We start from the raw sequence: 1,153,097 nt of genomic DNA, 5'->3' as shown, positions 1-1,153,097 counted from the left end.
CTGAAGCTAAAGTGGGCATAATTGATTTCCACAAACAGAGTTTATTTGTTGTAAGGATACCACAACCAGTCTGCTGTTCAAAAGATTGGCTGCTTTTGGATCTCCCAAGATCGGCTTCCAGCCTTGAGAAAAGGCATCCTTAGCAGATGCAGCTAAATTTTATCTAGTACTATAAACAATGTGAATTTGAAAATGCTTCCTGTTGCAAGCTTCCGGTATTTTTTATAGACCTTGTAGCAGAGCATATTTTCCCACAAACCATTATCATCACCCTACTGTGCTACAAAGGGGTCACTTGTGAAAAAACACTTTGGAACTGAGAATGGCTCTGCAAGAAGGCAGAAGCGTCAGCTCTCATACTGCATTATTAGTTTGGAGGCAAAGTATTTCCTTTTTGCTAAGAATATCAGAGGGTTGGGAATTTAGTGTCTTGTGGTTGAAAAGCTGAACTTGAGCACTGGGCTAAAGTGGTGTAATCTTATTTCTCCTTCCTCATTCATTTTTCTTTTTAAAGGACCTTTCAAATTTGGGTTTGGGGAGTTGAAGAGTTGCCAGCCTGCTTTCTGTAAAATTGTAGTGTCTATCCAGGAATACACAGACTCTGCTCTGCCAGTGCTAATCATCACCTGGAACTGAGAAGCTAATTCAGGAACAACCCTCTCCCCTGGGACGTTCTGCATACATAGCGGATGCTCTTGAGACTGAGCTACCACCCTTTCCCTAAAATAGCTATTGTTGATTTAGTAGTATTAATGTCAGCATATTCGCTGCAGGATGTGTGTGTGTGTGTTTCTGTGTCTTTTGCCCATGAGGCTCCAAAAGAAAGCCAGTAGCAATGGGTAAAATACCTTTATTAGGATCCACTGACATGTTCCTTGGAATTCTGAGGGTTGTTACACCTGCATGCATGCAAAAAACAAAAGAGTGAAGGCGGGTGAAGAGTTGGGGAAGTGAAACCACGAAACCTGCAAAAGGTGCTGAAGAAACGTATTCTTTATCCGCCCTCACATTTCTTAATGAGGCCTAATATGTTTCAAGAATAAGTCAGAAGCACCAGTCACTTCTTTTCCTGAATATGAAGTTTCTGTATAACCTTTAGTACAGCACACACTTCAGGGTTAATTAGATTAGATCACAATCAGATTAGATCATGCTAGGTGCAAAACGAGTTTCAGGTTGCGGCTGGAAAGACTTTAGAAACCAGTTTCCATGTGTGGATCACCCTTGGTTCTTCATGGCAAAGGACCCTGGCCCTGATCCAGACAAATTGTGGGCTCCCATTTGGATACTTAGTTCCTAGCTCACAAATTTGTGCACAGACTTTTGATTAGGATTATGTATGAGAAAACACTATTCTTCACTCCAGCTGTTCCTCTTTCTCCAGGGACAAACTTGGTTTTCTGTTCTGAGTCCTTTGTAGCTCACCAGTCTTGTTTTGCTGCTCTCATTTTTTATGTGCCTAGAGTTCGACTGTGCTTTTTGTGAAAATGTTTCCAGAGTGTGCTCACGTGCTCTAGAATGCACTGGACTTTCCTTCCATCTTACCTATAACTTCCCATCCAGATGTTCCCGTAGGATGTTGCACTGAGTGGCATTGATTTTATAATAAACACAACAAGATCAAGTGTGACACTGCATATTCTATTAAGCTTTCTTTAAGTTTTTAAAAAAGGAAATTGTTATGGTCAGTTTACTAACTGGCTTCAGAATCAAGGGGAGGAAAGGTTTACTGCGGAGTAAATGAGAGCACAAACCTTTAACGCCATCCTACTGTCACTTGTGAAAGAGCTCTTTGAAAGTGACAGTGGCCCTGCAAGAGGGCAGAATTGTCAGCTTTCATCCTGTGTTATGACTCTTCCTTTGCAGCTGCAGATTGCAGTTACAGTCACCTGGCATCTTGCTCTGTCAGGTGATTGACAGATGGGCAGTGCTGTGCACCTGTCAAAACGGCCAACAGAGCGTTGGCCACTTCTGGATCCGGCCCTCTGACCAGATCCAATTACCTGTCCCTGATCTAGAGAAAAGGACAAAAAGGACTGGGAAACAAGACTATACAAGTGTGTGTAAACACTAACTTATGTCTTTTGATCACTTTATGGCTTTATGCCACGAGTATTGCTGCAAGCAATTCTCTCCCCGCCCCCCTGCATTATAAAGCTAGTGTGAAAATAAGAGTCTGGGGAATTGCGTGACTTGCTGCAAGCTTCAGAAGCAAATGATTCACCATGAAAGTATAACTGAAACTGCTATAACAGCTGAGAGCAACTCCCACATAAAGGAACTTAGCAGCTGAGATTTTCCTGCTCACAATCAAGGCATTTAACAGGCAGAAAAATTTTTGCAAGAAGAAGGAACTGTGCATGCAGAGTTTAACCTCTGTGTTAGGGATTTTGCATATCATATTAACTGGTGTATAGATGTGTGATTTGCATGTCTACCACTGAAGTGTTCTGCACCCTACACTTCCTAAAGTAATGTCTTCTTTCAGAGTATCTGAGATTTAGAGATAGCAGGGGGGAAACCAAGCAGGCTTTCCCTAGCTAACAAAAGAATAATCCTGATGGTAAAGGAAGTCAAATGCCAGGACTGTCTACCTGAGAGCCTCTAAAGGATCAGTCTCTGTAATCCAGAACACAGGATGCAGCAACTGAGGAACAGAAAAGAATCCTAAAGTGAAAACCCATGATTCCTACAACTAAGCCTAGTCACACACTCCAGAGTCTTTGGCTGATGGGGTGCCGTGGGGTTCCATCTTGTACCCATATGTTTGACATTATCATAAAGCCCTTGGGAGAATCCATCTGCTAATTGGATTGATAGGTTTTTATTGGTGTTCTTTTGGCTTTATTTTCATGGGTTTTACTGCTCTGTTTCTTATTCGAAGTTATTAAGTCTTAGTGTTTTTTAGTCACCTTGAACGTTTTGGAAAGACAATTTCATCTGGTCTTAGGAAGGCAGTGGGATCCCTGAGAATTATGAAGAACCAGATGGCAGAAAGCAAACTATTGACTGGTAACCTGCCTGATTTAAGGTTGCATACATACCATACAGCTGTAGCACATTTGCCCCCTCCCCAAAGAATCCTGGGAACTGTAGTTTGTTAAGGATGCTGGGACTTATAGCTCTGTGAGTGGTAAATTACAGTTCCTAGGATTCATTATTGGTGGGATGTGCTTTAAATGTATGGTGTGTACATAGACAGGGAGTGCCAAGGTTGATGGAGCAGCACTCCATCTGCCCTAATGAACCAGCTCCCATAGGCTTCTAGTGTTGTTCTTCATTGAAATGAACGAACTAAGGCAACAGGGCATATGTCCTGTATTAAGAGAGTCTACTTGCACCATATGGAAGTTACCAGTTGTCACAGCTTTTCTAAATGGATGTTGAGTTGCCAAATGACTGTCAACCAACTTGCCAAGTCTTTTAAGCTGTAAAGAAGATTTTTTTTAATAAAAGAGTTTGCTTTTGTTCAAAACAGATATTTTTTTATTTAAGAAGTGAGATCCAACGCAGTTGTAATAACCTCTTCTCCTTTAATCTTGTTTGAAAATATTTACAAATAGAAGATTCTGTCTTGTGACATTCATCATTTCCACTCAGCGAAAATAAATTGCTCATCTCGCAGCAGGATGCCAAATGAACAACTTTACGGAACTGCATATTCATTCCATAGAATTTAGGGGAGAATATGAAGGATCTCCAGGTGATTTCTCACCCAGACACTGAGCAGACCCAGTCCTAATCTACAGTTCCTTCAGATCATATCCTGATGCCATAAACATGTATGTGTGCTGACACACCTCACAGACATTAAGAATGGCTGTGGAGCTTCAAAACTCCATGTCTATGCATTGAAAAGTTCTTGTTTATCAGGTAAACTGCTCCTGCTCAAAGGGAATTGTGTGTGTGCGTTTTAACAAAAATCCTGCTGCTATTAGATCAGCAGCTGGCTATACTTCTAATCTCCGTGCCCCCCTTCCTACAGCAGCTGCAGAATTCAGTGTCTGAAGGTGTTTTGTACTATGTTAGATGACAGGCACGGGGCAGGTCTCTGGCCTGCTGCCCTCACTTAGCCTCTGAGGAATCAGCTCTGTATGCCTTTTAACTTGAAAACGTGCCTAATTATTCCGTCCCAAAAGCCACAGATTAGTTACATTATTCTTTCTTAAAAACGGAAGAGCACAACTGTTTCTATATTACAGGAGTCTGGGTGTTCATTTTGTGCCTTTGTCCAGGTTGCACCTGGCACAGGTGCTCTGCCCAATAGCTCTGCCTAGTTACCTTCATCTCAGGTGCGCAGCCCAGCATTTAGCTGCAGCACCTGCCTCTTTCTCTTGTGGAGACTGGCTGTTCACTGAGTTCACCTGATCCCCTAGATTACGGCCATATGGATGATGCCTTGAGAAAAGGGAACACAAGCCTAATTGTGGTGGGGGGGGGAGGTGTGTTGGTGTGTGTGTGGTGGGGAGGATCACAGCTTAAGCACCTGCGTGTGAGAGAGTGACATTAAATATGGGGAGCCTAACGAAAACCTTAAGGAAACTAGAAACCCGTCTGGCGAGCCAGATACAGGGACTTTGGCAAATGGCTTTTCTGTAACCTATTAAGGAACTAAGGAAGTTAGAATAGGAGAGGAAGGGAGGAAGACCCCCCCCCATTAGATATTAAAGATTGCTTAAGGCCTTCCGGAAGTGCTGTGAAAATTCACACACTGGCTGGATTTCTCCAGGATGCAGGGCTAATCTCATTTCCTAGCTGGTTTCACATCTCATAGGTTGAAAACAGCAGTTTTCGTCCCTCCTTGTAGCATCAGGCAGGGCCGCTTTCAAGTCCACAGATCTCTTGCTCCAGCAGGCTCTGAATCCCATTTGTTTATTTCATCCACTTCATCTGCTGCTAGTTCTGACTGCAGGGACCCCTTCCAGACTGGTGGGAGTTTTTTGGCAGGTGTATTCTGCAACATATCATTGACACAATAATAGTGCACTAGTGGTGGATTTATACCAGTCCACACTTCCTTCCACTTTATTTGTTTAGTTTATTTTTATTTATTGCATTAACACCCAACCATTTTTCTCCAAGGCGTTCAAGGTGGCGTACATGGTTCTCCCCATCCCCATTTAATTCCCACAACTCTGTGAGGTAGGTAGGGCTGAGAGTGATTAACTGGCCCAATGAGAACCAGTGAGCTTCATGACCGAGTCATGGCCTCTAGTCCAACATTCTAACCACTGTACTACACTGGAATTGTTCTGTAAGCTTCCACAGTATAAACCACTTTGGGATTTGATGATTAAGCAGTATATAGGTAAAGGTAAAGGGACCCCTGACCATTTGGTCCTGTCGTGACCGACTCTGGGGTTGTGGCGCTCATCTCGCTTTACTGGCCGAGGGAGCCGGCGTACAGCTTCCGGGTCATGTGGCCAGCATGACTAAGCTGCTTCTGGTGAACCAGAGCAGCGCACGGAAACACCGTTTACCTTCCCGCCAGAGCGGTACCTATTTATCTACTTGCACTTTGACATGCTTTCGAACTGCTAGGTTGGCAGGAGCTGGGACCGAGCAATGGGAGCTCACTCCATCACGGGGATTCGAACCGCCAACCTTCTGATCAGCAAGTCCTAGGCTCTGTGGTTTAACACACAGCGCCACCCGCGTCCCTTTTAAGCAGTATATAAATCCTCTTAAATAAAAATATAGATGCATGTTTGCCTTCTGGAGGGACCCACTTGCACTATAACTCCCCTGCTCAGCACCTGAGGACCCCTGTCCTGCCACTCACCACCTGGCCCAGGGTGGGGCCTGACAGGCCTATAAGAACTGCTGCTGTGGCTACTACCCAGGACGACTCCCCTGATCAGCGCCTGAGGGCCCCAGTCCTGCCACTCACCACCTGGTCCAGGGCTCTATAAAGGGCTGCTGCCACTGCTGCCGCTGGGCAGAAAGGGCTCCATTTTTTGTTTTAAATTGCTGTTATTTTTTTACCTATGTCATTTTAAACTGTGATATTAAGGCTGTATTACAGTATTAGTTTTAGATTTTGATTTATGTGGAAATTGTTTCCCATTTGGTTGTGTATTTTTTCATGTGGTTTGTTTATTGTTTATGACTTCTGTAATTATGTAAAACTTGTTATGCTTTAAGCCGCCTTGAGCATTGTTTTTTTAACTGGGGAAAGGCGGCATACAAATAAAAATGATGATGATGGTGATGATGAAAGCAGGACACACACACACACACACAGAGAACATTTGTGGCATAGAATATTCAGCAGGTTGTTAAAGGATGTGCACTGATTGGAAACAAAGCAGTATGTCCATTTTGCAGTTGCTTATACTATCATAAGCACAAATCATCAAATGTGTGATAAAAAGGATGTCTGGAGGTGTCCCAGGTAATTAAAGCACAGTAGTAAATCTGACCTCTAAAAAATATAAATGTAGAGAAGAGATTTTCTCCAGCCAAGCAGAGAAAAATTGGTGCATATGTAAGATGTTATATAGCTAGCCCAAGTCTATAAAGATAATTTATAATTTCTTTGCTCGTATTATTTTTAAAAAATATTATTTTTTAAAAATGGTCTTTCAACCATTCTCTTCTTCTTTCCCTTCCCTTTAATGCCTCTTCCATGGATCCATTTCTTTTATGGATTTCATTTTAAAACTTTTTAACTGAATTGTTGCATTTGATGAATATCAGGGGCTCTGGAAACATGAATCTAATGCACCAGACTCTCAGCTTGTGCAGGTGTTGCATTCCAGAAATAAGCACATAAAGCCAAAATCGTGCATAGTCAAAACGCATTGGGTGCAATGGTGCATGAGATTACCAACGTCTCTCCCCCTCCCCCCCGGACTTCTGCCTCCTTTTTAATTCTGTTGCCAAGTGCATAAAGCTGAATGTGTACAAGTTAAATGTATAAATTGTGGCTCTACTGTGTATAACCAAACAATTCACTGGGAATCCTGGCAGCGGGAAGGAGCTTGCAACACTTTTGCCACTTGCAGCAAAAAAAGCAATTTTGGGAGGTGGAGTGGTTTTTCTTGGGACCATAGCACTGGGTAAAAGAAGAAGAAGAGTTTGGATTTGATTTCCCACTTTATCACTACCCAAAGGAGTCTCAAAGTGGCTAACATTCCCCTTTCCCTTCCTCCCCCACAACAAATACTCTGTGAGGTGAGTTGGGCTGAGAGACTTCCGAGAAGTGTGACTAGCCCAAGGTCACCCAGCAGCTGCATGTGGAGGAGCGGAGACATGAACCCAGTTCCCCAGATTATGAGTCTACCGCTCTTAACCACTACACCACTCTGGCTCTCCAGAATTAATCCTCTCCTTCTCACCCACTGCAGTTCAAATCTCTCCTTCCCCCAACACAGATACTTATTTTAACAAAAGAAAGCAAAACAAACCCAGATATGTTAGATGTGACCAGGCATTGTGTAGTTTGGAGCTAAACTCATAGTGCAGGTCTCTAGGTAGCTCATGTTAGTAAAGGTAAAGGAAAAGGTACCCCTGCCCGTACGGGCCAGTCGTGACTGACTCTAGGGTTGCGCGCTCATCTCGCTCAAGAGGCCGGGAGCCCGCGCCATCCGAAGACATTTCCGGATCACGTGGCCAGCGTGACAAAGCTGTAACTGGCGAGCCAGCACCAGTGCCGCACACGGAAACGCCGTTTACCTTCCTGCTATAATGCGGTACCTATTTATCTACTTGCATTTAGGGGTGCTTTTGAACTGCTAGGTGGGCAGGAGCTGGGACTGAATGACGGGAGCTCACCCCGCCGCGGGGATTCGAACCGCCGACCTTACAGTGGTGTAGCGTGGGTTTTCAGCACCCGGGGCAAGGCAAGTAATTTGCGCCCCCTAACCCATGGATTTGCGCCCCCTAACCCTAACCCCCAGATGTTGTGCCCGGTGCGGCTGGGCCCCCCTGCACCCCCCACGCTACGCCACTGCAACCTTACGATCAGCAAGTCCTAGGCACTGAGGTTTTACCCACAGCGCCACCCGCGTCCATGTTAGTAAGGTTACTTAAATAACACAGACAGAGTCCAGGAGGAGGGGGCAGTATTTTCTGTCTTGTCACTAGTGGCGCTGCCTCAGTCTGTGTTAGCTGGGGCTGATGGGAGTTGTAGTCTAAAACATCTACAGGGGACCAGATCAGAAAAAGCTGGTCTAAGTAACTGCAGTCAAGTAAATTCTTGGTCCTGGCAGGACTGTGTAACGAGCAGGATTTGAGCCAAGCATATTAATACTAGAATTAAAGCCTAATTCTGCTTCTACTCAAATCTCTAGCAGGCATTTCCTCTGTGTATGTGTGTATATATATGATTTTCCTCCTAACACTCAATTAGCCTTTCGGTTGTGGCTGTTTCCAAATGTGCTGACACCATACCATTGTTCCTAAGTCCAGCTGCTTGGGCATGGAGGGGGTTCTTTTCATTATTTAAAAACACATTAACTGCAGAATGGCCAGTCTTTTGAGAACCTTCACACACAAGAATGTTTGGATATTTGTCGCAAGGCAGCAATAGTGTGGAGGTATTTGCACTTTGGTCTTCATAAAAAGAAGTGCTTATGACAATTCCAAAACAAGCAGAGGGGAAACTGCTTGTAGATGTGTGCTTGCTGCTGTTGCTTTGTTCAGGGCATATTTGTTTGCCAAGAGCATTTTTATAACTACCAAGTCAATAAGAAAGGGATTTTATAAAGGACATCATACGGGGTGGAGGGAATACATTCTGTTAAGGTAAGCAAGAGTAGGATATCAAATAATTTCCTGTTTTAAGAACTTAAGCGGATGGGTTGTACCTCAGTTGCAGATCAACGACTTTGTGTGCAGAAGGTCCCAGATTCAGTCCCCAGGATTTCCAGGTAGAGCTGGGAATGTCTCCTGTCTGAAAACCTGGAGAGTCTCTGCCAATCACTGTGGACTGGGGCAAACAATGTGATGCCCCCCATAGGTTGTGAGATGCCAACTCACAGCATCCCTGACTACTGGCCATATTGGTTCAGGCTGGTAGGAGCTGGGAGTCCAACCACATCTGAAAAACACCATGTTGTCTAGCCCTGGAGTAGACAATTCCAAGGTAGATGGGCTAACAGACTGACTCTGGTTGCATACACATAAATTTAAAGTGCATTCAAAGTACACACACCCTAACCTATCATGGGAACCCTAGTTTACCCCTCAGGGAGTTGCAGTTCCTAGCACCCTTAACAAACTACATTTTCCAGAATTATTCAGGGTGTGTGTTTCGAATGTGCTTTAAATGTATGGCGCGCACCAGGGATGCCAGCAGGATTTCCTGGGTTTGCTTCACTGTATATGGATTGGCCACTTGCACCGCCCCCAATGTATTAGCGAAGGCCAGTTCCAGGTTTAAGGAGGCCCTTGGGCACAGGGTAGCATAGGATGGGAGAGTTGGAAGGGACCCAAGGGTCATCTAGTCCAACCTCATCCAATGCAGGAATCAGTAGGACCCTTGGCTCCTTCCTTCTCAAATCACACCCCTCCAAGACATTTTGCCATCTAAGGAAGAGCAGCAAATGGTGTCCTGTTCCCTCACCATCTCAAGGTCCAAAATACCCAATACAGGCACCTGAGGAAGAAAGTCCCACAAGCACCTCTCCCTTTCTTTATCAGTTAGAAACAAATAATCATTTGCTACCTTTTCATGACACCCAAAATGTGCTGCCCGAGGCAGGTGCTTCACTTCGCCTAATGGCAGAGCTGCCCTTGTTTGATCAACTCTCAGGGTTTCAGTTTTCGGTGGACTTTATGCAACCGGTTTCCAAATAAGCCGCCCACCTCTCCACCTCCACACCTGTCTTCAGCTTTAGACATCTCACTGATACTTTAAACCCTGAAACTTCTTGGATTCATAACAGCTTTGATATGACAGTATCTCTGCACAGTGGCATCAGGATGACAAGATGGTTAGTCATCCCGTACCCAGAGATCATCATCGATCTATTGTCCTGCGTTTCTCTGAGCCACATTCCATTACCTCCCTTTGCCTTGCATTTGCTAAAATACAGTACTGTCTCATTAGAATGCATTACTGTTTGCTGGATTGACAAAATGTGATGAGTCACCATTCCAGAAGCAGCAGCAGCAGCGAGCAAGTGCAAACAACACACTTGGCTCCATTCCTAGTTTTGAAAATGAAAGCAGGTTTTGCGGCCACAAGCAAAGGGTCAGCTTCTCCGGAACTCAGTTTCTGCTAGGGGCCGAAATGATGCAGCAGTTTGTGCACAAAGAGGGAAGTAATGAGTGGGAGAAATAAAAGAGACCCGAAGCCAAAGATTTGTTTTTGTTGTTGTTGTTATAATTTGGCTATTATTGGGGGTATATTGGAAAACTAATTTTTAAAAAAATATTTAAAAACCCAAAGATTTGGCTCGTAGGTTTGTTCGATTGAAAAGGTCAGATTCAGGCCCCATCTCCCTTTGATCTTGCGGCTGCAACCATGATTCATGGATCTCCAGCTCTTTGCTTGCCTCATCCGCTCCTGCTGTCAACAACACAGTCCTCCTTTATATGGGGATTGCGAAACAAAAACGAACTGACTGTTCTTTCCAGAAGCTGCAGAGTTTGACACACATTCTGTTGTTGGCAGTTTCCTCCTGAATGGCTAAATGTTTGAGAAATGTTTTTGTTTATAATGGGAAGCCCAAATAAACAAGCTGTGTCTAGGAGTTCTGGTGACACAAGCCCTTTTTTTGAATTGTTAGCTTCAGCTCAAACTTGATCTGGTGTGTTGTAATGGCTAGAGTGTGGGACTAAGGTTGGGGAAGTTCTGAGTTCAAATTCTGGCCCTGCCATGAAGCTTCCTGGGTGACCTTGAGCCAGTCACTCTCTGAACCTAACCTACCTTTCAGGGTTGTTGTAATAGTAATGGAGCGAACCCTGTGTGTTGTGTTCAACTCCTCGGAGGACCAGTGGGATAAATAACGTAAGAAATAATCTTACCACATATACTTTCCTTACTACCCCAAATTTCAAATTAAGATGTCGTATATGCGTATGTGTGTTCATTAATCTTGCTTTAAAAATACTAACATTTTCAAAGTTGTAGCTAGCAAAGCTCAGTTCTTAGGATAAGTGATACTTTGGCATCCAAAGAGATTAAGGTGGAGATGATCCAGTATTAAATACTAGTTTTTGCTCGCTATCCAGTCCATAGTAAGAAATAGGCATTGTCCCTCTTAAACATATGATGTAGTCATCTTAGGATAGATGTCCCTGTGTTAAATTGCATATTTAAATTGCTATAATGGTTACAACTTTCCTGCAAGAGACTTACAATTCCATAGAACATAATAATTTTCAACACTGTTTTCTTAATGTGTTTTATAACAAAGATTGCCATGATTCCTGGCAGCTGAACTGATGACTTAAGACTGCTTCAGGTTGATGCTGTGTGCTTCCTGCTGCTTTGCATAACTCAGTCAAATACTCTAGCAGGCAATCTGTCTTGTTCTGTTGAAGATTACATCTTAAAAACCAGTTCTAAGAGGTGTGGCAAGCTGTCGTTAAGGAGTCATTTGTCAAGAGCTCAGCTGTGATGGACTTAATCTAAGCACATGCTAAAGGCTTATAAACCACAGTCACATGGACATGCCCATAGCCAACACTTTCCCCAGTGTGCTTCTGCCCCTTACGTGGGAGGATCGGGAACATTACACAGAATGAGTAATAGTTAACACTGATCTTATGGTATCAGGTTACAAGGGATGTCACAACACCCAGACATTAAAAGTACAACATGCTTAAACTTTATACTTCAAGCATGGTGTTCTGTACTTTAAAGTGAGGATGACACCATATTCCTGTAGACTACTGGGTGACTACAAGTGATCATTCACCAATTTTAAATGCTCTGTGTATAATCCATTCATATGAACCCATGAAGCTGTGATTGGATTACTGGGCCTAATCTAGCCCATCTTCTCTGATAGCTGCATCCTAAGATTTCAGGCAACATTCCCAGCCCTGTTACCTAAAGGTGTGTGTATTTAAAATTAGAATCATAGAACCATAGAATTGCAGAGTTGGAAGAGACACAAGGGTCATCTATTCCAGCCCCCTATAATACAGGAATCTCAGCTAAAGCATCCATGAAATTGAAGATGTGGAAAATTGATTTGGGGCCTTTCTTCATGCAGATCATATGTTCTACGATGTAGATAGAACATATTTTGTTCACCTAGTTCACCTATTTTGCTGCCGGAAGGAGAGGAAAATCTTACAGCACTTTTGCACTGGATTGGGAATCCAGAGAAGCCACTTGGCAAGGTACTGTAGACCCTCCTTTTGCCAAGTGGACGTGGCTAGACACTGGATAAATGGCTGCTAGTCTTTCTTAAACATGGAAATGGCTGCATATACACTATGCATTTAAAGCACCCGCCCACCCCCAAGAATGCTGGAAACTGTAGTTTACTCCTCACAGAACCACAGTTTCCAGAACCATTAACAAACCAGAGTTCCCAGGATTCTTGGGGGGAGGGTGCGATTTAAATGTATGGTGTGTACACAGCCATTAAGGAAATGTAGGATAGCTGCAATGAATTAACACCATATGGGGTATCAGAACTTTATGCAGCCAAGGCTCTGGGCTGTTTTTTAAGTATGTACTACAAGAGATGAAGCGTATGTGGAAATCCTAGTTTGCAAACATGAATATCAAGTACCGTACATTAGAGGTGGGGGACTTTAGGGCCAGCTCAAATGTGGTTTCTACACCCTTTGGTCTGGTCCTTTTCCCAGGCCACACACTCTCATTGGCCATGCTTTGTTCCTTTCCCGGGTGTTTATGCCTGGCTGGAATGTGTCCTTGAGCTCCGATAACGTCTCTTGCTTCCCTGGATGGGAGAGTAAAGAAGGGTGTGTGTATAAGCAAGCCCAATGTACAAAGGTGAAATTTACATTTATTGCTCCACTCGCTTTTGCCTCTGACCTCACCCTTTTTCTCTGGTGGTGGTAATTCTACTACATTTAGAAAGTGGTAACATTTCAGGGAGCTTGAGTAAACCACTGCTCCAAATAAAATAAAATAAAAACATTTCCATTGCATTTCTGTTTGTATTCCAAATTTGGTTGATTGATTTACACAGTTTTGGTTGCTCCATTTCTTCTGGGAGAAGAACAGTTTCGCAGAAATTGGAAACACGCTGTTCCAATTTCTTATCACAGACATCCTTTTTGTGGTGCATTCATGACGATCATGATGCTATCAGGGTGATCACATGCAATCCCACTTTTTTTTTACTTCTTTTTATTCATTTTCTATAACCAAACCACAAAAAAGAAAAAGAAAAAGAAACAACACACACCAAAGAAAAAGGAAAACATCAACCAAAACAAAACACATGAACAAACCAGAAGACAAACATTAATTAACAACAAATAACGGTTGACTTCCCTCCATCTCGGTTTTGGGTTATGTAAATATTAAATCCATTCTGCAGTTTTTCATTTTATATCGTCTACACATCGCAAGAGTTATATTAAACCTACTGTGATTTTTATATCTCTAGAATTTGTTTCCATATATGTTATGAATGTGGTCCAATCGTCAATAAGCTTTGTACCTTTTTGCTGCGTCATTTTTGCCAAATCTATATATTCAAATAATTTAATTTGCCAATCTTTAACGGTTGGGATATTTGGGGTTTTCCAATTTTGTCCTAACAGAATCCTGGCAGCTACAGTTGCGTATTGGAACATTATATGATCTTCTTTCTTAATCTCGTCTCCGATCATTCCCAAAAGGAAGGCTTCAGGCTTTTTAAGGAAGGTGTATTTAAGTATTTTTTCCAGTTCATTGTATATGGATTCCCAATTTTTTTAAACTTCTTCACATTTCCACCACATGTGGTAGAAACTTCCCTCTTTAGATTTACACTTCCAACACCTTTTATCACCAGTCTTATACATTTTTTGCAATTTCACAGGGGTGATGTAACAACGGTACATCATCTTTTCCATATTTACTCTAAGGGTAGTACAGGCTGTAAATTTCATTCCTTTAGTCCACAACCTCATCCATTTGTCAAAATCCAAATTATATCCGATGTCTATTGCCCATTTTACCATAACCTCCTTGACCTCTTCGTCCTTGGTATCCCAATCTAATAGCTGATTATACATTTTAGATAGCAATCCCACTTTCAATACTCCTTGTGCCAGCAAGGATCATACTACTGAGGGGTGGAGGAAGGCTCTCTGGCACCCGGTGCGGGGTGTTGAGGAGCAGGGCAAACTGCCCACAGTGGCAGAGCAAACTGCCCGGTGGCGCATGTGCAGCGCTGCTACGTATGGTGCACACATGGCACCAGTACTGATGGCGTCACTTGAGCACTATACGGACGGTGGCGGGATCCTCCGCTCGTGGTACAGCGGTGGCGGGATCCTCCGCTTGCGGCTGCAGGAGCGCAATGGTTGATTTGCAATGACGGTGGCTGGGCGAGCCCCCCACGAGGTGCCTTCTTGTCACCCGCCTCAGAGATGGCACCCGGGGTGGACCGGCCCCCCGCCTCCTTCCTCCGCCACTAACACTATTTCATCTCCTACCAAAATATTTCAACTTCCTACCAAAATCTTTTTGTTTTTTATACTACAAATGTTCTGGTTTGGTTTTGCCCTGCTTTTGTTGTGCTAAGCTGGACAGCAATAATGTGGTAGCATTGGGGAAGCAAGAGTCTGTTGCAGAAAACAGCTGCAATAAAACACCAGAAACAGAATGTTGTGAACTGACCTGTCTTTTTGCAGCAGAAGTGCAGAGGTGTGGAATGCAGCAGAGGGCACAGAATATAACTACTGGAGCATTTGGACTTGTATTTCAGAGAGGGGAAAATCCTTACGACTCTGAGCATATGACTGAAAGCACATGGCAATGGCTCTGCAAATCTAGGTATGAAGAAAGGGTCGGTATAAGATTATCCTTCTTGTTTGCAGGCGGTTTAGCGTGCTCAGTCCTCGCACCATCAGCAAATCCATAGGAAATTAAGCTTATTTGTGTGTAGAATTTGGATACCAAATTCTTTTAAAAGCACACAGTATGCATAGCTTTGGCTCTGGTGTTCTTCTGCACATGCATAAAAAGGCAGGAAAGGGGTTAATAAGATATTGTTGTGTTCTGCCATTGGTGATTTACTGCTTTGCATCTCATTTCAGTCTCTGAGGCTAACCCGACATAACAAGTTGTGGAGGAGCTGAGAAAGAGTGGAGCAGCTGTGCATGATGTAGAAGAGCATGGCAATAGGATGTGACGAGGAAGAAAGCTCAGTTGTCCTTCAAATAGCTTCTTGCTTTGGAAACACATCGTTGAAATGCAGCCAGGAGGACAGCCTATGCACATTCTTCAGTCATGCCCCATCACAGACGAATCTAGACATTCTTGAGGAGGGGCCATGATGGGATACAGCAGGAGTGGGGCAAGTGAACGTTGTCCCACTCCCCTCCCTTATGTGATTATCACCATCCCTTGTTTTCTGAATTGGGCAACAGCACATAATGTGAACCATCTTATCATGATAGATATCATGGCCAATCCCAACTTTGGATCCTGCAGCCACCACATGGTTACAGTGGTACCTCTGGATGCGAATGGGATCCGTTCCAGAGTCCCGTTCACATCCTGAAGCAAACGTAACACGCGACTGTGCATCTGCGCGTGCGTGGGTCGTATTTCGCCACTTCCGCGCATGCACGTGATGTCATTTTGAGTGTCTGCGCATGTGCGAGCGGCAAAACCCGGAAGTAACGCGCTCCGTTACTTCCGGATCGCCGCAGAGCGCAATCCGAAAATATTCATCCCAAAGCTACTTCAACCCGAGGTATGACTGTATTATGTTTTTCTCCTACATTTGCTAAGGAGATCAAGGTAACAGTTCTCTGAGATAGGTTAGGCAGAGACAGAGAGAGAGATTAACTCAAAGTCACCCCAAGACCTCTCTCTCTATTTTTTATATGCCGTGTGTGCCTTCTTGTGTGAGATGACCATAATAATAATAATTTATTATTTGTACCCCACCCATCTGGCTGGGCTTCCCCAGCCACTCTGGGCGGCTTCCACAGAAACCAAAAATACACTAAAATCACACATTAAAAACTTCCCTGAACAGGGCTGCCTTAAGATGTCTTCTGAATGTCAGGTAGTTGTTTATCGCTTTGACATCTGATGGGAGGGCGTTCCACAGGGTGGGCGCCACTACCGAGAAGGCCCTCTGCCTGGTTCCCTGTAGCTTTGCTTCTCGCAATGAGGGAACCTCCAGAAGGCCCTCAGTGCTGGACCTCAGTGTCCGGGCAGAACGATGGGGGTGGAGACACTCCTTCAGGTATACTGGGCCGAGGCCGTTTAGGGCTTTAAAGGTCAACACCATCACTTTGAATTGTGCTCGGAAACGTACTGGGAGCCAATGTAGGTCTTTCAAGACCGGTGTTATATGGTCTCAGCGGCCGCCCCCAGTCACCAGTCTAGCTGCCGCATTCTGGATTAGTTGTAGTTTCCGGGTCACCTTCAAAGGTAGCCCCACGTAGAGTGCATTGCAGTAGTCCAAGTGGGAGATAACTAGAGCATGCACCACTCTGGCGAGACAGTCTGCGGGCAGGTAGGGTCTCAGCCTGTGTTCCAGGTAGAGCTGGTAGACAGCTGCCCTGGATACAGAATTGACCTGCGCCTCCATGGACAGCTGTGGGTCCAAAATGACTCCTAGGCTGCGTACCTGGTCCTTCAGGGGCACAGTTACCCCATTCAGGACCAGGGAGTCCTCCACACCAGCCTGCCCCCTGTCCCCCCAAAACAGTACTTCTGTCTTGTCAGGATTTAACCTAAATCCATTAGCCGCCATCCATCCTCCTACCGACCAGCTGTCATAAGGATTTGTTTTAGATGGTTAGATGCCACAGGAAATAACTAAGGTTTGATCCAGCCAAAATTAATCCGACTGTTTTCCATGTGTGAGAGGCAGAACTATCCAGGAGCGGTGAGACTATTGAAGGTGGACAAACCACCCAATCCATAAGAAGAGCCCTGCTGGGTCAGACCAGAGGCCCATCTAGTCCAGCATCCTGTTCTCACAAATCCTATGGGGAATGTGCCAGCAGGACCTGAGGTCAACAGCACTCTCCCCTCCTGTGGTTTCCAGCATCTACTGTAGTTTCCATCTCCTGTGGTTTCCAGCATGTACTGTATATAGAGATCCTGTAGCAGTGCCTTTCTTTAGAATACGGAAATTTTTGAATGCTGATGCCAATGTATCTTTTCAATTTAATTTTCATAGCTCTTTAAAGTATTAATTAGGAATGTGGCATTAAAATGTTTAAAGTGTAGCCACTTGGATTAATATGTGTGTGTGTGTATGCACATGTCACTCACATACATGCTGAGGGAATGATTTCATTCAGGGCTAGAATAATTGAATCTCACGCCTGAAAAATGTAATCTGCTTGAACCTCATCTGGTTTCCAGAAGCACACCACAACTATCAGTGGAGGTAGACCATAGCAATCAGTGGCCAAAGCCCTGTTAGCCTCATGCCAGCATATAAGGTACGTGGGAAGTGTTTTTGCTTTCTTGTTCCATCTCTTCCATTGGTTTTTATTATTTCCCCTTTTGTTAATCACAGTGGGAAGGGAAAGTACATATATGTACTCCTCCTCCTATCTCTGTGTGTGTGTGTGTGTTAGGGGAATATCTTTGGATCTAGTAGACAGAGGTTTCCACAGCTGCAAACCTTCTTTTCCATCCTTCTTGTTTGCCCCCATCTGTCTTGAGAGACAATGGAGTGTGCCTCCTGGGGTGAAGTCAAACTGCTGCATTATCAGCACCTCAGTGACCTCCATTGGGGGCGGGGCGGAATATGGAGTGTTTATGGAGGTCTTGGGCTGCCCAGACAACATGACCTCACTCTCAGCCTCACTGATGTGGTCCAAAGGAAAGCAGAGCAATACACTTGTCACCAGCTTGGCTGTAGGAGCTGCTGGAAGGAGGCATGCAAGCAGTGTTAGAAACTCAGATATGAAAGCTAGGAGCTAAATGGCACCTTAAACCTAGGTTATGGGTGCAACAATGAAATGTCTTGACGTGCTTTTTTATAACAAGAATACAGAGCTGAAAATGAATGAACTGCAATTAAAATATGAAGTTCATTTTTCACATGGTCTAGTCCTTCCCCTTCCCACCCCCCTAATATTCTTAAGAGGGCCTCTGCTCTAGTCTTCAGAGAGTAGCTGGAAGTGGGGAGGTAGAAAAAGGTCCTCATTTCCTTCCACTCTGCACTCTGAAATCTTAGGTGCAGCACTGCTCTCAGAACTCAGAACCTGCTTGCACTAATGTTCCCTGTCGCAAAATGCGCCTAGAACAATGGATGTTTCAAGCATTGCATACAAGTCACCATCCAACCAACTTGCGGGCTCCACTCTGGATTTGTGTAGGGTTTAGTCCTCAGCCTTTTCTTCTCCCAAGGCAGTGGAGGTTGACGATCAAAGTTTCCTACCTGGAAAGGTAGCCTATCGACCTTGACGATCAAAGGTAGATAGGCTACCTTTCCAGGTTGACAAGCCCCATCACCCCTGCTTCCCTCCACAGCACATGCAGAAACTGCCTTGTTGACCGTTGACCCACTATTCGTCTCATCTACTCAATCTGCTGGACCCAGCCTTCACAGGCAGGGGATGTCCCTAACTCATTGAGGGTTTGAGACCCATCAGCTACCCTTCTCCATCCAGAGAGAAGGGAATTGGCTCTGTTCTATGGGTCTGGGATGCCCTCCCAAGGACCACCTTAAACATAGGGGAAAGGTTATAGATCAATATTAGGGCATCTGCTTTGCATGCAAAAGGTCCTGGGCTCGATCCCTGGTAAGGCTGGGAGAGACTCTGCCTGAGAGCTGCTGCCAACCAGTGTAGACTAGTGATGGCCAAACTTGGCCCTCCAGCTGTTGTGGGACTACAATTCTCATCATCCCTGACCACTGGTCCTGTTAGCTAGGGATGATGGGAGTTGTAGTCCCAAAACAGCTGGAGGGCCAAGTTTGGCCAACACTGGTGTAGACAGTAGTGAGCCAGATGGACCAATGGTCTGACTCTGTATAAGGCAGCTGTCTATGTTCATATTCTGAACTCTTCCCCTATTAATATCAACAAGAGTTAGATGTGTGTAAACTTTGGCTGGATTGTGTCCCTCCTGTTTTCTTGCCACAAGCTTTTCCTGTTACTGTTTAATAAGCGTGCATCCATTACTCCACCCTCCATGGTGCTGCTTTTAATTTACTTTTGCTAAAAGCTTAGACAGTGCATAACTGTAATAAAACTAAGCTGAACGGAAGGCCTTTTATTGTGACATTTCATGCCAAGAGGAACTGCTTTAGATTAAAATATTTATGGATCTGGGAAATTTGGGCTGCGTTTCACTTTGTATCACCACATTTGTATGAATTTATTGAGGATGTAACCCGGCTGCTACTGATGCAGGGAAGGGTAAATGGAGGTCTTGAGGGGAGTCAAAGCATTTCAGGATGTTGTATGTTTGGGCTGCTGTCCTTCAGATGGTTTTTCACCTATACGGTCTGCTAGAAGCAATGGAACTTCTGCATGAGTAACAGCATGTAGGATTGTTGCCTTTGTTTAGACTGGCAAAAAGGGTCTCCAGGGCAACAGAATGCCATGTGCAACTAATAAGGCTGATGAGTTTTGGGATAAGTAGATACATATCCATAAAGCAGCTGAGTTTCGGAATGAAACTTTCAATTTTGAGCTTCATGTTTCAAATGTTGCATTTGATTAGTGAACCCGGAAAAGCTACCAAACCAGGCCTGTGGCTAAGTATTTTATGGTCAAGGTCCTAAGCCTATGGCCACGATCCAGCTGCAGTTAGATTACTGCTACATAGAGGGTTGGAAATTTAATTGGTCTGGTTTGTTTAATGGCATGATTGATTGACGTATGATGGTTGGGAAGTGATTGTCTATCATGGAAAGTTGAATTTTCTTATTTTATTTTTATTTGTGATATTTCACTTGCTAACTATGTTCATTATGAATTTTCCTTTTATTTTTGTGGCTAGTTTTTATGTCTAGTGTTTATTTTGGCATCTATTTAGTGGCTAATCGGGTTGTAGGATGTAGAATTTTTCTGGTGTTTTTTGTTTTGTTTTGTTTTTTGTTTTGTTTTGTTTTGTTATTTATTTAAGATGTATTAACCTATGTTGTAAAGCTGCTTAAGAGTTTTGTTTAAATATAAGCAGCATATAAATTACCTAGGTAAATAATAAATCAATTGGAACTCTTTTTTTGAACGGAGGTTTTTTTTAAAAGCAGTTGGTCCTGATTTCTACTGGTTGCAAGTGGCCGTTTTGACTTTGCTAGTTGGGATTCTCGAAACCATTTGCCTGCATTCTTGCAGTTAGCAATACAGAATGCTAAAAACCCATATATATGTTCAGGCATTTCATTTTGTAACTTGTTTGAAAAAAGCAGGTTGATAAACTTCTGTAATCCCGTGTTAAGATTGCAAATTCAGCTTCAGACCTCCATAGCATAGTTCTGGATCACCATTACGATACATGCAGCAATTCCAAGAATCCATCATTAACGCCACACATCTAACAGACCAAGTAATCCAGAGTCTAAAGGTCAGCACTGGTCATAGTAGTATCTAATGATTAGCCAGTCACCATTTCATACAATTCTTGCCCCCATCATCCAGAAAAAACCTAGTACTGTATAAGTGACATTGACTTGGATCCTAACCTGCCTCTTGAAGTTTTGTTTTATTTGTTAATATTTAAATCAGCAGCAGAAGCAATGTTATCAGATGATAGGGAGGAAGTGGTTATACCAACCAGTGGCATAGCGTGGGGGGGTGCAGGGGGGCCGGCCGCACCGGGCGCAACATCTGGGGGGGGGTGTGCTCGCACTCGCAGCTCTCTGCCCCTACCTGGCTCACTCACTCACTCTCAATGCAATGCTGGCTGTGCGAATCCGATCCGAGCCGCCGGGTCGCCGCCCACTGTGGAGGGGGTGGGTGCCAGGCGTGCGGTGCGGAGAGAGAGCGAGGGACTATCTGGGGGAGGGACAGTGCAGCGGCCGCCCAGCGCAGCACTGAGCGCCGGAGAGAACCACACCAGACCAGCCCAGGCAGCAGCAAGAAGAAGCTGGCAGCGGCGGCAGGTTAGGGGTTAGGGGGCGCAAATTACTTGCCTTGCCCCGGGTTAGGGGGCACAAATTACTTGCCTTGCCCCGGGTTAGGGGGCACAAATTACTTGCCTTGGCCTGGGTGCTGACAACCCACGCTACGCCACTGATACCAACCCCCCCACCCCAAGGCATACCTTCAAGGGGCCAGTTTAGTATCCTGCCTTGTTTGTCCATTATTTTTTTCCTGTGAGCTGGTTCAGATATTTTGCATTTGTAGGCTGCCCTATGACAAGAAGTTTTCTGGGAAGTTAACAACATAAAAAATAAGAGTTTACTAATTTAGTGGCTCCGATGAAAGAAATAAAATATGGCCAGTTCCTGATTTGTTGGGATGCGGGTGGCGCTGTGGGTTAAACCAGAGCCTAGGGCTTGCTGATCAGAAGGTCGGCGGTTCGAATCCCCACGACGGGGTGAGCTCCCGTTGCTCGGTCCCTGCTCCTGCCAACCTAGCAGTTCGAAAGCATGTCAAAGTGCAAGTAGATAAATAGGTACCGCTCCAGCGGGAAGGTAAACGGCGTTTCTGTGCGCTGCTCTGGTTCACCAGAAGCGGCTTAGTCATGCTGGCTGCATGACCTGGAAGCTGTACGCCAGGTCCCTCGGCCAAGCGAGATGAGCGCCGCAATCCCAGAGTCGGACACGACTGGACCTAATGGTCAGGGGTCCCTTTACCTTTACTTACTGTTACCCTACAAAGGAGGGTAGAATAAAAATGCTGAGGTCAAATGCAAGGTTTGGATATAAATCCCATCACAGCCTGAGCCTGTTTACTTGAGGAATCTTTTTACCCCGTGTATGCCTACTTTGATCTGTTGAAGTCACACTTTCACAAGTGCCAAGCAATATCCTGTTGTGAACACCCCAATTTCTGAGCAGTAAAACACTTCAGGTATGCCTGTGCCTATCCAGAGTTCAGTTTCCTTGGAATGAAAGCTAGTTGAGAGTGTGGTGTGTTTAGAATACAGTGGTACCTTGGTTCTCAAACTTAATCCGTTCCAGAAGTCTGTTCCAAAACCAAAGCGTTCCAAAACCAAGGCACGCTTTCCCATAGAAAGTAATACAAAATGGATTAATCCGTTCCAGACTTTTAAAAACAACTCCTAAAACAGCAATTTAACATTAATTTTACTATCTAGCGATACCATTGATCCATAAAATGAAAGCAATAATCAATGTAGTGTACTATAAAATAAATATGACAGTATTGTAGATGATAAGAAATAAAAATTACATTTCCCCCCTTACCTGAACTGATGATAGTCATTGTTTGGATGGGAGGCTTTTATCCATTTCAGCAGCCACACAATCAATCAATCAGTAGCTGAACTGGGTTCCACACAGTCACAAAAAACAAATTATCCTCAAAAAGGAAAAAGCCTCAAAAACAAAAACACAAATTAAATAGCAAAAGTGCCAAACTTAATCCGTTCCGGAAGTCCGTTTGACTTCCGAAATGTTCAAAAACCAAGGAGCAGCTTCTGATTGGTGCAGGTGCCCCAGAAACAATAGCTGACAGCCGCATTGGACGTTTGGCTTCTGAAAACCATTCAAAAACTGGGACACTTCTGGGTTTTCGGCCTTTGAGAACCAAGGTGTTTGAGAACCAAGGTACCACTATATATGGCACCACACAGAGCACCAAGGGGGGCACAAAACTGAGAAGATCCATACAGTAATTGAGAAGATCCATTTTGGGGTGCCAAATTTTGGCCTTGCAGGTCACCATATTACAAAAGATTGGGCAGTACACTTCTGAATTCCAGTTGCCGGAAACAGCAGAAAGGGAGAATGCTCGGATCCTGCCTGTGGTTTTTCTATAGGCATCTGGTTACCTACTATGGGAACAGGATGCTAGGCCAGATGGGTCACTGGTCTGATCCAAAAGGGCTATTCTTATGCTTGTACCATGGCTTTTGATTTTCATACCTTGACTTTGGATTTTTATGCATTTGTGAATATTGCACTTGCCACACATATTCTTTCTTCAATAACAGTAATCTGAATTATTTACAGATTTGGTGAACTGGCATGGCACTGGCCTGTTCGCAGGCAATAAATTCCTAGCCATAAATTCCCGAACAAGTGGACTTTGAAATGCATTTTAATACTTAAAAAAAAAATTGCTTCATCAGCTGAATTGAACACACCATCATCTTCACTGGGAATTTAAATATTGAAACAATAATTCGGGTAAACAAAAGGGCTGACTACAAACACACACATGGATAAGCTTTGACCTTGGGAAAAGAACAGAAACACAATGCCTGGGTTTCATTTTTGACTCTAATTCTACTGATTACTTACTTATTTATTTCTTACAGTTCTTGGTTACTTTTTTTACCCCCCCCCCACCAAAAAAAAGCTAGAAGAGACTTTAAAAACAATTAAACCTGACTATTAAGTCTTACTATCAGCATACAAATTGATTCATGCAAATTGATTGACTCATGCAAATTGAATTGACTCATGCAAAATTGTTGAGTGCAATATCTAGTGTTGACTATAGTATAGCCCAGGGATAGCCAATGTTGCACCCTCCAAATGTTATGAACTACAATTTTTGTTCTGACCATGCTGGCTAATTTAAGTTGTAATCCAAAATGTGGATGTCACCATATTGACTACCCCTGGTATAAAACTACAAATAGAACTCATGTTCTTCAGCTACAATGGGTTGTATTCAGTTAAATTTTACCCAGAGCAGACACACTGAAATTAATGGATCTACTCTGAGCAGTGCTAGCATTGAATACCACCAGCTGAACCAGAGATGGAGGGAGAGGTAGAGGGCATTATCAAAGACATGCCACTGTCTACACCAGAGCAAACAGCCCACCCACAGGAGCAAACAATTGCAAGCACCATCTTCTCAACTGGGATGAGACCTGTGTGAATGAAAGGTCCTGCCCCACACTTCAAAAGTAGAGCAGGATGGGTGTGTCAAGGAACAAAATGTTCGACACCTGCTTATAGATTTATGAAACTTGTATCCTGTGCTTTGGGCTAATGCTGAGACCATGTAATGATTTCTTGTTTCCTCAAACGGAGAGTCCAAATACTGTGTCTGAGGGTGGGAGCCTTTCATAGAAGCATAGGAATACTAAGTCAGACCACTGGTCCATTTAGATAAGTATTGTCTACACTGACTACACTGGGATGTGGGTGGCGCTATGGATAAACCACAGAGCCTAGGGCTTGCTGATCAGAAGGTCGGTGGTTCAAATCCCCGCGACAGGGTGAGCTCCCATTGCTCGGTCCCAGCTCCTGCCAACCTAGCAGTTCGAAAGCACGTCAAAGTGCAAATAGATAAATAGGTACCGCTCTGGAAGGAAGGTAAACAGTGTTTCCGTGCGTTGCTCTGGTTCGCCAGAAAGCGGCCTAGTCATGCTGGCCACATGACCCGGAGGCTGTACGCTGGCTCCCTCGGCCAATAAAGCGAGATGAGCACTGCAACCCCAGAGTCAGTCACAACTGGACCTAATTGTCAGGGGTCCCTTTACCTTTACTTTACGCTGACTGGCAGCAGCGATTTGGTATTATACACAGAGTTCTTGCTCAGCCCTACCTTGGGACCTTGTATATGCAATACAGAGGCTGTACCACTGAGCTATGGTTTTTCGCCTCAAAGGGGGAAAGAGCTGGTAATCTTGAGAAATACAAATTAGGTATGTCTCACTCCCTTAAAGAAGATTCAGGTATACACACATGCATAATTTCCCCATGTTCTTAACAAGACAATCTTGTACCTCTCTACTCAAAAGTAAATTTATTGAGTTCAAGGGGGTTTCTGGGTAAAGAATCCCACTTACCTGGGAGTAAGTCCCATTGAATTCAATGGGATTTCTGAGTAGGCATGGTTAGGATTGCACCCTCATCCAGACCATGTTCACCAGCACGTGCCAGAGAGAAATGAGTCTATGCAGAAAATATGTCTTGCAAAACATGGGCCTGATTACACATGGTGATGTATTTTCAGAGGGCTTAGGTAAGTGATCCAAACAACAAAACAAAAACCCACAACTGAGCAACCCATTTCCTCTTCAGATTGGATAATCTTATTGCCAGTCATCAAAGTATCTTTTTATTGTCAAGTTAAAAAAGTGATACAGGCTATGTGACGAGCACATGCTTTTGCCATGTGAACACATGCCTAGAAACCTACATTGGTGAATGTTTGCCCAAGTCATGGCAGAACAAACATAGTGCTAGTGCTGGTCTTCATTGGCATTGTTATAAAGCAATTGGGTAGCAAAAAGTCTTGCCTTATAGCCAGCAATCATAGCATCTGATCTACCTACTTCTACCCAACCCAGCATTAAAATATGCTTGGCTTCTGAGCAATTGTCTGTCCCTTGACACAGCCATTCCAGATGCCTAGGAGAATGCAAGAGTATGTATTTGTTATAATTATAGCCCACTCTTCTCCCAAGCAGTTCAGAGTGGTTTACAAATGGTTGCATAAGAAGAGCACCGTTGGATCCGACTAAAGGTCAATATGAACTAATGATAAAAGCCTGTTTCCCACAGTGGCCTAGGAGATGCTTCTAGAAAAGGCCACAAGAAGAGCGTCACAGCAACAGCCTTCTCTTGCTGCAGCTCCCCAGAAACTCTTTTGAAGTACAGACCCTCCCCATTCAGCTTGAGCAGCTGAACAATGCATAGCAGCTTTCCTTTTACAAAATAAACTCAAAGCATCTTACAATAAAAACAAACACATTAAATGCAATAAAACCGTTCAGGATTACTAAGATCAGTTTCATACATCTTTCAACCACTAACCTCTTCTTAATTTTAGGTATGGCTGAGAGCAGGATCTCTAGTGTTTCATAAGCAAGACTGGGAGGGAAGAGGTGGAGAACATTGCTGCTGGCAGAAGATAAAGAAGATGTAAGCCAAAGGGTGACTGTAGTTCAGGTGGCAAAATTTATTGTGCTGCTCTGGGTGACAGAATCATAGAGTTGGAAGGGACCCTGAGGATCATCTAGTCCAACCCCCCACAATGAGCATCGAACCTGCGACCTTGGTATTATCAGCACCATGCTCTAACCAACTGATCTATATATATATAGCTATATGATATTATTATTATTATTATTATTATTATTATTATTATTATTATTATTGATATATACCTCACCCATCTGGCTGGGCTTCCCCAGCCACTCTGGGTGACTTACAGCATATCTAAAAACATAATAAAAGCATCAAGTCCTGATACAGGGCTGCCTTCAGCTGTCTTCTAAAAGTTGTGTAATTCTTTATCTCCTTGACATCTGAAGGCAGGGCTTTCCACAGGGAGAGCGCTCTTCCTGGTTCCCTGTAACTTTGCTTCTTGCAGTGAGGAAACCAGCAGAAGACCCTTGGAGGAGACAGACAGTCCCAAACACACCCAAAGTAGCACAGAAGAATGGTAAAACAGTAGTGTGTGTGTGTGTGTGTGTGTGTGTGTGAGAGAGAGAGAGAGAGAGAGAGAGAGAGAGAGAGAGAGAAGCAGCAGCAACAACAACACACCCAGCAAAAGCATGTGTATTCATAAGAGTTTTAGCCAACTTTTGTAAGGCTGGTTAAAATCTAATCATCATGAATTGTCTGAGGGAGCCAAGGTGCTATCACCAAGAAGACCCTACCACCTACACTGTATACCAGGGGTGGGCAAACCACGGCCCGGGGGCCGGATGCGGCACACTGGGCTCATAAATCTGGCCTGTGGACCCTGCTGCCCGCTCAGTCAGTCCCCGTGCTAAACCGGTGCTGTGTCGTGACTTCTGCGATGCTAGTGCGGCTTCGAATTGGCTGCAGGAAGTTCCTGCAGCCAATCAGAAGCCATGGACACCTCTGGGCGACACCTCTTCCCGCTGAGGCAGCCGTGTACGGCCAAGAGCCGAGCGGGAGGAAGCAGTGGGAAGGCCGCCTCCACTCCCAAGGCCAATGGCATGGGCTCTGCGCCCTGCGGACCCCTGCGTGAGTGGGGGGGTCATTTTGGGAAAGGGGGGGTCTGGCCCTCCACAAGGTCTGAGGGACAGTCGACCGGCCCCCTCCTGAAAAAGTTTTCTGACCCCTGCTATATACTCACCAAGTAGGTGCAGGATTTGGAGCATCCAGAAGATTTCCTGTAAGCAAGTAAAAAGAAGAGGAGGGATGCAGAACCTCCCATCCCATCTCTCTTTGACATATTCCTTCACTCAAGTCGATGAATTTCTAGGAGGAAAAAGTTTGGAGATGAAAGAGTATAGGGAGTTGATTTGTGGTCAGAGGAGAGTTTCATTCGTTTTGCTATTACAACATACAGATCTGCAGCAAAAATTCATTCTAATTCTGAAATTCAGGGGTGAGTATAGATGGTTAGGTATCCAGAAACAGATAGCTCACAGACAAGGAATGGAATGAAGGTGGAATGGAATGAAGTGTCCTGGTGGAGGGCATGGCTGGCTGAATAAGACACCCAATTGGAGCAGTCCATGCTGCAACATTTTGTTGCAAGCCCCGCTTGTCAGGTCGAATTGTAATGCCTTCAGTTTTAGCCCTAAAAATACCCTCCAACATGATTAAGGACGAATAAGGTACACACCCAGTTTTGCACTCTTTGAAAGAAAAGGCATGCTCACACAAAGCTTCAAAAGAAAGTTCCAAAATTTTAGTATTTGCACATAACTTGCAAATAAAACTACGTGGCAATGTTGCTGGGGATTTAGAGGGCTTTTTTGGTGTCCCCACCCCACCTCCAGCATGCAATCTTTTATTGATTTTCATTTTCTGTATTTTTGGTATTCCAGGTCACTTTGTTCTGTGCTACTGACTGACTGTCAGGCTGCCTAACACCCTTCCAAACAGGTTTGGCCACTTTTCCAGCTTTACTTCCGACCTTTGCTCTGCTTCCAGGGCTTGAGTTCTCTGAATCTGAACATTTCTTTCCTCTTCCAGTGTTGTAATGTCGCTTTCTTTCCAAAAAGGCCAGAAGTTGAGTCATACATTGTACTGTACAAGAATAATTTCTTCTTTCCTTTGGAGGTGGGGGGAAATGAAGGCTTATCCAAGAAAGATAAAATAGCTCCTGTTGTTTTGCAAAATAAGCAGCATATTCCTCATATGTCCTAAAGAGAGTTCAGCCAAAAGCTTAGCCAACTGGGGTTAGCTCAATGTTTTCTTGCAGCTTTTCTGGGACAACTCTGTACAACTTAGTTTTGAGGGCGTTGGAGGGGCAGGGATAGATAGCCAGGATTGTTCTTCACACATGTGTGAAGTTCATGTATGACACACCTGGGCACCTAAATTCTATATCCAAAGGAGTGAGAATCAGGAGATTGCTGGCATTGGGGTAGATTTCACGTTGTTGTAACAAAATAAAAACAGGAATTTATATCTGCACATAATGCTTTCATAAGCTTTTGGGTGATATTTATAGATTTACAAATATTTTGTATTATTCGCATCTGTCTGTCTTGGGGGACAATGGAGGAGCGCACCTTTGGGGGACGAAATTGATTATTTATTGGTATTCATCATACAAATACTGTGTAGTAGTATTTATAGGGTCTTATATAGTGGAAAATATATATATTTTTTATTTTATAATATTTTTATTGGTTTTTACACATATCAAAGACAATACAATACAAAACAAAACACAAACAAGAAAGACATACAACAATAATTTGACTTCCCCATACCTTCCCTTCGCTACATCCTTATTTTACCATTTTTTCGAGCAACTCATCAGTCCATTTTTAATCAAGTCCCTTTTAAGTTTACTTAAAGTTTAAGATTTACAGCTGTAATTCTTTGTTTCCTGCCCCTTGACATCTTATCAGTCCACAATTTTACAATAATTTTTAAGATATATTTTGAATTTCCTCCAGTCCTCTTCCACTGTCTCTTTCCTCTGGTCACGGATTCTGCTGGTCATCTCTGCCAGTCCCATATATTCCGTCACCTTCGACTGCCATTCTTCCAGAGTAGGTAATTCTTGCATCTTCCAATACTTTGCCAAGAGGATTCTTGCTGCTGTGGTTGCATACATAAAAAATGTCTTATCCTTCTTTGGTACCAATTGGCCGACCATCCCCAAGAGAAAAGCCTCCGGTTTCTTTACAAATGTCCACTTAAGGACTTTCTTAATTTCATTATAGATCATTTCCCAGTAGGCCTTAATCTTTGGGCAGGTCCACCAAAGATGATAAAAAGTACCTTCAGCCTCATTACATTTCCAGCATTTGTTATTGGGCAAATGATAGATCTTTGCAAGTTTGACTGGGGTCATGTACCACCTATAGATCATTTTCATTATATTCTCTTTCAGGGCATTACATGCCGTAAATTTAACACCGGTGGTCCATAACTGTTCCCAGTCGTCAAACATAATATCATGACCAATATCCTGTGCCCATTTAATCATAGCTGATTTCACCGTTTCATCCTGTGTATTCCATTTCAGCAGCAAATTATACATTTTAGATAGATTCTTAGTATTGGGTTCTATAGTGGAAAATATATAGGGTTCTATCTAATCCTAATCCTATACAGAGTAAACACAATGAAATTAATGAACCTTAGCCATGTCTACAGTTGGTCTGTTCTGTGGAAGACTAGCAGTGGGTCCCACATTATGCATTTACATGTTTTTTTTAGAGAGCGTTTCCAGTACAGTGGTACCTCGGGTTAAGTACTTAATTCGTTCCGGAGGTCCGTTCTCAACCTGAAACTGTTCTTAACCTGAAGCACCACTTTAGCCAATGGGGCCTCCCGCTGCTGCCGCGCACAATTTCTGTTCTCATCCTGAAGGAAAGTTCTTAACCCGAGGTAATATTTCTGTGTTAGCAAAGTCTGCAAAGTCTGTATCCTGAAGCGTATGTAACCTGAAGCGTATGTAACCCGGGGTACCACTGTACATATTTCAGGCATATCTAAAATCCAATTGAATACATCACTGTATATTTAAATAGCAGCTGGAGGAGGAGAAGTGGGTAGAACAGCTGTGATTGGAGGGGAAGGGCCATAGCTCAGTGGTGGAGCATCTTCTTTGGATGCAGAAGGTCCCAGGTTCAACCATCGGCACTTCCAGGAGGGAGAATGTCCTGCCTACCCTGGAGACCTGCTGCCAATAAGTGTGCACAATACTGAGCTAGATGAGTCAGTAGTCTGACTTGGTAGAAGGTCGCTTCTTATGCCCTATCTGCTGTCCTTGGGACCCCCTGGGAACCTTAACAGACCTACTTGTAGCCTGGAGCTGGGTGTGTGCCAGGTGGAGGATTGAGGGAGAGGCTAAGGTGATGCCAGCAGTTTCCAGGAACCCTCCTCTTTTGGGGATAGTCTGTAAGTTTGTAAGAACCAGGGTCCATGGGCAAAGTCTTGGGTGAGAGCCAGGAGGCAGAGAAGGGACAGTGAAAGAAAGAGAAGGAACTGATACTGGTTTATATTTATCAGTAATTGGTTTTCATTCAGCATTTGTGCATGTAACTGTATTTTTGTAACATTTGTTAAGCCGCCTGTTGTTGCTTTAGTTTTCTGTACAGTGCTTATATATTACGTGGTAAGAAAGGGTCTAAATAACTTAATAATATGGAAATTATAAAAATATAGCATGGGGGGGGGATTTCATGGGTGATGACTACCCTGGGTCGTCCACATCATCTTGTTTTGCTGAAAGACTTTCTGAATAAGATCAGAACAACTACATCCAATACTAATACTTCTACCAGTAATTATCTACTATTACTACCACCAATATTACTTCAACTACTGCGATTCAGCATCCTCTGAGTTCCAGGAAACGCCAGGCAAGATATTTTAACAAGTTGTGCTGAAATGCAAATCATGGCAGGTTTATGAATCAGGTTGTGTTTTCTTTAGTAGGGTGTTGCTGAGTTGAAATAGAGAAAAATAAGGGCAGACCAGCAGCTGTTAAATATCAAAACCTATACGTTTTAGAGGACAAATAACCCACAAAGTTCAGCCTTAACAGCTTGTTATTATGTGGCTGATTATTCATCAGCTCGACAAATCATTTATTGATCTCCCTCCCCCACCCTGTTCTTTTACTCCTCTGATGTTATCAAGTTCTAAAGAATAATTACTGGCATAATCGTTACCCGAGTTGTTATGAGAATTGTAAGGCCTTTGAGTTAATGCATGGCATATGTCCGTGGCATTCAGCTAATTCACATATCTGTCTGCACTATTAATAGAGAAGGTTACATGCCGATTATCTAGGGTTCAGTCGGCCTGCTTAGGGTACAATAGCTGCAGTGTTCACGTACTTGATGAGCAACATTCCACACAGACATTATAAGCAGCTGGTCTACATAAGATCCGAGTTTTAATACTTAGGCATTGATCTTCTCAACCTGGGCTGTGATCTTGATTGGATCACCTCCATCTCCTGCACCGCCCAAGTCTATAAATAATGACTCACAGGTAGCATGACCAAATTCAGTGGGATTTACTCCTTGGTAAACATGCATAGCTAGGAATTGCATATATTTTAAAGTCTGGAACAATGGCACGATCTTCCCCACCCACCCTGCCCACCAAGGTAATGCATCATCTTTAAATGATGCTTAATATCCCCCACCCCACCACTGAATGAATAAATAATAAAATGTTTGTTGAGCCCTGGTTTTCCCCTGCTTGTTGAAAGCACAAACTATTAAGGTTTGTTCAAAATCCAGGAGATTATATACCAGGGAATAGGTATAGAAAGCCCTTGCTGTGTTCCTCCAGCACACTTCATGTAGTAAACAAATTATAGGCAGGACTGTGGATTGTGACTGCTGAAAATGAGGCATGCATCTGTTCCCATGGAGATATTCCCTCTCTGAGTCAATCAGTGATCATCACACAATATAGGCTGTCACTGCATTTCTCGAGGCAAAGCGCACACACATTGTTCTGATTTGTATATTTTTGGTAACATTTGCAAAGTTCAGACAAATTCCAGAAATAAAGCAAAAAAAATATATAGAGTCAGCTCAGGTTTGCTACACCCCCACGAAACAGTTCACAGATTTGCAAGTGTCCACTTTACCTATTTTCTGGAAAATAGAACCGCACCTTTGCAGCTTTCTGTGCAACTGGTTTTGCTCGGCAGAACTGGTACAACTGTGGAAAAACGGCAAGTCTTGAGAAATATCTATCAAGAGTTTGGAGCATGAGGCATCAGTCGTTAGCTGTTTATTATGCCCTTCCTCAAAGGAAATCAGAGCAGTTTAGCCTCACAATAACCCTTCAAGGTAGGTTAAGCTGAGAGAGACAGAGACAGAGAGAGACAGAGAGAGATTTGCCCATGGCAAAGAGAGTGTGATTTAATTACTGAAGGTCCAAGTATGTGCTATGCCAGAACAGGGATAGACATAATTCTGCATCATAAGAACCACATTTGCTTCTGGGGCCACATGTTGGGTAAGGGTAGGGAGATACGAGCCAAAACGTGGATGAAGCATCTAAGCTGACCGTTGATTTAATCATCCCCAAGGAGATCATTTGCTTCTTGCTTTTTGCATCTTGTCATTTACGAACTTCTGTGAAGTCACAAACTGTTCACCTTGACCTCTGGTATTAGGATAGCTTTTGTATTTTCCCCTATGTTGCTCAATTGTAGAGCATCTGTTTTTGAGGCACTCTAGTAGCTGGGGCAACCCAGTCAATGGGTTGCATATAAAAAAATAAATTTATTATTATTATTATTATTATTATTATTATTATTATTATTATTATTAAAGGTCCTGCATTGAATCCCCAGCATTTCCAGGTAAGGTTGGGAATGTTCGCTTCCTGAAAGCCTGAAGAGTGGCTGCCAGTCAGTGTAGACAATATTGGCCAATACTGGATGGACCAGTGGTCTGTCTTGATATAAGAAAGCTTCCTCTGTTCCTAGGTTCTCTTCCAATTCAGCCTCATTTCAATCTGAAGCATAGACTCTGCTGGGGGATCATTTTGTTCATATAAAATGGCAGGCAGAGCAATATCAGTATTTGGGAGGGAACGGGCTCAGCACTTTGAATAAAAGAGATGGCGCGAAGCTGAAAAGGACACTGACAGTATGGGTTGCGTGATTAAGTAACTACCTTCACTTAATGAAGTCACTCTAGTATAACCAGCAGCAGAGGAAAGCTGTAAAGTAAATAAAGCTAAACTCTCCAGGCTTGAAGCTGAAACCCGCCTGGCCTGTTTTACAACTTCTCACTAAATTGCATTTACATCACTACATGGGGGAGGCCGCTTCACTTCTCTGAACTGTTGGGCTAGAACAAAGAAATCTGATCTCTCCGAATCTTCCTGGAGCCAGCCCAGCAGAAGGAATAACCTTTGAAAGGGCTAAGGAGAGAGAGAGAGAGACTACAGGGAAGAACAAGGCAGCGTATAAAACTGGGCAGATGAGATGGTTCAATAACTAGATCTCGGCCTCGGTACATTGTGTGTCATTTAAAAAGAGCAAACCAGAAGTATCCCCGTGTGACTTTTTAAAGAATGGATGGTGCCTGAGTTGGTTTCCTCTCCCCATTCATTTTCTACTTTTGTTTCATGTCTTTTAGATCAGGATCTACTGGTACGTTTTGAAATAAATAGGTAACGGCATCTGACTCCCAAATGTTGAATATAAACTACTCAGACACACACCCCCCCCTGAAAAATAATGGTGTGGGGGTGGATGGGAAGGATAAACCAGGAGGAGATGTTCATGTAGGGAGTTTTGTTATGGTACTGATTGCAAATTCCTGGACTGGGCATGTGTACAAAAGTCCCCGGCCCCGTCATTCTTAGACGCTGGGCATGTGGGGGTTGTGTGCTTGGATTGTGTCATGTGAATGATTGTGGTGATACTACATGTGAGGCCTTTTTGTCAGGTGATGTTTATTCTTTTTCAAGATTGCATTTTGATGCTGTTTCCTTGGTGTGTTTTGATGTTTCGCCCATGATTTTCTTTAGTGGCATCAGTTATTTTACTGATATACCATTATTTTACTTTTGCACATTCTTTTAAGATACTATTGCTTAATTACATTACTTGAAATGTGGAAATAATAATTAACGGTAGTATAGCTTATTATTGACTGGAGGTGTGAACCACTTGGAGATTTCTGTTGAAATATAAAGTGAAACAACAACAACAACATCCACCCAAAATAAAAAAATCCTTAGTAGCACCTTAGAGACCAACTAAGTTTGTTATTGGTATGAGCTTTCATCCAGCCGAGCCACTATTTGCACCCGGCACTGTCGGTGGACCTCAGGACCCTAGTAGAATAAGGTTACCAGATTTTTTTTTCAATGAATCCGGGGACACTTTTCAACTTCAATGGATTTTGTATGGTGACTGATTTGTAAATCTGGGGACTGTGTCCCCGGGAAACAGGGACATCTGGTAACCTTATAGTAGAAGAAATAATGAAGTAGATCCCGCAAAGTGTGAAAGCTTCCCCCCCCCTTTCAGACAGTAACCCCGAGGTGTAGGGACTGTTTTGTTTTTACTAATCACATGTCAGTCATTCTGTGAGCCTTTTGTGGTTAACCATCAGGGTCAAAAGGCTTTAAATAAAAGTGATAATAAATAGGACTTCTCAATCTGTCAATTTTGCTATGAAACGTTGCAGGGAAAAGCTTATCAGCTGGGTCTCTCTTCTCCATTGGAGGAAAATGGAACTAATTAGCGCCCCCCCCCCCAAAAAAAACACAACACTTCAGTTTCCATATTCTAGAGGTGACCCATGAAAGCAGAAGCATATAATCTCATATTGTAACTATCGGCTTCCCCCACCCTTTCCCTAAGAGAAAGCGTTCTACAACAACAACAACAAAAGATATGGGAGAGAGAGGAGATGAGAAAAAAATGGCCTCTTTCGTTCAAAAATGATCAGTGAGGCTGATGCCAAGGCCTCTGTACAGCATCCCACACCAGCTTATTAAAAGGGAAGACTTCATGAGTAATTCTCTGTCAACCGTGTCTTTCATTCCCAGCCTAAATTCTCATAATCGGATAGTGACTTCATCAGCTTGAGGTGTGGTATACGGCTTCCATATGTTTCTTGCTCAGATGACAACCCCTTTAGGGATGCATTTGAGGAAAGGGGAACATTTGAGAGAAGGCAAGAACTGATATTCTATCTTGTACGGTGGAAATATTGATTAAATTGGAATAGCAAAATACTGAATATCTGTAATTCAGGAGACTTGGGAAGAGGGAGGTGTTATATTGGTCTGAATCCAGAGTTCCCTGGGAAGAGGGATTGGCAGTTAAACCCCTCTGGGAATTGTGGTTTTGTGAGGAGGGGACTGGAGGTCTCTTAACACCTCTCAGTATCCTTAACCAACAACAGCTCCCAGAATTATTTGGGGGAAGCCATGACTGTTTAAAATGGTATCAAAGTGCCTTAAATGTGTGCAGATTCTGAAGTTCAGGTGCTCACCATGACAACTCCAATTGCTATGCCTGCTCTAAGACTATCCAAAATGAAGTTTTGACTAGTGCTAACATAACAGTTTCAGCACCCATACCAGGTTTTCTCCTTGCTTTGCTTAAGGGTGCTGGGAATCAGTGGCGTAGCGTGGGGGTGCAGGGGGGGCCGGCCGCACCGGGCGCAACATCTGGGGGTTAGGGTTAGGGGGCACAAATCCATGGGTTAGGGGGTGCAAATCCACGGGTTAGGGGGCACAAATTACTTGCCTTGCCCTGGGTGCTGACAACCCATGCTACGCCACTGCTGGGAATTGTAGCTCTGTGAGGGGTAAGCTACAGCTCCCAGGGTTATTTAGGGAAGTTGTGTGCTATGTATGATATGAATAGTAAAAGGTAAAGGGACTCCTGACCATTAGGTCCAGTCATGACTGACTCTGGGGTTGCAGCGCTCATCTTGCTTTGTTGGCCGAGGGAGCCGGCGTACAGCTTCCGGGTCACGTGGCCAGCATGACTAAGTCGCTTCTGGTGAATCAGAGCAGCGCACAGAAACACCATTTACCTTCCCGCTGGAGCGGTACCTATTTATCTACTTGCACTTTGATGTGCTTTCGAACTGCTAGGTTGGCAGGAGCAGGGACCGAGCAACGGGAGCTCACCAAGTCACGGGGATTCAAACTGCCGACCTTCTGAGTGGCAAGTCCTAGGCTCTGTGGTTTAACTTGCAGCGCCACCCGTGTCCCCTTATGATATGAATACAAAGTCCAAAATGTCCTAGCAGAGTGGGGATTTGAACTGGAGTTTTCACCACCCACGACAAGCACTCTTGACTACAACACCAGATACTGCCTCTGTTGTATCACACTGGCAATGTTTATTAGGTTGCCCCTTTATATAAAATATTGTAAGTGCACAGGGTAAAAGAAGATGTGAAAAGGGGGGCGAGGTTGGCTCTTAAAAAATGTTTTTTTAAGGTTGACGCTTTAAAAAATATCATTTAATTTGTCCTGCTCCTGTGTCTTTAGCAGCAGCCAGACCCAAATAAATAAGTGGGTGCAGGAAGCATTTTGTGGGTGCTATTCTTGTGGAAGTAGGAAAATGCTACACAAAATCAATTTCTGTGTGCTAGATTGCTGTTAACAGCACAGGAGCAGGGTCAGTAAAAAAGGTGGCAAATCTAGCTGTTAATCAAAAGTTTAAAAGCAATAGCATGATTTGTCGAACAGAGGAAGGGCAATGCAACTTGAAAGTGAATTTGAAACTGGGTAGCTTTTCACTGATTTAAAAAGTGAAACGGGATCAGGTGTTATGCACATGATCACAAGTCAAACATTAACTAGAAGGGGTGAGGACATAGTGGGTGGGATAGGGTGAGTAACTCACCCCCCCATCTTAAAAAATAAAAATAAATAAAAAGGCCAATGCATTGCCTTGTGGGCCATGTGCATTCAAGCTGAGAGATAAAATCTGTGAGCAAAACAGTTATTGAAGTAGCACACAGACACAGAAATACTTTAGTGGCTGAAGTTTCTTTAGCAATTCTATGACATCCGTGTGCCATCAAAGGAGGAAGTGGGAAAGAGAAGAAAGACATTAGTCAACATTAAGAAAGAAACTACACTAAAAATCGCCCTGAACTTCAGTACAGGAAAAGAACAGAACAGAACAGAACAAGCAAGTCAGGCATTTATTCCCTAGGGTGAATGTACTGATATCACAGTTGGAAATTTTCATAAAGGACAGCAAGTCTGGGTGGTATAGTGATTAAACTAGGCACAAGTAAACATGCTGAGGAATGCACTGTTAATCTTTTAAATACTTGGACTAGTCACTATTGGCAAGTTGGGTTAAAAGTAACCCATGCAAAATGTTTTGGGTTATAGCCAATACTAGTCCTCCTGAGAGTAGGAAATATTGAACCTAAGTTAGTAATGTCCATTATCTCTGAGTGGGACTAGTATTGGTGGCAACCTTTTCATTTCCGAACTAGCTATATTTGGTACAATACTTTCTTTTGCCTCTGCTAGGTTAAAAGGAAGCATGCAAATCAGTTTCATTGGAGAAGAAGGCACTAATACATATACTGTACACAGAAATACATATACACAGAGGCCATAAGGTTCCTTGCTCCCGTAACCTGGTTAGATTACTGTAATGCACTGTGATGGGGCTGCCCTTGAAAACTATTCAGAAGTTGCAGCTGGTGCAGAAGACTATTCAGAAGTTGCAGCTGGTGTAGTGGGCTTAGCCTACTACATAATAACTGTTTTTATAATAATATAATAATTTATTATTTGTACTCTGCCCATCTGGCTGGGCTTCCCCAGCCACTCTGGGCGGCTTCCAACAAAGATTAAAAATAGGTATATTAAAATACATTTTAAAGAGTGTTGAACTCAGGTTCTGCTTAAGGAATTCCTTAAGCATCTGGTTGGCCAATGTGAGAACAGGAAGCTGGACCTGGTGCTCCTTTGACCCGATCCAACAAGATTCTTCTTACATTCTTAACACAATGTTCTTTGGTGTGAGTAATAGTGTGTAAGGCCCTGTATTATCGTGCCTGGGCTTTAAGTTCTTCTGCGATTCCATCCCTGGACAATGTCCATTGTTCAGCTACACAGGCAAAGGCCTTTCCGTGGTGCTAGCCTGCCTTTGGAGTGCTCTCCACCCACAATCAAAACTGGTGCTGACTCTGGTAAGTTTACGGCACCTACTACAAAACTTACCTCTTTGTCCAGGAGGTCTGTTGTAGGGAGGACTTGTGAGGAGGTGAGGTTAAAGGTAAAGGTAAAGGTACCCCTGCCCGTACGGGCCAGTCTTGACAGACTCTAGGGTTGTGCGCCCATCTCACTTAAGAGGCTGAGGGCCAGCGCTGTCCAGAGACACTTCCGGGTCACGTGGCCAGCGTGACAAAGCTGCATCTGGCGAGCCAGCGCAGCACACGGAAACGCCGTTTACCTTCCTTTGCTCTTCCCATGTCTTTTTCACACATGCACACCATCTTACTTGCTTTTTTAAATGTACATTTATAGTGAGATCTTGGACACTTCCAGATGCCCAGTTTGTTGAGTGAACGCTCTGAACACTCAGAACGAACACTCTGATTTGTTTGCGGGAGGTGTTGTCAAAGCAAGTGTTATCTTTCTAGAATCTAGCGTATCTTCCCATCACTTTCCTTATCTCACAAAGTCTGTGTCCTTTTTTGGGAAAGCAGGCTTGTTGCACAAGACCTCCTGATCAACCACAGCTGGAATTTAATTGAATCCTACATGAAAAGTGTAGGAAATTGGATAAATGGCGACTGCTTTTAAGCATCCCTAGTGTCTAAAAAGACTGCCTTGTTTAAGGAGACCCAAGAAAAAGAAAGCCAAGGGAAGAAGGGTTGGGATGCTTAACGTTCTTTAAGCTGGATTTCCGCTGAGTGCTCCTCCCCAAAAGTGAAACCCCGTTTTTTGGCATGTGCATTCCAGGCTGTCACATCTCAAAAGGGCCCCTTGTGTGGCATCTGTGTGTGCATCACTCAAGTACGGCTTTTGTCACTGCCAAGCTTGGGCATTGTTGCACAGCAGTATGCAAATCCTGCTTAAAAATAGCTTTCAGGAAGAACCGATCAGTATTTCAGGCTTTGTCTAAGCTGCATTAAGATTTCCATATGATGAGGACTGAAAAAATAAATAATTACACACACACACACACACACACACTTTAAAAATGCATCCCCTTTTCTCTTTTCATAGCAATCCCTGGAGAGTATTCCCTCTAGTGGGTTGTCAGGCTTATATAATGGCTGCATCCCATGTGTGTGGGGGGGGGTTCCTCCCCCCCCCAGCCTCTCTTGCAATGGCAGTATATTGCTAAGGAAGTCCCTCATTAGCTCTTTGATCATATTTATAGAGAAACATGATATGAATGCCTTTTTCTTTTGGGTTGAGAGCTGATCTTTTTCTCCTACAATGCAAGAAGCTGATTTGCTGAGGAGCAAATACAAATATTTTTCCTCACTCAGCTGCTGAAGTTTGCTCTGAGTAACATATTAGATCAAAGAAAATACAACAAGTAGAGATGTACACAAAATCTCGTTTGTATTTTTAAATATAACTTAGTGGGGTTATTGTTGTTGTTGTAAAATCATGAATTAGCAACAAAAAAGCAGGTTATAGATAATTTCATTAAATCATCAACTGCTTATGTAACAATTGCATGTTATTGTGTATACAGTAAGCATGGCCACCACTAGACTTGTTCATTGTAGCTATGATTTATCTGCTGTGGAAGTGGAGACAAAAGATAAACAAAGATGAAAAGGGAGAGAAGGCAAAACCCCTTGCTTGAGATTTCTAGCAATTTGAATTGTAGTTGTGCTATTTTTGTTTTACACCCTTTTCAAATGGCAGTTGGGAAAACGATAAAACAACAACACCGTGGTAGACATTTATTCTTGCTGACATCCTTTGGAAGGAAAAGCAAAACGCAGATGTATGTGTTTCTTCTTCTGCATTTATTTCAAGATGTTTTTATATTTACATTTATTTATTTTTTGGTTTTATTTCGATTTAAAAAATCAATACATATGCAAGTAATGCTCAGGCTGCTTCCATAAGGATAAGAATTGGATTTTGTGATGCATTCCCTCTCTATGTACATAGCCGGCTCCCTGACATCTTCCTTCCAAAAAAACAAAACAAATAAGAAATCCAGCCATTTCCGCATGACATTCTGCTTATATGTGCGTGTGTGTATATACACCCACACACCCCACATATAAAACCTTTTAATAAAATTCTCAGAGCAGTTTACAGTTGTTTGTTTGCAACATGAAACAGGGTGAGATCTGAAGTTAGTTATGTCCAGAGTTTGGCCCATGGAAATCAAAGGCCTTAAAATTACTTAAATCCATTTATTTCAATGGGTCTCCTTTTAGTATGATTAACCTTCGATCGCCTACAGTTTAGCTGCAAAATAATTATAATAAATCACCCAATATTAAGGTGGTAAAACTAAAGCAGGCTAAAAGAGTAACAAAGACCATTATGGTAATACAAGAGACTGCCCACCTATTTACTGTATCTGGTAAATTGTTGTAATCTGACATTAGTCTGTGTGGCTGAGTTGTTGTTTTTAAAGCTAACTAGCCTGGTTGCCTTGAAAGAGTTCTTGCCCTCTCAAACCTATTAAATAAGATGAGGGGAAGAGTAAATAGAATAGAGTGGAACTGAAATGTTTAGTATTGATTAGCAGTGACAGCATGAAAATGTGCTGAAAAGTGTAAACCAAAATTTAAAAAGGCAACTACGTAAATCAGGCACTTCTGTTTCACTTTTATTCTTCTTACATTCTATTTTACTTTCTGCATCTCAGCTGCCAGGTTCTAAGATTGCAACAATCTTTTCCAAGCTATTGATTCAATCAGAAATACTGACACAATCATGAAAAACATTCATTTTATTAGTGTCTCAAGTTTCACTGTACTTTTTATGGCTAGTTGCCTGGGGCGTTTTGGCCAAGTACCGAGAACTGAATAAATAAATATTTTTTTATTACTTGACCTCAAAAGCATCTTTTGATCAATCCAGTGTTTTATAAAGGTTTTGCTCCCACCCGCCCGTTTCCTAATCCATAATCATGGAAAATATCTAATTTCCATATAGAAGTGATATCTTGCTTGGGTCATACTCAGTGCTGAAGCTTCTACAGTCTTGGGTAACAGGAATCTGAGAAAAGACTCTATTAGCATATCAATGGAACTGCCTCTCCAGGAGCCAAGATGGGAAGACAGTATTTGCATCTCCATTTGTTAACAGTGCAAGCAAAGGCAGCTACTGCATCGCCAAAATTTGTGCTTCATCTTATGACCGCTATTATTATTTTTTGAAAGAAAAACAAAACACCAAGCTTTACAGATTCTGAAAGCAAAAAGGGGTTATTCAGTAACTCTTAAATGGACGAAGGAAACAAATTAACTGGTTCCTACAACTTATCCCCCCTTAATAATGACCACTGATTTGCTGTTGTCATTTAGATGACTATGGAGCTAAAAAGAAAAAAAAATGGGTGGCATCTTATCATTGCTAGAAATGTCAGTATTGATTTTGGGCAATCTTTGCTTCCAGTACTTTTTTAGACCAGCCAACAGCCCAAACTGTACATGGCTCAGAGTTAATTTGTTTCATTGCATTTTCTTATGGTGCATGGTACAAATTTTAAGCGGAGGTGTTTATTTTGCCCACTTTTTAAAAGGCTCTTAAGATTGTAAAGTTCCAATCTTTGTACTGCTCCCAAGAGAGAATGTCTTTGATCATGTTTTTAGCCTGCCGTTGTGGAACTGGTCTTTAATGATCCTGGAATTTCCCCCTCTCCTTTCCTATTAAATTTAAAATTAATGAATTAAATTACTGAATTAATTAATTGAATTTAATTAATGAATTAAATTCAAAAATTGAAAATATACAAATTATACTGAGCATAAACAAATCTTATCCAAAAAAACCCCTACACTAATATAACACAATTTAACACAAAGTCCTTTAACCTATGAATAGAAGATCTTAAATCACTATGAATTTTTGCTTGAAAAACCATATTGCATTTGTCAGAGGCGTCTAGTTTGTGATCAGTGTATCATTTTGCTGCCTCTTTTAATCTTACAAAATGTGTGAGTTTAGCCATTGAGACAAATCCCCACATTTTTTTTCTTACTACACTTTTATCAAAAAACAACAGCAGGCTTGTGGCACCTTAGAGACAAACATCTCAACAGTGTCATAAAGTTTTGTGGAGTCCAGCCCACTTTGGATGCATGGAGGACAAAATTGTAAGCTTGTAGTAGAATGGCAATAGATTCAAAAATTACAGCCAGTGAGAGTTTAAATAGACACACCTTTTGCAATAGCAGGTTAGTAATTACCGTAATTTGCTTAGCATTGCTAAATGATTGCATTAACACCTGCAGTGGTGCTATTCACATAGATAGAACAGATCCTGGCAATGATAAGCTATTTAAGGCTGCTGCTGCTGCTAGCTTGGCGACTTAGCCAAGTACAGTGGTACCTTGGTTTAAGAACAGCTGAGTTTATGAACAACTTGGATTAAGAATGCTGCAAACCTGGAAGTAGGCGTTTTGGTTTGTGAACTTTGTCTTGGAATAAGAACATGTTTCGCTTCCTGGTGAGTGTGTTCCATTTGTAAATCGAGTCCCCCGCTGCTATGGGAAAGCACTCCTTGGTTTAAGAATGCTTTGGTTTAAGAACAGACTTCTGGAATGGATTAAGTTCGTAAACCAAGGTACCACTGTAATATTGTCTTCCATGAACACCATCTTAATGGTGAGTTCTAACCCCATTTACCTAGGTACAAGCCCCACTGAATTGAATGCGATTAATTTCTGATTAGACATGGTAAAGATTGTGCTGTTAACACTTGTAGCGTGATAAGAATCTTTTATCTCAAATTAGCCCCTGCCCACATGATAGTATGGATCAGGCATAGGCAAATTCGGCCTTCCAGGTGTTTTGGGATTACAACTCCCATCATCCCTATCTAACAGGACCTGTGGTCAGGGATGATGGGAGTTGTAGTCCCAAAACATCTGGAGGGCCAAGTTTACCTATGCCTGGCATGGATCTTGATTAATTGCAATTGGGATGTTTCACATCGTATTCTTCTATTCAATAACCCTTGTATCGAGTGGGATCCACCTGAGGAGTCCTGTCAGTGGAAGAGGAAGGTTTTCCTCTTGCACAAAAGGACTTTCTTCCCTCTTCTTTCACTGCAAGTCCCACCAAAGCCTACGGGGGGGGGGAGGAGAGAGGAATTCATTCATCCCCCCCCAAAAAAATATACTTTGGCTCACCACGTGGTCTGAGGGACGGTGGACCAGCCCATGGCTGGAAAAGGTTGCTGACCCTGGCCTAAGCCAATACCTCACACCTGTAACCACTGAAGTTGTGGCCTTATTTATCCCAATAACCCAAAATATTGGTGACGGTGTGTTTCATTATCTAAGAAAGGGGGTAGGGCGTGGGGCCTTGCCATGCAACAGTCTCTTCCTGTTTGGGGCATTTCCAGCACGTGGGTACTTAGGTTCCATTTGCCTTATTTAATAACACTGGTGAGATGTACCATTGTGCCATAGCTTTATAGGTTTTCTTTTATGCTAATGTTTAGAGAAAATACACACCCTTCATGATGCTTTTTTATGTTTATGGCTGCTTATTTTGTATTATTTTTATGGTTGTTTTTAATTTTGTATTTTTATTTGTAAGCCCCATCTGATTATGATTTTAATTATATAAGGGTGTGGTGTAAATGTTGAAATGTGTACATATTTTACATTGCAAAAGCATTACTGTATTTGGAGCATATTGCTGCCCAAGTATGCATCATATGGTTAATGTTTTGTCTAGATTCCCTTCTGTTAGGTGATAGAGTTGTGCAAGTATTTTTGCCTGTCCCTCTTTCTCTTAGAATGGCAATGACACTTACCTGAGAGGTGAGTTCCTCCTGAAAAAACCCCTGCATAGATGTGCATTTTTTGTTAGGGAAATAAACATTGTTAATAATTATTTTTAATGTGGACAGTTTCTATTTAAACATCATATTTACCAAAGGTCAAAACATCATAAATTTTAAAAAATACATGCACCCCTGAAAATTTCCACGTTTTATAAGACAATTAACAACCAAACAGACCATCATCTTTAGCTTCAATATAAAATACAAGAAAAATTCCATGTTGTAAAATATAGTAAACCACTAAACATAATGTCCTCTAAACCTCAAGAAATAAGATATTACAAATGAAAATTAACAACAAAGTATGCTAAAATATGTCACTACGTTGCAAGTAAAATAATTAAACCACTTCAGAATAATGTGTGTGGAGTTGAGGATATTGTTTTGATGGAGGTGGTTTGGCAATCCTGTTTAAGGTTGGAAAGGAAGATGTGCCTCTTTAACTTTTTCAGAAAGCTTTCAAACTAATTTTTGACCTACTAGTGTAAGGTTGCCTTGACTCCTGATGCTGTTGCTTGCTGGCTTAGACAGCAGGGAGTTATAAAATTATTCGAAGTGTAGAGTGTACACAGCCAGTTGTTCTTTCCACAGTAAACAAATCTGAGGCTCAAAAGCTCGAAGGCAAGACTCAATAAGGTTAACCACATCTTGCTGTTAATTCCTGGCTGTGATTCAAAGAATGGCAAAAGCTGGGAGAGGCCCCAAGTGAGTGCAACGTGTCCCGTAGCAAAGAGCAAGAAAGGTGGTGCCAGTTCATTGGATGGGACGGTTCTTATCCAGGAATGCAGAAGGCAGCACACAAATACCGTGTGCAATTTTTATAGCCTCTCATCATTTGCCTTCTTGCAACGATAGACTTTTTAAAAACAGGCTAATGTCTTCGTGGAAGGGAGGAATAGACCCACCCATTTCCAAATCCCGAGTAATACCAATAAATACAAATGCCTTCCGGTTTGCTGAGGCTTTCTTTTCGTTAGCTATGAATCCCATAAGGGCACCCTTTATAAATCTAAATAGGTTATGAAAGTAGAGTGCCTAGAATCCTGGCAAGGTGCCATTTGGCTAATAAATACTACACATTGATTCAGCTGCATGTAAGATTGTGGGTTTTGTTTCAGCAAATCTTCGACAGAGCTGGTGTTTGGGTTTTTTGAGAGGTAAGGGGGAGAGATTAGCTTTTACAAACACAGGATAGTAATCAACTAAGTCATTCACAGGGTAAACCTATCAAAATTAATGGGCCTAACTTGTTATGTTCGTTAATTTCAACAAGTCTACTCTTAGTAAGACTTAGTTGGATTCCCACCCTCTTTCACTGTAAAATCCCTGGTTTCAGCTACAGATGACTCAGCTTCAGTGTCAGATATCAAGAATAAAGTTGAAGGATGTGCCATCTTAACAATACTTTGAAATATTTTGCATGAAATCCTTATCGTTTTAGGTAAAATTAAGTTTTGCTATGTATTGAGGGGGGGGGGCGGGAAGGGGTGCTTATTGCAAATATAAATTGCCAGTCCTGATTTATCAGACAAATGGAAATATAAATATGACCCATCTACGGCACATTGGACCTAACACTATGACATAATCACTAGGTGGTAACTGAGACTGTGTGCACATTACTGGGTTAAAATGCAGCTAAGATGTTTGGATCAAAACACAGCATTTCATAAGGAAATGACAGGGTAGATATGGATTGTGGCTAACATGTGTACACTACATTTACCGAACCAGCAGTGGGGAAATCATTGAATACAAAGTAAACGAGAGTGTGTACACAGTCTAGATTGGGATTTTCTGTTTTCATATAAAATCTTGGTATTAAGTTTGGAGAATTTAGGTTTTCTTTGTTTAAAAAAAAACACTTGCTTTTACAGCACCACCCTTTTAAAGCCACGGTTCTCTTTTTCATCTAAGCACTGAATCAGTTCCTTTCTTGCTTCCTCTCTAAAATGAGAGTATAATCAGCTTGCTTTAGATAAGGAGGCAACTAGTGGGCAAAACCAAGACACTAGCAAGTAGGACAGCAGATCAACCTACAGAGGAAAAGAGGAGCCAAACCCCTGAGCTTATGGGTTTTTTTGACTACACTGTAGTGAGTAACAATTTGCTTTGAACTGTGGGCAGACATCCTTGCACACAGTAATTGCACGTCCTGGAAAGAATTCATTACAGATACAGCAAGTTTTGCCGCTAACAACAGGTATGCTTTAAAGAAATAAGGCAGAAGGTTTACAGACCACAGAGATCAAAGGTAAAGATCTGCCTTGTGAATATGCATGTTTTGCATATTACTTAAGTCCATTAAAAGAAAAGTTTCTAGCAGGGTGTGGCTTCAGAGGAGAATAAAACAACCCAAATTAATCTTTAAGGTGAAACCAGGGCATTTTAGGCTATATTACTCACGCCTGCCAACATTTCAAAATCCTGTAATAGTAAATTTAAGCTGCTTCACTCTTCATAGTTTCCTGCCTACTGTCAGCACTCCGTAACCCAGCGGTCCACACCCTCATCCATGTGGAAAATTTAAGCCAAGAAATCTAGGTCAGGGATTTCAATACTTGCATTTGTTCAGATCCCACTCCTGCAGGCATACGTCATAAAACTAAAACACACATAATACACACCCTAACTAATATTGTATGCTATTTCCTAGGGAGGGTGTGATATATTTTAGAATTTGTAAATCTTGATCCAGGCTAACTTTCAACTGGCCTCTTGCAAAGTTTATCTCACAGCAGGATAAGCTCTTAAGAAGTGGCCAGCACTAAATGGCCGTGGTTCTTTTTGCTCTAGGGTACGTGCACATTGGTACGCGGGTGGCGCTGTGGGTTAAACCACAGAGCCTAGGGCTTCCCGATCAGAAGGTCAGCGGTTCGAGTCCCCGCGACGGGGTGAGCTCCCATTGTTTGGTCCCAGCTGCTGCCTACCTAGCAGTTCGAAAGCACATCAAAGTGCGGGAAGGTAAACGGTGTTTCCGTGTGCTGCTCTGGTTTTGCCAGAAGCAAAACCCGGATGACCTGGAAGCTGTATGCTGGCTCCCTCGGCCAATAAAGCGAGATGAGCGCCGCAACCCCAGAGCCATCCGCGACTGGACCTAATGGTCAGGGGTCCCTTTACCTTTACGTGCACATTACCATTTATTCCATAACCAGTGTGCTCCGATTTTTAGTTTTGGAAGTGCATACAGATGCCACAAGGTGCATCAAACCAATCCTTTCTTGAGAAATATTGCTGTTTGGTACATTTCCCCCCAAATCAACTTCAATCCAACTAGGGAACTTAAGCTAAATTCATTTTATACTTAAGCCATTAGTGCGCATTTGGGACAGCTGCTGCACATGTGCAGATGAGCATGCAAGCGCAGATGACAGCTTCATGAATAGGAGTTTGGGTGGGTGGGGGGGTCCATGGGGGGAACAAAATTGACCATGTGTGTTGGATGAAAGACATCCCCACCCCCTCTCTGATGTATGCAACTCAAAAAGCAGCAGGGGGGAAATGACCTCGATGCATTTTACGTCTCTAACGCATACAAGTGTGCTTAACATTGCTTTATAAATTTTAGAGAAGAGCTAGCTCTGAACTAAGCAAAAGAAAAATCTGTGAAGTGACTAGAACAGAAACAAATGAATATGGTGGAGGGTGGAGCTGGCAGGGCTGCATTTTTCCACCTCATTTGTTGAGGCTGCAAATATAACACACTTACTGGTGGGCCTGCCAGCCGATCACAAATACAGAAACATTGGAACTGCCTGGCTTGCTTTTGTGACTTTTTGAACAGCTTGAGATCTTGAAAGCAGCAAATTAATCATTTCACAGCATGGAGGGGAACATAATCACATGCTCCTGTTTTCATATCAAGCTGCACTTAAGGGCAAGGCGATCAAATAATTGGGCTTTTTGCAATAAGGAAAGCGCCGAGAAATGCACCAAGAAGTGTGGGATAATGCATGTGTTGACAGCGTCATCTAACCTCCCTGCAAATGGCTCAGAAGGAATGCTCATCAAATAGCCCACATCATTGAATCTCCCAGCTGACAAATCAGGATGAATGTTAAATAAACAGATCACCAGGGTGATCACCCCCTTAGGGTGGAATCGTACACCTATCTGGAAATCAAATGAAAAGCCTAAGAGAACCTCCAGATTGGCAGTATTTTGCAGAAGCAATTCAAGCGCACTCTAGGAAATTTAGACTTCTGCTATAAAAGTGAATTAAAATAAGATGTCAACCTAGCACAACAAATCTACTTTTTAAAAAAGAAATGGACTTTTTGCAGTTATGAAAGTGTTGAAAAAATGAGGGTGGGTTTGGGGCAGGAGATGCAAGGCTCTGATTTGAAGGTGCTGGTACTGTGTAGCGGTGTGTATTTGTCCACAGACAGCTTTCCGGGTCATGTGATCAGCATGACTAAACCGTTTCTGGTGCAACAGAACACCGTGACAGAAGCCAGAGCACACGGAAACACCATTTCCCTTCCCGCCGCAGCAGTGCCTATTTATCTACTTGCACTAGTGTGCTTTCGAACTGCTAGGTTGGCAGGAGCTGGGACAGAGCAATAGGAGCTCACCCCATTGCGCGGTTTTGAACTGCCGACCTGCCAGCCAGCAAGCCCAAGAGGCTCAGTGGTTTTGACCACAGCGCCACCCACCCTATAACTGGACTTAGGTAACTGTCCAGGAGGTCCTTTACCTTTTACCAGCACTGATTCTATGAAATATTTAGGTTGCAATTTTGTGCATGGATTAAACCCCACTGAACTCAATGGGACTTACCTCTGTGTAGAGCGGCACAGGCCGTGGCAGCATTGCTAGGAAACCATATGTCTGCATATCTGTCAACATACACAAACGAAAATAGGGCATGCGTTAAACATCTCAGTTGTCATCTCAAGGTTCAGCGCTGAAGCCCCATCTCTCCAAAGTTTTACACATTACTGAAAGGTCTGCTGCAGTTGCTGTAATTGTTTACTCTGGAATGGCTTGCCTGCAGTGTTTTAAAATCCAATAATGTGTTACTTGAGTTAAAGATAGGCTAGGGAAAAATAATGGGTGCAATTCAGCTAAGGAGCCCCACCAGTGGAACCCCAAGCAATGACTTCTGCTACCTCAGTATGGTGTAGTGATTAAGAGTGGTAGTCTCATAATCTGGAGAACTGGGTTCGCGTCTCCACTCATCCACATGCAGCCGCTGGGTGACTTCGGGCCAGTCACACTTCTTTGAAGTCTCTCAGCCCCACTCACCTCACAGTGTGTTTGTTGTGGGGGAGGAAGGGAAAGGAGAATGTTAGCCGCTTTGAGACTCCTTCGGGTAGTGATAAAGCGGGATATCAAATCCAAACTCTTCTTCTTCTCAATAGATCTTTCCTTCCTCTCCCAACCCCCGCACTCCCCAAATTGGTGGGGGTGGGGTAGAAGACCCCCCCAAAAAAAACAGCATGCAGTGGGAGGAGAGGGCAATCCATCAGTGAAGCAGTATTGCTTGTCTTGACAGCGCAACCTGCTTAGCGCTATGTTGAATTCCTCCTAATTGTCATACAATCCCATTGATCAGAAGTGCAAAACGAGCCTCACCAGCATGTGAAATGGGTGTGCTTTGCAGGGCTCTATCATGTTTTAGTGTCTGCATTTACCTGCTTGTGCCTACACCACCACCTTTCACAGATTTAACAAAGCAAGCCAAACCCTCTTTGCTCTGCCCTGGGGGGCTTGGATTGGACAGAGCTCAGTGGAGGCTGGGGCCAGCTAGTTCTGGTGGCATGGAAGGCACGGAGGTCAACTGTAGGTGGAGCCAGAGTCATTGGCAGCCAAAGCTGGCTATTCTGTAGTATTATCCCCATCTTCCTGGCAATTACTGAGGCTAAGGAGCAGGAAGAAGCTGACAGCCATCACCCCTTGATCTGGCTGTAAGAAGGCTGGCAGGTTGAGTGATGGCTGAGAACAGACTGGGGTTTGCCCCACTGGTAGACGTGTCCCTCCACCCAGCCCTGCTGGATCCACCCGTCACCTGTGGAGAAATCAGCATGATAGAGTGATGCTGTTGCCCCTTCTGACTGCCAAACAGGTGAGTGGGTCCCCCAAAAGAAAACACAACTCCTGAGACTTGTGGGGAGAAGATAGATTGTCACGATGGAAGGCATGGATCAGGAAACCTGTCATGTTGTTTTCCTTAGCGGTACAGATTTTGAGGTGATAAATATCTTATTTGGCCTAATGGGATACTCAGTATGTTTCTGGTAGGGCTAGTGGCCATAAATGGGCAATTCAGCAAATGAGAAGGCATTCCTCACAAAACATCTAGTATACATGAATTATTTGAAGAAACTGGATGAACTGGATGCTTATGCTAACAGCTATCAAAATTGCTCATGTGTGTTTTGCAGAAACGCCCAAGAAAGATTGTTACCTCCGTTCATTAACTCACTCTCTTTCTCTCCACCCCCCTGCCAGTTATTCAATATCATGTTGAGTAATGAAAAGGCTCAGAGGATGTAGCACATACTGCATAATCTTGCATTCAAGGGGGGAAAAGAAACCCGCATTTTCATTCTCCTACCCACTCACTTTCCCCCACCCCACCCCCAAAATGGATAGAATAAAATACTTTTTGCATTCTTCATGAAGCATAAATGTCTCCAATATAGCTTGATAAACTGCGATTTAAAACCGGTATCTGTTGATCAAAGAGATAAGCTGTCTCCAGTCTGTCTGGTAAATTTCTTAAGTCCTATACCTGCAATTATTTCTTTCTCTCATTCTTACCTAATGCATGCATATGAATTTATAGGAAAGTCAGGTTTTAGCATTTGTAGTACGATATGCATGTTTCATTTCGGTTTTTTTCTTCTGCTTTTTTCCTGCTTTGGTCTACAGCCTTGGGAGAGATGGCTGTTCTGCCATTTGATTGGATTTTCTTTCTTTTTTTATGTACAACAACAGGGGAAATCCAGAACAGAAAACGTGGTTGCTTTGACATTCAGGAAGTGCCTTAAAACCTGCAGCTTCATGCTTAAATGGAAGAAAGGAGTAGCTGGTAAACTAGGAAGGGACACCAGAAGCTGCCTCATACAGAATCAACCATTGGCCTATCTAGGGGACCACTAGATTGGTGGGGGTTTTTATTTTAGTTCTGCAAGTGTTTTTCCCAGTTGCAGTATGACTTTGATGCAATAATAGTGCATTTATACTGGGCCACCCACACTGCATTCCATTTTATTAATTGTTATGCAATGCTTCCACAATGTTACCACATTATTGCCATCTACAAGGGAATTATTGTGCTGTAGCATGACAAAAGTGGAACAAAAAAACCCAGCCCAACATTTATGATATGACACGGGATTTCAGCAGGAAGGTATGGGGCATGCAGTAACTGTAAATGAACTGGTGTACCTGCCTCAAACCTTTTGCAGGGGCAAATAGGACCACATACGTATATAGCCACCTTGATACAATCATGTGTACAAATCATAACGAATTCACTATAAAAGGGGCCCTAGGTCAGTGCTTCCACACCATGAATGAGGAATCTCTTTTCAGCCTAAGAATCATATTCCCTTCTGGTCAACGTTTTAATGTCAGTGGTGGACAGGGTGTGGCCTGAGAAAAGGGTGTGTGGCCTGAGGAGGGTTCCACAGGCCAGGCAGAGGGATGCATTTGGCCCTTGGCCCTGATCTTCTCTACCCTTGGTCTGCACCAACAGGCAGTTGAGTCTCCAGGATTTTAGACATGGGATATTCCCAGCCAACCTGGAAATGGCAGAGAATGAACCTGGAAGATGCTAGATATGGCCCTCACTTAAATTGGCTCATTTTATTGTAAATGGAATTGTTTGTTTTTAATGTTCACAGCCTAGGACCCTCGTACCTAGGGGACCGCCTCTCCCGGTATGCCCCACGGAGAGCCTCAAGGTCCATAAATAGCAACACCCTAGTGGTCCTGGGCCCTAAGGAAGTTAGATTAGCTTCAACCAGAGCCAGGGCCTTTTCAACACTGGCTCCGGCCTGGTGGAACGCTCTGCCTCATGAGACCAGGGCCCTGCAGGATCTGATTTCTTTCCGCAGGGCCTGTAAGACAGAGTTGTTCCGCCTGGCCTTTGGCTTGGAGCCAATTTGATTCCCTCCCCCTCTTTCTTTTTTCTTTTTCCTTTCTCCTCCTGTGATGAGGCTGCATTTTAATATTTTAATGTTTCAATATTTTAACGTTGTATTTTAATCTTGTTTTTAAGTTGTATTCATTCAACTTGTTTTTATTATTGCTTGTTAGCCGCCCTGAGCCCGGCCTTGGCTGGGAAGGGCGGGGTATAAATAAAAATTATTATTATTTATTATTATTAATGTTGGATATTGATAAAACTCTGGATTTGTTAGTCATGCAAACTGTTTTGGGAAAGCTAGGGTGCTGAAGAGCGGCTTAGGAATAGTAGTAAATGGAAGGAATTAAAGCTTTGTTCTCAGCCCTGAAGTGTTGCAGTACAAGAAATACCTGCTGCATTTTCTTAACACTAGTTTGCAGCACTGGAGAAACCAAGAGACATTTAGCCTGACTTCCTTTTTGCGTTTTTAGGTACACACACACAAATACACACACCCCAAACCTGAAAGAGTCTCTCTAGACGACGGCCCACTTCCTGAATGAAGAAGCAGAAATCTGCACTGCTGCAAGCTGATCTGGGGTTACAAAGAGCTGATAATAACCTGAGTTTAGTGAAGAGCATGCGGGATCTATGTGCTGCAGCCAGCCAGCCAGCCAGCTATGCCATCTGCCAAGATATACTATTCCATTATTCCCTTACTGCCTTAATGCTCACAAGGATTTGCCAAGAATTATAATATTGGCTTGAAACTAGTCAATCATTCTGCAATCGCTTGCAAACTTTTGCATGAAAATAGTTAAACTCAATGGCAGCTACTTCTTGCACAAACATGTATAGGATCAGGCTTAGCTGAAATGACCTAAGGGCTTGCTTCTTTGTCAGACCTGCAGAAATACAGTGGTACCTCGGGTTACATACGCTTCAAGTTACAGACACTTCAGGTTACAGACTCCACTAATAGTACCTCGGGTTAAGAACTTTGCTTCAGGATGAGAACAGAAATCATGCAGCAGCGGTGCTGTGGCAGCGGGAGGTCTCATTAGCTAAAGTGGTGCTTCAGGTTAAGAACAGTTTCAGGTTAAGAACGGACCTCCGGAACAAATTAAGTTCTTAATCCGAGGTACCACTCTACCAAAACTAATTCAGTAAGATTCCTTACTTTCTTTTAGAGAGGAATAGGTAGCATATTCTTATACATGCTGAATCTGAAAGCATTGTTCTCCGCTTACTACTTATAAATAAGCTCCACATCCACACACAGAATGATGTCATTTGTTTATCTCGATTTTCTTTCTTTATTATTATTTAAAAGATTACGGTTGCCATCGTTTTATTCAGTGCTGGACGGAGACAGATTGGAACAACCACACTACTCCCTCTGCATAAACTGCACAGAGATTATGAAGAGCTCAATGCTCATTTAAGCATCCGAAACCTCTTGCACACAAGTGAGGTACATTTGAAAGCCTTTCAGCCAGCAGCAGGTGACAGCAGCTTATTTTACCAAATGTTGTTAATGAAATTTGAAACTCCAGTTCTAAGGGGCTCATCACAGATAGTCTAAATAATCAGGTGGAAGCACAAACCATAGATTTTATCTAAGGAGAAAGATTATAACTGGATACTTCAGTTTTGCATTTGTGCTTACTCTCACTGCGTTGAGAAAGGTAGAGAGTTTACCCCTTTCCCTCTGGAAACAGCAGGGGTAGTCAACCATTTTATACCTAAAAGGTAAAGGACCCCAGACAGTTAAGTCCAGTCGCAGACGACTCTGGGGTTGCGGTGCTCATCTCTTTACAGGCCGAGGGAGCCGGTGTTTGTTTTTCCGGGTCATGTGGCCAGCATGACTAAGCTGCTTCTGGCACAACGGAACACCGAAACCAGAGCAGCGCACATTAACACCGTTTACCTTCCCACCGGAGCGGTACCTATTTATCTACTTGCAGTTTTTTGCATGCTTTCGAACTGCTAGGTTGGCAGGAACAGGGACCGAGCAACGGGAGCTAACCCCATTGCAGGGATTCGAACCACCGATCTTCTGTTCAGCAAGCCCAAGAGGCTCAGTGGTTTAGACCACAGCGCCATGCGCGTCCCTCTAATTTATACCTACCACCCACTAATACATCTTTCTTGATGGTAAAATTTCCTTACAGCACACCAGTGCTCGATGGAGGGAGGATTCAGCTTGTGTTGTAGAACCCCCTACCGCCCACCTAGAATCCTGAAATGTCCGCTAGTGGGCGGTAGGGACCAGGCTGACAACCCCTGGGATACAGCATCAGTTGGGGCACAGAATCCTATGTTCCCTGCTAGCACAGCTAGGTGATATGTTCTGGCCTTAATGGTCTTCCATGTCTTGCTCTCTTTTGATGGTACTTATGCAACAAGTTTTATATTCCACTTGATTGCAATAAAGCTTCAAAGCGCTTTACAATTTTTTAAAAAAATATATATTATAAGGTATTGTTTAAAACAGGTGTTTAAAAACAATAAAATCAACTGTAAGTTAAAAATAGCTTAAAGCACATTCTGCACGCCCAGGCAGGCTTGCCTAAACAAACATGTTTTACGCAGGCTCCAAAAGGAGTACAGCAATGGCGCCTCCCTGATGTTCCAAAGTGTAGGTGCTGCTGCCTTAAAATACTGATTTCTTAGACATATGGAACAAGTATTTTGTGGCCAGCTTTGCAGGTCAAAGCAGTCAAGTGGGCCTATACGGGTTAAGGTGATCCCATAGGTAAACTACAGACCCTCCAAGTGTCCCTATTTTCCAGGGACAGTCCTGGATTTACAGAAACCATCAGAGAAATGTTGGAAGATAAGTGCCTGAGCCAAAGAGATAAGTAACTACAGTGGTACCTTAGGTTAAGTACTTAACTTGTTCCGGAGGTCCGTGCTTAACCTGAAACTGTTCTTAAGCTGAAGCACCACTTTAGCTAATGGAGCCTCCCGCTGCTGCTTTGCCAGCGGAGCATGATTTCTGTTCTTATCCTGAAGCAAAGTTCTTAACCGGTGGTACTATTTCTGGGTTAGCGGAGTGTGTAACCTGAAGCGTATGTAACCTGAAGCGTATGTAACCCAAGGTACCACAGTATACAGCTTTTAGAAGATACCTGAAGGCAGCCCTGTATAGGGAAGTGTTTTTTTAATGTTTAATGTTTTATTATGTTTTTTATGTACATATGTTGGAAGGTGCTCAGAGTGTCTGTCCCTATTTAATCGGAGAAATGTTGGAGGGTATGAAACTGGCCCCAAACTGTTAAGGGCCTACAGTGGTACCTCAGGTTACATACGCTTCAGGTTACAGACTCCGCTAACCCAGAAATAGTACCTCAGTTTAAGAACTTTGCTTCAGGATGAGAACAGAAATCGTGCTCTGGCAGCGTGACGGCAGTAGGAGGCCCCATTAGCTAAAGTGGTGCTTCAGGTTAAGAACAGTTTCAGGTTAAGAACGCACCTCCGGAACGAATTAAGTACTTAACCCGAGGTACCACTGTACTTGCAAATTAGCATCCAGTGTAGATCTCTGAGCACAGGTGTTCTGACATGGTTTTACTCAGTGACCAGCAATGCTTCAAAATGGAGCAAGCCAGTCCTCTTGCATTGAGGCCACACCTGCCCATTCTTCTCTGTGTTGCTCTGGACATCTGGCCTAATTGCTCTGATGGAACACCACTGTCTGCTGTAACAATATCCAGCAGACACCCCTGCAATCAGGACGCAGCTGCAAAACACAAAGAGATATTTTGACGGGCTGGGGGTGAGAAAGCATCCATGTAATATTTCATCGCACTGAAGTTTTTACAAATTGCTGCTGATCTTTAAGGCACCTCAGATGCAAATCAAAAGTATGTTTGTAGACTTCGAGCTTAGCTGTTACACCAAGTGAACTCACTGGAATAATCCTCTTGAACACAACCACAGCTTCTTCCTTTGTGTGAAGTTACTCAAGTGTAATTATCTGCAGCTTAAGAGCTTCTTTCCCCCTTAATTAGACTATGCATTCAATGGCTAATTACATTCATGAAAAAACCCTCCTTATTTATTATTATTTTTTAAAAAACCAACACACTGGAACGCTCATATTTTAAAGGTCATCCAAATAAAAAAATGACACTACCTCTTTTTCCAGTATTTACTAGATCAATAAAAAACCTTTATCTACTTCCATCTATTGTAAGTTGCTTTGAGACTTTTTAAAAAGCGAAAAAAATGAGTAAGTAATAAATGTTTTAACTCTTTTGTAGTCGTTCCTATTTTAGTCATATGCAGCACTATCCTAAGCTTGTTTACTCGTGAGTAAGTGCCAGTAAAGTAGGCGTATGTATCACTGCAGTCTTAGAGCATGATGCAAATAAATTTAAGCACTAAGTCTTGTTGATTTAAATGAGAGAGCGTGCTATGCATGGGTTTAATACAAACATTAGAATAGACAGCAACCAAAAGTAAATTTTGTGCTGGATCTAGATGTGGCTTCTGCCAGTGGGGAGCAGAGTTCTGTTCAGGGGATGTTTCTTCCTTAACTGTTGCCACTTAAGGAATACTCCAGATCAGTGTGTGAGATGGTGTTGGGGTCTGCAGGGATTGGGGGTGGGGAATGGGAAAACCTCCTAGTCTTCCAACAGGGTTCTTCTGCTGGATCAAAAGCCTTATGGGGACATACGGAGCCCATCTGTCCACGGAAAGTGAAATCTGGATTCAGCCCTTTGTCTTGGTCATGGCCTTAGTGGATAATATTATTATCATTTTTACACTTGTTTATTTCGTTTATGTATTGCTTCCTATGATGCATCTCAAAGCGATTTCGCCATTCAATAACAACATATATAAAACAATTGCATACATAACTAGCAGTTCGTAATTCAGACCAGGTTTTACAGTGTGAAGTTATTTTTACCGGCTGGTGTTCATTGATGCTTTACTGCCATTTTATTGCTGTTACTGTAATATTATTTTTTAAATGAAAGTGTGGTTTATAAATATCTAAATAAATAAGAATCGTTAAAACAGTCACATATACATGTATTAGGAAGTCAGAATATATTATGCTGAAAGAAAATTACCTCTATTTAAAAAAAAAATGACAAAGAATAAAATGCCAGGCCTCCAGTGTACCAGCTTTATTTCATATATTTAATATGAGATAGCCTTTTGTGTTTGTGTGCTTGATCTGCATATCAATTTGCACTGAAAATACCTAGCATGTACAGTCCAAAAATGATAAATTGTGCTTTTCATAGTTTCATTAATCTACAAATGTTTTGACCTTTCATTAAAATGTCAGCTGTTGATTTACCTTTGCAAAAATTGGCCTAGTTATTAAGCATCCAACTACATGTTACATTGGCAACTATACTTTGCTGAAATACAGTCTGGAAAATATCGCACCATGCAATGCAACTCACAATATAAGGATTTTGGTATTATAATCATTTCAGTGTAGGCTGTTCCATAAAACTGGATTTAAAAGTACTTGTCTCTGGGCTTACCCGCTCTTACTTTTCTCCACAGAAAAGTGAAAAACCCACTCTTTTAAGCTGAATCAGAGCAAACGGAAATCCTTGGAAAAATGGTAAGTGAAGATAAGCCCATACCATATTTGTAATTGTCACACTGCTGCTGGAGAGGGCGTCAGGGTGCCAGCACACTCAAATCAAAGTAGGGTGAGGGAAGCGAACAAGGAGGGGAAATGGAGATGCAAGCAGGCAAGTGAGTGGCTCACCCTGGCAAATGAGTATGTGGCTGGGCAAACCAGGCTTGTGGGCAGCTAAGGTGAGCTGCAGAGGTCAAGGACTAGGGGGAGGAGGTGCCTTTGGCGAGGTATAAAGGAAAGGGACGTGGGTGGCGCTGTGGGTTAAACCACAGAGCCTAGGACTTGCCAATCAGAAGGTCGGCGGTTCGAACCCCCGCGACGGGGTGAGCTCCCGTTGCTCGGTCCCTGCTCCTGCCAACCTAGCAGTTCAAAAGCACGTCAAAGTGCAAGTAGATAAATAGGTACTGCTCCAGTGGGAAGGTAAACTGTGTTTCTGTGCGCTGCTCTGGTTTGCCATGCTGGCCACATGACCCGGAAGCTTTACGCCAGCTACCTCGGCCAGTAAAGCGAGATGAGCGCCACAACCCCAGAGTCGGTCACAACTGGACCTGATGGTCAAGGGTCCCTTTACCTTTTAAAGGAAAGGGGTGGGTGGCTTTGGCAAGAAAGATGGCTTTGGTGAGGAGTGAAAGAAGAGGGTTTCTTTGTTGAAGGGCATTGTGGGAGGGAAGGTGTGTTTGGTGAGTAATACTTTGTTGAATACTTCCCCATCTCTTTCCTGGTGCTGCCCATTCTGTCCCTCACACTCTGAGAAGCCCCACTCTGTGCCAACAGATGCCCATTCTGTGGTGTTTAACAGCTTAATACCTTTCATCCCCACTCTCCAACTCAACCAGGCTCTGCCCCTGAGAGGCAAGAATTGTTTCCCACAAACATCCACAGAAAGAGCTTCCCACACCCTTTTCAACAGCAGCAACAAAGCGCGTTGTTCCCTCACTTTTTATGAGGCATCCTGATAACATTGTCATCCAGTCATCAGCACCCAGAATTTTCCTTGTAGTTCTTCTGTTTTTCTTAGACTGCAGAAAGTTCCTTCCCCCTGCCAAGAAAAATAGTAGTGAAACCAGCACAGTTGTAAATGCTTTAGCGCTACACTTTCACCTTTTTAAAAGAGTGGGGTTTTGACACGGACAGTGACAAATTCAAATTGTGAGCCTTAAAACAATGTTACCACAGTCTTATGATGCGCACTCTCTCTGTGTCTCTCTGCCATGTGTGTGTGTTGCATCACTGCTAATTAAAAGAAATGGAGTCAGAAAATGGTACCCATCACAAGAATTATAACAAATGTGTTCTCGGCTTCAAATGGCTCCACCCACAGCAGCTATATCACACCCACTGGTGTGAATTGCACACAGCAGGATGTACACAAAGAAGTGTAAAAGCCTGTTGGAATGGAAAATCAGTTGCATTTCTCTTGTAACAACAATGCAAGAGTAACAACTGCATAGCACCATGGACCTGTTGAAAAGATGAACATTGATGAAAGATGCTTTGAGGCACATTGATGGGGCTGAAGATTAGCTGGGATCTTCTTAATTTCTTTCAGCCCCAGTTGGGATGTATGCTCTGACATATCCTAAGAAAGAGATGACAATTTCCCTCCACACACTCACCTTTTCAAAAAGAGATGCAATCTACCACTTTGAGTGGAAATAAGTGTGTAATGTGTTTGCATATAAATTTTCCCCCTTGTATGAGGATGATTCAGTAGTAATGCAGAGTCTGGTTGACTCATTGTCAGTGATAGCATTATGTAACCACAGAATTCAGAGCCGGGTGGAATCCTCCATACCTCAGTCCAGACCACAGTCTGGACAGAACACAGCAGCATCATTCATTCATTCATTCATTCATTCCTTTCCTCCAAGGAGCTCAAGTCAGTGTGGGCAGATGGGAGTTGTAGTCCAAACCTCTGGAGGAAACCAAGTTGGAGATGGCCTATAAATTGCTAAAAGATTCAAATGTTGCTTTTGCTGTACAAACAGACTAACATAACCAGTGCTTTTTTTTCTTCTGGAGGGACGCAGGGGTACGCATACCCCTAAACATTTTATGACGTTTGGTCTCATTGAGGGGCAGTATTTCAATATGAGTAGGAAAATGAGAGTACCACTAAACATTTTTTTTTGTAGAAAAAAGCACTAAACATAGCTATTCCTCTGAGAATAATCTGCATTTTTATAACTGGGAGGAGGAAGTGATCTGATTCCCATTTCCAAATCCTATCAGAGCCACAATGCACAACCTCATTACAAGGTTAATGTGTGCATTTTTGTCATAAGATGTAGGGGCTAGATATTTTAAAACATTAGTGTTAATTAGCAGTGCACTAATTGTTTTGCCATTCCCGGTGATTGCAGAGAAGCTTCATTCGTGCAGTAATTGCTGGCTACCATTTCTGATCTGATTTCAATCAAAGCATCACGCCACTGCATTTCCAGAGGTACCCCTGCTGTACGTAAGAGATCTGTGTTCTCCTGGACATAAACATGCATACAGTCATCTGTTTAAACTGGAAACCTGTAGCCAAAATGTGGCTAGTAGTTGTTCAAATCTATGTATGATATTTAAGCCGTTTGCTCTATGCTCTAATGCAGTTGTTCCCAACCTCCCATCGGTTCATCGTCCTCTGGAGTAGTACACAGGGACGACCTGAGACGTTTTGCTGTTTGAGGCAAATCCGAAAATGGTGCCACCTGATTCCTTCTTTGCCGCTGCTGCCCCCTTGCCACTGGGGAAACCCTGGTGTGCTGAAGGTGGGAGAGAAAACATGACACTGGAGAGGAGCAGGTGGTGGCAGCAGTGGTTGCTGGTGGCAGTGGACAACGAGCGCAAGAAATGGCGAGTGGCACATTCCTTGGGCCCCAGATCTGCTGCCCTTTCCAGCCTGCCGCCCAAGGCGACTGTCTTACCAAAGCCTCATGGCCAGGTTGGCCCTGGCAGTGTATATTAATAGGTAAAGGTAAAGGTAAAGGTAAAGGGACCCCTGACCATTAGGTCCAGTCATGGCCGACTCTGGGGTTGCGGCGCTCATCTTGCTTTACTGGCCGAGGGAGCCAGCGTACAGCTTCCGGGTCATGTGGCCAGCATGACTAAGCCACTTCTGGCGAACCAGAGCAGCGCACGGAAACGCCGTTCACCTTCCCGCCAGAGTGGTACCTATTTATCTACTTGCACTTTGATGTGCTTTCGAACTGCAAGGTTGGCCGGAGCAGGGAGCGAGCAACGGGAGCTCACCCCATTGCGGGGATTCGAACTGCCAACCTTCTGATCAGCAAGTCCTAAGCTCTGTGGTTTAACCCACAGCGCCACCCGCGTCCCTAATAGACGGTACCACTAGTAAATAAAAAATAAGGATGCAGCATTCTGCTGCCCTATAACATGACAAGTCACTAATAGGTGAAATATGAAAACCTTTGTATGGATGCTGAGGAATAAGCTTACCCTTGCCTGCTGTTGAATTTAACAAGATAGCATTTACCTTCCACCTTTTGAGCCTGAGGTAGAACAAATGTTCATGGAAAGCCTGTTAATTTCCTGCCATTTGGAAATCTATTAGAAACTCTCTAAAACTTCAGTGCGCTGGTTCTCCTTTGCATTTCCTCTTCTGTGCTGCACGCTGTATTTTCGAGAGAGGGACCACTGTACATTTCTGTTCCTGTCTCCAGCCAAACTATTAGACTGGGTAAATCAGAAACAAAGCAACCAACTTGCCACAATCCCCTTATAATGTATTGCACTACAGAGACTCTCACATGGGGGAACTGGAGCTAAACACAAGTAATTTAAATCTGTGGTGCTCTACTGAAGCCAACTGTTTAAGCATACCAGCCAGCCCTGCCTATGCCAACAAGTATAGAATTACCCCCCCCTCCACCTCCTGGGGGTGCGCATCTTTGGTATGGTCTGAATTTCCACCTGCTTCTGCAGGTACTTTCATGTGTTAGAAGGAAGCAGTTGCTGAGGAAATGCACATGCTTCTAGATGAGAGCTCAGTCTTGCAAATGGGTTCCTGGCAACAGATATTAAAAAAACAAGAGCAACAACACCTTACCAGATTTGTCCCTGAAAGGGTAAATTCTGGTGACTCAAAACTAGATATTTTTGGCAAGTTCCCCTGTGTTCTCTGTTGCCCTTCTCTCTACCGTAAGTGAAGCACCAACCATCTGTTACTTCGGGCATCTCTTTTTGTCCATGCTTTCCACGACCCATAAGACTAGACTAAAAGTAAAGGTAAAGGGACCCCTGACTATTAGGTCCAGTTGTGGCCGACTCTAGGGTTGCAGCGCTCATCTCGCTTTACTGGCCGAGGGAGCCGGCATACAGCTTCCGGGTCATGTGGCCAGCATGACTAAGCCGCTTCTGGCGAACCGCTTCTGGCAGAGCAGCGCATGGAAACACTGTTTACCTTCCCGCTGGAGTGGTACCTATTTATCTACTTGCACTTTGACGTGCTTTCGAACTGCTAGCTTGGCAGGAGCAGGGACCTAGCAGCAGGAGCTCACCCCGTCGCGGGGATTCGAACTGCCAAACTTCTGATCGGCAAGTCCTAGCCTCTGTGGTTTAACCCACAGCGCCACCTGTGTCCCTAAGACTAGACTACTATCCTTGAATTCATATTTTTATAACGCAAGTTTAACTGATGTTGTATCTATGGTTTTTTTAAAAACTGGTGTTTAGGACACTATTTTATTGTGTTTATGTTGCACTTTTGTATACCTATTAGAGTTTTGGTTTGTTTTTAAAAGCAGTTTACCAATGCTTTAAAATATTTAGATTAAATCAGAGTGGACGGATGCAGGCTGGAATTTTGATCCTGATACTATTTGCATGCATGAGCAGGCATCCATCAATAAACATGGTCTGGAAACATCCAATGAGTATGCTTAGAAGAGGCGAGATAGAGAGAGAAGCGGGGGGAGTTTCAGCTCTTGTGTATTGTTCAAAGGGCAGAATTGCAAATGGGGAGATGCACAGGATCTATACATTTAGACATATCCCTGGGGTGTGGGGGGCGTGTGCATCCCATCCTTTTTTGCATTGCACAGCTGATCCTGCTTTCTCCCTTCCCACTTTTTTGCTAATCCACCCAACATTCCTATTTAGTTAGCACAATATTTTGATCCTTGCAAACCATTAATTTCATTAACATTGATAGAGCTGTCCCTCTCTTGAAATACTATACATGGAGCAGATTGCAGTGGTGACTGCACATCACGTATCCAAGGACAATGTGGGAATGCACATAATCCATAAGAACGGACGGGAGCGTATGCAAGAAGTAAGGCTCTGTTTTATAACTTTTCTAACAAGTAGAACAGCGATTTGGGACGAAGCAAATTAGCTTTAAATCTTTCAAAGCAGAAGGCCAGACAGGCAGAGAACACCAGTTATTAACTGAACAGTAGTGAGCTGCAAGGAGGAAGAAGGAAACAGGAACTTTCCAATGATGGTTTTCAGAAGTGTAGGTTTGTGACTGATTCCCTCTCTCTCTCTCTCTCTCTCTCTGTGTGTGTGTGTGTGTGTGTGTGTGTTTTCAAATTCCTCTGTGCATGGCAGTTCCAACCCAAATCTAGACTTCCTGTAAACCAGCTTGGTAATATTCAAACCTCTTTTAAGGCCCTGGGGCCCTACCCACAAAGCACTACTATTTCTGCTAAACCGTGAGAGAGTAATCAGTAATTTATAGACTCACAGTCTGGGAAAGATACCAGGCTTTCTTGTAATTGTGGTCAATAGCGGTGATGCAATATTTTTAAAAAGTAGACCAGTAATTAACAAGCAATTGCCCTGATCTAGCAGGGGTGATAATTACAGGGAAATAAGCTCCCCCTGATCCACTGGATCAGGTCTTGAATATACTACAGGGAAAAACAGCTGCATCCAGACTTTGGGTTTGTAATTTGTTTCTGCTGTTATTGATGTAACCCATCCCGCGACCTTAGGAAGAAGGCTGGTATATGCATTATAATAGCAAATAAATAACCCAGAGACATGCACTTATCATTTCTGTACTACAGACAGTCTGGTGTACTGGTTAGAGCAGTAGGCTGAGCTGAGGAAACTCAAGTTCAAATCCCCCCTCTGTTGTGAACCTCACTGGGTGACCTTTCGGCCTATCCTTCATCACATAGATGTTCAGAGAATAAAATGGAGGCGTGGGAGACCTTTGTACCCTGCCTCACTGGAGAAAAAGATGGAATAGAAGTGTAACTAAATAGATGAATGCATTGCGAGAATGAGGACTTCTCTTTTCATGTTGCCGGTTGAGGTCAGCATTGAATCTTTACGCTCCATATTAGCACTGCTAAAGCTGATTCTCACATGCATCTAACCACTGGCAGTCAGCTGTGGTGAGATAAGTAAGCCACAATGCCATAGCTACAGAGAGGGTTGGTTCAGAGAGAGAGGAAGTATCGTAGGAAAAGCAGCCATTTGAGGAACTCTCTCTTTTTAGGGGAATGGCCCTTCGAGACAGGGATTGATGGGGTGGCGAAGTTTCCTGCTTTACAGAGGGCAGCCCTCTGTTTGAAGGCTGCCTGGTCCAAGTCTTGTTGAAAGGTAGAGAATCCTAAGAAAGAAAAGCGAGGAGCTTGAGCTTGCACATTTTCCTCATTATTCATTAGTCACTTTACTCATAAAAAATGACTTACAGACACAATAGAAATACTTAATGCACTCAAGGCAATAGAAACATAAGATGATTAGAGCCCCACTGAACTTGAAGCATGGGAAGCCCCAACAAAAATTTATAATTTGGCAGAATACTTGGACTATATGATATGTATTTATATAATTTGGAATACTTAATGTGATCTGATTGGATTGTTAAAATGGAAAACCTAATAAAAATTATTTAATAATAATAAAAAAGAAATACTTAATGCAATTACAATAAAATCTATCAAAAAACTGAAAACATACAGTAGTCAAAATATCAATAGTTGTAACCATGACAGCAGACTGAGTAGGCACACACAATATGTTCCCCACTGTGGCCACACTGCTAGGCCACAAACCCTGTCCTCGGGCCACACCCCTTACTGGTCCTGTGTTTGCCTGGCAGGAATGTGCCTTTAAATAGTAATACTACTTCTTGTTTTCCTGGAGACCTGTGTGGGTGAGTGTATAGAAACCTCTAACTTATGCATGGCCGGAATGAAGAAGAAGAAGAAGAAGAAGAAGAAGAAGAAGAAGAAGAAGAAGAAGAAGAAGAGGAGGAGGAGGAGTTTGGATTTGATATCCCGCTTTATCACTCCCCTTCAGGAGACTCAAAGCAGCTAACATTCTCCTTTCCCTTCCTCCCCCACAACAAACACTCTGTGAGGTGAGTGGAGCTGAGAGACTTCAAAGAAGTGTGACTGGCCCAAGGTCACCCAGCAGCTGCATGTGGAGGAGCGGAGATGTGAACCCAGTTCCCCAGATTACGAGTCTATTGCTGTTAACCACTACACCACACTGGCAAGAGCCTTTGCTTCACCCACTTTTGACTTGAGCCTTGCCCACTTTCCATTTGGCCCCACCCACCACTGGCATGCAGTTTGTAGGATATTGCCCATGAGGGAATGTGGACTTCATGCTGCAAAAGCTTCCCCATGTTTGCTCTGATCTTCCTGCCCACTCACCAAAATGCATTTACTTGCCTTACAGGACCAGAAAACCAAATGCCTCTACTGGTAAACAGAGTGGTGGTGGATGATTTGGAAAGCAGGAGCAAATTTATACCTCTGGGATTTGATTTGCAAGCAAAGAGGCTGGAATTGGGGTCATATAAACTGATGACACAGTGACTAAGAGAGGATATGAGGACTATCCAGAAGTATTTAGGCTATAAGCATCCAGGAGGGGGGGATGAGTAATGCAAATGGAGAGGAAACGAACCAAAGTATAAAGTGGGTCGATCTTGTGCTGTGTAAGTGTTTGGTAACAGAAGTGGAAGAAATCTGAGTCATGTAAGACTTGTTTTGCTGCAGGAGTAGAGGCATGCCAGCTGACCACTTGCTAACACTGCATGCATGCATGCACACACTTGGGAACGCTGTCTTTGAACTGTAGTTCACTGGTAGAGAATTTGCTTTGCATGCAGAAGGTCCCAGGCTCAATGGGCTGGAAGAGACCTCTGTCTGAAATCCTGGAAAGCCACTCTCAGTCGGTGGAGATGATGCTGAGCTAGATGAAGCAATGGTCCAATTCCTTATAAGGCAGCTTCCTTTTTGAGGAGGTGACCTTGGCTGCACCCTAACATATGTTATTGGAGGCAGGATAATGGTAAAATTCTTCTCTTCCACGTAGGTGGGCAGACGATTAGCTCAGCACTTCTCTGTATGTTTGTCTAGCAAGCTAAGTCACCAATGGCCTGCATCCATCCTCATTGCATGAGGCAAGTACATTTGGATACACCATCCCAGCAACCAAATTGGATCAACCACGCTCAAATGCCAGCTCACAAGTTCTACTTGCGTAACCTCTGCAAATGATGTAGCAAACCCTTCAACAGCTTATCAGGTAGTGACAGCGATACTTGCCGCAAATTTAGCAATGGTAAATAAAAACCACAGGTGTGGTACAAACAGCTAAAACTGGTGAACTTACCCGGGGTGACTCATGGCAAGAAACAGCCCATAAAATGTCATGTTGGAAGGATCGCCCGTGTCTGCCTCTATGCATTTAGGCGTGTGCTGGTAATGGAATGCTTTCAAGGTGATACTTCAACAATAGAGGAATACCTCCCGCGGCAGGGAGAAAGGCTCTGATTGTTCTTCTGGCTTTTGTTTCAAGACTCTTTTGATATCTATTGTCAACATTTCCACTCCTTTTCCTTTTCATCTTCTCCCATCTTTCATGACGCAAAGCATGTTGCACGCGTCCTCGGATCTATACACTAAACACACCGAGAAGGCTTCAGCTTGAAACAATGGCTGTAATTTTCTAGCATTATACAAGGCCTCAGCTGGCTGGCTTATTTCTTTATGGTTACATTTCTGAGTCACCTTTCTACCAGGCCTTCAAAACGATGTGCCTGGAATCAAAGCTAATTCTAAAACATCAATGACACATACAAAGGTAAAAATCAATAAAACTCTCTCTCTCTCTCTCTCTCTCTGTGTGTGTGTACATAGCACTAGCACAGCCTGTGAGATCTTCCTCTGCAGAGGGCGTTCCAGAGCCACACAGTATGACTTCTTCTGAGCCACCACCCTGTGAACTCCCGAGGGTGGCAGAACCACCCAGAGAGCCCCCTCTGCTGATCTTAGTACTCAGGAGGGTCTGTAGGAAAGGATGTGGCCTTTCAGGGGAGCTAAGCTGTTTAGGGTTTTAAACACTCATGTGATTTCCTTGAATCTCTGGAAGCAAACTGGCAATACCTGTGTCCTAACACTTCTACAGGTGGTGAGAGACACAGCAGGGCCCAGTTCATGGACTGAACGGTGCAGGTAGAAAGCTTTGTCCATGTAAAGCTTTACAGTAGTACCTCGGGTTAAGAACTTAATTCATTCTGGAGGTCCGTTCTTAACCTGACCCTGTTTTTAACCTGAAGCACCACTTTAGCTAATGGTGCCTCCTGCTGCCGCTGCGCCACCAGAGCACGATTTCTGTTCTCATCCTGAAGCAAAGTTCTTAACCCGAGGTAATATTTCTGGGTTAGTGGAGTCTGTAACCTGAAGTGGATGTAACCTGAAGCGTATGTAACCTGAGGTACCACTGTACATGTATGAAACAGCACCTTGGCTAGGTCCCACAGGATTAGAAGGAAGAAAGCTGGAAGGGAACAGCTAGAATTGGCATTTTGTGCTCTCTGTAAGTACCTGAACCGTGGGAATTCCACACTAACCAGAAACCCTATAGACTATTTTTAGCAAGAGAACTACATTACGTGAACATAACAGACACTGACCTTCATGTGCACATTTCCAAATATCTGTAAAAGTGTGTGGGTAGGGAGGTCCAGAGTTCTGCCTGGGAAAATGGTGGGTGAAAGGAGGTGCGCTGAACCCTTCCTTCATCTTCCATTTCCTCTCCCTCACCATCAGGCCGTCTCCATCCCCTCTCAACTAAGTCTCAGAGCCCAGGGTGAGAGAAAGGGGTGTGGGAACAATATGCAGAATAAAAAGTTTGTTTTTTCTGTGGATACAAGGGGACCTGAATGAAAATGTAACAGTGCAGGATGCTTCCCTTCCAGCTTGCAGAGATGTCATCTTTGGGGATGCTCCATTCTCTCCTCCCACTTCCCACAACATTCCATCTGCATTCCACAGTCCCTATCATTCTCAGTCCTTACTGGGTTGGGTTTTTGGGTTGTTGTTTTTTGCTGCACTTAAGGATTTTATGTCTAAAGCTTTGTTCTACTGCATTTCAGGCCCCTTTAGCCCCTTCAAACTCTACAGTTCTATGATTCTTTAAATCTTGGAATTCCATGCAGCTTGGTAACACCTCACTTGCATGTCGGTAGAGTGTCTCCACCCCCATCGTTCTGCCTGGACACTGAGGTCCAGTTCCGAGGGCCTTCTGGCAGTTCCCTCACTGTGAGAAGTGAAGCTACAGGGAAACAGACAGAGGGCCTTCTCGGTTGTGGTGCCTGCCCTGTGGAACACCCTCCCATCAGATCTCAAGGAAATAAGTAACTATCTAACTTTTTGAAGACATCTGAAGGCAGCCCTGTTTAGGGAAGGGTTTTTTATGTTTTGTCATATTATTATTATTATTATTATTATTATTATTATTATTATTATTATTATTATTAAGTTGGGAGCCACCCATAGTGGCTAGGGAAACCCAGCCAGATGGGCAGGGTATAAATAATGAATTATTGTTGTTGATACTACTACTACTACTACTACTACACAACAACAACAACAAATGGATCCACACTTGAGGAATTTGAGTTTACTATTAGTATATAGAGTTTGGATTTGATATCCCACTTTATCACTAGTCTCAAAGCGGCTAACATTCTCCTTTCCCTTCCTCCCCACAACAAACACTCTGTGAGGTGAGTGAGGCTGAGAGACTTCAGAGAAGTGTGACTGGCCCAAGGTCACCCAGCTGCTGCATGTGGAGGAGCGGAGACGCAAACCCAGTTCCTCAGATTACGAGACTACAGCTCTTAACCACTACACCACACTGGCTGTCCAGTATATAGTATATAGGTTGCCTCCTTTCTTTTCCAAAACTGAATACAATCAATGCAACTAAGTCAAAGCAGGCCAATGGAATGGTCTTCCATTATTCCTTCTTGTACAGCATGGCTGGCTGCTGCTTTGGAAGGAGCCCTGGAAAGGCCTGTTTGAAGAACTGCCAAGTTCAAGGCCACACCCGTTCTACATTTCAAGTGCCATTATGTCACTTTCACACTCATGGCTCCCCCCCCCCGCAAAAAATCCTGGGAAGTGTGGTTTGTAAAGGGTGCTGAGAGTTGTTAGGAGACCCCCTTCACGGAACTACAATTCCCAGCAACCTTAACAAACTACAGTTCCCAGGATTCTTTGCGGGGGGAGCCATGAGTGTCAAAAGTGGTATAAGAGTGCTTCAAATGTGTTGTGTGGATGAGGCACGTGTCTGTTTTTAAAGACAAAGAACCCTAAGAAACAAGAACAGGAAGGGCCTTGGAGTTGGCCTTCAACTGTTATCACCTGGGCCACCCCCACCCATCTCCCCCCTCCCCCCTTTTCTTCCTAATGTCTCAACAAATGAAACTGATTTGTAAAAATGTTATATGGAAAAAATACGAGAGACATTACTGATACTTCTGTAAATCAAGAAAATCTTTTTAAAAAACACAAAACTGTCATGACCTGGGCAGCAGACTGAGCAGGCAGCACACCTGGCCACAGTCTTTCCCACTATTGTATTTCTGTTTGAATTTTAGTAATGGCTTCTAATTCTGCACCTGTATATTAAAGGTAAAGGTAAAGGGACCCCTGACCATTAGGTCCAGTCGTGACCGACTCTGGGATTGCGGTGCTCATCTTGCTTTATTGGCCGAGGGAGCCGGCATACAGCTTGACTAAGCTGCTTCTGGTGAACCAGAGCAGTGCATGGAAACGCCATTTACCTTCCCGCTGGAGCGGTATCTGCACTTTGATGTACTTTCGAACTGCTAGGTTAGCAGGAGCAGGGACCGAGCAACAGGAGCTCACCCCATCGTGGGGATTTGAACTGCCGACCTTCTGATCGGCAAGTCACAGCTCCACCCGCATCCCACACCTGTATATTAGAAACTGCTAATTTTAGGCAAGTCTGATTTCTCTTTTTTTTGCTGATGCATTTCCTCATTTTTGTGTAACTTGCCACTGTACCAATGGGGGGGGGAGAGAGTTTATCAGCTGGAGGAAATTGCCCAGAAGAAATTTTTTTCCACTGGGCAACTTCCGTGAAAATAATACATAGTCATGTAACTACTTGCAACAAAACCTAAACTGATTTCCAGGAAAGGCATCATAGTGAAAATCTCTCTGTTGTAATTTTTCAAAAACGGTGTAGCAAAACCCATAAACAAGTAAAGGCTGGTATTTCCTGCCTCCACAGATAGGACTTCCTTTCCCCACTCCCTCTCGTCTCTTCCCCCTTTACTTTTATCGGGATCAAAGGATTTGGCAACATTACATTGTAACCCAAATAGTCTTTCCAAGGCCTTAGCAGTAACATTTAAGCAGCTGGAGATTCCTGTAGCTATGGAGGCTGCAGCTAATGTTTGTTCTTGGCTACAGTTCATGGTTAAGAAGGAGAGAACTTAACCACGATCCCCGCTTTGGACGACACACTAACCTTGGCTTAGCTAGTGAGCTAAAAGGACCAGGAAGGAGCAAAGTCGGTGAGAGCTCCTCTCCGAGAGGCAGCACATTTGCACCGTCCCACTAAGCCATAGTTTGGCCCACAATGAGGTGCAAACCATAGAGTGCTTTATTGTAGAGTGAGAAACCGACTGGGGGGAACAGACAACCTGGCAACTTTTCTTGCTAGAAAAACAAGGGACTATGTGTTTTTCCTTTCAGAAAACAAGCCCAGCTGCAGCCAACTTTGCTCTGACAGACAGATGTAAATACCAACTAATGAGATTGTGATTTGGTCATCCACCATGTTTTAGGTTAGCCTCCCCTTGTTCCTTGCTTTTCAGTTTAAAGCACCTTACGTATGGCACTTAAAGCCTGCCCATCTCTATATTCCATTAAATGTACATTCATCCTGTGATTTTTGTAAGATAATAAAAAATTTGCAAAGGCACTTTGGGGGTGGAGGCAGTAGGACTGGTTCTAAAATGGGGGGTGGGAGTGGCATGGGCTACTCTAACAAACTGCATCAGCCTGTTTCCTCCAAGTCAGCTAGTAGACTCCATATATTGGATTTTTGCAATGTGGACTGCTCAGCACTCCTTGGGATTACCAGCAAAGGGGGGTCCAAGCCAGTTGGTTCCACGGAGGTGGACTCACAGAAGCCAGCCAAGGATAGAGTGGCCACATAAAAGGTCAAGGGACCCCTGACCATTAGGTCCAGTTGTGGCCAACTCTGGGGTTGCGGTGCTCATCTCGCTTTACTGGCCGAGGGAGTCGGCGTACAGCTTCCAGGTCATGTGGCCAGCATGACTAAGCCGCTTCTGGCGAACCAGAGCAGTGCACGGAAACGCCGTTTACCTTCACGCTGGAGTGGTACCTATTTACCTACATGCACTTTTTGGCGTGCTTTTGAACTGCTAGGTTGGCAGGAGCAGGGACCAAGCAATGGGAGCAGGAGAGAATGGCAAGTGTGGCAGGAAGGTTCAAGGACAATCATAGAAACATTTAAATGTTTCGGTATAGTATAGTATCGTATCAGTATATTTATTTGCAGGATATGGATAGATTCAAGAGCACTGGCTATTCTTCTACAGTTTTCCACGACTTATTGTAGTGAATGGCGATTTTCTACTATGACAAATATGAAAGATCAGAAAAGAGAAAGGCTTCTTTGTGTTGATGAGGAGATGGGAGTTTGTTCTCAAATTAAACCTAATATAAACGAGGGGACCCAGCAAAAGCCAACTCACCTCTCATTGAGTTTGTATACATTTTTAAGGCTCGTTTATAATTATATTTTGGAAATGATTCATGTTCTTATGTAGCTGCATTGTTATATACTTTCTGGATGTCTCATGATCATATTATAAAGTAGTTATCTTCTATATTATAAATCAAACACTGATGAGAATTGTTTCTTTTTGTTTTCTAATATATTTCCAATGTATTTCTTATCAATAAAAAAATTTCAGTGTGATGCAAGCAAATGTTTATTCTGAAAGTATGGCCCAGAGAAAAAAGTTTGAGAACCTCTACTACAGGTGGTGAAACTAATCAGGTGACCTGTGTGCTGCTTATCTGCGGTCAGGGACTCACTGCTGATAGGGCTCCCTCAGCTCTCTCCTCTTATGGTTCTTTGCCTCTGCTGCAAATTGGCCAAAAAGAAAGAAGAAAAGGTTGTGTACTGGCTTTTGTAGCAAACGGACCAAAAAAAAGAAGTTGCATTGAGCTTGTTTCTGGAAGGGAAACTATCTGACGAAGACACAATGAGGGCATTTCCACAGCGTTCCTGCATGCCTTCTGGAAAAGAGAGAGAGAAAGAGCTATTATTGATCAAAGTCTCCAGAAATTAGAGCAAGGCCCCCTCTACTGGTCATGGAAGGTTAAAACTCTGGAAAGGAGTCTCTGTGTGTGGGGGGGGAAGCAGGAAGAAACTGGAGGGTGGAAGTGATGTGAAGCAATTGTTGAAGGATCTTTGTTAATGAAACCGGGCAAAACCTGGCAACTTATAATCGCAGTATTAGTGAGGACTATTGTTAGCAGGCCTTATGCAACACTCCTCTCTCTTTCTCTCTGTACATTTAAAGATGGTGAGACAGAAGTTTCTAGAAAAATGGAACTGAGATATCGTCCAAGTTGCTTTCTTTTCCTCTGCACAAAGCAGAACGTCTTTACAGTTTTGGCAGCTCACTCTGAAACCTATTTAAATGGAAACACTAAGCACCAGCTGGTTTACAATGCCCTTGTCAGCCACTCCTTGAGCCAAAACAATGAGAGAGAGAGGCGTGTACAATTGATGTATTATATTAATTGATGGCCGAGGGAGCCGGCATACAGCTTGACTAAGCTGCTTCTGGTGAACCAGAGCAGTGCATGGAAACGCCATTTACCTTCCCGCTGGAGCGGTATCTGCACTTTGATGTACTTTCGAACTGCTAGGTTAGCAGGAGCAGGGACCGAGCAACAGGAGCTCACCCCATCGTGGGGATTTGAACTGCCGACCTTCTGATCGGCAAGTCACAGCTCCACCCGCATCCCACACCTGTATATTAGAAACTGCTAATTTTAGGCAAGTCTGATTTCTCTTTTTTTTGCTGATGCATTTCCTCATTTTTGTGTAACTTGCCACTGTACCAATGGGGGGGGGAGAGAGTTTATCAGCTGGAGGAAATTGCCCAGAAGAAATTTTTTTCCACTGGGCAACTTCCGTGAAAATAATACATAGTCATGTAACTACTTGCAACAAAACCTAAACTGATTTCCAGGAAAGGCATCATAGTGAAAATCTCTCTGTTGTAATTTTTCAAAAACGGTGTAGCAAAACCCATAAACAAGTAAAGGCTGGTATTTCCTGCCTCCACAGATAGGACTTCCTTTCCCCACTCCCTCTCGTCTCTTCCCCCTTTACTTTTATCGGGATCAAAGGATTTGGCAACATTACATTGTAACCCAAATAGTCTTTCCAAGGCCTTAGCAGTAACATTTAAGCAGCTGGAGATTCCTGTAGCTATGGAGGCTGCAGCTAATGTTTGTTCTTGGCTACAGTTCATGGTTAAGAAGGAGAGAACTTAACCACGATCCCCGCTTTGGACGACACACTAACCTTGGCTTAGCTAGTGAGCTAAAAGGACCAGGAAGGAGCAAAGTCGGTGAGAGCTCCTCTCCGAGAGGCAGCACATTTGCACCGTCCCACTAAGCCATAGTTTGGCCCACAATGAGGTGCAAACCATAGAGTGCTTTATTGTAGAGTGAGAAACCGACTGGGGGGAACAGACAACCTGGCAACTTTTCTTGCTAGAAAAACAAGGGACTATGTGTTTTTCCTTTCAGAAAACAAGCCCAGCTGCAGCCAACTTTGCTCTGACAGACAGATGTAAATACCAACTAATGAGATTGTGATTTGGTCATCCACCATGTTTTAGGTTAGCCTCCCCTTGTTCCTTGCTTTTCAGTTTAAAGCACCTTACGTATGGCACTTAAAGCCTGCCCATCTCTATATTCCATTAAATGTACATTCATCCTGTGATTTTTGTAAGATAATAAAAAATTTGCAAAGGCACTTTGGGGGTGGAGGCAGTAGGACTGGTTCTAAAATGGGGGGTGGGAGTGGCATGGGCTACTCTAACAAACTGCATCAGCCTGTTTCCTCCAAGTCAGCTAGTAGACTCCATATATTGGATTTTTGCAATGTGGACTGCTCAGCACTCCTTGGGATTACCAGCAAAGGGGGGTCCAAGCCAGTTGGTTCCACGGAGGTGGACTCACAGAAGCCAGCCAAGGATAGAGTGGCCACATAAAAGGTCAAGGGACCCCTGACCATTAGGTCCAGTTGTGGCCAACTCTGGGGTTGCGGTGCTCATCTCGCTTTACTGGCCGAGGGAGTCGGCGTACAGCTTCCAGGTCATGTGGCCAGCATGACTAAGCCGCTTCTGGCGAACCAGAGCAGTGCACGGAAACGCCGTTTACCTTCACGCTGGAGTGGTACCTATTTACCTACATGCACTTTTTGGCGTGCTTTTGAACTGCTAGGTTGGCAGGAGCAGGGACCAAGCAATGGGAGCAGGAGAGAATGGCAAGTGTGGCAGGAAGGTTCAAGGACAATCATAGAAACATTTAAATGTTTCGGTATAGTATAGTATCGTATCAGTATATTTATTTGCAGGATATGGATAGATTCAAGAGCACTGGCTATTCTTCTACAGTTTTCCACGACTTATTGTAGTGAATGGCGATTTTCTACTATGACAAATATGAAAGATCAGAAAAGAGAAAGGCTTCTTTGTGTTGATGAGGAGATGGGAGTTTGTTCTCAAATTAAACCTAATATAAACGAGGGGACCCAGCAAAAGCCAACTCACCTCTCATTGAGTTTGTATACATTTTTAAGGCTCGTTTATAATTATATTTTGGAAATGATTCATGTTCTTATGTAGCTGCATTGTTATATACTTTCTGGATGTCTCATGATCATATTATAAAGTAGTTATCTTCTATATTATAAATCAAACACTGATGAGAATTGTTTCTTTTTGTTTTCTAATATATTTCCAATGTATTTCTTATCAATAAAAAAATTTCAGTGTGATGCAAGCAAATGTTTATTCTGAAAGTATGGCCCAGAGAAAAAAGTTTGAGAACCTCTACTACAGGTGGTGAAACTAATCAGGTGACCTGTGTGCTGCTTATCTGCGGTCAGGGACTCACTGCTGATAGGGCTCCCTCAGCTCTCTCCTCTTATGGTTCTTTGCCTCTGCTGCAAATTGGCCAAAAAGAAAGAAGAAAAGGTTGTGTACTGGCTTTTGTAGCAAACGGACCAAAAAAAAGAAGTTGCATTGAGCTTGTTTCTGGAAGGGAAACTATCTGACGAAGACACAATGAGGGCATTTCCACAGCGTTCCTGCATGCCTTCTGGAAAAGAGAGAGAGAAAGAGCTATTATTGATCAAAGTCTCCAGAAATTAGAGCAAGGCCCCCTCTACTGGTCATGGAAGGTTAAAACTCTGGAAAGGAGTCTCTGTGTGTGGGGGGGGAAGCAGGAAGAAACTGGAGGGTGGAAGTGATGTGAAGCAATTGTTGAAGGATCTTTGTTAATGAAACCGGGCAAAACCTGGCAACTTATAATCGCAGTATTAGTGAGGACTATTGTTAGCAGGCCTTATGCAACACTCCTCTCTCTTTCTCTCTGTACATTTAAAGATGGTGAGACAGAAGTTTCTAGAAAAATGGAACTGAGATATCGTCCAAGTTGCTTTCTTTTCCTCTGCACAAAGCAGAACGTCTTTACAGTTTTGGCAGCTCACTCTGAAACCTATTTAAATGGAAACACTAAGCACCAGCTGGTTTACAATGCCCTTGTCAGCCACTCCTTGAGCCAAAACAATGAGAGAGAGAGGCGTGTACAATTGATGTATTATAGTTTAAAGTTCATAGAGCAGGAGTAGGGTTTTTTTTTAATCAAAGGAAAGAGGAGAAAATGTGCTTTGTCGCAAGACATTGTGAGATAGTCATAGGCGGCCCATGCATATTTTATGGATGCTGGCTCTTATATTTCAGGATCCATGACTGTAATGAGGAGAAAAAGGCTATTATGGGGAGAGTTTTATAACACTTTGGTTGGGCTAATAACTGTTTCCCCCTAATGTGGAGTTAAGACATTTTTCTTATGAGCAACATGACTATCTTTCCTTTTGTGTTTATCTTTGTGTGTCATGAAGACATAATTGCATGTCTGGACAAAGTTTTCAAAAATCTGCATCTGCAGAAGAAAAAGGATCCCTGCAAGCAGCAGAAAACAACAGTGTATTCCCCAAAATTCCACCTATTTTATTTTATTTGTTTATAAGAGCATACAAAAGATTCATGTTGCTGCACAATAAAATCATTAAATACCATAAGCTTATCAAAAATCATGAAATTATCAAATCATAAAATACAGAACAAAAGACCAATATGGAATCTGGTCAATACTTGGTGAAACAAATACATTTTCAGCAAGTGGTGAAATATCGGGATTGTAGGTAGATTTCCATAGGAACAGTGCTCCAAATTTTGTTGTTGTTCTGTTTATTTTTACCCCACCTTTTCCCCTGTTGGGACTCCAAATTACTGGTGTCATTGTGCTAAAAGGAAGTAAATGAATATGACATAACTGGGATCGTCAGGAAGGCTTCTCCAGATGCTTGCAGTGCTTTTGGCTTTGGGACACAGGTGGTGCTGTGGTCTAAACCACCGAGTCTCTTGGGCTTGCCAACCGGAAGGTCAGCGGTTCGAATCCCTGTGACAGAATAAGCTCCCGTTGCTCTGTCCCAGCTTCTGCCAACCTAGCAGTTCGAAAGCACACTAGTGTAAGTAGATAAATAGGTGCCACTGCAGCATGAAGGTAAATGGCGTTTCCATGCACTCTGGCATTCGTCACGGTGTTCTGTTGCACCAGAAGTGGTTTAATCATGCTGGCCTCATAACCTGGAAAGCTGTCTGTGGACAAACTGCAGCTCCCTCGGATAAGCACCGCACTCCATAGTCATCTTTGACTGGACTTAACCATCAGGGGTCCTTTACCTTTATCTTTTTTAGTGCTTTGGCCAGTATGCAAGCAGCATGTGCATAAGGGACAAGATGAAAATAAGGATACTGTTGTATACTTGTGGCACACCTGTTCTCACACGAAGCATCACCCCCCCCCCATCCCATACATGCTGAGTATCACTCATTGCTTCAGTAAGTAAATAATGTTTAAATCTCATTGTTCCACATTTGTAGTCTGACTGGCTTATGTAAACAATACATTAAATATAATCATAAAAATATAATTAAACACAGTGGAGTGAAAATACAATTGAAACCTCTTATCCACCTACTATGTACTGAATTAATTTCCTTTGCAACAGCCTGCCCTGCTTTGATTTAAAGTCAAAAAGGGTGCTTGCTCTTCTGGGCAGAAATTTACTAGGGCAGTGTTTCCCAACCTTGTGCCTCCAGATGTTTTTGGCCTACAACTCCCATCATCCCTAGCTAGCAAGACCAGTGGTCAGGGATGATGGGAATTGTAGTTCAAAAACAGCTGGAGGCACAAGGTTGGGAAACACTGTACTAGGGAAATATAATTTATGTTACCAACAGTACCACACTGGAGAAAAGGATCTCAGCTGGCCAGTGCTTTTTGGGGTGTGTGTAAAAAAAGAGGTGCCAGTACTCATATATTAATAAGAGGGTAGGGGCACGACATGGTTGCTCTGGAAATAAAAAAAGAGGTGCTGGCACTCTGCGTTGGTGAGTACTGTTGGGGGGGGGGGACCTGCAGGTTGCAGTTGATGGGAAAATCCTCTTCCTTCCTGAAAAGAAACCATCTAGGATAGATGGACCAATTGTCTGATCCTGCAGGCGAACGGAATGGAGTATTCTTAAAGAAGGATTGGCTAGCTGGCTGGCTGAAAGACAGAGGAGGGAGCACTCTCTCAGTGTCTGATCTAATTGCCCTCATGTCCCACTTGCTCACTGGAAGGACAGATCATGAAGCCGAGGCTCCAATACTTTGGCCACCTCATGAGAAGAGAAGACTCCCTGGAAAAAACCCTGATGCTGGGAAAGATGGAGGGTGCAAGGAGAAGGGGACGACAGAGGACAAGATGGTTGGATAGTGTTCTCGAAGCTACTAACATGAGTTTGACCAAGCTGTGGGAGGCAGTGGAAGACAGGAGTGCCTGGCGTGCTCTTGTCCATGGGGTCACGAAGAGTCGGACATGACTAAACAACAACAACCCACTCGTGGACTTCTGCCATCTGGTGGCCACGGCAGGAAACAGGATTCCGGGTGGGCATTTTATGTTCGCCATAAACAACATCGCTGCATCTCTTTATTGTTGTTGTCATTAAGACAGAGCAAAGATGTGGTATCAGATAGCATCTACTTTGAGGGCTGAAGGCAGTGAGAAGGGGAAGTTACCCTATTTTTCGCTCTATAAGACGCACTAGACCACAAGACGCACCTAGTTATTGGAGGAGGAAAACAAGAAAAAAAATATTCTAAATCTCAGAAGCCAGAACAGCAAGAGGGATCACTGCGCAGGGAAAGCAGCAAACCCTCTTGCTGTTCTGGCTTCTGGGATAGCTGCACAGCCTGCATTCACTCCATAACACACACACACACACACATTTCCCCTTACTTTTTAGGAGGGAAAAAGTGAGTCTTACAGAGCAAAAAATACGGTACTTTAGGCCATGTTTTTTGCTCTATTTATGGTTAGTCATCAGTTCTGTTCAAGCAGGAGCCCAGAACTTTCTTGCCCGTATTCAAAAAAACATTTCTACTTTGTTACACTGGTTGTTAGTGGGATTAGAGGTTCGCTGGGGTTTTTACTTTTGTCTTCCTGCAAGTGTTTGAGCAAGACTGGTAGTATACATCATTTAGATCCATTTTAAGGTGGAGAGGTGGAAACCCAGTCAAATACCATACAGAAATATTGAGAGGGAGAACAGTTCGGAGTAAGCTACATGTAACTGGAACACCCACTTTCTTGTGAATCAAAATCTGGGTGAGCCAGAAATGTAATTTCTAGTGATAAATGCATCCTGAGTCATCTGGGAAAAGGTTTGTGTTAGAATTTTAACAGAAACAGAAAGTACAGAAGAGAACATTTATTCTTGTGTTCTTTTCTATTCATTTCCAACACAATTGAAGGCAAACACATGAGCTAATTAAGCTGAAGTATTGGGATTTATAGCAGTTAGCAAACCAATCCTGTGTCACGGTATATCTCTTTTAGGGATGGGGTAGACATTTGGTTCAGTCCGCACTGAAAGGCAGACCTTCCTAATTCTCATTTACCAAAACAAGGCACAAACCAATATGCAGCTATCCTTCAAGATTTGCACTTCACCAGATTTTACAATGCAGTTTTCCAGCCAAATTATGCGTACAAGATGCACATATTTGGGGAAAGTATGGATAAAAATGTATATGTGTTAGTGAAAATTACTTACAAGAATGCACTCTTTTGGGGAAAATCGCTTGCAAAATTCCACCTATTAGGCAAGATGGCATACAAACATGTGTATTTTAGGGGGAATTTGCACTAAAAGGGTGATGAATTTTCATGAAACCTTAAAAAAAGAAATTCCAAACTGATGTAGAGATGTGGACAACAGCATTTAAGATTGGAATAATGAGAAATGGAGAGAAACCAATTTGTCCATCCCTAAACTTTGCAACAGGGCCCAAGTATCACTGCAATGCTGGCAGGAGTGCCATCTAAGGAGGGCAGAGGAGCCAAGGGCCCCCCCAAATTTTCAAGGAGGGGCGATTTGCTGATGTGTCATGTAAACACAGTGCATATGACACATCGTGTAGCATGCACGAGTGACATGAGCACAGCGCCAGCCTGAATGTATCTTGTATGCCAATGAAACTTTCCATTCTTTTCTGTCTTGCGCAGCCCTTTTTCAGGTTGGCCTGCATCTCCACTCCTTTCCCTCTTTAAATTTGCTTTATGTCATGATAGCCAAAGCTCCTTTTGATTTTCTTCCTTCTGACTTCTCTCCCACCATTTCCTGGACAGTATTCTCTGCCTTGCATGAAAGATCTCCTCTCAAATTCTTTCCAATCTACTTTTCCTTTCTAATTATCTTGTTGTTGTTGTTTAGTCCTTTAGCCGTGTCCGACTCTTTGTGACCCCATGGACCAGAGCATGCCAGGCACCCCTGTCTTCCACTGCCTCCCGCTGTTTGGTCAAACTCATGTTGGTAGCTTCGAGAACACTGTCCAACCATCTTGTCCTCTGTCGTCTCCTTCTCCTTGTGCCCTCCATCTTTCCCAACATCAGGGTCTTTTCCAGGGAGTCTTCTCTTCTCATGAGGTGGCCAAAGTATTGGAGCCTCAGCTTCAGGATCTGTCCTTCCAGTGAGCACTCAGGGCTGATTTCCTTCAGAATGGATAGGTTTGATCTTCTTGCAGTCCATGGGACTCTCAAGAGTCTCCTCCAGCACCATAATTCAAAAGCATAATTCATCTTACTTTGGACAAAAGCCTCAACTTCCCTTTCGGCAAAGGCCCATTTAGTCCAGTATTCTTTTTTCCACAGTGGTCAACCAGTTGCCCATGGGTAGCCTGGAAGCAGGACATGAAAGCACCAGTGCTCTCCCTACTTGTGAGTCCCAACAACTGGTATTCACCCGGGAGGCATACAACTTCCCACAGTGGAGGCAGAGCATAACCATTCTAACTAGTAGCTGCTGAAAGCCCTGTCCTCCCTGAATTTGTCTAATCTTTTAAAGCAATGCAAACTGGCGGCCTTCTCTACCTCTTACGAGAGCCAATTCTGAATTGTTCATGCAGTCCCTTCCTCCTTCTTAGGACAGATGTTCACAGTCAGTCTCCTTGATTTAAAAGTTACTTTGCATCCATGTATCTGTGCTTAAGTTCACGAACTAACCTAATAAAACTGAAGATATCCCTCAGAAACATCACAGAGGTCACAGGGAGAGCCAGGAGCATTTTATTTCATTGTTATGGAAAACTGAATTCCCCCACTCCACTGGCCTGACTGATGTTCTGTGGTGTGACAAATTGTGTAGCACTATAAAGCGAGGCTCAGATTTCAGTTGCGCTCAAGCACATCTGGAGCTGAAGATGCACTAGGTGGAAAAAAACTGCCCTGCAATTGCTCCAGTGTGTGGAAGAGATGAAGGGTGAAAGGAAAGCACACATGTCTTCTTTCAAGTGCTGTAGAAATTGCTTGGGAGTCGTTTCCCAATTCACTTAATGCTTGTTAATTGCTGTTCAGATGATTCTTGCTTTAAAGGGAACCACATCAACTACAGTTAGTGCAGGAGAAGGAAGGACAGGATACGAGCGAAATGAAATGACCCAACACACTTGTCAACTCCCCCTGCAAAAAAACAAAACAAAAAACCCTCCAAAAAGCAGAGAACATGGTCATTTCTCTCCCCATGCGAGACATACTTTTGGTATTAAAATTATTTTGCTACCAATTGTATGCTACTGAGCTAGCTTTGAAGTTCTTGTAGTAGCTAATACTAGCCCTGGTCGTCTCACCTCAAATGAATATTGTAGAGTTGGGAAAAGTTCAGAAAAGGTAAGCCAAAATGATAAGGGGATAGAGTGATTCCCCCAAGAGGAAAGGTTATAGCAGGCACGTCAAACAGGTAGATCACTGGATATCTCTGGTAGATCACTGGCTCCCCCAAAAGAAGCTCAACAAGTTTGACTCACCTAAAAAAAGCTCACCTTTGACCTGAAACCCCCACCAAAAGGGTGTGGATCACTGCCAATCTTTAACTCTGTGAGTAGATCACAGTCTTTGGGGAGTTGGCCACCCCTGGGTTACAGAATTTGAGACTTAGTTTAGAAGAAAGGCAAGTAAGAGGCAACATGAGCAGATAGTCTACTCAGGCTTTCCTTTCTTCCTGCTTCTTCTGCAAGTTCAGTCAGTATGAGTTAGCATATACTGGTGTTAACTTCTTGGATCCATATTGGTCACATTTAAAACTTAGACTTGGAATGGCTTTATTTGCCATGAGTAATAAATATTAAGTTTTCTTTATCCTTTCAACTAGTGGTCTAAACCACGGAGCCTCTTGGGCTTGCCGATCAGAAGGTTGGTGGTTCGAATCCCTGCGATGGAGTGAGCTCCCGTTGCTCTGTCCCAGCTCCTGCCAACCTAGCAGTTCGAAAGCATGCCAGTGCAAGTAGATAAATAGGCACCTCTGTGGCAGGAAGGTAAACAGCATTTCCGTGCACTCTGGCTTCTGTCACATTGTGTCAGAAGTGGTTGAGTCCTGCTGGCCACATGACCCAGGAAGCTGTTTGTGGACAAATGCCAGCGCCTTCGGCCTGAAAGCAAGATGAGTGCCTTTGACTGAACTTAACCATACAGGGGTCCTTTACCTTTACTTTTTACCTTACCAGACAATATTTACCAAACATCAGTAACCAGCAGCGTAAAGTAGCCTTGCATATAGTACCGTAGGGGGGCCACTTACACATTGCCAAGAAAGGGCACACAGATTTGCTTAAAACTTGCATGTGCAGTGGCATGCAAAATTGGGTGAGTGTGTATAATGCATGCAAATGTGTGTCCTGGATCTAAGCAATGGTCGATCTAGTCCATTGCTCTGTTTTCCTCAACTAGCAGGCTCTAGGGTCCATGTAGATTGTGGCTAATGTGTGTATTAGCTGATACGGTGTTCCACCACCCTGTCCCATTCAGTTTAGTAGAAATGGGATATGCAAAAACTGACTTAGGTACAATGTATGTAAACAGTCTGTGTGGTGGTTAGTCTCCAAGAAAACATCCATTCGCTTTTAAAATACTACATTGGTACCTCGGGTTAAGTACTTTCTTTGTTCCGGAGGTCTGTTCTCAACCTGAAACTGTTCTTAACCTGAAGCACCACTTTAGCTAATGGGGCCTCCTGCTGTCGCCGCACTGCTGGAGCACGATTTCTGTTCTCATCCTGAAGCAAAGTTCTTAACCCGTGGTACTATTTCTGGTTTAGGGGAGTCTATAACCTGAAGTGTATGTAACCTGAAGCGCATGTAACCCGAGGTACCACTGTATTGTATAATCTTCTTCTTCCATCAACTCCATATCAGATTTAAAATAACTGTGACCATGAATGATGACTTTCAGTTGAAACACTACAAATGCAAATGAGTTCTCTTCAGGAATGTTTATTGAATCAGAAGAAAATCAAAATATACAACTATTTAGAATTCAGGTGCTAGTTTATATCATTAGTCTTATTCTTCCTTGCTTTTACAATAACACACATATCTGAATTTTCCATGAACACTATTAAACTTGCATCTCATATGATCTTTTGGAAGCAGGCAAAATTTTGTTCAGTCTTATAATCTGGTATAGTTTTCGTTTAAGGAATTAAGTTTAGTTACAGGCATAAACTAAAAAATGTTTCTGTAAAACTGAAGTGTTTTTCTTTAATGATAAGAAAAAAATTAATAACAAAAGTAAATACATCCTTTGAGTTAGTGATATAAAGGGCTCCATTGTGCTGCATTTTTGTTAATACTTTAATCACTTTCTTTTCAAAAGCTAATTTCCCCCCATTTTATTACATCAAGGAAGAAAATAGATGAGAATAAGTTAGAAGTCCTGTACATTTCAGCCTTTTCAATATTAATAACTTGAAAATCAATTTGAAGCACACTCTTAAAAGTTGAGTTATATGACCTTGACACTTATAACCACAAACTTTTTTTTAATTAAAAAAATATTGTCAATGTTCAATTTATCAAATGATGATTTTAAAAGCTTTATACTTATTCTTCCACCCTCCACATAATTTTGCCACAAAAACAGAATCCTTCTTATCACCTCCATCTAACTATAATTATTTTAAACAGGACCCTTATTACGCTGTGCAACCCAATGCAATGTCTACTGTTCAATAAATCTTAATTCTGAGTAATTGTATTTTGTTTAGAATTGCAGGCTTAGAATGTTTTCTTACTCTGTTAGAATAATCATTCCATCTTCCACATTACTCTATGCAGACATAACACTTAACTGTGTTTTACTTTTTTAACCATGGTTAAGCACCGCATCTGATTAATTAGGTGATCATTAAGAGTTGCCTGGAATAGGGTGGGAAACTATGGACTGAAGTGTGTTTGCAAACCATAGTTTGCATTATCTGTGGTTATGTACTGCATCTGTAATGACCAAACCACGGTTAAGACAACAAGTTCGCCCTATATACATTGGGCCATTGTTTCAGGCTTCATAAGCCACAGGTTAGGAAACCACATATTTATGAAGCTGAGAATGACTAACAGAGCTATTCTCTGGTTATAGAGCATAACTAGGAAAACTAGATCTTTTCGCTGCAAAGGATAGAACCAGGGTTAGCAACAAATGCTAACCATGCCCATTATATCTGCACCAGGTTACAGAGAGGTGTAAGAAGACTGCCTCCTCTTAAAAGGTTGTCTCTCTCACCTGACGATACATCTACAAAACTGATTTTGATTCCTAGAGTAGCCACAGGCAATCGAAAGGAACAACAGCACAGTGAGAGAACTCATACTTTGCAATATTGTAGGTGACAGATTCAATCTCACATATTGGGATGGGAAAGACCTGAGATCTTGGAGGGCTGTGACCATTTAGAGGCGGCAATGCTGAGCTATATGGACCAATGGTCTCACACAGTATAAGATAACTTCCCTATGTTCAGAGATAGGCAAGTGGGAAGATCTGAATCTTCAGGTTGTAGTTTTGCTGGCCAACACAAACTTTGTGCTTTGAACACCACCTCCCTGACCAACTTAGTCTGCACTATTCTCCACGCTTATGACAAGGAAGGATTCTACACCACTTGACTGCAACACTGCTGCGTGCTCACAGTTATTCTAATCAGTCCAGATTAAAACGGTATGATGTGCTGTAAAGATTGTTAACAAGTAGATATCTGCATAGGTACACATAGGTGCACATACAAGTAGACCTTATCTGCATAGGTACACATGCAGGGAGAGCTTGGAATCCAGGCTTGGGATAAGGCACGGTTAAGGCTGTGATCAGCCTGCAAACCAGGGAAACACAGTCTGCATATTGTGTAAAGAAAAAAAGCAATGGAGATACAAATTATCAATATGCTAACTGGGTGCACTAAATTTGGCAGCTCTAATTAGCTGCCCAACATGTTTACTGCAGCTGGGGGTAATAAGAGACTCTCATAATTTTGCTTTCCCCTTGCAGGGGGTGTGAAGTGGAGCAATCTGCTGGGCTCAGCCCTGGCCAAAGGCATGCACATTAAGATCTGGTCATCAGAGACGTATGTCTTGGTTTGGTGAGGCTGCCCAGAGACAGAGCATGGGGGGACGGGACCCTGCCATAAGATGGCATGTGGGAGCAGAAGTCTCCATTTCAGGTCGAAACCAAGCATTACTTTAATGCTCTAATTAGCAACCACATCTTGTTTCGAAAAACTCAAGACCAGGCACATGCTTGCCCCGCTTCCCCAATTTTTATAGGGACTGCAGCATGAAGGAAAGGGAACCTTAACAATTCTCTTCCCAGATGCAATCCTGACAAAAAATTGCCCTCCACTAACAGCAATTAGCTTTGACAGAGTGGAAGAAGATGCTCCTTTTGGTTAATTTTAACCAGCATCATAGCTGGGGAGGAGGGATAAACCTCCCCTCCCCACATGCCCCTGGTATTCAATTTTAAAATGCACACATACACAGATGTGGTTGATAATAGAGCTATTAAAGTAACATCTGGCTTTGCCCTAAGAATGGTGAGCTTTTATGCCGTGAGGATTTTTATGTTGGTGGCCATAGTCAATATCGCTCTCCCTACCCCTTGGACTGAGATGACTCTCTTGTCTTTTCCTTTCACATTAACCTTCCCAGCAGCTGAGCTGTCCTCAACTCCAAGAGTTTCTCCATTGCTTTTCTGTGACCTTTAAGTTAGACTATTTGAAGAAAACTTTCTGAAGAAATCCAGAATCTACACCAGTCTTTGCTTGAGCCTAGCACAGGTATTGTTTGGCAACAACGATATGAAGCAAGGGGGTGGAAGGGAAGAGAAATGAACCGAAGCAAGTCTCCTTTTTTGCACTGCATGGGTGGGGGAAAATGATGGCGGAGATCCAACGATCCATCATTTGGTTCGGCGTATTCATTACTTGGGTTTCACAAAAGGCACAATTGATACTGGATCTGTTTGTACTTCGGCATCGGACATCCGTTTGGGGCTCTGTTGACGGGGAAAAAAACAAAGAGAGATAGATGTAAAGATATTGATGAAGATGCTAAAAAGCTGATTATGCTGGAGCCTCACGTAGGCGTTTTCTACTTACATTCTTACTAAGCTTGTAGCCCATTTTATACAGACAGTGAAATAGGCTGTGTGTAAATTTTCACTTAAAAACAATTCTGCACAATGCTGAGTAAAACAAAAACAGTATCAAAAGAAAACCTGTAATATGTCCACAACTAGTAAGTTATGGGGAGGAGCCAGGACTTTGAAATAGTACCCAGACTTCTGGAAATCTTATTCAGCATCTCTTGAGTCAGAGACTGCTTGCATGCTTGCAACTTAAGGTTGGTAAGCAAAAGGACTAGAAACTTGGGTTTTTAAGAAAAGAAAGACAAGGTTATGCACCCAGTGATCCCATTTTGCACTTTCTCTGTGCTTGTGCAGAATCACAGAAAACATCCAGTCCTGGCTGTAGCATCTGAAAGCTCATGTCTTGGGAAAGTTTATTTTGCATTTAATGTCATTCATAAGATAACCTTCATGTGGTTTGAATTATTCATGCAGAAAGCCAGTATGTTGTGGGGCCTTATGTGATCTGGTGGGCAAGAAGAGCTTAGACCAGTGTAGATTTGCCAGTTCTAACATATTAAAAGTTTTGACCCTACGTACATATATTGTTAAAAATAAATAAATCACCATTAGCGTTCACACGTATAAGGAAGGCTCAAATAAATGATGTTATTAGCAGTTGCCCCAAGAAGTTCCAGGAGTCTCTGCTTATCCCTTTTACTCTCCTTAGAGCAAGCAGTAGGAAGAGATGAAGTAAAAGTGCTTTCAGTATATACACATATGTATTGCTATTGTTAATTTAGTGCCCTCTGCTAAATGATTAGCAATTGGAAAAAAAAACAAAGCACAAAGTGTCCTGCCCAAAGGCTCACAATCTAGAAGACATGACACATATATGAACAGGAGATGGGAAAGGGTCAGAAGTGGGATTGATCCAGCAGAAGAAAAGTTGTAAAACAGGCAGTCAGGTTCACAGTCCAAGATTCACAGGAAATGTATGATGGTGGCGGCTGTTGAATCAGCCTTTTTACCCAGTGTTTCTCTATTCAATACTGGACTAAGTGCCACCCCACTGCTGTTGCCACTGGACAAGGTTAGGAGACCACCAGGGGTGGTGACTGGGTTGGGGTGGAAGGAGTAGTAGGGAGAAATTTACCTTACTTGCATTTTAATGCAATTTTACTGCAAAAAACATCTAATTTGTATGTCTGCAAACAATGCATGAACCATAACACAATTATCCATCAAAATCCAGACTTTTCTGAATTTTGCAATTCAGTTCTCCAACCAAAAATTGTTTACAAAAATGTATAAAAAGGGGTGTGTGTACTAAAATGCAGAAACACCATGCAACAATGCATCATAGTAGGAAAATTGTTTGCAGAAATGTGTATATAATGCAAAATTGCAAACAAAAGTGTATAGATTAGGAGAAAACCCAGATTATTTTTTTTGCAGAGGACTTAAAAAAGAAAAAGTTAAAAACTGCTATGGAAACATGGAGAACTGAATATAACTTTAGAAAAATGAGAAACCAAAATTGAGAGATTTGTCCATGCCTAAGGAGAAGGCTCCTTGCCCAGCCCCCCTTTAAATTAAGCACCGGCCCTGCTCTTTACCAAACACATTACAACCCCAATTGACAAACTGTGGCATACAAGTGAACTCCTGGGAACAGAACATGCTTATCCACGAAAGCTTCCCAGAATGGTGGCTACACCAGGATTGCTAAAGAAAAATGAAAGGTAACGTACAAGGCCCTTAAAAAACCCTCCGAATGACTGTCTCTTCTCTATCCTCTTCACAGTGTTTTCCTTCGCAGCTTCCCCTCCGTTCTGAAGGGAGTCTGTCTCGGCTGTTTGTTGCTCTGTGGAGTCTGGCTGGTCTTTGGCTTCCTGTTTGTTTCCTTGCTGGTTCTCTGCTGAACTCTCTTGGCTCCTCTCAGCCACAGGTTCTCTGTTCTCAGCCTGGGTCAAGGGCCTGTCTTTGAAGTCCAGTGTCTAAAGCAGTTTCAAACAGCAGTTATTTTTTAAAAGAAAGAAAGAAAGAAATGCATTTGGCAGGAGGCCCCCCAGTTTATTTAAAATTAAAGCTACCTCGCCTCCAATGCACATGCAACCCAAATGGTGGAAAATCTATTTGCTGCAATCCTATGTACACTTAATGAGGAAATAAGAGCCAGGGTAGGGCTTACTTCTCCCTGCACATGCATAGGATCGGGCTGCACATCATAATACTAGTATGTTCAGCCTGCCCCCCCCCCACAAGTTGCCCTTTTTACAGCTGTGGGACTACTCTCGTGGAGGAAAATGCACAAGTGGCTTTCTGCAAAGCATTTCTTTTTACACATGTCTGTTGTTTTTATATTTCTCCATGCATAATAAAAAATTGAGGAAGGCATTTAAGTTAGGGCCATGTCTAGATGGATCTTATTCAGGCATCCCACAAACAGCATTTCCTAACATGTTTTTAGAGAGTGTTCAAAGCACGCCACAAATATAACCTTGGTAGTAGTTACAACAATCCTCTAAAGCAGCCCAGGGTGACTGCCACTCCCATATTATAGATGGAGTTCTGAGGCTAAGAGGTAGCAGTTTGCTGAAGGCTGCTTAGTGACTTCAAGGCTGCAGCAATATTTGAACCACATGGCAAGACACATGGGCTGTTTGAATCAATGCCGCTCACCCAATTGACTGGAACCAGCTGCAGATGAACGTGGGATTTGCATGGTGTACTGCTTAACACTGCAATAACCGCCACAGTTTCCTAAACCAGAAAGGTATCCCCCTTTTTGTGACAGAGCACTTTCTTTCTGAAAATGAACTACGAACCCCAAAATGTAGGATCCCCTCCAAACCTGTGTCAAAGTTTTGCAGTTGTTTTGCAGCGAAAACTCTGTGTTTTGCAGCGCCCCACAAAATGAGTAATTGATACATAAAACACAGGGTTCGTACTGGATATGAACTATGAACCCCCAAATTTGGAATCCCCTCCAAACCTGTGCCAAACCTTTGCAGTTGTTTTGCAGCAAAAACCCCACATTTCGCTGCACCCCACAAAATGAGTAATCAATACATCAAACACAGGGTTCGTACTTAACATTAACTACGAACCCTAAAATTTGGAATCCCTAATGGGACCACTTTATTTGCATGCAGAAGGCCCTAGTTAAATCCTTGGCATCTCCAGGTGAGGCTTGGAGAACCCCTTTCTCAAATCCTGCAGAGCCACTGTCAATCAGTGTAGTCAGTACTGAACTATATAGATTTCTGGCCTGACTTGGTATAATGCAGTTTCTCATGTTGGCAACTAGGCTGGTCAGATGCAAAGGAGATCAGGGCTCCTGCACCTTTCATAGTTATGCAGAGGAGGAAATGTCATCAGGTATAATTTGCATAATAATAGGATCTATAATCTGGAGCCTAGGAAGTTACCATCTAAACACAACCCTAGAGACACAATGTTTTCTCATGCATGCATGCAACAACAACATTACAACAAAGCAGTAACAGTGTTTTCTTCCCAAGCCATGAAGCATGAAACCAAAAGATGGGAGACAGAGACAGAGAAAGATTTGAAAGATCAAGATAACAGATAAATGACACTGGGCTACAGAAGAGAAAGATTGCATGGACAAATTTCCACAGTGTAAAATTACAACACTCCACCAGAAGATTGACAAGCCATGATTTGGTCAAGGTAGTCCAATGCCATAGAAAATTCTGCATGGAATTGCAAATGGAGAAAACATGACTTTTTACATTCATTCATTTTAAAAATATTATTATTATTGTTTCCAAAGTAACAACGATTACAAGACAGTTCACTATAGGAAAGTGAGAGAAATAAGAACAGGATATGGACAAAGTTCAAAAAGGTTCACAGCAAAATGCTTCAGTTTGTTTAAAAGAAAGAGGAAGTGAACGGCAATGTTAGATTACAAAGTGAAATGAAATCATATGCACCCCTTTCCCTGCCTTTAGCCATTATTGTGCATCTGGGATGTTATGCCCAAGCTATACATCTGGAAGCCACACACATGCTTTAAAGGTGGCTGAAAGTCACAGGTCATGATATTTTCAGGGTTTATAGGCAACCTGTGGGTTAACATAAAACGCTTAAGTTTTAATTATTTTTTTTTAAAAAAAACATTCTGAATTTAATTTGCTCGGGCAGCGTGCCTTGGTATATGAAACCTCTGAATCCATACCTCTGGCATAATAACATTTACAGAATGCAGAATCAGCTTCTGGAGTCTGCATGAAGAAAGTTCCCATGCTGTTTCTTTTCAAACATCCCTACTTTATTGTGTAGGCTGGTGCACAAGCAGTTCCTTGCTCAAGACTCAAACCACAATTAAGAGATGTAGGTGTGGGCTGCTTGATTGCAGAGACCCTCACTCATAGTTGCCAACTCCCTGGGACCCTGGGTGCCTGAGCACCCACAAAATTCCCCATGAAGGGGCCGGGCACCTACAGATTTGGGTGCCATGGTCATGCACACTGCATGGCACCCGTGGCCCCAGGCAACCATGGTCACAGGGCCATGCTGGCACTCCTGCCCTCACTGTAGCTCTTCCCTTCTTCTCCCTGTAGCTCTTCAATTTCTCCCAATACCTACAGTTCTTATCAGCCACACCATTAACCACTGTGACAACACAAGCCCAGTATTTGAAACAAAGGTTAGCTTAGGCGCATCATTGTCCACCATGGTTACAACAAACCATGACTAAAGGCTAGGGATGGCTGACTGAACCATGGCAAACAAGCAAACTATGAGCAGTAAGCCATAGAATAAACTTTGGCTTCAGTTCCTGGTTTGTCTGCTAGTTAAACAATGAGCCTGGGTTAGGATGTAACACTAAGCCAAACCATGGCTTGGCTCTCTGGAATGGGGCAGCAGCAGGACCAGCAAAGAAGCAAAGCAGTTCTCTCCAGGAACCCACATGCCTGCTCATTCACGCCATGATTTGGTTTAGTGTTCCATGCAGACTGGGCCATTATGTCTACACAAACTATTCATGGCTGGCTTGAACTAAAAGCTGAGGGACAGACATAAGGGAAAGGTGGATTGGGGAAGCACTAAAGGAAGTATATGACCCTCTAGCAATTGCTAAGGATGTACAGTTATGAGGAAAGAATTGGTTTCCCCCCCGTTTCCACCTGCAGTGAAACTGTTAAAAACACAGGAGCTCAGCATTTTTTAAAATGCAGCCCCACTGCAACCACCCTGTGATTTCTAATATCATCTCACTCCTTCTCTTCACAAGTTTCAGCTGACTGTGAAGAACAAACGGTGGTGTCAAGAAAAGGTTGCCCTTGAGCTAAGTGGAAAGAGCATGTTCAGGATATCATCTTATCTTTGAATCAGGCAGAATATCAGCATGTTTCAAAGCAGCAAATTTGGCACATTTTAATGTTGAAGGAAAGAATGCAGGGAAATAGAAGAAAGGAAATCTGTAAATAATGAACTGTATCACTCCCCTTCCTAACAGCTGATCCAGACCCAACAATCTGTCTCAGCCTGTAGGCAGCTCGCATTTCTTGAGAAAGGAAAACCAGATTAACGGGATCATAGTTTTCCCAATGAATTCTACTCACGTCTGCCCCAGAGATTTTAATTGACTCGAGACCTGAATCAATCAAACTCTTCAACCTTTGGTGGACTGCATTTCGGTAAAGATCAGGAAAGTGATAGCAGAGCATCCAAGGAGGGGACACCCCACCAGAGGACAAATGGGCCCTTGCACTGGCAGTGCTCCAGAGTGGTGCAGCAAAGAGTCTGCTTCTGCACGTTTTTTGCTGTGCGGTGACCTCTCCCCTCTTCTTTCAAGGCTCTATACTGTTGCCACCACCATGAAGTTAAATGGAGCTGATTGGGAACTGTTCCCTTAGCAACGGTGAAGTGTTGTAGGCACATTGCATATGTACAGTGTTATAACATAAGGCCTCAAGGCTTACTGAAAGGGACGGTCAGCTAAATGAATTGATAACAACCAGTGCAATGCCCAGCACCAAACATCGTAAAGAAAAGTAAGTGTCCCCTATTTACCCAGTGCAAACTGAGAAGGGATGTTTCTTTGTTACACTTATTGCCTACTTTTCTTGCAAAGAGCTCACAGTGGCTTATATATGGTTCATGGGCAGTCAGTCCCTCATCCAGAGAGCTTACACACCCCACACACTGGGTGCATCTTCCAATTTTATGTTGCCCCTGGAGGGGTTGCAATGGGCCAATGGGACCCCTGAGCCTCCAAAAGATAAGCTTCTGCTAGCTCACAGGCTTCAACAATAGGCTTGTGTTTTGTGGTTCACAATGGACAGCAATGAGTATCCACATTTCACAAATGAAAGCTATCAGTCTGCTGCCTGTACTGTCCACATCAGGTACTAAATCTCAAATCATTTGATCCAATATATGAAGGCTGCAGTACAGCCATTTCTACTTCGTTATGTATTAACGAAGGTTTTAACAGCACATAACTGGGAAAAAGAAGCTAAGGTACTTATAATCACTGGTTGCAGAGCTAACCTTTAATTAAATGCAATAAATTAATATACTAGTTGGAAGTTCACTTTTGCAATGGAACACGAGTTCCACTTGCAAGATAGGACCTTCCTCTTCTCTTCCTGTGATGCCCTCCACCCCAAATCTGCTCTGGAAAGTCCCCCAACCCTCTGGAACAGTTATTGAGGGTGATCAGGGACTGAAAGGAGAGGAGGGAGAAGTTCTGCATAAGTGAAAATCTGCTGTGTGAGCAGAACAGCAGTGTTGGATACAGCCCATTAACTTTTAAATGTATTATTTCACTACTGTAGAAGAAATAGCAAACTGAGTTAATATGAAGTGAATGGACTTGATACAGTATTAAGAACTTTACACAGATGCCAGACTGACATGCACTACACATAAAAATAAGAACATAGGGAGGGTTTTAAGACAAACTTGAGAACAAACATACAGATAAGATGGAATTCTCTTTATTTATCCTTGTGTTGAATTTTTGTAAAGATTTGATAGCTTAAAATGATGTTGGAGGTTCTTTAGAAATGTATAAAATGCATGAACGATTGGATATATGCTTGCAGTGCTTTTGATAAATCTGGTCATTTAAAAACCCAAACAATTTATTAATTTTAGTTTTGACTGCAATTATGGATACAGAGATTTGTTTCCAAAGGCGATGGTGACAGTTTTTAAACCCAACAGTCCCAAATTCAGCTGCAAAAAATGAAGGAAGTAAAGTAAGGAACACAATTGGTCAGAGGCTGAACAAAACATGCTCAATGAACAGATGAGTTTTGCTGTCATAAAAGAAGAAGCAGCAGCAAAGTAAGGCTCCGGAAGTAGATACCAGATGAACCCATCACCAAGAGAAGATCGAATCCATACACTTACTTGGGCATCAGGGGCTTGCCCATTTACCTCTTCTGGAGCAACTACTACTGCGTCACCTCTGACCGGCTAGAATAACAAAGGGTTAGATGCATTTCTTCTTGCCATGTTTCTGTAGTGCTGTGGTTACAGAGGACTTTAACAGACAATGCTAGCTAGATTCCTTAGCCCCTAATCTTGTTTTTACACTTGTGAACTTTTTTCAAATGAATCCAATCCAGATAATGCATACCTCCCTCTTTCCAATCTATGGAGCCCTTTAAACATGTCAATTTAGGGCAAATGTGGAGACTTCTCATTTCCTCGGGTGTTCTTTATAGGCTTGCTGTGATTTTGAAGGCAGGCAACAACTTTGGGCAGGTCCTGTTAGAGTTCACTGGTGGGTGCTGTTTGACTGAGTGTGTGGAGTGAAAAATCAACAAACATTTAGAAGAGGGAATGGCCTTAAGGTTCTCCAGAAAGTGGGGGTAAATGTGGATTAAATGGGAGGAAATTATACATTGGCATTTTGATGCTGGCAGTGTCAAGAAACTCGCATGTATGAAGAGTTTTGATTCCACAATACACACCTGCCTGGAACTTCTAAGTGCCCATTATCTGTTGTATGACTTATGGAGGTGGTGAGTTTACTCTGTAGGTCTGACTGTTTCTAATATGGTGCCTATTGCAGGAGGTGGAAGTAAGGAAGGGAGGTGAGATGGTGAGATCATGAGAGGAATTGCTCCACCATAGGCCACCAACAAATGTTGCGGTACTCTAACTACTCTGTTTGGCTTTTTCAAATACTTTACAAATTAACCCCTTCTAGGTCATACTTTATACCTCCTCCCATACAGATTCAAAAATACCCTTCTTACCAATTTAAATAATTTCCTCAGATCCTTAGTTTTGCTGGGCTTCTCATCTCCTTTGGACTTTACTTCTGCTGCTTCCTGACTTCTGCTTTCGACTTTAGCTGGGGCTTGGGGAGATGCTTCGATCCTCTCCGTGTTTATCACCTCGATGTCATCTGTTGGAGTCTGCAGGTTATTTGTAACAAATGTTAAGGAACAGTGGAATGCATATAGATAAATTAAGATGGCCTACTTTAGAAATTCAGAATCACTTACGAGAATAAGAGCCATCATCTTAGAAGGATGAACATTTATTTCAAACTTAAAGCGACCGATTTTATAGGAAACAGGTTGGATTTTTGCACCCTGGATGCCACTCCCACCTTCTGTGAAACACAACTAGATTTTAGAGTTTCCTTGGAGAAAATCCTTTCTGGTAACTTCCTGAATATATTTGGCTGCTTATAAAAGCTAACAAACTGCTTCAGTGATATAAACTACTTTGAGACCTGTTGATAGTCCACAAATGACTTAAACAAACAGACCATCAGAGCCCTTCCCAAAGAAAATTAGCATGCCAGGTGGAAAATTAGGTTAGAACCTACATTTCTACATGCATGGCATTTATTTTTATGTGAGAGAAACTTCAGACATGCCATCCCGCCTACCTGCAGCATGAAGTGGTATAGCATAGCAGGAGTACAAGTGATTTCATTGTATGTATGGATAAAGCTCAGATTCACATGCCCATGGTATCTGTAAATATCACTGCTCATTCCACTTTTGGCATGGCAATGGTGGAATTTCTGCAACACTGTGATTAACAAAGTGCCAAGGAGGTAGGCTATGAAATCCCTACTGCCTGTTTACTCACTGGTGCGGTAACCCATAACATTAGATGTTGGGGAGGAACTGAATGTTAGGCAGCAGAGAGTTGCTGCTGAAAGGTGGCAGTCTGTGATCCAGTTCTCCCATTTCTCCTTGGTAGCGTGAAGTGAAATTTCCCACGGTATTGACCAACATAATGTGCTACCCTGCTGCTGACCAGGGGGCAGTCAGTTATGTGGAGCAGAGTTGGGGAAACCCATAAAGCTGTGTTGTCAAGCATGTGGGCAAGATTAGCAAAATAGTCACAAGGAAAAAGGAGAAAACTGAACACAGAGCTGCTTTTCTTGCCAGCAGCCCATTGTTTGCATCACAATGTGCAGTTTCACGCTTAAATTCAAGAGTGAAGTAACCATTAGCTACTTAGCCTGTGGTGTTATTAACAGTAGTAATAGAAATTACATCAGTTGAGGACCCCTCCAGACATTTTGCGGGTGTTCATTAGTGGTGGATTTATATTGGACAGTCCACTTTATTAGTTGTTGGGAGACGCCGCTGCAATGTTGGAAAGGAGTCTGAAGGGGCACTCTTGTGCTATGGCACAGCAAATTATGACCAGTGAACATTTGTGGTATGGAATGTTACAGGGTTTCAGGAGGAAGTTGGGGAGATGCACTGTTTGGAAATGCATCAGTACGTTTGCCCCACTGAAAGCAGGATTGCAAATAATCGCCCCGATACCACCATCAGCACAAATAATCATGAATTCACATAAAATGGATGTCTGGAGAGGTCCTGAGTTTACTGACAAGACAGTTAGAACAAATAATAAATCAGGAATCAACAAAATACACAACCTTAAAAAGAACCAGCACCATTATTAGCGGCTGTGATATGGTCACCACGTCATCTTCAACTTTTATTTTACTCTTAGTATAAAATGTAATGCAGCATTGCTATATTGCAACAAAAGATGACCGAACAGAAAGACAGAATACCTTAAATCACAGCTATGAAATAAAATACAGCATGGACATTAAAATCCAATGGCACCGTTCAAAGAAACCCTTGTAAGCACTCCAGAACAACAAATATTGATGTGGAGCTTGTCAAACTGCATCCCCATTGATGTAAATTTTATTAGCATATGGCATTAGCTGTTGCACTGATGCAATTAAATTTGGTCTTCCAGCTCACCAGATGTAACCAGTTATCTAGCTGCAGGAGTTTGTTCTCTTCCCAAAGCAGAATGCATCCTCAATAAGGCAGAGCAGAAGCAATCTCCTGGGACTTTGTTTTTTTTAAAACAGTATAGTGTGGGATCATATTACAGCCAGTGCTGCTACAGCTGTAGCCCAAATGCGTTCTGTCTCTCATGCTATGTTGATGCAGTGGGTTTAGTTTCACTAGTGATAACAGTTGTATCCTGGGAGGAAATTCCAGGCACGTCTGGGTTCAAGGAAAATATCCAGTCACCCAGGAAGCCTAACTGACTGGCTATTTTATGGCTTACCAAAAACATAATGGTGTATTGATGGTACCCCTGCTACTGATTTGACTCTCATTTGCTGATGTTTCCATATACTGACAAGGGATACCTCAACTGATGTGTTAATAGAGGTATGTTTGAAGAGATTGGCTGTAATTAAATCTAGCACAAATAAAGTGACGTTTGATGTTTCAAGTTGCTATTATATTGCAGGTTGCTTTGAGCTTTTGCGAAATGGACAGGGCATGCATATAAGACAAATGAGTGGTTATTTCCTTTAGCTCTGCTGCTCAATGAGCAATTTTTGAATTCATTGACATGTGCAAGTAAATAAATTTTCCCATGGAAAACCTGCATTTAATCTGGTTTTGCTGTGGCATCATCAGTTCTAAGAAGCCTTTCAACACTGGGTCAACCCAGGACCTATTGTGAGGTATATGAAAAAACTCCTATAAATAAATCTAGCCAGAAAGGAAAATGGCTATTCAGAAAATCCACGCGTACCTTTTTTCGAAAGAATTTACTTAGGGATGTAGGAGTAGAAGAAGATCTCTCCTTTGTTATTATTATTTCTTTTGGAGTTTCGTTGGTGACAACCACTGTCACTGCGGCTGGTTGTGGCGCAGGAGGGTCAGGAGCCCTTGTGTTCTGCTTTGCGGCTGGGCTCTCCTGTGGTGGAGCGACGTTTGCTTCTGATGTCACGGTAGCAGTGATTACAGGCTGCTCAGCAATCTGGAAACATACACAAGAATTTGTAAATAGACAAAGGGCCATTTAAAAATTTGCAGAATGGGGCGGTGCTGGCCCACGCCAGACATTTACCTCAACACACATATAAAGCACACGGCTTCCCCCCAAAGAACCATGGGAACAATAGTTTCTTAACGGTGCTGGGAACTGTAGTTCGGTGAGGGAGAAACTGCAGTTCTCAGGATTCTTGAGCAGGGAGAGTAATGTGTGCTGAATGTGTTTTCACAAAGTAGGGGGAATAATAAGGATGGGGGGAAAGAGACAAGATAACATGACACAACTATACCTTATGAAAGAGCATCCATTCCTACATTTTTATGCATACCCTGTGCATGATGGCAGCCTTCCCCAATTTAGTGCCCTCTAAAAGCTATGGTTTTCCCAGTAGTGATGTATGGAAGTGAAAGCTGGACCATAAAGAAGGCTGATCGCCGAAGAATTGATGCTTAGGAATTATGGTGCTGGAGGAGGCTCTTGAAAGCCCCATGGACTACAAGAAGATCAAACATATCCATTCTTAAGGAAATCAGCCCTGAGTGCTCACTGGAGGGACAGATCACGAAGCTGAGGCTCCAATACTTTGGTCACCTCATGAGAAGAGAAGACTCCCTGGAAAGGTCCCTAATGTTGGGAAAGATGGAGGGCACAAGGAGAAGGGGACGACAGAGGACGAGATGGTTGGATAGTGTTTTTGAAGCTACCAGCATGAGTTTCACCAAACTGCGGGAGGCAGTGGAAGACAGAAGTGCCTGGCGTACTCTGGTCCATGGGGTCACAAAGAGTCAGACACGACTAAATGACTAAACAACAAAGATGTTTTGGATTACAATTCCCAGCATGGCAGCACTGGCTGATACTGCTGAGTACTGTAGTAAAAAGCATCTGGAGAGTACCAGTTGTGGAAGGCTGGGTTATAGCATGGGTGAAGAGGAAATGACTTTTATAAGAAATGACTTTTAAAGTCACATTTTGGGCACATGATGGCTCTCTATACCAGTGTTTCCCAACCTTGTGCCTCCAGCTGTTTTTGAACTACAAGTCCCATCATCCCTGACTAGCAAGACCAGTGGCAAGGGATGATGGGAATTGTAGTCCAAAAACAGCTGGAGGCACAAGGTTGGGAAACACTGCTCTATACATTTGGACACTTAAGATATGGTAACCAAATTCTACATGGTGGATCCTGAGATCAAAGAGCACGTTTTTGTCTATTTTGATACAACTGGATGCCATTTTGAATCAAGATGGTGGGCTGTGCACTGTTCTGCACTGATTTTAACCACTAGTTTCAAAATGGCACTGATTTTTATTTTTTTTAAGTTTGTACCTGAGCAATGCCAGGTACAAGACTGTTAGCTCTCTATTAAGCTGAAACTTGTAGAAATGTTCTTTGCAACTGGAAACTCATGAATGCTTTTCAACAGTGTTACTCACTTTGGTATTTGCTGCCTGCTGGGCATCTTTCTTTGCCTAAAAGAAGAGGAAATACACATACACAAGTCATTTGGGGCTTTGTCATTCCATACAACCCTGTACCTGTGATTATGAATAGGGATAGAGTCACACGATCAGTTTGCCTTATGGTAGATATGATGAAACCCTATAACCTGGAAAAGTGTTCAAAACTCCCATTGTTTTAGGCGCATTCTGCGACGGGATTTCATTAGCACGAGCACTTTCTGAGCTCTGGGTGCAGTACTGCTCCTAAAATTTCAGATTAAAACTGCAGAGTGGAAGGAAAGGAGGACCTTTTTCTACCTCCCCACTTCCAGCTAATCTCTGAAGACTGGAGAAGAGACCCTCTTAAGAATATTAGGGGGGTGGGCAGGGGAAGGACTAGACCATGTGAAAAATGAACATAATATTTTAACTGCAGTTCATTCATTTTCAGCTTTGTATTCTTGTTATTGAAAAAGGGTGCCTAGACATTTTGTTGTTGTTCAAAGTGACAGTCATTGCAACTATTCCTGTTCCACCATAAATTCCTAGTGAAAGTGACCATTTTTAAAAACATAGTATGCATTCAGAACTTCCATAGTAAATTTTTCATACAGTGGTACCTTGGGTTACATACGCTTCAGGTTACAGACTCGGTTAACCCAAAAATAATACCTCAGGTTAAGAACTTTGCTTCAGGATGGGAACAGAAATCATGCTCCGGTGGCACAGCAGCAGCAGGCCCCATTAGCTAAATGGTGCTTCAGGTTAAGAACAGTTTCAGGTTAAGAACAGACCTCCGGAACTAATTAAGTACTTAACCTGAGGTACCACTGTATACAATAATGAACTCCTCATGTAATCCCAATGCACCAATGAACTTGTATCCAGCTATTAGTATTTATGTTATTTCGGTTTTGTTTTTTTTAGAAAACATACTTTTGGCTGAAATTAGTATTAACATTAAGACCTGAAAAACAATGTTTCCCTGGTTCAGAAGGTGACCATGGTTTTGAGGAAGAATGTGCTGGCTTCAGAAGATATGAGGTACGGGGACAACAGGAAGCAAGACTGGCAGCTCCTGTTCACTGTGCCACTTTATAAATTTCATAGTGAAGTTTGCACATCTCCCTCTGTGACAAGATGCATGTCTTGCTGATGTGTGAGCATGCATCTATCAATGTATATATTTAATTAGCAAAACGTACTATGAAGCAGCCTTTCCCCAGCTTGATCCTCGTGTCTACTCAGACATACCCCTGAACTACCTGAGATTTATTTCTTTTTAAGCACAGTTAGGGCTGGAGCCTCAAAACTTTTCTCTTGACCCTAAATAGGATCTTGTAGTTACAACTTCTATAGCTCATCCCCCTTCAGGTGAATGTGTTGATCTTTCCTTTTCAAATACAGCAACTGATATGATACATTCGTTTCAGAGCAGCCTAAGTGCCTTTCCCACTACCATTCTATTCCAAATCAATGAACTTATTATGTAATCCCCTCTACTCCCAAAAATTCCATGTGGGTGTCTGAGTGGAATTTCTGAACTCAGAAATTAACTTCATTTTCCATCCACAGCTCAAGGGTCTTTGTCTATATGCATTCCTTGGGATAGAATGCTCCCATTCTTTTCCTCCAAACAAAAATATTGATACTTAATATTGAATAATAATACATTGACGTGGTTTTGGCTACGATTCTGTACTAATACAAATCCTACAATTCTTCAAAATTAGCCATGCATTCATTCTGGGTCTTTACAGCTACTGCTTTGCTCTACAAGTGTGAGGGAGTTTCAGGGAACCAGCTGTCTACAGTTATCTGAAGAGTTATCCTAAAGTAGCAAGATTGTAGCTTGAGGGTACTCATTGTCACTGGAAGCGCAAGTGGCCGCTATGGTGTGGAATGCTTCTTACGAGTGGAGCGCACATTCAAATTTCCCCCTTTCACTGATGGGAGTTATATCAAATTCTGTTATTCTATTTTTCAGTTTTACAGTGCTGGTCCAGTAGCTTTCTAGAGCTTCTTCAAGACTGCTAGAAAGAGACACCACAAATAGCACAACAACTGGGCCCCCTACCTGTTGCAGGACCGTTAATATAATGGCATGTGAAATTCTCTGAACGCTTTACATGCACGTCAGGTGTAATTTTAATAGTCTCTTTTTGACTTCATTGTTTGTCAGATCGAACCTCAGGTTAAAGGCAGCACGGGCATTGTTAGTGAGAGGGAGTTATTAACACAACATAGGAAATGGTCAATATGAATTGGTTAGAGGGTTTTCCTTCCTGAACCCTGAATTCACAGATGTTGCTTGAGGAGTAGATTTCCAGACTCTAAAACGCTCAAGACGCCTTCTTTCTCCCTCCCCACTAAGCCGGATTTTGCCCTTCAGGGAGTCTGATCCTTGCAGGTTTTCATTGTGCGTCAACAATGCGAAGACTCATCTGCTGCCATTCAGGGTTCCATTTTTGTTAGTCTTCAGTACCAACCTTATGCCTAAACAGTTTGCTAAATGTACTGTGTCCTAATCTGGGGCTGTCTGGCTTCTTTTTCTTGGTGCCTTTCACGTGGGAATCGGACGCCGTCTTCTCAGAAAGCTGCCCGCCAAGGCCTGTTTGAGATCCCTTTTGGGCGACATCATTCAAAGCTGAGTCTCCACTGCAGCCTGTGTTGTCCTTTCGCTCACAACATTTATTTACTTAGCAAGATATATATCCCATTTAATCAAAGAAATATCTCTATGGCAGAGGTTTGCAGGACAGCGTAAAATACTCATTTTAAAAAAGCCTTTAAAAAGGGCAGGTAACAACAGTATCAAAATATGGATAAAAATCAGCAGCTCTCTTTAACCCCCCCCCCCAAATGTACATAATACAATCACACATCCTGGTAAAAAGGTAAAGGGACCCCTGACCATTAAGTCTAGTCGTGACCGATTCTGGGGTTGCGGCACTCATCTTGCTTTATTGGCCGAGGGAGCTGGCGTACAGCTTCCGGGTCATGTGGCCAGCATGACTAAGCCGCTTCTGGAGAACCAGAGTAGTGCACGTTTACCTTCCTGCCAGAGCGGTACCTATTTATCTACTTGCACTTTGACGTGCTTTTGAACTACTAGGTTGACAGAAGCAGGGACCGAGCAACGGGAGCTCACCCTAACAAAAAAAGCTTTTTAGCAGTGTTGAGTACAACCTAGGCCAAATATTAACAGGCAGGGAGTTCAAGAAAACAGGTTCTGCACACTCAAAAATCAATTGCTTACAAGTGCAGAACAAATCTTTTGTGACACTTGTAAATGTGCCTATGCATGAGAAGAATTATATGCACTAGAATGTCATAAAATAGTACCCATATCTACACATCTCTCCAATGTAAAGGACTCTGCGTTTCACTTATTTAAGAATTATCTCACTGTCTCTCCCCCAAAACATTCTTGAGGCTGGGCTGTTGAGCCTCTAATACAGCTCCCTCCCTGGTCACCCCCCTTAGCAGCCCAGCTCTTGAGCACTTTTGCCTGACTGGAATGTGTCCTTGAACTGTGATAGTGTTTCTTGTTTGCCTGGGTGGAAAACAGAGAGAGATGAATTTCTGAAGAAATGGCTGGCTTTGGTGTGGCTGGAATGCAGCCCACTGAATAAGTTCAAGAGTTACATCTATTTGCCTCCTTTTTTTTTATTTCATTACATTGGGCCCCACATACAAGTGTCATGTGTTTCCCAGAAGGCTGCCCATGAAGAAATGTGGCCTTTAGGACATAAAAATGCCCCCTACCCTTGTGTTAAGGTAAATCATACAGCAGGGGGAAAAATCACTATTATAACGAGTACTGCTTAAGCACACCATTCTGTGCACTAGTCAAACCTTCAGCCTTCATGGAACCCTTTCAAATATTGATTCATCTGCTGAGAAACAGCTACATCTTTGGGGTGTCGCAGAACGTTTGGCAAAGGCATAAAAGGCACATGCTGAGCTTTGCAGCAGTCCTGAATGAAGGCAACTTAGAATACGTGTTTTGAATGATGTGTGCTGCACTCCTGAGCATAGCTATCAATGTTTCCCTTTTCTTGTGAGGAAACCTATTCGTAATAAGGGAATTTCCCTTAAAAAAAGGGAAACGTTGACAGCTATGCTCCTGAGCCACTGCTTCTCATCATGCAGGGCCAAGAAGGTGGCAGACACACAAAGATGCTTCCTTTTCCTACATAATGTCCCAAGTCCTCAGCCCCAAAACAAGTTGGGAGCTTGCCACAGGTATCATGATGCTCCTTGAGAAAGGCTGCTCAGAAGCAATATACTATAATTGGGAGTCTCCTGCTGCTTATGCAAACTGGTCCTTCTGCCAAGGATAGTCATATGCTGTAGGGAGCTTTCTGATTTTTCTTTAGTCTGTTTAACTTCCTGCTTAGGACTAATAGTCTAGAAGACAGATGTCTTGTGGGCCACTGTACTCTCCAGAAAATGATCTAGGGGCCAAGAACAGCCAGCTTCCTAATAAAGTTGGTGCCACCTAGTGGTAAAGACCTCCCAGTTATTAAGCATGTGCTCAGGCACAACATTATACATAAAAAGGTAAATTGATATATTGCAGAAATGCACCATTATATGCAGAATTTAGTTTTCTGCCGTCAACGAACGCTTTCAAAACCAATTGCACAAATGTGTCAAATTGCCAAAGAAATATTGAATATCAAAGTCTGGGTTCTTAATAGGCTGGGGCTCCAGCTTGGTAAGAGAAGTGCTGAAACAGGCGAACAACAAATCAGTTCTAAGGGCCATTTCATACATTGAACAGAAAAAAGCAATTCCCTAGGCACACCCCTCTGCAACAGGGGGTTGCAGCAGTTTTCTCACACATGCACCTATATGAAACAGGTACTCTCAAATATATATTTGCCAATTTACATTATTGGCATGCACCTAAACACCCTCTGCCCAGGTATAGTCCTTAAAAATGTAGCAACCCCACTCAGCTAGGAATCTGGTTGACCTTAGGCTAGTCACTGTATCTCAGTGTGAGCTACATGACAAGGTTGTTGTAGAGATAAAATAAGGCAGTGCTTTGGTATGCTAGCCAGAGTACCTTGAAATAAAGGTGGCATGAAAAGCAATAAGTCAGATAAATAAATTGCGGTAACCAATAACACAGGTCTTTAATATTGCCTGACTTCAAATCAAATGCAATTATTTGCAATGTAGGTTGGGTTGTGCATGCATGTGTGAACCAGTCCCAAAGTACACATTGCGCCAGTTTAGAAAAGTATCCCAAGAAAAGGGAGGAGGGGTCTATATTGAACTTATATTGCCAGCATCCAATCACTCACCTTGTCCTCAGTGTCACCTTTGGAATCTGCTTTGCTTGGAGATACCTTTCAATTCAAGAAAAGAAAACAATGCATGAAATGGAGTACTGTGTCCAGTTCTGGGCACCACAGTTCAAGAAGGACACTGACAAACTGGAACATGTCCAGAGGAGGGCAACCAAAATGGTCAAAGGCCTGGAAACGATGCCCTATGAGGAACGGCTAAGGGAGCTGGGCATGTTTAGCCTGGAGAAGAGGAGGTTAAGGGGTGATATGATAGCCATGTTCAAATATATAAAAGGATGTCACATAGAGGAGGGAGAAAGGTTGTTTTCTGCTGCTCCAGAGAAGGGGACACGGAGCAATGGATCCAAACTACAAGAAAGAAGATTCCACCTAAACATTCGGAAGAACTTCCTGACAGTAAGAGCTGTTCGACAGTGGAATTTGCTGCCAAGGAGTGTGGTGGAGTCTCCTTCTTTGGAGGTCTTTAAGCAGAGGCTTGACAGCCATATGTCAGGAGTGCTCTGATGGTGTTTCCTGCTTGGCAGGGGGTTGGACTCGATGGCCCTTGTGGTCTCTTCCAACTCTATGATTCTATGAAATGTGCAATATTCAAAACCAGACATGAACTGAACGAGAATTTAGCTGGAAGAGAAACATTAAGTGTGCAAATTTTAAACTGGGATAACTCAGCTCATGGGATTCCTAATCTCGGGGTCATGAGATTGAGCCCCATGCTAGGCGAAAGATTCCTGCATTGCTGGGGGTTGGACTGTGTGACCCTAGTGGTTCCTTCCAATTCTATGGAGGAGGATTGGGCAAAGGCCAATGGTGTTCGAATGCAGAGACAGACTTGTGTTAAGCACTGGAAGGAACAGCCTAATTGTAAAAGCAATTCAAAGCTAGAACAAGCTACCTAGGGAGATTATGAAGTATTCCTCAAAGGCAAATTAAATGGGCATCTGTCAGCATGAAGACAAGATTGTAGAGCATCCTCCCCCCATAGAAAGCTGAAAGGGGTAAGATGGAACCATAGTGTCAGGGAACTGCCGTCAGCTCAGAGGCGTGAGGTGGAAGGGCAATTGTGTTATAGGGAACCTCTGAAAGTCCTGCAAAGCAGTTCCTCCTCTGGTGAGGAGGAAAGCCCCACCTCCAGTGGAGAGGAGGTGGTGGGATCAGGGGATGCTAGGGAGAGCCTCAACTCCGACCCTGAGCAAACCGGAGAGGAGGGAAGTACCCCTTTGCCAGCGCCCACTCTGTGCAGTAGGTTTCGGCGCAGGGAGGGGAGGAGAAGGTTGGGGGGGTCACACGACTGTTATGCTGGGGGAGGTACAAGGACCGACCACTCCCAGATTCTGCTAACAACTGAGCCAGACATGAACTTGCGAGGCTCTTCACTGTAAATAGTTTGCACTAAGAATAAAGCCTGGAAAAGGCAGGTCGGAGTCTTGCCTGTTTGCTCTCGAGCAACCACACCAGCACCTGACATGTAGGATTGTAATGTTGGAAGGGACCCAAAGGGTTTTGTAGCTCAGCTCTCTGCAATGCGGGAATCCCAGTTACAGAATCCTAGCTGTAAATGATAGAGCCATCATGGCCACTCTTCTTTCCCGTTATGCTGTTCCAAGAATGCAAGAATATAAGTGCTCTGTTGGGTCAGGCCAAAGCCTGCCTGCCAGTCTGGCTCAGGGTTCCCTCGGCAGCCAATCTGATGGTTCTGCAAGCCTGCAAGCAGTGCAACAGAACTCTCCCCAGCAACTAGGATTTAGAGGCATGCTGCCCCTGTTACTAGAGGCAATGGATTGTCTAGTAGCCACTGATAGCCTTACTGTATTCCCCCTGAATTTGTCTAATCCGCTTTTAAAGCCATCCAAATGGGCAGTCGTCACTACATCTGATTCCATAGTCTTAACTATGTGTTGTGTTCTCTCTCGCCTGCTCTGATTCCCCCATCACCATTCAGCTTCGATGATTGGCCCCAAGTTCTAGTATTGTGAGAAAGGGAGAAAAACTTCTTTGTCCACTCTCGCCATACCTTGTGTAATGTTATGCTGTTATGTACTGAAGTTCTCACCCTGGGCTAGCAGGGGGATACTGTAGATAGTTGTGCAAATAAGGGATCGAAAGTGACATTCAATGATTGGATAGTTTTAGAAAGTTGTTACAGTAACCTTGTACTGGAGCTCTATATAAGGGTTCTGACTGAACCCTTCAGTTCAGTTCTGGCCTGGCCTGTGAATAAACAAGAGCTGTTTGAAGAATCGCTGTGTCGTCTGATATGTTCACCCACAACTTAACATATACACCTCTATCAGGTCCCCTCTTAATCACATTTTGCCTGCTAAAACTGCATAGCCCCAAATGTTGTACCCTTGCAGCTGCTCCAGCCCCTTGATCATTTGGGTTGTCCTTTTCTAGCTTGATGATCTTCGTTTAGTGCTGTAGTGGCCATAACTGTACACAATATTTCAAGTTTTCCATTGCCTCTAGCCATGTATATTTAGTTAGGCTTAAAAAAAAAAGATTGCAAAGCTTGTTTCACCAGCAGTTAAGCAATCACAGGCAATAGTGATTTCCTAGACCAAGTATGATAGCAATCCTTTGCTTGCTGACCTTGGAGTAAGCCCCACAGAACTCAATGGGACTTATGTCTAAATAAACATACTGCTGTGAGTCTTGAAGGGATGGGGTTAGGCTGTATGCCCAAGTCCCTTCTAATTTTTGGATCCGGCAAGGATTCAATTGTTGGAATAGCCAGGCCAGCTTCTTAGTGTGTTAAGAACCCTATCTGCTATCTGGCCACCCCATGGTGAACCAGCGCACTACTTTGAACACAATATTTTTGTGGCAAATCCAACTAAATTGACTAATACTTAAAAAGCAGACAAAGACAAAGTGCATGTTAGAAAACATTTCTTGGTAACATTTCCTGTCATATTGCAGAGATGTTTTATTAGATTTATTACACAACCCTATGAATTTTTATTCCTAAATGAGTCCCCTAGTCCTGAAACAAGTTCCATTGAGCTCAATGGACCTTTTCTCTGAATAAAGATGCCTGTGATTCCACTGTTAATGTAGCTTTCCTTCTCCTTCCACAACAGCAGAATAATTATCCAAGGCATCGTCCACACTTCCACTTTTCCTGTGCCTTGAAAGCACAGGTCCAAGTGGTTTTCCATTTGTCCCATGCTTTCTAGACACTGTTCAGACACTGCCTTTGCTCTACTGCTTTCCCCTGGAAAACCTGCTCTTTAGCACTAAATCGGAACAAATGGAAATCTGCAGAAAATCCAGTTGCCATTTGTTCTGATTCAGTGCTAAAGAGCAGGTTTTCAGTGCTAAAGAGAATGGATTTTCTCGGGGTAAACCAGTGGGGTAAAGGGAAGTGTAGATGAGCTTTTAGTTGTGCCTAGATGGAAATGCTTGTGTAGAAAATAACAAATGGTTTTAATCTGACCTTCACAGCTAATGAATAAAACATCCCCATGCACACTTAAGATATATTTTTTCTAGTTAAATGACATTTCAAAATTCAGGTAGAGCAGCTAAATGCAAAAGAGGGCAGGGCTCCTGCTTCTTGGGTAATTGTGTAGAAGTAGGAGTTTCAACAGGTGTAGCTTGCATAATAAGCTACACCCACAGAAATTCCCTCTCCTATAAATCTATTAAAAGTGCTGAATTACCATTATTTTTTGCATCTAGCTACACGACAAATAAATTGCTTTCTGCCTCGGTCAACAACACCTGATACTCATTCTACTGAATATATCAGTTTTGGTTTTTCTTGTTTTTCTAGTCTTAAGTTCAGTTCTTCGTGTTTCCACCCCAGTTTGCAGTTTTGTTTTTGTTTTGTGATCCCCCTCCCCTCCATTTGCACTTTTTGCATGCAATTGTGCCCAATATACCCATGTCTGCAAAGCATTTTTTGTATTTTCACTGCCATATGCATTTTTGTACACAATGCTTGGAGGAAGAACTGCCTTGCAAAATTCAGAGAAGTGCAACTGTCAAAGGACAGTTTGATTCATGTAGTGTTTCCCAATGTGCAAATGAAATAAATTTCCCTTTAAATGCACACTAAATTGAATCCCCTGCCCCACATACATTGTTTGCAATCATTTCACGTTGAACTAAATCTTTGCAGCTTTGACTGTGTTAGTTTGTGCTGCCCATGTGATGCAAAGCACCTCTTCCCTCCTAAATTTCTCTCTGTAACCGTGGGGCAGCAATTTTATCTTACAACAATTCATACATACACCAATTCCATTCTGATAAAGTGATAAAGTGATGGCAAAAATCTTACCAAGGTTTTAAAGAAACTCATGATGACAGAGTCAGAGTTGTTATAGTCTGTCCCAGCTGCTGCTGTCTTAACGTTCTCTGGCTTTACGTCTTCTTGAGCAAGATCCTCAGCAGCCAAGCAATTGACACCTGCTGAATCCGGCTGCAGAGAGTTTTGATTGCACTCATCTATTATGTCCTGTATAAAAAGGGAGCACAATTCGGTCAGTTCCTCGCTTGTTGAATGCCCAGTAGAAGATTGTAAAAGTAGCCTGTTTGCCACTTGCATCATGTTGCTCTCTGAGCCACAATCCTAATTCCATCCATATTTCTTCAGCCTACATATCCAGAACAATTGGGCATTTATGCAAGCCCCGTCTAATATATGCAGCATTTGCCGTTGGCCGGGGGAACATTGTTCCGAACCAGAGAGAATAGCAAATACAAGAAGCCAGGTTGCATATGGCACGCAATCTCCATTTCTGTTCAGTGCAGCTGAACACTGAATAGCAAGCAACACATGTCTGTGGCTTTGATCTCTGAATTCTTTACTGTCAGTTCACACCACATACAGTTTACTCGTGCTCAGTTTACTATCCTTTTCCAGGAAGGCAGACACACACACACACACTGTGCAAGTTCAGGTTTATTGGCTTATCTGTTTAAAACCAGCTAAAAAAAATCAATGTTGCTTACTTGAGGAGAGGGACACTCTGGAGTTTGAATCAGAGGACAAGGATTCTAAATCTCTGGTGAAGTCCATTAGCGGATGAGCTCAGGGGAATGTACCTTCAAGGTTGGAACACCATAGCTCAGTGGCAGAGTATCTGCCTTGCGTGAAGAAGGTCTCAGGTACCACCTTGGCATCTCCAGGTAAAGTCTCCTGACTGAAATTCTGGAGAGCTGCTGTCAGTTAGTGTAGACAATACTGCGATATTTATTTATTTAAAGTATTTTTTACTTTGTTTATTTAAATGAAATATAATTCTCTCTCTCTCCCCCCCCCCCTCTCTCTCTATATATATCAGATATACACAGTGGCAGAGCATTCCCAAATGCATTTCCTTACATTTCTATTTCTTCCACTATGGAACCCAAAGTGGTCCACATACACAGATCAGACCTACCTAGCTTCAGTAAGGTGGTGGTCTCACGTGCCTACAGGCCATAAGAACGTTCACAAAACACTCTCTTCAAAATCCTTGTTCTCATCCCGGCAGACATGCAGTGCAGTCTTAAATACGATTACTCAGGATTTCCATTGGACTTACTCCCCTTGAAGTGTGCTTTGGGTTACACTCTTAATAGCAAAATACTCTTTGTTTCTACCACAAAGTAGTTCCCTCTGTGATCAGTGGGGCTTATCCCAGGGTAAAAAGGAACACAAGGAGATTCCTGTGCCAAGCCATTAGTCTATCTAGCTTCTTATTGTCCATGTTGATTAGCAATGGCTCTCCACAGTTTCTGAAAGGAGACGTTCTCAGCCCTACATGGAGATATTGAGGATTGAACCTAGGACCCTCTGCATGCATAACAAAAACCTCACCACTGAGCTGTGGCCTTCCCCATGCATAGGATTGTACCCTAATGCTGTGATCCTAAGAACAGGTTCTTGGGATTAAGTCCCACTGAGCTAAATGGTGCTTACATCTGCTTAGACACAATGCATTGTAAATGAATAAAGCTCATTTTAGGATCCTTGTTATGGGAGGAACTCACTTCCTTAGAGTGGGTACAAAAACAGTCTCCCCTAATGCTCTCAGAAGAACAGAACTGAACAACCGAGAAAGCTGTTTTAGTATTTTCAGTATATAATTAATGGAATGTATAGACAATTTTGCAGAATTCATTATGCGAAAGGCTGGGCTGGATGAATCGCAAGCCGGAATTAAGATTGCCGGAAGAAATATCAACAACCTCAGATATGCAGATGACACAACCTTGATGGCTGAAAGTGAGGAGGAATTAAAGAACCTTTTATTGAGGGTGAAAGAGGAGAGCGCAAAATATGGTCTGAAGCTCAACATCAAAAAAACGAAGATCATGGCCACTGGTCCCATCACCTCCTGGCAAATAGAAGGGGAAGAAATGGAGGCAGTGAGAGATTTTACTTTCTTGGGCTCCATGATCACTGCAGATAGTGACAGCAGCCACGAAATCAAAAGACACCTGCTTTTTGGGAGAAAAGCAATGACAAACCTAGACAGCATCTTAAAAAGTAGAGAAGTTCACCTTGCCAACAAAGGTCCGTATAGTAAAAGCTATGGTTTTCCCAGTAGTGATGTATGGAAGTGAGAGCTGGACCATAAAGAAGGCTGATCGCCGAAGAATTGATGCTTTTGAATTATGGTGCTGGAGGAGACTCTTGAGAGTCCCATGGACTGCAAGAAAAACAAACCTCTCCATTCTTAAGGAAATCAGCCCTGAGTGCTCACTGGAAGGACAGATCCTGAAGCTGAGACTCCAATACTTTGGCCACCTCATGAGAAGAGAAGACTCCCTGGAAAAGACCCTGATGTTGGGAAAGATGGAGGGCACAAGGAGAAGGGGACGACAGAGGACGAGATGGTTGGATAGTGTTTTTGAAGCTACCAGCATGAGTTTGACCAAACTGCGGGAGGCAGTGGAAGACAGAAGTGCCTGTCATGCTCTGGTCCACGGGGTCACAAAGAATCTCACACGACTAAACGACTAAACAACAACAACATAGACAGTTTAATCATCCATTAAGTGCAACCTCTGCAGATATATGCTTGACCAAAGAAGTCCAAACAACCTGTGGCAAATCTGTTATTATTATTTTTAAATGAGGTTTCCTCTAGTATATAAGCATGGAGAAACTATATTACATTTTCTCAGGCCTAAAACATTTGTTTTCTGTAAGAACCTTCTTCTGTCTCTAACTGTAGGCTGGAGGGAGAGTGGCAATTTTGGCTGGGATCAACCCTGTTTTATTGCAGCTTGCTTTCAAAGGTGTGCAAAGAAATGTACAGCTGATTGGCATAATGCACAGAAGCCAAGACACAGTCCAAAGTTCAGTTTTGGCACCTGCTATACACCCACCCACTCCTCCTCCTTCCAACAATTCTGAATTGATTTCATACCTTCCAGCCATTCAGAGATGAGGAAAGAGGTTCTCTTGCCTGCTTGTAACATTGCTGAAATCTACCTTGTACTGAGTCAGACCATTCAGCCCAATAATGTCTACACAGACTGGCAGAGGCTCTCCAGGGATTCAGGCAGGGAGGCTTTTCCAGCCTACCTGGAAATGCTGGAGATTAAACCTTGGACCGTCTACTTGCAAGGCAGATGCTCTACTCTACCCATACTTGCAAACCCTTTAATATACTCCAGAAGCACTGCCAGACCCCTCCCACACCTGCTGTGGTGGGGACAGGGACTTAGACTTCTGCTCATATGCATCACCTTACCTCTGTGACTGAGGGGGTCCAGGGCTGTGCGACATCATTAAGGCATTTGCGCATGATGATGGTGTACACTGCAGCGTGCTGATGTTGCATGTGCATGCTACATGCTGGTGTGTGTGTGGATGCCCCACAGCATGAGCACATGGCTGGCAAACAAGTTTGGGGGCCCCCTGACCCTCTAACTGAAAAATAGGGGGGTTGGCTCCCATGGCTCCCCACACTTGGTGCTTGTGCTTCTGGTGGTCACAGTAAGAGAGGAATAATAGTAGTAGTAGTAGTAGTAGTAGTAGTAGTAGTAGTAGTAGTAGTAATTATTATTATTATTATTATTATTATTATTATTATTATTATTATTATTATTTATTATTTATACCCCACCCATCTTGCTGGGTTACCCCAGCCACTCTGGGCAGCTTCCAATAAAATATTAAAATACAATAGACCATCAAACATTAAAAGCTTCCCTAAACAGGGCTGCCTTCAGATGTCTTCTAAAAGTCTGGCAGTTGCTTTTCTCTTTGACATCTGCTGGGAGGGTGTTCCACAGGGCTGGTGCCACTACCGAGAAGGCTCTGCCTGGTTTCTCATAGCAAGGGAACTGCCCGAAGGCCCCCGGCCCTGGATCTCAGTGTCCGGGCAGAACGATGGGAATAGAGATGCTCCTTCAGGTATACTGGACCGAGGCCTTTTAGGGCTTTAAAGGCAGCACCAACACTTTGAATTGTGCCCAGAAATGTACTGGGAACCAATGTAGGTCTTTCAAGACCGGTGTTATGTGGCCTTGGCAGCTGCTCCAGTCTAGCTGCCACATTCTGGATTAGTTGTAGTTTTTGAGTCACCTTCAAAGGTAGCCCCACATAGAGTGCATTGCAGTAGTTCTAGCAAGAGATAACTTGAGCATGCACCACTCTGGCAAGAAAGTCTGTGGGCAGGTAGGGTCTCAGCCTGCATACCAGATGGAGCTGCCCTGGACACAGAATTGACCTGCGCCTCCATGGATAGCTGTGAGTCCAAAATGACTCCCAGTCTGTGCACCTGGTCCTTCAGGGGCACAGTTACCGCATTCAGGACCAGGGAGTCCTCCACACCTGCCTGCCTCCTGTCCCCCCAAAACAGTACTTCTGTCTTGTCAGGATTCAGCCTCAATCTGTTAGCCTCAATCCTCCAACTGCCTCCAGACACTCACACAGGACCTTCACCGCCTTCACTGGTTCTGATTTGAAAGAGAGTTAGAGCTGGTTATCATCCACATACTGATGAACACCCAGCCCAAACCCCCTGATGATCTCTCTCAGGATAGACAAGAGGAGTGGAGGATCAATGGAGCAAAAAAACAGCATGGATATAGGCTCGGTGCACTTAAAGGAGCAAGCAGCATCTCAAGACAAAGACCAGGCATCCATTCATAACCTTTTCTAACTGCAAACAGGACATCTGGAACCTGCCAAATGCACATGTTCACTTGTGGAAGAATGTATTTTGCTGGCATTGTTGCCAGCTCCATTATGTGGCGACGGCATTTCTTTTTCTCATTGTACCAACATGTTATGTAAAAATTCAATCTTTAAGCAATAAAGAGATTTTTTAAAGAAGAAGAAGAAGAAGAAGAAGAAGAAGAAGAAGAAGAAGAGTAGTAGTTTGGATTTGATATCCCGCCTTTCACTCCCCTTCAGAAGTCTGAAAGCGGCTAACATTCTCCTTTCCCTTCCTCCCCCACGACAAACACTCTGTGAGGTGAGTGGGGCTGAAAGACTTCAAAGAAGTGTGACCAGCCCAAGGTCACCCAGCAGCTGCATGTGGAGGAGCGGAGACGCGAACCCGGTTCCCCAGATTACGAGACTACCGCTCTTAACCACTACAGAAGACAAGGACCTGGTAGCCCTGGGAACATGTCTATGTTCTACCTATGTTCTACTGGCAGAAAGGTCATGACTCCTGTGCTTTTAATAGTTGTGTAGGAGAGGGAATTTAAGCAGGTGTAGCTACACCTGCTGAATTTTCCCCTTTCTACCCAACTATTAGAGGTGCACAGCCTTGTCCTCTTTTGCATATATGACCATCGTACTAGCCAGGTAAACATTAATTTGGAACCATCACGTGCCCTCAGAACGTGAGCTACTAGGCCGCTATCAAGGCTATAGTCAGATGTGAGGATTACTGGGTTGGTTCTCCTGGTTATAATGCTAGCGCTTCTAGTGTTCCTTTTAAACTGTGGTACCTGTTGCATTATGGAACTGTGGCCTTTTGATGGATATACCTCCATGTCGTGCTAAATTTTAAATGCTAGGATACCGCCCCAAATTTCACCTCAGAAAATTACAGTGCAACTTTCCTGTAATTTTCTGAGTTAATAATGAGGTTGCTAACTTGTTTTTCTTTGTCTCTGGAAACAATTAACATGCAAACAACATGCTAAACATCCACTAGATTCCAAGTTGTTTTTACATCATGTGAAAGATCACATGGAAACTATCAGGTAAGGAAACATCAGAGGGAATTAAGTGCTGTCTGAATGCAGCCCAACTCTTCTAAAGACGTGGGAGGTTTTATTCATTGATAGTTTGGCACTAAGAAACATCATAATGCCTTCAAAATCATGAGAACATTTAGATGGCCTTTTGAAATATGCATATTTTTTCGTTTGTTCCTAATCTTCTCCTTAGGGTACCCAGTAGTTAGATAAAACCAGCTTTGTATTTGTGTAATATTTGTGTAAGTTTCTTGTTAGTTCTTGTTGCAAATGATGGCATCCAACTGCTGCATCCCAAATATTTACACTTTATTTTATTTTTGTGTGCTTGGATGTTTGCCCCTATACAAGAGCAATTTCAGGCATTGCAGGGGGTACATAATAAAGCCAAATCTACTATGAATCTATTTAGTATTTGTAAAATAATAAAGAGGTAATATTGCTTTGGTACATTGCTGAGTTTGTTCTGCCCTCTCTCCTTCCCTCCCCTTCTTATAAAGAATTTATAGAGAATGGTTTACATATTATTAAGAGGGAAACATACATCTGAGTGGGTCAGCTGTGGGTTGGGGACAGAGATTCTTGATATGTGTGAAATTTTGCATGCATGGAATTGCAGTATAACAAAAGTTCTTCTTAGCTTCATGGAAAGTTCATGGAGAAAGGGCCCATTCTCCGGCTGGCATCCAATGTGTTAAATGAATCTGTTTTATTAGGCAAAAGCACAAGATAATGCCTGCTTAATCTCTCCCGCCTACCATTTTGCAAGCTGACCTCCAAAAGTTACACAGATCAGTTGGCTTGGAATGTCCTAATACGTTGTTTAGAAATGTCGTGTAATAAGAAACTTAATGCAGCGGTCAAGAGCAGCTGCCAAAAAGTAGTGCGAAGGCTTTCCAAGAAAAAATAATGTGCCGTATAGAATGTGCACATTTTTTACCATTCTTCGTCATCGTGACAATAACGATAAAGATATAAATGAGGCAAGCAAAGCCTGCAGTCATTGTGCCGCACTTGATGCGAATCAAAATGTGATATAAATGAATGTGTAGCAAGAGTCTACTAATAAAACTGTGGCTTTGCAAGAGAAATAATTGTTTGTACGGCAGCACCTTTATTGGAAAACAAACATTTTAGCGTCACTTTGACATTCTCCTTTTCCTTCCATGTAGGAAGAAATTTCCCTCCTTTATTTTGATTAATTAGATAAATAAACATTAAACTTCCAGGCCAGGGAGGGTAGAGGCAAGTACAGAGAGTTATTCTTACTATTAAATTTGTAGTCCACTCTTCCAAGGAGCTCAGGGGTTGTGCACATCTCTCTCTCTCTCTCTCCCCCCCCCCCCCGCTATTGCTTGTGTAGTTAAGTAGATCTAGCTCAGAGATCCTAGAGGTTGTAGTGAGAAGCAGGTTTTGCCATCTCTCAATGGGAGTCAATCAGAACTGAGCCAATTTCTCTTTCCGTATCCTTAACCCATCATCTGCATAGCCCTACATCTTAGGGTGTCTTCAGAAGTGCTCATGGTGAATCCGCTGCTGATTCATAGTCCTCCTACCAATTGGGAAGTAGGTAAGTAGAAGAGGAAGAGGGGGAAAAAACCCACACTGGCTCTCATAGGGATGAACATTTGTACGCACTCTTAGCCATGGAGACTATATAGGGACATTGACACACAGAGAATGTGGAACTCCTTATTAGACAGACAGACAAGAGCAAAGCATTAGCCTAGCAGCAAAGGCAGTGTCCTTGCTCCACTGACACCCTCCATTGTGATTTCAGTTGCCTTCCATGAATTGGAAGGCGCAAATATGGCAATGAGCAGTAGAGGTGACACACTCATACACACTGGTCCTTCCCTCGCATGTTTAGCACTAGGCTAACAATGCCTGAAGAGGGCTGGATATATAATATAAAGTATGCATACATCTCTAAAGACAGCCCCTAATTGGAGATGTATGTGGGGAAAGAGGCTGTCCCTGGAAGCCAGAAAGAATTCTGGAAGCCTAAAAGCTTGTTTGTACATCTCTCTGTGTGTGGTAACTTTGACACAACAGGGGCCTAAAAGAGTTATGAACAGAAAGGCTTAGATTTGTGTGCTGAGTGGGTTGGGCTTTTGGGGGTAAGCAGATGACAAATAAGACATCTGTTGGTTTCATAAGCATTTCTGATAAATAAAATTCCTGGCTGAACTGCTGGAGAAAGGCCACAGAGCTATGCAACAGAGTGGGATTCAGTCACATACTGGCAAATTCTGGTTGCGCAACAATGGTTGGTTGGGAGAGCTTGTGCAACAATCCCGCTTCTCCCAAAGACCAGAGTTTCTGCAGTAAGGAAAGTGATGGAGAAATGAACTAGAAAGTGTGGGATAACACTTGCTTCGATTCAGCGTCGTATAACCTCCCCAAAAGCAAATCAGAATGAATGCTCAGTAAACAACCAGCAATGTCTCATCCACCTGCAAACAAATCAGGATGAATGCTCAACAAACAGGTGATATGGGAACACGCTGAGAGAGAGAGAGAGAGAGAGAGAGAGAGAGAGAGAGAGAGAGAGAGGGCTATTCTGAGGATGGTCGTTTCACTATTTGTCCTGTCAGAGTTGCTGAGACGTTTTGATGCCTGTGGCAAAAGACAAGATGGCTACCTCTCCCAGTTACAAAAATCCAACCATATTGGCAGCTGAACCTTACTTTAGCACTGGCAACAGACCATCCTCCTTCACCACACCAGAGGGTTCATTTGGAGCAGGCTTGTCCAAAGTCCGTTTCTGGGGCCTAATCCGGCCCACCAGCCGATTTAATCCAGCCCCCATGGCAGTCTATGTCCTGGGCTAAAAGCTCAACAAGTTTGGTCGGCCCTCATGCATGTTCACTTCATCAAATCTGGCCCTCTTTGAAAATCTGATCTAGAGGGTGCATAACAGGCCACATAGCTCATACAGCGCCATCCTTCAAAACCTCACCACCAATCCACATCCTCCAGTATCTGCGCCCTGAGGCTGCCATGTCACTCTGCTTAATGGTCTGGCCCTGCAGTAATGTATCTATATCATCTATAAATGGTGTTTCTGTGCGCTGCTCTGGATTCGCCAGAAGCGGCTTAGTCATGCTGGCCACATGACCCAGAAAAACTGTCTGCGGACTATCGTCAACTCCCTCGGCCAGTAAAGTGAGATGAGTGTCGCAACCCCAGAGTGTTTCCCGCAAAAAAAGGGAAGGTTGATAGCTATGACAAGAGGGGGAGTCAGCACTACCCATTTAATTTTTTGTACATACAGAATATTCTGGTTATTATATAATGTGTATGTGTTAGCATCAGCTCTGCCATTTGGGGTGGGTATAATGAGAAGCTATATGAAAAGATTGTATTCTTGCCAAGCCCTTTTTTCTTCCCATGAAGAGCACGGCTCACTCAGTGAAACATTTCAGTCACATAATTTACCTTGGCTTGAATAGCGAACGCTTCATCGGTTCATGAATCCTGCCCTTGTTTTAATTATGCAGCTTCCTGAATGTAGTTTTGTGGCGCTTGAAAATAAGGCCATGGTTCAGCCAAACACAGAATGCCTGTGTAGTTCCTGGACTGGAATCTAAAATGGAGGCATCTCTCCCTCTCTCTCTTTCCCTCCCTCTCAGCAATGTTAGTTGTTGTTTGTTGGCATTGTGACATGCGGAAAAAGCTTTGAAGTGATTAAGCTCCCACAGAAGCTATCAGTCATGGCTTACTTAAAGAGTGAAGTGTGCCTGAAGCAAAATCTGGAAAATTATGATTAAATCAAATATTTAGACTTCCAGTATAAATATCTCATCTGTATACAGTAATCAGACGTTCAGCTTTCTGCCGTCTGTCAGAGGCCAAAGATACCAATTTTATCAAAAGTGTGTTGATTACCACTGAGCTTTTTATTTGAGCCTAATTCTGCCCACCTGAACACTTGTATAAATAAACCACTTCGGAATTAATGGGAAGTCAAATAAGAGCTGCAGATTGCATTTATTTCAGAAGATATGTCTGGAAAAGTAAAGATCTGCCTCATCAAGCTTATAGCTTGATGGCAAAATAAAAATCATTAGCATTTTATAATACTTGTAATTTCAAGTTCTACACACAGTTTTTTTGAGTAGAATCTCAACAAACAAACAACCCCTGCTTCCTATACCTTATCTCAATAACCGTATTCTGGCAGTAAGCTCCCTATGTTCCAACTGCTTCTAGTTACCAATAAATACTGCTGTTTTCTGGAATGCATCCATGGAAAATAATTGGGTGATATCTAGCTAAGTCAATGGGCCCATTCTGAACATGGCTCATGTTGGATATCATTCACTGTTGCTATCTTTTGCTCTTTTATATGCCTTCTTTAAAATTTTAGTGCTATAAGGACCAAAGTAAAACACAAACATTAATTGCATGAATGCAGTTAAAACCCATGGTTTGGTATATGTAAGTAGGAGCTATAGAAATGCCCAGGACATTTTGCTGCCTGAAGCACAGGGCAATATGGCATCCCTCTCATTCCAGGAAAAGAATTTGACTAGATTGGCAGCTGAATATTACTTCTATAGAAGTGACAGAAAAACTTCACTCACTGCACCAGAGGGCTTCAGGGTAGCTTTGAGGTTGCAGTTCTGAGCTCCAAAACATTGCCAACCCTTCCTGCTGCTCAACATCTGTTGCTTGAGCCACCTGCCTCACTTCAATCCACGAAACGTGACTTTAACAACTGGACCAATAAAAAACTTAACTGCGAACCCAAACCATGGGATGAACCACTACCAATGCTGTTAACTCCAATCAATAGGGGTAGTCACTCTGGTGATGTACAGATTTTTGTTGGACTACAACTCTCATCAGCTTCTGCCAGCATGGCCAATGATGATGAAAGTTGTAGTCCAACAACATCTGGAGGACTCCGTGTTGGCTCCTCTTGCTGTACACAGTGGTGAATTTTGTCTAGTGTGACCTGGTTAGGTCTTTGCAGTTTTCTTGCGCAATGAATTCCTACGTCCCATAGCATGGTGACAAAAGTATGATGTAGTTATATGTCAGTACACAGCCAAACTAGAGAACTGAGATATGCCAGAAAGACAAAGGAGAGTAATCAGTTAAATTTTCTGTTGGTTAAGGGCCAACATAGAGGGGATGTAACTTCCCTCTCTCTCCAAATTCATAGAATTGTAGAGTTGGTAGGGACCCTGAGGATCATCTATTCCAACCCCCTGGAATTGCAGATATGCTTGGGTGGTGTGAATTGCACCAGGGCCATATCTGGGGAAAACATTTTCCCAATCTCACTTGTTTCCCTGAAAGTGCTACTTGCCTTACCATGGAAAACACACAAGTACCATACTTATGTCCTATCACTGACATTAAACACAGAAGATCCAAGGTTCAATCCTGGCATCTCTGGTTAGGAAAAGACCTGGTGATAGAAAGACCTCTGAGATTCTAAATGACTGCTGTCAGCCAGAGTAGACAATACCAGGCTGGATGGATCAATGTTCTGAGTTGAGATAAGATGGCTCCCTATAAGAAAAATGTAATCAGATGAAGGTTAACCATAGCCAAAATCCAGTTTGGTTTGTGTGTGCTTTAAAAAACAAAACACAACACATCGGGATATCCTAGAACAGATTATTCACATCTTATTTAGTTGACCCTTCGATAGAAGGGCATGAGACTTTGGAGAGCTACTGTCGGACAGGGTGCTAAATGTAACCACAATAAATGAAGCCCTGTAACACTCAGTAATGGAATAAGCCGCATGGGATTCTCATTCCCCAGAAGTTTTTGGTTTTTTAAAGCCATCAGAATGTTTGGGGGTTATGTATGAAGTATCCAAAATATATGTTGTTAGGAATAAAAGCTATTGGGTCTTTACGCTCAAAATTCAACTGCAGGCGAACTCAAAACCGAACATAAAAATAAAAAGGTGGGGTACAAGAGAGTTTATTTTAAAAACTCCCCCCTGATTCACAGAATCCTATTAGTAGTAATTCCACCTTTTATTTTAAAGAGCAACCTGCACAATAAATAGAGTTTACTTCTTTACAAGCAGGTGATGGGGTTAGTACAAAATGCATGGCTGAATTTAAACTGTAGAAATGGTTGTAATCTCAAGAGTATTATCCAGAAATTGCTCTAGGAAAGTGAAAGAATTCTACTTTGGCTTCACCTTGCCTTCTCCGTGTATATAGTTTCATGGTGAAACGATATACATAAATTTGGCGGCACCTGCCTCACACTAAGGTCACCACAAGTTGACCAATGGCTGAATCTTGAACACCAAACCCAAAGAAGATAAGAACACAAAAACATAAGAAGCGCATTGGTAGAAATATCTACAATTTTCACAACTTTTCTTATGATAGAAATATTTCAGGTAGTTGAAATTGTCACCACACCTTAATTACCATTCAGTGAGACTGGGGCAGGGAGCAGGCAATGATGCTCAATGGGCCAAATTTGGCTTCTGGGCTCCTAGTCAGCAAATTGTGCTGCAAGGCTAACATTGCAGCTGCAGTGAATTATTATTTCTCTCCAACAGGTGGCTGTTCCGCCTCTGTCACTCAACAGGGATTTAGCTTCTTATCACATTGTACAGTGTGATGCTATCTTGTCCCATTAAAACACCTCCAGACATCAGACTTAATTAGAAAAAAATTATACCATCCTGTTTTGTTTACTTGCCTTCCCCTGCAAGACATTCTCTGGCGTGCTTTGTAATCCTGCAGTTCCTTCTGCTGTGATGATGACACCTAGATTCTCTTCCTTCACCTCCCCTTGGCTTTGGTCTTGTGCTTTGATCTTATCTTTCCCCCTTTCCACTTTGAAGAGTCTGTCGAAAAAGCTTAACTCTTTGGGCTTGGCCAAAGCGGCATCCTCCTCCTCTGCCTTCCCCGGTGCTGTGAGTTCAATTTCACTGAGAGATTCTTCCCTTAGGTTTTTATCTGAAGCTTCCTCTGTCGCAGCTGCAGCAGGAAGGTCCACATTCTCACTCAAGGCTTTGTTCGCTTGGGGTGCTTCTGAGCTGACATCAAGCTGAGCCGACCCAGCCGATGCATTTGCTGCTTTCTCTTCGGTACGTCCTGGTACAGGCCGTGAAAATGCAAAGACAAAACGAGATTTGGCAGCTGGTGGGGCTGCCTTGGCCTCCTTCCCAAGATTATTTCCACTGGCCTCGGAGCTGGAGCTGAGCTCCATTGTCTTCTGGGAAGAAACGGCCACATTATCCTGGACAACACTCACTCTTGCATCCACTACAAGTACAAACAAGAAAACAGCAATTATCCATCATGACAGGAAAGATGCACTATTAATCATAGCTGCCTGTGTATTTAATGGACTGATTGTAAACTGCAATGGCTAAACAAGCACAGTGTGTACGTGCCATTCTCATTACAAAGTGTGAGCTTTGGCCTATCCGCTTACACATGGAATATGGGTTCCTGAAGCTCACTGTATTGTCATTGTTGACTATTTATGGCCCACACTTTGATGACACTGGAATGCTCCCTTAAACTATAGGGCAAGGGTGAGGAACTCTTCCTGGCCAGCTGGCCAGATCCTTATCTCCCTACCTCTGGAGAGCTAAATTGGAAAGGTGAGTGTCCTAGAAACAACAGGTGATGCTGTGCTTTGAAGCCTCAACTGTTGGGACTTCAAAGTGCAACATGGAGGTTGTTTGAAAGCTCTTTTGCAAACAGCCCCATGCTGCACTTTGAATGTCCAAAACCCAGATGTTTAAAGAGCAACATGGGGCTGTTTGCAAAAGGGCTTTTAAATAGCCCAACACTGTATTTTGGCTTTGTATGTTTGCTCACAGTAGGGGGACAGGTAGATACAGCCAACTGAGCAGGATAGAACTCTCCGCTCACCAGCTGATGTGTTGAGGGTTCAAGCCTGCTAGATGCAGGGGTCTCCCTGATGATGGCATAGAATGACAGGGTTAGAAGGAACCTACTGTTAATCATTTGCAGCAATTTGGATTTGTCAAAGGCTTTGTCTCTGCATGCCCTGTGTGGTAACGGGCACAATTATTTTTTGTTTTTAAAGACAAAAGTTGCAAAAGTGTAGCTTCCCAGTTATCGTTCTTTGTTGAATCATTAGAAACTGAAACCACATAAGGAACTGCATGCTGGAGAATTCAAAAAGCAGAGCATGCTTTGAGTTGAGTGTAGCTAGTTCCTGAAAATGTGGGAATGGAAATCTTTAGAAAAATTGTCCTCAAAGGCAAAGGAAAATTGTGAGGTTTCAAGGTACAGTTTCTGAGAATTAACAATGTGGAAATGCAACAAAACCTGTTCTTTTATTGCAGAATGAATAATCTAATTGTTAACTCCCGTCAAAGCACAATAGCTGAAGGAATCTGTGTTCTTATTTGCTGTGACTATTCCAATGCTGCCTTTAAATCAGAGCCAGCCCTACCTTTGGCTATTCCCCTCCCTTGAATGGCAGAGCTGAGTGTGCCAACCAGCGTATCATTAACCCCCTAAAGTAGCCTACTGCTAACCTGCATTCCACTGTCTTTTGCTCTAGAGCTTGGAACTGCCACTTCAGCAGCAGCATTTGGGTGGTGCAGGTGTGGCTGTGTTGCTCTCCTGACTTCCCAACACTGTGCATCGTGGACACTTACAAGGAAGGAGGGTGGGTGGGTGGCAAGGCAGCAGGGAACTTGGCAGGTACAGGCCTGGTGGCAGAGCGAATCTGATGCTCCTGCTACCAGGCCTGCACTGTGCCGAACTCTCTGCTGCCTTGGCCCACCCACCCTCCCAGTTGGACCGTCAGGACAGCAACACAGCCACACCTGCCCTGCTCCACCAGCTGCTGCTGATGGAGCAGTTCATATTTGCTGGAGGCTCCATCCTTTCCTAGCACTTAGCCCTGGTCCTGATTTGAGGTGTTACATGTGCTTCACCCTCCTCCCAAGTAGCTCACATGCGTGTTCCTCAGACTTGGGTCTCCAGCTGTTTTTGGACTACAACTCCCATCATCCCTAGCTAGCAGGACCAGTGGTCAGGGATAATGGGAATTGTAGTTCTAAAACAACTAGAGGCCCAAATTTGGGAAATCCTGAGCTAGCTGGACTTTCTTTCTTTTCTGCCCTTGTAACCCTGGGGGTGGGTGATAAGGGAAGATCCAAGGGCCAGCCAAGAACCCAAGCAGTCCTGGGGCCAGATTGTTAAGGTCCTCAGGGCTGTTAGTGGTGCGGAGATCTGCTGAGGGAACGCACTCTTTCTCCTCCTTCTCTAAGGAGAGAGAGAGCATTGATTCCAGGACTGGGGAGGGCTGAACCATGACTTCCTACCACTCTGTTGTCCTTAATAGCACCTTGTGCTTGGTCTGGGGTCATCCCTGCAATCCTCAAGCTCCCTTGAGTCACTGTTGTCCTATCCCTGAACATCCTTAGAGAGGCTTTAATTTGAGAACTGTGGTTCTAGGGCAATGGATAAAAAAACCTGCCATAAGCTCTCATTAATCAGCATGTACAAGGCAGCAGGATCTAGCCTGAAAATGGCGTCCTTTCACTCACGCAAGTGAAATCAAGCACAAAGATAAAAGCCTGCCACGGTCGATTGACATACCTTTGATTTCAGAAACTACACAGAGGCAAGACAGACATGAAAATCATTTCTAAATGCGTTTCTTAAACAGCTGTAGAAAGACATGAGCCAAGTGTACAAGACAAAGCAGGAAAATGGAAAGATCCCACTGTGATGGTGCCTTTGCAGCTGTGAACTAGTAAAGCATTATAGGAATGGGGCTTATTTCTGGGTGTCTAGAACCATCAGCAAAATGGAAAAGAAAGTGATCGTGAGCAATATTTAACAGTCACCACTTTCCATTTCAAGCTCTGTTGCACGAACATGTCTGCACAGCTTGTGACCCACCAAGGTTGAATTTCATCAAGTAGTACTTATGTTTGATGCGTATTCTGCAGCTGGTCCAAATAATCCAGGATCGGCTAATAAACCCAGCTAATTAACTGCCCCACAAGAATCAGAGATATTGGCTTTCCTCCCCATTCACATCTGTGTAGCAGAATCTAGCTAGAAATGCATCTTCACTGAACACATACAGTTCCACCTCTAAGAGGCATCCGACTCACATCAGCCCCAGCCAGTATGATAAATGATGGGAGTTAACAACATCTGGAAGCTCCCAAGTTAGCCACCCCTGGTCTAGACATAGCTTTCAGCCTATTCATATGACCCAGCTTCTATTATAATAATGTGAACTGCCCTGAGAACCACGGATGAAGGGTGGTATACAAATTTAATTTTAAAAAATGACAAGCTGGGTATTTTAGTTGCAGAATCAGGCCATATAACAAAGCAGGTAACCTCCACTGGGTCTACAGATGAAGAGGGCAACTTTTCAGGCACCAGAGCTCCACCAGAACACAGGAATAGCCTGGACACATTGACTATCTGGGTTGCTTTTGTTATTTTAACAGATTGGTAAACTTACTGCCACCCATTGACTAAATATGCTGCTAAATACACAAGCCAGGGTGCTATGAAGTCTGGGAAAGTATCAACAAGATGAAAGATGCAGAGAAAGAATCAGAAATTGTAAGTTTGATGGTGCTCCATGATGTCTTTGTTTCTCTATAGTCTCCTTTGGCGTCACTGGGATACATTGTTCTTTAGCACTTTATGATGGGGCACTTTATTTGTGAATACTTCATCCTCTTGCTCATGAGGAGGATCTAGAAAGCTTCCCTGGAGCTTGGCCGCTTATTGGTCTTGATCTCCAAATGGTATAAATGTGTATGGAGTAATTGTGAGCTGTGACTGGTTACGTTTGCTCCATATAATTTCCCTTTGCATGGTGTGGGGAGTGGGAGTAAGAGTGAGACATCATCTTTCTTACCCACCAACTCACCCATCTAATGCCCCTGCCCTGCCCTGCAGAGAAGGCTTTCTGGGAGCCTCATCTAAAGACCTCAGAATAGAAGCTATCAATGTCTATTTATAGATACATGCTACACCTTAACTTTCTCAGCAGGGTTCTTGTTGTTTGACTCTTAACCAGACCAGCACCTGTTTTTAATTTGTAAGTAGCTTAACAGAGTAATGCAACATTTCTTGAAATTCAAGATCTAGCACATTTCAGATTATCTTGCAATGATTTATGGTTTTCTTAAATTATGCATGCCAGTACAGTAAACAAGTGCCTGTTTTTCAGAAAGACCAGGCTTGTTTTTTGGGAGAAAGGGCTTCACTTATTTGCCCTGGCAGAAAGGGCATCCATGGCATTTAGGCCAGCGTCTCAGAATAGGGCTTTGAATACACAGTTGAGCCTTCAGCCATGACTACATGTTAAGAGGCATATAAATGGCTTCATGCACCTTGAAGCAAAGGTGCAACTCCAAATATCACACCACTGCCTTTGAGAAAGGGAGTGCAGAACTCCACCCCCCCCCTTTTGTTTGTGGGCAAGGCTAGATACAAACCTGGATAAAGCGTGATTGCTATATTGCTGACATTTTTTTACTTTTAGCATATAGGGCAGGTGTGTAAAAATACTTCCTGTGCTATGATGGTAAATAACAGGAAGGCCTTGAGAGATGCACAGTTTTGAATGCCGTGTGGGACCCAACAACTTGGAAGCAACTATCCACATAAGCAAAGTGTCTTGTTGAGAATGGGGTTCAGCTAAAATTTGATGCATCAGAACGATGTGTGCTGGATGTGGCACCATAAGACAGACAGCAAACAGCTGCAAAAACATGCTGCCTAATGAAAGAAATGCTTCTGATTTAATACAGACATGGGGCAGAGGGAAGTATGTGCTTATCTTTTTAATCAAGATCTCCATTAAAACCAACGTTACCATCTTCAGAGAAGCTTTATGTGAACAGCTGCACTTGTTCAGGTTGTAACACAAAACAAGTTAAATGCCACCAAGCCTGCACACCTGTTGTCTGTATTCTGACAATTGCTTGACATCCCCTCCTGTTTTGTTTTTTGCTTTTCCTGTTTTATAGTCCCAGCAGAAAACAAAAACAGGAGGCTTATCAACCCCCAGGTGTTGGGCTGTTTCTGCTTGTTGTGCTACACAACTGGGGTCACCAAATGTTTTGGGCCCATGGGCACATTTGGATTTTTGAGTGAGTGCTGTGCACTCAGTAGGATTCAGTAAAATTAATCTGAGCTTTGAAAAGTACATAAAGTAAAATGGGAAGTGAGAAAGAAGAAGAAGAGTTTGGATTTGATATCCCGCTTTATCACTACCCTAGGGGGTCTCAAAGCGGCTAATGTTCTCCTTTCCCTTCTTCCCCCACAACAAACACTGTGCGAGGTGAGTGGGGCTGAGAGACTTCAAAGAAGTGTGAGTAGCCCAAGGTCACCCAGCAGCTGCATGTGGAGGAGCAGGGATGTGAACCCGGTTCCCCAGATTACGAGTCTATTGCTCTTAACCACTACACCACACTGGCTCCAGAAAGAACAGCACTCTTCTGATTTCCTTCTTCATATCTCTCCAAGGGGGGCAGTAGAGTATAGGCATTGTCATCAGAACTTAAGGAGAGCCCTGCAGGATCAGTTCAATAGCCCATCTAGTACAGCATCCTGTTCTCAAAGTGACCACCCAGATGTCTGCAAGAAACCCATGAGCAAGACTCAAACACAAGAACACTCTCTACCACCACTTCATGACCAGGGCATAGGGGCTCAGAGGTTTCAAACACACCAGGGGAAGACTTCAGGGGCACCATGTTGGTGACCTCTGTGTTACAAGTTGGGGGACACTCCCATTGTCCTTGAGTGTGCATACACACAAGACGGGCAGACATAAGCACGGGCAAATGTCAGTCCTCTTTTGCAGAGAGCATGGTCTGGCAGACAAGCCAACTTCTGAATGAGTCAGAGAAAGAAGTCAAATACCATTAATCACTCTGAGTTAACACCCACAACTTATATATGATATTGACATATCTGCTTTTTGTGCTGCACCTGAACCTCCACCTATGTACTGTACACAGAGAAGAGTCAAGTGACCAATAAATAAATCAAATATAAGCAGAGCTATGGAGAATAGGGTTCATTTGTAGATTGGTGCCATCAGAATATGGACAGCCATTTTGAAACAATCCCCTGGAGGTCTATTTGTGGGAATGTTATACAGAAATTAGTCCACACAAATTTGTCTGTTCATGAGATCCAGTAGTAATCTTGTAACCTGTTCACAGACACACCCAGCAAGCTCTGCAGTCCCCATTCCAATTGTTACATTGGAAGATTGTCCTAAAGCCCACAGCAAAAAACATCCAAACCCTTTATAGGCTAGGAATTTGGAATAATTCAAACTTTGCCTTGCTTTTCTATTACACAGTTTCAAAGGAAAACAAAACCAGCTAGGCCAGACCCTCCTTTCTGGTCTACTGGCAATGATCAACTTTCCCTCAAATCATGTCCAACTTTATGTTTTGCAACATGTCCCTCTCTCTTTTCCTGATGATTTTAGATTTTAGACTGAAGTTGCACTCATTTGGGGAAATGAGTGATTACAGACCCCAAGTGGAATCACTTGATCACATTAAGGACCAGCTGCATTAATATTCACTGCATGACACATATGCATCTCTCTGTTTTGGAAATAGATTCCCATACCTTGATCCTAAACACACACTTTCATAAATGCAGCAAACTAGCCATGCAGAAGCCACACAGCTCGTACTAAGCAGGCAGGTGTTTCCTCGGGGGTGTGATAAATGATGTGGTTTTGTCTTACATGGTGTTATCTCATGCATGTTTTATAAAAGCTTCCTGGCTTGTCATTGTTTCTGGCTCCCAGCCTTTGTCTATAATATACTATAGCATACAGTATGGAGTGTATACCAATATGATTAATGTCTGCTTAATTTGTATGATTTACATACGTCTCCTGTGAAAAGGAATGCCAGAGAGAAATGCCAAAGAGATTGTATCTTTTATTGGTCTGAACTGCAATCAGTATAGGAAGAGGCAAACTGATGAGTGACACAGAATAAAAAGTATTTTGTTTCTAGACAATGATCTAAGCAAAATAACTAAGAAACACCCATTGTCCCCATATGTGTCCAAGAACAAGGGTTGGATTATATGTAGCAATCACGTAGAGCTGTCCTGAACACTCTATCCATTGCAGCTAGCAAAGAGTTTGAACACCTAGATTAGCAGAGGTTGACCCACTAATGTGCATCACAAAGGCACATTTTCATATCAGATTACCGTATTTTTTGCTCTATAAGACTCACTTTTTCCCTCCTAAAAAGTAAGGGGAAATGTGTGTGCGTCTTATGGAGCGAATACAGGCTGCGTAGCTATCCCAGAAGCCAGAACAGCAAGAGGGATTGCTGCTTTCACTGTGCAGCGATCCCTCTTGCTGTTCTGGCTTCTGAGATTCAGAATATTTTTTTCTTGTTTTCCTCCTCCAAAAAGTAGGTGAGTCTTGTGGTCTGGTGCGTCTTAGAAAGCGAAAAATACGGTACATAACAACTGTCCCCTAAAATCTTGCATGTTTTTATACCCAGGAAGTGAACATTTGCATAAATGTGTGGGTGTAGATTTCTCTTTGTACAGGGGGCCTGTTTAAATCAGCTGGAGTTGGAGGGCCCATCCAGAAATGGGCATGGCAGCCTTTCCTTCTCTGAACATACCTGCATCACCGTTTGCAGAAGGAACAGTCTGTATAGTCGCGATTGTGACAGGTCCATTCTTAAGGTTTTCAGGAGGTTCAGATGAAACCTAGAGCATCAGACTGAAGGTTAGTCGTTGAAACTGCTTGGTCACAAACCCTTGCACAATTTTGAACACTGCAGTAATGAACCCTGACTCCGTTCAGAAGAGAGTGGTTCATTATTACCTTGGGCTTATGCATTCCCTCTTTCCTCTCCCTGTCCCCATCATGCCCTTTACATCAGAACTGGGCAAACTATGTTTTGCTCAAACCAGTTTTCCAGGCTCAGGTGTGTAACAACAAACCATGGCTTGCCATTAAACTAGAAGTCAGGGAAAGAATGGGAAAGTGCGAGTAGAGGAAGGAAGAGGAAGGTAGCCTAAGATGTGCAAGCATGAAAGAATTCTGGGCACTGGTGTTCACCCTTCAATGAGTTACAATTCCTGGCAACCCTTAACAATATACAATGGAACCTTGGTTCTCGAACAGCTTAGTTGACAAACAAATCAGCTCCCGAACACTAAAAACCCGGAAGTGTTCCGGTTTTCAAACGCTTTTTGGAAGCCGAACATCAGACACAGCTTCTGCTTGACTGCAGGAAGCTCCTGCAGCCAATCGGAAGCAGCACCTTGGTTTTCAAACGTTTCGAGAGTCAAACAGACTTCCGGAATGGATTACATTTCAGAACCGAGTTACCACTGTACAATGCCCAGAGTGCTTTGAGGGAAAGAATGTGCTTCAGATGTGCTTTAAATGTTTAGTGTGTTTGCATCCTGGGAGGAGATGTGTGGGTGGAGGAGACTCAGCTATGGAATTCTTAAATTTACTTTTGTGCTTGGATCACTCCCATTTGTATTTGGGTATTTCGACAAACAAATAGCATGGGACTTGACCCTTCTGAGCCACAAAGCTTTGTCTATCCCTGGTTGGTGTTCTATTTGCTTACCTAATCATCGTTTAGCTAGAGATCCACCCTGTTCACTGCTGCCCTTCACAGTCCTTGCTTGATGTATCCCATCCCTACCACCATCCTGGAACTTTCCCCTTACATGGGCCATTTTTATAGGTAGAGGCATCCATCCAGGCATGCACATAACCCTGCAATTTCCTGACACAGTACAAAACACAAAAGCAAAATTTACGTAAATGCTGCATAGCTGGGTCTCCATCTCCTCCCAGTCTCTAAATACAGACTGCATTTCTTTCAGCCCAGCAAGTGTACTTGGGGGCTGCCAGAGACACAGCTTGTGCCATGGGTAGGCAAACCAAGGCCCCAGGGGCCGGATCCGGTCCAATTTCCTTCTTATTCTGGCCTGCGGACGGTCCGGGAATCAGTGTGTTTTTACATGAATAGAATGTGCCCTTTTATTTAAAATGCATCTCTGGGTTATTTGTGAGGTCTGCCTGGTGCTTGTACATGAGTAGTGGGGCATAGGAATTTGTTCATATTTCCCCCTGAAATATAGTCTGGCCCCCCACAAGGTCTGAGGGACAGTGGACCAGCCCCCTGCTGAAAAAGTTTGCTGCTTGTGCATTTTCAATACAATTTGACCAGACGAAGCAGAGCAAAGAAATCTACAGATTTTTACCTCTGAATATGCTGTTATGTGAACAGGTTCGTCGTCTTCAGGTTCCCTTTGCATGGACATTGTGTTTCCCATAGTGGACGCTGTGTTTGAGAAAATACAGAATTTAGGAAACATGGGGTTGACTGAGCAGCCTTTAGCCACACTTCAGAGCAGGGATGTATTCGCAGGACCCTATGGAGACATGAGAGACACTAAACCGTAGTTCGTATTCTCACATACACCACCACCACTTCTCTGAGTCGTTGAGAAGTTTCAAATGCATCTGTTTACCCAGTTTTAAATTACCTTTGGGAGGTGGTTACTGGAGGCTTACTGGCATTAGGCAGTATTTACATGTATTAACAAATGTACTGGCAGAGCACAGGCGGAAGCACAGCTTAACTTACAAATACTCCACCGGACAGTGAAAGTCATAGAACCATAGGTTCATAGAATTGTACACCTGGAAGGGACCCAAAGGGGCATCTATTCTACCCCTGTGCAATCCACCGCACCCACATAGGACCTCTTGAGAGAGGCAGGCTGCACCTCAAGATGCAGGGCCCAAACTCAGCTCTGTCTCAGCACCTATTTCAAAATGTAGTCTTGCTCTTTTCACACACAGACACCTTGATCACAACATCCTTAGCTGGGGTGGGGAAGGTGTTGCCCTTCCCATTTGAAAAACTACAGATGCTTTATCAATAAGCAATTGTTCAACAATTTAGTCCCATGGAATCAACATCACATGTAAATCCCTAGCCATTAATCTGCAGTTCCCCTAACAATAAATGCCCCATTAAGGAAGTCTCCAGCAGTACTTCTGACACCATTAACCCTGCCCTGTTCAAACCCAGATCTGTTGCTCATGTGGTAGAGACAAGGCATGACACCTCTGCCCTCCATCATGAAAATTATGCTCACAACTTAAGGAATAAGGTGAGTCCTGGTGAATTAGGCCAAATGCTGATCTTGTTCAGCATCCTGTTCTCACAGGGAGCAACAAGATGCCTATGAGAAGCCGGCAAGCAGGACTAGAGCCAGGCAAAACCCCTTGAGGATTTTGAGAGCAGGGCTGGTATGGGCATGTGGCCTGGAAAGCCCCAATAGCTGGACAGAGGACAGGAGGGCTGAGGTCTCTCACTCCTAACGTACAGCATGTGTTTTACCAATGGCATAGAAAGCTGCCTTATGACATTGGTATGTCTAACTCAATACTGCCTACACTGACTGAATCCTTCCCAGCCCGACCCAGAAATTCCACAGACTGAACCTGGGACTTGTTGGAGCCTAGCTGCTACAGCATTATGAAAATGCAAAGAAAGAAAGATAGCACCCAATAAATCAAGTCAAACTACTCACTAAAAATGAAGCTAACAAGAGAGACATTGTGTGGTCCCTTAAGCAGATCTCACTTGGAAGGGATTTCCACAATAATTCAAAAAGTATCTGAAAGTCAGGCAGGAAAATTTAATACCCCACACCAAACTGTTTACTTTTGTATTTTAATTTGCACTGCCTTTGCACATGATTGGGGCAGACCTACATGCAAAAGCATGAGTTTGCCACCATCAAGTATCATCCACTTTGATTAATTGATTGGACAAGTTTATTTATATGACACTTTTCCACAGTGAATGGTGCCCAAAGGGACTTACAGCAATCATTCAAATCATAAAAATACATAGCATTGGAAATACAAATATACAAAATGCAGAACATGTCAGTAAATTCAAGAATGACAAAAATCAACAATTGGGCAAATGCAGAATGAATTCAATCATAAAAAAACAAAAAACAAAAATCTAGGCTTAAGTACATAACATTACAAAGCAAACTAGAGTTAATCAGCTGCCCTAAGTTTGCTTAGCAATGGACAACCCTGCATGATGTATACAATATCTAATACAATGTAAAAGGCAGGAAGTTTTGTCACCAAATTCAGGAATATGAAGTTTGGATCATGAGCCTTAGGTGCCAATCTGCCTATGACAAAAACACAGGTGGGGGAAAATGTGGAACATGTGAAATATGTCAGACACGTGACTTATTGCTAAACAAATATCCGGCTGCACAGCCAGCAGTGGCACTCAGTAGACGGATGCTACTGCCTGTGTACACACCCGAGGGGAAATAAGGGTTGGCAACCTGTAGAAACACTTGTTTGGCATTTCTGCAATTGTCTTGCTGGTCCCAGAAAACGTGTGCCAAGTGGTGCCCACCACAAATCTGGAGGGCAAAGTTTTCTATCTGTCTCGTCTCTGTCTGTCTCTTTCCCTGCTTCAGAGCTGACCGCTAAGGGAAGGGACTGGGATTAGTCACTCGGAGTAAACAAGAACCACCCTTGAACAATTCAAACAGGCACCCAGCTGAGCTCACGTCCTATTTGAAGCCTCTGCGATTTCTGCTTGGTCTTGAAGGCAAGCCTCCAGATTGTTCATTCCCCGTGCTGAATTCTTCTAACAGGGGAAACTCACACATTGGACTCCACAGGCAAACAGGTCCTGGGAACTTTGAAAGGGGGGAGGTGGATCAGGGGAGGGTGATTTGGAGCAGGAAAATGACTGGCAGTGGAAAGGGTTAAGCAATCCCTCTTCACCTGCAGTGGCGTAGCGTGGGGGTGCAGGGGGGGCCGGCCGCACCGGGTGCAACATCTGGGGGTTAGGGTTAGGGGTGCAAATCCATGGGTTAGGGGGCGCAAATCCACGGGTTAGGGGGCACAAATTACTTGCCTTGCCCCGGGTGCTGACAACCCACGCTACGCCACTGTTCACCTGCCACATCTCTAATCAAGCCTCCTTTTCTTCAGAAAAAGCAAGGATCAGGGCATGTTAACGTGATAATGTTCATTGCCCCTTCTTATCTCTGTTTCCTGCCTGCTTGTATGCAGGGTTTACTTGGGTGGCCAGTGTAATGTGCAAGTCAGAATACTGTGGGCACTTCCAAACTGTTGCTATTTTCAGATGGGATTCAATCATTACCGGCAAATTCAGGTTGCACAAAGATTTGGTGATCTCGTGCAACAGACCTGCCTCCCCCCAATCAGACTTTTTTTGATATATGAAAAATGATGGGGAAACACACTGTAAAGTGTGGACAACATTTATTCTACACAAATCAGGGTGAATGCTCAGTAAGACGTTAATCTGGAAGTGCCATGTGTCACGAACATTGCTGCTGCAATGCTCTGGAATTTCCTGGCCTATTCACAACATTGCAAATTCATAGTGGTTGCAAGCAGGGTCAGTGCCAGGCAATTGCTGAAATGCCCTCTAGCAGAGTTCACCGTGCATCACTGGGGCCCAATGTCTGGCCTACCTCACAGAGGCAGCATTTGGATGTAGGGAGTGAGGTGCCAATTTAATGCATAATGCATCTGATGCAGTGTTGGGCCATAACTTTGTGAGACATCAGATTGTTACCCAGTGCTGGTCATAGGGTCAGGCTTGATCTACCTAGGCAATGTGATCTGTCATTTTAATTTCCCACAATGCCCTGGGAGCAACACTATACCAGAGTTAGGAAATGGGCAAGTGGAGCCCTGGCAGCTGCCCAAGGATTCTGGCTGCTGGTGCCACCCGTGGCTGCTAATATGAGCTGGAGGAGAGAAGAAAAAGGAAATTTGCAGCCAGGTGTAACATGTGAATTGGTTCCAAACATGGCATACTTAACCAATGTATTTATATAATTCACAAGAATGAACTACATTCCTCCACAGAGCCCACCTTTCCCACGAAGCCCTCTTTCAATGAAAGAAATCAAATCAAATCCGATTCAGGGTTAATTTGTGCATTACAATACACTGGCAAGAGGAGATGTGCAAAACCATTTGTGCAACCTCTGTCAACACTTCTGAGTATTGTGCAAAGGGTGAAGTATGCAAGCTGCATTCTCTTGCCGACAGCATAATGCTCAAGTTGTGCAAACTCCACAAGTGTGAAAAGGTGTGTGTGAGGTTCCTATCTGTGTCTCATTATAAAGAGTGGAACATCTCGTAATTTGGACTCACTCCGTTTGAAATCTCTCTCTCTCTCTCTCTCTCTCTCTCTCTCTCTCTCTCTCTCTCTCAGCCTCAGTTTCCTTTTATAAAATGGGAATGATAGTAATCAACCTTAGAAGAGTGTTGTGAAAATGATTAAGAAAATGCTTTTTTAAAAACGATGGCACCTTACACCAGCTAAGCTACACACAGTGTAAGTAAACAGCTAGAGGAACAACTGCTGCCACTACTATTTTTCTTAACTGTCTTTAATGCTTTTTAAAAATTATTTTGCCGTGACCTAACCTGGGACCTTCTGGTTAAGGGTGTGTAATAAATATTATTAAAACAACAATAACAAATAGTGACAACATAATATCACCATCACCTTTGGTAGTCATGTCCAAAACTCAGATGATAATGGACAGAAATACTCCAATGTATTGGCTGCATCATCACGTTAAAACTTACTTTAGTATGTTTAGATGCAGAGACTATACCAAAATGAGAAGGAAGATATAGCTACAGTTCTATATAAGTCACTTCAAACTGTATACAGCTCTCCTGTTGTATTTTCATTTACCCCAACCTTCCACCAAGGGGCTCCAAGGAAGAAGCATAGTCCATTTTTTCCTTACAACAACCCTGTGAGGTAGATTAGCCTGGAGATAGGAACTGAGCAAAGTGATCTTCCATGCCTGAGCTGGGATCGCATCAATATTCCACTGAGAAGCAGTGTGATGCGGCAGCTAGAGTGTTGGAACTGACTTGGGGAGTCCTAGGCTTGAATCTCAGTTCACAGAGTGACCCCTGAGCACATCGCCCTCCTAATCTGCCTCACAGGGTTGTTGTGAGAATGAAGTAGCCTGCCCTAAGCTAAAGCATTGCTGCTTTGGATTCTCTCCGACATTGCAAGGGACCCTTAAGCACACCTCTTGAGTTTTATCCACCTTCCTTCTGCGACCCTTAAGAAATCTGAGATTGCTTGGGCAGTTGAGCTGGCCTTATCCCCTATCAGAGATCTGATTTCAACAAGAGGAATGATTCTACTTTAAGGCAGAAGCAAGAAGGAACAGCACACACACACACACACACACACACACAGCCATGTTGACAGACAAACAAAACAACACTGTTTTGCAGCTCCAGAAACTGGCAAAATCCCACAGGAAGGGCCATCCTTCAGCTTTCTTAATGCCTTGGGGCAGGGGAGAGAGGAGGAAATGCTCCAAGCCTAAAAGCTATGAGTTAGCAACAAAAAAGAAAAGGACAGCTTACCTTGGATGCTTTTCCGCCAAGACCCTGGCACTGCTGCGTAGTTCTCTCGGAGCTGTTCAGGAAGAGGTGCTGCAGTTTACAAAAGTCCTTCCCAGAGGCCAACAGGTGCCTTGCTGTGCCTTGGGCAATCTTCCGTACGAAATAGCGCAAACACTGGGTTAGCCACATATGGAGAGGGTGGAGTCCCTGCTCAAGTATTTTTGCTTCCTGGCTTCCAGGGCCACCCAAACCTGTTCAGTTACAAGCGTCCTTTTCTGGAGTTGATGATGCCTGTTAACTCCGTATGAGTAAAATGAAAGTCTGCACATGCACTCCTTGTACTCTCAATGCAACTTAAGGAGATGTTTGTGCAGAGGTAAATCACACCAAGTTCCTTTTTTAAAAAAGATTTTTTTTTATTGATTTCCACAAGCTTTACAAATTTACTTAAATTTCAATATATGTTTTTGTCTAATATTTTGACTTCCCACCCTTATCTCTGTGATGTTTTTATTCCCACCTTATAACTATTGCTTTATATAACATACTTTTATCTAATACAATTATCCTCTACAGTGGTACCTCGGGTTACAGACGTTTCAGGTTACAAACTGCGTTAACCCAGAAATAGTACCTTGGGTGAAGAACTTTGCTTCAGGATGAGAACAGAAATTGTGCGGTGGTGGTGCGGCGGCAGTGGGAGGCACCCATTAGCTAAAGTGGTACCTCAGGTTAAGAACAGTTTCAGGTTAAGAACGGACCTCCAGAATGAATTAAGTTCTTAACCCGAGGTATCACTGTATTTCATTTATCATTGCTTTCATCCTGCTGCTCATAATTCGAACCCTGACCACATTTTCAGGCCCCACAAATAACCCAGAGATGCATTTTAAATAAAATGACACATTCTACCCATATAAAAACATGCCAATTCCAGGACCGTCCGCAGGCCAGATTTAGATGCCGATTGGGCCGGATCTGGCCCCCGGTCCTGGGTCTCCAGGAATTATTAGGAATAATGAGCAATGTTTTCATAGGCAAACCAGTGTAATAAAACATTATCTTTATAAAGGGCAATAACTAGCCTTTCTTGTACACTTGAAGTCATAAATAATAATGGACACTGAAGATCAGCAAAGATTACAATCACAGAACTGTTTTTGTTTCTTCCCTCCCCCCTTCGGTATTGCAAAATAAATATTTAGATGCGGCAATTTCATTATTTTTGCTGAATCTTCATCAACCATATCTTTTGGAAAGTGGTTTGTTTGTTGACTATGAATTGGGACAGCTCTTAAGGTATTGTAACCAAATTTTCCATGATGGTTCCTAAGATCAAGGAGCAGCTTGTTTGGCCACCATTTTGAATCAAGATGGCAGGCCGAACCTTTTAAAACTGCTCTGATGTTTTGGTTTCTTAGACTTCCTGAGCAATGCTGGGTAGAATACTGCTAGCATGAGATAACTGACGACTATTCTTCTGGAAAGGCAGCAACCACAAAGAACCAGCTACATGCATCTTTAAAGTGGGCTGAAAGCTTGTTTTGGATCATTCCTCTTGCTTGTCTGGATAGAGAAAGATATGGAACCTCTGCTTATTGCACGGCTGGAATGTAGCCTATGGTACAAAGCATCACATCTGTTGCGCCACCAGCTTCAATTTATGGTCCTGCCCAGTGCTATTTTTCTAGAAAAAGAGGAGCTGGAGCTCACCATGAACTTCTCCCTTGTTCTCCTCCTAGAATGGCACTGTTGCCCACCAGAGATGCCGGAGCCAAGCTCTGGCTGAAAAAAAGCCCTGGTCCCATCTACCACTGACATGTGGCCCCTGGAAGGCTGTCCAAGGGCCAGTGTGGCCCTTGAGCTGAACAAAGTTCCCCACCCCTGCTTAAGTTAGGTGAGGGGATCAGGAACGGGTTTGGATGCCAAGCAAGTGCACTGGATGCCATCCATGGTTCTCAGGTGGTCACCCAGCCAGACTCAGTCCTTCAGAAAGGTGGTGGCCTCAAGTGCCTTCCAACCAAACCTTGTTATTGTAAAGTTTGCTGATGATAGACCTCACTTGTTTCAGTTCATTACTGGCAAATCTGTGTCTGTTCTTAATGGATGCTTGAGAGAAACCACTGACTCTCTATCTAATGCCCAGATGCTTGGGTCCATACACCTTGTCTCCTTTTAATAAGACCAGCCCATAACTTGCCTGCGGCAAGCAGGATGTCTTCCTCTGGGCTTTGCCCTGCCGTATTTGCCCTGGTGGGTATTCATTTTCCTTTATTTGCTTGAGGTTTATTCCACCCTCTGCGGCACTCATTATCCAGACATTTCTCTTCAACGTGTCACCTGACTTGGCTTGATCTCAGCCTGACTCATGCATTCCAGAAATTAAAATACTCCCTTGCTTTCTTTCTGTTTTCCTTCTGCCTACTTGCAGATAACATCGGCATGGAAAGAAAGGAGAAGAAATGTGGGTTTTTTTTGGGGGGGGGTTTGGTAGAAAACTGCTTCCAAGCCCACCCACCAGAGAAGTGAATGGATACGGCTCTCCAGAGAAGCGATGTGGGGAGGTGCTGGTGAAAAACTGGATGTGGTGTGTGTGTGCATTTGGGGAGGGGTCACTTCTTCTAAACACAGCTGACTCACAGACACTCCATCATTCCCTCTGCACCATGGGCTGTCCACACCCACAGCGTCCCCTGCCCTCCCCTCTCCCTGCTGAAATCAAGCTTGAAAGAAGCCTTCCATTGGCTCCAATAAAAGGCTTTCCCAAGCCTAATAGTTATACAAGGTGGGCAGTGGGGGAAAGAGACCATCTTCTTGGAGATTACAGCTGGAGAGGAAAAGTCAAGTCCCCCCTCCCCAGCTGTACTCTCCCAGAAGCCTACTTCAAAACAGGCTTACAAAATTGAAAAGCGAGTGTGTACAGGAGTGTGCGGTTGTTTGCAGTATATGCACAATGCCCACAATTGTTTCTCCAGTTTACAAATGGGCCCTAAAAGTTGGTATCCCTTTTTGGGCCCATGGGATGGAGGTGGGTTCCCCTTCCTTGGAGTTTGTTTAAAACTGAAAACCCTGTGAGATTAGGCAGAGTGGCCCAAGGTGCTTCCTGACTGAATCTTTGAACCTGAGTCTCCCACATATTAACACAACACTTGAACCACTACACAACACTGCCTCCCTGTGTATTCAGGTTATAAAAGCCCTATGGGTTATAAAGGCTCCCCAGTATGAATGAGAGGATTGTAGCCTTTACAACAGGAGTGGAGACCAGGTGAACTTATGAAGCTACCTTGGAGAGAGTCAGACCATTGGTCCATCTAGTTCAGTATTGTTGGCACTGGCAGGCAGTGACTCGAGGTTTCAGGTAGGAGACTTTATCAGTCCTTCCTGGAGATGTCAGGACTGAACCTGCAACTTTCTCTGTGCAAAGCAGATGTTCTCCTACTGAGCTATGAATCATCCAAACCTGATGTCCTCCAGATGTTGTGGATTCCAACTCCCATCAGCCCTAGCCAACATGGCAAATGGTTAGGGATAATGGTTGCAGCCTATCAATGTCTGAAGGCTCCTCATCCTTGGCAATAAAGGCAGCTGGTAGTGCTGACCAGCACTTCTGCTGTCCTCTGAATATCAAAATCTGGAGGCACAACTGGGTGGTGCTGTGGTCTAAACCACAGAGCCTAGGGCTTGCTGATGAGAAGGTTGGCAGTTCGAATTCCCGCGACGGGGTGAGCTCCCATTGCTTGGTCCCAGCTCCTGCCAACCTAGCAGTTTGAAAGCACATCAAAGTGCAAGTAGAAAAATAGGTACCACTCTGGCAGGAAGGTAAACGGTGTTTCTGTGCGCTGCTCTGGTTTGCCAGAAGTGGCTTAGTTATGCTGGCTACATGACCCAGAAGCTGTCTGTGGACAAACGCTGGCTCCCTCAGCCAATAAAGCGAGATGAGCGCGGCAACCCCAGAGTCATCCGCGACTGGACCTAACTGTCAGGGTTCCCTTTACCTTTACTTGCATGCCTTACTTGTGATTGTCGGGATCACCTGGTTGGTCACTGCTGAAAATAAATTATTGGCGTGAGATGGATCCTTTGTTCAGCTAGTTAATTTATTATGTCTTTATATTCATGCAATTTCCTTAGCTTCAGGTTGCCCCCCAAAGTGGGATAAATTACAACTGGCTTTGTTAATCCAACAATCATATCGTGTTCCCACAAGCACCTGAAGGGTGTGTGCTTCTAAAAAGGAACAACGGGCTCAAGTGACAATTACTAATACTGTTTCAATGTTGTGGGACTTACTCAGTGTTTACTTAGCAAGCCTTCTGTTTGCTTCCCTGCTTATCTATCATCTGCTTGTTCCACTACTGGAGGAAACTTAAGATCTGGTTCATCAGGGCTGTAATCCTGTGCGGTGCCATTGTCTCACATGTGAACAAGTGAAACACCATTATCATTTCATAATCTTGTGGTGCATTTACAGCATTGCACTTCATTGTGGTGACAGTAAGAGGTGGTCTGTAATTGCTTCCAAACAGCTGACAGTGGGGTCGAAATGGCCCACATGACCTGAGGCAACCACTGATCGAAACATCTGCATGTTATGTGGACAAGCAAAAGGGAAACTCTTCATGGTGGAAATAATAATATTCTGCTTATTCACTAAAATGTATTCTAACTGGCTTTGTGTAGGTAGAATATGACTTCTAGGGATGCCTACACATTGTCAGTATTTTGCAGGAAGGATAGAAGCTCATGCTGGAACTTTAGGCTTGTGCATTAGCACTAGTGCAACAAACTGACTTATAAAAAGGCAAAAAATAAAATAAAATGGTATTTTGGAAAGTGATACATCGAAAAGTGTGGGATGAACAAACACCTAATAGGAAGCCTCGCAAACACCCTGCAAGCAAATCAGGATGAATGTTCAGTGAAGTCTAACTGTTGTGTAAAGCAAGTAAGGATGAATGGTTAATAAACAAATAATCTGAAGGAGGCCTGGGTCTACCATCAAGGTGCGTTTGTGGGGTGGAAAGTATGACAGAAGGAACAAGCTCTCCCAACCACCCCTTTCCAATGGTTAGTTTAATTTAATGTTGTTGTTGCTGCTGCCCTGCCATTCTTCCAAGGAACTCATGGTAGTGCAATTCAGCATCATCACCATGCCTCTCTGTGTGACAAATTGGTCTCTCCCTCCCAATGATCTTATTCTCCTACCTGTGAATTGAGGGACTCTTGGCTCTAAACGAGAAAGTGGGAATTTAATAGATTGGGAAATATTTTAGGCCCGCATTCTTGGAATGGAATGCATGGCGTGGTCGTTGGAGTGTCGGTCCAGGACCTGGGAGATGAAGGCTGAAGTCCTCACTCAGCCGTGATGCTCACAAATGTCACCTTGGACCAATCCCGGTCTTCTAGCCTAGTCTGCCTCACAGAGAGGTGGAATACCTTGTCATGGCCCCTTGACACCCTTGGTGGAAAGGTGGGATTTAAATGTAATAATACCTAAAAATACACAGGCAGTTGGATAGTTAATCTAGAGTTGAGAAGAGATATAAAAGATGTTATGGATGTGTTCTGTCCTGGTTTGCTTCCCCCACTTCTGAGGGGCACCAGCTTGCGAGGGCGATTGTGGGGCGCTCAATGTTGCGTTCATGATGTCCCAACATCACCCGTGTGATGTCTGGAGGAGCTTGTTGCGGAGCCAAGCATGGTGTGCCTCCAGTGGCTGGTTCTTCCTCCATGATGCCACCTTCAGCAGGAGGTTGCTTCAACCCCTCTGTGGCAGCAGAGCAGCAGGAGGAGGAGATGGCCACTGGAGGCATGCCACACTCAGCTCCACACTACCCCCAAAATATAGGGGCCTCCAGAAGGGGTTGCCCCCTAGGATCCGGCACCTGTGTTCCTACCCAATACATTCCCTCGCCTACTTGCCCCTGTCAATGTGTCTGGAAGAGAAATTATCCTGAAGTCCTGGAGAAACGCTGCCAGTCAGTGCAGACAATACTAAGCAGTATGGACTGTTGTTCTGACTCGGTATAAGGCCGTTCCCTATTCCCTGTCATCCTTCATGGCTGGGTGGGGATTTGCGTGATAATTCCCCTACCTAATATAATAATAATAATAATAATAATAATAATAATAATAATAATAATAATAATTTATTTATACCCCGCCCATCTGGCTGAGTTTCCCCAGCCACTCTGGGCGGCTCCCAATCAGGTGTTAAAAACAGTACATCATTAAATATTAAAAACTTCCCTGAACAGGGCTACCTTCAGATGTCTTTTAAAGATAGGATAACTGCTTATTTCCTTCACATCTGAAGGGAGGGTGTTCCACAGGGTGAGCGCCACTACCGAGAAGACCCTTTGTCTGGTTCCCTGTAACCTCACTTCTCGCAATAAGGGAACCTCCAGAAGGCCCTCGGTGCTGGATCTCAGTGTCCGGGCTGAACAATGCGGGTGGAGACGCTCCTTCAGGTATACAGGACCGAGGCCGTTTAGGGCTTTAAAGGCCAGCACCAACACTTTGAATTGTGCTCAGAAGCATACTGGGAGGCAATGTAGGTCTTTCAAGACTGGTGTTATGTGGTCCCAGTGGCCACTCGCAGTCACCAGTCTAGCTGCCACATTCTGGATTAATTGCAGTTTTCGGGTCACCTTCAAAGGTAGCCCCACGTAGAGTGCATTGCAGTAGTTCAAGCAGGAGATAATTAGAGTATGCACCACTCTGGTGAGACAATCCACGGGCGGGTAGGGTCTTAGCCTGCATACCAGCTGCCCTGGACACAGAATTAACCTGCGCCTCCATGGACAGCTGTGAATCCGAAATGACTCCCAGGCTGCGCACCTGGTCCTTCAGGGGCACAGTTACCCCATTCAGGACCAGGGAATCCCCCACACCGGCCTGCCTCCTGTCCCCCCAAAATAGTACTTCTGTCTTGTCAGGATTCAACCTCAATCTGTTAGCCGCCATCCATCCTCCAACCGCCTCCAGGCACTCACTACCTTTAAGTGGTGCCCTGCAAATTTGCCTTGTGAGAAGGCCTCCTTTCTCTGGATCTTGGTAAGGTTGTCCCTTGAGAGGCTCTTCATAAAGTGATAGGAAATAAATGTACCTCTAATATTTGTATTTTTAACGAGGGAATAATGTTTAAGAAGAATGACAAAACTGAAAGCAGCTATTTCTTCACGTAGGAGCCTTCCAGAGGAGAGAGAAGGTTACTGTGTCAGAAAGCAAAACGAAAACAGAAGGCCATTGTGAGGATGCCCGGGAGGTGGGTGGGGCAGGCATCTGGAAAGCACAATCGCTCCCCTTGTGCGAGCTGCTTTGCGTTCCCACCAAATATGCCCCATTGATTGCAATACCATGCTAAATATTTCGCTCCATTAATGCAAGTTGCTGCAAAGTGGAGACAACGGTTCCCCTCCTCTTGTCAAAGCAGTTGTAGCGTTTTAAGCGAGGCTGTTATCTCCGACATCTTTCCCCCTCTTCCTCTCTTTCAGAGTAAAGCATGAGGAGCTCAGCTGACTCAACAAATGGCTTATTCATGTCTAGACTGATCTCTTTCATGTCACTTTGCTGATGGTGGTGGTGTCTGTATTTTGCTGCAGTGCCAGCCCAGAAGCTGCTACTACCAGGCTAGTCCAGTAATCAAACAGAATAGATTTCTTGCAAGGATCAGCCTGGGGCTTTTTTAATACCACGGCAAACACTGATACAGTGCACCAGCAGGAGGATCTGCTTCTAGACTGCCACCAGTTTTGCTCTAGGGATTCGAGCACAAACCGGAAATCTAGGTTTGTGCAATTAAAGGGGATTAAAGTGCTCTGTCACACCACTGCAACAAATCCACTTTAAAAACAACCGCAAACTTTTTCTGCTTAAGAAAGTGACACATAAATCCATTGAAAAGTGTGGGACGCTCAAATGATTAACGGGAAGATGAATAAACATCTCATAAGCAAATCAGGATGAATGCCCGTTGACGTAGAATTTGCATGCAAACAGATCTTGCCTGCTCACAGACCTGTCACAGGGCGCTTCCAAACTGGTGGCACTTTTAAAGTGGGATTCATTCACATACCGGTAAATTCAGGTTGCATCATTCTAGCTGGGAGGTTTTAAGTAGCCAACTGCTTCCCGAATAAAGACCGGACTTTTTGCAATAAAGAAAGTGATGGGGAAATGTACTGGAAACTGTGGGATGGCACTTGCTTTGACACAAGGTAATTTAACCTACCTGCAAAGAAATCAGGATGAATGCTCACAGATATCGATTGGTTTTATGTGAATTGATATTTGTTCCGATTCAGTGGTAACCCACAAGTTTTCCTGGGGAAAGCAGCAGGACAAAAGGAAAACTTATTAGACCCACACCTAGGAATCTTTGGACAAATGAAAAAATCACTGACAGAGCAGAAGTGTGGATGAGCCCTAGCTGCCCACCCTCCATCACTGTCTGCTTCAGACTTATGGTCTCTTGTCTTCCGTTGTGTCTAGCTATTCAGGTTGCCAGCTGGCCAGAAAAAGAATGGCCTGGCCTGCTTTGGGGGTAATATACCAGCTAGAGATACCAGCATGGAATTATCATCAGGCCCAGTGTCAGCACCTGCCATAGGGGGTGTCATTAGCCAGGAGTTGGCTTCACCTGCTGAACAGCAGCCTGAAGTGGGAGAAGGTGGAATGACTCCACCTGCAGCTGATCAACCTTCAAGGACATGGAGAAGGCCCTGATGGGAGCCAGCTGGCTGCATCCTTCTTAAACAGCTCTCAGCAACAGTCACAATGCTTGCTGCTCTCAGCTCTCCGTTTGGACTCTTGGCTGTGTGATCATTGGACTCCCTGACCTCTGGATTATCTGACTACATGGGTTGCTGTTTGTCCAACCCTTGGAATGGACCTGACTTAATATTCTGCCTCTGCCTCCAGGCAAGTATAGACTCTACTGTTTGCTTGGCCTCACACTCCACTGAGCTCTGCACACTTGCTCGGCAATAGGACTACAAGAGTGGGGCATGGTGGGGCTTGACAGGGCCCATCTTGGCTGTCCCCTGCCACTACAATGGACTAGAGAGGGCCTGTTGGTGGTGCCGCCACTGGCTGCTGTCTGGTTGATGTTGACCTGTGACAAGGCCTTCAAGGTGGTGGTTCCCGTTTGTGGGATGCCCTCTCTGATGATGTGTGTCTGTCTCCAGCATTATTAACTTTCAGGAGGAACTCAACACACCTTAGTCGCTGAAATAACTTGTCTCCTTGAAAATATTTACAAAACGTTTTTAGATGATAATGTTTTCAATTCCATTGGGAGGTAGGGCAGTGTACAACTTTATAACAGCACTAACAACAATATTCCTGTAAGTGAGTAAGTGAGGGAGAGGGCATCCAATAAGAGGAGAAAGTCAAGTGAATGTAGAGCTCTCTGGAAGAACATTAACTTCAGAGGCTATTACCTTATTACACCACTGCAGAGGTGGTGCAATATATACTAGTCTGCTGAAGTCCTATGTCAGGAGCAATGAAAACACACTCTGGGTTAATTTTAGAAAATGCACTTCCAGGTTTGCTCTGTATAGTAAACCTGCAATGCTCACAGATTCAAACCTGCCTCCATGTATTTCAGTCAAATGCTGCTCCTTTCTCCCTCAAAGAGCATACAAGGAATGCAATCTGGGGGTGGTTCTCTGCTTCCGTGGGGCCCCAATGAACCAGGAGGCTCAAGGAGGATGCTGCCAATTTCATTCTGCAATGAACTTGGAGTCACCTTGCCCAAAATGTTCCAAATATTACATGGCTCCGTAACATTTAGGGCAAATAAAACAGGAACATCCACAATAAAATGGTTTCTGCCAGTGAGAGGCGCCATTTTTTGTGGTAGCTGCTATTTCTCTTTTCTTGCCCCACAATGCCAGGGATAGATGATTTTCCTGGGGAGCAGGTTTTCCTGGGGAAAGTGGGCAAAGGAAAAACCTCTCTGACCTAGGCCTAGAAATCACAGAACAAATGTATAGGTAAGGTAAAGGGGGACCCCTGACCATTAGGTCCAGTCGTAGATGACTCTGGGATTGGGGCACTCATCTCGCTTTATTGGCCAAGGGAGCTGGTGTACAGCTTCCGGGTCATGTGGCCAGCATGACTAAGCTGCTTCTAGCGAACCAGAACAGCGCACAGAAATCCCGTTTACCTTCCTGCCGGAGTGGTACCTATTTATCTGAGGTGCTTTCGAATTCCTAGGTTGGCAGGAGCAGGGACCAAGAACGGGAGCTCACCCTGTTGCGGGGATTTGAACCGCCAACCTTCTGATCATTAAGTCCCAGGCACCACCTGTGTCCCGAACAAATGCATAGGTAGGGACAAACAGAAGTATGCATGAGCCCTACGTACAGGCAACTCCCATTTTGCGTACGTTCAAAGCATGCACAACTGCATGCGCATGTTGGTTTTGGACCCAGAAGAGGGCAGGATGGGGGTCTGGCAGGCTTGTGCACATTCAGTCCACATGCATGATGACCTGGAACTCGAGCCCTGTGCAAATTGGGGGTTGCCTGTGTTGTAATAGTATTCAGCCCATCATGAAAAACATGGGCAAAATACTTTGCTAATCTTCCAGCAATGCTTACCATACCTGTTAATTTGCATGACTGACCCATTAGGCTAACAAAATCACATTTTATTTCACTTGCTTTCTATTTCCTATGTATTTCTTACTAGCACATGCCCACAGCCTAGGTAACATTCTTGCTATCCCTGATACGGTCAGCAGATGACAGCATTGAATTATTTTAAAGGCAGGCAGTTAAATATATTCCCAATCTGTTGGGAAAACTATCAGGCCATGAAGTGAAGTAGGAAAAAGTGCTTAGAAAACTGGTTTTCTGACAGCCTCATTCACACAAATACACACAATACATGTACACCTGACTCTGGGTTTTCTGTAAAACATTTTTGCAGTTTTTTGGCAGCTCACATTTAACACCAGCACTCCCCGCCCTGATTTAATTTTCTGGATCGGGTTTTGTGGAGTTTGGGGCAATGTCTTTCACACCTTTTGACCTTATTAAAAAGTGTGCTTTTAAAGTTTAGAGGGGAAAGTGTGGGAGGACAAAATAGTGCATGGTGTAGAAAAAGTAGATAAAATGTTTGTTTGTTTTTAATGCAAGACTAGAACCCAGAATCACCCAATGAAAATGGAACAGCGGGAGAATCAGGGCCATGTGGGAGGGCATAATTTCTGTTCTTCCTTGTGTTCGGTCTCTGGAGAGTGCAGGTGACTCCTCTACTACAAACAAACTGTTATGAGTTTGGTGGTCAGACTGCTGTGTTAAGAATTTCAGACTCCCTTGTGTTATGAGTTTCTGGGTGCCAGACACTGAACCCCCTGGATTCAGCAAATGTTAAAATATAAGGCAACCCAATTTCCTGGTGAAATCGCGGGGGGGGGGGGGTTGGGCTACTATGAGAACAAAAGGAAGGTGATGAGCCATTAGGAAAGCCAAAGAAAAAGGCCATTTGCAGGCGTGCCTCCCTCAGCTCAGAGTCTGAGCTCAGAGCTCAGACAAAGGCCAAGTTTCAACTGGAGTCTTTAGGGTTGGCTGGCATGTGACCTAGAGGAAAATGGTTGCAGCCTAGTAAAGACGATGAGCTGGAGAAAGGGTCAGAGCATAGTGGTTTTTTGTTTTGGATCCAAGGCTGTGCCTATGGGAGAGGCAAGACCCTCTTGGGGTGTTAATGCTGTGAACCCCTCCATTGTAGGCCCAGGTTGTATATACAGTGGTACCTCAGGTTAAGTACTTAATTCGTTCCGGAGGTCTGTACTTAACTGAAACTGTTCTTAACCTGAAGCACCACTTTAGCTAATGAGGCTTCCTGCTGCCACTGCGCCACTGGAGCCCGATTTCTGTTTTCATCCTGAAGCAAAGTTCTTAACCCAAGGTACTATTTCTGGGTTAGCGGAAGCGTATGTAACCTGAGGTACCACTGCATGTGTAAATAAACCGTATATCCTAGAGATACCACAGTCACTGCTGAGCCTCATTTCCAAAAGGAAACACAACCCTGGGTAAGTGCCTGGAATCTCACACCACACCACAATACCAGTAATAATGCCAGTAAATGCTGAACTTCAGGCCACCATACCAACTCCATCACAGAAGTCATATGGACCCTCTGTGAACATGCCCAACTGTCCTCAAGCAATAGGAAGGGGGCTTTAGGTTGTGGGCATTAGCAATGTAAGTTGGAAAGGTTCTTGTCCTAAGAGTGGGGGCATGTGGCCCATTTAAAACTGTGCCCTACTGCCTCAGAGCATTTGGAAATGGTCTTCTGCTTTCTGGACAGCCCACAAGCCAATCAGGATGGGATGGGCTGCCCCAAGACATTTTGCTGGCTGAGAGTGAAGGACAAGATGGTACTACCACCACCACCACCTTCCTCTTCTGTGCTTGAGAGGAGCACTGGAATAGCTTAGTGGGCAAGCTGTGCATGCACATCTCTGCTCTCCATCACCTTGTCACCACCTCCCATCCCTCAGCATCTGCTGCCTGAGGTGGTCGTCTCGCTCTGCCTAGTGGTTGGGACAGCTCTGAGGACAGCTGAATGTACTGACTGGAAGAATTGTGTGTATCTGAAGTGTGTATGCACACAAAAGCTTATACCAAGAACAAACTTAGTTGCTCTCTAAGGTGCTACTGGACAATTTTTGTTTTTTTTATATATTATGAAATATACTGTTTTTGTGCAAAAGACCTTTCTTTCCTGCTGTGGGAAGGAGAAATTTTTTATTTCAAACTAAACTAACCAGAGTTCCTGATGACAGCCAGACTTGAAGAATTGTGGTTTGAGAACCAGCCAGGATCTCAAACCACAGCTTGATTCTGACTTGTTCTAACACAGTTTAAACAAAACCACGGTTTTCTAAATTTGTACATCGCGGTGAACTGTGGTTAGCTTAAAACTGAAAACAGAAGGCACTGACTCATCCTTGTGGGCATGGAAGATGGAGAACTAGCATGTGAAATCCTGAGGCTCCTTCGTGTAGCCAGTTCCCAGAGTGGTTGAACAACCAATCACTTTCCCTAGGAAACTCTGGGAAGGGGAACAGGGAGTCTAACAACTCCCAGCTCCCTTAACAAACCACAGTTCCCGGAATTCTTTGGGGAATACCATGATTGCTTATAGTACTATAAGCTCTAAATGTGTGGTGCAGATGTGAATTGTTTTATTATATTTTATTATATTTGTTTTTAGTCTGTTCTACTGTTGTATATTTTTATTGATGTAAACTGCTCTGGGGCCTACTGGTGAAGGGCATTATACAAAGCCCTTAAAACCTACTAGGAGTGTACTTTATGTCTACGAAAGTTCATGGTAAACAAACACGCCCAAAGCATCCATTTTAAGCAGTCAAGGAACCTGTAGCCCTCCCAATGTTGTGGGAGTCCAAGGCTGTGTACACATTACTGACTTAAAGCTCAGCTAGGTCATTCTTTCTCTCAGTTTGGATCAAAGCTAGTTTGGGAGGAAGATGCATCAAAACAAAGGATTTCAGATGAAACTGAAGAATAGATATGGATTGTGACTAACTTCATGTGTGCCCTGCTTCTCAAACCAAGAGAATGTACTGGATTCAGAATGAGAAGAAGAAGAAGGGGAAGAAGCTCCACATGCACCTTCCTTCTGCAAGCTTAGCTTTCCGAAATCATGCCTGCATTTTGCTGGTTTGTCTCATGCCCAAAGCTTAATTGTGCAAGAAATAGTCTGGAAATGTAGAAACATTTACTCTCACACTACAGGAAAATCCTGGGACCAGTTCCCACTCTTGCTTTCTGTAAACTCCTTCATTAGCAGCTTTATTTTCCCTTCCCAGCTTCTGTGCCGATCAGTTCCTAGGAACTTGCAAATGTGAAGTGGAACAAGCCATGTCACAGGGAGGAATTCCTTACAGATTTGTTACAAAAACATCAAAGTGTTTCAGATAAAGGTCAAATTCCTATGTATTGCTTTACTCGGCTAACTTAAGAGTAGGAAAGTGAAACATCATTAAGGAGCTAATGGGGGGGGAGCACTCCGTTGAGCAATATTTAAGACAATCCTGATTTTCCTAATTAGTGGTTTTAGTTTAATAAGGAGATTGTTCACAAGAAACGGGGTTTACAGCTCCAATCCCCTCTTGAGATACACATGTATGAAGCAAGTGTGGCCAAGACATTTACCATCCCTGTTCTAATCAATAACTCCACTTTTAGGCATACACCATTGGATTCAAAGTGTTAAAATAGTTGGGGAACCTGTGGCCTTCCTGGTGTTCCTAGACTTCAGCTCCCACCAGTCCCTTCCAGCATGGCCAGTGGTCAGGAACGATGTGGTAGAGTCCAGCAATATATGGAGACCCACAGATTCCCTGCCTCTGCCTGAAGAAACTGAATTGGCAGAAGAGATCCTAGGATGAATTTAGTCAAATGTTTGAGCAAACTTTTATTGAAAAATGCCACAAAACCTGGGATATTTTACATGCATCATCACAGACCCTCCAAGTGTCCCTATTTTCCAGGGACAGTCCTGGATTTACAGAAGTTACCCCAGTTTCTGATTTGATGCAGGAATGTCCCATTTTTTTCTTTGGACATTCCTATTTTCATTGGAGGGTATAGAATAGATCATCTGTATTTTCATCGGAGAAATGTTGTAGGGTGTGCATCATGTTCTTGTTTCATGTTACCCCAAAACTCTTCTTCCTCTGCCTTGCCACCCACCCTCTAACAGAGCAAATGCCGGTCCTTTGCAGCTGAAAACTAAAGATATATGACAACTTCTGTTTAAGTCTTCGGTCCCGATTTTCCGGTGACAGTGCCAGAATTACGAATGCCATCCTGGCTCCTGATTTGATCCTGGAATGTCTCTATTTCTCCCACCAGTGCTGCCGCCACTGAGATTGGGATGTCGCAGTGGTGACAGTGGTGAGGGAGCATCCCGTTGCCTTTCCACAGCTGCCACTGCCAGCCTCCTCTCTTGGGCGGGTCATGGCATCTTCTGGATAATGGGAGAGGAGGAGGAGAAGCTGCTGAGGCCCAGCCCGTATGACACACCAACTCTGAGGGATAGGCAGAGGGCAGGGCCACCCTGGGTGGGAAGAAAGGGAGAGAGGAGTGGAGCACAAGAAGACTTGATTTAGATAGATAAATAGATATAGATAGACAGATAAATAAAATACTTTGTGTGCCCACGTCTAATCTTGCCCCTTTCAAATATTTATTTATTGGTTTGTATCTTTTTTATTTTTTGTAAATCAACCAAAGAATAAAATTCAGAATTAAGGGGTTTTCTCAGGACAGTGGAGGGTGTGTGTGTTGTGTCCTCTTGGTGAAGTGGTGGTGGCACTTTCTAATGAAAGAAAATGCTGGGGGGGGGGGGAACGACACAAAAATGGGGTGGGGGTTTGAGGAGGGTCAGTTGGGGTAGGGAGTGAGAAATGTCCCTATTTTTATCTGAGGAATGGTGGAGGTCTTAGTGTATCCCCAGGTCTTGGCCTGTTCCTGTACATTGGGCACTTCATAAGAACATCTCTGGACAGTAACATTCTATGCTTCTGAGTTACGAGGATACCACATACTGAGGACCATCATTTATCTTAAGAAAGGCCAGTTTTGTTTTTCCACATTACCTGCCTCCAACCCTGGTGAACATGATCATTTAGGAAGGACACCCCACCCCCAGCTCTGTATTACAGAGCACATGTGATTTTGTTCCTCAACCCACACTCTACTTTTAGCCTGTCTACATGTTGGGTAAAGTTTATCATTGAAGAGATAGTTAATGATAATTCATTTATTGCATTTTATCCTGATCTCCTGAACTCCTCCAATGATTTGAGGAGATGAGCTGAACCACTGAAGAGATAGTTAATCATAATTCATTTATTGGGTTTTTCATCCCAATCTTCCTGGAAGGAGTTTGTGACGGCATACCAAGTAACAGGGCAGGGCCTACAAGAACTCCAGGAATTAGGTTAGGCTGAGAAGTTGGGAGAGGGCCAGGGTCACCTCGTGAACTTCATGGTCCGAATCTAACACTGTTTTCATTGCATCACCAGCATCACAAGATGTCACACATTCAAGGCTTTAATGGCAGACAGCCCTGCCATTTCTATCTCATTTAGGCAATAATACATCAATCCCACAAAATCAAGGGTGTGTTGAACATTAATGCATGAAACAAATCACCAACTTTTTCTATTCTTTTTTATTTGTAAGCATTAATCTGGAAAGGATCAGAAGACCATTTTCCATGGAAAATAGACTGCAAGGATCCCTCCTCTGCTCAGAACAGCAGCCCCCTAAGTCTATTGTTTATTAATAGTTTTGGAGCTTTGTTACGTGTCTAACACGTCAATTACCCCTTAAGGAAAGGGCAGAATCGCTATTTGAAGCTCCTGCGGTTAAATATCCATCAAAGTCTCCTTCTATTAATAGAACACCAGCAACCGAGTACGCATTTTGTTTTCAGTGCACAGAATCCATCCATTTTGCATATTTACCTTGAATGTATCCAACAATGGGCCTTTTAACCTTTCATCTCACTTCCTTCCCCCCACCAAAAGCATGTGGTCCCCCTTAATGAAATCTGAAATAGCTCCTATGACAGGAAGGTGATGATGCCTCAACATAGTCTTTCCAAATGCATTTCTGTTGTAGCAATACCATTGACTTGTCACTGAGATTTCATTTCTTTTAACTTCCATTAGCTCGTTAAACCACAAACAATGGAGCAAACTAATTTTATCCTGCCTGTATGAATTATCCATTTAAGCTTACTAGAGCATGTGGTGTAGCCCTGAATAAAATGGTCCCCAAGTGGTTTGGTTTGGTGGAGTTGGCTACCTATTTTATGTCTTGCTTTCCCACAGATTTATGAGGGGAGGGGGAAAACCCCCACATAAAACTCAGTACCCTTAATTGAAATTCAGCCAATGCCACAGGGGAGCTGTCTGGAATTAGTTCCAAACCACAAAATTTGCATACTTTCCTTCTTGGCATTATGATTCATCCTTACTCACCTATAAATTGGTTGCTAACACAGGATCTATACTTCGTGGCTGACAACATGTACTACTATAATGTGGAAAATCCTTCCCTCTGCCATATGTGAAGTAGGGAACATCAGTTGCTTTAGATGTTGCGTAAAGATGTACCATGTTTTCCCTAGTCTTTCCCTGGTTCATAAGATTGGACCCTGTTTTATGTGTGCGGATCCTCTGACTCTCTGCTTTATTTTCTTGTATACTGTTTTATTGGTTTTAGGTTGTATTTTTGTATTAAAGGATATTATTTTTATATTGTACGTTATGTACATCGTATCTTTGCTTACTATGACTGTGACCCCTTGTGTCCATGTTAACAGGGAGGCAACATTGTTCAATTTGGGTTGCATTATGTCTGCCCACTGACCAGGACCCATTTGAAACTTGGCTAACCCAAACCTTTGAGGTTTGTACTACAAGGAGAAACTTAGACCTTGAGGTTCTCAACATGATTCTATTTTTGATTTTCCCATCTTCTGGTCCACCCCACAGCCCTAAAATAGTGCTTTGGTGTCTTTTTTTAACTCTCTGGTTTCAGTTGCTTTGAGAAGACTTTTTTAGAGGTTTCCATTACTGGAAATGGATATACTGATTTTCTTCCCACTCATTCTACCTAACCACTAAGTAGACCCTTAAGCAATCTCCACTTTTGTATTCTTCTGAGCAATAATAACAGGATTCTACAGCTGTATACCAAAGCGGTTTCAGCTGCAGGAAATCTGTGCTCTGAGCTCCATGACTTTCATCATTGAAGGAATGGGTGGTATAGTCGCATACATGATCCTAGTGATGGACAGCAGGCCATGATATACAAATTTTCCACTGTCAGCTCTGTGTCTCTTTAGTTGTGACAAAGAAAACAAATTCCTACTTTTAAAATTTAGACACATTTGTATGCATTAGGAATTTCCCCTCTTAAAGGTTGAGTTTCTTAGAACAGTTTCTTCCCCCCACAGGATAGTTGCCAACTATGGGATTAAACAACACAATACATTTAGCACCATCTCAATTTCCAGTGCAAATAAATGGTTTACTCTGGAATGGGAAGTTGATGATTTCGACTTCCGGGATAGCGCGATCCGGTAATGGCGGATTCCCTCCAAGCTCCGGAGGGAATCGGCTCCGCAGAGGACGGGTCTTGCCGTGCCGGCGACACGGGGACCCTCAAAAACCGCAGGCGCTGAAGCCTGTGGACTTGGTGACTCGGTGGGCACCTTAAACGCCCTCCCCGACCCGCGAAGAGCCTTTTTAAAGGCTGCGGAGTGGACTGGGGTGCGGCGCGGTGCTGAGAGTCCATCGCTACCTCGGCGGAGCGAAGCCGCGAGCCATGGCCGGAGAGCGCTGTCTTCCTTCCTGAAATTTGGACTGAAACAAAGAACCCGTGAGTAAAATGAAAATTCGACACTAAAATTTTACCTTTGATTGGAGTATGACCGGGGGATGTGCTAAAAGGAAGTCCACACTCCCCCCCCCCACAGAAAGATTCAAGCAAGGAGAGGAGCACTAAGGTGGAAAGACTTTTGTGTTTAGAAAAACAACTTGCACGAAATGGATTAAAAGTTATTGTGCTGGAGAGGAGAGAGGAATATTAGAAGCTTTTGTGTAATCCCCCCCCCATTCTGGACCCGGGAGTGTCCTGCGTGTGAGCCTGAGGAAAAAAGAAAGAAAGTTTGACAGCTGTCAAAAGAGCTGTCAAACGGACGATTAGAGGCTGGAACTGTGATATTTAGAAATTTCTCTTTGGATTAAAGGTGACATATTGTATCTGAACTGATTGGAAACAAAGTATTTTGAACAACAAGGTAACGATTTGCTGGAAAAGAACTATTGGACTGGCAATCCCCCTGGAGGGAACAAAGGATACTGCAATGGCTGCAGAAGGAAAATTATGGGCAGAGATAGAAAGGATGTTTTTTCTCGTGGGAACTTTACAAGAGCAGACCGCAGATATGAGCAAACAACTTGTGACCTTGAATCTGAAATTGAGCAACTCTGCTGACGATACAAAGTTGGAAAAAAACCTGGCAGCCGGAAAAGAAGAGACAGCTTTGGAAATGGGGGGAAAAGAAGAAGAAGAAGAAGGAGAGGATGTTCAGATGGAAAGTACCAACCCAAAGCCTGCAGCTTCAGGAAACAAAGGAACTGAAGAAGAGGACCAGTGGACCGTAAATCTGCAAAAGGAGAGAAGGACAAAGGAAGAAGCCCCTGGAATATCTGGAATACTGGAATACAAAAAAACAAATAAACATGATTGGGACTTCTTCCTCAAGTTCGAATATGGGAGACTGGCAGATCCTTGGCAGCAATTGCTATTGACTGATTCGGTGGAAGGAAAGAACAAGCATGATTGGGACCTTTTCTTTAAGTTTGAGCATGGGAGATTGGCAGATCCTTGGCAGCAATTGCTACTGACTTTGGTGGAAGGAAAGAAGATGGAACTTGGGACACAACTCCTTCGAGAACTGAAGGCCAATAAGCAACAAAACAGACGGAGAAAGACTAACTGGGGCTTGAGAGCCTCGGATGTGAGAAATCCGGGCTGAAACTGTTCTTTTAGAATAGTGATTTGGGAAGGGACAGAAACCGGGCCAGGGAGGGAGGGGGAGAGTAGAATAGTAAAAATTTATGACTTTTGTTTTTTTAATTTTGATATGATTTGTTTAATAAAAAGGGAGGATTTCGTGGGAGAGAGGGTAGGACGACCTTAGAGAAAGGAGCTAATGTGTAAAAATAGGATAAGTAAACTTGAGCCTAACAAGAGATGTTAAATATTAAGAACAGAGGACAAAAATATATAATAGAGAGAAGAGGAAATAACTTGCTGAATTAACTATTGAAATTGGAATGTGGGGAGGAGAGATGTGGGGAAGTCAAGGAAAGAGGGTAATGAACATTATATATGTTTTGCTTTGTGCTTTGTGTTTGTGTGTGTGTGTATGTCTATAAAATGTGAAAACTCAATAAAAAATATTTAAAAAAAAAAAAGGGAAGTTGATGATTTCAATGGAAAAGACTCTGAGTCAAAGCTTCCACACTGTACCAGCTAAGTTTAGGTCACAAGGTAACTTCTAGCCTTTTTATAGGATTTGTGGGCATTTTGAAAAGGGGCCTTGAGGTGCTGTGGAACTCCAGTTCCCATCAACCCCAGCCAGCATTGCCAGCAGAGTTGAGGGGAGTTGTAGTCCAACAACATCCAGAGAACTATAGGTTCCTCACCCCTGATTTAAAACATTTCATGACAAAGGTTTCCAATCACTCAACCAATAGAAATCCTCTTCAGGCCCACAATCATGGGGACATGAGGCAGGAACTGCATACCCCACCTCGTTGCATTTTTTTTAACCTTCCTGGGTTTACAGCATTGGTGGCATAATATTTTTTTTCAGGCTGAAGACTCGTGGACAACCTTCCTACAGTGGCAGACCCTCCAAGTGTCCCTATTTTCCAGGGACAGTTCCAGAATTACAGGAGCCATTTAAGTTTCTGATTTGATCCCAAAATAACCCGCTTTTCCTTAGGACATAATAAAACTTTAAATATTTAACAACTTCCCTATGAAGGCAGCCCTGTATAGGGAAGCTTTAAAATGTTTAATGCTTTATTATGTTTTTAGGTATGTTGGAAACTGCCCAGAGTGAGTGGCTGGGGCAGCCCAGTCAGATGGGCAAGATATAAATTTTGTGTGTGTGTATTGATTGGATCGTCCCTGTTTTCATCAGAGAAATGTTGGAGAGTATGCAGCGGCATGCCTGTGGTGGACAGGGCCTGATGCAAAGATGTGAGCAGGGTAATGGACACAACTCTTTCCTTCATGCAGTACGTTGCATTCCAGCCTTGCAAATGGGCACTATGCAGACACTCCACATATCTCCTCCTCCTCCTTCCAAGGAAGCAAAAGACATTATCACAATTCAAGGAGGCAGAGGCATTCAAGGGGTGTGGGGGTCTCAGCAGTGTTTCTCAAACTTGTATCCCCAGCTGTTGTTGGACTCCAACTCCCATCATCCCTAGCTAGCAGGACCAGTGGTCAAGGATCATGGGAGCTGAGGTCCAACAACAGCTGGGGGCACAATCGAGTTTGAGAAACAGTAGCTCCTTCTCACATGCTCCTTCTTGAGTGGTTTGTCCACCTTTGGTCCCCACCCGGCACTCACCTGAGATTCCTAGAAGGTGTCAGGTAAGGGTAGCTGATGGGTCTCAAAACCTTGGTGAGTTATAATCTTCCTCTGCATACAAAGACAGGTTCAGCGGATGAGACCAATAGTGGGTCTAACAGCCAAGAAGGTGGTTTCTGCACATGCTGTAGAAGGAAATGAATATAATAAAATGAATATAATAAATATATTGTTATATAAATATAATTCTGAAGGCTTGACAAAATCACTCTTCCATGTCTGTAGATATGATGGAGACTCTTCCTACAATGGCATTTGGGGACCATTCTATAAATAAATGATACCACACCTTTATCTGAACAAACAGCTGATTCTTTGAAGAATTAAAAAAAGGGAGTGTGTGTTTGACTGCTTGCTTGATGTGAGTTTGGCTAAGAATGTGATGTTATCACATGTATGGATGCAAAGGCAATGTGATCAGTTTAGTTTTTTTCAAGACATCAGCCTAGGAGAGAGGTGCCCCTTTACCCAATAATTATTGATATATCAAAGTGTAAAAGCCTGGGGGGGGTGGGTCTGTTGAGTGCAGCAACTGCTAGATAAGAAAGTGGATATAGACCAGGAACCAGTTTTGTTTTTGTCTTTTTGCCAGCATTCCCAAGTAAATACAGTGTCCCAAATCAAGAGCAATCCAATCTGTTGTCTTGTTTTAGAAGTGGTTTACTTCATTCCCACTTACATGAGATACTTGACTTTTCAATCTGAAGTGACATAAGCATGCTTTGAACATGTCTCCAAACCCAGTATTTGCTTGAGAAGTTTGTGCTAAAACATCAGGGGATGTGAAAATCTTTTTGCTTATGTGCAAATCTCCGAGATTTCAGAAAGGCATATTCTTCAATAGGGCATGGAGGTTTTGAATAACAGCAGCAAACTTGTTACCATCAGTTCCAACCAGAGCTGTGCTAAAACAGGTATTGTTACGCATGGCCATAGCCTTTGGCAGGCAGAAATGATGTCAGTGACTGATTGATGGTTCCATAATGGAGCTTAAGAGTTAGATGGAGTCCTCAGGGATGTTCTGAATGGAGAAAGCTTTCAGACAGAGAACGATTACTCATCTCTAGGGATGCAGAAAATTCAATTCAGTTCATACTTTGTGTGAAGGTATCTAATTCACAACACCTAAAGTAATACACAGACCAAAACACAGTTGTCCTTTGAAATTCAGTTTTCGGAATTTCTTGATGCAGTTTTCCACAACCCCAAAATGTGTATATTAGGAGAATGTGAATTCAAAAAGGCATATATTAATAAAGATAATGTACAAAATGCATTGTATTGGAGGAAAAATGTGTATATAAGGCAACATTGCATTGAAATGTATAGGTTAGGGGAGGAAATCACCCTAAATTCCTGTTGAATTATTGTGAAGAAGTGTTGTTGTTTTTAATGCCACAAATGTTGTGGCTAGGGCCAAAGGCATATCTGAAGGTCCAGTATATCTGAAGGAGCGTCTCCTCCCCCATCGTTCTGCCCGGACATTGAGGTTCAGCTCCAAGGGCCTTCTGGCGGTTCCCTCACTGCGAGAGGCCAAGTTACAGGGAACCAGACAGAGGGCCTTCTCGGTAGTGGCGCCCACCCTGTGGAATGCCCTCCCATCATATGTCAAAGCGATAAACATCTACCTGACATTCAGAAGACATCTGAAGGCAGCCCTGTTCAGGGAAGTTTTTAATATGTGACATTTTAGTGTATCTTTCATCTTTGCTGGAAGCCGCCCAGAATGGCTGGGGAAACCCAGCCAGATGGGCGGGGTACAAATAATAAATTATTATTATTATTATTATTATTATTATTATTATTATTATTATTAGCATCACTTCATCCTCCCTAAACCTGGCAGATGCTTTCCGGGCTTTGGAAAGGTGGTGCTGGGCTTTAATACTATAATTTACCAGGAAGATTTAGGGTAAGGTTACCAGATTTATTTCAGTGAATCTGGGGACTCAATCAATCAATCAATCAATCAATCAATCAATATTTTAAAAAAGGGGGGAAGTTTAAAAAAAGAAGTAATATCTTCTCTTCTGCGGTCTCCTCTGTTGCGCGGCCTTCCTCTAGGTCCTGGTCTTTCTTGGAGCACTAGCCGTGCCTCCCCCCTCCCTCCCTCATCTTGCACTGCGATCCCCTACAGGCTTACTCAGGAGTAAGCATTAGCAGAAACCCCCTCCTCCTGCTGCTGCCCTGCCTACCTGTCTGCACAGCATTGTCCAGTGACTGCCCATCCTCGCCATGGCGCACCCAGTCAGCAGGTCCGGGGCAGAGCTGGTGGTGAGCAAGCAGGAGGAGGCGCACTTGGACCGGATCAGCTAGTCTCCTGCTCACCTCTCGTCCGTGATGGCCAATGATGAGCTGGCCAACAAGCTGAGCTGCCACTTGCAAGTTGAGGAGCACAATGGCGAAGCACAAGCAGCAGCCACAGCTGCCCAAGCACCACCCGGAGGCCGAGCCGATGGCCTTGGGCAGTGGTGCCGACGGCGAGCTGAATGCCAAGTTGCAGTGGCGAACTGAGCTCAACGACCCTGCACAGCTCTCACCCAGCACTGCTTCTTCAGCCCCTACACTGAGTCCCCATATGATGTGTCTTGTGCGTGACACATCATATGAGGACTTCCTGCGAGGCAAAATGATGGGCGCCACGGCAGCAGGAAGCTCCTGAAGCCAGCCAGAGCCAACTGCGCTACCAGGCTGGCTCCGGGCTGCTGAGACTGCCACTGCTGCTGCCATGTTTCCCGGGGACATTAGATGAAATCCGGGGACATTCTGGGGGTGGAATTTGTCCGGGGACAAATTTGCAAATCCGGGGACTGTCCCCGGGAAACGGGGACGTCTGGTAACCCTAATTTAGGGGACTGGTCTAGTCCCCCTAGTCCACTGCCCACCAACTTACTACGTTGATAGAATTTGCTGCTTCAAACCTAGAAGCGAGAAGTCTCCTCCGGGCAGCGCATGCATCCCTGCCAAATCAGTCTTTACCAGTGCCAGAGGGGACAAATCTCCCTGCCGATTGGAGGGTGTGGCAAGGGAGAATGGCAGACTCTCCTCCTTACTGCTCCACATCCTCCTCCAATGCATCTTTGCTGAAATCCCTTTGTGTAAAGTGGTGGCCTTTAGCGGATCATGCCCCCATTTACTTAGCATTTTCCCTCGCCCACCTCTCCTTTAATAAGGTCGTGTGCTGCTACAACTTGTTTTCTAGAAGTTCTGGGGTTACCAAGTGCTTGGCAGAGTTCTCAGAGGGGAAGGGTGATTTAATGAGCCGCCTCTGTCATTCTTATCTCCACTCTCATTGCCATTGATGACTCTTACTCACCCAGTGTTATTGATGACTCTTACTCATCCAGGTGTCTTGTTAAGCCCATTAGGGCAAAGTTGTACACAGGGTGCCGAAAGGTTCAAAGAGAGAGAAGAAAGAGAGAGTGTGCAGCATTTCAGCATAGTATCTGCCTTAATTGTCTCTCTGCTGTTCGTTTATGTGCTGTAAACCCATCATATTATGTCTTATCAGGGAAATAATATGCTGTATTCCCCTGACAATCCTGCTCTATGGCCCTTTGCAGATAACAGCAAGTTGGGTTTATAGAAGATGAAAAGATGAATAATATACTTGTTGCAGTTATTCTTCAAGCCTGAAGAATGAAGAAACAATATGATCAGCCCAAATTTTTTATTTCTTTATCTTCTACAGTTATAACCTGCTTTGTTTCCATCGTGGAACCCAAGGCAGCATAAATGGGGTTCCTTTGTAGTCAGCCATGCAGGTGCTGCCCAGACCTAGACCTGATTACCTTCAACAAATGTGCCTTCAGACCATACCTGAACTCTTAGATGCTCTAAATCTCTGAATGTCCCATCATCTGAATCATGAAGATACTCCTAAGAGAAGGGGCTTTCTCAGTGGGCTCTCATAGCCCCATTGTGGAATGCTAGCCCAAAAGAGGCCTTGCCTGCCACTGACTTTTCATCTTTGTCTCAAGGCAAATACCTTCATATTTTCTCATACCTTTTCAAAGCACTATTTAATCTCCAAATTATGCTGTGGTTTTAGCACAGTTCTTAATGCTTTTAGCCAGTTCTTAATGCTTCCCCCAACTTCTTTCCCTTACATATTTTTTAAAGTTACAGATAGGTAGCCGTGGTGGTCTGCCATAGTCAAAACAAAAAAAAAAAATCCTTCCAGTAGCACCTTAAAGACCAACTAAGTTAGTTCTTGGTATGAGCTTTCGTGAAGAAGTGTGCATGCACACGAAAGCTCATACCAAGAACTAACTTAGTTGGTCTTTAAGGTGCTACTGGAAGGAATATTTTTTTAAAAGTGAGTAAGGAAATGTAATTATCTGAAATGCCATTCAGTGATGATGGAAGGTTAATCGGCACATGCTCAAAGGCAGGGATGAAGCATGGCATGTAAAACCTGCCCATGCACCTCCCCATGTATTGAACCACTGCTAACATTTCCTTTGTCATTTTTCCTAGCTGCACCTTGCAGAATTCTAAAGAATTAGTGTATCCTGACCCAAAGAAAACACAGCCTCTACTTGTTTGCACAATGTTCAGTATCAAATGACCATCTAATGGGTTCTTCAAGGAGTGCCAATTGCCTCACACTTCCCTTCTGCTTTTAGAGGAACTGACCTTTTGCTGAGCCCTTGAACTTTATGTTAGTCACTGGCAGCTTGGGAAACAAAACGATTCTTGGAAGTGATGCTTAGCCTTTGAGCCATACATGGAAGACAAGTGGCAAAGAAAGGGAAAGGATTAAAAAAAAAAAAACCAGAAGAAAAGTGTCAATTTTATCCATAACAGCTCATTCTCTGAAGACAGGGTGAATTCCCAGAACTGGTTTGAACTGAGCATATTAAAGCAAAGGGTTTGGGTTTTTCGGTCCTAAACTTCGTACTTGAGTTTTCCTTTGAGAATAGCTAGGAAATTTCATTTTGGTCCAAAATGCTGCTGGGCAGACTCCATCCTCCATTCAAAGCTGTCAACTTTCAGATTTGAAAATAAAGGATCAGCAGCCTCGAAAATAAGGGATCAGCAGCCTCACCTGTCCCGGGGACAGTCTACGGGATATCTAACAATCCGGGATAGCAGTGGGAAGCAGCGGGAAATGGTGCTGGAATAAGGGAATTTCCCACAAAAAAAGGGAAGGTTGACAGCTATGCCTCTGTTCCTAGAAGCCCCCCTCAAAAGAGGACAATAGAGGGTAAAGATTTGCATGACATTTTCACATGGTTATTCTTAGATCTAGCTGTAGATCTAAGAATAATGATTTAAATAGAAATACATCTCCCCAGAATGGAGAAGACTGTGGTCAGATGACCTGTGTGCCTGTTCAGCCTGGTGACCAGGTGGTGCCTGTCATAAATGAGCAACACCAGACCATTGCTGCCCTCCCTTCTTCTGGTTCTTTATGAAACAGGCTTTCCAGCAGGCAGTGGCTGAAAGTCTCAAAAGAGGTGCTGCATTAGCTAAGACACCTGAGTCCTTCCTGCACCCAGACAGACACGGTGTCTATCCTCACATAAAGAACAAAAGCTTTAAAATACTTCTAGCCTTGCTAAAATAGAAACAGTGCTGCAAGCCAGAAAGTTATTGCTTCTGCTATGATTCTTGCTGGACAGATAAGCAAACTCATTAGCCAGAACCTAAGGTCTTTTAAAGCAAGAGAAATTTAAAATCCTACTTTATTCCAAAAACACTCATCAGAAAGTACTATTTTGCAAATCAGTTTTTGATAACTTGTCTATGTAGTATCTATCCAGATATGTTTTCTAAAATAGTAGTAGTTTGTATTTGATCTATTTCCATTCAATATTCCTAAAGTGATTTAGGTTAGGATCTTCTACTATATATTTTGGAAAGTTGCTATGCATTTTGACAAATTTTAAGATATCATAACCAAATTTCTCACAACGTGGCAGGTTTTTGACTATGTTTGGATACATTTGGACAACATTTTGAATCAAGGTGGTAGAACAAACCTTTCAAAACTGCAGTGACTTTAACCAAATTTTGCATGATGGTTCCTGAGACTAAGAGTTTGGAACAGGTATAAGCCTTCCCTTGCCCCAGCCTGCCATGGCCACACTTCCAGAATGCCTCCCTTTTTTGGCACTTATACCAGCATAAATTACACTGATGCTGGCTGAGACCTGCGAAAGCCTAACATCCGACAAATCCTGACACTCTCATCCCAGCATAACTTGGAATTGGATTGTGCTGTGACTCACCTAATTCAATGCTCCTCCATTCAAAATTTCCACCTACACGGAAAACTAAACATCAGAGGGAACATTAGTTATTACATTAGCTTTTCGTGTTGAAGAATTGTATGTTTGATGGGTGGCTTCCCTCCCCGCACCATGTATGTGTGAAAATTTTGTTTTGTTCTTGCATTCACCGCTGTGAACAAACCAAAGACATATTTTGCCACCTCAGTGAAAACAAGGCCAAAGTCCCTTTCTATTAATAGCACACTAGGTTCAAGGGGTCAGTTGTGAAGGTTTGTCCTGGTCAGTTTTCTATGAAAGAAAGTTAAAAATAGACAAAAGTCCAACTTTGGTAAAACTTTAATTTGCTGAGGTAAAAATAAGTACCACAACAGGCCTGGCAGGCCAACAAAAACATTTCTAGGGGTCATTGTGCCTTCAAGAGCTGCTTAAACTGTGGAATAAGCATAATAACTAACAATTCAGATTTCAAGATGCTTTAGTAGGCCAAATACCAGAGGAATAAAATTTGGATTCTGCCAGCAGGGACACTTGAGGATCAGAGTCTGCAATTTTGATAGCTGCTTCTGTTGCAATGCATTGCTTCCCAGTCAAAAATATTCAAAGAGAGAAGCATAGATCTGCATCATCAATACTGGCCGGTAGTGACTCTCCAGAGTTTAAGGAAGGATACTTTCCCAGCCTGGTCATGTTGAGATTGAACCTCAATTTCTTGAATTCAAAAAAGCTGCTATATCACTGAGTTATAAACCTGCCACCCTCCATTGCTTCCTTTTACCTTATTTTGATTTTGTGCACTTCAGAATAAATTCAGATATGTTGGAAACTGCCCAGAGTGGCTGGGGCAATCTAGTCGGCTGGGCAGAGCATTATCATCATCATCATCATCATCATTGTCGTTGTCGTCTCCATCTCTCAAGCCACTCTGCCATTAGTTTGTTTAGACAGTCTACTCTGACTGACAGCAACTCTCCAGGGCAGCCTTCTCTAACCTGATACTACAACTTACACCTGTCTCCTCATCTGGTATAGCCAGTGGCCTGACTATTGATTATTCTGGCTGGGGCTGATGGGAGATGTAGTCCAAAACACCTGGAGGGCACCAGGTTTTTCTTCAACTGCATGAGATCAAGCTGTTGAATAAACCCATGACCAAAGAGTCCAAAAAAGAAGAGCAGCAGTGACGAACAACAGTGTGCACTTTATCCATGGATCTTGTCACAGCATGAAAGGGCTGCTAGAATGAGGTGGTGTGAGAACATGAAAGGCATGACTCAAGTTCTACATGAATGGGAAGATCTTGATGGTACGTGAATTTGGACAGATAGGGCAACCCTACGGCATGTGATTTATTAGATTTCCTCCTGCTGCTCTTCTATAGAGAGCACTTTGTGTTCCACATTTAGTTACCAGTTGGTCCATGCAGGCATTCTCTGGACTCAAATCCGCTTAACTTGCACATTCTTTCAGGAAATGCAAATTGGGTATATTGGCATAAAAATGCAAACAGGTTAATTCGGAGAGGGAAGCAGGAAACAGAGGAAGGCAGATCCCCAAGAGAGTCTATGCAGTCATTTGCGGCTGCCTTCTGCCAGGCTGCAGCTTGAAAGCTGTATGCATAGCCCTCTTAACAAACAAAACAAAAATTAATGCACTTACACCCACCTGGATATTCAAGTACGGCCTGCTGCCACCTGGAGGGGGCCAAGCAAACCTGGAGACTTCAGGGCAGCCCTGAGGGTCTGGCAATCCTAGTTACTAGTTTGTCTGTTGCTAGTTTGCATGGTACTAGTTTGCCGACTGCCTACCATGGAAGTTTCTTATGCAGAGGTAAAGGTAAAGGACCCCTGTATGCTTAAGTTCAGTCAAAGGTGACTATGGGGTTGTGGCGCTCATCTTGCTTTCAGGCTAAGGGAGCTGGTGTTTGCCCACAAACAGCTTTCCGGGTCATGTGGCCAGCATGACTAAACCACTTCTGGTGCAATGGAACACCATGACAGAAACCAGAGTGCATGGAAATGCTGTTTACCTTCCTGCCATAGTGGTACCAATTTATCTACTTGAACTGGTGTCCTTTCGAACTGCTAGGTTGGAGCTGCAGGAGCTGGGACAGAACAATGGGAGCTCACTCCGTCGCAGGGATTCGAACTGCCGACCTCCAATTGGCAAGCCCAAGAAGCTCGGTGGTTTAGACCACAGCGTCACCCTGTGCCAGCCCCATAGCAACAGGCCCTTGCTTTCTGGCTTGGAACTTTACAGACTTGCTAGGAACTTGCATGGCATTGCCTTCCCTAAAACAACTGGCAGCAAGTTAGTGTGGCATGTAGAACTCTTCAGTTTCTGTGCATTTGTGTATGCAAGCATGAAAGATCTTGTACCTCATACAAAGGGTCTCTGTACTCCTCCTCCCTCTCCCCCCCCAATCTCTGATTTCCTGCTATCCTGAACAGAGGCAGTAGCTGTTGCTACCTCTGTGGAGAGGACATGGCCATGGTAAAGGAAAAAGGTGTTCCATGAGGCTGGCACAGAGAGCATTTGGCTTGATTGACAGGGCCAGCTGTACCGTCGGGCAAATCAAAGTGGCTGCCTCAGTTGTGGATGCTGGAGAAAGGTGTTAGAGCACAGAAGTAGGTGTGTCCCATACAGCTTGCCCTGCATCCCCTAAGCTAGCCTGCTGAATTCAGGTGCGGTGGAAGATAGTGCCCCATTGCCAGTGTGGAAGTACAAATCAGCTGCCAGTCTGGTTGGCTGCTGCATATGGAACAGGGGTGGGCACCATCTTGTCCTTTGCTTCAGACACAAACTGTTTTGAGCCAGCCCTGGCTGTTGAGTTACATAAACACACACTTGCAGAAAGTGAATTAGGTCATTTGGAAGCCTTTTATGGGGTATATCAAACAGAACTAGAATTTTCTAGTGTTGCTTGTATAATAAGCCTCTGGGATGCTCCAAGAATCCCAAAATGTTATTTGTTGTTGAGTAACCAAGCATCTGCAAGATATCTCTCCTGCCTCCAGCAGTCATGAATCATGAAGCAGTTGGAAACAAGTACTTTGTCCTCTAATAAGTAGGTTAAACATGACTCTGATTGGGGTGAAGGCAGGAATGTTATGTTGGATGATTACTGTTTTGTTGGATAGTTCATGTTTTCAGAGTTGTTTTTGGATGTGCTGGGTTTTTTTAAGCACAAGCTGTTGCAGGACCCAGCCTGGAGACTGCATACATGCCATAAAAGATGTGAGGGCTATATAGTAAAGATGGAAGTTGAAATGATCATTTTATTATTTTGCTGCCGTTTGGTAACAGGGTAAACGGATCTTCCGATCCTGAAAACGAGCCAAGCCATGTAAAATTGCAGCACCCTTGTTAACATTTCTGCACTCCATATTCATGTTTATGATGCTTCCAGCCATATTTCATGTCATCAGAGCACTTTGTGCATCATAATGAAGAGCTCATTGCCAAATAACCTTATTTTGGTTTTGGCACAATGCAGAAGGCATCTCGCCAAATCTGCTGAGGGTGCCACTCGTGTTGATATGACTCCACTGCTGAGAGTTGCACAAATCCCTGCAGATTGTGTGGAGTAAAAATAAATAAACAAGTTAAGCTCTAAGGGAAAAATCCTACACTCCTGGGAACTGTGGAAGAGAGGCTGTTGGATTCTTCTGACCTCCCTCCATGAGCAGAGATTTCTGGTTGCAATGGCGGAGACCTCTTTCCCTGTTGCTGCTCTGCTGGCGAAAAGGGACATCTCAGGGTTCTCGGGGATGCCAAGGACCATGGCTCAGTAGTAGATCATCTGCTTTGCATGCAGAAGGTCTCAGGTTCAATCCCCAGTATCTCTAGGTAGGGCTGGGAGAGACACTGAAACCCATTGTGGTCAATGCTGAGCTGGATTGTCCAATGGTCTGATTCAGTATGGCAGCTTCCTATGTTCCTATTTACCTTGGATCTGCACTCTTCATTAAGTCCTCCTGTCCCCCTGATATAAGGATAGGGGAGAAATTCTGTTCAGTTTGCATTTGAAGGCAAAGTGACCAGATTCACTGTCTGAAATAATACATAGCTATCGATCAAAATTCACACTGCTCCCAACTTTGCAGTCTCACCAGCCAGGCAATGCACATAAAAAATATGTGAGTTTTGCAGTTTTGCACTAAAATGCTGATGACATTTAATGGGGACTTTTAAAGGGGGAAATAAATAGCAATGTGGAAATGCAGAGAGCTGAATTTAAGACTAGAAAAATGAGAAACTGAAATAGACAGACTTGTACATCTCAACTGATAAGCCCCTGACAAAGGAGATCAGCTACACCTGCCTCAGACTCGGAGCTGTTATTTTATCTCCACTGCAACAAATGAGAGGGATTGATTGATTTAGTTGTGAAAGGTTGGACAGAGCAGAAAAGCCACCAACACCCACTTGTGCTACGGCTGGCACAAATCCAGCTTGATTTAAGAAGTATTGCTTTCCTTTTCTGGATAACTTGACAGCTCTTTTGACATCGCCTGGAATATGCAGCAGTAAACAAGACTGGGAATGCTTCCGTTCAATAAGACGAGAGTGTTAGGAAGCCTGAACTCGACCCTGAGCATCACTATTAAACAGTCGTAATGTCTTTGTCAGTGTTACGAGCTGTCTGGAGCCTGGGATACAGAATGGGGAGTACATTTAAATTCTTATTTAATGGTGCAAACTAAGAACATGTCTGATTCGGAGATAACTTGCTCATGACCGAATCTTAGGCGATTGTTTGTTCTAGCGTATTGATTATGTAAATGGAGTCTAAAGGCAGCTTTACCCTTGCATGCTAATCTCTACCAGATTATTGGAACAGGTTACACTATAACCAGAGTATCCAGGGTTCAAATCCCTGATGAGCCGTGGAGCTTGCCGGTGACCTTGAGCCACTCATGCTGTGCACATCCACACCAGCACATTTAAAGCACATGGGGAGGAAATCAAAGTAGCACTGCCTCAGTTGCTCTGCAAAGCAAGCATCTGTGCTTGCCAGAGCCAGACAGAATCACCATTCGCTCCTTGCCCACTGTGCACTCTTCTGGAGAGTTCTCCTGATTTTGTGGGGTGCAGGGGCAAGCAGGAAGAGGAGATGGGGGAAAGCCCCACTGCACATGGAGAAGTTCCTGGGAACTTCGGTTGTTAAGGGTGCTGGGAACTGTAGCTCTGTGAAGGGTAAACTGCAGTTCCCAGGATCCTCGGGGGGGGGGAAGCCATGTGTTTTAAATGTGCTTTAAATGGTGTGGGTGTAACATCCTCTCTGTTTGGGTTTGCTACAGATTATTGTTTGCTCCAATTCAGTTTTAAAGAGCGAGTTGTTGTTTTTAGCGGGGAAGCTCTGGAACAACAGCAAAAAAGGGTGCTCAAACACAGAGCTTTAAAGTGCACACCATGCTTGGAAACCATGGAGAAAGGGAAGCCCACAGCCTAACCTGCATCGCAGGGTTGTTGTGCAGCACACACCACATGAAAAGAAAATATAAAGGGTTGTACACAACTTTGCATCTGCCCCTGAATTTCACTTTGCTAGTTTCCCATTCTATCAAGTTCATTTTGAATTAGATTCATATCCTCTGAAGTGCTAGCTACGTGCCACATGCAGATTTGATAAGGATTCCCTCCACCCTTTCATCTGCATAATTTTTTAAAATGTCGAAGAATGCTGCCACTGATTCCAAAGGTGATATAGAGCCATCCATACACCTGGGAATAAATTCATTTGAATTCAGTGGGATGAAGAGTGAAATAAATAATCATTTACACAATCCTTTACATTAATAAAACTAAGGAATATGCGGTGCTGCTATCACAGTCCCAGGGCAGTCACATTTTATACTTACAGGTAGGTAGCCATGTTGGTCTGCCGTAGTCAAAACAAAATTTAAAAATTCCTTCCAGTAGCACCTTAGAGACCAACTAAGTTTGTTACTGGTGTGAGCTTTTGGGTGCATGCACACTTATACTGTGAATGTTGGGGAAATGTGATATATACCGGTAAGTGACATAGAACAGACAAGGTCATTCAGATACTGTAAAACCACTCAGTAATGTTTGCATATTTATAAAAATCAAATAAATGAAACATATTTTTTCCTGGGAAGGTCATAATTATCACCCTTTCTCAGAAATACTTCGAAAGATCAGCACTGAAGGTTGCCTTGCCCATTGAAAGGTCCATTCCTTCAGGACAAATGGTAACTGGGTGCCAGGTATGGTTTTGTATTATCTCATAACAAACAGCATTTGAATTTCCCTGTTATTGTTATAGTTAAAATTAGCTTCCTGATAATTGAAAGTGCTATATCCTGAGAACTGTAATTTCCCCTTAGCTACAATTCTCAGAACTCTTAACAAAAGACAAAACCTCCGTTCCTTTCTCCTCAAATTATATACTGTTTTTATCAGGTTTTACAGAGTAATGTCTTTTCACTTCACTTTCTGTCTGGACTCCATATGTGTTATTTATATGACTTTGCTAATGAAGCATAAATCTGTGTGCTAATGGAATGAGTTGCATAGTGCTACATTGGATAAAAACCATTATTATTGCCATTCTTTTTTAAACAAACAAACAAATAAGCACCTTTTTACTGCTTCCTTTTGTAGGTCCCTTGCTGTGATGCCCAAAGTTCTGATTGTCTCCCAAATTCATCCATCATCAAAACAGTATTATTTTTTTACACTGTGCAGGGTTTCAGTCTTAAGCAAAGCAAACTTTAGCTGGATTGCAGCCTTCCTGTAGGTTAAAGCTACAATTCTAATCACGATTACTAGGGAATAAGCCCCAGTGGAATTTACTTCTGAGTAATGAATAGAATTGTGCTGTGAATGTGCTTAGCTGTATTGCTGCCTTATATAAAACACAGGATTTTCTCTCTTATTTGTCCTGCGTTGTTTTTTTTCTCTCCAAATGTCACACATTCCTATGCTTCGTACTCAGCAGAAAAATCAAATATTTGTTTAACACAAAGTATGTCATTCTGACATGATCTGGGATTTAATCACAATAGTGGAAGGCAAGTGAAAGAATTCATTTTGCCATTGTGTGTTTTTTCCCCCCAGAATGAACCCAATGACTGCGAAACTTAATCCTCCTGTCGACTGTTTTGATAGAGTTTCTCATTCTGTGTCATCGGGTGCAACCAGGAGAGGTTAATGTGGAGAGGTTCTCCCATGAAATAAACGAACAGTGGGATTTTCTTGAAACTAAATGGGAGGTGGACACACATATTTACAAGTGTGTGTGGCCTCCAAACATTAACCAGCTATGACATGGAGATTTGGGTCACTCTCAAGGCCAGCCACATCTCTTTTAGATAGTGGAAGGTCCTACGGGAAGGACAGTGTTGTTCAGTTCCTCTCATTCCAGAAAGACTGTGCCTAAAACTCAGAGTTTGGAACTTCAAAAAAGCTGTGCATGGTTGGGAATGGGAAGTCCTGCCCCTCCTTTGAGCAGACCTCAGGTACAAAGACTAGACAGGACCAAATCCTGACCATGCACCCAAAAAAGTTTTTTCTTCTTCCCCACCTTCAACCCTGCACCTTCAAGATATGCATTTCCTAAGAAGTTAAGCACCACTTCATAAGAATAAGAGAGGCCTGCTTGGATCAGCACCCTGTTCTCTCAGTGGCCAACCAGGGACCTGTGGAAAACCTGCAAGCAGGTCCTGAGTTCAGGAGTACTTTCCCCTCCTGCATTTTCCAGGAACTGGTCTTCAGAAGCTTCTCCTTCTCCTTCTCCTCCTCCTCCTCCTTCTTCTTCTTCTTCTTCTTCTTCTTCTTCTTCTTCTTCTTCTTCTTCTTCTTCTTCGATCACTCGTAGCCGAGTAAGATTGTCTTCCATAAACACGGTTTTTAAAGTGAGTCCATAAGTGACTGTGTAGGGCAATTCTGGATCCACACTTCCTTCCACAGTGGGGACATAGGTTTCCATGTGGGAGTTGATAACAGTGAGGGTTTGCCAAGCATGCCTTCCTCTTAGCACATTTCTCCCTTTCATCCTGAGTTTGAGTGTCTTCAAAACCCATGACACCTTTGGTAAAAGCTGTTCTCCAACTAGAGTGCTCGCAGGCCAGTGTTTCCCAGTTGTTGATGTTTATACTACATTTTTTTAGATTTGCCTCAAGAGAATCTTTGAACCTCTTTTGATGACCACCAGCATTACGCTTTCCATTAGAATGTCACACTGCCTCTGACCATGGAGCCAGAGGATTAGGGGTGCCGTTGAAACCTATGCTGAGATTTAGATCATATGTGTATTTAGTAAAACTTAATTGAAAGCTGTTGATAGATCACTTAGAAAGTTTCTCAATCACTTGACGCCCGTAAACAAAAGAGAATATCACATAAAACCAGACAGTCGTTTTAAAATGCTCTCCTACATTATTTGCCGCAGAGCAATGCTAAGTTGAGAACATAAGGTGGGTGCTGCTCAATCAGACCAGTGGCCCATCTTGTCCAACACCCTGTTCTCAACAGCCAACCAAATGCTTCTGGGGAGCTGGAAAGAAAACCTGAGTTCGACTGAGCTCTCTCTGCTTGTGATTCCCATTAGCTGGCATTCCAGGGTATACCGATAGGGATCACCAGTGCTTCCCCCCCCTTTTTTCTAAAAAAATGTTTAGGGTTACTCTCATTTTGACTCAAGAAAATCACCATTTTATAGTTCAAATCGGGGGAAATACAGTAAATGGACTTTATTTATATCCCATCCTCCCCAGCCGGCCTCAGAGCGGCTAACAACAGTACAATAATACAACATTCTAAAATCATTTCATTATAAAATCAGTTCAAATCAGATTAATGGTAACCATTGGGCTAGAGTTCTGTGAGGATTGCCAAAGGAGGGGGTCAGGCTGTGCCCTGGCCAAAGGCCTGGTGGAACAGCTCTGTCTTGCAGGCCCTGCGGAAAGATGTCAAGTCCCGCAGGGCCCTAGTCTTTTGTGAGAGAGCGTTCTACCAGATCGGAGCCACAGCCGAAAAAGCCCTGGCTCTGGTTGAGGCCAGCCTAACCTCTCTGTGGCCCAGGACTTCCAAGATGTTTTTGTTTGAAGACTGTAAGGTCCTCCGTGGGACATACCAGGAGATTCACAAAATGCTTAGGGGTATGCGTCCCTCTGTATCCCCCAGGGAAAAAAGCATGGGGGATCACTGTGTGTCAGAGGATGCGCATGAAGGATCACCTCTTGGTGACATCCCACCCTTAGTTGTCCATCCTAAACACCAGGATGATCAGCATTGGCTTAATGTCACATCAAGCAGCCCCTTGCTTGTATGGATATGGCCAGGGATATCTGACTCCCATTACAGAACTCTGAATTTACACAATTGTCACCCAAACACATTTTTCAATTCTTGCCCAGAATTCTGAGCTACACGAACCCTTGTCTGATCCTTCAAGTCACTTCTCATGTTCTAAAGCAAAAGGACATGCTCAGGATAATTGAATGCAGCTTTTAAAAAATTAATTTATTATTTATACCTGAGCTGTCAAAAGAGATCCTGAGTGTGTGTTCCTTCTTAGAAAATTTAGCATACATCAGTGCACAAGGACTCCAATTTTGTTTTTGTTTTTAAAAGAGTAGACCCAGCTTTGACAATCACCCCTGGATTCATAAACCATTGTGTACGAAACCAGAAATGAACATTGGAACCAAGCACTCCTTTCTCCCTTGTTTCCACACTAGATTTTGTGTGAAATTGCTGATTTATCTTAAGATAGAATTATGCCCATATTTGGGGAACTCTGACTTAATGTTGGGCAACAAACAAGGAAAATAAGCCAAGAGCACATCTCTATGGCTTCTTACAAGACAGAATCTCTGCACCTAAGCCATAATGTGTTGTTAGGTGGGGAGAAAGCAGGAAAGAATGTCTGGTCCTGACTCTCCCTTCTTGGCTTCCTAAACTATGGATTAAGAAGTGGAGAATGACTGTAGAATTTAGGCCACACGAGACTGAAGTCATCTCACCATTGACATGCATTCTTGTGTGAATCAGGTCTTAGTAACGTAAAAACAGTCAGAAGCATGTTTATTTTGATAAAAGGAGAGTGTTCAGGATAATCTTGGAAATCACTTTGCCCAGTGAATGTCTGGGATGTGGTTACTTCCTGACATAAGTGGTATGAACAAGTATTCGGGGAAACCAGCTAAGACCTGTAAGTACTGTACTGTACTGTTGTTTGTAGCAATAGCTTACAGTGTATCAAAATCCGCTGCTTTGTCTTGGAAGTGTCTGTCTCGTTGATGCATTAAATTTGGTAAGATGATGCACTTGGTCTATGCCTTTAGAAACTGCAGGTTCGCCCTGTTTTTGCACAAATATACTTTGTTGTTTTTAATCCTTCAAAGTTGTTCAGAGATTTCGCAATGCTGCTGGTTGTGCAATGTTTCCTAATGGGCTGGAAAATCCAACGTGCTCCTGGGTTTAGCCCTTAATGATTAAAAGTGCCCCTTTCTGGTGTGCCAACGGTTTGCAAACACATTATGGGTAAGGCTGTGCTTGCATCTGCCAATAATGGTTTAATAATAGGCTTAAGAAAGTGTCCAATTAGTGGAGAGAAATAAAGCTGCAGGTTTTTCTTTGTAACTGCATGCAAGATCGCTCATGCTGAGACCTTGGCTTTCTGGAATGTCCCTTTGAAGCTTCATTGCATTTCTTGAAATAGATATAGTGGATTCATACTGTAGCCATATGTCCTGCTTGAGTGAAGACAAGGTTTCTATTTGAAAGACTGTCCAGCCCAAGTCGCACTTAAGGATAAAAAACAGCAAGAAGGGAGGACAGAGCCCTTAAAATTTCCTATCAACAATTAGCACCTGGCTGGGCAGGACAAGAGTCTGTGAGCAGAGCACCAGGTCGCAGTATTTTCCACAGTGACACAATTTAGTGCATTTATACTCTGGTAATTATTTATAGCAAATTTGCAAGTATACATATAGATGAGCATGTGCAATTGCAAGGCACATATGTGACATCTTTTGGGGGTGATTCATTTCTGTTTTGGGGGGGCATTATGTAAGAAGCTGCATAAATACACAGTGTCTTGCATGATTATAAGGGCAGCAATAACAAAAGAAACACAAGAGGGGAAAGTGCCCTGAGATAATGAGAGAACAATGCAAGCTAACCAAATGTTCACCACATAGCTTCTTTTATAATTTGGGAACATATTATGCAAAAGCCGAGTGTTGCCATCCATTCTCAGTCTTTTATACAAGCATTTTGAGTCAGGCCATTGGTCAGTGCTGGATTCAGGTTTGGGGGGACTCAGCCTCTCACTGCCTCTTTGCAGTTGCCACACACACCCCTCTGCCTCTGGGCTCAATCTTTACCAATACCCAGAGAGAAAGGTCCAGTGGCACCAACTTGCACCCACCATCAGGGGTGCCCGGGGGCATGTGCTGTCATTGGAACACACATGCACACCAGTGGGGCATGGTGATTTTGTGTGCACATGCCCCCACAACGTGTGTGTGGAGTTTGTGCGTGCCCTGCCCCCTCCTTTAAAATATTGTGGGGGCCAGGGCACTCACAGCCCTGGGGAGCTGGTGTGCCTGGAAAGGACAATCAATTTTACAGTTGACAGCAGTTCCTGCTCCTTCTGTTCACTCTCATTGCTTGCCGTGCCTTCTGTTTACTTTCATTGCTCTTCCTCTGAGTCAGAACAGGCGAGGAGGCTACAGCAGCAACAAGAGTAGTCGTCAGGTTCAAGAGACTCTAGCAGTCAGTATAGTCACACCTCATGTTGCATCCACTTCATGTTACATTCTTTCAGGTTATGTCCCGCAGTGACCCGGAAGTACCGGAAAGGGTTACTTCTGGGTTTCGCCGCTCGCACATGCACAGAAGCAGCGAATCGCAACCTGTTGTGTTGTGTTCTTTTCATGTTGCGAACGGGCCTCCAGAATGGATCCCGTTCACAACCAGAGGTACCACTGTAGTGGGGCCACAGCTGGTCACAAATTCCCAATGATGCCATCCTAAGACCCCAAGCCAGACATTGGACTGCCTCTGTCTGAACTATGTCTAATTAAGTGTTGTCTTCTCCAGGGTCAAAGCCAAGAGTATTTCCCAGATCTGCTATCTTAAATCATTTTAGCAGAAAACTCCAAGGATTGAACCTGGAATCTTTTGCCCTTCTACTTAGCATGGTGTCTGAACCCTTGCCAGGCAGCAGAGGGACAAATCCGCATGGCAGGTTGCCAGGAATGCACAAGAGAAGGGAAAGTCCTTACCATCTGCTTTTATTCAATATTTACACAGAGAGGTTTGGGAATGTGGCCTCTCAGAATAATATCGTTGCACCTAGTAAATCTCCTCTCCCCTTCTCTCCCACTTCCTCATTCATCATCCCTTCTATGGTTGGTGATGAGGGCCGTTTCTTTCTGGGCCCTTTGCTCTCCTATTTTTAAGGCTCGCCGGGTTCTGGGAGATGGTGGGTCTGGAATGCTTTCTAGTGATAACATGTCAGCCAGCTGTTCCAGCTCTGCCTGCTCCTCCTCTTTCATTATTTGCGTGGACAAGCGGAGTCCCCAGATCCCACGCAGTCTCCCCGTCATGTGGAATAACGACTCAAGACAATGTGCTATGGGATTAAATTGGCCACAACTTTATTAAATTTCAAATGTGGGTAGACCTTGGCTCAGGCATTGGGCGTTCTCCCTCCCCAGTCCCCAGCCGGGGTCCTAGGGAGCATCAGGGTTATCCAGTGTGTGGGGGGGGGATGGGCCGGCTCTGGAGAGCATATGTTCAAGCAGAGATAGCCGCCCCCGTAACGCCGTCGCCACAGGGGAGAGCAATGACGACCTTTTGGCGTACGGTCAAAGCCTCCCTTCAGAAAACCCCCTTAACGGGGAACCCTGGTATCGCCGCCGCAAAGAGGAAGATGGACTAAAGGATTCCGCCCAATGCCTGATACCGCCAAAGTTGTGACGTTTTGCTACGGGAAAGGTGAAACATGCCAATGCAGGGAAATTCCTTTCTGGCCCTTTAACAGCGACCTTAACGTAGCAGCGCCCGCATACCTGTGAAGAAAAGTTAACCTGCAAAACCTGTGAAGAAAAGTTAACCTGCAAATAAGACATTAACTAAGGGTGGGTAGGGTGGGAGAAGCTCTGGAGCCAAGAGAGGATTCCCAGGTAAGATCCTCCCTCTATTGTGTGGGCAGGTAATCCCTCCCCTACCTGGCCTGGTCTCCTTGGCAACGCTTCCCCCAGGTGGGATTGGACAACTGACTGAGGTAGGCGGAGACCTCCAGGTATCCCACCTGAGGGAAGGCAAAGCCAAGCCTATGCTGCTGGAGCCGCTCCAGATCTAGGGGCTGCACGCGTCCACGCAAAGGGCGCCCCCCGTTTTAAGCGGGGAGCGGTCATTCCCAACTTTGCCCTCATCTGCCTCTGAGCTGTGATCTCTCTCAAACTCCTGTTGTAATTCTGAACCAGTCCCTGACAACCCTCCAAACAAACAAAAACCAAACCTTGACTACAGCTTGCGATTGTCTGGAGTGAGACGAACCATGAACCTTAGTCATGCTAAGCCAAACCATAGCTTAACCTAGGCATAGGCAAACTCTGGTCCTCCAAATGTTTGGGACTACAATTCCCATCATCCCTGGCCACTGGTCCTGTTAGCTCGGGATGATGGGAATTATAGTCCCAAACATCTGGAAGGCCAGAGTTTGCCTATGCCTGGCTTAGCCCAATGTGGTGTGGGAACAGGATGGCTGAGAGAAGCAGCAGCCATGATCTGCCCATTGGGAAGCCACACGTGTGTGCATTCGTGCCAAGGCATATGGCCTGGTATGAACCATGGGCTGTGTGTGTTTTAAACTGGCATATGCATTCAACTGGAAGTCCTGTTTTGGCTGGGACTGCATGATGTAGGCACATGGATGCTTAAGTGTTCATGTCTTGCTGCATGTGTTGCACGGAATTAATAGCAGCATACATGCAGCAGACTCGATGGCTGTGTGGTGCAACTCTTTCACACTCACAGCTCTGACAAAAACAAAATCCATATCATTGGCACGTACGAGCCTCCTTGGCTCCGCATTCAGACCTGCAGGTTCTCACATTTACAGAAGGGGGGGGACATGCCATCTCCAGCCCAAATCCTGATGGCACAGCTGTACCTCTGCCAGCTGGAAACCAGCTACCAAGCAATCATATGCTGCTAATTTTCTGCCCTCGGCACGTGACTTGCCGCCTCCTCTACTTCATTTCCATCCATATGAACCACTTTGAGTTCAGTGGACCCGTTTAACAATTAAGTGCCAAACTGTTCTAACTTGCCAGCAGGAACATGCCCAAGAAAGCAAAGGATAATTTTCTCAGGTAATCAACTGCATTCCTCTCTGCTGTTGTTTTGAGAATATCTCTAGAAGCTAAACGTATTTTGGATTACACAAGGAGGCTTGCTTGCCTTCCATAGGGGATTGCTGGCTGGGTCTGTTCATATGAGCCATGTTTCCAAGGCAGATCGCTTGTAAATTTCAAGCCTTGTCAACCTTGGCTCAAGTGAATTTAGGTGGAAGAGAAGCCTGAAAATCTTGCAGAAGCCCATGGACATATGCCAAGCATTCCCATGGGATTCTGGTTCTCTCTTTTTTTAATATAGAATATTTATTAAGGTTTTTAATAATAATACAATAAAGGTAAAAAGAAAAAAAAGGAAAAAATAGTGACAAAGATACAAAAATAAAAATAATTTTAAAAAAATGCAGATTTTCCATTGCTTATTTTCCTTTAACATGTTTCCCGGACCTCCTCATACCTCCCTTTTTTGTATTCCAATTCAAATTGTTAGTTCAGCAAATCCTTACCATGATTCTAAGCCCTCCCCCCCTCTCATATTCCCTTAAGGCATTACAGCTGGAAACCACTTAATTTCTATCCAACATCATTCTAACATTCATTAATTTTGCAATATTTCTGTAGGTAGTCTTTAAATTTCTTCCAATATTCTCCCGCCGACTCTTCTCCCTGGCCTCGGATTCTGCCAGTCATTTCTGCCAGTCCCATATAGTCCATCACCTTCATCTGCCATTCTTCCAGAGTGGGTAGATCTTGTGTCTTCCAGTACTTTGCAATGAGTATTCTTGCTGCTGTTGTAGCATACATAGAGAAAGTTCTATCCTCCTTTGGCACCAATTGGCCGACCATGCCCAGGAGAAAGGCCTCTGGTTTCTTCAGGAAGGTATATTTATTTATTTATTTATTTATTTATTTTTAATATAGTTTTTATTAAGTTTATAGAATACAAAATCAAACATCCAATTACAAATTTCAATCAATCTAGTGGACTTCCCCCCATCTTCCGAACCCTGCATTCTCTGTAAATTCAAGACATCAGCAATTTGTTAACTTGTTTCAACACAATAATGTATCTTTCATTTTATCGTGTTATCTAGTCTCAAAAACATTGTATTTTTTTTTTATAAATATTTTATTAGGTTTTTAATGAACAAATTTCCACTTTCAAATACATACTTCCATGAATCCAATGGACTTCCCCCATCTCCCGAGCACTGCATTCCCTGTATAACCAAAACCTCAGCAATTTGTTGACTTGTTTTGTACATAACAATATATCTTCCATTTTATCGTGTTATCTGATGTAAACATTTCGATACAATTGCATTAATTTTTAGTTTCCACACAATAAAAATATTTCGTTACCTCACTTCTGTCTTATGGTGTCTTATTTATCAATTCAGAAATTTACCGATACTGAAGCTATACCTTCCTAGAAAGGAGCATTTTTTAACATTCATACAACTTATAATGCTTTTTCAAATAGTCCTTAAAATTTTTCCAAACTTCCTCCGTTTCTTCTTCTCCCGAGTCTCGAATTCTGCCAGTCATTTCAGCCAACTCCATATAGTCCATCAGCTGCGTCTGCCATTCTTCCAATGTGGGTAGATTTTGTGTCTTCCAGTGCTTTGCCAACAGAATCCTCGCTGCTGTAGTAGCGTACATAAAGAAAATTCTATCTTTCTTGACCATCCTCTGGTCTACCATGCCCAGAAGGAAGGCCTCCGGTTTCTTAGGTAAGGTGAATCTCAGCACCTTTTTTAGTTCATTATGTATCATTTCCCAGAAGGCCTTCACTTTCGGGCAGGTCCACCAGAGGTGTAAAAATGTCCCTTCCTCTTCCTTACATTTCCAGCATTTATTGTCAGACAGGTGATATATCTTTGCAAGCTTGACTGGGGTCATGTACCACCGGTATATCATTTTCATAATGTTTTCCTTCAAGGCAGTACATGCCGTGAATTTCATTCCGGTGTTCCATAACCTTTCCCAGTCTTCAAACATAATGTTATGCCCCAAATCCTGTGCCCACTTTATCATAGAGGATTTGACAATCTCATCCTGTGTGTTCCATTTAAGCAGCAAGTTATACATTCTCGAAATTAGCTTGGATTTTGGCTCAAGCAACTCTGTTTCTAATTTCGATTTTTCCTCCTGAAAACCCACTTTTTTGTCTGCTTTAAAAACTTCCTGAATTTGAGCATAATGCAACCAGTCTCGCACCTTGTTTTTTAACTTTTCCATACTCTGTAACCTCCATTTATCTCCAATTTTTTCAATTATTTCCCAATATTTAGGCCAGTGGGCCTCCATATTGAGTCTTTTACGTGCTTTGGCCTCCATCGGTGAGAGCCACCTCGGAGTTTTACTCTCCAATAAGTCTTTATATTTTGACCAGACCATGAAAATTGCCCTTCTGACAATATGGTTTTTGAACAATTTATGAACTTTAACCTTGTCATACCACAAATATGCATGCCACCCAAAAGCATTATCAAATCCCTCCAGGTCAAGGACATCGGTGTTCTCCAATAAGATCCAATCCTTCAACCAGCAGAGGGCTGCGGCTTCGTAATATAACCTCAAGTCCGGCAGGGCAAATCCCCCTCTTTCTTTCGCATCTGTTAGTATTTTAAACTTTATTCGGGGCTTTTTGCCCTGCCAGACAAATTTGGATAAATCCCTCTGCCATTTTCCAAAACATTCCACCTTGTCCACGACCTGGAGGGACTGAAACAAAAATAGCATTTTCGGCAATACATTCATCTTTATGGCAGCTATTCTGCCCAACAAGGAAAGTTTTAATCTTGACCATGTTTCCAGATCTCTTTTTATCTCTGACCAACATTTCTCATAGTTGTCCTTAAATAAATTCAAATTTTTGGAGGTCAAATGGACCCCTAGGTACTTTACTTTTTTAACCACATTTAGTTCTGTTTCTTTTCTGAACTCCTCTATTTCAGTAGTTGTCAAGTTTTTTGCTAAAACTTTAGTTTTTTGTTTATTCAGCTTGAGTCCCGCCACCCGACCAAAATCAGAAATTAATTCTAACGCTCTTTTAGTACTAGAGGCTGGCTCCTGTAATGTTAATACCAAGTCGTCTGCGAAAGCTTTCAGTTTATATTGTTTCTCTCCGACCACAATTCCCTGTGTCAACTGGTCGTTTCTGATCATGTTCAGTAGCACCTCCAGAACTGAAATAAACAGCAGAGGAGATAGAGGGCACCCCTGTCGTGTCCCTTTTTCAATTTGAAACTCCTCTGTCACCACGTTGTTTACTATCAATTTGGCCTTTTGTTCTGAATAAATTGCTTCTATTCCATTTTCAAACCCCCGCCCTACTCCCATCCTTTCCAAATTTTTCTTCATAAACAGCCAAGAAATGTTGTCAAAGGCCTTCTCCGCATCAATAAAAATCAACACCGCTCTTGTGTTTAAATTAATCTGTAAAAACTCCAAAATGTCAATGATGTTTCTTGTGTTGTCAAATAAATGCCTACCAGGGAGAAAGCCTGCTTGGTCCTTGTGAATAACTTCATTTAAGACTTTCTTAAACCTACTTGCCAAAATGTCTGCAAAGATTTTATAATCCACATTTAGGAGTGAGATAGGACGGTAGTTTTTAAGTTGAGTTTTTTCAGATTCTAGTTTTGGGATCAACGTGATGAAAGCTTCTTTCCACGTTTCCGGTGCCTTCCTCCCCTCCATAATCTGATTGCAAACTTCCAGCAATGGTTGTGTCAATGAGTCCTTCAGTACCTTATAATATTTGGAAGTAAGCCCATCAGGTCCCGGAGATTTGCCCAGTTGGAGGTTCTGAATGGCGCATTCAATTTCTTGGGTTGTAATATTACAGTTCAGGGTTGCTCTCATTTCCTGGGGTATTTTTTGTAATCCATTAGTTATAACAAATTGGTCCACCTCTGAGCTTTTTTGTGGCCTTTGAGAATAGAGTTCTTTAAAATATTTCTGGAAGGACCTTCTGATTTCTTCGGGTTTCTGAACCATTCTCCCTTCAATCTCTAGATTTGTGACTGTGTTAAGTTTTTGTCTCTTTTTCAACTGCCAGGCTAACAATTTTCCACATTTGTTTGCAGATTCAAAGGATCTTTGTTTCATTTGTTTAATTTTCCATTCCACCTCTTGATTTATCAGTTTCGAATATTGTGCCTGGAAAAACTTCACTTCTCTCAATACTTCCTTCGATTTGGGCCTGGATCTCAGTTTTCTCTCTCCTTCTCTTATTTTCTCCAAGATCTTCTCCTTCTTTTCATTCCAGAGTCTTTTTTTAATCGTGTTCTGTTGTATTAGAAACCCTCTTATCACTGCTTTGCTTGCGTCCCAAATTATTCTTTTTTCCACATTTGTCAAAACATTGTAACCCAAGTCCTAAAGGTTTTAATTTCAACACAATAAAGTTATTTCACTACATCACCTCTGGCTTCCTGTACCTTATTTTCCATATCAATCATTTACAAATGCTGAAGTTATAATTTCCTAAAAAGAGCATTTTTTAACATTCATACAGCTTATAATGCTTTTCAAATAGTCCTTAAATTTTTCCCAGACTTCCTCCGTTGTTTCTTCTCCCAAGTCTCGGATTCTGCCAGTCATTTCGGCCAATTCCATATAGTCCATCAACTGCGTCTGCCATTCTTCCAGCGTGGGTAAATCTTGTGTCTTCCAGTACTTTGCGATCAGGATCCTTGCTGCCGTGGTAGCATACATAAAGAAAATTCTATCTTTCTTAACCACTCTCTGGTCCACCATGCCCAAGAGGAAAGCCTCCGGTTTCTTAGGTAAGGTAAATCTAAGTACCTTTTTTAATTCATTATGTATCATCTCCCAGGAAGGTATATTTAAATACCTTTTTCATTTCATTGTAAATCGTTTCCCAGAAAGCCTTAATCCCATGGGGTTCTGATTCTCACTTCTGATGACAATGCTTTCCTATCTTTCAGATTCAGCCCTCTGGCCCTGGCCCTTGAGACTCTATCCTTTCTCCAAGCCATATGCCGTATCAGACCTCCTTCAAACACTTCTAAAGTGCTTTTGCCTGGCTGGAATGCACCATTGAGCTCTGATAATGCTTCTTGCTTGCCTGGATAGAGAGATGCGAGTTCAATATGTTGTGTGTTTGTGTGCAGATCTGGCTTTTACATGGCTAGTCTGTCCAGAGGTACTGTATAAAATATAACATTATGTTAGAAACAAGACATGCACCATCTATTCCATACCTTTAGCATATGCTGGAGAACTTTTTGCTCACCCTAGAATTTCCTGGCTAAGGATACTGGTGTGTGTCTTGTTGGTTGCTGTGGAAATTGCATTTTACTGTAATGTTATTTATTTATTTATTTATTTATTTAAAATAGATACATAGAATTGTAGAATTGGAAGAGATTCCATGGATCATATAGTCCAACCCGCAGCAATGCAGGAATAGCAACTAAATGCTGGAATCTCAACTGCACTCTTTTGGAATTCCTAAATGTTAAGTGGTATATAAGTCTTTTAAATAAAGAAATAATACTGCATAGGAGAAAGAATATTTTGCTTTTGGCCCCACCTACCAGTAGCATGCAACGACAAGAGAAGACTATAAACCTTCCTCCACCTCTGTTGTGAATGCAAGCAATGGGGGGGGGGTGAGGGGAGGGGAATCCATCCTTCTACCATTCTGAGTGAGTGAACAAAATGGTGGATTGATGTCCACCAGCTACTAATAAACAAACTAATGACCTTTGGATAAAGTTAATTTCTGTGAAGAAGACCATTCTATTACCTGTCATGACAGGCGAATGAAGTAATTCAAAGGCATATGTCCAAGGTCCCTTGAAACAATCAGCTTCTCCACCCCCATCCTTCTACCCGGACACTGAGGTCCAGTGCCGAGGGCCTTCTAGCGGTTCCCTCACTTTGAGAAGCCAAGTTACAGGGAACCATGCAGAGGGCATTCTCGGTGGTGGCACCCGCCCTGTGGAACGCCCTCCCACCAGATCTCAAAGAGAAAAACAACTACCAGACTTTTAAAAGACATCTGAAGGCAGCCCTGTTTAGGGAAGTTCTTAATGTGTGACATTTTAATGTATTTTTAAACTTTGTTGGAAGCCGCCCAGAGTGGCTGGGGAAGCCCAACCAGATGGGTGGGGTATAAATAAAAATTATTATTATTATTATTATTATTATTATTATTATTATTATTACCTGCACATGTCGTTTCAATTCACCCTGATCAAATTATGTTTGCAATTAAGGTTGCCAAAACATCCTATAGAGTTGTCCCGCAACAACCTATTCACAGGATATTTATCAGTAAAATGGAGGTTCAAATCAAGGCTTTTTAGAAGGAGGATAAAAGTGCTAGTCTTATTTACAAGAAGCAAGAGAATCTGATCTTGCATAAACAATTTAGCACTAGTAAAAACCCTAGTTGATTTCAGTGAAAAAGACCCAGTTCTTCTTAGGGGATGGCCTGGGCAAATCACAGGGACCAAGAAACCCCAGCCACTGCCACTTTAATTTGCCTTAAGGTACCTGCAGGTATAAATTGAGTGCATATGCCATGGCACTGTTGCAGAACAATGCCCCTTTAGCAGTGTCCTGTAAAGTCCATAAACGTTTTTCATGTGTCCCCGACGCCCCCCCTTTTAGAGCTTCTTCCTCTTCGTGTCACACACATGGCCTGAGAACAGTTAATTCCCACTCCGTGCTTCTAAGGGCTTCATACTCTTCGAAACAATGCAAAAGCAGGAATTAGGCAAAGAGGACGTGAGTTCAGTTTCGTAACACTTGTTGAAAAGTCTGGAATGCATTTGTCCGCAAAGTCGTGCTTAGCACCACCCACGCTCTGGCACACATTTCTGTTGTAGGTTCTGTTGTAGATTTCTGCTAATCTTTTTTAGATCGGTTTCTCGCTGATTTGTCATGAATGCAGCAGCATCTGACTGAGTCTATTGGGGGAGAGAAGAGAAGTGGAGGAGGGTGCCTGTGGCACGCATCACGGGCGGGGGGGTGGTGGTGCATGAATTAGCCTTCTGTCTCGTAATCAGATTCCAGTAATCAGAACCACCTGCAAGGGAAACCCTTTCAAGTACCTATTTTGTAGAACCAGAAGGTACCACAATTTATTTCAGGAGAACTTAAGAAAAAATGGCTGTACCGTGCCATATTAGAAGCAAAAAAACTTGTTTTAATGAATTGGAAGAGCCACAAAAAGATTCCATTGAGCACATGGATTTATAATATGGACAGACTAGCTACATACGAATGAACTGCATGTCGACGCAAATTAAGAATGGATAAATATGAAGAAATCTGGAAGGAATATTTAAGCGATAAGGCAGACAGTGGTGGGAAGTAGGGGGAGAAGAGGTGGGGAAATATTGTTAAAAAGGTGTAGGTATATCAGTATTCAAATCTGAATTGTCTATTTGTGTTATTAGTGTTGTTATGGTTTTTGCTGTATGTGTCTTTTGCAGTTGTTGTTTGTACTGAAAAAATGATTAAATAAATTATTAAAAAAGAAAAAAGAGCAGCCCAGCTGGGCCAGGCCAAAGGCATATCTAGTCCAGAATCCTGTTTTCATCATGACCACCCAGATGGCTATGAGAAGCCCGCCAGCAGAACATTAACACAGCAGCTCCTGCCATTCCCAATAACTGGTATTCAGAGGCTTACTGCCTCTGGCAGTGCTCTGAAGTTGGGAAGACAACTGAAAAATGATCCTTGAGTGGCAGGTAGGGAAAGAAGGAAAGGAGGAGAGAATAGGCTGCCCATGAGTGCAGGTCTGGGGAAAGCATGAGAGTGCCATTTACAGATCCTCCAAGCATCCTTATTTTCCAAGCACAGTCCCAGATTTACAGAAGCTGTTCTGATTTCTGCTTTGATCCTGGAATTTTTTCTTTTTCCTTCGGACGTCCCTATTTCCATTTTTATCCCTAAGTTGTTTTGCGCCCCATCGGGGAGAAAGGCAGGTGTCAATCAATCAATCATTCTGGAAAAATGTGTTGTATTGAAAAAATAATTTTAATTTATATATTTTGAAAAGCAAAATGACTATTGGTTTAAAACCACTTTTTTTACTAGCTAGCTTACATATTGACTGATGCAGAAAAGTATAACAAAATGATTCAAATAACATGCAAATCTTTTAAAAGGGAGTTGCATTTAAATGTAGACCACCAAAATTCATACTATATATTGTTGTCCATGAAGCATAAACAAAACCCTAAAGGCAAGCTTAACAGGTTTGTTCTGAATTGCCTGAGGACTGTTACAGTTACAAGTGTAAAAGCCAAGTTGGTGACGTATCAGATCTACAATATAGTTGTTTATCTGTCTTATTGTGTCAGCAACTTGGCTTTTGTGCCAAACATCTTGCAGTATTGCAGTTGAGTAGGCGATAGTCCCAGAAAGTGAGGCGTGTATATGCCTATAACTCAAGAGTGTGTGCTTTGGGAATTCAGACTGTAGGATTTATGCACCTGAGATAAAGGTCTTATGTAAAATAGATTGTAATTTCAGCTGCCACAAGTTGTCATAATGCATTGATATATAGGCTTTCTGGAAGGATGAATGCCGCACTGTGCAGATAAAATATTGCTCTAATTCCTTATACTTGGAACAGCCTGCAAAATCTGCAATATGGGAAGTCTGCCACCCTACTTGGTTAATGTAAGAAGAGCTGGCTAGAACAGGGTGGCATCCTGATCTCGCAGTGGACACCCAGATGCATGTGGGAAACCTGCAAGCAGAACCTGAGCACAAGAGCCCTCTGTCCTCCTGGGGTTCCCAGAAGCATTACTGCCTCAGACTCTGGAGGCAGAGAATAGCCTTGTCCATGACTTTGTCCCATCCTCTTTTAAAGCCATCCAAATTGCTGGCCATCCCTGGCTCCAGTGGGAGAGAGTTCCATAGCTTAACTACCTGTTGCATGAAGACGCCCTTTCACTTATCTGTCCCAAATCTTCCAGCATTCAGCTCCATTGAATGTCCATGAGTTCAAGGGTTATAAGACAGGAAGAAAAACCTTTCTCTATGAACTTCCTCCATGCCACGCATAATTTTATATACTTCCATCATGTGGTCTCTTACCCACCTTTCCCCTTAACTAAGAAGTCCCAAATGCCACCCACTTTTCTTCATAGAGGAGTCGTTGATCATTTTGGTAGCCCTTTTCTGAGCCTTTTCCAGATCTGCAGTATCCTTTTTGAGGCAAGGTGACTAGTGCACAGTTTTACTTTCAATTCCTTTCCTGATGAGCCCTAGCATGGAATTTGCCTTTTAGAGCTGTCACACATGAGGCTGACATCTTCATCAACTGTGCACTACATCCCCAAATCACCACCTGTTCAGAGCCCATAAGCCTATATGTGAAATTAGGTAGGGGGGTTGTTTCTTTGTTTGTTTGCAAAGACATGTATCACTTTGCACTTGCTTACATTGAATTGCATTTGCCATTTTACTGCCCCTTCACTCCATTGGAGAGGTCTTTTTCGGAGCTCTTCGCCATCTCTTTTTAATGACCTTTACTGGTGGAAATACTCCACAAACAACCCTAGAAGAGTGAGCATGCTCAGTAGCGAAGTAATACTGGTATAATTGGAAATGAAAAATGTAATTGGGTGCGTGTCCCTTCTTGAGTTCCTTACATCTTGTACTATTTTGGAGGTGAGCAAGGTTGACTGAATAGGAGCACACCTGCTAGATGAAGAGGCTACATGGCAACATTTGATTGTAGATCCTACTAGTTATTCCTAATGTGGAATTTAGCTTTCGCTGTAGTTAAAAAAACATTGCTTGTGGTGCTACAGGTATCACACACAGAGATTTTATCTGAAAACTGTTGACAAACCCTACTGTAATCTCTCAAGATCAGCAATCCTCACACTAATCAGCCACCAGTGGGTTCAAGAGGTTGATAGTTCCTCATGGACTTGCAGGTGATCTCTTAAGCCATGGTGCAAGTAAAGTTCTGAGTAAAGTTCTTTTGAGTAGCACTCAGACACTAGTGTGATGGCCTAGGACTCGGGCTCGGAACCCAAGGAGTCTCAGTCGGCACCAGATCCTTTGCCTCAGGCAACATCTGAACCAAGTCTGGGGCCTGATCCTGAAGAGTCCCAGTCTGCACAGGTTCCCCAGCAACAAACACCAGCTGGGCCGAGTCAGGGGCCTGAGCCTGCCCTGGCTCCAGATGCAGGGATGACCTCGTTGCCTCCAGCTGGGCCATCACTTACAGCTGCTCCACTACTGGTTGGTCAGGGGAGGCTGAGGTGGCCCCTGGGTCTAGTAACCCACCAACATCTCCCGAACTGCAGAGACTAAGGTCTGAGAGAAGGAGAGACCTGAGTACTCGCAGGAGGAGTGCTTGCCTCCGGGTGAAACACATAGGCGAGTCGCTGGGGGATCAGGACCGGCCGCTACCCTGACAAAGATAAAAGACTGTCAGACCCTGCACCAGGTTGTGGGAGCAACATTGCTGCTTTCTAGATCCTGCCTGAGATCCTGTACCTGTCCTTGCCTCGTTTCCTGCCTTGGTCCTGTCAGACTGACTCCTAGCGGAACCTTTGGATTCTGGACCAGTCCTGGACCGTGTTTCACGGGTTACCCCCAGGCCCAGCACATAGAGCTTGGATTTTTTTTCCTTCTGAGCTGGTGGCAAAATATGATGAGCAACTCACAAAGAATGTAGGTGACTTTCTAAAACGATACTGGACGACGTGTTCAATACAAGCAGAGGCGTCATATCTGGAAATTCTTTTTTATTACAAAAAAGCATGTGTTTAGGTATCAACAAGAGAAATTCCAAACACTGAAAAAAATAGCAATTCTGTACAATAAATCAGCATCTGTTGACAGTTCTCCAAAGTGTACAAGGATCTTTGTTATATAAAAAATGTTTAAAATATAAAAAACACAAAAATTCATGTAAAAAAAACCTTCCAACAAGGAAGCTGTGCGCATATTATTCAGGAATGGGTGAAAACATGAACAATAATGCTCATATGCTACTGCAGATCATGATGCTGAAATGTGTCTCTGAGCCTCTCTAAGCTGAATACAAGACCACCAGATCACCTGCACTGGATCAGAGCAATGGTCCGTGTAGAGCAGCAACTTGTTCCCAACACTTCCTCACCTATCGTTGCTCCCGGCAGCTGGTATTGAGAAGCAATTGTGCCTTTGAACCTGGGAGGTTACATACAACCATACAGATGACAATGTCCAATCCCATTTCAGGGCCATCCAAGCTACAGCTCATCACATTGCCTTGCAGCAGCAAATTTGTGTGAGATCATTCATTCATGCACTGCGTGAAAAAAGCAAAACACCCACCAGCCACTTATTTTGGCAGCCAAGGTGCTTCACACATTACCCACATTATGCAACCCCCTCCAAGCATTCTAGGCAGCCCCTGGTAGGTTCCAGTACTGGGGTGCTGTGTGTGGCTTGGTGAGTCATGTCTTATGCAGGCCTGACAGTACTGAATTAGTCTTTTCAACCCATAAGTACAAGCCCTGAGGTGGGCAAGTGCATTTTTAAAAACTAGAGCAGTTCTGTAGACCTGTGCGCACCCCACCAGCCCTGTCAAGTTGTTATCCAGAGCATCAGAGCGCTGGATTCCCTGTAATGGTCTGTTCACGAGCATGAAGAACTATGTAGGGCCTATGGGGATTTTCCATGCAGAGCTAGCCTAAATCAGCCCACATTTTCTGCAGTGTGAACCATCAGCAGAGGTTTGGTACATTGTTGGTTTTCCCCCCAAATACAGTTTTTATCAAAATCATATAATGGTAAAAGTTTCACGGCTACTGCAGCAAGGCTTTTTAACAGTTACATAAAGGGAAATGGATTTAGTGCAGTTTTTCTCCCCTTTGTAAAAAAATATTTTTAAAAAATATAAACACCAGGACCCTCTTGGAGTGCTTTTTTCTCCTTATCACAACATTCCTTTGTAAAAGGAGGTAGGCTGAACGAGACCTGCAGCAGACAGAAATCCTCACTTTAAAAAACCTACACAATTCCTGCAGGATGTCAGAAACAGCAAAATTTTCATCCCCCTACACACCTCAGCACTGAACTCACTGTATCATTTCATCCACCCTTGGCCAGTTGATCCTAAAAACATCTAACAGGAAGGCTGTACCGAGCCACGACCAGCAGATTTCACATGGGCAGGTGAACAGAAATGGATTTTTGTCAGGGCTCCATGAAAAGATCCATTGTCTCACACCAGTCTTTTTGCTGTTTTCTCAGTTTGCACCTTTTAAAATAAAGGCTGGTCCTTGTTGGTTTTCATTGCAGTATTCAAAAGATTACTTAGGTGCATGGTTTGACAGATCTGCCCCCAAAGCAAGGTCAAAGCTAACTTCAGATGCTCCTTGATCTCTCTTCCATCAACAGCGCATAGGTCAAAACATGCTTAGCCTTTGGTTGCTGAGCTGAAGGAGGTTGGGTGCCAAGCATTCAAGGGGGTTGTCTTCAGAAAAGGCAGCACTCAAGCAACTGTCTTCCTTCAAAAAGTATCTGAGGGAAAGGGGAAGAGAGAAAAGAACATTTACACATTTACATGGTCAAAGTAATCAATTATCTTAGTAGTCCACTGATGGTATTTAGCGGTAGATCTTGCACAAGCCATATTTGAAAATTTATCATGTGGTTAACATGGTTTGTGCACACTTTTGAAATGTAGGCTGGATGGTAGCTGTCTCCTGGCTTCCTTCTGTTCTTCCCAATTTGCTCTGCAAAAACGAGGGCTAGAAACTTGCTCTGAAAATAGAGGCTAGAATCAGCCAGGAGCCCTTCCTGCTCTGAGTATTGTCAGTTGGCCAAGTGTTTCCCCATCCTGGCTCTAGGATGATAGTTAAATGAAAAGCCAGTTCTGCTCATTTCATAGTTTCACTGTATAACCTTGCAGCAAATTAAGGCATGGTGGTGTTTTCAATGTTCAGGAACAGATGGAGCGGACAAGAAAAAAACTCTTATTGGGCCAATGTCTCCTGAAAAGCAGAAACACATTTCTGAATCTACCGTAACTCTTCAGGAAGCTCTGAAAACTCAGGCACTGCCTAACTTTCAGAAACATGAATTATGTAGGGTTGCCATATACCCGGAATTTCCCAGACATAGCCGGAATAATGCAGTCACAAGCAGTGTCTGGGCAGACATTGACCAAATGTCTGGGAAAATTGGAATGTACAGCAAAACTTTAAATAGCTCAACAACTTATCCAGATTTTCACTTTCAATATGGCAACCCTATATGAAGTGGGCCAAGAAGAGAGTCTATTAAGGCGCCATTTTCTGGGACCAGCCTGGCCACAGAGCTCCAGCTTCATTTACCTTTATCGCCTTCTGAATGCAATGGGAACTTCTCGATGAGGGATGAGGATTCCCAAGTGCAGCGTTTCCACCGGCTTGTCATCGGTCGCTACAATCTGATACTTCCGTATAAGCTGCAACACAAAGACAGAAGGAATCAAACCCGGGCTGCTCAAACTCACCCTAGTGAGCACATGTGGGAAGGAACTCATCCCAACTTGTAACTAAGGGTTAGTCTGAGCCAGGGACAATCCTCAGAACCTGCCAGCTCACCCTCAAAAATGAGCTTCAAAGTCAAGGCACAGCCTTGCTACTCACAATGACAAAGCTATGATCCATCCCAAGTTTAGCATGGGTGGCTAACCCCTCGCTGTGATGTCCGATATGACTGACAGGTGAGCAGCCTCTCCCACCTGTTCACATGGCCCAGGGAAGTGGGGGCACCTAACAGTTCTACCCACTTCTTTTATATGGGGCTATTCAATGCTAGGGACGCGGGTGGTGCTGTGATCTAAACCACAGAGTCTAGGGCTTGCCGATCAGAAGGTTGGTGGTTCGAATCCCTGCGACGGGGTGAGCTCCTGTTGCTCAGTCCCTGCTCCTGCCCACCTAGCAGTTCAAAAGCACATCAAAGTGCAAGTAGATAAATAGGTACCGCTCTGGCGGGAAGGTAAGCGGCATTTCCGTGCGCTGCTCTGGTTCGCCAGAAGCTGCTTAGTCATGCTGGCCACATGACCCGGAAGCTGTCTGCGGACAAATGCCGGCTCCCTCAGCCTACAGAGCGAGATGCGCATCGCAACCCCAGAGTCGTCCGTGACTGGACCTAATGGTCAGGGGAACCCTTACCTTTACCTTTACTCAATGCTAATTGCACAAGACTTACTTAGGTCCGATAATTTCAATGGGTTTTCACCATGTTAAACTTAGCAGGATACAACCAATAGGATTTGATGTATGGATCACGCCTTGGGGTCTTGTGATGAAGGCTGTGCCATTAGTAAATTTTTACCTACTCAGCCCTACACACACACACACACACACTGACTGCTATTTGAAGGAGGGTGAGAAGATGTAATTGCAAACATCTTACCCAACAGAGAGCTAATTGAAGCTGTAGCTCTGCCAGGCGGCGTCCGATGCACATCCTTTTTCCAATCCCGAACGGAACATGAGCAAAAGGATTTATGTTCTTCTGGAGCCAACGCTCTGGCTTAAATTGAGTCCAGTCGTTGAAGTATTCTTCGTTGCATCCCAGAGAATGGCTGTTGATCATCAACACCGTCTGTAAACATGGAAAACAGCATGGGGCGAGTGAGAGAGGGGAGTGAAGGTCAGCCGGGTGCAGTTTTTCTAAAGACGGAACATCAAGCCTTGTGTTGCTAATGGAAAAAAGGGCTGCAGGAAAAAGGAAAAGCTGTTTTCTCTGACAGAACCATGATGTCGCATCAAAGGCTGTTGTGCTTCCAAGGCAAGCGAGAAAAGCATGGAGCAACAGCCAGGAGACGTTTTTTTTTTTTCCTAAGAAGCCCCAAACAAACTTCAAGTTGGGATTTATTTCCAGGCAGGGGTTTCAAAATGGAAGAAAGCAGATGAAGCCTTAATCTTTTCAGTGAAATTGCCTTCAGAGCCAATTCAGAGTAGAAAATAGATAATATTCTCTTGCCTGTGAGTGTTTTAAAGGCTAAGCGTGTTTTTTTTTTTAAAAAAAAAAACAAGCAAACAAGGTGCAATGTGAGTAAAGCTTAGTTTGATCCAGATTTCATCAGGCTTCTGTCTGCACCCAAATTTTCAAGCCCATACCTTTAATAGTGGAACAGTCAGAAATTCAACAGGTGCTGTTTCTGCTGCAGATTTTCGTATGGGGGGGGGGAGCTGCACTGAAGGCTCATCCAGACTTGAGCTTGCCCTGTGCTTAGAAAGCATGGGTCCGAGTGGCTGCCCCACGGCTTTCCCTCAGAAAACCTGCTCTTTAAGTGATAAATTGAGCAAACGTCAATCCAGAGAAAACTGTTGACTCTGATTCAGTAGAAAAGATTAGGTTTCCTTGGGGGAAAGTGGCGAGGCAGGTCTGGATGAGCATTTTTGCCTGTCAGTATTAAAGGCATAAGAGCTATGTCAGAAGAAAATGTGCGACGCCTGGAGAGGGTGTGTTTTCCAGGCAAGCTTGATCTCAGGAACTTCTTTCATAAATTAAGTCAACTAACCTGCACTGCAAAGCAACATGTCAAGCCAGCTAGACACACTCTGTTTCCCCCTATACATCTCACGTTGTCGCAGTAATTGATTACACCTTACGGTGCTCAAATTCCATTGGAGTGACTTAACTGTGCACTCCGAAAAGTAGCTCTTTCAAGAGTACAATGTGTTAGAAAAGTGACTTTGCAGCTGCAATTCTACACTCATACCACGTATAAAGCACAGTACATGACAGCTTAGACAGGGGAAGTCCTTTGCTGAATTGATCAATTTTCCCCACACTCACATAGAAGAAACCATCACCAATGTACCAGGGTGCCCAGTGCTTTTATGAATAGCAATAAAAAGAATAAACTTGTATTATAGGGCTGCAAATGCATCTGAAGTTAATTTTGCTGCTGGAAAATGCAACTCACCCCTTTAGGAAGAGCGTAGTCTCCTAGGACCATTTCTTGGTCCAGGGTCCGAGTGGTAAACGGCACAGACGGAGTTAACCTACAGCAAAAAAACGAAGCACATTTTTTACTATGATTGAAAGACAGATCTACCAGGAGCCGGATCCTGAGAACTGTAGTTTGTTAAGGGTGCTCCTAACAACTTTCAGCGTCCTTCACAAACTACAGTTCCCAAGATTCTTTAGAGGAAGTCATAACTGTTCAAAATGCTTAACTTTTTAAATACTTTTTTTATTGGTTTTACGCAATTTTATACATTTAAACGTTAACCATTTCAAACATTGAAATAAAAGGGTCTTTTGAACCTTCGGACCTCCTTCCCTCCCTCCATGGATTCCATATTTAAGATTACATTTTTGCATCTTATACCATTATCCATCTGTTATATATCCATGGTTACCATGGTTAATTCCACATTACAAGTGTCATTACATCCCTGCCAATGTTCTTAACTGTTTACAGTGGTCTTTTAAATAAATTTACTCCAGTCTTTAAAAAATACTTGGTCTTCCTGGTTTCTGATCTTGCCTGTCAGTTTCGCCTGTTCGAAATGCTTTAAATGAGTGTAGCCAAAGAAAAGAGAGACCGTTTATTTTCATACTAGGCCGGGAAATTTACCTCATAGATTCTTTCAGGCATGCCTTTAAATAGGGCATCTTCTTCAGATGTTCAGCATTTGGGTTCTCTTCAGCCGAGACCATAGCCTGTATTTCCTCAAGTAGCTTTGCCTGGACGTGAGGGTTGCAGGAGATGTTGTAGAGAGCCCAGAGCAGACTGTTGGCTGTCTGCAAAACGGTAAGAGAGACTGACTGAGCTCACTCAGGACTGCTACGTTAGCATGAGTAAGGAGCTGCTACAACAACAACAACATCATGAAGCCTTTCACAATGGGAGAATATTTATATGTATTATCTGCAGCTGGCTTCTTTACATTTCAAAACTGAGCTCTGCCCTAGCCTCGGAGACCTGCGGGCATAGGGCAGTATATTATTATTATTATTATTATTATTATTATTATTCAGACCACCTGGATTCTTAGTACAGTGGAACCTTGGTTCTTGAACTTAATCCGTTCTGGAAGTCCATTCGACTCCTGAAACGTTCAAAAACCAAGGCGCAGCTTTCAGTTGGCTGCAGGAGCTTCCTGCACTCAATCGGAAGCCGCGTTGGATGTTCGGCTTCCGAAAAACGTCTGCAAACTGGAACACTTCTGGGTTTGCGCCGTTCGGGAGCCAATTTGTTCAGCAACAAAGCCGTTTGAGAACGAAGGTACCACCGTACTACAAAGGCATTTACAAACATCAGGAGAGGAATGAGATATCAGTGGCATGCTACAGTGGTACCTCGGGTTACAGACACTTCAGGTTATAGACGCTGCTAACCCAGAAATAGTACCTCGGGTTAAGAACTTTGCCTCAGGATGAGAACAGAAACTGCGTGGCGGTGGCAGCGGGTGGCCCTATTAGCTAAAGTGGTACCTCAGGTTAAGAACAGTTTCAGGTTAAGAACGGACCTCCAGAATGAATTAAGTTCTTAACCCAAGGTACCGCTGTATTGATCCTGGAGGAGACTCTTGAGAGTCCCATGGACTGCAAGAAGATCAAACCAATCCATTCTTAAGGAAATCAGCCCTGAGTGCTCCCTGGAAGGCAGACTGTGAAGCTGAGACTCCAATACTTTGGCCACCTCATGAGAAGAGAAGACTCCCTGGAAAAGACCCTGATGTTGGGAAAGATGGAGGGCACCAGGAGAAGGGGATGACAGAGGACCAGATGGTTGGACAGTGTTCTCGAAGCTACCAGCATGAGTTTGACCAAACTGCAGGAGGAAGTGAAAGACAGGAGTGCCTTGTGTGCTCTGGTCCATGGGGTCACGAAGAGTCGGACACGACTAAACAACTAAACAACAACAACCACTGCATATGTTACCTAACCAACTCTCATCTCCCATGACCATTGGCAATGCCAGCTGAGGCTGATGGAAGCTGCAGTACCAGAAACTGAAGGGCCACAGGTTCTCCATCCCTGCATTAGGCCTTCTGTATTTAGATTTTTGAAAAATTGCATCAAAAACAACTTGGCACAATCCAGGGGAGACTTAGTAGATGTTAAGGCATTGTTCAGGGGAGGAACAGGATTGCAACCTATTAAATGGCAAAGATGGTGATGATAGTCAGTAAGAACCAGAAGGGAGGAAATCAAATGAGGAAAATGGGTCACAGGAAAGAGGAGACTATCATCTTTTTAGCTGGGTGACCGTTAAGAGGATCCTTGCCACAAATGCAGAGAAGCAAGCTAGGATTTACCGTTTCAACTCCAGCAATCTGGAGTTCTGTGATGGCAGCATATAGTTCCTTCTTTGAAAGCTGACTCCCAAAGTAAATGTCACAGAGGAAATCCTCGCTGGGGTTGGCAGAGTGTTTCTGCAGCCTGCTGTCAATAGAGCATTTCACTGCGGGAGGGAAAAGAGGAAGTACTGAGCAAACGAAAGCAATGCTTATAGGCCTTGAAAGTTGCAATGTTCCTCCGTTTCAGAAATTCCTTGCTCACAGAAAACTAGGTGTCGAGGACAATCGTTGAATAGTTTTCTATGTGCAGGCTTTTATTGTATTGTATTATAGAGTGTTATTTACTGAAGTTATCACCCTGGGCCAGCAGGGGGATACTGTAGATAGTTATGCAAATAAGGGGTCGAAAGTGACGTTCAGTGATTAGATAGTTTTAGAAAGTTGTTACAGTAACGTTGTACTGGAGCTCTATATAAGCAGGCTGACTGAACCCTTCAGTTCAGTTCTGTCCTGGCCTGGCCTGTGAATAAACAAGAGCTGTTTGAAGAATCACTGTGTTGTCTGATATGTTCACCCACAACTTAACAGAGAGGATCATTCAAACATGCTAGCCACTGCCTAAAGTTTTAAATACTGCACCTCCCACTCTGTTTGCAAAAGGGAGCAAGGGGAAGAATTTTAGATATGGGAAAACCAGATTCAACTCTCTGCTTTGATCTTAGGCAGGCCACTCTCTCTCATAGCTTAACCAACCTCACAGGGTTGTTGTGAGGCTACAGAAATGCTACCCTGAGCTCCTTCAGAGGAAGCTTGCAGCATACACTTATGAAATGCCTGAAGAACAGAGGTTTTGACAGAAGAGAGCCAAGCAATCTGAAGTTGCTTTACGCACTGGTCTATTCTACCAGAGCTTTTGAGGCTTCTGTGGTGAACTCGAGCGACCCAATTAGCTAGGGGTGGGCAGAAAATAGGCCTGTTGTAGATCACCAAGGATCTCAGGCTCCCAACTATGGGAGCAACAAAAGGACGCCCTTCTCTCCATCCTAAGTGATACCACCCAAATAAGGAATGCTTCATACCCAGGAGTGATTTTATGTGAGGAAGGACTGTGAGGTCTACTCAGTTCTAGTACTGAAAAAACACAAATTCCTGGGCTCGGCATTCATTACGTTGAGTATATTTCATAGAATCATAGAATCATAGAGTTGGAAGAGACCACAAGGGCCATCGAGTCCATGGTTCTTGCAAAGAAGAAATTAGACCCCTCGTGCCTGATATCTCCCCATAACCAATTTCAGTTTCATATTTTATAGTGGGCATATATAACAAGAAGCTAAACAGCCACTCTGGCAAGCCAGGGGTTTTTTTTTGAGAGGGGAGGGGGTTAGGAGGGAATGCACTAAAGTCAGACCAGGGACACCTGGCTTTAATTATTGGTTCAGCCATGGAGCTTAATGGGGAAGCTTGGGCAACTTAGTCTATTTTAGTCTGACCAACCTCACAGGGTTGTTGTGAAAAATAACACGCGCTAACTCCAGATATGCTGCCATGTGCTCCGCAGAAGAGAATTCAAATGTATATCGAGAGTAATTGATAAATTAACTTTCAGGTCAAGTGCAGTACAGTTGCTAAATTGTAAGATGCAAAGCTTATTTCACAAGATACCACCACTGCCACAAGGTGTGTTCAGCTACCTGTCTTAAAGATATTGTCCCATGCCTTTGTGTGAGCCTGCCAAACTTTAGTATTCAGGCTTTTGTGGAGCTCAACGGGGGTCACCATCATCTTCCCAAATGTACTCATCATCTGCAAAATGGCAACAAAGAGATGAACTGCATTATTAAAATGAAACAAAATGTGCACTAAAACAAAGAAAAGCAGGAATCAAACTTGTGATTGCAGCAGAGAAGTGAAAGAGGATGCGACCAGTTCATGGACAAGGCTATCAATGCCTACCAGTCATGGTGCTGGATGGTCTGCCTTCACTGTTGGAGATAGTATGCCTCGGAATACCAATCGCTGGGAATTGCAAGTGAGGAGAGCACACCCAGGTCCTGCTTTAAGTGTTTCCTAGGTATCTGGTTAAGAGCCCTGCTGAAATAGCCTGGAAGACCTTCTGGTCTAGCTTCCTGTTCTTGGTGGCTAGCTAGATGTCCACAGGAAGCCTAAAAGCTGGATCCCTGGGTGCAACAGCACTCTCCCACTTGCAATTCCCAGCAGCCAGCATTCAGAGACATATACTGCCTCCAACAGAGGAGGCAGAACATAGCCATCCTACTGAGCACCAAGTAGTATTTCTGTGCAATGCATAGAAGGGCTGGGTCAATAGAATTCCTGCAGCTCCTGAGCATCTTTACTCATGCTCCTTCTAGATATAGAAGACCCTTTACTCAATCGTGCATTCCCATGAGTGGTCCATTCATGCCAAAAATTACTTAAGAAAACCACTATTTTCTAGAGACCATCACAACTACGATGACAGTGGTAGAGCATGTTTTGCATGCAGAGTTCCCATAATTTCCAGGCAGGAGTAGGAAAATACTCCCGTCCGAAACCCTGGAGATCTGCTCTCAGTCAGTCTATACAGTGGTACCTCCAGTTGTGGATGGGATCTATTCCGGAGGTCCGGTCAGATCCCAAGTTTTTTGCAACCCAAGGGCCGCTTCTGTGCATGCATGTGGGGTGAAACCCAGTAAAATACTTCCGGGTTTGTTGCGTGCACATCCCGAAGTGTACATAACCAGAGGGTTATGTAAACAGAGGTTCGACTGTACCAGCATCCCCCAACCTTGATGGAGAAAGACTGCACTCCTTACCTGACCTCCACTTGGCTGAGTTTCCACAGCAGAGGGGAAAGGGGAGGGGCATGGCAAATGGGCTGGCAGAAGTGCTGGATTGGCTCCACCAGCGCATTTGCATCCCACCGACCTGGTGAGAGTTGAAGTACAAAGGACACTAGATTGGGAGAGGGCTAGCACAGACTATTCAGAGTTATGTGTACCACCGCTACATCAGGCAACTTCCTACACTGCTGTCCATCAAATGGCTAAAATGTTCAGCGTGTCATTTTTTCATACCGTTTTTACGGCTTTGATAAAGTTCAGGCCTTCATCTCCAGTGTCCTGCTGCAGGAGCCCAAATCTCTTTCCGTACAGTACCAGACAAATACCTATCATAGAAAAGAAATCCGTAAGGATCGATGCACTGCCATCAGGGCATCTTATAGCAGAAGCAAAAGAAAAAAGAGCCTCAGTTATATATATATAATATATATATCCTTATATATAACTGAAGAAGGGGTGCGAAGGGAAAGCCCATAGCAACGAGAGGTATAGACAAGCAAATTGCACAAAGTTCATTTTGTTTGGGGATGAGGAACAAAGAGTTCAGCCACACTCTGCACTATGGTTTATTTCAGATGCAATACCAAACCATCATTTGGCATTACACACCCAGCCAGAACTCAAACTCATGTACTCTTCCTTCTTCCGATATAGAGTGATTCTTTCCCTAGTCTGCCGTGAACACTAGGGGGGAAATCAAATGAACCTACTCATGTGTTCAACATGACTGGGGTAGCAGTGTGGGAATGTTGAGGAAGGCAAGAGAGGATATATTGTTTATTAATATCCTTCCTAACTTGCGTTAGCAAGTTCCTTTGCTTAGCAGAGTGCATTCCCCTTTACACAGCACAGCAGATAGCTGGTTGCAGGCTTGTGTAGGCCTCTCACTATCATACAATTTAGTCTTGAATTGTATGTTCCTGGTAAGTTCCCTTTTTATCCCTCTTAAAAGAATAAAGACGCCACAATCTTATTTAAAGTAACAAAAAGAAGCTTACTTACATCAGGCCGAGCACAGTGTGATCCTTGAAGGCAGGCACAGGCAAACTCAGCCCTCCAGATGTTTTGAGTCTACAATTCCCATCATCCCTGACCACTAGTCCTGTTAGGTAGGGGGGATGGGAGTTGTAGTCCCAAAACATCTGGAGGGCTGAGTTTGCCTATGCCTGGGCTTAAAGTCACAAATATGTAATTTGGATCTACCCCATATGGGGGGAAAATCCCAGTGACTGCAAACTATCAGTCACTGCAGTTCACACGATGAAAGGAAGATGGAAAAGAGGAAGAGTGGCAGCATGCCTTGTGCTTTTGTTACCTACCCCAGGCTAATGGTAAACTTACTTTCAAATGACCATTTGTTCAGTTCAGAATACAAATCTTCTATTTCTCCATTCTTGTTACAAAGTGTGTCTATCCGATGCATAAAATCATCTAGAACCTAAAAAGGGAATTAAATTTGGAATATTGGTGAAAAGCAAAATATGCACAGGTCATTATTTTTACAAACACTCTTTTGCTATGCACATACATGCGCGCATGCACACACACACACACACATCCCGTAGTACAGGAATGTGTTATTTCTCCCCCTTCTAAGCTGAAAATAAAGCTCCACAGATATGACTTATAAAAACTCCATTTTGTTAGTACTGATAGGTTTGTAGACCACTCTGAGATTTCTTTGTTCTTGTATCACTAGTCAACTCACTAGCTCCACCTCACGTCTGTAAAGACTGGTGTACATCAGCTGCTATTGGAGAATATCTCACAGCAGTGGGCAAATGATTAATGCATCTTTGTTGTGATTTGTTTACAAGAGTAGGTAAAGACATTTCCAAGTGTAAGGTCTCAACTAACTCATGTTAACTTGTTTCATAATATTGGTAACACAGTGAAAGGAAGAAAAGAAACAAAGAAAGCCACATATAGGTGGAGGAAAGTCAAGATTTATGTCTGTATGTTTAGTTTGTATGTTTGTTTTCTTTTTTGTAATCTAAGTTGAGAGGTGTATGTATCTATGTATAATAAGTTTGTTTAGTGTTCTGGTTTGTGTTTGTAAGTATTGCATGTATCAATAAAAGTTAAAAAAAATTAACTTGTTTCTGCCCGGGGCGGGCAAATAAACTGGGATTTAATGAGTCCTGCAAAATCATAGGTGCACATCTACAGAGAAAAGAGGGATTTCTCTGGCAGTCTCCAAATTGGAGTCAGTGGGTGATATTCAACTAAGTATTAATCAGAGCAGACCCAAGGAAATTAATAAACATGGCTATGTTAGGTTCACTAATTTCAATAGGTAAAACTTAGTTGAATATTGCCCAGTCAGTTCAGTGCCGCTCCCATCATGAGCACCAACAAATTCAGTTGCCATGCGCTGGGGGAAAAAATCAAGTGAGACTGAAAGGGTCCAATGAACACTGGATTCTATAGACTGGCAAACAAAATTTCATTACTTGGCAACCAACATTTGTCTGATTACCTGAATCCAGTCACAGCCAATACTAAAGGCAGAGATGGACACATAACTTGTGGAACTGCTTGACTGCAGAGCCATGCATTCATCAAAATCAAGTGTATAGTCCTTCCTGGACTCAACCATTGGAACTGAAAGTGGGGGATTGCATTTTGCACACATTACTCCATATAAAAGCTCACCCTGAATATAGAAACTTGGCATATCAGGGAGAAAGCCCTAGTATAGCCCTCTATTTGATATACTAGGTTTTTACATGCAGGGATTTATTTGTGTGAAAGAATTGAGATTTTTGCAGGGATTGTTTCTTAACTCCCTCTTCTAAATGAGTCCATTCACAAACAAGGTAGCTCAAAATATTCAATTACATCTGTGCCTGGATCAGACCCAAACTGGATTTCATGATGCTTTACAGTTTAATCCTATGCATGTCTACGGAGAAGTACGCCTTACAGTGTTCAGTGGCTATTGAATTAAAGCCTTAAGAACATAGAAGACAAAATTAAGCATAAGTCCTTATGAATACCTCATTGATTTTGGTGTCCAGCTTCATAATTTCTGTGGGCTTCATTAATTTCTTCTGAAATGCACTTCTTACTCGCTGCCAGTCTTTCCCTTCTCTGTGTGAATGAAAAAGAGAAAGAAGTTAAAAGAGAACCTCATTTACACATGTCTACTATATTAGATTCCATACACACTGCAAATGCTGACATTTTCCACTTAAGTTAGCACTGTGTGTGGATTAATGTGAAATGTCAGAAAATGCTGATGGCTGAAATCTAAAAGCAGTATATTAGCTGGATGTGCCTTGAGCAAATACTAGGTTTGAGCAATTTACAGATAAATGCTAAAATATGCCAAGGAAGGTTAGAAAATGCCTAAGATGAATCTGACAGTGTAAAAAATGGCCTTATGCTTAAAAGCATCACTTCCTGGGTAATTTTCAAAAGTGACGCTCAAAATCAGTTTTACAGAATGTTCCCCACATTCTCTATTCCCCTTCTGATTTGAAAGATGGTGGCATTAGCAAAATAGTGCATTTTATCTCAAAGTGCTTCACCTGCCATACCTATTTTTTTTACTCCTGCAATTTTTTCTGGTGAGGGGAAACATATTAAAGCAGAGAAAATAACACAGACCCTTCCCCCAGTCCCAGAGCTGTGACCAGACTGGTAGATTTTCTTAAAGATGATGATGATGATTAAAAAGCATTTTGGAGTGGAGGACTCAGAGATCTCCCAGAATAACATGCAGTTTGATGCTGACAGTGCACCAGATTGTACAATGAAGATGCTCTGAAATGGCTTATGCTGAACTATTTTCACAATATGAATGTAAAACCTCCATAGGCCAGAATGGCCATTTAGTTTCTGTGGACAACCTTCTATTTAACAACATGCACACACAGCACAAATAGCTGAGGAGAGATACAAAAGTTTTTGTTTTCTTTAATCAAATGCAAAAAACAAATTAAGCAAATTAAAGCAGTTGCTTGATTTGGTCTTGATCAATGCGGTTTTCCCCCAACTAAATTTATAAGCACGAGAAAAGCATCCTGTTATTAACATCACTTGGAACTCTGAGCCAAGCCACTAGAATCATAGGAAGTTTTGTGACGCTTAGTGATTTCAGCAGGATGCTGTGAGTGCCTTCCTTCACTGCCCACTGGCTCTGCCCCCAGCTATGCATGCCACTCACTATCCTAACTCCTAACTCAATCCTAACTCACAGGATAAGCAGACCATAGCCCTCTTTACGGTAGTCCCGGTAGGCTTTCCAAGGCTTGATCTCAAGGCGCTGTGGGTAGGCACTCTCTTTTCTGTAGAGGGCCTCGAGCAAGCAGGGCGCACCGATGTGCACCGAATCGAACGCCCCGAGTTTCATGCGAAAGATCTTGCCAAACTTGCGGTGGTAATCGGCCTGCAACCAAAGGGAGAAGGAAAGGGAGGGTAAAGAGGAGAGCCACTGTGGATCCAAGTTGCACATACAAGTGTGCGCTTACAGAGATTCACCCAGGTGACAATGCGAGTAGAAGATAAAGCACCTGCAAGCCAGCATCACTCCCCTCTAGAATAAGGTTACCAAATTTTTTTCAATGAGTCCAGGGACACTTTTCAACTTCAATGGATTTTGTATGGAGACTGATTTGTAAATCCGGAGACTGTCCCCAGGAAACGCGGACGTCTGGTAACCTTACTCTAGAACAGCAACTGGTCCCAAGCCACATGTTTTGTATCCCCGGTCTATCCATCAAGGGACGCTTCCAGATTACGGCTATTTTCAGGCAGGATTCAATCACATACTGGCAACTTCAAGTCTGGTGCAACCAATCAGTTTCCCCCAAAGGATAAGGAAAGGGATGAGCGACTGCACTGGAAATTGCGGGGGAACACAATTTCACGCAATATATTTGACACACACACACACACCGTGCACCATGCAAACAAATAATAATGAATGCTCAACAAGCAGGTAGTCTGGAAGCACCCTAGGTCAAGACTTCCCAGCTATGCCACTGGAGACCCAAGTTTTTACTTGAGATGGTCAGGACTAAACTTGTGGCTTCCTCTGTTGGAGCACGGAGTTATGGGGCTGCCTTGGGCTGTTTTAGGGGCTGTGCCAAAAGGATTTCGAACCCAAGGAATCCCCCAGGTGGTTTGTGCCCTAGGACCTGTAAAGATTGGCGGTGGAGGCTCACAGAAGCTACTCACCAGCGTCTCGTGCTGTCTCTTGAGGCCCCCTTTCCAGAGAATGTCCAAGAGGCTGCCCATCAGAGGCCACTTGGTGGGGCCAGGCAGCGCGGAAAGCGCGTGGGGCGCCTGCCTGGGGCAGACGGGCATCTCCTCCTTGGGCTGCAAGGCGCACACCGACGAGGTGGGCAGCAGCTGCTGCTGCTGCGGAGGGGTGGGCGCGCTGCCAGGGCCTCGCCGCTTCACGAGAGAGCCGAGCAGCGGGGCGCGCTTTAAGGGGGCGCTCATGATGCCCGGAATGGTCCGAGGGAGGGAGCCCGAAGGAATCGAGCTCGCCGCACGTGGATCGAGACGCACACGACCACGTCGGGGTCTCTCTCCAGCGTAAGGATCTAACCTGACCTCCGGCGCTCGGCGAGATCTGGCCACAGGCTGGATCTAACCTTCAAAGGCGCGCGCAGAAGGAAGCCGGTAAAACTTCGGGGGCGCAGCTTGGCGGGATCCGGATGCAGCAAGTTGAATTTTAAATGCAGGTGGGGAGGAAAAAAGAGAGGCAGCACTAGGAGGGTCGTGCAGGAAAGTCCCGCTAACAGCCGCGAGCTTGAAGCCACAGGATCGCGCTGCGCAACGATGCGGGGATCTGCGCAGAAGCCGAGAAAGGGTAGAGGTGAGTCTCCCCCGGCGCAGCCTAGTCTCGGGGGGAGGACTTCGCGATCGGCCGCCGGGGCTGTGGTTGCGGCGGGCTGCTTGCTCTCAAGAGATCTGGTTTCAAGAGATCTAACTCCTTCCAGGCAAGAGGAAAAAACTAGAGAGACCGACAAAGAAATAACCACGCAAAGGGGTACTATATTGCGCGCCGGCTCCAGGTGTTAGAAGATCCCATCGACGGCTGGGAGCGCGGCTTTTATAAACCTCCGGGGCTGGACGCCGGACTCTCCTCCGGGGCCAATGGGAAGGGAGGGGAGGAGAGCAGGGCGCGGGGAGGGACCGGCTGCGGCGGGCGGCCCTCGGGGGAAGCCGCGGCGGGGCTGGCGGGTTGCGGGGCGGATCAGGTGACTTTCCAGGCGAAATCCCGACCCACCCGCTCTCGCCTCTCTCCCGCGCGGTGGGTGCAGGACGAAGGCAGCCGGGGAAGCCTCTCCGCGAGGCTAAAACGGCTGGGGATGCCCCCCTCGGCGAGATCCTTGTCTTTCGGCACCTTCCCCCCCCCCCACTTTCCCGGCCTTCTTGCCCAGAGTTTTCCCTTCCTTTTGACTGAGCCTCCGATCTTTGCGCCAACTACTGTGCGCTACTAGGACTGCCCTAGGCTCAGGAGTAAGTCCCATTGAGTTCAGTCGGACTTACTCTCAGGTAAGTAGGCGTAGGATTGCACCGTCAGCTCCAGAGCCAGGTAGAAATTGGGAGGCGAGGTTGTGCTCTTGGCGCACCAGCTTAAAAAAAAAAAAAGCGAAAGAGGAGTCCGAATGGAGTTTGCAGATGCCACGGAGTAACCTGTGGCGTCGCATCGCGCACCGATTTGTTGTTTCTATAAGGAAACTACGCATTTTGATTAGGGCTGCGGCGCTCGGCGGGATAGGGTTAAAATTCCCTAAACGAAATCCCCTCCCCTCAGTTGCTGTCAGGGGGGGGGGGGTATATGATATTGGTGCGTGGTCTAGTTTGGTGGATGGTCTCAAGGACTCAGGCCCAATCCTGTAAATTTTTACTCAGCAGTATGTCTCACTGGTTTCAATGGAATTTACTTTCTGGTAATCGAGCATCACATTGTTTTATCCTAGGCTGAAATCCTATGCACTCTTACCTGGACATCTAGTAAGTATACATGAAGCCCCCATGGGCACCCCGCCCCCCCCTCAGGATATAAGTTTGGACCACAGTGAAGTGGCAAACATTTAACCCCCTCCCCTTTTCAGTGTGCTGGATTTGGCTCATATCCCATGCCTGGAATTTACTTTTTTAAAAGCTATCCACTCACACATCCAGATAACATGAATGGCATCCCATCTGGGTTGTTCCTAGTGCCTGAGATGTGTCTTCAGTAGTGATTCCCTCTCTGCCACAGTTTTGAGGCAGGTGCAGAGGCGAGGTGAATTTAAAAAAAGGCCCACAGCTTAGTCATATTCATTCACAGTTTGCACATGGCAATTGGCATTTGTTATTGCAATTTGCATAGTGTTTGTTATTAAAGTTTAGTGGATCATCACACGCTTCCGAGTTGGGGGTGGGGGAGAGAGATTTATAGTTTATAGGCAGCAGGCCAATTCTTTCCTTCCACACCAGGGGCTGCATCCTTGCTGAAATAAATATAAAGAAGGCTGAATGAGAATGTAGTTGTTACATCAAGAAGGACAGGACTGGCCTGAGGCAGAAGTTTCTTGCTAAGACGCATGCCACTCCCCGTTTTCATAAGCTGTTTTTGAAGTTTCTGGAATGGAAAAGGAGATTTGATTCCAGCCCTGTGGTTGTGATGTAACCCACAGGCGAGGAAGTCAAGACATCTGCTACTCCCTTCGTTAAGTACTTAATCATTGCCTCCTATTTTGCTTTTTGTAAAGGTCACAATAAACGATTCAGACATAACAGCCATTCCTTGTCCATCTTCAGGGCCTTCCCATGTGCAGGACAAACACATGTTCAATTTCCAGCAAAAAGGGGGGGGGCAGGTTGGTTGATGAACTTTAGAACACCCAGAACAAGATGGTTTTGCAGGATCAGAGATGATTGCTTGAAAAATCTTGGCCACTCTCCACTCCCCGATGCTGCTAGACACATAAATAAATACTGTATATTTCAAAACATGCAGGTGGGGTTGGCCTGATTTCCAGTGCAATCCTAGACATATTTAGTAGTCTATTAATTTCATATATGTGTGCTCCCAGGTGAATTATGACTACAGCCATAATTATCCCCCCAGTCATTTTCAAAAAGGTCAGATTGGTAGGCACATAGTTTGTAAAATCTACAAACAAAGGAATGCAATTAGCAAATCCAGAAATAGTGATCGGTGCAGCATATTTGCATTTTACTTTAATGAATATGGGTAGATTGGTATCCTTATAGGGCCATATTGTTATATCATCAGTAGGACGTGGATCACACTGTGGTCTAAACCACTAAGCCCTTTGGGCTTGCCGATTGGAAGGTCGGCAGTTTGAATCCGCACGGCGGATTCACAGATCCTGCTGACCTAGCAGTTCAAAAGCACGCTAGTGCAAATAGATAAATAGGTACCACTGTGGCGGGAAGGTAAACGGCATTTCCATGTGCTCTGGTTTCTGTCACTGCATTTTGTTGTGCCAGAAGCGGTTTAGTCACACTGGCCACATGACCCGGAAAGCTGTCTGTGGACAAACGCTGGCTCCCATAGCCTGAAAGTGAGATGAGTGCCGCAACCCCATAGTCGCCTTTGACCGGTCTTAACCGCCCAGGGCTCCTTTACCTATATTGTTATTTGAAATCCCATAAAAATAAAAAGAAATTAATCACCTGTGCTGCAGAAACCAACTAAGTGGCTTTCAAAACCAAGTAAGAAAGGAGAAGCTGCCAAATAACTTGGACTTTGCCCAGGACAGAGCAAAGTGAACTTCTCTTTGGAGAAACTTCCCTTGTGTCACTGTGTTAAGCCACCCACTGAATGTCTGAAGGCAGGACCATCCACAGCAGTCTCCAAGAGCTTGCTATGGAAGAAGGCAGTCCTCTCATTGATGGGTGGACATGGACTGATAATGTTTGGAGGGCTGTGGTGAGGGTGGGATATGGCCTCTTTGCAGGACATGTGACAGCAACATTTCCATCACCAGTCCACCAGACTCCCTGGCTTCATTCACATTGCATTGGGATGAATGGAATAATGCATGAATGGAATAAACATTAAAGTGCTGCTTTGTATACTTTGTCTACATCTTTGATTGTCAGCAAGTGAAAGTACCTGTAGGGAACCTCAGACATACAGTATTTTTAAAATTATGTTGAGAGATTTATAAGCCACTTATCCGCAACATGTACATACAGTGGGACCTCGGGTTACATACGCTTCAGGTTACCTACGCTTCAGGTTACAGACTCCGCTAACCCAGAAATAGTACCTCGGGTTAAGAACTTTGCTTCAGGATGAGAACAGAAATCGTGCTCCAGTGGCGCGGCGGCAACAGGAGGCTCCATTAGCTAAAGTGGTGCTTCAGGTTAAGAATAGTTTCAGGTTAAGAACGGACCTCCAGAACGAATTAAGTACTTAACCTGAGGTACCACTGTATTAAGATTGTAGATTGAGCAACTAAAATCCAGGAAACACTCAAAAAAAACCAATGAAACCAATCCTCAAAACAGATAAAATTAGTAAAAATTCAAAAAAACCAACATAGGTAAGTAAACTGTGTGGTTGAGCGGGAGGGTAGGTTTGCTTTAATTAATTACAGAAATCAAGCATCTAAAACCTCATAGCCAGGACACCTGTATAATGTCTATAGACCATAAGAAGAGCCTGCTGGATCAAGTGAATAGTCCACCTAGTTCAGGATCCTGTCCTCACAGTGGTTAACCAGATGCATGTTCAAGCAGGACATGAACACAATAGCATTCTGCCCATCTGCAGTTTGTAGTAACTGGTATTCAGGCACTGGTATTCAACAGCAGAGCTGGAACATAGCCCATATGGATGGTAGCCATTTATGGGCAGCGGCCTCCAAGGCAGACTTGGGTTGTTTATTGGAAATTGAAGCACTACATTTGGTATGTTACACTGTGTAGTCTGATAGATGTAGTGGGATAGACCTGGCCCTTTTGCCTTAGAGTCAAAAATATTTCCCTATATTTCTCAATTTAAAGCAACTTGGGGTGTGTGAAGGGAGGCACTCCAATTTTAATTGCAGCTGGTTCCTTGATCAAGCTCACTTCCCCGAATTTGCTGCTAGAATTTGCTCTTGGGGAAGGTGGAGAATAATAGCACAGGTTATTTTCTGCTGAAGTTTTGATGGCAGATTTGTGAGTGTTCACAAATCTGTTCACTGTGTTCACTGCAGATCAAATCAGAATTTGACTCCTCTGCAATTGCCTTTCCTGAAAATGGAAAATATGATCACAGATCTCCTGTGCCCATGCCTGTTTTCACCCATAAACAGGATGGCAATACAAATAAATGCCAGACTAAACCAGCAGACAAAAACATGCTCTAAAATATGAAGGGTACATTTGAGATGTACTTTGGTCTCTGTCACTCTCTCAAGTCAAGCAGGATGTTGGCCTTACATGAAGGAGCTATTCCTCCCTTTTGAATCAGCTAGGCTTTTGTGTCTGTGTGTGGCGAGGCAAGAAATAACACAGCAATGCTTTCTTTATGCAAACCAAAGTTATTTTTGTTTGGAGAGGCACTGAAAGAATCCTCTATCCATTTGCAGCATGAAAAGGCAAACCACTAGTATTTGAAACCTGTAGAGATTTCCATCAAAACTATAACTAATTAAAGATTGGTATCATCATCTCACTGGGTAACTGCAATTTCGCTAGTAATTAAACAGGGCTATCCTGCTTGCTGAACAGAGCTGTGTTGCTAGCTATAACCTTTCATTGAAAAGCATGTTCCAACATTGCCTTGAGATCTCGAAACTACCAGGGCCTCTCACATCACTTGAACTGATTTTGGATCTGCATTATTAACTTGCTTGTACTGAACTGAGAATTGGCACAGGTTCACGTTGGGGCAGATTTGTTTTGAGTTTTGAGAGCAGATATGGGAAAACTCAGGTCTGTTTATCTCGCCCATAGACCATGCCTGTCTCATCAGGCCACAGTCCTTGCTGCTGCTGCTGCCGCCTGGATAGATTGTGTCCTTATAATGCCTCTTACCTGCCTGGACGGAGTGTGCATCTAGAAACCTCTCACTTTGGCAAATAAAACGTTGCTCCAATATTTGAAACAGCCTGCAATATCTGCAATATGGGAAATCTGCCACTCTACCCCAGTTAACGTAAGAAGAGCTGGCTGGAACAGGCCGGCATCCTGATCTCGCAGTGGACACCCAGATGCCTGTGGGAAACTCGTGAACAGGACCTGAGCACAAGAGCCCTCTCCCCTCCTGGGTTTCCCTAGCAGCTGCCATTCAGAATCATTACTGCCTCGGACTCTGGAGGCAGAGAATAGCTTTGTCCATGACTTTGTCCCATCCTCTTTTAAAGCCATCCAAATTGCTGGCCATCCCTGGCTCCAGTGGGAGAGAGTTCCATAGCTTAACTATGCTCAGTGTGGAGAGGTTTACCTGTCTCGAAGCTTCCAAAACTCCACTTCGATGGATGCCCATGAGTTCTAGTGCTATTATGAGAGAGGGAGGGGGGAAAGGTTTGCTCTCTCTGCTTTCTTCATGCCATGTACAGCGGTACCTCGGGTTAAGAACTTAATTCGTTCTGGAGGTCCGTTCTTAACCTGAAACTGTTCTTAACCTGAAGCAACACTTTAGCTAATGGGGCCTCCTGCTGCTGCCGTGCCGCCGCTGCACGATTTCTATTCTCATCCTGAAGCAAAGTTCTTAACCCAAGGTACTATTTCTGGGTTAGTGGAGTCTGTAACCTGAAGCATCTGTAACCCAAGGTACCACAAGGTTTTATAAACTTCTAGCATGTCGCCAGAGGTGGATTTAGGGGAGCATGACCGGTTTGGTCAGCCATGCTTTGGGATTCACATTCCCTTGAATTTTGCAACGTAGTCCTTCAGACAAGTCAAGATGCATATGTTCGCATAAAATGTACATTAAAATGCAATTATGTATGTATTCATGTGTTTATTTATTTTATTATACTTAATACCCACCTTTTGCCCTAAGGTCCCAGCGTGGGTTACACCAATTAAAGCAGAATATTAAAAGCAATTTAAAATAACTTAGTAAAAACAACCAACAGAGATGCATTACGTTAGGGGAAAATTGCTCTGCACCTTCAGCAAAATTGCATATGGACAGGTTATATAGTAGGAGGGATTTGCACAAAAATGCTGATGAATTTTCATGAGGAACTTGTTTAAAATAATAAGTGCAGGCTGGTGTGGGAATGCAAAGTTCTGAACTTCAAAGTGGAATGATGGATGAGACACCAAAAATCGGCAGATCCTCTTATCTCTCAGCAAAGTCTTGCTTCTGATTCTCCCACTGAATAACTAAATGGTAGGTTTTCTGATGAGGGACGTGGGTGGCGCTGTGGGTTAAAACACTGAGCCTAGGACTTGCCGATCAGAAGGTCGGCGGTTTGAATCCCTGCGATGGGGTGAGCTCCCGTTGCTCGGTCCCTGCTCCTGCCAACCTAGCAGTTCGAAAGCACATCAAAGTGCAAGTAGATAAACAGGTACCTCTCCAGCGGGAAGGTAAACGGCGTTTCCATGCGCTGCTCTGGTTTGCCAAAAGTGGCTTAGTCATGCTGGCCACATGACCCAGAAGCTGTACTCAGGCTCCATCGGCCAATAAAGTGAGATGAGCGCCACAACCCCAGAGTCGGCCACGACTGGACCTAATGGTCAGGGGTCCCTTTACCTTTTTAGGTTTTCTGAAAGCACACATGGGGAAGCTGAAGTCCTGAAAGTCACTGGGGTGGAGCAAAGCCTAGCCCTGAGCAGGGACCCTGTTGCTCTAAGTGTTCTTGTGGGGAAAGGGAGGCTTCTCTCATCCCCCTACCCAGGCAGTTCTGAATTTTCAGCCTTTATTTTCCTCCTTTGACAGCTATCTTCATACAGAGATGGCAATAGCAGTTGTCCTACATAGTATTAGGCTCAAAGGCCTGCACTAGAGCTATGATGGCTGTCCTGGTATTCTCAAAAAGTAAATCCAAAGCTTTGGGACCACCCAACTTCACTTCAAACCACTTTGGCTAGAGCCACTTCATAAGAAGATAGCTTTGAAGGTGACCCGGAAACTACAACTAATCCAGAATGCAGCAGCTAGACTGGTGACTGGGAGCGGCCGCCAAGACCACATAACACCAGACTTGAAAGACCTACATTGGCTCCCAGTACGTTTCCAGGCACAATTCAAAGTGTTGGTGCTGACCTTTAAAGCCCTAAACGGCCTTGGTTCAGTATACCTGAAGGAGCATCTCCATCCTCATCGTTCTGCCCGGACACTGAGGTCCAGCGCCAAGGGCCTTCTGGTGGTTCCCTTGCTGTGAGAAGCCAAGTTACAGGGAACCAGGCAGAGGGCCTTCTCGGTAGTGTCACCTGCCCTGTGGAACGCCCTCCCACCAGATGTCAAAGAGAAAAACAACTACCAGTCTTTTAAAAGACATCTAAGGCAGCCCTGTTTAGGAAAGCTTTTAATGTTTGACAGACTATTGTATTTTAATATTTTGTTGGAAGCCGCCCATCTGGCTGGGGAAACCCAGCCAGATGGGCAGGGTATAAATAAATAAATGATGATGATGATTAAGAACCTGCTGGACCAAGAACCCATATCTAGCCCAGCACTCTGTTCTCACCCACATGCCTCTGGGAGATCCTGACTTTGGGTGGAAGCCCCAAGTACCTCCGAAGTGACCTGTTTCAGCTTGATACCTGTGTGCCACTGGAAATGGATGCATTGCACAGGCCATCCATCACATTCTTCTCATCCAAACCAACCTCATGGGGTTGTTGTGAGGGAAAGACTTGGGAGGAGGGAGAATACTCGTATTTGTTGCAGCAAACTCCACCAGAGGAAAGCTAGGTGTTAATATAAACCGATAAATGAAGAAGATAAGCACACCTTCTTTCTAAGAAGGACTTTGACTTGAAAATCAGCTCAGTAGAGTGGCAAAACAAGGAGGTTGCCTTCAACAGGAGCAGAATCCAGCTAGAAAAACCGAAAGGTGTAGGAATGTTTCTACTCCCCGCTCCTTCCTCCAATGCACACTAAACAAGGGCTTAGTCAGATAGCCTTTGTGAGAAGCCCTTTTGAGTCATAAAAGTTGCAACAGGGAGTGCATTGCATAGCCTTTTTATCAGTAAGCAAACACAAGAGCCCCCCAAAACTGATATGTTCAGAACTTGTATGAAGTGTGGCTAAGGTAGGTTCGCAATGCAAAAATAGATCTAGCTAAGCTCTTTGTAAAGTCTCTTACATAATTCCCCAACCTTTGGATCCTTTCAGAGAAAGAACTTCATTTCAGCTGGCTCTGCCCAAGTAGTCAGGTATGCACTCTTCAAATCCTTCCATCTCAAATGCTTCAACGCTATGAATTATTTGCACCACATGGTGTTAAAGAGAGGCTGCAGGCGGCTTTGCGACCGACCAGCGAGATGCTGAGGTGGCCGGCTGGCTCCGCCCACCTGTGCACCTGGGACTGGGCAACCGGGGAGGGGGGTGCCGCGCAGATCTTTGCACCCCGGCGCCACATATGCTTAGGACAGCCCTACATATATGCCATCTTCAGCTCCTTGGAGGAAGGGAGGGATAAATGCAGTAAACAATTCTATTTAATAGAGTTAACTGAATGCATTTAACATGCAAGACTGACTGGTTGTTTGGCTGGTGGTGGTGGTGGTTGCTGTGTAAATACAGTGGTACCTTGGGTTACAGACACTTCAGGTTACAGACACTTCAGGTTACAGACTCCACTAACCCAGAAATAGTACCTCGGGTTAAGAACTTTGCTTCAGGATGAGAACAGAAATTGTGCGGTAGCGGCGCAACGGCAGCAGGAGGCCCCATTAGCTAAAGTGGTACTTCAGGTTAAGAACAGTTTCAGGTTAAGAATTGACCTCCAGAATAAATTAAGTTCTTAACCTGAGGTACCACTGTACAGGCATGAGGAATCCTAAGTAGCTTTTTGACTGTAGGAAACAGAATAATTTAAACTGGAGAAGTGGCATGAGGGAGTTGTTGGTTGAACCTATTTGGTGCCCCAATCAAATCTCTGATCTGCTTTACAAAGTGAGAGTGCAATGAAAATAACAAGAGACCCAGCTATGAATTCCCAACATTGTTTCTGTTTTGGTCCTTAAAACGCAAACACTGAAATTCTCAACATGTCAAATGCTGAGGCTGATGAACTGCTCTACTTCCTTGGTGCATCTCCATAAATTTATCATCATTCCCCTGATGTGCTGTCATTTATGTAGCCAGAACAGGGCCACTCACAAACAAGTGAGAGATATCCACTTGCTTAAGAGAAACCTGTGGTATTTGTGTGTGGAGAAATCCTGAGGAGGGGAAACCACAAAAGCAGCTCTGTAAGGAATGAGCATGCTGAGTTGAGGCAGAATGCTACCTGACGGCTGAAATAGAATAAAATGAAAAACGGGGATGGAATGGCTGAACAGAAGCAATCCACACTGCAACATTTTGCTGCAGTACCACACATACACAAGCACAGTTAGAGAGCTTGGATAAGTAAAAATAAGTGTTACCTGCAACAAGATACTGGAATGTGAATTCCTTGTGTTCAAGCCCCCTTCCTGGTATCGAATGATGTGGCACACACACCAAGAAAGTGATCTATGTGGATGTCATTCAGGACCACATGTGCAACTTGTGCTTTGATAACAGTGGCATTGAGCATGGTTTGCAACAGATTTTGACGGACTATACGCCCCTTTCCAGTGCTGTTCTAAGTGAAACACAGAGATGACTTTGTCAATCTTTCACCACCAAGTGAGTAATTGGAGCTGTTGAGAAAGACAATAAACTGACGACAAGCAAGTAACCTTCCAGCCTTCGAGACATTGCTGAACTCAGAGCTATGGGCTCTGCTGATGCTGAGAAACTGCCCTGGGGTGCAGTTTGTTCCCATTCCTCCAGCTTCCTTTGAGAGCAAGCCAAAAAGAGTGAATGCACAAGGCTGACCGAGGGAAAAGTGTGTGTGTGTGTGTGTGTGTGTGTATTTGTGGATACAGGGCAGACTTTGCATCCCTTACTCCTCTCACACTGCTGAGCCCCTTATTCCCAGAGCTAAGTGCATGCCATGCCTGAAATATAACCTGTGCCAAGGTTTTTCAGCTGGCAACATTGTGGCTCAGCTCTGACATGGTGGAAGCAAGATGGGAGGAACATGCCTCTGAGCAGGTACAGAGTGCACTTCACCTCTGGTTAATTGCTGAACCCACCCGACACATGAAGAAGGGGTTTGCAGATGAGAGATTATATGATAACCACCTTCAAATATCTGAAGGCTGTCACATGGAAGATGGAACAAGCTTGTTTTCTGCTCCTCCCAGAGGTACGAAAAAGGAGATTCCAACAAAGCATTAGGAAGAACTTTCTGGTGGTGAGAGCTGTTTGAATGGTAGCACACTCAGCTTCATTTGAGGTTTTTAAACAAAAGTTGGGTGGCTATCTGTCAGTGAGGCTTCAGCTGGGATTTCTGTATTGCAGAGGGTTGGACTAGATGACTCACAGGGTCCTTTCCAACTCTACATTTCTATGATTCTAGATGGACTTCAGATTGCACATTAGTATTAAAGGTAAAGGTAAAGGGGCCCCTGACCATTAGGTCCAGTTGCGGATGTCTCTGGGGCTGCGGCACTCATCTCACTTTATTGGCTGAGGGAGCCAGCATACAGCTTCCAAGTCATGTGGCCAGCATGACTAAGCCGCTTCTGGCGAACCAGAGCAGCGCACAGAAATGCCGTTTACCTTCCCGCCAGAGTGGTACCTATTTATCTACTTGCACTTTGACGTGCTTTCGAACTGCTCGGTTGGCAGGAGCAGGGACCGAGCAAGGGGAGCTCACCCCGTCACGGGGATTCAAACCGCCGACCTTCTGATCGGCAAGTCCTAGGCTCTGTGGTTTAACCCACATCAAATGCTGACCAAGGCCACTATTTATTTATTTGTATAAAATCTATTTATTGCTTGCTTTTGTAACTCTGTTGGCATAGCAAGCAACAGCAAGCAACAGCATTTTGAACTGCCCACACTTTGTATGGATTTTGCTCTTATGAGGGCATCTAGGTGTCTTCTTCACCCAGGGGTGGCTTGTCCCGTTTTGCCACTTGAGGCTGCCTTGATCTGCCACTGCCACCTGGCATTGCCACCTTGATCTTGTCGCCACCATCTGCTTTGCCACCGCTGTGCTCCTTGCCACTGTCAAGGAGGAACAACATCTCTGGGAAATCCTCCTTCCAAATTCACTAGCCATTTAAAAGAGATGGCACACAAGCTGTCACCAGATTTTTAATTACCTCTTTCAAGATTAAAATAGCAGACAGGTAGTGTAAAAAAGAATCGAGCAGCGGGTCCTACGCGAAGGCCTTCAGGCAGGCAAGATAAACTAGCAAGATATTTATAGTAACTGGGGGTGGGGGTGGGTGTTTCTGGCAACCAGCCAGCCCAGTCACACGTTCCTGCTTAAAAGGTCCAATTGATAACACCTGCTTCTGCTGAAAAATCCATCCAGGCTAGGTCTATATTGAGCCCAAACTCCCATTTCCAGTGGGTCTGTTCCTGAGCCAGGCTCATCTGCAAAATCCAGGCGTGCTTGCTTGTCCAAAAATCACTCCATGAATCCCTAAAGAACCATGACCACGTTTCATTGTGACAAAGCACTTGCAGGCTTTAGATTAGTTCTTTACTGAGTTCTGTGTGGGCTCACATACCAGTCTCCTCTGGGCAACTTGCAGGGAAGAGTGCAAGTCTCTACACTTGGTTCTGTTACTCAGGATTCGGTTACTGGAGTCATGATCTTCAATACTCCTCGTCCACCCAGATTTCTGTCTCTCTGTTATCTCTGCCAGCCTGTCTCTCCCACCTGCATGCTTTCAGCCAAGGTCTGCTCTAAAGCTTTATCAATGGATCAGTCATTTTGAAATGCCTCTTCCCCAACTTTTGGAATTCCTGCAGAAGTCTCTCTCTCTCTCTCTCTCTCTCTCTCTCTCTCTCTCTCTCTCTCTCTCTCTCTCTCTCTCTCTCTCTCTCTCTCACACACACACACACACACACACACACACTTCATCTTCCTGCAGTTTCAATGACAGTTAATTCAAACTCTTGGGCCACAGTTGATTGAACTCTGCGCCCTCTAAAAACCAGGTTAGATATCTCCACTTTTGAGCATTGATGTTAAAGATTAGATGAGTCGGCCGAGGAGGCTCCTTGGACAGACTCTTTGCCTTGGATCCTGCCTGTCTTTTCCATTCCCAGCCCAGCTGCAATTCTCCCTCCTCAGGAATGGTTTGGATTAGGGAGTGCACATATTGCCACAGGGTGGGGGGGGGGACAGGGGAGGATGATTGCACCACTTATCCCTTCAGAGGGCCCGGCCTCCAATTAGAGCACATCAGAAGCCCTTACCAGCATTCGGTCTCCCGCTCAAGCCCCAGGGAGTTTGCTTAAGTGATGAAATAAGAAGGAAAAGATGGGGGGGGGGAACTTTGCAAAGGGAAGGCAACACATATCTAGTTACTCTAGTAGGGTCAATACTGAAAGAACAGACAAGGCCCCCTCCCCCACCCACTCAAAGATCTTTTGTTAAATTGTGCCCACGTGATGATTTGTGTTCACGATGGTGCAGCTCTATGTGATCTTCCTTTCAATACTGTTTGCAGCTGCAAAGATTTCAAAACACATGTACTGCTTCATTTCTAATCAGTGCATGCCCAATTCCTTCCTGCAGAAATCCTGTAAATTTTCATACCACAAATGTTTTGGGGTTTTCTTTTCTTTCTTTTTTTGTCCTGCAAGAGTGTCCCTCTGTTTTAAAAAAAGAGTGTCCCTCTATTCACCGATAATGCGATAACATTGGCCACATTCACACCATACATTTAAAGCAGTGTCACGCCACTTCAAACATCATGGCTTCTCCCAAAGAATTCTGGGAACTGTAACTTGTGACAGGGCACTAAAAGTTGTTAGGAGATTCCCCCTGCTCCCCCTACAGAGCTACCATTCCCAAAGTTGAATCCCTTTCCCCAGAGGACTCTGGGAATGGTCTCCCAGCAACTCTCAGCAGCCTTGAGAAAACTACAGTTCCCAGAATTCTTTGGGGGATGCCATAATGTTTAAAGTGGTATAATACTGCTTTAGGGACGCGGGTGGTGCTGTAGGTTAAACCACTGAGCCTAGGACTTGCTGATCAGAAGGTTGGCAGCTCGAATCCCCACGACAGGGTGAGCTCCCGTTGTTTGGTCCCAGCTCCTGCCAACCTAGCAGTTCGAAAGGACGTCAAAGTGCAAGTAGATAAATAGGTACTGCTCCGGCGGGAAGCTAAACGGCGTTTCCGTGCGCTGCTCTGGTTCACCAGAAGTGGCTTAGTCATGCCGGCCACATGACCCGGAAGCTGTATGCTGGCAGTAAAGCGAGATGAGCACTGCAACCCCAGAGTCGGCCACGACTGGACCTAATGGTCAGGGGTCCCTTTACCTTTAATACTGCTTTAAATGTATAGTGCAGATGGAGCCTGATTCAACTACTAGTCATCAGCTCTGGGATATGGAATGTGTGTGTGGAGGGGGGGGGGTCTTTGTTAGGCATTCATGATTATTTGTGTCCATGATGCAATTCTGCTGTCAATACGGTTTGCACTTGCAAAAGGTTCGGGGTGGTCACACTGCTTCCTTTCCAATCAGTGCGTAGCCTGCAACTTCCTGCTCAAATTCCTTCACACCATGCTGGAAATGTTCTGGTTTATTTTTGTCCCATTTTAGTTGTGCTATATGACCCCTCTGGGCAGGAATAACGTGGTAGCGCTGGGGAAACATTGCAGAACAAAACTAAAGCAGAATAAATCCACCATGAATGCACTGCTACCGTATCAAGAACATGTTGCAGAATACACCTGCAATAAAACGCCAGTCTAAATGGGCCCTGGGGCTAGTCTCAGCACCTTTGGGTGCTAGTCTCAAATCCATAATCTGGAAGCTGGTTCAGAAAACACCCTTCTGTCATTTCAGAATATGATTGAAGGGTGGTGGTAAACAAATAATTGTTCTTTCTCTAACAATGATAATGATGATAATAATAATAATAATACTCTATGCATCTGACTGCATAGAGTATGCAGTCCCATCTGTATGGAAGTGAGAGCTGGGGCACAAAGAAGGCTGATCGCCGAAGAATTGATGCTTTTGAATTATGGTGCTGGAGGAGACTCTTGAGAGTCCCATGGACTTCAGGAAGATCAAACCTCTCCATTCTTAAGGAAATCAGCCCTGAGTGCTCACTGGAAGGACAGATCGTGAAGCTGAGGCTCCAGTACTTTGGCCACCTCATGAGAAGAGAAGACTCCCTGGAAAAGACCCTGATGTTGGGAAAGATGGAGGGCACAAGGAGAAGGGGACGACAGAGGAAGAGATGGTTGGACAGTGTTCTCGAAGCTACCAGCATGAGTTTGACCAAACTGCGGGAGGCAGTGGAAGACAGGAGTGCCTGGCGTGCTCTGGTCCATGGGGTCATGAAGAGTCGGACACAACTAAACAACAACATGCATCTTACTGCGTTGCCTCAGCCACTCTGGGTGGCTTCCAACAAAACTAGTGTGTGGTGTGTGTGTGTGAATCAAGCATTAAAAGCTTCCTGAAACAGGGCTGCCTTCAGTTGTCTATGAAATAAATAGAAATTCCTCCATAAGCATATATCCTCAAGGAGGTTAGCTGTAAGGATGACTTAGCAAGAAAGCATGAGCAACACCAACTCTGAAATGCAGCTGCATTGGCCTTCTTAAGGGACCCTTGATTGTGTTGGATTTTGTGGTGTTGCCATTGTGATGATTCTATTGTTATGCAAGCATGGCATTGTTCACATTTGTGTAAAGGAGCAGAAAAACCAGGAAGGCATCCCACACAACTTCAAAGCAGCCAGCCGCCTCCTTGCAGTAAAGGACAGCGAGTTCAGAGAGTTCATCTGATTGTGCCAAGGACACAGCTTTCACTTTTAAAGGCCAGGGAGTTAAAATAAGTCTCCGTCTCAGCAACACGTACCCAGGACCAGTCTTGCCTGTGCATGCGGGGGAAAGAGTTCTTTGTCAAGCTGTAAAGCCATCCTAGCCTTCACAACAAACTCACCCCCCGCACTCTTTTATCTGAAATTCTTTTTGACTCAGACATAGCAGGGATTATTCATATGTGGAAGTCATTGGGTCTCTGGGAGAAAGAACCCACCTAGGGTAATTCCCTTTGGAGAAGAGGAAGCAACTCACTCACCTTTGCAAAAACACTGTTGTTTTTTAAAAAAACTATTAAGTATATCAGAGGTGTGAATTGTAGTCATTTGACAAAAAAAACCCCCAACCCTCCTGTATTTAAGTTTAGACCATATTTCATCAGTTAGTGAAATTGCATTAGAATGTTACCGAAGGAGAGGAAGAAATACCCTCATGTGGTTGAGGAATGCCTATGGATGTGATTTCACTAATGCTACAAATTGTTCTACCTGCACTCTGCAGCCTTCCTGGGTGCCCGCTCCTCAATTAAACTGGGGGGGGGGCATTTGGAAGTGTCAGCAGCCAGGGAGGCTGCAGAGTGTAGGGGAAATGTTTACCGGAAGGAAACACACACACACACACACACCCACACACACACACACACACCAGGCAGAGCCAACAAGAAGAAGGGAATCTGGAAAGTCTGCACCCACATACATTCCAAAGATATTCTTAAGTGCCCTGAGAAGGAGAGAGAAAAATGGAATCCTTTTTCTTAGGGGAAAAACACTTTCAAGAAATTGGAATACAGTGGTACCTCGGGTTAAGAACTTAATTTGTTCTGTAGGTTCGTTCTTAACCTGAAAATGTTCTTAACCTGAGGTATCACTTTAGCTAATGGAGCCTTCCACTGCTGCTGCTGTGCCGCCACCACGCAATTTCTGTTCTCATCCTGAGGCAAAGTTCTTAATCCGAGGTACTATTTCTGGGCTAGCAGAGTCTGTAACCTGAAGCATCTGTAACCCGAGGTACCGCTGTACAGGGGTACCTCGGGTTAAGTATTTAATTCATTCTTAAACTGAAACTGTTCTTAACCTGAAGCACCACTTTAGCTAATGTGGCCTCCTGCTGCCACTGCATGATTTCTGTTCTCATCTTCAAGCACAGTTCTTAACCCGAGGTACCATTTCTGGGTTAGCGGAGTCTGTAACCTGAAGCGTATTTAACCCGAGGTACCACTGTACAAGTTTTGGCACAGTACCAGTGAAACACGGGGTTGTAGCCAAGGTAGCAGTACGATAAAGCCACCAGCTTGTCCTGCTGGTGAAATATTTTTGCACAGCTTGCTGGCAATTTTGTTGCACAATAGATAGTGGGATCTGCTGAGCAATGAATTTCCACTAGTGCAACTGCTGCTTTGGATTCCTCTGTTGTGCAGTGTGGAAGCTCTCCTGTTTGCCTACACATTAATCTTCGCATTTTACTCTGGCCCTTTGGTTTGACCCTCTGGTGTTCCTGCTCCAAGTGCAATAAGACTCTAGCCACAATGGTATGTGGGGTTTCCTGTTGGGGAAAACGGAGAACAATGTTCACCAGGCCACCTACAAAGAAGCCTGGCCATGCTGCTCTTTTGTAACACATGTCATCGTCGGAGGGCAGAAAGTCACCTTGGAAAAGTCAAAGCAGGACCAGCTGTTGGACTCAGCAACCTGTTTTTCTGTTCTCCCTTTGCAGTTCTCCTGGACTTAATGAGCTCCGGCTGCTGCCTATTTGTGACCAGCTGGTGTGGCCTGGTGGTTAGAATGTTGGACGCACTTTCAAAAAGGCATTTATTGCTATTGTGTAAAAGAACAGGGGCATGGGTGGCGCTGTGGGTTAAACCACAGAGCCTAGGACTTGCCGATCAGAAGGTCGACGGTTCGAATACCCGCAACGGGGTGAACTCCCGTTGCTCAGTCCCTGCTCCTGCCAACCTAGCAGTTCGAAAGCACCTCAAAGTGCAAGTAGATAAATAGGTACCACTCAGGTGGGAAGGTAAACAGCGTTTCCATGCGCTGCTCTGGTTCGCCAGAAGCAGCCAAGTCATGCTGGCCACATGACCTGGAAGCTGTACGCCGGCTCACTCGGCCAATAAAGCAAGATGAGCGCCGCAACCCCAGAGTCGGCCACGACTGGACCTAATGGTCAGGGATCCCTTTACCTAAAAGAACAGCATCACAGTATCACAGTGTATTAGGAACGTAGGAAGCTGCTTTATATGGAAGCAGACCATCTAGCTCAGAATTGTCTACACTGACCGGCAGCAGTTTTCCAGGGTTTCATGCAGGGGGTCTGTCCAATGGGTCCTCTGCATACGAGGCAGGTGCCCTACCATGAGTAAATCCTACTGAGTTCCATAGCTGCTACTACCTTGCTTATTCAAATGCATTTGCATATGGCTTTTCAAGGAAAAAAAATCTTTCAAAATTGGTTTACATGTCGCATGTGGAACACATTATAAAGTACAACGGAAGATTATACGAAAAGATGCCGCAAGAATCTCTAAAAAACCCCAGTTGTTTCAAAACATTACTAAAAGCCAGTGTAATTCAACATAACACAAAATTATCAAAATGAGGCAAAATACTGGTTCTGCAACTCTGATCAAATTGCTGGCCCATTTTCTTTCCACATCACTGAGGCTGGGAGAACACAAAGTTCTCTGGTGGAGCAACTGTTTATATTTTCCCAGGCGTCGCCCTCCTGGGCGAACGTGTGGGCATAATGAAGCCAAAGGAATACTCCCAGTCTCTCTTTGAAATGGAATTAATTCGGACAGTGAATCCCCATCCATGGAATGTTTCCTAGTCATGGAATTCATTATCTTCATCCATTTTGCAAAGACCTTGTTTCCTGACAAACTGGAAAAGTCTAAACCAGATCCTCAACACCAGAGCTTGCTGTTGGAGGCAGTACACTTCTGAATGCCAGTTTCTTGAAATCATAGGTGGGAAAAACCCTACTGCACTTGGGTCCATACATATGGGCTTCCTGCAGACATCTGGTTGGCCACTGTAAGAACAGGATACTGGACTGGATGGGCCTTCGGTGTGATCCAGCAGAGCTCTCCTTATGAGTATTAAGGAGCCAGCTGCATGTGTTTCATGGTCTCTACCCACAGTGTTTATTTGGGCATTGGCACTGAGTCTAAAAGAGGTAGCCAGCAGAGTTATGTGATGCCAAAGGGGTGCAGATATCTGGACTCCATCCAAGTTAAGGGAAATGCTGCTGCTAAAGAATGCTTTGATCTCCCCAATTTGCTCTAAAGTCTGTGCCAAGGCTGTGAGCTCATCCAGCACAGCCAGAGCCACACCTTGTCTCCCCTCCCCCTCCCCTAAAGCTTGAGGCTCATATGAGAGGAAAACACGGCTTGGTGGCACAACATGTCTCTCGCAGCTGCCTTTGTGAAATGTTATTGCTTGACGTGATTTTTTTCTTGTATTATAGAATACAGAACTAGTTGGTAAAACAAAGTGAGTGTCGAAGGTGGATTAGAGAGTTATTATCCGCATCAAAATTGTGGAGGGAGCACCATTCATTATTATATAAAGACAATTGTTATGTTTAATTACAGTGGTACCTCAAGTTACATACGCTTCAGGTTACATACACTTCAGGTTACAGACTCCGCTAACCCAGAAATAGTGCTTCAGGTTAAGAACTTTGCTTCAGGATGAGGACAGAAATCGTGCTCCAGCGGCGTGGCAGCAGCAGGAGGCCCCATTAGCTAAAGTGGTCTTCAGGTTAAGAACAGTTTCAGATTAAGTACGGACCTCCGAAACGAATTAAGTACTTAACCTGAGGTACCACTGTAATATCTTCATTGGGGACAGAGGGCCAGGTTGCAACTTGCAGATCTCTACAGCAAAAAGGAAACAACTAGGGATTTTTTTCTACGTATAAGCGAGTCAGGAAATCTGGAAGTTCCTGCCATTGAAGCAAGTGGCTTCACTCCAGCTACATAGATTTCTTGTTGTATATTCACCTATAGGGAACAGCAGCATTTTTATCTTTCGCTAAACAAACCTTTTCTCCCCCTATAAATGCACTGCTCTGTAGCCTGTTTTAGTATTTTGATTCTGCATTTTTATTGATTCATAGCTCAAACTTGTGCATGTGTTTTTTTTAAATAATAAAGGCCTGCTGAGTTCAATGACCTTCAATCTCAGCTAGGTATCACAGACCACTGACGTATTATGAATTGAATAAATAAAATAAACAATGTTTCTGTGACCCCCCCAAAAAAGAAAGAATTTCACCACCAACACAGAGGATGCAAGAAGACATACAAGTGTTGCACAAAAAGCATGCTACACGGTGACGTTAATTTAGATGCACATCTTTGTTGTTGCTGTTTAGTCATTTAGTCATCTCCGAATCTTTGCGACCCCATGGACCAGAGCACGCCAGGCACTCCTGTCTTCCACTGCGTCCTGCAGTTTGGTCAAACTCATGCTGGTAGCTTTGAGAACACTGTCCAACCATCTTGTCCTCTAGCTTTGAGAACACTGTCCAACCATCTCGTCCTCTGTCGTCCCCTTTGCCTTGTGCCCTCCATCTTTCCCAACATCAGGGTCTTTTCCAAGGAGTCTTCTCTTCTCATGAGGTGGCCAAAGTATTTGCGCCTCAGCTTCAGGATCTGTCCTTCCAGTGAGCACTCAGGGCTGATTTCCTTAAGAATGCATAGATTTGATCTTTTTGCAGTCCATGGGACTCTCGAGAGTCTCCTCCAGCATATGCACATCTAGAAATTTAATTTACTGTAAATCAGAAAAAGATCTCTCCCAAGTGGGACCACCAAGTCCCATCAACCCCTGCCAGGATGGCCCAAGGTCAGGGATGCTGGGAGCAACATCTGGAGCGCGGCAGATTCCCGCGCCAACCTGCAAAATCCCAAACCCTTCCCCGTGTCCGCTCTGCCACCTGCTGGCTCTCGCCGCGCGCGGCAACCAGACCTATTGGGCGCATGCGCTTTCCCTCTTCGATTTTTGCCGGCCAACCGGCACTTGTCTCCTCCCTCTGCCTCTCCTTTGAAGCCGGGCGATACCAACATCTGCCGCAGAGAGGGGGGTGGTACCCTCTGATAAGCTTGAGGGGAGGGAGCGAAATTCCCTTCGAGGAAACAAAATAACCCCGTGGTATGTTTTAATTTTTCCTCAGGGGAGGGAAACAAAACAAAAACCGGGTTGGAGGAGAGCCGAGTGGCGGAGCCGTCTCCCCCTCCAGAGGAGAGGACGTAGTTCAGTCCCCAAGATGGCGGCCACCATGAAGAAAGCGGTGAGTGAGCTGCTGAAGGGAGGCCGGGGAGGGAGCGGTTGTGGCGGCTACGGAGGCGCCTCCAGTTGTGGCCCTTGTGAAGGGAGGCTGAGGGGGGCCAGGCGAGGCGGCGGGACCGGGAAGCCTCGGGACTCAGCCTCTCTCCCCCCCCCAAAATAACGATCTTTGGCCCGAGGCCAAACAGAACCATAAAAGCTTAGAGTCGGAGGGGACACCCTGGGGTCATCTAGCCCAACCCCCTGCGAGGCGGGAATCTCAGCTAAAGCATCCATGGCCACCCAACCTCTGCTTACAAACCAAGGAAGGAGAGTCTGCCACCCCCTGAAGGAGACGGTTCCACTGCTGAACAGCTCTTCCTACCAGAAAGTTTTTCCTGATGTTTGAGTCGGAATCTCCCTTTTTTGCAACCTGAAGCCATGGGTTCGAGTCCTACCCTCCGGAGCAGGAAGAAACAAGCCTGCTCCCGCCTCCCATGTGGCAGCCCTTGAGATATCTGAAGATGGGTATTTCCTCTCAGTCTCCTCTTTTTCAGGCTAAACATGCCCAGCTCCTTCAACCGCTCCTCATAAGGCTTGGTTTTTCTGGCTCTTTTTGCCCTCCTCTGCAATTTATTATTAAATTATTGATTGATTTAATGTATATACCGCCCTATACCTAGAGATCTCAGGGTGGTTTGCAGAATAAAATAAAAAACCACAAATACACAATCAAAATAAAAACAACCCCCCCCCAAAAAAAACCAAAAACATTTCAAAAGGGCATAGGACCCTCACAACATTTAAATTAAGGCAGTTAACCGACCTGGACAGGAGCCACTAGTTGGAAACGTTCCAGCTTGTCAACATCTTTTTTTAAATTGTGGTGCCCAGAATTGGTCACAGTATTCCAAAAGTGTGGTCTGACCAAGGCAGAATAGAGTGGTTCTATTACTTCCCTTGATCGGGACGCTATACTTATATGCAGCCTAGAATAGCATTAGCTTTATTTGCTGCTGCATCACACTATTGACTCATGTTAACCTTGTGGTCCATAAAGCCCCCTAGGTCCTTTTCACATGTACTGCTAGCACTCTAGCTGTTTCCCATCATATATTTGTGGAGCTGGTTCTTCCTGCCTTAGTACAGAACCTTACCTTTATCCATCTATCCAGATAGTAAATGTTGCTGAACGTGCTTTAGCTAAATCTATTCTTTGGTACATACAAACAGATCCCGTTGTAAGACTTGCTGCCTCATCCTGTGCATTTTTCCTTGGAAGAAAGTCTCAATAAATTTAACAGGAATTGCTCCCAAGTTGGAGTGTACAAGCAGGCTGGTATTCACCCTACAAAGAATCTGGCCTTTTGGACATACTTGTTGAGTATTGGGTGGTGAGTGTTTTGTGCATTTGAAGGGCTTTCTGGAGCCCTAACCTATGTTAGTTCCTTGCTGCAAAACAACAAAAGACTCAACACATTTATTATGGCATGCAGGTTACAGTCCACTTTATCAGATACAGGAAGTGTTTTCCTGAGTTGTGGGTACATTTTGTGTGTTTGTTTGTGTGTGTGTTGGGATTTGGTACGATCAGACAGACATGCAATGCAGAAAATTATAGACAGTTCTAATTATATTATTAGCAGTGTCCATTCACAGTAAATAAGAGTTGAAAAGACGTATCCTTGCATTGGTAAGCCGATTGATACATGCAGTTAATACATAGAAATCTGTCGTGTCAATTCAATCCACATGTGACAGCATTGAACATCTTGATTACTGTACAATTATGCAAAGGGCACTAAGGGAGAAAAATGTACACACCCCATTATAAACTATAGGGCATTGTTTATTTTATCTTTTTACTACGGTTGGATCCAGACAAAGTTAGTTTAATTTTGTCCCTTTTGAAATCCATGCAGCCTAACTTAGCCAAGACTAACTTTTCACATTTATTACTTGTGTCAGGTTCCAATGTTACATCCATTTCCAAGGCACTCAAGGCAGTGTATGTGGTTCTCTCTCACACAACAATACTGTTCGAGAGACAGTGATTGACCCAAGGCCACTCAGTGAACTTTACGTCCAAGTGTGGATTTGAACTTGGGTCTCTCAGGACCTAGTACAACACTAGTACAACTCAACAGAAGCAAGACCAGGAAGGAAACAAAAGCACATTAACAAGGAGCATGAGGACATTTGCAGACAAACACCTTGGGACATTAGCATAGACAAAGTGACCATAGGTAACACCTGGGATCACAAAGGAGCCAGTGTAGTAAGCATACACTGTAGTAGTAGTAAGCATACAGTGTAGAAAGCATACAGTGTAGTAAGCATACTACACTGGCTCCTTTGTGATCTCAGGTGTTACCTATGGTCACTTTGTCTTTGCTAATGTCCCAAGGTGTTTGTCTGCAAATGTCCTCATGCTCCTTGTTAATGTGCTTTTGTTTCCTTCCTGGTCTTGCTTCCGTTGAATTTAAAGTAGCCAGCTGGTTTGAAATCCTTTGGGAAATAATGCTGGTAAAATGTGGATATGTTGACTAGCTAATCTAAAGCAGAAACTTTAATGGTGAGCACACTGTGTTCCATAATTGGATTGAAAACACATATGATTGTCTTGTGTGTTATGTGTATTGAGCTCTCCCTGTTTTTGCTGGTCTTTTCCAGGCAGCAGAAGATGTCAATGTTACCTTTGAGGACCAACAGAAAATTAACAAGTTCGCAAGAAACACCAGCAGAATTACAGAACTGAAAGAAGAAATAGAGGATAAAAAGGTACCCTTACTATAAAGCCTCTGGATGGGAATCTGTTCACTGTATGAAATCCTAAGCACGCCCAGCTGTGTAGAAGGTCCCATTTAACTGAGTGGAACTTCCAGTGATGTGAGGTGGGAAATTTTATATTTTTCCACACTTCTTTGGAAATGCATTGTTTATTTAACGTTGGTAACAGAATGAATAGGCACAGTGCAAGTCAAACTGGGTAACTGAAAATGCATAGTAGTCAAATAAAAAAATCAAAGTTGCGATTAATGTTTTCTGGTGTTCACTAGGAAGCACATATATTTATGTATACAACTCTTCAGGCATGCTAAAATTAGTAGGTTACAGTTTTTAGTATGTTACTAATAACTGGATTGGAGAGTTACTGATCTCTTGATCACAGAAACAGCTTCAGAACTTGCAAGATGCATGTGATGACCTCATGATGCTTGATGACGATTCACTACTGATACCTTATCAAATTGGAGATGTCTTCATTAGCCACCCACAGGAAGAAACAGAAGAGATGCTGGAGGAAGCAAAGGTTGGTGCTTATTCCTTGTGGATCTTCTGTGGGTCCTCTCTGTGATGCAGCAAAAAATGTTTGTGTGTGAAGCATCATTGAGTCTGGCAGATGAAAACCTGATAAGAGTCTTCTCTCTCTTTACCTGTCTCTCCTCTTCTCTCTGTTCGTTACTATACTAAATAATATTAAATACTGTAGTATTTAAACATTTCTGCTATGTAGGTTTTCTGCATAGGACAGACACAGCATCCATATTAACAGGCCGGTTTGCCCCCATACTGCCCCACCATTGCAGCAAGATGGGGAGCTGCCTTATAAGAAGTTGGGCCTGGTGTCAGAAGCTGACATGCATACAGCTCAGTGGCAGAGTATCAGTTTTGCTTGCAGGTCCCAGATTCAGTCTCTGGCATCTTCAGGTAGGACTGGGAGAGAGCCCTGTCTGAAATGCTACCAGTCAGTATTGACAGCATAAAGGTAGATGAGCCAATGGTCTGTCATCGTGTATGGCAACTTCCTGTGAAATGCCAGGGCTCATGTGCCCTGGAGGGCCCTCTGGGCTGACACTGGTTGCAGGTGTCTCTCTTTTTTCTTTACGCATTTTCACTAGGGCAGTAGGCTGGTAGCGCTCAGTCTGGTGCTGTGAAGTGAAGCCACAAGCTGGGGCGAGGCTGCAGCAGCCTGCCATCTTCATTTCTCCAGTGATGCCTAGCCATGCCACTGCTTGGTAAGGCCCAGCAGGCAGATGCTCCAACCAGTTGCCAGCCCTGTTCCCTGGCACCTGATTAGCCATTTCCCCCAGTACTGATACTAGAGGTTGTGAGCCTAGTCACTGAGGTGTTAAGCTGGCATCTTGAATGTATTACTCCATTGCAAAGGTGGAAGGGACATAGCTCCACATTTGAACATCTGTTTTGCATGCAAAAGGTCCCAGGTTCTCTGACATCTCCTGGTAAGACTGGGAGAGACAATAATTTCACATGGAAGATCATTATTGGGAGCCCCCATTTGCAGTTTAAAGTGGTACTGTTCATACACAGGTTTACCACCTTATGGAAAACTAGGTTTGCAGGATTTGGAAAAACTTAGTGGCTCTGAACTCCAGTGCTTAACACCTCAGTATGTATGCCTTTCAATGGGACATTGATACATTTGCCTTCGTATTTATCATTAATATATATGCTCCTGGTTTAAGTATAAAACTCGCTGGATTGGATCCAGAGTTAAGCGTGCCTAATGATGCTGGTGGAAGCTGACTTTCCCACACCCCCCCGAGCCTCCTTATCTTTGAAAATACTCCACTGGGGGCTGGGGGACCACCTCATGGAGGTGGGCTGTGGTGCAGGAAGGTGAATTCCCCCAAATTTTGTGGAGGCTGGGGTTTGCCATGGGCCGGAGAGGATGGGGAAGGCAGCTTTTGCAGCCCCCAATTTGATTAACTCTGGATACAACCAGCTATGTTCTCCCCATCTTGAAAAAAAGTTACAATTAGAATAGTGGTCAAAATTGACTGAAACTGATTTTCATGAAGCTCATCAGATTTCATTTAGGATCACTTGAAATGCATCAGTCTTGGTCTTATAAACCATTGTTTATTAGATCAGTAATGACTACCACTTTCTTCCCTTCTCCCTCCTGACTCATGCCTTAATGCCAAACTCCTGGCGTTTGTTAAACCACAGTTTCCCATTCTATCCAACCTGATCCTGTTTTCCAAGCAGCTACACAGATCTTTCTTCTGCTTTATTCTAAAAAGCTCTAGAGTCTATGCTCGGACAGATTAGGAAGCTTTTCCTCTGATTCTGATTTTTACAAAAATAATAATGTTCTAAACCCCTAAGCCTGATTAATGTGTTTCCAAAAAGTTTGTTTACAGTGTCTTGTCATTTATAATAGCCGGTCCTGTAGAAAATCTATAGGTTTCTTCTGAGAACTGGATGTTAGGCAGTTGTGGTTTTTTATTATTTGTTTAGGGTTGTTACTTTTTCTTCTTCTTTTTCTCAGAAAAACCTGCAGGAAGAAATTGGCGCTTTGGAGTCACGAGTAGAATCCATTCAGAGAGTATTATCAGACCTCAAAGTCCAGCTTTATGCAAAGTTCGGCAACAATATAAATCTTGAGGCAGATGATAATTAAATATTGTAGAAATAGTATTTTGTTTTTGTACTAATTATTCTGCTCTTGCAATAATGTTTTGAGAAGCCCCACATATTTGTTCGTTTTCAGAAAAAATGCATTCACTTGTCTGTTTCATGTATTTAAAGACGTCATTCTTATTTTGCAAATGTATCATTATTTATATATGTTAAGTGAATAAATCCAAATTCCGCAGGTGCATTATCAAGGTTGGGTGCTTAAAGGCTTATTGAAATGATAATAAAAGTCAAACAAACTTATTGCGTCTTGTGCTTAAAATGTCCTTCCAAAAATAATGTAGTATAACAATGGGATGGTGTGAAATCTCTCTGTAGACTCAATGATCAGTCTTCTTTCTGGCAATCATTATTTTTGAACACCTTCAACTTAATGGGAATATAGAGGCAGAGGGACCGAGCTGTGACCCAGGAGGCAGGCAGCTCAAATGTCATCTTGCCTGTGAGCTTAGGATAAACTGACCTTAGGGTTTCGTTTACAATATGGGGCTCATAACACTGACGTACTACGCTGGTTGTGAAGACTGAGACAATGAAGTCCTATGGATACCTGGTTGCCACCAGAGAATATCTTAGCACTTAGAATAAACACCCCTAAGTGCAAGTTTTTAAATTAATAATTGCGCTGAATCTCCTGTATTCAATGTGTTAATTGCATTGCAACATCCAGCATTGATGTTATAAAAATGTAGGGTCAAATAGTTCTTCCCTATCACTTACTTTTACACCATGGCTATTAATTTACCAGGTGCCATTTAAAAATGGAAAAGCAAGGCCTCTACAGTCTTTAAGTAAAGCAGAAGGGGGGGGACGGGGGATGGAGCAGTCTTTTTTCATGATGTTCAAAACCACATGTAAGGTTCCTAGCATAAGCGTAGAAAATCCCAGGACATTTGTATATGAGAAAAACATACCACTGAGAACCTTGTCTTCTGTGCCTTTGTGGCTAATGAAGCAAACTGCTATTATTGACTGTCCAGAAGATGGCACTAGAATGCCAGCTATCTCTAGGCAGAGAATCGGGCAAAGAGATTTCCCCAGAATAAATTGTCGTATTTGCCAAAGAACCAGAAATTCATTTCAGCAGGAAGAGGGGCTTGGGCTAGATAAATTAATGGAGAGGTGGTCTGTCAATGGCTGTTACTCAAGAGGATGATATGGAACCTTCATGTTCAGGAAGCCACTGACTACCTGCTTCTAGGGAGTGATAGCAGGAGAGCGTAATTTCCCTCATGTCTTCTTTGTGGATTTCCTGGGGTTAACCGGTTGGTCACTATGGGAAGCAGAATGCTTGACTTCAGTGCCACCAGCAGGGCTTTCCATCTGCTCTTGGATTCTAGCTTACCTCTGCAGCAGAACATCACATACTTATCTTGCCCCTGCAACAGAAAGTGGTTCAGATTATTTCAGTCTGCTCCAAACCCGATTTTCAAAAGCCAAGAAGCAAACAGGGAAGAACAGAGCAGAGTGCCATTTACTTTGTTAGTGTTCTTCACTAGCGAACACCTTGGCAGGCTCTGAGCTGCGTCGTGTGCCTTCAAACCATTCTGTCAGCTGAATCAGGATTGTAGAGTTGGAAGGGAGCCCTAGGGCTATCTAGTCCAATCCCCTGGAATGCAAGAATCTTTTTGCCCATTGGGCTCAAACCCACTTCCCTGAGATTAAAGGTCTCATGCTCTACTGACTGAGCTATCAGACAGGAAATGAGAGACTCATGTAGTAGGCTGTCCTTTCTCCAGGGAGCTCTCATTCCACCCACTCTTGCCTCCCAAGAACCCGGTGATGAGTAGGTTTGGCTGAGAGGTAGTGTCTGACCCAAGGCCACTTCCTTGGCTGAGCTGGTGGTGCAGATAGGTAATGTTAGAACCTAGGCTTGATCTTCAGAAGGTACTTCAGAAGGTAAGGCAGCTCATGTGCGTGGGGACTCTTCTGCTTATTCTGCTGAGTGGGGCCCTGCACCACTAGGTTGAGACTTGGAACTCCAGTCTCCCCAGCTGATGTTCAGCAATCTATTCGCCGTTGTGGCTGGCTCATATTAGTCCTTTGGACCACTAGGAAAGTGCAGAAACATTTGCTTACAGCCATCTTCTAGATGCCTCCTTGCATGTTTTTGACCAGGTCTTTACTGTCTCGGCAAGACAAGGATGGGCTGATCTTTCAGGATGGAAGTGAAAATGGCAGGAAGAAGCAGCTTTGGCCACTCTGACAGTGACCCAGTTTGTGCACGTAACATAGCTGTCAAGTGTCCCTTATTTGAAGGGACAGTCCCTTATTCCAGCGCCATGTCCCACTGCTGTCCCTTATTGATGGATGTCCCTTAAATGTCCCTTAAATGATGTCCCTTAAATTTCAAAGGAAGCAACTCCTCTCCCTCCCTGCCGGCCAGGGAGGAGGGAGGCTCCAACTGTGTTGCTTGGCTGTGTTGCTCACCCAATAATAAGTCTAAGAACGACTGGGGGGTGGAGCTTGCATGCCTTGTGTGTGGCTTGTTAATGCAAGCTGAGGGGTTTTTTGAATGCTGGACGCCATTTTGTTGCACGTGCTGCTCCAAACTTTGCAGTGCAAAGCCAGGCCGCAGAGCCATCTTAAGTTGAGGCTGCATGGGCCTTGTGGTGTATGTGATTCAGATTCTATTCAGTTGAACCTCTGGTTACAAAGTTGGTTGGACAGTGTTCTCGAAGCTACTAGCATGAGTTTGACCAGACTGCAGGAGGACAGGAAGACTGGAGTGCCTGGAACAGGTGAGGCTGCAGGTCCCTTATTTTGGCGGCTGGTCCCTTATTTTCAAGGCTGCTGGTCCCTTATTTTCAAATCTGTAAATTGACAGCTATGGCACGTAACCCTATGCCAAACTATGGTTCAGCAAGAATGAGCAAATGTATTATGGCTTGCTGGAGAGATTGTGGCTGTTTTGCTCCTCTTCCAATCTTGCTGCTGCCATGCTGCTGTGAGCTAAGTCATGGTTCGGCTTAGTGATACACCCGATCTTTTGCTCATGGTTTATCTCATTGCAGGCAAACCATGAGCTGTAGCTAAGGTTTGTTTTACCGCCAACAGATTTTAAATGTTTTCAATATGGCAATTCCCCCACCTCCCGCAAAAGCCCACAGGAGCCGTGCACCCTTTAAGGAGCACGCGGCTCCTGCGGGCTTTTCTACGAGGAGGGAGAAGGGACTGACTGGCCGCGTCAGTCCCTTCTCGCTCCTGGGGAAAAGCCCGCAAGAGTCGCACAGAGCTTGTGTGTGGCTCTTGGGGGCTTTTCCTGCCTGCCTGCATTCGCTCCATAAGACGCACACACATTTTCCCTTACTTTTTAGGAGGGAAAAAGTGTGTCTTATGGAGCAAAAAATACGGTAAGTGTTTGGCACCTTTTTCTCCTTTGAGAAAAATAAAAATGAAACACCACTTTGTGCTCTGATCAAATTCGCCCCCTCCTCCTGTGGCTATTTTTAACCAAAGAAATTTGTTGAGAGATCTTATCATGGGGGCCTCATGCCACATGTAGTTTGGACTTCATTATGTGTATGTGAGTTCATATATCGAAATAGTTTAGGTAACTTATTGTTCTCCTTGTGTGCGTGTGTGTGTGCGCTTGCAGTTCACCCACTTGCAGAAGCAAGAATTCAGTAATCAGCAGAGACCTTTTATTTAATCATTGAACAACACAACATAATTGTCTTTGGAAACACCAGGGCAATAAGCTGGTGCCAAAGAAGGCTTATTAAGCGCCACATGCAAAGGCAATGCTTGAAAAGTGGTGGACAAAGACAGCAGGCTCAATATTGGCCTGCTTTAAAATTAGCACTCGGGGGTAAACTAATAAGATGTGCACTTTGATTCTGGGTTGTGTTTCTTCAATCTCTGCTGCCCAATAACACAATTAAAAGTTTTGTACGGAAGGAAGAAACTTTGGACGTATGTTTTCAAAAGGCAGAAGCATTCAGTGGATACAAAGGCCAACTTCACACATGCTTCAGAATCTCTTGGGTACACTAGACACTAGATTACCGGCACTAGAGCCCCAGATGAATGTGTGAATGGAGAGCCGAACACAGTCTTTAACTGCATAGCTAGCAATTCTGTCCTGCATTATCCTCTGGAGCGATTTTTGAACCAGCCAAGAGAAAGCACTGCTTTACACAGTGCATGGTTAAAAACAATGGGATTTGCTACCCTAAGTGGTGGTGATGGTCACCAATTTATATGGCTTTAAAATGGGATTAGACAAATACATAGTGGATAATGGTCTCAATGGCAACTAGTCATGATAGATAGGTGGGACCTCCAGCACACCAGTCATTGGGACTGGAGAAGGCTGTTTCACTCATGCCTTACCTGTGAGATTCCCATAGGTGTATCTCTTTATCCTGGCCTTTGACGCCCAGGATCTAGCTGTCTAATCTTTCTGTCTATCTATCATCTTGGAATCTACCCCATTCAAATTGTAAGTTGTTTTAAGTGATTTTCATTTAAAAAAACAATAATATGCAAATGTAACCAAAAGAAACAGGGTCAGCTTACATTAACAATAAAGCTAACCCATCAACCCCGACCTAAGGGTATAAATTAATATAAGCACTCCATAGGTCCAAACAGATATTGATATGAGATGGACACTCATAAGATATACCTCCGAACATAGAAAGCAGCAAGATCTTCAGAGCACTGAGGAGCAAAGGGTGGGTATTTATCCTTCCAGCCTTGAGGTATAAGTTTCTTTGCAAAGGCTTGCAGGATCTATTTCAGTTGTCCTTCGGATTTAATTGATTTTAATATTGTATGTTTATTGTTAATCTGCCCTGGGACCTTATGGTGAAGGGCAGGTAAGAAATCCAACTGATCGTCATCGTCGTCATAATCTAGTTGACCACTCTGGGAAACCGAAAGGTGGTCTAGATAAGGCTTTGGTCTAATTCAGCAGGGGCTGTTATATTCTTATAGTCCTCCTCACCATTTCAGCTCTTGCAGGAGGGTGTGGCTCCAACACCCGGCATGGCTCTCTTTTTTAAGTAGGAGATCTAAGTTTGCAGAATCATCAGACAGATGTAAACAGGTGTCCTGATGTCATCCGGTGTCCAACATTAAATTTATGCTCCTGACATAAAGGGACATCCAATTTGTGCATGTTGATTGGATGTTTGTCACTTCAGACAGAATGCTTGGAAAATTAGGCAGCAAGGAAGCTTTTAGCCAGTGGCAATGATGAATTTATTAGGGACGTGGGTGGCGCTGTGGTCTAAACCACTGAGCCTAGGGCTAAGGTTGCCGTTTCTAATCCCCGCGACGGGGTGAGCTCCCATTTCTTGGTCCCAGCTCCTGCCAACCTAGCAGTTCGAAAGCACGTCAAGTGCAAGTAGATAAATAGGTACCGCTCCGGCGGGAAGGTAAATGGCGTTTCCGTGTGCTGCTCTGGTTCGCCAGAAGCGGCTTAGTCATGCTGGCCACATGACCTGGAAAAACTGTCTGTGGACAAACGTCGGCTCCCTCAGCCAGTAAAGCGAGATGAGCACCGCAACCCCAGAGTCGTTCGTGACTGGACTTAACTGCCAGGGCTCCTTTAACTTTTTTTTTTTAAAAAAATGATGAATTTAAGGTGGATGTGAGCAGTTGTGGGGTGTTCTCTCTCTCTCTTTTTTAACTACATGCAATGGCTTGGCATACTGCCTGAAAAAAGGGACCGTGCAAGTCTGAAAATAGCGCGCCAAGTAGATGCAAACTGCCACTGGATGATGGACGTCTCCTTCCAATGCATGCAAAATTGGTGCTAAGCACTGCTAACAGCTGCTTGATCTCAACGTAATAATAAATTAAGAGAGAGTTGTGCTAACAAGCAGCAACATCATATATTTATCAGTATGTGGATTCCGGATCTTTTAATTTGGCACATTTGGAAGAACACAGTGAAGAAATAAAATGAAAAATAAGAAAGCTGTTTCATTGGTCCCTGGGACTACCCCATTTCACTGAAATATGGAAAATCTCATAGTAACTAGCTGTGCCATCAAGCATTTGGAAGCAGAAGCCTGGAATATATTTTCATTCAATTTTTGCAGTTGGAAGCACAGACTCTCTTTCTCTTCCTATGTTTGGAAAAGGCTTGTGTGTGGCCTGTGGCACATTTACCCTTGGTGAAGTGTGTGGGGGTTTTTTTTGCTTTGCCGCTGAGTAAAAATAATTAGGAAGTGGTTTTGTTGTGTAAAAACACCAAATCCACTGCAATTGCATGACCTGAATTTGCTGGCATGCAGTTGACTCTCACATGCAACATTTCAACAGTTTTCTCAGTTTCTACTTTTTCCAGCCTTTTATTCCAGATCTTCATGTTTCTGCAGCAATTTGCACTATTGTTGTTGGTTGGTTTTTTAATCCTCATGGAAGTTCTCCAGCATTTTAGTGCAAATTTCTCCTAACACATTTTTACATGCAGTTTGGACAAAGTATACCCATTTTTGCAAGCTGATTCCCCGAGTATAATGCATGTTTGCCATTTTCCTTAATGTATGCATTTTTGTATACTCTACTTGGGTGGAGAGCTGCATTGCAAATCTTGGAGGAGTGTAAATTTTGATGGCTGGCTGTGTTTCAGTTTGCATATTAATCTGGAAAGTGTGACTTGGGTAGATTCTCCTTCAGATACGCACCAAATCCAATTTCTCCCCCACCCTTAGTTCTGAAGCGGCCCAATGTTCTGACACCATTGCACTGTGTGTCCCCCTGCCCTCGCTTGGCAGTCAGTTATGTACCACAGGAACGCACAGCATAAGGAGACAACAACAACAAGTGATTACTTATACCCTGCCCATCTGGCTGGGCATCCCCAGCCACTCTGGGCAGCTCCCAACAGAATATTGAAAACATGATAAAACATCAAACATTAAAAGCTTCCCTAAACATGACTGCCTTCAGGTGTTTTCTAAAATCAGGTAGTTGTTTATTTTCTTGACATCTGTTGGGAGGGCGTTGCACTGGGTATGCGCAACTACTGAAAAGGCCCTCTGTCTGGTTCCTTGTAACCTCACTTTTCGCAGTGAGAGAACCGCCAGAAGTCCCTTGGTGCCAGACCTCAGTGTCTGGGCTGAATGATGGGGGTGGAGATGCTCCTTCAAGTATACTGGACCGAGGCCATTTAGGGCTTTGCTTTAAAGGTCAGCACCAAAACTTTGAATTGTGCTCGGAAACGTACCGGCAGCCAATGAAGATCTTTCAGGACCGGTGTTATATGGTCTCGGCAGAAATGAGGTAAGCTGCAGTACACATTTGATTGGAGAGAGAAAGAATTCATCCTGCAGGGCTGCTATGTTGAATGGCAACCCCATAACAGCTCTTCCCCAGACCTTGGCCCAGATCCAAGGCAAAATGAAGCATCTCCAACTCTAGCGAAACAAAAGGGATGGAGGAGGCATGCTTTGTTCGGCACTCGACAGGGGCCACTAAAGGTTATTCCTACCTTCAGGGAACTGGCTTTCCAAAACGACAAGCCGTTTCATTAGCGCATCTCGATTCCACGGACACAGATGAAGGAGAGCTTCCTTGCTTAAAGCCTTCTATCAGAACTCGATAAATAATTCATGGGGCACAGTTTAGCGGGTACATTTGGAGTCACAAATTGGCTGTGAGAAAACAAGCGTGATTTTTCTCCGGTGGGTTAATTATTCAGGATGAGTGGCTAAATTGCCCCCTTGTTCCTTCCTGTCTGTTTCCTTGCAAATATCCAATATTTAGGTTGTGTTTAGATGCTACATGGCACACTGCTTCGGATGCTATCGATCAGTTCCCCCCCTGATTAGGGGAGCGTCCCTCATAGAGTAAAGTCCGGGAGCGAATGTTCATGATTTCTCATCTGAAATTCAATTTGTGTTGGTCATCAGCACTGCTTGGTTTCAAGGCTCTCCACTTTCCCTTTTAGGAAATAACTAAATCTGTAGACTATTGGGGTGGGGGGAATTCTCAAAATGCCACTCATCCATGGAGCTATGAAGTATTACATAGGGTTTCTTTTTTTACCTCTAAGGGAAACTGAAGGTCATCCAGCTGATCGACTGGCTTCGTGTAGGATGCAACTGTGGCATCCCTGACAGATGGTCATTCATCCTCTGCTTAAATACCTCCAGCCACACCTGGTTAGCAGTAGTAGAGCAGCACAGGAACTGGCCAAAGGCAAGGTACTCAGAAGGGCTCCTCACCAGCTTGAGCCTAAGTTTGCTGTGCTGCCCACTCTCCTCCCTGCTACACCTCAAATCTCTCAATTTTGCAGAAGCCAGAGATGCACTTCACTCATTCACTGAATGCTTATAGGAGAAGCATACCATCAGAGACCACGAAACACAGAGGATTCTGTAAGGCAGAACTTCCATAAACATAATTTTATTGTGCTTTTATCAGATTGTTTTTTACAGCCATGGCTTTCCCCCAGGGCTGTCTTAAGCATATGCAGTGCCAGGGTGTGAAGATTTGCCCAGCGCCCCCCGGCTGCCCAGTCCCAGGTGCGCAGGAGGGTGGAACCGGCTGGCTGCCTCAGCGTTTTGCTGGCTTGGTCGCCCCCAAACTTGCAGCACAGAGCTGCCTGTAGCAGAAGACCAATGGGCGGGCTCTTCCCTGGACTCAAATCTCAGGCCCCGGACTCTTGGCCTGGCACCCCTGAGAGCCCGGCACCCGGGTGCCCCGCACCCTTAGCAACTATGGGTAAGACGGCCCTGCTTTCCCCAAAGAATTCTGGGAGCTGTAGTTTGTTAAGGGTGCTGAAAGTTGCCAGGAGGCACCTATGCTCCACCTCTTGGAGCTACAATTCCCTGGGTGGTTTAACAACCAATTCCTCTTCACAGGGAACTCTGGGATTTGTAAGGAATAGTAATAGTCTTCTCTCACTTTGTTCCTCATTGAGTGATTCACGGAGGTAATATGACTAGTAGCCATTGATACCTTTATTCTCCATAGTCAGAGGCAGTAATGCTTCTGAATACCAGTTTCTGGAAATTGCAGGAGGGGAGAGTGTTGTTGGGTTCATGATGTTCTTGTGTGTTTTCTGCAGGCATCTGGTTGGCCACTGTTAAGAACAGGATGCTGGAATGAATGGACCACTGGCCTTGACCCATGTTCTTATGCTTAGTTCCCACTCAAAGCAATTTAATTTGATGGCGTCACTATATGCCACATGGAAAATTATTTCTTTTCATTTCCCCTGAATCTCCTGACATTTAGCTTCATTTCTGAGAGGGAGAAAAACATGTCTCTTATCTACTTTCTCTGCACCATCCCACGGTATTAAGCATCTCTGGGCTACAGAACATGCCTAGATTTGATCACAGTAGCCCACATCCTCAGTCTGACCTGGACAGTTGATTTGGCAAGAAGACTCGAATCATTTCCATTCCCAGCCCCATTTTATTCCTGCTTCAATTTGTTCCTTGGGACAGGAGAAACAAATGATTAGACAGGAACAACATAGTTATTATTCCGCTGAAACGGCAGCAACACTGAGAGTGCAAGATGACATGAAGTCCATGGAAATTAGATATAATCATATTCTCTGCTCAATTTGTTTCCCTCTCTGGGGTTATTTTTAGTCTTGTTTACTTTAATTGTGTGGATGTCTGAAAGCCTATTTCGTTCCATGTTGCGCAGTGCATAATAGTGGTTCCTTCTGTGTCTGCCATGCAGTCATTTTGTTTCCAGCCTTCTCCATTCAGATTTTGCATACACGATGCCATGCTGAGCACAAGATGCCCTTTGCATCTCCGTCTTTCATTATAAGATCCACTTTTCAAAAAGGAGTAGGAGGTTCAAGGTCTTTCCGGCCATTGGCCTTGATACATTCAGCAACAAGGACTTGTAAGGATGTTTGTCTCACTGTGGATACAAGTCTTCTTGAAGGCAGCGGCCCTGTGAGGTCCTGACTCTGAGAAGGTTTGTAAGCATCATCAGACAAACATCCTTACATGAAGTAGTGGCAGTTTTTGCCGTGCCTGCACCATCCCAAGCTCTTTGCTGCCTTGGACCTTTCAGTACCTGGCAGTGGTGCAAGGCACGAGGAAGCCAGGTCAGCAACACAGGCCCACCTGTGCTGCTGAACCAGCTGCTACCTGCTTACAGGTCCCCTGAAGACCTTGAGATGCTGGTCAAGAGAGGACGAGACATGTGCCTCCCACATGCTTATAATCTACAGAAACTCGCAAGGGCTATAGATAAATTTGAAAAGACTCATCTCTATTGTGCATCGGTTACACTGGGAGACCTAGTGTGATGGTTCAGGATGTGCAAAGCAGTTTGGCATCCAACTTCTTTGAAGCAAGGGGCAGTTGTCAGTTTGGCTCGGATTCAGCTCTTACACAAATGTCCAGGGTGGATGAAGCCTGCCAAGTTACAGGGAAATAAGTTCAAGGGCTTTGGGGCCAGACACTGTTCTGTTGGGAAATTAATGGTAACAAGCAGCGTGTTCATAGGAAACCTGCAGGAAAACCTCATCAGAATTTCAGGTTTTCATTACAGGGATGAGTGAAAATGGACTTCCCCCAAACTCTCCACATTTGCAGGTTAAATTGGAGGGGAACATTTTGCCAAACATCCTCTAGAGAGGCAGAATTCTCCAGCCATTTTGGGGGGGACAAAAACTGAAATGGCTCAGAACACCTTCTGAGAAATTTTGGCTCAGAATATTGATAGTGTTGTACGCAATGCTGTGCAAGAGGCATTTTGCTAACACAAAGGGACTTTCCCTTCCCCTCCTCTCCAAGTGTGTTCCCCCACTCCAAGTCTGCTCAGGGTGGTCCCCAACCCCTAGAGCCAATCTTATGAGGAGAGAGAGGGTTGCAAAGGAGAGGACGGGGGTTTTCCTTTCTGCAAGCAGACACTGGATGTGTGAGTGGCATGGCAATGATGAATACAACCTTTCATTCCTAATGGTGTATGCAGGAATCAGTGGGTGAAAAGAGGAGGACTGAGCTTTTCCTCCAAAATATTGCTTCCTTTTCGAATATTATTTTGCATCCTGGGTTGTATCCATGGTTCTGCTCAAAATTCTCCGCACCATTTGCAGAAGTTGAGGGTGGGGACATTTTGCCAAATATTCTCTGAGAATGGGTCTCAAATTCTCCAACGGTGTGTATGTAAGCTTCAATTAAAACTAAGCTCAGATGACCAACAAAATTGGAAGCCTTAACGCAGCTTAATTTCTTGTGACAGAGAAGCAGTCTTCCTATACCCTGGCAATTTTTCAGCCGCATGCTCAGAAAATAAATGGTGATCATCCTGCTTCCTCCTTAAGCAGGACCACTGTAAGCTAGTCTGCAAATGAGAACTTGTCAGGGGGAAAACACATAAATTAACCCTGACAGCTCAGCTGCACCAAAACACATTTATGAGTCAAAAGAATGCAAATTGTTATTCATGCTTCTGGGCTGACACCAGATACCCAGGCAATTCTGACATTCATTATTGTGGTGTGATCATTGGCATTTGTGTCCTAGACAGAAGCCCAGCTCTGCATTAAGGAAAGGTTACTGTGTGGGTCTTGAAGTCCTCTGCAGTGCAGTGCAAAAGTGTAACAACGGTTGAGTTTAGACTTTCTCATCTGGAAAGATTCACGACAGCAGGCAGTGGATGTTGTCAGGGCTTGGGATCAGCTCAGAGCTAATAGATGCCATAACTTAGTAGCTGACAACATGCTTTCCATGCAAAAGGTTTCCTGTGCATCTACGGCACAGTTACAATTGGTAAGGCAATTGTACCCCAGGTACAAGCATCACTGCGGCTTACCAGCAGGGAAAGGGGTGAGGTAAACATGGTGCAAACACACCAGCAGATTCAATCCAGCACTCCCATCAGTGTGTTTGCACCACACTGACCTAGCCATCACCTTGTTCACCCCAATGATGGTCAAGGGTTTGGAAACCAAGCCTTGCAAGGAGCGCTTGAAGGAGCTGAGTATGTTTAACCTGGAAAAGAGAAGTCCCAGGACATTCTATACAAGATCTCAAAGTAACTGTTTTACTACAAAAGAATTTGAGAAATAGACTGGAAAGAGAAGCTGCTGAATTGCAACTTATCACCAAACTTAAAACCATGGAGAGACCTGGTCTGAACAAAGACATTGGATTCTTATCTCTTTATACATGACAAAGCCACTTTTCACCTTCTCACCCCTTGCTTTTTCCTGTAAGACCTATTGCAGTCGTTAAGAGTCGTCAACAGGCTCATCACAGCTATCTGCCAATCACCCATTCCCACCACCCTTCTGAGTAATACCCCTCCCCACCTTCTCACTATATAGAAGGGTCTGGAAACTTCTGTTTCAGTGTATCTGAAGAAGTGTGCATGCACACGAAAGCTCATACCAAGAACTAACTTAGTTGGTCTTTAAGGTGCTACTGGAAGGATTTTTTTTTTGTTCTGGAAAAGAGAAGACTGGGAAGAGACATGATCACCATCTTCAAATATCTTAAGGTCTGTCACATGGAAGAGGGAGCAAGCTTGTTTTCTCCTGCTCTGGAGAGTAGAACTCAAACTCAGGAGGTTATGGACTCTCCCTCCTTGGAGGCTTTTAAGCAGAGGTTGGATGGCCATCTGTCATGGATGCTTTAGCTCAGATTCCTGCATTGCAGAGGGTTGGACAAGATGACCCTCAGGGTCTCTTTCAACTCTATGATTTTATGATTCTGTGGAAGGTCAGGTAAGTGCTGCTGCCCTGCTCCAATGACTGCTACAATTGTGGCATCTACATCTATAGAAGGTCACGGTTCACAGGTCTGGGAGAAAGCTTGACCTGCAAGGCGAACCCTAGACAAGATTGCACCCGACCCCAGTACTAAAGATACAAGACGTTTTGTGGGGTTCTTACATATTTAGTTAGGCATTTCTATGCCACCCAGTCAACTGTGTCCTCTGGAAAGTTCAAAAATTTAAAATCAATAGACTGCTAACACAACCAACTGTGCTAAAATCACGCATCGTAGAAAAGCAACACCAGCACAAAAATTATATAAATCAGCATAATACCACAGAACAGCTTAAAGTCAGTAAGCATGCAGTACTTAGAAACCAGCAACCGTGGCATTTTAAAAAGCCTGGGAGAAGAGAGAGGTCTTCACCTGGCCTTGAGAAACTCGTAGTGTAAGTTTCCTTGAACACACTTTACAGGAAGACCTAATAGTTGTAATGTACGGTTAAAGGCATTGGATCATGAGCTCACATAAATATCCTTCTAAGGAACATACACATAACCTATTGATGTGCTTGCTTAAGCAAAATCAGAAAACTAAGCACCAAGACCTACATTCAATAGAAGAAAGATCAGCCTTCAGATGCAAAACTGGTGAGTACATGTCTAGGCTGTGGACAGATAAATCTGCCCCAGTCTCCTCTGTACTGTTTCCACATGTGGACATCTTAAAGTCTACCCTGTCCTTCTTCTTTGTGGATTTTTAAAAAGATAGTTCTGTGGGCAACCCCATATACCACGGAGCAGCACTTACAAGGTGTATGGAGAGCTGTTCTGTCTCCCTCCCTCCCTTGCTTTAATAGTGTAAATCTGCTTGGAGCAGCTTCAAAGCATGGCACCTCCACAGCACAGGTTGAAAATGCTTTAAAAAATGGTGCACATCACTTCCTGTGTAATTCTATGCACAAAGGGCCATTTTATTTGCAAAAAATAAGAGGCTGCCCCCGTCATTACCCTGGAATAGTTGTTCCCCATCAAGCCAGTGCTTCCTGGGGGAATTCCCCCTGCAACATCCCCCTCATATTGATGATGAGCCAGACAGGCCTTGAGTGGAACTCTTTTTCTAAGCCTTGCAGCCTCAATGAGTAGATGTGAGGCTACTCAACTTCTTCTCCGAAGGTGCCTCCCTTTGTTTGTCTTCCACTTTTCCTCTTTAACTCACATGGCCTCTGCTTATACTCAAGTATCCTGCCAAACCTAATAACTTATCCTGAACAATGTGGTGTAGGCAAAACCAAACCAAACACCCTTTCAGGGCCGTCTTTACCCAGGGGTGCAAGGGGTGCGGGGCACCCGGGCGCTGAATTCTGGGGGGCGCCTGCCACCTGCCGCCTGCACTCTTAACTATCTACCTGTTATGAAATAATAAATAATTTTGATCAAGCTGGAAAAACAAAATACATATATACACAGGTATTACTGAGTTGTATACCTACAGTTTCACTGAAGGACTTTCGACTTTGTGTGTTCATTTACCAAAGACGTGCTGCACCAGCGATGGCGCTTGTCAGACTTGGGGGCGCTGGGTGGATCTTTGCACCCCGGCAGTGCATATGCTAAAGACTCCCCTGCACCCTTTCAGGCCCTTGACCAGAGATGGGGAACCTGTGGCCTTCCAGATGTTGTGAGACCACAGCATGCATCATCCCGGACCATTGGTCATGCTTATTGGGACTGATGGGAGTTGGAGCCCAACAGTATCTGGAGGGCTGCAGGTCTCCCATCCCTGCCCTAAACCAATATGCTCATTTGAGAGGGAAATTCATACTGAGCCCAAATGTATTTGGTGACCAGAAACATATCACAGTGTACCAAAGTCAGGCAGGTGGTGTTGAACTGAATCATAGAATCATAGAATTGTAGAGTTGGAAGGGTCAATGAGAACCATCTACTCCAACCCCTTGCAATGCAGAAATCTTTTGCCCAGCATGGGATTCTAAACCAAGACCATGAGATTACGAGTTTCACACTCTACTGACTGGAGGTGGACCTCGTCATAAACAGCTGTTTTTCCCAGGCCCTCCCACCTATATATGTGGGTTTGCAGCTATCCACTGACTAATTTGATTTACACCCTTCATCTCCTATCACAAGAGTAGCCAATGCAGTGCCCTCCAGATGCCTAGGACCACAACTCCCATCAGCACCAGTCACCATGGGCAATAGTCAGAGATGATGGGAGCTGTGGGACCCAACCTCAATCAAAGCAGTTGTTGGCTCAGTTTTTTCAGGTGACTAGGAACAAAAAGCACTCTTCTGTTTACCTGGAAGAGAACTGGAAGGGAGAATAGACTGGAATTCTGAGAGATTCATTGTTAGTCTTCTGATGGTCCACCCCTCTTTTTGATATGAGTCTCATCAGGGCAATGAGTTGAGACATGGAGTCTTTAACCCTTTCCTTTTGGACTAGTCCCCCAACCCTGCTGAATAAAAATGTCTCAAATTGCAACCCGTGAAGTTTGTATTTCATTGAAGCAGAGGGCAGCCAGGTGACTGCTCACACATCTCTCAAAGACACAAATCTCAGTTTGGCCTGATTTTGGAGTCAATAGGACTTGATGACTCTATCTAAGGAGGCATTGTGTGTTCAAGTTGTCTCCAAACAAATTGTGCCACAAATTCAGTGGGGATCAGTATGTTCCTATGTCTTCGCCATCCCTGCTAACTCAATACAAACATGCACACAGTGGGCCAAAGACTTGTCATTGTGTCACACCAACCTCAAGATGGAGAATTCACTTTCCCTTTTTAGTACTTGTGATTGTTGGTTTGACTTCTGTAAACATCCTGCAGAAAATAATAATAATTGAAATGCTTGAAGAGAGAGCGAGCATTTGTCCTCTTGTGAATAAACAAATTTTATTCAGTAGAAAATGTAATATAAGCAAATAGAATTACCTCTTCACTCTCGATACTAACAGGAGCGAGAATCTAGGATTAAAAGCGAGAGGGGAGAAAATGCTTCCTTCTATGCACCTGTCATTCTGAATATCATGCAATCAAATTTCCTCCTAAATCTCATCAGATGAACTCCCAAAGTCATTGCAGAGATAATAAAATAGGTTATGACACTAGTCTCGTATACATCAAAATGTCTTTCATATATCTTTAAGCAGTTATTAATCTCTGAATTAGTTTAGAATACATTAACCTTCAAGGTAAATTAGTTCAATCAAGAAAATGACTCTAAAGAATAGACTCTGTCACATGCATGCATGCAAATGCACACACACACACTCACAAACTCGGTTTATGAATTTCAACAAACCTTAATCCAGGAGTAGCCAATGTGGTACCCTCCAGGGGTTGCTGGAATACAACTTCCCCATCAGCCCTAGCAAGCACTGTCTGAAACACAAGGGTGTTGGCAGGAAGATTCCCCCATCCCTGAATGGCGCCACTGATTAAACCAGAGTTAGCCAATATGGTGGTGTTGACTAACCCTGGTTTAATCAGTGATGCCATTAAGGGATAGGGGGAACCTTCCTGCCAACACCCTTGTGTTTCAGACCATATGAAATTCTTCCTTAGGAGGGAGTCTGGCCAAACCACAGCTTCTATACACTCTGTGAATACTATTATAAACAGTTAAATAGACCATTGCTCTGCTCTCACCTTCTTATTCTGCCTCTCTTGAGTCTTTTAAATGTCTGCTATCAAAGTAAGGATGGATGGACTGAAGGTTCCCACACAAAAGGGGGCAGAGAGAGGAAGGCATGGCAATGCTGAAGAGTGTCATGGATGGAGGAATGAATCAGTTCCACCATGGGGAGGAAGAGGGGCAGCTGTGATAGAGGGACACTGGGCCCTTGGCAGATTGTCATCAAGGTGCTGCCTGGACTGCAAGATCTTTCTGAATTCTATACAACCTTAAGGGATAGAGTTTGGGACCGTTTGAATGCAAAGCCGGTGCTCTATTATAGAGTTATGGCTGCTCTGCCTTGAGCTATGGCCTTTCCCATTCCTCTGGGGAATGTAAATGCTATGACCCTCTCCCTGCTTGTTGAGATGCCATTTCCAAGGCGATGCCTTCTACAGCACATGGGTGCATAATTTAGAAAAGGGTGGGGAACCTGTGGCCCTCCAGATGTTGTTAGACATTGCAAGAACCAACGAGCCCTATCTTCAAGTCTGAACAAAATGCTTGTTTAACCTGGAGGTAGGCTGTCTGAATTGTGCATTGCTTTGTAACGATTTCTTCGGTCTCTGGACCGTAATAAAGATTGATTGATTGATTGATTGTTAGACTACAACTCCCATCATCCCTGACCACTGGCTATACAGCCTGGAGCTAATGGGAGCTGTGGCCCAAGAACATCTGGAGGGCAACATGCTCCCCACCCGTTTTGAAAGGTGCTTAGGCATAATTCTTCCTGCACTACTTTTGTTCTTACTTACATGTAAATGTATGCAAATTTAACTGACTGATCAAACCCATATGAGTAATGATAAATATTTATTTAATTGGGTGGCAGTCCTAATTTGAATATATATGGACATTGCACTAGTTTAAGAAACCCGCCGCTTCTATATCTCACCGGGTTCCTTAAAGATTTCTTGTGCGTATCGGGAGCGGAAATTAAACCTGATAACATGTCGCAACTCCATCAACGATCCAGCAGCAATCATTTAAAAGATTTGCCCAGGGTAATTTCGGGAATGATCTGTATGCTGACACATTGTGCAAATGACGTGGAACAAATTATATTATTTCAGCCTGTTTATCATCTTGTCAACATTTGTCTTCCGCTTTTTCCATACAGGATTGTAAATCAGACACGCGCAGGGGAAGTCAAGGGAGGCACTCGCCCGTCTAGAGTCGCAGTAATAGGATGATGAAAAATGCATCCGTTTATCTGTGGAAAAAGATTTAAAGGTTGTTACATTCATTTGTTACCTAGGATCTGGCATTTTATCATACAGACTCTGCTTGGCCAGAAAATTATCTCTTTTCTTCAAGTCCATTAAGGATCTCCTCACAACTTACAGAGCCCTGACAAATATAAATATTGAAGCCCATTCATGAAAATTGCATTTAAACCTGAGGTTTAAGTGGGCTGATTGCATGATTAAGTACCCTGTTAATTAACTTTTTTTTTTTTGCAATGATAATTGTAAATGTGGCATCATACGTTTTAAATCATTTATACTGCCTACAGAATAATACAACTATTCTGCCTTTTGCAGGCTCCAGAATTCTGAACATGGGATGCAGCTACCATTAAAATACACATATACACAAACACGGGTAGACGAGAATGGAAAAGAAGAATACTGGGTTAGAGCCAACTTTTGTTAGTCACACTTAGATCTAACCTAAGTTAGTCACATTGAAACCAATGGGACATGAACTATTTATTCATGACTAACCTCTCACATTGATATCACTGTGACCTAAGCGCAATGGGTCCAACCCCCTGAGATTAAGCATAGTCTCCTAACTGTGCTCTTGACTACTTCAGTTGAACACTCATCCTGGTTTGCTTGTACAGAACTTACACAGATGATGTCTTTATTGAGCATTTGTTCTGATTCATTTGCAGGGAGCTTATATAACAAGGAGCATTCATTCTTAATCCATCCTGATTTGTCTATGGCTACATTCAGATGTGGGTTTATTGTGTTAGCTTTACTAGTTTGTGATGCCAGTGTTTCTGTCCCAATTTACAACATTCATTTTACGCTACAGATCCATGAAAACTCTAGGAAACTTGCAACACAAAACTCTCGCAATATTCTGAGTTTCTAGGATTGCAGAGGGATTCCCCCCCCCTTGAAAAAAATAATCGCAGAAGTAAGTGCTGAGATTTCCAGAGGTGTCTTTTATGTTGTGTGAAAGATCACAAACAAAGTGAAAGGAAGATGGAATAAATTGTTATTTGAATGCAGCCTATGCAAATATTGTATGTCTTCTGGTTTATCTGTTGTTTATCCCACATCTTTTAGTTTATTTCTCTGTCACTTTCCTAACTGCAAAAAGTCCATGTTTTGTGTGAATCAGTTGTGCTAAAGCGACAGAGTGCTCCAATCCATTTCACTTGTGCAAAACTAAATTTCTCCTATATGATTGAATCTCTTCCACAAAATACTGACAGTCTGGAGGTGACCATTGGCTGTTGCATATCAGGCAGATGGTTACAGCTGTGCCTTCCCCCATCACTGTACTATAATTCTGAGAAATGCTACAACTTTCTCACATGCAGCCATTAAATAGACATGCGCCTCACCAATTAAGAATGATGGCAACCCCATTATCATTTGCTTGAGTAAAAATGCTCTGAATATGATTATTGAGTGTACGTTTTGCTTTAAGGTTGCTGAGTTGCTCCTCAACACCTTTAAATTCACTGCTCACCTGCGGAAAGAAGGCAAGAGCAGCCTCCCTCCTCCCTGTCCTTTGGACTAGCCCCTTCCTCTGCTTGTTGTGTCCCATACAGCATGCATGGTAAAGGGAAAGATGAAAAGACAAGTGTAGTCTTTGCAAGGTTATATATGACCCTCAAATTCTGGATTAGAAGGAACAACCTTTATTTCGCAACGTTCTGCTCAAAAACTACATGTGAAACTGAAACTAGTTATATACCCCTTAGTTTCCTTTCCCTGCTGGTCTCACCCAGAATTGATTCACCCCCATACAACCATTTCTAAATCACTTTAGTTCCTACTCTCATTTCAAGAAGCAGTGGGGTGCATAGGCATCAACTACCTGGGGCCCTGGGTGCCTGAGCACCCATAAAATTCCCCATGAAGGGGCCAGGCACTCACAAATTTGGGTGTCAGGGCCATACACACTGTGTGGCCCCATGGCCCCCAAGCACCCACGGTCGTGGGGCTAAGCTGGCACTCCTGATGGGGTAAGACAAGAATGCAAGAAAAGACCTGTCGGATCAGGTCAAAGGCCCATCTAGTCCTGGACTCTGCTTGAGGGATGTGTTACAGAAGCCACATCTCTTCTAGGTGATTCTATCACATTTCTCCTCCCTCAATGGGTATTCACACATTACATTCCCTGAGTCTCCAATCTGTCTATCTGTGTACAGAAGTAGTTGAGCTGTACAGCTATTCAAGTGCAACATTTAACCAGTGAATAGTCTGTGGGCTTGCGTACACAACAGTTGAGGTGGACAAGTCAACAAGTATGCACCCTTTCTCACAGACATTTACGGAAGGACATAGGAGGTGATCTTCTACCAAGTCAGATACTTGGACCCGTCTAGCTCTGTATCACCCACACTGGCTGGCAGCAGCACTCTAGGTGTGTGGCAGGGTTCTCTCCCAGCCCTACCTGGGGATGGCAGAGATTGGACTTGGGACCTTTTTCATGCAGAGCAGATGGCCAACCACTGAGTTACTGAACTTTCCCCTCAACCTGTGCATGTGTAGAGAAGGCATGTACAGTGTGTTAAGCATAACGTGCGAACTTATAAATGCCATCTCCAACTCCTCCAAAGATTCCATCAAAGGTGTCTCCAAAAAATTTTACATATCACTTGGGAAGATAGGCGAATTAATGCCACTGGAAGAAGCAAAGATCACCAGTGTGGAAACAATGATTCTTCAACATCAACTTCGTTGGACTGGTCATGTTGTGCGGATGCCTGATTACTGTCTTCCAAAGCAACTACTCTATTCCAAACTTAAAAATGGAAAGTGTAATGCTGGTGGTCAACAAAAGAGGTTTAAAGACTCCCTCAAGGCAAATCTTTACAAATGTAGTATAAACATGGACTACTGGGAAACACTGGCCTGTGAGCGCTCCAATTGGAGAACAGCCTTTACCAAGGGTGTCATGGGCTTTGAAGAAACTCGAACTCAGGACTCAAGGGAGAAACGTGCTACGAGCAAGGCACACTTGGCAATCCCTGACTGTGATCAACTCCTGTCCAGAAACCTATGTCCGCACTGTGGAAGGACGTGTGCATCCAGAATTGGCCTCCACAGTCACTTACGGACTCACTGTTAAGACCGTGTTTATGGAAGACAATCTTACTTGGCTACGAGTGATTGCCAAAAAGAAGAAGTGAACAAACCTCATTTCTCCCTCTAACAATTAGCAAGCCCTGTGCCCAGTGAGCATGCACAGTCCTCACTGGGCTGCTTGAGATTATCTAACACCTCCACGTTTATGGCCCCTGCCCAGTCATTTTTGCATTTCTGAAAACCTTAATATTCTCATGAGCCTGTTAATACCTCCTCTTGCATGTGTGTGGTCCTGTTTCAGCTGCATTAGGACCTGCATTCAGAGAATGGGTTTGTTGTTTGCATATCTAGGATGTGTAAACTGGTTTCAGAGAGAAAACTTCTATTTTTATTTTTTGAAGCAAAGAGGTGAGAGCAGGGGGAGCCAGAGACCTATTGTCTTTTCTTTATTGCTAATGTGCTTGCAGACTGTCAGAGTTACTGTTGTTTAGAAAAACCTAGCATATTGATTTCTTACCTCCTTTGATAAAACAAAACTCTTTATGAAACTCTTGCTGCACCTATCTCATTGACAAACTGTAATAACAGCTCCTCTCCCCAATGGTGGAGCATAATTCACAACCTGGGAGATATATCAAAATTGCCTCTGCATATTTGCATATGCGTTCTTCAGTTATTAATGAGTTAGTGGCCTTTGTGGATGAAATAAATAGTACATTAAATAAAGAGGGGAGTGAGGCACTATTAGCAGCAGTAAAGCCCATGAGCGAAGGCTTTAATTACACTCCCCTCTTCAGGTCATTAGCTGCATAACTACCTGTGGATGAAGCGATAACTAACCTCTCATAAAGCTAATGAATTTGCTTTGGCTAGAGCAAAACCGGCACGTGCACAGCCCCATTAGACAACCTGAATAATTGAAAATCAGTGGTTGCATATGGTTATGTAAACACACCAGACTTTGTCTTCTTATGTAGGATGGAGGAACATTTAATCTGGCCTGCAGTTTTAAGCAGACTGAACAGATTTTCTGCTCCTCAAGTAATGCACAGTTCAGAATGTAATACTCTTTTGGATTTTGCCCTTCTTCCAATTTTATTCCCCTGTGCTTGGCTCAAAAATGCAATCAATCAATCAATGTGAACCTTACAATAAGATATTCAGATATGGCTATATGAAGTATGTTTTTTGATAATATTTTATGGTTCGTTACGTCGGTAGATATGTTCTAATGAAGTTTCTTTTTTGTAACTTAAAAAAAAATCAGAGATAAAAATACACAATTGACACAGATCGGGAATAAAGTGATTAGTCGAGCCCTATCTTAGACATGCAATGACAGGCAGCAGTGGCGTAGCACAGGGGGCATAAAATTGTTAGGGGGAGCAAAATTTCAACACCTCATGCTGCCTCAATACAGCTTTGCGCTTGCATTGTGGGGCTCCATTGAAAATGGCTTCTCCATACGAACCAGGAAGTGACCTCTCCAGACAACGAAACAACTCTTCTTTCCTTATCTCTGCAGCTGTGATCTTCCAGGTGATGCAGACTCTGTAAGGCAGTTGAGAGTGCATGCATATTCCATCCATTTCCCTCTTTCCCATCCTCCCTTCGGTATGGCCGAATGGGTACTGGCAACCCACGCTATGGCACTGACAGGCAGAGGCAAGAAATTATTTGCAAGGGCAAAATAGAGGAAGAGGCAAGTGAGCTCCAGAGCCACCACCTTGACTAGTTATAAGAAAGAAGGCAGGCAGTTGGGGGTTGCCTGACAGCAGATAGAGCTCAGTGGGGCCCCATCTGCTGTAGGGATCAGCCTGCACTGTACATGTGTGATAATAGCAATTCTTTGAATTTGTGAATATTGGGTTGTATTCCAATCAGTACTTGTGTGTATCTGGAGAGGGGAATACCCCACATCTCCTCTCCTACTTAAGATCCTTGCCCCCCTCAAAGCCTTGCTCATGTTGAGGGATGCTCAGGAAAGATCTGGGATGTTGGTCTTGGGCTGTACAGTGGTACCTCGGGTTACATACGCTTCAGGTTACAGATGCTTCAGGTTACATTTCAGGTTACAGAAATAGTACCTCGGGTTAAGAACTTTGCTTCAGGATGAGAACAGAAATCATGCTCCAGCGGCGTAGCGGCAGAAGGACCCCATTAGCTAAAGTGGTGCTTCAGGTTAAGAACAGTTTCAGGTTAAGAATGGACCTCTGGAACAAATTAAGTACTTAACCTGAGGTACCACTGTAGTGGGAGGTGAGAATTGGGGGGGAGGCGGAATCAGGAGCAGGCCACCTGCATGAGTAGGCACTGTTTTGGGATTATTTTCCATGCTTCCAACTTTCACAGCACTTGGGTGTGTCTGTGAAGCAGGACTGGAGATGGGTGTGGCCTGCAGAGGGGTCATGGGCTAGGGGCGGCCAGATGGAGAGGTAGTTGCAATCCCCTGTGCACCATGGGCTCAATAAAGGGAGAATTTCCCCTGCTCCAGCCTATTAAGGAAATTAAGTTTTCTGCTTTATCTCTGCTGCACAGGTGGATTTTTTATGTTATGTGGTTTTAAATTGCTGTTTTAATGATAGGTTAGGTCAGTGAATCAGGTTGTTTAAAGCACATTCTAAAGTACGAGAACTGGTGTAAAAATGTTTTAAATAAACACATTTCCTCAGTCCTCTCACTTCCCAAGCAGCTCCAATTGCATCTGCTGTTTGAGAACTCCAGACACCTCACACTTTTTCAAAACATGTCTTTTCAACCATATGCTCTCTGCTGAGACTATACATGCCCTTATTTCTTTTATGAAACACTAAAAAAGATCAGCAACAAATAAATGGCACTTTTTTATTCTCCCTTTATTATAATTGAACATTTTTATGAGATTGTCAAAGTTGGTAGTCAAATTGAGGTCTGTCTTTTGTGTCTAACGTGGTTAATTGGGAACGATTTTGCTACACATCATTTAATCTTCCTTTACGACCAATTAAAAGAGACCTGAGTGGGGTGCCAACCTTTATGGAAGTCATCGTATTTCATCCCTCCACGCTTCCCTCTTCTGACTCTGTTTGTCTTGAGAATCAGCTGAGAATACACCTAGAAGAACAAACTGTTATGATGGAAAATCCAATGTAACACACACACACACACACACACACATATATATATATATATATATATGCAGGTTTTGGTGTCCTCGGGTGTCTTCCCGTGTAAAAGTTGGGGTGTCTAGGCGACGTTTCGACGAGGTCTCACTCGTCATCTTCAGGCTGGTGCTTTCGGCTTCTTGTTACTGGAACAGAGCAGGATCTCAGTGTTTGAGTTCCTATAAATACTGTTGAGGGGGTGTGGTGTATAGCCTCCAATGTTCTGGGCAGAGAGGAAGTTCCCAGGCTAGTGTGCCTTTTCTTCTTTTGTTCCTTAATTACTTGAGGGATATCTTGAGTGATATCTTGAACTTTGTGAAGAGTTTTTCTGAGAAGATGGCTGTACTGCACTTAGTTGTGCTCTGGCTTGGCTTCGTGTATAGGGGCGAGCTGTGGTTTTGTGGCCTGTGTCAGCCAGATCTGTGTAGGGATTGCAGGGGGGTGCAGCATCCGGAGGTGCCACCATGGTTTGGCTACTGGGTGGTGTCTGTAATTTATCTGTGGAGAGGGTCTGGGTTTGGGTCTGGTGTGGTTGATTGGTGATGGCGTTCTGTGTGCCTCTGGATCTGGTGTCAGTTTTTGTGGGGAGGGCTAATTTCCAGATGTCTGGCAAGCGGGATGTGTCGTCACGCTTGTTCATGTTGTGAGGGTGTTTCTCTATCTCGATGGCTTCCATGATTATTCTCTTGTGGTGATGTTCCATGTTAAAGAGCAATTTGGAATCTGCAAAATTAATTTCGTGTCCTGTTTCTTTCATGTGTTGGAAAAGAGAGGAAGTTTTTTCTTCTTTTTTGACGGCATTCTTGTGTTCTGCAATACGTGCATTTATTCGTCTGTTTGTTTGTCCAATGTACGTGGCTGGGCAGACTTTGCAGGGTATTTCATAGACCCCTTGGTTTTCCAACTGGATTTTATCCTTGGGGTTTCTGAGGATATTGGCTATTTTTTGGTTGGTGCAAAAGGCTGTTTTGATATTGTGTTTATGGAGGATTTTGCTAATTTTATCTGTAGTGCCCTTGATATAAGGAAGGAGGGCCATGCCATTGTTTTCTTCTGTGTCTTGGTTTTTGGGGGGTGTTTCTTTTTGGATTAGCTTCGTAACCCTGTTTTGCTGGTATCCATTGGCAATTAACACATTTGAGAGATTCTGTAACTCAGTTGTCAAGTGGTCTTTGTCAGCCAGGCGTTTGGTTCTGGAGATGAGAGTCTTGGCTACGGAGTTTATTTGTGCAGGGTGGTGGTGTGATTGTGCATGTAAGTAGCGGTTGGTGTGTGTTTTTTTCCGGTAGATAGTGTGTCCTAGGGAGCCATCAGGTTTTTTGTAGATTAGGACGTCAAGGAAGGGAAGTTGGTTGTTGGCTTCTATTTCCATAGTGAATTGTATTTTGGGGTGTAGGCTGTTGAGATGTGTGAGGAAGCTATCCAGTTTTTCCTTCCCGTGTGGCCAAATTACAAAGGTGTCGTCAACATATCTGAGCCAAAGTTTGGGTTTGTGTTCTGACTTGTCTAAAGCATTGGTTTCAAAGTGTTCCATGTACAGGTTTGCGATGACCGGTGAGAGGGGTGATCCCATAGGTGCTCCTTCTATCTGTTTGTATCTTTGTCCATTGTGGATGAAGTACGTGTTGGTTAGGCAGTGGTTGGTCAGGTCCAAGATGTATTCGGGGGGATTGTATTTGTTTTGAATGGCTGTCAAGGCTTCATTAATGGGCACTTGTGTGAAGAGAGATACAACATCGAAGCTCACAAGTAGGTCATTAGGATGTAGGTTTTGCTTCTTTATTGTTTCTATGAACTGGAAGGAGTTTGGAACGTGTGAAGAGATGGATTCTGCATAGGGCTGAAGTTGCTTGGCGAGAAATTTAGCGAGATTTTGTAGAGGTGAGCCTATGGAGCTGACTATTGGTCTGAGTGGTGTTCCTTCTTTGTGTATCTTGGGGAGGCCGTAGAGTTTGGGGCATCTGGATGATTTTTCTCTGGGGATGATTCTTAGCTGGATTTCTTCACTGATAGGAGAGGCTTTTATTTTGGATTTGGTGGTTTTTTCCAGATAGGTGGTGGGATCTGTTTTTATAGGTTGGTAGGTAGGATCTTGGAGTAGGTTTGATAGTTTTGCTTGGTAGTCCGATGTGTTCATCACAACAGTGGCATTACCTTTGTCTGCTGGGAGAATGATTATGTTGTTGTCTTTCCTCAGGTTGGTGAGTGCTTTCTGTTCTTCTTTGTGTAAATTGCTTCTGGGTGGTTTGCTGGAGCAGAGGATGTTGGTGACTTCAAGTCTGATTTTATTGGCTTCATCTGGGTTGATTTTGGTTAGGCTAGCTTCGACTCCGCATATGATGTTTTCCGTGGGGATGCGTCTCGGGGCGACTGCAAAGTTGAAACCTTTCCCCACGGAAAACATCATATGCGGAGTCGAAGCTAGCCTAACCAAAATCAACCCAGATGAAGCCAATAAAATCAGACTTGAAGTCACCAACATCCTCTGCTCCAGCAAACCACCCAGAAGCAATTTACACAAAGAAGAACAGAAAGCACTCACCAACCTGAGGAAAGACAACAACATAATCATTCTCCCAGCAGACAAAGGTAATGCCACTGTTGTGATGAACACATCGGACTACCAAGCAAAACTATCAAACCTACTCCAAGATCCTACCTACCAACCTATAAAAACAGATCCCACCACCTATCTGGAAAAAACCACCAAATCCAAAATAAAAGCCTCTCCTATCAGTGAAGAAATCCAGCTAAGAATCATCCCCAGAGAAAAATCATCCAGATGCCCCAAACTCTACGGCCTCCCCAAGATACACAAAGAAGGAACACCACTCAGACCAATAGTCAGCTCCATAGGCTCACCTCTACAAAATCTCGCTAAATTTCTCGCCAAGCAACTTCAGCCCTATGCAGAATCCATCTCTTCACACGTTCCAAACTCCTTCCAGTTCATAGAAACAATAAAGAAGCAAAACCTACATCCTAATGACCTACTTGTGAGCTTCGATGTTGTATCTCTCTTCACACAAGTGCCCATTAATGAAGCCTTGACAGCCATTCAAAACAAATACAATCCCCCCGAATACATCTTGGACCTGACCAACCACTGCCTAACCAACACGTACTTCATCCACAATGGACAAAGATACAAACAGATAGAAGGAGCACCTATGGGATCACCCCTCTCACCGGTCATCGCAAACCTGTACATGGAACACTTTGAAACCAATGCTTTAGACAAGTCAGAACACAAACCCAAACTTTGGCTCAGATATGTTGACGACACCTTTGTAATTTGGCCACACGGGAAGGAAAAACTGGATAGCTTCCTCACACATCTCAACAGCCTACACCCCAAAATACAATTCACTATGGAAATAGAAGCCAACAACCAACTTCCCTTCCTTGACGTCCTAATCTACAAAAAACCTGATGGCTCCCTAGGACACACTATCTACCGGAAAAAAACACACACCAACCGCTACTTACATGCACAATCACACCACCACCCTGCACAAATAAACTCCGTAGCCAAGACTCTCATCTCCAGAACCAAACGCCTGGCTGACAAAGACCACTTGACAACTGAGTTACAGAATCTCTCAAATGTGTTAATTGCCAATGGATACCAGCAAAACAGGGTTACGAAGCTAATCCAAAAAGAAACACCCCCCAAAAACCAAGACACAGAAGAAAACAATGGCATGGCCCTCCTTCCTTATATCAAGGGCACTACAGATAAAATTAGCAAAATCCTCCATAAACACAATATCAAAACAGCCTTTTGCACCAACCAAAAAATAGCCAATATCCTCAGAAACCCCAAGGATAAAATCCAGTTGGAAAACCAAGGGGTCTATGAAATACCCTGCAAAGTCTGCCCAGCCACGTACATTGGACAAACAAACAGACGAATAAATGCACGTATCGCAGAACACAAGAATGCCGTCAAAAAAGAAGAAAAAACTTCCTCTCTTTTCCAACACATGAAAGAAACAGGACACGAAATTAATTTTGCAGATTCCAAATTGCTCTTTAACATGGAACATCACCACAAGAGAATAATCATGGAAGCCATCGAGATAGAGAAACACCCTCACAACATGAACAAGCGTGACGACACATCCCGCTTGCCAGACATCTGGAAATTAGCCCTCCCCACAAAAACTGACACCAGATCCAGAGGCACACAGAACGCCATCACCAATCAACCACACCAGACCCAAACCCAGACCCTCTCCACAGATAAATTACAGACACCACCCAGTAGCCAAACCATGGTGGCACCTCCGGATGCTGCACCCCCCTGCAATCCCTACACAGATCTGGCTGACACAGGCCACAAAACCACAGCTCGCCCCTATACACGAAGCCAAGCCAGAGCACAACTAAGTGCAGTACAGCCATCTTCTCAGAAAAACTCTTCACAAAGTTCAAGATATCACTCAAGATATCCCTCAAGTAATTAAGGAACAAAAGAAGAAAAGGCACACTAGCCTGGGAACTTCCTCTCTGCCCAGAACATTGGAGGCTATACACCACACCCCCTCAACAGTATTTATAGGAACTCAAACACTGAGATCCTGCTCTGTTCCAGTAACAAGAAGCCGAAAGCACCAGCCTGAAGATGACGAGTGAGACCTCGTCGAAACGTCGCCTAGACACCCCAACTTTTACACGGGAAGACACCCGAGGACACCAAAACCTGCATATATATATATATATATATATATATATATATATATATATATATAGCTTAGGGAAGAATTTTAAAATCCATATGGCTAATGCTGAAGCCAAGGCCTAAATTAACAAGAGAGACCCCATTAAAATCTGACTCCATCAAAGCAGATACTCTCAGACCCTCCAAGTGTCTCTATTTTCCAGGGACAGTCCCGGATTTACAGAAGCTGTCCCAGATCCTGGAATGTCCCACTTTTCCTTAGGATGCCCCATATTTTAGTTGGAGAAATGTTGGACGGTATGGAGTTAAGTGACTCCCAAGCCAAGGAGAGAAGTACTGTAATTATACAACGTTTAGAAGATAACTGAAGGCAGCCCTGGGTGCACAATTTTGAGGGGGCGCGAACCTGTGGCTCCCACACAGGCACCCCAGGACAGCTCCTCTCCTCCTGCCAAGGACCACGTCGGCCAGCCAGGCACCCCCTGCATGTGTGGGCAGGTGGCTCAGCGTGGCCCTGCTTTGCTTTGGTGGGGTTGGGGTCACTCTGGTGGTGCCAGCATCAAGGGCTGGGTTGGCGCACACATGCCACTAGGTAAGACAATATCACAGGTGGACTGGTCCCAAGTTGTTGAGTGCTGTATATCCTAATTGATCCCCTCCCCCTCTTCCTTTTTCCTTTCTCCTTCTGTGATGGAACTCCTATTTGGGGAATTCCCTGGCTCTTTTCTGGCCCATGTAGGACCAGTCTGGATAGTTGGCCTTGGTGAAGACTTGACGTTTTCATCCTCAAAAAAGTTTTTGATTTGAGTTTCTACTGAAATGAGGCTGCATTTTAATGTTGTATTTTAATCTTGTTTTTAAGTTGTATTTCAATCATTTGAGAGCCAGTGTGGTGTAGTGGTTAAGAGTGGTAGACTTGTAAGCTGGGGAACCGGGTTCGCGTCTCTGCTCCTCCACATGCAGCTGCAGGGTGACCTTGGGCCAGTCACACTTCTCTGAAGTCTCTCAGCCCCACTCACCTCACAGAGTGTTTGTTGTGGGGGAGGAAGGGAAAGGAGAATGTTAGCCGCTTTGAGACTCCTGAAGGGGAGTGAAAGGCGGGATATCAAATCCAAACTCTTCTTCTTCTTCTCTTCTCTTTTTATACCGGGGTTAGCTGCCCTGAGTGCGGTCTTGGCTGGGGAGGGCGGGGTATAAATAAAATATAATAATAATAATAATAATATAGTGGTACCTCAGGTTAAGTACTTCACAGTGCTTTGAGGGAGGGGTGCTGAAGTAATATACAGTGGTACCTCGGGTTAAGTACTTAATTCGTTCCGGAGGTCTGTACTTAACCTGAAACTGTTCTTAACCTGAAGCACCACTTTAGCTAATGGGGCCTCCTGCTGCTGCCGCGGCGCCGGAGCACGATTTCTGTTCTCATCCCGAAGCAAAGTTCTTAACCTGAAGCACTATTTCTGGGTTAGCGGAGTCTGTAACCTGAAGCCTATGTAACCTGAAGCATATGTAACCTGAGGTACCACTGTAATAGGAACGCCTTGAACTTGGCCCAGTAGCAAATCGGCAATCACTGCTGATCTCTGAGCACAGCTGTTACAAGGCCTCCTGACAGCAATTAGGCTGCAGCATTCTGCACTGACTGCAGCTTCTGGATCAAGCGCATAGGAAACCCCACCATTTTGCCCCTCCTGGTAAGCAGCAAGGGGCTGCAGCTTGGAGGCTATTGCAGTGGGCTCTCTTGCATAGCTGGGGAAAGAAAACAGTGCTGTGAAGTCCCTTTGTGATTTGTTTTAGCATTGGACGTCTAACCACAGCAGAGGCATATGTTTCTCAGTTCACCTGTCAGCAAGCAAGGCTGGGGGCAGTCGTTCCCATGATCGCTTTGCCAACTGTTCTAAAGGACAAACTGTAACTTGCTCTATTATTGTAGTTTCTTTGTTTTCTTATATCTTAACACGCTTGGGTGGAAGTGTTCAGCCAGAGCCCCTGAAGGTTCCCAAAGGTTCTCCCATTCCCTGTGACACGGCAGCATCGCAGCGCAATGCATTTATTTATATTAGACGTAAATCAGCGAACTGTTTACTGACAACAACAAAAAATGCGAAGTCGCAAGAGTCACAGAACAGTAATTTATCATGGGGTTCAGTGACTCAGAACATCGTAACATAAAAAGAAGACAGTTGAAAATCTGATTTTGTAGCGATCGGCCAAACTGCCTGAAGAGGAGGCAAAGCTGAAATGAAATACATGAATTTGGCAAGGTGGTATTCACATCTTTCTGTGATTTGCGAGAGTCTGTTCTCAGAGACCGAAGGGTATGACTCCAAAGAGTCATAATGGGCCCAGCCCAAGAAAATTTGCTGTCTCAGGTGGACAAGATGCTGCCCTCATAGGAACACAGGAAACTGCCTTATAAGGAGTCACACCATGGATCCATCTAGTTCAGTATTGTTTACACTGACTGGCAGCAGCTGTCCAGGATCTGAGGCAGGGAATCTTTCCCAGCCCTACCTTGTGATGTTGGGTACTGAACCTGGGAACTTCTGTGTGCAAAGCAGATTCTCTGCCACTCTTCTGTCCCCCGTTATTCTCCTTACAGAATAGACTGGCAATTGAATGTCTCTTCAATACCAGGGAAAGCTAGGGATGGATTAATATTTCAATTTCAGTTTCTCTCCATTTCTCATTTCTTTCTGTCTTCACTTCACTGCATTTGTGCATCAGTTTGCAAGGTTTTTAGAAGTCCTCATGAAAATCCAACTGAATTTTAGAATGCATTTCCTCTGGCACACACACCTTTTTTTGCATACATATTGTTGCAAGCTGGGAATTACAGCTCTGTGAAAAATAGACTACAGTTCCCAAATTTTTTTGGGGGGGAGGGAATGAGCTTTAGACTTGCTTTCTGGTTTATATGCTGCCTGAGTCTACGTAAGCTCTGCTTCCTGAACAACAAAACATTGAGCATGCTCTGTCTCCACATTTTAAAACATTTCTACAACCACGAGTACCAGAAACTGGCTCTTTTTATTATTTTTATAAAGGCAATTGTTTAAAAAAGCAACGAATTGCAGCCAATTCACCTATCTGATTGGACACTAGATACTGGAATCTTTATAATATTCATTCGCACAGACACAGAAAACAAATATTCCTGGTCATAACATTGAAGTGTAACGTTTCTAAACTTCTAAATCCCCTTCTCTTTATGCTACTCTTTTGTATTATATTTATTCATTTTCTTATTGTGCGATTCTCTTTCGCTCAGACACCTCCTTTGATTTGGATTCCATTTTATGGCCAAGAGGAGACGACGCCTTGTGTTGGAAGCATAAATCAGTTTCAGTATGTGAGCTCCCAATGTGATAAGACATATGGAAGAGGAGAAGGTGTGTTTGCTGGAGCAGATGTCTCCTTCGGTTTCGGTGATTGGTATGTATCTCGCATATCTCTTTCCCGAAACTGCCCTGCTTTTAATCAAGAAGTCAAACATATACAGTAGCTTCACATCAATTATAAAATACCCAGTTTTGTAGAAAATAAGGAACGTAATGGAAATACGCCATTGGTGATGAACTGTGAGGCCATAAATGGCTTGTCAGAGCCTTCTTAGTGTCCAATATTTTTGGAACCATGCACTATGCGTTGGTGCAAGGGAGAATCTTCTCTGCAGTGACACCACAACTGTGGAATGCAATCTCCTTTGAGGTCCATGTGATGGAGAGAACACCAGAATTAGTTGGCCCCATCTGTTATTAGTTCTGTTTATTCCTACCACTGGACTCTTTGATTTCCTGCTTATCACTGCAGCTGGCTAATTCTGTTTCTTTGCATCCAGCCAAAGTTGAATGATGTCATAACGATGCCATGCAATGGACAGGTAGGTACCTTCAGCCTCCTGCCAACTTTGGCCTGTGCAGCTGATCCTAATGACATGGCCTTCAACATTCCACCGACGAAAATTGGGACACACAACTTTTGGTGCTGGGCTTTTTCACAGACTCATTCTCCTCCCTGAGCTCGGTGGCAGGGCTGGAGGGGGGAAACATGACATTCTGGGACCCGAGCAGAAGCCAGGATGGCTTCTGTAATTCTGGGATGTCCCAGGAAAATCAGAACAGCTGAGGGGGATGTAATAAGGAGCCAAAAGTGTTTCCCCACCCCTGAGTTAAAGGTGCTTTTCTCAGAAGCCTGACCTAGGGCCTATGATTTCATAATATAGCGCTTGTTGATTATTTTGTCAATAAAGGGGGTGGTGGGAATTATTAAGAAGTCTGACAAGACCCTCAGCAATTTGTCAGTGGTCCCCAAAACCATGCGATTAGAGAGCCATTGAATTCACTGATTTGAATTCCCCCAAAGCAGAACAGATTTGTAAGCTGCTTTGGCTTCTGTTCATTTTTAAACCTACCAACCAACCAATAAAACACGGTTGCTGCTGCTATCTATATCTATGTCTCAGTCTATGTCTACATTAAGATTCATTATTGTGACTCTTATGATCAGTGACTGGTGAAAAACGAGAAGTCAGAGTTCATTAGCCATATCCTAAGAATAAATATGAGCTGCCATAGGCAAGCTATGAAAAAGCGAGGCGTTTGTTTCTGGAGTTATTTCTGTATTACACTGAGTAGTTCAACCCCTGGAAATTGGGATCACTCCTGGCTTAATAGAACTTTGGCAAGGACACCAAGGATAAAGTCAAGTGTCACAAAACGTAGCGTCAGGAGATCTTTTATATCCCTTCAGGGAGGAGGAACATCTGCTTACCATCCCAATGACAGCCTTGCATTTATCCCTAAAGAAGTAAAGTGCAATGTTATCTGCTCCCAAGCACCATATGTGGGATTTTATTGATGCCGTTAAGATAGGCTGTTTATGACCATCAAATAATTTCAAAAGGGGTGCAAAGGGGGAAGCCTCTCATTTAACAAGCAGTGTGGTGTCAAATCTCATCTTTTGCAGTAACGTATGAAAACACAACATGGCAGGACCACATAGGAAGCTGTCTTAGGTAAAGGTAAAGGTACCCCTGCCCGTACGGGCCAGTCTTGACAGACTCTGGGGTTGTGCGCCCATCTCACTTAAGAGGCCAGGGGCCAGCGCTGTCCGGAGACACTTCCGGGTCACGTGGCCAGCGTGACAAGCTGCATCTGGTGAGCCAGAGCTGCACACGGAAACGCCGTTTACCTTCCCGCTGGTAAGCGGTCCCTATTTATCTACTTGCACCCGGAGGTGCTTTCGAACTGCTAGGTTGGCAGGCGCTGGGACCGAGCAGCGGGAGCACACCCCGCCGCAGGGATTCGAACCGCCGACCTTTCGATCGGCAAGTCCTAGGCGCTGAGGCTTTAACCCACAGCGCCACCTGCGTCCCGGAAGCTGTCTTACACAGAGCCAAATTTAGTAGTCCCTCTAGCTCAGGCATGTCTACACAGACTGGCAGTGGCTCTTCAACGATTTCAGGCAGGGGGCATTCCCAGTCATACTTGAAGGGGCCAAGGATTGAACCTGTGACCTTCTGCCTGCAAAGCAGATGCTCTACCATTGAGCTACAGCCCTTCCCCAGCTTTTGTGCTGGCAAATAATTCCATGTCAGGGACTGGCTGGAGGATGAGGAGTGGTGGGAGGCCCCAGCTGAGGAACTCCCTAGAGAAGCCATGGAGGAAGAAGACTCAGACCCAGGGGAGTGGTGGCGGCAGTGGCAGAGGAATAATAATAATAATAATAATAATAATAATAATAATAATAATAATTTATTATTTGTACCCCGCCCATCTGGCTGAGTTTCCCCAGCCACTCTGGGCAGCTTCCAACAAAGATTAAAATACATTAAAATGTCACACATTAAAAACTTCCCTGAACAGGGCTGCCTTCAGATGTCTTCTAAATGTCAGGTAGTTGTTTATCTCTTTGACAACTAACGGGAGCGCGTTCCACAGGGTGGGCGCCACTACCGAGAAGGCCCTCTGCCTGGTTCCCTGTAACCTCACTTCTAGCAATGAGGGAACCGCCAGAAGACCCTCGGTGCTGGACCTAAGTGTCCGGGCTGAACGATGGGGGTGGAGACACTCCTTCAGATATACTGGACCGAGGCCATTTAGGGCTTTAAAGGTTAACACCAACACTTTGAATTGTGCTCGGAAACATACTGGGAGCCAACGTAGGTATTTCAAGACTGGTGTTATGTGGTCTCGGTGGCTGCCCCCAGTCACCAGTCTAGCTGCCGTATTCTGGATTAGTTGTAGTTTCAGGGTCACCTTCAAAGGTAGCCCCACGTAGAGCGCATTGCAGTAGTCCAAGCGGGAGATAACTAGAGCATGCACCACTCTGCCGAGACAGTCTGCGGGCAGGGAGGGTCTCAGCCTGCTTGGGCGCTTGGGGCAGTGCTCCCAGGGGTGGGGCGAGCCACCCATAGGGGTGGGGCACACCGTGTGGGCCTCTGGAGTCTGCCTGCCTCCTCCCACTCAGTTGCCCAACAGCTGGGGGAGAGACAGAGGGTGGACTGTTTGGGCAGCACGGAGCCTGTGTGCGCCCAAGCCACCATGTCTCTCCCAGGAGAGACGCGTGGCTCAGGCGCGCTGCAGGCCCTGCGGTGAGTGCTGCCTGGCATTTTCTCTCCCCCCCCCCGTGGTGACACCTGGGGCGGCCTGCACCCATCGCACCCCCTTCCTCTGCCCCTGGGACGCAGAAGAGGAGTTTGGATTTGGATTTGATATGCCGCTTTATCACTACCTGAAGGAGTCTCAAAGCGGCTAACATTCTCCTTTCCCTTCCTCCCCCACAACAAACACTCTGTGAGGTGAGTGGGGCTGAGAGACTTCAGAGAAGTGTGACTGGCCCAAGGTCACCCAGCAGCTGCATGTGGAGGAGCGGAGACACGAACCCGGTTCCCCAGATTACGAGTCTACCACTCTTAACCACTACACCACACTGGCTCTCAGAAGACAGATCAGAGGAGGGAGGAAGCTGGGAGGTGGAAGTCACAGGAGGCTTGAGTGAACAAGAAGCACCAAAGGGTGGATGCAGCAGGACTCACGCGGAGCTCAGGATCTGAAGGAGAGGACAGGGAGGGGAGACATTGCAACAGCTTCACAGCAGCTGCCTGGTCCCTCTGCCATGAGCCCCTTCCCCTTTGACTCCAAGGCCACACAGAGCTTTACATGTAGCTGAACAGAAAACTAGAAAAGCCCAAGCCAGAGACTGTCTGCTTGGAAAACGTCCAGAAGAGGAATGGTAGCAGGAACAGGAGATGTCAAGAGCAAAGCTGTATGTGTTAAAGATGGCTCAGAACCCATTGAAGATTACTGGTCTAGATTACTCAAGCCAGTGAAAATTTGGGGGTCTTCTCCGCCAAATTGTTCAAGGGGCCTAATAACTCAGCTGAGCTGTGAATCATGAAGCCCTTTCTGTCTCATGAATATAAATTCCCTTTTCAACGGTGTGTTTATAATAGAGTTACATTATTCATTATGGGATTGGCAGATTCTATATACAGTGTGGGGGCACAAACAACAGCACCCCCTCACATTTAAAAAGCAAGAACAATTTTCTGGCAACATAGAAATGATTGAATATCTAGGAAGATAGATGGTTTCATTTTAACTCCTGCTGACATGCAATATGTCAATTAAAATATTAGCATAATTTTTAATTCGGGAGATTGATTTTTTGGGGGGGGTTGTTGCTTTGCTTTATTTTAATGTAATCCATCATTGTTTGCTCCCTGAGAGGGACAGGGTATGTTTATTTTGTTTTATAGCCCTGGTCCAAAATGGCATCTGCCAAGTGAATCATGAACTTCCAGTTGCCTCTTCTTCATTAGTTTGTCCTCTAATCTGATCAAAGTGAAAGCTAGCACCCCTCAGAGGAAGAAGGTGGAACTACAGGTCTGGGGGTACATAATTCCTCGTTATGCAGATGTATTCTGGAGTTAAAGGGAGGGAGCGTGAGGATCTGAATAATACCTGCCTAAACAGAGGCTAAACCTGGGCCAATACTTTTCCATCCCTTCATTAGCTACTTAAAAGCTACTCAATACTAGCTGATCATTGCAGGCATTTAAAGCAGCTTGATATAGACTGCTTGATTCAAGTGTTCTGGAACTAAGTAAAAAACGCATTAAGGGGATGGGATGTGAATTAACCTTTGTCCCCTCAAAAATGATATTGTTCAAGCTTTTTCATTCATGTGCATTGAAATCACACCGGCCGATGGTTTCCAATTCATTAACAGGTGCAAAACTGGATCATCATGAATATCTGAGAAACACAAAGGCATTGGCAGTTATAGACTGGATAAATAGGATTTGGCAGTTAGCACAGCAGTTAAGAAATTAGTGAGATAGTAAGATTAAGGGATGGCAGACAGTGGAATTCTATATTTGTAACAGAATGGTGTCCCCTTACTGATTACTGGAATAGGAATCATGGTGTTGAAATTTAGATGAATAAATATAAATACCCAGTGTAAGGCAAATTCCGTTCTAGGGATTGTTAGGAAAGGAATTGAAAGTAAAACTGATATCATTGTACAAATCTATGGTTTGACTACATCTGGAATACTGTGTACAGCTCTGGTCGCCTCACCTGAAAAAGGATATTGTAGAGCTGGAAAAGGCAGAAGGCATTCTTGGTAGTAGCCCCCGCCCTGTGGAATGCCCTCCTGTCAGATGTCAAAGAAATAAACAACCATCTGACTTTCAGAAATACTGTATGAAGAAAGTGGATGAGGAACATTCCTGCCTCCCTCACAACTCGAGAACTTGCAGACACCCAATGAAGCTGAATGTTGGAAGATTAAAGGTAAAGGTAAAGGGACCCCTGACCATTAGGTACAGTCGTGGCTGACTCTGGGGTTGCGGCGTTCATCTCACTTTATTGGTCGAGGGAGCCGGCATACAGCTTCTGGGTCATTTGGCCAGCATGACTAAGCTGCTTCTGACAAACCAGAGCAGCGCACGGAAACACCTTTTACCTTCCTGCCGGAGTGGTACCTATTTATCTACTTGCACTTTGACATGCTTTTGAACTGCTAGGTTGGCAGGAGCTGGGACTGAGCAACGGGAGCTCACCCCGTTGCGGGGATTCGAACTGCCGACCTTCTGATTGGCAAGCCCAAGGCTCAGTGGTGTAGACCACAGCACCACCCATGTCCCCTGTTGAAAGTTTAAGGACATATAAAAGAAAACACTTCTTCAGACAGCACATATTTTGAAATCATGCTTTCATTCAGTTTTTACTGGGGGGTTATTTTATCCCTATGATCTATGCTGCCTCCATTGTCTAAGGTAGCATGCCTCTGAATGCCAGTTGCTGAATATAACAAGTGGGCAGAGTGTTGTTGAGCTCTCACCCCCTTGCGGATGTCCCCGGGGCATCTGGGTAGCCCTTTTGGCAGGGCTCTTCTTGAGGAATATCTTGCACCCCCCTATCTCGATGCAAGCAATTTCATGTGGTTTGCCACCGATTCTGAATCAAGCAAACCTTTTATCTCTGTGCAATATCCTCTAGACATGATGAGCAATGAGATATTGGAGCATGTTTATTTTGTTTAATTTTACCCCTTGACCTCAGTGATTAAAATCAGAACAAATCAAGGGCTGAATACAAATAATTTTTTAAAAAAATCTTCCAATAGCAGCAGCAGTGGCATCAGACAGGCTACAGTTGATGGAAGCAGGTGTGTGTGTGTGTGTTTTTTTTTGGGGGGGGAGATGCAAAGTAAAATGCTCAGCAGAACTCAAGCCCACAGTGGTTCTTAAACTGGCAGCCGGAAGGATAAAAAAAATCCTTCCAGTAGCACCTTAGAGACCAGCTAAGTTTGTTATTGGTATGAGCTTTCGTGTGCATGCACACTTCCTCAGATACAGTGTGCGTGCACACGAAAGCTCATACCTATAACAAACTTAGTTGGTCTCTAAGGTGCTACTGGAAGGAATTTTTTTATTTTGTTTCGACTACGGCAGACCAACATGGATACCAGCCTGTAGCCTGAGGGATGGCGGTCAACCAATTCACCCAGCTCCCCAGCTCTCAATAAAGAAGAGAATTGCAGAGAGACCAGCCACAAGAGGAACTGCAGAGTCCATGCCTTGTGTAACAAGGTCCTCGGGTTCAACTCCCAAAACCTCTAGTTAAAACTGGTGTGGGGAACCTTTGGCCCTCCAGATGTTGCAGAACTGCAGCTCCCATTATCCCTAGCCATTGGCCATGCTTGCTGGGACTGTTGGGAATTGTAGTTCAGCACATCTGGAGGGACCAAGGTTCCCCATACCTGAGTTAAAAGGCTCAGGTAGCATGGGATGTGAAAGACCTCAGAGTCTGAGATAATATTGAGCCGGAATCTTGACGGGCAAATAGTAGTTTGATCTTGCACAACCACCAGCTCACAACGAGGCTTGGCAGACTGCTCTCTCCTGTTCCCAAAACTACACACACTGCTCAGGTAAAAAGGAGTACAGGCCCCAGTCTGCTGAAGAGCATTTGGCTGCATGGTGGGCTTCCATGAGCCAGCTGGGAAGTCAAAATGAGTCATAGCTGCAGCTGCTCTTCTTCTGCGTGCCAGCCACTCAACCAACCAACCATGCTCTTTTCAGGGATGCTGTCTGCTGTAGGGGTCTCGGGTAGGGCAATTCAATCCCATGTCCCAATATTTCCATTTTCTCCCATCTGACACTCAGTGATCTGTGGCAGTTGGTGGCCACCGAGCATGCTCAGGCCTCACTGTAGTGAATTTCTTTGTGTGGGGATCTGAGTATGATGATACTTCTTCATGTTTCTCGCCGGCCCAATTTCGGTCCCATTCCTGTTGCTTTATTATTACTATCTGTGAAATAGCTTCATGCAGCAACTATTATTACCACATGATAAGCTCTGTCTGTGTGAAGTATAGAGTCCAGATCAAGGGAAGTAATAGTACCAGTCTATTCTGCCTTGGTCAGGCTATCCTGGAATACTGTGTCCAATTCTGGGCACCACAATTTAAGAAGGACATTGACAAGCTGGAAAGTGTGCAGATGAGGGTAACCAAGATGATCAAGGGTCTGAAAACTAAGCCTTATGAGGAGTGCTTGAAGGAGCTGGGTATTCTTAGCATGGAAAAGAGGAGACTGAGAGGAGTTATTATAGCTATCTTCAAATATCTCAGGGGCTGTCACATGGAAGAGTGAACAAGCTTGTTTTCTCCTGTTCTGGAGGAGGACTCAAACCAATGGCTTCAAGTTACAAGAAAGGAGATTCTGACTAAACATTCAGAAATATTTCCTGATGGTAAAATCTGTTCAACAGTGGAACAGACTCCCTTGGGAGGCTGTGGACTCTCCTTCCTTGTGTTAGGATTCATTCCCTGTGTTGCAGTCATGGGATTGTTTTTATCACATGATGGTGTATGTTTTCATTCCACATTGTGGGAAGTGACGGAGACAGGATGTTTTTACTACTGTATTTCCGTGATGTAGGATATTTGTCCTTTTGTCCTTTCTCTTTGCTGTCTGATGTTGAAGAGGGAACTGAGTTGAGATGCTCCAAGTGTGTATATGTAAATAAACGTAGTTTAGCAAAAAAAACCCTGTGCTGCTGAGTCTGAACGCTGACTGCCTTTCCTCTGCTGATCCTGTAGTGCCTCTTGGTATCAGTCGCTGTGACGTTTGGGCTGGAGAAAGCTTTTGAATCTCCCAAATGACCGACTAGGAGGGAGAGAACATGCCAGTCGGGCATGTGTCTCTGCCGGATTCCTACTCATGTGTAGGACCTCCTGACACCTTGAAGGTTTTTAAGCAGAGGAAGGATGACCATCTGTCATAGCATTGCAGCATCTTGGACAAGATGACCATTGGGGTCCCTTCCAGCTCTACAATTTTATGATTCTATGATGGCCAGCATGCAGAATGGTGATATTTTGCCACACCACTGCAAGCCTTTCTTTGGGGATGTGTGCTTTGTCATGGCCAAATTTTCAGCTGGCCAAATCTTCAAGGTGGCACACTGTCTGCACCCAAACAGCATGGTATATGGAACAATTTAGTGACAGCTCCATGTGGCAGTTACCGTATTTTTCGCTCTATAAGATGCACCAGACCACAAGACTCACCTAGTTTTTGGAGGAGGAAAACAAGAAAAAAAATATTCTGAATCTCAAAAGCCAGAATAGCAAGAGGGATCACTGTGCAGTGAAAGCAGCAATCCCTCTTGCTGTTCTGGCTTCTGGGATAGCTGCGCAGCCTGCATTCGCTCCATAAGACGCACACACATTTCCCCTTACTTTTTAGGCGGGAAAAAGTGAGTCTTATACAGCAAAAAATACGGTATTTAATAATCCAACAGGCTCCCCAGAAAACACAGAATCACTGAACGTACAAATGTGCAAGAGAAGAATGGTTAAGATATAGATAACTTGAATTTTGAGATTTCGTCAGTGTTATGATTCAAGCTGCTTCTAGTTTTAGAGAACATGAAAGAAGTCTGCATTTAAAATTCAGAACTTGGGCTCCAAAATTGCTCAGTATAGAAACATTTCAATCCATATCTTACATTGGAAAACAATTATTATAGTTCCTGACAGTTGTAATATTCTAGCTGTAATCTTATTAGTAGGAAACGTATGAATGAGACAAGCTGCAGTCAGGATGAATTTACTGCCAAGCCCAAACTATTTATTTACAATGATACCCAGTTTTTGCAAGGGCAGATGGTTTAATTCTCCCAACCAGCTGCTAATAAATAGCATTTGGAAATTCAGAGGCGGAAAATCAAAGATAATATTACTATATCTCCTTGTAAACATCACCAGTGCCATCCTATGCATCTTTACTCAGAAGAGTTTTGTTGTATGAAATAGGGAATGCTGCCAGGCAAATAGATAAATGCTGCGATGCCTGTTTTAGAGATAAGCCCTTGATAAAGGTAATTGTGCCGTGTAGGTATAAAAGGTACAGGGATAAGTAGGAGCAGAGCCTACAGAAACCCAGCTATGGAAGGTACACACCAGTGTACACCCCACTGCCACCTGTCAGGTATGGGGGAAGGGAGTGGGGTTTTTTTTTTGGGGGGGTGCCAGCTGGGACTTTGAGGGATGAAGAAGAGTTGAGAATGGATATGAATTTGGGGGCTTTCAAAGCACATCTCCAATCTGAGGTAAATGTTTAGGAGCTCCCAATGTTCTTACCTGAGCCAGGCTTGGAAGAATTTGACCAGCAATGGGAAACTGCAACTCCAATTGCTTATAGCTGCTGATAAATGCATCTGCCAGTATTTTATCTAGTAGACCTCAGAGAGACAAAGAGAGGCATCTGAGCAATAATAGAAAAAGGCCTAAAATTAATTAAATCGAAATGCATATTGCAATTCTGTAACAATGGTGAAATTTTCATAAGTTGACCTTTTCATGCACAGACCCTATTTGCAAAAGATTTGTGGTAAATTCTGGGTTTCTGGAATGCACAGCAGATATCCGAATAGCTTCAGCATTTTCCGGGAATTCTTATACTTGTGCGTGTGTTTTCTTAGTGATATGTAGCAATTCTTAACAATCGCTATTATCTTTCCATTCTCTCATGCCTTTGGATGCACAGAGATAAAGCCAGAAGAATGAGCGATCATCTGTGAAGCACTTTGGCTTTGGCAGATGCAATTAAAGCTTTTGGCTCTAGACACAGAGCAGAACCTCGTATTATGGATACTTCAGCAATGTTGGCAAAGATCCTAACGAGCAATGACTTAACACTCTGCATTTGAATGCTCGGTCACAGTGGCTATCAAGGTTTCTTGGAGGTTAGAAGCCGAGCTGGGTTCAGCACCATATGGTCAACTCATGTGAGCAGAGCTGATTTTGTATAACTGGGTTGATTAAACTGGGAGGATGAACTGCTGCTACTACAATAAAAAAAAAATTGGCTGTGTAATTTCATAGATACACTGTGTTACCTGCTACCCACAGTGAATGACCTAACCAATTACTGTGAACTGATATGCAAAATTCACCCCCCCCCCCCGGCCACTTCCTGCTTTCTAGTTTCAACTTGCTTTGCCTTCCTCAAAGTCTTTACTTCTCTTCTCTTCTACCAACTGACAATGCCCATCCAACACCTCCTCCTTGTAGGGAGGTACTAAGCTCCTTCAAGAAAATTGCATAAGTCTTATCAAAACTCTTGTAGCTTCCCTCTTGCATTTCTCAATGGACAAATCACTCAGTTTCGGTTCTCTGAGTTTTTCCTTATTATTCCAATCACACATCACATCACATTGCTTTTTCTTTTTTAAAGGAAGCCTGCTTTTCTCCTGATATATTCACTATTATTTTTTGGCTGGAGAACTGCATTGCAACATTGGGAGAAGTGTGAATTTCAAAGGATAGCTGTGTTTCCTTTCACATACTGTTTCAGGAGCTGCAGATTAAGTAGGTTTGTGATTTATGGACATAGCTGCCAACTTTTCCCTTTTCTTGCGAGGAATCCTATTTGGAATAAGGGAATTTCCCTTTAAAAAGGGGAAATAGCTATGTTTATGGAGTATGTACTGTATTCTAGCTTGGGGGCTGTTAGAATCCCCGCTTCTCTCCAAATCTATAAACTCTAGGCTTTCAAACAACACAGGGCCCACGCCACCCAATTGATTACAGTGGTACCTCGGGTTAAGTACTTAATTAGTTCCAGAGGTCCATACTTAACCTGAAACTGTTCTTAACCTGAAGCACCACTTTAGCTAATGGGGCCTCCTGCTGTCGCTGTGCCGCCGGAGCCCGATTTCTGTTCTTATCCTGAAGCAAAGTTCTTAACTTAACCTGAAGCACTATTTCTGGCTTAGTGGAGTGTGTAACCTAAAGTGTATGTAACCTGAGGCACCACTGTATATTATTCTATTAATGCTCTCCCCACTTTCTTTGCTTGTGTTTTGAACCAGCAGTTTTAAGTTTTATAAGATAACAAAGCAAAGTTATTGACAATACAGTGCAGCAGAGAGAAATGTTAACTCTGCATCAGCAAAGATACTTTGGCTAATCTGAATACACCCCTCCTTGCTCCTCTTGTCAAAATCTGCTACTCTGGGTAATAAACCAGTTTAACAGAACTGAAGAAGCAATTGATCATCAGTCAATTCCAGAGCAGGGCACACAAATCCCCTGCCTAAACTTTAATTACGCTCTGCCATTTACTCAAGAGGCAAGTTTAGCCTGCCCCGTGTGCAAGCTCTTTATTTTATTACTTAACCGAATAGCTGTGGGATGTTTAAAGAGATAATAAAACCCAGATTATGTAGTTGTCAAACAGATCTATTATGGGAGTTGAGCTCATTAAAAAGCACAAATCAATATCACTCTGGCTTTCAGGACAATTATTGATTGCAGCTCCCCAGGTTCTCCTGAACACTTAGTATGACAAGGCCATGAGTTGTGGAGACATAGCAGCAACACGCCCTGGCTTTGAATAATCATTACCATCATAAGAAGAGTGTGGGGGAGGATGTAGATAGGAACCGTTACAAAACAGCATTTTTTCTTACTACAGCTTATTTCCATTAAGCTGCTGGTTTCAGCACGTCTGAAACCCTGGAGAGCATCTTCTGCTCTTTGTAGACCAGTCACCTTCATCAAGGTTTCCAGATTTGGGTTCCACCTTTTTAACCCAGAGATCCCTTTGGAAACCTATTTCTTACCCCTCCCCCCAACATATTTATAAGGTGGTTGTGCTCCTGACGTAACTAGGGTTGCCATACTGCCAGAGCTCATCTGATGTCTTCAGGCTTGCTTGCTTGCTCCCCGCTATTAGGTGACAAGGTATGCGCTTGACTGGCCAGGTGGGTGAGAACACCTTATTTCATTTTTTGAAAAATTAAGAAGACTGTGCTGCTTGCAAGCTTCAGCCCAGTGGGAGCTGGCTGCAAGTTATTGCATAGAGTCTCTCCTCCCTCTACCAGATAACCTGTCCTTGCAAATTATTGCATAGACCCATGACATCACCGGGGACCTCCTTAGGTCTCAGGTTTAGGCCCTGAAATCTCAGGGCGTGTGATGCTCCTGACCAAGCTACCCTAGTTGTGACCCATGTTTGGTGGGTCCCAAGTGACCAGTTGAAGACCAATTAATGTATGGGTTTGGGTCCTAACTTAGGCAAGGATAATGATGATCACACAAGGGGTCCTTTCCCCTTAATACAATCACTGTGTCCCCTGAAAAGCTGATTTTGAAAGTCAGTGGGGAATTTTCTGGATCAGAATCATAGAGTCGCAGGGGGCAAGTTCAACTCACTGCTTGACACAGGCACCCAGGGCTAGAGCTTCTCTAACAAATGGCTGTCTACCCCCAGTTTGAAGACCTTCAGCCTGGTAGAGACCTGCCGCCCCTCTAGATTCCATGGTGCATTGCCCTTCAATTCTTACAGATGAAATGCAGAATAAATGCCATGATGACGTCTCTTCCCAACGTCACATGTTGAAATGGATGCAAAAAAAGGAGGGTTATCGCTTGGAACACGGCCAAGCGGATGTGTTTGCCGAGTTACACATTTATTCCTTCTCTGCAGCGTGTAGGTCAAACGGCATCAATTTAGAAGTCAGGCAATGTTTTCCCTTTAATTGCCAGAGCTGACAACTAGCTGAGATGCAAACGTCAAGCAGGGAAGAGCAATCTGGATGGTGCTTGCCTCCTGAGCCATCACCTGTGTTGTCAAGTGAATCTTCCTTCCCAAACCTTTTCCTGTGGGTATGGAGGATATATATGCTCAAAATCTTGCATCTCCTCTTATTTTGCTTTTGCAATCCAATCACAGAAACCGTCGTGTCAGCAAACAGACACTTAAGATCGGTACCCATAAGGGTTTTTACAAGGCTTGCACCTGAAAACTGGTGCTGGGGTTTAGCACCTCAGAAGCTTCTGTAATGATGAAATGCATCCTCTCTCCCCCTCTCCAGCCCCATGTTCCAGAATTGCTTTGTTGGTGTAGGCAGAAGTGGTATTACTGGAAAACAAGGAGGAGAGCAATTCTATGCAAAAACTACCTTTTGGAACTCCATCCCATCTCTTATCAGGCAGGCTCCACCTCTTTTTGGCATCTTCCACCTTCTTGTGAGCATTTAGAGTTCTGAGGAGACTCCCATTCCCTCAGACAGATACCATTCCTAGGTTGATTTAACCACCAGTTCCTCTTCCTAAGGAACTCTAGGAACTGTAGCTCTGTGAGGGAAATAGGCATCACCTAACCACACTCAGGGGCGCGGGTGGTGCTGTGGGTTAAACCACAGAGCCTAGGACTTGCCAATCAGAAGGTTGGCGGTTTGAATCCCCACTATGGGGTGAGCTCCCGTTGCTCAGTCCCTGTTCCTGCCAACCTAGCAGTTCGAAAGCACGTCAAAGTGCAAGTAGATAAATAGGTACCGCTCTGGTGGGAAGGTAAACGGCGTTTCTGTGCACTGCTCTGGTTCACCAGAAGCAGCTTAGTCACGCTGGCCACATGACCCAGAAGCTGTACGCCGGCTCCCTCGGCCAATAAAGCAAGATGAGGGCCGCAACCCCAGAGTCGGTCACGGCTGGACCTAATGGTCAGGGGTCCCTTTACCTTTAACCACACTCAGCACCCTTTACAAACTACAGCTCCCATTATTCTTTTGGGGGAAGTGATGGCTCTTTAAACTGGTATGATACTGCTTTAAATGTATAGTGCAGATGAAGGCTAAATTGTACTAAAAATAGACCCACTGAAATTAATGAACTTTGGTTAGTTGTAGATTCGGGTAGGTAGCCGTGTTGGTCTGACGTAGTAAAAATAATAATTAAAAATTTAAAAAAATGTCCAGTAGCACCTTAGAGACCAACTAAGTTTGTTTTGGGTATAAGTTTTTGTATCTGAAGGAGTGTGCATGCACATGAAAGCTTATACCCAGAACAAACTTAGTTGGTCTCTAAGCTGCTACTGGACAATTTGTTAATTTTTAAATTTATTTTGTTAGTTGTGTCTATTAATTTCAATGGGTCCACTTTGAGTAGAACTACCATGGATGCAACCATTAATCATCAGCCTCAACTAGGGATGAATACTATGTCAATTTCAATTTTTCTGCTTTTCATTTTTCCAATCTAAAATTCAGTCCACACCTTTCTGTGTCAGGTAGCATTTTTTTAAAAAAGAGGAAATTCATATGCATTTGTTTGCACATTTCTTCTAATATACACATACCTCTAGGCAGTTTCCTCCAGTCCTCCAATGTTTGCTTGTTTTTGCAAGTGATTTCCCCAGACATATTACTTTCACTAAGGCACACATTTGTGTCCGTGTGCATGCACTTTACGCGCGCGCGCGCGCACACACACACACACACACACACACACACACAGTGCACCACAAAATTTGGAGCAGTGCAAAACTGAAAGGATAACTGTGCTTCAGGTGACTTATTGGTTGGGAAATGAATATTAGCAAAGGTTCACATTTAAATGTTAACAGATTTCTCCCCAATCCTTATCCTCTGCTGAAACCAAACTAATTTTTGACCCCCTTATTCCTCTTGCTCCTCCTTTTTCACCCTTTCCCTCCTGTCCCTTTATTGTAATGCACATAGCTGTAAGCGCCTCAGGGCAGGGACTTTTCCTTTTTGCTGACGTTATTCTTGAAAGCATTGTGTACATTGATGGCAGTCTCTAAATGATGGGAAGCAGGATGATTTAAGATAATCAAAGATGGAAAAAAGTAGTTATGCATCTCCAATTTCTGCTAAAAGAAAGTGCAGTTCAGAAATGAGCTATGCACTTATTTCAAACACTTACTCTAAACAGAGCAGCAATATGCGGACTGCAGAAACACTGATGTCCCACTGTTCGCACTTATGTTCATCCTCTGAACAGTCAGGCGCTTGACCTTGCCTGACATTCAGCATGTGTTGAATTGCTGCGTTATTATAATCATGCTTATCCTCTCTTACTTTCCTTTCAAATTTCCTATTTTTCCTTAGGCAATTTTATCCCCATCTGTGAAAGCATGGCATTTTTTTTTAAAAAAAATTGCAGCTTTATCGAAATACACAGTTTGATCCTAACTATGGGGCATTTTGCAAACCAAGTCTCATTGAGTTCAATGGAATCTTTTACAATACACCTGAGAATATGATTGCCGCGTTACCCTACGGTCCAGCAAAGTATTAGATCCATAGATTTAAATGGGATTAAGCATGTACAACTCTGTGTTACGGGTACGGCTGTGTTGATCACTTCTGTGCATGGTTATTTGGCAGGAAGTTGGTCCAGAGAACCCAGTGTGATTTATTTACAGTACAAGTAAAGGAAGTATACATAAAGACTGCCTGTTCCAATTAGTTGCCATATATGAGCAGAGCTTCTAGGGAGCTCAGCCAACAGATGACAGGATTGCTGAATTGCTAATAGACCCCTTAAACAAAGAAACCAAACTCAAAACACAACCCACAAAATAACTTAAAAAACCCCACCACGTTGCAAAATGCTGCCAGGTGTGATTTCTATGAAATCAGGGATGCTGGATTACTAGGATTGTTCAGCAATGTCGTTTAACATGACTAGTGTTATCCCCTTTTTCCGATGGTGGTTACTGTACATTTCATGAAACGAGGTTATCAAAAATCAAGAAAAGCAGGATTTGGAGTGAAATTGGCAACTCCATCAAAACAGAACAGTGTCCCAAACCTACGGACTGCTCTGATGTCCGTAATCCACATTACTTTCATCAAAATTGCTAGAAAATCTCCCAGGAAACATGCTGCTCTCAGCACCAGCCACTTTCACAGGTTAGATTCTAAAAAGATCACATTTGAACATCTCTTGCTATTTATGTTAAATGTCAGATTGCTATTCATATGAAAGCAAAGAGGAGTGGGGCGAAGTTTTTCTTTTTGATTATATCCTTTTCGAAACAATAAACAAACCTTTAAAAGAAAGCAAAGGAGAGAAGAGCTTGGAAAGTTCATTTTTAAAAGGAACTAGTTCCTGTTCAGTTTTGCCCCTTTACAAAATGAATTAGTTCAGTTTGAGTTCATCAAGTTACAAGCTACTGTGCTGAAGTACAGGGCTGAAAAGTAAATCGAGGGCCACACAGAAGTAGTAAGATTTCTGACAGACAGACAGAATGTCAACAAGTGAAGGTTTCCCAATCATTGTATTTCCATACTAGAAAAGACTTATCCTGTTTAATTTGTCCCAGCTGCACCATTGTTAAAAGGACAAGGCATCTCTCACTTTGTACTTCTTACTACAAACTGCTTCCATTGGAAGAAAACAAATCTCTTCAATAGAAAAGATACAGAAAAGGCCTCACATTCCTTCCTTCTTATTGCTTAGCAACAGTGATTGACTCAAGTGTCTTTAGGACCAATGGCACCTCACTATCTGCCTAATAAGCCCTAAAATGGTGCCTCCACATTTTGCTTTCTAACTTTCTTTATATGTCTGATAGCTTCCATTATTTTTGAAAAGGTTATTCTAAGGGCCCAGGCCTCCTGCTGGGGGGTGGGCAGGGGAGGGAGGGAATAAATGTGAAGATGAACTAGAAATTGTTCAAAGTTCTACATTATGAAGCCAATTAAAGCAAGAGCTCCTTTAAATCTTATGCGCGAAGCCACATAAGCTACATTTGTCCCTTTGAGTGCATCCCCAGTGGGAAAAGTCTATTGGGTGCTGTGGTCACATGGTGGTTGGAGCTGGAGCCAATGGTGGGTAGAGTTTTATTAACATTACAATGATGCTTGGGGGAGGAGCTTCTCTCCCACCAGCCTTTATATTTCCCAGATACAAATAAATGGAGACACTGCTGGAGGGAGGATAGTGGTGAATCAATAAAACTAAGGCAGGAAATGACTTGTGCAGAGAGTGATGCTTTGCTTCTCGTCACCCTTTTTCAACTCCTCAGGCTGTTTAGCACAGAGTGCATAAGCAAGAGAGAACTGGGGGTTTGTGCAATATTTATTTCTTTTCTTGCTTAGTTACATTTACATCCTGCTGAAGATCACAAGGCAGTTTGCAGTTTAAAATATTCAGATACCAACTCTTTTATATTGTTGCCTAAGTGGGGGTTCACTCAACCCTTTCGCTCAACCCTCTTGTTTTGAAAACGTGCATGATAGTTGCAGTGCCACTGACTGCACTCCCCATTGCTTGTTGGACGATTGTGATACAGTGGCACCTCGGGATACAGACGCTTCAGGTTACTGACTTCGCTAACCCAGAAATAGTACCTCGGGTTAAGAAATTTGCTTCAGGATGAGAACAGAAATTGCACAGCGGCAGTGGGAGGCCCCATTAGCTAAAGTGGTACCTCAGGTTAAGAACAGTTTCAGGTTAAGAACAGACCTCCAGAACGAATTAAGTTCTTAACCCAAGGTACCACTGTATAGGGACATAGGACATCACTCACCCCTCCTGTTGTTTCTGGCAACTGTTATTCAGAGGTAACAAGGGAGGTAGAACAGAGGCCCCATCTGCACTATATATTTAAATCTGTATTGTACCACTTTAAACATTCATAGCTTGCTCCAAAGAATCATGGGAACTGCAGTTTGTTATGGGCGCTGAGAGTCAGGAGACCCCTATTAAGAGAGTCAGGATAACCCTCACAGAGCTATAATTCTCAGAATGGTTTAATAGTTAATCTTTTCCCCAAGGGAACTCTGGGAACTGTACTCCTGTGAGGGGAATATGAGGGTTTCCTAACAACTTTCAGAGCAAGCTACAATTCCCAGGATTTTTTTGTGACATGATATTGCTTTAAATGTATAGTCATCAGGGTGAAAGCCTTTATCCTCTAAATATTTGTCTGATTCTCTCTTAAAGCCATTCAAGTTGGTGGCCCTCACTGCTTCCCGTGCAAGAGAATTCCATAGTTTAACAATGCACTCCGATTAATTAAATAGCTCAACAATTTCCTCTCCCCCCCCCCCCCCAATTAAAGATGCTGGCCTGGTTTGCTTCTTGGAAGAGCTGGCCCTGGGAAGCGTCTTCCTGCCTTCACAATCATATGCTGGGGAATCACACTGGGAAAGCGAGGGATGTCTAATAAGTTAATTTCAATTCCATGTGAGCTCATCCCTCTCCTGCCTGCTCAGAATGCATGAGACAGCACTGGTTGTGCTGGCAGATGCTTGCTCGGCGAATGTGTCCTTCTGCCTGTCTGCCCTCAGAAACTGAATCCAAGCTGAAACATTTCAAACAAATGGCTTTTTAAATAAAATTAACAGCTGCTACTGTATTGGCCTGTGGCAGCATTTCTCGCCTGTTCTCCCATTTTTCAAGATCATCTCAGATCCGCTTTTATTTTTTATTTTTTAAGGAAAAACGTCTAAGAAATAAAAACACAGCACGCTGGGCATACTGATGCCTGTTGATGAATTTCTCGAAGGTGCTGGGAATCAGACAAGGCTGGGAGGGTGGGGCATGCTTAGAAATATAGTTCAGTGGTGGGACTATGAAAAGTGTTTAAGGGGAGTGAGTTGCGGGGAGGCAACGCAAATTGGCGGCAAAACGGAACTGGGAGGGAACGCTGTTTTTTCCGGAGGGGAAGGGATACAGAAAGCCCATCAGCTTGTTCGAAAGCAGCAATTCCAACCATGCACTGCAGAGCACCCCATGCTCTTGTGTGCATGCTGAGCATGGCAGAAGGGAAAGGGATAAGTCATTTTTCAGGAGGGGCAGGTGCCCCCACCCATTCACTCCACCCATATCACTGCTTGGCTTTCAATTTGAACTTTTATTCCCCTTCCTTCCCCCCTCCCCTTCTTATGAAGATTACCCGCTCTGAGATACCACAGCTAATTCTCCCTTCGTCTTCTCGCTGGCCCAAATAGGACTAATTTAGCCAGCTAGCCCTGGTGATCATCTAATGTTTATTGGATGGATTTCCCCCCTAAATTGATTTTTGAATTCTGAATTTACTGTTATTCACATTTTATAGTGTATCTTATGCTGTTTTTTGTTGCATCAATTAAGTGTTTTAAATTTGTTGTTAGCTGCCCTGAGCCCGGTTTTTTGAACCGAGAAGGGCGGGGTATAAATAATTTTTTAAATTTTTTTTATTGTGTCACCCTGATGCCAAGATAGTGGTTACTACAGCGTGTTCCTGTTGCTTGCTACAGTATGGTTACCAGATTTTTTTCAAGGAACCCAGGGACACTTTTTAAAAAAAAATTAATGCTTTATTATTTTAGGAAAGGGTTGCCCAGAGTTCTTGACCTTTTTTAGGGTTGAGGGGAACCCCAACGTTGTTGGGCACACACCTCAACACAAGGCAGGCAGAGAAGCCCATCTGCAAACACACAAATGCGTGGCGTCTTGGTGTGCCAGAGAAAGATTACTGCCACATTTGTGTGCCAGATCAGGCCAGGGATTAGCCATCCCATTGTGTAGTTGCTGATTTGAACGAACTTTTCTGAATAACCAAACAGAAGGAGCTGTCATGGCGTAGGATATACACATTGTGCTGCTTACTAGCTATTTAAATATTGACTTCCACTACAGCGCATTATGATTGGTTACTGAAGCAGCTGGCTGCACACCCTTCACAGACTTTGCGGCCTAGGAAGTCTTTGGTCATTTTGCCCAAAGGATATGGGATAAACTCTACTGGGGGGGGGGAGGGAAACCCTGCAAAAACATGCCTCAGAATAATCCTAAGTAGCTCATTTATTGCAAGCCTATGAAACATTTTTCCTCATTTAGAAATATTACAAATATGTATTTCAGGTCTGCGAAATATTATTTGGGGAAGGGCCATCACACAGTCTCAGAGTTTCTGCTTTGCATGAAGTTTAATCCCTGGCAACTCCATCCAGAACTTGGAAAAACACCTGCTTGAAAACTCCAGATCTCTGCTTGAAAATTACAATGACAGTATGGCTCTAGATGGACCATTGGTTTGACTCAGTATAAGGCAGCTTCCATAAAGACCATAAAGAAGGCTGATCGCCGAATAATTGATGCTTTTGAATTATGGTGCTGGAGGACACTCTTGAGAGTCCCATGGACTGCAAGAAGATCAAACCTATCCATTCTGAAGGAAATCAGCCCTGAGTGCTCACTGGAAGGACAGATCCTGAAGCTGAGGCTCCAGTACTTTGGCCACCTCATGAGAAGAGAAGACTCCCTGGAAAAGACCCTGATGTTGGGAAAGATTGAGGACACAAGGAGAAGGGGACGACAGAGGACGAGGTGGTTGGACAGTGTTCTCGAAGCTAAGAGCATGAGTTTGACCAAACTGCGGGAGGCAGTGGAAGACAGAAGTGCCTGGCGTGCTCTGGTCCATGGGGTCACGAAGCGTCGGACATGACTAAATGACTAAACAACAACAACAAGGAAGCTTCCCATGTTCCTTTGTTTGCCCCTAAACCTTAAGGATAAATTCCTTGCTGCATCTCCCTCAAATACATTTAACTGCAGGTAATGATGGTGTGTTGGGTGTGAAACTGCTAGTATGGCAGTTTAATTAATTTTTTTCCACCTCCCAGTTTAACAGGATTTGACACGTAAACATGAGTAGCTTTCGGCCCAGAGATGAAAAAGTAATGTGTCAAAGTTTCAATTAACATTCGGGGATCTCCAGAGGTTTGCCACCTAACTAAGGGAGGAGGTGTGTGGCATCACTTGAATTACGATAAAAGTTCCATTTGATCTTTGACAACTGTTTCTTAAAAAAGAAAGCAGCACCTAATTTCACTCTTCATATTTATTCTCTAGCAAAGTCTGAAATGATTTGCTGTCATGGGTGGAATGTATTAAAGATGCCGTGCTGCGATCTGCTGATTGTTTGTATGTCTCCAAAAGAGGCCCCAGCCTGTCAGAGTCTTTTTAATGGAAAACTTTCTCTCTTGTCATCTGGCAAAAATCATAATGGGGCGAGAATTTATTTCCCCTTCTCCCAAAAAATATCTGCCATCAGCTTTCAGCTGCTTGTGATTTCTCCCCCAGTGGGAAATTATTTTTCCTGGGCAATATTATTTAAATGGTAGGAGCTGGGAGTAGTGATGTATGGAAGTGAGAGCTGGACCATAAAGAAGGCTGATCGCCGAAGAATTGATGCTTTTGAATTATGGTGCTGGAGGAGGCTCTTGAAAGCCCCATGGACTACAAGAAGATCAAACCTCTCCATACTGAAGGAAATCAACCCCGAGTGCTCACTGGAAGGACAGATTGTGAAGCTGAGGCTCCAGTACTTTGGCCACCTCATGAGAAGAGAAGACTCCCTGGAGAAGACCCTGATGTTGGGAAAGATGGAGGGCACAAGGAGAAGGGGACGGCAGAGGATGAGATGGTTGGATAGTGTTTTCGAGGTTACCAGCATGAGTTTGACCAAACTGCGGGAGGCAGTGGAGGACAGAGGTGCCTGGCGTTCTCTGGTCCATGGGGTCACGAAGAGTCGGACACGACTAAACGACTAAACAACAACAACAACAGGAGCTGGGAGAGAGAGAGAGAGAGAAGAACCCTTGGTTTTTTTAGCTTTTGTTTTAAAGTGTCCAAATAAAATTTCCAGCATATGGGATGGCTCATGTTGGATGTTTGAGAAAGAAAATAATAAATCAAGATATGCAGTCCTATGCAGGGCTACTTGCCCCTGAGACTTGGTTAGGTAGTCGCCTCAGGCAGCAGGTTGGACTAGCTGCAAGCGTGCTGCTTACTGCTTCTTGCGCATGTTGCCCTCCTTCTCCCCACTGTCTCTCTCCAGGCTCCATCCCCCCCAATTCGGCATTCTGGGGCTTCCCTTGGCTGCCCCGAGTCACCCCAAGCGACGGGGGCAGGGAAGAGGCAGTGGAAGAGGAGGAGAGGGGGGCCACTAGGGGGCGCATTGGAAGATGGCCGACAATACCATCTCTCCGACCCACCCGGGGTAATTAAGAGGCTGTTATGGGAGTAGGCAGCCTCCCTTGTTGCCCCAAGGAAATGGGGAACACTGCCCTTGCCTGCTGTGCCCATAAATCACCCCCTAATTCGAAAGAAGGGGGTGAGGGCCCTAGGCAGAATGCCCCCGTGTGGACCTCGGCTCTCCTGGACACTGTCTCTGATCGCGCACTAGTTGCAGCAATTTGGAATAATTAATTACAAAAGAAGCAAATGCACATATTTCAAGTGAAGAAGGGGAGTGAAGTCTGCTAATTTAAGTGACCTCTGCGAAAGAAGACGACGGGCTGGAGAAACAGGAATATTTTTTGATGAAGATACACCAAAGGCTGGGTATGTTGACAACGGGACTGAATGGGGGGGGGCCATTTTTACTTTCCTTCTATGTGATTTACAAGAACCCCTCCTCATTAGAATCGTCAGTTGAACTGACACAAGCAAGATGATTAAGGTCTGCGTGGAGATAAACTTTAACCAAAAGTATGCTTTATGGAGATCGAGAAGCAATAAGAGCTTTTGGGAATGGCGCAGCAATTAATTCAGAGTCGCCATCTTGCCAAAGGATTTATAGCCAGGAGGAAGAACGGACTTGTTTTCAGACTGCATTCCTAGTGAATCTCCTCAGAGTTTTTGAGAAAGGAGGCAGATTGGTGAAGATTAATGACACTAAGACTGTTTTAAGACTGGAAGTGATGTTATATGGAAAACGTCTGGATATGGCTACTGGATAAAAAAAAAAAAAATCCACGCAGGATTACAAACTGTTCTAACCAGCTTGTGGAGACTATCAGAGGTCACAAAGAGAAAGGAAAAATATATGAAAATAACAGCAAGAGATGTGGAAAAACAATAAGAAAGGACTGGATAGTACTGTGAACATCATAAGGTTAGATTTGTAGACATTAAAACAGCAGTAAGAAGCAAGAAGTTGATTGGATCCCCTTCGGAACTTGAAATATGGGTACCCAAAACAAAAATTTTAAATTCGGCTGCATAATTTGGAATTTATGTAATTTGGTTTGATTTGATGTGATTGGTCGGTTAATAAAAAATTATTCTTTAAAAAAAAGGAAGAGGAGGAGAGGGTGCAATTTTCTGTTTTGCCTCCAGTAGCAAAGCGTCCTTGAGCAGCCTTGATCCTGTGCACACTTAGTAAGCACCAGGGCCACTGAAATCAGTGGAACCAGTAGCAGACAATGTGTGTGGAGGGGGAGGCTGCTGCCATTCACCTGACCTCCGTTTGGTTGCATTGCTGCAGGGTAGAGCGGAAGATGTGGAAGAAGCAAGGTCAGTGTGGTGCAAACACACTGGCAGAGGAGAGGTATTGCAATCCTGAGCCGTTTCTCGGTCAACACCAGCACCTTGAATTGGGCCTGGAAACTAAATGGCATCCAGTGCAGTTGGAGCAGGATTGGTATTATATGCTGAAACCGTCTCTCACCAGTGAGCAACCTGGCTGCTGAATTCGGTACCAGCTGGTTTCTGAACTGTCTTCAGAGGCAGCCCCACATATAATGCATTGCAGTAATCTAACCTAAAGGTGATCAGAGCCTAGACAAGAGAGGTTTGGCTATCCCTGTCCAGATAGGGGTGCAGCTGGGCTACCAGCCAAAGCTGATGGAAGGAATGCCACGCCATTGAGTCCAAGAGACAGCACTGGAACTGGAAGCAACCCAAGCTATGTAGCTGCTCTTTCAGATCAAGTGTAAGTCCATCAAGGGCAGGTAACTTCTCGTCCATCCGATCTAGAAAACTGCCCATGAACAGTGCCTCAGGCTGGATCTCAACACACCAAGGAAGCATTTCAGGAAAACGCGTTGCAATCTTTGTACGAGAACTTGTGTGGGCAAAAACAGAATTCCACAGCATCATCTGGTGTCACGGTGTTATAATGCATACACAACGCATATAAAACGCTTTTTCTTTACCAATGTAGCTGAGTCCTCAGTCTTATCTGAATTCAGCTTCAGTTTCAATGTATGTACTTGATGGTCTGGACTGTGTAATGGTCTAAAATGTGTGTGTGTGTGTGTGTGTGTGTGTGTGTGAGAGAGAGAGAGAGAGAGAGAGAGAGAGAGAGAGAGAGAGAGAGAGAGAGAGGCTGGTGGTCTGCTATTCCTGTGGCTGATCAGAAAGCTGAATTAGTTGCTTCCAAATAAAGTAATATTTTGGTTGCTTACAAATAAACTAATTTTATTATTTGAGTTGGGGCTGAAAACAACTGATGAGTAAAAATAATGGATGAGAGTCAAATCTTAAAATGCAATGTGATGTTAAACTGTTAATCAAAATTGCCTCCTACCAAAAAATAAAGTATTCAGTATGGGCTGAATTGTTGCATAAATATAGTGAAGATGCTGCACAGTAATACTAGCAGTAGCAACAGCAGCAGCAGTAATGGTACCAACAACTCCCTCTAACAGCTGTGTTCAGAAGTGATTGTGTAGGGGAAAAACAGCACTCAGGCATCACAGGGAGGAGTCGTATGGTTGGGGAATCCCAAGGTTTTCAGAAGGCTAAAAATATTTAGAAAAAATAATCACTAAGAGGACCAAGAGAGAGAGGAAATGAAACAAAATCTGAACAGCCCATGATGTCTGACTGTGCGAACTGCCACGGCTGTTTGTCTCTTGTGTAAATGTAGGTAGGGAGCAAAGAAATAATGGAGAATTTTGGAAGAGGATGCAACTGAATGGCTGGTTAACCGGGACCCAGAAGAGAAGCATTTGGTGCTGCAACACTTTGTGTTACATCCTCAGCATCAGTACATTCTGAGTGTTAGAAGCATCTCATGTATATTTTAATATATTATTTTAATTCATGCTTGAGCAGTGCTATAATAAGTGAATAATTCCTCGTGTAAATCCCTAACTGAATAAGGAACTAGCTGTGCAAATAGTTCCTACACATAAAGTTTTATTTACCTGTGAGTGGTTTACCAGAAATATTAAAATCATCCATAAAAAATTAAAAAGGGAGATCCAGAATGTAGGTGCTGCCACACTAAAAGATTGATTTCTTATAACAAGTATTATGTGGCAACTACAACAGTACCAGTTCTGCAGATCAAAGTTAGGGGGTCAGGTGTTCCCGCAAGAAAAGTAGTCCCATGACACGAAGGGCTTTACATATCAGCAGTAACATATTGAACTTTCTAGCAAAGAGCTCAAGGTGGCATGCATCATTCTCCCCTTTCTCCTTCTATCCTCACGACAACCCTGTGAGGTAGGTTACACTAAGTCAGGGGTCAGCAAACTTTTTGTTAAGTTGTGGGTGAACATATCAGACGTCACAGTGATTCTTCAAACAGCTCTCGTTTATTCACAGGCCAGAACAGAACTGAACTGAAGGGTTCAGCCAGCCTGCTTATACAGAGCTCCACTACAACGCAACAGTAACAACTTTCTGTAACTATCCAATCACTGAATGTCACTTTCAATTCCTTATTTGCATATGTGGACCTGAGTGAAAACTATCTACAGTATCCCCCCTGCTGGCCCAGGGTGAGAACTTCAGTACATAGCACTTTTTCAGCAGGGGGCCGGTCCACTGTCCTTCAGACCTTGTGGGGGGGCATAGCTGTCAACTTTTCCCTTTTCTTGTGAGGAATCCTATTCAGAATAAGGGAATTTCCCTTAAAATAAGGAAAACGTTGACAGCTATGGTGGGGACCCAGACTATATTTTGGGAAAAAAGAAATGAACGAATTCCTATGCCCCACAAATAACCCAGAGATGCATTTTAAATAAAAGCACACATTCTACTCATATAAAAACACCAGGCAGGCGCCACAAATAACTCAGAGATGGATTTTAAATAAAAGAACACATTCTACTCATGTAAAAACACGCCGATTCCGGGACCATCCGCGGGCCGGATTTAGAAGGTGGTTGGGCCGGATCTGGCCCCAGGATCTTAGTTTCCCTACCCATGGACTAAGAGAAGGTGACTGACTCAAGGTCACCCAAAAAGCTTAATGGCTGAGCAGGGATTTGAACCTGGGACTCCTATGCCTTAGTCTAACATTCTAACCATTACGCCTTAGTGCCTCTCCTGTGTCCTTTTCTAACATAAAAGCCCAATACATACATTGACAGCTTGTAGCAGTAAACCCAGTCACATTTGTTTAGGGGAAGTTGTCCCCCATTGGTTAATAACAAGACACTTAGCCAACTGTAATCCATATCTGCACTATATCAAACTGTTTGCATGCATAACCTACCAAACTAAAACACTAAAAAGTGAGTTATATTATGATTTCACACCTTTTTACATTGAACACTGTGTCAACACAAATTAACATGTTTTATTTAGGACTAATTTGAACATAATTTGGTGTTGAAACATCAGTTTCTTAGTATTTTAAATGTAGGGCATAATCCAGCCATAATGAAACCCATTGAGTACAATGGGTGATTATTAGCATGTTGCTTAATCAGATGGATTTAAAAATGTTTTACTTTAGATTGTTGTTGCATAAATGTGTGTGTGTGTGTGTGTGTGTGTGAGAGAGAGAGAGAGAGAGAGAGAGAGAGAGAGAGACTTTTGTTCAGCCTTTCATCCTATTGTCTAAGCTATTACCCATTACAGACCTCGGTAACTAGAGACAGAACATCATACTGACATATAGATCTCCCCTATGCTTGGACTTCTGCCATCTGCACAGGCAAGACTTGATGTGAATTTCCTCTAGCAGCTAGAAGGAAATTGAATTTTTTAAAGTGCATTTGTTCAGAAGCTGGTTCTCCTGTGGAAAAACAAACCCAGACCCAAAACAACCTTTCAGAATACAGTAACTTCAAGTCTTGTGCCCTATCAGAAAAATATATATATTATCCTACTACCTTGGCCGGTGCGAGATTTGCAGATGTGCATTACAGTTGTCCTTCCTGCCCTTGCTACATTCAGAACTCGCTAAGATTCTGCAATACCCAGCAACAAATGTAAGGGTCTGTAATGAGCAAGCTCTGCCTTTAAATAAGGGCAGGACTGAAAATGTGAGAAGTTTATTCTGAAAGTTGAAATGCAGGGTTTTTGGGTGGGGGGGGGGGGGAGAGAGAGAGAGAGAGAGAGAGAGAGAGAGAGAGAGAGAGAGAGAGAGAGAGAGAGAGAGAGAGAAAGAGAATGCCACAACCATTTTAAACAGCCATGTGTTAGTTTATGAACTGACTTAGCCCAGCTTAAATTGTTTGTTGCATAGTTGCAGCATTCTCAGTCTTGCTGGGTAGTAGAGAGCTTCAGCCTCACATGTCTATCATAGGATTTTTCTCAACAATAATGTGTAGCTGAAAGCATGAATACAGTGGTACCTTGGGTTAAGAACTTAATTTGTTCTGGAGGTCTGTTCTTAACCTGAAACTGTTCTTAACCTGAGGTACCACTTTAGCTAATGGGGCCTCCCGCTGCCACCGCGCAATTTCTGTTCTCATCCTGAAGCAAAGTTCTTAACCCGAGGTACTATTTCTGGGTTAGCGGAGTCTGTAACCTGAAGCGTCTGTAACCTGAGGTACCACTGTAAATGGAAAAACGTAGGGTGGAGGATAGCTCAGTCGGCAGAGTACGAGACTTCATCTCAGGGTCATGGGTTCTGACCCATGTTGGACGAAAGATTCCTGTGTTCCACGGGGTTGGACTAGATGACCCTTGGGTCCCAACCCTACAGTTCTATGATTCTACGATCTAGACTAAGCTACTCAAACTTTAGTCCTCTTGAAATCAACAGGACAAATTAGTCATGTGCAACTTAAGTCCCACTGCATTGTATATGCCACCGAGACCATATAACTCCCAGTACGTTTCTGAGCACAGTTCAAAGTGTTGGTGTTGACCTTTAAAGCCCTAAATGGCCTTGGTCCTGTATACCTGAAGGAGCGTCTCCATCCCCATTGTCCAGTGCAGACACTGAGGTCCAGCTCCAAGGTCCTTCTGGTGGTTCCCTCACTGCAAGACGTGAGGTTACAGGGAACCAGGCAGAGGGCCTTCTCAGTAGTGGCGCTCACCCTGTGGAATGCCCTCCCATCAGATGTCAAAGAAATAAACAACTATCTGACTTTTAGAAGACATCTGAAGGCAACCCTATTTAGGGAGGTTTTTAATGTCTGATGTTTTATCGTGTTTTCAATATTCTGTTGGGAGCCGCCCAGAGGGGCTGGGGAAACCCAGCGAGATGGGTGGGCTATTTATTATTATTATTATTATTATTCAGCTAAATTCTTCTCAGATTCGGCCCACTAAAATGAATGAACCAAGTTAGTGGCGTCCATTAACTTCAGTGAATCTTCTCTGAGTGTGGCTAACCTTGAATGCCACCCATTGATTTCAAGGGAGCTAAAGTCTGAATTTTCCCAGTAGTGATGTATGGAAGTGAGAGCTGGACCATAAAGAAGGCTGGTCGCTGAAGAAATGATGCTTTTGAATTATGGTGCTGGAGGAGACTCTTGAGAGTCCCATGGACTGCAAGAAGAACAAACCTATCCATTCTTAAGGAAATCAGCCCTGAGTGCTCGTTGGAAGGACAGATCGTGAAGCTGAGGCTCCAATACTTTGGCCACCTCATGAGAAGAGAAGACTCCCTAGAAAAGACCCTGATGTTGGGAAAGATGGAGGGCACAATGAGAAGGGGACGACAGAGGACAAGATGGTTGGACAGTGTTCTTGAAGCTCAGTGGCGTAGCGTGGGGGTACAGGGGGGGGCCGGCTGCACCGGGCGCAACATCTGGGGGGGGGGGCGCTCGCACTCGCAGCTCTCTGCCCCTACCTGGGTTAGGGGGAGCAAATTACTTGCCTTGCCCCGGGTGCTGACAACCCACGCTACGCCACTGTCGAAGCTACCAGCATGAGTTTGACCAAACTGCGGGAGGCAGTGGAAGACAGAAGTGCCTGGCGTGCTCTGGTCCATGAGGTCACGAAGAGACGGACACGACTAAATGACTAAACAACAAGAAAGTCTGAATATGTTGCTCTGGACCAGCCCACTGTGTTTGCCATGATATTATATACGGCATTTGCTCTGTGATGATTCATTTGCATGTGGAAGCGAACATTTAGTACTCTAGTCATCAAGTCATCAATTTGCCTCTGTAAACCAGCCCTTCAATGTCTTAAGTTGCTGTGTTGCCCTGGTATACATCCAGCAGCAAAAGCTCCTGCCCCCGCCCCCTGGAAAGTAGATCAAAACATTCAGCTGAAAGTTGCTTGAAGATGCAGTGAAGAATGAATCAGGTATGTATGGAGGATTTTTAAAATATAAAACAACCCAATCCAGGCATATAAATATAAATTTATGGCATTTATAATTGCTAACATAGAATACGAGGTGTCCTTCCACCCCCAAAGGACAACCTCATTTAAAAGTTATAATTTTACATGAACGAAATGACTTATTCATCTCAAATGCATTGCCTGTAAATTATTCATTGGCATAAAGCACAGAATAAAATTATACCAGCCAGTAGAAATCCTTGTCAATGGATCATCCTTGTTTCTGCTTTCACAACAACAGATTTTTCTTTAGTGCCTGCAGATTTTTGTAAACGATGTATCTTTCTGATGAAGAATTCGTATAGGCAGCATACCTGAAAATACCCTTATCGTCACTGAAAACCAGACACTGGAAACCCTGATAAACCAGGCTTCTTTCGACTTTTATTTATTGGCCTTATCTCGTGTTTTGCACTTCCACACTTCCCTGAATGCTAATTTCCTTTTGAATGGGAAAACTCGGACACTGACCAGTAGTCCATCTATAAAATGAGCCCTGCTGGATTGGGCTTAAGGTCAAACCCTCCCAAACTCTTACTGGGAAGAGTTGTCAGTCAGCTGCCTCCAGGAATTCAATAAACAGGGCATGGATAACAACCTTGCCCTGTTTTTGACCTCACCTGGCAGCTATTAGTTTTCAAGGGCAAACTGCCTCAAAGTGTAGTCTCCATCAGTGGTGTAGGGACGCAGAGTTACAGGGTGCATATATGCAAGGACCTTTTAACAAATCTCTGTCTCCAGTGTCCTAGGGCCACCCAGTCAGCACAAAGAGGCACATTTTAGTCACTGTATGCTCCAAAGCTAGGCATAGCTGAATTGATAGAGCATGAGACTATTAATCTAAAGGTCGTGGGTTTGAGCCCCACATTGGGCAAAAAGATTCCTGCATTTACAACGGGTTAGGCTATACAACCCGTATCATCCCTTCCAACTCTGCAATTCTGCGATTCTTTGATTTAGGAGCACTGGAAACCCAAAGTATTTCAGTTTCAAGAGAATGGTGTGCAAGTTCAAGAGAATGTAGCAACTTAATTTCATTTCATTTTGGTTTGGTTTGTTATATTCCTGTGCCTCTTTTCATTCATGTGAATCTCAAAGCGGCTTACAAACAATAAATAAAAATGACATAATACAACATTACAAATACAGCATAAATCGTACAGAATAATTAACAAATCCTCAGTGAAACAATAACAATCTATAAAACACCGCTAACAAGGCAAGGACTAAAAATAAGCTAAAGCAAAAGTCATATCAATTAACAAATCAATGCAGCATTTATAATCTATAAAATAATATAAACCACATTAGCAAATAGCAGCCAAAAATAAACTGTTAAGTTCACGCACACACTTCCCACACCCCAACGACTCATAATATTTTATTCTGTTCTGCTCATTAAAATACACAAATTCCTGGCACAGTGACTCCCTTCTGAAGGTTTCTTGGGCTGGAGGTGGAACCGCCCAGGTGAAACCAACCACCCCACGATGGCAAACAGAGTCTGTCTCCTCTCACATTTCTTCTTCTGGAAACAGCTCCCTTAGGCAGGTGGAAAAAGCCATTGCCTTTTTCATTTCATGAAATGAAAAAGGTATTTAAATATACCTTCTTGAAGAAACCGGAGGCCTTTCTCCTGGGCATGGTCAGCCATGTGGTGTTAAAGAAGGATAGAACTTTGTTTATGTATGCTACAACAGCAGCAAGGATTCTTATTGCAAAGTATTGGAAGACATCAGAGCTACCCACTTTGGAAAAATGGCAGATGAAAATGATAGACTACATGGGACTGGCAGAGATGACGGGCAGAATCCGAGACCAGGAGAAAGAGACAGTGGAAGAAGATTGGAAGAAATTTAAAGATTATCTTGATAAGTATTATAAAATTAATGAAGGTTAGAAAGACATGGGTTGGAAAATAATATGGTGTTCAGAGATGCTAAATAAGAAAAGGAATGGAATTGTCAAAAAACTTTGGTAAATAAGGGAATGGATTTACTGACTGGATAAGGAAAATAGAATACAGAACGGGGAGGTATGAGGGAGTCGGGGAAAGTAGGTTGAGAAAATAAGGTTTGAAATTATACTTGTTGTTTTTGTTTATGTTTGTTTTTATTGTTGTGGTTTTGTTTTTATATGTTTTCAATTGATACTTCAATAAATATTATTTTTTTTAAAAAAAGGAAAAAGCCATTGCCTGCTGGCCAACACTCAGAAAGAAGCTATGGGAGTACTCCAGATGATTTGCCCATGCCCATGCAGAGAAAATAGTAGGTCTAAGCCAAAAGGCAACACATGGAGACCTGCACTGATCATTGCAATGCACCCTGAATTATTATTATTTTATCATTATAATATTATTGTAGAATCTTAGAAGAGCTGTGGCTGTGACTATAATGAATGGACCTCAGTGCAATGGACTTTACTACTGCACTACTGGTTTCCATATAGTCAACAGGTCTAACGTCCATTGATAAACTAATCCTCCATGAATTTTTCTAATCCTTGTTTAATGCCATCTAGGTTGGTAGACATTACTATTTATTGTGGGAGCTGTGTAAAGTGTAACATATTCTTGCCTGTTCTGATTCTCTCATTCTTCATCTTCCCTGGATGACCTTGGCAGACAGGAACTCTCTAAGGTGCTTACCATCAGCACATCACGTGACAATGAATTCCAATAGTTATTTATGCATTGTGTGAAAAAATATACCGGTATTTTCCTATGGAAGGGTGCTCATTCAATGCCTGTTTCATGGCAGAATTTCTAAACTGTATTAGTGGTTGTGAGTACATAGCTGTGGGTGGCATAAAATATGCATCTTAAAAATATGTGCTGTTGTATATTTTCCCAAAATAACTGGGTGGCAGATAATTATATACCAAGTGGGGACATTATGTAGGAAATTAGATATTGCAAGGCATTGTTTAAATTATGGAGACAAATGTGAGTTGGCTCTCACAATGATGCAGAATATATTAGACTAGGATTAACCATTTTCTAATTGGGACAGGTGTTTTGCTTTGAGGAATCTTGTGCTTTCTGAAAAATCTATTGAATATGCTTTACTTGTATATTTGTGTTTTTCGCTTGTCTTTTAATGCTGTGAACTACCCTGAGATCTATGGATGAAGTGTGGTGTAAAAATTTAATAAACAACAACAGGTTGCTGAAAGATTATACCAGTCTAGGATTAGTTTTTTTAAAAAAGTACAGTACTGTTGTTTTCTTTTTAAATGCAATCTGCTATCTCTTATCCTTTATTATTACTATTATTATTATTACCTTTAACCATCTAAGAAACTTTTTGAATTTGAATCGAGGAATTGATTAATGAGCTTTACTGGGACAATCTCACCTGCAGCTGACTCCTCTACTTTACACTAATCAATCACAGGAGCAGAACTGACTTGAGGTTGCTTCTTCTTCTTTAAGCACCGTAAACCTGATTTTTTCACATGTTCAGATTCAGCACAATAAACTGCAGGTGGTAGGGGTGGTCAAGTGTAGAAAAAAAAGCAGGGTGACTCTAGCCTTTATTGCTAAGAAACAAATTATTAGGGTATGTACCAAACACAAGTTTTTGTTTGGACTCTGAATGCATCAAAAGCACTCCAGAGGGTACCTAATTTTTTTTCATTAAAAAGTCTGCAGTCCCTGCTCTCCCTATTTTACAGAATTGGATGACATACTCAGGCATAGTAGCATCCCTTGAGTGGATAAACTTGCCAAATTAAGAACAAATAGGTCCTGTGGTTTTTGGGCTTCATACCTTTTCTACTATTTATGCAAAAAAGAATAAATCTGAAGGTTTAATGTGGTTTGCGCGCATCTCTCTTTTTTTTGAGGAAGAAGATGTTTTCACTCCCTGTAGTTTTGTGGGGAAAGATTTCAGTAGCAAAATGTCATGCATTGTAGAGGTAAAGGTAAAGGACCCCTGGACAGTTAAGTCCAGTCAAAGGTGACTCTGGGGTTGCGGCGCTCATCTTGCTTTCAGGCTGAGGGAGCTGGCATTTGTCCACAGACAGTTTTCCGGGTGATGTGGCCAGGCATGACTAAATCGCTACTGGCGCACGGAGGACCGCGATGAGTGCCAGAGCGCACGGAAACGCCATTTACCTTCCCACTGGAGTGGTACCTATTTATCTACTTGCACTGGCATGTTTTTGAACTGCTAGGTTGGCAGGAGCTGGGACAGAGCAATGGGAGCTCACCGCATTGTGGGGATTTGAAACAGCGAACTTCCAATGAGCAAGCCCAAGAGGCTCAGTGGTTTAGACCACAGCGCCACCCGCGCATTGTAGAACTGCCACCAGGAAAGTAGCCAGTAAATTTTCAGGAGGATAGATGAAGGGTGAAATATACTTGGAGTCGAGAGTGGATTTCATGCTCTTTATTCAGCTCATAGTGGTGAGGAGGAATGAATGTTTCCCCAAAATATCTGCTTTATCTACATTATTTACACAAAGGGCTGCACGTGATTGGCTAATTCCTGGATTCTCATGTAGACCAATCAGGTTGTGGATTCACTTCCACCTGGAGCTGGATTGGGTGGCTCCTGCGGACCAATCATACTGCTGCATTGTTCTAGGACCAATCAGACTGCTACATTTTGGATCCTATTGTTCTAGGACCAATCAGACTGCTGCATTTTGGATCTTATTCAACTCAGTACATAACAAAGGGGGTTGAAATAAATGGGGAAATGATAAAAGCTTCAGTCTCGAGTTCTGCTCAGTTGGCACCCAAAGTCTCAGAAACTAAGTGCAAAGCTGATTTGACAGAACTGGCTGTGTGGGCATGTGACTGAGCCAGAAGGCTTTGAAAGTCCAACATTTTCCAAGCAAGCACCCTACAGAACGAACAGAGAACACAAAGCAGACAAGAACAAGGTGATATATTACTTCAGCACCCCTCCCTCAAAGCACTGTTGTAGCACCCTGCTTGTGGTTAACGCTTAGATGGAATGAAATATTCAACGCAGCAATAGAGAAATTAAAATAATAATTTATTTGTCAGACAAATAAATGAGAGGCACAGTGGTATATGGTTACCAAGCTCTGGCCTGGCCTCCTGCCATTATGGCCAGCACTTATATTCCCTCAGCCCAGCCTCCTTGCTCCTCCTTTGGCTGCCTCTGTCCAATCAGCCTGGTTGAAATTCCTATTGGCTGTTTGCTAGAACCAATCACAAAAGATACACCCATTTCCTTTTGCCTTATATGGGAGACAAAAGCTTTATATTCTTCTATCTATAAATGACAAATAAGTAGTCATATATCTTACATTTATCTCAACAAGGAACCTTAATTACCAGCTCACCTCTTGCCCTCCTTGCCCTATTGCCCTCCAAAACAGATGGTTAATAGTTTTAAATTTTTATCTTAAACAGATGTCAAGGATCTTGAGTTCACATCCTCATGCATCATCAATGAAAGATCTCCTTTTTGGAGGTCTTTAAACAAAGCCTGACAACCATCTGTCTAGAGTGCTCTGATGGCGTCTCCTGTCTGGCAGGGGGCTGGACTCAATGGCCCCTGTGGTCTCTTATAACCATGATTCTATGAAATAAGAATCTAGCATTTCTTTCTTTCTAGATCCTTTGCATAATTACATTTAAGCTAATATATTTCATACATAACATAAATAACCTTTTAAAAGGAAAAGAAATCTTAAAAGGATCTCAGTTTAAGAAAGAAACAACTTTAGAAAAAGACTTCCCAAAATACCCCCTCCCTTTCTGCCAGCCAGATGCTTTTCCATTGCTCTTGGCCTTTTAACCTTAGGAAGAAGATATGGCTCATTTTACTATTTACCAACTTCTAATTTGTAGGGTCAGTGTAGCCTTGGCTCTCAGCCTGTAATTCCCTTTTTACGACTTTGAGAATTGTTTTCTGCTATAAATCAGGGGGCCCCCTTGTCCAGGAGAATAAACATCTTGCCAAGGTTTTTAGGCAGCTGGTCTTCTGCCTGGCATGAAACATTTGAAAATCTTTAAGCTCATTTTAAAATACAGATCCTGATCAAAATACAGCCTGGATAAAAATGCAGGCTATGATTAGATGCCTCACTGTGATTGGAGGACCCTGGTGAAACCAATCCCTCTAACCTGTCAATCACAAAAGAGGCCGCCCATTCTACTCTACCCACCCTGGCTTCTTTGTGGGCAAGTGTTTCCATTTTGGCAGACATGCCGTCTGCAATGCTTTATCAATATCTAAATTTCCAAAGCACCCCAAAATACTTTGGAGGTCCCTGTTCCAATTTGGGGCACTTTAGAGAGATGTTGCTTTAGCTTAGAGCAGTGTTTCCCAACCTTTTTTGGGCAAAGGCACACTTGTTTCATGAAAAAAATCTCGAGGCACACCACCATTACAGCCCCGTGACGTCAGCGCGCAGCGTCACGCCGGGAGGGACGCACGAAAGTGTAAGTTTCAATTTTTCCCCTCCCCCTTGCCTTCCTTCTGTGCCAACCGCCAAAAAGCCAAGACTTTAGGGCAGCAGGTCGACACGGAAGAAGCTCCTACCTAAGGACAGGTGCGACGGCCGTGTCCTCTTCTGCCACACTTGGCAGCCCTGCCTTACGGTCGTGACTCCCACCCTGATTTCTCCCCGCAGGTCGAGCGGCACAGGCAGCCCAATGTGTCCAGCCCAGACACAAGCCCCGCTTCCCCACTCTAGATCCTGAATGCGACCAAGTGCTCTGGACTCCCGAGCAGGGTGGGAAAGAGGACTCGCATCTGATAGCCTCCGGGCTCCTCGCCTGCTCGAGGGATGGCATTGCAGGCAAGCTGCCGGCCGTCGCCATCGCCGCCCCCTCATGCGAGTGGACCTGCCCGGAGTGGTGGGCCGGGGGAGGCTCGCTCTCTGTGGGGATGTGGCCCGCACGCGCGGCCCCGCTTCCTCCTGCCCAGGGCTGAGCTCCTTACCCGCGATCTCGGTCTCGCGCACGCGGATCCCACTTATTCCGAAGCTCGCGCCACTAGCCGGGGCTCTCACACCGTGCCAGGGCGAGGCGGCGCGGCCCACTGACGTCATCGCGGCTCGCCGCCGCCCTCGACTTCCCTATTCCCTCCCCTCCCTCGGGTCGCCGTGGTTACCGAGGACTGCAAGCTGCTCGGGCGAGCGTGGGGCATTAAGTGGGAGAAGGAAAATTAAAATTAAAACTCGCCTGAAGGCCGCCTCTCCGGATCTCTTTCGAATTTTTTAATTTTTCCCGCGGCACACCAGGCAACGTCTCGCCGCGGAACACCGGTTGGGAAACACTGGCTTAGAGATCCCCTGGACCTATCTAAAGCTTCAGTTTCCATTTTGGATTCACCCGGAACAATGGCACACTCCAACTGTGTGCCTTTCCGTCACAGAGAGCCAGTGTGGTGTAGTGGTTAAGAGCGGTAGACTCGTAATCTGGGGAACCGGGTTTGTGTATCCGCTCCTCCACATGCAGCTGCTGGGTGACCTTGGGCTAGTCACACTTCTCTGAAGTCTCTCAGCCCCACTCACTTCACAGACTGTTTGTTGTGGGGGAGGAAGGGCAAGGAGAATGTTAGCCGCTTTGAGACTCCTTCGGGTAGTGATAAAGCGGGTTATCAAATCCAAACTCTTCTTCTTCACAGTCCACCTCACCCAGTATTTTCTGCTCCAACACAGTAGCTCCCCAGAATTTCAGTCAGACATTCCCCCGTCTCCATCTCCCGCTGCCTAATGCTTTTAATTGGAGATGCCAAAGACTGAAACTAAGGCCTGGTGCCAGAAAAAGCATGTGCTCTACTGCTGAGCTATGCTCCCTCCTTAATGGATATGTACAGCTTGTATTGAAAGAAAAGTTTATTTCTCCCTGTCTCTTTCTTTGCAAAGTAAAAAAGTAAGTCTGAATCAATCCTTCTAAATTAAGAAAGAGAGAAGCAGCATATGTGGGGAGGCTGTAAAGAAAAGAAAAGAGCTAAGTAGAAGGAGTGCTGAAAATGGAGAGAAAAGGCAGCATTGTTACTTCTGCAATTAAAAGGCTCAGAGGTTATTGAGCTCTCTTTTTCATCATGGTAATGATTGGCAGAGAAAGGGAAAAGTGGAGTGGGAAAGATTCTATTTTATTTCAGAGTGCGCATCAAAACCAAAGTTTGCATTCCTTGTTCTTGATCAGAGAAAATGCCAGAGAGTTCACAATGTTTCAGTCGTGTGAAAAGATGGTCTGGATCAGGGCCACCAACAGGGAAGTACAGGGGCCAGTTTACATTTTTTAAATAAAAAAGTAAGTCAATCAAACATTTCTAAAGAAAGTTATAAAACAAAATGCAAAGACAATTCCAAAGCTTTGGAACGTGGCAGGCAGCACCATGGTTAAGGATGCTTAATCACTATTGCTAAGCAATCACAAGAAGAAATGTTGACTATCCCCAGCTGGAACTCAGAGCAGCAGCAAAGCAAGAGAATCTGGATGGAGGATACTGGAGTATGTTTGTTTAAGCATTTTTCTTGTGTCCACATGATTTCATTCACTCCCCAAGTGTGCTGCCTTTACAGAACAAAACACAATCACTTGGAAATAGCTCTCTTGATATAAGCGAGGCTTCCTTCTGATTGAGAAAAAATGTGATATTGCATTGCCCTCCTCAGATTTTCTAAGTCCAACCTTTCCCCCCAGACTACTACTGGTCTGCTTGTCATCACTGGGCTGTTATTTATCAATCGGCAGTAACCATAAAACAAAAATATAAAATGCAAAATGAATAAGCAAATACAACCATAAAATAATGAAGCATCTTACAACTGCAGCAAGTTAAAATTTCCAGAGACTGTACCTTAACACAAACAATTTTGCTGTTTATCAAGGTTGGCAAAGAGTTTGTGTGAGAGTTCTGAAACTGCACATTTGCTCTGCTCGTTGTGTGTTTGTAACTTAGTTTTCCTCCTAAAAGCTCTAGTCTGTGTTCCATTGTCTTCCCCCCTTTATCTTCACAATGGCCCAGTGAGGCAAGCTAAGCTGAGAGTTGGTCTTCAGCATGTAATGGAAACTACATATGGACTTCTGTGGTGAGGGAATCTCATCACTTTGGGGCTGCCACAGAGGCTACCCTGCCTAGGAGAGGTCCTTAGGACCTTCCATTTTTGCATTTGAGAGTCACGTGTAAAAATAAATAAATTCAGAAAGCTTTTAACTGAAGCTGATTTTAAACGGGAGAATCACAGTTTTCATTTTTGTCCTACAGTATGTATTTTTGGATTGCTGTTGTGGATTTCATTTTGGTTGACTGTAATGTTATTGTGAGAGTTCTGTTTGTTTTTAAAGCAAAGTGTGCAGAGAATTTTGCTTATATGCTGGTAGAAGTTTAATAAATACACCCTTTAAAAACCTCCACCAGCTGTTGATTTTATCTATTGTTTTGTATTCTGTACCTTACAAGGGCATGCAGAGTTCCCAGATGGTCTTCCATCTCAACCAGACCAAAGAGCTGCTTAGTTTCCGTAAGTTTCGTGCATTTATACCACATCCTTTCTATAACAGGGATGGGGAATTTGTGGTCTTCCAGATGTTGTTGACCTTCAACTCCCATCATTCCTGACCATTGGGGTTGATAGGAGTGGTAGTTCAGGAACATCTGTAGGGGTATAGACTGATCTACATGGAATAATCAGTTCAAGCTTTAGTGCTGGGCCATCCCAAGACATTTTGGGATCTAAGAAGGGGTAAGTGTAGATCCACATCAGGAACAAGGAGAGAATCCAATCAACATTACCTGAATCAATGCTTGTTATGGGAGGAGATGCCCATTCTGAATAATGTCAGTTGGGTGCAGAGCTCAGAGGGCAGCCCTCGCATTTCCTCCCTAAGGGAGCCATTCACTGAGAGGTTGCTGTAGAGACAACATGGGCATGGGATGCCAAGGAGGTTTCAGATCCAGCCTCCAAGGGGGATGCCACAGCCATTGTTGTAACTGTGGCAGTGGTGGCAGCAACCTTTTGATGATCGCCAAAGCAATCCCAGAAAGTGTGCTGGCACTGCTGACTTGTGCCAGGGGGCCTGTCTTAAATGGGACATTCTGGGATCAAAACAGAAGCTAGGATTGACTTCTGCGATCAGGGACGCCCTGCTTAAGTTGTGAGGTATGGAAAACAGCATTCTATTGTCACCATTAGACAAGGTTGTGGTGTGTGTTGTATGATGCTTGTGGTTCTCACAACAGTTCCTCTGGTTTGCAAATGTGCTTACAGACCTAAAGACAATTCCTGTTGTAAATTAATAGGATAGAATAGAATACTCTGTGCTTGTGGCACATTATAAAGACTGACATTTCTTACTACCATTATCCATTATTTTTGTTCATTCATCTATTTATACCTACAGGTCATGTGATCAGTGTGATGTCATCTTGTAGGAAGAAAAGAATGTGGGCAGGCACCATCACATGTACCTAAAGCTTAGTTACAGCTGAGAATGAAGATTAAAAGGATAAACTAAAGATCACACGAAAAGGGTAGGCTTTGAGGATGAATTTGAAGGAAGGTAGAAGACTTATATTTCCATCGTGGCATAGCTGCTGCTCTTAAGCAGCTGATTCACAGCCCAGTATAGAGAGGCTCTTTATAGGTAGATACCTGAAAAGCATTTTAAAGGACAGTTTTTGTGGCATTTCAGTATTCATTCAATGATGCCTATAACTCCACTTCTACAAATTCGTTAGATCCACAAACACATGGAAATGCATTTGCACACAGCCTTTTTATTTTCCCTTTTTATTAGTGTGAAACAAAGGCCAGGTCACATTCAATATTGATTTCCTTATGAAGAAGACATCGTGGCTTCTCTGGATAAGCACTGGAACAAGCGACATTTGGCATGACTCTACAGATTTCAGATTAATGGGCTTCACTAGTTTGAAGGCTGAAAGGAATGATCATAACCTTCTAGTATTAATCATTTCATGACAGTCTTTCCTAATAGCACCATTTTTATACCTCTATGGTAAATTTAGCTTTCAGTGTTAAATCTCCCACTGCAGATCATCCATCCTCACAATGTCACCGCATATTTTCAGCACCAAAAATGTTGAATAAAAATGGCAGGGAGAGAGAGAGAGAGAAGAAGAAGAAGAAGAAGGAGGAGGAGGAGGAGGAGGAGGAGGAGGAGGAGGAGGAGGAGGAGGAGGGAGGGAAGGAGGCTAGCAAGGCATTAAGCTTTCAATCAACCAGAGAAGGCTTTAGATCAGTTTTGAGCAATGTGCAAACACACAATCATGCTATGGCTGAGCAGGGCCCACTGAGGTACATGAGACTGATAGGGAACTGATCTGGAAGGAAAAGAGCATGTGATGGCACATAAAAATGAGAAAAGCTAGCTGGGTAATACATGAGGGGGCTGTAAGGTGCTCTTTGTGTATGTTTCTCAAACTAGGACTCAACAGCTGAGCTCTCGCACTAGGGATGCAAGAAATTACATAACATATCTATGCTACGTCCTTTTTATGTAAATTATGCAACTTAAATTGTTGTTACGTTATTCCATTACATTCATTTCAATGTAAATGAAACACAATGCAAAGGGGAGGAAAAGAAATCAATTTCCTATAATGTAAACCCTGAAAGTAAGTATAGCAGTGAATTCTGATTATATTCACTGGATTTATTTGTGTTCTGGACCTGGGAGGAATATGCAATCACTGGCAATTTCCACTCCTCTTTCTGTTTTTGTCAGAAGTCTCTAACATCCAATTGCATTTTTTCTCTTGCGCCACTAGTGCTGTGTGTCCGCTAGGTGGAAGATCTAGCCCTGTCACCTGACTGAGCATTATATGGCAGACATTAATCTCTCCTGTCGATAATGACCCTTTCACCCGTAAACTGCAATACTTTCCGTTACAGTTCTGGAAAGACACTCCACACTGGAATTATTCCCTATTCCCCATTTGTGGATTAGATGGTTGATTTGCACTTTAACTGCTGGTGTCTTTGTTTCCTTAACGCTGGTTTTCTTGTAGTGGTTTTTGCTAAAGTTGGTTGTATGGTACTGATCCTGTAGGCAGATCAGAACCACCTTATGTTATAATATTGCTATGTATTGCACCGATATTTTATGAGATGGTAGCACACACCCATAAACCCACACACCCTTCCTCCCGCCATCTTGGATTATATTGGATGAAAGTAAAAATTGACACATCCCTCCCTGTCTGCATAAAGTAATTCTTGGGTAATCTACAGTCAGGTAGCCCGGAACTGAGATGGGTCCAGGAGTGCCTGAAGGCAGCAATCACAAACCCTTGATGGAGAATGAATTCCATCAATTAGGCATGAACCCATTTTCCCTTCACCACCTGCTGTTCACCAGATCTGCTGACCATCACTGTTTCCATTTAGTCTGGGTCCTGCTTCAATCAGTTCTCTGTTGCCAAAGCCTGACACACTCATTAGTGAACTGGTTCATTAAGACTTTGCTGTAATTGCTGTGGTTAGGCTAAGCTTCAGTAAGCACCAGAAAATGTTTATTTGCATTCAGGAATGGGCGAGAACCAGGAAATACTTTTTTTAAAAAAAATGAATCCTAATGTGCAATGAAAGAGAGTTCTCATTTGTTTGTTGTGCTTTTCATGGAAACCGAAAGTTCTTCTGTGAATCCAGATAAAACCAATTATCTGATGCAGACAATAAAGCATGAAATGTCATAGGAGTTTTGGGAGAAATATCCTTGGGGTATCCACTTTCTTCCTGGTTCTCTGACTACCCATTCAAATTGATTAGGTAGGCATTAAATGACGAAAGAAGACCTTGAAGGTCTGTACAGATGGAATTGTTCTGCCGGAAATAAGACAACTTGAAATAGTTCAGGGGGGAGGGGAGTAGGAATAAAGAAGAGAGAAAAGAAGTATTTGGTTCTGACTCAGTAGCTGTTGAGACAGGCTTGGGGGAGCTGTTCAGATTTCTTTCCTGTGACGAGGGCTGGTTGGGGTGTGTGTGTGGATCAGTTTGCTGTAGTAGCACTTAAGAAACTGAGAAGAGTCTGCTAGATCAGTGGCTTATTTAGTCCAGCATCCTGTTCTCACAGTTGCCAATCAGATCCCTGTGTTAAGCGCTCAAGCAAGACCCAAGCATAATAACTGTTAAGTTGTGGGTGAACATATCAGACAACACAGCGATTCTTCAAACAGCTCTTGTTTATTCACAGGCCAGAACAGAACTGAACTGAAGGGTTCAGCCAGCCTGCTTATATAGAGCTCCACTAAAACGCAACAGTGACCATTTTCTGTAACTATCCAATCACTGAACACCACTTTCAATACCTTATTTGCATATGTGGACCAGAGTGAAAACTATCTACAGTCTCCCCCTGCTGGCCCAGGGTGAGAACTTCAGTACATAACAATAACATTTCCTGTTCCTGTGCTTTTCAGTAACTGGAATTCAGAAGCATCGCTGCCTCCAGTGGTGGTGGCGGCCGCGTATAGTCATCACCACTGGCCATTGGTAGCCTTATCCTCCATGAATCTGACCAATCCTCTTTTAAAGCCATCCAAGTTGGTGGCCATCACTGCCTGCTAGGGGAGTGAGTCCCATAATTTAACTATGCGCTGTGCCAAGAAGGACTTTCTTTTATCTGTCCTGAAACTTCCAACATTCAGCTTCCTTGGGTGCCAATGAGCTCTAGTGTTATGAGAAAGGGATGATTTATTTGCTTCAATCTAAAGATCCCTTTAGATGTTTTTAAACTAGTGATGTATGGAAGTGAGAGCTGGACCATAAAGAAGGCTGATCGCTGAAGAATTGATGCTTTTGAATTATGGTGCTGGAGGAGACTCTTGAGAGTCCCATGGACTGCAAGAAGATCAAACCTCTCCATTCTTAAGGAAATCAGCCCTGAGTGCTCACTGGAAGGACAGATTGTGAAGCCGAGGCTCCAATACTTTGGCCACCTCATGAGAAGAAAAGACTCCCTGGAAAAGATGTTGGGAAAGATGGAGGGCACAAGGAGAAGGGGACGACAGAGGACGAGATGGTTGGATAGTGTTCTCGAAGCTACCAGCATGAGTTTGACTAAACTGCGGGAGGCAGTGGAAGACAGAAGTGCCTGGCATGCTCTGGTCCATGGGGTCACGAAGAGTCGGACACGACTAAACGACTAAACAACAACAACAACAAAGATTCCCTGCTTGTGTGCTAATGTAGATCCTACATTTCTGGGTTTTCCCAATCATTTCTAAGGAGCCGGGAGGACCATAAGCCCATGCAAAGCTCACCTGACTTTTGAAACAAATGTGGAAGCTCTTGTAGAGCAGACATTTCATGTAATCATTGGTTCTCTGTGCTCACAAAAGATGAGCAGGGTGAATATTTAACACATGGGTATGGAACCTGTGGCCCTCCAGATGTGGTTGGACTCCAGTTCCCATCAGCCTCAGTGACCAGTGGTTAATGGTCAGCAATGATAGGAGTTGTAGTCTGGAAACATCTGGTGGGTCACAGGTTCTACACCCCTGATTTAATCTTTTCAACATTCTGAAGAAATTATGAGGAGTTTCTCTTACAGTTGAAAGATACTTTGATCAGATGCAGTTACAGATAGGTAGCCGTGTTGGTCTGCCATAGTCAAAACAAAAAAAATTCCTTCCAGTAGCACCTTAAAGACCAACTAAGTTAGTTCTTGGTATGAGCTTTCATGTGCATGCACACTTCTTCACCAATCCACCTTGAGGGAGAGCCTGAGAAGCACAGCTGGGCATGAAGACCCCTCAGTGGATGGTTTCTGAAACAAGCAGACGGCTTCAGTCTAAATATTGGACATTCCTTTCTCACAACCTCTCAGAAAAAAATCTCAGCCACATATCGAAATGCTTTTTTCCCATGCTTACCACAATGTAATTTTATAATTATCATCCATTTAAATTATTAACAACAGGGCTAGCCCATAAATGTGACCTTTTGTTCTCTCACAATTAGAAATGCTAGCACTGGTGTGAGACAACATAATAATGCTATTGTGGAAAATGCTGAAACACACACACACACACACGCATTTCCATTCAAGATTGCAGCTTGCACAGAATGAATTTAATAGGAAGCCTGATGCCGATATAGCGGTACCTCGGGTTACGAACTTAATTCGTTCCAGAGCTTCATTCTTAACCCGAAACCGCTCTTAACCTGAGGTGCGCTTTCGTTAATGGGGCCTCCTGCTGCCGCCATGCTACCAGTGTGTGATTTCCGTTCTCACCCTGGGGCAAAGTTTGTAACCTGAGGTACTACTTCTGGGTTAGTGGAGTTTGTAACCCGAAGTGTTTGTAACCCGAGGTGTTTGTACCCCGAGGTACCACTGTACTTTGCTGGCAAAGGTCCTCCCTCAATGCGGGGAAGAGACGTCTTATGAAGCACTTGTGCGTATGCAGAGACTTCAGATCAGGATATCTATAGTGTTCCTAGAAACTGCTGGCAGGAAAGCTCACCAACACCCTCACCACTTATGGCTGCTTATGGGCCTCTCACCAAGGCCACCTGAAAGAACTTCCCTGTGATGAAGAGCACCATCTCCATCTGCTCTAGGGTGGTGGTGCCTTCTGGGCCACTGAGCCTTTCCTGCCATAGTGGAGGGAGAAGGGAGATGCTGATCAGTCTCCTTGGAGTCACCCTGGCTCAGAGGGACAAGTGGGATATCGGGTGTGATGAGTGTGTGTGTATGTGTGAAGGGGAGTGCCATAGGGTGCAGCAGCACCCCTGGGTGCTTCTTCTTGTCTTCTCCTTGAGTCTAACCATCCCTTTCACCACCTTTCCTTCCCATTCTCCCCCCTTCCCCTTTCTTCACACTCAGGAAGACACTGGCTGCATTCAAATGGAAGTTTATTCACTTTCCTCCACGTATCCCTAACAATTACTTTATGCATTCCATTTTAGCTTTCAAAAAGATGTACGTAAAACCCACTTCCAGAAACCTAACGGAATACTGCACATGTTTGGCGCTCATCTCCATGTTATTTGATTTCAGGAGTGCGAAAGTGATGAAATTTGAGGCACTATACTGTCACCCAGTTCTTTCCTGCTGCTTTTATGGGTGAATCATTGGGAGAAGAGAAGCAGGCATGTAGAAAAAGTGGGTGAGGAGTAGACGTTTTCCAGTGATGTTCGTCACTCTGTCACACGGCATCCACCAATGGGAATGAAGTTTGGCACACCGTAGAATCATAGAATTGTAGAGTTGGAGGGGATCCCAAGGGTCATCTAGTCCAACCCCCTGCAATGCAGGAATCTCAGCTAAAGCATCCATGGCAGATGGCCATCGAACTTCTGCTTAGAAAACTCCAAGGAAGGAGAGCCGACAAGCTCCCAAGGGAGTCTGTTCCACTATCAAACAGCTCTTACTGTCAAACAGCTCCATGCTGGTATATTGGTCACAATGCAACAAGTACTGCAGTCTGAACAGGATATTAGAAAACGGGACAGAAGCTTTAGTATTATAATCGGTAAAACTAATGCAATATTTCCCATGCTTGAACACACCCAGGCTGGATCTATGCTGATTGTAAAAACGCTTAAAAAAGAAACGTTCTATAGCTCTCAATGGAATTTTACATTGTTCTGCAGTGCCCTCTGGTGTCACATGCTTATAACACATTTATAATATTTTAAATTTTACAGGAAAGATTAGTCCCCAGTCTGTTCCCCTGTCGTCCATTTCTCCCCTTTCCTTCTTTTTCTTTCTTTCTTTTTCCTGCCCAGTGTCAAATTCCCATGCTTTATCCTTGCTTACAAACCATCTCTTCCTGTTTGGGAGCTGCTGCTGTCAGAAATGAGGCAGCCAAGCAAGAAGGCCCTTGGCACGCTGCCTGAAAGTGTCCCTGAAAGTGTACTAAGACCTGCTGGTCCTCTTTGGCTTACAGTTTGTGAAACTCTGGTGGACTACCAGACGACCATACTGTATAGAGTTGGGGGACGGTCAGCCTAGATGATGCCCTGGATCCCTTCCAGTTATTGGGCTCCTTTATCTGTTGGGTTAAAATGTATAAGAACAAGCTTGCCAAACCTTTTCCTTCCATTGAGGTAGTGACATTGGCTAGCCAGTTAAGAACCACACTTAGCATAACCAAATACTTGCTCTGTGCCATAGAACAAATGGGCCAATGTTAGGGGGGTTAACCCCCCCTCTTCCTCTTACTTATGGGGTTCATCCTGGAAGCCCCCAACCCTCCAGTGACCCAGTCCAACATTGTGAGTACTATGGGACCTGTTCATTTTATTCTTGTTCTGACTCGGAGCCTAGTACGTTTTAGGTACTTGTTCCGTATTTTATGTCCTGTGTTTACATAGCCACTCGCTAATAGAAATTCTTCTCGCTGTCTGCCAGGTGAAAGAGCAACAAAATACACTACAAAATAATAACAGCACCTATAACATATTATTACAAAAACATATTATAATACAAAACATAACAGCATACTATAACATATTATTACAAAATAGTAACAGCACCTCTAACAAACAATAGTTTTGTATTTGAACAAACAAATGAATAGAGGGCACTATTAATAGCTGGGGACCCTCTTTAGTAAAGGTAAAGGGATCCCTGACCATTAGGTCCAGTCGTGGCCGACTCGGGAGTTGCGGCGCTCGTTTTATTGGCTGAGGGAGCCAGCGTACAGCTTCCGGGTCATGTGGCCAGCATGACTAAGCCGCTTCTGGTGAACCAGAGCACCACACAGAAATGCCGTTTACCTTCCCGCCGGAGTGGTACCTATTTATCTACTTGCACTTTGATGTGCTTTTGAACTGCTAGGTTGGCAGGAGCAGGGACCTAGCAACTGGAGCTCACCCCGCCGCGGGGATTCAAACCGCCGACCTTCTGATCGGCAAGTCCTAGGCTCAGTGGTTTAACCCACAGTGCCACCCGCGTCCAGGGGGCCCTCTTTAGGTTGGCGGAAATGCCCTCTGCATCTGCTCAGGGGCACCCATATTCCAGGAGTTCACTCTTGATGACACTACCAATTAGGTGCCAACACAAAGTCTCCAGCTGAAAACCCGATTTTCTTGCCTCCACTTTTTTTTAATGCCAAGGAGGGGGGGACCTGTGGCCCTCCAGAGGCACTCTATTTCCCATCAACCCCACCCAGCATGGCCAGCTGTCAGGGATGATGGGAGATGCAGTCCAGCAAAACATCTGGACTGAGGTCCACAGGTATCCTCATCCCTGGACCACAATCAGTCCAGCCCTTCTTTCCCGGCGCAGCTCAACCCGCTTTCAAAGAGGGAAGGGGGCAAACAGACGTCGTTATATATAAGTGTAGCATTTCTTTCACCCAGGCAGCGAGTGAGGGCGGATCTGGCCGCCCACAACCGGGGAGGGGAGGAAGGAACGAGGCTTGGGGAGGGGGAAGCTCTCTCTGGGCTGATTCTCTGATCTCATCGCACAAGCCAGTCAGCTGCGAGCTGTCTGCCTCTCTCGTCAGCTGATCCAGCAGGAGAGCGTTCCGTCTCTCATTGACTCTTCTCCTCTCACTTCCCAAGTGGATTCCTTCCTTCCTTTTTTTTTAAGATAGCAGCAGCAACAAAACTCTTGCCGGGGAGTTTCTGGGTCAGGAGGAGGATATATTCCGAAGGCTGGTCTGTGGGGGGATTTAAAGCAAAACAACAACAGCAACACACAGCAGCAGCACCACCCAAGCCCACAGCCCCAAACTGGATTGCATTGCAACTTTGCTCTAACTCCGCTCCTTCTGTTCCCTCCGTCCAGGATGGCTTCCAATTTTAACGATATAGTGAAGCAAGGGTATGTCAAGATAAGGAGCAGACGTTTAGGAGTAAGTATTTTTATTTTTTTAAAAAAAACAAACAAACCAAAACCCTCCACTGGCGTTATTGTACCGTCTTTGATTTATCAATGGGTCGGTGTTGTTTAACCACAGCGTTGGCCACGTGCGTTGTGTGCGGTTGTCCGACGATCCGAAAGGGAAACAAGGTTGCGTGCTTTATTTTTATTTTATTTTTGACTGCGCAAAGGGCCAGTCCTTTTCCAGGTCTCTCTCCACTGCCATATGTGCATTATAAATATAGAAGCAGCTTGCAGTGCCGTGCAAAGGACATTTCTCGATAATGGATACAAGCGGGGTGGAGGGAAGGAAAGCCTGCAAAATCCACACTGGCTCTAATGCTACATTTCCAGTGCCTTAGCTGTGTTTGTGTGTGGAGAAAGTAGCAAGCTTTGGAATGTCACAGAACTCTTCTGTTATGGGGTTTGTGGAGGTGAGGCTCATCTCTGAAGATTTATGAGCGTGCTTAGATAAATTTCTTCTCCAATCATATTAGAATTATCTAAGGGGTCTCCTAGTCAGCCAGTGTCCCCTCTTAACTTTTCACTTTCAGAAGAGGAGCTAGCGAGCAGACTTTAGGACTCAGTGGTTCAGTGCCCATGCACAGTTCCCATTCATTTCAATGGGGCTCGCCCAAAAGGACTTCCTGGCAGATTAAGAGTGTTGTAGCACCTTAGAGATAAGCAGCCTGATGCTGGACAAGCTGGCTCAGAAATAAGCCCTGCAGGATTCAGTGACATTTACACCCCAATAAATATGCCGCGGCAGTAAATCCAGTGGTATTTTTGCATGCAAAAGGTCTCTGGTGAAAGCCCTGGCATCTCCAGGTAAGTCAAGGAAAGATCTCTGTCTGGAACCCTGGAGAGTCAACAGGAAACCATATGGACCAATGGTATGAGTCAGTATAAGGCTGCTCCCTACATTCCTATGCTGCCTTGAAGACTGATAAAGAAAGCAGAGATATAAAATTTTTGAATAATGATCAACAACGTAATATGCCTAGATGACAGGCAGCAGTAATGCATTTGTTTCTGAGCCAACATGCAAGGGTGCTATTGTGGTTCTTTCATGGACAGTCCTATCTATGTCTAATCAGAATTAAGTCCCATTGACTGAAGTCCCATTGACTCCATACTCCACCCCATTAAGTGTGTATAGGATCGCAGGCTGCATGAGCTGGCGCAGACATCAAGCTACAATGGGAATGTAAAATTCACATAGGTTGCAGTGTGACAAATATGTAAAATTCACATTGGCTGCAGTGTGACAAATATCATCATGTAGGTAATTGGAATGACAGTTCTTGAATATCATAGTCTCGTATTAACAAATCACCTGTTTGAAGGGACACATGTCTTGCTACCTGACTAAATATTAGATGTTCCTTTCAAATGTGTATTGTTCATTATGGATACAGATGCAAATGTGAGGATGTCATTTCCTACATACATGCCACTTGTCGGAAACCTCTACAATGCATCTTTAGGTCTAAGTTTCGGTGTCAAAATGTTGCCAAGGATGCCCCCTCCATGCAACATTTGATACCTAAAAAAAAGCCACAGTCTTTAGTGTGCTGAGCATGCAACTCTCTACTTGGTTGGAGAGTTTGAGGAAACAGGAACCTATACTATTCCAGTGGGGTTGATATTCAACAGAACTGCTGGCTTTAAATGTTCACAAAGTTTCATGGTATGGAAGGTGTGTGTGTGTGTGTGTGTGTGTGTGTGTGTGTGTGTATAGAAGAAATACCTTGTATGAACATGTGTGTGTTTAAAGATATATCTCCAGACCAGTGCCTTATTGATTGCAACAGAAACTGGTGCCTTAATTTCCTGGGTTGACTATACATTTTACACTCAAGCAATTATTTCATTTATTTACATTTCTGTTCCATTTTGTACTCTAGGTTCATGGAGGTTTATGTAGCAAACCTCTGATAGTCTTAACTCTACCATCATGCTCTCTGCCACACAATGTTGAACTACAATGATCCATATTAGGACTGGGTTCTGGAAGTCTTGGGTTCAAATCTGAGGGAGGCACATAGTTCAATGGTAGAGCACATGCATTGCTTGCATAAGATTCTGAGTTCAGTCCCAGGCATCTCCAGACTCTTATGATACAAGACTCTTATGGGAAAATCTGGAGAGCTGTTGTCAGTCAGCGTAGACGTTACTGAGCAAGATGGACCAATGGCAGCTTCTTATGTTACTATTCTCATCCATTGATGAATTTACTTGATAGGCGTTGGCAGCTCACTATAGTTCTGCCTTGGTTCTTCCATCTGCGAAATGGGAACTATGACCGATCTTGGAGACTGCTCATACAGAACATATAACTAAGGTGTCTCATGTGGCAAGTAGCAGACAGAAAAATAGGTGATGCCTGAATTCCAGATCTGAATTGCATGCTGACTCCTAGAGTTCTCACTAGGAATGGGAAAAATACAAGAGATATGTACAAAAATATACCCATGGTTTTTCGTCTATGGCAGCATTTGAATGACCTTCGATAAAGAAATGTAAGAGAAATAAGATTAACGGTACAAATTGTTGTAAGAATGTATTAGAGAATATATAAAGAATAGATTAATAATGGTAGGTACATTCACTATTAGAATAAAAGCATACAACGGGAATTGACAGGAAGTCCAAAGTTTTTATGATATTTTTTGTTAATAACTTTAGTTAATAATCTTTGTTAATAACCGCATAAAAAGTAGCATAAACACAGCTGGAGCTTAAGGTTTATAACTATGTAAGAAAGGACAGGTATATGTGGGGGGGTTTTGTGTGTGTGCGTGTATATGATTGAAATCTAAATTTACTATACGAGATGTACTATATATATGTAATGTATTGTAAGACTATTAATAAAGGTTGTTACATTGCAAAGAAAGAATCCTAAGGAGCCACAGAATAGTCACTTCCAATGGTACAGTAAAAGTGGGAAAGGTGGCCTGTTGGGAGAAGGAGATAAAGCTTGCTAGTTATTAAAAGTTTCAAACAGATGATGCCTTGCGAAGATCATAATGAAATATGCCAAATTGTACCGTGTGCTAGGGCCCTCAGGTACAGTTCACATTAAATTGTCACCTCACGTTTGTTAAGCTTTCTGTGATTATTGTGCTCATCTATGGCGTTACCCTTGTTAGCCTTGCTGTAATTTTTTTTTAAGTGTTTGAAACAAACGCAGCAAAATGGTCATTGCTGCTGCCATCATTATATTGCTAATTAATTCTGTTTTGCACCAGGTGTAATGAGAAAAAACCACCACCAGGTGCTTGTTTAGATGGGAGCTCAGGTGGAAAGAGGTGCTTATATTTTGTTGAGTACACTTTATATTGGATTCATGGTGTGGAACAGACTGTCTTGCCAGAGTGGTGCATGCTCTACTTATCTTCTGCTTGGACTACTGCAATGCATTCTACGTGGGGCTACCTTTGAAGGTGACTCGGAAACTGCAATAAATCCAGGATGCAGCAGCTAGACTGGTGACTGGGAGTAGCTGCCAAGACCATATAACACCAGTCCTGAAAGATCTTCATTGGCTCTCAGTACGTTTCTGAGCACAATTCCAAGTGTTGGTGCTGAACTTTAAAGCCCTAAACGGCCTCAGTTCTGTATACCTGAAGGAGCATCTCCACCCCCATCGTTCAGCCCGGACACTGAGGTCCAGCGCTGAGGGCCTTCTGGCGGTTAACTCGCTGCAAGAAGTGAGGTTACAGGGAACCAGGCAGAGGGCCTTTTCAGTAGTGGCGCCTGCCCTGTGGAACGCCCTCCCAGCAGATGTCAAGGCAATAAACAACTATTTTACTTTTAAAAGACAACGAAGGCGGCCCTGTTTAGGGAAGTTTTTAATGTCTGATGCTGTATTGTTTTTAATATTCGTTTGGAAGCTGCCCATAGTGGCTGGGGAAACCCAGCCAGATGGGCGGGGTATAAATAATAAATTATTATTATTATTATATAGATGATACCTATTGGAAAAACCCCCCTCCCCCAAATGCTATTCTCCATTTGATTTGTTCACCTATGTATTTATAAGCTATTATTTCTTATAATAAAACATGGATGCCTACGGAGATGCCAAAAGGAAAAGGGAAAACCTACAAATTCAGTACTGCTATTCATTTCCTTTAAAGTGAAATAGAATAGTTAGAATTAATGGAGTCCAGGAGACATTGTTTTGGAGAAAGAAGATGTTACTGTGGCTCCTGGAGATGAGTTTGTGGCTGCTTTCTGCCTCTGTTCCCATTGCTGTGAATTAAGCCACGGTTGGCTTCGCATGTTGTCCAATCCCAGGCTCCTAGTTTCTCTTGCTTTAGACAAACCATAAGCTGTAACCAAACTTTGTTCTTGGCTTACAGTTTGTGCTTTGCCTGGAAGAGACAAACCACAAGGGTGGGTTTAGAGGACACCCTAATCGGAACCATGGCTTAGCACGGAGCAAGGTAGCAGCAGAAGGGCTGGGGCACCAACTTGGCCCCCCCACTGTGGGTGCCCAACGTCGGCATTCACTGCACCATGCCCTAGTGAAGTTATGACATGGCATGATGTCATCATGTCATGTTGTGATGCCATTGCCGTGTAGCACTCTCCGGTGCTGTAGAAGCAACTGAACCAGAGCGAATCTCAACTAAAACATCTGTAACATTCATGACTTGCTTTGACACAACATCATTCTAGCCTCCCTGGAATTAGATCTTGAATACAAGGTCACAAGCACATGGAATCAGAGATAGGAATAGTGGGTGTGAACTAGGAGTGTTGAGGCCAAAGACTTATATCTAATGGTATCAGTGTGATCTTGTCTCATATTAAGCCACAGTTCTCTTTATTTATTTGTTTACTATTTTATGTTAAAGTCTACCTTGGTCATGATGGTGGGTCAAAAAAATGTAAGAATTAAAACAAGTAGCAATGTACAATTAAAATCATAGTATAAAAACCAGAAAAAACAACCAATATTGGTATAACAAAATGACAGCACAGAACTGTAGGACTACACTGGAGGAGGAGGAAGAGGAGGAGGGAAGATGTCCACTCAGCCCAAGGCCTGAGGTGCCTCTTGACCAAAGAGGTGCAACTTGACCAATCATCAAAAAGCATAACTGATGGAACAAGACAGACTTCATAAGGGAGGTCATTTCACAACGTGGGGGACACCACGGAGAAGACCCTGTCACATGCTACCACCTCTTGAACCATAGAGGGTGGCAGCTCAGCCAACCAGGCCTCTGCTGCTGATCTTAACATCTGGGCAGATTGATGTAGGATGAGACACTTCTTCAAATATTTGGGGCCCAAGTTGTTTAGAGCATTGGCATGTGACACAGGAAATTCTGGCTCAATGTGGGTTAACAACTGAGGAATTATAAACCAGGATTAGTTATTCACTATTATATTATATAAGAGCAGGTACCTTAATTTCCTTATTTTCTACTTCCTTTGTCCTTCCTCATCCATTATCCCTTGGCATCATAAATATATTATATAAATGTATTATACTCAAATTGATTTTTTTTTAAAAAATGACACATAGTCTAATAGTCATCATGCCAAAGGAGGAGGAAGAAGAAAATAAGGAAATTAAGGTACCTGCTCTTATATAATGATATAGAATGAAATTATAAAATAGCCACTGATGAACTCAGTTTGGGGCAAGGAGGAGAGGCGACTAATTGCAGTTGGTCCCACCCAAGCCAATGGTATGAGCCTCACTCTTGTTATTTGTGATAAGACAGGAGACAAAGTCCTGCTAAACATTTGAACCAGCTGAAATATTTATATATACAAACAAGTTTTTGCTTGAAGGCCGCAGTAAGTGAATATACATGTAGCAGGAAAGGGAATTAGAGAAATGATAGCTGGTGGCTAATTTAAAAATCTGATTTGGGTTATTTACTGTTAGTAAAAGTGCAATTTTACATTCCATTTGAAACGGGCAATTAGCATATTCATTTAATTAAAAAAATAGTTGCCATGGAAGCAATAGTACCACATCCTCCTTCCAAAGAAAAGTAAAATTATCACATTGCCTCTCTGAAATACCAAATTCTTACAGAAAATCCAGGAATCTCAAGGCAAAAACATTGTTGTTGTTGTCGTCGTCATTTTCATTATCATTCTGCAAATTTTTTTATCTGCCTTTTGACTTCCTAAAGGCCCCCCAATGTGGCATCCAGATTAAAAAAACCACAACAAAACAATATAAAATGAGATAAAAAACAAACACAGTACGTCAATTAGATGATTTAAACTATATGTGCACCTTCTGGTTAGGATCCCCAAACAATAACTCAGTTTCTCCCCCTCGTAAGTGGAATACCTCTGAGCATCTACAGAATGCTCTTCCTTAGTAAGTGGAATGTGCCACGAAGTGGCTTTGGTCCTCTACTTCTATTTCAGCATGTAATCTAAGGGCCAAGGTAGTTTTAAAAAACTCTTAAAGTCAGCCAGGGAAGGGGAATGCTGAACAGCTCTCCCACTAAAATTACCCCACCCCCTGCTGCAAGCTGTTATTAGCCCTTCTGGAGAGAAAAAGATCGCCGAGGGTTGAGCTAGATGATCCTTGGTGTCCCTTCCAACTCTACAATTCTATGATTCTGTGATTGAAGGAGAATATTTCAGCTGGGAAATAACACGGGGGGTGGGGATTAAACACTCCCTGTTCCATTGCTTGTTCTCCATTGCTAAGTTAAAAACAGCTGGGAACATTGTCCTAATGTTGTCCTGGTTTAGACAATACCATACCCTCCAACATTTCTCAGATGAAAATAGGGATGTCTCATTCCACAATGATAATTTTACTATTTATACCCCACATATCTTATGGGGTTGCCCCAGCCACTCTGGGCAGCTTCCAACATATATAAAAACACAAAACATTAAACATGAAAAAAGCCTTCCTTATACAGTGGTGCTTCAGGTTACAGACTCCACTAACCCAGAAATAGTACCTCGGATTAAGAACTTTGCTTCAGGATGAGAACAGAAATTGCACAGTGGCAGTGCGGCGGCAGCAGGAGGCCCCATTAGCTAAAGTGGTGCTTCAGGTTAAGAACCATTTCAGGTTAAGAACGGGCCTTCAGAATGAATTAAGTTCTTAACCCGAGGTCCCACTGTACAGGATTGCCTTCAGATGGCTTGGAGGTTGGCTAACTCCATACTCTCCAACATTTCTCCCATGAAAGTAGGGACACCCTAAGGAAAAGTGGGATCAAATCAGAAACCGTGATGTCTTCTCTAAATCAGGGATGTCCCTGGAAAATAGGGACACTTAGAGGGTCTGCAATACGCTTGCTACATATGCGAGACTGAATGATCTGTAATCACAATATTACGTTGCCTATGCAATATATTATACAGTTATTTATCCGGACTATGAAAACTGAATCCAAAGGGCACTTTCTGCTCTCTACCTAGATCTGCCTTCCTGTAACTCACTGCGTCCTGTTCTATTGTCAGTGGAAGGGATGAGCTACTATATTACATCCTGCGATACTCATTCTACTATTTGTAGAATGATCACCATTTCTCTCTTCCAATGCTTCAGTCTAATTACGGGCGATTCCATTGGCTGCCTCTCCTACGGTTTTCCTGCTAGATCTTGTATCATCCTTGCAGGTGTCCTGAGAACCTTGTATGGCTTCTGAAAATCCACTGCCACATACTCGGGGAGGGGGTGTCCTTGTGTTCAGAAATAACACCGTCTTTTCCCACCAATTGTAACACGAAGAAGAATCCCAGGCAGAGAGGCTTCTGTTATATATAGAGTGTGAACTGCTAAGACCTGAGCATTCCATAGTGACTTCCTTCCTGCATTTTTGATATCCTCTTTAATGGGGCAACCTGAGGACAAGACTTGGAACTGGCAGGGCTTGATCTTGGATGCAAGCCGCCAAATGTGTTCACAGACCGGTTTAGAGCCACCCACTGCTGTTTCTGGCAGAGGACTCTGAATTCTACCTTGCTCCCCACTTCCCCGTCCTGCTGCTTCTGCAATGATTGCCATTTTATCGACCAATAAAACGGCAGTTAAGGAGTTACAGACTTCCAAAGGGGCAGTAACAGAGCTATGTATGGGCACCAGGCACCCAGCTGATGCTCACCAGGCCTTGCAATGCACCAAGATTAATTGAGCTCATGAGCTAGTCAGCCCCATTCCCAGGTGTGTGCAAAACGGTTGCGTCTCTAAAATAACCACATGGATTTTGTGATCATGCAGGCATTTATGTAAACGTTAATGTTGTTCCTTGTCTTTCAATCCTAGACATTTTTCTGCTAAGCAGAGCCTTAGTTTGCTTTCTACCCCTTTGGGCACTCCCTGCAAAGTTGGGTTGTTTTATTTGATATTACTGTCAAATTCTTCCACTCTAATACTTATTAATGGCCAGGTCTAACTTCTGGACTATAAAGTAAAGGTAAAGGGACCCCTGACCGTTAGGTCCAGTTGTGACCGACTCTGGGGTTGCGGTGCTCATCCCGCTTTATTGGCCGAGGGAGCCAGCGTACAGCTTCTGGGTCATGTGGCCAGCATGACTAAGCCGTTTCTGCCGAACCAGAGCAGCACACGGAAACGCCCTTTACCTTCCCGCCAGAGCGGTACCTATTTATCTACTTGCACTTTGACGTGCTTTTGAACTGCTAGGTTGGCAGGAGCAGGGACCGAGCAACGGGAGCTCACCCCGTCGCGGGGATTCAAGCCGCCGACCTTCTGATTGGCAAGCCCTAGGCTCTGTGGTTTAACCCACAGCGCCACCCGCATCCCATCACCCACTATACCCACCTGTTTATTTTGTGATCATGGTATCTCCCCTGCCCTGTAATTATCACCTGTTTATTTTGTGTTTTTATCTTATTCTCTGTTCTATTCATTCTCTCGCTTTTTCTTTGATCAGAAATTCCTTTTTGTTGATAACATTTTGCTAGATTCCTGTGTTTTTTCAAATGTACTTCTAAAACATTGTGTCTTCTGTTCCCTGCCCCCCAACACCTATCCCACAGTTAAATGTGCAGTGATCCTTATTGCACATGCCTGCAGGTGACCTGTCTCTGAAACCTTTCTGAAACGACACACCAGAGGACATGAGAACATCCACCCAGTAGCTCCTTCTATGCCCCCCTATCCAAATTGCATTGCGATAATAAGGCAGTAAATTGTTGCTGACAAATCCAGCATGGATCAGTGATGGTCCATTGTTAGGGAGCATTCAGGGCTGTGTCAGTGCAGTTTGCCTCTGAATACCAGTTGCTGGAAACTGTGAGAGGGGTTTGGGGCTTCCTATAGGCATCTGGTTGGCCCCCGTGAAAACTAGACTTTAAGCCTGATCCATCAGGGTTCTTCTCATGTAGTCTGCTAAGCTCTTGACTGGCAGGAGAGAAGGGCACATCTGCCTCAGAATAGTGCCCCTCTTAGTGTTTTACACATTCTACCAGTTACCTGGTTTCATCTTCTTTGCCAGTATCATTGACAGGAGCGAGCCAGCAGTAAATTACACTGAGTAAGTTGGAGTTAACTCTGGATTAGCAAAAACGGGATCTGCACAGGAGTGTCATGTCTAATGAGCCCAGCAGCTCATCTCTAGCAGGTCTTGTTGTGAAGTCCCTGCCTACCCACAGCTGCCTAAATCCTGTCCTCCCCAGGGTTGTCCCCAAGTAATCTGGGACTATGCCTGTGTGAAGCTAACTACTCTGCCCTCTTCATGCCTCTCCTGGTTCTGGGAGACCAGGAGAGAGGGGAGTTTGTTGCAGCAGCAGGAGACACATGTGCCTCTTCACCAGCTGGACTCCTCTCTGCTTCTTGGCCTCCCCACTCTCCTGCTTCTGATTCTGGACTTCTCTTTGCCACAGACTCTCCCAGCAAACCCAGTTTACCTCTTTAGCTTCTGACACCTCCCAGTCTTCTCCCTCTGACCACTCAGAATTCTCCCCCCTCCCCGATGTCTTGGAGCCTTCTTCCCTTGGGGCTTCCTCACCTGGTTTCTGTTATGTATCTCACCCTGGGCCAGCAGGGAGATACTGTAGATAGTTTTCACTCAGGTCCACATATGCAAATAAGGAATTGAAAGTGATGTTCAGTGATTGGATAGTTACAGAAAGTTGTTACAGTTGTGTTGTAGTGGAGCTCTATATAAGCAGGCTGGCTGAACCCTTCACTTCAGTTCTCTTCTGGGTCTGTGAATAAACAAGAGCTGTTTGAAGAATCACTGTGTCGTCTGATATGTTCACCCACAACTTAACAGTTTCTCTCACCATTCCCCTGTGCCCAACCAGTCCATGACAATCATTAAGCAGCACAACTTGAAATCTTTCAAGCCAACTGCAGCTTGGCTGTGTAAATAACTGATCTGATTTTGCTGTTTATCTGGGACTGTAAATACAGGATGTGTGTGTGTGTGTCAGGTACCTACACAAGATAATATGTGGCTAGTATGCTGTGTTTGGCTTGCTGGGACACAAGTCATTCAGACTTGCTTTAATTTACAATCCCCAAATGTACAGGGGTTTTATTTATCTCTTGGTATTTCAACACACGCCATCTTTAGAATGTAAATTAGGACTTTCTTCTATTGCCAATTTTTTTGACAGGCCATTTGTTTGATTTCCCTGTTTTGCAATTATTAGAGAACCGAGGGGGAAACTGAGAGAGTGCGTGAGAGAGAGCACACTGTGATTTTTAAATTCACCGTGCTCGTGTTGGATGCTTTTCTGCACGACCTGCTTGTGCTGACTCTTAGTGGTGTGTAATTTGTAATTACAGGCCATGTTTTCCCCCAAGATTCCATGGATTTATGTTTTAGCCACATCATAACGGAAAATTTGCCAAGACAAACTGCTAGCTGTCATTGAAGATTTACAAAAGAATATTTTTAAAAAGTTAATCTTGAAGCAGCATCTTGGGGAAAGTTGCAAAATGCTTTCATGTCTCAGAGATGATGGTTCATGTGTCGGATGAGCTAAAAAAAAATATGATTCTTACTCTTGAAAGAAGTTAAACGTTATTAAAGTTATTATTATAGCTGATCATGTCTGCCAAGCCTGTTTTAGGATTGTAGAACAGAGATAACAGACATATTTCTGCAAGTGTCTGAATTGTTAAGAGTTGCTTTGGTCATCTTTGTTATTCTGTTGAATGATTTCCCTTTGGAAGCATTTCCACAGTGTGCGTATCAGAAATTAATACTTATTCATTCCTTTGGAAAAAAAGAAATTATTATTATTATTATTATATTGATTAAATTTTTACTTGCTTTAAGGTGCCCAAGGCAATCCAAAGCAACTTACCACCAAATATAAGTTCCTGTGTATTACATATTTACCTAGTCAGACATTAGAGAACATTTGGCAAGTTGTGATAACCAATCTGGTTTTATTCTGTTATTTTTATGCTGTGTATTTTAGCTTTTAGTGTGTTGTCATGACTTTCATGTGTGCGGCCTCTGGCACTTTCAATAAATACTTGGTATCGAATAGGCCACAAGAAAGGTGACAAGTGAGCCTCTTTGGGAAGAGTATTCCACAGCTGGGGTGCCACCACTGAGGAGGCCCTTTCCATTGTAGTTACTGTAACACTTCTCAAACAATAGTATGTTTTCCATTTATCCAGGACAGCTTGTAACTTTCAGCCAGCGCCTGGTGGTATAGCTCAAAGCTAAGGGGTGCTTCCTCAAAGTAGCAGCCTTGTGTTCAGCAAGACATTCTCCCTGTTTTATATTCCTGCCTTAGGCTGTAACTGCCTTGGATCCATCCCACTCATGCTGATGTCATTGGTCCATCTCACTCAGTATTTTCTACACTGACTGGCAGTGGTTGGCCAGTATTTCAGGTTACAGATTCCACTAACCCAGAAATAGTACCTCAGGTTAAGAACTTTGCTTCAGGATGAGAATAGAAATTGCGCACCAGCGGCGCGGCAGCAGCGGGAGGCCCCATTAGCTAAACTAGTACCTCAGGTTAAGAACAGTTTCAGGTTAAGAGCAGACCCCCCAGAATGAATTAAGTTCTTAACCCGAGGTACCACTGTACTGAAGATTAACCTCAGACTTCCTGCATGAAAAGCGGATTTTCTACCATAGAGAGAGCTACAGCCTTCCTGTCAATCACTGTTCTCATGTGAAGTCAGGACCAGAAACCAGGCCAAGACCTAGAGATGGATTTGCATCATCAAGGCAAAGTCCTAGGCAGAAAAGGAAGCATTTACATTCCTTCCTGTTGAGGAGAGATAGTGGCCAGTCTTAATGAGAGAGACACTGACCATCCTTCATTCTCTAGGAATATGCTCCAACCTGTAGGCCTGATGGCTCATCCTACAAGGCCAGCTGTGCAGAGAGCCAAGGGTTCCTGAATCCAGTGCTTTTTTCTGGGGGTACACATACCCCTAAATATTTTGTGAATCTAAGTTTGAGGGGCAGTATTTCAATATGAGTAGGAAAATGAGAGTACCCCTAAACATTTTTAAAGAAAAAAAAGCACTGCCTGTAGCCCCTGTAGCTCCTCACAAGAGGAACCACAGCTGCCTGTATTTTAAAAGTCTAGGTTGTGAGGTGATAACTCCAATTTACTGCTTCTCAGTGACTCAGTGCTTAAGCCTTTAGAGTAGTTATTCCCCACTAAATTTTGTAGAAAATGATTTGCTGGTTACTAGTGACAATTAAGTGAAGTTGCTTAAAGTAATGCATGCCATTGGCTATTTCCTTTCTGTTCTTCATTGGTGGAGCTTAATTAAATGGAGTTGCATTGATCCAAATCAGCACAGGAGCTGATTGAAAGTAATCCAGTTACTTTATATAGAACATTTAGATGACAACTTCCAGGGCAGAACCTTCCCAGGGCGGGCTGTGTCAGAAACTTAATGCATAATGCATCAGATATCAGTAAAGGCAGCGTCTCAAAGAAAAACATTAAAGCATGAACTTTCAGCGCCAGTAACACCAACAGTCAACAAACTGGGGAGGTTTTCGAGAAAGTTATGAGAGTGGAAAAGGTCAGGGAGATAAATCATATGTGGGCAAATGGAAATAGCAAGGTATTTTAGAAAAGCCAGTTAAGGCTGCAGCTCTGAGCACTCACACTGAGAACTCGTTGGAAAGTCAATGTGTTTAGATCAGGCTGCAAGATGATTATAATACTCAAACACAAAATATAATGTTATAAAAGTGAGCGATTGTTCTCTTGATCTACTGAGAGCAGCAGCAATAGCAATGCTGTCTGGGCTATAAGATGACAATTTAAACTGAGCTGCTCACCGGAACAAACAACTGAGAGCCTTATGGAATTTCCTTCCCAAGAAAAGAGGGAGCAGACATCTGCCAGGAATGGTTCACGTTTACAATGTGACACCTTAGGAAACGACCATGGTCCCATCTGCTTTTTACATTTAGTTTCAAAAGGGAAGGCCTTGATTTGAACTGGGTCTCAGGCGGTAGTAAGGGAGAAGGCGAATGCTATGGAGTTCGCCGTGGGACTTTTTCCATAGCAGGAGTGATGATGTCAACAATGAGAGCAGCAGGTTATTTGATGGAGCCTTGGATTTGATATCCCACTTTATCACTGCCCGAAGGAGTCTCAAAGCGGCTAACATTCTCCTTTCCTTTCCTTGAGGTGAGTGTGGCTGAGAGACTTCAGAGAAGTGTGACTAGCCCAAGGTCACCCAGCAGCTGCATGTGGAGGAGCGGGGAATCGAACCCGGTTCACCAGATTACGAGTCTACTGCTCTTAACCACTACACCACACTGGCTCTCACTTCTTGCTTTGGAAAACGAATGAGTTGACGGCGAGGCTTTCAAGTTTGTTTTCAACAGATTAGCATAGAGGAAGGCCATAGGGTGAGGGAATCATCATGGTGAAGCTGGTTATTTATTTCCTTTTCTTTAATGCAGTTTAAATGGTTACACTTCTTTGCAAGTTGTTTTCGTTTCTGATTGAACGCCTCAAAGCAGTGGTTCCCAACTGGTGGTCTGTGAACCCCAGTTGTCCTACATAACCCACCCAGGGTGTCTGCGGCACCATTCACATAACAAAAACTATTGTAGAGATATCAATTTTTTTCAAAAATAGTGGGTTAATGGCTTGGCTTTTGAAAAACAGGGGGGCTGCTGTTAGGGTTGCCATAGGGTCCAGAAAATTTTGAAAAATCGAAAATTTTGAGTTTCATTTCCCCAAAAAGCTCAAGAACTTTTGAATTTTACTTCTAGAAATATGGCAATCCTACTGTTGTACTTAGCTAATTGGAAACCACTGCCTTAAATATTGCATGTCAGCTGGCAGATTTTTTTTAAAATTAAGTTCAGTGTGTTTTACAGGTTGAACTTGTGCATGCAGAAGCTCTACTGAGTTCAGTGGAGTTTGCTCCAAAGAAACTATGCATAGAATTGCAGTCCTGATAAACTGGATATGATGCTATTTATTGGTGCTCATTGTTCTCTATCTACCCCTATCCATTCAGCAGCCTGCATTTTGGGACTTTCCCTGAGGGACATGCCTATATACATTTATTGGGACTGTGGCGGCAGCTGGAGCCATTATGAAAATTTACTACTATACCACAGAGTGCAGAGGAATTTGTGAAGAGTGCTTCTGAGCATGTACAGGTTACATATAGCTCATTACTAAGCAGCTGCAACCGTCTTCCCCCTCCAGGCAGAAACTTGGCATTTGCCTTTTTCAGAGACAGACCACAGTGTACAACTTTTGGGGCCTCTTCTCATATATGTACAGTATATAGGATAACTACAATAATTGGAGTGACTAACTGGGGATTAGATTAATTTTTGTGGAGTCGATGGACTTTTCTTTCCACTTTCATTTTCTTGAGTCATCAGCAAGTATGGCCAGGGCCCACGCATCTAAAATGACTCAGGGCTTTGTTTACTGCTGTACCACTCATCTCTTTAGGTAACAGGCTACGTAGAAATGTAAAGAAATTCATGAAGGGTGTTTCTGAGAATATATGGGTTACACTTTGCTCATGACTAAGCTGCTATCATCTCCCCCCTCTGGGCACCTAGGTCAGAACGTGCGCTTTCCACACACTTTTGAACACTGGCACTTGTCTTTGTAGAAACAGACCAAAAGTGATAGACTTTCAAGGCTTCTTTATCCATCTGCAAGATAACCAGCAATAATTGGGGTGACATAATGTGGATTTGATTCATATAGGTTTTTTTTGGAGCTGACAGATCTTTCATTGCACTGTCTGCAAATATGATCGGAGTCCCACGCTGCAAGAGTGACTCAGACTTTTGCTTCAGTGAAATTAATGTCACTGGTTTTAATTGAAATTATTGATCCATTAGGATGTTTACACCATTTACTTCCTGGTGCCTAAACTGCAGAGGATTAAATAATTGGACTCCCCATTTGTTTGATTTCAACGAAGAAAACGTTGGTTCCAGTGAACTTACTGATTTAGTTGGGAGCCTGGCGAGGGAAGGAACCCTTTTCCATTTGAGGGCTGCATGCTGGCAGGGGAAAAGTCCAGAAGCAAAAGTGGGAAGATGAGACTCTTAACATGGTTACAGTAGGCTACATTCCAGCTGTGCAAAAGTCAGATATACAGACACACGCACTGCACATACCTCTCTCCTCCATCAAGGCAAGCAAGGGGCATTTTTCACTCAAAGAATAGCACTTGATGAGGTCATGGAGCAGAGCCAGTGAGGGGTGTGGCTTGGAGAAAGTGGGTGTGGCCCAGTGTGGGGGAGGGGAATAGCCTAAAGAGAGTCCTGAGCATCAGACAGATTCATGGACAATTGCATTTGGTCCCCAAGACTTTGGTTCCTTATCCCTGGTTAAGAGTATGCTTTCCAATTTCTTAGAATCATAGAATCATAGAGTTGGAAGAGACCACAAGGGCCATCGAGTCCAACCCCCTGCCAAGCAGGAAACGCCATCAGAGCACTCCTGACATATGGTTGTCAAGCCTCTGCTTAAAGACCTCCAAAGAAGGAGACTCCACCACACTCCTTGGCAGCAAATTCCACTGTCGAACAGCTCTTACTGTCAGGAAGTTCTTCCTAATGTTTAGGTGGAATCTTCTTTCTTGTAGTTTGAATCCATTGCTCCGTGTCCGCTTCTCTGGAGCAGCAGAAAACAACCTTTCTCCCTCCTCTATGTGACATCCTTTTATATATTCTTTTTCTTTTTATATATTCTTTCTTCTTTCTTCTTTTGTTCAAGTATATGTATGTATACGATAAACTCAGTTCAATAATATTGAATGGCGTAGCTTATTATAGCAGCAAGGGAGTTCTGATCACGAGGCACATCTGTTAAGGCCTTGGTCTTAGCTTCTAATTTTCTGGTTTTGTGGAGCTCGAGTGAACATCAGACAGCTCTAACTCTGAACAACCAGCAGAAAGTTGTTGGGGTTTTTAAAAAATCATTAAATAGCATGATTGGCCCATTAAATGAGCAAGGCTTTTTTTTAAGCAAACAAGCCTGATAAAAAGGCAAGATTCATCACATCCTTCTGACCACCTTGACTCTTCTCCCCACAACCAAACAACCTTCAAAACACTCCTAGTATCCCTGTGCCTGCTACTGCAAGTCTTGATTGATTACCAAGAGGTCAGAAATCGAGAGATGTGCGTGCACAACTGGACCAGTCCCTAAGCAAAAAGTACCATGAAGGTATCACCCTGTAGCAATAAGCAGAAGGCATGTTCCATCTCTTTTGTACGTCATTCTCTTATGGCTCATTTAATCACCATCACCATCATTATTAAAAGTGGAGGGAAGAAGGCTGCATACCACAGAAGATGGAGGTAAGCAAAGTGTTAATGAGTGCGTTGTACAAGCTACGTCAACATTAGCAACAGACGACAGCTCTTCCCCCTCCTCTGCGTCTTCCTAATTAAATGCAGTAAGTAGGATAGAGAGAACCATAAAATGCCACAGCCTTCTTCCTAATTGCTAAGTCCTCATAGTCCCCCAAGTTCCAAAGTCTGTATGGCCACGAGTTAGTCACTGGATGTATTGCACTGGCAGGCAGCCCAAGTTATTAATGAACTGACTCATTTATTTATTTTTATGCAATATCTGATCTGCGTTGGTGGAAGCTCCAGTCAGATAGCAGGAACTGAGCTGGATCGATAGTATTTTTTGTGTCTTTGTCACTATAGACTTAGTTACTGTACTGTGAACATTACTCATATAATTTATGTTTGGAATCAGCTTCACGTTGAAGCAGAATGGATATTAGTGTGGGCACTCAAGGTGGACTTTCAGCACTAGGGACAAGTGTAGGAGGAATACCAGATTATGATTTTGGATATAGTTCTTCCTCATGGAATGAATTTAAGTGTTCTGGAGGATCAGCAACAGCTAGACAGAAGAGGCAGTGGTTGGTTTGGTGGGAATATCTGTAATTCAGTGGTAGAGTATCTGCTTCATCTACAGAAGGCCCCAGGTTCAAGTCCAGACATCTCCAGGTAATGCTGGAAATATCCCCTGACCAAAGGTCTGGAGAAACTGATGTCAATCCTGGGCTAGATGGACCAGTGGTCTGATTCAGAGGTTTCCTGTGTTGCTTACACCGAAAATCCATTTTGGGGTTGCCACTTGGGGAGTTGCCACTCTGAGACCTTATTTATGGCCCCCAGCATGGTTGAATGCTTGGTGAGAGAGTGTGGAAGGAAAGCTGTTGGTCACCTTGTGGGGTGAGAGCCCACAACAATGGTGGTCATAAGGCTCTTCCTGGTGAGAGCTGGGGTCGGAATGTCTGCACTACCCCAGGTAGGAGATGGAGTGGCCTCCTTGGAAGTATGAATCTCAGAACCAAACCAAATATTGAGTGTGCTACTATTCTATTTATACACCTGTTGTCTTTGTCCATGGAGTTTTCTTGGCAGGGATACTGGAGTGGCTTGCCGGTTCCTGCTCCAGGTGGATCACGTTTGGTCAAAACTCTCAACTATGACCTGTCCATCTTGGGTGGCCCTGCACGGCATAGCTCATAGCTTCTCTGAGCTATTCAAGCCCCTTTGCCATGGCAAGGCAGTGATCCATGAAGGGGATGTATGGAATGTATTTTTAGTGATGTATGGAAGTGAGAGCTGGACCATAAAGAAAGCTGATCGCCGAAGAATTGATGCTTTTAAATTATGGTGCTGGAGGAGACTCTTGAGAGTCCCATGGACTGCAAGAAGATCAAACCTCTCCATTCTGAAGGAAATCAGCCCTGAGTGCTCACTGGAAGGACAGATTGTGGAGCTGAGGCTCCAATACTTTGGCCACCTCATGAGAAGAGAAGACTCCCTGGAAAAGATCCTGATGTTGGGAAAGAGGAGAAGGGGACGACAGAGGACAAGATGGTTGGACTGTGTTCTCGAGGCTACCAGCATGAGTTTGACCAAGCTGTGGGAGGCGGTGGAAGACCAGGAGTGCCTGGCGTGCTCTGGTCCATGGGGTCATGAAGAGTCGGACACAACTAAACAACTAAACAACAACAACTATTCTATTTAGAATCATAGAATTCTAGAGTTGGAAGGGACCCTGAGGCTCCTTCATCCTCCATAGGTTCGGAAAGCGTAGACACTGGGTTCCCTGCCCTGTCATGCCCAGGCGCATCTGGGGACAGGGAGGTTTCATCAAGCAGGCTCTGTGACTTTGTCTCATCCCTGCCCATTTTTGAGTCCTCATCCTTAGGTGCCTCCTGCTCCTCTGCTGAATCACAGAGTTCCGAGGGATTCATATGACAGCTGGATGGGGAGACTTAATGGGCCAGAACTGTCCTGGGGGCAGCAATTTGTCACCTCTGCTTTATGGGGGGCATCAGAGCTCCCATGCTTATGCATGGTGTGGTAAGATTCATGGCTGCTTAACACCGTATTTGCCATATGTTTCAAATCCATGAGCAGTCAGGCACTGTCTGGACGAAGAGGAGCGGTGGGAGACCAAGGAGAGGCGAGAGGGAGAAGATTAGGAGAAGGTGCTGGATGATGAAGGGGCAGCAGGATTTAGTGAGCAAGAGGACCCTGTGAAAGGGAGCAGTTCAGACTATAAGGCTGAAGCAGAGGAGGAGGGGTCAAGAATCCAGGGAGTCTCTCTCTCCGACTGTCTCTCCCTTCCCCCCTGGTTTTCAAGAACTCAGATAGTAGTGAGAAGAGCAGAACTGAGATCAGAGGTGTGCAGTCGCAGTTTGAGACTGCTTGGGGAACATCTGGGAGGGTAAGAGCCTTAGAGAGGGTGGAAGGCAGAGATATTCAGTCCTGACAACTGCTCCACGGGGTCAGGACCTATTGGGAAGTGTTGCTGAATCAATTAGACTGAGTAGTATGTTTGCTTCCTTGAATAAAGTGTTAAGTTCCCTGACAACAGAGATCTGCTTCCTTTATTGCTGACCTGTGTCTGACTCCAACCCTGACATGAGCCCGCAGGAGGTGAAAAAAACCCCTCACCTCATTTTGCACTTCACACATTATGGCACATCTATATTTTCCTGCAAGGAGACTCTCTCCCTTTCTCTGTCTCTCTGTATCTCATTATCTCCCTGTAGTAAAATGAAATGTGTGGTTAGTTCTGCAACTGGTGCATGTCCCTTTTTAAATAAGAACCGTGCGTTTGTAGCAGCAGGAGGGTGATAACAGTGTCACGGGCAAATAACAGTGTCATGCTTAATAAATTTGAGGCATATTTTAGGATGCAGACATAGAAGCCTTACTTCTTCATACTCCTCATTGGTTTAACCATTTTAATTAAAAAGACAGTTTGCATGTAAACTGTGCTGCAGAGGTGGAACGAGTCTGCTTGCTACAGCCATCTGTTCGGTCCCTTTGAAAATGGGATGCTGGACAAGGCAAGCCAGTGACATGATCCAGCAGGTCTCTTACATTCTTATGCCTTGCTTCTTGTGGCAGTGGTGAGCTTCCATTTTGTCAAGCATGCCACAAGTAAAGGTAGTGTCATCTTTTAAAAAAATTAGATAAATAATTCACTTTTTTAAAAAAAAGTATTTATGGTTTATTTGTTTGCTATGGGTGATACTCCAAGTAGACAGACCACTGAAATCAACTGATTTCAATAGGTCTACTTTTGAGTATGACTAAAATTGACTATCACCCTACATTAAGGCCTAAAAGGAGAGAGAAGAGACTAGATGGAGGAAAAAACCAAGTTCTCAGAGTGCCAACATGTTTTTTTATTATTATCATATCAGAATCAAGAAATTCTTTTGACAGCAGCAACATTTCTCAAGATCAACCAGGGCAGATAAAATTCTGATAAGAAGTGTCACCCCACTGAAGGAATTTCTTAACTCTGAAACATGTCGGGCATAGTTTGGGAACTTGTCCTCTCTGGATTTTCTTATATTTACACATGGACATCCAATAGCTTTGTTCTCTGGATGGCACACATAAAACAATAAAATGCAAAATTAAAATACAGTTTCATAAAATCACAGTTTTCAGAGCAGAAAAGCTTCTCCCTGGCAGAAATAGAAACAAACCACAGCTCAAAAGTGGTGGCTAAAACCATGGCAATTTCATACATGTTAAAAACCATAGGAAAAATAAACAAGTCTTCACTTGGCATCGAATAGGCCACAAGAAAGGTGGGAAGGGTATGCCACCACTGAGGTACCACCACTGAGGAGGCCCTTTCCATGGTACCAATTGGAGTGGGACCTCAAAGTTTGGATAGCCATTCTTTTAGGTATCCTGGTCATTTGGATTTAAGAGATGAAATCAGCACTTTAGAATAGTCATGGAAATGGACCCATTAGACTGCCAAGGTATGGCAGGCACCCACTATCTGAACTTCCCAGAAACAACTGAAGACATTTTATTCTGAGAAACTTCCCCAGTTGGCTGCATAGGTCTACTGCCATGTGTGTCTACTATGTCCTGTTCTTAAAATTCATATTTTGGTGTGTGTGTTGTTGGTGCTGCTTTTATTATATTTTGTACATTGACTTGGGATGTATGTTGAAGGCGATTGATAAATAATATTAACCACAACAATATAATGCATATTAAACAAAGCTACACTGGAAGCCACCAGCTCTGGACAGCTCAACTGGACAGCTCACCCTGCTTCCAAAGGCTGGAACCCACCAAATATTGAGAAATAAAAAGAGGGGACCATAATAGAATCTCTTTTCACCTTCATATGCTAAAATTACCTTACTGCAATTACTCTCCTGGAGGTTCATAATGTTCAATGATGTATTGACAATATTTAGGGATGCATTGCCAATAATTAGGGATGCTGTCAAATTCCACCACCATTGGCCTAGAGACTGGAAGCCCAGATATCAAATGGTGTGGAAGCATTGCTGGAAAGGGTCAAGACCTGCCAGACTGCAGATGCAAGGAATCAGAGTTATTTATACCAATAATATGGCTGGGGAGTGTGGCAGCTCTAAACTACTAGAAGCCCCTTCAGTGAACCTTGGAGGACCACTAAGAGAATGTTCTCTTTAAAACAAACATGGGGAACTTGCAGCTTTCCAGATTTGGCTGGATTTCCCATAATCTTTGTTGGGAGTTGATGGGAAGTTGCCTGGCACTGTAGCAGTCATACCTCACCCCTTCCCCCCAAAGGTATTCGAAGGGGCTAGGGAATGTTCAGCATCTTCAACTGGAGTAGCTTCTTGATGCTGCCACCGTACAGCAGTTCTTGAACCTCAAAACTCACCATGGCAGCTTTCATCAGCCTGCTGCCCTCCAGATATTTTGGAGACCAATTCCCATCAGTTCTAGCCATTGTAGTCCAAAACATTTGGAGGGTTCAAAATTTGAAATGACTGGCTTTTCATTGTTGTTGTTGTTTAGTCGTTTAGTTGTGTCCAACTCTTCATGACTCCATAGACCAGAGCACACCAGGCACTCCTGTCTTCCACTGCCTCCCGCAGTTTGGTCATCTCGTCCTCTGTCGTCCCCTTCTCCTTGTGCCTTCCATCTTTCCCAACATCAGGGTCTTTTCCAGGGAGTCTTCTCTTCTCATGAGGTGGCCAAAGTATTGGAGCCTCAGCTTCAGGATCTGTCCTTCCAGTGAGCACTCAGGACTAATTTCCTTAAGAATGGAGAGGTTTGATCTTCTTGCAGTCCATGGGACTCTCAAGAGTCTCCTCCAGCACCATAATTCAAAAGAATCAATTCTTCGGTGATCAGCCTTCTTTATGGTCCAGCTCTCACTTCCATACATCACTACTGGGAAAACCATGGCTTTAACTATACTATATGACTTTAACTATACTATAGGTTCCAGCTTATTCTGTCAGAAACCTGATATAAGCTCTGACCTTTTCAAGCATGCAGGTCGAGTTTAGCATAAAATTCCAGCTGGAAAGCTCTTGACATCTTACTATGTTTCAGAACTTTTGTGAAACAAAATTCCCTGCATGGAGAAATTTTGTCGTGATCCCCCTCCTTTAAGGTAAGTACAATGTTGGTGAAGCAGAAGGCATGGTGAGAAATGTCTCTGTTAATGAGCTGCCACCCTATCTCTAGGTCGTCTATTTTTACAGGTTTATCTCACGTATAGAAAAGTCAAATTTTGGGCACAGAGCCAGGTGTGTAGAATATGATCTTGCACTGCAGGGTATTGCATTCACTTAAAGAAAGAAAAAAAGATAGAATAAAAAAACCAAATTCTTCAGAATACCTGATCTGTCAGTTCTCATAGGTGTTTCCTGGCAGCTTGTACAACCACGGCAGGCACATTCTGCTTTTGTTGTGGAAACAGCAGAATAAATAAAGTGAAATGTCTGTTTTCCAGAAAGTCTTCCATATGCCTCAATGAAGCAGAGCTTGGCCTGATTTGTCCTATGCAGGACAGTAGTGACAGTAATTGTTGTTGTCAGCATCTGTCTGTCTCTGGAGACAATGGAGGAGTAAACTTTTGGGAGTGAAGTCAAACTGTTGGAAGGCCTCAGTGCCTGCTGTAGCTGTAGAAACTGATAAGGGAGAGACATGTTTTGTTGCAGCTGGGGCAGATGACGGCATCTGGCTGTGCTGCTGCAGATGCACCCCGGCGTTTCTTCTCTCTGCGCTCCTCCTCCTCTGGTCACTGCTATGGGTACATGACCTGTCTGTCTCCAGGCACTGTGGTCGTCTGCAAGTGATTCCCACACAGCTGGATCAATGCTGCCAGGCTTTGCAGATGTCTTTGTAATAGAGAGTTGGTCTGCCAACTAGCCTGGTGCTGGAAGCCAGCTCCCTATCTTACATTCTGTGGACATGAGCAAGCTGATTTGGCCTATACACGACTGTAGCGACAGTAATAACATTAGATGACTATTATTATTATTATTATTATTATTATTAAAAATAGAATTTATTGTATTGAAATATACTTTTCTTTATTCTTTTACTGTCTACTTTTCTTCGCATTTTTTCTTTTTCTTCTTTACTTTTTCTTTCTGTTTCTGTTTTATTGGATATTATTCTTTATGTATGGTTTTGTTTTGATTTGTTTACTTTGCAATATGATAAAGAAGTTTAAAAAACAACATCCCAAAATTAGCTTATCAATACCATTGCAGTGCAGTAGCCGCAATGTGGTCTTTTCACACAAATGTCATTCTGGGGATAACTGAGATAAGAACTGCTCTTTGTATTCCAAAAAGCAATATGGAAATAACACCTCAAATTCTTAACCATACATTTCATTTGAAACCAATGCACCTGTTTTGTATATGACAGCACACTGCCATATACCAATGCCCAAACCCTTCCTCCAAGGTACCCTGAATGACTTAGATGTGCCCCCCAAGCAGTCACTGGCATAGAGGCTGGTCAAGGTCAGGGCTGACAGAGGCTTCAGAGATGGTGCTACGCCAGGTACCTTCAAACTGAGAGAGCTCATTGGTAGAGCACATTTGTTCGCAAATATCTCTAGGTGGTGTTGGGAAAGACTGCTTCCTGAAATGTTGGAGAGCTGTCTCGGTCACCGTAGACAATATTGAGAGAGGTGGAATAGGGACCTGGGCCAAGGAACGGTCAACTGATGGCCTGTATACCAGAGTTCATCTGCTCTGGTGGTCCTGTTAGTGGTGAGCCAAGATGAATGATGTATCTCATCAGCATCACTCCCCACCCTGCAAAACAGCCCTCCTAAACCTTTTGATACTTCTATGTACCCTTTAGTGCAGGGGTGTCTTTTGGCATGTTCCATGGCCCCACTCCCTCTTCCTCTTCCTAGGTGAGCAGGTGACACTGTGGTCTAAACCCCTGAGCCTCTTTGGCTTGCTGATCGGAAGGTCGGTGGTTTGAATCCGCATGATAGAGTGAGCTCTGATGAATCCGCATGATAGAGTTGCTCTGTCCCAGCCTCTGCCAACATAACAGTTCAAAAGCACACTAGTGCAAGTAGATAAATAGGTACCGCTGTGGCAGGAAGATAAATGGCGTTTCCATGTGCTCTGGCTTCGTCACGGTGTTTCGTTGCACCAGAAGCGGTTTAGTCATGCTGGCCACTTGACCCAGAAAGCTGTCTGTGGACAAACGCTGGCTCCCATGGCCTGTAAAGCGAAATGAGCGCCGCACCCCATAGTCGCCTTTGACTAGACTTAACTACCCAGGGATCCTTTACCTTTACCTTTTACCCCTTGCAGCAGCCTTCCCCCAAGCATTTTTTAAGTGCCCTGAACTGTGAAAATGCCTCTTGTGTGCTGTTCTGCATAGGCCTGTGACTTCTGTCTAGCTGGAATGTATAACCAACTATAAAAAAGGTAAGAATCATACCCATTGCCCTGGTTTGCGGCCTGAACAGCAACTCTAAGAAAGTGGTTGTCACAGAGCAACTGAAAGCTGTTATCAGCATTTGACTGACCGATGGATCGATTGCATGAGGGCACTGGCCATTTCAAAGACAATGAGGCGAAATGTTTTAAAGACTAAGAGCAGAAGTTTGAACCCTGCTCCGCAACCCAGTGCAAGGCCTGCTGCCAGATTCTGCAATTACATGTTAACAAACTCTTTGTATTTGCTTATTTTGTCCCTCTCCCAGAACGCTGATCTCTATCGTTGTTTTAGCTTTCGTGGTTGTTGGCAGTTTGTCTAAGCAGATGTTGAGCTGAAGAAATTCCAAGTGCCTGAATGGCAGACAGAGAGAGGCAGAAAGGCAGGCAGGCAACCCAACCCCATCTCCTCCTGGTGTTTCTTCAGATATTTGATCCTCCTCATTTAAGAACAAATTGCTTCTGTTCAACTCTTTGGCTGTGAAAAGTATCCAGCTGTAATAGCTGCCATGTGTCGGGATCAATACAAAAGTGTGAAGCCAGTGCTTTTTCTCCTCTTTAACCGGAGAGAGAAAGAGGCAAATGAATCATTTTGAAGAATCAGCACTTAGGGATACATTAAACCTCTTTGTCTTTGTCTGTGTTCATTTCCCCGTAACCCTTATGCACAAGAAAATGAAATCCTGACAATGTGTTTTATTGATCTCTCTGGGTATTGCTATTGCTGTGAGCTTGCTTCCTGAATTAAAGTGTGTTGTGCGCTGCAGTTAGTGTGGGCTTGATCCGGAAGATGTTGCTTTTGGCATGCAGCAGCCCTTGTAAGTTCAATGGGACTTTCTGTCTCAGAGGTGGGGAACCTTTTTCAGGCTGAGGGCCACATGCTCATGGTGTTTGGGACCAGCATAAGAGCCAGTCTAAGGATTGATGGATGAACATGAAACCGCATACACATCCATTTGTGTACTCTCTGATGCAAAAACATAATTTGGACTGGCTACCTCAGCATGTAGCAGTTCCGAGCATGGCCAAGATTATGCATGGGAAATTGCGAGGGGTAGTTGGAGAATTGCTAGGAGACCCCCCCCCCCAAATTTCCCTCACAAAACTATAGTTCGCAGAATGGTTTAACAATCAATCCCTCTTCCCAGGGGATGGAGGGAATTGTAGCTGTGTGAGAGGAACAGTTCTCAGCACTCTTTACAAACCACAGTTCCCAGGTTTTCTTAGGGAAAGGCATGGCTGTTTAAAGTGGGATGATACTGCTTTAAGTGTAAAATGCAGACGGGGCTTAAGTTAGCAAAAACTGGAAATGTTAAGGCTCTGGAATGAGGTTTTAAGTTGATATTTTGGTTCAGGGATAGTGTTTCAACATGAACTGTCAAGGAGAAGCTTTATGCAGCTGTGGTTTTTCAAGCCACTTCATTTCCCCCACGCTCCGCTGAGCAGAAATGCACAGTGTGTTTTATATATTGGATGACAATCTGAATAATTGTTATGAATGGATTTGACAACAGCCAGAGAAACAATGAATTAATGCGCACGTACTAGGCAAGTCTATTATTCAGAGAGCAAAATGCTCTCAAAGGATGTTGTCATTAGACATTTGTGAACCTGATTTCACTTGCTCAATGCTGGAATTTTTAATGAGAAAATTATTATTATTATTATTATTATTACCCTAGCCACTCCATGTTATCTATAGTGATCTAAAATATATAGCCACTATACGTTGTCTATAGTTATGTCTGAACAGGACCTGAATCACTTATGATCCACTAGCCTGAACATAGCTCACAATGTATGGTGGTGTAGCAGGGGCTCTATAGATGTCCCAATTTTGCTATCAGCCTGGAAAAGCAAAAGCAGGGAGAATCATATCAGCATCTAGGAGGAGAAAATACATAGTTCTTGTCTCAGTTTGGCTTGGTGAGTCACAGTTTCTGCAGGACTTATGAAGTACCACCCACTCAGTAACCGAAGAACTGGAAACTGGAAACTATGGACCCGGCTAGATTGGTAAAGAAAAAGTGATTTATCTGTGTTGTATATGCAATGTAACATCATGCCACCAGGTGGTGCTGTGAAGCCCAGTTTTTCTCTACCTGTTTCCCCTGTTTAAATTTGCAACACGTTTAATTGAAACGCTTCTTTGATGTGTCTAGATCCAGCCTATATGTGCCAGGATCAGCAACCATGGTTTAATCTCTGCTCGTTCAGCAAACCATCACCAGGGCTGGGGAACAATTTCCAGCTTGAGAGCCACATTCCCCTGTGAGCAGTTTTCTGGGGGCTGTGACTCTTAACATGACTCTTCCCCGTATGTATCACTGGGGTACATGATAACACAAAAGGTTTGTTTCTACACACCATCCATGCGTTTCTTCATCTGGGCAAGCAGGATGGAGACTTCCAGAATACATTCCAGCCAAGCAGAGACCATGGAGCAGGGCTGGTGAGAGCTGTGGCCTAGAGAGGCCTCAAGGATTGCATTTCTTCTTCAGGTCTGATGTTCCTCACTCCCAGTTTAAAGCTTATCCTTGTCAGACATAATGACAAAGTGCTGTTGTTGTTGTTTAGTCATTTAGTCGTGTCCAACTCTTTGTGACCCCATGGACCAGAGTACCCCAGGCACTCCTGTATTCCGCTGCCTCCCACAGTTTGGTCAAACTCACGTTAGTAGCTTTGAGAACACTGTCCAACCATCTCGTCCTCTGTCGTCCCCTTCTCCTTGTGCCCTCCATCTTTCCCAACATCAGGGTCTTTTCCAGGGAGTCTTCTCTTCTCATGAGGTGGCCAAAGTATTGGAGCCTCAGCTTCAGGATCTGTCCTTCCAGTGAGCACTCAGGGCTGATTTCCTTAGGAATGGATAGGTTTAATCTTCTTGCAGTCCATGGGACTCTCAAGAGTCTCCTCCAGAACCATAATTCAAAAGCATCAATTCTTCGGTGATCAGCCTTCTTTATGGTCCAGCTCTCACTTCCATACATCACTCCTGGGAAAACCATAGCTTTAACTATACAGGCCTTTGTTGGCTAGGTGACGTCTCTGCTTTTTAAGATGCTGTCTAGGTTTGTCATTGCTTTTCTCCCAAGAAGCAGGAGTCTTTTAATTTCGTGACTCCAGTCACCATCTGCAGTGATCATGGAGCCCAAGAAAGTGTCATAAGTAGATGCTTATGCTATCCTTCACAGGGCTGCACTTGAGGCAAAGAAAGCCCATCCTGTTTCTCCACCTGAAGGGAAACTGGAATTGCCACCTCCTGCCTCCCACTTCCACCCCGACTTCCACCACCAACAAGAGCTGCAGCTTTCTGCAAAGCATTGTTGCTTGGCTTCTCCATTTGGTGGTGTGATGTGAAAGCCATGTGGTGCGCAGGAATGCCCTGGTTCTCAGCAAACTCTGTGGGAGTTGGGGCGTTCCATAAAGCCTCCTCCCACTTAGAGCTTCTGAACTGTCAAATTCTGCTTAAAGTAGGGAAGCTGAGTTACATTTCCGCCCGAGCAAACGTCTGTGCTTAGCCCGAGAGAAGATGAGCTGGAGAACTCCTTGCCGCAAGAAAAGGTGTGTGGCAAAGAATTTAGAAAATTCACCCCCAAATGGGTGAGATATTAGTAGAAAATGATGTCAGTAGCTGCCGACTCATTATGCCAAACTCTGCCTCCGCCTGCCACCATTTTGTGGCAGGCTGTGCCCCCTGCACCACCATTTTGTGTCTGGTGGGCCTCAGCAATTTTCAGCTACCTCAAGTGGGCTCTGGGGGTGGAGAGTTTGAGAGCCCTTGATGTACAGGAACTGAATCAAAACCTCTCAAAGAATAAGTGTGTGGTGTTTTCTAACCTTTCGATAAATGCCACACAAATTGACGCCATTGTTAGCATAAGCCGTAGTATACCCCCGAAGGTTTCAGATGTTGAGAAACCGGCCCTAGAGTCATGACTTGAAGATTTACAGAAGGGAGAAATTTACAGAAATTCACTTTGACTAGAAGCAAATCCCTTCTCAGCAGTATCGTTATTACCCTCGACAAATAAGCATGTTTACCTTCTGGCTGCTAGCATTACAGATTCAAACAATCCTGCTTAACCTTTGCAAATAATCCTAGGGTTATTTTAATAAGGCACAAACTGTTCACCCACCAGCTGGATTCCCTAAATCTTTAGCTGTGCTTTTATTTGCCAAGCTGTTGAACGCAATGCCACCTGGATGCCTCAGCGGTTGCTGGCGTACCTCTGCACTCGCTGGAAACAGAGTTTGGTTTCCTAATCCTGTGTAGTTATTTTACCATCAAACGTCGCCATTCTTCTCTGGCGATGATGTATATCTTTGGTACCTAGATCTGTCATCCTGAACGTGGAACTCAAGCAAGTGGGGATAAAATATTGCCTCAGATTGGATGGTTTTGTTCACAAAAATGAAGGCCCTTTTTGTGTCTCAGGCAATCCTTTTCAGAGCTCTCAAAAACTGGCTCGGATCCAAAGAGCCATGCAATTAGCTGTGCATGCCCCCCAAAGGGGTTTGGGTTGCATTTCTCTGAAAGCAGATCTCTAGTCACCTGGCAAACCTGCATTGAAAAGCAGGAGGGGTTCAGAAGCATTTTGGGATATGGCATGTTGTTCAAAGGGATAACAAAATATGTTAAAAAAAACCTTGTCAAATCGCTCTTGCAATCCTCACCTCAGTTTGTATCGTGTGCTTTGAGAAACACAGAGAAAATATTGTAGTACAAATGTGGATGTAGTAACAACAACAACAACAACAACAATAATAATTTATACCCTGCCCATCTGGCTGAGTTTCCCCAGCCACTCTAGGCGGCTCGCAATCAAGTTTTAAAAACAGTATAGCATTAAATATTAAAAACTTCCCTTCAGATGTCTTTTAAAAATAGGATAGCTGCTTATTTCCTTCACATCTGAAGGGAGGGTGTTCCACAGGGTGGGCACCACTACCGAGAAGGCCCTCTGTCTGGTTCCCTGTAACCTGAACCTCCATCTGGTTCCCTGTAACCAATGAGGGAAGCGCCAGAAGGCCCTCGGCGCTGGATCTCAGTGTCCGGGCTGAACGATGGGGGTGGAGACGCTCCTTCAGGTATACAGGACCGAGGCCATTTAGGACTTTAAAGGTCAGCACCAACACTTTGAATTGTGCTCGGAAACGTACTGGGAGCCAATGCAGATCTCTCAGGACCAGGCGGCCACTCCACACCAGTCTAGCTGCCGCATTCTGGATTAATTGCAGTTTCCGGGTCACCTTCAAAGGTAGCCCCACATAGAGCACTAGTAAATACTTAGTAAATACTAATAGTAAATACTTTCCAAGCTGTAGTAGAGGATGGTCAACATAATGGGGTTCACGTGTGGTAGAACGAAGTGTGCTGTGAGTTGTATTGTTTTCTTTATAGAAGCTCTAATAAAGGGTTTGGGAAGCTGCCAGCCCACAGATGTTGGACTCCAATTTCTGTCAGCCCCAACCAACGCATTCAGCAGTCAAGGATGATGGCATTTGTCATACAACAACATCTGGAGGGTCTCCATCTCTGTTCTTTTGAATGCACATGTGGAAGGTCTGCTGCCATGATGTCCCCACCCCCAATGGATTTTTTAAAATAATCCATTATGTAGGTCTGTAAGGATCAAAGTGGATGTGACACACAGAGGACTTCCATGACTCGAATAACTGATTTTTTCCCCTTACAAAATCCAGTCCTCCATTTTAGATGGTAATATGCTCACCCACTTTGAAATATGGTAAGCTAGCCCTCAAGGCCAGCCCAAGACATTTTGCAGCCTGAGGCAAAGGACAAGATGGGACCCTCTCCACATTCTAAGTATAGAAACTGCAAAACTATAAGGAGGCAATAGATCCCTGCCTGAAATCTTGCAGAGCTGCTATCAGTCACTGTGGACAATGCTAATTTAGATAGTTAGTATAAGGTAACTCTGTGTATCTTGGTGGATAAATGGACCTATACAGTTGTACCTTGGGTTACAAACACTTTGGAAGTAACCCGGAAGTAGTACCTCGGGTTAAGAACTTTACCTCAGGATGGGAACAGAAATCGCGTGCCGGCGGCCCAGCAGCAGTGGGAGGTCCCATTAGCTAAATGGTACCTCAGGTTAAGAATGGTTTCAGGTTAAGAACGGACCTCCGGAACGAATTAAGTTCTTAACCTGAGGTACCACTGTATGTTTTATATGTTCACTTTGCATATTCTGTCTTTTCCCCATTTTACTGGTGCCCCCAGTCCTATAAAATGAAACCATCAGAAAAAACCTTTAACTGGCTTCTGAAACCATTGCATTCTGAAATTACTCCCAAACCATCCTGAGCTCTCTGAATTCGCTGTCAAAGCCATTTAATTCCAGTGCATCACCCCATTGTATCCTTTTGCCTGGTATTCCCGCCCCAGTCTTTCCCCAAGTATATAATATACTGTAAACTGTCCTGCAAACAAAGCCCCCAGTTCCTTCTCAAGGATACGTAATGAGAAAGGAAGATGCACTGCCAGCTTTAATTATACAATCATTAGGTTTGTACAGCATCTCAATACCAACAAAGCCAATCCTTAGGCGGTCCTGTTCTCCTGGGACCCTACATTGCTTTGCATTAGCATATCTACCACTTGTGTTTTCCCAGTTGGCTCTACAATGGCTAATGCTCACAGAGCTATTCAGTAATCATTTTCATATTAGGCTGTTACGTTGTTTACTTAGTATATTGCCCCCTTTGGAAAATATAGAGAATTCTACGCTTGATCTCTAATCTGCTTCGTTTCAGCAAAATATAGTTTCCCTCTTTCAGCAACATGCTTATTTGTCTTGACTTCCTTTCACATGTAGGTGCATGGACACTAAAGCACCCTCTGGTGTACAACCTGCCGCTCCATTTCACTTGTGGTGAGGTTCATTTCGAAGTGTTAAGTATGGTAACATATACTGCTGGACAACTTTGCTTTGTTATTTCATTCTGGCACAACCTCCTGATATGTTTTTTAAATTATGCGGCTAAGTTTCGTTCCTTCTTGGTTGCCGAAACACAGTGCCTCTGTTCCCTTTTATCCCCCACATAACCATCTGCCCATATAGTAAGTGGTGCTGTTTAAGTTGCAGCTATCTTATAATAAGTACAGCAAATCAGCTGTGTGTCTAAACATTGTACGAACCATCCCCAGGTTTTTAACAAAGAGAATTGTTATGATCGGTTTCCCAACATGTTGGCTTCTGAAGCGGGTGCAGAACAAGCTGTTGCAGAAGAAACAAAGACAGCAAGGAAAGGGCCTCCAGGATTGCTTAGCAGAATGTATTACAGGCAGAAAAGAATTTTCCCTGGTTGCATCTGTGAGTTGGTGTGGATATTCTCATTATACAGCCTAGGGACTAGGTGGCACTGGACTTAGTTGTATCTGGGAGCAGTCAGAAATTTCCCAGGTCTCTTCTGCTCTTGGTGAAGGGAGACAATAAAGTTCTTGCCTAGCTTCCTGACTGTTCCTGACTGGTGTGTCCTCTACGCCTTCTATGGCAATCGCCTACTAGTACTGGCGGAGGAAGGGGGCGGGGGGAGCATACCGCCCCCAGACCACATTCCCGGTGGGGTGCCATTGTGGTGGGGTGACCCCTGGGCTGGGTGGGGTGGACACCCGCTGGGGTGACCCCTGGGCTGGGCGCCATGCCCCCGGGATGTGCACCATGCCCCTGCGGGCAGTGTGCCATAACCCTGGACGCACGCCACACCCCCGGGGCGTGCACCAGCTATGCCCCCACCTGCTCTCTGCCCCCGGTGCTGGAACATGGAGATCACCACTGCTTACTAGGGAGGTTCACATAACCTTTTGCTTGCAGGTCGAAAGGGCGTGTGGGGATGCTGTGGAGGGTATCCGCAACACCATCAACCACCCTACTGTGAGTGGGCACAATGCTCCTGTCCTGCCCCAACCATAGACACCCACAGCAGAAATTACTCCCCTCTGATGTGTGTTCAGCCAGCATGGGAAAGGGCTGTGCCTGTGTACTACACGTAGTGTGGAGACATAAGGGGAAGACCCTGACTGGCCAACATCCCCTAATTGAATTTCTTTATTTAATATTTGCTCCTAAATATGACTACCAAAAGGTTTTCAAAAATAACTGATCTGTTATGTAACATGTATTGTATACAGCAAACGAACGGACAAGCTACAATGCAAGTGACAGCACATTTTGAAAGCAGCTTAAGAGTCGAGGATCCCTCCCTCTTGCCAAGGGACATCTTACTCACAGCATGCAATGTTCACCTCACTCACAGCGAGATGCACACTACACCCAGATCCTTATGTCAACACAAGTCGTACAATGTCTGCTAGTCATCCCATTCTACCCCCACACCTTAGAAACATCCATAAGCACACCACCCACTCAGTCACTCCAGTATCTCCCAGTCACTTGTGTCGCCAACCACTATCACCAATCTCTCCGCCCACTCTACTAAAAATGTACAGAAACACTAGGAGGCAATAGAACCATTCACTGATAGACGCATATAAAATATCAGGGAAAAAATCCATCCACCAACCACATGTTCTAGATGTAGTCATTACAATGACCCTGTAAGGCGGGTCAGTATGAGACTGATGCTGAGAGACACCACCTTGCCTGACACACCACCTAGGACAGGGGTGGACAGCATGGTACCCCTGCCAGCTGTTTTGGACTACAAGTCCCATCATTTGTGAACATTGGCAGTGCTGGTTGAGTGATGGGAGTTGTATTCCACAACATCTGCAGACCACTGCATTGGTTGCCCCTCCACCTAGTATGTTCATGGTGAGAGGAGATTTGAAACAGGATCGTCTAGCTCCCTGTGCCAGCTTTCAGATGTAGTCCTTTCCTTTTTCCTCTTCTAACAACTACCAATGGTTTTACATCTTTCAGCCATTTACCATCACTACTGTAATGGGTGTATATGAAGTTGTTATTCTGCATCAAAGGCAATTTGAATCTCTCTTGAATTATGCAATTACCAGCGTAATACAGGGATACTCTTTAAAGATTATCTTGCCATTCCTCTGTGCTCACTGCCAGCAATTATGGCATTGTGGGATTGGGGATCGGGTTGCTACTTATGCACCACCCCCACACACAAAAAAGGATAAAAGAGAACATGCTTCTTCATATGTACAGATGCAGATTTGGAAATAATTACTTTACACATTGCACAGGTCCCAGGTTCAAAATACAGGACCCCCAGGTAGGGCTGGGAATGGTCCCTGCCTAACACCCTGGAGAGTTGCTGCCAGGCAGTATGGACATGGTTGAGCTAGATAGACAAATAGTGTGACTCATAAGGCAGCTTCCTATGTTCCTAACAGAAATAGGAACCCTATATATAATAATCAATAATCAATAATATTTTATTATTTATGCCCCGCCCATCTGGCTGAGTTTCCCCAGCCACTCTGGGTGGCTCCCAATCGAGTGCATATATTTTAAGATAGTAGAGAAGACTGCGACTAAGTGATCTGTGGGCCTGCCCAGGTGCGAAGAGTGGACAGGGAAATTCAAAGGAAATGGACATCATTTGGGAAAGCAGGAGGAGAAAGAGTCTGAGAAAGAGGAATCAAAACCAACTCAAGGCATTTTGCTGAGCTGAGTACCCACCCCTTGCATTTTTATGGGACTCTTCATTCCCCCAAATGGAATATTTGAAAATAATTATTTGTCACAAGGTTCACTTTTTAAAAATAATAATAATGTGTTTCAATGTTCCTAGATTTATCAGAGATGCTGGCTAGTCTTCAAGAAAGCATCAAGCAAAGGGCCCAAAAGAATAGAGAAATTTTCAGATGAGCGTGCTGCTTACTTCAGATGCTATCATAAGGTAAGAGAACGTGCATGCTTCCTCTGTGTCTCCTTCACAAGAAGGTTTTCCCATGTAAGTAGCTTCCATGGTTAATCTAGACTTTAGCGGCAATTCTGCTAATGATTCATTGTGATTTAGGCCCTATTTCCAGGGCTATCCTACCCATGAGGCCGGGTGAGGTGGTCGCCTCAGGTGGCAGTTCCGCCCACTGCCCTTGCTGCCAACCCATCCACATGTCTCCCCAATCTCCCCAATGCGCCACTGACACTTCACTAGTCCTCCCTCTCTGGGCCCATTCTGCACATCCACCCAAGAACATCTGGCTGACCACAGAATGCTGGATTAGATGGGATTTTTGCCTGACCCAGCAGAGGCTCTTCTTAAGGTCTATTCTTCCTATCAGTTTATAATCAGCCTTAGAGAAGATATAAACAGTATATTTAAATTGTAACTTTAAAAATTAATACATCCCTTTCAGAGAATACCTATCAGGGGTTGTATCAATGGAAACAATATAATTCGTTCATCATTTGCATAATCGTTGTTGCTAGATAGAAAAGTTTCTGAGACTCCTTGTAAAACAAAAATCAGTTGGGGATCACTCTGCCTGAGAAAGGTACATGTGTAATTCCCCTCAGCACCATAACAATAATAGACCCTTTAATTTTTAATCTTTGACGGCAACAGCTTAATATATTAGAAAATTGGGATTTAGGTGTGCAAACAGTCTCGGCGCCTGAGAGCGAAAAGATAAGCTTTTGGTGGCTGATCCATTCTTATTTGGCTTGAGAGGTGTTTAAGGAATAAATCTCATGAGAATACCACATTTGAATCTCCTTAAACTATTTGCTCCGATCTACATCTCTCAGATGCATAATTTATACAGGACTGGCCATGAAGCCTGGGGGACAGTTGGCCCTACGTGTGTCTCGAAATAGAAGTTCAGGGGAAATTTATCTGAGGCCATTTTCAAAAGGCACGAGAAGAGACTCAAAATCCCTTCCTCTGCTTCATCTCATCTCCTATTGGGATTGCGCAGAATGTATATTTAGAGCACTTTAATTTCGGCTCATCACAGAAGGTGTGTCATCTGTAATGATACTGAGCTGACAAATTATTGATGCAAATCTTATGTCTCTTTTACTCTCTCCCCTTCTTCACATGGTAATGTGAGGTATAAGTGGTACATCCACCTCTGAATGATGTGGGAATTAGGGCTGAAATGGAAGATCATAGTCTCTTAAACACTTGCTTCTTTAAAATGGGTCTTTATTTCCTTCCCTTGCATAATCCAGAGACTAGATTCTCTGCCACTCAAGGTATGTAGCTATCCATTAAACCCTGTTTATGTTGGTGTAATGTGAACAGTGGGTTAAATTACACAGTGCTTGGTCTCAACTCTTGAGGAGCACATCCCCATGTCTGGATGTTCTGAGATAAGGGTGCCAGGTGCCCTGGGTTACCGTAGCAACACCAGCAAGGCCTCCTCTCGATGTGACATTCACCCGCCAGGCTGCACTGGTCCGTGTGGCGTCTCCTGGGGGGGGGGGCAGGCATGGAGAGAGTTGGCTGTTTCATCCTTTTCCCCTAGCTCAGAGGCAGTAGTTCTGGAGGTGGGAAGTGGGACATTCCCAGATCCAGATGGAAGCTGGGAATGCTGGGAATATGGGATGTACTGGTAAAAACAGGGCAATTCAGGGTATGGTGATATCTACAGACTTCCTAGAACTTCTACATTTGCAACCATAATTACAAATAAAGCCGACCCTTTGACATGTATGTTTATTTGTTTATTGTGGTTTATTAATCAAAAGTAAACAGTAATCCAACTAATCAAACCCTAGATTACCACACTAAGGTAAAGGTAAAGGTACCCCTGCCCGTACGGGCCAGTCTTGACAGACTCTGGGGTTGTGCGCCCATCTCACTTAAGAGGCCAGGGGCCAGCGCTGTCCGGAGACACTTCTGGGTCACGTGGCCAGCGTGACATCGCTGCTCTGGCGAGCCAGAGCTGCACACGGAAACGCCGTTTACCTTCCCGCTGGTAAGCGGTCCCTATTTATCTACTTGCACCCAGAGGTGCTTTCGAACTGCTAGGTTGGCAGGCGCTGGGACCGAGCAGCGGGAGCGCACCCCGCCGCAGGGATTCGAACCGCCGACCTTTCGATCGGCAAGTCCTAGGCGCTGAGGCTTTAACCCACAGCGCCACCTGCGTCCCAAAGACAGCAGCAAAAGTCAAGACACACACACTATGGTACCACTGATCCACAAACAACAACAGAATCAAAAAGCTTATGTAAAAAAGGATTTTTGTTCAGTTGTCAGCAGAAAACAAATACAGAAGATGCCCAGACTTCTCATGGAAGGAGTACTAGCACTGAAGAAGCCTTCTTGTCATGTCACACTGAACAACAGCACTCTCTTTTTTATGTATAGAGCCAGGAATTCTAAAACATACTAAACCTTTATTGGCCTCGTTGGAGTCAATAATGTGTTCTAATAAGCATCACAGGCAATGATTTAGGATCAGTTTAATTCCACAGTGCCTGGAACTGATATAATCTAGCTGTTTTTTCCTAGTGATTTATTGCACTAGCTCATCTGACTTATGTTCCCTTGCCTTGGTGATGTATGATGCTGACATATATCTCTGATGATCTGGCTTTATAGATACATGGGCATAGATCCAGAGATTCCTTCTGCCAGTGGCAGCATCCTGGGAGCATAGTTACATGCATGAGATGCTCCCAGTGCCTGCTGGTGGAAGGTAGCTTTAAATATTCCCCTTGCAGTCCATCTGAAACAGTGGAGGAGGTGCTGTAGGAATTAGTGAAAGTTGCCTTCCCGCAGCTTCCAGAAGTGAGATCCTGTGTTGGATTGGCAGCCCTTCCTTTCATGGGAAAGAACTCTGGACCCAAGTCGTGGTCAAGGGAAATTATATGTGGAAGGCTTTGCCTAATCAGGTGGTAGGAGAAATGTTTGAAAGGAGAAGATATGAGGGTATCTTTTTCAGCTCCCTTATGCTATCTGAGGAATGCCAGCACAGTGTTGCACAGCATGTCTGCAGGGAGGCCTAGAACAGCATGAGGATTCAAGATCGGTGAGAACATACTGAATTTTCTGGAACAATATGCAAACTGAAACATCTTTTTAAATTGGCACCTCACTGTCTTTTGCAATTCAGCTCTCCAGCCAAGTAACATGTACAAAAATGCATATGTGAGCAAAAATAACATACACAAATGCATTGTATTACAGAAAATAGCTTTGCAAAAATGTGTACGTTAAGGAAAATTTATATATAACATCTAACAATATTTGGAGAAATTGGAAAAACGAGTGTTAGGCCTCTTTGGAAAGGTCTACAGCAGTTTGTAGAATCCATTCCAGATATTATAGTGTACACTGGAGTTTTGGCAGAGTAGAATGAATCCATTCTGCCCAAACTCTTCAAAGCAGATCTCAGGCAGCTTCTCATTCCCAGTTGTGGTTTTGGTTATATATCACCCTAATGTATGCATCGTCTGGCTATTATTGAGTAGAACAGAATTTATTGTGTTCACATAGATGAATGCTTCTTGCTCTCTGCAATATCAAATCAGGACCTTTGGCTCCATGAAGATAACAATCATGGGAGATGAACAATCTTCCTTGCCTGCTTTATGAACTGATGCCAAAATGAAGTGCAAACGGTGGGAAGGACAAGTAGCAAAAAGAAAACAAATTTTACTCTTCAGGTGAATGAACTTTGAAGCCTCAAATGTGAACTGAGGCTTGCAAGATGTACGTTGAAATATATTGCTCTGCCTTTTGGATTTTTGCATAGCAGTTGCTCTTTCGGTGTCTGACCTTTAAGGATGAATTGATAACGTGAATAAATCGAGTAATGCTTCACTTTTATTACTTCCTTCCCTCCTAAACAGCATAAAGCCATCACAGGCAGCCAATAGTCCATGTCTCATCCATATACAGTTACCTTCATAAAGAGCTTGCTATGAGAAAGCGTTTCAAAATAGAGTGTGATATCTCATTTCCTTCTACTCAGAGGAGACCCAATCATATTAATGAACTTAATTACTTAAGCATGATTAAGTACTCTGAGTGTCATTAATGCTGGATATCGCCCGGAATTCAGATTAAATCTATCTTGAAAATATTAAGCCTTTGTAACCAAATAAATGATGGCATATTTTCATTTAATTGAGAAAAATATATGGAAGAAAGCTAGATTTCAACAAGGCAAGAATAAAATCACCTTGTTTGGGTTGGGCAATGTCTTTCCTTCCCCTTTGCATGGTGTGTGTGTGAGAGAGAACATTAATGTGTGTGCATGTGTGTGAGTGAGAGAATGAGAGAAATTATCAGGTGGTAAGGTGACGGTGTGGGTTAGACCACAGAGCCTAGGGCTTGCCGATCAGAAGGTCGGCGGTTTGAATCCCCGTGATGGGGTGAGCTCCTGTTGCTCAGTCCCTGCTCCTGCCAACCTAGCAGTTCGAAAGCACATCAAAGTGCAAGTAGATAAATAGGTACCGCTCCGGCGGGAAGGTAAACGGCGTTTCCGTGCACTGCTCTGGTTTGCCAGAAGTGGCTTAGTCATGCTGGCCACATGACCCCGAAGTTGTCTGCGGACAAACGCTGGCTCCCTCAGCCTATAGAGCGAGATGAACACCGCAACCCCAGAGTCATCCATGACTGGACCTAATGGTCAGGGGGTACCTTTACCTTTAAGGTAGTATTAGTTACATATGGTAGAAATTTAGGCATTCAGATCAGACTTAATATTTGTTGTTTTTTTAATAAAGCTTTCTCATAATACAATAGGATAAAAAAACTAATGTAAATAAAAGCAAAAACAGAGAGAGAAGGAGGAAAGAAAATACAGAATCCTTGTTTCACACAGAAAGTGGTGGACCCACCTGATCTCTCACCCTGGGAGGTCTTCCCTTCCCTGCCTCAGTTCAGCCTTCATCTTTGCATCCCACTCTAATAACAACTCTGCTGGATTGGACCACAGGGCATCTTGCCCACCAGTCTCCTTCAAACACTTCTGAGCCAGAAGCTTCTTGGAACTATTCCAGCAAAGCATGAAGGCAACAACATCTTCTGTTATTTTGTCCGCAGTATCTAGTAATGAGAGATAGGTTAAGATGAGATGTCATGACTGCCCCATGAGCCTCATGACCCCATTGGGAGTTGAATGTGTGAATCAACTGAAAGGCTAGAGGCAGGAAGGAGAAATATATATAGGAATAGAGGTGAAGTGCAGATAATTATCGGTATGTCTGCCCGGTGGAATGGCAGGGTACCTGATGGCTTTTTGAGAGGATTAGACATAGAATGGAAGATGGCAAGATCCCCAAGGACATGCTCTGTGGGGAGCTGGCTTCAGGCACCAGACCCTTTGGCAGACCAAATCTGTGTCATAAAGATATCTGCAAACATGACAGGAAGGCTGGCAACCCGCCATGTGGGAATCCCTTGCAGATGACTGCAGTGTCTGGAGACAGACAGACAGGTCATGTATCCACAGCAGTGACCACAGGAGAAATGACCACTAGCAGGAGTGCAGAGAGAAGAAATGCCATAGTGCACTGGCAAAAACCGAACACCTTCATTTGCCCCAGCTGCAACAAAACATGTCTCTCCTGTGTTGGTTTCAGCAGCCAGAGCCGGTGCTGTAACTCACCAACGGTTTGACTCAATGGCATACTCTTCCATTGTCTCTTGAGACAGATGAATGTCAACACTGAGAAGAATATATTTGCCTATCTGAACGGGGGGATGAAAGGAATCTGTGTGCTTGCCAAGGAAGGTTCATTACTGAGCTATTTGAAGTGCCTCAGATCACTCTCCTTCCCAGGCTGAGGGGGGAAAATGGAGAAAACAGGATATATACTGGAACAGTGCGATTTTTGCAGCTGCTGTTGAAGTTGTAAACCAATGAACCAGGTGGCGGAGCGCTGGAGAACTTCTGGAACAACAATGGGGTATTAACATGCCCAAGGCATGATGGAGAGCAGTAATGGCTGGGAAGACCACGGATAGAATAAATGTCACACACAGGAGGAATAAGGATATAGTTTGAATGATTCACGTATAGGGTTTATAAATCATTTAATGTGTCAATTTTGCAGTTGTTGTATAAGGGATGGTTATTCTGAATGGAATGTAACAGATGAATAAGACCTTGGAATGCAGAAACAAATTAAATCATCAAACCATCAATTCTAGCATGAGGGAGGCTACCTACATTATATAATTGGGCATCTAAATGATTGGGATTAGTAATTGTATTGTATTGTAATTTGGCATTGCTATCATGAGACTACCGTTGGATTATTGTAATTGAAAACTAATAAAAATTATTGTTAAAAAACAAGGCTATCGGGAGCTACTAGCCATAATGACTATGTTCTATCTCCTCTATCCAAGGCAGCATGTGTCTGAATAAGGGTTGCTGGGAATTGCAGGTGGGCAGAATGCTGTTGCACTCATGTCTAAGTTGCAGGCTTCCCAAAGGCATCTGGTCAGCAACGAGATGCTGATAATAATAATAATAATAATAATAATAATAATAATAATAATAATAATAATAATATCTTTATTGTCATTGCCCCCTCTCGGGGATGAATCCAGATGAATCATTGGCCTGAACCAGCAGACTCATTTTAAATTCTTATGCAACGTGGTAGAATCATGAGATTCCCAGCTATTTTATGTTAAGCTATTTTTAATGTACTTTAAATGGTTGTGAGCTGCCTTGGGACCTTAGGGTGAAGGGTGGAATCATCATCATCATTATCCAGTTCTCTGCCCAAGTGGTAAAAATCTGGGAGGACACACATCTGAGCCAAGCTATTGCCAGATGGGCCTGATGTTCTTTCTTGTGCACATCCACCAGCAAAACTGCTGCACTAGCACTCTGCTCTTGAGCTTTGAGCACTCAGAATCCCATACCTTAGTAATGCAGATCCCTGCCTATTGTGCTGGCCCTGCTGTCTTAAGCATATGTGGTGCCGGAGTGTAAAGATCCACCTGGTGCCCCCCCCCAGGTTGCCCAGCCCCAGGCGTGCAGTAGGGTGGAGCCGGCTGGCCGCCTCAGAGCCTTGCTGGCTTGCTCACCCCCAACTCATGGCACAGAGCCACCCGCAGGAGAAGAGTACCCCGCGGCGCTCTGACCGACAGGTGGTCTCTTCCCCAGACTCAACTCTTGGGCCCCGTACTCTTGGCCTAGCGCCCCTGAGAGCCTGGCGCCTGGGTGCCCCGTACCCCTAGCACCTATGGGTAAGACGGCCCTGGTCAGATTCATCCTTTTTATTCATTGTGAATACACAGATTAACACATTGTATTCCCATTTCTCCTTGCCTTCACCCGACCTGAAGAACGCCCGACCCAGCAAGCCAAATGTAGTCAATATAGCCACATACAGTAGCCTCCCAGGTCCTTAGCAAGCCATCTTGCTTTTGCCATCTCGAGCAGGAAAAGAATGCAGAAACTTATAAGTCCCTGTCATACATGCCTGGTGAGTTGTGTTCAGTGCACTGAGTCACAAGTTACACAAGCCTCTTTGTACAGAGATCTTAATGAGAGCTGCAAGTTGCTGTCTTATTTTATTCCCCTCCCCCTCCATTGCTCTTCTTCTTTTTCTTTTTACTCCAGGTTACGGAACTTAATCATGTGAAGAATATATTGCGCTTGCCAAAGGGCACAAGGAAGCACGCTGTAGGGATATATTTTAATGATGACACATCCAGGACGTTTGCTTGTGAATCAGGTGGGTTTAGTGGTATGGGCGGTTGTCATTAGCTGTAGTAGCTGTAACTGTCGCAGCAAGCTGTAAACGTTATAAATGTTACATACCACACCAACATGCAGATTTTTGGTCGTTTATATGCAGAGCTTGAAGCTGATGAATGGTGTAAAGTCTTGCAGGTGGAGTGCCTGGGGACTCAGATTAATGATATTAGCCTTGGAGAACCTGACCTATTGGCTTCCGGTGTAGAGAGGGAACAAAGTGGTATGTAAATACTTTTTTTTTTTTAACACAACTACAAATAGAAACGTTTAGGCTGCCTCTGCAATGTGCTCATGCAATCCATAAATACTGTGGACCAGTGCAACACAGTGTGACATTCTTCCATGCGATCGTGTTTTGTGCTCCACGGTTGCCGCTGCTCCCAATGTTACCCTATTTATAGATGCGGATATATTGCAATGACCAAAGTTAAAGCGTTTCAGCTTCCGCCAACTCAGTAACACAGTTGGGATTTAAAAACAATTAAAAAAATTGAACCTCAGCTGTGATACAAAGAGGAAACCGAAATGTTTTGCTGCACAGTGCTAAGCCTGCTTTGAATTTCATATGTCATTTCGTATGTTGTTCTGTGTTTGACCGAATCCTTCTAGGGTCAAAAGCCTGCTTCAGAAGCAGGGGGCACTTTTCAGGATGAGGGCTGTGTGGGAAAATGTTGGGGTAGGTGGGTACATGCCAGTCAGAAGTGGTGCCAGAGGAAGAAAAATGGGAGGTGCAAAGGCTGTGACTCCTACTTTTGTATAGTAGGTTATGTGCCAGCCAGAGAAAATTCAAGGGTCCTTGCAGGGCAACATATAAGAAGCACCACCCCAGTTCAAGATATTGGAGAAGGGAATAGAGCAGGAGTCAGCAACCTTTTTTTCAGCAGGGGGCCGGTCCACTGTCCCTCAGACCTTGTGGGGGACCGGACTATATTTTGGGGGAAAAAATAACGAATTCATATGCCCCATAAATAACCCAGAGATGCATTTTTAATAAAAGGACACATTCTACTCATGTAAAAACACACTGATTCCCAGGCTGTCCTCAGGCCAGATTTGGAAGGTGATTGGGCCGGATCTGGCCCCGGGCTTTAGTTTGCCTACCCATGGAATAGACCTTGGGCTAGGCAGAGCAGTCTGAGGAAGAGCCATGGCATATGAAGAGTCTTGAAGGCCATGTCGAAAGGCCTAGAGGATGCATTCAATCCCTGGACCTGAGCTTTTTTCACCCTTGGCACACTTGTATTTATTGGCTGGTTTAAAGATATCAGTGTTCAAAGTATGGATGGGGAGGAGAGAGGCACACATGCAAGATCTGCCTCCAGCATGCCCACGTGTGATGTCCTTTGTAGTTGTCAAGCTTGGCAGCAACCTAAAACCGCACAGATTTTGCTACATGCCTGTCTATCTCAAACAGCTTCACAGTCAACTCCTTTAAAACTGGTAGCAGGCTTTTGCACGGTCAATCACTTCACTTTCCTGCAGATTGTCAAAGTGACAGAGCAAAGATCAAACTAAGGATAATAGGGCGGAATGCTTGCGTTGAAGCTTCTAATGAACAATACATTCCCTGTTCCTAGAAATGCCATTCCATTGCATCCTGCCCCCATATTCTCATTATCTAATATTTATCTCCCATTCTGTGCCCACTGAGCTCAGGTCTCACTGGGCTGTGATTGGAGTCGTCCCCCCCCTCAAAAAAAATAATCTCCCAGGTAATCTGGTGGTACCATTTTGGACAGATAACAACTGATTCTCAAAGAGTTGAGTTTGCTTTTAGTCCCATAGCAAATTCATCTTCCCATAGTCCTTTCATAAGGATGTGAAACCAAGGCTGCAGTCAGTGGCTGTCTAGTTCCTAAGTCCCTGAAAATTGAATTTTTTAAAGACTGAATCCTGTTCCTTGTTATGCATCGTCTCAACATTGAGGCAGGGAAATGCTATAGATGAGATCTTTCCTACACACCATGCAGAATGAAGTGCTGGCAGTATGAGTTGGTAGAATTCTAGACTTTACTAAGATAGCTGTGGGTGTCACTTTTTGTGAGTGGTCTTCCACCCTGGGTAGAAGGCTACACTGAACTTTCTTCTGATGTGCAGAATGTAGTCTTATTCCAGCATTATAAAACTCTGGGAAGTTCCACATAGGGGGAGAAGCTCCCAGGGACAAGGACCTTTGCTCTGCCTCCCATGACCTTCTTTTAGTGTATCCTCCTCGAACACTGTAGAATCCCAATTTTCTAGGGTCCTACATTGTGTGATGAGCTTACATGTGTACAGATTCAGACTATCATCCTTCAATTCTGATGGCAAAGGCGGTGGATTTATTTCTGAACTCCCCTTCCCCCCATTTGTGGAATTTCCCAACTGCTCTCTTGTTTTGTAGGACTGTTATGAGAAGAAGAACTGCAGAATTCTTTGGACATTGAGAAATGATGTTATGATATGATTGTACAATGTCTGTCATGTTGTTTTTCATTCTGCAAGGATTTTAGTCTAAATCTTTTGTTTTTCTCCCAGAGAGATTCAATGTGTATTTGATGCCATCCCCTAATTTAGATGTGCATGGGGAATGTACCTTGCAGATAACGTTTGAAAATATCTGTCTTTGGGACATCCAGAATCCCAGAGTAAAGCTCGTCTCTTGGCCTTTAAGTGCCCTCCGGCGATATGGGCGGGACTCAACATGGTTTACATTCGAAGCTGGGAGGTGAGTGAATGCTTTGCAACAACTTGTTCCACAAGTTCTTCATACATTTATTTAAAGCGCTATAGTGGCACTTTAAACAGCCATGACTTCTCCCAAAGAATTATGGGAACTACCCCATCCCTATTTAAATGGCCCCAGAGCTCAACTTGACTTTTAGCAATCTGAGGCTGTTTGAAACTCACTCAACCAAGACCTGTATGCCTCTGAATAACACCAAATTTGACTTGGGGTTCAGGCCTTGGGCAAAACTGGAGCCACCACCATAGATACATATATTGACTAGAGTTGAATCCCAGCAGCATACCAAACAATGGTTTAATTGGGGCATGGGGGTAACAACAGAAAACCGCCACACAGAAAACAGAGCAGCAACATCATTCCCTTGTATGCAACTCGCATGCCTTAGATCCTTCGTATATATTTTAACTTGAATGAGTAGATTGTCATTTTATTCACAACGAGAAGACTGATACTTTGGCTCAATGTGGAACCAATTGCATTTGATAACTTCTGCCCCAAGTATAGATGAAATTTCAGAATGTGTGATGATCATCTTCCAAATAAAAATTAAAAGTGAAAGAAGGGGAGCTATTCTGCTTTTGCGTTCTTTCCACTGAATGTTTTCGTAAGGCTTTTATTCTTATATAAATCTAAGAAAGAAAGAAAGAAAGAAAGAAAGAAAGAAAGAAAGAAAGAAAGAAAGAAAGAAAGAAAGAAAGAAAGAAAATAAATTCTGTCTGCCAAGCCACTGTAGCTGCTGTGAAGTTGTGTATCTAAACTTCCATATTAGTTGCATGCTTATGAATATGCACACATACTTACGATGCATATATTTGCTTCCTGACTTAACACATATTAACAGGGCTACCCCAAGACATTTTGTTGCCTGAGGCAAAGGACAAGATGCCCCGCTTCCATTGGATGTTCAGAAACCAAATGGGCTGACACTTGACTCTTCCTTCAGCCCTCATGACAGAGCAGTACCCTGCACCACGCTTGAGGGTAGCAGGCTAGCCTAGGAGTGCAGGAAGAAGTGTCTTATTGGGTGGGGTTGAACTAGCTTCTCAGTTGTTGTTTCTTACTGGGAGGGAGAGAGGAAGGTGGTGGGGAGGTTGGCGTGAGGCAAACGCACTGACACCGTCAGTCTGGCACCCCTGCCAGTGTGTTTGCACCATCATCTTGCCTCTAACACTCTGCTTCCCAGTAAGTAGCAGCGATCCACCAGCCAGAAAACTAATGTAGCAGCCCCACTCCACCCAGCAAGGCTCTTCTGGATTCAGGGCAGGCCATGTGGCACCCATAGTGCTGTTGGCTTGCTGCCATGCCCCGCATCTGCCACCTAAGGCAACCTCCTCCTTCTGCCAAACAGTAATGCCTGGCCCTCCATGTCAATCAGCTGCTGTTATCTCCTCATGCTGTTACATTCCTGTGCAGGCACTACTACAGATGCATGCTAATAAGTCAGTCCGCTCACATGTGACCCTACTCTGTTCTCTTTCTGGCAGGATGTGTGACACAGGGGAAGGGCTATTCATCTTTCAGACGAGAGATGGGGAGGCAATCTATCAGAAGGTTCACTCGGCAGCTCTGACCATAGCAGAACAACACGACCACTTATTACAGAGTGTGAAAAACTCAATGGTATGCTTACTGGCCCTGCCTGTCATCCTCTAGCAGTCAGCGGTAATGACATAAAATCCATAGGCCACCTTCCTAAGCATGAGTTCAGATTGCGATTTTCAGATTGCAAACAGATTTGAGTGTGTGGTTGTCTTCCTCTCCTCCTTGTTAACTCATTCAATTTCTTCATTTCTCCATGCATGGGGTTATCGGACAAGTCTGTAACTATGGCTGCTTTTCAATTAACTAGCCTGATAAGAAATGGCTCTGCACCAGATTTGCAGATTGGTTTATGGATTTTGTTTCTTTCTAAGAAGTGAGCATGTTGTCGAAGTTGCTACAACTGATCTAAGTCTTGTAGACTGGCACAAATAATGTATGGCATAATAAAATGGGGTAGGGTGGTGGGCTTCAGCCTTTGCATGAAATATAAAATACCTGCTCCTCATACTTCTTGCTATAATTCTACTTCTAAGCTCCGATGCATTCTTGAAATGCAAGTTAAAAAGGGTATATGAGAATGACATCTTCTGTATCTTCACATGTGTAGCCCGTGTTCCATGTGCTCTATATGAATCTCTGACCCCTTTCAATACTTTAGCTGTCTAGTGTGGCTGGAGCAACCCAGTCGGATGGACGGGGTATAAGTAACAACAACAACATCCATATTTAGTATCAGATGTTAGACTAAATAGTACTTTGGTATGACCCGGCAGCGTTTATGTTCTTATTTCTATTACCTATCAGCTTCAGGGCTCTGACCATCTTAAATACGGTAAATCTTATGATGAATCGTATGAGTTTTATTTCAGCAATATTGCTTAAACTGGCATAATTTGCATAGGAACAAGCCTATGCTTAAGAAGAAAGTTGATGCTCGCAAGCATCAGGCAAATGTCACAATAGATGAAGCATTCCCTCATGCATGACAGAGGAAAGGGAAAGCCTTTTCTAAGATGGCGCCTGTCACTCACAAATGTTAATATTAAAATTATATTTCTAGAGAAAGCTGCTACCCAATTTCGATTCGCAAAGCCCTAAACAACTTATTTCCAAGGGATAGTCTGAACCCTTATATCCCAGCTTGATCATTGAGACCACCTGCAGGAGCATCTTTGGTCCTTCCCATGTCAGCATGACTCATGTTGAAAGGGACACCCCCAGGGTCATCTAGTCCGACCCCCTGCAAAGCATTTGAAAACAAGACACTGAGATTTTAGTGTCATCAGTCCAGTCCTGTGGAATAATCTGTTCATAGAGATTCAGCAGGTGCCATCTGTGCTAACTTTTAAACACCTGCTGAAAACCTTTCTATTCTACCAGCTCTGTGCAGGCAGTTAAGAATATTTCCTTCCATAATGGTTAACTGATGCCTGTTTTTAACATTTTTCATATAGTTTTTTTATTGCATGGTTTTATGTTTTATTGCGTGTCGAGGTCCCCAGGTCCACCCCAATAACTCACACATCACACAGTATTTTTTGTTTAAGGTTTTTGGCATAATTTTGGCCACAACTTTATTAAAATACAAATTTGTGAGTGGTTGCTTAGGCATTGGTTGCGACTATCTGCCCCCACCATGGGGGACAGACTGACATTCCGCACAATGCGAAAGTCAGAATGGGGGAATACACTTGGGGTTACGCGGAGCAGGGAACCTGCCCTCACCCCAAATGCAACCAGGAGCTCATTGCTATGGCCCGAGCCCCCTTGACAGAGTGGACAAGCAATAGTTAGCCCCCAATTCCTTTAACGGAATCCCTTGCAGCAGCAGCATTAGAGGGGCAGGCACAGCCAATCCATGCCCCTCAACCAACCAAACCATAAACCAATGCCTAACCGCAACCTTACAAGTTGTGACGATTTGCTACGCAGTAGGCAAAAACCAAATGGCCCCAGCCAATCAGCCAGATGGACAAAATTCCTACCAGGCCCCTGCTCCAAAGCAGACGACCCCATGACAGGCATAGCAAGGTCAAAGCGAACAACCCTATTCTAGGGAGGGAGGGATGGGCAATCCGCTGCACGGGCGAAAAGAGGAAGGCCTAGCCTCGTGCAAGGAGTTTTAGCATTTCTGGCTGCCAATCAATAAATGGCAATATTAATTTATTCCCAACAACAAGGGAAGCCCCAATCGCATCAGTGGCCAACGATCAGTTAGCCCGCCCCCAACTTTGGAGTGTCCTGGCGGCCCCCACCGCAACACGTGCTCTCCATGAAGGAGAACACGCTTTGCTGTAAACCACTTTGATTTTTTTAAAAAATGACAGTGGCATATAAATATTTGTATAAACAAACAAACAAATAAATAAATAAATAAAACAAACAAACAAACTGGAAGCACCTTTTATAGAATTATGGAGTTGGAAGGGACCCCGTGATCTATCTAGTCCAACCCCCTGCAATGCAGGAATCTTGGCTCAAGCATCTATGAGAGATGGCCTTCCAGCCCACGCTTGAAAACATCCAAGGACGGAGAGCCTCACCTAGGAACTCCCTGCCCCTTGACATTAAACAGGTTCCTGCTAAAAGCATTTTTGCTTCTGCAAACCTACCCAGATACATCAAGTCAGCATGCATTTTAATATGTATTTTTAAATATATAATGTATATTTGCAACAGCCAATTCTAATTATGTTTTGAAATGGTTTAGACCTACGTATTTTTAATTTCTGACTTCATTGATTATTTTAATGCATATTTTATATAAACCGCTTGGAGGTTTATATAAAAAAAACAGTATACAAATTATGTTGCATATATGAAAATCTTTTCTTTTGAGCTTCCCCCCTTCTAATTGTTTTTGTCTAGCTGTTCTCTTCTAGCAAGTTTTATGTTCTCTGAGAATAAAAATGATCGCTGCCATTTTCACTGAATAGAAGTTAACAGTGAAATCAAAATCATGCTTTGAGAAATGGGGTGGGTTGTGTGTGTGTGTGGGGGGGGGGTTGGTGCAATGTTTGACAGAGTTCTGCAATTCCAAAAATAGATTCCGAGTTGTTTCCATGACACTGGAATGCAGGATAACATTACAAGTTCTGTTGAAGCATTACTTGAGGGACCATATTTATTTAACATGCTGTGGGCGGAAGCCTCTATTGTATGTTCAGTGTTCATTAGATTGGTGTGGGTGTTTAAAGATAACTAGTTGATTTCATATTAATTCCACCCCACCTCCGCACACCTTTAGTCTTTGTCTGAACTTTGAAGAAATTAGAAGTTAAATATGAGACTTAAATCAATATAGCCGAATATCATAACTGACCAAGAGTTAAATCGCAAAAGGGAAATGTAAAGATTCAAAACTGTCCTTTGTTATAGCTTCCGTTCCCCTCCCAGTGGTATTAAATTACTAAAAATGACAAAAGCGTCGCATGGATCCCATCCTTTTGATGGGAACAAGAACTGTACTTGTAAAGAAGATGCCTTTCTTCAGATACCCTTTTATCTAAAGGCAGATCTACACTATACATTTAAAGCACATTCAGTGCACATTTAAATCAGTTGTCCCTCCCCCAAAGAATCCTGGGAACTGTAGCTTGTTCAGGGTGCTGAGAATTGCAGGGTTGTGATGGGGAAGCTACAGATCCCCAGATTCTTTGGCGGGGAGATATGTGGTTTAATTGCACATTGAAAGCACTTTAAATGCACGGTATGGAGCACATTAAGTCCTTAGGGCAGGTATTTTATAATTGCCATTCTCTCTCTCTCTCTATCTTAAATCACATAAAAAGCAATGGTAGCCATGTTTGTGCATGAGGTAAAGGGACCCCTGACCATTAGGTCCAGTTGTGGCCGACTCGGGGGTTGCGGCGCTCATCTCGCTTTACTGGCTAAGGGAGCTGGCATTCAGCTTCCGGGTCATGTGGCCAGCATGACTAAGCCACTTCTGGCGAACCAGAGCAGCGCACGGAAACGCTGTTTACCTTCCCGCCGAAGTGGTACCTATTTATCTACTTGCACCTTGAGGTGTTTTCAAACTGCTAGGTTGGCAGGAGCTGGGACTGAGCAACGGGCGCTCATCCCATCGCAGGGATTCAAACCGCCGACTTTCTGATTGGCAGTTCCTAGGCTCTGTGGTTTAAGGCCCAGCGCCACCTGCATTTGTGCATAAGAGAGGTTTTAAAAAAGAATCTTGAAATCCATAGTTGGGCAGCTCCTTTACTTGGGAATAACGGAAGTGTCACAAAATAGTGGCAAGTCATATTTTGCAAAATGATCCTTTTGCAGTATCACATCTCCAAGCTAAAGTTTCTACAAGCTTGAACTAGGTTTTAACGCAACATTTTCATGATCGAATTATATCACCATGTGTTTATCTCAAGGTCCATTGCCTTTTCTTTCAGCTACAGATGAAAATGAGTGACCGGGCTGTTTCCCTCAGCACCATGGTCCCCTTGCCCCGCAGTGCCTATTGGCAGCACATCACACGGCAACACAGCACTGGGCAGCTCTTTGGCTTACAAGGTAGGAAGCTGATGGAATAATAGTTGAGGCCTTCTTTCATTAATAAGTACTATATCGCGTGTATCGCCAAACGATGGTTTGGTATGCCAGGAATGGGCTTGGATTCTTCCTCCTTCCCTCACATGCTCTGATTCTCTTCCTGTCTTCCCATGTCAAACTATGGTTTGTGCTCACTCTCCAAACCAGGGTTTCCAGCTTCAGGTTGAAGGACAAGCACAAACTACAGTTTGCCAATTTGGTTGTAAGAACAAACTCTGGTTTGCTGTCAACCAGGAGGTTCAGGAGACAAGTGGAAAGGGCAAAAGGAAGAAATGAAGAAAAAGAGGGAGCAGATGAGCCCAAGGTTTGCTAGTGTAGTGTCATGGCCATATGTGAGCCAAGAGTGATCAGTTTATCAGAAGACATTTCCCCACTGAAAAGACAGATGGATGCCATCAGTCCTTGGGTGATATTTGCCTCATATCGTCTAGCCTTCACATCAATATTTTCTGGGCTATTGGCCAAATATTTGCCAGGATCGTTGTTAGAAGAACAGCCACTTCCCTCCTCTTCAATAGTTATTCTGGACATTTTGCAAAAGTGCTGCGAACTATACCTCATATCTCCTCACATATGATCACAGGAAATTTTATAATAAAGTTTTTAATTATCCTCCCCTGCTAAACATGGCAGGTGTGTGTGTGTGGTGGGGGGCATATATATGCATCCAATCACTGGACAGCATGTTAAATATGTTTTCTTATGATCTCCGAGGGACATCTAGTGGCCAGAATAAGTACATTCACTAGTGTTCAATATAACATTTCATTGCCTCGGTTTGTAAAGATGGATGCTCATACCTTCAGCTGAAGTTCCTGTGACTGCTTCATGTTTCTAAATCCAAATCCTGAGAATCTAGGGAGGAAGGAGTTTTGAAAATGCCCATCTTTGCTCAGCCGTGTATACCTGAAGGTTGATCCCAGTTTTTAAGCACTTAAAATGAATCAAGATATTCCCAATATGTGATAATTAAACCACAGGGATTTCTCCAACACCTTTTATGTTTGAAGAAGAGTCTTTTATCTGGAATGTGCAGTGGGCAAAATAATAAAGTTTTGCGTGAGGATCAGCTGTGCGGGCCGTTCTCCGCAATATGTTTGGAAGAGCAAAAGAACATATGAAAATGTGGAAGAAAATGAAAAGATCAATGGAAATTGGACTCAATCTAATAGGGATCCCAAACCTAGTTTGAGAGTATTCAGACCAGAAGTTATTTGAGCCACATTCAGCTAAGTATGGACAGGGCTAGGTAGATTTCTAGGGTTAAAAACTGGGCAAAGCCAAGCCTAATCTGAAGTGGAAGGCAAGGTGTGAAGTGGAATTATTTAAAATGGCAGCATGTGCAGGAAGGAGAAGCTGGCCTGCTCAACAGGAATAAGGACACAGTAGGATTCATTGATGCTGAAAAGCATCAAAAATCCATTGTGCAAAAAGGACAGGGCTCTTCCTGAGTCCCAATTGGCTGAGAGAAAGGTAGGCTGGGGTTTACCTTATGTTGGTTATTTTGTACTGCTTTTAAAGGTGTTTTATTATACACATATAATAAACTGTCCTGCTATCTGTGGGCCTCCAACTCCCATCATCCCTCATCACTGGCCTTGCTGTCTGGGGCTGATGGGAGTTGGAGTCCAATAACAACTGGAATGCCACATATTCCCCACCCATGTATTAGACATTACATGTATGATAGTTGGACTGATATTATTTTTTCCCCTCCACCCCCTGATCTGATTTGGAGAAGATAGTCCACTGAAGATCCATCGGACAGAGACTTTCCCCACCTATCGGTCAGAGCATTGATAAAAGAAAGCCGAGGACATTTGAAATGTGTGCTCCTTGAGATAGACTGCTCCAGCAAAGAGGCTTTCATTGACAATTGGCCAACAATAATGATGCTGACAGAAGAAACGAAGACTGGATTAAGACTGCGATGTTATTTTTTAACCTTCAACCAAAAGATATACATCTTAGAGATAATATTGGAAAGTTGCTATATTTCATAGTTACATCCAGAAGAAAAGAAGCTCTCCTTTGGTGTGTGATTATTATTATCTTTGGAATATAATTGATATCTGTTGATGATTTGTCCTATGCTATCAGTTGGTCAAGATTCATTTCGATGGTATCTTAGATAATGTAGTTTACATGTATAAACTACATAAAATATTTGTATATTTTTCTTTAACTTCAGTGTCCTGATTCATCACTGAGCATAGCAATTTTCAGAATGGTGACCAGTTTTTTGGAACTGGAATCTGTTGTCCCTGTCTATTAAAGTCTGATTAAGACTAATCTAAGTTATCAGCAGACATTTCTCTGGTCTTTTTATGTTTCATTTCATACTCCTGTGTTTTAAAACGCCTTTTAGAAGTTTAGAAGTAAAACGCTCTTTGCCACATCGCTTGAAATATTGCATGCAAGTTTTCTGAGAGACACAGGTTCAGAACATCAACAGAAGCACCATATCTAAGGTGCTGCCAACAAGTAATAAGAGTCTGACTTGACATTCTCAGTGTCTTATTAGGAAGTGCACTGCATCCCAATGGCATCACAAGAGGTAAGCACATACGTACATCCTTTGCCGAACTCAAATCGAGGGATTTCATTTCTTGTAAACGTTCAAGTTATGGAGCTGAGAAAAATAAACAATATTGCAATAGGCATTTTTAATAAAGCTGAACTTATATAATAGTAGCTTGTACACATGCAGCTAAACAATAAAGCGAGAACCAGAACATGAAGTGAAATAGTATGCTGAAGCCTTAATATGAAGGTGGTGAAAGTGAAGTGGAAGATATTAGGGGTGGGGGACTAGTGAAGAGAAATATGGATGCAGAATATCCTGTTAGCCCAGACTGAGACAACTGTTGAATGCAACAGAACATGAATTTACAAAACATAGAAAAGTGCCTTATTCAGAATCAGACCATTTGTACATCTTGCTCAGTATTGTCTACAGAGGTGCTCCAGAATTTCAGTCAAGGACAGTCACATTTTTGCCTGGAGATGCCAGGGATTGAACCAGGGACCTTCTGCATTCAAAGCAGCTGTTCCGCTATTGAGCTTGTCCCGATAGTCATGGCTTGACTCATGTAGGGTTCTAACCTATGTAGGGCAGTATCTCTATGTTAGCATAGCAAGGATCCTTGGCCCAGCTTTAAATGAGGGTGAACTGCTACAGGATATGCGGGAAACTCCTTTACAAATACAGTGGTACCTCGGGTTACAGACGCTTCAGGTTACAGACTCCGCTAACCCAGAAATAGTACCTCAGGTTAAGAACTTTGCTTCAGGATGAGAACAGAAATTGTGCTCCGGTGGCACGACAGCAGCAGGAGGCCCCATTAGCTAAAGTGGTGCTTCAGGTTCAGAACAGTTTCAGATGAAGAATGGACCTCCGGAACGAATTAAGTACTTAACCAAAGGTACCACTGTAATAATCTAAGTCATCCCCATTTGTTTAATATATGGTATAAATAGAAGAAACAAAACAAAACCCAACCCATTTATTTTACAAACAGGAGTGTGTCCAGTGGAGTTGGTTCACACAAATATTGAAAGAAGTAATAAAGTATCAAATAACAAAGCTGGTCAGGGAGTCTGGGCCTTAGTTTTGCTACTGCATAGGTTTGGCCTTCCAGGAAACAGCTCTGAGCATGCTCAGAACAGATGTATGGGCTCCTGGATCTATCAGAAAAGTCGAGCTGCTAATGTGGGTGGATTGCCATCATGACAACAGGAGGGAGGAGGGAACTGCACATCTGAGGCTAAGAGCCAGTAACTCCTTTAGCACACATATTTACTATCATATATTTTTTTGGCCTGTAGGCAGATGGGTGGAACCTCTTGACCATAGCAATACTATTGGACTGAGACTGGCTGAGTGGTGCAGAGAACTGCCTGGTCAGAGAAAGGGAGATTGACAGAAATTGCTGAGCCTCTCAAATGAATTTAGGATGTATGGGATAGAAAACAGTGCAGCTTTGAGATTTTGGGAGAAACTACACAGGGAGTAGGAGAAATGAAGAGTGGAAGCAATGCAACAAACTAAAATTCTAGAATTCAGCAATGGCAATTCATTGCTTGCCGTCATGTTTTCAAGGTATCCTCTCAGTTAACAATGTATATTTATAACTTGGACCCCTTTCAGTCATGGCAGGGACTATTTGGTGTTTTGCAACTTTCTGACTAGTTGCAGCACCTTAGCCAGATCTAGCAGAGTACACGCAGAATCCACGGAAGCAATTGGCGACTTGGCTGCAGACAGGATAGACGAAGCAGGAACCAGGCACTTGTAGTTAGGTGTTTATTATATACAGTGGACTATTTACAGGAACAGAATACGGATCTTTAACTAGCTCTCTCATACACGACTCACAACTCCTACACTGACACACAGAACTCTGAACCTCTGAACACTGAACTACTGAACTAACACATTCCAGTTAGCAGGCCATTAATTATCACCCTTTGAGAGAGCTTGACCAATCAGGGAGCTGTCTCCATGCCTCTGTTATCACCAGGCAGACTTACTCCTTCAGATTGCCTTCTGGCTGTCTGCCAAACCTTAATTGACTCTGTGTGGGTAGCTGCACGAACACAGTTTCCCACAGTTGATGAGACTGGTTGTACTATGCATAGCACTTTCCCCCGACAGCTGAGTCAGGTACACAGGTAGGTTCCTGGATGCAATATTTTAGTATGTAATTTTTTGACGTGTTCAGAGTCATTTGCATGGCCTCATTGCTACGCATTGTATCGCCACGCTATTTGCCTACATATGACTTGAGGGCAAAGCATTCTGATCAGGAAGTTATGCCCAAGTCTGTACCTGGTTTTCCATATGAGAATGGAGGCTACTTGCCACTCACCTCTCACTACAACACCTGGCATTCCAGCAAAGGCCAGGCGACCACTCAAAGTGGCATATTGTCAGACCCAAGGGGTGCCACCACAAGGAAATGTGCCAGAAGTGACTTGTTGGGTAGGGTGGTACCACCTGCAGGTAGATTGCCGTTGCTTATGAGGAAGGCAAGGTGGCAGGGAGGTCAGCATAGTACAAATGCCCTGGCAGAGCCAATTCAGTGCTTCTGCCAGTGTGTTTGCACCATGCCAGCTTTCTTGTCCCACCTGGTAAGCAACAGTAACTCAACAGCCAGGAAGCTCGTGCAACAAAGGAAGCGATGGAAAGATAAATGTCACTTAACAGCATTTGCAGAGGAGGATGTGGAGAGGTTGCATGCAACAGGAGAAGAGGTTGTCCACAGCTGTTGAGTTGTGCAAAGTTAAACAGTTCAGAGCATCACAAAGTAATCATAAATGAAATGGGAGACCAAAGAGAACACCAATGCATTCTTCTGTAGTGAGCATGGAAATTAATGAAATGGTACCCAGCTATGCAGAAGAGATTCCTGAAAACCTGAAAGCACAGCTAAGGATTCTAACTAATCCTTCATTAAATGTAGATCTGAAATGCCAGCACAAAAAATTGGGGGAACAGACCTCTCATAAGCCACCTGATGTGCTATAATTCTGCTAGTCTGATGACTGGGCAGTGGGTAAGAATAGTCTTTGGATTTGCAATTTTATCAGGTTTATCATCCTTGGGAGTCTTTCCGAATTGAAAGGCTATAGAAAAGTAAGATGTCCTAGTAAATATGGAGGCAAAGGTGCAGACAAAGAAAGGTGCAGCTCATCTGCTTTGCTCTGGCCAAAGGATCCATATGAAATAAAGGATAGTTAGATGGCATTGTGTTGCTTAGTGAGGAAATCAATACAACACTGTTGTTTAAGACCTTCTGCACCGCTCTGCTTAATTCCGCAGAGCTTAATTTATAAGGAACACAGATTAAAATGTTATTTATTTCTGGGCTGGGCTTCTCACATAAATAAGTGGTTTAAATGGCAATTTGGGACTGAATTGGTTGCTATCTTGGAAATTTTGTCCTGCTCGCACTTTCCCTTGGGCTAACGACAGCATCCATTTGTGTTTCTGTTTATCATGGAGGTGGCAGTTCTGTAGAAGCCTCCATCAAGACTATATCCACCCAGTAATTGATTGCTGTTGTTTAGTCGTTTAGTCGTGTCCGACTCTTCGTGACCCCATGGACGCCAGGCACTCCTGTCTTCCACTAGTAATTGATACAGTGCAACTATATATACAATGGAGTAGTCCAGTTATAAGGAAGATGGGAAATTCCATAAACCTGGCCTTGAAATGATAAGCCCGTTAGTCAGCTGGATCTGATATCTGCCTACATTCCTCCGGAGTTGTGGCAGAGAGGGAGTGGGACCCAGAGAGGTCATGCTACTTTCGAATGTTTTGCATTCCTCTTATGATTTGGAATATCATTTATGACATTTCGTGTCAAAAGCTGTCGCAAACTGTTAGACAAATGTGTACCTGTGGATACTGATGATCAGAATCAATTTGTCAGATGGGTTGTTGCTCTACCATTGTGAGCTGAATTAGCTAGAGAGGTCATTAGCTAACCAGAAGGAGAGGGATTGTGAGATCAGATCGCCTCTGGCTTTGGGTAAAAGGTTTCCAAAAAGCTACTTGGAGATGAATTCTAATAGGTTCCTTTATACTTTAGGGCTTGCATGTAATGATGAGATGGTGCACGTGTGACTGAATTTTGACATGCCTCGTTCACTGGAATACCAAAAGATTCTGAAATATTAAATTTAATCAATCAATCAATCAATCAATCAATCAATTAGATTTCTATACTGCCCTTCATCTGAGGATCACAGGGTGGTTTACAATATAAAACACAAAAAATAAAATAACATAGCACTGAAGAAAAATAATAATAACCCCCTCCCCATAAAATTTGGGAAACATTGACTTAACGTTTTAAAGTTTGGTTTTATTTGATTTATTTTAAAATGTAAATACCAGCTGCTCAACAGAAGACTGCTAAGCGGTTTGCAATGGAATATACATGTATGTGATTGTAATAAATCTTTGCATGGCTTAACCGTTTATTCAAGTTAACCATCCATCAACATTCAACATTTCATTTTCATAAGTGCTGTGGACATATATATCTAGATATAAAAGCAAGAGTGTACATGATCAAGCACATGGCTTCCTGTACACCAAAATCCCACTGAAATCAATGAGACTCAAGAGCTTAGAAAGCTGTGCTGGAATGCAACCAACAAGGCCTTTAAACACCCCAGGACTGTGATTTCAGCTTACTATTAATTAAATGACCTTGCACATAAACAGCATGCAGAGGAAATAAGGGTTGAGCATTGCTACCCTGTGGCTCCGCATAGTGAATCTGACATACTTTCTGTCTTTGCATTGCTGTTCATTTTAACAAGGACAGAGTAAACTACCTTGGTTCCAAGCAGGAATGAAATGCGCCCCTATATAGGAAAGTTTTTAATGTTTAATGCATTGTTATGTTTTTATATATGTTGAAAGCTGCCCAGACTGGCTGGAGCAACCCAATCAGATGGGCAGGGTACAAAAAATAAATTTATTATAATTATTCGTTTCAGCCACTTCTAGACATCTCCTGCTCTAGCTGGGAGTCAAAGCCTGCAACCCTAGCCCAGTTTGAACTCAATGGGACTTACATCCGAGGAGACATGCATAAGCCATGCATAAGCAGGAGACTATCCCCATTCATTAGTGAAACATGCAGATAATTTTTATTATAGCATAATTATTCATCATTCTTAACTTAGCAATATTCAGTCTTGCTGCACCTGGGACAATGATATTGTGACCAGTGTGCTGTAGTAGTTGGAGTGTCAGACTGGAGCCTGGGAGACCAGGGTTCAAATCTCCGCTCAGGTATGAAACTCATTGGGTCACTACCACTCAGCCTAACCTACCTCACAGGGCTATTGTGGGGATTAATTGAGGAGGAGAGGAATCATGTGCATGGTCTTGAGCTCCTTCAAGAAAAAGGTGGGATAGAGATGCAATAAATCCTAAAATAAATAGTACCGGTCCTCTGCTGTGTGAATTGCCATGGTCGGAGGCAGTAAGGCTTTTGAATACCAGTTACTGGAAACCACAGGAGGGGAGAGAGCTCTTGTGCTCGGGTCCTGCTTGTAGGTTTCTCACAGGCATCTGGTTGGCACTATGACAACAGGATGCTGGTATAGATGGACCACTGGCTTCATCCATCAGGCTCTTCCTATGCTCTTCAGTGGACCAAACATGACCTGGCTGGGTTTGCTGTCAGTTCTTGCTAACAACCAGTAGCCTGTCAACATAATAGGGAACAAGTGATCCAGACCCTCCAAGTGCCCCTATTTTCCAGGGACAGCCATAGATTTTCAGAAGCCATCCCGGATTCTGATTTGATCTCAGAATGTCCCACTTTTCCTTGGGACATCCCTGTTTTCACCCGAGAAATGTTGGAGGGTATGGAGATAAGTAACTATATAACCTTTGGAAGACATCTGAGGGCAGCTCTGTATAGGGAAGGTGTTTTTTTTTTTTAAAAAAAATGTTTAATGCTTTATTATGTTTTTATATATGCTGGAAGGCACCCAGAGTGGCTGCCGCAACCCAGTTAGATGGGCAGGGTACAATAATAATAATAATATAGGACATTCCTATTTTCACCAGAGAAGTGTTGGCAGGTTTGGTGACCGGGAACCATTTCAAGGAAGGAACTTGGATGAGGAGGTGGATCTGTTGGATTGCTTAGGAAAAACAGACCTGATGAGCACTCCTTTAAAATGAAAAAAAATCTAGTTTCTCCCCGTCCCCCCCGCTGTCAAAATGTGTGCTTTCAAAGGAGAAGACATATTTGCCTGAATGGTATGTCTACGTTTTAATAAATATTTCAAGGTCTTCAGTCTACTAGTCTTTTTAAATGGATTCTGAAGACAGATATGGCTCAGATGTGGTCGTTATGAAGCAGACACCTTGTTCATTCATGGTTCCCCTCCTATGCGTGAGTAAGCCATTGATGTTGGTGCTGTGCTGAAAATGTCTCCTATTTTTCACCGATTGGTTAATGAGAAAAGAAATCATCAAAGGAAAGAGACTCTTTCACTGAAATTCTCTCAGGTGGGGTGCTTATGGCATGCTTGCCTTACATTTGAGTAGGGATGTCTTTCACAACAGTCAGGTTTTTTAGTTGTTGTTTTTTGCAGAAGGGAAAAAAGCAGGTTTTTGAGTATGTTATTCCAAAATACTAGCTAAATACTGATGATGTTGTGTGGCAACATGCCAAAAAATCCAGAACACCCCTAGCACTATAAATTGCAAGTGTGGAAAGGCACCCAATATGGCTCATACACAACTGTATGAATAGTGTTTGCCACTTTTAAAATCATGTCAGACCTAAGATTTAAGCTGCATTTTTGTGCTCACCCATTTGGGAATAAGTCTTATTGAACTCAATGGCATAACTGCATGGTGAGGTCCCAATGAAAATACAAGGTAGTTAGTACACGAGGGGAGAGGATCAGTGCTGCCACCCCACAGTTATAACTCCCAAAGTTTCTTTCTATTTCTTCCACCCCATTTTTCAGGAATTATTTTCCCTTTTGCACCCATATCCATTTCCCTCTCGAGACAAATAGCAGCTGCATAGGGGAAGAGATTTTGTTGGGGGAATATTACAGAGGGGGTATATCCTTCCCCACGCCACATTCTTGATTCCAGATTTCTCCCCTCTCATATCTCATTTTTTAAAGTATGTAAATGTGACAAAATGTAGTGAGTGTCATTCAGCTAAGCTTTACTAAACAGCAGACACACTGAAATTAGTGAACATGACTAAGTCCATTCATTTTAATGTGTGTACTCTGCGTACAGTCAAACCTCGGTTGTCGAATGTAATCCATTCTGGAAGACCGTTTGACTTCCAAAATCTTTGACAACTGAGGCACGGCTTACGATTGGTTGCAAGAGCTTCTTGCACTCAAGTGGAAGCTGCGTCAGACATTCAGGTTCCGAAAAATGTTCGAAAATTGAAGCATTTACTTCTGGGTTTTTGGCGTTCAGGAACCAAAATGTTAAAAACCGGAGCCATTCGAGAACTGAGGTTTGACTGTAAGCCTTAGCGGAATACAGCCCATTACCTAGTTAGGCCCTGAGACTTTATCAAAGAGAATGACTTTATATCACAACAGATGACATCAAGATATCACTGAAAAATTGCACCACGAATTCAGTGGATGAAATAAATATCTATTTGCAAAGGAAGATAAGCACATCCAGCCCAATGGGACAATGATTACAAAACATGAAAAACGAGTTTTACATTGTAGAATTTAGGATGTTTTTTGTTGTTGTTGGTCTTAGACCTACTTCTTAACTTTCATTTTGGGAAAAGTTGTTGCTCCTCTGACCACTAGGCGTCACTCTTTTTCCATCTCAGAGGACAAGAGAGGAAACCGCCGACTGCTTTATTTACTTATCAGTGCCTACTCTGTGCTTTGATCCCTGGCTAAACTGGGGTTTATAGCTAATAAAGTCAAAACATCTTACACTTTTTCTTCTTTTATCTCACTTGTGGAACCGTCCCCAGTTTCTGCTGTATCAAGCCTCCATCCTTTATCTCCCCTGTTGCTCGCGGAGCAATAGAGCCAGCGTGAGGCACCTGGGCTATTCTAAATGGGATCTTGCCGGCGAAACCTTATAGACAAAACAATAAAAGTGTAAATGGGAAAGGGGGATGAGCTGTAATTGTCTCCTCTGAAAATATATGGGCCCTGGCAAACCTTTCCTGAGCTGCTGCTCCACATGCGGTATGAACAAGGACTTGCAGGGTTTAAGTAGAGAATCCTCACTTTCAAGGTTCTGCCTCTTCTTTGGTCTGGGGAGATGTGGGTTTGCTCTGAGGATTAAGCAGCAGCACACATTGCTTGAGGGAACGCCTCTGTCTTGCAGAGAGAGTCCCCAACATTTATCTTTGAAAGACCTCGGAAATCTGAGAATATGGGAGAGAAAGTATTTCTTCACACGGTGTATAGTTCAGCTATGAAACGCGGTCCCTCAGGAGGCAGTGATGGCCTCCAATCTTCTAGAAGGCTTTAAAAGAGGATTAGGCAAATTCATGGTTGGCCACTGTGAGAGCGAGATGCTGGACCAGGTGGGCCATCAGCCTGATGCAACAGGCTTTTCTTAGGGTCTTAAAATGGAGTGACTAGGAAGCAGCATGGTTTGATGGGGCTGAGCAGGTCCCCTTCATTCTGTTCCTTCAATGAGAAGGTTTGCATAGGGGGAGCTTGCCTGGTGGGGCAGAGCCACAGCAATAGCCTCCTGGCTGCTGCATCTCTGGTGCTTACCAGCAAGAAGGTCAGGGCTGTCTGAGGACACTGAGGGAGCCAATTTGGCACAACCCCTAATTCACCAGTGGCACTGCCTGGTCCTTCCTGCTATTTCTCCTGGCAAAACAGCGGCAGTCGTGCTTTGCTGCTGCTGCTGTTGTGCCTCAGCAGATGAGCTGCTTCTGGGTGTCCACAAACCCCCTCCCTGCATTCAAAGAGTGCATGGAGGAAGCTGCATTCGTGTTCTTTCTTACCTTTTACTCATGGTCATCTGTGCCATTCTTTACACATATGGGTCAATAAAAGTTCTGTGCTCCTCAGATGTCCACTGAAATGTGAATATTGGCACTGCGTGGCAAGGATATGACAAAGCCCCTCAGCTCCCCCCCCCCCAATTTTCATTCAACATATGGATGGGATCATGTGCAGCCTCTGGATTTGCTCTGCTCTGCATCTCACCCTTCCTGAATCCTGGTACACCAAGCTACGTAGAGTAATTTCTGAAATTTTCATGCAGCTTTTCATTCCTTCTGTTCATTTTGACCCCTCCACTCCCAGAAACCTACAATGTAACGTCACATTAACAAAGTACAAACATACCTTGGGTTACAGACCCTTCAGGCTGTGTGTTTTCGGGTTGTTTATGGATAAATTTTGATGTATTGTTTTAGATATGGGCCAATGGCCGTAATAAATAAAACTAACTAACTAACTAACAAAGGTTGCGCACCGCGCCGAACCCGGAAGTACCGGAATGGGTTACTTCTGGGTTCTGGCACTCACGCATGCACAGAAACGCTAAATTGCACTTTGCACATGCTCAAAAGCACCGAATCGTGACCCGCACGTGCGCAGCCGCAGTGCTGTGGGTTGCCAACGTGCCTCCCGCACGGATCACGTTTGCAATGCGAGCATCTACTGTAACGGCCTAAAATAAAGCACTGATGTAATTATATCTATGATAGCATTTATTTTAGTTATTTAGTTATTTATGAATCACCTTTCTTCCATAGGAGCTCAGTGCATTTTTAAAAAATAGAAAAAGGGTGCTTACTCACACTGAAGATATTACAGTAAGTGCCAAACTTTTAACATTTTTTGGGGGGTGGTGGTACTACATACCCTTGTGTACCCCCAGAAAAAGCACATACAACAAGCTTGATATACAACAATCATAAAAGGGAAAAAAGTACACCCAGCTCCACACTAAAACAGAAGAGGCTTGCTGGTGGGGTGGAACCAGGGCTTTTTTTCCCAGCTGGAACTTTCTGGAACTCAGTTCCGGCACCTCTCAGGTGGGCACCATTGGCATTATTAGAGAACAAGGGAGTTGCGTTCTGGCATCTCTTTTTTCTAGAAAAATATCACTGGGTGGATAATGGGTGGAACCACAATCTAGGAGGGAGAGGGGTGGGGTGGCAGAGAGGTCAGCATGGTGCAAATGCCTTGGACCATCTGTTGCTACAGGATTTGCCCCATGCCAACTTTCCCACCACCTTGTTCTTTCCCCTCCTGGTAAAAAATAGTAGCTGACCTGCCAGGAATGGCTCCCCACAAGCCCACAAAATATTTTAGGGGCCCAGGTAAGCCCCGCCCAGCATAATCGATCACATGATGCACTGCACACAAACCATTTGAATGGGACTGCCCAGGGCTGAAGTTCCCACGGCCCCTAGGAGTTGGCTCCTATGCCCCTTCCCATCCATGTTCAATGGATGTCCGCTAATGTTTCATTTTATATGAAGATATTGAAGGTATGCAGGCCGCAATGATTAACTGCTCCCTTTCTGCAATAAAGGCAAGGCATCCTTTGCAAAACATCTTGCCTCTGAAACTGGAGTTAATATTTGCATCAACACTGATTCCTTCACAAACACGTAATGACCCAGATGAAACGTGCACGGTGTTAAATGATGGATGATCTCTATTTTTAGCATAATTTAGTCAAGGGAGGGAAGGGCACCTACATTTAGCATGCTTTTAAAAATATATTTAAATGCACAATAATATCCTGTAGTGTTCTAAGCCCTGAGAAACAGATGTTATATTTACAGCCATATGTTTCTATTTTTATATCACGAATGCCTCCCGTTAGGGTTTGCCTATGCAGCTCTTACTTTGCAGACCGGGAATACAGTTCTACCAATTCTGATCCTCACTGTACAGAATTGCAGGCTGCTGACAGTACCTGTTGTTGCCTATTGGCCTGACTGAGGCTAGCATGGGGCCAATGGGGCTTCAGAACTTATACCCCCCCTCCATGCTTCATAGCAGCTCTGTGGCCATACCCCCCCCCGTGTCCCTATTTCCCAGGGACAGTCCCATGTTGAAGAAGAAGAAGAAGAAGAAGAAGAAGAAGAAGAAGAAGAAGAAGAAGAAGAAGAAGAAGAAGAAGAAGAAGCAGCAGCAGCAGCAGCAGCAGCAGCAGCAGCAGAGTTGTTGTTTGGATTTGATATCCCGCTTTATCACTACCCGGAGTCTCAAAGTGGCTAACATTCTCCTTTCCCTTCCTCCCCCACAACAAACACTCTGTGAGGTGAGTGGGGCTGAGAGACTTCAAAGAAGTGTGACTGGCCCAAGGTCACCCAGCAGCTGCAGGTGGAGGAGCGGAGACGCGAACCCGGTTCCCCAGATTACGAGACTACCGCTCTTAACCACTACACCACACTGGCTCCTTGTTTACAGAAGCTGCCCTGGTTTCTGATTTGATCCTGCTGTTTCTTAGGTCGTCTCTATGTCCATCAGAGAAATGTTGGGAGATATGGAGTTATCTGACCCGCCCCCCAAGTCATTTGAAGGCAGTCCTGTATAGGGAAGTTTTTTATGTTTAATTTTTTTATGTTTTTATATATGTTGGAAGCCACCCAGTCAGATGGGTAGGGTATAAACAGCAAAATGATGATGAAGATTATGATGATGGAATAGGATGTCCCTATTTTCATTGGAGGGTGCTGAGAGGTGACAGGATACTCCCTATTCCCCTCACAGAGCTATAATTCCCGAAGTTTCCTGTGAAGAATTATTGATTGTTGTATTACTCTGGGAATTGTTGTGCTGAGAGAGGATGAGGAGTCTCCTAGCAACTCTCGGCACCCTAAACAAATTTTAGCTCCCCACAATTATTTGAGGGAAGCCATGACTGTTTAAAGTGGCATTACAGAGCTTTATGATGTGAATGTGGTCTTAGTCTGATTCCACCCCCGCCCCAAGTTTACTCAGAAAAGGACTTTCAAACCTTTGCAAAAGAAAAAAGAAGAATAGAAAGTTTAATTTGACTAGTGGCAGTTTTATCTTTCCTCAAAACATTAAAAAAGGGAATATAACGGACAGAGGGAAGGGGGGGTGGAACCTCAGTGCCTCATACAATCATACAGCTTCATTCCAGATAAGAGAAAGCAACAAATATTTGTGGAACAAAGAAGTCTTGCGGTGGACCTTTGATGACCTTTTGCAGGATGACGATAAGGATCGATAGAAAATGGAGCTTACCTTGAGCAGAAATAGAGAAAATACATTTTGCCGAGGTCTCTTTCAGGGCCTGTGTCTCTCCGTGTGTTTTTATAACATTTATTCTGCCAATAGATTATTCAATTTACTTGTTTACAGCTTGAAACCAAATCAATCCAAAGTTGCTTTTGCTTTCCAGCATGTGATGGCAGAGTCCTCACAGCGAATTGCTTAAAATGGTGCGATCCGCTTGCTCTGAGCAAGAACAAGGCATTTAATTAGAGTTTCATCTCCATACTCGTGTGTTAAGCTCTCTGTTTGTTCGAGGTCCCTTTGGCTGTCCTTTATTTTATTTATTCAGCTCCGTCTGCTCAAAAAATATATACTCACTTACAGCAAAATAATAGTCACTTGTTGGGAGTGTGCAGTTTCATATCAGTTGAATTTGGGTTATGCAGGCTGTTGCGTGTGTAACTATGATGGATGAGGCAGTCAGAGAAAGCAGGGTGGGAAAGGATGGGGCTGTTTGTAGCATCACTGCAAGCTTTAAAGGTAAGTAAGGAAACAGAAGTCCTGCAGAATATAGCTGGGTTCAGATACAATCATAACATTATATGGAATGGATCCAGACAATGGACATTTATTTTTGCAAGCCCCGCGTGTTCATATGCAAACGGCATAGATCTGATTTATGCCCAATTATACCAGGTAAGGCTCATGAGTTATTGACCCAGTGTGTGGCAGCCAAGTAACACACTCTATCTGTGTCTTGTGCAATGGGATTCCCACCCCTCTCTCCCCTGAACATCCAGCACCTTTCCCAATTCTGTTCCAGAGGGTTTGGGGCATTCCTTGCACAGATTCAGTGTGTGCACGGGGAGAAAGGGGAAGTTATTCTGTGAGCTAAAGGCGATCGCTGAATAATTGATGCTTTTGAATTATGGTGCTGGAGGAGACTGTTGAGAGTCCCATGGACTGCAAGAAGATCAAACTTATCCATTCTTAAGGAAATCAGCCCTGAGTGCTCACTAGAAGAACAGATCGTGAAGCTGAGGCTCCAATACTTTGGCCACCTCATGAGAAGAGAAGACTCCCTGGAAAAGACTCTGATGTTGGGAAAGATTAAGGGCACAAGGAGAAAGGGACGACAGAGGACGAGATGGTTGGACCAGCATGAGTTTGACCAAACTGCGGGAGACAGTGGAAGACAGGAGTGCCTGGCGTGCTCTGCTTCATGTGGTCACGAAGAGTGGGACACGACTAAATGACTAAACAACAACAATTCTGCTAGCAGAATGTGTTAATCAGTGCTACTTTGGACGCAGCTGTTTATGACTCTCAGGGAGACCCCCCCCCTGAAGATCCCAAGGATCTTCAGAACTCCAGAGGGTCTTCTGTATTCAGAGACTGCCTGGTGAGCCCCTCACTCTCTGAATTTGGGTGCTCTGCTCAGCGTAAGTTCCTGGGCCTTTTCAACTACTCCTTGTAGTGTAGGATCCCTACTGACACCCCTACATCCTGTAATGTAGGATCTGTGCTTGCTTGCTACAATTTTGTCGTTTCCCCTTTGTACTCCACTGGTGTTACCTGCCCCAGACTTTCCTCTATTGCCCTTGTGGCTGAGATAAGGCAACCCACCAACTGTTCCTTCCCACCATATTCATTCTCTCTTCTCTTCCTCTGCTTCCAAACCTCTGCCTCTTGCCTTCTTGCATGGCCTTTCTGATACTCTGATTCCTCCCTAACCTGTTCAGCGCCAGCCACTGCTTTCTCTTCTGTCTGTGCACTTCCTGAGGCGTCTTCCATATCATTGCCGTGGTCCTGACTTCCAGCCTATCTGACTCACCTTCCAGCCATGGAGCAATGAGTGGCCAACTGCATCACTGGCTCCCGACAGTCTCTAATACTCAGGTGTTAGGGGCAAACACTTGTGGCTTGGAGTGGGAAAGGGGTCTGGGCCATAGCTGTCAACATTTCCCTTTTTTAAAGGAAAATTCCCTTATTTCAAATAGGATTCCTTGCAAGAAAAGGGAAAAGTTGACAGCTATGGTCTGGGCATTCACAGGAGCCCTGCCCCATGTGATCCAAATATACTTTTGACCTTCATGCAGAATACCAGCATGTGTGGGGCCACTATGAGTGGGATTCAATGAGATTAAGGGCCACTATGTGAACGAGAATCTTGGTCATTTGATTGTCCTTTTTACCCATTGTTGTCTTTTTAATTGTATATATTGCTTGTTTTATGTTGCTATGGCTGTTGGCTAATGCGAAAAAAGTTTAGCTATCTATCTATGAGTGGGATTTGTAATCCCAGGAATGGCAAATCAGTTATGTGCCAAAATCTTGGCACATTGTTCTGTGGAATTGCTCCAATGAGTTTGGCCCATCTCTAGGTTCACCGCAACCTCCCTTTGTAGGTTGAACATAAGACACTTCCTTAGGAGTGCAATCAGCAAGAGAGAAAACCCTGGCCCGATCTTCTGATTTCCTCCCCTGCTTGGCTCACAGAAATCAAATGTGCACTGCTGGAAAAATGAAATAAAAGTGATTTGGGAATCTACAAATTGAGGTTCTAGTAACAGTCTCCCACTTATCATCAGGGGAGGGATACAAACCTTAGCATTTTCTCACCACGTTACATGTAGAAATGTACTGATTAATTCATTATTCTCACCCTCAGTGGTAGCTATTTAGTCTGATTTTTAGCTTCAGCTCCACACACCTTGGCTCTGTCCTGCCCAGATTCTAAGCTAAAAGCAGCATTTCATTGCTTTAGTTTGAAGAAGACGGTTATGAATGGGAATGTCTTAAGTAAAGCCTATTTCTATTTTTTCCTTCAAGGATTTTGATGTGCTGAAATAAGTAATGGAATCAGATAAAACAGGGGTGTAAATCATTCCTTCTATCAAGGGCTGCATTTCCTTGGAGCTAGACTATTTGAGGCTGTTTGGCAGAAGTGAGTGGGGTCAAATCCAATATGGGTGGGGGTCATCTGCTTTCTTCTCCCCTTCTCTCCTCCCCATGGATTGGGCTGCTAGTACAGTAACCAGCCTGGTTAGCAGCTCTTGGATTTATTCATTGATTGAAACACAGCTAACAATTGACTTGTGCACACCTCCAAGCTTTGTGATTCAGTTTTCCTTCATTGGGGGGGGGGGCAGAAATGCATACAAAAGTGTATGCTGAAGTCCTCTCCCCACCCTAATGAGCCCCATGCTCTGCTGGGGGATGCGGAGAGGATCTGACAGCTTTCCTTCTCCTTTTCTAGCAACTAGAGTCACAAGGAGAGGACCCTTCTTCTCAATCTCTGGGTACCAGTCATCCCCTCCCCCATCTGCTCCTTCTTAGTGTTCCCCCTTCTCCTGGTCTGTCTGGGGCTACCTAACTATGTCACATCCCAATAGAGCCAAGGGACCCAAAATGTTATGATTGAAATCAATGGAAATAACCCAAGTGCCAGCTTGGCCCCACGAATGTGGGTATCCTTGATCATAGGTGCCATGCAGCGTGCTTGGCCCTGGTACCAAAATTTATGGGTGTGTGGCCCCTTCATGGGAAATTTTGTGGGTCCTTGGGTACCAGAGTCCCAGGGAGTTGGCACCTATGGAACTGACATAGGATGGCTGCATATTACAGTAATCGGTTTAGACATAAGTCTTGTGTGATCATGACCAGATCATTCAATCTGATCTGGAAGCTGGGCTTCTAAATAGATGCATGGTTTGTGTGTGGGCTAGTAGTTGGGCTTCAGCGGGGCTGAAAGGAAAAGTTCCTTATGCATGCTCAGAAACACTCTCTTTTAGTTTGCTTCATTTGCTTCCTTGGTTAAGCCTCTAAGGCTGCACCTGGCTATCATGCAGCTCAAATTAAGCACTGTTGAGTTGTTGTTGGCAAGCGTCTGTCTTTGTAACACAGAGATGGTTTGCCAATGGGTCTGTTGCCTGAAGCCAGCTCCTCCTAGGGGAGGATCCTGAGGGATCCTGCCACATGCTAATGTGGCCATGATGCCATTGGGTAAGCTAAGAGCACAATGCACTTGCATCTTCTGATAGTTGTAGAAAAGCCTGCTAGGGAGGGCACATGGTGATGACACAAACACACAACTGCCTTGCCGATATTTATTCATTTATGAATGACATTGGTATATAGCGCTTCTTCATATATGTCCCAGGTTAGCTCACAATACAAATGAGAAACGATAAATGACAAGCGCAAATACAAAAAGCACTAACACACTTCTAAATAGCAACTACCGGTGTTTAAAAAGCATACAAAGGGTAATTAAAACACCCAGAATGATTTCTCTTTGTGCATTAAAAAAATAGGTGCATAGCCCAAGGTTGATTAACGCTTCCATTAGACAGAGTGAAATGTATCTGGTTTCAGTGTCCTGAAAAGACAGCAAATTGTTGTGTAGGCTGCAAACCAAACCCCCAATCCCAAGAGTGGGGGAGAGAGATTGGATTATGCTAAGCCCCCAACAGCTCCACTGATCTCCACGAAAGTAGATCACTCTATTCCACATACTCAAAGTGCAGGTGGAGCTAAGACTCCAGAGGGTGTTGGTTGTATGGTTCAGGAGTGGCTAAGCCAGCCTCACTGTTATCACTTGATAGAACTGGGCTCGATTTGGACCTGATATCTCCACCATTCCCAGGCTGGCATAGCGTGGGGAAGAGTTTTGTCTATCCTCTGCTTTCTGCCTGTTTAGCCTAAGTGGCAAGGCTGTGGGTGCAGAGGTGGCTGAATATAAGATTGTTCTGGCTCATTTATTATTATTATTGCATTTTACTGCCACGTAGCGGGAGATGGGATTGTGGGGTTTCCTTCCTTAGGTGTCAAAATACCCTAACCAGCTTCTGGTTCTAATAGGGATGGGTATGTCAGTTTCAGCTCTTCAGTTCTTAAAATCTTAAGCTCTGTTTTCAACAGTTCCATATCAGTTTGTGATTTTCTTTTCTTTTCATTTTGAGAAAAAGTCCTCATGGAAATGCATCAGCGCTTTAGTGTGAATTTCTCCTAATATGCATGTGTTTCAGTGTGATTTTGCTGAATCCACACATTGCTTTTTCAAAACAGTTTTCTCTAATATAATGTATTCTTGCATGTTTCACATTTCTTGGTTGGAGACCTGCATTGTAAAATCAGAAATGTGGGGATGTTTATGGATGTCATGTTTTGGCTCATGCACTGCTTTGGAAAGTAGGACTTAGGTTCATTTGCCTTTCAGTGCAAACTGAGTTGGATTTCTGCATTTGATTCTCCACTTCAGGCAGCAAAATGTCTTGGACCAAACTGCACAAGGCCCACCTCTATGTACTGCATAAACTATACAACTCACTCCTATGGGAGGCAGTGATGGCCCCCAACTTGGATGGCATTGGAAGGGGATTATCATGGAGAAGAAGGCTATTGATGGGTACTAGCAATGATGGCTGTTCTTTGCCTCCACAGCTGGAGGCAGCAATGCTTCTGCATACCAGTTGCTGGAAAACACAGGAGGAGAGAGACTCTCTGCTTCCTGTTCAGATCCTGCTTCTTGGTTTCCCACAGGCATCTGGTTGGCCACTGTGAAAAAATGATGCTGAACTAGATGGGTCATTGGCCTGATTCTGCAGGCTCTTCTTAGGTTCTTCCATCATTCTGCCTGGACACTGAGGTTCAGCGCCGAGGGCCTTCTGGCTGTTCCCTCACTGCGAGAAGCCATGTTACAGGGAACCAGGCAGAGGGCCTTCTTGGTAGTGGCACCCGCCCTGTGGAACGCCCTCCCATCAGATGTCAAAGAGATAAACAACTACCTGACATTTAGAAGACACCTGAAGGCAGCCCTGGTCAGGAAGTTTTTAATGTGTGACATTTTAATGTATTTTTAATCTTTGTTGGAAGCCGCCCAGAGTGGCTGGGGAAATCCAGCCAGATGGGCGGGGTACAAATAATACATTATTATTATTATTATTATTATTATTATTATTATTATTATTATTATTTGCTATTATTATTATTATTTGCAGTGAGTAGCAAACAACATTGTTTGATAAGGCTGAGTAGGCAGGGGCATAGGAAGGGGAGCGGTGGGGGCAGACCACATCGGGTGCCCTCACTGAGGGGGGTGACATCCGGTGTGCCGCCTGCCAAACGACTCCCAAGCCTAGCCTGAGCCGTCAGTGTAAGGGGGGGAGCTGCACCACTTTCCTGGTGGCATTCCTCCCTTCCCCCTTCATTTTGGCAGCTTGGGGGAGGCTTGGGAGTTGTGGGTGGGCGGCACGCCAAATGTCCGCCATGGGCGGCTCACTCCGCCCTCCCATGGGCAGCTCATTCTGCCCCCTTGTCTAGACTCTGGTTAAGGATTTTGTGGAACTGTAACAACCTTTCATGTGGCTTTTTTGGATTTTACGAACAGACAGATGGAATAGACACCATTACACGGATGGACCTTACGCATGAACTGACTAAAGAATGATCTGATCCACTGGGTCTTCTGCTTTGTTCGTTTGTTGAACTTTATGAGTTACTTCCGTTGAAATTTATAATTTCATACTATAAATAGTATACCTTGTTTATCTAAGAACACAGCCAGTTACGTCTTGTGTGTTTATTGAGTATGCTTTACGTGACCATAGGTTTGTTTGTTGTTTTGCTCCGAGCACCTGAGCAGCTATCCTGCACCTGGGAGGGCACCCTCCATGCCATGCCATGCCCCCCTCGGGAGCACGCCACCCCCCCGGGCAGCGCGGGCATATGCTCCTCCACTGTGAATAGGTTTTCTCCATTCCGTTCCTTTGATGAGATGCTTCATGTAGGAGGAGAGAATGCTCAGCTCCAAACCACCTTGCCGTTTCCACAACAGTGTGGCGTTCTGTGTTTCTCCACGGGAAGTTGCCAAACTTTTAAAAGTCTAGCCACAAAGTCTTCATTTCTATTTTGTATCCTCCTGCTTCATTGCACTACCAAAGCAAACACAGGCCGTGAAGCTTCTCTGCAGGGCTTCATCCTGCAGGTGTAGACAACTGTCAGAAGGTTGATGGATCTGTCCTTCACTTCAGTTCCACTCTGGTGAAGGGAGTGAAGAGAGATGCAATTTGCTGATTTCCCTGCTCCATCTTTGGAGATATTCTTCCATCTGCTGTGTAGAAGGTCCCAGAGTTGCTTACTTACAGAATCTTTGGCAAAAGCAGCTGATGCTCTACAAATCACTTCAGATTTGCTGCTCCTTGCATTTCCACCTCTCTGGTTTCAAAAGTTTTCATTCTCGGATAAGATTTTAAGCTTCATAATGTCTGTTGCCCCTCACAGTTGCTTGTTTTTCAATACAGAGGTACTACCCCTCCCCTAAAATTCCATACATATAGATACAATTGCCCCTTCCTCTTCCCTTTTGCTTGCACCTACTCTCTTCCATGGGTGGCGCTGTGGGTTAAACCACAGAGCCTAGGACTTGCTGATCAGAAGGTTGGTGGTTCGAATCCCTGTGACGGGGTGAGCTCCCGTTGCTCGGTCCCTGCTCCTGCCCACCTAGCAGTTCGAAAGCACGTCAAAGTGCAAGTAGATAAATAGGTACCGCTCCAGCGGGAAGGTAACTGGTATTTCTGTGCGCTGCTCTGGTTCACCAGAAGCGGCTTAGTCATGCTGGCCACATGACCCAGAAGCTGTACGCCAGCTCCCTCAGCCAATAAAGCGAGATGAGCGCCGCAACCCCAGAGTCGGCCACGACTGGACCTAATGGTCAGGGGTCCCTTTACCTTTACTTACTCTCTTACTCTGACTTGCCAGAGGTAAAAGTACTGGAAGAAGTAGCCAGAGCTTCCTGCCTTGTCCCTCTGGGTGCCAGCAAGCACCCACCATTTCTCTCTGCCCCCCCCATCATTCCAATCATAAATTCTGTTTGCCATATGTTTACACTGGGAACTATTATTATTGTTAGAAAGCCATCACTCAAATTTGTAAGCATTTCAGTGTGAATTTTCCTTAACTTGCGCATGTATTTTTTGCAAGCCATTTCCCCTAATATAATGCATATTTAGGCTATTTTAAATGATATATACATTTTGGGCTTTCTTTCCCTGAACGTGCACATTATTGGTTGGTGAATTGCATGGCAAACTTCAGAGAAGTGTAAATTTCAAAGCACGTTTCGGTTCACACATTGTTTCAAGAACTGTGAATATGGTAGGTCCACATGAAGAGGCAAACTGAACCAACTCCTGCCCCACCCAGCCCTATCACGGATATTCTCAGGTCCTGGTGCTGATCCTGCAGCATTCTGTGTTTATTTTACTGCTCTCGTGCAGAATTACAGCATGCTACAGACATCATCAGGATAAGGCAAAGCAATTCTATGCCGATTTAGTTTCTGAAGAGCAAGCTGCTAAAGCTGATCCGTTGGATCGGGCTGCCACCTGTGAAGGAAAGATTATTCTATAGAAGACTGAGCGAGCAATACTCAAAGTCGTCTTGTGACAATTTCTACACAGCGCTCAAAGATTTCCAACCTAGTTTTTTTCTTTGTCGTCTTTCAGGCTCCTCTCTCAAGCCTGCAGCAATGCATGTATCTTTGGATTTCTTTAATGACTCAGGATATCATCTTCTGAAAGGCTGACAGCTTTATCCCCCTCCTTCATGCATGGAGACATCATGTGGACAGCCAATGCGAGGCAATCGTTTTGCACTTAGCATCAGCTCAGCTGATTTGCTCACTGACTCTGACTCAGCTGGGGCTTTTCCATCCCATCCTGAATAAATAGTCAAGGCTCCATACAAGTATTGCAAAGCAGAAGTTTTCCAGGTGATGACGACTTGGCCTTGGTACTCCATGCTTGGGTTACTTCCAGAATGGATTTTTAGAATCTGTTCTGTGCAGGGCTGCCCCTGAATACAATTTGGAAACTGCTCCAAAATACAACACCCAGATTAATGGCTGAGGCCAGGTGGGATGATCACTAGATCACAATGTCAATCTTTCTCCCCACCTTGTTCCTGATGTTGATCTTCACTCACCCCATCTTCCCTTGCAGGGAGGGTGCACACCCGGGGGTGAAAAAGGCTCTCAAACCTTGCTTGACATCACATAGATGGATCACCTCCTTGACCCTACACTCACATCTCCCTGGTGTCTGAACCATGCAATTTCCGCGTAGTGGCATAAAGACTAGTGCATGGAGGCTGCTCTGCAGATATTGCTGACCAATGTATGGAAAGTTAGGTGTGGTGGGGCACATGGAAAGGGTGGGGCCTGCTGCTGTGACCATAATGCCCACCACATGCATACCCAGTGAACCTCTGTGAAGACAACTGTCTGCTCATTTATGCTGTGGACCCTCTGAGATCTTCGACTTCGTTGGACTGGTCATGTTGTATGGATACCTGATTATCGTCTTCCAAAGCAACTACTCTATTCTGCACTTAGAAATGGTAAGCATAATGCTGGTGGTCAACAAAAGAGGCTCAAAGACATGCTCAAGGTAAATAAATAAACTAAAAAAAAGTACAAGCATCGACATTTGGGAAACACTGGCCTGTGAGCGCTCCAATTGGACAACAAAGGTGTCATGGGTTTTTGAAGACGCTTGAACTCAGGATGAAAGGTGTGGGATGTGAGAGCTTGCTAACACAAGTTAGGAAGGATATTATTAAACAATATATCCTCTCCTGTCTCCCTAGACATCCCCACAAAAGGGAGAAACGCGCAAAGAGGAAGGCACGCTTGGGAAACCCTCACCATGATCAACTCCCGCCTGGAAATCTATGTCCTCACTGTGGAAGGATGTGTGGATCCAGAATTGGCCTCCACAGTCACTTATGGACTCACTTTTAAAACTGTGTTTATGGAAGACAATCTTACTCAGCTACGAGTGATCACCAAAGAAGAGGAAGACAAATCACATACTACATACATACATACTGTATATATATTACTAGGAGCAAGCACAGAGTTGCCCTTCCCTTTACTGATACCAAAGCTGCATGCTTGATCATCTCTCCCCCCCACCCCTCTCTTCTAAGACCTGGGATCACTCAGTTAGTAAAGCATGAGACTCTCAATTTTAGGGCCATGGGTTCAAGCCCCATGTTGGGTGAAAGATTCCTGCATTGCAGGGAGTTGGACTAGAGGATCCTTCCAGCTCTGCAATTCTATGATAAGTCTATCTATAAGTCTGATTTCAGATTATCTAAATGATAATATGAAAATCACCTGCTTTAAAGTCAGGGCAGCAGAAGAAATTAATTAGACATATTTCAGCATAGCTCGAAGGAGATCTCAGGCATCGTGAACGCAAAGCCTCCTATGTGTTAATTAAAATTTGACTTGTCTCTCCCACTGTAATATGTACACGACCTATCTGGTGGTTTGCCACCAAATGTGGAATAAAGCAAGACATGTGGGGAAACAGAAAGCCACTCTCACCGCCTCTGCCTGATGAAAGCCTACAGAATGGCAACGATTAAGTAAGACAGGCAGTCACTAGATTAAAAAAACACACACCACAGCACCGCAGCATTGAGTTCTGAGCTTCAAACAGAAGGCATACTGTGCCGCAGTCAGCAAAACATTACTGGTGTTGATGCTTTGCTGACTGAGAGCACTTTAATAGTTGCAGTCCCCTTGAAGGAGTCTGGGGATGCTTCATGGACCAAGATTCCTTGACTGCAGTCAGGGCTGGATTTAGGCTCGATGAGGCCCTAAGCGACTGAAGGCAATGGGGCTCTTTATATGCTCAGCTGTCCTTGTCAACAACAAATTGTCGCTGTTTTTTGTGTTGAAAATATGCTATATGGTAATTTATGGACCTAACGGGTATCTAAAGCCATCTGCACTTGTTGCCCTGCAACTAGTCCATGCAGAATGTAGGCACCCTATATATGGAAATGAGCAAACCAGTGATATTTTAGGGAGCTGACTAGCAGGCGGGGCCCATTACATACATCATAGGAGCCTACACAACACAAAACACTGTTGCTGTATGTAGGTTTTCTTTTATTGGTTTTGTATCTCATATTTTTTTGGAAATGTACATCCAGCTTTTTTCCTTTAAATTTTTGGGGGGCCTCCAAGAGAGTGGGGCCCTAAGCTATAGCTTGTTTAGCTTATACGTAAATCTAGCACTGACTGTAGTGGTCTAAGCATTGGTTCTTCAAACTAGATTACTGTGGGGCTTCCTTCATACTTGGTGTGGAAACTATTAGGTGCAGAATGTTGTAGCAGGAGGAGAAGAAGAGGAGAGGACATAGGGTGAAGAAAGAGATGTGAGTGGAGAGGGACCCTTTTCTCATCCTTTAAACCCCCTGGGGAAACTCAACAAATCTGCTGTACCTGGAACTGGGTGTGCAGAGTGCAGCTGAATGGGACACAACTGTGGGCAGCCTGAAGAAGCACCACCCACCTTGAGCCTGCCCATAAAAAGCAAGGACTCAGCTACACAGCTGCAAATAAAACATTTTAAATGTGTTGCAAAGTATAGTATACAAATGCAACACTAGATGGCGACAGTGAGCTATGCAAAATTCAATGTATTTTTCAAAACGTTTTAAAATAAAACATTTTCACAGCGTTGCGGTTTTTTTTATATGTGTGTAGATTCCACCCGGGTCTAGGCTAGGCTGATGTTAGCTGTTTCCAGTAACTCTTTTTGTTGTGAGACTTTTGTGGGTGACGTGAGAGTTTGTTTGGACCCTGGGTGACAACCTGGAGACAGAGGGAGAAAATGAATGGATACTGATTGAAATATATTAGTAATTTTGTATTAATGCAATGTTTTTATATGTAACTGTGTTTTATTGGGTGTTTTAGGTAATATTTTAAGTTAACTGTTGCTTTAGTTTTTTGTACACCACTTAGAGATAATTTAAATATATTAAGTGGTATAGAAATCAATCAATCAAATAGTCAGGATTGCTGAAATGAGTGAGACTCTGTCAGCTTATCACATTTCTGCTTGGAGATCTGCATTGGCTGCAAAGACACATATGTTTTTCAAGTAAACTGGTTCCAAGCTGTTAGCGGCTTCATATACCAATAGTAACACCCTGAATTTGTCCCAATAAGAATTTGCAAGCCAGTGCAGAACTCCAAGGAGGTCTCACAGGGCATTTGTTTAGATATTAATGCATATTATTTCAGCTGTAAAGAGTACACAATGAATACTCCCCTCCCTGATTCCCTGCTTTGCAACAGCTGGACAACCACAGTCCTGATACATTAGAATCAAATTGACAACAAAAGCTCCACCCCTGATAATATATATATTTAAGATGAAAATAAATTGTGAAATGAGCTTCTGGGATGCATCCAAAAATGATTTAAATACTTACAACAATACTGTATAACAAAGAGCCATATTCTACTAATGAGTCCTGTCAGTGCAGGATTTCCATTTGCACATTGGGACTTCCCGCCTCTCCTCCCCCTCCTGTGTGTGATGCAAACCTCTGCAAATATGCTCCAGAAGAGAAAACCCTGCATCGAAGGAATGTTTGCCTTAGTGCCAAGCTGGATTCCACCCAAAGAGTGGGAACATTAGAGATAGACAAGTTTATTTTAGCATTTTTCAGACTGCAGCCCACTTAACCAGATATACAAAAAGCATACATCAAAAGAATTGCCATATGGCTCTTTGTTTGTTTGTTTGTTTGTTTGTTGCAGCATGAAACTATCGTGGCCGCTCCTCTGAAAGGTATATAAAAATATGTATTTTTAAATGCATTTTCTCTAAAAATACACTTCTCAACATATTTGCTCTCAAAAGTTGTAGTTTCAAATGCAATTTGAGACTTCTTTTTTGAGCTCTCAGGAAGTGCAGAAGCTGTGGGATAACAAAGGACTCAGATTTCCTTTTTATTGTGCATTGATTTCTACTCCTGACGGCACCAGGGAAGTTATATCCACCTCTCAATAACATTTGCACCTGAAAATGTTTCAGGGTGGACACATTCCTTCATAGCTTCCTGCCACAATCCTGTGACATTTCAGATCATAAATTTGTGGGCGGGGTGTGTGTGGATTGTCCAGCTTTTGTCCTGCTGTAGCTTTTGTCCTGCTGTAGCTCAAGGGTGTCCAATGGCTATAATGCATTGCAGAACAACTAAAAAAAATCCTGAAGTCTGGATGGGCCACCATTATTGCAGCAATAACATGTCCTAAGTTTTGATCCACACATCAATCTGTAAGGTGGAGATCTGATCAATTCATTTCTGAACTGACAAAGATCGAATTCTCTGAGTATTCTTAGAAATAACATGCAACCTTAACGAGTATATAGTTGCTATATTCCTACTGCCAGGCTAAAAGACTTTTTTTTAATATATAAAAAAATCTACCTTCCATTTCCCTTTGCAATACCTTTTATAAGTCCCGGGATATTATCATGTCCAATGTAACTGTGTCAAAATGTCAACAACTCAATCTACTCCAAACACATCTGTATTTAACAAACACAAAGGGAGAATTTAGAGGTCAGATATTCCGACATTATTTCTTGCACTTTCCGCACAGCTCTAATAAAAGGCAGCAGATGGTTCAATTTACCTTGTCATTTCAGAGCAAAAAGGGAAGGTGCTGACTCGACCGTTATTCACCAAGAGTTTCAGATGACCTGAAAGCAAGAACACCATCTCTATTTCAGCCGGTGTTCTGAGATCTTTTTAATATTCTCTGTGGTGCTGGCACCAGTACTAACCTCTCTCGTGTCTTGACACTCCTGAGCCAATTTGGGGCTGGTGTGTGGCAGGGGAGGAGAGGGGGAAATCCCACTGCACTTGCAGAAGTCCTTGTGCAGCAATATTCTAGCAGGACCCTATACAGTCGCACCTTGATTGACGAATGCCTTGCGAGTCAAACGTTTTGGCTTCCCAACGCTGCAAACCTGGAAGTGAGTGTTCCGCTTTGTGAACGTTCTTTGGAACCCAAATGTCCAACGCAGCTTCTGTGGCTTCTGACTGGCTGCAGGAGCTTAAGAATTAAGGAGATATATATATATATATATATATATATATATATATATATATATATATATATATATATTTGCTTTCGTAGATTTTCACGGGTACAGGAATGCAGGTTTTGGTGTCCTCGGGTGTCTTCCCGTGTAAAAGTTGGGGTGTCTAGGCGACGTTTCGACGAGGTCTCACTCGTCATCTTCAGGCTGGTGCTTTCGATGACGAGTGAGACCTCGTCGAAACGTCGCCTAGACACCCCAACTTTTACACGGGAAGACACCCGAGGACACCAAAACCTGCATATATATATATATATATATATATATATATATATACACACACCATGTGAAACAGTTATCAAAAAGGTAAAGGACCCCTGACAGTTAAGTCCAGTCTCGAATGACTCTGGGGTTGCGGCGCTCATCTCGCTTTACAGGCCAAGGGAGCCGACGTTTGTCTGCAGACAGTTTTTCCGGGTAATGTTCCCAGCATGACTAAGCCGCTTCTGGCGAAACCAGAGCAGCGCACGGAAACACCGCTTACCTTCCTGCTGGAGTGGTACCTTTTTATCTACTTGCACTTTACCGTGATTTTGAAGTGCTAGGTTGGCAGGAGCAGGGACCGAGCAACGGGAGCTCATCCCATTGCGGGGATTCGAACCGCTGACCTTCTGATTGGCAAGCCGTAGGCTCAGTGGTTTAGACCACAGCACCACCCGCGTCCCGAAACAGTTATCTACCCCACAGCTAATAACTTCAAGGATACTAAGAACAGTATATTTCAGCCATCAATGACCTGGGCAAAGAGGAATGTTTTAAAATTGCTCCTCAAAGTTAACAGTAAGGGAGACAGATGCATGTCACCAAGGGAGGACATTCTACAAACGGGGCCACCACTGTGAAGGCCCTTTAATGGTTCAACACCACCTGGGCAGACCCTGGCTGTGGCACCACATACACCCCAAGGCCTCCCTTCCTAGCTGTCAGGCTCAAGGTGGTTGATATTAGAGGAAGCACACTTTCAGGTATTTGAGTCTCAGGTTGCTGAAGGCTTTGTACAATAGGCCTAATAGCTCCCTGGCAGCCTGTGTAGTGATTCTAGGGCTGATGATATACAGTCCTGTTCGGCTGCCCCACTTACCAACGTAGCATCCACATTCTTCATGAGCTGCATCCTTCAGAGTCCAGACCAGTGCTGGATTTACACATAAGCTAAACAAGCTATAGCTTAGCGCCCCACTCTCTTGGCCCCCCAAAAAAAATTAAAGGAAAAACAAACTGGATGTACCTTTCCAAAATATAAGATAAAATAACAAATAAAATACAACCTACATACAGCAACAGTGGTTTGTGTTGTGTAGGCTCCTATGATGAAAGTAATGGCCCCTGCCTGCTAGCCTGCTCCCTAAAATATCATTGGTTTGCTCATTTCCATATAGAGGGTGCATACATTCCGCTTTTTATAATTATTAGTAGTTTGCACCTCTTATTATTTCATGTTATAGCAAGTTTCCAGAGACTAGATTATGAGTCTTTGTAAACTGTGTTTCTAAAGGAACTTTTGCTATTGCCAAATGCTAATGTGTTTGCATTATTAAGTTTGTTATGAATAAAAAATCACTTTAAGTTAGAGCTTAATAATCGTTTCACTATTAATATACTTATTCTTAATTGTATTTCACTATTAATATGCTTCTTCTTAAGTGTATTTCAGTTCAACAATTACTTTGATAAAATACATATTTTGCTATGTTAAAATGGCATATATCCAACACAAAAAACAGCGACAATTTGTTGTTGACAAACGACAGCTGGACATATAAAGGGCCCCATTACCTTCAGTAGCTTAGGGCCTCATCAAACCTAAATCCAGCCTTGGTCCAGACAACCTTCAGTGGCAGCCGCCCACATTGGAGGAGAAGGAGTTCATAGTTAGGACTAGTGGGGAGTTCTCCCTGGAGTGCCAACTTTCTAACCTTTCCCAGAAAACTTTCAGTTAAAAAAAAAAGACCCACCTTTTTATGGAAAGTTCCCTTAGCTAATTATGAGGCAAGCCAGAGGGACCTCACCCAGAAGTAAATAAAGACAGGAAACCAAGCTTTCACGCTTTCCTTTATCAGGAAGAGAACATTAATCATAAGGAATGCTGACTGCTTTAAGGGACCCCCAAATGGCACAAGCCCCTGGAAAGTCCTTAATAATTATTAAGGGACTTACATAATTTACCTGCAACATAAATCATCTGTGACAGAACACGCGGCTGGAAGAAAGAAAATGTTTCAGTATGTTGAAAAACTGCATTATATCGATCCGTTGTGTGCCGCTGCTTTATTGTGCTTAGGGTCAAAAGATACGGCTGTCACTGTTGCCGTAGCACTAAGCCTATGCCATGCGGACAGGCCTGTGCAATTGTCTAAAATGTCCCTCGAGCAGTCAGTCATTTCAGCGATTGCTTTTAAACGTTTTTACGTTGTTGTACCCTGCCCTGGTGATTTGCAAGAAGATGGTATATACATACTTTTATAACTAGATCAAAATAAAATAATAATTATTTATATTAGGGCTGCCATACGAAAATGGTGGAATTTGAGAAAACCGGTGAAAATGTTAGGGAAAACCTGGGCATATGGCAGCCCATTTTTGGCGAATATCCCAAAAGTAGCTTAAAAAGTTTACTTTTTATGGAGATTTTCTTTTAAAAAAAGCTTAACAACTTTGTCAGTGTGCATGTCAATTTAAACAGTATAAATCAGGGAGGGGGAATCTCAGGTTTGCCCCCCCCATACAGCCCTCCAAACCTTTTTATCTGATTCTTGAGTCATTTTGCAAGCCACACATTCTCATCTGTCACACCCCTTTCTCCCCAAACTACCCACACCACACTGGTTTGTGCTTTTTTGAGTGTTTTTGCCCTCAAATTTTGCTTCTCCTTGAAGTCTGAAAACGTTTCTTGCTTGCCTGGATAGAACGCAATGTGCAAGTACTGTATGTGTAGAAACGATCTGACTGAACAATGGTAAAATTAGCATTTTTGGCTCCGCCCGCTTTTGCCTATGGCCCTACCCAACACTGTCATGTGATTCCCATAGAAGGGGATGTGGCTCCCATGCTGAAAGAGGTTCCTCATGCCTCATATAAGTAAGCAATTCTACCCTCATAATCTAAACTGTGCCATGTGCCAAACAATATAGGGAGGATGCAAGATTTTTCCAGTCACACAAGCTTAAGCTGAACTACAGGCTGTGTTACAGCATGCTTGGGGGGCGGGCTTTCCATTCAGGGCAATCTTGTGAGACCTTTCTAAGCACAGTTCCAAGAGGTTTTGCCTTTACCCGGTTGCTTTCCCCAGGAATACCTGCTCTTTAGCGATAAATCAGAGCAAATGTCAATGTCAAAACTACTCAGACCTGTGCTTTCTAGGCTTGGGACATGGGCAAGTCTGGATGAGTCCTAAGTCCTGTTGATTTCAAAAGATCTACTAAGACTAAGAGTCCTTACTGCAAAGTAAAATTGTTTAGTTGCACACTGAAACGGGAAATGCATGCATGTGTATTGCTAAGGGTTTAACACTGGAAAATTCCATTGGGGTATATACTAAAGCAAAATAGGGCTCTCTGAGCTTCTAAGTAGGTTGATAATTAACTGTTGATGTTCTCTGCTCTTTCACATGAGTGTTTAACCTTAGATCATGTGAGTAAGGTAATCAGTTGCATATGTCCATTTTGAAGGGAGTTGCCTTTGCTCTTTTGTTCCCAGCCACAGTGGGAGAAGGATGTGAAAATGATTCTGGCTAGGAGAGAAAACAGCACCAGGCTAATGGAAGCTGGAGAGAGAGAGAGGGAGAGCTTTGATTTTGGGTCTGTTTGGTGTAATCTAATATTACTAAGAAGATGAACCTACACTTTGATGAAGGAAACTAGACAAGCATATAACTTATGGAACTATTTGGATGTATCATTATTTGGTTTTGTACTTGTTTTGAAGAAGATTCTGTTTGTAAAGCTTTGCAGCATATTTATGGGTCTGGACAATTTTTATTCAAAGAGGAGTCAGTTTTTATGCATCCAATTGCTTCAAGCTGCACAATATTACAAGTGGGTGTTTATTCTGAGACAACTGCTCCTCATGCATTATTATTTTTTGCAGTGTTCAGAATGTCAGCCTGTATTTCCCTGCATTTAATCCAGATTTACCATTAAACAAAAACAAAAAAAACCTCTTGCCAACAACTTGCTTCTGATATCTGAATGGCGTGGTTACAATAGTATGTTCCTGTCTGGATGCACCATAAGTCTGGATCCAACCCCGATGAGCTTCCGAAGGGTGGCACTGCTGTACAAGGTTGAAGGGAGAAAAGACATTTCAAAAGTTTCATTGTATGCAAAGGACTGAAAAAAGATGGCATATCAGACACTTACCCTTCTTGTCTGTTAAAAATAATAATAGTGTGTGTGTCCTGTTTGTTTTCAAGGTCTAATATTTCACATTTGCTGGGTCCTTCATTTCAGAGCCCAGGTGGTTTCAGACAAATAATAACCCAGGTTTCACAGAAAAAGGTGGTTATGAGTTCCTTGCCTTCAGGTCAAGTTGGAAGAGATGGCAGTGTCAAGAACACAAACAGACTGGTTCTGACTTCACAGACACTTAATTGGGTCTGCAAGTTCATTTGCTACAGCTGCAGAAGATAGGGCAGAAACGCCATGAAGCCAGCTATGGCTGTGTCAGCTGAAATCTATTTCCCAGTAAACTTTGAATGCAGTTATTTTTTACGAGGGGTGGAAAGTTCCCATTATTTACCAGTCAGTTTGAGCCTCTGAACCAAATCTTACCCTCTTTCCTTGCCTCTGCTGATCATATTTCCTCTTTGCTATTTTATCTGCTTTCTATTCTTTCTGCAAGACTGTTCCCAAAATACCTCAGGGTGCATGCCAAGCTCCGGATGTTCATTACCTGCAGATGCCCTGAGCCCCAGATATTTATTATCTGTAGACTTCAGTCTGGAAACAGAACAATAAACTTTGCAGCTTGTTGTGGCACTGGAATAATCTGGAATTTGATTATATATATATATATATATATATAGAGAGAGAGAGAGAGAGAGAGAGAGAGAGAGAGAGGAGGTTTTGGGCCACTTTCCGATCCTTCTCAGCAAACTTTACTTTTTATATTTGCTATCTCTGCTCTAATCCCCTGCTTCCAAAAGTGGAAGTGACATAGAAGCTGTAGCCCAGAAATGTTCAGATGTGGGCAGAGTGATGCTATGGAGGCAGGGAGGTTGGCAGATGTGTGCAGCTGGAAGGAAAATAAGCATGCAGGCATCAGGGTTGGTGTAAATCTACCCCTGAACCCCCCATTCTGGTGACATGGGGAAATGGGAGGACTTTGTATCAGATGGAGCCAAAGCTTTCTCCAGTATGGCCCACAATGCCTCCAGCACATCCCAGGGCCGCAAGAAGGAATTACTTTGTATTTTGACCTGTGTTCACTGAACCAGGCTCAATTGTTATGCCAGCTCCAGGCTGGCACTGCAGTCGTTCTGCCCTTTACCAATGGATTCAAACTATAAGAAAGGAGGTTCCAGCTGAACATCAGGAAGAACTTTCTGACAGTAAGAGCTGTTTGACAGTGGAACGGACTCCCGTGAAAGGTGGTGGACTCTCCTTCCTTCGAGGTTTTATAGCAGAGGTTGCCGTGGGACGACGACTGTCAAACATGATCTACTTGAGATTCCTGCATTGCAGGGGCTTGGACTAGATGACCCTCAAGGTCCCTTCCAACTCTTTTATTCTACGATTCTGCTTCAGGTATTGTGAACATCAGGGCTGAAGTTGCAGTGGTGTCCCCACCACTCCATAAAGCTATGAGGGTGAGGGAGGAAAGCTGCAATCTTCTACAAATTTACCTGAGAGTAAAAACTGGGGAGATATGCGTGGCTCTTTACAACACAACACAAGTGAAAGACCTATATCCACAAAGATATATGGTGCTTATTTAAATGTAGAGCAATGGTTATTCATATGCAGCTAGCACCCCATTGGACATTGGACATATCCATAATTTTATCGGTGACTCCCTATCAACTACACATGTGAAACCATCAAGTTTTAGAGCCTTTAACGAACTCATACAGGAAAGAAAAAGAAAAAAAGATCGTGGATAAGGGTAGCTTTCGATTTGTTGAACAAGAATTTCTCCCAACATGATCACTGCATCTTTGACCTCTTGTGTTAAAGGGAAACTGGTGCAGCATTTTAAAAAGTCATTAGAACAATTTGTCACTCCCTGCTGGGCAATGTATTTTCTCGCTGGATGCTAAAAGCTTCAAAAATTGGCAACTAACTGATGTGAATAAAATATCTCAGTTTTCTCTCTCTTCACCCCTCCCACTTAATGTATCTTAATGATGAAGACACCAGAGATTTAGGCTGCAGTCCTCTATCTATTTATGGGGAGTAAGTCCTACTGAACTCAGTGAAGTTTACTTCTGGATAGACATATACAGTATAGGGTCATGCTGACAGCTTCATCTGTGATTGCACTGACGTTCTGTCTACGTGGTGAACTGAGGTTGACTTTAGTACAGGCAACTCCCCATTTCCATGCGATTGGCACCTGCACAACTATATTCAGCACTGCAAGGGGGCAGGGGTGGGACAGGGAAGATTGGGGTTACAGGTGCCTCACTGATGTGCATGGTACCTCCAAATACAACCCCCATATAAATGGGGAGTTGCCTGTATTAAAATGCCCAGCAATCATATCAGGGCATATTAGAATACCAATTTGTTCTGGATTAGGATCCGAAACAGTAAGCTTCAAATCCCAACTCAGCCATGAAGCTCACTGGGTGACCTTGAGGTAGTCAACCACTCACAGTGTAAGATTCTTGGTAGTAAGAAGGTTTCAACCCCCCCCCCCAAAAAAAAAACACCCAGAGAAATCATGCTCAGAGTTTCCTGTAAATGATTTGATGTGCCACCGGTCATCTCCTGTGTTTCCTTTAAGCAAACAGAGATAGCTCTCTTCTTCATAGTTCCTAGGTTTTCACCTCTCTCTCTCTCTCTCTCTCTCTCTCTCTCTCTCTCTCTCTCTCTCTCTCTCTCTCTCTCTCTCTCATATGACTTCTCTAGTAAGTCCTCTATAATGTGCTCCCATGCACACTTGGTGGATTTGCACCTTAATCACCCAGTCTGTGGGCAGGAGGATATCTACTGATTTTAATAAGGTTTAATAAGGTTTGGGATAAAGTAGTCATAGCTGCTTTAGAAAGAAACGGGCACTTAGGCTTGGTCTACACATAGAACAGAAGATGTTAGGAATATGGTGTCTGAGTTCCGAGGAGGCTGGTAGGACTGTACTATTTCAGACACTGGGGGTGGGGGAATCATATTTTGAATGCACCCTCTGGTGGGCAGAACCCTTTCTTAGCAGGTAAGGAGTGTGCTTGGCTAGTTTTCTATATAAATGGCAGCCCTCAGATGCAGTCTCGACTGGAATTGTCTATACTCCCTCTGTGGATTTTCTACAGCCTTACTGTATCTCCTTAATTGGTACTGATGGCCCTGTTACTGCACAACCATGAACCCAACAAGAGTCTGATTTGCTATAGCAGGTGGAAGAGAGAAGGGATGTGATAGCACAGGGGTACCTTGGGTTACAGACGCTTCAGGTTACAGACTTCGCTAACCCAGAAATAGTACCTCGGCTTAAGAACTTTGCTTCAGGATGAGAACAGAAATCGCACAGCAGTGGCACGGCAGCAGCCTCCATTAGCTAAAGTGGTACCTCAGGTTAAGAACAGTTTCAGGTTAAGAATGGACCTCCAGAATGAATTAAGTTCTTAACCCGAGGTACCACTGTAGTATGCATTTAAAATGGTTGGTGATGTGTTATTTTCTTTGAATGATATTCATTGCAATGCACTGGATCAGGGGTCAGCAACCTAAGGCCCATGGGCTGGTAGCAACCCACGAGGATTGTCTAACTGGCCCATGGCGACCCCTGCCACTCCCCCACCGCTCCCCCTGCTCTTACAGGTGCGGTGTGCCACAAGGGAGGAGAGTTGGTAATTTATTTACTTTTGTACTACTGTTGCTCACATGACTCCAGGGCAGAGTAAAATGCACATCAATATGTAAGTAACACAATCCCAATAAAACGGAGAGAGCGGCTAAATCCATTCACACATCTTTACAATTAAGAGACCAGCTAAATCAATTACAATACATAAAAAGCACATGAATCAATATGGCTAATCTGATGCAACAACAACCCCACCACCACACACAAACAAACAAACAAACAAACAAACAAACCATACTGCAACCAAATGAACACAACCAACCAAGCTCTGGACTCTCCAGTCTCTGTCAATACCAATAAGAACAAATAACTATATAAATACAGATGCTGTCACAAAAACCCTGTACAAACACCAAGCAATAGAATGAATAGATCATTACTCCCCAACCCTCACCCTTCCCCCTCTTTTCCTCCAGTGTCTATGACAATAGTGTCTCACACTGAATGTAAACGAATTGTGTAAAATAGTCTGTGAATTGAAAGTGGAGATGCTATATGTACTTTTCCTTATTTATTTGTTTGTTTTGTATCACAAAAAAATCATTACTGAAAACTTTTTTTAAAAAAAAAGCCGAAGGGAACTGTCAACAGGCTCCTTCATTGTAGTAGCAGACACAGACTGGTCCAAACTAAGGGCAAGCACTGACCACAAGACTTGGTTTGGACCCAATCTGGTATTTCAGAATATAACCCAATTTAGTTATATTTAACCTCTGATGGACTAAATGGGCAACACCATTGATGGGAGGGCCACAGAGCCCCACCGTTTTAGCCACCATACAGCACCAGAGACCTTTGACCGAGTCCCATCCCAGAGCAATGGCTGATGAGACCAAGGTGAAAGGGCCAAGCTGTTTTTGCACATCTGTTAAAAAAACACTTCTACAGCTAAATCACAGTGCTTGAAATCAGCTATGAGGTCTTTAGTAAAGAAGCGCGAAAATCATTCTTTTGTGAATACTGCATTTCCCAGGACAGACCTGCTTTGTGAGGAACGTATTAGGAGGGGATTTATGTGCCTATTTGCTTGAAGTAAGTGTGCTTTCCATAGCAACTCCCAAGCCATCCATTACATACACTGCCTTACAAGTTTCATAAACTTACCAGATAAGTGGGTAAAAGCAAAGCCAGGGGGACATGAAAGGGAAAGCGATGTTTGTTAGGACCTTCTTACATTTGCTACCAAGTGCTCAGAGATTACATATATTTCTCACGTGAAAATTAAAACCCCAAAAATCTTTCTGATAACAGTAGGCATGGGAAGGCTATTCTACAAGAACATGAAGGAAGGGATTTTTTAATTTGTATTTAATTTTTAATTTTTTGCTTTCATTTAACGTGATACCATTGTGTTTTGTGTGGGAAGAACAACAAAAACATTCAATAGACAATGGTATTCCTGGGTTTGAATACTCTGGATTTGAATGCTACTGTTTGTAACAACAATGCGGTGAATTTTTCACAGATTACTAGATGAATTCCAGAAGCTGGGGTTGATGAGGGATTGGGTTCACCAACACCTGGAGAACCACAGGTTCCCCAGCCCTAGTAAAGATGATGGACAGCTGTGTAAATGGACCAATGATCTGTCTTCCTGTTCCATGTTCTTTTGTGGGAGTAATATCGTATGGCAACTATTAAAAAATGCACAAGCACCTTATTTCCTAATGTCTTCACTCACTTGTTATCACAGAAACTGAAGAGGTGAAAGGCAACCTAATCCAATCCTTTGCCAGTCTTCAAAGTGGAACTGAAAACAGGTTTGTTTCAATCAACTGCTCCTTATCTGCGTATGGAGCTGCTATCTGAAATTTCAAATTCATTCCATTTCTAATCTGGGTCGGCGCAAGCTGTGAACTGCAAAGCTTGAACACAGCCCACAAGCCACGTACGGCACCCCACGACACAGGAGGCTTGACAAAAGCTCCTGTTCATGCTGACAGCCAGGAATGGAGAAAAACAAGGAAGCAGCATATTGAGCACAGGTCACAGAACACTGCGAGTGTGTTTGTCTGGGTGGATCACAAGTTGTGCAGGCCTTCTCTAATCAACACTTCTGCGAAGATGTGGTATCTGAAATAGCTTCATTTAAAACCCACTTTTTGTTTTGTTGTGCTTTCAAGGCCTTCTTCCCACTTCTCAAGAAACATGTAGTGAAGTAGGAGAGGGAATGATTCACCTACTTGAAAACCAATTTGTGGTTTCTGTTTGTCTTGTTACAAATACAACTTCCCTTGCTCTCTCCAGCACACAATACTTACAGTATAAAAACTTAAGCTAATGCATATGCTTGCTATCTATTAACAACAACAACAACTTTTTTTAAAAAAAATGTATACTGCCCTATAGGCAAAGGGTGTGTCAGTGCTGTTCACATTATAAAGTCACAATATAAACACACAAAATACATAATGTCAGATGGCAATGGTGGTTGCTCGTGAGTAACCAGTCAGGACTCCAATCTATCTTTTACAGGTTTTATTTTGGTGCAAAACTATTTACAGTGCAGAGCCACAAGTTCATGTCTGCCTCAATCGCTAGCAGAATCCGGGATTGGTCGTTTCCAGTTCCTCCCCCAACATAAGAGTCACTCCAAGCCTTTTCTTCCCTTCTTTGCATTTTACACCTCTACGCAGGGTGGGCAATGGAAGAGGCGTGCTTCCCTCCTGGCTGTCTTGGCCAGGATTGGTGCTGAGGCTCCCAGCAGCATCCTCTGGTCCCTTCCTCTCTTCCCCACTGGAGCTGTGGGTGGCTTTCCTCACCACAGGAAGAGAAACTGCTTTGCAACCTTTTTGGAGGTTCCCTGTAACCCAACTGCCCCTCTGCTTCCCTACCCTGTTCCGATGGCTGTACCCTGACACATCATAAACACAGAAACAACAACAACCCAATAACCTTGCCTTCCCCAGCATATAAAGGGGCATTGGATGTCAATCAGCCTGATTAAGGAGGAACATTTTTGCCTGGTGCCCAAAGGTGAACAATGAAGGTGCCAGCTGAACCTCCCTGTGGAGAGCATTCCACAAATGGGGAGCCACTGCAGAAAAGGCCTGTTTTCCCTGTTTCTGGCAAGACCTAATAACTTCACACAAGTCAACTAGCAGGTTGCATAAATGTTTAGGAATCAAATTTGGAGGGCAACAATTAGTAAATGACCCCGATTGGTTAGAACAACATACTTGAAGAGAAAAATGTACACATCCCATGTTGGCAAAACTATTTTAAAATCAAAAGGCAGCTCAGAAATTTGACAGGAGCATCTTTCTTAGCTATCAGAATTAATCCCATCAGTAGCAGCTACCAAGTTAAGTGGTTTTCCAGGACATGTCCCAATTTCTCAAACAGTTGTTTAATGGTCAGCGTTCCCAGAGGTCTTGCAATAATCTTTTTCAACAATCCGTGTCTCTAACCTAAAGTGAACCTTGGTTACATCAGATGACCTAGTTTTCTGGAAAGAAAATCTCCGCTTCCTGCAAATGAATGATGAGGAATCTGTGGCCTTCTAGAAGTTGTTGGACTCAATTTTGCACCAGTCCCAGCCAGCATGGCCAGTGATCAGATCTGATGGGAGATGGCTTCCAACATGTTGTCAGGATTTAATATTATGATGGTTTTTAATTAGGTACCAGAAGTTCTGTCTGGAAGGTCCTATTACTTTTCACTTGGCCTGTAGAGCTCAGTGCTATCAAAACAAATGAGGTTTTGGTTTACCAAAAGATTTGTTTGAAAACACATGCCTGCAGCTTCACACAAATATTAAAAGAATAAAGTCAAGCAAGCAAATAAAGAAGAAATGAAAGAAGTATTTCCTACATTCCAAGATAGCTGAGAGAGTGGTGGAAACCTGAAATAAAGTAATTCCTTAAAAATGTGAGCCTGTCCAGATTGGTTTTGAAGACAGCCTCTCTTGATAGTTTTAAAATTTATTTGGTCCAGCAGATACTCCTTAGGGAGCAAAGCTATAAATTCTCCTTGACAATGGAGGGCCACAGCCTCCCCATTTTCCTGGAAGCCTTTAAGAAAAGTCAGGAGTTTATGGACTTTTTATATCAAATATGGTATTAATATGTGAAAAAATGATATTAAAAATCCAGATCCACAGTCTACATATACATATTTGGGTGGTTTAACACTGCATAGGGCCACTTCTATTTTACTGTACATCGCTGGCTTGGTCATCAGTCCCAAATAAACAAGAATGTGAACACGGCCTTAGTTTGGGTTCTTGTTCAGAATCTTGTTCTATTTACTTTCCTTCATGGAAAGGGCCAAGGTTGTCTGTTTCTATGGAGACTAAAGACTTCACTCCACTCCATTAAAAATTTGAACAGAACTACTAAGAACACTTTGTGATATATCGTTTAGGATCATCTTACATAGTTCTCACCTTTGTATATCTATACTTCTGCCTGGAAATGCATTTGCCATTAAGAGGCAGAAAAGCAATGCAATTAGCATACTTAGTTCCCTTTAAAACATGCCTGACTTTGATATATTACAATCTCCCTCCTTATTAAAAAAAATAATCTTTGTATTTGGAATCTAAACCTTGGAAAGGTATTTAAATAAATAGTTATAAAGATAGAGGATGAGGCCAACACAGATTCTTGATACTGGAACAGTAATCCAATCACTGTGCCAAAATATTATTTTGAGTATTGGGGGGTCAGTCTGGATGAAACCCTAGTTCCCCTTCCAGGACCTGGGATTCTGTATTTGTGAGGGCAGAATAAGGGGGATTGTTGCTTTGTTAATGGTTCCTGCCTTTTATCACCATCACAAATAAAGCACTTAGAATTTTTGTTTGCTGCACAAAGATTTAAAACAAAAACAACATTCCAGTCCTTCACAATTTATTAGGCATGATACAGAAAAAGGAGGGCAAAAGGGAGAGGGAGGGTGGGCAAAAGCAGAAATTCCTCAGAGTTATATAAATGTTCTATAGCATGGAATAGCTACTAAGGAAGACAGCTAGGAACAAAGCCTTATGCTCAGTCAGAACATTGGTGCATCCAGCCTAGCAGGGCCGGCCAACCCATAAAGTAAGACGAGGTGACTGCCTCAGGCAGCAGGATCTACTGGGGAAGTATAACTTATTCAGTGCCGGTCCACCCTTGAGGCAAGGTGATGTGAGGGGAAGCAACCGCCTTGGGTGGCAGAATCCACAGGGAAATGTCCCTTCCTGTGACCTTTGCTCAACCATCTCCATTACCTTGTCACAATGTCTCTTGCTCTCTTAAATGATTCCAGACTTCCTCCATTTCTGCCCCTAATGCCTCTGTGATTCCACCCCGCTTCCTTTCTCCCAACCCACCTTTTCCATGGGAGGTTGGTGGCTTTCCCGCCACGCATTCATTCACATAAGACATACATGCTGCGTTCATACCCATTTCTAATGAGGACTCAGCTACATTTGCAAAGATAAAGCGCTTTATGTACAGTCATACCTCGGGTTGAATATGCTTCATGTTGAGTGTGTTTGAGTTGTGCTCCGCGGCAACCTGGAAGTAACAGAGAGTGTTACTTCCGGGTTTCGCCGCTTGCGCATGCGCAGACGCTCAAAATGACATCACACGCATGCACAGAAGTGGCGAAAAGCGATGCGTGCATGCACAGATGTGCCGTCGCTAGTTACGTTTGCTTCTGGATGTGAACGGGGCTCCAGAACGGATCCCGTTCGCATCCTGAGGTACCACTGTATATGTGTTATAACACCATGGCACCAGATGGTGGTGTGGAGTCCCATATTTCGTGAACGGAACTTCCTTGTATGAAGTTTACAACACGTTTAACTGAATCACTTCTTTGATGTGTCTAGATCCAGCCTGAGAAGCTATTTCCATGTCAAAACAAACTTCTGGAGAATGTAAGATGAGCCCATCTAGTCTAGCCTCCTGTTCTCTTGATGGCCAGCCAGATACCTGAGAGAAGCCCGCAAGCAGTGCTCAAGTACAAGAGCCATTCTCCCCCCTCCTGCGGTTTCCTGTAACTGTTCAGAGTCATACACAGCATTTCTTATTCCAGTCAAAAGACACGTCTGCATATCAATGGGCAGGCAGAGGTCAAAACGGGTCACCAAGTGAATGCTTGATTGGCAATATGTTAAATTACAAATAATCACTGCAATCTTTTGCAGTGTAAATCTTTAATGACTTGTTCTGAAATGGATGACCCGAGCAAAGAGAGGAGGACTGGAAGAAAATGATATGATTGTGAATTTGATACTTGATGCAGTGAAGATTCTTTGCAGCCATCCATTCCTAAACTGATTAAAATAATTTGTTCCTTGCTGTCCTTGAATCCTGTGTGGTCCCTTAAGGGTCTGGCAAGTTGTTAGGGATGTGTGTGTGTGTACACAGGTGACACCGAACCACATCTTTGCAGTCAATCTCCTTTGTAACATCGAGCTGGGGGAAAAAAGGGAGATGATATTACTATGTTCATTTTTGTCTTTTAAAAAAAATATTATTTATTAGTTTTTACCCAAAATTAGACATTATTCAATTCACTTTCAATATAACGCATTTTGATTTCCCATCCTTACATCTGTGATGATCCCATATCCCTTTATCTGCTGCCATAACTGCCATTTATTTTCAATTGTATTATAATTTACATTGCAATAATGTATTTATTCTCCCCCCTTGCCTATTATTCAAATCCTGCTCGCAATTTCATTTGGCTATAGCTTTTCCTCAAATTGTCTGAAAAGAACCTCCACTCTTCGACAAAGTTCTCATCTTTTGATCTGTGATTTTTGCTGTCCCTTCACTATCTTCTGTTTTTAATATTCTGTTGAGAGCCGCCCAGAGTAGCTGGGGAAACCCAGCCAGATGGGTGGGGTATAAATACTACTACTACTACTAATTAAAAACCAAGACCAGTTTGGCATGGCATAGGGGTAGGATCCTGCCATTGAGCAGCTCTTCTGCTGGCTGATGTTTTTCCCAAATCCACATGCTTCAGGGAATTGCTCAACTCTTAGGCCCACCACAATGAAGGGTGCTCCATGACCTTATGGAGACAGGACTAATCTACACTGGTGAGTTATAACATTAACAATGCTTTATAAAAATGAGACACCAAAGGATGCAGTAGAGCAGTGATCTGTCACCAATGGGAAATTGCATTGGGATATCTATATTTATTTCTATCCATAGTGTTTTTTATAGCATTTTCCAGATCAGTGTAGATCCAGCCTCTGTCTTCCCTCCAGTTCACATCCTTGGATCTGCCTCAAGAACCCACCAAGTTCAAGGTGCTGGTTCTGGTGTACAAAGCACTATGCAGCTAAGAGCCAGGATACTTAAAAGACCTTCTTATCTCTTATATATCCAAACAATTACTGCAGGAGAGAACCTGTTGCACATACCAGCTTATCAAGAGATCTTTTCCGTATGATAAAGGAAATGGGCATTTAATCTCCTTTTACACATGAGTCAGGCAGGCACTATCTCTATCCCAATCTGTGTTTGCACTGAATTTGAAGTTGTTTTTATATATGGAATTGTTGTTAACTGTTTGCATATATGGAATTGCTCTTATATACGAAATGGGTTTTTTAATTGTTAAAATTGTGGATGTTTTTATTGTGAAATTGCTGAGAGATGTTTCATGGGAAGAGATTCATAGATGGAATCTAGTGCATACATAAATTTATCTGAAATGACTCCCTGTAGAAGCTACTTCCATATCAAAAGTTTATTTTGTTCAGTGGTTCACTGTTCAGTCTTGAGGGTTTTCTTCTCAGAACTGTAGAGCATTTTTTGCCCTCTTTTTTTTGAAGGTTTGCAATGGCATGGAAATCAAAACAACTCCCTGTTTTTATGCCGAATTGCTACACAAATCTGCTTACCTTACAAGAAGGAGCCACCTTGGGGAGCAATTTAGTGTGGCTTCCATATATCTTGCATGAACCTGCCATTCTTACAAAGCTTGGACTTTATTCTGAGTCAGCCTCTACTGGGTGTGAGGTAAATACATGTACATCTGCAGAAATATATATATAGATGCAGCAACCATTCATTTGGATGAAGAGTCAAACCATCTTTGGTTTCTAAATGAATGGCCTTTTAAAATTTAATGAATGCAATACCTTCTCCCTCCCACTGAAGCACAGGGTAGGACCCTGCACAAAATCATATTATTATTAGGTTGTATCTAATTACGTTTTACTCAAGGCAGAGTCACCTGGAGATACCAGGGGTTGAATTCTGGACCTTCTGCATGCAAATCATGTGATTTATCACTGAGCTATGGACATTTTCCTGAGGTATGACCATTATATGATTAAGAAGACTCCCTGAAAGTTTATGCCTTATATCAATTAACCATCTATTAAGATAAAATTATATTTAGCGCAGGCCCTCTCTGTTTTGATTTCAATAGACAAGTTCATGCAGGAGCTCACAGTAACTGAACAGCCAGCCAACTGACCGTAACTGCTATCTCCCAAGGAAGGTGGATAAATGAGCTGGATTCAACCCCTGCTGATCTCAGAACTGGGTAATCAGCTCCCAAGGGAACCAATGTTTATTGCACTATGCTACGTCAATGTTATTAACAATCTGTTTGTAACTGCTCATTTTCTTAGTCTTTCTCCCCCTTTTCCAAAGCCATTTAGATGTATTTGACTAAGAAACCATAATTGCAAACTGTAAATTATTCCACAGGGGCTATCTACATAAATACACATTAATCCATTTTTTAAATGTGTGGTCAAGAGTTTCCCCAAGGAAGCGGCAGAGCTGTGGAAATGTGCAACAGTAATTAATTACTAAACAAGAATATATTCATATTGCATGTGGAGAATAATAAAACAGGAAGCATCCCACCAAGGAGATTCTGTTAGGTAGTGGCAAATGGGAGCAATATCTAAGAGCTCCACTGTTGCATTCAATATTGTATCACAAGGAAATTGTATTTGATTGTTGCAATGGATTTTCTTTCTGGAAAAGCTCAACTTTTCCGGAAGTGCACATATTTTATTCAAAAGAAACTGTTTTATTACCCTCTTGCCCATAAGGGCTCCTTTTATTATTGCAATTTTTTAAAAGAATCATTGGCTACTAAAAAATCGTAACAGTTATATTTCAAAAGACTGCGCCCTTTAATATAATAGCCTTGCTGTGTGCATATCTGCAAAATTAAGACCAGGAATTAGGGGTGCATTTGCAAATGTGGCCAGGGATCTGCATAGGTCTCAGTAGAGCCCCTTTCCCGCTCCGATAGCTGGTCTTTGCAGAATGTGCATTACACTACTAACCATTATTTTTAAACAAAAGACAGTGTATGCCTCTAATATACGAATTCAGCTTTCCCTCTTCAACAAAAACACTTAGTAGAAAAAGGTGAATTTGACAATTTTTGTTTCTCTCAATTTCTGAACATTTTGATCTCAAGTTTAGTTCTCCATGCAGTCGTCCCTTGGCTCTCGAACACAATCCGTTCCGGAAGTCCATTCGGCTTCCGAAAATGTTTGAAAACCAAGGTGCGGCTTCCAATTGGCTGCAGGAGCTTCCTGCACTCAATCGGAAGCCATAGAAGCTGCATCAGATGTTCGGCTTCCAAAGAACGTTTGCAAACTGGAACACTTACTTCTGGGTTTGCTGCATTCGGGAGCCAAAACTTATGCGTACCAAGGCATTTGAGAACCAATGTACGACTGTATTTCCACAACAGTTTATGATATATATTTTTAAGTCTCCATGAAAATTCAGCTGCATTTTACTGCATTTTATTTATTTGTTTAATAAATTTGCTTCCCACATTTATCCCAAATTGTGATTCATAGAATCATAGAATTGTGGAGTTGGAAGGGACTCCAAGGGTCATGTAGTCCATGTCCCTGCAGTACAGGAATCTCAACTAGATCATACATGACAGATGGCCACCCAACCTCTGCTTAAAAACCTCCAAGGAAGGAGAGTCCACCACCTCCCCAGGGAGACCGTTCCACTGTCAAGCAGCTCTTACTGCCAGAAAGTTATTCCTGACATTTAGTTGGAATTTTCTTTCTTTTAACTTGAATCCATTCATGGCAACACTGAAAAACAATGTGATCAAATAAGAAGTAATAAAAGCAAACTAGCTAAAAATAACTAAAATACATCAAAGCTAATTGAAAACCAGCAATTTTAGAAAGTTTGCCCTGATAGCAGCCCAGTGATTAGTGCTGTCTGCATCTTAATTTTCAAAGGCCTGTCTGAATAAGAAGATCTTAGCCTGTTGGTGGAAATATAAAAGAGGAAGCCAGTTTAACCTCTTTCGGGAAGGAATTCCACAATATGGGCGCAGTCACAGAGAAGGTTCCATGACATGTCAACATCAACCATACTTCTGATGTTAATGGGACTGAGAGATGGAGCTCACCTGAGGATCTTAGCACCCAGGCAGATTCGTAAAAGGAGACAGTTGCATTTTTCTTCTAACTCACATATTTTTTGCAAAGCAATTTCCACTATTTCTGTATATCATTTTCACTAATGTAGGCACACTTCACCCTCATATATGTGTTTTGTATACATTACTTGGCTGGAGAACTGCAACACAAAATTAGGAAAAACATGCTTTTCGAAGGATGGCTGTGTTTCAGGTTCTCATATTGTTTCAGAAAGCGTGAATTAGGGAGGTACACCTTTCAATGCAAACCAAATTGAATGTCTCCCCCAGCCCTAGAAATCCGTACCACCATTGAGTTATGCTGTACCCCTAAAGTGATTACTGATGCCCTCTGAGTTGCAAACGCGGCAGGGCTTTTTGCTAAGTTACTTTTCAAAACGAGAAAAGAAAGAGAGAAACACACTCCATTGAATCTCCTTGTGCTTTTGTTCATGAAGATCTGCTTTAAGATAGGCATGTTCTCATTGTGTGCTTTGGGAAACCAATATGTTGTCCAGCCATTTGTATACATGTGTGTGAAGTCTGCTTCAAGCAGAGATGTAGGGAAACATTTTCAGTGCTTAAAGGAAAGCAGTTGCCCATCAAGTATCTGATGTCTGGATCTGCAGGTCCTTTTCACCTAGCCATCTGAATGCTTCTCAGTTTGAGTGACTGGAGGCCACAATCACACACCATAGAGACCCACTGCCAGCTTGGGTAGATCAGGGTAGAGCTGCCAAGCAACGTACTATGCGCAGAAAACAGAGAATACTCAGTGTAACATTGGATGGAAATCTATGTATGGGGGCATGCTTCAAATGAAAATATCCAGAGGCTGGACTGCAAGTTCAGGATGAAGTTGTATTTCCCACTCCTCTAACTCTGAAAGTGTCTTACAGTTCATCTCCGAGTGTTCAGTAGTAGTAGTAATGCTTGTTATTTAGCTGGATCCTAACAGTGCATGTGCGAGCACAAAAACACCACATTAGGAGATGTGTAAAAGCCAGAGTGGTGCAGTGATTGCAGTGCCAACTTTTGGCCTGGGATATCTGTGTTTGCATCCCAACTTACCTGGTGGGGTGTGGGGTGGGAGGTTCTAGGATCTCGTCAAGTCCCAGAACACCCATTGGCAAAAACACACTTTGTCAGCTCCCACTGATGGGAATCAGAAGCACTGCTGCTTACCTGGCCTTTCTGCTGAGCCCCTGCTGATGGAGGAGAGGAGCAAGGCAGTGGTAACTGCAAATGGTCCAGCAGGAGCACCAGGTTTCACCAGGCCAACCTCTCCATCGTGGACAACACAGTGGACAAAAAAATGTCAATTTTGCTTTCTCTTATTTTTCCAATCTTAAGTTCAGTTTTAGTGTGTGCTTTGCCAAACTCCCCACTGCCTTGCCCCTCTCCCTCTCGGTAAGCAGCAACAATGCATGACATGAGGGAAACTGGCCCTACCCCACCTCCAGATCTCGCCCAACCCCAGTACGGTGGTACCTCAGGTTAAGAACTTAATTTGTTCTGGAGGTCCGTTCTTAACCTGAAACTGCTCTTAACTTGAGGTACCACTTTAGCTAATGGGGCCTCCCGCTGCCACTGTGCCGCTGCCGCACAATTTCTATTCTCATCCTGAAGCAAAGTTCTTAACCTGAGGTACTATTTCTGGGTTAGCAGAGTCTGTAACCTGAAGTGTCTATAACCTGCAGTACCACTGTATTCTGATTCTGTCATTGTGTAAATGAAGCTGGGATATGTGCGAGCCTAAGCTCAGATCATTTGTGTCATGCCATATCTGTGCATGGGCAGAGCATGAGTGTTCATTCTTCCACACCACAGCGATAATATTTGGTTGGGTGAGTGTGAGAATTCAGAGCAACCTGCACAAAAGTCAGCAGACAAAGCATCATGGATGCATATCTGCATTTTGCCCATTTCCTTTTGTTCCACTTCTTGGGAAGGTCATTTCTAGAGGAATGAGATCCCACGGCACACCTTCCATTTGCAATTTTGCATACTGTCAGCACTTCTTAGAATACGGCTGCGTGTTTAGCTGCTCTTGCTTACTTTACAAAATCAAGGATGTTAGTGAGTCTCACAGCCTTGTCTGCTTGTCAACGAATGAGTGTTCCCTGAAGTATATTTTAAGTGCTTTCTTGTCCTGTGCTGGAGGTGAAGTAAGAGCAGATCACCTTCTCACACAATATTTATTGCCCGCCGGCATTCTTTTAAAAGATAGCCATATGTTTTTCAGAAGAGAGATTCTCGTTTCTAACTTATACAGAATTAGAATTCACCCATAAACCAGATAAATAGATCATAGAATCATAGAGTTGGAAGAGACCACAAGGGCCATCGAGTCCAACCCCCTGCCAAGCAGGAAACACCATCAGAGTACTCTTGACATATGGTTGTCAAGCCTCTGCTTAAAGACCTCCAAAGAAGGAGACTCCACCACACTCCTTGGCAGCAAATTCCACTGTCAAACAGCTCTTACTGTCAGGAAGTTCTTCCTAATGTTTAGGTGGAATCTTCTTTCTTGTAGTTTGGAACCATTGCTCCGTGTCCGCTTCTCTGGAGCAGCAGAAAACAACCTTTCTCCCTCCTCTATGTGACATCCTTTTATATATTTGAACATGGCTATCATATCACCCCTTAACCTCCTCTTCTCCAGGCTAAACATGCCCAGCTCCCTTAGCCGTTCCTCATAAGGCATCGTTTCCAGGCCTTTGACCATTTTGGTCAAAATCACTGCCCTCATCCTCATCACTCAATGCATGCCACCTTTTCATAGTTAAACCATGCTCAAGGCAGCTTACAATATCAAAATAATTCACTCTAACAGTTGCAACATATGGCAAAATGTAAACAATCATAAACAATAAACTAGTGAAAACATCTCAACAAATACACAATAACATTAAAAAGGTACTACGTAATTCATAGAGAAGTCTAGCAATAAAAAGACAAAAACTTAATCCCAATAACAGCAAAAATAAGGCATCTCCAAAACTAAATGTTGACCCAAGAAAAGCCATTACCCCATTGCTAATAATCTAGGCATCTTGGGTATGAAATCTTTCTAGACTAACAACAAGGTAGTCTCGGGCCCCTTCAGTAGTAGCTTTTGTAGCCAGAGTCAGTTAGGGCCATCTCTACCCTGGCCAGGTGAAAATCGACCAGCAAATCAAGGAGTAGGTATTGCAGGACTTCCAGCAGAGATGTTTTCTTCATCAACTTGCCCATGCATCCAGATAATGAGAATCTGGCTTGTTAGATCAGGCAAAAGGTCAATTTACTCCAGTGTCCTGTCTAAACAGTAGCCAACTGGATCCTTATGGGAAGACCTCAAACAAGACCTTGTGATTCTCAGCAACTGGGATTCAAAGGTGTTTTGCATCTAATAGTGGAAGTAGAACGTAGACATTGTAGTTAGCAGTCATTGATGACCTTATCCAATTCAACACCAGAGGAAGTCCCTCTAAGTCCCTCTCCATGTTCCATCTTTGGGAGAAGTACATCGTGTATGTGCAAAAGAGAAGGCCTTCCCTGATGTGGTGCCTCTTGTGGGATGTATGCCTGGCACTGACAATATGTAAAGACATTGGGCCGCATTCAACCAACCTGTTGTGCTAGCAAAAGCCAGTGCAAGGGCTCCTGCTAGTGCAACAGGACTTTCTCCCGTCTCCTTCCACCCATCTCTCCCCCAAATCTGCTTTGGAATCCATTCTGATGTTTTGGCAAAATGCCGTGAAACCATCCCACTCTTTGCCAAACCTTTCTCAAGTGGAACCAAATCTTTCTCTTTCTACTACCAATCTTTTTATTTTTAAAAAACTTTATCCAGATAATTGGAAAAAAATTGGAGGCAGTGAAACCGTAAAAGGAAAGGTACATGTAAGAGGAGCCTAATTATAGTATAATAGTAAGTAATGATGATAGTAATGATGATAATAATAGTAAGAGAAAATGAATGACTGTTCATTCATTTAATGCTCCTGCTTGTCTGTCTCCTTCCAGTTCAAAACCTCTGTTTGTGTTGCCAGAATTGCCACTTCCTAGAATTCATCCCATAATGAAGCACAGCATGATCAAGCAAGGACAATGGGGATTTAATTGTATTCTGAGAACTGCACAGGTACAACCTTAGTCTTGGTAGCTTATATAATCACGTTCCTGTTTAATAAGATCAATCATGGAACTCGGGCTTCTGGGAACTGGGAGCTCCACTCTTAATCATATCAGATGCGTGACCAAAATCAATGTTAGGGGGGAAAGAGAAAGCTATGTTTTTTTTAAAAAATCATCCCTCCAAGCAGGTCTCGTTAGAACCAATGTGGTTTCACACAGAGGAGAAAACAATCTCTAATAAGAAGTTAATAATTAACACCAATTAAAGAGTTAGACTGAAAATAATATGACTGATTTAGGCTGCTAATATACTTACCTAGCAGTAGGTCTCTTTGAACAAAATTGGACTTGCTTCTGAGTTGATATGCCTATCATATTGTTAACTGAAAAATCTGAAGGACCCATAAAAATGGTGTGCCAGATCTTATAAAGACTTTTGAAATTGCCACCCTGTAGATCAAGACCACCCCCAGAAACATCATACATACATCACAGAAAGGAGGGGTTAAGGGAGGGGTTGTGGTGGTAACCTGAGTGTCCTGTCACCTGGCTGGTTCCCCCTCCCCATGAGTACTTTCCAGGTGACAGAGGGGAGTTTGCAGTTTCCTGCCCCCAGAGGGAAGAGCTGATTATTTTCCTTTGTTCCAGTCTGTGCTGAATCCACTCCCATATGCAAGTTCTTTGTGATCTTGATGGTCTTCTGTCTAGGACCATCAGGGTTGGCATAGCAACTGGGCAGGGCTTCTGTGTATGTACTGGTATGCTCAAGGATTATGGCTGCCCTGTATCAAACCTTCTCCATTTTGTAGTCCTTCCTTCATGGAGTAAAATAAAAGTGGAACAGTAAAAAACCGATGTATGGTTGATTTTCTATGAATTTATAACAGAAGTGCAGCGTATATAGTGTGTGAGTGTGAGTATGTGTGAAGTTTGTACAAACTGAATGATTGGGGGGGGGGTCCTGCTACAATATGAATATGTATGCTTTGCTGTTTCAGAACTGTTTACTTCAGAAAGCAGGGGTATATATATTTGTGGTTAAAGGTGGCAGAAGTGACAAAAACCTCCTGCAAGTGGAGGCATTGAGACATTCAGTGAGACATTTAGGACACAGAGCAGGTAAACATGGAGACTACAACATGTTGTGGTCTGCCCAGTACTCCTCTTTGAGGCATTGAGACATTCAGTGAGACATTTAGGACACAGAGCAGGTAAACATGGAGACTACAACATGTTGTGGTCTGCCCAGTACTCCTCTTCACTGTTTTATCAATCAGCCATGCTGTCTTCCATAATATTCCATTCTGCTCATCCCTCCAATAGAGTTTCCTGTTTTCCCCTGAAGCTGTCAACCAGCAGTCTATGGCCAATGAGCATGTTCAGTCCTCTTTGGGCTGTTTTGATCCTCCCCACCAAGATTTGTATGTGGGGCACATCCTGCTTCCAGGAAATGCACTGCAGCTTTTTCTGCCATCATGTAGCAGCAGTGGGTGATGCATTCTTTGGAAGCCAGATCTGCTGCCCCTGTGGAGTCTGAGACAGTCATCTCATCTTGCCTCATGGGTGGGCCAACCTTGAGTGTGAGCATACTCTGAGTTCCCTATCAGCAGCCATGCAACTGCAATGTGACAACAGCCTTACATTTTTATGCATGTAGGAATATCTTTCTCTCTGTGTGTGTCTGCATGGCTTTGGGCAAATTAATATGGTGGCTGGTTGGGCTCTCCCCTGCACTATGCTTTGCAATACGCACAGTCAACCTGTAAGCAAAGTAAATAGGAAACAGTTTTTGTTGTAGCTGTTTTTTAAAGGAGGGCAAAGGGCAGTGGATTTGGGGTCCGGGACATCTCCAAACAATACCCCTGCTACATTTTCCAAAACTGCAAAAATAGAGGGATTGTCAAACATCTGGCAAGTCACAATGGCTTTGCATCAAAAGTTAGGCAGCCTTGATTTAAAAAAATGGCTCAGATGGCAGTTTCATGAAGGAGGAGATAAACACACTCTCTTGGAAGTCTAAAGCCTGGCAGGTATGATTTTAAGATATGCCTGTTTTATTTACTTCTGCTGGAAACTTTCCACTGGAGATGAAAGTTATTTAAAAAGAAAATTATAATTTTCTGGCCCTTTTCTTAGTACTGTACTATAATAACCTATCAGAACGTCAGGGATTGATTAACTGAATGAATTATAGCAGCACTGAAGCTGTCAAAGGGTTGCTGGTGAACCTTGATTGATATTCAATTATTTTTCATGTAAACATCAATGATCTGAGCAGGCCTGCTTTCTAAAGTTGTATATGAAACCAACTTATGAAACAACCCATCACAGAGAGTGTCAGACCGGCTAGCCGCATGCCACTTCTCCCAAGGCCGTCAAACAGACACACAAATAGATGCTAGGAATGAAACAAAATAGCAACATGTGCTTTCTTCAGGACTTATCGCCCTGATGGATCTCTCATTATAAAATGTGCATCTCTCAAGTTGATAGTTACCATTTTACTTGGAGAGGGTGTAGTTCCCACAAATTTGGCACGGGTATATGGTAGGAGATTGATATGCTGGCTGTAGTGGATCGTAGGGTGGGAAGGTTGCACTTACCTGACCTCCCAGCTGGCAGACCATTGCTGCTTACTGGGAGAGTGGGTTGTGTGAGATGCTGGGGAGGTTGGCACTGTGCAAATGCAGTGGCAGAGCCTATAGGGGAGGCTTGAGAAGCAGCATCCTGCAGGGTTGAATCCTCTTCTCACCAGCAGGTGAGTGGACAAGTTGAGGGTGGAGACCTAGCCAGTTCTTTTCTCCATAGTTCCATATTTGTGTGGTCTTCTTGGATCTACAGTGGTACCTCGGGTTACATACGCTTCAGGTTACAGACTCCGCTAACCCAGAAATAGTACCTCGGGTTAAGAACTTTGCTTCAGGATGAGAACAGAAATTGTGCTCTGGCAGCATGGCAGCAGTGGGAGGCCCCATTAGCTAAAGTGGTGCTTCAGGTTAAGAACAGTTTCAGATTAAGAACGGACCTCCAGAACGAATTAAGTTCTTAACCCGAGGTACCACTGTATTTTAAATGTGCCACACAACACTAGCCACCCTAAAGTTCCCTTTTCTGTTGTTGTTGCAGGGTCTAAATACAACTCTATACCTCCCAACATTTTCTTGAAGAAAATAGGGACATCCCTTTCCATAATGATAATTTTACTATTTACACCCCACACATCTTACTGGGTTGCCCCAAACAGTCTGGGAAGCTTCCAACACATATAAAAACATAATAAAACATTAAACATAAAAAACCCACTTTCCAATACACGATTGCCTTCAGACGGCTTGGGGGTTGGAAAACTCCATACCCTCCAATATTTCTCCGATGAAAATAGGGACATCCTAAGGGAAAGGGGGGCATTCCGGGAACAAATCAGAAACTGGGATGGCTTCTCTAAATCAGGGACGTCCCTGGGAAATAGGGACACTTGGAGGGTCTGTAACTCCTGATGCTCATGCACAAGATCCATGAGTGAGTGGTTAGTAGGGCACCACTGTGTAGCCATACCCCTGATGTCACATGTACTCACTAGTCCTGCTCTTTTATAGCATAAATGTTTGTTGAGAGGGATCCTTTGCACATGCAGGTATAGTCACAAAGAAGTGAAGAAGTTATGGGCAGATAACTTCTGACTAGGGCTACTTCCAGTCATCTCCTTTGCAAGACCACCTTGGACTTGAATGAATGCATTTATTGCCACAATCTCTCTGTGACAGCAGGGAGCAATAGTATCTTTAGATGTTACAGATGTTGATGCGTATTGACGTTGCAAATCCCTCATCAAAGTACAAAAGAGTGTTTGATGCTCTTGGAACGGTATCAAACTTCCCTGAGCAGTAGAAATTCACAGAGCAGGCTCACAAGTAGAGAGGGAGCTGTGGAGCCATACGTTGACTCTGCCAGGCTGAGCAGATGGGAGGAAAGCAGAGACAAGTACCACCTGTCCCAAAGCAACATCAGTCAAGCATCCCAATATTTCCAGTTGCTTGTGCTAGCCAAAGTCACATGGTATATTTTCCCCAACAATGATACAATTCTTTAAAAATGTAGTATAACACCAACAATTGGGAAACACTGGCTTGTGAGTGCTCCAATTGGAGAACAGCCTTTACCAAAGATGTCATGGGCTTTGAAGACACTCGAACTCAGGACACAAGGGAGAAACGTGCTAAGATGAAGGCACACTTGGCAAATCCGCACTGTGATCAACTCCTGCCCAGAAACCAATGTCCCCACTGTGGAAGGATGTGTGGATCCAGAATTGGCCTCCACAGTCACATAAGGACTCATTGTTAAGGCCTTGTTTATGGAAGACAATCTTACTCGGCTACGAGTGATTGCCAAATAAGAAGACAATTCTCTCTCTCAGCAATTAGAACTCCCTCTTTCCCTTTTGCCTTAGTACACAGAGGTCCATCCTGATAGGCAGGTAGGACTTGTATTCCAGACAGATCATTTTTTTGAGAACTGGCTGTTGTAATAGACCATCCCTTTAATAGGGAGCACATGAGTGAGCAAGCCTGAAGCAGTCATATACTGAGAATAATCTATTCCCCTTTCCCAATAATACAAAAAAAGACTAAATTGGAGCTGGAGAAGCATCAACATTGCTTTTCAAATCGATCATGCCTTGTGTACCGGTCAGAAGGATCTATGAAACCAAGATTGTGACCTTCTGCATGCAAAATAGATGATCTGTCATTGAGCTATGGCCCTTCCCACTAGAGCCCAGTTCTCCATGGGACTAGTTCTCTGGATGTTGTTGCACTGCATCTCATATCAATGGCCGGATTGGGTGGTACTGATGGGAGTTGTAATCCAACACAACCTGGAGGACCACAGGTTCTCCACCCCTGCTCTAACCACTACACTTCATTGTTAGAATCATGGTCTCTCTGTGGAAGCATCCCAAAGAATCAGCACTGTCTTGAAACACAAAAATTCCTGCCTAACAAATCACACACCCACACGGCAACCATTCACAGTTTTGTTTTCTTCACACATTTTCTGTGAATGTGGAGTTTAGTAGGAAGTTTGCACCATTCACAGCACAATGCTAATGCAGCACTTAGGTGCTGCATCGCATTCTTAATTCTCCTCTCAAAGTCATTTACGAACTATTAGCCTAAGTGAAAATCTAAAATAAACCACAGTCACACGGGCTCAGGTGGCGTGCTTTGGAGAACGTACTTGTGATTATAATAAAAAGACAAATTTCCTAATTTTACTTCATTAAACTTTAGTGCAGCAGATGCAAAGAAGAAGAAGAAGAGCTGTTGCAGGTACTAATTTTTAGGGAGCTTCGGAAAACCTGAGGCAGATCTATGACAAATCCATCAAAAGATTTTTTCCTTCTCCTCGAGAGTCAGTTCTTTCAGAGAATGGCAATCCTTGTCCAGAGAGTTATCAGAGTGTTCAAACATGGAGAGGTTTTGCTCCTTTACAGCATTTGTACCCTACCCTTTAGCCAAAAAGGCCCTCAGTGGCTTTAAAATATCAGATCTTTAATGGTCCCTCTTTACCATTTACACTAATTCACAGCTTTCCTTATAGGCAGGCAAGAGGCACATTTCAAGGTCACATTCTAGCCAGGAAAAAGAGGGAGTGGAGAAAGGGGTGTGTGAATGGATATGGCTTGAGGATGGGTGTGGCCCAATAGAGAGGGTCCTAAGGGCCATATAGAAAGGCATGGAGGGCCACATTTGACCCCCCAGACCTGAGGTTCCTCATCTTTGCATTATGGGATAAGCTTTTGTAGACTTGATTCTGTTTCAGATTCAGCTGTTTTTGTGTGTGTTCACTCATCAATCTTTCATCACTTTTGCATGAATCTGAAGTGTGTCAGAACATCCAGGAAATGTGAGAGGCAGTAGAAAGTTAAGTTCCAATCCACATGTTTGTCTGGGAGGTGTAGATCAGGTCGGTTCTTATTAGATTTCACAAAGATCAAAATCCTCAAGGCCCCTGGAAGATATTGCTCCCCCAGAAGTGTGTTGCTTAGCAACCATGTTCAGTTGTTTTCATCCCAGTTAATAGGGAAGCTCCTTGCCTAGGTAGTTTTCCAGGGACAAAGATTTACCAGTTCTTCACCAAGGCTTCCAAAGTGACAGAGTTGGCCAAGCCACCAAGATAACCACCAAAAGCATATTTTGGGAAAAGCCAACTTTTGAACAATCCACCGCCAGCCCAAAACATTTTGGCATCTGAGGTGAATCACAAAATGGTGTCTCTTCCCCACCACTAGGGAAGAAGGGCTGAGTGAAGATCTATATCAGGAACAAGGGGGAAATAAATATCTCCAACAGAAATCAAATTAACCTTACCCGATGGTTGGAGTGGGAATCATAGGCTATTATAGAGGAGAAAGAGGCCAAATCTGACTCTTGCTGGGGAGTTGCAGGGTCTAGGAGACCCCAGAGGCTGGCCCCTGACATTTCATCCCTAGGGGACCAACAGCACCTCCTATTTGCCGAGAGGTTGCTGTAGATGCAGCATTGAGGTTGCTGCTGAGGAAGAGCCGAATGGCCTCCAAGAAGCATTACAGAGATATCACTGTCACTGCAGAAGTGGCAGTAGCATGGTCAATGCATTCTTCGGAGGCCAGATTTGTTGCCTAAGGCGGTCGCTTGACCTTGCCAGCCCTACTGGGCCAGCCCTAGTCAACAAACATATTATCAAAAGGATATTGCAATCCATCAAGTTGTCGCAGCACAGCCATGGCAAGCCATCCTGCCTAACTCCACAAAATGAGACAAATATTAGAGAAGACGAAACATCAACAGTTCTCTGTTAGATTAACAAATCCTAAGTAGCAGATGTTAAGGGGGAAAAAAAGAATTCTGCAAATTCCCTTGATGCAATTCAAAATCTTCCTTCCTTCCTTCCTTCCTTCCTTCCTTCCTTCCTTCCTTCCTTCCTTCCTTCCTTCCTTCCTTCCTTCCTTCCTTCTGGAATCTGATTGACTATTTCTGGGAATGCTGGATGTTGTTGGGGGTCAGCTGGCCAGCTGGCTTTGAGTAGCATATCATTTGCAATCCCATAGACCTTTAAGAATGCCATCAAATCACCACTGACCTACATTGCATGATTCGCTAAGCCAAATCGCACAAGTCTGCAGGCTCATAAGCAATTTGCTCCTCCTTGCTTCTCTTTGTTGCCACAACTAGGGAAACCAAGGTTTGGCTTAGCACGTCGTCCAAACAGGGGCTTGGAGCTAATCTCTCTCTTCACTAACCACAAGCTGTAACCCAAAACAAATCTAGGATACAGCTTGTGGCTAGTGGGGAGAGAGCTTAACCAAAAGCCCCAGTTTGGACATGTCCAGCCAAAACCTGCAACATAAAAAGGGTCAGAGGGCAGCGAAATTTTTCTCTGGGAGCCCACATAGAATCATAGAATTGTAGAGTTGGAAGGGACCTCAAGGGTCATCTAGCCCAACCCCCTGCAATGTAGAAAATTTTTCCCCATTGTGGTGCTCTAACCCACAACCCATAAATTAAGAGTCTTGTGCTCTACTGACTGAGCCGCTCTGAACTTGCTTGCCTTAGCTTTGCTAAGTCAAGGTTTGGCTTGGTGATGTGAACCAAGCCACCCTGTGTGAACCAAGCCTCTTGAGACCTTTCCTTCACCTTCTTTTCACATCAAAAAGTACCATGTACACATGAAGCCATACATTTTCATGACGGAGACTTGAACATTTTATTCTGCAGGATAGTGTTGCTGATACCTCAAAGTAAGCAGAGCATTCTTGGTAGCCTCCAGTTAAGAACATGGTGCTTTCAAAGTCAGTCTTTGGTAGCCCATACAGAGTGGTGCTTCAAAGGCAGAGGTTGGTGTTTATTTTTAGCTCAGTTCCTCAGGTTTAAAACAAGAACAACACGCCCACCCATGTGGCAGCATAGAAGCAAGGTAATTAATACCCCTGGGTTCCCTGCTGCACACCAGTAACTTCTAGTTGACTCTCTGAATATCTTCAGGATGTGAACTGAATGTGTTTACATGCTGGGATTAGTATCTCTTTCACTATATGTCAGGGCAGTGGCAGAAGCTGTTCCCAGACACAAGTGGGGACTCCAGGATTGACCCTGCTGCTGCCTCTTTCTCTGCCTGAATTCACTTTGTGAGGATTAGGGGCCTTGCAACTGCAGCTATAATCATTTTATTTCATTATCTTAATCATAAAAAGTATCTTTCTCCCCCTTATTCAAAAGCCCGTGGAAGAGACAGAAAAAGAGTTCCTGTGCTTTGCCACTTCTGATTGGCACACGAGGGCAAATTGTTTGATCATTTTTTTTCTTTAAAGGCACACAATGTTTCATTTTCCCTCTCATCCCAACATCTCATTATTCTGAAACTTTCAAGAGCCATATTAATAAGATGGTGAGCTCCTGGATCCTTCATCAAAGGCCACAACCCTCAGCTGAAAGAAGAATAGTCTGAGAATTTCTTTAGGACTTCAGGTCGCTTCACATCTCTTGACACTTTATACATTTCCTTTAATAATGCTGACCATCAAAATATATTTTTGTGCTATCAGGCGATCGATATCATTAGGGGCTATGTCAAATTGTTCATCACTGGAAGCAAAAGTAGGGCTTGGGTGTGTGCGAAATAACTTATTCTGCAAACCATACAGCTGAGAGTATTCACTTTTCCCCTTCCCTGGCAATTTTCTGCAGGCACATCACCCAAGTTTGCCACACTCAGGTCTGGAAATAAGTTTCAGAGGCTCATACTGCTCACTTCAAAGGAAAAACAAGAATTAGCAGCTCTGGAATTCTTTTCCAGCTCAAATTAAAATAAAAACTGCAAAAAGAATCCCCAGGTTTTGAAAAAACAACAACACCAAATCAAACCTAGCAGTAGAGGCCAAAAACAACCCCCAGTAGCAGACCCCCTTATTCCAAGGGTGGGCTTTCATCTCCTCTGCCGATCCCAGTTTTCCAGGAGGTAGGTCTAAAGTTCAGCTTCTCTAGCAAAGCTTCAGAGTGTTTCCCCATGGCTTTGCAGGGGTTAGGCATGACATTTGAAGACTTGTCCCTCGGAAAACATCAATGGGGAATCTAGTTCCAGTTCCAGCAATGCAGAAATCTCAACTAAAGCATCCGTGACAGATGTCCATCCAACCTCTGCTTAAAAACCTCCAAAGAAGGAGAGTCCACAACCTCACGACGGAGACCTTTCCACTGTCAGACAGCTCTAATTGTCAGAAAGTTCTTCCTGGGGTTTAGTCAGTATCTCCTTTCTTGTAACTTGAAGCCACGGCTTGCCGAGTGCTACCTGCCAGAGTGGGAGAAAACAAGCTTACTTCATCTTCCAAGTGACAACTCTTGAGATATTTGAAGATGGCAATCATATCTCCTCCCAGTGTCCTCTTCTCCAGACTAAACACAGCATTCCTGGTATGGTTTGATCAAGGCAGAATAGAATAGGGTGTTATTAACAGAATAGAATTGGGTACAATTACTTCCCTTGACGGGGCAGGAATCCCTTGAGCAGGAATAGCAAACAGTCTCTTGTGCATAGCAGTTTTTGTGGGTATATTTACTGAGACCTTTAGTAGGCACTACAGGAGGTGCTGATGGGCACACTGGTGCCCCCAGGGGTGATCCTTGCCTTGACATGTATCTATACATTGTCAATGATATTTTGAAAGCTTTTATGAGGCTTCCGTTTTGTGTTCAGCAGGAAACCAAGGATGGCTTTGGCTAAAGTGCCCAGGAGTGACACGGCTGTCGTATGCCAGCACCATGCTGCTTTTTGGGGCAGCGCTGGGCCTGTTGGGTTCCTGAACTGCCACATCCCTTCCAGTCACCCATTTGGGAGGGACGCAGCAGCTCAGGCATTGTGCAGGCCCAGTGCTACCCCTCAAAACAGTGTGGGACTGGCGCATGCCAGCCATGTCCCTCCTGGGTGCCCTCCACCTGAAGGGTGCCTGAGAGGGATGCAGTAGCTCGGACACCCTGTAGTCCCAGTGCTGCCTGGGGCAACCTGCCCCTCCCGCAGCCCCTAGCTACACACTGTGATATCCTGTCCTATTTGGGCAGAACCTGGCAAAAAGTAAATGTAAAGGTAGGTAAAGGACCCCTGGACTATGGGGTTGGTGCTCATCTCGCCTCAGGCCAAGGGAGCCCGTGATTGTCCGCAGACAGCTTTCTGGCACAACAAGACACTGTGACAAGTGCCAGAAGACAGAACCACTGTTTACCTTCCCTCCACAGTGGTACTACTCATGCTAGTATGCTTTCGAACTGCTAGGTTGGCAGAAGCTGGGACGGAGCTACAGGAGCTCACCCCATCGTGCAGACTCGAATTGCCGACCTTCCAATTGCCAAGCCCAAGGCTCAGTGGTTTAGACCACAGCGCCACCCTCTCCCTGTTAGGTAAAGGATGTCAAGTGGAATTGGGTATGTCAGTGGTTGTGCTGGTCCCGTGGGTAGCTGGAGAGGTGAGGTCCAAGTCCGGTCCGAGGTCAAAGGTGCGACGTGGAGGCAGTCCGTAGTAGCTGAAGCTGGGTGCATGGCAGGGTGAAGTCAGGAACAGGCATACAAGCAGGGAGCCAGGGCGGATCAGGAGCTCTGGCAGAAAAGCAGGACAGGGTTCAGGCAGGAACTAGCAACCCACAATGTTGCTCCCACAACTTGGAACTGGAGTTGGCCAGCTTTTATTTGCCACGAGGCATAGGGTGGCCCTGCTCCTCAGGTGACTTGCCTCTCCTGGCCTGGAGGCGAGCACTCCTCCTTCGGGAACTTAGTTCCCTCCGCCTCTCTGCCCTGAGTCTATGTAGCTCAGAAGAGGCTGGAGGGTTATTGGACCCAGAGGCAACCTCCTCTTCTCCTGACGGGGCTGAGAGGAGCACCTGCAGGCAATGGGTCCTCCATCACCTCAGGATCCAGAGCAGACTCAGCTGGTGCCCTCACCTGAGGACCTAGCCCAGGTGAGGACCCTTCATGCCCCACCCCCGGCTCAGCTGGTTCTGGAGGCGGAGAATCCTGTGCAGGCTGGGATCCCTCAGGTTCAGCATCCGAGTCCGAATCCCAGGCCATCACAGTGGTTGAGACAATATAGGCTTTGTTTGACTGGGTTTAACCTAGAGCACAGTATGGCAATTCATTCCTTCTCACATTTAATGAGATTCATTAAAGTATTAAACTTCTAGTCAACTTTGAAAGCCTATTTGGAATCATTTTCTGAAAGAGCTAACTTAAAACAAGATCTGCATCCAGAGAAAAAGTATTGAGCTCCCAGAATCAAAATTCCTGTGAAGTAGCCACCCATTTAAGCAAACAAATCAACACTGGATAAATAACCAAAGAGAGACCTTTGAGCACAGCTCTCACAAGCAAATGTTACATCTTCAAAGTGCTTGACAAATGCTAATTAACCTACAGAAAACAAAGCAAATCATCTCAAAGTTCTTTCATGTAAATTGGGGTTACTTTGGTGAATAGACCTATAGCCACATTAGATGTAAACAGCTGTTGCAATGGAAGTCCTGTAAGAACATGCTGGATCAACACAGTGGCCCATCTAGGGTTCGCTTGTGAGAGAAGATCCTTTTGCTGAATCCCCTGGGATCTCCAGTAGCGTCCTAAATTTTCTTAGGCAAGCATTCTTCCCACTGCCCCAACTACCACGCACAAACCATTAAAAGGCCACTAAAAGTATTTTCATGTTTCTTTAAAATATTAAGTAGTGCACATATTTTTGTCCTATGAGTGATATTAGGCTTTTGCTATCTAGATTCCCCCATACTCTATGTTGGGAAGGATGGAGGAAAGCAAGGAATGTGAAAAATTGGTGTTCTAGTCATGGGAAACGTCCTTTCCACCATATGAAAAATTCAAAATAAAAGAGAATGAGAAAGTATTTCCACGTTTCACTAAAATATTAAGCAATGCATTTCTTTTGTCCTTATGCTTTATAAAATAGCAACCTTCTGGGTTTTCCTTTTTTGATCATGACCTTATATCAGCCTCTTCAGCCATTATGCTCATAAGTAAAAAGAACATGATCTGCACTGTTCATGTAGGCTGTCCATGCAAAGTAGATCTCTACATCATCCAAGAGGTTCCTGGCTACAGACAGTCACTCTGCAACTCAGGGAGAGTAGAGGGGCAGAGTTAGTGCTCCTTTTCCTGAATTCACATGCCATCCTTGTTTTATTTATCTGACAAAATGCACAGGCTACAGAGCTACAGAGACCCCTAAGTAGCTTACAAAGAGCAATCTAAAGAGAAGATAAAAAGCAAACATTAAAAACACATTGACCCCGGGTTGTGTTCAGTGCTAATCCAACTCAGAGTTGATGTCAATGAGCATGACTGACTTAGGTTTATGAATTCCAGTGGGTTTTATTCATATTTAGATAAAACGTGATGGGTTATATCCAACTAAGTTCAGCATAACCCATCACACTTTATCAAAATATAAATAAAACCTCCCCCCCTCTCTGTCTCTCTGTGTGTGTGCCTATTGAAATATAAATAAATTCAATATCTCAAGATAAGGCTGAGAAAGACTCTCTTTCTGAAACACTGGAGAGCTGCTAATATAAGAATAAGAAAAAGAAAAAGAATAATAGCTGCTAATATAAGAATAAGAATAAGAATTCCCTGCTTGTTTGGCAGGGGTTGATGAGCCACTCTGGGAGGCTTTCAGCATATACAAAAACATAATAAGATGCCAAACATTAAAAACTGCCTGTTCAGATGTTTTCTAAAAGTTGTGTAGTTCTTTATCTCCTTTGATTTGATGGGAAGGTGTTCCACAGGGAGGGCGCCACTGCCGAGAAGGCCCTCTGTAACCTCATTTTTTGCAGTGTGGGAACTGCCAGAAGACCCTAGAAGGTGGACCTCTGCTTAACCACTCAACTCAACAACCTGGTCACCAGCTGCAGCTTCTGCCCCAATCCCAAGAGAAGTCCCACACAGCATGTACTCATTTATTCAGCAAAAAGTTTGCAAAATTGTTTGCAAAAAGTTTGTGGGAAGGTTAGATGATGGCTACTCATTTGTATTTCTTTGTGTGGAGGTTATACAATGTCACATCAGGTACTTTTTACCCTACATTTGCCCGTGCATTTTCTTGTCATTTTCCTTATCGCAAACAAACAAACAAACAAACCTCAGGTTGGCAGTGGGTGCTAAAGTGGTTTCCTTGTGCAAGTGTGTCAACCCCACTGTGCAACCTGGATTTACTTGAATGTGGTTTCACCCCACCCAGAAATAGTGATGGTCCAGAAAGGCCCACAAAAACCCTTATAGGGGAGCATCCATAGTAGGTACTTCAGGATGTTGACAGTCTTGTTTGTTTCTACAGCATGGAGGTGACGGCTTTGCTCTTGAGCCAGAGGCTGCATTCCTAAAGGATCTCTCCAAACTGAGGGCATGGGCATTAAAATGGCAAATGGCAGTATGTGTTGATGATTCAAATATTTGTGAGCTGTTTTAGATCCCTTTAAGTAGCCTTGCATGTGGAAATTATTCAATTATTTAAAAACATCTGTATAGAAATTTGACAGGAGACTAATAAGTATTCATGGAAGGAAGAGGCTGACTCTCACTTGCTCCATCTGCTGTGCAAGATCCAATCTGTTTGAATAGGCGGCAGGTGTCAGATCTGAAAGAATAATTTTCTATTTGTTTTATTTTGGTTTTTTTTTACTTCTCCTGAGTCTCTTTCCCCACATTTTGCTGGATTGCACATCTGATAATACTTTGCAATCAAATTAAGGGAGGCAAGATTCCTTCTAGGAACATCTGAAAGTGTACCATTGTGGGGGCAGAGATTCTCAGTTCAGAGTGAGAGAGCACTTGCTTTTTAATGCATTTGGAGGAGTTATTTCTCAGGGTACTTGGGTCAACTTATGCTAGCATATTGGAACAGCTGAATATATTCATGCATCCTAGCTGAAGTGGGGAAACTTGCCACCATGTGATGAAACCACATTAAGAGCTTGTTCACAAAATCAATTCTCCTAAAATGACACAGCCGGGGCAAACTTCTTGCATATCTCTCTCTCTCTCTCTCTCTCTCTCTCTCTCTCTCTCTCTCTCTCTCTGTGTGTGTGTGGGATTGTTACATGTCACATGTCTGCTTACATTCCAGCACAGATTGTTAGAGTCATGTGAGCAGATCATCTGCTCTGTATTGCTTTTGTGTTCTCTCTCTCCCCAAGAACAACAAGAAGAGAAGACATGTTTTCTTCATCCTGATTTATGTTTGGATTTGGATTTGATATCCCGCTTTATCACTACCCGAAGGAGTCTCAAAGCGGCTAACATTCTCCTTTTCCCTTCCTTCCCCACAACAAACACTCTGTGAGGTGAGTGAGGCTGAGAGACTCCAGAGAAGTGTGACTAGCCCAAGGTCACCCAGCAGCTGCATGTGGAGGAGCGGGGAATTGAACCCGGTTCACCAGATTACGAGTCCATCGCTCTTAATCACTACACCACACTGGCTCCCTATTGTTTATGTACAATAATTATGTACATAATTTTGTAAATAATTTTGTACATATTGTTTATGTACAATAAACGTAGCCTGGGGTCTGTTGTGTGTTTACTCTGCTGAGTAACATGTGCTCATGCAAGCCAGCATAAGTCACAGATGCACGTTGGAGGATGACTGATAGATCTCCACAGCGGCAAGGCTGAGAAGGGAGACGCTCCGGCTGGGGCCCCATCCAGCTGGCTTTCCATCCCACAGTTCCAACATGAAGAAAGGACTCTGATGGTGGTTGCAGGGTCTGGGTTGGTTCAGATAGGGAGAGGCAGTCCTTGAGGTACTGCAGTCCTGAGCTATTTGAGGCTTTATGGGTCAAAACCAGCACTTTGAAGAGAACCTGGAAACTAACTGGAAGCCAGTGCAGTAGGGCCAGGATTGGTGTTATATGCTTACACTGTCTTGCCCCAGTGAGCAACCTGGCCACTGAATTCTTCTCTTAAAGACCCTATAAAGGACTTAAGGGATACCACCTTCCTCCTTTATTCATTTGTTTATTTTTAGACATTACTGAGGGATAGCTCTGCTGGTGAGACTCTTAATCTCAGGGCCATGGGTTTGAGCCCCAGATTGGGTAAAATATTCTTGCATTGCAGGGGACTGGACTAGATGACCCTCATGGTCTCTTCCAACTCTACAATTCTTTGATTGTTTTAAAAGATTGGGATAAATAAAAAATTGATTAGATGACATTCAAGTGAACATTTGCACACATGCACCCCACAACACCCTCAAACCTGCTTTGGGAATGCATGAGAGGAAGGACAGGGGAGAACATTCTATTGCACAAGGAGAAATCATTGCACTGATGGAATGTTCTCTGTAGCACTACACTTCATACAACCCCACTTGCAATGAACTATATAACACCACGAGCATCTTGATGATTGGTGTCATGATTTTTTGCTGAAACTCCTTGTTGCAGGGCCGCTATTTTCAACAGAGTAAAAGGGTCAAAATCATCCCTGCTCTGAAATGATTGAAACTGATGTGGAGAACACACCAAGAACGATAACTATCCCTTTGAGCTTGGACCTTTATGTGCTGTGGTACAATTTGTTGCAAAGCAGCAGGGGCACCGGCAGGATGACCCACAAAAAGCCAAGTTAATCAGGGCACTTCTTTGTGGGATATTGGCTCCCATGCGGTAGAATTCAAAGAGGGTCATTTGGGTGGCCTCTGCCTCCAGGCTTTAATGAGAATGAGTGAATACATCAAGATGGCTAACTTCGGTCTCGCTAAGAGGTCACCCAAAATACACAAAAGGCAATCCAGAGGAGCAAACCCACACCACATCCCTCGAAGAAGAGAGCAGCACAATTCGCATAGCAAACACTGGGCAGCCACACAAGCTCTGAATATTTCTCCAGATTGCTGTTACTTCAGTTTTCTTTCTTTCTTTCTTTCTTTCTTTCTTTCTTTCTTTCTTTCTTTCTTTCTTTCTTTCTTTCTCTCCTCTCTTTCTCTCTCTCTTTCTCCCTCCTTTCTCCCTCTTTCCTCTCCCCACATTTGTTCTCCTACATTTGGGGCCTTTTAGAGAAAAGGTTGAGTGAAATGAAACATAATAGAGGTTTTATAGAAATGTATATGGTCTGGAGAAAGTGGGAAAAGAAAAGTTTTAATTCTTCTGTTATAACACTAGGACTTGTGGTCATCCAATGAAACAGAAGGTTGGAAGATTTGGCCCTTGTGGTCTCTTCCAACTCTATGATTCTATGATTCTATGATTTTGGACCTATTGAAGTTCCTGATTGGTCTTCAAGGGCAACCTCACATAGAGCACACTGCAATAATCCTTTCTGGAAGTTACCAAAGCATGGAATGCAGTGGCCAAGTCATCTTTGTCCAAAGCAGGAGCTGAAAAAAGACACTCATAACCACCAAGGTCACTTGGGCCTCCAGGAGCAGTGTTGAATCCAGGAAAACCCTCAAAGTAGGTTGTTGAACAAGCATCTGCACAGGTATGTGCAGTTTCAGAATATAGGGAAGCAAACGTACGCATTAGCAAGATTGTTTTGACAACAGTCATGCGCTGACACACATTACAGGAGCAGACCACTGAGTTAAATCTAACAAAATTCTTGTGCCAGCAATCCTCCACAGTCCTCTTGTGCAAATAGGAGACATAGGAAGGAGGAGGAGGATGAGAGAAATTCTGCTGCATGAATGGCGACTTTTCTGCTCACACAAGAGCTTTGTTTATAGAATCATAGAACTGTAGAGTTGGAAAGCATCCTGAGGGTCATCTAGTCCAACCGCCTGCAAAGCAGGAATCTCAACACATGGTTCCCCATCCAATTTGAAACCACGGCTACAGGATCAGCTTTCTAGAGAGATTTAGTGCTACAAATGTTGAGAATCTGCACCCCCCCTTTATTCCAGGCATGTACCTATGGTTATGTCACATGCTAGAAACTTCCCTGTTCATTCAGGCTTTCCAACATTAAAAGCTGTCTATTTGGGGAAAGTGTATAAAAAATGCATGCATGTTAATGAAAATACCATACAAAATTGCACCAGATTAAGGGAAATTGCATGCAGAAATGTGAACGCTAGGCAAAATAGCATACACAAACTTGGTCGATAGGAGAAGTTCTCATTGACATGCTGGTGAATTGTCAAGAGAGTTTCTCCACCCTTCAAATAGAAATTACAAACTGATGTGGAAATGTGCAGAACCCAAATTTAAGATTAGAAAAATGAGAAACTGGGAGAAACTAAAATTGACAGATTTGCCCATCCCTACTTAGGGCTGATAACTATTTTTATTTGACCCCAAAGGGCTGATAACATGATGTGAAGACATATCCTAAACATGCTTACATGGAAATAAGTTAAGTCGCACTGCGGTGAATGGAGTTTATTCCCAGATAAGTCTGCACAGGGCTGCAATCTTAACAGTGTAGATGTTTAACATACAGTTTAAAGACACTTGGGATCTTGCTTTGAATTTTGACATTGCTACAACTCCTTCTGTACATCTAACACATTTAAAGATGAGAAAGTAGCACATAAAAGCTTCCCTCCCTACTTTCAGTTCCTCCTGTTTACATGTTCGATCGGTAAAAATCAAAGATTTATAAAAAGAAAGTGTTTAAAAGATGCAGTAAATTACCAGACCCTAATAAAGATGCACAACACTTTGCATAAGAAAAAAGAAAACACACACAACTCAGTTCTGTCAGGTTCTTTAAGTTCTCTAGGTTTCACCCAGCATGATTTTAATTGGCTACGTCATGCAGGATGCCATTTGGAATATATGTAGCCTGCCGTGATAAGTGGAGGAGAATTTTAGTACCTTATGGATTCTTGCTGAAAAGGCCAACCTGACTGACTGATCAGGGGTGGGTGTGGGGGAGTTAAATTGTCTAAAAGGAACAGAAACTGTTGGAAGTATTTCAAAGGTCTTTCTTTAAAATGGAAATCATATCATATATTAAACCTTAGAAGAGCTCTGTGCCAAGTTGGGCACATAGAATATAATTCAATTTTATCAGCTACTTCCTTTTTGGTTTCAAGAGGAGGATACATAGGCAAATCCAAACAGCCAGCCTTTGGATAATCTGTATGATGATAGGGTTAAAGGAGGAGCATTGGTGGCTCCTATGCTTCTGAATGCCTCATTTTACACTTTCAGCATAGGAGGAAGAGAGTGAAGAGTAGCAAGGGCCATTGGTGAGTTCTCTGTGGCCAAGTGTCTCAAGGAACTACGGCTGCTACTGACTTGCCAAAGGGCTATTCATTGGCTAAGTGCTCACTGCTTTGAATGAATCCCAGGTCACAGTGGGAAGATGTCTCTGCCTTCCATGAACCATATTAGATGTGGAATTTGGCATCGCATCAGCAAAAACATATCTACTGGAGCATACTCAGATTGGCCAAGAAAATCCTTGGAACATGGCTGTGGCATCGGTGTTCAATAAAACAAACCCACAGTAACTCTATCAGGGGTCCATATGGTGCGCCAAATGTCAACTCTAAAGGGAAAAGTGCAGTGTGCAGGATTGAAAGCAAAAGAGCTTGGCAAGTAGGTCTGATTTGGGAGGTGAGGAATAAGACGACCTCCCACTCTTTTTTCAAGGTGACACTCAACAATTAAAATTATTTATGAGTTGAATGTGAGAAGCGCATAGCCAAAGCACAAAACAGAGCAGGCTTTGTTTTGAATACATGATCCTTGCAGACTAACACATTTATTACAGCAGTAGCTTTCACGGACCAGAATCTACTTCATCAGATACTAGGGGTGGAGGGAAAATTGTTTCCTTTGCTTTTTGCAATGAACTGACCTCAGCCAATGCTTCTGAGATGGTTGGAGGATCCGAATACAATACCCACTCAGATTGTGCACATCTCTGCGCCAACCTTGCTTGCTGCCTCATGCTTTCCTCCTTCCTTCTGGTGACAGGAGTGACAAGAAGTCAGGTAAATGCCACAGTATCACTGAAGCTTGGGAGACAGGTCAGCAGTACACAAACAAAACATTTGAAGAAAGCCCTTTTCCTAAGGTGATCCAGCCAGTTGAACTCAAGTATCCCAGAAACAAGGCCAATACCCATTTCAGCTGTTCTGTTTTATTATATTCTCTCTTGCATGGTTTGCTGGTCAAAAGGCCCTTGTCTGTTACTTCAGAATCTAAGGACAAACCAAAAGAGGTTTATATAAAACCACATTTGTAATTATGATCTTGATGCTCTTTAAAGCCTGCAAGACTATAATGAAACTCAGATGCTCAGCTTGACAGGTATTTGCTATAATGGAATCCCAGGGGGACCTGCTGACAGCTACCTGCCATAAAATTCAAGTCTACATTTACCATCAAAAAGGTTTCTCTGTCACTGTGAATTAATGCATTTAGGGCATATAGATAGTCTCAGTTTTGTGAATGGGACTCATTCATCTGGAAATGAATTAAACCTGGGAACAAAGAATTTTCAAAGTAGCTGAGAAATTCCACTTCAGGTACTCTCTAAGGAAATAAATGAGTAGTTCTACCTGCAAGCAGAAATGACAAATCAGCTTGGAGTGGTGCCATTTTTCACAAGGCACAGATGTGCCAGAAAAACTAGAGAGGGCAAATTAAAAACAAAACAAGCCTTAACATTTCATTTGAAGCAGGTACTAAAAAGTGGCGAATCCGTATTGTGTTTTCTTACAGAAATGGCTTTGTGTGCACACCAATCGTTCAGTTGTGTCATCAAATAGCTCACTCCCAAATCATAAATACATCACTAATTTAGCGTGCAACATATGAGGAACACCCCTCTCATACTAGGATCAATTCCTAATGGACTTTATTTTGGAAGGTCAGCATATATCTTTCTCCACATTGACCAAGAGTCAGTTTTCATAGCCAAAAGAATATGAGGAAGTCAATGAAGATGGTCTGAAGTATGGAAAACAAGTCCTACAATGAAAGGATGAAGGAACTGGGTGTGTTTAACCTGGAGAAGAGAAGATTGATGGGTGATATGATAGCACTCTCCATTGGAAGAAATTTCTTGTGGTCAGGAACAGTATGTAGGGAGGCTGATGTTGAAGAGGCAGAGCAAGATTCAGTGCAAAACTGAATGCAAATGACTTTGAAGGCAAAAAAGAGTAGGGTGTTAGCATGTTACATTCAATGAATGTACCATCTGTGCACAAGAAGAGTTGAGCCATACATTGTCCCGCTATTCACATGTAATGATAATCAAGTGCACAGTCTGCTACCTGTGTGCATAGTAGCTGACTTGTGAAGGTAAAGGTAAAGGAGCCCTGACAGTTAAGTCCAGTCGCAGACAACTCTGGGGTTGAGGCGTTCATCTCGCTTTACAGGCTGAGGGAGCCGGTGTTTGTCCACAGACAGTTTTTGCGGCTCATGTGGCCAGCATGACTAAGCCGCTTCTGGTGCAACAAAACACCGAAACCAGAGTAGTGCACAGAAACGCCATTTACCTTCCCGCTGGAGCGGTACCTATTTATCTACTTGCGCTTTTTGGCGTGCTTTCGAACTGCTAGGTTGGCAGGAGCAGGGACCGAGCAACGGGAGCTCACCCCATTGCGGGAATTCGAATCGCTGACCTTCTGATCGGCAAGCCCAGGAGGCTCAGTGGTTTAGACCACAGTGCCACCCATGTACCAATCAATAAATGTACAGTTTTTCACATGTACCTGTGTTCAGTGTAACGTATGAACAGGAAGCCATATTCCAGACCTCCCAGCCCCATGGATATCTTTCTTGTCTTTCTGTCAGTTTTTCATTTAAAAGGTTGTTAGTAGTGCTCCCCCTCCCCAAACAGCGTGCTGCCTTGAAGCAAACCGAACGTTGGATTTAAGCTTATAATACTCTAGAGAAAAATCTGTCAGCCTTAACAGCAAACAAGGTCTCGTTTAGATCCTGCAATTATCATACAAGCAAACAGTTGGTGTTTGCACAATCTTCATTGCCAGGTCATAACAGCGAGTGCTATCCTACTGAATAAGAAGAGATTTGGGGATGAATTACAAACATTGGCAAAACCTTAACAGTAAGTGTGAAAGGCAACAACAGATCATTAGGCAATTGCTCTGTTGCAGGCAATTTAGATACTTTTTTAAGCCAATAGTTATCTTGACACACACAACTAAGCAAAGATGGATATGCCAAGGGTCAAGGTAGATAGTTCTAGGCTTCCCGTGAGCTGCGACAATAGAGGTTTCAGGGGGGCAGAGTCTCTAACATAAAGACTCCTCCTTTATTACTCTCCCTGGCTTCAATTTGATTAAGATTTGAGCTGGACTGGAAAAGCAGTGAGGTGAAGGGAAGCTTAACCCTCTCCCCTCCTGTTTGGGCAGCAATTTGAGGTGCTTTCCTAGCTGCTCTTCTCACAACCAGAAAAAGAAAAAACCAGCAGATAAAGGCAAAGAAGGATCCCTCCCACCAGTCCCTCCATCCTTAATCCATTGCTCTTCCATACTTGAACTGCAGGCTTCCAAGGCTGCTTTACATGAAAAAGATGGGGGAAACACAGAAGTTTGCTTCATAGCACCCCACCCACAACATCACAGTTGCCACCAGCCCAGATCCCCAGACCTCAACATATTGAGTGGAAGCCTTGAAATGGGAGCTTATATGCATACAGGTGTATGAATCTGTATTAAGCTTGCCATATGTCCGGAAAATTCTGGACATGTATGGAAATTGGATACCTAAAATGGTGCCCCGGGGAGGGTTTTCTTCTTAAGATTTCCAGAATTTCTGGGATGCATGGCAGCGGGTGTGATATTTCAACACACACCCACACACCTTGTGTCACATGGCACAGCCCCAAACTACTTGTCTCTTGCCCTGTCTGTCTGCTCGGCCTCCATGGATGCTTCTGAATACCAGTTGCTGAAAACCACTAAAGGGGAGAGGGTTCGAGTACTGCTGGGCAATTCTCACAAGCATCTGGTTGGCCAATGTGAGAACCAGTAGGTGGGCCTTTGGCCTGATCCAGCAAGCTCTTCTTATGTTCTACTGTACTGAATATAGTTTTCTGTTTGAGTAGATTTGAAGGGCTGTCAATCTCAGGAAGCCTAAGAAGGCAGAGCGATGGAAGTTGCCCAGTAACAGTTAGTACCCACCTGGGCAGCAGACAGACAAGTCATCTGGGCAAAGTCTCCTCACTATGGTGAGACATATTGTATTTCTATTTAATTCTAAATTTGCAGTTTTACATATATGTAAAGCATATGGAAGTATGGAAGTGAGAGCTGGACCATAAAGAAGGCTGATCGCCGAAGAATTGATGCTTTTGAATTATGGTGCTGGAGGAGACTCTTGAGAGTCCCATGCACTCCAAGAAGATCAAACTGATCCATTCTGAAGGAAATCAGCCCTGAGTGCTCACTGGAAGGACAGATCCTGAAGCTGAGGCTCCAATACTTTGGCCACATGAGAAGAGAAGACTCCCTGGAAAAGACCCTGATGTTGGGAAAGATGGAGGGCACCAGGAGAAGGGGATGACAGAGGACGAGATGGTTGCACAGTGTTCTCGAAGCTACCAGCATGAGTTTGACCAAACTGCAGGAGGCAGTGGAAGACAGGAGTGCCTGGCGTGCTCTGGTCCATGGGGTCATGAAGAATCGGACACGACTACTGGTAAATGACTAAACAACAACAAAAGCATATGCAAATTTTATGCATATATGTGCTATCATTTGTCCTCTTTTTAATAATGCATCCCCCCTTTTTTAGGAATGTGTAAGTGGCAACTCCTTTTCCAGACATGCTGAGCCAGCAATGGAGATGGTACCAAAGCTTCAGAGCAATATTATCAGCACCTTGAACACCAAATATGTTACTTGCTGGAAATAAATCCTGTTGATTTCACTGCTGAGGTATTACATGAAACACCTTTTGAACTGGAATATAGCTTCCTCTCTATATGTTGGCTATTTTCCATTAACTGATTTGGAACATGATGTCACAGTCCCACGGCTACGCAAGAGTAGACCTATGAAAACGAATGGGATAACGTGGATGTAAATACAGTGGGAACTGGGCCCCAGACTTCTTTTCTTTCAGTACAGATCAAATAGCCTTGTTCTCGTTGTTCCACTTTCTTGGCAGCATCCCATTCAGGCACTTTTGCCCGGCACTTATCTTTGAATCCCACAGTGAATACTTTCAGGTTGCAGTTACAAAGGTAGTCGGTTTTTTGCTATAGCAGCAACCTGGAGAGCAAGTGCATCCTTTAGATTCTGGAACTTTTCATTTTATAGGAGAATACTAAGTAAACACTGTGCCTAGTGGGATGAAAGAATAGTTGTCTGATGGGGAAAAAAAGGCAAAATGTTTGACTTTCTCTGTGTTTCACGGAGACAAAGATCCTCCACTGCGTGCCCTGTACCATCTGCAAATCTGTTGCAGAGTGGTAGTGAAAACTCTAATGCAGATCTGGGGGTATGTAGGGGAGGAAAAAAGAAAATGTTCTCTTTCTGGAACTATGTTGAATGTAGCCCAGTATATGCCGCTGTACAGGGAATACTGTGTTTTGTTTTGGTTTTTAAATAATTTTTTATTTAAGATTCAACAATAACAATAAATCAACAATAACTAACACATCAGTTCACTATTCGCTACGGTTAACCATCTGTAACAATAAACAATAGTCAACAAACTACAAAACATCGCTTTGAATTACAGTAGTCAACTTTTCATATTTTGACTTTATCTCTTTCTTAGCAGATAAGAAAGCAAAGAAACTAAAGGGGAGAGAGAAAGAGAGGAAGAAGGGAGAGAGAGAAAAGAAAAAGCGAGAAGAGAAGAAAATTAAGAAACAAAAAAGGAAAAGGAAAAAAGAGATTTATAAAGAAAAGAATTAAAAAGAAAAAATAAATACATTTAACTTCCGATTGGACTCATTGTATTATTATTTATATTGTTGTTTCGCACACAGTTCCAAATTACTATATTGTTTTCTTTGTTTTTATCAAATAACAAAAACATTGTGTTTCTTATTTTACAAGAATCATTCTAGTTCTGCCAGGAGAATTTTATTATTACAATAGATTTCCAGGTATTCTTTAAAGATTTTACATTCTTTCTCATACAGGGAATAATGTGTAACAGCTGACCTGTCTTCTTTCTCTGCCTGCTGCTAAGTTGCTAAATGTGGATGAGCAACTTCAAGGCCTTTGCTCTCTCTTCTGTTGGTTCTTTATCTTTAAACTTTACTTGGACTGGGCAGACACTCAAATAGAGGATACCTTCAAACAGAGGACTATTGAAATCGGTTGCATGGTCACTGTGAGGCCACTTCTGAGAGATAAGGGGGAGCAGGAGGAGCAATGGGACAGGATGCTGTAATTGGAGTAACCATGGCATGGTACAGTATGCTAATTTGAATGCCAGCCTGGGTGCAAAAGCAAAACAAAAGGTAAATCTCAGGCCTGAAGAAGAAGAGGAAGAGTTTGGACTTGATATTCTGCCTTTCACTCCCCTTAAGGAGTCTCAAAGCGGTTAGCATTCTCCTTTCCCTTTCCTCCACCACAACAAACACCCTGTGAGGTGAGTGAGGCTGAGAGACTTCAGAGAAGTGTGACTAGCCCAAGGTCACCCAGCAGCTGCATGTGGAGGAGCGGGGAATCGAACCCGGTTCACCAGATTACAAGTCCACTGCTCTTAAGCACTACACCGCACTGGCTCTCACTGGCCTGAGGTGCTTACCATTCAAATTTTGGCAGAATGTGTGAGGCTACAGTGAGAAGGGAGGGAGGGAGGTGGAGGCAAGGGCAACAGTATAAATGGCTACTTGTGCAAAGTATATGTATATCTATCAAGTATAATTAGAATAATAGAATTTTAGAGTTGGACCCTGTAGCTGCCCCTTTTGCTGATTTTTAGAGCTCCCTTTGAATGCAGTATATTACAGGAAAGGAAATATCGCAGCAAGACAACTCTTAATATAAGGTATTGCATGAGCCTTAGATGTAAGTGCTGTGGCAAATAAAATATTGTAATCTTGATGTCTGTTGATGCAGCTAATAAAGTTGCATTATGCGGCTAATATATTTTTAAAGGAGTGTGACCTGACATATTCTGGGTTAGGTTGAGCTGACCCAGATTTTTTTATTTTATCACATTGTGACTTTAAAAACCGTATTATATTACGAAGATATCAGGAAAGATGATCATATACAACTTTATTTTTTATTTTTTACATCTATCAGGTTTACTAGCAAAGATCCGATCCGATGCATAACTATGTTGCTTGGATGCATAGCTGTGGCATGAATATGCCAAATGAGTACAGTTCTACATTTTTAAAGGACCTCGGAGGAAATTCTTCATTGGTACCTTTATCCCTTCAGCAATGTGTTAATATAGTTTATTAGACAATTCGGGGAAGCAGTAATTTTCTATTAGCAAGTCAGTTCTTTCTGGTATGCAATAAAGGACAGCCATAGGGATTTATGGAACTGAAATGAAATATTCATTCTCTCTCTCTCTCTCTCTCTCTCTCTCTCTCTCTCTCTCTCTCAAAAAGACTGACTTTTTAAAACACAGAAATCTTAGTATGAAAAAAATGCATCCATTTCAACAGGACAAAGAAGCATTCTAAATATATTTGACAGCCTTGTTACAAGTGGCTGCCACACAGCTGGGAATTTAGGGATGTTGTCACAGGGTGGTTCAGCTCTGCGCCTGGACAGGGCCTTCAGGGCTGGAGCTGGGGCAGCGCTTTCTTCCCCTTGTGGCCGACAAAGGGAGGGAGCAGTCCACCAAGGAGAGAGGGAGGGACAGCAGGAAAGCACTGCTGGAGCCATGTGTGTTTCCTAGAGCACCTTGCTGCAAGACAGGTGGGCCCAGGACAGCTGTGCTCCTGGCTTCGCATTTCTCTGCCTTATCTCTGCTCCCAGGTTGGGGCTAGTTGGCAAGGAGAGACTCTCTTGATTAGATGGTGGCCAGTAAAGGAACTGACTGCTGCACAGTCCACTGGGGTGGTGGTGGTGCAACACTTGTCCCACCCCGGGCACCATCAACCATAGCTGTGAACTTACAGATTTGAAAATAAGGGACCAGCAGCCTCAAAAATAAGGGATCAGAAGCCAAAATAAGGGATTTTGCGGGCACAGGTATGTGCAGCTTCTGAGCCCCTCCGAGCCAAAGGCAGAAAGCCCAGCCAGCAGCCAAACGAAGCCTCAAGTCTCAAGGAAAACCACCATCACCTCTCCACTGGGAAGCGCTGAGCAAAGGCGAGTCCCCAGGCAAGCCGATTTGATCAGCACAAGGCATGCAAGCTCCACCCCCCAGTCGTTCTTAGACTTCTTATTGGGTGAGCAACACAGCCAAGCAACACAGTTGGAGCCTCCCTCCGCCCTGGCCAGCAGGGAGGGAGGGGGAGGAGCTGCTTCTTTTGAAACCCGGGAAATTTAAGGGACATCATCAATAAGGGACAGCAGCGACACATGGCGCTGGGATAAGGGACTGTCCCGCCAAATAAAGGGTGCTTGACAGCTATGCCATCAACCCACGCTATGCCCCTGCACTTACCCATCTCACAGAAGACAGCGATGGCCACCAACTGGGATGGCTTTAAAAGAGGATTAGACAAATTCATGGAGGACAGGGCTATTAGTGGCTACTAGCTATGAGGACTATGCTCTGCCACTCCTGTCAGAGGCATTTCTGAATACCAGTTGCTGGAAACCGCAGGACAGGAGAGTGCTCTTGTGCCCAGGTCTTGTTTGCAGAATTCCCACAGGCATCTGGTTGGCCACTCTGGGAACAGGATGCTGGGCTCAGCTGGTTTGTAGCATGCTGGTTTCTATGTTCACGTTAGATAAGATCACCTTTCAAACAGACAACGAGCAACAGAGCACCACTTCATGACACTTACCCAGTGCTTCTTTTCTAAAAAAAATGTTTAGGGGTACTCTCATTTTCCTATTCATATTGAAATACTGCCTCTCAATGAGGCCAAACTTAGATTCACAAAATGTTTAGGGGTTTGCGTACCCCTGCGTCTCCCCAGAAAAAAAGCACTGCACATAGCAATCTAGAAATGAATGTTACAAAGACAAGAAGTTCTTTGTATGGTATATTCAATGGTTAATATGACTGTTAAGAACCTTGAATACAGGTTTCATATTCAAGGGTAGTTAATAACTTTTGATATGTTGTTACTAACTAGCAATGTTACTACTATTACTATTCACTTAGCAGTATACTTGTTCCACTCTTGTGTTGGATTTCTCTGACATGCAACATAAAAACTAAATTCACACGCTGCGAATTTCTCCTAACATACACATTGTTGTATGCCCTTGGAAGCTCCAGGTGAAAACTGACTAAGGTGCTGTCAGAATGTGTTCAGTGCTGTACATTTCAAGCCTAGAAAATATCTTTTATATTTAAAGGTATTGGCAGCAAAGAGTTGTCTGAACAGTGTCAGTTTCACCAAGCACCAAACAGGCAATTCTTCATATCAGTTGCACAGATTTTTATTTTTATTATTTTTTAAAAAACACCAGGTGCTAAGATGTCTTCGGTGCATGACACCTGGGGGGGGGGGAGAGAACAGAATAAATCCCATTCATACTGGCAGCTTCAAATCCACCAGACAGCCACCAGAGTGACTTAAAAGAAAACACTGAAAGTGCACTAAATGGGCCACGGAGGTAGAAAAGAAGGGAACACTAGCAGAGGAAACAGAATCAACTTTTAAAGGGAGTTTGTGGTCTAAGATATGTTTGTTGTCACACTTCGTTTTTTGACAAGCCAACATCTCTCTCAGGATCTAGTATGAAAACTGACATTGAGTTCCCTCTTATATGTATCTCTATCTATCATCATCATCTATCTATCTATCTATCTATCTATCTATCTATCATCTATCTATCTATCTATCTATCTATCTATCTATCATCTATCTATCTATCTATCTATCTATCTATCTATCATCTATCTATCTATCTATCTATCTATCTATCTATCTCTATCTATCTATCTATCTATCTATCTATCTATCTATCTATCATCTTTCTATCTATATCATCTATCATCTATCTATCATCATCTATCTATATCTATCTATATCTATCTATCTATCTATCTATCTATCTATCTATCTATCTATCTATCTATCTATCTATCATCTATCTATCATCTATCTATCATCAATCTATCTATCTATATCTATCTATCATCTATCATCTATCTATCTATCATCTATCTATCTATCTATCATCTATCTATCTATCATCTATCTTCAGGTTACATACACTTCAGGTTACAGACTCCGCTAACCCAGAACTAGTACCTCGGGTTAAGAATTTTGCTTCAGGATGAGAACAGAAATTGTGCTCTTGTGGCGCGGCAGCAGCAGGAGGCCCCATTAGCTAAAGTGGTGCTTCAGGTTAAGAACAGTTTCAGGTGAAGAATGAACCTCCGGAACGAATTAAGTACTTAACCTGAGGTACCACTGTAATCCTTACTTAAAGCCATCCAAGTTAGTGGCCATCACTGCCTCTTATAATGGGAACAAGTTCCACAACTTGCAGACTTTCCACACAAAAGTCCACTCTGGTTACTCCATTTCAGCAGCCTGACATGGGTAGGAAAAGCTACATTGTTGATGCAGTTATTTAAAAATGGAGAGTTCTGTTCTGTGAATCATCCAGAGGTCTACTAGCTGATCCCCATCTACCTTTGGCCCACAATGGTTTAGAGGGGGCCCTGGCAAGATCTTGTCTTCCAGACCCCCCCCCCCCCGGCCTCCAGTAATCAGTAGTGTGGCGAATTCTGAAGTACAGGAACCTTTCATGGTTACCTCATTATTTCTTCCTCTGGGCTTTCACTGAAGCACCGGCACCTGGGAAGGTTGCCAAGTGAAGACCACTGCTGATATGATTTGTGAGATTAAATGGCATTCACAAGGACCTTTGGTCACCTGAAAAGAAAAATAAGCTCAATAAAATTGCTATTTCCCCACTTGTGAGAATTCCACTGAAGATTTCTCTGCCCTCTGCTGTGTTTCTGTGAATGCCATGGCTCTGGCATGTTTTCTGGGCTCACCTCTTGACAACTGGGATCACTGAACTAGTTTCATAGGGTTAAGTCCAAAGCAACACTTCCATCTTTACAAGGATTTGTGTTTGTGCAATGGGACTCACTCCTCTTCTCTCCTTGAATTAGTTATGGTTTATCCCTCAACCCTCCAAAGCAGATTTGGGGAAGGTGTGAGGTCATGGGTGGGGGGATGGGAATGGAAAGCAAGCCTCCACTGGAAATCTATCATGTTAATTGACTCTCAACAGATTTTTTTTGGATTCAGCCTCCCTGCCCCCTGGCGAATGTGCAAATTTTCACAGGATGACATAATCAAAATATGTCACTATATTGCTGAGACTTTGATGCTAAGTAAATCAGATGACAGGACGTGGGTGGTGCTGTGGGTTAAACCACAGAGCCTAGGACTTGCAGATCATAAGGTCGGTGGTTCGAATCCCCACGACGGGGTGAGCTCCCATTCCTCGGTCCCTGCTCCTGCCAACCTAGCAGTTCAAAAGCACGTCAAAGTGCAAGTAGATAAATAGGTACTGCTCCGGCGGGAAGGTAAATGGCGTTTTTGTGCACTGCTCTGGTTGTCCAGATGTGGCTTAGTCAAGCTGGCCACATGACCCGGAAGCTGTACGCCGGCTCCCTCGGCCTATAGAGCGAGATGAGCGCTGCAACCCCAGAGTCGGTCACGACTGGACCTAATGGGCAGGGGTCCCTTTACCTTTACCTTTAAATCAGTTGACATCAATATAAATACCAGTGCTGCACATAAATCCAGCCCTCCTTTCCCCAATTGATTATGCACCACCCCGCCCCTAAAGTGCCCTGAGTGTTTGCCATTTAATAACAGGAAAACAGATGTACAGAAAAAGGAGGATCCATAACCTGGAGCACATCTTATTTATTAGCCCATGAATCCCTTGCATGTTGCAAAGCAGCATAAAGGCTGGAATTGTAAAAGATGTACATGTCGGAGGAGCTTTAGAGAGGTGACAGGGATAAGGAATCATACACCGGAAAGAGGCAAACATAACTCCGTTGATGTTTGTAACACAGTCGCACCCATGTTTGTGAGCATTTGCTAATTCATTACAATTCTCGCACTGCTTTGTTCTTGGCGACTACTTAAGATTACATGCACACATACACACACACACATTACATGGCATTTGAGTACTTTGCAAACACTGACAGATGAGAAGCATTTTCATCCCAAGCACTGAAACACCTTGAGATTTTAAAAAGAAAAACAGAGAGTCAGAATATCAGGCTGAAGCTTTAAACAAGAAAGGTCTGTGATCTGCCAAGCCCAGAAATTACTTCTCCGAAGTCTGAACCCTCCATCAGTCAAGGTTTACATGTTGGTCTCCGGTGAGGGTGATGCCACATATGCAGGGGAGCAGACTAGGGCCCCAGGTTATGGGTGCCCAGTGTGTGTGATGTCATGATGTCATGTTGTGATGTAACATCATGACATCATGCACACACACCGGCCTCAGAACCTGACTTCCAGTGGCATCAGAAGTCAGGTTCCAAGACATCGCAAGACCTCAGAAAGTATCTCCGAGGCATCAAGAGGCCTCAGAAAGTATCTCCGAGGCATCAAGAGGCCTCAGAGATGGGGTCTGAGGCCTTCCAAGACCTTGGGAGTTGCGTGGGAGCCCTGTGGTGTGGGTGCTGAGCACCCACAAGAAATTTCTTGTGGGTGCTCAGGCACCTAGAGCCCCCTAGAGTTGGTGCCCCTGCACGTATGGAAATTAGCTTGGTAATTGGGACAAGGTTTTTATTTTTGGAAGACGCTCACGGCTTTTGAATGAACTTCCAAAGCATGTGTAACAACATGGCTTCTTCCATAAGGCCCATTTGTTTAAGTAGATATTCAGAGGCTAGCTAAACTCTGTTGAATTCCAAAAGGATAAGGACGTCTTAAACGCTAAAAGATTTATGGTTGCATAACATTTTAGGGACCAGAGTACACTTCATCCAATGCACTGAGTGAAGCAAGTTGCAGTCCATGAAAGCATATCTATGCATTATGCTGATCCCAGTTAATTCTCCAGACGGTTGGATACTTAACATTCAGATTGGTCCTAATGACTTCAATGAAAGCAAATGTGAAACTTATGAGAAAAAAACAGACATTTCCTACAGCAGAGTTGGGATCCAGGCATTTTATAAACAAGCTGTGGTTATCCATCAGTCTTCATGAAATAGCTCATCAAATTGGCTTTTAGGGAAAGTAAGCATGATGGAAAGCCCCCCATGAAAAATCACTTTGAACTATAAAGGTATTTTCATGAAAGCCACTTACATAATTTAATAGATTAATGTGGTGAATATCTCGAGTATGCCATGGTATCTAAAGGATTGCAGCAGTCGGTTGGATGTATTCAGTGACTATACAGTGGTACCTCAGGTTACAGACGCTTCAGGTTACAGACGCTTCAGGTTACAGACTCCGCTAACCCAGAAATAGTTCCTTGGGTTAAGAACTTTGCTTCAGGATGAGAACAGAAATCATGCTGGGGCAGCGGGAGGCCCCATTAGCTAAAGTGGTACCTCAGGTTAAGAACAGTTTCAGGTTAAGAACGGACCTCCAGAACGAATTAAGTTCTTAACCCGAGGTACCGCTGTATATAGATCCACATACTTATTTTGGATATTATAACATAATGTACTTTACAGACTGAATCCTCTGTCAAGTAGGACCTGTTGAAGAATTACTAAAGTGAAAAGACAACACAGGAGCAGTAGTGCTATTGGGCTGCATGTCAATCCCTGGCCCTGAGGTCATGTTCCGATAAACTTCTGCAATAGGGTGCCTTGTATTGTGTTGATCTATCATTGCATTTATATCCATCTTTCCTCCAAGGAGGAATATGTGGCTCTCCATTTTTGATGCGCCCAACAACCCTGCAAAGTAGGATAGGATGAGAGACAGTGACTGGCCCCAGGTCCCCCCAGAGAGATTGTGTATCTGCGGAAGCTCCCTATGCAATTTATTTAAATTTTTTTTTTTAATTAAAAGTTTTATAAATACAATAGAAAGAATAACAGAAAAAACAGAAAACAGAACAAGAAAGAATAAAATAGAATTATCATCTTTTAGTAACCATATTTTCTTCACTTTTGGGACTTCCTCACATCTCTCGCTCCTGCGTTCCAAATTTATACGATTTTAACCAGCAATTTATCACCTTGTTTCAATTCTTATTCTATAAATTTCCAATATTGTGTCCCTAACTTTGAATACTTTTATCTAAGTCTTAGATCCCTAATTTAAACATGATATTTATTCAAAATTTATCTTTCTCTTAAGCTTCACTCATTCTCAAATTCTTTTCCACTAGCTTAATGGCACCATGATATTTTCAGTCTCACACCCTTCTTAGCACTCATACAATTTACAATGTTTTTGTAAATAGTCCTTAAATTTCTTCCAGTCCTCTTCCACTGCTTCCTCTCCCAGGTCTCGGATTCTGCCGGTCATTTCTGCTAGTTCCATATAGTCCAACAGTTGCAGCTCCCTATGCAATTTAGAACAGGGTTCTAATTCACACGAGGAGCCTCCATGGATACAAAATGGCTCCTTGCTGCAGAGATTCACCTTCATAACACGAGGGGCTAGGTTAGGAGTCACTTGACCCTGGGGGTGGGGCTAAAAGCACCTCCCCATTGAACCTGTGTTCTTCACTCCATTAGCACCCGAATAATGCCTAAGTGTAGCTTTACTGAAGACATCAAACTGACAAATTATCTCGCTTGGGAGTACATTCCCTGTCTAGCATCTATCATACCTTTAGGTAGGGTGAGGTTGTGTGGGAAGGATGCATGATGGTAGAGCTGTGTGCATCATGTGGCCAGCCTTATGCCCCCTAAGTTGTCCTCAGGTACAAAAAAAAAAAAGATGTGCCTCCATCACCAGTGTGGAGTTTTCTTATTTACTTATTTATCATCCTAACACAAGTGCCAAAAAATTCAAAGGTATATATCTGATACATATTCTCCGCCAAACGGGAATAAATATGAAGTCAAGAGTGCCTCTGAACACGTGGAAAGTGTTTCACTTCACCACAGCACTACCAAATGGTCACAGCTAGCCCTGTCAGGAACGCTCTCAATTAACTGGAGTACATGGAGATGGCGGAAATGACTGACAGAATCCGAGATCAGGGAGAAGAGTCGGTGGAAGAAGATTGGAAGAAATTTAAAATTTATTTACAGAAATATTGTAAAATTTTTGAATGTGAATGACGTTGGAATGAAACGAAGTGGCTCTAGCAATATGATTAGAAGTTACAATAAGTGAGGAAAATAACTAAGGGTAAAATAAGAGGGTATGAATTTGCTGAACAAACCTATAAATGGAATACAAAAAAGGGAGGTGTGAGGAAGTCATGAAAATAAGTTAATGAATGGTACAATATTTGAAAGAGTGATTTTTTCTTTTTAATTTTTCTTTTTAAATTTTGTTTTTTGTTTTTTGTCTGTTTCTGTGTTTTTGTTTTTAAACTTCTATTTGTAAAATCTTAATAAATATTATTTTTTTTTTAAAAAAAGGAACGCTCTCAATTAACAAATGCACCTTGTTTATTCTTGGTTCCCTGGGCTACCAATAGCACAAATTGCTGTCACCACCATCACATATGATTGGAGAAGCACAGCACATCGCAGGGCTGAGCCTAATGATTGCTAGGTGTTGTGCTTTTCTATTTTGCCGTTGCATGAATTATCATCCAGTCAAAATTCAATAGAATGTGAACTGAGGACAAATATCCCATATAAACCCTGTATAAACAAAAGTGACATTTATCATGCCCAAATTTCTCATTGTGCAGTGACAGGCAGCTTCGTGACAAGGAAGGCGCTTTATTACAGCTTTCCTTTCTAGTGCATCTGATGTGCCTGAAGATTGATAGCTGCATGGGAGGCTGTCTTGTTTGGTTAGAGTCTCTCCTCCCTCTCCTTTCTCTCTCAAACCCTTCATTATTGAAGGTAATACTTAAAACGATGCCAAATATAGCAGTTCAACATCAAATGTAGCTGGGATTCCAAACTTAGCAATACCAAATAGGTGGCACCTCCTAATGTTGATCAAAGCTGGGTAGGTAGGTGCTAGGGATGAGTTAATCTGCCAATTTAAGTTGGTCTCACTTCCTTGGTTTTCCAATCTCAAGTTCAGTTCTCCACAGTTCTACATCAGTTTCCGATTCACAAAAATAAAAATCCCGATGAAAATTCATCTGCATTTTAGCGCAAAATTATCCTAAAGTATATATTTTTGCAAAGCATTTCCCCCCGAATATGATGCATTATTGTAACTACCGTATTTTTCGCACCATAGGACGCACTTTTTCCCCTCCAAAAATGAAGGGGAAATGTGTGTGCGTCCTATGGTGCGAATGCAGGCTTTCGCTGAAGCCTGGAGAGTGAGAGGGGTCGGTGCGCACCGACCCCTCACGCTCTCCAGGCTTCGCGGACCTCTTCGCAAGGAGCGGGAGCACTCCGGCTCCTTGCGGAGAGTCGCCAGCATGCCGAAGCCTGCGCGCGCTGAGCTCAGCGCGCCCAGGCTTCGCGGACCTCTCCGCAAGGAGCCGGAGTGCTCCGGCTCCTTGCGGGGAGTTGCCAGCATGGCGAAGCCTGCGCGCGCTGAGCTCAGCGCGCCCAGGCTTCGCGGACCTCTCCGCAAGGAGCCGGAGCGCTCCGGCTCCTTGCGGGGAGTTGCCAGCATGCCGAAGCCTGCGCGCGCTGAGCTCAGCGCGCCCAGGCTTCGCGGACCTCTCCGCAAGGAGCCGGAGCGCTCCGGCTCCTTGCGGGGAGTTGCCAGCATGGCGAAGCCTGCGCGCGCTGAGCTCAGCGCGCCCAGGCTTCGCGGACCTCTCCGCAAGCAGCGGGAGTGCTCCCACGGCTTGCAGAGAGCTGCCTGTTTGCGGGCTGGGGTCGGGGGAAGCTCGAGCTTCCCCCGCCCCAGCCCCGCGCCTGGGGGGGGAAAATAATTTTTTTCCCTTTATTTCCCCCCCAAAAAATGGGTGCGCCCTATGGTCCGGTGCGCCCTATGGTGCGAAAAATACGGTAAATAAAAAAATTCTTCCAGTAGCACCTTAGAGACCAACTAACGCACGAAAGCTCATACCAATAACAAACTTAGTTGGTCTCTAAGGTGCTACTGGAAGGTATTTTTTTATTTTGTTTCGACTATGGCAGACCAACACAGCTACCTACCTGTAACTAGAATTATCATAACTAAGTTCACCTGCAACTCCTTGTGCCCCCTCCGACTAAAGGGAGACACATGCCAGCAAATACTGTACCAGCAGAATATTTAGGGCAGTGTGACCAGTTCTGTCACACTGGGCACTGAGCCTAGGGGGTGCCACAGGGCATCACAACTATGACATAGTGAATTGAGCAGAATGGAAGGTGAGAGGGAGGGGCACCAAATTTTGGCTTCGCACGGGGCGCTGCTGAAATTTGAAAGACCAAAGTCCACACCTGCCTGTAACTGAATAACTTATATGTCCCAAATTTGCATGGACAGGCGGAGTACCCAGATCCCGCGTGGTCCCCCCCGTCATGTGGAATAACGACTCAAGACAACGTGCTATGGGATTAAATTGGCCACAACTTTATTAAATTTCAAATGTGGGTAGACCTTGGCTCAGGCATTGGGCGTTCTCCCTCCCCAGTCCCCAGCCGGGGACCTAGGGAGCATCAGGGTTATCCAGTATGTGTGGGGGGGATGGGCCGGCTCTGGAGAACATATGTTCAAGCAGAGATAGCCGCCCCCGTAATGCCGCCGCCGCAGGGGAGAGCAATGACGACCTTTCGGCGTACGGTCAAAGCCTCCCTTCAGAAACCCCTTTAACGGGGAACCCTGGTATCGCCGCCGCAAAGAGGAAGATGGACTAAAGGATTCCGCCCAAGGCCTGATACCGCCAAAGTTGTGACGTCTTGCTACGGGAAAAGCAAAACCTGCCAATGCAGGGAAATTCATTTCCGGCCCTTTAACAGCGACCTTAACATAGCAGCACCCGCATACCTGTGAAGAAAAGTTAACCTGCAAAACCTGTGAAGAAAAGTTAACCTGCAAAATAAGACATTAACTGAGGGTGGGTAGGGTGGGAGAAGCTCTGGAGCCAAGTGAGGATTCCCAGGTAAGATCCTCCCTCTATTGTGTGGGCAGGTAATTCCTCCCCTACCTGGTCTGGTCTCCTTGGCAACACTTCCCCCAGGTGGGATTGGACAACTGACTGAGGTAGGCAGAGACCTCCAGGTATCCCACCTGAGGGAAGGCGAAGCCAAGCCTATGCTGATGGAGCCGCTCCAGATCCAGGGGCTGCGCGCGTCCACACAAAGGGCACCCCCCCCCCGTTTTAAGCGGGGAGCGGTCATTATAACCCACATACTCTCCACAGAACTCAAGGTGGACTATGCCCTTCTCTGAACAATACCCTGAAGCCAGTTAGGCTAAGGGACAATGATTGGCCCATGGCTACGAGTCTAGTAGAGTCCATCCAAACAAGGATTCAAATCTCAGTCTCTGCAGTCTGCCTGCACAATCCTACACGAGTCTACTCAGAAGCAAATCCTACAGAATTCAGTGGGACTTGCTTCTAAGTAAGTAGATACAGGATTGTGGCCTAACACTCTAGCTACTAATTAAACCTTATCCGCTCTTAAATTGTATTTTTGGGTGGAATTTTAATTGCTGTATGCTGCTTTGGAGTCCCGTGTTGTATGGAAAGAAAGATTTAAATATAATGAAGTTGTACATTCTAGTCAGGCCCAAAATTTATGTGTGAAGCTTTTCTGAAAAAATGTCTGACATTCTGTACCCCCCAGACCCCCTTCCAAGCTAGGAAAAAAAGACCACTATGTAGAATTATTTCCAAATATTATAAACTATTTTTTCCCCATGCGGGGGCACTGTTCTTTCTCCATTGCAGAATAATCCTAGATCCAGGATTTGGGGACGATGCAAGATGGTGGCCAGGCTGCCAACATAGTTGTTACAGTTGCTGCTGTTATAATTTGCAGTGGCAGCAGGAAGACATCTTGGTGGAGGGGATAAACTGTGCTATTGCTGCAGCTAACGATGAATTCCACTCTGAGAAAATAGGGGAAAAATGATGAAATGGTTATGTGACAATCCCCTACACTGTTGTTCTGCTGTCCAAGCAGGGAAATGGCCCAGGAACTCAGGAGGTATGGCTGTGAGAGCTTCTACTGCTGCAGACCAAAGTCTGCCACTTGAAGCAAGTGCTTCATTCTGCCTAATAGTAGGCCCATGTTGAGTTAAGTGCCTCAAAGAAGGACCCAGTAAGTACTTGGGATGGTTGCACTTCAGTTCTCAATTCAGAGAATGCTTGATTATCCTCACCTTGGTCCATATGGACCAAAGATCAGAATTTTGTCATTTACCAGGATGAAGAGTGACACTCCCTTCCTGTGCCTCCTCAGTTGCTGGTCCTCTGATGTAGGGACAAGAACGATAAAAGGAGTCACAAGGTTTGCTCACTGGCATCTCAAAGGTTTGCTCAAAAGTCATGTTCATCATTCAGGAGGTATGACACTTGACATTTTCCCTTGTAAGAAGCAATTTGTGTAATAAAGCTGAGAGAAAATTGCATTTGTCAGCTTGTTAGATGCATTTGTCTCTCTGAACGTAATAAACTAGGCATGTGAAATGGATAAGAATTGCAGCTAGTTTTCCTTGTGACTTAAAATCTAATTCATCATTAGACGTTTCCCCTCTAGTTTCCCTCGTTCCCTCCAACTTTCCTGGTCCAGATATAAATAATCATTACCTGCATTGCTAAAGAAAACATAAATGTACACCTAGGATATGGCTGACTGTTGACATTACAAATAAGGCAGAATATAGCCACATGTGTAATAATGAAACATAGTCTAAATCCATCTGTTCTAATTTTTCAGCGATAACATTGGTTAATATAATATTTTAACAGAAAATGAACTAGTCACATTTTTGCCGGGGGGAAATAAAACATACTGATACTGAATGTCCTTTATTCTCAAGTTTCTATGGCTGCCCAACTCCTTTTATGTTTGGTGCATGGAACATTTGGCCCTCTAGATTTTGCTGCTGCACTACCCCATGTGTAAGCTGTTAGGCAGGGAGGCTGGGCAGCCTAAACAAAGCCCTGCTGCGCCTCCAGTCTCTTCAGAGCTTCCTCTGCCTTCACTGAAGTCCTTTTTGGGGACTGGGGGTGATCTCCTCATGAGCCACAAGGACTCTCCAGCACTTTCGTTCAGTTTCCTGATATGATCCTATTTATTAATTTATTTATTTATCTATCTATCTCTCAGTGCCATGCGTATACATGGGCATGGGTGAGTTGGTCACACATAAGGGGTAGGATGCCTGTACTCATTACTTGGTCTGAGAACCACAATGCAAAATCCAAATAGACGTGTCCACTTTGAAGGTTGGTGACATTTTGGTTTGCATAGTGTTTTAGAAAGTGTGAATTAGTTAGATGTGCAATACCTGAATTAAATTTCCCCTCCATCTTTGGTAGCTACCTACGACTGCTTAACAATTTGTTCAGGTCAGCTGAGATGTAGCCATTCGCCGAGTGGCAATTTAATGTTTACATGAAATACATATATGAGCTGAGCAGAGACTATAAAGTGCTGTTATATCCAATTTAACCTTTATTTGTCATCTAATAGGTGTCTGTCTGGGTAACTACTGGGAGAAAGAAGTCTAGATTTATGTGCTTTTAAACAAAGTGGGTTTGCAATAACCTTAACTGCCAAAAGAAGTAAATTGTTCTGCATTTTACAAGCATGGGAAAGATAGTTTCTCCTACTGCACTAAGAAAGTAAAGTATAAATGCTACGATTTTGCAAGATTTTAGCCCCACAGTCCTTTTAAATGTCAGAATGTATACTGAACACTTCATTCTGTTTTATACCCTATCTCATCCTTAACATAAAAAAAGTGTTATGATTTCCAGGAAGAGTTCTTCCTTCCTTCCTTCCTTCCTTCCTTCCTTCCTTCCTTCCTTCCTTCCTTCCTTCCTTCCTTCCTTCCTTCCTTCCTTCCTTCCTTCCTTCCTTCCTTCCTTCCTGGTAAGACATATAAGTTAAAAATTGTTCCCTAAAAACATTGATTCATTTGTTTGTGTCTATTTTTTCCAGAGGTCTGCAGGCCAAAACTTGGGCATTTCTTCATTCCATAGGCTCTAATGATTGGGAAATGAGTCAAATTTGAACTGTTTGGATCAAAACATAAATACGTATTTCAAAGTGTCATGGCTTACTCTAGAGAAATCTGAATGAATAATGTAACAGGAATGCTGTTGTAGTCAATCTCTGGAATTATGTTTAGCTAATGGCAAAGATGTTTCCTGAACAGCTAGAAAAACCAGTCATCAAAAACCATTTCTTACACCCCACTCATCTGATTGGGTTGCCCCGGCCACTTTGGGTGGCTTCCACCAAAAATATAGGAAGAACAACAAACAAATATACATACATCAAAAGCTGTGATGGCTGGTGTCTATTGAGTCTTAAATAGCCAAAGGCAGGGTTGAATATTAAATCCCTCTTCCCGGGAAACTCTGAGAATTGCAGCTCTGTGAGGGGAATAGTGGTCACCTAACTCAGCATCCTTAAGAAACAACACTTCTCCGAATTATCTGGGGGAAGCCATGACTGTTTAAAATGGTATGGTACCACTTTCAATTTACTGTATATTGCATAAGGGGTCTTGGACTGGACAGCACTCGAAATAGAGAGCTGACAAGCCTTAAAAAAAGAGAGGGGGATGTCTTCCATAAAGTAGGTCACAAGATGACCCTACTTTACTGTTATGTACTGAGTTGAATAGGATCCAAACTGCAGCAGTCTGATTGGTCCTAGAACAATAGGATCCAAATTGCAGCAGTCTGATTGGTCCTAGAACAATGCAGCAGTATGATTGGTTGGCAGGAACCATCCAATCATGCTCCAGATATAAGTGAATCCACAACCTGATTGGCTTACAGTAGAATTCCAGAATTAGCCAATCATGTGCAGCCCATTGTGTAAATAATGTATATAAAGCAGATACTTTGAGGGGAGTTTCATTCATTCCTCCTCACCACTATGAGCTGAATAAAGAGCATGAAATCACTTTGCGACTCTGAGTATATTTCATTTACTGTAAGGGAAGTGGAGCACAAACCTTGCACCTGACCCATGAGAATTTCACCAAGATTTTGCTCTCCCCTTTGATAATTTCAAAGGGGAGAGAATGCATTTTCTTCTCATTGACTGAGGATGTTCAGTAGACCCACTGAAATTAATGGACATTATGAACTTTGGTCTATTAATTTGTATGGGTTTGCTATGAGTAGGACTTAGTTTGATACTGTGATTGGCAGGAAATATGAAACTTCTGGATTAGTTGACCTCTTCTGGCGTTGCTTGGTAAACAGAAAATTGTCACCTTTCAGGCTCCAGCAGCTTTCAGGGCTTGCTGCCTCTTCTCACCCTAAATGTCTCAGTCTGGGTATCCCCCCCCCCCCCACTATCTGGGTCTTGACAGCTGTGCCATCCAAAAAGTCACAGTTCGCTATTCAACTTAACTATAGGAGGTTCTTGTCCGCCTAACCAAAGCAAAAAAGACAGGGAACCTCAACTGAAAATAGCTATTTTATAGGGGGAAAGTAATTTCACATCCATTTTTCATTTTGACAGGGGTAGTTTCATAAGTGTCACAGAGCAGAAAACAGGACTACCGCCTAGGTCTCAGCAGGACAAAAAGGCTAGAGAATAAAAAAGCACAGCTTTTCAAGCTCCGGTTGACCTCGGTTTTTCACTCTAATCTATATAATCTGCCAAGCAATCACAGCTGAATGTCTATGACAGAATTAAGGGAGGATGAATGAAATTGTTTAGCCAGCAAAGAGCTGTACGAATACCTAGTACAAACAGATCACATTTTATTACTTTCCTGAAGTTTTTGAATGTTGGCGGCAATCTTAAGCACACTTACATGAGAGCCAGCTGCACTGAATGAAGTGGGGTTAACCTTTGAGTCAAAACGTGGATTGGATTGTGTTGTATGAGGTCAACCCTCTGTTGCGTCTACAGGCACTTTTTGCCATGATAAAGCTAGGTTAGGAAGGAATGGAGCTGCATTGTACTGAGTCAGACCATTTAGGTCAGTATTGACTGTACAGGATGAGGGACATTTCTTCAGCCCAAGGGCTGCAGTCTCTCCTGGGCATCCTTGGAGACCGTATGGCCTCTGAACGCCACTTTCAGAATGAGGAGAGTGCTGTTGCCCTCAGGACCTGCTTTGGGGGCAGGATTCTGGACCAGATGGCTCACTGGCTCTTCTAATGTTCTGGTTTTACATCACCACCACCACCATTTATTTTTTATACCCCACTCACCTGACTGGGCTGCCCCAGCCACTCTGGGGGGCTTCCAACAAAAATGTAGGGGGGTGGGTGGGTGGGAAATCAAGCATTAAAAGTTTCCCAAAACAGGGCTGCCTTCACATGTCCATGAAAAGTTATATAGTTGTTTAACTCCTTGACATCTGCTGAGAGGCTGGGTTTGACTACCAAAAAGGCCTTCTGCCTGATTCTGTGTAATTTCACTTCTCGCAGTGAGGGAAAACAAGGAGGCCCTCAGAGCTCACCCTCAGTGTCTGGGCAGAAAGATGCAGGTGGAGACACTCCTTCAGGTCTATAGCAATACTACAAGGTATATTAGGCTGAGAGATAATGGCAGGCCCAAGATCACCACCTGAAGGTGAGCAGGGATTGAAACCATGAGCAGGACTCACCTAAGGAGTCCCATCAGTGGAGACACTGCTTGCGCAATGGGGCTTTCCTTCTCTCCTCCCCACATGTAGCTCTCACAGCCCAAAAACTGGCTCGGTGTGTGTGTGTGAGTCAGGAGAACCCCAAGAACCCCATGTGGGGGGAGTAGAGGGGCACTGTTCTCTTTGGCAAGCTGAAATGCTTTGCACTGACTGAATGTATAATATAGCATTGGTCTGCCCAGTTCTAATCCAACACTTTTCACTCCCTTGCTCTTGTGTTTTTCTTACCAAGACCCTAAGCATATTTCAAGGGACACGGGTGGCGCTGTGGGTTAAACCACAGAGCCTAGGACTTGCCGATCAGAAGGTCGGCAGTTCGTATCCCCGCAACGGGGTCAGCTCCCGTTGCTCGGTCCCTCCTCTTGCCAACCTAGCAGTTACCTTTATACTTAAAAAGGTAAAGAGACCCCTGACCATTAGGTCCAGTCATGGCCGACTCTGGGGTTGCGGTGCTCATCTTGCTTTACTGGTTGAGGGAGCCAGTGTACAGCTTCCGGGTCATGTGGACAGCATGACTAAGCCTCTTCTGGCGAACCAGAGCAGTGCACGAAAACACCGTTTACCTTCCCGCCAGAGCGGTACCTATTTATCTACTTGCACTTTGACGTGCTTTTAAACTGCTAGGTGGGCAGGAGCTGGGACTGAGCAATGGGAGCTCACCCCCTGGCGGGGATTTGAATCGCTGACTTTCTGATCAGCAAGTCCTAGGATCTGTGGTTTAACCCACAGCGCCACCCGCGTCCCGACTTTTTAAGCATATTTCAGGCTAAAATAGAAAGTTATGCTGAGGGGCCTGGTTGTGAAGGACTTGGGTGGGGAAGGGGTGAACAGTCAAATATTACTCCACTAGTAGTAGGGTTGCCATATCCCCCAAAGTGCTTCCCTTCCAAAACTTGTTGAGCTTTTTGTGCGAAAAGCTTTTGGAGGCTTTTAAAGCATTTTTAAAAATCACCCTACTTGCCACCTGGACATTTTTACAATTCAACAAAAATCCACCCAAACGCTAATGCCTGGGCAAACTCAGACATATGGCAGCCCTAGCTAGTGGTGACTTCTGACAATGTGAATTTGCCACTTCAGTCACCTTCATTAATGAATCATTGCCATGCTTTTAATATTTGGGGGCACATTAATCTCACCGCAAGCAACTTCAACCCGTACCACCTAACAGAAATAAGGCATGCTGCTAGGCTTTCAAAGCGAAGCCCCTGCATGCATCTGTGCCTATTGATTTCCAATTCCTGCCTGCCTTGTGTTTTATACTTGCATAGTTCCATGGGGTATTGGAGGGTCACTGAACATTTTTTTTAATTGCTCATGAAATTACACTAATTGAAGGGGCTTTTGATTAAGGCACAGGGCTCCCCAGAGCAAGTTGCTTAGAAAAATGGCACTTTTTTTTGTTGTTTTCCAGCTCCCCAACAGCAGAAATAATTAATTGCCCTTATAGTGCCATTAGAGAAAGGCTTCAATATTGTGCCTTAATTGCTATGATTATCCTCTCCTGTCATATTAATTGTTCTGATTGCAGCTTTGTTTTAGATAAAGGGTTTGGGAAATGTTTTTATCGTGGCTTACAAATAAATAAATAAATAAATAAATAAATGGAAAGCAAGTTGGATAACTGAACATTTATCATTTAATGTGGTTTCAGCGGACAACTCTGTGCATGGTGGGGTATGCAACAGTACCCAACTCATGTGACACCCCAGCCTCATCACTGTATCATGACACATCCCAGGCATACCTGCGATAGCCATTTATTTTATTGATTCATATATTAATTTTCACATATTGTGGGCTGTATGCAACACTGCAGCTTCATTGGTGAAAGGGACATCAATGCATGCAATAAGACTCTTCCTCTCCTATCTCCTCCAACTCCATTCTATGCACCCTCAAAATCAGCTCCAGAGGGTTGGGGAAACTTCTCATAGCAGATTTTGGTATTGAACCAAGGCAAGGGGCGGATAGGAAACAAAAGTCCTTTTGCACATTTTCTGCTGGCACATTTTCTGGTTCTGATTAGATATTTATTCCAACAATTTATGCACTGCTTAACACTTTGGTTTCTAAGCGGTGTGTGATAAGGCTAAAAAAGGCAGGCTAGAGATTAAAATTAGTTGAAATTAACCATAAAATCAGAAAAGCTTCCTTAAAATGCTGGATGAAATGGGAGGGGAGGGAGTCTTCACCAAATGAAGGGGCTTATCTGATCTCAGTCAGGAGGGAGTTCTACAGAATTGGGCCCACAATACCAGATACTATTCTTGTTGTCAATGTAGTGTATTAAAGCAATTAATTCTATATGTGATGCACACCGTCCTGATGTCTGATTCAATGAAGGGTAGTACAGAAATGTTTCAAAATAATATTGTGTGTGTGTGTGAATTTAGTTATTTTTTTTAAGTTCATGTACAATACCCAAACCCTAAAAACACAATATTAAAAACCACAAATACCTTTAAAAGTCAACATACAAAAGCATCAGAGCAGAAGGGTAGCACCTCAGCAATCAAGGGATTTACCCTGTTTCCCACCCCTCAAAGAAATATCCTAAGTTGCCTTTGAAAAGATGCAAAGCATCAAGACACCCCTTTTATGAAAGGGTACTGGAAGAGCCATCAAAAACAAACTTGCCTCAAAGTTCATATTAAGTGACATTGAAGCAGAATCTCATTGGGAATTCTGGAACTGAAGCAATGATTCCGCAGTTTGGTGTGAAGACGTAACTCTTTGCTGCACTTCCAAAGTTCCCTTTGAAACAGTTGAATATTTCTATAGTTCTTTGACTAGTTATCTTCACTCGAGAGTCCAGAAACTACTCTTCAGGCCAGCTTTGGATGGAAAGATTTCACTCTGAGCCATATACAGTCTGCTATATGCATCTCCCATCCCTCTTTTAAGTATTCCCCAGGCTTTCAGAATAAAGCAGATTAACAAGATGTTCATTTGATGCGCCACTCTTGACTGATATCTTCAAAAAGTGAGGAGCTAAGTCATGAATTGGTATACATAAAAGCCTCTAGTCCATTCTCATGTGCTCAGTATATAGGGCTCCACAACCCAACAAACCAATATAAGGCACTCCTAGCCACAGAGGACACTTGAGATGCTAGTGACAAAGATGTACCAAGGAGAGCCCCAAGTTATGCACTTGCTCTTTCAGATGGAATGCAGCTTCATCTAGAACACGTAACTTGCCCATCTCCCAGACATGGGAACCATCCACCCAAACAGCCCTAGCATCACCCGGCATATATATATATATATATATATGCAGGTTTTGGTGTCCTCGGGTGTCTTCCCGTGTAAAAGTTGGGGTGTCTAGGCGACGTTTCGACGAGGTCTCACTCGTCATCTTCAGGCTGGTGCTTTCGGCTTCTTGTTACTGGAACAGAGCAGGATCTCAGTGTTTGAGTTCCTATAAATACTGTTGAGGGGGTGTGGTGTATAGCCTCCAATGTTCTGGGCAGAGAGGAAGTTCCCAGGCTAGTGTGCCTTTTCTTCTTTTGTTCCTTAATTACTTGAGGGATATCTTGAGTGATTTCTTGAGTGATATCCTGAGTACCACTTAGGTGGGTCATTAGGTGTGGATTAGTTGCTAAAGTCTTTGTGTCTTGACCTCTTGAACTTTGTGAAGAGTTTTTCTGAGAAGATGGCTGTACTGCACTTAGTTGTGCTCTGGCTTGGCTTCGTGTATAGGGGCGAGCTGTGGTTTTGTGGCCTGTGTCAGCCAGATCTGTGTAGGGATTGTCAGTGTTTGTAAAAAGCAAAAAAAAGGAGGAAAAGGTTCTGACCTCCCTTTGCCTCTTCAGCCTGGTCCTCGGACCCTTGTCGGCACAAAAAGAGTCCACGAGAATATCCTTGCAGAGTTTTATTCTTAAAAGTCTTTGTGCAAAACACGACTGAATAACTCCACACACCAGCACCAACCAACCCAAACACCAGCCTCAGCAACAAACTAACATTTCTCACTTATATATACAACTTGGTGCAGACCGCTGAGTCATGCTGACCCAGCTTTATTCGCATTAAAGAAACAGCGGCCATTTTAGCCGTGACACCCCTTCTGTTTCTTTAAATGCGAAAAACCCCAACAGAAACAATACATACATACATTATATACATAAACCCAGTTTTGTCATCAGTTCATTATGGCATGTTGCTGGCAAAGGCTTGGTGAACAAATCAGCAATATTATCTTGTGATTGACAATACTCCAGTTTGATTACCCCATTCTGTACACAATCTCTAACATTCGCATGACGGATAGCAATATGTTTTGATGCGGATTTCATTATTTCCGAGCCCGCTAATGCAATGCACGATTGGCTATCTTCATACACTTGGATAGGCAAATCAACTTTACAATCTAGATCTTTTAGTATCTGTATAAACCACATGATTTCATTGCATGCTAGCGACAGGCTCCCATATTCTGCCTCACAGGATGAGGTTGCAACAAATCCTTGTTTCTTTGACCTCCACCCAATTATGGAATTGGCAAACATCATAACCATTCCACTTGTAGATTTTCTGGTAGCTACACAGCTTCCCCAGTCCGCATCAACAAATACTTCTAGTTTTTCGTCTTGTGTACTAGATATCATCAAACATACATTTAATGTCCCCTTTAGATATCTGATAAGCCTTTTCAAAGCACACCAATCAGCAGTACTGGGTTTAGATACACGTTGACTCAGAACATTTGTAGCACATGCAATGTCTGGCCTTGACCACTGGCTTAAATATAACAGTGATCCTATTTTTGAGTGATACAACTCAGGCTGATCAAATTTATCATCACACACTGTCTTTGGGAAATCTGGTGTCATGGGAGTCTGAACTGGCTTGCAGTTTTCCATGCCAAACTGCTCTATCAAACGAAGAATTTTCTCTTTCTGACTCAATAGGAAGCTTCCATCAGCTTCCTGCCTTACTTCTACTCCCAAGTAATTGCTTACAGGCCCCAAGGCTTTAAGCTTAAACCTCTTTTCCAGTTGACTTGTGAGCTTCTGGATCTCATCTGTGGAACTCCCTGCCACAAGCAAATCATCAACAAAGACTAAGAGCATTAGATATTTGTTGCCTGATCCCTTGGTGTACAGGCATGGATCAGCCACACTCCTTTTAAAACCAAGTTTTACAAGGGCTTCATTTAAACACTGGTTCCAACACCTTCCACTTTGTTTGAGACCATAAACAGCCTTTCTCAAACGCCAGACTGCACCATTCTCCTCTTCAAACCCAGGGGGTTGTCTCATTAATACTTCATGGTCTAAATTTGCATGCAGATATGCAGCATCAACATCAAAATGGTGCACTGCTAGTTGTCTTACAGCAGCAATGGAAAGCATTAAGCGAAAAGTTTCACTCTTTACAGTGGGAGAAAACACTTCATCATAACTCTCCCCTTTAATCTGAGTGAACCCTCTGGCTACTAATCTGGCTCGAAAACGTGGTTCCCCAGATGCAAGGGTTTTCCTTTTGTAAACCCACTTGCATGACACCACTCTGCCACCAGGTGGCGGCATTATGACCTCAAACACTTTGTTACGTTTAAAAGAGTCCATTTCTTCTTTCATAGCTTGTTCCCACAAAGCACGTTCCCCAGGGGGTAAGTCTAAGACTTCATTATAACTTTGTGGTTCCACACAACTCACATTGCATACTCTCACTCCTCCTAGGGTCAAACGCTGAGGAGGTACACCCTTGTTTGAACGCTGGGAGCGCCTAGGCACTATTACTTCTTCTTCCCCCCTTATCTCTGGCTCTTCTTCCTCTTCCTCTAGAGAAGTATTATCTTTTGCCACATCTTTTGGGGAAATCTGTGCCTCCTCCTCCTCCTGCTCCTGCGTTGCCAATGGCTGAGAAGAAGCCTCTTCTCTTACTTGCAGGGGCAGTAGGCAATCTGGGTTGGCATGGATCACAGTCCATCTGTCCTGGTCAGCGAAGTCTGCACTTCGTGACAGAACCACTCGTCCTGGGCGTAAATTGAAACGCCACCCTTTGCCATAGGACTGATATCCCACAAACCGCAGTCTCTGCGCTCTAGCACCCCCTTTCTGGCGCTGAGCTTTGGGGATGTTTACATGTGCCCAAGCACCCCAGTTATGGAGCATTGTCCACTCTGGTTCTTTCCCAAACAACACACGATAAGGAATATCTTTTATAGAGCTAGACCAGGTTCTATTAATCAAAAAGTTCGCTGTCAGAAAAGCCTCGCCCCACAGCCTATGGTTGTGACCCAATCCTGCATCCACTAGCAGGCAGTCCTTTACTGACTGTATTACAGCCCCACGTCTTTCACACAGACCATTTTCAGCAGGGCTATAAGGGTTAGTCAAACGATGAGTGATCCCCTTACGTCGCAACCATGTCCCAAATTGTTTGTTCAGAAATTCTCCACCCCTATCTGTTTGCAACTGCACAACAGGGCGAGCGAAGAGCTTTTCAGCTTGGGCAACCCATTCTCTGAATGTGGGGAAACACTCAGATTTCTGCTTTAACAAAAACAACCAACTAAAACGTGATTTATCATCAATTACCAGAAAAGCATATCTGGCGCCTCCTTCAGTCTTCTGTGGAAAAGGGCCTATCACGTCACAATGGACAAGTTCTAAAACCTCTTTAGATACTCTGTCACTTTTAGAAGCCACAGGCTTCCTCTTAGATTTGGCCATTTTACATACATTGCAATCTAGGAAACAGTTACAGCTGTTTACTTTTAGGTTCTTGCACACCTTTTGCATCTCTGAAAGCACACGGAAATTGGCGTGACCCAGTTTTCTGTGCAGTTCATGTACACACCCCTTATGAACTGGCAAATTATCCTGAACCACCTGGGCTGCTTTAACAGGCTTGTCCTGCATTACATATAACCCATTTTCCAACTTTGCATGGCCACATACCTGAGTTCCATTCTTTATCAGACAGCCATCCTGTGTGAAGTTAACACTATACCCTGCATTAATTAAACAGCTTACAGACAGCAAACAATAGTCCAAACTGCTGACAAACAGAGTCTCTGGTAGAGTAGTGTTCAAGCACTGCAGGAAACATGTTCCCTGGCCATCAATCTTGCTTCTACGACCATCAGCAAGATAAATTGAGTCTTTTCCATCAGCTGGCTTCCCCAGGGTCTTAAAGTCCTCCCGACTGTTGCAGATAATCCTGCTGCTCCCAGAGTCCAGCAACCATGTTCCTCGAGGTATCTTCCTCTCCTCTCGAGAAAATGCAGAAACAAACTGAGCAGAACGCGTGTTCTTCTTCTCTGAAGAGAACCCCTTCTGCTTACGTTTCTGCGTTGATTGCTGTCTCTGCTCCACGTCGTCTCCTGGAAGTCTTGCCCTGCATTGACGTTGGAGATGCCCGGGTTGGTTGCATCTATAGCATCTCCTCACTGCCATGGCCAAGTCCAAACCTTGGCGTTGCTCCATTGGCAGATTCTGCTGCTGGCCCCCTCGACTGTAACTCCTCCGCTCTTGGAGTTCAGCTTGTTTATCTGACCTTCTTTCTGCTTCTTCGGTCAATCTTCCAACCACATACTCAAGGGTCAGATCTCGGGGACGCATACTCTCCATGCTGTTAATCACGGGCAACCAGCTTTCAGGCAAACTTGAAAGAATAATGTAGGTTTGGTCAGTCTCATCATAACGCTTACCTCTCTGCTGTAGTTGAAGAAACAGAGATTTCAGCGTTTGAAGATGAGTTGCCAAACTCTCACCTTCTTTCATAACAGTCCTGAACAGCCTTCTGGTCAGAGAAATTATAGTTCCAGCAGTTTCTCTGACATGCATTGCCCTTAATAAATTCCAGCACTCAAACGCTGTGCTGGCATTTGCTACATGCAATAACTGAGAGTTGCTCAAACACAGCATAATTTGGGCACGAGCCCTTTCATCTAGCCGTTTTTTCTCAGCAGAGTCAGTCCTCAAAACCTCAGTTTCAACACAGTCCCATAGTCCATCTCTCCTTAACAACTGCTGCATTTTAATTGACCAACTCAGCCAGTTGCTTTCTGAGAGAAGTTCAAAAGGGATGCCTCCCCCAATATTTACAACTTGGGAAGACTGGAAATCTGCCATCTCTGCTGGTGCTTGCTGAGCCCCTTCTGTGGGGCCTCCAGCAAACTCTCCAGACTCTCTCTTTAGAGTCCCACTAGATGGTCCTGGCTGGCACTCACCGGCTTCTAGCTGCTGCCTCTGTTGACCCTCAGGTCCCGCCTGGCTCTGCAACTGGTGTAGCTGCTCTGTGAGTCGCCTACTGTGGTCCTCTAGCAGTTCAAACTGTTCCAGTAGCCGACGCTGAGTGCTTTTCTGGTCCTCAGATCCTAGCTGCTCCAGCGTCGCTGCAGACAGTTACAGCTTGCCACCAACTGCTCCAACGCACAGCCACTGGCTCCATACACCACCAGGACTCACCAGCTCCCTGCTGAGATGCTGTCAGTCGTTTTGCACTCTGCACATGCTCAGAAACACTGGGCCCATAACCTGTCAGTGTTTGTAAAAAGCAAAAAAAAGGAGGAAAAGGTTCTGACCTCCCTTTGCCTCTTCAGCCTGGTCCTCGGACCCTTGTCGGCACAAAAAGAGTCCACGAGAATATCCTTGCAGAGTTTTATTCTTAAAAGTCTTTGTGCAAAACACGACTGAATAACTCCACACACCAGCACCAACCAACCCAAACACCAGCCTCAGCAACAAACTAACATTTCTCACTTATATATACAACTTGGTGCAGACCGCTGAGTCATGCTGACCCAGCTTTATTCGCATTAAAGAAACAGCGGCCATTTTAGCCGTGACAGGGATTGCAGGGGGGTGCAGCATCCGGAGGTGCCACCATGGTTTGGCTACTGGATGGTGTCTGTAATTTATCTGTGGAGAGGGTCTGGGTTTGGGTCTGGTGTGGTTGATTGGTGATGGCGTTCTGTGTGCCTCTGGATCTGGTGTCAGTTTTTGTGGGGAGGGCTAATTTCCAGATGTCTGGCAAGCGGGATGTGTCGTCACGCTTGTTCATGTTGTGAGGGTGTTTCTCTATCTCGATGGCTTCCATGATTATTCTCTTGTGGTGATGTTCCATGTTAAAGAGCAATTTGGAATCTGCAAAATTATTTTCGTGTCCTGTTTCTTTCATGTGTTGGAAAAGAGAGGAAGTTTTTTCTTCTTTTTTGACGGCATTCTTGTGTTCTGGAACATCACCACAAGAGAATAATCATGGAAGCCATCGAGATAGAGAAACACCCTCACAACATGAACAAGCGTGACGACACATCCCGCTTGCCAGACATCTGGAAATTAGCCCTCCCCACAAAAACTGACACCAGATCCAGAGGCACACAGAACGCCATCACCAATCAACCACACCAGACCCAAACCCAGACCCTCTCCACAGATAAATTACAGACACCATCCAGTAGCCAAACCATGGTGGCACCTCCGGATGCTGCACCCCCCTGCAATCCCTACACAGATCTGGCTGACACAGGCCACAAAACCACAGCTCGCCCCTATACACGAAGCCAAGCCAGAGCACAACTAAGTGCAGTACAGCCATCTTCTCAGAAAAAACTCTTCACAAAGTTCAAGAGGTCAAGACACAAAGACTTTAGCAACTAATCCACACCTAATGACCCACCTAAGTGGTACTCAGGATATCACTCAAGAAATCACTCAAGATATCCCTCAAGTAATTAAGGAACAAAAGAAGAAAAGGCACACTAGCCTGGGAACTTCCTCTCTGCCCAGAACATTGGAGGCTATACACCACACCCCCTCAACAGTATTTATAGGAACTCAAACACTGAGATCCTGCTCTGTTCCAGTAACAAGAAGCCGAAAGCACCAGCCTGAAGATGACGAGTGAGACCTGCATTCCTGTACCCGTGAAAATCTACGAAAGCAAATATATATATATATATATATATATATATATATATATATATATATATTAGGTTTTCCAATTTAATACAGACATAAATACCACAAAAAAGGAACAAATAATACACAAAAAAGAAAAAATACAAAAATATCAAAAAACAATTTAAAACAAAACAAGACATAACAAATATAATTCCCATCACTTATTTCTGTTACCTTATGTCTCGGACCTCCTCTCACCTCCCCCTTTTGTATTCCAAATCAAATCTTATTTCAGCAAATTCTTATTATGACTTAATATAAATTATCTCAGCTTATTACTCAACCTTTGCATTACAGCTGGTAACCACTTAATTTCAATCCAACATCATTCTAACATTCATTAATTTTACAATATTTCTGTAAATAGTCTTTAAATTTCCTCCAGTCCTCTTCCCCCGACTCTTTTCCCTGGTCTCGGATTCTGCCGGTCATTTCTGCCAATCCCATGTAGTTGATCATCTTCATCTGCCATTCTTCCAGCGTGGGTAAATCTTGTGTCTTCCAATATTTTGCGATGAGGATTCTTGCTGCTGTTGTCGCATACATAAAGAAAGTACTGTCTTTCTTTGACACCAATTGGCCGACCATGCCCAGGAGGAAGGCCTCTGGTTTTTTCAAGAAGGTATACTTAAATACCTTTTTCATTTCATTATAAATCATTTCCCAGAAAGCCTTAATCCTTGGGCATGTCTACCAAAGGTGAAAGAATGTACCTTCAGTCGCCTTACATTTCCAACATTTGTTATCAGGCAAATGATATATTTTTGCAAGCTTGACTGGGGTCATGTACCACCTATAAATCATTTTCATAATATTCTCTTTTAAGGCATTACATGCCGTGAACTTTAAACCGGTGGTCCATAACTGTTCCCAGTCAGCAAACATAATATTATGTCCAACGTCTTGTGCCCATTTAATCATAGCTGACTTCACCATTTCGTCCTGAGTGTTCCATTTCAGCAGCAAGTTATACACCTGGCTTTTCTTTGGCCCATGTGTTGAGAAACGATCTGAAGATTCTGAATGCAGTTAAAGCTGTTTCTCTAAGCTGAAAGTTAAGTCCGGTAGCAAACGATTCTGGGGTTGCAGCGCTCATCTCACTTTACTGGCCGAGGGAGACAACGTTTGTCTGCAGAGTTTTTCTGGCTCATGTGGCCAGCATGACTAAGCCGCTTCTGGTGAAACCAGAGCAGTGCACAGAAATGCCGTTTACCTTCCCACCAGAGCGGTACCTATTTATCTACTTGCACTTTGACATGCTTTCAAACTGCTAGGTTGGCAGGAGCTGGGAACTCACCCCATCGTGGGGATTCGAACCACCAACCTTCCAATTGGCAAGTCCTAGGCTCAGTGATTTAAACCACAGCACCTCCCGCGTCCCTAAGATCAGGGCTTAGAGGTCCCAATAATATGGTAAAGCAGAGCAATGATGGGGACCATCACAATTTTCCTATTTTAACTGTAACTGCTAGCCTGCCATTCTGTATTTTTTCCTGCCTGTCATTTTTGATTGCTTTCCCTCCAGCCCCCACCACAGTTGTCAAGAGGCTTGCCATTCTCCAGTCCTTCACAGTTCAAACCAAAGGCATCTAGTCGCTATAAATTGCCAACATGTAAATATGACACAGGAAGTCAGCATTGCAACATTAATCATGCCTTGTATACACCTACGTACAAAAATCCCCAACCCTGAAGGATTATTTATAACCTCTCTGGTCTGTCATCTTCATTTCCAGAGAAAGCTTGTTTGGGTGGTTGTGTTGCCTTTTTAAAATTAATGCCACTTTCCTCAGAAACAGGAACCTTGATAGGTCTGACTTCCACCTTTCTTACCAAGATATAAGGTGACAGACGGTCATTTCACTTACCCAGCTCACACGCATGCCTTGAAATGATAGCAGATTTCTTATCTTCATATGGCCTTTCAGATTGCCTTTGTGAATATGTGGTGTGTCTTCAGTGTGTAGAATATATAAATCTTGGATGACATTGAACACTGGCAGTCCACTGGGCAGCATAATTCTCCTGGACTTCTCCTTAAGTTCCTTGCATACCTGGAAAAGGACTGTAGCTCACTGACAGGGCATTTGCTTAGTATGCAAGAGGTCACTAGTTCAATCCCCAACATCTCCTGAGCTAAACTAATGGGGTGACTTGGTATATAAGGAATCTTCCTTTCCCCCTATGATACAAAACAAGATAGAGTTGAGAGTATGGCTGTAGTTTCACAGTCCTCATTCAACCAGGTAGGTTATGAAGATTTTTCTCAGGATTTCCCATGATTTCATCTCATTTCCACTCTGTTGAATTTCTACATGGCCTAGAATCAATAAAGGTTTTTCAATGGAGAAATATTAGGTCTTTAATACACTGATAGACGCTTTGCTACATGCCCCACCTTCTTAGCTGCGGTTGTTGCTAAGGACAAGGCTCTGAACACTACACTTTGGCAATCCAAAACTATCAATAAATGTCATCATCTCATATCAAAATGTTCATTAAAACTGCCTTGGGCAAATAGCAGTCTAATTAATAGCAGTTAGTAACAGATTCAAATTGATTGCTGCTGATTGTTATTTAACACTCCTTCCTGACTCAATAATTCCACTTGATATTGTGAACGGATTCATTTTATTATCTCATTTAGAGCCAAAAGAAGGTCAGAAGTGCTTTGTTTCATATTCTTGCTACTATTATAAGATTGATGTCCAGACTCAAAGTTTAATATTCAGATCAAGGCTATGTACACAGGAATATTTTCTTTAAAATAACAGCAACAAATTTTCAAAGTAAGCATCCATTGCTTTAGGATAGTCCAACAGCCCTGGATATCAGTGGGCTGGAGAGGATTCCACCAGAAATTTCAAGGAGAACTAGTATCCTAGATCTATTCAAGTCTCAAGCTGCAGTGTCTCCTTGATGCTGCCATGGGTTGTAAATATATATTATATTATATATTAATATTGTAAATATATATTAAAACATTGCATTTCCTCTGGTGAAGAATTAAAAAGGTGTCCATCAAGGCCTTTTATTATCATATTTTACACATATGTCTACTAATTTTGCCTTCTGAACCATTTTATCAGCTTGGCTGAGAATGGTGGAGCAACTTACCGTTGGAAAAGTGAACTGAAGGGTTTGGGGAACCTGTAATCTGTTGTCAGTAATAACTAAGTGGAGTTCACTGATTTGCGTTGAGGAGGCTAGTATCTCAAGCTGCTTGACTGAATTGTCTTCTTGTTTGAGCTTCTGGGCACATGGAATAGCTTGGAAATGCCACAGCAGAGGTCACAGCACAGACATTCTGAATTCTCTGAAGCTGCCTGAGGTGGGTTTACTTTTTTTAAAAGGCTCCGCTTGCAAACCAATGCAGGCTGCTGAAATACTTTTCAACCTGAAGTTTGGGTTTGGTAATGCTGTGAAAAATTATTTGATCATCTGAAAAACTGAGTTATGGTGTAGTTTGAGAACAAGCGTAGTGGAAGTTTGCCCAATCTGTAGCTCAGACACCTGCAAGAAGATAAAGAGGTTTCTTTATCAAGTTTTTACATCCGTTGTCTTCAAAGGAAAAATAATCAGTTTAGACTGGGAACCTTTTAAATCATGTTGATTGTAATATATATCTAATCTCCAGAAGAAATGAATGTGTGTGTTTGCAGACACTCATGTGCTAGAATTTTAATATGCATAAAATATATGTTTTGTAGTAGAAGTACTGTGCAGGATACATGATTTTCCAACTGTTGGTTCCATAGAGGAAATAAAAGAAACAGAAAATAATTTTTTGTGGGAACAGAGAAATGTGTCCTTCCTTCCTTCCTTCCTTCCTTCCTTCCTTCCTTCCTTCCTTCCTTCCTTCCTTCCTTCCTTCCTTCCTTCCTTCCTTCCTTCTTTCTTTCTTTCTTCTCTCTCACACTCATTGTCCAAGTTTATGGGCTCACAGATAACCGTCAAACTCAGGGATGGTTTCCATAACTGAATGAAGTATTGTGTGAATGAGGAAGGGTTATCATAAAGCAGTAGAACATATCCATTCTACATAGAATCATCCAATCCCCTGCAATGCAGGAATATGCATGCATTTTGACACATTTTATTGAGCCAAGAACATTCAGGAAGTACGAAAGCTGGTGTTTAACCTATGTTTTGAGTTGCACATTAATCCTGGGGGTACAGGTCAGGTTGGTTCATGCTGAAACTTGCCATATTCAAATAAATCAAGCATTGCTACTACTGGGCAGTTTTAGTTCACTCATGCAAAAGTTTAAGTCAATGGTCTAAGTCAGTGGTTCTCAACCAGTGTGCCGTGGCACCCTGCGGTGCCTTGAATAATAGCCAGGTGTGCCACAGGCCACATCGAGCTCTGTCCATCTTTCCTTCCCTTCCCCCTCCGATGCCCTCTTGTGTCCATGTCTCCCAAAGGCTTGTGGGGCTGTTTGTTGCTGCGGCTCTAACTACAAGCTCTCCAGGTGAATGGTGCCTCTGGGGTGCTGGTTTCCAGGAGCTGAGATGACCTTGGAGTAAGCAAGCAAGCAGGCAAGGGTGCCCAGCCAGCCAGTCTGCCAGCCCTTGCTGTTGGGAATGGACAGACAAGTGGGAGGCTGGGCATGCAGGCAGGCACTGTGCTGGCCTTGCTGTGTGCAAGGGCTGGCTGATAGCTGTGTGCCCAGGGCTGAAGGGGAGCCTTTCCACCATGCTGGCCAGGCAGTGCCCACTGCTGCCACTGCTGCCACTGCTGTACTGGCTTCACATTTACTTTTGGCCAGTCTCCATTGGGCCACTAAGGCTGGGGGCATCTTCTTCTCAGGCTGCTGTGGAGCAGTGCAAGAAGGCACCTCTCTCTGGGGCAGGGGGCAGCTCAGAGGGGTGGCAACTACTGTTGGAGGTGCCCAGAGGACTCCCAAGGAGATAAGAGAGGAGAGGAGGCTGAGGGAACACTCCATAAGGGAGGGTGTTCAAAAAAGGGTGAGAGTTTGCCAGCTCTGCAGGCAAGGGGCTCTGAGCCCAGCCAGGCAGTCCACCAGCCCTTGCTGTTTTGAATGGACAGACAAGTGGGAGGCTAGGCAAGCAGGCAGGCAGGCTCCACGTTGGCCTTTCTTGTGTTTGCTGTATGCAATGCCTGCCTGAGAGCTGAGTGCCCAGTGCAAAAGGAGAGCCGCAGAAAAGAATGCACTTGCTGAAGGGAGTCGTGGACTCAAAAAGGTTGAAAACCTCTGGTCTAAGTGGGAGGTAGTGGAAGACAGGAGTGCCTGGCATGCTCTGGTCCATGGGGTCAAGAAGAGTCAGACACAACTAAAAGACAAAACAACAACAAGTGGCTTGTTGGCTGACTGATGTTTTCATAATGTAGTGAACATATGTTTAGTACATATGTTTAGTACATAAACATATGTTTAGTACATAAACATATGAGAAGACTCCCTGGAAAAGACCCTGATCTTGGGAAAGATTGAGGACACAAGGAGAAGGGGATGACAGAGGGCGAGATGGTTGGACAGTGTTCTCAAAGTTTGACCAAACTGCGGGAGGCAGTGAAAGACAGGAGTGCCTGGTGTGCTCTGGTCCATGGGGTCAAGAAGAGTCAGACACAACTAAATGACTAAACAACAACAACAAACATATGTATTTACAAGTGCTATGCTATTGTATTTTCCCTCCATGTGTGTTTTCAGTGCTTATGGCTGAAATATTATACCTACTTAATTGGGAGTAAACTTCATCAAACTCACTTTTGAATGACTTGCTTTGGAGCAGACATTTTTAAAACAGCACTGGAGAAAATATCAAGATCTGGAGACAGAATACACACACACAAACATCTATCACTTAGCTGAACACATGCTGTTGTCATAGTAACCACATATATTAGCAGCTCAACATAAATGAAACACGTTATATGTTACAAAAGAGATTACATAAATAAATGACAATTCCCTTCACATTTTCGTATAAAACTTGAAAGATGAGTTGAGAATAAGCCCCCAGTGGACACATTTCTGTCTGCGATAAAATGTACTTGATTTAACCCATGCAAACTGTGAAGGCACTTAGTTTATTGGATTACTCTGCAGTAAATGACCTTGGTGTTAATTATTAGCACGCTAATGTTTCCAATAATTCTTTGACACTCACACAGCTTTAGGAGTGTGAGGTATATTAAGTACAAGGTGACTTCTGATTATGTCTACCCAGAATAGAGACGTACCTGCTCAACAATACGGGCTCAAAATATTCCCCACACACATACAGAAGCATATAGGCTTCCTCCCACTTCTGTACGATCAACTGGCACGTGACTGCTCATACCTGAGGTGCTGGGAAACAAACAAACAAACAAACAAACAGATTGAAGCCAGAAAATGGCAGGAAAGAGCTGGAGAATCCTTGAGGTTCACAAGGAAACCCTCCCTGGAGTCTGAAGAGGTCTTCAGTGAGGGCAGAGGAAGCCCTAAAGAGACTGGAGGCACAGAGGGGTTTGTTTAGGCTGCTCAGCCTCCCTGCCTAACAGCTGGCTTGTGTGGTAGTACAGCAGCAGCAGTTGCTGCTTTTTCGCGTGTCCCCCAGCCTTCTGCTGGCCCCAGAGCCTCAGTTCTAGTTGAAGAGAGAGTTTTTTGGAGAGAGAACAGGAGAGAAAGTGGGATAGCAGGGGGAAAGGGCATTTAGAAGCTTTTTAGAGGGTTCTCCCCACTTATGCAATTTTCACTTATGTGTGCAGGATGAAATCCCTGCCTGGGGTGCGTGTGTGTGCATTATGGAACATGTTAATATTGTGCAGCTTGAAAGAACTGGATGCACAAAAACCGACTCCTGGAATAAAACATTGTCCAGACCAATAAGTTTGATTCAAAGCTTTACTTGCAGAACTTTCTTCAAAACAACAAAACAGCAACAAATGATGCACCCAAACAGTTGTGAAATATCTTGTTCATGTCCAGCACAGGCTCGGCATCTTAAAAAATAACTTTACTCCTTTCAGAAATCAAAACTGTTTCCCTCTCCCACTCCATCTGACATTGGCCTGCATCATGCCTAAGGTTATGCTGCTCCCAGAGAGCCATAATTCTTACTCCCACTCTGGCTGGGAACGAAAGACCAAAGACCAACTCCCCAAGACAGTGATTTGCAATTCAATAGCTTTCCATGTTATCTAAAGTTAAACACTCACATGTTGAACAGAGAACATTCTCAGTTAACCATTAACCCAGTTAGAAGCTCAGAGAGCTTTGAATATCCCCATGGAAAATCCCCATGTTAAAGCCTTCACTCTGCCCAATAGTAGAGCTGGCACAGCTACTCCAGGCCCATTGGATTCTGACTTGGCTGGGATCCTGCCCAATAGTGTTGTGAGGTACTTACAGTCATAGATAGCTGTATATGTTTATGGCTCTTCCTTACAACTGAGAATCCCGGCCACATTTTTTTGATTAATGCTCTCTGTATGGCTACCAAGGAGAGACAGCCGGCAAAGGCATTAGCACCAGCGCAGGGCTAGCAAGTAGCTCTTGCTATGAACAGCCCTATAGCATATCTGGAAACCAATGGGGAGAAAAACTACCCAAGGAAAGGAAAATTACAGAAAACAAATTGCCTTTACTTCTGCGTCAAAAAATTGCAGTCACTAATGGATAAAGCCTAGGATCTTTCAGAATATATTAATGTTTTAGCTAACCTCACTAAGCTCAAATGCTGTGTTTGGGCACTTAATCTGCAAAATTACCCAGAGCTTTCTTGAAAGATTCACTATATATATCATTAGAATAAACATTTCAACAGCTACCAAAACCTATCAAAATATGCAGTTGCTAACAGGGATGATAACCGAATGATCAGCTTTATATATATAAAAAAACAGAAACAAAAACGCATTTACCATGTGCTGACAAGAAAGCTCTTATAAGGGAGGATCTGAAAGAGAAGCTGGTAAAAAGTGTGAATGTATGCCAAATGACCAGGCTTTAAAGCTACTCTTGGTCTCTGTTCTTGGTTCTAAAGCTCACCATCAGGTAGAATTGAAAACAATGACTCCCTCCTCACTGTTTCCTACAAACTCCTGTGCTCTTTATCTGCCTCATCCCATTCTCCACTCCCTACAAAGCAGAAATAGCCTCTCTACTGCCTCTACTAATTTATTTATTTCGTAAAATTTATGCACACCTTCATTATTTTTTAAAGAACCCTCCTCAAAGCAGGTTACAAAAAGATAAAACAAGAAAATCAAGAATATAATCACAATCATACTATAAAACATAGAAAAGTTAAAATAGTGAAGCAGATTTTAAAAAAAACACCTCAATATTTAAGTATCTGGGTAGGCTGGTCTAAACAAGAATGTCTCTAGCAGGTGCCGAAAATGGTGCAGTGAAGTTAAGAGTGTTGAACTAGGACCTGGGATACCAGGATTTGAATCCCCACTCAGCCACGAAGCTCACTGGGTGACCATGGGCCAATTATTGTCCCTCAGCCTACCTCATAGCGTTCTTGTGAGGATAAAATGCATGGGGGGGGGGAAGGAGAGAGAGAGAATTGTGTACACCAGCTTGAGCTCCTTGTAGGAAAAGGTGGCATATAAATATAATATAATGGCCACCATCACCTCCTGGCAAATAGAAGGGGAAGAAATGGAGGCAGTGATAGATTTTACTTTCTTGGTGACAGCAGCCATGAAATTAAAAGACGCCTGCTTCTTGGGGGAAAAGCAATGACAAACCTAGACAGCATCTTAAAAAGCAGAGACATCACCTTGCCAACAAAGGTCCATATAGTTAAAGCTATGTTTTTCCCAGTAGTGATGTATGGAAGTGAGAGCTGGACCATAAAGAAGGCTGATCGCCAAAGAATTGGTGCTTTTGAATTATGGTGCTGGAGGAGACTCTTGAGAGTCCCATGGACTGCAAGAAGATCAAACCTCTCCTTTCTTAAGGAAATCAGCCCTGAGTGCTCACTGGAAGGACAGATCCTGAAGCTGAGACTCCAATACTTTGGCCACCTCATGAGAAGAGAAGACTCCCTGGAAAAGACCCTGATGTTGGGAAAGATGGAGGGCACAAGGAGAAGGGGATGACAGAGGATGAGATGGTTGGACAGTATTCTCAAAGCTACCAGCATGAGTTTGACTAAACTGCGGGAGGCAGTGGAAGACAGAAGTGCCTGGCGTGCTCTGGTCCATGGGGTCACGAAGTAAACGACTAAACAACAACAACAAATATAATAAATAAATGAGTACAAACAATGTGAAATAGCTGACATGGACAAGGAGACCAACAGCATCTCTGACAGCATCACATCATAATGTCACTTCAGTGTGTTTCCATGACATGTGAAATCCATATTATATCTCAGTAAGTCCTGGTACTTTGGACAGCTCCATTGCAGCATTCGTGGCACCAGGACTATTCTGTGTCATTTTTCACAATTCTGCTTCGCACAGGTTGTCAGAGCTCAGCTTTCTATTTAAATGACAGAAGAAATTTTGGCATATGAGGGATATAGAAATTAATTCTATTATTAATATTTATAATAATAATTTGAAGGTGTCTTCCGTTTGAGGGCTGTGCATTAAATGTGGATTTGCTCAAAATGTATTGTGGATGTGCTGGTGTGGGTCTGCCCACAGTATCTGCTGCAACAATTCATTTATTTCTACCATTGTTTTCATTAAATAATGACTGTCCTGCTGCTACAGTTTAAGAAAACACTCATAAATTATAGCTCTAAAACACAGTTTAAAAATGTAAGAGAAAGGAAAAATCTCACTCGAAATGCCATTGTTTTGCAAAGGGTCCTATGTTATTTTAAAATTCATCTGAATGTGCTTTCTAGAGGGGGAAATGTATAAATGCATAAGTGATCTAATCTTATCAAACATACCTGGGCCAATAATTTCTTCTTCTTCTTCTTCTTCATTGTGGCCACAACAATCTCTTCTTTCCTTTTTTGTCTGCATAAGCAGTTCCAAACTGAAAGGAAGTTTTCCTTAAAAAACAACCAAAAAAACCCCCAACTTCATCCAGAGACAGAATGCATTTTTGTTATTATTGCTGATAAGCAGACACAGATTTCAAAAGACATACATTGCTGAGAGAATTCCAAATCAGCAATATTTTTAAACAAAATGAAAGTCTCTCTCCACTCTCAGAATATAAAGAAATTTAAAACTGGATACACTCTGGGGGAGAGGTGAGGTAGGGAAAGGACGAAGGAGCTAGGGAAGGAGATTTTAAGGAGATTTTAAAAATAGGAAAATGGAACAGTGAGCTATTTGTTGCTGTTGCTAAAAAAAAAAAGCCCTTTAAAGCATGCCCTGATTGGTTGAAGTGCCCCATGTGACCTCCTGGCCACTTTGCTGTGGGAAAGCCATATTGTGATGTTTAATCACAGTCTACAACTTTTACTCTTTGTCATGAAATGTCCCCTCCATCACAGTCCAATCCTTAATGAGCTCTGTGTCAGAGTTAGGGGTGTCGGAGACATCCACTGAAAACAAACTAAAACTTTTCCCCACTTTCCGTCCGTCCCAATGCAGCACAGACTGTTGCTACATGCCTACAGCAAACATATTTTTTTAAAGCCAACCCACACACGGCTATAAATTACTTTGCAATTTATATATTCACTGATATTTACAGTAGTCTCTGTCTTCCTGGTGGGGGCATCATTGCTTTTCTTTTGTTCCTTGACCCTGTATGTATAGCTCACAAGGCTATTCCCCCCAAACTGGACCCACCTGCCCCACACCTGATGTCATATCCACGGGTGGAGGAAGTCAGTGTTTGAAAAAATAAAAGGTTCTGATCTCCTTTGCCTCCTTTGCCTGGTCCTCAGACCCTAGCTGGCACAGAGAGTCCTTAAGAAAGAGTACTTTGCAGAATGCTGCTTTTATTCTTAAAAAGTCTCCTTCTCCAACCACGACCGACAGCTTTTACACACCCCAAACGCAACCAGCTTTCTACCATCCAACCAACCCAACCCACACTAACATTGACCACTCTATATATTCAAGTACAATTTGGTGAAAGGTTGCATGTGTCATTGTAGGCCGCTGACTCATGCTGACTTAGTTCTTTTAGCATTAAAGAAACAGCAGCCAATTTGTAGCTGTGGCAGGGTGTGTGGTGGGGGGTGGCCCTGGGTGTCACCACTGATGGGGGTGACAAAATGGTGGGTGGACCTCGCCGCGGGGCCTGCAGCACGGTCGAGTCACGTGTCTCTCCTGGGAGTGACGCGGTGGCTTGGGCACCCACAGGCTCCACTCTGCCCCAAACAGTCAGCCCGCCACCTCCCCCTCAGATGTAGGGTGGCTGAGTGGGAGGAGGCAGACAGAATCCTCGGAGGCCCCACGAAGCGTCCTGCCTCAGCTCACCCTGCCCCATGGGTGGCTGTCCCCACCTCTGGGCGCAGGGCATGTGTGCTACCCCAGACACCCGACCGGCTTGCTCCACCGCTGGTCATATCTGATGTCAGCTGTGGGGCAGTACAGATGCAGCTACAAAGAACAACTGGGAGATTATAGAGAGTGTGTTTGAAGTGAGATTGTTCCTTTGTGATTGACACTCTCTGTCACTGATGAAAAGGAGTCCCACTGAGACCAGCTGCCCCAGGAAGTCCTACCTCAGGTAGTCTCTAGCGCAATGGAGGGGGCTTGCATTCTCTGGAGGAAGCAGTTTTGATTCAGGCAGGGGCAAAACAGGAAGTCTTGCCCTGCCCTCTCCTCCAGTGGTAGAGAAGCCTCACCAATTTCAGGTGAGACCTCTTGTGTGCCACCACATCTCTCCCAATATTGGCAAGAGCTCATCTGAAATTGGTGCCAATGCCAGCTCTGCTCCTTCGCCAGCTCCATCTCAAACAGATTGCAAACTAGATGGACCAGGGTTCTGACTTAAGGTACGACATCTCCATGGACAACAGTGGTGACTGATGGAGGGGTGATGGGTTTGAGTTACAGCTGGTATTTGCTTGACAGCATTTGTCACAACAGTAAAGAAAATGCTAATGAAAAATAGTCACAGTTCTTTTGAATTTGATGGCATGCTACCAAGTTTCTTTTTTGTGTTTTAAGGGCTGGTTCGTATGAATACAGTCTTTGCAGTGAATGGCCTGCACTTAAAGAGCAGTAAATAAAATGCAATAAAATGTTCAGAAAAGCTTTTGGGATTGGAATTCTCAAATCTGAATATTCATGGTCGGATTCTCACTTTTCAAAAATGGAAATACTGAATCCTTGGTTGATCCTGGCTTCTTATCTCAACTCCGATGAAAACTGCAACCTCTCAGGTCCTAGGGCGAGCAATGCTTTTCTTCATTGCATTGTTGAGAGAAAAAAGATATGATTAAAGGATCGTTCTGATCTTCCAACCATTTCAGAGCATTGTGCTCTGTGTGAAGTCTATTTTTAAGGAAGGGCAAAAATTGATATTGACAAGAAAAAATCTGTAAAACATATGAAAAGACTGTTGGAGAAAAATTGTATCAAATGCACAACTGAGTGAAGTGCTGCAAAAACAGCGCTACCACTTATGCAGGAAAGCGGTCGGGTGTCTGGTGCAGATCAGAAAGCGGAGAGAGGCAAACTCAGTAATAGCTATAACAGTAAGAAGTGTAAGTTTTAACATATGTGGACTCCTAATTCAGGGATGCCACTCAAAAACCCATTACTTCTCTCCTGCTGGCGCTGTTACGGAGGAGAGAAGATCATTCACAGAGGCCCAATCAGAGCCTCTCTGTGCCACCATATATCTGTGGTGATAATGAAAGGAAGGGTACAGTTTGGAAAATATTTGACCTTCTTCAGACTTTCAAGATTTAAGACCTTCAGAAGCAGCAGCTGTTCCCTTCCAGCTTGGATTGTTAATGAGCTTACTTCTTTGACACGGAGAGCGTCACTCAGAACCCCAAACTCATTTTTCATTAGGAAATATTGTTATAGCCAACTTCTTTTCCTCCATATTTCGTTTTGTTCTGCACTGAATAGCACAGGAAACGATAAACGCAGAGCTCTTACCCAATTAGAAAAAAGATGATGATTTATTATATGAGCCCAAATCATTGTGTCGATTAATATGTTGATTTAATTTGAATGCTGGTTAAATATATATATTTCATATTTGTTTTTGAAGGATGCAGAGTTGCAGACATGTCATAGCAGGCATTATATTGGAAGAGAAATATGAAGACAAGCGAGAAGAGAAAATTGCTCCTTTGAGATGGTGGTGATGATGATGATGATTAAATTTGTATATCACCCTGTACCTGCAGGTCTCAGGGTTCATAAAACAAAATCACAATATATATATAAAATACTCAATAATTCCCCCCTCCCCAACACATTTTCCAAGGACATTGGATGTCAATCAGCCAAAGGCCTAGTTAAAGAGGAACATTTTGTCCTAGCTCCTAAAGGTGTATCCTGGATGCAGTCTTGCAGCTTTACTCCTAATCCTTCTGCAAGTACAGATGTGGGGGAGGAGACAGCCGTAGGGGGCAATGGGGCCCTCTTCTTTATGCCCCCACCTGCTGAATAGCTTTCAGTGGGTTTCTATACAGGCCATTGGTTGCAACCGTGATGCTGCTGTAGAGCTTCAGTATCGTTCTTTTCTCCAGAGCCTGTGCCTGTCTATTATGATGGGAGAATGGAGTGACTACTATAGTTTTTCAGTTTAACTACAACAGAATATCACCCACATTTGTGAAAAGTACTACAACAAAGCACTCGTTACTGTTTTTGCAATACTGCATTTCAAAAGTAACATCATTAAGATCAAGCATGGACTGATTGTCAGCAGGCCAGAAATTAAGAAGCTGGCCTTTTGTAAAAATTGTCCAAGTGGCTGGAGTCTGTCTATTACCCTGATCAAATATATTAACTTTTTATATTACCTGACAATAACTATTTACTGCATTCAATAGCTCCATTGGCTCTTTAATGTACACAGAACACGCTGTTTGTTAAGTGGATCATACAGCCCTGTATTACAGGAATTTGATAGGGACGGAAACTCACAATTGCTATTAAATTATAAGCGTATATTTTAGTAAAATAAGAAGATCTAAAACCATTTCACTATCTCTCTTTTTAAACTAAATTTAAACACACACACACACACAGTGTTGACTGCCTTCCTGTGCCCGTCTACCCGTCTACCTGGCAGTAAGTTCTCTTACAGAGACTTACTTTTGATGTAGGTGTACCATTGCACGGTACATTATACAGTGAATACTTAATGAGGGCCATTGCATCTGCTCCTGCAGAGTAGAAGAGGTGTTTAAAACCTTTTTGCGAAGTTTTCACATTCTATATTTGCCGCCATTTGGGGGAGTGGATCCACCCACACTTACTGTGCAGAAAAAGACCTTATCTCAGGTGAACCCACCACAGGAAAGATGCATGCTGGTTGCTATGTTAAAAAAGGAAAGGCTAACAACAGAGGACTATAAACAGGAGAAATGCACTAGAAAACACAAGCTCTTTAGGACCCTAGAGACGTCATGAAATTCTACTCTTATTGATCCAGAGCAGAACGCCAATGTATAGTTAGCAGAGTAAAAAAACTTAAACACATGCAGGATATCAAAATATAAATAAAAAGAAGACGAGAGGCAATTGTATTTCATCCAGCAGAACTTTACTGCTACTGAAGGCAGATGAGCACAATGGTCACAAATCCAGTACATTCAGGATTGTCACTGTCCATAAGAAATCAAGTTGCAGCAGACTTAACTTAAATTTATAATAACTTCTATTAAGTCTAAAACCTATGCATATTATGTACAGGACACCACACCAGAAGGGAGAGAGAAAGAGAAAGTGAAACTCAGGCTCCTTCTGGCTTTATTTTTATAGTCAGCATAACCTTGACAGAAGAGATAACAGAACCAGTTTAAGCCAGCTGTACTCAACTTCTCTGAAGGAATAACCCAAACATCATGAACCTTCTGCTTGTTTTTTTCACACAGAGAAGCTTCCAGAACCCTCTTGAATTAATTAGAATAGGAAAGATCTCTACACATCAGATCAATACTTTCTGTACTAAGAAATGCAAAGTGACATGAGATTCTTATTGCCTGCCATCCAAACAACTCACTTATCAATCATAACTCTTGACTTCACTCACTGGCTAAAAACAGGTATTAATTTGTTTTTATCTATGTAACTGTTCTATATAGATCACTGTATTGTTCCTTGTTTTGGGATGCCTCATGGGAAGTGATTCATAAATGAAATAATAATATTTTTTACGGGGCCAGATTTAGGTTTGATGAGGCTCTAAGCTACTAAAGGTAATGGGGCCCTTTATATGTCCAGCTGTCCTTTGTCAACAACAAATTGTTGCTGTTTTGTGTTGAATATATGCTATATTGTAACTTATGGACATAATAGGTATCTAAATCCATTTGACATAACAAATAGGAGCCTACACAACACAAAACACTGTTTCTGTCTGTGGGTTTTATTTTATTTGTTTTTATCTTATATTTTGGAAATGTACATCCAGGTTTTTCTTCCCCCAAGAAAGTGGGACCCTAAACTATAGCTTGTTTATCTTATACATAAATCTGGCACTGATTTTTTATTGCCAGATTAAAAACAGCTAACCTATTCACTAGTTTGAAACAATGTGCTTTGGTGTTCTTGTGTCAAGTCATACAGTGGAAACTCGGGTTGCGAACGTGATCTGTGCTGGAGGCATGTTCGCAACCTGCAGTGCTGCGTCTGCACACACGCAAATCACGATTCAGCACTTCTGCACATGTGCAAAGCACGATTTAGTGTTTCTGCGCATGCGCGAGTGCCGAAACCCAGAAGAAACCCATTCCTGTACTTCTGGGTTCGGCGCAGTGCGCATCCTGAAAACACATAACCTGAAGCGTCTGTAACCCGAGGTACCACTGAACTGGCACTTCCATTTTTCTTGGTGTCCTATTTGAGCTCATCACTGACCGATTTCCAGTCGAAGAAGACAAAGAGCCCTGGAGTCTGCTTGCCTTCCACATCCAGTAAAGTGAATGCTGACAGCTTCCCTGAAATTATGCCACTCATTTTAACTTTCTATTTGTAGGAGGAGATGGAGGATGGCAGTACAGATTTTTTTTTAAAGTGAGATATTGATTTCTACACTATGATGGGAAACCCTAAATCTCAGAGCCTGTGTTGTGCCGTACAGATGGATGAACACTTAATTTTAATGTGTATAAGCAGTTCTGAAGTTATCTCTGAATTAGAAAATGACTGATGTGCAGCTTGTGCACCAGGACATTGAACTGTTGAAGCCAATGCATTTTTTTCCCAGATAGACAGCATTCAGTACAAGCTGCTCATCTTATTCAAATCATACATTTGCATGGCTTCAAAGTGCAAGCACAGACTGGCCCAGCATCAGTTGCAGGGCGGGGGGGATGGGACTTGGTTTAATGATGTGTTCTGGGATCAGTCTGAGCCAGGACTCAACAGGATTTCTCCCTGGAGCCTGTTCTCAGTGCCAAGGGCCAGCTCTCGATTTATGAAAAGATAGGAGTGTCTCAGATCATGTGCAGAACAGCTTCTCTTACCACTGAGTAGGGACATGGAGAAATTTGGTTTGGTTAGCATTTAATGAGAAACTACCTGACCACATTTCCTAAAACAATATGTGAACTGAAACTCTGATATCCTACAAAATTCACGCTTCTCCAAATTATGTGGGTATTAGACTGTATAAGCAACACATGCATGCATCAAAATTAATAGCAAAAAATAACACACACACTAATGCATTCTATTAGGAGAAATGGTTTGCAAAAAAACATGTCTATTAGGGAAAGCATGCATTAAGATGCTGATGAATTTTGTGATTAAATAATAATAGTAATAATTGTAAGCTAATGCAGAGATGTGGAAAAACGAACTTAATATTGGAAAAAATGAGAAACTAAATGACAAACTCACCCATCACTATTAGTGTGTAACTGCAATCCACCCTACATATTTGGAATTGGACTCCAAACCTTTTAAGTCAGAGTTCATAGCTTCCATGCAGCTTTGATTCTCAAATGAACCACTGGTTATGTGTGTAAGGTAAACGTTTGAGCTGATGAAGTTATAATGGAGTGCAAAGGCTCGTTCCTGCTATAACAATGCTCAGAAGAGAGGGAAATTCAGCTGGTAGATGGGTGTTGTCTTTAATGATGTGTGGGAAACTCCCTCTGCCTGCGAATGCAAAAACTTAAAAAAACTCTTTTGCTTTCCTCATCCTTCACCCAACCAGCAGGAACCTAAACTTTCACCAATTTTTTAAATTTTTTAATATATATTTTTAGGAAAAAACTTTATGGGAAAAATACAGATGTGTGAGTGGGTTTTCAATAGCATTAGTGAACTTCATGAGTCAAGCGATAAGCCCCAGGAAAAGAAGAGTTTTTCCCCCTTGAGAGTTTGAACTGGTGAGAATATTCTCACTAATGGAAATTATTTTTTGGTGTTTGTTTGAATTCCTTGAAGGCCTTGCCCAAGCGGGAACTTCTGAATCCACCTCAACATTTCACCTTTAGAAAATTCAGTAGCAACTATAAGGTCCCACCTGCACTATATATTTAAACCACTTTAAGCAGTCATAGGTTCATGCAAAGTCTCCTGAATGTTTTTTAAGAGCTGATGAAAGTTTTTAGGAAACCATGATTTCCCTTACAATTTTCAGAGTGGTTTAATGGTCAATCCTTTTTCACAGGGATCTCTGAAAGTTGTAGTTTTGTGAGGGGAATCTCCCAGCAATGTGACCACCCTTAACAAACTACAGATCCCAGGATTCTTTGGGGGAAGCCATGACTTCTTAAAGTAGTATGGGGTGGGGTTGCTTTAAATGTGCAGTGGAAATGGGGCCTTAATCTCCCTTAGGAAAGACTATAGTTCATAGGCAGAGGGCATGTTGAAGGGCCAAGGTTGAACCTTCTGGCATATCCAGATAAAATAAAAGGATCAGGTAGCAGGTAAGAAGAAAGACCTCTGGAGAGCCACTGCCATTCACTGTAGACAATACTGACCCAGATGGACCGAAAGCCTGATTCGCTATAAGTCAGGTTCCAATGCTCCTTCCTCCTTTCGTATGGGGTTACCCCAATGAGGAAAGAGTAGGGTGCTGACAGAACCTTACATCAGAGGAGAGGAGCCTTGCAGACTTCAGATGTTGCTGGATTCCAAGTCCCATGAGCCCCAGCCAGCATGACCAGTTGTCAGGGATAATAGTTGTTCTAGTATTACAACATCTGGGGCTACTAATTTACATGATCCAGGCACGTTTTCAAGGCCAGGTATCAGCATTCATAAATTTGGTTGGAATGCCTGCATTTGAGAAACACTTCCTAGCTTTGTATACTGCTGCTACACTTCTCTAAATTTGCTCAAGAAGTTTGGCTGCAGAGCTATTTTCTCTAGCTCTGTTATCTTCACCTGAATCCACAGTTGCCTTGTGCTGATAGAAAAGCAACTACTTCCATTGTTACAAACTGGATCAGAAAGTTCCTGAGCTGGATCAGCCTTGGGCAATTGTGTGAAAGCAGGGTTGTCGTCAGATTTGGCCTAAAGTAAAAGTCATGTTGATTAGAGTTTGGAGGAATTGATGGTTGGCTGGTATTGACTTGTCAAATCAAATATTCATTACCATATTCCTTTATTCCTTCTAAATTCAGTGGAATCCAGAAGTGTGCATATTGTTACAAATTTCAGTTAGCAGAATACACATCAAATTCAAGCCATGATTCCCCCCCTTCCTCATTCATTTCATCTCGAATGCTAACTCTGTACTCGTTTCTCAGTTCAGGTTAAAAGTATCTACTCCCAGAAAAACGTGTGGCTCCGTAAGTCGATAATTTGTGTTACTTTTTTGTGTGCACGGCTGTGTTTGATCTCAGATGCATTATGATTTTGTCCTTTAGCACGGAGATCTTTTTTGACTGCTTGTGCCTGGAGAAAGGAGCTCTAGAGTCTTCCACACAACTGAAGTAAACTAAGCTGACACATCCCCTAAATGTCACATGGAGATCTCTATCACAACTTGAGTAATAAGTCAAGGAGAAAATAGTGTGAGATTAACATCATGGGTATTCTAAACCCTGATGATGAGTGGTTATGATGACATTCCTGAAGAGGCAAATGGTGAAAGAAGAAGAAGAAGAAGAAGAGTTTGGATTTGATATCCCGCCTTTCACTCCCCTTCAGGAGTCTCAAAGCGGCTAACATTCTCCTTTCCCTTCCTCCCCCACAACAAACACTCTGTGAGGTGAGTGGGGCTGAGAGACTTCACAGAAGTGTGACTGGCCCAAGGTCACCCAGCAGCTGCATGTGGAGGAGCGGAGATGCGAACCCGGTTCCCCAGATTACGTGACTACCGCTCTTAACCACTACACCACACTGGCAGAAACAGGATCTGCCGCGCCAAGGTTTTCCTGCTTGCAGAATCTCTTGAGAAAATGGACAAGTAGCTCAATGTGGTGTACATGATTCTCGTTGAATTCCTGCAGCAACCCCGTGAGATAGGTTAGACCGAGAAGCAGTGACTGGCGCATGGTCACCCAGTGAGCTTCATGGCTAAGAGGGGATGTGAACCCTGGTTTCCCAGGTCCCAGTCTGACACCCTAACTGCTGTACCACTTTAATACTTTTATGCAGGAGATTTCCGAGTGCTGCTTTGGTTTGCCAGAAGCGGCTTAGTCATGCTGGCCACATGACCCGAAAGCTGTATGCCGGCTCCCTCGGCCAGTAAAGCAAGATGAGCACCGCAACCCCAGAGTCGGCCACGACTGGACCTAACAGTCAGGGGTGTCCCTTTATCTTTACCTACAAGGGTGGCTGTGTGTATTACTTTAGATAGGATGGCAATCTGTCCAAGTCCTCTTTTTGAAGGGTTGGCCAGTCTAGTTCCAGTTTTGGCTATTCTACTTGGTGGTCTATGGAGAGTATTCAACTGTGTTCTGCAAAGCAAGGATTTCTGCTTGTGCAAAGGAACTAATTTCCCTTGCAGAAACCTTCACAGACTGCAAGGCTACCTCTGTCGTAAGACCAGAACTGGTGGGAATGAAATGATTGTTTGTGTAGTATCAGCAAACTGCATTCTTGGTCAGAAAAGTGCTACCAGGCATAATGGAGCTCAGAAGCGTTTTTCTATAGATGCAAACCAAATTTCTCTACTTGCAATGAGACAAGTGACATTGTGGGTCACTTGTACCATCACAAAGATAGAATGTAACTCACTCCCATGGGAGCGAGTGATGACCACCAACCTATATGACTTTAAAAGAAGATTAGACAAATTCATGGAGGAGAGGGCTGTGGAAGAGAGGGTTATCCATGGCTATTAGCCTTGATGGCTATGCTTTGCTTCCACACTTGGGAGGCACTAATGCTTCTGAATTCTTGGGAGAAGGGCAATGACAGGCCTAGACAGCATCTTGAGAAGTAGAGACATCACCTTGCCAACAAAGGTTCGTATAGTTAAAGCTATGGTTTTCCCAGTAGTGATGTATGGAAGTGAGAGCTGGACCATAAAGAAGGCTGATCGCCGAAGAATTGATGCTTTTGAATTATGGTGCTGGAGGAGACTCTTGAGAGTCCCATGGACCGCAAGAAGATCAAACCTCTCCATACTGAAGGAAATCAACCCTGAGTGCTCACTGGAAGGACAGATTGTGAAGCTGAGGCTCCAGTACTTTGGCCACCTCATGGGAAGAGAAGACTCCCTGGAGAAGACCCTGATGTTGGGAAAGATGGAGGGCACAAGGAGAAGGGGGCGACAGAGGACGAGATGGTTGGATAGTGTTTTCGAGGTTACCAGCATGAGTTTGACCAAACTGCGGGAGGCAGTGGAGGACAGAAGTGCCTGGCGTTCTGTGGTCCATGGGGTCACAAAGAGTCGGACACGACTAAACGACTAAACAACAACAACAATGCTTCTGAATACCAGTTGCTGGAAACCACAGCAGGGGAAAGGACTTTGTGCTTGAGTTGTGCTTATGGGTTTCCTGTAGGCTTTTGGTTGGCCACTGTGAGAACAGGATGCTGGGCCATTGGCTTGATCCAGCAAGCTCTTCTTTTGTTGTTATGTGTACCATAGGAAACAGTATGTGGCCTTAAGGGTTATGTTGGTAGGGGTGGAAAGAAAAAAGCAGGCACAAAGATGAAAACTTGTCAAAGTGTGTTGGCAATGACCAACTGGCCTAAACCTAGATACTCTGAAATGATTAGAAGTGGCAAAGAGGAAGCTATTTATATATATAAAATTGATAGCCTAGCAAATGGTCTGCACTGATTTACCTTGTCCACAGGGCAGGTGTATTCTGACTCCGACTTATCCCAATTTGCAATCATTTTAAGTACAAGTGAATGGAAGCAGATAAACCCAAGCACATCACAATCAGCTTCACAGAGTAGATGGGCCAGCCTTCAGATATGATTGCATTTTTTTAAAAAGAAAAACACCTAAAATGAATGGGGGAAATTATTGGGGGCCTTCTCCACCCAGAAGTGCATGTTGCCCATTTTCATCTTTTCTTTCCACATTTTTGAACATTAATGTTAGGGCTGTTGATTTTGATTGCAACGCCTCTTATTTTTGTCTTCTCACATGATGTTTCGTTTTCCCCTAATTTAAGATGATCCAAATATATCTCATTTCATTGTTTTAATGTGAATCTCTTGGAGAAAGAAAATACCTGCTTGTTCTTGTTTCAATTGTTTATAATTGTTTATTTTGAGATTTTAAGCCCTTAACGTTAAGTGATATACTTCTTGATGATTCCATTTATTCAGTATTCTATAGCAAAATTATAGAATTTAAAAATATTATGACCAATGAAAACATAGCTAATAGAGGAAATGAGAAAAGTGAAATGTCAGGAAATGAAATATTCCAGCAATGGGAAAAGAAAGATTCTACAGCTATCATGAAATGGTTGAGGAAAATGTGGGTGATTGGTGATAAAGCTCACAGAAGTGCTTTAAAATATAATTATCAGGGTAAGTTTATTGAGAGATGGACCCTTCTCATTAATTTTTAGAACAACAAGCTCACAGATGAAGTAAGTAAAATTAGTAAATAAGTTTTTATTTATACCCTGCCCTCCCCGGCCAAGACTGGGCTCAGGGTGGCTAAACCTTAGGATGGAAAACCGATTAAAAAATAAATAAAGTAGGATGGTATCAGTTTGCATTTCTCGATGCAAAAAAAATAATTGATCTGATGTGCAGATATCTTTTTATTTGAATTAATTCAAGAGGGTTCTGGAAGCTTCTCTGTGTGCTACAAGCTGGAAGTTTCTATCTGACAAGTAAGTTTTTATTCTGCCTAGAAACAAGCAGAAGGTTCCTGATGTTTGGGTTATTCCTTCAGAGAAGCTGAACAGGTGGTTTCAACTGGTTCTGTTATCTTTTTCTGTCAATGGTGACTATAATAATAAGGCCAGAAGGAGTCTGAGTTTCACTTTCTGTCTCTCTCTTCCTTCCAGTGTGGTGTTACTGTAAGTTTAAGTTAAGTCTGCTGCAACTGGATTTCTTAGGGACTGTGCCAGTCCTGAAAATGTATGGATTTATGACCCTTAAGCTCATTTGCCTTCAGTAGTAGTAAAAACTCTGCTGGATGGAATTAATTGCTTCTGGTCTGTTTTTCGGGAAACCTGCAACATGTTTATGTTTTTACTCTGCTAACTACTCATTGGGATCTGTTCTGGATCCATATGAGCCGAATTCACGACAAATGGATGGTTAAACTGCCATCACATTCTCTCTCTCCCTCCCTCCCCTGATTTCACCCTGAGTAAAAAAATGTCTTTAGGGATCCAAACATTAACCATGCTGTGTTACGACCTCAAAAATGTACTGAATCTTTATTTTCATATTTTCTTTTAAAAATACAATTTAAAAATAACTTTACGGGGGAAACCCCTAAAATGTATTCTGTTGGTTTAAAAGAAGTTATCTTCATCACTCTTATCTTTGTTATGAAAGTACTGGTTTTTTATTTTTTTAAAATCTATGGCAGGACAGAGGCATATTTGATATTACTAATGGAAATGTTATGTTTTAAATTCACTCCTTGTGCTGCTTTTAAGTATTCACCTTGAATGTCTCAACCATGGCCTCTCTGTCATTTTACATTATGCACTACAAGTTCAGCAGACACTTGCATGCTCATCTTCTTCTTCTTATATCCATTAGGACTGTGCTGAGTATTTTCCCCTTTCCATTCTTTCCAAAGAACCCACTCTCTGCATTGTGAGAACATTCACTTCTCTTCAGCCCAGTTTGCTGCCATTGATTCTGGTACCTGCTTCTGCAGCACTGTTTGTCTTTAATCTTAGCTGCCTTATCTTCCTCTTCCTCCGCCTCGATTACTCACATGCACAATCCTTGCCAGCCAGAGACATGACAACATTGTGATGCTATGCAGCTAAGTATGTTTGATTATATGGTAATACAGAGCCTCCAAGTGTCCCTATTTTCCACGGACAATCACTGATTTGCAGAAGCCATCCCTGTTTCTGATTTGATCCCAGAATGTCCCGCTTTTCCGTGAGTTGTCCCTATTATTATCTGAGAATTATTGGGAGGGCAGTGCTTTTTTTACTAAAAAAAATGTTTAGGGGTACTCTCATTTTGACTCAAGAAAACCACCCTTTTATAGTTCAAATTGGTGAAAATAAATACGGTAAATGGACAAAAGTACAAAGATTCACAAAATGTTTAGGGGTATGCGTACCCCTGTATCCCCCCAGAAAAAAGCACTGTTGGAAGGTATGGTAGTAATGAGTCCTGGATTTGCCTGATTATTGATATCTGGTAATTAGAGCTCTCATAGGGATTGGGAAAAAGTCATGATTCTGTTTCTTTACTTATTTCATAAAAATTATGTGCCATTTGACTGTAAGAAGGGTAAAAAACAACAACCCAAAGTGGTTTACAGAAAGAATATAACAATAAATTATTTAAAACATTCAAAGAATATATAAAATCAAATATAATTTGACACTAAATGACTAATCAGATTTTGCTGGGTGCTCACAGCTCCAAGAGTAAACAAAACCCAATTCATCAAGACGTCACTATCTTTTGAATTAGTGAACACTGTCAAAACTTGTTTTCTTCTACCAACAAAAGGAAGGAACTAGGCAGAGGTGACCTGAGTTTGAACAGCAGTGCTTAAAATGGGATCTCTCAAACTATAAGATAAATACAGCTTGGCTAGCAGTTAGTTTCTAATACAGGGGACTGAGCTGAAGTTTTAGCTGATTCCCATAACAGTTCTTTAAGTAAAAGCATTTTACTTTTTTATTTTATTTTACAAAACCAGACTGTGTTTAAGGGAACGGTAGGGGATCTCCTTGAGTTCACAGTGTTCTATGGATCCTCCCAATGGCAAACCTTAAAACTCAAACACACTTGCTGAGTCGCTGAGGGTGTGTGTTGAGAAGGAACTGTGTGTGTGCTTGGAATTGCCAATGAGTTAACTGTGTGCTGCTGGCTACAGCTAGAGAAGAGAGGTGAATTTAAATAAGAGGAACGGAGCATATTGTGACCATGAACAGAAAATAATATATGCTCTGGGAGGCAAAGAATAGGAAGCCCTCCTCTCCTATTCCTACTGCTCCCTATGGGGAAAAAACAAGAGAAAAAGACCTAACTGAAGAATGAGCTACGTAATAATACAGTCGTTGGGGAAATGCTTGTGTCAGGTCTGATGAACTGAATTGGCTTACCTCTCTACTTATAATTTCGGAATAAAAGGAAGGAAGGAAGGAAGGAAGGAAGGAAGGAAGGAAGGAAGGAAGGAAGGAAGGAAGGAAGGAAGGAAGGGCCTAAGTTAGCCTTGGTAATAATATTTACTTTGGTTATGTGATCTTGATATTGACTTTTGTGCCCACTACAACTGCTGTGGGAGGAGACCAAAAATTCCAGCGAATCTGACAAGGGACATGTCATGCCATTCAAGTTATCCAAGGTAAAAGCTCATGTCTTAAATTAGGAGTCACAGGCCTCTTGGGACTCCTACATATTTGCAAACAATGGAAAAACTGTTGTGAGCACTGCAGACCTACTGCAACCAAGTATTCTTCACAATCTATTATGTTGGCTACAAGTATTCGTCACAACATCTATTATGTTGGCTACAAGTATTCGTCACAACATCTATTATGTTGGCTACAACAGAACACTTCTTGCAAGCCTCATTTCACCAGGGAGAGAGGTGGGGACAGGGGTCCTGTGAGCATGAGAGAAGGGCCCTTTCGGTATTTGTATGCCTAGAGGCACCCTGTCAGTGACCTCTGTCATAAAGCGATGCTGCTACTGTTAAAAAATACAGGTGCAAAGTCAGATTTTCCTGGAAGAATGCATGGCTTTGCAAGAAGTTCCACCATGCAATTTTTGGCGTATGTGCTTTCTCATCTTCAGAAGTGCAAAATACAGACCGACTCCCCACCCTTCCCCTTTCTCTTTGTCTCTCTCATCTATGGGGAATCCTAACTGGAGATTTGTCAACCAGTTAAGGTTTACAACTTGAATAAAATATTGGGGGTGGGCAGGTAAATCCCACATAATCGATTACAGCATGCAGTGCACACACACCATTTGAAAGGCAATGCCCATAACCTTTTGGGACCTCTTGCCCCCTCAAATATTTACGGAGGTGGGGCTGAAGAGACCTCGGTCCCTAGGAGTTGATTCCTATTAAACTAGTGCAGTACTGCAGATGGCGAAGAATTCATGAAAAATAAGACTCCTTACCTATGATCAGATCTTGATTTTAATTAATCTCAGCAAGAAATAGTTTTCAGTGCTGCTACGGCTTCTCAAGCAAATAGAAGCACATCATTTATTTATTTAGTTAGTTATTTTCCAGTATTTGTATACCTCTCCTACAACTGTTTGGGCACAAAGCAGTTTGCAATAAAATTCAATAAAACGAAGCATCAATCAAAGTAATGCAATATTTAAAACTGTATTAACTGTACAGTACTGTTAAACTGTATTAAATAATACAATATCATAAACAAGTAAAATATTGTAGATTTCAGAAAGAGTCACAATATTACGGCATAGCAAAGGGTCCTGTGATCTAGATGAAGGCTTAACCAAGCTCACCGTAGTGTTTTGAGTAGTGATGGAAGCTCATCAAGGATGCAACCACCTGTGCTGCCAGGGAAAGGGGCTTCCACAGCTTAGGTGCAACTACCTACCATTCTGCACTGCACACAGAAAGGAAGCCTCACCTGAGGGACAGTAATAATAATAATAATAATAATAATAATAATAATAATAATAATTTGCATTCTGCCCTCCCCGGCCGGAGCTGGGCTCAGAGCGTCTAACATCATATATATAATACAATATGCACATAAAGCAAAGTTAAGATGGCTTTGCAGCATCTGAGATTGGGTTACATTCCCTTGCATTTGCTTCAAAGGTATTATTCTCTGTTGACAGCCGTCCAACCTGTACCTGGGTAGCTCAGTTGCTTGGGGCATGGCAAGGTAATGGCAAGGTTTCAGGTTCGATCCCCATCTGGGACAGCTGCATATTCTGGTTGGCCCTCCAGCCACTCCAGGACTACAGTTCCCATCATCCCTGACCACTGGTCCTGTTAGGGATGATGGGAGTTGCAGTCCAAAAACAGCTGGAGGGCCAAGTTTGGCCACCACTGGACTAGACCATCCTCGGGGTCCCTTCTAACTCTTATGATTTTATGAAGCTCTTGAGTTTAAAATCAAGAAGGAGTGTCAAGAGCACTGCAACTACCTGAGATGGAGGTTCCACTTCTCCAACATCTTTGCTGGGTCAAGACCAAAGGTTCAAGTCAGATGCTACTAGCCCAGACATGGAAGGAAGAAACTACCCCGACCAGAGAAGAGCGGCAAAACAAGTTGGTGGATTATGCTGAAATGGCAAAATTAACTGGGAAGCTCAGATATCAAGAAGACAAGAATTTTAATAAGGAATGGGAAAAGTTTATAACTTATTTAAGAGTCCACTGTAAGCATGTTAAAATGCAGCCTCAGAGCTTGGACAGGATGACACACATACAAGGTGCTCCATGAAATATGTGTTACAGTAGACCTTGCAATATGTTGGTTAGCCGACAAAGGTGACTCAATTTAGCAAACAGGGAAGGAAAGAAAAGAAAAGAAAAGCTAAGGTGACAATTGGAGTCTTTAACTTGCGTACCTCTTACAGATGGGGTGCCAAACTGATTTTAGTCTGAAGGCAGCATTCCCTTTTGGCAACCTCCTGGCCACCACATGGCAGTGGTGGGTGAGGGTCAAAGGCAAAAGTGGGTGGGGCAACAAATCTAAAGATGCAATTTGACCCTTGTACAGTTCGCTAGTTTCGACACACATGCACACATCCCTCTTGATTCTCTGCCAATGCAAGCAAGAAGTATGGTTAAAGTTCAAGGGCATATCCCTGCCAGGCAAAGACATTCAAGGAGGGTGTGAAGTGAAGTCAGTGAGGGGCGTGGCCTGAAGAGTCCCATGGGCTAGATAGAGAGGCCTGGAGAGGTGCATTTGGCCTGGTGTTCCCCAACACAAAAATCTGTAATCCTATACCCATTTGCATGGCAAGGATCCCTCTTCAGCTCTGTGGGACCTACCTCTGAGTAGATACGTTCAGTATTGCATTGTAAGTCTTTTTGCAGGGCTTATGAAATGGAGGACCCATCCAGACTTACCCATAAAACCCACATTTTAAGTAAAGGTAGTGACTATTTTTGGCATAACCAATTGATGCACGATAGCCAATGTGCAGCTCCTTTTGGATCCAGAAGAATGCAAAATGGGGGGGTGGAACGGGGTAGAATGGGGCAGAATGGAATGAAGTGCACTTATATGTGCTCCACTAATGTTTGCAGGGACTGGGACTGGAACTCCCACTTGAAATGGTTACCACCAGTAATCAATTTGTCCCCTGGCAGTCCATACTGGAGTAACTTAATAGTCAGATGTGATTCTATGCCTCTGTGGACCCAATTTTCTACAACTTGCTTTTCCAAGCAACCCTGTCTTTATTGAAGCTGCTACATATTGATAATACCACCATCCCTCTTTTAATGGTATAGGTGTCCATGGAAGCTGGTAGGAGCACTTTTAAAGCAACTATGTCATTTTTTGGCTTTTCCAAGGACAGGGAAACTCCAGCCTAAGCAGAGGAAAAATTTGGGACAGCAGCTGATTCTAGTGAATGTTTTATAGATGAGGGGAAGATAAAGGACGCACAAGGGGTACATATTCCGCATTCATCTGAGGTGAGGATGTGCCCAGAGTTTGATAATAGTTTGAGAACTCTCTCTGAACCTGTTAAGATTCCTAGTACAAATGGGTGGCTTTTCTTTCCTAAAACAACAGACAGTGATATGGACACCTAAACTATCTGTCTCGTGTCACTTTCTTGTACCCCCGATGCCTTGTTTGTTGTTTGTATCTCCTACTTTTAGAGAAACAAAACAAAAACAAAATTGTTATCATACAGCCAAGAGTAGAGTCAAGTTGTCATCTTCAAGCATGCCTGCCTTTGATCAAATATGATGTTTTGTCGAGAGAAAAGAAAGAAAAGAAAATGTCATCACACCTGTCTGAGCAAGCCTAAAATAGGTATTTGTTGATTAGATTTTTCTTGTCTTTATTAACTTGGGTTTATTGTTTGGGCCTGTGTATCGAGATGCAATAACATACTTCACCATGGGTCAAATCCCAAAGTCTTTACACAAACAAAGTCTTATATTGATTCCATGTTGAATAAACCAGAGATAAAGTTACAGACTTTTAAACAATTGCCAGGATTCAACCCCCCCCCCAAAAAAAGAGATCTGAGTGGGTTTCTGCATGCTCAGAGCCTTGTTTTATTATCCTTGTTTTGATAGTCAAATAGTTGCTGGTCCCCTCCAAAAAAACCTGGAGCAGATCACCTGGTGGAGCAGAGTCACCTGTCAGCAGTATCACAGCCATTTGCTGGGAGAGATAAGATGTCATAGTACCAAAGCCAAGTCCTGCATGAGAGTTCCTGCCCCAGCTTTTCTCTTTTCGCAGTGGGAGGGGCTCAGGCCCTCTTTCCTACAATTCAGTCTTCCCCCTTCATCTCCTACTGCTTCCCTTTTAGGAGAAAAAAAGTCCAAAGTTTCCATGTTCAGAAATGCATCGGGCTGCTAGAGAACTTAATGGATTGCTGGATATTCGGAAATGAGGTTCGCTATAGCAGTGACCAGAGGAGGAATTATTGCTAGGAGGAGTGCAGAGAGAAGAATCGCCATGGTGCATCTGCAACAGCACAACCAGGTGCTTTCATCAGCCTCCATTGCAAGAAAATACTGCATGTCTCTCCTGGATTGGTCTCTACAGCCACAGCAGGCGCTGTGACTCTCCAGCGGTCTGACTTCACCCCCAAAGGTGCACTCTTCCATGGTCTCCCAAGACAGACAGGGGCCATCCACAGCAGCCGCCGCTATAGTAATGATTTCTATAATGCTCACCATCATAATTCATTTATATACCGCATAATGGCAGAATAGGCTTCCATAAATGCAAAGCATAAAAGCCAATTGTGCAAAGATTAAAATATAAAGATTCACAATTAAAATGCACAATAGAGCCAGTGCTTTTTTTCCCTGTTGGTAGCCAAGCGTACGTTGAAGAAAAGCACTGGTTAAAAGTGCAGCACTTAATGTAACAACTTCATGGTATTGTGTTCCAACAATTCATAATCAAATTGTTTAGTTATGCTTTGGATTATACCTTAACATGTGGTTGTAAGCCCACCTGAGGGTATGGGAAAGGTGAGTGTTCAATGCTTAAAATGAATTAGCATTTCAGGCTGTAGCCCCTCTTACTCAAACTTCCTTTACTGTGAAATCTTTCAAATGTCTTTTCAAAAGCCAGCTTCTCTGGGTTCAGGAGGGCTTACTCTCAGGTAAGTGTAGAATTACAGGCTTCATTTATTACATGCGCATATAGCTTACTAAGGAAGCATCCCGATTACTAATAGGTCAAGAAAAAGTAGTGAATAGCTCCCTCCTGAAGGTATCTAGGACTGGATGGCAGGACAAGGCAGGTGATGTAGAAAGGCAGTGGGGCATAGTGGTTAAAGTGTCGGAATAGGACCTGGGAGACCAGTGTTCGAATACCCAGTTGGCCATGGAGCTTTCACTGGCTGAGCTGGGGCCAGTCACCGCCTCTTGGCCTAGCCTACCTCACAGGGTCGTTTGTGGGTGGGAGAGAACCATGTACATCTCCTTGAGTACCTGAGAGAAAAGGATGGGGGTATAAATGCAATAAAGAAATAAATTAAAAGCCATCCCCCGATGGCCAACCCAAAATCTCTCGACACTTATAATTTGTAGACATATTTATTCCACATATTTATCTCACCCTTTCCCTCAAAGGAATTAGAGGCTATTCTCCCCACCCTTTTTGCGTGCTGAGGTCCCCAAGACACCCCTACCCAATAACTCACACATCACATATTATTTTTGTTTAAGGTTTTTGGCATAATTTTGGCCACAACTTTATTATCATACAAATTGTGAGTGGTTGCTTAGGCATTGGTTATGACTAGCTGTCCCCCCCCCCCCCGCCTTGGGGGACAGCACTGACTCCCGTGAGTCAGTGCGGAGGAACAAGATCAGGGTCAACTGGAGCTGCGACACAGACCCTCAGCTACTCCCCGCATGCTCCTTGGAGCTTACGCGGCCCGCACCCTGCACCAAGGGTTTGGACGAAGGGGATGGTAAGCTCCAGAATTCCTTTAACGGAATACCCGTGCAGCAGCAGCATTGCAGGGGCAGGCACAGACAATCCATACCCCTCTACCAACCAATTTAACCAATGCCTAACCGCCAACCTTACAAGTTGTGACGATTTGCTACGCAGTAGGCAAAACCGAATTGGCACACACTAATCAGCCAAAAGGAAAAATTCCTATCAGGCCCCCGCACCGATGCGGATGACCCCATGACAGGCATAGCAAGGTCAGAGCAAAGCCCAATCAAGGGAAGGCTGGCGGGAGATCCGGTGTCCACAGCGAAAGAGAAAGGACAAGCTCTCTGATATAACTCTTAAATAACCTCTGATCCCACCCCTAAATAACCTCTGATCCCACCCCTAAAATTGGCAACATCAAGTTTACCCCAGTAACTCCATCCACCAATCTGATCCAAGCCCTTGAACCTAACTTGCCTGACAACCATGAGGGTGTCTTGTTTGGCCCCATCCGCAACCCATGCTCTCCTTTAATGAGAACACGCTTTATCTCATAACAACAACCTTGTGGGGGTAAATCAAGGCGAGAGGTTGGGACTGGCCGATGGTCACCTAGTGAGCTGAGAGGGGATTTGGACCTGAGATTCTCAGATACCATAGTTTACCTCTGCTTCTTGAAACATGGAGATGCCATAGTTGCAAGCTTCAATGGTGATGTTACATTAGCCGATCAATACTTATTAAAAAATTTCGAGAGCCAACTAATTCATGAGAAGTGACCTTGAGAAAGCATTGTTAAGTTTCTGGAGCTTTAAACCCTATTCAGCTGCTGAATAATACCAGCCACATTAGTCAGCTGTCATTGTTAGGAAAAAAATGCTTCTATAGAAATTCAAATAACTTGAGAAGAAGAAAAATGATAACTTGAAATGTTTCCTACAACTGTTTAAAAAGCCAGTTGCTAAAGGAGTGTGGGTTGAGTGAAGTAGAACTATTTAATCAGCTTTTCAGTTACTTCAGAAGTCCCTGATGACTCTTAGGGTGGGGAGGGGGAAATGGAGAAAGAATCTAGAATACCATTTTCTCACAATAAGCCTGTCAACCATTGTGTGATTCCTAAACTACTTTCCTTTACCGCTGCATTTTAAGGATGCAGAGATATCAATAGACCTGTCTGAAACCTTTGCTCATCTTAAATTATAGCAGGTAATTTTATGTTCATCTTTTATATCATGAGCCATAACATAGCAGCCAGCTGCTTGCTGGTATTATAAATGAGATGGGCTACTTTGCTCTGCTGGTGCTTACAGAGAAATCTCTGAAGTGGCTTTATTTATTTTATTTTTATTAAAGATTTCCTTGGTTTACAAAAGTGCATGCTTTGTCTCCTTTTCCAAGTTGCACAGTCTTTTCCTAGAGATCAGTTGCATTTTGTCCGTGTGGTTTGTTTTCTCTCCCTGTCCCCCTTTCCTGGAAAGACAGGCAAGATCCAACAGTTGCATGTAGCATAGGTACCTGTTTTGAAGTAAAAAATTTAGAATTTGTCAATAGGGATCCTAATAAAATAGGTATAGCTTCAGCGTAGGCTTCCTGTAGTTTAAACTGTAATCCTATACATTTTTACCTGGGATTAAGTCCCATTCAACTCAGTGGGGTTGCTTCTGAGGAGACAGGTATATAGCTGCACTGCAGTTGATAATACATGGTTTTTATTACACTTAAAAAGAATACTTTTGTGTTCAATCTGTTAGCCGCCATCCATCCTCCAACTGCCTCCAGGCACTCACACAGGACCTTCACCGCCTTTAGTGGTTCTGATTTGAAAGAGAGGTAGAGCTGGGTGTCATCTGCATATTGACGGACACCCAGCCCAAACCCCCTGATGATCTCTCCCAGCAGCTTCATATAGATATTAAAAAGCACGGGGGAGAGGACGGAACCCTGAGGCACAAGTGAGAGCCCAGGGGTCTGAACACTCATCCCCCAACACCACTTTCTGGACCCAGGAGAAAGGAGTGGAACCACTGTGTATGGAATCTTATGCTTATTTTATTCTAACTGCAATAATATCCTACACAAAGTCGTTCTTTGTTTTATATTTTTTGTCTTGTTTGTATGTTGCTATTTTTGAAACCTCAAACTTATACATATTTTTAAAATGCATATTTACCGACAAAATATGTTTGGAAATGTATGCATTCTGATAAAATATGTATTTAAATATACATTTTCTTATAAAATATGCGCTAAGCACTATAGTTTTTAGAACTCAGATTATTCTGCAAACAGGATGGATCAGATTTATGAATAAACGTGTGAAATTGAGATGATGTTCTTATCCTTACAAGTATGCTATTTCAGTATTCCTCTTAAGTCTTGCATCTTCATTTCTTAAAGTATCATGCATACTGTATTTTATTCACTATGTGGTCATAATGCGATTAGTTTTGTTGGCATTACATTACTCACATGAGGCCTACTAACCATCCAAAAATCTGAAATAAAAAAACCCCTCCAAATAATTAATGAATGCCTTAGCAATTCAGTTCAGTAAACTGAAGCTGTCTCCATTTGCTTTGGGTACTTTGACTTTTGTAGCTGGAACTAAAAATCTGGAAAATTAAAGGAATGAAAACCTGACTTTAAATATTCATTTCAAATCCCACAGAAAGCAGAAAGGTGAGGTGTGAAAAGGGGGAGCACAATAACAGCCTTTTTCTCCTGTCTTATAAATAGCAAGACGTCTGGTTAAGCCAGCCTGAAAAACAGACATAAAAGAAAATTACTGCCAGTACGCTAAGCCTGACACATTTATAAGTGGAGAGCAGAAATTTAAGAAGATTTTTTTTCAGCTGGTTATTCAATGTAGAAGGCTCCATGTTGGATAGGGGGAATATAACAACATTATATTTTTTTTACAAAAATGTTTTCAAACACAGCTATGCAACAAAGCCACCATATTTCTGATTTGTGCACTCATTACAATGCTTCGAGAAGAAAGGCTATTCCTCTACTAAATGTGCTCAGTGTTTATTTTCTCGGCATTATAAAATGCCCAGGTCTGAGAAACAACTTCTTCCTTTGCACAAAATTATTTACTCTGATGTCTGGCTCACAAAAGCAGTTCGCTTATACAGGAAAGATACCCATCTGTTCCAGATTCAGAGTGTACTTTGCGCATAAATGCTCAACAGGGCACCTGTTTGACTGAAAAATGCAGGAGGTTCGGACATTTCATCTATTTGTTATCATGCTTCACTATCACCAGGAGTGTAATTATAATAGGTGTCACTCTTTGGCTGAAAATCTGCCTAATTACTTTTCAGCACAAACCTTGAGAGGGGAAAAACAGTATAATAGAGACTTGATAAGGTGGGATCTATTGCCCGTTATTGAACTGAAAACACACTTGCTTCCTCTTTGTTAATAGAACTTTTAGACCATTCTTCATTATAAAGAATCACAAAGCACTTATAAAATCACATATCATGACAAAAATGGCAATTAAACACAGTTTTTCAGCTGTAACTTGCCATAACTTTGCTCTGGCACCTTTGCCATTCTAAGATGACAAGGCAGGCGTTCATGGTGAGTCTTGCACCTCTTTCTCTCGAAAAAAAGTAGCACTAAAATTCTCCATCAAATACAAAATCATTGCAGATTAAACCAACAATTGCCATGGGGGTGGGTGGGTGCCTAGTGGCCACACTTGGATTTTTGATAAAGGGCTGAGTGTGGCTGTCCAAAAATGGCTGTTGTGGGGTGTGACATAATGGTTGCCATGGGGGGCACAGCATAACACAACATGACTGCCACAACTAAAAGAGCAGAAAGAGGACCATGAAATGGTGTAGACTTTGTTCCCATTAGCTCTACCAATAAAAGCACATACAACAGCTGTTGCTGCACTCACAGAGGGAAGCTCTTTGCCCCTCTCCTCCTTCCCCTAAAAGGGAAGGTCAGTGTCAATTTCTTGCATCCAGTGTAACATGGGCATTTTAAAGGGACATGTTCAGTACAGGAGAGACAAAGCCAGTGAAAAATCCCAAAATGCTGCAACCTTCTTTCTCCTATAGGAGTTGCAGCATATCCTTGATGATTCTGGTTGTCCTTTCCTGAACCTTTTCTAACTCTACAATATCCTTTTGAAGTTATGACGATCAGAACTGTACACACCACATTCCTATGTAAAGCACCCCCAAATCCTAAAATGCCAACCACAACACCTCAAACCTTGCAAACATCTGCTTGTATAGCCAAAAAACCAAACCAACACCTCTTTGGCCCATATGTGACCAGCTAATCTTACACTGGGATGCTGGTGGCGCTGTGGGTTAAACCACAGAGCCTAGGACTTGCTAATCAGAAGGTCGGCGGTTCGAATCCCCGCAACGGGGTGAGCTCCCGTTGCTCGGTCCCAGCTCCTGTCAACCTAGCAGTTCGAAAGCACATAGATAAATAGGTACCGCTCAGGCGGGAAGGTAAATGGCGTTTCCGTGCACTGCTCTGGTTTGCCAGAAGCGACTTAGTCATCCTGGCCACATGACCCGGAAGTTGTACGCCGGCTCCCTCGATCAATAAACCAAGATGAGTGCCGCAACCCCAGAGTCGGCCACGACTGGACCTAATGGTCAGGGGTCCCTTTACCTTTACCTTTAATCTTCCACTACAGGGAGTGTAAAGCAAATGTGGAAGAGGCCTGGCTGAGCAATTCCACCTCATGTCCGTGCCTGCAGTCTTCCAAAGTGGGCAGGTGAGTGTGCTTGTACAATTATGGCCTTCTTTCTTTGCTGCAGACTTGGAATGAAATTATGGTCCATTATAAGAGTAAAATAATAAGGGGTGGTGGATTTCCACTCTTGCACTCCCATGAGTCATAATGAAATGTTTCTATCCCTCATGGAGGTAGAGGTCAGTTTGAATATTGTGACACAGATGTTTGGAGCTGAGCAAGCTGCTCTTATTAAAATCTGGTAGGGACTGTTAGGTAGCCATGCTGTTCAATGGAAGCAACATCCCTGCTCAGCTTCTGATGATGCTTTCAGAGCTGCCGTAGGCCACATTGTCCGGTTATTATGAAAACCTTTGCAGTTTCTTCTCTCTGCTTTTGTCCCTTTCCAATACCCCATTGCAAGGAGACCCCCCCCCCAGCATTAACCATGCCATGCAAAAGTGAAAGCTCTCCCTGTGACATGTTTCCTTTGCCTCCCTTCTGAGACAAAATGGTTGGCAGGGAGGATAGGGAGGACAGATGTTTTCTGGCTCAAAATGACAACATCCCCATCTGTTGGCAGCAGTTTCCTGCAGCTTCTGAGCACTGGTCCCCATATCTTCAAATGTCTAACAGATGGCGAGTTACAAACTATCTAAACTGCTTTGAAGCCGAGAAGAATGTAAAAATCAAAGAGGATCCACTTTTGGAAATGTGTTCCACTCTAATGATAGTGTACGGCATAGCACAGCTTATTTACTTATTAGTGTTTCCAGACAGGAAATACTAACCTCAGCTCATTAAAGCCAGCAAAATTCTATTATAATCAAAAGAGGGAATTGCAAAGGATTGTGCTGTTTATTCCAGAACTCCATAAACCAACAGCCCTCTCCATGAACTAAAGAGGAGGGCCGGCCCTATCATTAGGCATCCGCCTCAGGCGGCAGATGTTAAGGAGGCACATTCTCTTCTAATGTAGGATACAGCTGTGTATTCAAGCTTCTGCTCCAGCTTCTGGATGTGAAACAGGGAGGTGCTTTCTTAGGCAACAAAATATCTTGGAGCAGCTCTAACAGAGAGGGAAAGTGGGCACAGAGGGGCTAGGTGTGCTTTGGTTCCACCCCCATGGTGTGTGGCACCCTTCAGTGCTGCCCTAGACTTTGACATGGCCACCTGAGGTGGGGAAGCCTTCATACATCCATGAGGATGCTTTCCAGGATTTCACAATAATAATAATAATAATAATAAGAAGAAGAAGAAGAAGAAGAAGAAGAAGAAGAAGAAGAAGAAGAAGAAGAAGAAGAATAAATGTATTTATATCCCGCCCTCCCCAGCCGAAGCCGGGCTCACATTCTAAAAATATTTCATTATAAAAATTAATTAAAATCAAATTGATGGCAACTGATTAAGCAAAATTCTGTGCAGGTTGCCAGAGGAGGGAGTCAGGCTGCGCCCTGACCAAAGGCCTGGTGGAACAACTCTGTCTTGCAGGCCCTGCGGAAAGATGTCAGGTCCCGCAGGGCCCTAGTCTCTTGTGACAGAGCGTTCCACCAGATTGGAGCCGCAGCCGAGAAAGCCCTGGCTCTAGTTGAGGCCAGCCTAACCTCTCTGAGGCCTGGGACCTTGAGGATGTTATTATTTGCAGACCGTAGGTTTCTCTGTGGGGCATACCAGGAGAGGCGTTCCCGTAGGTACGAGGGTCCTAGGCCGTATAGGGCTTTAAAGGTTAAAACCAGCACCTTAAACCTGATCCTGTACTCCACCGGGAGCCAGTGCAGCTGGTATAGTACCGGATGAATGTGATCTCGCAGCGAAGACCCCATAAGGAGTTCCAGTATCTGGGGAAGGATGCACATGAAGAGGTAAAAGCAGAAAGGCTTCCCTACCTCAGAGAGCTACATGAATTAGTGGATGGCAGGGCTGGGAGGGATCTAAAATATTTTGGGGCAGGGCCCAAAATACAGTGCCGTACCCCCTTCTCTACTTGTCAGCTCCTCAAGGTCCTCAGCTTTCAGAGTATCTCGTTCTTCCTCTTTGGACTCCATGGCTGGTCTCAGGTCAAAGCTAGGCATGAAAGAACTGAATCTGCCCACCTTTATTTGGCAGTTTGTAGGAGGCATAGTAAGGGATGCGGGTGACGCTGTGGTCTAAACCACAGAGCCTAGGGCTTGCTGATCAGAAGGTCGGTGGTTCGAATCCCTGCGGCAGGGTGAGCTCCCGTTGCTCAGTCCCTGCTCCTGCTCACCTAGCAGTTTGAAGGCACGTCAAAGTGCAAGTAGATAAATAGGTGGGAAGGTAAACGGTGTTTCCGTGTGCTGCTCTGGTTCACCAGAAGTGGCTTTGTCATGCTGGCCACATGACCCGGAAGCTGTCTGCAGACAAACGTGAACTCCCTCGGCCAGTAAAGCGAGATGAGCGCTGCAACCCCAGAGTTGTCTGTGACTGGACTTAATGGCCAGGGTTCCCTTTACCTTTTTCTTTTTAGGAGGCATAGTATGAACTCTGCCCCCAAATATTATCTAGCCAGGCCACCTAGTTAGCTTCATGGCTGAGTAGGGGACTGAACCCTGGTCTCACTGGTCCTAGACAAATGTTCTAATCACTACACGACAGAGGCAAAGTAAATATATACAGAAACAACTACCGTATTTTTCGCTCTATAACACGCACCCGACCATAACACGCACGTAGGTTTTAGAGGAGGAAAATCCGTAGGCATGCCACCCGTAGGCATTCCCTCCATAACACGCGCAGACATTTCCCTTTACCTTTTAGGAGGAAAAAAGTGAGTGTTATGGTGCAAAAAATACGGTAAATAATTCCAGAAAGAAAACAGAAAAAATAACCAAATGTAATAATACATTGCAGCCATTAAACGTACACACAAAGCCAACTGCAGCTTTTAGTTATTAGAAGATGCTAGTGTTTTACTTTGATGTGCATAAGCTTTTTATTGAACCCTCTTTATGGAAATTCCCAGAACAACAAAATGCATTTCATCCTTTCCCCCTACTATTTTCAAATCAGAAAGCATCCATCTTTTCCAATATGGCTAAATATTGTGCTGCTGCATATAAAAATTACCAGGGATAAATTTCTAGAAACTTAATAATTCTGTTTTCTGTACCTGGCATTTGATAGTACTGTATAGTTCTTAATAATTATATTCCTATAGTTTTCTATTTTATTCTGTTTTGTATTTTTTTTATATATGTATAATCCTCCCCGAATATTGGTCACTGACCCTAATAAAGAGATAGATGATAGATAGACAGACAGACAGATCGATAGATCAATCAGTCGATAGATAGATAGATGATAGACAGAACAACCCAACTCTGGGTAGAATTCAACTTAGCTCTAAGTGAGGGTATGTGCACAGAGAATGAGGTCCACTCATGCAATGAGACTTCTGTGTGCCCTCTGCTCCCCCACCCCACATGCTCCCTAAATCTGTTATGGGCTCCCCCCAACCTTCTGGAGCAGATTTATAGGGAGTGGTGGGGGGCATGCAGAGGGAGGAGAGGGGAGAGATGTCCTGTTGCACAAGCCAAACTCACTTCTATGTACACAACTATACAAAATATTTTAAAGTAGCACTCTGCCCACTGCCCTATTCATTGAGACAAGGCTATTTCATTGGCCTCATGAATCCCAGACACATGTGCTCTTACTGGGTCCACAGAATGGGCACCATGTTGTGTGCGGTAGATTGATTTATTTATTTTAAGTGCAAAAGCAAACATCCTACCCTCCACCATCTCAAGTGTAATAACCTAAAACAATGCATGGCCTTTTTTTTGAAAACGTTGGTATCTTCTCCTCTGCACTTTTGCAAGGGCCAAAGTTGGGGGTTTGTTTTCAAGATGCCTGAACTCGCAACACACTGATCAATGGGACTTAAAATTGCTTAGCTGTCTTTTAATGCATTATAAAATTAAACATTACACCCACTTAATCTGTTAGGTTTCAGCCCAGTTACTTGCCCTTTCCACTCCTAAATATTAAGAGCATTAAAATGTTATTGCTCATTCACAGTCAACCATGCAATCTTTAAATCATCTCTCAAGAAATCATCTTTTCTTTTCTTTTTCTTTTTGCACTGAGAGAGAGAGAGTGTAATTAAATTGAGCAAACTTCTCCAATGCTTCTCAGTTAGATCCCACAAATCAGTTTTTTTTTCTTTAGGAGGAAGAACCAGTCACAGCTTTTTTGCTCAGGATTTCTTTGTTAGAAATTTATTGGCTTTATTTCCCATTTCAAAGTATTTCTGTTTCATGAATCTCATAGATCCTTCCATTCCAAGCAACTCATATGTATTCTTTGTAGTGTGCTCCCCCCCTTTTGCTTTTAATAGTTTCCACTTTCCATTTTTTTCTATAAAAATGGTAGAGATTCTATAGTATTCTACAATATTCTCAACTATGAGTATATATGCTTACCTGACCTCCCTCTGGCTGAGTCAATGCTACATACAGAAGTGGAGAGGAAAAGGTGTGAAGCAGTGGTGATGTTGGTGTGGTGCAAACACACTGGCAGAGTGAATCTGGCACTCATCATCATCAACCTTTTATTCGACCGTCAGTCAGAAAAAAGTACATTTGTCAATACACAGTTAAAAACATCCAGGAAGATTTTAAAACTTAGCCAACACTAAAATGGGCTAAACAGATAGCCCCATATCAATACAGTCAATTATAGTCTTGCAACGCTTAAAAGCTAAAAAAAGAAATCTGGCCACCAAGGAAGGTATAGCTCTAGTGACATTATTCAGCAAGTATAAAACCTGGTTTTCTCTGGGCAGGAAGCTAAATTGACATAGGAATGGGTCTATAAAATTTTGTCTAAGCTCTGCATAAGAAGGGCAAGTCAAGAGAATGTGTTTGGTGGACTCAACCACACCCATGGCACAATGACAGGTTCTCTGGGCGTATGGTACTCCCCTGTACCTTCCCCACAATATCACAGAGTCAAGGACATTTAATCTAGCCACTGTAAGAAGTCTGTGGTATTCCACATAGTGGATTTCTGCAAGGTAGGGGGCTGGTATGGTCCGAAAAATCTGGTCTGAATCTGGCACTCCTGCTAGTGTGTTTGCACTGCAGTGACCTCACTGCTGGTTCACCCCTCCTACTAACCATCACTGTATGCAGCAGTAATTCAGCTGGAGGGAAGTCATTCATCCACCTAGAACTCATTTCACTGAAGCTCCTGCAAAAGAATGCCTGGGTGGATGATCATGCCCTCTAAGTTTACCACTTAGGATTTCAAAGCACCAGTTATACTATATGGAAGCTGGCAGAAACACATTGCACCCGGTATATGCTTGCACCCGGTATTCTCCTAACTCTTTTCTTTGGAATAACAGTCTGTTCCGATCTTCTGTTTCAGTGAATATCTTGTGCTTGCACTTTAGGCAGTCACACACAGAGAGATAATTATCCAGACAAAAAAAAACCTGCTTGCATAAACGCAACCCTAGTGTTTAAGCTACAAAGGTGGTGTGCAGAGGTAGCTTGTAATTCTACAAGTTCCTGTCTCTCTCTCTCCCATCTCTCTCTTCATCTGTGCTGACACCTTGGCAGATCAGCCAGGCTGTAGTCTAAAAGACTAAGACATTCAACAACTGCAGAGTAATCTTATTTATTCACAGTCTCTTAATAGGAAGGAAAATGCCACTGAATGACTGGGGTCTCAATGCAGCACACAAGGTGAACCCCACCCCCCTTGTTATGCAACTCAGTCCCTTTCTCCTGTTCTCTCAGAGAAGATCATTTGTGAGGGTGGTGGTATAAAATGGCTCTGAGTAGAACTCCACATTGTGATTTTCCAATGATTCCATCTATGGAAGCATTCTAGCTTGGCAGATGAAATGATATTCCCTCTCCCCACCTCTTTGGGCTGTTCGGAGGGGGGGAGGTGTTTCTCCAGGAGATTGCCCCCAGACCCAATTTTGTGACTGCAGGACAAGAAAGGAGAGAGACACTAACTCCCCCCCCCCTTTCACAATAGTTGTGGTGAAAATTAGGCTTCCCCACACCACTCACAGGGGTTCACATTTGAGTGCAAACACATCTAATCATTCCTTTCCAAAAATACATGAACAACAACAACAAAACTATACTGAATTGTGCATATTGTGGGAAAGTGTGCATGGAATGCATATATTCATGACAATAACATACAAAAATGCAATATATGTGGGAAGTTTGCTTTCAAAATATGTCTATTATGGAAAATCGCACACACAAAGATGCATATTCAGATGTGCACCAAAATGCTGACAAATATTTGTAAGGGTTCTTTTTTAAAAAAAAAAAAAAAAGCCAACCAATGTGGAAATGTGGTGAACTGAATTTAGTACTGGGAAAATGAGAAAATCTGAAAGTGGGGGGGAAAGACCATCACTGTGCACCTAAAGCTGCTATTCAACTTAGAAGAGAAGTTCTCATTGCTTCAGAAAGCCTTCTGCTAGCACTTGAACAAGTGGGCATGCAGCAGCGCTAACACATCTTCTCCCTTGATTCTTGCAATCCATGCCAAATACTTACAATACTGGTAACGGTATTGTTAGCCACGACTTACTTAAATTCATTTGATCTCATTTGATTTAATTCACTAAGTTTGGACCCAGCGCAATGCATGTAAAGCACTCTGGATGTTCCAAACTGTGACATAACTATTTGTTATGAGCACTTCTATCCTAGGCTCCAATTATATGCAGTGACCTTCCTTGTCTCTTGTCACTCAGAGAGTATTTGCTAATTGGACGCGGGTGGCGCTGTGGTCTACACTACAGAGCCTCTTGGGCTTGCTGATCGGAAGGTTGGCTGCTCAAATCCCTGTGACGGGGTGAGTTCCTGTTGCTCTGTCCCAGCTTCTGCCAACCTAGCAGTCTGAAAGCATGCCAGTGCAAGTAGATAAATAGGTACCGCTGCAGCAGGGAGGTAAACAGCATTTCTGTGCGCTGCTCTGGCTTACCTCAGTGTCCCGTTGCACCAGAAGCAGTTTAGTCATGCTGACCACATGACCCAGAAAGCGGTCTGTGGACAAATGCTGGCTGAAAGTGAGATGAGCACTGCAACCCTATAGTCTTTGACTGAAATTAACTGTCCAGGGGTCCTTTACCTTTTTATTTTATTTTATTTTCTGTTTCCAACTAAGTCTCAGCTAGGCATTATAGACCTTGATATAGCAACCATAGCGAAGTTATGGAAACTATCCATCAAGTTAACAATTATTTTGATTGTATTCTTAGTGAGTCACAGGCTTTGTACTTTAAAAGTATTCAGAGAAGAAAATTAGCTTCGATATATGTATACAGAAGAATCAAGCTAGGAGAATGATTCATCAAGGATATTGATGTGTGGATGAGTTTGGTCAAATTTATGATAATCCGTTTTGATAAATACTTCACAAGACTTTTCCATCAACAAGATTTAGAGTCTGAGCTTCCTCCCCTTCTCTAACTAAGTGAAGTGTCTCTTATATACCATAAAATCAATAAATGACAACAGTTAAAACTTCCAGATGCTAGAATACTTTTCAGCAACTCCTGCAGCCAGAAACCAAAAAAGAACTCCATGTGAACAGTTAGGAAATGCCTGGGCAAACAGAAGTGATTTTAACCTATTGTTGGGATCTTGTTCCACAGCAGAAAATGCTCTCCTTTGTATCATGGCCCAGCCAAAGGTCCACAGATTGTGGGGCAATCAGGAGGGCCCCAACCATATATGACTGAGACCTGAGGAGATGATACCAGAAAAGGTGATAACCTGGTCCTAAGATGCTTGGGCCTTAAACTTGGCGTGGGAGCTAATTGGCAGGAGGGGCAGATCCCTCATCCCCAGTGTTATATGCATGTGGTGGGGAGCCTAGTCACAGTTTTCTGCCCTGGCTGCCACTTCAGAAATAATCTCAAGAATAGCCCAACACAGAGTGCACTATAGCAACCCAACAGTAAGGTTGTCACAGTTGCACAGCTATACCTGCCCAGGACTAGTTGCTGTCGTCATAGCCCCTGAGATCACAGAGATTGATCCTAGAGCACCCCTCCCCAAAGTATGCAGCTTCCATTTAGAGCATGGGTAGGCAAACTAAGACCCGGGGGCCGGATCCGGCCCAATTGCTTTCTAAATCCGGCTTGCGGACAGTCCGGGAATCAGCATGTTTGTACATGAGTAGAATGTGTGCTTTAATTTAAAATGCATCTCTAGGTTATTTGTGGGGCATAGGAATTCATTCTTTTTTCTTCTTCCCCAAAATATAGTCTGGCCCCCCACAAGGTCTGAGGAACAGTGGACTGGCCCCCTGCTGAAAAAGTTTGCTGACCCCTGCTTTAGAGGGAGCATGCCATCCCACATGGGCAGATGTTTTGATTTCTGAACCCAGGAACTGCCCAGCCACAATGCCTCATCTTATCAAGATTCATATTCAGTTTATTGACCCACATCGAGTTCACCACTGCACCCAGGTTATGCAGGGCCATTTCTGACTCAGATGCAAATGGAGAAATATAGCTGGGTGTTATCAGCATAATGATTAACCTTGACCTCAAAACTCCTAATATTTCTAATGGGTTCATATTAATGTCTAATGACAGCAGCAGCAGCAGAATGATGCCCTGCAACACCCCATGGCATAACTGCCAGCAACCAAGGCACAATCACCACACAATGATGATGATGATGATGATACTCTGGAAGAGGCCCCATAGATAGGACTGGGACCACCACAATACGAGGCTCCCTAACCTTCTGCTTTGCCTGAAAAAGTTCCCAGTTTTAATCCTGCCTGAAACCCTACGGAACCACTTCCAGTCAGTGTAGACAATGCTCTGCACTAGATAGACCCAACAGCCACACACACACACATATATAAAATATTTTAACATATCATTCCCAACAATCATATAACGTATTTTCTTGTCTTACACAATGTTTTGGAATTCCAGCAACTGCATCTGAATCTACTTTTCTTAATTTCTCTATCACTGTTCTAATCTACTTTTCTTAATTTCTCTATCACTTTTAATTATCCTTAACTAATTACTCTCTTCATAATCTTCTCTGCAATATTTCGCATAATCCTCCTTACAAAACTTCTTGCAATCCGACCATCATAATCTGTTTATTACAGTTGCTTTTCAAATAGTTCAAATATTTACTCCAGTCCTCTGAGAATCTCTGGTCACGCAGGTTTCGAATTCTTCCTGTCATCTTATCTAATTCTGCATAGTCCATTAATTTCGTCTGCCATTCTTCTTTCGTTGGTAGTTCTTCTTATTTCCATTTCTGTTCAGTTTCTGTTAATTGATTCTCATGGGAAACTTGCAGATTCTGGCTTCAAACAATTAACTCAAGGCAGTGTCAATTTACTCTTGGCAGAAAGCCCAGGTCAGCTTGACCTAGAAACTGCTTACTCTGATTGGTTAACGACCAGCATTCAACTCTTAACTAGGGATTGCTAGCTAGTTTTGATGTGAGGTGTGTTAGGAGTAGAAGTGCTGTGTATGGTTTTGAGAGAGAGAGAAAGAGAGGATTTATTTTGCTTTTATTTGTATGCAGAAACTCTGCTGGTTTTATTTTCTCCTTTTTAATAAATCCTGTAAATAGTTATTCTGAGTCTAGCTGACTAGTCATTACTGCCGCAACTAGCTTCTTCGCTGTGCAGGAAAACTCTGCTACGTTTGGGCTAAATCCAATAGGGCTATGCCTGGCACTTCAAAGTTCCAAGAGGTTATGGGTATTGTGCTGCCAGCCTGAGTTGTGGTGGTGTCAGCATCAACGGTGTTGGTTCCAGTAGTTCCAGAAGTTGTTGTTCCTGGCTGGTTCCTGACCGTGGTGAGCTGGTGACGCAGCGGACAGAAGGACAACAGCTGCAGCGTGTGAGTGCTGGGTGCTGTGGTTCCTGTTCTCTCTCTCGGTGGTCGTGAGTAGCTGGTTCCGGGTTCCAGGGACATCGCTCTCAAGATGGCCTCACAACCAGTTCAGATGGCTTTTGAGCGTCTGAATGACTCCAATTACTTGCTGTGGTCGGAACGCATGCAGGCAGTGCTGCAGAGGGATCGTCTCTGGCAAGTGGTGAGTAAGTTTCCTGCGAAGCCTGATGATGAAGACCTCGATAAAGACCAAAGAGCAAGGGCCACAATTGTCTTGGGGCTTGAAGATTCCCAGTTGCCGTATGTGAGGGGAATCAAGACAGCTAGAGGTGTGTGGCAAGCACTTAAAGAACTCCATGTGCGTGAGACAGCGGTTTCCAAGCTGTTCATTCGCAAGGCATTGTACAAGGCAATGTTACAGCCTGGGGTTACAATGCAGGAACACCTACACAGTTTACAGTTAAAGTTTACTGCGCTACAGGAAAGAGACTGTGCGTTAGACCAGCAGGAGAAGGTGGCTATTATTTTGAGCTCTCTCCCGGAAAGCTGGGATAATTTAGTTTTGTCTCTAGAAGGCATACAAGAGAGTGATTTATCCGTCAGTTACGTTACTGGGCGTTTGATTGAAGAATGGCAGAAGAGGCAAGAAAGGTCGGTTGCTGCAGAGGCTTCTACAGGCGGGCGGTTTGGAAGGAGTTCTCATGCCGTGCCAGAGGTGAAGCAAAAGCAGCGTACCGGCGATGAGTCAGCGTTTGCTGTTAGGCGTTGTTTCCGATGTGGGTCTTCAGCGCATCTAAAACGACAATGTCCGGAGTTGGTCAAGTCTCAGTTGCCGGTGCAGGAGCAGAGACGAGATCAGCAGCAGCAGTGGAAAAAGAAATTCTTCAAACGAAAACAGTCGGCTCAGTTGGTGACCGGCGAGGTCAAGATTGCTGATGAGAAACAAGCGGTCTGGGTGGTCGATTCGGGAGCATCTCGCCACATCGTAAACTCAGATGACTTGTTTGTTTCCAAGAACTCAGCACAGCGCAGCCAGGTGGCTCTAGCAGACGGAAGTACTTCCGAAGTGATTTCAGGCGGTGCAGTTTTTGTTCCTTGTCTTCGTGAATGTCTGCAAAATGTACTGTGTGTGCCTTCATTAAGGAGCAATCTGATGTCTGTAGATTGTTTGCTAAAAGCTGGGTTTAAAGTGTATTTTGAAGGAGACAGTTGCATCATTAAGAAGGCTGGTGAGATTTTAGGCACTGCTAAGTCAGAGGGAGGCTTGTTTTGGCTTAAAGCAGGATCTCAAGCTGCAGCAGTAGTCAGTAAATCTCAGCCTGCAGTGAACAACAAAGCTATACATGACAACTGTGTGCACTTATTGCATAGGAAAATGGGGCATGCTGGCTGGAAAAGTGTACTAAAAATGTCTGAATTGGCTGATGGGGTTGATTTAAAAAGTTGTAACAAGTACCTTGATTGTAATGTGTGTAAAAAGGTTAAAACCCACAGAGTCTCTTACCCCAGAAGTGACAGAGTTAGTGAGTCACCGCTACAGCTGGTTCACATGGACGTAATTGGTCCATTTGCTGTAAGCAGGGGTGGATCGCGTTTTTCACTAACAATTGTGGATGACGCCACACGTTATTCTTGGGTTTTTCCCATGAAGAACAAGGGTGACGTGTTCACTAAGTTTAAAGGCTGGGTGGCATCTGTGGAAAGATTTCTGTCCACTAAACTCAGAAGGATTCAGACGGACAGAGGAGGCGAATTTATGTCAAATGCCTTTAGAGATTGGTTACAGAAGCGTGGCATTGGGCATAGAAAAACAAACGCTTTTTCCCCAGAGGAGAATGGCGTTGCAGAGCGAAAAAACAGATCTTTGCAAGATATGATGTTTGCCATGCTTGATGATGCTGATTTGCCCATGTCTTATTGGGGGGAGAGCATGCTCACCGCGTGTTATCTCCAAAATAGGCTCTTTCATCAAACAATAGGTACAACTCCGTACTTTAAATTGTTTCAGAAAAAACCCAAAATTGACCATTTGCATGTGTTTGGATCAAAAGCCTGGGTATTAATTCCAAAACAAATGAGAAAGAAGGGAGATCCTAAGACCAAACAGTTAGTGTTTGTGGGCTACCAGGAGCTGGGAAAAGGTTTCCGTTTTGCTGAAGGGACAAATGGCATTGTGATCTCCAGGAATGCCAGTTTTTGTGAACATAGTGGCTGGGAGAGACTACATGCCAATACTGAGGTTTGGTTTGAACCTTCCCAGGAGCTTCATGACTCTGAAGGTAGACACAGGGAGTCAGAGTCTGAGGGGGAGGAAAGTTCAGATAAGAGCTCTCAAGAAAGTGGAGTTAGCCAGAGACCAGTTGCTAAGCAACAAAAGAGAGGTCGTAGTTCTGAAGAGGAAAGTGGGTCAGAAGAAAAATTTTCTCCCAGAAGATCTAAAAGACAAAACAAAGGAGTGCCTCCAGTGCGTTTTTCTCCTGATACTGCAAATGTTTTTAGTGTGATTGCAGAGCCCAAGAGTTTTCAGGAGGTGTTAAAGTTACCAAAAGAGGAGGCAGAGCGCTGGAAACAGGCAATGGAGGAAGAGATGTCCTCTCTGAATGAGCACAAGGTTTTTACACCAGTAGCAGCGCCTGAGGGGGCAAAGATTGTAGGCTGCAGGTGGGTGTACAAACTTAAACCTCTGGTGACAGGAGAGTACAAATACAAAGCTCGTTTAGTGGCACAAGGATACTCTCAGAGGCCTGGAAAAGATTATGACGAGACTTTTTCCCCTACTGCTAAGGCGGACAGTGTAAGGCTGATTCTAACGCTTGGAGCAAAGAGAAAACTCCTGTTAAACCATTTTGATATCCAGACTGCATATTTACATGCATCAATATCAGAAGACCTGTATCTAGCCGAACCGCCTGGTTATGAGACAGGTTCCAATAGAGTGTTAAAATTAAACAAAGCTCTATATGGTCTCAAACAGGCTGCAAGATCTTGGAACAAATGTTTCCATGAGGCCTTAGTGTCATTTGGTTTCAAGCAGAGTACAGCTGACAATTGTGTTTATGTACGTGGTACAGGCAGTGATCAAGAGTTTTGTCTGATCTATGTAGATGATGTATTGTATGCCTGCAAAACAGATAAACAAACTAAGAGGTTTGCCAAACAATTGTCCAGTAAGTTCAAAGTGAAAGACTTAGGCCCGGTTAGGACATATCTAGGGTTGGAAGTGTGCTGGGCCCAAGATGGCAGCTGCCTAATTAGTCAGCAGAACAAAATTAAACAACTACTGACTACATACAGAATGCAGGATTGCAAAGGGGCAGTGGTGCCTATGGATCCAGGTTTCATAAAAACACTTCATACAGATGAGAGTCCTGAATTTGAACATCCTGATGTATATCATTCTGTAATTGGAAGTTTATTGTATCTAGCACAGTGGTCCAGACCTGATATTAGCTATGCAGTAGGCATATTAAGTAGATTGGTCTCAAAACCCACACTAAATGCCTGGAAAGGGGTAAAACAAGTTCTGAGGTATCTCAAACAGACAATTGGCTATATGTTACAATTAAATTCTTCAGAGGATGAAATGTTGAGTTGCTTCTGTGATAGTGACTGGGGAAATTTGCCGGATAGAAAATCTGTCACAGGACTGGTCATAATGGTCGGTGGAGCTTTAATCAGCTGGCGGTCACGCAAGCAAGACGTTGTAAGTGTGTCATCAACGGAATCAGAGTACGCCGCATTGAGTGAATTGTGCAACGAGGTGATTTATTTCAAGCATTTGTTAGCAGATTTAAATGTAAATTATGGAGAACCAGTACAAGTTTACATTGATAATCAAGCTTGTATAACTTTAAGTAAAACAGAGGGTTTCAAATCACGTTCTAAACATATCTCTGTAAAATACCAAAATGTGCGTTGCTGTGTACAAGACAATATAATCACCTGTACTTATGTATCAAGTGAAGAAAATGTAGCAGATGTGTTAACTAAACCATTGGCAAAGGTAAAGAACAAGCGAATGTGCAAGGGTTTAGGTTTGCTGGAAAAATGATCTTCTACATAGGTGTATTTGATGTTAATTGTCCAGCAGAATCTGTGAGGGGGTGTTCAGTTTCTGTTAATTGATTCTCATGGGAAACTTGCAGATTCTGGCTTCAAACAATTAACTCAAGGCAGTGTCAATTTACTCTTGGCAGAAAGCCCAGGTCAGCTTGACCTAGAAACTGCTTACTCTGATTGGTTAACGACCAGCATTCAACTCTTAACTAGGGATTGCTAGCTAGTTTTGATGTGAGGTGTGTTAGGAGTAGAAGTGCTGTGTATGGTTTTGAGAGAGAGAGAAAGAGAGGATTTATTTTGCTTTTATTTGTATGCAGAAACTCTGCTGGTTTTATTTTCTCCTTTTTAATAAATCCTGTAAATAGTTATTCTGAGTCTAGCTGACTAGTCATTACTGCCGCAACTAGCTTCTTCGCTGTGCAGGAAAACTCTGCTACGTTTGGGCTAAAGCCAATAGGCCCAGTCTCACTCATTTTAAGGCAACTTGCTGTGTTCCCATCTCACACAGAGGCTAGACTAAATTGAGGACATAGCCCACCCTGTGTGTCAGACCAATAATGTATGGAGGCAGCTCCATAGTTGCTGGGGAGGCCATGAAGTCCTGAGCTAGTCCAGCAGAGGTCTTGAAATGAAAATCACCAGCAAAACAAAACTTATTTCCCAGGCAGAGCTCTTGTAAATTCAGCTAAAGAAAAGAATGTTACATTTCACCATCAATTTGCTACCATGCCAGGAAAACAGTAAGGACATGGGAGAACAAAGGTGACTCCCTTACCTTCAATAGCTTTAGCTCATTCTGACAAGCTGAAATTGTTACAGGAGCAAAGACTATGCCATGGATTTTCCTCATTCATCATAACAGAGCATTATAAATTTTCTAACTGCAGCTTTTGAGCACCTAAAATGGCTAAAGCATAAGCAACACAACAAGAAAACAAATTTAGAAACTCCCAATTTGGCTCTGTGAAATTCGTCTGAAAGCAATGTTTATCTTCATTAAGTTTCAACGTAATGAACAAAATGTTTGAAGTCCACTGGGATCTGGTTTCAGGCAGCAAAATCCATTATTATGTATGCATTTAGGTCAGGGAAAGGAAGGGAGGTAGCATTAGTTCTGGTTTTCAAAATATATCAGATTTTGAAAATCACCGTGCTTTACCAATACACTTAGAAATAAGTCACTCATTGCCAGCTATTCAAGCATAAGGTATTTATATAATGCTGCATGGACACATAGATCTCTTTTGGAAAACTGAGCCCACACTACTTAGATTTTTTTTCTAAAACTAGAGAATCTGGTCTTAGATGCCTTTCCAATGGCTGAATTCTGTGTAAAACAGGTGAGGAACCTTTAGGCCTCCAAGAATTGCTCTTCTCAACAGCTGATGATCTTCTGGGGGCATCAGGGAATGTCAGGCTCCTCCTGGTAGGAACCAGCTGGTGGGCAGATACGTTTTGACTTTTTCACAGATTTTACTGCCTGATGGTTGCATTTCCATCTGGGCAGATGCCCGGCCCCTAACAGCCCTGGATTGTTCTGGACCATCTAGCATGGCTGCTTCACCCTGACTAGACCAACACCCCAATTCCTCTGAATACACTCAATTTGGCGTATGCCTCAGTCAAATCCAGTGTACAGTCCAACTGTTTGCAAGTCTCTGTGGGCACTTCCATTGAAATGGAAATAGCAATTCCAGAGGTGAGTTTTGTTGGGCTTGTAGCAGAGAAAGAAAGAGAGTTTTAACTCCCTTTCCCCTTCCCATGTGGTCCCTAAGCTGCTATTTGCACAATAAAAACAAATGCACATGAGTTGCATTTATTAAACACGTTAATGTACTTTAATTAAATTCATTGCATGCATCAATGTGCTCTGTGCAATTAATGTCATATTTTGCCTGGCTCTGTGAAATTCAAATAAAAATATCTTTAAACCATTAAAATATACTTTCAATAAGTGGCTTTCAGCCAGTGTGCTGTGGCTCCTTGGGGTACCTTGAAGGATAGTCAGGGGTACCATGGGCAACACTGGCCTCTGTCCCTCTTTCCTTCATTTCTTCCTTTGATGTCCTCTCACTTCACTGCCTCCCAAAGGCTTGCATAGCTGTTTGTGGCAGCAGCCCTGGCTACAAGCTCCCCTGGCGAATGGTGCCTCTGGGGCTGGCCAGGGGGTGCTGGTTACCAGGAGTGAGGTGGCCTTGGAGTAAACAAGCAAATGGGTGAGGGAGCCCAGCCAGCCAGTGCTGTTGGGAATGGACGGGCAAGTGGGAGGTTCGGCAGGCAGACAGGCACTGTGCTGGCCTTTCTTGTGCTTACTGTGTGGAGGGGCTGGCTGGCAGCTGTGTGCCCAGTGCTGAAGGGGAGCTTTCCCACAATGCAGGCCTGGCAGTGTCCGCTGGCTTCGTATTCACCTTTGGCCAGTCTCCGTTGGGCCACTAAGGCTGGGGGCATCGTCTCAGGACCCTGTGGGGCAGTGTGAGAAGGCACCTGGGCAGGGGGCAGCTCAGAGGGGTGGCAACTGCTGTTGCAGGTGCCCAGAGGACTCCCAGGGAGATAGGAGAGGAAAGGAGGCTGAGGGAACACCCTAAGGGAGGGTGTTCAAAAAAGGGTGAGAGGTTGCCAGCTCTGCAGCAAAGGGGTGAGATAGCTGGGCTCCTGAGCCCCACAGGGGTGCGGCAGAAAGAATTTCAAGGGAGCAATGGATTCAAAAAGGTTGAAAACCTCTGCTTTAAATATTTCAAACACTTTAAGAAGACCATCAGAAGCAAAAAATATCCTTAATGTGTTTATATTACATCTCTAATGTATTTCTAAAATAAAATACAAAATTCACTCATCCAATAAAGCTTTTTTCTTCCATCAGGCTTTTATGTGAGTAATTTAAATCGTTCTCTGGTTTATTTATAGTTTTACAAGCACTTAAGGTAATAGGAATATGGCATATATCTATAAACAAAACTGTGGAGAAAGCAACCAACCCCAAGTAGTTGATGCCTATATGAGATTTCAGCATAAAGTGTTATTCAGTCATCAGGATCTCACTTCTTCAGTTGATTAATCAGAAGTTTGTATTAATAATGCCTTTATGTCTTCTTGCCTAATGGCTATTCCATTCATTCTAGACCGAGGCATTGAAATTTTGGGAACCTAAAACCGACCTATCATAAGACAACTGTGGCATGATGTTGTGACTTCCCCCTTCTAGTTTTAAGGCAAGAAATGGGGTACTCAACTTTTATTTGGTCTAGAAAAGCAAGAGGCCAGGAGCCCTGCTGGATCCAAAGTGTGTGGAAATGCTGCTCCAGTCAAAATATAAAATTCCATGTTTGCTGTCTGAGTAAAGGGTTAAGACACATGGAGTTCCCTGTAAACTCCTAGAGAGCACTTCATGAAGTCACATCTGCTGTTTGCTCAGTCCATTTTCTTACATTACAGATTTTTGTGTCATTATTTTGTTTAGAGGGAAGGGGAAGATCCGCTCTGCCTAAGATATCCTGGATGATTGAGCTACAGAACTTTGTCCCAAGTTACCCTATTCATGCTGCAAAGGATGGTATGTTTTCAACCCCGCTAAGCTAGATGTCGCTCTTACTCAATGAGTGAAAGGATAGATAATTAATAATTAATTAATTAATTAATTAATTAAATATACCCTATCCTACTCTCCAAATCCATCCCAGTATACAAAGGCCATACATCCTAGTAGTGATGTATGGAAGTGAGAGCTGGACCATAAAGAAGGCTGATCACCGAAGAATTGATGCTTTTGAATTATGGTGCTGGAGGAGACTCTTGAGAGTCCCATGGACTGCAAGAAGATCAAACCTATCCATTCTGAACAAAATCAGCCCTGAGTGCTCACTGGAAGGACAGATCCTGAAGCTGAGGCTCCAGTACTTTGGCCACCTCATGAGAAGAGAAGACTCCCTGGAAAAGACCTGGATGCTGGGAAAGATGGAGGGCACAAGGAGAAGGGGATGACAGAGGATGAGATGGTTGGATAGTGTTCTCGAAGCTACCAGCATGAGTTTGACCAAACTGCGGGAGGCAGTGGAAGACAGGAGTGCCTGGCGTGCTCTTGTCCATGGGGTCTCGAAGAGTCGGACACGACTAAACGACTAAACAACAACACATACAAAGGCCTATCTAGTCCGACATCTTGTCCTCACATTGGCCAACCAGATGCCTACGGAAAGGCCAAAAGCACTCACCCCATTGGGGCAATTGCTATTTAGAGGAATACCGCTTCCAGCGCCGGATATAGTACTTAACCATTGTGTCTTACAGCTTCTTCTGCATGATGTTCAAAGCTGGGGGCGAGGAGATGATGCCTAACTGTGTCACTGCATGGAGACAGCTTCATCCCTTGGGAATGTGACCCGGAATTCACACTTCTTTTATTCCTGCTGGCGTTGTGCCTTTGTTTCTTCCTGGATGCGCCACATGAGGGATCGCACCCAATCAAGGACCCCACATTGAATGGGATGATGTCGCATTACCCTCTGCACCCAGCCCTATATGCTCATGTGAGGATGCGCTGTGAATCACGTGAGGGCAACTGAAGAGCATGCCATAGATGATTTCTCCCCCCATGTGCCTACTGTTGTTGCGCTAGCAGCCGCTTGCCCCTTTGCACTCTTCACAAAACGTTCAAGCAAGGTTATCTGCTCCCTGTCCCTATGAGCGGTGCAATTAGGTAGATTAAGCTGTGGAAACATAACACGATCCCTGCTGGATCACATCAAAGGCTGATCTTGTTAATAATATTAGCAGGAGGGGGGAGGGCTCATTAGCTCAACATACACATGGCTCCACTTACTTCAAAGTGTGTTAAGATATTCTTGCTGTTTTGGGGGAATCCTCTGCTCATGCTGCTAAGTGGGACCTTGTACTTTTGCCCCCCCCTCCAAGTCCTACCCCGACCGCACCATTGCTTCCTGTTTATCAACACTCATCAACGGAAGCCTTTATACTTCCCACCTTATGAATTCTCCCCATTCTAAAGTGAGCAAGTGCAGGCACAGCCCATATGAAATGTCACAACAACCAAAGGGATTTGTTTAAATGCAGTTGGCATTTAATTAACCAATTTATTTGCATTGGTCCCCCCCCCCCATTTTCTCCACAATCACTGTGGATACCTGAGTTTGTCCAGCACAATAGTTTTTCTTTCCTTTTTTTTGTTGGCAGGCCTGTGTTGACAAGTGAGGATTAATGGTCCCTCTTTTTGCTTTGGAAGAAATGTGAAAAGGTCTCCGCGAAAGGATGTCTACTAGCTGGCTGTTGAAGGCGTAGCTGAAAGCTCCAGGGAGATATGCATGACCATGTGTGCTTTCTGCTGATCAGGAGCCGGAGGAAACATGCTAATCATGTCAGCCGCACAGGTTTAATGGTATGAGACTTGTGGATAGATTTCAAAAGGTCACAGCTCCTATATTTATGTAGCATGTTCAGTGCGTCTGAAAAGCTGTTTAGAAGTGACAAAAAGACTGCTTTCCACGCAACATTTTGAACGACAGGAACAGATACTCCTGACCAGCATTATGGGAACAAAATGCTTTAGGTATGGTTATTTGCTGAATAAGCTGGTTGTGTGATTCTGGCAGTCATCTTGGGAAATAATTTTAGATCTTTGATTTCAAATTATCATCGTCATAATGCAATAAAATACACTTTTTTAAAAAAAATAAATCAACAGTAATATGATAAAATGATTGAAACTTAGACATCGTTTACAAAATTCAACCGTACATGATTCACAGTAAATATGCAGATGTACCATATGCCTCTATTTAAATTATCCATTTTATATTTTGTAGAATGGATGTCCCAGCTTTCAGCGACAACCAGCATTCCTGGTACCATAGTTCAGTAACACAACACTTGCTTTGCATGCAGAGCTCCTCGGTTTTAGCCTCTCATATATCCAAGTAGGGTTGGTTGGGAGAACCATTCCAGTCAGTGTCAACAATAGCGAGCAAGATGAATCAGTGGTATTGTTCTCAAAAATATAAAAAAATATATAGAAACCGCAGAGTGACACCATAACAACAACTGCTAAAACACTCATGAATTGGTATTTTTCAACAGCCGGAGACAAAGAATGCTTTATTCCCAGAATACAATATTTTTTTCCAACATATCAAACTGTGAGATCCACTTTCCTAACAAGAGAAGGAATATTTGGGGGATTCAGATGCACCGTGAGATCATGCAGAGATCACTCCACTCCCTGCTGTTTGACCCACCAACCATGTTCCCCAAAGACCTCATGTTCAGTTCTCATGAGAAGGAGCCTTACCTGTGAAAAGATGTATGCAATAGATATTCCCCAATTTTTCCCAAATGAACCATGATTCCCTGTCACACTGTGGAAGCCAGAAGTGCATATGCTGGGGTGCTATTAGCACCCTTTCTCATACTCTCTGAACCTGCAGCTGCTGTGGTGTGGCATTGGAAAAAAAAGAGCGAAGCTAACATGTGACCCAGCTCTACTCCCCATGCATGTGACATGTTCATTTATTCCAGCTAATCAGATGCAGCTTATTACCTGGAATAAACCTAGCACCTGCTAACATATGCACAAATGAATTGATTGGGTCAATTGGTTTTCGGCCAATGCATAAGCAAAAACCAATCGCTTTGCAGGCACTCCCATCGAAACCTCCTTCAGAGTCAGATCAAGCAGCATGTGAGAAGCACACTCCTTCTAGACTTTGTCAAGTAGCAGGGATATGATTTTAATGAAGGCCTTGGCAGTTGAGCAAGGAAGATTCCAACGTGGAGGAAAATGACATCTGAGCCAGAATGACGAGCGCAGGACTGTGGAGTGGAATATTCAAAACCATCACCAGATCTTTACAGGAGACGGTGGGGTTGGGGAATGAAGTTTCTGAATAGGAAAATGTCAGCATAGGCCTCATTAGTTAGTCTGGACTGCCAACCATCAATCTTCAGTTCTGAGTCAGAAAATGATATATGCATATAGAGAATTACAGGTACAAATAGTTTTCCACGCTAGCTTGACATGAGCTGTATGATTTCCATCTGAGAAAGCAGGCAAGCAGTCCTCCCTTCATGAGCGCCTCCCTCCTTCTCTTCCACCCCAAGTCTTTTGGCACTAGGGTCCCATCGCTGTTTGTAGATTAGTGATGACTTCAAGAGGAAACTGCATTTTTAATGCTGCTCAATGCTGTCAGACACTGCAGGCTGTCTACAGTACATTAGGACTTATTTCTATTATCCAGGCACACTGATTCTTGGTTAGAGAAGCCCCTGAAGCTTCATGAAAACAGACAGGGATGATAGCTTGCTAACCCAACTTGCTAACTTGTGGTTCACATAAGCATGGCAATCATATCAAGAGTTTGGAGGCTCATTAAATAAATTTGATAGGTCTTTGATACGCAGGTAATGACAGACACACCTTTCAAAACCAAATCACGAATTGCATTAGAAGCTGTTGCCATCCACATTTGTCAGTAATTTTTCTATCCTTCATCTATCTATCTAGCCAGTTTTCTATCTAGCTATCTGTCTAGCATCAGATGTATAAAAGACCAAAGAATTAGCAAATCATTTATCTGTGAACAGTTCACACCGTAAGGAAAGAACAACCACCACGGCAGTGTCCAAGGATTTATTTAGAATTTCAGGAGACTGCAAGATTATTATTTCTAAATAAAAGGGTGCATGTCTTTTCTTAGTCTGTATCACCTGTTGGGAAAATAGCCACAAAAACCCGCAACACGACATAAAGTACAAAAATAAATCAGACCAACTCTTTGCCCTAATAATGAAAATGTCTTACAATGCTGATGTTCACTTCCTGTGCTATTAAGAACTGTAACTGAATCTCCCATCTTCTATTAACTCTAAAAGTGTTATCGAGGCAGATTTGTTACAAGAAGAAAGATAAGATTACAGACTTATACCTGCAGATGCCCATCCATCATTCTTTCTGATTTTTTTCGTTCAATTAATCTTGTCTAGGGATGATTTTTTTTTTAAAAAAAAATCTCAATGTCAAGTTTTTCCAAGAGGATTTCCTCCCTCTAATATCTGCCTTTCTCCCTTACCTAAATGGTTTTTTTCTGATCCCCATTTCATTCCTTGATCTAGATGAAAAGTATGCTTTTGTTTTACTGATTCTGCTAAAAATACAGCCAATTATTCCATATTGTGCACATTATTGAATGTATACACACTCCAGGGACCCAGCTATACAGCTGCAAATATAATGTTTTAAGTGCATTATATAAATGTGACTCTAGGTGGCGATGGTGAGCTACTGGCAAATTCAATATAGACTTTAAAACTTTTCAAAAAAAGCATTTTCACAGTGTTTTTCTAAAAAATATATGTCTAATACATGCATATACAGTATTAATGTGTTTATAAAATTATACTGGAGAGAGTATAGCATGACTCTTTGTATATATTATGCAGGTAGTGCTTATTTTTCCATATAATTACTCAGGCTTTTAAAAAGATAATCTAACAATTGGATTAACTAGGCACTTGCTTTGATACAAGAGGCATTGTGATCAGGATGGACTCACCAAATTCCATGTATCAATTCATTTAAAACAGGTCCCTCTTCTATGTCTGTGCATGCAACAAGTGTGGTTCAGCATTCTGATTTAGCATTCTGATTTATGCTTTTCTGTTTTAAGAACAGTTTCTAGTCCTCATGGTTATAGGCTAGAAACTAGAATGCAAGTCAAGTTTTGGTAAGGAAGGCTTGCCGGTGTTTCTAAGGGAAGGAGATTTAGTGCCTTTAATTATTTGATTGTTAATAGTTTTATAACTCTAACCCATAAAGCAACTTTGAAATGGCTTAAAGGATCAAACACAATAAAATAATCTTATAGATACAACTCAAGCTAACAAAATGAAACCCCCAAACCAGTGGCCAAACAGAAGATAAACGTATCAGATAAAAGGCCATTATAGGATTTCATAGGCCATTAAAGTCCCAAGAAAAGGCTTCTCCTGGTGCCGAGTGAGAGTTTGAAGTGTCCTCAGACTTTCAGTAGCAACAGACACTGCTACTTACCAATGGAACTTGACTGTTTACTTGAATATAAAACAGAATTGAGCACCAGAACAGGAGCGGGGAACTGACTTTGGAGCATTTCCCCCTATTTATGGCTGAGATATGTGGGTCTGCCTTGCAGTATGCTATGATATACATTTAAATTGCTTATTTCTACATCGGCAAACAAAGCGATTGGAAAAAAGTCCTGTGCCAAACAAAACAATCAGAGAAGAGTTTTTATTTTTTTTAAAAAAAAAGGATTGGCAAATGGAAGTACAGATGAATGTCAGAGTAGACAGAGGTTGGTTCATACATCCCAAATTACTGAAAAGTTCCAATTACCTTATGAAGAGTTTTTACTATTGAATTTTTCTTATGTCTTGTAACAATTAGTGTCTTATCTTCAGATTTTATTTTTATTACATACATTCTTTTTCTATGCTGTGAGTCACCTTGGTTTACCATGGAAGAGCATACAAATACTGTCGAACCTTGGTTCTCAAATGGAATCCATTCCAAAAGTCTGTTTGACTTCCGAAAACGTTTGAAAACCAATGCACAGCTTCTGATTGGCTGCAGGAGCTTCCTGCACTCAATCGGAAACTGCAGACGCCATGTCGGATGTTCGGCTTCCAAAAAATGTTTGCAAACCGGAACACTCACTTCTGGGTTTGCGGCATTCAGGAGCCAAAACGGTCGAGTCACAAGGCATCCGAAAACCAAGGTGTGGCGTTTGCCCTCCTAGGTGGGTCATAAGGAAAGGGTTAAATGAGTGTGAAGTGATTGGCCAGTGGGAATCCAAGGGGAGGAGTTAGAGTTAGAGTGGTAGTTGTTGAAAAGTCAGTTGGGAGTTGGAGAAGGAAGAGGGAGGATAAGTCTGTGGGTTGGTCAAGTTGTGTGGTGAGAGAGTGAGAGGAACTGTTAGGTGGAGTCAGATAGATAGCTGGGATAATCAGTTTGAAGCTGTTAGGAACGTATAGGTCAGTAAAGAAACTAAGATTAAGAAACGGACAAGAAAAATTAACTGAAACCTTAAACTTGTTCATGCTTATAAAAATAAACTTGCTTATTTGATTTAATGTTAACAACTGTCTGGACTCTGTGGGTACCCAAGAGAAACGGGTTGGTGGCAGTGGGAAAGCAATCACAGTGGTGGCACAGGGATCAATAGACCGTCAAACATCCGGGGACCCTGTGTGATCGCTACACAAGGTACGACTGTAGATGGTAATGGTGACTGGTGATTATGCCACAGGGGAGCAAATTTGTTTTATGCTGCTTGAGAAGGTAGTAGGGGACTCTCCTGAACTAGAGGTTATTAAGTAGAGATTGGCTGGTCCCCTATCACGAATGCTGTAGTGGTGAATCTCCTGCAGGGAGATGGCCCAAATGACATTTAACAGTCCTTCCATGATATTGTAAGCCCTTTTTTTAAAAAAAAAAGTTGTGGTGTCCAGATGCAAATCTGAGCATTGTGCCCGAAGGAAATGCAGTGTGAAATCCCTGCCTGCGAGCTGAAGTTACAGGTTATTTTCCTTCCAAAGCTGAAGGGTAACCCTCTCACAGCCTGTTTCACAGACCCGTTCATTCCTCTCCAGCTTCTGAGTTACCCTGAAGGAAGACTTGAAACAATTCTGGTTTTCCCTGGCTAATATGAATTGATGTGAGGCTGCTGAATTTTCAAGAACGCGAGAAAAATATTGCTTCCCTCCCCATCTTCAACTACCTGCTCAAAATATATGAGGTTTTATCATAGAAGACATATGTATTTCACTTTGGAAAAGTAATTTGCTTCTTTAATTTGCAGAATATTACAGCCCTGAAGCTAAACCGGTGTATATGGCTTCTGCACTAGAAAGGTGATTTTGGGTGGGGTTTATTTTTTACTCTTCCATAAAACACTGCGAATCAATAGAAATCGTTGCTTCCCTCCCTTCTTCTCTTTGCTCATATCTTGCCCCACTCACTGTTTAAAGTATACTTGTTTAACCTTCAGAGCTCCAAGTCTCTGGCTGTATAGTTCGCCCTCACACCAAGGAGGTCTTTTGTTTTTTGGGTGGTGTTGTGGTTGTTTTTAAAAAAGAAAATTGCTTTGTAGGAGCTCCTGTGGCATACAGCAGTGTTTGCTCGAATGATCTGCGACTCCTTCTCGAGAAGCTATTTCCCTGCCAAAAAGGAACAGGATTTCCATCTCTCATTTCAAGAGCTTAATAGCATATAATACAAACTCTTGTTAATATTCCAGGCTGCTTGCTAACTTGCTACTGGATGCTTGCCAGCAAGCCGCACCTGCACCTCTGCCGTGCTAATATTTCAGAGTGTCAGCTCAAGTGGCCTGAGAAGCGCCTGTAGAACTCTTGTAATTGCTGAGATACGCTTAGCCCAACTGTGATAATAAAACACAAAATTTAAAGAGAGAGAACAGCTGGGATTTATGCTCCCAATTTTTCCTTTTCCAAAGCAAAACTTTGTTAAGAGGAGAGAGAAATAAGCTCAGAGGCTAGGCGTAACCAAGAGAAAGAAATATGCACCGTCTCATAGAGATAACTGAAATCTGCTCGGAAAATTAAAATAAAACAAAACAAAATAAAAACAAAAGGTGGCAATACAGTCGTACCTTGGTTGTCAAACACCTTGGAACTAGTACGTTTTGGCTCCCAAATGCTGCAAACCTGAAAGTGATTGTTACAGTTTGTGAACGTTCTTTTGGAACCCGAACGTCCAACAGGGCTTCCGCAGTTTCTGATTGGCTGCAGGAGCTTCTGTACGACTGTAGAGTGGTTGAGGGATATGGGTCGGGTTTGCCTGGAGAAGAGACGACTGAGAGATATGTTAGCCATCTTCAAATATCTAAAGGGATGATACATGGAAGATGGTGCAAGCCATTTTCTCCTACTCCAGAGGGTAAGACCCAAACCAATGGATTCAAAGTACAAGAAAGGAGATTCTGACTAAACATTAGGAAGAACTTTCTGGTGGTAAGAGCTGTTCAACAGTGGAATGGTCTTCCTCAGAAGGTGGTGGAGGCTTATAAGCCAAGGTTGGATGGCCATCTGCCATGGATGCTTTAGATGAGATCCTGCATTGCAGGGGGTTGGACTACATGGCGTTCCTTCCATCTCCACAATTCTATATTTATTTGTCTAAGCCAGCTTTCCACAAACCTGATGTCCTACAGATATTGTTCTGTATACATGGGTAGCAGTTATTTTTGGTGTTCTGCTTGTGTATGTTTTTTTGCATGGAAAACATGTATTATTTTGTAACAACATTTAGCAAACTGCTTTCTTTAGACCAATGTGGTTATTGATAATGTAAAGGGAATTGGGGTTGCTCGTGCGTAAGTGGCCGCTGCTCTAGGCAACGTTGTCTAGCTAAACCTTTCCCTGTCTGGACAGCCCTTTCTCCGTGGCTGTGTCAGTCACTGGCAGAATCCGTCAGTGGGCGTTTCCTGAACTTCTTCCAGCATAAAAGCTCTTTGACACCAAGTCTCCGCCTAGCCTCCCTGCACGGAAGTTTTCTGCGCAGAGTGGGCGTGGCCAGCGGAGGTCCTGGGCTCTCCCTGCTGGTCTCTGTGGAAGAGTCTTGGAGCCATCTCTCCGAAGTCCTTCCCTGCTCCCCTTTCTTCCTGGTGTCACGCTGATTTCCTTCCTCAGAGGAAGTGTTCCCTCTCTCCCTGCTGGGTCCTTCTCCTGCATCGTTAGGGAGTCTTACCACCACTCTTGGTTCCGATGGCAGTTCCCTGACAGATAATGCCAATCCGGTTATTTCTTTCTGAAGGAAATAAATTATTGTATTGTTGAACCACAGCTCCCTTCATCCCTGATTACTGGGCCATGCTGGCAGGGGCTCATGTGTGTTGCAGCGATTCAGTTTGTGGGAAGGCTGTTCTGAGGGGGTCCATTAAATGACACGTGGCCAGGAGTGGTTACTGTCACCTAAGGGGCCACCTTTGGGCTGAAAGAATCCATAGCAGAGCCTGACTGATACCTTTTCCTTGCCAGATTAAACGCCTGGTCAGTGGCTGCAGTAAAAGCAAAAACAGAAAAAGCCTTGGAAGCACAATGACATTTTGTCATTTTTGAAAATGCTTTGGAAAACAGAGACCTCTGAGTTGGCAAAAGACTGCATCTGCTAAAACAAAAGATCAAGAGGCTGTCATGGTTTTTTGGGAGGATTCTTACTAGGCTAAAGGGTATAAGAGATGACTACACAGACATGGAGAATGGATGGATATGAAACAAATAGATGCCTACCTTTCTCATTTAAAGCTTGTTGGAGATGGCAAAATCTTTTGGTTTAAAGTTTTGTTATGAATATCTGAGCAGGGGAAGGGAGGGAGAACACTAAGGCACTTCTGTACATTTTTTTAAAACAGTGTTCCTCGCAATTATGAAAAATTGATTCTACCTTGTAAACTATGTCCTGAGTACAGTGGTACCTCTAGTTGCGTTCCACTCCTGTTATGGACTTTCAGTTTATGAATGCGGCAAACTCGGAAGTGTTTACTTCTGGGTTTGCAATGCGCACATGCAGAAGAATCACTCAATCATGTCATGCACATGCACAGAAGAGGCTCACTAGTTGCGGACTTTTCGGGGTGCAAATGGCACCCTGAAATGGATTAAGTCCACAACTAGAGCTACCACTGTACACACATTTTGTATGCACCTCTTATTTCTGTGATAATACAGTTACAAATCAGGACTTTAGTGAGGATATGGCTCCAAATTGTCTTTGGGGTGGAAATTAACAGGTAGCTTAGGTTTCTGGGCAAACACATGATGTTGTATCTCCCCAGATGTGTTGGGTGGAGGGAAATGCCTACTCTCTCCTGGATAGAACTGTCACTTTGTGGTTGCTATGGCAACATGGACCACTCTTTGAGATGGTGGTCAGGGTCCTTAACAGCCCAGCGATGGCCATTGTCTTACAAAGAGTTTAGTTTGTCCAGTTCATCAGTTTCTTCTACTCACCAGCCCATCAAATCCAACAAGGATAACAACAACAGGAAAAAATACACACACGATCACAAACTAATGGAAGATTACCATTGATACACAGTATGTGAAAATCAGGAACAAGGGAAATCATCATCACTATCAGGGATGACATCTAGTGCCACATAAGCAGACTTCCACTTGTGTGACAGAACCTCTCCTTTCTCTTCTCCATCCTGCTGCCCCCACACCGCTCCAGTTTGCTCTGGAAGGATTTTGGAGGGAGGGGAAATCTATTCTGCCACACTGGCAGATGGACATTGTTGAATTGCATCCAAAAATAATGCAGGCCTATTGAACAGGGACGGGGGTCATGTACTAGAGTGTGCAAAAATTCTGTGGCTGATGTAAATGGTTTCTGCAGCAGGCAAGATGGGAAGGGTTTCCCTGAAGACCGAATGTTTGAACACCACTGCCCTATTGATGCTACAAGAAGTGTACAGTAGAAGAACCATTGTATGCTTTACACGACTTCCTTATGAGGGCCTGTTGCAACCAGGGTGCAACAAGCAAGGAATAGGTAGGCATTCTGAACACTGCAAAGGTATACATAACCTATCCCTGTGGGGTCTTCCTAACTCTGTGCTTCTGCTACACAGGAATGATCAGTAATTCAAAGCATGCAGTCAAAGCCTGGAAGACTAGCATGAGGAATAATGCAGTACAAGTTTATGGTCTAAGCTGCATCTGACAAACATTACATAAAAAAAAGGGTTAGGAACTGGGAAGTACGATGCATATCAAACAAGTGTCATGGGGCATAATTTAAGGAGAGGTTAGAAAATCAATTTATTTGCATTTAAATGCAAACCTAGCTAATTTGCACTTTCTGAAGCAATGTGAGAACTGAAATGCAGCTATCCTTCAAAATTCACATGCTTTTAAATTTCACAATTCAGATCTTCTGCCAAACATGCCTGTGTTGTTGTTTAGTCGTGTCTGACTTTTCGTGACCCCATGGACCAGAGCACACCAGGCACTCCTGTCTTCCACTGCCTCCCGCAGTTGGTCAAACTCATGTTGGTAGCTTCGAGAACGCTGTCCAACCATCTCGTCCTCTGTCGTCCCCTTCTCCTTGTGCCCTCCATCTTTCCCAACATCAGGGTCTTCATGGATCACTGCCCCCTTCATGGATCACTGCCTTGCCATGGTGAAGGGGCTTGAATAACTCAGAGAAGCTATGAGCTATGATGTACAGGGCCACCCAACATGGACAGGTCACAGTGGAGAGTTTTGACCAAACGTGATCCACCTGGAGCAGGAACCGGCAAGCCACTCCAGTATCCCTGCCAAGAAAACTCCATGGACAAAGACAACATGCCTGTACAATGCATCTATTAGGAGAATGTATGCATAACGATGCCTAAGTTGTGAAAATAATGCAAAAATGCATTATTTTTGGAGAAACTGCTTGCAAAGAGTGGTACATTAGGCAAAATTACATTCGAAATTTCACATTAGAAGGAAGGTGCACTAAAATGAATTTGTATGGGGACTTTTTCTTAATGCAAAGTCAACTAAACTAAAGATTGGAGAAATGAGAAATGGAGAGAAACTGAAATGGTCCAACCCAGGGCAGACAACATTTTGTGTATGTGTGCCAGTGATTGACTGCAATTTTGTGACTCAGGGTTTTTTTCTCTCCTTCCTTCTTTTAATACAAATAAATGTAACTGCTCTCCTGCTGGTTAATATCTCACTTACTTTGTCATACCAGGAGACCTAACTTCCCAAACAATGGCTTCTGATTTTTGTCCTAAAGTTACTTTAGGGAAACCAATTATTTTATGTCTGCAGTTATCTATTTGCCGACACCAACTGGGAAGCAGGGTATCTACACGGCTGAGCATTCATAAAAAAACACAGAATAAGGTCAAAGCCCATGTGCATTAGGTGTGTTCATTATTAGATAAATATTGCATTCATTTTAGGATGGATTCAGAGTTAAACCCCATATGCCTAAGACTGTTGTTTTGATATGGCTGATTGTAACTGGTTGAGAAAGGGTGTGTGTGTGTGTGTAGTTCAGTGACACAATCAGTTTGCAAAGTTCACTGGCCCAATTATTTTTTCAGGGGAAGTTGAGAAAAGTGTCTTTTGAATGCTTTCAGTATGGTAGGCTATTGTTTTTTTTCTGCTTTAACAGAGGCTTCAAATTACTATGATTCATCATGCCGAAACAACAGGAAATCTAGGCACCGGACAATTACTCAGAAGAGGAAAAATGCATATTCAGCATGTGGAAGAGATGCCAGAGGAGGATATACAAGCAATCCATTCTCGGTTCTGACTTTTCTGCTTCAAAAAGCTTCATTAATATATCTACTAATTGGTCTTCTACTGACTTCAGAATCTGGATTTGCCTAGTTGGCAAAGCTTCTGATTTCCACACCTGTAAAAGCAGTAATTTACATCTCCCTTAATTGAATGCCCAGTATATATTAAGAGTGGTAAAAAGAAATGTGGCATCTAGACTGTAAACAAATGAACAGTTGATGCCTACAACAAATAATTCATGTTTATATTGGAATGCAATTGTGAAGTACTCTCAGCACTATCCTCTCCATGTAAACACTCTCATTAATTACCAATTAGAGTGCAGATGATAGCTTAGCTTACACATTTTTTAAATGATCCATTATTCTAGCCATTAATATAATGGCATGACCAAAACAACAACACTTCCAGGAAAAAGCTAAATTCATTGAAAATTATAAACAGATGGAGCTACATTTTCAGAATTACTTGAGCACCTGTGGCCGTCACTGACGTGACAAGGTGAATGATTCAGGGTGGAGAGGGGCATACATTCATGCAAAAATAAAACACACAAAAAATCACTTCTTTGATTTTTCCAGTAAGTATTTGTGAGATGGACTTGGGACTCTTGTGAAACTTCAAAGTTCATGACTCTCAGTCCCAATATGAAAACTAAGTGGTCTTTAAATTTAGGCTTTCCCAGTAAAACTAATCAATCCAGTTTAGACCATTCCACCAGAACTGGTGTAACCTGGTTGTGTGGTGGGCAGGTGACCAGCAACAGGTCCATTGAATGGATCAGTTCTCTAAATACAATTACTAGATAGCAGTTGAGTACCTACCATGATATGTTAATTGAACCTATGGGGAAGCAATCGAATAACCTGGCTGTTGGATGTCAACTCCCATCATCTTTAACAAATGGCCAATTGGCTGTGCTGATGGGATTTGGAGTTGCAGCAACATCTGCAGAGCACCACATTGACTACCCCTGCCCTAGTAACATTGTTCAATATACAGCAGAGTAATCCTGAATATAACTAAAGCAAACCCTGCTTCCAATCATAAGTAAAATCTCTGGGCTGTGCATCTTTCTCAGCCAGAAATAAATGGACCTTTGTGCCATTAAAAGTGAAGAAACAAGAGGCCTTAATCCGTATGATAAAGTGGGAGTAGAATCCGAAAAGGCCTGAGTTAAAGCAAACAAAAAGTTTAGATTCTGAAATAAATTGTTTCCCTCTAAAAATGCCAGATAGTATCAGACTATTAGTCAAGCTAGCCTAGTATTCAGCCCCCTGCAATGGCCAGTACTACATATTTCAAAGCAACAAACCAAAACCTTATCTGTCACTCGTACCGACAAGTGAAATACCTTTACTACTAATTTTAAGATTCCCAGGAGTGAGACACGATTATTTGATGGGGAAATCTGATTTGAAACTTGAGAAGTAGAGACATCACCTTGCCAACAAAGGTTCGTATAGTTAAAGCTATGGTTTTCCCAGCAGTGATGTATGGAAGTGAGAGCTGGACTATAAAGAAGGCTGATCGCCGAAGAATTGATGCTTTTGAATTATGGTGCTGGAGGAGACTCTTGAGAGTCCCATGGACTGCAAGAAGATCAAACCTCTCCATACTGAAGGAAATCAACCCTGAGTGCTCACTGGAAGGACAGATTGTGAAGCTGAGGCTCCAGTACTTTGGCCACCTCATGAGAAGAGAAGACTCCCTGGAGAAGACCCTGATGTTGGGAAAGATGGAGGGCACAAGGAGAAGGGGGCGACAGAGGACGAGATGGCTGGATAGTGTTTTCGAGGTTACCAGCATGAGTTTGACCAAACTGCAGGAGGCAGTGGAGGACAGAGGTGCCTGGCGTTCTCTGGTCCATGGGGTCACGAAGAGTCGGACACGACTAAACGACTAAACAACAACAACAACAAATCAAAATGCCTTTTGATGAAGAGTTGTTGATGCCGGCATCAACACTCCCACTCTTAGATTGAAAGTTCATATGCTTGTTCTAAATCCCTTTGCGTTGTGGCAGTGCGTGTGGACGCACAAGGCAGAGATCTCAAATCTTGTTTCTAGCATGAGGGGACACTCAGCCATATGATCATGGTGATGGCAGTGGGTGGAGGCATTTCCAGGAAGCAGGAACCTGCTGGATCCAGGAGGTGCCATTTCCTACAAGACTCCAAGAGTAGTATCCCCCTAGGGCATTGTGGAGAATTTTACACTAAGTTCCAGAGACAACCATTTAAAAAAAAAAAATGAAGCCCAGAAGAAGCATCATTTGTGGACCCCACTGTGCTATTGAGCCCCAGCAAATGTGAATTAGGGGTAAAGGGACCCCTGACAGTCGTGGCCGACTCTGGGGTTGTGGCACTCATCTCGCTTTATTGGCCGAAGGAGCCGGCGTACAGCTTCCAGATCATGTGGCCAGCATGACGAAGCTGCTTCTGGCAAACCACAGCAGCGCAAGGAAACACAGTTTACCTTCCCGCCGGAGCGGTACCTATTTATCTACTTGCACTTTGACGTGCTTTCAAACTGCTAGGTTGGCAGGAGCAGGGACCGAGCAACAGGAGCTCACCCCATTAAAAGGTAAAGGTAAAGGTACCCCTGCCCGTACGGGCCAGTCTTGACAGACTCTGGGGTTGTGCGCCCATCTCACTTAAGAGGCCAGGGGCCAGCGCTGTCTGGAGACACTTCCGGGTCACGTGGCCAGCGTGACATCGCTGCTCTGGTGAGCCAGAGCCGCACATGGAAACGCCGTTTACCTTCCCGCTGGTAAGCGGTCCCTATTTATCTACTTGCACCCGGAGGTGCTTTCGAACTGCTAGGTTGGCAGGCGCTGGGACCGAGCAGCGGGAGCGCACCCCGCCGCAGGGATTCGAACCGCCGACCTTTCAATCGGCAAGTCCTAGGCGCTGAGGCTTTAACCCACAGCGCCACCTGCGTCCCTAGCTCACCCCATTATGGGGATTCAAACCGCTGACCTTCTGATCAGCAAGTCCTAGGCTCTGTGGTTTAACCCACAGTACCACCCGCGTCCCATAAATGTGAATTACTTTCACACAAATAAATATTAGCGGTTCCACCACTTTTCCACACAGGATGACATGAGGAGTGTTAAGAAGAGGAGGCTGCACAGAGGCTTCATAAGCAGAAACAACTTTAATAGAAATGCCTTATGGAGGGGAAAGCCATTTGTAATGCAGAACTGAAGACCGAAAGCAGTGTCTGAGAGCTGACTCAGCCGTTTCCTGGGATAGCAATCGCGGAGGACTTTGCACTATGGTATACAAGTGAAATGAAGAATGCCTATGTGTCTTACTGAAAGAGTTTAACTGGGAGATTCCATTATAGTAAAGAACAGCAAAAAGCAATCTCTGAACTCCTTCATAGGTTGATAATTGTTGTTCTCTAGCAGCTAACACGTGCATGATTAACTTTAGAACAAATGGGAAAGTAATGAATTGCAAATCTCCATTTTGAAAGGGAGTTGCCTTTAGTCTTTGTTCCCAAGCTCTGTGGGAGTAAGATCTCTCTCCAGGAGCTCAACAGTCTTAGGAGCTGGAATGGAGCCTGAGAGAGAGAGAGAGAGAGAGAGAGAGAGAGAGGGAAAGAAAGAAAGAAAGAAAGAAAGAAAGAAAGAAAGAAAGAAAGAAAGAAAGAAAGAAAGAAAGAAAGAAAGAAAGAAAGAAAGAAGTTTGCCCATTCTGATTATAAATTCTTTTATTTCTAGGGTGTTGAGGCTGTGCGGGACAGCGCAAGATATTGTATGGAATTATTTGGATGCATCTTTGATGTTTTTGTTCTGTTTTGAAGAAAGTTCTGCAAGTAAAGTTTTTGAACAATATCTAATGGGTCTGGACCATGTTTCATTCCAAAAGGAGTCGGGTTTTATGCAACCAGTTGCTTCAAGCTGCATAATATGAATATCTGCAATAATGCATATCCCTTATCGGCTTAAGACAGCAGCCCTGAGTCATTACGCTGCGTGTGACCCACACAGGTCTCAGCACGAGCAGCTTGGTACAGGCACCATTTTTGCAAACTCACCCCTTAGCTCTAAGTCAAAACAAAAAAAATTCCTTCCAGTAGCACCTTAAAGACCAACTAAGTTAGTTCTTGGTATGAGCTTTCGTGTGCATGCACACTTCTTCAGATACACTGAAACAGAAGTTACCAGACCCTTCTATATAGTGAGAAGGTGGGGAGGGGTATTACTCAGAAGGGTGGTGGGAATGGGTGATTGGCAGATAGCTGTGATGAGCCTGTTGACGACTCTTAACGACTGCAATAGGTCTTACAGGAAAAAGCAAGGGGTGAGAAGGTGAAAAATGGCTTTGCCATGTATAATGAGATAAGAATCCAATGTCTTTGTTCAGGCCAGGTTTCTCCATGGTTTTAAGTTTGGTGATAAGTTGTAATTCAGCAGCTTCTCTTTCCAGTCTATTTCTGAAATTCCTTTGTAGTAAAGCAGCTACTTTGAGATCTTGTATAGAATGTCCTGGGAGATTGAAGTGTTCTCCTACTGGTTTCTCTGTTTTGTGATTCCTGATGTCCGATTTATGTCCGTTTATTCTTTGGCGTAAGGTCTGGCCTGTTTGTCCAATATAGAGAGCTGAAGGACACTGTTGGCATTTGATGGCATATACAATGTTAGACGATGAGCAATTAAATAGTCCTGAGATGGTATGTGTGATGTTGTTGGGGCCAGTAATGGTGTTGTCTGGGTGTATGTGGCAGCAAAGTTAGCATCTGGGTTTATTGCAGGCTCTGGTGCCAGTGTCCGTGTTAGGTCTGGTTGTAGTATTATTGTGGGTTAGGAGTTGTTTGAGATTGGGTGGCTGTCTGTAGGCAATGAAAGGTCTTCCTCCCAGAGCTTGAGAAAGAGAACTGTCATTGTCCAGGAGAGGTTGTAGATCTCTGATGATGCGTTGTACTGTTTTAACTTGTGAGCTGTATGTGATGACTAGAGGTGTTCTGTTATTTTCTTTTTTGGGTCTGTCTTGTAGCAAGTTCTCTCTGGGTATCAGTCTGGCTCTGTTGATCTGTTGTCTAACTTCATCTGCTGGGTATTTTAGTTCTAAAAAGGTTTGCTGTAGATCTCTTAGGTGAGAGTCTCTGTCTGTAGAATTGGAACAGATGCGGCTGTAACGTAGTGCCTGGCTATATACAATGGACTGTTTGGTATGTTTGGGATGGTAGCTAGAGGCATGTAGATATGTTTGTCGGTCAGTTGGTTTACGGTATAAGGTGGTGTCTATGCGCCCATCCTGTATTTTTATAGTAGTGTCCAAAAAATGTATTTCTTGCATAGATTGATTCATTGTTAGGTTGATTGTGGGGTGAAAATCATTGAATTTCTGGTGGAAGGTGTCCAGGGTCTGTTGACCATGTGTCCAGATGATAAAAATATCGTCAATGTATCGCAGGTACAAGAGAGGTTTGAGTGGGTAGGAGTTTAGGAAACGTTCTAAATCTGCCATGAAGATGTTGGCATACTGTGGGGCCATGCGGGTGCCCATTGCTGTGCCGCTGATCTGAAGGAACAGGTCATCACCGAAGTTGTTGTGGGTAAGGACAAATTGGCAGAGTTTGGTGGCAAAGTCCGCTGTGGTTTTATCTGAAATGGTGTTCCTTATAGCTTGTAAACCATCGTTGTGTGGGATGTTGGTATACAGAGATTCCACATCCATAGTTTCCTAAACTCCTACCCACTCAAACCTCTCTTGTACCTGCGATACATTGACGATATTTTTATCATCTGGACACATGGTGTCAACAGACCCTGGACACCTTCCACCAGAAATTCAATGAGCCAGACTGATACCCAGAGAGAACTACAAAGGAATTTCAGAAATAGACTGGAAAGAGAAGCTGCTGAATTGCAACTTATCACCAAACTTAAAACCATGGAGAAACCTGGCCTGAACAAAGACATTGGATTCTTATCTCATTATACATGACAAAGCCATTTTTCACCTTTTCACCCCTTGCTTTTTCCTGTAAGACCTATTGCAGTCGTTAAGAGTCGTCAACAGGCTCATCACAGCTATCTGCCATTCACCCATTCCCACCACCCTTCTGAGTAATACCCCTCCCCACCTTCTCACTATATAGAAGGGTCTGGTAACTTCTGTTTCAGTGTATCTGAAGAAGTGTGCATGCACACGAAAGCTCATACCAAGAACTAACTTAGTTGGTCTTTAAGGTGCTACTGGAAGGAATTTTTTTTGTTTTGACTATGGCAGACCAACACGGCTACCTATCTGTAACTTAGCTCTAAGGTGAGGCAGATGTGTTAAATGGCTGTACCAATCTTCCACACATTAGTCCCAAATATCAAAATTTATTTTATTCAGAGTGGAAATAATAGAGATTTGTTGTTGTTGTTTAGTCGTTTAGTCGTGTCCGACTCTTCGTGACCCCATGGACCAGAGCACGCCAGTCACTGCTGTCTTCCACTGCCTCCCGCAGTTTGGTCAGACTCATGCTGGTAGCTTCGAGAACACTGTCCAACCATCTCACCCTCTGTCGTCCCCTTCTCCTTGTGCCCTCCATCTTTCCCAACATCAGGGTCTTTTTCAGGGAGTCTTCACTTCTCATGAGGTGGCCAAAGTATTGGAGCCTTAGTAGGAGCCCCCCACAATACCTCTTGGATACTACATCATGAAAGTAGTCCCCCCCCCAAGAAAAGGTCTGTTAAGTTACATGTGCAATTGCAACCCACTGCACACTGATTGTTGGTACTCCGTATCCAACTACAGTAATAAGACCCTTCAAGAAGTAAGTTTAAAAATGCAGTTTCTGCCACTGTATTCTAAAACCTACTACTCTGTTTTATACAGGGCCCCTCATCCCCTCACACTTTTTGTAATGATCAGGACTCCATGATCCTTCATCTTTGTCTCCACTGCAGAATTAAAAATTCATGGCAGATCTCTGGGTCGTGACCTGGCTACCATCTTTGCGAGGACAAAACCCATGTCTTGATATCTCTCACTCTACTAGACTACATGGAATCAGCATATTTTACAGATGTGAATAAAGACAGTACATTCTCTTTTGTATCTTGGTATATCTTATTTTATTGTTATCACCAAGCATACGCTCTGCATTGCAAAATTCGATTTTCATTTTCCATACCTATCTAAAATCTCTAATTTAAAGTTCTGACAAACACCACATGAGCCAGAATCTTATCTTGCATACTTAATCCAATAATCCTCTTTTGTTTGTTTTCTCTCTCTCTCCTCATATCCCTATTGAGACCAAGCCAATTCGGCACATAACAAAAGCATTGCATCAACAATATTAATTGAATTAACACTCCACATTCTAAGCATATTTACTTCGAAGCAAGTCACTTTGATTTGAACAGACCTTTTATTTATTTGGAAGCCAGGTAAATGCACTTAAGAGAGCATCTATTTATTATTATTATTTTATTATGAAATAAATTATACCAAAAAAAGTGCTCAGCTGTTTTGCATATGGCCACATTAGCACATAAAATCAAGTCCATTGAAACCAGATTCATTGTTCAGGCTCCATACAGGTGCTGATGATGTAAGAGGGTTATGTTGAGCTCCATGGTAAGGCTCCTAAGAAAGGCCTGAGACTTCTCTAAGTGTAGAGAGACAGGAGGAAGACTTGACTAGAGCAGTGCAGAGTTAATTCACTGCACCTGACCACACAGGAAATCAATGGACAATCAATATTTAATGCTGTAGGAAATAATTCCTGCCCCACTAGAGATGGGAGTCCTCCTGGAAATCCAACCAATGCCTAAAATGTTGAGGCCCTGATCCAAAAGAGGAAATATATATTGAAAAATGTACTGTGTACACATTTTCTGGAGTTGAAGAGACTGATACAGGAGCTGGGGCTGAATGTAACACTTGGGAAGGTAGTAGTAGTAGTAGCAGTAGTAGTAGTAGTAGTAGTAGTAGTAGTAGTAGTAAATACTTATACCCTGCCCATCTGGCCAGGCCTCCCCAGCCACTCCGGGAGGCTTCCAACAGATTATTAAAAACACAATAAAACATAAAACATTAAAAACTTCCCTAAACAGGGCTGCCTTCAGATACCATCTAGGAGAAGGAAAACTCTGATCCAAAACCCCCACTGCCTATTTTTAGCCGAAGAAAAGACTCAGAAGTAAACCTTACAAATATCTGGTGTGGAATCCCTAAGACAGTTGGATGGCGCCTTGTATGCCTCCTTCTGGCAACTTCTGCGGCCAAGCTGGTGCCAAATGTATTGCCTTTCTTTTCTTTGGACCACATCAGCAGGGCAGAAAGGGGGCATCTTGTCTGGGCAGCCCAGAACCTCCAGACAACTGCCCAAGCTTGAGCCTTGGGGAGGTCACTTTGGTGCTTCTAATGCAGTGGTTAGACTTCACCCCCAGAGGCACATTGTCTCTTGAGGCAGATGGATGCCAACAGTCACACGTCACACCAAACATAGGAACAAGCTTCCTCTACATGGTGTGAACCTGGCTACATTTGTCAATATGTACATTTCAGCTATTGGAACATTGCTTGGAAGTTACATGTGTGAGAGTCATAGAATCATAGAATCATAGAGTTGGAAGAGACCACAAGGGCCATCGAGTCCAACCCCCTGCCAAGCAGGAAACACCATCAGAGCACTCCTGACATATGGTTGTCAAGCCTCTGCTTAAAGACCTCCAAAGAAGTTCCATTTTCACCATTTTGGTTGCCCTCCTCTGGACACGTTCCAGTTTGTCAGTGTCCTTCTTGAACTGTGGTGCCCAGAACTGGACACAGTACTCCAGGTGAGGTCTGACCAGAGCAGAATACAGTGGCACTATTACTTCCCTTGATCTAGATGCTATACTCCTATTGATGCAGCCCAGAATTGCACTGGCTTTTTTAGCTTCCGCGTCACACTGTTGGCTCATGTCAAGTTTGTGGTCAACCAAGACTCCTAGATCCTTTTCACATGTACTGCTCTCAAGCCAGGTGTCACCCATCTTGTATTTGTGCCTCTCATTTTTTTTTTTGCCCAAGTGCAATACTTTACATTTCTCCCTGTTAAAATTCATCTTGTTTGTTTTGGCCCAGTTCTCTAATCTGTGAAGGTCGTTTTGAAGTGTGATCCTGTCCTCTGGGGTGTTAGCCACCCCTCCCAGTTTGGGGTCATCTGCAAATTTGATCAGGATGCCCATGAGAGTACAAGCCAACTATTTGTGGACACTGGTATACACATTGAATTTAACATGTGAATACTGCTTTGGAAGCTGAATGAGGGATTAAAGGATTCAGGCTTCCCCCTCATCCTGAGGTGTTGGTAGGTGCAGACACAGTGTACTCCAAATGCACAGTGGAACAATTTTATTAGCTACATTTCCTAGTTTCACACTCCCAGTAGTGATGTATGGAAGTGAGAGCTGGACCATAAAGAAGGCTGATCGCCGAAGAATTGATGCTTTTGAATTATGGTGCTGGAGGAGACTCTTGAGAGTCCCATGGACTGCAAGAAGATCAGACATCTCCATTCTGAAGGAAATCAGCCCTGAGTGCTCACTGGAAGGACAGATCGTGAAGCTGAGGCTCCAGTACTTTGGCCACCTCATGAGAAGAGAAGACTCCCTGGAAAAGACCCTGATGTTGGGAAAGATGCACAAGGAGACGGGGATGACAGAGGACAAGATGGTTGGACAGTGTTCTCAAAGCTACCAGCATGAGTTGACCAAACTGCGGGAGGCAGTGGAAGACAGGAGTGCCTGGCGTGCTCTGGTACATGGGGTCATGAAGAGTCGGACACAACTAAACGACTAAACAACAACAAAAGTTTCACACAGAAACGTAGGATCAACTAGAGTTTTACCATTGGATTTGGTTCACACTGGATTGGTTCGAGAAGCATGGCAAACAAAATCAATTTTCTCCTATATCCTTAGCTCTGCTCACTTTCTCCTCTGGTCCCACCCATGTTTTGCCTATGGTTCCACTCAGCACTGTATGTGCCCCCTGGAAGGTTGCCTATGACGCAACATGGCCCTCAGTGCTGAAAAGGCATTCCCCAACCTTGCTGAATGCCCAGCACTTGCTACAGCCATGCTCACTTGACAGGTATTGTGGTTCTGTCCTGAGATATTAGACTGCAGCCTGAATTTCATAGACAAGTAATTAACTGGTAGCCCAGCAAAGATGGATAAACTGACAGGTGGAATACCATCTTGCTTCTGATAAATGTATGACTGCATTTGATTGTTCCGCAACTATCCGCTGTCTATTTGCAAAGCTTCGTTGCCAGAGAGACATCTGCTGTCTGAGGTGCCTCATTCCACCATGTTAAATGGCAATATTAGAAGGAGTAAATTGCAAACCCAAATGCTCAGTGATAACTTGCCACATCCTCACCAGGACAACTGCTTATTGGCATGCAATTATGAGCATCAGCTGCACCAATTAGATGGCGTTGCTGAGGGACAAGCACTGACAACACTGCTGCATGTCAATATATGTAGAGAAGCATTCCATTGCCAAACACTGCACATAGATGTGGATATATCTTTCCTTTTTAAAAATATTGTGTTCAGCACTCCCTGCCGAAATACAAGAGGCTCCATCTGTATTGGCATTCTCCTGGCTCTTGCAGACACAGGCCTTCTCTTGATCACCCACCCTGAATCGAATACTTCATCTGCTGTGTGCTGTTTCGTTATGTATTTTAATTATGGGTGCTTATATGTTAATGTTTGTGTAGCTGGCATTTGACCCCCAATAAACAGCCTAGAAGTCTATTTTCTGCAATAAGCAGTATATATATAAATAATAATAAGCTGGTATCAAAAACTCAGCTGTCCATCACACTCTAGAAGTGCCATAAACAAAAGTTCTCAATTATGAGGTCTCCAGAGCCAGGGTTACAGTGGAGCATGCATTTTAATTTTATCCCACAGAAGTGAATGGTTGCCATTCACTGTAATGGCGAGAAGCAGAGGGCCTTCTGGCGGTTCCGTCCCTGCGAGAAGCCAAGTTACACGGAACCAGGCAGAGGGCCTTCTCGGTAGTGGCACCCGCCCTGTGGAATGCCCTCCCACCAGATGTCAAAGAGAAAAACAACTACTAGAATTTTAGAAGGCAGCCCTGTTTAGGGAAGCTTTTAATGTTTAATAGATTATTGCATTTTAATATTCTGTTGGAAGCTGCCCAGAGCGGCTGGGGAAACCCAGCCAGATGGGCGGGGTATAAATAATAAATTATTATTATTATAAGCAAAGGGCTGCACTTGACGAAACTGTTGTCCTGTTATGAAATGATCTGGTCCTAACTGAGTGGTATCTTAGTGAGAGATATCTCACATGGGAGTTTAATCATTCTCTGTACGTGAGATTCATTGCCCTCACATTCATGTGAGATACCCAATCATGGAAATAGAAAACGGTGTCTCGTATCTGGTTGCCAACCTAGCTCTGTAACAAAAACAAAAGCTGGAAATGGCAGTGATTAAACCATGAACAGCCCCAGAGGTGACCGTACCAATAGGCAAAGGAAGGATATAACTTTGGGTGACTGATGCTGCAAACGGGGAGGCAGCTGCCCTCTGCTTGTCCCCCTTAAGCCCCCAAGCATCCTTGGGAGCCAGTGTGGTGTAGTGGTTAAGAGTGGTAGTCTCGTAATCTGGGGAACCGGGTTCGCGTCTCCGCTCCTCCACATGCAGCTGCTGGGTGACCTTGGGCTAGTCACGCTTCTCTGAAGTCTCTCAGCCCCACTCACCTCACAGAATGTTTGTTGTGGGGGAGGAAGGGAAAGGAGAATGTTAGCCGCTTTGAGACTCCTTCGGGTAGTGATAAAGCGAGATATCAAATCCAAACTCTTCCATTTTTACTACGTCCTGCCTCCCCCTTTTTAAAAAAAGTCTGTTGGCTATCCTTTTACAAGTATTGAAGTATACCGGTAATTCAACAACAGCTGTATGTGAAATTTGGGGTGTGGGTAGAACACCATGTTGTTTATCGCCTCAGGTAGCAAAATGCCCTCAGATGGCCTTGAACAGCACCACTGAACAGTTCTGGCACTTTAACACTTAATGAAATATTACTATGATGACAACAAATTAGGGCCACCACAATCCTCTCTCATTGTCCTCAGGCACCTCACACTGTAACCAGAATAAAGAAATGGGTGGGTTTTTTTGTGTGTGTATTAAAAAACCAGCTCCATTTGATATGAAAAGAACAAAAAGGCTTGATAACTGAACAGAACAAGAATTGGATACACTGCAGTTTGAACATAGAACAAATCTGCGGGCTCTTGAAAGAATTAGCTGATTCCCTGTAATCCTACATGCCATTGTCCTCAAATTCAATTTACTGGCGAAAACACTTGTCTAGAGACTACCTGTTCCTATCAGTTGAGATGAAAGCCAGTGAAGCATTATAAGCAGGGTAGGGGAAAGGAGACTTGCAAAGCACAGGGTGGTTTACTCAGAGTAGACCTTTCTCAGACATTGTGTTATCAGAGAGCACAGTCATGCAGCGTGTGATTTTTTATTCAAATCTTTTCTATTTGATTTTTCGAGCCAGCACTTCATTTCCACCCACCGCACCCTCAGAAGAAAAGGCTTCCAGAGCAGCATACAGATCAATAAAAGCAACAACAGTCCTTGTGTGGAGATTTGTGGACTAAAAGTAACAACACTAGAGGAAAATGGATCCGGAGGGAAGAGGAGATAAATGAACTCAGGTACCAGTTCTTCCTTGAGTTTTTATCATGACCCCCTGGGATGAAAAGTGTCTCAAATGGCCCCGCATACCTCTCTTCCTCCTCCGCCCTCTTCTGTAGCCTGACAGAATGACTGTGGCTCAATGACAGCTGATGGAGGGCCCTGTCAGGAGACCTGATGATGGCCCTGCATCCCTTCTTTTCCTACTCTTTCTGATGCAGTATATGGGGAAATATAAGTAAACCTCTGACAATCTGGTGCGTTTGCTGGTGCTGGAAGATAATTTCTTGCAAAAACTAAAAACTAAATTTAAAAAAAATCCCTAACTCTGGCATGTAAACAAAATTAAATTGCAGCTAATTTGCATTGCTTGTTGGTTTTACAGGTGTCAAGAGGCTTTAATGTATATTTAAACTGTCCAAATGCCCTCTTCTGCAAGCCTGCAGCTGCAGCTACTCCAGCTGTTTATTTGTTTCCAGCATCTGATTCTACCCTAAATCACTGCAGGAGAAAACAAATGTTAGTTTTGTTTCATTCCTCTCTCTTTCTGATTATCCAAGACAAACAGGCACTAATTTAACAAAGCATTGTTTCTCTGTCTATGGGACGCAGGTGGCGCTGTGGGTTAAAGCCTCAGCGCCTAGGACTTGCCGATCAAAAGGTCGGCGGTTCGAATCCCTGCGGCGGGGTGCGCTCCCGCTGCTCGGTCCCAGCGCCTGCCAACCTAGCAGTTCGAAAGCACCTCCGGGTGCAAGTAGATAAATAGGGACCGCTTACCAGCGGGAAGGTAAACGGCGTTTCCGTGTGCAGCTCTGGCTCGCCAGAGCAGCGATGTCACGCTGGCCACGTGACCCGGAAGTGTCTCCGGACAGCGCTGGCCCCTGGCCTCTTGAGTGAGATGGGCACACAACCCCAGAGTCTGTCAAGACTGGCCCGTACGGGCAGGGGTACCTTTACCTTTACCTTTTACTGTTCAGGGAGTTGCCCAGAATGTGTGGAGGGAGGAGAGCAGCTGTACATGCTAGTTTCTTCTCTGATAGACCTCTCCCCATGACCACAGTCTCAGACCTTTGAGCTAAAGGTCTAAAGCAGTGATGGGGGGAGAAATTTGGCCCATTTGGGGTTTCAGTGCAAACCAAACCAATTTGCACTTCCTGAAACAATGTAAGAACAGCACAGCTGTCCTTTGAAATGTCCACTTGATTTGAATTTTGCGATGCAGTTCTCCATGTGACAAAAGCATACAAACATGTGTATATTAGGGGGAAATGTGCATTAAAGATGTGTACATTTGCAGAAATAGCACATTGCACTGCATCAAGTTTCTTGCACAAATGTGTTTACGTCAGGTGAAATTACATACAAACGTGTACGTTAGATTCAATTTGCACTAAAATGGCGATGAATGTTCGATTCCATGTAAACATGTGTATATTAGGCTCAATTTGCAATAAAAATTCTGATGAATGAGGACTTTAAAAATAAGTAAATCGTGAACTGATGTGGAAATGCAGAAAACTGAACTCAAGCGTGGAAAGGTGAGAAGCTGAAATTGACAAATTTGCCCCCGTTTCTGGTGCGAGACAGGGATTTTCTCTTGCTCAGCTGAATGGAGTTTGCAGCTAGGAACCCTGACCCTGCAGAATGTGCAAAGGCCACAGGTGTGGAGCCTCCAGGGACAGGAAAGTCAAGGGCAGGATGCGAATGCCTGGCCTCCCTCCATGCATTCTGAGAATGGTGCGTGAGCGTGTGGAAACTGGGCTTCTCCCTCCCATCTCATCTCCCTCCACACCTTTTTGAAAAATATAGCATTGCAGTGTTAACGAATAACATATTGTCGACAGATGGCAAGGCGGTGCAGCAAAACAGCCAAGAGCAATTAATGCCTCTATTAAGCAACACACAGCTATACAGAACACCAGTCTCTCTCTTCTTAAAGAGGTGACCTTCAAGATGACAAACAAGGTTTTATCAAAATTTTGGCAAGAAAAGGTTGGACATTCCTTGGAACGTTTCTCTAAGTTGCATCTCGGCCATTCAATATTGTTTACCCATAAGAAAAATAAATAATGGTTAATTGATTTCTGAATGAGATAATGCACTGGCTTTTCAGAATTTCAAGGATGAAATAAATGTTGCTCATTGTTTCCTTTTTACTGTTACTGTTCAGGATTACAGAAAATTCCAACAAACTAAAAACATCCATTTGCAAAAATTGGCACCATGTTTGTTTGCCCGCACTAGGGATAGATGGATCAGGCTGTTTCTGCTTTGTGACAGTTTCCTAATTAATCTTACATTGCCCCCACCCCCGCTACACACACACATTTATTTAAATACACATTTTTTCTTAAAATACAGACCGCTAAATGCATTTTCTCTCAAAATACACATTCTAAGTATTTGAGCAGACAACTGTACTGCAAAATTTGGAGAAGTTAAAAATCCAAAGGAAAATTATGTTCCAATCTGCACGTTAGCCCAGGAGGGCTGAATAAGGTTGCTCTGTATTGTAATTCACTAAAATCACATCCTTCAACACCTTCCCAGGGTCCCTTATGTGCATCCCTGATTCATCTCACCTTCTTATTACCTCCCCCCATGATGTCGCCTAACCCCCTAGACTTACCCACGTGACAATCCATGCTCACACAGCACAATTTCTGGCAAGTGCACACACAGCTCTTCTGCACATAATCAAAGCCCCACGAAAAGAAAAATCCTGGTTGCGTCCCTGAACATTGCAGTTATATTACTGTGGTTCAGAATTGACAGCTAACTGTTGGTCCAGTTCTTTAGCAGGGTGTTATGGGCTGAGTAGGGATCTGAATCTCATTTCCCCAGATCTAGCCACAACATCACACTGGCTCTTTCCACTGCACCTGAAAAGCCCTCCAGACATAATGCCTCATTCATGAGGGTTATTTGAGGGAATGGCCATGGAAAGGGTTGGTGGTTGGTTGTAGGCAGTGGTGGGCAAGAACAGAGACAAATGTGGGATATTAACAGACAGGATTGTGAGTTGTTTTTATATGCAACACCGGCAGCAAGAATATTATCGGCACAAAAACGGAAGCAAGAAGAACTACCGACGAAAGAAGAATGGCAAATGAAATTAATGGACTATGCAGAATTAGATAAATTAACAGGAAGGATTCGAAACCTGCAGGATCAGAGATTCTTATAGGACTGGAGTAAATATTTGAACTATTTGAAAAGCAATTGTAACAAACAGATTACGCTAGTAGGACTGCAAGAAGTTCTGTAAGGATTTTGTGAAATATTGCAAGGAATACTTTGAAAAGAATGATTAGTTAATGACAATTAAAAGTTATAGAGAAATTAAGAAGTGCAGAACAAGTGATAAAGAATGGAAAATCTTCAGAGGTTGTTGATGGAAGTCTAAAATATTGGATAAGATAAGAAGTTATGTTAAATGATTGTTGGAAATGATATGTTAAAAAATTATATATATATATATATATATATATATATATATATATATATATATATATGAACAGAGACAAATGTGGAGAGGGCAATGGATAGGAATTTTACTATTGTAGAGCAGGCTGGTTTCACACATGCTTTCATCCAGACAAGTGAGAGGCATAATAACAGTAATCGTAATAATAATAATAATAATAATAATAATAATAATAATAATAATAATATTTTGTTGTACCCCACCCATCTGACTGGGTTGTCCCAGCTACTCTGGACGGCTTCCAACAGACTATAACATTATCAGAGTTCAAGGGTACATTCCACCCAAGGGGTCCAAAGGAAGACCAGTGAGGGGTGTGGCCTGACAAAACGGAGTGTGTGGCCTAGGAAGAGTTCTGAGGCCCGACAGATGAGTCTGCAGGGATGTATTAAGCACACCAGACTGAGCTTCCTCCTCCCTCTTTGAAGGCTTTTCACAGCACTGACTTGAATGTCAGAGGATGCCAGCTTATTGTTTTACGGATTTCCATTTCAGGTCCCAGAGTAGGTAATGCAATGAGAAGTAAGGGAAAATCAAATCCATGGCACATTTTTTTTTTTTAGAAAACAAAAGAATGGTAGGAATTCAGATTGATAGACATCAATCAGCCCCAAAGGTGCGCATCTATAAATGGATAACTTCCTCTACTTGGTTTAACAATATAAAGCAAATCCTTTCTTATTTTGCATGCCTCATCAGCCTGTTTATAATTCTTTGCCCTTTTGACAGTTTTTTGTGATATTAAGTGATGGTTAGTTGGGGTGGGGGCAGGAAGGTTTATACACTGGAATCTAACTTCATTATCTCTGCTACCTATTCGTTTTCCCGAAGCATTTCTTTAACTGTGTGCCAACTTAAGCTATTACAGCATTTTTCTTTTTTAAAGAAACCTAGTCTGTGGCAGGATCAAATGTTAATCTACTCAATCAGTGTGGGATTCATAAGACAAATCATGAGTACAATTCCTCCATTTAGCATCCCACCAAGAATGCAAATCCAAACAATCAAAATCAGGCAAATACCATGAGGTCTATTTTCTGCCCAGCTGCTGGGACTATTCTAAAATTCTAACAAAAGTTCCCACCAAACTTTACACACTAGAAGGAATTCAGCACTGCAAGGTGCTCAGAACCTTCATTGCTTACAAATGCAAAAAGAAAGTGATATTGCATTTGACACCCAACAGGAATGTTCAAACTATCTCTCATTTTTTCCTAGTGTAAAATGTTAATGTTATGCAATTACTATAACAATAGCACATCAACTATTCCAATTCAGAAATCACTAAAGCTGCAGCATTTAGATATGTATGTTGTTCTGGGCAAGTTGGACACAGCAAACAGGATATGTATCATGCGTTTATCATTGCCTCTTTAAATCAAACCCTGCTTTTCTCTTCCTTCAGTCTTTCTTATTGGCTGTATCCAAGCCTCTTGAAAGTGTGATTCCAAGAGCAAGATTATGGAAACTTGGACAAATTTTAAAACACAAGGATAGGAATGAACTGTGGTGAGCACAATGCAACCAGGATGGGAGTTCTGGGGACCACAATTGCAGCTGCACTTCCTATTTGCTGAAGCTGCAGAGACCAATAAGAGCCACAGGGGCCTCTTTGCTGCCATCTGCTGGTTGGAATGCAGCTTTTCTGCTGCCCCCAGTTGGTTGAAGTATTTGGAATGCACTCAGATTTGCTGCTGCCACCTGCTGGACAGCTCTCAAATTTTTGCATCTCTATGCCAAGGGGCCCCACAACACTGATAGCATTCTCGAATTAACTGTGAGTAAAGCCAAAGGATACAGACTTCCATTGATGCATGCAGACCTTGTGAGGAGATAGGCAGTGTTTACCTTGGGGGTAATTCTGTGGATTTGTCTATGTCTCCAGTATTTTGTTATGTCGTTATTGAATACTATTTGAATAAATACTGTTGTTTAGCCATCTCTTAGGTGTACTATACATGTGAGTGGGGAGCGAGATTGCTACCCAGACAACCAAATTGCATCCCTATTCTGCTGACACAGAACCAAACTCAAAAGGGGTTACATACACAACTCAACAGCCCTTACTCTTTTGGCTGATGGGTCTAGTGCATTCTTCAGTTCTGTAAAGGGACCCCTGACCATTAGGTCCAGTCGTGGCCGACTCTGGGGTTGCGGCACTCATCTCGCTTTATTGGCCGAGTGAGCCGGCGTACAGCTTCCGGGTCATGTGGCCAGCATGACTAAGCCGCTTCTGGCGAACCAGAGCAGCACACGGAAACGCCGTTTAGCTTCCTGCCGGAGTGGTACCTATTTATCTACTTGCACTTTGATGTGCTTTCAAACTGCTAGGTAGGCAGGAGCTGGGACCGAGCAACGGGAGCTCACCCCATTGCGGGGATTCGAACCGCCGACCTTCTGATCGGCAAGTCCTAGGCTCTGTGGTTTAACCCACAGCGCCTAGGGCAAAAGGCTCAGGGCAGGGGTCACCAAAGCTTTCTAACCCAGTGGCACATTTGTATTATGGGCACCACTCCTTTTGGCCACTTCTCACCCATCCCCCTCCATCCCAGAAACAGACCTTGTTTTTTTTTTTCCAAATCTGTATGAAAGCTCAACCCAGTAGAATTCATCTGAGCTTTGGAAGGCACATTGAGCTGAAAGATGAAGTGGGAAATAGTGGCACTCATCCAATATCCTCTTTCATCCCTATGGGGACAATGACAATAAAGATTATCGTATTGTATCGTGAGAGAGAGAGAAAAAAACTAACCATTTTCACTATCTCGTGACCAAAGGGCTGTGGAGGGGCTCATAGGCTTTGTGGGCGCAAGTGGAAGGCTGCGAGGTTCCATTGTGCCTATGGGTGCCACACCCAACATCCCCCATCCTAGAGCATCCCTCTATCTTTTCATGGAACCATGATATAATCTGATATAAAAGACAGCCATCTGAACTGGCGATAACCATGCGGGGTATAGCTGGCTTGTAGCTCCCACTTACGCTGCCCTGCGTGTCAGTTTCAGTTTAGAGCTAGCTCTGTGATACTTTTTGCATCCACACAGAGACTGCCAGATAGAATGTCAGAGCTGCTCAAGTGTATGAGCTCATGTTCCCCTCCACTGGCTTCAGCCTGCAGGGGACATAATCAGTAATGCAACTCGACAAGTATGGACTTTAGCACTGTTTAGCACAAACAGCTGTTTTGTTTCATTGGAAGGGATAGAAGTAAAGACCAAGTCGAGAGTGAACACCTGGATACTGCTGAGTGTTTTGAAAATATGAGCCGGCAAGGAAATTTATGTCATGGATATACACACATGCAGCTGAGAAAATCCAGAGGAGTTGTGGAGAACCTAAACAGAATCCACAGACAGTGCAATCTGCATTACGGTGATATATTTCAGCTCAAATTATTAAAATTCTCTTTAAAAGGTCACAGCACAAAGAAGTTGCCTCATTCCTGAAAAATGGTGGTGGTGGAAGGGAGCGAAATGTGTTGATGAACCACATGGAAGTTATCCAGGGACAGCTGTGGTTTTGCAATTCATCTGGGTAGCTAGAAATTCCTCAATGACAGAAATTGTTCAATGCTATGTAGGACAGGGTTATGCAATAATTCTTCAAAATCCAAAATGGAATGAGAGGGTTTGGGTGTGCGATGGACAATATCATCCCACTGTAGACCAGGGGTGGGCAAACTGCAATCCAAGGATGGTGTGTACCCCTTGGTCTAATTGTATGTGGTCTCAGCCTAGTTAAGAATATAAGGAATTCAAGGTCCATCTAGTCCAGCCTTCATTCTCAAAGAGGCCAGATGGATGCCTATGGGAGCCAGCAAGCGGGATCTGAATTCAACAGGTCTCTTCCCACTTGTGATTCCCAGCAACTCTTTTACAGAGGAACACTGCCTCCAAAAGGGAAGGTAGAGAATAGCTATATGATCCTCTATGTATTTGTCTAATCCAGTATTTCCCAAACTTGGGTCTCCAAACGGCACTGCTGACATGGACTACCATACGTCCGGATTTCCCCGGACATTCGATCGATTTCTGCCTGGACACTGCTAGAGACAGCAGTATTCTGGATATGTCTGGGAAATTCCAGACACATGGCAACCCTACTTTTGGCCCCAATGTGCAGCAGCTTATACTTTTTTACAATTGCATGGGATACATTGCAACAATTTGTTGTTATATACTGTAATCATTATGCAAGTAGTTAAGAGCAAGACGTGCTCAGTTCGGGGCTTTCCCAACACAAAGGGCTGGTCTTATATACAGAAGTTGGCAGTATTCTGCTGAGGTGCATTTCCAAGACAGACATTCATTAGCTGTCAAGCCCGAGTAAGTCAATTACACAACCTTTGTATAATGTCTCCTTCTGTTACATGCAATTACTTGATGAGCAAAGAACTTGCGGTGCAGTGCTGAGAACACCCTTTAGTCTTCACAGATAGTGCCAAGTGATATTTGTTACATTATCTAGATAGCAGCCTGCAAGATTAAGCCAGGAAAGTAGAACTGCAATGGAGGTGGGCTTCTCCAAAATGGATAAGCATTGTTGTCAAATGCTAATCTGGGAGCCTGTTTGCCAAAGAGACCCTGCAATTAAAATTTGTGTTGAGCCAACATTTCACAGGAGGCATTTTCAGAGAAAAATGTTTGAGAATTTGTTTTTTTCACAGCTCCACTCTACGGAATTTTCTCCAAATTTTCTGGAGCAGTTTATTCATTCATTTATCACCATTCCTTCTTATCACCCCCCTCCCCCACGACATCCTGGAATGAAGCAGAATGGTGCAAAATGGCAGCCAGGCTACCAATGCAGTTGCTGTTTTCGCCACTTGAAAGTGGCGACAACAACAAAGCCCCGGGGGGGGGGGGAGATGCTGTGCTGCTCCCACTGCTGAAGGTGAGCCCCACCCCTGACAAACTGTGGAAGAATTTATTCTCCCTCTGGAAAAAAAGTGGTATCTCATCCCCCCCCCCCTTTCTGTGCCTACAGCTAAGTTGGAGATATATGGGTAGGAAAACTAAAGCCTAGGGGCAGGATCCAACACAATCACCTTCTAAATCTGACCTGCAGACGGTCTGGGAATCAGCGTGTTTTTACATTAGTAGAATGTGTCCTTTTATTTAAAATGCATCTCTGGGTTATTTGTGGGGCATAGAAATTTGTTCATTTCCCCCCTTCCAAAATATAGTCTGGCCCATAGCTGTCAAGTGTCCCTTATTTGAAGGGACAGTCCCTTATTCCAGCGCCATGTCCCGCTGCTGTCCCTTATTGATGGATGTCCCTTAAATGTCCCTTAAATGATGTCCCTTAAATTTCAAAAGAAGCAGCTCCTCTTCCTCCCTCCCTCCCGGCCGGCCAGGGAAGAGGGAGGCTCCAACTGTGTTGCTTGGCTGTGTTGCTCACCCAATAAGAAGTCTAAGAATGACTGGGGGGTGGAGCTTGCATGACTTGTGCTGATCAAATTGGCTGCGTTCCCTGGGGACTCGCATTTGCTAAGCACTTCCCAGCGGAGAGGTGACGTGGTTTTCCTTGAGGCTTCGTTTGGCTGCTGGCTGGGCTTTTTGCCTTTGGCTCAGAGGGGCTCAGAAGTTGAACATACCTGTGCTGAGTGCTCGGATCGGAATCGGATGGATATGTCATCGAAGGCCCACTCACCCTTGCCGGTGAAAAGGTCTGTCTGGAGTGGGGGCACATGGTGGGGGAAAAGGAAAGGAGATCTTGTGGGAGGGGGTGAGGCTGTGTGTGTGTGGCTAGTTACTGCAAGCTGAGGGGTTTTTTGAATGCTGGACACCATTTTGTTGCATGTGCTGCTGCAAACTTTGCAGTGCAAAGCCAGGCCGGGGAGCCATCTTAAGTTGAGGCTGCGTAGGCCTTGTGGTGCATGTGATTCAGATTCTATTCAGTTGAACCTCTGGTTACAAAGTTGGTTGGACAGTGTTCTTGAAGCTACCAGCATGAGTTTGACCAGAGTGCAGGACAACAGGAAGACTGGAGTGCCTGGAACAGTTGAGGCTGCAGGTCCCTTATTTTGGCTGCTGGTCCCTTATTTTCAAGACTGCTGGTCCCTTATTTTCAAATCTGTAACTTGACAGCTATGGTCTGGCCCCCCACAAGGTCTGAGGAACAGTGGACCGGCCCCCTGCTGAAAAAGTTTGCTGACCCCTGTTGGAGAACTTTGAGATACATTTTTGTTGTTGTTGTTATTTAGTCGTTTAGTCGTGTCCGACTCTTCGTGACCCCATGGACCAGAGCACTCCAGACACTCCTGTCTTCCACTGCCTCCCACAGTTTCGTCAAACTCATGTTGGTAGCTTTGAGAACACTGTCCAACCATCTCATCCTCTGTTGCCCCCTTCTCCTTGTGCCCTCAATCTTTCCCAGTGTGATGGCCTGGGAATCCGATTCAGAGGCTGAACCTGAGGAATCCCAGCCTGCACAGGAGTCCCCACCTCCAGGGCCAGCTGAGCTGGGACAGGGGCTTGAACCTGAAGGGCCCTCACCTGTGCCGGATCTGTACTGAATGACAAACTGGGACCTATGATGTTAATCTACCACGTAACAATTACTCTCCCCCTTCAGTGTGAATGCCCTATCATTTTGAGGTAGGGAGTTTTTCTTTTTTGTTCTCACCTCAGTGTCCATAGTTAGTTTCTACTCGCCCATGGTTAGAGTGACCAACAAAACAAATGTCACCAAAAAAGGTCCCTGTATATATGCGTATAACATTGGCATTTTAAAATATTATTTAACTTGTTTACATATCCCAACAAAAATCAATATAAAAATAATTTATAATTTAAATATAGAAATAATTACTATCAGTCATTTTTTGTGTAACTCACTGGTACTCACTGACAAGGAATACAGACACTTTTTAAAATTTTGCTGCCCATGGTAGGCCATTTGTGCTAACGCCCACAGCACTTTTATCAAGAAAAGAGTACTGGAACCTCATTTTTTAAAAACCAGAAAAAGCTCTGGTTGCTATTTTTTAAAAATAGAAATACAATAATAATAATAAAAAATTGTGCCCAGAAGTATGTTGGCATCACTCAGTTTGCCGTTCAGGTGCTGATAATAGCTGATGGGGAGCTTCATAGCCCCTGCTTTTCTCTTTTTAATCCAGACTTGGACCAGAGGCTTCAAAGTGAGGATGACCCTCTGTGAAGTAGGACACATGGTTCATCACAGCCCTGGGCAGGGGTGCCAACTTAAATGAAACATTGTAAGGGCCCAGGATGGCCCTGCCCCACATAATCAATTGCAGGATCTGGCGCGCACACACCATTTGAATGGCAATGCCCATCAACTTTGCAGGGGTCCAGCCTGCTCAAATATTTGGTCTGGGCAAATACTGCCTCTGCCACCACTTACCAGGCCCAGAGGCTTTGACAGGGTGAGTTGGGCAGAATTCAAGTCAAGATCTTGTTCTTTATACCCTCACAGCATTGAATGCACATTGGTACCGTAGCTGCATATTTATTCCACTGCATGGAAAGCAATTTGTAGTAGCATGTATTCATAGAAGCACTGTTGGGCGTTCTTAATGAGAATTTTCTGTTTAATAAGATCATGTAATGTCATTGTTACTTTTATAGCCTTCTAATTGAAATTCACTTAAAGCTCACCCTGAACCCATGATCACCTTCAAAATCAGTGGCTGTCATTTGAAAAGGATTTCATCTCACTGCTGTCACTGAGAGGGCATTCCAACTGGGATAAAAGATATTGTGACATGGTGTCCTATTGCATAGAATTGCCATTTGCAAAACGATTCCCCAGTGCGGCTTGAAATCTTGCAAATCCATGTTATTTGCCACAAATAAAGGAAAGGAAAGGAAAGGAAAGGAAAGGAAAGGAAAGGAAAGGAAAGGAAAGGAAAGGAAAGGAAAAAAGAAGAAGAAGAAGAAGAAGAAGAAGAAGAAGAAGAAGAAGAAGAAGAAGAAGAAGAAGAAGAAGAAGAAGAAGAAGAAGAAGAAAGCATTAACTGCTGGTTTCCACAATAGGAAAGGCTGCAGTTTCTGAGCTGTGAAGCATTCCACCGGCGGGTACAGACAAGCGAGTGTTAGATATTTTAATCAAGATTTTCACAAAACCCACTCCTGAGTTGTTAATATTAGCTGTATAAAATATTTATGATGGGAGAACATTTGGAACCCACGCAAAGCATTTGCTGAGCTATCAACTGACCAGTAATTGCCAGGGAGGACTTGTAAGCGCACATCAGATGGAGAGAGTGGGCTCTTCACACGAAGCTTTTATAGCACCCCTTTTAGCTTAGCCTTTAAAAACCAGGCAATCTTAATTGATCACTTAACTGCGTTTAGCACAGAATGCATTTCGAGCTATTTTTCATGCATATTAAGGTTTTAAAAGGGTAGGAGTGAAACAGGGGGGCAATTGCTTTTGCCTCAAAGGCATAGCAGGGAACAAGAAGAGAGCAGGGTTTGTTTTTTTCTTGTGGTGGTAAATCTACATCTGGATTCATAAACAGCTGGTCTAATTGTGGGTCAAAGATAGACAAGATGCAAAGTGATGGAATTTAGGGTAAGACCACAGTGTTTCTTCACATTTTCCTCTCTTTGCAAAAGAGGCATCGTTTGCGCTATGTGACTGATTACTTCGTTGATCAAACGTTTATCTCTTTAGCACCAGCAACACAGGACAATGTGCAAGAAGTAGCAAAGCCCAAACCAATCCTTCTCCTGAGAAATTTATAATCCTAAACAGGAATTGGGGGCAGGGGGAAGAAATCTGACTGAAAGGCAAATCTACCTATTTTGCATTTTCTGAAACAATATGAGAACCAAGACACAACTCTCAAAATTCACACTTCTCCCAATTTTTCAGTGCAATTCTCCAGCCAAGTAAAATCCATCTAATGAGGTTGTTGTTATATTTCTTGGAGACCTTTGGGTAATAAATCACCATCATCATGAAAATACTTGACAAAATTCTGACCATTGGTCAGAACCATTGGTCCATCTAGATCAGTAATGTTGACCCTGACTGGCCATAGCTCTCTAGGGTTTTAGACAGGTGTGTCTCTTAGCTCAGCCTGGAGATGTAAGGGATTGGACTAGGGGGATTTTGCCGGCAACTAATGAGACCTGCCACTAAGAATAATAATTTTAAAAAGCTTTGTTGAAATGGCATCAAAGTTGGAAGGAGGGCATTCCAAAAGCATTTGGCCGTCACCCAAAAAGGGTTCTGTTATTGTCCACAATCCAGAAGGTGGAGGGATCTCAGAGGCCAGGTGGGTTGATATAAGAGAAAGCATTCCAGAAGTTACCGCATGCAGTTCCAAAGAGGAACACCTCTACGTATTGTAGGAACTGATGGACCCTCAAAATAATTAAATAGATATGTTTGAACTGAGCCTTCAGTTTTAATCCTGTTTTTTTTTTAAAAAAAAATGGAAATGTGACATCAAAATGTCTAGTAAACATTCACTAAGGGGGCTTTCCCCCATTTTCCTAAAATGTAGAAAAAATTGTAACTGATGAACCCAGAGGGCCACCCAGGGAGATCATTCCCAGGAGGTTCCTTCCAGAGTTTAGGTTTTATGAGCTCCTCTTTTTCTGGAATACAAAACTACCCTTTACATTTCCATCCAGAGAAGCAAAGATTTAAAACTTTTACAGTCTGCCATCAGAGGTAATTGCTGAACGTCTGCTGACACCTGCAGTCTTCACCAATTGGGCAGAAGCCAAGGAACTGCATAGTTAATTACTGTCGCAGTTTATCCTCATTACCATGTCCATGACACTGTAAATAATTAAAGCCCCCCTTTTTAGAACAAATACGAGATTCCCTACCCTTACTCCATCCTGTTCCTCTTGAGAAAGACATGAAATATATACTTCCCACATTTCAGAGTAGGCTAGAACCCAATAGGGCAATGAGATAGGACATTTTTGCTGGACCTTTGAGATTCAATAAAACAGTAAAAAACAAAAGATTATACAAATTATTTGGGGGACAGGGGGTGGGGGACTCCCTGGTCCTGAATGGGGTAACTGTGCCCCTGAAGGACCAGGTGCACAGCCTGGGAGTCATTTTGGACTCACAGCTGTCCATGGAGGCGCAGGTTAATTCTGAGTCCAGGGTGGCTGTCTACCAGCTCCACCTGGTACGCAGGCTAAGACCCTACCTGCCCGCAGACTGTCTTGCAAGAGTGGTACATGCTCTAGTTATCTCCCCCTTGGACTACTCCAATGCGCTCTACATGGGGCTACCTTTGAAGGTGACCCGGAAACTGCAATTAATCCAGAATGCGGCAGCTAGACTGATGATTGGGAGTGGCCGCCGGGACCACATAACACCGGTCCAGAGAGATCTGCATTGGCTCTCAGTACGTTTCCGAGCACAATTCAAAGTGCTGGTGTTGACCTTTAAAGCCCTAAACGGCCTCAGACCTGTATACGTGAAGGAGCATCTCCACCCCCATCGTTCAGCCCAGACACTGAAATCCAGTGCCGAGGGCCTTCTGGCAGTTCCCTCACTGCGAGAAGTGAGGTTACAGGGAACCAGACAGAGGGTCTTCTCGGTAGTGGCACCCGCCCTGTGGAACACCCTCCCATCAGATGTGAAGGAAATAAGCAGCTATCTTCTTTTTAAAAGACATCTGAAGGCAGCCCTGTTTAGGGAAGTTTTTAATATTTAATGCTGTATTGTTTTTAACACTTGATTGGAAGCCGCCCAGAGTGGCTGGGGAAACTCAGCCAGATGGTTGGGGTATAAATAATATATTATTATTATTATGAGGAGTGAGGAACCTGAGTCCAAGCTCCCTGTCTGGCTGTGGGGACTCTCCTCAGGCCATACCTGTCACCCACTTTTATCTACCCCCTACTCAAGAGGTTTTTTCTTGGCTGGAACTCCCTAGGAGAGTACTTAAGTTGGTTTGCCCTTCAGAGGAGTCAGTTTTGACTCCTGATGGCCGTTTGGCCACTAAGGATGTGTAGGGAGCTGGGAGAAAGCAATTTCTCTTTGAGGTAGCCTCCCTCTCTATGAGAACTCAATGGGATTTATTTCTGAGTAGACACACATAACCTAGTGCTGCTGCTTAGATTTTTTTACTGGAAACTTAGGACCAGCTTGTACGTATTTATCAAATTTACCTTACACCTTCCTTCCAAAGATCTTAGAGTTACTTACTTGGGGTTATTCATTTTAAAATTGTGACTGAAAGACAGAGAGTTTCTTAACCACATTCCAGGCTGAATGAAAATGTCTAGTGGGCCCATTTCAGACAATCCAAATGCCCCTATTTTCCAGGGACAGTCCCAGATTTACAGAAGCCATCCCAGTTTCTGATTTGATCCCGGACCGTCCTGCTTTTCCTTAGAACGTCCCTATTTTCATCAGAGAAAAGTTGGCAGGGATGGAATTATGCAGCCCCCTCGAGCCAAGGAGATAAGTAAATTAGAAGACATCTGAAGGCAGTCCTGCATAGGGAAGTTTTTTTAATGTTTAATGTTCTATTATGATTTTATATGTTGAAAGATGCCTAGAGTGGCTAGAGCCACTCAGTCAGATGGACAGGGTATCAATATAACAACAACAACAACCACAATGAATAAGACGTCCCTATTTTCATCAAAGAAATGTTGGAGGATATGCCATTTAGATCCAAGGCCTGGAGGTTCCTTAAACAGCCCTTCAATTTATTTATATATTCATTAACCATAATAGCAGAGCTAGATATCTGTTTTTCATCAATACATTCTTTTTTAAAAGCCGAGCCCCAGACACTTACATCATGCCAAGCATTCAGTAGAGGGCCGTTCAAGATCATTATGCCAATTATAAAAGGGCAATATGATCAGGGGGATTTTTGCATATGGAAGAACAAGATCAATGTGGATTTGACATTTCATCTGCGCTTATTGTCAATACCAATTATCCTCATCTTCAATTCATGTAGGAAAGGATTTAAAGAAAATGACAACAATACTTCCAAATCTTTTTTTGCTCATACCAGAGTGATAAATTAAGTGAGGGTATTAAGGGGGGATATTAAAAGATGATCCCTCTTGAATTTTAAGCTGTAATTCAGGCAGTGCAAAACTTGCCACGTTCTTTTCATGCTTTGAATTGTGATGGATCCAATGGGTTGTCTGTCAAGTTATTCTAGTGTGGTGGAAACCAGAGCTGAAGCAAAACTAAACTTTCAACTTTAACGTCTTCACAGAAGGCAGGCAGATGTGTACTGGTTGAGGGCAGACGGAAGTTGTAGAGTCAGTGCCACATTCACCCTTGTGGACCAGTGCCAAATTCATTCTTGCTACCCAGAGCCCCAAAACACACTTCCCCTCCGATTTCTTACCATCAGTTGGCAGTGGGAGGAGGAGGGGATGTGTACAGTGAGAGGAGAGAGAGGTTGCATTCCTTCATCCCTTCTTTCCATTGCTCTGGCATGCTGTGGAACAGCACACCAGGGCATGGCCAGCCATGGGAGATGGGTTGCAGCCATGGGTGCTGCAGCTGTACATCATTCTGGGCAGACTAGGGTTGCATATGGATATTCAGAATGATGGTCATAATAGTGTAGACAAGGACTGTAGGGCCATACATGCCCACCTTGCATCCTGCAAAGGGCCCTTCCCAATGCTAACTGGGCACTGCTACAGGGAGGGTTGAGTCTGTAGGGTTCCAGCTCACAGTGCAAGCTTACATATGTTCAACAGGCTGGTCTGCTGCAGAAAGGACCCCAGTGTGAGGTTAGCACTGGGGAAGGGCCAGCATGGGGCACAGGGGCATGTGCTGATAGAATTCCTGCTCCATGATTGCAGTCATAGGATTGTTGTCTATCACATGACAGTACAGTGGTACCTCAGGTTACATACGCTTCAGGTTACAGACTCCGCTAACTCAGAACTAGTACCTCGGGTTAAGTACTTTGCTTCAGGATGAGAACAGCGCGGCAGCAGCAGGAGGCCCATCAGCTAAAGTGGTGCTTCAGATTAAGAACAGTTTCAGGTTAAGAACGAATTAAGTACTTAACCCGAGGTACCACTGTATATGTTTTGACTCCAGAGTGGGAAGTTATGGAAACAGGATGTTTGTGTTACTGTGTTCTGTGAAGTGGGACTATTGTCCTCTGTTCTTTTTCTCTTTGCTGTCTGATGCTAGAGAGAGAGGGAGCCCTGTTGCAGTTCTCCGTGTGTGTTTATATGTAAATAAAGTAGACTAGCCAAAATGCTGAGTTGCTGAGGTCTGTCACACAAGTTGTGCAAAGTCTGCGGATCCCCAAGTGTGCGGGTGTCTGTTGGCATCGGTCGCTGTGATGTTCGGGCAGAAGAAAGCTTTTGAAGCTCCCGAACGAAAGACCAGGAGGGAGGGAACATGCCAGTTGGGCATGTGTCTCTGCCAGGGTTCTACTCAAGTGTAGGCTGAACTCCTGACATGTGCAAGGTGAATGTGTATACTCTCACAACTTGGCTATATTGGTAAAAAAACAATGTTTTGAATTAATTATACAGTGGTACCTCGGGTTAAGTACTTAATTCGTTCCGGAGGTCTGTACTTAACCAGAAACTGTTCTTAACATGAAGCACCACTTTAGCTAATGGGGCCTCCTGCTGCCGCCGCGCCGCCGGAACACAATTTCTGTTCTCATCCTGAAGCAAAGTTCTTAACCTGAAGCAATTAGTGGAGTCTGTAACCTGAAGCGTATGTAACCTGAAGCGTATGTAACCTGAGGTACTACTGTAAACATGCAACACCAGATGGCCCCAGAGAGCAAAAAACATTTCTAAGAGTTTTCTTTCTTTCTTTTGTTATAACGATTTGATTTCTGACTTATTTATAGCATATTTTCCCTTGTGTGTAGATCCACCTTCATTTATCTGCAGGAATGGGAGAAGGCAGTCATTTCACATTTAGAAGTGAACCTACCTAATTTTAACTCTCCAAACCAGTATACAAACTAAAACACAGCCATCCAATGTTTGAAATGCCAAGTAATGTGTATGGAAATGCAAAGCTTGTGTTAAAATGCATATATTTGTGAAAATAACATACAAAAATGCATTGTATTAGGGGAAATTGCTTTGCAAACCTGTGTGTATTAGGCAAAAATGTATATATTACGAGAAAGTCTCACTAAAATTCCTGAGGTCTTTTTTTATTATTGTAAACAGATGTAGAAATGTAGAGAACTGAAGTTAAATCTGGAAAAATTAAGCACTGAGCAAAACCAGAAATGGCAGACTCACCTGTCCCAACTCACCTGCCTTATGAAATTCTAGGTGTGTTATGCTGAACACCAAAATAGGGTTCAGGCCTCAATCCCCATTGATTTCAGCTGAATGTAAGCTAGATCAGTGCTACTCAAAGTAGTGGTCCACAGACGACTGCCTGTGTGTGAGCCATAGGTGATGGTCTGCACCAACTCCACCACAGCTCTGGATGGGTGAAACACATCAGGGATCACATTGCAGGGAAATTGCTGGTCCATCACTTCAGATAGTTTGATAAGCACTGAGCTTGATCATGTCCCTGATTCAGAGCTTTGGAAGCCGGTTTCATTTTGGCATTCATCTCTTCTTTAATTAGAGCAGTGCTTGAAGAATCAGCAACCATGTATGCAAAGGCACTTTTTAATGGCATCTTCCTCACCACCCTGATAATGTCCCTGAAGAAGTAATTAAGAGCGGCCTTGTCAAGGACATGCAAAAATGACTCTGAAAAAAACATTCAAATGTAATATAATGTTATGAACTTGGGGTGTTAAGCTGTGTGCCAGATCCCACTAATCCCTGGATCCAGCAAGTGTTAGAATTTAATCAAGGCTTCTAATTCTTGGAATAGCCTGGCTAGCCTCCTGGTGAGGTGATAGACTGAGTGAGGAGCCATTAAGGGGCAAGATGGCAAATGGGTGGGGCCCCTTCCCTCAAGAGATAAAGCCAGAGTTTAGAGCAGAGTTTTGAAGTGATATAACCTAAAAATAAAACAGCAACCTGGAGAGGGGTCAGAGCAACATTTGAAAACAATGTTTGATTTCTCTTTGAACCCAAGGCTGCAGCTATGGGAGAAACAAGATGCTTTTGGGCTGTTAATGCTGTGAACCCTTCCATTGTAGGCTCAGGTTGTATATGTGTGTAAATAAACCATGTATCATAAAGACACCACAGTCTCTGTCATGCCTCATTTCCAAAAGGAAACAGGAACCCTGGGTAAGTGCCTCGAATCCCTGGAATCCTGCATCGCTTGGAGATTGGGTGGCATGCAAAATTACTTGAAATCAGCTCTTTAAAATGAGGTCCTTACTGCATTCCGTACCTTAATTGCTTCGATGTATAGTTCTTGAGGTTAATATTTTCCATCTTTTTACACACACACACACACACACACACACACACACACACCCCATTGCTATAATGCACTTTGTAATTTCAACCCTGGCAGTACTCACTAATATTGTTGCTCCCCAAAAATTCTTTATGTGCAACCACTGTGCATTCACTACAGTGACAGAAGCAGCATTTCTCTTTTTTTTACATTCCCAGGCCTTGGTCCAGTATACCTGAAGGAGTGTTTCCACCCCCCATTGTCCAGCCCGGACACTGAGGTCCAGCGCCAAGGGCCTTCTGGTGGTTCCCTCACTGCGAGAAGTGAAGTTACAGGGAACCAGGCAGAGGGCATTCTCGGTAGTGGCGCCCGCCCTGTGGAACACCCTCCTATCAGATGTCAAGGAAATAAACTACTACCTGACTTTTAGAAGACATATGAATGCAGCTCTGTTTAGGGAAGTTTTTAATGAGTGATGTTTGAATGTATTTTTAATGGTTTGTTTGAAGCTGCCCAGAGTGGCTGGGGAAGCACAGCCAGATGGGCCAGGTATAAATAAATAAATTGTTGTTGTTGTTGTTGTTGTTACTACTACTACTGCTGCTATTTTTAACTTATTTTAACTTAATACTTACATTTTTAAATTTTAACGTTGGGTATTTGTGTAATTATTTCCCTTACTGGAAGCTTTGCAAAACTTCGTATCACCCCATGTAAAGTAGACCACTGTTGGTGTCCCATATTTGCCAATGAAGGATTGGCATTGGGAGAATGGTAAGAAAGCAGAGACAGTGGCCAGCAGTAGGAAGAAGCTGAGTGGGTGCTAGTGAGTTCTGTGCCTCCACCCTGGAAACTGAAGGAGGCAAGACAGTTTTGCTTCCTTTTTCGCAGTGTATGGCTTACATAACCCTATATATATAGTCCGATTGTACATTCAGCAGCCTGCCATCCAATGTGTTGAAAAAACAAATATTGTACGGTGCATGCATGTGTGAACTAGTGGTGCTCAGATTTGATTATATTCCAAGACAGTTGCAGTTGTTTCCCTCTTTGCTAGAGGAACTTTGACAGTCTTATCGTATAGCCCAGTATATATGGCAAACGTTCTCAACACAACAGCCAAGATTTATTTGCTTTATTTTGATATGAAATGCTAGTTGGGGGAAAAATGCTTCTGTATGGCTTGAAATTGCTACCTGGATTTATCTTGCTGTACATGCGTTACCCAATACACACACTGTTGGCCTTAAGAAACAACCCCAGAATAGAAGTTCAAGTGAATTTCTATCATCTTTGCCCTTCTGAATAAGACTTCCTTTCCCTGCTCCTCATAGATTCTCTAGTACTTTATTTCTAATGGAACGTGGCGATGCTGGAACACTAACCTGTCTCAAAAGCATGCCTTCTGTCTTTGAAACCATTTCCTTTTAATCTCAAATGACTGTGAGCTGGTATAGAGATGCCAGAGCTGGTTCACACATCCATGAATGGTGCTTGATGGCTCATCTCATCTCATCTCATCTCTTAATTATTCAACTCTTGATGACCTGCAGCCAAACGTGTGAACTTTTCTCACTGGAAAGCACCATGTTTGTGGTGATTTTCAAGGGACAGGGCTGGTACAATGTATTTTTATGCTTGAGGTGTGGTACAAGATAGCACACCCCCATTCTATGTTCAGATGCCAACCAGAATAGCAGTTGAATCTTACTTTCATACAGGTGACAGGATAGCATCCTCCATAATCATGAGGGTTTACAGGGTGCAGGCCAGAGGATATGGCACACATAAGGTATCAGACCCAATCCCTTCGGCATCTCCAGTTATTGTTGTTGTTTAGTCATTTAGTCGTGTCCGACTCTTCGTGACCCCATGGACCAGAGCACGCCAGGCACTCCTGTCTTCCACTGCCTCCCGCAGTTTGATCAGACTCATGTTTGTAGCTTCAAGAACACTGTCCAACCACCTCGTCCTCTGTTGTCCCCTTCTCCTTGTGCTCTCCATCTTTCCCAACATCAGGGTCTTTTCCAGGGAGTCTTCTCTTCTCATGAGGTGACCATAGTATTGGAGCCTCAGCTTCACGATCTGTCTCCAGTTATTATTATTTATTAAATTTATATACAACCCTTCATCCAAAGACCACAGGGCGTTTTACAATATTATTAAAAAAAACCACGTAGTAGGCAATGGGAACGACCTTAGCTCATGCTCAGGAGAGCTTCTCCCTGTCGGAATAGACAATGCTAGACCAGGTAATCAGAACAAGTGAATTCATGTACTTCCTACAGAGAGAGTGGCTTTTCACACACCTGTCATTAAGGTAGCCATTTAGGCTGGATGCCTTTACACTGTGCGTTTCCTAAGCCCTGCCCTTTTGCATAGCCTGAGGTTGAGTGGGTGGGTAAACATACATAGTAAGATCATATTGCATTTTTATTATTATTAACTAAACATCACCAGGGGAATGTGGAAAAGGAGATGTGCAGGTATGATTTGTGCCATCACTTCTTCCAGCCTTCATTTACATTTGAATTTGGTTGGCTAGTCTGCAATAGAAACCCCCCCTCCCTTCTCTCTCTCTCTTTGCAGATACTCATGATTATGTTTAATCCAACACAGTAATCCACAGGAGGCCTCTTGATTGCTTTCAGAACTATAGCAGAGAAATGCACCAACGGCATGAATGAATAAGTTATCTCAATAAAATCACATCAGAATATGGTATGTGTCAGCCGCAGGCTTCGGCAAGGAATTCAGAGAGAGGTTGTTCCTTAGCGCTGCTGTTTTATGTGACATATCTGCTCTTTATCCTAGGTCGCACTTAAACAAATTTATTCTTAAAGATGCAGTCCCAGCACCATGATTTTCAAATGTTATTTGTCAGGGCTTTGAAAGTGACATGCTTTGGTGAAGTGTCATCTTTGCTACATGAGCCTCACGATGAGGAGGCCTGTCGGACTCCAGAAATGATCTGGAATGAATGAGTTGGATCCACAAATGGAAGGGCTTATTATATTTGCAGATCCAGGGGAGACTTCAGCTTGAGGAAGAAGAGGTGATTTTTGCTGATTCCCTCTGAAGTCCCCAGCACTGGGCAGTGTCAGCAACACCATTGCCTGCCTTCCCTACTAGATTCTGAAAGGTCATTATAGCTTTTCCTAGATCAGGGCATTGCATTTTAAGTAAATTAACATGGCAGCCTGACACTATGGATAGGAACCAGAATTGGCTCTGCTTCAAAAGCGGCACTGGATGATCACCCATTGCCACAATGTTCATCTGGGGATTCAGCAGGAAGGTCAGTGTGTGGTGGCATAGCTAGAACAGGCCCTTCTACACCTTTGAGTCCCTTAGCCTGTGCTTGACCTGGTAGACTATTGTCAAAGGGCCTGGTGAGTCTATACCCTAAGGGAGCTGGGCATGTTTAGCCTGGAGAAGAGGAGGTTAAGGGGTGATATGATAGCCATGTTCAAATATATAAAAGGATGTCACATAGAGGAGGGAGAAAGGTTGTTTTCTGCTGCTCCAGAGAAGCGGACACGGAGCAATGGATCCAAACTACAAGAAAAAAGATTCCACCTAAACATTAGGAAGAACTTCCTGACAGTAAGAGCTGTTCAACAGTGGAATTTGCTGCCAAGGAGTGTGGTGGAGTCTCCTTCTTTGGAGGTCTTTAAGCAGAGGCTTGACAACCATATGTCAGGAGTGCTCTGATGGTGTTTCCTGCTAGGCAGGGGGTTGGACTCGATGGCCCTTGTGGTCTCTTCCAACTCTATGATTCTATGATTCTATGATTCTATGAACATCCCACCAATTCAAATCAGGACGCACATATTTCAGTGCCGTGCTTCTCTGCGAGCCAGCTGGGACTTCCCCACCCCAACCCCGTTCTGCTACTGACAACAGTTCCCTCAGTAAGTGCCAGACCAGTGCCTCCAGCTCCTCCTTCTCTTCACCATCATCATCATCGTCAGCTTCTTCTCCTTCTCTAGTGGGGCATCATTGGGTGGAGAAGGCATGGCCTCTGAGTCCAGCAGGGGCAGCCTGACCTGTACCACCAGCAGCTCTCTCTTCTCTGCCTCCATGGGCTCTGGTGCTTTCTTTCACATGAAAGACATGCGTCTTTTGGTGTTGAGCTCTTGCGGGAGTCAGCTGACTCTCGTGAAAGCTTGGCACCAAAAACAAGACATCCAATCAGAACCTGGGATGACTTCTGTAATTCCGGGATTTCCCAGTCGAATCAGAACTGTTGACAGGTATGTGGGTACCTGTCAGGATGATATGTGGGTGCTAGCCGAGATAACCACCCGGGACTCCAGCCAGCTTTACAAGATTTATTAAGTCCCCAAACTATGTACAATCCGGAGCTCTTAAAAGCATGTCTTCCTCAGTCAATATCAGTTGCCGGAAGTGGATCCTGCCTCTTCCCTTTCCAGCATAGAAACTTCTAGACCCCCCCCCCTTTTCCTCCTCTCCCTATGTAAAGACTGAGGTGTTGGAGGCTGTTCCTTTCTGTCTCTTTGGTGTTTCCTGACAGCCCCTCCTCATCTTCTCTCTCTGATGAAGTGCAGCTGCTCATTAAAGGAGGCGGCTCCCTGTACATTCCGATCTCTCCCCACTTCTCAGCCAACAGTTCCCTGACAGTACCATTGCGTGTCGAGGTCCCCAGGTCCACCCCAATAACTCACACATCACACAGAATTTTTGTTTAAGGTTTTTGGCATAATTTTGGCCACAACTTTATTAAAATACAAATTTGTGAGTGGTTGCTTAGGCATTGCTTGCGACTATCTGCCCCCACCATGGGGGACAGACTGACATTCCGCACGATGTGAAAGTCAGAATGGGGGAATACACTTGGGGGTTACGCGGAGCAGGGAACCTGCCCTCACCCCAAATGCAACCAGGAGCTCATTGCTATGGCCCGAGCCCCCTTGACAGAGTGGACAAGCAATAGTTAGCCCCCAATTCCTTTAACGGAATCCCTTGCAGCAGCAGCATTAGAGGGGCAGGCACAGCCAATCCATGCCCCTCAACCAACCAAACCATAAACCAATGCCTAACCGCAACCTTACAAGTTGTGACGATTTGCTACGCAGTAGGCAAAAACCAAATGGCCCCAGCCAATCAGCCAGATGGACAAAATTCCTACCAGGCCCCCACTCCAAAGCAGACGACCCCATGACAGGCATAGCAAGGTCAAAGCGAACAACCCTATTCTAGGGAGGGAGGGACGGGCAATCCGCTGCACGGGCGAAAAGAGGAAGGCCTAGCCTCGTGCAAGGAGTTTTAGCATTTCTGGCTGTCAATCAATAAATGGCAACATTAATTTCTTCCCAACAACAAGGGAAGCCCCAATCGCATCAGTGGCCAACGATCAGTTAGCCCGCCCCCAACTTTGGAGTGTCCTGGTGGCCCCCACCGCAACACGTGCTCTCCATGAAGGAGAACACGCTTTGTGAAGTAGTAAATCACAGCTTCAGACCGAGCCAGGGCAATCTGAGTTCTTTCATAAAGCTCCCCGGACCATTCACAGCACTTTTGAAACCTACTGTGCTTGCAGAGATTGTCTCTGTAGTGAGGGAGACAGCTGAGCCACCATAGTAGCCCAAGTTAAGAAGGGGGACAGTCAGGCCTTTCCCCACTTGAATCCTGAATCAAAATATTTACCTGAGTACAGAGCTCTGTACTGTTGGACCCTCTGATCTTAATTGGTATGTTTCGAAATATAACTTGATGTGCCAAAGATCATTAAGATGGGCTGCCATATTTCAAAAAGTAAAATTCCTGAAGACGCAAAAATTGTAGAAGTTTTTTTTAGGAAATCACCAAAATCGTCGAGGACATATCAATGTATTTCCTAGGCTATCCTGACTTATAGGACGCAGGTGGCGCTGTGGGTTAAACCACAGAGCCTAGGACTTGCCGATCAGAAGGTCGGCGGTTTGAATCCCCATGACGGGGTGAGCTCCCATTGCTCGCTCCCTGCTCCTGCCAACCTAGCAGTTCGAAAGCACGTCAAAATCAAGTAGACTTTGTACTGCTCCGGCGGGAAGGTAAACGGCATTTCCGTGCACTGCTCTGGTTCGCCAGAAGTGGCTTAGTCATGCTGGCCACATGACCCGGAAGCTGTACGCTGGCTCCCTCGGCCAATAAAGCGAGATGAGCGCCGCAACCCCAGAGTCGGCCACGACTGGACCTAATGGTCAGGGGTCCCTTTACCTTTTTATCCTGACTTATAGGCCTCTACATTACAATGTTGCCACCAATATGGACTATGCGGAAAGGTAGTCTTGTGACCTGCCTTCATAGAGTTTAAATATCCAGGCATCCTGCATATGAGCACAACACTCATTCATCAGCATTTGGCTGATCCCCACACAGAGGAAAATTATTCTTCTCAGCAGCTCAGTACTGCCTGTTGTATTATATATCTCAGTCATTCTGAGCAAAAAACCTGCCTTCCCATTCATTAAGATCTCAAAAGCCATACAATGAAAGGTAAAAAAATAACAGGATGAAGGTTGGGAAACTTTCAACCCAGCCTCCAGACATCAGAGAAGCAGCATTGAAGCCCGCAGTATTCATTCTGTGGCAGGAGTTATCTTTTCAGTGCAACTTTTGGATGGGAGGTTATCTCAGATGTCTTGTTTGAGACAGCTGTTTCACAAAAAGAAGCTGTTCTCCATTGTTCTCACAAACAGAACCTCCAGGCAAGGCTTCATCTCCCCACCAAAACTAGACTATTGTAGCAGAATTGGGGGGAGAAAAGAGAGTCTTCTCTGCTGAGAGTTGCTAGGCAACTGCCACTCGACTCCACTTACTGGGAGGGAGACTGTGACTAGAACAGAGGCACAGACATATCCTGCTGTTGTAGGGCTCAGCCGACTTTTTATAACTTTTGGGTTTTGTATCCCAAATCTCTATTTTTGGGAGGAGGATTTTCTTTTTGCCAAAACGGGACACACACACACACAAACACACGCTGGATATAGGGAAGGCTGGGACTGTTTAAAAAGAACTTAATATATTGTATGCAGTCAGCCCTTCCTGGCCGACAAACTCCTTAGAACTCGTAACAAATTAATTAAGCAGAATGCGTATTGTGATCAGACCAGTCTGCAGATGGAATGGAAACAAGTGTGTTTCTTTCATGTTTTGGGATATTTGTGCATTGGATATAAGATATAAGGTGGCTAGAAAGTAAAATCGGAGAGTTTCTTTCAGGGCTAATTGGGTTAGGAGGATCTCAGAATCAAAGATCTTATACACTCTGCTGGAGGATGTGGAGAGAGCTGCATATCTGATGTAAAATCCTACGAAAAACTTAGGGAAACACTTAGTTAATGGCTAGCTGGATGCATTTTTCTTCCTCCTTTGGGAATTGTTTTGTGTGCACGTAACTATTTGCATGTTAAAAATAGAGTGTCACATTTCAAGAAGCGTAAATCAGAACACAAACAAATTGTTAAGTTGTTGTTTTTTTTAGAAATTTCCCAAAGTTGTTGAGCTTTGTTGAGCTTCCACCAGACGTATGGCAGCAACTCTTTAAAAACAAACATTTTTTAAACAAATCCTTTTAGTAAACTTATAATCTTGAATCGTGAAGCCTTGTGGCAGATGCAAAGTATACAAGCACTTGTAAGAGCAGTGAAATAACTGATACAAGACATAGGTGCTGGATGAAATCAGGCCAAATCTTTATGGACTACAGCAGAAAGCAGGGTTGGCATAGAAGTATGATCATTTCTTCATCCACTCAGCCCCTGCTGGTGCAACGGTATGCCATTGGGGATGGGGAATCACCCGGCGCTGAACCCTTTTATGATGCAAGCCAAGCATCTAGGGGGCTTATTTGGTGACCAAGGGAGAGACTTCCACCTAGAAGAGGCCCTCAGGGTGGTCCGTGATCACAGCATGGGGAAAACATAAGGGTGCTCCCCCACTGCTCTCCAGGTTGCATGCCACCAAAGGCACCCCATGTGCAGATCACATCCAGAACAGAGCTTATTTTACCCACCTGCACTTAGGAGCCGACTCTGAGGGAAGTGTTCAGATGCCCAAGTGAGTTTTAGGCTGTTCTGTGGAGGCAGCCTGGGAGAAATAAGTATTTCCATCTGGTGGTAGCAAAACAGGGAAGGCAAACAGAGGGGAGCACTCTGGTTGGCCCACACACCCTCATTCACAGAGACAAGGGCACATCTGAAAAGTTAATAAAGTTGTTGCTTTTCTGTGACTTTTGCCTTTGAAAGCAAAATGGTGGGTGATTGGCATCCTTACCAATCGGCTTCTTGTTTACTAACAATTAGAAATAAAAACGTCAATCAATTTGCTTTCGTTTTGCTGTTTCCCCCCTTTCCCCTGGTTTGTGTTTGTTCTGTTCATAGTTTGCCAACTTTTAGGAGAGTTCAGTAAATGGTCTTTCCATTATCCTTCTCCCTCAGTACAGTTGTATGGCTTTCCCCCTTTTATTCAAATCCCTTTCCATTTACCAACGAATGGAATCTACTTTAATTATTTGTTTTTCATTCCATTTGTCTTCCATTATTTATCCTTTGCTTTGTTCAGACTTCTTGTAGCCTGAGAATTGTAGCTCCGTGACGCAACTAGGAGTTTTCTAACAACTCTCAGCACCCTTAACCTTCATTCAATTTTTCCCACCTGAGACACTTTCTATTGTGCAATCCACACATACCGTAAGTAGACCTACAGAATAGTCCTTCTAGGATACTGCTAAGAAGTGTCATTTGTACAACCAGTCAGTCACCATTTACTGTTTTCCTCCTGGAAACAAAACAAGAAAACCCTGAAGAATGAGATGATCCCCAAATCCATTGATTTCCCCCCATTGGGGTGTGTTTACTATCCCAGACAATGTTAGTGGCTCCAGGTAGTAGAACATCCCATAATTTTTTAATAGACAAATGGTCAAGGAAATGTGAAGAAAGTGTGTTGGGTTGGCACAAACCACATCTGTCTAACCAAGGAGAGTTTTGCTGCAGACTTCTTAATTGTTTATTTTATTAAATTTGTATACTGCCCTTCATCCGAAGATCACAGGGCAGTTCCAATATAAATATACAAAATGAGAACACAAAATACATAATAAAAGCAAGAACAAAAACAAACCAATAACAGTTCTGTCACAAACACATTTAAAAAATCATGTTAATCAGCCCAAGCCAGAGGCGTGGTTGAAAAGAAACATTTTTGCTTGGCGCCTAAAGATATGTAATGAAGGTACCAGGCAAGCTTCTTTGGGGAGAGCGATCCACAAATGGGGAGCCACCACAGACAAGGCCCATTGTGGAGTTGGGAAAGCACCCTACAAAGCGATTAGCATTATTTAATGTCAGTACTAAGTTTTAATGAAGTTCTTTCCTAGTCAGTTTATATTATCAAAAAAATTTAATTTCTTCCAGTGATTTGTAATTGAAGGTTTGTTTACCTCTCTGAAGTTTTCTACACTCAAGCGGTGTATACATTTTATGAAATAAACAAATAAAACAAAATAACCCCCCACATGTTGGGAATCTCATTTGGCTAGAAAATTCATCCCCAAAACCATTAGTGAGATCAATGACCCCCCCCCCCTACACACTGAATGACAGTTAACAACTACAGATCCCAGGATTCTTTGGGGAGAAACCATGATTGTTAAAGTGGTATAATCGTGCTTGAACCATAAGGTGCAGACTTGACATCTTTCTGCAGGGCCTGCAAGACAGAGCTGTTCCACCAAGCCTTTGGCCAGGGCACAGCCTGACTCCCTCCTTTGGCAATCTTCACAGAACTCTAGCCCAATGGTTGCCATCAATATGATTTGAATTAATTTTATAATGAAATGATTTTAGAATGTTGTATTATTTTATTGTTGTTAGCCGCCCTGAGCCCGGCTTCGGCTGGGGAAGGCGGGATATAAATAGAATATTATTATTATTATTATTATTATTATTATTATTATTATTATTATTATTACAGTATTATTACACACACACACACACTACTGTTTTTTGCATGTTACTTTTTATTCATTTCCAGTTGTTTTCCCTCCCAGTTTCTTGCTTGTTTGTTCAAAGCTTTATCCCCCTCTCTTCATTTTTGGAGTATCTGTAGATTTCATGATGTTAAATTATTGCTCTTCGGTATTACCAATACTTTTACTCCTTCTTCCTCTAAGCCTGCTGCTTCCCCATCCCCAACCCTGCTTGTGTCTTAAGCTCTCAGTTTGTACCGCTCATTGCCAGGCTGTTATTACCCAGTTACTGGAGGGAATGTCCCTAATGTTACCAGTTTTCAGACTGATTGCCCACAAAACAGGGGGCAATCAGTCTGACAATCAGGGACAACTGGGAGCTTAAGTTATTTCTATTTTATCCACTTCAAAATGGTGAAGTCTTCCCTCATGAGAAAACTATTGCATCTACCATTCTGAAAGTTGGCAAGCTTCATTCCCCCCAGAAGGGACTACTATGCCTGCAAATTGCATTCAAATCTGGCAGTAAAGTAAGTTAGATAGTCCCACCCCTTTAAAATAAATGTTAAAGGTTCACTGCATGAAGACCCCTGGATGGCTCTCTCTGCAGTTTGGCAGAATTAATCATGCCGGGGCAGGGAGGGGGAGATCCTTTGTCTGCTTATGTGAAAAGGTTTTGTTTTGTTTCTTGCATTTTGGGAGTATAATTTGGGGGTGGGGAAAGTACTTTGGATTTAATAGGTCTGATTTGGACCTCAATAATTATAAAGATGTGGAGCACACCTGGAACCGATCGGATTGATTCCCAGTGCTGCAGTGCATACCCTCAGTGTATATACAATATGAATACAGTGGTACCTCGGGTTACATACGCTTCAGGTTACAGAAGCTTCAGGTTACAAACTCCACTAACCCAGAAATAGTACCTCGGGTTAAGAACTTTGCTTCAGGATGAGAACAGAAATCGTGCTCCGGCAGCACGGCTGCAGCAGGGGGTCCCATTAGCTAAAGTAGTGCTTGAGGTTAAGAACAGTTTCAGGTTAAGAACGGACGAAGTCGCGCCAGTCTCCCCAGGCTTGCGAAGAGGTGCACGAAGCCCGGGCGTGCTCTTCAGCGCGTCCCAGGCTTCGGAATGCAAGCAGCTCCACGCAGCCGTCGGGAGCCCAGCACGACTTCGCGCCGGGCTCCGGATGGCTGTGCAGAGCTGGGCGAAGCCCGGGGCTGCAGGCACCTCTGCGCAGCCGTCGGGAGCCCAGAGCGACTTTGCGCCGTGCTCCCGAGGGCTGCGCAGAACTTCTTGAAGCCTGGAGAGCAAGAGGGGTCGGTGCACACTGACCCCTCTCACTCTCCAGGCTTCAGCAAAAGCCTGCATTCACCCCATAGGACGCACACACATTTCCCCTTCATTTTTGGAGGGGAAAAAGTCGTCCTATAGGGCGAAAAATACGGTAAGTACTTAACCCGAGGTACCTCTGTACACAAATAAATAAATTTATTCTAAAGTTGCAATAATTTCAATATTTTCTCTTTAAAAAGGGAAATGCAGTTTAACTGATTATTTATTGTGAGGAAGATTTTTAGCCCCCCACAAAATATCATGTGACCATTCGCACCAAGGAATAGTACTGATTTATGACCAGGAATATATTTTAGTTATATAGTACCTCACCAATGCTTATATATAGTACTAAATGAGTTCTACTTTTGTAATGTTCTCATACCGCATTGAATGTCCTCCTTCATTATCTGTAAACATTACCATTAGTCTTACGTATACTCTATGGAGTGTTGAAGTCTCGGGTGACATTTCGAAGTGTTTATCTTGCATGAAGCAGCCTCCAGTCACTGTACTTCAGATGCTACCCTTTGTTTCTTTCTGCCTCTGAAGTGGGCCAAAGAGAAGAAATGTTGTCTTCCTTTGGAATTACTGTTAGCTAAAAAGAGGAAATGTCACTATGCCATGATTGTTATCATCTTTTTTCATAAAAAGGTTAAGCTGCTATTAGTGGTTGCATGCGAGAGTCTTTAGTTAAATCAAAGCAATAAGCACAGCTCTGAATAAAATGTTGCAGCACTGCCTCCCTAGACAATTAACAGCTTTGTTGTTGACTTGTATTTAACCAACTTTGTTGGTATTTTTGGAAAACAAGGCTATCTGTCTGACAAAGAATCACAAAAACCTGGGAATCAGCTAGTTTGGTAAAGAAAAATCATTTTATACGTGTTGTAATGTGATATAACACTGTGGCACCAGATGGCGCAGTGGAGTCCCATCTTTCCCTACCGGATTTCCCTGTATGAGTTTACAACGCGTTTAACTGAATCGTTTCTTGGACGTGTCTAGATCCAGCCCTGCTGTCTTCTTTTGTCAAAACAAATAAAGATATCATTTCTAGTTACAGGTTGGTAGCCATGTTGGTCTGCCGTATCTGAAACAAAACAAATTTAATTTAATTTAATTTGAAAATTCCTTCCAGTAGCACCTTAGAGACCAACTAAGTTATTGGTATGAGCTTTCATGTGCATGCACACTTCTTCAGATACCTATCATTTCTGTTATTCTGGTTCTGGTCATTCTTCCTTTGTGTAACCCTTGAGTCATTTTTAACCCTGTCCTGTATCCTCAGTGGGAAGATACACCTATGAATAGAAATCTTTATCTCAGCATCCTGTTCTCCACCAACAACTGAAGGCAGCCCTGTTTAGGGAAGCTTTTAATATCTGATGAATTATTGTATTTTAATATTTTTGCTGGAAGCCGCCCAGAGTGGCTGGGGAAAGCCAGCCAGATGGCGGGGTATAAATAACAATAACAATAACAATAATAATAATAGTAGTAATAATAATTTGTAGGAGCACAGCAGTGCATGTACCCATTTACTAACAATGGGAGCCTTATGCAAATCTCCCATTTTCAGATTTAGTCCTCCCCACCTGGAGCTACACTGGTAGTGTAGTATGGTGAGAGCCAGTATGGTGTAGTGGTTAAGAGCGGTAGTCTTGTAATCTGGGGAACCGGGTTCGTGTCTCCGCTCCTCCACATGCAGCTGCTGGGTGACCTTGGGCTAGTCACACTTCTCTGAAGTCTCTCAGCCCCACTCACCTCACAGAGTGTTTGTTGTGGGGGAGGAAGGGAAAGGAGAATGTTAGCCGCTTTGAGACTCCTGAAGGGGAGTGAAAGGCGGGATATCAAATCCAAACTCTTCTTCTTTTTCTAGTTTGGGTATATAGGTATGGGTCATGCCCATTGTTTTAAATCTTCCTAGTATAAAGGTTGTAAAGCAATTCCACTCTGAAAAATGTACCAGGAGGGTCACACAGCTAGAGATGAGTTGACTAGATATGTATAGGTATCAGTGTGGATTGTGCATTCCGGTCAACTGCTTCCTGCAGCAAGCATAAAGTTACTCCTGTGATGGACCTTGGGTTCTCCTTCTGGAAACCCAGAAGCCAAATAGGGTTGGGTGCTGTGTCAACCAATCAGGAGGGAGTAGAGAGCAAAAAGTTAGAACCTGACAATTAAACTGTCAGTTAAAGTGGACATCAAACAGGGCTGGGATTGGTCTTAAAAAAGACTTAGCTAGGGATTAGCTGGATGGTTAGGGGTTTGCTAGACAGGGTAACCTAGATTATTTCCCTGAAAGGAAGGAAAAGGTCATGGAAGGGGCCGGAAGTGTTGTATTGGCTTAGTAGAACAAATAGCCATTCTAGGAGGAAATAGTTTAACTTGAAGCAGGTTTAAAGTGGAAGTTTTAAGGCCAGTTCTTAATTATTTATGTAAAGTGTTTTTGACTGAGATGAAGTATTGCGCCTTATAACAGTAAGCTTTAATCCTCATCAAGTGTGCTTAAATAAACTTCCATTTAGTTTAGATGTCTCATCCTTGCCTTAATCCTCTGGCTGAGGGGAAAGTAGTTAAGAGTCCTTGCTGCTGGATATTAGCAAATGCTACCTCATACAGATTCATTGACCTCTCAAGTGTTAGTGACAAGGAGTGTCTAAGCCCAGTAATGTTACCTAGTTCCTGTTATGTACTGAAGTTCTCACCCTGGGCCAGCAGGGGGATACTGTAGATTCATTTTCACTCAGGTCCACATATGCAAATAAGGGATTGAAAGTAACATTCAGTGATTGGATATTTACAGAAAATGGTTACTGTTGCGTTCTAGTGGAGCTCTATATAAGCTGGCTGGCTGAACCCTTCAGTTCAGTTCTGGCCTGTGAATAAACAAGATCTGTTTGAAGAATCGCTGTGTTGTCTGATATGTTCACCCACAACTTAACAGTTCCCATCTTTATTGAGGGAGCTTGCCACAGCTTCATTGATGCTACTTTCATTTGTATGGCTTTAGAATAGCTCCGTTACTGGAATATGGAGATCTACTATCTGGATGTCTTACATTTCAGAGAGGAAAATGAAGGCAAGTAATTTCCTTGACCCTGTTTGTTCTGTGGGCTAGCACAAGCTACCATGCATAATAGTTGGCAGTGAAATAGCAGCAGGGATGCCAACTTGAACAAAATATTGTGGGGGCCCAGGTAAGCCCCGCCCCGCATAATCAATCACATGATACAGTGCCCACACACCATTTGAATGAAGCCCATCAACTTTGTGGGTGCCCAGCCCCTTCAAATGTTTTATTGTGGGGGCCGAATCCTCCACGGCCCCTGGGAGTTGGCTCCTATGGACAGCAATGTGAGATAGAGTCCAATTTCAGTGGTGGAAGATGCTTACCTTCACAAATAGTTCAACAAATGGATTGCCTGCTGTGCAGAGGCTTTTTCTGTTGGCCTCCACTGACTGGCATATTATGAAACCTCATTTCCGAACTAGAGATCAGGAATCAAAAGAAAAGGGAGGTAACAAAGTTGCCTGGCCTTGATGATGTTGAAGGGGACAATTGCAATGTGCGCACACAGCCAGACATTTCCCCCCTTTTCGGTCCTAGTACCAGGGCTGGCCCACCCATCAGGCAAGGTGTGGCAATCACCTCAGGTCACATGATCCACAGGGGCAGCAGATCTGGCCAAAGAATGCATTGCCTGCTGCTGCGGCTGCAATCGCAATGCCAGTGGCAGCTGTGGTGTGCTGCTTGGAGGACAGATCTGCTGCCACCTCTGGAAACTTCCCAGTGATGCCTCCATAGCAGTCCTTTGGCAAATAAGAGGTGCTGCTGGTCTCCTCCCATCCCTAGGGAGGAAATGATGGGGGCTGTCCTCTGGGAGGTCCTAGGCTTTGCACTCACACGGCGTGATTCAAAGTGGGCCCCTCTGCCCCCTACGACATACTTTGATTCCCACTTCAACCATCAGGTAAAGTTGATTTGATTCCCCCCACGTTGTTCACAATGTAGATCTTCTTCTCACCCCTTCTTCTCTGGTGGGGGGGGGGCTGTGCCATTTTGTGGTTCACCTCAGGTACCAAAATGTATTGGGCCAGGCCAACCCCATCTAGTACAGTACCGATTACCGACAATGGCTGACACATATTATCTACTGCACCAGAAGTAGCTCAAGGTAGGGCTATTTCCTGGCTCATCTAGAAGCCTTCAAAAGTTCTCAGTCCAACAATTAGGATGAAGAAGAAGAAAAGGAACTCATGGCCACAAACACATAAAAGAGAGTTGCTTAATTGGGTGGTGAAATTCAGAGATTCTTCCATGTTACATCACACCTGAAGGCACACACTAATAGCAACTCTTTTAAGTTTTAAAAATGAAGAAGCATTCTACATAACTGATTATTCGAACATTTGTGTTAAATGTGTATTTCATTCTTGTTTTGACCAAGAACATTTAAAAAATGAAGGCGCATTTCATCTTCCTGACAACTTTCCTGACAACACAGACAACTTTCCTATCATAGTATTCAATCCCACAGTATTTTAAACAAAACCATTGGCTTGTGAATTTTGATGATTATTTTGCCATTCCTTCTTGATCATTAATCTCAGAATTCACAATGCTGCCAGGCTCTTAGACTCTTTCAGATTATTATGAAGCAGAAGGCATTAAAACTAAAGCAACAAGAGAGCCAAAGATAATTGCTGTTATGTTCTTGGCAAGGAAGGTACACAGTCATGCAACAGAATTTTAAAAAGGCATAATTATGACAGCAGGGGTGTCTATATGTATCATATATACCCTTATTAAACGATACATCCCTTAACTGTAGTGTGTGCATTGTTCGTTTCAGCCCTGTGAGCTGGAATGGAATATTATAAAAACCTTCTTTATTAATTTGTTGATTTATTTAGCCTCCCCTTAGTAAAGAGTTCTGTTTCTTGGAATAGACATTGCAATTATTAATTGAAAGAAGCAGACTTTCATTTAGCCTTGCTTCTTTTTTGGAACAAACATCCAAGGAAATGTCATTCTTCCATTTGGGAAACAATCCCAATTTGTTGTGACTGAGATAGAAGTTCTTAAGTACCTCCACAAAAGAACACAACTGTCTTGCTGGATCAGACCAAAGGCCCATCTACTCCAGCATTCTGTTCCTACAATGGTCAATCAGATGACTATTGGAAGCCCACAAACAGTACACAAGAATAACAGCACTCTTTCTGCATGTTCTCCCTGACTACTGATATTCAGAGGCATATCACCTCTGATACTGAAGGTCATACACAGCCATCTTGGCTGTTAGTCATTGTTAGCCTAGTCCTCTATGAATTTGTCTAAGCCCCTTCTAAACTCACTTGTGGTTACATGGAGATGGGCTTTTGCAGAGGTGGCAACAGTGTTGTGGAATTTCCACCCTGCTGAAATAAGAGAGGCCCCATCAGTACAGTGGAACCTCGGGTTAAGAACTTAATTAGTTCTGGAGGTCTGTTCTTAACTTGAAACTGTTCTTAACCTGAGGTACCACTTTAGCTAATGGGGCCTCCTGCTGTCGCTGCACCGCCGCACAATTTCTGTTCTCATCCTGAAGCAAAATTCTTAACCCAAGGTACTATTTCTGGGTTTGCGGAGTCTGTAACCTGAAGCGTCTGTAACCCAAGGTACCACTGTATTGGCATTCCATTGGCTCCTGAAGACATACTTGTTTACGCATGCATTCCCCTGAACTTCAACTTCTGGTCTTACTGTTTACATTGGTTTGTTGTTGTTTTAATTGTTATAATTGTCATGCTTTTTAACCAACTTGTTTTGTTTGTATACTTTAATTGAGGATGCTTTAGTGCTCTGAACTGGTCTTACATGCAAATCTTTTTAACTTACCTCAAGTGAGATGTGGTCAGAATTGAATCCATTACAACGTACCCAGAGTAAGTTAATCATGCTGATTTCAGTGAGTTTGTTCTGAGTTTGGCTTAATTGGATATAACCCTTTAATCCTGTCCTCCAAGTGCTTGAAAATGTATATTGTAAAATGAGGTAAACACCAGAAATTGTTCCCTTCAATGCTATGAGGGAGATTTGGCAGCTGGTTAAATATTTTCCCACAATTTCTTTTTTGTGTTTGAAAATATTGTTCCCCTGTGTTTCTTCTATACATATTAGGTAGAATTGCAGTCTCATATATGCAAACAGGAAATACAGTGAAAAGCTTTTAGACATATTTCCATCAGGTGTGGAAAGAATAGACCTACTCTGAGTAAATACAATTAATCTTGGAAAGGCTACTGTCAACATGGGATCTTCCCAGACCAAATTAGATTCTGTTGCCATTTCTGCTGGGATGATTCATTAGCAATGTGAGCTCATGCATTTGCTTAACACTAGGGTTCTGACACAGCCTTGCAAAATGCACAGCAAATCCTGTTTAATAAATTGGCTGCTCCTTCCCCCTTTTAAACAGCTTGCTTGATTTTAAAAAAGAAAGTTTCTTTATGTATAAACACCTAAAGCCACTTTGCCAGTTCAAATATGGCATTTGCTGATTTGCTTCACACCATCCAACCTGCGTTTCTGATTTCTTTTGTGATTTCTTTATATGTACACACATATATGATTTATTAGGACTGTGCATCAGATCCGGACAAATCCCACATCACAAAGCAAAGTGGCATGCTTCATGCTGAAGTGAAATCACCCTGGACCCAATCCATGCCAACAGCCAGAGGAAGAAGGCCAGTCGGGGTTGCGGCTGCTTCTCCTTGATTCTGTAGCAGCTTCATATTTCAACTCTACAATTAAAGGATGATCATTCTTCATTAAACAGCTCCCCCAAAATAATTCTGGGAGCTGTAGTTTGTTAAGGGTTCTGAGACTTATTAGGGGACCCCTATTCCTCCTCCCCCAGAACTACAATTCCCTGTGAATAGGGATTGGTTGTTAAACTACTCTGGTACTTGCCAGAGGGCAGGTGAGCAAGCAGTGACAACAAAGAGAGGTTAAAGGTCCTGGAGTTGGTAGTGCAGCCCTAGTGCCACATGGATGTTGGAACATGCTCAGGTTTGCTAACTCCCAGAGCCAGCCGTGTCATTGCTGCAAGTCTTCCCCCATGGAATGGGAAGCCTATGCATACAATGTCTTCCAGATTAGAGCCTCCGGACAATATTTAAGTTGTTACACTATACGTTGATGATATTACTCTGTTTTAGGTCTATTTTTCAAAGTTTCATGCCAGGTTTATCTTTTCTACAGACTGCTGGAAAGCAAAATCCCTGGGAATGCAAAGTGTTCCTCTAATGATGGCACAGCAGGAGAGAATGAATAATGCTGGGCATGATTGGGGACTAAGAGGCTTCCCAAAAACAACCCAGGAGCTTCACTCAAACAATTTGGCTTTTTAAAAGAAAATATTATTGGAATGCTTCAAGTGATGTCCCAATTTAAAACATCAATCCAAAAGTTTTAATAACATACAAGAAGCTAATTTAGCATATTTTAACTCTCCTATATTGAGGCTGCATTAAAGTCATGGGTAGGGATTGATACTTCTGTCATTTTTGGTTTCTCAGTTTCTCATCCCCCACCCCCACCCCAGTCTTAAATTAAGCCTCCACATTTCCTCAGAAATTTGCATTTTTAAAAATCCTCATGAAAATTTGTCAGTATTTGCATGCCTGTTTCTCTGAATATACACATTTTTGTGTGTGCAGTTTTGACTAATGCACACATTTTTGAAAGCAATTTCTCTTAAAATATTGCAGTTTTGTATGTCATTTTTGTTAATATATCCATTGTTATGCACACTCTATCCTAACACGTGCAATTCTGGGCTCATTACGACAGGAGAGCTGTATCACAAAATTCAGAGCAGTGCGAATTTGAAGGGTGGCTGTGTGTCAGTTTGCATATTTTTTCCAGACACTGTAAATTTGGTAAGATTTGCCTTTAATTATGAACTGAAAAAAAATTCTCCCTCAACACTAGCTAGGGCTAGGGAACCTACAGCCTTGCAGGTGTGGTTCCATCTTATAGGCAGGGAATCCAGCGTGGTGTGGTGGTTAAGATTATCAGACTAGGACCAGGGAGACCAGTGCTCAGATCCCCACTTGGCCACGAAGCTCACTGGGTGACCTTGGGGCCGTCATTGCCTCTCAGCCTAACCCAGTGTTTCCCAACCTTGTGCCTCCAGCTGTTTTTGAACTACAATTCCCATCATCCCTGACCACTGGTCTTGCTAGCTAGGGATGATGGGAGTTGTAGGCCAAAAACATCTGGAGGCACAAGGTTGGGAAACACTGGCCTAACCTACCTCATGGGGCTGTTGTGAAGATTAGAGGAGGCATGGTAGAAATATGTACACCAACCTTGATCTCCTTGGAGAAAAATGTGGGATAGTAGTATTAATTTTTGTGGCGATCACACAGGGTCCCCGGACGTCTGACGGTCTATTGATCCCTGTGCCACCACTATGATTGCCTCTTCGCTGCCACCACCCCGTTTCTCTCAAGGACACACGGAGTCCAGACAGTTGTTAACATTAACAAATAATCAAGTTTATTTTTAAATGCAGGAACAAGCTTATGGTTTCAGTTAATTTTCCTTGTCAGTTTCTTAATCTGAGTTCCTAACAACTTCAAACTGATTATTCCCAACTATCTCTCTGACTTCACCTAACAATTCCTCTCACTCTCTCACAATACAACTCGACCAACCCCCAGACTTATCCCCCCTCTTCCTTCTTCAACTCCCAACTTTCAACTAACTTTCAAACAACTCCCCCTCTAACTTTTACTCCTCCCCTTGCATTCCCACTGGCCAATCACATCACACTCATTTAACCCTTTCCTCTTTTTTTTAAAAAAGATATTTATTAAGATTTTATAAGCAAAAAAGGGTTACAGAATAAAAATAAAAAATAAAAATAAAAGACAAAGATACAAAAATACAAGTTAACAAATACAAAATACACAAAAAAGAATAAATGAAAAATAAAAAACATTTAAAAACAAATCAGTCTTTTCATGACTTGTATTTCATTTACTTATTTTCCTGACCTCCTCACGCCTCCCTTTTTTGTATTCCTGTTCACATGGTTAATTCAGCAAATCCTTACCCTCTTTGTTTTTATCTTAATTTTATATCTTAACATGTTTAACTTCATATTGTCATCTAGTTATCAATCCATTTTTACATATTCTTTTAACTTTGTTGCAAAAACCATCTCAATTCAATCAATCCTACATCATTAATTCTACAATGTTTCTGCAAATAGTATTTAAATTTCTTCCAATCTTCTTCCACCAACTCTTCTCCCTGATCTCGGATTCTGCCAGTCATTTCCGCCAATTCCATGTAGTCTATCACTTTCATCTGCCATTCTTCCAAGGTGGGTAGATCTTGTGTCTTCCAGTACTTAACCCTTTCCTTATGACCCATCCTAGGAGGCAAACACCACACAAACAAACAAACAAACAAACAAACAAACAAACAAACCAGTGGCCTTTCCTTAGCAATGCTGGCTGAGCCTGAGTTGGAATTCAGCCACATATAAAGTGCCACTGGTCCTCTCTGCATTATATAATGCTATAGTGTAAGGTAGGCAGGTTTGCAACCTGGGAAACAGGCATCTACTTTTAAATAAACTGAAAAAAGAACAGGTTGATTATCTGCAGCTACTCTCACCCCTCAAAAAAAATTTTCTTTGCTCATTTTTGCCCCTTTCTCCATGCTTCCCCTACTGCCGATGAAGGTAGAAATGGGCATTCAGGCTACCTCCAACTAATTCTTCCTCCCAACAACTGTATCGGTGTTTTTTTCCTTTCTGGTGCCAAACCTGATTAAGATTCCAGGGAGCAACAGCATTTTGGCTGGATTCAGAATTGGCTCAGTATTTATTAGCTTTCTTTCAGAGTGCTTAGGAGAAAAAACAATTTGTTTTCCAAGGGTTCTTTCCCAGCCAGTAAGTGGTGTGAATGCATTTGTCTTTTAAAAAGCGCTTGAATTCAAGGATAGCAGGGGTGGCAACCTCCAAGTTAGGGTGCCTGATTTGAGACCCCCGATCAATGTTTTTCTGGCTCCCAACAGCCCGTTGCTTTTGGCAGTGGCACCCCAAAAACAATAATTACAGAGTTCTGCAGAAGGCAGAGCCCAGTGTCATGATGGTGTTGCAAACCATTTCCTCCCCACTCATCAAGTCGATCATCTGAGTAGAGAGGTGATGACCACCACACCCCCAGCTGATCTACATGGATCCACTAAGGAAGGGGTCTGTGTACCTTTGTGTGTTTGCCTGTGTGAATCATAGAATCATAGAATCATAGAATCATAGAGTTGGAAGGGCCATCGAGTCCAACCCCCTGCCAAGTAGGAAACACCATCAGAGCACTCCTGACATATGGTTGTCAAGCCTCTGCTTAAAGACCTCCAAAGAAGGAGACTCCACCACACTCCTTGGCAGCAAATTCCACTGTCAAACAGATCTTACTGTCAGGAAGTTCTTCCTAATGTTTAGGTGGAATCTTCTTTCTTGTAGTTTGGATCCATTGCTCCGTGTCCGCTTCTCTGGAGCAGCAGAAAACAACCTTTCTCCCTCCTCTATGTGACATCCTTTTATATATTTGAACATGGCTATCATATCACCCCTTAACCTCCACTTCTCCAGGCTAAACATGCCCAGCTCCCTTAGCCGTTCCTCATAAGGCATCGTTTTCAGGCCTTTGACCATTTTGGTTGCCCTCCTCTGGACACGTTCCAGTTTGTCAGTGTCCTTCTTGAACTGTGGTGCCCAGAACTGGACACAGTACTCCAGGTGAGGTCTGACCAGAGCAGAATACAGTGGCACTATTACTTCCCTTGATCTAGATGCTATACTCCTATTGATGCAGCCCAGAATTGCATTGGCTTTTTTAGCTGCCGTGTCACACTGTTGGCTCATGTCAAGTTTGTGGTGTGTGTCCTGTCTATGTGACCACATCCTGTCCATGGCTGAAAAGTAGCCCAGAGGGTGGGCTATGGCTAATATGGTCTCTGAGTCAATTACCCATGCCACCTTTCTAGATGGGAGGTGCATAGGTGAAGTATACATGGAGTCAAGTGTGAATTTCATGCTCTTTATTCAGCTCATAGTAGCAATGAATGAATATCTCCCCAAAATGTCTAGTTATATATATATTATTTACACAATGGGCTCCGCATGATTGGCTAATTCCTGGCTGTTCCTATCGGCCAATCAGGTTGCGGATCCACCTCCTCCAGAAGCCTGATTGGCTGCTCCTGCAGGCCAATGAGGTCGCTGATTCACTTCCACCTGGAGCTGGATTGGGTGGCTCCTGCGGACCAATCAGACTGCTGCATTCTGGATCCCATTGTTCTAGGATTCAGCTCAGTACATAGGGCTTCCAAACATCTGGATTATCCCAAACATTACTGGGTGGAAATGTGATGCTTTGTCCTGGACCTTAGGCAAGTCAATTGAAAAATTGCATTTTTATAAAAAGAAGCTCAACAAGTTCAGGGTGTTCTGGTTTTCACATTTTGAAATATGGCAACCCTAGAAGGGACTCAGCTGTCTTATTACCCACTCGCCTGGAAGCAAATTCTTCTACCCATGGGTGTATAAAGAACATGTTTAAACACACTGACCCTTTGTTCACAGAATGCGTTGTGAAGGCTCTACTCAGAAATGTGACTCGATAAGTCTGCTGCTGCTGTTTCTTTACACTGGCCTCAGAGGGGTATCCATTTTTGAAGGGAGGGTTACAAACAGCTTGAGCTCTCGCACATGCTTAGCCTTCATTTTCCTAAACAAATTAACTCTATTTTTGGCCACTAGATGGCAACAACATGACCATAATATTGTGCATCTTAAATCCATTATTTAAACATATTGTTGTATATTGTAAACTATATTGCATAGTTTAAATCCAGGTGATTTTAGAAAACAACAACAACAAAGCAAAGCAAAAACTCTGCAGGTTTCCCAATTCATTGTGCCAAAAATGTACTCCTCGCCAAAGAGGACAATATTTTATTTGCTGTTGGCTACGGTTTCTCACGCAGAAAATAGCAAAGAAGCAGACCACCCCAAGATCTGCTCAGATGAGCAGAGTTTGGAATAGGTGGTTCTCTGGCTGAGCCAGCTAAGCCTGGGTTCAGACAGGACTATGCTGTCTGAAGTCCTTCATCCAGACTCAGCCAAAAGTGAGGTAAGTTCTGAAGCAGGGGGATTTGGGAGAGGGGGTTGTGTTAGGGGCAAGTCAGAGCAGTGGGAGACTTACCCCTGTGCCAAACAGGGAGTCTTGATTTAAAAAAAAGAAAAAAAGAATTTGTGTATCTGCATCTAATGTGTGGCTGGGGAAACCCAGCCAGATGGGCGGGGTATAAATAAATGATGATAATGAAGATGATGATGATGATGATGATGCCCCTTTCTGAAACTTATTTACAGTGGTACCTTGGTTCTCAAACTTAATCCATTCTGAGAGTCTGTTTGACTCCTGAAACTGTTCGAAAACCAAGGCACATATTCCGATTGGCTGCAGGAGCTTCTTGCACTTAATCAGAAGCGGTGGGAGCTGAGTCAGATGTTTGGCTTCTGAAAAACATTCGTAAAACCAGAACACTTACTGTATTTTTAGCCCTATAGGACGCACTTTTCCCCCTCCAAAAATGAAGGGGAAATCTGTGTGCATCCTATGGGGCGAATGCAGGCTTTTGCTGCATTCGCCCCCTGCATTCGCCCCCTCTCGCTCTCCAGGCTTCAGGAAGCTATCAGCAAGCCTGGGAAGCCCATGGGAGTTCCCGTGGGGCTCCCTAGGCTGCACATAGCAGCCTGCTGCCCGGAGCACGGGGTGCGCTGAAGCCGTGGCTTGGGGGGGAATAATTCCCCCCCTTTATTTCCCCCCAAAAGACTAGGTGCGTCCTATGGGCTGGTGCATCCTATAGGTTGAAAAATACGATACTTCCAGGTTTGTGGCGTTCGGGAGCCGATGTGTTGGGAGCCAAGCCATTCGAGAACCAAGGTACCACTGTATTGGTGTGTGTTTTGTTTTGTTTTGTAAATCTGCCAAAGAATAAAACAAAATAAAATTGGGATTAAAGGGTTTTCTCTGCGAGGTGCAGGCCATGTGTACTGTGATCCGTGGGTACAGTGGTGAGACAGTCACCCTTCTTCTGAAAGGAAATGCTCTGCACTGTGGGTATGCACAACAGTGGGGTGGGGGCTGAGGAGGGTCAGTTGAGAGGGGAGTGAGAAATGTCTCAACTTCCAACTTCATCTGGAGGCCTCCTGGCACCCCCTGACCTTTTGGTATGGCTATTTCTGATCAACTTCATCCAATCTTAGAGGAACCCTGTGCCACATAGGTAAGAAGCATTTTCAGAGATATATGCAGCGCACATGCATTTCTGCAAGAGCGAGGGGGAGTTGAGGGAACTATCCTTTTATCTTACATTGAATAATGAATTTCCTGCACCACTTGATTTCATGCAGCCAAGGGAAGGCAGATGTTTCCAGACACAAATTCACCACTAGGGACAAAGTGTCATAAAAAATGAAGCACTGGCAGAGCAAAAGTTACTTTGGAATGCTGCAATGTGAGAACTACCTCAATTGTTATGGAAGTATATCTGCATTGGCAGTTCTGCTGAATCAGATGACCAGAGCAGCACAGGGAGAAATACGCAGCTAGGAACCCGACATTACCGTTAAATAAGACCAAAAGAGCTAACACAATGGGAGGGATTTGTATGTGCTGCTATCTGATTCTGCCCCTTTCTGCATTTAATATTTATTAAGATATCTCTCGGGAAACAGGTGGCGCTGTGGGTTAAACCACAGAGCCTAGGACTTGATGATCAGAAAGTTGGCGGTTCAAATCCCCGCGACAGGGTGAGCTCCTGTTGCTTGGTCCCTGCTCCTGCCAACCTAGCAGTTTGAAAGCATGTCAAAGTGCAAGTAGATAAATAGGTACCACTCCAGCGGGAAGGTAAATGGCATTTCCGTGCGCTGCTCTGGTTCACCAGAAGCAGCTTAGTCATGCTGGCCACATGACCCGGAAGCTGTACGCCGGCCAATAAAACGAGGTGAGCGCCGCAACCCCAGAGTTGACCACGACTGGACCTAATGGTCAGGGGTCCCTTTACTTTTATCTTTAAGATATTTCCCACGTTTCCAGTTCACAAATGATGCCCATGCTGATCAGTGTAGAAAGATGGCCAACAAATTCTGATGCCCCCACAGATCATAACAGAATCCAGACAATAAATGTGCAAACAGAATGTGGGAAATTGCTTGTAGAACAGGTAACTGAAGAAAGTGAGCAAACATTTTCATTTTACTTTCTTAGAAAGCAAACCACAAACACAACCACTTTCACTCTCTCATGTAGGAACAGGCACACCTGGAAAAGCTCAAGATGGATCAAAGCCATGAAGTGAAAGTGGTTTTATCATCTGTGGGGGCATCGTACCTTACCCTACCCTATTGTGGGTGGATAATATTGCTTGGGGATGAAAGATTTGTAACTCCATGCAATGGCCCAAATATATTAGATGTTTGGAGTTTGTCTTTTGTGTTTCTGTGTAGGTTCCATGACAAGTATTGCCTCCCAAACTCCATCCAGGTCCCAGGTGGGTTTTCCCCCCTTTGCATTTGTATGCCACTTTTCATACAAATAAATCCCAAAGCAGCTTACAAACAGTAAATAACATACAGTGGAACAGCACAAATACGGCACAAATCATATAAAGCAATTAACAAATCACCAGCAAAACAATTGCAATCTATAAAACACTATTAGCAAAGCAGCAAATAAAGTAAGATAAGCATCACAATTACAGCAAAAGTCTTATGATTAACAAATCAGTACAGCATTTATAATCTTTAAAACCATATTAACAAAATAGCAACTAAAAAAAAATAAGCTAAGCACTGTTAAGTTCATACACACACTCTCCACACACCCATGACATATAATCGTCAATTCTATTAAGTTTGTTAAAATACACATAATACCTGTTGTTTTCTCCTGTGTGAGTCTGCTGGTGTTTCATTAGGGTTCCAGGATCTGGGAAAGTATTTCCACACTTTAAATGGTTTCCCCCTAGTGTGAGTTTGTTGGTTTTGTTTAAGGTTTCCCCTATCCGTAAAGCTCCTTGCACGTTCCAAGCATTTAAGAGGTTTCGTTGTTGTTGTCAGTGAAATTACAGCTGGCCCTGCAGAGTTCTGTCTGCTGTCTCCACCACCTGCAGATCTCTCTGCACGTCCAGGGAGGGAACACTCACAGGTTGTGGAGAAGGATGTAGGAGACAGCCTGTCCAGGTCAGTCATCCATCTTCCCCCTTCCAGCCTCACAAAGTTTGCAGATTCAGCCTCTTGAACCCTTCCTGAGGAGCTCAGAAACCAAAACAAGCTGCAGGCTCCTGATCCATTGATGAAATGTACTGTGTCCTGCAACGCACCAGCTCTTGGGAAAGCGGGTGCAGGGTAGGAGAAGAAGTTGAGGCAACTCTGAGGAGGGAAAAGAAGTTTCTCTTTCTCCAGCCCACTGCCCACCTCTGTCAAATTTTATCTAAGAGTGAAAAAAGCAAAGTACAGAAATACTGAATTTGGAGTTGCTTATACATATTGTCGGGCATTGTGCAATACTTCATGTTACATATTGGAGCCTCCCAGGGTGTTGGACAATGCAATTCTATACATATGTAGCCATGGTTAGATGTGCTGGCCTCGGACCTGGTGGGGTCAATCCATGAAGTTTGCTGGATGACCTTGGGCCAGTCATTGCCTCTCAGTCTCATACACCTCACAGGGTTGTCATGAGGATAAAATGGGGAAGAGGAAAACCATGTGTGACACCTTGGACTGCTCAGAGGAAAGGTGAGACTGATAATAAAATAAACGAGTATCTACACAGAAGAGGGCTACTGAGGGGCTTTTGTTTTACTTTGTTACTATGTTGTGCATTTTTGTGCTTTTATCTTGTAAACCGCCCTGTGACCATTGGATGAAGGGCAGTATAGAAATTTATTAAAAAATAAAGAGAGAAGTAGGGTCCATTGTTCTCAATGTGGCTTCCGCACAGGTAAGACGGTCTAGGATTGTTGGCCATCATCTGCTGGCATTGGATCAGGCCTATATGCTCAGGAAGAAATTTGAATTTCAAATTCTGAAACCGTAAGAATATTGTAACATAGTTTTCTTTCTGAATATACATCCCCTCCCCAGTGAAATGAAGGGTGTCTGTATTTTGTCCTTTCCCATGTTGCAGGACAATCCTACACCCCAGCAGGTGTAAACAGAAACATTCTGCAGCCCTCTACCTCCAGCTTTCTCAGATCAAACGATTCATATCCCCCCCCCCTTCAAAGTAGCTTAGAAGCAGAAAAGGCATCACCTGTCTTCAGTGGATATTAGTCTACATTCCCTGTAAAAGCTTCTGCTTTCAGTTTTTCAATCACTACAAGTTATGGCTCTAGGCATTCATACAAAGCCAAGGAAGGACAAATGGAAGAAATATGTAATGGGGAAAGGAAGTCACTGATAGGAATAGTTCTCGCTTGCCTTCGTGGCATATGAAGTGGGGGCACCAGCACTGCCCCCTCTTGGCTGCAGTAGCTCTACCACTTGGCAGGACCAGGGTGGGGAAGGGCAGCAGTAAGGGCCAGAGAGCACCAGGTTGTTGGTGGAGGCAGATACATAGACACCTGTGCTCTCCATCACCAATGTGATTCTTCCGTCACCCTCACCGTTGCCCCAAGAGGAAGGATCAGTGGTGGTGTCACTTCATGCACCACAATTGCAAGCTCATGTCTACTACTTGTCTCCTATCAAAGGTAGATTCCTCCCAACCTAACATTCCAAAGAATGAAAACATTGGAAAGTACGTAAATGGGATTCATTTAATATCTATGTTTAGGGCAATGGTGAAAGTCAGGAATGGGGAACCTGTGGCCCACCAGATGAACTACAGATCCCTTGATCCTTGAATGTTGGTGATGTTGGTTGATGGGAGTTAGAGTCCAACAGCAACTGGGGGGCCACAGCCTCTCCATCCCTTGGGTAAGTCAAAGCTAGGGAGAGTAGAAGTGAAACAAAGAAGCATAATAAAGAAGTATAATATTATTTGTCTATATGCGATTAAGGAGATCCAGACTGTGTGCCTCTGAAATGCAGGAACAACAATGTCCTACTCGTGAACATCCAAAGGCATCTAGCTGGACTGAGAAGAGGAAGGTATACTAGATATGCTTTTGGTCTGATTCATCATACGTTTTATGAAACCACATTCATAATTCAGGGTTCTCTATCATCCTCACAACTCAAGATTACAACTTCTAGGTTGGTTTTGCTCCTTAAATCCATTCTTCTATATATCTTTCCCATTCCCTAGCAAGACACATCTCACAAAAATCACATTCCCTTTCTCCCAGCATGCGTGTTGTTTATAGAACCACTTCTCCGATGCGCCTTAAAAATGTCCTGATTTTTTATTATTATAAAAGGTGTTGAATCAAGATAAGTCTGATAGGAGAAGAACCCTGGGTGCTCACTCAATGTGCAGGTGGATTGAGAAACATTATGAACTTGAAGCGATCATATTTTAGCTTGAAGAAATCAACAACGTACGTTGCTTTATGCTTGCTGAACCAGTCCTTAGAACGGTTCAAAAATGCTTGCAGTTGAACTCAGGTTAGCCAGGAGCAGCTGTGCCATTCACCAGGATGAAGCGGCCTGCCTCAGGTGATGCATAGGAGTACCATTAGGAGCATCAGGTGTCAACTGTGAAAAAGGCAAATTCCATGCTAGGGATCATTAGGAAAGGGATTGAAAGTAAAACTGCCAATGTAATAATGCCGTTGTACAAATATCAGTTGGAATACTGTGTACGGTCTCACCACATAAAGGTTGCTGTAGTGTTTGGAAATGATTCAGAAAAACTAAACAAAATGATCAAGGGAATTTGAATAACTCCCTTTTCTTTTGCTGCTTGCTACCTAAATCCAACTCTGCTTTGCATGCTTTGCCCAGCTGAAGACCACAAACTCGTGGATTCACAACTATGTATTAATTTCCAACCCACTCATATACTTAGGTGACTTAGCAAGTCTGCTTCACAACTAGATGGGCTGGTGTAATGTAGAAGGGGACTTCATTAATTACTTTCATTGATTACCTTGTCAATAACTTTCTACAGTTTATGTTTCATTGCTTTAAGTCACTTTACTTTCTCTTCATTTTCTTTAAATTTTGTAATGTTTAAGTTGCTTTGAGTTGCTTTCTTTTCTTTAGATTTCACCATGCCACTAAGTTTAGCACACCAACAAACCAATAGACGTGTTTGTGCTACAATCTTGACTCGCTTGTCATTATCTCTGGCTGTGCTTTACTCCCTGTCTCACTGGGTTGCTGCTGAGCAAAATCAAACCCTAATGGAAAAACCCAAATAGCTTTGGTGCATTGGCCAGGAATTGGAATGCCCTCGCATTGATTGGATCCCCAAAGTAACAGTGATGGCCACAAACACGGAAAGCTGTACATGAGGACTAGATAAATTAATAGAGGTTAAGGCTGTCGATGACTGCTAGTCTTGAAGGATAGATATTACAACCAGTAACAGAGGCAATGTGCATCTGAATACCAGCTGCTGTGCCATTAGTGGGGGAGAGCTACTATGTGGCAACAGAATGCTAGACTAGATAGGCCTTTTTCTTATCTAGCAAGGTTCTTATCCGCTTGCAGAAGCATGAAAACTACTTCAGAATTAGCCTGTTTAGTACTTCTGTTGAACTTGTTAAGCATAAGAATTTAATTCACAGAAATTGTAAATGCTTGTAGGCATTGCTATGTGTTTGTGTTTGATTGGTTGGCAATTGAATTCTAGAGAGTTCTTTAGTAGTTCTAATGTGATTGGTTAACGTTGCTTACATGGGAGGTATCTAGTGAAGGAGAGAATCTGTTTTACGGGAAGCAAGAGGACTGTGTTTTAGAATCCACTGTGAACACTGCTAAGTTGAATAGAGTGTTGGAGTGTTTCTTTGCTTGAAAGAATAAGAGCAAAGCTGCAGGATATGGTAAAATTGGGAATCTCTCATAGGAGCTGCAAGGCATGGCCTAGTTGAGACACAGAAAGCTGAGTGCTGAGCTCTGGAAAGAGAGGAAAATACAGTTCTTGGAAGTTAGAAGAAGAGATTGTAAGCCCATCCTTGGAGAAGCAAGTGACTGTAAATATTATGCTTTAATTCAGCTATAAGTTTCTGTGAGTAAATGTTAAAGTCTGGACATTGGTTTAATTTCCAAAGAAGGGTGTCAATCATATATATAATTTGAGTTTCTTAGCTGAGATTTCGCTGGACATTGGTTTAATTTCCAAAGAAGGGTGTCAATCATATATATAATTTGAGTTTCTTAGCTGAGATTTCGCTATCCTTACTTCAGCAGAATTCTCAGTCATAATGGAAACGTTTGTGGAACAGCAATAGAGGCTGTCTTTCCTCTAGTCATAGGTGAGTTTTTGTTTTTCGGGACTCAGCCTATTAAAAAGTGACCTGGTAAATTTGCTGCTATGTGGGATAAAGAACCCAACCAATTCCTCCTCCCCTCAAAGGAAACAGCACCCATGAGCAAATTGCCACAAACACACACATGCTCATAATGCCAGACTTTTGATATGTTCATTCTGTGAATCTTAGAAAGACTGGGCAACAAGATGAAGAGCTGGAGATGTTCTTCAGCTCCAAGATGTATTGATGAGTGTTTAGTGAAAAGGGGAAAAAAAGAGGGAAATGTTTTCTTAGAAGAGAAGTTGCTTGCGGGTGCCGGGGAGAGAGAAAATTGATTCGTTGGTTTTAAGGGAAAGAATAAATATGTGCCTTTGACTTTAACCTGTGCATCAAGCCCTTGAAACTCCAGTTATCTTGACAAAAATGATTTACCAGACAGCAGAGCAATAGAGGAAAGGACAGCTGACGGGAAGAAAACAAATCCTTTAGAGAGAGGGCAGGAAGAAGGCCTAGGGGATGGCTGAAATGGAAGGCGAAATGGAACGCAAGAGAAAGTCCTGGAGAACTTGGTGCTGTCAGGAGATTTATTTGCCAGGAGAACCCCCTGTGTTGCACATTTAATAATAAGATGTATTGTTACTGTTTGAATCTTAGAAATGAATTTCCAACTGACTCTGAAGTATCGCTGAAGGCACATCTATGCATTTAAAGAGGAAACCAATATTATTTTTCATTAAGCTTTTCTAAAGTTATAGCCTTGCTGCCGCTGAACTTCCTAACCTGGAAAAGGTGATTAATGGGCTGTGAAGGCACAGAAACAAACTGCTGCAAAGGTAAAGTGTGTGTGTGTGTGTATTTGTTGCTTTTATTTATAGCTTCTAGGTTCAAAACCTTATTACCCATTGTCTGGGGATGGAGAAACTGTAACCCTCTAGATGTTGTTAAACACCATGGTCAGGCACGATGGGAGTTTGTTAGCAAAGTCACTTAAATAACACAAATGGAGTCCAGAGAGGGAAGTCCTCATAACACTTTATTGAGCAAACGTGTATAACTTGAAAAGAACAGAGAATTTTTGTCTTACTTAGTTCATGTCTTATAGAAAACAGCAAAATATTCAGCCAAACATGCAGAGGAAAGCTGCCTCAGACCTGTACAGTTGTATCTTGGAAGTCAAATGGAACCCATTCCAGAAGTCTGTTTGACTTCCAAAACGTTTGGAAACCAAAGTGCAGCTTCTGATTGGCTGCTGGAAGCTCCTGCAATCAATAGGAAGCCGTGGAAGCCCTGTTGGACATTTGGGTTCCAAAGAACGTTCACAAATTGGAACACTCACTTCTGGATTTGCAGTGTTCGGGAGCCAAAACATCCGAGTACCAAGGCGTTTGGGAACCAAGGTATGACTGTACAGCCAATCAGAGCACATACTACCTCAGTGGAGACCCTGCTACTCCACCTGGTTACTAAACACCTCCCCACCCCTCTTGGGTAGTTGACTAACACGGAGGACAGAATTAACCCTTTAAGTTATAAAAATGAATGATTCCAGCTGTTGCACTTCCAACAGAGTTTGAGTCCAAAATATCTAAAGGGCAGGTGGCTCCCTGTGCCTGTCTTAATCAGATCAGAAATTAAAGTATTATGCAACCATAATTGCACCATCTGAAATGGTGCTCTGTGAGTCAGTTTCCCACCAATGCCTGTGGCAGAATGGAGGGTGACCAATACACCCACCTTTGAAGGGACATCCCAGCCACTGGAAGTGGGAATGTAGGTGGCCTTAAAAGTCAAACCCTACCAGCTACTCCTATCCCTGTTGAATAGAGAAAAGAAAAGGCCTGGGAGAGTGAGATTTTTTTTTTTTTGAGGGGTTGGGCATGACAAGACAAGTGAGCAATGGTAGCGAAGACAGGGGCAGCAGCTAGCTTGTGAGGTTTGTCATCAACCCAGCTGGGAACTAAAATCAGAAAGAAGCAAGAAAATGGAATGCACTGTTGGATAAAGGGAAGGCAAACTACTTGGGCCAGAAAGTTGGGAGTAGAGTACTTTTAAAATGAGGCAACTTGCCTTGGGATCTTATGGTGAAGGGCAGGTAAGAAACTGCAATGGCAGAAGCAGCATGATGTTGGAGCTTGAATGGGCAGAAATGATCTCTCCACATGGGGTAGACCGCTGCCTACTCACGCACCCACAGAAGTCAGGCCACAGATAAGCAACTGTGGAAAAGGCTGGTCACTTACATATTAAAAAGTGGAAATTCATTGTCAGAAAGAGGAGACGGATTTGCACAAAATATCCATATGCTAATTGATCCATATAGATGCAAAGTTAAGAGACGAAGACTATAAATTGAAATACAGTGCATCTCAGCAAAGTGGGGATGGCTGTGAATAGGTGACCTTTGTGTTGCCTACTCAGTCTGCTCCCTGTTGATGGGTAACTTGAAGGAAAGTCACCTCTCCCTATCTTATGGCTCTTTATCATTAAACTGGGCAGCTTTTCAAAGAAAGAAATGCTTTAAATATGTCCAGCTCAGGGCCCGAAGGAAACACTGATCCTGCTGTACCCTAAAAGCATGTGTGGGCCTCAGCCGATGCCCCTACATGTGAGGCGGTGACACTGGAATGCAGCTTGCTTACAATGTGGTGTAGTGGTTAAGAGCAGTAGACTTGTAATCTGGTGAACCGGGTTCTCGTCCCCGCTCTTCCACATGCAGCTGCTGGGTGACCCTGGGCTAGTCACACTTCTCTGAAATCTCTCAGCCTCACTCACCTCACAGATTGTTTGTTGTGGGGGGGGGGAGGGAAAGGAGAATGTTAGCCGCTTTGAGACTCCTTAGGGTAGTGATAAAGTAGGATATCAAATCCAAACTCTTCTTGCGTCCATGGCACTACCTGTAAGCCTCACTCATGGAGATTTATTGAGTGGCACAAAAATCATGGAATTTGAGGCTTCTAAAGGCCGCCTTGTATCGGGAGGTTTGCAACACTGGATTTTTTATGTTTTTAGATATGCTGTAAGCCGCCCAGATTGGCTGGGCAAACCCAGTCAGATGGGCATTATTATTATTATTATTATTATTATTATTATTATTATTATTAGACTGTACACCTGCAAGCCATGCAGTACAGCAAAATCACTGAAGCTAAGCAGGTCCAGGCCAGTTTAATGCTTGACTGGGGGGTTCATGTGGACCCATATGTATGTCCTAGAGTCCCATGATAGAAGAAACATAGATTAGATAGCTAGATGGCTAGATAGATAGATAGATAGATAGATAGATAGATAGATAGATAGATTAGATGGATAGATAGATGATAGATAGATAGATAGATAGATGATAGATATAGATAGATAGATAGATATAGATAGATAGATAGATAGATAGATAGATAGATAGATAGATAATAGATGATAGATAGATAGATAGATAGATAGATAGATAGATAGATAGATAGATAGATGATAGATAGATAGATATATAGATAGCTAGATATAGATAGATAGATGATTGATAGATAGATAGATAGATGATTGATAGATAGATAGATAGATGATAGATAGATATAGATAGATAGATATAGATAGATGATAGATAGATAGATAGGCAGGTAGGTAGGTAGGTAGGTAGGTAGGTAGGTAGGTAGATAGGTAGATAGATAGAGATGATAGTTAGACAGCCAGCCAGTTGCCTTGGGACAGAAACCTTGTCAAGCTTCCCTTTCACTTTTGCGGCTGGATCATGACCTAACTTTTCCATATACCCCTGATTTCCAAACCCATGTAGAAATACTCCTTTAAGAAATAAAGGTGCAATTCTCAAAAAAGAAATAAAGATGCAGAAAGAACCTGAAGAATATCTCTCCAATGGTAATTAACTTCTTGCTGATATACTTTCATTTTAAAAATATAGTATTATTATTATTACCGTCCCAAGGTTTACTGAGTCCAGGTTTGCATTTGACTCATTACCCAATCTAGTGCTACTTAGTTTATTGCTTTCTATCTTTTTTTGAAACTTCAACAGCTTTTTAAAAATTATTTTTTTCATCTGCCTGGGAAGTCCTGCTGTGCCTTTTTTGTGCCTTCATGATTGCCGACACATAAATGCCTGAATATTAACTCTCTTTGTATTTAGCAGCAGAGTCCCAACTTGCCCACAGAATACGCATAATATTATTATCGACTGCATGATGATTTTCTAACTCCAGAGAGGCATTGTTAAAAATGACAGCCCCATTTCATGGCAGTTTACCTTTCGTTCACATTGAGAAATGAATCTAATTTTTGTGCTTTCACCTGGAACTTGCCTAACACTATAGAAAACTGGAATCTTTAAGTTTCACTTTCCCTTGCCCCCACATGATAGTTTAAATTGGAAATTTAAACCCAAGATGCTGAGAATTCAGAGAATGTTTTCAGTCTCAGACAGAGGAGAAGGAACTAGAGGTTCCATGACTTAAAGCACAGTGGATTTCTTCACAGGGATGACACCCAGGGTGATCTGTGTCCAGATTATGGCTTGATCCTGGGGCCATGACACATGTGCTCTTCCATTGAGCTACAACCCCTCACACCCCAAAGAAATCCCCTCTTCCTCAAACTCCTTTTGGCTTCTGTTGTAACTCCTCTGACATTTTCCCTGAACAGGGACTGTCAAAGCTCAATGGCAGAGGCATTTTTTTCAAAAATTCTCATAATCCAAATTTATCCTTACTCCCACACACCAAAAGGCAGCAGAACATAGCATGAGACCCAAGTTCATTAAGATCAGCATGACTGCAAGCCTGTGTGCAGTTTCCTGGGAACAAATTCCATTGAATTAAGTATGTTTGATTCTGACTGCATAGGCTTAACCTGTAGAACCTATCAAGCTCTAACAAAAGATCTTCGGTCTCCTGAAAAGCAACCTTTGGCTCTCGATTAGAAATGCAAACAAGTGTTGCCACTTAAACTGCTCATATGAGGTGGGTAGGAACTGCTACATTAACCACACAAAAGACAGCAAATAAGTATACAGGCTCTGCTTGATTCTTTTTCTCATTCTCTGACTTCCCCTGTATCAATAAATATGAGCCTGCGACACCCTCCAGAACAGCGTAACAGAACATCCACACGTCTGGAGTTCAGGAGTTCAGGAAACACCCCAACAACACTGTGAGGTGTGTGCATGCATTAGCAGAGTAAGCAAAAACTGCATTGGTAGGAAAGTGGTATGGAATTTTTATTTACAGCTGTCAAGGTCCAGTTTATGGGGAGTCGAAGTCCTGGCAGAGGACGTGGGGACCGGGGGCAATACGGTGGGGAGGTAGCAAGAACGGGAGTTCGGAAGCCAAGGGTCCAAGGGTCAGAGAGCCGGGAGTCAAGAAGCAAAGGATCTGAGGGTCAGGAAACCAGGAGTCAAGGATCCAAGGATCAGGAATCCAGGAGTCAAGAAACCAAACGCTGCAAGGCAGGAAGCGTGTTGCTGTGGCAAATAGCCAAAGGGAAATGCTGACCTTATATCCCTTCCTGGCTCTTGCCACCAGGTGCTGTGAGTTACCAATCAGCCTCACCTGTGCAGCCGTGCCTTGCCTCTTCAAAACAAACTTAGGAAAGCCCTGGCTCCGGCACGCACTCCTGACAACAGCTTCAAAATAAAAGAATAATTGTGGTGTGTGTCTTCTCTCATCAGCTCCGAGAGAGAACAGAACAAAGGACAGAAGTGAAAAGTCCTAACTTCCGTTCTCATAGCGTAACAGTAAGAAATACAAAACAAGGTATCATCAGTTGTTCCATATCCAGTTCTAACTGTAGCTTCTTGTCCCACATAGAGATTTCTCAGGAGACAGATGAGGTCATCAGGCATTCCCATTTCTTTAAGAACTTGCCATAGTTTGCTGTGGTTGACACAGTCAAATGCTTTTGCATAGACAATGAAGCAGAAGTAGATGTTTTTCTGGGACTCTCTAGCTTTCTCCATAATCCAGCGCATGTTTGCAATTTGGTCTCTGGTTCCTCTGCCCCTTCGAAATCCAGCTTGCACTTCTGGGAGATCTCGGTCCACATACTGCTTAAGCCTGCCTTGTAGAATTTTAAGCATAACCTTGCTAGTGTGTGAAATGAGCGCAATTGTGTGGTAGTTGGAGCATTCTTTGGCACTGCCCTTCTTTGGGATGTAGACTGATCTTCTCCAATCCTCTGGCCACTGCTGAGTTTTCCAAACTTGCTGGCATATTGAGTGTAGCACCTTAACAGCATCATCTTTTAAAAATTTAAATAGTTCAGCTGGAATATCATCACTTCCACTGACCTTGTTATTAGGAGTGCTTTCTAAGGCCCATTTGACTTCACTCTCCAGGATGTCTGTCTCAAGGTCAGCAACCACCACTACCTGGGGTGTACGAAACCTCCATAGCTTTCTGGTATAATTCCTGAACTCAACTCAAACCTCTACCATTGTTTAAAATCACCACTCTTTTCCTCTCGGTGACATTACACCCCTGGTTTACTGAAACATCTGCTGCTTTTTGAAATAACTGTTTTCCTCTTAGTGACCCTCATTCCCTAATTTACGCAAATATATATTGTTGTTTAAAATTGCCATTTTCCTCTCAGCGTTCTTCAAGCCTGCTTTACTCAAAGCATCTGCTGTTGTCTTAACCACCACTTTTCCCATCTCAGTGTACATCCTGCCTCACTACCATGCCATGTTGTGCAACCTGCCCTCACCCCTTCAGTGCCCTGACTTGCAGGCCCAGGCTCATGATGCAGCACTACAAATCCTCCAATGGAGACTGTGTGATGACATTCAAATACATACAACATACAACAAAAGCTGTACAATGAAGGTGGTAGATATACGTTTGTGGGGAGCCAACTGCACAACTTAAGGGCTACCACAGGGAATGTTTCTGGACTTTTGTCCACTCAGCCAAATTCAAAATCTGAAGATTTCTTTCTTGTCCTCTCTAGAAGATTCTTCTTTACTTCAGTAGGATTTCATTTCCTTTATCATGAGAAGCCACATATGATTCATCTAGCAAAATATTCTGCATGCCAGCTCTGAGAAGCAAATAAACATAGTTGTTGACCTCAGGATTAGGCCAAACACTTCTTTTTAAATTTTCTTTTTTAAAAGAACTGCTTTGCTGCTTCAACTGCAGAGTTTTCAAGAAAAAAAGAACCTATAGTAAAAATAGTGTGACTAACAATACTTTATGTGGGGTGTTCCTCTGTCATTAGCAATGACACATTTTTCTTTCTTTCATAGTCTTCATTCTTCCACCTGACTGCAATAACCTTCAAACTATTCTTTATTCTCAAACGCTTACAAGCAAATAAAGATAATTAGAAAGAGTAAGGTTGGGGACAAGTGCCTATTATTTTCAAATGTGGAAACATGAATACGATCACTTTCCATATACATAAATACTTTACCAACAGATCAGAATATTTGCCCAGATAGTGCAGCCTTGTCTACTATGGCAACATGAAAAGCTAATGGTGGGGGGAATCTCTTGCCAACAGGCCTAATTTGACCCACTCGGCTTCCCCATTAGGCCTGTAAGTTTGCTTCAGCCAAGCCATATCCACCTTCCCCACCTTTACCTGTGGGGCAGGTAAAGCCATGGCTGTGCCAAAAGGGGATGATGGTCAGTGGTCACTATGCCTTGGCCCATGTGGCTCAAACTGCATGGGCCACAATGGGTCAATGAATGTCATTGTAATGCCAGGCAATTGACAGGTGGGAAGCCATATGGGATCTAGTGTCTGTTCAAAACAATTTTCAGAGGTGGGGTACTCAGTCTCCTACAATAAAACCTACACTGAGTAGTGTCTCTGGACACCTTAAAGGCAAACCCTAAATCTGCACCGCAGTAAATCTGCCAGTATTTGAGGTGCCGTTTCAGAATCTTTATTGTTTTTCAGCAGAACACAATTACAAAAATAATTATAACAAAAGCAAAAAGCCGGATCCCAATCCAACAAAGTGACATCTGAAATGTTTGCAGTTTAGAGTGGTGGTGGAGGAGGTGTGGGGAAGACAGAAGCAGCTGAATTTCGAGAAAAGCCGAAGTAATTTACTTGGACCTAAGCTATAAATCTACTAGGCAATAATGACCATCTCTTGACACTGCGGTTGACTTTGATCAAGTGCACTGTCCGAGGCTTCTCCCCCTCCCCTCTCAACCTTGAAGCGTTTCCTGATGGTCTCTGCTAGTATTTATGTGCAGATGTCAAAGGGAAACTTGCAGGAGATAGCAAAGGTGCCTCACCTTCTAGGATCTCATGACCATTTACTGAAATGACGACAACTGCCCATCTCTCTTCCATGGAGATATGTTTGGATATCAGCAAATGTAGGCTTGGATAATGCAGAGAGTCTAAACTGAACAAATAGCCAGCCATGCACAGAGTGGGGATTCAATTAATGAAACTCCATTTTTAACTCACCCATTTGGAAGCGGGTATTGCAGCAAATATTGATCACTTGCTGTTTTGAGACCGTTGTTCAAGACAGAAATAACACAGGAGTTTGCCATTGTACTCCACTGGATTTCCCAAAGTTTCATTTTCTTCAGTTGTTTCTTGTCAAGTTATATTTTTTTATCCAAGAGATAGATGGTGAAACAGGAATAGTTTGGCACCTGCACTTCCTATTTCGTCCAGGCCATTGTCACACCCAAAGCTATCCGGCAGCATGACCAGTTCAGGTAAAGGTAAAGGAACCCCTGACCATTAGGTCCAGTCGTGACCGACTCTGGGGTTGCAGCGCTCATCTCGCTTTATTGGCCGAGGGAGCCGGCATACAGCTTCCTGGTCATGTGGCCAGCATGACTAAGCCGCTTCTGGCGAATCAGAGCAGTGCACGGAAACGCCGTTTACCTTCCCGCCGGAGCGGTACCTATTTATCTACTTGCACTTTGACATGCTTTCGAAATGCAAGGTTGGCAGGAGCAGGGACCGAGCAACGGGAACTCACCCCGTCTCGGGGATTTGAACCGCCCACCTTCTGATCGGCAAGTCCTAGGCTCTGTGGTTTAACCCACAGAGCCACCCGCGTCCCGAGCAGTTCAGAGGTGAAGTACTTAACAGATGAAGTGGTTGCAGTAAACTCCTGGTGACTGAAAACGTAGGAAACAAAGACTGGGTCCATTGTTTGTTCCTTCAACTTCTGCAGTTCCCTTTTGGCTTGGTGTTTTTTTGGGGGGCGTGGAATTTTACAATCAAGCAGTTCACAATTTGGAAATAGATATTCCTTTCAGGCTTGATTACAAGATGTTTTAAAAGAGAACTGCAAAAGTTCAAGGCGTTTGTATCTAACTCTACTATCGCATAAAAGCAGGAAATCTATGAATCATTAAGCATTTCCTTTGGTTGTTGGGTTGTTTTTCTTTTTATGCTGAACATTACAATCAGCTGTGAAATGACAAGCACCCCGCTGTTGTCTTCTTAGGAGCGGCTAACAAAAGAACCACAACACTGGCTTCCTTTGTTGTCCTCCAACAGATAATGCAAATCTCTCCATGCAATCAGGCTTTGAAACCCAGCAATAACAAACAACCCATCAGAAACCATGTTAATAAAGTGCCACGGATGACAATACTAGGCGGACTTGATTACAAGGTGTTTTAAATGCAACAGATAACTCAGCGAGTTCACGGGATATAACTTATTAAGATATATCCGAGACTTGCTGTTGGCACAATTGGAAATGAAAGGAAGCTCTTTGCTTCCTCACTTTCTTCTTTCGGATGCCATCATGTATCAGATCAAAGGCAGCGATTAACAGCCAGGGCCAAGCACAGTTGTGGAGTGGCTCTGGACAAGATCTGGGCTTGAAGGGGCAGCTGGCACCAGAGGCAAGCAAACAGGGCTTGGCAGGAGCCAATATAGAAGAATAGGAGAGATGAGCCAAGTCAACTACCTGGAACAGGAGATAAGGCAATGGGTAGGAACATCCATTCTAGGGCAGGTGGGATGCAGGCTGCAGCTAAGCGGTAGAGCACATGTGTATGCAAAAGCTGGCAGGTTCAACTCAATTGCATCTCCACGTACTTCTAGGAAAGACTTTTCTTTGAACGATAGGAGAGATGCTACCAGTCGGTGCTGATGATGCTACCTTCGATGGTCTAATTGTTTGAACTAAAAATAAGGAAGCTGGTACATGTCATGCTTAAAATGTGCAGATGTGGTCTCATTCTATGCAGCAATCTGAAAGCTACCTTTGTTCCTATTTCTTGATAGTGATCTTCTACTCCAGCTCCCACCAAATTTCCCACCAGTCATTCTCAAGTCTCCCAGACCTACTTCCATAGGGTGGTCCTCTCTTAGGGCTGCAAAATGATCCAGGAGTGGCTAACCTTGTGATTTTGCAGATGTTGTTAGACTGCAACCCTCATCATCTTTGACTGTTGGCCGTGTTGGAAGGGTCTGATGGGAATTCAATAACATCAGGAGGGCCACAGGTTAGCCATCCCTGCTACATCCATTTTCCTGAAAATAAGCCACACTGAACTCAGCTGGGTTTACTTTTGAGTAGACATGTCTACGCTTACTGTGTCAAGTCTCAATCTCTGTTTTACTTTCAGTTCCCACCCCTCAACAGTTTTGCTGCTAGCTTGATCTCCCAGGGGAAGAACAACTCTCCATGTTACCATCAAGAAACTAGGGTGGTTGGGTAAGATGTCCCCAGATGCAGCAATCCTATTCAAGGTGAGTCACCAATTGCCAATTGGTAATTTATTGCCGAAGGCAAACAGCCACACAGGGAGATGTTTGTTTGAGCATCTGTCTGCCTTGCAAGGAGAATTTTACCATGTCATTGCAGCTTTTTAAAAAATAAAAAAATAAAAAAATTCAGGCAATCAAAATTTTATTGCATAGCTGAAGGCCATAACAATCAGGACAGATTATATAGGAGTCAAAATACAAGCAATACAAACTGGCCAGCATAAATAATTAACACAGGCATCTCTCAATCATCACCTTTAAAATCAACAGCACTAGTTTTAAACAAGCTGACATTTACATTTTTAGTGGCTGCTGTACCAAACAACATCACGTCTTCTGATAACAGATTTATTTCTACCCTGTAACAACAGTAATTCTCCTCACTACATCTCTACATTAACACTGCAGTCCAAAGCCCCTTTGTGCTGGCCTGGGGGAGATGAAGGATGTTGGATTGGGTGTCCCATTGCCCAGCCTTGCCAGTCTCTGCCTGCAGAGTGATGCCAGCATCACATCCCTGGCATAGAACTCCCCATTCCATCTGCTGGATGTGTGGGTGGAAGGAAGTGCTGCCGTCAGTCAGCTCTTGAAAGCCCCCAAAACAGGGCATCCGAAACTTCCAAACTGGGGGAAAGGTAGCCAACCTTAGTATGAATATGGTTGCTGCAGAAGTTTGCTGCGAGTCTAGAATAATCTAATGAATATTGACCCCGCTACAAGTAAACCGTTCTGTTGTAATATATATTCAGCCCTCCATGCTCTTAAATCAGCGAGGAATGTAGTTCCAGAATCTACTATGGGAAAATAAAAGGCTTGTTTTATTAAAAGTTGCTGCCTTAGGGTGTTGTCATTGTGACAGTATCTTTAAACATCTATAAACTGAAAGAGAGAGAAATAAGTTATTGATTCTTCACCTGCACTGCTTTATGTATTCTTAAAAAAAGTATTGCAGATTTTAAACTTCAGCTTCTTCTTACTTGGTGGTGGTGGTGTTTTTGTTTTGTTTTTTCATTGAATTTTTCTATAATTCAAGAAAAAGAAGAAGCATTTTTACAGTTTTCCAAGTGCCATTACCACATGTTTCCACTCTGCCCCATTTTTCCTGGTGCTGTAAATTCTCTTTGAGGTAGCTGTGGCAACTGCTTATAAGCATCAGATTTGCCTCCTCCTCCTCCTCCTCCTCCTCCTCCTCCTCCTCCTCCTCCTCCTCCTTCTTCTTCTTCTTTAGTTATTTATTTTAATTGGATTATGATTTGATATGTTAATTGGATGTTTTTTATTGGAAAATTAATAACAATGATTTAACAAAAAGAAAGAAAGAAAGATTTGCCTTCTTTCATGGAAGGCTGAGAAGGCTCCAGTGAAGACGTGACATATGAACTCAATCTCTTCTGACAAAAACAGTACCCACATAGGAAATGCCCACTCAGATGCAGACCAAGTCTGTTGCCACTTAGTGGCTAAACTGTAAAATCACACTAGCAATACACTTTTTAAAAAGAAAGTACTGTGTGAGAGACCCAGTGGGGTTTGAAGGATGTAATGGAGATTTTCAGAGTCAAGTTAAGTTTGGACCAAGCTTTCAAAGTCATGGGAATTTGGAATAGGGGTGGATAAATCTGTCTATTTCTGGTCCATATCAATGTTCCACATGCTTATTCATGCACTTGCCTCATCGTGTTTCTGCATTAATCTCTGAATCTTCTTAAAAGTTTACATGAAAATTCATGTTGAAATAACGTGTTTTATTACATGTTTTAATTAAAAAATCCCACTGTATATTTAATTCTAAATGCATCTTAACACATTTGGTAGTGCATTTTGCTATATTTTCTGAGGCAAGAGTTGTAACACAAATTTTGGAAAAGTGTGAAATGCATGTTCTGATCTGCACTTTAGTCCATCATCTGACCAGTTTCCACTGGAATTCACAGAAATCAAATTCCTCAAGCATCCCTAGTGAGTAATTCTCGTTTGTGTTAAGACCTATAACACACCTTAGAGTGCAGTTATGGTCTCTTGTGGAGGCTTACAAAACCCTTACAAAGAACAAGCTTGCTTATTTATTTATTTATTTATTTATTTAAACAATCACAGCCAACCTTTTTCCTCCAGTGAGGTTGATGTACATAGTTCCTTCCCTCCCCATTTAATCCTTACAATGGCCCATTGGGGTAGATTAGGCTGAGAAACTGTGACTGGCCCAAGATCAATGAGGATTTGAGCCATAGTCTCCCAGACCCTCACCCAACACTCCTAACAAAATGGGGTTGGGTCACCACCTGTTCCAAAGTTCAAAGGGTACACCCTGTTTTCTGGATCTTCTTCTTTGTGATGATAAGTGAGATCCCGAGAGAGCACAGGATGGATAGTAACCAGTTGACTTCATAAGAGCTGGCCAACCCTTCTTTGACACAGCAGTAGATAATTTCTGTTGACATACAGAGTTAAAACATTTAGAGCAGTCCTGTTTCTTTAATTAAAAGGTCCTTTAAAAAAGGAGCAAGCAAAACATGAAATTATCTGAGTTCTCAAATAAAATCAATAGCCACTTAGATAGTTCGGGTTATTAATTGGGAAGAGTATTCATGACATACATAAAACAGAGAGAAACTCTTCCCTGAAGAAAGCAATTGTGCCCTCTAAAACTGAGAAAAGATTGTGGTGAGAAAATAGAAGAGAGAGAGAGAGATTATGGGCAGTTTTGACATCTATGGGCAAGCAGCAGACTATTTAAAAACTGTCCATAGTATGCCAGATGCCATCAGCTGAAACTGCATTTCCATCCACTTGCTGGACAGTACATTGCAGAATTCTTGGAGCATTGGGTAGGCTATCATCTGAAGTGGCAATTACGGAATCAGTTACCACTCAATAGAAGGAAAGAAGGGAGCTTCCCTTTCCCTCATTTTAATTAACTAGTCAGTGTCTTGGGTTTATTACCTGTTTCATGCTTTTTTAACGTGATTTTTATTCAAACCATAGCCCCAAGGAAAGGGGATTAAGGCTATCCTTTTAATTAAGTCAATAAATGATTTAACAGAATGCAATCTTCCCCCAGCCTTAATTATGGCACCTGAGAAGGTTGGGTATCAAGCCAATAAATATTTTACTTTCCATTAAAAAACAACAACACCCCAACAACATAGGCAGGAGATTCTCTGAGCAAAACCATCATCTCAGGGGGGACAAAAGGACTGGGGTTTGGCAGTCTTATGACTTAACTTGTTTAACTTGGAAAGCTGTGCATTTTCTCTCCTCTTGTAATACTCATGGACAGTCAATGAAGCTGAATTTTGGATGATTCAGGACAGACAAAAGAACGTACCTTTTCTCATGGTGTATAGTCAAACTATGAAATTCCCTCTCATAAGGGGTAGTGTTAACCAATAACTTGGGTGGTCCTATAAGTGCAACAGACAGATTTATGAAGGCTATCAGTGGCTACCAACCCTGGTGGCTACATCGACTCAACTCAACTTGTTATTGTCCAGGTCAACGTCCAGCATTGAGGCAAGATACAAAGCCCATAAAGCACATTCTCAAAATGTGTATAATAGAGTAAAAGAGAATAAAAAAATACAAATACCATAGAATAAAATAAAATTGGCATCGGCAATTTAGAGTCAGAAACTCCAAAGAAGAATCAGGATCAGTTCCTGGTTGGTTGCAGTACTTGGCCACACTGAGAGTGATGGATCCATTTTTATCCAAAAGGAGTAGAAGGACATAAAATGCATCTGAACACCCAGGCAGATTTGATAAGAAGGATTCAATAAAGATTTAACACAAACCACAGAAAAGGGAGCAGTACAGGAAGACATGGGTCTCTGACTCAACCTTTCCAGAGTTACTGGCGTACTTGTGTTCCATGGTAGGTTTCTTTTTCCTTTTCCATTTTAAAGTATCTTCCCTCCAGGACTCCTGGGGGGATGGCATTTAAATGCATCAGTGTGAAGGCTCTGCAATGCTTTTTGGACTGAGAGTGCAGAAGGATAGCTGCTCTGTTGGACTGGAATGCTCTGTCAGTTAGAGCGTTCTTGGAATTTGAGCCTAGATCATGCTGGCATTCAACATCTACAATACATTACTTAAGAGCCACTCTAGCCTTGTCCTATTCCAGAGGGATGAGTGAACCCAAGTATAATCTGTTGTGCTCTGCCCTTCCCTAGTGGCAAGTGGGGAGAGGAGCAGATAACATTTGATTTGTTTCACATTTAAGGGTGAATCAACATAATCCATGTTTCCATAACAGCAACAACAATTTGTTAGATTCAGGTAGGTAGCCGTGTTGGTCTGATGCAGTCAATATATATATATAGAGAGAGAGAGGGGGGGGAGGGAGGGAGAGAGAGTCCAGTAGCACCTTAGAGACCAACTAAGTTTCTTCTTGGTATAAGCTTTCATGTGCATGCACACTTCTTCAGATACGAAGAAGTGTGCATGCACACAAAAGCTAATACCAAGAACAAACTTAGTTTGTCTCTAAGGCGCTACTGGACAGGTTTTTTTTGTTTTTTTTATATATTTCAACAATTTGTTAGTCACTTTGTCTTGCCCACGGCAAGCCAAAGCGACTTACAACCAAACAAACGAACAGGCAATAAATCTAACATAGAGATACAATCAAACTAAGAGGAAAGAGAAATACATTAAAAACATCCAACTCACCACTAAAAGGCCACATAGTTAAAGCCCAAAGGCTTGGATACAGAGGATTTTTTTTTTTGGCCTGGTGCCTAAAAATATGTAATGAAGGCACCAGGTGAGCCTCCTTGGGGAGAGCATTCCATGAACAGATAGCTACCACAGAAAAGACTGGTTCTTGAGTTGCTACCCTCTGGATCTCTCATGGAAGGGACACATGAAGAAGGGCCTCAGAACATGAGTGCAGTGTCTAGGTCACTTTACATGGGGAGAGGTGGTCCCTGATGTATTGTGGTCCTGAGGTTCTATAAATTCACTTTGAATTTAGTCTGGAAAGTCAGGTCAAACTGTCTTGCCCCAGTGAGGAACTTGCCCACTCAATTTTGCACCTGTGGAAGATTCTAAACCATCTTCAGAGGCAGCCCCACATATACCCTCTTGCAGTAATCCAACCTAGAGGTTACCAGATCATTGATGACAGAAGTTAGGCTATCTCTGTCCAGACAGGGGTGCAGCTGGGCCACCAGCTGAAGCTGATGGAGGGCACTCTGCAACACTGAGGCTACCTGAGCCTCAAGTGACAGCAAAAGATCCAGAACAGCAGTTCTCAGCCTGTGGGTCCCCAGATGTTGTTGGACTACAACTCCCATCATCCCTGACCACTGGGTTATGCTGGCTAGGAATGATGGGAGTTGTAGTCCAACAACATCTGGGGACCCACAGGTTGAGAAACACTGATCCAGATGTACCTGCAAGCTGCATACTAACTCCCTGTGAGGGAGTGTAACCCCACCAAGAGCAGGCAACTTCCCACCCACCCCTTCTAGAGGTGTCAGTCTTTGGATTGAGATTTAGTTTGCTGTCTTTCAGGTAGTCCAGTACTTCCACTGCCTCACCCGCAGATGTAAAGGAGTAGAGCTGTATGCCATCAGCGTATTGCTGACAACACACTCAAATTACAGCCATCCTTCAAAATTTGCACTTCTCCAAATTTTGCAATGCAATTCTGTAGCCAAGCAATGTGTAGAAAAATGCATGTGCTGAGGTAAAGTGTGCATAAAAAATGCACATGCCAGTAAAAAAATAGCACAAAATGCATTAGAGTAGGGAAGACATAAATATTAGAAGAAAATAAACTCTGAAAAAATGTGCATGTTAGCAGAAAGTTGCACACAAATGCTGATGAATTTTCAGAAGGGCATGTAGATGTCAAACAGCACACGGGATAAAATAGAATACTGAAGAACCTCACCTTGAAAGTTCCACTGGGCCAAACCCTAGTATCACCCTCTGGAAACAACCATTCAAGTAGGAACCACCTTTATGGAACCACCACAAAACAGTGCCACCAATCCCCAGCATAGTCACTCCAGAAAGATACCATGGTTGATAGTATCGAAAGTCGCTGAGAAGTTGAGGAGAATCAACAGGGACACATTTCCCCTATCTCTCTCCCTACAGAGACCATCATACAGGGCGGCCAAAACAGTTTCTGTGTCAAAACCATGCCTAAGATGCAACTGAAATGGATGCAGAATATCAGTTTCCTTCAAGAGTGCTTGGATAATACTCAAGCCAAATTACAGCCATCCTTCAAAATTTGCACTTCTCCAAATTTTGCAATGCAATTCTGTAGCCAAGCAATGTGTAGAAAAATGCATGTGCTGAGGTAAAGTGTGCATAAAAAATGCACATGCCAGTAAAAAAATAGCACAAAATGCATTAGAGCTGGGAAGACATAAATATTAGAAGAAAATAAACTTTGAAAAAATGTGCATGTTAGCAGAAAGTTGCACATAAATGCTGATGAATTTTCAGAAGGGCATTTTTTATATCTATAAGGCAAATTGATGTGGAAATGTGGAGAACTTAATTTAAGATTGGAAGAATGAGAAACAGAGAGAAATTGAAGTTGAGAAATTGGGCTGTCCCTATTTTCTGCCCCTTTCCTGGCCTTTGTACAGTGGAACCTCTACTTACAACCATAATACGTTCCGGAGGCCGGTCAGAACTAGAAACGTACATAAGTAGAGGCGCACTTTTCCATAGAAAGTAATGGAAAAGTGAATTGATCCATTCTAGATGATGAAAAACACCCCCTAAAACAGCAATTTAACACGACTTTTACTGTCTAATGAGACCATAGATCCATAAAATGAAGGCAATAATCAATGTACTGTACTATGAAATAAATAAGACAGTATTGTAGATAAAAAAACAATTATTTATTTTCTTATGTGCGCTGAAGGTGGGTGGGCTTACCTGGCTACAAGCTGGGGGTGGGGAAAGGGTCGGTAAAGAGCTGATTCAGGGTCACTTTTTTTTCTTGCCAGGCCAGGTTCTTCTCTGGACTTCCTGAGGTTAGTTCCTTGGCGGGGTTTGGGGCTGCAGTGCACCCTGCTGTGCCTCTTGCAGGCGGCACCTCTTCCAAAGCTTTGGGGGTGGGATGGGGGCCCTTTCCTTGGCAGCAGAGGCTTCAGCACTGCTCTGCAGCCGGCGGGGTGAGCTTTGAACTGCTGGCAAGGCCTCTGTTCATAGCTAGAGGAAAGTTCATAAGTTGAATTACCTACTGAAGTTTGTAATGGGAATCGTACCTAAGTAGAGCCGTAGGTAAGTCGAAGTTCCACTGTACAGGTGATGCTCCCAGTGGGCTTAGCTTGCTTGGTGTATTTCCAAACTGGCATGAGACATCTATGCTTAATCTCAAAGTTGTGGGTTCGAGCTCCACATTGGGCAAAAGATTATTGCATTGCATGGGGTTGACCAGATGACCTTCATGGCCCCTTCCAACTCTACAATTCTATGATTCCATCTCTCAGCAAGCATTTTGCACTTGGCTTGAATGAGAGTTACTTGTGACCACGGACTTCACCTTTTGCTGATGCTGGCCACTTTCACCTTAAAGGTGATTCCCTTGAAGCAGGCTTTTAAAATAAGATTTGTTTGGCAAAAGGACAAGTAGTGTTCCGCTAATTAGCAAAACCTCTACTTAACATTTCTTTTCTTGGTCAGGGTCATTTCTGGAAAGAAACACAACTGATAATGAGCTCCTTTTGAATGGAATCCAGGAATGCTGGGGTGTTTTATATGTATCTGGAATGTAGTTAAATGTGTGGCTGGAAAGGGAAAGAAGCATTCGGTTAAAGGACTTGCCTCATTTAAATGGTAATGGATATATTGTAACATAGCAGCCTTTCCTGAAAAAGGTTCTAGAGGGCAAGAATGGCCAACATGGTCTATGAACCACAACTTTTTTTCCTCCACCGTTTGATAAGCTTGTCGCTGTCACCACCCACTGTTGTGTTATAAAAGGTGTAACATTGTCACTGGCTGTATAGTGAATAGAGGAATTTAAAGAGTTGTGGGGAAACTGTCCATACACAAGGCTTGGTATAAAATTTGGAAATAGAAAATGGAACAGTTAACACAAAGGACATCAATTCTACTTGTATCCAAACACAAGCAGTGTTCCACTAGTGTAGCATGGCTTCCGTCTGCTCTCCTCTCAGGAACGGACTTTGGCCTTTCAAATTTCAGGGGTGGCATGTATATGGTCAAAAATCTGTGCCCCTCCCTCTCTCACCTTCCATTTTGCTCAGCTCACCACATCATAGTTGCTGCACCTTGAAGCACCCTTGAGGCTCAGCATCCAGTGTGGCAGAACCGATCACACTGCCCTGAATTCACCTCTGCCATTCTTCCCTATTATTGTAGAGTCATTTAGTCACGTCCGACTCTTCATGACCCCATGGACCAGAGCACGCCAGGCACTCCTGTCTTCCACTGCCTCCCGTGGTTTGGTCAAACTCATGGTGGTAGCTTCGAGAACACTGTCCAACCAACTTGTCCTCTGTTGTCCCCTTCTCCTTGTGCCCTCCATCTTTCCCAACATCAGGGTCTTTTCCAGGGAGTCTTCCCTTCTCATGAGGTGGCCAAAGTATTGGAGCCTCAGCTTCAGGTTCTGTCCTTCCAGTGAACACTCAGGGCTGAATTATTTCAAAAGGGAATAGGTTTGATCTTCTTGAAGTCCATGGGACTCTCAAGAGTCTCCTCCAGCACCATAATTCAAAAGCATCAATTCTTCCCTATGTTGTTGTTGTTGTTGTTTAGTCGTTTAGTCGTGTCCGACTCTTCGTGACCCCATGGACCAGAGAATGCCAGGCACTCCTGTCTTCCACTGCCTCCTGTAGTTTAGTCAGACTCATGGACCAAACTCCATGGACAAATTCTTCCCTATGCCCCAACCCAAATCCTATCTGAAGGGTCTCCCAATCCTCTACAGCTGATTTTGAGGGTGCAAGACTCTCAAGAGTCTCCTCCAGCACCATAATTCAAAAGCATCAATTCTTCCCTATGTTGTTGTTGTTTAGTCGTTTAGTCGTGTCCGACTCTTCGTGACCCCATGGACCAGAGAATGCCAGGCACTCCTGTCTTCCACTGCCTCCTGTAGTTTAGTCAGACTCATGGACCAAACTCCATGGACAAATTCTTCCCTATGCCCCAACCCAAATCCTATCTGGAGGGTCTCCCAATCCTCTACAGCTGATTTTGAGGGTGCATAGGTAGGGAATGAAAAGTTCCATTCCTCCAGCACATGTCCCTTGCTCTAGCAGAATGGGAGAGTCCCCCCTTTTTAAATTATTTATGAACTACCTTCTGCATGAATCTCAAGGCAATTTACATGAAAATCATTTTTGAAACAGTGCAAAAAACCAACCACTATACGTAGATTTAAAAACAATGCAGGTTAAACATTCTGATACTTTAGGGACTTCAAGGAGAAAGCAGTGAGTTAACTGAGTATATAACCTGGGCCTATAACTTCTAGGAACCTGATCCTGAGATGTGTTGGCCCGTATATGTTAGTATCCAGACCTTGACCTTGACCTTGGAGCAGATTGAGAGCAGGGGCAGATCTTGCAAACAAGGAGTTGCATAGTTGGATTCGATTGCCCCCACAAGTAGCCTAGGCAGCACGTTCTACTAAAGAACTATGACAAGGTAATGTTGAACTCCAAAATCCAGGGTGACTTTAGAATGAAAATGTTGGGATCTTTATTAGAATCCTGAAAGTTGGAATGGTACTCCCCATAATGCCTTGCAACACTGATTCAAAGGGTCAGATGACTGGTTAGGGTCTCTCCACTAACTCAAAGCTCGTTGAACCAGAAGAGGTTGTAAGGGAAAGAGATGTGGTTTGTGTTGATTGTCCTTGTCTTCCGCAGCTTCCTCCCTTCCGGCAAAAAAAAAAAAAAGTTTACTCCAGAGTGTTATAGAATATACTGAACATACGGTAATAGCAATAGCAATAACAATAGTAATTAATAGCCTAGGAGGTGACATGGGGTGGGTGCTGCAAGAGAAAGGGAGAATCTGCAAAAATCACTCTCCCCCTCTCTTCTTCCCATGGAAGCTCCCAAAGAGCCTTCTTTCAGCAGAGGGACACAATGGGAAACAGCCCATAGACTTGTTCTGCATTAGCCCATTAATCCAAACTGTTTGTAAATCTGGGAGATGCATGTCATCCTCTCACAGCCTGGACTGAATCTTTCCCCCCTTTGGTCCAATGAGGAAAGATGTATTCTTCCTTTGTTTGTTTTGCTTGTTCCCCAAACACTTGCAAAGCAAAATTAAACTCTGGTTCCTGTGTTAGAGAAGGGGTGGTGGTGGAATGCAGGTCGGTAAGGAATCGTTTCACAGCTTTGTTGTCATTGCCTTGTCTCAGGGTAAATAACTCCTTTTATATGCTTACCGAGGTCCTTCTGTAAGAAATGAACTGCACAAGCTAGAGACCGTAAAAAGCAATACACTAGATGTGTAAGGTTTAATGAAATGTCAGCATGAGATGGGGGCATCTTTTGCATTTTAAGTTCTATCTGCTTTCTGACAAATCATGATCTTTGAGGTTCACACATTGAGCAGTTATTGTTTTTTCGAAGCTCAATCATTGATTCTCTTGTGTGGAAGCATTTAGGATCTCAGGGCTATCAGCTACTGCATGGAATATTAGGACTAAAAAAATGCAGCAGTAACAATGTTGTTTTAAAATACAACTTCAAAAAGCACTCTGAAAGAGAAAATATTGCATTATAGGGTTTTCCCCAAAATGTTTTCTCCCCTTTACTGTTGGTCCAGACCTTTGGGCCCTGCCTAATATTTCTTTATTTATTAACATTTTCATTCTTCTCTTCCTCCAAAGATCTCAGGTGGGCTTATAAGCTTCCCTCCATTTCACAACAATCCTGTGAGTAGGTTAAGCTAAAAGAGAGTGACGAGTTCATGGTCACCTACTGAGCTTTCACAGTTGGCTGGGCATCTGAACATGGCTGCCCATGGCCTTAAGGCCTATGATATCACAAGGCCTTGTTCCATAGCATCACTTTGTCCTGACTCAATGTTCTCAGGCTTGGGGATGTTGGAGGTGTGTGGTTTCAGTGCATGGGGCAGTATCCAACAAACATGTCCTGTCAGTGCAAGGAATTCTGACTGAGCAATGGTGCTTTCCCCCCCTCCCAGCATGCACCACACACCTTCCCAAATGGGTTCTAGAGGGTTGTGTAGACCCATAGAACAGATTTAGTTGGTGCATGTGTGAGGAACAGGGAAAGTCTCACTGTGCAAGTTAAAGTTGAAGCATGGATGAGCCCTTAGTGGCTGACCAAGACGCTCAGGAATTTCAAATAGTTCATGTGGGAAACAGCTATTTTATCATGTGGTCTATTTGCAAGAGCCCTCTATTTGAAGAGTATTGCAGTTGCAGTCTCTTCTCTCCCTTCATAGGGTGCATTATTTTTAAATAGGGTGCACAGGTCTTGAGGTTGCCCATCAGCAAACACACAGTTCACCAGGTCAGAGTGTTCCCCTCTATGGTAAGATGCATTGTATTTCTTTCCAGTTTAAAGTAATGTAGGAAGACAGTGTTTGAGGAAACCACCCGCTGCTTCTTTAATCTTGTGCCCCAGCTGGGAGGACACACCAGAAGTCAGGATGAAAATGGGGAGGTGAGGCAGCAACTCTTCCAGAGTTGGAAGAGCAGCTGGAAGCACATTCTCAGCAGGTCCTAAAAGGAGAGAGAGAGAGAGAGAGAGAGAGAGATATGGGTGGGAGGTAAAAGTCAAAGGCAAGGAGAAATTGAAAGGGGGGAGAGAGAGGAAAATGGGAGAAGAAGGGCAGGCAGAGGAGAAGTAGGAAGAAACAGAGAAGTGTTTAAGTGAAGATCTGGAGCCAGTGACATCAGTGACAAGTTACATGAAGAAGGGGGAGAAAGATAGTGATAAGTTTGGGCTAACAATACAGCAAACAAATAAACAGAACAGGATGGGATCCAATCATGGCAGGAGTCCCAAGGGCTCACCAGGAGGCCTCTGAAGGTAACAGACACCCTGGGGTTCTGCAGGTCACTGGGATCAAAAGGATGGGGTGGAGGAAGTATGACAATGGTTATTTCTTAATTTGTGTCAATGCATATGAATTAGAATATGCAGCTTTTATGCAAAACCCCACCTTTTTTCTTGACAATGTGTAGGTGGGCACTGTAGGAACATGACCACAGCCTTCAACGTCTGAAACTGAGTGACAATTTCAAACATGTTGGCTGCTTCTTGTGCAGCACCTACCAGAACATGATAAATCCTGCCGCTGCTTAACCTGGCTTAGTTCAGGCTTATTCCAATCTTCTCTGAAAGGGCAAATGTAGCCTTGGTACTCAAGCCAAATTAAATGTAAGCTTCAATGTTTTGGTGATGTAAAAATGTGCACTTGTCTGCCCAGAACAAGGTTACTTGCTGTGCTTATATAAATCCCATAGTCGGGAGGACTTGTGGAATAAAGTAAAACTCGTTAAGAGAGGTATTTCCAGGTAACCCGATTACACTGAGTAAACTCTGCTTTGTGGTTCACAGTCTTCATAAGGCATACAAAGCTCTAAGGCTGAGTACGAATTGTATTTTGCTGGTTTAGATGTGGGGGGAATTGAAAGGATGACCAGTCACTCATCAGAAATGCACCATTAGCCTGAGGCACTCAAGGAAAGCTTGTAACTCCCACTGCCCTGTCAGAACATTTCCATATTCTGAAGGGAAATACCCAGTCAACAGGGAGGAGAAAGAGAGCTAACAGTTTGCATGGAAGCTGAAAGGCTTTTGTTTCTTCCACTGAGGACATGAGTTGGTAGCCGACACTGCTTGAGGTGTATACCAAGAGAGTATTGGGGGTGGGATGAGGAGAGAAGAATGGAGGCAGAGCTAGCTAATGTGAACTAATTTGCCATGCTCCCCAATATTAGTACCTCCTGCACCTTCCTTCTCCCACACATTGTAACCACTAACAACCTTTTCAAGTTCTGTCCACTAATGAAGCCACTGTCTCTTCCTATTCCAAAGCCCCTTTCATTTCCACCTCCATTTCCATGCTTCTTACTCCCGCTTTTTTTCAACTTTCTTTTGTACCCCATCTTCCCTTCCCCTTCCTCCTCCTCCTCCCTTATCTCAACTCTCCCTTGCGCACAGACCACTCTCAAGTCGATGACTCTTCCTCTCTCCTATGCTGCTGCTCTCTTTGAACATACAGTGGTACCTCGGGTTAAGTACTTAATTCGTTCCAGAGGTCCGTTCTTAACCTGAAACTGTTCTTAACGTGAAGCACTACTTTAGTTAATGGGGCCTCCTGCTGCTGCCACGCTGCTGCAGCACAATTTCTGTTCTCATCCTGAAGCAAAGTTCTTAACCTGAAGCACTATTTCTGGGTTAGTGGAGTCTGTAACCTGAAGCATATGTAACCTGAAGCATATGTAACCTGAGGTACCACTGTACTTCCCACAATGGCATATGTTACATTATCTTTTAGATGAATAGAACTGTAAGAACAAGGCTATCAGTTAGCATGTAGAGCAGGTTAAGTTCAGTTGATGGATGTTGTACATACATATGCGGATGCTTGTTGTTAATATCCATTCTAAAGGAATGTTGAAGGAATGGTACCAAGAGTGAAATGCATTGTATCAAGTTACTATGAAATATTTGAGGGCTCCACATCCTTTAAATCCATCCATTTCCATCTTCTCTAAATTCCTCCTTTTCTCCAGCTTTCTCCCCTGTCACCACAGCCCGAAAGCTTTCTCTCTCACACATGCACCCACCTTCTTCCCTACCTCCCATATTCCTCCTCCACTCCTCCAAATGCCACCTTTAGCCCTACAAATAGTGTGGGAGTTTTTGCAGTCAAAACTCACAATGCATATCTATGCTAGTTAGCAAATGAAGGGATTAAAGACCACAGAAGTGTTAATTGCTAGAGATGGTACAGCTAGGTCATGCCCCCCCCTTTGGGGAGGGAGGAAGTATTGTTTGTTTCCTCCCCCCCCCCCTTGAATCATGTAAGCTGAGCAGACCACATGAGGCTGGAGCTCCCATGCCCAGACTCCATGTTTGAAAGGTGCTTGAGTGAGACTGAAATGTGCTTGAGTAAGACCTATGGGTACTGTAAGTAAAGCATTTAAACTTACTCAAGTTTGCGTTCTATTTGCTGTGAGAGGGGTATAGGTCAGGGAGCAGCATTTTAACTGCTCAATACTGGGACATTTAAAGGTCTAACAATCTATATTTCTGTGCTTTGCAAATGCTGCATAGATTTGTGTTTTAAACTCTGATGGGGGTTGTGGGTTTTTTTTGCTAAAGAGCGAGTCAAGCCACTATTTTTGAATTCAGGAGTCACCCATTTTTCTTGTAGTTCCCCACACATGTGGGACTTCAGGATGAATTGGTATTCACAAGTTATTTCCCAACAAATAGTTCCACTTGACCCTTCCCCATCCCCCTCTGTCACCACATAGAGCCCCCTCCCCAATTATTTCCTTAACCCCTCCACAGGTCATTTACTACAGATGTGAATCGCCTCCTATTTATTCTTGCTCCCTCCTCCTTCTGCTGCCCCTGCCTTTAGAGCTTTGGGAAACAGCCAATGAAAATAGTGAGATGATGGACTAGCTCAAATACAGTATAGAGAGAAACAGAGCTAGATCCTTGGTATGAAATTTTAATGGCTTGATTGAAACATTTTATGGAAAGTTTATCGTTACGATTAACATTTTATAGACCTTTCTGCACAGGGGATGCAATTTTGTTATGCAACCAAGCAAGCAAAGTGGGGGTGGGTGGGGAAAAATCCAATTTCTTTTTGCTTGAGTTCTATTCTGAAAGAGGTTACTTTCTAGGTGTCATTTAGTTTTCATGGAAACAAAGTTTGGGGAGAAGAAGCACATCGACTACAAATGCGACAATAAAAGCAATAACGTTTGAGTTCTTCTTTTCAAGTACATCGTGCAAAGTTTTTGCATTATTTGTTCCAGGCTTTTTGGTGAGCGATGCAGTTGACTCCTTTTCAACTCCACTCCTGTAAAAGAAATCATTGTCAATTGATGTGGTTTGATTTCCCCCCCTCTGCTTGTCTATTCTGAGCATGTAGAGCTTTGAACACACAGCAGTTGTACTGCATATTACTAACCTGTCTTTTAGACATAATATTTTGTCTAAGAAGAGGATAAATATTGGAACTTATTGAAAAGAAAAGAAAAAGAAAGGATCAGTGGTGTTAGTTTTTACAAAACTTTATGTTTTTTAAATCCTAAAAGGTTTTGGAACCAATATACAGTCTTTTTAAAAGAAACAAACAAACAAACCAGCAGAGTAATCCTATGCATGCATACTCAGAAGCAAGTAATCTAATGTTTAATGGAGTTACTCCTTAAGTTTGGTTAGGAGAGCAACTTTTGTTACACTGTAGTTCAGGGACAGGGAATGTGTGGCCTGCCAGAGGTTGCTGAACAACAACTCCCATCATCTTTGACTATTGGCCATGCTGCAGCTGATGGGGACTGGAGTTCAACATCATATGGACCATTGGGCCATTTAGGACAGACATTTTAATAACAAGTATTAAACAGATATCAAACAGAGCTCCGTTGCTTAGAGCATGGTGCTGATAACGTCAAGATCGATTCCCATGTGGAACAGCTGCATATTCCGGCATTGCAGGGAGTTGGACTAGATCGTCCTAAGGGTCCCTTCCAACTCTATGATTATATGATTCTAAGTAAGCGCACGTGTTTGTACAACAATGATGAACGGAGCTTAACTTTTATTACTAACTGTCAAAGCTAATTAAACAGACCTTCCCTTAAAAAGAAGATGAAGAAGAGTTTGGATTTGATATCCCGCTTTACCCTAAGGAGTCTCAAAGCGGCTAACAATCTCCTTTCCCTTCCTCCCCAACAACAACACTCTGTGAGGTGAGTGGGGCTGAGAGACTTCAGAGAAGTGTGACTAGCACTCAGCAGCTGCATGTGGAGGAGCGGGGACGCAAACCTGGTTCACCAGATTACGAGTCCACCACTCATAGCCACTATACCACACTGGCTCTCTAGGATTCTAAGATTCTAGGACTCTAAGATTCTACAGTGGTACCTTGGGTTACATACGCTTCAGGTTACATATGCTTCAGGTTACAGACTCCACTAACCCAGAAATAGTACCTCGGGTTAAGAACTTTGCTTCAGGATGAGAAGAGAAATCATGCAGCGGCAGCGGAAGGCCCCATTAGCTAAAGTGGTGCTTCAGGTTAAGAACAGTTTCAGGTTAAGAACAGACCTCCAGAACAAATTAAGTACATAACCAGAGGTACCACTGTACAGTAACATATGTGTATCATCCCACCAAGTGCTAACTGCGGCTCAGGACTGCGGCTCAATACCTCTTTCCATATGAACCTACCTGGACCCTGAGATCATCTTCTTAGGCTCTCCTGCATGTGCCTCCCCCTTGAGAGGTCCAGAGGGTGGCAACACAAGAACAAACCTTCTCTGCAGAAGCTCCCCGTCTGTGGAATGTTCTCCCCAGGGAGGATTGCCTGTCACCTTCATTATACCCTCCTCTGCACATTTTCCAGCTTGTCAACATCCTTCTTGAATTGTGGTGCCCAGAATGGGACATAGTATTCCAAGTGTGGCCTGACTAAGGAAGAATAGAGTGGTACTATTACTTTCCTTGAACTGGACACTATATCTCTGTTGATGCAGCCTAGAATAGCATTAGCTTTTTTGTTGTTGCTGCTGCTTCTCTTATCTTTAGTGATCACTCGTAGCCGAGTAAGATTGTCTTCCATAAACATGGTTTTAACACTGAGTCTGTAAGTGACTGTGGAGGCCAATTCTGGACCCAGCCATCCTTCCACAGTGGGGACATTGGTTCCAGGGTGGGAGTTGATCACAGTGTGGATTTGCCAAGTGTGCCTTCCTCTTAGCACATTTCTCCCTTGCGTTCTGAGTTCGAGTGTCTTCAAAGTCCATGACACCTTTGAAAGAAAAGAAAAGAAAAGAGAAAAGAAAAGAAAAGAAATCAGATTGGTCTGGCATGACTTGTTTTTGAGAAACCCATGCTGGGTCTTCGTAATCACAGCATCCTTTTCTTAATGCTCACAGACCAACTGTTGAATCATCTGTTCTAGGATCTTCCCTGATATCGTTGTCAAACTCACGGGTTGGTAGTTACTTGGGTCTCCCCCCCCCTTTTGAAGATGGGGCAACATTTGCCTGCCTTCAGTCTGTAGGGACATCACCTGCATTCTCCAAGAATTCTTAAAGATAATAGATGAAGGCTCTGAAATTACATCTACAAGCTTCTTTAGTATGGATGCAGCTCATCAGGCCCTGGAGATTTGATTTCATTTAAAGTAGCTAGCTGTTCCCTTACTACCTCTTTTCCTATCTTGGGCTGCAGCTCCCCCCTTACATAATGTCTTCTGTTATCACCAGGTTGGGCATCATTTTCCTTTTGCGTGAAGACAGAGGCAAAGTAGGTGTTGAGTAGTTCCACCTTTTCTCTGTCACACAATAGCATTTCTCCATGTTCCCCACATGGAGGACCTACCACTTACTTGTTCTTCCTCTTACTTTGGACATAGTCAAAGAAACCTTTTTTTAAATTATTTTTAGCCTCTCTTGCAAGCCTGAGCTCATTCTGAGCTTTAGTCAACCTGACTTTCCCCCTGCAACTGTCGGCTACTCATGTATATGCCTCCTTTGTGATTTCCCCTTTCTTTCATTTCTTATACATGCCTTTCTTAACTCTCAGCTCATCTGTATGCTCTTTATGCAGCCACACCAGTTTCCTTAGATGCCTCCTACTTTTCTTTCTTGTTGGTATTGTCTGCATTTGGACCTTTAGTGTTTCTCCTTTTAGAAACTTCCATCCTTCTTCGACTCCCTTCTCACTGAGTATTTCTGACCACGGGATCACACCCAGTAGCTCTTTCAGCTCTTTGAAACTGGCCTTCTTAAAGTCCAGAGTGCATGTCTGACTACATTCAGTTTTCCCTTGCCTAATGTCTCTGAGTCGACAGAAAGCTTTTGGAGGGAAACCCAGCGAAATACTCACCTAGAGTTCCTTTCTTTCCCCCTTCCTTTTCGTTAGGCTGACCACTAATGGAAAGAATAAGAAAATAAAACACTTTTTTGTTCACCTTGCTTTTTGACAGCGAATAAGAAAGGTCCAGGGAATTGCATGGAAAGCAGTGGTGGCTGCTGTCCACTGGGACTGTTGGGGCAGGGAGGGAGCACAAACAGTAGGCGGAGCAGGAGTCAATGATAGGCAGATCCAATTAATTCATGTTTCATCTCCATCATCCCTGTTGAATTCTACAAGGGTGGCACTGAAACTGAGCAGGATGAGAAAGCTGATAGGCAGCACTACCCTCCTGTTTGGGTTGTAAGAAGGCAGGTGGGGGATGGCCGAGGGTAGTGTGAGGTTGGTGGGACATTTATTATTATTATTTTATTTACTGTATTGAAGTCGTTATTCACTTTATCTTGCCCAGGGCAGCCCATAGTGACTTACAACCAAACAGACAATTGTCCTAACAGGGCAGTCTCTACAACTGGGAAGACATCAAGCGCAGCGATTCCGTTGAATCTGGAAGCTGGCTTAAGGGTATAGCACCTGGGGACAGAAGCTTGTCTTTGGAGGAAATGTACGGTATAATATAATAAATAAGCATAAATAAAGTTGGTCTCCAACTGTTTTGATCCTTTCATAGGACCTTAACGCAGCTATTAGTCAAGAAATGCCAAAAATAACTTTTCTTCTTCTTCTTTAGGATGCTGATTGCAGATGCTATTTTCCCGAAACCAAAAGTGACAGTAAAATTGTGATCTACTCTGGGGAAAATGAGCACAGCCTTTACTTGATGCAATACACAAACTTGAACTTTAATGGATTTCTCAAGAAAGCTCATCTCACAGCAAGAATTCTTTCATCCTGCAGTAGTGACAGAGAAAATGGGTTCACAGGAGGGATTCCCCTCCCCTCTCTTTCCCAGTATTAAGTTAAGAAAAATAAAATAAAAAAGTAGAACTGATATGGGAAACTTTTTTCAAAGCCTTTATACTTATGAACCACAGCCTGTGAAATAATGTCCTATGCATTTTAAAGACATGGTGAAATCAAAGCACTGCATAAATAAATAAAAAAACCATTTTCCGAGATACAATCATAGGCAGGATATATTATTAAAAGTTTAATTACCATCTCACTGTATATATGAATATAGAAGATCAAGAGAAGATTTGAGGTGAGAAAAGCTGTTTAATTAAAAATTTACCAAACTTTTTTAAATATAAAAACGTGAGATGTATAGCTGCATTTTCTACTAAAGACAAGTTTATTATTCTTTTATTGATTTGATACATGTATTAGTCACTTTTAAATGAAACCGAATCTCAGAGCAATTTACAAGAAATGGCACAAAATGTACCACTTATGACTCATTATGTGAGTAAAGGTTACTGTTCTTCAACAGTCTCAGGAATAATTGCTAACTGGAGCTCATCAGGCTTCTGAAAGCAGTCCCCCATGCTCTGTGTACACTACAACCTTTTCCCCTAAGCCACACCTCTGCTCTCCAAGCCCCCTTTCCCATGTTGCTGAGCTGTAATAGCCAACTAGCTGAGCAGCATGGGGGAGATCTTGGGGAGAAGATATGGAAACCTTCCCAATCTCCATGCTGCTCAGTTGACTCGATGTTAGAGCTCAGTCACATGGGAAGGTTCATCTGCTGCTAGCACAGTGTTTGCCAAACTGGAGCCTCCAGTTGTTTTTGAACTACAATTCCCATCGTCCCTGACCGCTGTTCCTGCTAGCTAGGGATGATGGGAGTTGTAGTTCAAAAACAGCTGGAGACCCACTTTTGGGGAAACACTGTGCTAGGTAAACTAGAATCCCTGAGCAACTGAGCAGGGGAGAAGCAAGAAGAAGAGAAGAGTTTGGATTTGATATCCCACTTTATCACTACCCTAAGGAGTCTCAAAGTGGCTCACAATCTCCTTTCCCTTCCTCCCCCACAACAAACACTCTGTGAGGTGAGTGGGGCTGAGAGACTTCAAAGAAGTGTGACTGGCCCAAGGTCACCCAGCAGCTGCAAGTGGAGGAGCGGAGAAGCGAACCCGGTCCCCCAGATTACGAATCTACCACTCTTAACCACTACACCACACTGGCAAGAAGCTGACCAACTTTAAATAAGCCTATTAGATATCAATAAAACTTTTGTAAGACTTTAATTACTAGAGTTGAGCAGAGCTCCTTGTAAGAGCTGAGCTTCTCTGCAAGTGAACCGTCTCCTCCTGGGTCTATATCCACTGTGTCTTGAGCATATTGGGTGCAAACATATATGTGAGGCTAATTTTTCAATGGGAAAAGTTCATTTTTAAACCAATTAAACTTATCTCAAAACACAGATTATTGCTTACACCAGAACTGAAACAACAAGAACCACCAAAGCAGGCCGCCTCTATGATAAATCTTTGGCTCATTTTCACAGGAAGGGGCTTTAAAAGAAATATACAATGCAGGAGCAGGCAACAAGCACCAGTAATTAAATGTACTTGCTCTTCTTCTTCTGTTAAGCTAAATGATACTGGGGCCCGACACAGAACATCAGCTGAATCGAATGCTAAAAATATTGGAGATAAAAGCATTGCCAATTAAGTTCTTCCGTCTGTATCAAAAAAGCTAATGTTATGTGTCTGCAAAGCTAATTGTGAGACTCTGAGTGGAAGATGCTTGGAAGCTGATCGGGAGGAAATTGTCTCACCCAGCGAGGTGCTGATAATATCACCTGCCTTTTGTAACTGAATACATTAACACTGATGGCTGCATCTTGCTAAATCAGCTCCTAGGGACTAGCAGAGTTGGATTTCTTTCTTCCTTTCAGCTTACCTATTGATTTCTGAAGCAGCAATGCTGGGTCATAGCTTAGCCGAGCTAAGTCACACAACTCCTTAGAGTCCATCAAAGAGATTAGATTGTCAGTTTGTCTCTGTCCATTTGTTGTTTTGGAGGGAGGAGGAGATGACTTGATGATGCAGAATTCTGACAATGAAAGAGAAGGCACCACTATAGCCCATTTAAAGAGAAGGATGCTAGATAAGTGGTAGAGTACAAACTTTGCATGAGGAAGGTCCCGGTCCAATTACCAGGTAGGAGTGGTAAACACTAATTTCTGAAACCTTAGAGAACAGCTGCCAGTCAGTTTAGACCAGAGTTTCCCAACCTGTAGCTTGTCTGTACAAGTCTGTACAAGTGGGTTGCAGGCTTTATGAGTAAATTCAAAATAATTATTGCTTTTAATCTTTAACTAGTACAATGATGATGGGGTGACTGGGGTGTTGGGGAGGAATAGTGCCTCTGATGACGGACGCATTGTGCTCCTGGGTTAGTCTGCTGACTTTGGTCCCCACCCTGCACCCAGCTCTCACCTGTGGCTCCTAGAAGCTGTCAGCATGTGACTGTGGCCACCCCCCAGGAATGGTTTTGACTGGCTGGCTAAACCAGGTGAGGGTAGCCGATGGGTCTCAAACCCTCCATGAGTTAGGGACTTCCCCTGCGTGGGAAGACAGGTTCCAGCAGATTGAGGGGACAAGACCAATAATGGGTCCAACAATCAAGAAGGTGTTTTCTGCATGTGCTGTAGAGGGAAGTGAGGGGCAGCTGGGGCTTGACAACCTGGGAAGGAGAAAAAAACCTCTGAGGCTAAGCTTCCACTGCCTTACAATTATACTCAATCGTGAGAAACGCTTTTGGAGTTAACCTCAAGAAAAACTCTGTACAGTGGTACCTCGGGTTACAGGCGCTTCAGCTTACAGACGCTTCAGCTTACAGACTCTGCTAACCCGGAAGTAGTACCTCGGATTAAGAACTTTGCTTCAGGATGAGAACAGAAATTGCATGGCGGTGGCGGCATGGCAGCAGCGGGAGGCTCCATTAGCTAAAGTGGTACCTCAGGTTAAGAACAGTTTCAGGTTAAGAATGGACCTCCAGAATGGATTATGTTCTTAACCCGAGGTACCACTGTATCCCCTTGTGGGATATCTTCAGGAGAAGAAAAGACCAAGGAGCAAACCCTACACAAATCCAGAGTCGATTCCCTAAGATGGTTGGTTGTCACCTTGTACACCTCTTTCTAGCAACTCCTGCAGCCAAGCTGGTGCCAAATTTATCACTCTGCTCTTCTTTGGACCACATTAGTGAGGCCAAGAGGCGGTGGTGGATCTTGTCATCTGGGTAGCCCAGGACTTCCCTACACACTGCCCAGGCTTGCACCCTGGAGAAGTAACTTCAGTGCTGCTAATGCAGTGGTTTGACTTCACCCCTGAAGTTGCACTCCATTGTCTTTCAGATGCTAACAACAACAGCGATGCTTCATACAACCTATTGTTTTTGTTGGCATATTATAATGCTGTGTTGACACCTGTGACAAGCATCAGAAAGCTACACTTACATTTTGTGTGTTACATTTTAATACTTGGGAATTACTTGTGGCAGCTGCTGGCAGATCCAGTGACAGTTTGCCACAAGGTGTTGATATAGGGAGTTGTTCTGAGTGACTATTACAACTTTCCTCTGATGTGCAGGTGCTGCTTTTGTCATGCAATCCCCTGTATGAGCACTGGATTAGCTACCAGGGTTAGTTAATGGTGAAGCCAAGGGTAATTTGAAATTTACTTAGTCACAATTTGTCCACTACTTTTCTGCTAAAAAAAAAGAGAGAGAGAAGTTTGAGCTGGTGTGAAACCCATTTGCAGCTGATGTCACAAAGTCTGTCTTTGTGCAAAAAGAACAACAGCTGATCAAACTGTCATTTGATAGGACCCTCAAATATAAAATTCTGTTTTTTGATTTCATGTTGCCAAAAGCATCCCAACTATTCTGAGCTTGTATTTGGTAGTACAGCCCTTTGCAAGACATATCTTTTCTGCAGTGACTGCTACGAAGATGAAATAAGCTGAAGACGAAATAAAATAGCAGGATCTGTATCAATAATGATCCAAGACTATGTCTGACAAACTTCAGGCCCCTCAATGACCTACATTTTTGCAAAATGTAAACTTTGCCATCCCACTGATACTTGCCCAAATGGATCTTACTGTGAATAAAACTATTATTAATAATAATAGGTTGTAATACCTAAAACTGTTTGCTTAACCATTTGGGAGTTCTTTCAGTGGAAGTCCTGCATAAGGACTTCTGTTTGTGCAATGAGGCTTTCCCCAATCTTTCCCCTGGGCCCCCACAATTGGCTTGAGGTTGTGTGCATGTCAGGCCTTTGTACAGTGCTATGGAAAACAGCCTGCCATGACCTGACAGACTTCATAGACTGCCTGATATGACATGAGGTCTGTCCAAGTTGCCTCCATGTCCCACTATTTGCTGCTAGGAATTTTAAAACTGGCTATAACTTTCCCCACTTTTGACCGTGGCAAAAACCTACCAAAATACAGGCAAATTGGTCCAGAGACTTTTGTGCTGGACCTTTTGAGAATTTGCTCTCTTTATTTTAAAGGAAATATCTATAGCAAATATATACTGTATTGGCCTGAATATAACCTGCACCCGCAAATAAGCCACACCTTTAAAATTAGGTGGCTTAGGTGTGGTTTGGGAGCCGCAGATGGGACAGGCGCCATTGCCACACTCCCAGGCTGTTGTTGTTGTTGTTTTTTTGGGGGGGGAGGAGCCACGCCGCTTTGCCAGCGGCGTAAGATCACAAATATAAGCTGCACTTTTCACGATCGGAATTTGGGAAAAAAGTGTGGCTTATATTCGGGCCAATACAGTATGTTTCAGGGAGAAATTTTCAGTCAAGGTTGCCCCTTCTGAGAGCATGGATCCTGCCAAATTTCAGAATGATAGCTCCAATGGTTTGCTTGTAAGAACAGTAATTACAGTTTTGAGATGGGTGAAATAGGAATCACTCTTGTGTTTTGTGGGCAATTGATCTGAAAATTGCAGACACAAGAGAGGTCCTCCTGGGTATGGAACCTGCTAAATTACAGATAAACAGGTTCAGGGGCTTTTGTGCTAGGCACCTTACAGTTGATTTTCAAGGAAGGAGAGAACTAAAAGGGGTAAGTTCCAGGTAAAATCATCCCTTTTGTTTACAAGCTTGACCTGTCCAATCAAAATGAAGCTCTCCATCTGCCCCCTCTGGAGAAGAAAGAGCAAATACAAGAGTGCAGAATGGGCAGATGGAGAGCTTCATTTTGATTGGACAGGTCAAGCTTGTAAACAAAAGGGATGATTTCACCCCGCTCTCTTGTTATTTGTGATATGGTAAGCGCAAGACATTTAGTTTTGCTTTTAATAGATGCTTGTCTATAGCATTCCCCCTCCCCTGTCTGGATCACCAAGGTGCTACAAAGCACTTCGGGTGTTCATCCTGCTACTTGTGCTGCCTTGTACAGATTCCACTTTGCATCCTCTAAATCTTCCCAAGACACCCAACTTTGATTTAGGACAACCCAACTTGGGCAAAGGGAGATACATTTCATTTTCTTGTGAGTAGCTTAGGGCTCAGACCATCCCTACATTAAGCACGGCAGGATCCAAATTTCATCCGGAATGCCGGGAATTGGAGTCCTGATGAAACTCTTCCCCACACTGCTATTACCCCCAGGAAAAAAGATCTCCTATTTGTCTCAATGGGAGTATTTTGTCCCCACTAAAGATAACTGCCAGGGGTTAGGCTGGCCATTGGGGCAGCAGCTGGAGACTTCCCCTCCTTGCATGCTCTGGTCTTGATGAAAATTCCTCCTCTGCTTTACAGCGAAAATAAATAAATTAAAAATCACAGACAATGCTGCAAGCATTCGAGGTAACATATAGCCCTTAGGTGTTCATGAAAGGCTTTTCCTTCAGTGAACATGTACATTCAAGAAGAAAATTGAAATTCATGAAGAATTAGCTCAGCTCTAATTCAAATGCCCTACAGTTTGGAGCTCTTCAAATTCATTGAACACCAGGTTCTAAATGTGAGACAATAGATACTTAAACACATTCAGTTATGTTCATGATTGCCAATATTCATTTCAAATTAAAGACTCTCAGAAATGAGGAATTACATTTACTGATAGGTCACTGGACTGCTTTTTATTTTCCCGAGGAACAGAGTAGAATCATAGATTCGTAGAGTTGGAAGGTACCCAAGGGTCATCTAGTCCAACCCCCTGCAATGCAAGAATCCCAACTAAAGTATCCATGACAGATGACCATCTAACTTCTGTTTAATAACCTCCAAAGAAGGAGGCTCCACAACCTCCCAAGTGAGAGTGTTCCATGTCAAACAGCTCTTACTGTCAGAATGTTTTTCCATATGTTTAGTTGGAAACTCCTTTCTTGTAACTTGAAGCCATTGGTTCGAGTCCTACCCTCCAGAGCAGGAAAAAAGTAGCAGATGGGAAGGTTGGGTGGTAGCACTCACCTGATCTCTGGTGCTGCATACTAGGATGGAGAATGGCAAGGTGATAGCAAGGCTGGTGCAGTGCAGACGCAACAGGGGAGACAATCTGCTGCCCCCACCAGTGTGTTTGCAGTGCGCTCCACTCTATCATCCACTACTGTAAGTACAGATATGTTCTACGCTATGTTCCAGGTCTAGAGCATTGTGGAAGATGGAAAACAATGGCTAGGCTGCTGATATAGATGCTTCTTGCAGTGACAGCCACACCATCACCTTGGAACAGAAGTGACTAAATGGTGCCTTCTAGATGATGTTGGACTACCGATCCCATCATGCCTTCCCATTGGCTTGCTAATTGACAGAGGTTGTAGTCCAACAGCTTCTGGAAGGCACCATGTTGGTTGTTGTTGTTTAGTTGTTTAGTCGTGTCTGACTCTTCATGACTCCATGGACCAGAGCATGCCAGGCACTTCTGTCTTCCACTGCCTCCCGCAGTTTAGTCAAACTCATGCTGGTATCTTCGCGAACACTGTCCAACCATCTCATCCTCTGTGTTCCCCTCTCCTTTTGGTATGTTAGGCATTAATGCATTAACCACTGAGGTTCAGGAAGGCATTTGTTGATTCAGTGGAGTTAGAAACCTAGCTGTTTCCCCGGTTGCAGAACGAAGAACAGCATCTAAATATGCAAACAGTTTGCCTCTTGTGTTAAATGTAAATGCAAATTCCTATGAAAATATCATTTTGAAAGCAAGGTTCTTCAAGTGCTAACGGAGCTGTGGTTACTGGATGCCCAGCAGGCTCAGGCATTAACACCTGATGAAATGCTGCTGCTTACGAATGGGACTCAAGGATTGAGAGAAGCAAATACTTTACACCTTAGTGGTACTTGACAATGGCTGTTTAACAACCCAGTTAATCAGAAGTGGATTGTAGCAACCAAATTAATGAAGCACTAAAAGTCTTTAATGAATAATGGAGGATTCTTCCCATTCTCCAGAGCTCTTATGTTTATTCATTTAAAAACAATTTGTGTAACGATCACACTCCTATAAACAGCTTTTGTATTCCATTTATGCATTTTAGCATGGTACTGTGATAAAATTTTAATTTTCAAAATCATTTCTGTTTACGATCACATGCAGAAATGCCTCCCAAGCAGCCTTTCCCAACCCGGTGCTCTCCAAAAAATTAGGACCACAATTCCTCTCGGTCCTAGTCAGGATGGAATTATGGGAGTTGTAGTCCAAAACATCTGATGGGCATGAGGTTAGGGAAGCCTGTTCTTAAGCATGGGTATCATTTGATTACATGGTTGGGTACATTAACTTTGAAGCTTTTTTCAGATTCTTTGCAGATAAATTAGTACTAATTTTTACCTCCTTTGTGTTCCCACTGGAGTTGCACTTTGTATTGGTTCCTGCACCCCCCTCAGTAGGTTTGAGGAAATGGGTGGTACTGGTGGCAGAAAAGCTTAAAGGCTGATAGCGCTCCTTCAGTGAGAGTAGGACATTTCTAGTGATGGGAAGGCCTGCTCCAGAAATAAAAACTGAATGTCCCAAACATATGCAGCAACAAAGAAATGGGGAACCAGGAGAAATTTGTTACTATGGGGAAGCTGAAAACTTCCCAGCACCTCAGCTGGTGAGGCTCACAGGAGTTCTCTGGTGACCAGCAGGCAAGCTGGATGAGGGACACTGATCATCAGGCAGCCAGCCAATGATATTCTGTAGCCAATAATGTTTGGCCCATATGAGTCTCTAGGGCTTGCCGATCAGAAAGTCAGGGGTTCAAATCCCTGAGACGGAGTGAGCTCCCCTTGCTTGGTTTCAGCTCCTGTCAACCTAGCAGTTCGAAAGCACTCCAAAAAGTGCAAGTAGATTAATAGGTACCGCTCTGGCTGGAAGGTAAACAGCGTTTCTGTGTGCTGCTCTGGTTTCGGTGTTCCATTGTGCCAGAAGTGGCTTAATCATGCTGGCCACATGACCCGAAAAAACTGTCTGCAGACAAACGCCGGCTCCCTCGGCCTGTAAAGTGAGATGAGCGCCGCAACCCCAGAGTTGTCTGCGACTGGACTTAACTGTCAGGGGTCCTTTTTCTCTTTTTTTTTAGTTCTATCATTTTCAGAAGTCTAAATTATCTATGAGCTCAAATCCAGGATGGGGAATCTGCAACCCTCCAGACGTTACTAGACTACAACTCCCATCATTCATTGAACCTTGGCCATGCTGCCTGGGACTGATGGGAGTTGGAATCCAGCAATATTTGGAGGGCCACACATTCCTCATCCATGGTTTCAATGATTAAGCTACTGTCAGGGCAATTCTATAAATGTCCATGCAAGAGTAATTGCCATTGAGGTCAATTGGACTTACTGCCAAGTAAATAAGCACAGGGTTGTAGCCCAGCAGTTCAGCCCTAAGCTAGGAGGTAAGTCCCACTGAACTCAGTAGGGCTGACTTCACTGTAAACATGCTGAGGTTGGTGCTTGCAGAGATTTAAGTTATTTACTGTTCTGATTAAAACAATTAAAGTTGCAGAGCTAGTTAAGAGCCTGGGATAAAAACCTAAGGGGAGACAATTTCATCTGTTTATCCTCCCCATTTGCACCATCCTCTTCTACAACCTTAATTTAAAAACCAAAGAAAACTAAAATGAAAGAGAAAACAAAAATGACTATATATTTAGTGCAAATGTTTTCCATTAAATTAATCGACACAAACTTTCCGGGCATGGCAGTAAATAACATTAAAAATGTGTCTTGGAGTCAGAATAGTTCAAACAAACGTCTTTGCTGACATATTCTGACTAATTTTACCCTCTCCACCATGCACCACTCCTGCCTCTTAAACAACTATTTTCAGTATGTTACTCAAATCCCAGGTGTATTGCCTGCTGCTATTATTACTAGTCTGATGCTGTGCTATGTCGTTCACTACAAGCAAGCTACTCCTTCCAGCAGCCACTTTGCTCTGTTTTCATTTTTAGTGTAGCAAATACATCTGTTCCTAATTCTGATACGACATTTTAATCAATCAAAAAGTGTACTTTATAAGCGAGATGCAGAAGAATGGTTCCAGACTAACAGAACAATCCTATGTCTACTCAGAAGTAGGTACTGTTGAATTCATTGAGGCTTTTGTTGTTTAGTCGTTTAGTCATATCCGACTCTTCGTGACCCCATGGACCAGAGCACGCCAGGCACTCCTGTCTTTCACTGCCTCCCGCAGTTTGGTCAAATTGATGTTAGTAGCTTTGAGAACACTGTCCAACCATCTCGTCCTCTGTGTTCCCCTTTTCCTTGTGCCCTCCATCTTTCCCAACATCAGGGTCTTTTCCAGGGAGTCTTCTCTTCTCATGAGGTGGCCAAAGTATTGGAGCCTCAGCTTCAGGATCTGACCTTCCAGTGAGCACTCAGGGCTGATTTGCTTAAGAATGGAGAGGTTGGATCTTCTTGCAGTCCATGGGACTCTCAAGAGTGTCCTCCAATACCATAATTCAAAAGCATCAATTCTTCAGCGATCAGCGTTCTTTATGGTCCAGCTCTCACTTCCATACATCACTCCTGCAAAAACCATAGCTTTAACTATACAGACCTTTGTCGGCAAGGTGATGTCTCTGCTTTTTAAGATGCTGTCATTGAGGCTTAAAGGTAATGGTAAAGGGACCCCTGACCATTAGGTCCAGTCATTGAGACTTACTTTCACATAATTGGTGTTAGGATTAGCCTCAGTCATGCTAATCTGGCATGTGGATTTCCACAGTTTACGTGGATTTCTATGAAAGTATCCCGTTAGTACATTGCCTTTTCTGAAATATGCCACAGGGGTTTCTGTTTCTCCCTACTGTTACTAAGTTGAAGGGGGTAGAGGAAAACTTGGGTTGCTTTGGCAAGTCAGCCTATCCTTATATTAGCTTTCATGACATTGGTGGTTTTAGGAAAAATAGAAAATGCATCCTGACCCTCCATATTTACCTTGACTTGCTTCAGATCCTATGAACTCCAAAGAGATTTGCATAAATCATTCTGGGCTTTCCTTAACATAATCAAGAAAGTTTAGAGCACAAATAAATGCTTTGCTAAATCAATAAACAATCCAGGGAAATATCAAAAGACCTATCCAATTTTCAGTACCTCAGCTGAAATTACCATCAAAGCTTTATGGAAATTATGGAAGAAAATGAGTTGGAGAGATGATATACCTGCATGGGAAAAGAAAGTGTACCAAACAATCCTTCAGAGAAGTACTTCCTCAAACAACTAGGCTAGAAGCATCAAAATGCTGGTAACCATTACAAGAGTAATCTTGAAAGAGTGCTCAAGGATATTGCTTTTGTGAGACCATTAAAAAATGTGAGACTTCTTATCAGATTCCCAACTGGAGCTCTTTATTTTCCCATAATGACATAGATTCTTTTTTTCTGGTTGAGAAAAATTTCAGACAATCATTTTTAGTGCATTACTTAACATAACTGCTTGGTGCAGAATGAAGACAGCAATTTCTTCCCCCTCCCCCCTTTGTATCAGACAAGAGCATCTATTTGAGTTGGTAGAAAGTGGAAAAGGTATGCACAGATTCTATTGGTATCTTATTTTCCTGTATTCGTACTGAGACAATGACTTGGAGCTCAAGGTCAGAGAACTGCGGCATAAATGAAGAAAAGGCTCAGTTTGTGCCACATGCCCTTTTAGAGGGGATGTATGCAGTGTTCAGCAAATGAGAGGGTTGTGGTGAAAGGATGTGCTGAAAGCAGGGGAGGTGTGGGACATGTGCTGAAAAAAGGGCGGAGGCGCTTACATTTTTGGAGAATCATACGAGCCCTGACCACAAGTTATGCATGTATACAAGGTATACACATAATTGTGGAGGATGAAGGCCGTACCACGGGCTCTGCCCTGATATTGCACATACCACCCATCAACATCAACATCTGCACATTGAGCATGGATGTCTACAAGGTGAGTCATGAGAGTGGGTCACAAAGATAAAAGGGGAGAGTTGAGGCGAGAACTATGGGAGGTATTTTGGCTCTTCTGGTGACTGGCAGTCTGGCTTGACATTTCAGAGCTTACTGTATACAAAGTTTGCCAAACTACATGCAATCTTGGGGAAACTGGCACCCACTGCAGGTCCCCACCCCCAGGGGCGGAGGTTCATGCTCCAGCGCTGGGGAGTGGAGTGCAGGTGGGGACAGGGCTGGCGCACATCCCAGGGGCATGATGTGCCGCCCGCAGGGGCGTGACACACTTCCTGGGGGCATGGCACACGTCCTGAGGGCATGGCACGCGTCCTGGGGGCATGACACCCAGCGCAGTCGGAGGGGCAGCCACAATGGCACCCCACTGGGATGCACTGCCGGGGGCAGTGCGCTCCCCCGCACTCCTCTTCCTCCACCAGTGCCCATCCCCAGCAGCAGAATAGTCCACCCCGGTGAGCATGTGAGCTGCTGCATTCTTAAAAACACAGAAAACAACAAATCTGAGATGAGTATTATGGTCATATCAGTTGTTCTCTGGATCAAATTACACCCACCCCTCTTTTCCATAGTGGGATGGGGTGTTTTCCTTCCTCCTTCCTGTAACATTGCAACTGCAAGGGCGTGAGACACACATTTATCTCTCTGCCTCAGCCACAGGCGCCACAGATCGTTTAAAAGGTAGAGACAAATGTTTTACAGCAGCCAACCAAGGAAACTGTAGAGACCTGGAGAAATAATTGAGATCACATCATGCTCCCTATGATAGCTCAGCGCTGAGCTCAGAAATACCTCACTTGTATTCTGACTACTTAGGAATATAGCTTGGTTTGCTGAGCCCCATTACCAGCTCAAGCCTGGAATGGTTTACCCATCACCACTTGCTACCAAATTCCACCCCTAAATGTTGAAAAGACCTTTCGAACCAATCCTCATGAAATCAAGGCAGTTTGTGAACTTCAAGGATAACCGTGCCAATTCTGCGAAGTTCAGTAACCGATTTCAAACATCAATCAAAATCTTCAAGGGCAAATTCAAAAATTCAGATACCATCAGTGGCTGACTTAGATTTATTTATTTCCGGTGTAGGGATCTGCTTCAGTGGGTTCAAAGGCAGAACCAGTCCTTGCTGGTGCTACTGCTTTGAAGGACAGGGTGCATGGGCGCTTAATCAGAAACACTATACCAGAGGGAGAGGCATAAATTCACAGGCTCGTAACAAGAGCAGACCTATACTAATTTGTCCCAGCAGCCTAGAGATAAATGATGAAATTAATGATTAAGCGAGCTATCATAATGCCAATAAGACCATATGTAGGGCGTAAGAGAAATTACTCTGCTTCATTTGCTTAACAAGTAGAGTTTACTTTTAATGACTGAAGAGATTAACATCTGGTAAGTAGTTAATGTTCTACTGGATTTTGCGTCTGCTCTTGCAGGCTTCCTCTAAGGAACCCATTCCAGGTTAAATTAATGTAATAGCCCCACTGATGACTCGTGCGTAGTGAAATAAGTGATGTATCCATTTTGTTTCTCATTGGGTTTTCATGCTCCCTCCACCCTCCTGATCACTCACATTTTTACTGGCTTTTGCTGGAGGGGAAAGTCTACCTGAAAATGCATTTTCAAACATTTATTTACACAATTTGTTTTTTTGATTGGCATATTTATCAGTTGTGTCATGTTCCTGATTGTGGATTTTTGCCCCAATAATGGTCTCATTGTACAGCTTTCATCTGATGCCAAAGACACATCTATTTAGACCCTGGTCTTAAACAGATGAGATATTGTTTTCTATTTAAAATTTTATTTTTATGTTAACATAAGTATTCATTCTATTTTATTTTAAATTATACAATTGTTTTGTTATAATCCACCCTGATATTTTCTGATGAAGGGTGTGTAAGAAATCCTATGAATATGATTCTTGGTTGCGCCAGAGTATCACAGAATATTTAGGACTGAATTTTACACAAATACACTTGGAGCCTTCTTTCTTCTCCTTCTACTGCAAATTGCCAAAGAGACTTGCAATTGTGTTTGTTTCTCGGTGATGAAATATGATAGAAAGGCCCGCCAATCCATCAGCTCTCATTCCAACCATTGTGCAGGCACGAGATGTCAGCAAGCTAAAATATGTAACACAGAGACACAGGGATATTGGGTGGATTTGTCAAGCAAATCCTGCCAACTCTTAAAAGGTCAATATTTTCTTTTACACAATTTCAATTCTCAGTGATGAATGCATTAAACCACATCAGATCTTGGAAGGCCAGAATGCACTCACCTGCTTTTGTTTCCTAGCCACTGTTTCCAAATTCAACTGTTGACCCTAGGAGCTGTTTTCTGTTTAGATCTTCAGAATGGACAGAAGGCAGCACTTCATTGTAACTTATGTACATGAGTTGATTGCCATGAGATGCTATGATTAATGTAAGAGGCATCTTAAAAGAATTAGAGGATAGGTGGGCCTATCATTGACTGCTACAAATGACAATTTCCCAAACCAGGTGCCTATGGGGATTCCAGCAGCAGGCCATGGGTGCAATTGCCCTCTCCTGATGCTGTTTCTCAGTCACTGTTATTCAGAGGCATACCTTCTGATCCTGGCATTAGCAAATGGTCAGCATGACTAGTAGCCATTATAGCCTGTCTGTCCCGATTCTCCTTCCATTCATCTTTATTAAACATAACAACCTAACGTCCATGTCTTGTCACTCAGGCTCTAAACAGTTGAACAAATGCACCTACTTGACATACCTACTGCTAGACTGTGCCATTTTAGAATGCAGGTGGTGGGGCATCAAATATTTTGACTGCTAGTATGAAATATTACCTTTTATGAAGGACCCAAACTAGCACTTTTGCTAATGTGCCATTTAGAAGTTTAGCTTAGGGGTTTTGCTTTTTGTGAGGAGACATTAAAACAGTGAAGGCGAACTTGGTGCCCCCCTCTGGCTCCATCAGTCTAAGGCAACAATCAGAATCTCCCTAAACAGGATAAGTAAAGGGTTTTATATACCTTTTTTGTGTGTGTATTAAGTCACCAAACGTTTCCACTTTCCAACTGGTGACTTCAAAGGATGGGCTGGTGGACAAAGGAGGCAGTTCACTTTGCCCATGCTGCCCTCATGCATCGGATATGTTCGACAGCTCTCCTGTGCCTTGTATTGATGGTCTGTAAGGGAAGCCCACCTCCCTTATGACTGTACTTTCTCACCCTGTGGCAGATTGTGGGAGCCAACATTGCGCTTGTGATGTCATGTGAGACATTGACATCCCGAAGATGTCAGTACAATGTCAGGGCATTGGGAGGAACTGGCCGTGGAGCCTAACACAACCGCTGCATGGCTTCAATGACTGGAGGCACCTTCATCTCCTCCTGTTGATGCCACCAGTGGGAGGCTACTTCAACCCTTCTTCCCCTCTATGGCAGGAGGAGGAGAAGAAGAAGCCGGCCATTGGAGCCATGCTGTGCTTGGCTCTGTCCTTTGTCTCCAAGCGTTTTGGACATGGGGGCAGCACCCCAAAATGTTTGGGGGCCCCAAAAGGGCTCGGTGCCCAAGAGCTGCTGCCCCTGCCCTGTGGTCTTAGTAGAAGACCACAGCCCTTTCTCATGACATACCAGTAATACATTTGTATACAATTAACTCCTTATGTAGGGCTCAGCTTAGAAGGATCTTATTAGCTAAGCAGTTTCAGGTTACCATACAAGCCCTACATCAGGCCTCAGAGAGTTAACCTGTGGGAATGCCAATCTCTTCTCATGATTACAGGGTCCAGTGACATCAATGGTGGGACTGCTGCTCTGGATGGTTGGTAAGGGAAGCCTGCTGACCCTCCTAACCATAGATATGGGACAGATTGGCAGAAAGGTATTGTCTAATCCAAACCAAAAAATAGAGTTGCCTCAGCAGTGGCTATCAATATCTAACTCCTGAGTCCTGGGCCAATTCGTCAGCCATTGACAAACAAATAATCTTTCACAGTAGGATCAATGAGCAAATGGCCAATGACTTGTTTGAAGTGAATGATTAGTGCATGCCTCACTTGAGCTGAGCTAAGGATTTCGCAGGCAATTGTGCATCTGAATGATGATCAAATTCATAAGAAGCACAGCCTGCTCACTGTTCTGTTCCAAACAGATAAAGGGGTAAATTTGTCAAATAAATTATTCACTACAAAAAGTTCAACCAGCTTTTTGTAGTAAATAGCCTAGAGGGACTGGAAGAGGCAAAGGAAGCAGACAAGCCACAAAACCTAATTTGAAATATGCTTTGATGTCTGGAATCTCAAGCCAAAAAAGTAGGGAAAGCAGCTGATATGAACTGATGCAACATTAAAATTAACTGAAAATAAGCAAGCAGCCCTATTCTGAAATGCCAGCATTTGCATGGGTTATACTGAAGTCATGATAATGTTTCAGATCTTAGGGTCATTAGCCCATTTTCTTGGAATTTCAAATAATTAGGATGATGGTATTTTTATTCTCTTGTCCCCTTTCTTGACTTGCTCCTGAGCCAGCAAGTCTTGCATAGTCATGATAGTTTGCCCTCCATGTTGGTGGTGTTCCTTTTGAATGGCAAGTTGGTCCACAATAAAAGATCACTCACCTATTAATTTCACATGGACGGGATGCCTGGGTGGCAACCAGATGTGTATCACACAGACCTAGGCTGGCAAGTTGGGAGGTCCTGACATGACCCAACTCTGCCTGCCCAGTTATTTGGTGCAGAACCACGTGAGACTGGAGTATCTGGAGCTTTGTGTGTGTTGCAGTGCAGTTGTTCATTATGTTCACTGTGTTACCAGGAATCCAGTCCAACTGGGAGTCGTATGTGAGGATCAGCACCTGGTGTTGGGCCAGACAGACAGAATGAGACTCCAGTCTCCTTGTAGATGCTGCCTTGTTGAGACCAGCTCAGGATTTCATGGCCACCATGACAACAACAGGGTTGTCTCTCAAGTCATCTATCTAGTCTATAGCATAGGAGGGCTTAAGTCCTCAATCTGGTTCTTGTTACATGTGGGCTGATGGTTTGTGTGCATGTCTATCACCCCAAGTGGCATGGATGCTTAACCTCATGGTGAGGTTTGAACTGACTGTGGCTGACCCACCCTGCAGACTTACAGTATCTGAAGGATTCCTGAATGATAGTTTCGAGTCAGCTTAGTTGGCATACCTGTCAAGGTCCGTGTCTCACTATGGAGTGGTGAAATGCAGACGATCATCTACATGACCACTCTTGGGGTCCATGGAGTCTTGGGTTTCTGAGGAGATCTCGCTATGCAACAGACTGGTAGCTGGTTAGAGCACAGGTGGTACAAAACTAGGAGTAAATTGTTGGGAGATAAAGTCCATCTGAGCCCCCAAGCCGGCTGCCGGACAATCCATCGACCTCCCATAGATACAGTATCAGCAATTAGCGACACGAAGCCTAAGAAATAGCTTGCCACATTCTTGGGCTGGTGCACACTCTGTCAGCAGAATTCACACACAGCAAAAGTTGCATTCAGGAGGGTATCATTTAGAATGTTTATTCAGCGTTGGTCAGAACAAAGAACAAACGGGACTGCCTGCTAGCATGTTCTGGCGCAGAGAGAGAGAAAACGAAAGCAATAGCAAACATAAACATCCTGTGACCAGGAAATACGCAGACTCACAAGCCTGCTCCCTTTTAAGGTGGAACAGAAATATCCTAAATATGACTCAACACTGGTTAGAAAACATAATTGTGCCTACCAGGTAATGGCAGGCAACAAAGAAGGCTCACTCTCCTACCACGATTGCCTCTTCAAAGATCTGTCCAGCAAACCTCTTCTGAATATTGAAGGGGTTGATGAACTCAGACCTTGAATGAACAATGACAGAGTACTTGGTGGAATGCTCTGCTGGTTTTGTGAAAGGTTTCAATAGCAAAGCTACTTGCATACTCACTGAACTTGTTTTCACAATTGGTTGCAATGGCCTGTTGATTGGACAGGACACTTCCAGAAAGCCAGCTGACCATGTACTCTTTTGATGCTTGCGCATTCCAGCTAGTCAATGTTTTGGGAAAGGTGATTGAGAGTGTGCTGGCTGACCAACTGCAGACATTCCTGGAGAGATGGATTGCCTAGACCAGAGGTGGAGAACCACTCACCTGTCACCCCTTAGCTCCAACTTTGAAAGGGAAGTTGAAAGAAGCTTGAAAAAGCATTTGTGAGCTTTCCTCCTTTTAAGATCAGAGCAAGAAGGGTGCTTTCAAAAGCCTTTGCAAGTCTCCCCCCTTCCCTTTTAGGTCCTGATCTTGCTCCAGACTTGAAGTTGGGAGGGGGAGATTCACAAAGGCTCGCAACAACTTTTGCAAGCAAAGGCAGTGGAGGACACTTCTCCAGCACTCTGCCTTTGCTTGCAAAACTCATCTCTCTTTCTTCCTTCCCTGTCACTTGACACACACACATTCTTTTAGGTTAAGTCTTCAAGCCAAAATTGTTAATGGCACTGTTTCTCTTGCCATGAGCAAAGTACCTTTTGCTTATCACTGAGGCTTCATGCATGTGTGATTAGAGGGCAACCAAATCAAAACTTCTTGAGCCTGGTACTCCTCTTGCATAAACTCCCACTTGCATAAACTGCTAATCTTGGCTACTAACAACCTGATGCTGCCAGCTACCCAGGAGACAAAGTGCAATGGTTCATTGATGGAAGTCGAAACACTTCTGGCCAACTTTAGCTGTAATTCTTCTCTCTAGCTTGCAGATAACTAACTGAGACAAGGCATGGTAGTCACAAATCACAGAAGCAAAGTTGCAGGAGAGCCAATGAGGTAGCTTTGGGTTTTTTTGCAGACTGTTGATAAATCTGCCAGATGTTTTTCCCCGCTCCAAAAAGCCACTTTGTAAAAGTAATAAATGGTTCTGGAGTTGGGTAAATTTCAAGGCCAGACAGAGAGGTCTGGACTTGCTGTAAAAGCACAGAAGTTTCCTTATTGTTGTCGTAAGGTTAACCTGAACAGATGTAAAAATCATTTCATAAAGAGTTTGAAGGTGGCAGAGTGAACTGTGGCACTTCAGAGTGCAGGTAGAAGATTTTTAACTGCCCTCCTGTGTTAAAAATAAATAAATCCAAATCTTCCACCAAATTCCCTGGAAGTGGACACTTGCACAGCAAGGAATGGGCTAAGTTAGAATCTTCCTCCTATGACATGTTACCTTTTTTTTTTTTAAAGTTTCAGGGATACCACTTGAGAATACTCCCTCCTGCAGTAGGGGATGGTGTGGTGGGGCAGAGGCACTTACCAGAGCTTCCGATGGGTGAGCTTGCTGCTGCTTACCAGCAGATGGAGGCGGCAGGCAGCAGCAAGGTCAGCGCAGTGCAAACACACCAGTCAAGCCAATCCAGCTGTCTTGCCACTGTACCATCCTCAGTACCTGCTCCCTTCCTTGTAAGCTGCAGGTACTCAACAGCCAGTTGAGGGTCAGGTAAGTACCTGCATCATGCCATCTGCTGCTCTTTCTGTGTAGGGAAGCATTCCCATATGGATTTACCACACCGGCGGTTTGAGGTTGCAGTTTATTCTTCTCATCCTGCTGCGTATATAGAAGCTGGAAAGACAAAGCAAATCCCAAACTTCCAGCAGGAAAGAATGCTCAGGAGAATGCTCCAGATGCAAATTTCTAGTTAAGAGAGGATGAAGTGCAGCCTCCTGATCACTAGTTGCTCCTTCGCATGATACATCAATGGAGCCCCTGTTGGGGAAACTGGCCAAGGATGAGGTATACTTCATTCATTTTTTAATGCATTCCTCACTAATAACCACCTACCTACCTACTTCAGTGTTCTTTTTAAAGCTATGGTGAAGGAGAGCTGAACAAAGGCTTACATCCAATGCAGCACTAAGTAACCATACAATCAGTTCAAGGATTTGTGCATATGCAGCATAAGTGCACCTACTTGGTCATGCCTCATGCCCTCCCCAAATCTGCTCCAGAAAGTTGGGGAAAAAACCCAGAACAGGTTTAGGAGCCACACAAGGGGAGGCGGAAATTCCAGTTGCACAAATGCAAATAATTCCACCCATGGGATGGTTACTTAACACTGCATTGGATAACAGTCACAATGTTTTTGAGGATACTGGTCATCTGTACTTTTCCAACGTGCAACTGGAATTGGTTCGGGGTTCAAACGCACATTTTCCCCATAACATATTAGTATGTGATTAAAACAGTGCCCCCATAGAGGGCTGGAAATTATGCAAACTCGTAATGTTTGTAGCCAAGGTACCACTTTAACTTTCAAACCAATTAAGTATAATTGTTGAATGAAATGCATTTCATGAAATACCATTCTTTACAATGTGATGGTTGATTTTAAATTGGATTTTAAATTAATAGGTGACACCTACTAACTGTCAATCATGCCGCTGTTTATCTGAAGACTTGGAGAGGAGAGGAATTGTGTGCTGTGATTTTAAATGCATAAATAGTAGGAACAAAGAAGAATAGGGGAACAGCAAGTTTTGGCCTAAAAACCAATGGCATTTTTTTACTACATCTGAGATTGATAGTCCCAAAGAGGAAAGCCAGCACCCAATTCTTGTTGACCACAGTAGTAATTCTGTGCCTTATTACGTCAGGTCCTTGAAAATCCACAAGATTATAAGAATCCTGTTCCATTAAGCCAAAAACCCATTAAGTATTGCATTCTATTCTCACAGTGGCCAACAAAATGCCCATGTACCAATCCATTGATTTCTTGAAGGCATAGGAAATTCAGATCATGAGAATTGCATCAGAAGTTAGAGGGACAACATTTCCAGTTGAACACCAGTTCCTGGGGGCTGGTACAGTGCAGACGTGGGACATGTGAATTTGCCAATTTCAATTTCTCTGATTCTCATTTTTCCAAACTTAGCTTCAGTTCTCCAAGTTTCAGAATCAGTGTGCAAATAATAAACAGTCCTCAGGAAAATCCACCAGAATTTTAGTGTGAATTTCTCTTAAGATACATGCTTGTGTGCAATTTTGTTTAATATGCAGATCTTTGCAAACCCCCTAATATAGTGTATTTTGTGGGTGTTGCTTTTACTAATAAATGCATTTCAGGCACAGTTTACTCTGGCATATGCGTTTTTTGTACGCATTACTTGGCTGGAGAGCTGAATCTCCAACAAGTGCAAATTTCAAATGAAGGCTGCATATTGGTTTGTGTATTGTTATGGAACATGTGAACTAGGTAGAATAATCTTTAAATGCACACTGAATCAAAATTCCCCCACATTCATTAATAGAAGATGCTAGAAAACCAGGTCAGTGGCTCAGCCTCGGGGATTTTTCCTGCCCCTTGGCAAATTAAGGAAAAGGAACATTTTCCACACTACTCTGCTCCTACTGATTACTTTGGACTATTTTGGGATGTCTGCCAATCACTATTCCATTCTACGGCCACATCATAAACCATCTCTGCCATGTTATGTGCTGCATTGGAGTGGTTTTTTCTGACTGCACTTTCATGCCAGTGTGGCTATTTGCACAGACATACTCAGTTGCATCAGTTCAACATCCCATCATCTTGTGAAGAAGTGTAATGGCATCATATGAATGGGACGTGAAGGCAGCACTAATTTTGATCTCTGCATTGCATCTAAATGAAGCTATAAGACCGGGCTACCATCAGCAGTTTCTTCTAATTTTGAAGTCCATCAATCATAAATCCAGCTTCTGTGTCTCCATACGTTTCTCACAGTGTTAAAGTTTTTTTAAAACAAAAACAAACCCCTGATAATAAATAGAATATGTTTCTTTTTATTATCAGTTCAGAAATAACTCTGAGCACCAAGAGGTGAAATGTATGTGAACCCAACAGCATTTAACACTTTCCTTTTTTAAAAAAAACCACACACACACATTCCAGGAAAATAGAGCAGAACAGCAATCACTGACAAAAATAAAAGCACCTTTGAGGAATTAATAATTTTGCTGCCACGAGGTGAAAACTTTGGAGCTAGCTAGTTAGAGATAAAAACGTTTGGAAAAAACGCTTAGGAAAAAATATTTGAGGAAGAAGAAAGAAAAAAGATTAATTTCCATGGCCTTCAGGACAGACCCTTTCTCCCATCTTCAGGGAATGAGACTGGGAATTGAGAACAGGAGACAGAATTGTCATCACAGCCATTGTACAAATACCTCTCCAACCTTAGGAGGCTACATTATCGTCCTCTGACCCTGAAGATTTCAGCACAAAAGATCTAATGAAACCTTATTCTATGAGAACTGACTGTACCAGACTGAGCCTCTATAAACAAAGAGCCTCTCTACTGTAAACCATTTCAAGATATTTTGTTCTAGTAACTGATATACGCATGTTTTCATGTGCCCCAGACCTCCCTAAGAGACCGCCAGCTCAAAGATATATCAGATAGAGGCCCCGCTCCTATCTAAGGCTCAGTCTGAGGGTGATTGGTGCTGAAATGACATTTGTGGTCTGCTCTTACATAGTCTCCAGGCTGAGACCCGCACGGACCTGTCTAGGGTGCCACTGATCCCTCAAACCCTGGCCTTGCCTCAACCCAGACCTTTGCCTTGCTCTGCTTGCCCAAACCTGAACTCTTAGCTTGCAGCATGCTGCTGAAGACTTCTTGAAGTGGGTCAGTGATTATTTGTAAATCAAATATTGAAACATATGGGAGTGCTAATAAGAAGGAATCTCTGATGTTATACTGCTGGCTGGTGAAATGAAAGTTCCTGTACGTTATGTCAAGTAATGTTTAAATTAGGATTAAGAAACTGGTTTCAACATTTGGAAGCAAAAAGAACCGATTTGTCATCATTTTGTATTTAATAAGGCCTTCATGCTTGGTTTAATCATATAAAATCTCTCCTTCTCGAAGTATACTTGTCTATTACTCCCTTTGCTTTCACACACTTGCAGAGTTTAGTCTCTTCCACACAACCATGTACACAATCACATGTTTTACAGCACAATTATTCCCTTGGCAACACAGAAGTAAACCCCATGGAGTTCAGTTGGACTTACTCATAAGTATGTATGCATAGAATTTCAGACCTGTTGAAGCTGAAAGGCAACAAAATTACATCTTTCTCCCCTCACACTTTCCTTTTTGGAATTATTATTTTTAAATGATGTGCATTCAATTAAGAGGGATGGCAGCAAATTTGCTGGTAATTTTCTCAGCTGCCAAATGTTTTCTTCTTCTTGCTCTCTGACCTTTCAGGAAAATTGCCTTGCAACTTGAGCATACAATGGAGAGCATTTAAAACAATTATCCCCACCCCTCCCACACACAGCCTCACACACCCTCCTATTTACTTTGCCTTTCAAAACATTCTGGTATTCAGTACTGCCATAGCACAGACAATCTTGCAGTCATAATCTGAAATGAAATGTGCTGCACATTGACTACTTGGAAACCATAAAGAAAAACCACATATACTGGGCTTCAAAGGAATGGTGCACAATTGTGTTTGAACCCATATTTGCATCAGATAATTTGTGCACTCATGCACACACATCAGTGAGGACCCTCTGTAGGCTGGCTTCCAGGCTGGTGGTGTCCAAGAGATAAGAACTGGGGATGTCCCTCTTTGTCTTGGACCAGTGCATCTCTCCATGTGCCCCTGGACCTGTCTCTCTGAGACGCTTTCAGCTCAGTTTGATCAAGCAAGGCAGAGGCGGGTGTACTGCCAGGATATGGGAGACTTGCAGAGCCCTATTGGGTCTGTGAAATGGACGGTTTCCGTCGTGAAGCAGGGAGGTGTCCACTCCACTTGAACACCAGCCTGGAGGTCACCCCACACAAAGGGCTTTCCTTGATGTGATAAGTGGAAGCTGGTCCATTAGGGTCTGCCCTGGGTCAGCCCCCACCTGCATGCCTTCTGAGGCTGCATTCACATGGCAGTTTGTTCCTTTTCCTGTTAATGGTTGCATTATATGTGAGCAGAATATAGTGCAGGCTTAGCACGCTTTTCTCTGTTATTTGCCAGTGAATTTTTCTCTCTCCTGGAAGCAAATAACACTGGAATCAACATTAAACTTGCGCTATATTCCACTATATTTCTAGCACTGGCTTTAGCATCGTATAGAAGCTCAAATGCAATGTGGAAATAAAAAGCTAGGGAAACACTGGGGAAATATAATAAGCTGCCATGTGTGTGCCGCCTTACTTAGACCCAGCCAGGGGATGGCTGTGGTTCCAACTATTGTTGGGCTCCCTACCAGGCTCCATATAGGAGAAAACTATATGATCATCAGGTCCTGAATCAATATGCAACCAAGTTTTACAGGACCAGCCCCATCCTCCTCTTATGGGGTCCTGGAGTAACCACACAGCCACAATCCATGATTCTAGGGGGTAGCCTAATATTGACTTACTACTTATATTCTGCCATGTATGGTGTTGGTCAATGGTTTCCCAATAGTTGGTGAGCTCTGTTCCTCCTTTGTTTGGAGTAAGTTATTCAGATAAAGCTAAGTTTGGGATCGCATGGCTTCATACTAAGTGTTTGGTAGCTGATATTCTGCAAGCATGTGCAGAAACAGCCTTTTTCACCGCTGGACCAACTATTGGTCTTGTCCGCTCCATGCTCTGGAACCTGTCTTTAAATGCAGGGGAAGTCCCTAATTCACCAAGGGTTTGAGACCCATCTACCCTCACCTGGTTCAGCTGGCCAGTCAAAGCCATTTCCCGTGGTGTGGCTACTGTTGCATGCTGACAGTTTCTAGGAGCCACAGGTGAGAGCTGAGTCCAGGGCAGGTGGACAAACTACCCCAGAAGGAGGCCGGTGTGTCCCCCATTAGAGGTACTACCCCTCCCCTAACACCCCACACACTAATGTGCTAATAAATAAAGTGGAACACATCCCCCGTATCTCAGAATAACTGCAGATTTTGCACATTACAATGGCACACTAGTAAGTGCCATAGTAAATGTTAAATTGCCCCTTTTCCGTTTCATCCAGCTAAAGTAGGGGGATTTAATTTTCCAAATGTCATTTATTGTGTAAAATGAAAGCAGGTGGAAATCTTTATCCAAGGTAAGGTGTGGTGTCAACTGCCTTATTGCCATGGCTTTATACTGCAGCAACATTATTGACTGAATTCTTTACAGATGGCTTGAACTATTGAGTGATTCTGTCCCAATGTTGGGCAGCAGTGATGGTGATTGATTCTCCAATCATAATAAAGTTATCAAGCCTGTGGACCATTACAGATCAAATTAACATGACATCTGCACTCCAAAATGGGCACAAAAGGTTAATTTTGGAGCGATAAATTACAGGGCATAACCGATTGCCTGAGGAAAACCAGGATGATAGCTAGTGTCTTCTGTAAAAATCTATTTTAACATTTTACAGATAATTTTTTGCAGCCGTGTTGGAAACACAATGCTAATAATTTAATTGTGTGCCTGGTGTTATTAAATCTGCAATTGGCTCAGCGTTGCTGTGAATGTGCTTTAAAAAATTGCCACTGGTAATATCTATAAACACTTCACTGCTCCATTACAAACTGTGGCAGTGCAGATATTCTAGGCTTCATCCAGAGGTAGAGAATTAAAGTGCTATCAAAGTACAATAAGTGTTCTTGAGTTATGGCTTCAGTGGCTGAGTTAATCTTCAAAGTAATAAACTGCTGAAAATATTTCTGCTGAAACAGAGGAAGAATGGAAATGGAGACATTTTAAAAGCAATAGAACACAAATGCAGTGACACAGGCGCATATGGTTTGATGCTCATAGACAGGGCTGGCTGCTGATTTAGAGTGTCATGAAAGGGCAACAAATTGTTAGTTATTTAATTTATGGTTGTTGTATTTTTACTCCCAGGCAGAGGTGCTGGTGGTATTTTATGTTGCATGTGCCAGAATAACTTAGCTAGCCATGGGTTCTATGCACCTTGACCTGTGAAGGGAGTCATAGGAAGCTGCTGGGTGGCCATTGAACCATCTATCTCAATATTGCCAACACTGGCTGGCAGAAGCCAATGAGTCTGTCTCTGTACTGCTTGTAGAAGCTGGGGATTGAACTTTGGACTTTCTGCGTGCAGAGTAGATGCTCCTCCATCGAGCTCTGGCCATTTACTTTTCTGCTTCAAGCAGCAAATTGTCTTGGGGTGGCCCCTGCTAATGAGAAAAGGCAACCAGGCAGAATATAGATTTATAATGAAATAATTCAACAGGTTGCTCACCTGCGGAAATACGTGCATTGAAACTGCGTTACGCCGGTTTCTGTTGGGAACCCAACAGTAACTGAACTGTGGAATGAAAACATAGTCCCACGGGAAAGGGAGACGGGATGTGATGTTTACTGGTTTCCTGTTTCCTTTGTTCTGTCATTTATTTGTTGGAGTTGCTCTCTGCTCTCACAGAGGCAAGATGTACATTTGTGTGTTCTCGGTATATCTTAGAAATAAAGTATAGCAATGTAGCCATACCTGCTTCATCCTTTTGTTTGCGGACTCTGGAATTATACTCTGCTGGGCTCGGGAACAAGATGAGCCGTATCAGCTCAAGGGCCGGAGCTGAATAAACTAACAAGTCACATCAAGTATCTATCAAGTATGGCACAGTCTCCCACTGCTGGCAACAACTGTCTGGGAGATCTTTGCCAGATCTTATATACTGTTACTGCTTCCCAATATTCCTTTTCACTTGGGGGTGCCCAGGTCTGAACTTGGGACATCTTGCATGCAGTCAGCTATACTGGGGCTCCTGTGTCTACTCTGTTCTGTGTCCAGCCCAACTGGATGTAAACACAGTCTGGCTGGAAGTTGTTTGTGAGGGTGGTAGCTCTCTTCCCAGCATTTTCTACCCTCTCGGCTGCCATATAAAGATCAGAGACAACCAAGGAGAATGGAGGCAGGGAGGATGTTGAGAGTACAGGAAGGTGCAGGCATTGTTTGGATGTAAATGCTCTTGGAACCAAGACTACCTCTTTTTCACATGATGAAACTATCAACTGGAAGCAAATGACACCTAGTTATGTTGGGGTGGGGTAGGTTTTATTTGTTCAAATATAACTAGAGCATCTGCAAACAGAACCAAATTAACCAGACCTAACCAGATTTAGCTGAATCAAAATATTTTCCAAGTAGGAATTTCTTACTTAATTGGGAGATGGATGAGGAGCTGGAGCCATATTATGTATATATATAATATTTTAATTCTATTAATGTTTATTTCTAAATGATACCCCTATATTTTAGTTGTTCTTATTTTATTTTTAAGCTGCCATGAGCCCATCAGGTAAAAAGGTGGGGAATAATAAATCAAATCATCATCCTCATCTCTTGGGCACATTTACAGTTACCATTTGTGGCCCCACAGCAAAGCTAAGGAAGTTAATTCCCCCTCTTTGCTATGAGGACTTTGGGTATATAAATTTGATTACACCATTGGCCCAATGTTCAACCCAGTGCACATGCCAAGCCTAAAGGGGACCCCTGCTAATGACCTCCAAAGCAGTGGCAGGTGAACAAAGGGTGCGCTTGACCCAAAAATGGTTCAGGTATTTATCCAAAATGAAATTCTATTTCCTGATCAAACTTAAAGCCAATGAAAACAACAGCAACAAATAACACTCACCAGTGTGAAGTACGTGAAAAAGAGGAGTCCCAAGGCCAATTGGGAGCCCCCCCCATTCTATTCAGCCCCCAAACAGGCATCTAGCAGAGCCCAAAGTACAAAAGGTTTGTGGGAGCTGCAATGAAGAAGTGAGGGATATTTTGGGGCAGGGCGGGCTTACAAAGCATGAACACCACCCTATTCCAATTGGCCAATTAGTTCTCATGTGACTATCTCAGCAGCTCCCCTTTTCAAACCATTAGAGTATAATTTCCCAGGGGAGGCAGGGCTTGGCAAACTCATTCCCACCCAAGGGTGGGTGTGGCATTGCCTGATATCAGTCACATTGATGGGCACATCAATCTCAGTCTCACTAGAACAAATTCTGCCCTCTTCACACACCTGTAGATCGATGTCTCATCTATCCTTTTGAACCCATGTACAGTTGGAAAAAAATCAAACGAACACAATAAGGAAGCAAAATGCTCTCACTGTCTTCTTTGTATTTCTCACTGGCTCAATCACTCTAACAAAATGTGAATACTTAGTCATTAGGGGGCATCTTCTCTTCTTTGTGTCAGAATGAGGCACACGCTGCTACAGGGAACTGTCTCAATCCCCACTATTACTGAATATTGTGACAATGATATACTACCCCAGGAAGATGATCTGAAAGGAGGTGAGCTTTTCTTCCACGCTACAAGTGAAGGATACCACAAGCACATTCTTCTTCTGGAGAAGGAAAATAGATTCCCACCTGTAGACAAAAGGTGAAATGTAAAATCATGTTTCACCTTTAAAGAGAGAAAGAAAAAGAGGATGACAAAAAGAACAGTTGCATATCTGGAGAACAAGCAGGCACTCAGTTAAGCATAGATTAGCTTGGTTTATTATATGTATTTTGCTTTTCTGCTCTCCTTTCCTTTCCTTTTTTCAAAATAAAAATAAAATCTTTAAACCAAACTTGGGTTCAACAACCATTCACACAGAGGACTATCCTCTGTCAACTAGGACATTTTGCCAACCTATGAAGACCTACCCATCACTCGCTACTGTCAGAGAATTTCAGAAGAGAGATGGGAATGCAATCTGAGGAATACTCCAGCAGGAAGTGAGGCCAAACTGGATCTCTTTCAGATTGGACAGATCAAAGAAGGTATAATGTCCAATCCAAAATTGTTTGCACGGGGGAGCTTCAAATAATCTTGTTTCCAGTGGCTGCATCTGTTTCGGAGTCTTTCACATCACTGCTGCTCCTGTTACTTTAAGTTGTAACTGTTGTGAGCAGCACCCATGCTGTTTTACTGTAAATAAAGTATAATCATTCAACGGCCCCAAATTTCTCAGATACAGAGAAATTTTGTTGTATGACCAGGCCATGACAGCCCCAGCCCCCAGGGACCATAAGAAAGGAATAAAGACTCTGACAATGTGTTATAGAATTAAAATTAGGCCACAACTTTATTAAACTTCCGAATGTAGGAAGACCTTGGCTTAGGCCTTGGGCATGTATCTCTCCCAGCCCCACCAGCCAGGAGAACTGGGGCACATCAGGGTAAATGGGATATGGGGGTGCACTGCGATATGTAGGTGTACACAGGCAGCCCAGTCCATATACGTGCACGCAGAGTAGTTCACTGACAACCTTTCAGTGTATGGCCAGTGACACGCATTATATAACCCCTTTTAAGAGGGGACCCTGGAATCGCCGCTGCAGGGGGGTGAGGCACCACTTCATGCCCCCCCCCCCATATAGGGAAGAAAAGACTAAAGGATTCCACCCAAGACCATAAAACACCAAAGTTGTGATGAATTGCTACAGGGAAGACAAAACCTGCCAATGCAGGAAAATTTCTTCCCGGTCCTTCAACAGCAAACAAAGACCTTAGCAGCGCCCACTAAACAGGAAGAAAAAGTTAACCTGCAAACAAGAAAACATTAAACTAAGGGAGGGGAGAGTGGGTGAATCTCCTGAGCCGACTGCCTGGCTACTGTCAGTTCCACCCCGTATATATAAATGCAACTGACCCCACCTCTCAGCAATGAAACTTGACTACTGATACTGGGCATGAACCTCCAAATAATAACACTGAGAGGCAAGCCAGCCCCTGTTTGCCATTAAGTTCCCTGGGAACTGTAGCACCGCACATGATCCCACAAAGGGCACCCACAATGTGAAGTGTGAGTGCTCATTTTGTGTTCCGAAACCAGAATGCCTTCATGGGCAGTTCAGATGACATGGGCTTACTGGCACAAATAGCTGTCCTCCCCTATGTACTTATGCCAATTGTTGGTGGCACTTTTACCACCAACTTCCAAGATATATGCTTCTAATTTCACTGGGCTAGATGGTTTGAAAGCCATTTATTAAGAAACCAAAGTGGAAGAAATAAATGGCTTCTTGAAACAGTGCCACATACAAGGAATACTTGGTCATGATGAAGAACTCTCTGCTGTGCAGTCCTGTCACATCTCCGCCTGTCACTGAGAAAGGAGCAACTCACATTAAATGCCATCAGTATCATATAGGCAATATATTTGATTACAGATATTTTTGGGGGGACTTCTGACAGATCCGCCCCCCTGCCAACACTCTGCCCCTCTTTTCCATGACCTAAAGAGAATCCAAACTCTCAATAAAGTAATTTAAACCATAAAAACAATTATGGGAGTAGAAAACCATAAGACATGTGAGGGCTTTCCGCTATTCTTCCACATGTATGGTTATCTCCCTGTTAGACAATAGTCATGGGTGTGTCCATGGTGCAATGAGCTCCTGGCTGTATGGAACAAGTTTGTTCCCTTGAGGCCGAGGTAGCAAACCATGAAAAGAGGTTGAGAAGTCCCCCACCATCTTTCCCTAGGCAAATGTCATCAACCAGGGTGACCAAGAGGAAGAAGAAGAGTTTGGATTTGATATCCTGCTTTATCACTACCCAAAGGAGTCTCAAAGCGGCTAATATTCTCCTTTCCCTTCCTCCTCCCACAACAAACACTCTGTGAGGTGAGTGGGGCTGAGAGACTTCAAAGAAGTGTGACTATCCCAAGGTCACCCAGCATGTGGAGGAGCGGAGACGCGAACCCGGTTCCCCAGATTACGAATCTGCCGCTCTTAACCACTACACCACACTGGCTCTTCAATGCCATGGCAGGCAATGTCAAGGCAATTTCAATGCAATGTCAAGGCAGCTTCAATGCCATGGCCAGGCCATACCATATGGATATTCAATCACTCCAAAATGTGTCTGAAGTGGGACCACCAGCATCTTCTCAAGCACCATGCCCCCAAAGGAGGCATTTGCCGCTGGACAATTGCTAACACATCCAGGTCCAGGTGATGCACCACCACCTTGTTCAAAGTGGACAGTACCTTGATCAGCCCCAGACAACACCAAACTCTAAGAAGCCAAGATGGGCAGAGGTCAAAGGGCAGGTGGTCAGCCACCCTTCTTCAAGCAGCTCGATACATCCCCAGGCCGCAATAATCAGAACTGATCCTGATGGAACACTGGATGGCTCTATTGATCTAACTGTGGTATCCACGTTTATCTGAATCTGAATGATTTCATTCCTAAAATGCCTCACAGAGTTGCTATGGCAAGCCACTGAGGGTGTCAGAGCAATGCTCCCTTAGCCAGATGACAAAAGCCATTCGGAAAAGCACAGTTGCATGGTTATACGCTATATGCATGTTAATGATTTGTTGCTCAAACTAGGCCTTTGAGATTGGCGCCAGCTTAGAGGGGAAATGAGCTAATCAATAAATCATCAATTCCCGGCGTTTAAACTGGGGCAAATCAGGAATTTGTGGTTTGAGTTGCCAACCTCTTATTGAAGTCACTGAAGTATGTCCATTGCACAGCCATAACAGGTGGAGGCGAGAACTTTGAAGGTTTTCCCTTGGAGCAGGAAGGCTGCGATTAATATTTATTAGGATATATATATACTCCCCTGGCCTAATCTGACTAGAATCAAAACCAAGCCGAGCTGAACAACACGGCATAAAGATAAGCGCAAACAACTGAATTAATATCCTCTGACCAAAATAATGCATGCCTTAATTGAAAAGAAAATGCTGTGAAGGGAAAGGATGTGCATTGTTTACTTGTTTAGAGGATGTGTATGCCAGTCTTCAGGTAAAAATGCATCCAGACTAACTCATGTACAATCAGTTAAAATAAGGTAGTCCCTGCCAGCAAGCTTACAAAACACACACACACAAACACACACTACAATGCACAAGGGGAAAGTGCACAGGGACGGAATAATATAATTGTAGAGTTGAAAGGAACCTCCAGGGTCATCCAGCCCAACCCCCTGCAGTGCAGAAATTAATAATAATAATAATAATAATAATAATAATAATAATAATAATAATAATAATAATAATATATTTATACCCCGCCCATCTGGCTGGGTTTCCCCAGCCACTCTGGGCGGCTTCCAACAGAATGTTAAAATACAATAGTCTATTAAACATTTAAAGCTTCCCTAAACAGGGCTGCCTTCAGATGTCTTCCAAAAGTCTGATAGTTGTTCTCTTTGACAACTAGTGGGAGGGTGTTCCACAGGGCGGGTGCCACCAACAAGAAGACCCTCTGCCTGGTTCCCTGTAACCTCACGTCTTGCAGTGAGGGAACTGCCAGAAGGCCCTCGGAGCTGGACCTCAGTGTCTGGGCTGGATGATGGGGGTGGAGATGCTCCTTCAGGTATTCTGGACCGAGGCCGTTGAGGGCTTTAAAGGTCAGCACCAACACTTTGAATTGTGCTCGGAAAAGTACTGGGAGCCAGTGTAGGTCAACTAGCACATCCAAGACAGATGGCCATACAACCTCTTCTTAGAAACCTCCAAGGAAGAACTATTCACCACCCTCTCATGGGAGGACGTTCCACTTTCAAACAGCTCTTACTGTCAGAAAGTTCCTCCTGATGTTTAGTCGGAATTGCCTTTCTTTTTTTAACTTGAAGCCATTGGTTGGGTCCTACCCTCCAGAGCAGGAGAAAATAAGCTTGCTATCATCTTCAAAGAAAAAAATGTTTGAAGGGGGGGAGGGGAAGAGAGGAAGCATCAGGCACCAATTATTCAACACCAGTTCTTGTGTGCCCCACCTGATGGAGGACCACCCTCTGTTTAAAGGGCTGCCCTGTCCAATTCTGGGTTTAAGATAATGAAACATAAGAAGAGGGAATGGGGGCCCTGAAGTCGCCCATCAACATTTGCACCTGCACACTGGTGAGATGCATTGCATTTTTACTTAAATCACAGGAAGTACTTTTACATTTTCACACACAGGTGTTTGTTTTTATTTTGTTCATATCAAAGCATTTACGATAGGACTAGATGAGCCATTGGTCTGATCCAGCAGAACTCTTCTTCTGCTCCTGACATGAGAAATAAAATCTTGTGCCCTGGAAGAAAAGGTAACCTTCCAAACCAAAACCGCCAAAACCATGAGATTCCCAAAACATTTCCAGGCCACCACCCCCTTGGATCCATAAACTGATCCCCAATGCCCCATACTCTATCCTATAAAATGCATGATTCAGAATGGCAGTTTGCACAACCCACTAAGCAAAATGACAACACAATAAAATTCAAAATGGTAACAGTTGCACATTTATTCAAAATCCAATTCAAAACTATTTAATTAATTCAACAAAACTGATTAACTTGATCCATTGATACCAGCTTTAAAATTCCAATACTGTAAGTTGATATACATTTTATTTCCTAATACGGTAAATAGATATATATTTCTGTTTTTCCTTGTTGTTATAAGTTATGTTGGATATTTTGTTGTGCAAATTATGTTGAAATTCAATAAAAATGTTATTAAAAATTAAAATTTTGTATTCAAATAATATATTACCTACTTTTTATGCCCTTTAAGAACAAATGTGTGTGTGTTGCTGTTGTTTTTTAAGAACAAATGTGTTGAACGATGTGTGTGCATGTGTATGCAAATGTGCAGGTGTGTGTTTGTGCCGAACTGAGTCTTTTGACCCAGGTGAAAGAAAGCCGAGTTTGGCCCATGGCATAAGTGCTTTGTTTTCTCTGCTGGCTGGTTGGCCCAATTAGTGTCATACCAAAGGATGATTCCTGGCAATACAGTTGATTTATTAAGGTCTGGTGTCACCATAAGGACCTGATACACGGAACAAGAAGTGACTCCTTGTGGCAAAACGCTTAGTGCTGCAACAGAAAAAAACTTAAACCGGTGAGACAACTTACTGAACCGGTTGATTAAAGGGGGAGAAAGTTGCTTTTCATACTTGTGAAGTAAAAGAGATTGCTGAGCAAATCTGGTTGGCTTAATAGCCTGTCTAAACCTCTATAGAGACTAGCACTCTCCAGGGGGATCGCTTTAAGAAAAGTGGCATGGAGGACTGCAACAGAACAGAAAAAAATTCACTGAAATTTCTCCAGTGAGAGGGAGGTGCATAATCAAAGAACAGCCTCTGTCTGTCTGTCTGTCTGTCTGTCTGTCTGTCTTTCTCTCTCTCTCTGTGTGTGTGTGTGTGTGTGTGTATGTGTGTGTCTGTTTAGCCATGAGGAAGGCAGAATTGCTTACACTGGGCTCTCCACCCCACAGATTATATATATATATATATATATATATATATATATATATATATATATGCAGGTTTTGGTGTCCTCGGGTGTCTTCCCGTGTAAAAGTTGGGGTGTCTAGGCGACGTTTCGACGAGGTCTCACTCGTCATCTTCAGGCTGGTGCTTTCGGCTTCTTGTTACTGGAACAGAGCAGGATCTCAGTGTTTGAGTTCCTGTAAATACTGTTGAGGGGGTGTGGTGTATAGCCTCCAATGTTCTGGGCAGAGAGGAAGTTCCCAGGCTAGTGTGCCTTTTCTTCTTTTGTTCCTTAATTACTTGAGGGATATCTTGAGTGATTTCTTGAGTGATATCCTGAGTACCACTTAGGTGGGTCATTAGGTGTGGATTGAGATCCTGCTCTGTTCCAGTAACAAGAAGCCGAAAGCACCAGCCTGAAGATGACGAGTGAGACCTCGTCGAAACGTCGCCTAGACACCCCAACTTTTACACGGGAAGACACCCGAGGACACCAAAACCTGCATTCCTGTACCCGTGAAAATCTACGAAAGCATATATATATATATATATATATATATATATATATATATATATATATATATATATATCCTATTTCATATTTTCCTGCAAAACAACAATGTATTTGTAATATCATGACACCTTAATATTGTTTGCATTTGTATCCCCCACCCTCATAGCCTGCACTGAATGTGGGACATTAATCTTAATTTCAATAAATATTTGCACTTAATGAAGGCAATGTGAGATGCAAATGTTTCAGATTTTGTATCTAAACCAGTCAGGTGTCACCAGCAAGGCAACACAAGGGGACCAGTGTGCCCACCAGAACCTCCTGTGGTTCCCACAAAAGGGCTCAGCAAAGGCCCACAGCTCAGAAGCATGTAATGCCTTAAGAGAAAACGTGATGAAAATCATGTATAGATGGTATATTACACCGGTGAATGGATAGGTAGCCGTGTTGGTCTGCCATAGTCAAAACAAAACAAAACAATCTTTCCAGTAGCACCTTAAAGATCAACTAAGTTAGTTCTTGGTATGAACTTTCGTGTGCATGCACACTTCTTCAAGAAGTGTTCTGAAGAAGTGTGCATGCACACGAAAGCTCATACCAAGAACTAACTTAGTTGGTCTTTAAGGTGCTACTGGAAAGAATTTTTTTTTGTTTTTACACCGGTGAAGTTAGCCAAACTCTATAAGGTAGATAATAAATGCTGGAAATGTAAGGAAAAAGAAGGTACCTTTTATCATATGTGGTGGGAATGGAAGAAAGCGAAATGCTTCTGGGATATGATATACAGTGGTACCTCAGATTAAGTACTTAATTCATTCTGGAGGTCTGTACTTAACCTGAAACTGTTCTTTTTTTTTATAATATTTTTATTGGTTTTTACACATATTAAAGACAATACAATACAATACAAAACAAGACACAAACATCAAAGACGTACAACAAAAATTTGACTTCCCCATGCCTTCCCTTCACCACATCCTTATTTTGTCATTTTTCAAGCAACTCATCTGTCAGTATTTAATCTAGTCCCTTTTACATTTTCTTAAAGTTTAGGGTTTACAGCTGTAATTCTTTGTTTCTTACCGCTTGTCATCTTATCAGTCCGCAATGTTACAATAATTTTTTAAATATATTTTAAATTTCCCCCAGTCCTCTTCCACTGTCTCTTTCCTCTGGTCACGGATTCTGCCGGTCATCTCTGCCAGTCCCATATATTCCATCACCTTTGATTGCCATTCTTCCAGAGTAGGTAATTCTTGCATCTTCCAATACTTTGCCAACAAGATTCTTGCTGCTGTAGTTGCATACATAAAAAATATCCTGTCCTTCTTTGGTACCAATTGGCCGACCATGCCCAAGAGAAAAGCCTCCGGTTTCTTTACAAATGTCCACTTAAGGACTTTCTTAATTTCATTATAGATCATTTCCCAGTAGGCTTTAATCTTTGGGCAAGTCCACCAAAGGTGATAGAAGGTACCTTCAGCCTCATTACATTTCCAGCATTTATTATTGGGCAGATGGTAGATCTTTGCAAGTTTGACTGGGGTCATGTACCACCTATAGATCATTTTCATTATATTCTCTTTCAAGGCATTACATGCCGTAAATTTAACACCGGTGGTCCATAACTGTTCCCAGTCATCAAACATAATGTCATGACCAATATCCTGTGCCCATTTAATCATAGCTGATTTCACTGTTTCATCCTGTGTGTTCCATTTCAGCAGCAAATTATACATTTTAGATAGATTTTTAGTATTGGATTCTAACAATTCTGTTTCTAACTTTGACCTCTCCTTCTGAAAACCAAGTTTCCTGTCCTGCTTAAACATCTCATTTATCTGACGGTAGTGTAACCAATCTCGAACTTTATGCTTTAGCTTCTCAAAACTTTGTAGCTTCAGTTTCTCACCATCATTTTCTAAAATTTCACAATACTTAGGCCAATTAGAGTCCATGTTGATTTTTTTCACTGCTTTCGCTTCCATTGGTGACAACCACCTAGGGGTTTTACTTTCCAATAAATCCTTATATCTATTCCAAACATTGTACAATGCTTTCCTGACAATATGGTTTTTAAAACTTTTATAAACCTTTACCTTGTCATACCACAGATATGCATGCCAACCAAAACTATTGTCGTATCCTTCCAGATCAAGAATGTCTGTGTCTTCAAGAAGTAGCCATTGCTTCAACCAGCAAAAAGCTGCTGATTCATAATAAAGTCTTAAGTCTGGCAGGGCGAAGCCCCCTCTATCTTTTGCATCGGTTAAAATCTTAAATTTAATTCTGGGCTTTTTGCCCTGCCAGACAAATTTAGATATGTCTTTCTGCCACTTCTTGAAACAGTCCATTTTGTCTAGAATCTGCAACGTCTGAAATAAAAACAACATTCTTGGCAATACATTCATCTTGATAACAGCAATTCGGCCTAACAAGGAAAGTTTCAGCCTGGACCATATGTCTAGATCTTTCTTAACTTCTGTCCAACATTTTTCATAGTTATCTTTAAATAGATTCACATTTTTTGATGTCAGATTCACCCCCAGGTATTTGACCTTTTTTTCTATTTCCAACCCAGTTTCACTTTGAAACCTATCTTTTTCCTCTTTTGTTAGATTTTTTTCCAGCACCTTTGTTTTCTGTTTGTTCAATTTAAAGCCTGCGACCTGGCCAAATATCTCCATTAATTCTAAAACTCTTTTAGTACTAGCTTCTGGCTCTTGCAAAGTTAGCACTAAATCATCTGCAAATGCCCTTAACTTATATTGTTTAGATCCGACCTGTATTCCTTTTACCAGCTGGTCCCTCCTGATCATGTTTAACAAAACCTCCAGGACCGATATAAACAGTAAAGGGGATATAGGGCATCCCTGTCGTGTACCTTTCTCTATTGGTATTTCATCCATTACCACATTATTCACAATTAGTTTCGCTCTTTGTTCAAAATATATTGCACCTATACCGTTTTCAAACCCTTGACCTACCCCCATCCCATGGAGATTCTTCTTCATAAATTTCCAAGAAATATTATCAAAGGCTTTCTCCGCATCCACAAAGATCAGCACTGCCTTCCTATTAATGTCCACCTCTAGCATCTCCAAAATGTCTATAATGTTCCTCACATTCTCTGCCATGTGTCTCCCTGGGAGAAAGCCTGTTTGGTTCTTATGAATCTCCTCCACCAAAACTCTCTTAAATCTTTTTGCTAAAACGTCTGCAAAAATTTTGTAATCCACATTCAAGAGTGATATAGGGCGGTAGTTTTTAACTTGATGTTTCTCAGTTTCTGTCTTCGGTATAAGTGAGATGAATGCGTCTTTCCACGATTCGGGAGCCTTTTCCCCCTCTAATATCTGGTTGCATACTTCCTGCAATGGCTGTATTAGCCATTCTTTAAGATCTTTGTAGTATTTTGCAGTCAAACCATCTGGTCCTGGTGATTTCCCTAGTTTTGTGTTCTGAATGGCACCCTCTATTTCTTGTTCTGTAATTTTTTCATTCAAGATCCTTTTATTTTGTTCTGAAATCTTTGGTAGTCCATATTTTTTAACAAATTCTTCTATTTCTTGTTCATTTGTAGGCCCTTGTGTATAAAGTTTTTTGAAGAAACTTTGAAAACAATTACTTATTTCATTTGGTTTGTTGATGATTTTCCCATCTATTTCCAGGGATGTCACCGTGTTTAATTTTTGCCTCTTTTTCAGTTGCCATGACAGCAGTTTCCCACATTTATCTGCCGATTCAAATGTCCTTTGTCTCATTTGCTTTATCTTCCATTCTATTTCCTGATTCATCAACTCCATGTATTGCATTTGATGGTACTTTATTTCTCTTAAGATCTCTTGAGACTTCGGCTTAGATCTCAGTTTCTTTTCTCCTTCCTTTATCTGGTTCAAAATCTTTTCCTTCCTCTCATTTTGTTTCTTCCTTTTTATAGAATTTTGCTGAATTAGGAATCCGCGCATCACGGCCTTGCTTGCGTCCCATACTATTCTTTTTTCCACCTCCGTTCTCAAATTTATCTCAAAGTAATCCTTCAATATTTTTTGGGCCTTCTGATAAATTTCTTCGTCTCTCAATAGGGTGTCATTCATTCTCCATCTGAAGGTTCCAGCCGTTGTTAATTTCATTTCCATCTTTACTGCGTTATGGTCGGAGCAGGTTTTTATGCAGATTTCTGTTTTTTTCACTCTTGGTGCCAGACTGCTAGAAATCCAAATTTGATCGATTCTAGTCCAGGTCATTTTTGCTTCGGAGAAAAAGGTTCCCTCTCTTTCCAGAGGGTTCCTAGTTCTCCAAATATCGATCAAGTCCATGGTGTCAGTGAGTTCAAAAAAGGTCTTTGGTAGTCTCCCATCCTTGGATATTACTTGCCTTTGTGCCTTGTCCATGTTTGTGGAGACAACTCCGTTGAAATCTCCCATCATTATGATTTTAAGATCCATAAAGTCCATTAAAGTCTCATGCAACTTCTTGAAGAACTCTGCCTTCCCCTCGTTAGGTGCATAAACTCCAACAATTAAAATCTTTTCTCCTTGAATTTGAATTTCTACTGCCAGGTATCTTCCTTCATCATCTTTAAAGATCATTTTTGGTTCCCATTTTTCCTTGGCATAAATCACCACCCCTCTTTTCTTAACTTTGTCCGAGGAAACAAATTCCAATCCTAATCTCTTATTTATCAGAAGTTCCCTATGTATCCTGGCAATATGGGTTTCTTGCAAGCAAATTATATCTAACTGTTCTTTCTTTAATATATGAAAAACTTGATCTCTTTTTCGGGGATGGTTTAGACCATTACAGTTCCAACTCAGAAGTTGCAGAGACATTTTTGTTATTGGGTACTTTTCCCACCCACTGCTCCAAGTTCTTGTTCCTCGTCAGTCGGTGCTTGGTTCAATCCAAACGATAGGTTGGTAATGTCCAGTGTTCCCCCCTCTGCAGTTCCTTTCTGAAAGTCCTCAAAGTTTCTCTCCAAAAAGTGTTCTTTATCTTGAATTGTTTTTATTGTAGTTTTCTTCCCTTTGAAGTTAAAGGACAGTCCTTGTGGGAATTCCCACCTGAATTGAATGTTGTTTTGTTTTAATTCCAAAAAGTATCTGGGAATATCTTTGAAGATCTGTATTTGGGAATTTTTGATAACCAATGCCCTCTGGAAATGTAGGTTCAATATTTTATCTCTCTCTTCCTTGGATCTAAAAGTTATTAAACAATCCCTTGGCTTCTTGCCTTGCTTTCTTCCAATCCGGAAGGCTGTAGTTATTGTAAATTCCTCTTCCTCTTCTCCCAACTCTTCACTCCAAAATTCTTGGAATTTATCTGTAAGAAATTCCCCAAGCTTGTCCTCCTCCTCCTCAGGCACCAGTCTCAATTTCAAGTTCTTGCCTTTCCTCTCGAGTTCCATAAGGGCCAGGGCTTCATCATGCTCATGTACCTTCTTTGCGATAGGAACAAATTTCCCTTTGGTTTCCTCGGCCGTGGTCCTCGTGTTTTCGGCTATTTTCCTCGTCTCTGCACTTTCCTGAATTAAACGATTTATAGAATCTGTATTAGTCGATATAATTGTCGTGTTCAAATCCAATCTTGTTGTCAGTTCAGTCAGTTTCTTGGAGTTCTCTGTAGATTGCCTAGTAAGCGATTCTAAAGATTCATTTATCCTGAGTAGAGCCTGTGTCATGGAATCCATTGATACCGTTGTTGTTCTTTCCTGTGTTGCTGTTGCTCCTGTCAAGGAGCCTCTTTTCTTTTGAGCCTGAGCCTGTTTTGCCTTGGATCTTGTTGATATTTCATCCAGTGGGCTGCTCATATCTCAAGGTCGTTCCCACAGGAACAGTTGCAGTTGGAAAATCCCACTGTTTATATCTCAATGCAACAGTCTCTCTTTTAAGCCTCTAGAGGGAGTACATTGTATCCAATGTGGAAACAAAGAAACAGGGAGAGAAATAGCCATGCAAAGTTCCAAAAGCGAAAGTCCAAATAAAAACCCTACTTTTTTGCAGTTTAAAATGTTACAGTTTATATCCGCTAAAGTCCCGTTATTTTGTATCAGACAAATCTTACTTTGTATCCTCAATCAAGTTTGACAGCTCACTTCAGGCGCTCATTGCCCCGGCAGCCTGGCCAGAGGTATCGGCAGTGGAAGGTTTCCCATTCAAGTCTCCTTTCTTGAGCAGATAAAATTAAGTCAAATTTCTTCCCCCCCTCTCCTGCTCGTTGGGGGGGGGGGAGGTCCTCTTCCGATGTCAAGTTTAACCAATTTAAAAAGCTTAAAAACGTCCCCTTTAAACACAGCTTGCTCTTTTCGTTGCTCAGTCAATCATGTAGCTCCGGGGGGCAGACTTCCTTATTTTTTGCCTCTCCCGTTTTCAGCCAAATCTTCTTAAATTTTAAAGTCCCGTTCCCTTTATTTATTGTTCTTACTCACGGGTGTTGTTTCCAATCGGTAGTTTCAGGAAGGAATCGGCGCTCTCCGTCAATGGCGACGCGGCTTCGCTCCGTGAGCTGGGTTGCGATCCTCAGCACCGCGCTCACACCCGATGCCGCTCCGGAGCCTTTAAAAAGGCTCTTTCGCGATACCGGGGGGCGCAAAGGTGCCCACCGAATCTCCTTGTTCACAGGCTTCAGCGCCTGTGATTTTAGGGGTCCCCCGCTCGCCGTAGCGGGTCAGACCCGAACTCACAGAGCAGTCCTGCTTCGGAGCTCGAAGCAAGGACCGCCATTAACGCTGGCGCCGACCGGAAGTCAACCTGAAACTGTTCTTAACTTGAAGCACCACTTTGGCTAATGGGGCCTCCTGATGCCGCTGCACCGCCAGAGCACGATTTCTGTTCTCATCCTGAAGCAAAGTTCTTAACCTGAAGCACTATTTCTGGGTTAGCGGAGTCTGTAACCTGAAGAGTATGTAACCTGAGGTACCACTGTATAATGAAATTAAGAAAATGTTGAAATATACATACATTTAAAAACCGGAAGCTTTTCTACTGGGAATTGTAGGTACAGACATTAACGGACAAGATACTAAGCTTTTCCTATATGCAACAACAAGCAGCAAAAATTTTATTAGCACAGAAGTGGAAACAAGAGGAATTACCAACAAAGGAAGAATGGCAATTGAAGTTAATGAAGTATGTGGAACTGACCAAAATGACGGGAAGAATCCGAGAACAGCGGGACCAGAAGTTCATCAAGGACTGGACTAAATTTGTATATTATTTGAAAGACAATTGTAGTCAATCAAACACATTGGGAGGATTGCAAGAAGCTTCGTAAGGAAAGGCATAAAAATCATTGCAGAGAATAAGAAAATATGATACTTTGATGTTTTTGATTTGAAAGCAATGGTTAAGTAGTGAAAAGGCAGACATTTGAAATGAAAGACAGAAAATCATAAGGAAGGTTTGAAGGAAGCCATGGCAGTAAAAGCCAAATTGTATAATATAAGAGGAGAGATTGTAATGGAAAGCATTATTGTAAAATTAATAAAAATGATATGGCCAAAAAAAGAGGAAAAAAATCCACAGCGCAGAAGAGACTATTTGCTCTCCTGCGCAGTTCCTGTTTGCACTGGTTCAACCTCTCCTGCATTGGATACGCCTCCTTAAACATGCCCACATTTCAATTGATGCTAAAATTTGACACTGGCCCACCTGGGTATTCTAAACTAAAGTAATGGGCAAAGAGATCCTTTCTGTGAGGGAGTGCAGCAGTGACTGATGTAGGGGCTTTCTCCACTCCCCATTGATGGGGTGGTTGAAGGGGGTGCATGCCCACAACATTTCATAGCCTTGTTTCTTTCTCTTCTCGTTAGAATGCGGCAACCGTTTTGTCACAGCCATGGAGGGTTGCACTTGCTCAGAATTGCAAATGTGCCCACTTACCGTAAAATGATGGTGACCCTCATTCTAGAGCGGGCATAGGCAAACTCCAGCCCTCCAGATGTTTTGGGACTACAATTCCCATCATCCCTAGCTAACAGGACCAGTGGTCAGGGATGATGGGAATTGTAGTCTCAAAACATCTGGAGGACCAGAGTTTGCCTATGCCTGTTCTAGAGTTTGAAAGCCAAAAGAGACATAGACACGGTAGGTAGGTAAGTAGGTAGATGTGGTTAGGGAAATGCCAGATCTTGAAGGGTAAGTAATATAGCAGACAGGAGGAAGGAGCGTGAACAGGGCAACTGTCTCCAATAGCCCTGGGCTTCCTAGAGATGCCACATTGTTAGAACAATGTGATAGTTAGCAGTGAAATACAATAATTACTCTCATGCTGTGTGCTGCACGTTAATGCTACGCTGCTAACTTCTGTAATGGAATCTATCATTTCTCCATTTAACCAGGTTTCCTTACTGCGGAAAGATAATAACACTGTGGTAAAGGAAAATGCAAAGATGTCCATGCTCCACCCTGAAAACTCAAACACGGCATTACAGAGACCATAGAGTGGTTTCCCATTCACTCGCCGGCGCTTAAAGGATTTCAAGGCAATAACTGGAAGTAATTGCAAAATTTATGGCCCAGAAAACAAGGCTGGTAATCCAATTACTTGTAAACAATATAAACCATCTCTAAATAAAGCAGATACACACAGAAGCGGATGAGGCATCAAAAATGATTAGTTCAACATGGGAAAGCGATGCACTGCTCGCTGTGGATTGGAAGGCATTTGCATAGGGACGGAACATAATGCCTAGACATGCCTTGACCTTGGCCAACACAAGTGAGGTGGCCTTTATAGATAATCTTGAGAGACTGTCATTGCATTCATTATGTCCACAGATGCAGAGTAAGCAGGCTTTAAATATGCTCCCTGACAGAAGGGTTACTTTGACTGAGTCAGCATAATGATATTATATGGCACATTTATCACTACCAAAGGTACTCTATATACACATATACACATGTGAGCTATTTTTGGCTTTGGTGCTGCTAAAGTTTTTTTTTTTTTTAAAGAGTTGTACTGTTGGAGGCTGCAGCGGTAGCATGATCTTAATTTTGAAAAAGAGTTGTTAAAAATAATAATCCAAATCCACCAAGTTAATTAGATTATGTTTGAGAAACAGCTGCCACTGGTTAGAGGTTAGAGGTGAGTCAGCTGGGCAAATATTTGAGCTCCAGAAGAGATTATTCTTTCCCTCCCATGTCCTGCAATACTGCATGAATCAAGAAGAAGAAGAAGAAGAAGAAGAAGAAGAAGAAGAAGAAGAAGAAGAAGAAGAAGAAGAAGAGTAGTAGTAGTAGTAGTAGTAGTAGTTTGGATTTGATATCCCGCTTTATCACTGCTACTAACATTCTCCTTTCCCTTCCTCCCCCACGACAAACACTCTGTGAGGTGAGTGGGGCTGAGAGACTAGCCCAAGGTCACCCAGCAGCTGCATGTGGAGGAATGGAGATGTGAACCCGGTTCCCCAGATTACGAGTCTACCGCTCTTAACCACTACACCACGCTGGCTCTCTGAAAACCTAAACACCATGAATGGATCTGCCCTGGCCACGTAGGTCTGTTATGTATAGTTTGGAAGTAAGGATGAGCACTCAGTGGATGAGTGATTATACTGGATGTTGGCCAGTATACGGGCAAAGTGGCCTACTTATGTTCTCGAAGCTACCAGCATGAGTTTGACCAAACTGTGGGAGGCAGTGGAAGACAGTAGAGATAAATTGTGTGAGCAATATTCAGTGTGTATGACACAATTTCTGTCTACATACATAGCACAGTGCTAGCAATTAGCCAGGTCAAACACTGCCTGAAAGCCATTGTGAGTCAGAATAAACTCTCACAGCCTGACCCAGATGTGTTGCCCTACCACCCTCATTGCTAGGCCCCCGTGTAGCTGTTTTAGTGGTTGGTGGGTGCTACTTCTGAATGGGATCCAAGACTGGCTCTCATATTATGCCCTCCATATTAGTTCATTGGCCATGCAGTGCACTATCCTATAGACCTATGCAATCTATAGATGTATGAGCCATGGAATTGCATTCTGGGTGAATTAAAATGCATATCACACCATATGCATACAGAAAATATTTTCTGAAACAAACCTTTTGGCAGACTCCAGCATAGCACACATGCCACATGCCCAACCTGACTAACTAAGGGCAACTCTTGCTCTTGCAATACAATTCCACCCTTCTAATCTCCAAATGGCACGATTTCACAAATGTGAGATGAAAGGGCAAACCCAATCTAAAATATTTTCCCCCCCCCCACCCATCCCATCCCACTGTGCAAAACCCTTTCTGACAGGATTTTATTATCTTATCTTTCTGCATTTTGTTTCTAGTGATGAGACTGGGGAATGGACAGAATTAAGCTATTTAAACACATTCCATTCTTATAGCTATAAAATGATGTTTTGGATTCACTTGGATTCTTTAATTTCCTCTGCTTTTAATTACTTAGGCAAAGACCTTCTTGTTCAAACAGGCTTTGGGGAATTGACTGCTTTTAATGAAAGGGCTGGGGCTGTACTGTTTTCATTGTAAATATTTGTAAGTTTGTAAACATATTTGTTTTTTATATGTGTATAAAGTTTAATTCTTTTTAATATGGGTTTTCCCCCCTATGGTTTTTAGTGATCTTGTTTTTATCTGTAAGCTGCCTTGACTCCCACCAAGGAAAATGGTAGGAAGGAAGGAAGGAAAGAAAGAAAGAAAGAAAGAAAGAAAGAAAGAAAGAAAGAAAGAAAGAAAGAAAGAAAGAAAGAAAGAAGTCATACTAATAATATTTTGGCTTCTATTCAGCATTATGCTAAGGTTTCATCTGTCTGAGCATTTTCTTTGTGTGATGTAACATTCTCCTCCCCAGCTCCCCCACCTACCTTGTTAATTCACTAAATCTTGTTCTGGAGTCCCCCTAGTCCTTCTGGGAAGATTTGGGGATGGTGCTGGATGTGTGTGGATGGAGGGGTGGGGAAATTCACATTGCAGTAGTGAAGATGGCAGGATCCCCAAGGATGTGCTCTATGGCTTCAGGTACCAGGTCCATTGGCAGACCAACTTTGTGTTACAAAGCTGTCTGCAAGCATGACATGAAGTCTGGCAACATCAGCCCTGGCATGTGGGAATTCCTTGCAGATGAATGCAGTGCCTTGAGACAGGCAGCCAGGTCATCCATCCATAGTGACCAGAGGCAGAACAACTGCTGGGAGGAGCGCAGAGAGAAGAAACGCCATGGTGCATCTGCAGCAGCAGAACTTGACACCTTTATCTGCCCCAGCTGCAACAAAACATGTCTTCATCCCCCAAGGCACACTCCTCCCTTGTCTTCTGAGACAGACGTATGCCAACAACAAGCGGTAATCCCTGCTCTGGCTTCCACTAATACAACTGATTAGTTGAATACAGCTCATAGACTTGAAAGGGGACTCAATTTCCATCTTTCTCTGCTCTCTGCAAGCCAAATTAACCTTGAGACCAGGTAGGTGGCTTTCTAGCTTTGAAAATGGTGACTGGAATTTTTGGCAAGTTCCCACAAAACATCGGCATCATCCAGCCAGTATTCTAGATCCATATACATAGAAACCCATTTATACTGCAAAACCCCCAACTTTTGTGAAATAACCAGAACTGATCCTCAATATTTTCAGTTGTGCAGAATGGTACAAGCATATTCCCGGTTTTTGTGCAGAGGGGTTGGTGCTTGCTGGGCATGCTTTGGAAGATGTCTGCTTTGTGACACTTTTTGTCTGACCAGTGCAAACTGTCCATTTGCAGGCTTGGTTCAGAGAAGCTATATGGCAGGGATAGGTGGTGTTACTGAGTCAAAGCACCACCCATGAGAGCAATCATTAGCTGTGTGTAAAATGTTATGAGAATAACAAGGTTGTTCAGGTGGACCATAATTCAGGCAGACACGTAGTTCCTCCTCTAATCTGCTATATTCCCGGAAGATCTCTATTCTGGGATACTAGGCATTAATTTTATTATTTTTTTAAGCCACAAAAGGACTGTCCCCTGTGCACGCTCATAACTCAGACATTTACTAGCTGGAGGAACATGAAGGGTAAGTTAGGGATGTGACTATAGCCATGGAACTTTTCTCAATTCAGGCACAATCTGCCATTTCTGTGGGAAAGGAAACCTCCACATTCACTCTCTAATAACAGCAACATCTAAACCAAGGTGCATACAATCAGCTACAAATTCACTCTTAAAAAGGTCAGATCAAACAGCAACTATCCCACTACAAATGCTAAGTGTGGAAACGTCCACAGTTAGTTTCGTGGCTAAGGATTTGAACCTCCAGTTCCTGATACAATATACCAACCACCACATCACATTGACTTCTTGTTTCTTTAATTGTACTGTCTCATGTTCTGGGCATGATGTTTTAAGGAGGATATTGACAAACTGAAATTTATGAAAAAGGTGATGAGGGGCCTGGAGACCAAATCTTACATAGAAGATGATCCATATTTTCCTATTGTTGCAGAGGATAAGCCCAAATCAGTGGGAATGGGTCTCAACAACACATCATCCTAATGATGCAAGCTATTTGACTGCCTTGGGAGGCGCTGGACTCTCCTTCATTTGAGGTATTTAGGCTGGATGATCATCTATCCATGTTGCTGTAATATTGGACTTCCAAAATTGGCAGGGACTTGGGTGTTTTATGATTGGAAAGTTGTACATGTTACTTGTGCCTTCACAGCAATACTGAGAGGTAGGTTAGGTTTGAATAAAATAACTGGTTGGTGGTCACTCATTGAGAATGGGTCTTCCACCCAGTCTTCCAGCCACAAAACCACACTCCTTCTTACTTATTTTCCTGCACGCTGAAATAAATTTCACATGATCTACAAGTACAAATTTTAGAAATATTTACAAGAAGCTCAAAAACAACTTCAGAAAGTTGTTGATGAAGTGTATGATCCCGTTTGTGTAAATTTTGATTAAAAAGTTTAAGGAAAAAAGAGAAATGCTTGCCCATTGTGTCATCTATGGGGGGGAAATGGCAAGTGATATTGTTCACAGAATATATGACCATGCCTGTTGTTAGAATTCAACTTGCAGTTCTGGTAGCATTCAAAAGCCAATCATAACAAATGATCCCAGTGGAAAGATCATGGGAGAGGAAATTTCTCATGTCTCCGATCCTGGCCAGAAGGTTAATTATCAGAATATGGAACACACAGAGAAAAACGAGCATATCTAGGCCTGCTCAATTAACCCACACGCCTAAAAAGAAACAGAGCACAGTGAGAATTGTACAGTGTATGAAATAGCCTGTATGAAACACAATGCAAGAAGATGGATGGAGAACTGTGAAAAACAGGATTGCAAAAGAGATTGATGAAACCAAACAAATCATGGTTTCCTAGGTATTTGTGGACATTTGTGATGGACCAGTGACAAGCCTATTTTGATGGATGGTGTTGGAGGCGGTATGATCTAATCCAGCGGTAGCCAACATGGCACCCTCCAGATGTTATCCCCATCATGCCCTTATTGTCCTCACAGAGCAACAATTCCCAGAGTTCTGTGGGAAGACGGGTTGACTGTTAAACCACTCTGGGAATTGTAGCTCTGTGCGGACAATAGCAGTCTCCTAACAACTCTCTGCATCCTTAACAAACCACAGCTCCCAGGGTTCTTTGGGGGGAGCCATGTGTGATGGACAGCAGAGCCAGATCAGAGTCTGGTGATGCAGACACCCTGAAACTCCATCAGAGTATTGGAGCCTCTCTCTGATTAGCTACAGAGTGAGCTAGCCACTGGGGGGGGCAGAATTTGGGGGGGTAAAAGCAGCAGTTTCTAAGGGATAGAGTTAGATAAGGCTGGGTTTAAGAAGAGAGATAGGGCTGGATTTGAGATGTTAGACTGGTTTTAGGCTGGGAGATAGGGAGTGAGATAGGGAGAACTGGTTCTGCATTCAAGTCAAACATACACGTTGAGGAGACTATCCATAGCGAGAGGACAGAGCGGCTTGGAAAGGGAGACCAGATTGAGGGTCTGGGAAAGGTATACAGACTGGCGTGTTCTGGGAGGGCTGTGATAGAACTGGGAGAGGTCAATATTGTGGGGATACAGGCTACCTGGGTGTCAGTATAGTCAGGAGGGGAGAGTTCTTCTAGGTACTGAAGACTCCCAAACCAGTAACAAAGGGTGAGGTGATCCCCTGGGTCTGTTATATTTCAGGTGTGTGATTGTTAAGAGAGTGGGTAACTGAGCAAAAGTGTCCCTCGCTCATGAACCAAAGTATTAAGATGTGAAGGAAGTGGTATGTGAAGGAAGTAGTTGAAAATATTTAATTGTAATAACTAAGCGACAGAAATTGAGTTGAGCATTTTACCATCTATTCTCGAAACCTGAATATTTATCTACCTGAAGTATACCAACCAACTTCTAGTAACTGAAGCTTAAGAAGAGTTGTGCCTATAATATTTTGTTTAAGCCTCGGTCATCTTATAGTTAAAGTAAGCTTCTACCTGAAGGAGCACATTTCCTGACACACTTTGTTTCATAAACTTCCTTTCGTTTAATAAAACTGTTCTTGTTTGTTTGATCAACTTCTTCCTGAGACTCTAAATCATTAAGTTTTCCCTCACACCAGGCCCCCACTAGATAATCCGTGGTAAATCGTAGAACCGGCCCAATCGCCTTCTAAATCCGGCCGATGGATGGTCTGGGAATCAGTGTGTTTTTACATGAGTGGAATGTGTCCCTTTATTTAAAATGCATCTCTGGGTTATTTGTGGGGCATAGGAATTTGTTCATATTTTTCTTCAAAATATAGTCTGCCCCCCCCCAAGGTCTGAGGGACAGTGGACCGGCCGCTGCTGAAAACATTTGATGACCTCTGTCGTAGAAATTCTTGTAACTGGTGTACCATGAGGTAGGTGCACTATATTTAATTTGGGGCATTTAGCAGGACTGGATCTGCCACATTATTAATTGGTGTTATTAAGTGGTTGGATCTGCTACACCATGAGCATTAAAAGGGGTATGATACAGCAGTATTAAATACATAGGGCAAATTAGGCCTCCCTTTCCCTCCCTCCCTCTCTTCTTCTCCCCTTCCTCTTTATATCTTACCTTTTTTTTTTTTTTTGCAGATGTCTCTGTCTCTACCCAATTGACTGAGCTCCACACACCCGACTATTTCTCTGCAAGCGGCTAAGGCATCACCTCCACTAGGCTCCTGCATTCCTGTCAGTTATACTAACTTTCCCTCATTCTTTTTAGACTTCCAGCACAGTAGATTGAAAGTCTGAGTCGCATCCCCACAGCCTGAAGCAGAGGTTTCTAGAGAGTAGGAGAGAGTTATATCTCCCTCACTGTCAGTATGACTCAGTTGGAAGCAATATTGCTTTTAAGCTGGAAAGTGTGTGGATTCCTATCTTACATCATAACTGACATTATAGTACACAATTGGGGTTGCTTCTGAACAGCCAGAAAGAAGCTTGCTGATAATGAAAAATGTGTTTGTGTTTCAGCCATTGTTTAAAGAATGACCCTCTGCTTTTAAAACATCACTAACAGCACAATAAAGTAGCTTTCTTTCTTGAAGGCCGGTTCTCATTTACCCATTTTGTTATCAGCCTGTTTGTTACCATTGTGTGCACAGGTCCATTTATAAAGTTTCTGTTCACCATACAGTGCTTTCCAGAAAGCTTGCTTAAAAAGAAAAAAGGGGAGTGAAACATTCTCACTGGAGCTGGATGTAAAATGCAATGTGCAAGGAAATGCATAGCCCACTTCAGGTGCCTAACCTGAACATGTGGCACAGATGGATAAACCTTTTGGTATTCATTTTCCCAACCTTAACTTCAGTTCATCATGTTTTCCAACCAGTATTTTTTTGTTGCAAATGCCCTTGCAACAACTCATCTGAATTTTAGAGCACATTTATCAGCACACACACATTTTATGCATTTTTACCAAATATTACGGGTGTGTGTGGTGGAATTCAGTTCATTTTGCATCTAAAAACAATCCTGCTTGATTCACACATTCTGAAACTGTGTGGACCAAAACACAGCCATCCTTTGAAATTTGTAATTCCCTGAATTTTGCAACCTGTCCCTCTCCCCAAGCCCAAGATTGCCAGGATGACACACTGAAATTAGTCCCTTTCCAGGTTACAACAGACATGCTCCAGGGATTTGTTCCACATCCACCATCACTTCTCTACAATCCATTATTTGTTTTCATGGTGAAACAACGAACTGATAGGCCTAGAAATGTAGAGTCCATTAAGGAAGGTACCCATCCTGAAATGGAATTCACTTTTCTTTACCATTTATGTAAGTGTTTTCAAAACTTGATCACCTCATTACCTGGGCCTAAATCCATAGGTAACATGGTCCCCGGGTTCTCAGGATTTATTCCAAAGCAAAATTCTGTCTCCAAAGTCATTGTTTGGGATTGGGATGAGCAGAGGCCTACAGTACAACTGTTAAAAATGCATAGCTATTCATATGACGTCAATTAGTAAAGAAGTTGTCTAATATTTCCAAAACTGGCTTCCTAATAGGAACCACATTTTTATTCTAATATTCAGTGGACCTCTGCTCCTTTGAAATGCAATTCATTTTGTTAGGTACTAATATGGTACACGATATGTGTGTGCAATCTTTTGTTTAAAGCACTTGAATGTAGTGCACCCCAGGGTTGCTTAGCATCAAGAGAAATGCACACTATATTATGATCTGGAATCTCATAAAACATTGCCCTTGGTTTAAATATTTTTAACATTCAGAAATTTCTAACATGTGTGTGTGTGTTTAAAAAAATCAAACACATTTGTTGTGTTATATATTAGCTGACTTGCAGAGCAGTAGATTACAGCCTGCCATTTTCAGTACTCTACAGAGAGATCATCATAATCCATTTTACACTGCCCATAAATAAACAAGCAGTTCAGGGATGGTGTATTTCTTTTGTGAATTTCTAATCGAGAAGGTGTGCATCACCTTAAAGATTAAAATGTTTACAATGGAACCCATTATTTTTTAAAAAAAATAATCAGCTTGCGGCTCATTGTCACGTCCTACTTAGACGCTGTCCCCAGTTGGCAACTGAAAGGTGAGAAGCAGTGAATGAAACAAATAACAACACAAATACTGCTCTCAACCATAAGAATATTACAAGGAATCATTTTTAATGACATTGATATGTCATCTCCCCCCAGAATGACAACTCGACCAATGACTAGAGACTCCTGACTTTCAAAGGCAAGTTTCCTGAATCTCTTGAGAGATCCCCTAGGGATAATAAGTGAGTTTAAGCAAGCTGCCACCAGATGTCTCCACTTCTTTATGCATAAGCAAATGGGGCTGAATAGCTTCAGATTGCAGCCTGTATTGACAATTTTATTTCTTGTCTTAGGTTGGCAATTTGCAGTGAACAAAAAAGTACACATACAGAGAGAGAAATTGCTCAGTTCTGTTTTGAGAAATCTGTCCACATGACACGAACTCTGAAGTTTTACAAGTAGAAGGAGGGAAGGACAAATGTCACAGATAAGGCTGTATTAGTATCCCTGAGCTCATCCCAAAAGAGGCTCATTTAGGAACGGAGGAGAAATTCTTTTGGTTTGCAGTTTAACAAAAAGGCGTCTATAATTTGCACTTACTGAACCATTAAGAGCACCAAAACACGAATATTATTCAAAATTCACACTTCTCTGAATTTTGTTCAGCCAATCAAAAATTGTGGACAAAAATACATGTTCTAAGTGAAACTAATGTACAATGTTATATTAGGGGAAATTTCTTGCTCAAAATGTATGTTAGGCAAAGTTGCACTCAAAATACATATCTTAGAAGAAATAATAATAAAAAATTTTTTATTTATATCCCGCCCTCCCCAGCCAAAGCTGGGCTCAGAGTGGCTAACAATAAGTAAAAATAGCACAGTATACTTAAAATCACACAGTCAATTAATTAAAATACATTCTTAAATCAATTCAGAATCAAATTAATGGCAACCGTTGGGCTGGAGTTCTATGAGGATTACAGAAGGAGAATGGGGGTCACACTGTGCCTTGGCCAAAGGCCTGGCGGAAAAGCTCCATCTTGCATGCCCTGCGGAAAGATGTCAAGTCCCAAAGGGCACTAATACCTTTTGACAAAGCGTTCCACCAGATCGGGACCATGGCCGAAAAAGCCCTGGCTCTGGCTGAGGCCAGCCTAACCTCCCTGTGACCCAGGATCTCCAAGACATTTTTATTTGAAGACCGTAAGGTCCTCCGTGGGACATACCAGGAGAGGTGGTCCTGTAGGTACGAGGGTCCTAGGCCGTATAGGGCTTTAAAGGTTAAAACCTTTAATGTGAATGAAAATGCATATAGGATTTTTGTGCTAACCTTTCAAAAGAAAAAAAGAAGGCAAATTGATTCAGAAATGAGACAAGTTGAACTTAAGGTTGCTAACATGAGAAGCTGGGAGAAGAAAACCCGCAAAGCAAAGAACAGATCTTGTTGCGATTCACAGTTAAGACCTTCCCCATGTGACCCCAGTCCCGTTGCTGCAGGAATGAACACCATCAGGGAACTTCAATGCCCTTTGCCACCTCTGCTGCCTTCCTTGCTACCACTGCTTTGCCACTGGACCACAGAAGGATAGAGACAAGGGGGAGAACAAAGCCTCTTGAGATGTGATTCAAGAAGGTCTTACATTTGGCCTGCTCAAAGCTGTCTATAAACTGTGCAATGCTTGACTTACACCAATCCAGAAAGTGTGATCACAACTCTGATAATCAGGGATATTGAAATCCTAGGAACAGTAGGAGCCTGTGCTCTTGATGGGACTTACTACGCATGTGAGTAAATGAATGGGCTCTCTGGTATCCAGAATACATTGAAGAGCTGACAATGGATCCCAGGGAAAGAGAACAGCTCATAATGCACATCTGTCAGTACACTCATTATTTAGGGTCAAGTGAAGGATCTGATCCAGTTTGTATTTATAGATGAAGTGATCCAATTTGCACTTTCCAAAGCAATATGCAAACTGAAACACAGCTATCTTTTGAAATCCGCACATCTCTGAATTTTGGTGTGCAGTTCTTCAGCCAAGTAGTGGGTGCAAAAATGGATATAGTAGAGGGAAGCATACACAAAAATGTTGAAAATAATGTGCACAGTGAGGAGGATGACCCTCCAGATAAAGATGATGATGATTGGGCTGAGTGGCATGCTGCAGATATGAAAGCCCGAGGGACAATTGTTTTGAGTGTTTCAGACCACTTGCTGGTAAACTTAGAGGGTCAAGAGACTGCACAAGCTGTTTGGCATAAGTTGAGAGATATGCATCTGAGACAAAATGCTGGTTCCAGTGTGATTTTCTTCAAGAAGCTGTGCAGGTTGCAGTTGCAGAAAGGTGGTGATTTGCCTAGCCATCTATCTCAGTTAAAGCGTCTCAGACAGGACCTTGTTCAGCAAGACCTGGCTATTTCAGAGGCTGTGTTTGTAATGCTGATGATAAATAGCCTAGATGAGTCTTATGATGGAGTAGCTGCCCAGATTTCTACACTGCCTTCTGACCGGCTAACAGAAGATTATGTGTCTAGCGTGCTCTTGAATGAGTGGGATCGCAGACAGGCTGTTAGAGAAAGCCGGGACAATGGTGCTGTTAAAAATGTGCCTGAAAATGTGCCTGAGTCTTCAGCAGGGGAAAGTGAAAGTGAAACTGCTGCTGTTAAAGCACTAAAGTTGAAGCGGTGCTTTTCATGTGGAGCACAAGGCCATTTGAGCTTCCAGTGCTGCAAGAAATCTTCAAAGAAGAAGGGAAACTTCAGAGGCAGAGGGGGAGGAGGACGGAATCCCCAAGCACCTGCTACTTCAAAGGTTTTGCTCTCTCGCTGCTGCAATCAACGTGGGCGGAGTTTCTTCGTGATCGACTCTGGCTGTACCAACCACGTAGCCAAAGATAAGGATCTCTTTGTTCAGCTTGAGAAGCAAGAGAAAGAAATTCATCAAGCAGATGGGACAGTTCTCACGAGTGAGGCTAAGGGAACTGTGTTCTTAAAGAGTCTGAATGCAACAATTAAGAATGTCCTGTATGCGCCTGATATTCAGGATAATTTGTTGAGTGTTTCCCAGCTTGATCATCAGGGTTTTAAGGTTGTGCTTGCTAAATCTCGCTGTGAAATTCGTCGAGATGGCAAGCTCATTCTATATGCAAAATGTGTAAATGGTCTGTACCAATTGCCTTTTGTTTCAGGTACAGGTACTGCAGAAGCAACTGAGAAAGAGTGTTGCAATTTGTCTGTTGATAAGAATGAGAAGATGCATGACCAATGTATTCATTATTACCACCGTGTTTATGGTCATTTGAATTTCCAGGCTGTGGCAAAAATGCCTGATATGGTTCAGGGTATGAAGCTGAAAGAATGTCCCTACCACATGAAATGTGTTTCTTGTGCTGAGAGTAAGGCAAGGCAAGCTCCCAAAGGTACAGAGTCTGGGAGACAGGCCAAGAAACCATACGAAGTCATTCATGCAGACTTAGTGGGGCCTCTAGCGCTCTCTAGAGGCAATTCAAGGTTTTTCATGGTTTTCATAGACTCCTACTCTAAATATGCATGGGTCTATATGCTGCAGAAAAAGTCTGAAGCCTTTACTAAGTTTCGTCAGTTTTGTAAATGGCTCAGGAATGTACATAATGAGAATGTACATTGTCTTTTCACTGATAGGGGTGGAGAGTTTTGTTCAGAAGAGTTTGAGGCTTTTCTTTCTGAACAGGGCATTGAGCATAGGACTGCCACGCCCAGATCGCCCTGGCAGAGATTGAACCAGACCCTGCAGCAAGGAATCAGAACACTGTTACATGATTCGGGGCTGCCCAATCCTTTTTGGGCTGAAGCTCTTTCGTTTTTCTGTTACGTGTATAACAGGAGGTACCAGTCTAGTGTATACTGCACCCCATATGAGATGCTTCACGGAAGGAAGCCATGTGTGAAGCACTTTAAAATTTTTGGTTCGGAAGTTTGGGTGCACACCTCGCAGGGTGACAAACTGAGTAAGCGTGGAGAACATGGTATTTTCCTAGGATACGAGAAAGGGTCTTATCGTGTCCTGATCACAGACACGAAAACCATAAGGCTGACCAGGAGCATTGATGACAATCCACAATGGGACAAAGTTGGCGTTTTTCAGTGCCATCCCATTTGTGATGATGGTGCAAAAGGTGCAAAAGGGGCAAAGAAAGTTAAGAGGGAGGCAAGTTCTGATGTGATTGATAATTCTGATGCCAATGTAGTTTCAGATGATGGCACAGATTATCAGAGCCCAAAAGCCTCAGGTGAGTCTGACGCTGATTCAGACTTAGCAGCTTCATATACTTTAGCTCCCCATTCTCCCAAAGAGGAGGAAGCCCCAGAACAAGAGGATCAAAAGGTTTTGCGCAGATCCGAGAGAACAACCAAGGGGGTACCACCGAAAAGGTTTTCTGAAGAGTTTGCAAAGGCTGCGGTCACATGCAACTCTGGTGGGGTTTTTAAACCTAGCATGAAGTGTGCTGAGAGTAGTGGCACAAAACGCTGCATTTATTTCCTTACCTGACCTTAAGTGGTTCATGTGTAATATGTTAAAAGGATCAGGATTGAAGGAGCAAGCATGTGTTTAAAGTGGTTTGTTCAAATCTGCTTAATTAGAAATGTCAATTTGTATTTGAGAGGAAGAAATGTGTGTGAAGATTTTCCAGAAGCTGCTTATTCATTTGTGTATTTACAATGTGTATTTTGTGTAAATTACAGGTTGAGGTTTATGTTTTAACTCTTTCCTAATAGACACAGAAAGGTTGAAGTAACTGTTTAATGATGTGATAAAGTGTCTTAGATAAGGGGGGAGAGAGATACCTGCAAATATGTTACCAAGGTTGTAAGCAGAGAACAACTTTTGGAGTGTGTGTGCAAATTGCAGTTATGTTAAAGATTCTTGAATGGTCGGATGAAATGGGGGAGGATGAGGAGATTTCACCCCTCCCATACCCAAGAATCTCCTGATCATCTCCTGAGGTCTCTGCTGACTCTACAGAGAGGAGGAGCAATGTACTGTGCTCTACTTAATTAGTCAAGTGAGTGAGTCTCTGTGTGAGAGAGAGAGAGTCAGTCAGTTTGTCGGAGAGTGAGTGCAAGAGATAGTATTTAGAGATAAGATTGCTGCTAAGAGCAGCTGCAGGCACTCAGAGTAGCATTGATGTATATGGCTCAGAATATTTAGCTCTGTATATAGTTTGTATTATAGCTGTAGTTATAGAATAAAAGAAGATACTTTACAGAGCTGCTCTCCGAGTGGTTTATACTCTGCAAGACTCTGCAAAACGCTGCTGCGCAACGACTGCATTATTGAGACAGTGTATCTGGTGCTCTCAGCTCCAAGCTGTGAGTCCACAGCACTGTGACCAGTTCCTGTGGGAAAGGAGATCTCTGGCAGTGCTACCCAGCTCGCCCAGCCCAGTCGGGGCTGTAGTGCATGAGTCCAGTTGGTACACTGGCTCAAGGGCGATGCTGACACACAGTTGCACTATATTAAGGGAAATGGCTTCAAAAAGATGTGTATATTGGGAGAAAAATCCCACTACAATGCAGATAAACTTTCATGACAACACAAAAAAAATTCCTTCCAGTAGCACCTTAAAGACCAACTAAGTTAGTTCTTGGTATGAGCTTTCGTGTGTATGCACACTTCTTCAGATACACTGAATGAATGTATCTGAAGAAGTGTGTATCTGAAGAAGTGTGCATGCACACGAAAGCTCATACCAAAAACTAACTTAGTTGGTCTTTAAGGTGCTACTGGAAGGAATTTTTTTTTTTGTTTTGACTATGGCAGACCAACACGGCTACCTATCTGTTTCATGACAACTTTTTCTTTAAAAATTAAAAGGCTTATATGGAAACTGAAGAACTGAACTTAAGAGTGAAAAAAAGAGAGAAACTGAAACCCACTGATCTGCCCATCCCTACTCATGTGTTTTATTCTAGATGGGGTGGCACTTCCCCTGAAAGATGTGGTCTGTACTCTTGGAGTGCTATTTGATTATAACCTTCCCTGCTCCTGCTACTTTGGCACCCATGTTCCTAGACAGGGACAGGTTGACCACAGTGATCCATGCTCAAATGATCTTTCCTTTGGACTACTGTAATTCACAACACTTGTGTCTGCCCTTGTAGATGGTCTGGAGAGAGCAACTGGTGCATATCCAGCAGCCAGAGTATGATGAGGCATGTCTGCATGGAATCAAGGATTGGCCATGTGCATGGGACAGATTCAGAGGGATGCAGGGCTCATATTGGTTCTGGAGAAATGATGTTTGAACACACCTCAACCTAAGATACCTTACAAAGTTACTGTGGCAATGAAATGACACAATCCCCACACACACCATCGTGAAATTTGGGGAAAGAACTAGGAACAGATGTGATTCACTGAATATCAAGAGGAGTAACAATGTCCCCAGCTAAGAGATTAGCCTGATAACGACAAGCGGCAAACTAGAGACACGACAATAATCTTGATATTTCACACTACTTTGCTCTTTGTTGTTTCCCTGTATGCAATGAGGCTAAGGAAGGGTTTGCTTTAGTTCAAGTCTCTTTGCTCATGCTGAATTTGTGAAAGACCTACAGGAGTTGCTTGTATTGAACTACGAGCATTTTCTCTGCAGACACAGGGGGAAATCAATGTTCATTCAACTTCATTTGCCATGAAAGAATACCGTGCAGTATGGCAAACTTTTGATTTGATTGAGTTCTGCTGAAATTTCTGCTTAGCTTCGTCATTTCTTTCAAGCTATTAACCACAGTTGTCATGTAGGCTTGCCACTAAACAAGACTTCCTCTGCCAATCTCCAGTTAATTTATTGCACAGAGCTCCTTGTTTTAAAGAACGGTACAGATTTCTGCGAAGGAAATGACTGATGCTTTGTATTTCTTTCCCACTTGTTCTATTCTTACCTGCCCCTCCCACTTCCTCGCTGGTCCAATTTGACTGGCTTATTTGTTTTACAAGTATAGGATGGTATGGCATGCTAACAAAGATGGAGTGGTACGCTGGGCTCAGAAAATGCGTAATTTGGAAAACTGTGTGGAATTGCTCAAAACTGCCAGAAATTGCTTCGCTTAACAGTGGGAGTAATATGATAAAATCGTGTACATTTTTGAAATGGAATAGCGATACCAAGTCAAAAAGTTTCTTCTTTTCTGATGCAGATATGCAAGCAGGTAAAAACTGGATCTCGAAGCAGCACACAAAGAGCCAATGAAGAAGAACCCCAGATCTTCAGCTTAGAAGCTGTGTGTTGATGTACGGTGAAACCATCAGACTCCCACTGTGGACTGAACTGAGAGATAGATTTTGCCCAGGGATAGCTTCGGGTTTAAGAGAGCTGGAGCTGGCGGAGTTCTAACTGGTGACTACTAGCAAGTGAGGGGTGGGTGGGCTTACTGATGAGATTCACCAACAGGGGGCAGCATTGGTGCCACAATCTGTAGTAGGTGAGTGCACTCACCGTTTTAAATTTCCTCACTATGCCCCAATTAGGGATGGGGTAGGATTTTAAGACATCTAATTCACAGACACATCATAAGATATCAGACTCTGCAGGCATCTTCAAAGTTCTCAGGATTTGTCCATTAATTATAAGCTAGAGAAGTTCCCCCTCCATAATTCAGGTTAACATCACTTGATTTCCTAAACTTCAAAGGGGAAGTTTTCATCACCAGTTCTCATCCTTCAGTCTGACTGTGATGTGATGAGCCTGAAATCACAAATACACAACATCTGGCACCTTCAGAGAGTAAACCTGCCCAAGGCTGTTTGCTTGAAGATTCACCATAATGGAAGCTACCCTAGAGCTTATCAAAGTCACAAAGATGCTAGAGCATACTGCCTTTTCAGTAAATATTTCTGCATACTTGAGGCTTCCTAACATTCAAGTTCCTAGTCTTATGTAGAACAATAAAAACTGCCATATTTTTTCAGAGTATTAGTGATCACAAAAGCAACTACAAAATTAGTAGTACCTTAGGAGCTACTCCCACCCCCTGCCTTTGCAAGTCTTCCAAGTTGCTGCACGAGAGCGACTGTCAACAACATCATGGCAGAAGAGTTTCCATCTATTTTACTGTCTGCATTTTGACGTGTTGTAAGGAGAAGGGCGGTGAACAACGTCATGGAAGAGATGTTTTTGGGACCAAGTTGAAACTGCCAAGCTCCTTTGTTATTTTTTTTCTGCTGCCAGGAGGGTGAAATGCTGTTATTGTAAAATTGTTATATTTACGATACTGCAATGTTGCTTTTTGTATATATTGTAATATTTGCTATTAAATTGTTTGTTTGTTTTGTTATGTTATTATGAAATTGTTCTTGCAGTGGTTGATTTTGAGATGTATTCATTTTTTCTTTCTCATGCTGCTTTTAGCATGATGCTTTTGGCAGAAAGTTGGCATGCAAATAAAATGACGGCGATATAGTTTGTGGAACTCTGGTTAAACACCCAGCTTTTAGAAGTCAGAAACTCAAGACTTAAATCCTGGAATACAATAGTGAGAAGCTTTCAGAAACTAATCTATCCATGGACTCAACAGATGACTGGGTGATTTGTGTAGTTGAAAATTAGTATATTTTCACTAACTGTAAACTAACCTTCACATAATTATTAATTAAACTATAATTTTATTCGGATTAGTCTTTGAATAAGTAATTCATGGATTAATTTATTAATGGAGTAATTTATTAATTAATTTGGTGGATCATACCATGTGTATAAATCATTTTGTCATACAAGAAGTGTGCTGAAGAATATGTCACAGAGATTAGGAGTATTAACACCAGCCCATTTCTTACAGGATAGCTGTTTAATCTGAGTAAATATGGAGCCTCCTTCAACTACGTATTGAGTGTCCTGCATTCTACTTACAAAAGTGACTTGTGAGAAGAACTAATGACAGGAAAGGTAAACTGTCAGTACCTTGCCAGTAAACTATTTTATTACAAAAGACACCATGCTTTGAACGAGTTCGTTTCGAAAACACTCAGAGAAACCTTTGGTATTGAACAAGGCCTCACCACGGCAGAACTTTTGCTTCATTTCATTTCGCCTCTCAGTGCTCTGATACTAATTCTTGAACTTGTCCAGTACTTGTGGACTTCATCCTACTACAACTGTGGGCTTGGAATCCTATATTGATTTTCTCTTCTCATAGAATAAACACTGAAAGTATGAAAATGCACCCGTGCTCATTAATTGTGCACAGTGACCATCCCTCCCTAATTTTTAGCACCGCTTGTGACTAAGTGTCACAATTTTAAACAAGGATGTTGGAGAATCCAGGGAGAAATGGAAGCAGAAATTTCCAGTGCTCACTTCTCCAGCCCATGCTGGGAATGGAAAGCAATCTTGCAAAGAAGAGCAGTTTTCAATGTTGTTGCTTTCAGTCTGTAAACAATACGCAATTGATTGCGTTCTCCCCATTTGCATTGTGTTTCCTTTGCATTGAAATGGATTTTACATAATTTTAGTAATTAAGTACGTAAATTATGTACCGTAAGTTTTCCACAGTGGACAGCGAGACTAATAACATGGTTTTTGATGGACGATGAACTGCGGTGGAATAGAAACGGTGTTGTGTGTGACGAATACAGAACAGAACGGAAAACAATGCCTTGTTACATTCCTACTAATTAGTAATTCCTCTGAACTTTAGTGAGACTTACTTCCAAGGAAGCATGCATAATACGATTGCACTGCCTGAGAAAGTAGCCAAAGATAGATAATATAACAAAAGTAAGGAGACAAAAAAAGTTATTTGACTTTAATTGTGCAATTCAGCAACAGCTAGAGCCAGCACACACTGTGCAATAATGAAATCTAATAACAGGCTAGCTCATGTACCGTATCAAACATTATGGAACCTGGCACCAATGGGTTTATGTTTCTGGCAATGCAAAGTGCCAAGAGGTTATGGACAGTTAAATACCTATCATGAAGAGAGCCATCTTTTAGGATAATGGCAATAATGAACTGATTGCTATGTAGGGGAAATGCAATGGCTTTGATTAAATACAGATTGTCAGTTTTTGGGCAGCCATCAAAGCAATGCAATGCCAAATGTGTTTTCCTTTCTCCATTGCATTCTGGAATGAAAGTCACTGCTGATTTCGTGAAGCTTATGTGAGAAGGCGAGGCCAGAATCAAGGTAGAGGAACCTGAATCTGCTCAGTCTTGAAGGCAAATCCATCCACTTCACCATCACACAGAAATTGTCTCATGTTTATGTCTGAAATGTTTTTGTGACAGGGACAAGCTCCAACAGGCATGACTAAAGAAATAAACTTTGGTTGCTAATGGCTTTGTAAAAGAATTAGAATTTGAATTCCTATCCTTGGAATAAAGAGGTGAGACACTCATTGCTGGATTAACTAGGGCCACAAGGAGATCTGCAATGATTCTCCAAACTGTCCCCCTGAAACTCTTCCAACCTTGGTGCTGCCTCCTGGTGAATGCGGTAGCACCATGAGGTGGAGGGTGTCATTAATGCTCCACTCCTCTGAAACATCGCTGCTGTTTAGAATTTCCGTTTAATTCTGTGGACTACATGGTTGGCCTTGCTTTATCATTGCACAATGATGAGCATGTGGATGGTTGTGCGTTTTTCTTTCCATGAAACATTTTTTTTAGTGCTCTGCAGTGTCCCTGGCTGCCCAAACTTCCTGATCTGAAATAAAAGCTCCATGGAAGAAATTATTTCATGGAAAGGGCAGACAATATGCTTAAAATGACCTACAAGCTCCATCCCTGCTACGCTTGCAAGCACTGTGTGTGTCCACCTGCCAAACACAGGTGAGGTGCAGGAGGGTGCTGCCTTATATGAAGGGAAGATGGACAAATGTCAGTTCTGATGCATGTTGCACCAACACACTATAAAGGCCCATGATACCCCTTGCTGATCTTATCTAGGCCCACCTGGATTTATTTATTTTTTCAAGTAGGCAAAACTGACTTATGGAAGTGGAGATTTTTGCCTCTTTCACAGTGGGTGGAGGAAATGCTGCAGTGGATGGCATCAAATATTTACACTGGTTTCATGGGGACAAGACTGTGGGGAAAGGCATTTGCAAGCAGCCTCAATGGCGACTGCCTTGAGGCATCAACACAGTGAGAAGAGATTCCCAAGATTTGTATCTCAGGGTTTTGGAAACTGAGAGTAGTGAGGAAAAATAATAATGATACAGGTTTTTGTATGCTGCCTATCAATCAGTCGGAGAAAATGCCAGAATCCTTCATCTCAAAGGGTGCGCTGTGCATGCAAAGTGATGATTGCCAGGAACATAAGGAGAAAAGGTCCCTTTAAGGCTTGTGGGGACCATCTACTCCGAAGCTTTTAAGGTATAGATTTAGGAAGACTCCTCAGCACCCAAAAGTGTGGCCTGATTGGTCAGAAGTGGCCAGTCCATTATTCCAACTCAAGCTGTTCTCTCTCCTGCCAGGCTTGTTCTTCACTAGGCATATTTGGAGGAGGTTATGAGGCCGTCATCTTCAGCCAGCTCTCACGCAGCTTAGATTTCACATTGTCCTTCTTTTATAAAGTTTTGGCCCATGTTTTCCTCCGCCCACCACCAACGTGTCTTGCATTTTTATTCCAGACATGGGCACAAACAGAATGAGTTGGATTCTGAGCCACTTCCATTGTTCATCTTCAGTTGGCCTTGATTTTGTTGTATACCTCAGAGACAGCAAAGTGCATGAATCTTTTTTTTTACACAAAGAAAAGAAAGAACATAATGGCTGAGAGGACTGTCTGTGTCTCAGTGCCAACTACATTTTATTCATCTTCCCAGAATTTGATAATCATTATTACGGCATTTCCTTTGTGCCGAGGGAGGCCATGCATCCTACTTTACAGAGAATAGCACTTTGTTTGAAGGAGTTATCTATCTGAAGGGCAGTTTGACCCAAGTCTGGTTTTAAGACAAAGAATCCTGAGAAGGGAGAGAGGGGACAGGAGCGGATTTAATTCCATCCCTCAACACTGAACACCTGACCTATCTGTGTCATCCTTTGTCCTCTTTTCTGTCTTTTGTGGAGGGATGGATTCAAATGGATCCACTCTGTTTAAGAACATAAAAAGAGAGGCCCGTGTCCCATCTAGTCCAGCACCCTGTTCTCACAGCAGCCAACCAGATGCCTGTGGAATGCCTGGAAGCAATATCTGAGCACAACAGTCTTTTCCCCACTTTCCACACCTGCAGTTCCCAGCAACTTCTATTCAGAGACCGGACTGCCTGGAGGTAGCAAACCTTACCCCTCCATGAATTTGGTCCAATCCCCTTTCAAAGCCACTGAGACTGGTGGCCATCACTACATCTTGTGAGAACGAGTTCCACAATTTAATGATACACCTCCATTTACCTGTTCTGAATCTTCCATCGTTCAGCTTTATTAGATGGCCTTCGCTGTATCATTATAAGAGAGGGAGTTGTACATGTCAGTCGTATGCTCCTTTAAAAATAAGTCGGATGAGAGAAGCTAGGAGATTAAAGTAGATTGTTGAGGAATAGAGCCAAGGCTGGGAATTAGAGTTGGCCTTAGGGTTGGCTGGTCCCAGTGCAAAGCAGAGAGGCTAAGAAGGCCCAGTCCCCAAACAGTTTGATCAGCACTTTCTTCTCTCAACTTGAACTATGACATTTCAGGTGGCCAGCCAAATGAGCTTACCCGCTACATCTATCTATGTTTTGATCCGGCCACCCAGCTGGCAGTTTTCAGTTTGGAGACAGACGTTTTAGAGTTGTGTGTCACTCTGTTTATTTAATAATTTTATTAATATTTAATAAAACAGAACACAGAACTCAATTGCAAATAAAACCACCACCAGCAATGTAAATTCAACCATCTAATTCTTTTGTTTTATTGAACATTTATACACCCATGTAAGTGTGTGTAAAACCGAACTTGCGGTGCATCCTAAACATGTATATTCAAAAGTAAGCACATGTCAAGGCTTCAGGGAATCCTATCCCTCCCCCGGTGGGAGGCCAAAAAGCAGGTAAACAAGAAGAGTTCTTAAAGGTAAAGGACCCCTGACCATTAGGTCCAGTCGTGGCCGACTCTGGGGTTGCAGCGCTCATCTCGCTTTATTGGCCAAGGGAGCCAATGTGCAGCTTCTGGGTCATGTGGCCAGCATGCTCTGGCGAACCAGAGCAGCGCACGAAAATACCGTTTACCTTCCCGCCAGAGCGGTACCTATTTATCTACTAGCACTTTGCTGTGCTTTCGAACTGCTAGGTTGGCAGGAGCAGGGACAGAGCAATGGGAGCTCACCGCATCGCGGGGATTCGAACTGCTGACCTTCTGATCGGCAATTCCTAGGCTCTGTGGTTTAACCCACAGCGCCACCCATGTAGTTTATTCAATATTCACAGAGAGAGAGAAAGGAATGCGGTCTCTCATAGATAATGGAGTTGCTCCAATTAAATTCCCACCCCATATGCATGTCTCTCCTATTCTACATCACACCTGAGCAGTGCTGTCGCAATGGGAGGGGGGCAGTTCGCCTCAGGTGCCATGTCGGGGGGAGGGTGACAAGAAGGCACCCCGTGGGATGGCTTGCAGCCATCGCGCCACCACAGCCGCATGTAGAGGATCCTGGCACCAGTGGCAAACCGCTATGTACAGCGCATGTGCGGTGTCGCACACATGCGCTGTACGTAATGGTGCAGCACATGTGCTGTACATAGCGGTTTGCCGCCAGAGCCACTCTAGCATCATATGGATGGCAGTAGGATCCCTCCGCCACCGCTACAACCTCATGTAGAAGATCCTCCATTCACAGCTGCAGCCATGAGCAGAGGATCCTGGCACCGTCTGTACGGCACTCAAGCGGCGCCGTCAGCAAACCGCTACATAGGGCGCATGTGCGGCATCACTACGTCCAGTGCATGCGTCGTACGTAGCGATGCCGCACATGCACCCTATGTAGCGACGCCCCGTTGCGGGTGTCATGACGCCTTCGTTTGCCCCTGAGACAGCTAATCTGAGCTTTCTGCCTTTGAGCTTTCTGCTACCCTCAATGCTCGTCTGGTCCTGGGAGGGCGGGGGTCAGGAATGCTTTCCAAAGACACTGAGTCTGTCAGCTGACTCTCCCCTGGTGCTTCCTCTTCCTCCCGCTCCTCTCCCAATATTTCCCAGCTTCTCCTCTCTGCAGCCTCTGAACTATGCCCTTCTGCAAACCACTGTTCTAAATCTATACTGTCTTCCTGTTCTCGGGAAGGTTCAGTCGAAGGGGGGTGCTGCCCCCCCTCAGTCCAGCCCCTGACAGCACAGCTGAGTTAAATGGAATTTGCCCCAGCTTAAGGTGTATAGGATCACAACCATAGAGAACCAGTGTGCTGCGATGGATCCAGTGCTGGATGTTAATATGAGGGGCTCAAATTCCTTACAAAAAGTGTCTCTCAATATTTATTGCAGTTCAGCCAAAAAGAAAAAGAAAAAAGAAATCACCCCATCATCTTATTTAACTTAAATCAATGAAAATGAAATACCCATAAAATCATCCTGTATTACCAAAATGCTATGTCATATAAGAAAGAGCTGAAATGTGATAGAGTTTGAATGAAACAGCACATGGCGCTCTCTTCACCAAATATCTAAGAAGTAAATCAGCTTACATCTTTAAAAAGTGTGCTTCTCAATATCAATATGATTTTTATTGGATGACATGCTGACAGTCAGAGGCATCTGCAAATTCCAGTTCCTGGTGCGGCATTTCCCATTGTAGCCTCATGTTGGTGTGTAGGTGTGTGTTTATTGATTGATTGTTTGGAGCACACGGTTCTTCTCCTGACCTTCACTTCACCCTCACAACAACCCTGTGAGGTAGGTTAGGCTGTTGGGATCAATTGTACTGATCAATATTGGTTCCTTTGTTTTTTATGTATGTCATGGGCCAGGAAATAGAGTAATTCTTAATTCCAAACTATGACTTTAAATCCAAGCTAAAAATATATTATATTAATCCACCAATATAAATAAAGTATAGAGCTTAATGATGTTGATTTTTGCAGCTTTGTGACCCTGAATTCCCCTATTCCTTGCAAATAAACCAATATCTAAAGTTCAGAAGAAAGAACATGACACATTTTATGTCCTAATAATTTACTTTTGAAAAATAGAGTGTAGTTCACCTCTTTTTTAAAAAAAACAACAAAGATGCTTAACTTCATTTTAATGAGATTCAGCAGTCTTTTCTTGAACTTGAAAGACATTAACATAGTAGTTTAAGTGGTTTTAAGATACAAAAAAAAAGAAAAAGAAAATATAGATACAGAATATCATCTATTTATCATCTATCTGCACCCAATAACAAAATCACATCCATGGGGGATGCTCATCAAATTTGCCGATGACACAAAACTGGCAGGGGTTAGCTAATACCACAGAAGACAGAATCAGGATTCAAGATGATCTTAACAGATTGGCGATCTGAACCAAAAATAACAAAATGAATTTCAATAGAGACAAATGTAAGCTTCTGCACTTAGGCAGGAATAACCAAATGCACAAATATAGGATGGGGAACACCTAGCTTGACAGCAGTACACGTGCAAAGGATCTAGGGGTCTTGGTAGACCATGAGCTTGACATAAGTCAACAGAGGCCTAATCTGTATTGAAATTGTCCTTTGTTTTTCCGGTGTTATGCTTCGCTGACTAGCTGTACGAGTTAATCTGGTCTGTGACCGTTTAATAAAATTTGATTTGATTTGATGCAGCAGCAAAAATTCTAGGCTGCATCAACAGCAGTACAGTGTACAGATCAAGGGAAGTAATAGTATCACTCTATTCTGCCTTGGTCAGGTGGGAACCTGCAGTGTAGTCTCCAGCTCTGGGTTTAAGCAGGATATTGACAAACTGCAATGTGTGCAGAAGAGGGAGACCAAGGACATAAAGCATGGGAAGGCAAACCAAGGCCTGAGGGCTGGATCCGGCCCAATCACCTTCTTTTTTTTTTTTTTAAATCTGTTTATTGAGTTTTACACAAATCAACATACATTCATTTAAAACAGTAACAAAGAAAAAGCCAAAAGAAAGAAAAAAAAAGAAAAAAAGAAAAGAAAGAGAAGGAAAAAAGAGTCAATAAGCAAAAAGAAAATAAGAAAAACAAATATTACATACATGTTAACTTCCATCCAACCCGGTTTGGGTTACAGAAATTCTTATAGCTTAGTCACTGCTTACAAAATTAAATCTGTTGTTTAAACGTTGCAGGTATTAAAGTCCATCCACTGAGGTTTTTTTCACCCCTAAATTTACCTCAACATAACCCAGGAATTTACTCCAGTCATTTTTTAGTTTGGTGTTATTATGGTGTCTAAGTCTCTGTGTCAGTCTCGCTAGTTCCATGTATTGGAATAGTTTTAACTGCCATTCTTCAACTGTAGGTGTATAAGATGTTTTCCAATTCTGTGCCAGTAAGAGCCTAGCCGCTGCCGTGGCATACTGGAACAGGGTTTCATCCTCTCTCTTTATCACGCCCCCTACCATTCCCAACAGGAACGCCTCCGGTGTCTTTGGGAAATTATACTTTAATATTTTCTTTAATTCGTCGTAGATTTGGTCCCAAAATCCTTTCACCGCCTCACAGGTCCACCACATGTGGAAGAAGTTTCCTACCCTGTTCTTACACCTCCAGCAATTGCTGTCTCCGGTTTTATACATCTTCCCCAGACTAGCCGGGGTGATGTACCAACGGTACATCATCTTTTCTAAATTCTCTATAAGGGCAGCACAAGCCGTAAACTTCATTCCTTTCGTCCATAATTCCTGCCATTTCTCCTGTTCCAACTTATGTCCCAAATCTCTGTCCCATTTAACCATTACCCCCTTAACTATCTCATCTTTGGTTTCCCAGGACAGCAACTGCTTGTACATTTTAGAGAGGAGTTTACTATTTGAGTCCAATATTTCTACCTGATATTTCGATTTTCTCTCACTCATGCCAGTTTTTTTATGTTCCAGCCACAGTGCATTAATCTGATGGTATTGAAGCCAACTGTTTAATTTCCCTTTTAACTCATCATAAGGTCTAATCCTCCAGCCCCCTTCCCGTTTAACTAATAGATCTTCATATGTCCATCTTTCCCCTTCTTGATTTATTTTTTTAAGTGTTATGATGTCGATTGGGGATAGCCACCAGGGCGTGTTGTTTTCTATCACTTTTTTATTCCTATTCCAAGCTTCAAGCAAGGCACCCCTGATGATATGATTTGAAAAACTCTTATGGGCTTTTCCCTTATCCTGCCACAAGTAGGCATGCCATCCAAATCTGGCATCAAAACCTTCAAGATCTAATAAGTCTGGGTTTTTTAGGGTCGCCCATTCCTTTACCCAGCAGAGGCAGGCGGCATCATAGTAGAGCCTCAAATCTGGGACTGCAAAGCCCCCCCTCTCTCTTGCATCTGTCAGGTGTTTAAACTTAATTCTGGCCCTTTTTCCTTGCCATATGAACCTCGCCAAAGTTCTCTGCCAGGTCTTAAAGCAGGCTGTTCCTCTAATTATGGGGATACTCTGGAAAAGAAACAGTAATTTTGGTAGGATGTTCATCTTGATCGCGGACATCCTGCCAGACCATGACAACTTTAATCTACTCCAGGTATCTAAGTCTTTTTTAATTTCCTTCCAGACCTTGGTATAATTGTCTTCTAATAAATTTATATTCTTTGGCGAGATCCATATTCCCAAGTATTTAACTTTTTTCACTACTTTAATGCCTACCGATTGTTCCAGCTGGTTCTTGGCGGGTCCATCTAGGTTCTTCACTAAAATTTTAGTTTTATTTTTATTCAGTTTGAACCCCGACAGCTTACCGAATTCTTCTATAATCTTTACAGTGTTACTAACGCTGTCCATTGGCTCCTCTAGGGTTAACACCAGGTCGTCGGCGTAAGCCTTCAACTTGTATTCCTTCTCCCCAATTTTTATTCCCCTTATTCTTAATGATTCCCTTATCTTATTTGCCAATATCTCTAAAACCGTGATAAATAGAAGGGGGGACAAGGGGCAACCTTGTCTTGTGCCTTTTCTTATTGGGAAGGGGCTGGAGAGATTGTCATTTATGATCAGGCTGGCCCTTTGTCCTGAGTAAATTGCTTTTATTCCTTCGAGAAAAGGGCCCTCTATTCCCAATGTCTTCATGCACCGTATTAGGAAATTCCAAGAAACATTATCGAATGCTTTTTCAGCATCAATAAATATCAATGCGGCCGGGATATCAATCTTCATATCTAAATATTCAATGATGTTCACTACATGTCTGACATTGTCTTTTAGTTGTCTATTCGGTAGAAATCCCACTTGATCTTTATGAATGATCCTCATTAGGGACTTTTTAATCCTATTCGCCAAGATCTCTGCAAAGATCTTATAGTCATTATTAAGCAGGGAGATTGGTCTGTAATTTCTTATGTCTGTTTTCTCTGTTTCGGATTTTGGTATTAACGTAATATGTGCTTCCCTCCATGACTCGGGAATCGTCCCTCCCTGCAAGATGTTATTAATGACCTCAGTAAGTACCGGTGCAATGTAGTCTCCTAATGACTTATAATATTTGGCAGTTAATCCGTCCGGGCCAGGGGCTTTCCCGATTTTCATTTTCTTAATGGCCTCTTTTGTTTCCTCTATCGTGATCCTCTTATTTAGATGTTTTTTTTCCTCTTCGGTTAAGCAAATCCCTCCACATTCTACCAGGTATCTTTCTATTTCTGCTTCCTCTTCCTCTCCCTTTTCGTACAACTTTCCATAAAATTGGACAAATCTTTTTTCTATTTCAGCTGTCTCTTCCACTCTTTGATCATCTATTATAAGTTTATTTATCACATTTTGCTTTTTTCTTTTCCTTAACTGCCACGCCAGCAGCTTTCCAGGTTTATTAGCTGACTCGAAATATCTCTGCTTCATATATTTAATTTTCCACTCCACCTCCTGTTCTAGTAAAGCTGAATATTGTGCCTGTAGTATGTTAAGGGTTTGTTTAACTCTATCGTCTCCTGGTTTTATCGCTTGTTTTTTTTCACAATCTTTTAGTTGAGTGAGGATCTCTTCTTTCTTTTGATTTCTCAATCACCTTCTAAATCTGGCCCACGGATGGTCTGGGAATCAGCATGTTTTTACATGAGTAGAATGTGTCCTTTATTTAAAATGCATCCCTGGGTTATTTTGGGGGCCTGCCTGGTGTTTTTACATGAGTAGAATGTGTGCTTTTGTTTAAAATGCATCACTGGGTTATTTGTGGGGCATAGGAATTCGTTCATTCCCCTCCCCCTAAAAAAATACAGTCCAGCCCCCCACGAGGTCTGAGGGACAGTGGACCTGTCCCCTGCTGAAAAAGTTTGCTGACCCCTGACATAAAGGGTCTGGAAGCCAAGATCTATGAGGAATGGTTAAGGAAGCTGAGTATGTTTAGCCTGGAGAAGAGAAAAATGAGAGGCCTTGCATACCACATGGAAGATGCAGTGAGTTTGTTTTCTGCTGCTCCAGAGGGTAGGAAGGACCTGAATGAACGGATTCAATTTAAATGGATTCTGACTAAACATAACTTTTTGATGGTGGGAGCCATTTGACTGCGGAATGAACTACCATGGAAGGTGTTGAACACTCCTTCATTGGAGGTTTTTAAAGAGAGGTTGGATGTAAGGGATTGTTTAGTGCTGATTTCTGCATGGCACGGGGTAGGACTAGATGGATTTCTGATTCTCTTATCCCTCATCATCATCATAATTCATACATTAAACATAATAATTAATGATAAATTAATAATACGTTCTGATAATAATTAATCATCATAATAAATAATCATACATTTAAGGAACTCCACTGTAACAGCAATGGCTTTGCCCAAGTAATCCTGGGAGTTGCAGTTTGATAAGGATGTTGAAAGTTGTTAGGAGACATGGAGCCTCGTTTGCCATTTATTCATAACGCATTGGTTTCCTGACATAGGAAGGAGTGTTCTGTTATAATGAAATTGTGGAGAGTACAAGGTATTAAATGCTTTCATCTCTCTTTGTGTCAATGAAATGTGATACAATAGTATTCAAATAAGCTCTTTGCCATTTCATTGTTCAAGAATTGCTTGGAGGGAGCATTTATCACTGAAAAGAACGAGGGGGGCAATTTGAGGGGAATTGTCGATTCCCTTAGCAAAACTGACATTTCATCACCACAAAGTTTTCAAAAGTTTATTCTGGAAATAACTTAGCAATTTTAAAAATTTCTTTATTTCCCCCTTTGAATTAGAATATGCCAAACATATTCGGAATTATAATAGAACCTAGCAGCAATTAAACTTCTTTCCTTCCTCTCAACTATGCTGCCTTTTAGAGGAATGAAGAAAAGACACACACCGTACAAGCTTTCTTAACACTTTTTATGAAGTCATCTTTTGCCCACAGAGAAATAAGTAAACATTTTTCTTTTGCTGAGAACATGGAACTGGACTATGGTTGAGAGATCAGATTGCAGTTCATGACTAATTATACATGAGTTCATTAATTGAATTTTAGACTAATTCCTTGGGGCACATTTCCATAATGGAAAGTGGAACATCTTTTCCAACCTATGCTACCAGTTCAGGCACATGCAATTTAAAAAAGACCATAAATTTCAGGAATGTGCAAAAATGAGAATAAACTGCAAACAGGACGAGACTAAATTCCACAGTACATTCTGCATTCCAAGTACAGAAGATGAGTGGACTGGCATGCACTGAATATGGTTATGAGACAGCTTCCTCCACCATACCTGAGGACAGTGAGGAGCATAGGGCAAGGTTTATGGTACTTTTGTATTTTACTGAAGTGTCACCTAATTTGTACTACTCAAACCACAACGTGAACTGAAACACAACTTTTCTTTGAATTTTGCAACACAAAATATATATGGGGAAATTGTGCATATATTTCTGAAGATAATGTACAAAATGCATTACAGTGGATGCTCAGGTTGCGAACGTGATCAGTGCAGGATGCATGTTAACAACCCGCAGTGTCTGCAACCTGCAGTGGCGCATCTGCGCACGTGCGGGTTGCGATTCAGTGCTTCTGCACATGTGCAAAGCGTGATTTAGCGCTGCTGTGCATGTGCGACCAATGAAACCTGGAAGTAACCCATTCCGGTACAGTCATACAAAGTGTATTTATTGGGAGAAATTTGCACTAAAATGCTAACAAATTTTCACGATACAGGTAGGTAACCGTGTTAGTCTGCCGTAGTCAAAACAAAATTAAAAAAATCCCTCCAGTAGCACCTTAGAGACCAACTAAGTTTGTAATTGGTATGAACTTTCATGTGCGTGCACACTTCTTCAGATACAGTGGTACCGCGGGTTACATACGCTTCAGGTTACAGACACTGCTAACCCAGAAATAGTACCTTGGGTTAAGAACTTTGCTTCAGGATGAGAACAGAAATTGTGCTCCAGCGGCACTGTGGCAGCGGGTTAAGAACAGTTTCAGGTTAAGAACGAACCTCCGGAATGAATTAAGTACTTAACCCGAGGTACCACTGTACACTTCTTCATTTTCACAAGGACTTCTTGTAACATGAGAAAATTCCTGTGGGAAACTGGGTAGCTGAATTTAAGATCAGAAACATGAGAAACAGAGAGCTGAAATTAATAGATTTGACAGATTTGTCAGGTCAGAGGCAGGTGAATCAAATCAAAGGCCCACCTCCTGGTTCTCACAGTTGCCAACAAGTTGCCTATGAGAAACCAACCAGCAATGGCTACTAGCCTCCAGGGTCAAAGGCAGTAATGCTTTTGAACACCAGTTGCTGGAAACTACTAGTGCTGCCAGCTTTTCCCTCCCTGCTGGTTTTTATCAGCCAAGAGGGGCAAGGGTCTAGAGTGCAAGTAGTTGCCCTGACTGCTCTGAGCACCATGTCTACTTCCTTGAGCCTTACCAATTGCAATTCATTCAACACAACAGGACTAGACTGTGTTCTGAACACCCCATGAGATTCATCTGTTATAACAGCAGAGTCAAGATCTTGGTGGATGCAAGTGATTTTATCCTCAAAATGCTTTGCAAATAAGTCACAGCGAGCTACTGTTGGTTCCACCACCTCCACTGGGCCTAATAATGTTCTCTTCCATAAATTTGTCAAATTCTCTTTTTAAGCCATCCAAGTTGGTGGTCATCGCTGCCTCCGGTAGGAGCGACTGAGTGTCAGTGGGCACATCCTTGTCTCCCCCACTCCCTGCAGACTTGGTGTCAACCACCTGGCATCGCAGTGACACTGAACTCAAATCTCACAAGGAAAGGTACAGTGCTTTGCATAAACAGTGCCTCTGCACATACAGCTGCACACCAAGGCCCTTCTATGGTGGGTAAAAACTGCATAATATGAATGCAAGGAGGGAAATGTTGAATATGAAATGTATATATTTGAACCAGCTATTTCACAAAATCCTTAGCAGCCAGACAAGAAGGAAGATCAGAGCACTCGTAGGTGGAGATGTAATGCCAAGAGAGAGAAGTCTGATGCCTGTGGGTTTGTTCTTGTGCATTCTCTCTTCTGCATTAATAATACATTTACAAGAACTTTGCAAATAAATGCCTTCTTTTGTTCACATTCACACATCAGTTGTGCTTTTTATTGGGACTGACTCTTATTCCCCGTGTTCCTTCCTGCAACATATGCAAATAAAAATGGTCTTTAATTTTTTCTTCTTCTGAATTCCAGTTCACCTGCTGATGAACTTTTTTGAAAATGGGAAAAACAGCAGGAGCTGTACCTAGTCAAGAAGTGTGTGGCAGGAATGTTTTGTTCTAGGATGATCGCTGCTTTGCACCATGTATCTGTTTGACTGCCATATCCAATCAGTGTTGTTTTTAATCTGTGCATTGGTTTATAAAACAGCAAGGGAATGGCCCACTCCAGATTCGGCAACTAACAAGCATCAAGTTTTTTTTTTTAATGCAGTCAGTTTTGTTGCACAGAATAATTCCTCAAGCAAAAGCAAGCTTTACCTCGGGGGAGGTGTGTGTGCAACTGAGGATGAAATCTAAACACCCAACCCCTGCTAGTGGGGTTCTGCAGAGTGGTGGAGACATCAGCATGTCCTCAGGTCAACTGCTCACAGCAGAAAGTGGAGAGAGCATGACAGTCAGGCCTGATGCCATCACACAACAGCAGTGCAACCAAATCAGCTTCCAGAGAATCATCTCGACACTTGGAGGAGCACCCGATCTCAGAGCTCTCTGACCTGAAACCATCATTGTGCCTCCCAGAGGCTTGCTCCTTTGGTGGGAGGCTGGCTCAGATAGCAGAGCTCAATCCAAGCACCCCAGCAGCACCAGAAGCTAGATATAAGGGTTTTTCTTTTTCCAGTTGCTTAAGTATGGGAGAGAAATTCATCTGAGCCTACTTGATTTGCATTTCCTGTTCCAGTACAGTCATACCTCGGGTTACAGATGCTTCAGGTTATGTTTTTTTGGGTTACGGACCTGCCGAAACACGGAAGTACCAGACGGGTTGCTTTCAGGTTTTGGTGCTTGCGCGTGCGCAGAAAATCTAAATCGTGCTTCACGCATGTGCAGAAGTGGCGAATTGCAACCCGTGTGTGTGCAGATGTGGCGTTGCGGGTTGCAAACGCTGTGGGTTGCAAACGTGCCTCCCACACGGATCATGTTCGCAACCCGAGCGCCCACTGTATATGAAATTCACCCCCTCTGAATTTTGCAATGCAGTTCTTCAAACAAAAAAACTCCATGGGATGGATGGATATATATAGGACCAAATACAAAAATGCACTGTTTTAGGGAAGGCTTCTTGCAAAAACCTCAAAAACCTTTGAGCACATAACACCATTCCTGCTCCGAATGCACTACCTGCCAATGAATTTCCGGGCTCAATTCAAAGTGCTGACTTATAAAGTTTTAAATAACTCAGGACCTCAGGTATAACCTTTATACCTCAAGGACCCCCTCTCCATTTTGCATCATGGCTAGGCCTCAATGATATTAGACAGCTTCATGGGAAACACAGAAGATATCCGAATGAGATGGGAAACTGATATAGGAATTTCAATAAGTGAAGAAGCACGGGAATCAATATGGCAAAATCCATCTTTAAAAACAATTTTGGCTTGCCTCCAGGAAATTTCCCTTAAATTTATCTTTCAGTGGCATTGAACCCCCACATGCCTTGCAGAGATAAATCCTTTAAGCTCACCATTATGTTGAAAAGGCTGTGGAGAACTGGATTCCTATTTTCATGTTTGGTGGGAGTGTACCATGGTCCACACCTTTTGGGGGAAAGTTTTTAATCTGACCTCCAAAATCACTAAACAATCTATCCCTTCTAATTCGGCACTTGCCTTATTATCATTAGATTTGACCACAAATTCTACCCTTAAATCTAAAGAATTTCCATCCTGTTCATAGCAGCTAGACTAGTTATTGCCCAACGATGGAAGGAAACTTCTAAAATACCAACAGAGGCTTGGGTTAATAACATCTGGAGCATTGCTCTATCAGAATTTCTCACATACCATTGGCAACTAATCAAAGGCATCTCAAAAAAAAATACCTTTGACACAATCTGGTCTCCTTTTTCTTCTTATATTGAAGAACAGGGTATTTTAATGCCACCATAATCCCAGAGGTGTCTGTGGAGGGGGGATACATGATTGAAAATGTATTGTATTGTAACTTTCAAATAAATGTGTGTGTGTTTTTTTAAAGGACCCCCTCTCTCCATATGAATCAACCTGGACCCTGCAATCATTATTTGAGGTCCTTCTTCATGTGCCTCTTCCATGAGAGGTCCAGAGGGTGGCAATATGAGAATAGGCCTTTTCTGCAGTAGCTTCCCATTTGTGGAATGCTCTCCACAGGGATGCTTGCTTGGCACCTTCATTACATATCTTACCTAATCAGACAAAAGCATTCCTCTTTTACCAGGCCTTTGGCTGATTAAACAATATTCAGTGGTACCTCGGGTTCAGTACTTAATTCGTTCTTAACCTGAAGCACCATTTTGGCTAATGGGGCCTCCCACTGCCGCCGCGCCGCTGGAGCACAATTTCTGTTCTCAGCCTGAAGCAAAGTAATTAACCCGAGGCACTATTTCTGGGTTAGTGGAGTCTATAACCTGAAGCGTTTGTAACCCGAGGTACCACTGTATGACCTTTTAAATTGGGGGGATATTGTTTTATTTGTTACTTTGTTGTATATTTTTTGTGTTTTTATATTGTAAACTGCCGTGTGAACCTTGGATGAAGGGTGGTATAGAAATTTAATTGATTGATTGATTAATAATGCAGAAATCTCCTCTCCCTGGAACATGCAGAGGGACCAGGGGAGTTTGCAGAGCTAGCATGCTCATGATTGTTCTCCCCACCCCATCTTTTTATATAAGTCCTAATCAGAAATCCTGGATTCGGCTCCAATGTGCACCTTAAAAGAACATTGCAACATGTGATGATCCCCTGTTCTTGTTGTTGTTGTTACAGTTTAGGGTTTCTTTGATTGGTTGTGAATGTCCTGGATCTTAAGCAGTGAATATTCTCAGCTCTCTTACCTGCGAGATTGAACCTGGGCCCATTTATATTCAAATAATGTGCTGCACCACTGTGCTCTGGCTATACATACAGTGTTTGAATAGCATCCTGCATTTAGTCTCCAGCAGCTGTTACTTTCTAAAATGCAAAACCAAGCCCCCAAAGTGAAGTTAAAATTAGACACTGCTTGGGGGGTTGTTTAATATGACTTTTTGTCTTTTTTGTAGGTAAAGCTTCTGCCTTCAACATGGCCCATCCAGGCTCAAGATAACCTCTGCCTCTTATGTTCCTTATGGAAGCTAAAAGGTAAAGGTAAAGAACCCCTGACAGTTAAGTCCAGTTGCCAACGACTCTGGGGTTGTGGCGCTCATCTCACTTTACTGGCCGAGGGAGATGATGATTGTCCGCAGACAGTTTTTCCGGGTCATGTGGCCAGCATGACTAAGCCGTTTCTGGCGAAACCAGAGCAGCGCACAGAGTGGTACCTATTTATCTACTTGCACTTTGATGTGCTTTTGAACTGCTAGGTTGGCAGGAGCTGGGACTGAGCAACGGGAGTTCACCCCGTCGCAGGGATTCGAACCGCCAACCTTCTGATTAGCAAGCCCTAGGCTCTGTGGTTAACACCACAGCACCACCCACATCCCTTTTATGGAATCTAGCTAGCGCTTTATTTAATACGTGGGCCCAGCAGGTTTCTTTGGTGATCTTTGATAAGGCTTCCAATTCCTGCAAACCATCTCTTTATCCTTACTATGATGATCATCATCATCATCATTCCTTAAATTTTGTTCTACATGTAAACAAGATTCATGCTAATGAGATGATTAAAATGGAGTAATTGAACAGAAGAATAAGCCCATAATTCATCTAGCACTTCCTCACCCAATATAATAGAGGTCTACATATCTGAACATTAAAAAAAATGCAGCATAATTATTACTAAAGCATAAACAGCACAACAGCTATATGTCTTCTTATGATATAAACTGCCCTTTCATTACATGGAGGTATAAATTAATAACAAGAGATAAACACTCATTTAATAGCAGTATAGGGGCAGTCTGATTTGCAAGGTCTTTATTGCTGACATATAATATTAGGAAATATTTTGCCATTACTTTACTACATAAAATATTAACAGCATTGGTGCAAAAATTTACAAGACTTTTCACTTATGAATTAAAAATGCAACACAAATCACAGCTGCATGTTCCTCTAGGATTTTGCCTGTTTCTGTTAGCATGGACGAAGGAACAATTAATTCCCCAAATTTCATGGTGTGATGCTGAGGTTACACAAGAAGAGGCCTGCTGCATCAGACCAAACAACAAACTAGTCCACTTTTCTGGGGCCAACAGTGACCAACCAGCAGGCAGTTCATAAGCATTAAGCAGGAAGCTCATAAGCATTAATGCAACTGCCCTTCTTTAGTTTCTTCCTCCCCAAGAATCCTGTACTCTGAGTCACTTGGCCTCTGAACCTGGAGATTCCATGGAGCTCTCATAGCTAACAGCACTTGGCAGTCTACTGGCACCATCATTGTAGGACCCTGGGCCCAGAGGAATGAGTAGGAGGGCCTGCAAATGCAGCAGAGCTGGCCTACAACATTGTGAAGTAAAATGCACAACCCAGTGAAGAGGGAGAGACCATTAAGTCCTGAATCATACTGAATCAAAGTCCTGAATCAAATCTTCCATGTATCTGCCTAATCTGCCTGGAAACAATGCCTTATGAGGAACGGCTAAGGGAGCTGAGCATGTTTAGCCTGGAGAAGAGGAGGTTAAGGAGTGATATGATAGCCATGTTCAAATATATAAAAGGATGTCACATAGAGGAGGGAGAAAGGTTGTTTTCTGCTGCTCCAGAGAAGCGGACACGGAGCAATGGATCCAAACTACAAGAAAGAAGATTCCACCTAAGCATTAGGAAGAACTTCCTGACAGTAAGAGCTGTTCGACAGTGGAATTTGCTGCCAAGGAGTGTGGTGGAGTCTCCTTCTTTGGAGGTCTTTAAGCAGAGGCTTGACAACCATATGTCAGGAGTGCTCTGATGGTGTTTCCTGCTTGGCAGGGGGTTGGACTCGATGGCCCTTGTGGTCTCTTCAACTCTATGATTCTATGATTCTAATCCTTTTAAAAGCCATTTATTTATATACAGTACTGTATATCTTACCCAGCCTTTCCCATAAGGTCCTACAATGGATTACAACACTCTAGCATACCATTATAAAACAAACAGAGGATCGCTCAGTCAGTAGAGCATGAGACTCTTAATCCCAGGGTCATAGGTCATCCCACATTGGGTGAAAGATCCCTGCATTGCAGAGGGTTGGACTGGATGATCCTTGTGGTGTCTTCCAACTCTTCTATGATTCAAATACAACAGTTACAATTATAAAAACAAGTAAACCTGTCCCAACCAGAACACAGAACAGCATAGATTGGGCTAATGTTCATTGCTACACTTTGCAGGATTCCTCAAGTCACTTTAGGTCTACTGGGACAATCTTTGGTAAAATAAGGAAGCATGGGAGCATAGGTCACTGAATTCATGCCTGCCTGCCCAAACTCTACAACCCTAATGTGCATCAGAAACTGAGCATCTCATTGAATGGGTTGCATTAAAATGCACTCCAAAGTTTCTCTGATGTGCAGATTAAAAGTACATTAGATATCTATCTAAAGTCAGAAGGAAAGCAAAGGGTCAAATGGTACAGACTTGATAGAACCTACTGATTTCCGCCACCACCCTCCAAATACTCTTGGAAATTACACAAATCCTTTTTGTATCACTTACAAACCCTCAAAGGACAGTCATCTGATAGGAGCACATTTCTCCGGTTTTACTTGCTGTTCTAAAAGCAACTAAAGCAAGTTCGAATCAAAAGCTATTACTCTGATTGTTATCTTGAAGCTTCCACATCACACCGTTATTTGTTTGCCTGGAGCCGGGTCTTCAGATATGCTTTGAGTACTGTATAATTTAAGCAGCCGCAGTGGCAGATTCCTTTTGTCTCATCAAACATTCCTGATTTAGTTAGACCTTTAACAGAAAAGGCTGCACAAAGAAAATGAGCTCCAGGCTCCAAGTTGCAACAGAAGGATAGGAGCTGGGATAGAGAAGCTAAGGTAGATGTTGACTGAGAATCAATAGCTTTGACAATGTTTGGGCATGTAAATGGGTAGGTAGCATTTTGCACATGCAGACACTTATTTGCAAATGGAAATGCAACTGTTTCCAGTCAAGCTTCATTCAAGTGTCTTAAGTGGCAACATAACTCCAGCAGGCCAACCAGTAGAGGGCAATATGATGGAGCACTGCCACACAGCTGACCTCCAGCTGGTTGCAATGCTGCTGCTTACTGGGAGGTAAGGCAGAGGGATGAGGAGGTGCTGAGGTCAGCATGGTGCAAACACACTGGTGGAACCACTGGTGGAGGAACAGGGAAGAGCACACCGCCCCCGGCACCATCGGGGAAGGAGGCACCATTGTGGACGCCTTCCCGACATGCACTGTGCATTCCCCAAGGCACCCCCGCCACTGCGCTGGGTACTACGCCCCCGTGGGCAGCATGCCACGCTCCCAGGATGCACGCCACACCACTGTGGGGTGGGACACCACGCCCCCGGGCGCGTGCCACACCCCCAGGATGCGTGCCAGCCATGTCCCCGCTGTGCTGGGCCCAGGGGTAACCCGTGAACCACAGTCCAGGATCGGTCCAAAATCTGAAGGTTCTGCTGGGAGTCAGTCCGACAGGGCCAAGACAGGGCCACGAGGCAGGAAACCAGGCAAGGACAGGTACAGGAACTCAGGCAGGATCTAGCATACACCAATGTTGCTCCCGCAACCTGGGGCGAGGTCTGACAGCCCTTTATCTTTGTCTGGGTAGCGGCCAGTCCTGTTCCCCCGGCAACTCACCTCCCTGTTTCACCCAAAGGTGAGCACTCCTCCTGCAAGTACTCAGGTCTCTCCTTCTCTCAGACCTTAGTCTCTGCAGCTCAGGAGATGTTGATGGGTTACTAGACCCAGGGGCCACCTCAGCCTCCCCTGACCCAACTGGTAGTGGAGCAGCTGTAAGTGATGGCCCAGCTGAAGGAAACAAGGTCATAACCGCATCTGGAGCCAGGGCAGGCTCAGGCGCCTGATTCAGCCCAGCTGGTGTTTTTTGCAGAGGAACCTGTGCAGACTGGGACTCTTCAGCATCAGGCCCCAGACTTGGTTCAGATGATGGCTGAGGCAAAGGATTCGGTACAGACTAAATCTCCTCTCCTTCCGAGTCTGAGCCCGAGTCCCAGGCTATCACACCCGCCTGCTCTCCACCCCCCGGTGCTGGAGCATGCAGCCTCACCACTGGGTGGAACCAATCTAGTGCTCATGCAGGTGTGCTCACATTGCACCAATATTCCTGCAACCTTGCCCCTCCTGCTGTACTTCCTCGTAAGCAGCAGTGACACTACTGACTTGGACCAAACTAACAACATGAATTTCAACAGGGACAAATGTAAGGTTCTGCACTTAATAAGGAAGAACCATCTGCACAGATATAAGATGGGGGACGTCTGGCTTGCCAGCAGTACATGTGATAAGGACCTAGGAGTTTTAGTACACCACAGGCTTAACATGAGTCAACAGTGTGATGCAGCAACAAAAAAGGCTAATGCTATTCTAGGCTGCATCAACAGAAATATAATGTACAGACCAAGGTCAAGGCCCCACCCGGAATACAGTTCTGGGTGCCACTATTTAAGAAGGATATTGACAAGCTGGAATGTCTGTAGAGGTGGGTGTCAGGGACTGGGCAGAGGAGGAATGGTGGAGACCACCTCCCCAGTCTGACCCTTCAAGAGAAGAGAAAGACAGTTCAGAATTACAACAGGGGGTTGAAGGAGGTCACAGCTCAGAGGCAGATGAGGGGAAAAGTTGGGAAATAATGGGAGAGAAGGAGTAGGCAGAGCCAGAACAGCAGCTGGCTGACACGTTGTCACTAGAAAGCATTCCAGACCCGCCATCTCCTAGAACCTGGCGAGCCTTAAAAGCAGGAGAGCAAAAAGCTCAAAGACAGAAAGCACTAAGCAGCAGCCGTACAGGAGGTGGTGATGATGACAAATGAGGAAGTGGGAGAGAAGGGGGATGGAGATTCACTTGGGATAATGCCATTATTCAGGAGGCTGTGTTCCAAATATTGAATAAAAAGCAGACAGTAAGAAACTTTTCCTGGTCTTTGTACGTTCCTGGCAACCGGCTGTGGGAGTTGCTTGCAGCCGTCTGACAGAGGGCGACCAAGAAGATAAAGGGTCTGGAAACCAAGCCTTATGAGGAACAATTGAAGGGGTTTGGGTATTTCTTAGCCTGGAAAAGAGGAGTCTGAGAGGAGATATGATTGCCATCTTCAAATATCTAAAGGACCATCACATAGTGGATGGAGCAAGCTTGCTTTCTCCTGTTGGGGACACAAACTAATGTCTTCCTATATTGTAATATCCCCCTTCATGGATCACTACCTTGCCATGGTGAAGGGGCTTGAATAATTCAGAGAAGCTATGAACTATGCCGTGCAGGGCCATCCAAGATGGACAGGTCATAGTGGAGAGTTTTGGCCAAACGTGATCCACCTGGAGCAGGAACCGGCAAGCCACTCCAGTATCCCTGCCAAGAAAACTCCATGGACAAAGACAACAGGCATATAAAAGTTATGATGCTGGAAGATAAGCCCCTCAGGTCAGAAGGCATCCAACATGCTACTGAGGAAGAGTGGAGGACAAGTACAAGTAGATTCAGAGCTGATGAAGCGGCTGGGCCAAAGCCGAAAGGTCACTCAGTTGCGGATTTGCCTGGAAATGAAAGGAAAGTCCAATGCTGTAAAGAAAAATCAGCCCTGAGTGCTCACTGGAAGGACAGATCCTGAAGCTGAGGCTCCAATACCTCAAGAGAAGAGAAGACTCCCTGGAAAAGACCCTGATGTTGGGAAAGATGAAGGGCACAAGGAGAAGGGGATGACAGAGGACGAGATGGTTGGACAGTGTTCTCGAAGCTACCAGCATGAGTTTGACCAAACTGCGGGAGGCAGTGGAAGACAGGAGTGCCTGGTGTGCTCTGGTCCATGGGGTCACGAAGAGTTGGACATGACTAAACGACTAAACAACAACAACAATATTGTAATATCATCACACCTGCTTAAGTTCTATGGGTGCCACTGGTGGTGTCTTGCGTAGCCCAGGGAAGAACACAAGATCAATGCTATAGCAGTGTTGGGGTTAGAGTGTTAGATGAGGCTGAAAGAGACTCAGTTCAAATTCCCACTCAACTATAGAGCTGATGGAGTGAGGTACGGCATTGGCTATACTTCCTTACAAACTTTGTCAAGACTTGTTTTTTATGCCTAAGGCTTACTACTGCAGCTGAATATATGCAAGTTGTTGTGTATTCTGAAAAATGTTGCGTCTGTTTTGAATTAATTCTCATGTAAATGTTACATATTAGCGAGTGCTGTTTGACAAATATTTCACTGCTCTTTTTACAGTCTTTTTAAAATGTAATTCTTAATAGAACCATCACAGCATATTTACAATTCTTCTTTTCCAAAGGCATCTTTTGATATCTTAATTTTTTCCTGAAGTACATAGTTGGCCCTCATTAGGGATTCATTGTTTTCAGGACTCCTGGATATAATCCTGCTATAATTTACACAGAATTGAAAATAATAAATATAATTTGCACAACATGATCTTACTTAGAAGGACTGAAAATCCCTGCTTAAACAATATCCCTTAATGGAAGGTATATGCTAATGAAGAGAACCGTGTAATGAAAGAAAACTCGTTCGCAAACAAATTCATTACATGCTGCAGGTGCACAGCACCATTTGAAAGATATTTTAGAAGATGTTATTTCTACCCCATCTGCTGGAACCACTGCAAATGAACATTTCACATCCGCAAAGATGACTGCTCTACAAAGAACACTTTACCTTATAACAGACTCCCCCAACCTGGTGCCCTCCAGCTGTTTTGGACTATAATTCCCATCATCCCTGATCATTCGCTATGCTGACAAGGAGTGACGGGAGCTATTATTCAAAATATCTGGAGGACCCCAAGCTTGGAAAGGCTGCCTTGCAAGATAACTGTTGGGGATTTTGGCATACCCATACATTTAAATTGATGTGAGTTCCGGCACCTCTTTTTTCAAGAAAATTTGCACTGGATGTCCCTGATTTCATTGGAGAAATATTGGAGGGGGCTTCTCTATTTTCATTGGGAAAATGTTGGAGGGTGTAGTTGCTGCCCCTGGTACCATTAGACATGGTGAACTGATGATGTGTGTGTGTATATATATATACACATCCAGTAGCCAAACCATGGTGGCACCTCCGGATCCAGTAGCCAAACCATGGTGGCACCTCCGGATGCTGCACCCCCCTGCAATCCCTACACAGATCTGGCTGACACAGGCCACAAAACCACAGCTCGCCCCTATACACGAAGCCAAGCCAGAGCACAACTAAGTGCAGTACAGCCATCTTCTCAGAAAAACTCTTCACAAAGTTCAAGAGGTCAAGACACAAAGACTTTAGCAACTAATCCACACCTAATGACCCACCTAAGTGGTACTCAGGATATCACTCAAGAAATCACTCAAGATATCCCTCAAGTAATTAAGGAACAAAAGAAGAAAAGGCACACTAGCCTGGGAACTTCCTCTCTGCCCAGAACATTGGAGGCTATACACCACACCCCCTCAACAGTATTTATAGGAACTCAAACACTGAGATCCTGCTCTGTTCCAGTAACAAGAAGCCGAAAGCACCAGCCTGAAGATGACGAGTGAGACCTCGTCGAAACGTCGCCTAGACACCCCAACTTTTACACGGGAAGACACCCGAGGACACCAAAACCTGCAATCTACGAAAGCATATATATATATATATATATATATATATATATGCAGGTTTTGGTGTCCTCGGGATTAGTTGCTAAACACAATATCAAAACAGCCTTTTGCACCAACCAAAAAATAGCCAATATCCTCAGAAACCCCAAGGATAAAATCCAGTTGGAAAACCAAGGGGTCTATGAAATACCCTGCAAAGTCTGCCCAGCCACGTACATTGGACAAACAAACAGACGAATAAATGCACGTATCGCAGAACACAAGAATGCCGTCAAAAAAGAAGAAAAAACTTCCTCTCTTTTCCAACACATGAAAGAAACAGGACACGAAATTAATTTTGCAGATTCCAAATTGCTCTTTAACATGGAACATCACCACAAGAGAATAATCATGGAAGCCATCGAGATAGAGAAACACCCTCACAACATGAACAAGCGTGACGACACATCCCGCTTGCCAGACATCTGGAAATTAGCCCTCCCCACAAAAACTGACACCAGATCCAGAGGCACACAGAACGCCATCACCAATCAACCACACCAGACCCAAACCCAGACCCTCTCCACAGATAAATTACAGACACCATCCAGTAGCCAAACCATGGTGGCACCTCCGGATGCTGCACCCCCCTGCAATCCCTACACAGATCTGGCTGACACAGGCCACAAAACCACAGCTCGCCCCTATACACGAAGCCAAGCCAGAGCACAACTAAGTGCAGTACAGCCATCTTCTCAGAAAAACTCTTCACAAAGTTCAAGAGGTCAAGACACAAAGACTTTAGCAACTAATCCACACCTAATGACCCACCTAAGTGGTACTCAGGATATCACTCAAGAAATCACTCAAGATATCCCTCAAGTAATTAAGGAACAAAAGAAGAAAAGGCACACTAGCCTGGGAACTTCCTCTCTGCCCAGAACATTGGAGGCTATACACCACACCCCCTCAACAGTATTTATAGGAACTCAAACACTGAGATCCTGCTCTGTTCCAGTAACAAGAAGCCGAAAGCACCAGCCTGAAGATGACGAGTGAGACCTCGTCGAAACGTCGCCTAGACACCCCAACTTTTACACGGGAAGACACCCGAGGACACCAAAACCTGCATATATATATATATATATATATATATATATATATATATATATATATATATATATATATTGAGAATAATACTTTATTTAGAATTCAACAATAACAAAGGAAAAAAACCACAGTAATTGCTAACTGGTGAACTGATGATGTAGTTGTTCCACCCATTCAGGAAAAGAACAGGACTCTGGCCACTAACACTGCCAATTTGACATTTGCCCAAGGATTACATCCACGAACTCATTCATTTACCAAAGTCCACAGCATTGCAGGAGATTAGATGATACTTACAGTGAACTGCTTTGATTGGCATGCATGTACTTCAGAATCCCAAGAATTAGTCCGTTTCAAGGGCAATGATCTGTAGATTTCATTATCAGCTATACTTTTAGATTCAAATCTTAAAGTAGCAGTCTGCTCTGCCAGCTGAATAGAGACACCTAACTTAAATGTTCTTGAAATTCTCTCCCCTCAATATGCTGGTTTTTGTGATGCAATAAACAAGTGGCTAGGATATACAATTTGCACTTGCATGTACAGTTTAGATTCAAGACTAATCCCTCTTTTACACATGCCTTGAACTGTGTGTTGTTGTTGCTTTTTTGTGCTATATCAGTGACTAATGAATGAAGCAGAATAAACTACAGGTGTTCCATACTTCTAGGAATTCTCAGTGGAGCCATCAACACCAAAGGCTTTGATATTTGTGGGAGCAACAATATGTTCTGTCACAAACAGCACAGGGCATGAACAGGGAATAAATTCCAGAAACTGTGATATAAAGCACAGATTGGAGGGTGGGAGTCCTGTGGCCCTCCAGATGTTGCTCAAGTTCAACTTGTAACATCCCTGAACATTGACATGCTGCCTGAGGCTGATGGGAGTTGGAGTCTAGCAAAAACTGGCAATCCAAAGGCACAGAATAAAGCAACCATGCAAAAGCCAACAGGGTGTTAGAATAATAGAATCATGTAATTGTAGATCCCGGAAGGGGTCCCAAGGGTCATCTAGACCAACCCCTGCAATGCAGGAATGATTGTCATTGCCTGAATCAGAAATTCCCTGACATCTCCATGCATACCACCATAGGTGAATTCATGGAGAGAAACATCCTTTAAATCACAGGTGGGGAATCTGTTTCAGCCCAAGAGACACATTCTTTTATGGGCAGCCTTCAAAGGGCTGTGTGCCAGTGGTAGAAGGAGCCAGAGGCTACAATTCAGCACCCAGGTCTAAAGTTCCCCACCCCTGTTGTAAATGCAGCACTTGGAGTGGGGTGGGTGCTAGTGTGGTTTAGTGGTTAAAAGCAGTAGACTCGTAATCTGGTGAACCGGGTTCGCGTCTCCGCTCCTCCATGTGCAGCTGCTGGGTGACCTTGGGCCAATCACACTTCTCTGAAGTCTTTCAGCCCCACTCAGAGTGTTTGTTGTGGGGGAGGAAGGGAAAGGAGAATGTTAGCTGCTTTGAGACTCCTTCGGGTAGTGATAAAGCAGGATATCAAATCCAAACTCTTCTTCTTCTTCTTCTATTCCAGGTGGACCTAAAATTATCCCATTTCTTTCCCTGGTTGTTTTAGTCAGTACACAGAGAACAGAGGCATCCATATTTCCAATTGCAACTAAATATTGCTTTTATTTTTAAAAAGGCAAGGGACAATTTGAGTCTATCTTGACCAATTGTTGGAAATCTTAGAGCAATGAAAGCTACAAAAATGACTTTGAAAAATTGGTCAAATTATAAAGAGGAAATAGTGTGCTTTTTAGAAAATCTAGACTTTTCTAAAGCAACCCATAAAGCATAGCGTTGCTTTTTATTTTGGAAGCACTGAGGCCTTTACCCATCATAATCTTTTGTCTTCCCCCACAAAATTATAAGAAAGCAATATAGGGTGATACAAGAGGCCTCACAATAGCACAGTGAAATCTAAGGCAAAGTTATTACTTTGATATTTTAGATGAAAGTTTCCTTTCCAAAAAAGTCACATACAGTGAATACACATACAACAACGATTCAACGATTTGATTGTTGTTAGCCGCCCTGAGCCCAGCTTCGGCTGGGGAGGGCAGGATATAAATAAATTTATTATTATTATTATTATTATTATTATTATTATTATTATTATTATTAGAGCTTTGACATCAGATCTGCATTTGGCAATAAAGCACCATTACACCATTGAGGCTGCATTACAATTCAACAGGTTAGAAGGACATCAGTACCAAGCTATGGTCACCACAAAGATCAGATTTCCCATGCACAGTGAAAGATCCAGCACATATGAATCCCAAAGAAATCTGGGTCAAACTGAAGTACAAGATGGGTTTGTGTAAGGCAATGGTGGCAGGAGATCTCAAACCAGGATGGATTCCCAGCAGTGGGACTCCTGCACCCTACCATCTCTGCAACCAACACTCAGGCTCCATTGCAAACCCTTTGATTCAAGGACACCCTCCAGGCAGCATTTTCAGCTGCACCCAACAGTATAAAGCCTAATCTCAGGGCTTGCCTGCTCCTCAGTGCAAATGCTCTAAGGTCACTGCCTAAACTCCTGACTGCTGCTTAGGATCTTGGTTCCAACCTGGCTTGGACCATGCACTAGCTTCTGGCTCCTTTGGACTGATAGCCAGTGCTCCTTGGTTTTGCTGGCCCAGATTCTGATGGTAGCTGAGGCCTGGCATGCCAGTCTAGTGGAATGCCTACATTGGGCAGCATGGAGACAAGTTTCATAACCAGTAGTAGTCAGCAAACAATCTGAAGAGCAGACTAGAAGATAACATCACAGGGTTTTCAATGTTACAAATCACAGTTCTTAGCAGGGATGTGCACAAAGCCACAAAAATGGTCTTGGATCTGTAGCTTTGGAAAGTAGACCCATCAGTTTTTGGAGCTGCTCTGTGTTTGTCCAAATCAACCTGTTATTCCAGACTGAATTAGACCTGTTAAAAATGAAGCTTTGCCTCCCCTCCCTCCACTAAAAATGGCTATAATTGTCTTACTGAATTGGGTGAAATTTTCAGGCAAAGCAGCTCCTCCCAAGAATAATGCATTATTTGAAACTGTAGATAGATACATCCAGAGTTTTTCATGCAGCACATCTTTAAAGTTTGCTTTTGAAAGAAACAAAGGGAAAGGAATTGGGTGTATTTTGCAAGCATGGTTGCCTCTTCTGATAATATGAAATCCGCCTGCTTTCAGGATTATAGCTGCAGTGGTTTCCCCACAAGGCCAGAATTTACTTTGATGCAATGGGAAGATAGGCAGGTAGTTTACCTACCTATTTACCATTATCATTAATCAAAGTGGCTTTGCACCCCACAATGGAAGAGAGTCATACGCTCAAGCATTAGCAGCACACAAGGGTTACTGTTTACAAATGTCTGCAATTTAATCTTACAGCTAATGTTTGTCATTGGGCAGATAATGCTCACCTTCACTCAGCAACATTTTTAATTATAACCAGAGGGATTTCTCTTTTTATTGCTGCTTCTGTCTTCCTATTAGGTTACATAGTTAAATTAGAATTTATTCCTTTTCTATTAATTATAAATAGGCGTTCCTTGGAAACAGGCTGAAGCAGGAACTGCGAACTCGACATTCAGTAATATCACAGACTAATGTAGGGATTTCCTTGGCAGATGCTGGGTGAGGCATTGCACCAAATCCAATGCCAGGATCTCAGCATGTCTTATATATGGATATCTAGAAGATATATGACTCCCTTATTATTGTGGCACTGGCTCCAAGTTGCAGTGCCCTCTGGCTTGTTTGGGGGGCAGTCACAAGATAAGACGACAAAAAGCAAAAGTAGAAAAACAGCATCACACACCAACTTAACAATGGATTTTTGTACCATTAGAGAGCATCTTTTTGCTCACTTTCTCACTTCCTGTGTTGCAGTGAAAGGAAAGAAGCCTCCCAGCTGTCACAGCAAAACCTTAAATATCAGTTTTCCAACTTAAAGAGGTGCTAACAGAAGTGAAACGTTTGGCTTTTTTTTGGGGGGGGGGTGAATGGCTGGTGTGAATTTCTTTGATGCCAGCTGGTGCTGCGAGCATGAAACTTGAAGCACAAGACAAAGAGGTTTAATGTACCTGAGATGGAAACGGTGAAATGCAAACCTTCACTTGCATCACAGTTTCCGATGGGAATTAAATGAGTTTAGAAATGGAAACTGTCATTTCAAAATTGTGAGAGCCCAGACACATTGCTCTCTACTGTGTTGCTGATTCAGCAACTAGTAAATTTAAGTCAGTGGTTAGGTTTGGAAATCAAGTGGGGGGAAACTGAAAAGGATCCAGTATAAAAGGAGAAGATGTCAGACCCATTCTATTCCCCACTAATTTGGGTGATGAAAGAGATACTTCTTGGTGGGTGTGGGAATAAGGTGCAGGATTGTGTCCAATAGTCCTATCCCAGGCATCTGCTGTATATAGAGCATGTGTCTGTAGCAGTGGCGTAGCGTGGGGGTGCAGGGGGGGCCGGCCGCACCGGGCACAACATCTGGGGGTTAGGGTTAGGGGGCGCAAATCCACGGGTTAGGGGGCACAAATTACTTGCCTTGCCCCGGGTGCTGACAACCCACGCTACGCCACTGGTCTGTAGGAAGGGGGTCTTTGCATGTATAACACTCCTTCCTGCAAAAATCTGGGCACCACAGACGAACCTCAGGGGATGTCCTAGACAGGAGCATGTGATTTTGGGAGTGGGTTACTTAGGAACATAGGAAGCTGCCTTATGCTGAGACATAATATTGGTCCTTCTAGCTCAGAATTAGCAACAGTGGCTCTCCAGGATTTCAAACTGGAGAGATACCCAGCTATACCTAGAGATGCCAGGAATTGAACCTGGGTCTTTCTCCATGCAGAGCGGACATTCTACCACTGAGCTGCATTTGCACCACTGTTCCTTTGCTCATGAATATGGGAGCTACAATGCCCATTGTTCCCAGAACAATGGTACTTTATGAGGAAATTTACTCAAATTTAATTAATTTCTTACCGTATTCTTTATGCCATTCCTCAGTCACTCCCAAGGTATCTAGAAACAATTAGATCAATATATAATTTACCATGCTAGTGTACTGGAGTGTTCTTCTTGTCCTATTCATTTCTCCAGAATCTTGGTGATGATGCAACAACCATGTTGATGCAATTTTTGGTGACATTGCTACAATACTTTAAGAGAGATATATACTCTCTTTTATTGATTAATTTGCTGGCTACCTGCTCATTTATGGTCCAAACAAAAACTTATAGTAATGTCTCGACCACGAATAGTAAGGAAAGACCGTTACAGTCATTCATGACCATGAACCTCAGAAACATTGATTGTCTATTTGAAAGCAGGTGCTCCATACCTTTCAGGATTTAATCTGCAAATGAATAATGGATGTGAAAGGGGGAGGTCAACATTATTTCATGGAAAAGTTCCAGCTTCCAATATGCTGTTTGTATTATTTGAGGGGACAGAGGGTAAGAGGTACTTAATCACCTCATTTTTCATTGTCACAAACAATTTCTGCAAGGACTTTTCATGAGCATACAACCAGTAAAAGGCAGCTTATTAAATTATATTTATGAGAATGAAATGCAGGACTCCCAAAGGCCCAGGTTGTGGTTTTATTAAAAGTGCACCTACACTAGAATATGTGTAACAACGCGACTAAGGCTAGGCACTGCTCGTCTTTAGACTGGGCTGTCATGAGCCCAGGAGTCTGAGTCCATCTGGCCCCAGTTGTTTCCGCTGCCCCAGAACTGTTGGGAGACCTGTTTTTCAGCATCTGTCTGGGCTGAGGAGATCACATTGCTCTCTGATGCCCCAGCAGAGCCACAGTCTCACTTCTGCTTCTGGAGTCAATGCTTCTTGGAATAGGCTGGACCCTTTTCACTGAAGAGATTTCTCTCCTTGGAGGAGCGGCTAGCAACCCAGATTGAACTACGGCTCTATTTGAGCCACTTGAGAGGCATCATCCATACCTCAGAGGATCAAAAGCTGTTGAGCAGAGTCATTGATCCTGCAGGGCATCAGGGACCCAGCTACCTTCTTTTGGGTAGAGACACCTGCCAGTCAGTTATGCCTTGGCCCTTTTCAGGCCTTGTCTGCTTCACCTTCTTGTCTGTTGCCCTGCCCCCTGACAGCCATGGATCACTCTGGGCCACTTCAACCCAACTTGCAGTGATCCATAGTTTTGTGTAGCAGAATATGACCAATTTGACTTGAATCCTGTGCAGGGTTATAGTGACAACCCCTAAAGATCAAATGTTAGAACTTCAAATATTGCAATCATTATGTATATGGTTGTTTATGAAAATATCTTTAAAACCTTAATTGTGCCAATTAATCTGCCATTATGCAGAAATGCATTGTGTTTCTTGGCACAGAGCAGGAAAGAACTAGATCAGAGTACAGATCTATGGTTCATAATCTATTAGGGCTGCACAGATCTCCAGCTCCAAGAGTCAATGTTTTCTTTGTTGCATCCTGCTTTGGCACTGAGTTATGTACTGTGATTATTGTGAGCTTGGTGACTCAGAAATACAGCTTTCATGTAATTTATTTCTCTCTCAAATGAATAAAGCATACTTCGATATGTAAAAACAGACACACACAGACACACACACACACACACCCCAGCAACAACAACCTTCATTGATGCCTCTTGGAAAAATGCTACAAAACATTGCAATTCATCATTGCTCATCTGCCTTGAGATGGGTTTCTCTTACATTAACTGTAGCCAAGAGGGTTTATTGAAAATGCAGGGAGAGGGGGGAGAAATAGATTTGCTTTCCCTGCGCAGACGGAATGAATGCCCAGACTGCCTTAATGGAAGAACTCATTTAAACATTTGGAACTTTTATGATAGGCTTAATGTAGGAGTTATGTGATGCTTATGCTAATGTTGCCCTTCTTATTCAAGCTGGACTAATTACTTCCAAAGATTAGTCTTGCGGAATCATGGAGCCCAGTTTTGTTCTCTGCCACCTTGGCAGAATTCCTTGAATAGATTTATGCCAATTATGCCAATTCACTTCTCTCCCATTATCACAATCTTTGTCATCTGGGCAATCTACCCCCACTTTGCCTTTGTATAAAACTGATATATGTATAAACAGAGGTGTCCATAGCTCCCGATCTTAACAACAGCACTTTCATAACAGTTGAGTTCCAGAGTAGTAACCATGTATTTATCAACAGGACTTCCCAGACACACTTCTGCCACTTTCCAGAGCCTCCATGACCAACTGGTGATTTAAGTCTGATCTCTTGTCTTCAGGTTCCATACATTATGTAGCTTGTGTGACCGGTCCTGCAATTAGGTAGTGGGCAGTGACTGCCTTGTGAGCAGGATGGGACTGAGACACATTGAGGCCCCTAAGCAATGCAAAGTTTAAGAGGCTCCAAAGCATTACTCACCACCCAAATGTGTATTATTCCAAGAGAAAGAGAAAAAGAAAGTGGAAATAATATCATTTTATATTTATGTATATACTGACACATACTTCCACCAACCAACAATATAATGGAAACGCTCATCTTGCAAGAAGCATATTTGCTTATGAAATGCTTTTAAGTGAAAATACCTTATGATTTCTTACTTAGCGTAAATGGGGAATTTCTCAAGATTTATAAAAGCTAGGTGACAGATGATTGTGTAGCTGTGGAGGATTTTTCACTCGTATCAGAATGATGAAAGTCTGCTTTAGAACCTCCTTTCCCTTTAACAAAGTATATAGAACATTAAAGTTTCTTGTTTATAGAGACCCCTCATAATTCTTAAATTGTAGCTTCCTTAGCTTGTGCTGGAAGGTGCAGGAAAACAAAGCTGTGTGGGATGGAGCGACTATGCTACTTTCAGGTGGCTTGCTGCTGCTTACTGAGATGGAGGGAGGCAGCAGGGAGGTTGGCATGGTGCAGATGCACTGGGGAAGTCAGTCCTTTGTTCCTGCCACTGCATTTGCACTGCACCAGCCTTCCTGCCACCTTAGCCTTTTGCCTCTTCCTCCTGATAATGACAGTGAGCCACCTGCCAAGAAGCAAGCATAGCTGCTCCTCCCTCCTGTTCCCCATCTACAGTCCTTCTCTAGAAAACTCAGGTACTCTACCTACTTACTTACCTGCAAAGTTAGGAGGAATGTAAGACTGCCAATCTTGGTTCTCTCCATTTCTCATTTTTCCAGTCTTCAACTAAGTTCTCCAAATTTCGCATGAAAATTCACCAGCATATATATTTCTGTATATGCAGTGTTGAATATTGTACACATTTTTGCAAGTACTTTCCCATAATATAATGCATTGGTGTATGCTATTGTCATTTGTGTATGCTATATCATTTTTAGGCACACATACTTTCCCCTAACACATGTATTTTTGTAAACCTTTGGTTTGCAGAACTGAATCGCAAGATTTGGCTAATTGTAAATTTTGAAGGATGGTTGTGTTTCAGTTCATAAGTGCAAATTTGACAGATTTGGCTTTAAATGCATATTGATTTGAATTTCTCTTGTGTCTGTAGTGTGTGAGTGTGTGCAAACATACACACATTTTAGGAGACTTCTTCAAACTTTTGAATGGAAGAATGAAGTCCAGTGAGTATCTCATCATTCCAACATGAGTTTTTTCTTTTTCTTTTTCTTTATCTGTCATTTCCTTTTCTTATCATGAGGGATGTCTGAATGAAAACTGCACCTTTGTTTCTTTTAAGTTCACCTGCCCTAAGGCTTACTCTGCACTTGAAGTCGTAATTCACTCTTTGCAGTGCCATCCATTCCACCACAGCTAATTACAGTGTCACAAAAAGGAAAGTTATAGATGATGTTGTGGAAAAGTACCAAAGCTAGGTACACTTTCAGGTAACCCAAGTCCAAAACTCCAGCATCCTGGTTCAGTTCAACCTTTGCTTGTGCTCAATGGGAGAATGGGTTAATTAAGGGCGGCAGGCTAGGACACCCTTTGAATGTTCTCTGTCCTTCAAAGGGTGGACAACATGTCATTGTTCTGTTTACACCTTTAAACCATCTCTTAACTGGACTTGCTCAGCTTGTTTTGTGTGGTAGGGCAGGGAGTTGTGAAGAAAATGAGAATACCAAGAGGAATGCACATTGACACACATGATATTTGTACACAAACTATTTATTGCTTATCTGAATGTGTAGCCACACTCAAATTAACATCGGTTACCTGTGGCAATGCACAATCAACATTTCTCGTAATGAACACATTACCTCTTTTTCTCTCTCTCTCCACCAGCCTCAAGGACGGGAAGTGAAGTTCACTAATGCCTGATTAAAAACTTTTTGTTTGACTTAACTAAGGCAGTAGTTCCCAAGACACCCCTTCCACTTGAACCACTTGATAATTGCTGAGGGTTGGGGGCACTTAATGATTTTTCTCAGCACAGACTTTAGCATATGTGCTGCTGGGGTGCAAAGATCCACCCAGTGCCCCCAAATTTAGTTTAGCCCCCAAATTAACTTTTAATATTTTGATGTAAGAGCTAATTTCATGTGCACAGCGCCATTGAGAATGACAAGCGCCGTCATTGTGAATGACAAGCACCATCATTGAGTCAAGCATTGCCATTGTGAATGACAAGAGCCACCACTGGCATGGCACATCTTTCGTGAATGGGCGCACAAAGTCGAAAGTCCTTTAGTGAAACAGTAGGTATATATTTCAGGAATACCTGTTGTTGTTGTTTAGTTGTTTAGTCGTGTCCGACTCTTCGTGACCCCATGGACCAGAGAATGCCAGGCACCTCTGTCCTCCACTGCCTCCCGCAGTTTGGTCAAACTCATGCTGGTAACCTCGAAAACACTATCCAACCATCTCGTCCTCTGTCGCCCCCATCTCCTTGTGCCCTCCATCTTTCCCAACATCAGGGTCTTTTCCAGGGAGTCTTCTCTTCTCATGAGGTGGCCAAAGTATTGGAGCCTCAGCTTCAGGATCTGTCCTTCCAGTGAGCACTCAGGGCTGATTTCCTTAGGAATGGATAGGTTTAATCTTCTTGCAGTCCATGGGACTCTCAAGAGTCTCCTCCAGCACCATAATTCAAAAGCATCAATTCTTCGGCTTATTTTGTTTTATTTTGTTTTTCTAGCTTGATCACAATGATTTATTATTTCATAACAGGTAGATTGTTAAGAGCTTAGGCGGCTTCAGCAGTGGGTGCCTGGTGTCCCCCCCCCCCAGGATTTGGCGCCCGGGTGCCCCACACCCTTTGCACCCCCAGGTAAATACACCCCTGACTTTTCTGTCTGTGCTAGATGCTGTATGATTTTTAATTGCATTTTAATTGCTTCTTTTATTCCTTATATTGTATTTTCTTGTATGCCAGGGAGGATTTGGAGGAGCAATGGACAGAAGAGGCAGAACAGGGGCTCAGGGATTCTGGAGAGCCCTTCAACTGCCCAGAGGCTCGGGAAGGAAGCTCAGACTCAGGAAGAGAGGGGGCTTTCAAATCAGCACAGACAAGGAGGGAAATGAAACGTAAGGATCAAAGACGTATTGCGCGATGCCCACGCCTACTTTGTTGGCATGGGAATCGTAGGAAGCCACTCCCCAAATCTGACTCAATGGGTTCAGATGCGTAATTCTGAACTGTAGCTGTTTCTTGTATATATGTAATAAAGAATGTAAATAACAATGCTGACTGTGCCGGAGTGTTATTGCGAAGGGGAAACACCACCTTTACATTGTATAACCATCTGATTTCCCTAGAATTCATAATGTGATACAATAGAGTACAACACAAGAAATAAGATAGGATTTCAGCTGCTAACAGTTTTATATTAACTTTTCTCTACTAAGGTTTCTCAGTTTTTTCATAATTGTGGGCAAAAGGCTTCTGCCAGAAGTCAAATAGCCACCCAATAAATATAAGCTACTTTAACACAGACAGTTATAATGTCTTGTAAGAAAATGACATTGTCCTATGATTAACATTAATCTTTCATTCGCATTAAGGTTCCTAAAGTGTCAATCTGGCACCAAGACTATATTTCATCTCTTATGAAACAATTTTACAGGAGGAATGCATGGATATTATTCAGAAGGCAATCACAGACATGCTTTATAGCTCATTTATACCAATATCAAGTGAATTCCATGACAAGTTAAACACAGTTCCCCTTTGTCACGGAAAACGACAAGGCATTTCATCTAAATACATTAGGGACCATTAAGGAAAACTCGAAATGAGTTACCGCCTTGCAGTTCATTATTTTTAATTTGAAACTTTTATTTCATGATCAAGTCTATTTCTATTTGATGACCAGATCATAGAATCATACAGCTGCATGGGACCTCAGTGGCCATCTGGTTGAAACCACTGCAGATACAGGAAATGGACTCCCAGACATCTCTGATAGGTGGCCATCCCAAATTTCAGATACAATACCTGTGTTCACCAAATGCCTGGGCATTTTCATAACTTTAGTAACTGCGGGCAGTTTTCAATTAATGAGCCCCAGCAGAAGAAGCAGTGTAGGGGCTTGCACAATGAGGCTTTCCTCTCTCACACCCCCCTCACGTGCCCCTGCACTCCCCAAAATTGGTTCGGGGTGGTCAGGAAGAACCTGCCCCACTAGAACAATATGTAGAGGGGAAAGATTGCTGCATCTGGCAAGCCTAAATGCTTGCCTTGTTGGAACAATTGCCTTAGCATGCTGTTGGATTCCTCCCTAAGGCACAATTTGGCTGTGGCCCTTTAAAATTGGATTAATTTTCTCAGCAGGAAAATTGTCCAAGCCCTTGCAAATGAAGCAGTTGCATTGTTTGCAACTGAAGAGTTATTTCCTAACTAGCCACAATGATGTTTGCTTCATGAAAGATATACTCAACCACTTCTGTATGGCATGGCTAGAGGGTCCAGCCAATGCAAAATATGACTCATCTACAACATCCTATAGGAATTTCATCCATGTTGTGACATATATGTCAAAGTATCTCTGATCTGGATTCAGCAGCTCACTTTCTCCCTAAGTGCTTTGTGGTCTGAAAAACTAAAATCCAATCCCCCAGCCCCATTCACTGCTATCGGGAGTCAAAAATGGCTCCACCTTCATCCACCTCTTTAAACAGAAGCAAATCCTTGCACAAAGCTGGGCTTCATGATAATTTAGCTACAGGTGCATCCACTCAGAAGCAAATGGACCACTTCATCTTGCTGTGATGCATGATAGTTTTATTATTATATTTATGTAGGAATTAAAATGTTTTCATTTTTATTAATATTATGCCTTGCATCTTTAGTTACATTGCTAGATCCTGAAGATATTCAGGGAGATATTTGATATAACTCTTTTTGTCATCTGAATATTGCGCTAACTATTCAATGCTAAATTATGGTTTTATATTACTTTATATTCCTCTCTGTAGGGAGATAAATATAAAAAATCCCTTCATTAAAGGTCTGGGTTCTAAGAAAACTAATATACTATGGGCTTTTCTCTTTCAAAATGGAACAAGTTCCCTAGAAGCCAACTGCTTCTAACTGTGGTTCCCACCTCTAAGACCAGCATTCGATAAGAAGATTAAAGGAGATGTAAAATTACTTGAATCTAGGACTCTATTTGACTTCAACTTGATTAGTTCTACTGCCTAACGATATTTAAGAGACCGAGATCACTTTCATGTTCAGGAAAGTAAAATGTCCCCCTCTTCAACTTTCATCTAATTATTTATTCAAGTCATCACATCCCTTGCCTTTTAGTAGGTTTTTGCTAGAAATTGCACTTTGCAAGAATCAGCAGATCGACAAGGAGCTTACATTACATTTATCTGCACCACTTTCCATCATTCCAAAGAATGTCTTTGAAAAGGATCGGAATTTTAGGCTTTCAAACAGTTCTGCATTGCTGGAACTCATTCCTTCAGTCTTAAATTTGCCTCGGCATGGTTGTTGGGCAAGGAGAAGTAGTTAAAAATGCAGGATTTATTGTTTAAATCTGCTTTTGTCAGCCCTCTTAATACATGAATAATTTGACTCTCTCTTTCAGTCATTTACTAGAGACAGACCACACATTATATTCAACGTGGAAATGGTCCTTAGTCAATAGTTGAAAATAAGACCAACTCACAAGAAAATAAAAGCAACGCACAAGTAACTAGATGAATAAAATGCACCAGAGGGTGATGAAGCAATTATGAACCACAGTTAAACTGGATTTAGGAGCATTGTGATAGTATGTAAAAGAGAAACAGTGTTGTATCATGAATAGTGCATTGGACTTGCATCCAGAATCATGCTTTGCTGTGAAAATTATGGAGCTGGGTAGCTTTGGATATTGTCTTTCAGCAGGGTTGTTGGGATAACCCCATGTATGCAATCCTAGATAGAGATATGAACTAATTATAAGATTGGGGAAGGGGCCAGAACTTGGTGGAAGAATCCATGATTTGTATGTAGTAATTGCTTGGGCTGCTAGTCCCTAACATCTCTAGCTAAAGCTGTCTTTCCCAACAAGATGGCCTTCAAATGTTTGGGGCTACAACTCCCATCAGAGCTGAGTCAAACAGTTAAGATATCTGGGCTGAAAAAGATATCTGGGCTGATTGCTCATAAACAAAACACACCATTGGATGCCCTATGAGGAACGGCTAAGGGAGCTGGGCATGTTTAGCCTGGAGAAGAGGAGGTTAAAGGGTGATATGATAGCCATGTTCAAATATATAAAAGGATGTCACATAAAAGAGGGAGAAAGGTTGTTTTCTGCTGCTCCAGAGAAGCAGACACGGAGCAATGGATCCAAACTACAAGAAGATTCCACCTAAACATTAGGAAGAACTTCCTGACAGTAAGAGCTGTTCGACAGTGGAATTTGCTGCCAAGGAGTGTGGTGGAGTCTCTTTCTTTGGAGGTGTTTAAGCAGAGGCTTGACAACCATATGTCAGGAGTGCTCTGATGGTGTTTCCTGCTTGGCAGGGGGTTGGACTCAATGGCCCTTGTGGTCTCTTCCAACTCTATGATTCTATGATTGGATGATCTTAAGGCACAGATATATACTGAACTCAGCAACAAACAAAATAATTACTGGACATATAACTCCCAAAGGCCTGGAGAATAAGATACCTCATCAGTTGATTCCTGGAAGCTGTTAATGACAACTCAGTGATAATGCGCCCAGTGCCCTTCTTAAAGATCTGATGACATGTGATCTCATTTTGCTGTGCTGCTCAAAAACCTGGCAGCTACATTCTGCACCAGCTTCTGGACCAGCTTCAAGGGTAGACTAATAGGAGAGACAAAGAAAGTACCACAGAATAAAAGCTAGGTGCTTTTAAGAAGACAGAGAAGTCTTAAGAGCTCATCTGAAGCTTGAAATGGAGGGAAATAATCAGGTTCTACATCCTGGGTGCTGCAACAAAGAAGGCTCTGTCTTGCATCACATCAAGCCATGCCACTAAAAGGAGTAAGATGCCAAACAAGGCCTCTAATGCTCATGTAAGTGAGCAGGATTGTAGAAGAGGAGTTGGTCCTTCAAATAGTTTGGTGTCATACAATTGCATGGGGTTTAGGGGTGGGTTATTCTCCCCTTTATTTTATGTTATTAGCTTTCTCCAGATGTATTCCAGCCTGGATGGTCTGAAGCTCAACATCAAAAAAACGAAGATCATGGCCACTGGTCCCATCACCTCCTGGCAAATAGAAGGAGAAGAAATGGAGGCAGTGAGAGATTTTACTTTCTTGGGCTCCATGATCACTGCAGATGGTGACAGCAGTCACAAAATTAAGAGACGCCTGCTTCTTGGGAGGAAAGCAATGACAAACCTAGACAGCATCTTAAAAAGTAGAGACATCACCTTGCCAACAAAGGTCCGTATAGTAAAAGCTATGGTTTTCCCAGTAGTGATGTATGGAAGTGAGATCTGGACCATAAAGAAGACTGATCACCGAAGAATTGATGCTTTTGAATTATGGTGCTGGAGGAGACTCTTGAGAGTCCCATGGACTGCAAGAAGAACAAACCAATCCATTCTTAAGGAAATCAGCCCTGAGAGCTCACTGGAAGGACAGATTGTGAAGCTGAGGCTCCAATACTTTGGCCACCTCATGAGAAGAGAAGACTCCCTGGAAAAGACCCTGATGTTGGGAAAGATGGAGGGCACAAGGAGAAGGGGACGACAGAGGACGAGATGGTTGGATAGTGTCTTCGAAGCTACCAGCATGAGTTTGACCAAACTGCGGGAGGCAGTGGAAGACAGAAGTGCCTGGCGTGCTCTGGTCCATGGGGTCACGAAGAGTCGGACACGACTAAAAGACTAAACAACAACAACAATTCCAGCCTGGGGTCTTATGGTAAAGGATGAGTAACAATAATTGAAATTGCATGCAACTAACTTGTTTCATCAGCACAAGGATTTACACTTGCAAAATGGAACTTCCCTCCCCCTGCAGCTCCCCCAAATCTGCTATGGTAGGTGGAGAGAACAATCAGAAGAGCTTTAGGGGGTGCATAGGGGAAAGGAGGGAGGAAATTCCATTGCACAAGAGGAAATACTTGTTACAATTGAGCCAGTTACTTAGCACTACGTTGAATAAAACACAATGTTATCTGTGACTTTCTGCCTGGAATGTCTAGTTGGCTATCAGGTGTTGTAAGAGCTGACTTTTACCCAAATGCTGTCCAAGGGCAGCCCCACATGGAGTGCTGCTATCGTAATCCAATTACCTGTTTCTCTGTCACAAGATGACACCCCCCCCCCCCCCGGAACTCATTCTTTTTGTCTAAATATATTTTCACAAAGCAGAAATGGTATCAGCCTTTATGTTTAGTTTACATGCACAACAGCAATGCTCACACATGCACAGTGTGACTTCCACACCCAGTTTAGTGGCAATGTCTCCTCCTTCCACAGGAATATGCGAGTTTTGGGTTTGCAAAACTCGATTATGATATCTGATCCATCTGAACAAATATGGTGAACAAACTCAAGGCTTCCATCTTCAAATCTCCATGGCTTTCAGAAAAGTTCCTTTACAAGAATACAGAATACACACACACACACACACACACACACAATCTGATGTTCTTTTGGCATAATGACATGGAGGCTGAACATTCCTCTATGAGTGTTCAATTTCTACCTAGTTCCAACCCCCCTCAGAACTATATAGTTTAATGTCAATTCAGAGAGCACCCAAGAGTAATTTTATTGTTCCTGGGCTGATTTTGGTTTTGAAAATATGTTTTGGCTCTGTAGAGCATTGCAGATGGTAATTCTGCAGCAGACCTGTCCATTCTTATACGCATGCTATGATACCCCTAATATTGCACATTTAAGCTCAGATAGCATGAATTATTCAGTACAGCAAGAAAAGCAGCTGCTAGACCAATTAGTCTCTAATTTTAAAAATAGTAAACTATTTTGAAGACCAGCAGGAACTGCTTAAGGGGGGAAAGGGGAAGGAGGGAAAATGAGTTGTTGCCCAATATTCTATGTGCTTCAAAATTTGCAAGGTATGTGTTGCCGGAGGTAAAGAATGCCACTGGCTTGAGTGAAGGATACAAGATTCGGTTGCAAAAGTGATAGAATTCTAGAAGGTAGGTGATGGTGCGATAGAACTGCATTGAAAAATACAGACAAGTGCACATTTTGAAGGACGGCTGTATTTCAGTTCACATATTGGTCTAGGGAGTGGACCATATTGGTCCAGATTCATAAGAATTATTAATTTGGTTCTAGGGAAGTCTGTCTCTGTCCAATAGAGCACAGGAGTGGGCAAATTAATGCCTTTGGTCAAAACAGTGCTGTGCCATTGTAAGGCTTCTGGGAAGGGGAAAGAGGACCAATGTCTCAGGGCTTTAAAGGTAGAATCAATACACAAATTAAAACAGAGATAGATAACTAAAATATGTGCTGTAACATAAGTTTTATTAGGAAAGAGATGAGATGAACATAACCTGTGAATTCTTGTCTAAATACGAACTGGGAGGTTTTTCCAAAGAGAAAAGAATAGAGATTATTTCCCCTTCCTCTAATGCATTGAAACTGTCACAAGAAGACAAGTCCATTGAGCAGCCTGCTGTTAAAAGGCGATGATGAGATTTTAATCAGTTGGTAAGATCTGAAGTGTTTTCAGAGTTTCTTTTTATTGCTTTTTTTTGTTTGTTAAGCACTTTGTAACTTACACAGAGCCTTCAAGAAAGGCCAGGGTAAACATTCAAATAAATAACAGGGATGTGAAGGAAGGTGATATAATGGAGGGCTTCAGGATTTGAGACTTTCATTTCCAACATTCTAAATAAACCAAGAATAACTTCATTGGAAACTAATGGAAAAGCAATCTAATGAGAGAGGAAAAAGAGACTGTCTGTGTATTGTAAAAAGATTGACAGTAAGACAAATTTAATAATTACAAGTGGATTATCTTGGGAGTGAAGAGGGGATGTGGAAAAACTAAAGATGATTCAAAATGTATTCAGAAATCATGAGCTTAATCCTCAAAGGTGCTGAATACCTCTTTCATACCAACCTCAGAGCAAGGAATTAGTACAATCTGGAATTAATTCTGTCTATTCACCCCCATACACAGAGAAAGAAAATGATATTCCATATCCTTGAACAATACCATGCTCCTTAGACAATGATACATAACATGGGCCATTAAGTGCTTCAGTTTTTTTCTCTCCTTTTTAGCAGAAAGGGATCAATATCATCAAACAGGCTGCTCTCAAGTGCTTATTTTTGGAAAGCTAACCACCATTTACTTTTCAAAGGTCTTCAACTCAATCCTTATTGAGACAAACTCTCCTAGGCATCATTTGGAACCCAACATATAATGGCCAAGATCAGAAGTTAAAACAGAACAAAACTGTTACTCACCTACAAAGAGGTTTCTCAGGGAAGGTGGGAATTCACCACATGCATGAAGATAACTTCTACCTAAAAAAGAACAATACAGCAGTGATGGATGGGTTGAGTACTGTGACAGAAAATTAAATTTTTCACTAGGGGTGAGTTGAAAGTTGAACTTTGAAGAATTCATAGTTTAACAGAAAGCAAATGCTAAGGAATTGTCTCACCGTAAACCAACTTAGGGCAGGAGGAGAAACTAGAAACCACAGGAAGATGATGGATGACAGAATTTAGGAAAGAAGAGGCATCATGAAGTGATAGATGCTGTTTTGCAACATGTAGTGCTGTACCAAAAATTTCTCCCACATCATTCTCCATCAGCTAATGAGAAATGAAATCGCATTAGAAAATTATTAAACTTTCAGGGCTGGAAGAAGTGTTTTTGTTGTACTAACTTTTGAGGTAGCCAAGAGGTGTTTGTGAGTCTCCCATTTCCTTCATTCTGCAAACCATCTCTGTGGTTTTCTGGACCCTGCAGCCTTCTGGGGTTCCCACACTTCTGGAAAATCCCATGCCAATTTTGGCTGGCCTTTCCTGTAATTGCAGATGGCAGGGGGCATTGTCTACTCTTCAGAAGGGGAAAGTTAAACATCAGGCTCCAAATGGGCAGACTCCCCAGAAGTGAGTGTGTGCCTATGAATGTGTGTGAAAAGCCTCACCAATGACTGGCTTCAGTCAAACCCATTGGCATGAAGTCCCCAACTATGCAACCACCATTGCATGTGGTCTACAATGAAGTGCAAATAGCTCCAGGTGATTCAAACAGTTGCCTTGAGTCAGGCCAGCCAACTCTAGGTGGGAACAAGGAGCTCACATATTTCTTTGACCTAAGCTCAAAACTGACCAACATTGCAGCAAGAGCATGTGAGTTTGGTGGACCAAAGGGTAGACAGCAAGAGGGGTGGACAGTATATCACTCTCCTCCTTTGAGTCTCAGTCTTCTCATGACCACAAGAATTTGAAACAGGGAGAAAGGAAGGGTGAGCATTCATCTTCCAGTTCTCATTTATAATCCATGCTAGTCTAGCACTGCTTCTCTCTGCTATTTGAGAAAGCAGATAGAGAAGTTTAGGAATGCCTTCTTCCTTAAGCATCCTCACTTTATGTCCTCCCACCAGCTAAGTCTGAACACCTGATAAATATTGCTCATTCTTACCACTTAGCATACCTTCACAATGAGTTATCTGCTTGGAATTACTCCAGCTCCTGCTTGCCCTTGAGCACGTTATAGCCCCTGAACTGTTTGCATTTTCTAATAGATTTGTGCATTGTTATATTCACACTCCTTCTTGATTTTCTTTCATTGAACCTGAACGGGGCATGGATGTCTGCTCCAGAGATCAGTTATCCATTCCTAATTAGAATAACTAATTCGTCAAGAGATGTAAACAATGAAGTCAGTACTCAGCTTTGACCCAACCTTTCAGTCAACCTAGTTCCATATTAATTTCAGGAGTTATTGTATATCACAGGGAAATCCTAGGAAGGCATGCAGCTAAATATTTAACGGTATGTAGATCACCACTTTTTCTTCCGTTGTTCTCAGTTATTCTACCTCTTCGCAATTTCCTTTCTCACTTTGTTTTCTTTACTCTCTAGATCTTTCCTTTTAGCACTCTCCTCTGATCCACTTTCTTTTGCTGTTCTTATCATTCTTCCAGACAACTCCCTTTTAGCAGGGGTGGGGAGCACCTTTATCTCTTTCTCAGAACTTGTTTGAGGCCCCATCTCTTCCTCAGCTCCACACATTCTCCTAGGCCACATCCCTCACCACCCCTGCTAACATACCCCAGATGGGAGACTTTGCTGGTCTGGAATGAAATCTTGGAGCTCTTATTTACATGGCTGGAGAACAGAGGGGGTGCATATTCATAAATCACTTTACTGTATGTGGTAAAATTTACACCTGTTGCTTCACCCATTTTTTCCTCTGACCTCACCCAAACCTTGCACGTGACCATTGGAAGGTTTCTCAGATGGGAATGCAGGTCTGAGACTGAAACAGGTTCTCTGCCACTGCCTTTCCTAGTTTCCACCAGCTTCTGGTGGAAGGCACTTTGCTAGGGAGGCACTTGAGCCCTCTTGAAGCTACAGAGGAACATACATTACATGGACCGTTTGGGTGATGGCCATTTCCACATTTGAACCGGGTGCATTCCTGCTTCCCCACCCAGCATGATTCTTTGCATCTGCACAGAAAGCAGCTTGCAGTGCGACTTGCAACAGGAGCCCAAGGGAACCTTCCCTCTCCATGCTGTCTTCCCATCTCTCTTTGCTGGCTCTGCCCCAGGTGGAGCTGCATTCCTGCATGTGCATTCCATCCCGGCCAGACTCATCTTTTTATCCGAGCAGGGGCTCTCCCACACTTTGCACGGGGCAAAGCAGCAGCTCTTGGGATCGTTAAACCGCACACTACTCTCTCTTATTTTCAGTTATTTATAAAAGTATTTACACACTACCCACTCACACAAAATGTCAAGGCCATGGATATAATAAAATATTGTAAAACTATACAAAATAAGTAAAATAATTATTGACTCAACTCAAAAAAAGGTAAATCAAGCAACTATAGAGAGATATCTGAAGGTTAGCTGAATTTCTATTGGACGTATATTCCACAGTATGGGACCAGTGATATGTGGGACAACTAATGGCGTGCCTCTGGATGATCTCAGTAATCAAGTTGGAATATAAGGGCACAGATGGTTTTTTTAAGACATCCTTGAACTAGACCCAAGTTGTCCAGGTCTTTGAATATTAATACAAGAACCTTGCCCCTGGACCATTAACATATGGGCAGCCATTGCAGATGTTTTAGCGAAAGTATCTCATGCTGTCAACCATCTGCCCCCACCAGCAGTCTAGTCACTGCACTCTTCATCGAGTTTCTGGACCATGGCCAAAGACAGTACTACAATGAGTGCTTTTCATTAATTCAGTCTTGAGGTCTGATGGAGTAGAACAGGGGTCGGCAAGGTTTACCTCGGCTGGGCCAGTTCATTCCAGCAGAGATCCCTCCATGGACCGGATCTCTCGTGCACATGAGTGCTCATGGCCACGATTTCCGGCATCTGCATCTGTGCAGACATGAATTCCGTTGTCTGCATCTGTGCAGATGCAATTTTCAGTGTCTGAGCATGTGCAGACGCAATTTCCGGCATTGCGGAAGCGAGTCCCTGTGCCATGCTGGGTTGGTTTAGCGCAGCGTGCGGGGACTCGCCAAGTGGGTGGCTCAGTTTGGGGGCGGCTCATGGGCCAGTTAAACGACTCCCATGGAGCACTTGTGGCCCATGGGCCTTAGGTTGCCGACCTCTGGAGTAGAAGCTATTGCCTTTTACAAGAACAACTCCCCGTGGGCAAGAAAAATCAGGAAGTAGAAGGCAAGCAATGATATGCAAGAAGTCCTTCTAAAAATATTAGACAAATTCATTGAGGATTATGTTATCCGTGACTAGTAGTCATGACGGCTATGTTCTACCTCCACTGTTGCAGATAGGGTTTTTCTGGGATCTGGTTGCTCGGATTCACAAGTGGGGAGAGTGTTGTTGCACTGAGGTTCTGCTTCTAGGCTTCCCAGAGGCATGTGGTTCACCACTGGGATAAGAAGATGCTGGACTAGATGAGGCTTTGGCCTGACCTAGCAGGGCTTTTCTGATGTTCTTATGAAAGATCACAACATGCAGGTGCAACATGATGATGATGGGAAAGACATGGGAAGCCAGAACATGACCTAACTGTTATGCCTATGAAGAAATAATTGCAGAGCAACAACAACCCCCTTACAGATGGCTCTGCTTTCACTCCCAGTGGGAAGGTTCAGCAAGGTTGGATTTTCATGGCTCCCTGTAGAGAGCAGTTATATTATGCGCTGTCATGACCTTGCTTTCTTCCCAGGGGGATAACTTTGCCATCCTCACCTGCACAACAATCCAAGAATATCACTTAAAGCCACTTAGGAAGAAAAAGTTCCCCACTAATAAAAACATCAGGGGATAAAACAAGACCAGAAAGGAGCATCTGTGACTGACGGCTCCCAAAGAACAGCAGGGAATCCATTGACTACACAGACCGTTCTGCACTCCCTGGAAATTCCCTGCCACTAGAGATCATTTCCTCACAGCAGGAAAACCGCTGCAGGCAAAATCAGTCTCCCCCCCTTTTTTTAAGTCTTAGAAAATCAAACCAAAGTTTGGTTTCTCTTCTCTCCCTCCCACCCCCTTCTTCTTTCTTCCCCCTATCTAGTCAATTATCTTGTGTAAGTAACAATTCAGGTTGTAATTGGAAAGTTAATCCAGTTCATCTAATAAATCAATTAATCCTGTCCCATGGCAGGTGCCTATTTGCAATTGTTGCATCATTACCTTCTGATTGTGAGCTGAGCCTTGGCAGTACAAAGGCACTGAAAGAGGCTCTTTCGCAGCGCTGTGAGCTACAACTAGTCATCTTTGAAGATTCAGGGTCCCTTTCAGGCATTTAGCAGCTTTTTAAGTATATCCCCTTCAATTTCTATTAATCCACTTGAATATGTGAAATGTAAATGGGGCCGATTCATTTCACGTACATGGCAAAGGTGTGCATCGCACAATTCAACAACCTGCAGCAGAAGACAAGAAGCAGAGCCACTCCATGGGGCGTGCTAGAAAAACAACAACCCAGCTCCATTTGCTCCTCCTCTCCCTCCATTCCAGCTAGCCACTATAATAACTGTTTAACTCAAGCACTGATGCCTAAGTTCATTATTGTTTTCCTCCTCCATCCCCACCCTTTGTTTTTCCTTTTGTGTTATGTCTTCCACAAGGCAGAGACTGTCTTGTCTTTTTTTGGTATCATTATTGATCTGTAATCTGTACTGGGAGTGTTTTTGAAGAGCGGGGCAAAAAAAATAATGCTTCAAATAAATAAATGGTTGGTTCCAGATTGGTTGAGCCTCCCTATTGAATGAATAGTTCACTGCCAACTTGGCTGTGTTACACTGCAACATGTGAAACAGCATTGAGAGCTGTCTCTAAAGCTAGTGCCAAGGAGAAAAGAATATTCTCCTTCTTACAGTGCAGTTTGCAGGCTGTTTTGAGAGCTGTTTGAAGATGCCCCCAATACCCTCCCAGAGCCACAATTCCTGCAGTGCTTTAACAATCCCTCTTCCCAGGAGACTCTGGGAGTTGTAGCTCTGTGATGGGAATTGGGGTGTCCTAACTACTAAGAGCACCCTTAACAAACTATAGTTTCCATGAATCTTGGAGGGGGGTGGAGTCATGACTGTTTAGAGTGGACTCATAGTGCTTTAAATGTATGGTGAGAAAGTGGCCTAATTTATACTCAGAGCAGACCCAACAAAATCAATGGACCTAAGTGACTTGTGTTCATTAATTTCGATAGCTCTACTCTCAATAGTACTAGCATTGGATACAACCCATAGTGTTTCTGACATGCAGCACACACATACTATAATAATGTAAGAATCTACAAACCAGTTCATACAGCAGTTGCCAGAGAGCTAGTCCCCTAGGCAAAACCATTGTTGGTTGTCGATATAGTGTGGAGAGACAAGGGTGGAGGCAGGGGCTGTCTTAGTCAGCACTACTGACATTCATGATGGTTGAATGTCCTCTGCCTCTGTTGTCTTCTCTTTGGTGCATATGGAACCTCTCTATGTCATTGGCCACCACATAGTTTTTTCTTCTGGTGGACTGCTCATAGGCCACTGCTAGGTTTACACCCAGCTGTAGTGTGTGTGTGTGTGTGTGTGTGTGTGAGAGAGAGAGAGAGAGAGAGAGAGAGAGAGAGAGAGCACAGTGCTATAGGCTTCTGAATTATGAATGTTCATGATATGATCCTCTCACTTGTACCATGGTTGGCAACTATCCATCTGAATGGTATGGTGGCACATACCTTTCTCATGGTACCTAACCTGTGGAATGATCTCCCCATAGAGATCAGGCAAGTATTAACTGTCAGTTGTTTCCACCTCCAAAATTAAAAACATGCCTCTTTTTTTCACCCAAGCTTTTCCTGACTGTTAATACCAGCTCTTGTCATTTCTGGCTATGGTAATTATGGATGTAAGAAGTCATTGATTTCTGTTCTATTTTATATTCACTGTTTTCATTCATTATATAATTCTCCAGTATGGCAAAATATTACATAATTAATTGCATTATCATTGCATTATCATTGTATTATTCCATACAATTTCAGGGCAAAGGAAACACAATGCAAGTCAACTGTCTATCATTATGCATCATCTGTGGGCTGAAAACAACAACCACCAGCACCAACCAACCAAACAGCAACAACAACTATACGTATTCACTGCATTGATTTTCATTCCAAACATGGCACGAGATGTATAATTGAACGTTGGCAGTTTCTACTCCTATTTACATTTTCATCAGAATTATCAAAAATCACTAACTGTAACTGATACTTATGTTTTATTGATATGCTTTCAATTGCCATATGCTGTTTGTTCTTTTGTTCTGCAAACCATCTTAATATTTCTTTGAAATGAAAGACACAATACAAAGGATTTTAATATATAAATCAATACATAAATAAGACTCCTGTAAATCTGCAAGGGAAAGCCAAACATGACTGCATTTCTTTGTCTGTCTGTGCAAATTTGTCTATTTTGAGAAGGAAGAGATTTATGTGCTTTTTTTGGGGGGGGGTGTTCTTTTCTAAATTTCCAACCCACCCCCTAAATTTGATTGTTTATTTCTCAAAACATTGGTAGCTCTGCTCCACTTTTGCCTTTTTTGGTTGCTCAGAGATTGCAGGTGGACAAGAATTCTCTCGCCTATGAATTTCAGTGAATCGGCAAGCACAAAAACCTGTGAAATAGATAGCTTGCCCTCTACCTCCCAGTGAACTACAGTATGATAACTAAGTCTCCATCTGAAAGAGCGGGTGGCATGGAGGGAAGTAACTAAGACATCCAGGGCCTATTGAAGCACAATAATAAGACTTATGAAGAAAGTGATCCCTGTGAGGCCTCATTACACACATTCCTATGGCTAAATAACAGCTTCAGAGGGTGAAAGAGGCATCTTTACAGCAGCCTCACCGAAACCAAATGGAACATTTGTGTCTAGCTCAGTCTTTTGTTTTCCCCTAATAGTATCAGAGTAAGCCTGGCTAATTGGTACATGATGCACTTTGTCATGCATTTTTTGTTGTTGCGCCGTCGTTATTTTCACCATCAATATAAAGCCCCTTCTTAACACGGAGGCATAACTGTCTCCAATTAAGTGATGAAAAATGACATCCCTGTGACTCTGCCCTGTGCAAATCCAATCTCATCCATCTGAGAAGCCTTTGCAAGCTGTCTTTACCAAAGTAAAAACAAAACAAAACCAAGAAACTGGATGATTAAAACAAACATGCAAACCACAGCGACAAAAGCCATCCATATCACCTTTGGTTTCTCAGTGCAGATATATTTTGCTGTTGCCAAATAAAGAAAAGTGGGAGGGAATGAGTGCATCATCTCTTGGTTTATGGGGTGGGGGTTGGAATTCAGCTACATTACCACCAGAGATGCATGGGGGTGGGGATGGACAAATTACGTTTTGACAAGAAAATTGCCGGTCTGCCAGCCACCAAAAATACATTGCATTCTCGTTGTTGCTATTATTATTTGTCCTTATTACTAACAATTTTGAGGAAATATAGATGGTGAAAAGGGAAAAAAGGCTCTTGTGCAACAAAGCTAAGTGGCAGCTACCTATCTCCTGCAAAGCAGTTGAAGAAAGTGGGTGTTACACTGAGCATAGAACAACTCCACCAGTGGCTGGTTGGTGGTGCTGTGGATGGTTGCTGTTGAACACTGACCAGAAGGAGCTGGAGAGGGTTTAAGACATGCAAAACATATGATTCGCCCTCCTCTTCTGTTCATACATACAGTCGTATCTTGGTTTTTGGACATCTTAGTTCACAAACAAATTTACAGACTCTTCTCTTTTGAAAGAAAACTATATGAAAATGATGTATAGATGGTATATAACACCAGTACAGATAGCAAAAAATGTACAAAACTAGATCAAATACATGTTGGAAATGCGAAGAAAAAGAAGGGACTTTTTATCATATGTGGTGGGAATGTAGAGAAGTTAATAAGTTTTGGGAAATGATAACCAAAGAAGGGAAAGAGAGCCCATGGCATTGGCCTTCCTCTTTTTCCATCTCTGCATCACTTCAGCAGGCTATTAAAGTGATTTTCAAGTAGACATGACATAGAATATAATGACTATTATAATGGCTGGGATTCTGTGCACTGTTACTTGGAATTAAGCCATGGTGGGATTTGCCTTTGAGTAAAATTACACAGGTTTGAGCTTGTAAGGCTGTGACATTCACCCTTTCCTAGCAATGAGGCCACCCAATGTTTTGCAGAACAGAGGGCAATTTGTGGCTGCTCTTTCCGCTTATAGATAAAACCATGGATGTTCTCTTTGACCACTGGTTGTTGTTTGTTGTTTAGTCATGTCCGACTCTTCGTGACCCCATGTCACCTCTTCGTGACACCAGGCACTCCTGTCTTCCACTGCCTCCTGCAGTTTGGTCAAATTCATGTTGGTAGCTTCAAGAACACTGTCGAACCATCTCATCTCGTCCTCTGTCATCCCCTTCTCCTTGTGCCCTCAATCTTTCCCAACATCAGGGTCTTTCCCAGGGAGTCTTCTCTTCTCATGAGTTGGCCAAAGTATTGGAGCCTCAGCTTCAGGTTCTGTCCTTCCAGTGAGCACTCAGGGCTGATTTCCTTCAGAATGGATAGATTTGATCTTCTTGCAGTCCATGGGACTCCAGCACCATAATTGAAAAGCATCAATTCTTCGGTTTTAATTTGTTTTTGTTTGTTTTTATTCTTGGGGACAGATATACTCTTCAAAAGCAACACATTTTGCCTTTGTCCTCTATAAAATGTAGATGAAATTAATCATGGCAAGATCCTACCACATTACTAACCTGTCCACGACCTCTGTGAGGTTGCACCCATTGCTAGCTTTTATTTTTACTTTTCTGCAAAATCAAGAAGAGAGAATTATGAGAGGTTAAATGCAGCTTATCACACATCCCTTTGTTGTAGCTAATACCTGTGAAGTTTTTGACATTCACTCTTTTATGTCCTTTATCAATGATTGCCTGCATCTCCACATTACTTATTTCAGATTAGCTCAGGCCATTTTATTAAATGAAACCCAATTTCATTTTCTTTTTTTAAGAAACAGAACAGCAAGAAATAGTATGTATATGCAGCACGATGCAACACTGATCTTGTATTAGTGGGATTTAGGGGGCAAGAGGAATTCTCATTATATGTGCACAATCCATTATAATTCATCTTTCATGAGTTCCTCATATAATATTATGATGCTAACAATTCCCCCCTCCAAAAAAAAGCGGGGGTGGGGTGGGGCAGAGACTTCCACCTTCAACAGCTTTGTTCTCTTCTTTATAAAAATCAGAATCCATGTAATTTCCCATTTGGAGGTTGGAGGTTGGATTCTCATTGTTCCTCATTGTGAAAGTTTCTTTATACTTTTTAATGAAACTTCCAGCGGTTCTTAGGACTCCTTGCAAGAGTTTTATCCTCAGGATTCCTTGATCAGAAGTGCAGCAATCCAGTGGAACTCTTGGTATTATGCAATGTAATGTATTTCCACATACCTTTTGTCCGCCCTTGATGTATAGCCAATCTATTCCACAATGCATTTCTTTGCCTTACGACACGCTGAGCTATGTTCTACTTTAATGCTTTTGCGTCTATGAAGCTGTGATATTTTTAGACACTTGCTCCTCAGACTTAGTATTATCCTGTCAAGTTTTCTCAGTTGCCCCAGCTTTGACCATCTTGAATGAAACATTAATATCTTTTTGGAGAGATTTTTTAATAATAATAATAATAATAATAATAATAATAATAATAATAATATAGTTTTCTTCTTATCAAAGAATGAAGAGGCACTACAGAAGTTAGCCACAGAGAGTTGTGTTGTGCAAGAACGGGGCAGGAGGGGCAGTTAAAAGTAGACAAACAGATTCCATTTTGCATCATTCATATGCAGTTTTGAATAATGACTTTATAGTGAGAAATAAACGGTTTTAAGGGCATGTTGATGCTACTTCAAGTGTGTGCCATATTTGTGTTCTTTGTTAGTTTAGTCATTTCTAAACAACATATTATGGGACGCGGGTGGCTCTGTGGTCTAAACCACCGAGCCTAGAGCTTGCCGATCAGAAGGTCAGCGGTTTGAATCCCCGCCACAGGGTTAGCTCCTGTTGCTCGGTCCCTGCTCCTGCCAACCTAGCAGTTTGAATGCACGTCAAAGTGCAAGTAGATAAATAGGTACCGCTCTGGCGGGAACGTAATAGGCATTTCCATGCGCTGCTCTGGTTTGCCAGAAGTGGCTTAGTCATGCTGGCCACATGACCCAGAAACTGTATGCCGGCTCCCTCAGCCAATAAAGCGAGATGAGCGCCACAACCCCAGAGTCGGTCACGACTGGACCTAATGGTCAGGTGTCCCTTTACCTTTTCTAAACAACATATTAACTGTTGTTGGCATCCATATGTCTCGGGAGACAATGGAAGAATGCGCCTTTGGGATTAAAGTCAAACTGATGGAAGTTTGCCATGCCTGCTGTAACTGTAGAGACTGATATAGGAGAAACATGTTTTGCTGCAGCTGGGGCAGATGAAGGCATCTGGTTGTGCTGCTTCAGGTGCACCATGACATTTCTTCCTTCCACACCCCACCTAGCAGTCATTCCTCCTCTGGTCACTGTTATGGATCCCTATCTCCAGGCATTGTGGTTGTCTGCAAGGGATTCCCACACAATAGAGTTGGGGTTGTCAGCCTTTATGTTATGTTTGCATCATTGTAACACAAAGTTGGTCACCTGGTGGATCTGATGCCTGAAGCCAGCTGTGCTGGTCCCGAGGGTTAACTGTGCAGCGAGGTCCGAGTCCAGTCCGAGGTCGAGGGTGTGGTATGGAGGCTGTCCGTCAAAGCTGAAGCGGGGTCCAAGGCAGGGAGTCGGGTGAGGTCTGGCAGTAGAGCAGGACAGGAGGGTGCAGGCAGGAACAGGCTGCCAACAATGTTGCTCCCGCAACCTGGAACTGGGACTAGCTGGCTTTTATCTGCCCCAAGGCATAAGGCGGCCCCGGTCCACAGGTGACTCGCCTCTCATGGCCTGGAGGTGAGCACTCTCCTGCGGGAACTTAGTTCCCTCCACCTCTCTGCCCTGAGCCTCTGCAGCTCAGGAGAGGTTGGAGCATTACCGGACCCAGAGGAAACCTCCGCTTCCCCTGACGGAGCTGAGAGTGGAGCACCTGCAGGCAATGGGTCCTCCATCACCTCAGGAGCCAGAGCAGACTCAGCTGGTGCCTGCACCTGAGGATCCAGCACAGGTGAGGACCCTTCAGGCTCAAGCCCCAGCCCTGGCTCAGCTGGTTCTGGAGGTGGGGACTCCTGTGCAGGCTGGGATTCCTCAGGTTCAGCCTCCGAGTCCAAATCCCAGGCCATCACACCAGCATGTCCTTGTGGATCCTGTCACCTTCCATTCTGTGGATATAAACGAAGCTAGAGCAGATGTCGCTAAGGCAGGAGTGTGAACATGCTTAGATGTGGGCTTGGGACACCACATCTTTGACTCTGCCCTGCTATGTGTTGCCCAAAATTTTCCTGATGCAAGCATTGAGGCATTGTTCCTGGTGGTTGTAAGTTGGGGGTGGGGGATTCTCAAGCTCCGCCAAGTAAAGCACAAAATTGTTTCCAAAACTGCAAATTTCTGTTCTCTTACGGATTTTTGTCTTTGTTAACATTAGTAATTGCAGATGCTGATGGGCGTAGGGATTTCATTTAGTGATGGGTGAGTTCCTTTCAAAAATCAATTTGGAATAGGCTTAGCAATTAGGATCATACTTGGCAGGCATTTGGTTGTCAGTGTGACTGCTTTCCAAGAGTTCTCTCCTGCAGTGCAACTATTGCCCCATCCATGCTATACCTTTAAAACAGTACCATACCAATCTTGTCCACTAAACATTTGAAAGAAATTTTTGACATTAATGACTGTTCACCAGTCATGAAGTGGGTGGCTTTTGCAACCCAGCACAAGCTTCCCTGACCCATGGGGTCACGCCTGCCCATTGCTCCAACCCCTGGACCATCCCTATAGGCTGTAGGTCATCCATGTGATCTGCACCATCAGTCAATTGGCTGCAGCCCTGGAGGCAGAGCTGGGAACCAGAATAGGAGGCTGCCAGCAATGCTGATCAGCCATTCTGGTCAGAGCTTTTTGACAGTGGCCAGACCAGTACCTTTGGGAAGGTACAAGGCCAGGCCATGTGTGGGCTGTCAGCTGGAGGCAGCTCATGTAGGTAAAAAAAAGGGAAAGGACCCCTGGACAGTTAAGTCCAGTCAAAGGCGACTATGGGGTTGCGGCGCTCATCTCACTTTCAGGTCAAGGGAGCCGGTGTTTCTCCACAGATACCTTTCCGAGTCATGTGGCCAGCATGACTAAACCACTTCAGGCACAACGGAACACCATGATAGAAACCAGAGCACATGGAAACGCTGTTTACCTTCCCATCGCAGTAGTACGTATTTAGCTACTTGCACTGGTGTGCTTTCGAACTGCTAGGTTGGCAGGAGCTGGGACATAGCAACGGGAACTCACCCCGTCGCAGGGATTTGAACCACCAACCTTCCGATCGGCAAGCCCAAGAGGCTCAGTGCTTTAGATCACAGTGCCACCCGTGTCCCTATTTTATGTTGGAGACATTGTCAGTATGAACATTTGCCTTCACTTGCTGTCTGTCTGTGTCATTCTCATGACTTGTGAAATCACAGGATCGCTTTTGAGTGGCTTTACAATCTCAGCCATCATCTGAGCATCATGGAGGTGTCACTGCAATTCTGGATGTACTGCAAGCCTGCCAGCGACTCCATATGCTCTCAAGCACAATTGTACAAAGGCCGCCATCTGTGTGAACCTTAGTGTATTTCTATGCTGAATCTGATGATGATGCATTTGCAAGTTGCAGGGAGCTAGAATCTCCAGCATCAGCAAAGGCTCTTGGCTAAAATATGTTGCTATGCAAATATCCAATAAGAGGCCCATAGAGAATTTAGGTGAGCGAACCAGCTAGAACAATTGCCAAAAGGCCAAGCTGAGCATGTGTTGCTGTTGTTTTTTTTTTTCTAAATCAACTATAAAACAAATCTTGAATGTGTGTGATCAGTGAGATTCAACCTCTTTTAAGAACAGTGAATTTTGTCCAAGAACAACATGACCTCAGCTAAACAACTATAAGTGTTGGAATGCGCTGACGAAGCCCTTCAAATATATTTTTGTTATTTTCCAGTAAAGATTCCTGACACTATTAATTTGTGTTAGCTTGCTTTTAACAGAAGACCAGCATTTACATTTGCATTTGCGTTTAGTAGCGCTTAAATTTTTATGTTGAGCTGTCGGATAGGAAACACAGATTTCCCGATGCTTCACATAATGAACCAATAAAAATGTTGGAGAGAGGGAGACAGAGGTTTCATTAAGCAAGAGGTCAGTTATGTGCCATTTGTTAGTTCCTGGCTTACTGAGTAACATGGTGATCTGCAGGTGAAAGGTGACTATGTGGGAAATAGCCTTATAAAGATGAAATCATTTCAGCAAGACTGCTAGTCAGATGTGATTCTTCTCTAAGAACGAAAGAAGAACCCAAAGGCCCATCTACTCTCCCATCCTGTTCTGACAGTGGCCAGCTAGGTGCCTTTTAAAAGCCTGGAAGCAGGACCTGTTAAGTATACCGGTAATTGGTTTAATTGACACAGAAATGGGGAAAACCCTGTGTGTATAAAATGTTTAAAATGGAGAATGGCTAAATGTGTACTGCTAACTCGGGGGTTTTCTACAGTAGTTTTCTGCATATATTAGTTCAAATAACATACAGCATAAATTATAGAAGGGGAAATTGATTGCAAAAATTAGTCAAAACTGCACACAAAGTATGTTTACTAAGAGAAATTCACATTCATATATTGATGAATGCTCATGAGATTATTTTTTTAAGCGTCACAAATTGTGGAAAAATAGAGAACTGAATTTAAGAATGGAAAAAATGAGAAACTTGGAGAACAAACATTGACAGTTTTGTCCATGCCTACTCATTGTGATTTTTAAAGTTTTTTTGAGAAGGGGTGCTAAATCTTCCTGTACATGATGGGGGTGGGATCTCTTGAACAATGTAGGAGGCTTTCCCCTTTTTCCGACAGTGGGAGCCTTTCCATCCACAGAAGAGTATGTCTCGATCTAACCCCATATCATTAGTATGATTCTTTGAATTAATCTCAGCACCTGCAATACAAACAATACTTTACACTTGACAATAGTTTACACTTTACTCCCTCACTAGATCATCACCTTGTTGTGGTGTGTGGGCTTGCACGTTCCTATGACCCTTGTGAGTGAAACCATCAGCAGTCTCGTACTCCCAGCAGGGTCACCAAAGATGGTAAAGTCAAAGGGGAGGAGCTAGACAAAGAATGATTCAAAAAGTCCTCAACAGTAGAACAGGAGGATGATAACAAGCAATATGTTATAATGGCTGTGGAGGCGGATGAAGGCTGCACCAGATAAGAATCAACCAGTCATCGTGATACTTATGCCATTGGAATACAGCCTTACTGATGTACACACACGTACAGGAGTCTTCCAAAAACCCATTAGTATGATTCTTCAAATTAGTCTCAGCATCTGCAGTACAAACAATAGTTTACATTAGACTAACAAAAATATTTGCTGTATCTTATTTGCCTTAAGTCAGAGAGAGACAATGGGAGTTATAGTGCCACAAACATCTGTAGGGCCACAGCCTCCCCCTTCTCAGTTCAGAGTCACCCAGCAGTGGTGGGAAACCAATGAAGTCTCCTAGCAGATCAGCTTAGCAGGTCATGCCGAAAGATGGGTGTCACCATGGAAAAGGCTGTGCTCTGTGGTTCTAGTGCACTTGCATTATGAATGGGATAAGGCTGAGTAAAACCATATATCATGTTCCCAAAGGCCATAGTGATATATACAAAAGGAGGCACTCTCAGAAGCAAAGTTGGCCCAGGTTATTAAGAGAAGGGACAAATGTTTCCTGCTCATTCAGTTGCTGGGACCAGTACCCCCAGGATCCTTCCAAATGTGGCTTTGGCAGAGTTATCATGCCTGTTTATTCCCTAGAATGTCCCACTCGGTTCCACATGACATCATTGGTAGTCCACTGGTATTTCAGAATAATGGAGGCACCAGGCTGATTTTCCTACTGTTGGAAAAGTTATATTTGAAGAAAGATCTGATATGATCCCTCTGTATGTTCAGTGATGTGGAAGACGTTGGGTGTAGTTCCACAGCATGGTTGGGTAAAAGTGGAGAGTGTGGCTTGGGTAACACCTGTTTCACACCATTTCTGACTCACTAGCTGTCATCTGAAGAGAGTGAGAATGGCAAGCAGTACTGAAGGAAGTTCTGGGGTCTGCTGTAGGCGCCAGGGGTCTCATAGAGAAAGCAATAGTTAATTTTTTACTGACAGAACATTAAAAAAAAATCAGTATACCAAGGGTGGGATATATTAATTATTTTAACCTGTGTGCATGAGCAGAAAAAAACCATAGCACATTTGCAAGATGAATAATTGCAGGGCATGTGAATATACCACTAGAAATGTTAGATCGGGATGCCCCCCCCCCCGTCAACACAGCAGCTCAGCAAATTTAGAGAATCACTGGGAAGTTTTAGTTTTTCACTCATGTTAAAGTTTAAGCAGACCTGTCAACAACAAAAATGTCTTCTCAATCCTTCGGAATCATTTTCAAAAAATTAAACATCCACATTTCTGTTCAGAAAGGGTAAGCAATTCTCTCAAGCTTCTGATTATTCTCTCAACCCAATTTTTCCAGCAGGTGCCAATTCCATTTGAGGTCAAATCCTGGAAAATTTGTGGGATTCTTTTCTTTCCATTTCCTTTTTTTCCGCTGCTGGTGGAAGCACTGCTATTATATCATGCAAATATATACTGCAGAGTTTTTACACTCTCTTGCTACCTCCCCCCTCCATATTTCTTTGCTTCCCATTGCACTCGTAAAACCTCCATTTCCAGTGCACACAGAACTGAATGTTCTCCAAAACCTGCTTCACACTGTGACTGGTTATTTGGGCAACATTTTCCATCAGAGTTGCAGCAGCCATGATCGGACTATAATTGCCTGGGATCTTATGCCCCCAGTAATTGTATCCTCTCTGGCATGAAGGTGGATAAAATGTCCATTAGACTCTGAGGGGCTCACACACCAACTCAGGATAACTTAGAGAATATTGAGAGAGAGAGAGAGAGAAAACTAAGGAAGCAGAAGGCACACAGCTGGAGCAAGATTGCTTTCAACTGGTGTATATCATCCCAAAACATGAGCCAGGATCTAATTTGCCAAAGGCTTCAGTCCTAAGCTCATTTATTTGGAGAAAAGTCCCAACAACCTCAATAAGATTTGCCTCTGAGATAATGTGTTTTGGATCGGAGAGCACTTTGGTCCGTGCCAAATATTCACTAATTTCAACTGTCACTTCAAATTAGCACATTCAGATCAGTCAATAAAATGTCCAAAACAGATAGTCACCTTGCCAATTTCATATTAGTTCATTCAGAGTCCCTTTGTCCCCCTGGCTACCATTCCTATCCCTATGCTATTTTTCCCTCGTCTTCCCTACCCTCCCTGCCCTCTGCTTCATTTGTTCCCAATGCTGCTTTATCCGACTGACTGTGATTAGCCCATGTGATTTTCTTTATGAACATTTGCCACTTCGTTGTTTGGATACAGAGGCATGAAGTCATTGGCAAAACAATGTGGGTCATCACCACAATCAGATTAAGTGGCAGGTTCAGCCTCACACGGTGACGGTGAGGGCAGTAAATGCAAAAAAGTGGGCATTGAATCCTATCAAAACAACCAACCAATATGTTCTCAACAAGGTTTGAAAATAGTATAAACAACAGGCATTTTAAAAAAGGTGTTTGTTAAAAAATGGACACATGACAAGGTTCCTATTTAGCTTCAGGCCAAGCATCAGAATGGGTGTGTGTGTGTGTGTGTGTGTGTGTGAGAGAGAGAGAGAGAGAGAGAGAGAGAGAGAGAGAGAGAGAGAGATCAGAGTGGCTCACCTCGATAACTGTTTTGCAGAAACCACTAGGACAGAAATCTCACTCCACTAAAAGAATGACCATATGTCTGGAAAGGGTTCTGTGTAATTTTTAAAATGTGGATGTAAGGTGGAGTCAGTTTTCATGATAGGCATCCAGTTCTTGGGGTCCTGTACCCAGTAAGGGTTAAAGGCTGATGGGGACTATATTGCTAACTAAGCAATTGTAGGATAATTGTAAGATAACTAAGCAATTGTAAGATAATTGCCTTAGCTTTCTACTTAATAACCTTCATTAGTATAACCAATGGAGTTGGGGTGACATACAGACCCTTCAAATATCCCTATTTTCCAGGGACAGTCCAGATTTACAGAAACCATCCCGGTTTCTGATTTGATTCTGGAATGTCCCACATTTCCTTAGGACGTCCCTATTTTCATCAGAGAAATGTTGGCGAGTATGGAGTTATGAGACCCATGAGTCAAAGAGATTGTAGTTACTTATCTCTTTGGCTGCATAGGGAAGTTTTTAAATATTTATTGTTTTATCATGTTTTTATACATGTTGGAAGCTGACCAGAGTGGCTGGGGCAACCCAGTCAGGTGGGCAGGGTATAAATAATAAAATTAAAATTACACAGGACATCCCTATTTTCATCACAGAAATGTTAGAGGGTATGGGAAAATAGCAATATTATTCACAGGATAGCAAGGTTAGTTACCTTTGACTGACAGAATTCACAGTCCCATGGAGAAATATGATGTTGTGGGTCTGCTCTGAGACAATTAGCAGGGGATGTGCCTTAAACAGCTTGGAATTATTCAACTAGAACTGCGGCCCTCCAAATGTCATTGGACTACAACTCCCACTGTCTCTTTGGCCATTGACCATGCTGGCTCAGACTGAGGGAACTCGGAGTCCAACATCATCTGGAAGGACCTAGGGGAGGCATAGGCAAACTTGGCCCTCCAGCTGTTTTGGGACTACAACTCCCATCATCCCTAGCTAACAGGACCAGTGGTCAGGGATGATGGGAATTGTAGTCTCAGAACAGCTGGAGGGCCAAGTTTGCCTATGCCTGACATAGGGCACATTCCCCATCCCTTTTATTGGCTGTGGTTATTTGATTCATGGATAGCAAAAGGCTTTGGCGGGTGAGTGAGTTTTCCCATCTCTGCTCTGCTGTTTCTCCTCCCACAATCTCCACAAATTAGACTCTAGAATAACAATCTGAATGTCCAGAGGAACAATCCATTTAAAATCCAAGAGGCTGGGAGCCGAGGCTGTCCTCCTGTCTCTAATGCAGTTATGACCATTCACAATGTGATATTTTACTACTTCTGCTGCGTATAAATGCCTTAAAATCTGCTCCGTAGCCGCTGGTGGTTTTATCCCTATTTTCTCTGTCATGCTTAGGTCAGAGAATTTTCAAAGTATTCAAGACACTTCAAGTAGCTTAATAATGTTCTGACTCTTTCCAATTTTCTAGTACACTCAGGTGGAGAAAATACATGTCTTGCCAAATACAAGCAAAAGTGGGGTCAAGTGATGAGTCTCCATCTCAAGTTTCAATCTCTTTTGTCTCTCTCCCTCTTTCTCTCTCCTTCCTGATTTGCAGCATCTTTGTGTCAGTTTTAACAGAGGACTTAAAAAAGGAGCCTTTGTTGCAGAGGCACTGCACTCAGAATACTGCAGCTGGTCCAAACTAATGAAAAGAAGTAGGATGGAAGAAGAGAAGAAGGAGAAACGAAGAAATCTAGAGTGTGTTCACACTTACAGAATCCAAGTTAATGCTGCTGCTTTGGCAATGAAACCATTTTTGCTGTGTTCAATTTTTGCTAGATGTTTGCATCATAAAGCACCACGTGGGGAGAGAAACACACTTCCTGCTTCTGAAGAAGAGAACACACCTCATTGCAAAGCTGGTCTCCCTTTTGGTGCATCATTCAGAACTACATTTCCCATGATGCACTAGAGTTTCTTTAACCTTCTGACATCAAAGAATTTCCTCTCCAACTCCTATCACTTACAGAACTGGAGTCACATAGTTTCCAAACTTTCCACAATCAAGAAGGAAAAATGTTGGAAACCAATGACGTGTAACTGCGCATTATTTATTGTTTATTATGGTGCTACTGTTTGAAAAACACAACAGCAATCCTTCTTGAACACAAGGTTCTTTGTATCCTGGCTTAGGTCATTACACCAGTGAAAATAATCATAAAAAATCAATGCTACCGATAATGTAATACAGTATTTACTCGAGTCCAATGCGCCATTGAATCTAATGTGCACCTCAATTTTCAGAACCTTGAAACCAAAAAAAGGTATTTGCTGGTGAATGTAAATATGCCATTGAATCTAATGTGCATCCTAATTTTCGCAATGTATTTGGCCCAAAAAAGTGATCATTAGATTTGAGTAAATGTACTTAATAGTGGGTGCATTCAGACATGGAGATTACAGTGTTAGTTTTCCTGCTTATGATGCTAGGACTTCAGTCCTAGATTCCAACATTTCTTGTACACTGCATTACCTGTTGCATTATGGAGCTATGGCTTTTTGGTCAACATACCGCCATGCCATGCTAAACTTCATTCACATCAATGGGAGTGCTCTGAGACAACACTGGACATGTCACCGCCCTTTTTGTGCATGTGTGCTTCTGTTCCCTCATGATTCACCCATGAAAATGGTGGGAGAGAACTGTAGCTGGAATATCAACCCAAATTTCATCACATGGAACAATCTGTGTAAACCACAGAGAGATTACAATGCAACCTCACCTCCACCCTGTGATTATCTGGATTAATTGGGTTGCAAACAGATCTTTTTTTCTGGAAGCAATTAACACTGAAATGAGCATGAAATTTCCTCTAGATTCTGCTAGGTTTCCAGAAGTGGCTTCTGCATTGTGTGAAAGATAGAAGAACACAGAGAAATTATCTGGCAAGGAAACTTCAGGAAAATTGGGGGGGGGGAGCACTGTCTGAATGCAACCAATGTCATGATATATCAAAAGATCACATAGTAAAAATTTCAACATCCACGTGCCCTTAATCATTATATTTCTTTTTTCCTCCCTTTCTGGAGCTATTCTATTTTCTTTTAGTGCTTTAATCATTCCAGGTGTCCATTTGTCCTGATTTTTCTACAGCATGTAGGGCTTATTATATTTTGAATTGTTATGGTTCTGGGGCAAAGTGGTTGACCAGACTTGCCCTCCCAGGACCCCCTACTGTTGTCATTCACACATCAAGGCAATTCGTGATCATATGAGAGAGAGGGAAAGCAGCTTTCCCCCCTATGGAGCACCACAAGAGCAAGAGAAACGGATCAAAGAGGAAATTGGCATGGAAAATACAAGACACTGAGATGCATTGGGCAGATCAGAGATATTAAGTTATTATAACTAACTAACTAACTAACTAAATTTATATACTGCCTTTCATCACAAAATCTCACAGTGGTTCACAGCATAAAATCCAAAGTGAAAACACAAGTAAATAGTTAAAACAACCCCTCCCTCCAACAAAAATGCTGTAGGATATTAATCAGCCAAAGACCTGGTTGAAGAGGAACATTTTGTCTGCTGCCTAAAGATATGTAATGAAGGAGCCAGGAGAGCCTCCATGGGGAGAGTATTCCATAAACGGGGAGACACTGTAGAAAAGGCCTGTTCATATGTTGCCACCCTCTGGACCTCACATGGAGGAGGCACACGAAGTTGAATGCTCTGGGATCTTATTGACATGTCAAGTGAGACAAGTCGGGTGTGAATCTGAATGCAAAAAGTGCAAGCAATAGGAGGCACATTTCACAGATGTGAGGAAAGAATGCGAAGTTCTAAATGAGTTCAACAGCAACAGGAATCGTTCTGAAATCTTTATGCTCTCTCCAATATATTCTCAGGCACAACAGTAAAAAGCAAAACAAACTCAACCAGTCAAGCTTTTTTCAGGCAGATATCACAACAGGGGTGGGGGACCTCTGGCCTGGGTGGGCAGCTAATGAGACTGTCTAAAGCTGGTGCTGTGGTCTAAACCCCTGAGCCTCTTGGACTTGCTGATCAGAAGGTCAGCAGTTCAAATCCCTGTGATGGGGTGAGCTCCCATTGCTCTGTCCCAGCTCCTGCCAACCTAGCAGTTTGAAAGCACACTAGTGCAGGTAGATAAATAGGTACTGCTGTGGTGGGAAGGTAAACAGCGTTTCAGTGCACTCTGGTTTCCACCATGGTGTTCCGTTGTGCCTGAAGCAGCTTAGTCATGCTGGCCACATGACCAGGAAAGCTATCTGTGGACAAACGCTGGCTCCCTCAGCCTGAAAGCGAGATGAGTGCCACAACCCCATAGTTGTTTACCCCCAGGGCTCTCTCTAGTCTTTTGGACTTTCCTGTTAGACCCCACTTCTTAGTCACACATCTTCCCAAAGCTGCACCCTTCATCCACCCTCTTTTGTTTCCATGTTATTTTTGCCTTCCTAGAATATACCAGAGCTTTTCTTTTGTTTCTCTCCTTGGCCTTTATGGCCTTTCCTTTGTGTGTGTGTGTGGGTGGGTGGGTTGGTTTTTTGTTTTGTTTTGTTTTGTTTTTAAAAAGAGCTGGTGCTGTGGTGCTAGAGCTAGCAATAATTAAGCAATATGGTTTATCCAAGACAGGCAACATGATGTGAAATGGACATCATTGGTAGAGCATCTGCTTTGCAGATGGTCCTCGGTTCGGTCACTGGTGGGAAAGACTCCTGCCTGAACCCTGGAAAGCCACTGCTAATCAGTATAGCCAGTACTGAGCTAGATCAGTATAAAGTCACTGCTCATGTTTCTGTTTCCAGCAGAAAACAGAAGCCATCCCCAATAAATAGGAACCATAGAAGTGGATATGAAGAAGCACGAGCAACTCACACATCTGATTCTTTGCGCCCTTATAATGGCTGGAGAGGGGAGCCTGCAGATTTCCCCCACTGTTTTCTCCCTGTGACCTCAGTGACGTCTGTTTTGGACAACACGTCAGAAGCTAGAAATGTGATTCATGCTTCTTTTGGAAGGATTGACTCAGCCCTTAAAGAATTGATTGTATCACATCCCACCCACCAAGAAGCTGATGATTCATCAATAACTTTTCTTGATGATTCAGCTACTTATTGGTTGGTTAGATGTTGGTTTATACCTCTGCTGGAAAGCTGCTTTCAAGTTGGCTTCCATGGCCTTATTAAACTTTGCTTATTAGAAGCAGAGTGACATGATTTATACTGAGTCAGACCACTGATCTTTCTAACTCAGTATTGCCTGCTTATAGGCAAACTCACCTTGGCTTAGTTCAGAATTTCTTGGTGTTTTTATATTTACTCCCCCGACAATGTTGCAGAAGTACCATCAAGGCAGCTGGTTTCAGGGTTCATTTGTTTTGCAGTGATCAACAAGAGGCACAAAATAAGAGCTTCACCAAGAGTAAGGGACTAATATTAAAACATGTATTACAAAGAGTGGTTGCTGATCCATAAAGGGAAACAGAATTCTTCCTCACCAAACTCATTTGCCCTCAGTCAATGCTCCTTCCAACGCTAGCCTGGTTTCTTACTTACAGCCTTTCCAAGCACTGAGTGTCAAGTTCCTCTTCCCCAGTCTCAGTGTTGCCTTGCACACCACTCAACTATCCCAAATTAAGTGGGAAATCTTGGATTCACAGAAGCTGCCCTGGCTTCTGTTTGAAGTCTGAGATGTCCTGTTTCTTCTGCTTTGCCTCCTCCTCCTCTGGGGTGGCCACGGCAACTGTGGCAGCTTCCGTCATAGGCTCCGCTACCGCTATGGCTGACCTCCTCCACTGTCATATTCCTGGAACAAAAGGAGGAATAACTTCTTGAAGGATGGAAATATTTTGTGGAATATTTGGGGGGGGGTATGTCATGGTTACGTTAAAACACATGCAGGATTTGAAGTATAGCAGTGGATGAGAATTGGCAGTTTAATAAATTGGGATTAATGTATATAATAGGTAAAATATAAGTAATGTGGCAGCTTTATATGATAGGAAAAGAACACCATGGAAGGGTGGATGGGAAGTCAATGGATATGTGAGATTTGTTGTTTAAAAGAGATTGTAAAATCTGCAAATTTAATAAAAAGGATATGCAAAAAAAAAAAAAAATGAAAGAACTCTTCTGGAAGTAGGTGCTCCATTTCTGACCACCCTTCTTCTTTATGGTAAGCAGCAGTGAAATTTGGAATCAGGAAGCTGTGCATGAAATGTTGTCCTGTCTGCCCTGTCACCTACTGTTGCAGCCTAAAGAACAGTGAGAAGGAAAAGGAAGAGGCAAGGTATTAGAGTGGAATTTCTCAGCCTTGGGTCCCTGCTGGGCTACAACTAGCCAGCAGGACCAGTGGTCAAGGATGATGGGAGTTGTAGTCCCACAACATCTGAGGACCCAGGGTCAACAAAGGATGCACTAGAGAACCAGAAGAATTGACTGGAATGAATCCCACACTTTTTAAGTGCATTAATAAAATTATACTAACCATCTGCCCTGCTTTGCATCAGACGCACCATTGACTGTGGTAAATTGCTCTTTAAGATCTCTCAACATAACATAAGATTGCTATTTATTGCGTGGACAGGCGGAGTCCCCAGATCCTGCGCGGTCCCCCCGTCATGTGGAATAACGACTCAAGACAATGTGCTATGGGATTAAATTGGTCACAACTTTATTAAATTTCAAATGTGGGTAGACCTTGGCTCAGGCATTGGGCGTTCTTCCTTCCCCAGTCCCCAGCCGGGGACCTAGGGAGCATCAGGGTTATCCAGTGTGGGGGGGGGGATGGGCCGGCTCTGGAGAACATATGTTCAAGCAGAGATAGTCGCCCCCGTAATGCCGCCGCCGCAGGGGAGAGCAATGACGACCTTCCGGCGTACGGTCAAAGCCTCCCTTCTGAAACCCCTTTAACGGGGAACCCTGGTATCGCCGCCGCAAAGAGGAAGATGGACAAAAGGATTCCGCCCAAGGCCTGATACCGCCAAAGTTGTGACATTTTGCTACGGGAAAGGCGAAACCTGCCAATGCAGGGAAATTCCTTTCCGGCCCTTTAACAGCGACCTTAACGTAGCAGCGCCCGCATACTTGTGAAGAAAAGTTAACCTGCAAAACCTGTGAGGAAAATTAACCTGCAACATAAGACATTGACTGAGGGTGGGTAGGGTGGGAGAAGCTCTGGAGCCAAGTGAGAATTCCCAGGTAAGATCCTCCCTCCTTTGTGTGGGCAGGTAATCCCTCCCCTACCTGGCCTGGTCTCCTTGGCAACTCTTCCCCCAGGTGGGATTGGACAACTGACTGAGGTAGGCGGAGACCTCCAGGTATCCCACCAGAGGGAAGGCAAAGCCTAGCCTATGCTGTTGGAGCCGCTCCAGGTCTAGGGGCTGCACGCATCCACGCAAAGGGCGCCCACCGTTTTAAGCGGGGAGCGGTCATTATTAGTAAGAAAGATATTAAGATAAAGGCTGCCTTTAAAGCATATGGCCACAATGAAAAAGCCATCTTCAGGAGGGGGGCAAAACCCCCCACCTGCTCTCAAATTTCCCTGAAAAGGGAAACTGTATAGTTTTTTTATTGCAAGTTCTGAAGGACGAAAGTCGATCCCATCCATCTTTGATTTTCTTTAATAATTCATGAAATTTGTGGAATCAGCAGGTAATTGGCTCATACAGTCGAGGCGTCGGAATGTTTCCCCTCTGCTTGTGTTGATTTATATCTCTGCATTTAACTGGGAACCCCTTTGTAAGGGGGCCTGTAAAAGTACACAGTTACATACAAGCAACCTGTTAAAGAGCACCTATGATGGATTTCTCACAGATACTATAATGTCCCTTTATATTTTTGGCACATAATTTAGTTGACATTCCTGACTCCCATCCCTGCCCCGTCTTTTGTATCTGATTTTTTTTTTTTTAAGAGACAAGCCCACAACGATAAAAATCCTTTATTATAAATTATCAACAGCTCTAATGAAGTGGTAAATTAGGCATGCTAAGTAGTTATGTTCTAATTTGGATGCTTCCTAGGGTACAATATTGCCAATTTAAGACTGTCTAGCAAGGCCTGCAGATAAGAATGTCTCCGGGAAGACATTGCCACAATCTTAGTGTAATTTACAGATCCCTAGCCACCCAGGACTCCCATATTGATAGGTCCTTATCACACGAAGAAAGTGACTGTGCAGGATGCTTTCCCCAGGTGACTCGCCAGAACAAATGAAGCACTACAGTCCAACAGGTAAATCAGATTCATGGAAGGTTACAGCAAGGCTATGTCAGAGTGGTGTATGCTCTGAAAGTTCCAAACATTTAGTCTTTTTTTTCCCCAGAGTGTGGAGATATCACCAATTACCTGTAATCAGACTCTATTGTCCCCTATTTTCTACATGTTTCCAATCCTAGTTTGGAGGCGTATCCACATTAATACCCCACTTCACTTTCTGCAATGGGGCGACAACTCCTAGGGGCTGAGCTCTTTTGGCCCACCCTCCCCCAATATTTTTGGGAGAGGTCAGGCCCCTGCAACATTCAAAGTAGGCAGAGGAGGCCAAGTGCAGAGCTGGGCAAAGGGGAAAATGCAGGGAAGCAGCCTCTGGCGGTGGCAGGAAGAGGGAGAGGCACTGGCCACTGAAGCTGTGCAGCCTTTAAGTTCAGCTCTGCCCCCTAGTTTTATAATGTACTTGTGTACAGTGGTACCTCAGGTTACATACGCTTCAGTTTACAGACGCTTCAGGTTACAGACTCCGCTAACCCAGAAATAGTACCTCGGGTTAAGAACTTTGCTTCAGGATGAGAACAGAAATCGTCCGGCAGCAGCGCGGCGGCGAGAGGCCCCATTAGCTAAAGTGTTGCTTCAGGTTAAGAACAGTTTCATGTTAAGAACAGACCTCCAAAACGAATTAAGTTCTTAACCCAAGGTACCACTGTATATGTTCTACAATGTGAGCATACCTTTTAAGTGTCCCAGGACATCCAAGAATGATAGTAGAAGAAGAAGAAGAAGAGTTTGGATTTGATATCCCGCCTTTCACTCCCTTTAAGGAGTCTCAAAGCGGTTAACAATCTCCTTTCCCTTCCACCCCCACAACAAGCACTCTGTGAGGTGAGTGGGGCTGAGAGACTTCACAGAAGTGTGACTGGCCCAAGGTCACCCAGCAGCTGCATGTGGAGGAGCGGAGACTCGAACCCGGTTCTCCAGATTACGAGACTACCGCTCTTAACCACTACACCACACTGGCTCCCATCCTGGCTTCTGATTTGATCCTAGAATGCCCTATTTTTCCCCTCCAGCACCACCACTGAGCTTGGGGAGGAGCAGCCAATGCTTGCAGCTGGCGCTTGTAGCAGTGTGGCGCTTTCACACGAATCATCTGGCTCCCGTGAGAGCGTGGAACTTGTCTTAGGTGACAAGTGACTAACATGTTTAAACTGGTGGTGGTGGCAGTGGTGGCAGTGGTGGCAGCGGTGGCAGCGGCAGTAGCAGCAACCTTTATGTAAGCAAGGAAAAATAATCATCAGAGTTCAAGGATGTTTCCAGCCAGGCAAAAATACTCAGTGATGATACAAAGCAGGTCTGTTGCTGGGTGCAGCTGGGTAGGGGAAGTTGGCCTAGAGAACATCCCAGTGGCCAGGTGGAGAGGGCTGAATGACTGCATCTGCCCAACAGGCTGAGGTTTCCCATCTCTGGATTGGACAAAATGGGAGATAATTTTTTTCCAGTTCCTCAATCCACATTTGTTTTTGCTTCTTAAGGAATGTTTCATCTACCAAAAATATAGAGAGAGGGGTGTTCAAATGTTAATAGACTGCAGAAGGACCTCAGAGGTGGATTGTATGCTTCTCACACATGAGGGTTTAGTGGCATATTTTGGGATTTTAAGTAGCCAGAAAGTTTGTCATTCCTGAGAACCCCAATAGCTGATCTCATTCAGAATTGCTTGTACAGTCAAACCTTGGTTGTCAAACGTCTTAGCTGCTTTATGTTTCGAAAACCAAACGCCAACACCCCGGAAGTAACCACTTTAGTTTTCAAACGCACCTCAGAAGTCTAACGGCTTCTGAGGCACGTTTCTCATTTTTTTCCCCAATGAGATTTGCTGACAGCCCTTTGATCCTCGGTTGTCGAACATTTTGGAAGTTGAACGATCTTCCAGAACGGATTACGTTCGACAACCAAGGTTCCACTGTACTGAACTTGGCACTCTCTTGGTCAGACTTGATCTTGCATGATCTGCACATGTCATTGATTTTTTTGCAGTTCAGGAGCATCTTTCAATGTAACAGGATTGCTCTGAGGCTATCAACATTTCTCCTTTCACCTGCTCAGAGGCAGACAAGAAGTGCTGGGTGGGGTGAGGACTATATATCTTGTCCCTTGGACCAGGGAGAGTGTGCTTCAAGGGAGCTGCTTCACATCACTGACAGAAACCAGATTTTTAATGCCACTCAAGATTTCTCCAGGATAATAGAGACATTTTCTTTCTTGACTTCAGCCCTTGGAAGCAGGCAATAAAGCTGATCCCATCGGTGAGGTGATCACCAGAACCAATTCACAACCAATCTGTACAACAATCACAATGCAGATGTGCCTATAGCTTTACCCCCTGCTATAAAGATGGAATACCAGCTTGCATGCTGACATATATCATTTTAGTGTGCAATTAGTGCTCAGAATCCTAATATATGCAAGAATATACTCAATGTACCTGATAATCAGTGCTCTCTGCAGGAGAGGGCCCCCTGCAGATAACGTCTCCTCTGGAGGTCTACTGCACAGGATGCAGGAATTATCCCATTTGTGTGATGGCCCCTAATCTTTGGAACACCTTCCCATTATGTATCAGATGGGTACCATTATTTTATTTATTTATTTCATAAAATTTCTATACCGCTTGATTGTAAAACAAAAAAACACCCTCAAAGCTTAAACAAGAATCAAGAAAAATTCACAACCATACATTAAAACATATACAATCTAAAATACTAAAACAGATTGAAATTGCCTCAACTTTCTAAGCGTCTGGCAAGGCATCACCCAAAAGAATGTTTTAGAGGTTGCCAAAAAGAGTATAGTGAAAGCACCTGCTTAATATCTGTAGGCAGGGAGTTCCAATGTGCAAACGCGGCCACACTAAATGACTGAGTTTTTACAAATGCAGTGTTTTACAAATGCATGAGTGTTACGTGCTAACAAGGCCTCACTCCTGTTAGCACTGAGAGCCAGTGTGGTGTAGTGGTTAAGAGCGGTAGTGTCGTAATCTGGGGAACCGGGTTCGTGTCTCTGCTCCTCCACATGCAGCTGCTGGGTGACCTTGGGCCAGTCACACTTCTTTGAAGTCTCTCAGCCTCACTCACCTCACAGAGTGTTTGTTGTGGGGGAGGAAGGGAAAGGAGAATGTTAGCCTCTTTGAGACTCCTTAAAAGGGAGGGAAAGGTGGGATATCAAATCCAAACTCTTCTTCTTCTCTTCTTCTTCAATTGTGCTGCAGCATTCTCGATTAACTGCAGATCAAGTTTGTTGTCTTTTCATTGCCTACTGAATACCTTTCTTTTCCAATGAGCCTTTACAGTGGAGTTTTTATTTATTTACCGCAGCCTGTATCTGTCATGGATTTGAAATTATTTTTAAAATATGTTTTTATTATTAATCACTTTGGGATATTTCATCCCCCATCATCATGATCTCTGCTGGTTCCTCCAATTTCTGCAGAGCTTAATGGCGACCTATATCAACATCATTTTATTAACTTTCCTGCACTCTAGAGACCTGCCATTTTCTTTACCCTGTGAAGTTCTAAGACTATATTCAGTTCCAATGTATTAATGTCACCGTTTATACTCGCTAAGAAAGGCATTTGAAATAAAGATCTGCGTGCAAAGATCCCGTCGATATTCTGCATGTGATACAAACAAAGTCTGGCTCATCCACATCCACTGTAAAGAACAGTGTTGTACAATGCTCCTCTTAATTACCTTTTAATCTCAGCTTAACATTTCTTCTCTAACCTGGGCTGGTTCCAATGTCAGTCGCCTCCTTCCTTCTCCCCCCTCCCTCCGACGCGCATAATATAAACGATTCCCTCCGTGCTGAGCAGACAACTACCTTGTCAGCACTGAATGTGTCAGCAAAAGCAAGGTGAAAAATCCTGATTCCGCACTGCAGTGTACAGCAGCAGTCAAAAAGTCTTCATGAAATATTTATTCACAGTTCTCCCCTTCCCTCCACACACACACACACCTTGCACTTTTTCCGCCATCTGCAACCAATTGTGGTGACTTAATTGATCAGAATGTAATCACAGGCCGTGTAGACCTGGACGTGTGCCAGGATAACTACAATCAACCAGACTCCCTCCGAGACTGTCTTGGCCTCTGCCAAGATGATTTTCATATACATAAGCTCTGTGCAAAGTCCTCAAATCTCTTACTGGGAAAGTGCAACGTTTCTTTCCGAGAGCATCCTCCAATGCTCTTGGGAAGCAAGGGCTCTCTTCTCCCTTTCTGACGGTACTTTAGACTCACAGGGTTTACTTGGTAAAATTGGAAGATCCAGCCACTGGCAGCGTCACACACAAAAATCACTGACTCAGAATTTGAACTTCAGGGGCCTGCATTGCCTGCCTAAAATTCATGGTGAGTGTTAAGGGCTCCAGTGCTATTTAACACATCCCCAGTGCTAACATCTATAAGAAGCCATTGGGAACAGTCATAAAGGCATCCTGAGCAAGGTTTCACCCGTACATTGATGATACTTAGCTCTAAGTCTCTATTACATCTGAAGCTTGCAAGGGCGGATTTTGGGGGTGGGGTGGCCTGAGCATATGCGTGAGCATCGTGCTTCCCTCCCTAAGCTGGGGAAAAGCTTCCTGGGCTTTGGAAAGTAGGTGCCAAGCCTCTGAAAGGATGCTAGAGCTCTCCTGCTCCCTTCCCAAAGCTGGGTGTGCTTTGGGCAGGTGGCGAGAGGACTCTTGGACCTCACTTTCCCCTCCCTAAGTCAGGCTTCCCAGGCTTTAGAAAAGAGATGCCTGGCCTCTGTGGTGATCACACAGGGTCCCCGGATGTTTAGCGGTCTATTGATCCCTGTGCCACCACTGTGCTCGCTTCCCCGCTGCCGCCAACCAGTTATTCTCTGGTAAAACACTGAGTCCAGACAGTTGTTAAAAGTGAACCAAAAAACCCAACAAGTATATTTTACAAACATTAACAAGTTTATGGTTTCTCAGATAATACTCCTGTTAGTATCTTAACTTTTGTTTCTTTATCGGCCTATACCTTCCTAATACAGTGGTACCTCAGGTTAAGTACTTAATTCATTCTGGAGGTCCATTCTTAACCTGAAACTGTTCTTAACCTGAAGCACCACTTTAGTTAATGGGGCCTCCCGTTGCCAGAGCGCGATTTATGTTCTCATCCTGAAGCAAAGTTCTTAACCCGAGGTACTATTTCTGGGTTAGCGGAGTCTGTAACCTGAAGCGTATGTAACCTGAAGCGTATGTAACCCGAGGTACCACTGTACCTTCTGACTGATTAACTGTTTGACTGACTCCTCTTAAAAAATTCTCTCATTCTCTCACACCAGACTAGCCCAACCCACAGACTTATCTTATCTGTCTCGTCTAACTCCAGGCTGTTTTCTCCACCCTAACTCTAACTCTCCCCCCAAAACCCTCTGTGCTTAAATCTTATACACAGTTAACTCCACCCCCTGGTTTCCCATTGGTTAGCCATTTTACAATTAGTTAACCCTTTCCCTATGAACCCAGTATGATGTCACAAACCTAGGAGAGCAAACGCCACAGCCTCTGTCCCAATTTTTATTGGCAGAATGCTGGAGCATATTGCCCGCCACACTCAGCTCTGTGCTTCAACTATGCACTTCTGGGACATCAGGCGGGGATGGGAGCCCGTACCCCAAAAATATAGGGGGCCCTAAAGGGCTCAGCCCCTAGGAGCTGGTGCCCCTGGTTGAGACTGTGCAAATTCCACACCCATATCTGGGTGCAGTGATGGGAGGAATGAAGGCTAATAAGCTGAAATGAAATCCTGATAAGATAGAGGACCAGTTCAGGAACAAAGGAATTTACCTATGCTAGACAAGGTTTCACACTTTCCAAAGCATGGATGAAGAACCTCTGGCCTGGAGACCAAATGTGGTCTACCAGTTCTCTCTGTCTGCCCCCTGGACATGCTGCTCCTTGCAAGTTTTTGCCTGCCTAGTATATATCTATCCACCCAGCCCACATTATCCCACACTGGAGCCATGTAGTAAGTGAGTAGTGATCTGGAAGTTCCAAGAAGAGTCACAATGGGCTAGATGCTGCCTTTCCTACCCTTTCACTAATAGATAAAGTTAATGTTTAATGTGAAATTCTGGATATGGTCTTTAATGATTTGTGCAAATGGAAAGTGAAGCCGCATTGCCTAGTATACTATCCAAGATGGCACTAAAATGAAAAGATATTTCATAAAAGCTTATAAATCCCATCATTCCGGCAATCGGCAGAGCAGAAAATTAAATGTGATTATATGATGAAAGGAAAAGCTATTAAAAGTGGACGTGACCATTTTGGGGTTCACCAGTAAAGGCCTATATTAAAATAAAGCCTATCTCAATTTCAGAGACTTCCTTTTCAATATCCTTATCTATGTTGAACATGGGCAATATTAATTATGTCAAAAGCAGTACAAATGTATTCTCCCAAATGTCACAAACCTAACTGAAACTGCCTAGAAAATGCTGGGTTTTTTTATTTAAAAAAAGCATTGATTAAAATTAATAGAAGTGACCTTTTCCTGACTTGCATTTCATCCTCATCAATTCAGCATTTTTTTGCAACAACAACAAGAACAACAACAACCCAACCCCTGCAGGGGAGTTTGTTTGTGATTTCTTACATCAAGCACAGTGTAATTTGCAATCTTTCTTTAAATCCTTGTTGCATCCTCAATAACAAACATGGCAGCATTCTACAGTCCCTTAGTTCTTTGGAAATGATATATCTGGATTTAGTTTCTTTCATGCAATAATGTGACTTTTTCTCCCTCGCTCTTTCCAACAGAAACTATATTTTAACACACAAAAAAGAATATATAGACATGTAAGCTCCCTTAACACTATGCAGGGAAATTCTGCTTGTGGTACTGTACCCTACAGACCCAAAGATAGACATTTTCTACTTTTGTACCACTACTATGGAATAAGCTTCCCTCTGTGGTATGTGAAGCAGCAGCCATGGGTTGCTTCAGATGTCTTGTAAAGACATACCTTTTCTGCCCAGGCTTTCCCTAACGCCTAAGATTCCCTCAGACACTCACACAGGAGAATCCTCCTGGGTAAGGTGATTGAGAGAGCGGTCACCGAACAGCTTGGTAGGTTTCTGGATGAAACATCGGCTCTGGATCCATTCCAGTCTGGCTTCCGCGTGGGTCATGGGACCGAGATGGCTCTGGTTGCCCTAACAGATGATCTTCGTAGACAGCTGGCTCGAGGCGGGTCGGGGCTGCTGATTCTTCTAGATCTGTCAGCAGCTTTCGACATGGTCGATCACGAACTCCGGGACCACCGCCTTGCCGATGTGGGGATCCAGGGCACAGTCCTTCAATGGTTGCGCTCGTTTCTCTCTGGTCGGGGACGGAGGGTGGCACTTGGGGGGAATTGTCATCGCGCCACTCCTTGGTGTGTGGAGTACCTCAGGGTGCGATACTCTCCCCGATGCTTTTCAACATCTTTATGCGCCCCCTCGCCCAACTTGTCCGGAGTTTTGGGCTGGGCTGCCATCAGTATGCTGATGACACCCAACTCTATCTGTTGATGGATGGCCATCCTGACTCGGCCCCAGACACACTGACGAGATGTTTGGAAGCTGTGGCTGGATGGTTACGTGGGAGCCGGTTGAAGCTAAATCCCTCGAAGACAGAGGTCATGTGGCTGGGACGGGACGATATGGGATTGGGGGGGGCAACTCCCATCTCTTGCGGGGGTGCAATTAGTGCCAGCACCGTCCGTTAAGAGTTTGGGTGTAATCTTCGACACCTCCCTTTCCATGGAGGCGCAGATTGCAGCTATAACAAAGGCAGCATTTTTTCATCTCCGCCAAGCTAAGCAGTTGGCTCCTAACCTCTCTCGCCCTGACCTAGCCACTGTGATCCATGCGACGGTCACCTCCAGACTGGATTATTGTAACTCGCTCTACGTGGGGCTGCCCTTGAGACTGACCCAGAAACTCCAGCGGGTGCAGAATGCTGCAGCGAGACTGCTTACGGGGTCTTCGCTGCGAGACCACATTCACCCGGTGCTATACCAGCTGCACTGGCTCCCGGTGGAGTACAGGATCAGGTTTAAGGTCTGGTTTTAACCTTTAAAGCCCTATATGGCCTAGGACCCTCATACCTACGGGACCGCCTCTCCTGGTATGCCCCACAGAGAAACTTACGGTCTTCAAATAAAAACATCTTGAAGGTCCCAGGCCACAGAGAAGTTAGGCTGGCCTCAACTAGAGCTAGGGCTTTTCGGCTGTGGCTCCGATCTGGTGGAACGCTCTGTCACTAGAGACTAGGGCCCTGCGGGACTTGACATCTTTCCGCAGGGCCTGCAAGTCAGAGCTGTTCCACCAGGCCTTTGGCCAGGGCACAGCCTGACTCCCTCCCTCAGCAATCTTTGTGGAACTCTGGCACAATGTTTGCCAGTGGCTTGATTCGAATCAATTTTATAATGAATGATTTTAGAGTGTTGTTTGTGCTGTACTTTTGTACTATTTTATTGTTGTTAGCCGCCCTGAGCCCGGCTTTGGCTGGGGAGGGCGGGATATAAATAAATTATTATTATTATTATTATTATTATTATTATTATTATTATTATTAATAATAATAAGATTGGACCTTTATGAATTCTCTGAATTCTCTGAATTTATTTGTTTTGATTTCATATGCTTTTATACGACAGTTTTATACGACTCGCTTTCTATTACATTTTAGTTTTAGTGATACTGTGTACTATTTCTACATTGTACACAGCTCATAAGCTTTTAACATATTAAGCAGTTTTAAATAAATGTTTTAAATAACTAAAAACACAACTGTTTTTGCAAGGCAAAGATTTCAGCAGAGCCAGGTTCACCTGTGTCAGAAAGCATCGCATGGATCTGGCAATATCCAAGAAAGAAAAGTATAGAGAATTCGAGTTTTAAACTTTGGAGATATATCTGGCCAAACTATACTTTAATCAGACTGCAACACTTCACAACTAGCCAGTTTGTTAACATCAATACATGGCTAACTGCCAATGGTTCCATTGCTGTTTGAGAACACACAGGATTTGGGCAGTGTCTGTGAAGGGGAACTATTCCATCCTTAAACAATCCATTTGCAGATTTTGTCATAGCTACCATGGCCAAGAACCAGATTCTGGGAGGAAACTATGCAGAGAAGAGCAAGCTTGTCCCAGGAGCACAGAGCCCTCACTTTGAGGGACCCCCAAACAGATCCTTTCAATAAAAAGCTCTCTTCCTTGCATATTCCAACAGTGGGACATAGTTAGCTGTTCTTCCATTTTCAATTTATGCAAGTATGAAACTTGCAATTATTGGTCACCCTGAACTTAGGGACATGCCCATATTAGTATGGTCTCCTCCAACACCTTTCTTTTCATATGGTTGCCTCATCCCTTGAGATCTGGTCTTGGTCCTACCTGGTGATGGAGGAGAAATTCAATTCAGAACACATTTAAAATGGAATATTTCTGAAACAATATCTGAAGCGAAACACAGCTATCCACCAAGATTCACACTGGCCTGAATTTTGCTCTCCTGTTCACCAGTCAAACAATGTTTGCAAAGATGCATCAATTAGGGGAAAGTATGTGAAAAATGAAGATAGGAGTTAAAATGACGTACAATAAATCATTATATAGACAGCACATGTGAAGGGCCTGTCCCAGGAGCTCTGCAGCAACCATGCCACCTGAGTCAAGCATCTCCACTCTGGGCAAAACATGCCTGGCAAAAAAAGAGGGGAAAGATACTTTCCCATTAGGTAGATAGCGGCTTCCAATCCCTTTGGAGAACCATTTGAGTCATCAAAATCAGATGACAAATTAGAGGTTAAGTTTTCATTGTACATCAAACAGAATTACTCATATCTTGATTGCACAAATGCAATAATTCATGTTCCTCCGTATCAAACCTCCCTAACAGGGTGTTTTGGACTACAACTCCCATCAGTCCCAGGCAGCATGCTCTGCCAAGTTGGCTAGGGTTGATGGGAATTGTAGTCCAAGTATCTGGTGGGCACCAGTTGGCGAAGGGTGCTCTGTTTCATATATTTTTATACAACATGCCATAACTCATTTCTGAATTAAATCTACCACTCTTTTATCTGCACTGTGTAATGTGAGTGTTTTTCATACGCCAGTTACTCATCAGGTTTTACAGTGAGAAGATTTGCAATTAATTATGCTCCTGCCCCTTTTGGTTTTATTCCTCTATGCATTCAGTGGCTAAATGATATTAAAGAGAATCATAAGAATAATGGAAGATGTGACCATACTGTTTTTTCACCATCAATGCCATCAGTGTGGGAGGAAAATTACTGATAGCAAATGAAATGTGCCCATGAAAATAGCTTCCAAAGGTTACTTATTCTTGGGGGTGGATAGGCTCAGTTTTCTTTTAAAAGTGATGGAAAATCACTTTGATGTCTGTGATTTTCCCTTTCTCTTTCATTTGATGCATACATGGAAATAATTTTCAAGTTTAAACATACAGTTTAAACTCAAGTGTGGGATTCAGCATTGCACCATTATTCTATTATGTGCAAGCATAGCAGCTTCCCACATGGAAGGATCCCTCCTCTCCTCAGTGGTGGACTTGGGTACTCTGGCACCTTGTGCAAGCCCAAAATTTGGCCCCCCGCCACCACCGCCCAGCTCTTCCTCTGCCTTTTTAAAGGCAGGTAAGGAAGCAGTTGGCTTCCACCTCCTTCTCAAACTTGGGAAAGTGCTAACTAGGCTTTGGGAAGGAGGCGGGAGGTTTCTGTTATGCCACTGTGCAGTGCTTGGAGTCACAAGACTCTGTTTACATTCCAGACATTCCAGACTGTTGGAAGTCGCACAGGAGATGGGAGACAGATGTTGATATTACTGGTTTCCTGTTTCTTTGTACCAGTTGCTCTCTGCCTTTCACAGAGAGAGAATGTATATTCTTTTCTGTCTGCATAGTTACAAATAAATCATAGCGATGTAGCACACATTTCTCATCCTTCTGCTGCTGTTTGCATACTCTACAGAATGGGAACATGCCTGGAGCCTCATCAAAGGCTTAGGTCGTTAATCACCATCGGAGGAGATTCCAGAGGCTCAACTGGAGGAGCAGCTCGGTCGTACGGAATTCCGACAGACTCTAGGACCCTTCCTCACTTACCAGGATTTGAGATGGCGCCCCCTCAGTTCAGCACCCAATGTGTGTGCACCACTAAGGTAAAGGGACCCCTGACCATTAGGTCCAGTCACGGATGACTCTGGGGTTGCGGCGCTCATCTCACTTTACTGGCTGATGGAGCCAGTGCTTCTCTGCAGACAGTTTTTCTGGGTCATGTGGCCAGCAGAGCAGTGCACGGAAACACCGTTTACCTTCCTTCCAGAGCGGTACCTATTTATCAACTTGCACTTTGACGTGCTTTTGAACTGCTAGGTTGGCAGGAGCTGGGACCAAGCAATGGGAGCTCACCCTGTCGTGGGGATTTGAACCGCCGACCTTCTGATCAGCAAGCCCTAGGCTCTGTGGTTTAGATCACAGCGCCACCCGAGTCCCTGTGTGCACCACTTACACATCCCTAAATCTGCCCCTGCTCCCCTCCCCCATGTGTTCTTTTGAGGGTTCTCCCACCGTCCACTCTAGCCAAAATTGGGGGGCATGGGGTACATGAAGGAAGACGGGGGAGGGGGCTTTTGCTGATGGATGTCGTTAGGTGAATCCAACACCTCCTACATTGTTCCTATGAGTGATGAAAGAGGGCTTTAGTATCACCTAAAAGAGAGATCTATTTAACCTGCATGGAATTTTAGAACTACATCATGTTATTTTCTTACCAGGAGGATACTCTGATTTCAAAAACCTGCTGAGAACTGGAAAGAATAGAACAGTAATGGAACTAATTCAATCTTTTGTTGTCCATGGCTTTCCCCAATCAGAACCCCATTGATTTAAGTTCCTTCATTCACTTTTTCTTCCTCTGTCCATTCAACTGCCAAATTACAGCAGATTCAAAAGAATGGAACTAATTTGGGACCTTCCCTGTTCATACCTTTTCCCTTAAGAATGCTTTATTTAAGTAACTTTGATTACTTGTTCTTCCCTTCCCATTCAATTCAAAGTCCCAACTTTAAGCCCAAATTGCTGTCTTTTTCATTATAACTCTAATTCATGAAATCTTTCCTTACCCCTTTTATGAAAGGAAGGTGGGCACTGAAGGAAGACTTTTTGGCCCAAATGAAAGGAGTGGAAGCTAAGCCAGAAAAGTCTATACACACACAGCACATGGACTCACCGGCAGGCTGCCAGAGAGTGAGGTGTTGCTTCTAAATTTAAACAATGAAGAAATTCCTGCAGACTTGCTGCTTCTATGGTTTGTGACAATTTGGCCCAGCAGTGAATGCTTTTCTTTGTATTTGTAGTTGGTTCACACATACTACTAAGCCAAACTATGGCTTGGTGCAAACACACAAGTGTGAGAGTTCCCAGAGGGAAGATTATGAACATTTCGCTCCTTCTCCAGCTCTACTGCTGCTGCAAGCCAAGTTATGGTTTGGTTCAGGGTGCCACCTGAAGCCAGGCTCATAGTTTGTAGCCTCCAGGCAACCCAAGTACAAATTTAGTTACAGCTGGTGGTTTGTCTAAAGTGGTTTGGATTATATGCTAAACCAAACAATGGCTTAATTCAAAGTAATGCCACAACAACAGAACAGGAGGAGCAAAGCATCCACAATCTGCTTTCCAGGAGACTGCATGCTCATGCACATGGGAAGGCTGTGTGGCTGGCACATGGGTTTCCGCAGCTCCTTCCACAAATGCATGAGCCTTGATTAGGGATGCTGATTCCACTGCTATAATTTGTTTTAATGAAAAGGGGGGGTTGGATCTCATTCAGACCCATCTGCTACCTTACAATCAACAGCTAAGCAACTTTAAACATACAATTGATGTCAGCATGTGTCTAACTGCCCCCTGAAATCAAAGGGATCTGCCTATGGGATTGTGGCTTTAGTTTTAAATATTATGTTCTCATTTAAAAAAAAAAATGTTTTCCCTAAATTCTTTGAATTAAATGCTACAGCTTCCAGCCTAGATCCTTGACATTAAAGTATTGCAATAAACAGTCCATCACAACTAGAGACTCACGCTGTACAGTGGCGTCACAAGGGGGGGGCAAGGGGTGGTGTGCCCTGGGTGCCATGTCTGGGGAGGGTTTGACAAGAAGGCACCCTGCAGGGTGCTCACCCTGCTGCCCCTGGGCATTGTGGCACGAGCAGCCATCACGCCGCCGCAGCCACATGTGGAAGATCCTCCGTTCATGGCTGCAGCTGCGAGCAGAGGATGGCGCCACCGTCTGTACAGCGCTCGGGCAGCGTTAGTGGCAAACCACTACGTACAACATATGCACGGTGTTGCACACATGTGCTGTACGTAGCGACGCCGCACATGTGCTGTACATAGCGGTTTGTTGCCAGTGCCACCCTAGCGCCGTATGGATGGTGGTGGGATCCCTCCGTCACCGCTACAGCCGCGAGCAGAGGATCACGCCACCGTTCATACGGCACTCGGGCAGCACCAGCAGCGAACCGCTACATACAATGCATGTGCGGTGTCGCATGCATGTGCTGTATGTAGTGACACCGCACATGCACCCTATGTAGCATCACCATGCATGCGTCGTACATAGCAGTGCAATGCCTGCGCAGCCAGTGGTTTACCCCGCCCTGGGTATTGGTTAGCCTTCAATCGCCCCTGAAGCTGTATATAGCTTACAAGCCAATCAGGTGCTTGTTTTGGGTTTTTTAAAATAAAATCTAGCTATAGGCAGCGTAAAGCCAGAAACCATACTTGGCTGGATGCCCTCATTCAGCTTGGTTGGTTCCCAGTTGTTCAAAGCTTCTACAATAATAAAGCACGAGTTTTACCACTTTTGCTAAATCATTGTCAGAGAATGCTATTTTGCAACTGCAAGCTGCATCCGTATTATCAGAGAAAACATCAATCCCTGATAGTTCAGAGAATTCTGATTTCAGCTTGGGAGTTCCCACCCTCCCATTCTGCTCTTTGAAGAAAATAAAAGATGTTCAGGTTGTTTCTTATAAACACTTCTGCTGGAGGAAGAGAAAACGGTAATCATAAAGGCATTCTGCCCGATTGGAAAACAAAGACCCAAGGAGAATTCATTCACACATGGCACGGCAAAGAATTTTTATTTTATTTTTCTTGCATGTTTGCAAACCAATAATTGTGTACAACAATGACAGCTCTGTAGATCTGGCAGGAATGAATCGATTATAGCCCTTCAATCATACACTTCTCAAATACTTTTGCAGAAATGTGAAGCAGAACTGCAAATATAAAATACATGGAAATGAATGGACACACACTGGCATATGCAGGAACCTTTGGAAAAGGTGTTGGGGAGGGGTGTTGGGTGGGGTAGAGAGGTTTGGGTGGAGGATCTGGAGCAAGGGCATGTGACAGTGTGCCATCCCCATGGATACAGCTAATGGGTGCCTGAATAGGGCTAGCCTAAAACTAGAAACACAATTATTTGCCAATTATTAAGGGGGGAGGTCTCTGGGTCTGAACATGCAAATAGAGATGGGTGTTATAAGCAGGAATGGTAGTATAAAGGCTATCTCAACCGCTGTCCCATCATCGATCCAAACAAGAGAAATGCAGGAGGAAAGCTATTCTAAATAAGAAACCTCCTGCTCCAGTTGATTCCATACAGGTGTTGACTGCTCTCTGCCTCCTGTCTCACCCACATCTACACAGAAGCCAGATCTTGACAACAGAGTCCTCATTGTTCTTACCTGCTCTCACACAAAAACCTAGACAAGTCTCTGCACTGAAAGGTTTTGCAGCCTTGAATGTGTGCAAGGCAGACTTAGGACTCAGCTGTACAGCTGCAAATAAAACGTTTCTCATCCATTCTGTTTTTACACAGACAGGGTATGAGTCATCAACATACAATCACAATGCGAGAAACATCATAGCCAGACACTGGAGAAACCTGTCAGGAGTAAGCATGGACCAATGGTATCAAATAGTATAGGAAACAGCCTTATTAGAAAAAACTAGCCAATAAACTGAAACTGACACAGGGACAAATAGAAGAAGACGCCTTCACCCCAGTTTGGTTCCCCTTTATCACATTCACAGCCCAACAAGATAATGACAAGAATCCCCCGACAGCATACAAATCAATCTGGCTAACCTGATTCAAAAATACACACTCACACCCCACTCACACACAAAAACAATTCTCACTACAGCCAACCAAAGACAACCAACCACACCCTAGGCCACACCCAATCTCCCTCACCACCAAGGAAATACAACAAGTGAATGGTAAGAGAACCCATACAAGTAACACTGAAACAACCCCTCACACACACTGAGTAGAATAATAGAAGCATAACCATCTGACCCCACCCCACTCGCCACTCCCACTCCCCCTTTCCCCTTTTCTTTTCTCTCTCTTCTTCCTCCTAATTGTTTAAACCAATTCAAAAACCAAGAACTTTTACATTGACCGCTAATAATGAAACATATGTTGTAGATATTCTTCCACATTTATCATGCTATTTTTGTGATATACAAATGACATGAGAAAACTTGGTATACTTATGCAGAATGGAACAGGTATAAAAACTTATTAGAACGTAAAGCATCTTGGTGGTTATCTCCATTGGAAGCTATGAGTATGAAAAAGATAAATATGAGTAAAAATCGGGTTACCTATGAGAAATTGTTTGGGGGGGAGGAAATAAATGGAAAATGAAACCATATGAAGAGGTTAAAGAATATGTAAATGATTGGTTGCACTACCGCCAAGTGAATGAAATGTATAAAGGGGATTTAAAGGAAAAAGGATTTGATGATAAAAAAATCCAAATTTGAAATAGAAATCTTAAACAATGAATGTAAAATAATGTCTAAAATGTATAAAATACTGTTGGAATGGCATCTGAAAGATGAGGAAGTAAAATCGGTAATGATGCATTGGGCAAAAGATTTTGGATATAATATACAGCTTGAAGAATGGGAAAGGTTGTGGAATGAAAGGATAAAATTTACAGCCTGTAATGCTTTGAAAGAGAATATGATGAAAATGATGTATAGGTGGTATAAGACACCAGTGAAGTTAGCTAAAATGTATACGACAAATAATAAATGTTGGAAATGTAAAGAAAAAGAAGGAACGTTTTATCATATGCGGTGGGAATGTAAAAAAGTAAAGAACTTCTGGGAAATGATATATAATGAGATGAAAAAGATATTGAAATATACATTTTAAAAAAACAACTAGAAGCATTTTTACTTGGTATTATAGGTCAGGACATTAATAGGCAAGATGTTAAATTGTTTTTATAAGCAACAACTGCGGCAAGAGTATTGTTAGCTCAGAAATGGAAACAGGAAGAAATTCCGATGAAAGAAGAATGGCAGATGAAATTAATGGACTATGCAGAATGGAACAAAATTATAGGAAGGATTCGAAACCTGCAGGACCAGAGATTTACAGAAGACTGAAAGAAGTATATGAATTATTTGAAAAGCAACTGTAATCAACAAATTACACTACTAGGACTACAATAAGTTTTGTAAGGAGAAATATACGAAGTGTTACAAAGCAGAAAAAGATATGTAATAGGGAAATGTAATAGGGAAGATAAGAAATGCATACTAAGAGATTAGATTGGAAAATTTTCAGACAGGATTGATGGAACTCAAAAAAATTTGAATAAGATGTAAAAGTATGTTTAATTACTGTTGAAAATGATATGTTAAAAAACTAATAAAAACGGAAACTTGGTATACTTGTTTCTATAACATTATTCTTGTTTATAAAACCCAATAAAAAGCAGCAGCAGCAGCAACAACAACAACAACATACAATCGCAACAACTCCAAAAGTGGCTAAAACTCTGACGGCAGTTTTGTGCTATTTATACCCTGCCCATCTAACTGGGTTACCCCAGCCGCTTCTAACATATATAAAAACATAGTAAAACACTAAACTTAAAAAAAACCTTCCCTATACAGCCTTCAAATGGCTCGGGGGTTGGATAACTCCATACCCTCCAACATTTCTCCAATGAAAATAGGAACATCATAAGGAAAAGTGGGACATTCTGGGATCAAATCAGAAAATGGGCCGACTTCTGTAAATCCAGGACTGTCTTTGGAAAATAGGGACACCTGGAGGGACTGTTATATTTACCTGTGTGAAATGCTTCTGTATTTTCATTAACATAATGAATATGTGAACCTGTTCTTAGATGCACATTAGAAATGGCCCACCATCAAACAACAAGGCCATTCATGATGGAATATGCTTCCTTTGTCAGAAAGGACCTTGACAGAAGGACACCAATGCTTACTTGTCATGACCTGGTATAATGTTAGCTATAGATTTGCCTCCAGGATGCCTGCTCTGGTACAGTAGCATTTGTGCTAATGGTTCTCTGTTGAACAAACTTTAAAAATGCATGTTATTGACTTCACTTTTCTTTTTAAAGGGGAAAAAAACTATCCCTTTAAAGCACCAAGATGATGACTAAAGCCTTTGACCTTAGTTTTATTTCTTGTTTAGAGTTCAGTGCTAACCCCAGCCACTGCCAGCTAAACTTAACAGGGTGGGGGGGTAATGCCAGTTAGGGCAGAAGGTGAGGGTATATTGAACACTGTGCCAGTCCATTCTGGGGTGTTTTGCTGGCTTTTGCCAGCAAGGATCCCACCAGTGGCATTTCTGCCTGCTCACAAATGCATACTGCTTTCACTATATAGGGAGATGTTGGTGGAGGCTGGGTGGTGCGACATCATCACCCGCTGCTTTTCAGCCCAGCCCAAGGATGTTTCGATTGCTGTACCATTCTAGCTTTATACTGAAGGCAGATGTGGAACTAAGGAAGAATTGAAATATAATCCCATCTCAGTTTAGAAAATTCTCAGCATACCACTAGCTGAAGGTGGACCCTCTGAATTTGGACCTGGTTCATAGCACTGGCGGAGGAAGATGGGGGCAGGGGGAGCACAACACCCCCAGCAGCGTGATCCCAGTGGGGTGCCATCACAGCTGCCCCCTGCCTGAGCTGGGCACCACGCCCCCGCAGGCAGTGCACCACACCCCCAGGATGCATGCCACACCCCTGCGGGTGGTCGCCACGCCCTTGGGATATGCACCAGCCATGCCATGCCTGCTCTCCACCCCCCCGGGGCTGGAGCATGAAGCTCCACCACTGGTTCATAGTAGGGGTTCATCCCTGCCATCCAGCAAGCAATCCCTCCTTGCCTTGCTCCTTAGTTACCTGGGTGGCAGCAGTGATGATGCAGTAGAAGCAATATTCCTTGATTATCCTCTGTCCCCATTTTAAGTGGGGCGTAGGAGGGCCACATTGATTTCCACAGAGTCTGGCCTCCTTTCCTTCCTTCCTTTTTTACAGTACCGGCAAAGCTGTTCAGCAACACAATGGTTTCCAAGGCTTTGCGACATAAAGAAAACAAATCACACAATGCTTTAGCTTACAAAGGAAAATAAGAGCGATCTGAATTAAGAGCCTAATGTTTTGAAACTATTGATTTAAGGCATGGATTAAAGGTTAAACAGAAGAGGGTGGTAAGTAATGCCTATAAATGGGTAAACATCAGTTAGAAGTATGCTAAGTGACTTGCCCAAGGTCACGTAGCCAGCAGAAGGCAGAGCTAAGAATAGAATACAGCAGCCCTTCTTTCCACTGTCTGCCCTTGAAATGGCAGCACGGTTGCCAAAATAAACAAGTAAATACAATGTTGGTCAAGGAGAAAGTCTTGGCAACATTGAGTTTTGTGCACATATTGGGTTGTGTTTTATGTACTGCTAAGGAGAGTGTTCCATCAGCGGAAGGATTTCTCCTTGCACAATAGAACATTCACTCTCTTTCCTCTGTCTTTGTGCCCCCTGAATCTCTTCTGGGGTTTCCCACAAGCCATCAGAGAGCCTTTTCCGCCCTGGGAGGAGAGGGGGTTGCGGGCAAAACCCTCCTCCCACATACGCGGGGGCGGGACCTTGCCCCCGCGTGAACAGGGAATCCCCGGGCGTGCCTTCCACCCCGTCCGCCAATTGGCGGGCTGGGGAGGCAGGGCCTAGCCCATTTGAGGCCAGGCACGCCCGGAGACCGCCCTCTTTCCCCTTCCCAGCTGAGTGGTTTTCCCATCCCACCCACCCTTTAGGATTAGCTAGCTATGACCTTGCTATGGACTTCGGTTGGTTGCCGCAAGGGGCCTGGTAGGAATTTTTCCAATTTGGCACACTTCGTGCCTTTTGGTTTTTTCGCCTGCCTTGTAGCAAACATCACAACTTCCACGGTATTGGCGGTTAGGCATTGGCAGGGGTTAACTGTTATGCAAATGAATGGGGGGAAGGAAGCGCCATCACCTTCCCCAATGGAAAGGGTAGTCCGGTAGAGGACTCCGGGGGGCGTTGCCTTGTCCGAAACCTAGGGAGGTAAGGGCCCCCGGCACGCCCCCGAGCGGTGACACCCATGGGATCCTAGTTGGCGTACTTCAACAGGACTTCCACGGCTTGTGGACAACCCTTCCCGGTCTCCATGCCGGGTAGTCGATAGGAGCCAATGCCTAAGGCCAATACCTTTCAATTCTGTAATCAATAAAGTTGTGACCTTTTTATGCCCATTAACCTTAAATAATGTGTCCAGTGTCTTCATTTCTCATGGGGGAGGGGACTTGCCACGCAACAGATATGAGGATGGTGCAAGGTGAAGAGGAGGAGGGCAGAAACCCAATGAACTAGCATTATTCCTCACAATAGCACAAATATTTTGTTTAATACCACCATCATTTACTTTGGTGGTGACAGGATTTTGCCTACAGTTGAGCTGCCTGGAAAGGGAACAGTCCCCCCATTACTCTTTGCTATGCCTAACCCTGAGGTGCTAGCTTTTGGGATGTGAATAGAAGCTGTGAGAGGATATATTTATAAGCTATTATCCTTCCTTTCTCGCACTTATGACTTCAGCAGAACGCTATCCCTTTGCAGCTTGAAAGGAAGCTTAGATAGGGTAGTTTTAGCCTTTAAGCTTAAGTAACCCAGGATGTTTTAAGGCAGACTGGATTTTTCTGGTATTTCTCTCTTTTCTACCCATTAAACTAACAGTCACACAAACAGTCTTGTAAAAGGATACTTGTTGAAGAGCAACAGATGCAACTGCTTTGCTCAGGCAGGCTTAAAATAGTAATTCAGTTACAAAGACATATGTAAGTCAAGCTTAAAATGTAGTCTGAACATGGAGCTAAGACTTAGCATGTGTTCTTACATTGCTGACAGGGTGGAAAGAGATGGAAAGAGAAAGAGGGAGTGCCCAGGCAGGTGGAAAAATATATAGCTATGCCTCTATATATGTGCCCTGTTTTGGGGCACAGTGGGAGTATCTCCATAGCTGTCAACCATCCCTTATTTGGCAGAAAACACCCTTATCCCAGCGCTGTGTCCCGCTGCTGTCCCTTATTGATGATGTCCCTTAAATTTCCCGGGTTTCAAAGGAAGCAGCTCCTCTCCCTCCCTGCCTGCTGGCCAGGGAGGAGGGAGGCTCCAACTGTATTGCTTGGCTGCGTTGCTCACCCAATAAGGAGTCTAAGAACGACTGGGGGGTGGAGCTTGCATGCCTTGTGCTGATCAAATCGGCCGCATTGCCTGGGGACTCACCTTTGCTCAGCGCTTCCCAGCGGAGAGGTGACGGTGGTTTTCCTTGCTGCATCCCCTTTGCTGGGTTGCTGTGCTATGGCAACCACCGCTTAAGGCTTGGTTTGGCTGCTGGCTGGGCTTTCTGCCTTTGGCTCGGAGGGGCTCAGAAGTTGAACATACCTGTGGCCGGAAAATCCCTTATTTTGGTTACTGATCCCTTATTTTCGAGGCTGCTCGTCTCTTATTTTCAAATCTGTTGACAGCTATGAATATCTCTCACAGAGTTCTCTCCAGCAAGTTTACAGAAAAGCTCTGTGAGCTTCAGCTCCTCTCATGCACCTATCTAGCAAAATACAAATTGTTGGTTTGACTGCACTTCAAATATCCCAAACTGGTCAGTGGACAGCAAGCACTGAGCCAGACTCAGCAGTGTTCAGGGCTATAGTTGTCTCTGCCTTCCATCTTTTTTTTTTTTTAAAAAAAAGAGGTTCCTGCTGAATTTTAGAGGATTCTGCTGAATAATTGTCAGGGAAACTAGAGTTTCAATAAGACTATCACATTGCCTCGGTTGCAAGGGAATTGAAAGTCATTGTTCATTTGGAGGCCTCTACTTGGGCAAAATAGCTGAGAAATACTGAAAGTGTTTCAGTCAGATCAGCAGCAGCCTGCAGAGTTGGGGTGGAACCACAGAGATGCTTTTCCAGCAATGCAGCTTACCTGGAATGGTGTGCTGCAGTACAAGGAGATGATGAGAATGGGGCTTTGTGAGGAAACTGGTGGAGGTAAGCAGCTGCTCCTGATCTGGTGCACCCATGAAGCCCTCACCTCAGCTGCAGTGGTGCCAGTGTTGGGGCGCCATGGTTCCTCCTCACAGACCACCACTGAGTGACATTCATGACATCCCTGTTTTGAATAGTCATTCACCACTTCCTAGGGCAAGTTTGAAGAGCTCCTTATGCAGGGTGGGTGAAGTCAGCAAGACTTTGCAATTTCACTGAATATGAAGATGGAATTGTCTACATCACCAATGAGGAAATGGACATCCTGCATACGATGTTGGGCCAGAACTCTCATCAACACTCAACATCGGCCATGCTGGGTGGTGCTCATAGGAGCAGGTATCTGAAAGACCAGGGATTCTCTACCCTTGGTTTTGACTTGCAGTGACTCATCAGGGTTCTTTGGAGATCCTGAGGATTGAACCCAGGACCTTTTGCATATGAATTACATGCTCTGTCACTGACCCACGGCCCTTTCCTCTGTTCTTGCAGTGGAACTTTTTGTACCACATTTTAAAGGGAGCACAACCAACACTATAGGAGGAATTCAAGCTTTTGGTTGATCTATGACAATTATTCAGCTGACGCCTTGGTTAATTACAGAAAGGGCTACACTTAAAGGTGACAGTTATGACTATTGAATCCCTGCAAGTGGAGCAAAGTTTTATGTAGGTTTTTTTATAATTAATTGCTAACAGCACACCATCCTATTCAACAAAACCACAGTGCACAGATATTGTTCTCAGTGGGACCTGGCTATTTTAAAATTAAAAATGAAAGCACCTCTAAAAAGCTGTCAACATGGTGGCTTGGATGCCTAATTGCCACACTTTAGTTTGTGTTGTTCTATACATTTTTTGTTTTTTGTTTCATACGGACTATTACAAAGCACACTTGCCAAACTAATTTAGGAAGCATATATTACAAAGAGCAGGTAATTTTAACAGCATCACTCTAATTACTCCCTTTCATTATTTCAGTAACAAACAATATAATTGTTATGGGCTTAGGTTCCTGATGAGCGGCCTAGAGGCAAACCTGGAGCACTCTGGTTTCAGCTTAACCTTCTCACTTTGTCTCTTTTCTTCCCTGCCTCTCCCTCCCCCACCCTCCTTTCTCTTCTCAGGCTCATTAAGATGCAAAAAGGTGCTGAGAATAACAAAACTTGTATTTTGTTTCCCTGCAACATCATCTATCAGGCCATGTCCTTGGAGAACCAGGAGTAATTGCAAGCACACTAACAAATAAAAGTGTAGCAAGGCACATCCCATCTTTATTAATCTAATATGGAGAATCTTGGACATACTGAAATGCCTAAATATGTCTTAACATGCAGAGGTTAAGTAGTGCAGTATATTGCTTAGCACTGGCCTGTAGGAGAGCACTAAACCTTTTCTTACTAGAAAGGGAAACAGATTTCAGGGTTGAATTTAATGAAATCGTTGCATGAGTGGAATGACTTTGACTTATACAATAGAACTTCCCATCCTTCTCCTTACCTCTTGTACTTCTGGCTCCCCAAATATGCTCTGAAGGATTGGGGAAAACCCCACAGCAGATTTTGAGGGTCAAGGACGTGTGTGAAGAGGAAAGGAGCATTCCATCATATAAGGAGACTAAGTAACTTTAGTATACATTTATGCCAAGTAAATATTTACATGTCGAAATCTCATGGCACAATGCTATACTTGGGGGTTATGCTGGTGGATTTAGTGAAAGGCCCACTGCAGCAGTAGAATGTGAGACATGTCTCCACCACGATAGATAGGATAGCAGAATACTCCACCAGTAGACCTGCTCCACCACTGAAGATATGCCAGGGGAACAGCTAAAGGGTCGTCACGTGGAAGATGGAGCAAATTTGTTTTCTCCTGCTCCAGAGGGTAGGATCAGATCCAATGGCTTCAAGGAAGGAGATTCCAACTAAACATCGGGAATAACTTTCTGACAGTAAGAGCTGTTTGACAGTGGAACAGGCTCCCACGAGAGGTGGTGGACTCTCCTTCCTTGGAGGATTTTAAGCAGAGGTTGGAAGATCATCTGTGATGTATGATCTAGCTGAAATTTTTGCATCACAAGGTTTTGAACTAGATGCTCCTTGGGAATCCCTTCCAACTCTATGACTCTATAGGCCATGGAGTTGTAGGCAGCATAGGGGCAGCACAAAGAAAGACCACACTTAGGTTACATCCCATATCTCTTCCACTCTCAGTGCCCAGTGATGGTACAAATTTACACCAGACCTGGAACAAATAATTCCTCTATGATTTACTTCAATGGTTGGGGGGGAGAAATTAAAATAAATAGCCATTCCCATATTGGCAATTGCCCCTCCCATATTGCCATGTCAAAGCATAGGTTATATTGTTGTTGTTGTTTAGTCATTTAGTCATGTCCAACTCTTCATGACCCCATGGACCAGAGCATGACAGGCACTCCTGTCTTCTGCTGCCTCTTCTCTTCTCATGAGGTGGCCAAAGTACTGGAGCCTCAGCTTCAGGATCTGTCCTTCCAGTGAGCACTCAGGGCTGATTTCCTTCAGAATGGATAGGTTTGATCTTCTTGCAGTCCATGGGACTCTCAAGAGTCTCCTATAGCACCATAATTCAAAAGCATAAATTCTTCAGCGATCAGCCTTCTTTATGGTCCTGCTCTCACTTCCATACATCACTATATTGTTACTGAACACCTAATCAAAGCACACCACCACCAGTATATGAAAAGGAAGACCATAACACAGATGACAGCTCATGGAGCAAGGGACTATAGAAGGTATTTTGTTTTGTGGGTCTCACCACTTTTGGTAAATAGATACTGTTCTGCTCCATTTGAAACAGTTTTATGAGTTTGATCATTGTAATGGTTTTTAATATAATTTTATATTCTATTGTTGTAGCTGGCCCTGGCACCTTATGATGAAGAGTGAGTAAGAAATCTTAAAAATAAATCTCATAAATGTATGATTGAATGAGCGTAACAGTGACATATCTTCCTTCCCGGCATAATTGGATTATAGGATTTCTCTGTTCATTAAAAAAAAAAAATCCAATTTTTAATTAAGAGATTTAACATTTGAATTTAAAAGTTTGTGTTTTAGTGAACTGGCCATTGTGGGGTGGGGAGGGGAGACACTGTTATTAGGTAAGTAAATATGTTTTTGTAATAAGATCTAGATTTCAAACCAAAGTCTCAATCTTAAATTATTATAATTATTTATTAAATTTGTATACCACCCTTCATCTGACGATCGCAGGGTGGTTCAAAACAGTAAATTACATACAAGATTTGTCCATCCCTATATAACAAATATTTCAAGAAACTGCACCAGAATAATGTTTGGACATTCTCATTTCTGCAAAATTGAGAATCATGGTTGGTTAGATAACACACAGTTTTGAACACAGCAGAAATATCTTCCTTTGAATGAGTGAAAATCAGCCTCCTCTGGATTTTTGTTCTTTCAGTGACACATGCCTGTATATATCAGATGCCTAAAATCAAGATTTTGTATAAAACATCTGCTTATTCCTGCAATATATCAAAAGTGTTTCTCCCCCATTAGCTGGCCATGCTTGTTGGGACTGATAATTTTAGCTGATGTCCAACAATACCTGGAGAGCCATCCTTGGATTAGACAAAACTGGGTTCCTAAAGTCCACGGTGAATTGTGCTGAATTTTCTGGAATCCAGGTGGTCAAGATAATATTTCCTGAGTAGAAGATAATAATCTTCTGTAGCTAAACAACCAGAATCTTATTTTCAGGAGAAGTTAGGTATTTTATTGGAAAGAGAAATGGAAGTCAATTTTTATTGATTTATTATTTCAAATTTTATTTTCCAAAGGGAGAACAGTGAAGCTCACAGCAATCAACTTGCATTAAACAATTAAAACCAGCATTCTAATATATTGCAGACACTAGGTGAAACCAGCAGAATAAAAACTTTATAAAATGATGAGCTAAAATTGTTCAATGTGACTATGCAATCAACTCACCAATTCCCTTTGGAGCTCTTAAGTAAGTTGATCTGGTCTTTCCAATTTTTAAACAAGATGTGGCAATTTGCCCACAGTTCTGCTTATAAGGAAAATAAATTGATTTTCAAAATACTGTATATAAGAGAGATCAGTCCTATGTCAAAACCTGTCATCTAATTTCTAATAATATTTTCTTCTCCTGCAAAAGAGGTTACCATTTTTCTGCCTCATTCTTGGGCACTGTACAATTCCATTAGAATTTCAGTGGAGGCAGGGTTGAACTGACCTTATCACTGCCATAGACAAAGGGTAGTGGTGGTGCAAATTTTGCTTTCTATTAAACATTTTTCAGTGCATTGCAGCCTCCCCAGGTGCCATTGCATCCTAATCTAAAAAAGGCCCATGGAGTGAGTTACTTTGTGATGTCTGAACTTTAAATGAAGTGTGGGATTCCAGGGACGCTGGCTACTGAGTGTCTCACTTTGGTACACCGATTTTACTTTTAAAGGAAGTTCTTCCTGTCAGTTTTTTTAAAAACAAACAATAAACCCCATATATTTTAGTAGTAAAAATACTTCACTTTAAAATAATAATAATGAACTATCAGGCACTAAGCAGGCAGCCTCTCTACCTTCCCATGTTTACAGGAAAGCTCAGCTGAGGACATCATGTGCTTTTGAGGAAGCCTGGCCACTGACAAAAGTTAGACTGCTGGAAAATTATTTGTAGAATGAAAGGACACCCTTTGACCACACACACACACACACACACACACACACACACACACACACACTCCCCTTTGATCATTTTCAAATGCAATTCTTTGTCTCATTATCTGATGGATAGTGGTCATGAAATGTAGGGGATTATTTTTTGCACAGCACTAAAAATGAGATTCTATTCTTCAGTGTTGCATCATCCTTCGAGTTTGGTAGGTAGGATCCAAACATACATGCTTCATCATTGTGAGACTTTTGCTGTTACATGGTGGCAACATTATTCTGAAGTCTGACCACCTATGAGAAGGTCAGTTTGGACTTCAAAATACACTCCCAGACTCCTCCATCCAAGAGTAGAAAGGATGGCCACCCCTGTTTTAAAACATGTTCAGCCCATGCACAGGTTCAGAATGTGTGTGTGCACTGTGGAACTAACATTGTTTGGAAAGTCTTTCTCACTGAAGGGAAGCTGTGATCAAGTGACAAAACACTGCAACAAATTCCATTGCCCAGCCTACACTGATGTATTGGAGAGAGAGCAAAAGTAAATATTACCAGGTACATAAATTGCTTCCCTGAGTCTGTTGCATCAAATCTTATTTGTGAGTTGCCATTTCAATGGTTCATATTCAGAACCATCATGGGAAACCACTGTCATCTTGCAAAACATGCACGACAGCATTACAGATTGGTTGTATATTCTCTTGTGGTCTCCAGAACTTATTCCCACCAGTTTTATCTTTTAAGAACACACTTGGCAGGCACTACACATTAACAGCAGTGACATGACATTGTCATCTGTTTGTCATGATATGAAAAGAATCTTGAACATCCTGAACAATGCCACTGTCACTTGTCTGACAACTTTTGGCAGGCTTCCTAGATGTGGCACCTTTCAGAACTTCATGTAACTCGTAAGTTCAGACATATCCTCTTTGGAGGGTTTGTGTGTTAAATTTAATACACACTGACAGTTTGATCGTTTCTTTAGGCATGTGACAACATGGGACCCATTGCTCCCCCCATCATCACACCACTGCCCCATAGGTAAAGTAAGGACTGGCTCTGAACTATTTAAAAACTATTATAAATCTCAGTAAAATTGGAGGTTTGATAACAACAACAACAACAACAACAACAACAACAACAACAACAACAATATGTTCTATACTGCCATTCATCCAAGGATCGCAGGGTGATTTACAATATAAAACATTGAAGTGTTTGGTATCATAGATGTGTCAGTACTCTGGTACCACTCCTTAAGGATCTTTTCCAAAAGCAGTTGACTAAGAAGAGTCCATGTCCATGCTAACAACCAGGAGGAGGCTGCCACTTGGATGTTTCAGCTCAGGCTCAAAATAAGCCATACCTGAGTGACTTTGCTATGATGTAATTATATAAAGAAATTCATATTGTGATGACTTCAAGGCACCTCCTTTATAATTGCTTTATAATAGTACAGTAGGCGATTCTGGAAAATGAGATCTAAGGCAGCCATCACGATTCACACTTGTATTAACCTAGTTCTGCTTTCTGTTAGGATAGTAGCCAAGTATGCACATGAGGAGTGTTCATTGCACCTTTTCAGATGGGCCACATCACACCAACTCAGCTCTATCGCTGGACCTCAAACACTGCAATCCTGCACACATGTGCCCAGAGAAGGGACAAAGCTAATCATAGAGCATCTACATGCATGTCGAAGGTCCCAGGTTCATACCTGGTATCTCTAGGTAAGGCTGGGGATGCCCCCTGACTGAAAGATGCTTCCAGTCTGAGCTATATGGACCAATACTGAGCTATATGTACCAATGATCTGATTTGGTACAAGTCAGCTTCCTATATTCCTATGGGAAATTTGTTGTTGTTGTTTAGTCGTTTAGTCATGTCCGACTCTTCGTGACCCCATGGACCAGAGCACGCCAGGCACTCCTGACTTCCACTGCCTCCCGCAGTTTGGTCAAACTCATGCTGGTAGCTTCGAGAACACTATCCAACCATCTCGTCCTCTGTCGTCCCCTTCTCCTTGTGCCCTCAATCTTTCCCAACATCAGGGTCTTTTCCAGGGAGTCTTCTCTTCTCATGAGGTGGCCAAAGTATTGGAGCCTCAGCTTCACGATCTGTCCTTTCAGTGAGCACTCAGGACTGATTTTCTTAAGAATGGATAGGTTTGATCTTCTTGCAGTCCATGGGACTCTCAAGAGTCTCCTCCAGCCCCATAATTCAAAAGCATCAATACTTCAGCGATCAGCCTTCTTTATGGTCCAGCTTTCACTTCCATACATCACTACTGGGAAAACCATAGCTTTTACTATACGGACCTTTGTTGGCAAGGTGATGTCTCTACTTTTTAAGATGCTGTCTAGGTTTGTCATTGCTTTTCTCCCAAGAAGCAGGCGTCTTTTTAATTTTGTGGCTGCTGTCACCATCTGCAGTGATCATGGAGCCCAAGAAAGTAAAATCTCAGCCGCACTGAATTACATAAAGCTCATTTCTCCATAGACATGCTTTGCATTGCACTGGGATCCTTTATGTTTCCTACTTTCCTCCCATCATGAGAACATGAGAATATGAGAAATGCCCTGCTGGATCAAAGAAGTCGTCTAATTCAGCATGCTCTTGTAAACAGAGGCCCACAAGATGCCTACAAGATGGCAGGACATGGAGGCAACCAGTATCAGTTGGGGCAGCGACTTCTTGTCACTACCATAGTTGTGACACACTAGGAGGGAGAGGAATGAGGTGAAGGTAGAGTTGGCGCAATGCAAACATACCTGCCGGAGTCAATTGGATTTTCCTGCCAATACATTTGCACTGTGCTGACCTCGCTGCCCCGAAGGGAAGTCAGGTAAGCAGCTTCATGCCCCATCAACTGCTACTGGAGGCAACGCCTCACCTTGTTGTTTAAACCCCATCCTTGAATGGGGAAGAATGACCGCTCCCCGCATAAAACGGGGGCACCCTTTGCGTGGACACACGCAGCCCCTGGATCTGGAGCGGCTCCATCAACACAGGCTTGGCTTTGCCTTCCCTCAGGTGGGATACCTGGAGGTCTCTGCCTACCTCAGTCAGTTGTCCAATCCCACCTGGGGGAAGCGTTGCCAAGGAGAGCAGGCCAGGTAGGGGAGGGACTTCCTGCCCACACAATAGAGGGAGGATCTTACCTGGGAATCCTCAGTTGGCTCCAGAGCTTCTCCCACCCTACCCACCCTTAGTTAAGTCTTATTTTGCAGGTTAACTTTTCTTCACAGGTATGCGGGCGCTGCTATGTCAAGGTCGCTGTTAAAGGGCCGGAAAGGAATTCCCCTGCATTGGCAGGTTTTGCCTTTCCAGTAGCAAAACGTCACAACTTTGGCGGTATCAGGCCTTGGGCGGAATCCTTTAGTCTATCTTCCTCTTTGCAGCGGCAATACCAGGGTTCCCCGTTAAAGGGGTTTCTGAAGGGAAGCTTTGACCGTATGCCGAGAGGTCATCATTGCTCTCCCCTGCGGCGGCGGCGTAATGGGGGTGGCTATCTCTGCTTGAACATATGTTCTCCAGAACCGGCCCATCCCCCCCCCGGATAACCCTGATGTTCCATAGGTCCCCCGGCTGGGGACTGGGGAGGGATAATGCCCAATGCCTGATCCAAGGTCTACCCACATCTGAAATATAATAAAGTTGTGGCCAATTTAATCCCATAGCACGTTGTCTTGAGTCGTTATTCCACATGACGGGGGGGGGGCCGCTCGGGATCTGGGGACTCTGCCTGTCCACGCAAAGAAAGAAAGAAAGAAAGAAAGAAAGAAAGAAAGAAAGAAAGAAAGAAGCTAAATTCCAAGTGAAATATTTCAGCGACAACCAGAAATTATGTATCCCTATACACATTCCAAGACTAAGAAGTTTAGGGAGTTCATAAGTAAAATGTGCAGCTTGAGGTCCCTTCTAATTATGCACTGCTCGACCTTCCCATGCTTGTAATACTAATTTAAACAATTTTGCCTCCAGGCTCAGCAGAGTCTGCCCTTAGGTCTGCCTCTGACTTCACAAACAAGAGTCAGGGATGAGTACTAATTTGGCTTTTGAATATTCTTGCACAGCTTTGGCTGTCTAATACCAGAAATGAATAACAATGCTCATCTTCTGCACACCAAATAGAGAGAATTGCCTCGGGCTCCTCAGCACTCTGCCGAACAGTTAATGCTAACAGGGAGAGGGGGTCTCGGCTTAGAACGTGAATCAGGTATAGGCAGCTCAGCTTTTTGTGAATTGCGATCACATTCTTTAGATCTCTGGGCTGCCTCAGAAACGCTCTCCAGCTGTTTGAGCGAATGCTGAGATCCAGTTGATAAAGAATAGAACCTGATTCTTGTCGGCTTGAATTTCCACTTCTGCCATGGAGCCACTGAGGGGGCTGGGGTCAAAGGGGGATAGCAGCAGTCTACTTCACAGAACTGTGAATTATTATTTTTAATTGACATTGCAATTTCTTAGTTTAATCTGATAAAAAAAATACCACAAGCTCAGATGTTCTATTTCAGAGACACTAGTCAAAAAATAAATGTTATTAATATGGCCATGCAATGTATAAAACCACTGAGAGATTTGTGTGTGAGCACATTTCTAAATCTATCCATCAAGGTATCTATCTTCATTGTTATCACACACAAAACTGCTATACAATATGATATGACCACAGTTACTATTCCAATATGCAATGAAAGGTATCCACTTGTCAGCTATATTAGCTGCCCAGATCTTTCATTGATACCTTGTCAGCTTTCCATTTTTTCTCTTTCTTTCTTTCTTTCTTTCTTTCTTTCTTTCTTTCTTTCTTTCTTTCTTTCTTTCCTTCCTTCCTTCCTTCCTTCCTTCCTTCCTTCCTTCCTTCCTTCCTTCCTTCCTTTCTTTCTTTCTTTCTTTCTTTCTTTCTTTTTGCTAGATCTGAACATCGGTTAGGGTCATTCCCTGACTATTTCCCAATATCTCTATGTTCTATGCTGGGAATCTCTGAAATGTAATGTGAGGGTCTAGACTCACATTGTGACTAACAGTTTGTGATAATGACTCTACACTGCAATAGCTGATAAACCCAGCACATGTTAAATAGATCCACTCAGAGGGCATCACATTTCCAGCATTTAAATCTGGTTGATGCACACATCCAATTTAACCAAGCTGCTGTTTAATGCTATCAGAGAACCAGTGTCTATTTTATCTCTGATCCCTAACCCTATATCCATTTTTAATTAGTTTTCCTAGGTTCCTAACATGATATGAAGGCTGGTAACATCAACCCTGCCATATTGGGCATCCATAGCAGCGACCAGAGGAGAAATGACCACTGGGAGGAACACAGAGAGAATAAACTCCATGGTACATCTGCAGCACCACAACTAGATGCCTTCATCTGCCCCAGCTGCAACAAAACATGTCTCTCCAACGTTGGTCTCTAAAGCAACAGCAGGTGCTGCAACTGTGACAGCTTGAGCTCACCCCAAAAGGTGCACTCTTTCATTGTCTCCCAAGACAGACAGATGCCAACAAATACCTAGTGCAGGTGGAGGATCATATACTTTTGTAAGCAAGTTTGATCGAGAAATTGATTGAAATTGAGAATTACTCGCTTCTTTGAGGAAATCATGTTCACTCTAATATATCTGATAGAAGGGCATTTCATTAAATCTTTCTCTCCTATTACAGATTTTTGAGGAAAGTGGGCATGTCAGAACCTTCAGACGTATTGTTTTTTCCCCCCATATGCATTGAGCACAAAGCAAATTCACTATAAAAGTTTTAAACACATCAAGGAATGGGAATGATTTTCAGTCTGAGGGCATCATTTCCTTGCAGGCAACTTTCCAAGAGCTACATAGCAGTGGCAGGCTGGCCCGAAGACATAGGTGAAAGTGGTCAAAGCTATATACACACCCCATTCATTCCGTTCACACAAACTCATTTCACATTCACCCATACATCATCCATACACATAGAACTGATGGGAAGTGCTGAGACGGCTAAAATTCTTGTAGTTGCAGCCAGATTAAAAATGGATGTTATGAAATCTGATCCATGTTTGAAAGGTCAGAAAGTGAGTTATGCAGTTATGAAACGGGGGCATGGGGAGGTGAACGGTTTCCTCTTATCAGAGGTCTTGGTCCACAGCTTGGTGGTAGAACACCACGTCCTCAATTCAATCACTGGCATCCCAGGGACTGAGAAGGACTCTTGTATGAAACCCTAGAAAGCTTCTGCCAGTTGCTATAGACAATACTGAGCTAGATGAAACAATGGCATGACTCTGTATAAGGTAGCTTCCTTTGTTCTTGCATTCCTAAGGCCCAAACATTTTGTACACTTCACCCCCATCACTTCCTTCTGCTTTATTCCTCTTTGCCACCATGTGTTACACACCTGCAATGTGTTCTGCCCTGATTTAAAGTTACGCTTCTGTCCTTTTCATTTTAGCAGCTTTCTCTGTTTTTCTAAAGCTCCCATCTCCTCTGTTTGCCCCTCCCCTTCTACTAACCACTTGTCCATTTCATTTTGGACCCCTCCCTTCTTTTTCACCAGCTCAATGCAAAGCTCATTTTGCACATACACTCATGGAAATGAAGAGTCCGATTCCAGACTGGTTGGTCTCTAAAAGCTTAATTCATTTGAATACAAAAGAGGGGCCTTCTCAGAGCAGGCATGGAGAACCTGCAACTCTTCAGTTTTTATTGGATTCCAACTCCCATCATCCTCAGCCAGCATGGCCAATGAACATGGATGAAGCACAACATCAGGAGGTCCCCAATTTTCCCACTCCTGTAAGATGGGAGTGTACAGAAGACAGCAGAGGCAGGAGGCAGAGACTCAGCTCAAATGGACCACCAGGAACCTCTTGGGGATGGAGGCACTGTGGGGAGTGTTAGTTTCTGTTTGTGTCACTGTGCAGCTGCTAGGAGTCACAGAACTCTGTTTACATTCCAGAGACATTCCAGGCTGTTGGAAGTCTCATGGGAGACGGGAGACGGATGTGACGTACTGGTTTCCTGCTCCTTTGTTCCTTTGTTTTCAGTTGCTCTCTGCTTTCACAGAGAGAGGATGTGTTTTTTTGTCTGCATAGTTAGGAAAATAAAACTCTTTGCAATGTAGCCATAAATCTCATCACTTCCGCGTGCTGCTTTGATTCTTTGCTGAACGGGAATGTGCCTGAGCCTCATCAAAGGCTCAGGTCGTTAATCACGTCAGACTTGGCCGGAGGAGGATGAGCTCCATCAGCTTGGCCGAGCGGAGATCCCGACAGGTAGTAGGATGCACCTTTCTCAAGATAAATTTTTGCTACAGGAATGAGAAACCTATGGTCCACCAGATGTTGCTGGGTCAGGGATGATGGAAGTTGCCATCCAACAACAACTGGAAGACCACATCCCCCAAAGAATCCCCCTGGGAATCACTCAGGTTCTGTGTCAGTATTTGGCATGTTCTGAAGGAAACTCAGCAGGGTTATTCACAGAACATGAGCTCAGTTGTGGAAGGGAACAGGAAGTCCGGGTGTGCATCAAAGTTCTGTGCCATGACTGTCATCATAAAAAAAACAACCACAACCCCACTTTCTTCACTTGGAAAGTGTATGGTATGCAGAACAGATGAATTACAGATAGGCTGAGGGGAATCTATATTTCACATTGGGGGGGGGGTGCCAGCATCTTCCTAAAGATTCATTAACTTAAGAGAAAATATTGTTATTTCCAGATGGCTGCTCCTTCCATCACTCCAGTTAATGTATGTAATAAAGAAATGAATGTGGAAGGATATATAATGAAACAACAATACAGTAGATTTTTCTGGCCTGGGCAGTTAACTAGACCAGACATCCCTCTCACACACTCATCCTACTATTTATTTCTTCAATATAACCCATTAAGAAAATGTTTATATCATTTTTAAAAATGTAACAAGTAATATCAATAAAAGGAATAATAAATCAACAACAAATAAATCTAAAACAATGCTAATGCTTCAATTACTATATATATATATATATATATATATATATATATATATATATATATACACATTTTTTTCACCTGGCACCAATGCATAACTATAGCTGTGTCCTGGCTCCCAGAGGCTAAAGAACAAGAACTTGAAGGAGGATTCTTTCCCAAGCTTTTAATGTTTAGATTGCTGGGATATATATGGAAATTGTTGGCTTAAGGCACTACAGGCAATATATATATAATTAATCCTAGGTGCAGCTCCCCAAACTATAGATGTTGATCTGACACCAACACACAGCCTTGCTGTCCCATACATAGGAATTGTGCATGGGGGGAGGGGTCTTTTTCAGCCTGAGGGCCACATTGCATCATGGGCAGCCTTCTGAGGCCCATACGCCAGTGATACAAAGAGCCAGAGGTAAGGTTGGTGGAGAAACATATTTGACTCTCACCTTTGATGGTAGATTTTATTTCAGCCACACAAGTAAGAGGTTTCTATCCACACTTTGCTCCATCTAGGCAAGTAAGAGGTGCTGTAACAACAACAATTTATCCCTGTATGCTTTCCCCAGCTCTGGGTGGCTCCCAGCAGAATATTAAAAACATGATAAAACATCAAACATTAAAAGCTTCCCTAAACAAGGCTGCCTTCATATGTCTTCTAAAAGTCAGGTAGTTGTTTATTTCCTTGACATCTGATTGGAGGACATTCCACAGGGCGGGTGCCACTACCGAGAAGGCCCTCTGCCTGGTTCCCTGTTACCTCACTTCTCGCAAGGAGGGAACCGCCAGAAGGCTCTTGGCGCTGGACCTCAGTGTCTGGGCTGAATGATGGGGGTGGAGACGCTCCTTCAGGTGTTACAGGTTTTACAGATCAAGGACACACTCCATTCCATCAAAGGCACTCAAGGAGGACATGGAGCAGGGTGTTGAAGGGTGGAGCCTAGGAAGAAAGGGGTGTAGTCTGGGAATGTAGCCAGAGAGATTCCAAGGGCCCGGTGGCATAGCATGGGATGAGGGGCACATGGGCGGTTGCCCTGGGCACAAAATTGTTAGCTGTGCAAAATTTCAACACCCAGCACTGCTTCCCTCACATGGCTCCACTGATAACAGCTTCTCCATACGAACCAGGAAGTGACCTCTCCAGGCAACAAAACAACTCTTCTCTTCTTATCTATGCCTGCAATCTCCTGGGTGACACCAATGCAGTTAGGCGGTTGAATGTGCTTGTGTACTCTGTCTGTTTCCCTCCCTCTGCCTGAGCCCAGGCTATAGCAGCACACACTATGCCACCCCAAGGGCCAGATAGAAAGCCATGGAGAGCCAGAGTTGAGTCCCAGGCCTGAGACTCCCTATCCCTGGAGTAGTGAGAATTTGCATGGGTGTAGCTGGGGGAGGGGCATTACCTGCCCACTCAAATCAAGTAAATAAATAAAAATACTTAATTAACTCCTCTGCCCCCCAATATAAAGTCTGCCCCCCAAAATAAATCCTGGCTAGGCCCATGGGAATAAGGTCACATTTATGGCATACATTTAATGCACATTTTGCACCCCCAAGGAATCCTAGGAACCCTATTTGTTAAGGATGTAGAGAGAAAGGTTTCCGTACCTTTCAACATTTTGCAGAAGTGGGAATTTTGAAAGCTGCTGCTTTTTTAACAACTACTACCTCTTCTCCCCAACTAAAGGTGAAAGTGTGCTTTCTTTCTTTGCCTCTGGTTACGCTACCTGTTGATATATATTCTATTATTACCCAGGACTTTAAATTGTCCATTCAAATATATCGTATTTTTGTCTAGTGCCTTCATAATTTTAAAGAGTCTTGTTCAGAAACCAGCCCCTTTAACTGGAAAAGCCATATTTTTTCCAGTGCTCTCCGTAACTTATCCCTTTAAAACCTCTTTATCACAGCCAGCTTTACACATTCATCATTCTTATATCCCCTCAAAGTGTCGGTGATCATTACTGGATATTGTGCATCTGGAAAGGCCTAAGCAGTGCTTGCTACAGCTGAGCTACCTCCAATATCATTTATATTCTTTCAGCAACTCTTGGAAATCTGAGAGTCTTGTGTAGTTTCTTCCATGAGCCTCTAAATTGAGCAGACAGCTTTAGGGATTTCCCTGTAATCACTCCACAATCTCTTCCCTGGTCAGTATTCTACAAGACCTTTACAAAGAAGAGAGACTTCCCTTTCTCTGTTACTGTGCTGTTGTTGGTTTTGGACTCGAGATTTAAATTGCTGATCTGTAGCTGAGCTACAAGAGCGTGATACACCCAGTTCCCTGTATCACCTTCACAGTTCCCTCACCTTATAATAAATTAGGTTTGCCACTGTGCTAAACCCTCAAACATTCTCAAACCCTTGGTGATTTAGGGACTTCCTCTGCAAACGAAGACCAGCTCCGGTGGATTGAGCAGATGAGATCAATAGTGGATCCCACAGTCAAGAAGGTGGTTTCTGCAAATGCTGCAGAAGGAAGTGAGGGGCAGCTGGAGCACAGCAGCCTGGGAAAGTAGCCCATCTAGGAGAAGGAAAACTCTGATCCCAAACCTCCACTGGCTTGTGGGATATCTTCAGGAGGACGGTAAAGATGAGTGGGTGGTGCTGTGGTCTAAACCACTGAACCTCTTGGACTTACTGATCGGAAGGTTGGCAGTTTGAATCTGTGCACCGGGGTGAGCTCCCGTTGCTTTGTCCCAGCTTCTGCCAACCTAGCAGTTTGAAAGCATGCCAGTGCAAATAGATAAATACATACCACTGTGGCAGGAAGGTAAACAGCATTTCTGTGCTTTCTGGCACTTGTCACAGTGTCTCGTTGCGCCAGAAGCAGTTAAGTCATGCTGGCCACATCACCTGGAAAAGCTGTCTGTGGACAAACGCTGGCTCCCTCAGCCTAAAAAGCGAGATGAGTGCTGCAACCCCATAGTCGCCTTTGACTGGACTTAACTGTCCAGGGGTCCTTTAGCTTTTTACCCTTTACCTTCTGGAGAAGAAAAGGCTAAGGAGTAAACCCTACACAAATCCTTTTGGAGTCCCTCAGACAGTTGGATCGCATCTTGTACAACTCCTGCAGCCAAGCTGGTGCCAAATGTATTGCTCTACTTTCCTTTGGAGGCCGAGGGAGGTGTCCCCCACTGACTCATTTTTAAAAACCACAATAGCTACTTAGAACAGGGATTAACAATGTTGTGCCATCCAAATGCCCACTGTCAACATTTCAAATGGACAAGGATGACGGCAGTCCTACAGCATCTGGAAGCAGAAGACGCTGGTCCACTTTGGCAGGTGAGGTGCTGGTCGACCAACCTCATTCTGCTCTCAGCTAGCCCCTCCCTGACTGCCTTCTTTATTGCAACCAGTCCAGAGGATGGCAAGACCTTTCAGATTCCTTCTCCTTAGTCTCACTGTTGTCCTTGTAGAACTCAGTGGGCTTCTACTGGGAACCAGTGTGGTATAGCTGTTAGAGTTTCAGACTAGGGCCCAGGAGTCCATGGTTCAAATTCCCAATCATCCAGGAAGATCATTGAGTGACCTTGGCCCAGTCATTGCGTCTCAGCCTAACCTACCTCACAGGGCTGTTGTGGAGATTAATCGAGGAAGGGGAGAACCATGTATACCAGCTTGTGCTCCTTGGTGAAAAAAGTGGGCTATAAGTTCAATAAATAAATGAATAAACAAAAATAAGATTGTGTGCAAAAACCTGTATACTAGGGAAAATGTGTTTGGAGGTAAGTGCAGATATGTGGAAATGGGGCAAACTGAATTTCCAACTGGAAAAATTGTTGTTGTTGTTTAGTCGTTTAGTCGTGTCCGACTCTTCGTGACCCCATGGACCAGAGCACAACAGGCACACCTGTCTTCCACTGCCTCCTGCAGTTTGGTCAAACTCATGCTGGTAGCTTTGAGAACACTGTCCAACCATCTCGTCCTCTGTCGTCCCCTTCTCCTTGTGCCCTCAATCTTTCCCAACATCAGGGTCTTTTCCAGGGAGTCTTCTCTTCTCATGAGATGGCCAAAGTACTGGAGCCTCAGCTTCAGGATCTGTCCTTCCAGTGAGCACTCAGGGCTGATTTCCTTAAGAATGGAGAGGTTTGATCTTCTTGCAGTCCATGGGACTCTCAAGAGTCTTCTCCAACACCATAATTCAAAAGCATCAATTCTTCAGTGATCAGCCTTCTTTATGGTCCAGCTCTCACTTCCATACATCACTACTGGGAAAACCATAGCTTTAGCTATACGGACTGCTTTTTAAGATGCTGAACTGGAAAAATGGACATGGACAAAATGGTTCATGGACAAAGACAACTGGAAAAATTGGAGGGACCCAAATTGGTAGCTTTATCCACCCTTATCCATCCTGCTCAAAAATGCTTCATGGCTGAGTAGCTAATTGTCCCCTATGGCCAACATGTGGATTTAGTTGATGCTTTCCAATCTCCTTTGCTGAATGCCACCCCCCCACCCCCACCCCTGTATTCTCCTTTTCCCCATGAATAATCCACTCTGTCTTGAAAAAAGTAGCTGTTGGGGGGCTGTCTCATTACAATGGCCATGTCACCAAAGTGCTAATGATTATATTTCAGAATGTGACATTTGTATGAAAAGACAAACAGCTCAGGTCAAGGTCACTTGTTGCTGCATACTGGCACTGAGAGAAAGCTTTGTGTATACCAGCTCAGTTGACAGCTGACAGCATAGATTATGATTCTCTTGTTTGCTCCCTCCCACATATAAGAAGGCCTTTGAAAAGTGGCAAGGAAAATCACTATAATGATCCAATGGCATGCCAAATATAAGAAAAACAAGACTCACGGGAGAATTTTTGATTGATCTTCATAAATAGCCATAACTTATTATGACTTCAGGAAAGTTGTACAGGGCAGGAGTGGATAGTTGCCCCAAACTAAACTTAACATTCTGGGGTTGAACAAGAAATTCATTCAGTTTCCATTTGTGAGAAGCTACTAAATTTGCTATTCCCAAAACTATAAACTATCTAAAACACAAATCTCCTTTGAAATTCACACTTCTTTGATTTTTGTGGCACAGTTCTCCAACCAAAGAAGGGGTGCACAAAGGGTGAGTATTAGCAAAAGAAATGCCCACATTGGTGAAAATAATCTACAAATATATATATATATATATGCTGTGTTAGAGGGAAATTGCTTTTAAACATACATACCATAGCTGCCAACATTTCCCTTTTTTAAAGGGAAATTCCCTTATTCCGAATAGGATTCCTTGCAAGAAAAGGGAAAAGTTGACAGCTATGATATGTACACGAGGCAAAATTGCAAACAGTATGAATGGATTGCATGATAATTGCAGTTAATTTTCATGCAGACTATTTTAAAAAACAACAACCAGAAAAGTCTATGGAAATGGACTGAGCTGAATTTAAGATTGGGAGAAGGAGAAGCTAAGAGAAAGTGGAAATTATAGATTCCTCCCTCCTTATTAATGGGCATCCTATTATAAAAGACTCAAGTTGAAGTTATAGGCAGCCATATGTAATTTGAGTCATTTTGGCCAGTGTTAATTTGGTTCAAGGCATGAGGACACGTCTTCTTAGTTGTGGTGCTTGAAAAACACATCAGAGAACTTCCACCTATTAAGTTCCCTCCATGTCTTTTGGTACCAAGTTTCTCTTTGGGAATATGTTGGCTATCTGCTGCTATTTTCATGCTACAGTTGAAACCTGATTTGTATACTTGGTTTTGTTTTTGTTTTACTCTTTAGTTTTAGGGCTGTGTCTGTTTCTAATAGGTTTGATTTTTGCTTTTAATCATTGATGATTGTGTTTTATGTTTCAAGCTTTAGAATGAACATTGCTCCAAGCGCTTTGTGAAGCCTAGAAGTCAATGAACGAGAAGTTTCATAAGTAAGTAAATATATAAAACAAGGTTGACCAGACCTCACCTCTGAACACAACTGGTAGCCCTTTGATATTACTGTGAGCCAAAACTAAGTTGTTGTTTTTGTTTTGTGAACAAAGTCCCTTAAGCAACCTGGCAGAGGCCCTCCTTAGTGTAAGAAGGAATGTTATCTAACTCCTTGCTGTGAACATTCAGCACTTGGAGAGTGCTCAGGGCCTAATGTCTCATAGGACCCAAGCAGGGTTTTATGGAAGGAAACTAAGGAAACTAACATTAAAGGAGTTTGCTTAGCAAGATAGCTGCTGTTCTACTCCCCTCCTTACCTTGACACAGGATGATGTCATTTTCTTGATAATAAAAGGTAAAGGTAAAGGTACCCCTGCCCGCACGGGCCAGTCTTGACAGACTCTAGGGTTGTGCGCTCATCTCACTCTAGAGGCCGGGAGCCAGCGCTGTCCGCAGACACTTCCGGGTCACGTGGCCAGCATGACAAGCTGCATCTGGCGAGCCAGCGCAGCACACGGAACACCGTTTACCTTCCCACTAGTAAGCGGTCCCTATTTATCTACTTGCACCCGGGGGTGCTTTCGAACTGCTAGGTTGGCAGGCGCTGGGACCGAACGATGGGAGCACACCCTGCCACGGGGATTCGAACCGCCGACCATGCGATCGGCAAGTCCTAGGTGCTGAGGTTTTACCCACAGCGCCACCCGCGTCCCTAGGAGGACCAATTATTTTATTACTGGGCTGGTGTGGTTGCTGTGTCCTTTCCACTGCATCCTCTAATACAGGGCTGCTCACCGCTTGTGATTCCCCAGGAGATGTTCTCTGCACTTGGGATTCCCAAAGGGCTGTGCATGGACCCATTAATCCTCCCTGTTGCCCTAGTATATGCCCCCCAGATCAGAGTGGGAGAATACAATCGCACATGGTGCTGGCTGCTGCCTCTTTGTGAACACCTTTCCTTATGTGCAGGGAAGCCACCAGCGAAGGAGCAAGTACCATGCAGGATCAGATCCTTGCAGTTCAGTCCCCGCATGGTGTCTTTCTTCATGAGCTGGCTGCTGCTTCTTTGCAAGTGACTTTCCTTGCTTAAAGGAAAGCTTTGTACAATAAGGAGCAGCCAGCACAATAAATGATCTGGACCTGCCCGGTGATGTTTCACATATGACTTTCCTGCAGGAAAGCTGCTGAGTGGGGACATTGGTCCTGCAGGTGGAACATCAGGAAGAGAGTCACACCACTGGACCTACTTTTTCCTGGTAGGTTTCTGCATTTTTCACATGATCTTCACACCCTGCTTGCTTCTCCTTCCTGCCTAATGCCCTGCCCCCCGATAGCCACTGATCTCTGTGGGACTATCCCCATGGGTAGGCAAACTAAGGCCCAGGGGCTGCATCTGGCCCAATTGCCTTCTAAATCCGGCCTGTGGACAGTCTGGGAATCAGCGTATTTTTACATGAGTAGAATGTGTCCTTTTATTTAAAATACATCTCTGGGTTATTTGTGGGGCCTGCCTGGTGTTTTTATGTGAGTAGAATGTGTGCTTTTATTTAAAATACAACTCTGGGTTATTTGTGGGGCATAGGAATTCGTTCATTCCCCCCCTCAAAAAAATATCCAACCCCCCACAAGGTTTGAGGGACAGTGGACCAGCCCACTGCTGAAAAAGTTTGCTGACCCCCTATCTGTGACTTGCCCAAAACCCTCCAAATATGTCCAATTTGACTTGACCCTCAGCAGAATCTGGTGCACAGTCCTAACAGAACTCACAGCAATCTGTGGCTTTCTATCCCCAACTTGTCTAAAACTGTCCAAATGTGCCCAATTTGACTTGACCCTCAGCATAGTCCTAACAGAACTGGAGACAGAACAGAGTCATCAATCCCCCATGAATTTTTATCCATGAATTTGTTTGTAGAGGTTCCCTGCAAACAGGTCCCTTATTTAAATTGGGACCACGCACAGAGTACAAAACAAGCAAGCAGATGATGTGAGCTGCTTTCTGAAGCTTTCAGCAGCACTGATCACCAGTTTGGGAGCTGAGAGACTGAATCCCACTCCCACTCTTCCAACAAGTGATTACTGATTAGGGCTGTCTGGCCATCTGTTTGCTGGGCATGTAAATGCAAGGATCCTTGGATCAGGGCCACTGCTTTGTCAGTGTGTCAACTGGTGTCTTTCCATTACATTAGAGTGGTGCTTCCCCCTCCTCTCCTCCCACAGGGGGATGTAAGTCTTTCATTTCCTTGGCTGATAATGTTATTTAAACTGCAGTGGCATTGTTGAAGCGTAAACACACGGAACAGCAAAGTGCTGGCAATTCGGCAGCTTCTTCATCTAAGTGCCTCTTTTCAGTGTCCTCCTCCTCATATGTAGTTGTGGCTCTCTCTTATTTCAGTGCAGCAGCAAAATATTAAATTCAATTTTGGGAACCATGCGTCCCATCTATCATTATATTGTGTGTGAAGCAAAGTCACAGCAGCAAAACTTCAGAGGAGGGGGAAATGACTGAAAGTTGCAGCTGCCTCTGAACAGAATGTTCAGTTTTGTATTTGTTCAGTTCCTCTCTCTTTGAGATCTTTGGCGGTGACAGCCAGACAGTGTATAGCGCTTTGAAGCTGTTATCCAGTGACAGAGCTAATATTTATTGTTTTAGAGCTGCATCAATGTTGCTTTGATTGGGCTATTTGTTTTTAAAGCTGGTGTCATTTGGATTTGGATTGGCTAGTGAATCATGGCTTTATTATTGGCCTGTGTATCCTTATGGAGCTGATAAAAATGTTTGAGTTGGTTACAAGTTTCAGGTACTTCGGAACAGCCTTGCAGCACTGTTTTATGTGCTGTTTATGGTCGTTCATTTTCCTGCACATCAAGAAAGTGGAAAGCTTTCTGTGCAGAGAATGGAAAATATACGTTGCCTAGGGGAGAAAGGTGAAATCTGTTTTCACCTTCTTTATATATACACATCCGGCTTTCCTCTATATATGACAAGATTGCAATTCTAAGCTAACCCACTTGGATGCAAGTTCCGAGTTAAGTGGTGCTGCTGAGACTTATATTTCCTGGCTCAGAAATACAAATCTCTCTGGCTCATAAGGCTCAAATATGTATGTGATTTGTGGCCATTATGCTGAACTTATTCATTGTGGTTTTCTGCTGTTTTTCTTAGTGCAGTTTCCTTATTTGTTTGCATTCAGAGTTCTCCTCTTTGCTCCACTCGCCTACACTACCATTTAATCCCATGGACTGTGGTGATTCTAATAATGTTGCCTTTGATCTCATTATGCCAGAGATAGCTAACATGGTACAATCCAGATGTTTTTGGACTGCAACTCACCTCAGTCCCAACCAGCAAAGCCAATGACCAGGGTTGATGGGAGTTGTCCAACAAAATGTGGAAGTCACATTTAGACTGCTCCTGCATTATGCCATTACATAATCTCCAACATTCTGCTGATGAAAATCAGGATGCACATATTTTGGTGCCGTGCAAGTCGGTTCTTGAAGGTTGTAGTCCTGAGTCATTCAAATCTGTATAGGTCAAAACCAGCATTTCAGAGTGGGCCAGAAACTAATTGGCAGCCAATGCTGTCAGATCAGGATCACCTTGCCCTGATGAGCAACCTGGTTGCTGAACTCTGCACCACCTGAAGTTTCTGAACCATCTCCAGAGACAGCCCCACATAAAACACTTTTCAGTAACCTAAACTAGAAGTTATCAGAGCATAGACATCAGAAGTTAAGCTATCCCTATCCAGATAGGGATGCAGCTGGACTACCAGCTGAAGCTGATGGAAGGCAGTCCATGACACTGAGGCCACCTGAGCCTCAAGTGACAGCAATGGATGCAGATATACCCCCAAGCAGTGTACCCACTCCTTCAGAGAGAATGTAGCTGCATCAAGAGCAGGATGAACTCAGCAGTTTCATGGAGATGTCAAATCCCGAGGACTCCCACACCGAAGGCTCTACATCAGTGTTTCCCAACCTTGGGTCTCCAGCTGTTTTTGGACTACAACTCCCATCATCCCTTGCATCATCCCCAAGCATCACCCTCTAGAAATGACCATCCAAGTTGCACTGGAACCATTGCAAAGCAAGTCAAGGAGAAACTTCACATTTTCCCCATCTCTCTTCCAACATAGCTCATCATACAGGGTGACCAAAGCAATTTCTGTGCCAAAACCAGGCTTAAACTCCAAGAGTGTCTAGTCCACAGGCAGGAACCATCCCCTCTCACAAGGGGGCGTGAATCACCTCGCTGACCAAGCCAGTTGTCTCCTCCCTGCTAGGTTTTATCAGCCAAGATGGCTGAGGGTCCAGAGCTCAGGCGGTCACCTTGACTGATCCAAGCACTTGGTCCACATCCTCAAGCCATAACTGAAACTCATCCAACATAACAGGACTGGACAGTGTTCTGGGCACCTCTTGAGATTAATCTGCTATAACAATGTAGTCAAGGTCCCAACAGATGCAGGTAATTTTTGTCTTTAAAGTACTTTGCAAACAAATCACAGAGAGCTACCGTCAGTTCTGTCACGTCCTTTGGGACAGACTCTAAAAAGTCCTGCAGTACCCAGGAAAGCTCTGCCGGACAGCACAATGTGATTGCAATGGAATCACTGAAGTATGCCTTCTTTGCTGCCTTCACTGTCACTAGGTATGCTTGAAGATGAGCCTTCACCATTGTTTGATTGCATCCAACCAGATCTTTCCTCCACTTGCATTTCAGCTGTCTCCCAGCTTGTATCCTTGCCCTAAGCTCTGGAATATATCAAGAAGCCAGATTCCACAAAGTGGGAGAGTGTGCTTAGTGGTAATCGTGTCCACAGTCCGAGCCATACGGATGTTCCAGAAGTCAGCCAGGGAGTGCAGCTATATTGGTTGGAAAATCCCTCAGAGCTATTTGGAAACTTGTTAGATCCATCAGCCCAAATCTCAACAGGAAATGATGTGATAATGACATGGGTCTGGTGTCAATATTCCCCACTTTCAAACTGGTGACATGTTGGGAAAGCCCTATGGTCGTCATGGCAGCCACGAAAGCTTGAGCCAACCCAGAGCCAGTCACCTCAGCATGGACATTAAAGTCCCCCAAAAGCAGTACTTTAGGAGTCCTGCACACTGAGACCAGCTCTGTTAGCTCAAGCAGGGAAGCTGCTGAGCAGCAAAGTAAACCAGCAGTATCCCTAATCCATCCCAATTGCCCAGTGCCAGAAACACACCCTGACAGCTCAAGATCACGCCAGGTGGCCTGACTAATAGCAATCCAAGATTGTTTCTAACCCAGTTGGTTTAAGTCCAGATCTCCCCAAATTGGCCCAGCTTGGTTTAGGATTTGGGCTTCAGCCAAATCCAGTGCACAGCTTTAGTTTTTAATGCCCTGCAGTTTTCTAGACAGCCTGAATTCCATACATCAGGTGTAGACAGCATGGTGCCCTGCAGATGTTGTTGAACTGCAGATCCTATCATGCCTGACTGCTTACCATGGTGCCTGGGGCTTCTGAGAATTGTAGTCCAACAACATTTAGAAGGCACCACATTAGCTAACCCTACCCTCCTGAAATGCTGTTCAGAGCTGTCAACTCAGCTAGTACCAATCTACTTGACACTATATATTTTTTTTTCCTTTCCTGAACTGGGATTGATAGACATGGGTTGGCATGCTGCTGCAACAGATATCACAGCAAGGACGTGATTATCTAACCTGTAAAGGTCAGGCTAGATAAATAGCATCAGTGAAAAGGAAAATTTGATCATATTTTATTTATGCTGGGAAAGATCACATAAAAACCGCATTTGGGAGAATAAAACATTAACAGCATTTTTACTACTGCTGTTTAGCATAGTTGAGCAGTCTGAATCCGTATCATCACTTTTAATGGGAGAAAGTAGTATATTTTCATTACCTGACAGGACAGATTTTAAAACAACAACTCTTGGGGTAATTAAGATGTGGATAGAGCCATCTAAATATATCCACTGTTTGTATGTGCGTGAGAGAGAAAGCATCTCATTCTGCAATTATAAAAACCCTCAATTGATTATCATTGAGAAATACTGAAATTTCAAAAGCAACAAAAACATGCAGAGGGTGGAAATATCTCCCCCTCTTTTCCCTTTTTCTGAATAATAAAAAATGGTTTCACTTTTTACATTAAAAAAATTTAAATCTAATTAAAATTGCTCCAACAGGAAGCCAAGAGTCTCCAGAGGAGTGCCCACTTGGTTTCAGATTGCTCTATCTCTAGGAAATGAGAGGGGGGAAACCCCAGCTGCAAGCAATGAGCCAGCAGAAGACTAAGTGGAGGAGGATCTCACAGTATAAGGGAACACTGAAATCCCAAGATCTGCAGGAATAAGCATTTTAGGATCCAACAGATTATGGGCCTGGCCAATTCCTGGCACAGCTGGGCTATGCCAGTGGAACTCCCTCATCCTGGATCAGCTGGAGATATGCTGGTTTGACACACTCAGGCTGGCTAAGGTGGATGAGCCAAGACAAATGAATTTTAGGCTGGTACTGTTGGCATCTGTCTGACTCAATAGACAATGGACTGAGTCTCCGGAGGTGAAGTCAAACTGTTATGTTAGCTGCACTGAAGTGACCTTCTTGGGGCGCAAGCCTGGGTGGTGTGTATGGTGGTCCTGGGCTGCCCAAATGACAAGACCAGTTTTGCTGATGCGATCCAAAGGACAGCAGAGCAGTATGTTTGGCACCATCTTGGCTGCAGGAGTTGCTGGAAGGAGGTGTACAAGGCACCATCTGACCTTCTTAGGTACTTCACTCTGGATTTGTATATGGTTTACTCCCTAGCTTTTTCTTCTCCTGAAGATATCCCACAAAGCAGTGGAGGTTTAGGATCAAAGTTTTCCTTCTCCTAGATGGGCCACCATCCCAGATTGACAAGCCCCATCTGCCCCTCAGTTCCCTCTACAGCAGGTGCAGAAACCACCTTTTTGACCTTTAGACCCACTATTGGTCCTGTACGCTCAATCCACCAGAGCTGTTCTTCGCATACAAGGGAAGTCCCTGAGGATGACTTACACTGGACCCCAGCTCCTTTCAGCTCCTCCACATGACCTGGCAACATGTAAGACAAACTTAATTTTAAAGGCTTCTGTTTCTGCTGCCAGGCTTAGGCTGACTCGGCCATCAGCAGCCCCACTCCTGAACTGAGTTTGGATCTGACAGACTTTATGCTGGTTTAACATAATCTGGCATGATTTGTGATGGTTTCCCATATTTAGGATTACTCCTTTAGCCACCACTGGAACATGCTGGGTTAACAGCCCCCTGTATGAGTCCATTGGTCTCCAGCTCTGGAACTCCCTGGCCAAGACCCAAATTGTCCTGGCTCAGGTCTTTCCACAGCTCTAACTCCAGCTCACAGCTCCTAATTGGGGCACCCTGACACACTTAGCTCCCTCCATCACCACAAAAAGGGACACCCTCATTGTAAAACTCAGCCACATGCCAGACATAATGTAAAGTTGGAAACCACCCTGAATATGGAACAGAGATAGAGAGCCTGTTCCCCTCCACACATTACTGGGCTGTAACTCCCACCATCCCTGGAAGGTCATCCCTGTTATGGAGTTCTCCTCTTGATGTATGTGTTGTTGTTTTAATGTTATTAAAAATGGAGGGCTATTGTTTCACTTTAGATTTCCCCACTGCAGAATGTCAGGTGAGAGCCTCGTTTCTTTCTTGTCTAGTATGATGTAATGTGAAATGTCAGCCCAGCAAAGCATTTATTATTGCGGTTTTCTGGAGACCCTCTGCAAGTCCAGTGAAGATCAAGAAGGGTGAAATTATTACAGTCTGACAGCTGTAAAAGGTCACCAAGTTAAATTAATTCCCCCACTCCACTCCTTCCAGTGCCTCATAATATATGGGGAAGAAATTAACAAGGGATCTCAAATTCAATACAGATGAAGTCTGTCAAAGCCCTGCAGATCCGTGAAGACGGTGGATGCAGCAATGATCACTGCTGTCTCTATCATTTTGATGAGCAGGATGCAGAATGTTGGTTAACCAGCAAAAAAATTATTCAATATGACTGAGCTCTTGGGTTTTCATTTCCTTGTGAAATTAGCTCGCATCTGGTGTGTCAACAGCACAAGCCCCCTTCAGGCAATTGACCTGGACATATGTCAACAAAAGTGCATCAAGGGAAGGGTGGAGGGCTCGTTCCAGTCCCTCCCCAGTATCTCTCTGGATGGGTCTTCTCCACCCTCAGTCTTCATGACTTCAGCATTTGCCGGTACTTATGTACAAATGACCTCAAGTTCAAGAATCCTGAGAAGGCAACCACATAAATGACCTTGTGCTCAAGAATCCTATTGGTGCCATTCATATGCCATACAAAAGGCCATAAAGAAGGCAACAGGAGAGGCCTCTCCAGGGTGCTACTATTGGAAAAGCCCTCTTCCACCTTATTTCACTTGGCTGGGGGACTAAGAATAGGGCCTTCAAAGAGGAACTTTGGTTCCAGGTTCCAGTTATGTGGAAGAGAGGACTTTTATAGCATTTATAGCTTCTAGGACAAGTTACACCTGTAGAAACTCTTTCCTCTACACTGCTGTTGAAAGAGCAGGAACTCTCTCTCTAGCTACCTCCCCTCCTTCATCTCACCACCCTAATGCATGTAGAATTTTAATGGGAGAAGAGGGGACATTGTGCAATGGGACTACCTAATCACAGTACCTGGGAACAATGATAGATCTGGGACACTGTGGAAGATGCAAAATGCTGGCAAATATGATGAGCCCAGTTGCCAGGACACTGTTGTAGAATTTATCCTCCCTGTGGAGAAATTCAGTGATGGGGTCTCCCGCATTTTTCTGCACACAGATAGGATGGAGAATTTTCAGAGGCCATTTGCACATGGAGCTCTCATTCACATTTTCTTCTGACTTGGTACACCCTTCATTGTTTTATACACACATTCAATAGTTGCAAAATACTCTAACTGAAATTTGTAAGACAGTAGAGAGGTGCTTCTTTCCCCTCTGCTATTTCAAATGAAACTGACATCTTGACGGGAAGCAGATGCCTGATATCATAAGGGCACATATGGGAACATATATTTGCCAGACCAAATCATCAATTTCTCCAGTCTCCCAATAGAATGGAGAGAGAGAGAGAGAGAGAGAGAGAGAGAGAGAGAGAGAGAGAGAGCGCAGACGCCTCAAACTTGTGATGATGCTCATTACAGGGTATTATTCAAAGTAGAGAATGTAGCAAGCTGCTTCCCAGAGCTGCCAGGTAATGAAGTTCACTAACTTTTCTAGGTGCATTGCCAGCTTTCTGGCAGGTTATAAGATAGCTGAAATTTCAGGCTTTTGCAGCACACACAGTACATGACGCGAATGTGGCAGTCTGATTTATCTGTTTGCTTATTTATTAGATCTGCAGGGTGCCAAGTTATCAATGGCACACATCTGAAATCTGGCATCCAGGTACCATGGCAGTTGGTGGGGTTTCACTCTGCAAAAGAACAACAAGTTAAAATTTAAATTTAAATACATGTATTTACAATATTTTAAAAGTTTGAAGAAAGAAGGATGAGGGAGTTCATTTATGACCAGGCATCCCCAACCTATGGCCCTCCAGATGTTTTGGCCTAGAACTCCCATGATCCCAGCTAACAGAACCAGTGGTCAGGGATGATGGGAATTGTAGTCCAAAACATCTGGAGGGCCAAAGGTTAGGAATGCCTGGGTCAACCCCAGGAACCATCTCCAGGAGCTGCCCTCTGCTAGATACATTAGTTTAGACCGGAGAAATGATGGGAGATATTTAGTGGTAATTGCAAAGTTTGCAATCCCTGCCCTGTGAACAGTGGTGTAGCGTGGGGGGTGCAGGGGGGGCCGGCCACACCGGGCGCAACATCTGGGGGTTAGGGTTAGGGGGCGCAAATCCATGGGTTAGGGGGCACAAATTACTTGCCTTGACCCGGGTGCTGACAACCCACGCTACGCCACTGCCTGTGAAGGACCATGGGTTGTATCTAGCAACATAGATCTAATAGGATTTCTGCTTGCACAATGGCGCTTGAACTCTGATAATGTCTCCTGCTTGCCTGGATGGAGGCTTGAGAGGGATGTACGAGTAGGAAGAACCTAGTCTATTGTACTCAGCTCAAAGTCACATTCATTGTTCCACATTCATTCAAAATACATTCATTAATGTATTTTTAATCTTTTGTTGGAAGCCACCCAGAGTGGGCGGGGTATAAATAATAAATTATTATTATTATTATTATTATTATTATTATTATTATTATTATTATTATTATTATTATTATCTGCTTTGCCTCTTCCCAACACCACAGGGATGTGGCCCCTAAAAGAGATAGTGGCTGTCAAGTTACAAAAAGTTGCCCAGCCTTGCTCTAAGCCCTTCAATGTCCACCCTCCCATTAAAAGAAAACACCATTGCATTTTCCAAAGAGAATGAATGCAGAATGACACAACAACAGAGAAAGCCTGGCTCCCTCATATTGCATTTCCTTCATTGCTTTTGGGGTTTCACTTTAACATTACAGCAGTTGTGACAACATAAGCCAACACAGAAGACAAGCCAGTCATCAGAAGCAAACGACTGCTTCCAAAACTCTTTTCTATTCCTCCCCCCAAGCCGCCACATTAGGGAAAGTGATTCATGCTTCACAAAGTCCTGCCAGTTATTACCATGTGTTAAATTGTGATTGGCAAACACAAGCTGTTCTTAAACAAGAACAAAACGGCAAAACCAGATGGTTTCCTTTTAAGGTCAAGTGAAGTTTTCTGGAATGCAAGAATATATTTCCCACCCCACTCCCCAGCTGGCAATTCCCACATGTAAACAACCTGGTTCTTATCTTTTTCAAGTGGTGTTACTGCACTCATCCCTACCCGCTCTACTGGAAAAGACATATTACTCTAAGGAAAACTAGAAGGGGAGAATGGGGAGGAAAATAGCACATGGTCCATTCTCTGCATACTATTTTGTTTTACTTATATTTAAGATAAATGTTGCAAGAAAGCTAGACTAGCAACTTTTCCCTTTTTGCACGTAGGAAAAAAAATCAAATATTTGGCAGCATCAGGATTGATCTATGCACACTGATGGTTTTGAATTAGTGATGAGTTAGTCAAGTAAAGCAGAATCATGATGCTACTCTCAATTGTCTATTCTAGTTCAAAGTGCAGGTGGGACATTGCTTGATCCAGCCACTCCCTCCCACACATCCTTCCTACATATACAAAGCTAAGAGATAATTCTAAGCTAGGAAGAACTTTTCTCCTTAATAAGCTAGGCTATTATATGAAGGAAAGTGCATATGTGTGTATGTATATTAGGCCACAAGATCTTCCTTCTATCTGCACAATTTATCATTCTGATCTGTTAATGAGTTGCTCTGTGCTCTTGCTCCTTCCGTCCATACTACAGCTTCTGACCTTCTGTATAATAGCAATCTCTATGTTTTCCATTCACTATAATTATTGGATGAATTATTGTATTTTAATATTTTGCCGGAAGCCTCCCAGAGTGGCTGGGGAAACCCAGCCAGATGGGCAGGGTATAAATAAATTATTATTATTATTATTATGGACGCGGGTGGTGCTGCGGGTTAAACCACAGAGCCTAGGGTTTGCCGATCAGAAGGTCAGCGGTTCGAATCCCCGTGACGGGGTGAGCTCCCGTTGCTCGGTCACTGCTCCTGCCAACCTAGCAGTTCAAAAGCACGTCAAAGTGCAAGTAGATAAATAGGTACCGCTCCGGTGGGAAGGTAAACGGTGTTTCTGGGCACTGCTCTGGTTCGCCAGAAGCGGCTTAGTCATGCTGGCCACATGACCCGGAAGCTTTACGCTGGCTCCCTCAGCCAGTAAAGTGAGATGAGCACCGCAACCCCAGAGTCGGTCACAACTGGACCTAATGGTCAGGGGTCCCTTTACCACATTATTATTATTATTATTATTATTATTATTATTATTATTATTATTTCTAAAAATACAGTAGAACCTCTACTTACGTCCTGCTCTACTTAGGCCTGCTCCAAGTCGTGACCGTGGCATATCCAGAAGTAAACACTGGGTTTGCCACGATTTGCGCACACGCAGAAGCGGCCACCGTCGTCTGCAAATGCGCAGAAGCGGGCTGCCACCAAATGTTCCTGCGCACAACGCACTTCTACCAGTGACCTGTTTCACCATGAGGACGGGCCTCTGGAATGGATTGTGGTCATGAGTAGAGGTTCTGCTGTAGCTCATAGAATCATAGAAATGTAGAATTGGAAGGGACTTGAGGGCCATCTAGTCCAATGCCCTGCAATGTAGGAATCTCAGCTAAAGCATCCATGACAGATGGCCATCCAAACTCTGCTTAAAAACCACCACCATTTGCATGGTTGAACATCTCAAAGTTTTAAATGGCTATCTTCAATGCTCTAGTGTGCAAGAGGGAGAATAAAGCAGGACTTGCTAGCCCCATTCTCTTTGTTGTGCTCCAGAAGCATGGCCATTCACTCTCCGTGCATTAGAGGGCAAAAGTCTGTGGTGGGGATTTCTGCTGGATGCATGAAGGTCCTCTGTGTGATTTAGAACTTGGAACCCTGATTGTACAAGTTTCTAACTGTGTGAGCCCAACAGGCTCCCTGTTGTAGGCCTTCTCCTCCAGCATGTGGAGGACAATGGGATCCAGCGATGAGGAGGAGAGGATATGAGACTAGCAAAAAGGCCACATAAGGCTGAAAATGTTGCCTAATCAGTTTGTGCTCTGAAAAGGCCAAGGCCACATTCCCACCATACATTTAAAGCACTACGATACCACTCTAAATAGTTGTGACTTCTCTCAAAGAATCATGAGAATTGTAGTTTGTTAAGGGGCCTCCTATTCCCCTCAAAAAACTACAGTCCCCAGAATTCCCTGGGAAGAAGGATTGATTGTGAAACTACTCTGGGAATTGTAGTTCTAGGGCAAAAGGGATTTCTTAGCAACTCCCAGGATACTTAACAAACTACACTTCCCAGAATTCTTTGGGGGAAACTATGGCTGTTTATAGTGATATCATAGTGCTTTAAATATGTCCAAGGACGCATTATTGCGGCTTGTTTTGCTTATTGCACTTCAATATACATTACCATCATTTGGTGAGCATCTTGCTAGCAGGAGTTCATGTCCTTTTAAAATCAATCTGTAACAGAAGAAGAATGAATGATAGCATTAAAAGCAATTTAAATCATTTGTTTATGACGAGCATCCATTTCCTCTGAAATGGATAATACATTTTTTTCTTTTCAAAAAAAGCCAATAATTAAAAAGAAAGAATAGGAATGACATGACACAGCTATAACGATGCCATATAGTAATCAAATATTAATGATCTTCTAAATGTTATTGTGCAGTTAAATTAAATTATTGTCAGACGCTGGCAGAACAAACAACTCCTCTTCTCCAAAGGAAATGGAATTAAATCAAATATTTGACCATTTAACAGCCGTTTCATTGTCCCTTTTGTCACTTGGAATTTCTTCAGCTAGAAAATGAATCCACAATATTAGCAAGGGTTGCCGGCGGGTGGGGGGTGGGGAGAGAAGCAGATGCATGAAATAAAAAAGGAAGAAAATACCTTCCTCTGACAAGGATTATTATATGCTCCAATTATGTAATTATTGGAGTTAAGAATTCACAAATTGCATTGCACTGCGTGTTTAGCTTGCTTTCCTAACCTTCCATTTGTACAAAGTCATCATTAATTATCCTCATGAGTGACAGTTTTTACTTTGGAAGACTGTGTTTAATGTTCAGCATTAAAATTATGAAATTCTTTCATCCTACACCGATTGTGTTTCTTTAAGTGGCCTAAATTACAGTAGGTGCCTGATTCTTGTGAGTCTGAGAAATTTCCAGCTATTATAAATTGCCACATCATTGCTTGTCCTAATTCCTTTTTTGCTTTCCACTTAAACCATTTGATGCATCTTTGCTGTACTCACAGTGCTAAGTGATAATGGTAGAAATTCATGCGAAAGGATGTCATGCTCACAGTTTTTGTGTTGCTGTTGTTTTCACCACCTTTTGTTTTGTTTTGTTTTAAAGACCAGATGCAATATTCATAGCCCGACTGGAGAGCAATTGTTTTCTCTAACCAGAGCAGGTATCAGATTATTTTGTGTGATTCTAATTATTTGAAATATCCAGATCCACAGGAGAGACAAAGAACTTGCATTGTCATTCCAAGCTTAGGTATATGAATAACTCTTAGCCTCACCTGTTCAAATATTTGAAGTTATGGATCAGCAAAAGTACAAGAGTGAGTCATACCTTGCCCCAGGACAGATAACACCTCCCTCTTGTCCCGTTGCCAATCTAGATGCAAAACAGATGCAGGGAACTATTGTATTGTGCCAAATGTTCTTTTTCAGTTACTGAGGGATATGAAAACAGGGGGGAGTTCCAGTCTTCAGGGGCACAGGAGAAGATAAGGGTTTTTTTCTCCCCAAACTGCTAATAACAGAGACTTCTCTCATCACTTTTCCACTTAAAGGGTTTTTGCCAACAAATTAGATTCAAGACACAAACTTTGAGTGATGGTGATATTTATTAAAATATAACAATTTTGAGGATCTGCAAATAACAACAACAATAACTTGATTAACCAAATCTAAATATAGTCCAGTCAGGGAAACTTCCTAATCTGGATAATTTGAGAACCTCCCTACTCATGAGCATGTTTGCAGGCACAGTCTGTGGTGTCAGAGAAACAGATTGGAAGGAACCCCTCCTCCTTGCTCTGAGCATGTTGGGTATATGAACTTGACAAATTCATAGCCCCTCTGGCTCAGCATTCACCCCAGAACACATGCCAAGAATGAGGGCACCCCTAATGATTGTTGCAAAGCATAGGGTGGCCAAGAGCGCCCTTAATTCAATAGTGCTGCCTTTGATTACCACATCACTCCATAGGAACCAACTTCAGGGGGCCTTGGGTGCTATAATATAATTGTGGAGTCTGGGCACCCACAAATTCAATGGAAAAAGCCGGCAGGTGGCAGTGGTGCTGCCTCCGAGAGAGAAGGGGTTCAGATCCATGAGCAAGGCACTTTTTTCCAGGGGGTGGAGCTCTGATGCAGAAGCATGAGGCCCTCCCCATGGAAAAGGGTGCCCCACTGGCTGCAGATAGCAGGAAGAAGAGGAGTTGCCACCACCCACCGCAACATGAATGTGCGGCATCACATGCACATGCCTGCATGTCTGCATTGCGGCAGCAGGCACAATCCTGAGGACAAGATGGCGGCCCTGCATCACTCTCAATCTGTCTTTGCAGCCCAGACTGTTGTTGTTGTTTAGTCGTTTAGTCGTGTCTGACTCTTCGAGATCCCATGGACCAGAGCACGCCAGGCACTCCTGTCTTCCACTGCCTCCCATGGTTTGGTCAAACTCATGCTGGTAGCTTCGAGAACACTGTCCAACCATCTTGTCCTCTGCCGTCCCCTTCTCCTTGTGCCCTCCATCTTTCCCAACATCAGGGTCTTTTCCAGGGAGTCTTCTCTTCTCATGAGGTGGCCAAATTATTGGAGCCTCAGCTTCACGATCTGTCCTTCCAGTGAGCACTCAGAGATGATTTCCTTAAGAATGGATAGGTTTGATCTTCTTGCAGTCCATGGGACTCTCAAGAGTCTCCTGCAGCACCATAATTCAAAAGCATCAAAAGAAGCCCAGGCTAACCACCAGTTAAACCAAGCAAAAACAATGCTACTCTGAACATAATGCTCCCAACAGTATGACATAGGCAAAAATAGAGAGTCCATGGCCTATTTAAAAACTCCGCCTTTGAAGAAGAGTTTGGATTTGATATCCCACCTTATCACTACCCGAAGGAGTCTCAAAGTGGCTAACATTCTCCTTTCCCTTCCTCCCCCACAGCAAACACTCTGTGAGGTGAGTGGGGCTGAGAGACTTCAAAGAAGTGTGACTAGCCCAAGGTCACCCAGCAGCTGCATGTGGAGGAGCTGAGACGCGAACCCGGTTCACCAGATTACAAGTCTACCGCTCTTAACCACTACACCAGGTGACTAGCCCAAGCCCATACTGCAGAGGGAGGGAGGATGCCGCAAAGAGCAGACTGGATAGCTTGGGGAGGAGCAATCCTATACCAGCCAGCTTTGATCCTCCTGCTGATTGGCCCCTTCAGTCAGCTGACCCCCCCCCCACAAGTCCTCTTTGGAGGGGAGAGATGTGGCCAGGTTTTCCCCACACTGTTTGGGTGGGAATGGCATTGCAGCCATGGTGAGTGGCTGTGGTGCTCTTGGTGCACTCTCCACCTACTCACAATGCTCCTGTGGAAAGTTTCAGTGCCTGGTTGCCTCACCCCAAAAGGATATTGCAGAGCTGGAAAAGGTTCATAAAAGGCTGATCAACTTTATCAAGGGGATGGAGTGACTATGAAGAAAGAGCGGAGTGTTTGGCACATTTTCGTTTAGAGAAAAGGTAAGAGGTGGCATAATAAGATTATGCATGTCATGGATAAACTGGATGGGAAAATAGTTTTTCTCCTTTTCACATAACTTTAGAACTGATGGACATCCGATGAAGTTGAATTTTAGAAGATGAAATAAACTACTTCTTCACACAGCACATAGTTTAACTGTGGAGCTTGCTCTCTCTCAGGAAGCAGTGCTGGTCAGCAACTTGGATTACTTTCAAATAGGATTGGACAGATTCATGAGGAGTAAGGCTTCTGGTGGCTACTAGCAATGATGGCTATGTCCTGTCTCCATGGTCAGAGGCAGCAATTCTTCCAAATACCAGTTGCAAGAAACCACAGGGGAAAGAGTGCTCTTGTGCACAGGTTCTACTATCAGGTATATCACAGGCATCTGGCTGGTCATTGTGAGAACAAGATGCTGAATTAGATGATCCCTCAGGTTCTTCTTATGTCCAGATATTAATGTCTTGATGTATCATCTATTCTTCCCTCTGGATATTTATTGTTACATGATTCTATAAGAGAAGAGGAAGGGAAAGCTCAGCAAGAATGGAAATTCTACTTCCTCATCCCTTTCTGTGGAACCCTTGATCTTACTAGTGTCTTAGGAGGCACAAAAGCAATCTCTATCATCCAGTTGCTCACATAAGGATGCTTCTGAACAGCTGGGATGAGGTTCATTATGGTGTTGGATGCAATGGTAAGATCAGTTGTGCTAAATTATTAAAAACCTATAACAAACTCTCAGAGAAGATAATATATTTTGATGAGACCATGGGTGGGGAGAGAGGGGTGGTATTTAACATCTGCTTCCTCATCAAGGTGGATAATGAATACATATACTGGAAAGAAAGGCTATGTTTCTGAGTCTCTCTAATGTTACTAATGACTCTGAAGATTCCCTGTCTCATATGTCTGCCTTCATTCTGTCGGACAGAGTCTGTATGAAGGGTATTTATCTCAAAGACCATACTTTGATTTATTTGACAAATGCTGCTAGCATTCCTGTGAATTTTGCAATTCAACACTTCATGAAGTTGGGAAGATGAGTAATATCCTTCCTTCAACATAGGTAACAAGTGTCTATTCTCCTGTATCTGAAAAAATAATAATGAATCTTGTCAAAACATACTGAAACTTTATAAAAAAAAATCTGAAAAATCAATCACTCAAAAGCCCACACATATAGGTAACTGGGTGGTCTTACAGACACTATTGGGTCCACTGTCTCATTTTTAATTGTCTATATTTGGGAGGCAGTGGAGGACAGAGGTGCCTGGCATTCTCTGGTCCATGGGGTCATGAAGACTCAGACACAACTAAATGACTAAAGAACAACAACAACAACAACAACATTTGGGAACCAGAACAATGGGATATAAGAATTGGCTTGATGAGTATTTATTTATTTATTTTTATATTTCAATGTATATCCCACCTTACTGTATGCAGTAGTAACTGTTGTCATTTCTTGCACTGGTAAATTCCATACCTTCTTTTATTTATCTTAATAATGTATATACCCCTCTTTTGTCCTCCACAAATGAATTTCTCAAGGCAGCTACCAATAATAGCAAGCATTAAAGCAACGATAACTCAATCATTATAACATGTATTAACAATGCTAAAAACTGCAAAAGGCCAAAAAAGCAAAAGAGCAGCATGCTGACACTGAGCAACTATTGAATCACAAATTTTGCTTTAAAAAGGATGTTTCCAATTGCCAGAGGAACACACATTTATATACGTAGGAAGATAGGAAACTGCTTTACATCATTGGTCCATATTGCCAACACTGGTTGGTTGGCAGCATCTTTCCAGGGTGTGTAGCAGGGCCCTTTCCCAAGCCTACTGAAAGATGCTAGAGGTTGAATCTGGGACCTCCTGCATGCACAGCAGATGCTCGACCACTGAGCTATGGGCCTTCATGCCAGGGCTGGCCTGCCCATGAGACAAGGTGAGCTAATTGTCCTGGTGGCAAGATCCACAGGGGCAGCAGATCTGGCCTCCAAGAAACACATCATCTGCTATCACGGTAGCAAAAGCAGCTTCAGTGGGCTCCTCGGAAGCCAGATCTGCCACCTCCTTGGCAGTTTTCCCCACCCCATCATGCCGCCTCCACAGCAGTCTCCACCCATTCCTAGGGTCTTCTGGGGAGCCCTCTGGTGTCTTCTTGGGCCTGAACCCATTTGGCATGATTCAGAGTGGGCTCCATTCCCCGTGATGGCCATTGAGTCCCAATTCAACCATCAGCTAAGGTTTATTTGTTTCCCACCACCACCACTCCTGGTGCAATATTCTTCACCCACCAGCTTGTTCCCAACATAGATGGAGTTCAGCAGTTGACTGGGAGGGGGGCATAATTTTGAACATAATTGTTGCACAGGAAGAAGAAAGAAAAACTCCCAAACAGTTGCTGGAAATGTACGTCCTTCCCAACAAAGAAAGACACAAGTATAAATATTACTGTTTACGCTATCATATAATTTGTGTACCTGAATCATTGCATTCCCCACCTCAGCTATTTCTTCCCTCTTCTTCCCTCCCTCCTCTCTCCCCTTATGCTTTATGAATGAAAAACAAGTACCTCGACTTCAGGTTTGATAAAAAAGAAGTAGATTCACTACTAGAGCAAGGGTTTCATCAAGATCTATGTGTTCTGTTATCTCCAGTAATAAGGATGGGAGTAGATTGCTGATAAACTTGTTCCCTGCTGCCCCAGAGAGAACGATTAGATCAAATGGATTAAAGCTGCAGGAGGGTATATTTTAGTTGAACCAATAGGAGAGTCTTCCTGATGGTAAGAGCAGTTTGGCGATGGGGCCAATTGCCAAGAGGGGTGGTAGGGACTTCCTCATTGGGGGTCTTCAAGCATAGGCTGGACAGCCATCTGTTGGGTGCCCAGCCTAGCTCTGCAAGGGCTGTAGCTCAGTGGTACAGCAAGGTCACAGATTCAATCCCCAGCATCTCCAGGGAGGGAGAAGCCCCTGCCTAAAACCATGGAGAACCACTCCCAGTCAATGTAAATATACTGAGCTAGCTGGACCAACTGAATGACTGGCAAATAATTGCTAAGGTAGTTTCCTGTCTTACTGTTTCCTTTTGCGTAGCCTGCAACTCTATGCTTTTATGAACTGGGGTGCCTTGGCCTCATCCGAATGCGAAATTACTGCAGTCAAGTTTTCCATTTAAGCCACTTAGGCTTTAAAAAATTCTCTCCTCGTAGACACTTGCCCGCTGACAAATATTCAGTGTTTTTCTTTGGCCTTGCTTTTCAGGTGAGTAATTAAACTGACAACTTTTTCAGTGGTTACTTTTCCTAGATGACACAGATTTTAATATTAATGTGTTTCCACAACTTCCTGCCATAGATCACCAAGAGTCCTAATTTATTAGGGGAACCTTGACAGCCCCTTTGTGTCACGTTAAGATGAAGAAGAAGATGAGCAATGATTCCTGAATGCATCAAGAGCCCAGCGGCTATGGTGTGTGTGTGTGTTGTGCCAAATCTCCTTCCATTCAAAAGAATTGTTGATGTAACAAATAGACAGGGATGAAAAATGAATGACGGGCTGCTGCTGCCTAGTGCATTAAAAAACAAACAAAAAACAAAAAAACCAACAGAATGGCATCTTGCCGGCTCTTTACCATCGTTTTTTCATTCATGATTCTTTTCTTTTCCACATAGGAGACTAGGTTGATTGGAGAATTCAACCTGCTTGCTGACTTCCTTAAAGAATGGTTCTGCAGAAATATATCAGTTAAAGTAAAGTTGTTGAAAGTTGTTATTCCACTTGCCCTGAGAACAGCCCACAGTCATGACAATAATCCAGAGGAATCGTGTTTTTAAATTGAGCTTCAGTAAACTGCCTGTCTAAAGATTTAGTCCTGGTGAGGGAGCCCTATGGGCTTTTCTCCTTCTCTGCAGCATTGTTGACAAATGGTGCCGAATGCTCTTGAAAACTCCACAGTATGAAGTAAAGGAGAGAGAGAAAAGAATTTAGAGCTTACTCCAGCCTTACATTGGATTGCCCAAGAGGTGGGCAAGGAAAACTGTAGATAAAGCACAGCTTAAATTTGCAAACCAGTTAAAAACTAATATGCACCAAAGCATCATAATTAAAAACAATGATAAAGGATTAATAAACTTTTAAAAACAAGTATAGGTAGCTGTATCACATGCCCAGGTAGCTGATTCCAATAAGTTAAGAAAGAATGAAATGGAATTTTATTATGAGAAATACTCGAGGCAAAGGGAATTCAAGATGGGTGGTGGGTTTTTAAAAGATACTGAAGACACAAACATATTTGCTGCACCCCCCCCCCCCCCACACACACACACCTCATCGAAATCAACTTTTAAGTCTCTCCCAACACTATGACTGTAGGAGTTCCTGGCAGTGCAGCATGTGCAACTGGGTTCAGAATTCAACTGCTTCCTTATCTTACTTTTCATATTTAAAATGTTTCTTGCTCTTTCGTGGTTGTAGCGATGTGCTTGCAAGTGTATGGGCAATCCCTGGTGATACCACAAAAACCTGACCAGCACATAGATCCAAAGTATGGTATGCTCATATGCCGGGAACAGAATCATGCACATAGTATAAGTTCTGATCTCACTTTCTCTGCAACAATTCCCATTGCTGAAGAGATGAGCTATGGTGGTTTAAATTTTAAAAAGGAACACATTTGATTGGCAGAAGCAACAGCTGCAAAGCAATATATACGTAATGCTCTAGCTGTGCATGCAGTTCATTGCCTCTCTCTCTCTTCCTCTGTCCCTCTCTCTCTGCGCCATGCCCACATACTCCTCTGAAACCTGGCATGAACCATTTTTATTACCTGCATTTAGAAAACCGTGAATGTAATTTCCTTACTTCTTGGCTCTGTTCTGTCCTCATCTAGTTTATTTCTCTGCAGAGATTGCCGTAACACCTGAGCATCTTCCAGCTAATTTGACTTCTAATTATGGCCACAAAGTGCACAGCAATGCAGTAAATGCTCTCCCGGAGTGAAGCTTAAAAATTAGTTGTTGCCCTCGGCCTCATTGATGGGTTTGATTTCCCCAGCACAATACTTGAAGGTGGCTCTTTGTCTCCACACTCTGAATGTGGAACTTCATCAAGCGACAAAGCCAAAGAGAGCTTAGGTTGGTGCCTCAAAGGCAGCAAAGAATTTCCCACTGATTTTAGAGGGCAAAGCTCTAGCCATTCATCTATATATGAGATGGAGCTCATGCTGGAATAGAGAACAACAAAAATTGTCAGAAAAGTCCTATGAAGAAAGGCTGAAGGAACTTAGCCTTGAGACGGGAAGACTGAGTACTCTTCAAATCCTCAGAGAGCTGTCAGAAAGATGAGGGTGAGATCTTTTTCTCACCTACCCCACGCCGAAGGTCTAGTATAATGAGCTTAAGATAAAGGAGGGTGGATATCAGCTTCTAACCTTGATGACGAGGTTCTACCTCCTCTGTTGGAACCAGCAATGCTTCTGAATATCAGTTATCAGAAGCCACAGGAAGGGAGAGTATTGTTCCAGTCAGGTTTCCCATAGGCATCTGGCTACTGTGCAAACAGGTTGCTGGACTAGATGAGCCACGGGCCTGAAACAATGTGTTCTTCCAATGACCTTATTTACTGATAATAAATAAATAAATAAATAAATATCTCATCCCTCCTTCTGAAGGCAAACAAGTTACCAAAGAATAACAACCTCTTAAGAACAATTTCAATTCTGATGCACGCTCATATGTTCTTCAGAGAAAGATGAAGCAAAGGAGAAATCCAGAACATTCAACTCAACCCCCCCCAAAAAAACATACTAAACCTATCTTAGAGATGCTGGAATGGAATCCTTGATCTGGAACTTGCGCAGAGTAGAAATGAATTTGCTCTCCACCACAAAGCTTTACTGGAAAAAGCATTTGCTACAAACAAAACTCATGTCTAATGCAATGCTCTCTGCATAGCATTTTACATACAGTGCATCCAGTCATATCATTTTATGTCTTTAACACCCTCTTCAGATGTTACCTGTGCAGACATGAGCCAACTAGCTCCCCTCCCCTCTCCTTCCAATTTTTGATAGGTGACCTTCTGAAGTGAGGGGATTGTGGAGTCTCATGTGTGTTTTAGACCCCTGGAATATCAAGGTTCCAATATGCACGGGGTGCTTTCAGAAGCAGAGGAGGCTCCCTGCTTCACAAGATCACCTACCATGAATTAAAAGCCAACAGAGATGGCAGAGAGGGGAATGGACCTAGTGTGTCCATGCCTCTAGCCCCATATGTGCTTACATAATTGTGCTTACATAATTGAAATGTCTAAGGAGGGCTAATATCTTGCATTTCTGGCTTCATCATGTTTAGCTATTTGCATTACAAGCAACTTCAACATCACATGAGCTCCATGCTTCTTGCACAGCTAAATTTTACCGCTGCTGATTTACTGCATCATTGTTGCTAAACTAGCAAAAATAGAATTCACATTACAAATGTGACTTATTTCCTGATTAAAGGGTTTTGAGATCTCACAGACAGCAGTGGAATCAAATATAATGATTTCTCAATTTCTAAGCAGCGAGTGTTTGAATTATGAGCCCCAATTAACCAGTAATTGGCCATAATGGATGCCCCTTCTAAAGGGACAGGGCAATAATATTGAAATAAATGGCCTGTTCTTTTTCAGACCTGAATGCCAGACATTTAAAATGATATGCTAATTTTAGCCTAGGAGGCAAACTTTGTATTTTAATCAGTGATGACAGATTTTTGCAAAATAGATGTGTACAGGTGGGGAGGGAGGGGAAGTTGGTTTTGGAGGTGATGAGTTTATTTGTGAAAACTTACCGTACTTTGTCAAATGCTAATTTAAATAAAACTGCAACTTTTTGCTAAATGCAGAAAGGACAAACAATCCCCAATAGCTTATGTTGCTTGTCAAAAGACTTGTGAAATCATGTTTGGGCTTTGCTTCCTTGCTACTATAGAAGATGAGCATACTGGCCATATTGACACCATTCATTTAAAGCGCTTTAAAGAGTCATGGCTTCCCCCAAAGAATTCTGGGAACTGTAGTTTGTTAAGGATGCTAAGAGTTGTTAGGATACCCCTATTCCTATCCCAGAGTTATACTCCTTTAAGCAATTATTTAGTGAAATGGCAGTGTATAAATCACTGTGCAACATATGCAACTGACAAATATTCTAAATACAAATACAATATCATAATACTTGAAATGGATTGCTGCAGGGCTGGTCAATGACCAACACTTGGAGTGATTTTTCTTGCACGTAGTTCAACTTTTTTGGTCAATCCAGAAAGGAAGATGCATTCTCAAAGCCAGTAAGGACAAATCACACTTGGATTCCATTTCTGAATCAAGTGTTGTATGTGCAAAAGGTTAACATACTGTGAATTTAAGTCTTAGGCCATGCTGCAATCTGAGCTGGACTCCAGATTTCCAGGATATAAATCAATGTCTAATACTTTGAGCTGGAGATGTCCAAGAAAGCTGAATAGCAACACAATTCAATTGTGAAAAAGAAATTAGAAGAATAGCTACATTTTAGCAACATCAATCTAATGAGATCACAGCATCTAGGGTCCTATGAAATGTCCTTCTATGATGTCATGATTAGCTGAGGGTGTCATTATTTTATATGCCAAACAATTATCACAGCAGTGTGAGGCTTCTGAGCAAAGTGTGAGAATTTAGCAAAGGGTCAAGCAAGCAAGCAAGCAGGCATGGCAAATTATTGGTTCAAAGCAAGGTAAGTTAAAGAAAAGCAAGGCAAGCAGGAGCTTATGATGCAAGTAGTACCCTGGAGAGCTCCATAGAGGGTTCACGGCAGAGATACATTGGCAGAAGGCTCACCTGTTACTTCATAGAATCAATGAGTTGGAAGGGATGTTGAAAACCATCTAGTACACCCACCCACCCACACCTGCTGATGCAAGAAATCTGCCATAGCAATATGGAATCTCAGAATGAGCATTAAATAAAGCTATTGTTCAATATGGATGACTAGGATGAGCTCCACTGAGAGACGTGTCATTCCTTGAAGGGTCCAGAGACTGTGCTTCAACAGAAGTTTCTGGGCAAGAATTCATGGGGCCAAAGGTGGCCAACCCTACCTACTTAGACCAGAGAGGTGCTGGCAAAATGGGAGACCAGATTGCTGTGACATCTTCTGCCTAGAGCTGCTTTTGTAGATTTTGGAAATGTCAGCTTACACCAAGTTTTTGAAGCATATAAAGTCATTGTTATGCAAGCTACTGATCCATTTCCAAAGTGCTGGTTTTCATCTTTAAAATCCTAAATGGGTCTTAAAGATTTTTCTTTTCTTTTCAGAAACTTTTAAGTTTTTTTCTGTTTGATTGATGTTCTTTATTTCTCTTATTCTTCTTTTGCTTGTTTGAATCTGTTGACTTTTTCATTTCTTTTTAATTGTTACTGAATTGATCTTTGCATTTTGATTAGTAATTAATTTTACCCATATAATTCATCACCCGTTTTTAGAGCTGAAAAGTTGAGGGTGTAATCTTTCAAGTAAGTAGAAAGACAAGCAGACAAATTCTGGTGGCTGAGAGTTAACTGGGCAGTTCTATCGGGAAATATTTCTGCAATTCATGCTTGGCTTCGATGTCAAAATATTGTTAGCAACCCTGAATGCCCATGGAGGGCTGAGCTTGAGGCCCAAATAACTGCAACTGCAAATATATATTTTTTAAAGCCACATTATGAATATAGAGACAGATCAAGGCTACCTTGTAAGAAGTAAAATAAAGCACAACTCAAGCTTTGTCGGTCTTTTATTGCACACTGCCTTTTCCATAAATGCAACATTTGGTCTGCTATAAAGTATTTAATTAGGGAGGGAAAAACTTTAGCTGAGAATCATAAAAAGACAAAGCTTTGGTGGGGTTGCATTTTGCTAAGCTAAGCCTGGTTGCTGAGAAGATTCAAAATACAAATGTGAAAGTGCTATCTAAGGATTGGGTTGATGAATATGTTTATGCACACCATTAAAAATAAAATGCTGTTGCGTCTTTTCATTCCCGGCCTATCTTCTTCATGAGTAAATGTAATCATTTTCTTTAGAAGAAGGAATGTATTTATAGATAGCAGGCTATCATATATATTTTATCGCCTTTTTTTTTTTTAAATGCTGAGCTTCAATTCCAATTTTGCTTCACAGCCAGCTCTGATATAACAAAGGGAGCAGAAGTTAAATTAAATATTTGTTGAACTACTCAAGCTCAGATATATCTTTTCCAACAAAATTAAGTTTTATCTCGAATCAAGTATTGTATATAATTTATTTGTGTTGCGAATCTCCTCTGTGTCTCAGCCTCCCTATTAATTATTGAGGTATTTTTTAAATATTTCAGTACAGCCAGTAGGTCTGAAAAAGCCATGTACATTGCTCTCCCTCCATCTTTTTCCCTTCCAAGCATAGAAAATTCTATTCAAGACATATTTATTTGATCAAGGTTTTCCCTAGTTGTACACAGAGAAAGTTAAAGAATCGGGATAAATAGGAGTCCTCTTCAGGCATTTGACTCATGTGTAACACCAAGAAAGGGAAGTGGGGGGATGAGTACAGGAAAAATAGCTTTATCACACAAAATAGCTTTATGTACACACATCTGTGAACATGCATGCATGCATATATTGACCATGTGCCTGATGTACAAGTCTGGGGTGGTGGTCCCAGTATCAGATATATTTTGATCTGAGGCAACCCAAGGAGAAAAAGGCTGGCTCAGTGCCAGTGCTGCAGATTTTATCATAGGGGGCAAATGTCTGCACTGCCACCCCACTTCCTCTAATGTCCCTACCCTGGGGTTCTTCTCTCTCCTTTGGAGAGTCACCTCAGCCTGGAAGAAACAAGTGGCAGGTGAGGTCTCTGGCTCCAAGCGTTGCATGGCCTTTGCTGCTCATGGAAGGAAGGGAGTTACAGTGGGGATGGCAGTGGTTGCTCCAGAAGTGGCCAATGAGCTTTTCTCCAGCTTGATTCATGTTGGGCAGGACACATGCTCTGCACGTGGTCAGAGGTGCACTCATCATGTGCTAACTGGATAAGCAGATGACAGCGTAACAAATAGAAGACAGACCTGGGTGCTTGCTTGCTCACTCGTAAGCAGACAAATTTGTACGGAGGAGGTCAACCAAGCTGATCATGGTCTGGAAACCAAGCCTGAGGAACAGCTGAGGGAGTTGGGTATGTTTAGCCTGGAAAAGAGGAGACTGAGAGGAGATATGACAGCCATCTTCAAATATCTCAAGGGCTTTCACATGGAAGATGGAGCAAGCTTGTTTTCTTCCACTATGGAGAGTAGGACCTCAACTTGAATCAATGGCTTCAAGTGACAGGAAAGGAGATTCTGAGTAAAAATCAGGAATAACTTCCTGTCAGTAAGAGCTGCTCAACTGTGGAACAGACTCCCTCAGAGGGTGGTGGACTCTGCTTCTTTTGAAGTTTCTAAGCAGAGGGTGGGTGGCCATCTGTCATAGGTGAGATTCCTGCATTGAAGAAAGCTGTACTAGATGATCCTTAAGGTCACAAATATTCCTTAAGTGCCAATATGATCCCCAGAATGATGGATGGGCATTGCAGGTTCCTGAATTTTGTTTCTTGAAAGGAACAGGAAATGCTTGTGTGGACATTCCTCCAATTTTCCTTCTCCAGACACATAATGGCACAATAAGGTTGGCCCATCTTACATATGACTCCATGAAAAAGGAAATGCTTCAATAAGAAATAAAGAGCCAGCTCCAAGCAAAGGTTTGCAGCCAACTGCAGAAAGCAGCCAGGAACAGAAAGGCTTAAATGTTAGTCAGGCAGGGGAGAGCCTACAGCTGCAGACTTCAGCTCTTCCTGACCTTGACAGGCAGGCTGATAAGGCAGTAGCTTAGCGCAGGATAGAACACAGCCAAAGCTCACCGGAAGCACAAATAGGAGCGAATAGATTCAGAGACAGCCTCTCAGAACAGGAAGAAGTTGGAGCTGATCCACTAAGTCCGAAGAGTCGGTGAATGGGAGGGCTGCTAGTGAGGAAGCAAAACAAGAGACATAAAGGTCATAAGTTCAATATCTTCTGTAGACGCCAGAAGAAGTCTTCAGAAGGATCATTTTGGGCAATGATGCCTGAGGCTTTGTCAGAGCCGTCCGGAGCTATCTGTTTGTTTTTGCAATAAAGCCTCCTTTTTAATTACCCACACTTACTGTGTAATCATGCTGGGAACCTGGACTTCTGACAGAAGATGATGCATCTCACCATAGTGGAGAAAGGTCTGACCAAATGACCTCTGTCTGCCGGATCATTCTACTGTCGGGTGCTAACGGTGGGCGATGTCAAGGCTCTTGCTGCTCTTTCTTCTGATGTCTCTTTATCTTTATAAACTGGGCTTGGATCAGACAGCTCTTCAAACACAGGACACCTTCATATACCGTATTTTTCACCCCATAGGACGCACCGGCCCATAGGATGACCAGGTTTTTTTGGGGGGAAATAATGGGGGGAAAAATCCCCCCCAGGCGCTTGTGGAGCCAGCAGCGGGGAGAAGCACTCTTCTCCCCACCGCCCTCCTGCAGACCAGGTCCGGGGACAGTGGGAAGATGCGCTGCGCCTCCCCGCTGTCCCCGGAGCTTGTGGGGCAGGCAGCGGGCAAAAGCTCTCTTCTCCCCACCGCCCAGCTGCAGACCAGGTCTGGGGACAGCGGGAAGACGCGCTGCGCCTCTCCACTGTCCCTGGAGCTTGCGGGGCTGGCGGCGGGGAGAAGCACGCGTCTCCCCGCCATCAGCCTCCAAACCACTTCGGGAGACAGCGGGATGGTGGCGTTCTGCCTCCCCACTGTCCCCCTACCTTGTGGGGCTGGCACTGTGGCTCTCCTGAAGCCTGGAGAGCGAGAGGGGTCGGTGGGCACACACATTTCCCCTTCATTTTTGGAGGGAAAAAGTGTGTCCTATAGGGCAAAAAATACGGTAGATAGCTGTCCTCTGTAAAGTAGGACATTAGGATACCCTAGATTAGGAGAAAGGGTGTGCAAAATTTTATGTGAACAAAATCAAATTTCCCCTCTATCCTCATTTAATTAACAGACTAGGAAGGGTGGGGCAGCAGGTGTTCCATAGCCATGGGTCAGACTCAACTAAATTTTACTGAGTATACTTAAAATGAATACATCCAAGCTACTTGTGCCTATTAATTTCAAAGGATCTGTTCTGAGTAAAAATCCTATGAGTTGTATTCAACTACATTTTACTCAGCATGGACCAGCTTTGATTAACAGACATGACTAACTTGGGTTTATTAATTTCAGTGGGTCTACTCTGAGGAAAGGTTGATTGACTACAACTCTATATATTCACAGAGCCACTGCCTATTAATAGGATTGACAACCACACAACAGAGGGAAGTGCCGTGAGTGAACAAATATTGTCTTTTTTCTTTCTTTTTCTTTATCTTCTTTTCTTTTCTTTTTTCCTGCCACATACCTCAGAAGCTAGCACTCGACAGATGGGAGTTAAAAAAGAAATGTGTCGGCTGCTTGAGGCACATTTTAATTTGTCGCTCAACTAAGTTTGTTTCACTTTTAATGGTTCACTTTGCTGAACCTGTGAATAAAATATTAACTTTAAAAAAAATACTGCAAGAAGTTTAACTTGTGAAATGTCTCCAGAGACAGGGTTTCTATGTTTTATCCAGAGTAATGTTGCTTATTTTATTGAAATGTTCACTTACCTTTGAAATTTCACGTAAGCAGGAATTTCCAAATTTCATCTTAGCGTTTTGACTTGGGGCCAAAGTTGGTGGCAGTGTTAAGAAGATGTAATATCCTACTTCAAGCCACTGCACCCCAAATAAATTTCCCTAGAGTAATCAAAGCTCATTTAGCATTCATCCAGTGATATTTTTTAATTTTTTTATTTTATTATGGAGAAATAAAGTCAGAGGATAAACAAAGGGGGTAAATGATCCACAGACAGCAGCAACAATTCAACTAATACTGAGCATTATATTACACTCGTTCTTCACCAGATCCACTGACTCCCTGCCAATTTCCAGGGTCAACTCAGATTATAAACTTTATCTTAACATCAGTGGTGGCTGGTGTCCATTGGGAGTGGTGGGGTGGAAGGCAGGGTGGTCTCATGGGTGGAACAAGAGCCAATGACAGGCAGAGCCAGTTTTGCTCCCATCCTCTTCCCTGCTGAGTTCTACAAGGGCAAGGATGAAACCAAGGAAGAGAAAACTCACTGGATGCCAGAAAGAAATCAGGCAGGCAGGTGCGGGCTTGTTGGGGACGCAGACTGAGGTTGGGGGGGGGGGCCTTAATGGACCAGCCTCCACTGCTTAACTTCTTTTCACAGCTTGGGACCAGGTCAGCTGAAGGACATTCAGTTCCCAAAACAATATACGCCGCACTGAAGTGCACCTATCTATCCCGTTCAGTTCTCCAACCAAATTGCATACAAAAACCCACATGTTAGGGGGAAAGGGCACCTAAAATGCATTTCTTGGCAAAAACAGTGTTAAAAATTGCATTACTCTAGGGGAAATTGCTTACAACAACAAGAGTGACTATGAAGAGAGATGCTGACAAATTTTCACAAGAGTTTTCTTTTAAAAAAATAAGCTCAGACTGATGCAGAAATGTAGAGAACTGAACTTGTGTACTTGTGTGTGGGTGTGCTGAACTTAAGAATGGAAAAATGAGAAACTGAGATAAACTGAAACTGACTTTCATCTATCTCTAGTAGCTACTGCAGAAATGGTCTTCTTGGCGTCTGTTCCCAGGTTTTGGAATGCTCTTTCAGAAAGGTTGACCCTGAGCCTACCTCAGTGTCATTTATTTAGTTATTTTTATATTTATATCCCACCTTTCCTCCAAGGCTCTCAAGGTGGTGCATATACTCCTCCTCATTTTATCACCACAGCAACCCTATGAGGTAGATTAAGCTAAGAGGCTGTGAGTGGACTGAGTGGAGGTTTGAACTCTGATACCCTAGGTCTTGGGCCAAGACTCTAACCACGATGGCATACTGGCTTATTTCATTTCAGGTCACTTCAGCCGAAGGTGAAGTACCTTCACTGACCCCAGGAGGTTTAGGGCTCTGTGAATCAACACAATAATTTTTCTATCATTGACCTCAAGGTCCCCCCCCCCCAAGTCGATCCCATGCATTTGAGATTGCAGTAAGTCACCTGAGCTTTAGAGAAATATACATTCGAGCAAAGTTGATATTAATTACTTATCCATATCGGCTGAGATCACAATGTCTATGAAAAATTAAGGAGCAACTGCTTCTCGGGAAGAATTTCTCTCCTTAACAGTTTTCTAAGTAGCTTCTCAGGTTGAAAGGGTTTTACTGGAAGTGATCCAAGGATGTAATCTGAGGATGGCAAATTGAGCTGACATCGAGGAACACCTAGGAGCCCGTTCCAGCAGCAGAGAGGAAAGACCCAGGAGAGAACAGAGGGAACAACAGTTTCTTTTGCTTTCCAAGGCTGAAAAGGAGAAAACTTCATTGGAATTATTTCATGAAAGTTAACAAAGAATCTTGTGGCACCTTAAGCGCTAACTAATTTATGAAGGCAGAAGCTTTCATCAGTTAGTGTCCACTTCATCAGATGCATGGTGTGTAATCCTCAGAAGATTTAGCTGTATGAAATAGAAATCCATCAGTCTCATGAATAAATTTGTTAATCTCCCAGGCACCACAAGAACCTTTGTTCTGTTTGCCACAACACAGACTAACATGGCCACACCTCTGGAGTGAAACAGATCTGGTCATATAAATGGAATGTCATCAGTCTCATGATTACATTTGTTAGGTGCCACAAGCCGCCTTGTCTGAATTCAAGAGCAGATCCCTTTGTTTTTCAAACAACTGAACAAATCCATAAGCATTTATGGGATCAGGAAACTCCCTTGGCTGTTGACCCTGATCCATCCTTCAACCAGGGCTATGGAGTGTCATACAGCCCAAATCACTGCCTCCTCCTTCTTCAAGTTAAGAGCTGCAGTAGGCTTGAGTCCTGACTTGTACAGAGATAATGGAATGAAATGATTCATGCATTTAAAGGAAAATGCAATGAAGTGCACTTTCTGGTCAATTTCATTTACTATCTGAAGTTGGACAGCACTGTAAAAGCTCTGGTTAAATGAATGCCATTGTTAGAAGGAGCCTTCTAAAATAAAGTGGATATCAGGATCCTCCTTGGGAAATTGCCATGGTATGCAACACAGTTTACTGGGGGTGCTCTCTTTCTCTTCCAGCAGCAATAATCAAATTCACTGCATGTTTTTTGTTTGCTACCCAGTCAGCTCATCTTACTAATTTTCCAATCATTTGGGCTGAACTTTGTGCAATTCCACAACACAGATCCATCACACAACCAAGAGTTGCGTTGTTCATTCTCCTCTCATTTGTAACACATTCCGGTACGCTCAGCATCCAAGCTTTGTCCTCTCTCAAGCCTTCAAATAATGACACACACATTTCCTTTTGTATTGACTCCGCTAATTTATTGCTATGTTGACTTGGGTGTTAGTCAAGCTTGCAATTCAGCAGTGAGGCAGATTTGGTGTTCAGTGAGCCTAATCAAAACTTTAAAATGATTAAATGCTTCCCAAATATAGCCTTGACATTGCCTGAAAGGATTCTGACCTTCTGCACCCGAGCAATGCTGAAGCACGAGGTTCTTTTCTCTGTGTGTCTGGCCTGTGCTTTCTAAACACAGCCCGCCCACTCCTTCTCTTTGTTAACATGGTGCTAACTTGCTTTGCAGCAATCGCTGCTGCCAGCTACCATTGTTATATGAAACAAAAAAATCCTGCTGATGACACAGGGATAGACACAATGGTGGAGCCAGTCACTGCTGTGCAAATGGCTCTCCCTGTGCTGTTCTCATTCAGGCTCAGAAGACTGCATGCCCCTCTACCCTACCCCCAATATCTCACAAGGCAGAAATACATAAGAAACTGGGGAGGGAAGAAAGAGACTGGGACTCTAGGCATTTATGCTTACATATATTTCAGAAAGATAAGAACTAAAACTCACTATGAATTCTAATCAGGATCTTGTATTGCAGTGATGAAAATAACCTCTCCCCGCCCCCAGTACCTTTTCTTAAGAAACAACAAGAGGGGAAAAATGAAAGAATCTATTTTGCTAGATTTTTTCTTTTTTTTAAGAATTCTGTTTCAATTTGTTCATTGTGCCCATTCCTCTGTCTGGGGTGCAACAGATGTGTGTTTGCTTGGTTGCGCATGTGAAAAAGATGGGGCTGTCTGGGAAACATTTTGCTAAGCATTTTTGAAGCCCTCTCCATCTCACTAGAAAAGGTTTCAGTGAGAGTGAAGCAGACTTCAGGAAGCTTAATGAAATTTCCTGTCCTCCGTTCCTAACAGGGTTAACAGATCCTGACCCAGCTTATCCCTTGAAGCCTGTGTCATTTCTGAGGGTCATACTAGGCGATCCGTACTCTTAAGTGCAGGGTTGTTGTTTCAAAACCTAAATTGACAATGTGTGCCAACCCCAGATAGGAAGCCAGCCTAGACTGAGACCCTAGCATGGGGGAAGTGGGATTTAACCACATTTTTTTTAGCAAGAAGCAAATGATAACCAGAGTTTTAATAAAGTGACAGAGCATATCCTGATGCAACTTCAAGAGAAACTTAAAGGTGTGGAAGAGAGAAACGTGCTCAGCATGGGGAGTCAGGTGCACCTTCTCACACAGCAAGCAGAAGAATCTCAGCCACCTCTTTCCAAGGTGGAAAACATGGATTTGAAAATGCGCAATTGGCTTTAATGAGTTAAAAGTGAACAGGTTTCATTTTTGAAAGGAAATGCCCCGCAATTCATATTTCCAGGGTTCCTGGTGCAAAAAAAAAAAAAATCTTTTGGCAAACTTATTTGCAGTTTCTTTTTCACAATCAGGTGGTATATATATAAAAAATTCCTTCCAGTAGCACCTTAAAGACCAACTAAGTTAGTTCTTGGTATGAGCTTTCGTGTGCATGCACACTTCTTCAGATACTGATCAACAGAGATCAACACAGATCTCTGTGTGCAGATCTCTTTCGTGCATGCACACGAAAGCTCATACCAAGAATTAACTTAGTTGGTCTTTAAGGTGCTACTGGAAGGAATTTTGTTTTGTTTTGACTATGGCAGACCAACACGGCTACCTATCTGTAAGTGGTATATAAATATTACGAAATACAGAAAAAGAAATAACCATCTGCTGCCACCCTTGTAATGGTCCCAGCTTGGATCAGGAATCCTGCACTGGCAATTTGTGTGTTGCTTTAATTTCTCTTCCAGGAACCCCCCCCCCACCTCCCTCTTATACAGAAAGGCACAGATAGATATGGAGCCTATGCATTGTACAAGTTGGCCCTCGGCTCAAACTTACTTGCACTCGTCTCTTTTTGGACTGCCTATTTTTCATTGCTGGAAATAGCCCTCCCAGGAGAAAATAGTCATGTCACGAGAGCAGAAGCAACATACCTTCTGCTGCTGTTCCTGCTTCTGGAGCCAGCAATTATATAAGTGGGTGGGAGAAATACAGATGGGCAAATCTGCCAATTTCAATTCTGGATATTCGTCAGCATTTGGCCGCAAAATTATCCAAATGTATGTTTTTTATTGTATGCAGTTTAGACTAATATGTATATTTTTAAAGCAGTTTCTCCTAACATGTCCATTTTTGTACGCATTGGTTAGTTGGAGAGCTGTGCCACAAAATTTGGAGAGCATGAATTTTGAAGGGTGGTTGTGTTTGAGTTCCCATTTCGGTTCACAAATTGCAAACAAGATTCTTATCAAAATGCAAGCAAAATTGAATTGGTTTTCTTCTGCATCTCAAGGGAAGAAGTGTGGATGTATCAGTTTCCTAATTGGACACATTTTGGGCATATCTGAAATATGTGATGAATGCTAAAGGAAAGCATGGTAGCTTTTCAGAAAAATAAATATTTTTTCTTTGAATACTTATGAGAAATTATGCAGATCTATTGAATACCTCCCCAGCACTGCTCCGTTTTCTAAATACAAACAAAATACCTAGGATTTTTCTCTCTGGGGTTTCATTTTAAACTTACATGCAGCACGTAATACTTGCTTTCTGTGAACATCAGAAAAGCAGAATGAGACTGAAAAATATTCAAAATTCCCATCGATCTTTGTGTCTGATGCTCTGATCTTGGTGAGTTGCAACTCCAGTCTTTGATTTGTTCATGTTCCTTTTTCTCTTCCATTCTTTGAACAGAAACATACTCAATTAGGTGATCCTTCATGGCAGAAATATTAGACACAAAGGCTACAGAGAGGTTGCCACTGTGTGCTAAAAGCTTCAAACATCTCTATGGAAATATATGCTAGAAACCTCAGTGCATTTCTGCTTTGTTGATGCCATTTCCCATAAGAACAATGTGGGAGAATTATTCCGTTAGAAGCTTTGACTATTTGAACCAAAGAAGGTGTGTGTGGAGGAGCCAGAAAAGTCACTGTATTTGAGTAATTGTCCTAGTTTGGAGGTGATGAAAAAGTATACCTAATCAAAAGATGGACCTGCCACGAAAAATGGCCCTCAGGGCCAACACATCAGAGAACGGTAAAGGCAGAGAACAAGCAAGGGAATAAGTCATGAAATCATAGAACTGTAGAGTTCGAAAAGACCCCAAGAATCATCAAGTCAACCTACTGCAATAAAGGAATTACAACTAAACCATCAATGACAGATGGCCATCCAACCTCTGCTTAAAAACCTCCAAGGAAGAAGAATCCACCACCTCCCGAGGGAGTCAGTTCCATTGTCAAACAACTCTTAATGTCAGAAAGCTAGGGCTGGCATACGTCCAGATTTTCCCAGACACTACCAGGATTTCAAAGGCGGAATTGACATCTGGGGGGAATTTCTGAAATGTGGCGCTTTGTCCTGGAAGTCCATTGGAAAATCACAATTTTTGGCGTATTTGTAAAAGCTCAACAACTATCCTGATGTTTAGTCAGAATCTTTGTTCTTGTAACTTGAAGCCATTGGTTCTAGAGCAGGAGAAAACAAGATTGCTCCATTTTTCATGAGACAGTCCTTTAGATACCATATCTTCTCTCGGTCTCCTCTTTTCCAGGTTAAACATAGCTATCTCCTTCAACCATTCCTCCTACAACTTGGTTTCCACACCCTCAATCATCTTGGTCACCCTTCTCTGCACACATTCCAACTTGTCAATATCCTTCTTAAATTGTGGCACCCAGAACTGGACACAGTATTCAAGATGTGGTCAGACCAAGGCAAAACAACCAGAGTGATTGTTATGACTTCCCTTGATTGGGACATTCTACTTTTGTTGATGCAGCCATTTATTACTATTCACCTGCCTGGATGTATATAATTTGGTTTAATTAAGTTGATTTGCAGATCCTCCAATTTATTATATTTTAATAAATATAACCTGTTTTCTCATAATATTGTTTGACTCAAGTCTTCATTCTGGTGTGGTGGTAAAATAGGTCTAGATGGTTTGCCATCCCTCTTTGTTAAAACAGGGCACTCCAAACAAAAACTCCGTCTTTTTCTGATGACTATATTAGAGCCTGCTTACCAAAAGGATTTCAATGCACTTCAGAGAATGCATTTTTAAAAGACGTGCACCACATGCTTCTTGAAGAAACAAAATAATTAAAAACTTCCGTCTCATCTGCCTATTGTATTTATAATTAACAAAGTAAATGAAAAATCCCTGTCTTTTATCTTACATCAAAGGGTATTGCATTTCTCAGACAAATTGGGCATTCATCTTTCTTTGACATAGCTTTTGAAGCTTTTATACCTTTCTCTTCTGCTCCCCCTCCCTTGACGCTTCTGAATACAGGTAAATAAAATATGACTTGCAAGTAAATAGGTGTTCTTTTAAAAGAAAGACTAGAATAGAATGAAAGGAAAGCACATAAACATACACTCATAGCTTCTTCTTTCCTCCCCATTTCATAATAATTCAATTCACTTGAATAGATACACATTCAACAAATCTATAAAACTACTGTTTTACCTATGCCCAAATTGTCCCTATTTATCAGGGACTGTACCTGTGCCTCATAAATTGCTGTGATCCTACCGCCTGGAGGGTGATGTCCTGGTGTCAAAATCTATGGGTAATCAAACCTGCTCTAGTTACAGATAGGTAGCCGTGTTGGTCTGCCATAGTCAAAACAAACCTGCTCTTATCTGCATAATTCAGCTTCTTCAGCTGTGTACATTCAACCCCATCCTTGAGTCCACCTCTTGCTGAGACTCTTAAATATGACAGATGGTTGAGAAATTACTTTTTTAAATAGAGAGGTGTGCTATTGTTAATGTTGAATTGCTGGGCAGTTAAACTGCCCAGGAGCCCCAAGGAGACGTCCCCACAGCTTGAAACCCAAGCGCCTAGAAGAAGCCAACAGCTGCAGAGGGAAGCACTGGCCCTTTAACTGACCAGATGCATCATTCAGAGCATGGGACCTTTAGTCTAGGTCAGGCATCCCCAAACTCGGCCCTCCAGCTGTTTTGGGACTACAACTCCCATCATCCCTAGCAAATAGGACCAGTGGTCAGGGATGATGGGAGTTGTAGTCCCAAAACAGCTGGAGGGCCGAGTTTGGGGATGCCTGATCCAGGTGAATAACTAGCCCAGGCTATAAAGATAAACGAGTCTCAAAGATACTGCCGAGACATCTTGCATGTTCCACCTCTGTTGCAGGCTCACTATGGTTCTAAAACCCACACCTAGGTACCTCTCCAGGGTGCTGATCTGCCTTGGCTTGGTCTTTCTGTGTGGCTGAAACTACTGACACACACCCCTTACTCAGGCCATTATTCATTGTGGAGGGGATTCCCACCGATTATGACAACAGTACGGAAGAGACTTGGGAATAAATAGATGTGAAAGAAGAATATACTGGAAACATGCTGATCTTCGCTTCCCCAGTACAAACAGTGTTTGTTGAGTCAATAGTTTGACTATACAACAAAAGTTTGACTATATAACAAACAGAAAGACATACAACAAGGGTTGGGAGACATGGGCTGCTCGGGATTTGTATCATTATCTCCCAGTTCTTTTTGCTAGCCTGATTGTGACAACCCTAATTTCATATTCTTTTCAGCCAGCAACCGGCAGTCAGTGTGAAACTGACACAATCACCTCCATTGCATTTTGCAAACGTCAACTCATTGACAGCAACATTTTGCTCATACTTTACCAACATTCACCTCCAAGGGATCAGCTGGAAGCATATTACAGTAATCCATCTTGTGCTGAAATGCATGAATTAAACCTCTACAGACAGCTGGTCAAGATAAGGGCAAATCCACACAATTCTTTTACAATGTTCCTTCAAGCTCTATAATGGGTTGTTGTGTTGGCTGCAGTAGATTGTGCATGGTAGCTGATGATGCTAGCCACAACAACATGTGTCTTCAGCCAGGAAAAATGTCTCTGTCCCTCCTCCTCATGTGAGTTGTCTAACATTTAGTATTTGCTTGCCCACCTGTGTGGTAACAATGTGAGCCTGGCTAGTTAACTTTGAGGGCAGAGTAGATTTGTTCCTCCTGGTTGACCAAAGTGATGTCAAGTCATCAGCTTGGATTCGAAATCTGTCCAAAAGATAACAGAGTGAATTGGTCCTAGATTGAAGACTTCTTTTTAAGTTTACAGAATCATAGAACTGAAGAGCTGGATTTTTTGTTTTTGTTTGTTTGTTTGTTTGTTTGTTTTGGAAGCAAGAAGAATTACCAATGAAAGAAGAATGGAGGATGAAATTAATGGACTATGCAGAATTAGACAAACTAACAGGAAGGATTCAAAAATCTGCGGGACCAGAAATTCACAGAAGACTGGTGTAAATTTACAGAATATTTGAAAAGTAATAGTGATGATCAAACTACGTTTGCAGGTTTGCAAGAAGTTTTGTTAAGGTGAATTATTGGAACTATTGCAAAAATGGATAAAGGGGAGGATGATTAGATAATATAATTAAAGGCAATATGAATTTAAGAAATGCATAAGAAATGGCTAAAATGGGGGATCATCAGAGGTGCTGATGGGAGTCCATAAAAAATTGTACAAGTGGTGAAATTTTGTGGTATGTATTATAATTCATATGTTAAAATTAATAAAAGAATAAAATAAAAAAGAGCTGAAGAGCTGGAAGGTACCCGAGGGGTGTCTAGTCCAATCTGCTGCAATGCTCTCACTGTTGTTCAACCAGGAAGTTTAGGAATTTTTGGTAGACTTTTAAATAATGAGCACAAGCTCTAGATTCCTGATGTGGTGTATGAACTTTCCAGCAAGTAATTAAACTCCAACATGTACAGACAGTTAGATGAAGCAGACGTGTCTCTGGCAAGGGAGTCCATGAAAAGGAACAGCTTTTGAAATGCATTGACAGCCCTTAATGTTTCCCCCCCCCTTTTTTATATAAAAAAAGAAATGCTCTGTTGAGGAAGCAAAGCAGCAAATAAATTATTGAGTTCTCCGTGTGCTCCTCAAAAGTTGGGTTATTTAGAATTCTGATAATCAAGAAGAAGCTTCAGATTACATTCTCTCTCTCTGCTTGCATATTGACCTATTTGGAGTGTTAACCTGCTGTGTTCCTGAAAGCTTGCAGCAGGTAAAACCATCAGGAAGAATATAACCATTGAAAGGCAAATACCATTGTAAAAAGTCAGCTACTAAGATAAATAAGGGGAAGCGGGTGGCACTGTGAGTTAAACCACAGAGCCTAGGATTTGCCGATCAGAAGGTCGGCAGTTCAAATCCCCGCAATGGAGTGAGCTCCCGTTGCTTGGTCCCTGCTCCTGCCAACCTAGCAGTTTGAAAGCACGTCAAAGTGCAAGTAGATAAATAGGTACTGCTCCAGCGGGAAGGTAAACGGTTTCCATGTGCTGCTCTGGTTCGCTGGCCACATGACCCGGAAGCTGTACGCTGGCTCCCTTGGCCAATAAAGCGAGATGAGTTCCGCAACCCCAGAGTCGGTCAAGACTGGACTTAATGGTCAGAGGTCCCTTTACCTTTACCTTAAGATAAATAAACTTGCAAATAGGTATGTAGGGGATAGCTGCCTATCCTGGGCTCTGGGCTCTCCCCAAGCCCCACTCTGTGGCTCACACTGGTATTTGTTCTGATTATGTACCCTTCCCCTCAGCACTCCTTATTTTGCTACTTTCTCCTAACTCTACATGATGCCCCATGCTCTTAGCTCCCCACAAACTCACCTGAATACTGAATTGGACAGCACTGAATCAAGTGTATGCAGGTGAGGGAAGGGTTAAAATTCCCCTACTTGCCTGCTGAAGCCTTAATAACTATCACACACACTCATAAACCACAGCGGATGCTATTGGCATTTGAACAACAACAGCAACAACACTTGCAAACTAAATGCAAATACACATTTATGGTGGCAGAGGAACTCACTGTGTATACCGAATGTTATTCTCTTGCTCATAAATTATTCTTTCCCTGGATGGCACAGGAAGCGAAAGAATTCCAGATGTAGTAGGTCTGTCACATTCCATTCTGTGAAGCATATTTGTGGTATCTTCAAATCAAACCTACAGTGGCTGGTTGAAAAACTGGCAACCTGTGGCTGGGGATGAATGAATCTGTCCATTTCAGTTTCTCATTTTCCAGCCTTAAGTTCAGCTCTCCCATTTCCTCGTTATTTTGTGAATTTTTCATTTTTCTTTTAAAAAACCACCTGAAAATTTCTATATACTTTTCTGTACTTGTCTCCTAAAATATACAATTTTTTTTGCACACAGTTTTGCCCAGTAGACTTATTTTTGCAAGCGATTTCCCCATAAGATAATATAGTGGCATATATTATTCTCTCCAATGTATTTTTTATTTTTTAAAAAAACACCCTTTGTGTTTTGCATCACATAATTCAGAGAAGTGGGAATTTCAACAATCGGTAAGTGTGTTTTTGTGCACCTATTGGTCGGGTAACTGTGAATTTGGAAGGCTTGAGTTAAAACCGGAATCAAATTAATCCCCCCCCCCACACCTTTACCCTAGGCCAGCCTTTAATGGGCATACACCCCCTCATCAGAATGAGGTCTCATTTTAAAATCCTGCAATTTGTCCTGAGAAAGCACCCTGAACCCACATATTCAAAATGAAACAATATCCACACTGTGCTAGCCCACAGTATAATAAGCCACGGTTATAAAGCGGTCCCAGAAGCCCTTGGGAACCAACTGTGACATATTTCCAATTTGCTCTTTAAAATCATCTGGAACTAATTTTCTTTCCCATTTTAAAGCTAAGTGAAAAGGGAAATATTTATCTTCCTGACTGCCCACAGCTCAGTCTTGCACTAGATGGCTTCGGCCCATAATCACTGGAGTTCTCTTTTTGCTTTGCAAGTAAACAGTGGCAGAACTAAATAGCATCTTCTCGGGATGGAGTACAGAAATGCAATCACCCACTTCCAGATATTCCAAGAGATAAAGAGAGAGCGCGCAATGAATGGCATTAAAGTCAAGGGTTATTTTTCATTTCCATTTGTATCTCGTCCGCTTTCTTCTCCCAATGAAAAATGGAAGGAAACTTTCTACTTGAGAATTCTTTCCCTTGGGGGTGGCAAAGAGGTAAGGGGGAGGAAGAACAATCTCCTGGCATCGTGCAGCTAGTTGACGTGACTTAGAAATGATGCAACTGGCACATTTTCCACCCCCACAAAATGACTGATTTAAGGAGTTTTCAGTATTGGTACTGAGAAAGTAGAGACATCACCTTGCCAACTAAGGTCCGTATAATAAAAGCTATGGTTTTTCCAGTAGTGATGTATGGAAGTGAAAGCTGGACCATAAAGAAGGCTGATCGCCGAAGAATTGATGCTTTTGAATTATGGTGCTGGAGAGTCCCATGGACTGCAAGAAGATCAAACCTATCCATTCTGAAGGAAATCAGCCCTGGGTGCTCACTGGAAGGACAGATCCTGAAGCTGAGATTCCAATACTTTGGCCACCTCATGAGAAGAGAAGACTCCCTGGAAATGACCCTGATGTTGGGGAAGATGGAGGGCACAAGGAGAAGGGGACGACAGAGGATGAGATGGTTGGATAGTGTTCACGAAGCTACCAGCATGAGTTTGGCCAAACTGTGGGAGGTAGTGGAAGACAGAAGTGCCTGGCGTGCTCTGGTCCATGGGGTCACGAAGAGTCGGACACAACTAAACGACTAAACAACAACAACTGAGAAACTAAGTTAGTTAAGGGCATGCTTGCTTTGTCTTTCTGGAATGTAATGGAGGTGTGCAGGTCCATCTGAGAGAGAACTTCCATTGAATCATCTAACCATAGAAACCCTCCAAGGAAGGAGAGTCCACCACATTTCCACTTGGAATGCGACAAGTTCTTCATTGGAGGTTTTTAAGCAGAGCCTAATTTTTTTTTGGGGGGGGGGTTAACAGTACATTTGTGCAAATAGCAAATCATGTTGTTTTCAAGAACAGGCACTGTTTCAGGGTGTGTTTTGCTGTGCATTCAATTCCTTAATTTGTCCCGCATTCAGAAGATGTAAAATGAAAGGCTCATTCTGACTTCAACACAGTGGTGCCTCAGGTTACATCCACTTCATGTTACATATGCTTCAGGTTACAGACTCCACTAACCCAGAAATAGTACCTCGCGTTAAGAACTTTGCTTCAGGATGAGAACAGAAATCGTGCAGCAGCGGCGCAGTGGCAGCAGGAGGCCCCATTAGCTAAAGCGGTGCTTCAGGTTAAGAACAGACCTCCAGAACAAATTAAGTTCTTAACCCGAGGTACCAGTGTACTTGATTCCCTGTAAAAGTTTTAAAACATCAGAGATTATTTAGATCATTATTGAAAGTAGTATGGTTTGGCTGTCTTGGCAAAAAGTACATGTGTGAGGGGTCCAACCCTGCTGCATTATTTTTAAAATACTAAGTTGTGGCACGATGTCTTGCCACAACTTACAATAAGACTACTTACTGTAACACTCCCCCCTCTCTTTATGACTCAAGGTCAAATTAAATTTAAATTAGTTGTGGTACAAACATTTGCCTTTCACCAAAGACAATTTGTACCCAAATTGCAACCATTTCTGGGTTGGGAACTCTTGGCCACAATAGTTCATGCATTTGTTACTTCAGGTCTGTACTTCATGTGGGGCTTCCCTCCCACTTGATCCGGAAGCTGCAGTTAGTGCAGTATGTAAAGGTAAAGGTAAAGGTACCCCTGCCCGTACGGGCCAGTCTTGACAGACTCTGGGGTTGTGCGCCCATCTCACTTAAGAGGCCAGGGGCCAGCGCTGTCCGGAGACACTTCCGGGTCATGTGGCCAGCGTGACATCGCTGCTCTGGCGAGCCAGAGCCGCACACGGAAACGCCGTTTACCTTCCCGCTGGTAAGCGGTCCCTATTTATCTACTTGCACCCGGAGGTGCTTTCGAACTGCTAGGTTGGCAGGCGCTGGGACCGAGCAGCGGGAGCGCACCCCGCAGCAGGGATTCGAACCGCCGACCTTTCGATCAGCAAGTCCTAGGCGCTGAGGCTTTAACCCACAGCGCCACCTGTGTCCCAGTATGTACAGGTGGATAAACTGTAGCTAGAAATCATTATATCATGTCCAAGCCTATGGACAACATTTCCTTCCCATGGAAAACTGAAAATTTTGTTTTCCTCAGTGTGTGATGACATGCCTCTAAATTATGCTAACTCACAGACTAGCATTTAATATACAGGAAGAAATATATACAAATTCAGACAGAACATATAACGAGGGTGTAAAAATGGCAGGTAACAGCCAAGCACCTAATAATATGTACATATAAAATGCTATCTTAAACCCAAATATGTTCCTCCAGCCCATATAAGTCTTTACTGACGATAGAATGTACAATGTGCATCAAAACTAATGAATAACCTCTGCATCAAATTGCACATTTTACTGCAGAGAAAGCACATTTGGGCTTTAGATATTGTTTAGAATTGTTTCTTCCATTTCTATGTTTGCTGTGGTTTGAGGATATATATTTTGTTAGTTAAGGCCATTTCCTTTTGTATCCGTCTGTTGGGTTTTGATGGCTATAAATCATAATCCCATTGCATAGAAGGATACATTGTAGTTAACAATCTTTCTTTTTCCAAGGCTGTCTATGGAGAACATTTCCTTCCCGTAGAAACAATGTAAATCCTTATTTTATTATTGCATGCCTCTAAATCATTCCATAGTTTCTTCTGGCATCAGCAGTGAAAGATTATCTGAGCACGCAAGTCTCTGCTGGTATTGGACTGTATTCCACTCAGTGAAATCCCAGGGCAGACAAATTGAATAACTATACAGAAGTCAGTAATCTCTGTCTGGAGACCATCAATCATTCTCCTAGTAAACCACAATACCGCACAATTAATTAATCAATCAATTAGGGGGCTGAGGAGGGTGAAACAGATTCACTGTTGAGGTCTCTTAAGCCAACTTTAGTCACACAACTGAGCTGTGAAGGAACACAATGATTTCCAAAGACAACTCCTTCCCATCAAAATCACTGTATTATCTGTTATCTCTGTGGGTATTATTGGTAATCTCTTTTAAAAGTAGCAAAACACATTATGGAGCACTGTGGAAATCAATGTCCTAGGCTGAGCATAGATTATGCAGGCCTATCAAACTGAAATGAATTAGAAAGCAGCTAATCATTGCACTCGATCTGTTCTTGGCAAAGGTAAGCGCATTTTACCATTCGTAATCACATTTTCTCCTTTATTTCGGATGAAAATGATAGTGCAGAAGGTTGTTTGTGTTATTGCCCCAATGTAAATGGGAAAGGAAGGTATTTCAGAAGAGAGACTCTTCTTTGCAGTCAAGAGTCCACTCCTGTAGGATGTGGTAGTCAGTAGGAAACATCATGGCGGGGTTGAGCTGGGCCATCCAGAGCAACGAAGGGCTCAGTCTGCACACAAAAAGTCACACAAGAAAAGCCATGTCAAGCATGGGGAAATTACCTTCAGAAGCAACCTACTGGGTGGGGTGGCTGGCTTGGGAGGAAGAGGACAAGGGACAAAATAGCAGGGAAGTTGACAAGATGCAAACCCACCAGCAGCGCCAAACTGACGCCCTATCTGGTGGGCCACTGCTGCCTACATTGGAACAGCCTCTGTGCTAGATTGAAACATTTCTGGACCCACTATCAAAATGTAAAAACCACACTGTGGTAATAATGTTGCGCATGTGTATATGCATACAGAGAAGCTCCTTCTCAGAAACAACTCAAATGGACAATGGTAAATGTACCGTAAGTGGGCATGGCCCCAAGCATATTGCCAAATAAGGTTTAAGAGCACTATAATGAACGGCATGCTGCTGAGCCCTTTCTTTCAGGAAAAAGCTCTAACGAGAACATAATTGGTTGTATTCCAATGCCAGTCCTACTCAGAGTAGACCCATTGAAGGTAATGGGCATAACAAATGAAGGAAAATTGATTTCAATGCGGGGGAGGAGGGTTATTGGTTTGGCTTGTTGTTGTTCTTGTTTTTATTATGTATTTTGTATTTTTATCTTGCAAAGTGCCCTGAGATCTACAGATGAAGGGTGGTATAGAAATGTAATTCTTCCTCCTCCTCCTCCTCCTCCTCCTCCTCCTCTTCTTCTTCTTCTTCATGGCTGTGATTCCTGCATTGCAGTGAGTTGGGCTAGATGACCCTTAGGATGCATATTCTACAATTCTTTGATTTTGTTCTGAGTAAATCTCAAGGTCACTGGAGTCCCAATGACCTTCTTTTTAAAGGAAGAGCTCAGGCAGTGACAGGCAGGAGGGAGCAGCAAAGAAGGAGGGTTAGGATTACAAGAACATATGAAGAGCCTGCTGGATTGGGCCAGTGGTCCATCTATTCCACCATCCAACTACCCCATATGCCTGCAAGGAGACCCTGATGCAACAGCACTTTCCCAACTGTGATTCCCAGCAACTGGCGTGAAAGAACAATTTGTACCTGCCAAGACGTATATTCTACTTATATCCTGTAATTGCCTTCCAAACACACAGAAAGTGCTCTAAGTCAGGTGCATAAAGTACCAAAGGAACCTTATTTTGGTCCCAGAGAACAAAGGATGGCTCCTCTACAGTGTTGGATGCATCTCAAGTCACACAGCCCTCTTCCTGTGGATATTCTCTATGTTCTCATTCTGCTTCAATGACTGGCTGTTCTTTAACAGCATTCCCACATCTCACTTCAGCAGTGGACAGGGTGAAAAATCCAGGGAGAGAAATCCTATCCTGACAGATTGCAGCTCCTTGGAGCTATGAAGCAGAAGATACAGTGGGCTCCACAGCCCTTTCCCTAAAGCGAGGAAGCCTTTCTCGCTGTCTCAACCTCTAGCCAGCAACACTAAGCAGGCAGGAATGTCCGAGGAACCCTCCACTTCCTAAATCTGAAGCATTCACAGAAGGAAAAGATGAAACTGGTGATGGTGACCCAAGGTTGGAGCTGGGTCTGTGAGTTATGTCTCTGAATTGAGGTTTCACGATGGGAGGTAGCTCTGGTTGCATGTGAATCAGTGTTTGGAGTCCAGCATTTCTCTCCAGTGTCCTTCTAACAATATATCCCTATTTATGGGTGCAATCCTCATCACCTCTTACTCTTATCTAACCATATAACAATGTGTGTTCATGTCAGTCAGGGAGTGCTCTGGCAGACAAACAACCTTTCCGTTTCCCTCTCCCATTAAACACAGCACAACAGAGCGTGCTCCACAAGGACTGGGTGCTAAATAATTGAAGGATATTGATCTTAAAATTGACTTACTAGACCAAGAGCATTTCCTGTATATTTTAAAAGTGAACTTTCTGTGTTAGCTGTCTTTATAAACAGCTGAAACCCAAATGACAGGCTTCAATGACGTTTTAACTGAGCCAAGAAAACAGTCCATCAAAATGTAACAATCAGGGATAATAGTCCCTTATTTAAAGTTACACTTTCCAATATGATTCCTCAATCTCAGATCAATGACCGCTAAGCCATATTTAATGTGGAAACCAATTCTACTACAAGAACTATTCAATTAGGGCAGTCATGTGTCTTCATTTACAGAGCACAGACCTATATTTTGAAATGCTGTCACAGTACAGTCCTGTGCGATGGCTGTCTGGTCCAACTCTGCTTTAAAGATGAGCCATAAAAAGGGAGCGCAGAAGGGGTCTTCAAGTTGCCCATCAAGTTTGCAGTGCCTAATCAACAGACCAGCACACAAGACATCTGGCAAACCCTGCCACCATATTGTATTTCTTTATAAATCACAGTAATGAGACTTATCCTGCAATCTTTGTCCACTAGCACAAGAGTCCTGGCACTAGCGGGTGGTAGAGTTTAAAGGTTATGCATCAATGACATTCATCACAACTGCTGTGCTAGCAGAAGTATGTTGAGCAACAGCTGGCTCTTGTGAAATCTATTGTGCAACAATATTTGGTAATATACTTGCATTTTTTCTTGTGCAACAACATTCCACGTGCACAAGTATGCTGCTAAGTGAAGAGATTGTTGGACTAGATAAGCCTTTAGTCTAATCTGGCAAAGCTTTCTTGTGTGCTTAACCTGCTCAAAGCTGGTAGGGGAGGTATGCAAAAGTCTCATTTTGCTCTGAATGACTTGGGTATGAAGTTGTCCATACAGGAAGGATCACATCAGCCCATCAAATAGACCCGTGAAGGCTATATATCACTCTGCACAAATGGGGCTAATAAAATTGTTCTCCGTATTACCATGCTTGTCTAAATGTATAAAATATAGAAAGTCAGTGAAGTGATGGCATTTATTCGCCAATGTTTTGTAAGGATATACATATTTTTAAGGTACACAGACCTCTTACTCAGGCAACCTAGAAAGGCAGCTTGCTGTTGTATCTATATAAAAGATGGTTATTTATCAATGAAGACATTTTTAATCATCAGCATGGTTGCAGGCTGCCATAGCAGTCAGATTGTTCTACGACAGCCTTATAATAATAGGCCACTATGAAATAGCAACATTATTAACCCTGCCATTTAATCCATTTATGATATTTATTTGAAGTGCAGTATTTGTTTTGATGCAGACACTCGCTGCTCGAAGTAACTAATAGGTTTTCAGTAAACAGTAACCTTGATCTATATGCAATTGCAGCACCATCCTAACTGCTCCTACTGATAAGTAAGCCATATACAATACAATGGAGCTTACTCCCAGGTAGGCTGGTGTTCAGATTGCAGACTGAGTTATCTTTCCATTCTTCTTGATGTTACTGTATTTGTAAAACCTTCCATACTATTTTAACGACAGAAAGTGGTTCAGTAAAAGTGGATTACATGTTTTGTAACCTTACTTCATTGCTGAGTTTTCTAAAAAGATGTGCAGAATCTTCAGCTTCTTCAGCTCATTTTGAATATTTACGTAGTACTTCTTCCCTAAGCAAAAGTTCAGATATGTTATTTCAGTCATTCTGACAACAAATCTGCAAAGTCAAGTAACATTATTACTATACAGGATATGGAAGGGGTAGGGATGGTCTGTTCCATTTTGCCACCTGAGGTGAAAAGGAAAGGTGCTATTCTCCCTTGCCCTCCCAAGTCTCACTTACTGGGGCCATGCAGTGGCAACGTCCAGTGAGATCTTGTGAGAGTTCTGCAAAGTCTCACTGGAAACTGTTGCTGCCACCACAGCCATGTGACCCCAGTGGCAGATGGGCTGCTCACAGGGGCACTGCCCTGCGGGGATTCTGACACCTAAAATGGCTGCTTTATTCCACCTCATGGGTGGGCTTGTCCTGGGAAGGGGGCTAAGAGAACTTGCCTATGGGCACTCAGTGAGCTAGGGCCATCTCCAACTTTGAGGAAGGCCTCAGCATAGTGCCCTCTGGTGGCACTACTCCTACAGTGGGGGATCCCCCAGGAGCTCTGATTGGTTGATGTGATGTGGAAGCCAGTAGGGCCCCCATAAAAGGTAGTGTTGCTTGGAGCTGCCAGTTAAATTTCTCACAATGCCCCAGAGTGTTGTGGGTGCACAGCCCCCAAGGCAAGCATCAGCAGTAGTCCCCACAAGGATACTGGAGTACAGGTCGGTGTCCAAAGGACTCACACAATTAACCACTGCAACCACTGAATGGCTAGTGAGTCAACAACTACACATAGTGGGGTATAGCATGGGGGATCACAAGTTGTGAAGGCTTGTTGATATTTCCACCCTATGCTTGTGAGCATTTTTTCATAACAACGAGATGAAAAGTTGGAAACAGACTCTTTTTTAAAGACTTACAATACATTGTGAATACTGAATCTTAGCCTCTTTAATATTCATATAATGAAAAAGTGATAAACTCCGCAGAAGAGGGGAGAATGTGCATTCAAACGTTATTGCTGTAATCCCTGCCACTAACGAACTCTCTCTCCCCACCAACCCCACCAATTATAACTTCTTCAAGGTTATGGACAAAGTGAAATTACCACACTATAAAACTGTCCCAGGGTACAAGTTTTCCAAATGTTTCTGAGAATATGCCACAGAACTTGAAATGACAGCCTCATCTCCAGCATGGGAAAATGCAACAGAAGATTATCAGGAGGCAAATCTTATCAAACACATCTCTGGATTCCTTTGGATTTAGAAGTGTGTTACCATTTCAAATCTACTCAATGTGAAAATAAAATTTGTTGTATCAACCTAGGGAAATAACCAGTAATGAAATCAGCCTATTATGGGCTCTAGAGAACTTGCATCGGAAAGCACTTTTCACTCCTTATGCTTTCATAATTTCCTATATGACTTTTATTGGTTTATCTATTGATTAGGAGAGTAAGAATATGAGCATATCTTAGAATCAGTAAAATGCTATTAACCTTTCAAGTGCCTTTGCAAACTGAGGCAATCAGAAGGTCTAGTCTAAGACATTTTGCTGCCTAGAGTGAAAGACAAGATGGCACCCACACCTTGCTGAAAGATGTGTATAATCCAGCTGAATCTAATTTCAACCCTGGGCAGATCTACACTCATGGTTTTTAATGTTAAGGAAGGGTTAAGGCAATGCTTTTTTTCTGGGGGGATGCAGGGGTACTCATACCCCTAAACATTTTGTGAATCTAACTGGAAAAGAAATTTTAAAAATTAAAGTTTTGTTTCTTCTCTAGCACGGTGAATCGTCAGTTCCATTGCTACCCCCAATGATGGCCTCATTTTCTGTCACGGCGTTTCCTGAATCTCAGATGGAAGCGGGTGTTTAATGTGTGAAGTAGGAGTTGGAAGTAGGAGGGAAGGTGTTAGAGCACACAACCTCATACCAATGTGGAATTACTGTGAGCTAACAGCTGTGTAACATGAGGTAATGCATGTTCTTTGTACTTTTGTCCATTTACTATCCATATTTTTCCAGATTTGAACTATAAAATGGTGATTTTCTTGAGTCAAAATGAGAGTACCCCTAAACATTTTTTAAAGAAAAAAAGCACTGGGTTAAGGAATGGTTTTGATAGCATAGATGGACACATGGCGTCCTACATTTTACGTTCATCATGCATTATTACCTTGTCCTTTTATCACTTCATTTTAAATAATTGATACCTCAGGTTACAGACGCTTCAGGTTACAGACACTTTAGGTTACAGACTCTGCTAACCCAGAAATAGTACCTCAGGTTAGGAACTTTGCTTCAGGATGAGAACAGAAATCGCGCGGCAACAGCGCGATGGCAATGGGAGGCCCCATTAGCTAAAGTGGTACCTTAGGTTAAGAACGGTTTCAGGTTAAGAATGGACCTCCAGAACGAATTAAGTTCTTAACCTGAGTTACCACTGCATATCGGTGAAACACTGCTCATATGTCCCTATATAGTATTTTACCTTTTTTAAAACTGCATTCAAACTCCAACTCCCCCTCTAATGGTATCTGGGGGGCAGATAACAAAGGACATGGAGGGAGGGAAGGAGGAAGAATTTAAATGTGACACCGGAGGCTGGAACAGAGCAACGAGTGACCAGCAGCAGGGAAAGAAACGGCGTTTTGGAAAATGGTGTGGTCAGGTATTACTTACAGGGGAAAAACCAAGGTAAAAAACATTTTGATTAGCAAGTATGTCCTGTGACATTTTAGAACAACATATCTAATATTGTTTTAAGAGAGGGATATAACGTTAAACAGGTCTGTGTCGAGCCAGCCCTTGATAATGAGACAGCATCCTTTATTGTAGGAATGGTGAACCTGTGGCTCCCCAGATGTTGTTGGACTCCAATGCCCATCAGCCCCAGTCAGCATTTCCACTAGTCAGGAATCATGGTACTGTAGTTGAAGTACAGCAATACTTGATGGATCCATGGTTCCTCATCCCTGCTTTACTGTATTTGAGGGCAGTAGCTGCACAGAGCTGGACCATAAAGAAGGCCGATCACTGAAGAATTGATGCTTTTGAATTATGGTGCTGGAGGAGACACTTGAGAGTCCCATGGACTGCAAAAAGATCAAACCTATCCATTCTGAAAGATATCAGCCCTGAATGCTCACTGGAGGGACAGATCGTGAAGCTGAGGCTCCAATACTTTGGGCACCTCATGAGAAGAGAAGACTCCCTGGAAAAGACCCTGATGTTGGGAAAGATGGAGGGCACAAGGAGAAGGGGACGACAGAGGACGAGATGGCTGGACAGTGTTCTCGAAGCTACCAGCATGAGTTTGACCAAACTGCGGGAGGCAGTGGAAGACAGGAGTGCCTGGCGTACTCTGGTCCATTAGGTCACGAAGAGTCAGACACGACTAAACGACTAAACAACAACAACAGCTGCAGAGCAAGCTAGCTTAGAGGACTCAGGCCATCTCCCAGCACCTGCTACCTGAGGCAGCCACCTCACCCTGCCTATTGGCAGGGTAAACCATGGCAATCAGTAGCTAACTAAACTTGAGCTTTGCAAAGTACGATGAGAACTCACAAGCCTCGTGTCAGCTTTCCTCTCTAATGATTTATTTTTTAGTGCAGATCAGAAGAAATGGAGGACTTATCACACCGATTTATTCTGTGTCCCATACTGCGTATCCCATAGAAAATATCTTGCCATTTAGCAGGGAATGAGGAGCACCAAAAGCCTGCAATTCCCTTGTAGAACAGCCTTGTTTGATTTGCTTGGCCAAGAGGAAATTCATGGCCTGTGTTTGCTCTGTAATTTGAATCATTCAGTTAGAAAGTAAAGCAAGAAATGAAAACTGAAGATAAGAAATTTGAAAGTCAGAGATCTGGAGCAAATAAAGTGATTTGACAATAAGTGAGGAGGGAAGAAAAGTATATTTTAAAATTGATTTGACTGGGGAGGGGTTAGTTGTGCTATTTATTGCTGCAATTCCATTCCAAATCTCCATTGCATGCTGCTTAGAGTTGTTGTAATGTAAGCCAAATAAATATATTAGTGTGTGTGTTCAGCTGTAACTTAAAGAAGAGACCTATGGGCTAGGCATGAAGGATTTCCAGGGTAGCACTGCAGAACCTGTAAATGAAGAACTGTTTGTCAGTGAGCCTGTTTAGTTGCAATAAAAAGGAAAGAGACATTCATTGTCTTCTCTCATGATCTCTTTGCAAAAAGGTTGAATAAGTGCCCTATGTGGAAATGGGACAGTTTCCAACTTGTAATACCCTGATTCTTTAATATACATAACAATCACACCCTTATTAGAGAGGGGTATAATAGGATCTAATTTGTAGCTCCAGGCAATATTTCTGGATAGGGGATATGTTCCTTTGGAACTGATAAAATAATATTCTGAGCATGCGGAGGGATGTGTAGCTGGTGTTATACTTAATACATCTACCTCATTGTTCTTTCCTCAGAGGAGAAGCCACAAAATGGTAGCAATCTCACCCTCTCTCCCTGAAGTATAACAAAGCCTGTGCAGTTAAATGGGACCTCATTCAAAGGCCATTGATAGATCACACAGCTTCTCCATTTTTCCTTCAGCAGTATTTATAACGTATATACATGCTTGTTTGTTTAACAATTTATTTTTTACCGTCTGTGGCAAATATTGCCACTTCTGAACCCATTTTTGCACCATGTTTGACTGGTTCCAGAGACATTGGAACAGACCCTGGAGCTGATTTTCTTTACTCCAATGCAACACAGTTAAACTTACTAAAATGAGAATAGAATACATTTTTGAGATGTCCTTTGGAGATAAACCAGACATGCAAAGCAGACTGGTACATAGCTAATGCCTATTCCCTATTTTGAACCAATACCCTTTTGTCTCCTGTTATAAGAAGAAAACCTTCAATTGGTTTGGTTTAATGAACCCCACCTTTAGATATTTGTTAAAGAAAATGCTATTTTGTAACACTTACACTTTTAGTATGCTCGGATAGCAACCATACACTTTCTCATATAATTTAGCTTTTGATAGTATGTATATGAAGCTGCTATCCAGATGTGCTTTTTAAAAATAACAATTCTTTGTATTTGTTGCAGTTTTATCATATGTTGCAAAAATTATCTTGCTTTGATGACAGTAGTCTATGGCTAGATCTACACAGCTTTAAAAAGTGCTCTGAAGCGCTCTGCAAAAAAACCATTGTAAAGCTCACAGTTGAAAATACCACTGAGTTGTGATTTCAGCTCTACAACACCATCTGGTGTCACAGTGTTATAACACATTATACCGCTGCATTTTGACTAATGTAGCTGAGTCCTATGCTTAACCAAAATTATTACAGAAGTTGCAATATATGTATTTTTGCATATGCATTTTTCATGTAGCTGGATATTTTGTGGGTGATAGTCTTCTACATTTTTGATAATTAAGAAAGTTCAGAAAAAATATCTCATTCAAAAGGAAAAATTGGATATAAATATCACTGCCTTTGTGACTCTCTCACTGTTTCATTTGAGAGGAGCCATCTCACCTTTGCTTGCTGTCTAATTCTAGCTTTGCTCTGGGTAATTCTGATTTAATTAGGGCTTCTCAGCTCTGAATAATTAGTGACTACTTTGTAATGATAGCTTGTACTTTATAATGTTCTTATATCTTTTAATGCTATCACTAACTTTACCATTGGTAACTTTATTAATCATCTTTCATGTAATGTTTGAGTAAATCCTGCTTGGTAAAGGAAATATATAACCTATGAGCCTAACGACTGATCCTTGAATCCTACATTTTCTCTGTGCTGATAACATAGTAGGACTAACTCTCTCGCTTAGGGTGGCATTTGTCCCAGAGAGAACAGAACTGAAAAACTTAACTGCCAGGCTCTATGTCTGCACATAGAAATTAGGCTTAGATTTCCCCTTGAAAAGAGCAAAATTGTTATAGCTTGGTTGTGGTAAAACCTCTAAGTGGTTTACTTTCTTTCCCGCATTAAAATATGATTAAAATTAACAGCAAAAAGGAGATTAAAACACACCAACATGTGTCTGGATAGACTTGCCTAAAGAAAATGTTCTGAATCATGCTATGTACAGTGCCACTGCTACAATAGCTTTTTAATCTATTGGGAAACATAATATCCTGGATCTGTTCCAGAAATAATAATAAAAATTCACACCATAGTAACAAACAAAAGCAATACCCCACCACAGTTTAAAAGGTCATAGATTGTTTAATTAGCGAAACGCCTGGGAGAAGAGGAATGTTTTTGTCTGCACCTAAAGATACACAACAAAGGTGCCAGATGAGCATTCCACAAATGGGGAGCCACCAGCGAAAAGGCCCATTCTAATGTTGCCACCCTCTGGTTCTCTTAGGGAGGAGGAATGTGAAGAAGGGCCTCAGATGATTATTGCAGGGTCTGGATTGGATCATATGGGGAGAGGTGGCACATGGACTTTTGAAACTATATAGCTAACTGTAACAGTTGTTTAATTTTGATGAAGATGATCGATTACATGGGATTGGCAGAAATGACTGGCAGAATCCGAGACCAGGGAAAAGAGGCGGCGGAAGAAGATTGGAGGAAATTTAAAGATTATCTACAGAAATATTGTAAAATTAATGAATGTTAGAATGATGTTGGATTGAAATTAAATGGTTACCAGCTGTGATGTAAAGGTGGAATAATAATTTAAAATAAGCTATACTAAGTCGTAACAAGGATTTGCTGAATTAAGAATTTGAACTGGAATACAAAAGGGGGAGGTGAGAGGAGGTCCGGGACATAAGGTAATGGAAATAAGAAATGGGAATTATATTTGTTTTGTTTTGTTTTAATTGTGTATTTGTTGTTTTTTTCTTTTTGTATTAAATTGGAAAACTGTAATAAATATTTATTTTAAAAAAACAGTTGTTTAATTTTGCTACAGTTATAAGAGGAAACATGTATCAATGCACATGGAACTAAGTAACAGGCTTAGGACAGCAGTCAGAGAGAGAAACTTGGTGACACAAAGGGAACGTGGCGGTTAAGGAAACAGCAACCAGGAATTGATTCAGCAGAGACAGAACAGAAAGAGAGCAGGAGGGTTAGAAAGAATCAGGAGATAAAGAAAACTTGTTTAAATAAAGCTCTTTGTTTTATAGTTCTCCTGCCTGATCCTTAGTGATAATTAAAATTACTTGAAACAACCCCCAACCCAGACAGCCGCTCCAGAAGTATATCATGGCTGGTGGTGTCAAAAGCTACTGAGAGGTTGAGGAGAACTAACAAGGGCACATTTCCCCTGTCTCTCTCCTAACAGAGGTCATCACACATTGTGACTAAAGCAGTTTCTGTGCCAAAACCCCAACCAAAATGGATCTAGAAAATCAGTTTCCTCCAAGAGCAGCTGGATCTGGTCCACAACCATCTGTTCAAGAACTGTGTGCAAGGACTGGTTATCTAATAATCTAATTATTTAGATTTCAGTCACCCAGACTGATCCAAGCACATTGTCAACATCCTTGAGCCTTACCTACTGAAACATATCCAACATGACAGGACTAGACACTGCTCTTTTGATTCATTTGCAGAGTCAAGGTCCTGGTGGATGCAAGTGATTTTATCCTCAAAATGCTTTGCAAAGAAGTCACAGTGAGCTACCATCAGTTCTACCACCAATTTTGGACCAGACTATAAAAGGCCATGTACCACCTGGATGGAATAATGAGGATACAACTAAGTAGGCTGAATGATGACTACTGCTTGATGGCATTTGACTGGAGTTTTCTTTCACTCGCGTTCAAGCTGTCTCCCAGTTTGTTTCATTGCCCTGAGCGCTGGGGTATACTAGGGAGCTAAGTGGGCTCCACAAAACAGGAGATGGCATTTGTGTCAATGGCCTGATTTCAAATGAAATTGAAATTATGGGATTTGGTTAACTCAAGCACTGCTGCATCTCCCTCCATCTTGCTTCTTAGATTTTTCATTACTAGTCATAATGTCTATGCTTGGCCTCCACAAGTGGAGCCATTTGAATACCAGTTGCTTGAAACCACAGGAGGGGAGAACATACCTTCCAAGTGCTTTGATTTTGCTGGGATGGTCCCGGAATACCTAAAGCTGTCACAGCTTCTGACTTGATCCCAGGGCACCCTGATTTCTCCCAGCCACTGGGCAGGGGCCGTGGAAGCAACTCCTGGGGTGTCAGCAGCATTGGGAAGGAGGCATGAGAGCATTTACTAGGCTTTGGGGGAAAGGAAGATGAACTCTATGTTAAAGTCCTCACACCTCCTGCCCAAAGCCACACAAGCACCTCTTCTTGCTGCTTTCTTCAGGTGAGGGAGAGTGGGCTTGCGCAGAGGTCACAACTCTTCTGTGCCTCCGCTATACTCTTTGGAGCGCCTGCTTAAAACCATTTTTGTTTAGGTGAGCCCTATTTAGCCATGTAGAATGCTGGCATGTGCCTCAATCTATTTTCTTAGCTACTGTTGGTTTTTAGTCTTTCCCTTTTATTTTTAGAATGTGTTTGAAATGCCTGCTAGCTGTTACATATTTATTAAGTGCTGAGAGGTGTTTGGGTCTTTTGCTTTTCTTTTTCTTCAGAATCCCACCTCACATCTCACTTTATTGAGTCCTTTATGATAATGAAAAGTAATTCCAATGAAGCTCCAGGCCTTCTTTTGTGTTGTGTACTGCTTGTGGGTTTTCCCCTGGCTTCTGGTTGGCCACTTTGAGAAGAGGGAGGAGAAGGAGGATAATGATGACAATGACAACAACAACAATGACTAGATGGGCAGTTGGCATAGGAGCCAACTCCAGGAGGCCATGGGTGTTTGGGAACCGAGAGTAATTTACTTGTGGGGGCTGGGCACCCACAAAGTCAATGAGCAATGCTGTCTCTGAGAGAAGCAGTTCAGCTCCACCCTCTGCAGCCAGCCAGTAAGGCACCCTTTTTTTTGGGGGGGGGGGTTTCTCAGACATGGAGGCTGAATCTCTGGACTGTATTTAGCTGGAGATGGTTGGAGAGAAAGAAATGCACAGAAACAGCTATGCATGGACCTCCATCCCCGCACCCTAGCAATATTTGTTCTGCAGGTAAATCCATGTTGGAAAGACCGACAGAAGGAAGCGTGGTGGGTCTGGAGGCAGGTTTTCAAAGGCGCAAATGGCATTTGCTTCATTCATTTAGATTTATTCTATGACTGATCCCAAGAGCTCAGCTCAGGTTAAACCATTAAACTGCAAAAAAAAAAAAACACACTTTCTCATCCCAAAGGTACACGAGTTACAAAGTGCAAATAGGTTGAGATGATGTGTTATGCTTAACATTTGATTGAAAAAAGAATGCTTTTTCGAGGGTGCCAAATGGTAGCCATAACAACTTGCATTGGGTGTGTACCCCTGATAATGCAGTAGGCTCAGTAATCCTCCCTCTCCTTTCCTGGATTTCTGCTGCTACAGAGTTCATTGACATTGTCCATATTAGGGTTTGTAGGCAATTGTCTCTCATTGTGGCTCCCAATCAGTTAGTGATGGTTCCACAATCAATAGTGTATACTCTGGGGTGGAATACTGCATCCATTGCGCCATCCAGCAGAACTTTTCTGGGTAGCGTAGGGCCTTTTACAGTCTGGCCCGAGGGGATGACATAACCAATGGGAGCTCACTGTGACTTGTTTGAGGATAAAATTGCTTGCATCCACCAGAACATTGACTCCACTGTTACAGCAGATGAATCTCAAGAGGTGTCCAGAGCTCTAGTTGGGTGAGTGTCAGTTAGTGTGAAGGATGTGGGCCAGGTGGTTGGATTGGTCAGAGTGACCACTTCAGCTTTGGACCCTTGCTCCTATTGGCTGATAAAAACTAGCAGGGAGGGGACAGCTGACTGGGCCAGGGAGATGATTATTGCCTCCTCACAAGAGGGGGTGGTCCCTGCCTGCTTGATGGAGATAGTGGTAAAACTACTTCTCAAGAAACCCTCCCAGGATTTGGAAAATCTAAGTAATTACCAACCAGTTGCCAGTTACCCCTTCTTCAGCAAAGCTATTGTGCAAAGTTATTGTGCTCTTGGAGGTTTTTGATACCATTGAGTGTGGTATCCTTCTGGAGTGGCTTTTAGGAGTGCTTTGCAGTGGTTCCAGACCTACTTGGATGGTTGTTTTCAGAGGATGATGCTTGGGGAATGACAATTTCCAAGGGCCCAACATCTCCTTCTTGTCACCACCACCTCTTCCTTTCCCATTGTGATGCCTCTTCCATTTCCTCTACCCTCACCACAGCTCGTGTTGTTGCCTCCGCCCCTGCCTCTCTCCGTTCTCTTCTTCGGGGGAGGTAACAGTATCATCCATCCACTCATTTGTTGATAGCAGAGTTTTATACAGTGGGGAGGGAGCAGGAGGACAAAGGAACACAAGAGCATAGGAAACGTCCTGCTGGAGAAGACCAAAGGCCCATCTAGTCCAGCAACCTGTTCTCACAATGGCCAACCAGATGCCTATAGGATGCCTGCAAGTGCACTGCAACACCTGTGATGGTCAGTGACTGCTTTTCAGAGGCATACTCCCTCAGACAGTGGAAACAGAACATAGGTATGAAGTGCTATTTTTCTTTTAAAAATTGTTTAGGGGTACTCTCATTTTCCTACTCATATTGAAATACTGCCCCTCAATGGGGCCAAACTTAGATTCACAAAGTGTTTAAGGGTATGCGTACCCCTGCATCCCCTCAGAAAAAAGCACTGTACTAGTAACCACTGATAGCCTTATCCTCCAAGGGAAGTTGAGTTGAGACTGTGCATTGCAGTGGGAAGATGAATGGGTACAACAGGAGCTTGCAAATGTGGCAGGGAGTCAACAAAAACTAGACCCAGCCCTGGCAGGAGAAAATCTTGCTGTAAGTCTATAAAGCAACTCTGCCCTAAGCTATAGTTTTGTTGGTTTGGAAGCTTTCCTGAAGTTAGTCTGCCAGCTCAGGGATTGGAATACCCTCTGGAATGCCTGCTAATGACTTTATCTACATATTGATATATTTTCTTTTAAAAAATGATTAGGAAGATGAATTTATTAATTATGCATATGTATGCACAGCTAATAAACCCATCTTCTTAACATTATCAAATTTTTTAAAGTATCTATATGTATACAAGGATGAAGTCATTAGTGGGCATTCCAGAGGGTATTGCAATAAATTAAAAACCATTAAGTAAGATTTGTATTTTTACAAATAACCACGAGTCTTTAAGTCATATTAATTCTTCTTGAATCAATCTCATTATGTATTTATATCACATCAAAAGCAGCCTTCCCAATACACAGCCAATATGAAATCGGCTTCTACCAAGTCCTTTTGCACAATTGCCATCTAGTCCCATGGTTTTCTATTGTGGGAGAAATGTATACCTTAAAATCCTATGCCAGATTGCCTCTTCCCATTCTTTAATACAGTACTTCATGACCGCTGTTTGCATCCATACTTGGAAAGAAAGATGTGGCGCACATGCTTTGAGTTAAGAGCCACAGATGTATTAGTAATGTGGCACCAGTAATGAGGAAGGATTTTGTAATCCTGCAGATACACATGTGGACCTTTTTTGGAATGGTTTCTCTTGCAATTGCGAGGGAGGAGGGCACCAGCGCATGGACTCTTACTAAAAACTTACCTTTTCATCTGGGATTTTTGCAACTGTTAATTTTATGATAGTTGATGTTAGATATGAGTGTTGTATCTGGATACTCAGCATCTGTTTGCATACTTTTGTGGTTTTGATCTTCTTCTGTATAAACCACATTGAGTCCCCACCTCACTTTACTAGTAAGTGGTCTATAGACTGACTAAATAAATATTCAAAATGCAAAAGAATTTGGCTCAACTCTAGGCAACACAATCTTATGCACATTTACTTGGAAGTTAGTCCCACTGAATGTTGCTTAGTATTCTCTGTGGTGGTGTTTTGTTGTTGTTTAGTCGTTTAGTCATCAGACTCTTCGTGACCCCATGGACCAGAGCACACCAGGCATTCCTGTCTTCCACTGCCTCCCACAGTTTGGTCAAACTCATGTTTGTAGCTTCGAGAGCACTGTCCAAACATCTCGTCCTCTGTCGTCCCCTTCTCCTTGTGCCCTCAATCTTTCCCAACAGCAGGGTTTTTTCCAGGGAGTCTTCTCTTCTCATGAGGTGGCCAAAGTATTGGAGCCTCAGCTTCACGATCTGTCCTTCCAGAGTGCACTCAGGGCTGATTTCCTTAAGAATGGATAGGTCTGATCTTCTTGCAGTCCACGAGTCTCCTCCAGCACCATAATTCCTAAGCATCAATTCTTTGGCGATCAGTCTTCTTTATGGTCCAGCTCTCACTTCCGCACATCACTACTGGGAAAACCATAGCTTTAACTATATGGACCTTTGTCGGCAAGGTGATGTCTCTGCTTAGTGGGGGGGGGTTTGGGGGGGGGGGTCACATCTTTTCCTTTGACTGAGTCAACCTTGTTGTTTATCCAGAGGACATAGTTCCATGTGATCTGACACAAGCTTAGAGATACCGAACAAAGCAACTAGTTTGTTGTTCCCATCTTAGCACTGATAAAAATTCAATTATATTAATACGTAGTTTAAAAATATAGACAACAAACTTGTGAAATTATGCTTTCATCACCTGAGGCCTGTCTTTGGGCATTTATCACAACCTATTATTTCCTTGTCATTTCTATATCTTTGCACGTTAACTTCTGGAAACCATTGTTAAGGGTTCACAATGTGCCTACCAATTAATGCTTGGGGACTGCAGCTATATACAGCGGCAGATGAATCAGTGCACATCAGAATGACATCCCGGCACCTCTAAGGTTTTTTGTTTTCATTGCATTGAAAGGGAAGTGGGGAGTATACACTTTGAAACGACAACATCAAAACATGACCCCTGTCACACTGTCAAAGGACTGTCTTTACAGTGCTTTTTCAAAAGGTAGACACAGGCAACCGGTGTTTCATCTCCTCACAGTCTCTCTATAGGTATGACCTGCTACTTCACATTTAGCAACTCCACTTTGCATAAAACATGAGTTGGACTCATTGGTGTTGGAGCAAGAGTCTTCACCCCCTTCTCTGATACACTAAACTATTAAAAGTGGGTCAGAAATGCATTTTCCCGTCACTTTGGACAGCACTAAGCAAAGAGTATTTCAAAGATGGAATAGATCTACAAATGTCTTTTTTCACTGTCTTTTCTATGGTGCTGTGTTCTTTTCAAAAAATACGTCTATGACAGGTTGCGAGTGACCCATCTGCCATGTTGCTGGAAATCCCTTTAAAATACTGTGACTACACTATAAACTTTCCTATGAATTACCCATTCTTTGGGTAAGTAGATATCCCATCTAGAGCAACTTGGATTAGTTTAAGGACCAAGGAGTAGGTGTGTAATTGGTTCCCCAAGAAATTGCCACCCTCACTAGAAACATAGTTGACCAAGAGGTCAAGTGGCATTGCCCTTCAAGCCATGCCTGAGCTGTGCTTGATCAGATCTATCACAAATGTCGTTGGCTGCTGTTATGTGAGGCAGATTTCAATCACAAACTCAATAGCATGTAGACGGCTTCTCCATAGCTCAAGGTCATGGTTTATCTCAGCCAGCATAGTAGCATAGTACCCTGCAGATGTTGATGGACTTCGGTTCCCATCAACCTCAGCCAACATGGCCAATGGTCAGAGATGATGGGAGGTGGAGTCCAACAATACCTTGAAGGCACTGCATTAGATTTCCCATGCTTATCTCATGGTTTACAGAGAAAATGAAAGACAACTGACATGGTAGGAAACAGCACAGGGTGGGAAATTCATTACCCATTTGGTTGAACATACCTTGGAGTCTGCAACACATTTAAAGAACTATGTCATGTTAGTAGTGATTGTCTCCTTTGCCAGCATTGTCACAGGAGCAGGGAAATGTTAGGCTATTGGACAAAGGTCATGAACTGCAGTTCATTTTACCTTATTGCTGCTTGAGTAGGACACAGCGATATCCATTAGGGAAGAATTTGGCCTTATAAACCTTGGAAAGAAAGGAGTTGTACTGTGGACTCTTCCAAATTCTTATTATCTCCATTTCTCTCCAGATACTGGGATTTCATTTGTTGAGTGGCACTTACCGTATGTTAGAAATCTCCCCAATTTCTTATTTGGAAGGTCATGCATTGTTCAGACTTTGGAGCATGTTAAGGTTGCCACAACTTTTAATCGCTTTCATTGGTTCATAGTTTTCTTCCTCCTTTGCCAGACCACGAATGTGCATGAGTGCTTGTGTGCAAAAATGTGGGTGTGGAATGATATGCAAAAATCTAAACCCATGGGATTCTTTTATCTCTTTTTCTTTTTGCATGTATTAAAAAAAACCACTGTGCACAAACACCTGTATGTATCAGCAATGTGGATGGTAAAGGTAAAGGGCCCCTGGGTGGTTAAGTCCCGTTGAATTTGACTATGGAGTGCAGCAGTCATCTCTGCTATCAGGCTGAGGGAGCCGACATTTGTCCACAGACAGCTTTTCCGAATCATGTGGCCAGCATGACTAAACTGCTTCTGGCGCATGGAATACTTTGACAAGTGCAAGAGCGCATGAAAACACCATTTACCTTCCCGCTATTTATCTACTCATGCTGGTATGCTTTCAGACTGCTAGGTTGGCAGGAGCTGGGACAGAGCAACGGGAACTCACCCCATCACACGGATTCGAACTGCCGATCTTATGATCAGCAAGCCCAGGAGGCTCAGTGGTTTAGCACCCTCCATGTCCCTGTGGAGCACCCTCCATGTGGATGGAGGGGGTGGTAAATGACACGAAAAAATGAAGCTCCAGAAAGCTGCAGCAAGCTGTCTGTAGGTGTTCCAAAGCTAAACTACAAAGTCTCCATAATAAGTCAGATTGCAAGCAAAGCGGAGTGTAGGGCATAACCAACTCATGGAAAAATCATGAAACAGAATGAAGAAATCAGCTCATTTCTAGGTTGAACTACAGTTGGCTCAGAGCACTGCTATGGCCCACCAACCATGTACTAATGCTCATTGGATGCCAGGTGCCCCATGTTTTAGCATGGTCAAGTCTAGCAAAAAAAGAAGAGGATTAGCAGGGTCCCAGTGGGCTCCCATACATGTTTGTCAGACTCAGATTGGTTTGATGGGTTGCAAGCTACCCAATGCAGCATTGAAGCAGCAGACAGAGTCCTTTGCTCAGTCTTATTCAGAACCACAGATCCTCTCACTGCTGCTTTGGCACCATTAAAAAGCAAAACAAAATTGCTGCCTTTTTGTTCCTTTCTCCCTTCCCTCATTCGTCACCTTGGTAATCCCCCTCTGCTAAGGAACACTCTGCACAGAATGGTGTCACAGGGCCTTTATGGCCAATCAGATTCAATCACAGAGGGCAAATGAGGGCACTTGGTGATAACGTAAATGAATTAGCTAACGTTTTACAATGGATGATTGAAAAATCATTGCAAAGCAGAAGCTTTTACTAGTACTGCTGAACGTGCAACAAGAACAATAATTAGAATACAGTGTAGCTCTAACTCTCTCATTCCATCAGTGCAAGGATTTCCACCCGTGCAACAAAACTCTCCTCTCCTCCCCCACACACCCCCAATATGTCTCAGGAGTTCCCTCAACCCACCAGAGTAGATGTGGGGAGAGTGTTGAGTAGATGTGGGGAAGGTCTATTTGCACAACTGGAAATCCTTGTGCTGATAAAATGAAGGAGTTGCATACCACCTAAGAGCATCATGAGGGACATGGGTAACACAGTGGGTTAAACCACAGAGCCTAGGGCCTGCTGATCAGAAGGTCAGAAGTTCAAATCCCCGCAATGGGGTGAGCTCCCGTTGCTCGGTCCCTGCTCCTGCCAACCTAGCAGTTTGAAAGCACGTCAAAGTGCAAGTAGATAAATAGGTACCTCTCCGGCAGGAAGGTAAGTGGCATTTCCGTGCACTGCTCTGGTTCACCAGAAGCGGTTTAGTCATGCTGGCCACATGACCCGGAAGCTGTACGCTGGCTCCCTTGGCCAGTAAAGCGAGATGAGCGCCAGAACCCCTTTACCTTTACCTTTACCTTTACCTTTAAGAGCATCATCATCATCATCATCATCATCATTAAAACTATTCCCTCTCACTCACATTTGCTACTTTGTTTCCTTTTGGGTGAAGACCATTTTACTGCCTTTATGCTGATGCTATTGGATATCAATACTGTCACACACTTCGTTGCAACCAAGACTGCTGAAGGATGAAGCAGAAATGGCTCAATAATTATGGAGATTTTAAAACTGTGCATTATGAGGGTAGTCGGACCAAAGGGAACAAAGCTTTTGAAAGTTGCAACTGTTTCCTAGCTTAGCTTCTCAAGGGAAAATGGGGTGTGTGGGGGTAAATCACTGCTGTGGGTGGGGTGCCCTGAAAGCTGAAATATAGATTGAGTTGCAAATCAGGTACCAACTTTGGAATGTGCCTGACTAGAGCTGCGTTGATTTTTGAAACTTGATCACAAACCACAAAGCTGGTGGGAAGAGAAAAGAGAGAAATTCTTTCAGGAGGAAATGTGGGTGGTTTTTGTCTTCTTTTTCTAAAGAGGAATCATCTATGTTCTGAGTCTCGACAACAGTGAGGCTCAGGTACTCTGTATTTCTGTGATATCTGTGTTCTGTGATTTTTTTTCCCCTTGTGAATTTTTTTCTGATTTATATTGTTCAATTATTTGCATAAAATGTTCAAAATATTGGCTGTAATACAATACAGCATGTACAAATCCACTGAGGCTACAAACTTAAAGAGGTTAAAGTGCTATTGATCAACTGTTTAGGAGGGTGAAGGCAGCTAGAATTGGTTATCTAGCCTTGTCTGTCCATTTTTCCAAAAGTTGATCAACTTCCTTTAATACTCTATTGGCCCAAATATAAGCCACACTCCTCCCCTCCCCGATTTCGTAAAAAGTTAAAGTGCGGCTTGAATTCGCGGCCTTACAAACATTGGCTTTTACGATATCACTGTAGAAACAGACATATGGTAAAACGGAACAAACAAATGTTTCATTTCCGATTTGCGAGCTTGAGACTGTTCATTTGCCATTTATGGCTATGAGTGCCTGCGGAATTGTAGCAATTGAATAGCGATTTGTGATTTTAGCGATTATACGGTAACTTATGCGGGCTTGCAAGATCAAAGGCTTAAATGGGCTCGGAGTTACAATTCTACCAACTGCAACGATTTTCAGCCTGTAAGCCAATTCTAAGGGATTGGCTTATATTCGGGAATTCTCTCCCCCCCCCCCCGAATTTTAAAGGTGCAGCTTATTTGTGGGTATGGCTTATATTTGGGACAATATGGTAATTAAAGACTTTGCATGCAGTGCCATTCCATGCCTGTTGAAGATAGAAAACACAACCGAATCCACTTGCACATTGCAGGTCATTATCCAGTTAGGGATACACGTACTAAACCTTTCTGCTGCCTGGGGACTCTAGCAATAGTCACCAATGTCAGAAATGATGTCCTAAATATTAGAATTCTTCTTCCCCAATCCATGAGTTTTTGTACATAAAATGCCAACGTTCCTTTCTTTCACTCCAGAATTTAAAGCACACAGGCATTCTTCTGTTGCTCCCAGCATTTTTATGAGGTACTAAAATATATAATCAAAACAGAAATTTAAGTAAGACCAAAAACACCAAAAACTCAGTATTTGTACAGTACACTATGTAAAGTTATATCCCAGTTCAGAAAAATGCCGAAACATGATCATAACTTTAAGCATTAATGTAGCCTCATCTTCTGTTTGGTAGGAAATTACTGCTGGTTCTTCATTCTTTGTGCATTAAATTGCGCGCACACACACACATGACACACAAAATTGGATGTTTCCTTGCATTTGGAGAACAGAGGGTAAAGAGAGAGAAAACCTCTCACCTTTGAGAAATGAAAACTAAATATTTAAAAACTCTTACCTGAAAACTGACTTTGAAGGGGTTTACTGTAACCACCAATTAGCCAAATGGGGTCCACTTCCTGGTGGGGCCGGGTTGCGGTCTGGCCACCTAGCCACTCCCCTCAGCGTTGGGGCAGGACAGCATCCCGTGTCATGCTGGGGGAGACCCCAGCCATGTCAGGTTGCCAGGCAGCCAATCAAGTCACTTGGGGGCATGGCCAGGGACAATTTAAGCCATGGCGCGATTCTGAGGCTTCCTCTTTCAGCTTCACGCCACACATCTCCTGCCCTCCCACCCTTTTTTTAGGTTGTGTCATTGGCCTTGCTATGGACTTCGGTTGGTCACCATTGAGGGGACTTGTAGGACTTTTTCCATTTGGCAAATTGGCACCAGCCACTTGGTTTTCACCTACCTCGTAGCAATCGTCACAACTTTGTAAGGTTTGGCAGTTAGACAATGGAATAGCGACATGTGGGGGAGGTGAGGTGTGGCCATCACCTGCCCCTCCATGCTTCAGGGGATTCCATTAAAGGAATCTGGGGGTGTGGATCTTGTCCAAAGCCTGGGGAGGGGCTACGGCCATGCCACGACCCCATTGGGAACCCAGGGGCTGCTCAAGTCAATCCACATTGGCTGGACTCCCCCTACTGGAGGTTTTCCCTTACCAGACTTCCTGCAAGGCAGGCAGAAGTCAGATATAGTCTGTTGGTGCCAATGCCTAAGCCAATACCGCTCACATTCTGTAACCAATAAAGTTGTGGCCCAAATTTTGCCCATTAACATTTAACCTAAAATTATGTGTCCTTGTCTCTTTATTCTCCTGGGGGTGGCTTGGGGACCTTGACACGTAATCCATGGTCACAATGTACCCCTTTGAAGGTCTCACCTGATCTCATCATGATGTCAGATGACTAGCAGGTGAGCAATTTCTCCCACCTGCAAAAGTTGGTTTGTGGCATGCATGTGTGGAGGAGTTAAACATCCATCCTGGTGCCCAAATCCAGTTTCCCACCCCTGCCCTGCCTTGTGTGAATATGACAAGGTGACCAACTGGAGTGTATGCTTGCTTTAAACTTTCTAGCTGTTGCTAGAACTCTGTAAACTGATCCTGTAGTTAATCAACCTGGCTCTGCTTGCTGGCATTGCCATGGAAACCAGACACTACAGCAAGTGCTAGAAAGTCAGAAGGGTCATGACTGAAATGACCCTCCTGGTTTTCTGTACTTTTCACCTGCTGGAATTTCTTGGGCATTTCTTTTTACTGGATCCTGTCTGGGACTTGGAACCAGTTTCATTGCCTCAACGTTTTCTCCTAGCTCCACCTCAGCCTGATGTCCCAGATCTCATATCAAATTCTGCCTGTCCCTTGTAAGTCTCCTGCCTTGCTTCAGCCGAATATGTGCTGAATTTTCGCCATTTCAATAAACTAACATTGAAGCTGTGACATTTCACAGCATCTTTGGACCCTTTGAGCACTGTGGGGTAAAGTGTTGACCTATTTCCCCCTTATGTTCTTCATATTTATTTAAAGAGTATGTATTCAGTTCCAACTTGGTCTGCATGACCTGCACAGGTGTTTTACGATTGCATCTGCAGATACCTGGCATAGCTAGTCACTCTTAAGCATGTGCACAATCTTGTCCTAAAAGTTCAAATCTAGCAGAATAATCCTTTTTTATGGCTGTTCAACAATTCCAACAAGAAATTGGAATTGCATGTTTCCCTCGTGAAATTGCTCGTAGTCCATTTCACTTTTTTTTTAGCAGTTAAACTTTGATGTAATGGTAAAATGCCAATTAGATGAACACAGCCCAGGATAAGTACTGCGAGCATCAAACTAAAGAAAGATTTGACAAGGATAATTTGCTTATTTCTAGACATATTGAGAGCAATACAGACTTCAGTTATGTCTCCTTACAACATGGCAGGGCTTATCGCATGCATAAAAGAGGCAGCTATAAGACCTCTACTGAAAAAGCCCTACCTGAACGCCACCATATTGGATTATTATCGGCCATTTTCAAATAATGCAATACCGTGGAAGGTACTGGATCATATGGTGGCATCTCAGCTCCAGGGGTTTCTGGATGTGATTGATCAGTTAGGCTCATTTAAGTCTAGATTCAGCACTGATTATGGGACATAGATGGCTTGGGTCGCCTTGGTGGATAATTTACGCCAGCAACTGGACAGACAGAGTGTGTACCTGTTTGTTTTGCTGGACCTCTCAGCAGCTTTCAGTACCTTCAACCATTATGTCCTCCTGGTCCACCTTGGTGGGATTGGATTTAGAGGCACTGTTTTACAGTGGCTCCTTCCTTGTTGTCCTTCGATTCTGGCAGGCTTTGGGAAACTGACTGATTTTAAGGAAAGGGCTTTTAATACTGCTTTGTTATTTTCATTATCTGTTTTTTTAATCATTTTTACCCACAAAGATATTTTTTTAATGCAATTTTGCCTAATGTATGCTTTTTATTTCTTCTTTTTTTCCCCTTTAATGCATCCATTCTTTCTTTTCAGGTTGGAGAACTACATTGCAAAATTCAGAGAAGTGAAAATTTCCACGGATAGCTGTGTTTCAGGTTTGTGTGTTGGTTTGGGAAATGTGAATTAGATTGCTTCATATTCAAATGCAAACGGAATTAATTCTGCCCTGATTCCTAGCTGGTGTATGATGATTCTTCAAAGCTACGCCCCAGGGGACAAGAAGAAAATTCCACAATTTTCAAAGGATTCTGCTTCATAATGAGAATTGAGTTGTTTGTGTCAACTGGATAAATGGAACACCTGCATATTGTTCTAGATATTCGTGGTATTTCGTGGTGTAACTTCTTTTGCTTTGTTTTATGTTGATGGAACAAGTAAAGTGAATTTTCATACTTATCTGCAGAGTGCTGAGTTCTCTGGGTACTTTAAGTGCAAACACTTTTGGCTATCTCCTTTGCCATGTATTAAATATTTCTCAACTTTCCCCTTTTCTTTCTCTATTAGCTCAGGATAGAAAAATAATACTTCGGCTAGAGCCATCTGTTTTAGCAGATTACTAAAAAAAGTATTTTAAAACTGTCTTGGCACCTTTTGACTTTCCAATAACCACACTACTGCCATTGCGAGAGCATGATCTAGCGGCTAAATAATTGGATATTATGCAAATATATGTTCTCCTGGGCTTTAAAATCAAATTAGGGTTCCACAACTTAAAAAAAATAAAATAAAGAGAATTATATCTGCTGACTAGATGTAAATTATGACCCTTTAATATTTAATGCAATGTAATAAAATACGAAGACATTCTTAATTGGGTTTTCGCATGACTTCGTTAAAAGTCTATATTGTAATAGATTAAAAAGGAATAAAGCAGTAGCTTTCAAACTATGGCGATAAATGGGCCCATCATTTGTGGTCTGAGACATGAGCCATCCAGCTCTCCCACCCAACCATATATCTATGGTGTCAAAGGCGAGAAGATAGAGCAAACACTCAACAACAGCATCCTACAGCACAAGTGGGAAACTGCCAGGGTATGGGCCTAATTTGGCCCACAATACCTAACACCTACAGTATTGTCTTTACCTGCACATCTGCACCAAAAATATACACCTGCCCTACACCTGACATTGTATATTTGTGGTGCAGATATGCAGGTAAAGATATGGCTGGACAGAAAAGGGGAGGGAAGTTGACCTGCAAAGCCCTTGTAAGCACTAACAGTCAGCTGATCCAAAAATACAGGCTATTGAAGAGGCCTGAGAGTATAAAAAACTTCTTCATCCAGCACTTAAGAGACAATAGTGTAGGCGTTAGGTGAGTCTCTCTTGGAAGGACATTCCATGAATGGGGCTCTTCTGTTTTCTGAGATTTGGGGGCATTGAGCACAAATGGCATGTTAATGTATTGCTTTTGTACATTTTTAAATCAACCTATCTGGACAGTGCAATCTTAGCCATGTCTACTTGGAAGTAAATTCCATTGGATAAGTATGCTTGGGATTTCAGCCTCTGGGATATTTATGGGAGCAAATGAAGACTCGGAGATTCCTGGCTTGAGGAATACACAGAGTTTGTGAAATACTTTGTTTCAAAGGCCATCTGTTAGGATAGTACTAGACTCACTCCTAATTTAGCTAAACTACTCCTATGAGGATAAGAACCACTAATCATGATTTATGTCTTAAGCCTCCCTAATGTGACTGTTGCCCAGCTAGCTGAGTAGAATTTCTCATGGGATCGCAGAACCACATTTGTGCCATATTCCTATCAACTTGACGGAGTTTGCTGCAACTTGTATGCCACCCAAAATTGTGCTTGGTGGAGGAAGAGAGAATGAAATTTGAAACTCATGCAAACCATCTGGGCAAGGTCAAATGTACAATAGGAGAGAACATTGTCTGCATTTATAATGGGCTTAACCATTGATGTAGAGTAAACTGACTGGCAGAATTAGGATCTGGAATGAACGGCAAAGCAAATGTTTGAGCAATTTGTTTTCAGTATTATGTACCACCATCTTTGCAAACAATCTCTTCAGGAGCCAAAAGACAGATTAGAAGTTGGGGCACAAAGAGAAAACATTTAATTCAGACTTATGAAATAATCAAGATAGAGCCTACTCAAAAAAATATTTTGGAGAAAGCTGGTGGACTTCAGTGCTTTTTTTTTTTAAAAAAAGGAGAGAAGTAGACCTCCATAGACATTTTCATTCCCTTAGTCCCACACACCTAAATAATTCTGAATCAAAATGAAACTGAGCTCCTGCAGTTTCTCTTTTATATGAAAGTCAGGATGTAAGTCACCATAAAAAAACGAGGCACAAGGACTAAAATAATATGAAGATGCTTCCTGCAGAACATGCTGTAATACTCTCTTTAAAAATATATATATATTAACAAACCAATCAAATCACATTAATTCCAAATTACAGAGCCAAATTATAATTTTTCGTTGGGGGTACCCATATTTCGAGCACTGAAATATGCTGTAATACTCTCCATATGCTGTAATACTCTCCATTCTCTGGCACTGATCCTTAAAGACCTACATGGCATATGACAAGAGCCCTATGAGGCATCAAAGGTGGGAGCGCAATGTGGTTGGCATCAATGTGGGAGCACAGAATGGCTTCTACCTGACATCAAACACTCCATTAAGGCCAGCGAGGGAGAAGACTTTTCAACTGTCATGGAAGAGTTAGAAGTTTCCAGTTTCTCAGAGGGAGAAAGCATTCCCCAAGGGGGGAAGGAGAGCAGTGAATCTAATAGAAGAGAGCAAGAGGAACAACAGGGAGGGACCGGCTGTTCACAGGAAAGGCAAGGGTTCAGTTCTAGCTCAGATTCGGAGGAGGAGAGATACAAGCCAGCTCTAGCCAGGAGGTTAGAAAAAAGAGCGGGAAAGTGAAATGAAGGGCGCCTTCGCCATTTTGAGAGTGGCTGGTCACGGAGAAGCAGAGCTCAGAAGTTATCTGAAAGAAGTGACTCTGAGGAAGAATAGTTAAGAACCGTTTATAAGATTGTTTTGTTAATACGCAATAAAAAGTTATAAAAGAACAAGAAGCGTTTGTGTGGTGTTCTGAAGAGGACAATGACCAGTCCTGGCATCAACTCCAAAGGTCACATTCCCTTTGGGGGTCCACATGCCAATTGGTGGGCAGGACCAGAGACCAAAGAAGTAGGTTCAGTAACACGTGTACCTTTGGGCTTTGTTCTACACAGCCTCATACACATCTATATATCCTCCAGGGATGCGGGTGGCAATGTGGTCTAAACCACTGAGGCTCTTGGGCTTGCCGATCAGAAGGTTGGTGGTTCAAATCCCCGCGATGGGGTGAGCTCCCGTTGCTCTGTCCCAGTTCCTGCCAACCTAGCAGTTTGAAGGCACGCCAGTGCAAGTAGATAAATAGGTACCGCTATGGCGGGAACGTAAATGGCGTTTCCATGCTCTCTGGTTTCCATCACAGTGTTCCGTTGCACCAGAAGCGGTTTCATCATGCTGGCCACATGACTTGAAAGCTGTCCGTGGACAAAGGCTGGCTCCCTCAGCCTGAAAGGGAGATGAGCGCCGCAACCCCATAGTCGCCTTTGACTGAACTTAACCATCTGGAGGTCCTATATATCCTCCACGCAGACAAGCAAACAGCATTATCAGATTTCAAGGACACAATCCAGCCAAGAAAAAGCACCCAGGGAAGGTGAAAAGCAATGTCTCCTGATATAATGCAATTTTATAAATCATTTTCACTAAAATGTGCAATTTAGCGCTCTGTGTGTGTGTGTGTGTGTGTGTGTACGTATTAGTTTGCTGGAGAACTACATTACAAAATTCAGAAAAAATGGAATTTTGAAGGACAACTATGTTTTGGTTCATGTATTGCTCTGGAAAGTTTGCATTAGGTAGGTTCACCTTTAAATGATAGCTGGATTTCAACGTGTTATACAATCAGGGAAAACATTCAAAAAATGATGTACAGGTGGTATCTGAAGTCCAGCAAACTAGACAAAATATATAAAAGAGGATCCAATTTATGCTGGAAATGTTCAGATGCAAAGGGCACGTTAATCCACATGTGGTGGCAACGCAAATTCATGAAAAATTTCTGGGAAATGATATACAAGGAATTTTAAAAGATGCTTACCATAAGTGTACTTCCCACCCCCAAACCAGAAGCATTCCTGTTAGCAATAATAGGACAGGAAATACAAGACAGTTAAAAACCCATATTTATACCCAACAGCAGCTGCAAGAATATTGTACGCTAAAATGTGGAAAGAGAAGCTGACTGACTATGCAGAATTGGACAGATTAACCGGGAAAATTAGATATCTTCAAGACCAAAAGTTCATCAAGGACTGGGGGAAATTTGTTGAATATCTGAAAAGAACATGTGATGTGCAAACAACACTGGTGGGATTTCAAGAAGCACTGTGAAAACAGAGATATATTGTTAAAAAACAAACAGGAGTGGGAGGGAAGTTTAATGGCAATATAAACAGAGAAATGCGTAAACTGAGAAGTAAATATGGATGATTGTCAGAGAAGGAAGTCTAAAAAGAACCAAATTTGTGAAAATCTGATAGAATTGTATATTTGTGTTGGAAAATAATAAAAATTATTTATAAAAAATAATAAAATAAAATGGCAAAGGACCAATGACTGCTTAAACTAATAGAATATATCTAACTAGCAAGCATGATGGCCAAGATAAGAAATATAGATTGAAAGATAGTAAAATCAAGATAAATCTACAAGCAAGGATTAATCTGTGAGCAGCAGCAAAGAAAAGTAAGGATTATGAATAGAAGTAGAAAAGAGTAGATAATAAATGTAGCCAACATAAGAATGTGTAATAGGACGCCAAGGAAACAGAGGTTGGGAAGTCCTTAGAGGATCCGATAGGATGTAAATATGAATGTATAATGTATATTGAAAAATGCATATTTTTTTGAAAAAATAAATAGATAAATTATAGCTTAATTGACTTTCTCCCTGTCCATAGCTGCTTTCGGGGGTGTTTTGGCTGAAATGTGGCAGACAATTTTTAAAAGGTAACACCACCACCCCAATTATCCTGTGTTGTGTCTGTTGCGAGATTAGAAACAACTGTTGGAGAAGGAGAGTTCTCCTCGGGAAAAAAGAAATATCTGAACAGCTCTGAGGAAAGTCAAAAAAGCGTTGATAAGATTAGTTTTTTTTAAAAAAAATTGTCTTAGAATGAAGCAGAAATATTGCATATTCCTAATTTTACAGCTGGGCTGTGAGGTCTGGATCTCCAGCTGAACAGCAAATGAGGGCTGCTATAGCTCATTGCTTAACAGCAGGAACAGAGCGTGATATAGGGCTCTTGATACAGTAATTCCTGAGCTCTGATTTGAGAGGCTCTACCCATGGATTTAAAGAGGGATATGTGATGTACAGGACTGCTGTTTTAAAGTGAAAATGACACCAGTTCCAGCACTAAGAAGAAGGTGTTTAAATTGCACACAGTGGAATGAACAATATTAGGGTGTTTTTAAACAACAACAACAATACCACATGGGTTTGTGACACCGGGAGAATCCGCGACCAGAAAGAAGAGGACTACCAAGAAGATTGGAATTTAAAGACTATTTGAATAAATACTCTAATATTAAGATATGTAACTACTTGAAAGAACCAATCAGGCCTAGGACTAAATTAGACTTAAATGTATAAATAAGAAAATGTACTATAAGAAAGGTAAAGAAATTGGAATACGGCTGTAATATTGTTTAATGAAATAATGATATTGGAAACTGCTACATTCAAATTAAGAGGAAATTCAGATGGAGGAGATTAGAGGAAGTCAACTAAAATGTTTATGAAAATGGATTTTATTTAATTAATTGAGTTTCTTTTTTCGGTTTAGGTATGTTAAGTCTGTTATTTTTTAATTTTTTTATTATTTTTCACTTCTTTATTGTGTTATTGTGGTTATGTTGTTGTGGTGTTGCATATTTTCTTCTTTGTCATGGCTACTGAAAATTAATAAATATTATTGTAAAAAATGAAATAAAAACAAAAAGGAAACCTAAACTACTTCATGTTGCATTCTTCTTATCAAAGGTAATATATAATCGTTGCTTCATCAGCTCCCGAAGCAGGATAGATAAGAAAAAAGAATATTTAGCATAATCCCTCATTTCGCAATTTACTTAACAATATATATCTATATATGCAAAATGAGGGATCATGCTAAATATCCCTTTTCCCTATTAAACAAGCTGTTCAAAGTGTGACAGATATAGGCCTCACGAGGCAAACAGAGAAGTGTTACTGAGATAGAAATGTGTTTCAACTGAATTTCATTTCATTTCATTTAACACCCCTTTCATCCCTGCAGCAGATGACAATATTTCCTTATCTCATTAGATTCAGAACACTCGTTACTGAGGAAATTATTTCCATTTTTAGATTCGTAGACCTGCCCAAGGCTACCCAACAAATCCATACCTTGGGTAGGATTAAATCCCAGTCACTTGGGCCAATGTCCACCAGTCAAAGGGCAGCACTAGCTTTTAACAAGAGTAATTCCTGAGCGAAATCTTAGTCAGAAGTCCAAGCAAAAGTATGCAGCTATTTTTATTTACGTAATCACAGGAAAGTATTTTATGAAAATTCTTTCTTTGAGAAAGCTGCACGGTGTCAAGTCAGTGGGCAGTGCATTGGATTGTAAAACCTAGGCTCAAATCATTCCTCAGCTTTAAAATTCAGTGACTGATCTATAAGGTCACAAAAATTCAAAAAGCTTAAGGAACTACAGGGTGAGATACCATGGTCAGGAATACTCAGAGAAGGCAACTCAAGATGGAAGGGAGTTTCATCCTTTTTAAAACAATTTCAACTCTGTGATCTTTTTTTAAAAAAGTTTGCTTACAGGTCTGGTGGGCATCATAAGTGTCCAAAGATGCCTTGGAGGAGTAGCAGAATATCTGAAAATCTCATACTTATTTGATAGGAAACACCACAGTTAGAAGCATCAGAATACGAGTTGGATCTTCCATGCTAATCCAAAGCAAACATAACAGAATGGGAAGTTAATGAACTTGCTCCAAATCATTAAAAAAAAATGTAATTCTAATGAATAAGAAAAACAAATTTGATTATTAATAACAAAAAGAATGAGTTTTCCATCTTTGTTGCAAAACACACACACACACATTCACACTTCAGCAGAATCTTCTAGTGACTAAGAGGAGGCAGTTCTGTTTGCAGACATTTTTGCTCTCCTGATCTTTTTCAAACAGGCAACTTTCAGCCTGAGACCAGTGAATGCCTCCCCCCACCCTTTGTCACCCAAAGGATACATGTGGTGTCAAAGTATTTCCCTTTGCCTTCGTGTTATATATGGAAAAAATGAAAGGAAATGGAAATCAAAGGATTAGATCTGCAGCTGCTCACCAGAGGTTTCAGCTGCTGTCAGCAACCCTCCCTAGGCCTTCAGAACAGACGACCATTTCACCTTCGTGCCCAGCACAGGGAAGCTAGCCTGTTTTCCCCAGCCTGCTTCAAGAGTGGGCTACATTTTTGTTTTGATTTGCTTTTGTGGAAGCAGGTTGTGTGTGAGAGAGTGTGAATGTGCCAATTTCCATGAATATGTGACGTAGAAAAGGAAGGATGTCAATTATGTCCACCCTCACATAGAACTGTTTAGCATCAAACAGACAGCACAGGATATGGCGAACCACTCACTAGATGCTTGTGAAAATTTAAAGGTGCTCACTGATACCCAAACTTCTTGACAGAGTGGTGTGCAATAGTGGATTCTAAATTCATATGAAATAGCAGAATTCTCTCACAAGGGAGAGGACTGATTAAGGGATCAGGTCCAGAGGCTGAATGTGGCCCTCTAAGCCTCTTTATCCAGCCCTCAGGCTGCTCTCCTAGCCATACCCCACACTGGTTCTGCTACAGCCCTCCCTGAGTGGCTTTGTCCTTAAACTCTGATAATATCTTTTGCTTGCCTGGATGGAAAGCAGCCTACTATACAGAGGCAGAATTTGCATTCACTGTTTCACCCACATTTGCACCTGGCTCCACCCACTAATGGCATGCGGCCCCTGAAAGGTTACATAGGAAGAATGTGGCCCTTCGACTATAAACAGTTCCCCAACCCTGATCTAAATGGTCTGATTGCTGAGGGCCAAATGCCTGGTGTATATCAGGTGCTATATCCACATATAAAAGCTGAAGATTGGCTGGATATTACACCAGCAAATAAATTGCTCCTATCTCTGTCACCAATAGGTGAGTTGGAGTTTCCTTTTAGTATCTGTGTGCTATTATTGCGGTTTAATTAATTCAGAGTTCCTAGGTGGTCTTTGTACTGAAAACAGTTTTGAGGCTTTTGATTCTCTATCATGAAGAGGAATTGGAACATTTAATATATATATAGCAGTGTGGCAGTAACAGTCATTTTTGTTGGAGAATTAGCTTCATGTTACATTGGGTTGGGAAATTGCATCAAAGCTTTCAAGTGCTCTAAGATAGCTACTTCCCAATTCATCTTCAGACATTAAAAATAAATTAGAAAAACATGGGGATACCATTGCACTGCTCCAATTTCGTGGGGAAGTCAAACTTGGAAATGTTTGTTTTGTATTATTTGTACAAATGTTTATACGCCACCTTTCATTCTGCAGTTGCAAGGCAGGGGAGAGAAGTAAAACAAGTTCAAACTTAATAAAAAACGGTACAAAATTCGTCTTGTGCTGAAATGAAACTCATATTGACATGTGCTTAGTCAATAAATATACCTTGCATGGTCCTATCTTTGTCATTTGTAGACCGAAAGGTGCTTGCAAGGTTTCTTGCTAAACATATGCATTGGGTGAAAGGAAAGGTTTGTATGTGTGTGTGTGTGTTTGTGTATATGAATGGGAGAGGAAGAAAATCCAAGATAAAATGAAATGGAAGCATTGATTTGAATATTGTTCTTTTTAATTCCTTTATAACAGTGAAATATTTCATCCAACAAACTCTGCTTAGCATAGGATGTGAATGATGGAAGATTAATGGTCCACTTTAAATGGGTGCATTAAAAAAAGATTTTATTTCCCCCAACACAATCTTAAGGCTATTCATCTGATCTAAACCCATCTCATAATAAAAACTGGCAGCTTATGCATTTTACATGATGGAATGATTTTGGTTGTTAAACAAACATGATGAGATGCAGAATAAGAGCATAATTGACAGATTAGAGGCTTTCATTCCATCCTGCAATCATACAGTTGTCGAGCTGAAATGAACACCTTTTTCAACCCTCTGGAACTGATACTGCAATTATTGATGCAAGTATTGCAGCATATTAGGGATGAGTAGGATCCCTGAGAAAAATATGCTTTTCTTATCAAATCTATGAGTGGGGTTCACCTAACAAGCCCTGTCAGTGTAAGCCCTGTGCAAAGTCTTCCACTTGCAAAGCAAGACTTTCCTCCCTCTCCTTCCAACCTTCCGCCCTACACAATTGGCTCTCTGAGATTCATGAGAACCACCAAAATAGTACATGGTGGGAGGATGGATCATTGCATCTGACAAGCTGAAATGTTTGCACTGATGTGGAAGTCCTCCCTTTGAGATTAGCTGGACGTTTTACCAAAAGAGAGGTACCAAGTAAATTCAAAAGTAGAACTTGGTGGCCTCATTAAATCTTAAATTGATATCTTTTTCCTTTCTGTTTTTCCCCCAAAGAATATTTATTAAGGTTTTCAATAATAATACAATAAAAATCAAAAAGTAAAAAGACAAAAATAATAACAAAAATACAAAATTAAAAATAATTTAAAAACACATAAAGTTTCCATTACTTATTTTTCATTAACTTATTTCCCAGACCTCCTCATACCTCCCTTTTTTGTATTCCAATTCAAATTATTAGTTCAGCAAATCCTTATTAATAAATTTTAACCTATTTCTGATTCCCCCCCCCATATTCTCTTAAAGCATTACAGCTGGAAACCACTTAATTTCTATCCGACATCATTCTAACATTCCTTAATTTTGCAATATTTCTGTAGATAGTCTTTAAATTTCTTCCAATCTTCTTCCGCCGACTCTTCTCCCTGGTCTCGGATTCTGCCAGTCATTTCTGCCAATCCCATATAGTCCATCACCTTCGTCTGCCATTCTTCCAGAGTGGGTAAATCCTGTGTCTTCCAGTACTTTGCAATGAGTATTCTTGCTGCTGTTGTAGCATACATAAAGAAAGTTCTATCCTTCTTTGGCACCAATATCTTTTTCCTTTCTGAACATTTATTGGATATATTTTCTGAAAAGGATGCTACTCTTCTGCCTCTAAGGGCTCATCCACATAGAATGATAGATTTGTAGAGTTGGAAGGCTTCCCAAGGGTAATGCAGGAATCTCAACTAGCTCATACGTGACAGGTGGTCATTCAACTTCTGCTTAAAAGCCTACAAGAAAGGAGAGTCCACCACATCTCATAGGAGTATGTGCCATTGTTAAATAGCTCCTACCATCAGAAAGTTCTTATTGATGTTCAGTCGGAATCTCCTTCCTTGTAACTTGAAGCCATTGGTTTTGAGTCCTACCCTCAGAAGAAAACAAGCTTGTTTTGTCTTCCATGTGAGAGTCCTTAAGATATTTGAAGATGGCTGTCATGTCTCCTCTCAGCCTCCTCTTATCCAGCCTAAACATGCCCAACTTCCTCTACTGTTCCTCATAAGACATGGTTTCCAGAGCCTTGAACATCTTGGTCACCCTTTTCTACACATGTTCAGCCTGTCAATATCGTTCTTAAATTGTGGAACCCAGAAGTGGACACAGTATTCCAGGTGTGGTCTGACCAAGGCCGTATAGATTGATACAATTGCTTCCCTTGATCAGGATACTCTATTTCTGTACACTTTGCAGTATCGTGTACTGATTAATTCTCCTATATCCAAGAACCTTTCTCAAGGCTTTCTGTGCCTTGAGAACATCTGATATTTCTCTTTGTATCGGATCTTAGCAGCTGCACAGAATATCTGAAGAGGGATTTTGCTTAACTGAGCTTCAATTCAGCATATAAGATCAGATTTTCACAGCTGCGTAGCTAAAAAAGAAATGCTCTTGGACTCCGGGGAATTAATCGGTACATAATACGATCAAAATACAGGTCAAGTGAAAGTGTGTGGATGAGCTCTAAGACAGCCTCATGAAACTTCCTGCTGGATGGGAGAGATGTATGTAATGCCATGGCCTCCGCAGTCATAAAAAGGCACCACCAACCTATTCTTTGGCTTCAGCACCCACCCATAGTGTGAGATTACTTCTTCACCCTTTGGGAACCAAATAAGAATCATAGAATCATAGAGTTGTAGAGTTGGAAGGGACCCAAATTTGGGGATGTGTCCTATTATTAACTGTTGGGGAGCATTCCACCCTGCTCATTTTTGTTCCTGGGTTTCAGGAGTCAGGGAATCCGATCCCTCCCCCTCACAGCAAGCTGCCGGTAATTGATAGACAAGAAGTTCTTACCGATGTATTTTATTCAAAGTTCACAGAGAGAGGCTCAGAAATGTCGCCTCTCATTGCTCCAGGTAATCTCCTCCCCCCTTCCCTTCTCAATCGGCAACAGCCACACACCCCTACTGGTGTCTGCTTAGAGACAATTGCCTCTGGGCTCTCTGCTTTCTGGTTTTCAGTGCTCGCCAGGTTCTGGAAGAAGGGGGGGGGTCTGGAATGCTCTCTAGTGATGACATGTCAGCCAGCTGTTCCTGCTTTGCTTCTCCCATTATTTCCCAGCTTTGCCCCTCTTCTATCTCTGAGCTGTGACTCTTTGCAAACCACCATTGTAAATCTATACTGTTCTCCTCTTCCTGGGAAGGTTCAGGAGAAGTGGGGGGCAGTCTCCAGGATTCCTCCTCCAACGTCCAGTCCCTGACATTGGGCTTGCTGTTATTGATTTTCCGAACTGCCTGTCACCTTCATTATACAGTTTTCTTAGTATGCTGAAGGCACACCTCTTTACACTGACCTTTGACACTTGAAATGTATGCCTTTATGACACCTCCTATTCTTGTGGTGCTAAATGGTTTAAAACTGTTTTTTAATGTTATGTTTTAAATTGTTGTGATCTGCCTGGGACCTAAGGGTGAAGGGTAAATCAGTAATAATAATAATAATAATAATAATAATAATAATAATAATAATAATAATTGCTGCTACTACTGCTTTAGCATTTGGTATTGGTAGGGATGTAAAATAGCTATCTGTGGCAAGCACCCTGAGGCACTTTTTTACAAAACACATTCCATTGCTGACCTACTTTGGGGAGGTTGTATTGGTTTGATGCTCTTAGGATCTGGAAGGAAATACACTTCTGAACTCTGAATAGTTATTGTGGAGTGGTCAAACAGGTGCACCCTCAGCTCACCTTCAAGGTGGGCAGACAATGAAAGGCTACCCGGATTTTGAGCCAAGCAAGTGGTGCTGCTCACCAGAGGACACATCTCTGCTAGTTAGATGTGCCCACAGCAGGACAGCTTAATGTTGGCTGAATGGCTGCAGATCTCTAATTAAATAGTTAATAAAGTTGTGGCCTTTCACCACAGTCAAGTCAGTGACTTGTCAGTCAAGTCTTCATTCTGAGGTGTATTTGTTGTAAACAAACACTTCAGGTGAAGTTCATTTGCAACTCCTTAAATGGTTGCTTCAGTTCTCCATCTCCATCTCAAAATGTGTAGCGTTCATTGAGCTCAATAAATTGATATGTTTGTTGAGCCTCCTTGGTTAGTCAGACACTATTCAGCACAGAAGGCAGTACTGAAAATGAACCTTATGTTGGACAAAAGAAAAGCAAGTATGTGCCAATCATCAAGGAAGGAAGGAAGGAAGGAAGGAAGGAAGGAAGGAAGGAAGGAAGGAAGGAAGGGAGGGAGGGAGGGAGGAAGGGAGGGTACCTCCAAGTGCACAAAGCGAAAATGTGCAACATTGTGCAGCTTTCAGGTTGAAACTAGTTGTTTGATAGTGCCCTCGAGAAAGGACACATTGGGGTCTACCAAAAATGTCTTGTGGAGCATAGCTGTCAACCGTCCCTTATTTGGCAGGAAACTCCCTTATCCCAGTGCCATTTCCCGCTGCTGTCCCTTATTGATGATGTCCCTTAGATTTCCCAGGTTTCAAAGGAAGCAGCTCCTCTCCTTCCCTCCCTGCTGGCCAGGGAGGAGGGAGGCTCCAACTGTATTGCTTGGCTGCGTTGCTCACCCAATAAGGAGTCTAAGAATGACTGGGGGGTGGAGCTTGCATTCCTTGTGCCCGGCCGTATTGCCTGTGGACTCGCCTTTGCTCAGCGCTTCCCAGCGGAGAGGTGACGGTGGTTTTCCTTGTTGCATCCCCTTTGCCGGGTAGCTGCACTGTGGGAACCACCACTTGAGGCTTTGTTTGGCTGCTGGCTGGGCTTTCTGCCTTTCGCTCAGAGGGGCTCAAAAGTTGAACATAGCTGTGCTCGGAATCGGATGGATACGTCATCAACGGCCCACTCACCCTTGCCAGGGAAAAGGTCTGTCTGGAGCGGGCGCACATGGTGGGGGAAAAGGAAAGGAGCTGGTTGAGTACAATGGCGGGCGGCGATCTCGTAGGAGGGGGGGCTTTTGGATTTGTTTTGGACGCTCCTTCGATTGACTGTTATGGGGGAAAGGAAAGGAGCTGGTTGACTAAAATCCCTTATTTTGGCTGCTGATCCCTTATTTTCAAGGCTGCTGATCCCTTATTTTCAAATCTGTAAGTTGACAGCTATGAGCTGCAGAGCTCCTTCCTCCCTTTTCCCTGGGAAGGGTTGCATCTTCTTTGCATTCAGATAGTTCCAGGGTCTATCACTGCCATCTTCAGGTAAAGCCAGGAGACAACCCTGTCTGAAACCCTAGAGGGCTGCTGTCAGGGAGTTTAAAAGATGCCTTGTTGCTGTCCAACCCACAGCATGCACCACCTCACTCCATCTAATGGTAGGGATGGCCCTAGTGGAAGACATGGGGCTGCTGCTTTAGACGACACCTGATTGAAGGCTTCCCACAGCCATCCAGTTGGCTATAGGATGCTGGACTAGTTGGGTGTTTGGTCTGATCCAGCCGGGCTCTTCTTATGTTCTTACATGCCTTCTACCTAACCTCCCTTGCTGGCCTAAATAGTTCTATTAACTACTTGCCTAGCACTTAACTTTGATTCTCCATGATTTATTTCAGCAGCAACCTTGGCTCAGGGGTTGCATTTAAATTTGTAGACCAGATTTGTAGAGACAAAAAAAAATATAGGAGCAGTTAGGAGCAAGGAAATGGGGAACATTCAGATTCTGGTAATGATATGTGAAAGGATCGTTAAAGCAAATGATTTCCCCAAAAGTATTCCTTTAAAAATTGGAAGAAACATTTCTAAATTGTTCCCCTTCTCACTTATTCAAAAAACAACATAGTTTAAATAGAAGAGGAAGGACCAGGGGCAGGGGGTTGGAATCCCACAGCTGGATGTATCTGAGCTCCAGCAGCTGGTGTCTCATCTTTCAAGCAAAACAAGGGGAAAGCTTTGTTGCAGAGCAAGAACACAGCACATTTCTGTAAGCATCGGGGATTCTTTCTACTCAATCTCCTGGTAAAATTTGTTCCACTAGAAAGGCCATAACTTACCCAGGCTTATGTAGGTCATCATTTAGAATAATGGGGCTTGGACGAGCATGGCTGTTCCTTTCAATTTGAAGTGCGCAAGGCTAAATTGCAACATTGCTCTATAGAATTATTATATATATCGCCTGATTGACACAGACAGGTGAGAGGCTGCTGCTTCGGGGTTTGCATTAAAAAGGAAGTAGTTTATATTTCCAGGAGAACCTTTGTAACTGTCCAAGTCATTATGAGGTACTGAAAAAAGACCCATGTCACTCATAAAGATAGGGTGTTAAAAAGTAAACTCTGTCTGTTTCCAGGATGCTAAGATTTGCAAAGGCATTTTAAAAAAACATATCAGTTATAGATTCAGATACCTTGATGAGGCAAGGGGGGAAAAATTGGACTTTGTCAATTTGTATTTGGTTTTTAAAAAGTAAATAATTTCCCAAATTACCCCTTGATTTTTGAGGATTAGAAAACTAGGGATAAATGAGGCATGTGCCTAAACATTGTGGGTGAAATTCAACATCGTGCAATTACAAATGTTCCATCTGCACAGGCACAAACATATCACCTTGCTCCCCACACCCAGGGAGCACAGGTGGGGTGAGAGTCCCATTGCACAAGCAGCAGTCCTTGTGCGGGTCTTCTGCTGATGGGGTTTGTTGGGTGAATCCCACCCACTGTAAGAAATCACTTAGAAGAAAACAAAAGAATGATTTCATAGTTGGAAGGGATCACAAGGGTCTTCTAATCCAACACCCTGCAGAACAGGAATCTTTCACCCAACATGGAACATGAACCAAGTGCAGAGGAGCCTGATATTTATTGGGACTGCTATTTATATTTGTGGTGGCAGTGATGATGGGGGGGATTTCATCATTTTCTCACCCACTATGGTCTCTCTTCACCAGCTTTTAGCCCTGGGAGGGAAGCCTCCATTGCTGCCAACTGAACCTTGGGGGTGGGAAACAACTAATAGGCACAGGAGGTATCAGGAGCCGCTAGGGAAACTGGGAAATGTCCAACTAAATAGAGCTATTTAGGCCACCCTGTGAGATGATCTTTTATATGCCTGTTGTCTTTGTTCATGGAGTTTTCTTGGCAGGGATACTGGAGTGGCTTGCTGGTTCCTCCTCCAGGTGGATCACGTTTGGTCAAAACTCTCCACTATGACCTGTTCATCTGCCTCTGCAAAAGCAGTTTAATATCCTCAGGCCCTAGAATGACCTCACCCTTCCAGGTTAGTCGCTGACTGCTCCTAGGCAGGGAGGACGATAAGAGAGTGCCTAGCTGCAGATAAGCTTTGATTGAGCAACTATGCCTTACTGAACTGTGTGAATGGAACAGTGAATGGAACAGAGTAAATGTAATCACTTCATACTGTAATGTTTTGCTATAGGGCCTCACTTGCCTGTTCTAAATCTGGAAAACAACAAGCGCTGATGGTCTTCTTCTGATTTGGGTCTCTAACCAATTGCAAATAAAAGAAAGGAATTTAACATCACAAAACACTAATATTCTACAGAATGACATCCTTTTTATTAAAAAAACACACACCTTATAACAAGGTTTTTTGGGTTGTTGTTTTTTTAAAAAAAGGCTTAGTTCCAGATATTGCCTGTTAAAATGAACTCCACTATGAATATGCAAAAGAAAACGTCAATTTCGGTACTAGCATGCCATATAAAATTTTGCTACTCCCCTGTTGCCAGCAATATCCCAAATTACCTCCCCCTTCTTTATATCTTTATTGACTAGTATCCATAAATCAATTCAGCCTTAATATTTAGATGCAGTGCAGTGTAAAGCTCCCAAGTGAGAGGTGAACTTTATTCTTATAAAGAAAATGACAAGTCTTTAATGCTCTTCCAATAGTATACTAAAAGTGAACATCTCATCTCACATCGCATAAAGTTTTGCGACATTGAATTTTTTTTATAATAGTAAATGTTTCAGCTGATCAATGATCGATGCCAATAATAAAAAAAATTGCAATAGGCTGCTAGCCAAATTCCAGTGCTTCATTACATAGGGTGGGTTTGTATCCAACTTACATAGATAGTAAAAAGAATAGCATGATCTGTATAGGCTAGAAGAAACACATATGTTTGGTGTCTTCTTTGTGCTGCAGCCCAAGATAGGAAAAGAGGCGGTAAGGGAATACCTAGCTACTTTAAATGAATTCAAAACTCTAGGGCCTTGATGCCTGAACCAATCTGGGAATTGTAGCTGTGTGAGGGACAATAGTGGGTCTCCCAATGTTTTTCAGCACCTTTATCAAACAACAGCTCCCAGGATTCTTTGGGGGAAACCATCTTGAAAACTGTGACTTTAGCACAGCTGGAATGTGGCCTGTTGCGCAAAAGCTTCCTTCCATCACATCTCTTGTTTCACCCACTTTTTGCCTCTGGTCCTCTGGACTACTGACACCTGGTCCACAGAAAGTTGCCTATTGGGGGTGGGATGCATCCCTCAGGCTAAAGAATGTTCCCCCATCTCTTATACAGTGTTCTGCTTTCAGAGCTCCTTCTTGTGAGACATGGAATGAGTCCTGTCAAGCTGCCTTGAGTGCCATCAGAAAAAAGGTGGGGTATAAATATAGTAATAGTAGTAATAATAATGCTAGCCTGATTCCTAGTCAAAAGCAGAGAGAAGTTTATTAATTCCCTAGAACCACAAATACAAAATAATCCTAAATTTAGATACATGAACTAATTTTCTTATCCCACAGGTGAATTAAGAAGCATGGTGAAAATGTTACAGAATTACCACAGGTCTTTAGCAGACTGTTGCTCCTCATCCACAAGGTTCATCCTCTCAGGTGCTCAAGCGAAGTGGATGCAGCCAATAGCTGCTCCACAGATGTTGGGATTTCAGTCTTCTAAATCTCCTCTAATTAAGTGTCCTTTTTATGCTATCCTACACAAAAAAAAACCCCAACATGCAAAACTAATACATCTTGGCTGAAACCCAGGATTATAATGGTCCATCTGTACATAGGAGTTTTCTACACAGGTAGATAATTGCCTGGTACCTTTTGGTTCTCACATTGGCGCTATATTCTCTCCCAAGTCACCCGAAGTTCTTGGCTAGGTATAATCATGAGTGTGGTTTCCCATGGCAATTCACGGATCATAGAAACAGAATGGATTCTTCTATGCTGCTGTCCTTTGTTTCCCTTTCACTAGGGGGATTCAGACATATGTATAAGCAGTTTCCATAATCCCAAAGGCATGCTCTGCCTCCACAGTCGGAGACAGTAGTGCTTCTGAATACCAGTTGCTGTGGGGGTCTCCCACAAGCATCTGGGTGGTCACTGTGAGGACAGGGTGCTAGACTAGCTGGGCCATTGGCCTGATCCAGCAGGCTCTCCTTGCATTCTTAAACAGCCAGGCTGCAGAATACCATATGGGTAAATGCCTGTGTCAGGAGTGTGTGCAGGAGCCAGGCCCTGTGACTGGTAGGGCTGGGGCCTTCCTGAGTTTGCCGCACAGGTGAGGCTTATCAGAAGGCTTGTAGCACCTGGTAGCAAGGGCTGGGAGGGTATATAAGACCAGCATCTCCCTCTGCCTCTTTGCCACAGCAACACACTACCCACCTAGCTGTGCTTCAGCTTCCTGACTCCTGGTATCCTGACTCTTGGACCGTTGACTTCCTGACTCCTGGTTTCCTTACTCTTGGACCCTTGCCTTCCTGACTCCCGGTTTCCTGATTCGTGGACCCTTGGCTTCCTGACCCCTGGACTGCTGATTCCTGTTTCCTGACCTCTGCCCCGGTCCTGACGTACCAAGCCAGGACTCCGACTGCCTGTAAAACGGACCGTGACAGCCTGAATCTAATAATTCAAATATTTCTTATTGGATAGCCCTTTGGCATTATAGAGGGTTGCTGCTGAATAGTGGTGAAGTAATGGGCCTTTCTCCCTTTAAAATAATAATAATAATAATAATAATAATAATAATAATAATAATAATAATAATTTATTATTTGTACCCCGCCCATCTGGCTGGGTTTCCCCAGACACTCTGGGCGGCTTCCATACAAACCAAAAATACACTAAAATATCACACATTAAAAACTTCCCTGAACAGGGATGCCTTAAAATGTCTTCTGAATGTCAGGTAGTTGTTTATCGCCTTGACATCTGATGGGAGGTCGTTCCACAGGGCGGGCGCCACTACCGAGAAGGCCCTCTGCCTGGTTCCCTGTAGCTTTGCTTCTCGCAATGAGGGAACCGCCAGAAGGCCCTCAGCCCTGGACCTCAGCGTCTGGGCAGAACAATGGGGGTGGAGACGCTCCTTCAGGTATACTGGGCCGAGGCCGTTTAGGGCTTTAAAGGTCAACACCAGCACTTTGAATTGTGCTCGGAAACGTACTGGGAGCCAATGTAGGTCTTTCAAGACCGGTGTTATGTGGTCTCGGCGCCCGCCCCCAGTCACCAGTCTAGCTGCCGCATTCTGGATTAGTTGTAGTTTCCGAGTCACATTCAAAGCCCCACGTAGAGCGCATTGCAGTAGTCCAAGCAAGAGATAACTAGAGCATGCACCACTCTGGCAAGACAGTCTGTGGTCAGGTAGGGTCTCAGCCTGCGTACCAGGTGGAGTTGGTAGACAGCTGCCCTGGATACAGAATTGACCTGCACCTCCATGGAAAGCTGTGAGTCCAAAATGACTCCCAGGCTACGCACCTGGTCCTTCAGGGGCACAGTTACCCCATTCAGGACCAGGGAGTCCTCCACACCAGCCCGCCCCCTGTTCCCCAAAAACAGTACTTCTGTCTTGTCAGGATTCAACTTCAATCCATTAGGCACCATCCATCATCCAACCACCTCCAGGCACTCACACAGGACCTTCACCGCCTTCACTGGTTCTGATTTAAAAGAGAGGTAGAGCTGGGTATCATCTGCATATTGATGGACACCCAGTCCAAACCCCCTGATGATCTCTCCCAGCGGCTTCATATAGATGTTAAAAAGCATGGGGGAGAGGACGGAACCCTGAGGCACCCCACAAGTGAGGGCCCAGGGGTCTGAACACTCATCCCCCCCACACCACTTTCTGAACACGGCCCAGGAGGAGGGAGCGAAACCAATGTATAACAGTGCCCCCAGCTCCCAGCCCCTCTAGACGGTCCAGAAGGATGTTATGGTCGATTGTATCAAAGGCCGCTGAGAGAACACATGTGAAGACAGCAATCCAGAAGTTCCCTTTACTACCCTCCAAAGGCAGAGACTACAAACATGGCTTAACAGTGCTGGTCACTGAATGTACTGCAACCAAGTGCGATGCTATGAGGTCATGTATGAATATTTGTGATGTATCACATAAAATAGCACGTTGAGCACAAATTCAGTGTTTCACATAAGGAAACTGCATCTGGACATTTATTCCCTGATATCAAAGTGCAGAACAGATGTCACTGCCAATCAGTATGGACCCTGTGGAACTAGATGGACCAATAGTCGGACTCAGAAGGAGGCAGCATCCTATTCACCCCTGGCACCAATGTGAGATAAGGAAAAACTAATTTCCACTTAGCCTGTACGTGGCAGCCTAATTTTTCCTGGCAACCCAGTCAGAGTAGGTCTGTGCCAAACTGCTCCAAACTGGTATAGAGGAAATGGGCCCTCAACCTTAAGGAGAACAACACACTGACCTCCTGTTGGGCAGACTGCATAAGACTTGTGTGCATCTCTGGCTCAGGGGCAGAGCATCTGCCATGCATGAGGAAGGTCTCAGGTTTGATCCTCAGTATGTCCAGGCAGGGCTAAAATAGACTAAAACCCTGAATGCAGCAGTCAGTGTAGGCCATGCTGAGCTAGACAGTCCAGTTAGTATAAGGCAGAGTTGTGTGTTTTCTGTGTGTGGTTATCCATTAACTTCACCACTTGCCTGTTGTATATAGTTAAACATGCATAAATGCTGGACACAGCAGCAGTACTCGGGGTATGGCCAGTGGGGTGTGGTTTTGCCCCTTCCAAATGTGGTTGCATGTATGAAGAATGACTAGCCCAGGACCAGCCGGTGAGCTTCATAGTTGAGTTGTTCATGGGTTTTCCACATTCAAAGGTACCCCTTTAGTCACAAGTGCCACATATCACGCTGTAAAACAGAATATCTCTAACCGACCACTCCTGCTTGTTCTAACTGCTCATTTCACAGAAGCAAAGCAGTAAATACATTTTTATGCATCGTTACTTACCTTGCCTCTCTGTACATTTGAATTATTGTCAGTGGCAGTGTTGTCTCTTCTGGGGAGGAAAGCTGTACGTGAAATCAACATTTCCTGACATTTCCTAATAAAAAAACCCCATAATTCGGCCAAACCTACCCATAAATTGGCAGAGTTTCATTATCTTTATTAATGCACTTTATTCATACTAATGAATGCCCTGCTTGCATTAGAATATCCACCTTATAATTTCAAGGGCATATTTGAGAACCTTGATGAAACAACAACCTTGTGCTACATTAAAAAGAAAATACACATTCACAAAATAAAACATAGTAGAGAAAGCTTCACGAGAAGCAGGAAGGACAGAACAGAAAGAGAAAGCTGATTCATTTCACAAAGGTTAAGGGGAAATTAGAGAGTAAGAAACTCTGGCTTGAAGGTGCATTTAACTTCCGAGGCCAGCTCTATATATCTCAAGCATCCAAGAGCTGTCACTTACCTTTGGAACCAGAGGGCAAATTTCCACCTAAGCCTGGCATTTTCAACACCTTTATTGCACTCTTAGATAAATATTCTGTGCTAGGTTTCTAAAGGGGCAAAATTCCCAGCGCCTGAGGCCCCAAATGGCTCTTGACTCAAATTCACTATTAGCTAGTTAGGCAGAAACCACCAACGCAGTTCAAACCACTAGAGACACATCATATGAAGCAGTCAATAAAAAAGGAGAGTTTCACTTCTGGCTGCTTTGCAAGTAAATATATCAGTATAAAAAAGCAGAGGAAGCAGCCATGAATTGTCCATTAAGCATATATGTGAAGTCAGAAGCAGCTTGCTAGGTAGGGAAAAGCTACTATCCTAATGGGTCCCTGTTGCTTTTCAGGAGTGGAAGATGGTGAGGTAGGGAGCTCAGTGTGGTATAAGTATATGAGCAGGAGCATCACATGGGCTCTTCAGGTGCATTTGCACTGCACCAACCTTCTCGCCCCTCCTCCTCCTGATAAGAAACAGCAGCTCACCTGCAGGGAAGTTAGCCCCTCCACCTGACAAGCCACTGCTGTGTGAAGATGCTTGGACCTCACTCACTTGTGAGGATATTACATTAGAATTTGCTTGCTAGATCAAAGACTCATCTAGTCCAGCATCCTATTCTCATAGGGACCAGCCACTATGCCTATGTGAAGCCCCTGAGCAGAGCATGGATGCAAGAGCATTCCCTGCCCTTGTGCTTCCCAGCAGCTGGTACTGAGAGGTATGATACCTCCAAACTGAAGGTTGTTGTTGTTTAGTTGTTTAGTCGTGTCCGACTCTTTGTGACCCCATGGACCAGAGCACACCAGGCACTCCTGTCTTCCACTTCCTCCCGCAGTTTGGTGAGACTCATGTTTGTAGCTTCGAGAACACTGCCCAACCATCTCATCCTCTGTCGTCCCCTTCTCCTTGTGCCTTCCATCTTTCCCAACATCAGGGTCTTTTCCAGGGAGTCTTCTCTTCTCATGAGGTGGCCAAAGTATTGGAGCCTCAGCTTCACGATCTGTCCTTCCAGTGAGCACTCAGGGCTGATTTCCTTAAGAATGGATACGTTTGATCTTCTTGCATTCCATGGGACTCTCAAGAGTCTCCTCCAGCACCATAATTCAAAAGCATCAATTCTTCATCAATCAGCCTTCTTTATGGTCCAGCTCTCACTTCCATACATCACTACTGGAAAAACCATGGCTTTAACTATACGGACCTTTGTTGGCAAAACTGAAGGTAGAACGTAGCAATCATGGTTAGAAGCCACACAGAGTTGCCAAATGTCTGGAATTTCCTGGACAAAGACAGTATCCGGCCCTTGTTAGCAGCGTCTGGGCAAAAATCACTGGAAAATCCAGAAAAATCCAGATGTATGGCAGCCCCTGATGGAAGTATAGATTTCGGTGAATTTCATTAAAAATAGTACATAAAAAAATGGAATGTGACACTCCTATAGTTCAAGATGACCTGATTACCGTACTACACAGATCTGAAAATTGGTTTTGCGGGCTGCCAATCAAGTAAAGATTTTTAAAATCAGTTTACTTTCTAATCAATTAGTTGCTTAAATTGATTAACTAAATTTGCACACTACAATACATCTGTGAAGGTTCTCTCTTTACTGAGAACCTTACAAGAAACACAGTTTCTTGATGGTAAGATAACTCACAAGGTTGGAGAACAGGTGAAAGTTTTATATGACCTTTATGATATGCCTGTATCCGGGAGGATGCTTCAAAGAATGGGCAATAAAAGCAGCTTGGTTTGTCAGTCTCCAGTCTTAAAGAGACACATTTTATTTAAATAGATGCCACAAGGTTTGACTGTGTTTGCCAGGCCCCTGTCCACCTTGTGAAGTCAGGATTATCTGTTATAGTATTCTCTAGATCCTCTAGATGTCTGTGAGACAGGATAGAGGATGGAGAGGAAAGGGAGAGCGAGAGAAAGAGAGAGAGAGACTGGTCCAAGGTCTTGCAATAAGCTTCAAGGATGAGCTGGGATTTGAACTCACATCTCCCCAGCCTTACTCCAGTACTCTAACCACTGCACCACAATGGCTCTGAATTGAAAGAAAAATCATTAGGGAGAGGACTTGCTCCATCCAGCTAATACATATTTCTCTTTAAGTGTTAGTCCTGACGTAAAGGTTGTTTTAGTTTGGTTTACCAAACAAAAACTTTACGTATCATTTTTATATACCGTATATTGTAATTTTATGTTGTGAACTGCCCTGAGATCTATGAGTATAGGGTGGTATACAAATTTAATAAATATTAATAACAATAAATTCTTGGATGGAAACCTGCTTTATTTTGATGCAAAGAAACACAAAATCCTGGAGCCTGTCAAAGAATGGCAATTGTCTTATGGCATTAGCTTTCATGGGCTGGAGTCCAACTTCTTCAGATGCAAGAAATGTTATCTCCCATTGACAGGTATAATATACACACGGGAGCAGAAGGGTAAAAAAAAAGTGGTAGCAAACAGTGGGGTCAAATGCCATGGAATGCAAAAGGTAGAGCCTGTGACAATTTTACTAAAATTGTTTTAGGAGCTGAAGTTTCCCTGGATAAAAAAAAACAAGCACAGTGATCACAAAAACGTATGCCATAATAAATGTGTTAGTCTTTTAAAGTGCCATAGGACACTCAATTTTGTTGCAAGAAACTAACAGGGTTACCTTTCTGGAACTTTTATTTCCATGTTCTTTTTATTTCACCTGTTGTCCAGCAGCTTTGGCTTATAAAAGACAAAACTAAGAGTCTTCATTTCCGATTAACACCAGTTGCAGTGCAACTTCAACTCCTTCCACTACTTGAACACAACCCCATTAACCGTTAATGTCATCAGCTTGCTAATTCAACCATCTATGCCAAGTTTAACAACATCTGAAATGTGTGTGGAATCATGCATCCTGATCAAACATACCAAGTCTCATTGATTGCTCCAAGTATCCTCAATGGATCCATGTTCCCTTTCATGTCATGAAATGTGCAATGTGGCCCTGCCATGTGTCCAGTCACAATCAGAAGTATGCATTACCTGGTGGCAAGATCAAGGGTGGTTTCCAATCCCTGGAATTCAGGGAGTGAGAACTGGCCTGGCTGATTCTCTTCTAACATTCAGACAACTTTCAAAGACCTTTGGGATCAGGTAACACTTTTGAGATTCTGAAGCTGGAAATAATGCGCTAGCCTTTGCTTCTGCTGTTGTTTAATTTCATGGTGCTATATTTCAAAGTTGGCTTTTACAGTATTCATTATTAATTTTTGAGCTGGTTTGAGTGGGCTTTACATTTACAAATAATTGAATAAATGATGTTGTACAGGGCAGGGCCCTGGTTTGATTCTCCACCACTCCCCATCAAAGTGCAGTCTGGTACACTGCTGACATCAGTAACACCTGCCAGTAGAGGACATCTTTATTAGATATTATCCTCCCTCACATTGTGAGTTAAGCAGGCTGCATCCCTTTGCAGCTTAAAAGGAGGCTTAGATAGGCCAGTTTTAGCCTTTTAGTTTAAATAATCCAGGATGCTTTAAGGCAGGTTGGATTCTCCTGATATTTCCCTCTTTTCTCCCCCTTAAAACAATAAAACTGTATTGTAAAAGGTAAAAATAACATTTACTCTCTCAGAATACTTGTTGAAGAGTAACGGATACAGTAGCTTTGTTCAGGCAGGCTTAAAATGGCAATTCAGCTACAAAGACATAGTTTAGTCTAGTGGGTGTATCTCTCACAGAGTTCTCTCTAGCAAACTTAAGGGGGAAACTCTATGAGCTTCAGCTCCTATCATGTGCCTGTCTAGCAAGACAGGAATTGTTGGTTTGGACTACATTTTAAATATCCCACATCAAAGAGGGCTTTATTGCTCTGAGAACTGTGCTGAGGCAACTTCAGGGCAGGATCAAACTAAGCCATGGGGCAGATCCCCTTTGTACTTGAAACCATACTGGACCCTGCTTAGCTTTGCAAATGTCCTAGCAGTTACCTACAAGGCTAGTCCTACCATTTGGCAAAGTGAGACACCCTCCTCAACCAGTAGATGCTGGAAGGTGAGGAGCAGTAGTAAGGTGTTGGAGGACAGAGTTGTGTGTATTACTTGCACACACACACACACACCAACTTAGCCCGCGGCTCTGGAGGGGGGCCGTATCTTGCCTTTCTCCTCAGCAAAATGTCTTAAACTAGCCCTGCTTACCTGAACCTTACTAAACTGCCTTGCTGAAAACAGGCTTCTCTTACAATTGTGTTGTGAGCTTAGGCAGTTTCATGAGCCAACCACCTCTCTTCTTCCCAGGCGGTTTTCATCTTGAAGTTCTGGTGCTCTTGACTCCAGTGCCAGATGATGATTTATACAATGAAACTTTGCCAGGAAGACTTGAATCCAGTGTAGAATTAATGGGGAGTGCCTCAGCAGTTTCATTTGGCGTCAAATAAGTCCTCCATGAAATTGCACCTTATTGTACCTGAAGGAGAAGAGATGGTAGTGGTGGGGGACTCTTCAGAGTATAAATGTTTGGTAATGAAAAACGTGCTGTGTAACAAGTCTCTGGGCTTAATCAACCCAGTAATTAAATGATTCATTTGCTTTTCCTTTATTCAATTACTTTAGCACTTCCTCCTCATCGCTGTTAATCACACAGCAAGCACCAACGTTGCATCTGAATAACCCCCTCCCTTTTTTTCCCTATTCCTGGATTTAAACGCTTTGTTTCAACACACAGCTTGTGGCTTCTGTGTGCTGCAAAGAAAAGTGCAAGGCTAGATTTGCATTTGCAAATGAGTTTTCAATTATTCTTGCAGTGTAGGTGTAACAATGCCTGCTAAGTTTTTGGCTACTCTAATGGTGTGGCTGGGAAGTAATGACCCATAAGGGCAAAATGATGGCCATTGAAATATGCTGGCCAATGGAATATCAGTGTGTTAGTTAAATCTATTCCTTATTTCAGTGGAAATTGGTAATTTTGAGCACATTATTTGCAGCACATTTAACTAGAGGCACAGCAAAAAAATTAAATTAAAGATACAATATGGTACTTCAGAATAACAAAACTATTCAGGAGAACACACCTCGTTTACAGAAATTCTTAACTTCATAATTAGTTTGGGGGTAAGAATGAGCCAAATATTCATAGGGTTTTTTGGGTGATTTTTTTTTTTTTAAAAAAAGCCCATCCCTTCAAAATTTGCCTGCTTTACTGAACAGGTACGTGTATTGTGCAAAACGTAAAACTGTTTCTCTATTTTTGGACTCCATGCATTGCTCAAAACCCTCAGTTCTCTGCTTTGTTTCTACTAAGGCTTCAGGATACTGCAAAAGAATAATCCAAGTTTCTGGCCAGCAGCAGTAGGGGCACATACAGAGCACTGCCCTTTGTGTGAGCCAGAGTGGCAGGCGGTGGGGCAGGGAAAATGCCCTTTCATTATGCTTTTGCCCTTGCTGGTGCAACGAGGAGGTCCAGATCAGGCCTGTTGCTATCACATAATGGCAACAGGGCTGGATTAGGATCCTCCTGCTCACTACACCAAAATATGCTTTTTCAAGAGTTGGCACAGGTCATTGCCATTTGTAATACCACTGCAGGAGCTTCCACACATTCTCCATATGGATGGGCACTCCACACAAGCAAAGATCAGTGGCGCTGGGTAGAGGGATACCTCAGCCTTACTAAAACTATCTCCAGCCCAGCAGATCAGGGTTTGGATTGCAGCCTAAATTAGCAAAGCACAGGGCATAGCTCAGGAAAACCCAGATCTTGAGACTATCTATCTATCTGTCTGTCTGTTTGTCTGTCTATCTTTTATTAACAAGCTATATGCTGTCCTCTGGACAGATTCCAGCCACAACAAAAGGTATAAAGGTAAAGGAACCCCTGACCATTAGGTCCAGTCATGACCGACTCTGGGGTTGTGGCGTTCATCTTGCTATATTGGCCGAGGGAGCCGGCGTACAGCTTCTGGTTCATGTGGCCAGCATGACTAAGCCGCTTCTGGCGAACCAGAGCAGTGCACGGAAACGGCGTTTACCTTCCCGCCGGAGCGGTACCTATTTATCTACTTGCACTTTGACGTGCTTTTGAACTGTTAGGTTGGCAGGAGCAGGGACCGAGCAACGGGAGCTCACCCCGTCATGGGGATTGGAACCACCGATCTTCTGATCGGCAAGTCCTAGGCTCTGTGGTTTAACCCACAGCGCCACCCACGTCCCAAGTAACAAAAGGTATACAACACTCTAAAAAGACCCTTGTGACTTACCTTTTGAATGTCACAATACTTACTATTGACAAATTCTGACTATCTTTACAGTGGTGAACTTGGACTGCCATCCCAAAGGTGGGTAAGAAAGCACTTTTCTGTATCAATGAAACAGACAACTTCCTAGGAATTTAGGTGGGAATATCGTCAGAATAGCGAGTGATAAAACCTCTCAGCAAAGTGTCCACTTGATTTAGAAATCAGCAGGTACGTAACTGAATTGCTAACACAATTAATTGCCAGTAGCTGGCATGTCTCCAAATAAGCAGTGCTCATCCCTTCATTATCTCAAATCACTTCTGTCGCTTCTTAATTAACTCTCCATTCATAATGCTATAGATTTAGATATGCTTACAATTTAGGACGAGATTGATGTAAATAATGTTTATGCTCAGCAATTATTTTGTCTAAAGGTTAAAGCGCCCTCAAATGAGTGGCAAGTTATTGAAATGTGAAATTTCAAAGAAAGCCAGGCCAAACACAGAACAGACAAGAGCATGGTGATGCATCAACATTTCTTCCTCAAAGTACTGTGATGGGAGAGCCCTGGTAAACTCATTCCCTCTGCTTAGAAGCTACACTTGTCAATCACAGAAGAGGTCCTCTCTTCATACACTGGCATTTTCCTTATATGGCAAACTTGGGAAGAAGCACACTGAAGGTCTCTGCTTCAGTTTGGGTAACATCTAAAAGATCCTGCTTTGGCTCAGACAAGCACCAAATCTGTACCCCTAGTTCTGTTCCTGATTTGCAGTTCATCCAAATCCTTTGCGCATTCCCAACTGAAATTCAAATCATCAATATTTGGCAAATGCCACGTTAATCAAATCAAAGGATTACATTAATCGTGTCTGTGCTTTGGTTAGTGCATGGAGTTGTCTTTTGTTGCCATAACCTTTAATAAGACAGGGAGGTCTTATGTGACCCATTCCAGCCTGGTGCATCGGGGGAACATGATAGCGCAAATGAATAAGAAACCATCACCAGGAGGCAGGAGTATAATTAAAAACACTTCTTTTATCTCAAAATTTCATTAAAAACAACTAAGCACTCAAAGATATATAGGACCCAGGTTTTAATTAAATTGCAGCTATTTCTTAGCCAGCTCAACATCCACAACATAAGGTGACCCCCCCCCCCAGCTTCAAGTGTCCAAACAAAGTCTTGCTGCAACCCCATGCCAGGCCCTGAAAATTTCAGATCATTCATGAACCCCCACAGATATTGCAATGAAGTTAACGGCTTGCCACCTTCAGGAGAAAGGGACCTGATGATTGTGAATTTGGTTGATAGATTTGTGGTCCTGTCTGATTTTGCTGAAACATAATGCAAAACCAACATATCAAGGATGTTAAAAATATATATATAAAAGCACCCAGTTCCATAAGATGACCACTTTCGAAGTCATTTCCCTTCTTGAGAGTAGTGATGGAAAAGAAACTGAATTCAGTTCATCATCATCATCATCATTTATTATTTATACCTCGCCCATCTGGCCGGGTTTCCCCAGCCACTCTGGGCAACTTCTGACAAAATATTAAAATACAATAGTCTGTCAAACATTAAAAGTTTCCCTAAACAGGACTGCCTTCAGATATTTTCTAAAAGTCTGGTAGTTGTTATTCTCTTTGACATCTGGTTGGAGGGTGTTCTACAGGGCGGGTGCCACTACCGAGAAAGCCCTCTGCCTTGTTCCTTGTAACTTGGCTTCTTGCAGCAAGGGAACCTCCAGAAGGCCCTCAGCACTGGACCTCAGTGTCCAGGCAGAACGATTGGGGTGGAGATGCTCCTTCAGGTATACTGGACCGAGGCCATTTAGGGCTTTAAAGGTCAGCACCAACACTTTGAACTGTGCTCAGAAATGTACTGGGAGCCAATGTAGGTCTTTCAAGACCAGTGTTATGTGGTCTCAGCAGCCGCTCCCAGTCACCAGTCTAGCTGCCACATTCTGAATTAGTTGTAGCTTCCAGGTCACCTTCAAAGGTAGCCCCACATAAAGTGCATTTCAGTAGTCCAAGTGGGAGATAACTAGAGCATGCACCACTCTGGCGAGACAGTCCGCGGGCAGGTAGGGTCTCAGCCTGCGTACCAGATGGAGCTGGTAAACAGTTGCCCTGGACACCGAATTGACCTGCGCCTCCATGGACAGCTGTGAGTCCAAAATGACTCCCAGGCTGCGCACCTGGTCCTTCAGGGGCACAGCTATCCCATTCAGGACCAGGGAGTCCTCCACACCCACCCGCCTCCTATCCCCCCAAAACAGTACTTCTGTCTTGTCAGGATTCAACCTTAATCTGTTAGCCGCCATCCATCCTACATCTGCCTCCAGACATTCACACAGGACCTTCCCCGCCTTCACTGGTTCTGATCTGAAAGAGAGGTTCAGATTTAAAGGCAAACCTAACTTATCTGCACTTTGTGAAACAATGCCCAAACCGAAACACAGCCATCCACTGAAATTCACACTGCAGATTTCGCAATGCAGTTCTCCAGCCTAGTAATACAAAATGCAGTGCATGAAAATGCATATGGCAGGAAAGTGTGCATAAAGAGTCATATATAAATGGGAACATACAAAAATGAATTCCATTAAGAAAAATGGATGTACAAATATGTGTGCGCAAGGGGCTGATGCCTCTACTTGCTTCGTTCACCACCCACCTCTCTTCTATTCCATGGGGTCCTTCTCTAGAAAAGTTTTTGAGACTTAGACACCAGAAACAGGGAGCTGAAAAGCTGTTTTCTGTGTGAAAGTGAAATATTGAAAAGTGTACTTTCGATTCTCAAATTACTGCTACTACTATAAGGACACCTACATATCAGACAGGCACCATCTCTGTTGTCTTTTGGGCATTGTTGAAGGCTTTCCTATTTCAACAAGTCTTCTAGTGGAGTTCTCTCCTCCCCCCCCCCATCCCAATCACTTTTATATGTGTAATGTTTTTAAAAATATACACCATTGTTTTAGGTAGGGGGTTTTTTCATTGTGGAAATGCTTCTAAATGCTTAATAGGAAGTGATTCATAACTGAAAGGAACGAAATGGTTGTTATTTTGCATGCAATTGTTTTAAGTGTATTTATATATGTAAAAGGTTTTAATGGTTTTGATATACACAGTTGTTTTATATTTGTTTTTGTTGTGTTGCAAAATCAACTTGAAATGCATTATATGAAGTGATTCCTAAATGAAATTTAATTAAAAAATAAAACAATATGCATCACCTTAATCAATGTCTTTTTCTTTTTTTAAGAGAGAGGGTTAGATTAGATGATCTTCAGCATGTCAATGCCCAGTGAATGTTTTTCCCAACAAGGAAAAAAGTAGAATGGACTAGGAAATTTCATGAAGGCAAACAGAGCTGTGATTAATTCTCCTTTAGGTTATTATAGGCTCTGATCTCTTTTCTTCAAATGCAAAGCCTTTAATTAATGCGCTGACACTACACTGAAAGAGATCGGTATATTTCCATGTATGAGCTCATATTTCCTGGAGGATGACACAGAGTAAATATCAGGTGCTTTCCCCGTCTGATTTCTTTCAATTCTCTCTTTTGCATTATTTATCCATTTTCACCCCTCAAGTGTTTTCACAGCAGATGTCTCACCAATGTCCTCCATAAATCTCTGCATTTTGTTCCTCCGATGAATTTGATTTGAGGTATTACTTCAGAGCACACATAAGTGCAGATTTAATGCTTTCCCCCAAAGATTGTAGATTTTACCATTAATAAATGGACACAAATATGTCAAGGAAAACTCCTATTGAAAAAAAGGAACAGCGTTCGAGCAAATTGCTCTCTCCTGGTAAGCCAGCTTCCTTGTATAAAATGACAGGTACTTTCTTCATTGGAAGTGACAAGATAATGCCCTCCAAGTGAATTTGTAATTGAAAGGCATCTTTTAGCTAGAGTGCTGATTTTCTTATGATGCCTATCAGTTTTGGTGTATAGCCAACATGGGTTCTGCTTTTGACGTCTCCTCCGTGAGATGCAGAACATGAGGAGACTTTGCAGTGCTGCCATTGTCTCTCTTGAACCCTTTTCCAGGGGAGCCTGTGTTATATTATCAGACACAGTGCCTTCACAGTGCAGTGTGTCAGAAAGGAACATTTCCAGGAGCACCTTCAGGCTGTGTATTGTTATAGATTGGGGGGGGGGGCATCAAAGGACCACAGACCCTGGATGAGTTCCTGTAACCCCAAGGGCTCTTATCACCGCTTGGCAGAGAGAGGAGGAGCACCCGACTTTTATAACAATACAATGGGCTGGGCCTTTCAAAATTGCACTGATTTTAACTCCTGATTTCACAACCACATTGATCTTCTGGTTTTTAAGAACCCCCAAGCAATGTCAGGTATGAGGCTGCTAGTTGAAAATTAATTGGAAAGTGTTGATAATCAAACTGAAAGGACCAAAGAAGTAAGTTGGAAGACGCCTGGAAATGGATGGATAAGGAATGGGACTCCACCAGAACTCTTTCTAACATTAGCTACTCTGTACAAGACTTGCAAAAGAGCGAGAAGCAACTGAAAGAAACCATATATTACTTTAGCATTCCATCAACACTTCTTGTTAAGTTGTGGGTGAACATATCAGATGACACAGTGATTCTTCAAACAGCTCTTGTTTATTCACAGACCCAGAACAGAACTGAACTGAAGGGTTCAGCCAACCAGCTTATATAGAGCTCCACTACAAGGCAACAGTAACAACTTTGTGTAACTATCCAATCACTGAACGTCACTTTCAATTCCTTATTTGCATATGTGGACCTGAGTGAAAATTATCTACAGTATCCGCCTGCTGGCCCAGGGTGAGAACTTCAGTACATAACACTTCTCTCCTAAATCTCTGGGGTTGGAAGCCTAGTAAAATTACCCCTATGCTACCAGTTGGACTTGCCATTTACAAAGGAGCTCCCCCTCCCCATTTCAGTATCTTCCTTAAACTTAGAGACACAAATTTCATTCTTGAAAAACTGCTCCCACCTCCAAAATACTGGGATTGGAGAGCACTGGTAAAATCATTCCCTCTGGTTACAAGCTAGATCTGTCAGCTGCAACAGAAGACCCCACCCAAAGTCTTTGCATTGTCCTTAAGCTAGAAACACAAGTTTTTGTTTTGCAAAGGTGCTCTTTCTCCCCCGCTGCCCCCACACCCTGAAGTTTTCCTTATATGGTAAACATAGATACATCATTTTGTGACACTTGTCTGTAAAAGACTGTTGCCTTCTGCATCACTGAGTTGCCACAAGGTGCTTTGAGGGATGACTTGGGGCATCTTGATTCACCTCTGGGAAGCCAATGTACTCCGAGACAGCCTGCTTCAGCTCAGGATTTGGGATTCAAATGAAGTCACTGCACAGTTAGTATTCTGTGGAGTATAGTCTACAAACGGGAAGCAATAACCAGTTTTGATAACTTAGTTTTAGGGAAATATGTTAATGATATGACACTCTTAATAATGCTGATTAGATTATTCCAAAGAAGGAACACATGTTTCTAACAGTTGGCACACTTTCATCTGTCTATGATCAACAGTGTTTATCTCTTTCCTAATCTGCTGATCTCCTAATATGAATAAATTAAATGTTTTAATGCTAGGAATTTAATACTCCTCCCAAGAAACCCTGTACAATAAACATGAATGATGACACCATTTTCACTTTGTTGTATCATTGCTCCAGAGTCCTGTAGCCATCCAACCTTGGAGTCAGAGGCTGCATGGTCTCCAATTAAGGAGCTGGACTCTACTGCTGGAGATCAAAAGGCAACTGAACTTGAGAAAGATGGACATGACCCCCATAGAAAAATCCCATTATTTTACCCATCCCATCCCCAACACTCCTGCAATATGGTTCAAAATCCTGTTACTAACAGCTGCCCATGAATGAAATATAGGGATGTTCAGAATATCAGGGAAGTACTCCAACACAAATGCAGCAAGATTATGGGTTGCATGCAATGTAGCACAAAGGAGATTCTTCCGTCAGAGCAAGCATTTCCATTTGCCCAACAGAATCATCTCCCCTCTCCCTGCCCTCCCACATGCTGCTCTGGGGGATTCTTCTGACCCTCTGGAACAGAGCTGGGGAGAGCATAGGGCATGCACAAAGGGAGGAGTACAAAGTCCCATTGCACTAGCGAGAAACCTTGTGCTGGCTCCTACTTGCACAACAGTCTACTTGAATCTTGCCCTTGGTGTTGGCTATGTCCTAACTATGCAGCTTTATAGCGAACACTGCTGCCATACCCCTTTCTGGCCTGTCATCAGGGTCCTGCTCTGCAATATGTGAGACATCTGTCTTCCTACTCATGAGCAAGGCTTAGGGACAGTTGACCTCGTTCTGTGCTTCTGGTTCTGAGGGTGATCTTGGAGCATGTGTTTGTGGGGGAGAAGACTCAGGTTGCACTGGTTCCTGTAAACCCACAGCTTCCTTGAGTGGGATATCTCCAAAGCCATCCAGCAGAGCATTTTGGGAGAGTTCTTGGTATCTGTTGACTCCTATTGAGCTCTGTAATTAATAGAGCCAGCAATATCATATGATATCCAATCCTTAATATTGTCATTACCCTGGACCAGGATTCCTTGAAGGATGACTTCTCTGGCATCTGTCACTCTGAAGAGGAGATAGATCCTATCTCTGGTCCATGTTGCGTGAGTATGTTGCCACCAGAATTTGTCTCCTCTCCCTGATCCCTGAAGAGATACTTCTGCCTCCAAACTGGGGGCTGGTCCACAAAACTCTCAGAGAATCAGGAGAGCCCTGAGCTACTCAGAGTAGACCTATTGAAGTTGATTACTATGACTACTTTATGTTTATTCATTTAAATGGGTCTACTTGTGAGGAAGACTAGCATTTGCTGCAACCCAAAGAAAATAGTGGAGCAAGATTATTGGAAAAGGTAAAACTAATCTCAACTGATTTCAAAAACAGAACCAGTAAGTTCTATGATCTTGGGTGCTTAGTATTCAACCTCCATAGCTTCTTGTGCCTTAGCTAAAGCTCTAAGGAAGACGTCATAAGGTAACTTTTTCCATGAGGTTTTTTCAGATCTGGAAGTGCAGGCCCAAATGACAACAGTACCCAGTACGTACATTTACAGCTTCTTATGGATTGTACTGCATGCTTCAAGTGTTGTTTGTGAGATTTATCTTTCTAATGTAGAGGCAGTCATGAAAGTTTTGGCCAGATAAATATTTGTCTTCAGTGGTATTTGAGACAGGAAAATATAACTCTCCATTGGCAGGAAGAACCTGCAGGAACAGTCCATATGTGATTGTATCCTCAAGCAATCTTACCTAATAGCCATTGATGGACCTCCATGCCCTCCATTAATTTGTCTTGTGAACTAAAATGAACTTTCTGAGAGAGCCAGCAGTCCTAAAATACTTACATGCAGTCAATTTAAATTGACTAAAAATCGATGTAACTCAGTGCCTATGCAGAAACCTTTTGGATTGCAGCCTTTTAAAAAAAATGTGTTGCTATGGATTATTTCTCACTTAATAAAATCATAGGGATGGACAGACTCTTGGCAGTCAAGCCACAATACTGCACTGTCTGAACTCTCATATTTGAAATCAGCAGCGCTCTGAATTCTTCGGCTAAAGGTCTTAATCTTGGCTGGATCATGCCTATTACCTTTGGTGCCTCATATCCTAGCTTCACTGGTTTTTCAGCACATCCTATTTACTTTAATGCTGTTCTGTCACATCTACACCATACATTTAAAGTGCACTCCTCCCACCATAGAATCCTGGAAACTGTAGTTCTCCCCTCTCAGAGCAATAATTCCCAGAAACATTAATAAACTACAGTTCCCGTGATTATTTGGGGGAAGGCACATGCTTTAATTGTTTCTTATGGATGGAACATCAATCTGTAAGAATACTGTTCCTGGCAACCTTGAGATCATTGGAGAAAAGTACATTTTTCATTGTAATTAAAACTGTTTTAGAATGTTTCTGCTTTATTTTTTAATAGCATGTCTGTTTTCCGCTCTACTCTCCTTGTGGAAGAAGGATGGTTAGCTGTGATTTGTGCCTTGCAGGGGGTTGAATGAGACAACTCTTGGGTTCTCTTCCAACTCTAGAATTCTATGATAAATTCAACAAAGAAATAAATACAGTACAGTCATACCTCATGTTGCGTCCCCTTCAGGTTATGTGTTTTTGTGTTGTGTCCCGTGGCAACCCGGAAGTACTGGAACAGGTTACTTCCAGGTTTCGCAGCTCACACATGTGCAGAAGCGCTAAATTGTACCACACGAGTGCGCAGACATGGCACTTCAGCTTGCGTCAGTTCTGTGTTATGGACTCCAGAATGGATCCTGTCCATAACATGAGGTTCCACTGTACTATACACATTTCTCCAAAAATCCCTAGTCCAGTCCCCAGATTTACTAGGATTTTTTTGAGGCAAAAACATAACAATTACCAGTGCCTAAAGTGACTTATCTAGTGGTTGGGATTTTTGCTCAGTGGATGGCCTGACCCAATAAATAGGCAGCTTTTGCTCACTACATTGAAGTGAATACCTGCCACAAGAAACGGCATGTGAAATAAATAACAAACTTAATTTTAAAAACCTTGCGTACCTACCGCTTTTCAGCTTATGGTGGGCTCTAAGAATGCCTGCAAAGTTATCACTGCTGGTCTGTTTTCCCAAATGGAACTTCAACTTAATAGTTATGTTTAATAATTGAACTGGAGACTATTTTCTTCTGCCACAGAAGAATCTGGAGCTCCTAGCAAGGAGCAAGTAGGAAAGTACAGTGATACCTCGGGTTAAGAACTTAATTCGTTCTGGAGGTCCATTCTTACCCTGAAACTGTTCTTAACCTGAGGTATCACTTTAGCTAATGGGGCCTCCCACTGCCGCCGCGCTGCCGCCACACGATTTCTGTTCTCATCCTGAAGCAAAGTTCTTAACCTGAGATACTATTTCTGGGTTAGCGGAGTCTGTAACCTGAAGCATCTGTAACCCAAGGTACCACTGTAAAGCCATTTTTGAATCTGTCGAGACAGTGGCAATGTCTCAAGGCTGATCTTATTTTATTTGGAGTGATTTCATATACTATTGATTTGCTACATCAAGAGCATTTTTTTCAAGGATCTTTACTTATTATACATAAGAATGGGCTGTTCCAGATTCTTTCCCATCTGGAGCCATCCAAGCTGTTCATATAACTCACATGACCCCAAATCCATAGTTTCTTTGGAAATTCATGCTTCTTCCCCAACTTTCTAATTGAGGCAAGACTCTGGTCTGAAGTATAGTTGAGAAATGAAAAGCAAAAGCAAATCCTGTGCTACTAGAGGATAGGAAAAAGTTAATGAATGTACTTCCATTTTTTTTTTGAATGAGATGGCGTGAAAGTGTCTAATTCTTTTTGCCTCCAGATTACACTTTCTGGCTTCTAATACTGCTGAATTTTGTTAGTACCAAAGACTTAGCCAATGGGTTTCTAATTGTTTTCTTTTATCAGCATGGCTAATGAAATGTGCATGATAAGGAGCCACACTAAGAGTCAAATGAGAGTTATTAAGAGTTTTTCATATGTCAAGAGTTCTATGTGAGAAATTAAATTAGACTTCAGACTTATGGAAATTTATAACTCAGACCATGTCATGGGCTACAATATTTAATTAAAATGATAATATATTTTGCTGCAGAGAAGTGAAATTATTTTAAACGAAAGCTATTTCTTCTGGGGTCTTATTTAGGTGGTGAATTAAAAGATGTAGATATGTACAGATAAGTAATAAGACCTTTGGGGACTTTGGCCAGTGCTTATTGTTGCAAGTTTGCTACAGCCAATTCAAACAATCTTCTAGAATTAATACTTTCTGTAATCATAATTAATGCATTAAACAGAATATTTTTTTCTACACTCTTGGTCCCAACCGTCCCCCACTCCCAGTGTAATTACAAATATAAAAATCAGCTCCAGACTGCATAAGCCCTGATGGACCCTGCTAATACATCAATTTATTTTATTTCTGAGTCAAGCTCAAAAGGAAAACTGTGTAGTGAAAGACACCACAATTGAAATGACTTATGCTGACCAGTTCCAATTTTCTCTCCTTGTAAAGTCTGTTTAGTGTTACAAAAATCATTCAAAGCCAGATTGTTGGTGCCACACATCTCCTCTGACCTTTAAATCAAATTTAGTATTTCACTTTCTAGTATGCCACCAAGCAAAACTTGACAGCTTAATAAAGTGGAAATTTTCAGCAATAAATCTAACATCTCTTTTCCCCTCCCCCTATCATTCTTGGGGGGAGGGGGAGAGAGATAAGAACTCTTTGGGCTTTGCTTAGAAATGTCTTCAAAACAACTGCATACACGAAACAGGATTTAGTATTGTCAGAAGTGAATGTCACACTCAATTCCATAACAGAACATAGTACCATCTTTTATCATAACAGCTGCATTGGTAGGTGGCACAATATTCCAGAGACACCATAAGTAAAAATCAATTAGTTGGACAAAGAGGTTGTATTACTGCTGGTGAACTGTGAATTGCTGCACATTCTACAAATGCAAAAGTAGCATTGAACAAAAGGATGCTCCTCAGACAGACCAGCTCACCTGCTGTGAGTTACACAGATTTAGATGCAGCCTATGCTCCCAACAGAGAACACCACTTATTTCACCTGGATTGCCCTATTAACTGCCTCCCAAGGAAGATGTGTTTATGGCTAAGATCCAACAAAGCCAGTTTGGCTTTACATTTGAATTTTTCAAAAGCAGTATTAACCACATAGTTGCCGTTATTTAGCCAGGAGGATTTGCTCTGCTGAATCGAGTCAGTAGTAGCCCATCAGATGAGAAGCCCACAAGCAGAATGTTAATGAAGCACCACTCTCCCCACTTGTGGTTCCCAGCAACTGGGATTCAGAGGCACACTGTCTCCAACAGTAGAAGTAGGAGCCATGGGTAGATTTGCCCTACGTGAATTTGTCTAATGCCTTTTTTTAAAGCCATCCAAGTTGGTGGCTATCACTAAACATTTTGGGAGCCGTTTAACTATGCGCTCTCTGAAGAAGTGCTCAGATACTGAGCCTGTGAATACACAAGGGTAGGTACATTAGCTGGGCTAAATGGCCTGGATCAATTTCCCCATGAAGACTGGGATGTGCATCCCTATTTCCAGCTCCTTTGAGACTAGCTGCCTGCAACTAGAGCTGGGGCAGCTACAGAGTTGAGTATGCTCTGATTACGCCACATAGGCAAACTCAGCCCTCCAGATGTTTTGGGACTACAACTCCCATCATCCCTGACCACTGGTCCAGTTAGCTAGGGATGATGGGAGCTGTAGTCCCAAAACATCTGGAGGGCCAAGTTTGCCTATGCCTGCTCCACATTAACAGAGTATTTTTAAAAAGCTGCTAACACTGATGGCTCTACGCAGTTTTGACATTCAGAAGCAGTAGGCCGCTGAATACAAGTTGATGCAGCAGCAGCATAGCAGGGCTGCTTGGAATCATAGAATTGTAGAGTTGAAAGGCACCCCAAGGGACACCTAGTCCAACCCCCTGCAATGCAAGACTCTCAACTAGATCATACATATACAGTCATACCTCGGGTTATGAGCACTGCGGGTTGCGCGTTTTTGGGTTGCAGACCATGCCAAACCCGGAAGTACCAGAATGGGTTACTTCCAGGTTTTGGCACTCACGCATACACAGAAAAACAAAATAACATCATGTGCATGCACAGAAGTGCCGAATCGCGTCACACACGTGCGCAGACACGGTGCTTCAAGCTGCGAACACTGCGGGTTGCGAACGTGCCTCCCGTACAGATCACGTTCACAACCCGAGGTATGACTGTAGAACTGAGCACACAATTGTGTGTGTGTGTGTGTGTGTGTGTGTGTGTGTGTGTATTCAAAATACCAGGTTGGTATGAGGCCTATTTAGCAAAGAACATTGCATTTGGCCCTTCAATGCACTGAGACTAATTTTGTGAAAATGTGCTTGACTTCCCGATAAAGTCAATGTAATTTTCGGCACATAAGCTACATTTACAATTCAATGGGTTCTTAACCTGTTCTGCAAGAGCAAGTCATGGTGTCTCGATTTATTTTTTTACAGCATTGAGCCCTTGACCAAGTACTTCACATTAGCCACTAGACTGGGTGCCATAAGAGAGTGAAGTATAAATGTTAAGAACAGAGGGCACTTATGTCCTTATGTCGGACTGCTGGTCCATCTAGTTCAGGATTCTGCACACCTGAGATAGAGGAATGCTGAGGATTACATTTCCTCAGGCATAATCTGTCAGGGCTGGAGCCATTTTCCCTCTCTCCTTCTGCCACTCACTTTCTCCCTCTGCCACCCATTTTTCTCACTCTTACTACCACACCTTTTTACTTTTGCTTCTTTGGGGTTTTTTATCATTATCATTGTTTCTTCTATCATTTTTTTATCATTTTATCATTATCATTGCTTCTTACCACTCACATAAAAGTTAGGTCAAGATTGCTCACTCATGATCTACACAGATTTGCAGCACCTCTTCATCTCCTGCTCTGGAGGGTAGGACTCAAACCAAAGGCTTGAAGTTACAGGAAATGAGATTCTGACTAAACCTCAGGAAGAACTTTATGACAATAAGAGCTGTTCAACAGTGGAACAGTTTCCCTCAGGAGGTGGTAGACTCTCCTTCCTTGGAGGTTTTTAAGCAGAGGTTGGATGGCCATCTGTCATGGATTAGCTGAAATTCATGAACTGCAGGGGGTTGGACCCTTTGTGTGTGAAATATGTCCTCTTTCACTATAAAATCTTCCCATCTTGGATTTCCTACTGAACTCCCTGGTCTTCCCTCCTCTCTAATTCCTTAGGACACATTGTGTACAGGCTTAAGAGGATTGCCAGCATGTAATCCCATTAGTGATGTAGTGATGTATGGAAGTGAGAGCTGGACCATAAAGAAGGTAGATCGCCGAAGAATTGATGCTTTTGAATTATGGTGCTGGAGGAGACTCTTGAGAGTCCCATGGACTGCAAGAAGATCAAACCTATCCATTCCAGTGCTTACTGGAAGGACAGCTCACTGGAGGGACAGATCCTGAAGCTGAGGCTCCAATACTTTGGCCACCTCATGAGAAGACTCCCTGGAAAGGACCCTGATGCTGGGAAAGATGGAGGGCACAAGGAGAAGGGGATGACAGAGGGCGAGATGGTTGGGCAGTGTTCTCAAAGCTACAAACATGAGTTTGACCAAACTGCGGGAGGCAGTGGAAGACAGGAGTGCCTGGTGTGCTCTGGTCCATGGGGTCACGAAGAGTCAGACACAACTAAATGACTAAACAACAACAAATCCCATTATTGTTCCATGCATTCCTTCTATCAGGTATATACCATTACTCCTGAAACTCATTTTAATAAGAAGATTTTCTAAGATTAATTCCAGAAACAGAGCATATCCAGTTGGCCACAGTTTTTTCATTCCTTTACATCTCCTCCCCTCCCTATTTTATTCATATGTGCATATGCATTGAAAAAACACAGCAAAGAGCCAGTCATACCTATGATTGCATAAATTCACTCTTGCATATCTATATAACAGCCTGCAAAAATCATTTTGATGCACCCAATCATCCACTCACAAGGGGGTCCAGTTTGCATGAAAGGAAGAATGAGGAGAAGTGTGGGGCTGTAGAAGCTAGCCTAACCACCCATGCATATTGACCATCCATGCACATTGGAAAGGAATACTTTGAGCATTCATCTATTTGGGAATATTTCCTGGGAAAGGAAGCTCCAATGTCCTCTGCAGAAGGCCTATGGATATTTGTAGTGCATGTTTCTTGGCAAGCTACAAATTAATATACACTCTGGCAAAAGGAGGTAGGCTCCCTGCTCTGGATGTTCCTCTGAAGACAACCACAGATGAATGTGCTCCCAGAGTAAAGATACGTTATCTCAAATTGGCCTTATATTTAAAGAGGAGATGACTCAGCATTTGTGATGTCAGCTAATAAAACTGCTGGGGGAAATCTGCAGATGAAAAATAGACAATTAAATAGTTTCTTTGCAAACAAAAGAGAAAGAGGATTTGCATACCTCCCTCCAGAAGGATGACTTGACTATTCTTTCATCATGCATGTAGACAAAAGGGCAAATGTATATTGGAAGTAAGTGGGAGGGCCACTTGAGGTTTGTAGAGTTATTGGCATTGCTGGTGCTGACATTAGCAGCCGCAAAGCTTCAGGTAGGATTATATACACACACCTATCTTCCAACCTTTGGGGATCCAAAATAGGGAGATTTAGACTCTCTCTCTCTCCTCTCTCTCTCTCTCTTTCTCTCTCTCTCTCTCTCTCTCTCTCTCTCTCTCTCTCTCTCTCTCTCTCTCTCTCTCTCTTATGTCCCCCTCAGTGGACAAGACAAAAGTAAAGATCCAATGTCGCTCCCATTTTGAAAGTGGGCTTGTGTTTGCCTCTACTTCTCCGCCTTTAAGAAAGGACTCATGAGAGATATCGACTCCTATTACTGACTGACTTGGTGAGCTGCTGGGTTTGACACTTTCAGGACCTGGCATGTGCCACCTGCTGGCACATTTGATCATGCCAACTTGAGTGAATGAGTTGATCTAGGGTGGTTTGGAAATTCTATACTTGCCTGTGCAAGTTTAACCTTCCAGCGCTTGTTATGGGAGATTGGCCACAAGTTTATTCTTTGTTACTATTTTGAAGCATGCAACATTTTATGAATTCCTGTTTTGCTGAGTCTTCATTCTGGGTGTGGGGCAATCAGATACTGTTTTCCTTATTGCAACTTACTATATTTTAAGCATGTAGATAGCAGTGTTTAGCAGTGTTTCAGCCAATAGGATTTTAACTCTGTATCTGAATTAGTTTGGATTGCTTCTCCCAAATTCCAAGCAAGAATGTTGAAGATGCCAGCCAAGCTTGAAGCCTCAGCAGCAGTTTGAAACCTTGTTCCACTGTTTGAAAATTCAAATGTCAGTGTCTCAATTTAGCTGGCCACCAAGGGACTAATTAGGGTTCTAATGTAAAGTTTTTAAAACTCTGCTAAACCTGAGCAGCTAAATAACTCAGTCGGAAATCTTCCATGGCTTCAGATCTGATCTCTGTAAGCAGTTCAGTTTAAGTACGTGTGTCACAATTAACTTGTAGAAGAAGCTGTAAAACTTTCATGGCAACTTAGCTGTGTTTTGAAGTGGTTTGATCTAAAAAGCTCAGGTCCTCCATTTACATTAATTGACAGTAACATTGGTTTGGTAGCCACAACGACAATGAAATCAAGCGGAAGCACTAGGGAGACTGTGGAAATCAGGAGTGGGGGAGATATGCTGTGGAACTGTGTCCTGTTCTTTGAACGAATTGGTGACTCTGAACTTGTCATGCAGGCACAGCTTGAACTGGAGAAATTCAGAAGATGAGTCATTCATCAGCTTAGACTGAAATGATATATCCATTTAGCTGGAAATAAACACCATTCAACTCATTTCCAAGAACTGTACATATTGCTTAATAAATACTTAGAATGCACACACCAAGCTCCACTTCGTTTCTGCTCTACTCTGTGGAGTTGAGTGACTGAGCATGCACATAGACTTCTTTATGTGTCGCTGGAAGTGTGCTGGGACTGGAGATCTATGGACGCCCTAAGCTGCACTTCATCGGGAAGTTGTTGGAGAGGTTTGTCTCACCCGGGGGCAGCATGGACCACCTGGTGTTAGTCCGACCATTTACCGTACCCTTCAAAGTATCCTGGGCATTGTTCATAGATCTACAATTCTCAGCACCTTTAAGAAAGTACATTTTCCAGATCTGTGGGTGTGGTTGTTTAAAAGTATGTTATATACCCAGCACTCACTACTTAAAGGACAGACTACATTACATTCATCACCTGAAGCTGTCCTCTGGGTGTCCCCTCCAAATGGGCCCATGTAGTTCATCGTCAGCATCTATGGGCAGTGGCTTTCAGTGAAGGGACATTCTCAGTCCTTTTTGGAGAGGTCAGGGATTGAACCTGGGACCTCCTGCATGCAAAGAAGCTTCTCTGAAGCCACTGGACTGCAGCCCTTCCCACCTGGTGTTAGGTTGGGCACAGGCAGAGAGAGGGTTGTTTTAGTCACAGCACCCTGATTACACCTTGCCATCCCCAGAGAGGCTTGCCTGGCATTGAGTTGTTTCTCACGGGCAAGTGAAACATCTTTATTTGTCTGAGCCTTCTAGAATAGAATGTGTTTTAGCTGTTTGCATTTTATCAAGGTTGATTCATTTTATGCCTCATCTTCTGCTCTGTATTTTATTCTTTTGTGGTCTTCATTTGGTGTGTTTTATGTCCCACTAGAAGAGTCCTGATGGATCAGACCAAAGGTGCCTCTAATGTAGCCTCCAGTTTCCCTCAGTGGCCAGCCAGATGCCTCTGCAAAGCTCATAAGCAGGGTAGGAGTGCAGTCCTTTCCTGCTGTTACTGACATACATACATATACATGGCTGTCCTACCTAAAGGATCTGCATTGGCTCCCAGTACATTTCCCAGCATGAGTCAAAGTGTTGGTGCTTACCTTTAAAGCCCTAAATGACCTTGGTCCTGTATACCTGAAGGAGTGTCTCTACCTCCACTGTTCAGCCCGGAGGCCTTCGGATATCCACCTTCAAAGGCCTTCTGGCAGTTCCCTCACTGCAAGAAGTGAAGTTACAGGAAACAAGACAGCGGGCCTTCTCAGCAGTGGTGGCTTCCCTGTGGAACGCCCACCCATCACATGTCAAAGAGATGACTAACTATATAACCTTTAGAAGACATCTGAAGGCTGCCTTGTATCAGGAAGTTTTTAATGTTTGACTGATAGGGGTGGGGGGCATGAGTAGAAAAAGAAGATGAAGACAAAGATGATGATGATGGAGGAGGAGGAGGAGGAGGAGGAGGAGGAGGAGGAGGAGGAGGAGGAGGAGGAGAAATAATAACCGTAATTGATCTGCTAGAGTGTACTTGGCTAAAATGTGGGAAAAGGCGCAAGCACAGCCAGGCAGCCCCACAGTTGACCAGGTACTGATGATAGCATCTCAGCCATGGTTAACTAAAGGTCCCAAGCTGCAATGCAAGTGTTTGATCGAAAGTTCTGCTTAATTTTCCAGTGAAAGAATAAAACCCCAATTCACAACACTAATGGTAACTCATTATTAACTTCACATACAGACTAAGTACCTCACAGACACCAAGTATAAGCAGATGTGTGCCAAGTGATTACAATAAGTATCCACACTTTACTCAGCACAGCAGGAAAGCACTAAAGATGTGTATACATCCTGCTAATATAACCTGCCTTCCCAATAAGCCTATTCAATATGCATTGATGGACCATTATTTTCAAACAACCTGTAATTTTAAGTCCATCACTGCAACCAATCTAAAGGCGCAATGGATTTGCTTCCAAAATTCCCCTCAGAATGAAATACTCTTCCGTGAACCTTCTGTAAAAACAACAACCAGATAGTCTATGAATTGCTGAGGAACATTTGATGTTCCAAAATACTATTTGATATTTGACACCTGATATGCAAGGATATTTCTTTTTGGGGGGTGGGGTGGGGAGGGATCTGTTGGTATACCATCATGTTTTGAAATTGACACTATTGTTGGCATTCTGAAAAGATCAAGGCATCTGTTAAAAAGCAGCTTTATGATGTGCTGCTGCAGAACACCAAACCCAAACAATTTCCCTTCCAAACAGCTAAATTGATTTAATTTGATTTTGATTTCTTAAAGTTATATACTGCCCTTCATCTGAGGATTGCAGGGCAGTTTACAGTATAAAAACACAAAAATACATACCATAATAACAAAACAACAACATAAGCACCCAACCACCCACACAGTTTAAAAGGCCACTTAATTAATTGTTTAATTAGCCAAGGGCCTGGGATTTGATTTTGATTTATTAAGCTTGATTTTTAAATGCAGTGACTACGAGGACGCCCCTGGCCTCAGAGAAGATAAAGGCCAGTCAGCCCAGACCCAGGTGGCGGGAGCAAACTGTGCTGGTCCGGGGGGAGGTTACCGTGGGGCGAGGTCAAGGACCTGAGCTGAGGGTTGGCAGACAGTCCTCCTTGGGCGAAGCGGGGTCCACAGCAGGAAGCCGGGCAAGGACAGGAACTCTGGGGGAAACAGGACTGGATGCTGGCCGAAACAGCTCAACAACGACGTTGCTCCCGCAACCTGGGACCGGGCTGACTGGCCTTTATCTTCTCTGAGGCCAGGGGCGGTCCCGGCCCCCAGGAGACCCGCCTCTCCTGGCCTTAAGGCGAGCACTCCTCCTGGGAGAAACCAGTTCCCTTCGCCTCTCTGCCCTGAGCCTTTGCAGTTCAGGAGAGGCTGAAGGGTTACTGGGCCCAGGGGGAGACTCACCTGTAGGCACTGAGTCCTCAACCACCTCTGGAGCCAGAGTGGATTCACCTGGTGCCTGCTCCTGAGGATCCGGCACAGGTGCAGGCGCTTTAGAATCAAGGCCCTGCCCCAGTTCAGCCGGCCCTGGAGGCGGGGACTCCTGTGCAGGGTGGAATTCCTCCGGTTCAGCCTCTGAATCGGATTCCCAGGCCATCACAGTGGTCCTAGTGGCTGAATCAAGGATAGAAACCATACATCCAGCCAGAGGCAGAGCAAGGTGGGGGCAGTACACCCAGGTGTCATCCTTGAGGGCGGTGACATCACCATGGGCAACACCCCTTAGGATGCTCCCCGCCATCCGCTCACCCCCCTGGGATGCAGGCTGCCGCTGCTAGCTCCACCTCTGCCCATCCCTATGGGTGCCGCGCAGCATGATGCACCCTGTCCCTAGCCCCTATGGGTCCTGTGTGATGCAGCGCTCCCTACCCCTATGGGTGGTTTGCCGCGCCCCTGGACGCACTGCTCCAGGTGCCTGAGAAGCTTCCTCTGCCACTGCATCCAGCACCCATCTGAAAGGCCATTGCCTCTCCAGGTGAGGCTACCTGAAACCCTGGATAACTGCTGCCAGTCAGTATAGACTATCCTGATCTAAATGGCACTTGGGTATACGGCAGCTTCCTATATTCCTTTGTGCAGTTCCTCGTCCAGCAAGGAGTACATTTATGGACTCCTGCATCCATGCACATATAACCGGAAGTGGCTCACTGGAAGGGGTGAGGAGCTTCCCAGCAGGGGGATCATTGCTGTTCACTGGGAGGGGTGAGATGGTGGGTTGATGCAAATGCCCTAGTGGATCCAATCCAGTGCTCCTGCTGTAGGATACAGCTTCTAATTGGGTTGGGGGCAATGAGGAGGCTTCAAAGACACATTTGGGCATAGGGTAGCCCTCTGTTTCACTGATAAACCTCTGTTTCACTGAACGTTTTTGTATCCCTCTTCCCATCTCTCCTGCCAGTTTTGCTCAGGTCATTTGGATAAATGGAGTGCATCATTAAGCGATTCATCTGAGCAACCTCCAGAGCATTATGCATTCACAATAGGTACATATCATATGGCTTTGCAGGTGCGTTCACATGTGAAATTGCTCGATTTGTGTGCTGTCGCAGGAGGGTTTTTTAAATGAAATCTGCTTTGCAATGGAAGGTCTGCAGATCCTTTAATTGAAGTCAGGATGCGGAATCAAAACCAGTGGCGCTATAGTCATGTGTGTGAATGGTGCTGTTTTGGCTACATAAAGACTGATGCGCCAGGGATGAGTGTGATATTAGTATATTGAATTGTGCTACAGTCTCTTCATGTGCACAGAGCTAGTGACCTCTCAGCATTGTTTTCCCAGTTCTCTGGGGGTGTACCTTCAGCACTACCTCCAAAGGATAGTTAAAGTTGGGCATTTGACAGGACCCTAAGACTAGTAGAGGGTTACTGCCCTATGTGTGATTTCATTTCCATTTTGCACAGAGTAGCCAAGAAGATCAGATGCAGCCTTAAGATGATCCTCTGTTTGCAATTCCTGACTCTTTCTGGTTAAGAGGGGACTCAAGGTGCCCTGTCCTCACCCCCTCTCCCCAAATACTGTTTCCAGGTAAAACTCTGTTCTTCTTCTTTTTTGCAGAGGGTGTCTGTGCGTGGATTTCTTGCTCTTCTGAAGTTGTGTGCTTTTTCCCATTTTGCAGCCAGCTCTACAAAACCAGGCTTCCAGTCTTCTGCCAACTGTGCCTATGGGGATTAAAATTACTGTCCTTGGAAAAGTGTGAGTGTTTAAAACCAAACCAAACCAAAGGGCAATTGTGAAATATAGCAAGTGATTAGTATTTTAAGCACAGATTTGAACTAGCCACCAGCAATCTTTCTTAGTATCTCTCAGAAAGTTTCCTTTGGACGACAAAACTAGAACAATTAATGTTGACAAGTTGGGTACTTTATGCTAACTCTTGGTCTTAGCCAAGGGGGAAAGAGCTTCTTATATCAGAAACATTTCCATGTAATGTACATGATTTCTTCATGAGCTACTAGAGTTGGACAAGGAGAAATGGGGATCCTTTGGGAAGACCTAATGCAATGTTGGGCTACGTTATTCAAAGTGTCATTAGTGTAAGTCTATGAGGGCAAAGAGGAAGAGGAAGAAGAAGAAGAAGAAGAAGAAGAAGAAGAAGAAGAAGAAGAAGAAGAAGAAGAAGAGGAGGAGGAGGAGGAGGAGGAAGAGGAGGAGTAGTTTGGATTTGATATCGCACTTTATCAACTTTTGACAACTACCAGTTTGCATACAGGGCAAATAGATCCACAGAAGACGCTATCACCACCACTCTCCATGCTGCTCTTTCCCATCTGGAGCAGCCGGGGAGTTATGTGAGGCTGCTGTTTGTGGATTTTAGCTCTGCTTTTAACACTATCCTCCCCCATAGACTGGTGTCCAAGCTAGAGGCGATTGGACTCTCCAACTCCACCTGTCTCTGGGTTTTGGATTTTTTGTCAGAACGTTCTCAGAGGGTTAGAGTAGGGTCACATATGTCCAAAGCCCTTAGCCTTAACACCGGCTCACCACAGGGTTGTGTGTTGAGTCCCCTGCTCTATACTCTCTATACGTATGACTGTACAGCCATCTATTCCAGCAACAAAATCATCAAGTTTGCTGATGACACTACGGTGGTGGGGCTCATTTCAGGAGGGGATGAGTCCGCCTATCGGGACGAGGTGGAGCGGCTCTGTGTTTGGTGTGGAGAGAACAATCTGGCTCTTAATACGGCTAAGACCAAGGAATTGGTGGTGGATTACAGGGGAAAAAAGGCGGACATTCAGCCCTTGTATATCAACGGGGAACGGGTGGAGAGGGTGGCGGAATTCAGGTTTTTGGGAGTGACTATCGATCAGGGCATGACTTGGAGCGCAAATACCACTGCTCTGGTGAAGAAGGCCCAGCAGAGAATTTATTTCCTCAGACTTTTGAAGAAGAACAATCTGAGTGAGAGACTGCTGGTGTCCTTCTACCGAGGCTCCATAGAGAGCATTCTCACATACTGTATTTGTGCTTGGTTCTCCAGTTGTACAGCTAGGGAGAGGAAGGTGCTCCAGAAGGTCATAACCACAGCCCAAAGGATTATTGGTCATCCTCTCCCATCTTTGGAAGAACTGTACGGTTCCCGTTGTCTTAGGAAAGCAAACAACATCCTGCAGGATTCATCTCACCCGGGATACAGTCTGTTTGCACTACTGCCTTCTGGCAGGAGATATAGAAACATCAAGTCAAGGACAAATAGACTGAAAAATAGTTTCTATCCAAGAGCTGTGGCCTTTTTGAATGCTGTAACTCGATAGTGTGACCTGGGAGTTTGATGGGTGTGGGTGTGGGTGTGGCTGGAATGTGGTTTGTTTGGTTGTTGTTGTTGTTTTGCTTTTGTTGTTTTTTAAGGGATGGCATCCAATTTCGTTGCACTTGTGCAATGTTGCACTTGTGTAATGACAATAAAGAATCTATCTATCTATCTATCTATCTATCTATCTATCTATCTATCTATCTATTTATCACTACCCAAAGGATTCTCAAAGCAGCTAACATTCTCGTTTCCCTTACTCCCCCACAACAAACACTCTGTGAGGTGAGTGGGGCTGAAAGACTTCAGAGAAGTGTGACTGGCCCAAGGTCACCCAGCAGCTGCATGTGGAGGAGCGGAGACGCGAACCTGGTTCCCCAGATTACGAGACTACTGCTCTTAACCACTACAGCATACTGGCTCTCCAGAGAAAAGGATAAAATAACATAACATACTGTCATGAGTTCTGCTCATATTATTCCAGAGCAGACCCCAACATGTAGAGAAAAAACCGAGTAGCAGAGTAAAAACATAAAAATGTTGCAGGATTCCCAAAAAACAGACCAGAGGCAATTAGCATCATCCAGCAGACCTTTATTTTTACTACTGAAGACAAATGATCTTAACAGTCACAAATCCATACATCGTCAGGATTGGCATAATCCATAAGAAATCCAGTAAACTTAACTTAAATTTACAATAAAACCTTAACACATAAACATACTATGTGCAGAACACCACATCAGAAGGAAAGAGAGATAGAAAGTGAAACTCAGGCTCCTTCTGGCCTGTTCTTATAGTCAGCATGACCTTCAGTGAAAGAGATAACAGAACCAGTTTGAACCACCTGTTCAGCTTCTCTGAAGGAATAACCCAAACATCAGGAACCTTCTGCTTGTCTCTAGGCAGAACAGAAGCTTGCTTGTTAGCTAGAAACTTCCAGCTTGCACCAGCTTGTAGCACACAGAGAAGCTTCCAGAATCCTCATGAATTAATTTAAACCCATACTTTCAGTACCAAAAAATGCAATCTGACACATGCAAAGTTAAGCAGTATATTCATGGATACATTGCAATGGAGATAAAGCCAGGAGGTTGTATGCAGAACTATCCAATCCCATTTATGCCAGAATGGGGTGGAATAGGTTGGATCTCGTGGAGAAATCCTCCACCCAGCAGTCCTAGTTGAGCTGGCCTTCCATCAGCACTGATCTCCCACTTTCACTTGCCAAATATGCGGGAAGGTGGAAGACATGCTGGTGGGTTCTTTACCAGCAAAGACCAACCTGCCTGATTTCTGATGACAGGGATTTCCATAGCGTTGGACTCACTACACTCAACTGATGACTTCTCGTTGGCATGAGTCATGTTTCAGATTCATGGGATGGGGAAACCATTAACAACCACCTCTTAATATTCTCCAATTTATGGATTATTGGTTAATCATTGAAGTGTAGAGTTGGAAGGGCCCTGAGGGCCATCTAGTCCGAATCGTAACTAAAGCATCCAAGACAGATGGTCGTCCAACCTCTGCTTAAAAGCCTCCAGTGAAGGGGAGTCTACAACCTCAAGAGACAGTCTGTTCCACTGTTGAACAGCTCTTACTGTCAGAAAGGTTGTGAGAAGGAAGTCAGTGACAATGCACTGGTTGCTGGTTTAGTCATACACTAGCAAAAAGAAAAAAGATATTATGGAGATGAGGAAGATCTTGAAACTAGAAAATATATTGAGCATGGTCTTTGAAGGGCCTTCTCCAAGAAGGAGTAAAAATAAACTTGAGTAGAATTTAAAAATGAAAGAGTTAAAATGCTGGAAAAGAAACTGTTGCTAGGCATGAGCATTTGGAGGAACCTGGTAGCAAATTCACCCAGCATTGGATCATAGACGAACAAATTAGCTGCTGACAGGAGACACTGTCAGAAGTCAAGTGCCATCTCCTGTAAATCGAGGAAAGATTTGCTCTGCTAAACCTCTCAGGTATAGCGTGTGTTAGACATCCAAGCCTTTGAGTTGAGAATCAAACATAGCGCTAAATAAATGTACAGGTCAGCCTCTGAATACTAGAACTGCAGTGTCAAATGTTGGATACCATTATCTCTGAGAAGCATTTCAAGGTTAAACAAATTATGGGAGGCTGAGTTACTGCTGGTCTCTGGTGAAGACTCCGTTTTCTAAAGAAAGTTGGCTTGCCTGTGAACCACACAATTCTTTGCATCCCTTTGTGACCACATTAAATGTTTCAAACAGCATTCAAGAGAACAAGAGCAGTACCAGATGTTCCCACTCAAACATTGTTGTGTGAATATAGCAATGGAGGTGGGTGGGGCATGCTCTTTTCCACACACCATTGTGGGTTCCTCCCTGCTCAGTCAGTAGCTCCTTCTGTGCCACTTTGTTGCTGTTCTTTAAATGGGTTTCAGCTTCTTTGCTTTCTGAATTTCCAACCAATATTGGATATAGGATTATGTGGCCCACCTGATTAGGTAACAGTGTTATCATTTAACCAAACAGAGTTTGACTATAAGACCACACCACAAAGTCAGTTCAGAGAGGTCAGAAACATTGCCCTTTCTCTGAATGGGTGGCAAGCAGTGGCCTCTGCTAGTTAAAAATTTATTTTAAAATCACGGCTGTTCATGACCATCACCACCCCTATAAAGATGTCTAACTGGGTATCCTTGAGAACTTTTAGTGGGGTACATGTGAAAAGCTTAGGAAAAGCATCCACTCATTTTGCTCTGTCTTTTCTTACATGAGCATGACATGAATGAAGGTAATAAACATAAGCCAGTTATAATAATAATAATAATAGTAATAATAATAATAATAATAATACCCCACCCATCTGGCTGGGTTTCCCTAGCCACTCTGGATGGCTTTCAGAATATATAAAGGTTAAGGGACCCTTGACCATTAGGTCCAGTCGTGGCCGACTCTGCGGTTGCGGCGCTCATATCGCTTTACTGGCCGAGGGAGCCGGCGTACAGCTTCCGGGTCATGTGGCCAGCATGACTAAGCCGCTTCTGGCGAATCAGAGCAGCGCACGGAAATGCCGTTTACCTTCCCACCAGAGCGGTACCTATTTATCTACTTGCACTTTGACGTGCTTTCGAACTGCTAGGTTGGCAGGAGCAGGGACCGAGCAACGGGAGCTCACCCCATCGGGGGGATTCGAACCGCCGACCTTCGGGTTGGCAAGTCCTAGGCTCTGTGGTTTAACCCAGAGCGCCACCCGCGTCCCTTCAGCATATATAAAACATAGTAAAATATCAAACATTAAAAACTTCCCAATACAGGGCTGCCTTCATATGTCTTCCAAAAGTTATGTAGTTCTTTTTCTTCTTGACATCTGAAGGGAGGGCATTCCACAGGGAGGGTGCCACTACTGAGAAGGCCTTCTGCCTGGTTCTCTGTAGCTTTGCGTGAAGAAACCAGCAGAAGACCTTGTGAACTACCACTCCCATTTAAGAAAAAGCAGACAGTGTCAGCATGCTTTGAATACCGAGGTAGTGAGAAAGCAGCTAAGACACAACTCTCTCAACTTCACTGAAGAATTCAAACAGTGCTTTTCTTCTAGAAAAATGGTGTTGGTATTTGAGTACCCTCAGGAAAAAAACACTGGATTCAAGGTATATTCCAAAAGTCATAACTTCACTATGTTCATGCCTGGAATGGAGAGCTGCATTCCACTGTTCACTGTCGAGTTATAGTAATAATAATTTAATAATAATAATTTATTATTTCCCCAGCCACTCTGGGCAGCAAAGGAGAATGGAATACATCAATTCCAGCATCTGCCAAATTTTCTGAGTGGAATCAAGCATTTCAACTCATCCCCACTCTAAAATGTTCCCTAGGTATGTATTGAACTATATTTGACTTTTCTTACAGTGGATGCAGCCTCAAATGATGTTCTACAGGATTAGTGAAACATATGTTTTTCCCCCAATCCTATGACATGCCGTATTTTCAAACGTCATGCTTCCATGAACAACTTAAATGTACATATCACACTGTGAAAAATTCAAGCAGAGTCAGCAATGTTTTATCTTAAGGCTGGTGTGAAAAACTGCAAACTAACTTTAGGAAACCATTTTTTGAAGTAAGCATTGCTGGCTAAGCTGCTTTCTGATTTGGGAGAACAGCATGCTCAGTTCTTACAAATTGAACAGTCCTACATATTGCTTCGTGGGACACAGGTGGCGCTGTGGGTTAAAGCCTCAGCGCCTAGGACTTGCCGATCGAAAGGTCGGTGGTTCGAATCCCTGCTGCGGGGTGCACTCCCGCTGCTCGGTCCCAGCGCCTGCCAACCTAGCAGTTCGAAAGCACCTCCGGGTGCAAGTAGATAAATAGGGACCGCTTACCAGCGGGAAGGTAAACGGCATTTCCGTGTGCAGCTCTGGCTCGCCAGAGCAGCGATGTCACGCTGGCCATGTGACCCGGAAGTGTCTCTGGACAGCGCTGGCCCCTGGCCTCTTGAGTGAGATGGGCGCACAACCCCAGAGTCTGTCAAGACTGGCCCGTACGGGCAGGGGTACCTTTACCTTTACTTACATATTGCTAGGTTTGTTCCATTTTAGGAATCTGGGAGATAATGCCTCTCAAACTAAATGAGGAGTGGGGAATCTGTCAACCTCCAGATGTTGTTAGGCTCCAGCTCCAGCCAGTCCCAACCACCACAGCCAATGGTCAGCAATTATGGAAACTGTAGTACAATAACATCTGGAAGGCCACAGGTTATCCATATCTGGTCTAAGTACAGGTAACTGCATTTGTATATTCTTCTACTGCTTATCCTCAACAGCTCAGGACCTTGATGAGGAGGGCTAGGCTTCTTTAACCTTTGGCTCTCCATTGTGGTAGCAATTCAGATGTTTCTGTCCATCTTTGCTATTTGTATTGGGGGAAAGCCCCTGTCAGATGCTATGTTGTGTTGCTCATGAGTAACCAGGCAAAACCTGTCTTTTACAGGTTTTCTTGTTTCTTTTGATTGTTGTTAGCCGCCCTGAGCCCGGCTTCGGCTGGGGAGGGCGGGATATAAATAAAATTTATTTTTATTATTATTATTGTGCAAACTATTTACAGTGCAGATGCACAAAATTCATGTCCGTCTTAGTCACTTGCAGAATCCAGGAGTAGCCACTACTGGCTTCTCCCCCAACATAAGAACTTCAGCACCCCAAGGCTCCACCTCCCCTCCTTGCATTTGAACCCTCTGCGCAAGGTGGCCGACGGACATGGCTTGCATCCCTCCTGGCCAGCCTGGCAAGGTGAGGTGCTGGGGCTCTCAGCAGCATCCTCAAGCCCTTCCCCCGCTTGGCTGGCCCCTTCCCTCTCTTCTCTACTGGAGGTGTGGCTTTTCCCACCGCTGGAAGAGGAACTGCTCTTCAGGAGTTTCGGAGACTTCCTGTATCCCAACGGTCCCCCTGCCTCCCTCCCCTGTTCCAATGGCAGTCCCCTGACAGCTCCCATTGGAGTTAATGGGAAATCGCCCCCCCCCAAAGAAACTCCATGCAAAAATCAGTTGCTAGGGCCTAATGTGAATCAGGACTATTTTCAGTGAGTACAAAAGGTTTTTTAAAAAAACACCCTGCCCTCGACACAAAAGTCCCAGCCTGAATGACTCAGCCTTTGCCTGGAATTTATATTTGGAAATAAATTTTAATTTGTGAGAAAGGTGGCTCATTTTGTTGGCTTTCAGGCTGTAGGATCCTTGCAGCAGGAGCCTGAGTTCTTCCTTATTTTAATCTGCTTTGGTTCTTAATTCCTTGTGAAGAACTGTCACTGAAACACAACAGCTTGAATGCTGAATGCTAGCTTTTCAACAATACTCACATGAGTAAAAAAAAAGGGGGGGTGATCTTTTGCTAGACATGTTCTCATTATTACCAGTCACAAAAAATGCATTTTCAGTTTTAAAAAGATACTCTTTATTGACTTATCTTGATATCATACACTTTTCCTTTGTTCTGTGAAAGATAATGAACAAGAAATCCAGATGAGAGAAATTAAGTACAATAGGACATGATCACAAGAAAAAATGTAAAAATACAAAAATTGATTGCACTATTTTCATGTTGATTCACCCCTCCCACAGTGTGCTAACTCTCCTATTCCCCCCCCCCCCTGTATAATTCTTTTTGTTCATCCTTATTTGGAATATATACGTAATTAAGTCTTGCAAGTGGATTGTTAAGCAAGAATGCTCATCAATTATGTTTTTAATTTATTGTTGTGCGATGGAGCTTCTAAATCATGTTCCTTCATGCTCCTGCAACTAGGCTATGCTGCACTACGTGTGCTCTGTGTGTGGCTGCATTAAACAGTGACTGTCTACCAACTCCAGCTGGATGGACAAGATGTATCAAGAAAACAGGAAGACAGAGCTGCTGGAAGTGTATGTTTGGGCCATAGCTTTGTGCTCTGCAAGCACAAGCTTTCACATCTATTCTCTACCATTTCTATTTGAAGGGATTTGGGGTAGCATAGCTGAGAAAGGCCATAGTTTGAGATCTCAGAGTGACACTGGCAGCCACAGTATGCAGTATATCAGCCTCATACCTGCAGTGTGTGCTACATCATGGCTTGTTTCAGTGTTTGGATCAAGGATGGACAACCTGAAATCCCTCCAGCTGTTGTTGAATTGCAACTCCCATTATCCTTGACCATTGGCCAGGCTGCTTGGAGCTGATGTTGAGTCCAAGAACATCTGGCAGACACACACGTTCCCCATCCTTGTGTTAGAGTGATGGCCTAGGACCAGAATTACCCAGGTTGAAATCCCAGCTTAACCACTGATCAGCCTAAACTGAGGATAGAGATCTTGTGGTTCTCCAGATGTTTCTGGACTCCATCTCCCAGATCCAGACAGCAGGGCCAATGATCAATGGTGATGGGAATTGTAGTCTCTAACCCTAGCCAAAACTGTCATAGGGTTTGGAGGGAAGAAGATAGAGCCGGTCCAGCTATTAGGCGGGTGAGACTAGTGCCTCAGGTGTCAGAAGCCCCCAGGGTACTCCACCTGCCCTGTCTCCTCTGCCAGTGGTGGAGAAGCAGTGGCATCATCGGTGCCAATTTTGGGTAAGATCACATCCATTTTGGGCAGAGCTCCTGAATTTTGAAGCCCACACAATTTTGAGACACACCCATTCCTCCTGTGGGTTCTTTAGCCTATGCACAGGGCTTGGAGAAAGCCAAACAATTTGTGACTTGGCTAATAAGCCAAATGAAGATTTCTCAAATCTTGATAGTGGGCTGCGGGAGGTAGGGGTGGATGAGAATATTGGTGCCATTGATTATTTTTAGATGTGTATTTTTTTTTATCTACTGGGATCCACTGGGCTAAATAATAAAACCTGGCAAAAAAAACCTGGGGAAAGTGGTTTCTTGCTTGGAAAAGTATAAGAAGCAGCTATCACGTACTTCTTTTTGTGAATTCTTAACCCATATTCATAGCTGTTGGACAGAGCTGGGGGAGAGAACATCAGCACAAGTAATCCGATCCATTTGCATTCATGTTAGTAATCTGTTTGCTTTTTCATTTTTCCAAGGTGCTTGCTGAATGACAGCATGCTCGCTGAACTGTGGGTAAACAAGGCAACAGGAACACCAGCAAATCAAATTATTAAGCTTCATTCACACCAGTATTTGCAAAGCCTTTGCCAAAACCTGTTATCACAATAGGCTTTTCAGCATCAGTAAATGCAAGGAGCGTCGCCTTTTTCAACCGTGGCTTCCATGGAGAGGTTCCATGTCTCACGCAGATGCTTAAAATCAAAAGACTTATGACAGCACACAAGTAGAAGCAGAAATGCTAGTACAGCTGTCCTAGTGCAAGGAAATATCGGGAAAATGTGCAACAATATTGAAGAGTCCTACACATGTTCTGAATTCCACAAATTTACTGGGGGCAGTCCCTATTTATTTAGTTTTTGGTTGCCATTCCTGTTACACAGGTGTTCAGCCACACTGTCATTTTAAGCAAACCTTAAAATGTGCACTTAAAAGAATATGCCTCCAGCTTCTGACACAGAAATATAACTTCTAGAAATGCGGGGAGGGAGCCAAAGAATGGCAAACCTAACCAGGCATCCTTACCACTTCCCCAAGGAGGAATTGTTTCAAAGTGGCAGCATGCAGTATAGAGCAGGAAGGAAGTGTTCAGCAGATATTTCGAACCACAATTCCCATCAGTTTAAAGTTTCACCAAACCCAAACTCCATTCAGCAGTGGGGCAGCTGCTGATATTGGGCCTGAGTTGCCAGGTCATGTGAGCAAGCTGAACAGGCTTAGGATCCAACCTAAACCCCCCCCCACACACACACTCTCATCCTACACCTACCACGTCCCAGAACACCTCCTTTGGGGGACTTACCTTAACTGGGCCCCATGTGAGCTGGATGAGCAATTTATGATAGCATATTTTTGGCTGAATTGGGGTTGGAAACTTCACACCGACCGAGCCAGGAATCACCCAGATGAGCCAGAGATCTGATGCATCCTAAACTGCTCATACCAGCAGATCTTGACAAAATGCTGCCCCCTTAATCTCACCCCACATCTAATGCACAACTGGGAAGCGAGAAAGTTCCATTGAAATCAGTTGTATTTACTTCTGTGGGGCTTTCTTCTGAGTAAGCCTAAACAGGACTGGAGCAGACTCCTTTTTAAAAAAATAAAAATCAAAGTTGCTTTCACATCGGTTTTCTCTTCTGAGCTGCAGAAATAATATTTTATTGATAGTAGGTTTTCCCTGCTGCATTGAATTCCAGCCCAGCTTCCCAGGCTCAATATATTTTTGAATAACTATTTTTAGTCTTTGGCGCTCTTAACAATGCACCGTCCAATAGGTAAAAAGAGAGGCCACTGCAAACGTGGCAATGTGCACACAGCAAGGCGTACAGCAGGTAGAAATATGTATCCTTTCATTGATGTTTTTTACATTGTCTGTTACAATGCCTGCATTCTGTAGCTGGAAAACCTCTTGACGAACTCATTATGTTCTCAAGTTTTGTGATGCAGTAGATAGCATGCTGGCCCTGGGTACGAGACAGGCAGTTTCCTATCCTTGCTGAATCACATGGGTCACTGGTTGGTATTGGATTGACTGCTGGAGACAACAGTGCAATCCTAACCATGGCTGCTCAGAAGTTAAGTCCTGGTGAATTCAATGTGGTTTACTCCCAGGTAAGTGGAGCAAGGATTGCAGCTTCATCACATTCAGGGCTCTCTCCCCCGCCCCCAGCCAGAACTCAATGGATCTCAGTTCTGCCACCTCTCTGGTAGGCACCCTTGCCATTATAAGAGAAAAAGGAAGGCATTAAAGGAGAGTACGGGCACCTTTTTTCCCTAGAAAAACAACATTGATCTCTTCAAAGAATCAACCGAAGAGGTTCCATCTCTGCAGTCCACAAATTAAGCTCCAAAGTTTGAGCTTAAAGGTAAAGGGACCCCTGATCATTAGGTCCAGTCGTGACCGACTCTGGGGTTGCGGCGTTCATCTCGCTTTATTGGCCGAGGGAGCTGGCGTACAGCTTCCGTGTCATGTGGCCAGCATGATAAAGCCGCTTCTGGCGAACCAGTGCAGCATACAGAAATGCCGTTTAACTTCCCACCGGAGCGGTACCTATTTATCTACTTGCACTTTGACGTGCTTTCGAACTGCTAGGTTGGCAGGAGCAGGGACTGAGCAACGGGAGCTCACCCCATAGGGGGGATTTGAACCGCCAACCTTCGGGTCGGCAAGTCCTAGGCTCTGTGGTTTAACCCACAGCACCACCCACGTCCCTTAAAGTTTGAGCTTAGCCCTGGTCAATATTCCTTTCTGCCTCTACCATGCTTGTCAGGCCCAACATGGAACCATTCTCACCAAACACACAGATGCACATGTGATGTGGGAGGAGAATTCTTTAAGGCCTGTGACCACTATGTTTACCCCATCCAAAGGCTTACAGGATCTGGACATGAAACTGTTTCAAGAGCACAAATATATTGAACTCTAAAGGGATGCTGCTATTGTGGGTGCAACAGCTTTAAACAACTTTTATAAGAATACAGTGGTACCTCAGGTTACATACGCTTCAGGTTACAGGCACTTCAGGTTACAGACTCCACTAACCCAGAAATAGTACCTCGGGTTAAGAACGTTGCTTCAGGATGAGAACAGAAATCACGCAACAGCAGCAGCGGGAGGCCCCATTAACTAAAGTGGTACCTCAGGTTAAGAGCAGTTTCAGGTTAAAAACGGACCTCCAGTACAAGTAAAGTTTTTAACCTGAGGTACACTGTAAAAGTGTTCTATTTGTGGGTATAGACATCTGCATGGACACAGAGAAGAGGACGGTGAGCTAGGTGCCCTGATGTCCTTCTTAAGTTCTTCTTATTAAGCAAAAAAGATGGGCCCAAAGGTTAATTCAGGGCCCAACAAAAAATTATTACTTGATCATTATGAAGAATGATGGTCATTTCTGTGATCTCCAGGAATTTATGGGATTCATCTCCTCTTCCTTTGCCATTATTAGCAGTTTTCCATTGTGATTGTAGTAACTTGAGCCTGTTAATGACAACGAATGGAAGAGATTTCTAAAAATTATTTATTGACTATCACTTGCTCTTCTGAACATAGAAACAGCAGAGTTAACTATAAAAGAAGCAATAAATAAACAAAAAAGAGAAACTATGGAAAGAAATTGGCTCCCAGTTTCTCAGATAAATATATGGAGCAGCTCAATTTTCTCCTAATTACACTAGAAAATAAGGATCTGTTTTAATAGGAAATAAATGAGATGGGTAACATATTTCTACTGACACACACAGAGGCTCTGTGTTTTGCATAATTCTCATAAAGCAATACAGTAAAGCAATTGATTTAGTGTATTAAATAAATGATGAAAGTGCAATAAGATACTGATTGTGGTTTGTAAAATATTAATCTTCTGGAAACATCTCAGATTCAGAATAAAGAATTAGGCTGGTTGCACAAAACATCAAATTCCTTTTCTGTTTTAGCTGATTTTACATGCTCCCTAGCCACCATCCTTTGATCCCGCCACACCCTTAAAACTAGCCCACGTTTGGCATTAAAAACGCTCATAAAACAAACTACTTTCATTCACTGCTACCAGTGTGACTTTTGTAGAATATACATAAAAGTCAGAGATAACGTGCTCTTAAGAATGCTAATAGCAAAAACCACCAAGTCAAAGCAGGAGCCTCACCTATGGCTTGTCTTTGTTGATGCTGAAAGAAATGAGAAGATTAAAGCTGAAATTATCATTTTTGCTCTGCGTTTCAGCATGCTTTATAATTTTATTTTAACCTTTATACCAGTCCTGTGAGATTGGTATAGTTGATTGAGATGGCGGTGATGGTTAGCAAAAAAAACAGCAGTGAAGAAAAGTTAGCAGTGGGTGGATAGCAAAAACAGCTATGGGCAGAACCAGGAGGGGACTTTATCCAATTCATTGAAATTGACCCCTTCCTGACTTAACCCTGTGCCTCAAAGACCAGCCCAACTAAGTATATATTATTATACTGTTGTAGGTTTGGGGAATGGTAAATCTGGATGATGTCATGAGTCCCTTCCAGTTCTTGGGGTCCTGTACCCAGTGAGGATTGGAATCTAATGGAGGAGGTTGCTGAACTGGTCAGACAAGTTTTTGTAAGATACCGACCTTAGTTGGCCACTTGGGTCCTCATCAGCATCTCAAATGAATGAGCTAGGTTGCAAGAGCTACAACTAAGTGATGGTTGGGTGTTCCTTTCCCAATTTCAGATAGCTGCTAGGTAAAAGAACAATAGCCAGAGTGGTGTGTGTTAGCCGAGCTGGAAAACAGACTGGAAGCTGGAGACATGCTTGCTCTGTGCTTGGATCCAGTGCTGTGAATAAAGGAGAAGGAAGGTCTATTGCAAGTGTCAACGCTGTGAGCCCCTCTATCCCATGTTCAGGTTGCACGCATGTGTAAATAAAGCCATATACAGTGGTACCTCAGGTTACAGATGCTTCAGGTTACAAATGCTTTAGGTTACAAACTCCGCCAACCCAGAAATTTTACCTCGGGTTAAGAACTTTGCTTCAGGATGAGAACAGAAATCGTGCTCCAGCGGCATGGCAGCAGTGAGAAGCCCCATTAGCTAAAGTGGTAGCTCGGGTTAAGAACAGTTTCAGGTTAAGAACGGACCTCCAGAACAAATTAAGTTCTTAACCTGAGGTACCACTGTATCATAAAGACACTCTAGCATCCGCTGAACTTCATTCCAAGGAAACAGAGTGCTGGATCCCATGGAATTTCTCACCACTTACAGACTGGTATGTACTACATTTTTTGAATGATGCTCAGCCTTGGATACCTGTTTGTTACAGTAAAAGTTCAGAAGCTGTGGTCCCTCAGCCTCCTCCAAAAGCACTGATGCCATGTTTACAGGGCATGTTTAAAGGGAGCGTATGTAAAGGTTCAAAACTATGTGAAGGGAACCCTTCTTTCTGAGGGCCCTTCCCATTTAATCATACCCAGGCATGATGTGTGTGGGGGGGGGCATAATTGGAGCAGGATTCATATGATTGGCCATTACCATGTAAGTGCTGGGCCATTAAAAGTTACACCAATACCATTGGATGACACCATGGAAAAGGCACTGTCAATGCTGTTGTAACAAAAGGACACATTGGACTTGGGCAAGCGCATGAAGAGAGCCAATAGGTACCTCTCACTTTGTACCTTCTGCAAAATGAGATGTTGGTACTTGGTATGAGAGAGAGAGAGAGAGAGAGAGAGAGAGAGAGAGAGAGAGAGAGAGAGAGAGAGAGAGAGAGAGAGAAGACACAAGACCTACCCACTCTGGAAGAATGGCAGATGAAGGTGATGGACTATATGGGATTGGCAGAAATGACTGGCAGAATCCGAGACCAAGGAGAAGAGTCGGCGGAAGAAGATTGGAAGAAATTTAAAGACTACCTACAGAAATATTGTAAAATTAATGAATGTTAGAATGATGTTGGATAGAAATTAAGTGGTTTCCAGCTGTAATGCTTTAAGAGAATATGAAAAAAAGGGTTAGAAACAGGTAAAATTTTAATGGTAAGGATTTGCTGAACTAACAATCTGAATTGGAATACAAAAAAGGGAGGTACGAGGAGGTCCGGGAAACAAGCTAAAGGAAAATAAGAAATGGAAAATCTGTGTGTTTTTAATTATTTTTAATTTTGTATTTTTGTTATTTTTTGTTGTTATTTTTTTCTTTTTACTTTTACTGTAAAAAAGAGAGAGAGAGGTCCTTACTACATGATGGAGCCATCCAGTGACGATGCTAGATACACCTCAGTGGGGAAGGAATTCTACAATGTACAGACGGTCACAGAGAAAGCCTTCTCTTAGGACACCCTTCCCCCAACATCTGAAAGTGGTGGAATGACCAAGAGGGCTCCCCTGTGAAGTGTGCTTGTTGGGATGGAGGTGGTCTTTCAGATATTTGGGCCTAAGTCATATAGACGTTTAAACACCAAGCTGACTATCTTGAACTGGGCCTGGAAACAAGTTGGCAGCCAGTACAGCTATTTTAAAATAGGCTTTACATGAACTCTGAATGGATCCCCAGCCAAGTAACCTGGCAGCTGCATTTTGGACCAGTTTCCAAGTTGTCTTCAATGGCAATCCCACATGGAGTGCTTGGCCACAATCCAAACTGGACCAACAAATTCAAGTAACACCTTGTGGGGTGGTAGTCAACTAACTTTTACTCAGAGTAGATGCACTGAAAGAAATGAACATGGCTAATGCATTAATTTCCATGGGTCTCCTCTGAGGAGAAGTCTGTTGATACCCCAGCCCTGATTATCAGTTTTCGTAGCAACAATCCAGTTAGCTTCATACACTTCAGAGCACAAGGTAATGGAAGGAAATCCCTCAAGTAGGATAGTGTGTTGGCAATACTAGCAACCAAACACCAGCAATACCAGTCACCAAACTCCTTCTCCCACTGGGTGAGACATCATAAGATACTCCACACCAAACCCTACACTTTACTATAGCACTGCACTGGAGCAACTTACAATTTCAGTGTAAGAAAGAGTATTGTTTTTTGCACTCTCTTAAGTCAGACCTTTCATTACAATTAATTGCTCCCCCCCCCACACACACACACAAATCACACATTGTTATGATTATATTGCTTTTTAAAAAATTAATAAGGTGCCAGACATAGTCTGGCACTCTACGGAGCCTGCCTACCCAGCATTTGGTTATTCCTGCTCTAACGTCTGTTGAAATTGGTGACAACAATTCACGAGGCATGACTGAGCAGAGAACCACAGCCAAAGAAAAGTTTTAATTGAGGCCTCTGTTCCATCAGGGCTCGTAATCAAATTGAGATGGAGATGCCTTCTGTGAATAAGGTCCTGAATGTCGTCTTTAATTGTAGATGCCTACACTGATTACATTATAATGTAAGGAGAGCCCTACTGGATCAGATCAAAGGCTCGTCAAGCCAACCATTTTGTTCTCACATGGTGAACCAGTTGCCTGTGGGACCAGTCCCCACTTGTGATTCAACTGATATCCAGAGGTAGAGCATAGCCCTCATAGTGAGTTCCCTGCAGAAGTGTGTACATTCTGACCACTGGGCCTGCAACTCATAAGAATTTTTAGGAGGTACTGATTATATGAGCTGGGTCATGGCAATGGTAGCAAAAGGTAAGCACACCCACACCCACACACACTGCCCAATATCCCCAATATGTGTCCTTAAAAAGACCCACAAAAGACCATAAAAAGAGCCTGCTGAATTGAACCAATGGTTAACCTAGTCCAGTATCCTCTACTCACAGTGGCCAACTAGATGCTTGTGGGAAACCCACAAGCAGGACCTGAGCACAAAAGGACCCTCCCCTCCAGCAATGTCAAGCAGCTGGCAATCATATCAACAGTGCATAGCTATCATGGCTAGTAGCCATTGCCCCATGAATTTTTCTAACACTCTCTTTTTAAAGTCAACCAGCTCTTGGTGACCACCACTACGCTTTATGGAAGGAAATTGAGAGAGACCTCAGTGGATAGGGATCTCCGCTGTGGAGCTGCTGTTGGTCACAGTGGACAGAAGACAACTAGATGGACCTATGATATGTTGTGAGGGGAAGGAATATGAAGGCCTACCAGAAACTAAAAAGACAGTTAGTGGGGTGGGGCAGGTGGGTTGCCCATTTTCATGTATCTTAACAATTTCCATTTCCTCATGAAGTCTGTCACAATATGCAGAGACGCCCAACCATATTAGCAGAGGTCACACAACTGCCTTGCCCCATCAGGCACATTGCAAGGAGAAACTCTGAAATCTGTGGAGAGAAATGAAGGACCAAGAATATTATTGACATCATGAGAAATGGGAACAGAGTGAAGAAGAAGAAGAGTTTGGATTTGATATCCCGCTTTATCACTACCCGAAGGAGTCTCAAAGCGACTCACATTCTCCTTTCCCTTCCTCCCCCACAACAAACACTCTGTGAGGTGAGTGGGGCTGAGAGACTTCAGAGAAGTGTGACTGGCCCAAGGTCACCCAGCAGCTGCATGTGGAGGAGTGGAGACGCGAACCTGGTTCCCCAGATTATGAGTCTACCACTCTTAACCACTACACCACACTGGCTCTCGTGACCATCCCAGGTGAGGTTTACAACTTTATGGAGTCACATGCATGCCACACCTAGAGTGGAACAGGAAGTATGTTTTGGGAACTGATGTCAAATATGTTCAAAAAAGTTAAGGCAATAATATTCAGGTCATGGATTAAGGTCATAGCAAGCCAGGATGGTGTGTGCATAGGGCCTGATGGTCACAGTATGCAAAAATTGTAAGGGAAGTTTGACAATGAAAACAATTACTGGTAGAGGAAGGACTCTTCCTCCCTGGAAGTTTTCAAGCAAAGGTTGGACAACTATTTGTTGGGGGTGCTTTAAGCTAGCTCTGGATTTCTTGCATCACACAGCAGGATGAAGTAGGTGCCCTGCAAGGTCTCTTTAGTTCCATAACAGCGATATCCACACAGCGATAAGGAACATGTGACCCTCCTGAGACTTTTTGCTCCAATAGGAGAGCATGGGACAGGTCCAGTGAGGGCCATGGCATGAGGAAAGTGAGTGAAGCCAGGGGAGGCCAGGCATTTGATCCTTGAACCTGAGGTTTCACACCCCAATTAAGGCTGTGCTACAGAAACATTAGAACGTCACTTGGGCTGGCCAACAACGGAATGCTGCAACAACCAAAATTCTCAAAAACAACGCTTTTAAATCGTGAAACACAAGATAATATTTGGAGAGTTGGGAAGCTTGCCATTTACATCAGAAGGTTCTCTTTCAAACAACTGTTGCTGACGCATAATTATTTATGACATTTTAAGGCAACTAGAAAGCGGATCTTGCAAGATGGAGTGGGCAGAAAATATGGAGGATGAATGAATCCTATGAACACCAAATCAATTTGCACATGCATTAGAGACAAATGGAACTTGAGGGAAAAGAAAAGCAATATTTTGGAAGTGTGGCTGAAGCAGAAGACACCTGCTCAGCCTTTGCTGGGTGCCTGAGAATAATCTCCTTAGGGTCAGAATCATCTCCAGGGAGAGAAGTTCCAACTCTAAGAGAGTGGATGGTCCCATTGGCCAGGTCAAACCAGAAATGTTGGCCGGGGCAGCTGGTGGTCATTGAACTTGGCAGGGCTGTTTTCATGGAAATGTGCCAATAAGGTCACAAAGGCATGGCCAGGTTCTGGTTTTCTCTCCTATCCTCCTCCCTTACAAAGTTTTTGTTGTACCTAAGTTGCACCTTAGTACCTAACTTGATTCAGAAGGGGTCATTGCTGTCACAGTTGCTTCTCTCTTGGGAGAAAAAGTTGTATGGGCTCTACCTATTCCAGTTCTCTCCTCCTCCTTTGTATGCTGGAGACTGCAAAAAAAGAAAAAGAAAAAAGAGTTGTGGACACTTAAGCATTGTAGTTGCCCACCCCAAACTTTGCGGAGGCATGACATGCAAACTCAGAATCCTTTTTAGGTTACATCTCAACTAGGACTGGAAGAATACAGTGGGCATGATAGCACTTTTAGGGCATTGGTCTTGGGCCCAAGAACATGCCCAATCTTGCCACCCTCTCGAGTTCACCCTAGCACTGCTCACATTGCACGTTAAAGACAGGCGCTAAGGCTACTGCTTTGCTCTACCAAAGGAGGAACTGAGAGCCTCCAAATACCTACGTCACAATTCAGAACCTATCTCAATGGTTCTGCTGCACTTCAGGACCTAAAGAATGTAGCATATTTTACTCTTCCCCCCTCTCCGCTTCAGATTTATGGAGTCAAGCTATTATTATCCATAATTGCCTTGCCAAATGACCTGCCCCCTTCCATTCTTGGGATCCTGAGTTTTTAATAGACTATTTTCAGTGAAATGGGACTTAGAAAGCTGGAAATATTACCAAGACGGAGACTGGGATATGCACACTGACAGCCACTTTGGAGACCTTAAAAACTCTTTTTCTGCCATCTTCAGCATACAATCCTCCCTTTAAATATTAATGCCAGGAAATGAAATGAACGGAAGGAAATGTTGATGTTATTTTTGATATCAATTGATGGATCTCTTCAGCAAAAGTCTCTTTAAAAAATAAAGCACTCTTTCTGTCTAGCCTTAAATATTAATAGTGATCCTTAAAAACCAATGAAGGAGTTTGGAAACATGCTTCACCTTAATTAGCATACTGAAAAATCCAGTTAAGTGGTATAAATTGGACTGGCTTCAGTGAGTTAAAGGGAGCTGCTGGGATCTCAGAATGAAAGCTGTGTGCAAATGGCCTCTGGAAATGCTCCACCATATTTGTGGGCAGAGAAAATGGAGGAGACCATTTCAATGAGGCTACATCTGCACTACACATTTAAAGCAATGTAACACCACTTTAAGAATGTGTTAAAAGTACTGAGAGTTGTTTGCAGACCCCCATTCCCCTCATATAGGGTTACCATATTTCAAAAAATAAAAACCCAGGACACCCCGAAGGTGTTTTTCAGAAGACTTGCCTAAAATCCAGGACACAATGTTGCCTTTCAGAAATCCCCCTTGGACATCAATTTCACATTTGAAATCCCAGGAATGTTCCCTAGGAAGAGGGACTGGCTATTAAACCACTCTGGGAACTGCACCCATCTCCTAACAACTCTCAGCATCTTCAACGAACTGAAGTACCCAGGATTCTATGACTGTGAAAGTGGTATCATAGTGTTTTAACGCATGGTGTTAATGTGGCCTCTGGAAGTCTGCAGTGGATGAGAGAAATTTTCTGACATTTTCTCAGGAAAAGATCTCTTATCAGTGGGTCTAACAGCTAATGAGGAGGAGGTGGATGTTCATACAGGGCAGTGGGTGGGAAATTCAAGCCCAAGTATTCAGAGGACTTACGATGACAGCCATTATTGTTGCTCTTGGCATTCTGAAGTCCACCACTATGGCAATTGTTCCATCAGTGCAAGTAGAGCTTACCCATTGGAAGCATATCTCTCTGCCTCACATGCTGTTCTTGGCCCACTTGGCCAATTTGGGGGGGATATGGGAGTTCAGAATAAGGAGAGGTGGGAACCCCCATTGATATAGTGGAAGTCCTCATTAGTTCAATCTGGCCTATTGTCTCAACTTTTGCCAGTCTAGCAAACAATCCTTTTGAGTTGCAGACCTAGTGCTGCCTGGGTGTGCACACTTCTGAAGGCAGTTATGTGAGAACCAGAGTGTTTGGACTGGGCATTCACTATTTCCATTTACTGTTCCTGCCTGCCGCTGCAAACTGTCCTCTCTGTGTCAGTATAATACCTCAGGTGCTATTTTTCCTTGGTGACATATCAATATACCACCGAAAGCTCCTTGCAGGGCTGTAAAAATAAATAAGCATCCATAGTACTTTAGACTTTTGAATTGAACTATTTATTTTGAACAGAAGCCATATATTCCCCAGTTATGGTCAAGAGGGCAGGATAACTAGGTACTTACGCCCCAGCTACAGTTATTTACAACTTCGTGCAAATAACATCCACTCTTTGAAGTCGCTGAGTGAGTCCCTTGTGCACTCACCTAATTAATCCAGAATGAACTCCCAGACTAAAAGTGAGCCTAAGGTTAAGCATTTGTTTTGAAATTTTCCTTCCACTCCCCATTTTAGTTAAAGATTCTTATGGGCAGGGAGGAAGGAAAGGGAGAGGATTCAAGAGAATCCTTTTGAAGGAAGCACTATGGGAAAAGTACCACTATGGCGATTGTTCCATCAGTGCAAATGGAGCTTACCCAATGGAACCATCTCTCTGCCTCACATGCTGTTCTTGGCCCACTTGGCCAATTTGGGGAGGATATGGGAGTGCAGAGTAAGGAGAGGTGGGAAGCCCCATTGAGCTAGTGGAAGTCCTCCTTAGTTCAGTCTGGCCCATTGTCTCAATTTTTGCCCTTCCCATGATAAGATGTTCCAGAAATACAGATCTAACTCTGTCCTTGGGGTCTTCAGTCTTTGCTCCATGAAAAATAGATGACCCAGCCAAAGGCATTCTGGGACAGTATCCAGTATGGATTTCTTTCCAGATGCACAGATCCTGAAAAATGCAGTCTTAAGCTTCTATGAGGTATTTCTAACCTATAATAAAGAATTCACATGCTTATAACAGAAACCAAGAAGACAATTCATCCTTCCATAGGAATTGTTTTGCCCACAGATGAGAGGTCTGTGCAATCAAGGCAAAATCTTAGGGAGCTACACATGACACCTCCCATGTCTTCACTCAACATGTTGGAGGGGTTCAGAGCTGCACCAGCTAACCCTACTTTGTTTCCACCATGCTTGGTGGCCATGCACACACACACATTCACTCAGCCACAGTGGATAGGCCATACATGCATACACAAGGCGGAATCCTTGGCTGCAGGTGCCCGGCTTGCCATTTTCAGCTTGGAATTTTCAATCATGCAAATTGGAACCAAGAGAGGGAAATGATAGGACCTGTGGTTGCTGCTCACAATTGCCCTAATCAAGGGATCCTTTTCCTTACTGCTGCCATTCCTAGGACTATTAAGCATTAGATGGTGGGTGAGGAGTCTTTCCCTTTTTGTTGCCTTCTCTTTTTTCTCTGCTTTCTGTTGATACTTCTGCTGCCTCCAGGGGTGAAGCGGTTGAGAATAAGAAGGTGAACAGAGTTGCACATTCAAAGACATCTGGAATGTTATTGCAAAGTTATTTGTGCCCAGTGCAAAGGAACCAGCAGCAGAAAGTGACAAAACAGGTGACAAAAATCATACACAAAATGATCTTTCCAGATAGCCGAGGGTTACGGTTTGAAGAATATAAGGAACTAAATTAAAGCATCCCCTTGCATAGTTGTCCTGGCAACTTTTGGGGGTTTCAGGTGTCAGCATATGAATTCCTAACCTAATCAAACAGCTGAGAAGGCAAAAGGAAACAGGTAAAAAAGAGAGAGAGAAAATATGGAAGGTTTAGTGTCGAGAGGCTGATGTTCAGATATTTACATTAGAGAATTATCCTAAAGTGAAACTAGTTTTTCACACACACCCTCTAGAAATGTTATATGTAGTGAGGCATTAATGGAGGATGGCAATAAGCACAGGCTTGCTAGCATTAGGCAAGTGATTTCGTATCCCTTTTGCGCAAATTATACAAATCCTGCATTTGGATACATGGCAAGAGCTGATTGATGGGTTTAAGGATGGAGAACTTCATCAGGTGTTATACATGCCGCATGCATTATGGATAGAGCGCCTCACCCATATTACAGATGGAAATAGGCTTAGGGGTGATGTTCAAATGCATTTCCAAGTGTGAAGCTCTGCATCTTATTTGCATGTGCAGTTATAGTAATTGTGCATGTAAATTGGTAACTGAAATATGCAAATTGTTATTTATGTTTGCAATTGCCTGATTGGGATGCACAGCCGTGGGAATTGTTCATTCAGATTAGGAATGCAATTACACACACATTTAATGAACATAATTGCATGGCTGAACTGTATGAAAATCAGTCCATTTAATTCATCTAATCTACACCCTATGGACTGGTACAGGACTGTTCTATTGTATAAGCTATACCCGCCTGTGCCTCTAGGATGCCTCTGAAGACTGAATTATGTCCTCAATAGTGTATTCCATCAGCACTTTCCAGATGTTCATTTAATTAACAGTTAGTGAATACTATTGAAGAAATTCTTATCTACCGAATTCTTTTTCTTTTAAATATAAATCCTACTCATTTAGGCAATGTAGAATGTGGCTCTAGTCACATTACTTTACAGAACTGGCTGCAAAATGAAATTTCCATAATGTGTTATCACATTTAGGCAACTGGAATAATCTTTCCCTATTTTGTTCCAAATCTTTGTTTTTAAACATGGCGTGGGTACCATGGGAGGGGAAAAAAGGGGGGGGGGGAGAAGCAGGAAGTAAATTCCAGGTTTGATCACAAAAACACGCACCCACCCCACTCACACATGAAAACAAAGTTCACCCCAGCCAATCACAAACAAACAACCACCCCCTAGGCCAACCCCAACCTCTCTCACCACCAAAGGAACACAAGCAAATAGTAAAGAGAACCGCCGACACAAAACCCCATACATACATTAAGTAAAATAGAAACACTGCCACCCAACTCCCCACCCACTCACCATGCCCCCCTCCACCTCTTTCCCCTTTTTCTTTCTAATGTAACACTAATGTCTCAACAAATGAAACTGATCTGTAGAAAATGTAACTTGAAAAAAGAGAGATTGCACATACTTTAATAAAATCTTTAATAAAAATAGTTTTTTTTAAAAAAAGAACTAAGATAACAGGTGACACCACATTGGGGATATTTTGTTTTCCATGAAATACTTAAAGATATGGGAAATCTGTTGTGCTTGAGCCAAATAAATAATAATAATAATAATAATAATAATAATAATAATAATAATAATAATTTATTTATTATTTATACCCCGCCCATCTGGCTGAGTTTCCCCAGCCACTCTGGGTGGCTTCCAATCAAGTGTTTAAAACAATACAGCATTAAATATTAAAAACTTCCCTAAACAGGGCTGCCTTCAGATGTCTCTTAAAGATAAGATAGCTGCTTATTTCCTTCACATCTGAAAGGAGGGCATTCCACAGGGTGGGCACCACTACCGAGAAGGCTCTCTGTCAAAGGCTTCTTTTGTAGAGACATCTTAGGGAGAACTCTCCCCCCTCCTCCCCTGTGTGTTTTTGTGTGTGTCCTCAATTCACATGTAATTATTCAGCATGAACAACAATGTTTTTGGCCGATTCACTTGTTCTTAACACAAAATGACTCTTGTTATAAAAATGTGATTTGGACTGTGGGAGATATGTAAGCGAAACCTGGAGATTCCAATATCAGGAGCTGGACCACACATAACTTGCTCCTAGGGTAGCCATTTATGCATCACCCTCCAAGTGGAAGAGCATGATGAAAAGAGAGGGTGCAGAATTGCATAAAATTTAAATGTGCCAACTTCTAAGCACAGATTTAGTAAATTTAGTTATAATTCCTGTAATAATTCCAGCTGCTCTGGGTCGTTTCCAACACAGTATTAAAAACACAATAAAACATCAAACATTAAAAACATCAAACATTAAAAACTTCCTGTTAAAGGGCTGCCTTCAAGTTGAATAGTTGCTTATTTCCTTGACATCTGATGGGAGGGCATTCCACAGGGAGGCAGTGGCGTAGCGTGGGTTGTCAGCACCGGGGCAAGGCAAGTAATTTGCGCCCCCTAACCCGTGGATTTGCGCCCCCTAACCCATGGATTTGCTCCCCCTAACCCTAACCTAACCCTAACCCCTGGATGTTGCGCCCGGTGCGGCCGGCCCCCCCTGCACCCCCCACGCTACGCCACTGCAGGGAGGCACCACGACAAGAAGGCAAGTTGACAAAATGTCCATGAAAACCCAGACATATTTTTTAAAGTTCATCAACTTTGTCCAGATTTTCACTTTGGGGAATATGGCAACCTTAACCAAAAGTCCCTTGGAGCTGGATCTCAGTGTCTGGGCTGGACAATGGGGGTGGAAATGCTCCTTCATGTATATAGGACCAAGGCCATTTAGGAGTTTAAAGGTCAGCACCAACACTTTGAATTGTGCTTGGAAACGTACTGGATGCCAATGTGGTCTTCTCAGCCACTGTCAGTCACCAGTTTAGCTGCTGCATTCTGGAGCAGTTGTAGTTTCCAAGTTACCTCCAAAGGTAGCAATAGGTGCACATGAAACAGATACAGTTTGCAACCTAGAAATGTTTCCTTCTCATGTAGTTCTTTCATGCCCTTGCCAAATGTTGGAGTTAAAAGGTTTCTGCATAGAAAGAATAGGGTTGCCAGTTCATCTTACTGGTCCTTCCCCCATGCCTCCAACAGCAATCTAATGTGCAGGAATTAAGCAGGTGGAGCTTTGTCCATTGGCATGCTAGCTTTCCAGGTATTGAGAATGTCTTGCATGCTGTGATTTCCTACTCCCTATAAGAAAACTCAAGTGGTGCTGCGGTCCCAATCAGGCTATGATTCTCCTGAGTACATTCTTCTAGAGCTGGTAAACAGGCGCGCTGAGTTGTGCCAACATTGGAGGGGGCACATCATGTGTGCATGATGTCACACACATGACATTCCCCCCAACCCAGCCAGATCCACTCAGCCTGCCATCCACCAGATGCATTTTCTGGAGGGGGTGTCTAGGCGCCCCCCTGGCTCCCATCAGAGCCTCCAGTGTGTGAGGGAGCTGCCAAGGCAGCCCCCTCAATATTGGGGGAGCTGAGCCCCATCCCCCAAATATCCCATCCTCCATATATTTGGCACTGCTGCTGGTAAAGACGAATGGGAAGAGGACTTTGGCTTCCAGCAACTCGGCTCTGAACCTGCCCAAAGTGCTACACTCTTAAGTCAGAACTTTCCACGATGGTGACACTCTTTTTAGACATGCATAGACGTGACACAGTAATTCAGTTTTACTAGCAAACCGGATGTTAAACTGATTCCTTTCCAGCCCCAAGAGGAGCGTGGAGAGTGTTGGTGCGACACACCTACACACTGCAGCCGACACACAAAGTAAATACATATTGCACAGTAAATTCACTGATGAAACCACAGTTACCAACCTTCAAGTAAGTTAGTAGCCTAGGACTAATTTTAGAACCATTCTTCCACTTCCTCCCCCACCTTTTTAAGCTTTTCAACTAGAATTAAATGGAGAAGCACTGATGGAGTGTCATTAGTTGTTTTCTTTTTTGAAAAGTAAAAAATAAAACACTGCTGTTGCTGAAGTAAATTAGAAAAGTTTAATGGTCTCGCTTCTAAGCGTCAAACTCTGGTCTTCGCCAGCTACTAGGAGGAAGCACTATTTAATTGCTAGTGCAGGAGATCAACAAACTCTATTGATTTCTTGGAAGCCTGTTGCGCTGATAAGTGATCCTTTTAAGAAGCTAATACTGTGAAGATGGTCTTATATGTGGTCAGCTCTCCAAGTCAGCTGGGAAGAGCTGCTTTGAGGCAAACATGGAGCTGGAATCAGGAATGAGAAAATTCACGTAAGTTTGAGAGGGCACATCCTTGTTACATCAAGAAATGCAGCAGGGTCCACAACTTTGGGCTCACCTTGGCAGCCAACCAAAATTTGTGGTGACTGTTACGATATGAAAGCAATGCTGCTGCAAAGTCCTAGCTTGAAAAGTAAACATGATGGGAATGTTGGGACTGCCCGTGGGAAACAGAGGGACAGTCAATTCACAGTGCGAAGCACCGGAATTAGCTCAGAGTGTAATATGATCTCTTCCGTTTATTCCTGTCCAGGAAGTGCAGGAAGTGTTTGTCACAACACTGCTGGAGTTTGAAGAGAGCAGTCATGTTTTTTGTAACGCTGCAAAGACAGAAATAAAGGCATGTAAATACGTTTCTGTCTATCTCTTTCCCCTGCCGGGGGGGGGGGGCAGGAAAGAGGGGTGTTCTTCTCACGTTTGAGAAGAATCGCCGATCGAGACCTAGCCTGCGCTTGCTGGGGAATGCAGCCAGGGAGGTCAACAGGGAATCAAGCCGGGTGCCTGGGATTGTTGCCAGTTTCTGCTGATATGGGCTTGAATTTCCGACAGTGACTGGGGCTCTAATCTTGTTAATTAGAAGGACTGGGTTTTGTCCCTGCAGTCACATTGAACACATAGCTCAAACGGCACTACCAATGCACTAAAGGTAGCAACAAGACATGAGGGTTACAGACCCAAGGGTTACAGAAATTCAACCAAAAAGAAAATCTGGCAAACAAAATCCCTGCAGTATCATTGGAGAAACTGAGCATTGGGCACCAAATGCTGACCACACATTGGAGGGGGAATCACAGCATCATTTTGCTGCTGGTTCCACTTTTCATGACAAATAGCTGTTTGTAGATCTCTAATGAAAATGAATGGGAAATGTGTGTTTTTTTCTGGAAAGGAGCAGCCCTTTTAATATTATAAAACAAATTAGAAGGAAATATCTATTGTTAGTTGTCAGGGAACTGACATCTAAAGCGCCGCAGGTGCAAAGGCTCCCTGAGGTTGAGAGAGCAGTAGCAGCGGAAGAGGGAACCAGTAGAGGGCGAGCAAGAACTCCAAGGGAAAGTGAGTCGGAGGGATGGCTCAGAGACGCTTCAAGCGAAACCAGTGGGGAGGTCTCAGGACCTCCTATAGGGACACCCACACCTCGACGGAAACTGTCACGCCGAGAGGCCAGACGACGTGTTTCCGTTAAGGAGCTTTTATGTTGGAAACGTTTCCGAAAGCAGCCACTTTCGGATTCTACTAGTGATTGACGCAGCCATGCTGGAGGGGCTCCGTCACAGGCAGAGGTTTGAAAACCTGATCAAACTCTGAGGGACTTGCATTTTACGCACAAGCAGCTCATCGTCCCATCACAGCAATCCGAAAGTCACCGAAAGCCAGCTTGTGCAGAGAGAAGCATCATGAGCAACCCAGCCGGAACCGGGGGTGCAGGAGCAGCTGGAGGGGGTCCAAGCCTGGAAGAAAGGTACAGAGCGTTGGAGATCCAGTTGGCGCTGCAAACGGCGAGGCTTGAGGAGAGGAGGGCTCAGGATGCAGAAAAGGGAAAGGAGAAAACCACCCCGCTCGCCAGAAAGGTACCAGGATTGGTGCAGAAATTCGGGGGGGATCCCAGGAACTATCATGCCTTTAGAACAGAGATGCAATACGCTCTAAACTTGCAGTTTGATGACTTCCCCGACGAGGAATCGCGAGTGGCGTATGTGATTGGCCATCTCGAATCCGGGGCGAAAGATTGGGTTAGACCCCTGATGGCAGCGAATAATGAGATCTTAAAGGACACGAGGAAGTTTTTTCGTGCCATGGACCTGATGTTTTCCAGCGATATTGAGCAGGGGGTGGTGCGAAGGCAGTTAATGGCTTGCCAGCAAGGAAGCAGATCTGTCCGTGAGTACTGGACTGAATTTACTATGCTGATTCATAAATTGGGGTGGGACCTATCGGCGGAGCCCATCCAAATGCTTTTCGAAGAGGGGCTTTCTTCAACCGTCAAAGATGAGCTTTCCCGGGGGCCCAGGGCGGAGTCTATGGACCAATTAACCAAATCTGCGCTGGCCATAGGAGCGCGCCAGGAGGCGAGGGCTTTGGAAAGGCGGGAAGGGAAAGGAGACCGTTGGAGGGAGTTCCGCATTCCAGACATTCCAGAGCCATCTTTCCCGCCGGCAGAGCCGATGGAAGTTGGAACAGCGCGGGCGCGCGCAGTTTCAAATCCCAGTGAAGGGCGGAAGAAGGAGGGAAAGAGCGCCAAGAGATGTTATCTCTGCCAACAGCCAGGGCACTTTGCCAGAGTCTGCCCACAAAGAAAGGAATGGCAAGGGATGGCAGGAGCTGTTGGGGGAAAGGAAGAGGAAAGCAAGGAGCAAGTAAAAGCCAACGCCTGGCTGCCACCGTCGGGGCACAGCAGCCAGGCCAAAGAGCAATGAAAGTGCCCATGCCAGAACCTCCCAGACCTGCTTTAGTGATAGAGGTGTTACTAGAACTGCCAAACGGACACCCACTAAAGGTCAAGGCGCTTTTGGATTCAGGCAGCTCCTGTAATTTCATGAGTAAGGAGTTTGCAGCTGAGCACCAGATACAGACCATCCCTTTAAGTAACCCCTTGCAGGTGACTACGATTGACGGCAGAGAGCTGTTGGGGGGAGAAGTTAGCCAACAGACTGTCCCGATGATAATGAGAGTGGCAAGGCACACCGAACAGATAGCGTTTAATGTGGCCATCCTGGGAGGAGCGCCCATCATTTTGGGGATGAGCTGGCTGGCGCTACACGATCCGCTAGTGGGCTGGCATCAGAGGGTGGTCTCCTTTGGGTCAGCGCATTGCCTAGAACACTGCAAGGAGGGGAAGGTCTCGGGAGGAGACAGAGTCACCCTAGCGGGGATGGAAGTGATGGGCAAAGGGAAGGTGCCCCCGCAATACGCAGATCTGAGCAACGTATTCAGCGAAAGGGAAGCAGACAAACTGCCACCGCATAGACCCTTTGACTGTCAAATCAACCTACTCCCAGGGGCCCAACTCCCAGTAGGCAAGCTGTACGCCATGTCAGACAGGGAGATGCAGGAGCTGAGGGAGTTCATTGACAAAAACTTGAAGCGAGGTTTCATCAGAGAGTCCCGAGCGGTGGGGGGCAGCCCAGTGTTTTTTGTGGACAAAAAGAACACAGACAAACCGAGACTGGTGTGTGACTTCAGGGCCCTCAATGCAGTATCGGAGCCCCTGGCTTTCCCTATGCCCCGAATTGACGACATTTTGACCAGAGTAAGGAAGGGAAAGATTTTTACAAAACTGGACCTGCGGGGGGCGTACAATCTGATACGCATAAGGAAGGGAGATGAATGGAAGACCACCATGTTTACCCCTTTGGGAGCCTTTGAATACCTCGTTATGCCCTTCGGTCTACAAGGGGGCTCCGCCTGTTTTCAAGCTTTTATAAACCACGTTCTGGGACCTTTGCTCTACAAGAACTGTGTGGCCTTTTTAGACGACGTGTTGGTGTATTCGGAAGATGAGGAACAGCATGTGAGGGACGTTCGAGAAGTGTTGGGCAGGCTGCAAGCCAACCAGCTATGGGTGAAACTGGAGAAGTGCCAGTTTCATACCAAGGAGGTGGAATTCCTGGGGTACCGCTTGTCAGACAAGGGATTGGCCATGGATCCAGGCAAGGTTCAAGCGGTACTGGAATGGAAGACACCGAAGACCAAGAAGGACGTGCAAAGATTCTTGGGGTTTGGGAACTTTTATCGGAAGTTCATCAAGAACTTTGCCCACTTGACGGCGCCCATCACCGACTGCCTCAGCAGCAAGAAGAAATTTGTTTGGACGGTGGAGGCGGATCGAGCCTTTGAAGAACTGAAAAGGGCTTTCGCCTCGGAAGAACAACTTCTGCATGTGGATTTACAAAAACCCATGAGAGTGGAAACAGATGCATCCGACCGGGCTATAGGGGCGGTCCTTCTTCAACCGGGGAGGAGTGCGTCGGAGTGGAGACCGTGTGCATTCTTCTCGCGGAAACTGAATAAGTCCGAGAGGAATTACACGGTGTATGACAGGGAACTACTTGCCATTCACGAAGCATTCCGGAGGTGGAGACATTTATTAATTGGGGCACAACACAAGGTGCAAGTGTGCACCGACCACAAAAATTTAGAGTATTGGAGAACAGCTCGAGTGCTCAACCAACGACAAGTGAGATGGGCACAGGAATTCTCCAAATTTAACTTTGAGATTTGTTATGTGCCAGGCCCAGAAAACGTCAGGGCGGATGCGCTCTCACGCAAACCAGAATATTGGGAAGGGGAGGAGGTGATCGAAGAGAGACATGTCATCCCGGAGGACCGCTGGGTGTGTGGGGCGGCGCTGGTGGGGCAACGGGAACTGGTGGAGGAAACGGAAAATGATGAATATGCCCAGGATAAGCTCAGAGGTCTCAGGGGGGAGGGCGAGAGCCCCGGAGGTTTTGAGGAAAGAAATGGGGCATTGTATTACAAAGGGGCACTGTATATACCCGAAGGTGAATTGAGGGGAAAAGTACTCAAGCAGTTGCATGATAGCCCCACGGCGGGACATTTTGGGCAACACAAAACCATGTGGTTGGTTACCAGGGAATTTTGGTGGCCTAAGGTGAGGGAAGATGTAAGGGAGTATGTAAGAGGGTGTGACCAATGTCAGCGAGCCAAAGGGGAAAGAAGGGCGCCGGCAGGGTTATTAGCACCTTTACCCACACCAGAACGGCCTTGGGAAGCGATATCAATAGATTTTATGACGGATCTGCCAAGGTCCAAGGGGAAAACAGCCATCATGGTAGTAGTAGACCTGTTAACTAAGATGTGCCATTTTGTAGCATGCTCACATGCAGTCACAGCGGAAGAAACGGCGAAGTTGTTTGTGGAACATATCTTTAGGTTGCACGGGGCTCCCTCGAGGGTGATCTCAGATCGAGGCAAACAATTTACTTCCAAGTTCTGGAGGAAGCTCATGAGCTTGCTACACGTGGAAGTTAATTTTTCAACTGCCCGGCACCCTGAAACCAACGGGCAGGCGGAAAGGGCAAATGGCATTCTTCAACAATATCTTAGGTGTTATGTCAATGACAGAGAGAACGATTGGGTCGAAAAGTTGGCGTTGGCAGAATTTGCCTACAATAATGCGGAGAATGTGTCCACAGGGATGAGTCCCTTTTTGGCTAATTACGGGTGTCACCCCAGGGCATTTCCAGGGGAAGGAGGGGAGAGATGGAGCGTTCCAGCGGCTGAACATTTTGTAGAAGAGATGGAAGCCATCCATCAGCAGCTCCAGCTCAACTTAGAAAGGGCCAAGGCACAATATAAGAAGCAGGCAGACAAGAACAGAAGGGAAGGTGAAACCATAAGGGTGGGGGATCAAGTGTGGTTGTCAACCCAAGGGTTGCCGTTCAAAGGGGGTTGTAAGAAACTGAGGCCCAGAAGATTGGGACCCTTTGAGGTGATTCAGCAGGTCAACCCGGTAGCTTTCAAACTCCGATTACCCAACCACATGAAATTGCACCCAGTGTTCCACAGGTCGTTACTGTCACCATACAGGGGGGGACGTGAAGGGGAGCACGTCAGGGGACCAGCCTTGGAAGAGAGGGAACGCCGCAACCATGTAGCGGAAATCCTCGATTCCAGGTGGAAGGGTAATCAGGTGGAGTATTTGGTGGCGTGGGAAGGGGAACCGGAGTCAGAAAACACCTGGGTAAGTGCAGAGGAAGTCAATGACGAGGTTTTAACAGAAACGTTCCACCAAAGGTTCCCGAGGAAACCTCAGCCTATAGCAAGGTTTAGGAGGGAGTATTTCGGCACCACCGATGAGGAAGAGGAAATGGAAGGGTTCGCGGAGTCGGAGTTGGAAGATGGAGTGGACTCTGATGACGAAGAGTACCTAGAGAGTAGGAACAGCAACAAGTGGAAGGAAGTGTTCGCGACGTCGGAAGATGAGGGAGGTTCTTTCAGGGGTTTTACCTCCTCACCGCCAGTAGGAGAGGAGACGGGAGGGGGTGAAGGGGGCCCTGGAGGGGAGGTGGATGTCAGGGAACTGACATCTAAAGCGCCGCAGGTGCAAAGGCTCCCTGAGGTTGAGAGAGCAGTAGCAGCGGAAGAGGGAACCAGTAGAGGGCGAGCAAGAACTCCAAGGGAAAGTGAGTCGGAGGGATGGCTCAGAGACGCTTCAAGCGAAACCAGTGGGGAGGTCTCAGGACCTCCTATAGGGACACCCACACCTCGACGGAAACTGTCACGCCGAGAGGCCAGACGACGTGTTTCCGTTAAGGAGCTTTTATGTTGGAAACGTTTCCGAAAGCAGCCACTTTCGGATTCTACTAGTGATTGACGCAGCCATGCTGGAGGGGCTCCGTCACAGGCAGAGGTTTGAAAACCTGATCAAACTCTGAGGGACTTGCATTTTACGCACAAGCAGCTCATCGTCCCATCACATTAGTGTTGGAGGAAAATGTGAAAACCCTTTATAAGGAAATTATTTTTGAAATTACAAGGTAAGGGAGGGGTGAAGTCACACTGAGAGTTGTTGCTACCAAAACAAAAGGGAAAGGGAAAATAAAACTCCAACCTACAGTTTTCAACACGGTCGTGAACATCAAGGAGTTTGAATAGGAATCAGCATATGGAAGCTAATGGGAAAATTTGGCAACCTGGGATGGTGACGGTGGATAATATTGCCACTTATTCATATTTCTATTCTTATTTAATTTTGAAGAAACTTTATTAATTTTAAAAATAAAGATAAAATACAAACAACATCAAACATGCCAATTCAAAAGGAAAGGAAAGAAGAGGAGGAGGAGGAGGAGTTTGGACTTGATTTCCTGCCTTTCACTTCCCTTAAGGAGTCTCAAAGCGGCTAACAATCTCCTTTCCCTGGATAAAGTGATTTTTTGATGCCTTGGATTGTGACTATATAAGATGTATCCCATGAATAAATGTAGGGCGTTATCTTCTATTTCCTTCTCCTTCCTTTTATCCATTCTCCTTCCTCTTCTTCTAAAATATAACATTTCCACAAACATAATTGGACCATTGGGGGAGGTCTGTGTTCTGTCTCATATTGACATACATAATTTTTTGGACCAAACAGCATAAAAGTGATCTGATTTAGATTCCATCCCCAGCCTGATTCATGTATACGACACACTCTTTCTATGCCAATAAAGGAGATTGAATTGAACTGATTCCCCCCTAGTTCTTTGATATAAGAGATGCTCAGAGAGAGCTCTATTCCAGACTCTACCAAACCGAAAATCAACACTGTGGGAGGTAAGCAAGGCTATTGGCATTCTTGCCGCTACTAGTAATAGAGATACTCTGGAATTTGTGTTGCTTTCTGGCGAAAGCAAGGCCAAGGCAGGATATGGTGTTAGTGCTTGAGCTATGGTTTGAGAGATACAGTGGTACCTCAGGTTATGAACTTAATTGATTCTGGAGGTCCGTTCTTAACCCAAAACCAATCCTAACCTGAGGCACACTTTCGCTAATGGGGCCTCCCGCTGCCACCATGCCATTCTCATCCTGGGGCAAAGTTTGTAACCCAAGGTACTATTTCCAGGTTAGCAGAGTTTGTAACCCAAAATGTTTGTAACCCAAGGTGTTTGTAACCCGAGGCACCACTGTAATGGTAAAAACCTTTATCCAAAAACTATATAAAGCTTCCCATTCCCACCGCATATGCATATAAGTTCCAATAGTATTTCAGCCTTGCCAGCATAGTCGAAAGATATTTGTATTGATTTTGGAAAGGTACTGAGCTGATAAAACCTGGGACCATCTGCATGCAAAGCAGGTGTTCAATCACTGAGCTGTAGCCCTTCTCAGATAAATGTATGGTTTCTTGAAAGCAAGTACAGTAAGTCTACAAAAGCTATTCTTAACTAACTCTGAAAAAGTACAGTGGTACCTCGGGCTACAAACTTAATTCGTTCTGGAGGTCCGTTCTTAACCAAAAACCGTTCTTAACCTGAGGCGCGCTTTCACTAATAGGGCCTCCCGCTGCTGCTGTGCCGCCACCACTGCCACACAATTTCTGTTCTCATCCTGGGGCAAAGTTCACAACCCCAGGTACTACTTCCGGGTTAGTGGAGTTTGTAACCCAAAGCGTTTCTAACCCGAGGTAGCACTGTACAGTTCTGCAATAATCAGTTCTATATTAGAGAATCCACCAGAGTGCTCAAACCTGTCCAAATAACCTAGAGAACAGCAGGTTGGAGAAGGCTGGAATATACTCTATGTCAGTTATGCACTATGTGTTGCCCTCTCGATGTTAATTGACTCCACCTCCCATAAGCCGCACCCAGGATGACCAATGGTCAGGGATGATGGGACTTGTAGTCCAGCAGATTGTAGCAGCCACAGGTTCTTCAACCCTGCTGTAAGTTGTCCTGGTATTACCCAACTTGTTGACATTTAGATTTCAAATAGCAGAAGCCAATCTTAAAAATAAAAAAGCTTAGCTCTTTCCCACATTGTTCCATAGTCTTTCTACCATTCAGCTCTCATTGCCCTCAGCAGGCACGGCTAAGTGAAGGAACAGAGTTCTGAGACCTAGCCTCCTTTTCAAAAAGTCAAATCCCTTTCATAAGCGATTTCGCATTTGCTTATCACATTTGTAGGCAAGAGCTTCTTTTGGATTCGCAACGGTGATAAGATTGCCATTAATTGGAATTGCCTGCTCCCCATTTCCAATCAGCCTTTAAAGTCCTTACTGATAAACATCAAGCTCTTCCCAAAACATATTTACATTTCTGCTGTTTGTTGCACTGGTAGCAAAGTTTGTGTACGCTTCTTGCATTTTCATTACAGTCTCCTACTCCCTCCCCAACTCCACGTATATCTGATCCAATATTACAGATTAAGTTGATTCATCCGCAGATATGCAGCTTTACATCAACAATACCTTGGGCCTTATCCTTCAACTTCAGAAAGAAACAGATTCTCTTCATTATACTATGCTTAGCATAGGGAGCACAGACTCCAGCAACTGGTAGTTGTGAAACACATTTAAGGCACTATCAAATGGCATCTTCAACAACATGTGTACTTTAACCCACTTCTACCTATACATGTAGGGGTTCATAAAAAAAATAAAAATAAGGGGAGGTAGAAGGGGAAAGAGATAAGAGGCTTTCTTCCCTGCCCCTGCTCCCTATGGCAGGTGTTATTTCATGCTATCTTTCTTCCCCCTCCCCCCTTTCATTTTGTTTAGGGTGCCCCCCCCCAGTAAATCTAGTGAACCTCTGAACAAAGAAAAAAGCCCAAGGGCCAACTTAACAAGTAGAATAAAATGAAAGTCTGGACAAGAGTGTCCAAGGACAGTGAGGGCAAAAAAGGAAGAAAGAAAATGGTGATAAAAGGAGCCATCTATGTGATGCAAATGTGTTTGCAGCAAGTGCAGGAAAATGGCCCTAAAATGATGGAAATGTTTCCACACATAAGATAATGAATTTGAAGTGTGGTGTGGGAGTCACATGAGGAGTGAGATCCAGTGTGCAGCACAAGATCCCACTGGCATCTGGTTGGCCACTGAGAGAAAAGGACATTGGATGGGTCCTTAGCATGATCCAGCAGTCTCCTCTTAAGTTCTTAAATGGATGTCCATGCACAGAATGGATCTTCTCCTTCCTCTTCTCCTCCCTACAGTTCTCCACATGCAACATCTGCTCCAAGGGTTGGGAGACCATCTGCAGCAGATTTATTTATTTTTATAATAATATTTATTAGGTTTTACAAATAACAGTTTTAAAAAACAAAAACACACAAACAGACAAAAAACAAAAACCAAAATTTAAAAAGAAAAATTAAAAAAGAAAAGTCACTCTTTCAGATATCATACCGCTCATTAACTTATTTTCATGACTTCCTCACACCTCCCTTTTTTGTATTCCATTTACAAATTTGTTCAGCAAATTCATACCCTCTTATTTTACCCTTAGTTATTTTCCTCACATATTGTAACTTCTAATCATATTGCTAGAACCACTTCGTTTCATTCCAACATCATTCACATTCAAAAAATTTACAATATTTCTGTAAGTAAATTTTAAATTTCTTCCAATCTTCTTCCACCGACTCTTCTCCCTGGTCTCGGATTCTGCCAGTCATTTCCGCCATCTCCATATACTCCATTACTTGCATCTGCCATTCTTCCAGAGTGGGTATGTCTTGTGTCTTCCAATGCTTTACTATAAGAATTCTTGCTGCTGCTGTTGCATACATAAAGAAAGTTCTATCCTTCTTTGGCACCAATTGGCCAACTATGCCCAGGAGAAAGGCCTCCGGTTTCTTAGGGAAAGTGTACTTAAGTACCTTTTTCAACTGCAGCAGATTTTAAGGGTGCAAAGGGAGCTGGAGGAGGAAGAGAAACTGGAAGTCTCGTTGCCTAAGCACATCTCCATTGTACATCTGTGAGATTTTATCTAGGATGGGAAAATAAGAAGTAGCTGCTTGAATGGAAGTTAAAAGGTAGCATAAAAGAAAAAGAAAAAACCTCAATACGAAAAGTTTGAGGGAGAACTTTGCTCAACTCTGAAAAGTCTCCTAGGCTGCCATTCTTCATATTCTCCTCATCACTGCTATTACGCAGGGTGGATGAACCTTAACCCTCCAGCTGTGCTCAGCATAACTTGGAGCCCATCACATTAATGTCAGTAAGAGTTATTCACACCCATGGACAAGAGGGCAGCTTTTTCTTCCAATTCCTTTTCATGCACACAGAAATCTTAATATATTCCTTAATGCCATGATTTAATGACAGATCTTATTTTTGTCAACTGGACTTGGTGAGCAACCGATGCCCATAAAGTCCTCAGGAATACTCACAATTGGAAAACAAATCATGTGGGCTGTTGTGTGATTCAATTTGTTTGTGACCAAGCACAATGCTTTAGCCATGCTATGAGGGGAACGATTAAGCATTATAAAACCAGTGAAGACAAAGAATAAGAGGATGGGTAGAGTGATGGCAATGACCTTTACATTAATTTTGCCATGGGTGGATGTATTTCTATGCATGCATGCACACACATAGTGGGGTAGGCCGTGGGTCTCTAACAGTGTTGAACAGTTTGCCTCAAATGGGATGAAGATCCAAGTTACAAACCAATGGGACAATGAATCAATTTGGTCTGTAGCAGAAGGGACTCCTTGCAACAAAATATTTAGGGGAAATGGAACATTCCTGACATGTAAAGGGTTCATCTCTGTAAGTATTTGTGTACCACTATGGAGGGAGGAAGATGGAAAACACAGATTATTGTAGTCATATAACCAGTGCTAATATTCTAGAAAAAGAGGTACCAGAACTCACCGTGAACACCTCCCTTGTTCTCTTTTAATGGCAATGACACCCACATGAGAGATGCCGGAACTGAGTTCCAGAGAGTTCCAGCTGGGGGAAAAGCCCTCCATATAAACTCATTATTGCTTTCCGTCTATATTCCTGAAACTTTCTGTTCTTTTCCCAACCCAAACTGGGTCTATATGCCTCTGATTAGCCTCCTCTTCCCCCACCTTCATCACAAAATGGAGACATGAGACATGCAATGGGATTAAAGACCATTGTATTGAATTAAAGGCTTTGTAACAAGAAGGGATGGGGCAGAATTTCAATTCAGTTCCCACTTAAAGGCAAGCTTTCATCCACCTTCCTCTAGTAAGCAATGGACAAGGATAACATCAAGTGCAGGCAGTCTTTCTGAATAAAGATGAATGTTTCCCTCACTCATCTTGTAAGGAAAATCCACCCTGTCTCTTTGCACTGGGCCATTAAGGTTATTGATCTGTGCCTATTGTTTTCTGCATGCTAAATGCAGGGCAGGTGGGATCTGTTGACCCACCACTACCACCACAGCCCAATATTTAGTGGGGTAAAGCCTAGAGATCTCAAAGGTAGCTCCCAACTCAAATTCCATCAAGCCAGCAGTAAGGATTATGTTGGGGAAACAATTCTTCATCCCATGGAGGCTTCAATGTGGAGTTCCTCAGGATTCAGTTTCATCTCATATGCTGTTTAGCATCTACCCAAAACTCCTGAGTGGGGTTATCCAGAGGTTTGGTGTACATTGTCAACAATATACTGATGACACACAACTCTACTTCCCCTTTACATCCTCTGGTGAGGCAGTAGATGTACTTTAAGCCCCACGAGCAGTGGATGTGCTGGACCATTGTCTTGCCTCGGTAATGGACTGGAAGAGAGCCAACAAACTGAAGCTCGACCAAAGAAAGTCTGGGGCACTGTTAGTGGGTGGTTCCCTAGACTGGATGGATGGGAAGTTGCCTGCTTTTGATGGGATGACACTCCCTCTGAAGGAGTAGGCATGCAGCTTAGGATTCCTCCTGAATCCTTTGCTGTCACTTGAGGCTTGTTTGTGAAATGCTCTCCCCAGGTGGGGTTTCTTTAGCACCTTCATTATATATCTTTAGTCACTCGACAAAAATGTTCCGCTTCAACCAGGTCTTAAAGTAAAGGTAAAGGGACCCCTGACCTTTAGGTCCAGTTGCGGACAACTCGGACAACTCTGGGGTTACGGCGCTTATCTTGCTTTACTGGCCGAGGGAGCCAGCGTACAGCTTCTGGGTCATGTGGCCAGCATGACTAAGCTGCTTCTGGCGAACCAGAGCAGCACCCGGAAACACCGTTTACCTTCCTGCTGGAGCGGTACCTATTTATCTACTTGCACTTGACATGCTTTCAAGTTGGCAAGAGCTGGGACTGAACAACGGGAGCTCACCTCGTCATGGGGATTCGAACCGCCAACCTTCTGATCAGCAAGCCCTAGGCTCTGTGGTTTAGACCACAGCACCACCTGCGTCAACCAGGTTTGGGCTGATTAATATTCTATGGTCTTTTTAATGCATTTTTGGGAAGGGGTATTGTTTTGTTGTTTTTGTTTCAATTACTTATTTGTGTTTTTAGCTTGCATTTTTATCCTGTGAACTGCCCTGAGATCTTTTGGTGAATGGCAGTATATAAACAACAACAACAACTAGTGTTGTGCTTGATGATTGGGTGAGCACCTATATAGGAAGCTGGGCCTATACTGATCTAAAAAAATGCTAAGAAAAAAAACTTTATATAGCTCTCAAAGCGATTTTACATTGGTTGCTGTACAGCGCCCCTGGTGTCACATTTTTATAATGCATTTATATGGTTATAATTCTCCAGTATAGATTTGTGAGTTAGACCATTGGTCCATCTAGCAGTATTGTCAACACTGACTGGCTGTAGTCCTCCAGGGTTTCCCAGCCCTAACTTGAGATGCCAGGGATTGGATTTGGGACTTTCTGCATGTGAAGCAGATGCTCCACCGCTGAGCTGCAGCAACTTCCAAATTCATCTTCATACCCAGTGCTTGTTCCCTTCCAATCAGCCTGGGTAGCTGGTTCTGACAACAAGCAGTTACAACCCAGAGAGCTAGCCTGTGCTTGACAATTGAGTCAGCATCTATACTAGCGATGTTGCCGACTTTCATCATTTAATTTTGACAGCTCATGGTGGTCCCCTCAAATACAAAGTGAGTACTATGGTGCAGAAAATTCTCCTCCAGCTTGGATTTTAATATGCATTGGAAAAGAAATCACCCCATGTGTCCAAATCTTCCTGGCACCTGACTCATGGTGTTGCCTTTTAGACACTTTTACTGTGATGTTATACGTATTCAAAATTCTTTGTTCAGGGTCCCTGAAGGGGCTCACAATGAAGGACTGATACAGAGACAAATGCTTTGTTGCTCTCAAACATCAAATAACATCATATGGAATCCAACATAGTGCTAAGACAATTGTTCCATCGGCGCAAGGATTTCTGCTTGCATAATGGAGCAGTCTCCTTTTCTCTTCCCCTGTGTGTGCCCACTAAATCTGTTCTAGCAGTTCCCCCAGCCCTCTGAGATAGATCTGGGGAGGGTGCAGGACATGCATGGAAGGCAGGAGAGAGGAGAAAGTTCTGTTGCACAAGCAAAGAAATCCTTGTGCTAATGGAAATTGTTAGTAGCAGTGCTTTTTTTCTGGGAGGATGCAGGGGTACGCATACACCTACACATTTTGTGAAGCTAAGTTTGGCCTCATTGAGGGGCAGTATTTCAATATAAGTTGGAAAATGAGAGTAACCCCTAAACATTTTTTTAAGAAAAAAAAAAGCACTAGTTAGTAGTATACTGCCCATGGATTTTGCACAATAAATGACACAATAAAACAGAGGACTTCCTTTCTAAAGTTCTGTCTTTCAGGCTGCTGCCACAAAATCTCTTTTGCTGCTTTCCCTCTCAGTAGTAGCTGTTCTCTTTTAAAGCTTGAGACTCCTGGCCACAGGCCATTGCATTTATATCTCACCTTTCTCTCCAATGAGCTCAAAGTGATGTGCATGCTTCTCCCATTCCTGTGAGGTAGGTTAAGCTGAGAGGCAGTGACTGGCTCAAGGTCACCCAGTGAGTTTCATGGCTGAATGGGGATTTGAACCCTGGTCTCCATGTCCTAGTATGAAACTCTAAGCTAGCCATTCTCAATGTTGGCTCCTCAGATGTTGTTGGGGAATGTGACTTCTATCATCCCTGATGACTGGTCCTGCTAGCTACGGATGATGGGAGTTGTAATCCAAGAACATCTGGGGACCCAAGGTTGAGAAATGCTTCTCTGACCAATACAGGAAGTAGCCAAGTATCCTTCTTGTCTAACCACCAGTTCCTAACTGCACTGAGGATAGTAATCTCCTTTCCTTGCAACAGGTTTGCTGCCTATAATGGTGGCTGCTCCGTGCTTCAGTTCCCTACTAAGCATGTCCACAATCCTTAAAGGAACATACACCAGTAGGTTACAACAGCAGTGTGGCAGCAGTCAGAGGGAAGCGGGGAGAGTGATACCTGCCTAAGGGTGTGGGAGACAGAGAGAGACATCAAACTCCACTGTGTTCCTGATTATGTCTGCAGGGCTATGACAGGATCTGACATGGAATGAGATTGGGCTCAAAATAAAAGCCAGCCCCTTAGAGGAAAACAGCCTGGGCTTAAGAAAACAACAACACCAAAACCCAATCTAAACCTTAAAATCAAATTGGGGGAAAGGGACTCTGAGAAGGAACTGGCAACTAGAAACCAACAAGTAAGTTCGTACTGAAATAATTTGGATTTACTACCCGAAATGTATTCCGTGCCATTTCTCTCTTATTTGTCTCTATGTGGTCCATGATGCCTCTGTAGACCTTCAAACTCTGGACTAATGCATGCAATGTTTTTCAGTAAGAATTACTGAGCCATCAATTAGCATTTGCCTTCTCCCAACTTCCGCCCTTAGCAAATTATTTATTTAGAGAAATTTCGCTTAGCATTCCTGGAGCAGAGTCAGCATTTTCTGCAACTTTGCCATAAAAAGGAGGTGGTTCAATCTATTTGTAAAAAGAAGAAGAAAATATTAGCAGGTATCTAAATCCCGTAGCCTCCCAAGCTAATTGTGTTAAATGTCACTCTGTGAAAAGTGCTACTGGAAATATTAACTTTGTTCCCCAGTCAACATCCTCCACACAGACAAATGTGTTTGCGTCCCAAAGCGCCACATTTTAAAGTTTATTGATATGTTGTCATTGCTTTGGCCAAATCCAGGGCATTTCTGCAGGGGCTGGCAGAGAAATCACAAAACAATCAAGCATCTCTGATACGCAGCATGTTTTATTGAAAATGTTGAAACACAAATGTGGAAGGAAGGAAGGAGAGAGACACAAACACACACACACACACACACAGAGAGAGAGAGAGAGAGAGAGAGAGAGAGAGAGAGAGAGAGAGAGAGATCTGGATTCACGTTCCCTGAATTGAAAACAGCCATACTAGCTGTAATACTGTAATTATCTCTTTAATTCCAGTGCATGTATATGTGTGCATAACATGAGAACTATGGCTTATATCCAGGGCTGGCCCTATCATGAGGGGAAAGTGAGACAGCTGCCTCAGGCGGCAAATACTGAGGGACAGAGAGCAGACAGAGCTGTGTACTGTGCTTCCTGCCCTGCATCCTCTAACCTAACTTTCTGTCTTTGGGTGCGGTAAGGACCTCTGCGCCATTGCTAGAGAAGAAATAAGATTCAAAGCCAAATTAGGCAGCTTTTGCACCTTTAATGGGGGACACACAGTCTTGTCTTTCACCTCAGACAGCACAATGCCCTGAGCTGGCCCTGTTTTTATCAGTGCTATGGCATGCACTGCTCTTGCCTCCCAATGTTGCTCGCTCTTCCTGAAAGAGAATAAACCTAATGAAATAATTGAACGTGCAAGTTTAGCATGTCTCCACAGAGCCCTCTTTTTATTTGCATCCTTATGCCATGAATCTTTGTCTCCCAGCTCTGGGAAATGAGTGTTTCATTCTTCCTCTCTCTCATGTCTTCGTTCGGTCTCCATTAGCTCCATCTCAAATCCCTCACATCACATTAGAGAGCCTTGTTTTATTTATACTTGAAGCATCAGTGCAGTCATATATATTGAATCCTTTGGAAAGAATGCTCTCAACATGCTTTTGTTGGGGTTCTGGGCAGGGTGCATTAAGGTTAATTACCTAATAATTTACAGCACAAAATGCTTCTGCAGACATTTTGATTTCCACTAATTGTGAAACGGAACAAAGTAAACAAACAGGTTGCTGGTTTTCCAGCTTCAGGAACTTGGCAAGAAATCCTTTGGTGGAGATTTTTCGCTGGCCTCGCTTTGCCCTTCATTACAGTGGCACTTCGATGGCATTCGCTGGAGGGATTTGTTTTTCTTAATACAACCCACACTCTAGAGTACAGATGAGCCACATTGCTTTGCTGCAGCATATCAGAGATTTGACTCTACACCATAATACTAATGAGTTTCAAAGGTTGAGGATTTCCATTTATTTATTTGCTTGCTTGTTTTTTACCACACAAAACCAAGGCTGCCATCCTATATCCAGTTGAGATTCCTGCATTGCAGGGGGTTGGACTAGATGACCACCAAGGACCCTTCCAACTCTACAATTCTCTGATTCATTTGTATGAACTCAATGGGACATACTCCTGAGTGGAAATGCATCAGATTGCACTGCAGAAAATGAAACCAAATGATGGAGATTAGCATGAAACACATGCCAGTGTGGTGTAGTGGTTAAGAGCGGTAGACTCGTAATCTGGTGAACCGGGTTCGCATCTCCGCTCCTCCACATGCAGCTGCTGGGTGACCTTGGGCCAGTCACACTTCTCTGAAGTCTCTCAGCCCCACTCACCTCACAGAGTGTTTGTTGTGGGGGAGTAAGGGATAGGAGAATGTTAGCCGCTTTGAGACTCCTTTGGGTAGTGATAAAGCAGGATATCAAACTCAAACTCTTTGTCCATATAGTAATCACAATTAGTAGCCATTGATAATCTTACCCTCCATGAATTTATCCAGTCCTCTTTTAAAGTCATCCAACTTGGTGGGCATCACTGCCTTGTGTGTGGACAAGTTCTGTGGGGCAAACCTGATCTGCCTTTCAAACTAAGCAAGCCCCTTTTATCCCAATCCTCAAAGCTCCAGGAAGTATGAGGTACCAACAGACACTGTAGGAGTGTCTTAACTCCAGCTACAGACATTGCCTCTGCAATTTGCACCTTCCTTAATGATTGTACCATTTCCCAATTAGATCCCTGACTGGGTAAATTTAACAAGTTAATCCCACAATCTCCGAACAAGCCACATATAAGTTTTATAACCGTGCATTTCTGCCATAAATGGCCCCACATGATTGATTAGGCTGTGAATCTGTGACTTGTCCACTACACATTGAGCTTCGTTGACTGAATGGGGATTTGACTTCACATAACCTCAATCCAACTCCAACACACTCTCTGGTTAACGCATCCCTCTGACTACAATCTGCAGTATCTTTAGAGACTGAGTTGATTCCAGTCCATCAAATATAAGGAAAAGGTAATGGACCTTTGGACAGGATCTTCTGGATAGCAAAACAGATTGAAAAAGGGATGGGAATTATATGAAAATGATGTATCGTTGCTACTTAACTCCTAGTAAATTAGCTAAAATGTCTAAAAGAAGGTCAAATACATGCTAGAAATGTAAGGGAAAAGAAGGCACCTTTTATCACATGTGGTGGACTTGTAAAGTAATAAAAGAATTTTGGGAGATGATATAATGAACTGAAAAAAATGTTTAAAATAATATTTTTTAAAAAACAAACCCAAAGCTTTCCTTCTAGGAATTCTAGGTGCCAAGATAGCAATGGATAAGAAAAGACTATTCAAGTACGCAAACAGTGATGCTTGGATGTTACTAGTCCAGAGATGAAAAGAAGACACAGTCCCTAAGAGAAGAAGGACAGATTAAACTGATGGATTATGCCGAAATGGCAAAAATGACCAGAGGAATTAGAAACTAGGAAGACCAAAATTTTAATAAGCAATGGGGGAAATATATAATTTACCTTAAAAATCATTGTAAACGATTAAAATTATTAGTAGGATCAGAATGATACTTGTAGTTTAATGTTGAACTAATGGATTTGGATTAATAAAGAAGATGCGGGAGGAAAAAAGTTAACATAAGGACCCACAAAGGAGAGGAGGGAAGTTCAGTGGATTCTGTGGAATTCTCTTTTTATTCTGGTTGTTTGACAATTGTTTGTAATTTCAAAATCTGAAAATTAAATAATATTTTTTTAAAAAAAGAAAAGAAAGAGATACGTGGAGAGAGAAAGCAGGTGGGTGTGCATGTAAAAGAGGCGCATTTAGGGGGGTTCCCCCATCTCTTCTGCACTTTATTGAACTTCTATGTTAGCATAGAATTGCAGAGTTGGAATGGACCCCAAGGGTCATCTAGTCCAACCCCCTGCCATGCAGGAATCTCAGCTAAAACATCCATGACAGATGACCATCCAACCTCTGCTTTAAAACCTCAATGGAAGAAGCGTCTACCACCTCCTGAGATATTCTGTTCCACTGTCAAACAGCTCTTACTGTCAGAAAGTTCTTCCTGATCTTCAGCTTGGGATTTCACCATTCTGCCAATTTTAGCATCCCCTCTTTTTTTGGTGAACGTGAACCAATCAGTCTTACTTTCCATTTGAACATCATTGATGGATTGTACTAGTATAGAGTCACTCTTAATCTATCCAAATGGCCATGGTGGAGCATAATGAAGGAAGCTGTCTTTAAGGCAAGCATGTTTTTAAATTAATGATTTTTTGGGTACCTGCTGAGCACAGTAGGATTGCTCAGTATTAGGTGTTACTAAATCAGACCTTTTAAATATATACATAATACATCAGTAGGAAGAAATGCATTTTAGCAGAAACATTACAGACTGAATACGTATAAAATGGTGTAAACTGATCAGCCTTTTCTTCAAGCAGGTGGAGAAAAGCCTAATTTATGAAGATTTGCTCCCTGCTGCATTGTTAAACCAAGAGTGTTTGCTTTTTAAAGGAGCCTGACAAAAGCTTCTCTCAGGGACACAGCCCAGGCAATCTGAGCTGAGCTTCGTAGGGTTTGCATTTAATGGAAAATCAATGCTATTGATTACCTGAAATAAAAGATGCTCTGCAAAAAGTTATTGTGAAATCTAGTAGTCTCAAAGCTATTTAAAATTATTTTCAGCTGATAAGAATCAGCATGAATTTCCCATGGAAAATACAGTAATGAGCATTTAAAATGATTAACTGGATGTTTTGCCAAGGAAATGTGTGCTGGTAGTTTGAAAGAGCACCTCATGTTCCTACTTCCTTTTTGACCCAAGCCTCTCTGCATGAAAGATTTTCCGGAGATGCTTAATAGCAACATTTAAAGATCCCCCACCCACCTTTCTAATGATTAAATACAGATATTCATCAAAGAAGTGTCAAAATCATGAAGGGGCAAGAATTCATTTATGACAATGCAAAGCCCTTAAACATAAATGGGAACTTCTTGGCATGCATTCACTATGCATCATTCAGTAATACTTTTAACACAACATCTTCAGCATGCAGATGAAACGTTGAACCACAATTCATAGGTGCAAATATTCATCCAGATTTTATTCACCTCAGAACTTCCTTTTCATAAACAGCCTTCAATACAACATCCACTTTAATCTAGGGTGTGGGTGCTGGCATGATATAATAATAAATAATTAGGTTACAAAACAACAACAACAACACAACACAGCAAATTGGAAGAGTGTGTGTGTGTGTGTGTGTGTGTGTGTGTGTGCAGCTTTTCAAAAACTTGTAATTTCCTAGATCAAGTGTTCATGTAGTGGCACACACATGGTGCGGAACTTTGAATTTGGGATTGGGGCAAATCATAATCACCTAGAGGCCACCTTGTGGCTTGGGATAAATAACAGCAAAATTATCAGACTCTTGTCTGAGTTCATCAGGAAGCATTATCTAGAATAAGTAACATTTGTTGATTCATAATTTTCCTCAGCAGATGGACTAGGGCAGAGATGGAGGACGTTTTTCAGTCTGAGGCCTTCATTCCATCATGGTATATACCAGTGTTTCCCAACCTTTTTTGGGCAAAGGCACACTTGTTTCATGAAAAAAAATCTCGAGGCACACCACCATTACAGCCCCGTGACGTCAGCGCGCAGCGTCACGCCGGGAGGGACATGAATTGCTAGCAAATTACATAATCACCTCCTTGAGGGCTGGCTCATCTTCTCCGAAGGCAGAACCCCATTAATTAACAGCACAGACTCACACCATAGCCAAGACGAGGGGGGAAAACCTCAGTCATGCACAGTCATGCACATGTGGGGGCTAAATGAGGACGAAGACCGGGCAGAGAGCAGGGTTCAAATCACCCCACCTGGCCAGGACAATCCCTGGGTGCTCCCTTGGGCCACTCGCCTGACCCACCTCGCAGGGCTGTTGTTGCGAGGATAACACGGGGAGAACCACGCGCGCCCCCGGGAGCTCCTTGGAGGAGAAAGCGGGCAATGAATGCAATGCACGAAATATATGAGAGGTGACCAGGTTTTGCAGGTGAGGGGCCCCCGCCAGCCTCCGCTTCCAACACCCGGCGCAACGACGCCAAAGTTTCCCCCCGGGCTCGGCTCGGGGAGCACCGGTGCTCCCCCCGCGGCTCCCCTTCGCCCTCCCGGCTCTCTCTGCCACCCACTGGGCACCCCCCTCACCTGCCAAGTCTGGAGCGCCGGTGGAAGTTGCATGCATGCATGCAGGGCGCCGCGTTGCCATTGCATTGCACTGCACTCCATGCAACGCCTGCACGCATGCATTGCCTTGCACGCCCGCCAAGGGGTCTCCCCGTGGTCCGATGCGTCCCCTCCGGCGCGGATGCAGCATTGCAAAAATAAAAAACCCCCGACACAGCCCTACCTGGGGGGGCAGCCTCCGCCTCCGCCGCTCCGCCTCCGCGGGGATCCCCGGGCTCCATCCTGCCGCCCGATCTCCGGAGGGCGCAGGCAGGCTGTGCGGGGTCTGCGCGGAAGAGCCCCTGCCCGCCCGGCTGCCGCCGCTGCGCTCATTCCATGGCCGGGAGAAGAGCGCTTCAAATAAAACGCCCGGCCCGCCAGGCCACGCTGGGAAATGTAGTTCGCGCACCCCGCGCGGGCGCGGAGCCCAAGGGCGAGGGGACTACGGATCCCGGCAGCCCCTGCGCCGGGGACAGAGGAGGAGAGGCCGGGTGCAGGGATGGGGGGACGGGTGGGCGAGCGAGTGAGTGAGTGAGTGGCAGCCGCCAAGCCTTGGCCGAGAGCCAGGAAGGGCCTCCCCGGAGGAGGAGGAGGAGGAGGGAGGCGCAGAGCGGGAGGGAGGGAGGGAACCCCAGGGGTCATCTAGTGACGGCGCCCCAATCGAAAATTTGACTTAAAAAAAAAAATCTTTCAATTTTTAAATTTTTCCCGCGGCACACCAGGCAACATCTCGCGGCACACTAGTGTGCCGCGGAACAGTGGCTGGGAAACACTGGTATATACTACCCCACCATTCCGTCTTAAGCAAGACATCTCTCCACCCCAGCTTCTGATTGCATCCCGGGATGTTCTGTTTTGGCTCCCACACTCTGGCATGAGTCAGCTGGCTTGTGCCAAAGCAAGAGACCAAAATATGTGTGTCTTTTGGCTCCCATGCTCTTCTGTGATCCCAGTTGGCTCCTGTCGAAGCACAGGACCAAGAGACATGTGTCTTTGGGTGCCGGGCTCTCACCTTGACCCTGCACACCACCCTTTCCTCTTCCTCCCCATCCTCCATGTCACATGGTCCAAGCAGCACTGGCCTCCAGAAGTACCCCCCCTTAGAATTTCAGCTGGAAAGAGGTAGAAATCATTGCGGCCCTAGTGTGTGTGTTGAGGGCTGGGTGGGGAAGGGGCTGGAGAGCAGCAGAAGAAGAAGAGCTTGGATTTGATTTCCCACTTTATCACTACCCGAAGGAGTCTCAAAGCAGCTCACATTCTCCTATCCTTTCCTCCCCCACAACAAACACTCTGTGAGGTGAGTGGGGCTGAGAGACTTCAGAGAAGTGTGACTGGCCCAAGGTCACCCAGCAACTGCATGTGGAGGAGCAGAGAAGTGAACCCGGTTCCCCAGATTACGAGTCTTAACCACTACACCACACTGGCAACAGTTGGGGCAAAAAAAAAAACCAGTAGTGCAAGGGCCCATCAGTGGGATGATGCGGGGGGAGTGGTTAGGCCCGAGGGAAAGAGGGAGCCAAGTAAGTGGGGGCCTGAATGAGAGGGGTGGGCTCTCCATCAAGGTGTTTGATGGGATGGGGAGACTCACTAAGGGTGGTGGATGTATCCATGGAGCGGTAAGGACCGGCAGTGCGAGGTTTCTAGCCCCTTAATGCCAAACTGTTGCAAGCTGATTATTCAATAAAGGAATGGCCAGTTTTCACCCCATCTCAGTGTGCTGGGGGAGGAAGGGAAAAAGGAGAATGTTAGCCACTTTGAGACTCCTTGAAGGGAGTGAAAGGCGGGATATCAAATCCAAACTCTCTTTCAGTAACCCTTCCTTGCTCCCTTCCTGTGGAAACTCTGTATAAGGGGTCCCCAAACTTAGGCCTGTGGGCTGGATAAGGCCCACTGGACTCATTTAGCCGGCCCGCAGCACTCCCCGCCGCCCACTCTTACTGGTGCTGCACTGCACGGCTGCACATTTCCGGGTCGGAGGAGCACCGGAAATACCTTCTGTGCATGTGCGAGCGTTATTTGCACATGCGCAAATGTTATTTCCAGTTCACATCCGGGTCGGAGAAGGCCCGTGCACATGCGACCTGGAAATGTGCCGGAAATAGCATGTGCGCACACGTATGGGCATGCGCTTCCCCGTCCTCTAGCCCGCCGCGCGATCGGGGCTGGAGACACCGGCCCGAGGCGAGGTAAGTTTGCTGACCCCTGCTCTGTATCAACTAAAGAATGGACCAAGAGGAGCTTAACGTTAGACTTCTGCTGGCGTACTTTGCATTGAATTTCAGTGCTAATGAATTTATTGGCCTTCTGGAAGCAGAAATGAGACTCTTCAATTGGTATCTGGATGGGCAAAGTGAATCTGCAATGGGATATTTAAAGGCATGTAATGAGCTAAATGGTGCCCTTGCCTGGCATAAAAACCAAACATTTCTACTGAGCAGAGCTGTATGTAGCTTTATTAATTGTTTTGTGAGATGAAGGGGATTAAAAAAAAAAGTCTATTGTTATTTGTAATCATCTGTTTTAAATTTACCTTTTGCTCAAGGGTGGGTGTTTCTAAAACGTATTTTTATCCTAGGAATAAGCCTACTTTATGAAATGTAAACACAGTAAGGGAGCATACAGCGTTTGCCTTCTACCGAGACTGAGGCATTTCACTCAGTTTTGTCTACCATAATTGCAGACCGCAGAGGTGTTTCCCTGCACAGCTGTTCTGCCAAAAGTTCTGGATGCCTAAGGCAGGGTTATTTAGAATTCAGATAGGTTTTATTTTCAGGATATGGAAAATAAAGAACAGATCAAAATGAGATAGGCAAGATCTTATAGCTCCATCTTTTGCCAGACCCCCTTTCCATTCTTGGGGAGGCAACAGGGGAAACTCCTTACAGGTGATATCTGTAGCACTGAGATTCTCTTTGGCCCTTGGTGGGCTTATATGCTATCTGGTGCTGCTGATAACACTTGAGAACCTGTTCCTGGGGTCATCTCCCCATGGCTTTGTCTTGCGAGGTCTTCAAAGGGATGTTCTAGCCTTGATATATTATGATTCACATGGGGATGCAGGGGACCTTATCTCTAGAGGACATGTGGCCCCACATCTCCCACTTCTTCTCTTCTTGATGAAAGATGGGCAAGACTAGAGGTGCTTCTGCTGTGGCAGACAGGAACGGAATGATCTTGTCCAATTGTCAGGTGAGCACACCCTTGTTAATGCGCCATTCCCTCAAGATTTCAAAGAAGAATAAAAACAGCATCACATGAATAAGCTGTTATATTTCATTGCCCTGATTCTTCTTCAACTGCTGCTCCTGATGCTGTTCCACAAGATACAGAAGATGCATTTTGTTGCAATTAGAATGATAAGAATAAACTGCTTGATGTTTATACAGGGTAAAAGCCTCACATTCCCCCAACCCCAGGTTCATTCTCCTAATCCTATCCACTGGTGCTGAACAAAAGTTTGCCCACTTTAAAATTTGCAAGATTCTCTAGGTTGCCTTCAAAATCTTCTCTTTCAAACTTGGAATATTTCCACAAAGCTTGAATTTTTTCAGTGTTGAATTCTGACTGCAAAACTTCAGCACTGGCAATTTCTATTCAGTTTTTCACAGCAACAGGCGAGGGGAGGAAGGCTAAACTCTTCTATACTTCAGATGACTGAAATGCTATTCATTGGACTTCAGGTACTAGGCAGAGCTTCAGGATATTAAAATGACGATAGTAAAGGAAATGTTACAGCTTTTACTTAACTTTAAGAGAGAGAAAATAAAACAAGGTGGAATCTCCATATCCAGATACTTAAGATATTAAGTATTGAGACAAAGCTTGTTTCTAATGGTCATGGGTACTGAAACAGACATTGCCATTGGAGGCATCTGCAATCGTTCTGACACCAGATTCCCCCTCCCCTATAACATGTGATCAGCACTAATGATTAGGATTGTCTCTGTTCCTTTAATGTTCTTCTGTTTAATTAGAGCTTTAGTTAAATTAGGAGAATTTCTAAAATTAATTCTGGAATTGGAGGGTTGTATCCAAAGCCTTCTGTGCAGAATTGTAATGAACTTCCACTACTGCAACAGGATTTTACCTTTCTCTCCTGGTACTGTGGTCTAAACCACAGAGCCTAGGGTTTGCCAATCAGAAGGTTGGTGGTTCCAATCCCCACGACAGGGTGAGTTCCCATTTCTCAGTCCCAGTTCGAAAGCACGTCAAAGTGCAAGTAGATAAATAGGTATCGCTCTGGCGGGAAGGTAAATGGCGTTTCTGTGTGCTGCTCTGGTTCGCCAGAAGTGGCTTAATCATGCTGGCCACATGACCCGGAAGCTGTACGCTGGCTCCCTCAGCCAGTAAAGCAAGATGAGCGCAGCAACCTCAGAGTTGTCCGCGACTGGACCTAACAGTCAGGGGTCCCTTTACCTTTATCCAAAGCCTTCTGTGCACAATCATAATGAACTTCCAGTACTGTGACAGGATTTTACCTTTCTCTGCTCCCCACAGCTCCTCAATTGCCCCTGAAATCTTCCCCAGAGGGTGCCCCAATACCCCAGAGCAGATTTTGAAGAAGTGTGGGGAGCTAGAGTGGGCAGCAGTGAATAAGAAATTGAAGTCCCTTTGTGTAACATTAGATTCCATCCAGGGTGTGCAATTTATTATGACTTTCAGTTACTAAGCATACACACAAATGGACATGCACACACACAGTGTTGTTGATGTGCTTGTGTGTCTGGTCCTGGAAAGGATGAGCCAACCATGGATTTTGGAGAAAGTGTGTCAAGAACTGGCCTACAGCAGACAGATGAAGCAATGAGACTAAAAGGCAGAGAGAGTTGACAGTCTACTTTGAAAGTCAAGAAGCTGAAGTAGAAAAGCAAGAGTGGACAGACCCCACTAAATGCTGGTGCTGGATGTTGACTGGGCCTTTATATCAGGGCTGGGAAAACTGTGCCTCTCCATATCTTGTTGGAGTGCAACTCCCACCATCCATGACCGTAGCACATGGTGGCTGAGGCTGGTGGCAATGAGAGTGCATCAATATTTGGAGACCACAAGTTCCCCATCCCTTCCTGCTATAATTCCAGAGCCTGTCTACCCATCACAGACCAGGCCTGTGTGTAACAGAATGGGTAGATTTAAAGAGGCAGCCCTATGGTCTGCAGTGAGGCCATCAGTCATCTCTCCATCACTGGTGGACAGATTGTTTGAGGTGATGAGCAGTTTTGCCACGTGGGGCCCTTGAACAGGAGGGTGCTCTGGATCATAGGCTGAAGCCCCCGAGGATTCTGGCTCAGGAATTTCAGGTTTGGGAGTCCCAGACTCCAATAGTTCCTAGTTGCTGGACTTGGGCTCCATGTTGGGTCCCAAATCTAGTGTTTCTGGATTTATATTGCAGAAATATAAGTTCAGGAAGACTTCCAAAACATGAGAGCAGCCAGCAAACAGGACATGTTCTTCAACATTCTTTGGTGTTCTGTAGAGGTGGGAATAGTAGCTTCATTTTCTTGGAACACTTTCCCCCACACCCTGTAACCCAGGCTAGCTAGTTTTCAATAAATTAGCAGTGTGATTCATGCTTACTTTTAGAAATCTCCTGTGAACATACATTCCTTGCTTCTCTTTATAATGTTGTGTTATACATTTTGTGTTAGATATGTTTTCCATTATGCATCTGTTACATTTCATATATAAAGTTCAGGATATAAGCCTCCTGGAGCCTAAGGGATTAGAAGGATAGAAATGTAATAATTTAATAATAAATATTAAAATCCTGCTACTGCTTACTGTGGAATTTTCATTTTGCAGTCTAGCTAATTCACACTTTTCTATTAGGTAGCTAGGTACTAATTTATCTCTTCAGTTCTGACTCAACAGACCATGAAATCTCATTCATCCAATTGACTTCGATGGCTGTTAAACACTTCCTTATTTATCACAATACTATCTGCGACTTTTATTATGTGTTTAATTACCAGAAAACTTTTCAATATGCTCTGCTTTTGATTTCTATCACTCATTTCCGCAGTCATTTCTGGGTAGAAGCAAAATCTCATTGAACTATTAAAATCCATTGATTCATTAGTGTGATATACAGATTAATTAACTTGGCAATACATGTAAAGTCATCATGCTGAGAATTGTTTTCTCAGTTGTCTAAAGGAGGAGTGGAGAACCTCAGACCCAGGGGCCACATATGGCCCTCCAAACCTCTCTCTTTGGCCTTTGGAACACTTCCTGGATCATGCCCACTCCCATAGGTCTTACCGTCCTTGAGTGTTTTTTATCTGGCTAGAATGTGTCTTTGTCCCCTGCAAGACTAGATATATAACTCAGGTGGTTAGGAAGGCCCAACAGAGACTCCATTTCCTCAGGGTCTTGAGAAAGAACAATGTTAAACAACAATTGATGACCTCCTTCTACTGGTCCACAATAGGAAGTGTCCTCTCATATTGTATCAGAGTGTGGTACATTAGCTTGACAGCCACAGACAGAAAGTCTTTACAGAGGGTGGTGAACACAGCACATGATATCATGGGCTGTCTCCTGAGTCGCTAGATGACATCGCAAGGGATCAATGCCTTAGGAGAGCGAGAAAAATTATCAGGGACAATTCACACCCCGGCCATCACCTCTTTAATCTTCTACCCTCCGGCAGGAGATACAGAAGTATAATCAGTTGTACCAACAGGCTAAAAAAACAGTTTCTATCCGTGGGCTGTTAGGCTGCTGAACGGAAAATAATATAGTGCAACTGACTTTCGTGGTTGGTGTGCTGTGCGACAAGCACACATTGTGCAATGAGATTGAGTGTTTTGCGGGAGGGGGTGGAGGCTCGGTTAATTTCATTGTACACAGGTTGTACATTAACAATAAAGGTATTATTATTATTATATTATTATTAGATGGGCAAATAATAATAATAATAATAATAATAATAATAATAATAATAATAATTTTTATTTGTATCCTGCTCTCCCCGGCCGAGGCCAGGCTTAAAGTGGCTAACATCATAAAAACAACACAATACGCATAAAAACAGACATCAATTAATTACAATACATCTTAAAATTAATTCAGACAAGTTAAAATCTGGGCAGGTGGCAATTATCAGGTTGGAATTGAGAGTGGTTAATACTTGCCAGGACCAACTGTTTCCACTGATTATACAAGGACGTGTGAGTGGGTTGGGGGCCTCCTTCGGGCTTGTTTTATACAAAGAAAAGTAAGTCAAACTGCATCCTGCCCAAAGGTCTGGTGGAACAGCTCCGTCTTGCAGGCCCTGTGGAAAGATGTCAAATCCTGCAGGGCCCTGGTCTCTTCTGGGAGAGCATTCCACCAGACCAGGGCCATGGCCAAAAATGCCCTGGCTCTAGTTGAGGCCAGTCTAATTTCCCTGGGGCCCAGGATCTTCAAGGTGTTCTTGTTAGCAGACCATAAGGTCCTCTGTGGGGCATACCAGAAGAGGTAGTCCCTTAGGTATGGGGGTCCTAGGCCATATGAGAGTCTTCTTTCCTGGTCTAAACTCATAGAATTTAGGGGTCCTAGGCCTGTGATGAGCCAGGTCTATTAACCATGATGCTTAACCATGATGCTGCCTCTTACCTGTCTGGAAAGAGGATGGAGTTATGAGCTTTATGCGGGAACCCCTGACTTTTGCATGGCTGGAATGTAACAGCCAAGATGTTGGATGTAACATCCATTGCTTGCTGCTCACTGTTGCATCTGGCCCCAGAGGGTTGACAATGGGAGAATGTGGCCCATAGGCTTAAAAGGGTCTTCTTTCCTGGTCTAAATTCATAGAATTGTCTGATCGTCTAGCCCAAATCACGCAATGCAGGAATCATGGCTAATGTCTCCCTGATGGGTGGTCATCCAATCTCTGTTTAGAAACCTTCACTGAAGCAGAGTCCACCACCTTCTGAGGCAGTCCATTCCACCGTGAAACAGCTCTTATTGTCAGAATGTTATTCCTAACATGTACTTTGTTCCAGGGCTTTTCAACTGATTGATTAGATGAAAGTGGTGATCTAAACCAGACAATTGCTTGTTCTGACAAATTGCCAATGTATGTCCTTCTGTGCTGAAATTTCAGAGCCTCTTTTTGCTCTCAAGTTGCTGGTAACATCCCAGAAAGCCACCAACAGTGCAATCTCATATGTGGCTACTCAGTAGGAAGTCCCATAAGAGTTTAATGGGTGTGGGATTGGCATGGGCCTGTCCAAGAACGCATTGCAAAAGTGGATTAGGAGATGTAAACTGAAATGCAGGATTTACTGGAGTATGCTCTCCTTTGTTCAGTTTTGAACCAAAGCCACCACAAATGCAGGGGGGATGGCTAATTTGCATTTATTGTGCCATTTGGAAAGTCTGTTTTGAAAAGTCCCTCAATCAATGTGCTTAATCATGCTTAACTTTGTGTTGGTTTGTAGCCAGGAAGCTTCTGAGGCTAACTCCTCAGAAACCTTACAAAGTGATTTTAATGTTTTTTAAAATAATGATTGCCCATGCTAATGTGAGGATAATTGCTTGTGTGAGTTAAATGCCAGATTAGTCCTTAAAATGACACTTAGACATTTCATTCATTGCACCATGTCAAAAGTCATTAAGCCTCACTCTCTCATGGCTAAACTGGACACGACACTGAATGCGTTGTTGAATTTAATATACATGGGTTCCTTTAAAATATACAAATAACTGCCTGGAGTGGGGTGGAGGCTGATGGTGGAGGACTGGGATTATGGTGGAGAGGAACTTAGCCTTTTCCACCTACTATGATCCCAATGGCATTGAGGAGAGCTTTGCTTTCAACCAAATAGAAGCACTGATATGGTCATCAAGAGGTGTCTCACTTCCATGGGTTCTTTTTTGTGCGCAGAGGGAAGGCTAGGCAAGATGGTTACCCAGTGGTAACTGCCACTTGCTCCTTTCCTGTCCAGCCATGGTGGAGACCCCAAGTCCTTGACCACCCAGTGTGTCTGGACTTGCCAGGGCTGTCACCTGAATGAGGCAGCAGGGGTGGAGCAGCCACCAGTCAGATAGCAACTACAGTGCAAGGCTGAACATTTCCCCATCATCTTCCAGCTGAGCCACATCAGTTGTAGTGGTAGTTGCAGCAGCTGTGGGCCCTGCCAGAGCCCTGGACTCTGGAATTTGTCCAAGGAGTCTGATAGCCTCAGTCTAAGTCAGTACATAGCAGACATCACCTTTCTCCTGGTGGCTGGTAGAGTGTCTGTGCATCCCCCACATCAGACAATGTTTCACATCTTTTGTTTATCTTTTGAAGGAAATAATTAACTGAAACACATATCTCCATCTAAAGTCAATGGCTCCACTCTCGAGAATGGAAATCACAGTTATTTCTTTAGTCATCCTTTTCCCGTCTCCAGTTGCTGGAGCCATTTGAAGAAGTGAATCCTGTTTCTCCCTTGATATTTGTAAATTCTCTAATGAAGGTAAACACCTGCTTTATCCTAAGCCCAGTAAACGAATCTCTGTAGCCCTTGCGCTGGTACCCTTTGAAAGTATATCGCTTGATTCAGCAATATGCTGATATATGGGTTTTGCTGTGAAGCAGGCTATTGTATGCTAGCCTTAAAATATCTCTGCAAATTATTCAAAATATGAGTGAAAATGGATCCAGAGTTCATTCCCGTCACCAGGTATACATGGCTAAATCTTCAACAAGACTTATGCATGTGTATCAAGGAGTAGGATTGCAGCCTAAATCAATGGGTTTCTTTTATTTATAGCTATTTCTATTATCTCACAAATTGTGCTTTAAAAAGAACTTGTAAAAATTTAGAAAGTTATATAGGACCTCGTTGTTGTTATTGGTGGTGGTGGTTAAAATTGTATACCCCTTTATACCCATAGGTCTCAGAGTTGTTCACAACACAAATTTACAATATACAAAGCACAAAATTATTATTATTAATAATAATAGCATAATCAAAGCAATTAACAATACTAATGTATATATGCTAATAAACAATACACTCCCCAACAAAAGCCCCTAAGCAACTCCAGCCCACAAATACAAACATCAAATTAACATACAACATTTTAACAAGCATTTAAGACAACCCCACCCTCCAAATAAAACAGCACCTACCCAAGTTAAAACCCCATCCCAGTTAAAACAATAATGGTCAACCAGTAACCTGAAATAAAAAACTGCATGTGGATTCCCATCTTCCTTTATGCAGAATAGACACTATTGTGTTCAAGTCCTGTTTGTTTGCTTCCCAGACGTATCTGATTGGCCATTGTGAGAAGAATATGCTGGATTAGATGGGTCTCTGGCCTGATCCAGCAGGGCTCTTCTTATGGAAGTTACAGAAATTCCAGCTATTTGTTTTAACAAGTAGTCTTTTATAGGAATTAACACCATAGAAATCATAGCGTTGTAAAGGTCCTCAAAACCATTCTGGTCCAACCCACTGTTGATGCAGGAAACCCAACACTGCAGTATCCTGAGAGGTCAGCATCCAGCCTCTGCTTAAAATGAAAGACATCTGTTCCCCCGTCAGACAGCTCATACTGTCAGGACATTCTTCCTAACATTTAATCTAAATACCTAATATTTTTGAAAGTGAATCATTAATGAATCATGCGCTGTGTGAAATTCCTTCCTTTGACTTGAACCTACTGTCAATCAACTTTATTGGGAGACTGCCCAGTTTTTGTTTTATGAGAAAAGGAGGGGGTGGAATTCTCTCCACACAGCTCTTCACATCAGTCGCAATTCCGTAAACCTTTGTCACGTTACGGATAAGAAGAACATATCTCCATCAAGACAAAGGCATCACCTTTCTCCCAGTGGCTGGTAGAGTGTTCTAACTTAACTGTCTTTTTAATTAACCCCAAAGCCATACACACTTTCGTCTTTCCTCACAGAAAATTTCTTCATTTATTTGATCATATGTTTTTGTTGGCACCCATCTGTATCGGGAGACAATGGAAGTGTGCGCCTTTGTGGGTGAAGTCAAACTCTTGGAAGGTTGCAATGTCTGCTGTGGCTGGAGATACAGGAGAAAAATTTTGTTGTTGTTGCAGCTAGGGCAAATGAAGGCATCGTAACATTTCTTATCTCTGCGCTCCTCCCAGTAATAATTTAAGCCCTCCTATATTATTATAATTATTGTTATTCTACTTATTTATATTCCACATTTTTTCCAGACAGAGACTCAATGCAGCTTACAGCAAAAAAATAGAAACAGCTAAAAACAAAGAAAAAGAACATCATTAAAGAGCAAGTAAAGAGTAATATAGATCTAGATTAAAGCATATAGAGAATACAATACAGTGGTACCTCAGTTTATGAATTTAATTCGTTCTGGAGGTCTGTTCTTAAACCAAAGCTGTTCTTAAATCAAGGCGCGCTTTCCCTAATGAGGCCTTCAGCCGCCGGTGCCCTTCCACTGTTCGGCTTCCGTTCATAGACTGAGGTAAAGTTCGCTAACTGGAACACTACTTCTGGTTTTGCAGAGTTCTTATACTGAATAGTTCGTAAACAGGGCTGTTCTTAAACCGAGGTACCACTGTATATGGCTTTTACAGTTCTGTGACAATATTCCAAAAGTGGATGCACCACAGATTCTTTAAGTGAAGGCCAGAAGTGTCCACTCCTGTCCCCCCAAATTTGTGCAGGCACTAAAGCAGGAACAGCCAGGGGCAGAGGAAGGAGGGTGCGGTGGGGGCGGGCCGCCCCAGGTGTCACCATTGAGGGGGTGACAAAATGTTGGGTGGCACTCACCGCAGAGCCTGCAGCGTGCCTGAGCCACACGTCTCTCCTGGGAGTTACATGGTGGCTTGGGTATCCGCAGGCTCTGAGCTGCCCCCAAACAGTTTGCCTGCTGCCTCCCCCTCAGCTGAGTGGGAGGGCGCCTGAGTGGGAGGAGGCAGGCAGACTCCTTGGAGGCCTTGCAGAGCATACTGGCCTGGCTGGCCCCACCCCATGGGGGGGCTGGCCCCATCCCTGGGCGCAGGGCACACACACCACCCCAGGCGCCCAATTGGGTTGCTCTGCCACTGGGAACAGCCAACATAGTGGGCTGCCAGGACAGGAAAGTGGCAGAGCAGAGCAGTGACAAGGGCAGGGTGCACAACTGCACCAATGGGAGTGCCTGATTGGGTTTTGCAAAGCCCCAGCCTCACCCTGTCCAATTCTGGTAGCCAGCCATGATTTTGCCAGAAGGGCAGCAGTGTATCACCACCCTACTGAGCCAGCCACTCCTGCATTTGCCTCATGCCTTAATTCAACTCATGAAGAGGAGATTGGTGACAACTGTGTCAGCTGCACTTCCCCTGGTGCCATCTCTGCTGCCCTCCATGAGTTGGAAGGTGACTGTTTGCAATTGCACTCTCCCAATGTTCCACATTGCATGGGCAGCTTCCATTAATACATGAGGTTCTCTTGATTCAGTTCACATATAAAGGTGAACTTATTTAATTTGCAGCTTCTGAAACAATATGTGAACTGAAACGCAGCCCTCTTTCGTAATTCATACTTTTCTGAATTAGCTAGAACTTTTTCCAAATTTCACAACGCCAAATAATACGTACAAGCAAAGACTAGGCATGAAAAGCCATATATTAGTGCACATAGCATGCGAGATTGCTTTGCAAAAATGTGTATATTAGAAGAACTTTGCACCAAAAAGTTAATGAATTTTCAAGGGGCTTTTTAAAACAAATAAACAACAACAACTTCAAGTTGATGTAGAAATGTGGAGAACTGAACCTAATATTGGGGGGAAATGAGAAACTCATTTGAGAAATCAAAATTGGCAGATTAACTCTTCCCTGTTCCCCAGTACAGATGGATGCCCTTTAAGTTATAGGGGACAACAAGGAATGGATAGAGCTGTTACAGTCATCACTGTTATCCACCCCCCTGCACATATTGAATTAATGTACAAGACAAATTCCTGAGCAGGGCTCAAATGTCATGGCCAGCCACGCTTAAATGAAACTGTAGCCTTTTCTCTCTCTCTGAAACCATAGTCCTTTTCTCTTTCTGATATATACTGGATTCGCTTTATTTTTATTCTGGGGTTTGCAGTTGGGTGAATGCACCAGCAAGCTATTGGCACATAAATTGCACCTTGTCTATAAAACAATTCCCCCAGTATCATTGCAAAACTGAAATAATTCTGTTTCACTTACAGATACTTTTAGGAGGCTAAACTGGTTTCCCTTATCTTCTGGGGGGAAATGAGCTTCTCGAAAACATGGTGCATAAATACATAAATAATCCATCCCCTAACTATTTCAAAGATAAATATCAGCGGCTAACCTCAATTCACTGAGACAACATCAGATGGAATGCTAAAGGGAATATGAGTTTTCCTGAAGCTAGTATGAATTTTGACAAAACATCTTTAACAACCTGAACTACACTGTGCATTATAAGTTGGTCTCTGACGGCATCCCCACATCTGGAACTATTTTGATGTTTCAGAGGGGAATTCAGCCCTCTGGTTGATGCTTGTTTGTCCAGTCTTTTAAAGCTGTCCTATGTTATTTTTCTAAGTGTGTGGGAAAGGGATATCTTCCACAGGATATCTCCTCAGTTTTAATGGCCAGAGGTTATTAAAGCAGGACACACGACCACCCCAATACCCAAGCCCATGCAGAGCTTGTCTGAGGCCTGGAGGAGGAGTCTCATTAGAATAAAGTTATAAGTAAACTCAAACAAAAAAGCAGATGGTCCCTGGTGTGCTGGCCCACCCCACTGGCCAGGTTAGCTCTCCAAGGCCTGGGGAAAGTCTACCCAGATGTCTTTTCCCTCTGCACAGGCCTGCCACCAGCAGTTCCATGCCATTTTGCTGGGCAGATGTCCTACCCCTACCCTTCAATGCCACATGGTCCTTACCCTTCTAGCTAGTCCAACCCTTTGTTTATCCTACTGTTACGGATATAGGACTATTCTGGCAGAAATGGGAGCTGAAATTGCAGGTGTTCCCTTATTTTCAGCAAATACAACCAGTGTTCACTGCTGTCATTGCTTTCAATCTGAAAACAATAAGTAATCATTTATATTTCCCTCCATTTGCACTGCATTTCCTTTATATTGCAATCACAATGAAACTAACATAATTTAAATGATTACATGAATCCAGCAGAAGATGAACAGTGGTGGCATGGAAACAGTGCTGCCTGTGATTAAAACAGTGCGGAACAGAAAACAATGCCTTCTTACATCCCAACATAGCTGTCAACCGTCCCTTATTTGGCGGGAAACTCCCTTATCCCAGCGCCGTGTCCTGCTGCTGTCCCTTATTGATGATGTCCCTTAAATTTCCCGGGTTTCATGTTCGCCCGGCTCAGGTGGGAAGCAGCGGCTTGGGGTCCTTCGCCGTGAGAGAGAGCATGTGCACGAGCTGCCGTGTCTCCGTCTCTCCCTTTTCCCCCTCAGGGGTGCGTTGTGAGAAGACGGGTGGCAGCGGGCGGGCAGGCAGGCCCTCTCTTGCTGCCAGGGGAAGCCAGAGGCAGCAGCAGCAGCTGAGGAGGCAGCCTGAGGGAGGAGGAAGAGGAGGAGATGGGGAGGGACGCAGAAGGGTGGCACTTCAGGGCCGCCATACCGCAACCTCCTCATGCCGGGCTTGCGGGTGGTGTGGGGGAGAGTTTCTCTCCCTCCCCCCCTCTCTCGAATGGGGAAGGGCCGATGGAACTCCTTGTGCCAGGACGATGGCAGCTCCGACATGCTGCTTAGAATACCCCCCAACCAGTGCAGCATCTTAATGTAGTGATTTCCGCCTCTGCATCCCTTTCATAACTCGATTTTTATAAATCATTTGTCCATCCATAGTTCAAATTTTTACTACAAGTTTTCTGTCAATCCTACCAATGTATGTAACTCTTGACAATAGCTTTTCAAATAAATTATAAACTTTCCCCATTCTTTATTAAAGAGGTCCTCTTCCTGGCTTCAAATTCTGCCCATAAGCTTTGCCATCTCGACGTCGTTCATCAGTTTTGTCTGCCACTCTTCTTTGGTGGGAGTTGTAGACCCTTAGGATCATCTAGTCCAACCCCCTGCAAAACACTGTCAGTCGCAGCAAAAGCAGCATGGCTCCATCAGTGGTGGATTTATGTATAAGCTAAGCAAAATCCCTTATTTTGGCTGCTGATCCCTTATTTTGGAGGCTGCTGGTCTCCCTTATTTTCAAATCTGTAAGTTGACAGCTATGCATCCCAACCTACTGGCTTGATTCCATATTATGGAATGAGAAACTCTTGTGTGCCAATGTCTGCAGAGCAGAGTCAGAGAGATTTAAGAAAGCAGAAAAAGGGAATGACTTGGTGACAGAGAGGGAAGACACAGATAGATGGAATACTAACCAGGAAATAACGCAGCACTACAATACAAACAGAGGTCAGGAGAGGCACAGAGAATGAGTTTGAAACAGGTGTGCTTAGCAAAAGACTTCGTTTCATCTAATTCCTGCAGCTGATACTTCTGTGGTTGAAAACATCATTTGCTTCACGTTAGACTACACATGGCATCCTGCCCAGCTAGTTAGGTTCACCTGATTGAGAAACTTCCATTTGCTCTCCCAAAGAGGAGAGCAATAGACAATGCTGGCCCAGTGTTGGGTCGGCAACCTACAATGACATAAAGCGTGTTCACATAAAGGAGAGCACGTGTTGCGGTTGGGGCCGAACAAAACCCCAATTTAGTGGCTGGGCCATAGATGGCTGGAGGCCTGAGAGCAGATAGGTGGATGTTGTCGCTGGGGCAAATTCGATGTTGCCAATTTAGGGGTGGGGCCATTGGCTTTATAAGCAGGGTCCACAGCTTTCTCTTTCTCTTTTGCTGTGGACATCGGATCTATCCTTAGCACCGGAGTGATTCAGCAAGAGATTTCGGTCGTATTTACCTTTGATTTTCCCCTCTTTTTTCCTTTTTTCTCCTTTTGGTTTACCCCTGAGCTAGTCAGGGTAATTTATTTTATTCTTCCTCTCTTTTTATTAGTTTACCTTCTCCCTCTGGCCCTTGGGACACCGTTGGGGGGGGGGTGTGGACCACCCGGTCCCGGTCGGCCTACGGCCCGTCCTCGGCCGAGCCGTTGCCTGTGCAAGGGGTGATAGCCCTCCCACCGGGTCCTGCCTGGTCAGGGCCTAGTTATTTCGCCCCCCCTCCCCCCCTTACCCATAAGGAGGCTCCCGGCCCTGATCCCGGCCTACGCTGGGGCTCGCTTAGCGGCTGCGGCTCCTTGCGGCCTGCGGCCGTTGGCGGCGCCAGGGAGGCCCTTATTCCGCGGCTGGACTCGGCCCAGCTGCGGCTCCCGGTCACCCCCCTTGCCGCTCCCGCCTTGTTCGCGGGCCCCGCCGGGCCTACCGCGCCGCGTCGTTGGCGGTGCGGGGCCTCCCGCGGTCTATCGCGGCCTGGTCGGGGCCTGTACGGCCTCGGCCGCTTTGCCGGCTTCGGGGCCTTCGGTGCCGACAGCCTAGCGGCCCCGATTCCCGGGGCCGGTTCCGGCTCGCCGCTGAGCGGGCCCCGTCTGGCGGCGCGTCCCAGGAGCCTGCGTTCCGCGGCCGGGTTCGGCCCGGCTGCGGTTCGGTCGCCACCCCGCCACCCGGCCTTACCTTGGCCCGGCTGGGCCTGCAGCGCCGCGCCGCTTCCTCACTGCGGCGCGGGGAACAGTCGGCCCGCCCCGGCCTGGCTCGGGCCCGCGCGGTTGCGGTTGCTTTTCCTGCTTCGGCCCGTGGCCCGGAGAGCCGGCGCCCCCCCCCCAGTCTGCGCAACGCTTTGGGGGCCCACCAAGGGGGCCGTGAGGGTGGTGGGGCCTTGGAGCTCCGAGCGGGCGTAGCCCTGGTTGGCCGTCGCGGGTTGGTGGTAGGCAGTGGTCATCCATTGTGGGAGAAAAAATTGGCGCGAACGCCGTCTTGCCCCCAATTCTTCCTTTAGGCTGAATGGTGGCATCTAGTGGCCAGACGGTGTAATTACAGGCTTTGTTTCTAATTTTGAATTTACTCAGCAGTGGCCCCTGGTGGCCGTTTTGGTATTGCAGGGTGCTGAATTTAGTGCCTGGTGGTTCCTGGTAATCCCTGTTGCTTTACCGGCCGCATAGGCCTCGTGATACGCCGGCGGTTGGGCCTTTCCAGTTCCTGCTGATTATTTCCTTATTTATTGTTGTTCATTCTAACTATTGTTATTTTATTATTATTATTAATTTTATTACTTTTAATTGTCTAATTTCAATTAATTTGTTTATTTTGGTCTGGAATTTTACCCCCCCCCCCTTTTTAATTGTTTTCTTATTTAAAGCCTACAGCAGGAATGGCTCCAAAGAAGGCAACAAGGAAGTCTGGTCCTGTCCTTGCTGCAAAGCGGCCCATAAGAGGCCCTTCGCAGGCTCTGCGTTCCCAGCAACCTGCTCAGTCTCTACAACGCATCCGGTCCATGGTCTCTAGCCTGGCGGGTGACCCAGTGGCCTTGGCAAGGGTAGAGTCCGAGATGGATGGCCTGCTCCGCCGCTCCTCTACCCCGTCGTCATCTTCTGCAATATTGAGTCCCACCTTGGGTGCCTTGCCTCCGGTGGCGTCTTCTAGTGAAGAGGAAGGAGGATCATCGTTAACCGAGGGGTTGTTGCTTGATAGTCAATCACCACGCACCCCGGTCTTGCCTGCGTCGCAGGTTAAGGCAGTGAGGGGGCGTGGCCGTGCCAGGCTTGGGGCCACCAGGAGGAGACCTGCGCGGGACCGCGTAACGGGGGATTCACCCCCGCGGTCTTCGGTGGCAGCAATTCGGGCGCCGGGTCATTCACAGTTAGTTTCTTGTCAGTCGATCCCAGGTGCTGTGCAGCAGGCTGATGGATCAGAATCTTCAGTGGAGGATAGCCTTCCTCTACCGCCGAGATCATCTTCTGGCGGGCGCCGTCGCCGCAAGAGAAGCTCCAAGAGGCGTTCCAAGAGAAGGCGTAGAGGCACCTCGTCTTCTTCTTCAGGTACTTCCTCACAAAGTTCTAGTAGCGACGAGGAAGCGCCCCTTAAGCTCTACTGGGGCTTTGGGGAGACCTCAGGGCTCCCAAAATGGGTGTGGGAACGGAGGGCCAACTCCCATAGGGCCAGGTACGGGGCGGTCCAGGATTGCCGCGATGGGGCTCTGGTGCCTGAGGTAAAAGTCTCCACCAATTCGGCAAGGGATATCATCCCTGGGGCCCACCTGTCCGCCAAAGTCCGGTCCAGAATCCTGGATGGCCGCTATGTTGATATTTTCTGCCTTGCCCCCCCGCTCGAAGGTCAGGAGCCCTTGGACAAGGGCCTGCCAGTGTCTAGGAAGCGGACGGTCTTGCAAAAAGCGGATAGGACTTTTGAAAGGTGGTTAGATAGCTTCCAGGTCTTTGCTGGAGTCGTCTCTGCAGCTTATCCCAGGAGATCCCTCCATTTGTGGGTATATTTGTCAATTGTCCGTTCGGCCTTTACTATGGCTGGAGAGACCGCTGCGTTGGCCTATGATCAGAACTTCAGACGTAGGGCGGCTAAGATCCCTACAGCCCGTTGGGATCGGAAAGATTTGGACGTTTGGACCACTTATGTGGCCCCCCGCATTGATAAGAAACTTCCCGACCCGCAGAAGTTTAGGGCCGCCACGGCTAGGTCAGGCCGCAAGCAGTTCTGCTGGGACTTTAACAAGGGCGCATGCTTGCGGCTGCCTTGTAAATACGTGCATGTGTGCGACAAGTGTTCGGGGAACCATCCTGCTTCCACGTGTACAGGGGGTCGCCGCCCCTTTCGTAGAGGGGGGGCTCTCAGCAGCCTCCAAAAACCGTCGCTCAGGCCCCTGCTGCTGGAGCAGGGAAGTAGTGCCTTATCCTCCCTAGCTTACACCCCGGTAAGGTTACAACCGTTGCTTTCTTTGTTAGAATCCTATCCTGATGCCAAATCGGCGTCTTATTTGCGCGAGGGTTTTTCCGTAGGTTTCAGAATCCCGGTAGTTTCCACCCCAGTGTCTAGGAACCCAGCTAACCAGAAATCGATCAGAGATATGCCGGAAGTAGCGCGCAAGAAAATTGGAAAAGAATTGGCTTTACACCGCATGGCCGGTCCTTTTGCCGCCCCTCCTTTTCCCAATTTCCACATTTCGCCTTTGGGTATAGTTCCCAAAAAAGCTCCGGGGGAATTCCGCCTAATACATAATCTCTCTCACCCTACCGGCACGTTGGTAAATGACGTAATTCCCCCGGAGCTATGCACGGTGAAATATGCTTCACTTGATCACGCAATCAAGATGATTCGGAAATTTGGGCCGGGCGCCTTACTAGCAAAATGCGACATCGAATCGGCATTTCGGCTGCTCCCAATCCATCCCGACGATTTTTGGTTGCTGGGATTTCAGTTTGAGGGAGGATTCTATTTTGATAAGGCTATGCCCATGGGCTGTTCGGTGGCCTGTGCGGCTTTTGAATGTTTCAGTTCATTTTTAGAATGGGCCTTGCGTGCTAAAACCGGGCTGGGCGGAGTCACGCATTATCTTGATGATTTTTTGGTTGCCTCGGCAGGCAATACAGGGGACTGTGTGGTGTTATTGCAGGCCTTTGCTTCCTTAACGGAAGATCTGGGCGTCCCGTTAGCGGCTGGAAAGACCGAGGGTCCTTCTACGCAGCTGACTTATTTGGGCATCTTGTTGGATACTGTGGCCCAAACTTCCAGCCTACCACCCGAGAAGATAATCAATTTGAAAAAGGTCATTAAGGGTCTTCTCCCTTTAAAAAAGGTTACCTTGCGGCAGCTTCAGTCGTTGCTGGGCCATCTGAATTTCGCGTGCAGGGTGGTCTCCCCCGGGCGACCATTTTGCTCCCGTTTGGCCAAACTTACCTCGGGTTTGCTAGCCCCGCATCACAGGGTACGCCTTCCTAGCCAGGTACGGGCCGACCTTGGTATTTGGTTGGAATTTTTGGAAGACTTCAATGGGGTGTCCTTGTGGCAGGACACATTGAACCTGCACAACGACTTTCAGGTACATTCTGACGCGGCTGGGTCTTTGGGGTTTGGCTTGTATTGGGACGGCAGATGGTGCGCTGAGCGCTGGCCACCCGCTTGGCAGGGGCAGGCTGTTACTCGGGACCTAACTTTTCTCGAGTTTTTTCCAATCGTAGTGGCAGTGCACTTGTGGGTCGAGCATTTCAGGGATCATCGTGTTTGTTTTTGGACCGATAACCAGGCGGTGGTGCAGGTATTGGCCAAGCAGTCCTCACGCTCCCCTAGGGTATCTGCCCTCTTAAGGGCCTTCGTGCTGCATTGCTTGCGTTTTAATATTGTGTTTTCTGCCCGTTTTGTCCCGGGAATTTCTAACGAGATTGCCGATGCTCTGTCCCGTTTTCAGATGCAGCGATTCAGGTCCCTGGTGCCAGTGGCTCGAGACCGTCCGGAAATTTTCCCGGATCATCTCTGGAACCTTGGCAGAACTTAGTTTTACAGGGAGTAGCTGCATCTGTTGCACCCTCTACCTTGAGGTCCTATGAGAAGGCCTGGGCAGACTTTTTGTTCTTTAATGGGCAGTCTATTGGGGAAGTTACCACCTCCCATTCCACCTCTCAGGTGCTCCGGTATCTGGCGCATTTATTCCAGATGCGTCGGGCGGTTAGGACCCTTCGACTGCACTCAGCAGCTATTTCCTTTTTTAACAAGGCTTATTTTAACAAGGACCCATGTCAGAAGTTTGTTGTCCGTAGGGCCTTGGAGGGTTGGGGGCGAATCACGCCTTCCAGGTCCGTTCCCAGACGCCCCATTACTTTTGACTTGCTGACGCAAATGCGGTCTAAACTGCGGAGCATCTGTTGGTCCAAATTCGAGGCTCGGCTTTTTTCAGCAGCCTTTTCACTAGCCTTCTTTGGGGCCCTGAGAGTTGGTGAGGTGGTCCTGGAGCCTAAGCAAGACGGAGGTTCTAGGGGTTTGCTGATACAGGACGTCAGTGTCTCTCCCCGTGACCTGCAGGTTAAGGTTAGGAATTCAAAGACAGACCAATTGGGCAGGGGCGCCATTATTACGCTCCCTGCAACTGGTAAGTGTGGCCCTTGCCCGGTGAAAGACCTGACTAAGTATCTAGCCCTGCGTCCCGGCGGTGAAGGCCCCCTTTTCATTCATGAAAATGGCCGCCCGCTAGCAAGACATCAGTTCGCTGGTGTGTTGCGCAAAGCGGTCGCGGCTTGCGGCCTTCCGGCCCCAGAGTTTGCCCCTCACTCCTTTAGGATTGGAGCCGCTACAACCGCTGCCCACTGGGGTTTGTCGGTAAAAAGGATTAAGGACCTGGGCCGTTGGAGATCGGACGCATTCAAGGTCTATGTGCAGAAATAATCTGTTATTTATGCTTACATGTGTGTGTTTAACCCTAGGTCGGGCTGCTATTCATATCTGGATAGTAGGGCACAGTATTGTGCATTGGGCTGCGGACAGAGCTCGCCAGTCCGGACTGGGTGAAGGCCTGGGATTCCCGCAGCATGTACACGTGTCCTGGATTTCCAGAAGGGGAATGCTGTGGAGAGAATTTTTGCCTCTCATGCGAAGGCGTATCCTCCAGTTTGGCCCTCCCTCGGCGATCGTGATGCAGCTCGGGGAGAATGATATGGTGGCCTCTTCCTGCTACGGCCTGCGTGTTGCCATTTTACGGGATCTGGGGGAACTGGCGGCACTGGTGCCGACGTCTAAGTTAATTTGGTCACAGCTACTCCAGCGCCGTATTTGGCGAGGTAGTCCTTGCCCTCATGCCACAGAGCGTGCTAGGAAGCGGATTAATTCCGCAGCAAGCAAGTTTGTGGTGGATCTGGGCGGGTTCGTTATTCCTCACCCTCTGATTTCATTCAAGGCGATTGAATTTTATAGGGATGACGGAGTTCATCTCTCGCCAGTAGGGAATGATGTGTGGTTGGATGCGATGGTGTCCAGGTTGAGGGTGTGGCTTAATCTGTGAGTGGTTGGCGGCGAGCGTAAGGGCTCGAATGGCGGTTAGGCATTGGTTAAAATTGGTTGGTGGAGGGGTATGGATTGGCTGTGCCTGCCCCTCCAATGCTGCTGCTGACGGGTATTCCGTTAAAGGAATTCTGAAGCTTACCATCCCCTTTGTCCAAACCCTGACGGCAGGGTGCGGGCCGCGTAAGCTTCAAGGAACATGCGCGGAGTAGCCGAGGGCCTGTGCCGCAGCTCCGGCTGACTCTGTCCCATGTTCCTCCGGGACTGACTAGGGAGTCAGTGCTGTCCCCCATGGCGGGGGGTGACAGATAGTCATAACCAATGCCTAAGCAACCACTCTCAATTTGTATGCAAATAAAGTTGTGGCCAAAATTATGCCAAAAACCTTAAACAAAAATTATGTGTGATGAGTGAGTTATTGGGGAAGGGGTTTTGGGGGACCTCAACACGCAAAGCGTGTTCACATAAAGGAGAGCACGTGTTGCGGTTGGGGCCGAACAAAACCCCAATTTAGTGGCTGGGCCATAGATGGCTGGAGGCCTGAGAGCAGATAGGTGGATGTTGTCGCTGGGGCAAATTCAATGTTGCCAATTTAGGGGTGGGGCCATTGGCTTTATAAGCAGGGTCCACAGCTTTCTCTTTCTCTTTTGCTGTGGACATCGGATCTCCCGCCCGCCCTCCCTTGTTTGGGCTTGCGCATTGACCTTGCTTTGCCTGTCATGGGGTCGCTCGCCTTGGTGCGAGGGCCCAGTAGGAATTTTTCCAATCGGCTGATTAGTGTGTGCCTTTTGGGTTTTGCCTACTGCTTAGCAAATCGTCACAACTTGTAAGGTTGGCGGTTAGGCATTGGTTAAAATTGGTTGGTGGAGGGGTATGGATTGGCTGTGCCTGCCCCTCCAATGCTGCTGCTGACGGGTATTCCGTTAAAGGAATTCTGAAGCTTACCATCCCCTTTGTCCAAACCCTGACGGCAGGGTGCGGGCCGCGTAAGCTTCAAGGAACATGCGCGGAGTAGCCGAGGGCCTGTGCCGCAGCTCCGGCTGACTCTGTCCCATGTTCCTCCGGGACTGACTAGGGAGTCAGTGCTGTCCCCCATGGCGGGGGGTGACAGATAGTCATAACCAATGCCTAAGCAACCACTCTCAATTTGTATGCAAATAAAGTTGTGGCCAAAATTATGCCAAAAACCTTAAACAAAAATTATGTGTGATGAGTGAGTTATTGGGGAAGGGGTTTTGGGGGACCTCAACACGCAAAGAGTAAAAACGGCCAATTTGAGTCCTACATACCTTTGCCAAAGCAAAGTGCAAGTCACCAGTTTTGGAGATGCCCTAAGAAAATCCTGAATGCATGCCAAGGAGAAACTGTCAAGAAAAGTTTCCAGGAGAATGTGATTCATTCAGTGAACCTGCCAGCAACCAGCATTTTAAAGGTTATGTCTGCTGGCTCTAGCCAGCAGAAAGCAGGGATACTTTAAAGCAAGATCACTATCCACTGGTGACTGGAGAGAGGTGGGAAGGTGGACTAGAGAAGGAAGGAAACATCCCTAGGGAAATCCATATGGGAATTTGTTTCACTCTTGGAGAAGGCTGTAAGGTGAATCAGCTCTCTCCAACTCTAGCTCCCAGAGCAGAAATGGGGAACCTATGACAACAAGCAACATTCCATCTAATATTCCAGCATGACCACTGGTCAGGAACAAAGGGAGTTGTAGTACAGCAACTTCATGAGGACCACTGGTTCCCCACCCCAAATTATAGAGGCCATAAAGGTAAAGGGACCCCCTGACCATTAGGTCCAGTCATGACCGACTCTGGGGTTGCGGTGCTCATCTCGCTTTATTGGCCAAGGGAGCCAGCGTACAGCTTCCGGGTCATGCAGCCAGCATGACTAAGCCACTTCTGGCGAACCAGAGCAGCGCACGGAAACGCCGTTTACCTTCCTGCCGGAGTGGTACCTATTTATCTACTTGCACTTTGAGATGCTTTCAAACTGCTAGGTTGGCAGGAGCAGGGACCAAGCAATGGAAGCTCACCCCGTCGCGGGGGTTCGAACCACCGACCTTCTGATCGGCAAGTCCTAGGCTCTGTGGCCATCCGCGTCCATAGAGGCTATAGAATCATAGAATGGTAGAGTTGCAAGGGATCCCAAGGGTCATCTAATCAAGCCCCCTGCAATACAGGAATCTCAACTAAAACATCCATGGCAAATGGTTATCCAACCTCTGCTTAAAAGCCACCAATCAAGGAGCTTCTACCACCTTCCAAGGGAAACATTTTTAGCAGGCACTGAAAGAAAATATTCTGATGGCACCTGCCTAACATCAATGAGCAGGGCGTTCCAGAGTGTAGGAACTGATGCACTAAAAAATCAGTTCCTTACTAGTGCTGCTGTACTATACGTACCTACTTCATTTGTCATTGACCTCAACTTCCGTAAGTGCCCAAGTAGTTTCCTTGTTATTATGAAATGCACATGCTCATCCATATGCTCTATTTTTAAATGTCAAATGTTGCATAAAATGATTCATGTTACTGATGTTCCTAGCTAGGACCTTCTGAGCTGTAGTGTGTTTTGTTTAACCTCTGGGCATGAGAAAAGCAGCACTTTCTTAAGGTTTACAAATTCAGCTTATAGAAAAACTGGACAACTGCAGCCAAGCAGAATTAATAGCTTGCACCTGTGAAATAAAGAGCTTCAGGCCACAACCATGCTTACAAAGTTAGGCGTTTTTACCCAGATATCCAAAATTCCATAGGTCATTTTGAACTCCTGTATTTGTCTTTAGCATTTTCACATTCATTCGTTTCTTCCCTGTAAATGGCCCAATATCTTTCCCCGCTAGTCCTTGCCTACCCCACTGCCTTTTATGTTTTTACTGCAATTTTACTGGTGTTAGCCACCCTGAGCCTGGCTCTGCCCTGGGAGGGTGGGGTATAAATAAATTTTATTTTATTTTATTATTTTATTTTATTTTATTTTATTATTTTATTATTTTATTAATTTATTAATTTATTATATTATTTTATTATTTTATTATTTTATTATTTTATTATTTTATTATTTTATTATTTTATTATTTTATTATTTTATTATTTTATTATTTTATTATTTTATTATTTTATTATTTTATTATTTTATTTTATTTATATTATTATTATTATTATTATCATCATCATCATCATCTCACCACCCTCTATCAAAAGAAGGCCCATAACACAGTGTCAGGGAACACCATTTATATGCTAAAAGTCCTAGTTTCAATCACCAGCCTCTCGCATTCAAGTAACTCAAAAGCCGAGATGGGATTCCTCAGACTGGTACCCTGGGAAGCCAGTTAAGAGTAGAAAACACTGGACCAATGATCCAATTCAATCTAAGGCGGCATCATATGTTCATCTGCAAGAATTGCCCAGCTAAAAGGACAAATTAAGCAGGAAGAACTTGGTGCAATTAATGCATGAGAACCTGAAGTAAATTGCTTGCACAAGGAGAAAGAGTTGAAGAAAATGGGGCATGAAATCACTTGAGTGCAAGTATGCATTGGAGAGGTGCATTAGGAACAAAGGAAACTGTTGTTAAGTCAGAATATTGGTCCACCCAGGTCCACCCAGTGGCTTTCTGGGGTTTCAAAAATGAGTTTTTTCCCATCAGGCCAGGAAAATTCTAGGGATTGAACCTAGACAATGCACATGCTCCGTCACTGAGACACAGTGCTGGTGGGGAATTAAATGGTTATTTTAGTCTTTAAAATAAAATCTGGAATCCTGAGTATTTGCAAAAAAATAATAATAATTAATCAAAAAGTGAATGTGCTATCAATACAGACATTGGATTGCATGGCTTGCTGCATTTCACACTTCAAGGTCCATGCTTCATATTGTGAAGAAAACTGCTTGCGTGTCGAGGTCCCCAAGCCACCCTAATAAAACACAAATCACACATAATTTTTGTTTAAGGTTTTTAGCATAATTTTGGCCACAACTTTATTAAAATACAAAATATGTGAGTGGTTGTTTAGGCATTGGTTGCGACTATCTGACCCTGCACGGGGACAGACTGACATTCACACACCCGCGAAAGTCAGAAAGGGAAAACGTTTTGGGGAGAAAGATGGAGCTGGGTACCATGCCCTCACCTCTCCCCAAATGCTCCCAGGGGCTCTTGCGCAACCCTAGCCCCTTGACAGGGGTTTGGACAAAAGCATGGTGAGCTCCTGGATTCCTTTAACGGAATACCCTTGCAGCAGCAGCATTGGAGGGGCAGGCACAGCCAATCCATGCCCCTCCACCAACCAATTCAAAAAACCAATGCCAATATCAACATGGGGATGTCTTGACGGCCCCCACCACAACACTTACTCTCCATGAAGGAGAACACGCTTTCTCATATCAGAACTGATAATTCTAAGATGTTTTTCTCTCCATTTAACTACTTGGGATGCCTCCACTGGAAACTTGCCTCCTGGCAGAAACTCTTCCCCCAAAACATTTCTGGTTGCAAAATATCAAGAAGTGAAGTTGAAGAACAGAAGCCTTTTCACACATTAGCCACCTGAGGGGTCACTAACATGTCACCCATAGGTGCCAACGTGCTTGCCAATACCTCGTTTTACGTAGTATTTTGTAGCATGGGCTATGTTAATGTTATGTACTGAAGTTCTCACCCTGGGCCAGCAGGAGGATACTGTAGTTTTCACTCAGGTCCACATATGCAAATAAGGAATTGAAAGAGACCTTCAGTGATTGGGTAGTTACAGAAAGTTGTTACTGTTGCCTTGTAGTGGAGCTCTATATAAGCAGGTTGGCTGAACCCTTCGGTTCTGTTCTGTTCTGGGCCTGTGAATAAACAAAAGCTGTTTGAAGAATCGCTGTGTTGTCTGATATGTTCACCCACAACTTAACAGTTAATTTGCACTGCAGCTGTGAAATAACATTTTTTGGATACTTCTGTGACATTAGAAACTCACCTGCTGATAGAAAACCAGCAGAGCAGGTTGGCCAAAAACATCTCTGTCTGATGTGCTAGGCTTCTATGTGCACAGATGATTTCATTTTTCCTACCTAGGGAAGCATCCCAAAGGGTATCCCTCACATGTAGTCCAAAGGAGTTCATTCCATTCTGATACGGTACCTTATTCTGCCACATGTGCAGGCCTACCCTAAGCCATGCTGAAATCAGTGGCATCAATTTCCAAGCAAACACTGATATTTCTGAGCTGCAGAAGGATTCAGAGCTGAATTCCATCCCATTCATTTTCAGTGCCAAACAACCATCAGAAAACATAAATAAGCTTTCTTCTTTTCAAGTCAATTTAACCTGGACGTTGTCTGAATATCAACCTCACACCCAAATTGAATCCATCATCATTCTCCTTTCAAATGGGCTAAATTGTTCAGTTATTTAAACCCCCAGTTTTCCAGGACCTCTGGGCTCAATATTACATTTATTTAATAAAAAAAACAGCCATTATTTACCTTACCTGTAACAGTAAGCACTTTTCACTTCCCTCAAAACAGATTAGAGTTGACTGCATGCTCTATTTTTATTTTTATTTTCATTATTGCTACAACTGCACAAGTTTACAAATCACAATTGAATTACCAAACTGAAGGAATGAATGATTATTCCTGAGGCTATTGTGAGGGTTCCTGGCTTGTTTTCTTTTTAAGAAGCATTTAAAGAATTAGCAATAAATGTTATCAACCAGAGCTAGAAAATGATGCTGACTTATTACTTTGTGATGGCCTTCGGGGGCACCATGAAAAAGAAATTTGATCACTGGGTCTTCTTGAGGGGGGAGTGTGTGTGTGTGTGTGTGTGTGTGCACGCGCGCGCATACATACTGTATATAAACCAACAGCTTCTAATCCCCCACTGTGCAACCCCTTTCTGCTTAAAATAGAAGCTGGTGGGTCTTGATGTTGAAGAAGAGCAATAGGTCAGTGATGGATCATCTGCTTTTCTCAATTGCCAACATTTCCAGGTTGGGTTGAGAAAGGACTCCTGTATGAAAGTCTGAAGAGCTTCTGCCAGTCAGTGTAGACCAGTGTTTCCCAAACTTGGATCTCCAGCTGTTGCTGGATTACAACTCCCATCAGCCTTAGCTAGCAAGACCAGTGGTCAGGGATGGTGGGAACTGTAGTCCAACAACAGCTGTAGACTCAAGTTTGGGAAACCATGGTGTTGTTGTTGTTGTTTAGTCGTTTAGTCGTGTCCGACTCTTCGTGACCCCATGGACCAGAGCACGCCAGGCACTTCTGTCTTCCACTGTCTCCCGCAGTTTGGTCAGACTCAGGTTTGTAGCTTCGAAGACACTATCCAACCATCTCGTCCTCTGTCGTCCCCTTCTCCTTGTTCCCTCCATCTTTCCCAACATCAGGGTCTTTTCCAGGGAGTCTTCTCTTCTCATGAGGTGGCCAAAGTATTGGAGCCTCAGCTTCACGATCTGTCCTTCCAGTGAGCACTCAGGGCTGATTTCCTTAAGAATGGATTGGTTTGTTCTTCTTGCAGTCCATGGGACTCTCAAGAGTCTCCTCCAGCACCATAATTCAAAAGCATCAATTCTTTCGCTATCTGCCTCCTTTATGGTCCAGCTCTCACTTCCATTCAGCACTACTGGGAAAACCATAGCTTTTACTATACGGACCTTTGTTGGCAAGGTGATGTCTCTACTTTTTAAGATGCTGTCTAGGTTTGTCATTGCTTTTCTCCCAAGACGCAGGCGTCTCTTAATTTCGTGGCTGCTGTCACCATCTGCAGTGATCATGGAGCCCAAGAAAGTAAAATCTCTCACTGCCTCCATTTACTAAGTTACATGAGGCAATGGTCTAATTCAGAAAAACTCAGCTTCCTATCTTTCTATTATGTTAGCATGTTGCAAAGTAGAAGTAGAACAAGGCACTGGGAAGTTTGGCACTCATGACCATCTGCGCACACACACCCCCGGGCAGGTATTGTTTTGTGAGGTGGGTATTATTGTATTTGTGAAGGGTGCTGATATTTGTTAGTGTCAGGGAATTGGAGGCAGAGAAGGGGGAGAGAATGGGGACCTATAGAGATAAGCCTCCGATACTTAGCAGTTGTACTTCCTCGGAGGAGGAGGGTGATGAAGGGCTGTCAGAAAGCAATGACTCAGAGAGGGGGGAGCAGCTTCCGGGGCCCAGCCACTCTCGTAACAGAGGAAGGAAAGGGGGAGGGTTCCAGAAGTTGTTATGCTGGAAGAAAGTGAAAGCATCGCCAGTCTCTGCAACTGACACTCCATGATGCAGATGTACTCTCTGAGCTCCATGTAAATACAGTGGTACCTCACAAGACGAATGCCTCGTAAGACGAAAAACTCGCAAGACGAAGGAGTTTTTTGTTTTTTGAGTTGCTTCGCAAGACGAATTTCCCTATGGGCTTGCTTCGCAAGATGAAAACGTCTTGCGAGTTTGTTTCCTTTTTCTTATAACAGTAAATACCCAGGGAATTAATTTCGTCTTGCGAGGTACCACTGTAGCAGAAAGAAGCCAATAAATCCTGTAAATATGGCTGGATTCCCGGACTCTTATCTCTTCTAGCACTCACCAATCACTCCTGACAGTTAGGAGACCCCTGTTCCCCTTACAGAGGTACAATTCTCCGAGTGGTTTAATGGTCAATAATCCCTCTTCTCAGAGAACTCTGGGAATTGTAGCTTTGTGAGGGGAACAGAATCACAGAATTGTAGATTTGAAAGGGACTACAACAGTCACTTAGTCAACCCCCCTGCAATGCAGGAGCCTTTTGCCCATTGTGGGGCTCAAACCCACAACCCTGAAATTAAAAGTCTCATGCTCTACCAACTAAGCTATCCCATAGGAAATCAAATTACAACTCTCAGCACTGTGTACACACTTCTGAGAGTTGCACTGGCTCTTCCTCAGTGCTATTTATTTTTATTTATTTTTTTGAAAATAATATTTATTAAAGTTTTAAAAGTTACAAAAAGAAAAAAAGAAAAACACCATATTAAACAAAAACAAAACAGCACATCACAATAAGAAAAAAAAGAGAAACAGAAAAAAGCAGAAAAATAGAAACAAGTAAAAAACACATCAAACCTTCCCATAACTTATCTTTCATTTGCTTGTTTCCTTGACCTCCTCACACCTCCCTTTTTTGTATTCTGGCTCGGTTAGCTATTTCAGCAAATCCTTTCCATCTTTTCCAATTTTTGTCCTGTAATTTATCTTAATATAATATAACTTAGCTTTCCCTCCTTTCACCAATTAACAGTCTGTTTTTTTCCTAAACCTTTATAACATTTCTGCTAAAACCACATAGCTTCATTCCAACATCCTTCTAACATTCATTAATTTTACCATGTTTCTGTAGATAGTCTTTAAATTTCTTCCAATCTTCCTCCACCGACTCTTCTCCCTGGTCTCGGATTCTGCCAGTCATTTCCGCCATTCCTCAGTGCTATTTATGCCCTGGAGGGATGTCTGAGGTGGCAAACTGCCCAAAGTACATCAGTTGTCCAATGCTGAGCAAACAGCCTAGGGTATTGAGAGCATTAGGGGATGGGCTGGTGTGGGGTGCACTCCCTCCCCTCTCCCTCCTCACATGGTTGCATTTGTGTGTTCCTGAACACCAGAACAAGGCTTCAATGGGATGGTAGACTGGGATGTAATATGGGTAGTGAAGGAAACAGTTGCTTGCACAGAAGGATTACCACTAGTGCAATGGGGCTTTCCCCCTTCTCCTTCCCTTGGGCTGTCCCCAGATCTGCTGTGGAGGGAAACTCCAAGCATATTTAGAGGGGTGCTGTAGAGGACAAGAGGGAGAATGTTCCATTGAACAAGGAGAAATCATTCCACTGATGGAACCTTAACCTTAACACCACATTGAATGCAACCCACTATTAAGAACACTCATGGGAGTCCATTGCATGCACCAAGGAGAAATGTAGCCACCACTATTTCAGCAGTTCCCGAGTGTTCTTTTTTCAACCATCTTGATGCTGCTAGCTTATAACAATGCATTAGGGGCAGGCATCTCAATGTTAAGTAACTCCTCTAAGCTGGAAAGCAGCCAGCATTTCCTCCCCCCCCCCCCCGGAAGACCTGCAGTTAACCGAAAATACACATCAGTTTACTTCCAAGCCACCCAAAAGCACTGGACTGGGAGCAGCTTTTCAAAAATTGGGCTATGATTTCATTTTATTCTGAGCTAACTAGGGCTCTCTCTGAGGGATCTAGGACATTTTTGTATATGTGCAGAAGAAACATTTTGTATATGTGCAGAAGAAACATTCATTTTACTTTTTGATTGTGATTCACGGCACCTCCTCAGAACCTTGGTGGTTCTATCTCACTCTGCAGAAATAGTGATGCCCTCTTCTTCTCACATTCTAAGGTCACCTTCTCACTTCAAGACAACCTGCTTATGGAGCATCCTCATTCATTTTGCACAAAATTTGTGAGGAAGTTAGGCAACGTCAGCTGTGCATCTAGCACCTTCCGTTGTACCAAAGCAGCTCCAGTCAAATCCCTCCAAAACCTTGCAATCATGAGTTTAAAAATAATAATAGAATAATCTTCTGTAAAAAGATGAAGGAGTGCTGGTTATGGTGGGGAAGATAAATTTGACACTTTACAACAGATCCAATCTCTTGAAAGACTTTGGTGTTTGGACATTCCCCTATGGCCTGGCAACCCTGCCAACATTTCAACAAGTTCATATATGACAACCCAAGCAGTGTGAGATACCACTGATGTAGTAATTTCAACACGCGCTTCCTATTCTTTGCTAAAATGGTGCTTTGTTCCATAAGGATGTCCAATATAACTCTTAATTCTATTGCCAGAAATAGAAATGTGGATACTGAAAAATTATATGTTATTTCATATGCTTTTTTATTGTCTAAACAAAATTTTTTAATAAAAATTATTTAAAAAATAATAATAATAATTCTATTGCCAGCTCATGCGCCCGTAACTGCTTTAAATGGTTTACTGTTTTTAAATTTGTGTTATAATTGCTGTATCCCCATCCTGGGACCTTAGGGTGAAGAATAGGTAATAACTTAGAATAATAATAAGTAATAATAATGATGCTCCTTTGCTATGGTTAGCCTAATCTGACAAGCCAATAGGCACTGCATTGACTGTGATGAAGCAGGTCTTCAGTCTCTTGATGGCATCTGTCTGTCTCAGGAGACAATGACATGTGCCTCATGGGGGGAGGAGTCAAACTCTGTGCCAAGGAGGTGGCAGTTCTGGTCGCCAAAGAGCATGCTGGAGTTTCCACTGCCACTGTAGCAGTGGCAGAAACAGGGGCAATGCATTCATTGTAGGCTGGATCTGCTGCCTCTGTGGATTCTACTACCTGAAGCGGTTGCCTCACCTTGTCTCGTGGGTGGGCCAGTCTTGTTTATAGTCCATCGACACCTAGAGGGTCAGAATTTCCCCACCTCTGGTTTAGGATAACCCAGTGAGTTGAGAACTTGAATCCAAGGTAGCCTATGCATCTGAGATTTCAATTTTTGCTTCACACTGCCAGAATGGCATAATTAAATGACTACAGCAATCATCCACTGACCTGAAAAGAAACTCATTTTCTATATCATTCAGTAAAAATAATTCATATAGACACTCAAAGTTGATGGCCAAATCAAGCTTGATGAATCATTGTTTACGAGAATGTACACTCTGGCTATCTTCCTTAAGCTGTATTGAATTCAAGACAAGAAAGATAGATGATCTGTGAGTTATCTTCTTTGGAAGCTCTTTTGATGGTGATGATGATGATTTTTAAGAAATCCATTTCAACAGGACATCCAAGAAAAGCAGGGGAAAGTGCAGATCACAGCATTGTGTTTATTTTCTTTCTATAGCAGTAAGCCCCCCCCCCCCCTCATCCTCCTATGTTTTACAGAGCCCATTAATCAAAACTTGCTTTCTTGGTTTGTAGGGTTGTCGTTATTTTACTTTACTCTGAAAATGAATTCAGGAAACCTTAGCAAACAAGTTGGCTTAAGTCTATACAGAAACCTCAATGTTTTGATGTTTATAGCTGAGGTAAACTTAGAACGAGACGACAGAAGAGGATATGTTGATGTTTCTAACTCCTTACCTAGGATTCATCAGGGAATCCTTGGAAGATGAACAATTTTTTAGCCCAGGTTGATTGAAATGACATTGCAGCAACTGCTAGCATTCACAGTCAACATAAACAGCTGCCAAGAGCTGTTTACTCAAGAGCAACAGAACAGTTTGCCTAGGAATGCCTGCAGCCTTCAAGAGATGCTATACTTCCCTTCCCCTCCTATCCTGATGCCTCATTGAGTGGCACTTTCCTTTGCCCTCCTTTCTTGCTCTGTCTCTGTCTCTGTCTCTGTCTCTCTCTCTCTCTCTCTCTCTCTCACACACACACACACACACACACACACACACTGTCAGGCTAAGTACAACAGAGGAGGCTCTCTGGAGATTAACAGCTGGCCCAAACCCTTGGGCTGCTTGCTTGACGACCTCTAAAATGCTGCAGCCTGCTTACCTATTTTTCTCTATAAATTACATATGAAAGCATTTTTTTAAATGAAAAAATTTAAATGGTGGAAAATATTCAGAAGAATTTCTACAAAGTGACTTCCCTTGCCCCAGGAGTGCAGGGATGGGGAGGACTCAATAAAATCTTCTGGGAAAATGTATTCCAATAAATTTCTGCTCACCTCTAGACAGGCCCTGCCTCAGTGGAGGGGAGTTGACTCTCATCTTCTGGATTGCACCCACTGGGCTGTATTCAATTAAATTGTTGCACTAGCAGAAACTTGCGCAACTCTTCCTGTTGGTGCAACTGGCCTTCCCCACCTCTCTTCCCACCATGTGTCCCTTGCATTCTCCCCAATTCTACTCCAGAGGGTCAGGAGTACCCCCAGAACAGCACATGGGGAGGGAAAGGATAAATTATTCCATCAGGCAAGCGGAAAGGTTTGCACTGACAGAACTATCTCCTTAGTGCTACTTTGAATGCAACCTTATGGGCTTGATCCAACAAACTCGTTGCACAAGCAGAACAACTTTCATTTGCACAGCAGAACTTTTCTTCCTTCCCCTCACCAAGTGCCCCATGCATCCCCTCAGATCTTCTATAGATGGTTGGAGGGAAACCCAGAGCAGATTGGCATGGGAGGAGGAGAGTGAGGGAACATTCCACTTGCACAATGATTTTGTTTAGGTTTGCCATACATCTGAAAAATTCCTGACATGTCCTGGCTTTTGGATGTGAAAATGGCGTCGGGGGAATTTTGTCAAATTGGCAAAATGTCAGGGAGAACTCGGGTATATGGCAATGCGATGGAAAAAGCAGCAGAAACAGCTCCAAAAGCTTAAAATTACTATTCTGTGGGGGTAGTTTCCCCAAAAAAGCTCAACAATGTGGGTTTGTTCCCAAAATAATTCTGGGTGTCAGGAATTTTACTTTTTGAAATATGGCAACCCTAGGTTTGTTGGATACAACCCTAGGAGCTGAAGCTGTGAAGGCCCTACCGTTCAGGTCAGATCAAAGTTCTAACTAACATAGTTAGTCCTTCTCTTTTTTAAAATCAGCATAAATTGATTTAACAGGGCATTCAAAATGGGAAAGTTAAGACTGTGATTGCACCATAGGAGAAGGGAAAAAATAGTTTGTGATGAGTAGTTGAATCTTTGACACTGACATTCAGAGTGGTGTGGGAAGCGTGCCAGGATCAATTCAACTGCTTCATGTTTAACTCTGCAGGAAAATACAGGTGCATTTTTTCATTCGTGCGATTCTTTTTTCTTTCTTTCTTACAGCCCACTTGCTGTTTAATTGCTCATTCCTATGATGAAAAAATTCAGCCTCGCTGTTTACAGAAAATACTGCTCTCCAAAATTTATTTTAAGAAATTGCTCATTATATATACATAATACAGATGTATAATGTATGTAGCACCTTGGCTTTCAAGTCCTTTAGCCTTATTATAAATAGATGACCATTTACACACACACACACACACCTAAAACAAAGCCATAACCATTATTTTAAGCATAATGCTAGAATATTATCATATAAATGGGTAGAATCCAAGCAATGTTTGCCGAGTCAATATTTTCAAAACCTTCAGAATTAGATCCCGAACTCTTTATATATGTAGAATTGTAGAGTTGGAATGGGTCTTCAACCACCCTGTAGTCCAGTGCAGCAGCATAAGTAATACAGGAAGCTGCCTTATACTCAGTTGTATCAAAGATCCATCAAGCTCTGTATTGTCTTCACTGCAGCAACTCTCCAGGGTTTCATGGAAGAACCTCTCCTTGATGATGCTTGGAATTGTACCTAGGACTTTCAGCATGCAAAATCTTCGTTCTGCAACTGGGCTACTGTCTTTCCCCATGCTTACAAGGAGGAACGTAAGAAACAGATTGTACCGAATCAGAACATTACTCCATCTAGTTCTCTGGGATTTCGGGTAGGGGGTCTTCACCAGTCCTGCTTGGAGATGCCAAGCAGGACTGGATTCAACCTTGAACTTTTCTGCATATAAAGCAGGTGCTCTATAAGCTATAAGCCTTCCTGATAGGTGACCATCCAGTTCTGCCTCAAATCCTCTAACAAAGTCCACCACTCTCCAAGACAATGTGATCCCTTCATCATACATCTCAGCTTCAGCATGAATGGATTCCCTACCTCTGCAGCCACATATTCTCCAAGTGGCCAAATGTTCTTGTTCCTATATAGATAATTATCGTGCCATTTTAAAATGTAACCACTACAAATGCCCTTCAAGTACACTAGGATTCGAGTAGGGGAGGTTTGCAGCTTCATCTTGATTCTATAAACTTTAGAACTGGTTCACACTTGCTTGTCCATTGCATGATATCTACAGTTTAGGGGTGATGTCTTGCAAATTTCACAAGTATGCACCGCAGGAGGAGCTTTTCTATGACCTCACGTCACATCAAATGCAATTGAGTCCATTCTGGGGTAACCCATCCCATTTCACCAACTGAGGTGAAATGGGAATGTATGGCTGCCACCACCAAAATGCCTAACTCAGCGAGAGCTGGGGTGCTCCACAAGCCATTGCTGCTTGTATTCTATGTCCCAGGGCAAGGAAGACGAGTAGCAGCAGTGCTGGATAAAGGGAGTGGAGAGGGCTTCAGCTCTCCCAATATTTTTGGGCAGGGGGCAGTGCCACCCAAATATTGAGGGGGCTGCCACCCACCACCCACTACTAACAGGCACCCTCCATGTGCCCCAGCCTCCACCCAGCAACCCAGGAGCCAGCTAGAATGTTGTTGTTGTTGTTTAGTCGTTTAGTTGTGTCTGACTCTTCGTGACCCCATGGACCAGAGCACGCCAGGCACCCCTGTCTTCCACTGCCTCTCGCAGTTTGGTCAGACTCATGTTCATAGCTTCGAGAACACTGTCCCACCATCTCATCCTCTGTCGTCCCCTTCTCCTTCTGCCCTCCATCTTTCCCAACATTAGGGTCTTTTCCAGGAAGTCTTCTCTTCTCATGAGGTGGCCAAAGTATTGGAGCCTCAGCTTCAGGATCTGTCCTTCCAGCGAGCACTCAGGGCTGATTTCCTTCAGGATGGATAGGTTTGATCTTCTTGCAGTCCATGGGACTCTCAAGCACCATAATTCAAAAGCATCAATTCTTCGGCGATCAGCCTTCTTTGTGGTCCAGCTCTCACTTCCATACATCACTACTGGGAAAACCATAGCTTTAACTATAAGGACCTTTGTTGGCAAGGTGATGTCTCTGCTTTTTAAGATGCTGTCTAGGTTTGTCTTTGCTTTTCTCCCAAGAGAAAATCCCCTTCATGGATTACTGCCTTGCCATGGAGAAGGGGCTTGAATAGCTCAGAGAAGCTATGAGCTATGTTGTGCAGGGCCACCCAAGATGGACAGGTCATAGTGGAGAGTTTTGATCAAACGTGATTCACCTGGAGCAGGAACCGGCAAGTCACTCCAGTATCCCTGCCAAGAAAACTCCATGGACAAAGACAACAGGCAGCTAGGATAAGCATGGGCACTCATCCCAGCCATAGCCCGGCAGCCAACTGGGATGAGCAAGTGTGGAGATTGCCCCCCACGCATCCTTCCCCCACATGGCGCAGACCGACGGCATCATGTGAGGCACCCCGTGACACATCACATGACTACACCTCTTCAATGTGGAGGGCTAGTCAGCACCCCTGATGAGCAGTAACACTGCCCTCCATAATGCCTCCCTATCACCAGGGACCGGAGGTGGCATTCTGGCAGCGGTGGAAGCAGTGGGGCAGACGGGGTACTGTCCCTTGTGATTCTGCCACCTGAGGCAAATGCTTCATCTTGCCTTATCAGTGGGCCGGCTCTGAAACCATTTACTCATTCAGCTGCCAGCCATCAAATAAGTGCAGAGTAACTGTGTTTCAGGAGAGTATAAGAAGAACTCTGCTGGATCAGACCAAAATTCCAATATTCTGTTCAGTGGCCAGCCAGATGCCTATGAGAAATATGTTCTGAATGTTGTACACCGCCCTGGGATCTTTTGATAGAGGGGAGTATATAAATTGAAATAATAACAACAACATCAATGCAGAATGCATTCCTATATTCCCCAGCAACTGGAATTCCGAGGCATGTACTGCCAAGACACCCAGTGATATGTGAAGTAGCCACTAAAGCAATGTGGAAGGAACTAGAGAAGGGCTTCTGATCCACACAGAGACATGCTATTTACAAAACAGTAATGTTATGTATGAATGGGTCCACCATTCATACGTTTGGTGGGGCAACCAAAGCTTCCCTTCCTCCCACCCGTGCATGAAAAGTCATTGCTCTTCTCGTCAAATAAAAAGCGCAGGCTTTTCACTTCATGCACTTTCGAAATAAAACATTTTCTGAAGACTTAGTTTGATTTATGGGCCCATATTTTTTTACAGCTCAGCGGATCCACAAGAGGGAAGAGCACGAAATCAAAAGGGAAACAATGCAGCCGGCTTTTTCCTCCCCCAAATTGCGGAGATAGAGATTGCTTTCATCAAATGCCATAGATCACAGCCTTTGTTAAACAGGCTGGTCAGGTGAGTTGCCCCTTTCTTCTCATCATCACTTATATAACAGCATCTGATTTTATCATCCAGTTTTGTATCCCTTTCCCTTAGTGCTTAAGGGATAATAGATAAATAACATCTTAGCTCACTGTCTGAGACAATATGTATCCGCAGAGGAGCTCTTTGTTCCTGGACAACATTGCAGAAATATGCTATTGCGGCTTCAGCTGAACAACAGATTCTGTCTCATCTCTACCAGGAATCATATTTACTTACGTTTGCAGCTTTTGTTGCAAACTTATCTTCCAAGCCAAATATTTTGAGCGTGATAAAGAGTTGTTGCTAAAAGATGGGAACGTGTGTTTTCCAAGACACACGGTGTAGGGATTTTTATTTTGAGGGATATCGCAAGTCAAGCTGCATACCAGAGAAAGCTTTTGTTTGTGAATCACACTGTAAGGTCTTGTCAGAAGAAATAGTCTAGAACAGCATCCCCCAACCTGGTGCCCTCCAGATGTTGATAGACTACCATCCACATGAGCTATAGTTAAGCTACAGTTGGGATGATGGGAGTAGTAGTCCAACAACATGTGGAGAGCACTGGTTTAAAGAAAGCTTGTCTCAAAACTAGGCCATATCTAAAATTGTGTATCTTACTACAGAATATTTTGAATTATGGTTTGGAGGAGACACTTGTTGCTCCCCAGAGACACTCTGGGTGTTCTGGAGGTAACACCACCACCACCATCACTACCATTCAATTACCTGCCCTTCTCCCAAAGGTCCCATGGAGGGTTGCAATGTTAGAACACAGTATTTAAAAATACAATTTAAAGCAAGTCACAATCACAAAAATAAGGTGGGCCCTAAAAATATACACCCCAAGTGTCAAGGAGGTAAAGAGATACACATCTTCTGGAGAATACTGAAGACATAAGGAAGGTGCCAGATGTGGGGAGGGTGCTCCATTACCTAGGGCCTGCCACAGAGAATTTCATCTCCCAGGTAGCCAGCCCCCTGAGCCTCTGTGGGTGAAGGAACTACCAAAACGACCCCCTCTGCTGTAGGGAAGGGGGTGGTCTTTCATGGCATGTAGCAACTGATAGCATCGTTCCCCATCAATCTGTCCAACACCCTTTTGAAACCATCTAACTTGACAGGATGTGAGAGCTGGACCATAAAGAAGGCTGATCACTGAAGAATTGATGCTTTTGAATTATGGTGCTTGAGGAGACTCTTGAGAGTCCCATGGACTGCAAGAAGATCAATTGTATCCATTCTGAAGGAAATCAGCCCTGAGTGCTCACTGGAAGGACAGATCCTGAAGCTGAGGCTCCAATACTTTGGCCACCTCATGAGAAGAGAAGACTCCCTGGAAAAGACCCTGATGTTGGGAAAGATGGAGGGCACAAGGAGAAGGGGACAACAGAGGACAAGATGGTTGGACAGTGTTCTCGAATATACCATCATGAGTTTGACCAAACTGTGGGAGGCAGTGGAAGACAGGAGTGCACGCTCTGGTCCATGGGGTCACGAAGAGTCGGACACGACTAAACGACTAAACAAGAACAACAACTATAATAAGAAAAAGTTAGCACACCACAGTTTGTGTGGCCACGAGTGGTTGGGCATGTAAACAGCAGCATGTCAACAGCGGATAGAACAAACCAAGAAGGTCAGTGGCTCAGGAGGGTTTTCCATATTTGCCCTTTCATGGTCGTTGCCACCCACCTGCCTGCTCACAACAGGGTACAGGAAGCCCGGCGTATGAGCAAGCGGGTGCCCTAACTGAGGGAACAAGCAAACAAGTGGGTAGTTGGCTGGAGTGAGAGAGCAGGCAGCTGGGCAGGTGGCCCAGGCAGATTTTTGTACTCTCACCCATCACTGTTGCTGTGGCCACAGGTTGAAATCTTTCTCCCACACTGCTACTGTGCCACCAGAAGGAAACATGCATTTCAGCATTCATACTCCCTTCTGTCAGCAGCAGTGAGGGGCAAAGGGGAGAAGTGGGGATTTTCATCGGTGTGGGGAGGGTGGAACATAAGCAAGGGTGGGAGGTTGAAGGAGCTGTGAATGGTTGAGGGGTTGGCAAGGATGTGTGGAGTTTGGCAGGGCTGGTGAGCAATGTGAGCTGGCAGAAGAAACTGAGAGCATTGAAAGAGTTGTGAGTGGATGGGGGTGTTGAAGGAGCTGTGAGGGGATAGAGCAGAGCTTTCCAAACTGTGTTGTGACACATTAGTGTGTCAGCTGCAGTGTGTAGGTGTGTCACGCAAACACTCCCCATGCTCCTCCTGGGGCTGGAAAGGGTTGGTTTAGCCTCTGGTTTGCTAGTAAAACTGAATTACTGTGTCACAAAATGGTGCGTGTCTAAAAAGTGTGTCACCAGCACGAAAAGTTCAGAAAGCTCTGGGATAGAGGGTTGAAGGAACCGCGAGAGAAGGGAGTATGGGCAAGGGGGTGGGGAGTTTGGTGGGGTTGACGAACAACACAAGTAGGTGTGGCAGTTCCTAGCGATATTTTAAAATCTTCTAAGTAGAATACACTATGTACAATATAAAAGCAATAGCCAGTAAAACACAAAGGCAGCCTAAACCCAATCAAACAGTATAAAAAACATAAAAGCAAATAATGTTCAGTTTCTGTTAATTGATTCTCATGAAAACTTACAGATTCTGGCTTCACACAATTAACTCAAGGCAGTGTCAATTTACTCTTGGCAGAAAGCCAAGGTCTGCTTGACCTAGAAACTACTTACGCTGATTGGTTAACGACCAGCACTCAACTCTGTTATCTAGGAATGCTAGCACAGTTTGTGTTAGGTGGGTGTGTTAGGAGTAGAAGTGCTGTGTATGGTTAAGAGAGAGAAAGGATTTATTTTGCTTTGTTTTGTATGCAGAAACTCTGCTGGTTTTATTTTTCCTTTTAATAAATCCTGTAAATAGTTATTCTGAGTCTAGCTGACTAGTCATTTCCACCTCAACTAGCTTCTTCGCTGTGCAGGAAAACTCTGCTACGTTTGGGCTAAAGCCATTAGAGCTATGCCTGACACTCAAAGTTCCAAGAAATAAAACAGATTCAGGGGGTTCAATCACATAAATCAGGGTCTAAAATTATGGATAAGGGAAAGCCTGCGGTGGGGAGGCCTTTGCAAAACATTTCAAGCAACTAATCATTGCTGCTTCAGGTAGAGGAAAGGGGAATCCAAAGAACAGAGGCAGCAGCAGAATGGGGTGCAATGCCATGAGCAGAATTTAGGTCTCTACAAGGGGCAAATGGTCTTTCAGCTAACCTGGTCCCAAATTGTTCATGGCTTCCTATGTTAGCGATAAGGTTCTGAACACAGCCCAGTAGCTGATCAGCAGCCAATGCAGTTCCCACAGCATATGTGCAACATATGCACCTCCATGTGCTGCAATCAATATGTTTTGCAGCACTGAAAAACCCTTCCCTTTTAGAACGGCTTTTTTTAAATTTATTTTTTACACTCCTTGAGAAAAGTTTTCCTGTTGCAGAAGTAGCCAACATGGGTGCTCTCCAGATGCAGATGGACTTCAAATCTGACCATCCCTAATCATTGGCAATGCTGGTTGGGGATGATGGGATTTGGAGTCCAATAACCTCTGGAGTCTACTTCATTGGCTACCGCTGCCCTGTTAATTTACATTGCTCTAACTTGTTCTCACTTTCAGTTAAGTTCACTCCCTCTTCATGATGTGATCCTGTAGACAACTCTTGGTATTTTGATATCATTGTCACATCATCCCCACCATGCTAAGCTTATACTTAAAATATCTGATCTTACCATATTTGAAATTAATGTGATACCTATCATTATGCATTCCTTGAGCTTCAAAAGATATCATATGTTCAGGGGCACATGTAAATGAATGACTCAAATTAGGGGAGCATAAAATTACCTATTTTCCATAGATTTCTATTACAATTTCCATTTGTATTCTTTCTTTCTTTTTTACTCGGTGTTATATAAAGCTGTTCTTCAAGAAGTCAAAAATTACCATGCCTCATACCTCATTCAATTATGTGTTGCAATCCTACTTTAATTAACATATATCTTTTTAGAACTTGGTGATGAAGTTTGATGAGATGTAATTACAAATGTGTCACTGTTTTATTTCTTTTGCAAAATGTAAATCATTGAAAATTCAGCCAGTGTGTTACCTTTCTAGCAACAGAATTTTGCTTGAAAGTAATGGTGCACTTTTTATTTCCCCTGAACCTGTAAATACATATAAAATTGCTCCCATTCAGAGTATAACGCTTCACATTTCATATAAACTTAACTTTTCATTTTTAGACAATATTCCTCTGCTGAAATCACTGGGCATATGGGCAAATCTATGAAATGGACAGGGCTTCTGGGAAAAAAAGTATTTCGTGGGATTGTGCATCAGCTCTGCATGTCCCCAGAATAATGAGGTGAAATTGTGATGATTTGGGTCATGATCTCACATTCCAGAGTAATATTGCACCATTAACAAGGCATCTTGAGGTGGATTAGAAACTCCCAAAGATGCCAACTCACTCTGTGGCCTCATTTTTCCAAAAAGTTAAATGCACAGTGCATGTACCCTGCTCTCACAGCCCTAAATCCACCCCAGACCTTTTTCTCCATGGAGTTCCTCATTTAATCCCCAGGACAACAACCTTGTGAGGTAAAATAGGCTGAGAGTCAGTGACAGGCCCAAGGTCACCCAGTGAGCTGCATGGCCAAATGGGAATTTGAACCCAGATCTCCCAGGTCCTAGTCCAACACTCTAACCCCTACACCACACTGTAGATCTATTGATAACTGTTTTTCCTTTTTTAAAAAACAGCTTTTTGTTTTGTGTAGAATTCTTTTTAATACATAATTATATATTTTTAGACATGTTGCCCTAAAAGAAGGATAATTTTTACCAAAATGCTATTAATAACCTCCATAAGCTTAGATGGAACACTTTGAAAACCTTCTTTCTTTCTTTTTTCTATTATTTCAAAGCATATCACATATATTTGTCAGCTCATCCATTTGTCTGCTAGACTTTTTTTAAAATGACATACAGTTGTTGTTTTTTAAAGAAAGCTCCAGCAAATCATTGACTGTCCATAGGCACCTCGCCCTCACTCAGATTAATCATTTGGAAAAAGCTGCCGAACAGCACAGAAAAAGGTACATTTGAATTTAATCTGGTGAGACCAAATCACCCTTAATCCACTATAAACGTTATATTTTTGTCATCACCCCAAGTCATCTCAGTTTAATCATGTGAAGACATTACTGTCATCAAACCCCTACAGAAACACCATCTGTATAGTACCACAGTTCCAAGCTACAATTAAACCCTGGTGCATTAGGGTGTGCACAGAAAGAGTCAATATTTTTATAACCATCAGGTGTCTTCTTAAATTAATCTAAGCCGGTGTATGCACTGCTGCCTTCTTCCACCTGCACTAATACCAGTTCCTCGTGTGCTTCATAGCATTTGTAGAGAACTCAGGCTGCTACAGCTCAGAGCTACAATAATGTCCAGCAGCTCATAATTAGCTAGACACAGAAAATCCAGGCTCACCATTTCTTCCTGCTATGAATGGTAACTGATTTATCTTGTATACATTTGAACTTTGCATCTGGCTTTGAGATGGGGCTAGCACATGTAATGAGTTGGACCCTGTTCCACAAAACTATATATGTCACACATAACATGCTTTTTTTGTTTTTTACTCTAAGGTGCTACAAGATTTTTTTTGCTGTTGTTGTTGCAAATCTAACTTTGTCATCCGTCTGGAGTATAGTCCCTGTCAACTCTGTGTTTATCACTCTGGTCACTACGCTTAGAAGATCTGAGCTACAGTACCACTTAAGTCCATACGGTCAAGCTTATGCAAATGTTCTGCTGACCATAGGACATGTGAATACCACACAACAGGGCCAGCCCAAAACATTTTGCCATCTGAGGCAAGCCACAAAATGGTGCCCGCACCCCACTCCGGCCAGGGAAGAAGAGATGAGTGAAGATCTACATCAGAAACGAGGGAAGGAATCAAAGCAACCTTACCTGATGCTTGAAGTGGGAATCAAACGCCATCGGGGCAGGGAAAGGGGGCAGGCAGGTGTAGAACCCAGGAGACCCCAGACGGTGGCCCCCACAATTTTCTCCTTAGAGGTGGGAGGAGAACAGCAACACATCATATTCACCAAGGCTGCTGTAGAGGAGGCATTTGGGTGGAGCTGCTGAGGAGGCAGAAAATCCGACCTTTCTACTCCCTTGGGTGGAAGTGTGGGATCTAAATTCAAATCCTCATTGTCATCTTCTGAGTAGGCTAATCATAGCTGTCAACTTTTCCCCTTTCTTGCGAGGAATCCTATTCGGAATAAGGGAATTTCCCTTTAAGAAAGGGAAACGTTGACAGCTATGGTAGGCATATGGGTTTATGCTGGGTGGTTTATGCTTGGCTCATGCTGAGTGGAGACTTAGAATGGCAGGAAGTATGAAAGCAAAATTCGAATGCATGGTTTCTCTTGTCCATCTGTTACACGTTCACCCTTCCTCTACAGACCTTAGAGCAGTATGTATGATCCCCATCTCCGTCACAAGAATACTGTGAGGTCAGTTAAGATAAGAGATTGTGAGGAAGTTTGGGTTCTCGCCCTTTCTCATTAACTCTGAAAGCACTTGGGATTTTTCAAGTATATACCAGTCAGATACATCAAAGGCTTTCTCAAGCATATTAGAAGAACATGCACCAAAGCCATGGGGCCGCCACCACTGCCTCTGCCTCCGCTTTCTCTACCACAAAGCAAAAAACAACAACACTTACCTTGGGGAAGGAGAAGTGGTTGGTCATCCCATAGACATATGAAGTTCTGGCTCTTCTCTCCAGGATCTCTACTTGGAACTGACCCTTGTTGTGCCATTTGTTGCCAAGGAGGTGGTCCAAGTTTTTTGAGTTACTATCCTTCTGCCTCATTTCCCTACCCCTGGTGGATTCATGGTGCTTTAATGAACAGAACTGCTGCACAGGCAAGTACAATTAGATGACTGTCAAACAGTTCACCAGCCAGTGAGTCTTTCTGAGCTATAAAATTTTAGTTGCTTTGATTGCATGCTGATTTGCTTTCTGGAATTTGACAGAGTGGAGTGGAAAATCTCAGCTCTTTCCTAGAGTTGTTCTTTTATCTTGCACAAAATAATGCTAATTGATACCGTTTTAAAACAATATTTTTCAAGAAGCCCAAGGATTAAAAAAAATACACTAACATATATTAACTTTTATTATGTAACAGCAACATAATAAATAAATTTATGAATTCATATGGCCTTTACAAAAAGACAGAAAAGATATTGCACCAAGTTCAGGTACCGGCTATTTGGATTGAATATTTGCTAAACAAATGAGGCTCAGTGCAGTCAAAGCTAAGCACAGTTAAGACCTATTGATGTTAGTGGAAGAATTAACTGGACACTTTAACCTTCCCCATTGAGATCAATAGGACTGCAATTCTATATACACTAACCTGGGAGTAAGCCCCATTGTTCTCAGTGGGACTAACTTCCAGGTACATGTGCCTGGGATTGAGCTGTAAAAATGCTTAACTTTGCCTGGACAATGCCCACAATATCTATCATCATATATACATTTGCGGAGTTAAGGCAAAACCAGATGATACCTCAAAATACAACAGAAGGCTTGAGAAACAGACATAATTAAAAACAAGAGGGGAGCATTTCCATCTCCGACTAATGAATTAGCTGTGTCTAAGGAACAAATCCCTTCGGTTTTTTAATAAAGTGGTTATTATCAATCATGTTAATTAAAGGTGAAGAACAAGTGTAATTTTCCTATAGAGCAAGGCTGTTTTGCAGAGCTTTGCCAAAATGATCCCATTTAACCCGGTAAGCATTTTTTTGTTAGCATGATAATCTTTTCCCGTTACTAGAAAATACTTTCTGCAGAATATAAACTCCATCCATGTGCAAATAACATCCAACTGTGACCTACAGACTTTCAGTCGGGTGGTCCTCTTTGAGATACACTATCTGAAGGAAAACATCTAAGTGAATCATCCAACACACTGTACAAAGAGGAGTAATGAAGTCAATCACTTATCAATAACCATTATCTATTCCTTCCCAACTGAACAGGATGGATTTATGTTAATTTTTAGAGCGAGGGGAACAAAGACATGATATAACTAATATATCAATGGACGGTTCTTTGGCAGCTATGTATTAATCTTGATTGAAGACTGAACTCAAAGATTCTTAAATTATAGACCTGGTTGCCAGTCTTTTAAAAATATAATTGGGGGAAGGGGGAGAGACAACAATAATGATCCACTTCTCCCACAAATCCCATATGTCCAGTAAAGGAACTCTGAATAAATCTTGCAGGCAGCTTTTTTCGGCAACATCAAGCATAGATATTTACTGTCTGCTTTCAGTCATAATCCAAATGCACCGTATTTTAAACACACAAAATTCGGTGAAATCTCAAAGGAGTTCAGAAAGGGTCAAATGCCATAAATAGAATCCATATTCACCCATGAGAAACCAAGAAAGAAAACATCAATCCAAAGGATGAGAAGATGATCTTCGGAGAACAGAAGCAATGACTGGTCCACACCTGGGTGAATGTCATGGAGAAATCGACTTTACAGGGGAAAGACCAGGAAGCCAGAAAATGTAGAATACTGCCATCCACCAACCAGATTACCTTTCTCCAGTTTCAGGTAAACCTTGTCTTCCTTGTCTAGATAAAGTAGGACTCCATTTGTGGCAGCTTCACGAGTGACATCCTTATCCCCAGCAAAAGCAGAAATGACCGGTTTTCCATTGAGCATCAAGTTAACCTACAAAAGAGAGAAATTGCTGAAAAAAAGTTCAAGGTAACAAGGAAACCCATCTGTCATTAGCAAATCCTATGCAAAGGATCATTAGAAGCCACAAATGCCTGGAGTCCACAGACTGTTTGCTGTTCTTGAAACATCCTTTCGGGAAATAGCAGCTACAAATACTTAAGGTATTCCATATGTGGAAGGGGAGGGACAGGGCAAAATGTGTTGGTGACTATGGGTCTATAGCAGGCTCACTGTAGGAATAAAAATGCAAGAAGAGTCCTGCTGAATTAGGTCAAAGGCTCATCTAGTCCAGCATCTTCTTCTCACATTGGTCTACCAGATGCCCATCAGAAGCCTGCAAATCAGACCATAGTATAGCACTTTCCCCACCTTTGATTTCCCTCCTGACACCAATCCCTTTGTAAAACGGTTTTGCATCTTTTTAAAATGGTGTGCAAAAGCTGCTGACCAGGTAGACCTCGTATTGTGGAGGCCAAAATGTTCACCAAAGTCACCCACCTTCGCGGATTAACCAGAGAGAGAACAATGTCAGCCCAGTGATGGCTCACTGTTATAAGCAGGCAATTGTGTACAGATATCTAAGCACACCCCGGAAGCACACCAAAATGACCGGGTGCCAGTGAAAAAGTCACAAGGAAAAAAATGCACACATACCACCAAACACCCAAAATATGTTAAAAGATATAGGTGTTTATAAGCTAGTGCTAAAATCCTAAAAACCCAAATGGCAAAAGTAGAGTCTCTGATACTAAGGCGTCATCTGCACTATACCATTATAAACATTCATAAAGGTAATGGTAAAGGGACCCCTGACCATTAGGTCCAGTCGTGGCCGACTCTGGGGTTGCCGGCAGACAGCTTCTGGGTCAGTAGCCAGCATGACTAAGCCACTTGTGGTGAACCAGAGCAGTGCACGGAAATGCCGTTTACCTTCCCGCCAGAGCGGTACCTATTTATCTACTTGCACTGCTAGGTTGGCAGGAGCAGGGACCGAGCAACGGGAGCTCACCCCATTGTGGGGATTAGGACCGCCGACCTCGGCAAGCCCTAGGCTCTGTGGTTTAACCCACAGTGCCACCCGCGTCCCCATAAACATTCATAGCTTTCCCAAAAAAAAACTGTAGCTGTTTGGAGACACCTGTTGATCTCACAGAATTACCATTCTCAGAACTCCCAAGGAAAAGGGATTGATTATTAAACCGCTGTGCTGATTGTAGCTCTGGGAGGGGAATTGGGGTCTCCTAGCAATTCTCAGCACCCTTAACAAACTACAGTTCTTTTTATTTTGGAAGGGAAGCCAAAAGGGATATAAAAATGCTTTAAATGTATTGTGTGAATGGGCCCTAAAAGAGAATATAGTAAATGAGAAACCTGGTGGGTCATTGAAATAAAGTAAGGTACATGTACCCACAATGTTATTCTGGAGGTGAGAGCAAAGTGTTCAAAACATTTATAATTATGATTATGATTATAATTATTATTATTAATTTACACCCCACCCATCTGACTAGGTTGCCCCAGCCACTCTGGGCAGCTTGCACCATAATAAAAGCACAGCAAAAATGTCAAACATTAAAAACTTCCCAATTAGAAATCTTTAGTGAAACAAGCTTATCTACAGAATCATGAGGGTAGGAATGATCCCAGCTGCCAAGGTAAGTTTGTGCTGGAGCATACAATCAAGTCACTCTAACCAAAACTCCAATAAGCATCTTGGGATATAGAATGAAATGAAAAGCAGAAGGTTGGCACAATAGCTCAGCAGTGCATCAGCTGATTTACATGAAGAAGATCTCAAGTTCGGCTCCTAGCATATCTTGTTCTTACTTAAGGACTCTTATAAATCCAGATGGTTCTAACTCTTACATAGCAAAATCAGATCTATTGGCATTGACTTGGAACTCTTGTATAATTCAAGTGAGCCATATATTTATTGCAATATTCATACCAGATTAAGGGACTTTGAAAAACAAAACACCGATTCAGCTGTAAATAAAATGTGCTCCCCCAAGTTCTATGGTTTAAATATGGCAGATAACAGGGTCACTAACATCTCAAAATTAACAATTCCAGTCCAACGACTGAACGTTTCCCCCTCAGCTCTTGTCAAGGGCAGATATTCAAATATCCCCAGAAAAGATAGACATTGTGGGTGTTCTTTGAACATGCCAGACATTGTAGAACATATTCTTTTCTACTGTCCATTGTACAACCAGCTATGCAAACACATGCTATCCCCTTTTGGTGGTAGTCTAACATCACGGCACAATGAAAATATAAGATTCTATCTGTCTGACAGTAACCCGGAAGTAACTATTTAGCAGGAAGAAATTACAATGAAAATCTTCATTAGTACATATTTTACATGGCTGTTTATTTGTATATATTTTAAAATGTCATATATGTATGATGGCTTATTCTTGTAATGCCTAATAAAGGCTTGGCGAAGTAAGTAAGTAAGCATATTGTATCTTCTTAGCAGGATCAGGCAATGGGAAAGACCTCTGACCAAGATTTTAGGGCAGGGATGGCCAATGTGGTGCCATTCAGATATAATTAAACTACAACTCTCATCAAACCTAGCCAATGTGTTAGGAGTCACAGTCCATTGACATCTGGGGCACACAGTATTGGTTAAGTCTACCTTAGAAAGCTATCCCTAGTCAATAATAGTGATTTAGATCAGGGTAGCTAATATGGTGTCCTCCAGATATTGCTGGACTACAACTCCCATCATTCTTGATCATTGGCTTTGCTGGTTGGGACTTATGGGAGATGGAGTCCAATAACATACAGAGTTACTGGCCATCCCTTATATGAGTGGACCAATGGCTTGTCCTGATATAAGGATGCTTCCTCTGTTCTTCAACTGTGGGGAAGGGCAAAGTAGAAAATGTACTAAGAAGTGATTATTTCAATTACTCTCAGATTGACTGGCTAATTGTAAATTTGTGTCACAGCAAGCTGGCAAATAAATAGGCTTAAACATGCTTAGCTCTAAATTGGACAGTGCCCAAGAGTTTTAGCTATAATGAATGAGTGTGCCTTTACCAACACTGAGTCATGGAGCCAGCGACAAAGGAAATGACACTTGATTTAATCCTAAATTATTCCCAGAGCAGTACAAGAAGCTATAAACACTGTTGAACTTCCTGGAAACAGTGAATACAGCACTACCAAGTTCACCATATTATATGACTGGAAAATTGCCCAGAAAATCCAACAGAGTCATATTTCATTCCAAAAGGGGGCTTTTATTGTCAAAAGTGAGAAGGTTAGCTAGGAGGAAACTGAAAGGTAATGTCAGAAGGGTAAAATCTCTCAAGGGAGCATGGGTACTATTTTAATGCAGTATAACAGAAGTTCAAATAAAATGTATAGCACAGCTTCGAAAACAATCCTAAAAAGGATACTTTTGTGAATTACATTGAAAAGGCACAAAAATTAGCTGTAAATTCTAAAAGGTGAGAAAGCTCACATTACAAAATGGAAGGCTGATGAAAATGAGAAAATTCAGGCAAATTGAATGTAAACCGACAGTAAGACAAAGCCAGAAGAAAATTGGGGAGCGAATGCCAAAAATATATAGAAATAATAAGAAGAAGATTAAAAGAATTTAAATACAACAGAAGCAGGAAACCAGCAAGATTTATTGCAAGAAACTTGTTAGCAGGGTAAAATTAGCAATAGTTAAAAGAAGCATTCAATTTCAGTGAAGATGCACAAATTCTTTGCATCAATCTTCACTGCAGATGTTGGCCACATGAACTCGCCTGTACAGGTGAAAATGTTTGTGAAAGCTTTTAGCTCAGCACTAACCTGAACTGACAGAAGCTGATAATATAAGGTGTCAAACGAAGGTTTACAATTAATTGAATTAAAACACACACACACACACACAAAACCCAGCCATAGGGCTAGGTGGCACTCAGCCAAGATTTCTTAAAGAACTCAGATGTAACAACATTTTCTCATAAGGCAGTTGCTACAACCCATTGATCATTTTGGTTGCCACTTTTTGAAACTTTTTCCAGCTGGAAAAGAGTCAAAGTGGTTGAAAATAAATGCAGCGTATAAAAATAAATTAAAACCAGAGCAAATGTAAACACTAACCATTCAAAATACATAAAAGGCCCAAATTAGTAAAGACCAATTCCTACCCACCACACCAAAAAATAAGCACACTGTAGGAGACAACATTGATTAACTGGCCACCTGGGTAGACAGAAAAGTCTTAGCTGGGCATCTAAAAGTTGGCAGAGGTGGCATCTGGAAGCAATTGGCAACTAGTATAGACTGTGTTGACCGCTAAGTAACCTAGGGTCACAACACTGGGACAGTGAAGGAAGAGTACGCAAAGCATCATTGTCAATGAGCACTGAGATGCATTAAGAAGGGTGTGAGGATCCTTGATGTTTGCTACCCAGAACTGTGGTTCTTTGAGGGCAGAGAGCATGACTTCCCTGGGGAACACCTGCATCATTTACTCAGGCCTTCAGACCTGGGAAGTTATGACTCAAGCCCTCAGCACCGAAAAGGTGTGGCTGAGAGGACAGGGAAAAGCAGTGCTCTGTGTATGTTCCAATAATAATAATAATAATAATAATAATAATAATAATAATAATAATAATAATAATTTATTTATTTATACCCCACCCATCTGGCTGAGTTTACCCAACCACTCTGGGCAGCTTCCAATCAAGTGTTAAAAACAATATTAAATATAATTAAATATTAAAAACTTCCCTAAACAGGGCGGCCTTCAGATGTCTCTTAAAGATAAGATAGCTGCTTATTTCCTTCACATCTGAAGGGAGGGCGCTCCACAGGGCAGGCACCACTACCGAGAAGGCCCTCTGCCTGGTTCCCTGTAACCTCACTTCTAGCAATGAGGGAACCGCCAGAAGGCCCTCGGTGCTGGATCTCAGTGTCCAGGCTGAACGATGGGGGTGGAGACGCTCCTTCAGGTATACAGGACCGAGGCCGTTTAGGGCTTTAAAGGTCAGCACCAACACTTTGAATTGTGCTCGGAAATGTACTGGGAGCCAATGCAGATCTCTCAGGACCGGTGTTATGTGGTCGCAGCGGCCACTCCCAGTCACCAGTCTAGCTGCCGCATTCTGGATTAATTGCAGTTTCCGGGTCACCTTCAAAGGTAGCCCCATGTAGAGCGCATTGCAGTAGTCCAGGGTGCATGTGAGAACTGCAGGCTTGAGTGGAAACCATTGCTTAATGGCACAATGTGCTTCATGTGTGTTAGCTAGCTGAAGGTGTGGCAGGAAGGTCTGTGCTAAAGTGTTGTGATCACAGAACCTGGCAATAAACCGATGTTGTGCCCTCCAGAAGGTTGTGTCCTTCCATCATTGTTAACCATCAGCCTTCTTTCCTGGGGCTGATGGGAGCTGTAGTTCAGCGACTTCTGGAGCTCACCCTGGCCTATGTGATGTGTAGGAAAGACAAGGAAGAACAATCAAATAAAATAGGACAACGCCCTAGCCAATCAGGGCTGTAAACAGCAGCAAGGAGGCATTTTACTCCAGCTCCAGAGGGTAGGACCTGAAGCAATAGCTTCAAGTTACAAGAGATGCCCACTAAACACCAGGAAGAACTTTCTGGTGGTGGGAGCTGTTCAACAGTGAAATGGACTCCATCAGAAGGTGGTGGGCTCTCTTTCCTTGAAGAAGAAGCAGAAGAAGAAGAGAAGAAGAGAAGAAGAGTTTGGATTTGATATCCCACTTTATCACTAGTCTCAAAGCGGCTAACATTCTCCTTTCCCTTCCTCCCCCACAACAAACACTCTGTGAGGTGAGGGGGGCTGAGAGACTTCAGAGAAGTGTGGCTGGCCCAAGGTCACCCAGCAGCTACATGTGGAGGAGCAGAGACGCGAACCCGGTTCCCCAGATTACGAGACTACCGCTCTTAACCACTACACCACACTGGCTCTCTTGGGGTTTCTAAAGCAGTGGTTGGAGGGCCATCTGCCACGGATGCTTTAGCTGAGATTCCTGCATTGCAGGGGGTTGGACCAGAAGGCCCCCAGGTTCCCTTCCAACTGTACAATTCTATGATTTCATGAGTCACTACCATATCATTCTAGCAACTGACGTGTTCCCTCCATATTTAAACATTACTGGAGCAGCAGGAGACTAGATGACGTGGAAATAGATCACACACTGCAGTGGCAATATATTCCGTGAGCCAGAGATAGGCTTGGCAAGAGCAGAAGAAAATACGCTGCACGTGACCATTCATTTTTGCAGAGACATCTCCACATTCTTATCTTAAGCAATCTTGCTCTTTTCTCCAAATGAGGCAATTGCCTGAATATAGCAAGGGCACAAGGTCTTTCCATAGCTGGTATTTATGATGCTTTTGAGCATGATTTCAGTGTGCACATTACATAGTCTGGAAAGGCACCAAAGGAGAAGTGCAAAGGGGCTTTTAATCTTGCACCAAAGAACACAATGAAATTTCAGCAACCCGGGCAGCCGGGATTTTCTTTTATCATATCACCATCACTCAGAATCATGCTTGATAGCCATGGGTCAAAAGAAAGCAAATGCACAAGGAAGTGCCTGGTCTCATCCTGTGCTCTCTGTATTCATATACTCAAAGGTGTATGACACCACCCATGTTTTGAGAGGTTTGCCTGAAATGGAGTTTAAAATCCTATTAAAATAAAAAGACATTTTAAGAACATGGGGATGGGGCTTTCTCCACTTACAATTTACAGTGGTGTAGTTGCTGTCTGATCTGATCTTTTTAAATTTTGCAGCTGATTTGTAGCACCTTTGGTCACATGTTGTTGCTGGCAGTGAGTGGGTGTGAGGTCTCCCTTTCTAGTCTGCAAGCAGGTTGTATCCAAACTGAGAAAAGCTCCATGGCTGTAGCCACGCCCCTTGCATTTCCTCCAACCAATCAATGTTGGCATTATGAACATGTGCCCTTTTGCAGTACACACACACACACACACACATTCATGTTTAATGCCCAGAGTTCTGGAATTCCAATCTTGAGGGAGTATAGGAGATTCAAACGGAAACTATATAGGCTGGATCTAGACACATAGAAAAAGCGTTTCAGTTTAAAGTGTTGTAAATTTAAATAGGGAAAACAGATAGCGAAAAATGGGACTCCACGTCGCCATCTGGTGGCACAATATTATATCGCACATACAACACATATAAATCGCTTTTTTATTTACCAGTCTGGCTGAGTCATATATGCGGCAGTTGTTGTGCTACGCCAAACCTGGTTGCCATGATGACATTTTGTTTGCAGCCAATGATGGCTGTTCATGGGCAGTGCCTTGACTCGGCAGCAGCATCTCAATCTGCTGAGATGTTTCAGGACCATCAGCTCAATCTGCAGTCTCCTCTGAACTGAGCTTGCAAACGGGCAGGCCAGAGGGTAGTGGCACAAAGCAGATGTCTCACAAGCCATGCCCATCAGCCCCAACCCCCTCCATTCAGAAAGCAGGATCCATTCTGGATTGATTGATTGATTGATTGATTGATTGCAGTAGAAGAAAAATCTGCTTTTTAAAAAGTAAAATGGGAAGAATTCAATGTCACGCTAAGGCAATTGTTCCTTCAGGGGAAGCATTTCAGCTTACTTGAGAGTAGAACACTCTCCTCCCCCTACATGCTGTTCTGGAGCTTCTACATGGGAGGAGAGAGAGAGAGAGAGAGAGAGAGAGAGAGAGAGAGAGAGAGAGAGAGAGAGAGAGAGAGAGAGAGGAGGGAGACCCAGCAGCTATACTACTATAAATGGTAAGCATGGGAAGACAATAAGATGAACTCTGTTGGGTGAGTCCAAAGGCTCATCTAGCCTAACATCCTCTTTTCATCAGTGTGGTCCACCAGATGCATGCAGACATTCTGTGCAAGCAGTGCCTGTTCTCAGCATCTCATATTCAGAAGTACAAGTGGCATAGGCAACAAAATGTTGCAGCATGGACTGTTGCTGATAAAGATTCCAGCCGCTCCATTCCATTCCACTCCCCATATTTTCTGTCCCCTCCACAACAAAAAACAACACCCACAAGTCAAAATTCCATGGCCACTGAGCATGCTCAGTTCTCGCTGGTCTGTTTTTTCTTTGGAAGGGTCCCCCATTTAAGTCTATTATTATTAAAGACTGGAACCTGAGCAGAGGGGGCATGTTCACCACCACCCACACTAGTCAACCTTTGGTGCTGACAATGCTCCACAACCCAAGGGTACAATGAGGTGAGTGATAAACCGGCCCCTTCACCCTCCAGGGGTCTCAGGGTGTTGCTGCCATGGATAAATATTAGCTGCTGTTCTTTAATGCTAAAAGAACTAAGTCAGCATGAGTCAACGGCCTATAATGACTCATGCAATCTTTCACCAAATTATACCTGTATATATAGAGTGGTCAGTGTTAGTGTTGGATGTGGGTTGGTTGGATGGTAAAAAGCTGGTTGTGTGTAAAAAAATGCTGTCGGTCATGGTTGGAGAAGAAGACTTTTTAAGAATAAAAGTAGCAATACTCTGCAAGAATACTCTTCTCAAAGACTCTTTTGTGCCAACTAAGGTCTGAAGACTAGGCAAAGGCGTAAAAAGGAGGTCAAAACCTTTTCTTTTTCAAACACAAACAGGTTATGGGCCCAGTGTTTCTGAGCGTGTGCAGAGTGCAAAATGACTGACAGCATCTCAGCAGGGAGCTAGTGAGTCCTGGTGGTGCAGCTGACCATATCTGAATCTGTGCCTACACCCCATGCCAGCATGACCCAAAAAATACTTAATTCACAAAGCCATCCCAACTGGCTCGGCAAAGTGGAAATGCCCCCAAGCCAACTGCATACAGCCCAAGCAACCCATGGCAAACGTATCAATCAGTCAGACTAATAATCCAGCTTCTTAATATTTGCCAGTTTGGAGCAGGTAAAAAAAAAAGGTACATTCCAGGCACATTGCTACAAACTTTATTTTATATCCTATTCAGACGTGTCATGAAGTAATCCATGTTCATTTTAAAGGTTTAACTGATTCTTTCTGTGTTTTACTAAACAGTATCTAGCATATGCTGGGGGGTTTTTTAACAGCTTTGTGGATTTTAGATGGGGGGGTTAATCCATCATTGTATTATGAACATCGCTTTGAGAGTTTGGGATCAGGTGGCCTATACATCTTTCTAAATCAACAAATACAAATTAGTTAATGTGGGTGTAGCCAAAAAAAATGCTACACAGTCCCTTGGAGTTATTGATTATTCCCACATGATACTAGGCCCTAGGGGGAAGGGGTGTCCCACAGGAAACTAAGAGAAGGCTGGCTATGTGACTGAGGCCAGCATCACCCCAACATCAGACTGCTAGAGTGAGGAGACCTTCCTTCCCCTACTTTCCTGATGTTCCGCCAATCTCCTGCCATAGGCTTGCCACTAGGATTCTTCCTCTCAGGCCTTGACTTCAATATCTGTTTCTGGTTGCATTCTCACTTGCTCAAAATGTGAGGGATTCCCCATTCCAAAATGTTATTCTCCTCTCACCTTTCTTTGGATGCTGCTTTAGAAGGAACTTGTTAGGATGTTGGACTAGGACCTCAGGGGTAAAGGTAAAGGACCCCTGACAGTTAAATCCAGTCACAAACGACTCTGGGGTTGCAGCACTCATCTCACTTTACTGGCCGAGGAAGTCAGCATTTGTCTGCAGACAGTTTTTCTGGGTCATATGGCCAGCAATGACTAAGCTGCTTCTGGCAAACAGAAACCCCATTTTACCTTCCTGCCGGAGTGGTATCTATTTATCTACTTGCACTTTGACATGCTTTTGAACTGCTAGGTTAGCAGGAGCTGGGACCGAGCGACGGGAGCTCACCCCATCGTGGGGATTCGAACCGCTGATCTTCCGATCGACAAGCCCTAGGCTCTGTGGTTTAGACCACAGAGCCACCTGCATCCTGGTAGGACCTTGGGGGGCCAGGGTTCAAATCTCAGTGGCTGACACTAGGAAAAGGTGGGCTATAAATGCAAAATAATAATAAATTATCTCTGTTCCCCCAAACACCTCTCTCTGCAAATGGGATGGAATGCATTTCCACAATCCATCTCTTTCTCACTCTCTTCATTCTCCCAGGTTTCCTCCTCCTAATGCCTCAGAGCCAGTGTGATGTAGTGGTTAAGAGTGGTGGACTCGTAATCTGGTGAACTGGGTTCGATTCCCCGCTCTTCCACATGCAGCTGCTGGGTGACCTTGGGCTAGTCACACTTCTCTGAAGTCTCTCAACCTCACTCACCTCACAGAGTGTTTGTTGTGGGGGAGGAAGGGAAAAGGAGATTGTTAGCTGCTTTGAAACTCCTTAAGGGGAGTGAAAGGTGGAATATCAAGTTGAAACTCTTCTTCTTCTTCAAGTCCATACATCCCTCTCTACATTCCTGCATCATCTCTGCACCCTGAGAGGAGAAGTGTGATCGCCAGCCTGACCTGATTTACTGCTGGCGAACCCTTCTGCAAAGACGTACATAGGCAAAGAAGCATAGTTCTGCTCACACTGGAGAGAGGGGAAAGGGAAGTGTCTTTCATGAATCCCATCCTCCCTCTGCAATATAAGATAAAATGTAAATGACCCCCCTGGATAGTTAAGTCCAGTCAAAGGCGACTATGGGGTTGCAGCGCACATCTCGCTTTCAGGCCGAGGGAGCCGGCGTTTGTCCACAGACAGCTTTCCTGATCATGTGGCCAGCATGACTAAACAGCTTCTGGTGCAACAGAACCCCATGACGGAAGCCAGAGTGCACAGAAATGCTGTTTACCTTCCTGCCACAGCAGTACCTATTTATCTATTTGCACTGGTATGCTTTCGAACCGCTAGGTTGGCAGAAGCCCAAGAGGCTCAGTAGTTTAGACACAGCGCCACTCGCGATACTGTGTGTTCCTCAGAAAGGGGTCCTTTGGAACAGCACTCCAAGCTTTAGGGCCAAAGGGGAATTGTTTCCCCACATCCTTCTTCCATTATGTAGACTCAACCATATTCCAGTTCCTTCTGTGAATGGAAAGAGCCCTTCTGTTCACAAAGCGGCAGGGCTGGGTCAAACGCAGTCACTTTTTAGTCCTACTGATTTCACTGTTGCACTCAGATCTTGCTCATGCGCTTCTCAGACGCATCTGAATGGCCATTGAATTGGACAAGGGACTAGATGTGTGTCTGGCCTGATCCAGAAAGCTGTTCTTATGCTGTTACATCAAATGCATGCTTCCTTTCATTGTGCTCATAGCATTTATTATCATGAAATTACTTCCAATAGTCCCCAATGTGAGATTCACAGAAAAGTTGTAGCACATAATTAGAATGCAAGCACTCTCTTTATTTTGAACTCTCAAGGCCATATCTTGAACTGGTGAGCAACATTGTTATCTTAAAATGTCACTGAAATCCATTTGCTATTGGCCAAGTTGAGCTATTTGCTGTTTCCTAACTCATCAACATGGGTGCATTTAAACTATTTCTATTTACAATAGAAAATGGATTTTCGCTATTATCCATTTATCTATATATTTTTTTTTAGGGAAATGGGGAAGGGGAGAAGGAAGGAATGAAATGCTAACAAATGTGTTCCAACAGATTTTTTGAATCAACATACCTGGATTGTTTGGCTCTGGTAGACTTTAATTACATGAAAATTAAAACTGTAAATTCCTTTTCTTGGTGCTACAAAGACAGACTCCAGCGTAAAGAAATTCCCCACATTTACTAGGATCTACAAATTAAAGAGAGAGGAAATAAGAATTAATGGAAGCATTCTGTGTTCTTGGGGGGAAATAAAATTAATTTGCAACAGACACAAGATTTCTCAACATGCCTACACATCTAAAGCCAAGGTGTTAATTTGTAACCCTAATATTTATTTATACTAATTTATTGTACATACAATTAAGATTTCCAGATGTAAGAAATATTTTCCCCAGCAAGATTAAATTGGCCTAGACATCCTTTCTTTAAGGTTACAATTTTGTGCATGCTTAGTTCATACCCTCCAACATTTCTCCGATGAAAATAGGGACATGCCATTCCATAATGATAATTTTAATATAGATACACCACACATCTTACTGGGTTGCCTCAGCCACTCTGGGCAGCTTCCAACATATATAGAAATATTAAAGATTTTTAAAAATTCCTTATACAGAATTGCCTACAAACATCTCGGGGGTCAGATAACTCCATACCCTCCTGCATTTCTCCAATGAAAATAGGGACAGGACTTGCCGATCAGAAGGTCGGCGGTTTGAATCCCCGCGACAGGGTGAGCTCCCGTTGCTCGGTCCCTGCTCCTGCCAACTTAGCAGTTCGAAAGCACGTCAAAGTGCAAAGTGCAAGTAGATAAATAGGTACCGCTCTGGCGGAAAGGTAAATGGCGTTTCCGTGCACTGCTCCAGAAGCGGCTTAGTCATGCTGGTCACATGACCCAGAAGCTGTACGCCGGCTCCCTTGGCCAATAAAGCGAGATGAGCGCCGCAACCCCAAAGTCGGCCACGACTGGACCTAATGGTCAGGGGTCCCTTTACCTTTACCTAAGGAAAGTGGGACATTTTGGGATCAAATCTGAAACTGGGACGGCATCTCTAAATCAGGGGCATCCCTGGAAAATAGGAACACCTGGAAGGTCTGTTAGTTCAGGTCAATTGGGCCTGCCTTTGAGTTAGCCAGGATAAGGTCCATAATGCACAGGCTGTATCCTGCAAACTGAACAGCTCCTTAGTTCCACTAAAGCTCTTGCTGAGTTTTAAGTCCTGCAGAGTTTTAAGCCACCTCATCATAGTGAGGGGAGAGGCTCATTTTTTGAAATCTGTTTTGCAGCACAATTCTGGTGATGTAAGCCCCACCACAGTAGCCAGGTAGGCACAAGCAGAGCACACAGAATGCCGACAGCTGCATCAGCAGCACAAAGGCATGATGTTACACCAGCATTACAGTGATGCAGCACAATGCTTCTGACACTGCAGGATGATCTGCCCATGCAAATATTTACAATTAGGGCATACTCCTCAAACCAATTATGTCCTGATGCTAGATGTCGACGGTCCATTAAAGAAGTGAGCTCCTTGCACATCGGGTTCACTAGGGACATAACTTTAAATACAGCATGGGAGATTTGCAAAATTACGGCAAACTTGTAAAAGAATGATCTAACAAGACAATACAAGCCCCAGCTAGTAGGCCATGGCAGGACATGGCAAAGCAGCAAAGCGACTGGTATATCCACAACTCTGGGTGTATATAGGTCAGAAAGCCCTGGGGGCACGTCAAGGAATCTCCTTTCACCATCAGGCTTTTGCTTTCTTTCTTTCTTTCTTTCTTTGTTTCTTTTATGTCTATTTATGGATATATATTTTGGAGTACAAGTCTCACAGGCAATAACAGTGCTGCTACAAAAAATTAGGCACATCTAATAGCCTTAACGTTAGGCTCGAAAGATGCTGCCCACGTTCTCTGCTATTGTGCCTAACCTGTTCTCTTTGGTATATGTCACCACCAGCGGCGTAGCGTGGGTTGTCAGGACCCGGGGCAAGGAAAGTAATTTGCGCCCCCTAACCCGGGGTAAGGCAAGTAATTTGCGCCCCCTAACCCCTAACCTGCCGCCACTGCCAGCTTCTTCTTGCTGCTGCCTGGGCTGGGGTATTTACGGTAAGGTAGCCATGGCGGCGGCGGCGGGTCCGTGTCAGGTGATCTGAGGTGAGTTGCCGCTGGCGCTGCCGCCCAAATGATGCCGCTTGCCTGGAGGAGGAGGGCAGAGAGGCAAGGAAAATGCAACATGGCCCAGCAGCTGCAGCAGCAGCGGTGGCGGCGGGGCTGTGAGGAGGGGCTGCCTGGCGCGCCCTCCATGGCCCTGACGCGCGGGGACCGTGGCGAGCGCTGAGAGCTGCTGCCTGCCGGACGCCTTCAGCCCAGACGCGCGCACAGCTCGTCGGTTCCGCGAGACATGGGGCTCTGCTACAGCCTGCGCCTGAGGCTCTTCAGCGACTCCGGAGGCGGCGAGCGCCCCCCCCAGATGTTGCGCCCGGTGCGGCCGGCCCCCCTGCACCCCCCACGCTATGCCACTGGTCACCACACACTAGCTGCCAATAGCACCACCACCCAAAAAACGCAGCGCTGAATAGGTGTGGGGGTAACTGTTTCCTTTATGGCAATCTGATCCATGGACTACCCTGGAGCTACCTTTGAAGGTGACCTAGAAACTACAACTAATCCAGAATGTGGCAGCTAGACTCAGCCCAGCATACCTGAAGAAGCGTCTCCACCCCCATCGTTCAGCCTGGACACTGAGATCCAGCTCCAAGGGCCTTCTGGTGCTTCCCTCCCTGCAAGGAGTGAGGTTACAGGGAACCAGACAGAGGGCCTTCTCGGTAGTAGTGCCCGCCCTGTGGAACGCCCTCCCACCAGATGTCAAGGAAATTAACAATTGCCTGATTTTAGAAAACATCTGAAGGCAGACCTGTTTAGGGAAACTTTTAATGTTTGATGTTTTATCGTGTTTTTAATATTCTATTGTGAGCTGCCCAGAGTGGCTGGGAAACCCAGCCAGATGGGCAGGGTATAAATAATAAATTCTTATTATATTTTTATTATTTTATATATATGGAGAGATGAGTGGAAATCAATAAGGATCCAAAGAGGTAGATGAGGTTAGGATCTGGGCTTTTATGCCCCCCCTACTATCTCCATCCCACATTGGTTGGTTTGCAGGAACATCTCCACAATAGCCCTTGCATGCCCATCACCACAATACCACCCCCACCTCCAACACCTTTCCAGATTGGAAAAGCAGTGTGATTATTGGGAAGACCTTCCAACGTCCAGTGGAGTACAGAGCCAATTTGGATGATCTCCAGTGTGGTAAAAGTACTAGATGTGCAGGGGGTATCGGTGTGCATGCGTGCACACACTGCTATGTATGTGCATAATGTGCCATCCATCACATGTCTACCAGGCATTACACACATCTGTCTTCTTCACACAGTCTTGCCATGCCCTTATTGAAATCTGCACATGCATTCCTTTCCTGTATTGCAACGCAGAGTGTTCGCATATATCAAATGTTGCACCTGTGACATCATATATATGCCTGGTGTGAGCTGCATGCGTAAGTCCAAGCCACACTCTGTGTAATAGTACACTTGAGCCATGGGAGCACTTATTTTCATAGAATAGCCCCAATTAGCTGGCTTTCAGTAAACAAAGGAATTCAGGGATTTATTTGAAGTGCTTCGCCTTAGAAGAGCTTGAATGGAAAGGGCAGTTGTGCTTCCAAAGGGATAATAATAATAATAATAATAATAATAATAATAATAATAATAATTGCATGGAACTGAATGGGAAAGCCCATTTCTGCAGGAACTTCACAGAGCAAGCAACGGGTTTTGGAGCATGGGGAACAATGATCATTAAGGAGACTGCAGGTGTAGTCAACTACAGAAAGATAAGATCCCCTTATGTCTCTTGCAGACATAAATCCAGGCCTTTCTTTGGGTAGCTTTGGGAATGGCTGGGTTGTGTTACAAATGGGTCCAATCCACAAAAGGTCAGGCATGTGTGAGCCCTATTGATTTTAATGGAATTTATTTCTCAGCCCTAAACACAGCCTTTAAAAATTAGCCTCATTGATCTCAAGGAAGTGTACTTCCCAATAAGTGGCTTTGGGCTGCAGTTTATAACTGGGAAAGCAAACTATTGATCAAAATAGGGCATGTGTATATATATTGTTCAGGATTCTAACCTTTAAATCCTTGCATAACTTTGAGATCACTTGCTCTAGTACATATCTCCCCCTGCCCTTATACCATCAAATGAAGCCCTCGTTTTACCCAGCTTTAAACCACAAAGGAGCACAGCTGGACCATTTAAGGTGTTGTTCCTATGGAGGTTAGGATGCCCCCTCCCTCTCAAAACATTTCACCCTCCACTAAAGAAAACTATTTGTTTTCTTAGGCATAAGCTGGGCTTGGAAGAGGTTGTGGGCGGCGCTTTGTTGGTTGCTTTGCAGCATTCTGTTTCATTTTAATTGTGGATTTTGTTGTGTTTTATTATTATCCACATTGTTGATTTTAGCGCTTCTTGGTTGGCTATTAAGAAAAGGGAGGGAGGGAGGGAGGGAGGGAGGGAGGGAGGGAGGGAGGGAGAAATCTTGATCTGAATTGCAGTACAAAACCTCCCCAGTGTATATGCATGGCTTCCACGGCTGACTATGGAGGTGACAGGCAAAGATCTATAAACACTCAGGGTCCTTTTCCTTTCTGTAGGCATTGATCAAAGCATCCTTCTTAGGAAAGTTACTTTGCTGAATCATGAGTCAATGTGTTCAGGATTGTGGAACTAAAGTGGAGAAATCACTGACTAGCCCTAGGGTCTTCAGTCTGGCTCCAGGAAAAGGATCTGAGGGTAAATTCTTTCATAATATTAGTGCTCAAATTTCGAGAGAAGAGGTGGGCATGTTAATGAAACCCACAAACTTCACTCTTATCTTGTCTCAGTTTTAACCATATTATGGTCCCCAGACCCTGGGGGTGGCAGCTCAGATGATAAGGCCATTAAGCTCCTCTAGCCCCCTATAATTCTAGCACACCTAGCCTGTTGGACAGGGTGAAATGCTCCAGTGCTTCCAAAACTGATCCCTGCATTCAGATATTCTTTCAGATTTAAAAATAAAATAAAAACTATTAATATTTGGCACCCAGCACATGATGGGGTTGTTTCCCAAGACAATATTCCTCCCAGACAACAGTGGCCATTCAAAAAGAAACTGTTCCATGCAAAAAAGTCATCCTGTTTTATCATCATCATCATCATCATCATATATTATTTATACCCCGCCCATCTGGCTGGGTTTCCTCAGCCACTCTTGGTGGCTTCCAACCAAATATTAAAAACAATACAGCATCAAACATTAAAAACTTCCCTAAACAGGGCCGCCTTCAGTTGACTTTTAAAAGTAAAATGGTTGCTTATTGCCTTGCCATCTGCTGGGAGGGCGTTCCACAGGGCAGGCGCCACTACCATGAAGGCCCTCTGCCTGGTTCCCTGTAACCTCACTTCTCGCAGCGAGGGAACCACCAGAAGGTCCTTGGTGCTGGACCTCAGTGTCCGGGCTGGATGATGGGGGTGGAGACGTTCCTTCAGGTATACAGGACCGAGGCCATTTAGGGCTTTAAGGTCAGCACCAACACTTTGAATTGTGCTCGGAAACGTACTGGGAGCCAATGAAGATCTTTCAGGACCAGTGTTATATGGTCTCAGCGGCCACTCCCAGTCACCAGTCTAGCTGCCTCATTCTGGATTAATTGCAGTTTCTGAGTCACCTTCAAAGGTAGCCCTACGTAGAGAGCATTGCAGTAGTCCAAGCGGGAGATAACTAGCGCATGCACCACTCTGGCAAGACAGTCTGTGGGCAGATAAGGTCTCAGCCTGCATACCAGATGGAGCTGGTAGACAGCTGTCCTGGACACAGAATTAACCTGTGCCTCCATGGACAGCTGTGAGTCCAGAATCTGTTAAGACTGTCTGCAGATCTGCAGTTGAGGACAACTGAGTTCAAAGTGGATCTGGGAGCATTATAATAAACATGTTCTGTAAAATCAACACAAGCGTATCAACCTGAGTGGTCTCAGGAGACCTGTTTGCATCAGATCCCAAAATGTTTCAGTAATAGTGTACATTATTGCACTTGTAACAGGGGTGGGGAACATGTGGTCCTCCTGATGTTGCTAAACAGTTCTCATCAATGGCCATGCTGGCTGGAACTGAGGAGGAGCAGGCAGTCCAACCATATCTAGAGGGCCACAGGTTCCCCATTTCCCGCTCCAATGAAATTATACTGACATGGCACCTGACATGCCCACCCCTTGAGTACTTAATTCCTGAACTTAGGATAGGCCTATCTCTATCTGCCTCCTTCATTGATCTCTAATAAAAGCATAATTTCTTAAAATAGCAACAACAGCAACAACAACCCTGGATTTTGCTCTAGGGTATCTCCCACCAACTACTAGGAATCTTTCTTGATGAAATGTTGGTCTCAATTTAAAATTAAAGAAGTGATGAAAATCGACTCAATTGTTGTTTTTTAATTAGATCTCACATACTTGGGAGGCAGGCTACTTATTATCCACAGAGGAAGTGACCATGATTCAGTGGTAAAACTGCTTGGAATGATTTCATTGAATTTCAAAGTAATGTCACCTCCCCCTTTTTCTTCAAGACCCTCCTTAAAATCCACCTTCCCATGAAGACTAGAGCTTAACTCAGGGATTGCGCTCATGTGTGCAGTTCTCCAGACTCTGAATCCCATCATTCCAAGTGAGCAGGGCTAAAGGATGGGGATGATGGGAGCTGTAGTCCATGTCTGGAGAGCCCCCAGTCCCTCAGCCCTGTCTTAACTCCTTACTGCTCAGCCTCTGCTCAAACGATGGCTAGGTACATATAAGAACCTAATAAGAGCCTCCTGGATCAGGCCAAGGGCTCATCAAGTCCAGCATCCTATTCTCACAGTGGCCAACCAGAGCCACAACAACATTCTGCCCAAGTGCAGTTTCTAGCTACTGGTATTCAGGAGCATTGCTGCCGCTAAATGTAGAGGCAGAACATGGGCATTAGGCTCAGTAGCCATTGGTGGGCTATAAGAGTCTAATCCTCTTTTAAAGCCACTCAAGTTGATGGCCACCACTGCTTCTCGTGGGAGCAAACTATGAGCTGGCTAGAGAAGTACTTTCTTTTACCTTCCTTATTCATTTTATTGCATTTATACCCCATCTTTTTCTCCATGGAGTACAATGTAGTAGCAGCAGCAATTATTATTATTAATTATTTATTATTATTATTATTATTATTATTATTATTATTATTATTATTATTATTATCTTATACCCCACCCATCTGACTGGGTTGCCCCAGCCACTCTGGGTGGCTTCCAGCATAATAATGGTTTTCCCTTTCCGCATTTAATCCTCAACAACCCTGTGAGGTGAATAGTCTGGGAGACAGTGACTGGCCCAAAGTCTGTGTGGAGACTTGAACCCTGGTCTCACAGGTCCTAGTCTGACTCTCTAACCACTACACTATACTGGCTCTCTAGTTGTATTTGCTCACTTTCATCACTTGTTAGCCATACTTCTCTTCCCTCCCTGCTGCTTCCCCCCCCCCTCACCAACTGAGGCAGCAATCTTATGCCCACCTGTCTGGAAGTAAACCGCATTGAACTCAATGGCACTACTTCTAAGTACACATGAATCGGATCACATTGTCAGTGTAATATAGCAATACAGTGAGAAGGTAAGAAACTGATTCCTTGGTTGGAATCTCACCTCTGCCAAAAGCTCATCCAATGGCCAGGGGCACACTTTTCTACTCAGCCTCCCACCTGCAATATGATGGGGGTGATTGTGCTGATCTACCTACCCTACAGGGTTGTTGTACGGATTATCAGGACTGACCCAAGGCATTTTGCAGCCTGAGGCAATGAAGAAAATGGTGCCCTCCACTCCAAGTTAAGATGCATAATACCACTAACTCAAAGATAATTAGCTATAAAAGAACATGATCATTTAAATCAGTAGATGGCGTAAACATAATCCACTGTATTATGCTGCCTGCCTCCTCTTTCCATAAATTTATGGATAAGATATTCCAAAACTGAAAGAACTGAGGTGGGGCCAGAGATAAAATATTTGCTATGAGGTATAGTATGTTTCTGCATCACACCCCTTTTGCTGCATGCCCAGCACATGCTCCTTGAGGTGGCCACCTCATTTTGCCTAATGGTAGGACTGGCCCTGAAGACTGCAACCAAAGTGAAGTATTACAGTTATTCCGCTTCTTATATTGTAAGTTCCTTGGAGAAGTTCCAATGTGTGTATGCTACCCTGTGAAGTTCTCGTTATACACTGATGACATCATAATATATTGATAATACTCTTGAGAAGATGGAAAGGAAGAGGTAGAAGAGGAGGAGGGGGAAATGGTAGCAATGTACGTTTTAAACCTAAAGTCTGAGGCCCCATCTACAGCATCTTTTGGGGAAGGGACTTAGGAACATAGGAAGATGACATATACAGAGTCAGACCAATGGTCCACCTCAGCACTGTCTACTCTGAACTGTCTACATGGCATATTTAGGAGGAGATGGGAAATTCATGTTACACATTTTATATACTTGTACTTTTGTAATATTTTTGGGAAATGCAAGAATTAATATTATATTTTTAAAAGTATTGTTCTGACTAGCAGTGACTCTCCAGGGCTTCAGACAGGAGACACTTCCAGAGCTACCTAGAGATGGCAGAGATCGAACCCATGACCTGCATGCAAAGAGGATGTTCTGCCACTGAGTCATGGCCTTTGTGCCATGAGAGCTGCTGGCAGTCTGGGCAGACCATACTGAGCTAGATAGCCTGTTGACATGAAACAGCTTCATCACATTTCTGACTCTGCAGAAGTCCAGGGGAAATATTTACGGGAATTGCACCTTGGTCATTCTTAGGAGGCAGCTCACATACCCCTTTACATGCATGGCTGTCAGCCACACACTATACTGGTGAAAGTGATCTGTCATTCCCTCCCACCACCCCATTACACCTCAGTCCTAAGTACATTTGCATGAGTTCAACGGAAAGTCGGTTTTAGTTAGCTTTGCCACTGCTAGCTGAAATCGGTTGGAATTTCTTCCAAACATAAATGCGCTTTCAGATCTGTTAGTGTGGGGATGGATTCCAGTTGTCGTGGCAATTGAGGAAAAACAATGTCTTCACATATATCACACAACATATGTTGGCTCCTTGCTCAGTCTTGATTGGAATGAGTGTGAAGGCATGAGAGGTGAGTGGGTAGTTTCTCAGAAGAAAGCAGGAAGCAAAGAACATAGTAGGAAGAGGAGAAATTAATTGCATGGCACTTTTAGGTTCTGCACAAGTGATGGGTGGGCACGAACACTTTTAAAATTCAAGGCTCGTAACCTGTACCTAAGGGGGAGAAAAGCCCTGCATCTTGCCTTGCACTCCCTTTCAAAAGATACAGGCAGCTGTCTGATGCCCTGGCCATTTCCATGTCTCTTACATATCCACCTGTCTCCTGGCATCTTGAAAAGGTTAATGGCAGTGCGACTTGAGCAAGGTACAATATTCCCAGAACTCTTTGTAGTCATGGGAGAGAGTGAAGATCCATCATTCTCTCCGAAGAATATGCTATGAAAGACTAAAGAGTAACTTCCTGGGGCTTAATTAACCCACTGCGCTAATATTTGCAAAGATAGGCTATTCCACCTGCTATCATACATAATCAGAAGGGGGTGATAGAGGAAAAAGCTGAGGGTAGAGTATTAAACAATTCCCAAGAAGGCAGAGACATTTCAAACTGGAGCTGACACAACATAATTACAATGCCTTCCACCACCATTTCTTTCTTTTTTTTAACAATACATATGGATCTGATCCAGCCCAAACTGCACTCTTGTATATCATATAGATTTTAATGGGATAAAGTGACACACATGTTAAACTCTTGCATTAAAACAAATGGACTTTTAAAAAATGTAGTAGCATTATCTCATAGATAGCTGAAAATATAAAGTGTGTTGTTGTTGTTGTTTTAAAAAATATTTCTTTGTTAAAGGATTAATTCTTATTTAACATTTAACATTGACAATGCAAGACCTTACTTTGGAGCGGGGATGAATAACTCTTTTTGTTTTGTCTAACCATTGATCATATGCCTGGACAGAGGGTATGTTTGGTGTTTGTCTCTGAGAGGTAGGTCAGGGAAAAGTGAAACAGGGTGTCTTTCCAATATTGCAACATTCTGCAGTGATACAATATAGGTGCAGTGGATCTTTCAAAGGACTGCCTCCATATTCCTCTGTTACCTGACCGTGTTTGATTGCTATATACATGCCAATGTGATTGCACCAGAATAGATTTTGGGTTACGAGAGGTGCCTAAATTCCACTTACGGATTTTGACACTTTATAAAGTGATAAAAGGTTTGGACTGCTGTGAAAAGGTGGCTGGAAAGCAAACAGGAATATCCCACAGAGGTAGATAGGATATTTGGACATATTCACCTCAACTGCACACAATGTCCTTCCTTAGAATCTTAAAAATCCCCACACTTTCCCTTCAGGTATCAAATCATCTGAGCTGGAAGGCTATAATCCTATACACACTTATCATGCCCACAGCAGGGCTTACTTCTGGGTGAATATTCTCAGGACTGGGCTACAAGAGTGCAGAAACAATAAGGTCTCTGCATTGGTGACTACCGTCACCAATGACTGCAAATAATCTAAAACTGGATGCATTCCTGAGCAGTCTGGTCTTCCTTCATTAATCTCAGATACACAGACCTTGTTTAAACATCATACCTTTTTTTCATAAGGATGCAAACTTTTAGGTAGTAGGTGACTGTCATTTCTGAATACTGAACTCTGGAAACTTATGTAACCCTGCATGAGTTATAAGAGAGTGGAATGGTAGGAATCTAAATCAATAAGTAGTAAAACAAACTGCTGTATTCTCAGAGCAAAGCAGTCTGCGTCTTCCTGGTTACAGCCTTATGATTAATTCAACCCAAAGACTTACAATGTGCAAATGCACTCTTGCTTGGTAAAGTGGAATGGCCATCAAACTTCACTGCAAAGGCAAGGAAGTGTCGGTTGGAAGGAAATGAGCCTATTGACCGAGAGTTTCCAATGCCACTTGGTAAGTTTCAGCCCACTGCTTGTAAAGGAGCATTAAAGAGTTCACAGATCGACTCCCACCTGTTGATCCCCACCTCCTCCCCTGAACTGATCTCGTCTCAGCTTCATGACCGGTTGCCTCGCCACTCCACTTCTAATCGAATCCCTTTCCCAAATGATAACACTTCTCTCTATATATTTTACAAAATTGCTCCTCCCTTGATCCAAACTACTCATCCTTTGACCGATTCTTCTCTCGCTCTTTTTCTTAACCTCCTGGGAGGGGAAAATGATGAGAATGTCCTGCCTTTTAAGAAAGAATATACATTCATTCACTTCCTATATTACCTGATCGAAGTAGATTATCCTGGTTTTGTTGCTCATCTCGGAAGGTTCGTGGTTGGTACTCCTGACTGCCGAGAAAGCAACCTTGGAATTAGCAGCCCGTACGGAGATCCCCAGAGGAGAAGAAGACGATCCCTTAGAATCGGTAGCCGGGTTGGAATCGCACACGACCAAGCATTTCCCTTCCAGGACGATGGGCTCCGTGTCGTTTTGCGCCCAGACGGGGAAAGTGGGGAGCGCCAACGCCAAAAGGACGGTAGGCACCACGGACAGCGCCCTGCTTGAAGCGCCCATGTTCAGCACCAAGAGAGGCGGACAGCGAAGCCTTGCTCGGAGCGCCCCAGCGACGCCTCTCGTTCCTCCTCTCTCCACGCTTACACACCAAGCTAGCGGTAGCAGCCCTACCAGCAGTTGGGGGGGAAAGGGGGAGAAGAAAGCACACCCGCTACCCGGCGCACCAGCAGCGAAATCTTCCTCTTTTTCACTCTTCCAGCAATCCCAGCAAAAAAAAAGTCAGTCTTCCTTCTTCCTCCTTTTTTTTTTTTTTTTTTGGTCCTTTAAAGAGCTCTTGGAAATAACCTCCCGGACAAAATCAGCACTCCCCAAAAACCCTGTTCTTCCCGGTCCAACCCCCCCTCCACTATCCACAAGGAGCAGAGAGGGGGGGAAGCCCTAAGGTGAATTATTGATGAAAGAGAGGAAAAGAGAAAGAGAGAGAGAGAGAGATCAGGAAGAAATAAAAACATTTGACGTAGCCATGATTCGTTGCATGGCGAGCCTGTCTCCTTTTCTTGTCCTGCAGGAATCTGAGCAGACGTGCCCAGCTCCTGACGGCAGGAGCTTGCCCTCTACGCTAGCTCAGGCACTACTGGCTGAGCTCATTTGCCAGGATGCTTTGCAAAAAGCGGAGTTCCCTCGCTCTTTACCACAATTCCCCCCCAGCGTCATGGCACACAGAAGCACGCCCAGCCCTCTCTCTTCCCCTCTCTCTCTCCTCCGCACACCCCGCTGCATTTTAAGCTTTGTGCGTCTACCAGCCTTTCCCCAGGATTGCCGTCCTAGGCTGTCGTCCCAGACAGAACTCCCACCCCCACCCCAAACAAAACAAATAGAATATTTTGGAGAGTGCAGAACAGGACGATTTAACCCCCAATGAAACGTTGGCTACGTGCCTTAGGTATATATATATATATATATATATATATGCAGGTTTTGGTGTCCTCGGGTGTCTTCCCGTGTAAAAGTTGGGGTGTCTAGGCGACAATATATATATTGTGTGGCAAGCATTTAAAATATTGACCCAATGATCAGGGAGGTCTTTATAGGACTACAACAGCCAGGCAGGCAGGCAAATTAACCCTTTCAGGACTGCAGAATAGCTTGCACTCAATGAGACACAAACTGTGGTGCTCTGCAATACGAAACATGTGTAAGAGAAGCACGCACACCGTCTATCTCATTTAAAAATAGATGAGGAACATTACACTTAAAAATCTTCAGCTTCTTGGTAAAACATCCCCAAAATGCCCTGTGTCGTACAAAAGTACTGTAATACGGAGTTCCAGTGTTCTCCCACTTTTGGAACAGGCTTGGCGAGGTTGTACTCTTAGTGCACTGCCTAGTGGCTCTTGTTTGGAAATGTTACCAGGTGATGCAGGAATTTATTTCCTTAATGTGTGCTGTGTAAGAGAACTGTAAGAGCTACTGACGAAATCTGACAATGGCAATATTTGAGCTTACAATTGCATTACAAGGCTGGCTCTTTTAGTTTAGCTTCCCTCCCCCCTCCCTATATCTGAACAATTATTCAGTCTTTCTGTATCACATCCTTCCAGCCACTGACATAAATAAGGTTAACATCTGTTTAAGTCTTTGAAAGAGGCAACAGGGAGTGTTCATTTATTATTAACATGTTTATGGCCTACCTCTCGTTCAAAGATTCCCAAGGTGGTTAAATACTTATGTAAAAATAATAACACACTAAGATCCACAGTGAAATTGAAAACAGTGCAAGGCAATGGTTAGAGTATTGGACTAAGGTGGCAGAGATGAGGGTAGTAGACTCCACTCAGCCATAAACTCACAGAATCATCTTGGGCTATCTCTCAGCCTCAAGGGACTGTTGTGAAGATAAAAATGGAGGTCAGAGGAGAACCTTGTACAACACTTTGAGCAACTTAGGGGGAAAGCAGGATACAAATGCATTAGGCAGGTAGATAAAACAAACAAAACACAGAATGACAGAATTCATAGATCCAATATCTTTACATGTCTGCTAAGCAACCATCAGCAAACACATCTGGTGAATGAATAAGGGAAGGAATTCCAAAGATGAGGTGCCAAATCTGAAAAGACCCAACTCTTCATTGCTACCTATTGTGCCTCCGAAAATGAGGGTACTCTGAGCAAGACTTCCAAAGAGGAACTTAGTAGTTAGCCAGATTCAAATTGGAGAAGATAACCCTACAAGTGTACTAGGCAGAGGCTGTCTAGGCCTGGGTGTAGAGGACAGTTCTTTGGAATTGTGCTAGGAAACAGATGTTCAGCACTCCCCCTAAATGCTAGGGTTTCACTTCCCCTAAATGATCATGCTCACAGTCTTGAGGTGCTTATTGATCCACAACTACCATTAAAGGTTCAAGTGACCTCTGCAGGCCTGAAGCACCTTTTATCAGCTTAGGCTAATATGCTAGCTGTGACCACAATTACCCATAATTCAGTAACAACTTATTTAGACTATTGTAATATAGTAAAGGTAAAGGGACCCCTGACCATTAGGTCCAGTCATGACCGACTCTGGGATTGCGGCGCTCATCTGGCTTTATTGCCCATGGGAGCCAGCGTACAGCTTCCAGGTCATGTGGCCAGCATGACTAAGTCACTTCTGGTGAACCAGAGCAGCACACAGAAACGCTGTTTACCTTCCCGCAGGAGTGGTACCTATTTATCTACTTGCACTTGACGTGCTTTCGAACTGCTAGGTTGGCAGGAGCAGGGACTAAGCAACGGGAGCTCACCATGTCATGGGGATTCAAACCGCCGACCTTCTGATCGGCAAGTCCTTGGCTCTGTGGTTTTAACCCACAGTGCCACCCGCGTCCCTTATTGTAATATACATGGCCTTTAAAAATGATTCAGAAACTGTAGCTGTGGAATAGAGTGTTTTGTCAGCTGCACTGGCCCCTAGCCTGTTTCCAGGTTTGATTTAAAGTGCTAGTTAGTTTTGACTGCTAAAGTCCCAAATGAATTGGGATTGGGCTACCTGAAAGAATGCCTTCTCCCACATTTGCTTACCTGAACCTTAACATCTTCTTTGGGCATCCTGCTCTAAGGTTTACTGCTGAATGAAGTGAGGTGGGTAACCACCGAGGATAGGACTTTTTAATAGTGGTACTCTGGTTATGGAATAAGCTTCCCAGAGAGGTTCACCTGGTATCAGGTGAAGCCTTTTTGTTTCACAGACTACATGAAATAATTCATGTAGTCTGGTTCTATAGGTTTTCAAATCTATATTTAAACTTTTGGGTTCTTGTGGGTTTTATTTTCTTGCTGCATTTTTGGCTTAATGTTGTATTTTACATTTGAATTGTTTTCACACTCACTTATTGTATGCAGTCCAGAGAACTTTTTTTTTATCATACACTATACGTTTGTGTGTGTGTGTGTGTGTGTGTGTGTGTGTGTGTTTATAGATGATAGATAGATGATAGATGAGAGAGAGAGATGCAATGAAAGTTAAGCAGTTTATGTGCTTAACTGCTCATTATGCACATTCAACAGGCCTCTTGGATAATGTGCACATAATTCTTACATGAAGAGGGAATTATATATATTTCCTGGTCAATATACATAAGCTCCAACACATTTTGTGAAATGTGCATATCTCAGCTGAATTTTGTACATTCTCTGACCATTATGGATAATCTCCAGCAGTCCTTGAGTAATGTGCATATTCTGACAGCATTTTGTACATGCTCTGGGCAATATGCACATTCTCTAATCAGAATGCATGGATTCCCAGAAACATATCTTTGTTTCTATTTCTTGTTCAGAAGCATGCAATGTACAATCTCTGGGCTGACCCTGCCCCACTGCCTAATTGGGCCAATTTGGTGGTATCCATATTGCCCTATGTTGAGTTCCTCTGCCCAGAGAGATCTGGGGAGAATTCAGTCTTGGGGAATGTAGCATGCTTCTTCACAAGTGCCTTCACTGCAGGAAATGTGCTTTCAAAGCACAGGATTGAATCCTCTTGCCTTCATTCATGGTGGGGTTGTGGTTGGGATAAGGAGTTATTTCATATCCTTCTTCCCCCGCCCGACCATATGTTTATTTAGGGTTTAAACACCTGTAATTAAATATTAACCTGATCCCACAAATAGATTCTAGACTGGATTGAAGCTGGATCAAATGTTTCCTGGGTCAGCCTAAATCAGGGACTAGATTGAGTTGGGGTCTAGCAAAAATAATTTTGTGCCATAAATACACGATCAATGCATTCTCTGAATCAAGCAGACTGTTTCAAAACTTTCAGTATACAGCTAACAAAAGAACAAGCAAAGGGTAGAAGGACACATTTCAATTTACCATAAATTCTTTCCCAGCAACTGTTCCCTTTTACAACTTTACAATAAAATACAGCTTTGCATCAATAGTGTTCAGGGAGATTTCTAAATCACTTGGGGAAGTGCTTTGAAACATTAACCTCAAAGGTTGCAGCCCCAACACCACCTTTCCTTTAAAGTAATCCCATTGGCTTCAGAGGATGGCTCTTGAGTAAGATGCTTGAAGTTTGCTTCTTCTTTTTTAAGAGGAATCAATCCCAAACTTACCCTCTGTGTTCTATGATCCTAATTTGTTCCTAAGGGCCTTAACAATTCTGCTTACTTTTGGGTAACACAAACCTTGGTTCCTTTCTCGTTCCCAAGCTGCCAGCTCCTTTCATCTCATCACATTTCTCTCGTCTTGAGTTGCAAGTTTCTAGCCTTGCTGAATTTTTAACTTTCTTAGCTACATGACTATTCACTATCAGTTAGATGAAATTACCTGGTTTTTCAAGAAGTTGGCTTTCCACATTGTGCATGGGAAGATGAAGGGCAAGGGTGAAGAACCTGTGGCCTTCCACGTGGTTTGAACTACAGTTCCCATCATCCCTTGCCAGCATAGCCTATAGTCAGAGATGATAGGTGTTGTAGTTCATAAATTCCTGTGTGTGTTTACTTGTGACTCAACTCCACTAGACTCAGAAGGACTTATTTCCCATAAACATGCGTGAGAATAGGTGGCACAAGTAGGAACTGTGTGTTCAAATCTTGATGCATCAAAAAAATGTTCTAGATACCCTTGACTAAACCTCCACTTTCTCTCTTGGAACCACCACCACACCAAGCCGAGGGGGTGCAAAATTGAGACAACCTATAACAGAGAAGATCCATTTGGGGTCACCAACTTTTGACCTTGCTAAGGGTGCCATATTACCAAAGATTTCCAAACTCCATCATTGCCTGGAACATAGTGATAATATTGTTGATGTATATTATTTTTGTAAGAAACAGAAGGTTATGTAATTATTAGTAGTATTATTTATTTGTACCCCGCCCATCTGGCTGGGTTTTCCCAGCCACTCTGGGCGGCTTCCAACAAAGATTAAAAATACATTAAAATGTCACACATTAAAAACTTCCCTAAACAGGGCTGCCTTCAGATGTACTGTAATAGTGATGAAGATGATGATTTGGGCCCTAAATTGTTTTGCGGTGGGTGTTGTTGTGCATATGAATCAAAGAATCCTACAGTGTGGAGCAAGTGAAAAGGGAACACCTCAAAAGCCAATCAGGTCTCTTCCCCCACCCCACCCCCCTCCAAAAAATAATAATTCTTAGCCCCTGGGAAAGCCCACATTGTAGAGGGAGCGAGGCTGGGTGCCGCAAAAGAAGGTGGATGGGCGGAGCAGGATTCCATGACATCCAGATTGCTCCCCTTCCATTAAGCATTCCTGCCCATGTGATTCCCCAACACCCTTTCCCTATGAGAGAGAGAAAGAAGCAAATTCAACCCTGTTAAAGAGCAGGAATAGCAATTCCAGGAAGAAAAAAAGCAGCACAGAATGACTCTGATTCTTCTATGTGGCTTATAATGTCCCGCCCTGAATCTTCCCTGATTGACAATCAACTTTAGTTAAGTATATCTGCCAAAGGTGAAATTCAGCACTTTCCCCAGTTTGGCTTGCACTTCAAGGAGAATATTACTTCCCCAAGCCAAAGTGATTAGTGGCTAATATCACTGGACAGATGGTAATGTTGTCTAAGCAAATATTGCTCGTTAGATCTCCATCCTGAACACATTTATGTATGTAGTTTACTTTGTAAATATGAGCTGATAATGAGATGTGCCAAGATGCCATGTGTGTAAAGTGGGGCAAACTGGTTTCACCGGCATTCATCCCAAACAAGAGACTTCAGAAAGGGCCTCCTACCACATAAGAGTCACAACAACCCTCAGAAAACTAGCATCTCCATGGTTGATGTTGATTTAATTGGGGGGGGGGACATTTTCAGGACAATCAAACTAATCTGAATTCTTGTTCCAGTTTGTAGTACAGATGAGCACTGAAGCAGCAGTCCTGATCTCACTTACACTGCTAGCATACATATATCTGTATGAACCTTCATTCCAAAGAGTTTGGGGCAGTATGTAGTAGATTTCTCCTTCCTCCTTTTATCTTCAAAGTAACACTGTAGGTTAGATGATCCAAGGTCATGTAGGCAGGGTTTGTGTGTCTTAGCAAGAATTTGAATAGGTGTCTTTGTCCTAACTGCAATTTTCTGACCATTACATCACTTGGGTTTTAATGCTAAAAGAGATTATTGTCATTGATGATCTGAGAAGAGGCCTGTGTAGCCCGGGACCCACCAAGCCAAAAGCAATCTCCTCACTGACCATGTGTGGTTGGCTGCTGGGTGCTTGCTTATTGCTTGCTAGCTAGTTTGCTCATTGGTTGATTGGGCTTACCTATTGCTTCTTGTCAACAAAACTCCCTCTCAAAGCAGTTTTACAATCAAATAAGCACATATCAGTAAAACATCTAAAGCTAGAGTGAAAGAAAGAGGTGGGGGTTATGCATAATGGCTAGGGAATGTTGAGATATGCACATTCCACTGAGGCTGGTTGGGGATTATGCATATTAGCCAGAGAATATATAAAATGTGGTCAAGCAATGCAGATTCTTCAAAGTCCTTTGGAGAGTACATATAATGACCAGGAAATGTGGAAAATTCCATCTTCATGAGCAGATTCCCTATGTGAACTGATAAATGGCTGGTTGTTATGAACATTAACTGCTCAAATTACATTACCCCTAAGACAGGTAGATAAGGAGAGACAGACAGACATAATACAATGCAATACAAAGTCATTCACTTAAATCAGCAGCATAACATCCAGCATCCTAAATTAATCCCTAAAAGCCAAGGTAAAGAGGTGAAATTTTAAGGCCCATTTTAAAAAGACTGAAGAGGGAGCTGGCCTGACATAATGCAGAACTGAGTTCCATAATTAGGGGAACCACTATAGAAAAACCTCTCTTCTGTTTGCTGGAGTTTGGTGGATCAGTGGTCTGACTTGGTATACAGGTTGGCTTTCTATATTCCTGTGTTGCTAGGTATTTTTTTAAAATTATAAAAACAGAATTCCATTGGGCTTCATACTTCTTCCCTTTGTAATTTGCCCTACATCTATACGTGTTTACAAATTAGTTACCTGATAAGTTTGGCACATTTTGTGTGAAATGAAATATGCTGTGGTGCTTAGTAAATTGGAAAAGATTTTATTTATAGAGATGTTTTTTCCAGGTTTTTCTGTTAGGCTGTAAAGAAACCCAAGTTACACAACCTTCTCTTAACCCTGATGCAGCCGAAGCAGCTGCCGTCACCAGTGATAATATGCAGGTACATGGCAAATGAGTAGAGAACTACAGCCATTCTGTTTTTATTTGGAAACTGGACATAGTTGCAGGCCTGCCTGAAGCATAATTTTGCCAGATCATTTCTGAAATCTGGGCAGTCTTCCAGTAGGAATGTGTCATAGCACAGTGATAGAACATCTACTTTGCATGCAGAAGGTCACAGGTCAGTCCACGGCATCTCCAGGTAGACCTGCGAAAGACTCCTTGTCTGAAATTCTGGAGAGCTATTGCTAGTCAGTGTAGAAAGCACTGACCTAGATTGACCAATGTTTTGACTCAGTATAAAGCATCTTCCCACATAGGACCCCAATGGGTCCATTGGTGTAGTTCATGTCTACAGGCTGCCCTGGAGGACCCCCAATAGGAGGTTCTCAGACTAGTTCACTATCTGGATGTGGGACTGAGAGGCACAAACTCTGACTATGGGCATTTCTTCTGAGATCTCTCTCCAGAACTTTGGGTCCAAGACAATTGGTTCCCTTTGTATCCCCACCTCCTACAATACTTGACTCTAGGTCCTAACGTGAAGCAAAATAGCACAACTGCCTCAGCTGGGAAATTTGAAATGCTATCAATGACAGCAGAAGCTTTCAAATGCAGGCACTCACATATATTACAGCTTGCTCCACCTTCCATGTGACAGCCCTTCAGATATTTGAAGATGGCTATCAATATCACCTCTCAGTGCTCTCTTCTGCAGGCTCAACATATCCAACTCCCTCAACCAGCAGCAGACTTTGGGCTCTCAAATTTCAGTGGCACCCTGTGCAATGCTAAAATTTGCCCACCATCACCACCTCTGTTATACAGCATTGTTGTGAAGCTCCCTGCAGTGCAGCGCCCAGTGCAAAAGCACCGGTCATGCTACCCTAAAACTGCCTCTGCCCTCAACCATTCCATAGAAAGCTTGGTTTCCAGAGTAGTTTACAACAATCAATGCATTTGTTTCCCTTCCCTGATCCAAAGGAGCCATACCATGATGACCCACTCCATTGTGTCATAGCATTGTGTCATCCCCAATAAAGTTCTACATGACTAGACCCATTGAAATTAATAGGCCAAATTTGTCATGACCATTAATTCCAATGGGCCTGCTCAGAGTATGATTAGCATGGGATACAACCTGCTATCAATAGTATACAGTATGTGTGCATTAGTCATTTCCCCTCAATGTACATTACTTTTAACTAGCAATTATTGAGTGTTAGATCAAGAAAGTGCCTTTAATATTCACAAACTGTCAAATTTCCCTTTCCATCGCTTTGTCTGCAGCCAACATTTCTGCCTAATGTATTATTATTACATTTCTGCCTAATGTATTATTATTATTGCTATTATTATTAGTGAAAAAGAATCGCCAACCCTTTTTAGCAAGAAGACTCATCTGTTGAAATTATTTAAAAAAGCAAAGCAAAGCAAGACTTTCCAAAGTGAACTAGCCCCTGGCAGCCCTTAAAGACTGGCAGAGCGTTGTTTAGCTCAACTGCTGAATACTAATAAAATGGCAGAACTTTTTGTAGCTGAAGCATTTAGCATCCAGGCAAATAATATGCATATTTTGAGCTTTTCATCCACATGCAGAGACTTCTAGTAATACAAGGGCTTTAGCACTTGCAGCTCCCCTTCCTTCATTTTAATGCATGTTGCTTTTTCTCATAGGAAAACAGCAGTATGAAACAGACTTGAAGAGTGTGTTTGGAGTAGGGATGGTGGAGAAATTTGAATCAGTTCACATTCAAAGCAAGTTATCTAATTCACACAGTAGATGAATTGAAGACAACTTATCCTTCAAAATTTGCACTTCTCCAATTTGTAGCCAAGAAATGTGTGCAAAAATATTGGGGTCAAATATACATAAAAATGAATACAGTGGTACCTCGGGTTACATACGCTTCAGGTGACAGACTCTGTTAACCCAGAAATAGTGCTTCAGGTTAAGAACTTTGCTTCAGGATAAGAACAGAAATCGTGTTCCGGAGGCACGGCGGCAGCAGGAGGCCTCATTAGCTAAAGTGGTGCTTCAGGTTAAGAACAGTTTCAGGTTAAGAACGGGCCTCCAGAACAGATAAGTACTTAACCTGAGGTACCAGTGTATACGGGTGGAAATTGCACATACACACACACACACAAAATGTGTATATTAAGAGAAATTTGCATTTAAGCACTGGTGGATTTTTATTGGGGCTTTAAAAAAAATTCTCAGACTGATATAAAAATGTGAAGAATTCAGCAAATGAGAAACTGAGAGTGGGGGGCCTAACAGATCCTTAAGAATGTAAGAAGAGCCTGCTGAATCAGGCTAATGGCTCATCTTAGTCCACGATCCCATTTTCACTGTGGCCACTCAGATGCAGGACCCAAGCACAAGAGGAATCTTACCTCCTGTGGTTTCCAGCAACTGGTATTCAGAAGCACTGCTGCATCCAGTTGTAGAGGCAATGCATAGCCACCATGGCTAGTGGAGATCCATACATCTCTAGCTGATATATTGCTGGCATCTGTCTGTCTTGGGAGACAATGGAGGAGTGTGCCTTTGAAGATGAAGTCAAACTGCTGGAGAGTTATAGTGCCTGTAGAGACCAATGCGAAGAGACATGCTTTGTCACAGCTAGGGCAGATGAAGGTGTTCAGTTGTGGTGCTGCAGATGCACCATGACATTTCTTCTCTCTGCCCTCCTCCCAGTGGTCATTCCTCCTCTGGATTGTCTGTCTCCAGGCCCTGCAGTCATTCCCACATGGTGGAGTTGATATCGCCAGCCTTCATGTCTCATTTGCAGACATCTTTGTAACGCAGAGTTGATAGCTACAGCATGGTTGGTAGCCCAATAAAAATATGACAAAATAATCTGCAAGCTCTGGAACACTTCATCAGGCAAGATGAGTGGATGGGAAATGAAACCCTTGTGCCTGCATTGGTTCACAGTCTAAAGGTGGAATGGGGGAGGCAATAGTAGACCTTCAAATGAGACTCTTTTTTTGGTTGCACCAATTGAACCAAAACCTGATGTAAACAAGAAGCATAACAACACTGGATTCAGAACCTCTGGGAACACAAGAACTGGTAACCCAGGTCTGCCTCCATTTTTCGGTAAACACACACAAGTTCCACGGCAGGGCAGAAAATGGGGATCAAGAGAAATGAGGCAGTTTCTCTGATGTGGTCATGGATGAATGAAGGTTACACCATTGTCAGGTCTATAGTGAATATTACAAGCAGGATTTAGACAAAACTAAAGCAGTGCTAAGTTCCATTGATTTCACTAAGAGAGTTTAAAGCATGTGCTTAAATCAATGGGACAGAAAAGTGCCTAAGTTTGATTATATCATGCAGATTGTAGAAAAAGAGGAGAGGAGAAGTTGGGGGTTTCCCAAGCATACCGGAAAGAAAGACAGAAAAATAAGGAATAGGGGGAGCAATGTTGCTAGGAAGATAAATAGAGGAAGGGGCATAACCCAGGAATAGAGCAGGTGAATTGGATGCATAGGGTCCCTGGCATCTCCAGTTAAAGGAACCTCATATATCCAGGAAAGCATGTGCATGATTCTCTTCTCTAGAGCAGTTTCCTCACCTGACGAAAACAGAGGAACATCATGTGAGAGTCATATGCCCCTTATTTCAAGAAATGGTTCCTAATGTACTTTGTCCATTTGTTATTAGTCCTGTACTGAGATTTTATCTTGCTTCGTCACTTTAACCATTCTCCATCAGTTAATGAGAAAAGAAACTGCATTCAAAATGATCAAAGGTGGCGAGAAAAAATTAGTGAAATTCCCATAGATTCAGGTCAGGTGCTGAGGTTTAGTTGCACTTGCTTTATTTTTGAGGGGGCTGAGGATCGTTTGTGAGTGTCCTTTCTTTCAAAAGAGGGTGAGGAGAATGATACGGGGTGTGTGGAGAGGTGTATAAAATTATGCCCACAGCATGAAGAAAGCGGGTGGGGAAATGTTTTTCTCCCATAGAACTCAAGGTCATCCAATAGCCAGTGGGAGATTCAGGGCAGACAAAATTAAATGCTACTTCACATCACACATAAACTATGGTTTTCACTACTGCAAGATGTAGGTAGCCATGGCTGTCAAGTTTGTTGTTGTTTAGTCGTTTAGTCGTGTCCGACTCTTCATGACCCCACGGACCAGAGCACGCCAGGCACTCCTGTCTTCTACTGCCTCCCACAGCTTGGTCAAACTCATGCTGGTAGCTTCAAGAACACTGTCCAACCATCTCATCCTCTGTCATCCCCTTCTCCTTTGTGCCCTCCATCTTTCCCAACATCAGGGTCTTTTCCAGGGAGTCTTCTCTTCTCATGAGGTGGCCAAAGTATTGGAGCCTTAACTTCATGATCTGTCCTTCCAGTGAGCACTCAGGGCTGATTTCCTTAAGAATGGATGGGTTTGATCTTCTTGCAGTCCATGGGACTCTCAAGAGTCTCCTCCAGCACCATAATTCAAAAGCATCAATTCTTCAGCGATCAGCCTTCTTTATGGTCCAGCTCTCACTTCCTGTCAAGTTAGATGGTTTCAAAAGGGTGTTGGCCAAATTGATGGGGAACAATGCTATCAGTTGCTACTTGCCATGAAAGACCACCCCCTTCCCTACAGCAGAGGGGGTCATTTTGGTAGTTCCTTTACCCTCAGAGGCTCAGGGGGCTGGCTGCCTGGGAGATGAAATTCTCTGTGGCAGGCCCTAGGTAATGGAGCACTCTCCCCACATCTGGCACCTTCCTTATGTCTTCAGTATTCTCCAGAAGATGTGTATCTCTTTACCCTCTTGACACTTGGGGTGTATATTTTTAGGACCCACCTTATTTTTGTGATTGTGACTTGCTTTAAATTGTATTTTTAAATACTGTGTTCTAACATTGCAACCCTCCATGGGACCTTTGGGAGAAGGGCAGGTAATTGATGGTGGTGGTGGTGGTGGTGGTGTTACCTCCAGAACACCCAGAGTGTCTCTGAATATGTCCCTGGGGAGCAAGAACAGGAGAGGGCTTTCATACTCAGGTCCTGCTTGTGAGCTTCCCATAGGCATCTGGTTGGTCACTGGAGGGAACAGAATGCTAGACTCAATAGAACTTAGGTCTGAGTTAGCAGGACTGCTCTGTGGGAGGCATAAAGCCATGGCAAAGAGCTTGTAATATTGCAGGGTGCCCCCTGACCTCGACTGACCAGCACCTCTGTGCCTTACAATGTATTGGAATGTATTGATCTTATATGGTGATGGGCGTAGCAAAAGCCATGGCCGGATGTAGGTAACATGAGACATTGGCAAACGGCCATGCTACAGGAGAGAACAAAGGATAATAAAAGTTACCGGAGAGGGAGAAGAAGTTGGAATGAGCTGACCTCCGTCCATGAAAATATTGCAGGGTCTCTGTGTCTTTATTTTATGCTAAACAAGTGCCATTTGTGACGCCTGGCTCCGACACTGCTCTTATGTTCTTCTTCTTATTATTAATTATTGAATTTATATACTGCCCTATACCTGAAGGTCTCAGGTGGTTTACATATGCTCAGCATAAAAATTCTGCATGCAATCCCTGCCCCCATGCAATATTTTACCATGTGCAACTCATGCAGTCAAGGGGAGAGTGGTCCACCTGAGCTGAGCTTTGGTTTGCCTATGGCATTTGCATTCCAATAGAAATTTTTTTAAAAGAAAAAACAACAACCCCCAATCATATTATTCTTTGCAGGTTCCAGTTTTCATATCTGATATGCACAGCCTTGACTATATGCCAATGAAATAGTTTCATTGTTTCTCCATTGCCTGGTTTCAATGCTGGAAAAAAAGTGAGGCAAACACTGGGTTCCTTTCTTGCGTCATTTTTCAGAGTGGGTCCTTCAACTCTGCATTATGTTAGGGATATTTCCCTACACACACTCCCCCCCCCCTTTCCCCTGCACAATAGCAGCCGTTGGTATCCATTTTTGATTGGCTAGCAGTTCCGAGATGCTTTCTGTTGGCCCCCATTCTGCCTCCTAAGGGGAAGAAGTAGTTTTATGTCATGACACACCTTAAATTGTAAGAAAGCAGTTTATTTTCACAACAAGTGGCTTTCTCCCGGAATTTGAGTCAAGAGAGTGACCTGCTGCTACGTGATTTACATTGCTTTAAATATACAGAGAAGCTCTTTTAAATTCATTTGCAAATGAACTGATAGGAATTTCTATAGCCTGCCTGCTCCCTGTTTCCTTTATGCCTTTTTTTGTTTGCAGGGGTCTTTCTGCCAGTGTGTGTGTGTGTGTGTGTGTAGAAAAACATGCCAACTGGTTTTACAACTGTTAAAAATAAATAAACTCCCCCTCCTCCTTTTCTAAAGGGCCTCCTGGTGGTCCCGATAACCCAGAGGAAGGAAGAAAAAGAAAATGATCGTGACCATAGCTTATGCTGTTTGGGGATGTGGGGAATCCGGATACCATGGAAATAGCAATTGTGCTCAGTGTCGTTTTACATGATTCACATATAAATGAAGAGCATTTCAAATGGGAGGAACTTAATGAGCCACAGAAAATAATGTGCATGCTGAAATCAGCTTAACTTTGATTAAAGGTGGCATATTGCCACAAACAAGGAGAAATATTGAGAAGTGAAAGGCATGGTCCTGGGTGAGGGGAATAACTACTCAGACCCCTGGTGCGGGGCAAAACCTTTGTATATCTGCTTGTTTTTCTGTTGGCCAAACCAACATATTGTTACATGTCACCCTAATCTCCAAGTTGGGAGAGATTCCAGGGGTTCCAGGTTTGGCTTCCGTGGAATGAAGGTCAGCAGAGGCTGGGGTGTGTCTCTAGGATGTGTGGTTTTGTTTACACATGCAGTCATACCCCAGAAGTCGAACAGAATCCATTCTGGAAGTCCATTCGACTTCCACAACATTCAGAAACCAAAGCGCAGCTTCTGAATGGCTGCAGGAACCTCCTGCAGCCAATCAGAAGCCCTGTCGGATATTCAGCTTTCAAAAATAGTTCACAAACCGGAACACTCACTTCTAGGTTTGCTGCATTTGGGAGCCAAAACGTTCGAGAACTAAGCTGTTCAAAAACCAAAGTATGACTGTATAGACAAGCTGAGTATAAGATGGTGAGGCTCACAGCATTTAACACCCTGAAACACAGCACAGAACAAGCATGTCTCTAGCTTTCACACACTTCTCTGGCTATAGTTACAGATAGGTAGCCGTGTTGGTCTGCCATAGTCAAAACAAAAAAAAATTCCTTCCAGTAGCACCTTCTTCAGATATCTGAAGAAGTGTGCATGCACACGAAAGCTCATACCAAGAACTAACTTAGTTGGTCTTTAAGGTGCTACTGGAAGGATTTTTTTTTTTGTTTTTTCTCTGGCTATAGTTCTCCTACCTAGCAGCTAGGTGGGGTGGCAGAAAGACCCACCTACTTGCTGTATGGCACAGGGCAACTTCTTTGGCTATGCTAATCATGGTGCTTAACCAATTATGATGTTCATCCAAGCTTGCTAGCCATCCTTGCTCTTATGCATTCTACCCCCCACAGGTACATGATCCCAAGAATTGGAAGGGACTCAGAGGATCATCTGGAGTAACCCCCCTGCCGCAACTTGTAGCATCATGCTTCCATGGCTCCCCTCCACTTCTTCGTGTGTTAAGAAGTTCCAAGGTAATACTATCCATTACTCTTGACCGTAGGCAACCACCTGAAAATAGCATCTTCCTGAAAAGTTCTCTGTTCTCTTGCTCATCACATTTCCCCACCTTGATCCAAGTGCTGGAGAAGAACTGTAGCTCAATGGCAGTGCAGGGCGTCCCAATTTCAATCCCCAGCAGATAGGGGGATTGTCTGAAGCCCTGGAGAGTTGCAGTCCATGCGTACACTGCTGGCTAGGGTAGATAGTATTGAACCAGGCGGACTGATCGTCTGACTTTTAGAAGACAGCTTCCTAAATCTTACTTTGTCTCCCATTGCCATTCAATATAATTGGCTGGCAAAGAAACATCACATGCAATGAAGAAGGACTAAATGCTATCGGTAATGAGAGGAAAGAAGGCCTCAGCATATTGCTGTGTGATGTGTCATCCCAACCTGGTGGGGAGCTCCCTGGGAGGAAAGAGTATCAGAGAACTGTTGTGCTTTGCAGTTTCTATTTACTTAAAAATATGCAAGTGCAGCATTGGGGGAAAGTGGCTGCATAAATACCTAGACTTTCGAAATACCCCTGTTTCCTCAAAGATAGACACTATGCCTGTATCACACATGCACCCTGCAAGCACAACCGTCTCTTCCAGCTACAAAAGTCCTACCTCTTTCTCCTTCACTCCTTCAGTGAGTTGAGTACCACTCAAAGGGTGGTACTCAACTCACTGAAAGTAATTGTCTCACTGAAAGTAATTGACCTAATTCTGCCATGTTCATCCATTTCAGTGGGTCTACTCCTGAGTAAAACCTAGCTGAATAGCGCCCAAAGTTTTGTGCTTCAGCTTTCATCGGTGGTGAAGGCTGAGGCCCTTCTCGGTAGTGGCACCCGCCCTGTGGAACACCCTCCCATCAGATGTCAAAGAGATAAACAACTACCTAACATTTAGAAGACATCTGAAGGCAGCCCTGTTCAGGGAAGTTTTAATGTGTGACATTTAAATGTATTTTTAATTTTTGTTGGAAGCCGCCCAGAGTGGCTGGGGAGACAGGGTACAAATGATAAATATTATTATCTAATTAGCTGCCACCAGCCATCAACATTCATGTAAGCAAGCACCTTCTAGCCATCAGTGGCTACCCAGGGTACATATTTGAAGGAAAAGGTCATTTGCTATCTTTGCATGATGTAAGCATATGAAGATTTCAAACTTTTAACGTGTTCAGGTAGCAGCTAGCGCCACTTTACCTGAGTGTAAGTCCCACTGAATTCAATAGGGCTTAGTTCTGAGTAGGACTGCATAAAGATATCTAATTCTGCTCCCCCACCCAACGGCATAGCATTCCTCATTCATTTGATGAGGAATATGACCCACAGTAAAAGGAAAGCCTAGAAAATCCTGGAAGATTATTCAATATCTGTATTTATGCCAAACATATTTCAAAATGTATGCTGAAAAGCAAAACATTGCATTGCTTCAGATAACTATGTGCATTAAGGCTGAGTGCTAATTTTAGGTCTTCAGAACTCTGCTGCGCTTGAAGATTTGAATCTAGTCATCTTAGTAATGCTGCGCCAAAAAAAAAGCACCCCACATTTTTCTTCTTCTATCAAACCATTATCTATCAATGAATTAAAAAAGAAAGAAATTAAATTATAAAATTTGCAAAGGGAAAAGAAAAATTTGGATAACTTCTCTCGGGTGGTGTGAGAGTTTTTTTGTTGCACTGGCCTTACTCTTGAGGTGGCAGTGCCCTCATTTTCATTCTACAAATCATCTCTCTACATCCTTGATGGTCCCACTTAATGAAAACCCTGTCATTTCCTCAGCTAAGGTTACCTGTAGAGGTTGGAAGGTACAGAAGTTGTTTGCCACGTACCCAACAGCTGTCCCTGAGTAAATTCTTCTTTGCTTTTAAAGAAATCACAGTGGTAACATTTTTGTTTTTAAAACAAAGGACTTCACTTTAAAAAAAAAGTTTCCCTGGCTTCCCATCTGTCAGTTAAAGCTTAGAGAATGATATCATGAGACATAACCCATTTCCCATCATGGGATCCAATGTGGTAGTAGTGGTTAGAGTGCTGGACTAGGGCAAAGACCTGGGAGACCAACGTTCAAATCCCCATTCTTCCCTGAAGCTCACTGGGTGACTTTGGACCAGTCACTGTCTTTTAGCAGAACCTACCTCACAGGGTAGGGATGAGGGTGGCGCTGTGGTCTAAACCACTGAGCCTAGGGCTTGCCGATCAGAAGGTCAGCGGTTCGAATCCCCATGACGGGGTGAGCTCCTGTTGCACGGTCCCTGATCCTGCCAACCTAGCAGATCGAAAGCACGTCAAAGTGCAAGGAGATAAATAGGTACCGCTCTGGTGGGAAGGTAAACGGCGTTTCCGTGAGCTGCTCTGGTTCATCAGAAGTGGCTTACTCATGCTGGCCACATGACATGGAAGCTGTATGCCAGCTCCCTCGGCCAATAAAGCGAGATGAGCACCACAACCCCAGAGCCGGTCATGACTGGACCTAATGGTAAGGGGTCCCTTTACCTTTACCTTATCTCACAGGGTTGCTGCAGGGATCAAATGGAGAGGCAGGGAAACCATGCCTGCTGACATCTTGAGCTCCTTGGAGGAAATCTGATAAATAAAGACCTGCGGTTCCCATCTGAGCACTGATCGGTTCCCATCCCAAGCAGTTTCCCATCTGAGCACGGATGAGACCCAGGGCTGCTTATATTCCTATATCTTCAAACCATACCTCCAAACCAGCTGTGGAGGCTGCAGAGAGCTGGCAATGTTCTTAATGGAAAATAACACACACACACACACACACACACACACACACACACAACCCTTGGCCATCTCATACCGCTAATGAAAGCTGAACCCTGCACCCATCCTTTTTTAAAAAAATAAAAATAAAATCTAAATCACCGTGCAAATGAGGCAGAAAAACAAAGGCCACTTTCTCAGGGGAAGAAAGCTTCTAAAAAATTGAAGGGCGAAGCACAGAGTAGTGCTACTTCTTAATGCGTGGGTAGATGAACTAAGGTCTTCCGAAATCTGTCTACCGGATATAGAGCCAACCTAACCAGCTATCTTCTTAAGTTTAGCGAAGTTTAATTAACACTCCGCTGAGAGTTGAACTTTGATATAATTTAGCAATTGAGACTCATTTTAGGCTCATTTTAATTAGCTGGCAAGAAGCGGCTTGTTCCACAAAGTGCATAGGTTCGCAGCCAATGATAGTTTTAGTTAGTTAAGATTTACTTGCTACTCTATCCTGAGGGCTCAGGCTGGATTACAGCTAAGTGAAAATTAGCGCTGAGCTAAAACTACTCACTGCGTCATATTCATGATCGCAAGCTGGAAGGATCCTTCAGTTCTCAGAAGTTTAGCAAGTTCATTTTTAAAATGTTAGCATTGCTTTGGTGCTGTTCAGGACCCTTTTATTACTCTGCCTGCTGCCACTTCTTGATGCCCCTTTCTATGCCCTCACTGCCCCTGGACCTTGCTTGCCTTCACTGCCAATAATGTCACGATTCTATGCGGTGACATCATGGGGAGCCATAAGTAGAATATTGTGGGTTGTTACAACCTATAAAACAGCAATGAAGGGAAAGAAGAAAGCGACGAGAAAAGGTGGTTAGAATGTGTTGGACCATAACAACAATGTTAGTGTTTGGCAAAGTGATTTTTTTATAATAATAATAAAAAAATAGTCCAGCTGCATCACATAAACTACCGTATTTTTCGACCTATAGGACGCACTTTTTCCCCTCCCAAAATGAAGGGGAAATGTGTGTGCGTCCTATGGGGCAAATGCAGGCTTCAGGAAGCTATCCGAATGCCTTGGGAGCCCGCGGGAGTTCCTGCCGGGCTCCCATGGCTTGCGCAGAGCTGCCTGCACCCTGAAGCCCAGGCAGGCTGAGCAATCGCGCCTGGGCTTCGGGTAGCTCTGCACAAGCCGTGGGAGCCCTCCCACAGCTTGCGCAGAGCTGCCTCTTATCCCGAAGCCTGGGCGCGCTGAGTAGTTGTGCCGGGGCTTCGGGTAGCTCTGCACAAGCCGCGGGAGCCCTCCCACGGCTTGTGCAGGGCTTCCTCTTATCCTGAAGCCCGGGCATGCTGAGCAGTCATGCCCGGGCTTCGGGTAGCTCTCCGCAAGCCGTGGGAGGGTTCCCTGTTCTGGGTGCTGGGGTCGGGGAAAACCCTAGCTTCCCCTTCCCCTGCCTGGGGGGGGGGATAATTTTTTTTCTCTTTATTTCCACCCAAAAAAACTAGGTGCGTCCTATGGGCCGGTGCGCCCTATGGGGCGAAAAATACGGTAATTTTGAAGCAACACTGGAATTTGGAAAATGATTGATCCCAAAATGTCCCTAGTTTCCCTGCCAGTGCCAAACTTGGGGAAGAGGATGAGCCAGCGCTTGTCCCAAACGATGACGATGGTAGCTGCAGAGGCTGTGAGGGAGTCTCCTCCCTTGGGAGGGGCAGGGGAGGAGGAGAGGCTGCCGCTGCCAAGGCCCAGCCCCACATGACACACTGGCTCTAAGGGGTAGGCAAGGCCAGGGCCATCTTAAGCATACCCGGCGCCGTGGTGCAAAGATCCCTCCAGCACCCCCCCCTTTCACAGTGTTGTTGACCTTTTTCCAAGCCTCTGCGGGGATCGCTTTCCTCCCGCGAAGGCTTGGGAGGCAAGCTTCACACCCGCCAACTATATAGTTGGGGGGGGCGCAGCTTCCATCCTAAGCCTCTGCAGGGATTACTCTCCTCCAGCTGTGCCCCATCAACCATATGGCTGGCGGGCGTGCAGGGAAAGGGGAAGCCACTGGCAAAGCCACACAGCTCTCCCACTCTCTGGGGTGCCCCTGAGAGGCCAGCGCCCTGGTGCAACGTGCCAGTTAGCCCAATAGAAAGACGGCTCTGGGCAAGGCCACCCTGGGTGGGAAGAAAGGGGGAGCAGGGCACAAGGAGTCTTTTTTTATTTTAAAAAAATGCTTTGTGCATCCACATATAATTTTCCCCCTTTCTAAAATTTATTTATTGGTGTGTGCTTTTCTTTTTGTAAATCTACCAAAGAATAAAATTGGGATTAAGGAGTTTTCTCAGGGCAGGGGAGGGTATGTGTGCTTGGTCCCAGGGTGTAGCAGTGGTGACACTCAACTTTCTTCTGATAGGAAATTCTCTATGGGGGGGGCATGGACACACACAAAAATGGGGGGTGGAGGAGGACCAGTTGTGGGGCAAAGTGAGAAATACTCCTATTTTCATCTGAGGAATGTTGAAGGATATGGCAGTGCGGTTTAACAATCCAGGTATGACCAACCCTTCCTAGTAGGAAAAAAACCACCAGATTGTTTCAAGTAAATCTTGTATTCTAATGCAAAAGTATGAAAAGTTGAGAATACATGGTAGGTGATTGGCTAGACAGAATAGTATTATTGGATTCCATCAAACTATAAACCTACCACTTTCTCAATACATTTATTTATCTATCTATCTATCTATCTATCTATCTATCTATCTATCTATCTATCTATCTATTGAAAAAAATAAAACCTCTCCCAAGCTTGCCTCATACTATCTTGGAAATGTTCTGTGAACTTCTCCAAAGAGTAGGGCTCAGTCAGTCCATTGGTCCATCTATCACAGTGTATATCAAAGAGGTTCATGACAGCTACACATAAAACCTCACAATAAAAACCATGTAAGAAAGTCAAAATTGGAAATCAGATATTATGAAAAGATGCATTCTTAATTACCTGATAGAATAGACAGTTTTTCAGAAGGGGTTTAAAAGTTGAAACAAAAGGCACCTGCTGAATTTCTATGTTTTGGGGGTTTGGGATGGTAATATGAAGATTGCAGTCTCCATTTCCAACCATCCCAATAGGCACCAAATCAATGTTCTTGCATGAACATCTAAGGGTTAGCAGCTGCCCCATTGTTCGGCTGAGGTTCATTCTTCCTATTTCAGGAGCAGAGTAGAAAGACAAGGCAGAACAACATTTCTCAGTTATCCTTTCCCAGTCTCTATAAATAGCACATGTAACACCCTTTTCCACTCACACGATAAAAATAATTTTCTCTGTTCATTTGCAAGTCCTATGCCCCCTCCCCCTGATCTCACAGGCAATTTGCCAACCTTCCATTTATTGTGTGATTATTAAAACCAACACTCAAACTGGTGAATATTTGGGGGAAGTGCAAATTTCTTTAGAGAGACAAGTTAGTTAGCTGTAAAATGCATTGTGACGATTCTGTGAAACTAATTGCTTTTGTAACTTTTGCCTCTGTTCCTAACATTTTGCCCCTTCCATCAACACAATACTAGTATATTGAATCACTCCGAAAGTGAACTACGCTAAAACTGGTATTAGCCTCTCTCTCTTTTTTTAATTTAAAAAGGTAGGGCAATATCATGCAATCGGAACCGACAATGAGACATTGCAATGTATCTTTAGTTTCAAGGTGCTCCTCTTCAAGGTTTCTTCCTTCCAACCAGCCATGCCCTCATCCAGATACTTACTCTTAAATGGAAGCCCAGGATGGGCATTCCACTCCAAGCTTTTTTTCTGTTCCACCCTGGATCCATAGCATGTGACACTGTGACTGTTCCACTGCAATTCGCCTTCCACACAAAACTATGCTATTCATCTCACTGCCTACTGGTTTGAATTTATGTAACCTACATGATTAAGTGCATAAGTGACCTTGTTGCATTTTTCCGCTCCATTCATTTCAGTGCAAAGGAAACGCAATGCCAATGGACAAAGAAAGGTCATCAGTTACATACTGTTTGCAGACAGAAAGCAACAGCAACCAATCACATTCACTGGATTGATTTCCATTACAGGCATGGGATGACTAAGCAAACAACAAACCTGAAATGCAATGCCATACAGTGGTACCTCAGGTTACATAGGCTTCAGGTTACATACGCTTCAGGTTACAGACTTCGCTAACCCAGAAATAGTGCTTCAGGTTAACAACTTTGTTTCAGGATGAGCACAGAAATCGTGCTCTTGCGGTGCGGTGGCAGCAGGAGGCCCCATTAGCTAAAGTGGTGCTTCAGGTTAAGAACAGTTTCAGGTTAAGAACGGACCTCCAGAACAAATTAAGGTACCACTGTAGTTTGGAATTCACTGTTATGTATTTGTGAATTTTAAGTTGGCCTGATATGAGAAATGTATTGCACATCTATCACACATTGACTGCTGCTGTATGTTGGCAGTCAAATGCTGATGGCTGCAAGTGAGATTTGAGGAAGTCTTGAGCCCTAGACCTGGACATGAGTGCTAATAGTGCCTGTATTCAGCAAAACAGGAGCAAGGATCCTGGTTATGCTGTAAATACCCACCTTGATGTCAAGGTGGGAGCCGGGAGCTGGTCAGCAATAACTCACATGTCAGTGAAGTGAACTCTTTATTCCAAGGAACAAAAGAACTCAGGCTTAGTGAGCACAGCAACTCTTCCCAGTAGGCGTTGCCACAAAATCTTCCTGCTCCCCAGGACTACGTTTCTCCACCCCTGACGTAGGATGCTAGGCTTGAGGGTGGAACTCAATAGCTAAAACAACAGTAATTCAACCAATTTTTCTTCATTTGAAAAGATGACAATACTTACTTTTGTGATCAGCATTGCAGCATTGTTTATTTTTATTATGGGCACATTTTAAAACAACAGTTGCCCATTCAGTGGAATCAGCTTGCATTGAAGTGATCTGTGTGATCAGGGATAGGATGACGGGGACAAGCCATGCATCCAATCTATGCATTAATCAACTGTGCTATGAATGCAGTCAGAAAAATGGTATTCAGTAGAGGGCCACTGAGGATGCTCCTCACCTGGGGCACGCTTTGGTCCAGGGCCAGCACTGAGGGCACCTGTACACGTGGATACTGTTTTCTCTAGTTCAGGATACCTGAGGTCAGTAGAAAGCACTGCTCTGATATCCACATACAATAAGGGCAAAGTGATAGATTTCTATAATTCATACCAAAGGTGGCCCATAAAGGGCTACAGTAGAACATCGCTGTTCTTCTGTGTCTGAAAAAAACTCTGTCAAGCTGATGCCTTCTAGATGTTTTTGGACTACAGCTCCAGAACATCTGAAGGGCAGCACATTGGAGAAAGTGGCAAATCACATATAGTCCATGGTCTTTCACAAAGTTAGGAAGTTCTTGGCTTACATTCAGAGACTGGTTCAGGCCTGATAACAAATCAACTGTCCTGTTCTCCTTACTTTACCTCTAGCTGGAAGAACTATTGTAAATCCCATTTGGGCCTTCCTGGCAGCAGTGGTTTTTCAGCACAGGGTCTGCAAGGTCATTAAGAAAGTTACATTCAAGCAGAAATTCATTGATGTACAAATGACTAAAACAATAACCCCACAAATCATCCGATTTCTGCCGACACCCTCAAGGCAACACTGTTCAGTTTTGCCGAATCAGTGACTGCACTCATGGTATCATCTCGGCTGAGACTCTTCTGAAATCACTGATAAAAGTTGAAATCCAGGCAAAAAGCTCTTCTGAGTCTCGATCTTCTGCTTCCCCAAATTTCATCTGCAAGATAATAACAATAATAATGACTAGCTGTTTAATGTTATTCACATATGAGCCATGGAAAGATTATTGTGGATTGGAAAGATCAGGCAAGAGTGACGAGCTGAAATATAGCCTGCTTCCTCTATGTGAGTGTAGGATTTCCCACATGTATCTTAAAGTGAGAATCAGGCCTCTTTATGACCAAAATATACAGGGCCCAACACACTTAAACAAGGACAATTGCCTCTACATTTCTAAGATGTCATGTATTGATTCCTTATTGATATGCATGCCACACAAATCTCCAAGCAAGTGTGAGATTCCAGGGGTCCCAGGCGCTTGTGTTTCCTTTTGGAAATGAGGCACAGTGGTGACTGTGGTGTCTATATGATATATGGTTTATTTACACATATATACAACCTGAGCCTATGCGGTGAAATTTTTCATAGCAGAACAGTTAGGGCCAGAGGTACCAGCTTGTGAGGATGATTGTGGGAGGATGTGTGCATGATGTCACAAAGTTGTGTATGTGAGCATCGCACCTCCTTCCCAAGCTGGGCAAGAGCTTCTGAGGCTTTGGGAACAAGGTGCCAGGGAAACATTTAGGGGACTGGCCTAGTCCTCCTGGTTCACTGACCGCACACCATTGTATAGGTCATTTTGGTGATTGTTTCACAATGATAGAACTCCCTTCTCCTGAGAGGCACCCTAATTTGAGCCCAGGCATCATTTGAAAGAATACTAGATTTTAAAAATTATTTCCACCACTATTTGGGATTAAATACAGTAATGGGTAGTTAGCTTATTTCACTTGCACAACAAAAATTAAAAGCAAGGATTTACTCTTGAATTACACCTGCAATATATAATCTTTGAGAAATTCTAAATCACACCAAATTCCTTTTCGATTATCATTCCAGTAATTCAGAAAGAGGATACTATTATTGAATATATAAGCACACCTGTATCCTCAATGCATTCCCTAATTAAAATCAGCATAGTTAACTTGTCAACTTCATCTGTTTCTCACAGTTTGTTCAACCAATTCACTGCCCTAAGTGAGAAAAGCACATTAACATTTTTAAGCTATTTGGATAAAGAACAATTTGGCCAGAGTTAACAAGTTAGCCATTAAATCCATACTTGGAATTTGCCCAGTTCTTGGATGCAGCATAAGGAAAAGCTATCTCTGTCTCTCGTTGGTTACATCTACAACATTCTATATGACTTAACCTGCAATTTCTGCCCCAAGCATTTAGGATAAGAAAAGGGAGGTGGAAATAAATATTGCCATCTTTTTCCTGGTGGAGGCTCTGTGTTTTTCACAATTGCATTATAAGGGTGGGATGGTGAAAATTGAGGTACAGCTCTTAGGAGTCCAGAACAGCCTTTCTCAGCCTAGTGCCCTCCAGATGTTTTGAACTACAATTCCCATATGCTCCAGTTGGCATTAACATCCAAACCAGCTGAAGGGTGTGCAGAGTCTATCTCAAGAGAAAAGGGTAGAACTTATGGTCAGCTCAAAGGAGGGCAACAAATATTTATTCATTTAGCCAATGTATATGCCATTTGTTCAAAGGATTTCCCCCCCTAAAAATGCTGTTGTTGTTGTTGTTTAGTCGTTTAGTCGTGTCCGACTCTTCATGACCCCATGGACCAGAGCACGCCAGGCACTTCTGTCCTCCACTGCCTCCCGCAGTTTGATCAAACTCATGCTGGTAGCTTCAAGAACACCATCCAACCATCTCATCCTCTGTCGTCCCCTTCTCCTTGTGCCCTCCATGTTTCCCAACATCAGGGTCTTTTGCAGGGAGTCTTCTCTTCTCATGAGGTGGCCAAAGTACTGGAGTCTCAGCTTCACGATCTGTCCTTCCAGTGAGCACTCAGGGCTGATTTCCTTCAGAATGTATAGGTTTGATCTTCTTGCAGTCCATGGGACTCTCAAGAGTCTCCTCCAGCACCATAATTCAAAAGCACCAATTCTTCGGTGATCAGCCTTCTTTATGGTCCAGCTCTCACTTCCATACATCACTACTGGGAAAACCATAGCTTTTACTATACGGACCTTTGTTGGCAAGGTGATGTCTCTACTTTTTAAGATGATGTCTAGGTTTGTCGTTGCTTTTCTCCCAAGAGGCAGGCGTCTTTTAATTTCGTGACTGCTGTCACCATCTGCAGTGATCATGGAGCCCAAGAAAGTAAAATCTCTTACTGCCTCCATTTCTTCCCCTTCTATTTGCCAGGAGGTGATGCGACCAGTGGCCATGATCTTCGTTTTTTTGATATTGAGCTTCAGACCATATTTTGCACTCTGCTCTTTCCCCCTCAATAAAAGGTTCTTTAATTCCTCCTCACTGTCTGCCATCAAGGTTGTGTCATCTGCATATCTGAGGTTGTTGATATTTCTTCTGGCAATCTTAATTCCGGCTTCGGATTCATCCAGCCCAGCCTTTCGCATGATGAATTCTGCATATAAGTTAAATAAGCAGGGAGACAATATACAGCCTTGTCATACTCCTTTCCCAATTTTGAACCAATCAGTTGTTCCATATCCAGTTCTAACTGTAGCTTCTTGTCGCACATAGAGATTTCTCAGGAGACAGATGAGGTGTTCAGGCTGTCCCATTTCTTTAAGAACTTGCCATAGTTTTCTGTGGTCGACATAGTCAAAGGCTTTTGCATAGTCAATGAAGCAGAAGTAGATGTCTTTCTGGAACTCTCTAGCTTTCTCCATAATCCAGCACATGTTTGCAATTTGGTCTCTGATTCCTCTGCCTCTTCGAAATCCAGCTTGCACTTCTGGGAGTTCTCGGTCCACATACTGCTTGAGCCTTCCTTGTAGAATTTTAAGCAGAACCTTGCTAGCGTGTGAAATGAGTGCAATTATGTGGTAGTTGGAGCATTCTTTGGCACTGCCCTTCTTTGGGATTGGGATGTAGACTGATCTTCTCCAATCCTCTGGCCACTGCTGAGTTTTCCAAACTTGCTGGCATATTGAGTGTAGCACCTTAACAGCATCATCTTTAAAAATTTACATAGTTCAGCTGGAATACCATCACTTCCACTGGCCCTGTTATTTGCAGTGCTTTCTAAGGCCCATTTGACTTCACTCTCCAGGATGTCTGGCTCAAGGTCAGCAACCACACTACCTGGGGTGTACGAGACATCCATATCTTTCTGGTATAATTCCTCTGTGTATTCTTGCCACCTCTTCTTGATGTCGTCTGCTTCTGTTAGGTCCTTACCACTTTTGTCCTTTATTATGGTAATCTTTGTACGAAATGTTCCTTTCATATTTCCGATTTTCTTGAACAGATCTCTGGTTCTTCCCATTCTATTGCTTTCCTCTATTTCTTTGCATTGCTCGTTTAAGAAGGCCTTCTTATCTCTCCTTGCTATTCTTTGGTAATCTGCATTCAATTTCCTGTATCTTTCACTATCTCCCTCGCATTTTGCTTGCCTTCTCTCCTCCGCTATTTGTAAGGCCTCGTTTGACAGCCACTTTGCTTTCTTGCATTTCCTTTTCATTGGGATGGTTTTATTTCTTCAGGCACTCTGTCCAGCAAATCTAAATCCTTAAACCTGTTCCTCACTTCCACTGTGTATTCATAAGAGATTTGGTTTAGATTGTATCTTACCAGCCCAGTGGTTTTTCCTACTTTCTACAGTTTAAGCTTGAATTTTGCTATAAGAAGCTGATGATCTGAGCTACAGTCAGCTCCAGGTCTTGCTTTTGCTGACTGTATAGAGCTTCTCCATCTTTGGCTGCAGAGAATATAATCAATCTGATTTTGATGTTGCCCATCTGGTGATGTCCATGTGTAGAGTCGTCTCTTGTGTTGTTGGAAAAGCGTGTTTGTGATGACCAGCTTGTTCTCTTGACAGAACTGTATTAGCCTTTGCCCTGCTTCGTTTTGATCTCCAAGGCCAAACTTGCCAGTTGTTCCTTTTATCTCTTGATTCCCTACTTTAGCATTCCAATCCCCTATAATGAGAAGAACATCCTTCTTTGGTGTCACTTCTATAAGGTCTTGTAAGTCTTCATAGAATTGGTCAATTTCAGTTTCTTCAGCACCAGTAATTGGTGCATAAACTTGGATTAATGTGATGTTAAAAAATCTGCCTTGGATTCGTATTGAGATCATTCTATCATTTTTGAGATTGCTTTCGCCACTCTTTCGTTGACTATGAGGGCCACTCCATTTCTTTTACGGGTTTCTTGCACACAGTAGTAGCTATGATAGTCATCCGAACTGAATTCGCCCATTCCCGTCCATTTTAGTTCACTGATGCCCAGGATGTCAATATTTATTCTTGTCATCTCATTTTTGACCACATCCAACTTACCCAGGTTCATGGTTCTTACTTCCAGGTTCCTATGCAATATTTTTCTTTACAGCATTGGACTTTCCTTTCACTTCCATGCATATCCGCAACTGAGCGTCCTTTCGGCTTTGGCCCAGCCGCTTCATCAGCTCTGGATCTACTTGTACTTGTCCTCCGCTCTTCCCCAGTAGCATGTTGGACACCTTCCGACCTGAAGGGCTCATCTTCCAGCGTCATAACTTTTATATGCCTGTTGTCTTTGTCCATGGAGTTTTCTTGACAGGGATACTGGAGTGGCTTGCCGGTTCCTCCTCCAGGTGGATCACGTTTGGTCAAAACTCTCCACTATGACCTGTTCATCTAGGGTGCCCTGCTCGGCATAGTTCATGGCTTCTCTGAGTTATTCAAGCCCCTTCGCCACGGCAAGGCAGTGATCCATGAAGGGGCCCCTAAAAATGGTGACCACTAAAAGAAGTTACATAAAACAATACATAATTCCAAACATCCAAACTGTTCAATACAGTAAAGTAAGTACTAATGCAAAATATGGTGAGCGACCTGGAGTCCAATCGCTATAAGGAAAGGTTCGGTATATTTTGTCTGGAGAAAAAATGGTGGAGAGGAATTGCAAAAGCATTTTTTAGATATACGGGCTGTTGTGGCATACCCATGTTAGAATCAGAGAAACTGGAAGTCAGGGTGGAAGGATCTGTCACTTTTGGTTCTCCCAGTTTCTTATTTTTCTGATCTGAAATATAGTTCTCCACATTCTGCAGCCATAAAAAAAACCCCCTCATGAAAATCATCAGTGTTTTAGTGCAAATTTCTCCTAATAAACACATGTTATATGAAGTTTTCACTAATGTACACATTTTTTCCAAACAATTTGTCCTAATATAATGTATTTCTTTGTTATGCTCTCACCATTATATTTATTTATTGTATTTATATACACCATTGCCCTTAATATATGCATTTTTAAAAACATTACTTGGTGAACTGCATAGCAAAATTCAGATGAGTGCATATTTTGAAAGGTAGCAGTTCACATAATTTTATTTTTTTGGAAAGTGAGAATTTAATAGATTCTGCTTCAGATGAAATCAAATTTCTCCTTCATACCGAGTTGGAACCTCACTACTTATCCCTCATCAAATAACCATACAGCATTGCTTTAAAAGCAAACTCACACTATGGAATTTGTTCCTTTGCTGTTTAAGCGAAGTTGCATTATGGCCCATCATCAATTGCACAGAATGGTTTCAGCAAAGTCTCCTTATCCTTTGTTCTGATGACCAATTGATTATTCATTTGCTCTGTTTCTCTTTATTTTGGCGTATCAATAAAACGCATAATCTGACAACAGACTCTTACAGGGACCCAAAGCAAAGAGTCACAAATCATTCCAAATCTAATTCACTCACCAATCAAGTAAACTTCCTCTATCAGTGACTAATCAATAGCTCTCACAATGAGCTCCTAATTGCACCTCTGGGGTGATGGAAGCCTGTAGATGATAACACAGCCCACGAAAGGCTTGCCAATAATTAAGCAGTAGTGAAGAAAAGATACTATTTCTACAGCTAACGACCAAACATCTAGAAGGTGTTGATCTCCAGCAGAGTAAATTGAAGGCAATCCTACGTGAATCAGATGTTAATCCCATCATATTGCCTTATGATGAAGCACGCACACATACCCCAAAATTGGGGAGTAACAAGCGCAGCAACCAATAGATTTATCTACACTGTTGATAATGCAGTTGCTACCAATAGCTGTGGGATACTCTTAGGAGCATTGACAGGCTTGGGAACTCTGTTTGCTATAGATGTTCAGCGGAAAGAGTAGCACATGCAACCAATGCATGTGCTTGCTTGGCTGCTTGTTTTATAAACAGTCTCTTATGAGCATCCTATCAATAATAATTAATAATTTTATTATTTATGCCCTGCCCATCTGGTTGTGTTTCCACAGCCACTCAGAACAAAATGTTCAAATCCAAGAAGCAAAAAAAAAATAATCAAAAAAAATCTGAGCATTAAAAAATTGAAGGGAGGTGGAGAAAAATTGTGCAAGACAATTTAGACAAACCCCATCCAGATTTTGTTTAGAATGCTAGTTGCTTAAAAGGTGAATTTAAAATTTAAAAAGTAGTCATTAGTCACCAAAATGACCACCAGGTAATTCTGTTCTGGGAAGGCTGTTCCATAGCCAGAAGAGTACAACCTCAAAGGCTGTAACATAGTCTGTAGTTGCACAGTTTAATTCAAAAGCTATAGTAATGATATGGCTTGAAGCTTCTGAACAGCTGCTGTGTCAGTGTTCTGCAACAGATTTTTAAGCACCCATTTGAAATGGGTGGAAAATCACAGCCTCCAGGTAGAATCCAACAAAAAAACTCATAGTGCAGACTTAGGCACAGCTACTCAGAAGTAAACCTCAGTGAGACTCAATGGAAATACAGCCCACTAGTGATGCGAAGGGGTTGGATCAGCCTGACTGATACTTCCTGAACCAATGAACAAACTGAAACACACCTACCATTTGAAATTCACAGTTCTCCGAATTTTGTGAAGAAGGTCTCCATTATTTGAATGAAAACAATGTGATCATTCAAGAACGTTGCTTGCAAATATGCGCATAGTAAGAAAAATGCACTTAAAAAGCAAATAATTTTTGTGTGAAAGAGAATTTTTAAAATAAACTGATACAGAAATGAGGGGGAAATGAAACAGAGAGAAACTGAAATCTACAGATCCATCCAACTTTGCATTCTGTTGACTTTCATAGCATTGGCTTCCTATCAAGCATGCACAAGATTGCAGCCTTAAGGTAAGGTTTCCAGATTTTTTTCAATGAATCCGGGGACAAGTTGTGGTTTTTTGGGGGAGTTTTTTTGGAGCTGAGTAGCAACAGGGAGTCAGTAGTGGGGATGGTGTGGCAAAAGACCCGCCTGCGACTCCTGAGCCTATCCCGATCTGTCCAAACAAAGGGGGCAGGAGCTCAGGGGAGGCTCGGGAGTCGCAGGTGGGCAGCGCGCCGTAGCCTAGTTTTTTAAAACCTGCACATTTATGTTTCACAGGGTGTGAAAGAACTGCTTTGCACCTTGCCTGGCAGAAAAACTGTACACAAGACACATCATATGGAGACTTCCGGAGAGGAAAAATGGCGGGTGCCACAGCAGAGAGCAGCTCATGAAGCCAGCCAGAGCCAACCAGGCTGGCTCCGGGCTGCTGAGGCTGCCGCTACCATGTTTCCCGGTGACAGATTTGCAAATCTGGGGGCATTCTGGGGACAGAATTTGTCCGGGGACAGATGTGCAAATCCGGGGACTGTCTCCGGGAACTGGGGATGTCTGGTAACCCTACCTTAAGGTGCAGAGCAGAAAGAGCTTGCTGAGTAAGGCAGAGACCCTGCAGTAGCTTCCTGGCAGGTGAATTATTGATACTTACTATGAGGAGGATAGGTGAGGCATCAGGGAATCTGGCGTGGTGCAAATGCACCAGTCGAACCAATCCAACACTCCTGCCAGCGCACTATGCTGATGTCCACACCATGGTCCCCTTTTCGTCTCAGTAAACAACAGTGACCCACCCTCCAGGAAGCTGGCAAAACAGCTCCGCTCCCTCTAGGAAGCCGCTTCTAGTGCAGAGCATATTCAATGTTATTTGCAGATGAGAATGTGTATGTAGAGAGGTGATTGCTTCTCAGTTTTACATAAAACATTACAGAAAGGGATGGTGAGGCCCCTCAAGCATTTGGGAGCATCATCTGAACAGGAGCAGAAGATTAAAGCAATGCTGGACCCAGAAAAAATGCAATTAGTGGGGTTTTACTGAAAATAACCTTTTCATAAGAATATGTCAAGGTCTTTTTCAGTGTCTCTCTTGTCTTTTATTTTAAAAAGTGTAGCTACACAGTGGCATAGCAAATTAGGTTTGAGAGTTATCATTTGTGATCCAAGGCTGCATCCTCAGTACATGTGATGTGGGGAAAGGCATGGAGATACATGGAGTGTAGAAAAAGCTTTAGTGTAAGCAGTTGCCTTTCGCATCATCAGAGAACCCACACAAGGGAGAAAACATTTAAATGCACACAGTGTGGAAAGAGCTTCAGTGTAAGCAGTCAACTTACTTTACACTGAAGAACCCATGCAGGGAGAAAACCATATAAATGAACAGAGTTTCAGGAGAGCTTTCATGGGAGCTGAAACCTTACCCAACATTAAAAACCACAGATGGGAGAATTCACCTAAACACGAGGAGTTGCTGTGGTCCAAGAGGTGGCTTTGGGTCATAGTCCCAGGAGGTAACCACCTCTCGGGAAAACTCTTGCCCTAGTGGGCTCCCCAGAGCAAAACATTTTGAACCAGGATAGTTTTTTCTTGGCAGGATGCCCAGGAAAGGAGGAGGAGTTTGCAGGTACTAGGGAGAGACTGGGGGAGGGGGTAATGAGATCCACCTGCTCTCCCACCTTTCATAACCTTTGTTCCCATACTGAGAAGAGCAATCCCAACCAGATAAGTCTCTGAAGGACATGGAGCATAGCCTCTGATGGGGACTTTTTCCAGTCTGAAGGCCACAGGGCCTTATGCGAAGGTTTCCAGGGGCCACATAACAGTGGTGGGCAGAGGCAGAGGCAAAAATGGGTGGGGCAACAAATGTGAATCTTACAGTAGGCTACTTATTACAAATACTCTCACAGCCCTCTCTGTCCCCCATCTAAACAAGCAAGAAACATCACTGGAGCTCAAGGAGATGTTCCAGCCAGGCAACACTCAAGGAGTCAACTAGAGAGGCCTGGAAAGCTATGTTTGATCTCCAAGCCCAAAGGATTGAATTGTGCTTGGGAACTTTGGCTCACAGTCTAAATAGTCAAGCATCAAGGGCCTGGTGAAATCTAGCCATCTCAGGACTTCCGGAGGCGGCGCAAAACGGCAATGGCGGTCCTCTTTACCCAGTGAAGAGGGGCTCCGCGAAAAAGGGTCGTCCGCTACGGCAAAGCGGAGACCCATCAAGATAAACCGCAGGCAGAGCGAGCCTGCGGCCGTGGGACTCGGCGGGTGCCAGAAGCCCCCCCAGAAGCGAGGAAGGGACCTCGTAAGAGGCTCCGGAACGTGAAAGGGGGAGCGGCGCTGTGAGTTCATCGCTCTTTTCGCGGAAGTGAAGCCGCGCTGCTGCTGCTGATGAGCGTCGACCTTTCTTCTTGAAAAGTATCGGAATTGGCTGCAATTTACCCGTGAGTAAGGGGTACTAAAGATTGACTTAAATTTATTTAATTCGGCTGAAAACGGGAGGCGAGTAACAGGAAGTCCATCTCCCGACCCTGCTAATCAGAGCAAAGCAAAGAATTTGATGTGGGCTGAAGCGCTTAAAAAGAGACTTTGAAAATAGTACGAAGGGGCATCAATAGACTGTGTTTGTAGAAATTAAAAGGAATGAAGGATTAAATCTTTTGGTTTATTTTGCTACGGAACCTTCCCCCTACTGTGGAGTGACGTGGAGTTAAAGGGGACAACCGAGCTGTCGGGCTGCCAGTGTTGCAAAGGAGAACTGTCAGGCTGCTGAAACTTTTTCTGAAGTATAAATTGTTGCATGGATGGATACATTATCGCTTTAATATTGATACTGGAACCTTTCTGTCACCTTGTGGCACTATTTTGAAACAGAACTATCTGGAAACCTCCTTTTTGAACTTGGGGATTATAAAAGTTGATAGGAACTTTGATGGCGGAAAAGAAACTTTCCTTCTCATGAAACACCCCCCCCTGGTGGATTTGCAGAGGTATAGAGGCCTGGGAACTGTACTATATTGAGATTCTTTGTGGTTTAATTGTTTACATTCTGGACTTGCCTTTCTCATGGATTGAAAGACTATTTGACCTTGAACAGAGGCAGCTGGGGAATGAGTGGCCCAGGGAAAACAAGAGCAGCCAAAGCTAAGGAAGCTAAAGAAAAAGATAAGAGAGCTGGGCAGCTTGTTCAAACAACGTTAACACATCAACGTAGATCCTCTGTACCAACTGTGCTGACGGCACAGGAGGGAGAAGTTGAAACGCTTGATACAGAAGAAATGGCAACTGGAGGAACTGATCCAGTCTTGAAACAAATCTTGGAACAATTGGCACTTTTGAATAAGAAGGTGGACGATCAGTCATCTAAAATTGATAGAGCTACATCTACTATCAGTAAGTTATCAGATCAGGTTTCCCAGCATACCCAGGCTATTGAGAAATTGCAAGGAGCTACGGCAGAGAACTATAAATTAGCTGCGGAAGCCAATCAAAAAGCTGAGCAAGCGTGCAAAAAGGTTGAGGAGATCAAAGGGGAAGTAAGACCTCTGAAAAGACAGGTAGGAGAACAGCAAGCCTACCTGTCAATGGTGGAACTGAAAAGTAAGGAATGCAATCTTAGGCTGAGGGCCGTCCCAGAACTGGAGCAGGGCAACCTAGAGGAATTTTTGACGCAGTTATTTGCTAAATTTTGGGGGGTTGAGGAAGACAAAGAATTTAAAATTGTGACGGCCTTCAGATTGGGAAGATCGGCTAAGAAAGACAAGTCCAGAGACTGTTTGGTTTGCTTGAGAACAAGAGAGGAAAGAGACAAGATACTAGGCCAACATTTTAAAAAATCTCTGGAAGTTGAAGGCAAAAGAGCAGAAATTTATAGAGACATTCCCAAATATCTGTTGGACCTTAGAGCCTCATATACAGACTTGGCCAAACTGTTAAGGTACAACGCAATTCCTTACAGGTGGGAATTCCCTCAAGGTTTATCATTCACCTATCAAGGAAAGAAGGTAAGAATTAAAACACTAGAGGACCAGCAGAAGTTCCTGCACGACAACGAGGAGGACCTCCAAAAGAGAGCCGCAGATTCTTGGCCTCCACCACCGGGATTACCACCAGGACACGTACCATCTGGAGGCGGACCGGCACCACATCCTTCGGGAACGGAGGATAACATAGATACCCAACTGTGATACTCAAGTACTAGACCAGGATGTCTCTACAGCTTCTTAGTTGGAATATAAATGGCGGGAACTCTCCAGAAAAAAGGAGAAAAGTATTTCATATTTTGAAAAAAGAACAATTGGACATTATCTGCCTGCAAGAAACACATGTGACAAGACTCCACAGAAAAGTGTTAATTAATAAAAGGTTAGGCCAAGAATTTATTTCATCGGACAAAGTCAAGAAAAGAGGAGTGGTGATATACGCAAAGGAGAACTTGTCACCAAAATTTGTATTTAAAGATGAACAGGGCAGAATTTTGGCGGTTGAAATTCAGACACAAGGAGAAAAGTTTTTAATTTTAGGAATCTACGCCCCAAATGAAGGGAAATCGGAATTTTTCAAGAGGCTGCATGAGACTATGCTGGACTATTTGGATTACAACAACATTATCATGTTGGGAGATATGAACGGAGTCGTCTCAGTGAATATGGATAAGTCGCAAAGTGCTAACATAACGAAAGACGGCAGACTACCAAAAACTTTTTTCGAAATGACTGACAATTTGGACTTGACTGATATATGGAGGATCAAGAACCCTCTAGGGAAAGAAGGAACTTTCTTTTCTGAGGCCCACATGACATGGACGCGAATCGACCAAATATGGATAACTAGAGGACTGGCACCTAAGACTAGAAAAGTGGAAATCTGCCCAAAAACCTGCTCCGACCACAATGCTTTGAGAATGGAACTGAGATTAAACACAACCGGATCTTTCAGATGGAAAATGAATGACGCTTTGTTAAGAGATCAGGAGATTGTTAAGAAGGCCCAAAAAGTTTTAAAGGATTATTTTGAAATAAATTTAAAGACAACCGTGGAAAAAAGAACAATCTGGGACGCAAGTAAAGCAGTTATGAGAGGGTTTCTAATACAGCAGAACACGATCAAAAAAAGGCTCTGGAATGAAAAGAAGGAGAAGATTTTGGAGAAAATAAGAGAAGGAGAGAAAAAACTGAGATCCAGGCCTAAATCGAAGGAAGTGTTGAGAGAAGTGAAGTTTTTCCAGGCACAATATTCGAAATTGATAAACCAAGAGGTGGAATGGAAAATTAAACAAATGAAACAAAGATCCTTTGAATCAGCTAATAAGTGTGGGAAGCTGCTGGCTTGGCAGTTGAAAAAGAGACAAAAGCTTAATACAGTTACAAATCTAGAGATTGAAGGGAGAATGGTTCAGAAACCTGAGGAAATTAGAAAGTGCTTCCAGAGATATTTCAGAGAACTTTATTCACAAAGGCCACAAAAAGATTCGGAGGCGGATCAATTTCTCATAACTAATGGATTACAAAGAATACCTCAGGAAATGAGAGCAACCCTGAATTGTAACATTACGCTCCAAGAAATTGAATGCGCCATTCAGAATCTTCAACTAGGCAAGTCTCCAGGACCAGATGGACTCACTTCCAAATACTATAAGGTATTGAAGGACTCTTTGATACAACCACTGTTGGAAGTTTGCAACCAGATTATGGAGGGGAGGAAGGCACCGGAAACGTGGAAAGAAGCTTTCATCACGTTGATACCAAAATTAGAAACTGAAAAAACTCAACTTAAAAACTACCGTCCTATCTCACTCCTAAATGTGGATTACAAAATCTTTGCAGACATTTTGGCAAGTAGGTTTAAGAAAGTATTAAATGAAGTGATTCATAAGGACCAAGCAGGCTTTCTCCCTGGTAGGCATTTATTTGACAACACAAGAAACATCATTGACATTTTGGAATTTTTACAGACAAATTCAAATACAAGAGCGGTGTTGATCTTTATTGATGCGGAGAAAGCCTTTGACAACATTTCTTGGATGTTTATGAAGAAAAATTTGGAAAGGATGGGAGTAGGGCGGGGGTTTGAAAATGGAATAGAAGCAATTTATTCAGAGCAAAAAGCTAAATTGATAGTGAACAACGTGGTGACAGAGGAGTTCAAAATTGAAAAAGGGACACGACAGGGGTGCCCTCTGTCTCCTCTGTTGTTTATCTCAGTCCTGGAGGTGCTATTGAACAAGATTAGAAATGACCGGTTGGCACAGGGAATTGTGGTCGGAGAGAAACAATATAAACTGAAAGCATTTGCAGATGACTTGGTATTAACACTACAGGAGCCAGCCTCTAGCACTAAAAGAGCGTTAGAATTAATTTCTGACTTTGGTCGGGTGGCGGGATTTAAGCTGAATAAACAAAAAACTAAAGTTCTAGCAAAAAATTTGACAACTATTGAAATAGAGGAGTTCAGAAAAGAAACGGAATTAAATGTGGTTAAAAAAGTAAAGTATTTAGGGGTGCACTTGACCTCCAAAAATTTGAATTTGTTTAAGGACAATTATGAGAAATGTTGGTCAGAGATCAAAAGAGACTTGGAAACATGGTCAAGACTGAAACTTTCCTTGTTGGGTAGAATAGCCGCTATAAAGATGAATGTATTGCCGAAAATGCTATTTCTGTTTCAGGCCCTCCAGATCGTGGACAAGGTGGAATGTTTTGGAAAATGGCAGAGGGATATTTCTAAATTTGTCTGGCAGGGCAAAAAGCCCCGAATTAAGTTTAAAATACTAACGGATGCGAAAGAAAGAGGGGGGTTTGCCCTGCCGGACTTGAGGTTATATTATGAATCTGCAGCCCTCTGCTGGTTGAAAGATTGGATTTTATTGGAGAACACCGATGTCCTCGACCTGGAAGGATTTGATAATGCTTTTGGGTGGCATGCATATTTGTGGTATGACAAGGTTAAAGTTCATAGATCATTCAAAAACCATATTGTCAGAAGGGCAATTTTTATGGTCTGGTCAAAATATAAAGACTTATTGGAGAGTAAAACTCCGAGGTGGCTCTCACCAATGGAGGCCAAAGCACGGAAAAGACTCAATATGGAGGCCCACTGGCCTAAATATTGGGAAATAATTGAAAAAATTGGAGATAATTGGAGGCTGCAGAGTATGGAAAAGTTAAAAAACAAGGTGCGAGATTGGTTACATTATGCTCAAATTCAGGAAGTTTTTAAAGCGGACAAAAAAGTGGGTTTCCAGGAGGAAAAGTCGAAATTAGAGACAGAGCTGCTTGAGCCAAAATCTAAGTTAATTTCGAGAATGTACAACTTGTTGCTTAAATGGAATACACAGGATGAGATTGTTAAATCCTCCATGATAAAGTGGGCGCAGGATTTGGGGCACAACATTATGTTTGAAGACTGGGAAAGGTTATGGAACACCGGAATGAAATTTACGGCATGTAGTGCCCTGAAGGAAAATATTATGAAAATGACATACCGGTGGTACATGACCCCAGTCAAGCTTGCAAAGATATATCACCTGTCTGACAACAAATGTTGGAAATGTAAAGAGGAGGAAGGGACATTCTTACACATCTGGTGGACCTGCCCGAAGGTGAAGGCCTTCTGGGAGATGATACATAATGAACTAAAAAAGGTACTTAGATTTACCTTACCCAAGAAACCGGAGGCCTTCCTCCTGGGCATGGTAGACCAGAGGGTGGCCAAGAAAGATAGAATTTTCTTTATGTACGCTACTACAGCAGCAAGGATCCTGATGGCAAAGCATTGGAAGACACAAAATTTACCCACATTGGAAGAATGGCAGACGCAGCTGATGGACTATATGGAACTGGCTGAAATGACTGGCAGAATCCGAGACTCGGGAGAAGAAGAAACGGAGGAAGTTTGGGAAAAATTTAAGGACTATTTGAAAAGGCATTATAAGTTGTATGAATGTTAAAAAATGCTCCTTTTTAGGAAATTACAGCTTCAGCATCGGTTAATTTTTTGAATTGGAAAATAAGGAACAACAAGACAGAAGTGATGTAATGAAATAATTTTATTGTGTTGAAACTAAAACAATGGATTTGGACTGAAATGTTTAGAGACCAGATATCACGATAAAATGGAAGATATATTATTATGTTTAAAATAAGTTAACAATTTGCTGAGGTTTTAAATTTACAGAGAATGCAGTGTTCGGAAGATGGGGGGAGTCCACTAGATTTATGGAAATAAGTGTTTGGAAGTTGGATTTTGTATACTATAAACTTAATAAAAATTATATTAAAAAAAAAAAAAGAAATCTAGCCATCTCAGGCTGGCTCAGATGTCTACAGAAGAAAGTAAGAGCCATGAACATCCATGATGGGTATGATCTGAGGCAGGGTTAACCAGATCCTAGCCTTGGAACCTCTTCCCAACAACATCAGAGTTCATCCTTGGGCTGCATGGAGTGGTAATAAAGAAGAGAGCATATTTAGAGCACCTTTTCTTCTTTATGGAATAACTAGCATCCACCCTGCAAGTTCGTCATCCATACTTCCTCCACTGGCAAACAGAGCAGAAAGAAGAAGAAGAGGAGGAGTTTGGATTTGATATCCCGCTTTATCACTACCTGAAGGCGTCTCAAAGCGGCTGACATTCTCCTTTCCCTTCCTCCCTCACAACAAACACTCTGTGAGGTGAGTGGGGTTGAGAAATTTCAGAGAAGTGTGACTAGCCCAAGGTCACCCAGCAGCTGCATGTGGAGGAGCGGGGAAGTGAACCTGGTTCACCAGATTATGAGTCTACCACTCTTAACCACTACACCACACTGGCTTTGGAGCTTTGCTGCAGCAGCTCTCACATTGCTAAAGGCAACATCCAAAGTGGCCTCACCCCAGTCATTGCCACTGCGAGAACATGAACTTGAAACATAAAGTAGGTACAGCATGTTCAGTCAAGATGTGCAGAGAGAGTGCAATGCGTTGAGATTTACCACAGCTGGAAAATTGTGGAGAATTGTCTGGCATCCTTCTTCTTGCATACTACTTTGCATTAGCCATGCATTCATCATATTTTTTTTAATTGGATTCATCACCCGTGAAAGGAAATTCAGAGATAATAAGTGTTGATGCACAGAGTCTCTTCATTCAGGAAATGCATTAGGAATCTCCATACAATAAAGGTTTTTGTCTGTGTCACTTAGTGTTATTTGCTAGAAGTCCCTGTTACTTTAATTAAGTATTATTTATTTATTTATTTATTTATTTATTTATTTTGAAAAAGCACTGAGACACGGTAAGGTAAACTGTGCAAGTTGATTAAATGAACAGCAGCAATCTGATTTAAAACATAGATGGTGCATTCCTAAGCATAGTTAGTGGAACAGAAGAAATGCCTCCTATATGCAATGAGATTTACTCCCATGTAATACATGTATGCAGGACTGCTGCCTTCAATAAGTACCTAATCCAATGCACATTTACTCAAAAGTGCACTGTTCTCAAGAGCTCGCTCCCTAGAATGGGTGTTTAAGAATGCAGCCTAAACGCTGCAGTATGAATCGTATTTGTCAAAGGTGATATTTCTCTGCATTTCTAGAGGTCACTGTTGATAAGAAAACAGCTTTTTTGACACTTATATTTTAAAATAAAACGTACCAGTATGTTGTGATAGGCCTTTTTCATTTCTTGACAGCTTCTAAATAACTGAGAAAGGTCGCCTTCATATGCCTGAATCAAATCCTGAAACATAAAGCACAATCTGGAATGAGTGTCACATTAAAGTCTAATGCGACCTCAAAGCCACTTACAAACATCAATAAAAAAAGATCACAAACACTGGGTTGGAGGGAGTCAAACTTGAATGTTCAGAATTTGCACACACATGCACCACACTCAGACACACACACATGCAGGCATCCTCCACTCCTTTAACTTCTCCATCATAGTGGTGGGGTGAGAGGAAGGCTTAAGCAAGGAGTGGAGAACCTCAGGCCATCCTGCAGTCCATCCCTGTCAGGATTCTTCTCAGGCCATGCCCTTCTTCAATCCACACTCCTCACTAGGTGTGCTCTGCAGCCTCCTTCAATGCTTTTCCTGGCTTGAAGCTACCCATGAGCTGGGAGAATGCTTCTTGCTCGTCTGAATGGAGAAATGTGAGTGTGGCCTCCATGGGGAAGGAATGTAAGGTAATGGTAAAGGGACCCCGGACCATTAGGTCCAGTCGTGACCAACTCTAGGGTTGCAGCGTTCATCTCGCTTTCTTGGCCGAGGGAGCCGGCGTACAGCTTCCGGGTCATGTGGCCAGCATGACTAAGCCACTTCTGGCGAACCAGAACAGCACATGGAACTGCCATTTACCTGCCTGCTGGAGCGGTACCTATTTACCTACTTGCACTTTGATGCACTTTCCAACTGCTAGGTTGGCAGGAGCAGGGAGCAGGGACCGAGCAACAGGAGCTCACCCCGTCATGGGGATTCAAACTGCTGATCTTCTGATTGGCAAGTCCTAGGCTCTGTGGTTTAACCCACAGCGCCACCCGCGTCCCTGGAAGGAATGTAGCCTACCATAAAAGATGCAGCTTTCCATTTTTGCCACTGGCCCCAGCTCCTGGAAGGTTGCCCACAAGGGAATGTAGTCTTCACACTGTATAGGGTCCCCCACTCAGGTTTAAAAAAACTATCCATCACACAGCACCAAGTTGAGCACAGAAGTTCAAATATCTCCTCTCATACCAGCACTAGGAAGGGGCACAAGCCCACCATGTTATCTGCTAACAACCCTAACCAGACGTCCAGCTCCGAGGGCAGTTCCCTAACTCTGAAAAGTGAGGTTACAGGGAACCAGGCGGAGGGCCTTCTCAGTAGTGACGCCCACCCTGTGGAACGCTCTCTCATCAGATGTCAAGGAAATAAACAACTATCTGATTTTTGGAAGACATCTGAAGGCACCCCTCTTTAGGGATGTTTTTAATGTCTGATATTTTATCATCTTTTTAATATTCTGTTGAGAGTCACCCAGAGTGGCTGGGGAAAGCCAGCCAGATGGGTAGGGTATAAATATCATCATCATCATCATCATCATCATCATCATCATCATAAAAACAACCACATCTGCTTGGAAGTAAATTCTATTCTACTCAATGAGGTTTGCTCCCAGGTAAGTGGCACTAGGATTGCAGCCATAGTATTTTAATTTTTTAAAAAAACATTGTTATGCTGTGTATCTTTCTTCTCTGTATTCATTTGATGATGATGATGATGATGATGGTGATGATGATATTTATTTTAGCAAATTGACACATGCTAGCCAGCTGCTTATCTCACCATGGTATAAGTATGAACTGGGCTGTAAATAGATAATAAATTCAATTCCAGTAATAACCCTCTGAAATGCTATTCCTCAAGGTCAGAGAACCCTCTGGTGTGGCATTCAAAGAAATGCATATGGCTACAGCTAGAGGAGAAATTGGCAACACACAATCACATAGACATGAATCTGTAGCATACGCAGAGGATTATTGATCAAGACTGACAATTGGCTTGGCTATACCAAATTACATGACAGGTCATCTTCAGATCCTGGACAAAGAAGGAAAATGCTCCACTGCAGTGATGTCTTGGATGGTGGGCTTAGATGGAACATAAACTTTAAGCAATAGCAGTAACATGTTCTCCTGGAGCAGTAGGGTAGTTGACAGCATCTCCTTGCTCTGGCAAGTGATGGTGAGGCTTTCAAGCTTTCTTATTATGTGTGACAACTTGAAGCTAGTCATAGGATGAGGAAAATAGCCAAACAGAGATTGGATATTTATTTCCTTCTCTTTAACATTGTTGCTACGTCATGCTAGGAGTTGTAGCCATGCAACTTTCTAGAACAGGAATCTACAACATGTAACATGAATGGCATCAAACTGACATGGATCATGACCAGTCAGATGGCCCCTCTGTGCAGAGAGTCCCAGGCAGGGACAAAATCCAAGAGGTTTGCTGAGTGCATGGTGGGCCGCCAAATATCACTAGTGGACATCCCAGAGTCTATGGTCTAGATCTTGCTTGGTTTTTTCATTTTTTGGGTGACTTGAAGACAAGTTTCTGTTAACAAGGAGTGGGGAATCCTTTGCATTCCCCCATGAGGAATTTTCTGGGGGACACAGACCATGGAGGATGCAAAGCCAGAGGCAACTCTGTGTATGAGACCCATACCTACATACAGCAGGACACATTTTAGCCGTACAAATCTGTCCATGCCTCTTTATCCTCCATCTAAGCAGTTCAAAAGCACATCAAAGTGCAAGTAGATAAATAGGTACCGCTCTGGTGGGAAGGTAAACGGTGTTTCCGTGCGCTGCTCTGGTTCACCAGAAGCGGCTTAGTCATGCTGGCCACATGACCCGGAAGCTGTACACCGGCTCCCTCGGCCAATAAAGTGAGATGAGCGCCACAACCCCAGAGTTGGTCACGACTGGACCTAATGGTCGGGGGTCCCTTTACCTTTACCTTTAAGCAAGCAAAATGCATTATCTCAGTTCAGTTATTCATTCATTCCAGAAAGCAAATATACTGTGAGAAGTGCGGCTTGGAGAGAGGGTGGGTGGTCCAGGATGAGTTGCAAGGGGCTGTAGGGCCACATTCAAAATTTCCCCATTTCCAAAAAAACCCTTCACATCTGATCTCTGAAATTCTGCATGGTATATACCCATTTAAACATACTCCGGACCACAGTTACCTTCAGCTCTTTGTAGAACTGTGATTCCACAGCTCCTGCCTTGATAACCTTGGGTTTGATTAGTCTTCTGCACTCAGCAATGCTGTCTAATTCTTTCCGTAAAACTAATCACAAAACAGAGAGGAAGAAAATGAGGTGTTTTGCCTATCACACTGCTCTGACTTTATTCATTCTATTTGTTTCAGGAGCTGATACTTCTCATGCACTCATCAATCAATCAGTCAATCAATCAATCAATCAATCAGAGAAGAATGATAGCTTAATGTGAACCTTTAAGCATGTCCTTTGAGCATGTGGTGCTTCTCCCTGCAATATCCTATTCAACACTTGAAGACAGTAGCCATCAAAATGGGAAAAGGACTGTCCATAGTGGGCTTCTCATAACATGCATAGTATATCTTCTGTACAACACAATAAAGTAGGCTACTGGCTTTCCCCCAAATCATTGCTTTTTCTTCTTGATCTTTTCCACCCCACCCCAGTTTGAAGTTCTCTGACAGTTTTATGCCTTTGGTTACTTGCAAGCATCTGATCAATATCGCACTGCAATCAGTCAACTGGAGTCTTCCCATCAAACCTTATGGTTTTTCAATTTGGTTTGAAATTCTCTTTCATAGCTCTCCCAACTTCTATCTTGCATTTGGCCAGCAAATTTGGTCCCTTTTCAACTGGGATTGGATATAAGCACTGGGACCAAATACATATTCAAAAATATGAAACGCAGAAATCCTTGCACTTCCAAAAATACTTTTTGAAAAGTCAAAGTCCAAAGAAGCTGGAATTAAAAAGGAATTAGTAAGGAAAATTTGGATATGGATAGGGATCATTAAACTAACATTCAGAGACATTCAAACAAGGCAGCTGGAATGTGTGAATGGAATCCAGTAATACAGATTATTATAAAGGAATTTGATATATTGCTGATACAATAATTGATTATATGTTGGTATACGTTATAGGAAGTTTATAGTTAAGGTAAAAGTACTGTAATTGTATATTTGATTCTCAGCATCTGGCAGGATGCATTTTTGGAAATGGTAAATTATTTTGTTGGTTGGTTAATTAACTACTCTTTCTTGCATGTGATCCATTTTGTAAGATACACACATGCCTCTTTGAATTCTTTCTGACTGTTCCATCTTCAAAGGTTTTGGGGCTCTGAAATCTAAACTAAAGTTGCTAGTAGATCTTTCTGAGAGTGGAATTTTGAGGACAATCATAAAGTAACATAGGAAGGTGCCTTATGCCAGCCGGTCAGACAGTTTCTCCATCTGGAGAAGTACCATCTATTCTGATGGGCAAAGTATTTTGGCAGCAGTACCCTGGAGATTTGAACCTGGGATATTATGCACGCAAAGCAGGTGCTCTGTTACTGAGCAATGGAAAATACCGTATTTTTTGCTCTATAAGACGCACCAGACCATAAGATGCACCTAGTTTTTGGAGGAGGAAAACAAGAAAAAAAAATATTCTGAATCCCAGAAGCCAGAACAGCAAGAAGGATCGCTGTGCAGCAAAAGCAACAATCCCATTTGCTGTTCTGGCTTCTGGGATAGCTGTGCAGCCTGCATTTGCTCCATAAGATGCACACACATTTCCCCTTACTTTTTAGGAGGGAAAAAGTGTGTTTTATAGGGCGAAAAATACGGTACAGACCGTGCTTCCTTCAACCTCCACAGTAGGCCTCCTGCAGGGATTGGCACTACTTGGGTGCCTTCTTCAGAATGAGACCAGAGAGATTTTCTGTAAGGACATAAGAAGAGCCCTCTGTTGGAGGCACCATCTGGTCCAGCATCTTGTTTTCAACAGCAGCCAACAAGATGTCTCAGGAACTTTCCTTGCATCCTTGGCCAACACTAGCATCTCTTCCTTACATGCCTAGCAGAGAGTACTGGAGCCAGGATGAGGACACGTTACCTGTTAGTCCAGGGGACAGGAGAGATCTGGGATGATTTGCTGCATATTTCCATTATCTCAATGCCTAACTCAAAGTTTTGATTTAAATTATTTCCTGAGTCTTTGTTTCGCAACCACACTAAGTTTCTTCTGCCTCCCATACCTCTTCTAAAGGTCAATGGAGCACTGGTTTAAGGCAAAATGAAATTGACTTCTCTATGCGCAATTTGGAAACTTCATGGCCATTACTTAGATATTTCTCCTCAAATTCCCTTGCAGAGACATGACAGGTTAAAATATTGCCATGGCAACCACATCCCTCAGTAGTTTGAATGTTTTTTTTATTATTCTTAAAGAATCAAACAAACCCAAAAAGCTCTTCTCTTTGAGACCTACAAGCTCAACACGATGGAACCCAGTTCCAGGTGACTTCACAATGTGTGAAAAATGCTTTCGGTGAATTCTGAAACCATATTTACATACCTTCAACTTCAGCACTGAGACCTTTGATGGAAGCTGTGGCAAAGCAGAAAAGAAGTCAGATGGTGAACCCAGATAAGTATCTCACATATCTAATATGGAAATGGGTGTTTTGAGAAAAGCAATATTTGCAAGAAAGGAGGGAAGGGAAACAATCCTCTTACCAGCAGAAACAGCTTTAAATTCTGTCAACTCCTGAGAAAATGTAGCCAAATCGGGCTCATGTAAGAAGATCTGTTCCACAAGGGCATGGAGCAAGGTGAAATTCCTCTCCTTCCCTCGTAGCAATGATAACTACAAACAGAAGACAGCAATGTAATTGACATGCTTGCCTAGATTTGGGGTGTATTATTTTCAAAAATGGAGGCAGCGGGGAAATGTTATAGCTCCAAGGAAAATTTAATAAGAGCAGAAAAGTGGGGTTAAGATTTCTTTAAGCTTCTATCCAACCTAACAGGATTCAGAGGTCTTTCTGCAAAGGGCCTGTACTACCTTTCTCACTGCATCCTGATGAAGGATGTTGTGAATTCAGTGGTACCTCAGGTTACAAACACATTAGGTAGTACTTCAGGTAGTACCTCAGGTTAAGAACTTTGCCCCAGGATGAGAACAGAAATCGTGCGGCGGCAGCAGGAGGTCCAATTAGCTAAAGTGGTACCTCAGGTTAAGAATGGTTTCAGGTTAAGAATGGACCTCCAGAACAAATTAAGTTCATAACCAGAGGTACCACTGTAGGATTTGCCAGAAGGAGGTGTACAAGGCCCCATCCAACCACCTTAGGGACTCCAATCTGGATTTGAGTGTGGGGTTTACTTCTTAGCCTTTTCTTCTCCTGAAGATGCTCCACAAGGCAGCAGAGGCTTAGGATCAGATTATCCTTCTAGATGGGCTTCCTTCCCAGGTTGGCAGGCCATGCCTGTCCCTTACTTCCCTCTACAGCATGTGCAGAAACCACCGTCTAGGCCAATGGTCTTGTCCGCTCAATCTGCCAGAGCCAAGGGATACAAGGGAAGTCCCTAACTCATAGACGGTTTGAGATCCAATGGCTACCCTTACTTGTTTTAGTTGGCCAGCTGAAGCCATTCCCAGGGTATGGCCACTGTTGCGTGCTGAGAGCTGAGTTCAGGATGGGGACCAAAGGTGGGTGAACTACCTCAGAAGGAGCACCCCCACCAGAGGTGTCTCCCACTACTACCCAACACCTCTAATGCACAGCTCTGCTTTCCCTGGGAAGACATCAGTGAGGCCAAGAGAAGTCTTGTCATCCGGGCAGCCCAGGACCTCCATACACCCTGCCCAGGCTTGTGTCCTGGGGAGGTCACTTTGGTGCTGCTGATGCAGTGGTTTGACTTTACCCTTGCACTCCATTGTCTCTTGAGACAGACAGGTGTCAACAATGCCACTTAGGAACTAAAGCTGAGAAATACTACCATAGCTAAGAACCAGCCTGGCTATTGCAATGTTCTTCAGAGACCCTCCAGTGTTTTCACTTGCCTTCAGAAGTGAGGTAGGTGGTGATCTCAGACAGGACCTTCTCCATTGTGACACCCATGTCTGACATACCTTTTCCAGGGAAGCTTGCCATGAGCAGTATTCTACTAACTCGCTCCATCAGCTCAAGACTTTCCACTTTCATAATGGGACTCCCCCCTGTCTCCTCACCCGACTTGTGTCCTCCCCAAACCCACTCCAGGAGGTTAGAGAAACCCTTAAATTTAGGGAGCACAGGAGGAGGGGGAACATTGCATTGTGAAATGCTTCCACTGACAGAAACAGACTTAGCACCACATTGGATTCTATCCCTGGTGTTGACGTTGATGTATTTTTGGTGCCAAATGAAGACCTTTTTATTTGACTTATAAATTTTGTTTTGGGGTTCTGCTTTAACATTGCCTCTGTTTTAAAGTTTATTTTACACTACTCTGCTATTTTGGGCTTTTGGGGGATGTTCTTATCACTTTTGAGCTGCTCTGAGAAACCTTTTAAAGGTTGAAGAAAGCCCTCTGCCAGGCTGCCACACACACCAAGCTTCTGAGTTACAGATAGGTAGCCGTGTTGGTCTGCCATAGTCAAAACAAAAAAAAATCCTTCCAGTAGCACCTTAAAGACCAACTAAGTCAGTTCTTGGTATGAGCTTTCGTGTGCATGCACACGAAAGCTCATACCAAGAACTGACTTAGTTGGTCTTCAAGCTTCTGAGGGCAGAAGAACTACCAAGAGGGTCCTCTCTGCTGAGTAAATATTACTCCTGGGAATAATTCTTCTGAAGGTTTTATATTTTAAATAGATACAATAACCTATGCATTTTTCACCTTTTGGTATTTGTCCCAATCCTCCATTTTTTGGGGGGTGAGGGGGCTTATGCACTAGAGAGACAGAAGCCCCCTCCAGAAATTATTCCTCGGCACCAGTTGGCAACAGGGCACCCTCCCAAAATTGAATAACTTCAGCTCTCTGCACCCGACCTTTGGCCATGCTGAGGCTGATGAAAGCTGGAGAACAACAATATCTGGAGGGCATCAAGTTGACTCCCAATGCTTCACAGGTTCTCTGATCTTCCACAGAAAACTTGAATGTATTAAGCTGTTGCCAGCAGGGATTGAGGTGTTGAGGGTGCTACTCCCTCACACATGCTTTAAATACAGAGAGGGAAAATGTCTGAAGGGGGCTTGACTGGCAAGAATAGCTGTACACCCATGTACAAAAAGGAAAGCAGGTAATGTGGTCTTGGGAGTAACCCACTGGGCGATTTTAACATTGAAAATGGGACATATATATTTCCTAGACAGTGACAAAAGGTTCCACACTCCAGTGTAAAACAGTAAGAACAGTTCATGTAAAACAATGCTTTAAGTCTCCGTAGTGGGATGGAGAAAGATGTCGTCTGGCACAGTAAGGTTTTGCAGATATTTTTCATAATGATAAATGTGGTAGTTCAGCAGAAATATAAAAAAAGGCAAACATCCAAATTGGGGCTCTGAATTGTCGCTTGCATCATAAATCATTCACTCAATATACTGAAATCCCTGGGAAGTGCCATGGTGGGGGGAAATAACTTCCACTTCTATTTAGAGATGTGGCAGAATTTGATAATATGCTTAAAGGTTCAAGGCTGCCTAGAGAATATGCAGTCAGTAATAGGAGCAGCCAAACACAGAGTTTGAGGCAAAGGAAACTGCTCTTATTGCCAACATTTTCAAAGGCAAATCATCAGTCCTGCAAATGGATCACAGATAATACAACCAAAAAGTCACTTTTACATCGGCATATCCTATTGCATCTTAATTCTGGCCAGAAACTGTTGTTCATTAATTTCTGTTTCGGACAAAATTTTGTTATTTGCAGATGTCCACACATTTTAAATGATATTCCTACAATGTGGAGACTACCAGATGGAAGCCACCATTCTGGGCAACTTCCAATATACGGTATTTACTCAAATCTAATACAGTACTCACCTTTTGGGGCCAAATTACATTGTGAAAATTAGGGTGCGCATTAGATTTGATGGCACATTTACATTCACCAGCAAATACTTTTTTTGGTTTCAAGGGTCTGAAAATTGAGGTGCTCATTAGATTTGATGGTGCATTAGACTCGAGTAAATATGCTGTGTGTGTGTGCGTGTGTGTGTGTATAGGCATTAAACATTAAAAAACTTCTCTATATAGGGCTGCCTTCCGATGTCTCCTAAAGGTTGTATAGTTACTTATCTTCTTGGCTCAGGGGTCACATAACTCCATACCCTCCAACATTTCTCTGGTGAAAATAGGGACGTCCTAAGGAAAAGCAGGACGTTCCAGGATCAAATCAGAAACTGAGGCAGCTTCTGTAGATCTGGGACTGTCCCTGGAAAATAGGGACACTTGGAGGGTCTGGACTTAGCCAGAGTAGTTTGCACTGAGTCTCAGCATTTCTTTGAAGGGTTTGGAGCATCTAGAAAACATTCATCTGAAGGGAATGACATTGCTGTATTATTTATCTGCACTCAGGAGAAAAAGAGAGAGATTTAAACACTTTTTTTAAGGGAAATTGTACTCTCCTACAGTCCAAGCCTTTCCCCAGCAAAACCACTTACTTTAGCCAGAGAAGACAGCTGAAAGCCTTTGGCCTTCTCTCTCCCAGCATTTTCATTTAAGTAGTTCCCAATGGCTAAGATATATTCCAGCACAGCAACAAATTTCGGGTTGTCCTGCAGCTGTTTGCATGCCCTGATCTTCTGGTTTATGAGCTGGAACACAAGGAGGCATCGTTTGATTAAATTGTCAAGGGTGACTAAATGGGGCTCTCTGCATTGTTTTGGTCAGTCAGGAATTAATCTAGACCATGGGAATCTCAAGCCATAAAAGGGGCCTCTGTAGGGATCTGCCATGAAGACTTCATAGTCAAGATTGCTACATTCTCACGCACTGTAATGGCAGGGATCTTCAGCATTCGCTTGTGGGCACATTGTGCAACATGTCACTGATGCAATAATAATGGATTAGTGGTAGATTTATACTGGACCACTTTATTAAGAAGAGTTTGGATTTGATATCCTGCTTTATCACTACCCAAAGGAGTCTCAAAGCGGCTAACATTCTCCTTTCCCTTCCTCCCCCACAACAAACACTCTGTGAGGTGAGTGGGGCTGAGAGACTTCAGAGAAGTTGTGACTGGCCCAAGGTCACCCAGCAGCTGCATGTGGAGGAGCGGGGAAGCGAACCTGGTTCCCCAGATTACGAGTCTACCACTCTTAACCATTACACCACACTGGCTCGCAATTATTAGTTGTTCCTGCAATGCTTCCCAAATATTAATACGTTTATTGCTATGTGGAGAGGCACTTTTGTGCTATAACAGGCGAGGAAACTGGTGAGCCAAGATTGCCCCACAGGCCTCCCCATTTGTCCTGCAAGGCTGCTTTTCTGTTAGTCCTGTGGGCAACATGTTGGCTACACTTGACTTGGAAAGTAATTACATACAATAGCAGCTTCAGAAAGGGCAATTTGCAGCAGTAAAAGTGGTGAGAAGGGGTAACTGGACTCTTTGTGCTGCTTCTATGTTCCTAATCTTCCCTCCCCTTCCCTCCTCTGTAGGGTGACTGACACAGATTGAGGGATCTGTGAAGAAAAAGTCTGCTTTTTGGACCTCACAGGCAGAATAAGAGCTGTGAAAGGGCAACTCTGAGCAGAAAACCATCAGGCAAGGAAAGGGTTAATATGCCACCATTGCTGCAACTTTTCCACTTCATGTTACCCCTTTGCAAAGCTGCTTTTGCTTAGAAGTAGCAGCTTTTGATGGCCCTTGACACATTATTGGCAGGTAATATGCCAGTCATTTCATGCTTTGTGTTCTCAAAGAGATACACTGTTAGTTTCAAAAATCAGCAGGAAGAAATAGCAGCCTGAATATTCAATACAGGCAGTAGCTTGTCTTATCTGCCACTTGTGTGCATAATCATATGTCCCCCTGCACCCGGAACACAGGTGTCTCCCTATGGAGGGTTTGTGCAAATCACTGCTTCTGCAACTACACAGTAGGGCAAAAACAGGGTGCAAAAGGTTACCTTCTCTTACTCTCCCAGTGCACACTTGTCAATAATCCCAACTCATTCTTATTTTGACCCCAGTGTGCTCTTTCAAAACTGATTTCCATAATGAAAAAAGGATGTGCAATTTTAACTTGTTCAGATCTTGTTGGGTTGGATATTCTTTTTTCTTTGTTTCTTTTGTCTCTCCCAATATGGATGTATATTTTTCACCCTTCCTTATATTGAGCTCATTAATTAAAGAAGGATTGCCTCCCTAGAGCTGCTATTAGCCATAGAGGGAGAAACATGTGGACTTTAAAAATTAATTTTTCATATTTTCCCATCCACAAGTAATAGCAGCTCCAATTAAATAAGGGGTGTATGTAATCTGGACCAGGGCTATGGTGTGGGGAAAAGTGTCTCTCTCCTCATGCTGTGACCCCAATCAAAACCGGTGCCCCATACCTGCTTTTCCAAAAATAGAATGACATTGGGAGCACCCAACAGAGAGCTGTTATTTTCAACCAGTATCTGGGAGCAATTGGCTCTAGTTCAGGTTCAAGGCTCCAGAGAGGTTTTAGCATTGATGCTTAGTTGCAATTGACACAATGCAGGAGGTTCTTTGAACCAGCCTTTGTGGTTCAGGTTAAGTTCAGCTCCCTCCCTGCAGCCTCTTCAAACTGGATGACTGGCAGTCTTTTTGAGACTGTGGACACCTTGAGCCCCAAACCAGATTTTCATTATTATGTAAAACAAAACAGTCAATGTTGGATGTATTGCTTGGGCACCTAGACTGTGTTTCCATAGGTAAACAAGAATGACAAATATCTCGAAAATTAAATCTCAAACAATATCTACAAGGTATCAGCTGTGTTGATTGGCATGGACTGTGTCATCGTTCATGAGGTATTACCTTCTGGAGGTGCTATTTCCGCTAATGAACTCTCTCAGGTTTTGACTTGCCCAAGGCTATTTTAGATACCCCAGCAGGTAGCGCATATTGTATTTCAAAATCTAGACGATCTCAAATTTACTTTCATGCTAGTTATGACTCTCTTGGCTATCAAATCCAGGAGCAACACATAGATCATCAAAACCTTTCCCCACATTTCTTTTGAATAATGCAGTGAAATGACAACTTATACATCAGGCTGCCCGCATTATTACAATATGAATGTCAACAACATGACGGGTGAGTTGCTTTTTCCAAGGAAAATCTCTGCTCACACACATACGTAGATAGACACGCCGGCTTTTAAAATTGACATGGAGGGCATCTGGTGCTTTATAGTGCATCCCTAAGCATGTTGACTCAGGAGTAAGGATAGGGGGGGCAGGAATTCAGTTTAGTTCACATTTAAAGGTGAACCTACCTAATTCTCACTTTCTAGAACAAAATGCAAACCAAAATACAGCCATCCCTCAAAAAATTGTGCTTCTCCAAAGCTTGCAATGCAGTACTTCATCCAAGTAACATATACAAAAGAAGGTATTGAAATGTATAATTCTTCTGTTTATTTTATATTTGCCTGTTTATGTTTGGCTATAACATGCATTTGGTTCCCTTCATGATAACTTCGATTTAGCATATCCAAACTGATGTGCTAATGTGGACTTACGACTGGGGGGAAAAACAAAAACACCAAGAGAAAGCAAGTTTGACAGATTTACCCCAGTCCCCTGAGTACAAAGGGACTTTATCCAATGTAAGTATGGTTAGGATTACAGGAAGCTCAATGTTTAAATTTATTTAAGGCACACACACAAACAAATATAATATTCTTACCCACAGAAATCAAGGTATGATACTTACTGGCCGCAGTTCAGCCATGGATTCTGGTAGTTCACGAATGGAATGCAAGAGGTCAAGTTTCTTGCATAAATTAGGTATTTTACACATCTGCATAAAGGAAAGGAAACTCAGAAAAGATTCCTGTTGTCCTACATAAGAAAATTTTAAGCTGCCTTGTTAAATCTGTTCTAGGGGTTCCCACAACCCTCTGAAGCAGATTTGAAGAGGGTTTGGAGTATGCATGGAGGAAGGGGATGAAGGGAAGTTCCACTGAGCAAACATAAATCCTTGCTCCAATGGAATGTATTCATTTGATACCACCAATTCGTGAGAATTCATGAGAAAATTGTGCTCAAAAATGATCAAGATGGAAAGGGAGAGGGGAAATTGGTGGAATTCCCATGCATGAGCTACAGGGTTGTTGTTGAATTTCTCTCACTTTCAAGGCACCCATTTACAAGGTAGTGAAGCAGCATTTGTGAGTGCCTGTTCATTCAGTCTTCAGTTTAATTCTCCAGTGGTCTGCACTCTGCAGCCTTCCTGAGTGTTTCCTGAAAACCCCTGAAGTCTGCTCAATGGTCAGCTTACTCAGAGTAAGATGACAGAGCTTTGCCCATACAGAGCCAAGAGACTACAAAGTGCTGGAGAAATGGAAAGGAAAAATGCATGTATGCCCATTCTACCCACAGCTAAAGGTAAAGGTAAAGGTACCCCAGCCCGTTCGGGCCAGTCTTGCCAGACTCTAGGGTTGTGCGCCCATCTCACTTAAGAGGCCAGGGGCCAGCGCTGTCCGCAGACACTTCCGGGTCACGTGGCCAGCGTGACAAGCTGCATCTGGCGAGCCAGAGCCACACACGGAAACGCCGTTTACCTTCCCGCTGGTAAGCGGTCCCTATTTATCTACTTGCACCCGGAGCTGCTTTCGAACTGCTAGGTTGGCAGGCGCTGGAACCGAACGACGGGAGCGCACCCCGACACGGGGATTCGAACCGCCGACCTTTCAATCGGCAAGTCCTAGGCGCTGAGGTTTTACCCACAGCGCCACCCGCGTCCCCTACCCACAGCTACCTTGCAACAACAACGAAAGCTCGATTCCACAGCCACAAAATGTTTAAAAAAATTCTAAAGTGTCCTGAGAATGAGGCAGCCTCTTTTGCAGTGGAAGAAAAGTTTTGAGAAATTTGGGGACACGTTTTGGCATAGCAGCAGCAAAGATAAAGCTGAACCTGGGACCAGACATATCCATATTGAACTATAACCCTAGGTAAAAGCTCCCACCTTGGGGCATGTCAGCTAGACATGCATCTTCAACAATGCATTGACCTTAAGTCACACAACTGCTGTTCTGTACTTTAAAAAACACAAATGAAATATTTTAGAAATGCTTTTTTAACATTTCAGTTTGAACTTAACACTGTGTCTTTTGCACAGTCTTCTGTGTTAAGGAGACAGGTAAGGATGTTTGAATAAATAAAGCAACCCAGCTGCTGCAAAGGATTTCTTTGTTCCAAGAAAGTTCGACGAGTTGCATTGTCCCAAGTTTTAAACTCAGCATAAAATCAACAGAGAGCAAGAAGCAGACAATATGGCATGTACAAAACCACAACTTAAACCATAGGTATACTTCTTACTTCTAGCATAAATTGATCCACCAGATGCAGTTCTGAAGGAGACCCTTTGAACGACGTGTACATTTCTATATCTTTCGCGGTGGGCTGGTATCTATGGGAAATCGATACAAATTAGCATTCCTGGTTCCAAGACATCAGTGTCAAACATGGGCATTTTGTAGACAATGGTAACAATTTCAACAGAATACTTAAAAACATGGGCTCATTTGTGTGCTAAACCAGAGTAAACAACAATGAACGTTTGCCCATTTTAATTAATTGGGGGAAAATATAGCATTTTTGTATTGGCTTGTTTCAAATCCATTAACCACTGCCATCTTGAATAATTAACTACATTCCATATGTCAATTTTTCCTCTTCTGCCCACATTCAGATTGGGAAAACAACAACAGCTAGAACTGTTTCATTGGGCCTTCCCACAGGTGGAACAAATTCTAGCAGTGTTCATTTGTTCGTTTGATGTAATACATTTCTATGCTGCCTCATAGTCAAATTGCCTGCACTGTTTACAAAACTTAAAAGCCACAATACCCACCATAATGCAATACAAACATAAACGTGGCAGATAAAAGCACAGTTAAATGTCAGAGTTTAAAACAATGTCTTGTTGAATAAATAGCCCTTTGCTTGGCATTCAGAACACAGAGAGTTGGCACCAATCAAACCTCCCTGTTTATTTAGACCAAGCAACACAAACTTGTTCTGACACGCAGAGAGTTATTTCAGCAGTCTCTGTATTCTCCTTTCCCCTTGTGACTGCTAGAGAAGGTACTGTGGTACAGGGGTACCCACCATAATGCTCTTCAGATGCTGCTGTATTTCAACTCCCATCATCCCTGACCTCTGGCTATGCTGGCAGGAGTTGGAGTCTAGCATCACCCAGAAGGCACCACTGTAAATCCACATGCCTCTTTCACCTGCCTCGGATAGTCTGCAAAGCAGCACCATGGAATCTTCCCAGTCCAAGCACACAAAGCAAGTGGAGAGAGGTGAACAGGGAAGGGCCATAGCTGAGTGCTAGAGCAACTGCTTCGCATGCAGAAACCCCAGGTTGAATCCCCAGCATCTCCAGGTAGAAATGTCCTCTGCCTGGAACCCTGGAGAGCTCTTGCCAATCGGTGTGGACAATTCTGCATTAGATAGACCCAATGGTCTAACTCAGGAGAAGATGGCTTCCTATGTCCCTAAGGCATTGTGGAAAGTTATTTCAAGCTGTCTCTGGATGGGTTGGGGGAAATAATGCAAAAAGGTAGCCCATAATCATGTCAAGCATGGGATTAATTTATTTTAAATCCAAGCCATTTGGCTCAACTGGATTGAATTGTTTTGTTGCTCACTTTGCTTAAAGCTCAGCATTACCAGCAGCAAGGTGGCTTACGGTTCCTCCAGAGAACAATGAGTAATAGAGCATATGTATTTCTTTTAAGTTACATCCCTAATTTCCAATGCAAGGAGCTAGGTACATCAGGTGCTTCAGTAAACACATCCTTTCGCTTCTCCTTTCATTTGCCCAAAATGATGCTGTTTTCGAAAAGTAATATCTATCATAAATAAAGAATTCTATCCAAAAGGTTACCTTCTTAGTGCTGTAATCTGCTCAATGCTAAGTCCACCACTGTCTTCATGTATAATGTATAATTTTTCTTTCAGCTGGCTTGGCTTTATGCGGAAACTTTTAAGAAAAATGTCTGGAGGGGGAGAATGGTTCTTTGATTACTTGTAGATAAATGCACAGGGGAGCGGGGGGGGGGGAGGAAGCAGAGAAAGAACACTGGGACATTTATACTGTTGTTCAGCCCACAGAATTAGCTTGTGCTTGTGCCCACTAAAAGCTAAGATGAGTCAGTGCTCTAATATCTTGTACAAATAGTATCCTAGCATTCTAGTACGAATGGCATCGATGTATCCATATGGATGTATTTGATTGAAGTGCAGTCAATCCATTAGTCAGAAGAATAAATCAAGAGAGTGTCTCCTGATGGCACTCAAAACCTTACTTTGAAAATTATTTTGGTTAAGAATACAAAAATTGTGCTGCTGATTCTGGGATTGAGTTTACAGAGCCCACTGTTTTGCTCTCCAGAGTGACCACTCAACTCCCCCTGGGAGCTCACAAACAAGGTGGAAAGATGACAGTCGCTCTCACTGTCATGTGAACAAAGCGTCAAGTAAACAGGGGTACACTGCCTCTGAATGAAAAGTGATACCCTTATTGAATTACCCACACCTGAATTTGTCCAGTTTTTCCCCAAGCATGTTTGGAGTCGTAAGTTTGCTAAAAGCAGGGGCTTGCCCAATTTGCCTAGTAGAAAAGAGTGGTTTCCTGGAAGAAACAAGACTAATTTGGAGGATTAAAAAGCACTGTTTAAAGATGTCTTTATCCTCACTAACAACATCTTAACATGTACTTCCCCACCACCACCACTTTAGTGTCAGTCAATGGATGCAATAATTTCCCAGCCCAGGTGTCCCAATTAACATAATGATTACACCCTTCCAATTTTAGTTCATGCAAATCCTTCACAGGTTTATACTTCACACAAAGGATTTCCAGTTGTGCTTGCTGGAGGCCCCTTGCGCAGCTGCCTCAAGAGTTACAAAGGATCCTGGGAAGTGCTATAAAGCACACATAGTGTTGTGTCAAAATTTTATCCCCCATTTCTTCTTGACCATGTTCCAATACTGAGAGAGGAAATGCATTCAAAAATTGTCAAGGAGAAAAGGAAAATTTAGAGTAATTATAAAGGGCAGGGTGAACTGTTTGGGCTGCGTTTAGCTTACTTTTGAGTAGGCATGGGGAAGAAACTTGGTTTTGTTTGTATTTTAATGAGAAACTACCTAAGGTGCAGTTTTCAAGCTTACACACGAACTATCCTTTGAAATTTGTATTTCTCTAAATTTTGCACTTCTCTGAATTTTACAGTACAGTCCACTAACCAGAAAATGTGTACAAAGTGTGCATTAAAAAGCACACAGCAGTGAAAATAACATGCAAAAGTGCCAAATATGGGATAAATTTGCTTACAAAAATATGCATATTTGTCAAAGCTAAATACAAAATGTCTTCAAATTTTCATGTGGATTTTTTAAAATTAAAAATTAAATTTAAAAAATCACAATTTGATGGAGAAATACAGAGAACTAAAAACTGGGGAAATGAGAAACTGATGTTGACAGACTCATCTATTGGTACTTGAGGGAAGGACCAAAGTTCAGCGGTAGAGCCTCTGCTTTGCATGCTGAAGGTCCCAGATTCAATCCCTGGCATCTCCAGAAAGACAGGGGGTATCTGAAATTGTGGAGACTCATCCAGTCAGTGTAGACAGTACTCAGCTAGATGGACCAATGTCTGACTCAGTAGAAGGCAGCTTCCTAACTCAGGGTCAGCAGATGAAGCTGAATGGCAAGAGATTCAGGACAACAACAAAGCACTCATTGACACAGCAGACAGCTAAACTACATAAGTTGCTACCACTAGATGTAGTTATGACCACCAACTTGGATGGCTTAAATTGGGGATTAGAAATGGAGGATAAGGCCATCAATGACTACTTGTCACGGTGGCTGTGTACTACCGCAGGATCAAAAATAAAGGTAAAGGGACCCCTGATCATTAGGTCCAGTCACGGACGACTCTGGGGTTGCGGCACTCATCTCGCTTTATTGGCCGAGGAAGCCAGTGTACAGCTTCCGGGTCATGTGGTCAGCATGATGAAGCTGCTTCTGGCGAACCAGAGCAGTGCACGGAAACGCCATTTACCTTCCCGCCGGAGCGGTACCTATTTATCTACTTGCACTATGACGTGCTTTTGAACTGCTAGGTTGGCAGGAGCAGGGACCGAGCAACAGGAGCTCACCCCATCGCGGGGATTCGAACCGCCGACCTTCTGATTGGCAAGTCCTAGGCTCTGTGGTTTAACCCACAGCGCCACCCACGTCCCTTAGGATCAAAGATAGTATTCCTTTAAACATCTGTTACAGGAGAGCCATTGCACTCATGAACTGCTTGTGGGCTTCCCACAGACATCTGTTTGATCACTAGGAGAACAGAATGCTAGACTGGGTAGACCTTTGGCCTGATAAAGAGGTCTCTCCTTATATTCTTATGTCAATGTTCACAGGATAACATTTGATGGACTGCTCTTCTTACAACTATTGAAATTCAGTTGAAATTCTACAGCATTTCCTTCTGAGCCTCTTAAAAATCTTAGGAATCATGAGTAAGGGGCTACTCCCAGTAAGCAAAGTGACATTTTCACACTTACTGAAGTTATGCGCAATTTTGGGGTTTAACATGATTTGTTGTGTCAGGAGAGGCTCATTGCCATGAGTTCCCACCACTTCTTGAATACAAAACTGGTTGTGAAGCCGAGCCACATCTATGGTTTTCTGGCCCAGGTGGCAGGATGTCCAGATTGATTTCTCTATCTAAAAATATTAAAACGCTGTAAGTAAATATGTCATGGCATCTCTATAATTAGGACAGGCAAGTTCCCAAGGCTTGATTTGGAATGAGCTTACCTAATGCAAGCTACTTTGCACGCAGCTCAGCTCATGTCCAAAATTAGTTCATTTTAAGCTCACATATTCCAAGCTCCAGGTTTCGTCATATTTTCAGTGATGCTTTTATAAACACACAAAGCAATGAGAAGTATCCCCACTCCCAACACATCCTCCAACCACTAGGGAATATGATGAGTACTGCAGACCCTTCATACTCCTCTCTGACACATTCCCCCATCCCCGAAAAAAGCGTACCTGCAATGGTGAAATGTAGCCTTAATGTAGTAAAAGCCCCAGGAACCCTCAGAATTATAGATACCCTATGTATCTTTTGTTAGCTGATTTCTGGTGAACTGTAGTTTCCAGGATATTTGTGAAGACCCCATAGAAACAACATTTCCCTCCAGTCTTGTCACTTAATAATGGCCTAATGAAGGTTGCAACAGCCCTCCTTACCACTGCTGCCAGGTAAGTTTCAGCCAGAAAGGGAAGGGGTCAGCCATGGAAGTGTAACATGCCAGTTTTGAAACTGCAGCGAAACTAATTATGAGTGGAGACCAAACTTGGCTAATAATTAGCCTGGAAGCCCAAGACTAGAGAATTCCATGATTCAAAAAAAATGGGATTTGGTGAGCCAGGGGGATGTATAACTATCTTATAGGACAGCCGAGTAGGATCCCATGTTCCTGACTGGGTATTGTAAGACCTAACTGAGCATATAAGAGGAGTCCTAGGAACTGCAAGTACCTTCTTCCTGAGGTCACCCTGTGATGTGTAAATGGTAGTCATGACATTCTTTATGGACAGTCGTAACCATAAAAAGACAATAGATTCCCATGGGGCTAAGAGCTTGGGGATTCTTCTTGAGGAATCCATGTAGAACTTGAATTCCATCATAGTGTTTTTCACTGTATTCCTCCAACTGAATGATTACCAGGGGACTGTATGTGGGCAGGGTGAAGATTCCATCTAAATAAAAGAACTTGACTCATGAAATAGGACCATGACCTTTCTGTGGCTTGGTGCTACCACATTCCTCAATGGGGTAGAGGATGATTGTGAATCATGAGTCATTACATCTAGAACAGTGGTGGGGAACCTCTGGCCTATGGTCCTAATTAGGCCCATAAGTTATTCCCACTTGGCCGAAGGGCCATGTCAGCCAAGCCACAGCCACTTGTCCATCACCCAGCATCAGAAGACTTCAGCTATGGGTAAAAGCATGACTTGGAAAAGCACCATATTCAAAAGGGAGAATCAGGAGCTCACTCTAAATGGACCCCTGGTTCTTCTTTTGCAGACCTGGCTTGAATTCAAATGAAAATTCCATTGCAATTCAAACCATAGTTGCAGGGGTAGTATTTTTGAAGCTGTGGTTTGACTTCTTCTTGAATTCAGGCCGTGTTTCTTTGCAGTTCAAGTTGGGACTGTAAAGGAAGAATCTTGCAGCTGCATATTGAAGTTACCATTTCCTGCACCTGATGCCATCAGCTGGTAGCCAGATCTACCCACCTGTCACATGATCTATGGAATGCTGGCTGCTTCTGCTCAGCCCTCCTCTAAGAGGATAGGGACTATGGTTATAGATTATTCCCAACATTTATTTATTAACCAATGGTGTTTGTCTCTTGCCCATTTTGCCTCCTAAGGAACTCAAGACAGCAAGGATAGGTTCCCCACCCGCCAATTTAATTCCATTAAATGCCTACCATGATCACAATACTCTCCTTTGCAAGGAGGCTTACATCACTTGGGTTGTCAGGGTTATCTGAATGGGCATGTGAGGGGGACATAGCGTATGTACTACAAGGGTAGCAACTTGGTGTACTCCAGATGTGGATGATTTATCCCATACTCCCATACTGAGAAACAATGGGAAGCTTGGTCCAAAACATCTGGAAAGAACCTCAGTGGTCACCCTGGTGTACTACTTGCTTTCTCTATTTTGTTGCTAAATTCCAACATGGACAGCATTTCTATTCTGCAGAAGGATGAACAATCTCGTGTTAAATCACACTATGATTATGATGATAACAGCAACAACAGAGAATCAAACACTCATTGATTTTATGCGCCCTGTTCTATGCAAAATATAATTTCAGACCTTTTCCTGAGGAACTACTTCCCAGTGGAATGCTTTTGTTCTTGTTGATGTTGGAGGCTGGCTGGACAACTTGGGGAAAGGAGGCGGGACTTTCCCAGCTGCCGTTCTTCCAGGAAGCTGACCCAATGCTGAAACCAAAGGACGGTTCTCCTGGAGAGTGTGGGCTAAAGTCACAGCCTCTGGAGCTGTAGGAGATTCCAAACCGAAACAGATGGGCTGTTCCATCTTCCCTTCAGTTAAACAGTGAGCTTCTTCACACACCGCTTCTGAGACGTTCCCCTGAGTCAGAGATTCTGCCTTTGGCAATGAGCAGTATCTGTCTATGAGCAGCATCCACTCATTTCGGAGCTTGGTAATGTCCTCTAGTTTGTTGTTCTGGACAGTAAAGGGTATTTGGAATCTACAATTCAAAAACGGTGAGTCTGTGAACCCAAAATAGTGCACATGAAATGCCAATAAGCACAACCACAACCATTTCTGTTTCATGCCCATTGATGTTACAGACAGTTTTACTTGTCAAGAAGGCCAGCAGTGCTGACTCTGACCTTTTCAGGCTGACTTAATTGCTCAGACTTTGAAGGAAACAAGAGTGCTGAGATATAAAGATATATATTGCAACATATTGACTCAGGTGAACAATTTCCGTATAATTTTGTGGCCTCTGGGGTCAAATGGAACATTTCTACATTCTGAGAAGACACAGCTACAGCTAAACACTGTCTCCAGCATTTAGATTTTTCACGTGAGCCAATTTACTAATTAATCCTTCTTTGGTTTGTGAGCAAGGAACAGAATGCTTTTGACATTGAGATACGTCGACTTGGCTAGCCACTAGGAACTGGAACCGAAATATGTCCAGCATATTAACATGCTTTTGAGCATGTGCAGAGTGTCCTTCCCACATCAATAAGTGATGAAAACTTAGCACCTCTTATTTTAGAAATGAAACATGCACATCCAGTCATATATTCAATGTAGAAATTGTGTATCTGGATTCAAGTGACTAATCTCACATGCCTAGCTTTACTTTTAGGGAAACTAAGAAAGCAAAACTTCTAACAATTCATTTATTCCCAAGCCTTCAGCTCTTTCACACAATCTCCAGGGTAATATTAGAGCCTATTGAATTTGGGTGTACATGTATATGGATGTCACAATGTGATATCTAATGTGTGGTAACTGATGTGTGTGCAGACTACAGCTGGCAAGAAAAGGTGATCAAACTTATGTGAAACTGATGCAACAATTCAAGGAGAAACGGCTTCACAAATGACTCCCCACAGCTTTGTTTCACTGACTCGTCTCACTGACTCCTATTCCCCCTTCCAGAGCAATAATCTCTAGACTGGTTTAATAGTCAATCTCTCTTCCCAGGAATATCTGCATATTGTAGCTCTGTGATTTCCTAACAACTCTCGGCACCCTTAACAAACTACAAATCCCAGAATTCTACAGAGGAAGCCATGACTGTTTAAAGTGGTATCGTAGTGCTTAGAATGTATGGTGCAAATTTAGCCAGAGTAATTTTCTGTTTTTTGTTACTCAGCAATCTTGGTATGTCTGTGTGTTTCTCTTCCTCCCTACACAGCATCCACAACAGAACATTATGCAAAGCTCACTAGCATCATTTAGCATGGTTTGTACCACTTGTGCAACCTTGACTTAGACCCTCTGGGCTGAACGGGGTATAAATAAATTATTATTATTATTATTATTATTATTATTATTATTATTATTCCATTTGTTTCTGCTGTATTAGGTACACTTACAAGTACTTGGCTTCCTTTGTTCGAAGCATGAAGGTGCCAGAACCATCCTCTTCGCTGACAACTGCATCTCCACTTGACAAGTTAATTGTTTTTGCTACAAGAGCCACCGTCTCCATCTGGCGTTGGTCGATGCAATGTAAGCTCAGCTCCCGTTCGCTCAGCTGCACAAAGTGCCTAGAGGACAAAAAAAGAAAAAGAAAAGAAAAGGTGCTGGCACACTCAGGTAGTTAGGAGCATGTAGATCCTTTGATTCAATGCAAAAATACACATTTCATACTGGTGAAAATAATTTCTTTTAAAAGGATTTGCGAAGGACCTTATTGTTTTATGGTTTGCGAATCAACTTAGGAGGTTAAAAGATTCCTCATTAATGGAGCCTAAAACATTTACAGTGTTTTGATGTATCTTAGTGCTCTATGCTTTGTATTTATTAGGTTAAAAGGGTTTGTGAATTGCTAGTCTGTCTTAATGGCATTCAAAACATTTGAAGTGTTCGGGGTTTCACTAATACGGTGCTATAATGCTCTGTGCTTTCTCAATTAAATTTATTAAGTGAACTATGTTTTTCTAATTGAAATGAACACTGTAATTAATAAGAGGTTTGTTTTTAAAAAAGAACTTCAGGATAGAAATTCAGGGATAGGCGTCGGACTGAAAATGAAGAAGAGATATTGCAAAACATTTTCTTTGTTGCACAAACCTGGGGATGAGAAACCTGCGGCCCACCAGCAGACCCTGTGGGTCTCTGATGGTTTGACTTTACCCCCAAAGGTACACCCTTCCATTTTCTCCCAAGACAGACAGGTGCCAACAGCAACAGCTCCAGCCAGCCTAGCTTATAGTCAGGGATGTAGCCCAGCAACATCTAAATAGCTATAGGTTCCCTAGCCCGAAAATAGAGTGGCTGTGTTCAGTTATCTCCAAATCTGTCTTTCTTTCAATCGTTAACTGTATTCTTATTCTGGCTATTAAAAGTGGGGAGGGGTCTTCTCAATGACAGCTCCCTGGTTATGGTATAACCTAGGGATGGGGAGCCTCTAGTTATCCAGAGGTTGTTGGACTATAACTCCCATCAACCCTCACCCTTGGCCATATTGGCTAGTGTTGATGGAAACTGCAGTCCAACAATATACAGAGTGGCACAGGTTCCCCATCCCTACATTAAAAGATAACACTCAAGATAGCTCCCATCTGACCTTCTCTGCCCATGAAGGTGGTGAAGGTCCTGTGTGAGTGCCTGAAGGTGGTTGGAGGATGGATGGCGGCTAACAGATTGAGGTTGAATCCTGACAAGACTGTAGTACTGTTTTGGGGAGGCAGGAGGTGGGCGGGTGTGGGGGACTCCCTGGTCTTGAATGGGGTAACTGTGCCCCTGAAGGACCAGATGCGGAGCCTGGGAGTCATTTTGGACTCACAGCTGTCCACGGAGGCGCAGGTTAATTCTGTGTCCAGGGCAGCTGTCTACCAGCTCCATCTGGTACGCAGGCTGAGACCCTACCTGCCTGCAGACTGTCTTGCCAGAGTGGTGCATGCTCTAGTTATCTCCCGCTTGGACTACTGCAATGCACTCTACGTGGGGCTACCTTTGAAGGTGACTCAGAAACTGCAATTAATACAGAATGCGGCAGCTAGACTGATGACTAGGAGTGACCGCCGGGACCACATAACACTGGTCCTGAGAGATCTGCATTGGCTCCCAGTACATTTCCAAGCACAATTCAAAGTGTTGGTGCTGACCTTTAAAGCCCTAAACGGCCTCGGTCCTGTATACCTGAAGGAGCATCTCCACCCCCATCATTCAGCCCGGACACTGAGATCCAGCACCGAGGGCCTTCTGGTGGTTCCCTCATTGTGAGAAGTGAGGTTACAGGGAACCAGACAGAGGGCCTTCTCGGTAGTGGCGCCCGCCCTGTGGAACGCCCTCGCTTCAGATGTGAAGCAAATAAGCAGCTATCTTCTTTTTAAAAGACATCTGAAGGCAGCCCTGTTTAGGGAAGTTTTTAATATTTAAGGCTGTATTGTTTTGAACACTTGATTGGAAGCCGCCCAGAGTGGCTGGGGAAACTCAGCCAGATGGGCGGGGTATAAATAATATATTATTATTATTATTATTATTATTATTATTATTATTATTATTATTATTATTTAAACCTCTCTTAATTGTTATATTTTGTACTGGTTTTATAACTCTTTTCAGTTGTTTTTATATAACTCACCTTGGGACTTATGGGAAGATAAATTAATGAAATAATGGGTGGTAGCAAACTAACTTGTCCCTTCAAGTTACTGAACTTTCCCTGCTTCTCCTCCCCCACACCCACTCCCTCCTCAGATCTACTCCAGAGGGTTGAGGGAACCCCAAGAACAGATTGTGGGGACATACAGGGAAAAGGGGGGAGTTCAACTGCAGAAGCAGAAATAATTTGTTTTCATTAACACCCGTGTTCGTCACATGCAGCGCTGCTTCCATTCCACTGCAGTCTGGTTTCCAACAAAAACAAAAACAAAGTTATTCATCTTGCTATCCACCATGGCAGAATTTTACATACTTAAGTAATAATAATAAGAAGAAGAGTTTGGATTTGATATCCTGCTTTATCACTACCCAAAGGAGTCTCAAAGCGGCTAACATTCTCCTTTCCCTTCCTCCCCCACAACAAACACTCTGTGAGGTGAGTGGGGCTGAGAGACTTCAGAGAAAGTGTGACTAGCCCAAGGTCACCCAGCAGCTGCATGTGGAGAAGTGGAGATGTGAACCCGGTTCCCCAGATTACGAGTCTATCGCTCTTAACCACTACACCACACTGGCTCATTTCAGTGCAAAGGAAATTCAGTGCAAAGGGAAGGTGGCAGGAGTCATCAATTAACCACCATTTGCAGACTGAAAACAACCACTGATTGTATTTTTGTATTTCCATTCTGGAGATGGAACACATAAGTGAACATCTTTGACATCTTTGCACATAACTCAGACTCACAATCATGCAGAGTTCTGGATTACATGGGATGCTTTGCAGGTACAGGTACATGTAGGAAGGCCCTGTCACTACAGATGGATATGAAGTCTAGGGCTCAAGGGTGGATTGGCAAGCCCCCACTCCAGTGTGGGGCAAACACTGGAGCATCAAGAGGGCTCCAGTTGACTACTGATTGTGTGGGTTCTATCCAGCTAAGCATTATTAAGCATTAAGTAAGTAAACTCACGGGACGCAGGTGGCGCTGTGGGTTAAAGCCTCAGCGCCTAGGACTTGCCGATCGAAAGGTCGGCGGTTCGAATCCCTGCGGCGGGGTGCGCTCCCGCTGCTCGGTCCCAGCGCCTGCCAACCTAGCAGTTCGAAAGCACCTCCGGGTGCAAGTAGATAAATAGGGACCGCTTACCAGCGGGAAGGTAAACGGCGTTTCCGTGTGCGGCTCTGGCTCGCCAGATGCAGCTTTGTCACGCTGGCCACGTGACCCGGAAGTGTCTCCGGACAGCGCTGGCCCCTGGCCTCTTAAGTGAGATGGGCGCACAACCCCAGAGTCTGTCAAGACTGGCCCGTACGGGCAGGGGTACCTTTACCTTTACTAAGTAAACTCACAAAAATTAATAGGCCAAAGTTAGTCATGGTCATTATTTTCAATGGGTCTAATCTGAATACAATTAGCATTAGATACAACCCTTTGTGTTTAATTCTGATTTATTTAGTGTCTCTCCTGAAAGCTTAGCTGAAAGATAAAGAATTCAAGTCATTTTGGCTACCACTCCTAACTGAAAGCATCGATTATCTCTACATCTGTGTGCAGAGTCAGAGTTCTCCATATTGTTGAACAGAGCTGGCCGTCTTATTGCATTCGAATTCCTTTCACAAAGAACTTGCAGCTTAATTGTTCACTGTTTAAGAAACAGTTGCTTTGATGAAGGAAGCAAACTTGGGCTTTGCTCCACAAGGTGAACAACAAAAATCCATTGTGCTCCCATGGCCATCCATGTGTGGGGAGAGAAGTGTGGTGCAGTGGTTAGAGCATTGGACTAGGACCTGGAGGACCAGAATTCAAGCCTCCACTCAAGTCATGACGCTCACCTTGGACCGGTCACTGTCTCACAACTTAATCTACCTCATGGGATTGCTGTAAGAATCAGAATCGTGCTTGCCACTCTGAGCTCCTTAGAGGAAATCTGGGATATAAATGCAATAAATAAATAAATAAAGAGCCTGCTCTATATATGTAGGATTTGTGTAAATGTAGAACCCTGTGCAACTAGGGTGCTAAATCACACAGGGAGATACATAACCCCCTTCTTCTCAAACACATGGAGGGCAGCTGGGCTGGGAAACAGGGATGTGATGGAGAAAGAGAGGCCAGCAAATATAGACTCACTCTCCCACTCATGCGAGAAACTGAGAACACCTCAATAGGTCTATTGTGTCCTCTGCTTTTCAGACACTATATGATTATTCATCATCGCTAATCACACGAAGCGTGCTTTTAGATGGGGCCTTAACCAAGGTGAGATATTGCAAATGGATCGCTTCCAACGCATAATGTTGTTGTTGTTTATCATATTATATATTCAACCAGAAAGGGTAAATCCACATGAAGGGGAGTGGGCATTTTGATGCCAGTGGTGCTACATGGATGCTGTGAAAAATATTGCATGCTCATCCCACAATTAAGAAACATTTGGAAGCACCCAAGGCCGCTACTTCGCTGCACAATGACTTCGTTATAAGAAGCCAAACGGGATTAAGGGCCAAATTAAGGTAGCAAGTCCTTCTAGCGGAAGCGCCCGTGCAAGGACCTTCACTAACACAATTGGGCTTTTCCGCACTCTCCCCCCATTCTCCCCTGTGCCCCCCCCAAAAAAGTAGCCCAAGTGGGTCCAGAGAACAGCATCTTGGGGAAGGAGACTGGGGTCATTTGGTCTGGCAGGCTGTAACTCTGGTGCCAACAGAACGATTGCCATAGGGTTATACTGAATTCTTCCCTGTGTATGACAAATGCACTTTCTATTAGGGAAGGCAGAAATCCGCCTAGGGAGGGAGGGAAGCCCTTTTGTTTTTGTTTCTTTGTTTTCTTACAATTTATGTCGATGGCATTGCTATATATTTTAAAAAGTAATCTCACCAAATGCTCCTTTTATGTTATTAAAGGAATATGAATGTACGCCTAGACAAATAAAAGAGGTAAAACATAAAATAATAATAAATTACAGCTACTGCCATATACAGTATATGATGTTCAACTTTATGGAGGGCTTTACTCAAAGCAGGGCCATTGAAATGAATGGACATGACTGTGTTAGGCCCATTGATTCCAGCTGCTCTGCTCTGAGTTGAATGCCACCCTAGATTTCTTCTTCTCATCTCTCAAGGAAATTATGCTTAGCCATTTATCTATGTCCCCCTGAGCTTATTTTTCATTTCAACAATGAAAATGCATCAAATCATATTGAGTTGTATTTAGTTTTCATATAACTGATGGATCATGGACTTTCAGACTGCTCCAGCTTATGCCGTCCTCTCAATCTTACTATCTCAGTAATCTCTGACACGTTCACAACATGCCAAGCTTTATTCAGCCGTTTGCATTCTCTGCTTAGTGGCCGACTACATTTCGGCAAATCTTATTAAGTTCCCAATCAATAGTGTATAATGCTGCTTAATACTGGCTTGAGACAAAGGTCCATCTAGTCTCACATCCTGTTCTTGCAGCGGCTTACCAAGTGCATATGGAAAGCCCGCAAGTAGGACATGAATGAAACATCCCTCTCCCCACTTGTGCTCCCCACAGGTCCCAGCAACTTGCATTGAGACATGCACATTGTCTCTGACACCAGAGACAATGCACAGCCATCATGACTTGCAGCCCTTCGTTAGCCTTTATTATTATTATTATTATTATTATTATTATTATTATTATTATTATTATTCCACCCATCTGGCTGGGTTTCCCCAGCCACTCTGGTTGGCTCCCAACCGAATCTTAAAAACACAATACAGCATTAAACATTAAAGAACTTCCCTAAACAGGGCTGCCTTCAGGTGTCTTTTAGAAGTAAGATAGTTGCTTATGGACTGCAAGATCAAACCTCTCCATTCTTAAGGAAATCAGCCCTGAGTGCTCACTGGAAGGACAGGTCATGAAGCTGAGGCTCCAATACTTTGGCCACCTCATGAGAAGAGAAGACTCCCTGGAAAAGACCCTGATGTTGGGAAACATGGAGGGCACAAGGAGAAGGGGACGACAGAAGACGAGATGGTTGGACAGTGTTCTCGAAGCTACCAGCATGAGTTTGACCAAACTGTGGGAGGCAGTGGAAGACAGGAGCGCCTGGCGTGCTCTGGTCCATGGGGTCACGAAGAGTTGGACATGACTAAACAACAACAACAAGTTGCTTATTTCCTTAATATCTGCTGGGAGGGCGTTCCACACGGCGGGCACCACTACCAAGAAGGCCCTCTGCCTGGTTCCCTGTAACCTCACTTCTTCCAGTGAGGGAACTGCCAGAAGGCCTTCGGTGCTGGACCTCAGTGTCCAGGCTGAACAATTATTCTCCATTGATTCAGCCACTACTGTTTTTGTTTAGATTATGGAGTTTGTCTCTTTTTCACCATTCAGCCTTGAAAGTTTCCAAGAGCAGGCCTCTCACTAAGAATCTTGCCCTCTCCACTGAAATCTCTTGCATTTAGTGTTACAAAAAAATGGCATCCTTGTCAATTCGCTTGTGTGTTGGGGGACAGTTTCATGTTTCTGCTTTTGCTGTTACCCAAAACTGGAATCAGAGAGATACCTGTTCCAATCTAGGCATGCAAATTCAGGTGTTTTCTCTCCAAAGAAATAGTTTTAAGCTTCAAGAGAGGGTTAGATATTAGCTTCAAGAGAGGTATTAGTACAAGAAGGGTTTACAATGAAGTTCAGGAAATGACGGGGGAGGTGAATGTTTGGAAAAAGGTAGGGAGATGGACTGGCCATAGGAACAATTCATCTGGTTCTCTTGCAGTTTTGGGGGGGAATCAGTCTGGTGGTACCTGGCTTAGGCCCCTTCCAATTCTTGGGATCCTTCATCTGTGGGAGTAGAATATATAGGAGCAAGCTTACCGAATCAGTTCCTTTGTCAAGGCAATGGCTTTGGCCGGTTGGTTAAGTACCGAGATTTACAAATCCAAAGAGGTTGTCATAGAAACAAATGGGTGGGCTTTTCCCAGCACCCTCACTGGGTTTAGCCAGAGTTTTGTGTGTGTGTGTGTGTGTGTGTGTGTGAGAGAGAGAGAGAGAGAGAGAGAGAGAGAGTGTGTGTGTGTGTGTGTGTGTGTGTGTGTGTGTGTGTGAAAGAGAGAGTTGAAAAGCTGGATGCTGAAAACTGGAGACAGGGAAACGTGTTTGGTCTATACTGGATTTTGAGAGTCCCTAAAAGGGAAGCAAAATCTGTGTGAGTGTTAATGCTGTGAGCCCTTCCATCCTATGCCAAGGTTGTATATATGTGTAAATAAAACCATATATCCTAAAGACACCAGAGTCTCTGCTGACCTTCATTCCTAGGAAACCAAACCCTGAGTAAAGCTCAGCCCCATCTGGTGTCTCCTGGAGACTGGAGTGGTGCATAAAAAACTCTCTCCAGTGAAAGATTCTCTACTTCTTGAGTTGGAATATATAATGTCCAGGAATACTCTGTAGAAAAGTCAGGGAGGTAAAGAGGACTTCTAGGGCTCTAGGAATTCAAATCATAACCCTTGTCTTTCTTCTAAAGGTTGTTCTTTTTCCAGGTTTCCTCCACACCTCATTCTAACATAAGGCAACAAGCTGCAAAGGGAGCTGGTGGAGACAGCAAAGAATACACCCTGGGTTTGTGGGGCAATTGACTAAAATCAAAGAAGGCTAGTTCTGAGTTTTGGGTGGCCTTGGGAGCGTTTGGTATATAAACAGCTATGTAGAAGAGCCCAGTGGGACAATGAGTGTTTTCTCCCCAAGCACCCAAAATGTGTTTGAAGACATGTCTGGCTCAATTAACCTTCATTCAGTATTGCAGCAAAGCACACAAATAACGAAAGTCTCCCATTGCTCCCATGAGATACCGCTTCGCTTGAGTCATTCTTTTTTTAACAGTTGGCTTCAGCGCATGAAACCCCTGCATTTTGGATCAGATCTGCGGAAAAGGGCCAGAAACTCAAGGCCAAGCTACAGGAATGGAGGACTTGTTGCCGTCTGGATGCTGTTGTACTCCAACTCTCATCACCCTGGCCAAAGATCAGGGAGGGTGAGAGCTGGAACCCATCAACACCTAGCTTGCCACAGGTTGCTCATCCCTGCTACACACGTCGAATGCATCTTTGAATCTAACATGCAAGATTTTTTACAAATGGAATTGTGTCAGCTGGTGGGGGGCTGATATTGAGTGGGACCACAGCAAGCAGGGAAGGGGGAATTTAACCCTTTCTTCCCCTGCCACAGTCCTGAAGACAATCCATCTTCTGCAGCTAGTATTTGCTTTCAGAGGAAATCCGCCATTGGCACCTGACTTCATGCCTGCTCAGATCCCATTTATTCATTCTCTGTCTGTCTGTCTGTCTCTCACACACACACAAACACACAGTTAAGGGAAATTACATTTGTTAAAACCTGCACATGTGATGCAAAGACCATTGAGAAGGGAGTGACAGAGGCAGGCAGAGACACCACTGTAGAATCATGGAATTATAGGGTTAGAAGCGATCCAAGCAGTCAACTAGTCCAATCCTCTGTAATGCAGGGCCTGCACCACTCATACTGTTCCCTTCCCCCACATGGCTGGAGGAACATTATCTGCCCTTTGAGAAGGAAGAAGGAAGGCTGGGAGAAGGGGTTGGTTGGGTTGGGTTGGGTTTTATTTTTACCTGCTGGTGAATGATGGGAGAATCATAACATTGTAAACCTCCTTGGGCAAAAGGGTGATATATAAATGCAGTAAGTAATTTAACATCTAGGAGGCCATATGCCCTGCTTTATAAAGGAAAGTCAACTATTTGAAGGGCTGTGTCAGGGAATTGCCATCAGAGCAAGAAACGGAGGCAGGGCTCCCGAGCGATGCCGGAGAGGGGACGAGCAGGGGGGAAGGATTTCAACGTAACACCCATAGAGCAGAGAGGGAGATGGAGGAATTGGTGACAGGGCTCCAAGACCCTTCCCCCGAATCTAGTGGAGAGAGCGCTGGGACGCCCCTGCCTTCCCCTTACTTGCGCAGACGCGTTCCACACAGAGAACATAGGCGGAGACTCGGGGTCAAACAGCTTCTATGCTGGAAGAGATTCAAGAGACGCCCACTCTCGGATTCTGCAAGTGACTAACAGGTCACGGAGGGCGAGCTCCGACCCTAAGCATGGTTGGGCAAGCAAAATAACTGAACTGAAGTAAGGTTACGCACAAGTAACCCCTCACATCCATTACAGGCTGGTTCAAGTCCAATTTAAAGATGAAACTACTCTAAGAAAGGAGAACGGGGTCCCTCCAGGTGGGAGTTTTATTGTGAGTGTATTTTGCAAGATGCTCTTTACACAATAATAGCGCATTAGTGGTGGGTTTATGCTTCTTCACTTTGTTCTGGGATGCTTCCCCACTGCTACCACATTACTGCTGCTCAGAGGGCCTGTGGACCACAACAAAAGCAGGAAAAAACAAAACCCCAGAACATCTGCAGTATAAAAGGATACAGGATTTCAGCTGGAAGTGAAATTGGAAATGAAGCAGTGTGACCTCCCAAAAACTTTTGCAGTTGCAAACAGCACTGAAAGCAGGGTCATTTGAGACCCCCCAGTAGCATCATGAGAATAAAGCATCATGGTGCACAATAAAAAGGGTGTTTGGGAGCCCAAAGTTACCCATCAGTGTTTAGCAGTTGGACCACAGGCACTCATGTCACTTGGTCACAGTCTTCCCTATAACGAAAACATATTCACTAATTAATATTGGCTTTTTATCCCAGTTTATCAATGTGATTTATTATTTTATATGTTCTCATTATTCTTTTAACACTGTTGTTTAAAATGAGTGTTTTAATAGTATTTGATTTTGATTTTTTAAAAAAAAAACCACAAGCCACCTTGGGAATTTTATTAATTTAAATGGGGTTTTAAAACATTCTCAGTAAATTAATTAACTGAGGCCGAAGTCCTAAAGAAACTTAGGGATTATCCACACCTTCATATGCCCCACTGTTTTCCCCCAGGGAAGCCCAACCTTCAGTGCTGAATCGGGTTTTCCAAAGATTGGTGTTTGTTCCGATTTAGCGCTAGAGAGCAGGTTTTCCAGGGGGAAACAGCAGGGCAAAGGCAAAACTTCTGGGAACCATGCCTTGAAAGCATGCGATAAGCAGAAAACTGCTTGGGCCCATGCGTTCTAGGGATAGGGCAAGCAGAAATGTAAATGAGCCCTTTCTTGAGTGCTTAATGGGACTCACTTGCAAGCAAACATGCATAGGAGTGCACTCTAAATAAGGCACTGTCGTTACTTCAGTTATCTCTAAGTTTCGTACTTCACCCATTTAATGGACTTTGGCGTCTCTAGCTGTAAATCCAAAATTCCTTCGTGGATCACATCACATTTTTCAGGCTCACCACGGCAAGGTTCTGCCAGCCCTCTGCAGGCGTTACTCTGTATAATCTTACTCAGGAGATGTGTTATCTGCAAAGCAAACATTGGAAGAAGCAGGGTTCATAGAATCATGGAATTATAGAGTTAGAAGAGACCCCAAGGATCATCTAGTCCAAACCCCTGCAATGCAGGAATTCTGCCCACAACCGTCCCTGGGTGGGCTTGAACTACCAACCTTCTGGTTAACAGCCAGACTAAATGGAATTGCTGGGAGCTTTTCAACATCACTTACCTTATTTTTATCATCCACCGATGCTGCTTCCAGTATATAGTCCTCGCGTCCATGGAAGTTAATTCTGAAACGTCTTCCTTCACTGTATGCACAGGATTTGACTTGGGGAAACGGGAACTGTTTTTTGATTATCCCTTTCTCTATGTTAAAAATTGTCTCGGTGCTCAGATCAATCTGCGGGGGAAACAGTGATTTTTCTTGGTGAGGTATTTTTCACAGCCAGTCTTTTCTCCCTAGTGAAGAGCCAACAGCCTCTCCTCAAATTAAGATGCGCAGCCATTTGGGGTGTTTTTTTTAAAAAAAAAAAAGACTGAGAAAATGTATCTTTTTATTGATGATAATAATCAAGACAAACATTCTCTTCATCACTTAGTCACCATAACATATTTATTTAAGTTAGTGACCGAATAGAGATTGATTCTGTCTGCTGCTTCCTTATCCTGTTTTCTTGTGATAAATATGCATCGATTTATCTTTTTGAAGTGTTATTTCCTTTGAAATTTTCCAGCCTCTTGCTCTACCTAAGGCAAGAACCTCAGCTTGTATGGAAGGATATTAGCCAGATGCAAATGCTTGATTCAGTCTAGTACCTTCACTTGCACCATCAGGGAAGGATTTGAGGGCAGATGTCCAGGGGCCCTTTAACAGAAAGGACTCCAAATGCAGTTAGGCTGCCTTGCCTCGTTCTGAAGTGAAGCAATATGCATTGCAATCTAAAAGAGGGAGACTGTTAAGTCTAGACTATAATACCCTGCTTCACAAAGAGTGGCATGGACACAGGGCTGTCTTCAGCATATGCGGCCCCAGGGTGCAAAGATCCGCCCAACATCTGCCCAGTACCAGGTGTGCAGGGGGGTGGAGCCAGCCAGCCGCCTCAGTGTCTCGCTGGCTCAGTCACCCCCAAACTCGCGACGCAGAGCCACCTGTAGAAGAAGAGCCCACTGTGGCACTTCGACCAACAGGCGGGCTCTTCCCCGGACTCAACTCTCAGGCCCCAGACTCTCGGCCTGGCACCCCTGAGAGCCCGGCGCCCAGGTGCCCCACACCTCTAGCGCCTATGGGTAAGACAGCCCTGCATGGACATACTTGAAGATGTGGGGAGCAGATGGTGAGGAAGAACACACAATTCCCTCTGCCCTCTGTGTTCTCTCTCCCCCCCCCCAGTTGTTTGTATTTAGTTGTTGGCATCAGCAATGTCTGTCTTGAGAGACAATGGAGTGCACTTCCAGTCAAACCACTATGTTAGCAGCACCAAAGTGACCTCCCTGAGGCACAAGGCTGGGCAGTGTGTGTGGAGGTCCTGGGCTGCCCAGATGACAAGATACCCCACCCCCTCAGCCTCACTGATGTGGTCAAAGTTTGGCAGAGCAATACATTTGGCAAAAGCACTCGACACACATAGACACCCTAACTGCATCTCCTCTTTGTCTCATTTCCCCCAAAGCTGAACACACATTCAGCTCATTCTTGGAGAAAAATGAATCACTCTAGTATCCCATGCTAGCACATTTTCTAAAAAGCATCCTTCGCCAAGGAATATCCTTCACATATTCACCAAGGCGCTTATATTACTATACTGCTTCTATTACGAGGACATTCATTCGTTATGTATCACACCCATTTTACAAATTCCCAGGTAGATAACTTTTACAACTCCCTCCCCTTTTGTCGCTTTGAAATCACTAACCAAGTGGCACTATTCTGTGGCCCCGGGGATGGTTAAATCTCTCTACCCACCAAACCAACACTCAGCGATGCATTCTAAGAGTGACAACACACACACTTTACTTAGTCCTTTTTTATGGTGCGCTGCTAATTCCTAACACTCTTTTGCTGCTCTGTAAACTGCAAATCGCAAATTGCATTTGTTTGACTGTAACTTAGTTACTGATCTGCGGCCATCACAATAATAAAGATTGAAAGATGTACCAATGTGCACAAAACAGGGATCATTGGCAGGTTGGGTGGGGGTTGTTATCTCAGCTTAATAACTCACAAAAATAAACTCAAGTTTGTTTGTTTTTAATTGAACTGAAATGAGCTGCATTAGGCTTACACAAGCCTCATTGAATGCACTGGAACTTTACTCCCTCCACCTTACATAGGATCAGGACCCCTGCTTGCCTGTTTCAGCAAGAAGGCAAAATGTGCTATGCTCCACCCGCTTAGAAACTACAGCTGAGCAGGCAGCTTCCAAGCCAGCCCCTATCAGCTGAAATCCAGGTGCTTCAGATCTTGGGTGTCTGTCTTCTGCCAAGCCCAGTGGGCATGTACACCACCAGCCATGCTAAAGGGCAACCTTTTGCTGCTTTGTTTTTGCTTTGATGTTGAAAGCTGAGCCTCTCCACTGAGTTCCCCTGCTGAGCTCAGTCCGGAACTAAATTAACCCTGTGTTTGCTGGTGCTTACTATTAGCAAATGAATTATCCATTTGCCATTCGGCTGTGAATACTTGAAGGCCTACTCCCTGCCTTGCAGACCATTTCCCACCTGGCCCAGAAGGGAAGGACCCCAACTGAGTGACTGACTGACTGACTGACTGACTCTTGGGCCAGGATGTTGTGGCTATTGGGGTTTTGCATCTTTATTTTAGTTTTGTTGTAATATACGTGGAAATGGTTCAGTTTGTTTTTGTTAGTTTGTTTAAGTTTAATTTATTGCTTATGACTGCTTTTGCTATGCTGTAGCTATGTATTTTTTATGTCATAAACTGCCTTGAGAGGTAGGCATCTGAAACCCTTCCTGCTGTGGGAATTTGCGGGGGGGGGGGCGGTGACAGAGAGGTGGAAAATTACCCTTGAATTTGTACTCTTGAATTTGGCTGGGCAGCTGCTTAAAGATCCAAGATCGCTTCCAGAGGGAGAGGAGATTGCCAACTCTGCTCCACTCCAGAATGGCTTCCTTCCATTTTTCTTGTTATATGGCAAATGAATTTATTGTGGTTGAGTTTTCCTGGGCAACAGATACATGCACTGAGTACCGACTGACATGCCATTCTGACTCTAGTTGCTATGCAGAACCTGAAAAGAGGTTAAGGAGTTGATTATGAGTGTACTTCCCAGGACAGTAGTATTTGCAGGCTGTTGCTTATAGCTAGACAAGTCATTATAACACCAGTCGGTTGCTATACTTTCGCACAGTTTGACTTCTGCTTTCCAAGATAGATACCATGCAGAAACAATCTGATTATCTGAAGGCAGCTCACTGGAAGATTATCCACAATGTATTGTTCACAAAGGGCCAGAATATCTTGTTTCGGTGTTGAATAAAAGTGATGACATCATGCCTCACCCTAAGGTACTTTCCACCTCTCCACCAGGGTAATTCTGCTAGGAAATGACCAATGAAAAGCAAGCTAAGGAGGTATCTTCAAACAAAGAATTCCCCTGTGCTGTGAGTTGTTTGCACAGCAGGATACAGTCAGAGATGAAAATCACAGCCAGGAGTATTGACTGTCTCACTCCAGTACACAGCATTGATTTCTAATCATGTGTGAAAATGTAGTAAGTGGCTGAAAGAGAGAACACACTCCAGGCTGGACGGCTAAGCAGTAGCACTAAACCTACACACTGTGATTTCCTGCCAACTAATTATTAAATACTTCCAAATTTCAGCAGCAAGGGAGGCAGAGCTTCTAATGAACCTGATGGCAAACAAAGGTTTGGTTGGTAAGCCATTGACTGGAAATTGATTAGGGGTCAAAATATGAATGATGAGAAAGGTTCAGTTTTTTTGCTGTTTGTGTGTGTGTGCATTACAGTGAACATTCACACTGTGCTGAATGCCAACTTTAACAAAACAATGCTAAATTAATTTTGCGGCTGCCTGATTCTGTCCAAAGATGGATGTGGAAGATGCCTGATTATTACGGTATGATTGCATCTTAAATGGGTTTTCAGTTCCAAAGGTTCTGTATATACATGAAAATCACATATCCAAACCCTTGGAGCTGCCCCAGTGCTAGCAGATATGAGAGAGAGAGAGAGAGAGAGAGAGAGAGAGAGAGAGAGAGAGAGAGAGAGAGAGAGAGAGAGAGAGAGGGATGCTCTCACAAGAACTCTGAGCACCCTTGAGATCTTGCAAAAGCATCACAGAATTAGCTTGCTGAGCAAGCCTTGAACTCCACCCCTACCCCCTGGCCCAAAGTAAGGCAGAGGGCTTAAAAGCTCTTTCTGCACCAGTAAACCCAAGCAGGCCCAGTGCAAATAGAGCTTTCAAGGTTTGAAATCGCACAAGTTAAACACAAGTGAGATGCAATTGTACTGTGCATGAATTTGTTGCAAAGATTCAGGTCAGTTTCTCCTACTACTGGGGAAATGGTGTGAGGTTTGCTGCTTTAGTTCCTGTTCCATGTCTTGAAACGAGCACACTGTTTTTGGATCAACACTTTTGACTGCATGCATGCATGAAAAAATAAAATCCCTACATAGAAAAAGAGCAAATCAGGAAGAAACGCTTTCATTGGCATGCCTGTTCTGTAGGTGCTGAAATGTTTTAGATGGGAAATTCCATAGACACACAAACCACCTGCAACTGGAAGTCCAGGAAGAGATTTATGTTAGCAAAGTCACTTAAATAACACAGATGGAGACAAGAGAGAAAATAAATCCTGGTTACACTGTACTGTGGTAACACAGGAAATCTGGACAAAAATGTATGATTTGAGGAGACATAAGCAAAGAGGTTTTGTCTTTCTTACATTGCAGGCAGCCATTCAACCAAACACAGAGAAGAAAAACTCCCTCAAGGTCCATGCTACCTCAGTGAAGATCACGCCATGCTGCCTGGTCACTAAACACCACCACCTCCACCCTCTTGGGTAGTTGGCTAATACTGTGAAGGCAATTAACCATTAAGTTACACACTGAATAATCCCTTCTGTTGCACTTCCAACACTTTACCACTTATAATTCAGTGGAAAGGAATGGTCTGGCCCTTTGACTTTGGCAGCACTCGTAGATATCCATCACCTAACCTGCAAGTTAGAACACACAAATCATGGGGAGTTTCACCCATAAACTGTTGTGTTTAGAAAAGGGGGAAAGTTACATTTGTAGAGTTACCTGCAAAATCCTTTTCTGCCACCGGTAGCGGTTATATTTGTAGACAATGAAGTTGAATTGCGAGGTGTTTGGCAAGTCCAGGGAATCCTGCAAGAGATTAGCGTACTTGAATAAGTCATTGCTCTCCTTCTGTTCATCTTACTGCACTGTTCCCTTTTGTGTCTCCATGATTTGCAGCACATCTGCCCTGGGATGAATTGTAGCACCTTAATGGATTGATTTTTGGAAGTGTTCAGCATCCACAAATCCTAATGATTTGTGAGCAGTGGGAACTTGGAGCATAAAAGGGAGAGGAAGGGACCTGTAAGCAAACCAGCCAAGACAGATAAAGGGCAGGCCGATAGTTCAGAATAATGCAGAAACAAGGTGTTCTATATTCACAAATCAAAGTTGCCTATTTAATCCTATTTATGTTTGCAATCTGAGTAACTTGGCAAATTGTAAACACTTTCAATAGCTCTCCTAAGAGCTATTGAAAGCGCTCCCGATTCCATGGGCTGCTGTTGGAGCCAATTACTGTGGCTGCTGTATCAATGCAGTGGCGCAATTTTATGTATTGTGCTTGCAACTCAAGCTGACCCGGAGCTGCCAAACATGACCAATAACTTTCATCATCAGGTAAGCTGGGGCGACACCACACAGCATGTGCAGCAAACAATTGGTGGAAGCAGCAGCAACAACAACAACAACAACAACAGCAATGAAAAGAGGGCTGCAAAAAGAAGGGAGGAGGAAAAGGAACAGGCAATGAACAATAGCTGCCATGTATGAATTGCAGCCATGCCTTATTGGCTTTCCGTGTAGCATTTTCCCAATGAACAGAACATTGAAACAGAGCAAAATCTCAGACTGTTCAGAGCCCCTCTGAGGGATGGATGGATGAGAGGCACCTTGAAAGGGGAGGAATGGCTAAGTTCCATGAAGAATGAGATTCTACATCAGAGACAGTGTTCCTTCTCTCACCAGGCAAGATCTGGATGGGTTGAATGCAGCCCTGCCATCAACATGTGGAATTTCTTGGGCAGTTGTTTGGGTCCCATTATGGTTGGATGCAGAGGAATGGTGGGAGGAACCAGCTTGGGAATCCCCAAGGCAAGAAGACTCAGAAGCCGGGGTGATGGGATGACAATGAATAATCAGAGGGAGAAGAGGGAGAAGGTTGGGAAAGAGCAGGTGTCAGAAGATGAAGAGGTAACCGGGCTTAGTGTCAGGGAAGAGCCAGAACGTGCTGCTTCGTCAGTTGTAGGGGAGGTTTCTGAGCAGGAACTGTCAGAAGAGGAAGACAGGGAAATGACGCATGAAGCAGAACAGGGGGTGGAGAGCAGTCAGGTGGAGCAGGGGGTCAGAGATGGGGAAGAGCCCTATAACCCACCAGAGCCGAGTTCAGACTCAGAAAGGGGGGGTCATTCACATCAGCAGAGGCAAGGAGGGAAATGAAACGTAAAGATCAAAGACGTCTCACGAGGTTTCCACGCCTACTTTGTTGGCGCCGGAATCGAAACAAGCCACTGCCTGAATTTGACTCGACAGGTTCAGACTCATGATTTTGAACTGTAGCTGTTCTTTTGTATATATGTAATAAAGACTGTAAATATCACACTGAGTGTACTGGAGTGTCACTGCGAAGAGGGAACACCACCTTGACACTTAGTGAGTTGGGAGAGTCTGTGGCAGAGAGAAGCGGCAGCTTCTGATTATGTATGATTACTGCATAAAATCATACATAAATATAAATAAATAAAATATGTTTTGTTAGTAAACATATTGCACATGGAAGGAAGGTGGGGTACCTTACCGCCCACGATGCAATCTGCTTTTCTTCATTTTCTTCTGCATTTCTCTCTCTTTCTGCTAAATCCAGGGCTTCTTCGACGCTCAGTTCTTTGTTTTTCACCATGTTCATAATTTTCAAGATTTTTCCTTGGCTTAGCTTGAGAGAGAGAGAGAGAGAGAGAGAGAGAGAGAGAGAGAGAGAGAGAGATGTTTTTGAACAATAAAAAATCATTGAGCGGGGAGAACGATGTTCGCCCTACCCACCTGGCAAGTCCGGCTACAGCAAGGCTTGTGACAACTGCATTGGCAGTGTATCGGTCATAAAATTACTATTTCATTCATATTTTATGCTTTATCGACAACTTGCCCAGCAAATATAATCTCCCTTTGAAGCCAAGCAGGAGCCTACAAGATATCAAATATACAGGGCTTTGTATGTTTTTGAAAGACAGGGTGGTAGTATTTGGCGCTCAGATTGCTCCGAGGAAATCTCCCTGGCTTGGCTGAGCCTAGCAAGAAGGAAGGATATCAATTCTGAATGCTTTCTGCCGGAGTCTCTCTCTGCTTGCACAAAGCACTGCATAACAAATAGCAAGAAGCTAAACTGGTAACATCAGATATTTAGAGGGGACACAGCTAGTTTTGTGTATGGAAATGCATTCGCTTCGGGTTTTAGCTGTCTCTGAAACTTGTCGGAGAATGTTACACTTTGCCTGTTGAACGTAAATGAAACAAAAAACCAGGGGAAGCTGTTCATAATATTGCTCAACAGGGATATTATTTATTGCTCTTAAATCAACAAACACAATCCTATGGCCCCTGGGAGAGCATCCTGGGGGCAATAGGATTTTTGCAGACAATGCAAATCTTTTTTTAAAGGAACAGCTTGGCTAACTTACACCCCACCTAACCTTCTGGTGGGTCATCTGCCTTCAAGTTCCCCCTTTCCTAGCCAGGTAGAATTACACAAAACAAGTTAAAGGTTATTCAGTAGTCCTTGATGAACTTAGTCTTTGCCAATTCCTGTGCAAAATGACCTCTAATCTACACATCATGAAACTAATAGGCAAATCATTATCCACTGGGTTTCACACTTCTCAGGTTTTATTGAGACAAATATTCCTGCCTGTTCAGATATAGAAGAACCCTGTCATGTGGTCCCCAGTCCTCCAACTGACTACTTGGGTTGGGTACCCACTGCAAGGTGGCCATTGGAGGGCTACTGGCATCTTGTAATATTTGGGGGGGGGGTTGCAATGTAACAAGTTTTATTAATAGTCTTACATTACATTACATATATATAGTACATCTCGTAGAGTAAATTGAGATTTCGGGCTGAAGCAGAATGGATTAGAATAAACACATATTTCAAAACATTTTTTAAAAAGCCCAGAAGCATACTGGAGCAGAATAATGAGTAAGAAACATGTAAAAGTGGTGCTGATCATAAATAGATAGATATGTCCATCCCACAGCTTATTTTTTTAAAATAGGATGGAACTAGATGTTATATTGGTAGAGATGTGGTGCCCAGTGGCAGAGCTTCATGCTCCAGCACCGGGGGGGTGGAGAGCAGGTGGTGGCAGGGCTGGCGCACGTCCTGGGGATGGGCAAGGCATCTGCAGGGGTGTGGCACCCAGCACAGGCGGGGGGGCAGCTGCAATGGCACCCCACAGGGATCGCGCTGCCGGGGACGGTGCGCTCCCCTTCCTCTGCCAGTGGTGGTGCCAGTGCAGGGGCTCAGAGGAGCATATGTAGGGAAGGATAGAGAGGAGGTAAACAGCATTTCCGTCACTGCTCTGGTTCGCCAGAAGCGGCTTAGTCATGCTGGCCACATGACCCAGAAGCTGAACGCCGGCTCCCTCGGCCAATAAAGCGAGATGAGCGCCGCAACCCCAGAGTCGGCCACGACTGGACCTAATGGTCAGGGGTCCCTTTACCTTTTTTTAGAGAGGCAAGAAAGTCTCATTTTGGAGCCTGCATTGGGGGACAGGTATGAAAATGCAGGGGGCATCATTTCCATGGCAGAATTGAAAAGGAAAGAAGCATCCCTTCTTCCTGCTCCTCCTTCAGTTCTTCTCTCAAAGGGAAATCCTTTCGTTTAGTTTTGGTAAGACCTCAGTATCAATCTGATAATCACTGAGGGCTTCAACCTTTGAAAAGGGAGCTCAAGACTATGGCTGCAGGCTAATTCTTCATGGTGTGCACAGCCACACACAGGTTGCTTCCAGGCTGCCACTATTTGAGGGGAGTATTTAATCACATACCAGCAAATTCAGGTTGTGCAAAAACATACTTTTTGCAGTAAGTTAAGTGACAGGAAAGCACACTGGGAAGTGTGGGATAGCACTTTTTTGAGGCAACATCATCTACCCTCCCCACAAGCAAATCAAAAATAGATGCTCATTAAATAGGCAATACCATCTAATCTCCCTGCAAGCAGATGAGGATGAAGAAACCACAGCTGCTTATAAAGGCATTATTTTTCCTTTTTTAAATAAAACCATTTATTATTATTTTCATTAAACACTACCAACAACAAATATAAAACCACGCAGAATCATTTCAGTTGCAAGCCCGTACAAAGCAAAACACAGCAAAGAAGCAGGGAAAGTATCTACCAGTGTAATATTGGTAAGCACTCTGCTCTCATGCGTGCTGTGATTCATTCTGTTGAAAGAATCCTGTGCCTCATGCATTACCCTACTTTCAGTCAACCCCCATACAGCCTCTCCATGACAGGCCAGAAGATATAGAGTATGCTGTCCCTTCTTTATGAAGCAAAAGAACAGAAATCAAAACTTTCCCATTTTGAGTCACCCTTTAAAGCCCTCCTTCTCTGTGTAAGGCGGTCCATGTCTGTGTTCCAGACCGGATTAATCCAGGTGTCCATTAGGGGCTCCACTTGGCTTTCCAAGGAGGAGCAACGGTCAGTTGCGCTGCGCCAACAATGGCAAAAAGAGGCTGTTTTTCTAATTGCCACTTCCTCATATTCTCCTCCCTGGGGAGGGATTGGAGCCCATGCTTAGAGTGCAAAAAGTGATGGGGGGTGTTATGTATTCAGTGGTCTGTGTTTGCCTAAGCTTGAGGCTGGACTAAGGATTATGAGCCCCTGTGTTCTGATTCGATACATGATATCCAATCACAGAACATTTCAGGATTCTGACTTATGATTCGCAGCTTGGAAGTTTGGACAGCCAATCACGTTGGGAGTGGGAGTGTCCGAGGCCTTAAGGAATTTATATAAGCGGTGGCTTTGCCCCTGTTGTCCTGTTCTGTTTGTTCTTGCTGTTATCACTGTGTCTTGTCTTGTGGGAACCCACCTACACTTCTACCCGGGGTCCACAGCAAGTCGGAGTGGAGAATGGTGAGCTAGCTCTGGTGTAAAGCAGATGAGAACAGATGAAGTCCCTGATGAAGAAGAGAAGAAGAAGAATTTGGATTTGATATCCCACTTTATCACTACCCTAAGGAGTCTCAAAGCAGCTAACATTCTCCTTTCCCTTCCTCCCCCACAACAAACACTTTGTGAGGTGAGTGGGGCTGAGAGACTTCAGAGAAGTATGACTAGCCAAGGTCACCCAGCAGCTGCATGTGGAGGAGCGGAGACTCAAACCCGGTTCACCAGATTACGAGACTACCGCTCCTAACCAGTACACGAAACTGGCTCTCTGAACTGAGCCAAAGGCCCATCTACCCCAACTTCATGTCCTCACAGTGGCCGATCAGATGCTCATGAGAAGTCCACAAGCAGTTCGTCTGGACTAGATGATTGCCAAGGTCCCTTCCAGTTCTATGATTCTATGAAACGGGACCTCAGTGAAGTGGCACACTGCCCAACTTTGATTCCCAGCGACTGATATCCTTTTTTTTCTTAGTCGGAGATCCTCATACGTTTAATTGAAACAGTTCTGCTTCCCTGCGGTGTGACTGCAACATGGAATGGCCTTCTTAATTCTCTTCATAATGTATGAAGACAAAGCATTTTCAGGAAGGAAACAAGTCTCTCACCCCCCCCCCTCTTTTGTAGATTCCCCCCCCCCTTTAAAGATTAGTTATGAAGTTTGCTTACTGCTGTTGGAGGCATTCCCCAGAGACAGAGGAAAGGAAAACAATGCAGAGGGGAGTTCTCTTAAAAGATGTCGCTTTTTGTTCACAATCTCTGCACATCTGTAAGCAGATGTTGGAGGGATAAGAGAGTGTTTTGGGGTGTGTGTGTGTTTTTAACAAAATAAAAGAATGAAATGACACTTCTGTTGGCGAGATTTCTCAGAATTATTTGCCTGAAGACTTCTGATTTAACTGATCTTTCTGACAGCAATAAATTAATTCAGTATTTCTTTTTAAAACTTGAAAACAAGTACTTGAAAGGAAGAAGTACGTCCTGACATTTTTCATTTAGCAACTAGATGGTGTGTTTTTCTTCTCCGCTCTCCTCTCTGTTGTGCTCAGAACATTTCTTTTCCTCCCCCAACCGCCCCGTTCTTCAATGGATAACAGGTTTCTTCCAGTGAAATGTCACAAAGACAGATGATTGTTCAGAGGTCTAACAAAATGTGACTGGTGAAACCAGATGTAATGAACCAGACACAGGGCCGCAAACTGAACTCGGTGGCAACTTGTTTTCAATCGAGCAAGCCTTGAACTGTAGCGCCAGGAGGCACCTGAAGGTCTTCTAGCTCAACCCCTGGAACAGAGGCTGGCTGACTCACACTCAAACCTCATTAACTGACAGGCGAATTAAAGCATCTTCCATGTTGCAGTACAATCTGTCACTTCTGCAGCTCCCAGCTGCATGCATTTTCCATCCCTGCCCGTTCTTTCTCCGACTTTTCCTTACAAATACTTATTTCTGTTAGGATGGCGTCATACACCTCACCAAAATGAAAAAGACAAAAAGAGGGGGAGAGAAATCAAGGCACACTTTCCCATTCTCATTTATATGTACAGGTGCAGATTTAGTAATAATTGCTGTCCTTCAAATAGAAATGCAGTACCTCCCATGTGTAGAAGGCAATGGCCTGTAGGCCAGCTGTTGATTTCGAAGACATCTGAAGAAAGCCTTGAATAGGGAAATTTTTAATGTTTGATGTCTTACTGTGTTTTAATTTGTTGCAAGTGACCCAGAGTGGCTGGTGTAACCCAGTCAGATGGGTGGCATATAAATTATTATTATTATTATTATTATTATTATTCGGATGGTCCGCCCCCGCCACTTAATGGATCCAAATGGTTTCCAGAGAGTGGTAGGGGATGCTTTATCCCATGTTGATGGCCTTTCAGCTGATTCCCTGGTGGCCCGCTGGAATGCGGAGTTAACCAGGGCTATTGACTGTCTGGCTCCGAAGCGCCCTCTCCGATTGCATGGAGCCCGGACAGCCCCGTGGTTTTCTTCGGAGCTGAGGGCGATGAAACAATCGCTGAGACGGCTAGAGCGTCGGTGGCAGAAAACTCACTCCGAATCTGACCGGACACAGGTTAGAGCTCAACGTCGAGCCTACCAAGTGGCGATAGCGACGGCGAAGAAGACTTTCTTCACCGCCTCTATTGCATCTGCAGAACATAGTAGCAGGAGACTCTTTCAGGTGGTCCGCAATTTAACGGAACCACCTTTACCACCGGGGCCTTGTAAAGACCCCAAGATCTCCTGCAACGATTTTGCAAAGTTTTTTGCAGATAAAATCACTCATATTCGGAAGGAGCTAGACACCACCGTGGGAGCAGGGCTGGGGCGGGAGAGTGCTAGAGCCCTGTCTGGTCAAGTTGCATGGAATCAGTTTCAATCCGTTACCCCCGAGGATGTGGACAGGCTGCTTGGACGCGTGAAACCAACCACCTGTCTCCTTGATCCTTGCCCATCCTGGCTAATAAAAGCAAGCCGGGAAGGGCTGGGCGATGGGCTCTGCGGGGTGGTGAATGCTTCCCTCTGTGAGGGAACATTCCCAGATCCGCTGAAAGAGGCGGTCGTTAAACCGCTTCTTAAAAAACCATCTTTAGACCCGGCCAGTATGGCCAACTATCGCCCAGTCTCAAATCTTCCATTCTTGGGCAAGGTGATTGAGCGTGTGGTTGCTGAACAACTCCAGGCACGCCTGGAGGATGCGGACCATTTGGATCCCTTCCAATCGGGGTTCAGGCCTCATCATGGGACCGAAACTGCCTTGGTCGCACTGGTTGATGATCTCCGGCGAGCTAGGGACAAAGGTGAGAGTTGTTTCCTAGTTCTGCTGGATCTCTCAGCGGCCTTTGATACAATCGACCATAACATCCTTCTGGACCGTCTAGAGGGGCTGGGAGCTGGGGGCACTGTTATACAGTGGTTTCGCTCCTTCCTCCTGGGCCGTGTTCAGAAAGTGGTGGTGGGGGATGAGTGTTCAGACCCTTGGGCCCTCACTTGTGGGGTACCTCAGGGTTCCGTCCTCTCCCCCATGCTTTTTAACATCTATATGAAGCCGCTGGGAGAGATCATCAGGGGGTTTGGACTGGGTGTCCATCAATATGCAGATGATACCCAGCTCTACCTCTCTTTCAAATCAGAACCAGTGAAGGCGGTGAAGGTCCTGTGTGAGTGCCTGGAGGCGGTTGGAGGATGGATGGCGGCTAATGGATTGACAAGACAGAAGTACTGTTTTTGGGGGACAGGGGGCGGGCTGGTGTGGAGGACTCCCTGGTCCTGAATAGGGTAACTGTGCCCCTGAAGGACCAGGTGCGTAGCCTGGGAGTCATTTTGGACTCACAGCTGTCCATGGAGGCACAGGTCAATTCTGTATCCAGGGCAGCTGTCTACCAACTCCACCTGGTACGCAGGCTGAGACCCTACCTGCCCGCAGACTGTCTCGCCAGAGTAGTGCAGGCTCTAGTTATCTCCCGCTTGGACTACTGCAATGCGCTCTACGTGGGGCTACCTTTGAAGGTGACTCGGAAACTACAGCTAATCCAGAATGCGGCAGCTAGACTGGTGACTGGGGGCGGCCGCCGAGACCACATAACACCGGTCTTGAAAGACCTACATTGGCTCCCAGTACGTTTCCGAGCACAATTCAAAGTGTTGGTGTTGACCTTTAAAGCCCTAAACGGCCTCGGCCCAGTATACCTGAAGGAGCGTCTCCACCCCCATCGTTCTGCCCGGACGCTGAGGTCCAGTGCCGAGGGCCTTCTGGCGGTTCCCTCATTGCGAGAAGCAAAGCTACAGGGAACCAGGCAGAGGGCCTTTTCGGTAGTGGCGCCCGCCCTGTGGAACGCCCTCCCAGCAGATGTCAAAACGATAAACAACTACTTGACATTCAGAAAACATCTTAAGGCAGCCCTGTTCAGGGAAGTTTTTAATGTATGATATTTTAGTGTTTCCTGGTTTCTATGGAAGCCGCCCAGAGTGGCTGGGGGGGCCCAGCCAGATGGGCGGGGTATAAATAATAAATTATTATTATTATTATTATTATTATTATTATTATTATTATTATTACTTCAAGGTGCTCTCCCGTCTAAGGTTCTTTACCTTTAAACCAGACTCAAACCCCCACAAGCCTTCAAAAAGAGGGCTAACCTTTGCAAAGTAGGACGTGTGATCCTCATCCCTTTCACTCTCTGCCTCATCTCTTTGGCAATCACTTGTAGCTGAATAAGATTGTCTTCCATAAGGACAGTTTTAACAGTGGGTCCGTAAGTGACTGTGGAGGCCAGTTCTGGATCCACACGTCCCACAGTGGGGACATAGGTTTCTGGGCAGGAGATGATCACAGTGAGGGTTTGCCAAGCATGCCTTCCTCTTAGCACGTTTCTCCCTTTCGTCCTGAGTTTGAGCATCTTCAAAGTCTTTGAAGAGGCCTTTGGTAGAGGCTGTTCTCCAATTGGAGTGCTCGCAGGCCAATGTTTCCCAGTTGCCAATGTTTAGATTTGCCTTGAGAAGTCTTTAAATCTCTTGTTGACCATCAACATTACGCTTTCCATTTTTTAGTTCGGAACAGTTGCTTTGGAAGAGAATAATCAGGTATCCAAAGAACATGCTTCAACACTGGTGATCTTTACTTTTTCCAGTACATTGGCATTAGTTTGCCTATCTTCCCAAGTGATGTGTAAACATTTTCAGTGACACTGTTGATGGAATCTTTCAAGGTGTTAGATATTATAAGTGGTCCATGTTTCTCCATGCCTTTTTTACAACCCTCTAATCTTTGGCACTTTGTCCCTTGGTCTGGGGCCTGGTGCCTTCTCTAACATGTCCTTCTATTCTGCCATGCCTGACCTACTGTGAGAATCAGGCAACCCAACCAATCACTGCCACAGGCTTTTTCACGACAGTCAACATCACCACTAAGGCCACGAAATTAGCTGGGATTCCTGCATAGCAGGGGGTTGCTCTGGGACCCCTGGGTCCGTTCCTACTCTATCATTCTATGATATCCATTACAGCAGGAGTGGCTAATCCTCAGCCAAGGAGCTGGATGACCACCCTTCTCCCCATCAAAGTATATGTAGTATTGAGTTGGGATGAGAGGTTTAAATCTGTCCTGATAGGGATGCATATTGTCCCCTCCTCAGTCATCAGATGTCACATTTGATAATTATTTGCTGCATTTGGGGGGTCTCCAGGTCATTCTGCTGAGTGTGGACCTGGGCTTCTGCCCTGAATTTCTGCTCTGACAGTACCACTGCACAACTTGTTTCTTAGCCAAATTGCGTCCATGAAGCGTACAAGCAGACCAAGAAAACTGAAGTGTTTGTCCTTGGCATCTGCTACATCAGGGTATACTGCCATGGATCAAGGAGGTTCTACTTTAGATGCAAATGAGCAAATGCCTCTTGTTGCTGTCCTTTTGTAACTCTGGAGAAGTAATGAGTCTAGAAACAATGATGCCAACAGACTGCAGACAATGAGAAGAGAACAAATGTGGAATTGTCTGGCAAACAAACGTCATTAATATCAACCAGCTTTTTAAGCAAGCAGATGAAGCCAGCAGACATGTATATAAACAGTGCCAGAAATGTTAATAAATGTTGCTTTTCATATCCCAAGACTATAAAATGTAAAATATTCATGCCAAATGTGTGACTCATGTAGATGTAACAATATCTTCCGTTCAGCGATCATCAAGCCAGTTTAGTCCATTAAAACCATTTAGATTACAAAGCTATCACTGAAATTGTTTGCAGATTTGATCAGCGTGTCAGCTGAGTGAGGAATTAAATGTGCAAAGTTTATTTTACCCTTTTTTAATATTCAAAGCACATCCTAACATGTCACTGAAATAAGAGGCAAACACATGCGAATGGTTTTTTAATGGAACGGGAGAGCATCAACAATAGACCAATATGTGTGGTCCTTGCTCCAGAAGTTACAAGTTCCCATTGTGGCAAAAGCCCACAGTGAGCCCTCCAAAATTAAAAGTCCTCCTAGGTCTGCTCTTCTATTTCATAATCCAGATGGGAGGTGGCAAAGCTGGATCCATAGCTGAGTGCGCCTTGGGGCAAAGGACTTGGGGATCAGCACTCCCTCTTATGTAGAGGGACACCCCCCGCCAGACTTAGCTGCAAGTGATGGTGGCCCCAATGGCTGGTGGCTGCCATCTTAATTTCCCACATTGCTCAGAGTGCTTAGCACAGTGTCATTCCAAGGCATTGTGGGAAATTTAAATGGAGCCTGCCCACTGGAAGGGGCTCAAGGCACACATCAAAACTGGGGGGCTCTGCTAGGGCACTGGGGTCCAGGCAGCTGCCATAAGCTTCCAGGTGCTGCTGGAAGGCCTGGGAAACTGCATTGCTGAGTAGCCCCTTACAGCAGAGCTGGATTTAGGGTGGTGCAAGCTATGTAGTGAGAGCTGGATCATAAAGAAGGCTGATCGCTGAAGAATTGATGCTTTTGAATTATGGTGCTGGAGGAGACTCTTGAGAGTCCCATGGACTGCAAGAAGATCAAACCTATCCATTCTTAAGGAAATCAGCCCTGATTGCTCACTGGAAGGACAGATCGTGAAGCTGTGGCTCCAATACTTTGGCCACATCATGAGAAGAGAAGACTCCCTGGAAAAGACCCTGATGTTGGGAAAGATGGGGGGCACAAGGAGAAAGGGCAAGTGCTTACTGGGCGTTGGGAAGGAGATGGGAGGACCCTGTCAGAGCCTCACGCCTCCTTCCTAAACCCCAACAGCAGCAAGAGCCCATGGCCTCAATAAGGTGGCATATTACCAAGGTCCACACCTGCTTACAGCAAAAACAACAACAACTCCCTGCATACAGAAAACTAGCAAGGAAGCAGTGCACCTTCAGGTCACCTGAAGGTGGTGCCTCAAAAGGCCTTAGTCTACTTCCAATCCTTTTTGGAGGAAGTTGTTCACGAGGCACTTTGCTCCTCATCCTCATCTTGCCCATCTGAACTCCCTTTTACCATCATTTTGGGTTTGCCCCAGTGTCTTCCACTCCTTCTGTCTTGGGCAGAGCATTTCACTCTAACTTCTGGCTCTAACTTCTCTTGCCACTTTTCAATCCCAGAAAGGTTTTATTTTATTTTCCTCCCCCTGTGCATGGAGGAGTCGTTTGCCTACATATAGAGACATGCATCTCACGCAAGGATGGCAGCAAGGAACCCAGGCTGGGGGCACCACATTTAGGAGAGTTTTAAGGTGACGCACCCTTCACTTTGTGCGTTTATTGTATTTCCATTTGTCAAATGGTTTTGGCAGGTTTTTGAAGTGCTACCCAAAAAGCCTGCAAAGCCTGTAAATATGAAAGAAAGATTCACTCCATGAACACTGATGCTTCTCCGTGGACAATGGTGCTTCTATCCTATCACCTTTGGTTTGCACACTGCAGTCTGTCTCCTGCCATGGAGAATCTGCCAGCCAGCAGCAACCGCCCTCGACAGCATGAATCAACACCATGAGATCAACAAGCAGCTCATTCAGTAACCCACATTGCAGCATTCTCTGCATATGAATTAAGTCTTAGAGCTGAATACCGTACTAAGATATGACCATGGGTTCCCCATCTCCACCCCCAAGCAAAGCTTCAGTAAGATTTTGCCTGGCAGATCGCCATTTATTATACCCAGTGCACATTCTCTATGCTGTCAGAATGGGATGCAAGGGACAGTGTGCTTTGCCACAGTAACAACAAGGAGGAAGAAGTATGGAAACAGTTTTGTTACAATTGGAGCTACAGAATACTTCATCAGAGCTGACAGGGCATGGCTGGCTTTTACGCTGCCTCAGCATTGCTGGCATGATAAAGTAGCAAAGAACAAGGCCCATTGGAAAAGCCCTTTGCAGCAAAGTGACCCATCACGAGAAATATGCTGAGGTTCCCCCCATTCTCATTCCACACGGACCCAGAGCCCGTTTGAACATGGCATGAAATATAGCCTGGGCAATAGGGAGCAAGGGAGAAGAAGATGTGCACTCCCTTTTCAAAAAAAAAAATGGAGGGGGGAGAACCTCTTTGAAAAATTGCATTTTCATGCACAAGCTCCCAAGACAATGCTAGTTTGCGCTGCACAATTTATATACAGGTGATCTATTTAAAAACAATCTCCCCACAGGCAGGCAGAATGATGGGGAGGAGGGTTGCAAAGGAGAATGTGGTGGCTTGTAAATTGTCTCCATCTTTCTTTTGCCCTTTTCCAGGATCATGTTAAAAATGACAAAATACAACCTCAGTTGGACTCCTTGCTGCAAGGTGTAGGAAACTGCTGAAAAATGCATCCAGCTATCTGTCCATCCAGTTCAAGGGATACGGGTGGCGCTATGGTCTAAACCTCTGAGCCTCTTGGGCTTGCTGGTTGGAAGGTCGGCGATTTGAATTCCCATGTTGGGGTGAGTTTCCATTCCTCTGTCCCAGCTCCTGCCAACATAGCACTTCAAAAGCATGCCAGTGCAAGTAGATAAATAGGTACCACTGTGGTGGGAAGGTAAACACCGTTTCCATGCACTCTGGCACTCGTCACAGTCCTCCATGTGCCAGTAGCGGTTTAGTCATGCTGGCCACTTGACCCGGAAAACTGTCTGTGGACAAATGCTGGCTCCCTCAGCCTAAAAGCAAGATGAGTGTCACAATCCCATAGTCACCTTTGACTGGATTTAACCATCCAAGGGTCCTTTACCTTTTTTACCTTTTCCCATCCAGTTCAGTACTTTGTGCGCTCCAACCTACAGCACCTCTCCAGAGCTACCTGGTCCTTTAAAACTGAAGGTGCCAGGGATCAAAGCACACATTCTGCCACTGAGCTATGACCCCCTTCCCTAGTACTGCTCACCCTTCAGCAGACAGAGCTACCCAATCCAAACTGCAGTGTGCCACGAGCAAGCCCTCGTCAGAAAAAGCACTTGCAGAGCAAATTGCTTCAGGCATAACACAGTAGGCGAGACAAAGTCAAAATATAAATGAATGGAGATCAGACATTATTAACACGATGCTCGGTTGCTGGTTGGCCATTTCTGTGTTAGGTGGATCAGAGTTTGGCAGGTAGCAACCTAGGGATGGCAGAATCAACACTTGCTTTTAAGTACTGCAAGAGGAGGAGGAGGAGTTTGGATTTGATATCCTGCTTTATCACTACCCTAAGGAGTCTCAAAGCGGCTAATAATCTCCTTCCCCTTCCTCCCCCACAGCAAACACTCTGTGAGGTGAGTGGGGCTGAGAGACTTCAGCAGCTGCATGTGGAGGAATGGGGAAGCGAACTCGGTTCACCAGATTACGAGTCCACTGCTCTTAACCACTATACCAGGCTGGCTCTCATGATGTTCACTCACACTTTCTGACACTGGGTGGTGCAACCACCAGCACAGATTCTGTGGATGTTCATAGAATGCACAAATTGTAGCCCCCATAATCGCCTCTACAACTCCACCTATATCCAGCCCATGATAACAATGAGCATTTTGCAGTGATCAAATAATAAACAGGTAACTGAGCATTCAATTAACAAAATATTGACTGGTCAGCATGACCAGCTTCCTAACACTTGATTACTATCTTTTTCTTTCTTGCCAGCAGACCACAATCTGCATTGATTTTGATGGAACAGCCACAATACCTCTATAACACCCCTTACGTATTTTTATTTTTGTTTTTGTTTTCTGTAAATTTTAACCCCGTCTCCGAGGCAGAAAGCGGCATTCCATAATTGTTTGCAAACTGCCAAACCTTCTGCTGCTGGCTCCTTGAGCCGTCACAGAGTTCCCCTGTGCAGTTTCAAATGTTTATTACTTAATGAACTATGCATAAAATAATATAGAAAGCTGTTGACATATCACTGCATCTGTTCATTACCTAGGTAATAATGCCCTGTGCCTTTTAATGAGTGATTAAAATTATCCAAAGTAATAAGAACTGTATTATCATATTGCTTATTAACATGATAATCTAATTAGCCTTGTGTTGAAACAATGATTATCAGGTTGTTAAACAGTGGCACCTAATTATTTTTAGAGACAGTTTGGTGCACTCTGAGCTCACAGGTCTGTATACTTGACCTGCCTTGTTCAGTGGAAAAGAACCAGTCTGTTAAGCACTAAAACAGATACTGTATGCGAAATTGTAGTTCTCTGGATGTTATTGGACTACGGCTCCCATGTTCCCTGACTGTTGGCTGTGTTGGCCGAGGCTGTGAGACCTGGACTGCTGGGGGGACAGAGGGGCTGCTTAGAAGTTCACTCAAGGCATTAAACAGAAGTTTCAGACCCAAAATCAGGAAGCCACAGGGAAGCATTGTGCTGACCTACCTCCAACTTAACATAGTGGTTAGAGTGATGGACTAGAACCTGGGAGATGAGAATTAAAATCCCCACCCAACCATGAAACTCACTGGGTGACCTTGGGCCAGTCACTGTCTCTCAGCCTAACCTACTTCACAGGGTTGTTGCAAGAATAAAATAGGGAGGACAACCACATACAACATCTTGAACTCCTTGGAAGAAATAAGGAGATGTAAATGTATAGCTTACTTGGGCAAGGGTTGGAGGACCTGTGTAACTTAAAAGAAAAAGAACAAGATCCAGCCTAACCAAGTCTCAGCATTCCAGTTTTCATTTGGCCACTAAGTTTATCCACTACAAGATGAACAACTGGAGATCACCTGTTCAATAGTCTTGTTGAAGTGTTCAAATCAGCATACAGTGGTACCTCAGGTTGCATACGCTTCAGTTTGCATACGCTTCAGGTTACAGACTCCACTAACCCAGAAACAGTACCTTGGGTTAAGAACTTTGTTTAGGATGAGAACAGAAATCATGTTCCGGCGGTGCGGCGGCAGCGGGAGGCCCCATTAGCTAAAGTGGTGCTTCAGGTTAAGAGCAGTTTCAGGTTAAGAACGGACCTCCAGAACGAATTAAGTACTTAACCCGAGGTACCACTGTATATAGCTAACATAATCTATAAAGAAACTGGTCCCAGGCTGTTTTATATATCAATGATAGCAGCTTGAACTCAGCCCAGTAGTTCACTGGCAGGCAGTGAATATATTTGAGCACAAATGTCAGTGTGGCATACTGGTTAGAGTGTCGGACTATGACCTGGGAGACCAGGGTTCGAATGCCCACTCAGCCATGAAGCTCACTGGGTGACCTTGGGCCAGTCACCATCTCTTAGCCTAACCTACCTCATACGGTTGCTGTGAGGATGAAATGGGAAGGAGGAGAACTCAGCAATGGCGGAAGCCGATCGGGCATCTGGGGTGGCGCACATGCCCTGTGCCCAGCGGCGGAGCCAGCCACCTGTGGGGTGGGGCGAGCTGGGGCAGGACACTCCACAGGGACGCTGAGGAGTCTGCCTGCCTCCTCCCATTCAGCCGCCCTATAGCTGAGGGGGAGGTGGCAGGTGGACTGTTTGGGGCAGCGCAGGGCCTGCGGGCACCCAAGCTACCACGTCACTCCCAAGAGAAACATGTGGCTAAGGTACACTGCAGGACCCACAGTGAGTGCCACCCGCCATTTTGTCACCCCCCTCAGTGGTGACACCTGAGGCGGACCACCCCTACCCCCTTCCTCCACCCCTGAGAGAACCATGTACACCACCTTGAGCTCTTTGGAAGGTAAAGGATATTATAAATGTAATAAACAAACAATTGTGCTGCAGCATTTTGCACTAACTGCAGTTTACAGGCCAAAAGAACTTCAATTTCTGTTCTTGGTGATCCTTCCTGATCTAGATTTTCCAAACCTATCTGTGCATGACTCCTGTTGTACAGTCTCATCACTTATGAAACCCTGCTCAGCTTCTTAACTAAGGCAATTCGTTGTATTGTTTCTTAAGTTGTCAGAATGCCATACCACTCCCAACACCCATTTAACCAAGCAGCAGAAAAAGCTCAACAACTTTGGGGGAAACTAAAAAAAAGCTCAACAACTTTTTCTGTCCAGAAATATGACAACCCTAATTTTGAGCAACCAGTGTTTGCAGGATTCTTTGTAACTGCATTTTCCAGATCCCAATCTGACAACAAAGCACAGTTGACAGCAGAGATTAGTGTGTTTGGAATTGGGCAGGGCACCCAATATTTATTCTCACCCTGAGACCACTATGAAGCCTGTCTAGGTCCAAGAATCACCCAAAGCCGGAGCCAGTCCTGGTATAATGCCAGACTTGAGAGAAAAAACATTATTTTCTATGCCTGACATCCAGCCATCTCTACGAAACCAGCTATAGCTCACTGATCAAAGTGAATGTTCAGATTAGCAGTCCAGCATCTACTTATCACAAGAGATTGAGGAAGGATCTCCTTGAAATTACTGAGCATTCACCAAACGAATCTCCCTCCAATATTTCATTCATAGTTCATTGAATCATAGAATTGTAGAGTTCAAAGGAGCCCAAATGAACTCCCTGCAATGGGGAATGACAGCTAAATAATCCCTGGCAGTTGACTCTCTGTATCCCATCACCTGCACTGGGCAAACCTTTGGAAAAGATCCAACAGCAAGCAGCCTAGCACATTCAAGAACCTGTGATTCTTCCCAGTATCTAAAACTCAAAGTTGTGCTGAATATGCTTTATTAGCCTTATCAGTAGTCAATGACACTGTCAACACAATGGGTGCTTCCAGGCAACCTGTTTATGGAGCACTCCTTCTGATTTGCTTGTGCAAAGTTTTCAGAAAGGTTGTATTAAGTTAGCTGCTTATGGCACAGTCATTCTGATTTTTTTGGCAGGGAAGGCATCAAGCACTGGCCGTCCCACATTCTGCAGGACACTTTCTGCCTCGCTTTCCTTACTGCAAAAGTCCATTTTCCCTTTTCTTTTCTTGGAAGCAGGTTTGTAGCCCGAGAGTGCCAGATCCGCACTAATTGTGCACCCCAAATCTGGGCATGAATCCCACCCATGAAGCAAGGACAGTCTGGAAGTGTGCAGTGTTTAAGCATGGCTAAAGCAGTCGGGGAAATTTGCACTCCTAAAGGGAGGGGAGGGGTTTTGCCATCCCGCCGTGTCCTCTTTGAATTCTTAAGCAGTCAGTCAACACTACATCCGATCTGGCTCTATGAGCAAAGTAATAATGACAAAGGACCTGCAGGTCTCCCCTCTCTTTTCTTAGTTGATAAAGGCTTGGGATAATCTAGTCAGGCGTAATAAAACCAGAAGGTGTATCACATCTGCTGGAACACAGCCCTGACACACTCACAACACCCCGTTTGCCGCTACTCGCTGCTTGCCTTTCTGACACTAGTGGCAAGCAATTTCCTTGGAGATGTTTGATCATTATTTCTTGCTCCGTTTGGCCGAGCACTTTAGCTGCCAAATGTTTTGACGAAGTGCAGCTGCCGACTAGATCGGCATCATAACTCCACTCATGGAATGACCCTGTTGCAAAAGGTCTTGTGACACCTAACCAAGATTCGCAGTCCATCTGGCTTATGAGCATTGTAGAATTGTGAGTAAAGAGACAGGGATGGATTTAACAGCCAGCCCAGCGCTTGAGTTTAGCCCAGTCATTTTCGAGGGGTATTAAATGCTTGTCTCATTAGACATCTTGTCCAATTTCGACCTTGTTGCCACAATCAGAGTTTGGTAAAGAGATATAGATTGCAGTGGAGTGCAGAAATAAATAGTCTGGGGAGACTGCAGGTTGAAAGAATAAAGAAGGTTTAATACTCCTGGCAAACAAAGCCATTCTGAGTACAGGCTTAACTATGGCCATTGTGGAGTGATGAGGTTAATAAAAGGATGGCTCAACACTCACAGGCTGAAGAAGAAGCAGGAAAGACGTAAAGAGAAAACAATGTGTAAGAAGTTAGGAAAGAATCAGCAAGGAAAGAATAGCTACTCGGCTCATTAGTAAAGAAACGCTGAGTTGGATGAACTATAATTGGATGCACTATAAACATGAAACACCAGATGGCACCAGAGAGCAGGAAATTTTAAATGCAGTTATCCATATAAATATATTTTGCAGATGGTGACAGCAGTCATGAAATTAAAAGACGCCTGCTCCTTGGGAGAAAAGCAGGGACAAACCTAGACAGCATCTTAAAACAAAGGTCCATATAGTAAAAGCTATGGTTTTCCCAGTAGTGATGTATGGAAGTGAAAGCTGGACCATAAAGAAGGCTGATCGCCAAAGAATTGATGCTTTTGAATTCTGGTGCTGGAGGAGACTCTTGAGAGTGCCATGGACTGCAAAAAGATCAAACCTATCCATTCTGAAGGAAATCAGCCCTGAGTGCTCACTGGAAGGACAGATTGTGAAGCTGAGGCTCCAATACTTTGGCCACTTCATAAGAAGAGAAGACTCCCTGGAAAAGACACTGATGTTGGGAAAGATGGAGGGCACAAGGAGAAGGGGACGACAGAGGACGAGATGGTTGAGTAGTGTTCTCGAAGCTTCCAGCATGAGTTTGACCAAACTGCGGGAGGCAGTGGAAGACAGAAGTGCTTGGCGTGCTCTGGTCCATGGGGTCACGAAGAGTCGGACACAACTAAACAACTAAACAACAACAACAACATATTTTTCTTTTGTTAAAACGATCTAATTTCTGATTTATTTAAAGCTGTTTTTCCTGTGTTTAGATCCACCCTAGATGGGGACTTCTGAGCAGCTCCTGAAGCCAGCCAGAGACAACTGCTCTGGGCTGCTGAGACTGCTGCTGCTGCATTTTCCGGGGACATTAGATGAAATCTGGGGACATTCCAGGGATGGAATATGTCTGGGGACTTATTTGCAAACCCGGGGACTGTCCCCAGGAAATGGGGACGTCTGGTAACCCTTCCCTAGATTGCCTTTTCTATCGGTCCCCTACTGGTTCATGTAACTTACTGCAAGCACTGTTGTTTTACTTCCAACAATCAGAAGGGTTGTAGCTCAGTGGTAGAGCACCAGCTTTAAATGCAAAAGGTTCCAGGTTCAATCCCTGTCATCTCCAGGTAAGGTTGGGAGACCGCTGTCTGAATCCCTGGAAAGCCATTGCCTGACAGTCAGTGTGGAGAATACTGAGCTAGATGGAGCAATGGTCTGACTCTGTATAAGACAGCTTTCTGTGTACTCTAGCAAGTGATATCTGTGCATTCACATGCATATGGATGCAGATGTGCATTGTCATTCATATCCAGTCCCTACAGAACTTAATGGATGTGTCTCTTGCAGACTGTGGGAATGTTCAGGGGTGCAGGAGAGGATATATTGTAAGATTATATCCTAATCCAACTTGTGCTAACAAGTTCCCAAAATATCAGCAGAGTTTATAAACATTCCCCTTTTAGTTCGCAACGGTAACGTGTGCACAGGTTCGCTAGAACCTCTATAATAATTACTCTGGTAATTTCCCCTTTGTTCCCTCTTAAAATACAAGACACAACACAGTCTTTATAAAAGTATAAAAGAGTTTACTCACGTTCTGTTCACAATATGATCCCAGAAGGCACACAGACTTAAAAAGGTAAAATACATTTAGAATCTATCTTGTAGCAAGATAGTCCTTATCTCCTCTCTTGGCTGGGAGCCAAGAGAGCATCCTTAGATGTTCCTCATGGAAGGAAGATGGCAGCGAGAGGCAAGAGAGAGAGGCAAGAGGCAAGAGAGCAAGAGAGAGAGATGGCTGCCTGCCCTGTGCTTTTATCATTACCTGCACAGGTGAGGCCACACCCACCTCTGGTCACATGCGGAGGAAGTCCGTCCCCAGGAAGTTTACCTGCTTGCTGGACAGACATCCCTCCCCATGTTCTAACATGTACACTCTAGGAATGTTGTCATTGACTGCTCCTGTGTTTACATCCCACATACCCCTTCTCAGGCAATACAACATTATACAAAACATAAACAACTTTATTCAACCACCCAGAGTCCCAGCTTGACACGTAGATTCTGGAAACTCTCTCTTGGTAGGGGTTTCGTCAGGATGTCAGCAGTCATCTCTTGGGTGCTGCAGTAGGATAGTTCCACAAGTCCATCCTGGATCATCTGGCGTATGTAGTGGTATTTAACCCCAATGTGTTTTGTTCTGGCCAGGAACTTCTCACTCTGCGTCAGCTTCAGGCAACTTTGATTGTCCTCCAGCAAGCTGACAGGCCCTTTTCTCACCAACCCAAAGTCCTTTATGAGTTGATCAAGCCAGGCGATCTCTCTGCAGGCTTCTGTTGCTGCAACGTATTCTGATTCTGTGGAAGATAATGCTACACAGCTCTGTTTATAACTGCCCCATGAAACAGGTCCATCACCAAACATGAAAACATGACCACTTGTTGATTTATAATCAGCATTATCCCCAGCCCAATCCGCATCAGTATACCCAACCAACTTAGGGTCTCTGACGGCTGGTAACCTTAATTTACAATTCATGGTACCCTTCAAATATCGCACTACCCTCTTTACACCTGCCCAATCATGCTCAGTGGGAGAATTCACTTTTCTGCTAAGAATCCCCACAGCATTAGCTAAGTCAGGTCTACATGTGGTAACTAAATACAAAAGTTTACCAATCGCCGACCTGTAGTCATTGTTGTCTGGCAACTGCTTCGAATCCTGCTGATTCTTCAGGAAGTCAGTAGCCATCGGTGTAGCAACTGGATGTGCGTCTTGCATCTGCATGTGCTCAATTAGCTCGTGGATCTTCTGTCTTTGGCTGAGAAGAAATGAACCGTCCTCTTCTCTTTCCACCTGGATCCCGAGGTAGTACTGGACATCTCCTAGCTCCTTGACCTCCACCTCTTTGCTAAGGTGTTTTACTATCTGTGTATAGTCTTTCTCACTTGCTGTGGCAATAATCAGGTCATCAACAAATGCTAGAATATATGAGAATTGTCCATTATTTGACTTACTGTACAAGCACTTGTCAGCGTCGCCTTGCTTGTACCCAAGTTGCGTCAGCATTTTATGCAACTTCTGGTTCCAGGCTCTAGCAGCCTGTTTAAGTCCATAAAGTCCTTTCTGGAGTTTGCACACTAAATGCGCCTCATGTGGTTTCACAAAACCTTTGGGCTGTTTCATATAAATTTCTTCTGAAATCTGCCCATGTAGAAAAGCGGTAGCAATGTCTATGTGTTTCACTCTCATTTTCTTGGAGGCTGCAATGCTTAAAAGCATTCTTACACTGCTGTACCTCACGGTTGGTGCAAAAACTTCATCATAGTCTTCACCAAAACGCTGTGAAAATCCCTTTGCTACAAGTCTAGCTTTGTAGCGCTGCACTTCTCCTTCTGACCCCTTCTTAACCTTGAAAACCCATTTACTGCCAATGGCCTTCTTACCGGGAGGCAGCTCAGTGAGTGTCCAGGTCTTGTTCTGATGCAGTGCATCCATCTCCTCCTGCGCGGCCTTCCTCCAGAGACTGGCTTCTGCAGCTGGCATCTCCTGTATCTCTTCCCAAGTGGAAGGTTCCTGTGGAAACGCCGACCCTGCAAAGTAGGACAACCGTAATGGTGGGACACCTTTGTTGGTTCTGGACGAGCGTCTGACCTCTGGTTCTGCAACCGCATCAGCTTCCTCCTCCTCCTCCAACGCAGGCATGTCCCCATCTGAGTCCTCATCTTCGTCTCTGGTGCCGCCAGGGTTCTGGTCCTCTGCGTCTTCTAGTGTGTTGCCTGTAGGGGGCGCTGTAACACTCGAAGGCAGATTATTACTTTGTGGGGTCTCAAAAGGGAAATATACAAACTCTTGAGTCCTTTCTGACTCATCTGAAGAATCCACAACAGTGTTCTTAGTGTCTACTTTTCCATATTCATCAAAATAAACCGCATGGTATGCATTTGTCTTACCAGTTTGTAAGTCCATAATTCTGTATCCTTTGCCTCCAGAGGCATATCCCACAAGGATACCTGCTTTTGCCCTGGAGTCAAGCTTGTGTCTGTGTTCTTTGGGCACGTGGAAGTAACACGGACTTCCAAACACACGTATGTGCGAAAGATTGGGAGCTTTCCCATGCCAAAGTTCAAATGGTGTGCGCTCTGCACCTTTAGTTGGCAGTCTATTCTGCAAATAGACCGATGTGTACACTCCTTCGGCCCACAGCTTCTGTGGCAAACATGCATCCTTTAGCATGCACCTTGTCATGTCCATAATGGACCTAAACTTTCTCTCAGCTATGGCATTCTGCTGTGGTGTGTAAGGAATTGTGGTTACGTGTGCAATCCCTTCCTTGGCCAGGAGAGCCTGCGTTTCATTTGAGCAGTACTCACCTCCATTGTCACTCATTAGCACAGCTGGAGCTCTTTGGAATTTATTCTTGACCATGGCAATGTATTCCTGGAGCTTGTCCACTGTCTCACTCTTCTCTTTGAGGAAATATACAACACAAAATCTTGAAAAGTCATCCAGAAATATTAAAATATATCTATTCTTTCCCAGTGAGGGAACATTCATGGGTCCACATATGTCAGTGTGCACTATGTCAAGCACTTTGTTGCTTCTTTGTTCTGCACAACGTGGAAATGAAGGTTTTACAGCCTTCTCAGTAATACAGCTTATGCATTTTGCTGGAGCTTTGTTGCTCTGCTTTACCTGCAAACCTCTTACAAGATCTCTTTTCTGTAGATCCAGAATGACGTTGGTGTCTCTATGTCCAAGCCTTCTGTGCCATAGGTCCAGATCTGCTTCATCCTTCTGGCTGGAATGTGCCACTTTTGCAGACTGATTCTCTGAAAGATCAAGCTCATATACACCATTGATTAGCTTTGCTTGAGCAAACACTTTGCCATTTCTAGTCACTTTACATTCTCCATTTCCAAATGTGATCTGGAAACCTTTCTTGTCCAAAGTGGACACGCTAATTAAATTGCAGCTCAGCTCTGGAACATACAAAACTCTAGAGATTGTGTTCTCAATGCATTCATTGTTTATATTGCATTTCAGACTCATGGAACCTGCACCTTTTGCTTTAACAATGTTGCCATCTGCAATCTCAATTTCAGATCCTTCTTCATCATTTATCTCATTAAAATAGTCCTTTTTATATGAAAAATGTGAACTGGCACCTGAATCTAAAATCCATTTATTACGTCTATTCTCACGATTCTGGACTGTTAAATTCCTTTCTTGCAGTAGCCATGTGCATTCACATTTCCCCTTCTTTTCTCCTTTTGGCTGAAAGGGGTGGGGTTTCTTTGCTTTAGGAGCCTTGCAATTCTTTGCAATGTGTCCTTCTTTGTTACAATTGAAACAAATCACTTTCTTAGGCATCTCTTTGGACTTTGTAAATTGCCTAGATACATAACTACTGTCTTTGCTTCTAGCATTTCTCACTGGAGATTCAGCTCTATCTCTGCATTCTTCTTTTAAATAACCAATCAAGTCTTTAAAAGTCAGACCTTGTCTATGATCCATCAAACTTACAAATGCGCTAAAGCGTGGTCCAAGTGATGATAACAAAAATGCTATCTTTGTATCTTCATCAAAAGCTTTGGGAGTCAAATCAATTCTTTGAATAATCTCAGTAAACTTGTTGATGTGCTCTGTGAATTCCTCTTTTGAATTCATCCTCAATCTGGTTAATTTACACACCAAGTTTCTGAAGCAGTTTATGCTAGATTCTCCATACACGCGCTCAATATCTCTTAAGATTTGAGATGCATCGTCTGTACTATTTATTAATGATAGCTGCTCATCACGAAGTCCACTCAAAATTATGTGTCTAGCTTCGCTGTTCATGCGTTTCCAAGCACTTATCTTGGCTAAATCCTCCTCAGACGATCCTGTAGGCTGAGGCTTTAAAGCTTCCAAAATGTGCTTATAATCTAAACATGCTATCAAGCGCTGCTTCCAGTGTATGAAATTGTGTTCATTCAGCACAGGCATTCCTAGCTTTGCATCACTATCAAAAGCTGCTCTAGCCATCTTAAAATCCAAAAATTTGAAAATTCTTCAAAATTTCAAAATTTCTCAAAATTTTAAAATCAAAATCTCAAAAATCTCAAAATAATTCTTCACTGCCTTGGGTCACTGTGAACTCTGAGGGAAGGGGGGGGGGTTGCTTAATCCCCACTGCACAATGGAACAAAGGACCATGTGCTTACCAGGAAGTTAACTCAGAAAAATACTACTCAACTCAAAATCACAATCCAAAGCAATCCTTCAAAAATACGCAGAAATATGCAATACTGGGCCCACTAACCCTTTGTGGGAATGTTCAGGGGTGCAGGAGAGGATATATTGTAAGATTATATCCTAATCCAACTTGTGCTAACAAGTTCCCAAAATATCAGCAGAGTTTATAAACATTCCCCTTTTAGTTCGCAACGGTAACGTGTGCACAGGTTCGCTAGAACCTCTATAATAATTACTCTGGTAATTTCCCCTTTGTTCCCTCTTAAAATACAAGACACAACACAGTCTTTATAAAAGTATAAAAGAGTTTACTCACGTTCTGTTCACAATATGATCCCAGAAGGCACACAGACTTAAAAAGGTAAAATACATTTAGAATCTATCTTGTAGCAAGATAGTCCTTATCTCCTCTCTTGGCTGGGAGCCAAGAGAGCATCCTTAGATGTTCCTCATGGAAGGAAGATGGCAGCGAGAGGCAAGAGAGAGAGGCAAGAGGCAAGAGAGCAAGAGAGAGAGATGGCTGCCTGCCCTGTGCTTTTATCATTACCTGCACAGGTGAGGCCACACCCACCTCTGGTCACATGCGGAGGAAGTCCGTCCCCAGGAAGTTTACCTGCTTGCTGGACAGACATCCCTCCCCATGTTCTAACATGTACACTCTAGGAATGTTGTCATTGACTGCTCCTGTGTTTACATCCCACACAGACATCTTGGAGGATGTTGTTATCCACACTATTAGTGCTTGTGCACATGTGAACCAATATCTTACAGATCCTTTCAAAGAAATATCGGTCTGGGTATCTTTTCTGGAGATGACTGAACACTGTGGACCTAGTTGCAATGCACATTTTTAGTTTAGAAACACCAACATTGCCTTGCTTATTTCTCTTATAAGCAGGAAGCAACAAGGATCAACCTAAATAATAATAATAATAATAATAATAATAATAATAATAATAATATCCTGCCCTCCCCAGCCTAAACCGGGCTCAGACCGGCTAACAACAGTAAAATAATACAACATTCTAAAATCATCTCATTATAAAATCACTTCAAATTAAATTAATGGCAACCATTGAGTTAGAGTTATGTGAGGATTGCAAAAGGAGGGGGTCAGGCTGTGCCCTGGCCAAAGGCCTGGTGGAACAGCTCTGTCTTGCAGGCCCTGCGGAAAGATGTCAAGTCCCGCAGGGCCCTAGTCTCTTATGACAGAGCATTCCACCAGACTGGAGCCACAGCCGAAAAAGCCCTGGCTCTGGTTGAGGCCAGCCTAACCTCCCTGTGGCCTGAGATCTCCAAAACGTCTGCATGTGAAACTGCTTTATCAGCTTGAAGCACCAATACTGGAAGTGAAAATAGCAAAATGGATAATGGATGTAATTCACACAGGCTACCTACTCCCACAAAAGGGACGCAGGTGGCGCTGTGGGTTAAAGCCTCAGCTCCTAGGTCGGCGGTTCGAATCCCTGCGGTGGGGTGCGCTCCCGCTGCTCGGTCCCAGCGCCTGCCAACCTAGCAGTTCGAAAGCACCTCCGGGTGCAAGTAGATAAATAGGGACCGCTTACCAGCGGGAAGGTAAACGGCGTTTCTGTGTGCGGCTCTGGCTCGCCAGAGCAGCGATGTCACGCTGGCCACGTGACCCGGAAGTGTCTCCGGACAGCGCTGGCCCCTGGCCTCTTAAGTGAGATGGGCGCACAACCCCAGAGTCTGTCAAGACTGGCCCGTACGGGCAAGGGTACCTTTACCTTTACCTTTACCTACTCCCACATGACATGGACCATAAACTTCTAAAGTTCATCTCATCAACCATGCACACTAGTTTATGGTGGGAAAATTCCCCAGGGAATTCCCCAACTATTATGGATAGGCTATTTTGTAGGAACCACTAGAGCTTCTCTAGATGGGAGTTCACTTAGCTTGAACTATCACATGGTTCCCTTCAATGGTGCCATGCTCATTGCTCAGAGCAAAGCCAAAGTAAAGACATTATTTGAGAACATGAGCAGAGCTCCAGTTGAACTGAGTTTCTTAATACCAACTACTAGCCCATCCATGGCTACTGGTCACAAATTCAACCGGCACATTCAGATTCTGCATGGCGCTGAATACCAACTGCTGGGACCAAGAACAGCAAAGATCTGCTGCCTTTGTGTCCTATTTATAGGCTTCCCAGAAACATCTGGTTGGAGAAGAAGAAGCACTGATCTGATCCAACATGACTCTTGTGTTCTTCTGTCACTATCTGGAGCTGCTAGCTAGGTACCACAAAAGATAACTAGAGTTGGATAAAGACCTTCAATGCATTGCATATACATTATTTCATCAATCATTCTAATGCTATAAGACTGGTCAGTATTATTGCAATGTAAGGGGGGAAGGCAAAAGTGGTACCTTCTATCATATGTAGTAGACATGTAAGGTAGTAAAAGAATTTTGGGAAATGATATATAATGAATCCAGGGGAAAATGTTTAAAATAACTGTTCGTTTAAAAAAGAACAAAAAAAACCCTGAAGCCTTTCTTTTAGGAATTCTAGATTCCAAAATCCCAATGGAGCAGAAAATACTATTTATGTAGGCGACCGCAGCTGTGCGGATGTGATTGGCCCAGAGATGAAAAGAGGACAAAGTCCTGACCAGAGAAGAATGACAGATTAAGTTGGTGGATTATGCTGCAATGGCAAAAATGACTGGAAGAATCAGAAACCAGGAAGACCAAAACTTTAATAAGGAATGGGGGAAATTTATAATTTACCTTAAAAACCATTGTAAACGGTTGAAATTGTTAGTAGGATTGGAATAACACTTGTAGTTTAATGGTGGATTTTGGATATAATGAAGATGTAAAAGATCTGGAGTATTATAAAAGGTGCAGGAGGAAACGATTAATAATAGGACGCACAAAGGAGGAAGGAAGTCCAGGAGATTCTTTGGAATCTTGTTTTGACTTTCTATGTTGGATATGTGATTGTAAAATTCTAATTTGAAAAACCAAATAAATAAATTTATAAAAATAAAAAGTGGCTTTTTTAAAAAGCTAACAAGTCCATGACTGTAGTGAAATTTGGACTCCCCAGTTTATACTCTGAGCCATCATTCATTTACAACACTCTCCCCAATGTAGGCTCCGCTGCCACAGTCAGCTGCGGTCTCTGCTTTGCCAGCATCCTGTTATAGCACACCAGACCTGACTCTTTAGCGCAGTCCAGCCTTGGCTGCTTCTCTGAGTTAATAAGTCCGTTTGGCGTCAGCACCAGCTCCCTCAAGGGGTTTAATAAATTGAAAGCCTCCATGTGAAATGCAAGTCACGCCCATTATGTCAGTGGAATGTACTTCCCAGTGTATTTAGGATTATATCTCCAGCAGTTAAATCAAACATGGGCAGACTTTCTGGAAATAGGTGTAATGCTTCAAACCAACTTTGGAGCCACAATTATCCAAATGGCTTTTAACCAGCGGTCTGCCAAAATTGCATCCACACAGAAGCACTTTCATCAGAGGGGATTATGCGTTGAATGATCTACTTGTCACATGGGGGCTTTTCTGTCAGCGATACAACCCCAAATAGCCCCCTGCCATTTTCTTGGAGAATTATGTATCGGAAAAGAAATGTCTCCACTTTATCCTAAAGTTTGCAGCTTGGGATGCAGGAGAAATCTGGTTTTAATGCAAACCTACCAAATGCTAGGACAATATGCAAACTGAAACACAGCTATCTTGCATAATTTCGTGCTGCTCCAAATATTATGACACAGTTCTCCAACCAAATAATGCGTACAACAATGTTCATATTGGAGGGGGGAATATAAAAATGCATACATTCGTGAAAGTAGCACATAAGAATGCCATTATATTACAGGAAATTGCATGCAAAAAAAAATGTGTAGCAAGCAAAATGACAAACCAAAATGTGTGCATTGGGAGAAATTTGCACTATGATGCTTACAAGTTTTCATGAGGACTTTAAAAGAAATATTGCAAAGCCATGCAGAAACAAGAAACCAAAAATTGACATATCCATCCCTCCCTGATTACCACACAGTGATATTGCTCATTTTGGAATGCTAGACCAGCCTTCCACCAAGCTACTGGCCTTCAGATGTTTAGGGCTACAACTCCCATAATCCTTGATTATTGACCACCCTAACTGAGACTGTAAATCCAAAAGTACTGGAGGGCACAAGGTTGGGAAAGCCTGCAGCGGACATTACTCTGGGAGGGAGTCCAGTGCTTTCAGCTTCGCAACTAAAACGAGTGTACATTTTTCAAGATAAATCATGGCAGATAAGAAGTTAAGGATGTTACGGTTTACAAAGTGGGTAACCCAGTAATGCAAAAATAAATTTAAGAAATAAATCACAGACTGTTAGCAAAAAGGTAGCCTTGGCTAACAGGACAGGATCATGAACCAGCATGAAGCAGAGATTCACCAGCTCTCCACCATCCAGCAAAGAAGAAAAAAGGGGGGGACAATTCAGAGACATGAGTACTCTGTAAATTAAATAAATAAACGTTAAACTGCAACCCTGGTTTAAATTAAGCTGGTTAAAAGCTATTGGCACCCAGTGCTTTTTTTCTAGGGGGATGCAGGGGTACACATACCCCTAAACGTTTTGTGAATCTAAGTTGAGGGGAAGTATTTCCATATGAGTAGGAAAATGAGAGTACCCCTAAATATATTTTTTGTTGGGGGAGCACTGTTGGCACCAATAGGATTTAAGCAGACAGTGTACACATTGGCAGCTGAAAGCTTGATTAATCTACTACTGTATAATCTGGGAAAATCCACCAGCCCTGATTTCAGCTAGTTAGAAAGTACATGGGGATCAAGACAGTGTGGGGCATTTGCTTTGGTGGATAAGAGAACTACAGAATGACAGTTGGAAAGGCGGCACAAAATAGAAAATTTAAATGTTTGCATTACTATACAGATTAGCTGTGGTATTTTGAATTAGTGCATTTTCTAATCCAATCAACTGATCTGCACAAATATGTTTTCCATCATACCAATATGATGTTACCCACTTAGAGGTTTTCTAACCATCAAACATGTGTGTGTGTGTGTGTGTGTGTGTGTGTGTAATGAATAAGATAAATAAATGAGTACAAAACCCAATCTTACTAGTTAATTGGAAAACCATTTAAAATGCATGACCTAAGGCAGCAGCCCAAGAACCAGAACCAGCCCTGCGCAAAGAGGGTTTGGAGTACTCCGCCAGCAAACATTCTGTTTTAGTGACACTGACTCCAACATGAAATACTATCTCGTGGGGAAGCATTTCTGATTAAAAACTAATTTTAAAGCTCTCATTTTTAATCCGTGGTTAATGAAATCATGGGCCCGCTGCCACAATTAATCAGATAATAGTAATCTGCATTAGGGACCGTATTTCAAGTAGCCCTGAGGGAAACTTTACATCAGCTCTTTGCACAAGGGAATATTCTTCCCCTCACATGCCCCCCTACTGCTGCTCTGTGGGAGGGTGCTGCACATGTGTGGGGTGGGGAGTGGGGAAAGTCCCATTGTGCAAGCAGAACTTGGTCCATTTCAAACATGGGTCCATCTAGCACAGTATTGTCTACATTGACCAGAATCGGCTCACCTGGGTTTCAGACAGAGGCCTCTTGTAGCCTTAGTCTGATATGGTGGAAGCTAACATGGCACCTTCCGTATTCAAATCAGATGCTCTCCCTACTAAGACCCTAAGTAATAATAATAATAATAATAATAATAATAATAATAATAATAATAATAATAATTTATTATTTGTACCCCGCCCATCTGGCTGGGTTTCCCCAGCCACTCTGGGCAGCTTCCAACAAAGACCAAAAATACACTAAGATATCACACATCAAAAACTTCCCTGAACAGGGTTGCCTTCAGATGTCTTCTGAAAGTCAGGTAGTTGTTTATCTCTTTGACATCTGATGGGAGGGCATTCCACAGGGCGGGGGCCACTACCGAGAAGGCCCTCTGCCTGGTTGCCTGTAGCTTTGCTTCTCGCAATGAGGGAACCACCAGAAGGCCTCGGCGCTGGACCTCAGCATCCGGGCAGAACGATGGGGGTGAAGACACTCCTTCAGGTATACAGGACCGAGGCCATTTAGGGCTTTCAAGGTCAACGCCAACACTTTGAATTGTGCTCGGAAACGTACTGGGAGCCAATGTAGGTCTTTCAAGACCAGTGTTATGTGGTCTCGGCGGCCGCCCCCAGTCACCAGTCTAGCTGCCGCATTCTGGATTAGTTGTAGTAGTACCAAAGTACCAAAGATTGCTGATGATCTTACAGCTGTTGCACTCCTGGATCTGCACACTGGAAGATGAAGGCACTAATGGTGTTCTTAGGGCCAAATTAGATGTGAGAATCCAGCCATATCCATATATCTGTTCAGCAGAAAGTGTATCTTTCATTTTTAAACATGTACTGGAAGATGCAGGTCCATTGATCCAAACATTATATATATATATATATATATATATATATATATATATATATATATATATATAATCATATATCATATATCTATATATATCATTAAAGATTTTTTGTGTTAAAAAACAGATGGACAGGGAAAGATACATTTATCATCTCTACTTTCAATTCATAGTTTCCCCTTATCTCTCTTTTCTCCCAACCAATGTCTATTATAAAAGTGTCTCTCACTAAATGTGAGTGCTGGGAGACCCAGCCAGATGGGCGGGGTACAAATAATAAATTATTATTATTATTATCCAAGCATTGTAACCTCCCCACTCCCACTCCCACCCCAGCTCAGCTCACTTTAGTCATAGAATCCAACTAAACATTAGGAAGAGCTTTCTGACAGTCAGAGCTGTTCTACAGTGGAGTTGGACTACCTTGGAAGGTGGTGGACTCTCAACTGGAAGTTAGATGACCATCTGTCAGGGATTTTTTAGCTATGGGATTGGACTCCATGATCCTTGGTCGGGGCAGACTTTGGCAATCTTTGTTAGTGCAGCATCCTGTTTGAGGCCAAAATTTGACGCCCCAGAAGGAACTTCTCAATTATGGATCTTCTCAACTTTGCGCCCCCTCAGTTCAGTGCCCTATGCGGGGGAAACTGCCTGCACTGCCCTAAATCTGACAAGGGATCTTTGGGATCCCTTCCAACTCTACAATTCTATGATTCAATGAGTACAGTGGTACATTGGTTTATGAACTTAATCTGTTCCGGAAGTCCTTTCTTAAACCAAAACCATTCTTAAACCGAGGCGTGCTTTCCCTAATGAGGCCTCCCACCACCAGTGCCCTTCCACCGTTCGGATTCCGTTCTTAGACCAAGGTAAAGTTCTCAAACCAAGACACTATTTCCCTTTTTTAAAAAAAATAATATTTATTTATTAAAGTTCTTATGTTACATCGGTAAACATTATCATATTACATCACAAGAATTATTATACTATAATTTTCAACATATATACAAAGTTTATATACTAAAAGAAAAGAAAAGGGGGAAAGGGAAAAAACAAGGACAAAAAACTATTCCAAAATCATATATGTACCAACACTTTGGACTTCCTGTCTATCCCGTTGTATATTCCTTTTTTACAAATGAATGTACTCTTCTTATGGTATATTTCTTTACATTTTATCTAATACATTATCATATCAATATGTACCCTTGGTCTTATTTCTCAACTCAGTCTCTCTCCGACATCAATAGAATGCTAGCATAGATAGTGAACCTTTACTGTATTTTTGAACATATATCTTATATCTATCTCCCAAGACACTATTTCCAGTTTTGTGAAGTTTGTAAACCAAAGCGTTCTTAAACCGGACTGTTCTTAAACCGAGGTACCACTGTACTGAAGCAAGGCAGAGAAAATACAAAACGACAGTGAGCAGTGAAGGAAGAAAGCAGAGGGAGCCCTCACTCGACTTGCCTGCAGGATCCACTTAATGTAAAGCATAGGCACACACACGTGTGCGCGCGCACGCATGCACACACATACACACACACACACACAACTCTCACTTGATACATGAATGAAGCAGACACAGGAATAAATGCACATGTGCCCATCACATCTACTTTGGTCCCTAACAGTTACTTAATGATTATCTAGGCTCTTAGGCTGCTATCTCCAAATCACTTAAGCTTGCTTAATCTTGACAATGGGACAAAAGTGGATCCTGTGAAGTATACTGCATTAAGAAGTCTGTATGATCGCTCTGTAAGGAGCTAACTCAAACTGATACTTCTTATCCCCCAGCAGCCATGTCAGTGAGGTGCACAGGATTGCAGTCTTAATTCTTAATTGATGGACTCCTCTTCCTATGTTAGACAATCTGTAACATCCCATGAGTGTGGGGATTCCATATAACAAAATCCCAGACAATGCTGTTTACAAGTTGCTTGCAAGCAGGCTCATATTAGTTGTGCCTAGCGAATGCCATTGGCAGCCAAAGGGAGAAAGAATGTATATTCCTTTACCTGTGGAACGACATCTAGAGCTTTTGCGTTCTCCATTGCTTCTCCTTATTTCAGCAGTTTCCCACAAGAGTCCATTCTGTTGTTTATTTATGAAGAACACTTGCTTTTCCACAATACAGCTTTTCCCTTTTCCCACTCTGCTTCTCAGAAGTTCTCAACCAGAACAATTATTAATTAATTGACCATTTCTTCCTCGTATGTGCTCATATCTCAACGAGAAAGGGAAGTTACCCAGGCGGTTTCTGGTAATTACCTCTGAAGGGAGGGGAGGACAAAGCTTGTTTGCTTTATTTCTGGTTTCCCTTTTCGTTACTTCCTTTTAGTGGATATGTCAGAGACATAACCTAGTAATACACCCAGGTTTATTTGAAAGCAGTGTCTGTTGGTTGCTGGAGCAACCTTTGAATAGGGAGAGCTGTAATCTATGGGGCTGCTCAGTTCTCCAAGCACAGATACAGGTCTAGGAGCACTAACATCTTTAGCATATGCGCCGCCAGGGTGCAAAGATCCACCCAGCGCCCCCAAATTTAGTTTAGCTGCCCCCCAAGGTGTCAAAGGTGCTGCTGACCTCACTGCCGCATAGCAGCTCAATACAATACGTAGCATAATATTTTGATGCAAGAGTTAATTTTGCATGCACGGCGCCATTGAGAATGACAAGCACCACCAATGAGCCTGACAAACACCGCTGTTGTGAATGACAAGTGCCGCCACTCGCACAGCACGTCTTTGGTAAATGAGTGCACAAAGTCGAAAGTCCTTTAGTAAAACAGTAGGTATACATTTCGGTAATACCTAGGTATATATGTATTTTGTTTTTCCAGCTTCATCAAAATTATTTATTATTTCATAACAGGTAGATAGTTAAGTGTTTAGACGGCTTCAGCGGTGGGTGCCTGGCATGTTACAGTTGTTTTCCAGCTGTGGAGAAGCCATGTAGCCCAGATCTTGACCTACACACCAGGGGAAGGCATGCATCTATTGTGAGTGGCTATCTTTTGCAGACTGAAAGCAAGAACAGCAATTACTGATCATATTCGCTGGTCTGGCTTCTGTTTGGGACATGGGATGAGACCTGTATTTGTGGAGGCCTGATTTGTACAATCACACACACACACCCTTTCTTTAGGAGAAGAAGAACAAAGTCCCCCAGAAGTGGGCCTCTGAGTCTACCTGAAATACCTTCCTCCAATGTATATTATCATTTGATTGCAAAAACTATAATAACTTCATAAACTCTGACCCAGAGATGGAGAAACTTTAGAGAACACTTAATCCAGGCAGGTGAAACTCAAAGGCCCTAGGCATGTATAGAATACCATTCAAACAGTAGCAGCCGGTGGGTTGGCATGGCTTTACTGGCAACAAAGAGGAGGAGGGAATGAGGAGTGGAGGTCAGTGTGGTGTGGGATCCAACCCAATGCTCCTCCCACCGTGCCTGAACCACACCAACCTCCCTGCTGTCTCGCCCCTCTTTCTCATAGCAACTTCCACATTGGGAAGCCAGGTAAACAATGCTGTTCCACCCCACCAACCACAACTGCATTCATATATTGTAGCCCTTTTCAGAAATCCTTTTTCAGATTCTCATTGTAGGACATCACAGTGGAAATCTCCACCTTTATTTTATTTTATTTTATTTATTTTGCTAATGAACTCTTGAAAAGAACTAAAATGCTTATCAACCTTGGGTTTTACAGACTGCTGTTTAGGGCCAGTGCTTCCATTAGGCAGAGGGAGGCAGAATCCCCAGGTGGATGATTTTGAGTGTCACAAAGGGACAGCAAATTTTTAATTATTTAGTCTATTTTCCTTTTCAACCAGGGAAAGGAAGAGGCTTGTGGGGTTTTCTGTTTCAGGTGCCAGAATAACTGAGTGAGGCTTTGGTATAGTACACCTTCCTGTTCTGCTTCAGGCAACTAAATGTTTTGGGACAGCCCCATCACTGTTGCAACAGGCTTCAGGGGATGGCTTCTGGTTTTTCGGGAAAACAGACAGCCAGGTAAGAAGGAACAGGGCTCGTGTTGTTAGAATACACAGCTCAGCCAGAAGGTCGGCTCACTACAACTAGAGCTGCCATTAAAAAATAAATAAAAACAAAAAAAAATGTTTAGTATGTCTAGGCAAGTCCTAACCTGAGCACATGGTTTGCATGCTGAAATCCTCAGGATCATTGGCTAGCATCTCTGATTGAAAGGATCAGGTAGAAGGTGATGGGAAAGATTTTTTTGCTGGAGACCCTGGATTGCTAATACCAGAAAAAGCAGATAGTAGTAACTGCTAACTGAACTAACAATCTGAGTTGGTACAACAAACCCCCTTCCGATGTTGCTGCTGACAGGGGCGTCTTACCTATAGAGGCTAGTGGCGCAGGGCACCTGGGCGCCAAGTTCTGGATGGCGCCAGGGAAGAGGCAGAGGCTGGACACGGCACCTCCTGGCATCAGCTCACTGCCCACACCCTCCTCCGCCATGCTGCGCCGCACCCGGAGCCTCCACCTGCCGTGGCCACCATGGCACAAAGCGGCCAGCTGAGCCGGGAGCTGCCGCGTCCAGCCTGTCTCTTACCCGCCGGAGGAGCTGCCTTCCAGCCCCTGCCCACCTCCTCCAGCCCCACAAAGCTGGGCACGTCGCCGGCAGCACCAACCTCCCTAAAAAAGGTCGGCAACTCTGGGAAAGGGGGGGGCACCAGAGGGATCTTCGCACCACTGCGCCAGATATGCTTAAGACAGCCCTGGCTGCTGACTTAAAAATGCATCATTCTAATAATGAATATATAGATATACTACAGGGTAAGCTGACTCTCCCTTTAGAATTAAGCTTCAAACATGGAATCATATAATTCCATGTTGGAAGGGACCCAGGGGCCATCTAGTCCAACCCCCTGCAATGCAGGAATCTCAACTAAAACATCTGTGACAGATGGTCATTCAATCCTTGCTTTAAAAACTCCAGCGTAGGGAAGTCCACCACCTTTTGAGGGAGTCTGTTCCGTTGTCAAACAGCTCTTACTGTCAGAAAGTTCTTCCTAATGCTTTGTCTCCATCTCCTTTCTTGTAACTTGAATCCATTGGTTCAGGTCCTACCCTCCAGAGAAGGAGAAAACAAGCTTGCTCCACCTTCCACATGACAGCTCTTCAGATATTTGAAGATGGCTATTGTATCTTCCAGGGAGTCCTTTAATGCAGTTCACCACAACCACCTGAGGTCAAAAAAACACAGTACTCCTAGTTACCAGCTCAGTCTCATAGGGCTGTTGTGAGTCTAAAATGAATGGTGCAGAGGGAACATTGAAAGGGCAACATAAAATATATTTCCTGTTCATCAGGATACTCTATGCCCGGAATGCAGTGTGTGGAACACAATGCTTTAATTCTTCCAGAGCAGCAAAAAGCTTGAGCTGGGTTTTCCCCAAGCTCTTGGATTTTTTCCCCCTAAGGGCTTTGTGTGTGTGCTCAACCTGTATTTGCTGTACCTAAAAACAGCATTATGTGTTGGCTGCTGAAGATCTTCATTTACTTCCTCATTCCTAACCTGAACTTCATCTGTTGCCATAGGTAGTGCCTTCTGTTTTGATCAAAGTGGAAGGCAATCTCTGTCATAGGTGCCTCCCAGCCAAAGGAATGCACACAGCAGATAGTTAACTCTTTATTGTCAAATGTGGACAACTACAGTGGTTTCTACAGCTCCGAACACCCATACACACCAGTCTAGCATCCAGGATATAATCCCTGGTTTGCCCTCTATGGAGCAGTTGCAGCAACAGGGAGCCGCTCTCCTTCCACCAGCTTATGTACCTCCCCCTGACAGACTGCTCACACACATTTTGGACTCACAGCTGTCCATGGAGGCGCGGGTCAATTCTGTATCCAGGGCAGCTGTCTACCAGCTCCATCTGGTACGCAGGCTTAGACCCTATCTGCCAGTGGACTGTCTCACCAGAGTGGTGCGTGCTCTGGTTATCTCCCGCTTGGACTACTGCAATGCGCTCTATGTGGGGCTACCTTTGAAAGTGACCCAGAAACTACAACTAATCCAGAATGCGGCAGCTAGACTGGTGACTGGGAGCGGCCGCCGAGACCATATAACACCAGTCCGGAAGGACCTACATTAGCTCCCAGTACATTTCTGAGCACAATCCAAAATGTTGGTGTTGACCTTTAAAGCCCTAAACGGCCTCAGGACTTCCGGGTTGGCGCCATCGCCGAATGGCGGACTCCCTCCGAGCTCCGGAGGGAGCCTGCTCGGCAGGGGCTGGGTCCTACCGCACCGGCGATGCGGGGACCCTTAAAAACCACGGCCACGGAGGCCGTGGACATGGAGACTCGGCTGGCACCGCTAGCGCCCTCCCGACTCGTGAAGGAGCCTTTTTAAAGGCTACGGATCGGGTACCGGGGAGAAGCGTGGTGCTTTGAGTCCACCGCTATCCCTGCCGAGCGAAGCCGCATGCCATCCGGCGGAGAGCGCTGACTTCTTCCATTGAGAATTCGGACTTTCAATAATAACCCGTGAGTAATTTGGAAACCGGGTTTAAAAGGAGAAAAAAAAATTTTGGATTTGATACGAGCGGGGGGGGGATCTAAAAAGGAAGTCAGTCCCCCTCCCTATTGTAAATTTTTCAAAACAAGGACTGGGAGACCAAGGTCCAAAAAGAATTGTATCGCTGACAAAAATTAAGAATTCCACGATGGGAAATTATAAGAACTGTGCTGGAGGAAGAATTGAGGGAGAAGGAAATGTAAACCCCCCCCCCCGGGAACCGGGGTGATTGAGGAAAGAGTATTGAGGAGAGAGCCTGGCGAAAAGCGAAGGAGATTTTTGACAGCTGTCAAAGTAACTGTCAAAGTCGGAAATTCAAAGAGGACTTTATTATGAGGACCTTGCTGGTTAATCTTGTTATAATTTGTTACAAGCCGTTAAAGATTGGATACAAAATGGCGAAAATATGGACAACAATCGGACTTTTGGACTAGAGAAAACAAAGTTACAACAATCCCCCTAGAGGAGTTTCGGGACACTACAAAGAAGGTCGTAAGTGGAAAAATACCATTGGAATTTTACAGGACTGGTTATCGTCTGGGAAAACTGCAAAACGGAAACAATATTGTGTCTACAGGATGTTTAACTAAAGGAGACAATAGAATTTTCTATTGAAGAAAGAAAGGGACTGAACGCAAGTTTTTGTTCCTGAATAACAATAATCCTGCAGACTTATTAAATTTCTGAACTAGAACGTTTTAGCAGCGGAACAAGAGGAAACTGGACTACAATTTGGAAAGAACAATGGGGGGAGTTTTATTAAAGATTCGAAGCTTAATGGTTTAAAAATAATTTTAAAAAATAATTATAAATTTGTATTCAGGTTATGTATGGTGTAAAAATAATTATAGAAAGGAAAAGCCAGCAAGGAGATGGGGGAAAAAAATAAATTTAAAAAAAAATGTGATTTATGGACTTTAAGAATTCCAGGCAGACAACATGGATTGGTGGTCAGGGGGAAATTAGACCGGGGACGGGGGGGGGGGGGAGAACTAGAATCCAAAGGCTTGTTAACTATTTTTTGAATTGGTTTTTTTTTTCATCTATTATATCTCTTATTTCTTATTTCTTATATTTCTATTGTGTGGGGTGTCTTTATCATAAAAAAAAAGGGGGAAATTGTGGAATGGAAAGGTGGTGGGTCCTAGGGAGAGAATTTTTGTTTTTTATTAAGGGTATTGATGAGGATTGTATAAATTTAAATTTAAATTTGAAGAATGGTTTATAACAAATTAAGTTTTAATTAAAATCGAGAGCTTGTGGAGCCAATAATATGATAGGGGAATACGGTAGGGGTGGGGGAAGGAGGGAGCCCTGGAAAGCGGACGTTTGAAAATAAGGCCTTGAATGTATCCTAATCTTTTCTTTCTGTATTCTTGAAAACTTTAATAAATATTATTTTTTTAAAAAAGCCCTAAACGGCCTCGGTCCAGTATACCTGAAGGAGCGTCTCCACCCCCCATCATTCAGCCTGGACACCGAGGTCCAGAGCCAAGGGCCTTCCGGCGGTTTCCTCTCTGCGAGAAGCTAAGCTACAGGGAACCAGGCAGAAGGCCTTCTTGGTAGTGGTGCCCGCCCTGTGGAACACCCTCCCATCAGATATCAAAGAGATAAACAACTACCTGACATTTAGAAGACATATGAAGGGAGCCCTGTTCAGGGAAGTTTTTAATGTGTGACATTAGAGTGGCTGGGGAAACCCAGCCAGATGGGCGGGGTACAAATAATAAATTACTATTACTATTACATGTGTGGAAGCTGTCTCTGTTCTTCCCTCTTCAGTCCCCTCCTGGTTCTGGAAGACAGGGATGCAGGAGGCGGTGGGGAAGCACCTGGCCTCACCTGCATGGCCTGCCTCTTCCTCCTCTTCTTACAACCCATCCTCTGCTCCACACTCCAGCTCTGAAGCTTCCCCTGCCTCTGTTTCTTGCCTCCTGGCTGGTACAGGTCTCCACAAATCACTGGCCTCCAACCCCCCTGTCCCCGGTGCACACTTGTCAGTGCCCTTCTAGTCCCTGACACTCATGCACAGCTAAGGCTGAAGAAGGGAAGACTTTCAAGATGGGGTTATATTTGACATCTTTTCTATAACAGTCAGGGTTTAATGTCTTGCAGCACAAGCCAAACCCAAGATCTGCTCAAGTCAATGTAGATTCTGCCAGCTTCCTAAACTTAGTCTTGCAATGTTCACCTGTAGATTGCATCATTCATATATTTATCAATTATATTTTGTTGTTCTCCAGAGGGCAAATTGTTCCAGCAACAGCCATCACCTGCCTTGTCTCCTTCTTTACAACCAGTCCATTGGGTGGTACTGTCTGTCAGACATCCCCGCTTTAGTGTCAGTCTTGCTCTTGCAGAACTCAACAGCGAGAATGGGGCCAAAAACCAGGAATAGTTGGCTCCGCCAGGATCATGGGCTCTTCTACTTCTGAGCTTCCTACCATTCCCAATAGCCATCACCCCCACTGCTTGTTCTCCATGTTGATAGAGGACTCTTTCTTTCTATGCTTCCATAGAACTGGTGGCTACAGTTGATTATAAAATGCTTACTTAAAATAGCATTGATAGCCGGTGGCTACTAACTTTAGTTTGCGCCCAGTTTGCTTGGATGAGTGCTGGAAAAGAAGAGATCAACTGTTGCCAGACTTCAGTCCAAGCAAATACATCTGGGAGGTGGTTGTTATGAGAAACATCCCACAGTAGAAATAAGCTGAAGGGTTATGTGGCTGAGCTGCCCTATTAGAAAGAGCAGTCCTTGTTTCAAAGGCACGTCATGTGACTCTTTCCCCCACTACCACCTCCTCTAGGCATCATTTATGTAAACAGCCAAAAAGGGGTGGGGAGGGAGGTTTGGAGGAGAGAGAGGTGTCTGGACTGCTTTATTTTTGTTTCCTGATTCCAGTGAGGAAAAACAAAGCTCAGCTAACAAGGATCAGATGGGGAGCCTACATGTACTGAAACAGATACATATTGCAAAAAGAGTGGGGGAGAGAAAAAATCCATCAGTCAGTTCTGGCTAATAGGTACTTGCTGCGATGCAGGATACCAGTTCAGTGACACTGTGAGTCTCCAAGGACTGCAATATCACTGGCAATGGACCACGCACCAAATAAAGCAGAGGTTTTGCATTGAACTTCAGCACACAAAGAAGTGGAAAGCAATACATTTAGCAGTTATGGATCTCCTGGGCAGGATAAAGAGGCAGGTCAAGAAACATTTACAGGAGGAGAGAGTGTGAAGGGCGGCGGGAACATCCTCCCACTCTTTGGGTTTGCTGTACTTAAATGCCACAGTTCAGCAGCCGAGCTCCAAATCACTGGCCCAGATCTCTTCACTCAGATCTCGGCTTTACCACTTCAGAATGCAGGTTGGGGATCACACTATTGGATTTCATCTCTATACAAAAATAAATAGAAAGGTGACATGTCAGGAAGAATCTTTGTTCTCTCTCTTTTTTTTTAGGGGTGAGGTTTTGACTTTAGTAGAGGAGCAAGCATTCAATCACTTTTTAGGCCTTTTAGGATGGTGAATTTTTACACAGAGCTTCGCCAACTACAAGGAAACTTACCAGCTGACTGTATCCTAAGCCCCCCTCTGGCAGCCATGGACTCGTCCCACGTTTCACTCGCTGCTGTTCCCTTCTTGCTGGCCACGTTGGAAGCATGGGCAGCGGCGTCTCCTGGAAATATTCGTGCTTCAAGCCATCTTCAGCGGTGATCCTTCTGCCCGGGTAGTATGTCAGGAACCTGGAAAAGGGTTAGCACAATGAGCTGATGGGAATGACGAAGCCCTGTTTAGGGAAGCTTTTAATGTTGATGTATTTCAGTATTTTAATATTTTTTTGGAAGCTGCCCAGAGTGCCTGGGGAAGCCCAGCCAGATGGGTGGGGTATAAATTATTATTATTATTATTATTATTATTATTATTATTATTATTATTAGCCACCAAAGTCACAAAGTAGGTGGCCACTTATGTACTGCTAAAAAAAGTATGCAGATTTCATAAAATATGCATCTGACCATTTATATATCTAGCTGCAAATTTAGAAACAAATGGAAATGCAGTCCCCATTATCATAGTGGGAAAGACTGTAGCTGGCTTGTTCTCCAGCTGCAGCTACAAATATCCATGGTATCTCTTATTGTTTTTTGTCTTTAAACCAGCCCTGGACTGGGTGGCCCTTCTGAGGGAATAGTCTTTGAAACATACAACTGTCATCTATCAGCCCTTTGAGTAGAGGACAGCCCTCTGTAAAGATGAGCACATGGACAACCTACAGATGGGCTGCATTCAGATTAGGAAGCCACAAGTTGTGAAGGTTTATATCTTCTACTGGGTTGGGGTAGGGCATGCAGAAGCACTTTCCACCCAAGGGCTGGATTTGAATCCAGCCAACCTTTTGAGGGCCACATTCCAACATTAGGAAGGGCAAGGGGGGGGGAGATGAAACATTCTCCCAACTATCAGTTCCATTCATTCATCCATACATGCAACATTCCAGGCAAATCAAAGCTGCAATCAGAACATAGACCATGTTCTACATTAGACGTAGCATCTCTAGCTAGTATGGCCATCGGTCATGGATGATGGGAACCACAGTACCACCACATCAGGAGGTCCACAGGCTCCCCATTTCTGCCCTAGAAAATGTATGCACATTTATCTGGAAGCAAGTCTGAATTCAGAAGACTTGTCTAGAATTGTGCTGCAAGTCCCATTTACTTTAATGGGAAATATAGGCTTGCTTTTATCTCTTTCCTATTGAAATCAGTTGGTTCATGATCAGTATGATATCCATGCATCACATCTTACATTTTACACACACACACACACACACACACACACACGTTTGTCTTGTCAATGAAAATGTAGTTTGAAAGTTCATCCATGTGTGCAGTTAAATTATGATCCAATTTTCCCCAAAGAATCTTGAGAACTACAGCTTATCCCTCACGGAGCTACAATTCCCAATGCCTTTAACAAACTTCAGTTCCCATGATTCTCGGGAGGGCACCATGTGTTGTCAATATACTTTTAAGGAATCACGTGTGTGTGTGACCGCATTTTGCATTACGGCTTGAGGATGATTGAATCAGAGGGATTTTATTGTGCATCATGTCTGAATAAAGAAGAGGAGGGGGGGAGAACCTGGCATTTAATTATTTAAATTATTGTGTGTGTCTTGTTTAAATGTAGAATAAACTTTTGGCAGAGCTCGTGAGAATGAATATGGAAAGCCAATAGAGACATCTAGTGGACAAGGCATTCCATACCATTTTAGATAATAATAAAAAAAATCACTCAGGATGGCCACTTTTTAAATAATAAAAAATAGGAATCCTGTTCCTTTAAGGTTACAGTGCTAAAGATAATCACCAGTGCTTCACAGCATAGCCCTAACCATGAATAAAGTTGCATTGGCTTCAGTGAGAATTGCTCCCAGGCATGTGTTCATCAATATTTTTGCAATTTCAGATTTTCTTTTTCCACCCCTTTTAACACTGTGGCATGGCAAGCTGCAGTTTCTAAAATTCCCTCTAGTACAGAGCTGGGGAGCCTGTGGACTCCAATGCCCAGCAGTCCCCAGACAATGTGGCTCAGTGGTCAGGGACCAAGGCTTTTTAAAGGCTCTCTCACCTCTCCTTGGAGGGAGTGACCTCTGGCTTTTTCTTATCAATGAGAGCCAGAATTAGTTTGCCATGCAGGCCAAGTATCCCAGGTGGGCATTCCAAGTACCCCTTTGTATTTGGATAGAACTGGAAGGAGACACCCCAGCTTAGATAAGTGTTAGGGTCAGGAGACCAGGGTCCTGTGTGACAAACAGTCCTTTATCACCGGAGGCAATGCAACCCAATTCTTTCAGCAAAATCAGATGCTGAAATCAGCAAAATGCAGGTAAGACTGCCACTTCCCCTTCTGTCTGTTCATTCAAGAAGCCCAAGACGTCACCAAGTAGAATCGTAGAATTGTAGAGTTGGAAGGGATACAAAGAGCCATGTAGTCCAACCCCCTTGAGTGCAAGAATCACAGCTACCCCCAAATTATTTCCCCCATTTCATTCATTTTTTGCTTTCAAACCTAAGCCTGCATTTTTATCTATGTAGTTGTTCTGTACCATTGTTATTGTTGTTACAGATTTCTTGGTTTACAAAAGTATGTGCAATATCTCTTTTTTCAAGTTACGTTTTCTACAGATCAGTTTCATTTGTTGAGACATTAGTGTTACATTAGGAAGAAAAGGGGGAAAGAGGTGGAGGGGGAGTGTTGAGTGGGGGTGGAGTCGGATGGTGATGTTTCTATTTTACTTAATCTATGTGTGGGGTTTTGTGTCATCGTCGCTTGTGCAGGCTCTCTTTACCATTTGCTTGTGTTCCTTTGGTGGTGAGTGAAGTTGGGGTTGGCCTAGGGTATGGTTGTTTGTTTGGGATTGGCTGTGGTAAACTTTGTTTTCATGTGTGAGTGGGGTGGGCAGGTGTTTTTGTATCAGATTAGCCATATTGATTTGTATGCTGTCAGGGGATTCTTGTCATTGTCTTGTTGGGCCGTGTATGTTATAAAGAGGAGCCATACCATGGTGAAGTCATCTTCTTCTATTTGTCCCCATGTCAGTTTCAGTTTATTGGTTAGTTTTTCTAATAAGACTGTTTCCCATACTATTTGCTACCAATGCTTACTCCTGACAGGTCTCTCCAGTGTCTGACTATGATATTTCTAGCTGTTGAGTGTAGGTGGGTTATGAGCTCTTTATGATGTGAGTGGGCATTATTATCTTAGAAGATGTTTAGTAGGGCCAGTTCTGGGGTGACTTCTAATACATGCTTAGTTATTTTGCATGTTTCTTTTATGATTGCTGTCCAGAAGAGTTGGATTTGGGGGCATTCCCACCACATGTGGAAGTATGTGCCTGTGGAGGTGCATCCTCTCCAGCATTTTGCTGAGGTTCCTGGGCGTATTAGCACTAGTTTCCATGGTGTTAGGTATCATCTGTGAGTTTCAGAGTGAGTTATTTCCTTTTCACTGATATGTATTTAAAGGGAGGTTTAGACCACATTCTGGTCCATTGGATGGGGTTAATCTCATAGCCTATGTTGTCCTCCCATTGTTTTTTGATCATGTCTAGGGGGTCTGTGGGATTTTGGAGTAATATTTTATATATTGCAGATACCATCCCTTTGCCATGTTCTTTTGTTGTTAGGAGGAGGTTTTTGGAGGTGGTCAAGGGCCTAGCTGCTGATTTTACTACTGGATTGTTTAAGAGGGCATGCAATTGGTGATGTGTTAGCCAGGGCATTTGGGTGTCTCCTACTTTGTCTTTTATTTCTTGTGTTGATAAGGGTTTGTTGTTTTTGTAGAAGTCCGCTAGGCGGTATAAGCCTTTGGCCTGCCAGGTTTTTATCTGGAGGTTTTGTGCTGTGTGGTGGAATAATAGGTGGTGTGCCAGGGGTATTAGTGGGGATGGGGTTGGGGACAGTTTGCCTTCTTTTTCTTTCCATGCTTTAAGCACGGTCTGTGTAAACCTGTTTGTTGTTGTGGGGATTTTCCTTAGTTTGTTTGGGAGGAATAGGTATGTTGTGATGGGGGACTTAGTAGGTCTGTAGAAGTCCCTGCCTTCTCTGCCCCCTGTTTTTCTACTCTTGTGGGTCTAATGCAGTGACTATATTATCTGTTCCCAGGAAGTTGTCCTTTAAAATAACTCCAGTTACAGATAGGTAGCTGTGTTGGTCTGCCATAGTCAAAACAAAAAAAAATCCTTCCAGTAGCACCTTAAAGACCAACTAAGTCAGTTCTTGGTATGAGCTTTCGTGTGCATGCACACTTCTTCAGATACACTGAAACGTTTCAGTGTATCTGAAGAAGTGTGCATGCACACGAAAGCTCATACCAAGAACTGACTTAGTTGGTCTTTAAGGTGCTACTGGAAGGAAGTTTTTTTGTTTTAAAATAACTGCGAAAGCCAGAAGATGGCACCAAACCCTTCTTTACTGTCAATAGAACTGGTGTGAAAACTGAGCTGACAGAGTAGGCGGAGGGCAGAGTCTGAGACTAAGACATTTAAACCACAGTGTCTTCAGATGACTGCAGACATTTAGGGATGGTGCCAAAACTCCTTGGCAGAGTTATTGCTTTGCATGAAGAAATGAACCCTCTGTAACATTAATTTCCATCAGCAAACCATTCTGGACTATTAACCAGCACTTTGCCTAAAAACGAAATTATCAGCCAGAAGGAAACTATAAAACATAAAAGGAGCCCTGCTAGATCCAAGGAAGCAGTAAAGGTAAAAGTACCATCTGGCTGGTAGCTAGAAAAACTATAGGAGAGGAGTTGTGGGTGAGCTGAGCTGAAAGTAGGCTGAAAGCTGGGACACAGGCTGAGGCTCGATTTGTGCTGGAATCCAAGGGAGAAGCAAGACCTTTTGGGGTGTTGATGCAGTGAGCCCCTTATGTTCAGGTTGTATATAAACCATATATACTAAAGACACCACAGTCTCATTTGACCTCACCTCCATTCCAAGGGAAACAAACTCTGGGTAAGTCAGTGGCGTAGCGTGGGTTGTCAGCACCCGGGGCAAGGCAAGTAATTTGCACCCCCTAACCCGTGGATTTGCACCCCCTAACCCATGGATTTGCGCCCCCTAACCCTAAGCCCCAGATGTTGCGCCAGGTGCGGCCGGCCCCCCCTGCACCCCCCACGCTACGCCACTGAGGTAAGTGCCTGGAACCCCTGGAATCTCACCGCTTGGAGACTGGACGCTGGGTCTCCTCTGCACTGTTTGCTTCCCCTACTTGGCAGAGTGAATTCTTTTCTCTAAAGCTTTAGGATTTAGGATTATACTATTAATGTCCTTGGAGGGTATGTAAATCTAATAGCCCTCTATCAAAAGAAGATTGTCCATGCCAAAGCCCCATTGAAATCCATTAAATTAATTGTGACTAACTTGCATAGGCGCCGACTCCATGGGGCTTGAGGGGGCCCGAGCCCCCTCAAAAATTCGTTTGGGGGGGCTCCGCCCCCCCAATAATCTCCGGCGCCCCTCCAGCAGAGCGCCATCGCCGCCCCTCCCCCAGCCCAAAATGCACAGGGAGGGGCGGGCTGCATGCCTCCTGCCCTCCCTCCCGAGCAAAAGCTCCACCCAATTTCCTTTGGAGCTGATCACGAGGAGGCGGCGCCACTTTATTTGCATATTCATGAGCTTATTTATTATTCATGAGCTTTCCCGGGCCCCCCCAATATTTTTTATAAGTCCGCGTCCCTGCTAACTTGTCTCATTGTCTGTTACAGGACCTGAGAGTGACTGGTCTTTTTTTGGATAAAAGCCATAGGATTTAAGCAGGGCCATTTAACAATTGATTTTCGCATACTTATTCCTTGATTGGAAGCTACAAAAGTGTGTTTTTGTTCGAGAGAGCTGCTTACGCGCCTTGTTTGTTTATGGTTTTTTAAAATGATTTGACGATTGAATTGTGTTGTTGTTTAAAATGATAGGAAATCCAATATGTGTTTAAAAATTAAATGTGATGGCTGTCAGCACACAGAAACTATTCCTCTTTGGGAGGAAGGGAGTTAAAGGGCTGAATATAAATGCCTTAACCTGCTCCACCGCCACCCATAAAATTACTCTCCACCATTCCAAGGCTGCGGTAGACACTTACTTTGCAAACATGAAATCGATAGAGCTTAATTCTGAATTAACATTGTATCTGCCTCGCGATACAATGAAGGAGTGTGCCTTACGGGCGGGAAGTCAAACTGTTGGAATGCAAATTTAACAAAGCAATCCAAACCCCCTTTGGATTGGGGTGGGGTGGAATTAGAAGGCATGGAGGTGTCCCTTCACCAAGCCCAGGCTGTTTCAGTCAGCTGCCCATCAGTTACCACCTATGGAATGATGCTGGCTCAAAGTTTCCCCTTCCATCTACCAAACATGCAGGCCTTTCTGGGAGCAGGGAGGGACTGTCAGGAGCTCGTCCTACTCTCGAGTAGGACCCTGGCAGAGACACATGCCCAACTGGAATGTTCCCTCCCTCCTGGTTGATCGTTCAAGAGCTTCAAAAGCTTTCTTCTGCCCGAACATCACAGCGACCGATGCCAACAGACATCAGCACACTTAGGGATCTGCAGAGTCTTCGCAGTTGTGTAACAGACCTCAGCAACTCAGTATTTTGGCTAATCTACTTTTAGTTACATATAAACACACATGGAGCACTGCAACATGGCTCCCTCTCTCTCTAGCATCAGACAGCAAAGAGAAAAAGCACAAAGCACAATAGTCCCACTTCACAGAACACAGTAACACAGACATCGTGTCTCCATCACTTCCCACACTGTGGAGTCAAAACATATACCGTCATGTGATAGACAACAATC

General features: G+C 43.4%; 6 protein-coding genes and 3 long non-coding RNA genes across 16 annotated transcripts; 5 read left to right on the top strand and 4 right to left on the bottom strand.

Annotated features, from left to right (window-relative positions):
* The first annotated feature begins 26,549 nt into the window (after nt 1–26,549).
* Nucleotides 26,550–57,747, top strand: LOC309373289. The gene is made up of 3 exons (XR_014169947.1): nt 26,550–26,613; nt 27,977–28,034; nt 57,710–57,747. It is a non-coding gene; the product is annotated as an uncharacterized lncRNA (long non-coding RNA).
* A 25,488-nt stretch (nt 57,748–83,235) lies between these two features.
* BCAS1 (brain enriched myelin associated protein 1) lies at nt 83,236–136,233 on the bottom strand. Its single transcript, XM_081917423.1, has 13 exons — nt 136,082–136,233; nt 130,846–130,925; nt 129,237–129,324; nt 121,283–121,851; nt 108,717–108,893; nt 104,429–104,473; nt 101,600–101,734; nt 99,105–99,140; nt 97,425–97,652; nt 94,631–94,792; nt 93,777–93,842; nt 88,133–88,378; nt 83,236–86,306 (listed from the first exon to the last, which is right to left on the bottom strand). Exons 2-13 carry the CDS (start codon nt 130,915–130,917, stop codon nt 86,232–86,234), a joined length of 1,899 nt encoding a protein of 632 aa, XP_081773549.1. The 5' UTR covers nt 130,918–130,925; nt 136,082–136,233; the 3' UTR covers nt 83,236–86,231.
* Nucleotides 136,234–188,626: 52,393 nt separating this feature from the next.
* CYP24A1 (cytochrome P450 family 24 subfamily A member 1) lies at nt 188,627–205,097 on the bottom strand. 2 transcript variants are annotated; one of them, XM_081917017.1, is made up of 12 exons: nt 204,990–205,097; nt 203,184–203,374; nt 201,981–202,074; nt 200,323–200,419; nt 199,216–199,307; nt 197,833–197,944; nt 196,157–196,302; nt 194,470–194,636; nt 193,813–193,891; nt 192,291–192,482; nt 191,222–191,334; nt 188,627–190,406 (listed from the first exon to the last, which is right to left on the bottom strand). In XM_081917017.1, exons 2-11 carry the CDS (start codon nt 203,336–203,338, stop codon nt 191,224–191,226), a joined length of 1,245 nt encoding a protein of 414 aa, XP_081773143.1. In that variant the 5' UTR covers nt 203,339–203,374; nt 204,990–205,097; the 3' UTR covers nt 188,627–190,406; nt 191,222–191,223. The 2 variants fall into 2 exon arrangements, with proteins under 2 accessions (XP_081773143.1, XP_081773142.1); XM_081917016.1 differs by lacking the exon at nt 204,990–205,097 and adding an exon at nt 204,166–204,642.
* LOC309373229 lies at nt 191,304–833,235 on the top strand. 4 transcript variants are annotated; one of them, XR_014169875.1, is made up of 3 exons: nt 191,304–191,430; nt 191,500–191,701; nt 833,181–833,235. It is a non-coding gene; the product is annotated as an uncharacterized lncRNA (long non-coding RNA). The 4 variants fall into 4 exon arrangements; XR_014169876.1 differs by lacking the exon at nt 833,181–833,235 and adding an exon at nt 283,101–283,772; XR_014169877.1 differs by lacking the exon at nt 833,181–833,235 and adding an exon at nt 219,185–219,466.
* Nucleotides 225,073–230,926, top strand: PFDN4 (prefoldin subunit 4). Its single transcript, XM_081917398.1, has 4 exons — nt 225,073–225,263; nt 227,912–228,019; nt 228,411–228,551; nt 230,535–230,926. The coding sequence occupies exons 1-4, from the start codon at nt 225,240–225,242 to the stop codon at nt 230,664–230,666; spliced, it is 405 nt and encodes a 134-aa protein (XP_081773524.1). The 5' UTR covers nt 225,073–225,239; the 3' UTR covers nt 230,667–230,926.
* DOK5 (docking protein 5) lies at nt 310,625–364,479 on the top strand. 2 transcript variants are annotated; one of them, XM_081917248.1, is made up of 8 exons: nt 310,625–311,011; nt 345,452–345,559; nt 353,202–353,316; nt 353,440–353,559; nt 355,896–356,046; nt 357,552–357,687; nt 362,013–362,133; nt 363,914–364,479. In XM_081917248.1, exons 1-8 carry the CDS (start codon nt 310,946–310,948, stop codon nt 363,970–363,972), a joined length of 876 nt encoding a protein of 291 aa, XP_081773374.1. In that variant the 5' UTR covers nt 310,625–310,945; the 3' UTR covers nt 363,973–364,479. The 2 variants fall into 2 exon arrangements, with proteins under 2 accessions (XP_081773374.1, XP_081773373.1); XM_081917247.1 differs by having other exon boundaries at nt 310,626–311,011; nt 355,857–356,046.
* LOC309373293 lies at nt 598,289–622,782 on the top strand. Its single transcript, XR_014169951.1, has 3 exons — nt 598,289–598,340; nt 603,753–603,876; nt 622,687–622,782. It is a non-coding gene; the product is annotated as an uncharacterized lncRNA (long non-coding RNA).
* A 167,097-nt stretch (nt 833,236–1,000,332) lies between the features above and the next one.
* Nucleotides 1,000,333–1,025,977, bottom strand: CBLN4 (cerebellin 4 precursor). Its single transcript, XM_081917358.1, has 3 exons — nt 1,024,988–1,025,977; nt 1,013,561–1,013,677; nt 1,000,333–1,001,944 (listed from the first exon to the last, which is right to left on the bottom strand). The coding sequence occupies exons 1-3, from the start codon at nt 1,025,276–1,025,278 to the stop codon at nt 1,001,747–1,001,749; spliced, it is 606 nt and encodes a 201-aa protein (XP_081773484.1). The 5' UTR covers nt 1,025,279–1,025,977; the 3' UTR covers nt 1,000,333–1,001,746.
* A 22,196-nt stretch (nt 1,025,978–1,048,173) lies between these two features.
* LOC309372831 lies at nt 1,048,174–1,138,519 on the bottom strand. 3 transcript variants are annotated; one of them, XM_081916815.1, is made up of 18 exons: nt 1,138,189–1,138,519; nt 1,106,300–1,106,434; nt 1,104,505–1,104,591; nt 1,099,443–1,099,616; nt 1,099,092–1,099,240; nt 1,088,606–1,088,779; nt 1,086,837–1,087,236; nt 1,084,495–1,084,657; nt 1,081,806–1,081,917; nt 1,080,230–1,080,320; nt 1,078,620–1,078,706; nt 1,075,373–1,075,525; nt 1,071,459–1,071,588; nt 1,071,298–1,071,330; nt 1,068,919–1,069,022; nt 1,065,849–1,065,932; nt 1,050,059–1,050,150; nt 1,048,174–1,049,114 (listed from the first exon to the last, which is right to left on the bottom strand). In XM_081916815.1, exons 1-17 carry the CDS (start codon nt 1,138,222–1,138,224, stop codon nt 1,050,112–1,050,114), a joined length of 2,151 nt encoding a protein of 716 aa, XP_081772941.1. In that variant the 5' UTR covers nt 1,138,225–1,138,519; the 3' UTR covers nt 1,048,174–1,049,114; nt 1,050,059–1,050,111. The 3 variants fall into 3 exon arrangements, with proteins under 3 accessions (XP_081772941.1, XP_081772940.1, XP_081772942.1); XM_081916814.1 differs by lacking the exon at nt 1,050,059–1,050,150; XM_081916816.1 differs by lacking the exons at nt 1,050,059–1,050,150; nt 1,106,300–1,106,434.
* Between the last annotated feature and the right edge of the window lie 14,578 nt (nt 1,138,520–1,153,097).

The sequence above is a fragment of the Podarcis melisellensis genome (genome assembly GCF_964234715.1).
Source record: "Podarcis melisellensis genome assembly, chromosome: 6".
Classification (NCBI taxonomy): Eukaryota; Metazoa; Chordata; class Lepidosauria; order Squamata; family Lacertidae; genus Podarcis; species Podarcis melisellensis.
The sequence above is the reverse complement of the archived record's forward strand: the minus strand, read 5'-3'. Positions and strand labels throughout refer to the sequence as shown.

Bases quoted from the DNA above. Each gene is read 5' to 3' on its own strand.
- BCAS1 (XM_081917423.1), bottom strand. From the start codon at position 130,917: ATGGGAAACACAATGTCCATGCAAAGGGAACCTGAAGACGACGAACCT. The intron at 88,379-93,776 runs GTAAGTGTATGG...AAACTGCTTTAG, and splicing joins GGCAAGCCCCTGATGCCCAA to ACACTGGACTTCAAAGACAG. The intron at 86,307-88,132 runs GTACGTTACCTT...CCCCGTCAACAG, and splicing joins GAGGGTTTTTTAAGGGCCTT to AGCCCCAAACGGATGTCCGA.
- CYP24A1 (XM_081917016.1), bottom strand. From the start codon at position 204,432: ATGAGCGCCCCCTTAAAGCGCGCCCCGCTGCTCGGCTCTCTCGTGAAG. The intron at 196,303-197,832 runs GTAGCTGAACAC...TCCCTCCCGCAG, and splicing joins GGACAATATCTTTAAGACAG to TGAAATGCTCTATTGACAGC. The intron at 191,335-192,290 runs GTAAGATGTTTG...TTTGTGTTGCAG, and splicing joins TTCAATTAGCTCTCTGTTGG to CTTATACGGAAGTATCAGAT.
- PFDN4 (XM_081917398.1), top strand. From the start codon at position 225,240: ATGGCGGCCACCATGAAGAAAGCG. The intron at 228,020-228,410 runs GTACCCTTACTA...TCTTGATCACAG, and splicing joins AAGAAATAGAGGATAAAAAG to AAACAGCTTCAGAACTTGCA. The intron at 228,552-230,534 runs GTTGGTGCTTAT...TCTTTTTCTCAG, and splicing joins AGATGCTGGAGGAAGCAAAG to AAAAACCTGCAGGAAGAAAT.
- DOK5 (XM_081917247.1), top strand. From the start codon at position 310,946: ATGGCTTCCAATTTTAACGATATAGTGAAGCAAGGGTATGTCAAGATA. The intron at 353,317-353,439 runs GTGGGTTTAGTG...GTTTATATGCAG, and splicing joins GACGTTTGCTTGTGAATCAG to AGCTTGAAGCTGATGAATGG. The intron at 357,688-362,012 runs GTATGCTTACTG...CTTTTCTTTCAG, and splicing joins AGAGTGTGAAAAACTCAATG to CTACAGATGAAAATGAGTGA.
- CBLN4 (XM_081917358.1), bottom strand. From the start codon at position 1,025,278: ATGGGCGCTTCAAGCAGGGCGCTGTCCGTGGTGCCTACCGTCCTTTTG. The intron at 1,013,678-1,024,987 runs GTAATATAGGAA...TTTAATTTGTAG, and splicing joins GGATAATCTACTTCGATCAG to ATCCTAGTAAATGTGGGGAA. The intron at 1,001,945-1,013,560 runs GTATGTTGATTC...TCTCTTTTGTAG, and splicing joins ACCAGAGCCAAACAATCCAG to GTTAACTTGATGCTCAATGG.
- LOC309372831 (XM_081916814.1), bottom strand. From the start codon at position 1,138,224: ATGGAGAACGCAAAAGCTCTAGATGTCGTTCCACAG. The intron at 1,099,617-1,104,504 runs GTAACTCTACAA...TTTCCCCCGCAG, and splicing joins GGCAGAAAAGGATTTTGCAG to ATTGATCTGAGCACCGAGAC. The intron at 1,049,115-1,065,848 runs GTACGTTTTATT...ATTATCTTGCAG, and splicing joins AGGCCTATCACAACATACTG to ATGAAATTTGGGGAAGCAGA.